Genomic DNA, 1,038,215 nt, shown 5'->3' with positions numbered 1-1,038,215 from the left:
CCATGTTGTGATGGATTTACATTTGTGTAAGTCAATGAAAAACTGCTGTCCTATTAAACATCAAAACCCATTTGGGGGGGGGGTCTTTGTCAGTATCCCAAGTACTTCTCAGCATTAACTACAAGGTTTGTGAGCATCTTCAGTAGAATTAAGCCTACAAGTATTTTAACTCTTTGTGCATGGTTACAATATGAATAGCTCAGATTCCTGCCTAAGTAGGTGTCTCTCTGGTTTGTTATTGATTGTCCCACCAAAGACAACAAGGAGAATAGCATGTTGTACTGTGTTATGTTATCTTTATACATTACAGGGTGGTTTATATCAAAATGTATGAATACTGAAACATGCTCCTAATTCTATAAGAAAACCATACAGAAATGGTTCTTTTGGCTTTTTTGTTGTTGTTGTTGTTGTTGGTTGTTTGTTTGTTTTAGTTATTTATTAACAAATGGTTTGGGTCTAGGCTGAATGTTCCCAAATTCTTGGCCTCTTACTCAAAGGGCTAAAATAAGATCTCACAAAACTTGAAACAGTAGCAAGGAAACTTTATCTAAAACAAAGCCAGGATAGAAAGTCACTTGAACAAGCCACAAGTACCTTGAGGTTACTCAAGGGCCCAAGTTATTGTTTGGGGCTTCCTTTTATGGAGTTAAAGAAAAGAGGCATGGTGATAACCATTCCCTTCCCTAATATATCTCACTTTAACCACACACACCCAGTTCTACATAGGCATAAGATGGTTAGTGGGATTCAGATAGAGGACACAGTTTTCTTACTGTGAGTGTGCCCAAAGGCTGTTGCACACTGTGGAGTGCTCATTCCCCAGACTGATGCAAGACCAAGTTTACTACTCACTGCCACAAAGAAGTGAGCCCCACCTTGACAATTGTCGGAGGAGCAAGAACACAATTCATTCACATTATGGAGTTTTGTTTAAGGCCTTGATAAAGAGTAAATAAAGATCATACTTAGCCAGGTTTAGGATTAGTTTACAGCAAAACTGAATGCTTATTACCAAAATTAGGTTGGCACTATTCCCAACATGGAGACAATTGGTAAGGAAGAAGTGGGTTTAGTCAAAGGATAGCATCTAATGAGAAGAGCAGAGCACTGACCTTGGAGCTCCATCTGGGCAAGTGTAGGAACACAGAGCTCAGGAGGTAAGAAATGGCGGGGCAGTGGGAGGACTGTGCACTAAGGGGTTCTTGCTCAGCCTGACTCTGCCTTCTCCGGAAGTCTCAGTGGACCTCATCCTGGGATTGGCTCCTATAGCACTTTTAAGACAAAAAAATGTTAGTTTTCTACAAATTAACCCTAACTCAAATTTACATTTTGTTAGCTGGTGAGTTGAACTAAAGCCTACGGGATGGGGGAAAGTTACAGAGGTGAACAGTTGTTCTGAGTCCTGTAAATCTGAAGCAAATTCAGCAGTTGACATCTTAAACTCTTAAATTGCTGGGAGTTTGATTCCAGCCTGGACTACATAATAAGTTCCAGGCCAGTCCAGGTTCCACAAGATCTATTTCAAAAAACTCAGACAACAGAGAGTTAGGAACAAACCTTGCAGGCAGGCAAAGACTGTGGAAAACAAAACTAATCTACCCTGTGCAACTTCCTAGTGAAGCTACTACATTCCATTCTGAGCAAAGAGCTTTGAAGACTCTTAAACTTTGAAATGGTTCTTTCTACTGAATAATTTATAGGTCTGTTGAAATGTTCTTTTTATGAACAATAGTTATATTGGTGGACAAGAAATTACTGGGAGAGTAGACTAATGTTAATGAACAAGGAATATGAAGTCATGTTCGTGAGGCATAAGCTATGAGATTGGTGCTTTCTTTCACTGAGTGGGTATTTTAGGCATGGTTATAGTCACAGTAGACCTCAAAACACACCCTTATTTTTTATTCAGTATTAGGATTTATTTGTATATTGTATCATGCATGTGCAAGGTAAAGAATATGTTCTACTTATTTAGCCATTTCTCTATTAGCAGACCTTATTTTGTTTCTAATTTCTGGCTCTACTAATAACACCACTGAGAATCTTTTCTTACAGAGAGCATGTCCCTGTTTTGCATTATTTCCTTATAGTGAGTCTCACACAAAAATGGCTTTTCTGACTGCAACTGCAAAGTCAAAGGAATCCTGGATTTTGTATGTGATTTTCTATAGGAGAGGAAAGCATGTTTGCTGTACTCTCCCTGGTTCTTTGCAGGGACTATTATATGACACTATTCCTGGGGAGACAGGAACAAACACCTGTTCATCCCACCTAGGGAACCGGTAAGGACACCACCAAAGTCTGGCTTGGTGAACCAATGAATTTATTGGTGAGGGGTTGTCTAGAGGAATAGGAATAACACAAAGGAATAATATCCACCCCAGCAGGGGTTATTGCCCATCAGGAAAGTTATAGCCTTAAACTTCATTGCATGGTTTACAGGCAGCCTAACAGTTTGTAGATTCTTTTAGACAACTCACCTGTTTTTTGCTTCCTCAGAAGATCTTCCTGTGCATAGAACCTTGGGGGAGAGGAGGGACCTTGTGCACCTGGTGAGTTTCAGGAACTTCCTGAGTCCTGAGTTGTTTACTTTGGGTCTTAAGGAGACTCCCTTTAGAATTTCCTGTATTAAGGAACTAGTCTGCCTTTAAGATTATTTAGTCATAGCAAACCTCCTGGATCTTAACAAGCTTTACAGAGAAATTACTTAGAGAGCAGGAACTGCCACAAGAGAAGATAGTTTGACAAGTAACAAACTGAAGGCTGCTAGCGTACATGCCTCACGTTCACATGGGAGCTATCCAGTGAAAAAATGAGTTAACACAAAGAAATGGTTCAGACATCGAGCTTAAGCAAGCTGAAGTGCCTTCAGCTAAAGACAGGGGAAGAAAGAAAGAAAGAAAGAAAGAAAGAAAGAAAGAAAGAAAGAAAGAAAGAAAGAAAGAAAGGAAGAAAGAAAGTAAAGGAAAAAAGAGGTGGGTAGAAAGGCCAGTGACTAGTGATAGGAGATGACCAAGGAATTGCACTAAACAACAAGGGGCTAGGGCACAGAACTAGTGACAAGAGGGCTTGCCTAGAGTTCATGAAGCTTTGGTATCCCTAGTACTGACTGCCAAAAATAAAAAGCAGATGTAGCTTTTTGCCTTCCAGTGGTAAGAGTTGTTTGTGACATAGACCTTCCTGGAAAAGACCTGAAGACACCCTTACTGCTGGGAATTTCCTTTAAAGGGTAACTTCACTGTTCACTGCTTTCAGGTATTTTTCAGTATTTGCTGTTTTTAAAAATAAGCTTTACGTCAACCTAGCATATTGTGGAATAGTATATTCCGGTCTCTAAAAATTGTATTTTAGGGTGGCATGTTCTGGTGTCCTATATTTGAATGCTGATAAATTCATTCCCCAAAGTGTTGTACACACTTTAATGTCACTGTCACCAGCAGTGAGAGACAAAGCCCATGCTACTATCTATAAAGTCTGAGAAGTTGTCCACAGAGGCTTCTATTCAGTTGTCATTATGATCTTGAGTTATACTGCAGGACAAGTCATAGCAAAGTATAGAAAAGTTGGAATTTATTAAGGAAAAAACAGATACACACAAGGAGTGAGTACAGCCTCATATTATTGGGATTTTAGATAACCCTCCATGAGCAACTTTAATAGCACTAGGATTAGTCATCAGTTAAGGTTTGCATATCAGAGGTCCAGATGGACACAGAGAAATTTAGGAATGGCTAGGCACTTCCTGGAATAGAGTTTATTTCCTTTTTCTGTCCATATGTGGGGTATACCAGATGGATATGTCATGGTGTTAGAGACATGATGAGATTCAGCCAATTTAGGGAGTGTCCGAAACAGTCCCATGAAGTTTTGCTGTAATTCAGCTCTTCAATCACATTGGTGGGAACAGGAGACAGAAATTGGTCAAGTAGGACAGGAACCCCAAAGCGATCCTCAGAATGTGCTGGCTGGAGGTCAGGGGATGCCAAAAAGGAGTTGAGTGCTGGGAAATGTAAGTACTTGTCCCTTACAGTTCTCTTCCTCCCCACCCAGCTGTAGAACTCCCGTGCTCTCCAGGTTGATCAAACAAGGTTGTTCTCATAACTTTCCGGTGTGCAGTGCCCATGCCTTGACCCCAGGTGTGGGTGGTGCATGATATCCGCCTATGCTTAGCCCATCCCCTGGCTTGGGTCTGTAAATCCAGTACTGTCTATAATGAACAGCAACAGCTTCCTCTTCACTTCTGTGGTGCTCTGTTAAGTGTTTCAATCCCGACACCACCAGCTCGGTACTATGGCAGAGCGGGTGTGGCATTCGAGTCTCTGCCTTTCGACCTTCTAAAGGAGAACCTCAGCCTAGAAGCTATGCGTGTCAGCTGAAGCTGAGAGGAGGCACCTGGACACTGGGCTGGTCAGGTGGACCTACTCATCCCCTTCTATACCGCACCCCAGTTTTGCCATAAGTCCTTTAAAGGGCCCACACTAGCAGCTCAATGGCATCCTATCCCTGGGACACCTATCTGTACAGGATCTCTGCGCTCTTTATGGCTTTCTCTCCCTTTCTCCTCCTCTCTCCCCCTCCTAAGCTCCCACCTGTGAATCCAGAATAAACTTCTTTGTAAATCTCACCTTCTGTGATCTGTGAATTTCATTCTTTGAATTTTTGAGACAAGAACCTGAAGGTCACAGCCGCTGGGTAGCTTTGAAGGCTATCGCATTTTCCAGAGCTATGCTAGCTAGTTTTCTAGCAACTTGATACAAGCTAGTGTTATCTGAAAGGAAGGAACCTCTGAGTTCTGACTAGAGGGAATTTTATTAATTAGATCAATGGGGGAGGGCCAGCCAGCCTATTGCGGGTGGTTCTGTCCCTGGGCTGGTGGCCCTGGAATCTATAAGAAGGCAGGCTGAGGAAGCCATGGGGAGCAGTCCTGTAAGCAGCACTACTCCATGGCCTCTGCATCAGCCCCTGCCTCCAGGTTCCTGCCCTGCTTGAGATCCTACCCTCACTGTTTTTGATGATGAACTATTATAAGGAACTGTGAGTGAAATCAAGCCTTTCCTCCTCAAGTTGCTTTTGGTCATGGTGTTTCATCACAGGAATAGTAACCCTAACTAAGACAAATGCCCTTTATAGCCCTCCAGCACCACCAAGCAGTGCCAGTGAGCCTACCTTCCTACCATCTATGTATTCTTGTACCTTTTCTTAAAGATGAAATATTAATATGATATACTGCTTCTAGGTTTTTTTTTTTTTTTTTTTTTTTTTTTTTTTTTTGCTAATTTAGTGTGTAGGGAGAAAATATTGCTGTTATTTCCCAATTTTTGAGAAGTGTTAATAAATCAATTAAGTCTGGTACAGAATCTTGTGCTAAAGAAATTGGAAGCCTGAGAAAAGGAAGTGACAGGGAAGATGAAAAGTAACAGCCTTAAAACGTAGGATGACATTTTGAGAAAATGGTTTATTCCACAATTCCACAGAAGAGATTTCTGGGAAGTCTCTGAGGTGCCTCTGTTCATGCAGAATCCCCTAGACAATTCCCAGGAGCTGCACCCACAGACCACCACACTTTGAAACAGGGCAGCTTTGCCGGGATGTCCATGCCCTTGGCATAGCTGATGCTTTAACCTCACCTCTCTTTGGTGCAGCATTCTGGATCCTAAAAAGAGGCCTCACTTAACTAGTCAAAATGGCTGCTGCTGTGTCTACTGCTGTATCTTCAGATTCAGAAAGCCCAGACCGTCCTCTGGCCTTCGCCCTTACTCTTTAGTTAAAATGTTGCTGGAGGTAGACATCCATAGCCATGTTGCAGACCCTAGAATAAGAAAAGTGGCACTTGCCTTGCATGGGCCATTATCTTCCCACGTCTCCTTTCCCTCTCCATAAAAGCCCTTTGCCCCTGAGCTTGCCTCCTAGCCAGCGACTCCGTGATAGGAATAACTTCCGCATTGTCTTCCTTTCCTTAGGATTTTCTCTCTCAAATTAATTGGAGTATCCTAGGAGTGAGCCCGTAACTTGGCTTAGCAGCACTTGACACAGCATTTCCCTGTGATTCACAACCAGAGGGGAAGCTGTGCTCCTCTAGCAAAGACTCCATTTATCCTATAAAATAGAGGAAGAAGGGGGGAGGAGGAAGGAAGTGAGGGAGGGGGAGGGAGAAGCTTGATAGAAGATAATTGCCATAGAGATGGCTTAGAAATTGAGTGCATACTGTGCCTGCACACTTCCCTAACACCCACAACAGGTGGCTTACAACCACCTGTCACTCCTTCTCCAAGGAGATTGACACCTCTGACCTCTGCAGACACCTGCACTCATGTGCACATACACACAGAGAGACATAACACCCACAAACACATAATTTTTTTTAAAAAAAAAAAAAAGGTCAAAAAGAAAAAGAAAATATTTACCACTGCATAGTGCAAATGGCGGAGGTAGGGTGTAAGGGACTCCTGGTTTTCTTTCTGGCTTTATAGAATTTTATGTATGGAGGACTGATATGTTTTAAGAACCATATATTTTTAATGGTATGGCTGGCAGATCCCACAGGGTTGGGTTTACCACTCTACTAACTTTTCTTCCACTATATACCTTCCTCAGAAACAGACAGAATTTACATCAAGTGTTCCTGGACAGAATGTGAGTGGCAGGTAAGAGGAGGGGTACTGGGAGGAGTTCCTCCAACCAAATAATGAGACCTGTGTTGGAGCCAAAGTGGTACAAAGAGGATACAGCTGATTTTATCCCAGGGAGGCTTTGTGGTGGTTTCGCAAGCAGGCTGTTTTGCTAGAACCTCTCCACAAAGCCTCTGCAGGTATCACAAGTTTGTGAGTTCTGTTTGTGTCAACAGTGAGAATCTTCTCACTCTGATAAAAGCATACACAGGTCTTGGTGTGTTTCAGGACAACTGCTGTCAGTGCAGGGTTGTTTTTCTCCAAGAGAGGAAAACATTAGTAAGTGCAGGGTAACTAACAGGATGCCAACCTGTAAGAAAAAAAAAAGAAAAAAATGAAGGGGGCTGGGAAGGTGGCTCATGCTAGGGAGTCCTTATTAGCCCACCAGAGGTCTGTAGTTCAGCAGCAACCTCAGATGTCTCAGAAATACCTGTAACTGTAGCTCCAAAGGAGCCTCCTGCACATGCATGTGTACATAAAGACACATACATTCACATAAATAAAAAATAAATCTTTTCCCAAAGAGGAGTTCCTCTTTCTCCTTGTTACAAAGAAAAAAATTGAAGGGGCTGTGTAAGGTGTACGGTTTTTCCTCCTGCCGCTGGTCTTGTCCCGCCGCCACGCCAGCCCCAAATAATACACAGAGACTCTGTATTTGATATTATACCGTTGGCCAGGTACTAGTTTCTTTTTTTTTTTTTTTTTCAGGTACTCGTTTCTTATTGGCCAGCTCTGTCTTAAGTATTAACCCATTTCTGCTGATCTATGTATTTTCACATGGCCTTCTCTTACTGGTGCTCACCTAGCATGCATGTGGTCCTAGGTTCAATCCCGGGCTCCTCTGGGACCCAGAGCAGCTGGAGGAGTTCCCCTAAATCTTTTAAGAACTAACACTAGGGCCAAACTGGGATTGGTGGCTTCTAAGCAGAAAATAATTTCAGAGTGACCCACTTGTGAGCAAAGTTACTGGAGACATTGCTGGGGTGAATAACTCAGCAGTTGGGCAAAGACTGGGGTTCAATTCTCAACATCCACATGGTGGCTTTCAACTCTCTGTAACTCCAGCCCAGGGGATGCTGCACCCCCTTCTACCTTCTTTGGCACTAGACATCTGTGCAGTACCCTTACACACGAAGGCAAAACAAATATACCCATAAAAGTAAACACCTTTTTTAAATTTAGAGACATTTTAGAGCTAGGGTGATGACTCAGTAGGTGATGTGCTTGCGGCAAAGCATGGATACCTGGGTTTGTACATTTTAAAAAGCTGGGGATGACAACATATACCTTTAACCTCAGCAGGGTGGGGTGGGTACAACCAAGGTGGATCCCCAGAGCTTTTGAGCCAGTCAGTCTAATCAAAATGGCAAGCTTCTCTTTCAGTGGGAGGCCCTGCCTCAAAAAAATAAAGTGGAGTGTCATAAAGGAAGATATTCAAACTTTACCTCTGGCCTCTGCATGGGTACTCAAGCAAGTGTATACAATGGGGAGGGAGGGGGAGTAATGAGAGAGGTGCTTGGAAAGGAAAAAAATTACCCCAAAGAGCACAGGTCATTGTCTCTACAACAGTCATATATAGTCTTTTGGTTGAGTTTGAGGCTTTTATCATCAAAGGGTTGCCAAGGAACCGAAGTCAGATGACAGTGGCTCTGGAGCATACCCGGCAGGGTTACAATGAGGTTAAAGTGGGGATCACAGAACAAAAGGAAAGCAGTCTGTCTTTACTGTAAATGACGTTAGCAGTCCTGTTTGAAATTCTCAGGGGAAAGGCTCTCCCTGTGGTTGTATAAGTGTTTAGGCTTTAAGCCTGGATTTTTGTTATTATATCATAAACTATATATGACAGCAGATTGACTCTATTGCTGTGACCTTTAGAGCGATTATCAATTGTGCTTGAATTTTGAATTCTTCTCAACAGTCAGACTTCACATGGGCTCCAGAGAGAGTATGCCCTCCCTTCCTATATCCCCATAAGTTTCTATGCCTTCTATGCTGCCTCAATATGATGATGTCAATACCTTTATCTATTAAATGACACCAAAGTTGATATAAAAAAATGGGATACCATGAATATGAGAAATATTGGAAAGGGAGAAAATGTCACTAGATGAATAAGGGGATAGTTTTTAAAAGATGGATCATAAACTTACCTGGAAAAATAATCATTCGCCTCAAAGGAAAATAAAACACCTGTGAAGCAGCTTTCTGTACTACGCATCTCTAGAGGAACAGGGCTGATGGAAAGAATAGATACTCAAAGCAGACTTAGCAGATTGGTATGCAGAATACAGCCTGTGTGGCCCAGCAGCAGCAGCCTTCACTTTAGAAAAGCCTAGAACCTGGTAGCTATTCAATGCACTAGGCCAAAGGCCTGGGCTGAAGACCTGGAATATTCCTGGAGAACCACCCCTCCTCAGTTCACATCTGAAGACCAAAGATGCTGGGTTCGAAAGCCAGTGAAGGATGGTGGTGGTGGCGGCGGCAATGGCAAGATGCCACCTGTTTGGGTCCAAGAGAAGTCCCATAAAAGACCAGCATCCATGTATGCAATTAGCAATAACATTTATTTTCTCGAGAATACAGTTTCATCATGCTGGGGTCAGCTATCTGACAGCAAGGCAAAATCTCCATGACCCTAAGTGAAGTGTGCAGGCTCCTTTTAAGTACAGCCAAGAAGGTGTTCTAGAAGCAATTAGGTTATTCTATCTATGATTGGCTTAAGCAACTGACAATTATGCTAGTACATTTCTGATTGACTAGGGCTAACATGGGTAGGCTAGGACTATAATTCTCCCATCTTTGGGCATGTTTGGACAGGTCCCAGGATCTGTCCTTACTTGGTCATTGCCTTTAGATACTGTATGGGCTTGCTCAGGCCTCGTTCATATTCTCTCCCTAGGCCCTGGATATAATTTGTTGATAAATGGCTCTTTGTTGGAAGAGATACTGCTTGTCCCTCACAGAGAACCTAAATTCGGTTGTAAAACTGGGAGAGTTTAACCCCTTCATCACCAAAGTAGATAATGCTCCAACTTGGTGTGAAAGCAAGCTATCACACAAAGACAAAAGGTTTGTTTTTCTGAACTTCCTTTTCCCTGACCTGCCTCTCAAAGGTGTGGCCCACACTTAGGGAGGGTCTTCCCTAGTTCAGTTAAACTGATCAAGAAAACCTTTGGCAGATGTGACCAATTGTCAGTTGATTCCAAATCCAGGCGGGCTGACAACCAAGATTCCCACATTTGTTGTTTATCACAGTAACTAAATGAGTAAGATGACAGCGGAGAATTGTACACTGAACATAGTGAAAGCTGCAGACGCTGATAGCACTCCTGGCGCTGAAACAGGATAATCACTGTGGAACAGTTTGTCAACATGTGTCAAGCGGCATGCACTTTGAGCATCCAACCTCACAGTGACATTTCCTTCATTATGTTTCCTAACGTTGTATCAGAAATGCAAAGACAAAAAAACTAAGGAACAGATAAGTCAAAGGGTTTTCTAGAATCAGGAAGTCCCTTTTGAGAAAAAGGAATGGATTTGGCAAACACTGGCAATGGCCAGTCCTGGATCAATTTGACAGTCTTCTGGGGTATCTGCAGAAATGACCAGGAGGCCAGTTCTTCCCACTTCCCTTTCTTCCACTACAGTATCGAGAATCCCTCTTGTCAGGATATCTGGATTGCTGTTTAAAAGAGAAGACCTGGGCTGTGGTGGTGCACTCCTTTCATCCCTGTGCTTGAGAGGCAGAGAGGAGGGTAGATAGCTGCATTCCAGGCCAGCCTGGCCTACAGAATGAGTTCCAAGATAGGCTCCAAAGCTACACAGAGAAACCCTGTCTCAAAAACTCAAGGTAAAAAAAAGAAAGAAAGAAAAATACTGTGGAGTCGAGAGAGTCAAGATAAGTGATCAGAAAAAAAGCTACTGGGCCATGGTGTCCTTCAGGGTCCAGGTTGGGGGAGAATGAAAAGTCTGGCATTGGCAGGGAAGGCACTAGGGGAGGGGAGAAGGAGAGGCTTGTGGCAGGACAGCAGAGCAGAGCAGAAAGAGAGGGCTTCCAGCTGTGGGGGGAAGTGGCACATGTTTGTCATGTCAGTATTTCCCCTACAGAGCTTTCAACACGTTCTTCCTGAGATGAGAAAAACAAGACTGCAATATGCACGTATATGTTCTCCCTATGTATGATGGTCCTTAACTGAGAGACACTTCTCTTTGTTCTCTTTCTCCGGTGCCATGATGCCCTCTGCTTTTTCAACTCTTGGTAAAGTACTTGGGGAGGCCCCATTAACATCTTTACTGGTGCAACTGAAACTGAAAATCCCCTGTGACTTTCTCTGGACTTTTTCATTATAGGCATCGGGAAATCTCCAAGGTTGGGAGACAGAAAGCAGAAATACAACTCTGAATGGAGTTGAGTGTGGATGAGATCCAGGATCCCCTGGCATCGGTTACTATTGATGACGTAAGGTGGACATTGGGAGTATTGCTTTCAATCCTCTCCCTAATGAGTAAATCACTTTCCAGTTGTGGTTTCCTATACTGGTCTCTGTCTATTGCAAAGAGAAGTCTCTTTGATGAGGGGTGAAGACGACACCTACCAGTGAGTATAAGAATGATTGTTTAGATGTAGTTAGGATTTATGCTGGTCTAATGAAGTAAGAGTTGTAGGTTCTCCTTCAAGTTAGTAGGTTCTCCTACTAACCCTGGATAGCTGTTGAGGTCTGCAGTACCAGGCATGCACTGTGGAGCCCTCCCACCCCTAAATGTCAGGGATCTCTGTGATAAGATGGCAGAAACATTATAAGAGCCAGAGAACCAGGGAGTCTGTTATGAGAGTGTGTCTCCTAGGATGTCAAAAGCTACATCTATAAGTCTTATCAATGTGACAGCCTAAACATGTCTTGAACAAGGACAACAACAATAAACACGATAAAGTGGACAGGAAAAACTCCAGGAAGCCTCAGCCCTCCACAGGCTGAGGAACTACAGGTAACTAAGGAACAAACTGTACACCAATTGGTGGTCCAGTACCAAATTCATTCCCGAAAACATACGTACACATAACCTTATACAGACGAAGCAGGTTGTACTCATAGATTTTATAATTAACATACAATATATAATTGATGAAAAGGGGATGATGAATTAGAAAGAGGGAATGGGGGTGTATTTGAATAGTTTGGAGAAAGGAAAGGGAAGGAGAATGTGATATAATTTCAAAAGCTGAAAGAAATAATCATTTAAAAAAGAAAGAATTTTTAGAGAAGAGATTGGTTATTGCTATGGTCTCCAGTGTTTAGCAGGATATAGTTCCTGATTCTTAGAAACGGTCTGTCATTTAGTAAGCTTCAACCCAATTTTATTCCTCTTTTCCTTGTCTTGTTCAACTGTGATTTTAGACTTTTTAGGCTGAAAGCCTGGAGTTCCTCTTGAACTTTGAGCCTTGAGTGCTTGATTGCTGCAGAATTCAAGTCAAAAATACTTAAGCAACCCTGGTGAGTTGGTAATGTCTGCCAGACACCAATTTCTTTTTCTCCTGTATTCCCATCATTGGCTTTTTAAAGAAAAATCCCAACATTCTTTAAAGTTCACAGGTACTTTGTGTAATCCATAAAATGTGTTCAAGTCAGATTCCTCAAATATTAGGAGCATATTGCTAAGAGGAGCTGATAACATGAAAAGTGGGGGCTGGGCAGTAACAGCAGGTGTTAACAAGAGGGGCTGGAGTAACCTTTGGCTTCTTATGTAACTTCTAACAACACCCACTGGCTGCCTCGGCCCAGCTGGCTGCCCTGTGAGTAATGCTGAAGAGAGAAACACTTCTAGCAAATGTTATGAGTATGCTGAGGGCTCACCATGAAAGTGGTTCATTCTTGGGTCTGTTCTTTCAAAGGCAGAAAACATTAGTAGAGTGAGCCTTGGGCAAAACATCTACCAAGTACTGTCTATGTAGCATTCTTCCCAACCCAGCAACATGGCTAAGAATATATTATAAGAAATGTGCATAGATATTTATGCACCGTCATTGCAACACTGATTATAATAGAAGTTGAAACATCTTAACTGATTAACAGTCGGGATTAGTTTTAATAAGATATCCATACAATGTGATACTCAGTAATTACTAAAATTATTATGTATCGGCATATTTGTAAATATGGAAAGACAACACTTTGAAATACTTTATGGTATAAAATAGCAATATAAACACATTAATATTCTTAGAAATATATATTAGAATGTGTCAAAAGATAGTATTGATTAAATCAATATAGGAATTATAGGCTGGCATTCTCTCTGGAATTTCAATTTTTCTATATTAATTTGTATAAAGAAATAAACACTAATCAGGTGAATAAGTGAAAACCCTGCAGAGGACACTATGATAAGGCTGAGACCCTGAACCTGAAGTATGCTGTAATAGGATGATGTGGCCAGAAAAGGAATCATGGAGGTGGTAACTTCTTTGTTCAAGATTTTGGGAACAATCAGAAATGACAAAACAGGGAAGAAACATCCTATTCCATCCCTGGGAACTAGTAGTATTCAGAAAATGGCAAGCAGATTCTAGAGGAAGAAGATGTGTTTGGGAGACATAGTTTGTTTGTGAAGGAGATGAAAATGCTCCTGGAGATGATAAAAGGTTCGGGAACAGGGTGGGGATTGTTCTCAAGAAGGAAGCCAGGTGCTTCTTCCATTGGAGGACTCAGTGCTGAGTAGAGACCAGCATCTCTTACGGATGAGGAGGGAGCTTAAATAAGGCACTCCTTGTGGCCCTTACTTTATCCATGTGACAAGAGATTTGCTGAGTGGGATGACAGTGAGCTAGTAACCGAGGCTGTAGGAGAGGCGTGAATCCTGTGTTGAATGTTTTAGAGCTCATAATTCCTAAGCACATATGAGACTGCTTGCAGAGAGCAGCTGACACTGAAGATTATGAACTCTAATAGCACAGTTTTGTGACTTTCTCTAGAAGCACTCAGTGGCCGTGGAAGGCAGATGAAGGTGGTCGACTCCTTGGATAAAAGCTATGGTTCTCTATGAGATGGAAGAATGGCTGAAGGCTAAGGCTGGAGGTTTGGATAAACCAGAGACATGAGGAAGGAGTGAGAATTGGAAGGAGGAGTTGAGGGCCAAGGGTGGGCTATGAACATGATCGTGTTTGAGCAGTTTTGGGTGATCATCACTTGAGAGTGCTGTGGAAGGGAGATGAAAAGCCAGACATCAAAGCACAGAGAGTCAGTGACCACGTTTGCTATCCTGCTAGTTTCCATAGTGACCTTTTATGCCTTCAACTTGACAGTATCATTTTAGCCCTATTATTATTATTTGAAGGAGTACACCTTTTACCACTAACATACACTATTGGTCTCACTTATCCTGCTCTGTAAACTTAGACTTTAGGTAAAATAGAAAAAAAGGTAAGGTAGAGAGAGTCTCTTGCGTTGCTCACTGCTTCCACTGCCCAGGAGCCTTCTGCAGACCCCAAGGTCACTATAGACTCCAAGGCTTTCTTTTGATTCCTCAATAGATTTCACCCTTGGAATTCTAGATTATAAGGCATTTTGACATACCTCAAAACTTTTTGCACAATAGAAAGTGGCTAAATCTATTATTTCTATCACCAAAGAACTGACAGTCAAGGAGACAGTCATTGATTGAAGCCAGGGAGGGACAGCCTCAGAGACCATCCTCATTAACAGTCCCTCTGTTTATGTATCTAATTGTTCATTTCTTGGCTCTAGGTAGCAATCCGCTCTTTCTTCCCACCATCTTTTTTGTTCTTTTTACACACTTCCGTGCCGGTCCATAGAGTAACCAGCACTCCACTTATAACAAGGGAAAAAATATTGATGTCCCATTAAAAACTGCAATGAGAAGATGAAAATGCCTCTTTCTTCTCTCTAGATTCAAAAAAGAAAATGCCAGGGAAGCTTAGCCTCACAACCTTAAGAATCCCATCAAATGTAATGATCCAAGAAACAGTTGGTGAACCAGACCTGTGGGAGAAAACCAGGGCATGGAGCTCATCAGGCATGACGAGTGCTGAGCAGCAGAGATGGCCACAGAAGCCCCGAAGGCTGGGTTTGTACATTAAACCCCATTTATATTTCCACCATGAGTGGTGCCCAGGTCGCTGATGTCACATTTGGAGCTAGCTTCAGTGCTAAGATATTTCTTCCCAAGTACTAGTGCTCATGAACAAGACGGCAGAGGGAGGAATTCACCTCCCGTTTTCCTTGTCAATTACAGCCTGGTCATACTCCTCGGAGCTGCTCAGAAGACAACGGTAAGAAAAGAAAGCATGTTGTTATTCTGGCCTGCTGGTTTCCCAGCTTCTGTGAGTCATTATCCTTTCAATCAACAATTATCGAGAGCCTGTTATATGTTCATAAATACCCTTACAGAGTTCATTTTTAAAAGTTAAGAAAGAGAGCCCACTAGCTCTCCAGGACTCAGTGGCATTGTTAAGGGGACACGTCACAACGTCCAAGTAACTAGAATTATCATTAAGGCATCAAAGGATTTGTGGCTAAGAGGTGACAATTTTCTTATAATGAGAGCAGACAAGTAGAACTGGAACCTCCCATCAAGTTAGCCCTGCTGCAGAGCAATTGATTAGCTGTGAGTGTCATCTGGGCAAAGGATGAGAGAAATTCCAGTCTACAGGCATCTCTGTTGTAAAGCATGCTTTATCCGTGCTGTGAAGTCCAGTTGAGAAGACTGGGATCTTTTAGATCCAAAGTGATCCCCAAACTGGCAGTGCCACTGAAAATGTCCTAAATGACAACCTTTGACAACAGTATCTAGTTTCCAACGAACTCAAATAAACCTGTGGCAGATCAGGTCCCACACAAGTCCCCAGGCTGTTTGAGCCCACACCTCACTTCGCCCTACTCTAACTCCCATGCTATTTTGACTGTACATACCACCCTCATCCTGCTACTACTCTTAAAACTGGCAAAGCTTTTCCTGATTTTTTGCTGCTTGCTGTTCTCCCTCTCTCTGGCTCTAGTAGACAGTCCTAACAGTTTGATATCCCATTAAACATTTCTTCCTACCCTCAGGATGCTGTAGTTCCCTAGTTTTACTGTGCCTTCCCTTGCAGGATCTACATGAGTTGAGAAGGGAAGACAGGGGGCCAGTGGACCAGTGGAGGTTCAGGTAGTTGATCCAGCTGAGTCTGTGAAATATTTCCGTGGAAAGCAGAATGCTAGCATTGCAGCTGGGATCAGAAGTAGGGGGCTCCCCACAGGTTGTCCTAGGGAGTCAGTTAGGACCCCTACCACATGCAAGGGTGATTTAGTCTGAGACAAAGATGCAGAAGCCTATGCATATAAATGAATCAGAAGGAGAAAGAAATAACAGATGGTGAATAAGGAATATGGGTTATTTTAAATGTAAACACTATTTAGTAATATACCTGAGCTATTGGCCAAGCATTTATAAATAATGTTGATCTTCAGATTGGTTATTTGGAACTGAGCAGTTGTGGGACAGGAAATGTCTAATTATACATGTCTCAGCAGGTGAGAAGCTGTGAACTTCTGGGCTTCCACATCTAAGTACACTGAGGGCACAATGTCTGATCAACTGGCCCATCTTCTCTTCCCAGTTGCCTAGAAAGTTCCCTCCATCTTTATGTCCCCTCTTTATGTCTCCCCTTGCTCTTCTGTTTGGTTGTACATACTTGATGGTCTTTGATGTATTCAGATCTGATCTTATTCCCCTATGGAAATAATTCTGAACATAACACTACTGTTGGTACACAATGTTCTATTGTGTTAACAAAAATCAGAATTTTCCCCCATCAACAGTATCTTTAACATTTCATTAGTAACAGCAAAAGCTTCTGCCAAGTTGGTGCCAGTAGATGTCTGTGCCTAGCACTGATGCATGATGTTCTTTGCTGTACGGTGGCCTGAGAAGTTCAGACTTCCACCTGGGGCTAAACAGAGCTGCCTTGAATAGAACTATGTGGCTGAAAGCAAGCAAAAAATGGCAGTGGTACTTGCCCATCAATTAACAGTGCCTGAGAGACCAGGGTGTAGTATCAGCTAGCATAGAGAAGCTAATATGACAGGTGTCTATAAAGCTTATATCTAAAAGCTGTGAGAATGGAGAAGAGTTGCTTGGGTGGAGATTTGAGATGAAAGGTTGAGGAAGCTCTGAGTATGAATTATTGAGAAGTTGGTAGAAGGAAGAAAACAAATGAGTGAAGGCTGGAAGTAGCAAGACATTGTAAATGCAGGGAAATTTTGAGGAGGAATATAGAGACAGGAATCTGCAAAAGTTATACATGAGACAAAATATGGTCATTGGTTGTACTACCCAAGAGCTGAGGTGTTGCTCAGTGGTGAAGTACTTGCCTGGCAAGGCCCTGGATACAACCTCCTATAAGACAAGAGATAAGTAAATAAAGGTGCTTCTTACATTATAAGTACAATTTCAAGGTGTGTGTGTGTGTGTGTGTGTGTGTGTGTGTGTGTGTGTGTGTGTGTGTGCTTTCTTGATTTGGTTTGGTATTTTGAGACAAGGTCTATTTATTACATCGCCCAGGCAGGTCTTGAACTTGAAATCCTCATGCCCTACTTACCCTTTCAAGTACTGGGATTATAAATGTCCTCATCCACAACCTGAAAGATGTTTTAATAATTAAAAGTATCTAAAAGGCAACTAATTTACCCTCAGTGCTTCTACACACACATACGTATGCACATACAAAGTAATTGTTTTAACTTATACATTGTTCCAACCACTTTCATCACAATCAATTTAATAAAAAGGGTGAGTCTTTTACTCTAAGTCACAGACCACTAAATACAAAAAATTGGATTATAAACCCTGCTAATTCTAATACTCTTGAGTTGAATGCATGATGTTTGTCTTATATGTAAGGAATGGACACAAAGAGATTGCTTAATCAATAAGTATCACTTGTACATCGTTGAAATGGTGGCTTGTTAACTGTGAAAAAAACTAGTGATGTTTTCCACATCAGCTGACCCTGACTTAGCAGAGGTAGCCAAACCACTGGCCTCCATTCCTTTCATTTTTCCTTGGGTTTTGTTGGATTCATTACAAAGACTACATTTTCTAGGCTCCTTTTTAGCTAGAAATGGCCATGTGACTAGACACAGGCTAATGGCATGTTCTCATGAGTAATATATGACAATTCTGGGGCACTTTGTATAAAGACTAGCTGCCTGCTTTGAATTACAGCCTTTTCCCATACTACAGTGGTGACCTTAGAACAAGAGAGGTGTTACACATGTCATGGAGTAGGGTCAACTACCCACCACAGAACCTTTGTGTATGGAGAAGGGTCTATCAGATTCAGCCCACAGTACCTACATAATTTAGAATGAACTGAAATCTAATGCACACATGTTTACTAGCCACTATAGCTAATTTTGTCAGTAAAATTCAATTCTGCTTACAAAGACTTCATAATGCAGGCAAGAAAGAATAAATCAAAGCAGATGTTTGTCATATTCTTACATATATATGAGAGACTATTTTCAAGAGTTGTGTGTGTGTGCGCGTGTATGCGTGTGCGTGTGTGCATGCGCGCATGCACGCGCACACACACATTTATGGGTAAAAAGTATATGATATCCAAAGTGCTTTTGAAGATTAGTTTCCTCCTCAAAATTCAGATTGATCTAATTCATGTCTCCCACCATGCAATCCAAACTCACAAATTTAAGAGTGGCAGCAAATCAGATATGCAGATTTGATTGACATTGAATCTTTGTCACTTATCCAAAGGATTTTACCTGAAATACTTTTTAAAGATAGACACAAAGTGTTATAGTATGTGCAGCTAATATTTTTTGATATTTTTGTATTTATATTATTCAGAATTTAGTTTCCATTCTTACATGAGTTATGGAGGTCCGTGTGCTCACAGATAAGCACTAGGGGAACTCGGAATGTTAAACACATAGGGTTATCCCTTCCTACAGGGGGATGTGTTAAGCTGTTATCCAGCCAGAACACTGGAGTGGACACGGTTAATAGCCTGGTGACTTTATCTGTGGCCAAAACCATACTAGATCCTCCAAGAGAACCTTTTTGTGAGCTTTTTAAATTATAAAACCTATTTTTATGGAAGATGTCGCAAGTACTCTGCAAAGAGTTTCAACATCTTAAGCTTTATTGTGTATATGGGATTGAATTAATTATCACCAGGAAAGCTTTCACCAAATTGTGCTGTGCTTAAATATGCCTGAAATAAACTACTTGGGGCCAGACTTTCAAAGTTTGAACCAACAGTGACTGAGTTATATGGAATCAAACTACCTTTTTGTCTACCAAGAATCGTAACTGCTAGCTATGATAGTCACAGAGACAGCCTCACATTCTCATTTGGAGAAAGCTTCCATTGTGCATAATATGGTTGGGGTCTGTTTTAAAATTTATGTTGCTGGACAAAACACCATGACCCAAAAGCAAGCTGGGGAGGAAAGGGTTTATTGGGCTTATACTTCCATATCCCTGTTCATCATTGAAGGAAATCAGGACAGGAACTCAAACAGGAACCTGATGCAGAGGCCACAGAGGGGTGCTGCTTTTGGGCTTGCTCCCTATGGCTTGCTCAGACTGTTTTCTTACAGAACCCAGGACCACCAGCCCAGGGATAGTACCACCCACAAAGGGGTGGACCCTCCTCCATCAGTCAGTAATTAAGAAAATGCCTTACAGCTGGATCTTTTGGAGGCGTCTTCTCAACTGAGGTTCTTCCTTTCAGATAACTCTAGCTAGTGTCAAGATGACAGAAGACGAGCCAGCATAGGGACAGTGCTCATCTCCCAACTTCATAAACGATGTGTGCTAAACCCTGCTTCCCTGTGCTTCCAGACACCAGAGTCTACTGCAAGATGTGCATAGGCAGCATCCCAAGGTAAATTAGGACTGACTACATAAGTGTTTCGTGTATGTCTAATGCGATAAACATATGTACTAAGAGAATGACAACCCCAAACAAGACAGCCCTCGCTATACTCCCATGCAGTGCATAATACAGCCAGACATGTCTCTTCTCATAAAAATGTGAAATCAATATTAAGATATAAAAGTCAGTCAGGGTTTGCAGTTAAGCTCTTGTGACAGGACTGACTATTATAGTTCTCATATCCAGAAAATCATTTTGAGAAAGAGGTTTATGTGTGGATTATTCATTTACCAAGGACACAGGAACACACTGGGAAAGGTGAAGGAAGAAGGGGAGAGAGAAGCTGGCCTGGGAATTGCTTGCTGGAGAAGCCCAGTTAATCCCACAGAGAGCCTGCAGTGGAGGTGTTCTTTCCAGTCGTTTCACTTCGGATAAGGAGGTAGGTCTTTTTACCCTGCAAAGAACAATGATTGGTTGAAATGAGGCAGGGGTAACATAACCTACACTGAGGAGGCTAAGGGCAATTCCTGAGGATCAGGAACACTGGAACACACCATGAGCCAGTTGCTGGGAGTGTAACTTATACCCTCGCTCTGGAGGGGACTTGAGTCAGTCACAGCAGCTCCAAGCCATGGCACTATAGCTGTCACCAGCCATCTCATCGAAGCAAGCATTTCTGGCCTGCGTATTCCTTGATAGGATATTATTAGTGACTGGACGAGAGGCAAAGGAGCTCCCTTTACTCACTTTCAAGTAGGAATAGAATTGTTAGGTCCTTACCAACTGGTTTTCAAGAACTGATTTTGGGTCATGAGCTACAGCAGACTATCAGTGCCCCACCCCCAGAACCACCACCACCACCACTGGCCGTTCTGACTAGTGAAGTGTACATTCTCTGCAGGACCAGCTGCAAGAGGTCTGCCCTGCTGAGGGCTGGAATTTCACATGCAGTGAATGAATTGCTCTCTCCAGGAAGAGAAATGACAGCAGATGTGAGGTTGGCCTGTTGGCTCTATTTAATCTATGTAATGGAATATATATATATATATATATATATATATATATATATATATATTCAGGTAAAAATCAGCTGTCAGGAAGCCCACCTGGCCATAATTGATCATTAGTAACAGGTCTGTTCCAGCCACTGCCTCCAACATCCTGGCTCTGATCCCATGATTTCCAGGAATTTCCAAAATACAACTCAAATACCTGAGCCTAGCATTACTTTCCCAATTAGAATGGAATGACGACTCACACACAGCAAAGAGAAAGAGTGGTTTCATTTGTTATGGGAATGTGTCATAGAAGCAGACCTCGGATGTGACCTCGGATAGGGAGCAGTTCTTGATTTGGAGGGGGGGGGCTTTTTGTTTGACACAAGTGAGAGTCATTTGACTATAGGAAGCCTCAATTGAGAAAATGCCTCTATAAGATGTGTCTGTAGAGCTATTGTTGTTGTTAATGATTGATGTAGGGAGGGCCAGTCTACTAGGGGTGGTGTCATCCCTTGTTAGGAGAAGCAAGCCAGTAAGCAATGTTCCTCCATGACCCCTGCTTCTGTCCCTGCCTCCAAGTTCCTGCCCAATCTTCCCTCAGCAATAGACTATTACCCAAAGGTACAAGATGAAATAAGCCCTTTTCTCTCCAGGTTGCTTTTGGTTATGGTGTTATCACAGCAATAGAACTGTCACTAAGATAAGAGCTATGGTTAGGCATCTGTGGGAAACATGTTTCAGTACAGCAAACTGATTTAAAAAAAAAAAAAATGAGTCTGGAGTTCCAATTTTCCCTTTGAGACCAAATCTAGTTTGGAGCATTTTCTTGACCTTTATTGGAAGGATCTTCTTAAATATCAATTTGCCTGCATCCCCTGAATGAAGTTAGCTTTGAGTGGCGAAGAGACAAGCCAGATTCCTGCTCACTCTTTAGAGGAGTAAATAAGGCTAGCCCAGCATTGTCATTTGGAACAGTTTGGAAGCATCATCTGGCTACAGTTCATTTTTTTTAAGCTACCGGATAATTGCTGAACCTCTTTGATTCAGCTTTTCTACCTTTCCACACGATGCACACATGCATTGGCAATACACACTAGTGAGGCATTATAGCATACACAAAACACATGTGTTCATCCTGCCAATGCTACGGACTAGGTTGCTATGTAATGCATCTCTTGGTGTTTTCTAGTTCATCAATGTGCTGTAAGGTAATTTCGGAGTCATGTCAATCAACGTTTCTTAAATGTCAATTTGCCAAGTGAAGCTAAGGGTGTGGGGGTAATGCTTTCCAGCACTGAAGTTGCACCCATCCATTTTTTTTTTATATGCCTATCCTGAATTTTTAGATGTGAAGGAATTAAGAACAGAGAAAGGGAGATAATGAAAGGGTAAGATGTTAGTAAACATGTGCCCTTTTCTAAGGTAGGCAAAATTCCCTTTGAAGTCAAGAAAGCATCTTACTTACCCAAGAAGCAAAGGATTTAGTTCTCAAGAGAGATGATGCTCCTTTAAATCTTCTCCCATAAGCAGAGTGGCACTGCCTGTAATTGTCTTTGTCATATAAAATCAACTTAGATCTTGGAGCTCTTAAGATTATATTTCCTCACAAAAGCCAATCTCTCAGCCTGGGGACCATTTTGAACCTCATTGGGATGGCCTGGATATTCCCAGGCAAGCCTTGCCTAAGAAGAGGCAGATGTTTAAGTAAAACATCAAAGTTTACCTAAGGTTTTCAAGATAGGACTTCAAAGAGGTAAGATGTTAAACAATTCTTGTTGCTTTAAAAACTTTCTTTTTTTATCACTGTGTGGGAACAGATTTGTAATGCTTCATGGGCTCGGCTATGTAAGCACAGATTAATATTATAACTTGGGTGAATATTGAATCCTTGGGCTCTTTTCATTTTTGTTCCTTCTCTCTCTTTTTCCTTCCTCCCCTATTTCTTACAGTGAGAATGATTAGGATAGAAATGTAATTCTCACAGATCTGACATTGCTGAATGTAAAAATCATGATGTCAACTAACAGTGACCTGAGAAATCTGAGATATAAATTAGAACCTTGTCAAGCCACAAACTTGAGTTCCACTAGCTTTAGGTTGCCTCATTCATATGACAGTCTGCAACGAGAAATGCATATATCAATTGTATATTTTATAACTGTAATGAATTTAAATCTAACATTTATTTGACAGTTACTGTATGCCAAGTGCCAGGATAAAACTTCTGGCCACGTCATCCTCTCAGTGTGGCCTTGAGTTAAGATTTGCTCTCATCTCTGATTTGGCTTTTAAGTTACAAAAAAGGCAATTAACTTACAAACAGGAATGGTTTATTTTGACACCCATGATGGAGTTTTCAGGCCATCACCACACCAAACTCACATCGCACTCAAAAACCCACAGTGCTACAAACATGTTTCTGCCTTAACCACAGCAGTAAGAGTAAACCTTTAATGAAAGTTAAACTGTGTGGGAAATGTGACCCATGAGGAAGCCAGGCATCTGTGCATACATTCCCATGGCTTCAATTTTGTGAGCAGGCTGAGTCCTCAGAAAGAGTCTTTACAAATGCAGAGGGGGTACTGTGTTTAGTTTAGTTTAGCTTTAAAGTTTTTATTGCCTTAGTTTTATGTGATAATCTTGGAGATACTGACATTTGGCAAATATGCCCTGACCCCCCTTTTTTTTCATGGCGCTGAAAGAGGAAGTACAAATTATCAGGGAAACTCCTAAGGAATATACCTTATTTCTACCAATGGTAATATAAAAATAGTTGTAAATGTGTGCTTAGAGATTGAGAACAGTATTTGAGATGATTAATCCCTGGAGTCAGATAGTGGTGGTAGCTGTATAACATAATAAATGTGTCACTTAACTTGGTTAATCCAAATATAAAATATATTAATACTATATATATATTATATTATATGTTTTAACCTGCTATGGAAATGTTACTTGTTTTATCACACTAAACATTATACACACAAGCAAAATATTACAAAAGTATCCTGTGCTATGAAGCTATGTCTATTATCATCTTGATTTTAATTTATTCAGGTTTTACTTTTTTTTTTTTTTTTTTTTTTTTGAGAGAATGAAAGAGAGAATGAGTAACCTTGTAATTCTGGCTGGCCTGGAACTGACCAGGATGTAGACAGGGATGGCCTTGAACTCACTCGACAGAGTTCTGCCTGGCTCTGCCTCTAAAATGTTGGGGTTTAAGATATGTGGCAAAGGGCTTTGCAGTGTGAATTGAATTGTTGGGTCATACAGTAGCTTACATGATGAGATTTTTCAATTCCTTCCCTTTTTTATTTTCTTCCTTTTTTTAATCTTGAATTTTGTTTTATGGGGGGGCTTTAGAGAAAGAGGGTGGATGGGAAGGGATGGAGAATGAATGGGATCAAAATACATCATGTGAAAAATACATATAATAAATAAATAAATAAATAGTAATGATAGTACCTCAAAAAAAAAAAAAAAAAAAAAAAAAAAAAAGTGCCACTTGCCTGGCTTTTTTGAGTGTTTTCATTGGGTTGAAGGGCTAGTAGCCAACATGTGGGCCTCCATCTTCAGTTATTAGTTTAGCGTACTTTGTGTAAACAAAACTACACTTCCTAAGGAGCTGAGCAAGGACTATGTCTAACTTAGCTGAATTAACAGTTTAGCTATAGAATAACAAGTAAATTAGACATGACTTATAAGTATACTGTTACCCAATTTTGTCATTACAGCAGCTGAAAAAGCAAAACAGTTGTGCAGATGCAATCAATGGCTTGTCAGCTGGTGGCTGATGTGAATGAAAGAGCCCAAAAGGACAGCCTCAGTATATTTGGCCAAACTTAAGACACAGCTGGACTCTCACTGTGCCCACTCATTTAACTCTCTACGAAAAGGCAATGAAAGGTAGCTAAAAAAAAAAAAAAAAAATTTTTTTTAGAGAGTCAGAATAATTCAGAACTGAAAATAAGTCATTTTCTTGTACTGAGGTTCAGTCAGTGACCAAGGCAGGCTGCATGTCTCTATTACCCAGTGTGCTCGTTAGTTTTATGTCAACTTGATGCAAGCTATAGTAATTTGAGAGATGGGAATGTCAACAGAGAAAATGTCCCCATCATGCTGTAGACAAGTCTAAAGAGCATTTAAATTAGTGATTGATGGCAGAGGGACTAGACCACTGTGAGTGGTGCCATCTCTGGGCTGCTGGTCCTAGGTTCTATAAGAAAGCAGGCTGAGCAAGCCATGATGAGCAATCCAGTAAGCAGCACCCCTCCATGGCCTCTGCATCCACTCCTGTCTTCAGATTCCTGTCCTGTTTGAGTTATTGTCCTGACTTTCTTCAATGACAACAGTGATATGGAAGTATAAGTCAAATAAATCCTTTCCTCTCCCATCTTGCTTTAGGTCATGGTGTTTTCTCACAATAATAGTAACCTTAACTAAGACTCCCTGGAATTAGACAAAGCTATACAAGTAAGGCAGACAACTGGAGGAGTCCCAGGGGGCTCCAGCAATCAGTGCCTGCCATCATTGGCTCACTCAAGTATAGCTACAACTTATATTTTCTAAGGTCTACAAGTTCTTTAAAATATTATCTTTCACAAAAACATCAAAGGTGTAAAGATAAGATTTTTAGTTCGTGCTAAAAAAACAAAAAACAAAACAAAACAAAAACTCCCGAAGTTTAGCAATGAGAGAGATGAATGCGCAATTAAAATAAATGTGTCTTCAAGCTGTGTGCTCCAGCTACCACAGTATTTAATCCTCTTATAATGCTTTGAATTAAAGATTTGTTTGAAACATTAAGGGTCTTTGCCCAGTTCATTCGCTGCTCCAGTCCTCCAACATCTACCTTCTATCTACACAAACCTGGCTTCATATTCTGACTACTAGTCAAGGCATGGACCCCTAGTCCAAACAGCCAGTTAATACTTCCCAACTATGACACAACACTGCATGTGGGAAAGTTAAAAGAAAGAGAGGGGGGAGGGAGGGAAGGAAGGAAGGAGGAAGCTCATCTGCTCAGGAAAGAATGAAGACACAGGCTCCTTAAGAGCATAGAAAGTGCTGGTTGTGGTGCACAGCAGTAAGATAGGCTAAAGAGGCAGAAACAGGAGGACCATGCATTGGCGGCCAGCCTGAGCTATGTCGTTAACGGGCCTGGAAAGATGGCTCTATGTCTGTTTCAATTAAGTTTAACTACTTCAGTTACCTCATAGAAATGGATCATGTGACATAAAATATATGTGGTGAAATGTTGCTCAGCTATCATACACCACAACATAAGTGAAACTCGAAGACATTGTGGCTAAAAAGAATCCAGCCACAGAAATGACAAATACCACAATTTCAGACTTCTGAGAAGGGTAGGCTATATCCTACATGTACAAGCATACTTTTATTTACTTACATTTTAAGCTCTGAAACACATCTACTGACAAGTCTATGGCATGTACTTGTACAGTTATGTAATAACCAAAATAAACAAATAACCACACACTGGAATCCTCATTAACCATTCTGAAAAACAGGACATATCTAATACCTTTTCCGCCAACTATATGTCACTTGCTCACTGCATCAACTCTATTTATCACAATTTTGTTTTCATCATTGGCCTAGCATATATGTGATATATGCTATTGTAGTCTAAATCATATAAGTAGAATCATGGTCTTTATCATTTTCTCAAGCTTGTCTTTTTTATTCCACACTGTTTTAAATATTGATCTACAATCCTGAATGTTGTTATAGTTTATTCCTTGACAATGCATCATTTATCCATATCCTTGACAGGATATATCTTGTGTTGTCTCTAGCTGTGCACCCTTAAGATTTGTCATGAAGATTCTTGCACCTGTCTCCTTGCACACAATTCTAAAACTTTCTCTGATAAGAAGTCACAGAATCTGAAGGTGTTCATTTTTACTGAGAACATCAGTTTGTTTTCTGCTGTCATCTTACCAGTGCACACTCTCATCAGCAGTGGCTAAAACGTCTGTAGTTGCACATTCTTACTGTGCTTAATATTGTAAGGCTAATTGGTTTTTTCAATCTAATGGGAATAAAATGGTACCTTACTGTGATATTAATTTGTTTTTTTCTTCATTACTAATGAGGCTAAGCATCATTTTGTTTGGTTATTGGTTGTTCTTATATCTTCCCTGTGAGATGCCTCTAAGCCTTTTTCTATTGAGTTGAAAATTCTTTTTCTTATTGATTATGAGGTTGATTTACATATTTTTCATATTAACTTGTCATGTTAATGTATTACATATTCTTGTAGTTTATAACTTGTATTTTCCAGTCTCTTTAGGATGCTTTTGATAATTGTGTTTTTCATTTTGGTGTAGTCAAATCTGAGGTTTTTTTCATAATGATTCCCAGGAGGATTTGGTTTATTTTGTTTGTTTTAGGAAATCTTCCTCAATCTTGGGTACAGAGCTTTCCCTTCATAGTGTTCAAAATAATTCAATCCCCTTTCATGGTGTAATATTTGATTCATCTGGATTTTTTTGTATATGGTAGAGGTAAGATATAATTCCATATTCTATTTGATAACCATGTGTCTCATTCATTGAAGATACCTTTCTTCTTTTCATCTCTTATTTTTGGTTTATGCATGAGTATTTGTTTGTGTGTCTATGTGTGTGTGCATGCGTGCGTGTGTGCGTGCGTGCGTGCGTGCGTGCGTGCGTGTGTGTGTGTGTGTGTGTGTGTGTGTGCTTATGCACATGCCTGTGGAGGTCAGAGGTTGATTACTTGCTATGAAATGTTTAACTATGTAAAGGTGTGTTACATTTGTTTAAGCTGCACTTGTTTAATGATGTAAAGATGTGTTGCATCTGTTTGTGCTGCATCTGCTTAATTATGTAAACATGTGTTGCATTTGTTTCACCTTGCCTGCCTAGATCTAATAAAGAGCTTTTTGGTCAATTACTAGGCAGGATAGAAGTAGACAGAACTGGTGGGCAGAGAGAATAAATAGTAGGAGAAATCTAGGGAGGAAGAACCTAGGCTTGAGATGAACAAGAGGAAGAAGAAGAAAGACAAGAACAATGAGAAAGAGAAGGACACACCCAGGCCAGAAGTCAGGCTGCCACCTGCTAGCCAGACATAGAAACATCAGGGAAATAAAACATGCAGAAAGTAAGAAAGGTGAAAAGCCCTGAGACAAAAGGTAGATAAAGAGAAACAGGCTAATTTGAGTTAAAAAGAGCTATCCAGAAACAAGTCTAAGCTAGGCCAAGCATTCATAACAAACAAGAAGTCTCAGCGTGGTGATTTGGGAGTGGGTTGGTGGCCCTAAAGAAAAACACTGGTATAATTACTTTCTTATTTGTGGAGACAGGATCTCTTACTTGAGTCTGAGCTCTTCAGTTCAGCTAGTCTAGCTAGCCAGCTTTCCCCTAGCCTCTGTTTCCACTTCCTGAGTACTAGGATTGCAGGTGGCTATCATTTCCTCCTGGCATGTATATGGATTCTAGGGATCTCTACTTGAGTCTTCACAAATGCTTTCCTGAATAAGCAATGTCTCCAGCCCCTGGAGACTCCTTCCATTGCTTGTTTGTGTGTACTGGCTTCATTTATCCAGTCAACTGTGGTTAAAAATATTAAATGGAAAGCATCCAAAAGAAATTATTTTACATTATGCATGGCTCTAAGTAGTGTGCTGTCTTATCCATCTACTCAGAAAGTAACTTTTCCCTTTGTGTAGCATACCTACCTAGATAACTGGCCTAATGCTCACATAGGAGCTAGATTGAGGTATAGTGGATCAAGTGGGCCTGATATAGTAGCCAAATGCTGTCACAGTGCCCACTCCAGTCACATGGACATCATATAGTCTCACATTAGTACGAGAGGTGAAGGCTACACAATAGTCTTTCTGACAGACCATAGTTATACATCATTTGTTACAGCATAATTATTTCAGTTTGTTGATAGTTTGAGTTTTGCTTCGTTTGCAACAGGATCTCATGTAGTCCTGAACATACTTGCTACATAGCCCAAACTCTTGAATTCATGGCCATCCTTCTACCTCAGCTTCCCGAGTGCTGAGTTACAGGCATGTGCTACCACATCTGCTCATATTACTAGTTACCACTGTAACTATCTTACTGAATCTGGCTTAACAATTGAATATCATAAGTATGAATGAGAGGAAAAAAACATGATGTAAAAAGGGGTTGTTTTTATTCGTCATTTTGGTGATGCACTGAGGTCTTAGGTCACATTCCCCAAGGATACAAGGAGACTGTGACATCACAGCTTCATCTTTGAATGGATTAATTTCCATGATCAGTTCAATGGAATCATTAAACCATCTGCCTACACCAACACCTTGCTTTTTTGTGCTGAATAGTTTTATAATAAACTTTTGTATCCAGTACCACAAGTAACCCTTCTCTCTCTGACTCTTCCTAAAGCATAGAAGGCATTCATTCTTCTGGCCATTGATGCAGGAATGAAGATTCATTGCTTCTGAAATTCTATTTGTTTGTTCAGACTATTATTTTACCACTGTGTATGTGTTTATAACTTTTTAGATAATTTGAAGGTAAATTTAATGTTATTAAACTCACAAATGCATTAGTTGTTATTACCCAATCCTGTGTTATCTAAACCACACATTGCAAACATACAAATATCCATTCTCTCCACATGTCAGCACCCACTGATAATAGCTTTGGAAACAGGGAGAATCAGTACCCCTTCAATTGCAGGTCAGTAGTTGTTTTCCTTACCGTTAACTTTAGGAAAATTCACAAAATAGTAATTAACAATTATCTTCTCTACTTGTTAACTCACAAGGAAATACCTTCAAAACTGCATTTTGTTCAAGTTTCTGTCCTCAAATATAGAAACACTGAACTACACCAATAGTGAAGTGTTAAAATTTCCTTAAATTTTTTTTCCTTGTACCACTACCACAATTTACAGGCCAATATACCTGATGTAATGAAAAGAAAAAGAAGACAATGCTACAACAGATAAAAGACCTCAGGAAAGTACATCTAATTGACACTATATTGCACCAGTTAATAGCTGCACCTTTTGCAAACTGTGGCTATGAAGTTCTGAGAATAAGGATTTCATGTTTAAGCTGCAGTGACATTTCTGACTGTGGATCATCTTTCCTTCAGTGGCAGATTGTTATAGTTCCTCAGATGCATTTGGGCCAACTGTCTCAGGGTAACCTGCAGCTTTCCTGAGAACTGCTTGTTCTCCTGCTAGGAACTTTATCTCTTTTCTGCTGGGTTTTTGTTGTTGTTTGTTTGTTTGATTTTTTTTTTTCCCCCTGAGGCAGGGTTTCCCTGTGTAGCTTTGGAGCCTGTCCTGGAACTCGCTCAGTAGACCAGGCTGCCCTTGAATTCACAGAGATCCTCTTGCCTTTGCCTCCCAAGCGCTGGGATTACAGGCATGTGTCACTACCACCTGACCTTTTCTTCTGTTTTTAAAACCTTCTGTTGCCACATTCAGCACTGCTACTAGCAGACCCATAATCACCACCATAGGGACTGCCTAAGCTTCTCCCACCAATACTGCCATTCCTCAGAGCTCCACAATTCAATTGCTGTTATCCACTGTAATTTCCAAAATCAGTATATTTCCCACCACCACCATAATTACCTCCACCAAAATGTCCTCCTCCATTCTTTTCTGATAGTTTGCTGCATCGTTAATCCTCGTTTGTTCCAGACTCATCCCACCCATCTCTGCTGCCTCTCTTCAGCATCTAAGTAAGCTCCCATCTTAAGCCATACCAAACAGAGAAAAACATTTCCCTTTGCTCTTCTATCAAGTTGTTGCACTTTTCCAGCCCGCTTCCTCCATAGACAAGCTTCTTGATGGAAGTCGGTTCCATTCATTTCATCCACCTGGCTTCCAGCAGCTGTCCCCTACATGTACTCTAACCTACAACGACCTTAAAATCCTTCTACCGGACTGAATTTCCACATTGTCAACATTTTTATTTCTTCTATTAACTGGAATAATATGGGCAGTAAAACACTGTTCATGACTCCTTTAGTCCAAAACCACCTTTGTCCTAGACCTGCCCCACAGTCTGCCCCTTGGTGTTCTTACCCCCTTGAGTTCACATTCTTAGTTCTCCTCATGGATAGCCCTTTCTCTAGCATGCCACTGTGGTCATTTGTGTCACTGTTCTCACCCTTGTTGGTCTGTCTCATTTCTGCATCTATATCCCTGTCTCCATCATTTTTCTAAAGCAAACCCCAGCTTAGGTGTTCTATAAACATAACCACCATTTTTCTCCCCCTGGGACTCCCTTTTGGTTTTTTCCCCCTCCTCTTGGCCTTGATAGCCACAGACCTCCATGGTCCCCTGGCACAGATGCTGAGAACTGACCCCTGATTCTCTACAAGAGCAGTGAGTACTCCATCTGCAGCCTGATGAACTCATATTCCTTTGCCTCTGCCCCTATCTCTTCATTGCTGGTATTGCAGATGTGACCACTGTTTGGTCTCAAACCCAGAACAAATGGCTACCTGAGATGCCTATTTAACATATCACAATGGACTTGGCCAATAGGTTCTCCCAACATCCACCAGTCCCTACCTGTTACAGGGTATGGCTGGCATACCCTACCCCTGCCCTGAACTCTCTAGCCCAGGGGTGGGGATGCCCTTCTCCTGCCTCCTCTATATAATCCAGACATTTTGGGTACTGGATACAGGTCCTTTTTTCACCCTTTACCTCCTGGTCTCCTGGCTTTCCCATCTCCCCTCCCCGTTCTCCTCACATGGCCCAACTTAGGGTCATATCCACTCTGGACTCTCCCAGATGTCCCTGCCTCTGGCTATAGCCTCTCTCATAACTATAATAAACTGTCTCCTCCACCATATCCAGGAGCAGTCATGTCCTTCTTTTTATTTCTTTTTCTTTTTTTCATTCAGTCACCACACCTGGCAAAAAACTACATTTTTAACAAGTTAATTTTAAATACACATATTGTTAGTTGCTACCATATTGAACAGTACATTTCTGAAACAGGGGTCAGGAAACTTTTTCTATAAAAAGCCCAATGATTAGTATTTAAGCATGCAGACCATTCTGTCTCTGTGGCAACTAGCCACTGTAGCTTCAAAGGAGCCACAATAATATGTAAATGAATGAGTATTTCCTCTTTCAGTACAATTTTATTTACTCAAACAGGTGGCAGGCCAGATTTGCCCTGAGGCCCATAGTTTGACATTTTCCCCTTTCAGACTATTCATATAAGTAAGCCATGCTGAGAAAAATGTAAGCCTGGTTTTGTCAGTATTCACCCACCAAACCTCCTAGAGGGTACAGAAGAATGAGTAAAATAGAAACATCATCGGGAGGGCTCTGGGTGTTCTGAGCTGTTTGGAGGTGTTTGGAGGTGAGTTTACCACCAACAGACTGGCGTGGGGTACTCCTCCCTGCAGGCAGAGCAAGAGCAGCTCAGGGATTTCAAAGTGCTTGCCAAGTGTTCTCTGGAATGCAGAGAATGTGAAAATGACTCAGGATGACTCATGCAGGGCTTTAAAGATAAGAGGTTGTGCCACACTGCACTAGCCATTTCTACTTCCATCTAGGGGGTTAAAGGTTTTTGTTCCCAGTGGACTCAGATTAGCACAGAAGACAGATGGCCTGGGTTCCTCCAGGAGGACCGTTAAATGTGCAGTAGACCCCATCATAAACCTGAAGCTGCTATCCCCCCTAATTCGAGATGTGAACAACTAAGTGGGAGGCACCATATTTAACAGGAGAAAAGTGGCCTCTGGGCCTTAGTGTGGGATCTTAGAGAAACAAGCCCTGGGGCCAGCTTTGGACTCCTGCTGTGTGGGAGGGATCCTAGCTTCACACTGTGCCTGAGTCATTCATGTAAATCTTCACTTTAGCAATCTCCTTTATTCTCTTAATCAGGAAGTGGAGAAGGGATTACAGATCTGGAGTTTTAGAACTGAATGACAAACCTAAGTTTTATTATTTCAGAGTGAGCAGGGAAGCTAAAAACCCACTGGGTACATCTGAGGACCACATTTCTGCAGGGCAGAAACAGGTTTTCATCAGATCAGCGTGGCTGAGGAGGGCTGGAAGCCCACAGCGATCTCTTACACTATACACATGGGCCATCCATCTACACATGTAGATTTCTTGGGAAATGCTCAAAAATTGTAATTACTCTGCTCCTTCCCAATGGAAGTCTATCACTGACCCTTCCAAAACACTCTATATACTGTCCAAACTCCTGGGGGTTACATGTTGTACAAGTGAGAGCGGATGAGCCTGAATTCTTCATTTTTAACTGTCCTGGGGTTCTGACCCGCAGTCTCCAAACATCCTTAACTGCTGTTCTTTCTCGGGACCCTGAGTCTGTATGAGGCTGCACAGACACCTCCTCTCCGGCAGCCTCTGTCTCTTGCTCAGCATTTCCCCCCAAAGCCTTTCAGATGCTGTGCTCTCCCTATGTCTGGATTATTTGACTCTCTGTTCCCCCAAGAGCCTTGCACAAGCTTCCATGAGCATTTGTCACAGGTATGCAATCATTGTCTATACAGCATGATGCCAGTCAGTCAGTTGCCTAAAGTGAAGGTCATGTCTTATTTATCACAGTAACTGTCTTAGTAGACACCCTCTAAGTGTTTGATGAATAAACGAAAACCATTTGGACCTTTGCTTTCACCAGCAGAAAAGGGATATTTATGGGGGAGACCTGCTACTGCTGTTATCAGTATTTGATAACCATGATGTAGCTATTGATCTTTGCACTGCTGTGGAATCCTAGAGGAAAAGGGAAAACCCTTAAATAAGTATGCAATTGTTAGAGATCAGATCCGATTTTTTTTTTTTTTTTTTAATAGCCAAGGTAGAATATTGTCTCAAACCATGTTTCCATTTTGTTGCAAAATACTTTCAATCTGCAGAAAATATATGGGATAAAACAACAAATAATCACATACTGACTATCTGGCTTTTCCAGACCCTTGTGCCAGATATTTTTATAAGGAATAAAACAGAGTTTATAGTGAAGTGTCCTGTGTTTCCCTCCCTGACACATTACCTTCCAAAGGTCACCACCATGCTGAATTTTGCACTTCTCACATCCTTAAATATTTTATCTTATACTCTTTACAACATATGAATATATCTGTAAATAAGTTATAGCATTACTTTCTGTTTCAAAATTTAAAAAAAAATGATAATACCTAGTTATAACTTGGTCATTAGCTCGGTCCCTACCCTTTGATATTGATCTGATGTATGTTATCTTAATACATGTAGCCTCTTCACTTAACTACCAAATAGAATTCCATTGAAGAAAACACCCAGTTTACCTTCTTTCTTCTTAACCAACCTTGGATTTCCTGTCCATTCTCAATGGTGCTATAAGAATTCTTTTTCCCAATTTCTTTGTGCATAGGTGGCACCTGTGAAAGCTTTTATCAGCTCTATTTATTTCTTATGTTGATGAATCTTTTTTTTTAAATGCATGTACTTTCCTGTCCTTCCTGCCCTGCTCCCAAGTGGCAGCTGAGAGCAGGCATCCACATTCAGCAACCACTGGGTACATCTGAGGACCAAATGTTTGCCCACCACCACAACCTCCTCTGACGTGGAGACCAGAAACTGCTTTTGGCTTGATTGGCCCCACTAGTTCATCTCTCCTGTTGCTATAACACTCCTTCAAAGACACATGCAAATTCTTCCAGCTTCCGATGGAGAATTAAGAGTAGAAACTCTTCGGGGATCCTGTAGATCTTCACCCTCAGATTGGATGGCTGACACCCAGCAGCACAGGCTGGCCTCTCCAGGTGACAAAGCCATCATTGAGCTCAATATAATAAATCCTGGAACCATCCCGTGAGCCAGTCTAATAAATCCACACATATCTAATAAATCCAATATAAACACGCATTCAGTTCTATTCTTTTAGAGAACCCTGACTAATATAATTCCCTACCTGTAACTATGGAAGAACCCAAATAATGAGTTAATCAGTGCAGCTAGAATGTGAAACAATTAGAATGCTGGAATCCTATGGGTGAGGCTGAAATTGATGCTTTTTGCTGAAAAGAAATGTTATTATCTATAATAAATTTGAAGATGTGGCTGCTAATATTTAGCAGTCATGGGGCTGAAGAGATGGCTCAGTGGTTACAAGCACTTGCTGCTCTTGCAAAGGACTTGGGTTTGGTTCCCAGTATCCATATGGAGGCTCACAACCATCTGTTCAGTTCTAGGAGATCCAACACTCTCTGTCTTCTGAGGGAATTTCTTTCTTATTGTTCTCTAAATACAAGTAAATAAAGTACTCGTACACATAATAACACACACACACATACACACACACTCACACATACCTCAAGGCTACAGGGTGACATTTATTGTTAAAGCAAATGGGGTGAGGCTGGAGCCCAGTAGAGTAGTTTCTACAGAGTCCAAGTCAGGCCACTGAGCTGTCTTTGACACCCTTCTCTCAATGACTTCCCTTGCTGTCCCCACCATTACTCTCAGCAGCCAGGCCCTCACCACCGGCCTCTCCCAAGCTTGGAAGCACTTGACCTTTTGTCCTCTACCTTGTTCTCCATGGCAGCCAGCACCACGTACCCACCCTTTTCCTTCAGCTCCCAGTGCTGTCTCAGCCACCTAGGGGAGGCACGAGGAGTCAGGCTTTGGGCTGGCTTATCAGCACTTCACTGCATACACATCTTCCCATCTGCATAGTACCTGGGCTCCATGTCACTGATCTGAAAGTTGAGGGTGTAGGAATAGAGATGCAGGGCAGTCCAGTTATTCTTGCTGACACACAGCAGGAAGAAACAGTTGACCTTGGCATTTCTATCATGGTTCAAGAAGCCTGCTCCATCAGGCCAAGACAAAGAATACTTCATGGCCAAAGAGGTCATGTGTCAGTGAAGCACATCAACTGGATCTTCTTCCATTTTGGTCAGTGTGAATCTTCCTGTTTCAGTTAATCTGATCAAGAGAATTACTCACTGGAGTGCCAAGCAACTGTGTCCTAGGTGACTCCATTCATAATACTCAACCACTGATACTACCTCAATCAGTTTTAGATTACGTGATACAGAAACGGAAGAAATATGGGCTGGAGAGATGGCTCAGCAGTTAAAGGCTAGGCTTTACAACCAAAAATATAAGAAACAGAAGAAATAAAATGCAAATATTGGCTTAGAACATATTTAAATATGCACAAACATGTTTAATAATAGGACAGGAAACTCATGTCAATTACAATCTTCAGCTCTGCAACTGGTCTCATGATCTTAGCTGGTTCTTTGCTTTGTTTGTTTTTAAGATAGGGTCTCATCTTGTAGCCCTGCCTATCCTGGAACTCACCATGTAGACCAGGCTGATCTTGAATTTACTGAGATCCTTCTGTTTCTACCTCTGAAGTGTTGGGATTAAAGGCATACTTCACCACTAGCCTCAGCTAGTATTTATAACTACCTTTCTCTGTTGCCCAATTTTTTATTTTAAAAAATTATTCCACTTTCAGCAAGCACCTCACTAGGACTTGGGTACCAATTTCTGTCCTGGTTACTCTCTGTTGTTCTGAGAAAACAATGACTAAGACCAATTTGGGAGTAAAGTGTTTAACAGGCTTACAAGTTACAGTCCATCATCAAAGGAGGCTAAGGCAGAACTCAAACTTCCTCTTCTCTCTCTCTCTCTCTCTTTTTTTTTAACCTTCCTTACTCCTTCTTTTTTTTATTATTTTTTTCTTATTTTACATATTGATCCCAGTTCCCTCTCCCTCCCTCCCATTCCCTTCCCCACCCACTCCACAGGGAGGGTAATATCTTCCAGGAGGGATCAACAAAATCTGTCAAGTCATTTGGAGTAGGAAATAGGCCCTCCCTCCTGCCTCTAGGTTAAGGGAGTATCCTTCCATGGGGAATGTGCTCCCAAAGACCTTTTGTGCATCAGGGAGATACATCCTGGGAACTCAAACTTCTTAATGCTGCAACCCTTTAATACAGTTCCTAGTGTAGTATGACCCCCAACCATAAAATTATTTTCATTGCTATTTCCTAACTGTAACTTTGTTACTGTTATGAATTATGGTGTAAGTATCTGTATTTACTGATGTTCTTAGGTGCCCTGGTAAAGGCCTCCTGACTCACATGTTGAGAACCAGTGATGCTTACTAGCTTTTTCCCCCTGCTCATGGTCAGACAAATTTCTTATATAACCCAGGTCCTTCTGCCAAGTGGTTTAACACACACCATGAGCTGGGTCCTCCCATATCAATAATCAATCAAGATGAGGCCCACTGGCCAATCTTATAGACACAGTTCCTCGACTGATGTTCCTTCCTCCCAGGTCTGTTAAGTTGACTATCACAGGAGAGAAATTTTGCCATGTTCCCACCCCCCTCTCCCATGGCCTGCTTACTGAAATTGAAAATCTTTTCACTATTTTTGCTTTTTCACTTTAGTTTGCATCCACTTCAGTGGAATCCCTGTTCAAATCTGTTATTTCATTTTGTTATAAACTTTATGATAATTGGTAATCTTGAAATTTGCTGACTTGCAAATTTAAGGATTTTTTTCTTCTGCTTCAATTTTTACATGTTTTTTGAAGTGACTGTAACCTCGTGACTTAATTGTCTTTGTAAGAAAATCAGTGTAGACCTGGATCACTTGGTTCTTTCTCTTTCCATCCCCACTTCAAAAGCTTGCATCTCTTCATAGATCTTCATTTGGGCTCAACATACCCAAACAAAAATCTTTGTACTGTTAACCTTCCTGAGGAAAACAGTCTTGTTCTGCCTACCTTAGACTTAGCATGCCCACCTAGGACGTACAGAGACTCATATGGTCCATCTTCTATTGTCTCACTTTGTGGGATACAGGAAGTCCATTGAGTTTAAGGAGTGTTCACGCTGTTTGCAGAAGCACTTTCACTACAGAAAACTTAGTCCATACACTTTTAAAAGGGGAAGAGGATGGTAAATAAGTACCTAACTCTCCTTCTGTCCCTCTGAAGCCTTTAATTCACCATTAAGTAGATTCAATAGAAAAATTCAAGGCACAGGATAGTTTTCTCCTATTTCAAACTAAACAGCTGTCTTGTACTAAATTGCTTGGCCCATTTGTGGTTTGTTTGTTTGTTTGTTTGTTTGTTTTTTTAATACTTGTCTACTGAAAGCTTTCATCTTCAGTACTGTTCCTTCCAGTTGTGCCCGAGACTTGTCAAGCTTGAATAAGTAGAAACTGTTACTAAAGTGGCTTATACTGAAAAATTAGAATGAGTAGCTCTACCAATGTTTTTCTCAGCTCTAAAAGTGAGAAGCCCAGATATCCAGGTTCCAGGGTTTATGTGTCACCTCTTTGTAAGCCTCTTTTCTCAGTCTGTAGGTATCTGCTCCTCCCTATGGTATGGTCCTATCATCTGTGTGCTGAGGGAGTTGCACTCTCTGCTTTTCTCATATAAGGACAGCGATCACCTCCCAGAAAGCATCACTGTTGACACCATCACATTGGAGATTATGTTTGGACATCTGATGTATCTGGGATTGGGAATGACAAACAGTCTGTCTACAGCACTCCACCTCTTAATGAGAAAGCAGTAAGGAATCTGGGGCCAGGTTTTCAGTCTGCCAGTTGTCTGACATGCCATGGGCATTAATGGTTCTCCCATGAGGGGATGGCAGGGCACTGACTGTCAAGAACCCACAAAAGCTGTTCTTTTACAATACCAGGCTGGGGTTGAGGTCTAGAATCTTGAGGGCAGTGCTCCATTACATTTTATTGGAGACCAATAGTCAAATCCAGGAGAGATCTTCACTATTCTACATAGAAATCTTCTCTGTAAGTAGCATGCCAATGCCAATCTGCAGTCCCAGAGAGGACTCTGGGGAGTGTCTGCAGGAAAAGGGATAGAAAAGAAATGTGTCTTTCTGGACCAGTGGACTCATTAGGGCTCATCTCTATTTCCTGCATTCTAACAGGTTACCTGTCTATGGAAATGAGCAAGGGGCCCTCCTTCCTCCAACTTCCCCTACTATTTCTCTCAACTTCCTTTAATACTTCATGCTCCTCAAAGTCTATGATGCTTCTGCCAATGCTTGACCCCCAAAATCACCATAATATTATTTATTTTGCTTCTAATAAATATTATAAAGTTACTCTCTTATTAGGCTTCAATCAATGTTCTAGTTAACAGGCCATAGTAGGGACAGCCTTTATTCCCAGCACTCAGGAAGCAGAGGCAAGCAGATCTTAAGGAGTTCGAGGCCAGCTTAGTCTATAAATGAGTTTCAGGTCAGCCAACACTATATATTGAGACACTGTGTCAAGCCCCCCTACACACACACACACACACACACACACACACACACACATGCACGCACGCACGCACACATGCACAGTAAACAACCTCCATCAATGATGCTTGTGATTCTCTGGGTGAAGAATTCAGACCAGGCACTCATAGTAACATAGCTGGTCTCTTTTTCAAGATACTGAGACCTCATCTAAGAAGCTTTGCATGGGGTCCTCAGAGATGGCTCAGCAATTCCAATTACTTAATGCTGGGTTCAGTTCCTGGTAGGCACATGGCAATTCACAAACATCTGTAACTCCAATCCCAGGGGATCTGATGCCTTCCTCTGGCTCTTTAGGCACCAAGCATGCACATGGTACACAGACATACTTGCAGGTAAAACATCCATATATGTAAAGTAAAAATTAAAATAAGAAGAGGCTTTGAACATTGGAGGTGAGGACATGACTCAAAGACTAAGTCACCTGGGTGCTTCTTTGTCAGCCATACCCAGTGCATTTGTGGGTGTTGCGAGCTGGTCTTGACCAGAATTGTCTGCAGGTGAAGTTACATGGGTCTTTCCATCGTGGAGACCTCTACAGGGCGGAGCTTCTACACAGTAGCTTCAGCCTCCAAGAACAAATATCCCAGCAAGCAAGTTGTGTGGCCTCTCGTGTGCTAGTGTCACAGGTCATTTTATGTCACTTCCACTCTTGTGTCAAAGATTTCAAAACCTGCCCACATTCTACCCACATTCTAGGAGAACGTTAAAGAGTTCAACATTCAATGAGAACAGTATCAGTGTGAGGCCCATACAACTTCTCATCATCAGGTGTGCTATATTGAGAAATGGAAGCCTTCTGAACTTTGTTCACTTAACTAGGACACATGTCTACCTTGAATCACAGCGTTTATTTAAAGTATAGTTAACTACAATGAGTGGAGTAAGACACCGGCTTGGAATTTCAAGTGAACAATAAATATCATCCCGCAGCTGGGAAAACAGATCAAATGCCTTTAAGAAGCTGCTGAAATTACATCTTGACTCAACATTAACCTCAATAAAAATGATATATTACCTGGGGAACAATTGTATTTAACCTTATGAAGTAAGATCAATGCAATTAAATTGATGATTCTCTTGAGGCTACCATATGACTTGTGATTTCCCTTTTCATGGACCTGTATCTGAGGTTCTTGAGCAAAGCAAAACTCTCAAAGCCCTGTCGGTAATTTGGACCAGATAAATTTGATTGCCAGGATCCACTTTCTTTCTTTCTTTTTTTTTTTCTTTTTCAAAACCAAGAGTCAATATGCAAATGCCAAGCATAGACTATTCCAGGTCTGAGTGGCTCCTGTGGATGAAAAAGGTCACAGAATTGTCTTTGCTTAAATTCCATTTAAGACTTTGGAGTCAAAACAAAACAAAACAAAAAACAAACAAACAAAAAACCTGCTGTTAAGAATTTTAATTGTAAATTTACTGTTATATATGTTCACTTCTTTTTTTTTAAAGAAAATATGTATAGTACTTATCTTTTTAGAATTTCCAATGTTTTCTTTGTAGAATATTAAAAAATGTGGCTTTTTAAAATATAATTGTTGTATGTATTTAAATTTGAAACAAACTTGTTTTACATATCAATCCCTGTTCCCCTATCCTCCTGTCCTCCCCTATTCTCCCCATCAACCCCCCCCATCCCATCCCCTTTCTGCTCCCCATGGAGGGTGAGGCCTTCCATGGGGAGTCTTCAAAATCTGTCATATCATTTGCAGCAGGGCCCAGGTCCTCCCCCATGTGTCTAGGCTGAGGAAGTATCCCTCTATGTGGAATGGGCTCCCAAAGTCCATTCGTATACTAGGAATAAATACTGATCCACTACCAGAGGCCCCATAGACTGCCCAGTCCTCCCAACTAACACCACATTCAGGGAATCTGGGTCAGTCCTATGCTGGTTTCCCAGCTATCGGACTGGGGTCCATAAGCTCCCCCTTATTCAGGTCAGCAGTTTCTATGAGTTTCTTAAGGGTTTATATCCTTTCTAAACTATACTAGGATCCTGCTTTATTTTATAAAGGAAGAGAAATTTAAAAGCCATAGGTACATCTAAAAATCACTCTTATTAAATTATAGCCAATGAGTTAAACAATGAGACTCTTAAGACAAACAACCTAAACTGGGTTTTGTTGTTGCTTTTACTTGTTTTTAATCCTTAAGTGCATTTCCAAACTTGGGAATTTTAGCAGAGAAACTGAAAATGGATTGTGCAGGCAATAGAAGCTGTTTGGTAAGAGGCAAACAAGTTTGGAATTAGCAATCATAAGCACAAAAATCGAAGAAATGTTGTTATATGTTCTGTGAAATTTGTTTTGTAATAGAGCATAAGATCTAGTAATTTAATTCGTATAGCCCTACGTCTGTATGTGCAGTCTTGCATTAGTTTATCTGATTGTACCTCAGATATATAGATAATTCTAGATTTCATAATCCAGCATATTCACACAATTGAATTCAATATTTAAAACTTGGCTAGCCAAAAATTAATATGCCCCCCCACACACATACACACTAGAAATACAAAAAGCCATAAATTAAGAAAAGGAAATCTGGGGCATGTGTGTGGTAGCTGGAAAATAACTGAACACATGAGTGATTCCAGAAAAGCTCACTTCAGGCAAGGGAAAGACTTCCTGCTCCAGGGCCCAGGGGAGCCATTTCTAATGAATCACCTTCTTCTGCCAGGTTCCTGAGCATCCCCAGTGCTGAGCTCAACGAAGCTTCTGCTTACTGTTTGGCACTGGCATGCAGATGAAACTTATCTGCTGTCTCCAGTGAAATCGGCCCTAGTGAGCCAATGCTGAGAATGAAGTCTGGGCACAACTAATGTGATTTTTTCCCCCCACAAGATGTGCAGCAAATAGGAATTTCAAAGCAAAGCTGCCCTGATACTGAGCCATGATGCAAACTACTGAGCAAATTCCAGCAGGCTCTCATAGGCAGTGCTGGGGGTGGGGGGGAGTGAGTGACTGGGTGACTGGGTCTCTACTGCTATAACATCCAAGATTTTTACATCCATTAGATAGCGATTATAGTAACTGTTTCTCAAGGTTGTTATGAAGATTGTTGGAGAGAGATGATGTAAAATTCTTAAAAAGAGGCGACAGCTCACTTTTGGGTCCAGATCCAACCACATGACTTTTAGAGACAAATTAAGAAGGCAGAGTTTATAGGTGAGTAGAAGAGCTGGAAAGTTGAAAGAAAGAAAGAAAGAAAGAAAGAAAGAAAGAAAGAAAGAAAGGAAGGAAGGAAGGAAGAAAAGAAATCACTTGCTACAGAGAAGTGAAAAACTGTAAACTCCCATTTGACAAAATGACCAACATAGTAACAAGCCAGTTAACAAGGACAATATAGGCCAAAATAACACTAAAAAAGCCTGGCATGGTGACACACATGCCTGAAATCCAAGCACACAAGAGGCAGAGGTAGGAGAATTATTGAAACAAGGCCAGTATGGTTTACATAATAAATTCTGGGCCAGTCTGGACTATAGTATAAAATCTGCCTCAAAAAGTTATTAACTTTTAAAAGGTAACAGCAGCTGCAGTAATGATTCCTAGTGTTCACACTGACATATATCAGCACCTCCTTCAATAGGACAGAGTCTTTCAGCTCACAAAAGGTGGTCATCAAGAGTGAGCATCATCAGATCAGCCCAGGAAAGGAGCAGAAACATAATTAGTTTTCAGAAATTAGCTTTATTAGGAGAAAGAGCCATTAGAAAGGAAACAGTACATTGTGTTGAAAACAATTTAAGATGCTTCATTTCGGTGGTGGTTTGAATGAGAATGGCCCGGGAGTAGAATTGTTGGAAAGAATTAGAAGGATTAGAGGTGTGGTCGTGTGGTCTTGTTGGCAAAGTGTATTACTGCTGGTGGGCTTTTAGGTTCAAAAGTCTATGCCACCCCCCCCCCGTGTGTGTGTGTGTGTGTGTGTGTGTGTGTGTGTGTGTGTGTGTGTGTGTGTAAGTTAAGATGTAGCTTTTCAGCCACTGCTCCATCTCCATGCCTACCTGTTTGCTGCCATACTCCCCACCATGATGATCTTGAACTCACTGTTTGAAACTCTAATCATGCCTTAAATGCTTTCTTTTATAAGTTACCTTGGTTATGGTGTTCCTTTACAGCAATAGAACAGTAAATAATACAGTGTGTGATTTAATCTGAGATAGTCTAGTTGCAAGGAAAATGGAGGAGCCTGATACTGGGTGGCATCATAAATTAGGATGTTTGAAAGCCATAGCACAGACAATGCCACACACTGTCAAAGCTACATCACTAGGTGACAGGAATCTTTCTGTTCTTTCCATTAGTCCATTATTGGCCAATGATGTTACAAGACTATGCAGTTTCCCCTGAGCTTTTGTGTCATTTCTAAAGGCTTCCACTTCACCATGACTAAAACCATGAATGAAAAAATGTGCTATGCTTATCTGTACTAATTTATCTTATGTTCAATGAGTATTCTAACCAGTACTATTGAAATGGGTGATGGAGACTATGTGATCTCCCCTCCACAAATTGTTTATAACTTCCTCCCCATGTACTTATCTTAAAACAGGGAAGCCCTGCTGGATTCTGAGTTACATGATGCCTGGTGAGCAAGTCTCAATCCCAAAGAGATAGCTGCAAGGGGAAGAGGTGGGGATGAGGGTAGGGATATGGCTTGGTTTCTTCAGGCTGTGAGATTTGATCTATTAGAGTGACCAGTGCCTTAAAGGGACATAACAGAGGAGGGATGTTGGAGGCAGCCAGAGCCCAAGACTTCTACTCTGCACAGATGAAGCCACTTTCCAAGAATCATAGAGGCACACAACATCTTCTTGATTTTTAAGGTGAACTTTGGCTCATAACAGATACTGGATATTGGTTTAGGTAAAGGATTAATGACATAAATGCCTCAGGTGGAGTGAGAAATCTCAGACAGGAGAGTTGACATGACAGGTGACACCTGTGGACTGTTAGGATCCAGGAAACTTCTGATAAGAGGAACACACCAACAAGGGTTGATACATACCACTTTGAGACTGCAGGGGAACTGACCTGCAGACAGACTCCTCCATCCCAGTCCTCCCCAGTTCCCTGGGCCATGTCCACATAATCTCTAGTCCCTTGAAGATTCTAGCATCCTTCATTGTTCTGATTAAAGGACTATCTACTTCTGGAGAGCCCAGTTTATTCTTTCTTTTATTTCTGTATGCATTTGATCAATCTCAACATACAAATAGTTATATAAAATTTGTGTTTTGTGTACATTAATGAAATAAAATATAGTACAGATGAGATATTAGTGTTATATACATAATGTCAAAATTATCAAAAATACTGTGTGGGGCAAAGACTGAGATCTGGAAAAGAACTGAAGTGTAAAGTAAAAATAGGAAGAAGAATGGTAAATAATGAAGGGCAAGAGAAAATTTAGGTATCTTCTCATTCCAGAGCCCAGGCAAGGAGCAAGAAATATAAACAAGAGTGTAAGGATTCAGACGATTAAGCATGGTCATTCTCAGAAATTACCAGACCATTTAATCTGTCCATTCAATTGCTCCATCCCTTTAATTAAAAAACAATTCACTCCTCACAATTTAGTCCCTTTTATATTTAATTAATGCTTCTAATCTGTAAAGGGTGAGTGCTATCAATCAAACTGAAATGGCAGTGATGTGGGTTTCCTTGGAAACAGCACAGAGGTGGGTCCTTGGGTAGATGTCTACTCTAACTCTATAATGATTAATCAAGCAGGAGTTTCTTTTCAGCTAATATTTGCTAACTTGCTCACCAGGCATCACACAGTTCAGAATCCAGCAGGGTTTCCCCATTTTAAGGTAAGTACATGGTGGGGAAGTTATAAACAATGTTGCGGGGAGGGGGTTCACATAGTCTCCTTCACCCATTTCAATAGTTCTGGTAGAATACTCCTTGAACATAAGACATATTAGTATAGAAAAGCATAGCACATTTTTTTTCTTCTCATGGTTTTATGTGAAGTGGAAACCTTTAGAACTGGCACAAAGGCTCAGGGAAAACTGCATAGTTTTGTATCACTAACATCATTGGCCAATAATGGGCTAACGAAAACAGCAGAAAGACTCCTGCCTCCTAGTGACATAGTTGCCACCTACCACTTTGCCAGTATGAGGCATTGTCTTAGGGTTTCAATTACTGTGAAGAGACACTATGACCACAGCATATCTTATAAAGAAAATATTTAATTAGGGCTTACAGTTCAGAGGTTTATTCCATTATTGTCATGTTGGAAACATGGTGGCTGGCAGGCAGACATGGTGCTAGAGAGATATCAGGAAGAGAGAGAACCACTAGGCCTGACTTGAGCATTTGAAACCTCAAAGCCCATTCTGAGTGACGCACTTCCTCTAACAAGATCACACCTACTTCCACAAGGCTTCAAATAATCCTTTCAAATAATGCCACTTCCTATCAGCTTATGGGGGCCATTTTCATTCAAATCACCACAGGCGTTACTCATGTGCTTGTGTCTGTGATGCTTGCAGTCACATATAAGTACAACAAATGTATTCAGTATAGCACATGGCCCTTCATAAATAAAGGACTATACTAATCATTTATGTATTTAACACACAGCACTCACCTAAAGATTGCTATAGAAACCAGAATTCAGCTTCCTCCTGGCAAGTGACAGAAGCTAGAATGCCTGTCCTCAAAACCTGCCATAAACTTGAGAGAGGTCAATCTTTCCCTTCTCTCTTTCCAGAGAGACCCTCATTGGCCCACAGATCCCCAGAGGCCAAATGTGTGTACATGTATATATGAGCTGTGTGTATGTGTGTGTGGGGGGGTCCTATTTGTATGTTTGTGTATAAGTACATGTGTTTGTAGGTACAAGTGTGGAGACCTGAGCCATGTCAGGTATCTTCTTTTTATGTGCCCAGACTCTGAACCCCCCCAAACTACAAATAGACCAGATCCAATGCAAAAACAAAAAGTCTTTTTAATTTACAAGTTAACTCAGGCCCTCCATCCATCCAACTTAGTGGGTGTTGTAGGAGGGGCTCTGAGCAGCAATGGGGCAGGGCATATATTGGGGTTAAGCAAAGGGAGTGTCTGGAAGTCTGCTAGTTTCACAGCAACAGTCTCAGGATTGGTGCACTTCCGGGCTTGGGCAACCTGTCCTGAGTTAATTGGTCAGCTGTGACAGGTTGCTATTCCTAGAGGACATCCCAGGGCAGTTGCCACACCCTGTATCTTTATTATCAGTAAAGCACACCCAGAGCCTGCCAGCTAACTTCTGATTGGTTCCTTGCCACAAGGAGGGTATCTGGAAGTTGTTTCCTAGTCATTAGGGTAAGGTTGGGCAAGGTCAGGGGTTCAGCACATGCTGCTGAATCAGGGGTCTACATCTTGCTGGGTCGATTCTGCAGCCTGTCATAGCTGCCAAAACAAGGGGCTGAGTGAGGCTGGGCCCTTCACTTTAATAGTGTAACACCTAATTTTTCCTTTTCACTTATTATGTATGTATGTATGCATGTATGTATGAATGTATGTATGTATGTATGTAAGGTAGAAAAGCCTGCAGGTTAGGCCTATAGGAGAAGCAGCAAGTTCAGTTCAGAGCTGAACTGCTCAACTCCTGAGCATTGAAGCCTTGAGCCCCATAGTAACTGCTAAGGTAAACTGGAGTCAGAATATACAAACAATGACTTCAGTGACTTACTTAGAATAATAATTTGAATCCATTAGCCCTGAAATGAGATGAATAAATTTAACATTGTACCAGAAGATGTACTTGGGAGAAACACGACAACAAATTACATGGTTATAAAATTATGCTATCAGATAAACAAGCTCAGTTTAGATGTTCTGCTTGAGAAAAACATAAAAACTAATAAAATGCAAAACATAACCGATATTGCTGAAGTTTCTCAAGAAGTCATCTAACAAAGGAAACGCGCATCTCCACCAAGGCATCCAAAGAGCTGTGGAGAAAGATGTCAAGGAAATCCACTTGGCATCCAGTGGCTCCCATGCCTTTTCTGGTTGAACTTCACAGAAAAAGTAAGCCTTCTTATACACTGAAGCTCCTTCAGGAGACAGATATCAAATAACAGATTTTAATCTCTGTAACAGTTGGTTTTGGTGCAGTCAGACAGTTGGCACCATTAGTATGAATTTATACAAAATTAAACTAAGCCATGAAACTTAATAATACCTTGAATTTCTAGCGCATTCTGCTTAAGATAACCCCTTTTTCCTCCAGCACTCCAAAAAGCCTGACATAATATTCAAGGTAAATCGTAAGTTTACCAATTGCATTCCACTTTTTCTCCCAGTAATTTTTACTAGCATTTTTATTCACAGTCATCTTTTGTAATTACATACTGACTTCCATATAAGGTCCTTCAAGTGTTTTGCAAACATTAATTAAACTCTGCAATACCCCAGCAAGGGAGAAGGCCAACTTTATAGCCAGGAGTCGTCTGCATGCTGTGATGGTGGTTGCAATGACATTTGTTCCTGTCACTCAGAGTAGGCACACAGAGCTTTAACCTGTGGGCGGAGAGGGTGTGCTGATTCTGCCAGAATTACAAATGACACCACGATGCCTCTGCTTGCTTTAAGGAAGGCGGGGTGTCCTTTCCTGTGAATTAATTGCTCTCCTACAGAGGATGCAAAGATATTTTTAACCTTAACTCTGAATAACTGATGTGAGTTTTATTACAATAACATTTTGAAATCTGTTTGAATGCAATGTTCTGTCTGGCCTCTACATAAATATCACTTTAGTAACAGCTTTAAGTTCTGCATAGCTAAGACACTTGAAAACCAGAAATTATCATAGATGAAGAAATAGAGAAGTGCCCACTTCTACACACATGGACTATATCCTACGTTCTAAATGTAGAAATAACACTTCCGCTTAAAGAGCTTAGGGAAACAGAGGGATGGAGAAGAGAGGGAAACAGACAGCCCTGTAGATATGAGCCAGAGAGATCAAGATGTTTAACAAACAAACAAACACTTGTTCTGTTAAGCCAGCTAAACATTTTTAAGGATTTTTTAAAAACAATTTTCTTTCAAGCATTAGCCTATAAATTACTACGTTTACAGGTCAGCAGTACCGGCTGCCTATACAGTGTTCCGACAGGAACGCTGATATTCCTAAGCTACCAGTATAGTTTTGGCAATTGATGCTGGCAATTAATATTATGTACAGAACTCTAGCCCTGCCCATAAAGCTCAAGTAGGAATACTCTGTATGATTTTTTGGTTCTCAACTCAGATTGTGCCCATAACCATTTGAAGGACACTGATACAGTTGAGCATTGAACTGTGGTACAAATTCTTCATAATGTTTACCGGAAGGGATCACTTGAAGTCAGTTCAAAGCTATCCTGGGAAACAGGGAGATACTGACACCTTGAAACAAATAAATAAATCTTTGGGGATGAGGTGCTTGTAGGAATGTTAAGTATCTCTGGGTGATACCATAGCCTTGGGGTGGGCACACCTGCATAATTCCTCTGGAGTCAAGGTCAGCCTTCCTGGCCAAACAATGTCTATGAAGCCTCAGCCCAAACCCAGAAGATGCTCACTCAGCCCAGAGGATGCTGGCACTGCCTGAATCCTGCCTATGACTCCCGTCTTTGTCATATAGTAAGGAGCTGATTTTGGCTTAAAACAGTTGCCAGAAATGGGGAGGGACCAGCTAAACCTGTCCTCAAACTTAAGGGCAATGGGTGTTCTGCATGAGTATTATCCTTGGTTCTAGTATCCATCTCATTCCAGATGCCACATTCCATGGTGATATTGCAGGCTTGGCCCTGAGAGGCCAGGCTGAGATAGAAATATTGCAGAGGGGAGTCAATGAATCTAGTTTTAAGGAGCAGAAGCCTGATATATGTATATTTATATGCACAGATATATAGGCCAGTGGATCAAGAAAATCTGTAAAAATAGCTTGCAGAAATATTATAAAACAGGCTGGCTGGGAATTCCCCCAAAGATGGAACCTAGGTTAGCATTTAGCAAAGGAAGACATTTCATTTTGCATTCCTATCCCCTAGCTAAACCTTTTGAAGAGACAGATTCCCAACATGCATTTAAGAGAGGAAGAGGTGCAATATGAATTGTTTGGGAAGGGGTAAAGTTGTGCTTTGGTCAGGTTTGATACCCTATTATCTTTACATAGTGCCGCAGAAATTACATTAAGTACATATTGAATCACAATGAAAGACCTGCTTCCCTTTTTTGGTCTGTTTGAATCCTTCTGGTTATAACAAGATAAATATCTCAGTTTGTTGTAGGTTGTAGCCATCTTTCCTGAACTTGACAATATCTCCTTTTAATAAAGAATGAGGAGAGCACTTGTAGCAGCTAGAATTTAAAGATAAAGCTTAGTTTTCACTTGTATTTATTTATGTGGTATCTTTTATTCAAGGGTAATGTTCTTCAACTTGTATTAGTGAGTTAAAGCTTCCTTATAAATCACATTTGCTTAAGAAAATATGTTGTACTGAGTAGCAGTGGTGCATGCTTTTAATCCCAGTGCTTGGGAGACAAAGCCAGGAGGATCACTGTGAGTTTGAGACAAGCCTGGTCTACGGAGTGAACTCTACAATAGCCAAGACTACACAGAGAGACCCTGTCTCAAAAAAAAAAAAAAAAAAAAAAAGAGATAAAATAGGGTGTTATGTAAAGAGGTAACAGAGCAAGAATTACACATGTATAACAAATACTCTGAAGGGGAGGTGAGACTTTACCTAAAAATAGGTCCAACTTTTTAAAGGCGTGTAGAAAAACTATGCCTACTTTTTTGTGGGATTTTGTTGTTGTTGTTGTTGTTAGGCTTTTTGTTTGTTTGTTTGTTTTTCAAGACAGGATTTCTCTGTGTAGCTATGGAGATGGTCTTGGAACTCACTCTGTGATGGCCTTACACTCACAGAGATCTGCCTGCTTCTGCCTCTCAAGTGCTGGGATTAAAGGCGTGCACCACCACCACTGCAGCAGAGTTGTTTTTTGTTTTGTTTTGTTTTTTCTGAGACAGGGTTTCTCTGTGGCTTTGAAGGCTGTCCTGGAACTAGCTCTTGTAGACTAGGTTGGTCTCAAACTCACAGAGATCCACCTGCCTCTGCCTCCCAAGTGCTGGGATTAAATGTGTGCACCACCAATGCCCGGGAATTTATTTTTTGGGGGGGTTGTTCTAATTTTTCAAATTATTAAGTAGTGAACATTTTGTTTTAAAAGAGAAACTGGCCTCTAATTCCTAGGCTTCAAGAAGTACTCCTACCTCAGCCTCAAAATTAACATGAGAGGCATACAACATTGTGGTACCTATAAGTATTGGATGTATGTATTTCAGTGCTGGGAGCAAGATCAGGAGCCCATGCTTACTAGCCAAGTTCTCTGACAATGAGCAACACCCTAGTCTCAAATAACCTTCGACCTTTGATCTATTATGCACATATGTCCCTAATTCTGTTTTCAGATGGAAGCACTTAAGAATGTCCAGTTTAACCACATGGGTTATCTAGAACAACTTCCACTGGCTTTCATTGTTCACACTGGAACTAGGAGTTTTAAAAATCAACTTTCAAACAGACTTTCCAGAGGCAAAAAGCCTATCAGCTAGCAAAGCTGGATGAACTTCTACTATATTTATGTGGCCAATGTATATGCTGAGTCATTTTGCTGGGGAGAGAGAAGGAGACATGAAGGGGTATGCTGGTCCTAGTTAGGGTTCCTATGGCTGTGTTAAACACCAGACCAAAAGAAACTTGTGGGGAAAGGTTGATTTCTGCTTATTGCTTTTAGTTCATCTTCCAGGGAGGTCAGGGAAAAAACTCAAGGCAGGAACCCGCAGGCAGTAGCTGATGCAGAGGCCATGGAGGATGCTATTTACTGGTCTGCTCCTTATACTGACCTCACCCACAATAGGCTGGGAACTTCCATATCAATCACTAATTAAGAAAATGCACTATAGTTCAATCTCAACATTTTCTCAGTTGAGGTTCCCTCCTCCCAAATAACTATAGTTTGTGTCAAGATGAAAAAAAAATCTAGCCAGTACAATTCTCAACATACACTCCACACATGCATGAAAACTTTAATAATTAAAAAGAAATACCTTGCATAGGTAATACATTTACTTCTCAAAATCACAAGGTTATTAAATGAATCCCCAATGCCTGAGATTACCCATGTCCTTGGGAATTGGTGGTCATCAAGGCCCCCGAGGACCCCTAGACAAGGTAGAAAACTGTCACTGCTGTTGGTTGCCCACCAGAACTGGATGGTGAGACCCTATTGCTCAAGATACCATAGAGTTTTGTTGTAGTACATAGAGACATCAAACTGATACTGGGCTAGAAGCTTCCTTCCTCTTTGCTAGCTTCCCATGGTGCCAGACATGCTAAGCAAGCAGTCTGTAACCCTTTAGCATGGTTCTCTGCTGATCTGCCAGACAAGACGTGCCGACTAGTTCAGTAGTGACAGCGTTGTTTGGGTGTAATGAGCTACTCAATCACTGCATTTAAGCCTGCTGCACAATGGGGAATTCCTAACTTGTATTATAAACCTGGTCAAAAGGCCTTGGGTGATGTCACCAGTCCTAGCCATGAAGCCACTGCTGCTGTTTTGTGAAGTGTGTTGCTGCTTTGTGGGACATGATCCTTTTAATTGCAGGCATCAGCTCTTGTAGACCAGTGGCTGGTCTAAGTACTGGAAATCAGTGACTGTCCAATGCTCAGGCCTAAACTGGGTGTCTTCATGGGTCTCTCTATGGCTCAAGGAACATTACAGAAGATGGCTCAGCAATAATGTAGGAGTCTGATGAAGAGGTACTGTGAAATGTCCTCTGGGTGTGACATGGCCATCATACCCTTAAACTCTCAGCAGCCATGTTTACCCGAACAAACTCTGCCCAAGAAAAACAAAAACACCTCTAATAGGTTTCTTCGGGCTGGTGAGAAGTCTCAGTGAGTAAATGGTTACCATGTGGGCCTGACACCCAGAGTTCAATCCCCAGGTCCTGTGGTGGATGGGATAGAACTGACTCCCAAAAGCTATCCTCTGACCTTCACATATATAATGTAGCACACACACACTTGCACCCACGTACATATTAGACATACAGCAATAATGATAAATACATTCTAAATATAGGTTCACCAAGGGTAAATAGCTATTCAGTTAGATGGAATTAAATCTGTTCCATTCTTATGTTGTTCATTCATCATGGAGTCATTCTGTCCTGGTCATTTACATAGATTGGTACCATCTAACTCTCCTGTGGTGCTGAAATAAAGCTCAAGCAATCATCAATGAGCGATTCATTTAGATTATGCTTCTGTACAAAACATGTCTAGCAAAAATAATTTAAAACACCAAAATAAATATAACTACCATCAGGAAATTGGGCAAATGAGGAAATTGTCATGAACTCCGTAGTACAATGCCTTCATTGGCTTGGTATGGTTGTACTTAATCCCATCATTTAGAGTGTGTGTGAAGCTTCAAGATGAGCATACACCCCTCACCATTTCCATCTTTTTTCCATTCTGTTAAACAACTTTGCTTTTTAAGAGTGGGTTTCATGCATCATGTTTTCTTATCCCTGTTACTTTAGTGTATTTCTTAGTATCGAGGATATTCTCTTCAACAAACACAGTATGACAATTACATGTAAGAAGCTCATCAACAATACAAATCTGTTTTCTTAATTACCTCAACAGTGTCCTTTATAGCATCCCTTTTCCAATTGAAGGTACAGTGATCATACAATTGGAGCTAATGACTCTGTCACATCGATGGGAACAAATCATTTGGGGTTTTTGTTTGTTTTTCTTTCTTTCTTCTTCTTCTTTTTTTTAATGCTTTGGAGATTTCACACAGTTATGTTAAAAAAATATCATTCAACTTGAATTTGTCTGATTTTCCCAGTGATAAATGGATCTTTACATGGATGCAAATACTATAAGTATCCTAAACACTTCTTCATGGTAGTAGAAGTCTAGCTCCTAGTTCAATTATTACACAATATTACATAAATATATTCATATTGCAATGAACAACTTCAGACATAAATCCTTCTTCATGTTTTGGATTAGTCCCTTAAAATGTAAATACGAAAAATGAACCAGTAAATGTGAGCATCTTTGAAAGTATTTGATATAAACTCTCTAACTGCTTTCCAAAAGGTCTGTGGCATTGATCAACAACAGCTAACAACCAGGTTTATACTGACCCCACAAGTTTCAGGACTGATGGTCATATTTTCCTCACTCATTTAATGAAATGATCACTTTAAAAATTCCACTTTGATAGAATTTTAATTTGTCTTCATAATATTTCTGGGTAAGAGTAAAATTTCCTGTGTGGATTCCAGTAGTGGCCACTGTTTTGACTTCACACCATTTTTGGTTCCTATCTGTCCATAAGGCTTACATTCTCAGAGTAAGTCTGCCCTGGTTAGACATCCTGGTCTGTTTCCTGACAGGTGCTCAATGTCTTACTCTCCTGCTTGGTCCCCACCCCAGCTTTTCCCCAGGCCTTATTCTCTAGCTACACTGTTTGCAGTCCACCGACAAAAACATTCTTTCTCACCACTAGGACTTTGGTACCTCAGGGGAGAAAAAATAATTTTCTCTTTATTTTTCACATGTATAGCTAGGACAGATCCCTAAAACAAAGACAGAGAAACCAACACAAGCATACAGATGTGTGTTCCTCATCCATGCTAGGGAATACTCAGGTAATTCTAAACTAAGTGACTTTAGCTCCATGTTTATCCTGCATCTCAAGGGAGGGTGGCACAGTTTTAGAGACATAAGGAGAGGAAGATGAGGATGGCAACTGTGAAAAAGGCTGTAGATGGTCCTTGGGTGCTGCTTTTGTGTAAATAAGGGTCTGAAGTTATCTTTGGTGAACAAATTTCATCTGTCCTGCCCAAAAGGTGAGGGGGTGACACTTCTGCTTCTGGGGTGGTGTATTCTGCTTTTAGGAAAAAGAGGAGGGAGCAGGAAACCATTCTGGTATCTGCTTCTCAGTTGCCTTTAGCTCAAAATAATCCCTATGTGAGATGTTTCCAAGCATCAGACTTAAGTCTTCCTACCACAAACTTGCTGTCTCTCCCCAGTTCTCTTCCTCAGTGTCTATTGCATCCAAATGTTGAGGTGCCAGCTTAGATGTCACTCATGTTATCCATGATATCCCTCACTCCCTTGTTCAAAAGACTGAGAATCTCTCGGTCTCTGCCCACCCCTACAGACATATTGCAAAGGTCAGTTTATCCTTCTCTGTGCTCCTCCATCATGTGACACAAGGCTCAATAGATTTGCTGTCTTCGGACGCACAGAACTTATTATGTCACCAGGGAACAAATCAAGGAGACCTCTTGTTTTTCACTGCCCCCCTTCTGTTTCCTCTTGCAGACAAAATTCACACTGAAACTACAGACTCTCTTTCCCTGTTGTCTGTGCAGGGATGTTTTTTCATTATAAGAGCAGAGAAGGTTTAGAGCCAGGAGCTAACAGTTCACAGACTGTAGGATGGAGTCAAAGGAGGAAATTGGAGTCTAAGGAATAAGGGATGGTCAAAGAATTCCATTTTTTAAAATGTAAAGCTCTAGAAATCCGCTGCTATATATTTTGTCCATCTGCTAAAGAACTCTGTAGATGAGAATATTACTATCCAACATGGAGTCATTAAGCACACATGGCTCCTTATACTAAACTAAATTAAGTTAAAATTTCAGTTTCTGAGTCACTTTGAATGCCTGTTTGCCATATATATTTAGTGACCAATAGTAGGAGAAAAAAAAAAAAAAAAAAAAAAAAAAAAAAAGCAAGAATATAGGATGTGTCCACAATTGTGGAAAAGTATTAGGTAGCACTAGTTTAGGACTTAAAGTTTCAACATGTTTGGCTCCTTCCAAACATGTTGAAATTACAATTCCATAGCAATGGCCAGTAGGTCTGGCTACCCTTAATAACTACATTCAGTTTTCAAAGTCATACCTTGAACTAGCAAGTTAAAATGGGAAGGGTTCCCTGTTTATACAGCGCCCTATAGTTTTTCCTGCTCTTTATGAATGCACTATATTAGGCTATTCACATTGACTCTGATTTCCCGCATAGAAGTATTTGATAAAAAGCAATCACATTTTGACATATTTTTTATCATAACTAATTTAGTTGCACATAGAAATTAAAAATAATATCCACAAGGACAAATATCTTGCTGAGAAACCTTGCTGTAACTCAATGGGAAAGTGTTTGACTAACATTTTATGAAGCCTGGATTCAATTACCAAGAACCTGAGTGAGCACACAAATACAAACACACACTGTACTGGGGTTTTTTTGTTTGTTTGTTTTTGTTTTATTTTTCTTTTCAACTTGACACAAACTAGAATCACTGGGGAAAGGACCTTCAGTTGAGGAACTGCCTCCTATTCTGTGAGCAAGTCTGAGGTGGCATTTTCTTGACTGCTGCTTGATGTTGGAGGGCTTGGCCCACTGTGGGTAGTACCATCCATCCCTGTGGACTTGGGAGAAAACATTCCTTCATGGCCTTTTCTTCTAATCCTGCCTTGAGCTCTTCCCCTGACTACCCTCAAGAAAGGTCCTAGGAGTTACAAGATTAAATAAACCCTTTCCTCCCCTAAGTTGGTTTTGATCAGGTTTTATCTCAAATCAGAGAAGCAAGCTAATATATATGTAATGCATTTTGTACTTATAATACTGGTTTAGAATGTAGCTTAGTGGTACACTATGTGCTTAGCATGTGCAAAACCCCTGATCTAATCCTCAGCACATACACACACACACACACACACACACACACACACACACACACACTTCATCTCCCTATCCCAGGAAACTAGTAGTTTAAATGAAGAAGTGTTTCCAAACCCCAACACCAGGCAATAATGTCTTGATTGATGGGGCTCTTGCTCTTTGAAAAAGACTACTAAGAAGCAGGGAAATTCATAGCATCGTTTCACATACTTTCTCACTGTGGAATCAATACTTTGAACAGAGATCTAAATATGGGACAGGAAGCGATCATGCAAAGATCTAGTGATGGAGAAGTAAAAAGATCACTGGGCTCCCCATGCCATGGTTATTACAGGCTGGGAGGGTAGCCCAGGGGCAGTAGTGTACTAAGCACCTCCTGCTCATCATCTCCTTTTCTTCTACCTGCCTCTGAATCAGGCATTATTCTGATTGTCCTATTATCTGTGTTGTACCCAATGAGACTGGCATTTAAGGAGTTCAGACTCACATGGCTACTAAATAAGGGAAACTCAATCCGAGCTTGGAAAATCTAAAGCCAAAGTTGTGTTCCCAGAACCTTAGGCCAATGCCTGCCTGGCCTTTGTAAGAAGTTACAAGGGCATTTGAGTGTGACTGTGATGACCCTGTTTAGGCAGTGTTCCTCAGGCTTGCTTAAGAATATGTATCTACTTAGTAGATGCACATGTGTTCTTCAGCCATAATATCCACTCGTTAACAGTAGTGTTTGGGCTGGAGAAGTGGCTCAGTGGTTTAAAATACTGGCTGCCTTTCCAGAAGATTCAAGTTCAGTTCCCAGCACCCATGAGGTAGGTCATAACTTTCTGTAACCCCAGTTCTAGAGGATCTAATGCCCTCTACCGTCCTTTGTGGGCACCAATCACATATGTGGTGTATATATACATGCAGGAAAGCATCCATACATATAAAACATTAAAATAATAATAAAAATGAACAGTGTGTGTGTGTGCACGCTGGGGATTTCATACAAGGTCTTGCACTCAGCCAGTCTTCTACTATATGAGCTATATCTCCAGTCCAATGCTGATAATTATTAACGGATGCCAGAAGAATTTAAAAGTTATTTTTCTCAGAAATCTCTATTGCCATTTCTCTCTGGCAGTGTCTCAAACTGAGGTTGGTAAATCCTTCAGCTTTTACTTTTCCTGGGAGCTGTTAAAACATCCACTCTGGGCTCAGTAGTGCTGTTTTCCCCTAAAGCATGCAGGACCCTCTTTTCAATCCCGAGCATTGCAAAGAGAAAGAAATGAAGGGAGGGTGGGGCAGCTGAAAGGGCAAGAAATGAAGGAAAACCAGAGGTCACAGAGCCCCATGCAGAGCCCTGATCACTGACCTCTGTAATGTGCTTGTCACCGCACTGTCTTATCCTGTGAATCAGGCTATTGCTTGTTTACACAGCAGTCTTTCTCTCTGTGGTCCTCTGAGTGCCACCCTGATTCTGTGGCTTAGACGTGGAGGACAAGATGCTCTAGACAACTGGAACTCAGCCTAGAGCAGTCAACCAAACAAGGTCACTCCAGCCTCTTCCCCTGAGGTTAGCTTATGGTTCTTGGCAAAAGATTTAGAAAGAGGCATCTCTGCTGGGACCATCTGGGAAGTAGTTTCCTTTGCTCTAAGAAGGGGAAGTCATAGAGGGGACTGGTTGTGTGAGGAAGTGACACCCAGAGTGCTTGGAAAGCTCATGTATACAGGAGGTGGGGCAGAAGGTGGAGAGGAGCCTGGAGGCCTGAACCAACCTCTCCACCAACCTGAAGTCACCTCCCTCCGGCTCCCCTGGAAGAAGAGAGAGCCACTGTGCCTTCTCTAAACCAACTTGAGGATTCTGAAGCTTGCAGCCTAATTGATATGCCTGGGTTTAAATGAAATAGAGCTTTGGCAGTAATTAAAGTCTCAAAATGTCAAGGTTTCGTGCATTCAACATCGAATTAAATCAAAAAGTGTCTATGACAAGACTGTGAGGAAATTAACAGGGGCTGACCTGTCTGTGATGGTAATGCTATTCTTAGGCAATAAAGTTAAAACACTTGCCTTGGGCATTACCTTTGAGTCTTCAGTTTCCAAGAGAAATGACATACAAATTTCTCAACCTTTAGAGAAAATCGGCAGTCACCTACAGATTTTCATGCTCTGTTCCTCCAGCAGGGCAACTCACTTCCCTCCCCTCCCTTGGGAAAGTGCCTACAAATAAGAAATAAATAGGCATCAACCCCAGTGAAGCCAAATCCCCCACCCCAGGTGGCTGGCTCTCTTGTCCTCTTCTGGTGGCCTTTGTCTAATCAGCCAGCCAGCAGGTGAGTGTTCTGACAGATGGGAAGCAGGCATTCTCACATGGTCATCCCTTAACTAACTCCAAAATTCTATTCTTCTCATCTGAAATCCTGAGACTTCAAACTCAGATATCATTTCTGAAGCAAAATAACAAAGGAAGCCTAATATAAAGCCCCATCCTCCACAGGTGGTACCACTTGCCAAACAGGAGAGAATCCGGAAGGGAGCTTTCTTGTGCTTTGAAAATTATGCAGTTGTCAATGCACCAAAATGCCCTTCTGTGGCCATTACTCTGCAACACCCTCAAGAGGGAGGGCTGCTTTGCATATGCACCATGAAAGGGGAGGTTTATGCAAATACACAGACGATGGATGTCTCACTACCTTCCACCCTCCCTTTGAGGTAATTACCAGCCTTTTTCAGGCACTGGCAGCTAGGGCTTAAATAACCCACTCAGGTTCCCAGTCACCTGTTGCTGCTCGAAGCTGTACTTAGTATTTAAGGACTGCCAACACTTTATAACCTCTCGGTGAATCCTAATTGATTGAAAACGCCACACATCTCAAAGTTTGCAATTAGAACAATCATTGGAATCTAGAAACATACTGAAGCCAGGGGTGATGGCTCATGCCTGTAATTTCAGCATTCAGGAGGCTGAGGCAGGAGGAACACTGAGATCAAAGGCATCCCGGCCTACTGATTGAGACCCCCATTTCAAAAGAGAGAGGAAGTGGCTTCGGATGTGGCTCATTTGGTAGAATGCTTCCTTGGCAGCTTGAAGTCCTATGTCCTATCCATAGAACTGCACCAATTGGGGCAGGGTGTCAAATACCTCTAATCCCAAATGCCTCTACCCCCTTAGGAGAGAGGGTAGAATGAACAGAGAAGTTCAATGTTAGTATAGACTAGAGATTTTGTCTTTAAAAAGGAGAGTCTAGTGGGGGGTAGAGATAGCTAGAAAGTGACATCTCCATGACTTAAAGATTATTTGTGGGTTTTTTGTGAATGTGTGTGTGTGTTTTGCTTTTTGTTTGTTTTGTTTTTTTGTTATTGCTGTTTGTTTGTTTGTTTTTAAGTTTCGATTCTTCTACTTATACATGGCTGGGAGTGAGTCTACTAGTTCTGGGGGTAGATTTCAAGAGCTACTATTTAATTACTGTTACCAGGAGCCCACCAGACATGACTGCTCAGACACAGTTTATAGCCAATTGAAAGTCTATTCCAGCCAGCTGGTACTACACTTGAGTTTTGGAGACCTAAGTGTAACACCAAGAGTCCAGAGCACAGGCTATTGAAGGACCTGACTCTGATTCCCAGAATGTTCATTATACAAAGACCAGGTGGAGTTATAGGCAGGTGGACCCTGATGAACCAGCCTGCCTCCATTTTGGGCTTGAAAGATAACTTACAATAAAGACAAACTAGGTTTTTTCTGATTAAGACTGTTTCTCAAGGATTGAGCTGTACCACACCTGTAACCTTAACTACAAATGATTCTGTTCTGCCTGTTCCAGAAAATGGTAACTGTGTTTCAAAAGGTTATCATGACCACCTGTTGTTGTGACTACCTTATGACCACCCTGCAATCATGTCATTCTTTCAAAAGGTTTTTAGGGCCGACTTGTTATGTTTATGTTCCACTTCTGCAATCCCTCCTATTTTGGCCACCAAACCTGCCTTTTGGAAATCCTCTACCTCTGAACTATAAAAAACTTGTCTTACTCATATCCAGTGTTGACCACTTGAACCCTGCCTTAGGGGGAATCAGCCTATGTACATAAATAAAAAAGGCTTGCCTCAGTTAATTTGGTGATGATGATTCCGGTCAGGGTCTTTCTCCAGGAGTCTGTCGAATTAACAGATCCCTGAGGTTCACTGGCCAGACATTCTAGCCTACTTAGTAGGTTCTAGGTCAATAATTGACCTTATCTCAAAACAAACAAACAAATAAGTATGTAAATAAAATCTCAATATATCAGCAAAGTCTTTGTGGCCATTCACAGCAGCATCTCCATGGATCCCATCCATTAAGATCCAAGCATCTTTGGGGGATTGTTATTCACTTCTCATAGGCCAGAGTCATGGGAGATCATCCATTTTGGCAGACTCCATCAATATCACACTGTGGTCTCCTAGTGTTTCTGTTTTACCAAAAAACAAATAATAGGTTGCTGGGTTACTGACACTTGTCTTATCACCTATCATTCTTCAGATACTATCATTCTAAATGATGTACAATCTAAGGGAAGCCCCTTTGCTTCAGGGTTATAAACTTTGACTGTACATTACAACATAGGTGTTTATGTCAGTTGTTGGAAAGTTTGTGGTACACAATACAAAGGGAAGGAGGCTTAAACTCTGTGTCAGCCACTTTATATAATTCCCAGTGTGTGACATTGCTAACTACTGCTCTCCTACTCCTTCTACTCTATCGTGTTTATACAGAAGAACCCCTCTTCTGGGAAGCATCAGTTTACCTGTAAGGCATGATGTGGTGGGCTCTACAGAAACACCTGGAGTGCTGAGCAATCCTAATGTCTTCTCTAGATCCTCCTTCTATCTTGCCTATCCTATTCTGTACCCAAGGAGAATCACAGTTTTAGACTGTCAGCCAGGTTTTTTATCCATTGCCTTCAGGTTGTCTCAATGGGGGTTATTTATAGGAAATCAGACAATAAGACAAATTGCTCAAACAATTTATTCTGTCACTCTCTGGTCCCTCGGGCAGTAGCTTGGCGGTGCCTTCTCTCCTCTATCTAAAACTCCAGCCTCTGTAGCATATGGCTCCTCCAATGGCTACAGTCTCTCCCTGATTTAGCCAGTGTTCTTCCCTTTGTCCCTGAGGTCTTTAGGGGATATGGTTCCCACTGTTCTAGCCCTATGTGCTTTCCTGCCCCTTGCTGATGCTGCTAATCCTGACCACATCTTAATGAGGAAACACCTCCTTCATTAAGCTCTCACAGCTGCCATGTTTTATGTGCCAAGCACTCCTTGCCAGGGTCCTATCTGACAAATATGAGTGCGCCAATACCTTTTGATCATGGATGAGTGAGTCGACTTCATTAAGCCTCAGTATTCTCCTAAGTACAATGGAGGAAAAGATGGCTACCCCAGAGAGTGGGGGGGGGCGCTAAGGAATTTAATCAATGCACTCATTAATGCTGATATGCAGTAAACCATTAAAGGAGATCCCACCACTCCTTAAAATAAAGGAAACGGAATCTCTGAAAACCGATAGCTCCATCTGGGTAACTACCAAGTCATTTCCTAAAATGCACTTTCTGCTCCAAAGAACAGCAGTTATTTTGGGATATTTATTACATGAAGGTTTTTTGATGTACCCACAACTAATTGTTAGTGGTTGCAGATGAAGGTATCAGAAGAGTCCTGCTATAGTGAGATGTGTTCACATTCAAGCATCTTCCTTCTATACTTTAGTGTCTTTGCCATTTTCTAATATGATACAGACTATATATCTAGTTTCCTATGTATAGAATAATTTCAATAACACAAGCAGAGAACTTTCCACCATAGAAGCAGCAATAATTTTTTTGGAAATAAGAGTCTATCTATAAATTTGCACAGACAGTTTAATTGCTTCTTATTACACAAAGTTTACACAGTGATCTCCTTGGAGGGATAAGAATTTCATAGCAGGGTTTTAAAGAAGATATTCACTCTTTAGAAGGAGATACTTACAGAGTCTAGAAAAAGATGAAATTACCAAGTGCTATGGGAAGACTGTCTGTAGTTTGGCCCATGAAGATCTGCATTAAGGAGAGGGAGACAGAAGCACAGGGCGAGTAGGAGTCAGGACTACCAATGTCACCTTTTTAGATTCCAGATGAGAAATCTATTTCAATAGCTGGTAGTATTGCCACTGACTTGGACATACTTTGAAAGATGCCTGTTAGAGTGAAGATGAGGCCCTGAGGGTGTTATCTATAATAAGATGAACTGCTCTCAGAGAGAAATAACAGAAATATGGTGATGAAGTGCAGAACAGAGGAAAAGTACAGGTGGAGAATACAGAGGGAAATGAAGCCATGACAAGTGACAGGAGCCTGATCCTCATACATACAGATACACTCACATGTATGATTATAAGTTGTCTATTTGCTAAGATCTAACCATTCTTCTTTCCTTGGTCTTCAGTATAAACTCACTACACACATTCCTTATCTGTATGCTTTCTCAAAAAGAAAAGAAGATGACAGTCAACATCTGGGCAGTGCTCAGAAAAGCAAAGCAGAGAGTGGGAGGGAGGATCTGAGTTGTGACTGTCACTGTGGCTGGACTGAACTGGACTGGACTAAGAGACACCCACATTAGCAGGGGAAGCAGGCATTCTAGGTATGTATGTCTCCCAGGGGATTTCTGGAAGAGATTAACATTTGAATGAGTAGACTGAGCAAGGAAGCTCCCTATGCTGGCCCCAATTGGAGCAGGCGCAGACTATTGGCTGAGATACAATAGACTTGCAGTGATCTGGGCTGCCAAACCATTGTCCTCACATGGTTCTGCATCTGGATCTGTTTCTAAGGCTGTCAGACTTGACACAATCCAACCTAATGATGTCCCAAGTACTGAAGCTTGCATGTATAGGAGGGAGCTTTTCAGCCTCCACAATTGTGATTCAATTCCTTCCCATTTGTCCATCCATCCATCCGATTCTGTTTTTCTAGGAAACCCTTACTATTCCAGAGGGTCAGACAAGATGAATCAGGAGAACAGTAGAAGCAGGAACTCTGAACACATTTGTCCACTGGAACATGAGCTCTAAGAATTCTGTGAAAGTATAAGGCATTATGCTTCCCACAGGACAGATGACAGAGATGGATTCCAACTTTATTTTAATCTAAAAGGGCAGGATGACCTCAGTTCATATGTGAATTACAATACATCAGAGATCTGAGGGGAAAAAAATAGAGATGTAAAATTAGAGCTGCTAGTGTCGATCTGATGGGCTAGCTTTGTTCTTGCTGGCATTTCCCTGACCTCCTATTTTGATAATTCTTTCTGAAGCTATGCTAGAAAGAGGATATTCAGTATCAAATCTATTAAAAGGTTACCCTTTTTTGTTCCCCTTGATAAAAGACAGGCTTTGTTGAACATGGTCCCAAGTGCTAGGAAATGCAGATCATGACATTAGGTGTACTCACTTGGTTACTATTTTTTTTTTTTTTTTTAATTAGAGATTTATTGTCAGGCCTTTACAGACTTCCAAATCAATGCCGACACAATAAATGGGGATACACCTTATCCCACAATGCCACATCTTTTAGATATGATGTGAGAGTTACATTCTTAGTTTTAATTACCTTGCCTTAGAGATCCATGAAATGATAATGCCCAGATCTACAAGCCCCTTGCTCAAGGACAGATAGTTCCTGAAGGTCTGGAGGCTATTGTTTATGGGAGATAAGAAGCCACATGCTTTCACTCCCTAAACAAGTTTCTTTGATCTATCTGCACCAGATGTGCTTGATCACATGTGGGCAAAAGGATCACAGGCTTGTGATATGTATGCTTGTCCATGATTGGAACTGATGGGAAATACTTAAGCTGTAAACCATGATTCAGGGCCATCTTCTGGAAACCTGGAGATGGACCTGGCCAAAGCCCATCCATATGGCCAGTATTTTCATCAACAATTCCCACTTATTATCATGAATCTTTTTTTGGAGTATATTCATGTATGTCTATGCACCATGTAAGTCCCTGGCGCTCCAGAGGCCAGAAGATGGCATCAGATCTCCCCCAAATTATAGTTACAGACATTGTGAGCCTCCATGTGGATGCCCCGAGTCCTCTGGAAGAGCATCCAGAGCTCTTAACTTCTGAGCAATCTCCAGCCCTCTGTAGGTTGGTTTTTTAAGTACTCAAGTAATTCTAATTTCAGCTCAATCTACTGAAGCAAAGGTTGCAGCCTTTAGCACATGCAGTGGGAGTTCTCACACAGCAAATATTTTCTGAAGGATGAGGATGTGACTTGATTGGGAGAGTGCTTGCCTAGCATGCAGGAAGGCCTGTGTGGAATTCCACCACTGAATAAAGCAGGCATGGTATGCAGGCCTCGCCTATATTCTTAGCATTTGTCTGGTAGAGAGGTCAGTGGCTATAGCTACGTAATGAAGTCAAGACCAAGTTGGGATACCCAAGACCCTGTCCAAGAGAATAAAATAAAATCAGCTACCCTGTTTCTGGCAAATTCCCAATACTACCTTTCTTCTGAACTCCTATTATCTTTATTTTTTTGTTGTTGTTCCTTTGTTTTTGTTTTAGTTTTGGTGTGTGTATCTGAGTGTGAGTGTGTGTGTGTGTGTGTGTATGCATATGTGTGCAAACTACTGAGGATAAACCGGCAAATAAAAGACATCATTGTCCCCCAAAATGTCCTAATGAGTGACTTGTGCTAAGAGTCAACTCAAAGTGCTTACTTTCCTTTGGATGCAGAGGGATAAAATGAGGCAGATTTATGCAATTTCATATGGAGTGCTTACAATGTCACTGGTGGGGACACTTACTGTGATGTGACTGTCATGACTATCATAAGGGGGAGGGTTCTGAAGGTATTGGAGGTTAGAGGATCATAGGAGAACAGAGCATAGGCACCCCCAGGACTGGACCACAGAAGGCCTTGAGGATCAGGGCAAAGATAGGATTTTGATCTGGATGAGATAGAAAGAAAATAGCATTTTGAGCAGAAGCTTTATATTATATATTTATCTTGAGCTTCCATAGTCTATTCTGAAGGTGTGTGTGTGTGTGTGTGTGTGTGTGTGTGTGTGTGAGAGAGAGAGAGAGAGAGAGAGAGAGAGAGAGAGAGAGAGAGAGAGAACGTTTAATCTGTTTCTTTCCATTCTTATTTTATTCTGTTTGGGTCCTAGGAATCAAACTCAAGGCCTCATGCATGTTAGGTATGGTGGTTTGAAAGAAAATGGTCCCCAAAGGGAGTGGCAGTATTAGGAGATGTTGCCTTGTTGGAGGAAGTATGTCACTGTGAGATGGGCTTTGCATTCTCCTATGTTCAAGCATCAGTCCTATTCCTTCTGGTCAAGATGTAGCCAGTACCATGTCTCCCTACCCAATGATGAAATGGACTGAACCACTGAAACTGGAAGCTGCCCCAATTAAATGTTTGTGTGTCTCTCCATAGCAATAGAAACCCAACTAAGACACTACGCCAGCCCCCTATACAAGTCACTTATTTGGATGAAATAAAAGCATTGAGCAATGGCCAGGAATGAACCCTTAGAGATAGAGGCAGACATATCTCTGTGAGTTTGAGACCAGCCTGACCTGAATAGTGAGTTCCAGGCCAGTGAGACCTGTCTCAAAATAACAAATAACCCGCCCTCCCAAAAAAACACATAAAAACAAAACAAAAACAACCCCCCCAAAAAAAAACTAGCACAGCAAAGTGGTATGTGTGTGTGAGGAAAGAGGCATTCTATGCTCTGGATCTCTGTTTACTGCAGTTGGATTAAGGAATTTGGAGAGGAGACATTTCTACCTCATCTTCATTCACCAGAGAATCTGCTGCTTACACTGGCTTTTGAAAGAGATTGAGCAAGGACGCCAGCTGGATTTCTCATTACTCAGCCAGACAGCCCACTGCCCCAAGTAAGGATCTGTCAGCTTCTATTATCAAGAGGATCCAACTTAGGACCTCTCCTGATTTGCCCTGCCTATAGACTCAGAGGGGGACTTCAGAGCCAGTCTGCCTTCCAGGTGATATGCCTGGCTACTTACTCCTGTCTAGTTCCCAGAGGAATGTCTAACCCTCAAAGGGGTCTGGAACATTTGCCCTTAAGTTATTATTCTGTGCTGAACTTGCTTCCATTCCTTCTGAAAACTCACAAGGCAAATAAGACAGGCAGCTGCTGAGCATCCAACACAGGCGGTTCATCCTCTGTAAGATCAACACATGAAAGATGAAGCAATTCTCTGCTTCTAAAATTCTAAAGGTGGCTTTCTTGAAATTCTTATAGCCATTAGTGTGATTTGGAAGCATCCTTTTTTATCAGTATTCTAATTGATGGCTAAAATATTAATTCAGAACAAATGTGTGATTCGTCACAGGGGGTTTTAAGGCTTAAGGCCATTATTTTTGCGTTTTAGAGGATTTTTGTTTGGTTGAATTTTCTTTCCTTTTGAATTTCTATATCATTACTGGGACTTTTCTTTCTCAGTGCTGGTCCACAAGGGCTGGCAAACAGGGAGGAGGTGGCTCCCAACACTCAGCACTTGTGTCTATCAAATACTTTCCAAGGTTATTTGAATTTCAGAATGCTGTGAGACAGGCCTTTGAGTCTCCATTTTGCAAATTCAGAAACTAGTATAATAAAGTCACTGCAAACCACTTGGCATCATGGAGAGCTGATAATTAATTACAGTGCTTCAGAAAATGTCGAAAATAAAACATTGCCACATTTGACTGCAACATACCCTAAGTCTCCCTGTGTAGAAAGTCTGCCCACTGTGTCTTGGCGTGGCATCCTGGCTCTGAGAGTGTCTCTCACTACCTGCCCAGCTTAATCAAGGTCATTGAAAGCGATTCCTGCCCTGCCAGGTGTACGCAGCTGTTCAGATTGGTGTTATCAGCAAATTCATTGAACTTGGTCTCACTTCCATCACCCTCTAGAGAACTCTGGTTCATAACCAGCCCTTCCGGATGGACACCACTTGATAAATGTCCTCAGGATGACAAGAAGTCACTGATAGCTGCTCTTTGATTGCCACCCTTCAGCCATTTGACAACCCTGTGATGCAGACTGTGTGTTCCCAGCCCGCTGAGAAGAGATGTCATGAAAAATGCTATCAGACGTGTCCTGAAGTCTGGATAGATTGTGCTTATTGCTTGTCCTTCATCAGTGCCGCAAGGAAGGAAGCCGACTTACTGGACTGATTCCTTTTCAGGCATCCTGGTGACCCACTCTAGTGCTTATTTTGTTAAAATGCTCATCAATGGATCATTTGTGTCTTCTCGTAATTTTAGAATTTTAAATTTTAACCAGCAAGTATCTCTAATGCCATATTCTCAAAATCTTTAGACATGTTGGAGTTGTCCCCGCCCCCTTTTGTATAAGGTTCCATTCTGACTCTGTATAGAATATGCCCTTCGCGGCAGGGGATAGTGAAAATTTTCTTTTTACCTATTTTCAAGTGCTGCATTTAATCTCACTTGAAAAGTATAACTGCTGACACTAGATAAAAATAGTCAGGCTCTAGGATCCGCATCCCAAAAGGTGCCGTTATTCCCAGAACGGAAACTGCATGATGGGAGGAGTGTGAGTTCATGCACATGGAGGATGAAGACAAGAAGCTCTTCCTCGAGGAAGGTGGCTTCTTTCTTATTTTTTGTTCTTCCCTCATATATTACATCTTGACTGCAGTTTCCCATTTCTCCCCTCTCCCCTCTACTTTCCCTCTCCCCCAAATCAACCCCACACTCCCCCTCCCCACCCCCAGAAAACATCAGGCCACCCAGGGACATCAGCAATCACGGGAAAGTGACTTCTTTCTAACAATGCTTCCTGAACTTTAATAGATTCATAAAAGAATTTCCTTCATCCAGACCCAGGCTGCAGCCAAGGACATGGCTGAGTCGGTGGTCCTACCGCAGCAAAGGTCTGTGTTGTAGTCAGTAACTCAGATTGCCGTTAGGGCCCACACAGAAGCCCTGGATCTGGGCCATAGCCTGTGTCCTTGTTAAGAGTCTGGGGGCCATGCTGGAGCTGGAGCCTTACAGATATGGGTGGTATGTGCTACCAGCCAGGGTTATGGTGTCATTGGCCCCAGCTCTGCTGAGGGCCATGTCTGGGTCAATGGCCCTACAGCAGCCAGGGTCTCGGTTGACATCCATGCTTCCTGTAGCTCTGCCTCTCCCTGAACACAGCAGCAGGAGAGCTGGCCCTTGTACTTGGGAGAGATGGTCCCACCCCTCACTACAAGCAAGGCCCTGATGACATAGGTGGAGTCTGATTCAGGCTCCAGTGACCTGGACTGACCATCTCAGATACCACCCAGGCCCACAGCCAGGCATTGGGTTGGCCCACCCCAACAGCTACTCCATCTGACCTGCTGGAGCTTGCAGAAAGGACTGGTCCTGTGGTGTGATAATTGTAGGATCTCCGTGACTGGGGTAGCCCCGGGGTATCCCAGAGGGGTTTCAGTGAGGATCCCATGATGATAATACATCAGAAATCAGAGTTTTTGAACCAGACCAATGGCTCTCTACAATGAACATTTGCTAGTTAAGCTGATTGGACAGAAGGGTATACTATGGGACACACAGCTCCCAATACTGCCAGGATGAATGAAGAGGTATTGGAGAGGCAGGAAAGATGGAGAAGCCAAGAGGGTTTTTTGGTTTTTGTTTTGTTTTTCTTCTTGTTTGTTTGTTGCTTGCTTGCTTTGTTTGTTTAGGTTTGGTTTTTTAAAATTTTTCTTGTAGGACAGCACTGCAGCAGTGAGGGGAGAATATGGTGGACTGGGAGGTGAGTGGGATTAGGGTATATGATGTGAAATTCCCAAAAATATCAATAAAGAACTTATGTTAAAAGAAGAGTTTCCTTCAAGTTTTTCCATATTCCCAATATATAGGAGTCATTTGACACAACAGAAAAAAGTTTATTGAATTTGTCTTGGATTCACAGGTTTTATTAAATCATCCCTAGTCATAGTTCATTCCTTTAAAAATTTGAAAGAATATATTACTTTCAAAGAATTATGTCATTATTTGTGTGAATCTCTCTATGTCTGTGTGTGTGTGTATGTGTGTGTGTGTGTGTGTGTGTGTGTGTGTGTGTGTGTGTGTGTACACAAGGATAGGTACATTCATTGCCAGCCCTAATACATTTCTTTCCTCTGACATCATTTCCTTCATCCCTGGTACCAGCTTCTGAGCTACTCCTCTATGTTCTCCCAGGGCTTGTAAGAGTGTGAGGAGATCGTTTTTCCTGCAGAACTTCTCTCTTACATATTTCCATCATGCCTATCTGACTTCCAAGAAGGAGATAAAGCAGGGCTGACAAACATGTATGTTCCTTCTCCAGGTACTGGACAGACATAAATTCAGAGGGACATGTTCTTGCCTTCTGATACTAGCCGGGGCTTCCCAATGTAATATTCTAGAAATACTTATGTTAAAAGGCAGTATTTTGGCTTTTCTCACAGTTTTGGCACTTCTCAACTCACTGTAGGATGAAAACACTAATAAACAACATAGGATGACAAGCCTGACTCTGTTTTATTATAATTTATTTATAGAACAGATCTCACTTGACATGGCCCCTGGGCTGTAATTATCATTTACTGATAATTGTCTCTAGTCAGAGTTGATACCAAAGCAAGATGGGGCTTTCAGTATATTCATTAGCTGAAGAACACAGTGCTACAATGTTTGTGTTGACTCTTGCCTGGCCTGTTGTGGATACCAACCAGATGAATTGATTTAACCTGGTGTCCTCTCCTCTAGGTGTCTTGAAGTTAAGTCACATTGGGGCCAAAGAAAAGCAGCTTTCAGGCCTTATTCATTTTCATTCTTTTTAACTTTGTCAGTGGTACAGCTGGCCTGGGAATTCTATTCATGCTTTTGTTTGAAGATATGAAAAGAAATGGCATGAAATACCGTAAAGTTGTTGCCTTAGAACTGGTACCATTAAACACCACAGTTCGATTATCAGAAGTGTTTCCCCTAGGATTAAAAAGAGGTGGGGAGAGCCAACAACCAAACATGTCCAAATTGTAATATAATGGGATAGGATGAAAGGGAATTCAGCTGTAGCCTAGCAACCATCAACTGCATCTCAGATATGTATGAGATGCTAAACGTGTGGAAGAGATACACTCCTGGTTCTGATTCCTGGGAGCTGGCTCTTTAGCCAAATGGACAGTTGAAGAGTTAAAAATCTAATGGAATGTTTTGGGGTAAAATAAAACAGAGACAGACAGACAGACGGAGGGAGAAGGAATTTTATGTGAAGAATATTACTTAAATACATAATTTCTCTTACAGAAATGATGATTAGCAAACTTCTGACTACTAAATATTATTAGATAATACATTTTAGTAATTTAAAAAGAAAAAATTGTAATTTAAATGATACATTTGCCCAGCATACATGAGAGGGAAAATATTCTTATAGAAGGCTACTTTTATATGTACTCATTATCTCAAAATTCTCTCCAATCCAGCTTTATAAAATCTCATTAAGGTTTTTAATCATTGCTTTGGAATTTGAGATTACTTAGACAGGGCCAGTCTAATGGTGATCCTGTCGATGTTTATAGCAAAAGAAGATTTCTCATAATGACTAAGGGGAATCAAATTTAAGGGGAGCTAATGTTCTCTAGGATGATTCCCTTCAAACACTTTGGTAAAGTTTTGGGGTGACCTGCACAGTAGCTTGGGCATACTACTCCAGCTTCCCAACCAACCAGTCTGCCACAGCCAAAAACAGTCACTCTAGCTGCCTTCCTTTCTCTGTGTCCTGTTGGTGCTCCCTTGCTTTGTATTTCCCCTTTCTCCTCTAGTCTGTCTTTCAACTCTGCTCCTTCAGTCAAACGTCAAGCTAAGAGATAGCAAGATGCCTCTGTAGGTAAAGGTGCTTGCTGCCAAGGCTGATGACCTGAGACCTGAGCTTGATCCAGATAGTGAAAGAAGTGTACTGAACCCTGCAAAGACACTCTGACCTCCCCACCAGCACTGTGACACCCATGCACACACACACACACACACACACACACACACACACACACACACACATCCATTAAATTGGTTTTAGAAAAAGTTAAGCTAACATAGTTAATACAGAGTCTTCACCAATATTGTAGACAAGCTGAATTCTCTTCCAAAATGTGGCATTGCCTTCTGGCAGTGTGCTGCTTACATGTGTCATTGAGACACAAGCAAAGATGTCCATTTAGGCAGAAGCATCTGATTGCTTCACTGTGTAGTTATGCCTAAACATTCATGTTGGATATAGATATTTCATCCTTATTTTCTTCTATCTGTTATTTGTTTGTTTTAGTGACAAAGTCTTATGCACATCAGGATATCCTTGATTCTTTATGTATCCCAGGATGACTTTAAACTGCTGGCCCTGATGACTTCTCTATCAGAGTTCTGGAATCACAAATGCTTATATCCACATGCAAAACTGTGGGCTTCTCCAGAGTGCTCAAAGGGCAACATCTCAGGATGTGGTCCTGTATCCTGGAGTCTAGCATCATCTCCTGTACGATCCTCTCTCCTCTTGTGTCCATGCTTCCCACTTTGCATATTTTTACTGAAATAATATGGCCAAGCATTGGTTTCTTTCTTTTAAAATGAACAAGAATGAGTTGATCTAGTTAGGCCTCACTAGTTATATCCAAGTCCTATGCAACGTAGTTTGCTGCAGAGCCAGGAACCAAATCCAGGGCTCTGTACATAGCTGTCAAGTGCTCTCACACTGGCTTCTAATCCACAGTGCTTTTCTGTTCCTTAGCAATTTGGCACATGCCCTTCTGTCTTGGATACCTTTTCTTTAAAACGCCTTGGAGTTTTTCAGGAATATTGTTTTGCCATTTTTTTTTAAAAGAAATTGATTATTTTATGCCTATAGGTACATGGACAATAAACTTAATGAGGGTAAGAAGTATGTCTTCCTTAGATCCTCAGATCTGACACAGAATCTAGCAAGAGTTATAAAATGAGTGATCGAACTAATTCCACACCAGTAGTCACTGTATGATACTCACTGTCTCCTTTGTCACTGTACTGCATCAACTGTCCCCTCCAGTCACTGTCCCCTCCATCCACTGTCCCCTCCACCCACTGCCCCCTCCAGTCACTGTCCCCTCCATCCACTGTCCCCTCCAGTCACTGTCCCCTCCACCCACTGTCCCCTCCACCCACTGTCCCCTCCACTCACTGTCCCCTCCACCCACTGTCCCCTCCAGTCACTGTCCCCTCCATTCACTGTCCTCTCCACTCACTGTCCTCTCCATCCACTGTCCCCTCCAGTCACTGTCCCCTCCATCCACTGTCCCCTCCATCCACTGTCCCCTCCACTCACTGTCCCCTCCATCCACTGCCCCCTGCACTCACTGTCCACTCCATCCACTGTCCCCTCCATCCACTGCCCCCTCCACTCACTGCCCCCTCCACTCACTGCCCCCTCCATTCACTGTCCTCTCCATCCACTGTCCCCTCCATCCACTGTCCCCTCCACTCACTGTCCTCTCCATCCACTGTCCCCTCCAGTCACTGTCCCCTCCACTCACTGCCCCCTCCTGTCACTGTCCCCTCCATCCACTGTCCCCTCCAGTCACTGTCCCCTCCACCCACTGTCCCCTCCACTCACTGTCCCCTCCACCCACTGTCCCCTCCAGTCACTGTCCCCTCCATTCACTGTCCTCTCCACTCACTGTCCCCTCCATCCACTGTCCCCTCCACCCACTGTCCCCTCCACTCACTGCCCCCTCCACTCACTGTCCCCTCCACTCACTGTCCTCTCCATCCACTGTCCCCTCCAGTCACTGTCCCCTCCACTCACTGCCCCCTCCAGTCACTGTCCCCTCCATCCACTGTCCCCTCCAGTCACTGTCCCCTCCACCCACTGTCCCCTCCACCCACTGTCCCCTCCACTCACTGTCCCCTCCACCCACTGTCCCCTCCAGTCACTGTCCCCTCCATTCACTGTCCTCTCCACTCACTGTCCCCTCCATCCACTGTCCCCTCCACCCACTGTCCCCTCCACTCACTGCCCCCTCCACTCACTGTCCCCTCCATTCACTGTCCTCTCCATCCACTGTCCCCTCCATCCACTGTCCCCTCCACTCACTGTCCTCTCCATCCACTGTCCCCTCCAGTCACTGTCCCCTCCATCCACTGTCCTCTCCACTCACTGTCCCCTCCATCCACTGTCCCCTCCACTCACTGTCCCCTCCATCCACTGCCCCCTGCACTCACTGTCCACTCCATCCACTGTCCCCTCCATCCACTGCCCCCTCCAGTCACTGTCCTCTCCACCCACTGTCCCCTCCACCCACTGTCCCCTCCACCCACTGTCCCCTCCAGTCACTGCCCCCTCCACTCACTGTCCTCTCCACCCACTGTCCCCTCCAGTCACTGTCTGCTCTATTCACTGTCCCCTCCAGTCTCCTCTGTTAAGTTGGTACTCAGTGACATTTTGGGTTTAGAATCTTTTCTAATTCTGCTTTCCTATAATTTTACTAAATTTGTCCTGCTTTATCTTATTTGCCTTATCCTGATTTGTTTATCTCCGTTCTGTCTGAGGCTCTGAGGTGATTATACAGTTAGTTCAAAGAACAAAGTAACAAGTGGTTTGCATGCTAACCTTCCTTGGTGCAAATTTCTCTTTCCATTGTCATAGAAATAAATTAAGAGAGAACTCAGACTGTCAGAAAAGTGTGGTGATATATTGTTTATGACCTAATAAAGTTTGCCTGGAGATCACAATGCAAAGCTAGCCACAGCCATAGAGCTGGGCAGTGGTGGCACATACTCTTAATCCCACACAGTACTCCTGGGCTGCTTGAGAGTGAATCAGTCCAAAAAGAGAGACAAAGCTCACTCCTTTAATCCCAGCAATAGAGAGAATATAAGGAGCTCAGTGCAGTCTCAGGAGCAGTCTGAGATTTGGTGAGGAGCAGTGCAGTCTGGAGATGCAATCTGAGATTCAGTGGATAGCCCCTTCAGTCTGAGCATTGGTAGAGGTCAGAGCTCTCTGGTGACTGACTGCTTTGCTTCTCTAATCTTTAGCTTGAACCCCAATATCTGTCTCTGGGTTTTTATTATCTATGCTACAGAAAAGTGTAGGTATCTACCTGAGTAATTTGAATACCTGATGTAGACTCTGAAAGAGAAAGTCCAGCCATGAAAGATGCACAAGAACACCCACAGCAATATTGTTTATTGACAGCAAACAATTTAAGGTAGTAAACCTTAGTGTATACCTTTAATGAATTACTGCACACCTGTACAAAAGAACAAGTGTAGAGAGACCTTGAAATATATTTTTGTTTAAAAAGAAAAGCATAGTAGTAGACATAGTATTTTGTATTTTCTTGAAAAGTACAAAGTATATGCATATAAATGCTGACATTTTTTGAGGGACAACAGGGAATGTAATAGCAGCCATTCAGGGACCAGGGAATTTTTATGTGTGCGTGCACACAAGTGTGTGCTGGTAATGGAGTGTGTAGCAAGGTGGTTAGCTTTTACTTCTTTCTGTTTTGCTTGAATCACCTACTACACATTTCCATTTTTATGCCAAGAGTGGATTCATGGGCCATTTTATTTCTACTTAAAACCATGTATAAAATTTATGTTAAAAATGAGCACTTACAAGTGATTTTCAGACTTCCTTGTAACCAGAATCAGCTGGAGTACTTTGCATGTCTTTTCTTGATTTTAGTATATAAAATAATGAGGTTTAATCATGACATTTTTAACACATAAATCATCATACTTGGCTCATACTTAGGATTTTTAAAAAGGAAATCCCAAATTCCTATCTCACACCTCTGCATTAGAATGCCTGTCAGGGGCACTAGAACATGAATTTTAAACAAGGGTTTCAGACAATTCTCGGTATAAATCATCTTAAAAACAGACCTTGAGAAGTAACCTTGATGCCTACGTGTTTGGTGTTCTTCAGCATTGAGGATAACCATCTTGAGATGACAATTTGACATCATGGGATTAAGTTGGATAATCTCAGCATAGAGGCAGAGCATAGTCTGTAGGGGGTGGAGACTGTGCTGGTTTTTCATTGCAATGATAAACACCTGGGGGTCTTGTTTAAAGACGGGAAGGGTGCATAGTTTCAAGGCTGAAGGCTATGATTGACTAGCTCCATTGTTTCTGGAACTACAAGGGAACAGCACCTTGTAAGAGCTGGAATTGCTCTTTATGGAAGCTGGGAGGCAGGCACAGTAACCTGCTCTAGTGTGTTGCCCCTTGTGCTAATCCGGTTGGATCCACAGCCTATGGGATGATGGTGCTGAGCATTCAGATTGGCTCTTACCCCTTTCTTTAATCATCCCTCCAGGGATTTGAACTCATCTGAGAAGCCATATCTCTAGTTAGATTAGAACAGGACACTTGTTACCTTAATCAAAAATTTTAGCTATGATGGAAATGTCAGGGTTGAAAGACAGAAAAATGCTTATCTTCTGACTTGTTTAAAGTGGCAAAGAAGTGAATTTGAAAAAGCAAACTGTACATTCAAAAGTATTATTTTATATTTAAAATGCAATCTTCTGTAAGGAGTAAGGTTTTTTTCTGCCCACCACTGGTCTTGTCTCGCCACTGTGCCAGTCCCAATTAACACACCGAGACTCTGTATTTGATATAATGCTGTTGTTCAGGTACTAGTTTCTTATCGGCTAGTTCTGTTTTAATTATTAACCCATTTCTATGAATTTCCACGTGGTCTTATCTTACCGGGGAGAGGCGGCTGGTGGTTCTGTTCTCTTCAGATTCTCCATTATGACTCCTCCTTACTACCCCTTCTTTCCTCCTTGTCTCCTAGTCCCTCCTCTCCTGCTTTCCTATTGGCCAACAGTGCTTTAATCATTAACCAGCATGAGAAACATATTTACAGAATGACATCTCCCATCAATCTTCCTCTAAAGAAAAAAAAAAAAATAAGTGTAAAGTATAAATAAAGTATAAATAAAAACGCAGCAAAATCTCCTTGCCTGGGAAGGATTTTTAAAAATTACCTTTTCTTCATTGTGGAGAGATTCTCACTGAAAGAAGTAAACACCACCTCACCCAACACACACACACACATACACACACACACACACTGTTTTTGAAGGTGGAAGGGAGGCGGGTCAGCTTCACATTTCTCAATGGAAGCACTTGCTAGTGGTTTCCTTGCTTCCTTTAGCTCACTTGCTGAGCTGGGTAGATAGAGTGACAAGGTTGGGCAGTATCGTCCTGATTTCCTCAACTTCCTACCTAAAAGTTGATTTTTTGGTTGTCAATATACCTCAGAGCTGCTCAACTCTATCAAGTCCTCCAGCCTATTTATTTATTTGTTTGTTTGTTTGTTTGTTTGTTTGTTTGTTTTTTGGTTTTTCAAGACAGGGTTTCTCTGTATAGCTTTGAAGCCTGTCCTGGAACTTGCTCTGTAGACCAGGCTGCACTCGAACTCATAGATATCCACCTGCCTCTGCCTCCCGAGTGCTGGAATTAAAGGCATGCACCACCAATGCCTGGCTTTGGCCTACTTATTTGTGAAGGGTCCAGGAATATAGAAATATAAAATATAAAACACATTTTGAAAAATAATAATAATAAAATATAAAGCTGGCAGTCATTTTAACAGCTGCTTTTTGTGTTGTTTATCCTGGCAACCACTGTGTACAGAGATAAATGATGGAGGATGTCCTTCTGTATGTATGTTCTCTTACTGGTTGATGAATAAAACACTGTTTGACCAATAGAGGCAGGATTAGGAGACAGAGAATTCTGGGAAAGGTAGGCAGAGAGAGAACTCAAAGAGATGCCATGTAGCTGCCAAAGGAGTAACAGGTCTGGGCATTCTCTGGTAAGCCAAGACAACATGGAAATACATAGATTTATAGAAATGGGTTAAAAATTAAGGCAGATACAGGACACAGAGAAACCCTATCTCTAAAAACAAACAAACAAATAACAACAAAAAAAATTAAGACAGAACTAGCCAGTAAGAAGCACTTACTAGCCATTGGCCAACAGCTTTATAACTTAATATAAGCATCTTGTGTGCTTATTTGGGGCAGATGGGTGGAGGAACCTGACAGAACAAGAAACTCCAGTTACAAGTAGATTTTAAGCAGTTGTTTCCCACCTCCCAGCTTCCCAGCAGGTACAGCAGACAAAGGTTAGCTTCTAATCATTGCCTCTATGGGACCCTCTGAGTTGTATTCCCTTAATTTTATCTGTCCTCTTATGGGACTCTACTCTCTGCCTTGCCTTCTTTCAGGGACAGCAGAAATGCAGCTGTGTCAGCCATAGGCTTTTGCAAGCATCCTAAGTTAACATCCTATCATCCTAGAACCAAAAGTTATAACACTTAAAATGCAATGTAACTTTAAGCCTGACCTCAGGGTTGTAAAAACTCTTTAACCCACATCTGGCGCTTGATTTTACTATAAGAGGCCCCAAACCAGCCCCGATTGTCAGTTTCAGAAGCCGGATCTCTGGCTGTGGTCCCATGGTAAGCCCATGGTGATTTTTTTGGAGGGGGCGGGGGATAAAGTTTTCTTCTGTTTCAGACTTTGATGATATGTTTCCTAATTTTTTTTTTTTTTTTGTGCTCCTGGACCCAACAATTGAAAGTGGCAACTACTGTTATGTCCCGAGGAGCTCTTAACTCTACCTCCTTAGTCCCAGTAAACCTAAATCCTGTGTCATTTCCATCACTCTTTTTCATATGAATAAAGCCTGATATAAAACATTGCTGTTTAAGTGTTGTTCAGGGGGACATTAGCTGAGAGCTTCTACTTTTTTTTTTTTTTTCTCAACAAGTAATTTGATAGAGCATATTAGATTGTCCTAGAAGAAAGCCACACCCTTCTGGAAACAGCACTGTACTGGCTTCTTACTGGCAGGCTTGGTCACACTGGTGAGTGATTTCTTGAATGAGTTTTACATGTCTAGCCCTGTGGGTCAGTGTCCCTGTTTCTTCTCTGAAATGTTACTAACCTCTGTCCTAGGACCTATTTTAAAAGATGATGTTGATGCTTATAGTTGAGCACAACTCTGATTCCAGAAGCAGGAGGATCTCTGTGAGTTGGAGGCCAGCCTGGGCTTTAGAGCCATTTCCAGCACAGGTTCCAAAGCTACACAGAGAAACATGTCTTGAAATAAAAAATAAATAATAATAATAATAAAAAAGCCCGGCATTGGTAGCGCATTCCTTTAATCCCAGCACTTGGGAGGCAGAGGTAGGAGGATGTCAGTGAGTTTGAGGCCAGCCTGGTCTACAGAGTAGTTTCATGACAGATTCTGAAGCAATACAGAGAAACCCTATCTCAAAAAACAAACAAACAAAGATAAAAACAAAACAAAAAAGGAAAACCAAAAACCAAAAACCAAAAAAACCACAAACAACAACAACAAAAATCCATACACACAAAATAAAAACAAATCTGGCTGGGCATGGAGATGCATGCCTTTAATCCCGGTACTCAGAAGTTAGAGGCAGGCAGATCTCTGAGTTCAAGGCCAACCTGGTCCAGAAAGTGAGTACCAGGACAGCCAGGTCTACATGAAGAAACCCTGTCATGAAAAGCCAAAATAAAATTTAAAATAGTAAAATAAACAAGTCTTTAAAAAAAAAATCTTAAACTTTCTTCAAATTTATGTACCTGCCAACAAATAAAGCAACAATAAAAGTAGAATAAAGAACCTGAGTAATGGAGATTTATTATATTCTCTAGTAAGATTTTATGCCTTAGAATATATTATTAACTAATATAGAGATATAAATAATGTTAGAATTGAAAGCATTTTACATTGATATTTTTGGCCTGGTTTATACATTGTTTTTTAATAATGGAGAACAAAATAAGTGAACAGTCATTGATTTGTTTAAAAATTAATGGAAACTGTGTTCTTTCTTCTTGAGCACTCTTGGCAGAGTGTGGATTCTTTCAGTACCAGCAATCTGGACAGAGGCAGGAAGATCACTGTGAGTTTTAAAGCCATGCTATGTAGTCTATACACACACACACACACACACACAGAGAGAGAGAGATAGATAGAGAGAGAGAGAGAGAGAGAGGTCTTGCAGAGAATATATATATATATATATTTTTTTTTTATAAACTACACAGAGAATAGAATTTAAATTTGCTCTGAAATCATTAAAATATTTAGACTATGCTTCCTTTAAAAAAATCCAAAAGGGCACAACTGGTATAGTATGGAGGGGATAGCTTGAAGATGCCATTAGCAGAAATTTTTAATTAAAAATGTTTTCTACAATATATTTTGATGTTTTTTCTCCTCTGACTCCTCCCAGATCCTCTTATCCACCTTCTTATCCACACAGCTTTATGTTCTTTCTCTCAAAGCAAAAACAGAAGAAACAAAAATGAACAATAAAAAATAAGAAACATAACCCCCCCCCCAAAACACAAAATCAAAACAGAGCAGATGTTAGCCAAACACACAGGAGGAGCTCTTGGTGACAAATGCACACCTCTTATCAGGTGTCCACTTTATGGTAATCATTTCCCTTTACAAAAACCCTCATTTGAGGAGGGATGTGACCGCATATCGTGGCAGCCCAGTTTTCTAGCCATCCCCACTTTGGCTGACATATTAAATGATAGGAAACCAACATGACATTACAAATGAGAGATGTGCTAGCTGCTGCCAGCAGTCCAGGGAGACCAGCCTTCCTGATAGCCCAGAATCATTTTGATGCAATTTACAAACACTCCTTCCTGGGAGAAGATGAATTGGAGTTGGTATCCAGCTGCCTGAGATAAATGACAGGAGCAGAACACACCATCATATTTCTAATGCCTTCATCTTTTCTTTTTCCTTCTTTTCTGGCATTGGGTAAAAGCATGTGGCCATTTTGATAAAATATTCTGCAGGTTCTAAATACACCATAAATGCTCTCGGCACACTCTCACAGCACATAATGTGCTAAGTTAAGATGACTTCTTGTTGTTCACTGAGCCTTAGTCCACATATTTGTTGTCCTGGTAGTTCAGTTGTTGAAAATCCATGCAGACAAGAGCAGAGTTTTTAAGAGCACATGTAAGGACAGTATCAGAGAGCCACAAGGATATAAAAGTTTTGCCAAAAGAGTTTAGTTGGAGGTGGGTGGGTATGGAAACCTTTGTTAAAAATAAATAAAATGCATCAAAAGTACATAACAATTGGAAAATGGCTAAGACTTACAGACGTGTGTGTGCGCGTGCGCAGGATGTACTGATCTATATGTATATGTGGGGGCCAAAAATCAGTTTTGTATACCTTCCTCTATCACTCTCCACATTAGTTTACCTTTTTATTCTTGAAACAAAAGCTCCTGGTATAGCTGGAGGTTGCTGTTTTGGCTAGAAACGATAGCCAGTCAGCCCTCAGTATGCTCTGGCTCTCTCCCTTTCCTCCCTAACACTGCCATGGCTGACTTTCACTTGAGTACTGAAAACCCAGACTCCTGTCCTCTATTTGCATAGTAAGCACCCCCTCCCCCACCTCTCCCCTCAACCATCTCTCCAGCTCCCTACTTCTAAGCATTCTAGGAAAGACTGTGGACCATCCTTTCAAAGTAAGATAAAGGGTTTCACCTATGTTCATGGGACCTGTCTTCCAGGCTCAGAATATACTTGACTCTGCTTAAAAGAGAAAAATGAACTAAGCTTATCTTGAGTGCTCTGGGTTTCTTCTTTCCAACTGCCTCATCTCTAGATTCCAGTGCCCATCAAACCCCTTTATTGATGAACTATCCAGGTTAATGCCTTAGAACAATATCCTATCTTTCAGCCCTTTCGGTCTGTTCTTGCCTAACCCCACATCCTCCAATTTAATATTCCCAGCTCAGAGGTTTTATTCTCATAGATTAGAAGTTTGGACTCTCTCTCTCTCTGTGTGTCTGTCTGTCTGTCTGTCTGTGTCTTTGTGATGCATGCAAATTTATATGGGCTTAAGTATATGTGTGGTTGTGAAATGCATGTGTGTGTCCATACATCTTGAGACCAGAGGAGTTCTGCCTCTGTTTCTCAAGTGCTGGGATTAAAGGTTTGAACTACCACCACTTGGCTTCATCTTGCTTTTTTTTTTTTACCCAGGGTTTCTACTGGTCTGCAGCCTAGCCTGCCTGGCCTGCAAGCCCAGACACCTACATGTCTCTGTTCCCACAGCACTGGGATTACAAGCATTCATCACCACATCCAGCTTTTCACCTGAGTTCTTGGATCCTCATGCTAGCATTATATTAACTAACCTATTTTAGCAGCACCAGATTAGAGACTCTTAAAAGTGGGATTCCTTTCCCAGGAAAGTGTATTAGATTGAAGAGATGGAAGTCTTAAAAATCATCACTGCTGATGCCATCTCACACACACACACACACAGAGAGAGAGAGAGAGAGAGAGAGAGAGAGAGAAAGAGAGAGAGAGAGAGAATATGACATTTCTCTTTGGAAGTAGGCACAGTAGGTTCCACCCCTTGTTCCTCCTGAAAATTAATGAGCAGAATGAACACTGTGATGGTTGCATGTGGAGGAAGACTCCTATGGAGGCTTTGTGGCTTCATGAAATTAATGGGGTTATTTTGTTGTTCAATCAAGGCATTTTCTTGTGTCCAATGTGACTCCAGATTGTCTAAAACAAACAAGATCATCTTTGAAAATGAATTTTCAAAGCTAGGAATTAGGACACTTCTTGCAACAATTTGAAGCACACTTTCCACTTAGTAAGAGACAGCCTGGAACTGCAACGGCACGGTGCATGCTTAGCAATCTCTAGGGGCTGGAGAGGAAGAATGGAAGGAAAAAATAGTCAAATGTTCATTTTATCACATAAACCCAGATGTATGAATCCCCACATTAGCTATGGACTCACACAATTGTCTAGATTCCTTAAACAAACAAACAAACAAATAAATAAAACTTCCTCAACCCATAGCCAAGGAGCCATAGAAATGGGGCTGACATAATGGTAGTATGGCTTTGAGGTCTCCTTTGCTCAAGCTACTCCAAGTGTACTATCTGTTGCCTGCATGTCAACATGTAGTAGCTACCTCTCCAGCACCATGTCTATCTTCATGACAAGTCCCGCAATGATGATAATATTCTGAATCTCTGAACTGCAAGCAAGTCACCACAATTAAAGGTTTTCCTTTGTTAAAGTTGCCATAGTCTTTGTGTCTAGTCACAGCAATAGAAACCCCATGAAGGAAGTTGGTATTTGGAGTAGAGTATTGTTGTGATAGTCTGGACCATGTTTTTCTTTGGAGGAATTTGGACTTTGGTACTTAGGGTTAGAAAAGCTGTAGAATGCTTTATGCACTGCTTAATGGGCCATGCAAGTAGAAACATGGGAGACAATGGTGCTGAGTGTAATTTGATAAACTGTGGGTGGCTACTTCAAGAGGTTTCAGAGGAGAATTTTAATAAGTTACCTACCTATCAGTCTTGTGGCATTTTGGTGAAGAATGTGGTGAAGAGTCTGCCTGAGGCAAAAGTGATTTAGATTAATTTTGTTAGCAGAGGAAATCTCAAAACAACCTAGTATATGAAAAGTTTCTACATCGATAAGTCTCTCTGTCAATGCAGCAATCCAAATCAGACCAAATCAAACTGAATTTGGAAAATTACACATTTAATGGATACTAACCTCCTAGATGGCCTTCCAGTACCCCAGAGAGGAGACAGAAAATCAAGACCAGAAAAACCATGAGTCTGATTTTGGGAGGACAGTTTAAATACCCTATGGGAATGGTCTTTAGCATCTCTGGGGGAGGGGGTCATCATTTGGTGAGCTTTCTGAGAGACAGCAGGGTTTGAAGAGTGGTAGGGGAAGGGGCTTGGGTGGAACTTCCATCATAACAGTATAGACTCTGTCATGTGGTTATTAGTGATAACTCTAATGGAGATTTATAATGAAAAGTAGCAAGAAAATGTAAAATTTAAGAAAAGGAATGGAGTTAAGTGCTATATTCAAGGAGATAAAGATTAAGAAATGGGATAAAGAGAGTGGTGACCTCAGGGCAAGACCCCACCCAGCTAAATTTCCAACTTCTGAAAAAGAATTAAAGAAAAACTTAGAGCCCAGTATAGTCACACATGCCTTTAATCCAAGCACTCAGAAGGCAAAGGCTGCTGGATCTCTGAGTTTGAGGCCAGCCTGGTCTAACCAACCAAAACAGAAAGTTGGTGAACATGTAATTGAACAAGGAGCCATGTTCCAACCCCAGTAAGCAGCAGAACTTGATAGCTTCAGTACTGGAGTTAAGGATAGAAGAAAGCTGCTTTGGAATTTGCCTCCAAATCTAATGACAGGCACTAAGGCCAAATATGTGGCAGGGATGTCCCTGAATGGAGGCCTAGTAGGGGCCATTGCACGAAGCTACGAAGTTGAAGCCTAGATTTCCTTAGAGACCCCAAGATGTTGGAGATGTCAGAGTTGTGAGGTACCTTGCAAGGAAAGCTGCTAACAGGGAGAGGAAACAGATGAAGAAAAAAAAAAGTGTGTTACAGTCAACAAAGCTGAAAGGAGTTGGAGATCTGAAGAGCATGTTGACATCAGTCATGGAGATGCAGAGTTTGGTGTTTGCCCTGCTGTTTCTCAGTCTTACTTTGGTCCAGTATTCCCTCACTATACACACTCTTTCTTACATTGTGGAATGTGACATTATATGTTGGAAGTAGGTGATCTGTGTTTTGATTTTGATTTTATGGGGGGGGGGTTATAGTTAAGAGATTGTATGAATCTCAGAAGAGACTTTGAATTTTAGACTTCTAAATAAATTTGAGACTGTTATAGACTGTAGGACTTTTGAAGTTCGACTGAATGTATTTTTGCATTATGATATGGCTACAAGCGTTTGGGGACCAGGGAATGTGGTGGTTTGAAAGGAAATGCCCCCCCCAAAGGGAGTGGTAGTATCAGAAGGTGTGGCTTCATTGGAGTAGCTGTGGCCTTGTTGGAGGAAGTGTGTCACCATGGGGGTGGAATTTGAGGTCTCATTTGCTCACACCATTCTGAGTGTTCAGTCTACTTCCTATTACATATCAACATGTAACATTTACTTTTCCAAAACCATGTCTGCCTACATGCTGCCATGTCCTGCCATGACAACAGACTGAACTTCTGAACTGTAAGCAAGCCACCACAATTAAATGTTTTCATTTAAAGAGCTGCAGTGATCATAGTGTCTCTTCGCAACAATAGATACCCTAAGATAGAAGTAGATTGTTCTTTTCTAATTCTACCACAGATGTGTCCTTTGGGAAATTCTAGCCAACAGTTATTTCTCCAGTCTCTTTTGCATGCTGATGCCCAGCAAGAACTTAACTGCCTGGTGCACTTAGCTGCTGGTCCTATAGCACTCACTGGGTTTTTACAACAAGAAAAGGCTTTTTGATATGGATCAACCATCAGGAGGACATGGTGAAATAAAAGCTCAAGACAGTCTCTGGCATAAAAAGAATTTATAAGAATGCCGAGGACAGGATCTACCTTATGTGGATGGTAAGAAGGGGAAGTTTTGGGGTTCATTTGCACAGATGTAGAATGTCATCATTTCTCTTTATGAGTGGTGTTTGTTTCTTTGGGATACAGGAAGGAAGTATCAAATGTCAGGGAGAAGTTTGAACTTGTGAAATAAAAAGCTTCTTAAGAAGCTAGGCATCATGGTACACACCTGTCATCCCAGCAGTTGGAAGGCAGAGACAGGCAAATCTATGAGTTCAAGGCTAGCTTGGTGTACAGAGCAAGTTCCAAGATAGCCAAGACTAGAAACCAAAACACAAACAAAGAAAGATAGTGAATTTTGCTAAGGTCATGGTGCTACACGCCTTTAATCCCAGCACTCAGAAGGCAGAGGCAGGTGAATCTCTTGAGTAGGCCAGCCTACCCTACAGAGCTAGTTCTAGGACAGCCAGGGTACACAGAGAAAATCTTTCTTGAAAAACCAGAAAGAAGAAAAAAGGGGGAAAAAAGGGGGGGGCAGGTTGGTAGAACAGAACAGACACATATTTAGCACATATTCATTCTTGAAGATCCAGTTTCAAAGCATTCACCAGTGGATCCCAGAGGCTATTCCTAAGGAGCAACTTACGCACCTAAGAAGTTTATGTCTGGGTATTTCCATAGCTTAGCTGAGGCAAGCGTCCCCTGTGTAGACCTGCTATCCTAGAACTAGCTCTGTTGACCAGGCTGGTCTCAAACTCGGAGATCTACTTATCTCTGCTTCTTAAGTGCTAGGATTAAAGGTGTGTACCACCACAACCTCCAGAATGCTGGAGTTAAAAAGTGTGCACCATCATACCCAGCTGTGCTTAGCTAATTTTAGTGCTGTCCTAGGAGGAGATAGGAGACAGGCCAATGGGGTCATGCTATTTCTATTGATTGTTTTTTTTTTTTTTTTTTTTTTTTTTTTTGCTCTCTTCCACAAGTGTCCTCACCTCAAATAATAAGCCAGGACAATGGGTAAAAAATGAAACTCTAAAGATAGCCTAACACAATTAAAAATGTACTCACATATATAGCAATGCAGGAAACTATGTGAAGAACTTTAAACTGCAGAGATTGTATTGAATTTAATCTGGGAGAGGAAAATTGGTATTTTTTTTTTCAGGAATTGGTTATCAAACCCAGTACTTTGCATATGCTAAGCAAGTACTCTATCAGTGAGCTATATCCCAACTTCGGAGTCTAAAGCACTTTAATTAATGAAGTATTTAACATTCCAATCTCTGCTAAATACTAGCTGCTGAAGTTAAGCACTGCTAATTAATCAAATATTTTAACATTCTCACTCATTATTTTCTTATTAGTTCTGTAACATTTGTTTAATTATTTATTGATGATAGTTCACAGTTGCTGTGAATTTAATGTTTGTCCCCTCTTCCACAACCCCCATTGCCCCTAAAGTGATGGAATTAGGAAATGGGGCCTTTGAAAGGTGAGTTCCTGAGGACAAACCCTGCAGCAAGAGGTTTGCTACCTTTATAAAAGATGCCCAAGAGGACCCTTATCCCTTCCATCATATAGGGTCACAGTGGAAAGACAGAGGTTTCTATGAGCTGAAAGAAATAGCTTTCTGTTGTTTATAAAAAGTCAGCATCTTTATATAAAAGTGACTTGAAGGTATCCCCAGGGAAGTCAACTGAGGAGTTCAGGCCCTTTGATCCATGTTCTTGTCAATAAAAGAGTTTATAGATGGATATACAAGCGAATTTTATTTGGAAGAGGAAGTGTTTGAGAAAGCAAAAATATACACATTGGGAAGAAGGTACAGAGGACCTGGAGAGGGAGGACTGCCCTGGAGATGGAAGACTGCACTGGAGAGGGAGGACTGCGCTGGAGAGGGAGGACTGCACTAGTTCACTCTGTGAACTCAAAGTTGTTGAGGAGGAAGTCAGATCTTTTGACTAACCATATGTTTTTTGACAATTGCAGTACAAATGTTAAGTGACCATGCCCTGGGTACATTTGCATTACTGACTTCAGGCTCTGGGCCACATGCAATGGGGCAGGTTTTCCCTTAGATTTACTGTGTCAGTTAAACACCATTGCAGAAGGTCTTACACCAGTTCCTTGGTGGGATGGGCTTAAGAAAGTTGCAGCTGATAATGATTTAAAGATCTAAGGGGAAGAACAAGTCCTCTCTTTTCTGATAGGACAAGTAGAATGGTCAATTTATATCACTGAAAAATAAGGAAAGGCCAGGCACTGGTGGCACACACCTTTAGTCCCAGCACTCAAGAGACAGAGAGGCAGGCAAACCTCTGTGAGTTTGAGAGCCGCCTGTTCTACAGAGCCAGTTCCAGGACAGTCAAGAATACAGAAAGAAATTCTTGTCTTAAAAGAACCAAGAAAGAAAAAAAGAAAGAAAAAGAAGGAAGGGATATAGGATGAGAGAGTTTCCACTGTCCCTGGTCCCTGACTCCCTCTTTTTAGTCCTTTCAGTAACTAAGATAATAATTACATATTTTATCTTACTTCATTGTGATCCAACTGAAGTGTTACAATATTTTATGAGAGCCAAACATCCACATGTTTTCTAGAAAAGAACACAATTTGCCAAGCAACATTGACCAACAAATTGAGACTACTGTGCTTTCAAATAAACGGATTAGAGCTGGAGTTGGGCTGGGCTGTCTGTTTTCTCTCAACTTTTGCCTTATTTTGTTCAAATGCTAGTGGGAGTAAACTCAAGAATGCAGTGTGACCCACCAAATGCATGAGACATTGGAATAGCAGGATGAGGTGGGTGGAGAGCAGGTCACACGAGGTGCTGCTTTAGAGTAAATTTTAAAATGAGGGGAAGCCAGGCAGTGGTGACAGGCACCTTTAATCCCAGCACTCCGCAGGCAGAGGCTGTCAGATCTCTGTGAATTCAAGGTCAGCCTGCTCTACAAGCTACACAGAGAAACCCTGACTCGAAAATAAATAAATAAATAAGTAAGTAAGTAAAACAAAAAAGAAAGAAACAAAGAAAAAAATGAGACATTTTGGAGTGAGAATTTGAAGGGCTGATGGTTAGCTCATTTGACAACTGTGAACAGGAAGGGAATGGAAATATGTTCGTGGGTATGCTGTGATTTACTGTCAGAGCAAGAGAGCCCTTGCCTGCACAGTTGATGCCATAGCTTATGCGACACTTCCTAAACTCGGGCTTCCAAAAAAGTCATGTGACTTAATGCAATGATCCCACCTCCTTAGGAGTCATTAGGAGTGCCAAACCAGGGAATGAGTGGGGAGAGGCTTATTATTTTGAGCAAATAAAGAAAACACATAGTTCTCAAAGTATCATTCCATGCAAAAGAGAAATAAACTGTAAGTGGGGAGTTTACAAATATCCATTTCAGGGAAGACTCATCGTCAGAGGTAGCGCAGATACATCCCTGAGCATGCTCAGTTTGTGTTCATAATCTCATGCCACATGGAGGCTGCTGCTGCTGGCAGAGCCTTCAGCGTTATAGTGAGCAAAGAGCACTCAGGAAGCCAAAGAAGGTGACTGACTTGGTGGCTTTAGCTTGCTTCTTCTAAGTCTCCCTGAATCTAACACAAATGTAACCAATAACAAAACAAATTATTCATATTAATAGTCCCCCAAAGGGAGCAGTTTTTCTCTTAATTGTAGGAGTGTACCCCTATAGGTGCCCAACTAGTGCCTAAAAGGTCTGTTTGTGACTTTTACCAGATATAAAGTGAAATGTGCAGTATTCCCTCCAATTTATTAACTGTTAAGGAACAAATAAGACATTAAAACAAGTCAAAAAATAAAAAAGACAAAAGATAATAAAAATGGCAGAATAAACTTAATAGATATGTACAGCTGTTAATATTCTGTAAACCAATACATCTAATATTTTAGAATCAACTTTTCTAGAAGGTAGCAATCAATTTCGATTCCCTCAGATAAAATTTATTTGCATTTTTATGGAAAAGAACCATCTACTTTTACAGGACCATAAATCTGTACATTGTTGTCAGTTTTCTCTGCTGTCTCTTTAGATTCTACAAGCTAATTCAAGGACAATTAAATGTATTAAACTTGTGCAAGTGTTAGTGGAAAGTTATCACTCACACCAGCAGATTAAGCATGCAAAGAGTGTGACATACATATTTTCCTGTCTCATTGCTCCCAATCTCTTTAAGTAGACCAAACACAACAAAACTTTTAAAATTGTGTGTGTGTGTCTATCTCTGTCATGTGTGTTTTTATGTGTATATGTGTAAGTCTATGTGCATGAGGCTGTGTGTGTCTGTGTGAGTATGTATTCATGAACACTGGTGCCCTTAGCAGCCAGAGGCATCACACAATGTCCCCAGAACTGGTTATAAGTGATTTTTGAGTTGCCTGATGTGAGTGCTGCAAACCAAGCTTAGGTTCTCTGTGTTATTACTCCAGACCCTCAAGTCCTACGTTTATTGTTTTCCTCTCTTGTCCATCAGAACTCCCATTTTTAATCTAAATAGTCTTGAAGACCACATAAACTGGCCGAGATTCTCTCTGCAATATCTTCTCAAAATACCTCATGCTATTCATTGCTCTTAATCTACAATTTTGATAAATTTGAAATTTTGTTTAGTCAACACAGGACTCTCCATCTAGATGCTCTGCTGTATTTTATAATCGTGTCATTAATGTCTAAAAAATGTTTGGTATGTTGTATAGTCAGTCAATGAATAAAATATCTGTTGACTGAATATATGAAATCCTTCAGCTCATCTCCTTCTGCTAAGCCAAGAAAGATTCTTATGAGAGGGAGTATGCTATAGAACTAAAAAAAAAAAAGAAAGAAAGAAAGAAAAGAAAAGTTAAAGCAAGACTATTTGGATTTTGGACTTACATATTAATTGCGCCATTGGTTAACTATTGGAAAAGCATACACAAGCTGTCAATGAAGTCCTGTGAAGAATCTGTGTGTGTATTAAAGACAGTGCAGAGTGCTGGAGTAGGCTGAACAGAACACCCTGCTTGTGAAGAGGGTTATAGATCGAGAGCAGACATCATCTGCAGCTACCTTTAGTGCCATACCCTTTTCCTGATTTTTCAGAAAATCGTGTGTGTGTGTGTGTGTGTGTGTGTGTGTGTGTGTGTGTGTGTTTGTGTGATGTATGTACCCGTGAAGGCATTGGGTCCCTGGGGCTGAAGTTGAAGTTACAGGCAGCTGTGAGTCACCTGATGTGTCTGCTGAGAACTCAAGCCACCTGGAGGAGCAGCAAATGATCTGAACCTCTGAGTCACTTCTCTAATCTTCAACCCCCTTTCACAGTCATCACTAGCAGTCTGTATATCTCATTTAACACCCTGATGACTTCTAGATAACATTCCTGCAGTGGCAACTCTAGTCTCCATCATCTTCAAAGCTGAGAACGCTGTAAACAACCTCTGAACCCTATGGAAGGGATTACCCTATTCCACCCAACCAGGGTATTTCTTAAACACATTGGCTTGTGTCTGCTGTTCTGTAGCTATAAAAGTCTACACCTTGCACAGGAACTTGAATCAGTGTTCCCTGGGCCATGATCTCTCAGATCACTCATATTTGGCTCAAAATGAACAGTTTTCTTATTTCCTTAAAGCATAGTTGGTATTTTTACCTTAACAAAATTAACAAACCACAGAAGGAGCTCAGGCATCTAATGGTAGAGCATCTGATTAGCCTTTGACCCTACTCTTCAACCCAGTATACCAATAATAAAAGAATAATAAAAGAACAAAAGGTAAATAAAAATTAAGAGGACTGTTTTATCTAATTCTCCCTGTTAAGATAAGGCAGGTGATTTTGCTCCAGGTCTTTTCCTTATAAAAGTTTTGTGATGGTAACTACTTCCTCTTTCTTTGAAAAGTATGATTTACATACTTTTGGAAACTAGATAAATCTTTGTCAGCTTTAAGCAGGAATGCCCATCTCTAGGCGCCTAAAGTAGGAGTGGTCTTTCTGAAAGTTTCTGTGTGAAGGTCTAGACACAGATTTGGTCAGCGTCTTGCACTAAGATCCAAAACTACCTCTTAAAAGTTGAGAAGCTCTCAGCCTTTGAATAAAGCTGGTAAACTATCCCAACATCACCACCTGAAGTGAGGGATGAGCTGTATGTGTGACAAGTATTGCTATTAAGTCCTTCTACTTGAAGCCTACAATTATTCACCTTGAAAACCTGTATGTAATGTGCTTTATCTGCTTGGTATATTAAAGGATAAGATTTCTTTCTGTCTTTGCCTACAATGGGGTCACATTCTGACTTAGTGGTTTTTCAATAATAAAACCATTTTCTTTCTGTCCTATCTGGAGGAGAGAATTTCTGTTGACAGGCAATTTTGTTTTTAGTTTTCCCAGTGGTGTATAACTTTGGGAAAGTTACTTTTAACTGTGAAACTAAGCATTATTGGCTTTGTTTATAAAATAAGAAGCCTAATAATACTATTCATAAACTCACTGTGAAAATTCTCCAAGCTAACAAAACAAAGGACCTAAAACAATGCATAATTTGTGTGAAGAACTCAGTAAACACTGCTATTACTATCACACAAAAATGATCACAATTTCTAGTTCTGATGTCTGTTGGGTAGCAATTTCCTCGGGAATAAAATGTTCTATCTCTGAGGAAATCTCATTAAGACTCAGGATGTTCTAAATGTAAGTAAAGCATTCAGTCCTTCAAGTGAGCTCCTTAGACACGGGATTTACTAAAGGGAAGCTCTTTAAGACTCAGGAAGTAAGCAACTCAGAAGTTTCAGGAACCCCCTGGAAACTGACCAAATGTACTAGGCCCCTCCATCCTCAAGCTTACGTAGGCAATGAGGTCTGCTTAGAGACAGGCTCAGACAGGCTGAGCTTCCTAAAAGAAGTTCAGAACAAGGGAGCTGCCTGGAAAATAATAAAACCTGTTAAGCTTCCTGCAAATCATGCAGTGAGGTCCAGGGTTCCAGATTTCATGAGCCATCACTCATGTTGGCATGAACTATTGGTGATTCATCTGTCTAAGCTTCTCTGCTCCTGGAAGCAACACTTTAACCCACACCTCCCATAAGTGGTCTTAGCAAACTCATGAGTTCACCATCCTTACTTAGGACCAGGTAGGTAAATGTTTGTTCATGTCTCCCCAGAAATAGTATCACAAAACATGCTCATAGAGAAAAATGTATCTATACCCAAAAATAGTATCCCGGGGGCTAGAAAAATGGCTCTATAATTATGTGACTTGCTACTCTTGCAGAGGACCTGGGCTCAATTTCCAGAAGCTCACAACCATCCCACAACAGGGATCCAATGCCCTGTTATTATTTCTGAGGGTACCAAACAAACACATGGTGAATATACATACACAAAGGCAAAGACCACAGGCACATGATTTTTTTTTTTTTTTTTAAATTTTGGTTTTTCAAGACATGGTTCTCTGTATTGCTTTGGAGCCTGTCCTAGAACTAGCTCTGTAGACCACGCTGGACTCGAACTCACAGAACTCCACCTGCCTCTGCCTCCCGAGTGCTGGGATTAAAGGCATTCACCACCAATGCCTGGCACACATGAAATTTTTAAAAAATTAAATATCTCAGACTTTACATAGTCGTGGGTGGATGTGTAGGCTTTGACAAGTTAGAAATCTAATGCCACTAATACTGAGCTTTACTGCATGGTAACTGTCTATATTAGGGTTGTGGGAAGTTCTAGACACATTTTTATATATCCTGTAGCTTAACTTTTAGAATGAAGGGTTTTTAGAATGTAGGGACAGTTTCTATTTTCATTTGTCATTTCAAACTCATCCAATAATCCAGTGTTCCCTGGTCCCCAGTTCCTTCTCTTGATTGTATATGAAATCCACATTAAGCCATTTTCGTTTCTATGATATCTTCAGAATTCCAGCTTTGTGGGATTTGGGGGAGGGGATTTGCATTCTGTTATTTGAATGTCTTCTCAAACTGACTTTTTAATTTATTAAATAGAAGGCAAGGCACACAGATTAACTACTTATAAAGTAATTTTATAATAAATTATGCTTTGGATTATATGATAAATTCTAAAGCAATAAAGTATGTAAGCTGCAAACATTTGCAACAAAGCTGGTACCAACATGGAGGTTATTTCAGAAGTTGTAGGTCACTGTTGGGGTTGAGTTCAATTAACTGGAGGTAAACCCAGAGCAAAAAGCTAAAATGGGGCCACAGGAGAAGTGCTGGTGTGGGACCACATTTTAAGACCTATTATGTCTTGATTAAGACTCCCCTGGATATTCCCTTTTAATGGAATTTGAGGAATTAAAAATGGCTTCACAAATCACTTTTTAATCTGGTAAAGGAAGCAGGGAATGAAAAACACCACGCTGTCATCTTCAAGTGCAAGGCAAGTTGTAAATAAAGAAAACAAATTAGAGGCAGGTTCACACCTCATCAGCTACCTAACAACCTGTTACCAGTTAATTACACACCTTTAAAATGCATGTACAAGAGAAATTATTCAGAAACCAGTTTCTCTAAAAGGGAGGGGAGCAGGCAAGTAGGATGTCAGCAGAGGTAGCATTTAACTATTTAGATGTTGTGAGCAACCAAGAAGATGGGGAAATATTTTCTCAGGAACGATTGGTTTTGAAGGTGCCATCTATTAGTGCACTGGCCTTAAGGATAGCTGCACCAGAGGCTCACTCCAGGCAGATAAATATTTGTCCAGGACATCCTGGGAGGTTGAATCTCCAATAGCCTTTAATGACCTCTTGCAGTGTTCTCAGTCTCTGGCTGATCCCCACGCGCTGAGTTTATGTGCAGGGCCTAGCCCTAAGCAATTTACAGAACAAGGATGAGGACCACTGCTTCGAGATGATGTTGTTGTTTGATCTGCAGTATGCTTTCTTCCACTTGCATTAGCTTTAGGGTAAATGGCCCGCTGTTGGAACATACATACATACATATATACATACATACATACATACATACATAAATTAATTTGAAGCTGTCAATAACTGTTAGGTTATCTAGTCTATGTACACAATCACAATGAGAGATTTCGTTAGGAAATCTCTCCCCCCAAATCTGTATGCTGAAATCCCAAGCCCATTTTATGTGAGGGTGTGAAGAGGTGAGACTTTGAAGGGGTCATGGGGGTGGGACCTTTAGAAAAGAGACTGGTGTCATTATCAAACAGATGTTGGGCTGCAGAGATGGCTCAGCTCACAAAAGACCCAAGCTCTGTTTCATGGACCAACACTGGGGGTGGGGGGTGGGGTGGAGGGCAGAACTTGGTGTGACTCCAGTTCCAAGGGTATTTGAGGCCTGTGACCTCTACATGTACCCGTGTACACTCACATGACCCCCACACTCACACAGGTACAAATACTTTTCAAAAATCTTAAGTTTAAAAAGAGCAGAGGGAACTCCTCAGGTGGAACCACAGAATAAGACAGCACCTGACAACCAGGAGTCAGGAAAATCAATGGGAATGTGTGCCCCCTTCAGTCACAGCATATGGGATTTCAGCTATGTCAGCCAGAACAGGCTAAGGTGGGTGTGTACATGGATTCATATATTTTGTTTCTGTGGGGTTATTTTGAATATATAATAGTTTCTAAAGTATAGATTTTAACTCTTCTAAGTTTCGTGAAAATGTTCTCTAAGATATCGCTCTGCATATTGGCTTGGCCTCCCTGGGTAAACTGCACTCAGTCATTTTCTCAGTGCTATAGATTACCCCTCATTAGACCAGGGTAGTCATTACCTACCTCACTGGGCTGCTGGGAAGCATGACTGACAGAAATAATTTTAGTGCACTAAGCCAGGGATAGAGTAGATTAAGATCAAAGTTCTAAAAATATTATGTTGTACATCTACCAAAAGCTCTGCAGCAAATTATTCTGTTTTTTAAAAGGAAGCGTATGTCATTTAAAATCAGTTAACTCCACAATAATATAATTGATAAACACACAAATTTCATTTGAGTTATTAATTCTATTAGAGTTATATTCACTTACAAATTGTGGTTGTTTAAATAAGAATGGCCCCCACGATTCATACATTCAGATGTTTAGTCATCAGGAAGTAGAACTGTTTGGCAGGGTTAGAAGGTTTAGGGGGTGTGGCTTTCTTGGAGGAGGTATGCCACTGGAGGTAGGCTTTGAGGTTTCCAAAGCCCATGCCAGGCCCAGTCTCTCTCTGCCTACAGATCAGGATGTAGCTCTCAACTACTTTTCCAGCACCATGCCTGCCATTCCTGCTGGTGTGTTCCCTGCCATGATGATAATGAACTAAACCTCTGAAACTGTAAAAAAGCCCCCAATTAAGTGCTTTCTTTTATGAGTTGCGTTGGTCATGGTGTCTCTTCACAGGAATAGAACAGTGGCTAAGACGTAAGTGATTATTTATATACTATGCATTAATGTGTTTAGCATTAATTCACCATCCGTTAGCTGTTCAGTGGATACTTAGTCAAAAGATACCTAGTCACTATGTATTAATAGTGACATACGCCTCAACTACTTGGAAGGTGAAAACAGGAATATGACCTGAGCACAGAAACTTGAGGCCAGATGGGTAAAAGATCCCACCTCAAAAAAAAAAAAAAAAATTGTATCTTCTTCAATGTCTTTCATCAAGGCTTTATAATTTTAATTGCAGGGATCTTTTACCTCTTTATTTATATATATTCATAGCTACTATATTTTTATAACCATTGCAAATGAGATTGTCTTTTTATTTCTTTTTTAGATACTATGCTATTGATATATAACAATGCTACTGAACAAAGGCTAAGTCGGAAAAGAAAATAATACATAAATATATACCTGCACACTTGCTATCTCATTGTTATTTACCTGAAGACTTCCATTAGCTAGCTAGACAAATAATGTAATTGACATTCTGTGTGTGTGTGTGTGTGTGTGTGTGTGTATGTGTGTGTGTGTCCCCACATGTGCACCTGTGTCTTATTAAGTCTTTGTCTGGATATTGTCCATCCATAGAAAATATTTTTTAGAAATCATATATATTTATATGTATAATCTTATATATTCTATTAAATATATTACTTAATTTTAATATATAATGCTTAGCTTTATATAATATTATATTTTATATGAGATGTAATATGTATTGTCTTATATATGTGGGTGTTTCACCCTGAATGTATGTCTGTGCCATATATATGCAATACCCACAGAGGCCAGAAGAGGACATTGGATCCTCTGAAACTGAAATTACAGATAGCTGTGAGCCATCATATGTGTTCTGGGAATCAAATCCTGGCCTTCTATAAGTACAGCCAGTGTTCTTAACCTCTGAACCATCTCTCTAGCAAAAATTCATAGAATTTTTTTTCTAGTGATTAATAAGTAAAGAAAACTCTCCATCATGAGTAGGTCGAATTAAGATGCTGTTCTACATTTCCTTACTTTATTGACCAGCTGCTTTTGTGCATTGAAAACAGAAGTTCATCTATACAATAAGGTTATCTAGTATAATAGCTGGAAAGATATTGTATCACATTAGAAATAATGGATTCTCTTATGGACATAATTAATTCTACTACTATATTTTGTATTTTATGAAAATAGCTTAAAGATGAAAGATAAAAATCTAGAGTAGAAGCCTTATATATTCTCACCTCTCCACATATATACATACATACCTACGTGTGTGTGTGTGTGTGTGTGTGTGTGTGTGTGTGTGTGTGTGTGTGTGTGTAGGTAGGCATGCATAGTGGTTATATAGGTATGTGTGCCTGTATAAGTATGTATACACAGGCTTATTTTTTAATGAATTATTTATGATAGGTTTTGTTTGGGAGCCTAGCCTTTAACAGCTGAGCCATCTCTGCAGCCCCATTTTATGACAAGTTTTGAATCCATGGTTACTGGAAACCTACAGCCACTGATGTAATAAGCCAATCAAGCTGAATTAATAAATGTAGGTTTAGTCTGAGCAAAGCACCCCCAGGTGGCCCCAAGGAAAGGGAGAACCCATGAGGTGGGGGCTATTAATGTGTGTGTGCACTCATGCCCATGGAAGTCAGAGAGGGAATCAGAAGCCTTGGAACTAGAGTGAGAGGTAGTTTTGAGTTGCCCCACATAAGTATTGAAAACTGAACTTAAGTCATCTGCAAGAGTAGCAAGGGCTATTAACCTCTGAGCAGTCTTCTAGCCTCAGGAATGGGATCTTTACGAGTATGAAAAAAAAAAATGTTTCTTCTCCATAAGTGAGAAGGTAACTAAATTGAAATCAATAAGACAAGACGGGTTGTGCATGTCTAAAAGCTCTTGCAATTGTGAAATCTGGAACCCTTTAATACAGAGGTTCTCTATGCAGTGTGTAACTGCCCATTGGAACAAATTCTCTCTAATTCTTAGGTGTCTCCCTTTCATATAATAAAGATCCCTCATGATCATCAAAGAAAATTAGTATTAACAGATTTAGCATGGTTATTTACAAAGGTACAGCAAGAATATTAATTTCCCATGTAATGTTTCTGAAATCTGCACTGCTAGAAGGTTGTATGGGGTATACTAAAATGGATCTTTGAAGTCTGATTTGTTATCCCAACGCTAGGTAACCAAAGAATGAACTTATTACCATATTCACCACCAATTCCTGTAAATGTAGGTAGCACTTTTCTTTTCTTGGTCCCCTAAATATTCTGCAGTTATTGAGCCTGCCAGAAAATGACCTTCTACACTAATTTGGAAGTCTAGAAATCCTGTAAGCCAGGTACCATGCCAGTTTACCCAACAGGATTTTGTAAGCATTAGTTGCATGAAGTTTAAAACCTCACAAAGACATGGTCATATTTGATAAAATGAGTATTATTCTCAAATACAGCAACTATAGAACCACATGCAAGAGAAACAGAATTGGATGCCTTCCTCACACCAGCTAGTCAAAAATGGATGAAAGAAGTCTCGAAGTTAACAGTTAACAAGTCTCATGACAAAATGTGAGCAGTGAAGTTTTGTGAACTTGGGTGAGGCCAAACACCCTTGGAAATGATGCTCAAAACATAAGCAACAAAAGAAAACTTAAACAGAATCTGCTTTTTGCCAGGCAGTGATGGTGCATACCTTTAACCCTAGCACTCAGGAGGCAGAGGCAGGTGGATCTCTGAGAGTTCGAGCCAGCCTGGTCCACAAGAGCTAGTTCCAGGGCAGGCTCCAAAGCTACACAGAGAACCCCTGTCTCAAAAAATAAAAACCAAAATAATAATAATAAAAAAAGAAAATGAAACAAAGCAAAACAGATAAGCAAGTAGTGTATGCCTGGGAAGTAGAGGGAAGATGATCAGGGATTCAAAAGCAGCTTTGGCTCCTTATCCAGTGTGAGGCCAGCCTGAGCCAGGAGATCCTGTAGATAGATAGATAGATAGATAGATAGATAGATAGATAGATAGATAGATAGATAGATAGGGAAAAAAGATACCAGCCTTTGCCCTTACTGTAAATACTCCATATTGTATAAAACAGTTGTTTTCCAGTCTATGGTTTGCCCTGAGAGACTCCATTTTGAGGATGGAGGCTGACTCTACATTTGGGTGGATGCATAAAAGACATCCTGAAAAATAAAGGGCAGGCTGATAAACAATCCCTAAAAGTAGAAAGTTGGCCACTCTATAAATGTATCAAAGTAAATGGGGACTATACAGGAGGACTTAGATGTATTAAAATCAAGTTAGGAAAATCTGGCCCTAGATCTTACTAGATACATCAGACTGAGGAAACAGTGTTTCTCTCTTTCATCTGGTCCCCATAAAGAAGAGGACACTTAACATTGGGATAGATAGTGATATTGCCACCAATTTGTCATCGGTTTGTTTATCAAGGAACTGACTTGCTGAGATTTTTCTAGATAGCCTAGGGGCTTCACCTCATTTTGGTCTCTGCTGTTGACACAGCCTGTTTCATTTGCCAACCATACACCTGCCTGTCTGTCCATCTGGACCTACCATGAGTCTACCTGCGGCTCACTTGCCTCTGTAGACTTTACCACACCTTGCTTCTCCAGCTCATTTCTGACCCTGCAGCCTGCCTATGCAGCTTGAGCTCATTATCTTTTTTCCAGACTGTTTTCATCCCTAGCAGCTTCCGTCTTTCAGGTCTCTGAACCATCTTGGACACTGCTGACCCTCTTGAACCTTGGCAGCCATTCTATAACCTACATATGTCATGTTTAGACAGATGTACTTCTGATGTGTAATGTGTGATTTGAGTATTAATATTAGTAACTATGATTTGAAAAAAAAAAAAAGAACCCGTGTTTTCACTGACTGAGACTATCAAGGAAAGGGGATTTACTTAATAAGGACATGCTGTCAGTAAAACAGCCATTCCTTGTGAATTTATTTTCAATAAGTTCTGACATTGTGGAAAGACACAAAGTGTTCATCTGTGTTTCTGACATAGTATGCTCACAATGCAATAAAAGAGAATGGGGAAAATATTTGTAATTCCTATACTTGTATCTAGATACATAAAATCTTTTTTTTTTATAGTGGTGATATTTTATTTATTTATTTATTTATCTTATTTTACATATCGATCCCAGTTTCCTCTCCATCCCTCCCTCTCTTCTACCCTCCTATGCCCCCTACCACCACCCTCCCATCCCACCCCACCCCCACTCCACATGTAGGGTGATGCCTTCCTGGAGGAGTCATCTAAATCTGTCAAATCATTTGGAGTAGGGACTAGGCCCTACCTCCTGCCTCTAGGTTAAGGGAGTATCCCTCCATGGGGAACTTGCTCCCAAAGTCCTTTTGTGCACCAGGGATATATCCTAGTTCCACTGTCCGAGGTCTCTTAGACTGCCCAGGCCTTCTAACTGAGACCCATGATCAGGGGGTCTGAGTCGGTCCAATGTTGGATTCCCAGCTATCAGTCTGAGCCCATTATATATAAAATCTTATAATCCAATTATAAAGATAACATATAACTCATTGAAAAAGTAGTTATTGAGTTTGAATAAAATGTTATCTAAAAGAGATATAAAAAACAATCAATATACACACTAAAAATATTTGACATTATCAATTACATGGTCATAATCAAAAAAGCATGGAGAAATTGAAAACATCCTACTCCGATGATCAGACTATAAGAACAGCACAGCCACTTTGGTAAGTAGTTTGCAACTAAATGTAGAATTGCTATGAAAATATTAAGCAGAAATTTACCATATAACCTAGCAATTTTATTTCTTAGGATGTACCTAAGAGAAATGAAGACATACTCATGGAAACTTGTAAATAGGCTGGGCAGTGGTGGTGCACTCCTTTAATCCCAGCACTAAGAAGGCACCTCTTTTGACTTGGAAAGTCTTTCTCTCCATCGCAACAATAGCATATCCAACAAACCCCTCTCCAGCAACTTTCTTTTCACAAGAGGGAAGACCAACTCTGTAACTCTGTAGGTGCCTCTGGGAAATCTCAACAGCGGTTTTAATTCTTTAGGGCTAGGTAACCTTGAAGACCACAAAGGAATTTGGAGACCAAAATTATTTCCAAATTTCCTCAAAATATAGAAGTAGACAGCTGTATTTCTCTGCAACTGAGGCTCCTAAATATAGTATAAACACCATATTCATTATAACTTTGAAGCTAATTTGAATTTCACAGAGAAAACTACAGTGTGTATAATTGTGCCCTGTCACTCATCGGCATTTTGCCGATGGTAAATATATATAACACAGCTTTCCTCTGCTGCCACATCATTCATACTCCCTTCTCAATGAGGCAGAAATGAGCATATTCATTACAGATGACACAAGTAGCCTCATAAAAACGAGAGCTCAAGGATCTGATGTAGGATGAAGATGAGTAACCAGGAAGGGATGGCTCAGATGGCCTGGGTTCAGTTTCAACCACCAATGTGGCAGCTCACAACCATCTGTAACTCCAGCTCCAGAGAAATCAAATCAGATGGTGCAAATACATTCATGCAGGCAAAGCACTCATAAACATAAGGTTTATTTCTTATTCTGTATACAGTGTTCTGCCTGCTTGTATGCCTGCCCTGCATGCTAGAAGAGGACACTGGAACACATTATAGATGGTTGTGAGCCACCATGTTGCTGTGAATTGAACTTAGGACCTCTGGAAGAGCAGCCAGTGCTTTTAACCTCTGAGCCATCTCTCCAATCCCCACATACATTTTTTAATTAAAAGGATTAGTAATCATTATTTCTGTGCTGTCTAGATAATAAATACCCATTAATAAAATCATTTTAGTACCATCTCAAGGTTTTATTTTATTTTCTAAAATTATTGCTTGGTTCACAACCCTGTTTTATTTAAATGTGTTTTTCATTATGCAATACAACCCTTTAGAGACAATCATGCATGCAATTTCAATAAGCTTCCTCAAAAGCTTCTAAACTTCAAAACCAACAGCCAGAGATGATAAAGTCCAGCCCTATTAAATGTTTTTTATTTGCTAAAATTTTAACTGAGTTATATAGTTTTGATAATTTTATTTTGAGACAGGTATCACTAAGAAGCTCTGGCTAGTCTTGAAATCCAGCTCCTGAGTTCTGAGAGTACAGTTGTGTATCACCAGTATCAGCCTGAACTTCGTTCTTCCCACGTTTATTTATTTATTTATTTATCTATATGTGGTGTGAGCATGTGCATGTTTACATGTATATGGGTACCCATGTATACCCACACATGTTTTTATTTATTTTTCTGTGTGTGGTTTGTGTACATGCATGTTCACATGTATATGTACACACATGTGGAGACAAAAGTTGATGTCTGGTATTTTCCTCTATGGTTCTCCACTCTATTTGCTGAAGAAGGGTCTTTTACTAAATCTAAGGGTTGCTGAGTCAGGTAGTCCAGCAAGTTGGTTTCCCTGGGCATCCCCATGTGTCTGCTTTTCAGACCATGGGGTCAGAGAAAGGTCACCATGCCTGCCTGGCTTTTATGTTGGCACCAGGGGTGTGAACTGCAGTCCTCATGCTTGTATGATAAACACTTTATTCACTGAGTCATCTCCCCTGCCTGATTCTTAAGTACATCTAAATTGTTTATGTTTTGTTTTGTTTGCAAAAGCTCAAAATGGAAACCAGAGAAATTTAAAGACTGGTATCCAAGATTCTCTGTCATTCCTCACCTGGTAGAAGGCTCCGTATGCTATCAAATTATTGACAGTGACCATCAAATAATCAGGTTCTAAAAACAAATTGTAAACCATTGTTTTTCAATCAGGAAAAATGTTTTCTCTGTAAATAAACCATGATCAAAAACAAAACAATGAAATTAGAATGGTGTGTGTGTGCATTTGTGCATTTGTGTGTATGTGTGTGCATTCGTGCATGTGTGTGTGTGTGTGACCAGATTGAAGGAAATAAAGAAGGAGCCAAGCTTAGTGGGTACTTTGTCTTTGCTCCTGTGAACAAAGAAAAAATTCCCTTGCATTCAAATTGCCAATGCAATGCACTATCTGTCACTAAAGATTGGCTGGCTCAGCTGGGTGAACCTGTTGGGTATTTCATGGGACCTCTGGTACATCAAGTGTAAAAAACATGGTTCTCATGAAAAAATAAAGGTGATCTTGTGTCAAAATGTGTATTTTATGTGTTCATATAAAAGTATTAACAGAAAAGTCAAAAGGTACAAATTTCTCCATAAAAGGAACTGGACTGCAATGCAATGGGATGAGAGATCAGTTCAATCTGTTAGACAAGAGAAGTTCACAAATTTATTGTCAACAAAAAACAAGAGGCAGACAGTAGTTAAAGCACAAGTAGCAATTTTTATTCAGAGACTATTACAGTAGAGGTAAAAAAGACCTCAATGAGGAACTTAACTCTATCCCAAATACAAGGATAGGTGGGGGTTTATAGCCAGTGGTCAGAGTGGGGTTCAGAGAAGGGAAAATTAGTTAGAGAAAACCGGAAGGCTAGGACATGCTTTTAAGACCCACTAAGAGTTCTCTGAAGGCAGACCAGAGTGACTGGCTATGTGGAGCCAGAGGAAAGGCATTTGAAGAGCTATTGAGGATGATCAGTTAGTGCTCAATTGACTTAGCAGAATTCTTACTAAATTGGCTTTTAGGGGGCCAAGTTTAACAACTGAGAGTGGCACTCCTTCCAAGAGTAAAATTAGGAGCCTGATTAATATCAACATATACACGGTGTAAATGTTATGAAAGACTAAAATCTAATAGTCCATTGCACTCAAGAACACAGTGCATGCCAGGCATGGTAGTACACAGTGTTAATCCCAGCACTGGGAGGCAGAGGCAGGCAGATCTATGTGAGTTCAAACCAACCTGGTCTACATAGTGAGTTCTAGTATAGCCAGGCCTATGAAGAGAAACCCTACCAAAAACAAAACAAAATGAAAAAACATACAAACAAAAAATTCAGTGCTGTTGTAGTTATGTACATAAGATCTTCTCAAGCCTGGCTTCATTTTGCCTCAGATTTAGGGAAACCCATGAGGCCCATCCTTGTTTCCTAGTTTCTCTGCTGTGTGCATTACATTTCTTTGAAAAATAAAAGGAGAAAGAAAGGGTTGGCGAACTCTATAGTTAAGGGGCTACTAAAGTTACAGAATTTAGTGGAAGTCACCAAAGGCCATTTTAATTCATTCACTCAACAATTCACTTAACAATTCACACATGGATTATCTTCAACTTGTTAGGATCTATGCTTTAAGTGAATGCAGTTTCAACTTTTAAGAATTTTCCATTTATCTTGAGTAGTAATCACCATAGATACCAGGGGCATGCAAATATGCAGAAAACTCTGTAAGTCTTGATGTGGGAGAGGAAGTCACATAACATACTCAAGTTCAGCCCTTGATTGCTAGTGAGGACAGGGACATTTCTAGAAAGTATTTCAGGCACTGAGCAGTCAACAGATGTGTTGAAAGGTGAGGGAATGAGGATTATTTCATAATATCACGTCCTCTCTGTGATGGGGTCTTACAACATGAGAAGTGATGGTAAGAGATAAGGACGATTGCAGCCCTGATGGGAATAGCAATTAGTCACCATTGTGGAAATCAGCACGTAAATTCACTGGAAAGAGAACTACCATATTATCCAACAGTACCAGTAGTATACATATACTGGGAGGAATCAAAGTCCATGTAGAAGAGAGACACTTGCACACTCATGTTTATCACCTTCCTACTCCCAATTGCCAATAAACAGAATTAGCTTAAGTGCCAGTCAGCAGATGAATGGATAAATAAAATGTGGTGGTGGTGGTGGTGGTGTGTGTGTGTATCAGAGTACTATTCAGCCATGATGAAGAATGAAATCATAGATATTAGCTGTAAAGGATAACCATGTTATATACAAATCCACAGACTTAGAGAGGGTAAGTAACAAGGAGGACTCAAGGGGGAAACAGAAATCTGCTGGCCTTCAGGGGAAGTAAAATAGATATCACAGGGAACTGGGGTCAGATAGGAACGGGGATGAGAGGGTTTGGATGGAAGAGGGTGAAGGGAGAGAGTACTAAGAGAGATAATTGGAGTTGGGGGTCATTTCGGGGTAGAGGTAGAAACCTAGTGGAATGGGAACTCCCAGGAATCTAAAAGGGTAACCCTAATGAAGACTCCTAGTAATGGGGGATATGGAGCCTGAACAAGCCATCTTCTGTAACCACGCAAATCTTCCAGTGGAGGGATGGGGACACCAGTGACTGGTCCAGCTTGAGAACCATGCCACAAGAGGGAGCCTACCCTTGACACTGCCTGGAGGACCAGGAACCAAAGGCTAAAAAAAAAAAAGTCAGTAAAATAATTCCTAAAATCAACTAACATAGGCTCATAGAGACTAAAACTAACAATCATGGAGCATGCAGGGTGTGACCTAGGTCTTTTGCATATATGATTGCCTATCTTGGTCTTCTTGTGGGGCTCCTAACAGTAGGATTAGGACCTGTCTCTGACTCTTGCTTGCTTTTGGGGCTGTTTTTATCCTACTGGGTTACCTTGTCCAGTCTTAGTATAATGAGAAGTTTCTAGTCTTATTGCAACTTGATGTGTCATGCTTGGTTAATATCCCTGGGAGGCCTGTCCTTTTCTGAAGGGAAATATAGAGTTTATCTGAGGGCCAAGGTGGGATGGGGGACTTAGAAGAGAGGAGAGAGGAGAAACTGTGTCAGAGTATAATATATGGGAGAAGGATAAAGAGAAAAGAAAAGAATGAAGTCATGGCATTGCAGGGGAAAGGCTAGAAGTGGAAATCATTATTAACTGAAATAAGCCAGATACACACACACATAGACATGCATACAGACACACACAAACACACACACACACACAAATACATGCACAACACACACACAAACAACAGAGCCCTAAATATCATATTTTTTGTCATATCTAAAATCTTTTTAAAAAAATGTTCATGGTGGGGATAATAGGGAGGACAGGGATCAGTGGAAATGGTGGTGGTAACTGAACAAACAATCAAAGTGTGTCACATGAGTATTTGAATTGGCACATGAATCCCATTGTTTTGTACTAAATTAAAAATAAAAGATTAAGAAAGCAAGGTCAACCAGAGATGAGCCCATTATCACAATTGTAAAACTTAATGGAACATCTTAAGCTAAAGAATTCCATGATCAAGTTTCCATTTGAGGAACCTCAGGAAGCTAAGTGGGGACCAGATTGCTGGTCCTGGGCTTCCTAGTATGTATTTCACTAGTGACTTAGCATAGACTTCTGTCTGATTCTCAGGTTCCCCTGTGGTCTTTGCATGTTGGGCTGCAGCCACAGCTTTGCTGCACTGGAGTACCTTTCAGGCTTTGGAGAGGAATGGATAAAAAGAAAAGAAGAAGATGATGACATGAATCAGAGTGAGCACATTGTGACCTAAGGCTGAAAGTTGATCTCTCCTATAAAGGACTTGTTGGTGGCCTGCACCTAAACCCATTTGTCTGCATTGTGTCTGTCACTGCTTTTCTGCTTAACAGCAGAGGATTCAGAACTTGTGAGAGTTTGTGGAATATAAAACTCAACCTACCATCTGGCTCTCATCTCATTTAAAGTGTTAAAACTTGTATATTAATCTATTTTGTCTCTTTTTCTCTAATTATTTATTCTAGGTACTATATTCAAAAGAATTTATGCAAATATTTCTGGGCAGCAAAGCTTCAAAGCTTGACTAATTCTTGAGAAGATGACTCCAGAATGCTACCCAGACAGCTGATATGATGGCAGTTCTTAGCATCTCTCCAGGGGAAGAGAGATCTGTTTGATTAACACAGTAAAAGATGCTGTTAATCCAGCTGGTTGAGAATAAGACTACTGCCATAATTTTTTAGCCAAATTTGAAGCAAGTTTTACTTATTTAATGGACAAGATGATGGACTATAGCTAAGGCCATTCTGGGGTTCCCAGAGAATGGCAATAAGTTATATTTTGCAGAGAATTTAAAAAGGCAAACTATGTATTTCCCATTAGGTCCAATCAGGAACAAGCATACATACATCCAGACATACATCCTGCCTTCGTGACCAAACATATCTGCTGCAATTTGGTCAAATATACTTGTTTAGGGGAGCAAAAACAGGTGGCTTGTTACCTTACATTAACAACAGCCTCAAGCATTTCAGGAAATATCTGTCCTTGGGCAAGGGGTTTATAGATTACAGGCATTTTTGTTTAATGGCTCTCCTAGGTGTGGTAGTTAAACTTAAAACATTAGCTCTCACAATGCTAGACCTGGATAATACAAAGTTCTGAATAGTCTGCATAACTTTTTAGGACCTTGAATTTGAAAAGCTCAGAGTAAACAGAAGTTTGGGTGTTGAATTTAATTGTAAAGTTTTTGTTGGATTCCTGATTTCCTATCTTTGAACTTAGCACAGTATAGTCCTTGTGGGGAACTGCACTGGGAACTTTTTTTAAAATTGATAGTAGCAGGTTTTTGTCGTTGTTTGTTTTGGTTTTCTGAGACAACATCTCACCATGCAGCCTCAGCTGGCCTGTAATTCACAGAAATCTGCCTTTTAGAAGGTTCTTAAAAGTCCCTATTCTTAATTGAGCTCATTTTGAATTGTAGACTACAGGATTCAGTAGGGGTCAAATACCAACACTGTGGTAGGTGGTTCCTGCACCCTTCTCCAGTCTCACAGGCTGCCAATCAACTGCCCTTACCTTACATCCTTTCAGACACTTGAAGACTAGCAAAGAAGCAAACCATGTTTCTGGCTACATTTTGGGTAGCATCTCTAGACTTTCTCAGCAGACAGTGACCAGAATATAAATGTGGATAGTATTTCCATAATAATAACCTCCTCTGGCTCTTATTGACAAACCTGGGTCTGTGGTGGGTTTGTGTGTGAGGGTGGGAGTCGGGAAGGTGGCAAGGCCTGAGAACATCATGTGAAAAAATTAAAGAGTATTTCAGTTCTTAATTGAAATTATCCAGCATTCTGGGAAAAGTCGATTTGCCTAACAGTTGGTGTCTCACCTCCCAGTGTTAAGCCTGTCTATCCTACACTGCCTTTGTGGATCCAGTTTCCTGTCTTTTCTAGAATGCAGCCCTAATTGCTGATGTCCTGCAGAAACCCCTCCCTGGGAAAGGGATTTAATTTGTTACTTAATCCTATGGTTTTATGGAGTCTGGTCAAAGACCGTACTCACCGCAGTATTTTGTTAGCTTCATCATTGTTCGATCTTAGAATCCCTCCTCTGATTTGATCTGACTCCTGTTTTTCTAATGCTTCTTTTATAACTTTGGTTTTATTTGTTTACTTTTCTGACCCAGAATGCCCTTTTCTGCTAGAGAAAAATCTCATCATCACTCTAAGAAGTATTGATTGCTGGCCCGCAGGGTACATGTCACTGTTCTAGTGCCTTGGGGGTTTGGCCAGGTTCCATTAACTTGCCTCCCGGACACAGTCAAAGTGCAGCCAAATGACAAGAAAAAGCCTACTCTGTCATTCCTTGCATCTGGAGACCATGGAAATGGATACTCCAAAGGGTAGACCACTTGAATGATTCTCAAAAACCAGGTGATTTAATCAGGAAGGTATTCAAACCTCTGGATAGCATCCTGACCTTTCACCTTGTTTCTTGGCAGAATAACTTTCTCTCCCATCTCCTGGTTCCCTTTTTCATCCCCCATCAGCCCTTTTCACAGTAGCAGAATGAGTGTAAGCAATGGACTATTATTTGACATCCTTTTTATGAAATCGAATTTTTTTTGATAAATGTCAGAAGGGCCAGACATTCTTCAGTAAAATGAGTTGCGCCTAGAGCAGATTTGTCATTGCCACCTCACCAGTCATCCTTTTTGGTTCTGACAAATACAGTGTGTCCTGAGCTTGTCTGTCCTTGGTGACCTTAAGGGAATAGAAAAGTGATCCCATTCTTTCTAACTTCACCAGCACTTGTCAAAGATGGCAAGTTGGAAATTATTAAAATGCGTGCATGCTTTTCCTGGGATTCTGTCCCTTTGAGGCAGATACACAGAAGGACGGGGGGGGGAAACGCTGTATGTTTATGTTAATCACAGAGGCTGGCATTTTAATTTTGAAACTTTTTCTTGGAAGATTTATTTTCATTATGTGGATTAGCACAGGTGCATGTGCCCAAAGAGTTCAGAAGATATTGGACCTTTTGGAACTAGAGTTATGAGCAGATTGAGATGCCTGGTGAGGGTACTAAGAATTGAACTCAGATCCTTGGTAAGAGCAGTGCACACTTTTAAGCACTGAGCTAGGTCTCTAGTCCTAGTCTGAAACTTAATGCTATAAAGCTCCATAAAAGCATGTGGTATTCCAATAAGGGAATTAATTTCAAAATAGCCAAGTCTTCAACACTGACTCTTCAGCTGTACAAACCACAAGAGAAATTCATCAGAAACAATCTTATTCCAGTGAGTAGACCCAGCTTTCCCTAAGGACATATTCCCATTAGTTATCCCATGTCACAATTGCCCTAGAGATCAGGGGATAAAGGAAATCAAGTCAGATCACAAGGTGTGCAAGGTGTGCAATTAAAATTACTCCCTTGGATACCATAGAAACAGAAGCTTGGGGGAGTGGAGGTGCTAGTCTATGCTCAGTATTTAGTCCCAGGAATGATAGGAAGTCAGTCATTCTTTCCCAGGTTAGTCTAAAAATCTATTGTTAGTACATCTTGACTATTGTTAACTCTGAACAAGAAATTTCAATGCTAGGTGCATGAGAGTCCACTGGACTCACCAACTTATCCTTTTAACAGACTGTTATTAGTCTCTATGGTATATAGGTCTGTAAAAAGCATGAGGTGGAGGAGAACTCAATGGACAGGGCTCTTGCTCTCATGCAATTTGTCATGAACAAGAAATTTTTTTTCTTTATTTCTTTTCTTTTCTTTTTCTTTCTTTTCCTTTTTCTTTCTTTCTTTCTTTCTTTCTTTTTTTTTTTTTTTTTTAAACAGGATTTTTCTATAGTTCTGGCTGTCCCAGAACTCATCATGTAGCTAGATCAGGCAGACCTGGAACTCTTAGAGATCTACCAGCTTCTGCCTCCCCAGTGCTGGAATTAAAGGCAGGTGCTTTGAGAGTGGAGTCCACATGAGTGAGATTAGTGCCTTTATAACAGGAGGCATCTGAGAGACAAAATCCGTGCATGTAAAAATATAACAAGAATAGCTGGGCATTGGTGGTGCATACCTTTAATGTCAGCACTCAGGAGGCAGATCTCTGTGAGTCTGAGGCCAGCTTGGTCTACAGCACTAATTCCAGGACAGCCAGGGCTGTTACACAGAGAAACACTGTCTTAGAAAGAAAGAAAGAAAGAAAGAAAGAAAGAAAGAAAGAAAGAAAGAAAGGAAGGAAGGAAGGAAGGAAGGAAGGAAGGAAGAGGAGGGAGGGGGCTGCCTTGCATAAGCTGGATAACACTGACTCTGCAGCCACCATGACCTTGGACTTTTACAGTCTTCAGAGCTATGAGAAATATTTGTTTGTTGTCTTGGCCACCCATATAATATTATCATGACTTGTCTAAGACAAGAGGATTAATATTCTACATTATGATAAGGGAACAGAGTCATAGTCACAGACAGGTTCATTAATTTGCTTATGGTCACAAAGCTCATAAAAAGTAGAGTTGGGATTTCTCCAGGGTAACCTCGCATTAGAGTCTGTGCTCTTAACCACTGTTGTTACTATGATTCATCTGATAGCTATCATTTAAATTAATTAACTGCGGACTGTCATGCTAGCTGGTTGATAGGAAAATACCATTAAGAAGTTCACAGTTTGGAGGGGGGAGACCAAATGATAATGACAGTGCAGTACGATAAATGTGAGACCAATATGAGCAAATTATATTAGGAACACCAAGAAAACAGCAACCCTGTACTTTGTGCTTATTGTTTTCTTATTAAAAAACCAACACTAATAGACAGTGCAGTTTAGAAAGTGTTGCTAAATTTGCTACTGAGGCAAATGGGAAATCAAAGTGCTGCTAATGACTCTTTCCAAACTTAGTCTCTGGATATTCATGGGCCCTTATAGACTAACTTCATTAGCCCTCAGTGATGTTAACTTCTATTTCCACATGAGCATAGAACTGGGGTTTTGTAAAAGAAACACATGTGTAGAACTGGTCGACAAAACCTGTAATTATACTGCTATTAGTTATTGATGAAATCAGTTTTCTCCTCCCTTAGATGTCTTTTATTCTTCCTTCCATTTCTCCATTCTAAATTCTTTATCCTCATTCTTGCTTAGTGCCTCCAATCTCATGTCTCACAGTCAACACATTCAACCTGTGCTATCAGTATCATGGGACAGTGTGACACTTTTGCTAACCCATCAAGAGTACTGTAGCAGACACTCCCCATAATAAATGACAGGTTAACAAGAAAAAAAAAAAAAACAAAAAAACGTAACAGGTATATGTAACAGCACAGGAGTCTTTATGAAGTCATAAAGGCTCAGGGAAAACTGGTTCAGTGCTTATGTTTGTTGAAGAATGAATGGTCTGCTATGTAGGAATGTGATTGGGCAAATGTATGATCAAATGGAAAGGACCGTTGGTGGAAAACCCAGAATGCCTATCTTTTCAGAGTCTATCTTGCCTCTCTGTGTAGCTCCATCCATTCCTCTGGAAAAAACCAAGAACTGGACCAGGGACACAGGCACTGTGATAGGAATAGAGGTAATTTATTAAATACTAGAAAGGCATTCCCAAGAAAGGTAATGGGCAGGGCTGACTCCCAAAAGCCACCGTGTGTTGGGGGTTGGGATCTGGGGCAGCATCTTGACCTTTTAAGGTAATTTATTTAGCATGGTCCTTCTTACATGAAGATTTATCCCTGGTGGTAGGAGTTGCCTGTCTTCCTCTGCCAAGCAGCTTGTTTCATATGTTAATTGCTCTCCTGCCACATCAGCATGGGTGGGGGAGAGGGAAGGAAAAGGAAAGGGAGACAGCAAGATGGCTGAGAGGGAAAAGGTCCCTATGCTAAGCCTAATAAGCCGAGTTCAGACCTCCACATCTAAGCAGTAGAAGGAGAGAACTGACTCCCACAAATTGCATTTGACTTCACTTGAGAGCTTGTGTGAGAGTGCGCAAACACACACACACACACACACACACACACACACACACACACACACACACACACGGGGAGAGAGAGAATAAAAAGGCAACAAAAAACAAAAAAAGAAAAATAGAAAGTAGAAATCAGCTTTAGTAGAGTTATGTTTGTTCCCATTCCCATGGGAGGCGCTTTCCTTTGGTTTGTGGTAAAATGTCCTCAATCTCTACCTCCATGTGGACATGGACTTTTTTTCTTTATTTCTGTCTCTTATGGCTAAGACACTTTCCTTGCCCAAACTCTAATTAGGATTCTCTGACTTTTCTTCAGAGCTAGGCTTCAGGCTTTGTCTATAAAGACACCAGATGACTTTCAGCACAGATGAATTTGTCCCCTCTCCTCTGTCCCCAACCCTCTTTAAAGACTGAACACACAGCAGCTGAGTCTCAGCAACTCCAGGTTTTATGTTTTCCTGTCTTGAGAACATGTGGTAAATGACTATCTGGTCTGTTTCAGCTGACCTCTTAGAATAGGATCCTAGAATCCCAGTCTCTGGGAGACGGTTGGGGGCTACCTTTGAGTAGAGCCAGATAGCAAGCTCATGCGAACCAATCTTCCCAACTCATTTTCTACTTTTTATCTTTCCTTCCTTCCTCTTTGTGTCCCCACTCCCACCCTACCCTCTACTCTTTGTGTTAGGCAAGCACTCTGTCACTGAGCTATTTTCCCAATCCAATTTCTACTTCTAGTTTCTTTCTTTTCTCTTTAAAATGAAGTGGGGTTGAGTTCATGCCTGGTCATTTTTCTAACTGCAAAATGTATAACTGAATAAAATATGATTGTGGTAGTTTGAATGAAAATGGCCCATGTAGGCCCTAGAGAGTGGCACTATTAGGTGTGGCCTTGTTGGGGGAAGTATGTCCCTAGGGGTGGGCTTTGAGGTGTAAGAAGCTCAAGCCAGCCTAGTGGCTCATTTTCTCTTTCTGTTGCCTGCCTTTCCAGATGTAGAAATCTCAGCTACCTCTTCAGCACTATGCCTGCCTGTATACAGCCATCCTTCCCACCATGATGATAATAGAGAAAAAAAAAAAACCTCTCAACTGTAAGCCAGCCCCAATTAAATGTTTTTCTTTATAAGAGTACCCATGGTCATAGTGTCTCTTCACAGTGATAGAAACTCTAAGACCTTATCACTTTAACTAGTTCTGGATTTGTTCATGTTTGACACTTGTAAGGACACTCCTTAGGTTTGGGTTCATCCTAATTCAGTATGACCTCATCTTTGTAGCCTGAATGTCTAGAAAGAATGAGGCTATCACAAGAGACACTTGTGTCTCTCACTCTAACAACCTGGACTATCAAAACAAGATACCACAAGAATTAGAATTTCCCCCAAAGAATTTCATGTTGGGATCAGGAAAAAGCTGAAGCGTGGTACTAGCCATAGGGGGAACTTGCCTCTCAGTAAGAAAGAACAAAGAGCTTTCACACAGCACTGACAACTTGTCAGACCATCTTGCAGGAAACACTGGAGGTAGGCAATAAAGGTGGGACCACAGCATGAATGGAGCTGATGTAACTACCTGTACATGCCCCCTGTCCTTCTTTTTCACATTACACATTACACTCATGTTAGGGCACTGAGCATGGAGTTGGAGGGAATGTTAGACCTCTTTGTTCCTCTTTCTACTCTACTATGTTCACATTGAATACATCTGGTTTTTCAGTACAACTGGTTTATTTAACTGGATTATTAAGGATAGGTGGTCAAATGCAGCTTATTGAAGATGTCACAGCCTAGGGCCTGATACTCAATAACTGATAACCATCATAATCTTAATTTCTCTAGATAGTGTTTCCTTTTTCTAATACATGGACTTATTCCATTTGCTCCACCCTGAAAGGGACACTACTTGCCAATGAAACAAGCTAAAACATAACTGTGCCCCCCATCAACTTCTTCCTGTCAAAAACAGTCAATAGGGCTAGAGAGTGTGCCTCTGAGGTAGAACATGTGGTTAGCGTGCACAAGATTCTGGGTTTAACTACCAGCACTCCCAACAAGAGGAAACTGCAAACAGTGGACAAATATTCAGATGGAAATCTCTTTTTTAGGATGCCAGCAGGTATGTTTTACCACAGCACCATTGTTCACAACAATGCAGGTGACTCTGCATGTCAGAAACATATTTTTTTATCAGCCTTAAATATTGCCAATTTGCTGTTGACCTCAGTTCTTACAACAAGGTACTGATGGACACTGTTACAGTGCGGGAGGTGGGGGGCATGTACAAGTGTTGGAGCAATTGCCTGTGCCCACATATGTGAGGAGGACAGAGGTCAATGGTGAGTGTCTTCTTTGTATCCTTCTCTACCACATGCTTTTTGTTTTAGACAGGGTCTCTCATTGAACCTGAAGGTCACAATTTCATCTAAACTTGCTACCTAGCAAGCCCTTAGGGTCAGCCTGGATCTGCCTTCCCTCCCCACATGTGTGCCACTGTGCCCAGTTTTTATCTATAGGTTGGGGACCCAAACCCAAGTCCCCATTCTTGTTCAGTAAGTAAGCACTTTACTCATTGAGCCATTGCCCCAGCCTGAACCCTGTTTCTAAGATTCTAGATATCCGGTTTAAGATCACAGATGATGCCCTCTAGAAGGGATCAGCCACACCTTATGTCTTATATAGTATCTTCTCTATTGCTTAACTTCTAGCATGTTCCAGCCTCATGGTAGGGTGGGATAACAGAACTAGCTTTGCACATTAAGGCCTTATATCTTGTCAATTTCCCCTAATAATGTAAACTCAGAGAGAGAGCCTTCTACTCTAAATTCAGAGACCTCTTCTTCCTAAGTTCAGAGACACTTCACCTCTCACATTTATAAATGTAAGAAATGCCCTTTGCTTTCTGAGTTTTTGTTGCATCTCTGATTCCAGCTTCCTCAGCTCTAAGTGGCCAGAATTAATAAAGTAGTCGATTACCTGAAATATATCTCAGCTCCTCTCAATAGTGAAGAAATACTTTGTTTACTTTCTTTCCTCATTTAACAGACAGGTGATTTGGAAAAACCATCTTCAATCCATTGCGATCATTATCCAATTTGTTACTGAGGCAAGTTCTATTGATTACCCACTGAATGGCCAGTGTCTATGTATTTCTTGATAATAATTGTTTTCCCAGAAGGACAATGTGAATAACCTCTGGAGTTGCAGACCATGGTGAATCTAAGGTAATGGAAATGTTATTGGTTGTCAAAGTCTGGACTGGATGTCTCTAGGTTCTTGTTCTCTAAATCCAAAGAACTAAAGATAAGGGCTCACACAGATTTGCAAAGGTAACAAGATAGCTTTCTTTGAAGACAGTGTTAGTACAAATCAGAGAAGGACACATGGACAAGGTTGTCAGTGAGCCACATGAATGGGAATACTCAAGGGCTTCTACAATTGTTTGGGGCTTACTTTTATGGTGTTCAAGAGAAAGAGAAGTTTGAAGTGTAGCATGGGAAGTTCTCTATTTTAATAGATAGCTTATATCATGTAATTTTTCTACTATGCATATTATTTCCTATAATGCATTTGATTTTGTTCATATGCATGTCCAATTATGCATCATCAAAAGGGTACTCCCTTCTATTCTTCATACCCAGATATAGTGGGGACACACTTGAATAGAAACTGTCCACATTTCATTGTCTCTAAGGATGGAGAATTCTACACTATTTCTCAGAACTGGAAGTGCAGTACATGTAGCAGCAGGTAGATGTTTGAAGGGGTTCTGAGGTCACTAAGTGTATTTCCTGATAAAAGGGTGTGTAGAACCTGCAGGTAAGATGTTAAACCACCAAATGCATATATAAAAGAGAGGTGTGTATAACCAGATCAAATGGAGTCCAACAATCCTCTGTGCTTGAACATCTCAGAGACACATCTTTTGCCCTCTTTATAATCCTCTACTGCTTTAGACTTCCATGTGACCCTGTTCTGACCAATTAAATCTAAAATAGGACCTGAAGGAGGTTATTCACCATTAAGAGAGAAATGCCCAGAGAACCGACAAACACTGGGACTGATAATGTCAAGCTTTTAAATAGACAGGAGCCCAAGCATCTGCATGTTAAGGCCCTCCCTTTCAGCAGAAATTCTCCTTTCTATATCCAAATGCTTCTCTGATTGATCCTCTCACCAAATTCAGTTACCTTTTCCATGTTTAAATGCATTTCCTATTTTTGGCTTTATTTCTGCTCAATCAAGTGTCCATCATTTCTCACTAGACAATTAAAACATTCTAATTAGCCTCCCTGCTTCATTCTAGCCCCATCTATTCCCTGTGGGCCCACCAGAGTAATTGTTCTGAAACACAGTTCATGCCCTCTGCTCAACAGCTTTCCTCAGCTCCCAATTACTTAGAGAATAAAGTCTAAACTTGTTAGTGCTAATGAGCTGGCCTCAATCTATTTTTTCTAGTCTCATTTACTTTTATGTCCTCGTGTATTCTATACTTTGTACTGCAAAATTATGAAATGGGAGAAAAGAGAGTTTTTGGATATGATGTAGGCTTCCTAGGCTCAGGGGCATACCCTGCATAGTTGAGATGCTGGGCAAATCAAGGGCCATAGCTACCCTAAGCTAGTACCTGCTGTGTCCTTTGGCTCAAAAACTTGAAAAATTAATTTCATAGACAGTAGAAGAGCGAATTTAGACTAGATTGGGCAAGGATAGCCATCAATAGGAGGATAAGTTTACAAAGTGTTCTAATTATAGACTTATAGATGAGAGTACAAAAGACAGAAGGCAAGGCAGGTCACAGAAATGGGGTGATCTCAGTTTGCTAGTCTGGGCCATTTTTACAGGATTTATGGAAAGACTGCATTGAGATATGGGGAGATAAGCTGATCAGCCCACTAAGCCCATCCATGAAATGCCCAGGATCATTTTGGTTTTGGTCAAATGCTCTTACGTAGCTTCTAGGCTTTGGGACTGTCTTGTATTGAATAAAGGAAGAAGGCAGATAACAAGAACTCAGAGCAGGAGCCAAACTAACTTCTGACATTTTTTACTCCAGTTAGGACAAAATTGAGGCCACATTTCGACTTGGAACAAGAGCAAAGATGCCCACCACTAACCTGCTGCAGCAGGTCCCTCCCCTGTTTTCATCAACTGAATCTCTGTACACTCCTCTCTGATCGATCTGAAGTCTTGTGGTAATCCTGTTTATCTTCCAAGTAGCTTGACTCTATGTGACCTTTCCCAGGAAGTTTTCTATAGGTACCCAGGAGGCACTACATGAATGAATGAATGAATGAATGAATGAATGAATGAATGAATGGAAAATAAAGGGGAAAGGAAAGGACATGACTGCTCCTAGGTAAGGTGGAGGAAGAGGTTTATTGTAGATAAGTGGGAGGTCATAGTCAGAGCAGGGAAATCTGGTGGAGTCCAGAGTGGATAAGCAGACCCACCTGGGCCATGTGGGCAGAGGAGGAGAAGGGACAGGGGAGAGAAAGGGACTAGATACAGCAGTTGTTGTAATTCAAAAAACATCTCAAAGAGAAGTCATGTCGTGCAACAGGGCTCACATAGGAGTTTTATTACAAGAGAAGAGAGAATGGGTAGAAAAAGGGGCACAGAGAGGGGCAGAGACCAGTCCCTGGGGACAAGAGTGGTGAAAGAGAAAAAGAGAGGGGGGAAGAGAGAAAGATGGGAGGTGGGCGGGGCCCTTTTAAAAGGGAACGTAGTGAATGTGGACAGCAGGTGTTCTTAGTGGCTGCAGCTGAGGGTGTATCCTGTCAGAACCCCAAGGCCAGTACAGATGCCTGAATACTAATAGCAGCCAAGAAGAAAAAGGTACAAAAAGGGCAGGCAACCGAAACATTATATAGGGAAGGGCAGCTGCGGGGAGGGCAGCCCACTCCCTGGGCTGAAGAGTTCAGGAGGGCAGAGTATGCCAGCCACATCCTGTGGAGACTGAGAAATGCTGGGAGGACCTGCAGGTCAGGTCCACTTTTACATGCTAAATAAGCACCTCAGCAGTTTGTCCTGGGTTTGAAACTTAGCATTAACCATAAAATTTCATATAAAGAGTAAAAAGAGAGAGAGAAAGCTGACTAAAATATATACATATATGTGTATAGGGTATTGAAATATTCTAATACAATTTATTCTTAATATTTTACACATATGAGTATCATGTTGCTAATGAAAACAAAGCTGATACCAATATTAAAATTGTGACCTGGATTCTAATTTGGTGTATATTCAGCTTTAATACAATATTCTTTGTACTTTATTGTGAAGAAGTTGCTCAAAAGAGAATATGCAGAAAACACAGGAATATATTGTTGAAGGCCTAATACTGGAAAAAATGAGGTATATTTAAAATTACATAATAGGGTTGGGAAAATAGCTCAGTGGTTAAGAGCACTGGCTTCTTGTCCAGGAGGCTCAAGTTCCATCCCCAGCACTCACATGGTAGCTTTAAACTGTCAGTAAATCAATAATGCTAGTTTCAGGAGATTCCATATCTTCTGGCTTCCACAGTTAGCAGGCACACAGATAAATATGCAGCTAAAACACTCATACACATTTTAAAAAATGCACATGGTTTGGGGATTTAGCTCAGAGGTAGAGCCCTCACCTATCAGTGAGCAAGGCCCTGGGTTTGGTCCTCAGAAAACAAACAAACAACAAAATGCACGATAACAATCATCTGTAGGGTACATTTGGTAGGTTGCACCCTCTGCCTCAGCCTGAAGGCAAGCTAAGGGATCCTGGGAGTTTCTCTGTTTCTTAACAGTGTCAGAGACAAGAAAAGGGGTAAAGAAAGTCGGGGCTGGGGGGGGGGGGGGGGAAAGGGAGAAAGAAAGAAAAAGAAAAGCAGTTACCTGAATGAAAACAGGCAAGTAAAGAAGCCAGTCTGTGAGTGTATAGGGAAAAGGTCATTCCAAACTGCCTAAGCTCTGGGGAAAGGACAAACAACAGGAGAAAGATAAAGGAGAAAAGGGCTTGTGAGCTGCCAGAGATAACGAGAATGATCCTTTTATTTTTACTATTATTATTAGCAAATAGGAACTTTCTTCAAGCCCATGAGGGAATGGTGGCTTTTGTCTTGGGAAAAGGAATTTCTTGGGGAACCAGACATTACTCAAGGACAGAAAATATCATTGCCTTTAAAAGTATTGATACAATTTGATAAGAAAAAGGCGAACCTGGTGTGGGAGTGGATGCCTTTAATCCTAGCAGAGGCAAGGCCAGCCTGGCCTACTTATGGAGTTCCAGGTCTGCCAGGGCCACACAACCTTGCCTGACTCAAAAGCCAAAAACCAAAACAAAGAAACAGAATTGGGGGGGGGGGGGGTGAAGAAAAAAGAAAAAGAAAAGAAAAAAAAAAGTGTGTAGACATTATGTATTACAAGGTCAACATCACAGTTTTCTGAATGATTCCCACTAACAAGTGTTTTGTTCCAGAATATTCAATGTTATCTAAGAATATAAAGAACTGTAAACTGTGTGTGGGGGTGGGGGGCAAACCACTTTCAAAAGTTTCTTTTGTCCTTTTTTGCTTAATCTACATTAACTTTAAATTTTTTAAATGTTTAAAAAGTCCTCAACATGTTCTAGAACAGTGTGTGATAAAATAAGCCGTAATTACAGCTTACATTGCATGCTTAGCCTGTATAAAGAGAATCCCCCGCATAGTGTGTAGGTCTGCGGCACAACTTCTGTGGGCACCGTACAAAGGCAGATGTTAATTAATTGGGCTCCAAGAGAACAAAGAATTCTTGATCAAATAAGCTTAGGAATGTCACTTACTAAATCCTGTTGTAGAGATCCAAAATTCACATTAGCATATTAAAAAAAACCATGAAAAGTCCCACAGTTTTTTTTTTTTTTAATTCCATTTAACTTTGTTCAAAGATAAAACATGCATTTATTTGTAATGAGGAAGAATTTCTTTCCCCTGGAACACCTATTAACAACTTCTTCCCAACAAGAGAAAATAAAATCATATAAAAATTAAGTGATTTTCTTTATCTCACATTAGAAAGGACTAAATGAAGGATTTGGGGGAGATGCCTCATTATTTTGAATTTTTTGCTATGCTTGAATTTGAACTCAATAGGAAAACTTTCAAAAATGCAGCTAATTAATTGATCTAACAAGAGAATTTTATTTCATTATTTATTTATTTATTGAGGTAGGGTTTTACTGCATTGCCCTGGCTATCCTGGAACTTGCTCTGTAGACCAGGCTGGCCTTGAATTCAGAGATCTACATGCCTTTGCCTCCTGAATGCTGGGATTAAAGGCATGTGTAAAAATTGCTGGATAAGAGAATTTTAAGATGAGAGACAATTTGAAGTATCTGGAAATGACAAAGAACTTCACATTCTATTTGACTGCCAACCACTGAGATTTTTAAAATTGTAGTAAATTATATGTGACATAAATTTCTCCATTTTAAGTTGTGTAAGTGTGGAAGGTGGAGACACCCAATACACTCAGATGGTTGTACTATATTCTTTTTCTACTTCTAGAACTCTCCATTACCAAAATAAAACCACTGGATCCACTCAGTAACTCCCTTTGAAGCCTTTTTCTTTGGTGGCTCTATGAACTTGGTGGCTTAGGATATCTTACATCAATAGAAACATGATGGTTATCATTTTTTTCTGCCTTATTCCATTCCCATACTGTTTTTAAAGATTATTTTCTTTGGTAGCATATGTCAGAATTGAATGATTTTTTTCACATTTATTTTTAGATCTATGTATTTACTTTTATATGTATAAATGTATTACCTGTGTGCATGTATGTACAGCATGTGCATGCCTGATGGATCTCCTGGAACTAGGGTTATGGATGTCTCTGAGCCATCTTGTGTGTGCTGGAAAGTGAACCTGGGTTCTCTGTGAGAGCAACTGCTCTTGAGTGCTGAGACATCTATGCAGCCTGAGCAAAGGACCTGGTTTTATTTTTTTGGGGAAAGCATCTCACAATGTAGCCTCGGCTGGCCTGGAACTCACTAAAACCCACCTGCCTCTGGGTGGGTTCCCCAGTTCTGGGATTAAAGATGTGTGCTACCACACCCAGAAGAATTGCATTATTTTTAAAGGATTGAGAATGAAGCAGGCCAATAGCAAGAGGTCCTTGAGAATCATGAAAGTTTTCTCTTCCCCGGCAGACATAGCTGGGGAGTTAGGGTACAAGATGCTCTTGGTCACACAAAGCTACCACTGAATTAGTGGCTCCAAGTTTCTTGTTTCTTGTGAATCTGAAGGACAAATTTCACGAACCATAGGGTATGTGAGTTTTCATAATAGAAATTATTCTAGGTTCATTTGTGGGACCTTAACAGAAATATAGCATGTGAGGCTACTGAAGAGCAAGAGTGGGTCCCAGAGATGCACTGCCATCAAGGATCCATGTGAGAGGATTAATAAGGTGTTTATAATTTGAAGTATGAAGGGTTGGGCCCATCACTCTAATTGGTTCACCCACAAGGTGTTCAGATGCTCTCACTTTCCATCACAGGCAGTGATCTGCATTTGAGCTGTATAGAAAGGAAAAAAGATAGTAAGAAACAAACGAGGGCAAGAAGCAGGGCCTGTTTTCTAGCCTCCACCCAGGACAGGGCCAAGGACATTTCTTCTGGCCAGAGGAAAGAATCAAAGCACTTGTCTCTAAACTACCTGACTAGTTTCCATTCCCATCAATAATATTCTCACTGTAATATATACATATGTACATATATATATGTTTATATAGATATCATGTTTTGTTTATTTTGTTGATATACATATAAGTTGTTTCTTCTTTTTGGTTGTTATGAATGAGAAGTAATTCTTCCTTATACATACTAGTGATAAAACAGACTGCCTTCATTTCAGAATTGAAAGTCATTTTATAGTAAAGAAAAACTAAATTAATTTCTATTTATGATTAAATATGTTTTTCAAGGATTGGACTATCCCCTACCTGTAACCTACTACAAATCTTTTTATATTGTTGGTTCCAGGAAATAGAAAATACATCCTCATTTAAAAAGCTTACTATGACCATTTGTTGCTATGGCTACCTTGTTATACTATCATGTTATGGCTACCTTGTTTTGACCACCTTGCAACCATATCTTTGTTTCAGTGAGTTGTTATGACCAACTTCTGTAACCCTGCTTATTTGCCTGCCAAATCCCCTATTTTGAAACCTTCTACTCTAAGCTATGAAAAACCCTTATCATACCTTGTCCCATTGAACATAACCTCTTGAACCCTGTCTTTAGGTAGAAACAGCTCATGTACATCAATAAAAAAAGCTTGTTCTAATTAATTGCTTGCCTTAATTAATTTGGTCATGATGATTTGAGTAGGTGAGGTGGTCTTTCTCCTAGAATCTGTGGGATTAAAACAAGGTTCATGGCCGAGGCTATTATAACAAAGGACAAATTAACAAAATTAACAAGGTCACTGGTATGTGCCTATAGTTCCTGGTACCTCATGAATTCTGAGGCCAGTTGAACTGCATAGTGAGGACCAGTCCAACCAGGGTTGCATAATGAAGGAAAACAGATAAACCAACAACAGAGTAATGAGCAGAAAGCACACACATAATACTGACAGAACAGATAGTTCCCCTTAGGCAATAAGGACAACCCATGGTGGATCATTAGCTAGTCATGTATCATTTGACTCTCACAGCTTGGGTCCCAGAACCCTAGCTAGGGGCAAGAAGGATTGGAAAAAGGACAGACACAGATGATGAACAGTGAAGCTGAGTTCAGGTGGCATTCTATTAACACTACTATAAAATTGGCCCCTTGATGTGTTTATTAAGTATAGGACAGGAAGGGTTAGCTAGTCTTGGTAGGAAAGGAGGTCTCTGTAGGCAGTAGTCTAAGGCTGTGACCATCTGGGAAGAGGAAGCCATATTTGCTAGTTTCTATCATGAACATTCTATTTGGACACCGACTGGGTAATATGGGTTTGCCAATTTCTCATGGGTCCTAAAGATGGCCACTCCCATGTCAAAATACACATTCACTCAAGACTTCACTCATTCATGGCTACCTCCACTCCTTATCTGGCGCCTAAATGGGCTAGTAGCTCTCTGATTGGGACAAGGGAACATAGATAACTTATATGGAGTCTTGACTGGCTTGTGTTCAAAGATTATTGAGAAAAAAATTAGACTAAGACCATAAAAAGGGGGGAGTAAGAAAAATTGAACATCAAATGTGTCTATAGTAATGTAAGTGTGATTAGTATTTCTCTGTTACCTCATATTGGTCAGACTGTCACAGTAAATAAAGTAGAAGAGTAACAAGAAAATGGATTAATTCCAATAAAGACTACCTCCACCTCTTTCCAGTTCCTGCCATAAGATCTACAAAAGCCAAACAAGTCAAAACATAATGGTGATATTCTTTCCCTGAAACCTCTCTTACTCTAGAGAGTGCTTTTCTTCTTACTTTTCCTCAACAAATCTGTTTGCTTTGCTTATTACTTTATCATATTGCCCTTTTCTCATTAAGCATGAGTCAAAGAACTTGGAAGCCATTAGGTTAGTGTGATATTTATGGCTGTTGATTGTCCAGAGGATCTTAGTACCCTGAGCTAAGCTCACCACAAATACAAAAAGACACATCTCAAAAAATCCTTATCAATGTCTATTTTAGGTTTAATGAGAAACTTCATAAGGAAATAAAGACTCCAAAGAAGGAGGTTAAACTTGTGGGGTTTCATGCTAGATTTGGTCAAGATGTGGATAGTAACAGAGCAATTGGGTTAGATAAATGAGTCTAATAATAGTAAGGGGGGAGACATTTATCAAGATTTATTTGTTCAGATTTTCCTTGGTACCCTGTCTTGGTTTCTTTCCTTTGGGTACAGGGAGAGCACTTTCACATGAGCGTCTTATGAACTCCATCAACAGATCTGAAAATCTTTTCTAAGTTTGATGACCTGATCAGATAGGTTTGGTGGAAGTAGAGATACATACCTCCCACCACCCACCCCTTCAGCTCTGAATACTTTGGAGGTAATGTGGTTTGTGTTTGCCCCCCTCCCTTACATTTATAATGGAATATTTGATACAAACAAGGAGAAAGGACTTATTTTAAGTCACAGTTTCAGTTATTTCAGTCCATGATTCTTGCCTCCACTGATTCTGGTGGACCTGTGGTAAGGCAAAACACCATAGCAGCAGGAGCATGTGAAGAGGCTAACCATCTCATATGGTTACATGGACTAGAATGAGGAGGAGGAAGAGGAAGAGAAGGAATGCAACTGTGAACCAGGTATAGACTTCAAAGATATAACCCCAATGGCCAATTTCTTCTAGCTAGAACCACCTGAGTAGCACTCCATAATAAAACCATAACATACTGAATTTGGTTCACAGTAGCTGTGGAGATACACACACACACACACACACACACACACACACACACACACACATTAATATACATACATATATACATACATACATTTCTCCTGTACTAGTTCAAACAGTCAAAATTTCCAGTTTGGATGAAGGACAGGTTCCCAGTGTTCTACCCCATCAGGGGTACTCCTGCCAGTTGATGTCTGCTAAAGAAAGAAGAGTTACTCTTCCTTAATTATATTGCTGTTAATAGGATGTTTGTGTCCCTGTGGTTTGTCATAAACCCATATGAATATGGGTAGCACTCATTAGACTTAGAGTTTATTAGTAACAGTTTCTAAAAGGATATAAAGTAGGGTGATGCACTATAGGAGCTATGAGGGAGGGAGGAAGTAGTAGATGGATATGATAAATATACATTGTATAAATGTACAAAACGTTCAAAGGATGAAAATATTTAAAAATAAAAGGCTAGTTCATGGCTCTTTCTAATTTTCACATTGCGTTTATGACAGAGAATAATGAAATCCAAAGCATGGATAAGGATTCCTTGTCAATTATAAAGTCATCAGGACTAACCTATGCAAAACCAAAGTACATATAAAGACTTATTGGTGTCCGTTACAAACAGCAACCTAATCCTAACTGGTTCGAAATTTCTGCAGTATGAATCTGACTGTCCTAGATAATACAGCTTCTCTTGATTATTGATAAATGTTTTATCCATATCAATTCTTCAAGATTTCTCCTTAATTATATAAGCATTCTTAATCTTTTTTTCAATAGTTATTTTTTCTTAAATACACCAGAGTCCTTTAAGTTTCCAATTAGGAACCTGCATTCTCATGAGCTGTAGCTCATGTTGACCTCTGGTTTTCACCAGTCCACCACAGCACACAGGAAGACCAAGATGTCAGATATCTCAGTTACTGTCTTTGCACTGATAAGTAGCATGTTTCCTATGGCAGTATAGGTGATTTGTGTCAGAATTACTTGTGTTCAATAAAAATTAGCATAATTCATATATTGATATATAATAAGTATCAGAAATAGGAATATATCTTACTAATCATTGTTGGCTTATTATTTTGTCTCTAGGATTAATTTTAATTTGTGGATTAATAATTTGCTTATTTATTTTGTTCTTTTTCTTTTTTGAGACAAGGTCTCACTATATAGCTCTGTCTGTTCTGGAACTCACAATGTAGACCAGGTTGGCCTTGAACTCACAGAAAGCCTTCTCCCTCTGTCTTCCAAGTGATAGGATGAATGGCATGCATCACTATGCCAGAATGTGGATTAATAATTTATGAGGACAGCTGGGTGTTGGTGGTGCACACCTTTAATCCCAGCACTCAAGAAGCAGAGGCAGGAGGATCTCTGTGAGTTCAAGGCCAGCCTGGTGTACAGAGCAAGTTCCAGGACAGGCTCCAAAGCAATGCAGAGAAACCCTGTCTTGAAAAAAAATTTTAAAAAATAATATGAGGACAACAGTGGTGGCACATGCCTTTAATCCCAGCACTCAGGAGGCAGAGGCAGGTGGATCTCTATAGTTTGAGGCCACCACATTCTACAGAGTGAGTTCCAGGAGAGCCATGGCTATACAGAGAAACCCCACTATTGTAGAATATTAGTTGAAGATGTGTTACATTTGTTTATGCTGTGGAACATTCGTTTAATAATGTAAACTTGTGTTGCATTCTTTTACATTGTGTTTGTTTAACTCAGTGAAGCTGTGTTACTTTGCCTGTCTAAAACACCTGATTGGTTTAATAAAGAGCTGAATGGTCAATAGCAAGGCAGGAGAAAGGATAGGCAGGCTGGCAGGCAGAGAGAATAAAGAGGAGGAGAAATATGAGGGGGAGCAAGATCAAGCAATGAGAAAAGGATAGGCCAGCCAAGCAGCTACTCAAACAGCTACAGAGTAAAGACATATATCTATATACTTTTATATAGATATATATAAAGATAAAAACCCAGAGGCAAAAGATAGATGGGATGATTTAAGTTAACAAAAGCTGTCTAGAAACAAGTCAAGCTAACGCTGGGCATTCATAAGAAAGAATAAGCTTCTATGTTTATTTACTTGGAAGTTGAGTGGCAGGTCCCCAAAACAGTAAAAGATGAAAAAAACAAAAACAAAAAGACCTAACACCTCAAAACAAACACAAAACTTGAAATACCCAATAATTTATGAGGAAGTTATGAATAATAAGACCCATATAAGTACTTTATAACCTCAATAATTTGCTGTTCTATTAAGTTTAAAAGCCAATTTAGAAAAAGAGAAAGCAGAATTCAGTTAAGTAACCTGGTTCTTAGAAGATAGTTACTCAACTCAATTTCACTACTCATTTAAAGTTTCTAAATGTGTCCTAAACATATGCTGCTGCTATGATAACATCAGACCAAGGAATGAACTACTAATAAAACTCATATTTAATTTAAAATCTAGAATATGTTGATTAAGGATTTTCATAGCATAAAAAGAAATTGAGTGATTTGAGGTTTGTCTTTTTTCATTGCTCTGTTCTATTTCTGTAGAGAAGATAATCTTTGCGATTTAAAAATACCATAAAGATAAAGCAAAGTAATAATTTGGTTCATCAGTCCTAGATAAACAGGAGTTGTTCAAATTTTACTTGTATATAACATAAGATTAAAAAATTCAAAGTAGGGGATGGAGAGATGGTCAGCTAAGAGCACTTGCTGGCCTCCTAGGGGATCCAAGTTTGTTTGGCAGCATTACATCAGACAACTCACAATTACCTGCAGCTCCAGCTCCAGGGGATCCAATATCTGTTTCTTTCCTCCACAGGTACCACACACATGTGACACCATCACACGCGCGCGCGCGCGCGCACACACACACACACACACACACACACACACACAGTTGATTGGGCATATTACCTCATCATGCACTAGCTCAGTGTATGATTGACTCTGGGTTCCATCCCCAACACCCTTATCCGCCCAAAAGAAACTGCAAAGTTAATAGCACGTGATACAATAACATGATGCTAAAGCATGAATAACCAAAATTAAGTAAGATTTTAAATAGACCAAAGACTGCTAGACTCTTGAAGATATGAATGTGAGAACTATAATTTCATGAAGTTTTTATCCAACTTGCATTGCCATTGCATGGAACAAAGCATTCTATATTAATGTTTAAAATTTTAAGAATATATGTCTTAGTGACATAGAAAACACCAAGCAGTCCTTTGAAGTTAATTGAAAACTCATTGTGTGCTTGCAATGTAGTCTATATTGTTTTCTTTCTGGTAATAAGCAAGACAATGTCTGTCCTTGTGAAACAGCCTGTGAACTGTAAAAGATCTATTAAAGTAATGAGAAAGATGATCAATAGTCATACTGGCTTCTTAAAGCAACATCTGTATGGTAAATGAACCTCAGCCAAGCAGCAGTGATGAGAATGGATATGTTTTACTCTCTATTTCACGGTCTAAAAGAGCCTGTGATTCTGCTTCCAAACAAGAAGCAACAGGTCCAGTACACATCATGGTATTAAAGTGTTAGGTTTCAAACCCTGGACAATGGCTGAGATGCTTATTTAACTTACCAAAGCAGACCTGGCCTCCATGTTCTCCCAGCATCCCTCAGTCCCTACATGTTACAGGGTATGGTTGGCATCCCCTCTCTGAGATCTCCACTCCAGAGGCTGGGCTGCCCTCCCCCAGAGGCTCTTCCCTATAGAATAGGACAGTTTGGTTCCCTGCCCTTTTAGTTCCTTTACCCTCCTGGCTGTTGCACCTGGTCCCCTTCTCTTCCTCTTCCTTCCCCTCCCCTTCTCCCCACATCCCCAGTTCAGTCTGCTCATGCTCACTCTGGACTCTCCCAGGTGCCTTTGTCTCTGGCTATGCTCTCCAGCATATGTATAATAAACTTTATCCTTCACTATCCTTAGGGGAGGTCATGTTCCTTTCCTTTATAATTTCCTTTTTTCATTCTTCTGGTACTGAGTAGCATAAATGAGTTCTATCCCTAGAAACTCAGCTGCTCAGGACCAAGCTGCTGATCTGACTCTCGTGAGGAATGTGGGTCATTTGATTTTTCTGGCTTTTGTTCTAGAGAACTACAAAACTGCCGCCAACTAACAATTTGAGCATCCGTAGAAAGGCTACCATAAATGCCCTTCCCGGATAGTGAGATCAGCAACTAACTTATCCATGGAGCCCTCATCTGATACCTGTTGGAAACAGGAGCAAACACCCATACATAAACACTGAGTCAAACTAGAACCCAGATGCAGATGGAGAGGACAAGACCAGGCAGCAGAAACACATAGAGACAGACTACCTGAACAAGGAGGAGCTAACAGGCTACCAGACTGATAGCTGGGAAGCCAGCATGGGACTGACTCAGGCCCCCCTGAATATGGGTCTCAGCTAGAAGGACTGAGCAGTCTAAAGGACCTCAGACAGTGGAGCCAGGATGTATCCCTGGTGCACAAAAGGACCTTGCTAACACATCCCCCATGGAGGGATAACTGCCTTAACCTAGAGACAGGAGAGAAGCCCTAGTCCCTACTTCGCATGACCTGTCAAGATCAACAATGACCCCAACTGGATGGCATTCCCCTACATATGGAATTGGGATGGGGGATGGGAGGGGAGGGTGGTTAGGGTGCATGTGAGAGGGCAGAGAGGGTAAAAGGGAGAGAAGGAGAAAGAGAGAGAGAGAGAGAGGGACAGAGGGAGGGAGAGGGAACTGGGATCCACATGTAAAATAATAAATTAAATAAAAAAGATGCTTTGACTCCAAAATTTAAGTTCAAGGACAAGTTACTGGGGAAAAGGATTTCTATTTTTGTTTCCACAGAAAATGAAAAGCTATGGATTCCTTCCAGACTAATGTGGTTTGATCATGCCAGACCACCTGAAACAGTACCAGGTGATCCTACATTCAAAACAGCTGGACAAAGCAGCCTTACAGACTACAGCCAGGATTTCTGCATCCTCTTAGAATCCCCCATGACAGCGCCCCTTACCAGCAGGAAGTAGTTTGGAAAGAACGATGCCCAAATTCCCAAATATTGTCTATAAATGTTTGTTTTCATTTAAATGGACTTGGTTATATAAAATAAATAAAAATAAAAAATAAAAAAAATTGTGAGCAGCTGTGCCCATGCCTCCTCTGCCGTAATGGACTATGACCTCAAGCTGTGAGCCAAAGTAAACCCTTCCGTAAGTTGTTTTTGTCAGAGCAGGAACAATACAATTAATACAATGATTAAGCCTTAGTTAAGTTCTTTCTAACTCATATGTCTGAATTTACTTGGTCAATCCAGAACCATAAACACAAAGGATGGGTTATGCTTAAACAGTGTGCTGATATTCAGTTTATAGGAGAAAGGGCTTATATGAGAATTTGACAGCTGTCTTGATAAACGTCAAGAACTGCCTTAAGTAAGAGACTGTGTGACCCAAGAATCATCCAAGAAGGAGGAAAACTATTCAAACTATTTAAGACAGAGCAAGGTGTGGTGGATGCATACGTTTAGTTCATTATTCAAGAGGCAAAGGCAAGTGGATCTCTGTGAATTTGAAGCCAGCCTGGTTTAAAAAAAGATAGAGTTTCAGGGATGAAAAATTTGATTGTGTGTATATGCACACATACACACACTGAATGCAAGGTGGTAGGTGAGTCATCTATATCAACTATATCAACTTCCCTCCATCCAGGGCTCAGAGAACTTCACAGAAGAGAGGGACAGAAGAAATGAAGAGGTGGCAGATGGGGAGGAGAGCTGAGAAATGTTGATATGCAGGTATCTGTATGACCTCTTATGTTATAGTTTTTTGGTTATAGTCTTTTGGTTATGTACCTAAAAATGGCATTGCTGGATCATGTAGTTAGTACTATCTTTCATACTTGAGTGACCATTATCTTGTTTTACATCTTTCACAGTGGTTCCAATTCCTCTACATTCTCATCAACAGTTACTATTTTTATTTTAAAAACAAAATGGTGGATATGAAATGTTACTTTTTGTGGTTTAGGTTTTCATTTTTCTAATAGTAAGTAAGATTGATTGACTTTCATGTGCTTATTAGCCTTGGTTTTAATTTCTTTGTTGATTTTGAAATATCACCATATTAGTCAGGGTTTTCTAGTCCATAAGTTTTCCAGAACTTTTGGAATGTGTATATAATATGTAAGGTATATATTGCATAAATATAGAACTTATTGGAACAATTTATAGGCTGCAGTCCAACTAATACAACAATAGCTAGATGTTGGGAAGTCCAAGAATCTAGTACCATGAGTATTCAGGATATGAGCCTGGGTATTTCAGCTGGTCTTTATATGCTGGAATCCCGAAGAAGCAGGCTCCAGTGCCAGCAAGGTGAGGGCAAGCAGGCAGAGAGCAAAAGCTTCCTTCTTCCATGTCCTTATATAGGCTTCCAGCATAAGTTGTGACCCGGATTAAAGGTCTGAATTAGAAATGGATTCACCCACTCCAAACCAAGCAGAATACCTCTCATAGGTGTGCCCTCCACTTCCGGATTGTAGTTCACTCCAGATATATATATATATAGTCCGGTTGACAACCAAAAAGAGCCACCGCAATCACCACTAACATTGATCTTGTGCATACAAGCATAGGAAAATATTTTCATTATTGTGATTTATTAAGGATCAGGAGAAACAAATAGCCTTAATAGATGTTTATTCAGGGAGAAATAACTTACAACATAGACAGATGAACATCAGCAGGTCCTGGTCCCAAGGATGCCTCAGGATGCTCTTCTGTCTCCATGCTGCAAGCAAGAGACCTAGTTCCCCTAGGTAACTTCCACCCCTGTCCCCACCCCCAATGGGCGTGGTTAGTGCCACAGGTGCAGATAAAGTGAATATCTTTCTACACTTTATACTATTAGCAAACATCCAGATATACAAAATGCCCACAATTCACTTTTCTTTTTTCTTTCTTTCTTTCTTTCTTTTTTTTTTTTTTGGTTTTTGTTTTTTAGAGACAGGGCTTCTCTGTGGCTTTGGAGGCTGTCCTGGAACTATCTCTTATAGACCAGGGTGGTCTGAACTCACAGAGATCCGCCTGCCTCTGCCTCTTGAGGCATGTGCCACCACTTCCTGGCTCACAATTCACTCTTAAATACAATTTTTGGCAGATCAGTGAAAACAGTGTGGAAAGAGTTTGTGTATTCACACTTTTCCTTCCCAGTTCCCATTTTATCTTGTGTTTATTGATTCATAGACTTCTTTTGAAGAATTTGACAATGAAAAATCTAAGAAAATAATTTGATGGATGATTATTTTTTTCTAGATTATTCTTTTTGGTAAAGATTCTCATGTAATGGAACCTAAGTTCTACTTTGGGACCCAGATCACGCTCTGATCTGTCACAAAAATTAGAACATTATATACTATTGTCTCCTTCCTTAAGTATTAATTCAACCAACCACCCCCTGGGAAAACTGACTTGCTTGGAGGCATGCTAAGGGAATGGGAGGGACAATTATTCCCTTAATGATATTAACCGATATTATGTACTTGCACATCCCAGAAGCCCCTCCCTCCATGAAGTATTTTACAAATCTTGTCTGCTGAGCTTGCTTACTTTCCTGCGTTTTAACCCAAAATGCTTAAGATTTCCTTTTCCGTTCTTTCCTTCTTTTCAGAAGATTTCATGCCTCCTGTACAAATATTTACATTCAATTTATAAGACATGTTTATTCTTGTTGGGTGTCATAGCTATAGAACTTGTCTTAGTTGGATTTCTATTGCTGTGAAGAGACATCATGACCACAGCAACTCTTACAAAGAAAACATTTAATTGGGGTGGCTTGATTACAGTTCAGAGGTTCAGTCCATCATCATAATGGGGGAGCATGGTGGCATGCAGGCAGACATGGTGCTGGCTACATCTTGATCAGAAGGCCACAGGATATAGTCTGAGATACTGGGCAGTATCCCGAGCATAGGAAACCTCAAATTCTGCCTCCTCAGTGACACACTTCCTCCAACAAAGCCATATTCACTGTAACAAAGCCACACCTCCTAATAGTGGTGCTCCCTCTGGGGGGTCATTTTCCTTCCAGCTACCACAGAATCCATTCTGGTCAGTGTTTCATGATTCTGAATATGGCCTCCTGCCTTGTTTTCATGCTTCAGATATAATCTATAGTGCATGCCAGGCGATTGTCTTTAAATTGATCTGTCCTGACTTTGAAGACTCCCCAAGCAAGACCTTACCCTCCCTGGGGAGCAGAAAGTGGATGGGCTGGAGTTTTGTGGGGGCGATAAGGAAGGATGGGAGGGTGAGGGAACTGGGATTGACATGTGAAACAAGCTTGTTTCGAATTTAAATAAAAAAAAAGGAAAAAAAAAAATCTGTCCTGAGAAAGTTCTGGGAAAGGGCTGCTCTGCTAATATTTAGTATGTGCTTACTGGCATTTATTTACATGGTTTTTTCTTTCTTTCTTTTTTTTTTTTTTTTAAGACAGTTTCTCTGTGTAACAGTACTGGCTGTCCTGGAACTTGACCAGGCTGGCTGCAAACTCATAGAGGTCTGTCTACTTCTGCCTCCCAAGTGATTCGATTAAAAATGTGAGCCACCACTGCACGTTTTTTATTTGTTTGTTTGTTTTGGTTATTTACATGTTTTTCTGAACTCAAACAACCTTCCTTGGACAATTGCTTTCCTTGTTTCATAACTGTATGAAAGTACACTGAAATTGAAACAAGGCTATCTATAACATTAGACTGTAGTCTGCCCCAATCTTTCAGGGCCTCAGACCCTTTGTCCAGTAGTGAAAGTCAACAATTACCTGAGCTACATTCCATGTCTATTGTTTGTAATTTTTATTGACATACAAAGAGTGCATATATATGGTATGTGGTGTTATACTTTTAATACACACAGATATAGTGTAATGATTGTGAATACATTGTTCTAGAGGGATCATGATCCAATCAAAGGACATTAAAAGAATAAATAAATAGATGTGTTTACTAAGTCTGGAAGTCACTGACTGATTAAAATATGATACATAATTAAGAAATCCTGAGAGTGGGAGAAATAGTCTCATCCAGGGAAGAGCACACACACACTTACCTAAAACAAATGGTCAGCCCTGAAAACATACATACAAGCAATAGTATACAGTCTGAGCAGGTTACACACACACACACACACACACACACACACACACACACACACACACACACCCCACAAGCAACAACAACTAAAAAGAAAGAGACCATGAATTTGAACGAGAGCAAGGGGAAAAAGGGATACATGGCAGGGCTTAGATTGTGGAAATGGAAGAGGGAATTGTGAAATTACATATAATCTCAAAAAATAAACAATATATTAAAATATGATATGGTAAGACTTAATAAATCCCTGTAGCAGATTGGCAGTGGCAGACAGAGATCTCTGAGTTTGAGGCCAGCCTTGTCTACAGAGTGAGTTCTAAGATAGCCAGGGCTACACAGAGAAACCCTGTCTCGAAAAACACTACCACCACCACCACCAAATTATTAAATCTCAGTTATTTTGGGAGACTGTCACTTTGTACTCTCCTGCTCCTAGTATTTTTTTTTTTCCCATGTGTTGCCTTTCTTTATGGAGTGAATACTGACAAGTGGGATGTGGGATGTTAGGAGTAAGGTTTTTCCTCCCGGCCTGGACCCACCACAGCGCCAGCCCCAATTATCACACAGAGACACTGTATTAGATATAATTCAGTTAGCCAGGTACTAATTTCTTATTGGCTAGCTTTGTCTTAATTATTAACCCATTTCTATTAATCTAAGTATTTCCATGTGTTCTCATCTTACTGAAGAGTGGGCCCAGACCTCTGTTCTCCTTAGTCTCTACATGCTGACTCCTCCCTACTATTTCCTCGAATCCTCCTTGTCACCTAGTCCTGCCTATCTTGCTTTCCTATTGGCCAACAGTGCTTTATTCATTTACAGAATGACATCTCCCATCAGTGGGAAGAAGGCAGGATCCACTTTGTCAGCACACATTATGTATCTCTTTTACTGATTCTTTCTTCTCCCTTTTCCCTACATTATTGTTTCCTAAGAATAGACTACTCTATCTGCACTGAACATCTAACCTGCACACCTGTCTCTATTTTCTAGGAAATGTGGGCAAAGCAGACATTTGTTTTGTAGTGTTCATAAAAAAATTGCTAACATACAAATTCAGGGGAAGGACAAAAAACTTCCACATCGTAATTATCCACTGTCACATTCTCACCGTATAGCCCCCTTTCTTCTCTTTCCTTTTCTTTTCCCCTTGAAGAGTTTTAAGGACATACTACAGAGTATGTCCTTTAACCTCGACATATTTCAGAATTTCTCTCTAAAAATGATAGACTTAAAAAACATATAAATGAAAGCCATTTTTACACCTAATGAAATTTCAGTAATTCTTGAGTGCAGTCTAACACTGTCCATAGTCAAGTAGCCACAATTGTCACCTATGTCTTTCTAAGCTGCGATGTTTGCATCAGGTTGAGTTAGAAGCATCTACTGACTCTTTCCTCCTCCTTGTCCTGGTTCTAACATTCAGCATAGAGGAGCTCAGTCTTCAAGCAGTGCCCAATGTTCTATCAGGGTCCATTTTCTTTTGGAAATGTTATGCTACTTGTTTCCCATAAGCCTGGGATGGGACATGTTACGAGTAGGGACATCCATTTTAAGACTTAATTAGATTCTGCTTTCATTTCCCTTTTTGGTTTGGCAAGAATACTTTATTGGTGTTTGTGATACTTCAGATGATATTAGATCAGCAAAGATAATGCCTGGGGTCCCACTTGTCTCAGTGCTTAGACTGTAAATGCTTGGTTGCAAATAAAGTCTCTCATCAACCACCCACCTAATACTTTCACACTTTCACAACAATTTCTTAAGCTGCTATTTTTAGATGCAAGATTGCTGAATGGTGGCTTCCCAAAGAACAACTTTTTTTGAACAACTATTTGGTCTCTAGAAATTCAAGTCCATTGAAAAAGGCAAGCCAAAGTAAGTCCTAGCTCTTTTGCTGCAACCAAAGCTTGAAGGAGTTTGTGTTCGGTGACTGACCCTTCCCCATTCCCTTCCTCCTTGCCCTCTTTCTCTCCCTCCATCCATTTTTGCCTTTCTTGTTTGGGGCACTTAGGAATTAATTTGACTATATTTGGTTTCAAATAGCCACATTCATTTCTTTCTTTTTTTTATGTTTAAATTTTTGTATTTTTGGCTGAAGGATGTAAGTTTCTGTGTTCTCTATACTTGCTCTTGTGAACAGAGACCTTACTTGTAACACCATGTCCCCTGCTTATATTGCATATTTCTTGTGTCAGACTTGAAATGAGATGTTCCTTTTTCCAGCCCTGGCATCTATTCTTTGAAATAAGCATTTAAAAAGCACAAATGAATGATTTATAAGATATAAGATTTCATTTATAATAATAATGAAAGTTTATCAATCTATTTTTTCCAGAGTAACATTAGAAACTAAAGTTAATTTGGGTAATAAAACTCTAGTTTGTGATTTTTTTCTAAGTTCACTTTTATATTATTTATGGAAATGCACATCATTGATTTGGATTAATAACTATATACTGATATTTCATTTTCTAATGATATAATTCAAATTAGAAAACTTCAAATTGGAACAAAGAATATAAATTCTTGAGTGTTTTTTATTTTTTTAAAGATTTTATTTATTATGTATACAGTTATCTGCATTTTTTGCTTGCACATCAGAAGAGGGCACCAGATCTCTAATTATAGGTGGTTGTGAGCCACCAAGTGGGTGCTGGGATTTGAACTCAGGTTCTCTGGAAGATCAGCCACTGCTCTTAACTTCTGAGCCATCTTTCTAGCCCCCCCCCCTTTTTTTCTTTCTTTCTTTGTTTTTTGTTTTTCTGTGTAACAGCCCTGGTTGTCCTGGATCTCACTCTGTAGACCAGGCTGGCCTGGAACTCACAGAGATACACCTGCCACTGACTCCTGAGTGCTGGGATTAAAGGCGCGTGCCATCACCACCTGGCAAGTGTTTTCATATGAGTTCACATAAGGACATCAATTTCCTCAGAGCTGTAATAGTAAAAGGTCTGAGAAACTTTTAGAAATGTGATTGGATATTAGTCTGAGAGTTTCTGCTGTATCTTAGAGTTGGTGATGGACTATAATTTCAACTGTTAGCAACCTATTGTGTGTGTTCACAAGACTTTCAAAAAATGAAATGCAGAATGGTATTTGGAAAAAAGTTCTTAATGGAGGTCTGAGCAGCCAAGAGTAACTAATAAGACCACTAATGCCTTCATCCACTCTCCCAACCATGACACAAGTGTGTGTGTGTGTGTGTGTGTGTGTGTGTGTATGTGTGTGTATGTGTGTGTGATAGAGCTAAGAGAAAGAGAGAGAGGGAAGGAGGGAAAGAGAGGAAAGGAAGGAGAGAGAGACAGAGACAGAGAGATTCCCAAGATATCAGAGAAATCACCTTGGTAACTGAGCTGGTAAATTCCTCCTTATTGACTAGCTGTCAGTGTCAAGCTTTTGCAGGTTGGCAGGGAGGGTAAGGGCATCATTGGTATTACAGTGGCTGGAAAGGTGGCTCAGTAGTTAAGAGGACTGCAATTCGAGAAGACTTGGATTCCTAGCATCCATGTCTGGCAGTTCATAACCACTTGTAACTGTACCCATCCATGCAATAATGACATGGCTGTTAAATTTTGCCTGTCAGATTGGCTTTGTTTGACACTGTGTGTGTGAATGTGTTTCGGTGTTTATGAGTGCAGTGCCCATGGAGGACAGAAGACAGAGTTAGATAACCTGGAATTAGAGTTACCCAAAGACAAAGGCTACTGTCAGCCATTAAGCCAGGAAGCCTCCCGTTGAAGTGCATGAAGATGAATACAGAGACTCATGACTGTACAAGAAGCATATAAAGAAGAGTTGAGGGACAAACCCTAAACAAACGTGCACACTACACACTTAAGGCTTAGAGAACATTGCAGAAGAGGAGGCAGAAAGACTGTAAGAAACAGAAGATAGGGAGAAGGCTGCAAAATGCCATCTTCAAAGCATGGCGTGGACACAACAAGCATGAACTCACAGCAGCTGTGCCTGCTGTGGACCATATAAGCTGGACATTCCAAACAGTCAGTCAGTATGAAACGGAGGGACTCAGTGGGTCCTGCGCTTATCTCTGACCTATTGGCCACTAATAGATTATAGGAGACAGAGGCATAGTATTCAATTATGTAATGACTGGTGAGTCCACTAGTCTCTGATGGTCCACTGCAAACAGGGCTACACAACTGGCTCCAGTTAAACTCTATGAGAAACTAAGCAATACAAACACTAGCAAGTATAAGAAGAGGTAAATGGGGGAGAGGAAGGTAACCAGAGTGCATTATATGCATATATGAGTGCTAAGGGATAAATGTATTAATAAAAACAAGGTTTCTTGCCTGGTGGTGGTGGTGCATGCTTTTAATCCCAGCACTGGGAAGTCAGAGGCAAGTGGACCTCTGTTAGTTTGATGCCATCTTGGTCTACAGAGTGAGTTCCAGGACAGGCTCCAAAGCTACAGAGAAACCCTGTCTTACCCCTACCCCCCCAAAAAAAGGTTGAGAATATTCTATGACATTTTACAGTATTTGCTTACCAATGGCAAATGTGTATTTTGTGTGTACATATATTTATATATACATGTAAGTTTATTGTATCTTGAAGGTAGATTTTTTTCATATCTATAGAACTCAAAAGATTTTATACTAAGAATGGTTAAATAGTACATGGTGAATGCTAAAAAATTTTTTTCTATTAAAAACTTAACTTGTTCTCTGAATGGTAATGCCAACATTTTATAATTCAAGGTGAGGGATACCGGAGTGGTATCCAACACAAATCTCTCATGAAATAAATGACTTAAAAATTTCACACTTCTACTGGGAGTTGGTGGCGCAAGCCTTTAATCCCAGCACTTGGGAGGCAGAGGCAGCCGGATCTACAGAGGCCATCCTGGTCTATAGAGCTAATTACAGGACAGGTTCCAGAGTAATAATTAAAAAAAAAAAATATCACACTTCCTCTCTACCCAGGCCCCAAGTTCAGAACATGATTCACAATTCATCTCTTTCAGCTTCGGTTTTCTTTCTTGTTCTTTTTTTTTTTTTTTTTTTTTTTTGTCTACATGTTCATCATCCTTCATGGTGATTCACACTCATCATTTCTTCATGGCGATTCAAGTGTTTTGCTGTATCCTGTGTCTTCAGTATCTACTGACTCACTCGCTTTCAGTTGTGCTTCAGGGTGAGTCTTCCACCATTCTTTCTGTTCTGTCCCCATGAGTTTTGGTGTGTGCTAGAAGATATACCCTTTGCTCTGACCTCAGAGTTTTGTCCTTTCCAGAATGACTTGCAGTTGGGTAAAACAGGGATGCAAACTTTCTGGGTTACTCTGACTTCTTAAATATCTTTGATGCCCTTAGTGACAAAGTCACTTAGTAGCTCCTTTTGTAGACTTACTTTCAAGTACATTAACCCCCCCCCCCATTTGTTGTGTGTAGTCAGGTCCTTACTGGACCAACCTTTTGTTTAATTTGGAGTCTGTCTACTATTAGAATCTAATCCAATTGGTAAATAGGCTCAAACAGTCATCAGAAGTGGCCCCCATGATATGCTCTTGGAATTAAGTCATGAAGCATTGGCAGGATCAAACTTACCTTGCAGTAATTATTTCAGCTACTGATAAGAATAACTGCACCCACATCCTGTCCAGGACAATAACCTTGTTCTCTCTGGTAGACCAGTAATTTCAGCCCACTGAAGTTTCTCTCTCTCTCTGATTCAGGATTTTCGAGACTAGGTTTCTCCGTATAGCCCTGGCTGTCCCGGAACTGCACCGTAGATCAAGTTGCCCTGAGACTCAATATTTGCCTGCCTCTGCCTCCTGAGTTCTGGAATTAAAGACGAGTGCCACCACCGCTTGGCTCCATTTAAGTCTCTTACATTCTTCCATCTATAGAATTATTTTGAATGCTGAGTGTCAGAACACTAGGCACTTATACTTGAGAATGATAGTTCAGCATTATCTAGAAAGATAAACCTAAAAAAGATAAAGGTACAATTGGGGAGGAGTAAAAAATGAGAACCAATCTCGTCGTCTATTTAGTTTTCCATTACATTGGTTTTGTAGGCTGTGATAACACAGTTAAGATTTTGTACAATTAGAGAGCAAAAGCTTAAGTAAAAAAACAAAACAAAACAAAAAACAGAAAGAAAAAGAAACTGTTCTGCATTTCTCCTTTGGTTTGCTAGAAGAAGCAAAATGGAAGTTTCCCCGTGTGCAAGCAAAACAAAAATAAAACCCCTGTAACAGCACAAAGAGCAGTCCAGTCTCGGTGGCTGACCTGCAACTACCGGGTGAAGCTGAGGACGGCTTCCGGTGTTTTGCTGCTTTTTCTTGCCCTTTTAGCCACGAACATGACGCTGGGTTTATATTTAAAGGCCCTAGTACCTGTAACTACCAGCCGGCGGGCTTAGTACTGACGCCGACCTGATGTAAACCAACTCCTGGCTGCCAGTCAACAGCGAGCCGCGTTCCGGGGGCGGGATTTCCGTAGGGGGCGGAGTCTACCGCTTCTGCCTGGCTGCTGGTGGGCGAGCCGCGGTGGTGGGCGGGGCGAGCCGCGCGGGGTGGGCGTGGCGTGGCGCGGGGACTTCCCCTGGGCTGAGCTTCGCAGCGGGTGCGCGGGGGGACGTGGTGGCCGCGGCGGGTCGGGGCGGCGAGCCACGTGGGTGGACTTGGGGAGACCCTCGGTGTTCCTGGCTGGGTCTCTTATCCTGGGGTTGGCCTCGGACAGGGGGCGTTGCTGGCAGGCAGCCGCTCGGCCGCTACTCGCGGGACCGTGGCGAGCATGCGTGCGTGCGCGTGTGCCAGCGAGGCCGCGCGGCTGTCCTCTCAGTGTGTCCTCTCTCTCTCTCCCTCAGTTAGGGAACCCGAGCCCAGATCCGGGCGTGTAGGCGACCTCTCCTCTCCGCCCCGGGTGTCCTCAAAGCAGGTGGGGAGGTAGCGCTGCTCCTGGAGTGGTGGGCAGCTGATGTAGGAGCTGCTCAGGCTCGAGCCACAGGATTTTAAAGGACCTGTCTCTGTCATTTTTACTTTTAGGATTTTGGCCAAATTGGGCGAGGGTACAATATTACCACTTACCCCTTCTCACCGAAGAAGAGCGGGAGAAAGGGTAAGTAAGTATCGCTCAGGGGCGGAAGGAGCCAAGACTATTTTTGCAGAGGGGAAACTGCACCTGGGAACTTGGGTCCAAATTCCACTATTTATCAGAAACTGAAGACCCACCTTCAAAGGTCACTGGTCCTTCAGGTTTCCGAAGTCCATAGAGTCGGCTGGAAGTTTAAACTGCTTTGTAGTCACCTGACAGAACTCATTTCCTTTCATAAAGGCTTGAAACTGCTACATTGATGCTATAGTTCCTCTCTGGTCCCTTGTCTTGCTAGGTAGCATTCCCTAGTAGGGTGTTAGGTAATTTAGGCTTTCTCCAGGAATCTTTACATTTTAAAATGTAAAGGGGGGGCACATAGGACCCCATAAAGACAATGGCAAATGCATATATTTGAAATTCTTTTGAGGTCTTTCAGAATTGTGCAGGAACGAATTTGCCCTCCAGCGTTCTGTGCTTTTCTGAAAAGTTATGTTGAAGTCCTGGGAAGTTTACTGGGATTTTCTATGTCATCCCTTTGCATTGGTTCTTACCTGAGACTTGTCTGTTCTTTCTCCAATACACTGCTTCCCTAGTCTCTATGTGGTGATGAAACACAACTTCTCTCAGGTTGGAAGCCCCCAGCATCATACATGTCACTGGTAACATTTGCCAGTTTAGCTATAAGCAAGAATAGTAAACCATATGTGTGCATACTTAACCAAGAGAACTACACTTGCCCTCAGTGGCTGGCTGTCCTGCCATAGGTCGCATATGAACCCGACTTCCTTGTTCACACAGTTCATGAAAAACTAGGACATGGTTGTATATTAATGAGGGACTCTTATTTTGCACCGTGTGTTGAATGAACACTGATTAAAATGGAAATCTGGACAGCTGGTGGTGATCCCACCCCCCTTTGGTCCCAACAGAACCAGGTGCATCTCTGTGAGTTTTATGCCAGCTTGGTCTATATAGGGAATTCCAGGCCAACCAGTTATGTACAGTGAGACCCCGCTCAAAGATAAAACAAATCAAACAAAATCATATAAACAAAACAGGACGTGTAGAATGAGGCTGTAGATGGCTTTTTTTTTTTTTTTTTTTTTTTTTGTGGGATGGGCATTTCTCAGGTTTCTGGGGGAAGTTTTGAATAATTATGTGTAAATGCGCAAGTGCTTCCTTTGCTGCTTATGTCTTAGTGGCTTATGGATCTGAGAACAGTGCTATCATTCCACTTTTCTGTAGAGTGAGAAGTAAACTCTCAGGGGTGACTAACTATGGAGATTAGTTTTCCACAGTGTATAATGTTATAGTCATTTTCTAGCGCACTGAATGCATTGTTTGGGTACAATAACTAGATGAGAGTAAATTTTTGAATTGTTCTATAAGAAGGCTTAATTTTAGAAAACAGTTAAGGGTGAATGTACTTAGGAGAGTAATAATGAAGCAACCACCCTGCTGTGAGTTTCTGTACATTTAACCTATTTCTTTACTGGCATGAGAATAGGTTAAGGTCAAGATAAAGTTATTTAGGGCTCCCTTATAGGAGTATGAAAGTAGAAACTTGAGTCTAATATAAATCCTCTTAATCCACCTTAGATTTTTGGTATTTACCTTTTCAAGGTTTTTTTTTTTTTTTTTTTTTTTTTACCATGTACAAACCTTAAATCTACAGCTACATGTTAATTAGGCATACAGCTGAGGTATTTATCTGTAGGAAACATACAATGTAATATATATATGATAATATGATAAATATATATCATATATATTATATACATATGATATATATATCTTACCATTACTTGGTAAAACTGTTAAATTTTTTTCTTTTGTTCTATTCTTTTGGCCATGTGCCATCAGTCCTGGCTCTCCCTTAAATCCTCATGTACAAGTGTCATTATTTTTATAGTCTTATTTTTCTGAGGTGCTGAAGGTCACACCTAGGCCCCTGCTCCTGCTCAGCATCTCTTCTACCACAGCCTCAGCCCAGCTTCTATACCTTCTCATATAACTCAGGATGGTCTTGAACATCCTGTTTCAGGCTCCTGAGTGCTGGGATTAGAGGAGTGTGCCACTGTCTGGCATAGTTTTTGTGCTCTTAGATGCAACCTTGAATCCTAGTCTTTGATTTATTTGCTCCGTCACTTGGGACCAGTTACAGCTTTCCTGCTACTTGATTTGATGCTAAGTAGAACAAAGAGGACCAGACAGAGCAATGCTTGGCGTGCATATACTTACTGTCCCATTTCTCTGATTGTTGACCATTTCCTTTCTCCTTCCTTCCTTCCTTCCTTCCTTCCTTCCTTCCTTCCTTCCTTCCTTTCTCTCTTTCTCTTTTTTTTAAAAAATTTTATTTTTGTGTTTTGCCTTCATGTATGTCTTAAGTATGTTTTGGATCCCCTGTAATTGGCATTACAGAGTTCTGAGCTGCCACGTGAGTGCTGGGAACTGAATCTAGGTCCTCTGGAAGAGCAGCCATTACTCTTAAATGCTGAGTCTTCTCTCCAACCCTGCCTGTCATTTCCTCTTGATCTTTCTTTGCACAGTGCCAGGCAGCTAGAACCCATTGTCCCATAAGCACTAAGTTTCCCTGATTTATTCATTTTCACAGTGACATGTATCTGCTGCATCTGATCCCAGAATTTCTGACACAAAGATCCACACCTAATGTGGCTTCATTTTCCTTTATCAGGTCATCTTCCAGTATTGCCTAAGGAGTGTCAGCTTGGAAAACAAGAGAAAGAATTTCTATAGTGTGTTTAAAGAGCTCTGACACCATTCCCAAAGCAAGACAGACAGGTTACCACATTTATCTGTGTGCTCAAAGTTAGGATTTCTATTTCAGAAACAACTTTTGATTTGCAAGCATTATAATAAGAATGTTGACGCTTCATGTCCAAACTGTCATGATATTGCCAAGTTGTGGGTCTAATATATAGATAAGCTGTGCATTTAGCGTATCTAATACTGCGTTTGGAGCTGAGAAAGACAAGTCCACAGACATCTGACTTCACACCTGACATCTGCTTTCACTTTGCTGAAGAGTACACTTTGTCAGTAGATTACAGACGCATCAGCTATGCGGCTGTAGTCTGTGGCATTTCTATTGTGAGTGCTGCTCTACAGGGCCCAGTGTGATGTTTTATTCAGATGACAGCACCTGGTCATACAAGCACATTTCCCACAGGTATTCTTACAAGTTAACAGGGGGAAATAGTTCCTGTTCGTGTCGCGCTTTCACACTAAGTTTTTATAGAAGGAAAATTGTCTGAAAGAAAAGCCAGACTTCAGTAGTACCAATTGAGCTGAGTGTCCTGGTTCTCAGGCTTGCAATCCCAAGCACTCAGGAAGCAGGGGCAGGCTAATTTTGGGTTCTAGGCTAGCCTGGTCTAAACAAGATTTTTTTTTTTTTAATCAAAAAAGGAACCTGATATGTTTTTAAAAGTGCATTTTCTTTTCTTCTTCTTTCTTTTTTATTTGTTGAGACAGTATTTCTCTGTGTACCCCGATTGTCCTGGAACTTGCTCTGTAGGTAAGGTTGGCCTGGAACTTAGGAATCCACCTGCCTCTGTCTTATAAGTTAAAAAGTCCATTCTTCAAGACTATTTTCTTTCATGTTAACAAGTGAACTTACAGAAAAAAAAAATACCAAGTAGCATTTGGCTTTCCAGGGTTGAAGTACTTTTAAAGCCTTTTAAACCCATCATAGGCAGTTAGAGATAATGGGTACTCGTAGAGGTTCTTAAAGTTTTCCACTTGCATTCCCATTTGTCTAACACATTTTTGAACAGCTCTTGGCATATAGGGCATGTAAAGCTGAGATATCTAAAACATATACTTATAATAAATCATGAAGTGACTCATTTTAAAATAGTTGTTTGGTATATGAACGCCTTCACCATTTATTACAGAAGAGAATTTGCATGGCAATGAAATAGATGTTCTCATTTATTTGCAAAAAGAATTAAATCTTGCCTGGAGACTAGAAACCTTAGGACGTAGAACATCTTCAGCATTTCCCACAGTGGGTCCATATTCTGATATTACAATCATCAGTGCCAAGAATGCTGCTTCATATAAATATGTAGTAAAAATGGCAGAAATGTGCTTAGGGCCACCTCAGAAACTGTTGGAAATTCTATTCCACTCTCAACCCAGAATTTTGATTAATTACTTTGGATGGAATTCAAGTCAGCAACTCAGATGTTAAGCTTTAAAATCAACTATTCTTGAGCTGGGCTTCCTGGTACACACCTTTAATCCCAGCACTCAGGAGGCAGAGGCAGGCAGATCTCTGTGAGTTTGAGGACAGCCTGGTCTTTATGTAGTGAGTTCTAGGACAGCCAGGGCTAGGGCCACACAGGAGAAGCCTTGTATAGAATAACCAAAAAAACAAAACAAAAAACCCAAAACAAAAAAATAACCCAACCACCCCCACCAACAAACAAATAAAAACAACCAACAATAACAACAGAAGGATATTATGTTTCTCTAAGAGCGGGAAAACTGCATGTACAGGAAAAACGCTGCAGTTCATAACTTACAGTAGTGTCAAATGTGAACTGAGGTGTTTAAGCAGCATTCTTGTGTTCCATGCTGTGACCCCATGTTTGGTGCAAAGTGAAGTCTCATGACACAGCATTGGTGAGCACTTCAAGAAACTCCTTCAGTTTGTTTTGCATCAGATTTTGAATTAACTTTTGGTCCTTAGGCACTCAGAAACCTTTTTTTTTGCTACTGTGATTTTTGTTTTTGTTTTTTGTGTGAGCTGTCCTGTCCCATGGTGTTTTACCCCCCAACTCCCTTCTCAGATTTATATAAAACACACACACACACACACACACACACACACACACACACACACACACACAGAGAGAGAGAGAGAGAGAGAGAGAGAGAGAAAGAGAGAGAGAGAGAGAGACAGCCTATGGGGTTGTGACTCACATTTAAAAGACTGGTATAATTGAAATACATAGTAGTATTTTTCAGAAGATTGTATTCTGATAATCCAGGGTGGCTGAGACACATCTTCTTCCTTATTGGTGTTGAGGGACATTGACAAATGCTGGAGGCCTGGGCACAGTTTCCCATCTGTAAGATGTGGTATTACAGTTGCTGTGAGATTTAGTGATAACAAAGTAGATTGTAAAGTGCAGTGACTGCCTGAAATTGGATTGTTGGTCACCTGTAGTATTTTTCTTCCAGATATTGATTCCTCTCCCTGCTTATACCCAGACTAATCTGAGAGCTGGTGCTAGGGTCTCCAGTAGTGGAAGTTTCATGGCATCTGGGTTTAGTACTGAGAGCTGAGAAAGAGTATGCAGAATATTGACAGAGGGGGCCAGTGGAGAGCTGATAGAGGAAGGAAAAAAAGCTGAGATAGGCAACAGAGAGCATTTATTAACAGAAGCAACAACACAAGTGGTTATGTGGTCCTAGAATGGCCTGGGAGCTCTGTGTAGGTCAGCCGTGGTAGCATGTGAAGGGGAAGGGTGGATGTGAAAACAGATGAGACTAGTTAGTTTCAGGGTTTTGTATCCATATCTACTAGTGAGTCACTGAAGAATTGTGAATTCCACAAAAGGACACCATGAAAGCAGAGTGCCAGGAATTTGAGGCTGGGAATTGGGAAGACTGGGGACCAGTAGGAAGGAGATAGTAGTCTGGATAGAGAAGTGAGAATGTTTAGGAAAAATACTCAGAAAGCAGGAACATTGCTGGTGTGATTGATTGTAAAAGGAAAGGGAAAGGGCACGGGATATAGAATGCTGACTAGGTCTATGGTTAGAGAGGGGACAAGAAGAGAGGACAGGGATGAGGCAGTGGGTGAAGAGTGTTGTGGTTAAAGGCCTTGTGGGCATTTCACTAGGGAGCTAATGGTACTTAGAAGGTAAGTTAGATAGAGGATCTGGGAATATCACAGATGACTGAGGATGCCAGAGAAAGCCTTTTGAGTTCTTACCATGTGGGGAGTAGTTGAAGGCACAGGAAAGGATAAGTGTTCAGAGGTAATATATAGCTGTAGAAGAAAAATTACTTGAATATAATAAGGCTTAGAGAGTATTGAAACTAAGGGATAAACCAACAAGGATGCTAGTAATAAGTGACCACAGAGGTCAAAAGACCTGCTAAATCTACTCATTGAGTAAAATTACCCAGTACAATACAATAACAATACAATAGAACACAACACAATACAGTTACTAACTTCAGCCCATAGGTTGAACATTGGATATCTAGACTTGTTTATGTTAGTTATTTGCTACATTTTATTCTTTGACATAACCTCCCCATTTTTGCCCTGCTCCTCTGTTAACATTGTTTTGTTTCTATTTTTATGATTCCACCTGTAAATGAGATCATGCATTTAAGGAATAAGTCTTTTCTGTTTCTGCCTTATTTCACTTAAGATAATTGCTTAACCCAAATTCAACTGTATTATGACAAATGACAGGAGTTTCATTTTCTTTTTTTGAGATAGGGTCTTGCTGTGGAACCTAAGCTTTAAACTCATGATGGTTTTGCCTCAGACCCACAAGTGCTGGAGTTGTAGGTGTATTTAGTAATCCCCTCTCTCCTTCTTTTCTAAAAACACTGAATAATATTTCATTGTATATTTATACCACACTTTCTTTATCCATTCCATGTTAGCAAATGCTCAGGTTGTTTCCATATGTTCACATCTGTTGGGATGTGTGTATTTAGAAAAGAGACAGTGTTAGCCAAGTTGTGGAAAAAGGGAACATTGTACAGTTGTTTTTGAAACAGCATGAGGTTATAAAGAAATTAAAAATGGAAGGTATTTGAACCCAGTGATCCCTCTTCAGGATATGCAACCAAAGAAAGGAAATCACCATCGTGGAAGGATGCTAGCTTCACTACCCAAGAGTTCTTCAGGGCTTCTCAAGAATGAGAAACAATGCTTGGTTTTTAAAGAGATAGTCAGAGTTATGTCAAGGGGAGGAAGCCCGTACAAAGGAAGGCATGAAGCAGAGTTGCCTGTAGGCCCTTTGGGCAGCATGGAGACCAGCTTGTGCTTTTGTTTGCCTTCCCCTTCCCTCCTTTATAGGGAGCACCCGGTTGTTCATCTTCTTTCTCCTCTTCCTCCTTTTTTGTCTCTTCCCCCCTTCACTTCCTCTTCTCCTTCTCTCCTTGTACCTCCATGATAGGAAGTCGGGTTTCTTGAGCCAAGGCATATACAAAAGTAGGGTGTTTTAGTTTTCTTTCTTTCTTTTTTTTATATTCAGTATTATTTATTCATTAAAATTAGCTTTAGAACCATTTGTAATATGTAACAAGTCAAAAGTGGTAATACAAATTTTATGTCTTGTGTTACTTGAACTCCATAATTCACTCATTGAGAACATTTAAGAGTCTACCTTAAACACTATTTTAGTTAGGGTTACCATTGCTGTGATGAAACACCATGTCCAAAGAAATCTGGGAATGAAAGGATTTATTCAGCGTACACAGCACTCTTCATCATCAAAGGAAGTCAGGACAGGAACTCAACAGGGTAGGATCCTGGAGGCAGGAGCTGAATCAGAACCCATGGAGGGCTGCTTACTGGCTTGATCCACATGGCTTGCTCAGTGTGCTTTCTTATGGAACCCAGGGTCACTAGCCAGTGATGCTACCACCCATAATGAGTTGGGCCCTCTCCTATCAATCACTAGGAAGACGCTTTATAGGTTCATCCACAGCCTGATATTATGGAGGCATTTTAGTAGTGTAAATTCTTATTGGTCTTAATAATAAAAACCTAGAGTCAGACATAGGGGTAAATGCTGAAACAGCAGAGAGACAAAGGAGCAAGCCATAGTCTTTTCTTTCCTTGCCAACTCCTCAGCCTGAAAAGGGGTGAGCTCCTGTCTTCTTCCACCTTATATTCTTCTCTCTGCCCAGTCATATCACTTCCTGTTTCCTCCTCCCAAGTGCTGGGGTTAAAGGTGTATGTTACCACTGCCTGGCCTCTATGGTTAACTAGTGGTTAGCTCCACACTGATCTCTAGGCAAACTTTATTTGTTAGAGCATAAACAAAATATCACATTTCCCCTTTTTTGTCTAAAATTAAAAGGTTATAACTAATGTAAGAAAAGCTATTACAGTAAGTACAATAACTATATACAATATAGGTAGACAATAAATATATCAACGATATGTAGTCCATTAAAAAATGAAAATTCAGAGAAAATGCTCCATATTTATCCTATTTTGATGAGTTTAGAATATTGTACCTAATTCCAGTTCTATTGTAACTTGCATTACCAAAATTATCTTTTTATGTCTCTTAAACTTCCCTACATGTGGAATTGGGGTGGAGGGATGGGAAGGGAGGGTGGTCATGGTGCATGTGAGGGGGCAGAGAGGGTAAAAGGGAGGGAGGAAGGGATGGAACTGGAATCGACATGTAAAATAATAAATTAAATAAAAAAAAATAAAAAAAGTCAAAAAACAAAAAAAAAAGAAATTACTAATGAGAATTTACATTTGCTTTTGATGATGCGAAGCAAAGAACACTCTGCAATTTAAATTCAAATCATTTAGTATTTAAAACAGTCTTATAAGAGCTGGCAAGATGACTTAGCAGGTAAAAGAACATGCCACAAAACCGGAAGACCAGACTTTAATCCCAAGAATCCACACAATAGTAGAATGAGGAAACTGTACAAAGTTGTGCTAGGATCTTCACATTAATGCTACATACATATGGACACACCGAGAGAGACTCTTGAATATTTACATATGCAGGTAAACTAGTGATCAGTAAATAATATTTAAAAATAAATAAAATTGTTGCGGTTTAATAAAGATCAGGATAAACAAATAGGCCGAATAGATGTCTATTCAGGGAGAAATAACTTACAACCTAGACAGATAAACACCAGAAAGTTCCACGGATGCTCTCCTTTCTGCGTCCCACCAACAAGAGAGCATTCTGGGCTCCTCTCAGACCTCCTTCCACAGGTCACTTCCGCCCCTGGCTCCACCTCCCAATGGGTGTTGTCAGTGCCACAGGAGACAAAGTGAATATCCCACTACATAAAATGTAACTTTGATATACAGTACTGTACCTTAAAAAAAAAAAAAAAAAAAAAAAAAAAAAAAGATGGAATATAAGGCACATGTGCCAAAAAAAAAAAAAAAAAAAAAAAAAACCTTACTCAATTTACATTTCTTTAGTGAATTTCTTTTCTGAATCTGGCAACAAGGAAAATTATAACTATAAAGTTTTCAACTCCATCAGAGCCCCAAGCAGGAGGTGCAAGCAAGTGACTTCCAAAGAATGTGAGAAATGATAGAAACAGCTGGCTGCCTGACAGCCACCCACATTTCCTCTGCAATGCTAGGGGATCGATCTTTGGCCTACAGGCCTAGAATATCAGACAGACTTTTCTATGAAGTAGGATATTCTGATTTTCTCAATCAAGATTTCCTCCTCTCAGATAACTATAGTGTGTATAGAGTTGTCATAAATTAGCCAACACAAACACTAATATTGTTTATCTTTTATGCAAACATTATTTGTGAATTTATCCCTTTTATGGTTATTCCATACTGAGCATTCACTACATTAAACTATTATTCTTTTATTATACTTGGCTCTCCCCTCCCCCATCTGACTCCCATTCCTGTTATCCCCTTAGTTTCCTTCAGGTCCCTTTCTTACTGATTTCAACCACAGTCTACTGCAAAGAGATGCTGCTTTGATTATGAATGAGAGCAGCAGCTAGTTGTGGAGGTACATGCCTTTAGTACCAGCACTTGGGAGTTAGAGGTGGATGTATCTGAGTTTGATGTACAGAATGAGTTCCAGGACAGCCAGGGCTACACAGAGAAACCCTGTCTTGAATAAACACATAAGTAAACAAACAGCAAAGTGAGAATAGAATTTGTATATGGGTATAAATCTAAGTATTTAGGATGTAGTTTGGTGCCATGTCTATTTAACTAAGCAATAATAGTGAGTTTCCCTCTGGGCCTGTGACCTCCCCAGCCTTTGGCTTTGGACCAAGTCTTCAGTATCAGGCATGTAGTTCCTTCTGTGGATTGTGTGTCAGTGCTAGTCTAAGAATGGTTGATTACCTCCATTGTAATTGTGCCACTGTTGCATCAATCTTACATGTAGGTTGATATTGTAGTTCATAGTGCTCATAGCTGGGAAAGACCACTGGCGCATTCTTTTTCTTAGCAGCCTGTATAGTACCTTCTGGCCCCATGAGAGCTTGCTAGTAGGGAAGAAGGTTCTAGCTTGGTTCCAGTTTGATTTCTCTATAGATGATACATTTGTTTTCTCTTGCTTTATAACATGAGAAACTTAGCTGGAAAAAATAGTCATGTTTTTGTCACAGTTGCTGTAAGTCACTAATTTCTGGGGTTCTTTCTCAGTCTTTCATGGAACTGCTGTCAGATACCAGCTGGTGCTAAAATTATTGGAGCATGGCTGAGCCTAAAAGAGTCAATTCCAAGGTGACCTGCTCATATGGCTGGCAAGTTAGTGTTGGCAACTTCCATGGGGCTATCCTCATATCATGGGAGCCAGCTTCCTCCAGAGTAAGAGCTCTTTTTATGACTGATTCATCATTTTTAGATACTCTGTTGGTCTCATAGATCAGCTGTGCTTCAGCACAAAAGAGAAACTGCACATGGGAATAAGGCAAGGCTTGTTGGAGATCATTTTGTGGGGTTTGGCTGTATGAGAGGTTAACAGCTGTAACTTGGCATGGGATTGCGTTGAGGCTCAGGTAAGAATCTGAATCAGGTAAATCATTAAAACAACATGTAAATGTGGCAGAATGATACTGGTTCCCTTACCAATAAGTTACAGACTGAATGAAGTTACATTATTTTTCTTTGTGTCATGTAAATTTTATAACCCCTTTGCCTGCTTGGAGTTTTCCTCTGTCAGCTTGCCCTTCTTCTACCTCCCCTTGCTCCTCTTCTGCCCCCTGCTTCTCCTCCTCCTAATATTTTATGTCCTATCATTGTTTTCCATATTATTATTATATTATTGATAAATTAAGAACAAAAAGTTTTTAAGCAACTTTTTCTTGTCTGTTGGGTGTGAAAGTAATATATTGAATTGGAGAAAACCAGAACTAACAGTGGTGGTAGCAGGGGCCTATTGGTCACCTTAAATTTAATTTTATCCTAAAGAACCTGTCTCTTTGAAAACCTTTGGTGTCTTGTTTTTTTTTTTTTTTTTTTTCTTTTTCTTATGCCTCTCCTTTCTAACAAGATTACATTTGTTTGCAAATAAACTTTCTCAAAAACCAAATTTGCAGACAAATTTTGTTGTACCTCTGGTGGCCTATCATCATCTTTTAATCCTCATGTCTCCAACTCTCCATTGTTGGGCTTATATGGTACTAGGGATTCATGCTTTGAGGCAAATATTCTGCCACATCTCCAGCCCCTTAAACTGGAAACTTCTTAAGGTGGGGCAATGTCTTACCCTCTTTTTAGTGTGTTCCTGTAGCACATTTAACCCAGTGCTTTGGACTTCATTTATTCTAAGCAATAGTGACTGAATAACTAACTGCAGAATGCTGCTCTCCAAATCTCCACTGTTATGTCAGATAAAGAGGGGGTTATTTTGCTCAGATGGAAGTGATGGTGGTTGTTTTAATTAGGGTTTCTTTTGTGGTGAAGAGACACCATCACCATGCAGCTCCTATAAAGGAAATATTTAATTGAAGTGGCAGCTTACGGTTCAGAGGTTTAGTCCATTAAGATTATGGTGGGGAGCATGGTGGCTTGCAGCCAGACATGATGCTGGCTACATCTTGACCAGAAGGCAACAGGAAGTGGACTCAGACACTGGGTGGTATCTTGAGTATAGGAAACCTCAAAGCCTGCCCCCATAGTGACATACTTCCTCTAACAAGGCCATACCTATGGCAACAAAGCCACACCTCCTAAAAGTACCTCTCTGTATGAGCTTATGAGGGCCAATTACATTCAAACTACCACATTTCTCTCCTTGGCTCCATAAGCTTTTACCAGTATCATAATGCATACTGCAAAATGCATTTAGTTCAAGTTGAAAAGTCCCCATTGTCTATCATAGTCTCAACAATGTTTTAAAGTCCAAAGTTAACAGCCTCCTTTGAGATTCCTGCAATCTCTTAACTGTAATCTCCTGTAAAATCAAAATCAAAACACATCACATATTTCCAACAGGATATATTATGTTTCCAAAACATAGGGAAGGGAGCATAGTGAGGAAATACTGGGCCAAAGCAAGACTGAAAATCAGCTGGGCAAACTCCAAACTGCATCTCCATGTCTCCATGTCTGATGTCAAAATGTTCTTCAGATATCCAACTTTTATAACTTTGTTGACTGTAGCATACATTTCTTTCTCTTGGGCTGCTTCCATTTCTTGTTAGCAGTTCTCCTTGGCAGGTATCTCACAGCTCTAGCATCTCTAACATCTTGGGTTCTCCAAGGCAACCCATGCTTCAACTTCACAGCTTCACACAATGGCCTCTATTCAGGAGCACCCATGACATACACATGGCCTCAGTGGCTTTCCTTGGTTTCTTTCTTCTATCCTTAACTCCAGAACGATATGGCCGAAGCTCCAAGTTCTGCTGCTTACTAGGGCTGAAATATTACCCCTTGTTCAAATACATCTTCACCAGCTTTCCAAAGTGCTTTGATTACAGGTGAGTACCACCATACAGAACTCTTAAGCTTTTCTCTAGTTCCTTTTCACAAGTTGAAATTTAGTTGTCTGGGATGTTGCTCAGAGGACAACACTTTCTTTTTATTCCATTTCTTAATCCATTTATCTCCTTGAACACAGGATTTAGCTCTATTCTACTTCCTGGTGTCTCTTTTCTAAATCTGTACATTTTATATTTTTATTTTTTTAGCTTGCTTCTTTCCATTATGAATCTTCATTAGAGTTACCACTAATAACCACACAACAGAGTCTATAGTAGGATGTTTCGAGATTTCTTCTGCCAATGGAATTAATCCAAACCTCTTCACTTTAGCCCGAGACAGACTTTTTGGACAAGGGAAAGAAGCAACCACATTCTTCACCAAGATATCACAAGAAAGGTTTCTAGGCAACGTATTAAAAATTCTTCTCTGAAACCTCTTGAGCCAGCTCCTGACAGTTTAAACAACTCTTAGCAGCATTGTCTTTTATGCTCGTACTAGTATGTCCACTAAACAGTGCTTAAAGCATTCAATTGCTTTCTTAACCCCAAGTACCAAAGTCGAAATTCCTCCAAACAAAAACAGGGGCTGGCCTATCACAGCAATATCCCATTCCCTGGTACCAATTTCTATCTTAGTTAGGGTTTTTACTGCTGTGAAGAGACACCATGACCATGTCAACTCTTATAAAGAAAACATTTAGTTGAGGTGGTAGCTTATAGTTTCAGAGGTTCAGTCCATTATCATCATGGTGGGGGGGGGGCATTGCAGTGTGCAGGCAGACATGGTGCTGGCTACATCTCAATCAAAAGGCAACAAGAAGTGGACTCAGACAGACGCTGAACAGTTTTTTGAGCATAGGAAACCTCACAAGCCTGTCTCCATAGTGACTCACTTCCTCCAACAAGGACATAACCATGACAACAAAGCGATATCTCCTAGTAGTGCCACTCCCTATGAGTTCCCACAGGGCCAATTACATTCAAACTACCACAGTGGTGATGGCTTCTGTCAGAATCATCATCAAGCCTGTCTTTCACAGGTCGTGGTTTTGCCAATGGAGGTTTTACTTCTCTCAAGTAACTCAGAGGTTTAGACTTTGTAGCCTAGCCTCCTCACTGAAATAAGTAAGCAAACAAGCAAACCCACTTACCCCTTTGAGACTTTGAGAATCTTTGCTCCTGTGCTTACACTGAAATCATGGCATAGCTTGATGTTTTCATCTTAGAAAACTCTGATGATAGAATGTACAACATTCTTTCATGGAATAAATCATAAAAATTTAATCTTTGCGATGTTTTTCCATTTTTTTTTCTGAAATAGGTCTTTGCAACAAATATCTTTCTTTTGAAAAATGTAGCAGTTATGGTCACCTTTGGAAAAATGGTTCTGTTTTGTAGCTTGAGGACACATTGTGTGGACATTCACCATTTAGATGCAGTTTGACACTAAGTACAGCAAAGATGCTTTCTAAGGATGGGGAGTGTTTGTAATGCTATCACATTTATATGTTAGGATAATTTTGCTCTGTATGATTTTCCTACCTTGTGCAGGAAAAAAAAAAAGTAGCCATTTGGGATTGTTTTTCTGCTTTACTCTCGCAGATTCTCCTGATTTCCTACTCCAGGAATCCTTTTATTCCTTATCCATGACTATATGTCTAGCTTTCTCCCTGTCTTTAGAGGGTGAGCAGGCTTGGGTGGGCCACTTACATATGAGGGGGCACTGAGTGTATGCAGAGGGGTTCCCTTGAAGATTAGGATGGTGGCCAGGGTTGCTCTTCCTCTACTAAATGTAGTAGAGGGCCAGGGAAGGAAAAAAATAAGTTAAAAACATGGCCACAGTTACTTAAAAAAATATTTTCTGTGTATGCATATGTCTTTATACCATGTGCTTGCCTGGTTCCCTTGGAGATACCCTTGGAACTGGTGTTATGGATGGTTGTGAGTCACCATGCAGGTACCGGAAACAACTGAACCTTGATCCTTTATGAGATGTTAATCCATCTTTCCAGTTCCTGCTTTAGTTTTTTAAAGAAACATTTTGTTTTTTCAGAATTGTCTTAGGTTCACAGAAAAATTAATGAAGGTGCATAATTTTCCCTCCCTTCTATATACCCAGCCTCCTCTACTGTTAACAAGCCCATCCAGAGTAGTGTGTGTAGGCCACCTGATGGACCTATTTATACTTTGGTATCACCCAGACTACATCGTTTGTTGGGATGCATTCTGTGGGCTTAGACCTTTGTCTGTCACCATAGTATCCTGTGCCCTATCCCTCCCAAGTTCTATATCTTCAATCCTCTCCCAGTCATTCTTGGAAACCTCTGATCCTTTAAGAGTCTCCATAGTTTTCCACTTTCGAGAATATCACAGGGTTGGAATCCTACAATGGTCAGGCCATTCACTTTACTTTTTGTCTTGTTTGGTGTGGTAGATTGTTTAAAGAACATCTTGATGATTTCTAAGAGGCATATTTGTCTAATAGTTGCTTTAGTAAGAATTTTATTATTTTCAAATTCAAAGAATGAATGGTTATTGTTATATGAGTTCAATTTGAAGCACCTTACAATTTAAAACTTCTAAAACATTCATTTTATGTGTGTTTGTGAGCACATGTGTGCACCATGTACACACACATTACCAGTCATAACCACTTCCATTTTAATTGACTGAAATTTAAGTCCAGCCTTTTTTGATCTCACTGAAGGGGAGGTGGACCTCATTGTGTATTAACTTCTTTTCTGATTTTTGGGCCACCCAGAGGTTTACATTCTTATCTCACCTACTTTTGATATTATTTTACACATGGTGTGTGTACCACACATTGATATGTGGAAGTCAAAGAATACTTTGCTGGAATCAGTTCATCTGTGTGGGTTCTGGGGCTCTAACTGAGGCCATCAAGGGGGCAGAAAGCATCTCTACTCAATGAACCATGTTGCTGGTCCACATCTTTTCTACTTAATAAATCCCTTGCTCTTGTATAAGAGACGTTCTGTGATCTCAACAATACAGTAGGTTATTTGAGGTCTAATCTATATGACTGTCTGATGTTAATACTGTAAATATTCTTTAAATAATTTTTTTATAATAAAACTTACAGATGGGCATTAAATGTATTTTTGTTATTATTGTTATTGTAGTGTTCAGGACCCAGGATGAGGATAGGGTAATGAAATTTCCTCAGACTCTGCCATCAGCAATGCAGAAATGAACAAGGCAGAGTTTCTGAACTTCACTTTCCTTTTGGGAATATGGAGACATCAGAGGTTCTATTAAAGAACCACTGGAACTCTTTGTAGGGGTTTCATTTCATTATAAAGAAATAAGAAAGCTTGGGACTGGAGAGGTGGCTCAGTGGTTAATTTGCTACAGAGGACTTGTATCTAGCATATGCATGGTGGTTTACCACTGTCACTCCATTTCCAGGGTGTCTGACACCTTCTTCTGGCCTCTGTGGGCACCAGGCATGCACACAGTGCACATATACACATCTAGGCAGATATATAAAATGAGAATATTTTTTTAAAGGAAAATGTGATGAGTTATTTGGTTAATGAGTCATAGTCGTTTATCTTCAACTTTAGAAATGTTTTCTTGGGACTGGAGAGATGGCTTAGTAGTTAAGAGCACTGGCTGCTCTTCTAGAGGTCCTGGGTTATTTTCCCAGCATTTAAATGGTGGCTGAAAACTATAATTGTGGTCCCATGGGATCCAATTCCTTATTTTGATATGCAGACACATGTTGACAAAATATCCATACACAAAAAAATGTATTTTTGAAAAGATTTTTTTTTATTTTTTTAGTTTTATAGATACCTGATTTTAAAAAAGCTGAAAAGATGGTTATTTAGCTGTGCATGAGGAAAAAAAAAAAAAAAAAGAATGTATTTATTTCTGGTTATGTCTCACTGATTAAACCTGCTTGTATCTTCTTGAAAAAAGGTTTGGGATGTTTGCCTGTGTGCTTGACTACTAATCATATTTATTACCCTCTTGTCAGCTGGAGATGTTAGCTTTCCTTTCAAGAGCATGACTTATATGACTGCATGCTATATGGACTCAGAGACACATCATTTCTGTTTATGGAAGGAAAACACTGCATTCCCAAGTCCTTATGGCCAGTCTCCATGTAGTTGAAATCAGCAGGGTATAGTCAAGTCAGGGAGAGAGGTTCTGGGGAAGGGAATATAAGCAACCGCAGGCAGGAAACATAGTAAGTACAGTTCTAGTTTTAATCAAAATGTTCCTCTGCTTTCAAACATTTAGACTGGTCAGTGACAAAATGTATTAAGTTAGACAAAACTTTATTCCTTCCAGTCTGAGAATGCACAACAGTTTCAGGAAGTGTGCAAATACCATCTCTTGTCAGTCCCATTGGCATTTTCATTATATTGAATCTCAGCTTTTGTATGTCTGCTAACTTGAAAATTTTTGTTTTCTATTACTTTCAAAATACAGCATATGTTCAAAGACAGTATGATGAAGCATTCTATGGTGAAAGATGTCATAATGCTCAATTGCTAACCCTTAGGGTAGATATTGACCATCCAGAAGGAAGTGTCACCAGCACATAATAAAGAATGCAAACAACTTTTTTTTTTTTTTTTTTTTTTTTTTTACAAAGGTGTTAACCTGTCGTTGTGCTGAGGACCAGGAGAAGTCAATTTGATGAGTGTCTAGAGAAGCACATGGTTGAACTTTTCATTTTTTGGACACATTTATTTGATAAATTTTCCTTTGTAGCAGCCAGAGAAAGTTACCGTAGAGAAAGGAAGTAGGAGCTGAAAGAAATAATATTCCATCTCTGCAGGTGGGTTCTTTTGCTAAATTTGAAGATGTCCAGTGATGCTAATATCTCATAAAATCTTCATAGATATTTAATGCCAGGATTTAAGATAATATAAAAAGGGATTTGATTCTCTTACATGAAATAGGGTAGTCAGAGTAAAATTGTTGAGTGAATTATACCAGTTGAAGGCTTATACATCATCTTGGATTTTTTTCTTCTTGACAGCCTCACTCTATAGCTCTGGCTGTCCACGAACTTGATGTGCAAACCAGGCTGACCCCAGACTCATAGAGATCCCCTGCTCTGCCTCTGGCTTATCTTGGATTTCACAAGAATCTAAAATGAGAAACAGTTATGCTTTTATATTGTTAGTAGACCTTAAGTTGATCAGTTTGTTTAAAGTTGAATGGAGGTCTTGAGAGGTGATTTATCAATTAAGAGCACTGGCTGCTTTTCCAGAGTATCTGGAATCAAGTCCCTGCACCTACGTGGTGGTTACAGCCACCTCTAACTATAGTCCCAGTGCCCCTTTCTGGCCTCTGTGGCTACCAGGCATGCATGTGGCTACACAGACACATGCAGACAAAACATCCATATACATAACATGAATAAAAATAAAAGTTGAATGGAAACGTACTCGTTTATGCCCTGAACTAAAGAAGTAGAGAAAGACATTGCTCTCGTCTACCTTTGTGCAGCAAGGCCTTGTTCTGTAGTGGTTTAGAATAATCTTCCTGAGTCCTTCCGACCAGCTCCCCCACTGCTGGAAGCAGTTCTGCAGCTTCAGCTGGGCTAATTGACCTCCTTCCCTGTCTTCACTTCTGGCTTTTTCTCCTTTCACTTCAGTATCCACATTCTGTACTTCAGAATGACTTAAAAGCAATGCAGTCTTGTTTACTCTGGTCTCTGTTTTATTTTTTTAATCTGCAGTAGAACTTCAATTTTCTTATACAGTCTATGGGTGTCTATCCATAGCTTTATACCTGGAATGTATTCTAGCCTCACTAGGTAGTGTCGAATCAAAAGTGAATCCTGAGTGATGGGGAAGGAAACAGAGATACCAATCTAGGTTAACTTTTGAAAAAATGAAGGAACATTCAAAATGTGTGAACAGAGACACAGGAGAGTGCCTGTGTCATCTTTCTGTTTGTGTTGAGAGATTTTGAGAAATGGAGATAATGGAAACATCAGCCCCAGAGGTTGGTAAATAGTGTAGTCTTAGGACACTGTAAGCACCAGGGAAGGAGTAAGTAAAAGACTTTTGAAGAATTTCTGACTAGAGACCCATGTGGCCAATCATATTTAAGGATGGTTAATCTGAAAAGTGTATAGCATCAGGTAGAAATTAGAGGGGGTGATGAAAAATATACTATTTAAGAAACTATTAGCAAAATAGTGTTTATTTTCATTATGGGTTAGAAAGTGATAGATGCTCAGAAACCAGTAAAGGAAATTAAAGCTTAATAGTATAAAGATGCTGCCTTGAAAAGGGAAAAAGGCCCAATTTAATAAGTATGTGAAAGTAACAAGTTACTAGGAGAAAAACCCAATGATTGTGTAGGAAATTGCTTGAAGGTGTGACAGATATAGCTCAAAATAAGAGAATTTCCAAATATGATGTCAGTAAGACTACTTTTGGAAAGCTCATTTGTAAAGGAATAGATTTTGAAAATATATAGTATTTTACTAAGGGTATAGGAATATAGGCTATGCCATCATTGCCAATGGGGCATGTGGATCTGTGCTATTTTCTTAGTTGAAAGAGTTTACAAAACAAAATACACATACTGTTTGGTTCTTGTACTAGAATATATTCTAAATATCTTCTACTTATGTGAAATAATATTTATTTAAATATATTCTTTTTATTTAAATTTATTTTTTATGTATGGATGTTTTTTCAGCATCCATGCCTGTGTACCACATGCATGCAGTGTGGATGTGGGCCTGATGAGGTCAGCAAATTTTTTAGAACTAGATTTGCACATGTTTATGAGCCAACATGTGGGTGCTGAGAACCTAACCTGGGTTCTCGCAAGAGTAACTAGTGCTCTTAATTGGTGAGTCATCTTTTCTGCCCTATTACTCTTAATATCAATTGAAAACATCTCCATGTTTAGGAAAGTTGGTCAATAATACATAGTAATTTTTAAATGAAGGATTAGTCTTCAACATATTTTATTAATTAAAAAATAATGGCCACCAGGTTACTATTTTGAAGACAACGAAATTAAGGGCATTTTCTTATATATACCTAAGGTACTTATTTTTCCTTTTTTCTTTCCTTGTTTCTTTCTTTTCTTTTAGTTTTTTTGAGACAGGGTTTTTCTGTGTTGCCCAGGCTGTCCTGGAATGTGCTCTATAGACCAGGCTGGCCTTGCACTCAGAGATTCACCTGCCTCTGCCTCCTGAGTACTAGGATTAAATGTGTGTGCTGCTGTTGTCAAAGTTAGGACCTCCCAAAACCACTAAGGGACCCGATGATGCAAAAGCAAGGGGTCTTTTTTTTTTTTTTTTTTTTCTTTTTTTTATTCCAGTAGTCTGGGGCCAATCATACTACACAAAGGTAAGATGGCTACGACCCTGTAAAGGAGGTGGGGTTTCTTTTAAGCCATACTGAGGGGAGTGTCTAAGGAAGTTGGAAGTTGGGTCATTTTAGATACGATTGACTTAAGCAAGTAGCAATTATATTAATATATTCTAGTTGGCTGGGGTAGTCAGGGGCGTGTCAAGTCTACAGTTTTTCATTTTTGGGTAGGCCTGGACAAGTCCTAGGCCCTGTCCATGAGCTGCTGTGGAGGCTGGCTCAGGCCTGGCCTGGCCTAGTACTGCATGCACCAGGCCTCCTCCTTGCTGTTGGGGGTGTTGGAAATTGATTGTCCTTTATTTGTGGCTTTTCCTTAGAAACTGCTTGTTCAGTCTCAGGAAACTGAAATTGAGAAGACTCAACAGCATGGTAGAGCCTCTGCTCAGTCCTCTCACTGTTACACCTCTCATTCTTAAGGGAATTGTAAAAACGTGTTAAACACTATGGGACCAAGAACTTGGTACCCAGAGAAGAGGGATGGAATGAAGTGTTATTTTGCTATTGTGCATCTCATTTGGGATATTCTGAGGTTTATCTCTATGTTTGTCTTTTTCACTGTAGCAGGATAACCAGAAGCAGCTTTAAAATGATGGAAGATCTGGGCTCACAGTTTTAGAGCTTTTGGTTCTGACTGAATTGCTTCTAGGACTGTGGTAAGGCAGACTGTTGTAAAAGTGGGAGCAGCATGGTTGAGGAGGATGCTTATCTTATACTTGGTCAGAGGTAAAAATACAGCCCAAAGTATCAGCCCACACTTTTAATCTCATCACTTGGGAGACAGTCAGAGGCAGGTGGATCTCTGAGTTTAAGGGTAGCCTGGTCTACATAGAGAGTTCTAGATCATCCAGGGTTACACAATGATACCTATATCAAAGAAAGCAACCAATCATCTAACCTACCCACCCTCCTACTCCACAAGCAGAAATGGTCTATGGATATGTGTCTCCTTTAAAAGCTTATTTACAGTGACCCACTTCCTCCATCTGGGTCCTACCCTATAAAGGTTGACATTTTCCTGAATAGCACCACATCCTGTGGCCATTTGTTTAAAATGTGTGTGGGTACTCTTTCTAGTGTGTATGCCTGTGGAGGACACAGTTTAACTCAGGTGTCTTCCTGTCACTCTCCACCTTTTTTTTTCTTTTCTTTTCTTCTTTTTCTTTTTTTTTTATTTGCATGATGTCATCTTGGCAGGCCTGGCTCACAACTGGGGAATTCCCCTGGCTCTGACCTCCAGTATTGGTTACTTGAATCAACTTCCTATTCTGTGCGTTCTGCTTTCAGGCTCTCATGCTTACACAGGCACCAAGCCATCTCACCAGCTTGGTGTCCATGCTTTTAGCATTGTGGTCCTTGGGAGGCAATCTTAGACCCAAAATATAACATTATTTTTCAAAAAAAAAAAGAAGTATTCAATTAAAAAATGTATGTCTGTGATACATATAGCCAACTCCGAGAAAATTGGTGTGCAGAAGAATACATTATAAAAGGATCCAGGCTTTCATATCTGATAAGGTTAGAATCGAGAATGCATAGACATTCAGTCAGCCTGGTTTACATACCAAGTTCCAGGTCAACTGTGAGACCCTGCCTCAAAACAAAACAAATAAACAAAATACCCCCCAAACATTTCTAAAGTTCAACAACTACAACAACAAAACACCTAAAAATAGGTAGAGAACTTACATAGATGCTTTTACAGAGAATATATGTAATTGGTCAGTAACCTTGTGGGATGGTAATAACATTACTGTCCCCATTGGTTGCTTTTGCCAACTTGACACAACCTACAGTCATCTGAGAAGGGAGAACTGTGTCTGAGAACATGCCCTCATTAGACTGGTGTGTAGGCAGGCCTGCAGGGGCCGTCCTCTTTTGAAGATTGATGTGGAAGGGCCCAGCCCATTGTGAGCTGTGTGGTCCCTCGCTGGTAGTCCTGGGTTATCTGAGATAGCTAGCTATTGAGAGCATGCCGGTAAGCACTGTACCTCATGGGTTCTTTAATTCTTGCCTCCAGATTCCTGCTTTGGTTTCCCACAGTGGATTGTGACCTGGCATATACAAATCAAATTAAAAATTTCCTTTCCAAGTTGCTTTGTGGATCATAGTCCTAATGACATCAACATAAACCATACTAGGGCAATTATTAAATGTTAGTGAATGAGATTATCTCTCATTCATGAGGAAGACCATCCTGAGAGCTTGTTAGTGTTTGTGGACAGAGTTCCCAACTAGACACAGCTGTTTGTTTTTATCTTAATATTATAAAACATGCTGTCCACTTAGAAAGTGGAGGAGGGAGGGAGGTAGGAGAGAGGGAAAGAGAAGATTCTGAGTTCATTAGTTCTGTTAATTTTTGTCTCTTGCTGCAAAAGGATATCTTAGTTAGGGGTGCTGTTGTTTTGAAGAGACACCATAACCATGGCAACTCTTAGAAAGGGGCTGGCTTACAGTTTCAAAGGATTAGTCCATTATCATCATGGTGGGTCATGGCAACATACAGGCAGACATGGGGCTGGAGAGGCAGCTGCGAGTTCTACATCTTTTTTTTTTTTTCATTTTTTAAAAATAATTTAATTTCATTTTATATTCCAACCACAGTTCTCCCTCCCACCCCTCCTCCCACCTCTCTCACCTCCTCCCATCCCCCTTTCACCTCCCCCATAGTCCACCCCTGAAGACAGGACTGTAATGATTTCCCTAGACCCAAGATAAATGATAAATGGGTGCTTTATTGGGGAACACTGACACAGAACAATAAAGAACTGCCACAGCCTGTCTCTGCTCTCTTGCTTTTCTCTTTCTGCTTCTGTCAACACCTGAAGCCATGCCCAAAGGGCTGTAGCTACTGTTACAGGTTCCCAGGCAAGGTGCTGCTACACAACCCCAGTTCACTTCTTCTCATGCGTAAGGGCTCCCTTGAGGAGTCAACATAGTCTAGCACAATAGGTTGCAGTAGGGCCCAGTCCTTCTCCCATGTATTAAGACTGACTCATTATTAAGAATGGACTCAAATAAGCTAGCTCCTGTACCTGGGATTTTACCATGGTCCATTGCCACTGAGCATGGCATCTCACCCTTAAGGAATTGGCTCCAACAAGCTAGCTCATGTACCAGTTTGCATTGTAGTCCTACTGCCAGGAACCCCTCTGATAGTCTAAGTTTCACAACTGTCTCCAACATTTGGGTCCCCTGGAGTCTATACAGTTGTAGGTCTAGAGTTCATGAATTTCCACAAGTTTGTTTCAACTGTCTCTTGTAAATTTCTCCATCATGATCTTGACCTTCCTTACTCATATGTTCTCTCCTTCTCTTACTGGATTCCTTGAGCTTGGCCTGGTTCTTGGTTGTGGATCTCTGCATCTGGTTCCATCAGTTACTGGATAAGGGCTGTATGATGATAGTTGGGGTTCATAAATCTGATTACAGGGGTAGGGCAGTTCAGGCATTCTCTCTGCTATTGCTAGGATTCTCAGTTGGGTCCTCCTTGTATATTCTTGGGAGTTACCCTGGCATTAGGTTTCTCCCTAATCCCATTAGTGTCTTTCTCTATTAAGATATCTCTTTCATTGCTCTTCCACTGCATCCCTCCCTGTCTAGGCCATCTAGTTCCCTCCTGTTCTCATCCCCCCCACCTCCTCCTTGCCACTCCCCACACCCAGCTTGCCCTGTAGATATTATCTACTTTTTCTTCTATTAGAAATACTTAATTCAGTCAAAGATACATTTTCGCGTATTGCTATCTGCTTATTAGACAGAAAGCTTAGAAGTGCTGTTTTATTTGAAGTGGATTCAGTCTTGACCAAAGGTTGACATCTATTAACATTTTGTTTTGCATATGTGAAATATATGATATTTTAAGAAAATAAAGTATGCACACATACACGCACACAAGCACACACGCACGCTCTGTGCCAACTAGAGTCACCTGAGACAAGGAAACCTCAATAGATGAATTGGGTCCATGGGACATTTTCTTGATTAATGACTGATATGGGTGGGCCTAGCCACTGTGTAGATTGCTACACTTGTGTTCAGGGCAAGTTGAGCAAGCCATTGAGAGCAAGCAAGGAGCGGTGTCCTTCCTTTGTTCCTGCCTCTTCTGCGCGAATTCCTCACTGAATTCCCTCAGTGTTGGAGTGATCAGGACATGAAAACCAAATAAACCCTTCCCTCTCCAAGTTGGTTTTTATCACAGCAATAGAAAACAAACTAGGACATAATGTCATAAAAATTTAATTTAATGGCAGGATCATTGACAACTCAAATTCTTATTATTGTTTAGAGTATTTTAAAACATTTTATATTTAGCTATTTTTGTGTGCATGTGAGTTCTATGTGTCATGGAGCTCAGAGGACAATGTGAGTGGTTTTTTTCTACCACCATGTCAGTTTGGGGGACCCAATTTAGGTCATCAGGCTTGGTGACAAGTGCTTTATCTGCTGAGCTATCTCATTAGCACATGGTTGTAGTGTTTTTGACTGAAGGTTTGACTGCTTAGGATATATGCTGTTTAGGGATAGTGCCTTGAGATTAGGAATGGCCATAATCCACTTGGCCCAACATACACACTGGTTATTTAACTTCTTTATTTATTGTTTATTTATTTATATGTGTGTTGCATGTATATATGTAGTGCAGAGGCTAGGCAAACAAGTACTCTATCAACAAGTCATAACCCTAGCCTAGCAATACAGATTTTTTGTTCCCAAATTAATGTGACCAAGTTGAACATCAGTTTTTTTTTTTTTTTTTTAAAGTAGGACCTGCCAGTTGCAGTTGATGACAGGGTGGTTTGGTGGTAGTTATAGTAACAGGATATTTGAAAGGTAGAGCATATTAATGTACTTTTGAATGTTTAATAGGTAAAGTACTGCAGAAGCAGAAGTTATTTAAACTTAATTGCAGCATGAATGTAAAAGGAGGGTTGATATTCAAGTGCTTTGCTCTGTATTTGCTTTTATATTTGCTGAAAATATTGTACATGAAGATTATGCTTTGAACACTGTAAAATGTTTTTCCAGTATTAACAAAATGATTGCTGGAAATGTTGTACTTGAAAGGTCATGTTGATTTTCTGGCACTTGTAAGTTTATATTTTATACATATTGTTGAGTCTTTCATGCTCTTACTTGAGTGCTTAAAGATCCAGGTAATAAATGGAAAGGGAAATAGCAAAGGGCACAGTGCGTTGGAATGCACATGTCTTTTAGACTTCTTTTGTTTCGGACTGAAATTTCAAATTCTAGAAGGTTGTTGAGAAGATGGAAAGTACAGCATGGTTAAGTCCTTCTGCACTTACCAGGTCCACAGACAACTCAGATTACATTCCTCTGTTAATGGATGTTGCATATAGATTTCCCATGTTACTGCTCTCTTTCACCTGAACATACTTGAACATTTATGTTTACAGAGTTGACTGTGTTTTTTCAGGTTCATGGATGACACTGAAGCATTTGGTGCTTTCACTCTGCCTCAGGCTTACGGGAATGGTGACTGACAGGGAGGACTCTGGTTTGGCAGTGCTTACACAGGTCACAGGCTGTTCATGAGGAAATACCTTGGTTCAGTGTAGCATGCAAATGAGATACTTAGAATGACATGTATTATTTTACTCTATTTAATACAGTGATGGAATATTTTAGATATCACTAAGTATTCTTTACTAACTTGAAATTTTTGTTTCATTGGTCTTATAATAAAGTAATTATTTACAACTTCCTTTTTTTCTCAATTAAGACTTTGTTCAGAGTCTGGGGATTTAGCCATAACTGCCATAACTTGTGGGAAACTGATGTTAACTCTTTTTTTTTTTTTTTTTTTTTTTTTTTTTTAACAGTGAATCACTATCTTTATTACAATGAAAACAATCCTCACTGTATTGATTGTCACAATTCATGTGACTCTTTGTTATTTGTACTAATAATTTTTGGAAGTGAAAAAATAATATTTTAAATATTTCCTAGAGGATTCTGTTAGCTTCATCTAATTCTTTTTGGGTGTTTTTTTGTTTGTTTTTTTATTTGTTTGTTTGTTTTGATTTTTCAAGACCGGGTTTCTGTGTGTACCCATGACTGTTCTGGAACTCACCCTGTAGGTCAGGCTGGCCTTGAACTCAGAGATCATTCAGCCTCAGCCTCCCAATACTGGGATTAAAGGTGTGTGTTATCACCATACTATAAAAACTATTTTTTAAAAAGATTTATTTATTTATTTTTACATGTATGAGTGTTTTGTTTGCAGAGTGTATGTGTATCATTTGCCTGCCTGGTGCCTAGGATTTTCTGAAACTGGAATTACAGACAATTTTATAGGCCATCATGTGAGTGCTGGGAATTGAACCACAGTCCTACTGCTCTTAGCCACTGAGTCATGTCTCCAGACCCTAGCTTCATCTAACTTGTATAACTGACTTTCATCTGTGATTTTGTTATGACTGTTTTTACTTGCTATAAGGAAGTAAAATAACTATTTAAAAATTAATAAATTACTTAGCTAGGAAAAATCTGTGGATGAGGTTCTTCTCTCAGAACAAAGCTACATTAGGTTCTGAACAACTTCATTATTCAAAGCTGATAGGTATTAATTTAAATTTATTCAAATTTATATGTGGCTCATATATTTTTATCTAGCTCATATAGTCACTAAAACCCATCAAATTATCACTGGATTTTCTTTCTAAGCATTTATTGTAACAGCCATTGTAATATTAGTATCATTTGATTTTGATGAGACAATAAAAATAAGTTTCTTACAAAATAGGGGAAATCAGAAAATTACTTTTAGGACTCTTAGGCTGTTAAGATAGAAATAACCTTTTTGGTGGCTAGCATGAAATAAGTTAACAAGTCATTTTTATTCATTATTGGTGCTACTTTTTTGATAAATAAAATTATATTTATCTTTGTTACTGAAAGCAGGAATGTAATAGAAGCTTTGCCAAATGTGGACTTTGCTCTCATGATGTTCAGTCAGAACTTGATGTGTGTTTTTAATTAAATCATCATGGGTAGTAAGTAAAGATCAGACCAAAAGATGTAGCAGTATCATTAGAAATGTATGTAGCTTTTGAGTGTTTTGACCTTGCAGCAGACACCAGAAGTGATGATGATATTGGGACATGGAAGGTAGGTGACTTAGTCCTATACCTGGGAGGTTAACATCTGAGCAAGATGGCATAATTGCCTACTCCTTTGCATGGCTGAAACTTGACTCTAAGTCTTCTTATTTCTAATTCTGTGCTGATTGTGTGAAGAGGGAAAAGGTGCAACTTAGGAGTAATGGGGCACCTTCTTCCGAGTGACACGTGCCAGCCTTACCATTATCAGGCAGGTTGTCAGCTTGCAATGTGATATAATCTATTCATTCACTCTCTTCCTTATTCCTCCATCTGTCATGGAAAGGAATGTCTGCCATTTACTGCATAATCACACCAAGCTAGCTTTTTATCGATACTTAAATGGGTATTAATAAAAACCTTATCTACAATTAAATAAGCAGTCAAGTTACATTTATAATTTTATGATAGAGCTTGAAAATTCTAAGAATGTCAGGATATAGACAAAGGCGTGGGTTGTAGGGTATGAATGAATGGATATCCCTAAAATGGATAACTGACAATGCTGTTTGTCAGACACAGGTGTAGTTAAAGAGTGCCATAGGAGCCAGAGAGGGAACAGGGTTCTCCAGTGAGAAGCCAGTGAGAGTTCCAGGAAGAGATGGAAGTTAGGTTGGTGACTTCTCAGCTCATCTCACAATTATGTGTGATCAACTCCAAAGGTTCAAGTTCACCTAATGGTTCCGTTGCAGAGCTCAGATTTGATTGCAGGCGTTTCCCTGGCTTCCATCCTCAACACTGTGTTGTGCATAGGGTGACACAGGCTTCTATGGGAGGTAATTCCATCTCTATCAGGATGTTTTCTGAAGGTTGAATGATGAACCACTCCTTATTTCACTTGCCACCGTTCCCTTGGTGTTTCTTGAATGCCAAGTAGATAAAACTTCCCATTGGATTTGACCCTTTTCCATTGAAGTTGCTCTTTTTAACTAAATGAGATGGGCTATTTGCAATATATAAAGCAGCTGCAGCTGGCATTTACAGTGGGCTGTTCTATTGCTCAATTAGATTATTTTGACATTATATATTATGACTCATTAGCTTGAAGATTTGTAAATAAACAATGCCATTAGGTGTAGTAAGATAAGTACATTTAGAAATAGCTGCTGAGAGCATAAATATATTCCTCAGAACCTACGTTCTTTTCCCTCTGCTGGGATATTTCTGCATTCTAATGGTATTTCTCATTTTATCACAAATACAGACCCATAAACCTGACAGAGATGAATATAGTGTAATGAAGAAATATGGAAGACATTAGGACTTGAATTATACTACAAACATCCATCTACCACCAAGTTTTTTAAGGCAGGGGCTTTAACTCCCATGTTTCCTTTTCCTATTCTTATATAGTGAATTCCTCATTCCATTCTGTAAAAATAAAGAAGCTGCCAGATAACACAGAGTAGCTGTGTTGGCAGGTAGTGGGCTCCTGGCTGTATCCATTTTGTGCCTGTTCACTTCAGCCTTTGTGTATCAGGGACTCTTTGGAGACCTCATAGTTGGGGTTAAAAATCATTACATTTTAAAAATCATTACATTTTCCTCACAGGTGTGGTGGTGCATTCTTTTTATCCCAGCATTTAGGAGGCCATGGCAGGAGGATCTTTATTAATTTGAGACTAGCTTGAGACACATAGTGAGTTCAAGGCTAGCCTGGTCTGCATAGTGGAACCCCCTTCTAAAAATAAAACCAACCAAAAAATAAAAACTCAAACAAGGCCTGGAGAGAAGCCTCAGAGGTTAAATAAAAGAGTTTCCAGCTCTAATGGAGGACCTGAGTCCCCTTTCCAGAACCTGTGTCCAGGGTGGAGAGAGGGACTCAACTGCCTATAACTCCTGCCTACTCCTCTTCTGGCCTCTGTGGGCAACCCTATAGTGGCATAATCACAAAGGCAGACAGAAAGACAGAAATACATGCACATACAATCATAAAGATAAAAATATTTTAAAAATCAAACCAAAGTAAAATATTAACAAAAATCTTTCAAGGAAAACCCAAGTAAGCTATATAACTTAATCTTATTTCAAAAGGATACCCAAGCCAAAGCCCAAACAAAAGGAAACCCCCAGCACAAAAGTGAAGACTCCCCTCCCCCATCATTTTAAAGAAAATTAAGGTAAGTAATTTCTTGGGCAACCCCTTTTTCCCCTGATGTATATATAAGACTTATCCCATTCAAAATATGATTTTGATAGCTTACATATACAAGAAATTATGAGGTCAGCTTAATTAAAAACTAATAACAAACTATAGGAAATATTTTATTTCTTCTACAAAGGTAGTAGACATCAGACATTTAAGGACAAGGTACGGAAGTAACACAGTGAACGAGCCTTTGCTCTCACAGAATGTGTAATTGATGGAAGATAAAGATGAGAAAATAAGATGTGACAATACTATGCTGGAGGACTTACAGGATTTTGCAGGAACACAGAGGGACATCTAACTCAGACTTACAGAATCAGACTGGAGTGCTGGATCCACTGTGTACTGTCATCCATGCTCACTTGCATGAGAGCCAAGATGAAGAAAAGTAGGAAAGGTGATTAAGTGAGAAGAGAAGGTGTTGGGTGTCCAGTGTAGTACTGAAAGAACAGACAAGATGAAATCAGGATCTGCTTACTATTGGCCTGAGCAGGTGGTCTTTGTTCTGCAGGAATAGGGAGTTGAATGTTGGTGTGTAGGAGGTAGTCTACATAATCTGTATCTTTTTAGGAGGCCACTGTGGTTCATTAGCATGTGACAGCTGTTTGGATGATACAGTTATTTTGTGAGTGTCAAAGGACCGCAGAAGAGCCCAGCATAGCTAGATGTTGTTTTCCTATGACATCTGATTGACAGTCTCCTTGTGTACATTCCTGAAAATGCTCATTCCTTGAAATTCATGTTCAAATTATAGGGCTCATAAGAAAATAGAGCTTGGAACAGATAACTAGAAACTAGTGGAATTTTTATAAGCAGACCTAATAAAATAGCAATAGGCTCAAAAAGAAAAAACCAAACGAAAGGCAACACTATTCCACACATATTTGTATCTAGCATCACCATAAGTTTAACCCTCATTGCACTGAGTTGTAGGTTGTAAAGTCATCCATGTTTAACACAGATTAATTTCATCCAACTCAGAAATCAGTACCAGATTGAGGCTGGAGAGATGGCTCAGTGGTTAAGTGCCCTTACTGTCTTTGTAGACTCTTGCAAAGACATGAATTGGGTTCCAAGCACCCCCAGTGGACTACTCACAGCCACCTACAGCAGTAACTACAGGGGGATTTGACTGATGCTTGTGTGAACACACACAAACAAACACACACACATACACACACACCAGAGAGAGACAGAGACAGACTGAATTAAAAAATCATAAAAAATACATTAGAAGTGTTTGTTCCAGGCTGTTGCTATATCAATTTTACTTTATTTTGAGGACAGGGTTGAATCTTTGCATTTCTCTATTTGCATTGTCAACTTCCTCAGTAGCTGAAAAGTAGAAAAATCCTGGAGTCACTAAAAGAGACATTCCCTATAATGTGAAAAAGCCTATCCTTGATGATATTCAAACCTTCATGTGCTGAGAGACTGTATTTAAGCCAACTTGACTTCCAAGTTGTACCAACATTGTTTTCTTGAATATGAGTGAGTTTGCATGAAAGTAATAAAAAATGTAATATCAATTTTGCTTTATTATATAAAATATTTACATGTCCATTATTAGCAATCCCACTCACATGGAAAAATAGAAGGTAAAATTCTTTCTCTGAAAATTAAAACTGTTAATATGAGTCATTGTTTTTATTTATTATCTTTTAAATAGATTCTGTGTGTGTGTGTGTGTGTGTGTGTGTCTGTATGTGGTTTATATGTGTGTACCACATGTGCGGGAACTCATGTAGGCTAGAAGAGGATGTCAGATCTAGAGCTGGAGTTATAGTCAGTTGTGAGCTGCCCTCTGGGGGTGCTGGGAACCAAACTTGGTTCTCTGAAAGTATATCAAATGCTTCTAAGTACTGAGCCATCTCTCTAACCCCTCATGAGCTCTTTTGATGATTAATGTGTCTAAAATTTCACAGAAATGAATTCATAGATGTCATAGTTAAGAGTTTATTGCTGTACAGAGACAGACACCATGACCATGGCAAGTCTTATAAAGGAAAGCATTTAATTGGGGCTGGCTTACAGTTCAGAGGTTTGTTCAATTATTATTATGTTGGGAAGTATGGTTGCATATAGGCAGATATATTCCTAGAGAAATAGCTCAGAGTTCTATATTTGGATCAGCAGGCAGCAGGAAGAGAGATACTCTGGGAATGGAATGGGCTTTTGAAAACCTCCAAGCCCAGTAATACACTTCCTCCACAAAGACCACGCCTACTCCAACAAGGTCATATCTCCTAATTGTGCTAGTCCCTAGTAGCCTGTGTGGGCCATTTTCATTCAAATCACCACAATAGACATGCAAAGTTCCAACTTATTTTCAAAACACCACCTGGAACATTTTAATAAACATCTTTTGACAAGATTTACTTCATGCACACCATGACTTTTTTGATATAGTGTTGGTTATCTAAAGTTTACCTTTTTTTCTTTTTCCTTTTTTTTTTTTTTTTAGTGTTTTGAATAATAGTGTGTTAAGAATCTTTAATCTTATTTTTGCACCTCTAAAAGAAATTCCTCAATGTGAGTTCAGAGCAGAAGTTTTGTTCTTGTAAGATTTTGGCACAAATTGCCATGTTTTGTTCAATAATGGTTGTGCTCTGTTGTATTACTAGGATGGCCTGAGAGAGTCTAGTCCCCATTACTGAGCAGTGGCATTTATTTATTTATTTATTTTTATTTATTTATCAGTGTGATGGGCCATAAAAGGTGAGATTATTTTTTTATTTGCCTTTATTTTATTATTAACATGGTTTAACATCTTTCTATTTTTGTTCACTCTCCATATTTTATCCTAGTGGAATTTTTTAATATATGCCTTTCTTTAGTTTGGGGGTTCCCACAAATGCCATGGTTGACAGAGTAAGGATTTGTGTGAGACAAGAAGAAAATTTGGTTTAACACAACTTAGTTAACCAGTGTGATTCAAGCTTCTACAGTCTGAACCTGCACAGTTTATTTTAGAATTTATTTAAGTAGAGTACAATTTTGGGAAAAAGTTTTCTAGTAATATTTATATATCAGTCTCGTGCACAATAAAGTTTAAGGTATGACTACATCAAAACTCTTGCAAAGTATGGGTGACCTGTACCATGAAGATGAGTTCTATAAGTTCTTACCATCTGGTGTGGTCTTGATTATAGCTTTTGTAAAGGTCACTAGGCTATAAATTACATATGACATCTCTACTAATGATGGGTTCTATTGGCTGAGAAGCTATGCTCAAGATAAAGGTTTATTGGGGGAGAGTCTGTGCTAAACATAGTAGTCTGTGGGATTTGGGTGTGGCTTCCTCCTACAAAATAGCATACACACATACACATCCAGTCCACTGAAGAGACAAGTCTGTGTGTTTAACATTCCTTGTTTCCCTAGTGCTTATCTGTGAACACAAGGACTCCATGCCCTCTACATTTAGACTTTTTTTCTTATTGTTTAGAAGGATTGTGTAATTTAAGGACATTGACCTTCTGTTATTAATATATGGGCAATTTCAGGCTGAAGAGATGACTTAGTGGTTGTTATGATAAAGTGCATGAGGGATCTTGGTGGATCCCATGATGGGTGAGGGGGAAAATAGTCAGAGGACCAACATGCCAGGCAGACAGGGTTTAGTAGAAAGGGTAGGAGATGGGGAAAGAAAGAGAAAAGAGGTAGAGAGATACAGAGACATAGTACAGACACAAAGAGAGGACAGAAGAGAAGAGGGAGACTGGAAAAGTCCTGTCTGCCCTAGGGGAACAGTGGGAAAGAGAGCATAAGTGGGCAGGGTCTTTCTTTTAAAGGGGTCCTTTGCATCTGCCTGCAGACCATGCAATCATGGAACCCTGGGCTGACCAGGGTACTGCCTGAGTGCATTCTGCCAGGTGACAGGGGCAGGCCAGCATAATCCTTACAGTGGTTAAGAACACATATTGTCCTTGAAGACCCCAGTTCAGTTCCTAGAACCCATGTGGGTGGCTCACAACTATTTGTAACTGAAGCTCCAGGGGTATATGATTCTTCTAGCTTTTTCAGGCACCTGCACATGTATACTCACATGCATACCCACCCCCATACATCCTCATAATTATGAGCTGTCCATTTTGGTTTTTGAGAGAGGTCACCCATTTACCTGGAAGTTATCAGTTGGGCTAGGCTGCCTGGTCAATAAGCCCCAGGAATCTACCCCTCTCAGTTTACATAGTGGTGAGATTTCAAGTGTGCCATGAGACCAAGTTTTTGTTATACCAGTGATGGGGATGGAACTCAGGTCCTCATACTTGCATGATAAAGCACTTCACTGACTGAGCTATCTTTTCATGACTTTGTGTTGCAATGTCGTATGCCAATTGCCTTTTAATCTTCATCTTCTCCTCCTCTTTGAGAACTGAACCCCATGCCTTGTCTATGTTAAATAAGAACAATACCATAGGACCATACTCCCAGCTCGTATTTTAAAGTTTTTCTTTTCTTTTCTTTTTTTTTCCCCAACAGAATCAAGTAGGCTTTATCACAGATACACAGGGATGGTCCAACATACAAAACTATATCAATGTAATCCACCACATAAACAACTTCAACAAAGAAACACAAGTGTTCTTCTAACTGGATGCTGAAAAAGCTTTTGACAAAATCCCACAAACCTTCATGATGAAGGTCTAGGAAATATCATGAAAACAAGGATCATATGTTAACACAGCAAAATAAAGTACACAAAGTCAACATCAAACTAAATCTTGAGTAAGTCAATATGATTCCTAAGTTTTTCTTTTTATGTTTTCCAGTTTTTGTAAAATGTTCAGAAAGGACTCTTTTACCTTTTAAGGGATTGTTTCTTTGTGTTCTTGGGTATTTTAGCTTCTTTCTGGATTTCTGGAAAATAACATTGACAGTCTGGTGATATTTTATGTTGTCTCTATACCATACTATTTTTAGTTCACGTAGTTGGGATCTTTGTGTTTCATTGTGGATGCTCTTTAAAGCATTTTTAAAAATTGTTTTATGCTTCCACAAGTGATTCTGAGTATTTTTATAGACAGATACATAGACATACTAACGTAAGGGCATTGCATGTTTAGAATTTCACAGGTTTTGAGAATAGTGTCTCAGGAATCTTCAACAGTATCTTCTACTGTATGAGTAAGTATGCAACAATCAGAAGGCAGTCATGTGGGGGGGCAGTCTCTAATGTTCCAGCCTTCGGTACCCTTCAGAGGCTCGGCATTCATGTGTGTGTAGGGGCCAGTGTCTCTAGTGTTCCAGTCCCATATGCTTGGGTATCTGTCAGAGGATTATACTCCTTGGCCTTTCTTTGCAGCAGACATTGGAGTCTGGGTAGTGCTGTGTTCCATCTGCCTGGGTCTCTAGGCTTCACTGCATGAGCTTCTTTGTACTGTGGCCTCTTGGCTATATTTGTTTACCTATTTATTTATTTGATTTATATTTCTACCTTGTCCTTTGTTGTCATTTCAGCAAGTGCTGCTTGTGTTTGCAGGTGTGAGTATTGTGCATTCATGCTTTTAAGTTGACAGCACCTCAGCCATCCTAATCATATAACAAAGGAGGGTTTTGATTTTAATAATAATGACAATTATTATTATCTTTTGCTTTTGCCTTAAAGTGCATAAACCCTTTCCTTTGGATTGCATCTTTATCTAGTACTGAACCTGGCCACTGCTGGGTAAGCTCCCTGCAGACCTGCAGCTGCCGTAGATGGGATGTGGGCATCTTTCCAAATGTTCCAACTATGCTTTGGACAGGTTTTATTTTTGACAAACTAATCAGAATCTTAATGTCCTTCCCTGCTGTAGGAGTTTGTGTTTCTAATTTTTATGTTTCTCATTTTATGAGAAATCCTATCAGTCTCTGGGCTGGCATAACTGCTGATTTTTTGATATTTTTTTTCTGTGGTCTGGGATTTGAGAAATCTTTCTATTCAGCTCACAATCCTGACCAAGCCCTCATCTCATTCTTCTAAGAACTGTAATTGTTACATTATATTCACACAAGGCCATTTTAGTCTAAAAAAGCAAGCAGCAAGAGTAGAGATTAGTATAGGATTATCATGAGAACCTGGACCGATGTTCTGTGTGTGTGTGGTGTCCATGTGTTCACTTGTGTATGCATACGTATGTATATGCAGTTGGACATGTGTGTTGACCGTGAATGTCTCACTTAGTTTCTCTTCACCTCATGCAGGGTCTTTTGATGAACCCAGAGCTCATTGCTCCTGCTAGTCTGTGGAAAGAGTGCTCCAGAGACCCCACCTCTGCTTTGCCATGCCCCCTGGGCTTTTACATGAGTTCAGGGTTCTCAACTCTGGTCTTGCATAGCAGAACTTTACTTGCTGTCTCTCCATCCCTAGAGATAAGATGTTAAAAAGGCAAAACAAAACAAAAACTAAAAAGAAAGGTTGTGCTCACTGTTGATCCCTGATGATTCCTTGGACTCTTACAAAAAATATCCTAAGTTGGATATTGCCAAATACCCAAGACAGCTGAATGAGAAAGAGTGTCAGAGTGCCGGCCACATGTGTGTCCTGTTCTACAGGTGTTTCCCATTGCTTCCAGAGACCACCATTCACAGCCTGTGTCTCCTTTCTATTGGTGTTTCAGAATGCTCCCAGAGACCGCCATTCACACCTGTGTGTCCTGTTCTGCTGGTGTTCCCAATGCTCTCATTCTGCCTGATATTGTTTATCTGTCTAACATTTCCAGATTCTGACTATTTTCTTCTTTTTTAGTTCCTTCATTTTAAAAATTACATTTATCTACCCATTTATTTGAATGTGGAGGGCCACGTACACAGCACAGGAGATGAGGTCAGAGTTGTAGGGAGTGTATTCTCTCCTTCCCCTGTGTGGGCTCTTGGGAACTGAACTCAGGTCATCAGGATTGGCAGCTAGCTTTTCTGTCTGCTGAGCCATCCTGCTAGCCTTCCTTCATATGTTTTTTTTTTTCTTTTTCTTTTTTTTTTTAAATTGGGATGAGGGAGTTTTTCTACTATAAACTTTATTTTATTTTTATGAAGTCCAGTCTATGTATGATCCAAATGATAAATAATGCAATTTTATGTTTTATAAGCATTCCTAACAATTTAAAGTAATCTATTTTAATGATTAAAATATAGCTTTGTGTAAATATGTTTAAGATGAAATTAGTTCAAAATCCTTCAATTGCTTTGCCTGGGCTGTATTTGAGTAGCCACATTGTTGAGTTAAAATCCACATTGCCTTTTGCTTTTGTTAGTGACAGTGGTTGGGATTTCTGCATTAAATTAGAAAAAGAGCACACTGTTGAAATTCAAATTTGTGGGTTATTGAAATTTAAAGTTTACCAATCTTCTCTTTGCTAATGGTTATCATTTAATTGGATTTTTTTTTATTTCCTAAAAAGCTACTCACAGCCTTGTTAATTTTTAGGATAAATTATTTTTTTCTTAATGTATAGCATTTTAGCTGCTGAAATTGGAGAAGGGGCTTTTGTTGTGACTATGTCAAATGGTGTTTATAGGGAATCACCGAATAATACTGGTTTGAGCTGGTTCTCAGAAGATTCAGTGAAGTGTTATGGATTTTGTTTTATATGGTTTCTAAAAGACCTGCTATCCACTGTTCTCACCACCTCACATAAAATTTTTCCAAAAGATTTACCAAATGTAATTTATTTGTGCCTTATTTCTAACATTTTATGGAAAGGGCTAAACATAGGAGAGTTATAAAAGTTCTATAATGATCATCCTGATTCTGTGTTTATGTGTGTGGTATCTGTGTGTGTTGGTGTGTGTACACGTGTGTGGAGGCCAGAGGCTGACTTTGTTAATCTTCCTTGATTATGCCCCATCTTATTTTCTGAGACAAGATTTTCACAGAACCTGCAGTTCATTGTTTCAGTCAGTCCCTGCTGATGTTTCTAGAAAGGCCTCTAGACCCCCACAGGCAGGGCAGGGCAGGCTTGTACTTTTACAGGCACTGGGGGGCGGTGTGGCCAAGTTGAAGCTGCCCTTAGCCTAAACTCAGGAAGACTGTGAATGTCTACATTCTAGTTACTTCCTGGCAGTATTTTTTCTCTTTGCCAGTTATTTTAAAGTATGGCTTTGGAAATAGTTTGCCTTATGGATGGAACTAGAAGAAACTATCCTAAGTGAGGTAACCCAGTCACAGAAAGACAAACATGGTATGTATTCACTCATATATGGATATTAGACATTGAGCAAAGGTTTACCAGACTACAATCCACACCTCCAGAGAAGCTATGAAACAAGGAGGACTGTAAGAGATACATACATGGTCCCCTGGTGAAGGGGAAAAGGAGGAGCCCCTGAACAGGAGCATGGGGGATGGTTAGGAGAAAGAGGAGGGGAGAAGAGAGAGAGGAGAGCATGAGGATCAGGAAGATTGAATGGGGAGATGAATAGAGGAAAGCAAGAAGAAACACATCAATAGAGGGAGCCATTATAGGTTTAAAGAGAAATCTGGCATTAGGGAATTGTACAGAGATCCACAAGGATGACCCCAACTAGGAATCTAAGCAATAGTGGAGAGGCCCTTTCCCAAAAAATGAGATTGGTGACTACCTTAAATGCCATCCTAGAGTCCTCATCTAGTAGCTGATGGAAGCAGAAACAGATACCCACAGCTAAACACTGAGCCGAACTCCTGGAATCCAGTTGCAGAGAGGGAGGAGTGATGAGCAAAGGGGTCAAGAGCAGGCTGGAGAAACCCACAGAAACAGCTGACCTGAACAAATGGGAGCTCATGGGCCCCAGACTGACAGCTGGAGAAACAACATAGGACTAAACCAGGCCCCCTGAATGTGGGTGTCAGCCAGGAGGACTGGAAGTCTATGCTACCTCTAACAGTGGAACGTGGATGTATCGCTAGTGCACAAATTTCAGGAGCGTATTCCCCATGGATGGACACTCCCTTAGCCTAGAGACAGGAGGGAGGGCCTAGGCCCTACCCCAAATGATTTGACACATTTTGATGATCTCTCTTGTAAGTCCTCAACCTCACTGGGGAGTGGATGGGGACTGGAATGGGGGGGCAGGCATGGGAGGACAGGAGGGAGAGGGAACTGGGATTGATATGTAAAATAAGAAAAAAATTAAATAATAATAAAAATTTGCCTTTAATTTGCCTTTAAACACTTTTGACTCAAAATTGAGTATGTCACTGTCTTAGTATCTAGATTCATGTCAGTTTAACAATGAAGACAATTTTCTGTATTGAAGATGCAATGTTGAGTCAAGATAAAGGACTATTTAGTCAGTTGCCCAAGGGTTCCTTTCATTGAGGCTCTTTGCCAGAATGCACCATGTTTTATAGCTAATTTTATTATACTTCTTTTTAATTTCTGGCTGTTGTTTAAATGCACTTTTTTTTTCTTGACACTTTTATACATTTTGAGAATTTTAAAGTGAAAAATGCTATGTCAGACAAAACAGGTATGACATTCATACTGGGATTTAAGATCTGAAGATTATCAAGTATCTACTTTGTTGATTTATGTATATTAATAGGAACATTTGTATGTAGTGCTGTGTCGTTAAACCAGGGCCTTGTGTATGCTGACACATTGTGTCTGTGAGCTCTGTCCCTAGGTAACTGTGCTTTTACTGCATGTTATGGCTTGAATATGGTTTATGCATCCAAATTCATGCAGACAGATTGTGCCTACTGTGAGGTAATAAGCGCTATACTGTTGGTGTTTGGTGGTGAGAATAAGTTTCAATAGAATCATCTGTCATCTGTTACCCAGTATTGAATCCTGGTGGCTTAATGAGGAGAGGAAGACAGCTTTACAGTCCAAGGTAGTTCTCAGTTGATGAGGTCTGCCCCTAGCTTCTGAGGGTAGGGCCTTTCTCTGTGAACTTCCCTGATTGATCTGAGCCTTGTACAACCTGCATCATTTGGTGTGTCGGTATCCAGCCTTCTTGCTCTCTACACTTGCCTTTCTGGACATCACCTCAGTTGTGGCCAGGTTAAATTGAGGCCCCTTGACCTGAAATATTTCCTTATGTGAGGTCCCTGGAGTAGTCCAGTTTTTAAACAATGGAATCTCTATTGCTGCTCTTTCAGCCATCCAGAGTGACAGAATGGGATTGATTTATTTCTACCACAGTCTGGTCTATTAGAGGGCTGTTTTACCAGAACTCTCAGCTGGATTTAAGGCTTGGGAAGGGCATAGGTTTGTTCCCAGGGGAGGACAGTCTGGCTCGAACCTGCCTCACTTCCCTTCCCCTGGGAACAGAGCAGCTAGTTGAACCTGTGTTTAGCTTCCTTCTTGGTGTAGCCTGCCCTTTCCCTGTATCTTTTACTTCTTTTGTGTTCCTGAAGCTCTATAGCTCTTTGGGATATAGTCTATTTTTTTTTTTTTTTTCCTCTTTCTGTCTTTCATTGGCTCACACAAGGGCAGCCTTTAGTCATCTTTCTTATGCAAATGTGGTGACCTCTACATATAGATGTTTGTGTTTTTTGAATGATTTGGAAATTCCAAGGCAGATAATCATGTTTCTTCCCTTTTATATGACTGATTTTGATAGTTGGGTATTTCTTCCCTCCTCTTGACTTACAATTATGATTTGATTATAAGTTAGGTTGTATATAAGGTGCTTATTGCTCCCCTCTTTCCATCAAACTTTCCGCACAACTTTTATAGTGTTTATAATCGTGATGATGTGACACCTATTTATTACTCCTGTTGCTATGGACAAGTGAATGGTGACTCTGTACAGGCTCAATAATTGTTTTAGATGAATTCATGCCTGATCAAATTGTAACAAGTTGTTACAGAGGAAGAGTTGATAGTGTGAATGCTTATGTGGCTGAGGTCAGCATCACCAAGAAGCCTTCACTTACAGGTGCTGTATACCAGCTGTAAATACAATTTCACATGAGTCTGAAAGTGTATTTAAAATTATCCTCAGTTAAAGTACTTCAGCAATGAACCAGGTGTGCTTACTTCTTAAGCAATAATTTTCTCAGGAGCAAAGCTTTGAACTTCCATCACTTTCATACACTACTAGTGGAATGAGGTAGCTGAAAAACAATTTTCCTTTTTATGTGGGGTTATTTTAGAGCTGTATTGTTCAAAGGATGTATTTTGAGAGGAAGCTGGTACTAGGAACTCATTAATTTTGTAGTTTTCAGCATTTAAAATATGAACAAAAAATCTAGAGATGTTTTTGGAATGATTCACTGGCAATACATATAGAAAAGACGATGAATGATGAATTTTGCCTGTCAATGCCATAGAACTTTCAAGTTTTGAATTGGTATGTATGGGAATAGATGAAGTCTTCAGTGAGTGTGCTGTTGATATGAGTGTGGCCCTGATGAAGACCCCAGTGCCTCAATTTCCTGGTTGCTGCAGTTGGTGTTTTTAGCATAGTGTATTGCCCTTCCAAATAGGTATCTGTCATTTTTTCATTCTCTGTGCCCCCAGTTAGGTAAATCCCCCAGCCATGGTAAGTGGCACCAGAGTTTTGTTTTGTTTTGTTTTTCAGGTTAGGGTTTCTCTGTATAGCCTTGGATGTCCTGGAACTCACTATGTAGACTACTGATCTTGAACTCACAGAGATCTACCTGCCTCTTCTGGAGAAAGGGAGTCCTCCATTTGGCTCCAAGCTCAGAGAGCTGTCTGGACATGGTGGACTGCAACCTTAAGCAGCAGAGTCCTCAGATAGTGTGTGTGTGTGTGTGTGTGTGTGTGTGTGTGTGTAGCATTTTTAACATAAAATTGAATCTTAAAAAATAATATAAAATGCCAAATATTATTCTCCTGTTATTTAATAAGTGGATGAAGATAGTGGGCCATTGGTGTGCTAGTGATAAAAATGTCTGTTGAAAAGTGTATTACATATACTGTGGATGTGTATAAGGCAGTTAGTAAATGTTTTTGGATTATAGGTGAGATATATATATCACAGAAGAGAAATTAATTTTACTTCTCACATTAATGTTGGGTCTGAATGAATGAAACATGTAAAATTGGCTTCCGATTTCATTGATGGAGTAGTTGAAGCTGCTTATAGAAACATTCAGCACTCTGGGCCAGACAACTTTCTTGGCTATCAGAAAAGTGTCACATATAATTTTATTTGATATTATAGTTGGTGGATGATTTGGAATGAAAACATGTTTTTTAAATTGCTTATTTTTTAAAATTAGTCTGCAGTTACATTTATTTCAGTTTGCTATAACAGATTACAGGTTGTGGTGAATGTTGGGATTATGCAATATATATTGAAAGCTGCATAAACCTTGCTGGTCTTCCTTTTTCACCGTGCACAGATACATATATAGCCCTGTCAGTTACAATTATGTCACAGGAACCAGTCCATGAAAGGTAGTTTTCCCAAGATTCTTAGAGGGAGTTCATTGTTAAGATATCCATATATCAGTTGACGTGGAAATCAAGTGATGGAAAACTATTTATTTGTAACTAACAGTTTGTTTTTGTTCTGGAGCAGGGTTGTACTATGTAACCCTGTGTAGACTGGAACTCACCATGTCTACATGGTGGCCTTGAACTCACAGTAATCCTCCTGCCTCTGATTCCCAAGTGCTCTGATTAGAGATATGCATTACCATGCCCAGCTAATGATTTTTGTTTTGTTTTAATGAAATATAACAGACTCAAAGGTCTGTTTTGTGGTTTTCATCTGCTTCTTCCTTTGGTGCTTGTGATGTGTAAATGTGCATGTATGTGAGGAATACTGGGTTAGAAACAGTTTCTTCATGTTGTGTGTGAGGGGTGCTGGGTTAGAAAGTTTCCTCATGTTGTGTGTGAGGGATACTGGGTTGGAAACAGTATTTCCTCATGTTGTGTGTAAGAGATACTGGGTTAGAAAGCAGTGAGGATTAGGTGTTCAGTGAGTGGGCAGGATGTTTATAACTTCACCAGGAAGGTGTGTTCCATGAATTCTGTTCCCATTTCCACTTGACCTTGTTTTCCAGTTCCCAGGATGTCATGAAAACTGTAAATTATCATGTGCTCTGGAATGTTCCATAATTACAGCATGTCAGTATGAGGGGAAAGGGGCTACCAGCTAGAAAGGCAGTAGGGCGCAGAGTCAGTTTGAACCGGCCTGGCTTTGCTGGATTTGACATCTTGTTTTTCATAGAAAAACACCACCCAACATGATGTGAACCAGTTATCATTAGAGTGCATGAACTATCTCGGGGTGTGCTTGGATAAGGGTATAGGAAAGGGTATGATATCGGTGGATGGGGAACAAAAACATTGCCTGGTAGGGCGGGGTATACCACCATTACAGTGTTGCCCTTATGGGCAGAGAGAGCTGCTTTTGAGGGTACACTCTGGGAATCTGAAATACCTGCCAATGGCACTGACCACACCTGGACACATGATCACATCAGTAAGAGAGCCTGAGAAATAGCTAAAGCTGGGTAAACACATCTCACTGAACTGGGTAGGAAAGTGAGTTTGTGCTTCTCTACTGTTGGAGCAGCAGGAAGGATGTACTTTTAGAATGGTTGGTTTTCTAACTTTTTCAGTGGTGTCTTCAAGTAGACAAGCCAAAAAGACATAATCGGAGCTCATTCACTTCCCTTTGGGACCTTCCAAGTTTTCTTTTCTTTGGTGATGCTGAGGACCAAACTCAGGGCCTTGTGGATGCTAAGCACATGTTCCACGCACCCAGTGCGTCCACTTCCTCTTTTTTCCTGTGTTGATTTGATGGCTTTGTTTATCTGTTTTTTTTAAGGCTAATTTTCTACCTGTCATTTTTGTGCACCTAGGTATGGCGCAGTCGCAAGGCTGGCTGAGAAGATGCTTCAGGGCCTTCTGTAAGGGCTTCTTTGTGGCGGTGCCCGTGGCGGTCACTTTCTTGGATCGGGTTGCCTGCGTGGCACGAGTGGAGGGAGCATCCATGCAGGTGAAAACGAATTCAACTTTATTCTGTAAAGCCCGTGCTGCATTGTTTCTCACACACTGGAAATCAGAGCTCTCCTTAGTGTGTTTGTGCTGGGACCCGAGAGAGGTTTTAAAAAGGCGTAGAAACTAAAACTTCACCTGCCCAATTTTCTTTAAAAGGCTCCTAATACACCCCTCTTATAACAGCACTTGAGGTGAACAGAATTAACTACTGGGCCTGTGTACTTTGATTTTTCTGTGGATTAAAAGTGGAGACAAAGAAAATTTGCTAAATGGCATCATTTCTGTGACTATGGCTATGCTTAAACACCTGTTTAAGATTAAATTAGCCAGGCGTTGGTGGTACACATCTTTTGTTCCAGCAGAGTCAGGCAGATTTCTGTGAGTTCAAGGCCAGTATGGTCTAGAAAGAGAGTTCCAGGGCAGCCAGGGCTACACAGAGAAACTCTGTAGGATTTGTTTAGGTCAGAATCAGTGACTCGGTATAATTTTAGTTTGTCAGAAAGTCTGTGTGACTGATTCCAGGTGTTCTAGTATGCTCTTTAAGTGAGTAGTTGATTAAATCACATTTACATTTCAAAATTAATTATTATTGTTGTGTATGTAACTCTGTGTGTGTGTATGTGGTGTGTTCAGGTGTATAGTCCATATGTAGAGGTCAGAAGATAATTTTATGGAATATGAGTCTATTTGTATTCCAGGTATTGAATTCTTGGAGCCAGCATAGCTCAGCAAGCATTTTTATCTCCTGAGTCATCTTGTTAGCCCTTATTGATAAAAAATACTAAATGCAGTTTATAGTGGAACTGGATAGGGAGATTTCCCAGAATTTTGCACTAATAATTTTGTGGAATAACTCAGAAGGCTTTATTGAGTGTTTGTTTCAAGGTTACTTCGTGAGAAGTTTATGCAGCTGAGCAGCTTGCATTTTGTAACAGGATTTTTCTTGATTGTCATCAGCATGTATTAAGGTCACACATTGTGCCAAATTTCTCTGTAAAGTACATACATAAAGTGAATATATAGACTTTCAAGGGATTATAACTATGCAGAGAAATCCAGTTAGTTTTTTCCTTGTTTTATTTAGAGCCAGTTAAAGCACTGGCCTTAAGGACTAAGGGGTTAAAAATCAGATCCTTTGCCAAGTGTAAAAGTCAGTGAGATAAGTAAGGTCAGTAGACTGTCAGGTTGTGGCCTCTGTGGGAAGCTAATGTTCAAGCTACTAGGTTGTATTACATTTACCTCTGCTTCCATCATTTGAGGAGTTCTTAGCCCACTTCTTGGTCAGATGATCTTGACCTCAAACCATCCATTTCTGATTCCTTCCACAGAAGGTCACCAGCCCAGCATAAACTTGGTTATTAATTTGATGAAAGAAATATTTTAATGCATATGGCAGCATACAAAGAATATAATTTATAAGGTGCATGCCTTTGTTTATAAATACAGTTTAAAACATTTAAGAAGGCTTGGTCTTTACTTTTTACCTCTTCAGTTTTTAGTTCCTAGCAGCCTTGTCTTACAGGTGACACTCGGAGGGGAAGGTAGATTTTCTCTGTAGAGCTTTTGAGTCTGACTTATCATTTCCGATTAAAGCTGGCTTCTCCATGGCTGACCAAATCCTTTTTGGAGCCCTAGGGCCTTTTAGTAATAATCAGATTAATAATGATTTTCTCCAGTGTTCTTAGTGCTCTTTTGCTACACAATTGCACTATGTATAAAAGAAATTTTTTGGTTAATACAAGACCTCCTTACTTTCAATCTAATGATATTTCAGGGGATTATGTGGCAATCACAGTATCTTAATCTTCATACTTTTAGCTTAACACATTCCAACTGAGAGCATATAGTCATGGCTATGGCGGGGAGAGCCAAAGGCATTCATTAAAATATATGAAGCACGATTCTTTCTCACAAGACATTGATTGTTTTATGGAAGAACAAAGTTTATCCCTAGTGAGGAAGGCAAAGAAGAAAATGTTAAGTCGTCCTTCCCAGATGGCATTCAGCCGACTGTTATTAGCCTTACATAGATACACTTGAATCCACAGGTGCATTAGTAAATCCTGCACTATTCCCAGCTCTACTCATAACAAGTCGAATTTATTACCTTGGAGTTTGTTTGGTACAGTGTGTCAAATTCCCTTAGTTACAGGTTAAAGGAAAAGAGCTTGAATTTACCTAGGTCTGCAGATTCATTGTAGGGTTTAGTATGAGGCTACAACAGGAGCAGCAGCTTGGCAGCTGTCATGGAGAACTGTGACCAGTGGCAAGGCAGAGCTGTGTGCTCAACCTCCTCTCTGATGCTATGTTCTGTTTCTGTCTGCATCTTTGTGTAATTCTTTCACATTATCTTTTTCTGCCATCCATGGGAGGACAGGAGCAGTGCTGGTCACTCTCATACTTTAAAACACCCCATTGTGTTACCCCCTGAGGAACATCACTCTTCTTTGTAATTTTAGCTAGAAAAAGCTAGGGGCAGGGGAAGCCCATGATTGACTCAGGTTCTATAAAATGCTCTTATATATACATAGGTCAACTTTGGCCATCATGGTGAGTGTTATGATTGATCTAGCTTTGGATAAGTGCACTCTTGCCTGTGGCTATACTAAGTGATTTGTGAGAGATTAAGGACACACACACACACATTTTTTTCTTTTTCTTTTCTTTCTTTTTTTATTTCTTCTGATAGAATCTCTGTTGCCCTGGCTGTCCTGCATTTGTCTCCCAGGTGCTGATATTTGTAGTGAGATATTCACCTTGTCCGCACCTGTGGCTCTGACCACGCCCAGTGGGCGTGGAGACAGGGGCAAATATTACCTGGGGGAACGAGGTCTGAGGAGGGGCCCTGGGAGCGCTCTTTCTTGCAGCACAGGAACAGGAGAACATCCAGAAGCTTCTTTGGGACCAGGAACCTGCTGGTGTTCATCAGTCTGTGTTGTAAATTATTTCCCCCTGAATAAACATCTATTTGGCCTAAACCTCAATATGTGGTGTCAGAAGTGGGATTTCTTGCTTTGCTGAAGAGTCTGCCAGACACCCTATGGCTTATAGGCTGAAGGTGGAACATTACAGAACTTCCGGTGACTGACCAGGCGAATTGTCTGTCATTTCTAGAGTTTATATATTATCTTTCTGTGGTCTTTGAAGGAGTTGAAGACAGATAGTTATGGTTATAGTTTTTCGTAGTTAGGATTAAAGGTAAGTTACATATAGGACGTTAGACTCACAAAGATAGGATAGATGATACAATATTTTCTTTAAATCTTGCTAAATGTTACTGGACTAAATATTGGTAACTGTGGTTCTTATTTTGATAACTGTTTTGTTACATATTTTGCTATGTTAAAGTTAAAATCCTTTTTATTTTAGACAGAAGAGAGGAGATGATGGGAGATGTCATTCTCTTATGTTTCTCTTACTGGTTAATGAATAGAGCACTGTTGGCCAATAGGAAAGCAAGATAGTCTGGACGAGGAGACAAGGAGGTTTCAGGGAGAGGGAGGAGATTCAAAATGTAGGACCGAGAGAGCAGGGCTCTCTCTCTGGTAAGATGAGACCACATGGAAATACTTAGATTAATAGAAATGGGTTAATATTTAAGACAGAGCTAGCCGATAAGAAACTAGTAACTGGCCAACAGCATTATATCTAATACAGTGTCTCTGTGTGTTATCTGGGCTGGTGCGGTTGTGGGATCAGGTCAGGGGGAAACCTACTTATAACAAAATGGTGCCTCCAAAGTGGCTACTAAGAACTTTCACTTAAAACTTAACAAAAGCTTAAGAAAGGGCTTTAGAAAAAAAGAACAGAGACAAGCAAGGCTTCTTAGTAACAGCATTTTTCTCAGTTGGTCTCTTGTTTTGCTAGACAAGCAGAAATTTTCACAGCTTCTTTAAGGGAGGTTTCCTAACTCAGCATAAGCGGCAAAAACAAAACAAAACAAAACAAAACAAAACAAAACAAAACAAAACAAAACAAAACATGGCTTTTAAGAATCGCTGCTAACAATTCAATGGTGTGTATGAGCAGCTTCCAGTATTCGGGAGGAGAGGCAAACAGACCTTTGTAATTTTAAAGTAAACCTGGTGTACGAAATGAATTCCAGGGCAGCCAAAGTTATACAGAGAAACCCTGTCTCAAAAAAAAAAAAAAAAAAAAAAAAGACAAAATAAATAATAAAAAAAACCAAGTAAAGATGGAAAACACAAAAAGATTCGGATACTATGTTCTATGGTGTTGTCTTTAAATTGCTCAATTGCTATGGAAGTACACTTGATTATCAATGCTACAAAATCATTCCAGTTTATATATTTTAAAAATGCTTTGACTTCAAAATTTAAGTCTAAGGGAAAGTTACTGGGGAAAAAAATTCTATTTTTGTTTCCACATAAAATGAAAAGCTGTGGATTCCTTGCAGGCTAACATGGTTTGATCAAGTCAGACCCCCTGTCTCCACCCACAATGGGCATGGTCAGTGCCACAGGTGTGGAAAAGTGAATATCTCACTACAGATATTTAAAGACATGTACCATCACAACTGGCCAGAACCTTTATTTCAGTCATATTATTTGTAAGGATTGGGAGTGAAGTACAGTTGACATTTCCTAGTGGATGGGATACTCTTTTCAGGTGAAATGTACATTGAATAAATTTGTTGACTGCAGAATAACTCTTTACCCTGCTGACTCTTTACTGTCTTTGAGGACATTATTGCTCGATACAGCTGTGATGAACTGAACAGATCTAGACCCTGAGCTTCAGCAGATTTGTCCAGATTGGAATAAACTCATGGCTTTACTTCTCTCTAGTTGTGGTGATCGCTAGATATCTCAGCACATCCTCCAGGAAACAAATACTCTGGAGTTTTTTGGTTGAGGCCTGAAGCTATTATGTGACATAAGGCTTTGATTGTTCCCTGAAGAAGGACACTCTGGATTGGTGTTGAGGTGTTCTTGTATGAAGGCTTTAAACTATGAAAGGAGGACAGAGAAATAGGAGACAGGGAAGAAAATCACAGCAAAGAAAGGAGAGAGCAAATGACAACAATGTGACAGTTAGTTGGGTGACAGGGAATGATGGAGGAAATTAGAGACACATATGGGACCAGGGCTGAGGATCTGTGACAGAGACTCAAGACATAAATGTGCTCCCCTACCTTGGGATTATTCCTTTGGGACTTGATGCATGGCACATGTCTGCTGCGTGCTTTTAAGCATCAGTTCTGAGGAGGCTCACCTAACCACTGATTCTGTATCACAATGTTCACATGGTGGCTATCATCGGTTTTAGAAATCTGGTTTCTTTTCATAGGCTCATAGACAGTGGCCCTGTTTGGAAGTATGGTCTTATTGGAGTAGGTGTGGCTTTGTTGAAGGAAGTGTGTCACTTAGAGGGTGGGCTTTGAGGTCTCAGATGCTCAAGTCAGGCTCAGTGTCTTACTCTCTTCCTGCTGCCTGTGGATCTTGATGTAGAATTCTCAGCTGTCTTTCCAGCACTGTTTGCCTGCATGCCTCCATTCTTCCTGACATGATGGCAATGGACTGAAGTGTAAGACAACACTAATTAAATGCTTTCTTTTTTAAGAGTTACCATGGTTGTGTTGCCTCTTGACAGCAGTAGAAACCCTAAACAGGTACTTTGTTATGTTTTTGAAGAGAGCTTAATTAATTAATCCCCAAATTTTGCAGTTTTAATTTATGCTCTGAAATACTTTTGATATAATTTAGTGATATCTAATGGCATTATATATAAGTGAGAAAGTTATAATATTTAATCATGTCTGTATTTTCAAATATATGATTAATTTTGTCTCAGGAAGTCTTTTTGGATATAGACAATATTGAAGAGCACTGGTAATGGTATTGGAATGCAGTCATTTGTCAAATAGCTTTTAAGTACAAAGCACTGTAATAGATACTATGTGTGATAATGAATTACACACAGACTGCCTTTGAGACACTTTTACTTTAATAGAGGAAGTTCAAGACTAACTAATACAACATGTTGGATACATCTACTATAGAAGGTGTTCATTTGCCAGATAGGTACTTTATTATTATTATTTAGTATATCCAGATATTAAAAGTTGTTGTATTTAGGACATGAGTTTGAAAATTTTACTTTGTATCAGAGTGGCATATGGAAGTCATACCTTAGCCCTTTTATTGACTTAAGTTTGTTTAAAAATCACATTTGTTTTCTTCGTGTGTGTGTGTGTGGGGGCACATGTGCTACATTGTTCTAGTAGAGGCCTGAGGACAACTTAGTAGAGTTGGTTCTCTCTTTTCACCATGTGCTTCCCTGGCTCAAAGTTTGGCTGTGAGGCTTGGAAGCAAGTGCTTTACCTGATAAACTATCTTGCTGGCCATGCTGGTTAGCTTTTAGTCAGCTTGATATATGCTATGGTTATCTTGGAAGAGGCAACCTTGATTGTGAAAATGTCTCCATCAGATTGGCCTGTAGGCAAGTGTCTGGGAGTATTTTCTTGATAAATGATTAATGTAGAAAGTCCCAGTCTACTGTGTGTAGTGCCATCCTGGACATGTGGTTCAAGAAAGCAAGCCGAGGAAACCAGTAAGCAATCTTCCTCCATGGTCTCTACTTTAGTTCCTGCCCCAGGTTTCTACTTGAGTTCCTGCCCTAACTTTTTTCCATGATAGAGTATGGTGAGGAAGTATAAGGTAAAATAAGCCGTTTCGCTCTTAGGTTTTATTACAGAAACAGGAGAAGTATAACTAGGACACTGGACTAAGACATTTTATTTTTGGCTGCTGTATTTTGGTTTCAAGATGTCATTGACTTACTTAACATCATTGGCTCTCACTCATGGGTCTCTGAGTTAACTGTAGTCACTATAAAGTGTGGGTTTTGTTCCATTTGGTCCATGGTGTAGTTGCTGTCTAGGTGATCTGTTCTTTTCATGGTTGATAGCAAGACATGAAAGGATGAGGAGAAATGACGTAGAAACCTTGAAAGCCATAGTGTAGAACTTTGGTTTGTTTATCCATATTCTACTCAGTGCATATACTGTGTATATATGCCTGGTACTCACAGAGCAAGAAGAGGGCAAGGGATGCCCTGGAACTGGACAGTTGTGAGCCACCATATATGTGCTTGGAAATAAAGCTGGATCCTTTGGAAGAGCAGCCAATGCTCTTAACTGCTGAGCCTTCTCTCTACCTATCAGATTGTATTGTTTAAAGCCACTCATATCGCCAAACCCAAAGTCAACCATTGGGAGCATATTTCTACCTTTAAGGAAGCTAAAGAAGAAGGGACAAAATTGATTGTGACTTAGGAAATATCTCCTGCAGCCACTAGGTCTCCATGGATACATGATTGGTCTTAGAGGTTACTTAAAAAGTTATTTTCCATTGAGTTCACCAAGAAATGATCCTTATTTTTTTTAATAGACAAATATTGACAAATCCGTAAAAGAATGGAAGCTGGAATATCTGCTCTGTTTTGTATATCTTTAGCTTTCAATGTGGTCTGTCTCCAAATCCCTTTGTAACCTGTAAGTACATTATTTAAGAAAATCCAAAGGCTAAAATATGAAATCTAATTAAAGAGATTTGTACTCCTACTCTTTTGATTTCTGGGATAGTATGATGGTAATACAAAATCCACCCTGAGAAGTAAATTTTGATGTAAGAACTCTAGATTGTTCAATAAACACTTATTGGCTACAGTGTAGCATGAAAACATTTTTAGGATTTCATCTTGGAGAAGGAATTACTTACTTTAAAACACTCCTCAGTAGTTCCTTTCTTAACATTTGTTTTCTAGTATTATTTGCAACTCATCAGCTGTCTGAACCGAAGGATAAAGATTATCCAACAGAGAGTCTGGTTAGGTAAAAGCAAGTCTTATGTGAAATGAAAATTTAACCATGCAATGATTAGTTCAATTGAAGACAGCATTCAGCTTAGGACTTTTTTTTTTTTTTTTTTTTTAAATCTAGCTGTGTAGATACAGTCATTTGGATGAGATGTCCCCTTTGCAATGCTCAGCTCATAATGACTGTGGGCACAGATTACTGGTTAATGATTATTCCTGCTGACCTGTTGTTCCCTGTAGTGCACATGAATCACTTCTACTACTTATTGAAAGGTTACCTATGAAAGTAGATGCACTTGCTTTTTTTCTTACAGAAGCACCATATTACACAACATTAATTTAATTCAGGAAATGAAGACTGATATTTCATACAGTTGAAACTACTGAGGGAATTTATGTAGGTGGAATGCAATTATTCAAATTAGAACTTCAATGACTTACCAAGGCTTTTAGAGCAAAAGGGTGCCCTAGGAATAGTTTAATGACCTCACACCAAAGTTTTAGATTTTATTTGAGTGAGAAAGCCTGCAGCAGGGTCACTGGCTCTGGTAGAAAGTGTGTGCTTTCCACATTTAAAAATCAAGATTTAAGGATTTTTAAAGGAAGGGAGAGAAGTCATTTTGAGTATTATCATGTCATTTTTGCTGCAATTACCACATAATTTTTAAGTAACAACCATTCCCTTTTTCCTGTTTTGCATTGCCAGAGGCAAAACCACTTGAAATTATCATTGCATTCTGCCATTTTCCAGCTCAGTTTTCAGAGAGATATATATGTGAAACATATTTCAAAATTAGGCAGTATGAGGGAAAATAGAGTTTATTCAGCACCTAGGTCTTTATTCATCAACAATACCCATTCATTGGTTTGAAATTGTCTTTACTTTTAGCTACTTATGTACAAGCCTGAAGAAAATGGCTTGTAATAAACCTCTTAGGCTCCCACCTAGCTCTGTAGTCATTATCTTATTTCCTACTGAGTTGAAAATTGAAAGTTCTGTCTAAAAAGTAAGCAAAGAGGCCCCTCCTTTCTCTCAAATTTCTACTTAAAAAAATTTAAACATACAGAGGGCTTCCAGAGACTCAGTAGTCATTGTGGTTGTGTTAATAACTGTGATTTTGATATTCCCAGATGCTGGATCTAGACTCCGAAGGAAAAAGATACATGGTGATTTACATGCCAGCATTTCTGGAGGAGTTTGGGAGTTAGACTTCCTGCTGAATTTGCACTTCGGAGATGCTGGGAAACACCTGGCACAGTTTTCCTTCTGTGCAAACCCCACTCCTCTGTACTCTGACACCCCCCGCCCCCATGTTGACTGAGGCTGACATCCAAAGAAGCTTGGATTTAATGTTCAGATGTTTTATGGGATTGGCTTGTGTGCTTTCTTCCCAAATTACTTTTGGCACGGAAATCTCACCTGAAGGTTTCCCTTAGAATGCTGCAGGTTTTTATGTAGCTCTGTAACCCGTCATTAACAGAGAATTCAAATAGTTTGCATTTATAGCACCAGGCATGTGATCTTGGAGCAGTTAGTTAGTGACAACTCTGTAATGTGCCTTTGTGGATTTCCCCCTCACTTTTTTTGTCAGAGAATGACAGTGCTTCTGCTTTGTACATCTAGGGCCATGGCTTCTTTAGCACAAAGGTTATTATGTCTTTAGAAAATTTATTAAACCGAGTATGGTGGCACATGCTTTTAGTCCCAACCCTGGGGAAGATAAGGCAGGAGGATCGAAGGTTTGGGGTCAGCCTGGACTACATCATGAAAGTCTTCCTGTGCCAGCTTGACACACCTCTGTGGACCCTGTAGAGTTGGAGTAGGGTTAGTTTGACTTGATTAGGATGATGACTGTCAAAATGACATCAGTTCTGGTTGTCATTTTTTTTTTTTTTTTTCTGGTCCTTAAATAGAGCATATACTCTGGACATAGGCTTCTCCAACAAAACCCAGGGCTGTCACCATAGCTTTGTTTCTCAGGTTCTCAGGTTCCAAACTCTAAATCTATTTGTGTTCCCAACTGCATTCTTCCTGTATTTCTTCATTATGTGGTGTCTGAGTATTTTTTTATTTTGTGTGTGTGTGTGTGGGAGATCACTAGGGAGTATAAATGCTCTATTTTGGCCTAAGGCTACAAATATTTCTATCTTCCCTAGCAGTCCTATGTGACTATCTCATATCAGAGATAATAAAAATGAGCGTGCCTTGGTAGAGAATCCATAGTCACATGACCGAACTCTGCCCAGTGAAAAATGACTGGGAATCAGGGCCGTGAAAACCTTTGTGACATTGTGCTCTATGGTGCTCTTTCAGTGTTCTGGCTGGCTGCAGATGTTTGTGTTCTGTTAGCAACTAAATGGTCAGTTTTTGCCAAAAAAGATTGTGCTTACATGGTTGAGGCAAGAGGCAAGGCCTGCCACCACACAGGGCCTCAGTGGAAAGACCAGAGTGTTCAAAAAAAATGGGACAGGAATAAGATGGTGGCACCAAAGCCCCTACTGTGCTCCTGACGAAAAACAAAGAGCAGGTGAACAGGTTAGGACCAGCTAATTAATCTGAATAGACTCTAGGAAGTGCTCTCTAGTTGCCTGGTAGCTGACTTCAGAGTGATTACATAGGGGTTTATTGTCTCTTGAGCTCTACAGGCCCGGCAGAAGAGAGAATAGCTCTGGCATGCTTTGGGCTTAGCTTCTGCTATCTATAGTACGATAGTCCTGGAAGGGGCAAACATGCAGATATACCTTCTCCTCACCCTTCTGATTTGGCTGACTAGAGTTGGAGCTCCCAGCAACCACCCAGTTTGTAGAAATTATCATACCATGGATCATTAGATCAGGAAAAGATGAAAATTCAGGATTCAAAGTGAAGTTTCTACTGAATGTTTATAGTGTTCATAATGTCACAGACTAGAGAACTTTCAAGTGGGGAGATTTTTGTCTAGACCTCTGAATATATAGCACAGCTGGTAAGCATATGCAGAGACTGTGACTATAAGGGCTCTTAGATACATATGTTTCTTCTTGGCTATGGAATAAACTTATTGTTGTGTTAGCCCCTGAGATTTGGGGGTTTTCTCCAAAAAGCAGTTAGCTGAATTTTACTATACAACAGGACTCAATTTCTTTTTTCCTTTTTTCTCATGGTCTTTAAAAAACTAACCTCAAGTTATAATTATCTGTCTTTCACCCATTATTAGAAATTCTATTCTGTTATCCTCTCGTTATTTCATAGACTATTACTAACTGTACTTTGTAAGCTTCTCAAAGAAAGAGCCCATTTTCTTCTCATCTACCCATTCACAGGGATACTGAATAAATGCATATTAAATGTGTTCTTTGAAGCATTAAAGGACTTGAATAATTACAGAAATATGCTAAATATTCATTAATCATTTTCCTTAGACTTTGAGGGGGTTTCTTCACTGTTCTGAAAACTTTATTTGCTCCATGATGAACTTGTCATGTTCATGTTCAACCCTTTTTGCCCATGACTCATACTAAGTTACATCGTATTGTACTGTACACACCTATGCACATCTGAAACAAAAAGCTTCATGTAACAACAGTTAAAAGATAATTATCCTCATTATGTTCAGTGCCCTCTGATATTTTCAGTTATACTTGCAGCCCCCTAAATTGATTCTGTGACTCACTCATTGGGCGTGACCTGTACTTTGAAATGCTGCTTTGTGGCTGGAGGGAGGCCTGACAGGGTGAAGTAACTCAAACTGAGCTATAACTAGGGGAGTAGATCATGTTTGTCCCTGGTTATACAGTTTTAAGTGTGGACTTGTCACAGGGATTTAGTCAATAAGGAGAATGTGAAGGTTCTGGAATCCCATCTTCTGTTCTTGGTTTAAAAATTTCCTTTTGCAGTCAGTGTGATCCTTGGCCTTTTTCTATTGACATTACCTGGCATATTTATTAATTACTACTTATGACCCCTACCACATACCTCTGAAATTAGAATCATTTTCTGAGTGCTTTGGGATTTGTATTGTGACTGTTTTGTAAATATTAACATTTGAGAATTGTTTCCTAATGGAGAGTTCTAGTTTTAGGTGAATGCAAATTGGAGCTTTTCTAGATTTGCTAGTTGCCTTTATATGATAGGTTCTAAGCATTTTTTGTTAACATTTGTGTTAACAAAGTAAGCAATAGTAAGACTTCTTACTCATGGACCTTTAAGCATATGTCCATTTTGACCTTCTTTCTCTTTAAAACAGTATTTTTAGATTTGTTTATTTTATTTACTATTTGTGTATTTGCACCAGAAGAGGGCATTGAATCACCTGGAACTGAACTGATGGTTAACAGTCACTATGTGGATGCTGGGAACCAAACCTGAGTCCTTTGTATGAACAACAAGTGCTCTGAACCAATAAGCCATCTTTCCAGCCCCCACACCATTCTCTTACTTATTTCATATTTGTGCCAACTTTAGCATGTTTTGATCTTTCATATACCTATGTCACTATAAATATGTCCTTTGAAATTTTTCTTTCTACTTTAAGAACTTCATTTTTCTTGTGTCTTGTGTTTTTTTTTTTTTACTTTCTATTAACTTTATTTCTTCTGTCCTCATTTTCATTTTCTATTCACTTAATTTTAAAAGCAAACACTTTATACTTTATATCATATTTGTTTTTTAAGTTATCTTTTATTTTTTGTCAGCAAGTATTCTTTTCCTTGTTTAAAAAGGTAGACTGTCTTTCTGTAACTTTCTTTCTCTTTTGGTGGTGCTGGGACTGAGCCTTGGGCTTCACACATGTTAGACAAATGCTTTACCACAGGGAAAAATTTCTGACTGTTTCTGTAATTGGCGATGAGCAAGAAGCATGACCATAAGTGTCATTTGAGTGATTGACCCATTCCCTTAGCCTGGGAGCCATGTTGAATTTTATAGTGGTATCTTCTCAGTGCACCAGGCTTCTCTCATTGTCTCGTGTAGTGCTTCTCCCTCCAACCCCCTAAGGTTTTTACTGATGAGTGACTTGTTTTGTCCAACAAGACATCAGCAGATATTACTCAGATAGAAGCCTGGTGAGTAATCTGAACTGGAAACTCAAGCTGTCCTGCTGAAGGAGACACTGGAACTAAGGCCATCTAGCCTTAGTTAGAGCCTGATATGTCCATGGGGCCGGTTTGGGCTGTCCAGCTGCCTTTGCCCTCAGATGATCACATCCAAATGGGTGACCTCATGACATGCCTGTATGGGATCTCCCCACTAAGTGGGGCCCCGGATGCAGAATTACTGACAGTGACTTTAGCTATCATTTTAGGGCATAGTTTTGTAGTTATTTGTCATAAAGCAATAGATAACTGAGCGGAAACCCTGTCATCATTAGTGAGCTGCTGTTACAAGTCAATCCTCAAACAAGCAACCTGAGTTCTGGGGACTCTGTGGCTTTGGGGGTTGGAAAAAATGGGACAATTTGGAAAAGTTTGTCAAATGGGCAGGCAATTGTTAATGGAAGCCAGGAAGGTGGGAAAGGAACTGTTATTAGAGACTGGAATGCAGGTTCCCCTTCTTCATATTACTGAAACAGCTTAAACTGTCATCTTCAGGAGCTTTGAAATGGAAGATGTGGATGCCTAACAAACTGATACATTGGGCTGAGAGGGCTCTGGGAAGAGAGCTGAAAGTGTCAGTCATTTTTCTGCATTTTTATCTAAGGTATCCCAAGCGTTCCCAAGACTTTATGGGTTAGGAAATTAAAGCCTGCTTCATTTCTAGTTTCTAAGCAGACAAAAGTGTCTCGGAGTAAGAAAAATTTTGGGGTATATAGAACATCCAGACTAGGAAATGCTTCAAAATCTGCAAAGGAGTGGAGCTGGTGCTTTCATAAGTCCTCTTCCTTTGATGTGAGAGAGTCTAAGACTCCTCAGACATTTGGGCATCTGCATCCCAGAACTTCCAAAAGAGGCAACTTTTCCAAAAATTACTAATGTAGTTTTAGGGTGGCTGACACAAACCTCAGTTAATAGGAAACCTATGAAATCTCAAGGGACTTAAATTAGCTTGTATTGAAAAGAACAATCAGTTTCAAAAGGGTCTCCAGCATACTGTGACAGAAGAAGCATTTCTTTAATAAAAGGATCTGGTCTCCTAGCCAAACTTAGGCACAGGCCAGGAGATATATAGCATGGAGAGTCACTCCAGGGAAGAGGAATCAGGAACAGCTCTAATGGAACATTCTTTGGATAGAAGGCCTATGTATGCACAGTGCTGGAGTTTTTGAATAGATGACTTCTCTATTTCTTCCATTGTCTTTAAAACCATTAAACCATACGTGTTTTGGTGTCACAAGTCTCATTTTCTAAGTTAATAGAAACAAAGCCATACCCTAGAATCATCCTCTTTCTTTGACCTGATGCCTATCACAGATTAATGTTCCTCTGCCAAAGACTGAGACTTGGGGGTTTGTTGGAACTGTTGCATGAGAGGGCTATGGTTCATCAGGTCCAGAGAGCAGAGTGTTGTAGATCGTTAGGTTTCCATCCAGCCCTTTTCCTTAGTATCCAAGCTCTGTAGTCTCTACTACACTATTTCTTGGCTTGGCAGATTGATCTTTAGCAGGTAGAATAGCAAATTGGGGCTTGTTGGATGCCTGCACAGAGAAGCGTCCTCCTACAGGAATCTGAGTCACCGAGCTAGGCCAGCCCAGATGAGATTGCATGGTCGTGGGCCAATGCTTTCCCTTTTCTGTTTTAGAATGCTTTGTTTTATAACCATTAGATGAGTAATACAAAGTCTGTAGTTCTTTTGTCCCTTTTCATCTGACACAGTGCCTAACAATTCATTTTAATAAGCAGTTTGTTTCCAACACAGTTGAACCCCTTAGTTCTGATGGCTCTATGCAGTTCAAGAGAACCACAAACCAAAATTTCTACTGGTACCCTTTGAATGCTGGACTGAAAAATGTTATGGAGCATCAAATTCAACAAAAGGAAGCAAACAGTTTAAAATCTGTTGTCTTTTCTTACATATTTCTGTATTTTTGACCCACACTTTTTTTTTTATTTTTTACTTTTTCATTGATACCATATGGACACAAAGTTTCTAGAAAGCTAGGAAATGTCTACCACTTTACAGATTGCCTTATGAATAAATTGACACAACTTTGTACACACTGGGGAATTGGGCATTTGGAGTGGTTGGCTTCTGGCAGAGTCATCTAGAGAGCCTTTCCAGGGGCTGGAGAGATACAATGTTCAGTGGTTAAGAGCACCAGTTGCTCTTCCAGAGGGCCTGGGTTTGATTCCTAGTACCTACATGGAACCTCTCAACTTCTTTAATTCCAAATCCAGGCAATTCAACTCCTGGCTTCCAAGATGAGCTCCAAGCATGCACATGGTACATAGATACACATGCCATCAAAACATCCATACATATAAACCGTTCCAAAACCTTATTATTTGAAATTATTCTTTTTGTCTTGTTGCTACATACCTTACTGTAGACACTTACATAGTTTCTTCTTGGCAAGAAGAATTGTTGATAGGAGAAAAGGCCTTTCATTTTTTTTGTGATTTTATTGCACACAAAAATCTTGTTAATGTATATAATATTTATATGAATTTTACATTTCACTAATTTCACATGATTATTTCTTGTCACAAGTTGAGCTATAAGCCAACCTTAAATTCTGTGATATTAGCTGTGAAATAACACACACATGTATTTAAAAACATTCATTTTTTATGGTTTTTAAATTATATATACTTACATGTTGGGGTTGTGTGCACGTGAGTGCAATGCCCTAGGAGTTTAGAGGCATTGGCTCTCCTTAGGACTGGAGTTATAGGCAGTTTTGAGCTGCCTGACTCGGGAGCTGGGAAACTTTGATTCTCAACAAGAACACAAACCTCTCTTAACATCTGATCCATTTCTCCAGCCCCATACATAGAGTTTTATAGTTATTAAATCATGTACCAAGCCATAGTTGAACTCTTGCAGTCAAGTTGCAGGGAGGAGAATCAAGGAGATATTGAAACAATAAAAGATGGCTAAAAAGGAAGAAAATGCAGGCACAGTTTCTCTATGTTCCATCAGCCACTTACAAATAACCCCTCAGAAACTTATTGTTAATTGTAAATGCTCATTTGATAGCTTGGGCTTGTATCCAGCTAGCTCCTACAACTTACATTAACCCATTTCTATTAATCTATGTGTTGATCCAAAACTCGTTTACCTTATCTATGAACTTCCCATGTTGCTTCTTCTACATCTGGCTTGAGACTCTCTGATTCCACCCTTCTTCCCAGAATTCTCTCTGCCCTCAAAATCCTGCCTAGCTATTGGCCAATCAGCCTTTTATTAACAATGAGAGCAACACATTTTTACTGTGTATAGAAAGATTATTCAACAGCAGATAAACTTTACAAGTATGTGAGAAAAGAATATGAAAATCTATTGGCTCACCCCTTAAAAACAACTCCTTGCTTGTTCTTCAAGTATTAATTGGTGAAAAACTTAGAAATGATAGAAAAAACACACATGCCAAAAGTCTCTCTTCCAGAATTAGTTCTTTTGACTCATTATTCTGCCTGGTGATAGTTAAAAGCGCTGGTTGGTAACAGTATTCTAGTCCTTGCAGTATAGTAGTACTTTGCATATGTTAGTTTCATATCTCTTCAGCTGTATGATGAAGGCATAATTTTGTAGATGGAGACCAGGAACAGAGAGAAGAAATACTTTACTGACAATTTCAGAGATTGAAGCAGAGGTTGCCTTTCTGAGCTATTGTAGTTTCCACTTGTTCGTACAGTTCTCTGTCCACACCTTTCCTCTCTTCGCAAATGTCTCTACCTTTCCTTTCTCTTCTCTCCTTCCCTCTGTTCCCACCCTCCTTTTCCAAGTTGGATCATACCAATTTGTTTTTTAATCACATTTTTAATTTTTATCTGCTGAATACTCAATATTTTTTTTTGCAATGTGATTGCTCATTAGTTTTTTTGTATCTATATGCCACATAATTTAATCATTGTTAAATTATAGTTTAATCAGAAGGCAGGCAGCAGCATGTCTCTCTACAGGCCCCTCCTTCTGATCTATTGCTACAATATAACAGAGGCCTAATGCTACATTGTAATGTTTCGCTTGCTGCTTACCTCACTTCTTGTCACATAGGCCATTTCATATCATCATGGCAAAAAGAGAAAGTGTAGTCACTGACATATTCTGAGATACTGCCTTCATATAACTTTTATTACATTCTGTTATTATAATTGTTCTGTTTTATTATTGTTAACCTTTTATTGTGCCTGGTTTATAAATCAGGCTGTCATCGATATGCACATGTAGGGAAGATCTTAGTGTGTGTATAGATAGAGATAGTTTAGTATTATCCAAAGTTCCATTGTCACCGAAGGTCTTGTAATATAGTACTTGTGGATGATGTATACTATTGTACTGAGGTTGGTATAGACTTTTACTCTAATAAATAATGTATAATGAGCAACTTTGTCCTGTTCCTCAGGACAGCTTGTTAAATGTGGCATTCCCAGGTCTAAGGAAAAGGTCAGTCTTTAAGCACATTTGAGCAGATCACCTTGTATACAGTTTGTAAAAATTTTTATTCTTTTATTACATGTAATATATGAAAGTACCTGTAAAACTTCATGCTTCTTTTTATAAAAGAATATACAGTTAATATCAGCAAAAGGAAAAATTAGCAATTCAGTATTTTTCTAAATCAAAATAATATGTCATATGTCTACCTTCACTGTACATAATTACTAGATTTCAACATTTTCTTTTAAAATAAAAATCCCTTGCGTTTATTTATTGGTGTGTGTGTGTGTGTGTGTGTGTGTGTGTGTGTGTGGAGTGTGAGTGTGGGTGCACTTATGCCATGTAGGCATGCAGAGGTCAGAGGAGGACTTGCCAGCATGGATTTCTCTTTCTATCCTGTGGTTGCCAGTGATCACACTAAGCTTGTCAGGCTTGGGAACAAGCATTCTTAGTGCACACACTTTTTTTTTTTTTTTTTAGAGACGGGGTTTCTCTGTATTGTTTTGGAGCCAGTCCTGGAACTCACTCTGTAGACCAGTTGGCCTCAAACTCACAGAGATTCATCTGCCTCTGCCTCCCGAGTGCTGGGATTAAAGGCTTGCACCACCAATGCCCAGCTGGCAACAAGCACTTTTATGCATTAAGCCATCCTGATATCCTTCCAATCCTATTAAAAGAAAAATTAAGAAATAATGATTAGAATTATAGATATCTTAATTGGAATGAGATTTTACGCACTATTGAAAGGAGGAAAATCATCTGTTTTAGTGTTCTCTTGTTGTGAAGAGGCAGCATGACCATTCCAATTCTTATAAAAGGAAACATTTAATTGGGATTGCTTATAGTTTCTGATGTTTAGTACATTATCATCATGTCAGGGAACATGACAGCTCACAGAGAATTTTACACCCACATCTGCTGGCAGTACGACTTTTTGAAACCCCAAAGCCTACCTACAGTGACACACTTTCTCCAACAAGGCCATGCCTCTAATCCTTTGAAATGGTGCCATTTCATTCTGACCAAGTATTCAGATCTATGAGCCTATGAGGGCCAATATCATTGATATCACCATATCTTCTCTGTGGTTTTAAGTAGAGAATGATGAAGAACCACAGGTGATTAAGCCAAATTTCTCCCACCTTCCACCTGAGATAGAATATCACTATGTAACCCTAGTTGGCCTGGAACTCATCATGTAGACCAGACTGACCTTGGAACCACAGAGATCTGCTTGCCTCCTCCTTTTGAGTATTGGGCTTAGAGACAAGTATCATTAAACCTATCAGACAAGAAATATATTTTTATAAAAGACTCCCGGTGTCTATCTGATCACAGTGTATTAGATATATATTTAATCAGTTTCTGAGCACAGTGCTGTGATAAAAACATCCTGACCAAGGAAACTTAGGGAAGGAAGAGTTTATTTGGGCTTAGGGTTCCAGAGGGAAGAGTCTATCATGGTGTGGGGATATGGCAGCAAGTAGCTGGCACAATGCCAGGAACAGGAAGCTAACCACTCACATCTTCAACTGTAAACATGAAGAGAGAGAAAATGAGCTGCAAGTTGTGTGATGCATTTAATCTCAAAGACCTACCAGTGATAACTTCTGCTGGAAAGTCTGCACTGTCTGAACCTCCCAAAACATCATCTACAGCTGGGGACCACAAGTTCAAATGTGTGAGCCTATGATACATTCTCATTCAGACCACTATGTTACCTTTCTTGCAGTCTCCTGCCTCCACCAGCTTCCTCTTTCTATATACCAAATCATATCTCTTCTAGAAGCTGGTCTTTTCAAAATTGTAGATCACCTAAGTTAGAAAGCTTGTGATATTTTCCTGAATTCTTTCACCAAACATGATACTCTTCATTTTCATCCTTTTTTTCCCTACAGATGATTGCAGTCTTCCTTACTGTTATGTAATGCTCAATTGCATAGTCATCATATTTTCTTTACCTGTTCCTATATTAACGGACATTAGGCTGATTACACATTTTGACTTTGCTGATTAGTGCTGTGACTAATGAGAATGTGTGATGACTATGATACCCTCAGGTATATAGCCAGGATTGGTGTAGCTAGATCATATAGGGGTGCGTGCGTGTGTGTGTGTGTGTGTGTGTGTGTGTGTGTGTGTGTGTTACTTCCCTCCTTTATATAGTTGCGGTACCACTTTACATTCTAACTAAGTATATAAAGTTTCCTTTTCCCCTTCATCTTCACCAATGTTATTTGAAAATAACCATCTAACTGGGATAAGATAAAACCAAATTATAGTTTTGATAAGCATTTCTGTGATGGAAGATGTCATTACTTACTCATTTATATGTTTGTTTATTTGTTTACTGGCCATTTACTTCACTTGAGGAACATTCAGTTCATTTGGACATTTGTTGTTTAGATTATTTATTACTTTTGTGTTTACTTTTTGTAATCATTTCTGTATTCTGAATATTAATCCCCTGTAGCAAAATAGCTGGCAGAATTTATTTTGTAAGTCATCTCTTTATACTGGTAATTATTTCACTTGTACAGAAGGTTAATTTTATGCAGTCCCCTTTGTCACTTCTTGCTGTTATTTCCTGAACTGCAAGGGTCCCATTAGAAAGTCATTATCTATTACTGAATCTTGAAGTGTATTTTTACATGTAGCAGCTAACATTTCAGGTTTTACATTAAAGTCTTGATTCATTTTGAACTCATTTTTTCCTCAGAGTGAGAGATAGGGTTCTAGTTTCTGTCTTCTACTTGTGGATGTCTCTTTTTAATTATGCATTAAAAAAGTCCCCTTGTTTTAAAGATAGTTATTTTACTTAAATTATATGTGTGTCTCTGTATGCAGGTGCGCAAGTATATTGGTGCATAGTGGGAGGCTTCAGGCCCCCTGGAGCTGTAGTCACACACACACAGTTGTGAGCCTCCTCCTGTGGGAGCTGGGAACTGACCTCTTCTCCACAAGAAAGGTTGGGCCAGCTTTTTGTTCCCTCAAGGTTTCTTTTCTCTAAAGCATGCCCACAGAACCTTTGCCCAAAGTTAGGCATTTGAAATTCTGTGAGTTTGTTTCTGTGTCCTCTGTTCTTTTAGATTGATTCATGTGACTGCTTGTTACTATGATTTGAGTACACATTGAATGGGGTATGATCAGATTATTGTTCTTTCTGTCTAGGATAACTTCATATGTCTGAGGGGATTTTCGTTTGTTTGTTTGCCTCCCTCTTCCCATTTTGGGGGATAATGTCATTGGACTTTTGATGGAAATTGTATTTGAATTTGTGGATTACTTTTGGTAGTATGGATGTTTTTACAGTGTTAACCCTGCTAGTCTATGAGCACAGGAGACATTTCTATCTTCTAGTGTCATTTTAAATTTCTCCCTTTTGTGTTTTATAGTTTTCATTATTGAAGTCTTTCACCTCCTTGGTTGTGTTATTATGTAATTCTTTTTGTTTGTTTGGTTTTTTAAAGACAGTGTTTCTCTTTGTAGCTTTGGCTGTCCTGAAACCTCTTCTGTAGATCAGGCTGGCCTGGAACTCTCAGAGATCCACTTGCCTCTGCCTGGGATTAAAGGTGTGCCTCACCACTACCTAGCCTGGTATGTCATTCATTCTTTGGTATTTATTTTAAATTTTGCTTATTATTATTATTGTGCATGCATGCATACATGCATGCATGTAGGTATTAGTGTGCATGTGCCACAGCATCCATGTAGAGGTCAGAGGAAAACTTTGTGAGTCAGTTCTCTTCTTTTACTGAGGGTTTCTGGGTCTGACTTAGGTCACTAGGCCTGCACAGCAAGTGGCTTCACCTATTTTCCTAGTCATACATACATGTACATATGTGCTCAATGTCTTACCATTAAAGCTGCCTATTAATTTTAGTTGTACTTTATGCTTCCTTGTTTATATTGCAGCCTTAAATGTTTTAAACAAATAGTAATATCTTGGTTCCTCCATTGCTATATTTTTTTAACTGATAGGTTTCCCTAATAGTCTCCTTGAAATCAGGAATGTCTGAGGACTGCCGTGGGTTCTATACATGCTCTTAGAAACTGTGTCCTTTAGATGTACAGAACCTGATATTTAAGCCTAGTGGACTGTAGATAGCTGGTGTGGGGGGTAAATTAAAAGTGTCCATTCAAGAAATTTGCAGCCAGGTTTTGTTGGTAGACAACAGGCAGTAGATTATAGCCTGGAATTTTCATTAATATCAAAAAATAAGTAAAATAGATTATAAAAAAGTAGACTAGAATCAGTTACTGATTAATAGCTTCTTACAATGCAGAAAATCTATCCTGACTTTAATTCCATAGGGAAATTTTATTTCCATAAAACAAAATGTATTTCCTTAAAACAGTCTTGATTAAAACTTGGACACAAGCTGAGGATTTAAATTACTCTGCCAATAATATTTATTTGTGGGAGGAATAAATATCCTTCAACATAGTTTTTGATCAGAGATAAACATGAAATTCTAATTATCATGTTATACTTCCTTGAAAATAGGTTCTGTGTATGCTAGCCTCAGCCTTCCTGATTACAAGTGTATACCACCATACCAACTGCCAACCAACTGTTAGATTTTTGGTATATATACTTTTATGTGTGTAAAATTAAAAAATGAAAACTTAAAAACCTAATGATTTGAATACTTTTTGACTAATGAGTTATTACCTATTCATATTTCTTATTTTTCGTGTATGTGTGTGTGTGTGTGTGTGTGCATGTGTGTGTGTGTGTGTGTGTGTGTGTGTGTGTGTGAGCTTGGGTGCGTGTGCACAAGTAAGTGTGTGCATGTGTTTATGTAGGCCAAAGCTTGATGTTGGGAGTCTCTTCAACCACTCTTCTGCCTGATTTCTTGAGGCAAGCTCTCTCAGTCAAACCTAGAATTCTGGGATAAGGCTGATCTTTCTAGCAACTTTGCTCCAGCTTGTCCTTATCCCACCTTCAGGGGTTAGAATTTCGGGGGTCATTACCATTCAACCTTTACTTGGGTTCTGAACACTCCACTCCTTTTGTTTGTGCTGCAAACTCTTTAGCTGCTCATCCATTTTCTTGATCCTGCGAACGTTGTCATACATATTTATCACTTTGTATATCCTAAGCATGTTTTGATTAATTCCAAGTTGAACAAATAAGGCCCCAAATAAAATGATGCTGACATTTTCTGCTTAAACAAAGTGAAGAGTCATCTACCAATGATTTAGAAATGAATTTTAAAATTATCTGCCATGAGACTTTGAACTTAGTCTTCAACAAAAAATATCCAAAGCAGTATAGTATGGCTTACTTTTGTCTTGACTCTTGTGGAGTGTAGTACTTGATCTTGCTTTGCTTTATTCTATTGTTAGCACCATTACCATCTCATTCCTTGATCACTGCACTGTGTCATGTGCTGTGTTAAGAAAATTTTGTGGATTGCCTCTTTGTCATGCAAACCTCATTTTATATATGAAGAAATGAGGCTTAAAACAGTTGAATAATTTGCTGAATATGGCTAGTATGGGAATGTAGCCAATAGTTCAAAAGCATCTTTTTCTCTTTAGTGCAAGGCCTATTCAGAAGTCTTGTCTTGGTTATTTATTTCCTGGTGATGCTAGATACTGACCTCAGTGTCTGGGAGTCTGGGACATGTGAGGAATGTACTTTTGACTGATCCCCATTCCCCTTGCCACACCATGTGTGGTCTTTAACCTTAGTGGTTCAGGGTAGGGCAGTGGGATAAAGTGAATTTGAGAATAGGTTTCTGTAGATAAGATAGGGCAGGTCCTGGGACCCTTCTGTAATAATCCAAGTGATCCAAGTGATTATCATTACTTTTTCCCTGATTCCAAGGACTCTCCATTTCTGGCAGGAATGTTGCAGACATACAGTTTCATATGACTTGATATATGGGTAGACACAACTATAATCTTGGAAATTTTGGTTGGTTTTTTTTTTTTTGCTTTAAAAACTTTGATGTTTGAAATTGTTCATAATTTTGAGATGGTTTCTAGAAATGTAGGATTTAAAATGTTAACAATGTGACAAGAAAATGTAGATTATCTTGTCAAATCAAATAATCAAAGTTTATGACTTAATTTAGATTTTCTTTTTATAACTTCTTTGATTAGGAATGATTGCTTGTTATATCTGAAGCACACAGTGACATTCCCTTAAGGAAAGCAAAATGTAAAATTCCTAAGTAATAACATGGTTTACTAATTTTTGTAAAATAACATCAACCAATTTAGATGTTCTTAACTCCCCATTTAAAATTGAAGTTAGTGAATTATAATTTTTAAAAGCAGTTCTAGAGAAGTCAGAAAGTTTTTCCTGTTTAATATATTTTTTCATTTGGGTATGAAGAACTATATGGTTTTTTAACACAATAGGAACAATTTTTCAATCCAGGGAAGGTAGTCTTTTTTTTTTTTTTTTTTTTTTTTTTTTTTTTGAGACAGGGTTTCTCTGTGTAACAGTCTTGGCTGTCAGGAAGGTGTCTTAATGGTGTCCAATTGATCTGTGTTTGTAAGTGTTAGTTTGGTTCCTAAATGAACTATATGGCAAAGCATTGTTGACCTTTATTCCCAATGATGATATTTTCCAACTTGATAAAACACAAAAATTTCTTACTCAGGCACCTAGAATGCTTCTAGTGAAAGAGGTACAAACATTGTTGTTGACATAATGTGCATTGTTTGGGAACTATTTTACTTAACTGTGTTCGAAATCTCTTTAATCTTTTAAACTTTCCATTATAGTAATAATATTTCTTCATTATTCTTTCAAGATTAGGTAGAGGAGGTTGCTAAGATAGGAGAAACCTGTACCTGAGTGAGACAGTCATATCTGTTAAATGCTATCATTGAAGTTTACCTAAATTGCTTTGGGAGTACAGATAGGGGAATAATTAATTTAACCTTGAGGAGGAGAGGAGAAGTAAGAGAGAGTTCCATTGCTTCCTTTTCAAACTTAAGCAACACTTTCCTGGTGTTAGCAGTAGATGCCATTGTTTCACTGTAAGAGATTAGATCCCTGCCTTCTGGGATTTTCTTTGTCTCCCACATGTATCTACTCTTTACACACTGTCCTACTTGTTATTTCTAACAACTAAGCTAGGAGAAATTGGAAAGGTGAGTGATTCTGTAAGGGAAAGGAGGATGTCCCCAGCCTTAGAACAGCAGGTTGTAATTTCTTAAGATTTATAGGGAATTGTATGTATTTGGTTTGTTATTATATTTTTGTTGTTGTTTGTTTTTTCCCATCATAGAGGAATGACTGAACCCAAGCTAGCCTTTCAAAGGCATGTAAACTCTTAACAAAAAGGACAAGGTATTCTGGGCAGATTGAAATCCCAATGATGAGTTCTCAAAGACAGAGTTAGGAGGATCTTGCAATGTGTGGAAATAACATAAACGGATTATTGTTAACTGGAGAGGGGAACAGAGAAGTACATATGGGAGCTGCAGCTGGTGGCATAAAGTCTTGCTTTGGGCATATTCATTTAGGCAGACTAGGGAAATTTCACTATTATTTCTTTCTACTAAAACTACTAATCATGCTCAAATTCCTCAAGACTATAGAAGGGGGAAAAAGTCTGTTACATGATGTTTGTAGGCTCTTAGGAAAAAAGATAAGGGAATATTCTTATAGTATCTGTCTAAGTATCCAGTGAAAGAGGTACTCAGAGGGTGTGAAGGACAGCTTGGGATGTTTGGTTACTTGTAACTGAGGATGGGAATCAGGGCAGCATTTGGAAAGAAGGCCTGGGAGATTGTTTTGTGGGATCCAAGTTCTTTACCATTAGCTGTATATGAATCATCTAGAGTAGCAATATAGTTGGGACAAAAGCATTTCAGGCAACAATAAGTGTTTATACAACTTGTAGTTGTGAAAAAAGGCCCTTCTGTGGTATTGTGTGTAAGCTATATAAGGGTATGGAGGTGAGAGCTATGTAAGGGTATAGAGAGACTCGTAGAGGTCAGTAGTCTTGAATTTTGTGCTAGAACAGTTAGTTATTGGAGGAAAGGAGGTGGGAGGCTAAGGGTTTTCAGCAGGAGGAGGACGTGGTGAGTGAGATATTCAGCTACTAGTTGGAAATACGTGTTTGTTTCTTAATCAGTGTTTTACTGCTTTGAAGATACACCATGGCCACCATAAGTCTTATAAAAGAAAGCATTTATTTGGGACTTGTTTACAGTTTAGAGGGTTAGTCCATTATCATCATGGGAGAAGCATGGTAGCATGCAGGCATATCTGATGTTAGAGAAGCAGCGGGGGTAGGGAGGGGAGACAGAGAGAGGGAGAGACAGACAGAGACAGAGAGAGTGTGCGCCTTTGAACCTGGTTTGGGCTTCTGAAACATCATAGCCCACCACCAAAGATATACTTCTTCTAACAAGGCCACACCTTCTGATCCTTTCATAATTCTTTCAAATAGTGCCACTCCCTGGTGACTAAGCATTTAAATCTATCAACATATGGGGGTAATTCTTATTTAAACCTCCATCTGCTTGGAGCTCAAAACAATGTTGCTAGTTTTAGAGTTTAAATTTAATAATGGAGTTACAATAAAAAAGCAGCTTTTTTTTTTGCAAAGACTAACAAGAAAAACAAAAATTATGTTATAGAATGCTTTGTATTGTAGTGTGAAATACTTTGGATAGATTTGACATCAAGATGGAGAAGTGACTTGAGACTGCATTCAGCTCTCATAGCACATATATGTTATCTGATGCTCAACATATCCATGAGGTTTGTGTATGCAGGCAGGGTCTCTCTGTGAACCCAGGGCTCACTGATTCTTACTATTCTTGATAGCCTGTGGTCCTCAGAGTTCCCTTCTCTCTGTTTCTGAAATGCTAGGATCTCAGATGGATGTCATACTCATCCTGTTTGACATGGATTATGGGGATCTGAACTCTATACCTGTATGTTTGCAGAGCAAGTGCTTTAGCCCCTAAACCTTCTCCCCAGCTCTAAACTTCTCTATGGCTAAGTCAAGTTCTTTAGGGTGTTTCTCCTGTGTAGAGTCTGTTCTTATTTAGGGGTTAGAACAAAGAGGGAACTGGGAAAAACATACACACAAAACCTATAATTAAGATTGTCATGTAGGATATATCATGACAATTATTGCGATGATGACTATGGTCCAGGAGCTGATACAATCACTTTAAAGAGTTACCTCAATATGGTGATACACACCTTTATTAATCCCTGCACACCCAGGAGGCAGAGGTTCCAAGCCAGCCAGGGATACAGAGTGAGAATGAGAGAAAGAAGAACATGAACTCACTAGACAAGAATATTTTTTTAAAGCTCATCAGAATGCCTGGTTGTCTTAGAGAGCAAAGCATGGTGAATGCCTAGCAGGTACTGATCACCATTGCTTATTAATTAGGTACTAGTTATTAATCACCATCATTTTACTAGTGTAGAAACTCATGGTGAAGTTGAGTAACTTGCTCACAGTCACATGGCTGGAAAGCAGTGGCATCCTTTGGAGTTGGAGGTGAGATACTGGTTAGTGTAGATGGATTGTGAGTCAAATGTTAACTGTGCTTGTAATATGATGATGTACCATATATGAAAGCTACCATGAAGAGACAAAAGAGAAACACCATGTTGCCTGGTGATTGGAAATAAAGAAATCACTAATCTCAAGCTGGTTGGTTGCAAAAGTGGTAAATGGTTCAGGGCAACCTAAGGAATAAAACACTGTTTGGTAGAGAAGGACAAGTTCCATTTTAGCCATATTGTGATTTGATGTCACATAGTCAAGTGAGGTAACTATTAGGGAATTCAGAGCAAAGGAAGGTGGTTAGGAGTTATGCAGATACAAATGATTGGTGGAGTCTCCAGTGATAAAGTGTGCTTCCCCCCTACATAAAACTGGAGAGTTAAGAATAAAGTCATTCTAAAATCTCTGCATAAAATTACTACATCATTTCCCACATGTGCTTTAAAAGATATCTAGTAGCAAATCTAGGAACCCATTTTATATTTTTGTGTCTGTGTTAATTGTATATGCATATACTCATGCTTGTGGCATATGTATGTGTGTGTGGGTGTGTTGTGTTGTGTATGGAGACCAGAGATGGACACTGGCAATCTTCCTCAATTGCTCTTCACCACTTTTTGTTTTGAAACTGGGTTTCCCTGTATAGCCCTGGCTGGCCTGAACTCACTATGTATATCAGCTTTCAATAAAGAGGGATCAGGAAGATCGAATTTGGGAAGAACAGAGAAGGAGAGCCAGAAAAGATATACTTAATAGAGGGAACCATTATAGGTTTAATGAGAAACCTGGCACTAGGGAAATGTCCAGGGATTCACAAGGATGACCCCAACTAAGAATCTAAGCAATAGTGGAGATGCTACCTTAAATGCCCTTCTCCTATAATGAGATTGATGACTACCTTAAATGCCATCATAGAGCCTTCATCCAGTAGCTGATGGAAGCAGAAGCAGAGATTCACAGTCAGGTACTGAGCCAAACCCCTGGAATCCAGTTGTAGAGAGGGAGGAGTGATGAGCAAAGGGGTCAAGCCCATGCTGGGGAAAATCACAGAAACAGCTGACCTGAGCCAGGAGAAGTTCACAGACTCCATTCCATCAGCTGGGGAACCAGCAGAAGACCCAACCAGCCCCCCTGAATGTGCTGTCAGTTTGGGGGCCTGGGCAACCAATGGGATCTCTGGCAGTGGAACCAGTATTTATCCCTAGTGCACTAATGGACTTCGGGTACCCATTCCCTATGGAGGGATACTCTCTCAGCCTAAATACACTGGGCAGTGGGGTGAGGGTAGGGGGACTAGGCCCTGCCCCAAATGATGTGTCAGACTTTGATGATCCCTCATGGGAGGCCTCACTTTCCCTGGGGAGTGGATGGGGTGGTTGGTGGGGGGGTGCATGGGAGGATAGGAGGGAGAAGGAATTGGGATTGATATGTAAAATAAGATTGTTTTTAATTTAAATATAAATTCCTTCGGCTGTTGCCCTGTTGCCTTTCAAATGCTGGTATTAAAGTTGTGTGCCACTGCATCTGACCTTTTTTGTTTTGGTTTTTTTTGTTTGTTTGTTTAAGTTTTTAAAATTGTGTCAGGGGCCCTGCAAGCCCTAAAGCTTCAGGGAAACAGTTGGCATGAAGTGAAAAATGAAACTTGGGACTGCACTTGGGTCTGACCTTGTGTTTTAATTTTCTTACCTGTTTAATCACAGTAAGACTGTGGAAAATGTCTCCTTGTGACAGTTATAACAACAAAGCTCCAGGGATGGCTACATCTAAACTCCCTTGCAAAGCACACCTCTATAGCAAAGCACCTGTGACCTTCACCTTAAGATTGAGTTCTTTTGGCTGGTAAATAGTGCTCAGGGCAAGGGCTAAGGTGGAAGGATTTGTAATAAGCAGAAGGCTATATTCTATTGATGAAGAATACAAAATACATGGGATCTCCTTCATAAGGATGAGTTCTATTCTCTGAGAAACAAAGCTCAGGATTGGGGCCGAAACAATATTCAAGATTTGGGGGTATTCAGGTGAGTGGTGGCTCCATAGAATAACAAAAAGATCACCAAGTTCTTAGACAGCATCCACTCCAGCCTTCCAGTTGAAAAGGCATCCTTCCCTTCCCTTGAAGAAGATAGGTCTGCATGTTTAACAATTCCAGTTCTTCCAAGGCTTTCTCAAAGCTGTGCCTCCTACAGTTTTAGACACTATATTTTTATCATAGCCACCCCTCCCACAGCATCTTCTAGATCCTTCCTTCCCTTCCTTTCTACCCACTCAATTTTATATCTAAAAAAAAAAAAAAAAAAAAAAAAAAACCAAAACTATCAAGTCCAGTTTGTGCTGTTCACGTATCTGCTCAAGCTAAAGCCACACAAAATTCCAGATGGGAATTAGGTCCCACCCTCAGCTGGCAATTGGTAGCTGTTACAGAGTTTTCTTTTAGAATGTGTCCCCTTGTAGGTCAACCACACTCTAAGGGATGGGTATACATTTGCCTCATTTTTCTGAGGCTGGATCTGTCATTAAACCTGGAGCTCACTGATTTGGCAGGGGTGGCTGGCCAGTAAGTCCCAGGGGTCTGCTCCTTTACCTCTCAGGAGCTGGGGTTGCAGCAGATGTAGCTATGTCTTTTATGTGGATGTTGGGGTTCTGAATTCTGGTCCTTTGGCATATGCAGCAAGCACTTTGCTCTTGAGCCATCTGCATAGCCCTTGATTGCAAGGAACCTTAAAGAGTTTGTCACTGTCGTTTCATGGCTGCCTGGCCCTTCCTGTTTTTCCTTGCCCGAGCCTTGGTGGTGTTTCCTCTTGCTGTCATCATCAGCCTTGAAGTGCAACAAGCAGCTCAGTTCTTGGGAGCCTTTCCTATCATCACAGAAATTGCTGCATCTCACATTTACATTTTCACTTGGAAGTGGAAACACTATTCTTTGTTCTCATTCTTTACACCTCCTATTCCATCTTGGACTTGTTATTCATGTACTGTGTTGTTGTCCCATCCAAATAGCATAGCTTTTTTTTTTGTGGCTGGGTGAACTCAGTGCTTCATTCATCCTCAGGCACAGCCAGTGTTGTCTGAACTCTAGGAGGAAGGCCACATACTCACCTCAGATTGAGACCAGGGCCTTTGGTACATGTGCTTGGAAAAAGAGGGGTGGGAAGGTTGGAGATATACATTTTAGTGATTTTTCCATCCTTGTCCTTTCTAATCCTTCATATAGATGTTTCCTTGGTTGAAACTAGGTTATTTCCTCTTTTTCTGTAGGTCATGATGATTGGGGAATAAGTCCCACCAGTATATTGGCCTGGCAAGATTAAGTCTATCTTTGCACATGTTTTCATTCTTCATAAAACGCTTTCGTACTTCTTTACTAGAATTTAGTAATTCATTTCAGTCATATATTCTTTGCAAGTATATTGACTATGACAGACTATTGATATTTAATTATTTATTGTATTTCTTTTGGAAAAATCCTAGTTAGCCTGTCTGAAAACCCATTTGTTCTTACTTCAGAATTGTAATTTCTTTGAAAAGTACAATAGTAGGATTTTAAAAATTGGATTCTGCTCAAGCTATAAAGTACACTGCAGCATAAAGATTGATAAAAATTACAAATAATGAAATGTAGCTCTTCTTATTTTGTAGCCTTCCTTGAATCCTGGAGGAAGCCAGTCCTCAGATGTGGTACTTTTGAACCACTGGAAAGTAAGGAATTTTGAAGTACAGCGTGGTGACATTGTGTCATTGGTGTAAGTAATTCAGAATCTTACTGTTTGTATTTTTATTTATCTGGATTTAACTGATAATTTACTGCTGTTACTATTTGGCCAATTATGAAATGAATGAGTACATCTTAAATATAATTAATATTGACATATAGCAAAAAGTTTTTTAAACTTAATATATATTGATTGAATGACATTATTTGTAAGTTTTGTTTAATGAAATACTGAGTAGAAATTATTGTATTATTGATCCAAAATACATGCTTTTGATATTATTTTGTAATATTGTACAATTTTGCATCTTGGTCAGCAAACTTTAGTGCTTGTTTTACTACTTTTGAAAAGAAAATATTCTTAGGAGATGATAACTATGATAATTATGGCATTTGTGTATGTGGGAAAAAAGTTTGAGAAATCAGGTTTATGGGCTTTTGTTTGCATCAAAAGATGGCGCTGTTTCTCTGTAAAATATTGTGACTGGATGGGAATTAAAAATTGTATCCCAGGTGTTGGTTGGAGAAAAGGACACGGTGACATGGTGGATACTCCTGCATGTGCTTGAGTGCTTTAGATTCTAAATTTTTGTTTGTTTTAAGAAAGAAATCCATAGAGTACAGACTGCAGCCAAACTTCCTTCATTTATTCGGGCTGCAGCTGTTGTAGTATGATGCGGTAAGGTGGAAGTCAGTGTGTGGAGCCACAGTTGATGTAGTGGATTAATTGTTGCTTTTTTTGCATGGCAGTAAAATCTTCTATTGAGATAGAAACTTACTATTTCCCAGGCATTACTTTTCCATGAGCTGCAATGGTTTTTTTTTTTTTTTCTTGTTGGATGATAATTTTAATAGGTAAAATAATACAGCATTAACTTGCTCCATGCTGATTGTTTTGCTGCTGGATATAGATATTCTGTAAGTGTGTTTTCTTTAAGGCTTACAGGATGCATTTGAAACCATGTTAGCTACATCTGTTAATAGGTAATGAAATGTATTTGAGTAGAATTTGATGGCAGATAGCCAATGATGGGTTTGAAGTCCTTCTGAGGGTTTGAGTATTTCTTTAATGTTAAATGTTAATTTACTCTTCGGAGCATACTCTTACTTTGTCATTCTGAGCACTGATTTTGCTACCTCCTGATAAGCCTCTCCATGTGGAATAAGCCTATCATGTGTACATTGTTCTTTTACCTTTGGTCTGACAAGTTTACATCCTCACTTAGTTCTTGACGAAGAGGATACTCACCCAAGAGAAAGAAGTCATGTAACAAGTGGACAGCTGTGCAGCTTTCTCCCTCTAGGAAAACATGCTGGCTATCTCTAAGCAGGCAAATTTGAATAGGTAATTGAAAACTGTGAGATGGCTCCTTGAGATTCAGGGTTGTGAGTTCATAAAATACCCTGACATATCATGATTTATTTCTAAATGAAAACACAGCTCTTTTAGGTAATTGCTATAGTGATTGATATTTATTATACAAATTAATTTAAATGAACATTTATATTCAAATTGGAATTGTTAAATTATAGCTATTGCAATTGAAATACTTTTTTTTTTTTTTACAGGCAGGGTTTCTCTGTGTAATAGCCCTGGCTGTCCTGGAACTCACTTGTAGACCAGGCTGGCCTGAACTCAGAGATCTGCCTGCCTCTGCCTTTCAAGTGCTGGGATTAAAGGCGTGCACCACCACACCCAGCTGGTGAAGGGCATTTTTAGCAGTCAGTTAAGTGCTGTATTTTTGTCATGTAGAGATGACACAACTTCATTTCATAAGCTTTGTCACTAGCAGGCCTCATGTACATAAAACAATGCTTAGTCTTGGGATTATGTTACTGATCAACTGGAACTGGAATTACAGGTGGTTACGAACCTTCGTGTGGGTAGGGAACTGAGCGAGAGTAAGTGTTCTTAATTGCTTAGTTTTGAGACTCTTGCTTTCACTGAATCTGGGGATCTCTGATTCAGTGGTAAGTAGCTGCCTGGCAAGCCTCAGTGACCCTTGTGCCTCCCCGTCTGCAGCACTGTGATTGTAGGCATTGTCACCATGCTCGTCGTGTACGTAGGTACTGGAAGCTGAACTCCAGTCTTCAAGTGTACTCTCTTCCAGCTCCTGGAAAATAATTAGCTATCATTTCATGCTTAAATTGATAGGGTTTATATACCTCAAAAACTAGTGAGAACAACAATTTCTATAGTATAACTTAGATGTAAGATTTCTAATAAATTCAGTACAATGAATGTGAGTTTATGTTTAAAGCCTGAAAAGTAAAGGTAGGCTGAAAGGGCTGAAGTCATTGTGGACTTAATATAGAAGATATTAACCCTTAGAAGCTGAAGTAGAAAAAAGTTGTAAGTTTTATACAACATGTCCCAATAGTGTGTTTGTGTGTGTGTGTGTGTGTGTGTGTGTGTGTGTACAAAGAATAAGGTTAACTCTGTGATAACTGCTTCTCAGAGAAGAGTTGACTGCATGACCTTGACTCTTGAGCTTGCTTGTACTTGGCCTTCTGTTGCTGTTATTAATGAGGAAAACATTAATGTTATGGGAACACAAATCACAAGTGAATAAATGTACCGTCTGCATCAGAATGAAATACTTTCTCTATTTACCATATCTGAGAGCTAATTCACATCACAATGATAAATGACATAGTAGGGCAGATTGCCTTCTGTTGCATCGGGTTTTGCTGAGAGCATGTTGACCAATGCAGTTTCTTAGAGCTTCAAAAGCTGGTCTAAGGAGGGAGCAGGCATGCACTGCATATGCCTCGTTACATCTCTTCATCTTTTTCTGTCTTTTTCTTTTTGAAGAGTTGGTCCTAGTGGAGTTATTGTTTAAGCACATGATTCAGTTATGTTAATTCAAGAGGAATATTTACTCAGTCCCATGAAATGCTAGGCACAGTATCATTTGCTGTCATTAAGTCCTCAGTATTACTGACTGTGTAGGTAGCACTGTACTCTCTTAATGGATTTGCAGTCTAATAGTAGTGCTTAAGGTGGATTTTCTATACCTTGAAATTGACTTTTTATTAACCTGTGTGATGCCCTTACTAAAATAGGCTTAACGTAAGAACCACAGTTTTTTTCAGAAAGAATATATCACCTAGCAAGTCCAATGGGATAGAGATATTCTATAATAAATCTTGACTACTCACATTTAATGTTTAACTGTTTTACTCTGGAATCAGATTAGATGTAAATAGTATAGAGAATTTCTTCTACCTCTCACAATGCACATAAAACCTTACATAATCAAACTAATAGTATATTTATTAAAAGTAGGGAATAACATTGATATAATATCTTTAACTATATATGCCTTATATCATTCACCAGCCTTTTAACTAATAATCTTTTAGGCTTCCCTGGCCAAAGCATCTTGTATTTCATTTTAACTTTCATTTCTCTTTGGTCTTCTGTAGTCTATGACAGTTCTTTGGTGATTTTTATCTTTATGAAATGAACACCTTTGAAGGTTACGGACTAGTTGTTTTTTTTGGAATGATACTCTACTATTACAATTTTCAAAGCTATTCTCCTTTTGAATGGGGATGGGAAGTTGTTGAGGAAGCCATAGCAGTGGTGACAGATGAATGAAATGGAGACTCAGGCAGAGAAGGCAGTGTGGCCAATGAGAAGAGGTTAAGATGAGGAGAACTTATTAGAGGTTCAGTTTTTTAGCTACAAGGTTTCATTTTTTTTTTTTTTATGTTTTGGTCCTACAAGCTTAGATATTGACTAAAAATGGGTCTGTGGCTTCTAGAAATAATCTAAATCTCTAGCTGCTAGGAAACAAGGTGTGGAAGCTGTGCAGTTTGTGGAAAATGCCAAAGAGTGTAGCAGAGGTGGACAGGAAGGAAGAAGGGCCAGATTTCATATTATCTTAGTTAGGGTTTATATTGCTGTGAAGAGACACCATGACCATGGCAACTCTCATAAAGGAAAAAAACATTTAATTTTCGATGTCAAACATTTTCAGAGGTTTAGTCTATTATCATGGAGCAACATGGTGGCATGCAGTCAGACATAGTGCTGGAGAAGGATCTGAGAGTCCAACATCTTAACCTGCAGGCAATAGGAAGTGATCTGAGACACTGGGTGTAGCTTGAGTATGGGAGACCTCATAGTCCACCCCCACAATGACACACTTCCTCCAACAAGGCCATACATACCAATAATGCCACTTCCTATCAGCTTATGGGGACCAAGTATATTCAAACTACCTCACAGATGTTGGTATAAACTACTGGAGTAGAAGGTTGGTGTGAGGGATTTCTCACATGAATCATCTCTGCATTATTCTAGCCATTATGATAAGTGCTTAGATGTTCATTTCATGCTTATAACACTGTCTATAGGGAGTTGCTTATAGCATCATGGATTTCAGAGCAAGCACATGGCAATGAAGAGCAAAGTGAGACTTGACTCTGGGTTTACATGGTGTAGACCTGTATTGTTTGATTTCCAGGTCCACGTAGCATGAAATGTTCGATGGGACTGTTACCATTTGTGTAAATGATAATAATTTGGATATTTTTTTAGCTAAATCAATGCTTTATTCATCCCACTTATTTATTTTTCCTTCTAAATGTAGAGAATTTTAAATTGCCTTTGATATTCATTCTGATATTTATTTGGACAAAGCTAGCTTTAAACCTTTGCCATACAAAGTACTGTTTCCCCTAGATTATGTCTCAGATGACTTTGTATGGTACCCCAAAGTCTGAGGTAGAATCTAGGAAGGTTAGTGCTGTAGCAAAGGCTGGCTCTACAATAGGTAAATCTCAGACATTGGGGAGAATGTTAGGTTTTTCAGGCCCAAAGACAAGCCATATAATTTTAGTATTGGCTGCTTATTATTTTCAGTCATTGACTTAAGCATTCTGTATTCATTTTATTGTATTACTTTGTTTTTCATTGCTGTGAAACAGCTTCAGGGAGGAAGGACTTTATTTGGCTCAAGGTTTGTGAGGATCCATTATGATGGGAAAAGATGGCAGCTAGAACTTGGGGATGAGGCAGTATGAGCTTGCTTGTATTTGATCTGATCTGACTAGAAATAAGACTAGAAATAAGCTCTGTCCCTTAGTGACACACTTCCCTTCTCTAGGTGTCACTTTCTGAACTTTCCCCAAACAGCAGCAGCAGCCAAAGACCAGGTGTTTTAAAAAAGCCTGAGAGGAGCTGTTTCATATTCAAACTATAGCAGTCCTTGTAAAAATTATCACAGGAGGGTAATATTATTATATCCAGTTTATAGACAAGAATATTGTATTGTGGTCTACAGGGTGTAAGGACAGAGTAGGTAAGTAGCAGGGCAAAGGTTAGAAGTGTGATACACAAAATCTGTTCACTTAAGCATCATATTTAAGCATCATGATGCTTCTCTCTCTCTCCCCCCTCCTCCTCCCCTTCCCTCCTCTCTCTCTCTCTCTCTCTCTCTCTCTCTCTCTCTCTCTCTCTCTGTTGTAAGGGTATAGCTGAACAACTTACCAATTCTTGGCAAAGAAGTCACAAACACCGGTGTGTATACATTTCTTTCTTTATTACTGTTTGTGAAGCAAACTTTCTATATGATGATTTCTAAAATGTAGTCTCTTTATTAATAGTCCCGGGACCTTATTATGAGCAGAGTGTGGAAATAACTTCAACAGCTGGCTTGTGACGTGTTAAATATTGCCACTTTCTGACAGATGGCCAAGGTGGTGACGGCATCTCCTGCTGTAAACATGAGCAGAGTTACCGAGTTGAGCTGGAGAAATAGACAAAGTAGAGGAGATAGAGCCTTTGGGGGAAGGAAACACAGAGATAGAAAGGTTCTCATTTTCTTGTGTCTTAAGTTCTTGTAAATCTTTAAAGGTCCCTTGACCTAACAAGAGAAATTAATTGGAGCTTGCTAAAAAAGGAAAGTCATGCTTTTAAACAAATGCCTAGAGACATAATAGGGCTGAATAATGACCTATAATTGTATTAAAAGCCAGTCATTAGTTGAGCTTGGAAAATATAACTGCATATACTGATCTGTTCTACCTGTTGTTGTTCAGTCTGAATTTATTTTAATCTAAACCAAATCTTTTTTCTCAGTTTGAAAGTAATTTTGTCCACACAAAAAGGCTACAGCTTGCAGAGCCAGACTACTAGGGTGAAAGGCCCAAGTTTCCAGCTTTATTGGTAATTGACAGCAAAATGCTGTGAAGTGGAATCCTATATCTCACTTGATTTTAAGAGATCAGTTCATGGCACAATACATTACCCATAGTAATTTACTGTCATTACTAAGTATATTTGTAAATGATAATTTTTCTGGAAAAATTATGTGAGGTGCAGCATTGTTGCTGTGATTTGGTATAGATTTAACTGATTTTTTAAAAAACTGTTCGTGTGCATACAAATTGCTGTTTGTAAAGCTAGCATTAATAGCAATTTGTTTCCTTGAGTAGGATAAACTGCCTATACAATGCTTGTACATTTAATTATGCAATAAAAACTTTTTTTTAACTTCAGAGACAAATTATAGCTCAAAATGTTTGAATGATCATAAATTTCAATTTTGAATTATAGAGATTTTATGGTAGTGTAACTATAGGAGCTATCCATAGCTTCTGTTCATCCAATTTTATTAACTACATCTTATGAGAGAGAAATAGAAGTTGTCAGAAAAGGAAGTTATATAGGCAACGTTCTATGAGATACTGCATATTTATAACTGTTTTTGTTTGCATAGCAGAATAGTACAGTTTGCAAGGACTCTGTCACTTAATTTAAAAAGGCCACATGCAAGACAGCATTATGGAGGAACTCCAAGTACACACTATATGTTACATGTAAGGGGATGTTGAGGACCAGCATATTGTAAATGATTGTGTGTGTGTGTGTGTGTGTGTGTGTGTGTGTGTGTGTGTGTGTGTGTGTAGGCCCAAAGAGGGTGTTGGATTTTTTTGTACCTAGTTACTGGAGATTGTGAACTACCTGATATCAATGCTGGGGAGTGAATTCAGGTCCACTCCAGAGTAACAAATGCTCTTAACCTCTCAGCCATCTTTCCTGAATCTGGGGAGTAGCATTTTGATTTAGTTTAAGTAATAATGAGAACAGAATTACAGTTTTTAAACAGTTAGTAGCAAAGGTATCAAGCAGAAAATATAGCTGAAGCCAAATAAACTGTGCTGTAGGCATGCAAATTTATCCTTTGTACTTTTGAAGCCAGTAGTAGGTTATGGAGCATCTCTAAAAGTCGGCCACTAAGATTAGTAAAGGACTGATTTCCAATTCTGGATTTATTATACTAGTATATTTCAAAATAATCCATTTTAGAAGAATGAGAAACTGCATTGTAGGCATTTGAATATACACAGAGCATGGGTAAAAATTTGAGAGTGAAGGAAACACATGGATGTGAGCCCTGTATTTGGTATCATTTCCCTTTGGTTCTCTCAGTTAGTACACATTACAGGCTATCAAATTAGGAAGCTAAGAGTGATAACCAAAGTAATTAGATGCTGGCAACATTTAAAAAAATATTTATTTTACATCCTGTGTGCAGTTTCCACTCTCTCCTTTCCTCCCAGTCTCTCCTTCCTCTCTGTTCCCAATCCTCAATCCCCCTTTTCTCTGTTTCTGTTCAAGAAAGGACAGATCTTCCATGGATACCAACAAAACAAGGCATATCAAATTGTAGTAAGACTATGCACCTTCCCATGTATTAAGGCTGGATAAAGAGACCCAGCATGATGAGTATGGTCCCAAAAGCCAGTGAAAGAGTCAGAGACAGTCCCTGTTCCCACCGTTTCCTAACACAAGAGGACCCACAAGAGAACCAAGCTACACAACTGTTACATATATGCAGATAGCCTAGGTCTGTCTCATGCAGGCTCCTAGTTTGTTATTTGTTAGTTCAGTCTGTGTGAGCCACTGTGATCCTAGGTTAGTTGATTCTATGAGTTTATTTGTGGTGTCCTTTGTCTCTTTGCCTCCTACAATCTTTTCTCCTCATTTTCCGCAGGATTCCCCAAACTCCATCTAATGTTTGGCTATGGGTCTCTGTATCTGTTCCCATCAGTTGCATGATGAAGCCTCTCTGATGACAACTGGGCTACCACCAATCTATGAGTATAGCAAATTACCATAAGGCACTATTACATTGACAGTTTCCCCTCCAGTTATGTTTGGATCTGTCCTAGGTCTCTGGCTCATCCAGCCTGTGGGTCCTGGTGCTTGAGGCAGTGTCTGGGTGGACTTACTCACCTAACACATTTAAAATGATGAATGAATGAATAATTTTACAAGAAAATCTGGAATCCCACAAATGGAAACTATTGCAAACCCCTTTTGAATAATGGTTTGCTAGAGAGTTGGAGCCATGAGAGACGATACTACTAGAATGTGCAATAGGAAGTATGTATTCATATGTGGAGTGGCGAGGGCAAAGACACAGTGAGTGCTTTAGCTATTGTAGTCACAAAGCTGACTTCCATCTAGTTGGAGTCCCAGAGAAAGGGGGGAGAAGGATTGTGGAAACAATAATGTGTGAATAGAATAAGGCCAGTGTTAGGAATTTCATGATAACCGCAGAGCATTGAGACTCAAGGATGGTGGGGAGGAGTTTTCTTTGATGGAAGCCCTAACTCCCATCCATTTTCTACTTTGTGTCCTTAAAAATACAAAACAAAATAAAACAAAACAAAAACCCAAACTATAGAGTCCAGTTTGCACTGCCTATACACTCATGGGTGTGGGGCCATCTACTAGAGCTTTTACAATTTCTTCTGTCTTCTCGATATTACTATCTTTCTTGTCAACTTGAGATGCACTTCCCACTAGCAAACACACTGTCCACTTGTTCTTATAAAAGAGCTGTGCCCTGGTACATATTCTGTTTCAGGGTTCACACTTTGAAACTGTGGAGGGAATCTTAAACCTACACTTATACATAGGTTCATATGATCCAAGGTCAGTAGTTACCCTCCCAGTTTTCCTTTTCTTTTAGGAAAGGACACTCTGTTTGCTGTGTGAAAGTGACAGTTGCTAGAAAATGTGCCTGTGGCTGATAAGAACCACGGGAGGGTTTAGAGCAAGAGACACCAGAGTTACAGGAGCTTTGGAGCTCAGGAGAAAATATCTCTTTCCAAAAGCAGAGGAATATGCCTTTAAGAAAATGTTTATTTCCACTAATGAGAAGCTTCAGTGACCCGTATTATGGACTGTTCTCTTTTGCATAATGTAGTGACAGATTTACTCAAATCCAGAGCCTATGTTAATGTTTACGGATGGCACAGCTGTAGATTTCACTTTATTAAAACACATATGGATGTTAAAACTGCTGATGGAGAGGCCGTCTCAGTTTGGTCTGGGTATGGATATGCTAATTATAATTCAGCTTTCTGTGCTTTTAGAGGTCATAAGTTACATGGCAAAGATTTGTGTGCTTGGCCAGCTGAAAAGTCACAACCATTCAATAGGAAACAATTCAGTGTGTCTAGTCTGTCGCACATACATCTCACCATATAGTTAAACAAGAATCATGGAAACATTCTAGGCTTATTAAAAATGCATCATTCTATGAGAGGATGGTTGAAGAGCAGTTAGAACATGAAGAAGTCAGGGAAGCTGTATTCACAGTGGCAGCATGATAATATCTGAGTTAAGGAAGGGAAGGGCTGTTCTTCACAGAATGGATCTGAATTTGCCCAAAAAGATTTGTAATAAATCAAGGGGAGAAGTCAGTTAATAAAGAAAAAGGACCAATTGTCAGCAAAGGAGGAGGGTGTATTTAATGCTTCTAAATGGAAGGTTAAACTGCTTGGGTGAACTTCAGTTTAACAAAAAGGAGAAAGCAATATGGATAATTAGGAAATAATAAGATCATACTGGAAGGCAGTCAGAAACTTGCCTTAGGTGTTAGTGGAACATTAGCTAATGCACTCACCCTCCTGAAATGCTCTCTGAATATTCACTTTTGCTCTAGAGATGGTGAAGGCCATGCTTCTTGCTTTTGAGGAGTCCCATCCTCTGGAAAATTTATCATATTATAGTTTTAACTGGCAACAAATACTGAAATAGAGAAAAAAGAATTTCTTGTGCCCAGGATTTCTTTGTCCTGCTGATCAGTTCTTGAATTTGAGTTTGTTTTCCTCCCCTGTTTGGGTGTAGCTGCTAAGAACATCAGCTTGATGCATCCTTAAAAGGATTTGACCTAGGAGACTGGGGCTCATCTATGTGTCTCTCAGCTCAGGCATGATTAAAAACACTTAGGTTAAAGAAAGTATAGCCTAAAGAAAGGTTTTTGTTTTTCCTTATGGTTATTTAAATATTCCACAGGCATATGGTTATTCCAGCACAAAAATCATGCAGATTGATATTTGGATATGTTTGCAGTTTGAACTTTATGTTCCTATGAACTTTGAATTATGAGAAGATTTTGGGAATTGTTTCCAGAATCAATATCAGATATTATTTTATATGACCTTTGTCCTAATGATGAGTTAGAAAGAAAAGTACCACAATAATTAAATTTAGAGATTATTCCAGATTTAAAGACATTATGAATAAAAATTCAGGCTTAGCTTATAATGTTGTGTTAAGGAAAAAGGTCATCTGATATATAAAGAAATATTTCCTCTAATTGTAACCTTTCTCCGTCACTGATATTCTTATAATTAGCTTTGTCTTCTGTTAGGCATTGTATTGGACATAGTTCAATGTTGTTCATTATCTAAGGCAACATGAAAGTCTTTTTCAGAATGTTAGCAGCTTTGCCATACATACATTGACAGATAGATAATGACTCAAGGGTGGTCACCGTTATTCAGTCATGCAGGTTGGACTGAGTACCAAGAGACCAGGTTCTAGGCTCACTTGATTTTATGCTAATTAACTTATTAATTAATATCTGGAGATCATTTTTCTTGTTATGATACTTGGAGTTGAATCCATGGCCCTACTCACATTGCATAGCACTGCAGGACTCAACTATATCCCCAGCCCCAATTTTCATTGTCAGTGAAATAAAGGGATTGTATCTGCTAACTGCCATAGTACCCTTTAACTTGAAAATATTCTTTCTCTACACTGATTATTTTAAGTTTTCATAAAAACAAGTTAAATTTATTTTATCTGTTCCATCTTACATATTATACTATATATAATACATTATAGTGGTTTGTTGTATTTAAAAATACTGACAGTTCTTCTAGCAAATATTTTCCTTGTGCCTATTTTGTGCACAGTTAGTCACTGTCGATACAACAGTAAAGAAAATGGACAAAATGTGCCTGTTCATGGAACTTACTATTGTGCTGGGTAGAGTATGTTGAATAAAATAAAATTCAAAATAGACATTTTTTGAAACTTATCACAAATGTGGCCTGTGGGCATGTGAGTTGGGACGTTTGATGTTCACTAGGTTAGTAATTGTGTCAAGCATGCTGCAGTGACTAGTGCTGGCTCCCAAGAGTGTGCACTGCACCATTTCCCAATTCCACAGATGCTAGACTATGGCTAACTTGAAATCAGTTCTGAAGGTAATAGTTATATGATGCAGACTAATAATGTACAATCAGTACAGATGGCCTCCCCCCAATGCTAGTCAAGCCCTCTATCCCAGAACTATGTCCCAGCTCCCACCTCATCAAGCTACCATGTTTAATAGTGTAAGTGCCTAATATCAGGTGTCACAACTGAGTGCCAGGCATTGTCTCTAATTATGTGTGTGTGTGATCAAAGGAGAGCAGAGCCTGACACATCTTAGCTGAAAAACTCTTGACGTAATACTGAAATAAGTGAGTTACTGTAAGTAGAGGAGCAGAAAGAAAAGCCAGAGTGAATTGAAACTGGATTTAAAGAGGGGGAGTCTATACTTCACCAGAGAAGAAAGTAGGTGGATATAGAAATGGCATGAACTAAAACTTGTGGCAAGTGTGAACACTCACATAGATAAAGTAGTGAATAGTTTTGGAAAGCTATCTAAGCTTCATGTCTATAAGCACAATATTGTGCTAACTTCACACTAGCTTGTACCAGAGAAATCCAGTCAAATTTTTTATTGGTAGTAAAAATGAAATACTGAGATTGAATTTTGCAATGTTATCTCTTTGTAATGTAATGCAGGATTAATAATAACCCTTTCTAACAAATTATAGGTATTGAATCCACCATTCATGTATGTGCATATAATCATCACTAACTGTCAGTTACCCTTAGCATGAAGTAGGTTGACATGTCACCACCATGACTCCCTCAACTAGCATGGCAGGAACAGTGGTTATCTTTACCTTCATGCTACATTATTCTGTACTGAGAGGAGAGGACACTGGTATAGTGCTGAACATCTGTTCTATGATAAGCTGGGAAATACAATTCGTAGAGAAAGAGAAAACCAATCCCAAGCCCCAAGTGAAACTCAGCTTTAAGACATACCTGAAGACTCCGTATTTCAGGAAAATAACAACAGGTAGGGGGAAGGCTGGCATAATAGGAGTCCAGTCTGTAATAACTCTGGAATAGATGAACACATTACCTCAAATAATGTAGAGGGCCACAGAGAGCAAGGCAAAGGGAAACATGTAGGCAAACCTTTTGAAGTCAGTCACCCTGTGTGTATTTGACTCCACTGGCTACTGGCTCAACCTCTTCTCCATGTGCAGATGAAGGTGTGGTGGTAGACAGCTGAGAAGTGGAAAGCAGTATCACTGGTTTTGATATCAACACTGCCATTTTGGAGTACCAATAATAGTTATATTTATTAGAGAAGACAAATGTATATATGCAGAGTGAAATGAACGTATCTGATCAGAAAACCTTATTCATCTTACTTGGGAACAGTAGCTCTAGGAAAGAAATAACTCTCATGATTAACTTATTAATCCACCTCACAAACTTTGGTTTGTACAAGCTAAATTAGTGTTTGTTGTTCAGCGTAATATGGGAAACTAGCAATAAAAGAATTTGGTACCTCATCTATTAATAATGGGTTGAGTAATTTATTTTGGAGACTGTCTTTTCTATATAGCCCAGGATGGCCTTGAACTGAAATCCTGAACACTCTTGTCTCAGCCTCTTGAAAGGGGGGACTCTAGGTATGCACAACCATATCTGACTCCTTATTCATTCATTTGTATTTTAAATAGTTGTGCTGTTTTTTAAATTCATATCACTTTCAATTGAATATTATTAACATTTTCATTTTCTTGAGAATTCCATACAATGTGTTTTGATCATATTGATCTCCACTTCTCTGCCAACTTCTTCCAGATCCAAACCTCTCTATGGCTTCCAAATCCCTACCCCTTCTCTTTCTCTCTTAAATAATTCACCGAGTCAAATTTGTGCTGACCATAATATGCTATTGGGTATAGAGCGGTGGTCCTCAACCTTCCTAATTCTGTGACCTTTTAAACAGTTCCTTGTGTTTGGTGACTCCCAACTATAAAATTATTTTTATTGCTACTTCATAACTGTAATTTTGCTACTTTTATGAATCGTAATTTCATTATCTGTGTTTTCCAGTGGTCTTAAGTGACCCCTGTGAAAGGGTCATTTGACCCCCCCATTGGTCTTTCAACCCACAGGTTAGAGAACCAGTGGTATAGAGCCATCTACTGGAGTGTGTTCAATCTGCTATGGACCACACTATTAAAGAAAATTGTCTCTCTGGCTTCCAGAAGTCATCCTCAGTCAGGAGTGGAAATTCATGAGCCCCTCCCATCTCTATTCTGGATTATTGGCTGGCTTCATCCTGTGCATGTTTTGTGTAGGCAAAAACAGTTGTAGGCAGTTCATGAGTGCAGTGGTCCTATCATGTCCAGAAAATACTTGTTTTGCTCCAGTCTTCCCAAACATCTGACTCTTACAATCTTTCAGCCCTATTTCTCGATGGTCCCTGAACCTTGGGAAGGGAGTATAGCATAGATGTTTTGTTTGTGGGTGAGCATGCCACAGAATTATTATATGTACTTTGATCAATTGTGAGTTTCTCTGTTGAACCAATGAGAAAGCAATTTGTTACCCACTTAACACATGTTCCACGATAATATTGTTGGGCACATCACCCCACCCCACACCATTTGTTATTGTAGTTCATAATGTTCCCCAATGGGTAAGACTCTTGACATTTTTCTCCCAGTATCCTACATAGTACCTTCTAGTACTGTGGCATCTAGGTAGCAGTAGGAAGCTACCAGGACTCCCTTTAAAAAGGTAATGTTTGTGTGGGTAAAGTTAGTGTAGAATTAGGTTGGGTTGAAATAAATTCAGAACACACACACAAAGAGAGAGTGAGAGAGAGAGAGAATAAAAAATATAATTAATTGTGAGCTCTTATACTTTAAAACATTCTGTGATTATTTACAGATTGGTAAACAAAAGAACTGTGTTAATTGAGATAGTTTAAAGATGCTTAGTAATTTTATTAAATGTGACACAGACAAAGCTGTATAAGATTTGAACTAATATTATCTTTTAAAATTGAAACTTATTTTTTCCTGACTTTTCTGGAGGTAGTCAGTTGGAAAATCCATAGATTATATATCATCCTTCAGTTTGTTTCTACTCTCTTGGTGACCAGAGTGAACCTCTTGATCAGGTAGAACGTTAGTTTGCTAAATGGTAAAATCGTTACATTGCCCAGGAAACCTTTTCATAATCATCCCCTTTAATGTGATAGATAAGGGTTGGCTGTGATGAACTCTTCAGGATACTATTCTCACAGCCCAGTATTTATTTTTTATTATAAAGCCAGTCATCTATGTAGTTGTGAATTGTCCACTTCTACAAGATAATTTACATTAATAAAGTAAAAACTAATAAGGTAAACATGAAACAAAACTGAATTTATGTTTATTTCTAAACACTTGGCAAGAGTGGCCTGTGAATTCTTTTCAGTTCCAGGAGTTGTTTAGTTCCCATGCCTGGTGAAATCTAAGTTTTCTTCTATCTTTAACTTTCTCTGCCACTCCTTGGAATAATTCCCAGATCTCCTCGTTGATAAGTCTAGTGGCTACAATATGACTCTTTGTGCTCTTTTAGCAGAAATTGGCTACAATATGACTCTTTGTGCTCTTTTAGCAGAAATTGAGTTGGGAGTATTTTCTCTTTTCTATTTTCTTTGTCCCTGTTATGTATGGGTTTCTTCCTGTGCTGTCTCAGCACTCTGCTGCTTTGTTGGCTCCTTTCTTGCCCTTCGCCTTCGCCTACAACCCTTAACCTTCTTGCCTTCTAGACTTTCCCCCAAAGCTCCTATGCTTATGTTTTCCAGCTTGATACACCTGTATGTGGAAAGTCTGTATGTTCCTTCACCTCCTGCCCACTCCTGTGGGCAGAAAGTCCATGGGTTCCTCTACCTCAGCCTAGCACTGGAGCTCATACTGGAGTTGTGTTCTTCTAGTTATTATTTCAGTTCTTGGCATAATCATGTTTAGTCAGAAATCAAAGTGAGAGGCTTTACCTTTAACTCCTTGAAGTTTTGTTACTGTCTACATCCTAGTAGGTAGATGTTGTGGGTTTGTCTACAACATGTCAATTGAATAGTCTACTTTTCACTTTTTTTTGTGGTACTGTATTTTAGGCACCACACGGATCTTTCTTTCATTTGGCCTCATTTTTATGCTCCTACTTGGAACTTTTGTTGACTTCTGCCATCTTGCATGCATTGAAATCTTAGTCTAGTGTCACATTTTTATCTCTAAACACCCTTTTAATATTTCTTCTGTAAAATCTAAAAATATTTGCAATGGTGTGATTTTAGACTCCTCATTGGATACTGAAACTAAGTATCAAATGTAGTTAGTATGGCCTGCAGAATTCCTTCTACATAGTAGTAAATGGGGTGTTTACATGACACCCATAACTAGGTTAGCATGCATGTTCCTTGTTTTTCTGTAAAAGACTCCTTGTATGGATGTTTTAGTTCCTGGAAAGTCAGAGTTTATAGCCCCACAAACAATGAATGGTGTGCTTGGTACTTACAGATATGCTTTCTATAGTTGAAGCTAATATAGAGAACCCTCTCAGTTAAGCTGTGCAGCTCAACTACCTTTAATAGAAAATAGGTGATCCCCTGATGGAAGAAAATAGAGTAATGCCAAAAGCAGCTCTTGAGGAGAGAAAGAATTAACTTTCTTACCTGTTCCTTAATATTTTAACTTTCTCCGCTCTTAGTTTCTCTGCACCTATATCATATTTCAAGTGGATAGGATGTTCCTTTTCAAAAATATTTCATTTCATGTACAGAGAATTGGGTTTATTGTGTCATTTTTGTCCATATATATCATTGTACATTGTTTTTATTCTCTCTCAAACAAGTCCCCATTTTGTCCTCCAATGCTTGCTGCTTCAATGCTTGCTGCTGCCTCCTTCTGCTCATGACCCATATATTACCATTAACCTTTCTTGTTTTCCCCTTTCTGCCCTTTAGGTTGCTTCTTCCCTGTCATCTTTCCCTCTCTACTTTCATTCACCTATTATCTATCTATCTATCTATCTATCTATCTATCTATCTATCTTACTATGTATATTATTTCACCTATATATTTAAATCTTATTACTACATGTGAAAGAAAACATGTAATTTTTGTTTCTGAATCTGGCTATTACTCTCTGTCTCATGTAGTCCTAGCTGGCCTCAAAACCAGATTATATGTGGGTGATGTAGGAATAGCCTTGAACTCCTGGTTTTTCTGCCTCTACCTCCAAGGAGAGGATGTTGGTCATGCAGTACTACCCTGCCTGGTGCGGGTCTGTATAGTTCTTTGCAGTGCAGTGTTTTTCTCCCAGCCAGCATTATCTTGCTGTTAATCTCATATGCTTTACCTGGAAACAGGCTTCCATTGGACACCATCAAGGAAGAGGTTAAGTGTTATTTGGAGTTTGTTACTTCTTATTAGAGACCTTTAAGTAGTACTAACTGATGAGAAAATGATTCTTCCTTCTACTTCTTGAGTGTTTAAAATATAATTGCTTAATTTGAATGAAAACTATAGGTCATAGCAATGAGTAAATTGTGAACAGAAATAGTTTTGCATAAACAATGTTTGCCATTATTTCAGAAAGAAAACTAAGTAGTAGTGATCATTATGATTAATAGACTTACCATCTCTGTGATTTCAGTGTGAACTCTTATATTGTTTTCTGTGTAGACATCAGACATCATTGAATATTTATTGTGCTTAAATATGAGCAATAAATCAGTAAAGTAGGAGAAAAAAATTAAAAGAAAACCTTCAACCACAGCAAAATATCCCTTTTAAAATAAATTATATCTGTTGTAGAGCTTTATATGTTTCTGTATATCTTAGAATGGAAGTTTTGAAGGGTTTAATGTGTGTCTGGGATTGTTCCAACCACTTTACATATATTACCTAGGTTAATCTTCCCAATAATCCTGTGAGGTAAGGCTTATTATACAGGGAGGGAATTTAAGTACGTAGAGATTTTTCCCAGTAGTAATTCCAAAAAGTAAGAGAGGGTTGGAGACAAGCACCTCCTTCTTTGGGCTCCCCCCCATTTAATCTGCCTATCAGTCTATCTGGTATTTATTTATTTTCAACTGGATGGCATTCCCCTACATATGGAATTGTGGTGGGGGGGGTGGGATGGGAGGGTGGTTAGGGTGAAAGGGCAGAGAGTCTATCTGGTTTTATTTTAATAAAATCTAAAGGCTTCTATTGCTTCTCTTGTTGTTTTGTGACAGACAGGTAACTATGTAATCCCGTCTGGGTTTGAACTTGCCACCCTCCTGATGACCATCTTGTTTAGCTAGAACCTTCTGTTGTTCTACTTCTATGTTTTTAAACATTTGTTTATTGTGTGTGTGTGTGTGTGTGTGTGTGTGTGTGTGTGTGTGTGTGAGAGAGAGAGAGAGAGAGAGAGAGGGAGAGACAGAGAGAGAGAGAGATTGAGAGAGAGATCTTGTGTCATAATATACATGAGGTCTACAGACAATGTATGGGAGCCTGTTATCTTCTGCCATGCAGGTTCTGGGGCTTGAATTCATGTCATCTGCCTTGGTGATAAGTGCCCTTTGAGCCATCTTGTTCTTTTCACATCCCTAAGTTCTGCAGTTTGTGAGATCCAGCGTTTCTGATTTGTTAATTAATATTTGCTTGTAGAAGTATATACCTATAATAAATACAAGTGTATCAGAAGTAAATACAACTCCCCTCATGCTTTGTCTTTTGCTGAAAACCCTCTAAAGCTGAGGATAGATAAAGTGACTATGTTGGGTATATGCAGTTTTAAGAAGGCAGCATTGGAATGGAGCCAGCACTGTCCCAAAGTCCAGCCACTGTCTTTCTGGGGCTTTTCTAAATGGATTTGCAAATGTGTAGGAACATGAGACACTTCCGTGTGTGTCTGTGTCTGTGTGTGTGTGTGTGTGTGTGTGTGTGTGTGTGTGTGTGTGTGTGTGTGTAGGAGCAGTGCCTTGAGCAGCAGTCTTCACCAGCCTCAGTATAAAGTATCAGGCCTAAGAACAAACTGCTTAAAGTCATGATCAGCAAATCAAATAACATGGATTTTATTTTGAGATTTATCTTTGCATATAAAAATTATGCATTTGATGTTTATTTTTAAAATTAGATTGTGTCAAATACATGTATTTTAAAACATACATAAATGTAGAGATACTTTTAAAATTCACTTTCATCAATAGAAGACCGTGCTCTGTGGTAAATATGCTTTCCAGCCTTAGGTTGCTTTCTGGCTCTCCCCTCCCCTGACACCACACTCCCTTCTTTCCTCCCCACTTTTATGTGTGTAAGTGGTTTATATGGGCTTTGGTATGTTTTTCTTCTCCCTCTATCTTCTTTTGTAGTCTGTATTTTCTATGCTAGTTAGCCATTAATAAGTTTTATAATGGAAAAAGGCACAATAAGCTTGAATTTTGATAAAATAAAGAATATAATATTTAATATAATATCATGCTTCTTGATTCTGATGTTTATATTCATCATGGGGATTAGGGACAAGGATAAATAACATCAAAGAAATTTTGAATGGCTTTTCCTCTTGAAAAATTTTTAAATGATCACACTTAACTTCTTTTGCTACATAAAGAGAGGGAAATTACTTATTTTTAAATTTTCATAATTACTTTTATACTTCAAGGTATGTGACATCAGGGCTGACCACTTGGTATTAGATACCCAATTGGAAGGGCTCTTCTTTAGAAAAATAGCCTTCTTTAGTAGCTATTTTTGTTTATTTATTCTTATACCCACAGATAAGTGTAGTTTTTATCCCTTATCGAAACTTGTCTTTGCAACAGGTGATAGAAAAACACAAGCAATATAACTATAACTATAGGGAACCAGAGATTATATGGTGCCCAGTCCCAATTGATACAGTAAAACACAACCCCTGACCTAAGGCTCAAGGGACATCACTGAAGAGGATCCAGAAATAAGAGCTAGAGAACCAGAAAGTCTGTGTGGAATTGTGCCTCCTAAAAATGACCCATGAAATCTCAGCAAGTGGTTGCCCAAACAAGACCTGGACATGTCCTGTGCTCTTTCCTTGTGACTTTTCTACTCAGTTAAGAAGGACACATTTAAAACAAAAGTGATGTTTTAGTGTAAGTAATTGATTAAGACAAATTACAAATGTTTGTTGCTCTTTTTGGTTGTTGTAACGGGGAGAGGGGCATGATACAAGAACTCAGTTGTTTGCTTAGCCACTTGCTCACATGTTATTGGTCAGCAGCAACATGTTACTACTAAAGGAGAGTCACATCCAGCTGTGAGAAGCTGTGTAGAGGAATATGTCATAGCTTCAGTGAGTCAGCTGTTTGATGAAGTAAGCACTTAGTGGCTCAGCAGCCTCTATAACAGGCATGAAACAAGATCCTGTGTGTGGAGCCAGCATTGTGACCATGCTGTTTTCAACTTGTCCACTTTAATCAGGGCCCTTAGCAATGCATACCTTTAGTCCATAATTCCATTTCTGGACTCATAGCCTAAGGATACATTATTAACTATGAAAAACTATTTGTATAATATGTTCTGTTTTCGTATAGTAAAAACCAGAAACCACTAACTAGTAGATAAATAGCATTTGCTATTTACTTGTAGAATACTACAAACTCATCAGTGAAATGATATGAAATAGGAAGCATAAATCTGGCCTAGTGACTATAAAGTGATTAAGATTCCAGATAAGCTAGAACAATTCCTCAAATACGAATTTATATATAAGGAGATTAGGAGGATTTAGGGAAATTGAAGATTTTGTGTTCTGAAAGGCTGTGTCATGAAAATAGACATCTTCTGCAGGCTGTTGGGAAGTGTAGGAGTGAACAGAGATGAAGGAGAGTACAGGAAATGTGTCATAGAGGTGGCCATTAGGGGAAGGAGGAGTGAATCTTTAGGACAGTGGAGGGGAACATTGGAGACTGGAAGAGACAGAATAGTTGCTGCTTGGGAAAATTGCTTAACAGATTGTTGAAGGGAAACAGAAGAGAGGCAAAGGATATGAGAGTGGAGTGATAGTTTTGTTGCTAATTTAGGGTATTTTCCTTTATGATTTAGGATACTGCAGTATTGAGTTTAAATAGAATGTTTAGCATGGATATTACTGAAGGAATAATAATAATCTTAAATACTGGGTTTATGTGATGGTTCTGTAGGTACTTGCCACCAAGCCTGATACCCTGAGTTTGATCCCTGCAGCCCTGGAACATGGTTGAAGGAGAGAATGGGCTCCTGCAAGTTGTTTTCTGGCTTCCACATGTGCACACACATGTGTTCACATACACACACAATGTAGAAATAAGTGTAAAAATGGTCAGATTTTTGATTATTCAATAGTACTTTTAGTTAAAGACCAAAAGTAAGTGGAAATAATTTGTATATTTAATAGAATATTTACAAAGCATTTTTTGATGTTTTACAAAGAAAGGGTCAAGAGACCAATTTTATTTTTTTAACTTATTGAGTAATTCATATTTTGGAGGATGAAAAATGATAAGCAGTGTAAAAGCTTTACAGGATAAAGTGGCAAATTCATGTTTAAATCTTTTAGAAAAAATATGTAGGTTGTATGCTTTCTTTTAGAAACTCAGTGATTTATATTCTATATCTCGGAGCAAGTAAGGGATCTGGTGACCATTTCTTATGTGTCACGCAGTATTTTATGTTTGCTTTAAGGGACAAATTAGTGACATTAGGAGATTATACGTAACTGTGTTCTGAGAACTAGGGCATTTGTAATGAGAAAAGTGTGGTTTGGCTATATACAAAAGAAGTATGTTACAGGCCAGTGAAACATTCCAGTGCTCCTTTATTACCTCCAGGGCCTGTGGAGAAAGTGTGTCTGCACAGATCCTCTTATCCTCAAAATGTTGTAGCTTGAAACTGGTAGATGCAGCATCCTTCATGAGACTGCCTTTGGGGTACACTTAACATTTATCTAACATAGTGATGCTACTACTGACTGTATAATTTAAAGGCTTAGTTTTCTACCTACAGTGCCTTTTTTTTTGTTTCCATACATTATGAAAATAATTAAGAAGCAAATTTTAGTGGGTAATCTGAATGCATTAGATTTTTAATTGTGCAAAACATCAATAACAAAAACCCCAATCCTTATAGATGAGGTGTATTCATTTTGCTTTTACAAGTGAAGGAAGGGTTTGAGAGATAGGAAGATACTGTTTCCTGCTCCCACTAGAAGCTGGCTAACTGACTGTGCTTTTGCAGTCGTTTGCAATGCTACTTGCTCACATGTGAGTGTTACCTTCCTTCAACATCTCATTCACTATTGGTGGGGTTTCAGCAACTCAGCAAGTGCAGTGTCCAGGACAAATACCACTTGGTAGACTAGGAAGAGATGGGATGGAGGAGCATGGTCATAGGTGACACTGCATGCACTCCAAGGTGGTGGACTCTCAGGATCATTATTTTTCTTTAAGCCAAGAGACCAAGTCACCATTACACTCTTGTAGAGAACAAGATATTGGAATTGGAGAGATGGCTCAACTGTTAAAGGCTAGACTCACAACCAAAAGTATAAGAGAGCAAGAGATTAGATAACCTTGGTTCAGTTTGGTATCTTAAAGGATTATTTGTCATCACTGAAATTTTAGCATTCTGTTTTAAGATTGGTTACTTTCTATCAGTCTGCAATTAATTGTAGCTCCAGTTTTTAAGTAAATGACGATGGCCTAGTGATCAGTTTCTGATTATAAACAAATTGGCACTTGTCATTTTTTTTTTTTTTTGGCATTTATAACAATGGTGCCTTGCTTATCCTAAGATTACAGACTGTTATTATTTGACAAATCTCTAAATAGAAATAGAGCACATGTTTAATTTCTAAATTATTTGTCTCTGAGGACTGTACCCTGGGCTTTGCCTTGCCTCATATACTTGCTGAACTACTGAAATAGACTTTCAAGCTATCAAACACTGGTTTTGCTGTAGTTTGTTACTGCTTTGCATGCATACATACAATTTGAAAGTCATATTTTTGAGTTACACACACATTAGGAACAGCAGTGATTGCTAAATCCTGTAGTTTGGTGTATGGAAATAAGTTGTATATACCAGAAAGATAAGAGGTTGCAGACAGCGGGATATGCAATGGTGATACACAAACAACTCAAGAAATGTAAGTAAGTGGTAAGGAAACATAGTGTTACTATTTCATTGGTTGTTTCTTTTTTTGTTTTTTTGGTGGAATATAAACACCAGAAGTCCAGCTTAGTAATGAGCCTTTGGATTCATTGAAGCATGCAACATACTTTAGTTTGAGTAATTGAAATGGCGTGCCATAGTTGAAGTTTTAAGAAAATGTGTTCAATAAAGATGGCCATAATCTCAAAAGTCCTTTTAAATTAGTTTCTGTGGAGGGGAAGTTACAAAGAAAGGTTAATCTTGGCCTTTATTCAAGTATAAAATAAACTAGTCCTAAAGCTATAGTTAGCTATTTAGTTAATGAGGACTCAGACAGCATGGTCCCTTCAAAGTGGAACTGTGAGCACACAGAGACAAGTACAGTCATGCATGTTGCAATGCACTTGCAGCAGATACAGGGCCGAACAGTAAGCAATATCTGCTCCACTCCACTAGGTAAAACTCATTTGTATTTCTGTAGGGATGGCTGTTTGTGTTTTTCCTGTGTCTTAGATATAAAGAATTGTAAAGTAGCTGGAGATGATGAAACATTCAGGTCTTAGTGGAGTCTGATGATCCTGAAGGATGTAGCAGTCAGGGCAAGATGTTCAAACCCTCTTTTAATAAATATGTGTAAGTGTTCTTATAGATTGTATTTTTTCACATTTCCTGACAAATCTTAGAGTTTAGATTTGTCAACAGACTTTTAACAACAAACTTTACATTTTATTGGAAGAACTGCATTCAGAAAGCCCCTCTTGCCTCTTTCCTCCCTTGGCATTCTGATTAGCTCTGTGTGTGTGTGTGTGTGTGTGTGTGTGTGCACGTGCGTGTGTGTTTGAGTGGATTGTGTGCCATGTACCCTTGTGGATGTCAGAGAACAACCTTTTGGAGTAGCTTTTTTCCTTGCACTTTTATGTGGGTTCAGGGACCTAACTCAGGTTGCCAGACTTTGATAGGAAAGTACCCTTCACTATCTAAGGCATCTTACCTGCTCTCACCTATCTTTCCCAGTTATGATTCACACATGAATAGGACATTAAACCCAGATTATGGTTTTGTAGAAATGAAAAATTAAGAGCCCAGTAACATTTATTGACCATATACTCTGGAAAATTGAAGATAACTAAAAGTTTTGTTTGTTTGTTTGCTTGTTGAAGGGTTTTATTGTTTTGCACCACTGGGAACTGAACCTAAGTCCTCACACATCTAGGAGAGTGCTCTACCACTACGCTATGCCCTGCCTCCACCCCCCCCCATAACTAAAAGTTTTATCTCAAGAATCGACCCTTAAAGCTGGGCATGGTGGCACATACCTTTAATCCCAGCACTCAGTAGGCAGAAGCAGGCAAATCTATGAGTCCATCCTGATCTACAGATCAAGTTTTAGGATAGCCAGGGAAAAATTGATTCTTAGCCTAACAGTACAAATTGAAAAAAATGTCTCATCCTTCCATCCATCCATCCATCCATCCATCCATCCATCCATCCACATCCACTCATTCACCCACCAAACAATCATCTGATCTAGTTGTGCATGCCATGGCATGTATGTGGAGGTCGGAGAGCAGAGAGCAGTCTGTGGGCATCAGTTCTTACTGTATGTGATATAGGTTCCGCAATCAAATTCAGGTCTTGAGGCTTAGAGTCAAGTGTCTTTACCCACTGAGCTATCTCAACTAGTTCCTTGAAGGTATTTAAGTAACAGATCTCCTTGTGGTGTTAAATACTTGAAAACAGCTCCTTGAATTTAATTCTCATGCTTCCTTTCATTAATTGAAAATGAAACAGGTGTGTTCTTTTTTTTTTTTTTTTTTTTTTTTTGTGGTTATAGGAATTTGAAGCATTTTCCTTAGTTTTTTTCTTTTTACTAGTCTTTAATTCTTTGAGGTCTTTCAAGTGTTTGGAGTTGGTTTTGACAGTGAGAAGAAAGAATGTATTTTCTGTTTTTTTTTTTGCATGTGGAAATCAAGTTTTTTCCAGGGTCATTTATTGAACACTTGTCCTTTCTCCAGTGTGTGCTTGGCACCTTTGTGGAGATCAATTGTATAAATTATATTTGGATTCTTTTTTTCTTTTTCCATTAGTCAGTGTTTCTCTTTGTTATTGTAACAGCACCATGCGGTTTTGGTTATGGTAGCTTTGGGATTCATTTGAGATAGTTTGGTATTTCTAGTTTTATTCACTTTGATCTAGATGGCTTTGAGTATTTAATAATACTTGAAATTCTGTAAAAATTTAGGTCAGTGGGAATGGGAATTTAGAATGCCATTATTGAAGAGACCGTAGAGCCATTTTAAATGCTATAAATAGAACTGCCATATTTTTTACTAGTTTCACTGTTAGGTCTATATAAAAACAGTAGTTTGAAGAGACATTTGTACCATTCCCAGTAGTCCTAGTGGAATCAAGTGAAGTGTCTGTCCACAGATAAATAGAAAAAGAAAGTGTTTATGATCCAATGTATAGAGTAATATTCAGCCTTAAAAAAATCCTGTCATTTGAACCAACATGGATGTTCTGAAGAGTATAATGCTAAGTGAAATAAATGTGTCACAGAATGAAATGACCTGCATCTCTTTCATATGTGAACTAAATAAATTCATCTTACAGGTGTGGACATTAGCATGCTGGTTACCAGAGGGAGGAGGGGTGAATGCGGAGATGGTAGTCAAGGAACTTGTCAGTATTGTTAGGGGTTAAATCTAAAGGCATAGGGAGAGAGAGTAGGGAAGTGACTGTCACTGTAAGAAGTGGAGGAGGTAGGAGCGAAATGGGTGAGACTAGTAATGACTATGAAGCTTGTGTTTCTTGTGATGATATTTAAAATTGACTGTGGTTACACAGTCTTGTGATTATACTGTTAATTACTGTGAGAACTATTGGATTATACACGTTCAATGTGTGCTTTGTATGAGTATTGTTCTTCCCTAAAGGGACACAGATCTCATCTTAGTCAGGGTTATTGTTGCTGTGATGAAACACCAAAGGGGAGGAAAGGGTTTATTTGCCCTTCATTTCTACATCTATTCATCAGAGAAGGAAGTCAAGGCAGGAATTCAAACAAGGAAGGATCCTGGAGGCAGGAGCTGATGCAGAAGCCGTGGAGCAGTGCTGCTTACTGACTTGCTATACATGGCTTGCTCAATTTGTTTTCTTATAGAACCCAGGACCACCAGCCCAAGGATGGCACCACCCACAATGGGATGGGCCCTCTCACATCAGTTACTAATTAAGAAAATGCCCTCCAGGTTTGCCTACAGCTCTGTCTTCCTGAGGCATTTTCTTAATTGAGGTTTCTTCCTTTAGCTTGTGTCACATTGACATAGAAGTAGCCATCATGGCCCTGGAAATGGTACTATAATAAGGTATCTACTAATTAAAATATATTCAGTAATTAACTGTAAAATTCAATGTGAGGCTGCACAGCTTTGATCCAAATGCCTGTTAAACTGTATAGAAGTACATTTAGTTGTATAGGTTTTGGATCTGATTAAGTTTGGTGTGGGTTGGATTCATTTATTTGTAAGTTTTTAATAATAAAGTTTATGGAATGATTAAAAACAAAACATTAAAAGTGAGATGAAATGAATATTAATTTTCTTATTTTTATGCTTTATTTGGAAATAGAAACTTACTCTTCCTTTAGATAGCTGAGAATAAAATGTCACTTGAGAATTTTGTGATTCAAGTCACCAGTGTTTATGCAGTTTCAATTCACTGTTATGAAACTGTCTCACAAGGGTTGGTGATGTGTGAAATACACAAATGTCTGAAGTTCTTGCTATGCATTTAAGTACATGGATACCACACTTGAGTAGATTCATAAATGCTTATGCATTCTGTTTCTAGCATGCACTGTTGGAGGTAGCAGGGAGATCTTGTTGATCAGGAAAATCAGACATGTTAATCTATAGAAAAGGAGAGACAGCCTCAAATGAACTCACTTACTAAAGTGATGGGATTGGTGTTCAGGTCAGGAGACTGTGTAGATGTGGTACAGTGGGAGGAGAGACACTGTATGAAGGGTTGTGTTGAGATTTTTGTGGCCATAAAATGAGAATACCATATAGATGCATAAAGCCATGCATGCATGTATGGCATATAGGCAAAGTGAAACTGTAAGGAATAAGGTGGACTAATGGGAGGAAGAGGGATGAAAACAAGAAGGGAGTGCATGGCAGAGGAGGAGGAATAGGAGTGAAATGGGGCATGGAGGAGGAGGGATGGGAGTGAGATGGAGCAAGGAGGGGGAGGGATGGGAGTGAGATGGGGCATGGAGGAGGAGGGATGGGAGTGAGATGGTGCATGGAGGAGGAGGGATGGGAGTGAGATGGGACATGGAGGAGGAGGGATGGGAGTGAGATGGGACATGGAGGAGGAGGGATGGGAGTGAGATGGGGCATGGAGGAGGAGGGATGGGAATGAGATGGTGCATGGAGGAGGAGGGATGGGAGTGAGATGGGGCATGGAGGAGGAGGGATGGGAATGAGATGGGACATGGTAGACATAGTCAATGTACAATATATATTTTTTATGAAAACTTAAAATTTAAATTTGGTTAAAAATCTAGCTAAGAATTATACACCATTAATATTTTAGTAAATGCTAGCTGGTGCATATGGTGGGCCCCACTATTTATGGGGTATATTCTTGAAGACACCCAGTAAAGTTGAAATCCCTGATAGAACAGAATTCTGAGTCAATGCTTTTCCTGTCATAGTTAAGTGTTTACCATATGGTGCACCTGTAACATTTGTACTCTGAGGCACATCAGCAAAACTAGCATGCATCCTTTCCCTTTATTACTTCAGAAGGAGAAGCTTTGTTCTTACCATAGAGCTTAGTGACCTTGCTATTCAATTTTTGTCTTTCCTTATTAGGCCATGAGTGCTTGCCTTTTCATTAAAAATAACACTTCATGGCTTCCTTTTGGTGAATATGAAATGCCAGTATCATTACTCTTGTGTTGTTTGGGCCTACACATAGCAAACAGTATGGTACTGTGACACTTGACCTGATAGACCAGGTGGCTTCCAAGTGTCTAACAGGTATACACCATGGATATTCTGGACCCAGAAGGAAACATATACAGTGTGAATATACTGGACACTGCGGCTACTCTTGACAAAGTGATTCACAAGAATGGTATATGTTTAAAGTTTTGTGGAATTTGAGGAATAGTTTTTTGGAATAGTTTTCTGTGTTGTCTTTAGTTAACTGTAGGTAACTGAAACCTTAGAAGTGAAACTCCGATGGGGGAGGGGAACTGTTTTATGTTATCTGTGATGTTATAGCAGTGGACTTTTTTTTTTTTTTTTTGGAGATAGGGTTTCTCTGTGGCTTTGGAGGCTGTTCTGGAACTAGCTCTTGTATACCAGTCTGTAAGGAGTATGGTTTTTCCGCCTGCCGCCGCTGGTCTTGTCCCGCCGCCATGCCACCAGCCCCAAATACTACACAGAGACTCTGTATTCGATACAATACTGTTGGCCTGGTTACTTGTTTCTTATTGGCTAGCTCTGTCTTAATTATTAACCCATTTCTGCTGATCTATGTATTTCTCTTACCGGGGAGCCGGCGGCATACTGCTTTCTTCAGACTCTCCATCTTGACTCTCCTTACTACTTCCTATTTCCTCCTTGTCTCCTAGTCCCTCCTATCTTCCAACAGTGCTTTATTATTAACCAGTATGAGAAACATATACAGAATGACATCTCCCATCATCTCCTCTTTTCTGTCTAAATAAAAACAAGGGTTTTAACCTTAACATAGCAAAATATATCACATAACAATTATCAAATAAGAATCACAATTAACACTATTTAGTCCATTAACATTTAGCAAGATTTGAAGAAAATATTCCATCATCTATCCTATCTTTGTGTGTCTAAAGTCTATGTAACTTATCTTTAATACTAAGGAAAACTATAACCATAACTATCAGTCTTCAACTCCTTCAAAGACCACAGAAGGATAATATATAAACTCTACAAATGACAGAGACATCTTGCCTTTGTCAGTCACCTGACGTTCTTCTGTAATCTATCTTCAGCCCATAGGCCATAGTGTGTCTGCCAGACTCTTCAGCAAAGCAGGAAACTTTAAACTGTCTTCTTGAATTGGCAGTTTGTCAGTCACTTTCCTCTGTGTCCTGCAGACTGTCTGGCAGACTCTTCCATGAAGCAGGAACTCTATAGCAATGTCCATCTTGAATCAGCAATCACTTTTCTATGGGTACTGCATGTCCAGTTTATATAGCACAAAGTCAAACAGTCCAGACAAGAGCAGTATCTTGTCCACATGGCTAGTTTTGCCATATTGAAAGCAAACTCCATAACGAGTTTCTTCAATGTCCATCTTCCTTTCTGTTGCAGGTGGTATTGCCAAGAGCAATTATGTCTCACTGTCACGAAAACCCTAATCCATTTTAAATGCCATATTCTGTAGGTCTTTGAAAGGTTTGAAGAATGCCTACCTATCTCAAATACATCTCTGTGTATCTTGAAAAACCTAACTAACTTAACTCTAAGCTTTGACTATCATAGGTAATTATCTATAATCTGTAGTACATTATACAATATGTTTCTGAATGAACTATATAAACACAATACCTAAACAAAAGGAGAAATATATACATCACAAAATTGACCTTAAATTGTATCAATAAATGAAAATCCATTCCAATACAAAGTATCCATATCTATACCATAATTCCCTTTTTACCTTTAAAAAGAATATTGGTTGTGATCATTACCCATTTATAACCAAGTCCATTTAAATGAAACCAAACATTTATAAACAATATTTGGGAATTTGGGCGTCGTTCTTTCCAAACTACTTCCTGCTGACAGGGGGCACTGTCATGGGGGATCATGAGAAGACACAGAAATCTTGGCTGTAGTCTGCAAGGCTGCTTTGTTCAGCTATTTTGAATGTAGGATCACCTGGTCCTCTGTTTCAGGGGGTCTGGCTTGATCAAACCACACAAGTCTGGAAGGAATCCACAGCTTTTTATTTTCTGTGGAAACAAAAATAGAAATCCTTTTCCCCAGTAACTTGTCCTTAAACTTAAATGTTGGAGTCAAAGCATTTTTAAAATATATAAATTTAATTAATCCAGCAGCATTTCCTTTATCAGTTGTTGTTATTTTCTCAGCAGTCAAACAATGTAGAGACAACACAATAGCATACAGTAACCAGATTCTCTCTGAGCTTTTCATCTTTACGTGGCTTTATTATTACTCCATTTCTTTTACTTTTTATTCTTTTATTTTTTGACATAGGGTTTCACTGTGTAACTCTTATCTGTCCTGGAATTTACTCTGCATTCCAGGTTTACTTTGCAAATCACAGAGATCTGCTTGCCTCTGTGTCCTGAGTGCTGGGATTAAAGGCGTGTGCCACCACACCCAGTTCCTCTTTGTCTATTTAAAACCATTTTATTTTTGTCTCCCAAGCCTATGTATTTTTTTAAAACACACTGTAAACTTTTAGCACCTTTTCTTAATGTGAATCTGTCTCTACTGTAAATCTTTATCTTTTTATGGCCATGAGTCTTTATCTGTTAAACAACAACATTGTTAAAATGAAAGTCTTTGTTTCTGCCGTGGTTTACCAAAGATGGTGGCGGGTACTTTTACCGCCAGCACTGAGAGCTGTGCTCACCACCTTGGTCTGCGCTGCCACCCAGAAAGCATGCTGCCGGCTTGGAGATGTGGTCACTGCCATTGCCATCTCTCATACACACCAATAAATTGTTAGCAGAGTTTCTTGAAAGCCTTGCGGTTTTTTGCCGCATATGCTGAGTCAGGAATCTTCCCTTAAGGAGCCAAGCGAATATCTGCTTGTCTCTAGCAAAGCAGAGTTCAACTGAGAAAAATGATGTTACCAAGAAACCTTGCTTGTCTCTGTTCTTTTGTTTGTAAAACCCTTTCTTAAGCTTTTGTTAAATTTTAAGTGTAAGTTCTTATTAGCCACGTTGGGCGCCATCTGTAAGGAGTATGGTTTTTCCGCCTGCCGCCGCTGGTCTTGTCCCGCCGCCATGCCACCAGCCCCAAATACTACACAGAGACTCTGTATTCGATACAATACTGTTGGCCTGGTTACTTGTTTCTTATTGGCTAGCTCTGTCTTAATTATTAACCCATTTCTGCTGATCTATGTATTTCTCTTACCGGGGAGCCGGCGGCATACTGCTTTCTTCAGACTCTCCATCTTGACTCTCCTTACTACTTCCTATTTCCTCCTTGTCTCCTAGTCCCTCCTATCTTCCAACAGTGCTTTATTATTAACCAGTATGAGAAACATATACAGAATGACATCTCCCATCACCAGTCTGGTCTCGAACTCACAGAGATCTGTCTGCCTCTGCCTCCGGAGTGCTGGGATTAAAGGCATGTGCCACCATTGCCCAGTTTAGCAATGGACTTGTATTCATATTAATAACACAGAATGGAGAAGATTAAATAAGAAATGGACAGAGTTTTTTTAGGTACTGCTGCCTTGGTAGGGGAGAATGGAACTGGCAACATAGGACCTGACCATCCAGTGGGCTACTGAATATATGCAATGTGTTCTAGTTGTTATGATAGCTTGGAAAGCTTACTTCTAGCAAGAAAAAACAGATACTAATTAAATATGTACGGTCTGTAATATGAGGAGGTAACTGCTGGTAATGTGTGTCAGGGGTCAGGATGCTGTTACAGGACCTGGCAAGGGATTGCTGTGTAAAATGGAGTAAAGGTGGGGTGTTGGGTTGAAGCATCACAGCAACTTCTTGCTTAGGTTTATTTCCTTTCTCTTAAAGTTTTGGAGAGCCTGAAGTTGGTTTTACTGAGGGAGATCCTGGCAGAGGAATAGGAAGTGAGCAGACATGCCTTTTCAAGATTGAAATAAAATTCAGACATTTTCCCTGTGATGTTCCTTTTTTGTCATTTTCTATTCAGCGATGGAAAATAATAAAGCATGTTGTAGGAAACTAGGCAGCAAGTTATCAGTGTTCCAACACGGAGAAGATATGTTGGAAAGAAATGAAATTGTTTACCGAGGATTTTGGACTGCATTTGAGTCATATTCTTCTTGGGAATTTTATGGCATTTTTGCATAACCCTGTCTTGCTTTGGAAATTCTGTTTTATCTATTTTTTTTTAAAAACCATATAAAGGAACCTATTTTGGCAAAAGTGTATATACATCTTGACAGCTTGTAAATGATAGCTCCTGACTTTCAATTTCAAATATGCAGACTATAATATAGATTACCTCACTAGACCCTCTGTATAGTTGAGCAACATTTTATGGGTGAGTGCTGATACGAACTTTAAAGACCAACATCTTGATTTATGTATGAAGGCTGCCATCAGTAGCTAAGATGAAAGTTTTTTATGTGTCACTGAATGGTGACAGGGTCCTCTGGAGATAGATCCCCCAGCACTCCTGCCCATTTTCAACTATAGCTGTTTATTCTGTATGAAAAGACACCATTAGCTTATGTACCTAGGCTTGTATATATCTTGTTGCAATCTGCTTATGCCTGCCTTATAATCATTCTTTGTATTGTTTTCTTTGCTTATACTACTAGTGCCATGTCCATAGAAGATGTGGAATGGTTTCTGTACTCACTAATCCAGGTTTGGACATTTGTTTTTTATAACATAACATCTCAGTGATGGATTATGTAATGTCAGTTTGTGGCCATTACTTGATAATGAATGACTGAAAGGATTTCTTTCATTTTTAAGATTTATTTTTATTTCTGTGTACGTGTGTGTCAGTGTGAGTGTGTGCTGTGTATGGGCACTTATGGAGTTCCAAAGAGAGCATTGGATCCCTTGGAGCTGAGTTAAGTCAATTTAACAAAGACAGGCAAATTAAAAATGATTTAAAGCTGGGTATGGTGGTGCACGCCTTTAATCCCAGCACTCCTGGAGGCAGAAGCAGGTGGATCTCTTTGAGTTCCAGGCAAGCCTGGTCTGCATACTACATAGGACGTTTCAGGACAGGAAGAGCTATATAATAGAGAGACCCTGTCTTACAACACAACACAACACAACACAACACAACAGGAAAACAAAGCAACCTTAAAAAAAAGATTTTAAAAATTAGCACTTATTCAGAGACTCAGCAATGCCAGACACTATTCACAACTTCCTATGTGTTCAGTATTTGTTTTGTTGTAGTTAAATCCTTAGAGGGGGAAACCGTTATCATTTCATTGAAAGCAATATAGACAGATTAAGTAATAACCCATCTTTCTAATAGTATACAATAGGATATTTCATAGTACTACCAAGGGAACTTGCTAATTTTAAGATCTGCTGTCCCATGTTTTGGTCATGTGCATTTGTGTGTGTACAGACACATGATCATACATGTACATACTTACAATCCATGCATTGAGTTCAACATAATTATTATACATAACAGAATATTTTAAAAGTGTAAGGAAACATATGCTATAATTAATAAGCAAAAGCATAAGTTGAAATATTAATGACTAAAACAGTAGTAGCAATAATATTTCTCTGAAATGATGGAGTATAAATTAAGCATCCATTGAAACTTCTTGGTCTTTTAAAAACTGATACTGCAAAATGTGCCCACACTGCATTCTTACAGTTCAGCTTTCCTATTTACAGTGCCATTGGACTTTTTTTCTCTTTACACTGCAGATAAAGCAGATACTAGTACCTCACTTCTTTTCACTTAGCTGAATAGAAACAATTGAACATATGCTCTCAGAATATTTACATTGATACCCACATTTAAAAATAGAAGGTAGCCATATGTATTTTAGTTGAGCATAATAATTTGACATTTTAGTCATTTCAACCTTTTCCATGTTGTGTCAGAACATGTGTAAACCTGTATTTCCCTGTGATATTTTGATCAGCATTCTGTTCATTGCAGCTTGGACTGGGAGAGAATATAAAATGGAGAACTGATGTGGTCTATGTTAAGATATGTTCAAGAAGACATGAGACATGCTTGTGTTCGCTGTGCCTGGCCATACTAAGTAGTGAATGCTTGCCAGCTGTCCTGGGAACTCAACTTCTTCTGCATCAGAGAGAGGTCACGGTTTGTCCTGGCCTACTGAGGGTCTTCCCCGCTTAGTAGTCTGAACATATTTAAATCCAGCCAAAGTGGGGCTTCCAATGCCAGACAGCTTCCAGACATTCCTGTCTATCTCCAGTCCATTGCTAGGGCCCATGAGAATTTCCTCTGTGGGCTCCATTATTCTTCCCTTTAAAACCAAGGGAGTGGATAAGAACCCTTAAACCTTGTCTGGAAAGGAATGCAGCCAAACTGTGTTCTTATATTCGTATTTCAGTAACTGATTTAAGAGGTTTGTGCTGTATGTGAAAACTATGTGTGAATGACTTCTCGGTATGTCTAAAGCACACAGAAAACCCAGGGTTTCTGGAAGGTTCTGAGTCCTACAATCACCCTGATCCCTGTCAACACAAGGGCTTTTGTTTTGTTGTGTTTATAATATATCCGAGGCAGCTTGCTTTCACAGGATTTTAACTTGTACAGCATCAGCTGACTATATGGGAAATTTAGTTACAGCCCTATTTGTCTGTGGTCTCAAGGACCTACTGGTATGGGATTTTGGGAATTTCTGTTAGTTTTGTTTGTTATTACAGAAAGTGCATGCCTTTAAAGATGCCAGCAGCCTTAGTTTCTACCAGCTGAATTTGTGTTGGTAGCTGTTGAGCACTTGAGATAGCTCCACACAGATTTTGCAGTGAACATGTCCTCTCATTAGCAGGGACCATTACTGAAGGTTAGAGTTACACTTTGTAGCCACTCTTGATCTGATGGGTGGTTTCAGGGTTATTTTGTGCAATATCCCAACACTGATGAAAGTTTATATTGGGAGCAGAGGGTCACAGAAGAAGTAAATCCAATAGTAGAAAGTCCAGAGATTCAGTCAACTGCAAATGATGAAGTGGCTGAGTCCCTATCTCTAAGCTATCCTCAATGACTGAAACCAGTTTTGAAAAGGCAAACACCTGATAATAATTTTGGCTATGATTGCCTGTAGAGAAATACACCAAGATTGTGGTTGAAGATGTGTGAAACACGGTCAGGTGGCTCCCAGGAAGGAATTCCCTTGCTGGGCATGGGGCACTTAACATTGATTCTGATGGTTCAGTTGTAAGTCCTTTAGAGCTCATTATTTGCAGGGCAGCAGGATTTCACATACCGTTATCACTCTTAGTTTCTAGTATCCCTGAGCTTTGTTTTATGACTGTACTAGATGCTTTCTCTGAGTCATCAGGAGTAGGTGGGTGTTTTTGAGATGTGAGAACCCTTGTGAGGGAGCCTGCCTGAAACCACTCAGAATTGTGAGCTCCAGTAGAATGAGAGACAGGGAAAACAGAAGGGAGGGCATCAATGATCCACTGTGGGTATGGACAATTAGTGGGGCATTAGGATCCTGGGTGGGGGATACATTGTAACTGATGCAGCAATATTAAGGTAAGACATAGGAGCTTTGTGGTTTGAAGTTATTTTGCTCCTGGTTTAGGAACAGGAGGGCTGATTTCACTTCTTGGTGCCACTTTGATTGGATGTTGTAATCCAGTCTCTTCCTTTGCCAAATGATACACTCCTGAGCCAGTTCCTGTGGGAGCAGGGAGTACTTCTGAGTTCTGTTTGTTGTCTTAGTATCTGGCACATAGTAGAGAAATTAATGTTTGTTGAATTCAGCACATATCTCTGGAGGCTTGTATGTTTAAATTTAGATGCCTAGGGAGATAGTGGGGCTGTCATTTCTATTTTAAGGGTACAGGGTTGGAAGGGAGAGGGGGGCTGCTGATCAGTAGCTGACAGTTTTTTTGGCCAGTTTTCCTCAAATGAGAATGATTCATCTGAAATTCCTTGCTTGACCTTAGTATCCCCAGCTTGGCTTTCAGCTTTGTTAGATAGAAAATGCCAGTCCAAAAGAAAGGCTTTGCCTTCCATTAGAGTGCCTTATAACAGTCAGCTTTGTGTGAATGGAACAAGCACATGCAAAAGAGATTGTTTATGTTAAATTAGATTTCTAAGGGAATACTTCTGGCTTTAAGTGCTATTAAAACTGGACCTTTTATTCGCTGGAGGATTGTCAGATATGCTATAGAACGGGTATATTTATAATCAGGGTTTGGGTGTTTTGGGGGACAGAACTGCTGACTGCTGTAGTTATTTCAGCTCAGACCCCCATGTCTTAGTTAAGGTTTCTATCACTGTGAAGAGACACCATGAACATGGCAGCCTTTTTAAAGGAAAACATTTAATTGGAACTGGCTTACAGTTTCAGAGGTTTAGTTCATTTTGATGACAGTATACAGGCAGATGTGATGCTGGAGAAGGAACTGAGAGTTCTACATCTTGATCTACATCTTGATCTGCAGGTGACAGGAAGTGAACTGCCACAGTGGGTATAACTTGAGCATATATGAGACCACAGAGCCTGCCTCCATAGTGACACACCTACTCCAACAAGGCCACACCTACTAATATTGCAACTTCCTCTGGGCCAAGCATGAGTCTATGGGGGCTATACCTATTCAAACCATCATACCTTATATGTACAAAAAGGAAATGGCAGACTATTTAAAAAGTAACTATAATTTTTAGTGCATAGTAAACCCATTCTCTGTGGTGTAGGCTTTTTGTAAACATATAGTAATTTCAGTAGAGACTTGTGTATCTGTAGTGGTATGTGGGATACCCATTGGATCATCCTTCCACCTATGGGTAGTGGAAGATTATATCGGTGAGGGAGGACCTTTTTGTGTCTGGCCTTCTTCATATAATATTTTAGCCACTCGTTTTGGATGGGTTTTTGTTATTCTTGTTTACAAAGCTTAGAAATGAGTAAGAAGGTAGGCTTAGTAAATAAAATGGCCTGCTCACAAATACACAATAATTACCCTTCTCTGTGTAATGAAATCCTAGCAAGTGCAGAATATATTCGTGGTGGCTATTATCATACCACACTGTGTATTTTATCTTTAGGTTTATCTGGACTTTGCTATGACATGTAGACCCCTGAATCCTGGCCACATGCTGCAGAAGTGCTTTTGTGTATCTCCTACCAAGACAGAACACTTTCATCCTTGATGAAATAGTGTCCATTGTCCATTTTCTACCTACAGTAAAAGGAGAAGCATCAAGAAAATTTAAGTTTGTGTAGATACTTACTTGTGCATCAGCATCCAGAACAGAGCTCAATTATTTAGCTTCTACCAATTTCTTATATTGTACCTTAGTTTTTTCCTTACTATTCCTCTTTGTGGTTCCTAGGACTTTTTCCTCTTCCACGAAGCCCTTGGCTGGAGTGAAGTTTGTGGCAAAGTGAGGAAGTTTTGTGTAGAGAACAATTTTACATGTAGTTAGTTTATTTCTTTTTAATTTAGTAACAAAACATACCATGAGAACTACAGGTTTGTAGAAACTCAGATTTTGCCAAGTGTGTGTGTGTGTGTGTGTGTTTGATGATGTAGTATGATGTAGTTGGTGTTCCTTAAAAGTTGATAAACTGGTGCTGCAGAGATAGCTTAATGGTAAGATCATTTGGCTGTTCTGCTAGAGGGCCCAGGTTTGATACCCAGCACCAACACGGAGGCTCACAATTGGATTACTTCTTCTGTCCCCCTAGGACCAGGCACACATGTGGTATACTGCCATACATGCAGATAAGACATCCATACATATGAATAAGTAAATATTTAAAAAGTTTATAAATTATACTTTTATTATTCCTAATAGGAAGGAATGAAAGTCTAGCTTATAGTCTTTGTTATTTTAAATTTCATCTCTGTGATTTGTGGATGTAAACTATTTAGCTTATCCAGGGACCATACTGCAGAAGTAGTGTAAGTATTAAGCACTTTTCCTTGTCTTATTATTAGTTCTCAATAGTCTTGTTTTTCATATTACTCAACTTTTTGCCCCTGCAATTAAAATTTGGGTCTCAAATAAGACTTTATAAGGTAAAATTAGATGGTCAAGAAATGCAGTGACCTCCCCAGACAATGCATGTACTTATCGTCTGTATGTGTGTGGAGGTGGCCCCTGAGCAGCAAGGACACCATCACTACTCTCATCCCGGTGTGCACAGCCCTGTGCTTTGCTTTCAGCTTTGACCTATGCCTGTTTGATTCTGGTCTAACATATTCCCTCTGGTATGGTGTTCATCCTTCTGTTGTGCATTTGTTCTTTCAATCTACACTCTTCAAAGTGCAAGCTGATGTGTACAATAAAGAAGCTTAAGAAGTTATTTTGCTACCGTGGTAAATGCTTGTGAAAACCTCAGAGGGATCCCCAGGAAGGTATCATCTCTGAAATTCTATCACCTTTGGAAGGCAACGTTTAGCAGTTGGAGTCTCAATTTAAGAAACACTGACTGTTGCATCTGGGTTGGAGTTCAATTAAGTGTGAATCTTTAAATCCTTCCCTTAGTTTTTCTTCTATTGTGGAAGGATGCTCTTTCACTCTTTCATAAATATGGAATCAGGGGTGCTGCTGTTGATTTTTTTTTTCTCTTTTACAGTCAGCTTTCATTGCTTTTATTACATGGTGGGCAGGTATGATCCCGCTGCTCACATCAGGCTTCTTGACTGGCACCCGCTGCTTGTTTGCAAGTACTGGACAGTACCGAGTCTGTGTGAGGGACGCTTGCTGGTTCAGGCTGCCAATCAAGATGAGGCCTCATGTACTTCTCCCAGGCCTTGCTGTTCTGATGACAGGTGAAAGAGTGGTGCAGGAGTTTATAAAAAGAGTGAGTTCATTGCTCCAGGTGCCCGGAGAAGAGGGCCATCTTGTGTGTTCTCTAGTAGAGAGATGATTCTAGGTTTCTGCATTTTATTTTAAGATCCCTTGTGGTAATTAATTTGTAATTAATTTGCTATTCTATGAAGAAATACATGCAGATAAAACATATTAAGATGTAGATAAATACATATTAAGAGAAAGTTATAAATTGAACTTTTATTTCTCCTAAAGAGAAGGAAAGTAAGAATAACGTTATACTCTTTGTTATTTTAAATTTCCTTCCCGTGATTGGTGGATGTCAAGCCAGGGAATATATTACAGACGTAGAGGACACATGAAGTGCTTTTTCCTTAACATATTATTAATTACCAATATTCTTATTTTCTGTATTATTCAATTTTTGCTCCCCCCATTAACATCAGAGCCTTAAACAAGATTTTATGATGTATAAGGTAAAATCAGTAGATAAACCACAGTTACTTGAGAACTTCTTACATTTCTAATTACAGTGTTATTAAAAGTAAGCTTTGAGACCTGTCAATATTCAGTTAGGTTATTAATTTCATCTCATGCTTGCATGATTTGAATTATGCAATGGGATTTTGAACTTGTTTATGGCAGAGCCAAAGGCCTTGCAGTGAATCCAGCATCCTGAGTTCAGGATGATTGTTTACTATCTTGGTATTATTAGCTTGGCTCTCCTGCTTTGAGAAGGCTATTATTGCTCCACCAAGGAAATTTAGCATGTAAAACACTTTACAAACACTTTTTAGTTGTTGACATCCCCCTACCCATAGTTAGATTATAGCCTAGAAGCTGTTTATCACCTTCTCAGAAATTAGTACATGAATGACTGCCTGCCTGCTAGCACATAGAGCCTATACCCAGCCCATACAGCATGTTTCTACTTGTGTTAACATCTATCCATTTCCCTGTTTATAGTCCTTTGGGATTCATGTATTTGCTCCATAAAGCTCAAATAGGAAATAAAAAGATTGTATGCTTTCTGAAAATATTCTGTTTCTCCATTAATTCTTTAAAGCATGTATTCATTCACCTGTCATGTATGCATGAAAACTTGCATTTATTCCTATATCAGTCTATGCTTAAAATTCTCTCCCTCTGCTTCTTTCTCTCTCTGTGTCTCTCTCTCTCTCTTTCTCTCCCTCTCTCTCTCCCTCTCTGTCTCTCTGTGTGTGTGTTTGCACATGTGCATGCATGTGTTGTTTTTGGATGTGCAATAGTATACTTAAAAGCATTTACAGATTTGACAGAGTGGATTGTCATATGGCTTGGTAGTGTCTTTCTTTGAACTTTTTATACTATTCTAGTTCTAAACCAAAACAAATACTCAGTAAGGCAGAATGAGTTTTTCTGGGATGAGAATAAAATTATTAGGTTCATGGTCATTTCTGTAGATGGGTACTCTATCAAAATACTTAAAAAATTTAAATGCAAATTTTATTCCTTTTAACAAAAGTTTCTCATTTCTTTTCAGAGTCACAGATTTATTTACATAATATAAAGGTATTTTAGGTCTGTAGATGTTCACTTAGGTATTTTTAGTCATTCATATCAAATTGTTTTTTCTTTTTCTTTCAGTGTTTTTAAAAATTACTATAGAAACCTTTTTTTTTTTTTACATTTTCAATATCCATTTTTAAAGGTCTGTGTCTTTATCATTGAGGTATGAAACAGAAAACCTACTTTGTTTCAGACATAGCAGAATGACTTAATTGTGAAATAAGGTTCTAATTGCCCTATTTTTCCTCCATGATTGCAATACAAGGTAAGGGAACAATAAAGAAAAAATCACTCTCTTAGAATATTGCCAACAAACAAAGGGTTAGATATGCATAGTATGCTACAGGACTGAGCCTCTGTGGTGTGGAGGTGTGCCTTGCTTGCTATTATACAGCCTACATTTGAAGGAAGGGCTTTTCATGAGGAACAAAAGGCTAAAGATAATATTAACAGCACTCCTAGTTTTTAATTGATGTCATTATCATCTCTTTAAAACAAGATGCAGGTTTATATCTATCATCTAACATGCTTCATGGCAAGAAATGCCAAGGAAACTGAATCCCATGCTCTGTATTTGCTCTTAGAGCATTTAAGAAGAGCTCCTTGGTTTTTTTTTTTTTTTTTTTTTTATAAGATGTGGGACTTTATTTATTCTTAACAGCATGTAGATTCATAATCACCTAATGAGTCATAAAGTGATTAATAGTGAATATTGTGGTCAGGTATTCCTGAATTTATAGACTTGCTAGCACTCTGCAGCAGTGTTCCCTCCTGTTTGAGATTTACTCAGGTGGGTTACTTAACTACATGTCAAAGTCAACTTTGAATTCTCACTTCTTTGTGTGTTGATACTGTGAAGCAGTAACAGTCATGTGCACTGAGAAAGTAATCAGGTGTTCTATATCATGTATGCTGTGTGTGTGTGCATGCCCCTGGAGGCCAGTAAAAGGCATCAGGACTTGGATTTAGAGGAGACTGTCAGCTGCTGGATGTGGGGGCTAAGAGCAAAACTGGGGTCCTCTGGAAGAGCAGAGATAACCCTTACAAGTGAGCCCTCTCTTGAGCCCCAGTGTTGTATTTTTTACCACTTTAGATGGGGGTGTGAACCTGGGAGAGCAGGGCCTAAGAATGGGATGGGCTAAAGGAAATTCTCATGCAGTAGCCAGCTTTATTTAGAGTATCAGACAGTTTGTATCCTGAAGGTCAAGAAAGGTCACATGAGTAAAGTTCTCATGAGTTAAGTCAATCACAAGGACAAACTGCATGTGGCAAAAGCATGTTTTTCTGTAGAGTCATATGAATGACAACAGCTGAAGTAAACTCATTCCTGGGAGCACACCTGGGAGGAGCATAAAGACACATTCCAAGATCAATTCTGTGTTCTGAAGAAACTGAGCTCACAAGGCTTGTGAGCTTGTTTTCCTGGAGCTTTCTTGAAAGGACTCAGAACTGTTTCTTCATGATTCTATTCTTAGACAGTGTTCTGACATCCTGTCTTATTTAGGGTGGATATTGCTGGCATCTTACAAAGAAAACATTTAATTGGGTGGATTGCTTACAGTGCAGAGGTTCAGTCCATTATCCTCCTAGTGTTTCACGGTGGTGTGCAGGCAGACATGGTGCTGGAGAATCCTACATTGAGGGAATTTTGAGCAAGAGTCCTCAAAGCCTGCCCCACGTGACACATATCCTCCAATAAGACCACATTTCCCAATATTGCCTCTCCCATGGGGACGATTTTCTTTCAAATCATCAAACACTGTATGTCTTTTTTTCCCCTGCTGGAAATCTTCAATTACTTTTTGCTCAAATATTTGAATCTTATTTTTGTTTTTAATATATTGCCAGTCTTGAGAAGTATCCGAATATTACTTTTCTAGCTCTCTGCCATCCCCATGTCTCTTAGAACAAAATATCTCATTCAGCTTAGATTACCAGTAGAAATGGTTTGAAACAAATTTTAAAACTTTTGGAGTCTGAACGTCTGGCCCAACACAGTCACTGGGTGTTTGCTTCCTTCCTTCCTTCCTTCCTTCCTTCCTTCCTTCCTTCCTTCCTTCCTTCCTTTCTTTCTTTTTAAATGATTATTTGAGGTGAAGGTCCAGTGATATTTCTGTACTTAGCTACTAATAGAGAAATGATAAAAGGACCCTGAGATCTTTGCTAGTGAACTTGGTAAAGAGTAGCAGTCTATCAACAGTGAAGTAGGCTGCTTGGATTGGAAAGAAGGTAATGGAAAATTCTTTGGTCACCCAAGTGGTCTGTAATATGATGGGACTGGGAGATAAGACTTCAGGACTGCTTTCTCAAACTGAGATGAATTCTGTCTCACCTCTGCTCCCAGCCAGACCAAAAGCACATCTATGCAATTGCGTGGGTACAAGTGTGGCACGTATTCTTATCCTATTACAGTTTTTATTAAATGCCAAACAGTGAATGCTGTTTGTCTTTATTTAAGGGGAAGAAATACATAGTGGTACCCACTGTACTCATACTTTCCTATAGTTGTTATAAAACAGCACAGCCAAGGCAGCTTATAGAAGGAGGGGTTGATTTGGGCTATGTTCCCATTAGGAGGATCATAGTGAAGAAGTATGGCATCAAGCAGCAAGTGTGAAGGCTGGAATAGGAAGCTGAGGGCTCACATTGTGAACTGTGAACACAAAGATGAGAGAGCTATCACAAAATGGCACGTCTTTAAACTCCCAAAACCTGCTCCCAGTGACATACTTCTAACAAGGCCACACCTCTTAAAGTTCACAAATAATGCTGTCAGTTGGGAACCAAGTATTCAAATGTCTGAGAATGTAGAGGACATCCTATTTAAACCAACACAGGACATTTGCAGGTAATAAGAAATTTTGTTTCCATGAACTTATGCACACTAGAAGTTTAAGTTGTTTAGAAAGAAAAGCTACTCAAAGGCATGGGACCACCCAGACACTGAAAAAAGAGATATAAAACATTTGAAATATCTAAGAACTTAGTTGACTAATTGTGACAATTCTTTGATGCATTTTCTGTTGAGCTAAATAAGGTGCAGTGTGAATCTTTCCATTTTAATTCACTGGCTAGCCTAAGTGACCTTCTAGCTCCTGATGATTCACTCTGAGTTTGTTCAGACTTTGTAGCCATCTTTCTCAAAGTACATTGGGCGAAAATGTATTACAAAATGAAAAGAAACCCCAAGAAGTAATAAAATCAAACATGACATATTTTTATTTATATACATGTACCCATTGTTCAGTGGTGAGCAAGACATGCTTCTGCTATAGTGCTGTAGTGATGATTACAATTATGGCAGAATCTTCCAGCAGTGTGTAATATAACAAACCGAGAGAAACCAAGAGCTGTGACGAACCTGAATTTATATCCATAAAGTAGCTACCACGGATATGTGTTACTTTCTTACCATAAATTCACGTTTACACACCAGAGACTTGCTTACAAGATCGCCACAGCTTGTAGTCCATTTTCTGTCCCCTTTATCTCAGTTGGGCAAATCTTACCCTGTCTTTTTGGCCCAGAAAGCTCTTTGCCTGGCAGATTTCTCTGGCACTTAATGTAAATAGCACAGTGCTACAGTTATTTATTTATCTGTAGCAGTTACAGACATCCACTGCATAGAAGGATTTTGACAAGTTTTCTTGGAATGAATGGGTAGATTAAGTCAATTGTATACATAATTCATTTTGTAAGATTTTAACTAGTTTTAACTACTTGGATTAATATTTCTAAACACATGAAATATTCAAGTAAGGAGTAGTCACAATCATGATGAAAAGAGTCAGGGGTACTTCAGTAGGGGACTTTAAAGTTAAAGGAGTTTCTTGTAACTCCTTTTAGGAAATGCCTTGTAAAATTTGAAAATGTAATTTATAATAAAAGACAATAAATATCAGTTGTACTTGACCAATTAGCTTTTCATTTTATGTGTGATCACTCTGTCTCAGCCTGTTATTTCCTTATCTTATATAATGAAGTCAGCATCAGGCACTTCACCCTGAATAACCGCACTGTGTATGTTTGTAACTAGAGTCCAGTAATAACTAACAGGTTTTTTTTCTAGACAAAATTATTATAAATTTATATGCAGAAATTATTTTTTAACATTTTATCATTCTTTTGTTTTATTATCCACATAGGATATACTTCATACACTTTTTATATTTAGTTCATTAGTTTATAGCATATCCATAGTCAGATATGCAGAAATCTGTTTTTTCTTTTTTTTTGGTTTAAATTTGAAACAAGGTTGTTTTACATGTTAATCCCAATTCCCTCACCCTCCCATCCTCCCCTATCCCTCCCCACCAAACCCCAGCCCATCCTCTTTCTGCTCCCCAGGGAGGGTGAAGCCTTCCATGGGGAGTCTTCAAAGCTGATATGCAGAAATCTTAACTTAGCATTTTCTAGATTTTGGTAGATGTTCCCTACACATTCTGAAACTCTGTCCTGTTATGGAACAATATTATTACCTTGGGAGTAAAGGATTCGTGTAGTTGTTTTCATGGTGGTAGGGTGTGAACCAAGGCCGTCAGGCATGCTTGGCAGGTCTCTGTGCCTATCCAGGGTTAGTGCATCAGATAAACAACTGAAGTGACAGTTGGGAGACCTGAGAGTGCAATTGCTGAAGGAAAGTCAAAAGGACTTCATGAAATAACTAGTGACATGGATTTAGAGGAATGTCAGAAGGGCAGGTAGCTAGTGTTCCATTAAGCCCTGTAATTGCCTCTAATGGCATTGGAATATATAAACCTGGAAGTCACTTGATAAAATTGTTTTGCCTAGTTATTAGCAAAAGTTACTAAATTCTGTCATCCAAATGAGTATAAAATTTTCAGAGGTCATAAACTCAAAATAGGGTGATTGTTTCTGATGTTTTCCTTTGCTGCTAGAATTGTCTAACATTTATTTTTAAATGACTGCTTATGAAATACCGAAAGTATGTAAATAATTCTAACCAATGCAAATGACAAAAAATGTTTTAGAATATATGAAATTATCATATATCCAGAGATTTTAATGCTGTTTGTAAATGTCATAAATCTATGATTATTGGACACAGGTGTGCAGATACAGTGAACTTCATATTACCCAGCCTCCTGTATTCTCTGCAGTGAAGTGCTAGGAGATGGGCATTGTCCTCCATGTTCTCTTTTGTTCTTGTTCTTCTTTTCACTGATAAGTAGAACTTATCAGTGCTTTTTGTGCATCTTCTTTGTAACATATGCTAAATGCTAAGAATCCTGTGATGCATAGCAAAGTCAGGGTCTACTGATGCTGTTGATAGGATGGATCAGCAGGCAAAGGTGCTTGCCGACCAGACTGATGACCTGATTGCCATCCCCGAAACCCACATTGTGGAAGGCAAAAATCATGCACATCGCCTCTGACCTCAACCAGCATGCTGTGGTATGCTCCTCATGTATGTGAACACACACACACACACACACACACACACACACACACACACACACACACACGGTCAATACATGTAGTAGAAAAAATTTATACACTACAGATTATGAAAATGAGTGTGTAAGACAGGACACATTTCTGTATCTCATTTAACAGATTACTAAATATTAACTAAATATTAATCCATTGGTTAATATCTAAACTGAAGTGCCTGGACTAATTGTTATCCACTGCCCTAACCTATCCAAGGTCATTCCATATGGAGTTATAAGTATAGTTAACTATTCTTTACTCTGAAAAAATCTGTCACTTGTTTATGCCTATATTCCCAAAATTCAGGAAGATGATGCAGGAGGATTGCTATAATTTCAAGACTAGTCCATGATACATGTTAAGTTCATGGTCAGCCAAGCCTACAGGGTGAGACCCTGTGTGGTAGTTTGAATGTAATTGGCCCTTAAAAGCTCACAGGCAGTGGCTTTGTTGGAGTAGGCATGGCCTTGTTGGAGGAAGTGTGTCACTGTGGAGGTGGGCTTTGAGGTCTCATATATACTCAGGCCATGCCCAATGTCTCAGACTATTTCCTGTTGCCTGTGGGTGAAGATGTACAACTCTTAGCTCCTTCTCTGGCAGGTTGCACCGAGAATAGACTAACCCTCTGAAAATGTAAGCTACCACAATTACATGTTTTTCCTTTATAAGAGTTACTGTGGTCATGGTATCTCTTCAAAGCAATTGAAACCCTAACTAGGACACCTTGTCTTGCCATCCCCCTCCAAATAAGCACAAAAACGTTTTGCTTGTTTTTTAAATCCTGTAGGGCATTGTAAATTTGTTTCTGGCCAATGAGTTTTGGGAATTTGTGGGTTTTCTCTTGATTTGCAAAGAGTAGAGAGAAGTACACGTGAGCCATTAGTCTGAAAACATGATTTCTTCTCTGCATTTTATTAGCTGTGATTTTTGAAGGGCCAACTTAAATATTAGGTTTCCATTATTTCTGAAGGCAGTTCAATTCATGCCAAATTCCAGAAAGAATAAATGTAAATGTGTAAATGTAGTTGTTCTAAGACAGTTTCCCAAGTGTCAATGGGGCCCTGAGTTCAGTCATTGGTACCACTACCACCACGAAAACAAAAAATCCAACCCAGCCCCAAATCATGGTACAATTCAGACTATCTCTAAGTGTGCAGTTGGTAACCTTATATCCATTCTTATTATGCAACCATAATCATTATAAAACCTTTCATTTTCCTAAATGGGAATTCAGTACCTGTTGAACAGTAACCATCAGCTGCCACTATTCCATTCTCTTTTTTCCACAAATTCTACAGTGGTTTTTGAATGAATATGGTAAGATGATGTAGCTCCCATAGAATACAGATCTATTTGTCCTTTCTTCTTTGTCTTTAGTAACTATATTAGGACATAATCAAAGAAACAGAATATGCATATCTTAGGCCTAAAATTCATTTCTCAAATTTATTTAGCATACATTTAATATTTATTAGACTTTTCCCTTGACTGCCAGTGTATTGCTCATATACTGGGATAACATTATTCTACAGTTGCAGGAGGCAGCCAAGGAAAGCATTTCAGAAGTGTGCCTAGGCAATTAACTAAATGTAATCCACTTGAAGTTTTAGCCATTTATGTGAAATTAGGCATTTCATTTGATTTCTACCTATGGCTTTCAGAAATTTGATATACGATTTATTTGATGTAATTTCAGGCTGAGAATATTCCTGTAGTACAATAATGAGAAATTATGTTATTGAAGTGTGGTTTAATGAAGCATAAAGGGTATGAAATGAAATATAAATAAATGGTAACTCAGAGAATATTTATATAAGTGACATTTAGCTACTGTATATTTTTATATTTATGTTGTCTGTGAATTTTTATAATCCAGAAAGGTGGTTTTGCAAATGTTGATAGCATTTAGAACATTCTCTAAAATGTAATTAGATGACAGAAATTTTGGCTTTATATTTGCTGAAATAAATTGATATTGTCAAGCCAGCACTTTGCTCAGTATGTTTATTGAAGGGAAAGCCTTCATGGTCTGCATAACTAGTACTGTATCTCTATTAAGAACTTCACTGATGCTAGTACTGCAAAGTGGAAAAGGCTCTCAGTGTGATCCAGGTGGCAGAGTGACGCTTGTCACATGACTTGCTGAGACAGGGCTTCCAGGTGCTGAAAGCTGTAGAGTCACCAGATTAATCCAGAGAAAGAAACAGGGTTGCATTTCACATTGATCTTTTTTATGCACCAACATATATAGAGTGAAGAAATGAGGATGGAAAGGTGACAAATTAATACATGTGTATTTTAACCAGGACACAATTTGCCAACCTCAGAAAAACAAGATCAAAGACTTGGAGTCTTAAAACTTAGACCATTTTAGGAGGAGTCCTGTCTAAGAAAACATAAAATTGCAATGTCAAATTTAAGTGTGTGTGTTTAGAATGAAAATGAACTTACAACTGCGTTTAAACTTCTATGTGTGATTGTATGATCATCACAATATTTAGAAAACTGTGCATTAAAGCTGCCAATGACAGTTTTAAGCTAGTATCTATATCTATGGGATGTCTAGTGCTTGATTATACCTACATATATCAGTGATTTTGTAATAAAATTTTCTACACAGAGTCTTGAATGGTAGTCTTTCTGGTAGATAAGTCAATAAGTCAATACAATTTTGTTTTTATTATTGATGACTGAGGTATGTGAAAGACATACCTTCACACAGGCATCCTCAGTACTGGTAGAATTGCTTCATATTTATGATCTATAAACATTGGACCCTGAGAAGTTCTACACCCAAAAAAGAAAAAAAAAATACAAAGAAAAACATCTTATGGTGCACCTGTAATTGGGTATACAGTTTCAGCTATGATCCTAATAAGGAAGGACTTGGGATTTTGCCAGGTGTTGATTAAAACCTGCATCATCTGCTTGTACTAATTCACATTCCTTGGTTGGATTCCCCAAGATTAGCTTGCAGCAGTGTATATTTCAAACTTTGTTTCTCAGAACTCACCAGATACTTAGCTCTGGTTGGCTTGGGAGGCATTCATCTGTCTGCAGGTGAGGCAGCCCAACAGGAAGACAGTGATTCCGCAGGGAGTTCCAGTGCTGGGGCTGACTGCAGTTATTAACTGTACCTGCAATGACCACTTGCATGGACTCAAATCCAGTAAACCCAGTTCGAGCACACCATCATTTCCTGCCATCTTTGATTGCTGACTCTCACCACCTCACATGGTTTCACTCGGTAGCCCACCATGGCCTGGACTTTCACCAGCTGCCTGCTGGGAATGTAGGTGTGCCCAGCCATACTTGGCTCCAGATTAACTTGTAAAAACACATTATTGGCACTTTCCTCGATTTTTTTCAGTTGCCTCCATTTGCGCGTTATTTCTTATGCAGAGATGGCTAATGTCTCTGGTTCTTGCTTGATGGTCACCAGGTTCTCTATTCAGGTCACTTATGAAGAATCTGTTTCAAGTGTTGAACCTTTTCCTGTAAGAAGGAAAAATAACTCAGTCAGTCAAGAGTAATTTCAGTTTTAAAAAATTCAAGGTCTGCTGCCTTGGAACCTTAGTTAGGCCTGTAAGGTCCTTTCACCCCTGTCTTATTCCACCCCATCATATGCTGTAAGTCCAATCTCCTTCATCCTATGTACTTTAAACTCCTCAGAGTACATGCAATAGCTAATGCCATGTAAGGAGTTGATATACTATGTCATTTGTGTGATAATTACAAGGAAATAGTCCAAATATACTCAGCTCAAATGTTTAAAAAGATTGTTCAGTCGGTGGTGTTTGCATTTATGGATTTGATACCTGTATGTTTGAAGAATCAACTGCAATTTTCATGTATTTTACATCCATTACTGGCTATACTACCTTTTTACTTTTTGTATGTTGTTTCAGGGTTTGCAATATATAATAATAATAATTCAGCATAGTGCTCTTCCAAATGATAGTAGGACATTTCACATATCATAATGTTCTTGTAATAATGTATTTCTTTTGTGCCAGAACCATCCTTTGTACTCTATGGCCATACATTTTATGTTTCTCAGCTTATTTGGTTCATGAAATTTCTTTTTTCTTCCCTTCCTTCCTTCCTTCTTTCTTTCCTTCCTTCCTTCTCTCCTTTCCTTATAAAAACTCAGAATGGAATGCAGACATTTATGATTATGGATAGATTTGTTACCTTCTCTTAACCACCAGGTTTTCCTTTCATTTGTCTTGGATTTGAAAAGCTTGTGTATATTTTGCCTGCTTTTCTAGTATGGTACAGGATGGAAAATCCTTTAGAAGTTCAACGTATTCATTTTTTTTTCTGACTGCATTCATTATAATAAATGTAGTAATTTTAATTCTGAATGTTGAATTTACTTAAATGCCTTGAAGTAGATGTACTGTATGTTTTATTTTTTAGAGATTTCATAAAATTCTTTATAGATAGGCAATAAGAGTATTTAATGTTATAAAAACTCGTAAAAAGTATCTAAAAAGCCACTGAAGTTTTTTCAAGAGTTAAGATACCATTTAGACAATTTAATCCTTTTGTATGTATGTCAGTACAACATGCACAGTGTTGGAGAATGAACATTCACCATATATGCTGAAGTATGAGGATTATTTATAATTATATGCTACACAGGGGATCCTATTTAGTGTGCTTGGTGTATAGATCAGCAGTTTTAACTATGGGCTGATATTAATACTGAGGCCTAAGTTTCCATGCATCGCTCTCTAGGTGGGTCTGCCATACTTAAGAGAGCTGAGAGCAGAGATTCAGTTTTTAATAAGAAAACGTTCATCCACTCTGCTTGAACATCTTAAATATACACATTATTAACTCATTTAACCAACACACAAAAATGTTGTTTAATTATAGTGTGGAACAAAAATGAATTGCAGCCTTTCCTGAGTGCTAGAGGAAATAGTTAGGGAAAATGTTCCATACAAAAGCAATTTAACTGGCAGAAGCTCGTCAGCACTTAGAAACATTTATTCTCAGTTATAAATGGCATATTCTCTGCACCATTTTTATTCTAGCTTTGCATCAATATATCACTTAGACAGAAAGTGCTGATGCAGGCTTTTCAGTCCTAGGCTTCAAAGGTATTGAAGGTGAATGCGATTTCAGTTACACATCCTCTGTCCCTACTGTCTGTACCTTGTGTTTTATTAGGTGTGTTAAAATACACTGTTATGAAAGAGCACAGACTTGCCAATCACTTATACCTTTCAAAAATATTAGCTACATTGTAGGCGGTTCATTTATTGGTTCTCTTATCTAGACCTACCTCTAATTTGAGTATTTTACTAGGAGATCCATAGAAGTTAGTGTCACCAAATTCCCTATTCATATTGGTTTATTGCCATGTGAAATTTATTACTGAAACATCACATGAAGAAGATGAAATACACTGTCACCTCACCTTGTCCCATTTTGCTTTTCAGTTACTGGAAGATGCAGGAACAATGATGTGCCTGCAATTCTGTGATGTGATGCTCTGGAAAAATCTTCTTTATAGACAGCTTTGGGCTTAGGGTTTGTGTGTTTTATGTTGGTGCGTGCCTCTTGCAGAATACATAAAGTTGCAGATGCTGTAGTGATTGTGCTGTGTTTCCATGAGCATGATCATTGTGTAGATTAGATCATGGCCATTCTTTGTCTTTTTAAAGTACTCAACACAGGATAGCTCCTGAGTAGGATTTTTGTAACATGCAATGTATTTGTTGCATTTCACTAACTGATAGGTAAGCTCCGTAGTGTTGCACTCATTGGCCATCATTTTTACGCTACTTAGGGTGAACTTACTGTACTTGTACATATTTAACATAACCTCCTGATTTATGGAAATGACAGATAGATGGTGTCTGTATCCATCTGTCAATAAGGTGATTTACTTTTCAGTAGAAGTAAATGTACACAGTATGTTTAGCTATGTGACTTGTGGGCAGGCTGTCATAGTTCCTGTGCTTCAGTTCTTCCAGATCTGAAACAGGGATAAAATAGCCTCTGTTTCACAGGATTAGGGTGATTAAAGGGCGTACATACAAACACAACAGTTCTTAACCCCAGTGAACCCTTCATGGCTACTAGCTGTCATCACACCACACCATAGTTTTATGTGATAGTAAAGAGACAGCTTTATTCTTACTTTCCTTTGTTGTTGATTTTTGAGATAGTGTCTCTCTGTATAGCTCAGGCTTCCTTGGGACTTGCTCTGTAGACCAGGGTGGCCTAGAACTCACAGATCTGCCTGCCTCTGTCTCCCAAATCCCAGTATTAAAGGCCACCACCATTCCATGGCTCTACATTTTTATTAATGAATAATTTACATTATAAAATAGTTCAACTGCCACCTTAATTCAGTCTTACTTCCATTATCTCCATGGCTGTCTAGACTCTGCTTCAGTATGCTTGTCATTCCCAGATATTTTTGTTTAGCGCTGTACTTCTCAACCTGTGAGTCAAGACCCCTTTGGGGGTGTGTCACATATTGGCTGTTCCACATATCAGATTTATATTAAGATTTACAACAGTTACAAAATTCCAGCTATGAAGTAGTAATAATTTCATGGTTAAGGGTCATCACAACACAGGAACTGTATTAAAGGGTGGCAATGAGAAGCACTGGTATAGAGAAATAGTAAATAGTGGTATGGGTGATAAATGGTGTAGCTTGAGATAAAGAGCCCCAAGCAACCAGGCAGTGGCTAGGGCTTCGATGCATATTTTGAAGAAACTAATTTCTTTTTAAAATTGGTGTAGATACTGTGAATAAAGTATATGTTGGAGAAGATTCTCACGTTTTTGGTCAATGTAAATGAACAAATGGAACTGTATGTTTTGAAATTCCAGAGGCATAATGATGGAAGTGTGGGAGGAAATAAGATATTCTGTTTTAGATGCGCTAGATTTGTGCACCTGTTAGATCTTAATGATTGGCTATGGCTTGACAGGCTAGAACACAGTCAAGGGCAAGACTTAGGGTAGAAATTGGGGCACTGTTAGGATATTACTTGCCCTTGAAGCTCTTTTTCTGAGAGAGCTTACCTAGGAGGTGGCATGCCTTTTCTCTGATGGATCCAAAACACAATCACCTTAAAATTGAGATGATGGTTTTGACCACCTGTTGTGAATTGTGCTGTAGCCGGTAATTAAGGGAACTGCATTATCGTAAAAGATTGTTTACAGAAAGCTTCTAGATCATGTGCTGGATTTAAATTGCAAAGAATAATTTAATGACTGTGACTTTGACAGTGCCTACAGAGAGGGGAGACCCAACCCTAGCTTGGTCATAAGGTACATTCATACCTAGTGGTCAGGAATAGTGGGAGAATCCATCCAGGAATCTGAGAAGAAGCCATTAGGTTTTAGTTTATTTTTGGATGTTTCTATGACCAGCAGATACAAGGCTGGGAACTAAAGAGTATGGGCTGCTTACCATTTGTGTTTGTCCTTACTTTGCCTGTGTTTTTAAGGTGACTAATAGTTTGTATGAAGCTCCAGATAGGCAATATTCTAATCTTTTACCCACATAGAAATTCTCTGAAAATGTAGTTACTCTATGTACTTAGTGACTGTGTAAAATGTCCCCAACTCAATAGACATTTGAATGTGAAGTTCTGGTCACAGTGTCTAGGTGGTGTTTCCAATATGCTTTATTGAGGAGTAGTCTGAGTTATGCTCTTTTGCTCCAATGGTGAAGTTGGAGCATTGTCTGAATATTTACGTCTTCTTTCTGTTGCTGGTGTCTACATTCTTGGCACAGTGTAAAGGAAAGAGTTCAGAGAAAGCTTATTAGTGTCATCTCTTGAGGCCTTTGAAATCTTTGTGAAGGAATACCATCACACATTTTCTCAGCATCATCTGTGAAGGCACCACACATGAAACCAACTCAACCATTGTTTTTGAGAGGAATTGTACAGCTTGCTACTATTTCAGCTCAGATAGATGTCTTGTTAGATATTCCCATGGATCTTGATTGCATGTGGATTTTATTTGTGGAGTTCTAGCAACCTAGGGCTGGTTTAATGTTTATTTTCTTATATCATCATATCTAACAGGTGTGAGGTGAAGTAGGAATTAAGGAAATCATATATACATACTTACATTCATATATATATGTATATGTATATATACATACATTCACACAGGCACGCACACACGCATACACACACACACACACACACACACACACACACACACACACACACACGTGTGTGTGTGTGTGGTTGCTCTTTGGAGATCAGACACCAGATTCAGTTTTGAAATTTTTACTTTGCCTACTGACAGACATTATGTATCAAGAACTCACATTATCATAGGTCACTGAATTAATTTAGGAAATACCAATTGACATCATTTGTTTAGGGAATTGTAGACTGCTATTTGAAATACCATCTTTGTCAAATGTGAAAATATAGAATAAATTTTTTTCTTTAGAGTATGGGGCCCTTCAAATGAAGTGTTGTTCTTTTCCTGATCCCAGGTTTTCAAATGGACAAAGGGTGGACTCTTTCAATATTGTCAAAATGGCTAAGTGTTTGTGTCTCCATGTACTATTGAGTGCGATTTCTAAACTGGAAGGAAGAGTTCAAAACAACATTCACAACTTGTCAGAGGTGTGTTCAAAAGTCATTTGTTATTTGTGAAAGAAGGCAGCCATAATTAGTATTCCTTATGTGTTATTGTATTTGAATGCATTTATAGTCTGTCAAATCTAATGTGTTTTAAATGAGATCATTAGGCAATAAAATTTTCCATTGTCACTACAATAGTGGCTGTGCAAATCCTTCTGCTACAAAGCTCTGAGAAATTCATCTGAATACCCTTGACATCCCAGTTTTTGGTGGTGGCTATTCAATTGTATTGCAACTTGGTTCCTTGGTATTTTTATTATCTTCCAAGAAAAATTATATCCTTTGTTCTCTAAAGTACTATGGTAAACACAGTGAATCTAGAAGGCCATTGATTTTATAACAGAGCAGACAAAGTGCTGTGAACTAGCACACAGCTAGCTGGGTATGGGTCTTTATGATCACCTCTTTATGTTAGGCTCTCAGAAAACTAACAGATGTATTGGGATTCTGCCAAGTTTGCATTATAGTAGTGTGTATGGTGAAAGCTGTAAGCCATTCAAAAAATTTCCAACTGCCATAGCTTATTTTACACAAATATTTTACATTTAAATGTAATGACAATTCAATATGTGGAATTCAAGCTAATTTTTCCCCTAAATATCCTAATTATCACAGGATGTCCAAAATAAACAGGCAAGCCATCTGGCTTTAAAATTTATAATCTTGTGTGAAAACAGTCTGTATGTCTTAAAATAGTGGTGGATATAATAGAAGTATATTATATGCATGTATGAATTTTCTAAATGTGGGATAAGATTGACAGCGAGAATTATGACTACAGGAGGAAGGTGGTTATGTGGATTTGGATGACCCGGAAGGACTTCTCAGAGGTAATGGTGCTTGAGTTAGACTGGGGAATTTTGGACAGGTGCAGGAGGATTTGTTAATGGAGAAAAAATGTAGAAAGCACAGGTATGCTTGTGCAACTGTGTGGGCAATATGACTAAACAGGATATTCCTCCTGGGAGGTAACTGGAAGTAAGTTAGATATATATAGATGCAGAACGTTTTAAGGAATGCCATCTTGTGTGCTTTGACTTTGACTTTGTTGTAAGCAGGAAGTTGAGATCTAAGGGAAGGGGTGCTTCCATGAAGTCATCTGGATAAGTCTACAGAGAGGAATAGGGAACTTGGCATGAGGGGCCACGAGCTTCATAACAGACACTTTTCTTAGTCTTGTTTTGATCATGTGTGACACAGAAAGGTGAATGAATGAAGTTGCTTTCTAAACTTGTAATTCTCATTAAATAATGAGTGTATGATGTGGGAAAGCTCCCAGAGCTTTCTTCACTAAGCTATTATTTAGCATAATGGAATCATGGGGCTTCATATGCTGCTTTAGCTCTGTTACCTGTGGTTTTCCTAATTCTGCCGCTTGACATTGATTTGACCTTGTGGGGAGCATCTACTCCATCATTTACCATGTGTGCAGCTTTACATGATGATTTTCATTTGTCTTGACCAGTACCTGCTGAATCTCAGAAACAGCAAGCATTGACTCTGTATTTCCAGGGGCATGACAGGGACTTGTCTAATGTCTAATTGTAAGGGATAGGATTTGGTAATTTTCTTACTAAATAGTATAAGAAGTATAATGAAATTACATTATTTGTTATAGCTTTAATCATTTTTACTTACTTATGTTTTATTACAATATTGTAAATCTTTTGTACAACAATAGAATTTGTTTTTAAAAACATATTATTCAGCTTTGTATTTTTAGTTGGGCGCAGATCTCTTTCATAACTAAGGTGTATGATCATTAGAGTTAGAAAAGAAAATTAGTTTTAATTGCCTTTGCTTCCCCCAGAACACTTATTATAGGTTGACAGTTAGAAAATATTTATTCAATAAAAATACCATCTTTAGCATTCATGCATAAACATTCACCAGCAAATCAGAATTGTATTTTATTTTACAGATTTAATTTTCACTCATAACAAGAGATTGTATTTCAAATAGGCTAAATCTTTTAAGATTTCTTAACAAGATAATCTTTTCATGACATTAAATCCTGAAAAAAATAAGCAAATGTTCACTATAAAATGATCTTTAAAATTATGTAAATATTTTGGGCTTGGGATATAGCTCAGTGTGGTTAATGCCTAGCATGCATGAAGCCTTAGGTTAAAAATTTTCTAGCACCCCATAAATCCAATATAGTGTGAATTCATGAAATCCTAGAACTAGGGAGGTAGAGGCAGGAAGATCTGAAGTTCAAGGTCATTGGATGTATATCAAGGAATAGGCCTCTCTCAGGAAAATGAGAAAGAAAAAGAAATATTTATTCAAGCATTAAAAAAAATAAGTTAAATCAAGAAAATGGGCAAAATACATAAAAGTAAGCCATTTTCTCCAGAATGTATATGAGGATGGTTTATCTGTATAACCTCCCCTCCATTGTGTCCTTCAAATGTGATGGAGAAACTGCTTTATCTCTGTTGATAATTGTGTAAACTATAGAAAAGTAAAATTTAAAAGTTATGCTAAGAAATGTTATTAAAGAGACTTTGTATTTTAGAGAAGATCGAAGTCAGATCTAATGGTGTTTCAGGGAGCAGGGCAGGCTGGCAGCTCCTCCTCAGCCTTGCTGTGTCTACATTCCACATTACCCACATCACTGCCATCTTCTGCTAATCCTGCAGGATGTCTCAGTGCAAGTTTACCACTGTTTGAAGGAACAATAAAAGATGTTGTCATTCAGACCAAAAAGACCATGATTGGACACCTTGAAAGGTCTTAAGGAAAACAATCAAGGACATTTTAAAGGTTCAGTGGGGTTTTTTTAGAAATTGCAAAGATCTGAGAAAGCTTAATGGTGGGAAAAGGGCAATCATCAAGTAGGAGATACAGTGGCAAGGGATGTTAGCTTGGTTTGTAGGGACAGAGATTCTGTCATTTTAGAAGTCTTTTAATCAATCATCCCCCTAAGAAAATACTTACTCTTAATTGCACACTGGGCCTTTAAGCCAAACATTCCCTTTCTCCCCTCGTTGCAATTAGTCTTTATCACAGCAGTAGAAACAAAACCCATAAAAGGGGACTTACTGTCAAGTCAGAAGGTGAAATATAAGGTGATAAAGGTAGTGGTCACATATGTGAAGATGGCTTGGAAAGCTAACCGAGAACCAGAGCCTATGAAAGACTCCTTGGGTAAACTTACTTTTAATTACAGAACACGGCACAGATAGTTTGAAAAGAACTTAGGTAATTTCACCTTATGCTTTTAATTTTATGCCTTTTAAGAGGTAGAGGAATTAAGTCCATACCTAGGCCAAGATTAATAATGTAGGATAGTCTATTTTTTTCACTTTTAAAAAATTTTATGAGTATGACTTTTTTCATGTATGCATGTATGCATAGCACGCGTGTAGCTATTCCCCACAGAAGAAAATGTTAGATGTCTTGGAACTGGAGTTACTGATAGCTGTGAGCCACCATGTGGGTGCCTAATCTTGAATTTAGGTCCTTTATAAAAGTACACAGTGTTCGTAGCTGTTGGCCCATGTGTCTACTCCCTAATATTTTATAGTGCAAGGATGGAGGAGAATATTGGTTCTGAATTCTGAAAGGTAGCTTAGAGAAGCTGATGTTAGATGCTGATGTGCTAATACTTGGTAATACTCTAGATTTTAAAATATAAACATGCGGGCTGGAGAGTGGCTCAGAGGTTAAGAGCACTGACTGCTCTTCCAGAGGTCCTGAGTTCAATTCCCAGCAACAATATGAGCTCACAACCATCTGAAATGAGATCTGCTAACCTCTTCTATCCTGCAGGCATACATGCAGACAGAGCATTGTATACATAAGAAATAAAAATTAAAAAAAAATAAACATGTCAAAATCCTTAATGATATATTTAACTTGAATGTTTTGATTGGTTGAACTCAATGAGCTAGAGTCTTTTATTTGAAAAGTATTATGAGCTTCCTTTGATTACTCCCTTATATGAATTACTCTCATCTTGGATTTAGTAAACATTAAATATAAAACATGGAATCCATAAATATGTAGAAGAAAGTAGAGTTTTAGATTGATAGACAAAGTACTTAGTGTCTAACTCTGTTGATCCAACCAGATAAATGATGCTATAGGAACATTATGACATACTAGAGCCAGATGTAGTGATGCATGCCTTTAATGCCAGCACTGGCACAGATGGGCAGATCTCTGAGTTCAAGACCAGCCTGTTCTACAGAGTGAGTTTCTGGACTGCCAGGAATACACACAAAAACACTGTCGAAAAAAACAAAACCCAAACCAAAAACAAGGCATACTTATATAGTCATTCAAAAACCTTATCTTTGATGCCAACTTAAGGTTATTTAAAAAGTCTGTTTTTAAGTAAACAATAACATTAGTAACTGAAATAGAAAAAAAATAGTTAAAGCCATTCAGAGCATAAGTAGAATAAGACCCTCCCTTGAGTTATCTTTATTTTTGAAAATTTGTCATTACGCAGTCAACATTTGACACATTTGGTGCTAAATGTCAACAGTGACAGCATTTTATCTAGGCACAGGCTAAGTTCTGATGGCCTTATGTAGTAGCTCACAAAGTTATATTCTTGGCAATGGGAATTGTGACTTTGAGGATTTTATGAGAAAGGTAAAAATGAGTAACATTGAGCAGGAGCCCAGAGGAGGAGAAACAGAGAGGGGGCATCGTTCCTAAGGGTTGTGCTTCCCTGCATTGCTGAAGCTGTTTTTCTCTTCCTTGCTTCATTTTTGCAGATAAAGTACAGAAGGCAGAGGGAGTACAACTAAAAATTCATAATGATTTAAATTCTGCCAACTGCCTAGGGTAAACTAGAGGAAGGAGGAATAAAGGGAGGAAGAAATTAGAAGTTTTTTTCGCAAGAAGCAATAGGAGAGCAGTTGCAGGGGCCAGGTCTCAAGTAACAGGTGATTTACAGATAAAGACGCCATCAGAAAAGTGGAAAATAGGAGCAAAGATATTTAAGCCTGTGTTCTGTAAAGCTCTTTGTATATCTGGTCCAGGACTCATAAGACTCTTGGAGTTTTCAGAGTGATAATGGATCTAGTATCTCTTGTCCTGAGACTACTCCTAGTGGGTCTTTAGAAAGCATTCAGGATGGGGCTGATTGCCAGGACACTTATTCTTGATTGACAGTTAGGATGTTTGCACTCTATCCCTCAATCCCTGGGGAAGAGTAAGGAGTAGGAGACTTGCCAATGATTTAATTAGTTGTGCCTGTGCAAATGAAACCTCCACAAAACAGCCATAGGGTTTTCAAACTGTCACAGTTGGGAAAACACACTCATGTGCTATTCTTACTGGAATTTGGGAGTGATCCTCTCCTGGGTTCTTTATCTCATTAATAAAATAATTTAAGAATGGATTCAAATGAATGATCACCAACAATTTTATAACAGTTTAAAAAAAATTATAGGACAGGCAATCCCCAAATCTCATAGGCACCCAGAGGAGGAGAATGGAAGAGAGAAGGGAAGAGCTATGCCTTTTGAGTTTAACTACATGGCCTTTAGAGAAAGAGCCTTAAGATGGGTCCCTTAGAGCTGGAAAGACCAGAGTGTATCAGAAGCAGATTTAGGTTTTGGCCATCCTAGGGGTGGTCTCGTTATTTTGAGGGTTGGTTCCTTAGCTATGTCATTGACCCGGTCCAACTGGAACATTAGGACTCCACTCAGGTTAGAGAGTCTATTCTCATTACTGGAAAGAGTTTTCCCTTAATGGCCATTTACTGGAAACATCATTTTCTGGACATTATGGTTAAAGCATGCAGTTATAGTTGACAGGAACATGGTGCTTTGTGTAGGCAAAAACACTACAGATGATTATGGAGCTTAGGAAGGTAGGAAAAAGAACATGTGTAGTAAGTAAAGACTTAGCTTCACAGGGTGATGCCCAGGGCCTTCAACCTGCATCTTCATTTTGTGGGAGGCATTGCCAGAGTAGTATGTCTACTGAGGGTTCTTCCCGGGTTCACAAAACCTTCAGTTCTTCCATTCTTATACTTTCTAGAGATGCTTTAGGACTTTAAAAATCTTTAAATTTTTGATGATTATATTGTTAGCAAGAAAACAATGGCTATATTGATAATTAAAAAGTTTCTATAGTAGGTAGGTATAGGTTCCAAATCAAAAGTGTAATACTGGCAAGTTTATTGGTCAGCTTATTGTTAGTTGAATATATTTTGGTAGTAAAAGTATTACAAGCTGGCAATTATTCTCTTTTGAGTCCAAAGGTAGTTTTTACTTTTCCTAGTTTTCTGCTGTGTGTGTCTGCATTTGCTTTTTCCCTCAATTTTAAGTGCAGTGCCAATAAACATACACAGGAAATAGAAATTTAGTCCTGCTGTAGCCCTACAATCTCCTCTAGTTCTGTTGCTGAAGTCAGAAATGTACATTTACCAGAGTATTATCTATTGCCATAGAAATTGTTTTGTTATGTTTCAATTTCACTACAGGGATGAGCAGCAGGAGCTAATGGACCATAAGAGGGAAATTTGTTGTTTAAATAATGATTATTCTTTATATTCAGCTAACATGGAAAGGGGAAGAGTACAAGTCCTCTGTCACACAGCATGAAAAGGTAAATGGATCAGAGTTAGAGATAGAATTCACTTGGCAAAAGCATATGAGCATCCCGTGTGTCAGAAATAAAGTTACCTACTCACAAGGAAAAACTGTTTGTACTGAGCTCTAGTTGCTGTGTGCCAGGCTGAGTTCCCAAGAAGCAGATGTTGAGTTGTAAGTTGGGCCACACATCACATGATCACAGGGAAGGAAAGGCCAGAGAAGAAAGCTAAACTACAATGGGGACTGAAAAAAGCCCAGCCAGGCATGAGGGGTGGCTCATGGGAAAATATGGCCTTCAGAGTTATCTCAGATCAGTCAGTTGTGACACAGGAGGCAAGATGAACAATGTATGGCAAGTGTGGCTGGCACTGAGGACTCTTAATTTCATGAGAGTGGACACCAATCACACTCCATGGGGGCAGTGAGATGCCATTCCTTTCACGGGGATCTGGGTTGCTTTGGTTATACAGTGTCCTGGTTTGCTTTCTGTTGATATGATAAAACACTGACCAAAAACAATATGGTGAAGAAAAGGTTTATTTCCACTTAAATTTGCCATCTATCATCAAGGGAAGCTAGCATAAGAGTTTAAGGTGGAACCAGGAGGCAGGAGTGAATGCAGAGGACTTGGAAGCATGCTGCTCATTACTGCCAGTGCCTGCCCCTCTACCATTCTTATCTATCCCAGACTGGGATGGGTGGCATTGCCATACCAATCAATAATCAAGAACAATGCTCCATAGACATATCACAGGCTAATCTGATGATACTATTCTTTAATTGATTTTTTTTCTCTTCCAGATGTGTCAAGTTGACAACCAACCTCAGCCATCCCATGTGGGTCTTCCTAATTTGACTACCAGATATTTTCTGCAGTGTCATATTTATGTATTTTTAAGTCCCATTATATCTCGCCATTAAATATCTAACTATTTAAATATTAACAATGTACATTTTTAGACATACTGATTCCCTTCAATATCCTTCTTTTATTTGAGTGGTTTTGGAGTTTAAATAGGCTGTATTTTGCTTTGAGCCACAATGTGTTTGTTTCTTTTTTCAAAAATCATAGCAGACTGTGATCCTTCACAGGATGTTAAGGATTTTGCCAGCTGTGGTGACTCATAGCTGTAACCTTTGCACATGGGAAGCTGAGGCAGGATTCCTGTGAGTTTACATACTGCATGGACTGAACAGTGAATTTCGAGTTAACCTGGGCTATAATGTGAGGGATGCTGTCCTGGAGTCAAAAAAGAGAAAAAAGAAAGAGAAATTAAAACTGTACTGAATAGTATATGACCATTTATGGCCAAACATTTCTTTCTTTAGAGGACTTTATTTTGCAGTTATTTTAATTTGTCAAAATACATTACATGAATAAGTTGCCTGGTCATAATCTTTCTTGTTCCCTCTTTCTTGCTCTCTTTCCACATTTTACCTCCATAAGGATTCCATGAAAGACTTTATTCTCTGAAGTTGTAGTCACAATACCCTTAGATTTTCATTGACTGTTTCCTAAAGACAAAGACCCTGTGTCATATCATTTCAGTGTAGCCACAGAATAGGATACTGATATGGATGCAATACTAGCAGTCCCTTCTAACATCCAATTCTTTACACCAGCTTTTGCAGTAATGTTCTTGGAAGGTCTAGAATCCAGACATTAGATTTAGTTGTTCAGATGCTTTAGTCTGCTTCAACCCAGAGTACTCTTGTCTTATCTTTAATGACTTAACAGTTTATGAAGACTATATCCCAGTTATTTCTCTAGTTCAGTTTATATGCTTTCCTCAAAAAATAGTTTTCAATTGTATATTTTGGCTGGATGGTCAAGGCATTAGTGCCATGTTGTCAGTTTTCCAGTTTGTCAGTTCTTGCCCTAGTCTTGAAACCACCAACCTACATAGGTCCTGTCTATGGAGAATGATGCTTAAAAGCCAGATCTAGGCCTTAGGGATGCTCTGCTCTTCTCATTGTCTTCACTTATAAATGTTTTTGGTAAACAAAATGGGCAATACAAAATCCACATTTTCATTTACCTATTAAAATATGTTTTCAATGATACATTTAATTCTATCTAGAGACAACCGTGTTAAACACACACACACACACACACACACACACACACACACACACACACACACACACACACGGCCACTTTCTGAGACAGTGTCTCACTTGCTAGCCTGGAACTCTATATTATGTAGCATGGACCAGAATGACCTTGAACTCATGAAGATCAACTTGCCTCTGCAAAGACTATAGGTGTGTACTGCCATGTCCTGGCTCTTTTCCTTTTACATCTCTGGGTTCTTTCACCCTTATTTTGTTTGTTGTTGCTGTTGCTATTGCTGTGTAGCCAAGGGTGACCTGGAACTTTGGATCTTCCTACCTCTACCTCCTGCTTGGGAATATAGAAACACATCAGCTCATCCAGTTTTTACAGTGCTGGGGATGAATCCAAGGCTTTGTGTACCATGCAAGTACTCTACCAACAGAGTTAAATTCCTAACCTTTTCCTTAAAGTATATTTTTTCATATCATATATTCTGATTACCGTGTCCCTTCCCCAAACTCTTCCCAGATTTCCCTCACCTCCTCAACCAAATCTACTCCCTTTATTTCTCTTATTAGAAAACAAACAGGCATTTAAAACTAATAATGATGATAATATTAATAAAATAAAACAAACCAGAATAGGGAAAAGCAAACAAATGGAGAAAAAACAAGCAGACAACAAGAAAGACAAGAGACAAAGAAAAAGCGTAAGAAATACATAAAGATGCTTAGACATATATATAATGCACATACAGAAATCCTATAAAAACAAAATCAGAAACCTTAATGGTTAAGTACAAGATGTATAATGAAAAACAGTTCCCCAGGCAAAGCATTGTTACACACACACACACACACACACACACACACGAGCAAAAACCAAACAAATAGAAAAACCAAAAACCAAAGAAAAAACAAAACAAAAAAACAGCAAAAACCTAAAACAAAACACAAAACCTTTCAAAAATTCCAGAGTTTGTTTTGTGTTGGCTATCATCTCTTGAGCAATAAATATCATTTCATATGATCTACCTTATTTATGAAAAAAACTTTTTGTATTTGTGTATGCTGTATGTACTTGTGTATTTATGCCTGTATGTGTGTGAACATGAGCCACAGTGAATTTGAACAGGTCTTGGTCTTTGCCTCCTGCTTTGCTTGCAACAGGGTCTCTTGTTTTTTGGCAAGTTGGCCCACAGGCTTCCGGGGATCCTCCTGTCTCTACTTCCCATCCTGCCATAGTAGCACTGGGGTTACAGAAGTAAGCTGCCAAGTCCAGCTTTTATATGGGTTCTAGGAATAAAGGTCTTCACATAAGTATTTTATCCTGGGTGCCATCATCTCTAGCAAAGAGCATTTTTTGGCTCTCCCTGCTAACCCCAGTCAACAGGTTGAATATTTGTCCTGATCTTCCTGGAAACTTCAAATAACCCATTAGTGCCAACCAATGAGAAGGACTGCAGATATATCACTGGTATGTTTCTACCTCCTTTGTTATTTCCCTTTCGATATTAAGTATGTATGAACTACTAAAGTGACTTGGCTTGTCAGCTGATGTCTGATATGTGATATGTCAGTAAAGAAAATCTCAAATTCAAATTGGGATTATTTGATTTTTAGTTTTTAAAAAAATATTATTCCATATGCAAGAGGCAGAATTTTATTGTTTAGCATAAGATTCCTTTTGAAATATGATTACATCACATTATGTCCTAGCAATTTCTTCCCTTACAGATAGTATCTGAATAATCATCTGTATCATTAAAGCAATTTTCCCCTTCCTTTCTTTTGTGTTTATTTCTTTGCAGCTTGATAAGCAAGAGCTATTAGGCTAAAACAATTTCTTTGTGGAGCCTTCTTTATTGGTTGGCAATAATGAGAACAGTTTTGTGTCCAATAGCTCTGTGCTTTTATTTTTGAGTAACAAAGTGTTCCTATTTCATGATGATACCATGGGAAGCAGGTTTAAAAGCTAGTTTTAAAGGATCTGTAGCTCTGAGAGGTTATAATTTAGAATGGAGGCATGGTGGTCAGAGGAAATGAGCCAGAGTTAAAAGCCCTTTCTGTGCCGTTGCATCTGTAACCACCCTCAAAGCACTCTGCACTTTATGTCACAAGGAAGCCTCAAATCCTGTGTGTAAATGCTGTCTGCAGGAGCCTCATCATTTCTGAAAACAGTTCTTTTATTCTTTGAGTGTTTGAACAAGAAATATAAATACTAGTATTTTCTCTCTTTGCAGGATGACCTATAGATATAAGGATTTTTTCAGCTACATTTGAATAAATGCTATAACATTAAAGCAAAATTGAATTTACAGTTATCAGACTTGAGACAGAAACTTCTTGTGTTATTTTGGCTAGACCCTTCTCTTTTTGTCCTGTGTGTGTGTGTGAAAAAGGTTGCTAATATCTCCCTCTCTTTGTGTAGGAGATGTTTTATACCTAAATTTCTTCTCCAGGGTAAAATATACTTGTCAGCTACAAGTCTGTGGTGTACAGCATTTTTGTCAATAGCTTTAAAGGTAGAGGTTGGTTACACACAACTTCCAAAGAACTTTAGGAACACAGAGCGTTTAGACTGAGTGTTGCTGACCTATGACTGTCATTACTCAGTCAAGGGGAAGCAGTGGCCTTCAGGCTGTTCCTTTTATTCAAGGGTTTACATTTCTCCTGAATCTTTTTTAATTCTTTTTCATCTACCTTCTCCCATCTCCCTGTCTTTCTGTCTGACTTTTTATTTGATTTTTTAATTAATTAAAATTTTCATTTATTTTATATCATGACTGCAGTTTCCCTTCCCCCCTCTCCTCCCATTCTTCCCCTCCACCTCCTCCAAAGGACAGGCATTCCATGGATGTCAACAAACATGGCATAGCAAGTTGAGGTAGGACTAAACTCTTTTCTTTGTATTAAGGTTGGGGGAGGCAACACAGTATGGGGAATATGTTCCCAAAAGCCAGCTCAAGTATTAGGGACAGGCCCAGATCCCACTTTCAAGAGCCCCACAAATAGACCAAGCTACATCTTTTTCTTATATTCACATTCACCTTGAACACAAATTCAAGAAATAACAAACTTAGAACTAGTTCCTAAAGAGTATTACATAAGGACAATGTATATAATTGATATGTTTATATATTTATATGTATATATACATAAACATTGATGGATACCTACTCTACTTCAAGTGGAAAATAACATACATGAAGTATTTGTTTTATTGTAGGTATTCAGTTAATGCTTATATGAATGAATGAATGACTCCAAAAAGAGGAATGCTATTAAGGCTTACGGTACTGTGTATACAGACATTACCCAAAAAGAATCATTTATTCAGTCAAAATATACTTGTCTATATGTCTTACATATAATGATGATGTAGTTGTATAGAGTGATTGGTCAGTCATCTGTTTTTTTGTTTTTATGTGACCCTTCTGAACCTTGTCTTGCCTCCTACTGATTTGGTAATTAATTGAAATGAACAGATATTTCACTAGAAAAGTCATGTTTTAGATGAAAGTGATTTTATTATGGAACCAGAAATTTTTCATCCTCTTAATAAGCTCTCACTACAGATCATTTTCTCTCTTGTGGTAGCCCAGACTCAGTGGACTAAAATGAATTTTATATGATAGAAATCATGATGAGACACTTAGGATATTTTCCTTTAAAAACAAGAATAAAGAGTCTGGGGAGCTGGCTTAGTTAATAGTCTACTTGACTGCAAAGGTGTGAGGGACTGGGCTGCATCCTCAGTACCCATAACAAAAGCCAGTTGTGATACATTTGTAAGCCTAGCACCAGGGATGTAGTCACAGGAGGGTCCTTGGAGATTGCTGGTCTGCCAGCCTGGCTTAATCGATGTCTGGTGACATTGTCTAGAAAGACAGCAGATGTTTGTCTAAAGCTACAATGCTTGAGTTTGACCTCTGGAGTTAATAGCTCCACTGGACACTATGCATTTTACTTACTATGTTGTTTATCTTCTCTGAAAATAAAGAATAAAAACTCCAGAAGTAATGGAAAGTCCCCTGCAATGCTAGTGAGTTTCACATAGAAGGCATTTATCCAGTGTTTGTTGATAAATGAAGGCTTTCAGAATTCACCTAACTTTCTGTGACTATATTTCTTCCAATACACAGTGGTAACATTCAGAAGTACTTTTTGTCATGTAAAGTATTTTTACTTTGTCATCATTAATATAGTTATATATTCATTGTCTATACTTTAGATATTTTGTTTTTAAAGATTTATTTTTATTTTTTATTTTAAAAAGTATAGATAGATTTATGTGTCTGTTTGGGTATGTGCACATACATGCCAGTATCTATAGAGGTCAGAGGTGACTGATCCCCCTTGGACTAGATTTCTATGCACTGGTGAACCATATGATATGGGTGCTGGGAAACAAACTTGGTTCATCTGCTAGAACAGTATGTGCTCTTAGTTACTGAACTATCCTTCCAGTCCAAGTTTATGTAGTTTTCAAGTTTCTCCAGTTTTAAACTCCATGTGAAGTCATCTCTTTAATATGAAGGGCACCCTTACCTCCTCAGTTCCATGTGTGCTTGATGGCTGCTTCTTACCTGCCCAAGATCTTCTCTTGGCTGTATGCTTACAAGAGATTCCTAGTTCCTGGCCACTGACTACATTCAGAAAGTTGTTCCCTGGGTTCAGGTCTGGGCAGTCAATTTAGTTCTAATTGTTTATCTATTATACAAAGGCCATTTGAATCATCTCCCTTTCTTCTGAAAAAGTAGCAGTGCTCCTTGGCTCCTGTGCTGTCTTATAGAGTGTTATGGAGAGTTTTGGAGAAAAAAAAATGTGACAAGGAGCAGTGAACAACCTTGGCAGGACACTGAAGCCTGGAGATGCAACCTTCTTTAGAGGACTCCTAATTAAACAAATAATGATAATGGATTACTTAATAGACATGTAAATATTTCATGAAAGCATAGATGAGGCATGGTGAGAAGGTGACATAGAAACTTAATCTTCAGGAACTGGAGCGTGTGAAAGTGGATGGATGGAGGGCTTCAGGAGCTTTAGATTGAGAAAAATAAAAATGAGGGAAGAGGCAGAGAATAGTGCATGTTGGTGTATGCCTGTAATCCTTGCAGGAGACAGAAAGAGGAGTGTGGAGTTCCAGGATAGTCTAGACTATCTAGCATGACCCATGACCCAGTCTCATCACACACACACACACACACACACACACACACACACACACACACACACACACACACACACACAAACACACCACCACCACCATCACCACGGAGGGAGAAGGCTGATCTCCAAAACCTTACTGTTTATTTCAGTTTGTTGTCACAGGCTTTTGAATGAAGTCACCTTCTACCTTTACTTCCCAAGCTCCAGGATTACAAGCGTGTAACACCATATGCAAATGGGAAATTTTAAAACAGGGTTTGGTGTTTGAGTTTTCCATTTATTCTTCCTGCCTCATATGGCATATGGCTCTGGACTGCAGTTATTTATGAAAAGGTGGGAATGCCAGCATGGCAGTACATTGATATGTCATGGCACGGCAGGGACTACATGGCTCTCAGTATCTGTATCTGACATTTACAGCACTGGGGATGAGGGCATCACTCTATTTGAGTAAGTTAAGTGACCTAACTGGGCTTCTGAGTGGAACAAGGCTCAATGCCACTCCTTTAAGTTGTGGGAGGACAACAGGACAATAGAGAATAGAGGAGGTGCTTATGGCCCCTCTTCTGCATGTTTGTTTAGCCTTTAGTGGTGCTATTAAATCTACTTCCTCACACATTGCTGGCAAAAACCTTGATGTGACTAAAGATACAGTCTTCTAATTGCATCGTCAAAGACAAGGATCTTCATATCCTGCCTGGAGGTCTATGTGTGCTAACCGCTCTAGTAGCAGAAGTAGGGACTGGAGTGGCTCCATGACAACAGCGTCTCTTGCCAAGCCATGGGGAAATACAGTGGTTGTAGAGCAAACCAGTGACTCTCAGATGCCCTTGATTCCACTGTGTATAGGCAGACACTTTAGAAGATACAGGTGATCCCTATCCCCCACATTTTATCCCATACATCACCTCTTTGAATCTAGGCTCTGCGATTCAATGAAATCATAGGAACTGTGTATCCACAGCGATCTGGCTCTTCACTACTCTTCAGATCTTGGGTGATCAACCCCAATCTTGACACTCTAGTTACAAATGTGAGCCTAAGCTAATTCTTAGAATTATGGAAAACAGTAAACACTTAACCCGTGCACACTGATCCTGGGAATGGAAGATGCCTGTCCTTTATCCAGCAGATCTCTTATAGCCCCAGCCTGAAGGTCATTTTCCCCCAAATGCTTCTTTGACTTATCAGCATGTTTTATCTGCTCATGACTGAGCACAGTTGAGACCACCAAACCAGACTGCTCCACTGGACCCAGCTGCTCCCCCAGACTGTACCACTCCTCTGAACTGTGTGGCTCCATAGCTGTTTAGCAAACAGTTCTGCATTTCATTAGGTACATTTTAGTGTTCTATTGTATATATGAAATTTACTTTAAAATGCTGACATGCACTGTGCTGATTCTATTGATTTCACAATTAGCAACCATAGTTTGAGAAATGCAGATATTTATTAGCAGCAGTCTGATATGGAAGTTTGTTATTGCCCTTGCAAGGGTATCCTAATTATTTTTCTATAATACCCGTCTTGTGTAGAGTATAGCATCAATGATCGGATAACATTTGTTGACTGAAGTCCATAAGAGCTGACAGTCTGAGCTTACTGATTTAAGCATCCCAGTTAACCAACTACAACAGTTTGTGTAGTGTTACTACAGCGCTTGCTGCCTAATACAAGTCCCTGGATAAAAGCCTGGCTTTCTTTCATGTTCGATACACTTACATCTGAACAAGGAGTTCAGATTTATTCTGACAACTTGGCAGACAGACAGCAGTGTATAATATTTGCTGTTTTCCACATAGAATCCAATACTTCAGAAAAACAGTTTACTTTTTTGTTGTTGTTGTTTTGTTTCTTTTTTTAATTTATTTATTTTTATTCCCTCTCTCTCCCTTGTACCCTCTCTCCCATTCTCCCATGCCCCCCGACCAGCCTCCCCTCCCATCCACCCCCCCACTCCACTCATAGGGTGAGGCCTTCCATGAGGGTCATCTAAATCTGTCAAGTCATTTGGAGTAGGGACTAGAATTTCTCTCCTGTCTCTAGGTTAAGGGAGTATCCCTCCATGGGGCATGTGCCCCCAAAGTCCTTTTGTGCACCAGGTATACAAGCTGGCTCCACTGTCTGAGGTCCCTTAGACTGCTCAGTCCTTCTAGCTGAGACCCATATTCAGTGTGTCTGAGTCAGTCCCATGCTGGTTTCCCAGCTATCAGTCTGGGTGCCCATTAGCTCCTCCTTGTTCAGGTCAGCTGTCTCTACGTGTTTCTGCAGCCTGGTCTTGTCCTCCCTCTCTGCATCTGGATTCCATTTTGGCTCAGTGTTCAGTTGTGGGTGTTTGCTTCTGTTTCTGTTAGCTATTAGATGAGGGCTATGTGATGGTGGATAAGTTAGTCATCGATCTCATTATCAGGGAAGGGCATTTATGGTAGCCTTTCCACTATTGCTCAAATTGGTAGTTGGGGTCAGTCTTGTAGGTCTCTGTACATTTCTCTAGGTTCAGTTTTCTCTTCAAACCTATAATGGCTCCCTCTTTTATTCTCTCCTCTCCTCTCCTCTTCTCTCCTCCCCTCCCCTCTCCTCTTCTCTATTCCTCCCTTGACTCAATTATCCTAGTCCCATGTGCTTTCCTCTCCTCCCCTTCTCTTTCTCCTAGTTCCCTCTCCACTCACTGTCCCCCACCCCCAGTCCTCATATCCTCTGGGGATCTTGTCCCTTTTCCCTTCTGTGGGGGACCTTATATGAATCTCTTAGAATCCTCCTTGTGACTGGGAAAAGATCTTCACCAATCCTACATCCGACAGAGGGCTGATCTCCAAAATATACAAAGAATTCAAGAAACTAGTCAACAAAACACCAAATAACCCTATTTAAAAATGGGGTACAGAATTGAAGACAGAACTCTCAGTAGAGGAAATCAAAAAGGCTGAAAGACACTTAAGAAAGTGCTCAACATCTTTAGCTATCAGGGAAATGCAAATCAAAACAACTTTGAGATACCATCTTACTCCTGCCAGAATGGCTAAAATTAGAAACACCAATGACAACTTATGCTGGAGAGGATGTGGAGAAATGGGAACACCCTTCCACTGTTGGTGGGAGTGCAAACTTTTACAGCCATTTTGGAGATCAGTATGGCGGTACCTTAGGAAAATGGGAATCAGTCTACCACAGGACCTGGCAAGCCCACTCATAGGCATATACCCAAATGATCCACATCCAGGTAACAAAGACATATGCTCAACTATGTTCATAGCAGCATTATTTGTAATGGCAAGAACCTGGAAGCAACCTAGATGCCCCTCAACTGAAGAATGGATAATGAAGATGTGGCACATCTGGAATATTACTCTAGAAAAAAACAAATGGTTCTGTTACTTTTTGTGAAAGGAGCTAAAATTAAGTTTATCCTCTGAGGTGAACAGTATATGGTGATTTGTTTGTTATTTTTTCATAACATGGTGTATTCACAGTGTGTGTCAGAGACAATCCAGATGGCTCATTTCTACTCTACTTTATTGCTAATTAAAAAAACTGATTTTTTGCTTTCAAACTCGAGTGTTTATATATTTATTGTCAAAATATTCAATAGCTGGACAAGCTAAATTTGTTCAGGAAAGCCTAATTGGGCATTTTCCATTTTGCATAACTCTGATGCTTATATTTAATGGAGCCTGGAGAATATCCATTAGTAAAGGTATTGATTAGCAGCCTGCTTCTTTTAAATGGCTGTGTATTAACTCAATAATTTAAATTGCAAGACACTAAAAATTTAAAAGACAAACTCTGAGCTGTGACTCTAGGCTATCATTGGCACATGGGTGTATAGTTTTGTATTGCTCTACTCTTAGGGCTACTGTCAGCCTGGCTGAGGGCAGCGTCATAACTAGATTGCTCATATGGTGACAATAGATTGTTATTTGGCTGACTGGAGCGTTCTGTAGGAGTCAATAGACATATATCTATTATAGAAGATTAAAGATATTTGAAATAGTTTGATTTTCAGTATAGAAAGTGCTGCATGATCAGTGTTTAAAACTGTTATGGCAGGGCATTAATATGACAAATATTAAATATACGTTTGAGTATAGTGAGTTAGTAATTGAATAACTCTTAACTCACACTGAAAAATACAGACTTTTTTCTCATTCTTATAACATACTGAATTTGTTCTTTAAGGATTTTTATTTAAATATTTAATACCTTCATTCTACTCACATCCCTACCTTCTCTTGCCTCCCTCCCATCCTCTACCTCCATTCTGTAAATCCCATTCTGACACTGATGACTTTGGAGACTCAGTAGTTTAACCATGGCCATACTTGTGACTTTGCATTTGGAAATACCTTTTGGGGCCTAGTGGGCTCACAAATGGGTAGACAACTGAAGAATATGATTTTTTTTCTCTCTCAGATTTAGCAGTAGCCAACAGTTCAGTGGGAGAGGTAAGACCCTGTATGCCTGTTACTGATTCATAATTGGCTTTTGGTAACAGCAGCTCTTGAAAGATTATAGTGACAAATGGCTATGTCATACTCTGTAGATAGCATTTTGCAGCCAAATATAGAAGAATATTCAATGGTTCTGTTTTTCTTCTCTTGATTTTATTTAGATAATTTATAATACTAAATGGCCATAGAGAGTTGCTTTCTTGCATCATATGCATTTTCTCATTCTTAAAATATTTTAATATATGATTATGATTAGTGTGTGTGCATGTGGGCATGTGTGCAACACACAGTGTGACTGGCGGTCAGAGAACAATTTTGTGGTGTCAGTTTTCTCCTTCTACTTTTAGTTCTAACCATCTACCTTTCAGTGGGTTAGCCTGTGTGTGTGTGTGTGTGTGTGTGTGTGTGTGTGTGTGTGTGTATGTGTGTGTGTGTGTGTATGTGTGTGCGTGTGTGTGCATGTGTGTGAATGTGTGCATGTATCCCTGAAAATTGACACCAATTATCCTGGTGAATTGCTGTCCACATTATGTATTAAAGTAGCATTCTTCCTGAAGCCCAAACTCTCCTTTCAGGCTCATCTAGCCAGCCAGCTTGACTTGTGCATCCCCTGTCCCTGGCTCTGAGTGCTGGGATTACAGGCATACCACCATGCCTGCTTGGCTTTCATGTCCTTACACTTTTGCAACAAGTGATTTACTCACTGAGCCATTGTCTCCCCTGCATCACAGCGGACATTTTAAAATTCCTACATTTTCACTTTTATTTAATTTATTCTAGCATGTAGGAAAACATCTAGTGAAGTCTGTGATTGAGAAAGTTGCTTATAAAAGCTATCTGATTTAAAAATTCTATCCTTGGACTGACTGGCTAGTGTTGTTGATCTTCAAACAAGTTCCTGTGTGTTTGCTAAACCAATGATTGGTTTATATATTGAACTTTTTTTAAAATATAGAATTTGGTATTATGTACCATTTGATATATCTATAATTTTCTGATCTTGAACTTGGCAATGTTGTAACTTTTAATATTATCATCATGAGTTCAGAAAATGACTGACATTTCCTTTTTTTCTTTCTATGTGGTTCCTTTCTGTTATATTTATATGATAAGGGAATTTTTTTCTGTCTCAGTGAAATGCCACAAATGGTTTTCTGAGGTGTAGCAATCAAATTTAAGCCTATTCTAAGATATAATGTTATAAAATGTTATTTTGCGATATCAACAGCCTGACCTAGTTTGCAATTTAAAAATGGTTTGCATTTCAATACATACCATATAACTATAATGTTTCATAATGGATATATATAATCTGTACACTCAAGGAAATTTCTTGAGTAGAATGGATGTTCCCACTGTCATTTGAAGCTCATATTCTACATAGAAGTGGATAATGGTATTGTGTATGGCTGGTCTCTCTTGTTTCCAACAGGGACTTTTACTGTAGTAAGGGTTCAGAAAGCTCTTGGTGATGTTTTATGGGCACTTATGGTCTTCTCTTACTGTGTACAGATGTTGCATGTCTTGTTCAGCTAATAAACAGATTGCATTCTACTGTCTCATTAGCATTTCAGTAAATGGATTTCAAAATGGTCTCATTAGCTTTCTGATAAATATCATTTTAATTAAATATCCATAAGTCTGGAAAGATCTGTTGTAACAATGTAGTAATTATGATATAATTTATATTACTGTGGAATTGTGTACTTTTTCTCATTGCAGAATAACTACAAATGAGAGTTTTCACTAGCTTGCACTTGTAGAGATCACAGTCAATTGCTGCCTTGAATAAATTTACATTCTCTTTTATCACAGTGATGAAACAGTTGATATTATACCATTTCATGTGGCAAAAACTAATAAACACTGGCTTGCTAGTTTTTTGTGCTAATGATGAACAAAACTGTTGTTTTATGTTTACAGGACTTTTGTACATATTAATTTGTTAATGCAATTAAAACAGTTATGAAGTATAGAAGCATTAATTTAGGAGAGACTTTAAAAACAGAAAGGGATGACTTAAGATTTGCTGGTTATAACTACAACAGTGATTTAAATGACCTTAATAAATATACCTCATAGAACAGTTTTGAAAGTTAGTGTAATAATTAAGACTAAGTATTATAATACTGGAAATCGGTTTCAAAATATTATACACTTTTAGTTGAAATCTTGTTATTGACTTTATGTATGACAATCATAAAATGTTAACTGAATAGGTTAAATCTACTTAGTTGTAAAGTTTTTCATCGGCATGCCTTGAATGCCAGTATATAATTAGCAAGCTGAAAAACTTAGAATTGATATTTAATACAATTAAATCTTATTATAAATGAAATTAAATGCTTATTATGTATTTTTGCTTAGCTCTTGACATAAAATTATTTTGTAGTTGTTATCTATTTTCTGAGAAACTAAATTATAAAGAAGTTGATTGCAAGTTAATTTTCAGTTTTTTTTTTTACATCTGAAGCCATGTAAAAAAGTTTCAACTACAATTCTCTACATTAATTGCCCACTTAATTTTAATCTTTTAATTTTTTGTTTCTATTTTTGAGACAGTGTCTTGATGTGTGGCCTCTATTGGCCTTACTTCTCCCTCACTTCCCCCAGTTTTCCTCTTTTATCCCGCTGAGTGTTAGAATTATGGGTTTTTTGACAACATTCCCACATTTAACCTGATGTAATATGTACCCCCCTACTCCTCTCCTTTAAATTGCAATAAAAAATTGATAAGTGAATGAATATTGGGTATATATTGGAGTTATTAAGGGAAGTGGGTAAGATCAATTAGGTATATTAATATTGTTGATAGTCTTATAAAATACATATGTGCAAGAGCATCACACCAGTGTGTTAGAACAAACTGCTGTTCTTGCAGCTTCTGAGAAGGCATTATAGAACACCTGTCTAGAGGGAATAACAAATAGAGACTAAACAGATATAGAGGAATGTAGATTATTTGATTATGTCAAAGAGGCAGAAACAGAGCTGAGAAAGTAGAATTCAGAAAGAGGAAAATGCAAACATTCATCAGGACAACTTTAGAAGTTTTAATTACACCAAATGAAACAGGTTCTTTAGTAGGGGCAACCAAGCTATTGTCACTCCTTTTCCTAGTAACTATTAATCTGCCTTGTAGATTTTTCCTTTTAGAGCATTTCACACAAATGGAGTTGTGTCACATACTCTTGTCCCTGGCTTATTTGTTTTTATCATAATTTGTGGTCATATCTTGCTTGTACAAATAAAGCTTGTCTGAGCGCCAGAGAATGGAGCTAACCAGACCTCCAGTCTTCTATGGTTTGCTAGTGGAAAGCTCCATTCCCTGACCCTCAGACAGGCTTTATTTGTACAAAGAATATATCACCAGAAGAATGTTTTCAGTAGCCATCATGTTGTGCTATGTGTCACTGCTTTGATCATTTTTATGGCTTAATAATTCCCATTTCATAAATATTCCACATTTTATTCATCCACTTTCCATCTTATAGACATTTGGCTTGTTTCTATCTTTTGAATTATATGAACAAATGTTGCTGAATATTCACATACAAGTGTTTGGATGGCTGTTTCTGAGATGGAGAGGTGGCTCACTGGGTAGGAGCACTTGCTGTATTGACATGAGTACTTCAGTTCAGCTCTCCACACATGGAAACTGTTGGGCATGGATGTGTATGCCCATGGCATTGTGAGTAGGAATAGGAGAATCCTAAGAGCTCACTAGTCATTGGCAGGCCAACCATAAACAGTGAACTTCCAGTGCAGTGAGCAACCTTCTACTAGAGGACTAAGTCAGAGAGCAGTACAGGAAGGCACCCATGTTGCACCTTTGTCTCTACTTGTATGTGTCTGTGTGTATGTATTACACATGCAGGCACACACACACATTCATGCATGAACATACTCTTAGAGAGCTGACAATTTGATTTTCAATGTGGCTGACCACTCCCCATGCCTAACAGTAGTGGGTAGAGTTTCCTCTTCTCCACATTCTCATCAGCACTGTATTACCTAATTATAGGAGTCCTGGTAGATGTGAAGTGGTGGCTCATATGTAAGATTAGGAGGCTGTTTCACTGTCATAATCAATGTTTAACTAAAGTCATGCCAAATTTGTGCATTTATTATTGCTGTTAGTCTTCATTCTTAATTGCCGTGTATACATGTTCTTAAAACAAAGTTAGTTATTACTCATAGTTTCTCTGTGAGCTTATTATCCTTACTCGAAAATTGAGACTAAGAGTTAAGTAATTTGATGATGGTCATTGAGTTTGTAAATTGTATGAGATTTGATGTTGGTTTTGACATGTGAGGAGAATGTCCTTCTGTATAAATGTTTCTCTTATTGGTTGATGAATAAAACACTAATTGGCCAGTAGCCAGGCAGGAATTATAGACAGGGCTATGAGACAAGGAGAATTCTGGAGACAGAATGAAGAGAGAGACATTATGTAGCTGCTGAGGGAGAAAGATTCTCCAATAAGATAAGACCACTTGGAAATATTTAGATTAATATAAATGGGTTCATAATTAAAAGAGAGCTAGCTAGTAAGAAGCCTAAGCCATCAGCTAAACAGTTTATAACAAAATATAAGTCTCTTGTGTTTATTTGGGACAAAGCAGCTGTGGGACTTGACTGAACAGAAACTTCACCAACAGACATGTTTTCACCTTTTGTTGGCAGCATGAACCTGGGAAAGTAGGGCCTAAAAATGAGGTGGACTAAAGTCTCAATAGCCCACTTTATTCAGATAACTAGATGATTTATACTTGAGAGTTTAGAGTCACCTGAGTAAAGTGTACAGTTACAAGGACAAGGCTCATGTGGCAAAAACACATTTTCCATAGAGACATATACATATCAACAGCTGAAGTAAACTCACTCCTATCTGCCACACCTGGCAGGAGCATGAAAACACATTCCAAGAACAAGTCTCTGTCCTGAAGACACTTGAGTTCACAAGACTCGTGTCTTATTTTCTTACAGATTTCTCACAAGTACTCCAAATTCGAAACACAACTCCATTCTTGGACTGTGTTCTAATACTTACACAGAGTGGGGAAAAAGTATGGCTGTTCCATAGGACTAGAAGTAGCCCAAGCTTAGGTAATTAGCCTTTGGCCTGCAACATTAGTCTCGCCACACTCCTGAGATTCTAATCAGTCTCTGCAGACACAGCTTCTCTTCAGTATTTGTTCACACTCACCTTGTATTGTTTGATCTGACTCATTGATCTGTACAATGCTCAACAAGTCTGTTTGTTATGGTTGGCAAATATGGAACCAGTGTACAAATGGAGAAGACCTTGCTCACCATTCTGTCTTGGGGTTCTTTTGACCCCAGTATGGTTCTCTTCCTGAGAGGCTCCTAAACAGATGGAGCCAGTGCACTCCAAGTGCATGATCTCTGCTTAGTCATAGCCTGTATATGGCTAGAAATTGTAGGCATTTATTAGAAAATGTTCAAGTCTTTTTGTTAGGTCAATATATCTGATGCCAAAGTATCACCTGGTATTGGTAGTAGGTTTATCTGATTTCACTTAAGAAGCTTGTTGAACTTTGTGATGGCTGTGACTCATATTGGATGAACAGTGAGTCTGTATACAAGCAGCCATCAACACTTACCTTTTCATTTGGGTACCTAACTTGGAGGAAAGAGTACTGTTCTTCTGAGCCTCATGCATTTCAGGTCAGGGCTGTTATCTTTGATATATGATTAAAGCTACTGTCCAGATGTCTTTACTTGTTTAACTTTCAAGATCTGACTCTCTTTTGGCCCTAACTTGGTAAGATTCATATGAATGGCCTTTTTGCTTGAATGCTTGTGAAATATGCAAAGAGCATAGTGGTAATCCTTCACCAATGTGCTTGCCATATGTAAGGATCGTAGCAGACAAGACTGGAAAAACTCAGCCTGTAGAAGCCTTGAATCCTGCCATTTCTGTTAATTTTGGATGTTTATGGTCTATAGTTTTTGGTCTTTCTAGAGTTATTTTTTTTTCTTTTCCTTTTGTCAGTCTCCAGGGATACCATTCTCTCCTTTCTAAGTGTGTACTGTCATCGGCGCTTAGCCCCTGACCTTAACAGCTACAGAATGATCAATACTAGGAAAGGTAAATGGGCCAGATGTGAATTTATTACTGGAGTATTCACTTCATTTATGTAAATGCATTGTCAACAGGTTGCCTATTTGCATTGCTCAGTATTCATTCCCAGATACATATGACACTAACTTGAGCATGCAAGCATTTTTAGAGAACTGCCTTGTGCTTACACAGGTCAGAGCAGCTTCGCTCAAATAATTTGAAGTCTCTATGATGAAGAGTTGGCCTTTTTTATGTCATGATGGAGTCCTTACTGAAATGGAACAATGTAAAGGACAGAGTAAATGTAGTCATGACAGTTTTTTTTTTTTTTTAAAGCATTTCCTTACCTGGCCTAAACCTACTCTTACTGAAGTGGTATTTTTTGTAAAATAGAGTTTGCGTATATTGACCAACTCTCAAGGAGATGACAATGCTAGTAACCACTGCAAAGCACACAGCTAGTCTATACTTTAATTTCTAATGAGTAGTCCCAATTTTTAGAGTAGCTTAGAGAAACTACACAGCACATTCCTATAAATGTCTCTCCCAGTTTTTATTAAAAATCAGGGGGAAGGTATTTGGTAACTTTGATTTGATCCAAAAGACTCTTCTAAAGCTCAAGCTAGTATCATCATAGATGAGCTTTTTAACTTAAAAATGCATTTATTTAAATCCCTGCTCCACTTGCAAGTATTTGCCATTCATGCTCAGGGGGGCAGAGCAACTGGAATTGATGAGCTCTTATACTCAACAGAGGAAGAATTAATTTGGCATAAACTCTGTGGAAGCAAATCTTCATGCTTGCCTGTGTAATATTAGACTTTCTCTACCTCTAGCACTCTGCCCTTGAAGGCATTTTTCTGTAGGTTTTGATTCCCCAAAACAAGTGTGTGTCTCTGATCAGAATTTATAAGCATTAGCAAAGCTTATAACCAAACTGCCAAGATAAAGAGGCAAGTTAAAAATCTCACCATTGCAGCCTTATGATTGGTAGCTTCTAGAGCTTGGAGTCAGCACCATGCAGGTGCCCTTTTTGCGGACTCTACCCCACTTCCCTTAGTAGAACTGATGGTTCGCTCACTTTTAGTAGGTAGCTTCCCCCATTTAACTGCTCGACATTTGCAGAGTGTGTTTACAAACATTGTACCCAGTTCTCAAAACAACCAGAAATGACACCTGCCCTCATTCCAGTGTGCCAGTTCCGCTGTCTTCCACTACATTAACCTTCCCGACAGGCTCTAATTCCTTTTCTTTTCATAGCTGCTCCTTGATATATTTTCAGATCAACTTAGGAAATGGTCATCTAAGACCTCTTCTGTGGGCAGCATGTGAACTTTCCCATGCTTTACTCTGCACTTCAGCCACTTGTGCTTGGGGAAATTGCCTAACAGAAATACAACAGAATCCATCTGCTTCTTATCTTCATCCAGGGGAACTGTTCATTTTAGGTATGTAGATTTATGGATGTTTGAAAAACATCCATGACCTGTACCATTTGAAATAGGAACATGAGGTTGATGGAGGATTTGTTGCTCTTATTTTTCTCCTCTTGTTTTGGTTGTGATAAATCCAATATTTGTAACCATCCTTCCTAGACGGTGCTTTTTACATCCTGGGCAGACCACAAGCAGATCAGATAGCTTTTACAGCTCAGATTTCCTTTTGTGCCTTCAGCCTGACTCTTAACCACTTCATTTTCTGTGAAATAGAATTTGGTCTTCCTCTAATCTTTGTTCATTTGGTAAGTTCTGAAAAATGCGTGCTGACATGTGCTAGTATAGTATCTTGCAGCACACAGCCTTCTGTTAGTGACTGCTCATTTCACTATCTCTGTAGCCTTGCCCTTTCAAGACTAACATGTCATTGAGATCATGCAGAACATAGTTTTTTACTTAACATTTAAGATTCTTCCCTGCCTTCTGTGGTTTCATGATATTTACTTTTATTACTGGGCAATATCCCATTATATAAATATACCACAGTTTATTAACTTACTGAAGAATATCTTAATTTCTTCCAAGTTTTAGCAGTTATTAATACATTGTTATATACTTTAGTATACATTGTTACTATTACTATTATTATTAATATTAATATTATTGTGATACAGGTTCTAATGTAGCTCACACTGGCTTCAAACTTACTTCTGTAGCTAAGGATGACCTGGACATTTTGGTCCTCTTGTCGCTGTCTCCTGAGAGCTATAATTACCAGGAGGTATCACCATACCTAACTTTGTGTACATGTTTCTGTAGGGAAACATTCTTTCAACTCTGTTATTAGAAGGGGAATTTACATGTTGTTAACACTTCAGGAAATTAGAATGCGTGAATGTTTTGGAGCTTAAAGATAGTCTATATTATAGAGAGAAAACATATGCTCATTAAGATGAGTGTGGGGTGTGTGTGATTTTAAAAAATGCATTGTGAACCATTAAAAGCATTTTGTTAGTAATTAGCAGGCAATTATACTTAGAACTTTATTGACTTGAGAGTGCATGTTTATATTTTATATGAAAAAATGTCTTTGTCATGTGTGCAGAGGCCAAAATTGCTGTATTTGGAGCATCGTTCCAGGATGGATACACTTTGGTGATATTTGTATTTTTGAATAATTAATTTGACATGAGTCTATCCCAAGAGATGAACACTAAATCAAGTATAGGAAAATTGCCTGCCTTGCCCCTTCCCCTCAAGTAGCTTTTGGATATTTTTTCATTGAAGAAATACTTCCTGAATGTCAGTCAGTAGTACTTGAACAAGATAGAATCTTTGCCTTTCTGAAGCTTACATTTTAATTGAGGAAACAAATAAGTAGAATTAATGGTATATTAGATACTTATAATCAGGCATGGACAGAATATAGCTTTCAAGGTTGGGGATTCCCGGTATGTATGTTCGCTCTTAGTCTCTTAGTAGAGTGTGGAGAGAATACAAGATGATCTCGGTTCTTAGGTTTCCCTGAGCCTGATGAAAAGGGGAAGTAAAGGGCATAGTGTTATATGATAATATCACTGTGTCATTCACATGAACTCAAGGAGAAGGTAGACACAGTAAGAGTGTGAGTGTTGCTGTGTATGTGTTGGGGTAGGCACTTGGTTGTATGTGTGTTTGTGTGTGTGTGTGTGTGTGTGTGTTGGGGGGTAGACTTAGTGGTGTGTTGTGGGGATATAGGCTCTCAATGGTGTGTGTGTGAGGTTAGATTCTCAGTGGTGGGTGGGGGTGTTAGGGTCTCAGTGGTGAGTGTGGGGGGGTAGGCTCTCAGTGGTGTGTGTGTGTGTGTGTGTGTGTGTGTGTGTGTGTGTGTGTGTGTGTTTAAGAGAGAGTGAGAGAGAGGTTAGATTCTTAGTGGTGTGTGGGGGGTAGTCTCTCAGTGGGGTGTGTGTGTGTGTGTGTGTGTGTGTGTGTGTGTGTGTGTGTGTGTAGGGGTAGGCTCTCAGTCTGTGTGTGTGTGTAAGAGAAAGAGAGAGAGAGGTTAGATTCTTAGTGGTGTGTGTGAGTAGTCTCTCAGTGGTGTGTGTGCGGAGGTGGTGGTGGTTAGGCTCTCAGTGGTCAGTGTGTGTGTGTGCGGGGTAGGCTCTCAGTGGTGTGTGTGGGGTGGGGTATACTCTCATTGTTTGTTCTTGTCAGTGGTTGTGTAGATCCTGGACAGATTTGATTCTCCCTCTCACTCAAGCCTTGATTTATTTAGATAGAGCTCTAGAAGTTACAGGACATGCTGTCTTACTGATAACTAGAGAGGAACAAGATTTTTGCTAGCAGATGTATGGAGAAGACCAGAATCAGGGTGGAGGGGAGGAGAGGGTGGGTAAACTTGCAGTGTCACTAGATCACCACTTTCTTATCTTCTTCCTGCCTTCCCTGATTTCATCCTCCTTCTAAGGGTGCTTTCTCTGTGGTTATGGAAGGACAGTGATCAGCATCTGCAATGTGGAGAGTTGAGGAAGATTATGTGTTCTATACCTGCATGAGGACAGGAAAAGAGAAGCCCTGTCAGGTGACTCCATTGTTTCTGTTTTAAACACAGACCTATTTAACACAGAACATTTTTATTTAAAAGTGTGTGTGTGTGTGTGTGTGAGAGTGTGTGTGTGTGTGTGTGTGTTTTCTTGCTTGCTTGGTGGTTTGCTTGTAGTTTTCACTGTGTAGCTTGGACAGAAAAATGCAGTAGTGGCTATGTTTCCCTGGCCAAACTGGAATGCTGAAACTTTGGCAACTATTGGCCAGGGTGATTACTCTCTGGCCCTAAATTATAATCCTTTGTGCATATATTATGAGTTTCCCAGCTTGGAGAGTATCAATTATGGCTGACTAGGGGAATTTAAGGATTCTGCTTGCAGTTTATATGTGCCAGTTTAAAAATAACATCTGTGGTGCTGGTGAAATGGCTCGGTGTTTAAGGACATTTACCCCACAAGCCTTATAATTGATTGAGTTTGGTCCTTGGAAATCAAGTAAAAGTACAAGGAAAGTACTGACTACACACACTTGTCTTCTGGCTTCCATGAATGCCATGGAACTCATGTGTCCTCAAACATTGATGTACATGTGCAACAAGTAAATTTAAAAGAAACAAGTGTTAGTGCAATGTGATTTGTTTTGTTTCTCACTTGAATATGCTGCAACAGATAACACCCATTTCTTCACACCCTTCAGAATGGCAAATTTCTAGTTTATGCCATGTAAATTCACCAGTGATCATTTTAGTTCTCTGTCTTTGAAGACATGACCTAACTTTATGGTAGTTACTTTTGAATTCAGTCTTTGCATATGTTATTTCTATGGTGATTCGCGTCATACTCTTTTGTTCAGTTCATGGAAAATTCCCCCAGATACATAGTGCTTTTTTTTAGACCCCCCCACATCCATAATGATGCATTATGCAAATGTTTTTGTTTTGAACATTGCAATTAAAGAGTAGCCATCAATAGCCCGAAAGAGTTGTTGTCAATAGCCTGAAAGAGTTGATATCTCATGATGTCAGTTGAATAAAAAAAACCACAAGGGTCATGCTTGACTCTTAAATAGAGACTGCTGTAAAATAGTCTGGTAAGGTTGAAAATGACCAGATATGGATGTAGAATATCTGAAAAAGATGTGAGATTATAAATTTTTATGTTAATATTTTATGATCAGGGATTTTAGTCATCATTAAATAAAACTTGCCTGGTTATATCTAAGTTCTGAAGGAAGTTTGGGATTTTAAATTGGAGGCAGAGATGACTATCTTCTAATTGAATTTGAGGGAACCTCATTAATGTGCTGTCCTTTTGGTTAGCTGCCAAGACTCACTGATAAGTGTGAAGTTAGGGATTGGGATCTTGAAGACAGCATTACCAATTCTGCATCATCGTCTAGATTTCTCCCTGTATGTCAGGACTGTTTGGAAATTTTCTAGTAGTACCCTAGATGGAAAATGGTGTTTAAGCAAGTAGGCAATAGAATATTTTAAAGTTTATGATATAGTATTTTCTTTGTACTCTCCACACCAACAGTCCCTTTTTTCTTTTTAAATCTGTTTTGTTCCCTGATGTACCCCATATGCCTGAGCCTTGGCCTTTGCTTTATAAATACTGCCTGAATGTAAACAACCAACCAACACATGGACTTTTTAAATTTAATATAAAAAAGAGACACATGTGAGAACCAGGGAGGAATTACAGAGCATACAGCATAACTCCATAACTCCTTTCAAAGACCAGGAAGCTAGTCTGACTATTGCTTAAGGTCATGGCTAGTTGTGGCAGAAGTAGGACTATATAAAGGTTTAATATGTCATCTTTCTCAATAGCATCTCCTCTGCTTCTAAACAAAACTACTTGCTTACCAGCCAAAATTTGACACCATTCTTTTCTAGTATTTATAACCTTATATTAAGTCAGTTTTCATGACTTTGAGTGCTTAAGACCAGGGACAAATTCATATTATTCTTTTCTAAGACAGTAGCATAATGACTTTTGTGATAGATGTAGTTCACGTGAATTTGAATTGGTCTGAGGGGGTAGTAATAAATAGTATAGTCAAGTATGGGTCTAGGAGATAAAACTTTCATAACGGGACAAAATTTGAGAGTCTTTCAAGGATGGTTAGTGCTTGATAAAATGCTAATATTAAATTATCACCATTCTTGGAGATGTATTTAATGATGTTAGTGTTGGTTTAAGTGGCTTTTTGAGAATGTCTCTGCTTTTTAATTTTTAATGAATTAATAGTGACACTTTTCTATAGATATCTTAGTTTCCATACTGAAATTCCTTTTGACCTTATGCTGTGAACTCCTACTGGTTTTTTATTCTCACCAGTCCATGGCTAATTCTAATTTAACCCTCTGGCTGACTTTGATACTAGTAATTTTAGATCTTGTAGGAAAGTTGAAAATCCAGTACTGCTATGAATGTATTTCTTAGTAAGTATACTAATCAATTTTATGCACATATAGCAAAAACATGTCTATCAAATCACCAGTACATTTTTAGAAGGAATCTTTTTACTTGAAACTTTTACATAAAGCTAGGGTTTTATGCATTTGAAAACTTGAGGGAAAACACAGTTTGAAAGAATTTTGGGGTATTATAAAACATTAAAGCCTTTAGCATATGCATTCCTTTGCCTGTGGATCTTATAAATGAAATGCTACTTACTGAGAAATACTATTTCAAACAACTTATTTCTTATGGAAAACAGTGAGGTTTTATTTCTGTTTATTTGTCATATTAGAATCTGTATATGTATGTAAGCCAGTATACTTAAGAATAGAGAACAATACTTTATCCAACAGGCAGACAAGTAATGGAGATCCACTTGCCTCTGCCTTCTGAGTGCTGGGGTTGAAGGTGTTCACAACCTCACCAATCCCATATTTTTGATTTCATTCTATATATTTAATGTTACTGCTGTTTTCAGCAAAGCAAAGATGGATCTAGAAGCAGGAAAGGAATTTCTTGCACATAGGTGGGATGAGGCATGTTAATAGGTTTGGAGAGAAACTACAGAGCTATGCTTAGTACAGGTGAGAACCAGCACATGCACACACAGTCCCAGGCTGATCATGATTCTGTCATGTGCAGACCCTCCTCCATATGCCATGTACTAAGGAAGTGTGTCTGATATGTTGACCTCAGGCCACATGTTCACCTTTTCACACCTATCAAAGTCATCTGAGAGCTTTTTTGTGGTTCTGGAAGCAGCCTTCAAACAGCCTTGGTTAGCATAGTCAGAGAACATGTGATAGAGTCATATTCCCACTTTGATGATGTAATGAGAAAAAAAGAGAAAGTGGACCTCTTTTGCTGGATGAGCTACACAGTAAGTTACTATGGTTTTTGATCCACTTAACTCATCCAGCAATGATATTATGCTGGATAAATCCATTATTATATGAAAATGATCTGGTATTCCACATATTGTCTTGGTTAGTAGTTTTTTTTTTTTGTCAACTTGTCATGACTTGGAGTTACTGGGGAGAGGAAACCTCAACAGAAGAATTGCCTAGCTGAGATTGTCCTGTGAGTGTGTCTATGGAGTGCTCTCTTGATTATTAATTGATATAGGAAGGACATGCCCACTGTGGACATTCCTCAGCTGGTGGTCCTGGGCTGTGTTTAAACAACAACAACAACAAACAACAACAAAATAGCTATGCATGAGCTGTGCACCCAGCCAGAGAGTGGTGCAATGAATGGTGTTCGTTTATGGTTAATGAACTGTGACCTGGAAGTGTACCCTGAGGCTGCCTTTGCTCAGAATGGTTCATTACAGGCTGGAATTAGGCAGCAGTAGACCCGAAGTTTTTAAAGTATGTGCTTTTTGTATGTATAAGAGATAGAAGACATTTTTACTTTCTCTCTTTATTCTCTTGTCTGTGGTAGCATTTTAATTACTCGGCAGTACTCCATTCTTTATGAATGGTCAAGGGAACAATGAATAGAAAAACGACTTCTCTTCTAGGATGGCTTTTTTCCCTTTCAGTTTTACAGCGAATGGGAACCATAGCTGTAATTTGTTGCTCAGCTAGTGTTCTAAAGTACTGGATTTCAAGCAGTACCTGGCCTTTAAACTTGTTTTCAGTAAAAGAAGCCTTTTTGGTCAGATGTTTGGTTTAGAGAGGTATGTAAGCACAGGCATATATGGTATTTGCAAGTATAGAATTGAGAAAAGTTCTGGGGGGGGGTGTGAGCCCAGGGACACATTCTTTAACCTGTTGGTGGTTACTTCCCAATCTGAGAAGAGGGGTAATAGTAGGATCTATGTCATGAGAGTGCCTCTGAAAGTTAAGACTATTTGAATGATGTCCGTACTCTTATTAACTATGTGCATTTTCATTTCAAATAGAATACTCTTCTGTTGAGAAAAATTAATATCAAACTGAAGAGGAAAGATGACAGATAAGTAGATGCTGAGCAACCTACTCTAAAAACAACATTATGCATTTAGCTGACAAAATCAAAGCAAATTGACAATTATCACTCCAAAAATTCTTACTGGGATGTATTCTGTTGTGCTTGCATTGTGAGAGCTTTTCAAGTTGCTGTAGTTTTGACTTAGCTATGATAGCAATTTACTGAGCATTGATTTTTTTCTTTATTTTCTTTCCTAATGTAGTGTATTTTGTACAACTTCTGCAGTATATGTAGTCACATATATGTAGTCACAGTGAAAACTCAAGGAGGAAGAGCTATGAGAACACTGTCAACAACTTGGGTTGTCTGGGTGTGCTTCCCTATCTGGTCCTCTGCTTCTCCCACAGGAGAGAAAGTCTGTGTTATCACCCTTCTATTTTTTCTCTTAAATTTTGTATTTGGAAATAGTTTCAACCTGAGAGTTACAAGAAATAGTATACAAAATACCCATAAATACTGAAAACCAGGACTTATTTGTTGCTAATACTTTGTTCCATTTACTGTGTGAGCTTTCTCTCACTTTTTCCCCCTCTCTCTATATGTTACATATTATATTTGGAGAGAATGAATATTTGATGAATAGACAGAATAAAGATTGGTAAGAAAGGGGTGCATGCACACTTATGCTTTCTCAGAACCCTTTGAGAGAACAAGTTAAAGATGACATTGCTTTCATGTCACGCTAAATATTCCAATGTAATTTCCTAAGAGTGAGGAATATTTTTTACATAACGTACAGTTTCCAGCATCAGTAAATTCAGTGGTGATAAAAATGCTATTATCTAACTTAGCAGTCATGCTTGAATTTTGTCAGTGTACAACTAAATATGTACTTTATAAAGTTTGTTTTCTTTGTAGTGTAAGATCCTGTATAGTATTATATGTTGTATTTTGTCATCTTATTTCCTTAATCTCTCTTAGTCTTTAACCTTTAACATTCTTAAATTTTTATTTATTTATTTATTTATTTATTTATTTATTTATTTATTTATTTTATATAACCAAGTCCATTTAAATGAAAACAAACATTTATAGATAATATTTGGGAATTTGGGCGTCGTTCTTTCCAAACTACTTCCTGCTGGCAAGGGGCGCTGTCATGGGGGTTTCTAAGAAGATGCAGAAATCCTGGCTGTAGTCTGTAAGGCTGCTTTGTCCAGCTGTTTTGAATGTAGGATCACCTCGTACTCTGTTTCAGGCGTTCTGGCGTGATCAAACCATATTAGTCTGGAAGGAATCCACATCTTTTCATTTTCTGTGGAAACAAAAATAGAAATCCTTTGCCCCAGTAACTTGTCCTTGAACTTAAATTTTGGAGTCAAAGCATTTTTTTTTTAAATTTAATTTATTATTTTACATGTCAATCCCAGATCCCCCTCCCTCCCTCTCTCCCTCCCTCCCTCTCTCCCTCCCTCCCTCCTTCCCTCCCTCCCTCCTTCCCTCCCTCCTTCCCTCTCTCCTTCCCTCCTTCCCTTCCTTTTACCCTCTGCCCTCTCACATGCACTCTAACCACCCTCCCCTCCCATCCCCCCACCCCAATTCCATATGTAGGGGAATGCCATCCAGTTGGGGTCATGTAGATCTGACAGGTCATGTGAAGTAGGGACTAGGGCTTCTCTCCTGTTTCTAGATTAAGGCAGTTATCCTTCCATGGGGGATGTGTTTGCAAGGTCCTTTTGTGCACCAGGGATCATCCTGGTGCTACTGTCTGAGGTCCCTTAGACTGCTCAGTCCTTCTGGCTGAGACCCATATTTAGTGGGGGCCTGAGTCAGTCCCATGCTGGCTTCCCAGCTATCAGTCTGGTGGCCATTAGCTCCTCCTTGTTCAGGTCAGCTGTCTCTATGTGTTTCTGCTGCCTGGTCTTGTCCTCTCCATCTGCATCTGGGTTTTAGTTTGACTCAGTGTTTATGTATGGGTGTTTGCTCCTGTTTCCAACAGACATTAGTTGAGGGCTCCATGTATAAGTTAGAAAGGCTACCATAAATGCCCTTCCCGGATAGTGAGATCAACCTTTAACAATTTTTAATCCTTTTTCATCTTTTGCAATGTCAGTATATCTGAAAAGTACAGTTCTTATGTTCTCCCTCCCCCCCCCATCCCTCCCTTTAAGTTATCCCTCTGCCATTACTGAGCAGTCTTGAGGAGACCTTTAGAGATCATATATTTACTCTTAATAGAGGTTTCTCTGTTTTGCCTTTATTAGTAATTCTGACTTGATAAGGCCTTTATGTGTTGATGGTTGCACAAGATTGAAGTAACAGTGCCTCCCCACACTTAAGTTGGTATTCTACTTTCCTGGATATTTTGTTCTTATTTTTGTCTTTGAAATTGTTTATTGACTCCCAGTGGCTGGTAATTTTGAATGCTTGGGAGAGGGATTATTCTTTGAAAATTTCCTTAGTTTCTGGAATGAAAAACTGTCAGAACAGTCTGTTTGTGCATTTTATTTGCCTGGTTCCTGGTAATAGAATCAACCATCTTTCTAGAAGTCATTTTTTTTTTTAAAGTAAGGAATGGATTTGAAAGCTGTATTTTGGGCTCCAAGTACTCTATCTCTCAAAGTTGGTGATAATGTGGCTTATAAGCCATTTGGAGATTTTTTTTTTTCCGTCATTAAGCAAGTTTTTCTTTAAGTTGTTTTTTTAAAGCTTACATTATCCACAGTAATTTTTTTTTATAACATGTAAGTGTGTTTCAGTCATATTTATTTCCCCTTTTACTCTCTTGTCCCCCTCTTCCTGGTAACCTCCTTCTTCTTCACAAGTAGTCCATATTCTACTGTGATGTTTTCTATTGTTTGTGACCCACTGAGTTTCACTAGGGTTGTTTACAGGAGCATGTGGAGTCTGTCTACTGGATGGTGTATCTGTTACCAATGGATACACTACTGAGGAAAATATCTCACCCCCATCAACCTTTATCTGCTTATAAACCCTAGGGAGCGATGGGGCCACATGTGCCCCTTCCAACTGCCATGACAGGCTAGTGACATCTTAGGCAAGTCACTCTCAGCTGGCTGTTCTAGTGAGTAGCCAGCCATAGAATGACTACAAGTCAGCATCCTACATCATTAATGCCGCTCCCCTGACCCCAACCTCTCTCATTCCCTAGCCCTTACATTCTTTCTGCCTCTTCTTCCTCAGTGTTCCTAAGCCCTGAGAGGGCGACATAGTTAACTATCCCTTCTGACTCAGTGAAGGCACAGCCTTCACAGCTGTGATGCCACAGTTCTCTTTGCTTCACTTGCAATCTTTTGTATTCCTTACATGAATGGCGTCCTTGGCACTGTGTGGGAGAAAGGGCCACAAATGCTGTCGTGCAGCATGAAGTGAGCAGTTGTAAAGGATAGGTAGCAATGTCACAGGAAGATGAAGTCACATTATAACATGGCACTATTGAGACGTGCAAGAGAAAAAAATATTTTCTAGAGATGAAATATTCAATTTGGCAGATTGTGTTGCAGACCCCAAGCAGGTTCAGGTCATCACTTATGTATTCTGCACCCTTCATGCCGTCCTGGAAAGCAAGGAAACAAAGAGCCGTGCAAAGGCCACTCTGGCACCAATTTTATACTATATTAAGTTTCAAAAGCTCAGCGGTGGAAAGGCCAGGACATTTTCACTTAAAATTTGTCTTCTTGAGATTTCTTCCTGACGATTTAGAGGTCTCATACAAGAAATTGTATTTTAACTGATATGATTTGATAAAGTAATTACAGCAAATAACAGTGTTGCTATTCATGTATGCCACTACATGCCTAATTCAGTACTGCTTACCTGGCACAATCCAGTAATTATTATTTTATTAATAAAGAAAATATGACCAAGGAAAATTGTATTGCTTCACCAAAACTACAAAAATATGCTCTCTCTCTCTCTCTCTCTCTCTCTCTCTCTATATATATATATATATATATATATATATATATATATATATACACATGCATAGCCTATCTAGTTGAAAAATAAATTGAAGCATTCTTTTCATTAAAAACCCTTCCCAAAGCCATCAGATGGTGTGAAGAAAATAGATTTTACTCATTTTATGGGCTTTAGGGTGAAGATCATACATGAAAGCTTCCTGGAGGAGATGATGTAGGTGGCCCTGAAGGGCAGGTGAGAATTAGCTAGGGCAAGGGTCCTCTAGAAAGAAACAGTTATCAGAGACACAGAGGACGTAGTATATGTACAGAGAGCTAAATAACCAATTATAGAAATCAATGGGAGTGGGGTATTTTGGGAGATGAGACCAGAAGAAAGTGGGGCCCAAGCAATCACATTTCTACTCGTGTGTGTGTGTGTGTGTGTGTGTGTGTGTGTGTGTGTGTGTGTATTGTGGAGGAGGACTTGGGACTAAAGATTGACATCGCATATCTTTATTTCTTGTGGAAGACATTTTTGACATATTGTTTGTGAGCCTCACCTTAAATGGTTGGGCTATGTCCTTCCTAACCTCCCAAGAACATTATTTTTGAGACAAGGCTTGTCACAGAACTTGGAGCTCACTGTGTGTACTAGTGGTTGGTCAGTGAGGTTCTGGGATCTTCTGTTTCTTTTCTACAAGAGTCACAGGTGTCTAACACAGTGCTTAGCTTTTTCACAGGCATTTGGAATCTGAACTCAGATTCCTATGGTTGGGCAACAAGCACTTGCAAAAACAAATATATATATATATATATATATATATATATATATATATATATATAACTTATAAAAACAAATACTACATAATAAATAACAAATATGTATAGCTAATAATTCATACATTCATACAATGCATTTTGGTTGTATTACTTCCCACACCTACCCCTAACTCCTCCCAGATCCATTCCCGCTTCTCACACTCTCCCCACTTAGCAGTTCCTCCTCCATGTATAGCTTACGGATTGCAATTTGCACTGCTCATATACTTAAGGGTGTGGGGCCATCCAGTGGAGCATGGCTGACCTACATCCTTGAACAAAATGGACTCTCTCTCTTCAGAAGCCACCAGCTGTCAACAGCTCCTTGGGGCATGGGGAATCACAAGCTCTTCTACCATCCATGCTGACTTTGTGACTGGCTTGACCTTGTGTGGCTCTCAGCCAGGCAACCAGAGCTCATGAGTTCTTGAGTACAGTGCTCCTTTCATGTCCAGAAGACACTGTTTTGCTCTATTCCTCCATGACAATCATTCTTTACTTCTTCCTTGATGGTCCCAGAGTCTTTAGGGAGGGGCTGTGATATACATGTCCCATTTCTGGTTGAGCACTCCAGGAATACTTATTCTTTACACTTTGAGTGATTGTGTTTAAGTTAACTTAACACAAAGAAACTTCTTTGATGAGGTTGAAAGGACAGCATATTCTTTGCCCACTAAGTCACCTCCACAACTCCTTACATTTTATTTTGAATTTAGGAAATACATATCTAATATGTTTGTGGCATGAACATTATATTTTTTAAAAAAATATTTAAGACTATAAAGCTTAGTTTTAAGATTTTAAGCTAAATATTTACTACAGATATATATTTTACAATGATTGGTTAGATTTTGGAAATATAACTGTATTTAGGTGAAAATTCTCTGGGAAAGTGAGGAGAAATGAGTTTAACTACAACAACAAAAATTAAACAATGTCAATTTCCCATGCCTATTAGAAAAATGGATGCTAGTATATATAAATTTGTCATGGAATTTAGATTTATTCCTTTAGTGTACTACAAAGAGTGATATAGTGGATTTGTTTTTAAAAGGCAGCATTTAGAGCTGATTGGAAACTGCATGTTTTATAGTCATTTAAAGGTCTAGAAAAAAATGTTCAGATGTTAAGCTGGGAAAAGACTCAGTAAAATGCTAGCGACACAACATAACCATGCAGACTCCAGGCTGAATGATTTTGAATAAATTTCAAAAAATTAGGTGCAGAATTATTGTAGAAGGCAGAAAATGTTGCCCTATTGCCTACACAGATACAACTGCACACATATGTACCCATCTGTATGTATAGATCCACATGGGCACACACACATGTACATGCGCATGCACATGCACATGCACACACACACACAGGCACACATGCACACACATTTTAGATGTCAGCTGAAGGTGTGAATAGAAGAGTTTTGTCTTAGGTTTTTGTTGCTGTGACAAGACACTGTGACCATAGCAACTCTTATAAAGGAAAACATTTACTTGAGGCTGGCTTACAGTTTCAGAGGTTTAGTTCATTGTTGTCATGGAGGGAAGCATGATGACAGGCAGGTAGACATGGTTCTTGGAGAAGCAGCTGAGTGTTCTTATACATCTTGATCCACAGGAAGAGACTGTGAGCTCCTTGGCAGGCTTGAGCTTCTGAGACCTCAAAGCCTGCCCCAGCCTGCCTCCTCAAACAGGCCACATCTCCCAATAGTGCCAGTCCCTATGAGCCTATGGGCCACTTTTATTCAAACAACCACAGCACTTAATGACGTTTTTAGGAGTTTGTGAACAAAAAAGAGGGGCATTGCTCTAGACATGTTTCTTAAAGCCTATTGTGTCATGTATTGCTTTGTCAAGTTAAAGAAATGAAATGGAGCTGAGATTGAGCCTGTTAGTGATGGATGCTGTCCTCTAGGCTGCAGATACTCACTTAGTTATATCTAAGTGAATCTGCTTTTATCAAAGATGAGTAGTCCAGACTATTGTCCTAGATGAACATGTCTCACTGAAGGAACCCTAGTATTTCATGACAAAGAATGGCATTTTTGGATCAACACAGGCATTTGAACAAGAAATTTTTTCTCTTTTCTTTCCTTCTTTTTCTTTGTCCTCCTCTTCTTCCTCCTCCCTCTCTTCTTCTTCTTCTTTTGGAAATGGTAGTTTCTACATAGCTAGACAGATATGATCTGAATTAGGAAAATTTTCTTAAGGAGTTCTGTGCTTGATTTAGCTATTGCACAGTTACATGGCAACTGCAGCTAGAGAATGTGGTACTCAGAGTTAGCCATAAAATACCCTCCCTGATGATTGAATTAGCAAGTGTATATAATTATGTAGAAATTACCACATATAATCCCAAGTAATTAAGTGGTGGTGAATGCTTACAAATACAACACTTTTAGTTTGAATATGCTTGCTGTTGAGTTTGTCCCGTTGGTAGTAGGGAGGATAATAGGGACCAGATGCCCACACAGCTAATAAGTTGTGAAAGTAGTATTTAAATCCATTTATTCAATACATTGTTCTTTCTACTGCAGCAATTAGAAAGGCTGCCTAGTATTTTATGTGTATAGAAAACTGGTTCTGTTTAACTACAATTTAGTATTTATTAAAGGAATTCTGACACTGTTACAAGACTTTGCTATTATATATGTTTTAAAATATTTACTGTGTGTGTGTGTGTGTGTGTGTATGTACACACATGTGTGCCCATCTGTGAGAATGCATACAGTAGCATGGGAATGGAGGTCAGAGGACAATGTGATGGATTCATGTAAATTGAAGACATAGAAGAACTTTGTTTACATGACTTATCAATATTTACCAGGAGAAAGTAAATTAAGTACATTAAAAATACTTCTGTGAATTTCAAATAAGACTAATAGGTCATCTTATGTTAATACAAATAACACTTTTTGATGAAAAAATGTTTTCCAAATAAATACTATGTAAGAAGGGTGGCAGGGATTTACATCTTTGTAAACTTCTTTAAAGTTTGACATAATAGGAACATCTGGATTCCCTTGTCTGCCTTTGCACTGTCTCTTGTGGTGTGTTGTTCAGCTTGGAGGATATGAAGAAAATTTGTTCCTACAGAGACAATGTGCCTGAGCCCTGGATATGATCATGGTCTTCCCACTACACTGTGAAGCAGACGCTTGAAAGAGTCACTATATCATTTTGCCCATTTTTAGTTGGCTGAGGATACAAGAAGAGTGGAGCCCAGCTTGTGTTATTTGACTATTTTTGTACAACAGGTATTAGAATCAAGTATTCTATAAGATACTTTCTGGCTTTTGGATATGTCATTACATTTATGGAAAAGTTATAATTTGATTCCAAAAATATCTTAAAAGTTTTCACAGAAATGTGAACAAATACATAATTTATTTTTAAAACCAATAGAACTGAAATTAAAATAGTTTATTAATCTAGTAGGTTTAATAGCACCAAAGAATCCTAAGCTTAGTGAAAGAACAGTTATTTCATGAGTCCTCAGAAAAACCAGCATATCTGTCTTTCTCTTCCTTTCTACTCCCTTCCACTTATGTTTTGTTTCCTCTTCTTTAACAGTTACCCTGAAAATGTCTGTTAAACTGTAAGTGTACAGATGTATGACAGTGCCCATGGAGGTCTAAAGAGGGTTTCAGAGTTTCAGGTGGCTGCATGCTACCCAGTGTGGGTGCTGAGACCTGAACTGCAGTGATCCTCCAGAATGACAGAAAGTGCTCTTTTCCTCTGAGCCATGGCTGTTGCTCTTGGACCCTTAGCAAGCCTCATTGTGGTAACTTTGCCTTCCAAGTTATATTGGTGTATCTGCCTGGCAAGCTAGCTCTTATACTAAGCCTCGCTGTCAAGGAGGTCAGGAAATGAACTTCCTAGCTTAGATTTTCTAGCTATCTATGTAGTCATTGAGAAACACAACTGACATAGACTTGAGAGAGCCAGCCTGCACACATAGGATAAAAGGACTAAAATGAAATTTAATAAATTGCTGACAGCCATTATCTCATAGCAATTATATCATAGTGTTGCCTTCTTTTATTCTCTTGATTTTTGATTTTACCCTCATCAATGTTTCTCATTATAGAAGACACTTTATCTTTCTGTCAATTCCAAATACCTCTGTTGGTTTTTGCAAGAACATAAACTTGATAGAACTGATCATACTGCTGGAGCCATCAGAAGACTTTACTTTTTGTGTACACACATTAGGAGTTTAATGTTGGGAGCATTTTCTTGGGGATAAAATTATCTTGTGACTTAGGTGAGCCTTTCAGTATTAATACTGTGGGTACGTTGAGGTTCACCCAGCTCATCCCTGCTTTGCTGACAAGTGTGAATGCCTTTGGGTTTCCAGCTCATGATGAACTTTGGTAGTTATAGCAACCAAAAGATGCTCTGTTATGAGGAGGCCAAAATAATTTGATGTTTTCTGAGTGTTTCTCTGGGCAGGTCAGAACCAGTTTCTTCTGTTATTTACATTGCTGCCTTTTGAATATCCTGTGTAGTATGGAATGCAAAAAGATCTTTTCAATGCCTCTTGGGGGTTGACTTAGTAACTAGTGAAGTAAATAATTTATCTGCATCTGGTGGTTTCTGTGTTTTCAGGAGCAGTGATACAGGGCAGTAGGATACACAGCTGAAACTGGTGTATGTCAGGAAGCAAGCTGTGTGCATACTGTCTACAAGTCACAGTCTGCAGTGAGTGAGGCTGCTGGAAGTGTAGCAACAGCAAGCAGTGTTTATGAACTCTGAAGCTAGAAGAGGAATAGTTGACAGTCAGTGAAGACTGTATTCCACATCCCATGTAGAGTGTTCAGAAAGTTTAGGGGAGCCTAATGTGAAAAGTTCAGGGTATTTATGGATTGCAGAAATCAATACATACAGAGTTGTTAAAGTGGGCATGGGGACAGTGATTACAGCAGTAATTCCAGATGCTGGATATTGCCTTTTGATTTCTGTAAATACTCTGTTTTGGGAAAGACAGGTGTGTTCCACAAGGTGAAATGCACCAGGAAGGGATGGACAATAGCATTTATATGTTTGTAAATTCACATATATCAAATATATATATATATATATATATATATATATACATATATACATATATATGCATTCATCTTGATGACTTACATTGCTTAATGCTAAATATTTTAGACATTTCTTATCTCATTAAATCAGTTTGATGAATTTAATTACATTGTTTAATAAAAACATTTAGCCATAATTCCTAGGGCTTTTGAATGCTCCCAGAAGATGAATGAAAAAATTCTAAGTGCAACATTTAGGAAAAACAAGTTATAGTTGACACTGTTCTGCTTGTAAAAGGATAGACCAGCCACAGAAGGGAATGCATTTAGGACTTTTAATGTGGCAATTAAACATGGTTAGGGGGCTGTGTAAATTAGCATGTTTTTAAACTGCATTTATGGTCATCTTAATCTGATATGGCTGACTTAATTTCATAGTCATTTGAGGATACTTAATTCTACTTTTTAGTTGCTTACCAGGAAATTATGCCTCATGCTGTGTGGTGAGGTTTTGTAAATGAATTAAAAGAAAATTGTTATTGTTGGAAAAAATACCATTGTTTAAGCACCATCTAAAGTTGCTGCCTCTAAGGGATCATTGTTGTGTGGTATTTAAAAAAAGGTTTTAAAATGTCTTTTACATCTTGACAGTGTGACTAAAGAGACAGTTGTATATACTAAAAGAACAAAAACAAACAAACAAAAAAACCAAACAGACCAACAGTACCCCAAACCTTTCCTTGAAAGGCTTAGTGGTTAATCCCTTGGCTAGCAGGCTTCCTAGTTATGAAGTTAAGCTCTGTACTAACTGATAATACTCTTTTTTCACTGAAGTAAATGCTTTAAAATCCTACCCATAAAATACCTACAGACATGCTTGTTTTCCTTCTGTTCATGTTTTAGCCATGAGTATTATTACAACAAATCTAGACAGTTTAATTTTTTCTAATAAATAGTGCTGCTTTTATTAGATATATTTTTTGGTTACATTTGATAACTTTTGAAAATTTCAACTCTTTTCTAGAGAGGAGACATTCATGGTTTGATATCAAATAATGTATTATTTGAACATGTTGCATGAATCAAATTTACTGCACTGAGAAGGACCTGAATATATATATAGACACTTTTTCATTTTATAGTTCTCTATGTGTTGTGTATGGATGCATGTTTAATTTCTTTGTTATATCTGATGAAGAACATCATGGGCCTAATTATTTTATTTTGGAATTTGATTCTGATGATCATTATATACTCGTAAAACCAAATAGTTTCAGAATCGTGATTTTCTAACAATTGATTTTTTATTCTAATATATAAAGCATATGTATATAATTTAAAAAAATACCTGGGAGTAAGTAAGTTAAGAGCAGCTAGTAGTTAAAGCTTAGCCATTAATCTTTGAAATATGAAGCAAAACTAAAACAGACTATATTCTTTGTATATCTTTTTAAATTGAAAAAACTTTTGAGTTGGTTCAGATTATTCCTCAGAAGGAAAATTAAAATGGATTATATTTAGTAAGTAGGTACAAATCCAAGCTAACTTGTTGTGTGATTCTTCCTTAATCAACAACTATCAACTGCCAATAACTCCTAAGCTAAGGAATGGGTCTTTGTAAGCCTCCCTCCCCTCCATTTGGGGATTGATTTTGTACAGATTTTATGTAGGTAACCACAACTACTGTGAAGTTATAAATATAGTGGCTATTTCACATTCAGAAGACAGTGATTTATGACAGTCCACCCAAACCTCTAACTTTTAAAATCTTTCTGCCCCTTCTACAAGTGTTGGATTAAGGGGCAGAGAAAGTATTATCATGATATCACATGTAGTGCCAGGCTCCACCAGCACCTCCTCTCTGCATTTTGACCAGTTGTCTCTATATTTGCCACTATACACTTCAAAAAGAAGCTTCTTTCCTGGGGAGAGTGAAGATGGGGATGAGGGACTTGGAGGAGAGGAAGGTGAGGAAATTGTAGTTGGGATGTATTATGTAAGTGAAGAATGAATAAAAAAGAGAAAAAAGTTTCTTTTTTTAAAAGAAGCTTCTTTGATGAAGGCTTATGCCCATTTAACAAACTTAGATTGTCTACTAGAGCCTGTAACCTCTCCAACCACAGATTCTTAGGCAGTTTGATAGTGTAAGATGTGAGGTCCAGAGGCTGCAGAAATGGCTCAGCAGTTAAGAACACTGGCTTCTCTTCCAGAGGACCTGGATTGAACTCCCAGCACCCACATGGCAGCTCACAACTGTCTGTAACTCCTGTTCCAGGGGATCTGGCACCTTCACATACATGCAAGCAAATGCACATAAAAATAAATAAATGTTTTTAAAAAATATGTGTGTTACATTCTATGATGCATGCCCTAGGTCTAACCAGAAAGCAGTTTTAATCCCCATAACACTTGTGCCACCATTACACCAATAGGCATATCTTTCCAGGGTGATCATTTTGTAGCCTACATTATTCACAACCGGACAGTGTCAGTGCCTTTTCTTTTCTTTTCTTTTTTTTTTATAACCATGTCCATTTTAATGAAAACAAACATTTATACACAATATTTGGGAATTTGGGCGTCATTCTTTCCAAACTACTTCCTGCTGGTAAGGGACGCTGTCATGGGGGATTCTAAGAAGATGCAGAAATCCTGGCTGTAGTCTGTAAGGCTGCTTTGTCCAGCTAGTTTGAATGTAGGATCACCTTGTACTCTGTTTCAGGCGGTCTGGCTTGATCAAACCACATTAGTCTGGAAGGAATCCACAGCTTTTCATTTTCTGTGGAAACAAAAATAGAAATCTTTTTCCCAAGTAACTTGTCCTTAGACTTAAATTTTGGAGTCAAAGCATTTTTAAAATATATAAATTGGATTGATTTAGCAGCATTTGTTTTATCAGTTGTTGTTATTTCCTCAGAAGTCAAACAATTTGATGACAACAGAATAGTGTATAGTATCCATAGTTTTTCTGTGCTTTCCATCTTTTTTATTTCTCTGTTTTTTTTTCCTTTTTATTTTTTTTATTTTTTGAGACAGGGTTTCTCTTTGTAACTTTTGTCTGTCCTGGAATTTACTCTGCATACCAGCAGCTTGCATTGCTCCTTCCAGCACTTTGAATGTTAACAGGTAGGGAAGAATCTTCCAGTTCAGTCCCAATTTGGTTTCTACATGTCTTGTGTCCTAAATGTGTTGTGTCTTAAGCAAAAGAGTCTTACCAACAAGTTTAGGTTGATAATCAAGAGCAGAGGCAATAGCCTATATTACTTTTTGGTCTGTGATATTTCCCTCAGCTTGAAATAGAACGTAGGTACCCCATACCTTATGCTGGACCACAGGACATTTTGTTGGATAATTTTTTGGCTCCGAGGGGAGCATAATTCCGCTGTACAGGGTCACTTCATTTAAACTTTACATATACACATGTACACTCTCTCTCTCTCTCTCTCTCTCTCTCTCTCTCTCTCTCTCTCTCACACACACACACACACACACACACACACACAATTATCTAGCAGTTGGTTTCCATATAGCATTTTCAAACATCCTTGGTATTGTATATCTCTCCCTAACCCTGGCATCTGTATGACCCTTCCAATCCTTCTCCCATTCCCTTTTCTCCTTCATATCACCTGTGTTTTTCTGTCACCTCTCCCTTAAAATCTCCCCTGCCCCATAGATCCTTTCAAGTTTTCTGGCTTCTACACACACTCAAGTTAAATGCACAGATCTAAAAATTAAAAGCTAAGATCCACATATGAGAGAGGACATGTGATTTTTGTTTCTTTGTGTCTGTGTTACCTAACTCAGTACATTTATTTCAAGTATTATGTGTTTTTTGTATGTCACAGCTTCTGAATTCTCTGATTTACATATTTCTTTTTCATTAGCATCCCTGTCTACATCATTGCTGCCTTTGTACTTTATGAATAAGATTGTTTAAAATATCAATTTTCATCTCTCTCGGTAAGCATTCCTATTCCATTTGATTTTATGCTTCCTGTGTTTGTGCCATGAGTCTAAAGTGTGACTGATGGCGTGAATTGGTACTGTTACTTACATATTTCAGCATTATAGAGATTCTTGTGGCCTTAATGGGACATAGGTTGATATCAAATGCTATTTTTTTTAATGGTACAGAAAAAGGAAATATAATATTCATTGTCAAGTTCCATTGCATTGAAGTATGGCTGATGTTTAAGTCAACAAATATCATTTCAATGAGAAGTTGTAATCCAATCAGGTCCAATTTTACATTAATAAATCAAGCAAGAAGTATTGAGGTTCTGTCTAACATCTGTCCTGAATCATATAGGCAAAATATCTAAAGTGATAGACATTCAATACAAGGTGCAGCACATATGAAATTGAGATGGATAACATGTCTGCTGTAGTCACTTGGAATGCATGGCTTGAAGTTTAACACAATAATGAGATAATTAGATCCAGTAAAAGAAGGGGGTGCCTTTTCTCTTTGCAGTTTATGTTACTATAGTCAGTCACTTGTTGAACAGGTTTTCTCCTACTACTTATTTTAATTTTGCATGGGTCAAAATGCTAAACGGTTTTCTCAAGTATAAAAGTAGAACTCAGTGATACATTGTTCCAGTTTCCAGTTCTTATCTTTAACCTGGAGTTGACTACAGTGCAGTAAAGGGAGGTACAATTGCCACCTGTACTTGTGTTGGAAGAGATTACAGAACACATATTAAGTTTCTAGTTTTACATCAAAATCAATGGCTGCTTGTGTCTAAAAGTTTTAGGACTATGATTTGCTCATCAATTCTGGTTATACTTTCCTCCCTTACAATGTAATAGTTGCAGTCTAACCTAATAATATTAAATATAATGACTCCAAATGTATAATCCATTTTTCACATTATCCCCACCAATTTCAGTGTTCATTGTTCTCATCTGAGTAAATGGAAACTGTGTGAGAATATTGTGGTAGTGTGGACTCAGGCACATTACAAATAGATCAAAAGGATGACAAGTGAAAGTCCTTGTGGTGACTGTGAATTCTGTATTTTGAATCATGTTGAGAAAAAATATATTAGAACTTGCTTTTATATAATGAAAATACTCCATTGAAAGGAAATAAAATAGTATATTTCAAACTGCGGTTCAGCGAAAGCCTCTTTTTAGTCAATAAGACTCTATTATAAAATCTGCTATTGTTACTGTGATTAGTTATGGAAGGTAATTGTGCACGATTCAGACAATTAGCAAACTCCTTCCACTCATTCTGTTGAGGAAGGTCTGTTACCCCATTAAAATACACTGAATGCCTACTCTGTACCACTCGAGGGTTAGAACACTAAGATGACCCTTGCCTTGAAGGAATTCATAGCCTTGTAATTGTTATTAACATAATATATTAATAATTATAAAAGGTGAGTTAGATTAATATGGATATACATGCACATTTAATGGTCTGTAGTTTATTATAACATTATAGTATTGTATTGGCTTGCCTATTATTTATATTATGCCATAGGATAAATACTGTCTTGAGCTCTTATGTGACTTGTAGTTTTGATGAGAGAAATGTGGGGATCCTGACTTTTCTGTGTTAGAAAAGAGATACTCTTTTTTTGGTGTACTTATCAAGGAGTCTGTAGGAAAAGAGTTGAGAAAGGAGATTGAGGCTGAAAGGTTGATTTTTGGGCAAGTAGAGAGCCAGTAGGCCTACATTTTCCTGACCCATGTTTTCCTCCATTGCTTTCAATAGCTATATGAAGTCTGCTCTCTTTCCTCAAGCCAATGACTGCATCCTGCTTCCCTGGCAGACCTCCCTTCTCCTGAAGTTACATCTGTTGCAAATGTTAATATCTGATATTTCTGCACCTGCATAATTAAGGCTCTTAGGGTTTCATGAAAATCAACAAATAATTGTGTGCATGACACAAGTTTAGATGAAGTTGAAATTTAATGAGAAAGTCATCTGAGTAAATTAATTAATAGCATTTGCAGGCATCTAGCTTGACACTCGAAACTGCTGTGACTTCCATGAAAAATTCATGGAGCTGGAAATTATATTTCATTCTTTTTGATTATCCTCTCAGTACCCCAAAGCAGTTGACCAATATAAATTCTCATTTATGTCAGTTAATTTATTGTTACTAATAATAGCAATAAATTTAATTTGTTGTTTCACCATAAATTTGGGGAAAGTAGGATTAAAGCAATAATCCTGTGTTCTGCTGCAATGAATGCTCTGGGGGCTGTTCTGCTCCGATCATATGGTGTAAGCTCACCTACTCTTGATTCTTCATAGAAAATGACTGACATCTCCAAGAAACTGTATGTAGAAATAGTCTCTGATATGTTCGGCATGTATGCCCTAGCTTATAAAGTGTTAAGCAGCACACACAGAACTCAATCAACTAAAGAAAAAAAAAATACTTGAAAGAAGTTTTGATGAAAAAAAAAAAAAAGGTTTTTTTGATGTTCATTCTAGAAAGTTCCTTAGGACTTTGTGGTATGCACACAGAAAGACAGTAGAATAAATTCTTTGCTTTTTAAGTTAATGAAATGCTTAGATGTCAAAGTCAGGGAGGATATAAATAGCAAAGATTCATTTTCTGTAAGTAGAAGAGGGTGAGGCCTGTGAGAATAGTTGTTACCTTGCCACTTTCAGAAGACAATCATACATTTCTAGATCTATAAGTGATACCACTATTGTTATTGAGGAGTATTTTTCTTTCAGAACTCATGAAAGAAATGTCCTTAATTCATGGAGAGTCCTATTATTATTTGCTATTAGACATTTTGTCACTTTCCTTTTTTTAAATTTACTTTAAAAAGATATCATTTGGTTTATTCTACATTAAAATGGAGAGAGTACAATTTAGATGAATTGATAACTGGTTCATTCCTCCTTTTAAGGAAAAAAAAGGGAATCCTGACTGTATTTAGGTAAAGGCTGAGAATTTAGCATTTGGCAAAATGTGATCTAGTGGGAGATATTTATATATACATAATTTATAAAAATAGTTAAATGAAATTATTTAACTAAGTGTTGTTTGAGAGGTAAAACTTTTAGTTAACAGAGAAAAACGGGAAGAAGTAATACAGCATTTTTCATTACCCTCACCCAATATTACCTAACCATTTGCCCTCATTTTTATTCTCATCTGTCTCTGCTGGTTTTTTGATTTTGAGTTAGTAGGAGTATAGACTTTGGACAGCCTCTGCTAGGTTTCCTGCATTGTTCCTCCATAAGAAGCTGTACAATTATCTTGTGAGAACATCCTAATGTTTGGCTTTGGCTGTGTTAATGAAGTGTAGCCACGTCTTTAGCAACAAGAGAAGAGCTATAATTGAAATGACAGAAAATGTCTTATAGTACATAGTACAGTTGAATAATTACAGGTGTTTATTCTGGACAAGAAAACTGAGGCAAATATTTTTGTGGAGATCCAGAAGATGAATTTGATGTATTCTACAACATTTGGGAGGATGTGGTCCAGTTTGATCTAATGTGAAGAGGATTCTCAATTTATGAGAATCCTTCAAATGTTTGCTGCAGTACGGGTCTAGTGGAGACCCGCTGTGTACAGTCATGATAGAGTTAGACCTTTGAACCACTAGCTCATCTCTGTGGTGCCACCTCTGATGATCTACAAGTCAACTTCATTTTTGCATGTTATTTTCTGCCCTATTCCACCTGGGCCATTTCCAGATCACAGTTTCTGTGGTAGCTGATGCTGTTAATATGTTGCCATCCTGAAATAATTAAATATCATGCATTATTTCTCCCTCTGTAGTGCTTGCTGTCTTTTATTTTCCCTAAAGTGTTAAAGCTGGCCTTTAGGAATCAACATCCTGTAAACCCCAGGAGACACTATAATGTGCTTGCAACATGGGGCTTATTGCAAACAGCTGCTGTTGCAGAGTGCTGGCTAGCAAATTGTACCTCAGGTGACCAACATAAAAGGAACCTGAGTGCACTGTGCTTCCTAATGAAGTATACCTGGAACGATTTGCCAGCAGAGTCCACTGGGCCTTTTACCTAACCTTAAATTAGTAATACTGCATGCTTTGCAGTCTGAACCTTCATTAACAGGAATTGATTGGATCTTTAAAATGAATGAACTTCCTCTGTGATTAATTGTGAACACTCTAAATTTTAATGATTGACGTTTTCCTTCAGTAAAATCATAGGGAAGAACCTATATGAAATATGAAATAATCAGGATTAGTTAGCCAGCTGTCTCTTGTTCTTACCAGTTTTACTTTTGCTACACCCCTGAGGTATGTCCTGGGTTTGGGGGACCCAAAGTTTTTGCCCCATTCATTTGCAAAGCCCCATTTCATATACTATCAATATTTATTTATGAAGATTTGTGTAGGTGTGTTATTCCTGGGAATAGTTCTACTTCTGAGTATAATGAAGTAGTTGTTTCACCTTGTGTATTTATGTTTGTTCAGGTGGGTATGTTCAGACTGGTTGAAAGTCTCCTTTGGGATGTGTGTGTGTGTGTGTGTGTGTGTGTGTGTGTGTGTATTACACACTAAAGTTACATGCATTACACAGTAAAGTTACATTTTCCATTCATCCTTCTATCCAGGATGTTTACTGTATATTTATTTATTCCCTCCATAACTTCAACAGTGTTCTCCTTTGTAGATTCATGATAAATATTTGTTATTTGAGTAAAAATGAATTATGATCTCATTTTGGCATGTGTCCACTATTAGGGTGTTTGAAAAGATGCCCTCAGAATGTCTGAGATTTGTTGGCCACTAGAACTATCACTGAGAGGTTGGATTAGAAGTTAGGGTATATAAAATATCACATAACAGTGCAAAGAGCCATCGTCAGAAAGCAAGTTGTTCTGAACTGTAATGAAGAATTGTTCCAGGAATTCATGATAAATTTTTCTTAGCAACACTTTATGTTTTAGGTGAAAATTTTACATTTAAACAATCTTTTCGAGTACAAACATGTACACACCCTAAGCTTACATACAGCTTGATAAACCTTTCTAGAACTGTGTGCCCATACCCTCTCATTGATCAGGATAAAGAGCATGGCTCCTGTATGCTCTCTTCCTGCTACTACAACATCCAGACGTTCCATCTCTCCATAGATTAGTTTTGCCTGCTTTTAAAATGTGTATAAATTGAATTATACAGTAAGTACTCTGTTGTGTCTGGTTTCTTTCACTTCCTATTATGTACTTGAGTTTTATTCCATCTGTGTGCAGCTAATGTTACTGTAATTGCTATGTACTGTTCTTTTGTATAGCTATTTCACAATTTTTATCTTTTATTGTCAATAGACATTTGGATCGTTGCTAGTTTTCACCACTACAAACAATATCTAAGTATCCCTGTGCTTGACTGATTCTTTCCTGAGTTTTACCTATGCAGAGTATTATAGACTCTGGGGTCTCTGTGTGTTTCACCCTGGGAAATCCAGCTTAAAAGGTTTCTATGTGATTGTGTTACACTGTATAAAGTGTGCTTATTCTTGGGAATATCATTTGAAGCAATTCATATGACTGAAGTACATATTTAAAAATTAAAACCTAAACAACATATAATTTACTTTTAAAACAAACTAGAGCATCTTCTGTGCTTTTCATTTCTTCTAGATTTTCTTGATATAAAATGTTTAATTGAAAATATATCATCTTGCAGCTGTTATACTATGGGGGGAAAAGCTCTATAACAGTAGGATGTATCCCAGGTGTTTATGGAAATTTAAATTACTCTAGTTCAGCTGTATTTTTCTTTTCTTTTTTTGAAACATGTTTTTATGTAATAAAATATAGCTTTAGAGCTCTGACCCTCCTGTCTCCCCAACTGAGTGTTAGGATTACAGTCATTTTATGTGGTGGGGGTCTGAACCCAGACTTCTTCAGTGCATGACAGGTATGCATGTGACCAAGGCAGCTACACTCATCTAAAACATGTTCCTCTTGAGTTCAGACAAAGAAAACTTTGAAACTTAAATTTTTTTGATGTCTGGTAGATTTCTTTCTCTAGTTTTCCATTTCAAGAGTCTTTTGATTATGTCTAATATGTTATAGGCAGTAGATTATATTTATGGGATTCAATGTACAGAATGATAATTATTATTCTATGATTTATTAATAATCTGGTAATATATAAATATTCTGTACAGGATTTTTACCTCTTGACAGTCATAATTACCTGATAATCTCAATTGATTTTTTTCAGGCTATATTCTTTAAAAAAAACTTATTTTTTAAACAGGGTCTCACTGTTTGGTCCTAAACTCTCTATGTAGACCATGCTGGCTTCTGAGTCACAGAGATGCGCCAGTGCTCGGTTTAAGGGTATGTACTATCATGTTGGTACTGACTTAAAAAAAAAAAAAGTATGCTGATCTGATATATTTTGAAAGTTATGTATAGTTTGGAAAGTATTTTAACGTATTGCAGAAGACCAATAATTCAAGTATGTCCCACACATTTCTTGACTCCGCATGTATAAGATACTAGCTAAAGTGTATGTTTAAATGAGGCTGAAGAATGGCAACCATTGCTTTTCATTTACTTGTTCTATGCACAGTCTCACTGAAGAGCTTCTGTCTTGCTGGCAACAGGTCATCGCTTATTCCCATCACTGTTTCTGTAGCAATGATTGGGGAAACCCTTTATTGGATTATTTCTTGGTTTCTCTGTCTTTGAGATGAGGTTGTGAGTCTGAGCTGCACCCCTTCAACTAACATATTTCTATATATTAATGGAGGTGCTTGGATGTCTGCCTAACAAGCAGAGGCTTTGTTTGCTAATAAGGGAAGACTTAGGTGGTCTTCATTGTTGCTTTTTTCTTTTTCCTTACAAGAGGAAGGAATTGCCCCAGAAAGAGAATAACCATACCCCTGTTATGAAATGCATGATTGGAGCTGAATGAACCAAGGGAGAGGGAGATTTGCTGAATCATGGTGTTGAACTTGGTGTTCTAAGCAGTATAATTCTGATGACTAGTGTCTCAGACACTTTTGTAAAATGATGCATTCTGACATCCAGTGACCCTTTAAACTAATATTTCTATTATATAATTCAGTTGCTTCTGTTTCCTGAATGTAATCATATTAGTTTGTACTGAGGTAGATAATGATTTTGTTAGCAATTTCCTTTGTGGTAAGTGTTTTACAGTAATTTAGTTTGAAGGAAGAATCGTTTATACAAATAAAACCCAGAGGAACTCTTGTGCACTCTGCTGGGATCAGAAATAAAAATGTAGTCTTGACCTCTGGGATAGTATTCTTTGGACTGAGAGCAAATAGCCACATTGGCTGCATTTATTTTGGGGAAAACTTGTTGCCAACTAAAAATCTTTAAAGCACATGTACACACCCACTGGCCCATGCACCCCAGTGCTGGTTCTTTCTCATTAATAGATGCATCACATACCAAGCCAGAATTTCTTTGTTCATAAAATAATGATAGTAATCCTTCACAGAATATATAGTAGTGATGAAGTTATAACAAAAATTAGCTGTCATGCTTAAGAGAATGATACTAAATACAGATCAGTAGTTTTCCTTTTTTCCCCATGTGTGCTATGAGACTTCTTAATTATTAAATTAAATTTAATTGATGGACCTTTACTGTTAAGTGCTTTTACCACAGATGACTGTTTGATTCATGGTGTATCTATTATTATTATTTTTTTTTTACCCAAATAATTGATGACTAAATACCCAACTCCAATTTATCTATGCAACCAATTTACTGGAACCAGGAGGATGACAGTGTAGATGAATGGTTGAACTATAGTCTTTTCTAAATTTTTATGTAAAACACTGACAGTCATGAAAAAGGGAGGATGTAGATGTGGTAAAAAGAAAAAAACAGTAGTATTTCCTTGTGCACTTTGCTTCTGCTCTTTGACCATGTGGGATATTTGGCGGACATCACCACTTTTGTCCCTAGATCCCTGATGTTTTTCTCATTCTTGCCCCACAGCGATGGTCTTTGCCTCTGTCACTTGCCACATAATTCTCTCTTCTGTGTCACAGCTTGGGATTTGCCTACTCTATGAAGGGCTTCTGATAGCTTCTTCCCTTTTATTCCAACTTTCCTGTGTTACTTCCTTACAGCACAGGCTGCCCTGTAGTGTAATACATCCTTTCTATGTCTTGACTCTCCAAGTAGATTACATGTAGCAGTGATCTTTCCTAGCCATTCATGTCTCCTGTGAATCCCATAGGGTCCTTTATGTGGCAGGATTGTAATGAGTGAATGCTGATGCAGTTGCTACCTTGGGAAAGTGCTGCACATTTTCTGAAGAGACCTGCTCACAGAAGGCTGTTACTATTTAACAGATTCAGAATCAAATGTGAATGTGAAATGAGTGGAACACCCGGCCTTGAGTGCAGATGATGCTGGTGATCTGAATTGTCAACACTTTTTTTAATTTGCTTGCTTTTGCCCAGTCAAGGCTTGCTTTGTCAGTCTACTGAAACTTAACCCCCTATTAAGAGAATGCTTATCCAATGTTCCAAGAAAAAGGAACTGAAGAACTCAGTTTCCAAGAATTCAGTAACTTGAATGATCAATAATGTGAACATAAATTCATTTCTGATAACATTAATTTAATGGAGTTGTATTATGATTAAACCAGGTATGTATGGTTTCATGCTGATAAGTGAAGAAATAACTTTGCTTAAACAAGATACTACATGACAGGATAGGCAGGGTCTGCCATGTATATGTTGGTATGAAAAAGGCATATTATGAGTACAGAAATTTGAAAATGTGGCTGAAATTGAACTGCCACAAGTCTACTCTGTCAGTGTGTACTTATCAGGTAACATGCTACAGGGACATGAATGTGTCCTATTTTGCTTAATTGAATTTCAAATTCCAACATATGTGACTGTACATGACAGCATCACAAAAGATGAGAAGATACCCAACTCTCTATAAACTTCACAAGACACATTCTGAACAGCTTGGAAAAGAAGGACTTCTGAAATCTTAGCAAGGCCTTACTAATATAAAATTCAAATGGACTTTGTTCTCTGTTATTAATGGCAGTGTCCTTGTGTGTTTTCTGTAGCTAAACAATAAAACAGTGATCTTCCTTTTAACAACGATGCATTGTTGGCTGCTGTTATGTCTGTGATATCTGTGTATGGCTAGTTGAAGTTGAAGGGTGTGGTGAAGTTTCTTGTGGAACAGTTACATTTGGATGTCCTGTGGCAGTTACTCTGCTGTTTAATGTCAAGTAATTATCCACATCACTTCCCAGGATATGCAGATGCAAGCTGACCTCTCTCTCTTGCCCTTCTGCAGTATGAACTTCCCATCTGTGGGCATGCACATTTAGTGTGCGTGGTATCCACCAGTTACCTTAAGATGCAGCACACTTATCCTTCATAAAACACAATCTGAGTCCTGCTTTCTTGGGGACTATTAATACAAAGCCCCTTTCCAGTGGCCTCTGCAATGCTTTTAGAAACTGTGGTCCCTAAAATAATTTCTGAACCAATAAGGAGCCAAGAGGGACAGGTACCATCCTCCTAGGAAAAACTACATAATCACACACTTACATTTCAAATTACCATTCTGAGAGCTCCATTCTAGCTGTTTTGGATTTCAGAAATGTGTGTCATAATTGCAGTAATACAAAATAATAATAATAATAATAATAATAATAATAATAATAATTGCAGTAATACTGTTTAAATTATGTTTCCTGAACTATATCAATTTTGAAATATCATTAATATTCCTTTGTAACTTGCAATGGAGTTGAAAAGAACTCCAGCTACATTTACAATTTTCAAAATTCATTTTAAGAACTTGTGGAGGGCTCCCTGAGAGATGTATTTTGATGGCAATCCTAAACAATTCACACAGATCCTGAGGAAAATTTTCGTTAGTTTATTATGATCCAGTGGCCTTGAGTGGCCTCTGGGATTACTTTTTCTCTTTTTCCAGCCTAATGACCAAAAATCTGGAGAAATTTGGTTTATTTACCTGTGTCTTGTATTTGTTATTTTCTCCCCCTCCCAAACTGGTGATGAGCTATGTAGATATACCTTATTTTTACAATGAAACAAAAAATTATTTGAAAAATATGAACAATTTTTTACATGTTCAAAATCTCTAAGATTCCCCCTGTTTGTTATTTGAGCAACTAGTGGCTCTCTTTCTGCCTCTGCATTCATTTGACTAAATCATGCCATGAGAAGAATAGGAACATTTAATTGAATAACTCACAGTGGGTTCACTTTCTTGCCTCTAACGTACCTCTGAAATCTGTTTAAAATATTTTTCTTTTTCATTCAGAAGCAGCGTTTGTGGGTCAAATTTTCCAATATTTATTTTGTTTATTTACTCCTATATTATGTATTTCTGAAGTGCTGAATGCTGTGGAGATGTCCCAGACTGTTGGAGCATGATAGAATAGAGGGATGGGTAAACAATCAGCCATGATACCACTCCAGTGCATTTGTACTGGAGATGTGCAGCAAGGGTATGATGTGAGCCTAGTGAAGGCATGGAAATCATTTCATCACAAGGATACATTCACATTCATCTTGAACATCTGTGTTCAGTGAAGACCCTTCATTAGGGGGTCACATTTTATTTTCCACAAATTATAAGTTAGTATTAGTTAGATTTCTTCTTTATATTAGTTGTGCTTAGATGATAACTCCTAAAAAACTATCATATATAAAATACTGAGTGTAATATTATATGTTACACTGTGTTTCATTTCACTGATGTCCATTAGTACTATATGTAGTAGGTTGATCATATCTGAAGAAATCAAGAGCCTGGATGACATCTCTAATTTTGCTAAGTAATGAAGTGGTACTTGGTATATTACTATATAACTGTGGAGTATTGAAAAAGAGCAAGTTTGCTGCTAATTTTTTCTCAAGACTCAGCATTGGCATTTCTTAATTCCTATACACCATAATGTAATTAAATTTTGTTAAATTCTATTTTATGGTGTTTCTTCATGAGTTATATACTATTGATATTTTCTGAATATTCATATTATTCTCTTTTATTTTTCCACTATGGAATTAAAGGAGCTTTGATAGCTGATGCAATGTTGGTTTCCTACCTCTCTTTCATGTATTTGATGAATCATAATTAGTTGTTAGTTTACAGATGTGGACGATTGCTGTAACACATTGCACATCTGGTCATTGAGTTCAGAGCCTTATTTATGTTAGCAGATATGTTTGTGTGTGTGTGTGTGTGTGTGTGTGTGAACGGGCAGCCAGTAACAAAGTCACAAGCCCCACATGTACCTGAGAATAGATAAGAATGTGGACCAACACAGAATCATCAATGAACACAAAGCAGTTTCGTATTTTGTATTTTTTTTTTTTTTTTTTTTTTTTTTGGTATCTTAGTGCAGCTGTTAAGCAGCATTAAGTCACAATACAATGACAAAAGGTTGGTCATCTTGCTGGCAGTGAGGCACAGTATTAACAGTATTTTCAAAATGATTAAATTATAAAGAATAATGTTTTGAATGCTTGAAGCAAATTAAATTAGTATGTAATAGTTTGATATTATAGGTATTATATGTCTTTCTTACATAAATATGAGTTACATTTATGGGAAAGTAATACTTTAAAATAAAGCAGAGGAATGTGTTCTAAAGAACAGAATAAAAACAGAAAGACAGGGGTGTTCTCTGTGTTCCCGGATCACATGACCCTTTCTGAAGTCTTCCTCGGGGCTGCCCAACAGTCCATGAGTCTTGACTCCTCCTGTGCATAGCTGCATTTACTCAGAAATGGGCACCTATCCAACAATGCAGAATGCATGGGAGAGACCATTTTCACAAATGCCTATTGTGGGGGACATAGCAGTATAAAAAGGCCAAGTTTCAACTAACTTAAGTCATTGTGAATCAACCAGTTACTCCATGAGAAAGATGAAATGAAAAGTGATGTTTTATGTTTTGATGTGCAGAATAGCCTTTCTAAATCTTCCTAAATCATTTCATTTAGACAATGAAGAGACACAACGGCCATGGTAGCTTTTCTAAAGGAAAGCATCTAATTGGGGCTGGCTTACAGTCAGTACACCATACTCATACTCAACTCCCTCCCTGCCCCCCCCCCACAGAGCTATTCTCTATGAGGGGTTATTTCATTTTATTTTGGTCATATTTCCTAATGACTTTGTAATTTGAGCACCTCCTCTTTGTCTTTTTTTTTTTTTTTTTTAATGAAATCTGTTTTTTAAGTTAGAATCTTTTGCTGGTGAAATGGCTCAGTTGGTGAAGATACTTGCCATCAATTCTGATGACCTGACTTAAATCTCTGGGACCCACATTGTGGATGGACAGAACCAACTCCTGCGGGTTGTCCTCTGACATCCACATGTATTCACTACCTGCACACACACAATAAATAAATGCAAATGCAATACATTACAAAAGTTATAAATACAATTGAGAATATATTGTCAGCCACTGAAAAGAATTTCTAAATCAGTTCATCATAAGACAATGAGGATTGAGCCACTTTAGGATTGTGATTACAGAAAGGTGACACTGATGTTTGATAGAGATCTGTCTTCAATTTAAACTTCATCTTCATAATTGTTTCTGAGGTTTTAAGGAAGACTTAAGTCTTTTATCAAACTTAAGTATTTTAGCTTTTTTTCAGTTTCATTATTGCATATAGATAACATATTTTATTGAAATAATGAATTAATTGCTTTCAAGATGCTTAAAGTATTTAAAAACTATAATTTGTTATCTTTTTGGACCTTTAAATAAGAAAAAAGTGAGGAGAGAAGAAATTTACTCTGATTTGGTTTAGGAAATTTTAGGAAATATAACTTAAAAACAATACTGTGAACCATGCACATACAACATATTTTATTGTATGTGACTTAAATGAGGATACATTATAAATATCATTCTTGCTCACATTTTCGCTCAGTTACAGGCTAAATTACATTACAATTTAAATTAAAATTCCCGCAGATTATTGCTGTACTAAAATGTCATGAGGGTTCAACCTCTCCAATACAGAATTGCGGGTGAATCAGCTGTGAGATGCTATTTTGATCTACCACATTGACAGTGGTAAAAAAATAATATGTAATATGGTGCCAGGCTAAAAGGGAATAGAAATCAGACTCATGCAGGCATATAAAGTGCTTCAATCTTTGATGAAGGTGCATAGTTAATATTAAGGTATATACAGTTTGATTTAGTATGTCTGCTGCGAGAACATTTTAAAGGAAATATCAGAGAGCTATACACATCTAAATCAGTGGAAAGTTTTATTAGAGAATGGCTTCAAATGATAAACATTCAGTAAAATGCTGCACTGTAAAATACAATAGAGTGAACACATGTATGTTGGCAGGTACATCTGATTATCAAAATGTACACTCATATTAAAAGCCATACAATATGTAGATTGGGTAGTAACATTTGTTCTTTCATGTTTTCAGATCTTTATGTAAGAAAATTGAACTAAAAATACCAAAATGTTAACAATTAATACTCCTGTCAGATACTGGATATTTCAGAAGTTACCTTATTATATGCTATTTTTTCATATTTTGAAGTCTTCACTGTTAACCAATATGATTTTTTAAGTAAAAATGAAAAATTGCTTAAACAGGCTATCATAGTTAGCTAACAAATATAAGACTATCATCAATATAATTGTAATAACCCTTGTATTTGCTATGGCATGGCATGTGCAAAATCCATAAACATAGCACAGTCATTTCAATGAATTGAAATTAATTTAGTGACTCCCACACAGGCACGATTTGCATATTAATTTCAACTAATGTTTTTATGGATGTGACAGACTTATCCTAGTCATGTAGAATTAAAAAAAAAATAACAGTCCAAAAGCATTCTAATGTTGAACAGTTGCTGCAGCCCATTTTTGGTATGGAATACCACATGCTGGGAAGTGACTAGTCTTTGGAGCTTCATTTCATCTTTTTTTGTGGTAACACACATACACATACACATGCACACACTCACACACACACACACACACACACACACACTAAGTTAAAACATAGTTTGAAAAGTTAATTACTGTTTCAGTTAAGGAAATTACATATAAATAAAAATTACACCTAACATTGGATGAGTTCTGTTATTCTCATCTACAAATGGTTTTACAAGTGCTTAGAGGATATCTCAGATATGTCTTCAGGGTTTAAAGTTCTATCTTGTTAGGGGGCACTTAGAATAATTATTGTTGGATTGGTTTTATTTGTTTTTCAGGTCATTTCTTCTATAGCCTTGTGGTCCACTCAGGTCCAGTTTGGTTAAATGAACTTTCATTTCTTCAATGTTTTCAGTGTGTTTACAGTTTAAGTTCTCCTTCTTCCTATGTTTTGTTTTCTCTTTTCCTATACTTTTTTTCACTCTTTGGATTCTTACTATTTTTTCTTGTAAAATCTCAACTGCCTTTTAGCTTCCAGCTCACAAAATTTCTTACATTGAAATCAGCTAGGTATCTGTTTTGCTGAGTGTTTCTCAGAACCAGGTTACTCATTTATTCTATTATTTCCCATTAATTTCTTTCTGTTTTTGTAGCCTTTTTTTTGATTGAATGTTTAAGGGCTTTCATTTCTTTTTTATTTTTGTTTTATTTAATTTTTGCAATAGGGTTTGCTTTTATAGCCATGGCTGTCCTGGAACATAATATGTAGCCTATACTGGCCTCAAACCATCATCTTTCTACCTCCATCTCCCAAGTTCTGGGATTAGAATCACGCTCCACCAACCACCAAGCCTTGCTTAATTTGTTTCTGTAAAACTGTTCATGTTGGAATATTATTCTGTGGATTTGCTTTGAAAAGAACTTTTGCCATGACCCAGAAATGTTAGGTATAAAATAATTTGCTTGTAAATTTTCAGGTGAAAAGTTTTTTTCATTTAAAGTATCATTAATTATTGAGGTTGTTTGGGTTGCTTCATTGTGAAAAGGGAGCATCATTAGTTTTTTTATGTGTCACTATCAGTATGCTATTATCAGTATTTTTTAATATATTACTAATTGTTTATATATAGTTTCTGCTACCCTCTGCATTTGTGTGTGTGTGTGTGTGTGTGTGTGTGTGAGAGAGAGAGAGAGAGAGAGAGAATTATCTATTTTGATTCTAGTTGGAATACATAACTCAAAAATCTTAGGTTATTTCTTTTTGTTTTTGTACTTTATTGGTTTTGCTGGAGAAGCTGGCGACGCTGCTGCCTTCCCAGGGTGTGCTGAAGTTGTGTTGTGTTAAGTTTCATTGCATTGCTATCATGTGAACTAAATTCTGCCTTAGCCAGTCATGGTGATTCCACATCAATAAAGGCTCACTGACATAGAATTTTTACTGCATTCATGTACTAAGGTGTAGGCATGATGAGGTTTGTGAGACTGTCTTTTACTTATTAATAGTTACACAGATGTCAAGTCCTAGATTCACAGTGGCTAATTATACAGCCAGGACTATACAGATCAGAAACTATTATCTTACATTAATTTCTATATGCTGTAGAAATTATGAAAATTCTAAATTGAGGGAATGTACTTTAATTACTGTAATGACAAAGACCACATTATAGTTCAGATTTAAGATGCACTGGTAATTTAGGTTGAAAGATTTATATTATAACATGGGGTATTTTAATATGCATGACTTAGTCACAAAGGCAAGGATGAAAGTAAGCTATCATTTTACACACCTTCAAAAGGGCATGTTGAATGTTTCTATACTAATCACTGCACCTTTTAATTTAATTAAGCACTAATTATATAGTTTCTCCTCATTTTAAGCTTTGGAAAGTGAGTCTGTTAAGGGAGTGCTTAAACTCAATCCTCATTTCAATGTCTGCATTCAAGGATCTAGAGACTGTGGACATAGTTACTGTGTAACTCCAAAGATTTGTATTAAGTAATATAATTTTAATTTTCCATTTAGTGGCTTCTTTAAAAAAAAATCCCTCCTTGACATGTTATAGACATCAAAGAATCTCTACTTCAATGATCACTAATGCAGAGGAGAGTTTTTTTGTAGTTTTTTTTTAATATTTGCATTTTACTTAGTATCATATATGAAATTTCCTTTAATATGCATATGCTTCTTAGAAAACCAAATGTATTGAAGATATTCTCTTAAATTATTGTCCTCCATTTAATGAGCACAGCAGTGATAACTGTTTTGTAAGGTAGCAGGGTTTTTTTGTAAAATCTTTTTGTATTTCATACTGGTTGTAATCTGCTAATACTGCATCAACTGGGTGCTGGTGTGAACTCTCCAGCGTTGATCTGTGACTCTTTTGTAGCAAGTCAGGTAGAAAGGCCAGCATGATTCTGCAGCATCTCTCTCCAGTAGATGTCTTCTAACAGGTCTATAGGATTTCTGACAAGTTCTTAGTAGTTACTGCTTCTTTGGACTGACTTTGCAGTACTTAGTTCATGCCTCATACACATTTTGATGTCTTTTGCTGTCATCAAGAAGTGTGGGGTTTTATATCCTTGCAACTACCTTTTAGTTCATCACTTGTTTATTCAGCAGACATTTGCTGAAGGTTGTATTCCATCTGCTGTGCTAAAATTTGATAAAATTATGAAAGGGATTGTTTCTAGATGTAAAGATTTTGTGATCTGGGAGAGGAAAACAAACAAACAAACAAACAAAAACCTTCAGCAACATAATGTGGTATAGTATCTGTTATCATAGAATGCTTTAGATAACAGATATGAGCCACTGACCAAACTAGATGTCTGACAGCGTTCCCTTGAGATGATAGCACATTCACTTCTGTGGGAAAAGCAGTGACTGGCCTGCTGCTGAGACTGTGAGAGGAGAACAATTTCAAGTAGTTTTGCATTTTGGAGTAAAAAAACAAAAAAACCAAACAAACAAACAAACAAACAAAAAAAAAACCTAGGGGTAGTAAGTGAGATTCTAAACATGTAAAAGTGAGTCAGATTGTAAAAAGCCACTAAACAGTTAAGAACATTGGAGTCCCTAAGAGGTCTTAGGTCAATTGCTGTGTTCCAGTGCCTGACTATATGACTCCTGGGATCAGAGGATGATGACAGTAACATAGGAGGGACATGAGCAAATGATCAGGTCAGTCAGTTGGAGAAAAAAGAAGAATCTGCTGATGTGGCAAGAGTTTGGACTGATTGTGCCTGTGAGGAAACATGGGTGACTCGCGTTCTCAGCTTGGAGCGAAGCAATGGCTGATGATACTTTGAAGGGATGGAACAACAGGAAAGGTGCCTTTTTTTTTTTTGCATTGAGATAGACAATGAACTGTGGGGGATGCAAGTCAATTGTAGAGAAGTTAAAAATAGAAAAGAAAATAAAAATAACTCTGTATTACCAGCTTCTATAGAACATAGCACCTGAAATCTTAGCCATTAATAACCCTCTAATAAGCTTTGCGTATTGCATTAAAAATACACCCTGGAGTCTATTTTAGAGAGCATCCTGGTCTCCCTTTGATCTTTTTATTTTATTTTTCCTTATATGCTGTCTTAGCATTCTAAGAAAATAAAAATTTTAAATTGCCAAGTTGGAAATGAAACTTCCTTTTTCCTAGAATAGCACTCATCCTTATATAATATATTCTTTCTTACTGAACTAGATTTTTCTCCTTTTGTGTGTGTGTGTGTGTGTGTGTGTGTGTGTGTGTGTGTGTGTGTGTGTCTGTGTCTGTGTAAGATGAACGTTTAAATGTGTGGGTTGATGAGTGATGAGAATTTTGGTACTCCACTGTTAATACCATTCTTTTCTGACTCAGGTTCTTCCACCTCCTATTCCAACCTGAGCCATTGCACCAGAAGGTGTGTTGCTTGGGTTTGCTCTGCTCTGAATTTCTCACTGCTCTGGGATGAACATTGCATCATCTTTGGAGTAAACTATGGAAGTCTGTAGGATGTAGCACATTAGCTCTTGTCAGGGGTGTTTTTCAGAGCTTTTGAGGGCTTTAGAATCCAAGCTGTAACACATCAGGGTCATGACCTGGTACTGCCCCATAGTCCTTTGGATGATGTGAAGGTGAGAAAAGCACACACTCAGAGCTTTCTTGAGTATGACAGGAATACAAAAGAGTCTTCAGAAAGTCTCCAAGTGCAAACAATCCTTTATTTTGCTTCACCGAAGACATTACTAACCCTTGCTTAGATTATCACAGTCTTAAACAGTCTTCTGTTGAGCCAAATTGTGAATTTCTGATTATCTTTTATTGGTTGAGTAAAGGTCTTTGTTCTAGTACCTCACAGGCCAATGGAGAATTCAGATTAATGTTCAGTAGCAATACTCTGCAAGTGATGTAATGGTATTATCAGTGAGGAGCTAAGGGAGCACCAATTAACATACTGCCTATTGAGATTATTTTTTTCTTGCCCTGTTCTTTCAACCTTTCTCTAGTTGCCCCATATTTTCTATCTCAAGAAGTTTTTCTGTTTCGAAAAAAAAAAATTACTGATTGCAGTTGAGGAGGGCCTCTCTCCTAGTTGGCTGTGCATTTGATAGTGTCCATGGGTCAGTGCTATTTTAGGAGAGGTCACTTTTAAAGCAGTCCATTGATTCTTCATTTTTGTAGAGGAGGTATTTGTTTTATACCTTTTAAGATGTTTATCTTAGTATATTTTAGGCAACTTCCAGTTCATCTAGTCAACATGTGTCAATTTGACATATTATGTCCAGAATTTAAATGATGAAGTAAATGGAAGACTTCTTGTAAAAACAAGTTATGACAAAACAGGCAAATATACACAAAAAGTATTCCAGATCGTAATGAAAGGTATTTCCTTAGCTATCTGTCTCATTTCTAATTCATAGATCTTATATTTTCATTACAGTCTGTAGAATAATTTTATTTCTTTAATCTAAAGTAGTCACTGAAGACATATTAATCCCAGTTGGGCTTACCTAACACACTAGTCAGAAGCTGGGTGCCTTGCATAGGGAAGGAGAAAAGACACCTTTCCTTACACTGTGGATTTGGGTCAAGTGGGATTTGCTTAACCTGCTTTGCCTGGGCATGGGAGAGAAGACTTTAGAGGTGGAAAGCGTCGAAGGACCTTAGTTTGGTTCCCAGCACCCACATCAGGTGGCTTACAACCTGTAGCTCTAGGGAATATAAGGCTTTTTTCTGACCTCTGTGGGTACCTGCACTCATGTACACATATTCACACACACATGCACATACCCATGCACACATGCATGTGCACACACATGCACACATAATGAAAAAATAAAATGCAAAAAAAAAATCCTTTAAAAAGTTACTGCATTCACACTGAACTTCCATCTCCTCAGGAAGATCCACACTTTGCAAATGTTCCTTCCTGTCAGTTATCTTCCTAAAGAAAAAGTGCATTCCTGTAGTGCTTCTTCAGAAAACACCATGCAGCATTTTATAAACACAGTGCAGAATTGTGTTTATTCCCTGAATACTAACCCACTTACTGTAGTCCAGCTCCATAAACATATTGGCTCTGCCAAGCACCATGCTTTGTCATGTCGAATGCTCTATACATGCTGTTTTCCTCACTGGCAATAACATTTCTTCCTATACTCCGGACAATTGTTAAATGTCCCTATACAAACCACCTTTAGTCTGCCATCACCCTTGGCTCTGCAGTCATTGTGTTGTCTGTCTTCTGTAATTGGTGTGTGTGTGGAGTGATTGTTCTTATATTGTAGTTTGTTTTGCTCCTTGGAATTTATTTTCAGCTAGAGTAAATCCTCACACAATTGATTTTGTGTATGCGACTCCAGTGTATGACACAATGCTTGGTACATGGGCACAATATTTGAACAATATTAGCAATGATATGGTTAGGCAAAAAAAAAATGACATTTTTAGAGTTTATGTGGCATTTGGTTTCCTTTACAGCTCTTATTACAAAATAGAATAAGAATTGTGGTTAAGAATAAGTGGATTTTAGTCATCTTACATAAGCACTCCGTTCTGAGTCCATTTGTGTCATCATCACTCAGCATACTATCTGTTCTTCTGTGTCCTCCATGGGGCTATAAAACCCCAATCTCTTAGGTCAGGTTCTATGGATAGTCAGTTGTGTTAGTAATAAGGAAAACAGAATGAAGGATTGAAGGTAAAGAAGCATTAGTTTCCCTTTATTGGATGGAATGCATGCTCAAGTAGAAGATGGTTGTGGGTGGCCATGGGCGACCACATTCCAAGAGTATTGGTGATGGCTTCATGAAAATTAGAAGCATTACCTCAGAGATTGGGCAGTGTTTGCTCTGTGGACCAACAGTGGTAACTGCACTGATGCTTCTGTGAGGTCAGCAATGCTTGTCTGGGTACCAGTGTCACCTGACAGTGCCTGGACTTTGGTTGACTATCCAGTTTTTGTTCTGCACCTACAGGTTATCTCCTCCTAGCTTCTTTCATAAATGTACAATCAGTTTCCTGTATTGAATTCTCTGTTAAAAATATCTAGAGTCATATCTCCTTTTCTGAATGGCAGTGCTCTGGTTCTGTAGAACAGAATTTGCAATATGAGAAGTTTGGATTATTTATCTAAATTAATTGGAATTTAATACTGCTGGATCCCACTGCTAGTATGAAATTGTCAAGGTGTGTGGGTGCAGCAGAGTTACTTTAATATTTCTTACTGAAAAATCACTATGGTGTCTTAGTTAGGGTTTTTATTACTGTGAAGAGACAGCATGATCACAGCAACTCCTAGAAAGAAATCATTTAATTGGGGTGGCTTTGAGATCAGAGGTTTATCCCATTATCATCATGGTGGGGTGCATGGTGTCATGAACACAGACATGATATTGGAGTAGTAGCTGAGGTTCTTGCATCTGACAGACAACAGGTAGTCAACTGAGTGTCACACTGAATGAAGCTTAAGCAAAGGGACTTGGAAGCCTGCCCAAATTCCCAAATATTGTTTATAAATGTTTGTTTTCATTTAAATGGGGTTGGATATAAATGGTTAATGATCACAGCCAATTCTTTTTAAAGGTAAAAAGGGATTATGGTATAGATATGAATACTTTGTGTTGGAATGGATTTTCATTTATTTATTCATACAATTTAAAGTCCATTTTGTGATGTGTATATTTCTCCTTTTGTTTAGGTATTGTGTTTATATAGCTCATTTAGAGCTCATTTAGAAATGTAATGTATGATGTAATACAGATTATAGATTATATGATAGTCAAAGCTTAGAGTTAAGTTAGTTAGGTTTTTCAAGATACACAGAGATGTATTTGAGATAGGCATTCTTCAGACCTTTCAAAGACCTACAGAATATAGCATATAAAATGGTTTAGGGTTTTTCTTGACAGTGAGACATAAATGCTCCTGGCAACACCACCTGTGTCAGAAAGGAATATGGACATCGAAGAAACACATTATGAAGTTTACTTCCAATATGGCAAGACTAGCCATTTGGACAAGACACTGCTCTTGTCTGGACTGTTTAAATTTATGCTGTATAAACTGGACATGCAGGACCCACAGGAAAGTGACTGCTGATACAAGATGGACATTGCTACAGAGTTCCTGCTTCATGAAAGAGTCTGCCAGACATTATGCAGGACACAGAAAAATGACTGACAAACTGCCACTACAGATGGACCGTTTAAAATTTCCTTCTTTGCTGAGGAGTCTGCCAGACACACTATGGCCTATGGGCTGAAGATGGAACATTACAGAAGAACTTCGGGTGACTGACTAGACAAGTTGTCTCGGTCACTTCTAGAGTCTATATATTATCCTTCTGTGGTTGAAGACAAATAGTTATAGCTATAGTTTTCATTAGTTATGATTAAAGATTCACAAAGATAGGATAGATGATAGAATATTTTCTTTAAATCTTGCTAAATGTTAATGGATTAAATATTGCTAACTGTGATTCTTTTAATAACTGTTATGTGACATATTTTGCTATGTTAAGGTTAAAACCCTTCTTTTTATTTAGACAGAAAAGAGGAGATGATGGGAGATGTCATTCTGTAAATATGTTTCTCATACTGGTTAATGAATAAAGCACTGTTGGCCAATGGAAAAGCAAGATAGGTGGGACTAGGAGACAAGGAGGATTTGAGGAAGGAGGAGTCAACATGGAGAGACTGGAAAGAGAACATGAGCCCACTCTCCGGTAAGATGAGACCACGTGAAAATACTTAGATTAATAGAATTGGGTTAATAATTAAGACAGAGCTAGCTGATAAAAAACAAGTACCTGGCCAACAGCATTATATCAAATACAGAGCCTCTGTGTGTTAATTGGGACTGGCACTGCAGTGGGTCCTGGCCGGCAGAGAAAAACCTTACTCCTAACACACTTCCTCTAACAAGGGCATATCTACTCCCACAAAGCTACACCTCCCTACAGGGGCCAATTACATTCAAACTACCAAATATATGGAAATCAAATAGAGGTTATAATTGACTGCTGTGGTGAATGGTATATGAGTCTGGGATATTTCAGCTGCCTTTGAGTTTATAAAGAGAAACAAGGAAGTAAGGCTTTAATCTCTTGGTTCAAGGATGGTCTGGGAAAAACAAGGATGGTCTCTGTGAAAGCTTGATGTGTTAGTGTTGTAGCATTGGCCCTGTTGGACAGAAGACCTGCAAGAAAAGTCTGAAAATTAAATATTCAAGAGTACAAGATGAATTTACAAACCTATGACTTTCTTATATAACAGTCAATAATTGAAGACATACGACCACAAAAATGGAAAAGACTATGATAACATTCTGTGCACTTCCAGCCCCACTTTTGCCATTTGCTGTTTGCCCAGTTATTACACTACTAGCCCCTCCTCTTCTCTTTTGACCATCTGTTATGGTTTACAGTACTTTAACTTTACAAAGAAAAAGTCTTAGTGAATTAGGAGTACTGTAGTCACCTATCCTGTGTTGCCTCAACATATTTCCTTCCCTGCACTGGTAAGGAGCAACTGTACTCTTATAAAACTTTGGGCTAGCTTATTCCTATTACCCTGTGGTGTCTCATTTCTGTGGGTCTGGTGTTAGGGGGCAGTGCTGCAAGAGACCCTGATTTCTCAGAAATGATGTAACCCTAGCAGTGGAATTGGCTTCATGTTCCAATATAACTATTGTACGCATGGTAGGAGTTACTGTGCAGAGTAGAGGAGCTGGGGGACAACTGGACTGTTGTGATGTAGCATTGTAATATCTTAGTAGCTAGACAATCACTGAAGTGATTGAATATAAGTTTCAAGAACATTTTGTGAACCTCCCACCCCAATCTCAGTTCTAGCAGAGTCCTCTGGACTTGCACTCAATTTCAAGATCTCAGCAGTTTACAAACCCAGAACTCTTAGAAGAAATGGAGGGGAGGTGGCTTGGAAGTGAAGCGTTGGAGCCATTGCAGGATAAACCCTCACTGTTTCTTCAAATACATATCAAATTCCATCCTTCAGGTTGTCTCCACTGGGAACTCTGCTTACTATGTACATCAGAGAAATAACTTCTCTGTGTCCAAGAGGATGATGAGGCATGGTCCTTAGTGGGTAACAACCTTCACAAGGACCCAAAACATTATTCTTGGATAGAGGGTAACCAAATGTCTACTTGCCCCTGCCCTCCTTTGATGTTCTCTTCTCTGACTTCTCTTCAGCCTTGCTTTGTAACTTGTTGATCTTAATGTGGTTGTAAGGAGTCTGTACATCTGATTTATTGCTGTTGCCTCGGCTTTTGCATGCTTTTTTTTTTTGTTTTGTTTTGTTTTTGATTTGGACATCTATAGTTGACAGAATTATATATGTAGGCTTTTCAAGCCATATAATGAGTATTATGAGATACCAAGTGGAAAGTTCTGGAACTGTTAACAGAAGTTTAGAGATCTGTCACTGACCTTTGAGAAATTTGCCAGCAGATTTACATCATTCATCTACTTGGACCATGTTCAACAGATAGATAAATAAATAAATAAATAAACAAACAAACCTTGAAAACAACTTTAAAAAACAAGTCAGATTGTTATTTTAGGTGCAGCTCTTCATGCAAATGCAGCCTTTTCTTCCTGGAGCCTGTTATTCTGCTATGTGCTATTAACTACTCAGCTACTGATTTTGTAAATCCCTTCTACCTCTGTATCAGTGAGCCAGGATTGGAGGGAGATGATTACATTCATGGCCCAGGAAAGCAGTATTCTGCTAGTGTTGCATAAAATCTACTCCCTATCATATCTACTTGGCACCATTGGACTCTAATTAAAATAGTGAAGGATAAGACATTTCATTTTCTTCCCACTGTTTTAAAAGAGTCTAGAACAGAGAATGTTTTTTAGAACTAATAAAGGGTGGGCAAGGGAGGTCTTTAAAGCAATGCTTGTTTGATTGGTTCATTACATCAGTTAATTTTATGGGTAAAATAACCTGATGTAAGCAAATTGAGGGAGAAAAGGCCCAATGTGGCCCACAGTTCAGGGTATAGTCCCTCATGGCAGGAAGATACTGGGGACAGGGTCAGGTTATATTGTGTCTGCCTTGGAGAAGCAGATAATGAGGGATGCTTGGGCTCAACTTCCTCTTTTTCATGGGATAAAGGACCTAAGGCTAGGGAACTGGACTGCCATATTCAGGCAGTACTTCCCACTTAAGTTACAGAATCAAGATAACCATTCACTCTCACTCACAGGTATGGCCAGAGGTTAACCTATCAAATCATCTCTCATTGGGATTCCTGTTGGTGTGACTCTCCATCCTGTTGAGTTGACAGCCAATAAGAATCATTCTATTCATCTAGGATTAATTTTCTTCCGAAGTTAAAAAGAAAAGCCAAACCCAAAAATGTACACAAAAATGAGTTCTGTGTCAGTTTCTTATTTTCTGACTCTTCACATTTTCACTAGTTTAAGAAGTAGACCTTCTCATTTTTTTTTTTTTTCTTTTCTGTGTGCACTGTACCTCTTTTGCAGCCTGGTACAATCCTTTGATACAGTCTCATTGTTTTTAGATGCAAAAAACAAATACACAGGGTTATAAAGGTGTTTAATTAGAAATGGAGCTGAATATACATGCAAGAATAAGATACAGCATTTTGTGTAACATGTACTGTAATTGTGTAGATATTAATAAATGTGTTAGTATTCATAGCATTCAATGTATTGTGGGTAATAGATCCTAATATTACTGTAATTTGCTACCTACATTCTTATTAGAGGGAAAGGAAAATTTTAGTTAAATGTTAATGAAAATAATCACATTTGGATCTTTTCCAGATCCAAATACATAGTCCATGTATATAAAATTCTATTTGTTGAACTGGGTGGTACAGACAGAATTTGTGAACCCCACTTGTAGAACCTGTACTTTCAATAGTTTCTATAATACAACAACTAAATGGATGAATATTTGTTTCCTTTTGAATGTATTTGCTTAACAATATTTTAACCATAAACTTTTATTTACTGTACTTTTATTTACTGTGTGAGAAAATAAATACCTCTTGCATATAAAAAACATAGGCCAAGTCTGTAAAGTGAAGCATTAATTCTTTGATCAGTGAGTTACCATATTGTAAATGAACTCTTCTACTTAGTAAGTGCCATATGGATCTTTTTGAGCAAAAATTGCTTTGCACATAAAGTTTTCTTCCATTCTAACAACTGGTCCAACCTCATTTACTTAGAATGCTCAACTGGGTGGATAGATAATTTGAAATTTTGATTACTTCTGAAAGATTTAGTTATTGTAGTAATCTTTATTAGCTGCTGGGTGTAAATTCTTACTCTGGTATTCACAAATGTATTATTTGTTGTACATTTTTCAGCTGACTCAAAACTACAAATAATGCAATTAATTGTTACTTGACTATGACAGCTGTGTAATAATTTCTGTAGGTTTTTCCTTTTTATCTACAATCTCAAACCCAAATTATGCCAGTGTTATGAACATTTGAAAAATTACAGTTTATTGGATTATTTGCAGGTGGAGCTCTGTGCTTTAATTTACAAATTGGTGGTTAATTTAATGATGTTCTAGTTTATATTTAGTAAAATGAAACACAAGAAGTTCAGCTGAAAAATGATTCTTGTTTTAACTGGTATCTTCACACAGCTGCTTAAATACCATATTGTACTTGTTTTTCCCCCTTTCCCTATTTAGGATGGCACATGGCACTTGTGTAATCTCTGCTTATTTTAAACTGGCACAGAAGAATGGTTCTCAATAAATGGAGATGGTTTGCAGAGCTGAAGGATATTCTTCTGAGTTAGGCCAAGTGAAGCCATCATTAAAGAAGACAGCTTTCTTCTGCAGTCTTTCCCCATCATAGTGGTGCATTTCTGTTTGGGAAATGGTGTTTACCCCATGTGATTCCTTTTGTTGATGAGGTCATTCAAGTAAGACTAGTCAGGAAAGGTCTAGTATTCTAAAACTATAGTGGCTCACTCTCTGTATGTATTAATATTTGACTTCCTCGAGGTTTTACTTTTGTTTCTCCTCATGTATTTCTAATTTCTCCTAATGATGTAGAGGCTGCTTCAAAACATTGCCACCTAAAGATGAAGATTAAGTAACTTCCAGTAACGACTTTCTATTCCTCTCCTGCCTACTGCACTGACTGCCTTCTGATTCCCTTGTTCTTCTATCCAGTAAGACTCTTCTGTTTAATTAGTATGAAATAGCATGCTGTCTTTCGTTTTTAGATTTTTATTTGCCTTTATACATTGATTTATCTTTCATGAAATGTGTTTATCAGAGATTAACATTTGTCAGAGTTCATCTGTAAAGCAGGGCACCAGCTTGTCTAGATAGTTAACTTTTTAGTGTGAGTCTAGTTCTCTATTGGATGATTCAACAAAACCATCCTATGAGGAATGAATAGAAAGGAGTCTGGTAAGGTGAGAGCAGATATTTAGAATGTGCAGGAGGCTCTCCAATGGTTTACTCTTCTTTGGTTGTTTTTTTTTCCAATGTTCAATTATTCTCTGTGTTTATTCCGGGTCTCTTATTCTCAGACCTGATTTGTGCTCTTTAGATTTGATAGTAATTTAAGATTAACAACATAAAATATGTTTCACTCACCAGTAAAAGTTGTACTGACGGGACTGTTTCCAAGGAAGTTACAGATGCAAATAGCCATTTGTAATAAGTACTGACAAGTAAGGTAGAAAGAGGACAGATTGTATGAGGTTAGAGATCTAGTAACCTCAAAAAGCTAATTACCTCAAAGTGACTGTCTTGAATTAATAAACAATACTGTATGTGAGATTACTTTCTAATGATTGATTTAATTTTCACAGAAAGTTCAACTTATTTATTGTTTCCAAACAAATGTTAAAATTTAACATCCATGTGTTGTGAAATTTATTGATAACTCACTTCTTGTTAAAAAGTAATTTATAATTTTATAAAAATTTAAAATGTTAGATATATTGTTGTTACTTTTCTTTCTATTTTTACATTGTTTTCATGTGGAAAGTTAACTGAAATAATAAACTAAGAAGTAAAATAAATAAAAAAAATTTGTAATAACTAACCAGTTTCTTGAACAGCAAATAAGTTGTTTTTAATAATAATGACAGTTGAAGTCTACAAGTATAAATAAATAAGAGACGTACTGAATGACAGATTTTTTTTAATCATATGATAGTCATTGTTTTAAAATTTAATCTGTCCTTACATGTTTATGGAATATTTATGCACTTATGAAATGCATTATGCTATTTTCAGATTATAACATTTTTTATAACATATTTTTATAACAATACACTCAATACATTATTTTCTTTTTCTTTTGTTGCGGATTGCAAGCTCTTAATTCTGTAAGTACCTTTAATTTCCCTAAACTAGCCCAAATGTTAAAAAACAAAACAAACAAACAAACAAAAAAAAATCAAGTCACTAAGTTGAAGTGCCATTCATGATTGGTTATACTATATTTTATTAGGAAAGGTCAATATATCAATTAGTACTCTGCTTTTTATAATGAAACCCCTACCCCCCACCCCGCTGACACACACTCTGTGATAATTAGTATGCTTCCCTATAGAATCAATGAAATGTTACTAAATATTTCTGGAATTTTAATTAAAGAATATTGTATGATTACAGTTGCATCATATCTCCCTTCCTTTCTCCAACCCTCCGATATGCTCCTCCTTGCTCTCTTTCAAATTTGTGGCCTCTTTTTTCATTGTTATTTCCTATGTGTGCACGCATGTGCACTCACACTTGTGCATATATATATATATATATATATATATATATATATATATATATATGTGTGTGTGTTCCCATTTTTAAGTAGATAAATTCAATCTCCTGTATTGGATAATCAATTGGTGTGCTCTTCCCTGGAGAATACTATTCTCTTCTCACTGTTTCTTAGGGTTCGTGCCCTGTGAGTCTTCCCTGTCTATGTTACCATGCCGATTGATGTAATCTTTGTTCATATTCATATAGTCATGTTGGTGAGACTTTATAGACATTTCCAGGAGATTCAATCTCTAAGCAAACTTTCTCTTCCCTTGGCTCTTTCTGTCCTCTCCTCAGCGATGATCCCTGAGCCGTAGTGCAGGAGTTGTGCACACTGAAACTGGGCTCTACATCTCTGCATTTTAATTGGTTGTGGTTTTCTGTAATGGCCTCCATCTGTTGCAAATCTGTGGTTATAAGGACAAATGTTTAGAGTATAGTTGTTTGTTTAGTAAAGTTGCTATTGTAGGTTCTCCTACAAGATCCATTACTTTACTAACTATGGGAAGTTGATTAGGTTTGTAGTACCCAGATGTAACTGCATCTTTTTGAGTGGACTTAAGTCCCATCAGAGCTTTTGGTTACTGCTGAGGTATGTTAGTCTTCCCTAGGAATAAGGGAAATGTAAATAAAAACAACTTTGAGATTTCATCTTATCCTAGTCAGAATGACAAAGATCAATAGAGTAACCAACAGAAAATGCTGAAGTGGATTCAGGAAAAGGGCACCCTCATTTATTGTAAACTGATACAGCCACTATGAGAACCAATGTAGAGAATCTTCATAAAGATAAAAATAAATCCACCATATGACCCAGTTATAGTTTGCTTTGACATATGCCCAAAGAACTCAATATCCTTCTCAGAGGCTTGTTCAGCCAATAGCTAGGAAGTGGAAACAACCTAAATGTCCTTCAAATGACAAATGGATAACGAACATATGGTACATATCCACTGTGGAGTTGTATTCAGCTATAAAGAAAAGATGAAATCATTACATTTACACATAAATGAATGGAACTAGAAGAAATCTTATTGAGTGAGATAACCCAGACCCAAAGATGTATGTCATGTGTTCTCTTTTTATCTGGGGCTTCTGGCTCCCAGTCTTCAGATGTGAGTAGATTAGCTGGAGTGATGTAGCCACCAGGAAGGTGAAAATGAACCATTGTGTGATTGGAGAGTAGAGAGGAGAAGAGCAGGGTACAGTTGATTGGAAGGAGGAAATGGGAAAAATAGGGAAGGGGCTCTATTAGGGAGAAAAAATGAAATAAACAGAAATTTTTGACTTAGTAAACACATATCCAAAAAAGTAAAATTTGTCTTAGATTTGAAAACTATTTTCTTTTGAGTAATTTTAGGTTCCTAGAAAGATGTAGTTGAGGATACATAGATTCTGTACATTACCCTATGTCTTAGACTCATGCAGTGTCCCTTCATTACTGTCACCTTCGACGGTGAAACACCAGGACTGAGGAATCATACTGAAATACCTTGTTATACTATGTTCACTGTTGTTAGCAGGGCTAGCTCCTGGCCTTGAACATTTCTGTAGGTTTGAACAAATTAAGAATGACAATTATCAGTGCTCTCATAGATTGCTATCATACAATCTGTAGAACAGTTTCTTTGTTCTTCAAATCTTTGACTTTGAAAAAATGTTTAAAAATTGTGAGCATATGGAAAATTTAGAAATGTAGATAAGAATTAAGAAGGAAAAAGGATAATCCTGACAGGTTTTCAATTTAATATTTAAAAAGTTTTAAGCAATGATTTCAAATTATCCCTACAAATTGGGGTCATTTTACTTTACATGGTATATAAAGATGAATCATATGTTAGACATTTATAATGGCTCTGGTATTTATCTTGCCCCTTTCCTTCTGCCTCTTTTCTTAAAACACTGTTCCATCTCATTCTGTGTCAATGTTTCAATAAAGCTCATGCATGAAGAGGACATCAGTAATCCCTTGTCTAGGATAGTGATGGGCTATTTTTCATAAAGGACCCATTGGCTGGAGAACCAACCATTGACATCTGCATTTTGACTTTGATGGTTCTTAAAGCTGACAATGAAGCATTTGAACTCTTGTCAGTCTTTCCTGTATGGACTACCCAAAGAAATCATAACAATATATCATCCCTGATGCGTAAGTCTAAATTTTAGTTTCATAATTTTACATTGTAGTGTACCAATCAACTTACTGTGCTCCTGTTCTATGTAGCTCTTTCATGATTCCTTTCTCCATTCTTCTTTTAATTCTCTATCCTCTGTGACCCCCAAGACTCTTTCATAGCAAGCCCAGTATCTCCTATTTACATGGAGATTAATACTTTCATGTGTGCGAAAATGTTCTTGACAAAAATATGCACTAGGATATACTTTGTCCATAAAATAGTTTTCAGGCAGTCATGCTTTTAGAGTGTGAGCTTTTGAGTTTTTTTTTTTTTTTTTTTTTTTTTTTTGGAGGCTGTCAAGCAGACTATTGTTCAGGGGTATTTCCTCTTTCTTTCTTCCTTCCTTCCTTCCTTTCTTTTATTCTTTCTTCCTTCCTTCCTTTCTTTTTTTCTGCAAAAAACCAAAATGAAACAAAATATATTTAAACATTTTTGTACACATTTCTATTTTAATTATACTTACAAAGTTTAGCGAGTTTTATTGATTTTGAACATTCATACACAAATAATTCCTTACCCCCTTATTTTATTATTGTCTAGGTGTTACATTTATTCTCTTGCTTCACTTTATCACCTTTTGCATAATTTTTCTTTGGAACAATCAACTTAAATACTGAGAAGTCTACTTTCTGGAAAAGCTTTAGCTGCATGGACAGTGTTTTTTTTTTTTTTTTTTTAACTGTGTGACAGGAGTGGCAAGGCTAGTATTTTGGAAGAGTTTCTGTCTCTTCCTAATATCTTCATCCCCTCATTAGTTTAATTCATGATAATAATCTGCACATGCTTTGACTATTAAATCCTTTTAAGCAACCGTGTTTCCCAAAGGCCATTCTCTGTTTTTGAATAATTAGTTTCTTCAATTCATTTTAGCATATGAAGTTAATGGTATATGGGAATTTATGATCTTCCTAATGCAGTAACCTTTCCTTTAATATATGAGATAAACTTTCATGTTTTTTCTTTGCCTATAGAACTGGCTATGAGAGTACCTAGTAGTATATTCTCCTTTGTTCAGGATACAGCTCATTTGGGACTCATGGTTTTAAGGAATTGTTCCCTCAACCCTGTTCCTGTCATCGTTCTCTTCTTCATAGAACTTGGTGAAGTCTCTCCGGAAAGCACAGATGACGTCCCTAGTGTTTTCAGGAAAGGTGCTGAGATAGGTTTTTGTGTGTCCTTTCAAAAGGGTACACACAGAAGTTATAAAGTGTGGTATTCAAAAACTGTCTAACTCAGTTTTGAAAAATTGCCTTTTTGCACCATCAGTATTTCTGACACATGGAATGGAATTGTGCTCACAGATCACTGGATGACACCTTATGTGACATCCTCACAAATGTGAAGTGTGTCTCAGGGAACACAATACAGGATCTCTTCATTGTGCATCAACTCCAAACACTTCATGGAGATGTTAGAATCAATTTGGAATTAAATGCTTAAAATCAGGGGCTTCCAAACTATTGATTGTATATAAGTCATGAAAAACATTGATTTCTGAGAATGAACTTCTTTATTTAAAAACAGTATGCTCAAAAATGGCTTATATGACATGTAACAAAGGCCAGAGCCAAATGGACATTGCTCTTATTGTCATTGCTTTGTAAGGAAAGATTAAGAAGACAGCCTACTTGTGTTTTGCTAATATTTATTAATTTATATGAATGAAAATACGATCTTTTGAGGATTTCAAGATAAAAAAAGTTAGAGAAAATGTATATTTAGAACTGTGCTTGGGGTTTGAAACAGATAAATTTTATATAAAGTTATTGCTCTGTTTTTAAGTTTCAGTGATGGTACAAATTAGCCAGTGTAATGATCTATTTTGAGGCTAGTAAGGTATACTTATCTTTGACCATAACATTTCTTGAATATTCTATTATGGAACTCAGGCCTTTAGATCCTAGTCTAAAACTAGGGATGTTATAGCCCCAGCAATTACCTTATAAATGATTTGTATTAAGGGCACATCCTACAAGTTGTGCTAGTAATCCATGCTGCCCTAGTAATATTTCTTTTTGAACAAGAACTTGAAGTAAGCACTTTGAATACAGTAGGAAATAACATTTGCACATAATTTTCATAACTGGAGAGACAAAGACTAGGAGAGGAAAGAGAAGGAGGAAAGGGAGGGAGGGAAGAAGAGGAAAAGAGAGGAGAGGGAGGAGGGAGGGAGAAAAGTTTATCTAGTTAAATAGCTTTAGGTTATTTAGTGTTTATGTGCTTTAATTTCTTCATTCTAAAATGGGGTTATAATATCTCATTTTAGAGTTGTTGCAAAGACTGACTTACACCCCCCCCCATTCACTCACTCTCTCATACAGTTACATTTGGTGGGTATATCTTAGAGGAGTCATATATATATAAATTATAGAGATTATTTTTATTGTTGCACAGTAGTTGTTATTCACAATGGACTTCATAAATAGGTCTTTAAATTTTATTTTGTGAATGTTGATTCCACTTTGTGATAAGCACAGTTCTCAGTACTGACACTTCAGTAATTAACAAGATGGACAAGGAGCTTCTTCATATGGACCTGACATTTTATTATTCTACAGTTTCAGGATATTAGTCAAGAAGAAGTAAATACATGAGCATGTGTATTTGTAACATATCTATGTGCTCTCTGCTATCCAGAATGCTGACATGATAAATTGGGAAGTCACAACATGGATCTGTAACATATGTATTTGTTCACTGCTCTCTAGAATGCTGGCATGATAAAGTGGGGGAGTCAAGGCCTTTTTGTGCAGGTTAATCTGAGTTGAGAGCTAATGACTATGAACGAAGGTGGTTATAATCTTAGACAAGAAATTTCAGGGAGGTTTCCAACATGCTCAGAGAGTAAAATGGTGACTGATGATGCTGTAAGGAACAGACAGGCAAGACACAGTTAAGGTGTAGCTAAAGAGGCTGGCACAGGTCAGCCTCTGTGGGCTTTATGGGTTTCCACAAGGATTTGTGATATCTCTCTCTCTCTCTCTCTCTCTCTCTCTATATATATATATATATATATATATATATGTATATATATATATATATATATATATTCCTCCTCTAAAGCAATATTTTTATTAATTCTTTAGGATTTTCATACAGTGTACCCTGACCACACTTGCTTCCCATTTCTAGGTCCACCCTCCTATTTTGTGCCTTCCCCCCACCAACAAAAAGAGAAAAGAAAAGAAAAAAGCAAACCATCAAGTCTAATTTATGTTGCTCATATATTCATTGGAACATGGTCAAACTCCCATTGGCCAGCCCCTTAAAAAAAACTGAGTCCCCCAAGTCCCTCTGCCCAGAAGTCATTAACCTTAAAGAACTACATACACTCAGCATCTTTATCACAATTTTTTAAGGACTCTCTTTAGTAGCTTTATGTCTGGACTCTTTTCTTTTTTTGGTGGTGGTGGAGCGCTGGAAGAGTCTCAGTTATGGCAGCTGTCAGTATAAAGGATCATGATCGTCAACATGGTTTTTTGTCAGTAGCATGGATCTCAGGCATCAACATGGTTTCCTGTGGCAGCACAGATCATGAACATGAACATGGTTTATGGTGACAGCATGGATCCTGGAATTCTTTCTAAGAAACTTAGCCCAGAAAATTAACCATTATTCATCTCTGGTATGTTGATATTATCTCCCAGCAATTTGAGGTCAAGACCTACAAGGCAATTCCATACTCCTTTGTCTACTGAGGCCATGCTTCTATACCTGTTACCACCCCAGCATCTTGTTCCACTCCTCTCCACTGCATGTACTATTGTATTAATCTTTTTAGCTCTATGTATGATATAATCTCTGTGTGACAGAGAGGTCTTGGAGTGGTTTTAATAAAGAGACAGGTATGATCTAAACAAACAAATCAAAATGAAAAAAAAACCACCCTTGTAAATTAAGGCCTGTATTATAACTGAAATAATTTTTTTTAAATGGTGGACACAAAGGTATATTGATCACTGACAGACACTTAGAACTAGTCCTCCTATCTATAGTCAACTTAATTTCTAACAAAGGGAGAAGAGTAGTTCAGTGCTGGATTCGTAGCCATTGCAACAGATGGAGCTGTTAGACTTTATGGGTTAAATAACAACCTTGACTTAAGCCTCATACTTCTCCAAATATACCATTGATTTAATTGCATGACACAAAAGAATAAATATTCCAGAAAACAACAGGAAAAAGCCCTCAGGATGTAAACGTAGCAAGGGTTCTTAGGTTGGAACCAAGTAGTAGATCCACAGAAGGGATTCCTAACAATCTGGTTTAACTTCTATGAGATAATCTTGTTTAGAGATTGGAAAGATGACCTGTGGATTGTGAGAGTGTCTGCAGACCACATGCAACAGCAAACTATCATCAAGAATATAAAACACTTTCAAAACACCAAAAATAGAAAACCCAAACAACCCAGTTAAAAATGGGAAAAACTAAAACTTTTCATATCAGGAGGGTACACGGCTGGCAATATCACAGGAAAGCATGTTTTTCATCATCATTAGTCCTCTGCAGGTTGTTTTAGTGGACACCAGAAGAATGACTAAGAAAGCAACAATTGTAAGTGCTGGTGATGTGTGAAGTACCTGGACTGCTCACGCTACACTGGTGGGGTTGTAAAATGTTACAGACACTCCGGAAAAGAGGGTAACAATTTCTTCTAACAAGTGTGAACATGCACCACATAACCCAGCAGTTGAACTCTTCAATAGTTATGTAGAGACATGAAGACTTACTCTCACAGGTGAACTTGTTCATGAGTTGCTTTACCAGCAATAAGCCTGTCGTGCCTTACTTTTCGCACCTTGTGCTAAATGAGCTCTATGAGGAACTTGAAGGGTTTATTTTGTCTCACAGTTCATAGGCTGCAGTTCTTCTTGGCAGGGGAGATGTGATAGTGGCAAGGTCACAACATTGCTTGGTAGATCAGGAAGCAAAATCCTTGGGTTTCGAAGATACATAAGTACATCTTCAAGGATAATTTCTCACAAATCATTTATAGCAGTGTGTCCATACATCCTAAAGATTTCACAACCCCAAAATTAAGTTATCCTTTAGGAACCAAGTGTTCAAACCCCCGAACCCTAGGGGAGAGTTCACATCTAAACACAAAGCCAAACTAGGAGCATGTGTGATGTTATTCAGTGGCAGATAGACAAACTGACAGGTGCACACTTTGTAATTCTTTAAATGATGGAAGAATAGCAACAGAAAATAAGTTGGCTGAGTCCTTGGGGAATGATCCAAGTTTAAAGAAAATAAAACCCTCTTTAGGGTCACATACTGAACAATTGTATTCACAGAACATTTTTGAAGTGACAGAATTCTGAAATGCACAATGATGATTGACAGGCAAGTTGAGCAAGAGACTAGGGATGGAACAAGGAGATGGTTGTCTATGAAAGGACAATAGTAGAGCCTCTGACTATGTCTGCCTGTTCTGCTTTGTGAGTTCACATTATAGTTTTGTAAGGTCTCACCACAATGAGAATTTGGCTAGATGGCCAATGGAAGGCTATTATTTTGTGCACTTCCATGGGAGAACTACAGTAATGTCAAATTTTAAAACTTTAAAGTAAAACCCCTTTATTGTTTATGCCTATCCATGGAGAATGTTTGACCTTCAGCCTTGGCAGTTGAATTTAACTGTTGGGCGCTCTGACTTGTTTTAGAAATATAACACAATTGAGGATCTTTGTGAAGCTACAGGCATATGCCATAGGTGTTAAGTGTAGGCTGTGATTTACTAGTTTTCAGGTTGTGATACTTGTTATAGGCATTCTAATCTGTACACTTCTGTACCCTGATATTCAACTGAGAACCACCCATGTTAGGATGCCCTGAATCACTAGATATCCTTAGGTAGGTTGTGTTTTTCCTCTCAATGTCACATTTAGTGTTCTTAACCTGAGAACATCCATTTAGCTTTCAAATTAGATACCTGTTGAGTATTTTTACTGTCTGTATTTGTAGTGCCTACAATTTTATCAGCAAGCATCCAATTTGCCTGAGTTCACACACTGCTGTAAGTCCTTCTGTTCCCTTCTATTTGGTGTGAGCTGTAGCAGAGCAATAAAAGGCTATATGTAATCAGAACATATGGCTTTAGAAAAAAATTTAGGGGCCTGGCAGTTGCTGGATTCTCTTACGCACGCACGCACACGCCATTATTTGATTTATTTGTGAAATTCCTCTTTTAGCATGTTCCTTATTATCAGAAGTAACAATGAACCATGTTTTCATGAATAAGTTTGATATTCTCATTTCTACAAGACTTAATTTTCTTAAGTACAGAAGTTAACATATCTTTTTGACTCTTTTTCAACTCTTTAAAGAGAAAATTTTGTGTGTATGTGTTGTATGTTGTATGTTTGTAGGTATACTCACCCCTGAATGTATGTATGAAGGTCCAAGGTCATTGTCAGATGTTTCTCTCTTTCCATCTTATTTTTCTTTTCTTCCCATTTTCTCTCTCTCTCTCTCTCTCTCTCTCTCTCTCTCTCTCTCTCTCTCTCTCTCTCTCTTTCTTTCTGTCTTTCTGAAAGGCTCCTTTTCTGAACCTAGACCTCATTACTTAGGTTAGACTTGCCAGTTCACCTGTCTTTGAGCCAGCACATGGTTACAGATCTATGTCACCAAGTTTTTTTTTTTTTTTTTTTTTTTTTTTTTGATTTTTAACATGGATGCTTTGGTCTGCTCTCTAGCTTTTATGCTTGCACAGGAAACACCCTATCCACTAATCTATCCCCTCAGCACCCTATGTTTCTTCTCTACTCTTTAAAGATTGTTTGTCCTTACAACTTTATTTTTAATCATATATGATAATGTTTGTTTGTGTGCATGTGTGGTAATATGCATGTGGAGGCTAGAAGAGGCCATTAGATCAGATCCCTTGGGACTGGAGTTATGGGTGGTTATAAGCCACCTGATGTGGAGACTATAAGTCAAACTTAGGTCCTCTTCAAGAACAATAATGCTCTTAACCACAGAGCAATCTCTCCAGGCCACAGGCATACTTATTTTAAAAAAAGAATTACTTGCATGTGCATGTATGTGTGTGCATTCATGTGTGTGTTTGTGTGTGTGTGTGTATGTGAGTGTATGTATATCACTATGTGTGTTAAGTGTATGTATATCACTATGGATGTGTGTGTGTGTATCACCATGTTCAGATGTGAGTGTGTATGTTTGTCTGAATGTATGAATATCACTATTGTTGATGCAAACTGAACCATTTGTAAGAGCATCACGTTTTTGTAACTGCTGAGCCAGCTTTCCAACTTCCCTCACCCTCAGAATACTGTAAAAGGTATTTTTTTGCTTGGATTTTTACTAATAGGCTTGTATTTGATTATTAAAATTTAGAATTCTTGCTTGATTTCCTAGTGTCCATTTTAACTGGGCATTTTCATTTGAAGAATATTTATTTTGTTTGCTGATCATCAGCATAGCAGAACCTCAGCATTCTGAGTCAGTATAATCATTAGCTTATTAATGATCTCTGTTATGTAACAGTACTGGTTGGCTGGCATATATTTCTGTAGCTTTTAATTTTGTGATGAGATACCTACAAAATAACATCCCATTAGTGAACATAATGGAAACTCCAACGTATATTTGTGGTGTTGATGTTCAGGTATGTATTGGATAAGCAGTGGACTGATAGTGTATAGCTCTGTTTCTCCTCATTTCTTACCGCCATTGCTATACCCCTGTTGTTTAAGGTTTTAGTAGTTCAAAGTGAACAGTATGTGTATATGTCGCTTCTTGAAAAGCGACATATCCAGATATTTTTGCTTTGTGACTAATGTACCCAGAAGTCATTTGCTTATGGGAGATGCACATCATTGTTCAAGGTTATCCTTGTGCTTTAGTTCATTCCTCATCCTCATGTGGCCATGGTTTCTCCTTCTGTTTTCTGTATAAAGTGCTTCATTCATTTTGCCACAGCATGAATCTTAGAAAACGGATCCTCTTTGCTTGTTTTATTACATTTACTTTCAAAAAAACACAAGCATAGTACTTTTGTATTCTAGACACTATAAATAACTTTTTCCTTTTCGTGTGTGCTGAAAACTGATTCCGTGGTGTTGATTGTGTACATTATATGCCTACAGCATATGGTCTGTCTCAGCTCTATGTCTTTTTTATAATGTTACATCAGTGGGATCTTATACAATATAACCATTTGATATTTAGGATAGCATTATTTTGTTGAGTTAACAGTTGTGGTTATTTTCTTTCTAATTGCTGAATAATATGGATAGAGTATAATTGGTTTAACAACCCACTGAAACACATTTTACTTATCACTGATTATTAAACAAAGAGTCTAGCCAATGAATATCTATGTGTGGGATTTTGTCTGAATTTTTTAATGGAATAACCACCTGTGGCTGCTGAGTCATAACTATGTGTTACATTTTTATTAAAAAATTAAACTCTTTTACTGTTCTGCAGCATTTTTATTATTACTTGAAGATGTATAAGTTATGCCATTTTTCTATGGTTACCAACATTTGATATTGCCATTAGTTCTTATTGTCCCATCTAATAATGGTTTAAATTATTCGTTTGACTTAATTTACATTTTCTTAATGATGTTGAACAACTTTTCATGTGCTTATTTTCCATTATATGTATCCCTTTTGGATATTGTGTATTTTGATGCCCAGTATTCTGCATTCGCAGTCTTGCCCATGCTAGTGATACATACTCATATCTTACTGTGGCTTTAGTGTATATTTCCCTGATGAATTAGGATGTTGACCATCTTTTCAAGTGCTTATTGATTTTCTTTTGTGAAGTGTCTGTTCAGATGTTTTATAATATCCGTTATTAAGCTGATTTAGTGGTGTTCTTATAGAGGTCTGAGGCTTATTATTTTGCCTGCTAGTCTTTTGTGAGATTTGTAGATCGAAGATATTTTCTACCATTCTACAGTTCACCTTTTCCTTTTTAAATAGATATTTTAAAGAGTAAAAGTTTACATTTGGAATTTCAATTTGAATAGTTTTTTCCTAGTATTGATAGTCTTTTTTTTTTAATCTTTACTAATAAATCATTGCTTATTCATTGGTCATGAGATTTTCTTGCACTGGCTTTACTGACACAGGATTTACATGTTTCTAAGATTGTTTTGAGTTACTTTTTGCTCATATTGTCTTATGTGATCACATGAAGTGGTCATATAGATCTGATGACTTTTAGGTCAGGGCCCTGATAGCACAGATGAGATACTGCTCACATGGTTCCGTGTATGAGCAAGCATGTCTGGATGGCATGTGCGCATTGATTCCACAGCTTGTTCTCTGTAATGATCATGTACATTCCATTCTCTCTCCTGCTGGCAGGAGAGGTCTCTTTTCCTTCATTGTGTCCTCATATCGTAAGACTCACTATATGATTTCTTCTTTTTTCTTCTATCTAAATTGATATTTCCTTTTTGTTGTTTTTAACATTCATACTCATGAAAGTGTTATGAATCTTTTTTGATATATTTTAATCATTTGTTGGCCAGGAAGCCCTCCACCCCCTTTTTTTAATTAGAGCATTTATTTTTAAAATGATTTTTATTCAATATTTTTCTTATTTTAATATTGATCCAACTTTCTTATCCCTCTCAACCTCCTATGTGCCCTCACAGATCCCCTCCCCATCCCATCTTCCATCTACTCCCCAGGGATTGTCAAAGTCTGTCAAATTATTTTGGGTAGGACCTAGGCCCTCCCCAATGTCTCTTGGCTAATGGAATATCCCTCCATGGGGAATGAGGAAACCCTTATATTTTAACCTGTTTAAATTGTGATCATTGTTTGATTACATAGTAGGCTGAGCCGGAAGGGCTCAGAGCTACACCATTATGTGATAATATGTTTCTATGTCGATCAACCTGTCATTTTCTTCTTGATTCTTACTTAGGCTTAATTTTCATGATCCTCCGTCGATGATCTCTGAAAAGCAAGATATTAATACATGTGATTGAGTGCCAAATTGTATGAAAGTCATTATCCAATTTGGTTACAGGTCTTGTGTAGTACTCTGAAAATACATTTGATGAGATAGTACAGTAAGTGGTAACTGCAGTATCTCATTACAAGTCACACCATAAATATTTCCTGTAAAGGACAAAACTATTTTATTATACATGTCCTACAAAATGCTGTAATGGGAAGTTTGTCACTATACATATTAATTTATAAAAGTAAAGTGGACAGATGTTTCAAGTGATAAGGACTTGGGAATAGGCCCATGAAGTTTACATAAAGAATTCATAAGCAAAAATGCTAGTCATTTGTTCAATGACAGACAAGTCCAATGTGTGTTGTAACACTTAGCTGGGCTTACAAATACTAATCTAGTCAGTGGAATGCTCAGTGATCTGTAAAACAATAGTTTTCTGGTTTTAGTTCCTTGCTAAACTCTTTGACTATCAACATTGGTTATTCTATTGATAGAAAACATGTAGTACATATTACTGCCACGTGAAGAGCACTGTTTTGTGGTATCAACAATTTAGTTTACATCTGTCCTTAACTAGTTTGTGTACAGGGAATATTGGGTAATCTTTGTGGAGCAGTCAGGATTCTGCTAGGTTCTTTGCTGTGTTCCCTCCATTTCTCTGGTAACTTAGCATTTAAAAGACATTATCATTTTCAAAGGAACAATTAGAGTGTAGATATAAATGCTTATCTTGCTTTACTTTTAAGTATAGATTCTTCTGTTTTTTTAAAAAAAAAATCTGTTTAACAATGTAAATTTCCACAGTTTTTATTTGATAGACATTACTTAGTCATGAAAAACAAAGGCTGCTCATCTTGGCTTGCCTGACACAGTTCAGACTTGTGCCTATAGTTCTGCTAATAGTTCATGACACAATCCCCTTTCATATGCAGAGTGAACTGTATATCACAATACCTCTCTTACATGAGTACACATTCCATAGTCCTGAGCACTTGTTCTGGCTTTGCTATGAGTTCAGCTGTCTGACCACAGGGAATGGAAGCCACCAGCCTTGCTTAGAATCTCTTCTTGCAGAAAGTGACCTACACAGTTAGGGAAAGCAGAGCCATCTCTGAATATTCTTGAAGGTATTAATATTTTGCTCCTCAGTGCTTAGTTATTTTAGTTTAACAGTGGCTTTGAACAGTGGCCTTCAAAAGATTATTTTCTTACACTATTTATTGTCATATTCTGCTCTGTCATATCCTAGTTAAGGAGACTCCAGTTGAGAACTTATTGGTTTCAGGACCACAGTTGGGTTCGTTGATGATTCCTATAACAATTTAGATGTTCTTGAATATGAGTTTTAGTTTGTTACTTAGAGCAGAATTTCCCTTCTTCCCTAAGCCTCAGTCTCTGCATCTTCTCCTAATGAGCGTATGTGAGGCAAATGATGTGGGGAACACCTTAGTACTACCAGTGGCTGTTTATTCACACTGTAAATACGATTCCCTCTGCTGTGTTCCATAGACTATACCAATGTGAAAGTTATTTTGGTTTGTAAATCACGTTGTTGCTCAGTCTTTTAAAATTGGAGATAGAATTATGCTATTGTCAATCAGCAATTTTGAAGCATATTTATTGGTTTTTATTGAATAGAGGTGAGGTGTTTTTATAGTTCTTTGAATGGGTAGTTGTTTGGTTTTGTAGAAGAATTGATTTGCTCAACAAGAGGTCAAATGTTAAAGATGTCATTATAGAAAATATGTTTTTAATTTACTGTGCTATTCAACTTAGAATTCATTTAAATGCCTAAAATTGGAAAGAATATTTTACTATCACTGAAGTATATGGTCTCTTTTGAGTCTTATGTGCTTTCCTTTGAAATACTAGAATAAAATTATTTTCACAGGAAGTGAAACACATTACTATTTTGATTGTATTTGAGTGATCATGCTATTCTTTGTGAACTGAAATGGTACCTGTATGCTCAATAATAGCCTCTTTTGGTGTAGTGCTCAATCAATACCCATGTGGAAGTACTGGCTTCTAGCTTCCTTGGCTTCTACCATACTTGTTCTGCTGTGGCTTCACAGAAGTACCTGTTCGTCTCACAAGAGCAGTATCATAGATCTTCTCTTCTGTACATTGTTGTTGTTATATCAGAAAACATGCAGATGCTAAGGTGTGTGCTATTAGGTCAGTCTTGTGCTATATTGTTATTCTAGGCAGTCTCATCCTATCTTGAATTTCATCCTATAGAGAATGAGCCTTCTTGGCCTTGGGCCATACTGTGAAAGGCATTAAAAATAACCAGAATGCCCCCCCCAGAAGGTGAAAGGGACAAGAACTTCTGAGCAAATTAGGAGCACAGTGGAGGAGAGAAGTCGGAAGAGGAGAAGAAGAGAAGAGAAGGTGGGAGGGATCAGGAAGACTGAGTGGGGGAAGAATAGAGAGCAAGAAAAGTGATACCTTAATAGAGGGAGCCACTATAGGTTTAAAGAGAAATCTGGCACTAGGGAAATGTCCAGAGATACACAAAGATGACCCCAATTAAGAATCTAAGTAATAGTGGAGACCTTAAATGTCCTTCCCCTATGATGAGATTGATGAATACATATATGCCATCCTAGAGGATTCATCCAGTAGCTGATGGAAGCAGAAGCAGGCACCCACAGCTAAATCCTGAGCCATACTCTTGGAATCCAGTTGTAGAGAGGGAGAAGGGATGGGCAAAGGAGTCAAGACCATGCTGGAGAAACTCACAGAAACTGCTGACCTGACCAAGTGGGAGCACATGGACCCCAGTTGTAATCTGGGGAACCAGCATTGTACTGAACCAAGCCTTCTGAATTCAGGTGTCAGTTAGGAGGCCTGGGCAGTCTATTGGACCTCTGACAATGGAACCAGTATTTATTCCTAGTGCACAAAATACTTTGGGAGCCCATTCCCCATGGAGGGCTACTCTCCCAGCCTAGATACATGAGGGAGGGCCTAGGCCCTTCCCTAAATTATGTGACAGACTTTGATGATCCCCCATGGAGGGCCTCACCCTCCCTTGGAAGTGGATGGGGGGGTGGTGGAATGTGGGGATAGGAGAATGTCATGAGAGGCAGAGGGAACTGGGATTGATATGTAAAATAAGTTTGTTTCTAAATTAAATTTAAAAGAAGAAGGAGGAGAAGAAAAAAAAGAAAAAGAAAACCCAGAATGGTCTTTCATGAATACACATCAATTTTGACAGAGTACACATACATCATTTTGCCATAGTCTTTCTAATGTTAACTGAATTAGTTTTCCATGGGCACCCTGAGAAATAGGTATTATTTTCTCTGAGCATTGAGTCTGTGCTAGAGTTCTGAAATTAGTTCATGGATGAATTGAAACTTAAACCCACCTGTGTCTGACATGTAATATTTTAGCCTCATCCTGAGAAGTTTGTGGAAGTGATTTCTGAACACTACTCTCTAGTCACAGTCCTTAGCCTGGTGTTTTATTTTCAAGTGTGACACAATGTGTTCATGTCTTCCAGCTAGGACATGAAACTTTATCTCTGCTAATCATAAAAAGATTACAATTGAAAGTGACTGTGGAAGAACCCTTGGATGTAAACAGAACATAACTCAGAGGTGATATGTGCAGGGTAATACACAGGAGGAAAAACAAACATCAAAAATGTAAGAGCATAATAATAAAAAACTGCTGGGCAATTCTTTTCTTTCTCCTGGAGCCCAAGTCATGGCTTTATTTTGTAGAGTTTGGAGAGGATCCAGCAGAAATTATTAAAAGGTCTGAGAACTCTCTTGTTTGCTGGAAGTCTAAAGGCCTTGGTTTATGTAGTCCAGGGAAGTGAAGTCTGAATAGGGACTTAATTACAGTTTTCACATTCACTGAACTCACAGAGACAGAGGCTATGTGTAGTGCCCAAGAGAACAGCTTTTGACAGCATTGAGAATATGGCTGTTTTCCTGGTTTTCACAATGGTTGGCAAAATTTTTATGAGGGATGATAGTCATCTGTTCTTTCTTCATGGCATGGGAACAAGCAAGAAAACCTTTGCACAGCCTTAGGAATGATGGTGGGGGAGTTTTTAAAATAACATTGGAAGCTGCTAGGAAATTCCTTCAGTAGAGTTTTTGTGACAACATTTTACTTTTCACTGCCAAGTTATAAATGCATGTATTTGTGGGATTTAGTTTGATGTTTTGATATATGTTTGCACTGTGGTTTGATTAAACCTGGGCAACTAACAAATTCATTACACTTGCATGCTTTTTTTTTTTTTTTTGGTGTGTGTGTATGTATGGTGTATGTGTCAGTTGTTTTGGCATATACAGCACATTTATTTATTTATTTATTTATTTATTTATTTATTTATTTATTTATTTGGTTTTTCCAGACAGGGTTTCTCTGTGTAGCTTTGGAGCCTATCCTGGTACTCGCTCTGTAGACCAGGCTGGCCTAAAACTCAAAGAGATCCAACTGCCTCTACCTCCTTAGTGCTAAGGTGCTGTGCCCCAACACAGCACATTTTTATTATGGTAAAAATCTATACAATAGCTCACTCAGGCTTCTTCCTATTATCTGTGTTTTTTTTTTTTTTTTCACCCTTTCATTAGTCCCTCGTTTTCTCTTCCCTACCTTCTAACCTCTGGAACCATTATTCTGGTTTCTGTATGGATTTTGAAGGTTTAGACTACATGCAGAATAGATTTTAGACTGAACACAAGAAAACCACTTTTTTTTTTTCTTTCCATGATTAAAGGTAAATACCTTCTAGATATTTTCATTCTAAACTGAAAGCTCCTGTTAAAAGTAGGGCTGGAAGTGGGAGCTCACAGACCTCAGTCTGACAGTTGGGAAACCTGCAAAAGACTGAAATAGACCCCCCTGAATGTGGTTGTCAGGTAGGAGGCCTGGGCAGCCTATGGGGCCTCTGGCAGTGGAACCAGCATTTATCTCTAGTGCAGGAATGGACTTTGGGAGCCCATTCTCCATGGAGGGATATTCTCCCATCCTTAATACACAGGGTTAGAGCCCTGCCCTAAATAATGTGACAGACTTTGATGATTCTCTCATGGGAGGCTTCACTCTCCCTGGGGAATGGATGGAGGGTGGAATGGGAAGATGAGGGGGGCATGGGAGGAAGGGAGAGAGGGGGAACTGGGATTGGTATATAAAATAAGATTGTTTTCAATTTAAATAAAAATTGATAAAAAAAAAAAAAAGTAAGGCTAGCCAGGTAGTGGTGGCACATGCCTTTAAACCCTGCACTCGGGAGGCAGAGGCAGGTGGATCTCTGTGAGTTCGGGACCAGCCTGGTCTATAAGAACTAGTTTCAGGACAGCCTCCAAAACCACAGAGAAACCCTCTCTCAAAAAACAAAACAAAACAAAACAAAAAAAAAAAAAAAAACCAAAAAACAAAAAACAACAACAACAAAAAAAGTAAGGCTGGATGTAAGAGGCCGAGGATCTGGGGTCTTCTGAGAGGCTGTGTCTCTAGTAATGTCAAAAGCTACATCTATAAAATATCATTAGCTGCCTGAACATAAACTGAACAAGGACAACACTAATAGGTATGTCAAAGTTGATTAGGGAAGACCATGAGGCCTTAACTCTATACGAAGAACTACAAGCAACAAGGAAATGCATAGAGGGAGAGAAATAATATCCCCAAGGAAGAGCATAGCAATTATCATCCAATATCAAATAGTCAGCCCTGAAAAAATACCTTGTACAGACTGAGCATTCTGTTTTTGGAATATATGTACATATACATATATATATGTACATATATTTTTATATAATAACATTTAATAACAGTTAATAATAAAAGAGTCCATGGATTTTAAAGAGAACAAGAAGAGGTATATGTGAGGGTTTAGAGAGAAGAAAGGGAGGGGAAATGATATAATTATATATTTTCCCAAAAGTAGGATGTAATTTCCTCTCCTTTTGCTCTTTCTGTATTTCTGTTTTGAGGGAGGGGTGCCTTTGAATTAAAGTGGCATTGGTATAGAATGCAGATAAGGCACTCCTGGATAAGATGATGGAGGCTGAATTCCATCTTTCTTCCAAGAGGTGTTTGATGAAATTGTGAGAGATGACAGAAAGAATCCCAGTCCCTTTAAAGCTTATGTTCTGGTTGGTGAGATGGATAAGGAATTATTTAATAGTGATTAGTACAGTTGGGAAAAAGAAGCATAAAAAGGCAATTACATGGGTTTGGCTGTCCAAGTAGAATAGATTTGCAAGCAAAGCCCCACATAACTATGTCTCCTAGATATTTCTGAGTTGACCTTTTGGGGATTCTACCTCTTTGCTGCTTTGCTTGACAGAATCTGGAGTAGGCAGCTTGGAACATACCACCTTCATAAGGTTGCTGATCTCTGTTATCTACAGAGCATGGGAAACTCAATTATTCTATTCAGTCATGTTCTAATAATCATGAAATTTGGCCAGAGTCATCCTTGAAGACATTTAAGACATTCCTATGCCACAAAAGTATGACTAGAATTGAGCAAGTAACAAGTACATAAGGTGGTCTACTAACTGCCCTCTATATACTAAGAGGAATCTTTGTCATTATTTTTCATCATGCTATATATTGAGTCTTGTATAATGAGTAAGTTTTGCAAAGGGCATTAGGCAATGGGGTATAAATGATCAACAGCCTCATTCTCAGAAAGACCACTTAATACACTTGATCCCTGATGGTGGGTCAATAGCATGACCTTTGTAAAGAAAAGCCTGTTTTCAACAAAATTAAGAATGATGGGGAACTACTTATCTGAGCATGAGTAGTTGAACTGAGACTTTGTTTCACTGTTGTAATGGCAAAGTAAAGAAAGAAAGACACTTGAGTATGTAATATAGCTTACAGATTTATGTGACTTGAGTGGAGTGAGACTTTTTGGGCATTATCCCTGAGTACATGGATATTTAAAGAGATTTAACTGCACTGACAGGTATTACATTCATTAATTAAATTCTGATATAAAGATCCTTTACATTTGTATAAATCTTGTAGCTGTACCAATATCAAAATTCTCTTAAGAGTGTAGAACAATTAAATGCTAGGATAATGACAACCAAGGAAAAAAGAGACAGGCATACTTTGAGATTTACATGAAACCATTGGAAATTCCTTAGTTTCTTTCTGGAACTACAAAATATCTTGTATTTATTTCTTACAATTGTCAGAATAACTCTTGAAATTCCTGTCTTATTGAAGCTATTGAAAAAAATATCTTGCCCCTATCAATCTTGCCTTAAATATTAATCTCTGAAACAGGGTAGATAGCTCAGTGGGTAAAGAAACCTACATGTTATATAAGCATAAATAATCAAATTTGAATTCCAGCATCTATTAAAAGCTAGACATGTCTGCTTGTAAATGTAATCCCAGCATTGTAGAGCAAAGACTGGCAGATTCTGAACACTTGCTGACTAGCCAGTCTAGCTAGAATGACAAACATCATGTTCAGTGAGATGCTCTGTGAGATGCTCTGACTCAAGACAATAAGGCAGAGGGCGGCAGAAAATACTTTATATCTTCATTTGACCTCTGTACATGCAGGCATGGGTGCCATGTACTGGCACTCCTGTGCATGAATTATGTATGCATGTTTGCACATACACACTCCATCTTCATTACCATCAACAACATCATCATTGTCTCATCATAATTTCATAAGTAATAATATTTGGAATTTGCTAACCACTTGCATTTTCTGGCTTATCTTTACTCTTAACAAATACTCATTCTCCCTTTATTCCTTTGTCATTTTTTTCCCTCTTAAAGTAGTGTGCCTTTTTTTCTGCTTCCTGGAATATACCTATTGTGGTTGTTTGAATGAAAATGGCCCATGTATGCTCTTGATTCCTTGGTCCCCAGTTGGTAGAACTGTTCAGGAAGGATTAGGAGTTGTAACCTGTTGGAGGGGGGATGTCTTTGGGGGGTGGGGTTTGAGGTTTCTAAAATACAAGGCATGCCTAGTTATCTCTCTCTGCCTCCTGTTTGCAGATGAGAAGTGAGGTATCATCTATTTCAGCACCTTTCTTGCCCACCTTCCTGCTGCTGTCCTTCCTGCCATTACTCTCTGACACTGTAAACTCCCAAATAATCTTTCCTCTGTAAGTTGTATTTGTCATTATGTCTCTTCACAGCAATAGAAAAATAACTAAGACAACTATAGTTGCATTTGTAGCACTTTGCTAGTCACACTTCAGTATCTTGGAAGCAACAGTAACAGTCACCACAAAAATCTATGGTAAATAATTACAGAAGAATTTCCATAAGACTCACAGAAATTTGAGGTGAATGGTGGGTAACATTTACAACGAAACTTAATGAATTGTTAAATTTATTAAAATGAAGATGGTATTTCATCAGAATTTGGATGCATTGCACTGTCCATCTGTGAGGAGCAAGATAAATGCTGTGACATTGTACACACCAAGATTTTTTTTCAAGAGCTTCTAGTCAGTGCTATCCTTCATGCAATCTCCAGATTAGTGAAATTGTACTGTCTGCAGAGCTATCTGGTGGCCTTTTGAAGGGATGTTTGGTATTGTAAGATAATCTAGTCCCATACCTGTACATGCAAATAAAAATATGTAGTTACTTTTTAAGTGTGTGAAAACAAAGTATATAACATTACAAAGCATACTTTTTGTAATTTTCATGCTAATTCTTTGAGAGATGCATCTTTACAATATTACATCTTTTGTTAGTTAATATTTTAAAACTAATCTTCTGATTAGCTTGATTTATAGAGCATATACCTCTTAAGTTAGAAAGGTGTGGTGTTTAATAGTGTCCCTGAATATTTCACATCAAGTAAATAAGCATTGAAGCTACATGTATTGGATATGCAAATGTGAGAAAGTTTGGTTGATGAACAGGTGTTCCTTTGTTACGTACATCCACTTTGGGTGCCTTTACAAAGAAGTTATGGTGCTTATGGCTGCAGCACAATGGGATCTCTAAAAGTTGCTTATAGCTAAGCAGATATCTTTGAGTAGGCAAAGTGAGAAATATATTTGGAGTGCCACTTTTAACAGTTGCATACTCATAAATGAGTATGAGTCTCTTTATTTTTTCTTACCACTCAGAGAATAGCAAAATATAGTTCTGTGTTATGCTGGCCTTATAAATTCATCACCATGAGCTAGAAAGGACCTATAAAGAAAACAGCTTCTAGTTTGTAATTTGTATGAATAAGAATGGCTTTGAAGAATCTTCTGTAAAATCCACTGTAGATACTGTATAGCATTTGGTTGGATTACCTTCTCACCTATTTGGGAAGAGAACCTCTGCCATCAGCTTGTAGTGAAAAAGATATTGAAGCATTGGGTAATGTAGATTCTTATAAACATGGTCCACCAGTCTTTTACAGAATGGATAATATCTACTTTGAAAATTATGCAATCTAAAATTATACTAATCAGACTCCAAGTCACACACAAGTTGGCATATTAAAGATGGCCTGAGACTAATTTCTAAAAGAAATCGGGCTGTCTGTGTATAATTGAGCTGATAACTGCATGTACTCCTGTGTCTCCAGGCAGCAATGTGAGCCTTATTCCTGTTCAGTTAGCTTTCAAAATGTGATGTCCTCAATGAACAATAAAACATCTACACTAGTATTTCATCTGAAGACTACAATACCAATACTACAATACTCTTTGTCCATAAAACATTTGGTTATGATAATTAATGTTTTTGCTTATTGCTAAAGGATGCACAACCCAATTACCATTATACTGATTATGTCTTTTCCAAGTCAAGCCATCTCATTGCTGGGTTTTGGTTTCCTTAAGATTGCTTTTTCTGAGTTGAACTAAATTCAGCCATTGTTAATCAATAGCCACTTTATTATTGTCCTCATAATACTTGTGAAGATAAGTGGACCATCCACAAATTACACAGTTTTTTAAGAGTACACATATAGTAAGATTTCCAAAAGCTTCCTAGTCGGCAAATGTTGAAGAATTCCCAGTAGCTTGCACTCAGATCTTTCAGCTAATTTTACTCCCCATTTCTAAATTCACTTATATCTGAAGATTTCTTTCTTTCTTTCTTTGTGATTTTTTTTTTTTACTTTAAATTTGAAACAAACTTGTTTTACATGTCAATCCCAGTTCCTGCATCCTCTTGTCCTCCAGTTCCCCTCACCAACCCCCATCCCATTCCCTTTCTGCTCCCCAGGGAGGTTGAAGTCTTTCATGGGGGGGGGGATCTTCAAAGTCTGTCACCCTCCCATTCTCCCCACCCCCAACTCCACAGGGAGTGATGCCTTCCAGGAGGGATCATCTAAATCTGTGAAGTCATTTGGAGTAGGGACTAGGCCCTTCCTTCTTCCTCTAGGTTAAGGGAATATCCCTCCATGGGGAATGTGCTCCCAAAGTCCTTTTGTGCACCAGGGATACATCCTAGTTCCACTGTCCAAGGTCCTTTAGACTGCCCAGGTCTTCTAACTGAGATCCATGTTGAGGGCGTCTGAGTCAGTCCAAAACTTTTTTAAAATTTATTTATGTGTATATGTGTGTGTGCCTGCTTGTTTGTATATATAGCATGTGCACACAGTGCCTATGCAAGGTAACAGAAGTCATTGGGTCTACTGGAATTGTGGTTACAAGTGGTTGTGAGTGCTAAGAACCATCATATGCTATTAACTTCTTAGTCATCTCTATAGCCACCTACCCCCTGTTTCTTACTGTACTGAAGCATTAGGCAGAGTATTTAATCATCTCCTCATGAATATTTTGGTCTAAGTAACTTTGCATTTATAGAACCTTGATATCTTGATATTCAATGTGAGATTCTAGGAATCTGATTTTCAGTTTGGAGGGTCACAACCCTGATGTGTTAAGTTTATCAATTAATATGGAAATCTTGGCAGTAAAAGATGAATTCTGGTTGGTGAGGGTCTGGAGATGACACAGGAGGGAGGATTCAGGGAGTTTTTATCAGGGATACCTTGCTGTGCTGAGGTTGAGTCTTAGAATGGAAAAATTGAACTGCAGACACAGATAATTCTTGGGTGACTTCAAATAATACTTCCCATTAATATTCAGGACTTTCCCTTTAAGCTAGTGTCTTTTAATTTCTTAGATAATAAAATATTAATATCATTTCCGATTTCATCATGCTATTAAATTAATATTATTAATGAAATATTTAATTAATATTATTATGAATACTGATATTAATGCTTATTTTCTTTCTTTCCTCCAAGCCCTCCTATATACTCCTCTTTTCTCTAATTGCTACTATAAGGGAAGTTTAAATCCCTACTCCAAATTTTAGATAAGTTTTTGTAGTTCATATTGATATATTAACTTCTTTCGCTTATTTTATGGTTATTTAAAAACTTTTCTTTGGACCTCCTGAAGTGTAGTTACTGTTCTACCAAGGAAATACTCCTAATAATTTTGTAAATAGTGATTTCCAATTGTTTTATTTTTAATCTTTATTTTCTTCGCTGTTCTCACTTAGATGACCATATGTGTTCAATCACTGTATTATGTCATTGTACTCCATACTATATATTGATGGCTTTTCCAGGCTTGTCTCTTCTTGAAATCACACACTTTTTTTTGTCATAGGTTAGGCTTTTTCTTTCCCTGAATTACCTTACTGTCTTCTTATCCTTTGTGATGTCCTTATTCCCCTAACCACTCCAAAACCCCTGTTGTGACAGTTGAGAATTCTTGTTGCTCATGTCCAGAAATACAAGCCTTCATTTCACTGATTACATGCATGAGTTTGTTTTGCTCTTTCCATTAAAATGGCCTTCTAGAAGACCATGGACTATAATTTATTGGGCCTTTTCATAGCCTGGTAGCCTTTGTATCTATATTTGTCCTACCATAAAGATGTGTAATTTTGCAGTATATGAAAGCCCCTTGGACTTCAATTGTCCACAGAGCTCATTGTCAAGACTCAGCTAGAGATGACCCTCTGGTATTCTTTGCAAACATATTAAATAAGCACTGTGTTAGAAAGGGTCTCTGTGGAAGATTTGTTTAAACTCTTTTTAATCACAGAACTTTTTTTATTTGTAATTGCCTTTATTCTACCTAAATTAATTAGTCATTGTGACCAATATAAAATCAGGCAACAATTGTTACCAAATATTTGTGTTGGCTTTTTTGGTGATTTTTTTTTTCTTTAACTTATTTTGTCTTGTTTATTTTGGGTGGTCACCTTAAATAATGTTAAGCAGAGTCCTTGAAAAAACACTTCCAGTCTCATATTGTTCTAATAAATCTGTGTGAAACTTGAGCAGATGTTTCTCCATCCATTCAAATGGCTTACTCATATAATTTCTTCCTATAGAACCTATAGGTCTTTTTTCTCTGTCTATTTGACTTCAGAGGTTAAAGAGTAAAACCAGATTTTTTGATTACTTTTGCATTTTGTTTATATAGAACTTTGTTACATAAAATTAGGTATAAAATCATTAAATATAGTATTTCTTTCTCTTTTTTTCCCTATTATTTTGCAGGTCAGAAGAAATTGTCAGTATACCTGTGAGAATTCCCAGCAATCAAAAAAGAGTGTTTGCAAATTTTTACCTTGCTCTGTTTCATTTTTAAAGATGGTTCCCTGATTTATTCCTATTAGACACCTAGTATTCTACTGATTTTTACAAAAATAGGCAACACCTAGGAATCTCATCTTGAGAGAGATTGTTTTATGGAAATGGTCTATCAGTGCACTATATAATTAGGCAAGATTTTTCGTATTACCTTCTTAGGAAACTATTTTTGCATTTTGAAAAAATGTGGGGAGGAATTCTTAAGTCTGTATTTCTTTATCTTATTGATTTTTTACTATGGGAAACAATGTTCAGGCAGCATGAACTGCGTCATCCTAGCCATAGCTTAACTGTATGCTCTGAGATGTCTTGCTTCTGTTATTCTAGTGAGCCTGCAGCACTCACACAGTTGGATTATTGACAAGAATAGAACATTACATCTTATTTTTGACCTAATGAACCACAGTCTAAGCTTTAAAAAGTTCCCCTGAGATTAATATGCACATATAATTTAGAAATGCTTCCTCTTAGGAGGACATGCATGGGGCACATTTGAAGGTGCTAGCACTCATGTTCCAGTAACTTTTCAGAGACCTGAGGTCTATCAGTCCTGAGAATTTCCTAAACATCCAGAAATGTATGTCTAATTTCTGGCCTATTAAATCTGAATCTACATTTAATACGAAATCTTGGAAATTCTTATGAACTTCCAGTTCTGACAATCATCAGTGCAGAATACATATTATTCCTGAAGCTAGATCAATTTGTATTTATAGTGATATCTGGTACTGGTCTTCTATAATCCCTCTTTATAATCACAGATAAGACATGGCTGGTTCAGCAAATATGTAACTTGATCTTTAAGTACATACTCCATCTATATTACTGCCTCGCTGGTTGTCCTATTCTTCTCCACACTTGTCTTGACTACTGCTCCGAAGTCACGTTTGTGGAAACAGCTTTTGTCCTTACTCATTCTCATAGAACAGGGAGAGAATTGCCCTATTTGTGTCTCCTCACCCCCACCTCCACAATTTCTAGAGGATTTCGTTTTGAAATTATTTACCCTTTTCTCCATTGATATTTCCCCACCCATGCCACATCATTGCTGTTTGCTGCCCTTTGCCCGTTGTATGTCTGTGCTCAATGTCACTATATCTGCTCCTTTTCCTATCTCTCTCAGTGCTTGATAACCTTCTTACCTGTGCATGTTTTAATCTCCCAGGGTTTTAGCCTGAACTCTATTGACCTTTCCTCTCTCCTCATTCTTGCTATTCTTAATCAAAGTTGTCCTTCTTTCTCCAAATTGTTACAGTTCCAAGAATCTTGAGGCATAGTTTCCTTTGCCATCATCTTTTGATAGTACAGAGGGAGAGCTTCACATTCCTGCTCCCTTCTTTCTATAGACTGTAGATCCCTTAGCCTGTCCAGTACAGCACAGCTCCTGTTACAGTGCCTTCACAGGAATCCCAGGCTTATTGCTGTTGGATTTCTCCAGTCTTGACTACTCTGACCATATCCTTGATCTCTTTTATATTTTTACCCTATTCACCCTTGCTTCAGAAAATTATGAAAGCAGAATGTTTTCATATAGAATTTTGTTTTAAGGACTTAACTGTATGATGATCCTCTCTGGTCTGCTGTTTTTTTTTTTTTTCTTTTTTTTTTTGTTCGTTTTGTTTTTGTTTTTTCTTCTTTTTAAGTCTTTTTTTTATTTATTATTTTTCCCCTTCCAATTCCAGTTCCCCCTCAGTCCTCTCCTCCTTTCCAATCCCAGTTCCCCCATTCTCCTCCCCCCAACTTCCATCTGCTCCATGGAGAGGGTAAGACCTCCTCTAAGAAGTCTACTAAGTCTGTTCTCTCATCTCACTGAGGCAGGGCCAAGGAACCTCTCCATCCCTACACCCATGTGTCTAGGCTGAGCAAGGTATCACTCCATATAGAATGAGCTTCACTAAGTCACTTTGTGTATTAGAGTTAGATCTTGGATCCACTGCCAGTGGCCTCATATACTCTACCATCGGCACCAATGTAACTTATATTAAGGGAGTCCAGTTTGGTCTTTTGCAGGTTCCCCATTTGTCAGACTGGAGTCAATGATGTCTCACTGGCTCTGGTCAGCTGATTCTGTGGGTTTCCCCATCATGGTCTCGACTCCTCTGCTGTGGTTTTATGTTTATTTTGTCTGTCTTCTGCTCCTCCTCCTTCTCCTCCTCCTCTTCTTCTGTTGCTGCTGCTGCTACTCTGTCTCACAATACTTGTTATGCTATAGCTATTATGCACTGTTTATTACTTTATAATAGGCTTGATACTATCCTATTTTAGGAGGCTTTATGTTTTCCATGTGTTACAGGAAACACATAAAAGGACATATGTCATTTAGTATTTTAGAATGGATGAGCTATGCTTTTTCATAAGCAATTGTAAGGTTTTATATTCGGGCTAAATTTCCTATGTAGACTTCTATATAACTGTGGTTTTGTGTTATCGCAATGTTTTCTAGTATAGCTAAAATAAAGTTGAACTTTCAGCATATTGTTTGTAGATTAGTTATGGTCTTGACATGAGGATATGTTTTGTTTTCCTATACACAACAAAGATTCTTGTGTCCTGTTTTGACTCCTTCTGTGCTGGGCATTGCTACTACTATTGTAGAAAATGCTTCACAGTGGCACAGTGGTCTCTCTTGGTGGCATTTAAGGGTAAGGAAATAAGATTCCATTACAATTTGTTCAATTATGTTAACCATCTAGCAAGACTAACTGAATTTAAAGAATAAGAGAATAATTCTTTAGTTTATGAGCAAAAGATTTCTAGAGGTTTGCACTGCTTGTGCAAAATAGGAGTCAATTTCTGAGACCGTCCATTATTCACAGTGTTTGTGCCAATAACTGAGGCAGTACTGAGAATTATAGGGTAGTTTTGCTGATTGCAAGACTCTAGTTAAGTGCTTCAAAATGATAAAATAAAAGTGTAAGGCTTATATCTTGTCTTTTATAACATTAATGTTTTAGACAATACTCTTCCCTTCATAACTTATCTTAGCCCCAATATCTCTTTCTGGTGTCACATTTCTCTGCCACCACCCTACCATTGCTGTAGCCACAAGGACTTGTTTGTTGTTCTAGAATGTTTTTTGTTGCTATTTTTTGAGACAGTGTTTCTCTAGCTGTCATGTACCTTGCTCTGTAGATCAGGTGGCCTTGAACTCACAGAGATTTCCCCCTGCCTCTGCTTCACAACTGCTGTGATTAAAAGCATATGCCACCAACAACTGGCTTCAACTTTTTTTTTTTTTTTTTTTTTTTTTAAGATAGAATTTCAAACTGAATTTGGAGCTAATTAATTCAGCATGACTAAGCTGGCCAATGAGTCTGGGTCATAGGCATGCACCACTGCACCATGGTTTTACATGGATTCAGGGAATATGAACTCCCGTTCTCATGGTGCCATCTCCCTGATGCGGTGCTTTCTCTGCTCTAGAGTCATTTTACATTTTTAGGTTTGTCTGTCTCTGTGCTCCTTCAGCTGCTGGATGCATATGTTCTCACACTAATCACTATGTTATAATCACAGTACTCTATAGCTTTTTTTTGTTGTTGTTGTTGTTCTTTTTTTAACACATTGTTCATTTGGAAATGTGTTCAATTCTGCTCTTTGTGAATTCCCCCAATCTTTCCTGTTACTGGTGTTTAATTTCATCCCGTGGTGGCAAGACAATATGAGTCATATTACTTTTGTCTTGAGGTTTGTCTTACAGTCCTGCATATGGTGTCTTCTGGAGGATGTTTCTTCGTGTGCTTGGAAAATTCTTGTGTCTAATTATTGCTCTGTTAGTTTTTTCTAGACATGTTTAGTTAGATTTTGGATAGATTCTGTCTATCTGTCCCCCTGTTGGTCTTCTCTCCAGTTGTTTCATGTATTATGGGAAATGAAGTATTGAAATCACCAGTGGTTATTGATGAATTATCTATTTCTGCCTTTACTTTCGCAGTTTTTGTTTAAAATACACAGCACTTCATTACTGACTTCACTTGTGTTTTTGATTGTTCCATTTTCTTGATGCTTTGATCCTTGTGTTTTTATAGTTGTCTCTGTTTGCCTTTGGGAGGTGGAGTGGATGGGAAAGGAACAGACTTTGTTAAAATACTGCAAACTATTGCCTTTCATACAGCTCTCCTTTGATTCTCTTGAATAGGTACATCTGTATTTAAGTTTTCCTCACAGGAGTGTTTGCTTTTTATATTCTTCTTAATAACTTTCTGGCATTTTCCATGGAGACCATAGCAGTGGGGGGTTCCTCATGATGTCATTCCAGAAGTTAACCTGCCATGTTTTTTTCTGTATAGTCTCTGTGTGTAAGTTCCTTTTCCTTGATATCCAATGGAACATAAATTTTCTGCTGCTGTGCTTTTATTCTTGTTGATTTGCCCAGTGTGTAACACAATGCTTGAATTATTGAAGGTCACCAATATTGAATTATTGAAGGTCCTGTTTTCTATGTTAGACACAACTTTGAATACAATAATTCTTGGTGATACACTTGAGATACTGGAAGTTCAAAACAACATTAAATACTTTATTACAGCTATTGGGCCTGGGAGATGTCTCAGAGAGTAAAGTGCATGCTGTGTAAGCATGGGGACCTGATTTGCAGCCCCTCCACTCCCACATAAAAGTCAGATGTGGTAATGCATGTCTGAGACCCCAGCAGTGGGTTGGAAGAGATGGCAGATCATGGAGCTTTGCTGGCCAGCCAGGCTAGACATTGGCAAGCTCCAAGTTCAGTGAGATATCTGCACAGTGGGTCTCCATATTTGTGGACAAAGCTGAGTGCACCTGTACATACAGGCAAAACAGACACGCACACACACGAAACAGAGAGAGAGAGACAGACAGACAGACAGACAGATAGACATAGAGAGTCAGACACAGGCACACAGAGATAAACACAGTACTATAAAGAATATATTGTTACAGTTTAGGTCATTACATGGCACCTATGGAACAACAAGTTGTCTTCTTGTCCCTACAGCCTCTTTGCAAATTCCTGTTATTTTCAGAGGAGAGGTGTTGACTGTTCTGGCTGTTGTTCTGGAAAACCATGTGATTGAATTTGGTTTGCTCCCCAATTGATGGGATTTTTCTCTCCATGCCTTGAAGCACAGTGCCACCATTTATGTAATTCTGATATACAGTATGCCTGGTAAACCTCCTGAGGATCTGCACTGGTTACCGAAGTCGCCTTTCTTGATGAATGACTGCAGCAAGAACTATATTATGGAAAGTATGGTGTCTGAACACCAAATGCCATGGAATTTCTTTATGTAGCCAGAGTTGTAAGGATCTTTTGTCTTTCCATATTTAAAAATAGTTTTGTGACATGTTATTGTTTTATCTTCTTTGGGTTCTTGAATTTCACTCCTTTACTGCTATTCTTCCTCCGTCAAGTTTCCAAGCCTCAGAAAACTCATTACTACTTTGTATTCACAGCCTCCTAATTTGTCTTTTGCCTTTAAAAAAAATCAATTAATCAAGCAAATGAACAAACAAACAAAAACCCTGTTTCTCAAGTTTCCCAAAACACAATTGATCATGCTGTGTCCTTCAAGGCTTGACATAGATACTTCCTGAGTTTCTGCTGTTGACCAATCTCTGTGTTAAGTGCTATGGTTCAGTGGAAGTTAGATTAGACAAAGCCTTTGTCATCTTTGACTTTCCAGTCTATGTTGGAAAGGCAAGTGACAGGTACATAAAAGAGAACACTGTGAACATGTCTACAGAAATGAGAAAGCATTGTGGAAAGTGCTATGGCAGTAATAAATGCATTGATGCCTGAAGTATTTGATGAGTGAAATCCTGTCTAAGCAGATACCCTCTGAGCAGAGATCTCAGTGACATTAGTAAGCTAAACATAGAGGTTGTGGAACATGAGGAAGGCATGCAGAGGTCACTCTCATGCAAAGGCCCAGAGATTCAAGAGAGAGCTCAAAATGCTTGTGAAACAGAGGATAGATGGGTGAATCAAGGGACTAATGAAGCACAAGTATAGAATAAGAGGATGTTGAAAAGGGAGCCAGATAATAAAAGGCCTTAACAACAAGTTTCAGTTTATTTCAAGATCATGGGATGTCATCAAGCCTATTAGGGTATATGAAATGATTTGGTTTTTTAAGGTAAGTCTTGACAAGTCTGTGTATAGAGGTGTCTATTTGAATAAACAAGAGTAGATGTAGGTGTCTATTTGAATAAACAAGAGTATATGTAGCAGGCTATGCTGGATATTGAGTAAACAAGAGTAGATGTAGCAGGCTATGCTGGATAGGGACATGTTGCCTGGCAGCTTTTTGTAAGGACGGGGACATTAAAAATGGACAAAAGTGGGTGGATTTGAGACATAATATAGGTAGAGCCAAAGAACTTGGTAAAATACTAAAATAAGAAATATGTGTTCATTTAATACTGTATCATGGTTACAGTCTTTATTTATTTTGTACATTGTCTGTCACTTTTATGTATGTAATTATTTTCCCATGCAATCCACGGGATACTTTGTTCTTCAGGTGAAGGATAGTATAATATAGGATCTTAGGGTCACAGTTGCATTTGGTTTTCTTGAGATCAGAATCTTGGCTGGCTTTTATTATGTGATCCTAGGTCAGATGCTTCTTGTGCCAGTTTCCTTAACTGAAAATGGAGATGAAGTTTCTAACTCCAAGGACTAAGTGAACAAGTCAGTTAAAATGGCAGGAGAAGGAACACCCCATCCTAACTCTTTAGTACCTGGGGCCTTGTTCACTTCTACTGGTTACTGATGCAGAGGACTTCAGACTAGATGTTCTCAGTTGATGGAGAGTGAGTTCCTCCGAGGGTTGGATGCTCGAAGCATGTCATCAGAGTATGCAATAGCAATTGGCAATTGGCAATTGGTGTCACTTTGTAATGAGTAAGGTTTTCTGCCTGCTGCCTGGTCTTGTCTCGCCACTGTGCCAGCCCCAAATAATGCACAGAGACTCTGTATTTGATATGATGCTGTTGGCCAGGTACTAATTTCTTATTGGCTAGCTCTACCTTAATTATTAACCCATTTCTGCTGATCTATGTATTTTCACATGGTCTAATCTTACCGGGGAGCCAGCTGGCATTCTGCTTTCTCCAGACTCTCCATGTTGACTCTCCTTACTACTTCCTCTTTCCTCCTTGTCCCCTAGTCCCCCCTATCTTGCTTTCCTATTGGCCAACAGTGCTTTATTCATTAAACCAGTATGAGAAACATATATACATAATGACATCTCCCATCATCACTTGGCTTTCTGCTGCAACTTTCTCATGTGGGGCAGTTTTTTTTTTTCTTCATCTTTCTGATTATTTCTCTCCTCTTATAAGGGTTTGCCTTTGGATTTAGGAGGCATCTTGATTCAGAGGCTCTGATTTTGATATCATAACTTAATAACAATGTCATAGGAGTTGAGAGCTGAATAAATCTTTGTGTGTGGTTCTGGGAATAGTACTTAACTATAGTACCCACAGTGTTTTACTATATCTAAGATGATGCTAAGTGGTTCTAACTAATTTTGTTTCCATTTCTGAGGTTTTTTAAATTCTACCCAATTTCAAAGTCTGGTTTATACATTGACACCTCTAGCCTCTGCTGAAATACAATTTATCTCCATAAGTAAAATCAGATACAACCCTCATTTTGAATGGCTGTGATTCTAAAAGAAGCACTAGGCCCTTGGCTCAACAGACTGCTTGTTGGCTTCAACTTCTGTGGACTGCTCAGATAGTTCAAGTTCCTGTCCCTGTTTGATTTCTTAAGGATCAGGTAAAACATTTCATTCTCACAGAAATTTGTTTCGCTATCTTGGAAACTGTTAGCAAAGACTATTTCTAAATCTTTTAAGAAGAGAAGTTATCTTGAAAGTTGGATGGGAGGTAGTTTTAGATCTGACTTCTGGATTCAATTTAGACTTAGATGTCAAGGAAATAGTTGTGACCCTGGAAATAGCTTATTGATGTACCAAATCAGGAACAATGTGTACATATTGGAAAATGATAAGATGTTATGAATAAAAGGCTACTTTATTAGGTTTTCCTTTTTCATCTTCAGATTTGCAGCTTAAAGATTAAAAAGGCTTCAGCCAGAGATGTAATACAAACATATAAATCATGTATGATTAGTAAGCACCTACTTGAGGTGCTTATATATGAGCTTAGGGAGCTAATTGGAGCAATGTTTCCTGGAGCATTTAAAAGTGACATTCTCTGAATAGTGGCATTTCAAGTCAGGTTTTATTTTTAAAATAATTTTATTTGAAACTTTTGCAATACAAATGTGTTAATTATAGCCTGAGGAGAGATAATTTGTTAAGCATGGCTGGGCTGTTCAGACTCATGGCACATGCAATCATGGCTGTTTACTTGTAGTCTCTCTGTGCCAAAAAGTATGAGTGGAAAGAAACATTGTGTAATGTGTGTGCAATTATATGTTTGCATGTTTATTCGTGTTCCATATTTGGTACACAGTGTGAGTAGGCAGAAGCAATGTGTACTGTATGTGTTAATTGTGTTACTGTGTGTATAATTCATGATATCATATGAACATAAGCCACACACATACTCCTGATGAAGAAAGATTTCTGTTTTATTAAAATCAGAAGTTTAATTATTCCATTTTTTAAATATAGTGCTTGTTTCCATCCACCAATCTCTCACAGCTGTTTTTGGAGTATAAAGTACTTGAAGAAAGTAACTTCCAGATAAAAATGCCAGTAGGGAACAATAATTGTATCCCAAGCCCATCAAAAATCCTGCATGGGACAGAAACATCCTTTTAAATAAGTTTACTCCTGTTGGAAATTTTTGTGTCTGTTCATAGAACTGTTCACATGAGTGCTTTACTCCTATCATTTATAGAGAAAGAAGCAACTGAGCCAAGTCCAGTGTCACCATCCCCACCCCTATTAGGACCTGGCTTGTATTCTGTGAGGAAATTCTCTCAGAGCCTCCATGGGAGTCCCATGAGTATGCAAAAGTGCAACTGTATATTTTATAAACACGAACAACTTTAGAGAGGCTTGAAACTCACCAACTTCAATTTGACACATCTCAAGATTAGAATGTTAATGGATTGGAGAGGCAGAATTGGTCATCCTCTTCCGGATTGCAGACTCGGGCATGCCAAGCAGAGCTGTAAATGATCAAGTGTGAATCAAATGATGAGACTCTATATCCTGATGGGATGCTTGCATCTTTTCATGTGGTACTCTGTTCATTTTCAGAATTAATTCCTAATGCTGTGACTCTTTAATACAGTTCTTCATGGTATGGTGACCCCAACCATAAAATTATTTTTATTGCTACTTCATAACTATAAGTGTGCTACTGTTATGAATTATAATATAAGCATCTGTGTTTTCTGATGGTCTTGGGCAAACCCTGTGAAAGGATTGTTCAGATCTTCATAGGGGTTATGACCCACACACAGGTTGAGAGTAAACTGACTTAGCGTATTACTCTTGCTGTTAGAAGTAACAAGGAAAGCCCTTCTGTGTTCCCTACTCTTGGGACCTGTGACTTGACTGTTTGCTTAAAGACTGGTCTTTGACTTCAGGGTTGTGAAGACAGTTGTGCAGAAAACAACCTTAGCAGCAGAATACTTGAGAAACCATGTCTCTTTTGAGATATAACTGGTTTGGTGATTCCCGTCTGTTTGTTAATTGCAATAAAGTTGCTGTTGTAATTTAGAATGCTTGTTAAGAACAATCCACCAGTCCTCTGAGGGACAATAGATAACCTGCTATGTGTCTTGCTTAGGGAGCTGGTAATTATTTTACTGTAAATGACTCTAACAATAGCCTATTGGATACACCACAAGAGGGACAAGGCTTTGAGGGAGGAGTGTTAAAGTCGAGGCTGTTCTTTATTGACTACATTCATCAGCCTAAATTACCGGCAATAAGGTTTTTAGAGAGGTTCAAACAAAGTAAGATAATTAAAATTCTCTTCAGTTACTGTAAAAAATTCGTAGTATGAGTCCATCTTATTTAAGACTCATTTGAACCTTCCTTCTAATGAAAGTTTTAATGTTTCCTGTTATGCAATGATGAATTTTTATTTAAAATCCCTATTAGGACAGAGGCTTGTGTATTTCTCCTGTAGGGATTGCTTGATATTGTCACTGATTTTATATTTAAAGATAGCTACGGTATTTCACTGATTTTTTTTTTAATTTCTGAGGAAGTATATCCCAGGTGTGAATAATAATTTTGGGGTGGTATTGACAGAGTAAATAAAGGATAAGGTAAAGAAATACATTTTTCTTCCTGGGAAGAAACTTTCAAGATTATGTGTTGGCTGGAGGAACTCTAGTGTGTTACTGCTTTTCCAAAAAATTCAGCACACTAAAAGGCTTGTTGGGAAACATAGTTTGTTATAAATCAACCTACAACTCAGGCATTGGCACAATCCCAGCACAGTTTCCCTTTATGCCACTTCTACATTAGGCACACATTTTCACTAGTGCTGAGACGGTGCCATACAGCTTTGTGGTTTTGCCAATGTCTTCCCATCAGCACAAAATGCTCTTAACCTAGCCTCTGCTGTCTGAAGCTCACCACCCTTTCACATCACTTCCTGCCTCTCCCAGTAGCTTCCAGATGAAACAAACTTACAATGCTTTGTTAATGATGACCTGGTCCACAGGGGATGATGGGATTTTTTCAGACCACCTACAATTTCCTTTAAACTTATTTATCTGTATGGTATGTAATTTTCTCTAGCTTCTCCCTGAAGCTATTAGCTCCTTCTTAGACCCTTATGTCAAATACTGTTTCTCATGTTTTGATGTGTGCCATTTTCCTCTAGCCCAAATCTGTATTTCATGGGTCTTCATAGCTTCTGTTGTGACATTGCTGAGATAGATTTTCTTTACAACAAAGCTTCTGCTGGTCTGTGTTTATATGTTTTATTCAAGGTGTTCCTTTTCTTGTAATGTTCTTTCTATTCCAATTTAAGATACAGTCTCTTCAAGATTCCATTAGTGCCTTATCTAATGTCTCTATCAGCTAAATTATCTCCTGTAGCATCACAAGGTCTGCTTCCATATTAACTCCCGAGGTTCTCCTTTGAAAGGACAAGAACAACACTTATTTATTAGTTCATTCTAAAAATCTAGCATTTTTTTTGTCACATGGAAGATTTACTTGAATGAATGGATGCAAGAACAGAAACTAAGAATATCCATAAGTGCTATGAAGAACATAGGAAGACCCTTGAAGCACAATCAACACTTAAATTGTAGGGAATAGAGTCTTCACATTCTTAGCAGAGGAGTTGGAGGATATATATGACATATTACAATATTATATGATATATATTCTGTGTAAGTAGCATTTTGGATTGGGATAGATGTTTACTGTAGAGTATGGCTACTTGTTAAGATTCAGATAGCCATTATTATTAGGAATGATAGTAAAGGGTTGATCTTTATTCATGTTTTATTCTTATTTAGGTGGAATTTAAAGTCCTGGATTTTGTGATAGGATAGCACTCGAAAGATGAAACTGTCACAAGGCAAATCCATAGAAACATGACTACTGTGGAGCCTTATGAGTTTAGCTAGTGCCTGGTGACTGTCGAGTGAATTACAAACTGAGCTATTGCCAGTGGGCAGGATTGGTTGTGTTCTGGGTGGTATGGGTTCAAGGATAAGGGCTCCATGACCTTGTCAGATCAGTTTGCTACTGTCCTGTAGAACAAACCCAAGTGGACAATATGGTGATCTTGGCCAGTCTGTTTCCACTTTCTTTTACTTTCAATCTCTAGTAATCACCAGCATTAAAACAATTATTATTCAGTAGTGTATATATCAGCCATGTTTGGATATATATGATAGGTATATACACATATAAATATAAATATGTTAGGGTATACATCAACAATGTTAGTGTTAGCTTGGGTCAACTATATGTTCAGCATTGTGTTAAGTCCTTGTTACTGAAGTGTGGAAAGCAAAACACATTGATTCCTGGGAAGCTAACCTGATTTCTAACAATCATGTAATTCTAACTGCTCTTTAAAGAACATATAGAGAATATCTTGTGAAAATATAGAATCAGAGGTTGAATTTATTATGGAAAATTGACACAAGCTGCAAGGGTTTAGGATTGATCTGACTGGCTGTGGTGGAATTAAGAAATGACACACAGAAAAGCTGAGATCAGGTAGGCCATGTGCTCTGATGGTGATATGCCAACAGAAACCCCTGAAACTCATCAGCAACAAGGAGGATAGATGCAGGTTATCTAACATTAGTAGCAGATCTCTGTAGGGAGTGGTCTCAGGTTGCAGTCATCCTTGAGGGTGAAAAGGCAGTTGATAGTTTTCCCATATGATGGCCAATCCTTCTTAACTCCCATACATGGGCTAGAGAAATGCTTTGCCATTTTCATGGTTCTGAGCCACTGGGGTCATTGATATGACTGTGGTAATGTCAAAAATACATATTCACTCGGGACTTCATCTACTCTTCCAAGAGAATGTAGAAAAATTTACTTTTGACATAACATCAAAACTGTAAACTAAGGAATGGAGTTTATAGTGTAGGCAGAGAATATTAATATACCAACGCAAGGAAAACATCTGAATTGAGATTCTTTGAGGTGTAGTGGATGTGACCGTGGCCAGGTAGGAGAAAATTCCACAAGATGACCTTATAGAGATTCGGTTAGTATCTTTATCTTGGAAGGAATGAGACATAATACTTAGGATTTTAGATCTTGTTCTAAAAGACACAGGAAGCAATTAGAAAGTTTAAGATCACCAATTTTTTTTTAACAGTTGATTTACTTGCACTATGGAAAATAGAGTCAACAGTATGAATGGGATATTAATCTGGATAGGAGGCTCTTGCTGTGGTCTAATCCTGCCCACAGCGGTATATAGAGGGAGGAAGTGATTTTGATAGATTGGGAACATTTATAGGATAGAATAGGGAGGTTTGGGCCATTAGGTAGATATAGCCATAGAGAAGTCTCCACTGAAGTCCTCACTTCTCCAGTTTATGCTGTGTCATATAATGAAATCATGAATAGGCATATGATCTCAATGTTTTGAACATAGGAGTGACATAGTCAGAGCCTGAGGTCCTCTCTCATCATAGGATCCCTCTCTTTGTTCCCTTTGCAGTCACCATGCCCTGCTCTGTCTGCTTTAGAAGCAATAAAAAGATGAGCAAGTGTGCCGATGCCTCCAAGGCAATGGGGTCCAGCAAAGGCAATAGTGTGTGGAAATGGGAAGTTTCCTCTAATCTTTTCCCTGGAGGTACATTTTCTATTTCTATTAAAGTTGAAAATTTGATACCAGTATGTTTTCTATTTTTCTAGTGTGCTTTCCCATTGCTACCTTCATAATACTGAAACCTTGTACTGGAAGCTTGCCCCTGGCAGAGCCGTGAAATGGGGGTTATCTTAGACATCTGCTCCCTTGGTTTTGCAATTCCTCAACTCTCAAACACGTGATGTTCTTGAGTTTTTCTTGCTATTGACTCACTGCATCCTAATATTTCACTTCTTTCAGAGATAATAGGGAGTTTTGGGGTGTGAGGGGGAGAACCTCTGACATAGACATACCTTTTTAAAAATGATTTATTATGTATGCAGTGTTCTGCCTGCATGTGTGCCTGCATGTATGGCTGCATACCAGAAGAAGGCACCAAATCTCATTATAAATGGTTGTGAGTCACCATGTGGTTGCTGGGAATTAAACTTAGGTCCTCTGGAAGAGAAGCCAATACTCATAACCTCTAAGCCATCACTCTAGCCCATGGTAATAGCCTTTTATAAGAGAATGTCTGTGTGGGTGTGGTGAAAAAAAATCTCTGTTGGCTAATTTGATACATCATGGTGACAGGGAGTTGATGATTCTGAAAAAAGACCCAGAAATCTTGCCTAAATCAAAATCCAATACCAGATAGCCCCGAAGACATGTATATACAAGCAATGTTATACAGATTGAGCAGGTTGTAGTTATCTGGTTAGAAACACATACACACACACACACACACACACACACACACACACACAGACACACACACACTATTCAGGGAAAGGAGGCCATGAATTTGAGAAAGGGTTGAAAATACATGGCGGATTTGGAGAAAGGGAAGGGTAAAGGGAAATAATGTAATATTATAAATTTAAAAAACTAAAAAGAGCAAACATTTGGGTTACTATTTCCTGCTCTTTTTGTAATGCTGTGTTACTACAAATTTATGCCAAATTCCTTGCATAAATGCCCTTAAATACATAGGCATGAATGGGCCAGCATTTACTTAACTGTTCTTTGAGAAAATTTCCTCTTAACATTTTAAACAATGCAGTGACACTTTTTATACAATGGCTCATGAACTCACAGACATGTGGGAATAATCATGTTTTAGCCTTTCAATTTGTAGTCTATCTTGGAATCATATTTTAATTAACCTAGTTACCACTTTTGTGGATGATAACAAATATTATCCCTGGAGAATAGACTATAGAAAAAAATGTAATCTAAAAGCTTAAGAGAGAAAAAAAAATGTTGCTAATGTGAAATCTGTTAAAGATTGGGTTAATAGGCAGCTCAAGGTTAAGAGTTTCCTGCTAAGAAGATGCCTAGTAAATCAGTGACTGAATTGGAGCTTCTGGCCTCCCAGGGCACAGAGTCACTCTTTCCTTTGAGGCCATGTTTATAATCACAGTAAGTGACCTTTGGAGACCAGTGCTTTTAGCAATGTAGCAGATGGCCAGATTCTTCCATGGCCCTGCAGTTCAGAAACCATAATGCTATCCAACTGGAGTGTGCATGTTAAATAATAATAAACCAGGCTTAGTTGAAATAATGGCACTGAATATATCTCAGTAATTTTGTATTTTATTTTATACTTGATATTTTTTTCTGTTGCCCTTTCAAAATATCTAAATTTTCCCAGTTCAAAATCACTGTTCCTCCCCCACCCCTGTGCTAAAAGAGTATTAAGTGGAACTGTCCATATGCTGATGAAGAATTTTTATGTAGAAGGATGAAAGGTTATCAGCTGAACAGTTGGAGTAAAGCCTTATAAATATAGCATGTTAACACTAAATCTTGGAGATGGGCAAAATGGATTTGTAATTGAGACCCTTAGACCAAATTCATTATCAAACACATCCAGATAACATGGTATTAAATCAGTTCAGTGTTGACAGTGAGGACACCATCTCCTTGGATCATTGCCAAGCTAGGCCAAGGAGATGGATCAAGGACACCTGAGCCTTGATTCATTCATCTTTTTCTTGATGAGGCTGCACCCTTGCATATGCAGTTTGATTCCACAAATAAGAGAGCTGGTATTTGCAAATATTGCAACAGTGGCAGAATGACTAGTGCGGAGGTTTCTTCTTGGTACATGTTCCCACTGAATGTACATGAAGGGCAAGAATGTCATGATAGAAAGTTGCTCATTTTGTAGACCCGAAAGAAAAGCTCTATATTCTTGGCTAATTAAATTGGGGATTTATTCTAATCCTACAGTGGCCATATGTAAGTTCTATTAAATGATGGCCTTTTAGATGAGATGAGCAGAATGCAGTCTACAGAAGAAAAATGAGATGCCTCAACTGATAAAAGTCATTAAGAACAGGCCTGGAGATAGAGTCTTGGCCCCTTAACCCCTGCCGTTTGCTCATTTATATTGACAGTCTCCATCTTCATGACTCAGTGAAGAGATCCTTAACATTGTGGTTCCTTATACCTCGTTTTGATTTTAATCATTTTGCCCACATTAATGTATTTATGTGTTTAAGAGATATTTATTGAGCAACAATTAAAGAGGAAACAAAAACGACTTAGTTCCCTATCCTCAAGAACCTTATTTATAATGAAGACAGTAAATTGTTTCTTAAACAAGTAAAATTTTCTGTATGCATACATGTGTTTAAGATTGATAAGATGGTAGTCAGTGATATGGAAAAGAAAAAAAAACAACATGAAAAGAGAAATAGTTGTGTGTTCATGAGAGACTGTTGCAGTTTTAAAGGAAAGGTCTCCCCCACTGGTTAATGAACTACTTTCCTACTGAGAAAGGCTTCACCCTTATAATGATTGCAGAAAACCTGCATCTCCATTTCTGTTTTCTATGTTAGATATGTAGGCTGCCATTGTCTCTCCTTCTGACCACAGATACTCATTTCATGCCAGTGTCCCTCTGATTTCATAGTTTAGCACTTCCTACCCCTGCCTGCCCCATCCTACACCTGTGGATTCTTTAGTGCCTTCAGAGCTAGCCATCTTTGGGACATTAACAGTGTTTATTTCCTTGTCTTCTTAGCCTATACTCACTATTTCGTACTTCAGGGATTTTGTCTCAGGTCACATTAGGAAGTTTCTTCTGATTCATCTTTTTCCATCCCTCCAACCAATCCTATTAGCTATTTCAAGATAAGAATTGGTCTTTTAATTCTTTCTTTAAAAAAGATTTCTTTTAGGTTTTTAAAAAGTATTTATAAATGTTTAGCTTCCATATACATATGTGTGCCAGATGCAATTTTGGTACCCATGGAAGTCAGAAAAGGGCAAGTCAGATAGGCTGGAACTGAAGTTTCAGACAGTCACGAGCCACCATATGGGTGCTGGGAATCGAACACAGGTCTTCTGCAAGAGCAATCACCGCTGACCCATCTTAGCAAGCCCCTTACTCCTCCTTCCATTGGCACAGCTTCAGTCAGGTACTGTGTGGCTGTCCCACAAGGGTTTGCCTAGTCAAACGGAAGGGTTTTTTTTTTTTATCAGATTCCACTGAGAATCAAAGATCTGAACCATGAGTTGGGATTTCAAATTGGGTTTGATAAACTGCATAGTAAAATGCAGCCAAGGCACAGGGAGAAAAGTATTTAATAGAGCATATTTCAAGCAGGAAGAGATTTTCAGTAATACAGCCTAGTCTATATCCAGGGACAGGTGGAGAGGGAATACACTTTAAATTTACATGTAAAGCCAATTTCAGCTGAGCCATGTGGAAATGAATCTGCTTCAGATCTTTCCTGCTTGATATAAGCAGCCTTTTAAGAGCCTTGTCTGTCTCTTTAGGTTAGTTCAAAATTACCCCACCTCTCTGAACCTCACCCACTTGATAATTGTTTCTAGTTATTTGTAAACAAGCTTGCTTTAAACGATTAACTTTTCGGATTATATAGAAGATTTGGGTAAAAAGGATTTGAGAGGAATGTTTCTGCCTGGGATGTAGCGCCTTTGGTCTCTAGCTTATGCCTAACCATTCCATGCTGCTCTGAACACCAAATCTCTGGGAGCTCTAGCCTTTTCTTTACCACATTTGCCAACCTCAGGAAGGACTTCATTGGGAGTCCCCGTGGTCTAGAAAGCCCAGCTGCTTCCACACCAGAAACCCCAATAGTAGGGTGCCTGGTAGCTTCTTCGCTTAGCAATTGAATTTTCCTTGTGCTCATGGTCTCCTCGTCTCTGCAGCTGGTCCCTCTGCCACTGGTCTGTCTGATTAAAAATCAGTTCAGTGCTATTGTTAAATCAGCCCAGACTTTCTGTCCTTTAGGTTGACTTCCGAGTGGCCAGAAACCTCTCTGATCAGAAGGTGGTTTCTGCTGGGCAAGTTTTCTAAGGCATGTGTTCCATTCATCCCTGGTGCAGCTGTGCAGTGTGGAGGGGCTTTTGCTGTGAGGAACCCTAATGCCTTTCATCCCAAACCAGATGCGATTCCTTACATTACAAGGTCCTCCGTTTTCTCTTAGTTGGCACTCTGTAGTTCCTTGTTTCAGCTACATCCTTGGTTGTGCAGCATCCCTATCAGGCTGTCTAGTCACCGTCATCCTAAATTATTAGAGAACTTGCCCCAACATTCTTTTACCTGAATGTACTACAACCCTAGGCTTCATACACTGCCACCCTTTCTTCATGCCCGTTATTAGGGTGCTCTTCAAAGGTTAACTTTGGGGGGATGGGTCAAATTTAAATTAGAAACAATCTTATTTTATATATCAATCCCAGTTCCCTCTCCCTTCTGTTCTCCCATGGCCCCCATATAAATGCTGTTCTTTAACTTTCCCCTTCATGATCTTTCTATGGGTTCTATTTCTTCCTGTCTCCCTATGCCTTCTGGAGGAATCTCTAAACTTCACACTGTAGCCAAATCATCCCTTTCCGTCATTCAACAATCATTTTTTCAGAAGTTCTCCAGGAGTGCATGACAGCAAGCACAATCTTCAACAGGCGTCCAGTTAAAATTCTTCTGCTGTTTGAAGTCAACCCAACCAGTGCCCCCTTAGATCCAGAGGAGAGCACTTAGCACTTCATGTCACCCCCCCCCTCCCGCCCCAGCCAGCAGAAAATCACCAGAGACACTCCCTGCCCCCTCTTTTTTGTCTTTAGTATTTGGAATAAAGAGTAAATATATCAGACTCTTGCCTGAGAACCCTCACCCCCCCCCCCAAGTCTCAAGAAAACTTCCAATACAGACAGTCAATATTTGAAACTGCAAACTAAGGCCAGAAAATTATCCACTGAACCCCCGATGCCTGTTCTCCTTCAAGCTCTATATTTCCTCAAAGAGACCGTGGCCCTTAAAAGAATAATTCTGCTTCTGGCTATACCTCTTTTCTGTCTATTATATCCATGTTGCCTTCACCAATCGGAAAATAACACCATTGCCTCCTCCTTTTCTCTCTTGTCAATACGAGTGTTCATTTTATCAGCAATTGCTATTTGTTTGCTATTAAACTCATCTGTAGGCTATAGATATTTATCTTCCCTCCAGTGTTCAATACTCTCATTGCCATGTCACTTATTGTTATTATCAATAACCCGTTAACTAGTTTTTCTATTCTCTTCTTGGTACCATGTAATATTTACTCAAGATTACAGGGACAGTTACTAAGGACCTCTATGCAAAACCCTTCTGTTGTTTCCATTTCTTTTAGAATGTAAATCAATGCCTTGACAATAACTTGGAATGTAATGTATTATCTGGCCCTTCACTTACTTCTCTGAATTCATTTTACAGTGCTCCACCCACAGTGGGCTCTACCTCCCTCCCTGAAAAAAACATAAAACCAGACTGTCAAATTAGAACCATTGGAAATAGAGATCATGTTCAGTATCAAGCTCTATTCAACAATGTCAAGAACACACTCAAAAGGCCTAAAGAAATGGAATTCAAGATTTCAAGGGTATCTCCCACGTGTTTTCCACACTGGACGGGATCCTTTGTCTCAGAATAAATGAAGGCTCTGAGAATCTAGTGATTATGTCACATCCCAGGGACATCTCAATTATGAGAGTCCTCCGCTGACCTGTGTATGATAGTCTCTAGGAAGATGCACCTCATAAATCTTCTGTTCAGTTTATTATAGGTAGTCTTATAGTTAAGGATGTCTGTCCCAAACACTTGAGATACTGGTTTTTTTTTTTTTTTTTTTTTTTCCCTTCTGGGGTGAATATCATTAGTGTTTTTATTGAGAAGCCCTGATCCAAGGGCTTTAGTTAGAGATCGCAGTCATCTTTTATGACCTCCCACCTCCAATTCCTTCTCAGTCATGCAGTCATGCTAGAGGACATTTATATTCATTCTTACCTATTTCAGAAACTCTGAAGACTCAGGTCTTCCCATCATGCTCCCTTTAGTCTTTATTACCTGTGACTTCCTGCCTTTCTTTGTAAACTTCCTTCTGTATGTAACTTCTAGTGCACTTATTCTTGTGAATAGTTTATGCCATTTCATTGTGAGTTCCATATAGACAGAGGTTTTTGCTCAGTGTTTAATTCCTACTTCCTGCAATGGATATTGGCTAGACTAGATTCTACTTTAAACTTCTTGAATGAATTCCCTTTTCTTCCTCCATATACTACTGCAATGATTGTAACTCACAACAGTTATCAATACTGTTGTCATTTCCTAACATAGGCCTACCATAGTGTTTCTAATGTTCTCCCTAAAATTCATATCTAATCATGTTTCTCTCGTTTGAACAGATTCAGATTTCCCAGAGCCTTCAGAATAAAATCCATAGTTCCTTGTTAATACATTGATAGCCTTCCTTCCCTTTCTAACTTTTTTGCATTCTCTTTCTCACTTGGATTTTTTTTTACAGACATACATACATATTCTTATTTTACATACCAATCCCAGTTCCCTCTTCCTCCCTCTGTCCCTCTCCTGTACCTTGACCTCCCCTCCTATCCCATTCCCCACCCACTCCACAGGGAGGGTAATGCTTTCCAGGTGGGATCATCAAAATCTGTCAAGTCATTTGGAGTAGGGACTAGGCCCTCCCCACTCCTCTAGGCTAAGGGAGTATCCCTCCATGGGGAATGTGCTCCCAAAGTCCTTTTGTGCACCAGGGATACATCCTGGTTCCACTGTCAGAGGTCCCTTAGACTGCCAGGTCTTTTAACTGGTCTGAGTTGGTACAATGCTGGGGTTTTTTGTTGTTGCTGTGTTTTTGTTTTTTGTTTATTTGTTTTTTGCCTTCCTGTTCAAAGTCTCTATAGATTTTTTTTTCTTGAATATTTGTGACTGAAATGACCTGTCTGAATCATCTAGGTAAGTAGTTTCTTAGTAATTTAGCCTAAAGCTAACAGGTGACATCTACTTTCCCCCCTTACTCTGGATGAATGTTTGCATACAGGAACAGGAGATACCTCTGGTACATCATCTACATGTGATATATAATTATACCTTTGTAAGTATGCTTTATTCGGTAAGCCTAGGGGTTCTTCTTTTAAATTTCCCTTTTGTTTTATTTTAAGTATTTGGGTGTTTTGCTTGCATGTCTGTTTGTGGACCACATGTGTGCAGTGTATGGGGAGACCAGCGATCCCAAGTTTTAGATTACCTAGGAATAGAGTTATAGGTGGTATTGAGCCACCCTTTGGGTTTGGGAAACAAGCCTAGGTTTTCTGAAGTAACAGCCAGTACTCTTAACCACTGGTCCATCTATCTAGCCCTGGCCCCTTTTTGGATTTTTTTTCCAGACAGGTTCTTACTATGTAGCTATGTCTGGCTTGCAGCTTGCTATGTAGAAATGTTAGGTACTACACTTACAAAGATATACCCTCCTCTTCCTCTTAAATTCTGGGAGTAAATGTGTGCCAATGTTCCTGGCATTACACCCTAAGAATCTTGAGACCTATTCATTTTGCCTCTCCAATACAGTTGGTAATTAGTTTCATTTTTATTCTCAGAATGTCTGAATGATACCCTAAATTGAAGAATACATTTAGATGGGTGGTAGTTTTAAGACAGTTAACTTTAATTCAGGTTTACAGGGCAAGGATATCTCCTTAATCAAGTCTTATATTGCTATAGAAAAAGTGGAACAATTAGGTCAGTGTTTCCAGTCTGGAAAGAGGCTGTTTGAAGGATGTGGGTAAATATTAGGGGATGTTCTTAAGTGCATGCACCTTGAAGTACTAAACTTAGAGTAGGGGGGAGGGAAGGCTTTTCTGGACCATGGATTTGTTATATTATCCCAAGTGTTGAGAGTAAACTGGGGAAGAAAGCATTTCTCACTGAGTTTCACTACTTTTGACTTCCTGTAATTTTTATTATTGAGCCCAAACATCACAGTTTATAACTTCAAATTCTATAGTCTTACCCACTTGTGTGTTAACTGATGATCAGTATTAATATGAGTAACATTTACAATGATCTACTAATGTATTAATTTAAGTAATATGTTCCTTTTTTAAACCTGAGACCCTTGACATGGGAAAATATAGAACCACTGTGCTCTCATGTGGTTTTCCCCTTATAAATACACTACTGTATTCACTTACATGTTCCTCACATGTTTCATTTCTGTAATTTATTGCATTTGTTTCAGTTGCATACTCTTTTAGAGAGAATAATTTTTTCCTTATGTATTTTATAGAGAAGTAGCTAATTCTTTTACATTTAACTCATTTTATCTCTTATGTTTAAACATTTTGGGATGCACTTTTCAAAAATATTTTTCCTCAATGTCTTATAGATACTACACAAGAATTTTAGTTATTTGTGTTACTCAGTTAAAATGCTATCTCTAGATCACATGTGTTGGCCTAGCAAGGGGCAGGATAGCTTCCCCCCCCCCCCCCAGTATTCTATAATTAAGATTCCAGGTCAGCTACTTATTTTCCTAATTTAATTTCCTGTTGGTGACTACAAACATAAATGTTGAAAAATCGAATTTTGAAATAGAGACTTTCAAACATGCTTTTCCTGCTGAAGCCCATATTTGGAGTGAAACTAATATAAACACAAACCTGAGTACGTATAACTATAGAGTGGAAGGCCTTCTATCTGCCCTGTTAATACATTTTATACTATAACATAAGCCTACTCATTTGAGTTATATTATCTTTTATTTTCTTAAGTATGTCTGTTTTACTTTGTGGCCACCAGCATTTGAAGGATGGTATGTTGGTTGATTTGTAGTGTACTTCTATTATCCCTTCATTCAGATTTGTTATAGAAACATAGAGGTACAGCCTTTATTTATTATTATTTTATTCATGTTTGAAGGATATTTTTCATTGCATTGCAGAGTTGTGGGCTCCAGTAATTACATGCCATTGTGCTAGGAAAACATGCGTTGCTTAATTATGAAACCACTCATTCTTTGGAAAAAGGAGTTTTAAAGATGTATAGGCCACATATTTTGTGCCAGTGTAATCATTCACTGCATTGTTTTAGCAAGTAAGGGAGTTTAAATAAGCTCCTAATGAGTTTTTAATTTATTGTGAAATGAATCAGTAGGGCAAAGAGAGGTTCAAAATACTAGAAGAATTTTCCTTGTATAATAATTGAGGAATCACTCGAGTAAAATCCCCACAGACTAGCTATTGTTGGACTAAAGAATGCAATTATATTAAAAATTAATACTTAGTGTAACATGAAACTAATGCTTCTCGAATTATTATGTGCCAAATTATGTTGCTGTAAACAATAACAAAATGGGTGACTGCAAGTGAAAGCACCGAGTTATTCAAACTTGCAGCAGCGTGTTTAATGAGATTCAGTGAAAGCAGAAAATGTTTAAATTGCTAACGGGCGACCTGAATCAATCTGTCCTGTGGAGTGATTGCTTTGGGCTGAGTTTCAGTTAATATGAAGTAACTGAGTAATCACACATGTTCACATGTGATATGGGCTGTTCATTATTTTCTACTTTAATAAGACAGCTTCTCTTTTTTTTCCCTCCCTCCCTCCCTCCCTTCCTCCCTCCCTCTCTCTCTTTGTGTGTGTGTGTTGTGTGTGTGTGTGTGTGTGTGTGTGTGTGTGTGTGTGTGACTAGTTTTAGTGAAGGTCTTTGTGAGTACTCTGTGGAATACTGCCAACCAAATCCAATCTTGCTTGGCCTTTCCCCCTACAGAAACAACAGAGACAAGGATGTGAGTTTTGTTTGCTTCTACTTGGGTTGTACTGAGATCTTACAGTAAGAAGCATTGTAACTAACCATGTGTTGGTATATATCTGGGATGAAATCACATGTTGTGTTTCTTGTAGTAGCAGCTGAATATTCTTACCTGCAAGCTGGTGAGTTCACCTCATCTGTAGAAGGAATCCTGCAATGAAGATCTACTATGACAATTTTATACAAGATATAGGAACTACGTTTGCTACTGTTTGTGCCCTCTAGGATAGGCAAATAGGCTGTCTTGAGATTTGGCATATTTTGAAAATTTCTTTCTCAGATGGAGAACTCATGTACATGATATTGTGATGTGGTAATTCCAGATAAAGAAGAGTTGAATTATTAAAGAGGCACCTTGAATTCCTTTAGGAATACACTGTTTTATGTTTACTCAGTTTAAAAAACAAGAAAAAACCTCCTGTTCTTTATTTTAAATATCTTTTTCAAAATGATATGGGTTATACAATTGTGAAATACAGTTCACTGCTTAATCCTCCTTCAATGGAATATTTTATTGATATAATAATTTGGAATTGATTTCTAGGCTAAAATAAGGGAAACTAACAAGTGATATACTACACAGTGAAGTGAAATGGGTCTCTACAGTCCCTAGTGGGACCAATTCAGTGTTAGGAATCTTAGTGTATTCTTTTTTTTTTTTTTCACAAAAGAATTTTACATATTATGAAAATGGGATTTGAGTATTAGATTCAAATATTTTCACTTCAAACTATGGTCATATATGCAACACTTACCAAAATGGATGCTTACTCTGCATGGATTAAAAACAAATTAGAGTTTCCATCTACATATGTCATTTATAACTGGACTTAACCTTTTAAATTAATATTTCTATAAGAATAACTTAGTTAGCATAGTACTTTAATATAAGGAGAAAGAATAGAAGATTTCTACTGGTCTTGTTAGGGTAGTATCCAAATAAAGCCATAATTCTTCAATTTCCAAAGAATTAAAAGTAACCCCACAGACCAGAGAGACCACATGTAGTACTTGATAGAAATCTCTCTGCTCCATTCTCATTTTGGAGAGGTAGTTTTCATAGTTAATTGTTTAAAGTTGGATGCTGTAGAATGTACTGTTTACTGGAGATTTCTAACATGTTGAGGAAAGCATAGACAATGTTCCCAGAAATACTGCTGGGTAACTGGCTTCAAACAGTAGGATGAAGATAAAACCACTTTACAGGTTGTCACATGGTGATCAGCCACCTTGGTGAGAAGGCTGCTCTTTGAAGGGTTGTCCCGTGTTCCCTTAGGGCCTTGGGTTTGAGCAATAGTTTTGAAGGACACCCTGTACTCCAGCCACTCCAGAAGTGGATATGTCCCCCCATAGCCACCGAAGGGTTTGCAGCACCTGGTTTTAGTCCTTCCACATCTGTGTCTGTATCCTTTATCTTTTAGGTCTTGGGTAGATCACTGTTTTCTTGACTTTTTTTTTTTTTTTTTTTTTTTTTTTTTTGCCTCACTTGAAATTGTTTATATAAAACAATTCACATGATTTTATTAGGGCAAAATAGCATATATTTACAAATTCTGTGGATTATATAAATAATAAATTTGAATATGCAATATATAACAGTGATTATATAGTTAACAAAACTTTGATGTATTGTTATTATTACTGATGCTGTTGTTGGAAGCTTCTCTGGAAAGAACTCCTTTTTGTGAATCATTTGAGACTTTGAAGTGTGAACTGCCAACCCCTTTTTTCTCCCAGACTCTCCTAGCATCCATCTTCTTTGTATTATGATGTTTTCAAGTTCCATTGTCAAGTTGCGCTTCAGTGGTGGCTGTGCTACATTTAAGAATCCATTGTGGCTTCGTGTAAATGATGTTATTTTAATTTGTGGTTGTGCTTTGTTAATTTGCTTTAGTTGTGGTATTTGCAGAGCTTTGTTGATATCTTCCCCACCCGGTTCTGCAACCTCATTTAAACCCCAAATAAACACACACAGACTTATATCTTAGTTATGAAACTGTTGGCTGGTGGCTCAGGCTACTTATTGACTAGCTCTGTTTTAATTATGAACCCATTTCTATTAATCTAAGTTTTTCCATGTGGTCTTATCTTACTGGAGAATGCCTGGTGCATCCTGTCTTCCCAATGACTACATGGCGCCTCCTCTCTGCCTACACTTTCCAGAATTCTCTTCCTCTGGTATCTTCACTTATCCTTCTTGCCTGACCATTAGCCAATCTGTTTTATTCATTAACCAATAAGAGAACCGTATATAGAAGACATTCCCCCATCAGAGCTTCTTAAAGAAGAGACATTAGAAGTCAGGATTGGTGTCTCCTTTGAATGCTATGGGAAGGAACCCTGTAAAACGTGTTGCCAGAGGGGTGCTGGAATTGCTGTAAGACCTGATGCTTCACTCGCCTAGAAGTACCTGATATGTAAACATGGCCTGTGGATTTAAAATGGAGATTGGTGATATGATCTGAAAAATGCACAAATTTCTGTATCCTATTTCTTTGCTTTAGTTTACATGTATTTACTGTGCAAAATTTATCTCATTATTTTGTCCAGAAGAAATGTGTGTGTGTATGATATATATATATATATATATATATATATATATATATATATACTTTATAGGTAGTTTCTGTAGCTTTTTTTAACCTTTAGAATTTTAATGCATAGAGAATGAACTAGGTTTTAGAGATTGTGACAGTCTACTGTAATTCTGAAAATGATTATTATGTACACATTATTAGGCGGTGAGCTGTCCTATTTCAGAGGCATGTCTCACCTTTGAAACAGCTTCTTATTGTCCTTTCCTGTGTACCAGACAGGCAGATGAGTGAAAGTAAACATAACTCATTTTTGTTATCATACAGATTTGTAAAATTTTTCCTTTTTGGAATTGTATATATAAGAGTGGTAGGGCTGTTTTAAAGCACTTAGTACCATTCATTAAAAACAAACAAACAAAAACCAGACAAAACCAGAATCCTACTTAAAGGAACTAGTTCACCATGCTATCCAGGTGAGATTCATGAGGCTTTGTCATTTCTGATACCCTTTAATGGTGGGATTTGGTGGCCTTGGGATGGTTGTAATGAAGATGTGGGAGAAGATGGACATATGAGTGTTGATTAGCTCAAACAAGGGGCAACTTGTTACAACTTAAATAAATATCTTAATTGTCGATGCTCTTGCTGTGTAGCATTAGATACTGTCAGCAATTGTTTTCTAAAACAGTGATGTAATTGCTGTGACCATAAATCATCAGTATGCTTTACCCATGACTTGTGAACTGTGTTGTTTTAAAATGTTAGCATAGGCTTGCTGCTGCACGTATGCCTTTGCTGTGGGACCCTTCTAACTGGCTGAGCTATCAATGTCCTGCTCAGCTCATGAAGCTCACTGGGTTGTCACTTAATTCCATTAATTGCCTGGCTTTGTAAACATTTCTCTTCATGAGATTCTCTCACTGCAAAGTTGTTTGTAACGGGTTTTCAGAACCTTGTCACACACTTAAAATTATTTTGTAAACCTTTGTTAACAAACTTTGACCCCATTTACTTTATAAAGTTGTTCTGAAACCTAATTTAGCTCTTCTAAGGGATTCCCTACTCAGATTTTTGGAGTCTTCATGGCCTTGCTCTTGCCTGTCTCTCTTCATGGCAGTCTCTGTAGCTGAACAGAATCACATCCAGCATCTTTTCTAGCCCACTTTCACATGATCCAGAGAGTCCATCCTGGTCATTTGAGGATAGGAGTAATAGAATTATTTTTTCTATTTCCATGAATATTCTGAGACCTTTGTTAGTATTCTTTATTACAAGCCTCTTATTTCCCTGCAACAATTTTTATTTAACATTTGATAAAATTGGAAACATGTGTAGAAACAAGACCAGGCAGTTTTAGTAAAATCCATGAACATTTTTTTTTTTTTAAATTTCATTATGCCCTTTTTACTTTTAGATCAATCATTTCATATACACAGTAACTGGATATTACTTGTTATGAATATTGATGCTGTCAATCTTGGAGCCTACTAATTTTTAAAATATAATTCCCAGCAAAATGTGTACATTTGTGGTGAAGTAGACACACCATTTTCTAATGGTTGGGTCTCCCCCCCCCCCAAAAAAAATAAGTGCAAGCATCTAAAACGACAGCAAAAGATATCTCTGAATAATTATCTGCATATTGTGCCAGTTTTACTAATCATAAATAGACTTTTCTTTTCACAGGTTCTCAAAAATAGAATTGAAATTTAAATGTTTGAAGCCCCACTTTAGTGTTGGCTTTGAGCCTAATATAAGATTGGAGTTGCATATTCACTGGAGACTTCTGTTCCTTTCCTCTCTTGTCTTCCATTCCTATTTATTCCTGGTCTCTTTTCCTTTTTCTGTGTCTATGTCCAGTAGAATTTATGTAATGATATGAAGCTGGTTGCTTCAAATATGTGCATAATGCTAGTGAGGGTGTTGTTTTTCTTCCATTATAATTTATGTTTGTGGAAATTATACGGACAAGTTTAATTTTTTTTTCCCATTGGATATTTCTAATAAATAGCCTCAACCTGCACACAGTCATTTGCTTGGGTGTGCACAGTATACACTCACACTCATAGATGTACAGTTCTAGTAGCTACTTGCAGGTCGCCTATATCTTCCTTACAAATATGCCACTAGTCTGAGTTTGCATAGTACACATTGACTGGTTTTAAGACTAATGACTGGAAGATTCTGAGAAACCTCCCCACCCCCAGGTTGACTCCTCTTGTTTTCTTAGAATATTTTCTTAAGTGGGAGTTTATTACATCGCCTGTCAGATAGGTTCTCATATTTGGGCATAAAATTCACGGAGGAAGAGCCTATATAATTGTTTTGCCTTTTTAAATGTAAAAAGGGAATATAGCAGAAGTGTGTCTTCCCTTCATTGGATGGCTTCACATCCATACAAGTATTTTGTAAATACTCCATGAAAGCAGTAAGAAAGAGGGATATGGAGTCGAATCTTTAATTTCTTGACCGTTTGTGACTTTCCTATCATGTAGAAATGCAGCCCAGTACATAATGACTGTAAGAGTTCTGTGGAGATACCCAATCCAGGCAAGCCTACAACTGCAGCATCATGTGCATTTATAGGGTGGTGCATCCCTCACAGAGTGACCAGCTGTACCTGTGGCTTCTCATTGCACAGCAGTTGTATAGAACTCATTGCTAGTGATATAGAAATTTTTAGCCCAATAAATAAATCATGTTTGTAATATGTATGTTTAATGTGAATAACATTAATAAATGAATGTTTAATGTGAAGAACAGTATCTACTTGTGGATAATCAAATGACTACTATACAGGGCATAGTTCTATGTTTTAAAAAGTTCAGTTGTATCTTCAGATGGCAATCACTGTTTTCGTGGGTGAAAAGAATAAAGTATGTATTTAGGCACCAAGAAAGTACAGAAAAGGGATCTTCATGTGACAGAACAAATGTTAAGATCTAACTTTGTTTCTGGAAACAACTTAGGAAATGTAGCAAATCAAGACATTACTATTACCAGAGCACCAGGCAGTAACAATAATGTCAAGAGCTCATTAATTAGTGGAAGAATATTTATTAATTTACTCCACTATTTTCTGGCTGTTATAACATGTTCCCATTTGAGGCTTCCAGATTTTGTTTTATTTTGTAACAACATGATGTGCAGTTTATTGGGGCTTCAGTTGAGTTGGAGGACCACTCAGAGCATCCATACAGGTTCCCAGAAGTCTGTGGAGAGGATGCCCCCAGAACTGAGGGGGCTAGAGAAAAGCTCTCAGCAGGCTCATTTGTGTGGTGTGAATGACTCACTGGGAGAAATACAGCTGGTGACAAAGGTCCAGGGGTGGTTCAGGTTAATGAATTGTGCTTTGTTATCCTGGGGGAATTTTCCCCACTGGGAAAGCTGCCTTCCCACTGTTCCCCTAACTGCACCCTGGCTGGTTGAAATATTGTTCCCTTTTGTTTTCCCTCACATTCTGGAGTTAGAGTGAGGAACAGCAGATTCATTTATTGTTTAGTTGAATCAGAACGACTGCAATTCTACAAACAAATTGGACTTGAGTTAGGAGTGCTTTGTCATAAATAAACTTGGAAGGGATGGCTTCCTGCTCCTAGCTGGCATGCTTCACTGGGTTAAAATCAGCTTCTAAAGGGGCTGATTTATTGCTGCTCTGACTGATGACAGAGCACACACACCTGTCCTCGCTCTGCTCTCTTGTTTCTGTCTCTGTTCCCCTAAAGCGCACTCAGCAAAAGCTTATGGCACAAGAAGCAGTATTCTATTTTCTGAATTATTCTTTTCATTTTTGCCTCCATTTAAAAAAAAATCAGCTGTATGATGGAAGCCTCTGAGTGAATGATTCTTTGTGATCTGGAAAGAAAAAGCTATTTCATAGATTGGTTAACGGCACTTTCCATGGTGGGGTCAGGTGAATCATCTTTTCACATATAATGTTTTGGACATTTTAAAATTTAACAACATGTTTTTGCTACAGGCTGCAACTGTTATAGCAATACCTGCAAATGACGATTTTCAGCGACTGTTAAATGCATTTTTTCTATTAAAATATGTTTACTTCATTTTGTTGTTTCATAAATCATCTAAAGACACAGAAAATCCCTCAGTGTTGGGGAAGTATTTGCTTTGCACTTTATGAGCATTAAGTACATACTTGATACTTTGGGTACAGAAATAAAAGTTAAATCACCAAGTCCCTGCCACTTAACACCAGCAGGTTCCATAAGGAAGAACACTTGGGCAGTCAGTTATATTGTGTCACTAAAAGCATCTTGAGTTTTAAGTTGTTTCTTGCAAAGTAGGTTAGATTGGTTTTAATTTTTTTTTAAATTTAAACAAAGCAAAAACAACAACCAGAAGCAGTCATCCTGCATATTCTGTCTATCCTCTGTAGGCTAAGCTTGCCCCAAACTCTGCAGCCTTCTGCTTCCCAAGTTCTGGGATCAAGGGCATGTGCTGACACACCCGGCCTTGGTTTTAATTTTTAAAAGGTTTTAATTTCTTTCTGGCTGAAATTCTGACCATGATGTGCATGTTTATATGGAGATAAATTTGTACCCCCTTTTAGCAGTGAGATCTTGGGAGTTTGAATTGTTAGAGGACCTCTGAAACACACAGCTTTACACTTATATCTAGGTTGGAGTTGCAGAGAGAAATATATATTTAAAAAAATTAGGACAATCCAGATATAAAAACATGATTCCTGAGATCGTGTCAGTCTTGGAACTGTATCTGTGTTCATTATGCTCATTTATTTTTACTGTGCCACATTTTGAAGGCTTGTGGTATTGTTTGTAATACCTCTGTATTATATGTATCCTGGTTAGGTCTGTTGTCTAAGGTACTGTTAATAAACAGGACATCATGGCAGAGACTCAAGCATTTGGAATGAGAAAGATATTGTTTAATTTTTCTAGCATTAGACTGTTATGTTTCAGGGAGAAAATTACTATAAGTAATTGGACAGATTACCAGTAGAAATTAGGTCAATAGCCCAGACCCATGAATACTTACCTTTATAATAGACTTGACAGTAATACAAATCTGTTCAAAGAAAATGGAACTATCCCTGACATGGAATAATGAGACTGTTATATATAAAACACATGGTCCCTGCTTTCCTTTTAATTATCATGTGAGAACAAAGTCAGTTTTTGCAGCTGGTTCTCCTTCAGTTTATTTGCCTTGACTAAATCTCACACCTAGGGGGTTTGGAACATTACAGACAGCAGGTGTGATTATGTAACTAATAATTGACTTCTGTGTCTGTCCCTACAACTTGGCTGTTCTGTAAGCATCCTTAGCACAAGGAGCTACCCTCCTTTTCTTATGTGCAAATGCTTTCCGAGCCATATGTAGAGTATACATTTGAATCCAGTCACAGGTTTAGCAAGACCAGTTATTTAATTACTTTTCTACAATGGGTTTGGAAGGAATGATGAGTTTCAGCCACTTTAAGTGTAGTTGGCAAGCAGCCATTTATTAAAGCCCAGCATGACATTGATTTTTGACGAGAAGAAATGGAAACATGGCAGTAACTATGTATCCTGAAGGAAACACTCTGTATTATCGATGAGCTGTGTTTCCCTAAAGCCTCTTCCAAAACTTTATTTGAGTTTCGTTTTATTGTATTAATCTCAGTATACTATATGCTCTTTGCTAAAACATGGATTATTGTTAAAAACAAAAGGTGGTAATTGCAAATTATTACCTGAGCAGCTATCTTTTCCACTCACCCTTAGGACAAAGATGTAATTTATTTTAGACATGGCCCTTCCTAAAAAAAAAAAAAAAAAAAAAAAAAAAAAAAAAATTCAAAATTGAGACCACTTATGGTTACTCACTATGCAGATTAAATAGACTATCAAGACAAAATCATTTGATTTGGCTCATTTCCCTCCCCCATCTTCTCTAGTGATTAAAGCTCTCTCCTAACTTGCCAAATTGATAGGACTTGGCATTAAAACATGAGCTGTGAAGAAAATCTTGGGGAAGATTACATTTTCTGGACTTCAAAGATTAGTCACCAGAGACAGATGACAAAAAGAGCTGGCCTTGTTGATATTATGCATTCTTTCTTCCCTTCTCTGTCTTCTACCATCACCAAGGAGACCTATACCCCCAGCCTTGCTCTAACAGAGAACATTAACTTTGCATTCTGGATTTTTGTAAATATGATGAATTTGAATGAGGAACTGTTTATAAATTTAGCATATTTTATCTTATCATCAAGTGTGAAAGGATTAAATTAAAATGTATTGACTGCTTGTGGAAATCACCCTGAAAAGTAGTCCTTTTTTTTTTTTTTTTTTTTAAATTAAACCATTATACTCTGTTGAAATGAGTATGTCTAGCTGGTTGGATTCCAGCTTTTAGAGCTGATCATTTTTACTCTTGCATGTACCAATGTACCATTTATGTAATGAAAATGAGTGAGACATGTGAGTTCAGGCAGAGTCTGCAGAGCCTACTGACAGCTGTAGCTTGGAGAACAAACTGACCTGTGGATAATGTTGTAATTTGAACCAGTCATTAAAGCAGTGACATGATAATGCCTGGAAATTAGTCCACATTTATACATAAGGAAGGTGGTGTTACAATAGGAATAGCAGTGTCATCAGATCGGGACAGAAACTTTGGCAGGCTTGTTACTTGAAGCACAGCAACAACAGTGTGAGTCATCATCTTCAGCTAGCTTGATCTTTGCAATTTGATACCCCAAGAATGAAGTCTACAATTATGGCAATCATGGGTAGTACATTCATTATATTCTTTCTAATTTTTAGAATAATGCTGAAATACAGTTTTGTCATATTTTTTCCTAGCTGTGAAAATAATATCCAGGACCTTTTTAAGGCCATAAGTGATTTCAACATCTGGCTTCCCCATAGTCTATTAAAATTGCTTAAAATATTAACAGTGCTTTACTTTTCTAAATTGGGTCAGCCTTCCATTTGGTTTGTGCCTTAGAACCCATTTCTAAACAAGGATATTTGACCTTTTCAGAGAACGTTGTCACTCCAACACCTTTCTTTGATGTCATTTGGGTAAGAGGAATAATAAAATAGGTTCTTATCATTCCTTCTCTTGACTTACCTTAGAATCTCTCCCTCTTCTTTTATTTCACTACCCCTTCCTTCATGCTTTTCCTCCTTTCAGTCTACTCCCTGTACTGTCCTGGCTCAGCAGTTACTGAATGCATAGCATAGGGAAGGCTTGATATTTAACAATTTAGTGAGTCTTAACAAGGCATATAGTGATTATTGCCTCATTTATAGGTGGAATTAAATAATCTGCCTAATAGAAACAGAAGGAAACTATTGGGGCTAGACATGGTGACATTCACCTGAAGTCCTGTCTAGCACTTGGCAGGCTAGACAAGAAAATGGTGAGTTTGCTGTTGCCTTTAGCTATACAGTGAGACACTGTCTCAAAATTGAGAGAGAGAGAGGGAGAGGGAGAGAGAGAGAGAGAGAGAGAGAGAGAGAGAGAGAGAGAGAGAGAGAGAGAGAGAGAGAGAGAGGGAGGTGGGGCGAGAAAGCAGAAAGGAATAAAATAACAGCATATGAAAAGCAACTAAGGTAATGGTGGAGTAGGGATTACAACCCTATTGGTTTCCTAGCCTAAAACCTCCTGGGTTCCTCTAGCTATGGTTGATTCTGTTTCTATTGTGTCTCCATGGAAAACAGACTGTTTTCTGATTACTCAGAAAGTCAGCTACCCTCTCACTCATCCATATCATTCCATCAGTAGTGTTAGGGTAACCTAGATGTGATAGCTTGGCATTGCTGAAGACAGGCCTTCATGTTAGATAACAGAAAATCAGTCTGTCATCTTCACAAGAGTTCTCTCTGCAGATGAATAATATCAAAACCCAGCACCAGGAGCTATGGTAGCTGCCTTGCATGTATTTGCTCATTAATCTTTACTATACCTCCTCTGATAGTTATAGTTATCACTATGTTAGAATTAGGAAACAGAAGTCTGGGAATATGAGTAATGGGTAGAGCTGAGATATAATTTCAAGGTTATTTTAATTCAGAATTCATGAGGCAAGATGACTGCTTGTATTTTATTATTATTTGAGTAAGTCCTGTGAATATTAACTACAAAATTGGAATAAGAAAACCTGGTGAATCATGATAGAAACAATTCTGACTAGGAAAAAAAATGTTAGTTCAACAGTGTTAGTGTATACTTGTATTCTTAGCACTTACCAAGACACAACTTGGGCTATGGAATAAAACCTCATCTCAAAAAGGAAAAAAACAAAACAAAAAACAAACAAACAAAAAAAAAAAACCCCAAAACTAAAGACATAGTAGTCTTATGATTTTTTTATAATTTATAGTATCTGATGAAAATTTTAAAATTATAAAATAAGACACAATTCATTAAATGATTCATGAAATACAAGATAATCTTGTTAATGGTTTATTCATCTTATATTTTGATGAATTATCTAATTTTATAACTTTTCATCTTACCTAGTTACTAAAACTGTAAACACAAAGGTGATTCTAAAAGAGCACTTCTATAGGAAGCCAGTTATTTTAACATTTATTACATGTCTCATTTATTGGAAGGTAAAATCCGGAGTAAAGTTTCTGTGCCAGTGAGTCATGAGATTCAGCTGGGACAAAGTCTTCTCAGGAGCTGGAAAGTATCACATGTACTCTTATGAATTATTCCTGTAAGATATCAAATGGAATTAATTATTCAGCTTGGATGGGTCAGGGTTGCAGTATTTCCAATTTTGTTTGATAAGGTATACTTTCCAATTTTATTGGCAACAACATAAGAAATTAGGAGCTACTTGTAAGGTTTATTTATTCAGCATATAGCACTTATGTGTGTACTATGTGACAGACATTATTCTTGGAGGCAATAATATTCATTCCCCTCCGTTGGATATTTAGTTTCTTTTTTGGTGAATTATCTCTTCTTTCCTTGGTCTGTTTATTATTATTATTATTATTATTATTATTATTATTATTATTATTTGTTCTCAGTTTTGTTTACTTAGTTCTTGTTTCTATGCTTTAAGAGGGGCCATTTAATAGTATTGTAATAATTCTTCCCTTTCTGGTTGAATCAACTGCAAATGAATTCCTGTGATGCATAGATGAAGTATGACTGTCAGATCTTGGATGCCAGGTGGTCCACAAAAGTGACTTCTTAACAGTAGAAATACATGAAACAACTTGATCACCATGCTGTCCCATTCCCCTGAAAGATTTTAAAGTTTTCAGACAGGTAGGAAAATGCAGATCAAATCTGGCAGTCCCCCAGGGTCAACAGGACTGACTTGGGAATCTCCTTGATTCTAGGTAGTGTGGGTTGCAGAGCAGAGTGCTGGAGGGACCGATGTAAAGACAAATCTACAGAGATCTGAAGATGGCCCCTAAAAGCCTAAAAGCCTGGTTACTAATTTACATGTAAGAAAAATGCAGGAGGCTGGAACAAATTATGCAAAATTGTCAGAGGAAAAGCCCTCAGATTTCACAGACTGGATCTTGTGTGATCACATCAGGGATAGAAACCTTCAGAATTTATGAAAAATTAGATGGTCAGAGGAAGGACTGTCCCACCTTGCCAGAGAGCAGAATTCACTCTAGCATAGATGCCTGATGGCTCTCCCAATGAAGCCTGGAAATGCATTTCTGCTGTTGTGAAAGGACTCAGCTGTGTTCCATGTGAAGCTCAAGTGTGCTCCTAACAATGCAAGAATGTCCAGGTCCCAAAGAGATGAGGAATTTAAGGTTGAGAATCCAATGAAAATGGTTTGTTATAAAAAGACAGCAGTCTGTGTCTCAAAAGAAGGACAAAATAAGGCACAAAATAGTTAGATATGAAATATTAAATGATATATCACCTTTGAGTCCATTTCCAGTGCCTCAGAAGATGTGTCAATGCAGTCTCTAAAGGAGAAGAGGCAAACAGGAGGAGTGAAGAGAAACAGAATTGTTTTTGTTGTTTAGCTTTTGTTGTTGTAATAGTTCTGTTGTGTAATTTGTATATGTCATTAACTCAACATTATATTTTGTCACTTGTGGTGTAGACAGTTAAATAATATGATGGCTAATCTTGTTTGTCAGCTTTATGAGCTGGAGAAATACCAGGAGACTAGTGTAGTAAACTTCTGGGTATGTCTGTAAGAATATTTTCAGAATTGAGTTTAAGGGTAAAATGCACCCTAGATGTGGGTACACCATCCTGTGGGATAGGGGCCAAATGGGATAAAAGGGGAAATGAAAATTAATTTAGACTCAAGAAATACAAAGTGACCATAGTCAGGAAGGTTGTATTATTTGTTAAAGATAAAACATATTTATTATTTGAGTGATTTCATCTCATTCTTATTTTAGAAGATTTGTCTCCTATGGCCAAGCTCATGATGTGAATTCTGATATGCAGAAAGACCAAGATGCTGTTCTGACATTAATCAAAGAAATAAAATCTGTAATCTGAAGTTTTTAAACTCAAGTTTCATAAGGCAGTGCTTTCTAATCTCTGCATAAAATAGTTTTAGTGATTTTTTTTCATTTTCATCAAATTTTTGGGTATGCTGTTTCGGTTATGATTATCTTTTAGATTTTGTACAACTCTCAAGATTGCCTCTGTAAAGGGATTTGTATAGAGTTGGTCTAATACCACTGACTGAACACGGCTACTTCCTCAAATTATGATTTGAAATATCATACAGTTTTGAATCTGGTGTTACCTGAAAGGATTGTGTAGGGTATATGATTCATGAAACAAACAAAAAAAAAAAAAAAATGGTGTTTTAAGAAGACAAATACCAAAGGCTAACAAGCTTAAAGATTATATTATCTTTCTATCAAGGAATTACTTATCTTTAAAGGTGATTAACTTACTCTCCATATTGTTGTAGTCTACATTTGTTGGATAAAATGTTTATCTAAGGTCACTGTTTTCAAAAGAAATACAGAAATGAAAGGACAGATACTGTTGTCAGTCACTCTTCTATGTAATGGAGCCATCTTGGTATCCTAGCATTTTAGTTTTATCTGACTTTAGCCTGAGGAGCAGTGTGGTGCTGTCCTTGAGTCAGGAATTCCAGGCACAGGTCACATTGTAGTCCTCACAACTCTGAGCACACTAACAGAGTGTATAAATTTGAAGCATTAAGGTGGGGGGGGTGGGGAGTGTGGGGGGCGGGGGGATACACTTTAGTAGAGATAGTGTATGGAGCTTTTTACTTTTCTTAATTATTATTTTTCTTATTTACATATCAAACCCAGTTCCCTCTCCCTCCCAGCCTCCCATGCCCTCTCACCCCCCTCCATCCTATTCCCCATTACACAGGGATGGTGAGGCCTTCCCGGAGAGATCATCACAATCTGTCAAGTCATTTGAAGTTGGGCCTAGGCCCTCCATGGAGTTTTAAAATTTTTGTTTTGTTTTGTTTTTCTGTATGAAAGGCACATTTCAATTTTGAGTGTCATTATAAAGTCTTCAGAATGGAAGAGGTTTTGAAGACCATGAGAAGGAGGAGGAGGAGAAGCAGGAGGAGGAGGAGAAGCAAATGGATTCACTTTTTATTACTGCTGTGTTTTCTTTCTTTCTGTTCCTAAGTGTGAAAGCTGGAGCTCAAGAAGGCTTACAAACTGAAAGAACCGTATTGTTTTGGACTGGTGTACATTTCAGAATCAGAACTGTTGGGTTCGGGCCCCACCTCTCTAGTCCTTCTCTGCATCACACTGCTTCTACTCCTGGGGTCACAAATAACTAGTTTTCTTCTTGTAATTCCTATCCCAAATAATCAATGCAGTGAATCATTTTTTAACAATGTATGTTTCTGTGGAACTCAAGGGCTGGGCTGTTTTGTTGGTTCTTACCAAGAAATGCTTAAAATGATAAATTTTGGTTACATATATTTCATTTCTCCTAGGCATAAATGTTGAAAAAAAAAAGTATATCCTGGCTTTTCTCTAAAGCTCCTTAGCAAATAATTTATGTTAAATTGTCATTTGTTATTTGTGTTGCCTTCACTTAAAATGTGAACAAAATACTTGTTGAAATACTGAATGTCTTCATCCATCCTGTATTTATTTTCCCCATTACTTGTGATATTGAATCTTTTTATGTGTGAAAGTAATTTTGTTTGGTAAGGTTTTTATTTTTGAGACTTCTTCCTCATGCTTTTCATTTGGGATTGTTCTGAGCTATAGAATAAATTTCCTAGATAGATTTAGACTGATTTCTCATATAGCACCCTGAAATTTGGCCCTTCATTTTTTTTTTTTTTTTTTAAAAAAGGCATTATAATTGGCAGTTGTATGGAATCCCTTTAGAAACTTTAGAGTCTTTTGGTTATTTTGGAATGGCCATCACTTACAGACCATTTTTTATGATGAATACAATATGTATTTATTCCTGCTCCCTTTCCCACTTTATTTTATATTAGCTACCGAGCCATCATTCATTCATTCATTCACTAGTCAATAAACATTTACTAAGTTTGGAATCCGTGTGTTGCTCTGTGCAGATAAATGGGTTTGGATGATTCCTCGTGGGACAAAGGTGGATTAAACACATAATGACAGTGAATTGACTAGTGGTACAGATGAAGGGAGCAGGAAGGCCGCTGCCCACTTTAGAATGAATAAGCAGAGGCCTTGCTGGGGAAGTGACACTCAGTCCACTCCGAAGGATAATTAAGCTGCATTTTTCTTGGTAGAAAATTGCTCGGCAACCTGTATAAATAATCTGAGATTTTTCCAAGAATTTAAGAAGATAAATAATTAACAGTAAAGGCTAACTTTGAACACATGAGGTTTGGCCACCTGGTAACTTCCATGTCACAGAATTGACACAGTATGACTTGGTGTCAGTGAGGACTCTGAATTAATGGTAGTAGTGGTAGGAAACACATAAAATAGTGTTCCTTAGCCCCGTAGAAAATGGAAACAGGTATGACCAAGGAGTCTCACTGGCAAAGGGGCATTTGAACAACTCTTGACTTCAGGATTAGGAATATCTATACATATATACATACATACATACATACATACATACATACATACATATATATATACACATATTTAGGTGTTCGATAGTAAAGCTCATCCTGTTGAAAGTGTTTGAGAAAATAACTGCTGTAGTCAGTATTTACCAAATTCTTAAAGCAGAGCAGGGTAGAGGGTCATTGTCCATTTTTCCTTTATTGACTGGTCTTGTGAAATAGAAAACCCATTTAATTTGACATTAGACCTGCTAAAGTGAAATTGAAATTTTTACATGTTGATTCTTGTTTGTGTACAAGTATTATTGCCTCAGGTGGTTCGAATATGGTGATCCTTGAACTAGGAATATGACCTAAATGTTTTAGTCTAAACTACCTTCTGGGAACACACATATGTTTCACTTGTGATTTGTTCAAGTTCTGTATATTTCAATATCCCAAAGTGTAGCTTATGTTACTATAACAAATTATAACTGTATTTCTTCATCTAATTTCTGTTAAATTCTGCTTTGTGGCATGACCATTATCTTAAGAATGTTTTAGTTTTCAATGTCTTAGTTCTGTCCTCATTTCTGTGGTAAAATACTCCAACAAAAGTAACTTAAGGTAGAAAGTACTTATTGTGGCTCTCAGTTCCACAGATACACTCTATCATGGTAGAAAGGCATCATTCCAGGAATCAGAAGCTGGGTGGTCATGCTTTGTGTACACTTCAAGTTCAGAGTGGACACAACTGTGGTCAGTTTATCATATAAAGCCTCAAGGTTCACTTCTGATGTCATACTTGTGCCAGCCTGTCCCCCACTAAGGTTGTATAACTTCCTCAAATCGTGTTGCTAAATGCATATCAAGTGTTCCAATACTGGAGCTGGTAGGAGACATTTCACATTCAAATTACAGCATCAAGACATCTCAAATTTTTCTTTGGCTATAGCGTGTTCTATGCTACTGTTTTTCTTTTTCTTTTCATTTTTTTTTTTTTTTTTTTTTTTTTTGCCAGTTTTATCCACTTGTTTGTTAAATAACATGGCCAGAGAGGATCTTTGTATCACATTTATTTTGTGTGGCCCAGGGCCTGATGACAACAATTGGACCCCCAGTAATGTTACTGTTTTATTTTGTTTTGTTTTTGGTTGTTGTTTTTGTTCTTTTGGTTTTTTTGAGACATGGTTTTTCTGTATAACAGTACTGGCTGTTTTGTAAACCAGGCTGGCTTTGAACTCACTGAGATCTGTCTGCCTCTGCCTCCCAAGTGCTGTGATGAATGGCATGTGCCACCACTGCCCAGCAGGAGTGTTACTGTTACTCCTAGTTCTCAGTGTATTATGGTTTGACTGTTGCTTAAGACTTAATTGTGTGCCCTCCCAATCTACTGTCCTTTCCCTATTCATCCTTCCACAAATACATATTTGCTTAATTTACACAGAAATTTCTCTTCAACAATAAGACTTTGTTAATACTGCATACATTAGAAGACCCTCGGGTTCTACCCTGTGCAGATTCCCCTGGAACCACCGACTACTTACTCTTTACAGTTTGTTTTAATTGTCCTTTTGTTGTGTGGTGATAGTTTCTTCTCTCACTTCCTGTCCTTTGGCTACCTTTACATTTGTGTTAGCTTCTTTTCACTATGGCAGAATATATGAATAATTAACAAATGGAAGAAATATATATTTACTGTGGCTCATAGTTTTGCCTGGGACATGAGACAACATGGTACATCATGATGGAAACATGTGGTAAAGGAAGCTGCTAACCTCATAGTGAACAGGAATCAAAAGACAAGTATATGCTGGGTGTCAATAATCCCTTCAAGGGTAAAAACCTCAAAATCCTAAAAACCCTGCTTTATAATGCCTCATAATTCCAGTGGTGGCATAGGCTGAGGACTAATCCTTTAGCATGTGAGCCTTCCAGGGATTTAAAAGATCTCAACAACAGTACTAATCTCCCTCTGTCCTGGAGCTTATCTATATTTCATTATCATCAATAAGGCACATCTTATGCCCTTTGCTTACTTTACACATTCACCATAGTTTTCAGCCCAAGTGTTTAATTTTCACAGATTTTTTTTCTTGATCTTTTTTCTTAGTTACTTTAGTCAAAGACAGGTTCCTTTGCTACTGCTTCCTTTATTTAGATTGTATCTCAGTTTGTCACTGCACATTTGTAAGTTTCAATGTTTAATTGTTTAATTATGGTTTCTTACTCTTATGACAATTTGATAACACTGAAAGTTCTAAGCAGCTATCATTACACTGAAGTGTCTTCAGAGCATGGCACAAGTCCTGGCACCTGCACGATAATCAGTAAATACAGGCCAAAACACCCTTTTTGAATGTAATATCACTTCAATCCAAACTTTCCTGTAAAACATAGCTTGCATTTTCCTAGTGTTTTCAAGATACACTCTATATAGCTATATAGCACCAAAATATGTATTCTGTACAATCTCTAAGTATTTAAAGCTTGCTGGGTTTATGCAACTCCTTTATCATTATATTAGCACAGTCAACATTAGAACTTCAATAAAATAAAAGTAAATAGGTATTTAATTTTTCTGCTTTTCCGTCTTTGTTTTTTCCTATTTAGCTTTCCTTAATCCTCAAATTCCTGTGTGGTATTGCTATGGAGGACCTCACAGCGTTAGATCTGATGCCAGACCTCAACAGGTGCTTGAGAAATGAAGACATACATTATTTATAGGACAGGATGTTGTCTTTCACTTTAATTAAGTTGACTGTGGAGATGGTCCAGTGCTAAAGGATGCTGAGCACTAGTGGCTCCATTCTCATGATTATCACAAAGTCCCTAGGTAGAGATTTACTGTACTGTGTCGCCATAACAAATAAAGACGCTGTCACCTAAGCAACTCATTATTGTTTGTTTCCTATTTGGTCAGTTCCAAAGAGATCTTGTGTGAGTATAGCTGGGAATTTATTAAAGCTTACAAATCCCTGTTGTTCCATATATCTGAAAATAAACCATATATAAGCCTATAATGTACTATACAGGGTTTGTTTTGGACTTACATCAAAAGCTGAGAAAATGTAGCACATAGAGTTTTACTAACATGTACACAAACTTCAGTTCTTTATACTTAGACTTTTCACCAAGCAGGACTCCAAGGTAATATTTCCCATCTATTTAGAACAGTTTATAACTATTTTTTTTCATGAGCAAAAAAAAAAAAATTCAAATTGAATTTTACCACAATTAACATTTCTTATAACTTCTATTTTGCTCAGATATCATGAAAACCTGTACTATATTCACTTTTGAGGCTCAACTCCCAATAAAATCGGGAGCTAAACCACTGGAAAATGGGAGATGATGCGTGTGAGAGGCACAGAGTGAGTTATTGTGGTAAATTTTGGAACAGATGAATCAGTTCAGTATTTATTTTTCTGTTTGAAGTCATGGCAGATGTTGGCCAAAAGAAAATGCAGCTACTTTGAACTCTAGATTGTGATTTTATGCACAGGTCTAATAAAATTATAACTCATTTTTATTTATCACTTATTATTCTAAACTTCTGTCTTGTGGTTTAGAAGTTGCTTCTTCCTTCCTTCTTTCCTTTCTTTCTTTCTTTCTTTCTTTCTTTCTTTCTTTCTTTCTTTCTTCCTTCCTTCCTTCCTCCCTTTCTTTCTCTTTTCTTCCCACTAATAACAATAGGAGCTGGAAGATAGAACAACTAAGAGTACTTACTGTTTTTGCAGAGGGCCTAGGCTGGATTCTATTAGGTCAAAACTGCTGTTATCTCCAGTTCCAGGGGAATATCCTCCTCTGACTTCCATGGGCATTTTATACATGTGGTGCATATACAAACAGGCGGACACCTACACACAAGTACACATATAATACATATAAATCATAGTATTTCCTTTGAAAAGGAAATTTAGTGGGTTTTGGTTTTGTTTTGTTTGTTTTGGTCAGTTTATGAACTTCAACTTCTTCCATATCCTCTTACCTTACTGGATGCGAAAGATCTGATATGAGGGACTTTGGAATTTGGTCACCTGAGCCCAAGGACTACCTTATCTTGGTTATTGCTGGGAATCTTGTATTTTCTGACTTTCAAGAGTAACTATAAATTTGAATAACTTCTGAGTTTTAACCCTTTTAAGAGTAATAGACAAACCTATTTTCTTTTGTGTGTTTGATTTGTTTTCATAACCTACTTTTTTCCCAGTACAAATGGTATAAGCAGCCTTTTCAAATAAGCCACTCATGGTAGGTATGTGCATCTCAGTACAGATCCCAAGTGTGTTCAACTGCACATAAACAGCCTTTCATATCTGTGGCTTTTATTTGTAAGCTAGTCTTATGGAAGAACAGAATTTTCCATGAATTTAAAGGAGGAGAATTATTGTGTGTTCCAAAAATAATTTTTCCCAACATAAAGATAAAAATATTTCAAAAGCAGATACTCTCTTAATGAGGGGATTCATGGCTTGTCTTATTGAAGGCTGTTCTGACATCATTTCTGATAGATTTCTGTACCCTTGGGCTAGGTTTCTTTGGAAGTAGTTCAGAAATCTCTGCATGTTGTTGGAATCAAAGCATGCCATGTAGGTTCTCCAAAAAATACAGCTAATGAGACAACATATTAATAACAGAAAAATTTCAGCTATCATCCCATTGTATTGATTTATTTGAGATGTTATAAATACCACTTTTGATTAATGTTAAAATAAGTGACATGTAACATTTTTGGTGGATAGTAGGAGTCTCTTTTCAAAAAATACTTTATTTATACATCTTTAAATGCAAAAAGAATGTTATATTTGGTAAGCATGCCTTTGACACATGTAATGTACACTAGCTTCTTATTGCTTGCCTGAACTTTTAGAAGTGGTTTGTCGCTGGCTTACAGAGAATACAAGAGAAGCTTTATTAAGTGTTTCTACTTCAGTTCTCCTTATAGGCAAGGGCTTTTTGTAGGCACACATATGCCTTGAGATTCTGTTTTGGCATTACCCACAGGGACTGGCAAAGGCAGTTTTATGGGGGTATGATTTCATACAGAAATGGTTTCTGTAGCTATTGTTTTCCTCTTGGGTTTTATAAAAGTAACTGGCACTTAGAGTGTCAGCCTAATAGGAAACACAACCAGTCTATATTGTACTCTTGGGGGGAGGGGTAGGATTCATTTATTGACTGGAGACAGAAGTTTGTTGTCCCTCAGTACTGATTTGGGGGAGCCAAAGAAACAAAAATCGGATATGAAAAAAATCGTGGTGATAGGGTGATGAGAAATGTGGAAAATGAGTGGTGATTGGAATGGCTGCTTCTGGAGGCAAGCAGCAGCATATAGCCTTACCTATGCTTGGAATGGTGTATCCAGCCACTGAGTGACAGCTGTTCAACTTTTTATACCACCTGCCTTTCCACCTTAGTGTATTCTTTGTGTTTATTTTTCCTCTCACCCAAAAATCTTTTTTATATATCTAATTTCTTTGTATTTTCACTAGGTATAGAAATCCATCAAACACCTCCATTTGCTACTGACATTCTAGTCTTTTCTTCTCTACTGATTATTTACTTGCAATGTGCGTTCTCTACATTGCTCTCTTTATTATGTCTCATCATGTCCCTCTATTATTTATACTTCCTCTAGCTTCCTTTTAGAAGTATGTTACAGTTGTTGATAATTGAACTATGTAGCCCTGGATAATGACCTCCTTGAAAAATGAACCAAAGTTCAAAATTCACCACCCAAAATTTGCTGTTATATTGATATTGACAGTTAAAATTTCTTACCTAATAATTTTCTAATTATTTCTAACTATGGTATTAGAAAATAAAATTGTGTATAACATTCCCATTATGACGATCAAGTTTACCCTTCTTTACCAGTAAAAGAGCATAGTGTAGACACAGTTGAGTGATCTTTTATAAGCTGTTCTGCTTAGATGATGATCAATTTGCAAATTAACTTCTTAGGCAAGGGGGATTGCAGTTAGAGCACTATATAGAGCAAGAAAGCACTGGGAAAGGAGAGTGTATGTTTGGGCAGCCTTTCATGGGTAGCCCTTGTCTGAATGGGAGCTATGCCCATTTATACCCGAGTAAACTGATTTATTAATTGATGTGAAGTTTATAATACTCTTTCTCTGCTTCCACTCTGTTCTCTGCTTTGGTTGTATCCAACTATATTGGTCAAAAAGAGAAGAAACATTTTAATAATGAATATATTAATTTTTGATCTAAGCAAAAATAGTACTTGTTAAAGATCACAGGCCAGGTGGGTCTGAAATAACACTGATGGCTTTTCTTTTTTCTTTTTTCAATAAGTTTCATTGCTTTAAAATTCTTTGGTGTGTTATGGACTTTGAATTAGTCATGATGTATAATATAATATATATGTATATATACATTTATACAATTTTGATTTATTGAGTTATATGGATTAGGAAAATCTTAAGAACATTACTGTTCATCTGATAGACACAGTGGAAAGCACATGGCTGAAGACTTGGTTTTCATCTGTTGGCAATAAGGAGAGGTAACCAAATCATGAGCTCATTACCATCGTCAGTGGATTAATAACTAAATGTACTGTTACTACAGTGACAGGTCATTAGCTGTGTGACATTGAAGGTTATATTATTCCATGTCATCCATCCCTATTCATGCATGATCATCATGGGCTATGTAGTATTGCTTTCTGTCATGGTATTTTGCTGAGATAAGGCCCTTAAACTATAGAGTAAAGGCAAGCACACATACTGAAACCTCATAAATTGTGTATCAAATCACTCCTTTTATTTCTCCCTGGTGGTTTGTAATAATGATGTAAAGGTGAGTTTCCTCCTTGATCTCTTCATTATCAGACATTGGCAAGTTCAGTTTTTAACATTTCTCATTGACCTGGTGAGGAATCATTGTGGTAGGAAGTAAGTTTTCCTTACTGTTCTCCTAGTGACAGATGTTTGTTAAATTTCCTATTTTTGTGTCAAACATTTGTGCCATCCATGATGAGGATGTGTTTCCTTTAAGCAACAGTTTCATTTTGTTCATTTTGGCTGAATTATCTGCCTCAAACCCAACTTGAACTAATCATCATTTTCTGGTTGTCCCTTCAACCAGGATGACATTTTCTGAGACATGTGTCTCCCTCTCATAGAAGTAGTCACTTAGTAACTGCTTCCTCAGCATCTGCTGCACTACATAAGAGTCTCACGTGTACTGTAGTGAGAACATGATTAGGTGAAACTATATTTTTGTTTTTGTTTATTCCTCTGCTTTAATAAATCCCACAGCAGTGAAGAGCACAGTGACCTCCACTTGGTGCTGTGCCTTACGTGCTGAGACACTAGCAACTCTTGCTGCTAGCGTATCTTCAGCACTTGTGCAAACAACACAGTCATGCAGGCAGATGGTGTCTCAGTTATCACTGTGAAGTTAACCTGCCCTCATGACTTCCTCCAAATTGTCGGGTGCCCTAGAGTCCACTCAGCATTTGGTTGAAACCACCATATGAAGGAAAGCAGTAACACTTACTGGTCCCCACATTTGCCAACCTTTTAGCTAGTGCCATGTTAGTTTTCCTGTACAAATGGTAGTCACCTTTCTATTTAGTTCATGAGCAAATTTGGAAGATAATTCTCCAAACACCTTGCTTCAACTTTCTCAGCTCCCACATTTAGTAGAATCCCTTCGTGACATGTCACTATCTGTTGTTGAGATTTCCAAGGACAGTTTTCTGTGATAGGTGCAAATGTAAGACCCGCGGAGGGCTCGAACCCTCACGCCCCGACTCAGGAAAGGCGGCCCCCCCAAATCACTCACGAGAAGCGGTCTTGATGCAAAAGCGTGAGTTTTTTTATATTCCAGCGCACTGGGGTCCGCAGCCATACTCCATGTGGGGTACAGGACTGGGAACCCTTGGTACAGGGTTCAGATAGCTTTTATAGGGTTATAACAAAGCCTGCTCATCACAAACCAATCATCTCATAGCATCCAGTGTGGACCAATCAATTTGAACTATCCAAGCCCGAGCTTTGCCCAGGAAGTCAGCATTCACTGGGGCTCCTAGGTAGTGTGACAAGCCCATGCTTAGCCCAGGAAGCCTGCTTTCGATAGGGCTCCTGGGTAGTGTGGCAGGGCTTATTTTCTGTTCTCATTCACTCACAGGTGCTGTCAGTAACCCACCCTGTTGTAAAACAGTCAAAAATGACCTTTTGCCTACTCACTGCTAGGGGGCAGAGTCTACGGAAAATTAGGCTAAATTTTTCCATCCTTACACAATAAGGTGTGCATACAGTGTTCCAAGTCCACCTAATTAATTTTCCCTAATCAAACATTTTTTAGAGAGTTTTTTATTTTTATTTTTTATTTTACTAGTATGTTTTTCAGTTTATAAAGGATCAGAATCTTGCCTATTAGTTAGCTGTGCATGTCCACGTGTGCCTTCTCTTTCAGGCCACACCAGTCCTATCAGTTGGCAGGGCAGTGCCATTATCTCTACATGACTAAGTGCAGGTTGAGAGGAGAAGCTGGTTTAAGGATACACAGGGGGCCAGTGAGTGACAGAAGGCGCTGACTGCTCTTGCTCTCCATTCCAGATCCCTCCACTCAACAGCACTTTTTCTTTCTAACAGCTTAAGAGGATGCCCATACTTTTCTCCACAGTCTATGCAGCTGGTTTCTGTGATGATTTCCCTTCATGGCTGTACTGAACAGGGAAGAAAGAGTAGCCACTCAGAAGAAGTGGGACCTTGGCAAAGGCCTGACATTGCCCAAGATTCTGTTATGACCATGAAAGTTATTAAATACCCTATTAACCTAAGTTAACATTAGCCAATCCGAGTATGAATTTTTAGCTGCAAGGAAAATTTCAGGAAACAACTTAAATGAATGTTACAGCCTATATATAAGGCGTAACAGTACAGGGAAGGCAGATTTGCTGGGTAATTAATTAAGCACGTATAGATGGAAGGTTGACTGACTAATCTATAATCATATGCTGGGGTTAATAATACAAGAGGCTGAAACGCATGGAGTAAATTAATGAAAAGGGGTTTTAGAGAGTTTATAATAGCATGGATTGTTTGCATATTGTGAAAAATAAACATTGATATTTTCTATGTCATCACAGTCCTTTATGCTCAAGAGGGCTGAGCTAAGCTTCCTAGTGTTCATTGAATTACACTTTAAAAAATATTTTCTTTGAATAGTAGAAATACTTTAAACTCTGAAAACTGTATTGAGATGTAACAAATATGCATGCGACCATTCAGCTTCATCACATTTTAGAATTTGTGATGATTCTAAAGAAGCTATCTGCTTCTTTTTGTATATTAATGAAATAAAACAAAAATAAAGTTCCCTGCATATGTTTTCCCAAGGCTGTGCCTGTCATGTGAGGTGTTAATTATTATTCTTAATTTACTTTCCATTAGTGCATAATGCATGCTTTTATATTTTGAACATCAACTGGTATCGATATATGGCACATTTATGTTTTATCACATTATAAAGTTCAGTATTATGAGTGGTTTTACCATTGCTTTTTTCAGTTTTCCACATTAACACAACTCTGATCTTGATGTACTGTGTATGTGCTGCATTGATGCATATGTGTGCTATGATTCATGTATCCATCTGACTATTGATGGCTTTTTATGTTTATTCCAATTGTCGCTATAAGGAATGGTGTCTTCCCAGTCATATATGTGTACTGTCTATTCATGTGAACAGCAGTTTCTCTAGTACATATATCTAAACATGTAATAGGTGGCTTCACTTACTAACTAGCACCAAAATGTGTTTGAAAATGCTTTCACTATTTTATACACATTACAAAAGTATGTTTCATTTTCAAGCCATCACAGCAAACTTGGTGTTGCTGAGTTGTCAATTTCAACCCACCTAAATATCTTCTCCAGTATCTACCCTGGTTTTTTTTTTTTTTTTTTTTTGCTTTCCTTAGCTCTGATATATACTATATAGACAGAAGAGCTTTTTAGGTGCTTAATGCTGTTTTTACTGTGTGAAATACTCTTGTCTCTTCCATTTTTCTCTTTGGTTGTGACCTTAAAATTTTTTTGACTTGTATGTGACTTTTTATATGATGGATAATGACCATTTGATAGTTGTTGTGAAACTAACTCATCTGTGACTTATCTTACTTTTGCTCATGTGTTTTATCCTAAAAATAATTTCAGTATATCAGTGATTTGCTTGTTTAGACTCATTAGATATGAAATAGTTTTTTATTGGTGCAGAAATTTATCAATTTTTGTACTTTTAGCTTTGATATTTATGTCTAATAAATCTAGAACTTACATGACACTAAGTGGAGAGTTAGAAGTGCTAAGCTGTGGAACCATGTGAGAGGCATGCATTACAACTAATGTTTTATTTTGTGTCCATGTTGGTGCAGAAATTTTTGTCTTTCATTTGACTGGTTAGTCCAGCTCTTGATCTCTGCTGCAGTGCCATATTGCTTTAATAATGATAGCTTCAATCATTAATAGGACAAAATTTCATGTGCTAAACATTGTTCTTTAAAATACTGTCTGGACCATTCTTTGCAATCTTGCCCTCATATCAATTTCAGAGTTAAGTTTTCAACTTATGTGAAAACCCCTTTTTTGCAGTTTTTTATGTTGTGGGCATTTTGATTGCACTGTGACACTTCTACATTGTTATATAAAGTTTTCTTTGAATCATTAGGTAAAGCTAGTGACTAGCTAGCAGTTTAGATAAAGGAAAGGGCAGTTTAGGAAGGAAAGGGCAGTTTAGGAAGGAAAGGGCGGGACTTACATTTGTAGCTTCTTGCTTCTTAAGGGTTTTGGGATGAGTTAAGAGACATGTCTCTTGCTGAGTTAAGAGACACATCTCTTGCTGAGTCTCTGGCTGTTACTGGAGTTTCTTTCCAGCTTGGTCCCATAGCCACTTTGCCCCCAAATAAACACACAGATGCTATATTAATTATAAAACTGTTGGCCAATGGCTATGGGTCTGTGCTGGCTAGCTCTGTATTAATTATTAACCCATTTCTATTAATCTGTGTATTGCCACTAGGCTGTGGCCTACCTGTAATCCAGCATGTTACTCCGTTGGCAGCATGGTATCTCTCTTTTTTGCCTTCATTTCCCCAGCCTTCTCCTGTTCTGGTAGCCCTGCCTATGCTTTCTGCCTGATTATTGGCCAAACAGTGTTTTATTCATGAACCAATAAGAGAAACATATATACATAAGGACTTTCCCCCATTATCCAGCCTTTGGGCAGGGTTAGCTGGCTGTTTCTTGGCTTCTCTGGTCTAGCAGGTTTTTACCCACATCTGATTTCTGAGTTTTTGTTAGGGCTGTGGGACCAGAAGGCTTTCAGGCCATGGAGCCAGAAGGGGTGCTGAATGTAGGCCATTGGGCCACAGGGGATAATTAAAACATCAGTAGATTCTTGTGCAGCTGCTAAGCCGACAAGACAATATCTATTTTATATTAATGTAATCCCTCTAATTTGCTATCTATATAATCTATATTTTTCTATTTGTGAAAATAACATAGTTATGTAGAGGAATGTTTTATATTATTTCTCACAATGTGATATTTCCATGATTGTCATTGACTGATATTGAAACTTGTTACCTTTGAAGTCTTTCCCCTAACATTTTGCTATAGATTATATTAGAGTTTTCCTTTTTGGTCTGTTATAATATCTACAGATAAGAATAAGTCTTTCAAAGTCATACCTTTGATGTGATTTAATAGTCTTATGGTATTTGACCATAATCTTCAGTGTAATGTAGCTTGAAGCAGTGGAATAGATTTATTTCTTTATCTTTAATGCCAAGATGACTAAAGTTTTAGTCACTTTTGTTATTTGCTTAGGTTCTGCACAAATATTCTGTAATGTATTGGTGTTGGGTAAACTTTGTGTCAACTTGATTTGCCCAGATACGTGATTAAACTTATTTTTTATGTGTGTCTGTGAGGTTGTTTCTGGATAAGGTGTGCATTTTAGATATTGAGTTTAGTATTCAAATGCCCACCCCAATGTGAGTAGACATGATCTATCTGTGAAGGCCTGAAAATCACAAAAGTAGAGGAAGACTCATTTCCTATGCCATTTGACTGAGGAGTACAAACATATTAGCCTTCTCATCTTAGGATGCCCCTAGATCCTAGGCTTTAGATGCAGACTGGCATCTCTACCATAGCATCATTCCCTTCCAGACCTTTGAACTACACAACGGGCTTCGCTGGCTCTTCATCTTACTTGTACACATTGTAGAATTACTCTCATAGTTGTTTTAAATTCCCACTCCAGTGTTTTTAATCTAACCAATAGCCAAAGCAATATTTTACTTTTACTTAGGTTGTGATATGTATAAAGTAAATTATAAATAGACGCTTACAACATTGAAAGGAATTAACTTTGTAGATCTTTGCTTTAGCATGATAGATAGACATGTGGTTTAATAAGAGTAATTGGGATGCTATAATAGATATTTACTAAGATTCTTTAGTAGAAGTCAAAGACCTATCATATGCTGGAAACCATAGTCTAATAGTTAGACTTCATATTTATTTTATGGAGCAACTTCTTTTGGCATTTATTGGCTTTTGAGACTATACTTGAAAGTGGTTTTTCCATTGGTTGAATCAGCCTCTAATTCTTTTGGTCTGAATTTGTTACTTAATATTTATACTCTACTTAGGTTCATGAAAGATTTGATATAACATTTCAAATTATATACATACCGTATAAATAGGTAAAAATGTTAAAATATAATTAAGTTCTTGTTATAAGCAGCAAGATTATTGGTTATACTTATTACAGTTGAGCATAATTCAAGTGAACACTGGATGGTTTCTAATCATAGAATATTGATAGCTAAGCTAAAATGTAAACATGTTATATTATAATTAATTTCATTGTTTTATAATAGAAGACAGTTTATTAAATCTTAATAGAATATATAAGACTAGAGTGACTCCTGTAATTTACTATCTATGATAATTCTTAATAACATTTAGTGTTGACTCTATCTATAAAACAAGGAGTGGCAAAAATAATAACTCAAACAACTTATGTAGGGCCATTATTTGAAGTTTAGAGAGGGTCCTGGGGCCTTGCTTCCAGGAATTTATTTATTCTAGTTTATTAGCAATTGGATACTGTAGGTGGTTTTGGAAACATACCCTTAAGAAGGTACCTTAACACTACCATCCTGATTCCTCATGTTCCCATCATCCCATTGTCTCCCCTCTACCCTTCTGTCCCCAGTTTACCTGGGAGATCTCACCTATTTCCCCTTCCCAGGGAAATCCATGTGTCCCTCTTAAAGTCCTCCTTGTTACATAGCTTCTCTGGGACTGAGGATTGTAGCCTGATTATTATTTGCTCTGTGTCTAATATCCACTTATGATATATCATGTTTGTCTTTCTGTGTGTGGGTTACCTCACTCGGGAGATTCTAACCATTTTCCTGCATATTTCAAGATGTCATTATTTTGTTTTTACCTCTGAATAGTACTCAATTGTGTAAATGTACTACATTTTCTTTATTGGTTCTTTGGTTGAGGGGCATCTAGGTTCTTTCTAGCTATTACAAATGATGCTATTATGAACATAGTTGAGCACATGTCCTATGATAGATGCATCTATAATAGATGCATCTATCAAGGTATGATAGAGCATCCTTTGGGTATATGCCCAAGTTGTTATAGCTTAGTCTTGAGGTAATGTGATTCCCAATTTTCTGAGAAATTGTCATACTGATTTCCAAAGTGGCTGTGTGAGGGGGACTGGATAGAGGGGGAGAGCAGTGAAAGAGATATCTTGATAAAGGGGGCCAATTGAGGGTTAGGGAGAAACCTGGTTTCAGGGAATCTCTCAGGAATCTACAGGGATGACCCCAGCTAAGATACCTAGCAATACTAGAGAGGGTATTTGAACTGGCCTAATCCTGGTGACTACCCTAATTGTCAACAGAGATCCTTCACCCATTAACTGACAAAAGGAGGTGCAGAGATCCATAGCCTAGCAGTGGGCCAAGCTCTGGGAGTTGACAAGAGGGATGAGGAATTGTAAGAGCAAGAGAGCTTACGATCATGATAGAGAAACCCACATAAGCAGCTGACCTGAACAATTGGGAGCTCATGGACTCCGGACTGACAGCTAGGGAGCCTGCATGAGACCCACCTAGGCCCTCTGCATGTGGATGACAGTTGTGTAGCTTGGTCTTTTTGTGGGTCTCCTAGCAGAGGCATCAGGACCTGTCCCTGGAGCATGAGTTGGCTATTTAGAATTTATTCCATATGTAGGGGATATCTCACTGAGCTTGATGCAGGGGGAGGAGCTTAGTCCTTGTTCAAGGTGATATGACATGCTTTGTTGACTCCCATGGGAGGCCTGTCCATTTCTGAACTGAGGAGGAGTGGATGGGGGGGGGCAGTGATAGTTGGACAGTTTGAGGGGAGGGAATGTGAACAGAGGAGGGAGGGGAAACTGTGGTTGGTATGTAAAGTAAATGAAAACAAAATTTAAAAAACATTAGTATGTAATAAAGTACAACACAGAATCTAAAAATATAAGAAAACAACAAAAAAAAGATAAAGTATCTTTAACATATTTGTGAAAGCACTTGTGATTTTACTGTGGTTAGACAGTCTTTCAGATTAATCTTTTTCAGTTGTCTGACATTTTAAAGTAGAGGAAATTAGAAAATTCCATATAAAATAGTTTGTGATGATTCATAGCAGACAACTAAGTTCAGTCATAATATATACCTGTAGTTGATTTAGGAAGTCAGCAGCATGACCTTTTCCTCTCTTGCCAAATACTCCCTATTTCCTGAAGTATTCTCATGACCTCCCTGCCCCTATTAGTAGCTCACAATAAATTATTTTAATTTGTGTACTTTAGGTAACAGAAGCATTCTTGTTTTGTTTTGGGTTTTTTTTTTTTAAACTGGTAGTTAGTCAAATTTCCTAAAATCCTTGGGAAGCAGAGATTATGTTGGTTTAATTAAAATATCAGGGCTCTACCTTGAGTCAATAGCCTGGTACATTCCTATGATTTCTTTGAAGACCATACAGGGAACATTTAATTTTTTTCCCTCTGTGGTCTGTTGGTTTAGTTCTTTTTAACATTATAATAAAAAGAACTGGTGAAACTTAATAAAAATATGTTGAAAGTTTATACCTGTATTTTAAAGTAGTGCAAATAAATATTCCAGTAGTATGGGCATAGGCAATCTTGATTTGCACCCCCATTCTGGAAGGAGATATTTATTTATAAGGATTGGAAAACCTATAGAGCATTGTGTTCTAAGCCTGGCTCCTCTCCTGCATGAAAACTTGGGGGGAACAGTACTGCATGTTCAGCTTGGAACACAGGTTGCTATGGTGGCGTGGTAACTGAGAGCATAGACATTAGATTCAACATTACACTTGGACAACAATGCATACCAAGAGAGAATATTTCTTAAAATTACCCTTAGGGTTCAAACTCAGTGCTTTATGAGTTCTTTGAGGCTTGTTCTGATTAAAGCACACAGATAACATTCTGTAGCTCATTGTTTCAAAGAGAAATCAAAGAACCTGTGAACTCCTGTTGCTCTTAAGCATTCTATGGCTCCTGCTGAAAAGATACTGAAGACTCCCATTTAGTTTGAAGTAGACCTGTAACTTTGTAAAACCATTGTATTCAATTTTCTATTAAAACTACAATTTCAAAGACATATAGGAAAGGTCATCACTAATAGCTTTTCTTCCCTATATTAGAATTTTGTTCCCAGTGATTGTTCCTTAGGTTGCAGTATGAGTATAGATGGCATATGAGACGCATTTTTCATTGCTGTTGTTTATAACAGGGTAGGTTGATCTGGTGGTGACTCGTTGCTGTATACTAAAGATGGTTAGTTGTACGCAGAACTGTTGCGCCTCTGCTCCTCTCCATACTCTACACTCTCAGGAGTTGTGTTGCTGGTACCTATTGGATGGAAGTTCTTACTGTATTCTACCTGGAGAGCTTTCCAAATTGATCTCTTTCTCTGGTTAGATTGTTAGACTTGACATCAGAAGGAGAACTAGGTTTAGAACAAAGGCTTGCTGTAGGCTAAAGAAAATAGCATTCCTGGCCATAATGGCTGTGATTCCCCCCTCCCCCCGACATGGGTACCCACACAGGAGTGTGGGTATGGGGGGAAAGGTAGGGAGAGAAAAAGAGAGGAGAAAGAAATAGAGAAGGAAGGAGGGAGGAGAAAAGGGTTGGAGGGAGAGAGGAGAAAAAGAAGGAGGAGAAAGAGAGGGGGAAAGAGAGAGTATGTGTGTGCTAGAACATGAGAGAATATCCTGGATCATAAAGTTTGCCTGGGATCAGAATGCAAAACTAGCCACAGCCATAGAAGCTGGGCAGTGCTGGTACACACCTTTAATCCCAGGACTCAGGAGACAGATGCAGATGGATGTCTGTGAGTTCCAAGGCTACATGAGAGTGAATCAGTCTAACAGAGAAACAGAGCTCATCATACCTTTAATCCCAACACTTGAGAGGTATATAAGTGTTCTCAGATCTAGCAATTAGTCTCCAGCCACATTGAGGACAGGATCTCCCAAGCCTTAGTAGAGTTAGTAGCTCTCTGGTGACTTGGCTGTTTTGCTTTTCTGTTCTTCAGTTTGAATCTCAATATCTATCTCTGAGTTTTTATTATTCATGTTACAGTATATTATCTTTTTCAGAAATTTACATGGAAAACTTATTCTTGAGTCAGTACTAGCTGACCATGAGATCACAGAGATTCACCTCCCTAGTGCCTCCCAAGTGCTGGGATTAAAAGTGTAGGCTACCATGCCTGTCTTACAAATACGAAACCAAACTGCCACTCAAGGTTTTGTTTTAAATAATTTTACAAAGTAAATCATCTGCATACATATGACAAAATGGCTTTTTATCTGTTCTCCATTGGTCAGACACGCTCTCTTTTCCTGTGAAAAGTTTTCAGAATGAAAATGAGAAGTCATAAAATGAAGCCTTCTAGGTTGAAGGGTTTATTGCTTGAAATGATCCTCCTTTGATTACATAGTTTTCTAAAATTTACATTTTTATTGCCTTAGATGGTAGAATTGAATATCTCATCATTTGCCCAAAAGTTGTTAGAGTCTGAGAAACCATTTTCTTACAAATTTTAGTTTATTAGACATCATGTGCCACAGATTTAAATTCAAAGCAAGTTTGGACTCTAGGCTGCTCAGGGAAAAGAAAGTAAGTGCACATGCAGTTTCCCTGTATTCCACCTCTTTAGGAGAAACCTAGAACAATCTCCCTAAAGAGAGAACATTTCAAGGGATATGCCTAGGACTCCTGGGAGGAGGTTGACATGACAAAATTGGTGATGTGTGTCTCCGTAGTGGCGTGATAGAGAAGAAAATTACAATGCAGCACCTGCAGTGATAGAAAGGTGAGCAGGAACTTTCAAAGACTGATTAAAAAATGTGTGTGTGTGTGTGTGTGTGTGTGTGTGTGTGTGTGTAAGAGTGAGGGACACTTGAAAGGATGTGTTCTTTTAGCTGCATATTCTGTCCACTCATGACTTAACTGGTGTGACTCCCAAGAGGACAATAAAAGAGAAATTACAGTAATCAAGACAGGCAATGATTAAGGGATGAGAGACAGTTACAGGAGAGGGAATGTGACAATTAAGTATAGACTCTCACAAGCATCCTGACAAGTTGATGAGCACATTTACAGAGGAGAAATGCTGAGGAACAAAAGACTAACTGCAACTCTTCTGTGGAAGAGCCAGCATTAGCTTTCCATTAGGAAGATGGAATCTGAATTGGAGCAGAGACGTTCTAAAGGGAGGTGAAGAGTAGTGTTTCGCCAATGTTTCCCACTGAGGCATCACTGAATATTGACAGATGTTTCTCCTTTGGGTGTCTATGTGGGAAGGGACCAGTGCTTTTTGTGTCGAATCTTTCTTTATTGTTGAAGGAAATTAGAAGAAAATGAATGGAGGGGATAATGCATGTTACTTGGAAGTTACACTAGATTAGTGGCTTCAGTGTTTTATCTACTGTGTACAATAAATGTATTCTGTAAGGAAAGAAATGGACTATATTTGAATAGGCTAGACTGTTGCATAATTTCTATTTGCGAGAAATAAGAGTTACTTCTTTGGTGTGCATGCTGACTATGCCAAAGCTGCGGAAGCATTAGAGTTTGGGTTTGAAGATTGAGATCCAAGTCTAGCTGGATGATTTAGCAGCTTGCTGCTATTGAATAAGACACCGAGTTTTTGGCAGAGGGGTATGGCTATAAGAACATCATGAGTTTCTGCAGAAAATGTGACACAGAAAACCTACTCCCCACCCCAAATAGATGTGCATGTTCCAAGTGGAGACAACTACAGCTATTTGTGAGCATAGACCACAAAGGCAGGCCAGGACTACAACAAAGTGGTACCCCAATGTCCAAGTGGTAGTTAGTACTCAACTCTTAGTGGTGCTTGGCATGAGTGGTTGCAAGAAGAAGCCTGGGTTTAACAGAGCTTCTACTTGCTTTATTTGTTTGTTTGTTTGTGCTTCTAAGGAGAAGAATAAAATTTGTATTTTTCAGTGATGTCTCCCTCCCACTTACATATATTTACACAAACAATTCATCAACACCCCCCCACCCAAGCTGGTGTGACTCAAAAGTGTATTTCTGAACCTGTGGATATGAGTAGGTAGTATTGCTGTAGTCACCCCCTCTTAGATGTTTACTGAGTAAATGACAGTCTATTGCTGATTAGACTGTAAGTGTTAGACAGTGCAGGAACTTTACAACACCCTGTGTTTTATTGTGTTACGATTAAAAACCTTACTATAAATTTGGGGAAATTTCCATCATTGGCTGTGTCAACATTCTACCACTGTAATTAAAGCACATGAAGCATAAAGAGGGAAGTGGTACTGATTTCATTTTAGTTTAGTGCATTCTCACACAATGCACCGATTTCCATGTTTCCTACAGAGATTTCTCAATAAGAAACCAAACCAAACACCTTGGGAGTAAATTGTGGATATTCAATAGAGAAAGGTGATGACATTTTACAAAATAATTTCTTCAAAATGAAATTATTCCCCACCACCTGAGACATAAGATGTGCTTAATAAACATTGTTGTAGCAGACTGTGAAGCAGATCAACACTGTACTGTAATCAGAGCACACACCCATCCCCCCAGTGCCAGTTTGTATTTAAAGAGGGAAGAGAATGTGGGAAGAAAGGAAGTCCAGTAGCCACAGCATGCTTAACCAAGTAAAGTCTGAGAGACTTAGTAAAGCAAGGCCTGACCTCTTCTAGTGTTAAGTCAGTCCAGACAGAACGACTTTCAGTTCCTTCTCACTAGTTTTCTCTGCAGGTTTAGTGGATCCATGAAAGGAATATCCATAAGAGGAGAACTGTTTTTCCTGAGCACTGAATTTTCAGGCTGCTGAAAGTAAAGGTGAGGCCTGTATTTATCTTTATTTAAATGTTTGATGTTGGGTTAGAACACTGACTTATAGGTTAACGTCATGTTCAATTCCCAGCACCCATATATCTTACAGCTCCCAAAGTTGCGTGTATCTTCAGCTGCAGAGGACCTGATGCACATTTTTCTCACACACATTTACACATAATAAAAACCTTAAAATTTATGTATAAAAAAGTTTCGATGTCTTTTCCCACATCATGACAAAGGTTACTGTCGCCCTTGGATACTAGTTCTTGTCCCCAGAACCCTACACCTGACAAGCACACATTCCACCACTGACTGGCACCCCAATCCCCAGCCAGTGTGTTTCAGGTTTGACTTAGTCTGTGTGCTTGTGTTTCTTAGTATGTTCTATTTTGTAGTGCTTGCCTGAAAGCACAGGTTAAAAATCTACAGATGAGAACAAGTTGAATTCACTTCAGTTTGGAAATGTGCTTTCTAGTTTCCTTCAGAGTATGTAACCAGAAATTGTATTGTTAGTCGGAAGTCATTTTTAGTCTCAGGCCATGAGTTGGCATGTCGGTGGTGAGTTTATTCACAATCTAATTATGTTCCCTTTTCCGATGGACTGAAAGGAGTGAATGTGTTCGGATGCCTTGATGGCATCTTTTCTCCACTGATCTGTGCCATTCCATCCTCTTCTGTGAGGAGGCTGGCAGCTGGGTGTATTATCACTTTACACAAGTCTATACAGGCCGGTTTAGAATGTTGTCTGTAGATCAGAGACCTACCTCAAACTAATCCAGCTGAAGGCTTTGGGAGGGGTGCAGGTACCCAGTTATAGCACCAGTGTCATTCCCACCTGGGACCCTGTGTAATTCCCCCCCCCCCTACATCTGGCAAGCACATATTTGAATAAAGACAATAACCTGTCCCCAGTGAATATTTATAAAATCTCAAAGGGGATAAATTTCATTGACTTTCACCCTCTGGAACACATTTGGAGCAGCCACTGTGGACAGAGGCTCAAGGATCTTTATTTGGCTGTGTCCTTAGCAGATTCAAGTGTAGAGACAAAATCCTTCAGTATGCATGGAGTTGGAGGGTGCCCCCAAGAATACTGCAGGCAGGATGAAGGACATTGGGTAATGACCAAGGCAGAAGAGATGAAGGATATTGGGTGATGGTTGGACCACCCTGTCCAGCCTTACCTGGGGTCATCCTTCCTCTAGGCTTGCTCATGTCTTTCAAACCAATCTCTGCTTGGAGTTCTATTTCTTGGTAGTTGAGTCATTAGCATCATTTTGTTCACTTGTGTGTTTATTAAAGCCTTTGTATTTTTTGTGATGTCAGAAACAACACACTAAATAGACTGAAGTAGAAAAACATTCACAAGGATTTCAGTTTTCTTAATCTAGTGTTTTGAACATTCTGCTTCTGTTTTGTTTGCTTATTTATTGGCTGTTTTTTTTTTTTTTTGAACATACTACTTCTATTTGTACATTCTTTGTCACATTTTTATGTCTTCCACTAATTAAACATGGCTTTAATACCCTCTCCTTTTAGGACTGACCATATATGTTCACTTCTGGGGTTTTCTATTTTGTGTTAAAAGTTACCATCTTTAGTCATTTTTTCACCTTGGCTGCTTGAAGATCTGCCACCATTGTATATGATAAAATAACTGTGCGGACCACAAAACTTCATGTCTAGCTACCTTAGAGACAACAATGGTCATTGATGGCCTTCACTTTTCCAGGTGACAGTAGTACCTGAAACAGAAATATGCTACAAAAAAAACCAAAAAACTAATACTAAAATCAAAACCAAACCAACCAAACAAAAAACTAGCTAGGGTGTACCAAATCACCCCAAATGCCACTTGAATCTGGATACAGCATCAGTTTTATTATTTGGAATGACAACTGTTCTTTGGAAGGATTGGTAATTCTTGTGTTTGGCAAAGGCAAATCCCTAACCCCCCCCTCCCCGCCCCACCCCTTTCAGGATTGTAAGGTATGGCCTCAAGTGGACAAAGAAAAGGAATGCAAAGGGATCGGAAGGCAGTGCACTGCTGAGGCTGCTGTGGGTGCTGGCCAAATGAAAGGGGTCTGAGCAGTAAGCTGCAGAGTGTGAGTTGATATTGGGCATTTTGCAAGATTCCCAGAAGACAATTAAATTACAAACACGCAAACACACAAAAAGAAACACCAGCTCTTGGCACTCCTGTTCCTCTAAATAATTTGAGAAAATCTGTGAAATATTCTGAAGGATTGAAAACAAATATTTTCCAAAACTCCAAGTTTGTTTCTGCCTTCCTTTATTACAAATTATGGATATATCTGTGGTGTACTGCATAATTTCTGGACATCTGTACAGACTGAAATGATTAGTACGGTCAAGCTTGTGAATATATCAAATTATATATTTTTGTTTTAATTAAATTTTGTTCTGTGAACTTTTAATACCTATTGTCTTGGCAAATGTCAACTATTCTAACTGCAGTCACCATTATTGACTTTGGATCTTTAGAAATAGGTCATCTACATATCAGAAACCCTTATCTACTTTGGCCATTATCTTCTACTTTCCTCCTCTCTGTAGCCCTTTGTGGCATCATTGACATTGTTCCCTAGACTTTTTATTTTTTTATTCTACCCCTCCCCCCCAAATGATCTCAAGAAGTGATTCTGGCTTATTCCTATGTCTTCCATTATTTTATACTCCAGACTAAACCCATATGCAAAGTTCCTCCTCTTTATTAGCTGTCCTCTTCAAGTTCTCAAAGCATAACTACAGTGTTTACCATCAACAGTTTTGCAGGATCAGGGAGGCATCTCTTGGAGCTGGTTGCCTTTCTATGCTTAATTTCTTCTGTGTCACCTGGCCTCTGTGCTGGCCACTATTAGTGAAGCATCTATCTGCTTCTGCAGGTAATCAGTATTGTTTCCATTTACTTTTACCTGCTCCTATCTTAGTAATCTTATATAATATTTACATTATTGACTGGCACAATCTTTGTAAGCTCTTTGACTTACACTTCCCCGTGCTTGCCTCTTTCTCTTCTAAAATGTTTTATTTCTTCTTTCTCTTCCTGGCTTCTTTCTCTCTGTTTCTCATCTCATTTTCTCCATTCTCCCCACCATGCTTTGTACTACCTTCAGTCTACTAAAATTTTTAAAATCTGTGTTTCTATCCTTAGACTTTGTTATGATCTCATCTTCTTCCTTTTCAGCTGTCGATTTCTAGTGCCTTCTGTGTTTTGTTATATTATTTATTTTGCTGTGCGTACTTTAGACTACACTTACTCTGTTTAATAGATGGCTCATATCATTTCTGTTTGATTTCACCTGATGTGATTTGCACTCATAGACACCGAAGTAAGGCTTAACAGTCATCATCTTCTCCTTTCTGTTCCTCTTTTATAATCTTTTATACATGTGGATGGCAGGGTGGGGCCTAGATCTTCAGGGCTGTGCTTCCTTGGATTTTCCTGATCCAAACCCTCAGGTTTGTCTCTAGATGCCCTTCTCACTTGCTAATAGGCCAGCTTTTGATGTTGAACCAGGTCACACCATATAGTTAAAATAATGTTGCCTATTGTTAATCAGGTGGATACACTCTTTAGAGATTCATATAACCAACTATGTGTTTGAAGAAGAAGATATTTGCTCTTACAGCCTAATTTAGCCATGTCCTAGCAGGGGAGGGGGAACATCTTATCGTGGTAATTATTTATCTAGCTAAGCAATCTTATTGATTGAATATATCTAAATGATTGGTATTAAGACTAAGAAATAGTTCAGGCTTTGTTTGCAGGTGAATAAATTGAAAATTAATATGAGTTTTGTCACTTTTATTAACTGAAACTTCCCATTCATTTTTTAATATAAATTTAATTAATGAAAATTACTTTCAGATTTCTAGAGAGATAAATAAATTGTACTTTTTTTGTTTCATTTCTATATTGTCCTAGGTGGTCTTAAACTATAAACATAGAGCTAGCACCCACAGAAGTAATGTAGTGAGTGTTTCAAGCATTTGTACATGAGCTGCCTCCAAGGATAATTAGATGATTATAATGGTGCTTGCTTTGAGATAGCTAATTAAAAAAATCTATTGCTTCTAATTATTTGAGTAATGATAACATATTAGCAATAGCTATAGCCAGCCTGATTGAAGTAAAAGGAGTAAATATGTTAATGACATTTTCTACAAAGACCCAAAGGATAGCACTAGGCCATTTTTCCATTTTTTTTTTCTGTGTTCTGTGCTCACCCCCCTTTTGTGTGAGCTGTGACCCACTCACTTGTGTATCATTCATCCAATTCCACTCTTACTGGTTTTCAGATCTCTGCCTTGGGTAGAAGCGTGCTAATTTCCTAGTTTTTCTCTACCATTTGTGTGCCTCTGAACAGAGGCCCATGTAATTAGACTTCATAGCTTTCACAAACATTTTATAACCTGCCAGTAAATTGTCAGTTCTTGGGACCAGAGCACAATCAACTGCGTAAGCATCAGAGTGATTATTAATTAAGGGCTGGCTTTGATTTGGAATTCTAACCAATAACAAGCTCTGTTTGTTAGAGACAAAATTCTTTCTTTCATTGTTTCCATTACTTACTCTATTGAAATGGCGAATAAGATGTTGTCAGTGCAACTTTTACTTTATCTTTTCTGAGAGATTTTGTTGGAGTCCCATCATATTCAGTGAGGTCACAGTAGACATTTGCTGTGAGTCTTTGTGTAATACAAAGGATGTGGAACCTTCCAATGGATTCTGAAGCCTTTGCTTCCTCATAAAGAAGGGGAAAGTGTAGCTATTGGGTCTTGGAGGGTAGTACTCTAGTTTGGTAAGGCAGCTTCTGACCTGGAAGCAATAGGTAGAAAGTAAATGGTTGTTTTTTTTTTATATCTATTTGAATTATGGGAGTGACAATGGCCGACTTAGAAGTCATTGTAACAATGTCAAGCATTAAATGAGCTCTTTGTTAACAAAACAGGGCAGAGTGCCTTGTGTCTGTTGCTTCAGTTCTTATGAGCCTGTGAAATCCATTGGTCACCTTGAGTAAACTGAGTCACATAGACTACCTTGTTATCTGTGGCAGGCCAGCACCATAGCTCCAATTACTTGGGTCACCCTCAGTATCTCCTCTAAGTATTGGTAATGATACTTAAAGTTCACTTCAACCCAGGGCAGGGATATATCCTAATGGTGATTTCCAGAGGACTCATCCCAAGTAAGGAGGCTGAAGGTGTGTGGGGGGGTGGTGTTAGACACATGATGATGATGATGTGGATGATGACGATGATGAGGATGACAACAGGGACACAGGACTCTGTAGGAATATTCACATTATGGAACATTTCCCAAAGAAGATAGAGATAGTCCCAATGTTAAATCATTGGATCTTAAACACATTAGTTTTTATTATATAAAAAAATTTATTTGCTCAGACACAACTTAGTTTGTGTGGTAATTGCTGGTACTCATGTACAGCATTTGCTTTGTATGCTCATCTGGAACCTAAGTGTAGGAACACCTAAGGAAAAATAATCTCTCTCAGTGAGCCTCATTGTTTGTCCTGCTTTTATTCTATTCGGTTTTATTGTTTTGTTTCATAGGAGATGAGAGTGAGCTATATTCTCACTCTAAAAACATCAGATCAGAGTCAACTTACTGGGTCAGTATAGCCCAAAAGGGGCATAAATGCACTTTGGTTGCTGATTTTGTGGAACTAATAGCAAGGCTGTAAAATTGCCCAGCAAACCTGAACTTCAGGGGCTTTGATCTGGAAAGCTAAGGGGGATATTCAAAGATGCAGACTTTGTTTTCACTGAGTGGATGAGGATGAGACAGGCTTAATTTAAAGCAAGCAGCATCAGGTGTTCTGAGATGGATGCACCAAAAACCTTTAGTGTTTACTCATCATGATAAATGGAAGAATATGTAGACTTATTTTCTTCTCAATATCACCATTGTTTATGAATAAGAAGGTGTTTGATGTAGATTTAAAGCAAGTGATATGCCTTTGGGAAGGAATATTTAGTGTGTTTGGGCTGTCTTTGGAGCAAGTTGGGCTGTACGTGCAGCCCTGACATCGAGTGTTTGGACTGACACAGAGAGCTGAGGACTCCTGCCACTTTGGTTATGTAATAGCACTTAATGCAAGTAGGAGACAAATGACCTTGTTCCTAGCTGGTCACATTCCTGGTGTGAATCAAATAAGGCTGCCTTATCCACAACTTCGGCTTGTTTCGGGACCTCCTCTGTGATACTCAGCCTCAGAGCAACTGTAGCAGAGACCAGAAATGAAATTGCCTGCAGTCTCTGATTCAATTTCCAGTTGTGTGTAAGGCTCCTGTGCTTTTTGGTGCATGTGTGCATGTTCATTTGCGTATGTGCCCTGTGCATATGTGTGTTTGTGCATGTGTATATGTATACTGAAGTGCCTAGCTTGTGAGGTTTCTTGTAAGATATATGAAAAATTGATAAAAATGGAAGAGAGGAAAATCATAATATTCCGTGGAACTCATTTCCCCTAGGAGCTGTAACAACCTCATAGAGAAATCATGAATATGGCAATGGCAAACACAGACCCTTGCTGGAAGTATTAGCCACTGAACACTCTTTGAAGGGCTGCACTCACGTGATATGTGCCGTGGTTTCAATGTGTCCCCCATTTGCGTGTTGAAATCTGACTTCTAGGGAATAGTGTTAAAAGGAGAGTAACATCTCAGACTGGTCTACAAGAATGGGGTTTATGACCTTCAAAGCACAGTGACCTGGGCTTTTCTGGGACCTTCTGTCTCTTGTCATGTGATGATGAAGGTTTTACTTTTCTTATTTTTCCTTTCCTTGACCCTCTTCTCCCAGATCAGACCTGAGCAGGACAGTCGTTGACAGGTATCAAGTGATGGCTCCTCAATATTGGAACTACAACTGTGAGACATTTTTTTTTTTTAGTTAATTTCCAAGCTACTGGTATTTTTAATTATAGAAATAGGAACAAGATAAGACAATGAAGACAATGTATAAGATCTGATTTGCTTATGAAAATATTCCATTCTACTTATGGAGGCCTGAGCACAAGCATAGGTGGATTTCATTCTTCAGGCATTGTCCTTATAACATATTTTTCTTTTATTTAACTTTATTTTATGATTTTATGGGTGCTTTGCTTGTATATATGTCTATGCAATGTGTGTGTGAAGTGTCTACTGAGGCAGAAAGAAGGCATAGTATAACCCTGAGTTACAGACGCTTTGAGAGATAAATAGATTCTTGGAATTGACCTGTATTCTCTGGAAGAGCAGCCACATGAGCTCTTTTCCTTGTAGGTTGGTTTGGGAGCCAAACTTGGGTCTTCATGTTTCAAGGCAAATACTTTACTGACTAAGCCAACTCTCTAGACTCAGGCATTATCATTTTTATTTTTTTTTCCCTCTCTTTTTCCCTCCCTTCCCCTTCCCTCCCTCCCCTTCCTCTCTTCCCTCCTTCCCTCCCCCTTCTCTTCCTCCCTCCCTCCTTATTCCTTGGTTAGAATGTGAATGAATTGTATAATGAAAGAACACCTTGCACTGAAAATTTGATGCCACGGTTTATGCTTACAGTTTTGCATGTCAGCAAACCGCCTAGTGCAAGTGTGGGCAATGCACACATAGCCACACTAGATTTGGAGGACCCTCGGTATTCATCCATAGACTTGGAGAAACAACCTAGAGTGGTCTAACAGGCTTTTTAAAAATTAAAATAGTTTTTTTCAACAAGCCATTAGGGCTTTTACTCAGAAACTCCACCAAAGACTTCTGTCCTTACTACTCATATTTTATAGGCACCACTTAATAGCTTGCTGTGGCTATTTGTTTTTATAGCCCCTCTCCTATGTCTCTAGGACTTCTTCAAAGATAAGAACTTTGCTTTAATCTTTTTTGCTTTTGCTTTTCCTCCTTACCTTGTTCCTGGCTTACAGAAGTGCTCAGAATTCTTCTGTTTAATAAATATTGGATTCAAAAATCTCCTTTCATATACCCTTCCCTTTCTTCTTTTACATTTTTTTTTTTTTTTTTTGCCTTTTTTTTTTTTTTTTTTTTCCGTTGTGTTTTATACTTTCTCTTTTCAGAACACTAAATCAGGTGTCTTTCTGGGAGGCAGTAGTAGTCACATAGGTATTTAGAATGAAGAAATAGAATTAAATTAAGCCTTTCACACTCATGTTTAATTTTTACTTTTAATTACTTTTTTTTATTTACCAAGGTATACACTTTGTAGATTTTTATTATTTCTTCAATTAAATTACAAATGTCACTCAGTTTTCTGGTACACACTCCATAAAACAAACATGGTGTGCTCTGTTTCCAGATTATTTTAGCAATCAAGTTTATGAGAGGAATCAAAATAATACAATGTAGATCTATTTTTATGGAAAAATAACACCAGTGCATATATTCTGACCTATTGTGTTTTCTCCTGAAGTGGTTATAGCAATTAATCCTGGGGTTATGGGATCTGAACATAGCCTCTTCCACTACGATCTTGTTAGTCAGTTAAGTTCTCCCAGTGCTGTGGTCTTATCCTTCATGGGGAGAGTGAAACATGCAGTCCTTGATGAAGACTAAGTGGCCTCCATGAAAATATCCTCATTATAGTTAACTAGGAGAATCCCTCAAGCATGCAGCTGTTTGCTAAAATTCACTACTTATAATATAAACAATAGAAATAGTACAGATTACTTGCAATAATATAGATGCATAGAATGTTCATTATTCGAATATTTGTAATATACCATATAAAGGTATTTTATGTGTTAATAGATACTACATCAATAAGTAAGAATTATTAAATATATAGCATGTATTAAAATTGCACAGAATTCTGTTTTGTAATCAGAGATATTTTTCAAGTGTGCTGTAGTGCAGAGGTTTATTATAAACTAAAACATGAGATTATTATTTTATGACTTACAGTTCATATTATAATTTATTTTTATCAGAAGGGGAATTGTAAATTGCATTTTAAAGGTGGATGCCTCTCATGAGACATTTGCATCAGTGAGCACTCTGGGCTTTGAAACTGTTTTCAAAGCTACTCACAGCAAGATTTGTCTCAAGTCATTGAAAAATTCTTGGACAGGACATGATAATTTCTCATCCACTAGAGAGAAGGTATTATTTTAGAACACTGTTTTAAAATGCAGATCCTATTAAAGGTGACAGATGACTTTTCTCAAGTGAGATTTATTTTCTTTCTGAGTGTGGTTCATATTGCTTTGACTTCAAGAACATGGTTGGTCTGAGTCAGGTCTGCTCAGTACTTCCACAGTGAGATATGTTGTACTGTTAAAGGCACCATTTTAACTTCCTCCTGACTAAGGTCTTCCTAAAGTAACCATCGTGAGCGTCTCAAGGTATGGAGACTATTCCCAGGAGTGTACTAGGTTTCACTGTTTTTTTCTCAAATATTTTGAGATATCTTTTGTCATGTTAGATTGTTTATTTATAGTTTATACTGCATACTATTTTTAAAATTGCTTTTTATATCAAACTTGCCATCCCTCATTTCAGAGAATGTAAGGGAGGGAACCAGTGTAAAATATTTTACCAGATATCTGGCTGAGAAATTGGCAGGATAAATGGCATTATGAGTCTAATTCCATGAGTTTATTTGTTCCACTGGATTAAATTAAAAATGATTTTTAAAAATATAATCCTACATACTCTTTCATAAATGATTGTTTAAAATGTAATCCCACATACTATTTCGTGTGTACTCTAGTTATAAGTACATAGGATTATATTTGATCTTTAAAAAAAAAGAGCAAAGCATTTGCTTTGCATTTTATAGCTCTCATTTAAATACCCCCCCCCCCAATAATTTTATCCTTCTTGCTTTCTTTATTTTCTTCAAGCACCTTAGGCTTTTTTCATGCATTGTGAATTTTTCTTGTTTGTTTATTCTCATCTTTTATATTATAATGAATTCCCCTCCCCCCACACACACACGAGCAATGTTCATATCTGTTTTGTTTATAGTTTGTTCCCAGTGCCCAAAACAGTGACTGGGTCATAGTTTGCATTTTGTAAATATTCACTGGATGAATATGGTGCACTAAAAAAAAAAAAAATGCCTTGTTCAGTAATGTGATTCTTTGTGTGGAATCATTTCCTTAGAGTACAGAATTAATTGGAAATGAAATACTATGCTCTTTTGCACACCAATTCTTTCTTATTTTCTGATATTAGCATTTGAATGGCTAGTCCTTACTCAGAAGGTTTTAACTTTCACGTTTTCTTTCCCAGGCAGCAAATGGCCTGCTTATAGAGGCTAGATTCCATCTGTATTTGTAGTTTGAGCTGAGAGAGCAGTGTTCCAGTTGCTGCACTGCCCTTGCCTTTCCAATATGGCGGACATCTGTGTATTTCTTTCTTTTCTGGCTTGGTTTTATTCTCCATGTTCCAAAATGGATTTCAGGAATCTATCTTTCTACAGATTCACATCCCATGAGCACTTATTTCTGTATCTACTCTACTAACCAATCAGTATTAGGTCAACCGGAGTTCATAGAGTAAAATCTCTTATTATCGTTTTATCTCATTCCTAATGAGAAGTAGTCCATTTCCCCAAACTCCCTTCTTGCTCAGGTAATGGTTCCTTTTGATGTTATATTTTAGCACTGTTTCAGCTAGTCTCTGTGAAGAGTCAGTTCTACGTATCCTCTTTATGGAGATCATTAGAGTTCAGCAACCTAGAACAAAGTGGAGTCAGTTGAATTGCTGGCTGGGTACTAGTGAAACTGACAGTGAGGATGATGCTCATCTTTGCCCTGTTGTGCTGATGTGGAGTAGATCAGCTTAAATGATAGGGCCTCCATGGGAGAAAGCAAGACACTCCTATAGCAGGGAAGTCTATGGAATAGAAAGCTGTGAGTGCAGGCAAGTGCAGTTCTTTTAGATTCTTGAAACTTGTCATAGACTGTTAAGGTGGACTCTGGCTTCAGCACTTCTGTTAAAGCCCCCTTCATTATACTTTGGATAGCCATCAATGGGCTTTATATACACTGACATTTTCTGCCAAGAGTGGGGAATCACAGGAACTAATTACCTAATATCAAAGGAAATGTGAGGACTTTCTTTGGCTCATAATTGTTTCTTGATTGTGAATCTTCCTTACACTAGAAACTCTAGTGTGTTTACAACTCTAGTAACATGTTACTGAAATGAAATGAAAATTCTACTTGAGATTTGATTCTGAATTTCTTGTGGAAATGTTAGTATCTTTGTGCTGCCATAACACAGTTTTCAGGGTGGGTTTCTTCAAAAACAACAGACATGTTTTTTTCATAGTCTGAAGGCAGTGAAATCCAAGACCAAGACACTGCAGAGTGGATGCCTGGTTGTTAAAAGTGGGTTTCCCCGCCCGCCTGGACACACAACAGCACCAGTCCCAAATAATATACTGAGATGCTGTATTAGATATAATGCTGTTGGCCAGTTACTAGTTTCTTATTGGCTAGCTCTGTCTTAATTATTAACCCATTTCTATTTATGTATTTCCACGTGGTCTTGTCTTACCAGAGAGAGTGGCTGGCGTTCTTCTCTCACGTCCTCCATCTTGAATCTCTCCCCAACTACTTCTTCTCTCCTCCTAGTCTCCTAGTCCCAACTATCTTGCTTTCGTATTGGCCAATGGTGCTTTATTCATTAACCAATAAGAGAAACATACTTACAGAATGACATCTCCCATCAGCTCCTCTTTTCTGTCTAAATTAAAAGAAGGATTTTAACCTTAACATAGTAAAATATATAACAAAATAGTTATCAAATAAGAACCACAGTTAAAAATATTTATTTCATTAACATTTAGCAAGATTTAAAGAAAATATTCCATCATCTATCCTATCTTTTTGAGTCTAAAGTCTTATATGTAACTTATCTTTAATTCTAACTAAGAAAAACTATAACCATTACTATCTGTCTTAAACTCCTTCAATGATCACAGAAGGATAATATATAAACTCAAGAATAATGACAGAGACATCTTACTACCTGGTAGTCACCCGAAGTTCTTCTGTAAAGTTCCATCTTCAGCCTGTAGGCCATAGTGTGTCTGGTAGACTCCTCAGCAACGCAGGAAACTTTAAACTGTCCACCTGTATTGTCAGTTTGTCAGTCACTTTTCTCTGTGTCCTGCATACTGTCTGGCAGACTCTTTCATGAAGCAGGAACTCTGTAGCAATGTCCATCTTGTATCAGCAGTCACTTTTCTGTGGGTCCTGCATGTCCAGTTTATACAGCATAAAGTCAAACAGTCCAGACAAGAACAATATCTTGTCCAAATGGCTAGTCTTGCCATATTGGAAGCAAACTCCATAACGAGTTTCTTTGATGTCCATCTTCCTTTCTGATACAAATGGTGTTTCCAGGAGCAGTTATGTCTCACTGTTGAGAAAAAACCCTAAACCATTTTAAATGCTACATTCTATAGGTCTTTGAAAGGTTTGAAGAATGCCTATTCATCTCAAATACATCTCTATATATGTAGAAAATCTAACTCACCTAACTAAAGTTTTGACTATTATAGGTAACTATCTATAATCTATTCTAAGTTATATATTACACTTTTCAGTGAGCTATATAAACACAATATCTAAACAAGAGAAGAAATATACATATCACAAAATTGACCTTAAGTTTGTATCAATGAAAATCCATTCCAAAACAAAGTATTCATATCTATACCACCATAATCCCCTTTTTACCCTTAAAAGAATTGGTTGTGATCATTAATTATTTATAACCAAGCCCATTTAAATGAAAACAAACATTTATAGACAATATTTGGGAATTTGGGCATCGTTCTTTCAAACCGCTTCCTGCTGGTAGGGGGCACTGTCATGGGGATCCTAAGAAGATGTAGAAATCCTGGCTTTAGTGATCTGCAAGGCTTGCTTGTCCCAGCTGTTTTGAATGTTGGATCACCTGGGACGCTGTTTCAGGGGGTCTGGCTTGATCAAACCACATTGGACTGGAAGGAATCCACAGCTTTTCATTTTCTGTGTAAACAAAAATGGGAATACTTTTCCCCAGTAATCTGTCCTTAGTATTAAGTTGTGAAGTTGTAGCATTTTTAAAATATATAAATTGAATTAATCCAGCAGCATTTCTTTTAACAGTTATTTCCTCAGCAAACGATACAAAGACAATATAATACCTTACAGTATCCAGATTCTCTCTGTGCTTTCCATCTTTACGTGGCTTTTTATTACTCTATTTCTTCTACTTCTGTTTTTTCATTTTCGAGACAGGTTTCTTTGTGTAACTTTATCTGTCCTGGAATTAACTCTATACCAGGTTTACTTTGAAATCACAGAGATTTGCTTGCCTCTGTCTCCTGAGTGCTGGAATTAAAAGGCATGTGCCACCACACTCAGCTACTCTCTGTCTTTTTAAAACCATTTTATTCTCTCCCAAGTCTATGTATATTTTTAAACACACAGTAAATCTTTAGCAGTTCTTCTTAATCTGAATCTGTCTTTACTGTAAACGTTATCTGTTTCTGACCACGAGTCTTTTATCTGGTAAACAACAACATTGCTAAAGTGAAAGCCACAGCTGTATTAGCCATGGTCTATCTAAGATGGTGGTGGGTACTTTTACTGCCAGAACTGAGAGCTGTGTTCACTGCCTTGGTCTGCGCTGACATCCAGCAGCATGTTGCTGGCTTGGAGATCTGGTCACTGCCATTGTTAGCCTTTGTACACACCTTTCAGTTGTTTGCAGAGCTGTTTAAAAGCCTTCTGGCTTTTTGCCGCTTATGCTGAGTCAGGAAACCTCCCTTAAAGGAGCGGTGCAAGTCTCTTCTTGTCTCTAGCAAAACAGGGTTCAACTGAGAAAAGTGCTGTTACCAAGAATTCTTGCTTATCTTTGTTCTTTTGTTTATAAAACCCTTTCTTATGCTTTTCTTAAATTTTAAGTGGAAGTTCTTATTAGCCACATTGCAGTGCCATTATGTTAAGAGTGGATTTTCCCGCCAGCCATGTCCCATCGCTGTGCCTGCCCCAAATAACACACAAAGATGCTGTATTAGATATTAAACTGTTGGCCAGTTACTAGTTTCTTATCAGCTAGCTCTGTCTTAAATATTAACCCATTCCTAATAATCTAAGTATTTCCACGTGGTCTCATTTTACCAGAGAGAAGAACCGGACCTCTGTTCTCTCCAGTCTCTTCATGCTGACTCCTCCCTACTACTTCCAGAATCCTCCTTGTCTCCTATTCCCACCTATCTTGCTTTCCTATTGGCCAGCAATGGTTTATTCATTAACCAATAAGAGAAACATATTTACAGAATGGCGTCTCCCATCACCTGGTGAAGACCTTTTCCTGACTTTTGACTTATCACTGTGTCTACTCTTGTGGAAGGAGCACCACTCCCTGTGGCCACTTTTGAAATGTAGTGATCCCATTTCAGAGAGGGAAGCTTGTGGTGTCTTGTCATAGCCTGAAAGTTCCACTTCTGAATAATATTGGATTGAGGGGTTTCAACATGGAAAGTTTAGAGGGACATATTTCAGCCATGACAAGTATATAATAATTCTCCCAAAATTACATGGTCTGTTTTCATTAAATTGAAGCAATTGTATGAGGCTCTGATGTGGACTTTAGTTGATGATAATACATTGATTTTTATTATAATTACAGGATGTAGGAATGCTTTGAATATCCATTTATAGCATTATGTGTGGTTTTGTGGTTTGCTTTTTGTTTTGTGTGTGTGTGTGTGTGTGTGATTTTGTTTGTTTGTTTGTTTGTTCATTTGTTTTCTTGAGACTGGGTTTCTCTGTAGCTTCAGAGGCTGTCGTGGAACCTGCTGTGGTAGATCAGACTGGCCTTAGATTGGGAGTCAGAGGTAGGTGAATCTCTGTTAGGTTGAGGCCTGCCTGGTCTATAGGGTATATTCCTGAACAGCTAGAGTTACACTAAGAAACCCTGTCTCAAACAAAACAAAATAATAAATAATAAAAATGAAATTTAAAAATGTTATAAAAACCCTTAAGAAATTAGAAAAGGTAAGTAATTGTCCTGAAACACAGAAAGAGGAAAGGATCTCATTTGTCTTATTGGAAGAAAATGCACAGATACACAGACAAGTACTCTAATGTACAGACACATAGACATGAACACTTAACAGTTTGGAGAACTCATGTTTAACTTTGACTTCTAAATGAAGTGTCTTCATTCTTCTAATAAGAATAATTTGTTGTTCTTCCTTAGCTCCCAGGTAAAAGAAAGAGATTGGCTAAACATCCAGTTAAATAGCAATATTACTTCTTTACTGTGTCAATAAGACATTAAAATATTTATTTTGCAAAAAGACAATATCATGAGTCCTACTTTATTAATACCTATAACATGTACACATCTTGATATCACCATTCATTAGCTTTGTATGATGGAAAGATACAGAAATGACCACCCAAGGAAGTGGTTTTATTCATCTTTACTTTCCCTTGTAATTTGTAAACTCATATCCCACACATGTCAGTATAAATGACTCTATACCTTTATTAAAACTTCAATATCTTCATTTATATTTAGAGTGGTAACATTGTAAAGTTGAAACCTGAGAGTTGTGGAGGATATAAAGTCATGTTTTAATAGAGAAACTAAATTGCTCCTTCAAAGAGCCTATAAAACTGAAAAGCATTCATTATAAATGTAATAAAAACTTATGAGTCCCATTTTATTAAAACTACATCCAGTTTCCTGAAGGGACTGGATCACTTAGAGGTAAACCAGTACTATTTTATGTCAGATAAGACACCTACCAAAATGAAGTTGGCGTTTGAACATGATCTCTAATGGACATCAATTCATGTTATAAGGTAAGAGCTTTTACTTTAGCAGACTTTGCAACTTGTGAATATGATATAGCTCAGTCAGGTTAATGAGAGTGGTAAATTATTCACTAGTCTCACTTCCTTCATAACAGTGAAAGATAAAGCCTCTGCTGGTTCTAATTGCTTACTGTATCCTAGATGGCTTGGTAAACTTGACCCAAGTCAGTTTTACAGCTTGGCAGTGTTCCTCTTGTTCTTCACAGGCTTTCCCTTTCAGCTGTAGTTTTGAACTTTTCACAGTTGTACCTTTGGCACTTGTAATGCCTGTGTTACAATCTGTTCCATGAATAGAGTGAAGGCCTGGAGATTGAAATAAGGGATAAGACAGCAGGTCATTCGTTCAACAGCTGTGTTGGAATGCTGATTGCCATTTATTGAGGGGATGGAGTGGGTTTATATATTGACTTACAGCACAGTGGAAAATAATATGCTTTTCAGGCTCAGCCCTTCTCCACCAGATATGTGTTAGCAAAACAGGAAGAGTACCAATGACAACTCCAGGAGTTGGGGGTGGGGGCAAGAAAACAGAAAGAGTACCAACAACAACTCTAGGGCAAGATGTTCCAGTCAACAGCTTCAGGCTTGCTCAAGGTGCCTTGGGTATCCATGCAGGACCCTACAGGTACTGTTTTTGTCAGGAGAGGTCTTTGTGGGGCAGCAGTTGGAACCAGCAGAGTGGCTCCAAGTCTGTACCAGAGTGGGGGAGTGTGGATGAGGGAAAGGCTAGCTATAGATGATAAAGAAAAGACAGAGACAAAATAAAGTTCAGGAGGGCAGATCAGTCAATACTGAAGTGCCAGGAGTTTATTTTTCACCACTTTTATATACCTTATCCAAAAAGGAGAACACTGTATCATGTATATGGAACAAACAGACTTTTCTTCCTCACTTATTGTAAAGGTTCAGTAACCATACCCAGGCTCCAACTTCTTGTTTCCTAGCCTTGAGATCAGTAGCCACACCTCAGATTCAACTCTGTTGTTATTTAGACTAAGACAGCCAAAACATCCTTCTGTAGCCACACCTTTGACATTTAGGTCTTATGATGTGCTGAGGAATGCTTTGAACTCTGTCCTTGTGCCAAGATGAAGTGCAGCCATCTTTATGGGCACTCACACTGTTTTACATCTTTGTTGTTCATATTGTGAATGGCATCTATATGAGGCGAAATGAATACTTAGTGAGAAGCCTGCTACTGTCATACTGGCATAGTTATTAGGTACTTTTGAGTTCATTTTCTCAGTTAGTCTGCACATTTGCTACTATGAAGTTCAAAAATCAGCACAGATGGGGAGAAAGAGAAAGGGATGGATGGAGGGAAGGAGAGAGAGAGAGAGAGAGAGAGAGAGAGAGAGAGAGAGAGAGAGAGAGAGAGAATGCTGAAATTGTTTATTAATAAGTGCTTGCAGCCAGGATGAAACAAGGTAATTGACCGGCAGTCACTCTTACATGCTACCTCTATGTGTAGTACTCCTGAAAGACCAAAAAGTGAAGTTAAATGAAGGACGGTCTGACCTGGAAAGCTAACCAATCAATATCTGTTCCTTGGAATTTGCTAGCTTCCTCTCACCAGGCCCTGAGATGACAAGAATTCACACTGCCCCTCCTTTCTGCCCCTCCTTTCCTGTGAGTCAACAGGTGGTAAATAGGGTCCTTAGGAAACAAAGAGATAGCTGTAACTCTGGTTTGCCCAGACAAGATTAATTAGCACACCCTAAGGCCCTAAGGTCTGCTGACCCTAATAGCAGACCATCTGGCCTCCAAGGGTCATGAACTCAATGGGCAGAGGGTCCCACCCCCTCCCTAAACTTGTGGGTTTGCCTTTAAAAACACCTGGGCCTCGGGGGAGGGGGCTTCTCTCTAGCCTGCATGCTGGAGGAGCCCTTTTGCACAAACGTTTCCTGTTCATTAAAGCCTCTTGTGTTTTACAGCAACTGGACTGGACATTGAGTTCTTGGGGTATCGACCGAACCTGGAAGACTCCTCATTCTGAGGGTCTTACACTCCTACAGTGGGTCTGGAACCAGATTTAGGGGAACCCTGCCAAGCTATGTTAAGTACAATACAAGGGGCATTTTCATCTTAAACTGGATAAAAGAAAGGCCTTCTTTATTTTCCCGTAGTAATTGCCTTCTTATGTCAACATGTCATGGAAATGTCATCCTTTGAATGCTTGGGGAAACATGATAATTAAATTCTACATATCCTCAAGTTTAGCTTGTTCATGTAATCTGAATTCCTTTAGGCAATGTCATCTACCTGCTAATTCTAAGTTGTATTCAGTTGGTGCTTTCTCCTTGCTATATACTCACTATAAGGTATGACTATGCTTTTAAATCCTTATTAATGTATGAAAAATCTATTTATTTGAAAACATTTGTTTGGCATCAAGATAAAATTTTAGAAACATGAAATTATTTGAAATATTTTAAATTGGTATTTAGCCTTTAGAAATCAACTAATTTGACATTTGAAAGAGTAATAGCACTGAGTAAACATTGAGTTTTGCTTGATTTCAGAAGCATGATTACTTTTCAAATTCTTATAGTTAATCCCAATTGCGCGGTTCCTTGGAATTGGTGTTCACATTTAAGAATTTCTGTTTTCATTATAACCTAGTGGCAGATTCTGTTTTTGTTTGTTAAAGTACTTTATCTCTGATTACTCCTTAAAGTATATGAAAACATTTTTATAACATACTTCTTTGAGGTTTTTTTTTCTATGAATGCCTGATACCTTTTTGAGCAGTTGGTTGGTTTCTGTGAGACTTATCTCATAGCCTCAGCGTTATGAGTAATTTCTATAAACCAGGCATATAAAATAACATGTCACTATTTCAAGATATCATCATGAATTCCAGAGAAATTAAGAACATTTATTATAACTGGGCAAAATATAAAATATCTACAGTGACATTATTGGATATAGGATGAAAATTTTATAATTGTCTCAAATAAATTAGTAGCCCTTCTATATACAAATGTCAAATAGACTGAGAAAGAAATCTTAGAACCAACAGCCATCACAATAATCTCAAATAATAGAAACATCTTAGGGTAACTCTAATCAAGCAAGTGAAAGACTTGAATGATAAACTCTTCCTGTATTTGAAGTAAGAAACTGAGGAAGATAGCAGAAGATGGAAAGATCTCCAGTACTCAGTGATCAGCAAAAAAATGGCCATCTTACTAAAAGCAATCTTCAGACAGCACAATCCCCATCAGATTTTCAACACAATTCTTTACAGACTTTGAAAGGGCAATTCTCAGCTTCATATGGAAAGACAACAAAGCCATGATATCTAAAACAATCCTGAACAAACAACAAAAGAAGTGTTGGAGTATCACTATCCCTGACTTCAAGTTATACTACAGAAGTATATAATAATAAAACTCATCTTACTGGTGTAAAAATAGACATGCCGATCAGTGGAATAAAGACTTACACATATGGATACCTGATTTTTGATAAAGAAGTCAGAAGTACATACTGGAAAAAAGACAGCTTCTTCAAAAAATGGTGCTCTTCAAACTGGTTCTCACCATGTAGAGTGCAAGTAGATCCATATTTATCACCCCGCACAAAACTAAAGTCCAAGTGGATCAAACACCTCAACATAAAAACAGACACACTGTACCTGATAAAAGAGAAAGTGAAAAGTAGCCTCAAACCCCTTGGCACAGGAGATAGCTTTCTGAACAGGACCCCAATAGCACAGATTCTAATATCAATAATTAATAATGAGACCTCATTAAACTGAATTGCTTCTATATGGCAAAGGGCACTGTCAATAGGATAAAACAGCAGGAAAGATCTTTCACAACCCCATGTCCAATAAAGATCTAATATCCAAAATATATAAAGAACTCAAGAAACTAGATCTTAACAAATCAAATAATCCTATCGAAAAATGGGGTACAGATCTAAACAGAAAATTCTCAACAGAGGAATGTCAAATGACTGGGAAAAACTTAAGGTAATATTCAACATCCTTAGCTCCCAACAAAATACAAATCAAAACAACTCCTCTCAGATTCCCTTATACCTGTCAGAATGGCTAAGATCAAAACCACAAGTGACAGCTCATGCTTGATAGAATGTAGAGCAAGGGGAATATTCCTTCATTCCTGGTTGGAGTACAAACTTATATAGCCACTTTGGAAGTCAGTGTGTCAGTTTCTTAGAAAATTGGGAATCAATTTTACAAGACCCATTTATACCGGTCTTATATATAGATCCAAAGGATGCTCAATTATACTACAAGGACACTATGTCAACTACTCAATCAACTACAAGGGCACTTGGTCGACTATATTTAGAACAGCTTTATTTGTAGTACCCAGAAGCAACCAACACATGTCCTCATCTGAGGAATGGATTAAAAAAAAAAAAAAAGTGGTACATTTACACAACGGACTATTACTTAGCTGTTAAAATGTAGTACACTTGGAAAATTGAAGGCAAGTAGATAGAACTAGAAAAAAATCTTCCTACATGAGGTTACCCAGACCCAGAAAGACGAGCATGGTATATGTACTCATTCATAAGTAGATATTAACTGTGAAATAAAGGTAACTAAGCTCCAATCCACAGACTCAGAGAAACTATGTAACAAGGGTATCTATGCCACTAGTGTTATATATAGAAAGTGGTCTCCTGTGCCTATGCATTTAAATGTATGTCCCTCTTCCTCTTCTATGAGGTTCTGTGTGATTGGATTTATGTTGAGGTCTTTGATTTAAATTTTTATGCATGGTGATAGTATAGATCTGTCTTCAGTCTTCTACATGTTGACATCCAGTTATGCCAATACTATTTGTTGAAGATGCTTTCTTGTTTCCATTGAATTTAACTTCTTTGTCAAAAATCAGGGGTTCATAGGTGTGTAGATTTATTTATCTGTTTTCCATTTGATTCCATTGGTCCACTGTCTTTTTATGCCAATATTAAGCTGTGCTCATTACTATAGTCAGGAATGGTGATGCCTCTAGAAATTCCTTTATTGTACAGGATTGTTTTGCCTATCCTGTGTTTTTGTTTTTTCACATGAAGTTCAGTATTGTTCTTCAAGGACTGTGAACAATTTTGCTGGGATTTTTATGGGGATTGTATTGAATCTATAGATTGCTTTTGGTAAGATTGCCATTTTTATTATGTTGATCCTATCTATCTTAGCGCGTGGGAGATCTTTCCGTAGGTGTTATGGGTCTATTTAATTTGTTTATTTGGTTTTGATTTAATTTTGTTCCACTCCTTTAAATTTTCCAATTTTGTGGAGTACAAGTTTTCAAGGTATGACCCTATGATTCTCTGAATTTCTTCAGTGTCTGTTGTTATATTCCCCTTTTTTGTTTCTTATTTTGTTAATTTGGATATTTTTTTCTGTGTCTTTTGGTTAGTTTGAATAGAGGCTTGTCTATCTTATTGATTTTCTTGAAGAACAACTTTCTGTCTCATTGATTCTTTGTATTGTTTTTTTGTTTGTTTGTTTCTATTTCATTGATTTCAGCCCTCAATTTGATTATTTCTGGCCGATTATTCCTTCTGGGTAAGTTTGCTTCTTTTTGTTCTAGAGCTTTTAGTTATTCTGTCAATTTAGTAGTGTAGGATTTCTCTAGCTTCTCAATGTAGGCATTTAGTACTATGAATTTTTCTCTTATCACTGTTTTCATTGTGTCCCATAAATTTGTGCATCATTTTTATTGAATTTTAGGATGTCTTTAATTATTCTTCCTTGACTCAGGGGGGTGATTCAGTTGAGTATTGTTCAATTTCAATGAGTTTTTGGGCTTTCTGGCATTAGTGGTGTTGTTGGATTATAATTTTAAGCTCATGTTGATCTGATAAGATACAGGGGTTATTTTCATTTCTTTTGTATCTGTTGAGGTCTTCTTTGTTAGCAGCGTTTTATAGAAGCTTCCATGGAGTGCTGAAAAGAAGGTATATTCTTTTGTGTTTGGGTGGAATGTTCTATAGATGTCTGTTAGACCCATTTGAGTCATTATCATCTGCTAATTTCTTTATTTCTCTGTTAATTTTCCACCTGGTTGGCCTGTCTAGTGATGAGATGGGATGTTGAAGTCTCCCACTCTTAGTGAGTGGGGCTTGATGAGTGATATAAGCTTTGTTGTTTCTTTTACAAATGTGGTTGAATTGAGGGCAGAAACATTCAGAATCGAGACATTATCTTGATGGATTTTTTCCAATGATGAATATGAAATGACAGTCTTCATCTCTTTTGATTAATTTTAGTTTGAAGTCTATTTTGTTATATAGCTTCTCCATCTTATTTGTTAGGTCCATTTAATTGGAAAATCTTTTCCCAACCCTTTATGCTGAATTAATGTCTGTCTTTGTAGTTGAGTTGTGTTTCTTGAATGCAGCAGAAGAATGGATTCTGTAGAAAATGTATTTTAAGTAGAAAATTCATTGTTTAAAACTACAAATATTATGAGTGTACTTGTGTAAAACAGCTATTTACATATAAAACAACTCCTTAGAGAAAAATTTAAAACATCCCCTGGGAAGTAACAGTGATTCTTCCCCAGAGAAACAAGGAAGGAAAATGAAGAGGATCTGTATTTCATATTTTCATTTTCTCTTTCTCTGAACCACCTATTTTTTGTGTCTTTTACCTTTATTTTACTCCTTTTGCAAAAGCATATATTACTTTCGTAGCTAAAAAGCTTTGTGAAGAAGTTTCTGTACTTCAGAAGCAAAGGAAAGGAAACCTATTGGGGTATCTTTGTAGTCTCTTTCAAATGAGAATTCACAGTCTTATTTATGATGAGTGTGAGAAATGTCTAGGGAAAACATCACAGTGCTTTAACTTCATGCTTGTGGATATTCATGGGTCACCTCTTGCACTCTCTTCTCCCAGGCTGACTTCACAGTTTGACTGTGATTTGATGGCTATCCCTCTGCCTGCTACTGTGGGTTTGAAAGGCATCCCAGTGCACTTTGTTCTTCTGTGGGAGCTATATAGCCTTTGACTTCTTTGCAAAAGATTATCTTGACCTTTTACTTGTTGGGAGTCTAATAAACAACTTGATTAAAAATTATGTTATACATTCTATAACTTGGAGGTTTGGAAGATACCAGGACACCTTTTTACATTTATTTTAATAAATTTATAATTCCATGATAGTTTCTTAATGTTATTTCTGCAATGTCTGGAAATAATGTAGATTTTGGAGTAATTGTCTATACTTGTGAAAACATTCTAATAGAATACTTACAATGAAAACCAAAATGGCAACATACATACCCATACACTTCCTTGAAGGAGCAATTAACCCATAATAACTTCATAAAGAATAGTTGCTACTTTTAGAAATAAGATTCATATGACAAAATGATGTGATTGAAATCTATACTGACTTTCGATTCTGTTTTGCATGTGGAACTCTGTCTGGAAGAGTCCACTCTTATTCTTTCAACCTGTCTCATTTTCACTCCTTGCAACTTGATGCTTTTACAAAACTAGTCATCACAGGTGCCTCTTTAGCACAGTTGGCAGTGCATTATTCTCACAATCTGATGGTCCCAAGTACAAAACTAGTTTTCAGAAGAAATGGATAATGTTAGTCTATTGTGTACTGAGATCATAGAAGCTGGTATCTATTGAAACAGAACTAATAAACTTTGTGAGAAAATTTATTTCTAGCCTCTCATCTATCTTCCCAAGATGGATTTTAGATTCCTACCATCTTTACTATTTTAAATTTAAATTATTCTAAATTTCAATGGCATTAATCCAACAGATTCAGTAAAGGGTCATAATTCTTTGTAAGTACAAATACAAGTCAAACATTTCATTGCCTTATACCTATGTGATATGCTTGTCATGTAAGATTTATGAAATAAATATTACTGCTTTTAGAACTCATATGATAAATAATATACCAGGCATGAGAGTTTTAATTGTTATCTTGAAATATTTAAAATGTTTCCAATAATTTAGTATACATATCACTTTAAGCTTGGTATACTTATACAGATAATTGATGTATTTGCACATGGAAAATAATCTGTGAAAATTATAGTAAGTAAAACTTATTTTGCTTTGCAGAATTTGCATATTTAATTTTATGGGAAAGCAAACTGGCAATTTAGTGTCTGCATGTTAGATATAATTAAAACTGTGATTTTGGCTAGAGGTAGGTAGATATATTCTTTGTAGTTGATTGTTTTAAGGTTTGTAAGCTTGGATATTATAGAAAATTTGCTTCTTTCACAGTTGGTATTCATTAAGATTTACTAAGGAAACATAACATTTAAATGCTGCATTTTCATTTAGAAACAAATACTGTTTAGCATTTTCTCAGCTGAATGTATACTTCTGTTTGTGGCCAGGTAGATATTATTGGTTGACTAGCATGTCCTGAGTACTTCTATATTAGTCCTTGTGCCAAGCAAGGACTAATTGGATTAGCAACATAATATTCTGTCATTGATGGAGATTATAGTTACTGAAAAGATGGAAATTTAAACTCAAATAAGTGTGGCACATGTTGTTATAAACAAATGTCATGGTAAAAAGGAAGGGTTCTCTCCGCTATATCTCTGTGGAACCCTTCCCAGAGGCTGTCACTGAAGCAGAATAAAAAAGAGTGTTGGGACACTGATGTCTATAATTGATGAACTGACAATTAGAGAAACATTTATTATAATATTAAAGAATTACAAAAAGTACAAGGAGAGTAAAACTTTATAGTGTTCATTAAAGAGTCACAGTGGAAAAAAAATGTGCCAATCCCTCAATTGAGCACTTGGTATTTATACATACTAGCAAGTAGGTATCTAGTCTTAGTAAAAATATAGTTCTGTTTGGAAGTAGGTACAAATTAACAGCAGTTTGGGACCTACCAATTTGGTTACCCCCAGGACAATAGTGCCATTACTGCGCCATTGTTGCTATCTGATCATGTGGCTCACAGTTGTGTAGGAATTTTGTCCTGTGGCACCTCCTGGTATTATAGGCTTCCAGGTCAGTTACAACTTTATTGCTCTAAGCCCTGTGTTTGACATGTGACATTTGTGGTGTCTTCAGCAAGAGTCTTAACTTTGAAGTTCTGGGAGGCAACCAAGGACAACAGCAAAACAGTCTATATTCTTTATTGGAGTGACTGGTGCATTGTATTTTTTATTTTAATATTTTAAAATAATTTGGCTCTGCAGTTGAACATTGTAAAGATATATAAAACTTCATAGTCTTACTAGGTCATAATTGATTGTAGTTTATGAAAGTTCAAAATTCTCTACTTTATCCTATCTTGGTTGAGTTCTATGGAAGTGTAAGGAAAGTTACTTCATTGTTTTTACGTAGTCGATCAGCCAAAAATGAGATGCTATCAACCACAATGTCACTGTAGATCCTATTTGGCTCAGTGGCAAGTGGCCTGTTCTTGGTGGCCATTTCCCTTTGCTGCTTCTGTGAATGGCATCACTCAGCTGCCTTTGCTGCATAGTTCCTGACAGTAGAAATAGAAGCAAATAACCTCCCTTTGCAGAAGTGGATTATGATTAAGGCAGGATGGTGAGAGGAGCAGTCTCTAAAGAGAATGTGAAATCCCTTTCAAGAACATTTTTTTACTTTGCTTAACAGATGGACTGCTTTGGGCATTGCCTAATATTTTTTAGGCACTAATTATTCCTGAGACATGCCTAAGAGTAAGAAATTATAGACTCACCTTACCTCCCAAGTGTATCGTATCAGTGACCTCACCTCTTCCATGTCAGCAGGAAGTGATACATAAGTACTTGTCTTTGGGGTTTTGCTTTTAAGAGTGCATTAAATGTCAATCCCAAACACAGCAGTTTGTTCATAAGTAGAAGCATGCTGGCAGTGACTGAGAGAGAGAGAGAGAGAGAGAGAGAGAGAGAGAGAGAGAGAGAGAGATAGAGATTGAGAGAGAGTGTGTGTGTGTGCAACACTTCACCTTCCCATAGATTTTCCTCACGCTCAGGAAGTCCTCTGCTAGCACATGTGACTGATGTAACAAATGCATTTTGCATGCTGTAATGGAATTGAAATTGTGCTGTGAGGCTAAGCAAAGCAGTTCATCTATATTTGCCTTGGCTCTCTTATCTGTCATCTGAAGGAGAAATACTGTACAGAATAGCTTTTTAAGAAGAATGTCATTCAAAATACAAATTAATGTACTGTACATTGTATGAACCTTCCAAACATGCTGGACTGAACACTGGTGTGTCCCTCAGTCACACTGCGAGCTGGACAGTGTGCTTCTGGGCCTCTCACATTTGCTGTCTTTGTGATGCATCCATATCTGTCATTTTAAATATGTGGTGGTCCTTTTTAATTTGTTCTAAGGGACAGGAAATGGCATGCAGCAGTAGATCTGTATACCATATGTTCTCATCTAAATGGAAACAAAACAAAAGGTATGATTCCAGTTCCATGCATTGTTGAGTCAAACTCTTGATCATGATGTTTCTGGAGTTTTGGACATCACATGATAATATGTATAGATACCTTGTACACATGTATCTTCATGCTCTCTTGTTGGTTGGGTTCATGTAGAAAAGCAGGAAGCTCATTCTCATGAACTGTGGATTCTGAAGTCAGGCTTCTTGAGAAAACCAAAGCTCTAGAATCTGTTAGTTGTACAAAGTCAGTCATTATTAGGAACATGCAGATGATGGTATTAGAAAGTAGAATGAGGATATTTAGGTGGTGTGAAGAAAACTAGCCAATGGAGGGCAGGGTGCACAGGGGAGGTAAACAATTGAAAACAGAGTATAAAGACACACACTTATGAAAATGATGTAACAAAATGCATTATTTTGTGTGGTTCCCTAAAAATTAGTGAAACCCAAACAAGCTTAATAGGAACATTTGAACTTGAGTGTGACAGATGTATTACCCCTTCTTTTAAGCCTGTTTAATCATTTTCTATTTTTTCTAACATCACAAAGAAGAGGGAGTTATTTAACTAATTCATAATAAATCTCATGTATTGTAGGCAAAATAAAATTTTCACCATTGAAAAACCATAAAAGCCTATTTATGATAGGTGAAAAAGCTATGTAATACAATGTTTGTGTTTTTGGTTACACTAGGTTTAATTTTAAATTGAAGCCTGGAGGACTTGTAGAATCAGAAAGAAAAAAAGAAAGCTTGTTTTTGCTAAGATGTCAGTGTTTATCACAGAGCATGAAAAATAGAGCAAGCAGTTAGAAAGCTTAGAGGAATAAAAAATAATAACTGTTCCTCTGCCTTGGAAATAAAAGGGAATGATGAAGCACATACCTGCCAGCTCAGCCATCAGGGATTTTAGCAATTGACCAGACATTTAATTCAATGAGAAAAATAAGTAAAAAAAGGAAGAGACAATGCTTTGAGATGTGTATCTGCAGACAGCTTTACCACTGATTTGATGCAATGAATACTGGCCATACTGATTTCCATTGATTATTGATCTGAAATAATTTCATTAGCATACACATTCTCACTCCACCTGAATACACTTAAGGCTTTTCTATAAATGCAAGCTTACTATACCCACACAGGATTCTGTTTATTGATTTAGGACAACAATTTGGATGCACACACATTTAAACCAGGAGAGATAAAGGTTAATGATACATAAATCTATGATACAGTGTTTGCCCTGCAGCAGTGAGACCTTGGGTTTGAATCCTCAAACCGATAAAAACCTAAGTTACTAGAGATAAGCTTTTCACTCACAAGCACAAAGTTAGTATTCTTTACCACTTCTCAGCCCTCTGATTCCTCACTCCTGGGTAGGCGGAGATAGAAATCCTGGTAAGTGAAGTCAGCACAGGCTCCTAAGCTGTGAAGAATGGCAGTTTTCAGAGACTTCTGTATTGTAAATACACCTTGTTCTTTTGGCTTCATCTTGTTCAAGTTCTTTGCCAAAGGATGCCGTAATTCCTCAATATCTGTCGGGTTTTGGAGACGGTAGACCAATATGTCTTAATTCCTTTGATTTCTTTCTATGCTTGGGCTATCATGATAGTAAGTTTCAAGTCTTCGAGTATAAGAGCATTACAGGAAAACTTGAGAAAACAACTCTGTCATATTTATAAGTATTACTGCAGTATTCCTGCTCATTAGTGTCAAGCTGATTTCATTTCTGCCAGACCCTCATATCTATGCACTATTCTTTCCTTTTGGTTTTAAAGGTGGCTCACACAGAAGCACTGATGTCTTCCCATGGTTCTAATTCTCACCAAAGCCTCTCAGGTGTCAATGAGCAAGAGCGCAGAGACAACTGTTCTTGTTATTTTAACTGTACTTCTGGCTGTATGGACCAATGTTCTGTAGAGCCTCAATGAAGAATGGCCACAAAAACAAGGATGCATGAACCTTCTCATTGCTCCTGAGTCACAAACTTCAGTGGTTGGGGCATCTCTTTAGCTTGCTTCTATTTGCTACTTGAGAGAAGTTTTGACTCAGCAGGGCTGCTGGTCAGCATGATTAATGGAGCTGATTGATACCCTGGGAATGGAGCTTAACTCTCAGTGGCTTTACTATATGCTGTTTTCATAGGTCTGGCTGATTCTTTCCATGAAGACAGCTAGTTGGACCAAGGTCCCTTGCCTCAAAGTATCTTACTATTGATAAAGGAGAGATTATTTTACAGGATTTATAGTGAAATAACAAGCTAATGTGTTTTAATGATGTAAGTTTCTCCTTTTGGGGAAATATCAATCACCAAGTTCTTTAAGTGGCTAATCTCTGAGTCCCCTTCCATGGTACATCAGTCCCAGAAAATCAGTTTCATACAGACAGACTTGTAGTTTCTTCAAGGAAAAGCACTTCTTTCTATGAATCTTAGGGTTTAACTAATAAAGGCAGAGTTCTCTTGCAAACTGTTATGGACTGGACGGATGTTCATGTTTTTCCTAAATTCATATACTGACATACTGAGCATATATATAATGGTTCAGGGTTTGTGTCTTTGAGGGAAAATTAAGTCAGAATGTTCGGTCTTCATAAATGGGATTAGTGCCCTTAGGAGAGGTCTCCAGGGAAGCATCTCACTGTTTTTTGTCTCAGAGGATACAAGAGAAAGGTCCTGGCCAGAGTGCCACCAAACTAGTTCTGTCGTAGACATCCAGTCTCAGGACCATGAAAAATAAATACACCCTTATATATAAGCTTTCCAGTGTGTGATGGATTTTAAGTAGTAACCTGAGGGGGGAGGGGGGTACAGACATGTTGGTGGTAACAGGAAAGCCCTAAGGGCCAACCATGGGAGGGAGACAAGCCATTAGGCACCTTTAGTCCTTAGAGTGAGAGCCCTTGCTAAGCTGACCCTCTGGCTACAGCTTCTTCTTTGACAGGTGTTTAATTATCTTGGCCCAGACTTTCCTCTACCTCCTTAAAAAAAATACTTTCATTTTCCCAATTAGAGACTGTTATATCAATACAACAGTAAACCTTCTTTGTCCTTCCTGGTATATGGGAAGTAATTAAGGCCCCTGGACAGATTGCCTGGATTTGATTCCAAGGTTGCCAGTTGTTGCCTAAGTAATTTGGGGGCAGGTGATTTAAGACCTTTGAGCTCAGTAGCTAACCCTGATGTTAGCCCATGTGGGTCTGTACAGAGAATGGATTAATGTGTGTAAAGCCCTTAAAATAACACCTGCTACACAATAAACTCTTCTAAAAGTGATTATTATGGTGATAATTACAAAAACAAACAAGCAAGCAAAAACCCTGTTTAATCCTGTCTGAAGCATCCAAAAGACATTTTAGTGAGAGCACACTGGGTTCTAAGCATAGAGCATGTCTCATTCCCAACAGACTACTTGTGTGGAGTGAGATTATAACTTAAGCGATGAGAAAGAGTTTAAATTCCTAAATTCCTGCTCTAATATGATTTAAAATACAGAATTTGGACATGTTTAAACTTGGGCTTGGATGATACTGTCTTGAATATGTGGACACTCTTACTAAGGGGCAGGATTAGATTTCGATGTTCCAAACTGGGCTAACCTAGTGGTCATATCACCAGGCCTCAGGATTTAGCAGTTGTCTGAGTTACCTGGCTTCCTGGGAACCTCTGATGGAATATTAAATTCCTTGACCCATAAATGAGTTCAGGGCTTGTCAGACGACCACCACCTGTGTATTTCTGTTCACCTTCTTTGTGTGATACTGCATATGGATTGCAGTTATATCAACTCTAATGTCTGCGTGTTAGACTCTCGAAGACTCTTTTTCTCTGTATTACGATGTATTCACGTAAGCAGCCAAAAATCAGTCTAGTGCTAATTCTCTCCAGGCTAAATGGACTACTTTGTATGGTACTCTGGAGATAAGGAGGCATAAAACTGGTAAAAGGGAAATTTTTCATATAAACTGGAGAGACCAACTTCTAAAAAATTTAGCTTGGGCCTCATTTCAGTGCTGTTCATGTCTGTGCCTTGGCCTGACTCCTGGGTTTCACCTGTTCTTGAAGTGCTGAGTCATCCTAACTGATAGCTGTCCAGCTATGGTCCCAGGCACTCCAGAGATGGCCTGGAATGAGAGAGTGTGCTGCATTGGGTAATAGGGAGAAAAAAGGACTAAAGTAGGGAGGAGGCGGTGGCCAGTCCCGAGGCTACAACTATACTGGCAGAGAAGGTGTGTGAGAAGTATGCACAAGCTCTGTTCACTGCTTTGTTTACCAAAGCTAAATGCTCTCATTCCTTGCAACATGGACTCACCTGGAAAAATCAGCTGCAAACTGTAGACCTGTTAGCAGAATAGTTTTTTAATACACCACATAATAAAATGTGTAAGGTTAAAAATTATGCCAGTTAAATAGGATGTTTAGGAAAATATTTAAAAGCTTGTACATGTATATATTTTCTAATAATGCTTTTAAATATTTAACTAACCTAAATAGTCACTCTTTTCATGCAGTTTAGAAGTAAGCATATTTCACAGAAAATGGGAGTGTGTGTGTGTGTGTGTGTGTGTGTATAAAAGCCTTGTATTGGTTCCTGATCATAGGATTTAGAATGAAGTCTTATTTTTATCTCAATAAATAAATAAAAGATAACTAACTGCTAATTTCTGTTAGTATTACATGTCTTATTTAATATGGAATGATTATATACACTGTAATAAAGATTGGAACAAACAAGAATGTGGCCAGAGGTTCACTTTACCGTTTAGTCTATTTTGTGTTTTACAGAAATGAGAATTTTCTGTTATTGCTCTAATTTCTTAAGAATATACTTAATGTAAGTATTAAGGTTGGGTAATCTCTGTTCATATACCTGTACTGATATTAAATATATGTTTGTGTTCAATTCTCAACTCTTTTAGAAGTAAGCTGTTAGAGGTCTTGAACCTGTATGGGTTTTTTGTTGTTGTTTTGTTTTTTTCCTTTATCTTTATGGCTCTTAATATCCAGCCTCATGTCTCTTGGTTTATTTTATTTCCGGTTGCTACACACACTGTCACTGTCAGGCATAGAAGAGAAGGCCTGTGGGTTAAGGATGGTTGCTTTTATGTATTACTGGTACACGTGGAGGGTCTCATTAGCTTGCACAGCATGGGGAACTTGTGTAGTTGTCGCACAAAGTTAAAAAAGACCCACTGCAAAGCTGGCTTGACTATTTCTGTCTCAGTATTTTTATTTGCAGCTTTAAAGGATGTTCACAAAACTTCTTAGGACAGGTTAAGTACCACATGGCACATGAACTGGGTCTTGACCACAGCCTTTGAGATTTACTGAAGGTTCTCCTTCTACTGTGAGTGATACCAATGCCTTGAACTATTTGCATTCTGTGGCAATGACACTATTTAAAAATCAAAGCAATGCATTAGCCATATTGGTTGAAACTTATTGCATTACTATCTAATTGCTGATTGAACATTTTTATTAACATTGTCTTTATAGGGCTCAAACTTTATTGTATTTACTGACCGTAAGTTCATACAAATACTATTGTGGGTAAACTAGGGGTGTGTGGGGATTTGAAATTAGGTGTTTCTTTACATTGAATACTACTCCTCAGTTCAGATTTCTTGTACTCTCCACATGAACAAGCATTTTTCTTACCTGTTTGAATAGTTCTGAAGTAGCCTTTAAGTGGCAGTGGCCTGGGTGTGGCTCAGGTTAAGACTAGACTCCAGACTTTGTTAGCACAGCAGCATCTCTTTTGTTGATGTGTTGATGCCTCTGTGACCCTGCTTGTGAAGGTCTACTGCGGCCTGAGACCAGAAGCCCCAGAGAGAAAGAGGCAACTGTAGTCCTCAGGGACTGAGTCAGTTAACAGATCAGGTCCTTGTTTAATTGAATGGAGAGACAGAGTATTTGTAATCTTGTTATTAATTTCATATTGTTAATATATGCAGAATTTGGAAAACCGGACGCATTCTACCATGTGCAATATAACTAATTACAAATAATGACATCTAGGATTTTGTTTTTTATGCAAACAGACACTGCAAGTATTTGGGTTAGATTAAAGAACAGAGAATATCAACTCTCTGATTCAGTCCCATTACCTCCCTCTCTATTTTTCTTTGATTCCTAACACAAAATTATTATCTGTCTCTGGAAGATCTTAGTGTGATCTTTGATTTTTCATGGCTATAATAAATAGCCAGAATATGAAAGCAGTTATCTTTCCTTGACTATAGGGCATAATTTGGGGTATTTTATATTTCCACAAATAAGTAGACATCAGCATTTTTTTTCTGGTATTGTGGCAACATGCAAAGTAGCTGCTATTACCACTTTATAAATGCTAAAAATTAGATTAAGATAACTGGAGTAACTTCCAAAGCTCTTTTAGCTCACATAGCAAATGGCAGGTCTTGCTCCTAAGAAACCATTACCACTTAAACTCTGAGGTCCATGTTCTTTTGTTGATGGTTGAACTTTTGTCTTTTATTTTATGGCAAATATTTCACAGGCACTTGCAATTTCTTAAGTGAGGCATTTTGTGCCCTTGAGTTAAAGGCCCAGGAAAAGCTGTAAATAGACCTTGTGAAAGGAAATGCTCTTTTAGCAGCAACAACAAAATCTTATGAGAGAAGTCATGCTAATGAGAAACAGTGTACAGTGTAGCTGCCTAGAAAAGTGCCAACCCAACTTCTGGCAGTAAGTCTGAGAATATAGCTTGTCCCACTTAAGCTCTGAATGCATATGTAGTCATTTCTCTTTATAACTCTCCATGGACAAAGCTTGCAATATCAGTTCTGAAATGATATGAGTGGCTCCCAGTGAAATGAAGCTGAGGAAGCTACTGCCTAAAATACAAACTCTTCTTAAAAAGCCTGTTTCCTTGCTGAGCCTGCCAATTTCCATAATTAGTCAGAGGCAATTAAGTATCTTAATTAGTTTGATCTTTATGGAATTTCCAGCATATTTCTATTTTGTAATCAGCACTGAATTTGAGTATATGACTAATATCTTTTATATGAGCCTACATTAGCATATATCAAAATAGTTTCCTTGAGCTGTTTTAGGGACATAATCTCCGTATACACTTCAAGGAATCTCTGAGTTATGCATTATTACTTACTTGTAATAAATGTCTTTTGTCTGTATACAGTATGGAATTAAGCAAAATATAATGGTTTTCCTGTAGTTTTTTGGTTCATACTCTGTCACATACATCAAGGATACATTTAGAAACAATGCCATGAACATTTATGTAAGTGAATCTTTATATTTTTATATAGAAAAATTGCTAATATAAATGTATATGAAATATAACAAGAGACCAATTGAAGTGAACATTGCCAATCTATGTGTGAATCAGCAGCCAAGTCACAGTTCAGATTAACGTTTATTTGATTATTGAATTGCTGGTTTACAGGTTTATTTTTATATAAGTACTTGAAGGAATCCAAACTGTTTACACAGCCCAAGCTCTCCTGCTTTCTTTTGCCTTTCTCCCTCTCTACTTCTAAATCCATTCGCTATGTCTATAATATCAACTTTTTAATTTTCTTATTTGTAAGTCGTTTCTTGAAATCTTGCCTGCACTAGATTCAAATCGGACTGTCATCAGTACCTCCCACCCCAGAGATTCCTTCTCTCCGGAACATTCTTTATTTTATTTATCTTCCTAGTCCATTATTTTTGGTTCATGTTCTCCTTTCTAGTTCTCTCTCACTTATTTCCCCCCAACTGTTGCTTCCTCAGCCCCTGGTCAGTTGATAAGCAAGTGGATGCATTCTTGACTCCAAACTGTCTGTACCCATTGTGTTTGCAGCTTCCTTGAATTACAGGCAAGTCAGAGGTTTTTTTCCCATCTGACTTAGCAGCAGCCTGGTTTCTCAAACTGAATGCTGTTCCAGACTTAGGAGCAGAATCTGACTTCCTTCATTCTAATAGGACAAATAAACTAGTGAAGGGGGATGTTTACATGTCAGAGTTTGGCAGGGGTTGGGGTGTTGATGTAAGTATATTATAACCTCAAAAAAAAAAAAAAATAGTGGTAATAAATACCTGGTTGGTAGTGGCAGAAACCAAAACCAAACCCTGGTTTCAGTTTTTTTTTGGTTCTATTTATTTATCTATGCATTTATTTATGCCAGGGTTTGTTCCAGTATACTAAGTATCCTGAATAGTTGGGTCCCAGAAATGTGCATCATGCACACACACAAGTGATATGACTGAGATGGGCAAGGAAGGAAAAAAAGATTTCTAAGTTTTATGTATCAATTCCATACTCATCCCATTTTCTGGAAGGGGAGAGAAGTTTTAAGGTTTTCTTTTTTATACTCTTAAAAGAATGCATAGGATGTTTATTTTTTAAATTGAAGTAAGATATGAGACTGAAAGTGGAAATGTTCTTAAGGCTTTTCAAGCCAAAATTTTTATTCAATGCTTATTTTATGTGTAAGCAACATTTGAGCGTATCTAAAGTGACAGATTAACTAGCTACCAAATTTATAGCTATTGGCTGTAGCTATAAGAGGTAATCAGAAATCTGAAAGCAATGATAAGGAGCCCTGAGTGCACTTTATTTTTGTGTTAGCTTTTATCATGCTGCTGAAAAGAGTTATGGGCAGATTAAATAATAAGGGTAATTTGTTTTGGATTATATCAGACATCTGCATTTGTTTCAGTGTCTACTTCCAAAATCAGAAAGTTCAATTGTGTATTTCAGAGCAGGCCAATATTCTGCCATGTCTCCTATTGATCATCTGACTTTGGATTCCATGCTGTGCTTGCAGCTACTTGCTGGAATGTGAAGTCTTTGCATCAAGCCATGGACACACGTGTCACGGACTGTGGTTTGTGTGGCCATAATGGGAACCAGTCGATCTATTAGCCCTTGGTCCGTTTCTGAGTCAGGGCCTATGGATGAGGGAAAGTCTAGCTATAGATGATAAAAGAAAGACTGAGACTTAAGATGGTGTCAGGAGTCTTCAGTACTTACTGAATGTTCCCTGTTTATTTCACACACCAACTTAAGTAATCAACCCAAAGTGGGGACAATGGCAAAAGACTTCTATTATTATGTATAAAGGACAAATGGCAGTTACTTCCCTTAATCCTAAAGATACTCCATAACTGCATTTACTCTTTGCATTCATGGTGAGTGTAAACCTGTTTGGGCCCAACTCTATTGTTATTTAGATAGGAGCCATTCACCACTGAGGCCCAGACATCCTGTAGCTAATGTCTTAAGGACAGTAGGAGTGATTTGAGTTTTCTAAACTTGTGGCAAGGTGGAATGGATTCCATATATGGGTCCCAACACACAGGTAGCAGTGGAGTTTTAGCTTCCCCACATTTTCTTTGTAAACCACCCTGTAGCTGGACATTTACCCATTTATAAAATGTATATTGAGAGGTTATGATGTGTCAGCCATTAGAGCCATGAGAATGTAATAATAAGACAGATGAGATGTCCCTTCATAGATCATTCATCCTTTTAAACAAAAATAAGAAAATGAGAGAATAGTGAAAAGTATAGCATACTTATGAGACTCTTCTTTAGAAATTTGGTTCATAGAATGCATAGGTAGGAAAAAAGTAGCATCAATATGATGTTTTACCTATTTTTGGTTGTGAGCCTAGTCTTTACTAGCTGAGCTATCACTCCAGCCTGGTGGTGCTCTATCTAAGTCTATATGATAAGGGGAAATTGGGCTCAGTAATCTTAAAGCATCATCTTATGAGGATCTTAAATGAGCATGTGAATTGTATACTAGCAGCAAATATATTATGATAATAAAGACATCAGGTAATGTATAATTCCAATTATGTATAAATAGGTCTACATACAATGATAACATAAAATAATGTGGCAATAATGTAATAATGGCATGGTAACATAGAAATAATGGTATAATATTTGGTGTTTATAGTTTTACTGTTGCATCAATTAAGCATCATAGCATTCCCTATGTAACAGTATTCAATTTATTTTGTAGAATCCTATTTTTCAATGGTGGAAAAATCATATGAACTTTAATATAAATTAGCTTAAAATCTTAATCATAAATGAAGCACATATCCCCCATCTAGTTCTGGGTTGTTCTTCCCGGTGAGCCTTTCCTTTCTGGGTCTGTATTAAGTCATTGATGTTATATTGTAGTTATAGGTTGCATGACTGTAGTAGTGAAAGACAAAAAGTAAAGTTAAGGAATCCAACCTCTCCGAAATGAAGGACAGTCTGACTTGGAAAGCTAACCCAGACCACTATCCGTTCCCTGGAATTTGCTAACTTCCCTCACAAGGCTCTAAGATTGCAGGATACCAAGAATTCACACTGCCCCTCCTTTCAGTGAGTTATCAGGTGGTAAATAGGGTCCTTAAGAAACAAAGAGATAGCTGCAACTCCAGTTTGCCCAGACAAGATTAATTAGCACACCCCCAGGCCCTAAGGTCTGCTAACCCTAACAGGAGACCATCTGGCCTCAAAGGGTCACATACTCAAGGGACAGAAGGTCACACCCCCTCCCTAAACTTGTGGGGGTTTTTTCCTTAAAAAGTATCTGCGCCCAGAGAATGGGGCTTCTCTAAGCCTGCATGCTGAGGGAGCCCGTTTGCGCAAACGTTTCCCGTTTATTAAAGCCTCTTGTGTGTTGCATCAACTGGACTGGCCATTGAGTTCTTGGGGCTACAGACCGAAATTGGGAGACTTCTCATTCTGAGGGTCTTACATAGGTTATCCACTTTTTACCCATTTCCCACACTTTGGAGATTTAGGTTTTCAAAATCTCCTCAGGGATCCTCTGGATTCCATTGGAATCTGTTGGAAGACCTTACCTATCTGCTCTCTCATTTTATTAACTGGGTCTTTATTTTTGCCTGGGATTTGTCACCCTTGTTGGTTTTTCTCAAGCTCCAAGTCTCTGACTTGAGTCTGTGTAGGTATGTTTCTCTCAGTGAGCTAACTCTGCCCTGTCCTGATGAGGTCTCCCTGTGCATAGCTTTGATAGGCTGCTGCTTCTCTGAAGCCTGGTGGTGCATCCATACCACTTGGTTGATGTCTCTCACCTGTTGTTTAATGTGACCTTTGGATCCATCCTGTCCTCTCAGGACCGCCTTGCCTTTGTCCCTGAAGTTCTCCTTGGTTATGTTCTCATTGTCATTTGATTCCAAGAGTTTCCCGCCCCCCCCCCTTCCTTCCTTTATCATTGCACTGTACCCTCTGCATCTCTCCTGACTAGTTTTGGTTTGTGATGAGAGTTGCATTTTTTGAAAAGCTTCTCTTTGGAGGATAGCTTGATTTTCAACCCTGTCCTTTTAATTTTTAGGTGGCATTGCTACCTTAATGTGTTTCTTGTAAGCAACAGATAATTAGATCTATTTTTTTGTTGTTCCTTCAATGAAGTCATTTTGTCTATGACTTTTAGTTGATGAGTTTATTTATTTGTTGTTGCTCTAGTTGATTACAGTTTTGCTAATTTTTTTTCTTCCTCTCATCTTAGTGCTAGGGGTTTGCTGGCTTTCTGTGCTGCACATGACTAAGACCTTCCTAGCCTCCTCTGTTTATTCCCCTCATGAAAATCACCTTTGGTCATGATGTACATATAAATGTACATTTTAAACACACATTACTCCTTATTACATGACAGTTTGCTAGGTTTTATGTGTACATTTCTCGGTTTATTTTCTAGGCTTATGGCACAATACCTCAAATTTTGTAGTTAAAATGAAAAGAAGCTCATATGGCTAATGGCCCTGATGTTTAGAAAGTCTAAGGGCCTGATACTAGTCTGATTGAGGTTTCTTTCCATATTATTTAATGGTGGAAGTTGGATGTACAGGAGAGTGCAAATGTGGGCAGTGAGCAGGCAGGAGATATGATGCTGTAAGTTCACTCTTACCATACTTATTCCGTGCCTTTGTCAAGACCTTATGTACTCAGGTAGATGAGTTTCATGATCTGGTAACATGAGTTACCAGTCCAGTCTTCCTGTGTAGCCTAATAAAACATAAACTTTTAGTTGATTGGCCTAAGATATATTCCTTCCTCTTCTACTTTGGGAGATCTTGGAAAGGTTTGGTACTTATTCTTTCTATGTTTGGGTAAAATTCAGGGGGAAAGCCATTTAGATCTAGGTTTTCCTTTGTGAGATTTGATTGCTATTCCAGTCTCTTCATTTATGATAGATTTTTTTCAGATTGTTGATTTTTTTTTCTTGCAGTGGTTTCAATAATCCATGGGTCTTTCTTCCTTCCTTCCTTTCTTCCTTTTTTCCTTCCTTCCTTTCTTTCTTTCTCATGGTGTTTCTATTTTATACCAATAATCTACTGTAGTTTAAGTTTTTTGTTTATTTGTTTGTTTCCATGCCCAGAGTTTCCTGGGGCCATGTGCTTCCTCCAGGAGTTATTATACTAGAGTTAACAGGCGTTGCTTAGTAGCTCTGTACATGTTAATCTCATACAACTTCAAAATCTCAAGGTCCCACTATATATTCCAGGATAGACTATAGGCCAGGTTGACATTGAATTCATATAATCCTCCTGTCTCGACTTCTCAAGTGCTGAAATTATAAACATGAATTACCACAGCTGCTTTAGTATAATTTTTCAAATTGTAAATTAAGAAAGTTTTATTTGTACAGCTTAATAAAATAAGGTGTTAATTCTTTTGAATATGGTAGCATTTTCAAACAAGTTTTATGTTAGATCTTAGTGGTACATGCTGGTTGAAGAGAGTGCTGGCTTCTGCTAGAGTTAAACCCTTTTCTTGGCTGTGTGTTGATCCACAGTCAACTTTGGAGATCACAAGGTTAAGTGTGATAATGACAGTGTACTCTGGAGTCAATCCTAACCCACTGGATAGGCCTCAGGATGCTTGTCCTAAGGATGATAATGGCAGTGTACTCAGTAGTCAATCCTAAGTCATTGGATAGGGCTCAGCACACATGTCCTCAGGACTCTCCAAACCAGCACTGATTTCTTCTGATCTCCCACTTAATTTCTCATTTCTCATACATATAAATACACTTTTAATTTAGTTGTCTTCAGTATTTACTATAATGTAAAGCTTCTTTATAATAAAAAGAAATTATTAAGTACCTGGTATATATTTCATATTCCAGAAAGAACTCATTTATGTCTGGTTTGTTGACTTTCCTCTTCTTCATTACAGTGTCTATGGCTCTGTAAGAAACTCCTCTAATGTATGTGTACCTCCACTGCCTTTAATATTTCTCTGTGACCATTTATTGCACAAGTATTGATTTCAAAATATCTTTCTGATTCTCCCTTGGCAATGTGAGTTTGTATACCTGTGCCAAGAAAGGATTTTATTTGTTTCCATGCACATACTTTATGGGGCTATGCGCTTTTTTCCAATAATTGTTTTACTGGAGTCAATAGGAGGCTGGTTAATAGTTTTTCATACAGTAATAGAATTTTTTGAAGCAGGAAGAATGTAATCATGAAATTTAAAAATAAGCAAACAAGGGCCAAAAGACTTAGGCTGTGCATTTCCTGTAAGCCCTCTGAATTTTGAAATTCAGTAGTACATTTCTGTATTAGTTGAGGAAGAAGTTGCAAAAATACAAACAGTAATGAATACGTAAAAGATTTGGCTCTCTGTGTGTGTGTGTGTCTGTGTGTGTGTATGTATGTATGTAATGAGGAGTGGCATATGTTGAAATGGGAGTCAGAAGATTATCTTGGCCACATCAGCTAAGGTTATCATTAACCATTTGTCTGCCTTGGCTCTTTGAATTGTAATGCTTTCATTTCTTCTCTTGTTTTGAAGCATGAAGTAAGATTAACTGAAATGATTCAATCTTCCTTTAGTCTCAAATATTATCCATATGTACGGTTGTAACCAGTCAACCTTGATTATAGTGTCATTTTCATGTAGCTGAGGACAAGGCCCATGCTTTATTTAAACATCTATGTTATTATGCACACACACACACACACACACACACACACACACACACATAATTCCCCTCTATATAAGCAGGTAGTGAATGATAGTGAATACTGAAGAATGTGCTTACTTACACATTTGTCCCTTTGGGAAGTCCATATTTATTAGAGCTTTACATTAAAATCAGTTTCAAGAGGGCTTAAAGGGTTTCAAGAGAGTTTTAATATATTCAACTAACTTGAAGGTGGAAATTTTATATTTTACTTTGGTGGCAGTAAGATTATGAAATGATAAAGAATGACAAATTCTTGTTTTAAATGTAGTAGCAACATTATCTCTTTTTTTCCCCAAATATTTTATGGGCATTTTCTAGATATTCCCTATTAGTGATTATTCATGAAGCAATTTTATTCCCATTTAATCCCACAGATGAATTATATTTCACTCTTGCCTTGATCAGATAATGTGCTAAATATTGTAGGAAGGAGTTCTCTTTGAGAGGTCAAATTATAGCTCAGCTTTTACCAAACATGAAGAAAAGGATTTTCTCATGAGCTCTCAAACCACCACCATTATCACCACCTAACCCCTGTCATATGTACATATCACATATGTTCTTAATATGACCCTTTGACCTTGGAGTTCATGTTCTCAGTGCTGTTGCTCATATGTAGTTTGTAACACAATGAAAAGAGGAACCAGCGACATTAATCAACATTAATTCATTTGTAGGTATGTGTAATCTGGTTTTTATTCATATATGAAATTATTGTTAGTATCATATGGGAATTGTTAAAATGTCACAGATATGCATGTCACAGAACTCAATTAACAAATATGTTTATTTGTGTAATGCAAGCCTTAATCCATTTATCCATTTAGTCTCATAATAGCCATGTGATTCATATAACATCAATTTATAGAAGAGAAAACTAAGGTAAGGAGTTTAGACAACATGTCTTATAGGTAGTACATTACAAAGTCATGAGTTGAACCATGTGGTCACTCTTTTTCTGTGACACTATCATGCCCACCACTTACTTAATCAAGTTTTGAGTTAGCTTAAATGATGCCTCCCTGGAAATCGTGTGTGTAACTAATGGGAACTTATACAGAGGTTAATAAATTCATTTTTTAAACTGTTATAGTTGTTTAAGAAAAGAGTTAGTATGTCAGATAATTTGAGAGAGGGGACAAGCACACCTTGCATTTTTTTAAAATTTCAATTTAAAATAAAATAAAATAAGATAAAATTATGGTCAGATTATTTTGTATGGGGTGACAGAAAAGATCATTTTGTCATTCTTTTTATGGTTAAAATGAATTTACGAATGGCTTATTTGCTGGATTACTCACTGATTTTGTTAGATGCTAGGCACTATTTGGAATGTTGGATAGAGAAGTGGAGTGTCATGTTAGTGTCTCTGAGCAATTTAAATCCTGCTGAGTGTTCCTCCTGGCCTTTTGACAAATTAATTATTTATATAGGTGTAAGAATCTCATATTGAGAAATGGAGGGATTATTTATCTGTAGCATTTTATAATATCTAATATGTCTTAATTTTATTTAAATATAGCATGAATAAACATAATTGGGGAAAAACTGAGTGAGCATCCTCTAGCCTAATGTATTCCTGATGCTTCTCAGTTAAGTAATGTTCTTTTTCTTGTTTTGTATTAGTTATTAATTTGGGATGTCTGAATAAGCATGTTTTTAATTCATGTAGTAAAGTTGTTTTAGGTCTGTGTATTTTTAAAAAAAAATCACTTTCTAAAAATTCATCAGTAAAATGCAACATCTTGCAAATGTTCTCATGTTGTCTAGAGATTCAGTTTTCAAGAGCTACCATCTAATCATGTGGTAGCAGGAAAAAGAATTAAGTTTTTTAAGACCTTTATATGACTGTAGCATATCACTGTGGCTGTGATGTCAATACTTTGAGGTAAAGTCTATTTCTAGGCAACTGGGAGCTCCTAACACATTTATGGCAGAAACACTATTTGCTAGGATTCTTGACTTCATTGCGGTTCATTTGTCTGTAACATCTGTGACAATAAAGGTCCCTCACCAGGGTCCAGCAACTCTCTGCTGCATAGATTATTAACACAGTGGATTTTCTAATGCTTTTCTATGTTCTCTGCCAGTTTGCCAATTTCCAGTTGATTTTCATTAATTTAATAGTACATTCTTCACTGTGGAACTTATAGCAATTGCAGTTACCCACACAGGACCTGCTCAGAATCAAGGTAGCCATTTTCCAGCAGGAATGGAGGAGAGCAGCTCACCCCCAGCTTTCAACAGTTGATGGCTTCTATGCCAGGGATTTTCTTTAGGAGTGTTTTCATCATAGGTTACCTATGATTTGGTCCTGTACACAAAGTAGCAGTGCTAATTGGACTCCATGTGTTATTTAAACACACAGAAGTAGATGGAGATGTGAAGATGGGAGCAGGACCTGGAGGAGAAGTTGGAGATAGAGGAGTCAAAATGAATATGGTAACAGTGAATTGTGAACATGTATGAAACTCTCAAAGAACAAATAAAAAACACTAAAATTATCTGCCTCTTTAGCTCTTATAGCATGATGTACACAATTCTTCATTAAAGAAACAGCAGCAGATAAATTCTCTCACAGCAGCTCAGCTACCAAGGCAAATTCACTATTAAATCCAATATATATAATTTGTCAGTGTACTAAGTGGGTAAATTTCTTCCCGTTGACAAAGAACTGGAGGGTGAGTGGCATCTGCTTAGGAAGTATCTCCATGCCACATCATTTTGTTATGAAGTGCCCCTTCTATTTCAGTGTATTTCCCAAACAGGATTGAAATTGCTACCGTTTCCTGCTAAAACAGATAAGACATGGTCAGTGTCTGCACCTTAGTTTTCACCAAGTCTGCAGTCCCCCCTCATTTTCACATGCTGTTTTTTCTAGTAGTGCTTTTGTTCCTTTTCCCAGCCCTGTCTTTGCTGAATTACTGAAACATTCTATTTGAATTGTTCATTTACATCTATGTTACTAACTATCATTAGAACAAAATACATGAGAAAATCAGCTTAAAGGAGTCAAGATTTATTTTTATTTAGGGTTTCAGTCCACTCTCAGTGGATTCTATGGTCTTTGGTCCTATGTTGGCAGGGAGCTTCCTGGGAAAGTGAGGTAGGGAAGAGCAACTGTATTTATCCCAGGGATGCTGGATGGAAAAAGAGAGAGGAGAGGCTGGGTTCCATTATGTCCAAGAAGGTGCACCAGTGGTTTATACTTCCCCTGGGCCATGACCTCTAGCTTCCCTATAATGCTCTCATCTGTGGTCCAAGTTTTTGTACTGTGTCTTGGATATATTCTTCTTTTGGGTTTTTGAAACATTTTTTGGTACATGTTTGCTTACTTTCAGTGTTTGATATGTGAAAACTTTGCTCCTTTTGGAGTCAGAAGAGTTATACTTTAAAGGAAATAGCTGCTTTTCCTCTGGGAGTATTCCGAAGCCTGTCTTCAGAGTATCTCAGTCTGATTGGGAAGTTGGTAAATTTCTGTCAGGACTTTACATTCCCTCTTCCTTCAGATACTTTTACTTTCAATAATATAAGCCTTTAAATATCCAAGTTTATAAAAAAATTAGTTTCATAAATATGTAATTGATCATGGTCTCTTTTTATTTTGAGGTGGAAGAATCTTGAATCTTGAGAGTGGAGAGGAGAAAGCATTACATGGTTTATATTTTATATCAATATATTCTATATTTGTGGCTTCATGCTTCTGCCTATCTCTAGCCTGTATCGACAAATAATTTAAATGGTTGTTGTGGTATTTATAAAGTTAGGAGGTTCAAATATAACTTCCCTCAAGAAAAGTGATTAAAAACATTAGTTTTCTGCCACCGTTGTGAGTTCCTAATATTCTAAGGTAGTAGAATATTTAGAAGTCCACATGAGACAGTTTAATTCATGGTAATTTTAAGAAAGAATATTCACCATATGGTGTGTCTGCATGCTTTTATGTGCATGTGTGTCCTGCATGCATACTTTTCTCCTTAGGATAGTACTGGGTAAGTGCTTGTGAGTAAAGTCAAATAGGATTAATTGTCTAATAATTAGAAACATTTTGTAATTGTTTACACTGATTCCTCAGAAATGACAAAAATGGATCCATTAAATAACATTAAATAATTGAGAACATTTAACTTGTTTTCTGAACAATCAGAAGTATCTAGTATCACTTGAGTATAAAGTCAAACTTAGTAGCCTGATGTCATGGTGCCCACTTGTAACTCCTGTGTAGAGAAGCTGAGGCAGTGGGATTAATCCTTGTGCCAGGCTGTGTGGTGAGATATATCACACTGTGATGGTTTGAATAGGAATGTTTCCCATAAACTTGTCGATTTGAGTGCCTGATCATTATGAAGTGGTGCTACTTGACAGGGGTTAGGAGACATGGCTTTGTTTGGAGTAGGTGTTGCCTTATTGGTGGAGGAAGTGTGTCACCGGGTGGTGGGCTTTGAAGTTCCAAGGGCCCAAGCTAGCCCCATTGTCTTTCTCTTCCTGTTGCATGTGGAGATGGATGTAGAACTCTAAACTCCTTCTCTAGCACCATGTTTGCCTGTATGCTGACATGCTTTTCTGTCATTTGGATAATGGACTAAACCTCTGAAAGTGTAAGCAAGCTCCAATTAAATGCTTTCCTTTGTAAGAGTTGCCATGGTCATGGTGTCTTTTCACAGCAATAGAACATTGACTAAGATGGAAATTGGTACCGGGAGTGGAGTATAACTGTGACAGGCCTAACCCATGTTGTTTGTTGGCAGAATGTGAACTTTGAAATTTGAATTAGGAAAAAAAGTTGAATGCTTTAAGTAGGGCTTAGTGAACCATAATAGTAGCAACATGGAAGACAGTTGTGCTGAGAGCAATGTAGATTATAATGGCCCAGCTCAAGAGGTTCCTGAGGAGAAGTTTATTTATAAATGGCCTAGAGACTTGTTTTTGAGATATTTTGTTGAAGAATGTGGCTTCTGTTTCTCCTTGTCCAAAGAGTATGCCTGAGGCTAAATGGAAGAGATTGGGTTAATGGACTTAGCAGAAGAAATTTTTAAATAGTGTAGTATTGACTGTGTCAGGTAATTATTAGTGAATACTCTTGGGCAGATCTATAATGTAATGGAGAAAGCTGAACAAAGAGATCAACATACAGTAGCTTTGTCCAGTGCTGAAATAAACAAAAAGTCTAATGCTAAAAAGAATAAATAGAGTAGTGACTCCAGGACAAGACTCCACCTAGCTAAGCTTCCAACATACAAAAAGAAAAAAGAAAAAACAAACAAACAAAAACAAAAAAAAAAAAAAGAAAAGAAAGAAACCTTAAGCAGTGAAGGAAACCATCAAAGACAGAAAGGTGATGCAGGTGTAATTGAATAAGGAGATGACATCCCTGCCTGACCTGAGAAAGCAGAAGAACTTGGCAGCTTTAAGCATATGCCCCTGGCTTTCGAGTCAAGGATACAAGAAAGGGGTTTGTAAACTCCCTCTGTGGCTAAGGAAAACCATCAAGGCCAGGCCTTTGTCAGTGGTGTCCCTGAATGGAGGCCTATAGGTGTTTCTATGCAGCTGTGAAGGCAAAGCCTGGGATGTGTTTGAGACCCCAAAATGTTGGAGGTGTCTGAGCCATGGGATAAAACTATCTCAAGCTTTTATATTTCTTTGTTAAGATTTCTTAATATAGGAAAACATCAGAAACTTGGGGGTGGAGAACACAGGAAACATTAGACCTTCTTTATATACATCAGTGTATGTTGGGTTGATTGCCTTTTAGGAATGGCATGTCCATTCATCATTGTTCTACCTCTCTGTGTGTCTGTGTTCCATATTATTCATTCCTTCTGGAAATGATTACCATAGACCTGGCTTCTTAAGAGTCTTGACCTGAACTGTTTCCACTGAGACCTTGCATTTTTATCTTTCAACTTCTTGTTTGTGGCCTCCATGTTCCTACTCATTGTGCAGTGATTCTGTCCCTGTGGAGTAACTGGAGAAGCAGAGTTAACTTTCAAGATTGGCCTTAGCTTCTTGCCAGACTATCTATGCACATTTATATTTTCTGATTGAAAGAGTTCTTTAATATTTTGACTTAGTTATCAGGTCTCCTGAAGGAATAAAACTTACTTTGACTAACAAAGAAATAAATCTGTTTTCTTTTAATTTCTTTTTTTTCTTTCAACTTATAATCTGTAATATGCTTCAGAATACAAGATAGGTCATAAATATGTTTTATCATCAATATTTGAGCCACTATAAGTCATTTAAAACATATGTATTTACATTTCTTTTATGAACCCAGATGAGCTCAGTTGCTTTTCAAGGCTAACACAGAAAGTAACAGCAGGAGGAACTATGACAAACATAAGGAAGTCACAGAAGAGTGAAGCCACCTGACCAGGTGATCACAGGGAAGTGTCACTGTGCCCATAGCCTTGGCAGATAGAGTGTTTCCTTATAGTTATATTATATTGTTGAAAACTATGCTGGTGTACAAACCCTTAGTACCATGGGTATGCCTTTGGGAAGTTACTAAGGTGGGTCCTAATCCACTCTGACTGTATCCTTATAAAAATGGAAACCTAGGCACTGGGATGTGGACACAGGGAGATTGCCATTCAAAGATTCATGTTATATATCAAAGATTGCTGACAAGCTGCTTGATGGAGAAAAGTGAGTACCAAGTATCCCTGTACTGTCTTCAGAAGAGAGCAGTCTCAGAGAAAACTTGGTTGCAGATTCCTAGCTGCCAGAAAGGGACAAAGATCTGTTTTTAAGTCCTCTCATTTGTAATTGAATGTTGGGTTAGCCTAATAAATCAATGCAGATTTAATTCAGTAACTGTTGATTTAGTACTCATTTAAAAAGCCATAGTAACTTTGCTTTTACTGCCAGTTTTAGAGATCGTGCTATTCAGTCATGTCAAATTCTTTGCCATAGTAAGAAGGCAAGGAAAGGCTAGAAAACACTTGGCAGCCATGCTTGAGCAGTCAGCACATAGATCTTAAGATCATCTTTAGGGTTGGTTTTCAAGTTAAGGAAGTACTTAAGTAGAATCTATGTAGCAACATGGAAGATACAACAGAGGCAAGGGAAAACAAGCAAAATAAATTTGGCATAGGTCAATACATTAGTATGTTTGCTCAAAAAAGCAATGTGAATTGGCACAGCAGTAGACACCTTTCCTCTTAATGATGTGATGGTTTGGCATGCACTGACCTCCTCTCCATTTAGAAGACTGGCTCACAGCCAAAGCTCCTATTTATAGATACTACTAGATGGTTTGCTTAGCAACATACTTAATAGGACCACAGGGAGTTTGGTTTCCCAGCTAAGTGAGTTGAGAATGCTCAAATAAATGCAAAGGTACAGGCTTTTCAAGAATTTAATGTCCACAAGTATAAATCAATCATGTACCATTAAATCATTTTTGTGAATCATCATCCTTTCAATTTTGGGGGTTTGTTTTTTTTAAAATCTGTACTAAAATAGTTTCAGCAAAATCAAGTCCATTTTTTTTTTTGCCAAAATAATACTTATCAGAAAATCAGGTTTTAAATTTGTCTACAAACATTTGTATTCCCAGGGTTATTTAAATATACCTATGGACCTATGGGAACTTTTAAGAATGAAAAATTTTAATGTAAACATAAGTAGAAATTTATCTTCTTTCCATGCAAAGAGAGCATCAAACGTTAAGCAACCTAGACTGTAAGCTCAGGCCTTCAAAGTAATAAGAAAAAACAACTGGATATGGTGACTCATACCTGTATTCCCAGCACTTGGGAAACTGAGTCACAAGGATTACCATGAGTTCCTGAACAGCCTGGACTAGAAGATGAGATCCCTTTCTACAAAAAAGGATATAGGTTGTGAAGAAATCGTGTGTGTGTGTGTGTGTGTGTGTGTGTGTGTGTGTGTGTGTGTGTGTATTTGCATGTAACGTATGGCTAGGACACAGATCTTGGATAACTCAAATATTCATAGCCAGTACCAGTTTCTCTGTCTTGATACTGTGTTGATGTGTACTATAAGTGAGGGATAAATACCTTTGTATGCATATATTTTATATACTTTGATGGATATTATCGAATAAATCCTAAGACAGCCATTGGAGGAATGCATTCACTGATAAAGTAAGATGAAGTTCAAGATCCTTTTTGGTGAAGGATTTGGAGTTATTTGGTTCCAGTTGCTGGTCTTCTGATACTGTGTGTTGATCCAAGGTTTACCAGAGTTAATATGTTAATATGTTCATGTGATTTTCAGTATGAAGACTTAACAATATTAGGTTGAGATATCAGCAAGTCACCAAGGTCTTGGCAACAGTGAGATGTTTGGTAATTTTATTAGCATAGACCAATGTCTATGAAAACAGTTACATTTGGATATATGGTTCATGATCCAACAAGGAAACCGATAAGACATATCTGAGGCACAGAAGGGTGATTATAGTAAAGAGAGTTTGAGTTGCTGATTTATTCTATGTAAGAAAAGATAGGAAGACATGATTTGAGGAATGTAGATATAGTTCATGATGTGACTGGATTGAGCCCCACCAATGGGAAAACAGTAAAGTAGTAAGTTAGAGGTAAGACTGAATGGAAAGATATCTACTCACATTCAGCTCTGAATGGGCCTGCCATTATGCTGACTTTTATCTACCTACATGTATGTATGTATGTATGTATATATGTATATATCTGGTTTTTCCCATAGTAGAATGCATTGAATGGTGACCCATCACAAAACATGCCTGGATTTCAACCAGCAACTCTAGTCTTATTTGAAAGATGACACCATGAAGACATATTTAAAAAGATCTCATGTGAAAAATAGTCACCTGTTAGTTAATGCTTGGAGCATGATAAGGAAGGGTTTTTTGTAAGGGTCTTTGGAAGAACTGCAGCTATGCAGATCTGAGGGTGAGAATGATTTTCTGTGGACAGTGACCCTGGTTGTTATAGCAACCTTTAGGGGATTATCACACATGACAGAGACAACCCAAATGTTACAGTGCCTCAGGGTCACAATGTCACTTCTGGGCAGGGACCTATGAAATTCTATGTATCCTTGGCTGTTTGAAGATAACTACCTCATGAAGTTGGAGAGATGTCTCAACAGTTCAGAGCATGCACTGCTCTAGGGGTGGAATGGAGTTTGATTCCCAGCCTCAGGAATCCTTAGGCACATACATATAAATATAATAATCATAAGCAAATAAAAATGTCACAGGTACCTGCCTGTTTTCCTATGTAATTTAGAAGTGTGTAATTTACTATAATTGCAGGTAGTACAAGTAATGTAATAAAGTTTATTTTCAAGCAGACCAGGGTAGGAAGAATCTTAGTACCTTAGAAAAGTATAGTAAGAAGTTCAGTGTTTGTTTAAGGACTTGATTTTATTGTAAAGCAATCAAATCTTTTTCTCATCTTTCTTTTTTCTCCTAAGTGCACCCTGCTCATCTAGTGCTCTGTCACCATGTAACAGTCTAAAGGCCTCAGCAGATATGAATATGGTTCTCTGAATGTGAATTTCCAAGATTTTAGAGCCTAAGAGCTAAATAAACATAAATTAAAATTGATCCACACTGTGTTCTGCTATAATGGCATGAAGTGGGCTAAGATACTGTGTGGCCTTCAGTTTCTTAATCTATAAAATGGAGATAATAATTCTTCCATTTTTAATCACCTTACTCATAGGACTTAAGTGAGATAATAAAAGATACTAATTGCTATTTTTTCTTGTCATTTGGAAATTATAACCAAGCGACTCAGATGTGATTAATAATTGTCACAGCTAAGATTGTGTGATCTCTTTGGGGATGAATATATTACTGTTTTATGAGAGAAAATTTCCCTTCATATCATATATCTACTGATTGGATAAGAGCAATTGTTTTTATAATGACAACTTTCTGGGACTTTACTATAGTTCTGACACCTTTCCATGGACTTTGCTTTTTAATGGTAGATATTTTTTTTTCTAAAAAGCCATTTGACCTGAGGATGCTGCCATGCTTCTTCTAGGCAGTGAATAGGATGCTGCTAGTATATAGAGGGATGGATGGTCAGTTTTGTTGCTAAAAAACTATTTGTAGAATTTGGAGAAAAACACACCTCCTTCTGCAGACTTCAAGAGCTTGTCCTAACTGTGGTGATGATTCTTCCTCTCTAAGAGCTGAAACCATTCAATCCATACTAAGTAGTCAACTTTATAAAATAACTTGAGTGCATTAAAAGATAAACAGGGTCTATGAAAAATGGATGTCAGTTTCTCAAAAACCCCCAAAATAGACATAGGATGTAGCTATTGAGAATGTACCCAATAGGAGTACAAGCAGGCTCTGTGACTTTTATAGCAATACTTATCATGATGTTCAAACTTTGGATTATGCTATTGTCTGCTGACTGTTGAAAGGACGAAGTGTGGCACACACGTGCAGTCAAGTGTCCTTTGGTTTTTAAGAAGGAAAGAAATTTAGACACATGATACAATGACACAGTTCCTAAACTGACAGTTTATTTGGTATGAATACAGGCTATGATTCTACAATTCTGCTTATGTGAGGTAACCTTGAGCCAAGATAATAAACACAAGAAATGGAATGTTGGTGGTTGCTGGATTTGGCAGGAAAGGAGAATGTGAAGCCAATGTGTTAAGGATGCAATACTTTGCTTTTGTAAAGTAAAAAGTATTCTGGAGATGGATGTTGGTGTCATATTGCACAAGAATATGAATATCCTGCTGGGTGGGAGTGGCACATGCTGTTCATCCCAGCGCATGGGAGGTAGAGGCAGGTAGATCTCTTTGAGTTCAAGGCCTGCCTGGTCTACAGAGCAAGTTCCAGGACAGCTAGAGCTGTTATACAGAGAAACCCTGCCTCGAACCCCTCCCCCCAAACAAACAGACAAGAGAATCAGAATATGAATATCCTTAGTCTAGAAAGATGGCTTATTGATTAAGAGTAACTGGCTTCTTTTCCAGAGTGCCAAGGTTTGATTCCCAGCTTCTACATGTAGGATTGGAACCATCTGTAACTGCAGTCTGGCAGGGAGTGGGGGGTTGTCTCTCTTTTGGCCTCTAGGTCACTGCATACACATGGTGTACATTCAAACAAACTCTCATGTACATAAAGTGAAAATAAATCTCAAAGGAAAACATGAATATTCTTGGTATGAGTTAACTGTATAGACAAAATGCCTTATGTTATGATAGTAAATGTTCTGTGATATATGTTTTATCTCAATAAAAATAGAAAAAATATAAGACTTAAAAGACCACACAAATATAAATTGCCTTAATAAAAGTATGTGGAACACATACAAAATGAGTGATTTTTGTTCTCAGATCTGTTTGCATTGCATCTGCTTTAAAACAGAACAGGTGCCGGCTCTGTGAGTTCCTACATTGTGCCCTTTCTTCCCCTTCTGTCCTGTCTGACAGTGGAGTTCATCAATTTGAACTAGGTGGCTGGTCCTGTTACATCAGACCATAGCTACTGGCTTTGTGATGCCTGTTGAAGAGGCCCACAGCTTTCTTTCCAATTCTTAGAAAGTCCGTCTGGCCTCAGTGTCTGTGCTGCCACCACTGCTGCTGTTGCTTCTTCCTTCTTCTTGTCTTCTTCCTCTTTCTCTTCTTCTTCCTTCTCCTCTTCCTCTTCCTCTTCTTCCTCCTCCTCCCATTTCCTTTCCTCCTCCTCCTCCCATCCCCTACTCCTCCTCTTCTTTTTCAAATAGGGTTTTTCTGTAGCTTTAGAGCCTATTGTGAAACTTGCTTTGTAGACCAGGTTGGCCTTGAACTCATGGAGATCCACTTGTCCCTGCCTCCTGAGTGCTGGGATTAAAGTTGTGTACTACCGTGGCCTGGTAACATTGCTTCTGCTCTGTGTCCTGTGAGTGTTGGCCATCACTGAACACCTCTCTGTAGTGTGGACTTGTCTTTCTGGATATTTGTATCTCTTTTTAGATTTCTTGAGCAACCGTCATTTCTGATTTCTATGGTGAAAGTCTCCCTTCTTCCCACCCCTTCTTGTCTACTGTGAAGACAATGTTTCTAATCCTTCCCATGTTGGGCTCTTGCTTACAATATAGTTCCTCATTCTCATAGCCTTCTCAGATCCTCTGTTCTGCAATTTCCCAGTATGGTGGGTAGTTACTTCCTTCTCTTTACCACCTCACTGTTTATCTGTGTTTAAGGCCATCATGTTTTAATCTCTTCTGTGTTATGGCAGATCTGTCTTCCTCTGAGACAGAAAACATTTGTAGTAAGAATGATCAGATTATTGAATTATAATGTGGTTATCTTATAGCATGATCCCTAGGTGAAAACCTACATCTGACATTAACTGTGAGCTATGTCCCAGGTCTATCTGGTTGTACATCACACAAAACCCAGAGAAAAATTAATTCTTCTCTCATGGCCTACCACCCTACTCAACTAACCAAATAAGCAGATATGATCCAACTCTACTTGCTTCCAGTGATACTGACTTACACAGGGCACTTAGGTATTCTTATTTTAGGACCAGGGTTGCCATAGAGATGATAAGATCAAGACTAGATCTGGAAATATTGAAAGTTAGAAAGTTATCAATCTTTTCTAGAGTGTCAAAGCATAAACCAGGCACTTGCTAAAGCAATAGAGGTTTTATTCAGTGATGAAATGTTGCAGTAGGCAAATGAGTCCACATCCAGTACCACACTAATCAAACTCAATTTTCTGGTAACAAGTCAGTTCTTTTCAGAGGCTCAGGTGTATTAAGGAGAAGGCCTCTCTTTCTGTTAATGGCCCAGGTATCTGGATAATCCAGCTCATTAATGGTAATCATCATGGGATACACAGCCTCTCCTGTCTTCCTAACAGAAGGCATCGGTGTACCTTAGACCAAGGTGCTTACCTAAAGGCGGGCCTTCTCTTCTCCCAGGGCCTGAGAGAGAAAGCACAGTGATTCAACTGGAGGTCCCTGTTCATCAATAACTTGCTCTTAGGATCTTGAGTAAATGGTTTGTAGGGTAGATGTGCATCTCAAAAAAGGCAGAGTGAGAATTTATAAGGTAAATTGTATAAGGCAGCATCAAGGTTTAGTGTCTAACTGGCTGTCCAGAGCAAAGAATAGGGCTATTTAAGACTGGCACATTAAGTGGGAGGGGGTCTGCATGTAGTGGTGGGTGTGTCGTGTTAGGAACACGTCTTTAAGATGACAGAGAGAAATGCTGGTATTTGCTGGAGTCTCAGTGCATTTGCAGGGTGAGGGTGTGAGAGAGAAATTATGTGTGCTGAGGGCTTTTCCATTTTTTAAAGGCCAAAGTGAGGATTAGTTATGAAGAGAGCTCAGGGGAGCCTGAATAGGCATGGGGATACCAGCTTAGCTGGTTTTTTTTTTTTTTTTTTTTTTAATAACCCTGAGCTCAGAGACTAAGTAGGCAGTAAGAAAGACTGAGCTCAGAGCTAGCATTTTATATGATCTTCAAACATTGTGAATCAACTTAACAAGACAGGTAATAGACAAATCCCCACTGTCTTATGCTCTCCACTAACTAAGCAGGTGACATTTGGTATCTCTAGTACACACATTTATACCCTTGTACACATGCAAATATTAGCTCACTTATATGTATGGACTGCATTTTAAAAGACTACCATTCCCTCTTTTAATTATGCCAGACCACTTCATCCCATGGGTCTGAGAGACTGTTTATCGGAACTCACTGTTTCCTGAAATGATCTTATACACAGAGGTCAATGCAAGTCCCTGGAAAGAGGTACATGTGTGCATTTAGGAAAAGGCAAACTTGATAAACATAATGGCTGCTGAGCTTACTTTACTTTGGGGTTATAGGCAACTGATATTATTGGTTCAATAGAAGTAATTTCAATATCCTAATCAGAGATCTAGACCATTCTTTAAACTCTTTGAAATTTAGAATTGTTGAACATGAATAGCAGCACACACACACACACACACACACATGCACACACACACACACAATGGAAAGTCTCAGAATATTATATAAAGCATTATCTTGTCATGAACTTTGAAGTATGGAGGCTTTTGGCGGAAGTATACATTGTATTTTGTGGTGTTGTCTTCAAAATAGACCTATGGTAAAAAAGTACTTCCCTCCCTACCTTCTTCCCTCCCTCCCTTCCTCTCTTCCTCTTTCCTTCCCTCCCTCCCTCTTCTCTCTCTCTCTCTCCTTCCTTCCTGTTTGTTTTGAAATTAGGTTTCTCAGTGTAGTCCTGGCTGCCTTGAAACTCTCTTTTTAGATCAGGCTGGCCTCGAACTCAGAGATCCACCTACTTCTGCCTTCTGAATGCTGGGAATAAAGGTGTGTGCCACATGATCAGCCCTCAGTAAAACTATTTACAATGAAAATAAATGAATTTAAGGAAAAAAAAACCCTGTTTTATTTGGTTTGATGAAAAGAAACAACTAAAACTAATGAATTTCCTAAAGTCCTTCTACCAGGGACTTCCTTTCTAGCAAATTTATGTTTAACCATATTTATTCATACCAGTATGAGGAGTAAGGTCCCACAAGCCAGTAAAAGAGTCAGAGCCAGATTCTGCTCCTATTGTTAGGAGTTGCACAAGAAGACTGAGCCACACACATACATGCAGAGTGCCTAGGTCAGTTGCATGTGGTCTCCCCGGTCCTTCCTTTGGTTTTTGTGAAACTCTATAAGCCCAGGTTAGTTGGTTCTGTGTCTTCATGTGATACCTTTGACCTCTGTGGCTCCTTACTATTCTTTCGTCTTCTCTTCTGCAAGATTACCCAAACTTTGTCTAGTATTTGGCTGTGGGTCTGCATCTGTTTTCATCAGTTGCTGGGTGAAGCCTCTCTGATGACAATTGGGCTAGGCACTAATCTGGTCACAGGAAGTGGCCAGTTTAGGCTAGGCTATCCTCTATTGCTCAGAGTCTTAGCTTGGGTCATCCTTGTAGATTTCTGGGAGATTCCCTTGCTTCAGGTTTTTACCTGACCTGGAAATGCCACCCCTCTCTCCAGTAGTCTCTTTCAGTACTCTCCCCCTCCATCATCTCCCCATTTCCCTCCTGCCCTTAGTCCACTCACAAAATCTCTTCTATTTCCCTTTCCAAGAGAGATCCAGGCATACCCCTGAACCCTCCATGTTACTTAGTCTTTCTGAGTCTGTGAATTGTAGTATAGTTATCCTTTATTTTATAGCTAATATCCACTAATTAGTGGGTACATACCAGGTTTGTCTTTCTCAGTCTGTGTTACTTTACTCAAGATAATAAAATATTATTTTTTGTTTACATATTTCTATATATTCATTTGAGTGCTTATTTTTCATCAAATTTCTGTCTTTGTGAAAGTCCTTTAATTTATATTTTTATTATTAATTACTAATATTGATTCAGTTCTCTTACTATATTTTAATTCCCAGATCATTTTACCCTCTTTAACCCCCCCCCCCCTTTCATGGCACTGAATCCTGGACCTTACAAATGTCAGGCAGGTGCTCTGCCACTGAACAGTACCAGACCCTCTCTTTCTACATATTTGTTTGTACATTGTTCTCCTCCCATGGAACCTCCTTTCTTCTTTTAATTTGTCCACGTTCTCTGGACATTTATCTGAATTGTTAGTTTTATTACAACATTACCTTAATTCTTTGCAATTCTCTTTTAATCTTTACTATTTAATTTTGTTGTCATAATTTTTCTTTATCTGTCCTTATTGTCTTATCAGTAGTGTATTAAACTCATAAAGTTCTGGACACTCAGGAGAGCAGAAATAGTAAAGAGCTAGTTAGGGTATGCATGTTCGAGGGTTCATTCATTTCTGTTCAGAATAGCTTATTTATCACGATGGCCCAGAACACACGAGTCACACCTAAGTGTCCGTAAAAACTGCCTAGAAACCATAACCCAGGACTACAGACATTGCATTAGAAAAAATTCCACATAAAAATATCAGTTGAGATTTGTTAGTGTGATTTGTCATTTTCCTATATATGACAATACTACTGAACATTTTTTGAAAATTTAACCCATGTGTAATGTAAAAATAATTATGGCATGACTTCAGAATTGTAAATGAGATTTTCTCTTACTTTGCTGTTCTATTCAATAGGAGATACTTAGCCCTGATTTATTCTAGTTACTCATATTTGTGAGATGAGGAAGTATTTAGCATCATGGCATCACTGATTAGTGTTAATCACAATTAGTTTTACTAACAGAGCCCTAAAATGCCCTTTACAAATCCTGTTATTTATAAGCAAAGAGGCGGAGGTCTAAGCTGCATTCTGTGTCATATTCCAAATATAGCTGGTGTAAATTGAGATGTGTTGAGTGTGAAAATAGAGTTATTAAATGGAAGATACCTTATTAATAGTTTATATATTGATTACGTCCTAAAACTATAGTGTTTAAATTGTCAAACTTACACTTTCCAAAACATTAATGTTGCTATTAGACAGCCTAAAATTACCTGTGTGACTCCCATTTTATTTCTGTTTGAAAGCACCAGCTTAGAAGTCTGCTTTTCATATGAGTCCTTAACAGAGCATTGAAAAACGCAATAACGTAACAGAATTTCTGATCACCTACCTCAGGCCTCTTTCAGAAGTGATTTCTCTTCTATGTTTTACCATGTTTGTTTTTGCTGGCTGTGCTTTTCTTAATTTGGAGAAGTTAAAAGGACAGCACTGGGAAGGCTTTTGTCTCCTGCAACAAGAATGACCTGAGCAGAGCTTCCTTTCTTCCCTCAGTGCCGCCAGTGACAATGTAAGCTTGAGAACGCTGCTCATTTTCTGTCATATGCATCATAGTCACTTTTTACTGCCATGATACCATACTTAGACAAAAGCAGTGTAAGAGAGAAAGAGTTTATTTAGGTTTATGGTTCCAGAAAGCTAATAGTCTGTAATAGCAGGGTAGGCATTGTAGGAGGAGTAGGAAGCTGGCTGGTCACTTTGTACACTGAGGAAACATAAAGTGAACCAGAAGTGGGCTTGTCTATACCGCCTCAAGGTTCTCCTCTAGTGACTCATTTTCTGAACATTATACACCCTTTCCAGACAGCTGCCAACTATGGGCTGTATTCAAACATGTGATGCAAGTGTGTGCATTTTACATTCAAATCCCAGTGGCCTGATTAAGAAGTTTTAGGTAGACTATGTTCCATAGAATAAGTCTTGAAATAATAGAAATCTGCTTACAGAAGGGGATTTTCCATTTCGTTTTGGCAATGCTTATTTCCTACCAGTCAACTGGTAGGAAAAAGTAATGGCCACCCTTCACTTTCCAATTTGACATAGTCTTGTGAATGAACTGGGTAATCTGGAACAGGGCCTAGGATGTTACAGTAAAGAACAATTTCCTTCTTCCTCTGTTTGCTAATTCAAGAAAGTTGGAATGAGTAACTGTTCCTCATCCAGATGGCCACCATGGATCTTGTGGGTTTTAGGGAAAATGTGAGGACAGTGCAACTTCTTACCTGTTTAGAAGCTGTCTGTCACAGAATTGTGTGGCACCCATGGGTATGAAATTGTCCTGAAATAACTGAGAATATGTGTGATGTGAAAAACTAGAATTTTGAGTAGTTGTTAAATTTGCATTTCATAGCCGTTTTTTATTCTAAAATTACTCTGTAATTGTAAAAGCACATAATTAGCTTGAGACTTAATTGCTGTTACTTTCCATGCACAGTGTTAAACTTCAAGTGTTACGATGGATTATATTATACAGTGTTAGCAGCCACCTTTGTGTATTTTCGTTGATTGTCATTGGTGTTAGCTTAGTTCTGTATCCAATGTCATTAGGAAATTATTTATATGTATATCTCTGTTTGTCTATAAAGAGAAATGCTGGAAAAGTTAGAAATACTGTAATAAATTTACTTTTTAATGATATTCTGGTTTTATACAGTATAATTTTGCCTCGTATGTAGTAAAGACATATTATAGGATATTCATTTTATAAGTAGACTACAAGAGTGGAGTTCAGTTTTGTGTTAGGAAGCAAGTGAAAATTTTGACAAGTAGTGTTGACAGTGATGTCATCACTAAGACTATTTAGCTGGAGTTTTCCTTCCCACCAGGTCCTGCTGCTCTTCAGCCCCAAATAAACACACAAATGCTATATTAATTATAAAATTGTTGGCTGATGGCTAGGGAGTCTTACTGGTTAGCTCTGTCTTAATTATTAACCCATTTCTATTAATCTACACGTTTCTACATGGCCTTACCTCACCAGAGAATTCCTGGAGATTTCTGTCCTCCCAGTCTCTACATGGTGTCCCTTTGTGGTGCATCTCAAACTCTCTCCCCAGCATTCTCCTTGTCTCCTAGCCCCATCTGTCTTCCTACCTCTACTGGCTATTGGTCAAACAGTGTTTTATTCATCAACCAGTAAGAGAAACATATACAGAATGACATCCCCTATCATCTAAATCTGCCTCTGCTTGTGTTTCCACATAGCGGATAATATTATAATATCATATTTAATATATATGTTACAATTTTATAATGTGGCACTATTTTGAAACTGTCATGTTATAAGCTTATCCACCCCATCTACAGGATCTTTTGACATATAGACAAACTATCTCTTGGTAAGTGTGTAAAGTTTTTAATAATACACTTTTTGTTTTTCAACAAGATGTTTATAGAAAAATCTTAGATTCATGCATTTAGTGATAGAGGTACTTTGAATTAATTGTTCCAAAGGCATAGTCTGCTCTTCCCTCTAGGATAGATAGGTCACATCCAAGACAGATGGTGTTCTGTCTGTTACTAATGTGTGTAGAAATAGCATTTGTGTAGTTCTTTTCAGTAAGTTTGAGTGTTCAAAAACCCTAGGAATTTTCTGCAGGATCATTTTGAATAGAAGGTAGATCTGGCCAAGGATGAAATTCTGATTTTTAGAATGTTGTTTAGTGAGGCATGAAGAGAAGGGTGTATTTGGTTCATTACTTATAATGAAAAACAAATGGTGTCTGTGATACATTGTTATATAAGTACTTAGGAAATATTAATTTTTTTACATGTGAGTTTTTTATGTTTTTAGTGCTTTTGGGCTATGTCAGTTTTTATTGTTTGTAATATACTTAGGATCTATGAAGTCAACCTCTTCCAAAGGGAAGGCTATAGTCTGTCATTAGATTATCCTATATGTAAAAATATGTATTATTGTATTATCTTCTATATTTAAAACAAATTAATTGTTTTATATATTGTTCTGTTTTGTATGCAAGATGTATCTAGCTTGGAGCAATGAAATGGCTTAGTTGTTCTGAATAGAACTTGAGAGATTTGTATGGAGAATAGCATTCACTTTTAAAAATCTGTTGCATGCAATAATCAAAGAAATGTGTTAATATTACTGCCTAAATAATAATATTACATTTCTTTCTAATGATAAAATCTGGGAACACAAAATAATTTCCAAGAATGTGATGATTAATATTTTCTAAAATTTATGAAACATGCCAGTATGTGGTGGTACACATCTTTAATCCCAGTACTCAAGAGGCAGAGGCAGGCAGACCTCTGTGGGTTTGAAGCCAGGGCTGATGATGTGACTAATCTGGGGGAGTGCTGCCTAGCATACACTGGTTCCTGGATTTGTTCTTCAGCACAGGCATGATGGCCCATACCTGTAATTCCATCACCTTGCTGATGGAGGTAGAAATGTATCTGAAATTGAAAATCATCTTTGGCTATGTCAGGGTATACAAGATTCTGTCTCAGAAAAAAATCTAAAAAACTGCTAACCCATAAGGACAAGGAAATGTGATAAGCAATTTGCATGGAATAGACACAGGCAGTTGACTTTTCTGGGAGGAATAATTGTCAGCTTTGCTACCCATGGGAAAACTGGGTCCCAAGTTCACAAGGTTCCATACTTCCTACCTCCCCAAGTGACTAAACTACTACTGTTAATAAAGCCATTCAAAATACTTTGAGGAGAACATATGGAGCTGAATAGGTGGACTTGGTAGATACTGGTGTATCCACACTGAAAACCTTGTCAGTCACTTCTAAAGTCAGTCTTAAGTATCTCTTCTAATCCAGGATCCCATTTGTAAGAAGTATGTGCACAACATACAATGTGTGCAGAACTTGATTTCCAATAATGTCAAATTTTGAACTCTTGAAACGTTGGTCAAGTGCAGGAATAATAAACCTGTGTTATAAATTATGATCCACAGAGCAAGGCAATAAAAAGAAAGAAATAACAAACATAAATAAACTCATGACCCAAACAATGTGAGTAAATCTCAGAAGCATAGTTTGGACCACAGGAATTAGATTCAAGAGTATGGCTTGTGTATTTCCACTGCCTTGAGTTCGGAGACAGGCGAAGTTCCTCTGGAGTGGTGCTTGTTGGTTAAACATGTTAACCTAGAAGAGGAACAATGGCTTGGGATGGTGCTTGTGGGGACAGTACCCTGGATTGGCATCTGTAAGTGTGTTGTCTATGGTTAAACTTTGTGTGTATTTCAAGTTATACCAAATAACACTGGAACATGTTAGTTCATCATCAAGGTTAGTTCATCATCATGGGTAGTGATATGTGCATGTTTACGGGGGAGGAAGGGAAGTATGTGGAGACGGGACAGGTTAGCTTTTATAAGACTTTCTAGTGAAAGAATCCTTGTTGACCATGATGGCATTTCAGGTAGGTTAGGGGGGTGGCTGGAAGACACTATAGTTTTCACCTACTTTTAGGTACCATTTTCTTTGGCCAAACTTCTGGGACCATATAGAAGGAAAAGATCTGCCAAGAACAGGGTAAATTAACTTTCTTTTACAGTGCATGTGCCTTGGCTCCCTGGTCTTCTAGTGATTATACAGTTGCCAGTGATGTTTCCTCATGACAGCATTGAAGCAGACTAAAGATTCTGCTCATATTGAACTGCATTGTCATGCTCAGGGCTTGCATCTCCATCTCCACTGAAAGACCACACAGTAATAATACCTGTACTCTGCATAGGGAAATGGAAACACTACAAACTCAGAAGCAGAAAAGGCACATCCCCCCAGATTCTCGCAAACAAGGTAGAATCTTGCCTCCATTACTCTGAGTGTCTGTCTTTCAAGGTAGAGTGTTAGTAATAACAACTCCCTAGCAATTCCCATGTTACTGTAGTCTCCCATGTGTAATAACGAATCTCTAGCAATTTCCTTTACTGAAGTCTCCAGTGTGTAAAATAAACTCAATGTACTGCTAAGAACATCTTTGTCTTTCTCTAGTGCAGAGCAACTATATTCTAGTTAAAATTCTTTCTTGGAGGTAGTAATACTGTTGCCTGTATTGATCTACCATAAACATTTCATTTGCTTTCTGAAATTAATACTCAGATACAACATTCTTAATAATAGAGGATTTTCATGCATAAATTTGTGCTCTCTGCTATTACCTACCTTGTTATTTTTAAAATAAAGTTCCGTTGTTCAAGTGACATTCGAATTTCTCATTGGTGAAAATGCAAAATGTGTGTAGAACATAGTAAATCTAATTCTTAGGGATTTTCCCTTATTTATGTCTAGTGGAAATTTAAAAGAAATGACCTGCCAATCAGTCAACCAGTGTCAGATGATTCAAAAGTTAAGGGAGCAGGGCTGTAGAAATAGCTATTTCAGGTATTTTGGAATAGTTTTATTTTCATTTTAAACATTTTTGATCCAACAATTAAATATAATAGCATGTTACAACAGGGCATATGAATCTCTGATTTTAATAGACTGGGAAACAAGATTAAATAATGAATGAATCATTGTACTGTGAAATTAGTGGGGATTCTTTTCTTTCTTCATAAGAAGAAGAGGCAGTGATTCACAAGGCCCTAGCTAGTGTGAACCTGACTGGGAGGATAATTTGATGAAATGAGAAGATGATCAGCAGTGCAGTTTCTAGTCCAAAGCCTTCGAATAGGTGTTAGGAAATATGAATCTGCTTCTGCTTCATCTAACCAGGTATGGTACAATGGAGTGTACATTTAGGGAAAACCCCTCCAGGACTTAATGAGGTAATCATTCACGCTGAATGCCTGTGAGCAGTCACTCAATGAAAGAGTGATTTTTATAGTGTCCCAGATTTGGTAACTTTCACGGGTTTGTGTGGTTATTGTGTAAGTACCATAAAGAAAATATATAGTTCTCATGAAACGGTAAGTACAGTCTTTCCTCTACTTGACAAATACTTTATAGGAGTTCAGTTCATTTTCATTTACAATTTTAAATATTCCATGCTTCACAGATAAGCATTAGTAAAGTGAAATCTTCTGGCTCCAGAGGCTACTGATTTTTGCTAGTCTGTAGTGAGTTTGTATATAAATTGACTTAATTCCATCCTTACAAAGAACACTTAGGCATAGTTTAGTATACATTGTAAATTAAAAGATCATTAAGCAGTTCAGAAGATTAGAGAGTCAAGATTGCTTTTGAAAAAGCTGGGCTATTCATTGGCTGTTGTAAATCATGCTATAGTGCTACATTAAATCTGTCTATAGCAATATCAGTTATTAGAGTGTCTACCACACCTGTAAAATAAAATACCACATGGAGAGGAGGCAAGCCTCCCATTATTTTTATGTAGGGAAGTTTGAGTATTTGTAAATTCATCTTCTTTAAAACTCCCAGTCATGATGACTTTTTTCATTGCTCTTTGTAAGTCGGACAATGAGCAAAATGCTGAAAGTCATAATTTCCAAACATACATTGTGCTTTCTTTGTGTACAAAGTATTATTTTCTTTTTGCCACCCAAAGACCTCAGGAAAAATTGCCATTTTGGAGCTTCATATCCCTTCCATCCTTCCATCTGTCCATCCATCTACCCAGGCATTCATTTTTCTTCTGCTTTGACTTTGCTGTCTGCTATTTTCCTGGCACTGCAATAAGTTCTAGAATACTAAGAATAAAATTTCACTCCTCACTTATTGACTCACTCTCCAGAATTGATAGTTAATAATTTAAGGAAAGGGTCTGAGGAGAGGGATTATAGGTGGGACTTGGAGGTGAACTCATTTCTTTTGTATTAATAAGGATGTGCCAACTTGCACACACAATGAGCAGAATGTCTGATGGGATCTGTTGCTGTTTGTGGAGTTTTATGGGCTGAGATAAAGTAATTTCATTTATTAATCTTGTTTATTAGGGCGGGTGACAATGAAATTCCCCGGGATCTTTGTAGCTATTGGTTTTGTTTTTATTGTACTGGCAAAGTAAATAAAAATTTACTGCCCCCACATACTTTTGCTGAAGAGTAGCCAGTATAAGAAACAAACACAGCACTAAATTGTAATGTGTGTGGTAATGGAGACGCTCCAAGCAGTGGGAGGAGTGAGCACCAGGCTATGCTGAACTGGGATGTTAGATCTAAAAGATAAGGTGGTAAAAATGGAGGACACAGATTGGTAAGTTTAAGAGCCCTACAAGAAGGGAATATATACACTCCCACCAGTTTGAAAATGCTATTGGGTGGCTGGAGGGATGGCTCAGTGGTTAAGAGCACTGGCTCTTCTTCCAGAGGACCCAGGTTCAATTCCCAGCACCAACATGGCAGCTCACAATGTCTGTAATTCCAGTTCCAGGGTACCTGACACTTTCACACTAAAGTGCATAGAAAATAAATTTAAATAAATAATTAAAAAATAAATAAAAAGAAAATGCTATTAGTTTGTTAAACCCTTTTTTCCTTATTTCCTATTTTATTTATTTACCGTGGTCTGATGGCTACTAAATAGAAGACTAAAAATAGAATAGTATACCGAATGTCTAACAATTTATAATTATTGGATTGCCCAGTGTCTTGAATATTTTGATGAAATACCATCGTATTCACTTCATCTCTCGTGACTGTGAGCCACTGATTTGCAGGACATAACCCACACTGTATCAGTAGTCTGCTGTGAGTCAGTAGTCACAGTTACCAGACTTACTGTCTTATTATCTCCATATTTGTGTTAAATTGACTTTGTTTTAATAACTAGTTGCCACAAATCATAATATGTAATGCAAAAAGTATTATGATGTTATTTTCATATAATTGTACTAATTTATTTTTGTTGTTGTTGATCTCTTACTGTGACTAGAAGTCAAATTTTTGTGTGCACATACTGTAAATAATCAGTTTCATAGGGTTTAATATCATTTATTGGCAGGAGCTATGTGACTTCTTTGGGGAACAAAGCCAGAGAATAACACAAATGTCTTTCCTTGTGGCAAAGCCCTGGAGACCCTGACCCACTTGGCAAAGCCTGTGGACAGTTTGCAACATGATTCTGGATATGACCTTGGGAACATATGTGCTACCTGCTCTCCTTGCTTTTACCATGCTAGGCATACTGCTGGACTGAATGAGTCACACTGGGTCATGAAGTTTAGTATTGCATATTTGTATAACTGTTCTGGAAAGAATGATTTTAATCATTTGTGGAGAAATATTATTAAACAAATGATATCAGGAGTTAGTGGTAACAGTTTAGAAACAGGGAATGAAGTAGAATCCTAGAAACCCACAGTTCTCTTTCTTCTAATAACTGTACCCATATCCTAAGAAGTTAAGCGAGAGAGACATAGGGACAGGGATAAATAGTCAACTTTTGAGTAAGTTTCCAAGTTATGTTGTCTATAGGATAAAAGGAAAAGCTTGGTGTATCCTCAGAGAGATAGAGTAGTACAGAATGTAGAATGGATTGATCCAGCTTTGGCTGATGAGTTGATCATAAGAACCCAAACCCTGTCAGATGTAAATTAACCATTAGAGACAAAACTGTCTCTCACCCTGCATGATGCTGCAACCGCATATGTTGCCAACTTCGCACACTGTTCTACCTATAGCAGTGCCTAGTTAAAAAAAAAAAAGGTTCATTGTAGCTTACAAGACAGCTTATACGTCTAATGTAGAGTTGTAGATCAAAAGGGTAATGGTTACTGTTGGGAAAGTTGGGGGCAGAAGGTGGAAAAAACAGGAACAAACTGGTAATTGTATTTTGTATTCATTTTTGAAAACTAAGGAAGCAAAACGGATTGTAAATCTATTCATGCAAACCAGTGAAACTGTATAAATTAAAACAGCCCAGGCTATTCAGGGCCAGTCTTCACACTTTCTTCATGGTGACAACTTCACACATCTACTCCAGGTCATTGGACCCATCTAATAGTCTTCCAGCAATTTATGCTTTTAGGGATCCACTAGGTTGCTTGAAACATATCTTCTACAGATCAATAAAGGCTGCTGTAGTTCATATCAGATACCATTACCTATAACACATTTGTTTTTGTTGTCCCAATATATTTAAAAATCTATAGGCCAATTCCTGTTTCAGTGTTTCTCTTTTTCCCTATGTTAGTTTACAATGTCCTACTAAGGAAATTGGGTTATTTAGGCAAAAGAAAGTTTCCTAGGTGTTGCATTTTTGCTGATTAAATCCCTGTATTGTCACTGAGCCTATTTCTCTGTCTTGTATTTCAGATAAGCTGGTTGATGGAACTTTTCTAGACATTGTAACAATTCAAAATGAAAGAAACCTAATGTGTGTCAGTAAAAGGGAGCCCTTCCTTCTGTAAATATTCTTTTAAGTCCATAAAATGTTCACTGAACTTTCTGTGCATTTAGACACTCTGGCAGGTGGCCTAGGCATTATACAGACTGATAAAATTTAGTTCTGTTTTCAGGTGTTTATAATTGTTATGTGTTTTTGAGGCAACACAGCTTGCTAAAGAATCTGGGCAGCAGTTTCTAGCATCTACGCCCTAACATGGACAGGCACAGAGGCACTGTGGTGGGTGACAGCTTTTCCTGAAGAGTGAAAGTCATCAGTACTGACAGCCTCCCCAGGAGTCTGGAATGTACTGTGTCTAATGAAATGGCACAGTTGGTCACATTTGCATGCCATGCAGAAGAGCAGGTAGCCAGAAGTAATCTGCCCAGAAACAAGAGAGAAAGAAATTAGCAGGGTGACATAAAAGAATATGCTTCCCTTTCTGAGGAAAAAACAGTGGGCTTATATTTTCTTCTGTAAAATAGATGTATACCCCACATGTCTGTAGATAACTTTACGTATTTATAAAGATATCATTTTTACTTTAAGAATGCAGAATTGTGTAACAATGAGGACTGTGATTGTTTCATGCTAAAACAAAACACAGAAAATAGCGAGACCTTGTCTTTTCTCAGCTGGTTTTGTGCCATGTTTAAAATGCAAACATATATTTGATTTTGCAGCTCAGTTACTGATTCACAAATAGAGGTCTGTCAGTCAGACTTGGTCTCAAAGACTCTCTTGGGGACTTGATTCAAGTTTGTACTAATAAGATGGGTGGTTTGTTACATGGTTGCAGACATTCTGTCAGGCAACACCTATTTTAGCACTGAACAGATATTGTCCTGTGATGAAATGGAGCCTTTTCAGGGAGGCCAATGGAGGATCCCCTAACTGTCTGACTGCAATGAGAATATATCACAAGTCTTGTAGATGGCTGGGAAAATAAACGATATTGGGATATATGCTAATTGGGAGATTTGGGATCACAAAACAGTTTGTATCTTGGATTTTCTCTAAATCTTTTAGTTTATTGGGGTCACTATGTATTCTGTTTAGTCTCAATGTTATGAATGAAATTCTCAATTTTCTGAGAGTAACTATATATATATATATATATATATATATATATATCAGAATGAAATAAAACAAAGTTGGTACCGAAAATATAATGAAAAAAAGTGTAAATGAAACTCTGCCTATATTTGGTGTCTGTACACTGACATTTAGTGTATTACTTTGTGGCATATGAGAATAGTTAGAAGTTTTATGGTTTTTAATTAATTGAATTGGTCAGTTGTATTTCTCCTGCCCCAAAACTTATCTTGAACTCAAGGCAAGTATACAAAGAGATGATTTTAAAGAAATCTCTAACATTTCATTTTATTACCTTATAACACAAATATGTATGCATGAATCTCATTTATTTATATTTAAATATAGTAACATTTTCTGTCCTTATATTTCATGAATTTTTCAGTATTGGAGATCAAACAAATCAAGACCTTGTGCATGTTAGCAAACACTCTTATTTATGATAATATTTTTTAATTTAAATTTGAAATAAGATTGTTTTACATGTCAATCTGTTTCTTCCCCATTCCCTCCTCCCCTGACCCCCTCAACCCAACCCCCATACCATCTCCTTTCTGTTCCCCAGGGAGGGTGAGGCCTTCCATGGGGGATCTTCAAAGTCTGTCATATCATTTGGACACATGGCCTTCCCCCATATGTCTAGGCTGAGAGAGTATCCCTCTATGTGGGATGGGCTCACAAAGTCCATTCGTATACTAGGGATAAATACTGATCTACTATCAGAGGCCCCATAGACTGTCCAGTCCTCCCAGCTAACATCCACATTCAGGGGGTCTGGATCGGTCCTATGTTGGTTTCCCAGCTATCAGACTGGAGTCCATGAGCTCCCCCTTGTTCAGGCCAGCTATTTCTTTGGGTTTCTCCAGCCTTGTCTTGACCCCTTTGCTCATCACTACTCCCTCTCTGCAACTGTATTCCAGGAGTTCAGCTCAATAGACAAACACTCTTAAAGACCATTGAGTAATAAGGCCCACCTCTGACACTTTCAAATTTTTATGTTGTCTCCAACATTGACTGTTTGCATCCCTGGCAGCATCTCATAGTTCATCTTTTCCATTTATGCTGACATCCAACAAAAAGTTGTCACTGAAAACTGTATTCTCAGCTGGAAGGTTTAAAATGTGAAGGACTTGGTATTGGTGCTTTCTTCATTTTTCCCTGGGGATGTATTTTTGATGTTTTCAATATAATTACTTCTTGGATTCCTTGTAATATGCTCTTTTAAAAATTTCATTATTGTAGTTGCATAGCAGGTAATTAAAAAGCATGGGCTCTGGAGACAGCCTGTCTATATCCAAATTGCATCTCCATTACTTTCCACTATCAGTGACCTTGGCCTAGATAAGTTACCTTTAGTTTTCCTTTCCTCTGGGGATAACAAGGTGCTGATCGGATGGGAATAGTTTTGTGATTCAGTGTTACACATCTAGAACACCTATAGGTCTTTGCTAAATAAGTAAAACATTTGATTGAAAGTATAGGCATCTGCCAATAAACACCACATTACATACTCTCCTTAGAAGTAATTTCTAGAATTATCAAATATGAAATGAAATAAATATGCAAAATGGCTTCTGTAAAACTTAAAAGACATGTTATTACAGTGGTTTCTGGTTAATGTGTCTTTAGTATTTTTGTAACAGATAAAAATTGTGATCATGTACTTTAAAATCAACTTTATTAAGATATAATTCATAATTATGTCTTAAATAAGGTCTACAATTCAATGAGTTGTATCTTTCCACAGTGCACAAGCATATTCTCTAGAGAACTGTAGTTATTTTAATCATCCCATTAAGAAACCCCATTCCCTTAGCAGTCTACCCATTCATATTCTCTTCCTAGCAAGCACTATTGTCCATTATTGTGTTTCTATGCTTTCCTGTTTTCACTGTTTAACATAAAAGAATCATGCATTATTTATTAACCACTTGTGAGTTGCCTATTCTACTTAGCATGATGTTTTTCAGAGTTCTTTAATATTAAAATATGTCAGAGCTTCATTTATTATTTTTGGAAAAATGGTGAGAATAGTACAAAGAAATCAGGCACACAGGACAGGAACCCCAGAGTAGTAGTTTTGAGCATGTCTTTGCTGGAGGCAGGGACACCAGAGGTCAGGTCAGTTTTGGCTCCTGGTTCCAGGGACACCACAGGTCATTTCTGGTTCCACACTCCTTGTTGTCTCTTACTCCTGCTGGAAGGTGTCCATGAGGTTGTGACTGAGGTTGATGGGAGTTCTGACCACGCCAGCCACCAGCCTCTCTCCTTCCTGCTGTACTCAGTTTCTACCACAAGACCTAAATAAAAAAAACCCAAAAACCAAAACCAAAACAAAACCAATGCAGCAACTTGGTGGTATTACAGTTCACTATCTGTTTCTGTCTGCCTGTCCACCTACCTAACTAAAATAACTCTCTCTGACATTTACCATTTATGGTCCTTGATGGTTGAGGCCATTGAGTTTTACAGATCCCTAGTCTCCCCAAGAGCAAGCTAAGCCTATATGATACAAAAAGACCCCATGAATCTCCAGGACAGCCCAGAATCTTTCATGTCAAAAACAAAATTCTGTATCCAACTTTTCTTCTAATTCACACAAAAACCTGTAATAATGCAGAAATACCTGCTTGAATTGCTAACGTCTTTAGTTACTTAAAAAAAAATGCTTCTGTTATCATACTTACCTATGGCTATGTCACATTATAACTTTCCACTAATTTTTTGTATTTCTTAGATTTATTTTTCAGAAATATATGAGATTTTTTTTTTTTTACTGGTATTCATTTGCAGTTTCCTAAGTCAAGCTACTGGAACTTAACATGTTTAACTACTCAGAGTAGGCTTTGAATGATAAATGAGACTGTATGTCCACTGAACATCTTTCATTTGCCTTGAAGCCTCGTTTTTCCAAGTGATCCCTTTTGCTTAATAATATGAATGTATCTTTGATTGCTCTTGTGCTTTATAGATCAGTGTTCCATCTACTTCAGATTCTGCTTTACAGTGTTGTGCTCTTTAATGAGAAGTGGCTCATGACTCTAACAACCTCTTTAATGTTGCTTAAATGTTTGTAATTACCAGACTCAGCCTCCTTACCATGCTTGCTTTTTACCCTGAGAACAAGCAAGAGAACTCATCTAATGGTTCATGTATAGGACACACCATTCCTCTAGTACCGTAGCTCATAATCACTGGCTTTAATGGCTCAAATGATCCATATATGCGTCTGGTGGGACATTGTTATTGTTCAGACAGTGACTATTTGCCATCTGTGACATGTTTATAATTAGAATCTGTCATACAGGGGCTGTATCAAGCTAGCACATTTCAGCGTTCCATTTTATGTTCCTCAGGAAGTATGCCAGATCTGTTTTTCTTTTCTTTTGTTAAGATGTTTTCCAATGTCAATGTTATTAAAAATTGAATTATTTCCCCAAAGAAATAACTATTTCAATGTAATGCTAGTACATAAAAATAAACTGTAGTAAGGGTTGCTTTCAATGATCCCATCTCTACCTATGACTTAATTGTACTTTCATGTTGTTGCATCTCAAAGATATTCATTTAGTCATGGTCTCTTCTCTGAGGTTATTGACATCATAGTAGACATCTTTCAGTTGCCTTGCAAGCACCACAAATGCAGCATGTGAAAGGTAATTTTCAGACTATTCTCTTTTAGTATTTCTTCTTAGTAAATGAAGTAACTAGTTAAAAGCGAAAGATTTGGGATCCACTTCTGATACACTCTCTTTCTGACTTACATGATATAAAAAGTATTGATTTCACTGTCTAATAGTCATCAGTACAAAAGCCTTTCTCTCTTACTTGCTACTTGGGGCTACCTACATTTCAACAGTTGCCTTCTCTTTCCACACTCAGCATCCTCTCCCTGCCAATCAGGTCTTCCTATTGGAGTAAATGATGTTAATAAACACACTACTGCTTTCTTTTATATTCATACTACTGCAGTATACACTGCCAAAGTCACACCAGCTATACAGTGGGAAGTGTGTTATACTTTCCTTCCACTAGTCAGTTGCTTGCTTCAAGGTAGCTGTATGGTGAAGCAGGTGATGTGAGCCTGTTTCCTGGGTCTCACTGACTGAAGAAACAAATCCTTAAGTTGGCCTGAGTATGTCATCCGTCCTGTTTCTTGGTATTTTCTCTCATCTTCCAGCACACTTTGCCTAAATTCCTTCTTGCGTTGTTTTTGTTTTGTTTATTTGACATTTCTGCATATTTCTGCACCAAAAGCTCTCACATGGTCTTTTCTGTTACAGACAGCCTCTTTCTGCCCCCTGGCCCCCTCGGCCAGGGGACCCTCATTGAACTCACAGTTCAAATCAGGTCTCAGTTTGCCTTCAATTGGAAGCGCCACTGTTCTTGGTCTTCATCGTGGCTGCATTGTGCACTTTACTGCAGGAGAAGGGATAAGTAGTTATTCAGGGAGATGCTGGGACAGCTTGGTACTACTGGCAAAGTTAGAATCAGCACAAAGAGAATGACTTGTGCTCAGACTTCATCCCTCCAGCAAATGTAGATTTCCTTGTGCATGTGAGAGTGGGTTTGCTTTGTCAGTAGTCACTTTACAATAGTTTTCTTACTGAGTCTCTCTTGATAACACTGTATGTAGTGTATTAATTGTGTCACTAGAGTTGAAAAGCATATGGTAAGAAATAGATTTAGAAAGGTCTTCTGTAGCTTTAATTGGACAGCAGCTTGTGTTTCTGAGCAGCTTTGATACACTGTGTCTTGATAGGTAGCTTTCTAGGACACAGACTCACAGCTGCAGTCACTGTGCCAGAGAGTGCTTCCTCACTGTGAAAGGCACTGTTGATGACTGACCACATAGTGGTCCAAATAAAAGTCTTGGTCCTGGCTGAGGTTTAACTTCACTTTCTGTGCCCTTCCAGTGTGTGACCCATTTCCATACCTTCATTCAAAACCAGTATAACAGAAAAGCTGGAAGCAGAGGAAAAATAAGTTTGGTAAAAAATAGCTTTTGTTTTTTCTCTTTTTCATGTAAAATAAGTAGAGCATTATTTCTATTTTGTAAAATTAAAATTATCTAGGGACTTTTAGCTTTTCAGAGAAAACATCTGCATAGCACACAAATTTCATACAATATTACATAATGTGTCCCTTTGGCTACTGTGTAAAAGTAAATACTAGGTATCTGAAACTTAAAACGTACAATTTTTTTTTTCAGTGTAGGCAATAGTTCATGACAAGTTAGGTTCATCAGCTTCCTGTGCAGTTAACACAGATATCAGAATGTAAAAATACAATTTCAATGATGAATTTCAGTGGCAACAACAAAAGTTTGGGGCCAGAGTGTTGTCCATCTAATTGAGGGCACCGCCTTCTTCTGTCCTCAGGTGGTTACCATTGTCCCATTTTAAAGCACTTAGAGAGATGGGCTTTATATTTTAAATTGAAAGCTAATAAATGTTCTTTTTCTCATTAACACACATGACCTGTATAGTTTACATTCTTGTGCACACTGGCCCAGTTTCTCAGCCTCTGTTAATGATGTTAAGAAACTCTATGTAACATGAATTATTTTCTAGTTGAATCCTTATAAATTTATAATACATGCTAATTGCAGTGGTCTGCTCAGGAAAGAAAAATATCAAAATTAACTCCGCTTGTTGTTCTTTTTTTGTTTTTCTCTCCCAATGCGTGTATCAGTTGATTGAATTTGTGGAGTTTATACAAGTACTTACTAGGACTCTGCAATTGTGAAATGACAAGAAACCTACTTTCTTTTTCCTTTTCCTTTTTGCCAAATAACCTGTTTGCTGTTGAGCATCAATCACTAGACCTGTAAGGAAGAAGACAGGTGAAGAATAAGTGACAGCTGAGTTCATAGGACTCTCTTGTATTTGATGTTCTTTGTAATCAGTGGTAGATTTGATTTTTTTCATGTTTTGGTTTCTTTGAGACAATTTAATATGAAATTAAAGTCTGAATTCGAATTGGGGTTTAACTTAAAACTCATATCCAAGTTCTAAGAGATAGTTACAAATGCTCCCAGGAGTCTTTATTATCAATGGCTGAGCTGTTCATTCTTGATATGAAGAAGAGAAATTAAGCCAAAGCAAGTTACAAAGTATAAATTTTAGAATCATTTGATGGTAGAGGTGTAAAAAAACATTCACTTCAGATGAGTAGAGTAATAGGTCTTACAATAAATGTAGTGAACATAGAATCTTTGTCCCTGCCTTTATTTTAACTAATGAAGTGACAATAACTTAATTTTTATTAAATGTTATACATTAATTACATTTTACTTATATATATTTGTGTATATATGTGTATATATATATATATATATATATATATGTATATACACTCACATATATATATACAGATTTTAGGCTCCACAGCAATTATCTTGACCATCTTGCTGGTCCTGAAGTGGTAACAATTTTAGCCACTAACCAGATTACTTTAATAAATGAATAAAATAACACATATAATTGTATACTATTAGAATTAATCAATAGACCATCCACTTCAGTCCTTTACTAATATAGTAGAAGAAACTTGCCCTGGATAGACAATTGGATTTGTCACATGTCCTTGGTGGTTTTCTTAAGAGCAAGACCACATTTTATGGTCTTTGATAGCCTCATTTTTCTCTCCAGTTTATTCTTGATAGAATACCCTTTCCTCCATCTTAGGTACAAGACAAAGCTTTGAATTCACCAAACAGTAAATGCAAACTTTTGGGTAATAATTTGTTTGGTCTTTGTTTTGGATACCAGGCAGCATTGGGAGTGTTGATAATGAACTCTCAGTCCCTCTGAAGTTTTACTGACAAAGTTCCTGGATATGGTGGAATGAGCATTGATTGTGTTGGGAAATGCCAGCCCAGTGATTACAGACTTTTCATTTAAGCGACATGGTATCTGTCCAACATAGAGACCTTTAATGTGTATTTTTTTATCATAAAATTCTAGTCCCAATAAAGGCCATTTCTGTGTTTAGTGTCATTCTAATGAAATATTTAACCAGATGCTGATCATTGGAAGTTGGTCGGTCAGAAAGGTCAGAAACGAGGGTTACCTGCAAGGCCACTTGAGGCCATCTTCCAAAGGGAGGGCAGTTTGCAGAAGACTGGACAGTTGCCCTGTGCAGACTGTACTGTGAGGAGTTAGTGTTGTAACTGAAGTGTATCACAGATGAGAAGCGCTGAGACAGACATGCCCGAAGCCTATGTGAGCTGATGATTGGTGGCTTATCTGGACAAGTGTGTGTCCAGGCGGCAGTGAATTGCTTCAGTAGATCTATCTAGAAACACCTGTTTTCCTTGTGAGTATCACTTTGCTTTTCTGTTAAGGAACATGTTCTCCAAAACATGTGCCAGATGAGCACTTAAACCATATTTGATGAGGTCTCCTCTATATTCTACACTTTTAATAAAGAGGGGGAGTGATACAGTCTAAAGCTTTGGTGGTCAAACTGTATTTTTTACGTCAGAATCACTGATATCACCTGGGGGGGCTTTTTAAAATACAGACCTACACACCTAGATGCTTCTGAAACTGATTAGCTTTTTCTCTTAAAATTTGGAGGTAATAAAATATGTTTATATTCAACTAAATCCATATCTTTACTTTGGAAAACTGAAGATAAAATGCTGGCTCATTTCTGCTCTGTTACCTTCCATGATAGTCAGGATTTATCTGTTATTCACAAATATTTACATTTCCTTCCTGTAATTTTCTTGTCTGTGTTGTGGCTTTTGATACTTGCTTCTGATAGTTTAGTAGTACACACAGTTGCTGAAAATTAGATTTAAGTCCAGGTCCACTATACTGAGTTGAGAACATGGGTAAGTTGCTCTTCCTCAAGTGTCACTAAGGATTTTAGAAAGCCTTGTGGACCTGTAATGATAAAGAAAGAGGGTTGCAGGCTGTCGTAGCCCAGAGAGATGTTTTGTGACTTATTCTGCAGGGTTGGATCATGAATGAGGAAGCAACGCAGAGATAGAACTATAAGGAATTAAAAAATGACATAAAAGATAAATGTGATTATAGCATACTATGTGAATGAATTCTAATAATTCTAATGTATACTAATATTTATTTAACACAAATGTGATAGAATTATCTGTTGAATGATTAGAAGGGAAATTTGCATATGGAGATATATAATAAACAAAATTCATTATTCCAGGCAATACAAGTACATAGGATATAGTATTTCTGAGCAGATAAACTGCATGTTTAAGTTAATTATTTGAAAATCATGTATCAAATGCAATGGTAAAATTAGGGTAATGGGAATTGTTATTTTGTTTCTCTTTTACGCTCCCTTATACCATCTATGCCTTGACTGTGGATAGTAAAGTGTACTTAGAAGTAACAGTTCTGATACAGCTACTAACTAGCAATGAAGTTTCCAGCTAGAATACATACATCAATCTGTCTATCACACTAGTCAGTACCTAAGTTTATAGTATGACTCACAGGTACTTGTAAGCAGAGTAGATATGGCAAGATGCATCTCTCTCAGAGGTAAACCTTTTTGATTTGCTTTGTACCCAAGTGGTTACGTAATTGCCACTTGAGGAGATGAGATTTTTCTTCTTAAGAGACTAAACAATTGTAGTATCTGAAAGAACAGTATGGACTCATTGTCAGTACCAATGCAGAACAATCACTTTCTTGTTAGCCAGATGGGAATGTTCTGAGTTCTTACACCCTGTGATATTTATGAGTTTTGATATTTCCAAAATTGCAAAAATCCATCTGGCCAAAATGTCTTGGCCTTGCAAACTTATTTATTCTAACCAATTATCTTTCTTAGGTTTCGCATAGTTTGTACTCCACAGTTTTATTGTCTGTGCAATAACAGATATCATAGTAAGTGAAACATAGTGTTTTGAAAGGTATGTATCTACTTTGAACTTCATTTAGATATCAGAATCTGAAGGTAGAATATGTCAGCAGAAAATACCTACCATTCACTCACTGAGTACCATGATTCTTGCCAAAAGGTTCCTATTGGCTGGAGCATTGCTATTTCATGCACAGCTAATTTGCTAACCTCTCTTCCTGCCTTCCTCCCTGTCTTCCTCTCTCTTTCCCCTCCCCTCTTTTTTCTTTTGTGTTCTTTCACCTTGAAGAGTAATCCATCCCTTCAGATGAGCATGAAGCCATATCCTTCTAGATCCCTTTGAGTCTCCTTTACTTTCCCTATCATCCCAGCAGTGAATTCCTCTGGCTCTTTTTTCTTACCTGTCATTTTCTGGCTCTTTACTGTCAGTGTTTGGGATTGGCCTTCTCTTCTTTTTTATCTTCTCTCCTCTGCTTCTTGCCCCTCCCTTTAACTCCGCTTCCCCTTCCTCTACTCTCACTGCCCTTCCTCTCCCCTCCCCTTCTTCAGTATTTATTTTTCTTTCATTCCTGTTCATTGAGCTCACAGACAATAACACAAGTAGGATATTGAAATTGAATTGTTCCGGGCTTGGTATAGGAGACAAATGTAGGGGTAAATTTAGGGTTTCCATTTTTGTTTTAGTGCATAGCTTTGACCATATTATCATAGAAAAAAAATTATCCTTATTTTATCGTTTGCTATGGAAATAACAAGCTTCATAAATGTTTTATTTTCTTAGGTCAAAATAGTATCTTCAATTCAGAAAATAATGTATTATTCTACTTGAGGACATTGGGATTTATTATTTTTTTTATTAAGCCAGTAGGTACTATTTGAGTGTTATCTTTTTTTTTATTTAATTTATTATTTTACATGTCTATCCCAGTTCTCCCTCCCTCCCTTCTTCCCTCCCTCTCTTCCTCCCTTTTACCCTCTCTGAGTGTTATCTTTTAGAATAACAAACAAACAAACAAACAAATTGAATACGACTTTCTGAAGGAACTAATTGTTCAAGTTGCAAATCAAGATCTGGTTAGTTACCACAAGCTGGACTTTTCTCAAAAACATCTGAACACTGACTCATGACTATCCTTATGTCTTCTTAACAGTCCCACCACACACCCATACAGAATTCTCAAAGTTCATTCAGGCAAAGTGCATAATCTGTCCAAACTTTGAATTTTCCTAAATGGCCAGCATTTTAATTCCTTAGTAAATTCCATCAAACAAAGAAATATTAACCTCATGCACTCTTTGGCCATTATAGCTTACTGTCCATTCATGGAAACACTTGTGATTTTCACCTGAGTGAAACTTACTGCCATTTGGATTCTGAAAAAGTCAAATTGTGTTTTAATTCAGTTTTTTTTATTTCATTATCTCTGTTATGTTTTTTTCTTAATTGTAACATATAAATGAGACAAAGATGGAAGCTTTTTTTATGTAGATGAAACATTGTTTATCAAGTATGTATCACTATAATTTATTAATTAATTCTCAAAGTATCTAGAAGGATTTTAAGGTAGAGGTTAACAGAGAATATTTTAAAAGACTTTTGAACTGGATAGCAATCAGTGGTTTTGTATCTTCTGTAACTGTCGTCTTTTTTATTGTTGTAATTTTTCCTTTCAGGAATAAAAATGCAGGCAATTTACATTGCCTTAAACATTTTTGGCAAATAACTTGCTGTGCACAAAGACCTAGAAATCCTACACTGTTTATTTTAGGCTTGCAACCAAATAATTTGAGGTATTTTTCTCTGCCAAAACAACCAGCTATATGATTAGGTTCACGAGAAACAAATATTACTTAGGCAGAATGAAAATGTAAAAAGTGAGAGCATACCTTTATAAAAATGCTATCTCTAATCTTCTATGTGCTTGCTTTTCTTGCATACCTGGTTTGATTCCATTGAGTTATTTTTATAGGATTTTGCATGTAAGTTATACTTCCTTTACAACAAGTGATAGGTTGCTTCTTGCTAGATGGTTGTAAAATTTAGAATGGATTGAGAAACACACACACACACACCAGCACCACCCCCACCCCCTGCCTTCTCATTGTGATCCTGTGGCCCCAAGTTAACACAGTGCAGAGAATTTCAGCACTGGAGTGTGGCCATATGAGCATCTTTGAATATATTGTGTATATATTCATTCATTAAAAACACCTGTGCCCGGTTGGATGGGGCTTCTCTCTAGCCTGTGTGCTGGGGGAGCCCGTTTCTTGTTCATTAAAGCCTTTTGCCTGTTGCAGCAACTGGACTGGACATTGAGTTCTGGGGGGTACTGAGGGTCTTACAGTTTCTGGCTCTTACAAATAATTCTGTTATGAACATAGTTGATCAGATGACCTTGTTGTATGAATGTGGGTATATGCCTAAGAGTGGAAATACTTGAGGTTGACTCTCATTTTCCTGAGGAACCATCATTCTGATTTCAAAATTGCCTGTACGAGTTCTCACTCACGCCAACAGTGGAGGAGTGTTTTTTCTTTCTCTACACCCTCTCCAGCATAAACTCTCTTTGGTGTTTTTGATTTTAGCCATTCTGACTGGAGTAAGATGGTATCTCAGAATTGTTTTTATTTGCATTTCCGTGATGGCTAAGGATGTTGAGCACTTTCTTAAGTGTCTTTTAGCCATTTTAGATTCCTCTATTGAGAATTCTCTATGTAGTTCTGTACCCAACTTTTAAATTGAATTATCTTGTGTTTTGGTGACTAGTTTCTTTTTTTTTTTTTTTTTTTTTTTGGTTTATCTAGACAGGGTTTCTGTGTGGCTTTGGAGGCTGTCCTGGAACTAGGTCTTGTAAATGAGGCTCATCTGGAATCACAGAGATCAGCCTGCATTTGCCTCCTGAGTGCAGGAATTAAAGGTGTGTGCCACCACCAGACTATGGCTGTATAATAGAGCTTGAAGTTGGGGATGGTGATGCCTCCTGAAGTTCTTTTATTGTATAGAGTTGTTTTGGCAATCCTGGGTCTTTTGTTTTTCCATATAAAGTTGATTATTATTCTTTCAAGATCAGTGAAGAATTGTGATGAAATTTTGATGGGGATTGCATTGAGTCTATAGATTGCTTTTGACAAGATTGCCATTTTTACTATGTTGATCCTACCTATCTAAGAGCATGGGAGATCTTTCCATTTTCTGGTGTCTTCTTTAATTTCTTTCTTTAAAGACTCAAAGTTTTTATTGCATAGGTCTTTCACTTGGTAAGCATTACCCAAGACACTTTATGTTCTTTGTGGCTATTGTAAATGGTGATGTTTCTCTGATTTCTTTCTCAGCCCCTTTATTTTTTGTATATTGTTTGAGTTAATCTTATATCCTTCCACTTTGCTGAAGGTGTTTGTCAGCTGTAGGATTTCCCTGGTAGAGTTTTTCTGGTCACTTGTGTAAACATCTTATCATCTGCAAATAGTCAGAGTTTGACTTCTTCCTTTCCAATTTGTATCCCCTTGATCTCCTTTTGTTTTCTTATTGCTCTAGCTAGAACTTCAAGTATGAAATCAATAAAGTAGAAGCTAGGAAAACAATACAAATAATCAATGTAAAAAAGATTTTATTCTTTGAGAAAATCAACAGGATAGATAAACCTTTATCCAAACTAACCAAAAGGCAGAGAGAGAATATGCAAATTAACAAGATCAGAAATGAAAAGGGGGACATAACAATAGATACTGAAGAAATCCAGAGAATGTTGAGGTCTGACTTCAGAAACCTATACTCCACAAAATTGGAAAACTTTAATGAGATGAACAATTTTCCAGATAATCAGTACTACATACCAAAATTAAAGCAAGAACCTATAACCATTTTTAATAGACCTATAGCCCCTAATGAAATGGAAGCAGTCATCAAAAGTCTCCCAACCAAAAAAGGTCCAGGGCCAGATGGTTTCAGTGCAGAATTCTATCAGAAATTCAAAGAACAGCTAATACCAATACTCCTTAAAGTGTGCCATATAATAGAAGCAGAAGGGCCATTGCCAAACTCTTTACAAGGCTCCAAATACCTTTGTCCCAAGCCACACAAAGACACAACTAAGAAAGAGAACTACAGACCAATATCCCTCATGAACATTGATGCAAAACTACTCAATAAAAACTGGCAAATTGATTCCAAGAATACATCAGAGAACTCATCTACCATGACCAAGTAGGCTTCATCCTGGGAATGCAGTGACGGTTTATCATATGAAAATCTATCAATGTAGTTGATCATATAAACAAACTGAAAAAGAAAACCACATGAAAATTTCACTAGATGCTGAAAAAGCCTTTGACAAAATCCAACACCCTTTCATGATTAAAGTCTTGGAGATATCAGGGATTATAGGAACATACCTGAACATAATAAAACAGTATACAGGAAACCAACAGCCAACATCAAACTGAATGGAGAAATACTCAATGTGATTCCTCTAAAATCAGGAACAAGACAAGGCTGTCCACTCTCTCCATATCTCTTCAATATTGTGGTTATTTCTTTATGACACCGTCACCCTAGTTGTGCCTGTGATGAACAGATGGAAGCAGTAGAAAACCATTAGGTAAAAGGGATTTTTTTTTCTTCCAGTGGAACAAAAGCATCCACATTACCTTAGCCATCACAACATTACCCATATTCTCTAAATACTTGGGTAGGGATGAAAGGAATAATTCTGTTCTGTATTTTAAAGGAGGGCTACACAAGGTGTCGTGAGTCCATCTGTATTTCAATGGAGTTAGAGAATTCTGTCTTAGAAGTGAAATTTCTCAACTCATTCATATTCAGGTCTTAACAGAAGTTAAGCATGTTTCTGTTGCTCATGAGTAAAGCTGCTGGAACCCCATGGTTTTCAGAAACTAAATTGCTTTCAAGTGTGTGCCTTTATTATTCAGAGGCCTGAAGTTGTGATTTATTATCTGTACCTGTCAAACCAAATTACTTTTTCATATCATTTGCACAACTTACTGGCTTATGCTTTTTCTTATATGAGCAATGTGGTCTAAAAGTGTCCAATAGAAAAAAAAGTTGATCTGAGTACGTGAAAAAGGATGCAAGTGTTGTAGGTAAGCTTTGTTCTGTGTTAGAAAATTGTGATGCTGTGATTAGGCAGTTGATGACAAATACTCAGCAAGTAGACAACCTCTTCTGTTCATACTGGTGAGCTATTTTTATATGACATTTTAATGGAATTTTCAGCATTTCTTGTGTAGGTTATGAACAAATTATTTTCCTGAAATGTGTGTGGATTGCAATGTGCTATGTTTATTTAATGTGGATCATAGATTAAAAACATTTACAAGTCAAATGTGAAAATAAATCCAAGCTTTAATTATTCTAATTTATAGTCTCCTTGCCAGAAATCCTTATATGTCACTGTGGATTTTGATGGTCAGCAAGTTTAATAATGAAATACCCTGGATATCTGCTTGCCAGACACATTTTTCTTTAATTTTCTTCCCTTAGTAGCAATGGCATGCACAAGGCAGAATTGTCCTGCTTCTGTTTCCAGGTGTTAGCTTGCACCATGCTTCATCTGGAGAAGTATGCCATCAATCAGATAAGCTTTTTAGCTGGGATTCTGCATCTTCTGCTAATGACTTTACCATTAGAGTATAATATTCTCAATGCTGTGTCTTAATCCTCAGCAAAACCCAAAACCAAGCAAAAAGAGTAATAGATTTTTGGTGGTGCTGTTTGAGTCACCATGTTGCCATTCCCTGCTGTCTCCTAAGTGGCTTTGTCTAGAGAAATTTGTATTAATATGTGATTAATATAAATGAGAGAACTTTTCAAATTTTATTTTTATTAAAACAAAATTACATCATTTCCTCTTCTTTCCTTCAGGCCCTCCCATGTCCCATCCTTTGTCTCATTACAAGTTTTATGAAGGGGAAAATGAGAAGAGTGGGACACTTTAATTGGGGGAAGGGGGCAGCAAGTAACTGTGTTTAAGGATTACAGTAGGTGGGAAAAAGTTAATTTGGTTTTGTGTGAAGAACAAACCCTCTCACTGTTGTCAATTAAAGCTTGTTTCTACTGTTCTCATAGGCTACTTTAACTTCCTTCACTGAGTTTCTCATCTGTAATATAAGATGTGGTCCTTGAAAATGAATTGCTTTATGGCTGTGAGTGTCTTCCATGTGGAACAAGGAAACGTTAGAGACAGGACAGCATAATCAGCGATTTGTAGAGCTTCTCTGTAGGTATAGGGTAGACTTGTTCTCTGTTTCTCTCTAGCCCGAACAAATTAAGACTAGAGAAAACAAATAGCTCAGAGTGATAGGACCAAAACCAATTGTTTGTGGGGTGGTGTAGTAGATGATCTCAGAGGACTTACCAACTAGGGAGGGTAAGAGCAGCTGCTCTCAACATGAGGACATTGGGGACTAAATTAGAGAGTAACCTGTGAGTTCTTAGCTCCCCATTCACTTGGAAATTGGATGGCTTTTATTTTGCTTGGAAAATGTGTGCAGCTTTAGTTTGTTTCGAACGAAAATAGTGGAGAGAGACAGAATTATAAATTTTGACGAGGAAGAGTAGTAGATTTTTAAGAACTCTAATTGCTGGATTTTAATTGCACCTGCCAGTGAGCTTTTCTTGGATATTTCCACAATACATATATCATACTTTGATCCTTTCCACCATCCTAACTTTCCTCTCCTTGTACCCTGCTCTGACTGGCTGAATCTTTCTTGGTAGTCCCTTTCCTACTATTTTTAGGATGCCTTTTTAAAGTGTGAAAAAAAAAAAAACACGTGAAACAGGTGTGTCTTGCTCATTTCATTTAACTTTGAAACATCTACTTCTATCATTTTCTTGCAAAGGACACAATCCCATTTTTCTTTGTAGAAGACTAGTACCCTCCTGTGTATATATGCCATATATTCCTGATCCATCCTTGTGTGGACAAGAACCAGAACTGACTGTAGCTCATCTCTAGTGGATGATGCTACAGTAAGTATAGGTATGTGTGTATCTTTCTTGATGCAGTAGGTACCAGACACAGCTGTATCCTATGGTTGTTGTAGAAGTGACTATTTCTGGGCACTCCATACTATTTTCTATAAATTTACTAATTTGTATTTCTACTAGCAACCTTCCATTTTTCACAAATTATTGCCAATTTAATTAAAGAAAAAACTTAGAGTAGTTAGAATGGTAGACTTTTATAAGCTGTCACTGTAGTTGGGTTTTCTTTTTTGTCCTTGTGTCTTAATTATATGTTAATTTCACAGTAACATATTAAAGTACAATAATGCCAAAAGTGTTTTGTATTTTAAGGTACGTTTTTGGGTCAGGTTCTTATTATGTATCCATGGCTTGTCTGGAATTTCCTATATAGTTCAGCTGGCTTAGAACTCAAAGAGATCTTTCTGTCTCTGTCTCTCAAATATTGGGATTATAGGACTATTCCATCATACCTGGCTTTAGGTAATATATTTTAAAAGAATAATGTGATATCATGTTAATAAACTTGGGATCTCAAGTTCATGAGAACCCTCTAAGCCCTAGTGTTTAAGATCATAGGGTTAGCTTTTCCTAGAATAGAACAATATTGATTGTTGGGCTCTTGCCACCGAGGAGGCAGCTCATAATTGTTTGATGGTACTTATTTGGGGGCAATAGAAGATCCAATGGGCTTGTGAATTTATGTGATGATAATTTTAATCTGATGGGATACCTATTTCCTGTGAGGTTCCAGTGATTTACTGGCTTCTCTTAGGAGGTAGTACATATGGCTAATGTAATCAACTGTCCTGTGTAAGTATATGGAAACATCTTTGAAAGTCTTTCACATGTGTAGAAACAATGGAGCTTATTAATGAACGTTTAGCTAGGATAGGTAGTGGCACAGATTTGTAGTTCCAGAACATTATTGGCAGAGGCATGAGGGTCACACATTCTTATTCAGTCCTGGTCTCAGAAGCTCCTCCCTACTCCAGATGCAGAGCATTTGTCTCATAGCCAGGTATCACAGGTATTTTGGTATTTTACATGTTCTGACTTCAGTGTAGCTAAAACCAGACTATTATTGTTATTATTTTCTTCTTAGAATGAGATGACATTTTGTGACAAATGACTGTGCATACTCTAATAGTTGTTCTAGATAGTCTGCTGAGAAACAGTTGGCCTGAGAAATATGGCCTCATATTGGGTCAGGTTTCCTCTTATAAATAAAACAGCTCAGTCTGTCATTGCATTTAGATGTTGTCTGAAAGGTCATGTGACTCTTATCTGTTACCTCTACTTTAGTGAGTGGAACTGATCTGCCAACCATGGCAACTTGCCATATTCTTTAGTAATCTCCAGAGCTGGTTCCAGGTACTGGATACTCAGCTGCCAGGATTTAAATATTAAGAAAAGTGTATCTGCTTTATCATATTTACTTTTCTGTTTGAAATTTTGTTCTTTGCTTCAGGTGAAAATTCTCCAGAAAGTTTTCAAAAGAAGTATTATTAAAGAACTGAAATTACTATGTTAATATATTGATATCACATTTACCTAAAACACTTTTGAGAAAAATGAACAGCAAAAGGATCTTCCCATAGTAGAAGAGGTAACCCAATAATGTAAATTGTGTCTTTAGCATTGAATTAAATTGCTGTGATAAAATATACTTCTTTAATGGTCTCCTTATATTTGATACCCTAGATTCTTTTTAATTTTCTTTTTTATATTTATTTTTATTTGTAGATATTGACATTTTGCCACCATATATGTCTGTGTGCCACATGTATGTTGGTACCTGTAGAGGTCAGAAGTGGGAGTTGTATCTCCTGAAACTGGAGTTACAGATGGTGCTGGGGAATTGAACATGTATCCTCTGGAAGAGAAGCCAGTGTTCTTAACTGCTGAGCCATCTCTCCAGCCCTGACTCCCAGTGTCTTAAACTTTTAGTCAGCACTCATGTGGTAATTCATAAATGAATGTGAGGCCACAAATCTTTGTGAGGAGTACAACTTTTATGAATGACCAGTGATGGGAGATGTCATTCTGTATATGTTTCTCATACTGGTTAATGAATAAAGCACTGTTGGCCAATAGGAAAGGAAGATAGGAGGGACTAGGAGACAAGGAGGAAAGAGGAAGTAGTAAGGGGGAAAAGATGGAGAGTCTGGAGAAGGAAGAACCGGCAGCGGCCTCTCACTGTTAAGGACACGTGGAAATACATAGAAATGGGTTAATACTTAAGACAGAGCTAGCCTGTAAGAAACAAGTAACTGGCCAACAGCATAATATCAAATACAGAGTCTCTGTGTATTATTTGGGGCTGGCGCGGCGGTGGGACAAGACCAGGCGGTGGGCAGAAAAACTGTACTCCTTACAGACCAGTGATCACAAAGGAACTGAAAATCACATTCCAAATGAGCTGAGCGTGTTCTGTCAGTGTCCATGCTTATGGCTTCATTCAGCTGTTTCTGGTACACACAAGGCACACCACTCATATTGCCTGAACCACCTTGGCTCAAGTTATACTGACTGCTATACACAAAATAAAAGCATAAGGGTTTCATTATAAAAACAAGTAATTTCACTATATCCTCACCATCATCTCTCAGCACATAAATAATAAATCAATATATCTTTGAACTATATTCATTAGAATGCTTGATTAGGAAAATTGCCATTTGAATTGTTCCCTTAAGTTTCATAAAATGCCATTAAATGAATTTTGTTTTAGCATGAAGGCTGAATTTGTACAATCTAAGTTGGCCATAGGCATATGTCTGTTTTTTTGTGCTATGTATTTATGCAAAGTAGTTTCTCAGAATTGACAATTATAAAATCAAAATACTGACAAATGCTGAATAATGTTGAAGATACTGTGTCTTACAGTATTAGTCATAAAAAATGTACTGTGTAATTTATATAGTAATGAGCAATCATACCTACCTCATTAGTATGCAAATATTTCTAATTTCCTAAATTGAAAAAAAAATATCTGCATGCCAATGAACTGTTTTAAGTTAAATTCCTTATGCTTTATTATCAGTAAATGTTTTATTTATATGTTTATTTTATAGACCCATATACTCTGGTTCATATAAAGATACCTTACATGGAAAGAGACTGCAAGAGGAAAGTTTAGGAAGCTCTGTATTTGATAATTGTGTATTAGATTAGCTTTTTCTTCTTAACCAAGAATAGTGTCCAAGAAGTCTAGAAGATGTGGGTGTCCAATTACATGTCTAGCTACATACATTCTTGGTGAGTTAAGATAGTGTGAGCTAACTGCCCTAGCTAGACACATAACAGAACACAGAAACTTTAAATGTAATTTGAAGAGAGTGATAACTGTTGCCACCCCAGTAGTTATCACTGTGATCATCACAAAATATAGTGCAAAGAATTAGAATGTGGCATGAACATTTTGCCTGTTATCTGTTTTTGAACTTACATACTTATTAAGCTTCATGTAATATATTTGTGAAAATTCAAAAGAAAAATGCAATTCATAGTGAAAATAGAATTATGTAAGGCTTACATTCAAAGCCATATATCACAAACTTACATTTTTATGTACAAAATTCCCCAGAATTTTTAGGCTCTTTTTCACTTATTTGCCTTTGTAGGGGTAATGGAGAGCCACAGGGACATTTTGGTCCTTGTGTATTTTCAAAGGGATTTGCTTTGAAGACAAAATTGAAATTAGTTTGTCCTGAAATACAGGTCTGTTCTAACACAGGAGATTACAGATAAGTTCCTGAAGACTTGCATGTAGGCATGTGTTTATGTGGTATCAGATTAGGGAAACCTAAGAAGGTTTTTCTACTTTTACAACTAGACATGATGTTTTTAACTTGGCATCCTTTTTCTCTGGGATGATAGTTTCTACTCTGGCTTGAACTGTGTCTCTATTACTTGTCTCCAGCTGCTTCTTGCTCTATCCTCCTGTAGAACTTTGTCCCAACCACTCAGTATTCAGATGGTTATTAAATATTTTAGCCTGTCATTGCTTTTAAGCCATGTTTAATCTGCTTTTTTCTCTTAATGGGTATTTTTATAAAGCAGTGTGTATTTGAAGCCTTCTATGCTCCTTTAGAATGCTTTGTACTCTGAAATACCTATTAGCTGTTCCTATGACTTTCATAATTATTATGATACTATTTTTATGTGTTGAACTTTATAGATTAATTTGGTAGTATTTACTTTTTTACTGGAAGTTTTTTTTTAATGCCAATGGATTTGCTATGGCATCATCCTGAATGGCTAGTAGTTGATATAATTTCTATTACCTATATCCCATATTCGGGTGACATAGACCATGATTGGTCTCTCTATTTAAAACATTTGCTTAGTGATTGTGGGAAAAACCAGGCAAAATTAAATATACATGTAAATTCCATAATGAAGCCCATTTCTTTATATGATACTTTACAAATGAAATTTTAAAACATGTTGCTGCTACTGGTTTCCAGAAGGTCCTTAGGAGGACCTCAGCAATATACACAGTTCATGTGAAGATCAACAACAGTGTCATAAACCAAGGTGGAAATTAGTCATGGAGAATGAGAAAAATGCTGGGGATAGTATCTTTTAAGCATTTATAGTGAATAGTTAGTGAATGCTTAGAAACTTTGTAGATAAATTATCCTCCCATCCCAGCTTAGTGCAATGGGATATTTTATTTATGAAAATATTTGTTTTAAACAGCTACCTCCTTCCTTTGACTAGAAATCTTGGATGACTAGCTTTCTATTAAATGGTCACTTGAGGTTCTAATCACGTATATACGTGTGCTTTTATTTCTGTTTTTGCTGTTCCATTCATCACTAAACAATCTATGTCTTCTGAAGTACATTAAATAATAGTGTTCTCTCTAGAACTGTAGCATGTAGTTCATTAATGTGTCCTTTTGAGAGCTGGAAGGTTGCAGCAGACTAGAAGTCGCTAGCCATGCTTAGATAGACTGCCAGAACAGTGACTTTTAACCCTAAACTGTTGGTGTTGCACTGTTCCTTAATGATAGTCAAAGAATGTGTCTGTAGGCAGAAAGCTGGAAGAATTTTTTTTTTCTTTTCTCAGCATTTTTTGATTGTTTGTAACTATCTCCACCCCCTCCCCCCCCACACACACACTTTTTTTTTTTTTTGAGACAGGGTTTCTTTATGTAGTCATGGCTGTCTTGGAACTAGCTCTATAGACCAGGCTGTCCTTGAACTCACAGAGGTCCTCCTACCTGTTCCTCTTGAGTGCTGGGATTAAAGGAGTGTACCACCATGACATTTAAAAAAGAAAAACTCAGAAGGTGCTTTCTAAGATAGATTGTTTTGGAGGTGGTTTTAATCTGAGAATTGGAAAGCACATTTAGCTGTTTACTTACCACCTGTACTCAAAGCTAGTAGAATTGTATTTGATAGTTGAAAACTATGAGTTGGATGTGGGAATAATTGCAGACAGAAACAGATTTTAACAGGTCCTGACTGTGTGCATGCTAGGTATTTGGCAAATATGCTTGTTTAAATTTAACAATATGCATAGATTTTCTTTCCTTTTGGTCTTTTTAAACTAATGTTGTTTGTCTTTTGGAAGTACTCAAAGAAATCTAGCAAACTGTCCCCAAGTTCTGATGCAAAACTGTGATAGGAGTATTTTAACAGAACCCTTGAATGGAGTAGGTTAGATGTTAATGATAATTAAGAGTTCTAATTATTCTAGTTTTTATGGTTTTGATTTGTACCTGCTTTGTGCTAGGTAAGTGCTGTACCATTGAGACATCCCCATGTCTCTTCATATTGATGTAGTGTTTCCATCCACCAGATCACCTGGATGTTTTTATTTTATCACATGATATTGCATCTTTTTGTTTTTGTGTTTCCCATTCTATTTAGGAGGAAGAAAAACTACTTCTTTGACATGTATTCTTAGTTATATGGTAACATAGAATGCAAAGTGGTAATATTAATGCTGCATTTCTGAGCATTCCTTGAGTGAGTTAGTTATCTGTACAAGTGTACAATAGATTGATTTTTATATGAATGAGTTCAAATGTTCTCTGTGAGAGAGAACACGTCAGAGAGGAAGGGAGAGAGAGAAAGAAGTGTCAATCATATTCTTGGCTCCTACTTGTGAAGTTCATTTTTCTCATATACTTTTTTTAAGCCTGTGGTAACTTCCTAAAAATCATTGCCCATTCTGACATTTGGTGCTGGTGAATGTTTCCTTTGTTTTCTTTTTTCTTTTTTCTTTTTTCCTTCTTCTCATATAATATGCATTTGTATTGTTGCAAATGTTAGTAACATTTTTTTTGTAGTGGTATTTTATCACTTACAGGAGAATACCTGAACTTTTAACTAGTTACTTTAGGGACATTTCTGGATTGAGGCTCACATGATCCATTGGAGGGAAACCTCCCCTTCTACTCACACAGTTTTTAATATAGGTCTTTTATGCTACAATTACTTAATTTTTATTGATTATAGGGATAAAATTTTACTGTCAGAGTGAGGTGAGCCTGTTGTTCCTTAGTGTTTATACCTTTTGAGATATTAGGAGGCTGTTCTTTGTTGCACACATGAACCTCAATTGATTTGCTGATACCATAGAATGAAAACCAATTTTGACTCCTTATAAAATAAGTATTCCTCTATGAAACATTAAGTGCTAAAATGCTGGTTTATTTATCAACTGTGTAACAAACAGGAAAGAGATGGCTAGTGCCGTTATGTTATTTTGCAGATAGGAATTTTTGTTTCTTATTTCCTGCATTTTTTCTTCGTAACTATTAAGGATATATTTATTGTAAATTTCCTACCTTAACCTAGCCCTGATAATAAATGTTAATATTGGGTCATATACTTTTGAAGAATTGTTTTGGTGTTTTGTGTTACATTATCTTAACGATGTCATTTCTGATAGCTGAAGAATCAGTTCTTTCTCTCCCAGCTTCGGAGAGATATTCCAAATACAAGGGAGGTATTTGTATTACCTTAATGTGAGGATGCGGAAGGTCGTTATGCTCTAAGCTTACTCCCTTAGTTGTACCAGAGATTATTAAATTCTAGACATGGGTAGCTCAACTGGATTTTTGAATTGATAATATCAGACATTTACTGTATATTTTAATGAACAGTTTCTTGTTGTTTACCATAGGCACTTAATGCTATGATTTTATAAAGATATATCAGTTAGAAAAGGCTAATACATAAGGTATTGTGACTTCTACAAATACTGTTATTGTAGAAAATGGAAACTATTATATTATGTTCTGGCAATTCTAGTAAAGAAATTAGTCTATGTTTTCTAGAAAAGTCAGCATTGGAATGAAGAGCAAGTTGTCTCTATTGCTAATAAATACAATTATAGATTTTCGATGCTTTTTTTATAACAGTTGCAGGGAAGTTTTGTTGGAATCTGGCCCTTCTACAGCAAACATATACCTTTAAACGTTGGTGTTTTATTATTAATTTTGTAATTGCCAGATATTACAGTTCTGAACATTTTATCTGACATAAAAGGAACTTTAGTTTTCTTGGGTCTTTCATTGAACAAATCTTTGAAGAGCCAGCTAAGAGATATAAACAGTTGTTCAGTACTAAATTACTTTTTTGAATTTAACTTCTCATTTGCTTCAAGGATGACCAAACTCCCTCAGTTTAAAAAAAAAAAATCCATGTTTCTGTAGTTAGAAATAATCTATGATTCTATATTTAGTCAGTCTCTATTTAGATAGTATTAGGCTAGTTTTAACAATTATAAGAATAGAATCAGTAATATGTTGTAAAAAGTTTCTTATCTTAACATATTTCTATAAGTAAGATATTTTGATTAAAGGTTCTGTGATTTCTGAGTAGTGTTTGTATGTAAGGTTACAAACTAACACTGTGACACCACTAAGTAGTACAGTTGATAAATATCTGTGACAGCTTGATAGAAAAAAAATGTAAGAGAAATTATAGAATATAAATCCCTCTGTTCAGGGGGATTTTTTCTGTTCAGAGTTTTCCCTGAGATTAATATCCATAAAGTTAATATTTCCTGAGAATATACAAAATGTAAATAAATGAGTATACTGAGTATCATTTTCAGTTTATCCTGATTCATAGTTTGATTAAAATTTTGATGTCCGAATAGAATAAAATCTCCAACATTTGTAATTATGATACATATAGGTACACCTTTATATTCATCTAGTTATCTGTCTACCTCAAAACTCCACTTCATTCTTCCTAGGGAAACTAATAGCATATCAAAACTTCATTATCCATTATAGGATTTTGACTTTGTTAATAGTGTCGATGTTTTTATTGCTTTTCCATACAGTCACATGTCACTTGATGATAGCTTACACTGTGAAACTGCATGCTGAGTTGATGTCATTACTGTGGGACATCATGGAGTACCCTCCCATAATTGGGCTGTGTGAAGCTGTCATCATCATAACATGCCATACTAGTTATAGTAAGCTTTTTCAATAGGTAGAAGGATTGCACTCAAGATAATGATAAAAGCATAATGTAATATTCCCCTAGTAATGGCTATTTATCATCCCTTCAAAATCATGCACTATATGGAATTGTATGTGTTATACATTGATTCAGCTGATAGCACATAAAGTTAATTTGTATCAGCTTCTTGCCATGTATAAGGCATTGTGCTCTGATATTAGGGCAGTTAGAATATCATTAGTAGGAAATTTTCATCTCTATGTAATCCTATGAGTTTTCTACATGCTTGTGTAATCAAAACTACATTTCACAGTCATGATTGTTTTAGCATGTTTGTTTTTAAAAGTAATCTTGAGTTTGGTTCATACTAAAAAATGTGAGATTATGTCACTCTTTTGAAATTATTTTTGTGAGAGATTGCTTTTCTCCATATAGGAGATTCCATAAATTGGATTTTGTGGAGATATAAACTTCAGAGTTTTCTGTTTTTTTTTTTAAGTAAACTTCATTGAAAAAGCAATTCTATATTCTATATTTAAATTTAAATATATTCTATATTTAAAATTCACCTGTATGTTCATTTAATTTTGTGATTGTTTAGGAGGTTGTATAGGGAATGTTAATTCTAGTCTCATTATTGAAAGGAAATTCTTTTCTTCCTTGATGATACATTGGAATAATACTTAAATAAAATCAAAACATACTTCAAGTACCTGCATTGATTTGTTGATGACAAAAATTCATTTGTATGCCTTCTAGTATGTTTATTAATTGGGCTTATTTCACAACAATTTTTAACGGAAGTATGTAGCTTGAAATGTATTGTAAGCTTTAGATATGGCTGTGATGGTTCCTCACGAAGGTACATTTAAGAGAAACACAAGATACATGATTAATATCTTGCTGACCTATACAGTAACTGTATCCTAATAGGTGATATTTCAGCTCTTAGGTTTTTGATAAATAGCTGAGCCTCATAGAGTTCTATCCAAGGTGCTGAAGCCCCTCATGATATATGAGCGTGTCTTACTGATGAATTCTAATGTCAGTTTCTTTGTGATAGCGATTCATCAGGTTGTAAATTTTGTGCTTGGGAAACACAATGAATTAACAAGCTCCATATTTTCATTTTGTTGAAATTAACACAGCTTGTCCTTTCATTTTAAAGAGTTCATAGCAATTACCTTCCACATTGTCAAACCCAGCTAGGATTTAATTAGAATCTGTCAATGCTAATACAAAAGAAATGTCTAATATAAACAAATAAATTGATATGGCCTCCATGCTGGGATTGCTTACAGGCTGGTGCTGTGCTGATCATATGCACTCAGCTTCTGTAGAATATTAAACATTTGATTCGAAGCAGCACAACAGTTATTACTATAGAAACTTGTAACTGGACAGAAACACAATTTGCCTTTTAAAGTATGGCTTATTTCGTAAGATCATGTTTTTGTTTTAGAATGTTTCCTTTGCCCCAAAATGAACTTTTTTAAAGGAAATTTTTATTTGTAGAATGACTAAAACTATGAGCCTCACTAGTATTTTGTTAACTTTTCAATTAAGTTTATTTCACTTCATATAAAGGATTTTAAAATAGTATTTTTCATTTTATAATGTGAAATAATTTTAACCTGTATTTTAGATACTTTATATAATATAGTCTTAGTGTATTATACTTTATTTCTGTATCTTTATTAGTAGTATACAGTTGTAATCGCTGCCTTTGAGGGGTTCTGGCAGGGGAATCAGAGTTCAAGGCCACCCTGTGTTCATAGCAAGTTTGAAATGCTGTTTCTAGGCTAAACTATGTTTTACTTTACAGTGAACACCAGAATCATATGCATTATATTGTTTTTAAATTTGTGCAGAGAAAAATCTAAGTTAGAGTTTCAAATTGTTGGCCATTATAAAGTTTTGCTACTTATTCATATTTTATAGTGAAATTCTAAAACTCTGCTCTTAAAATGGAATGTTTTTTTTTAACTGTGTTTTTTGGTGTAGCAGATTATTAAATTGCTTGTTACATCACTGAGGCTCGTTATTTAAAGTCTCAAGGAGATGTGAAAATATGCTTAGATCAGTAAGTCCTACTAAAACATGGCAAAAGGTTTTACAAAGCAGCAAATTCTAGCTGATCAATTCATTATTAAAATTAGACCTTGACTTACTCAATATTGAATTTACATCATTTTAACCTAATAATTAAATCCTCTTCCAGAATCGCATTTGGAAAAAACTTTAAATGAATTTGTTTTAATTAATAATTGAAGTGTTAAATATAATGTTATAACCTTTTAATATTGATAAAATGCTGTCTAAAATCCATTTTGTATATCAGTAAAATGTAGTTACTCAATGAAAATCTCACTCTTAACATTCCAACTTTGGCTGTAGAAAACACTGTTAAAAACTCTGGTATTTAAATGACTTCTAATCAGATGATATTTCCCAGAAATTATTCTTTATTTAGAAACAAAAACAAGACAAAATCAATTGATTTTAATCCAAAATGTATTTTTTCCTTATAAAAGATGTCCACATACTCACTGTGTCTACTCTACAGAATTTGTCCTTTTCCTTACACCACAGTTCAATTCAAGTTTATCTGGTCACTGCAAAAATTCGTGGCTAACATGTGTAATACAACACAGGAGGAGGCATTGTTCAGTTCAACTACTCTTGTATACTTAAAAAAAATACAGAAATGTTTTTGTTCACGTTAACTGTAGTCCTGACAGAAAAGTTACATGAAAGTTCTAGAAAATGGAATTTTTTTATTTGGTTGCCACAGTACCCTTTGAAGCCAGTCAATTAAAATGTTGAACTTTCATGTCTCCATTGGCCAGGAGCAGCACTGGGGAACTGAATCTGCCTTCTAGAGAGTACCATTCCTCTGCCTGGTTTCGTTGTTGTTTATCTATTCCTGTTTTGTTTTTTGTTTTATTCTTTAGTACTACTCAGTCTTGAGCTTTTCTTTGAAGTAGGTTTGGTTGCTTGTTTTTAGGACATGTTCATTGGCACGCCTATAACAGTTGCTTTAACTTCCAAGCGTGCACTTTTTTGTTTGCCTGGTTCCCAGAGCTTGATCAGAGGAGGGTAAAACTCACTGAATGCCAAAGTTGGTTTGTGAAAGTAATTCCTCACATAGCTGTGCTCACCCTCACAGTTCATTTCCTGTGAGATGCAGCTGAGAAGACACATGACACCAATAATCCCCAAAAGGCCCCCAAGGCAGACCATAAATGCTGTGTGACTCTTCCCATATTCTTTCCCATCACTTTCCAGACTTTTTGTGGTGACATTCACACATTGTTTTCTGCTTTTCTGGTAGATGGTGGAAATATCAATACAAATTTTATACTCAGTAGATGGTTTCAGATGAGTAAGATTATACACCTTGACATCAGATGGTATTCGAGCACTTTGGGCAGCATGAGAGTCTTCATCAGTCTTGACAAAGGCTGTCCATTTAACACTGGATTTGAGAATTTTAGAGCTTGCTTTCCAAGACACCAGAACTGAATGGGCCCTAATATCTCTTATTTTAATATTCAGTGAACCATTATTATCCTGAGGAACCGAACCTCCCACTTTGATCATAATAGACTTCAAGTCAGCACCAACTAGATTAGTTGCTATACATGTGTATAATCCCCCTTCCTTTGGTGTTATTCTACTTATGTCTAGAGTGCCTTCAGAATGAACATAGAACTTCTCTCTCAGAGTATTTGGCAATAGTTTGTGACCAGAAGGTGTGATCCAGTAGATTTCGGGCTGGGGTTCTGCAGTAGCTCTGCAGTGAAGGGACAAATAGCTGTCAGCATCTACATCCAAGCTAGCAGGAAAGCTTTCAGGAGCTATAAGAGGGAGGCAGATCTCCATCATATCCCTGAAATGGACTTGCCGAACATTTTGGCCTTGGAATTCAGGTGGGTCCACACAGAATAGAGAATCTGGTTCCATAAATCTAATGTTGGTTTTGTTCATGTTAATCCAGCGAATGACACAGTCACACCGGATGGGATTGCTGTGGATGCTAATTTCCTTGAGGTTTGGCAAAGACTCTATGGTACCATGGTAGAGGGCACTGAGGGCATTGCTGTTCAGCATGAGGGATTCTAGCTTGGGGAGTCTGAAAAATGCATTTGGATGAATGTACGACAATCTGGGGTTGTTAGTAGCTTCAATTTTTCTTAAATCTGGCAAGTTATCCACAGCAAGACTGTCGATGGAAACAAGTTCAGGCATGTTATTTATCCCCAACTCCTTCAAGTGTAGCATATTACTAAAATCACCCCTTCGTATTCTGTTAATCGGATTTTTATTTAGGTCCAAAAATTTGAGATTTACAGCTTTTTGAAGAGCAACTTGAGGTACCTTAATAAGCCTGTTGTCATAAAAAGAGATGCTTTCCAAGTTTTCCAGTCCAACCAAAGCATTATCTGGTATTTCCGTGAGGTTTATGCCAGCTATAACCAGGCTGCGAAGATTGAGAAGAGGCTGGAAATTCATGTCTTTGATTCGGATGATGGGATTGTCCCCAATCATTAGAATCTCTAGATTGGGAAGAGCATCAAACCACTTACTGTTGATCATCTGCAGTCTGTTTGAATTGAGATGAAGTCGAAGGAGGTTGTGTAGGCCAATAAAGGCTCCAGGTGAAATGGTAGAAAGCAAGTTGTGATTAATGTAAAGTTCTTGTAAGTTGCCCAGGCCATACAGACATTTTTCAGGCAACTCAACTAGTTTGTTTTCCTCTAGGTACACAGAAAGAAGCTGAGACATCTTTTGTACATTAATATTCATGACAGAAGATAAATTGTTTTGAGATAAGTCCAGGCCAGTAAGGTTCACTGGGAAGTCTATGGAATGTTCAATTCTTGCAATATTGTTAGTCTGTAGGAGCAGAATCTGTGTGTCTGCAGGCAATCTGGCTGGGAAGTTTAAAAGCCCTAAATCATTACAGTCTACTGTAGATGCTTCCATGTAGATGGATCTGGGGGTAAACCAAGGCCTGATTTCACATGTGCATAATTGTGGGCAATCCACTTTTTTATCTACAGCTTGTACTAATGTGGTGATAACTAGGCCAAACAGCACATGGATTTGGAGTGGCATGTCCTTCATTTTAGCTTTCTTCTTTAGAAATTTAATATACCCTTAAGGATTCCAGTCACCGCCAATAAGTTCACTATAAGCTGACTGATGAAAGATGTACTTGCATTTGTCAAATGATGAATGGAATAGAAATGTAGGCGTTTTCTTCACGGAAATATTTATGAGAGCCACAGATGTATTTTCCAAAAATAGCATGCATAGTGGAGTAAAGATGATTGCTGTCTTCTCAGTGGTAGTGTACTGATGGACTCTTCGAAGGTGGTGTATGTATAGATGGTCATAGGATATGGAGCAATTCATTTATTTAGTAATCTAAAGTTCAAATCCCATGCTGTCCTGTAGATGTAGAGGCATTATTCTAAATTCAATCAAAGGGAGAGAAAAAAAATGAATTCAAGAGGAAATTTCATAATTAAAGTTTAGTTAATTATAATTATTTCACATATATAATATTATTAGAGTTTAGTTATTTCAGTACATTTTGATGACTTTGTCTTTAGTGCTGGCCCAGACATGAGGTGGATCAAGAAATTTAATCTTCAGAAGATTGAAGTTTCATTTAGTAGAATGACTATCTTACAGAATTTTTCAGTTGTTTCAATTCTTTGTTTATTGCTCCAATTTAGTTACTATATTTTGCCTTGTCTTTCACAATTAGCTATAGTGAAAAAAAAAAAAACTATAACAGCCTTGCAGGGGTGGTGAGTTTTATTGTGTGATGTGTAGAAACAATGGTGCTCTGTTATAATGAAATAGTGGGCCTGTAGTTCCTCCACCCCTCAGGGTTAGCAATGGGAGCAAAATTGTTCCTGATTGCTGAATGAGCTAAGTAGTGACATTTAGCACAATTCCCTAATTTCAATCCTACCTCTCTATGTAGTCTGCTTTGCATAAAGTGACTTGGGAGTTGCAGGATTTGGGGGCAATCTGATCTACCTTACTGTAGATATACTTGTGTAAGATTAACTTCAGATTAAAATTTGCTTGTTTACCATTGATAATAATTTATACCCCATCATTCACAGTAAAAAAACAACTGTTTTATATCAGCAAAGTGAGTGTTCCTTCTTTAAATGACCACTGGTATTTTTGTCACAGAAAATGAAGGAATTCCAAAAGCAAGCTACAAGTTGTTGTAGGGTCTACAGGACACAGTAGTTAGGTCTGTGTTCCATCCAAGTGAGCCTCTTCCACTATCTTGACACATCTTAGACAGTCAGGCATGTCTAGACTCTTCATTTTGGGTTTGTTGTCTCCCAGTATTGATGGTTGAAATAGCACAGTTGGGTGAGCATAAGGTCAGTGCTTCGCTGGCACACAGAAACTTTCAAATACATGTTCTCTGCGGAGACTTAGAAATATTACTATTTTAAATAGTAATAAAGAAGCCCTTGTTTCTAAATTTATAAATTACTTACAGTTAAAATTCTCAGCTTACTTGTCTTTCCCCCTTAACACTCAGAAATGTGATTTTATCTAAAATTGAATTGTGATTTCTTTTTTTCACTTAACTAACTTGCCTTGAGTCAAAGGCATCTGAATTGTTTTCTTCCCACTTGAGGCCTGTGTCCTCCAGGAAGCCTGCCTTTCATATAACTTGTCTGACTTTGCCTGTCAACATGTCATAGTTCCAGCTATACCATCTCGAAAACATGAGGTTTAATTGGCTTTTTATCTCCAGTTTCTGACCAAAGTAACTAGAATGTAGCACATGCTCTAAGAAATATTTTGGACTCCAGTGAATGGATTCCAAGAGTAATGTACATTTCCATCGTTTTACATATAACTTAAGCAATTCAATTTGTTCATTTCTAAACTTCAATAAATTTAGCTGCACTTATTTGTATTCGTTTTACTACAATCTTCATGTTAACTATATTTTACCATAAGATTGAAGCATTAAATCTGTGGATAACACAAACGAGTGTTAGACTTTAAAAGTCATACTTCTGCAGTGGTTCTCAACCTTCCCCATGCTGTGACCTTTTATACAGATCCTCATGTTATACTGACCCCCAATAAAATTATTTCATTTCTACTTGATAACTGTAATTTGTCATTGTCGTGAATTGTAATGTAATGTAATATCATGACCAAGGGGTCATGACACACAGGTTGAAAACCACTGACATACTGTATCTGTGGTTTATTCATTTATAATCTGGTGACATTTATTGAGAAACTTCTGTTTTTCAGTTATTGGGTTAATAGTCAGTAGAGAAAACATCATTTGAATTTTTTAACTTCCTATAGGGAATTTTCAGTCAGGAGGACAAAGCTCTAGTAAACTATAGAATACATGCGGAAATGAGGAAAGGGGTGTGGGAACCTACAGTAATGACAACTGAACAAAACTAGTATAGAAACCATTACCTCATGTCCAAGATGAAGGAAAAGCCTAGGTTTTGAAAATTTCAAAATGTATTTCTGTATGCTTCCATAAATCACTCAACTGAGAATGAAGGAGCCATGACTTCTGCCAGTAAATTGGTTGGTTATGATTTCTGCAGCTTTGTGAAGGGTAGCCTGTACCCTGTAAGTAAAGCAGAAGGTGAGTCATTAAATGATATGATTAACATAAGAACATAACTTTTTGTTTAGAAATTATTTGGTATCTTTGAAATTTTCTATTTATGTTTAATTAGGGCATTTTTTTTTTCTGATTCAATTCCATCAATTGCTTAGCTGTAACCTGGACACAGCAGAATTTGAACCAGGTTCATCCAGAAGATTTAAAAAAAAATAAGAGCTCCTATAGTGGTGTATGAACTCAAAGTTTGTTTGAGCTTGTCAATGGGAAGACTCTGTCAGGTAGGAAGAACAATAAACTATAGCTATTTAACCTCTATTAGAATATCGACTTTATCTTATGTCTCTGGAAATTACTGTGATGCTTTTACTAACTGTGTTACTTGCAGAGTCCTAAGGCAGAAGCAATATTATCTTACCTGTTAGTGCTTTATAACTTTCACCTCTTTTTATTAGCCATTTTTATGTTAACAATGGCCTTGAGAGATAGGTTAGTGGGATGCTTGTAGAACCATGTGCTTTTGATGAACAGACACTGAAACCTTACAAAATATTATCATCTCTCTTGAGATCCCATATGCCTTACACCATTTAAATAATAAGCACCTCTTTTAGAATGTCATACTACCCATATAGGTAGAAATGAGGAGGAAATTTTAACAAACATTTACTACAGTGGAATGTTTGTTCTTAGAGTTGTTAAAACCCTTATCTGCATATTTTCAAGTTTAGAAAATTCATTTTGCTAAAACTAGTATTGACGATGTGACTCACACATATTTAACTCACCAGGAACTAATATATAAAACAGAAGTGTCATTTTATTACAAAAAATATGACTGAAAGATGATAGTTCCTCAGTCTACTGAACAGCACTATTGCTTTATAAGCAAAATAGATTTGGAAGTTTTCACTGCTCCAGTGAATGGATTCCGTGAGTAAATGTACATTTGCACATGTCCATAATTTTACAATTAATTCAGACAATCTAATTTGTGCATTTTTAAAACCTTCAATAAATTTAACTGATCTTATTTGTATGTATTTTATCCTTACAAAAGCTGTGTATGACCTATCTTTTACATAAGATTGAAGTTACACCTAAGCTATACATCTTATGGAATGATGAGTCATACATGATCAGCTTATGAATACAGTCTCAGAGACAACAAAGTCAGCCTAAAGCTTTTTGTTATCACTGTCATGAGAAGGTCAACTTCCTTTGCTGCCACAGGAAACAGTACTTATATAGAGATTGGACCCAAGTAACCTGGTCCTTGCTTGATCCTGAACCCAAGCCCTTTGGCTGAAAGCTTTTTCTTTGTTTCCTCTCATCTGTTGTCTTAATTGCTGTTCACATTCTTTATGAATCTACTCAAAATGAGATGATTAGTAATGTACAGTGTATATGTTAGGTTTTAGATTATGAATTATTATTATTCTTTTGCTAGACATTGAATGATTCGATTGTTATCATTGGATGATCAGAACTTAGTTAATACTTTACTGATTATTAACTTATAAGAGTGTCTTTCTACTGTTTGTGTTGAATGATAGAAAATCAAACAATAATTATCATAATTTAAAAATGATTAAAATATCCAACAGTAAACAGCAATCAGAAAGGAATAGAGAAAAGATGCAGCATCAGGCTTTTACTGCAATTTTCTTCTCTTGTATTGATATTTTAAAAGACAGAAATTCCACCTTTCTTTATGAAGAGTTTATTAGAGGGTGAGAGAATGATGGATGTTATAGTCCTTTTAAAACACAGCTGCTTTTTCAACTAATGCCTTAGTTTCACCACTGAGGAAATGTTTTCCATTATTGGTCATCTGAGGGTTTCAGGCAGATAGTTGATTTTGAAAGACTTTTCTTCTTTTCCTATACATTGCTATAAAAAGCTTAAAAAATACTAATTATGCAACTAAAAATAAGTTGTGTAGCTTAAGTAAATTTCTCAAAATTCTCACCCTTCTCTTCCAGGCCTCTTTCTAGCTGTCATTCATTGAGTTTCACATAGGAAAAAAAGAAAAAAAGAAAAAAAGAAAGAAAAAGAAAAAAGAAAAGAAAAATACTTTGGAAAAGCATTTATGTTTAGGAAAATGTGAACTAGATTACAACTTGTATAGTTAAATAATTCCTATATGGCATGATTTATCAAGGATTTCATACTTTAGAGTAAAATCTGTATTCTGACTTGAGTCTTGAAGATTTTAGGAGCAGTCATTATGAATTGATTGATTAATGCATAAAAAGTACTTAGTGTGCAGACAAAATTTCTTGTTCTTTTTCCTTAAAATGTTGAAATTAGGCACTACGCAAATGCATGTTACTAAGCAGAGTTCAGTTTTCAAAATGATAGAATTTTTTAGGAAGATCATTCATTAGGAGTGTAAAGGAGTTCACTTTTGTTCTTTTCAGCTGCTTTTGTTTAGTTGTTTTTATAGAGAACTGTTTAAAACATCACTTTTAGTCCTAAGGACAATATGCTGTCTGCATTGGTAGTTCAGTGGTAGAATTCTCGCCTGCCTAAGGACAATATACTGATATGGTAAAGCAACACAAATTAAAATTGAATACTTTAAAAGTTTAAATGACATTTAAATGTCATTACAAGTGGAAAGTTTTATCTTAACACATCATCATTACAAGATGCTTTTATAATATTACAATGACTCCTACAAGTTCAAAGTCAGTAGTTAGTGGAACTTATCAGGTATTCTCTCTTTCATTTATTTATCTATCATTAAACATTTATCTGTCCATCAGTAAATATTTTTGGATTCATACTGTACCAATTAGTGTGATTTTATTTCACGGTATAAATTATTTTATTTTTAAAACAAATTTAAAAAAAAAAGAAAATGTTTATTGTAGTTTTCCAGCTACAATAAGCCTTTTTTGTGGCCTGATTCAAATCCCCCCCTTTTTGTTTACGAAGCACTTGGAAAGGTGGCATTTTTTTTTTTTCTTAGTGTATGTGTCCCTTTTTACTTCCTGAACTTTTTATCACAGCTTGTTTAGTTTCTCATTATTTGCCTCCCCATGTAGATTTTGCCTGCAGAAGAGCAGCAAGCTTAAAATATTTTATATGAAACACTGGCAGCATGAAGCCTCCCAATTTAATTCACTAAAATAAATCAACTTTAAGAGTTCTCATATTTTGGGTTTTTTTTTTTTCTTTTCTTTCTTTTTTTTAATTCCTCTGGACACTCATCATAGTTGAGATTCCTTGTCAGTTTGGTTTAGATCAGAATCTAAGAAAATTAAAATTATTGCTAGATTTGATTCCAAAAGTAATTTTTTTTTTTATGGAGAAAAGGCTAGTGATCTCCTTAGTGAAGAAAATGTTGGCCTGTTCCCTATATGTCTGTGTCTCGTTATTGACTAGTTATTGAACGATCACCTATTTGGGGAAGGCAGTTCCGTAGACATGGAGAGTTGGCCATAGTAAAATGAAGTATCTGCTTGCAAAGTCCTCAGTGGTTTGAGTCAATAAGGAGGATGCTGCACAGTGGATTTGATTTTACTTAAATAAAGGCATATATGGTCGTCTGTGGATGTACCAAGGAAAGAATGCTTAATTCTGTCTGTGCAACATGAGTAGCTGAAATGTCACCTTGTCTTTTGTTGTGTTTATAATAAAATGCTCCTTTAATATAGTGAAGAAACAGGTGGACAAGAAAAATTTAAAACCTACTGTCTTTTCACTGAAGTTTTACAGTTCAAAATCTTAAGGAGAAAGTGTGCCTTTTGCTTTTACCTTATTATGTGCATTATAAAGGCTCCACCATGTGGAAGAGGCACATTTTGGTACTTGATTCAAGGGGGAAAATTAGTGAAGATAGAAAGGTGCCGTGGAGATAGTAAAACCCAGCTTCCCTCTTTCTTCTGTAACAAATTGCTAGCTAAGTTAATTTTATAATGATATTTACACCCATCCTCCTCTTATCTGACTTTAGAGTCCCATGTTTTCTCCAGTTGCAATAGAAAGTTTCATAACCCTGAAGGATTGTTGAATTTTACTAAACACACTCCTACTAAAACAGCTATTCTTTTTTAATTGCAATTACTGTTTTTTTTTTTCTAGTCACTCAACCCCATTTATCTGAACTTGTCTCCTTTTCAAGAAGTGGGTATTTCAAATATGCATATTTAAAATATTGAACTAGTCATTGAATCATGTAAATAACTCTTGTGAATAAAGAAACATGGCAATGGTTTACAAAACACTTACATAACTATGGACAGAACACCCTTTCTTCTATAGAATTTGGTTTACATGATATTTGATCTCTCTTCACATTCTAAGTTTATGTAATATGCGATACTAGTCTGTGAATAAAATTGTTTTAAGGTGTTTGATAATTGTCTAGGAGCTAATTCATTTATCTCAGTTTAACCTTTGCATTCTTTATTTGATCATGTTTGTATTCAGTGCTTTTATCGGGCACCATTAACAAAGTAGGGTCAGTGAATTTTACTCACAATGGGCTTTAAAGGCTATCAAATTAGTTGACTGTCATTATTCCAAATTAATTGTGTACCATTATTAGTATTTCATATCATGCTTTTATGTACATGGGAGTAAATGAAAGTGAGCATCATTTAAGTCATCAAATTCAGGCTGACTAGCCTCAGAGTAGATAAACAGCCAGAGTTCAGGTGACTTGATCTGAACGTAGCTGTGGGTTCAAGTCTCTCCATTTTGCTTCCAAACATTTCTCAAATACTGGGATTCTCTGCATTACAAATTGTTACTGAAATAACGCCTGCCTGTTTTCTCATAAGGATGTGTGGTCCAAGTCAATAGGCTCACTGATTGAGTGGTTGTTGCTATTTTTTTTTTCTCTGTCTATAACCATTTACTCCAGTAAATACAGGTAGGCAATAAGAAATCTAGGTGGTCCCAAGGACTAATTTTGCCATGCATTTCTGACAAATAAGATTGCTCTCTGACCTTTAGCTATATATTAAAAGTGTATTTAAGTCTAAATTTTCACCATTCCATGTGGATTGCTAATGTTGTGTGGGCTCTAGAACCTCCTTGGATGGAGAGTTGCAATTATGAAGAAGTCTGCTTGTCAGAGCTAGCTGTAGAGAGTGGGGGATGCAGTCTGAACCCCAGGAGTATTTTTTACTGGTCACAAATGGCCAAGTGATCTCATTATGAACAAATACTTGTGTATATTTATTTTAATTGTAGTTTTTGGTCAACCAACCACTTAATGTATATTATATGTAAAAATGATTTTTGAACATAATTTATCAGAACACATGACATTCTAAGCCACAAACTTTATTTTTGTGCTTGGCTTTCTTCTGTGGGCATCTCCCCATGCTTTGAGAAACTCTAATTTACATCAGAATGTTAGGTATTATTTGAGAATCTGTGAATACTGGTTTCTTCATATTTCCTTTTAACTTCTCCTTTATCCGCCCCTTGTTTAGTGTTTATGTAGTACCAAGTATTTTCCTCTTTAGGGGAAAATGTTCATTTATGGGCTCTCCTTAACGTTGACTGATAGTGTAATGAAGTGTTGTGATCCTACCTTTAACCTGGGAGACAGAGATGAAATCTTGGTTGAGGTTTTAATTGCACTAGATGGCTGTGTGGAAGATGTTCTTTATTACAGCACACTAGTCATGGGTTGTTATGAAAATACACAAATTAAAGAGGTAGGAGACCTTGTGACCTTTAGTCATTTCATTTGCATAATGAATTACCTTCAGGCTCTATAATTATGTAATTTTTCTAATAACTTTAAATCCATTAAAACCATTGAAAATCATCATGAAGGCATAATATAAGGTGTTTGAAACAATTTCGAGTGGGTGTATGCTATGCTGAAATTTCATGACACTATTAGGTTTTCATCCCATTTTCTTACATGTTTAATATGGTATCAAGCTATACCATAGAAATAGTTTCTCTAGAATCACCATAATCTTTAAACTGACTCTTAAGGCCTGGAAAAATAAAGATTTGTGCAAGTTTTGAGATTGTGTGTGTGTGTGTGTGTGTGTGTGTGTGTGTGTGTGTATGCATGCTCATGTGTATGCTGAGTACTGAACCTCTGCCCCGTATACACTAGGCAAGTGCTCACACAATTACATCCTCAACCATGGAGGCTGTTTATAAGTATGATAAGAATATTACACACATCCATACACACGTGACAAATGTGTTCTTGTGAAAATGTGTGCATGTGCACTTGGACTGGGATACTTTCTTCCTGCTCAGAAAATCATCATGGAAGTTCTTCGTTAAAGTTTGTCCTCGTGTCTAACTTTTACCAGTTTTTATTCTTATCTAAAGATTCTTTGGTTCAATAAGTATCAATTCATATTTTAATACTCACACATGCCACAAAAAAAGATCTCCTCAAACATGCTTCTTTGACATTTAACTATTGGACCTCTTCTTTTGTTCTCTTCCATTTTATTTGAGAAACGAGTACTATAGGTTAATCCATGAAGGATGCCACACACCTTTTCTGTTTCAGAAGATGTTCCATTTAGGATTGGTTGTCTCTCTCTTGATTGAGGAACAGGAAAATGGCTCATATCCTATCTTGCTGCATTGTGATTTGGAGATATATGTCTGATGTAAATCGGCTTTCAATTACCCTTCATTTATAATGAAAGCATTGGGAATAATTATCTCAATAATTCAAGCAAATTTAAAACCTGTTTTTTCTTCATTGGAAGACAGTCAAAATGTTCCATCTTTGTAGTTGCTAGCCTTTAAATTATTATAAGACTGGACATTTGTCATGTAAGGGCTAATAATAATAAAGTAGAGAAATTGTAGCTTCATTTTATTCTTTAGCCCACATATAGGTATTGCCATATACAAGGATGGGTGTGATAGGCATGTGTACATCCTCCCAAAAAGTTTTTATCTTAATTTCCATTGTGAAAGGCTATGCCAAAGTAGGTGACAGTCAAAAGATGTCTTCAGATTGTTTTATCTTCAATTAATTCAGTTGGAAAAAAATCGAAAATCACTCGCCTGTGAAGATGAGGAAGTGTCTGGTCAAGAGACTAGCTACGGTCTGTGGTCAGAGGTGGCAGCATGGATTAGTTCTGATGCTATCACAGAGGTTGCAAGATCAGTTTTTAGAAGAACTTTAACAGTGTCTTAGTGTTTTAGGGCCCCAGCTATTTCAGATTTTTAGAAATTGCTCCTTCTTTAATTCATGTTCTTTTTTCTTTGGTTGTTATTTCACACAAACTCTCTCTCTCTCTCTCTCTCTGTCTCTCTCTGTCTCTCTGTCTGTCTGTCTCTCTCTCTCTCTCTCACACACACACACATAGAGAGAGAGAGAAAGAGTGAGAGAGATGCTTGTGGACATGCTGACATGAAAGGGGGAAGTTTCATGGTAGCAACATCAATGGGACAAAGAATTGCAAGCAACTATGGAATGCTGAGGCAGGACAAATATCTTCTCTAGGGATGAGCCCTCTAATGGTTATCCAAAGCTAGTGATCATTCTGGAAATCAATACTCATTGCTTAAAAAGAAAAACAAATTAGACTATGAGTGTTATTGTTGAAACTTGAGACAATAAAATGTGTTTTAAGAGGAAGTTAAATAATAATCAGAACTTGTTCTCAAATACGTTCTTCATGTGCTGTAAGAAACTTTCAGGACCACATTTTCGGTTGATCTGGGTCAGCCTAACTGATGTGAGATCCTTGGTTGACAGTGCTTTTCAGTTTCTCTCCTTAAAGGAGTAGGCCACACAGATGTGGTCTATGTTCTGTATTCTCTATATTGAGCATGGAAAGTTTGTATTTTAATTTCAAAATTGTGCCAGATTTCCCTCATGTTCTTTGCTTTTCCCATTATACTCTTGACAATTTGCTTAAAGCAGCTTTGCTATATTTTTGTTCAGGAACTACAAGAAGGATTTAAAATAGAATAACAAAAATGCAATTGAAGGCTTGAGAAAAGCTTCCTGAATTACAGCTTTGGGTTTCAACAGTAAATTTTTGAGCAAGGTATGGATTCAGTATTCATATCTGTTGCATGTTTGCCTATCTTAACTATGACTAGACATTCCTTTCTGCACCCAAACAAAATTAAATACAAAAAATAAAATATTTTTCATCATGTCTGATGCTCCAAGAAATTCCAAGCATCTTACATGAGAAGCAGTTACACGCAGAATAATGGGAATATGAACATCAAAATTCCAGCTGTCCTAAGCTTTGTGCTTTCTTTCAATTATGTGATGTATAGGTTTTAAACACTGTGCCAATTTCTGGAATATAGATTAATTTCAGTTTTGACAGTCTACTCATCCTTCTAGTTTTTACTGTAACTCTGATCCTTACGATTCTTTTGAAGGCCCTTATAATTTTCATTATCAACAATGAACAACAAAAATAACAGTAATGGTCAAACCAATAACAAGCTATTTTAGAAATTCAGTTTCCATCCATGGCTTGGTATGAGTTGTGCCATAATCTCAATAGCAGGTATAGCTTTGCCCATTTCTCAGGTGACAGAGTGAGGTTTAGAAAGATTTAATGAGTTGGTCCAAGTAGATGGGACTACTACTTAATAATGCAATCTTAGCTTTATTCCAGATCCTGTTTTCATTATCAGCCATCTTTAAAAGCTTAGCTCATGTTCCATAAAGCCGCATTAGTCACACATAGGTCCTTAGTTGACCAACCTAGTGAGTAAAGAGTCTGTTACCTTATCTGCCACTAAAATACCTTCATGCTAGCACAGTGTCTTTCTCAGGTCATGAGCATGAACCATGGATTTCTTCTTCACACAATGATATTAAATATTACTCCTTTTTACATTTACTTGGGAAAGAAAACACTATTTCTTTATCATCTAGCAGTGAACACATTAAATGATGTTGAATGCCATTTATAAAATTTTGGCTTTAATTCTTCTATTCAGTAATGATTTGTTTATAGATTCCTTCACTGAGATATCCATTTATGACTGTTGCCATTGTTTCCATAGAAGTCAGGACTTTCCGAACAGCGTGTACACTTTTGTTTTCTTGCTTTCTTCCCATTTTATGTTTCATTTTATAAATATTATAGAAAATTCATGTATTTATTTACTCTGTGTGTGTGTGTGTGCACGTGCACATGTGAGCATACACACATGTGTGCAAGCCGTGGCACACATGTGGAAGTGAGAAGAAAACCTCTGGGAATTAGTTCTCCTTGTCTATTATGTGGTTCTCAGGGACTGAACTCAGGGCATCAGTCTTAGCAATAATTGCCTTTACCAACTGAGCCATCTTGCTTCTTTCTGGTCTTTGTTCTGTGTGTCTAATGTTTAACTAAAATACTGGCTGGCACTGTAAATACCTGTAAATATCTGCTAAATGAGTAAATGAATAGATGAATGAGTGAATTGATACCATTTTTAATTATAAATTATAACGATACCCATTTAAAAAAATATGGCTATACAAGGCAGTCATTTTACCTTGCTGATCTCACTTGTATAATGTGGATGAGTGGGTTGCTGAATGAGGATACAAACTTAGCAAATGAGACATCAGCATGCATTTTTTTTTTTTATTTCAGGACACTACAAAACTAGAACAAAGCCCACATAAAAATACTATCATACAAGGATATATAATTAAATTCAAACTGTTGAAAAACAATCTTTAAAAACCTCCAGCCCTATCTGTCCTGTGTAAAATTGTTGGTAAATGTGTCCTGTAGAAACTAAAGGAAATATTTATTTGTGCATCTTTTTAAATGAAGATGTGTTCTGCCATTGATTTTTTTTATAAGCTATATGTATGGTAATAGCATAATGAAAGAGACATAAGACGTACAGTTTCATAATTTTTTGCCTTTCTACAACACAGGGAACCATGTAAATTGGATCATAATATGCTCTTAATGTCTGGAAGTGCTAAAAGATTTTAAAAGAATAATGGAAAGTGTTGTAGCAACAACAAAAAGTAATAACAAATATAGAGATAATGGAGTGTAAATGATGAGAAAGGCAGTATAGAAGACTGGCTTAGTGTGGCTAGAGGCCAAACCTTGCTTGTTCCAGCTGATAGTGATCAAATGTAAAATAGTAGTTACACTGACAACCTGTGAAGTTGCATCTTTAGTGAAGCGAGGCTAAGTAGAGAATAATTGCCAGAAAGTGACACTTAAGACAGTGAACTTCAGAGAGGAAAAACATCCTTTTAATAAAATGCGTGTATATACTCTCTGAAGGGAAAATTTCATGCAAATTCAAGTGCTATCTCCTGTGAGTAGCACTGGGCATGTGTTGGCGTTAAATTTCAGTGGACACTGCACATAAGAAATGAGTGCTGCAAAGTATAAATTTTGAATACTGGATGCTGCAATACTATCAGCAGACTTGAAATTATTGTAATGAATCAGAGCTTCGTAACAGGCAGCTGAATGTTTCAGATAAATCTTTAGGAGTTCATTATTATCCAATGAAATTATTGCTCATCAGATCTGAAATAACAAGTCTGTGGCCTTGACATTTAATCAAAGCATGAAAACACATTTATTGAATCTCGTATTTGAGATTATTGCTGTAGCAGTGTCCCAATTAAAGCATGTGGATTTTAGAAGTTCCAATCAGACAATAAAATATAAAATGCTTGTCATTCACACAGAGATTCTTTTATTCATAGCATTGTGTGTGGTTTTCTTCTCTCAAATATGCTTAAATTGAGTTTTTAATAAAGGGAAATGGCTTTAATCTAAATTTATATACATATATTAAACAACTACCCAGTTTCTTTTTAAGAGATAGAGGAGTGAAAATGTTGAATGGCTGATAATCCTCTGAATGGTCAGTTGAAAGTAAATTGTTTATAAGGAAGTATTGAAAAGAAGTTTGTACCTGATGTATAGCATTAGAAGGTTTTACATAGTTGCATAATTTGAATAATAACCTTCAAATATAAATGCCCCTTCAAACTCCATCTTATTAAGATAGGCAGAAAAGGGCGATGATGAGAAAGGAAAGGAAATCATGTTTCTAGGTACCCTTCTTTCACATCTTAGAGAGATTCTAAGTATTGTCTATTCATGAGCATCTGCATATCACATTGCAGCTTAGCTGTCTCTCCTCTGATCAAATAGAAACTTCGATTGTTTTCTAGGATTTACATCCAGAGTAATTGTTTTTGCATTTTAATATGTAAGGAAGTAGATTGAATAAATGCATAACATATTAGAAATGCTATTAAGCAAATGATTCTGTGTAGTACTGTTGAATGAGTGTTTTCTTTTACTCGTCTGAGCAAAACACAAATTTCTCCAATTATTTTTAAACTGATTGTTCTTTATTGTTGCCCAAGGAAAAGTGGGGGAAATCTGTTTTTGTACTGAGTCCATTTCTTTTGTCTTATATGATGCCCTAGCCCACAACAGTTGCCACACAATTCATGTCTGCAGGTCTGTAAGGGCAGTTTGCCACAGCACCCAGCATGAGATGTATTTTTTCACACCACATTAATTCCTGTTATTATAGTTTTATTTATAAAACTCTAGTTTCTTCTACCAGACGTGTTTTCCTAATCTTTGCCCTATTGTGTCTGTAAGTAAAATATGATCTCTATTGGCTGTGCTAGAGAGTCACCTACAAACTCCTATGAAGCTGCAGTGGCAGAGGGAGAAGACACAGCTATGCTTGTCAGACCAGCATCTGAACAGGTCAAAAAAAAACTTGTCATACTTGACACTGAGTTCAAGAACAGGGCTATATGTAGTTGGAGGCCTACAATCCCAACATTTGGAGGCTAAATCAAGAGGATCTTCCTATGGCATTATAACAAGATCTTGTATCATATCATACATACAAAGGGAAAGTATAAAATAAAGCAGACAAATACAAGCAGGAAAACTAATACTAATGCATGAATTGATTTTAGATACTTTGCCTCCTAGTTTGTGTTGTGTGTGTGTGTGTGTGTGTGTGTGTGTGTGGGGTGTTCTGTATGAGAAGTGGGTCAGGAATGAATTTTCTATTGTACTTAGCATAAAGATTGTAAGCTGTTTGCTTCGGTGGGTGCTGACACTGGTGTGACATGTCCTAAGGCCATGTGTAGCATGCTTGTGAAAAAAAAAAAAAGTGTTATTATGAGATTAAGGATGTTTCCCAGAATGGTAAATGTGTCTGTTCTGACCTAGGAAAATCAACATTGCCTTTGCTGGTATGTTAAAAATTGGGCCATAGACTCTTGGTGGGAGTGTTGTACAGGGATTCAATACATGTGTTAATGGAATTAATGTAGCTGACAGTGCTGTTAGTAAAAGTGGGGATGTTATGGGCAGTTTCTCTTCCATGTTCCAGACATATAGGCAAGTAGTATTTTCATAGATATCTTTTCATTTCCCCTTTTCCATTAATATGTGTTGCAGATAATATAAATGGAAAAGATGAAAAGCAGGCCCATTCTTAACACTGTGAAAAAATAGGCCCCCTGCCAGGAGGTTTGTCTCCCTAGGGTGGGAGGAACAGTAAAAGGAAAGCTGTATTTGTTTCTTAAAAGGTACTCCAAGAGACATTTCCCAAAGCAAGTGAAATAGCATGTGGCAGTTGCCACAGCAACCCATTTTTGTGGTTTGCAGAATAAGCAAGCAAACTTGATGCAAATTGTCAGTCAATGAATTTTGTTCTCATGGAAGCTGGTAACATATGTAGCCTTGTTTGGCCAATTTATGTACATTTGTGATGCTTCATTCTCATCTACTTTCAATGTGCTGTCATATATTAATATTTCATTCTTCAGCTGTATAATTTCTGAGTTGTATATATGATGTTAACTGGAATAACTAGATGTCAGATTTGCAGGAAGGTTGTTATTGCAAAATGAAGGTTATTTGACATCTGCTTAGCAAATTCTTCAGCATATTGATATATCAGTTCTTAAGTTTATGAAGAAAATTCAAGTTAATTTTTAAGGGCATTTAAAATGGTTTTAAATGACTATTTCTTTTCTAATCTACATGGGTAGAAACATGTTTCTCTCTGTGCATGAGACCTATGCTGCATCAATGAGCTCAGCTCTGGGATGGACATTCCTAAAAATGTCATAGGGTCTTCTTGGTGCTATGCATTCTAACAAGTGGGTCTCCATATTGGACTTGGCTCTATATTCAGATTCTTCTCTTTCCCCTCTCTTCCTTTCACCTTCATAAAGCTCTCTCTCACACTCTTCCTCTCTCTCTCTCTTTCTCTCTCTCTCTCTCTCTCTCTCTCTCTCTCTCTCTCTCTCTTCCTCTGTGTTTTCCTATTCACTGAAATGTTTAAGAATCGAATCAGTTTGAATCAATTTTGTTCATGCTCGAATGGAATAAGAACCTGGTTGTTTTTATACATATTTAAAGTAGGGATGAATGAAACACAGCTTTCCAGGAGTCCACAAATGTTTTATCTCTCATGGTCCCTTAGCAAGTATCCCATTTGCCATCCCTTGCTACAACCTTGCTTGTCCCTTCATTTCAAGCCTGTTGTTAGCACTTTCTCCTAAAACCAACAACAGAATAGCCTTAAGTAATGGAGTACTGGTGCTACTTTTGTGTTATCTTTTCTAATGAGTGTTTCTACTGAGTGTTGATAACTGTGCTTGATTATTTCATTCAAACTCTTCTGTCCTTTCTTAGAATTCATACGGTGATAGCATCAGCATACTAAATGGAAACCATATAAACTGGAATTACGTAACAGAAGTAAGGGCATTGATTAACAAAAAAAAAAAATAAATCAAAATATAAATGGTTATTCTTTAAGATAATTTTAACTCATGTATTCCTTAGCCATGATAATGGAAACAGGACATAAGGGAACTGGAGAAATAAAATTATATAACTTTTTTCTCCTCTCTGCTTGAAGTTTCATAATTGCCAATTCTTTAAAAAAAAGATTCAAAATACGAGTCTTGGGGACAAATATATCCATGCCTGTAGGAAGGAGGTGACCCCTCAGCAGAAGGTTGTTTCTCTAGCACATTGAACTTTTGAAAATGAATGCATGTCTATAAATCTGACCCCAGAGATAGAAAGGGTGTTACACTGGGGGTTGACAGTGAATTGTAACTTTTGTCTCAAACATGCCTTCTATGGGTATTGCTTTTCTGTGCTCCACTTTATTCTATGCTCAACCCTAAATTTTTTTAAACAGTAAATGCAAATATTTTGTTTTTGTCTTTTTCTCTCTTGTGCAATCAGAACAGTATTCAATGGAAGTAGCCTAGTACTTCAGGAGTCAAACACAGACTCTGGCTTCCCAGCCATTGCATGCCACTGTCTCCCTAACTGGTAAAGGATGAGTAACAATGATGCTCATCTCACAGGGATATTGCAAAAATTAAATATCTGAAGTTTTAAGTACGAATTCATCCCAAAATCATTACTAATGCCATTCATTAGCAAACTAACATTACTTCCATCAAATTACTACTTCTTTGGACTCTGTTGTACCTTATATTTAGTTTAATGGGAGAGATGTAGTAATAACACTGGCAGAGCAAAGAGATCTACTTGGAAGGCATTTGCCTGATTTCCAGAAAGGGTTGTAGAATTTACTTGTCTAGTACACTTTTTTCCTCATTTCTGTGTAAAAATTTCTTACAGTGTGGTGCCATCTGATGATACGTGTTAAAAGAAGATAGTAAGGACAGGAGGGAGAGGGATCTGGGATTAGTATGTAAAATAAGATTGTTTTTAATGTAAATAAAAAATTATTAAAATAAAAAAAGAAAAAGTAATTGGATACAGTTATGGTTCAACCCGGCCAGATTTTATAACGCTGAATGGCCAGCAGATATTTAAAAAGTATCCAGTGTTTAAATACATTAAAAATATACAGGTGTGCACATGTGCTTGCTCATACAGGAGTAGAGCTATAAAATTGAGTTGTCAACTATAAATATCCAAAAATTCCTTTCAGATCTTTTTGAGATGTTGGATATGGGGAGATATTTGTTCTTGAGCTGGAAAAAATAAACTCTTATAGAAGTTGTTCATATTAATATGAATGTTGTTCTTTAATATTTGCAGAAATTGCCAGTGAGAGTTTATATGGGAGGAAAATGATAACCTATCCCTGTGAAGTTCCATTGAGGAACGTGCCAGTGTAGTCTTACAGATGATGTTAGCATCAGCAATTGAGAAAATATTTTATTCACTCAGGGCTTGAAGTGCTCAATGTTCCCAAGTGGGCTTTCTTTTGAGAAGAAACTTACACAAATGTTTTTACAAAAGTTTGAAAATTGCAGTGATACTTATTATCCAAAACACTGTCATTATAGGACAGTTCTTTAAAACCTTTTATTGGCTGTAGCAGGGAAGTCTAAGGCTTTGGATTTGAGGTGGAATGTTCATGAAGAACAGTAAATCTTACCACACAAAGAAAGTTTTATTCTATGGTTAACTTTTTTAAATATAGTAGGAAATCTGATGTTTCTATGGTTGCATTCTTGTGAATTTTCTAAAGTAATCTCTCACTCATTTGTTTTCTTTTCATGGTTTATAAAATGAAACTTCTAGAAGTCAAAGACAAATGCCACTCACACAGCTCTTCCCCCTGCCACTTTTGTTACCACATCTCCACCCCTACAATCATGTTGGGATGCAAATTGAAAACTCCAAACATGCTTGATAAAGAGTAATGCGTTGCTGTCAATAAAATGCCAATCTAAAGAGGCATTATAGAAAGTGACTGTGTTGGTGTGTAAGCTTCTTCCAGACAACAGCTGAGAGTGTGAAGGTATTGGATAGTTCCTGGAGCATGTCCTGCTGAGTTTTTTATGTAGTGTTGAGTAAAGAAAAATTATAGTCTGCACTTTGTGAAATTTCAGTCTTACATCTGGTAAAATACTTTCTAGGCAAGAGTTGAATCACCTGGTTTTTTTCAATTGTTTCCTTAAATAATGGGGTTACTTTGAGCAAGTAGCATGATGCCTATTTAGTCCTCCTAGTTTGTGGAATCTATTTTATTAATTCTGACTCTGAATTCAATGACATTTGAAATCAGCTCTTCAGACACTGCAGAATTCACTCATCTGTTTGGTGGCCCTTCCTTGGTAGCCCTCAGTGGAATCCCAGTGGGAATATGATAGGATGTATGAGATGAAGAACACATAAGCACGTAGGCAAATATGACTTTTCCCATTTTATATGTTCCTTTTAAAGACATGACATCTTGCTCCCAGCAGACCTCACCTGAGACCCAACAGAGATGAGTAGCATGTTCTCTAGACTGGGGAGAGTAGAGCCAGATCTTGGTCACCACAGTCTTGTCTTATTACCAGTTGACTCAATTCAGTTCTCATAACCAAACCCATAATTATTTAGTCACATCTTCTTCTCAGTCTATGCTTTAGAGATAAATACAATTTGGTGCATTTGTTATATGCATATTTTGTATAAATTTAAGCAGTTTCCACAGGTCTTTACTTGATAGACAATATACCAGCAAAGGCCTTTGATTGTTTGCTATTAACTACTTATGACTTTATTTTTGCAGAGATTTCCTAGACTGTCTGAAGTGCTACTCTCAGGATTTCTGAAATTCTGCATTTAAATACAATTATTAAGGGAGTTTGATTCAGATCAGCATGAATAAAAATATTTAAGTCTATTTGCTGTGGTACATACGCCACTTATTGTCAATCTGTACCAACTATGAATGTGTCCCTTCTTTTTAATGGAAATGAAAGGTCACTTTTGAATGAATAACCAAGTAGTACATTGTTGTAGATGATGTCTGCCTTCAAAAATACATAGAAGTCACTTTCAAGGAAAACACAGGGCAGCATGTTGCTATATAACCAGTTATGACGGTGTAATGTGGAGAGCGTCAGGCTTCAGTGAAGTTTACAGCTGAGTGTATTAGAACCTCTAGTGCTGTGTGGGAAAAGATGGAGGGAATTTGTGCTGACCCAGGAGAGGGCTCATGATACTTGATGGGGAAAATTTCTTATGGGACACATTTAAACTTAGAAATGCTCCTTGTCCTTTCCAGATATTCAAAGTATAGTAAAATAATAGAAAATTGACAGTATTTTCTAAACTGACTCATTGTGTTAGGAGCAAAATTAAGTTCAAAGCATTGTTCTCATGTAATATGTAACATTTATGGTCAAGAAAACTTTAGTTATTTTACACTTAGCCTCTGTCCTCTAAAATGTGATAGAAATCTTAGAAGTTCATTAAGTCCTTTTACAATTCAACCATGACCATTTTAGTGTATATTACAGTGTCTGATTATACAGATTAATAAATATATTTAAATGGAAATTCTTAATTAGTTGAAATATACCGTGTTCATTATTCATGAAATAAGATTGTACTGATCAAGTTTTATTATGTAGAATAGTGATAAATACTAACTAACTGTTGTAGCAGATCTTTGCTGAGGTACTGAAAATTGTGAGCCTGTTGTTGGAAATGTTGGTGAAAAGTGCTTCCCAAAGCATAAACATTAACCTTTTTCTAAAACTATATTATTGACATGGGACAAAAGCATTCTTCTTGATGCATTTTACAGTCAGATTAAAAAAAAAAAGGTTGAAATCTGACCCTTGCTACTGAATAAATTTGATTTGGAGAATTGTTTATCCATGTGGAGTCTCAGCTCCCTCATGGAGAGATAAGTCTATACAAAGCTGAACCAGGGTTTAGAATATATATATATATATATATATATATATATATATATATACATATATATATATACATATATACATATATATATGTATATATATATATTGACTTAGTGCTGGTCAACATCTCTCCTCCTTCCCACCTCTTCTCCCATTGTTATAAATAAAGAAGTAGCAGGAAATATGCTATTTAAAGTTTTTAATTAAACATTACTCATGTTGAGCAAACACGATGGCTTGGGGTGGGGGTAAACAAGCTTGCTGCAAAACCTGAAACCCATACAATAGAAGGACAAAACTGACTCTAACAGGTTTTCCTTTGCCTTCCTCGTGTGTGCATTTATGCTGCCCCTACTCACATGTACACACAGACACAAAGAAAAGAATAAACGAGGATAATAATTTTAATATATACATGTTCTTTATGTTAGGTGATACTGATACATTAGACTAGTTTTATTGCTTCAGAATTGAATGGTTTTTTCTTTTATAATTTAATTCCTTTTTTCATTTGTCTAACTAGTTATGATATAAAATACATGTATGTTTTCATAAGATATCGTGTGTGGATGGCCCTTCTCTTCCTAGTCACTGGGTGTAGCTTCAATTTCAAAAAGCAAAATTATGAGAATCTGTTTTCTTTCTTCTACCAAGTGTATTCTAGAGATTGAATTCAGGTTGTCAGGCTTGGGGGCAAATGCATTCTCTCACTGCATAGATTCTCCTCATTAATTTTTGCTTTAGCTTTTTCTAAGTGGGACAGAGAAGTTGAAGGACTCCTCTGCTAGCCTTCTTTGGTAGGGAATTCATATTGAGAAACTCAGAAGTTTAGCAGGAGCCAGGTTAGGTGGCTTCTGATGGAGTGGTTGGCTTAGAGTTCACTTTGAAAACCAAATGGCAGCCTCTACAGAGCTAGGTTATCAATACTGGGGAGGACCAATGAGTTTCCTTGGAAACTGGTGTTGATGCTAGCAGTAATGTAGTATGTAGTGTTCCCAATTTTTTCACTTTCCATTGTTTAAAACAGAATGTACAAGAACAAGTGTCAACTGATTGAGATGAGTACCTTAGTGGGATTATTATTAATCTATATCAAAATTTGAGACACATGAGCTAAGGTTTGCGGGTTTTTTTTTTTTCCCCTTTTTGCCATTGTTATATTGTATGACTTCAGGCAATGAAGCATGCTGGAATTCTACTAACAAAAAGAAGGGTGGGGGGAGGGAGACTTACCCTGTTTGAGGAGTGGATGGGAGGGTGGGAGGAGGAGGTAGAAGGAGGAAGGGAGGGAGTGGGATTGGTATGTAATAAAATATGATTTAATAAGAAAATATGAAAGAGGAGACCTTGAAGTTCACCTGTCCTTTGTGAGCTGAATTATAAAACTCACTGCAATTGATCTAATGAATACCGACAGTTAACTATAATTAAGTAAAACAATACTCTTCTCAGAGAGAAAAAAGAAAAAAGAAAATGAACATAGGAGAGTGCTTCTTCATGGCTGTGTGTGGTATATACTGATAGTGTGGTTTCATTTGGTGAGTAACCTTAATCTAGCAGGGCAGCGTAGACGAGTTGACTGGGAGGCAGGGTTGACCTATCTGACATGAGTGAGTGTCCTGTAGAGCCAAGCTGTCTTTGGCTTTCCTTCCTGTTCTGTCTTTAATTGGTTGTTATAATACTTTACTTTTCTAAGTGTGTTTTACTCATTTTTTAAATGGAATTATATTACTACTTCATATGGCTGTTGTGAGCATTAATTAAGGACTTACCACACTTTGTCATTCAAAGGCTACTTTTGCTTGAGTCAATAGAGTGTTGTTTGAGAGAAGTAATGTGATTTGAACTTACAGGTTTTCTGCTTATATAATTTATGCCACAATATTTATTTCAATTTTTTATTTCTTTGACCATTTTGTTCACTAACAGCATAGGGTAAATGAAAAATGGGACTTTGAAAGGAAAGTGAGATTTGCTTGTTCCTTAAAACCAAGTAAGTCATTAAGGAAATGTTATTTTGGCAACAGACTGACTGATTTTAAATAGTTGGCTGAACATTACCTGTGACAGTCTTTGAGCAACTGTAGTGTGTATAAAAAAATGTGTGGATGATAAAGTGCAGTCAGAGGAACAAATACAAATGACATATTTGGAAAGAGAATGCATTCAGCTATTCACAGCAAATTGACTTGTTGGAAGAAGAAAGTCTCTGCTCATGCCTTAAACAGACATTTTATGTGTTTTTCATGTAGAAATTACTACAACCAGAGTTCCCTAGGTTTGTGTGTGCTTTGAATATATTCCTGTTGCATGTGTGGTGCTCATATGGCTTTCCTCTTTCAATCCCACTGCCCATTGTCTTTGGTGATGGAACATTGTAAGCTGGACCCCTCCTTCCCCTGTATTTGCTCTCTGGGCCTTAAGCACCTGCAGCGGGAGGCCATCACCCTCTTGCCCTTTGTATGAATTAGAATACCATCTTCCTAGCTATATTTTGAAGTGATTCCCTGTGACTACTGAAATTTTAGCAAAGGTCACTGAGCTCCCCTGTGTCCTGCAGGTGTTGAATACTCTGCAGAACATATTTAGTACTCAGGGTTTCCGAGACTGACTTTGGATAAAAATAGAATGAGGCAGAGCCTAGAAACACTGCTAGCAAAGCTCTGGTAAGCTGGGATTTCTTAGGCATAAATGTGGTAAGGAAAGTATTCTAATACATAAAGACAAACATGATTCATATGGTGACAATATATGTCTGGTTTTAATATCTCCTGATTTCCCCTCCCCCCACCCTCTTCCTTTCTTTCCTTCCTTCCTTCCTTCCTTCCTTCCTTCCTTCCTTCCTTCCTTCCTTCCTTCCTTCCTTTCTTTTTTCCCAGACAAGGTTTCTCAGTGTATCTGTGGAGCCTGTCATGTAATTCACTCTGTAAACCAGGCTGGTATTGAACTCAAAGAGATCTGCCTGCCTCTGCCTCCTGAGTGCAGGGATTAAAGTTGTAGACTATAACTGCCTGGTCCTTTTTCCTTATTTTTTATGTCCTTTTTTGGGGGGCAGGGGATGGTTTTGAAACAGGGTTTCTCTGTGTAGCTATGCAACCAAAGTAAACTTACAAGTTTGTTGACAGTGTGACTTAAATGGCCCAATTTTTGTCATGAGGCTGTAATGTGTTATAGAAAAATTACTTCAGTGAATGGATCGACTAAAACAATTTGACTTTCTTTATAATCATTGTATTAATTTAGTTGTTTTAGAAAAAAATGTGTAATCTATCTTACTACCATAGTGAAAATGAAGTTCCTACATTGGCTTTAGTCAGAACAGCCAGCATCTTCACTTTGTTCACAACTGCTGTGAGTTAAGCCTTTCTGAAGGCTCCTGCCCAGCTCTGGCACATGTGTGAGCATCGCTTTAGCAGCATTTCTGTTGCTGGTCCTGGGCTCCCAGCTTATGCAAGTGGGAAAACTCTGTTTCCCTTCCTGTTTCCACAGGAACATAGGTCCCAATGGTTTCCACCTCCGCATACAGAGAACTGGTTACTGATGCAGAACTCTTCATTGTGCCTGTTAGGGTGGGAATGCGGAGGGCTGTGAAGACAGAACCCCACTCCCTGCATCAGCTGCTATGAGCTCGTAGCGTTCTGCTCTTTAGCAGTACATAATGACAGTTCACATGTGCACTTTTGGAATTTTTTCTTCTTCTTTTTAAAATTCGGGATATTATTTCTCATTTCAAAGACTATATTACTTTTAAAAGTAAAATATATTTGTCACCTAGGTTCTCAGACTAAAATGAAGTTTGTTGGCATGTTTACTTTATTACTTTGTAAATGTGGCTTAGTAGCTCTCTGGATGGTTGACTAACCAGGAAGGAGATAGGAAGGAGTGGCTTCTCAGTGTACATTCAGTATGCTCTCATGGATAGTTCTAGTCACCTGAGAACTTGCATCATAATGTTTGGTAACCTAGAAAAACCCATGTGGAACTTATTATTACACCCTTACATCCAGTGTTTGAGACCTATGCTCCCCATCTGAATATCAAAGTGCTCATCTCGTTAGACAAACGTGTGGCCTTAGACCTAAAGATTATGTGTTGTTTAAAATTATGTAAGGCATGTAATGTGGTTTCATCAAATCCTCCCCACTACCTCCTTCTGATCCACCTGCTACCATATGGGGAAAGTTTTCTTGAAGTGACGTGGCCCTTAATAGGCCCTCAATGCTCCACAGGATAGTCCTATGTCCATGTATGCGTTGGCTGTGCTAAATGGTGTTTTTCTTATATGACATAGATATGGCATTTCTAAATTGTAATCTAAATTAAGAAATGTAGTGTTTTGTTTGTTTGTTTTGTTGTTATTGTTGTTGTTGTTGCAGAAAACAAAGGACTAGGAAAGATCAGCGTAGAGAGTGAGTTACTGAAGAAGAAAGGTGGCTTCTGGTGTTTCAGATATGGCCACCGGCTACTCACTCAAGCCTGATTCCTCCCATGTTAGCATGTAACAGGACCTCACGGTTCTGTCTTAGAAGAGTGATCATTGTTATGCCCACCCTGGCCTTCCAAGTTGGTCAGAGGGACAAATATGAGAAAGTGCTCTGTGAGCGATAGACCTTTAAATAAATACCCACAATTACCATGTTCTTACCCATTTTTTAATATCCTTTATTTCTCAAAAGTATGAGGGTCTGTTAATTATTATTATGTTATTAAAAATTTGGAGAACATTTTAAAAACCAAAATTTTAGAAAAAGAAAAGAAATTGAGCTGTGAAATATAGAAATGGCATTGCTTATGAAGGCTGTCACTCTGAAAATGAAGAAAGCAGTGTGGTCTTGAAAAGGAGGGTTAAGCCAGGCATGGGTATGAGGAGGGGGGAGAGGGACAGGGACATGTACAGGGAGGGAGGGAGGGAGAGAGAGAGAGAGAGAGAGAGAGAGAGAGAGAGAGAGAGAGAGAGAGAGAGAGAGAGAGAGAGAGAACTAGTAAGTACCTTAAAATATTTCAAACAAAAATAATGTAGATTCTTTTGGAAATGTATAGCTTATAATTAATAACTACATCTCTAGAATTTCTAGAAGAAGGGTAACAGTATTCTTACTAAGATTTTAAACAGCAAGGCAACACTCCAAACTGTATGACACACCTTCGTGTATAATGGACTATACATAAATGGGAACCTGGGGTGTGTGTTATGCACTTGAAATAATCACTGCTACTGGATGGTAACTTCTGTTTCTATAATACTTGATCTGGATAAACATCTTTTTTAAAAAGGGTGTATACTCTGCATCTTTCTGTGAGGAATAGAAGGCCAACTTTGAATAATGGAATGAATATTAAAAGGGTTTCTGCTCTAGAACTCTGTAGTAACTAGCTGAACAAATTAAAAATCTGATGATGTTTTATTTCATTATAATTATAAAAATATTAAACTCTCTGGGGTCTCTTCACCTGTTAAATGAACATATTACATGAATTATTTTCCATTTGAATATTCCATTAGTCTATGAAGATACCTTGTTTCATTCCCCATGATGAAACTGTATAATTTTGTTAAATACTTAATGGTGTTTTAGAAAAATTAGGCTTTCCTTATGGTCTAAAGAGAAATGAATATGATAGCAAGCAGGTGTGTAAAACCTCAGTAATCTTGGACTGATTGACTTCCAAACAATGTCTTCGGAGATCTACTTCTCTTGTCAGGTCAAAGGAATCATTTTTATTCTACACTTTACTTTTTCTCACCCCTTGGTAATATCTACTTTTGCAGACTGGAATTTGATTTCCTTTTACATTATGACCAAAGGATGAGATGCCATGAGGTTCTCCTTCCTCAATATCACTTTATGCAAGGGGTAGGATGCTGTGCTCTCCCACTGAAGTTTTCCTAAATGTTCCTGTATAGCCAGTACAAGACCTTGGTGATGACAAGGTTGGTAAGTTACATTGCTGTGTTTGGTGGTTATTGCTGTATTTTCTTCCATATATCAAAGAAACAATTCATAAATAGCTCAACACCCAAAACCAAAGCCATGCAGACTATTTCAGTGGTTTGTGAACACTGTTTCTTAAGATTGGTTAAAACCATATACTTTTACATAAACTACCCTTTTGGGGCATCCTTACTTAGCCTTGAAGTAGGAGCACGTCTTTTACAATTTTTCCTTTTAATGATCTTCAGACCCACCAGCTTAGCAAGAACATTTAACTTAAAAAAAAAAATCCTTAGGTTCCCAACATTTCTGATCAACTGTGTCAGCTTGCTCTGAGCATCAATGCTAAGTTAAACAGTAATTTCACACCAGAGCAAGGGAAACAAAAGAGTAAGGGAAAATTGCAATTTCAATCCATTTTGGGGACAGAAATAGGAAGTGTAAAAACTAGGAACAAAGAATTAGTGAGTTCATTAGTGACTTGTAAGCTGGTCACCTTTTCCTCATTCCAAAATTGCTGCCTTAGATTGCAGGTAGCATACTTCATTAACCCATTTGCAGCAGCAAAGAAAAGCATTCCACCTACTCCCCAGCATTCTAACTTAGCACTCTGCCTGTGACAAGCAGCACCCTGAAAAGGTGGCCCCTTTCAGCTTGTCTTGTCACAAAGCTATCATTTTCCAATACTGCTATATGCCTGAGGAGAGTATGGGTGGTTAAGTCTTCCAGATTTGCCTGTGTGTACATTACATATCATGGGTTACCATATCATCAAACTCCCTGGTACATACTGACACCACCCAGGGCCTGTAGTGTCAGTATTTCTCAGAGCCAAGCGGGTACATTGCTGACATACAAAATATGTGTAAGAGCTTTGCTAAGGTTAAAGAGTGAGCCTGCTGTTCTTAGCTATTATCGATTGTGACATAAAATTAGGCTGGGTAAGATTTAAGGATGTATGTGTTTGGTATGAAAGTTTCCCTGGAAAGGGTCTGGGTGAAAGCTGAAATCGTACTGCAATGCTACATTATAAAGGCGTTTGAAATGGGAGGCTGTGCATTTATGTGCAGCCTTCTTTCATGCTCAGGAAGTTAAGTGCTACCTCAAAATACCAGGTCCAATCTGTTTCAGCAGCAGCACTTCTAATGAATAGAAGAAAAGCAAATGCAACAGCTTTCCTCCCAATAATAAATCATTGTGTTTTGTTTCTTTTTTTTTTCTTTTTCTTTCTTTTCTTTTTTCTTTTTTTTTTTTTTTTTTTTTTTTTTTTTTTTGTATAGATTGCATTTGGTGTCGGAGGCAGCGCAAGCCAGGCTGCCAATATTGCTAGCTAATGCTTCGGCTCCTTTCATTTTTCACTTTGAGCAAGAACCCTTTCCTGAAACTTGTTCATTTCGCAGAGGGGAAATCGAAGGCACCAGCAGACTGTCAAACTGCTTTATTGTTGTCATTTACAAAGGTCGCTGGAATTAATTGACTTCTTACGTTCCATATTAAAAACGGAGTCATTTTTTGACACATTTATGGTAAGGTGGCAGGATCTAAGTGGCTGCTTATTGTCTTTCTGTTCTGGCATCTGTTATACACTGGGAAATCAGTAAGTCTGAAATCACAGTTTTGGAAAAGAATAGCACCCAGTTTCAAAGCAGACTCCATTAACTGTGAGTTGAACTAAGAAGTGAAAGGGCTCCAGCAAATGAAATATAAATGCCGGGCTTGTTTTCATGTCTCCACAGCACCCTTTAGCAGGGTCAGTGAAGGGACCCATGGCCATCCTCAATTGCCCATGTCTCTTTAAAAGCACATTCTAAGTAGCTGGCTTCTCCGTACAAGATTGGAAGTAAAAATCAGTCCACAGAGTAATCCGTGAGTCATCTCTACATGGATGCCCAGAGAGTTGACTGACAGTACTGTCTCAGAGGCGTTGCTTCTGCAACTGAAGATGAGGACCTCAGGGCACAAGGAATATTTGTTGTACCAGCGCACACTTTTCCTGATAGGTGTTTGCAATTTTTTTTACTTCTCTTTTTATTTCTCATGCTGTATCCTTTTCCATAAACTAGGAAGATTCTCACCCATGTTCATAGCCTGCTTTCACTAAAATTAAAGGCACTGAAACAAGGACATATTGTTAAAAATGAATAAATTAGAGCTGAATTAAGCCATCCGGCTCAGTGAGAGCATAGGGAATATTACAGTTGGTCTGGGGAAACAATATTTGTAAATAGGAAATGGACTTTGAAGGCATCCTTCTGTGGTCCTGTTAATTACCAAAGATTAGAACTCTTGTGGCTCATGGGCTCCTTTTACCTAGCATGGTAGCTCCTTCTGCTGCATTAGCAAGCAGACATTTGCACTGTCCCTCCAGATGGGCAAGGGATGGGATGTTATTAAAGGGAAGTCATTTACCACAATCGGTAAGATGTAGCCTGGCAGAAATTCAATAACTGTTTGTGACATGCTCATTCTGCTACTCTGCCTGGTGCCTTTCACTCCTGACACCAACAGCATTCACCTTAATCTCCATCCACTGGGACAAGGGGTAAAAACGCCTCACTGGCTTTAAAACAGAGAAACACGAGTAATCTGCTTTTCATTACAAGTATTGTGAAGCAAAGACCTCCAGTCTTTCCATCTCCCTCTCACACATCTGTTTTTCTCTCCTTTTCCCCTCTCTTTCCTGGCATTTTATCTCCCAGCCTCTCTGTCTCCTTCTCCCTCTCTCCCTGACTCTCTCTCTCCCTGCCTCTCTCTCTCTCTCTCTTCTCCCCCTGGGTCCCCTTCTCTTCTCACTCCCTCCTCTTTCTCCTCCCCCAGCACTGCTTTTTCTCTCCCACTCACATCCTCTGATGGGCATTCAAGCTAGTAAAATGCCTGGTTGAGAATCTCATGAACACAGCTAAGCATACACAGAGCCGGAGGGGTTTGCATGTTCACTCAAAAGTGAAATGCAAAGAAAAATGCCCTTAGAATTCAGGCAAGGAGGAACCGTCAAAGGAGAATTGAGGTGTAAAAACACAAGCAGCAACAAAACACGAATTAGAGAATATTTAAATAGGTATATTTTAAACTTACCTTGCATTAGCAGATGCAGGGTTAGCCCTCCTCCCGGTCCCTGCTTGCTCAGTCCCTTGGTTGAGGTAATCACATGGCTGTCTTCTTACCCCAGTATAAATAGGTGCACATGTATGTGTGATAAAGTAAACACAATTATATACTATAGATATGCACACATGCAAGCAATGGTCTCTCTCCGTCTCTCTCTCTCTTTTTTCTTCCTGAAATATAAAAGAAGGCAGGACCCTGCAGCTGGGATTCCTTCTTTTGACTGGAACTCTCTCCGGCAGCAAGCTGAGACTCTCAATCCAATGAAGAGAGATGCTGCTCGCTGGCTCCCTTTCTCCTTGTTTCCATGGTGGTTAGTGGTGCATCGTTCACCAGATCAGTTGTCACACTGACATGGTGCTGCCTGCTCAGCGGTCATTAATAACTGAACACCCTCCACTCCCCAGAGAGGAGCCAATCGTTTCAGACTGCCAAGATGTAGCACTCGCAGCTGCTCCAGCCTGGTTGGCTGAAGCAGCCTGTCTGTCCTATGACAGCGCTGCTTAGGGTACAAATAAATGAAACAGGCTTGAATATTTTTCCTTGGAATCATTCTCTACACCCCCCCTTCTTTTTCTTTCTTCTGCTTCTGCTTCTTCTTCTTCTTTTTTCTTTTGGTGGAATGTGCAGGGATTTTCAACAAGTTTTCCCATATGGGGTATTATCAGTCATTTGGAGAGACTGGGTTTTTTCTTCCTCTGAGAATAGGAAACATTTATGAATAAGGATTTACTGAATATTAACACTTGGTAGCGTCTCCACTCCCTGTCTGTGAAGTTTAGCAGTGGCTTTATATTTTAAGAGGTCAGCCTGCATCTCTTCTGTTTGCTTCCCTAAAGGTCTTACTTGATTTAGACTATGTGCTGACAGTTAATAGCGTCTTTTTCTTGCTTGGCCCTCCCCCTTTTGTTGCTGTTGCTGATGTTTTGGCTTTGGTTTGTGTGTGTGTGTGTGTGTGTGTGTGTGTGTTTTTTTTTTTTTTTTTGGTTTAGGTTTTAAGTTTTGCAGTGACATTTCTTATCTGCACTGACAAGACTTTTTAAATTACAACATATATATTTGCTTCTTCAAACCTCACAGCATTGGTATGTGAGGAAGCATTTAAAAAATAATCTTTTCCAATTATAACTACTTCTCTATGTGTGGGACAGTAAGCAGATCTGATAGCACACAGTGGATATATATATATATATATATATATATATATATATATATATATTGCATTATCTTTGTGGGTACTCGTGTGTGTTTCATATGTATGATTTATATTTAAGTATGCTCTCTACTACAATAAATTGAGGACTTAAAATTATTCTTTTCAGTTTAAAGCTTATCGACTTTATTGGCTATTTCACCAGCAAAATATTCTAGATTAGCATTATATGTAAAACATTTTGAATATTTAAGCTAGAAACCACAACAAGAACACCTATGATGAGTAGAAGAATGCAACAGGAATGTTTTCCAAATGTTGCTGGCAAACCTCTTGAGAGAAGTGCAACATGGGGATCAATTTTCAACAGGTTAAATCTGCTATATCTGTGACTCCAGCCCTTGCTTTGAAAGACTTCCCTCTAGTGGACGAAAAGGAAATAACATTTATTAGATTTACTGGCTCAGGGGTGGGGGAGAGGTGGCTGGTAGGGGTTGAGGGGGGCAACTAAAAGTATTAGCTTCAAATTGTTCCTAAAGGTGTTTATTGAAGTGACGTAGAACAGTATTCTCCGTCATAGCCATACCAGGAAGCCTAACCTCACTAGTATTATATTTGACTACCCAATGTGTCCATGTTGTAGTTTGCTTTACCAAAAAATAAAAATAAAAAAAAAATAACATGGATGCTTTATTTGTTCTGTTGATTAATTGGTCAGTGGAGATAGGGCCTTAAACCTCTACTTAGACATTTTGAATGCTGACATTGCAGTTGTTCCTCAGAATTGTTTTTTGTTCAGTAAATAATTCATAACCCTAACCTTTTTATAAGAATGAGTTCAAAACAAAAGTGGCTTCTTCTTTGGCCCAATGACACATGCTTCTGAATGTTATCCTCTTTCCAGACACTTCCCAGGTACTTGAACATCTGTTTTGGGGGTACATATTGATGTGACCAGCGAGGGAGGACAGTGAGTGTTGGAAGAGTGCATCTCATGTAGCTTAATAGCCTCCTGATTCTACTTTCTTCAGTTGGAACATGCTGATTTTTTTTTAGTGGTCATTTCAATATTTGTAGGGTTTACTTACACACATAGTAGAATTGTATGATAATTATACCAACCATTTGAAAAAAAAAGATCCTTTCATATTATTAAGATTTCTTAATCATAACTGGTTATATGTGGTGGTATATTCACTTTGTCTCCTTTTGTGGCACTGACCACGTCCATTGGGAGTGGATACAGGGGCGGAGGTGACCTGTGGAACTAGGTATGAGGAGGAGTCGGGAATGCTCCTTGCTGGCAGGACACTGAGAGGAGAGTATCCTGTGGAACCTGCTGGTGTTCATCTGTCTAGGTTGTAAGCTCTTTCTCCCTGAATAAACATCTATTCAGCCCATTTGTTTATCCTGATCCTTATTAAACTGCAATAGTTATATAATTGGAAAATTCAGTAATGTTTTCATTGTTATAATCATTGATTATAATATGCTCTTATAATGATGGTAACTTGTGAGGCTCAGAGAGATACATGATAACATAACTTTTAAAAATTAAATTAATAATCACACAAAATAGTTAAATTCAAACTTATTCATAGGTTAATGAAAATGTTTTTATAATATAGTTGAAATTGAATATTCTTTTTAAAGCTGTCTTACACTGGGCAGTGGTTGCCCACACCTTTAATTCCAGCCCTTGGGAGGCAGAGGCAGGTGGATCTCTGTGAGTTCCAGACCAACCTAGTCCACAACAGGCTCCAAAACTACACAGAGAATCCTTCTCTCAAAAAACACCAAAAACAAAAACAAAAAACCAAAACCAGAACCAAATCAAAACCAAACCAAAACAAAAACCAAATGAAAGTTGCCTTATATATATTATTTTCTAGACAATTATTTGAATTAAAAGACCACTGTATTTTCAAATGTAAGGAATGAGATTACTCTTTGGTTTTTTAGAGACAGGGTTTAAAGGTTTAAAGGTGTGTACCACCAACTCTTTTAATGTAGATACCTGATAAATCCAAAGTATACTGTACTTGCTTTAAGTGTATTATCATAGGACATTACAAAAGAAATTTCATTAGAGGGGAAAATAACTCTGGCCATGAATGAAGAAGATGAGAGTTTAAAAAAAAAAAGATGAGAGGTCTCTGGTTAAAATTTTCCTCTTGCTAACAATATCAGCAGCTTGGAATCAAAGTGTTGGGGAGTTTCTTAACTTGCCATGGAAGTCAGTCATTCAGTGAAAAACCATTAGGTATCCCTTCTATAGGATATCCGGGTGTGGATGGTTAAGGATTTTAGGTCACTAGATATCCTAAAACTATTTGTTGTCATCGGAAAAGAACCATAGGTAGAATGCCTCAACTCCTGAGTATGTCTCAGCTCTGCTACCATGTTATCTGGTGGATGATTGACAGATCTGCTATTTCTTTTCACTGCTCTCCCTACTCCTTTTTCTCCTCTTCTTTTTGCATTTTTTCATTTACAAAATATATATATATATAGTAATTAACAGAAATTGTACATTATAAACTCACTATTTAATAAATACACATTTTATATATACTGTATGTCTGTATTATATCAGTTATCAAGTGACTATTCAATATAATTAAAATAACCTACAAGAAACTTAAATGTGTGAATGCATAATTAATTCTTAAATTGTGCTGAAAGAGTTCTGCCTTCATCATGAAATGAAACTATTTCAGCATGGACTTTTGATGAAGTTCGTAGCTAGAATTATTAATTTGAGATGAGTTTGCAGGCGTTCCACCTTAGGACTTATTGTCCTGTGTATTTTCCTTTGAGAGGCAGTCAGAGCAGTGAGCAGACTGTAGGGTCAAGACCAAGTGGTTGGGTATGAATCCCTACCTGCTTCCTGATCCATGACCAGAGCGTTGTGTTAAGTGTCTCAGTGAATTGTCACCATGGAGCGAAGCTTAAACAGTGTCTTGGCATTTCATTTTCCTCCTAGGAATCTTCTCAGGATTAAAGAGTTCACAGAGTGTAGGAAACCTTCTCAAAGGTGGAGCTTCTTAGTCATGTGGCTATTGCCAGGTGTGTCAGATGCTATTGTTGCTCTTTCTTTTCACCATCCTAAGTCTGCATCAGCACCATGGTTATTTTGTCACAGATTCTTCCTTGTTTGGAGTGCCCTTTCCCCTCTCTGCTCCATTCCTTGAGTTTTTCCATCTTCCTGTTCTTCAACAAGTTCCTCCAGCTGAGATTCACTAGCAGCTAAGACCCTGTGGGCTTCTTAGCCCATAGAAGCACATTCATTTCTTAACAACTTAGCACTTCTCACAATTATTTCTATGACTTTGCCTTCTTCCCATTTTAGTTTCTAAGATTCTAAAAAAGGGTATATGCCTTATTATGTCTTTTAGCTCACCCCAGTAAGATAGTAAAACAGAGAAAACCATTATTGAGTGCTAGTATAAGCCTGGTTTTTTTTTTTTTTTCCAAGTTGTACAACCTTACAACATCTTTATAACAGACAGATGTTTTCATTCCCATTAGACAATACAGATACATGGCAAAATGTGCTTATGTGCCCAGTGTCCCCAAACTATTAAACAAAGGGGTCAAAATTTAAACTCAGTTCTGTCTGCTTACATGGCCAGTGATCTAGCCACTGCACAAGGCACTCAATATTCATTTGTAAAATAAATGAATGTTTGATTGACAGCTTTGCCAACCATTTCAATGTAGTCAGCAACAAGGGATGCCAAAAAATAAATTACTATTTTAAAAAAGGAATGAATTTTATACACTAGACAGTAGACTCTTTTGTATTTTTATGTTGTTCAGTGTTGGTGACAGAATTTTATTGCTATCATGATTTGAAAAATAAAGCTAAAAGAAATTCAGGTGCCTAGTCAGAAATATGTACTGATATATCCAGAGGGCTAAATACCCATGAATAAGCTCCTGATGCTTACAGGCTGACACTAGGAAGGTCTCCAGTGATTTGGCCCTTTATAGACTAATGCTGATAGCAGGAGAGTTCTCAACTTGGAAACATGACTCAAGGTGAGCAACTTTGGTTGATTGAGTGTTGAACGAAATCACATTGCATCACAGTGTTTCTTTTCCTTTTCAAAGTAGATTTAAATTGTTGAATTGTACATAAACCATGAGGTCTTTTTTCCCCCCTCCCTATATGGTAATTTCTGATTTGTTCAAAAAACAGCAAAGCCTTTGGTTAGGGACACAGCAACAAATAACACAAGAGAGCATTCAGCAGGCACAGATTCAGATTCATCCAACAGACAGATATAAGACAGATAAAACCATGAGGTCTTAATTTAGCTATCATTTTCAATGAAGGTTATGACTTCATTTAAAGAAAAGAAATACATTTGTCACTCAGATTTACAACCAAGACCAGGAAAATTGTGAGACATCAGGGGGACAAATCCTTGATTCCTGTTTTGTTCTCAAATTCTCCCCTCTACCTTTCTGCTTTTATTTCTGCAAAAGGTTTCTTTCTTCTTCTATACATTCCTGTCTCAGCTCCTTTCTCTGATAAAACTGACTTTTTCATTAACTATGCTTAAAACATTATTATAAACAACAAAGCACCAAGTAGCTATCATGTAGAAGACAGGAAGCGTGAACCTTCTGCATAAATGATATGATCCAGAGTTGTAAAAATCATTTAATTGCAGCAGGTAGTTGAGCATCAAGACATACAGCTAAAATGTCAGCTTTCTGGAGATTCAAACAGGAGATTCGCTGAAAGCTAGGAGCTTGGCCAAGTCTGTGTAATATTCTAGGACTTTTGTCTTACCATAAAAATAAAATAAAAAGATAAATGAAAAATATGATAGGTAGATAATGTGAAAAATGTAGGCCCACAGTTTATGTTATACAGAAATAGATGAAAGTAAGTATGCTAAACAGCCAAAATAAAATAAATGGGATAAATGAGTGGTATTTCTTTATGTTTAAAAAAAAAATCTCTTCACCTTTTTTGTAGTAAGTAAGTATTGTTCTTCTATGTCTAAAAAATAGCTATTATTTAAAAGTAATATATGGATTCTCTGGAGCTGTCTTGTTTCATACAACATGTAACTTTCCTAACAGTATTCAGATGTAACCACATGTAATTACATCACAGTAACAGCAAAAACAATAAGGACAATTTTTTTTGAACATTTGCACCTTGATAAAAGTGACCTGATTTTCAGGAACTGTACCATTCTTCACTGTTAGAACATGAGGTAGCTAGCCTGGGAGATGGCTAGCTTGATTAAGTGCTGTGGTTCATGAAGGAGGAGGTGAACTCATTTCCCAGAGTCCACATTAAAAACAACAACAACATCAAGAATAAACTGCCATTCTTTTGTAATCCCAGTCCTGGCAAGGCAGAGATCCATTTCTGTAGCTCACTTGCCAGCCGTCCCAGCTAACGAAAGCCAATGAAAGACTCAATCGCATATTTTTTTCAAACATGTAGAGAGTATCTGATGACTAATATATGGCACTGAAGGTTGTCTTTTGGCCTCTACATGTATGTGCATTATACATACACATACCTACTTAACACACACATGATCATACATGTGCTTGTACACACACAGTAGAATACTAGGTAGTTAGCTTCATTTACAGATCAAACAGCTGCTTGGTAGAATATGCATCCTGTCTCATATCCGCTCACTGGTGAAATCTGCAATCCGGCAGTAGTAGGTGTGATTTGAGGCTCTGTCACCTCGCCTGTGTTGTTCTCTTTACTGCTTTCTATTTCTGGTCTTTGTTCCTAGCACACACACCTCTGAGAGAACCCAAACATCTTTTTTCTTCATCACTTCTGAACTTTGCCTTCTTTGGTTTTTAATTTTTAATCAGATTTATCCATTTTATTTTATGTGTGATTGTTGTACCTGCAATTGTGTGTGCTAGTCACATGCATTCTTGGGTGTGGTTGGATATGAACCATCATGTCAATATTGTGAATAGAAACTCTATCCTCTGTAAGAGTAACAAGTACCTTTAAACCTATGAGCCATCTCCTCAGCCCCACTTTTGCATTCTTGGGGGTTTATTTCTGTAATGAAACAACCAAATTTTAGTTCTACAAAATGTTTTCTAAAAACATTCATACTAAATTTAGAGGCCTTGATCATCTCATTGGAAGTTATGCTGAGTGGTGGTCACTGTCATACATATCTTTAATCCCAGTCTTGGGAGACAGACTCAGCTAGATTTCTTAGTTCTAGCCCAGCCTGATCTACAGAGCCAGTTCCAGGACTACACAGAGAAACCCTGTATCAAACAAAAAAAGTTCTTATTTTATCACACTCAATTTTTTTATTATTGTTTATCTTGCTTCAGCATGTATTTGAACTTATGTATGATCTGTCTTCAAAGAGTGAACAACTTGAGGGCAAAAAATAGATCCCGTGAATTGCTTATGTTCAATATACAGTTTATAAATTAAAGATTGTTAACTACAGTAGTAACAGCCATTGTGTGATCATTTTCTTCCATTTATGTAAAAGAACATCTAAATCTAAAGAAATTTTGTCACTTTGGTGACTTAAGTACATGAGATTATGCACAGCAGAGCAGTGTATCATGAGAGAGCAGTATGTATTTTCTTGAACTGACCTTACTTTTCTTTTTTTTTCTAGCCACTTCCTCTTTTCCATCTTTTTGCTTAGGACTCTGTAAACAGAGTTGGGTTCATCTAACTCTGTTGATTCGTGTAATTTCTTGACAGAAATTCAAACCTAATCAAAATATGTCAGTTCGTATAAATTCTAGGCAAGAATTAAAAACCAAGTCATTCTGAAATGATTTTTTATCATACTTCTATTTTATTATGCAAATTTTGTTGGGATTTTCATTGCTTTGATATGGGTTCTTTTGTAAAGGTAGACTAATGAAAATTATTATTATCCAAGTGAGAGATCAGTGCAGTGATGTCCAGAAAGTATAAGCATTTTCTGCATAAGTTATGTAGTCACTCTGTACTGTCTACAAATTAAAAGATTGTTTGAAGAATGTCTATCTATCTCAAGTACATCTCTGTGTATCTTGAAAAACCTAACTAACTTAACTCTAAGCTTTGACTATCATAGGTAATTATCTATAATCTGTGCTACATTATACATTATAATAAACCAATTGGGTATGGGGGAAAAAAGCAGTCAGTCATTTGCTGCAGTCACATCATCATTTGTTATTTACACTTTGAGGTTTTTTGTTTATTTTAAATCTTTTTTCTGTGCTCATGATTGATCCTGAACTTCTACTCTGAAATATCAACAATGCCCTTAGAATTTGGTTTGTGGACTCCCTCTTACTCATTATTACCCTCATCTGTGTAGTACCCCCCATATATTTGCCTTGCTTGGACACAAACTGAATTTGTTTTTTGCTATTGTTCTTTACTTGCCCCACATCCTAAATTTGCTTCTTTGCTTCTGCTCGCATTGATATAGACCCTATGATTTTTTCTTCTTATGTCCTTATCACTTGTATATCACTGAAACTGCAAACAGAAGTCCTCCTGTCTACACTGCTCATACTTTAACCTCTATCCTATATCATTTTTACAACTCTCTGATAAACATCTGTTTTACATTACCTCCAGGTACCTCATATTCAATGTGTATAAGACTGACCTTTTCACTTTCTTTTGAATTCTCTTTTCTTTCTTTGTTTGGTGATTCTCTTGTAATATCTTGACCCAGTTACCTGAAGAAGTCCAGATCCTTGGCATTCATATCTGGTATTCATTCTGTTAGTGAATCTTGCTCAATTTGCTCCCAAGTATTCCTGACTCATTCATGTCCTCTCCTGGACCTTTGTCTGCTGTCACTCTCGTCCCTTCTTATCTTCCTTCTCGGAGAACACCTCAGGCATGCATTGTCACTTTAGCATGACTGTCTCTCACTGTCTTCTCTTTAATTTTCAGTTGATTTCTTCTTCTGGGAAATTTGTTCTCTTTTGTGAGAGACTGAGTTTGGTGTTTTGCCTCTGGGCTTGTATCAGAGAGTAGTTATCTCCATGTACTGCTTAATAAACAGGTGCAAAACTGTTAAGTAGAAGTTTGAGGGAGAAGAGAGGAATTATTCTTAAGCACTAAAGAATTAGTCCTTAAACCCTTAATTGTAAAGTGTTGATGAACATACAAGGGTATACTTCCATACCTATGTGTGACAGTTAACCATATCCTTGGGCTACTAGGCTAGAGATTAATTATGTAAAGAACTGAGCTGTGAGAAAAATATTAGTTTTTTTGTTTTTGTTTTTTTTTTTTTAAGAAGAAAGCAGGAAAAAATCTTACAGCTTCAAGAATGGTAATGTACAATTGTGTGTGATAGCAAAATAGTATTGTTATTCTTTTTATTATATTTATTATTTCTGCTGTTCAGGGAAATATAAATGACTTTTCTTTAGCTATCCACAAAACACAGTGGGATAGATCATAATTTGAGACATATATTGGTATGCAAATGCAGAAATTATGCATGCTGAAATAATAAAAATACCTAGAATAATAACAAATAGCTGATTTCAATTGTGTGCAAGACAGTGATACATGACAAGCACTACACATGTTCAGGTTTGTTTAGTGATGCTGGAGGCGTCCAGGAATCTGCTTTTCCATGAAGAGGAAATGGAGATGGTTTGCCTTTTGCCATCAGGAAACTAGTGTGATGCAGAGTCTGGAATAAACTCTGAATCAGTGCCCTGATGAATGATATCTCAACCCCTGTCCTCCTCTTCTTCCTGTGTTCTTTGGTTTTCTTTTATTATTATTATGATTATTATTATTTTGTTCTTCATTTTTTGTTGGTGTTATTTTTATTTGTAATCATATTAAGCCACAAATCCATAGTACAGTGCTAATATAATTTGGCTGTACTGCACGTTTATTACCTCAAAATATTGTCCATATACCTCGTCTCCAAATTAGAAGATTGACATCATGATATCTATAAACTATTATCCTCAAAGGCAAGCATTATTATAAATCAGATATTTTAAGTTATTTTAATAATTTTTTATTTTTTATTTCAGGGTATTTGTCTGTGTTTGACTATCCTTGATGATCAGTATTTAATTTATTCTTCATTATTTATTTGATATGTGTGGTGTACGCATATGTGCATATGTACTGTTCTTTTTTATGTACCTGTATGGGTAGCTATGCACACATGTATGTGTACAAACTTGTGGAATCCAGAAGGTATATCAGATGTCTTTCACTTTTCACATTGTGTATACATGTGTGTGTACATGTACGTGTGTGTGTGTGTGTGTGTGTGTGTGTGTGTGTGTGTGTGTGTGCATGAGAGAGAGGGGGGGGGAGAGAAGAGGTCCCCTATTTCCCCATTTGGCTAGCCTGGCTAGCCAGTGAGGTCTGGGAATCTTCCTGTTCCCACAACATCCCTACTTCATCATTAGAATTACTGACTAGACCATTATTTAAGACAAAGGCTAGTTATTTTATATATGAGAGAAAACAGCTCTATTTGTAAATCTTACATTGTCCTGAAACAAATATTTAAGAAAATGTATAAATACATACATAAAACTTTAGTATTGGTGTACATTTGCTGCACATAAATCTACTTGTATGAAACTATACACAGGCAAAATCTGCTCCCTGTTTAACAACCGAATTTCAAAGCTCTCTTCTGTAAGACAATTACTATGCAGAAAGCTACAAAATGAGAAGCAACCCTTAAGCACAGACAGGAAAAGAATAAGACAAACTTTACTTCTTGAGGTAAGGAAGTGTTTAAAATATAATCAAACAAAAGAACAGCATATGTCTCTTGAGAAATCACCCTGCTTTCTTTCCAATCCATAGATATGATGTGAAAATGACCAAATTAACCCTCACAGTTAAGAGTACTTCTTACTCCCTTAACCTTTCATGAAGGTTATTTATGTTAGTGTTTTGGTAGGAATGCCATGGACATTCAGTGCTTTGGATGAGTAAGACTTTGGGATGCTTTCCAGCTGTACTGTGGCCACCAAGAGCTTATGTGTGATCCCTAAGCTCAGGCAGAAGCCTGGCTGGCTGAGACTGTCACATAGTTCCCATTACTAAGGAAACCACTCATTTTGTCTGAACATGCCCTGAATGGATGTCTCATTTGAAGTCTAGTGCTCAAACCATGAGGATTGCATTATAGAGCCAAGAAAGAAATGAGGGGAACTAAAACTATTTGAAAATGCCAGCAAGCATTTACAAAACGTTGCACTGTAATAACGGTCCATGAGACAGAAGGTGCATTTATTTTCTGCCGCATTCCAGGTTATTTGAGTGTTATAAAAACACATTCCTTTGCCTGCCCACGTAATCAAAACAAGCACAGCGGATTCTCTCCTACTTGTTCTTAATTCCTAGTCTTGTTAGGGTCTCACTGAGAAATGTGCCTTATAGCATGGGAAGGTCAGAATATGGATTCTCATATAAGTGTACATTTGCTCTGTTGTCTTTGTAAGTAAATGGTGCACTACTATCTCTGCCAATAAACAAACACATGTTCAAAGTCAGACTGCAGCTTACAGTCTCCAAATTGTCACTGTTAAATTCAGAATGGCTTCTGCAAACCAGTGCCTGCCTGCTTGATAATGTGCAGCAGGTTGGATGTCGAGTGAGAGAACAATGCTTCTGGGAGGGACCTCTGTCCTGTAGTTCCCAATACACAGGAAGAAAGCTAACTGAGTTTTTTGCATTCAGCCTCAAAGGAGGGATTTATGGGATGGAATTCAGCATTCTCTTTATACCTTTCCCCTACCCATGTTTTGACTTGGTCACTTAACATCCCATTAAAGATGTTTAAAGTGCTATAGTGAATCTCACTCCAAGGAGAACTAGGACTATTGACACAGAGAAGAGGCCTCAATATACTGAGTCCTTCACTGTTTCCAGCAAATAGGAGCTAGGTTGATTCATCCACATGGACAAATAATAATAAGTGTTGTATACGATTTGTTATGTGGCTATTTAGTCAACAGCCTTGGAAGTCAGGTGACCTCTTGGCACAGGAGATTATGGTTGAATGAGATCTTTGAACCCTTGGCTTGAGCTTTAGCCCTGTTCTGCAGACAGTCACCATGTGTCTATACTGCTCCAGTCTCCCTGGAGCATCAGTGTTATACAGAGGTGCTAAGGTAGCTAAGACCCGGACACATCTACATGCAAGCACAGTTTCTTTCTTCCTTGGATCCTAACAGATCAATAAAGTAAGCTTCATAAATGTGAAAAGCCAATGGCTCTGTTACTTGGAAAGCCTTCTTTCCTAACCCTGTGTGTGGCACCTAGCTGTAATCCTAGCACTCTGCAGCAGAAGAAACAGAATTAGGAGTTCAAGGCAGCCCGAGGCAAAAATGAAAGTTGGAGGGGGGTTCTTGTTTGTTTCTCTTAAGATTCTTTTTTTTTTTCTTTTAATCATTTAAAATACACTGACACACACTTTTACTAAACATGTGTCTTAAATATAAAACTTTTTCAAAATCTGTAATTTTGTTACACTAAATCTATTGCTTGTGTGTGTGTGTGTGTGTGTGTGTGTGTGCGCACACACACACACACACACACATATGTTCACCACTTCCCAAAGCAGGTTTTAAGGCCAGAGGAGAACTTGAATGAATTAGTTCTCTCCTTCTACCTTGTAGATCCTAGGGATTGAACTCAAGATTGTCAAGGTTGTCCAAAAGTTCCTTTACCTGCTAAGCCATCTCATCGGCCCTATACTTTTTTTTTTCTCCAGATTTCTGTCAGATCAATTTAAAAATGCCAAAATAATAGGGTTGGCTAAGTATGCCAGTTAGTGTTTAACTTATAGTAGAGTCACCTGGGAAGAGGGGCCTTCAACTGAGGGATTGCTTCCATCAAATTGGCCTGTGGGCATTTTTGTGGGAGTATTTTCTTGATGAATGATGATGGAGGTGTGTCAGTCAAATGCTTGTGGTGACAGTCCTGGGCAAGCCATGAAGGGCAAGCCAGTAAGCAGTGTTCTTCTGTGGTCTTTCCTTCAGTTCCTTCTTCCACTTTCCAGCCTTGAGCTCCTCTGGCTTCATTTGATGGGAGATGATAAGCTGTATGCTAAGATAGATCCTTTCTTCTCCAAGTTGCTTTTTCTAAGTGTTTTTATCACAATAACAGAGAAGTAAACTAAGGCAGTAAGGATAAATTATGTTCTTTTTCTGGACATTGAATGAGGAATGCCTAACATCAGTCTAAGCCCCTAGATTAGAATCCATGAACAAAGGCAAGTTTATCTGCAGGAATGTACACAAACACTTATCCTATCACTAATATCCTCAGTAGTTCTGATTACGAGTCTTCAATTCATTTAGCAGTGAACAGCCTGGGGCTGCCAGCTGTTTCTCATCTGTTGTGCCTACGGAGTGTTTACTCTGACTGTGTGTTTAGCAGTTTAGATACCATGGTTGCTGACAAAATCTTTCTATTGCTGAGACTTATGAAGTTTCTCTTCTCAGTATGATTATGCCCTGGAGTCTTTGTGGGTTGTACTGTCAAGCTTTAACAGGGGCCAGGATGTCCTCATTTTTATATATCTGATACTTAATACCCTATTCTTGGGACATATGATATGCATTGAGAAAAAAGAAAGTGATATAGACAATTCACAGTTCATAGGGACTGACCTTCTTGTCTTAATTGAGTGTTAAATAATGGAAACAGTAAATAGTTTTATTTTTCACATTAAATTAGCAAATTATATGTTTCCATTGTCATTTAATTCATCTACACATCTACAACTCCTTGGACGTGTGTGTATATGTGTGTGTGTGTGTGTGTGTGTGTGTGTGTGTGTGTGTGTGAAATTGTTTTTTTACAGTAATGAGTCAAATCTGATTCTCCATCTTGCTTTGTTTGAAGTTTACCACAGTTAAATTTGTGTTTCACTGTCTTAATGGGAGAGCTCTCAAAATGTGTCCAAGTGCCAGAAAGCATCAGATACTCACTATTTAATTTTATTTTTGCTAGAAGTAATAAGGTCTATAGTCTATTGCAATAGTCATACATTGTGGTTAATATTAGGTTTGCTATTATTTGCAGGAATAAATTTGGAGAATTTAAATTTATTAGCAAACCAAAATGATAATCATTAAAATAAGAACAGAATCTAGGTATTGCAAAATTGGTTCTACATATCTATATTTGTGGAGTTAGACACTCAGTTAGAAGTAGTTATATCTGTTAGTAATCATGTGCAAGCTACATGCTTTTGACACAGCTGTCACATGTGATTTACAGCATCACATTAGGGCTCCAAGTCAAAATTTACTTTCCCAGGATAGATGAAATTGACAGAACAATTAAAACGTGATCAATTTAAATAAGAATAAATGTCCATTTCAAAGTGTTAGTTTTATAAAGAAGTCATATTTAACCCAATGAAAACTGGTTTTGTTTACATTTATTTTGAATAAATAGAAATAACTCCTAAGATATCCATTAATAGCATGGGTGTGTTGTAAAAATTTTGGAAAATTTTAAGACAGGAAAGAAATATGATTTACAGTTTACTTTGCTTTGTCATGTACTTTGTTCTAACATAAAAGAAAATATCCTGCTGTTTAAAAGTTGGGTCATAAAAAGAATGGGATTTCATCATTCAAAGCATATACATTAATGCCATGTAAATAATTGACTACTGAAATATTGGGCAGATATTGGGCTAACAAATGGTTTATCAGAATTCTATACACCTACTGATTTCTAAATAATGGTCTGATAAAGATTGCCATAAGTGACTTTATTTATCAAAAGAGTTAGGCATACTAAAATTCTATTTTTAAAAAATGATCACATTTGTTTGTGTGTGTGCTTTTCATGACTCAGACATGACTCACATGTGGAGGTCAGAAGACAACTTGAACGTAACAGATTATCTCCTTCCACCAAGTGGTTCACTGGGATGGAACTCGTGTCATCAAGCAGGGTAGCAGGTGCTTTTATGGGAAAAGCCATCTCAATAGCTGCAGTGTTAAAATTCTTGGTTCACACTCAAGATTGCTTCCTTCAAAGTTGATTCCAAGTTTCCACATGTCTGTTTTCTTTCATGTTCTTTCCAGCATTCAATCATTTACACATTTATTCTTGTGTACATATATCTCACAGTTGAATATGTTTGTCTCCATCAGATATGTTCATCTATCTCCATAAAGGCACACAAAACAATTTTAATAAGTAGATAGTACAATATTCAGCTGTTTTTTTTTTAATTCAGCTGTTTTGCAGACATAAAATTCTGTAATGCACAGAGGAAAAACCTAGTAGAAAGGCCCTATGTTGTGAGTTCCTGAACCAAATACAATACGCTGGGCATTTGCCTTGAAGTAAGAATTTCTTGATTCTGTCTCAGCCACAGTGACTCAGCACACACGATTTTCCCTAGTTGGAGAAGGGACCCATTCAAGTGTTAATGTCTAGCTGGAATCAGAAAGGAAAACCAAGAGAGGGTGGAAAGAAAAGAAATGCTTTTAACTTTATATTTTCTGTGGAGAAGACAAAGAAGAACTGAGACTGAGAACTGGAGAGGCTTCCTGTAAAGTCACCTTGTAGGACTGTCTGGGAGATGAGCAGGTGCAGTCTGTCATGAAATGTCTCTTTGCACTTCTGCTGGTTTTATGTCATAGTAGAGCAATCTGAGTACCTCACAGAGTCAGCCCAGGTACTGCAAAGATAATGCCAGGAGTTAGCATTCCTGAGGCAGGAAGGGCAGGTGGAAGAGACAGGGATAGGGGAAGATTACCCAACCAAGATGTTGGAATAGTTTCTGAGTTTAAGGCTGAGTGAAGACCTGTTCTTCCTTTAAGAGATTGCTGTCGACCAAACTAAACTCCCTTAATTTAGGCACAGTGGTGTGGCTGAGACAATATATGAGAAACTGGCAGTGGGTCCAAGATCTAACACTAATGCACAGACTGAATCAGTGGAGCCCATTCTATATGGAGAGATATCTTTCCCAGTCTAGACACAGGGCTGTGGGGGGTGAAGAGGTGCCTTGGTCCTGCCTCAATGAGATGATGGGACAAACTTAGTAGACTTCCTGGGGAGGCCCTATCCTCTCTGAGGAGCAGATGGGAGGTGAGGTGGGGAGAGCTGGAGGAGAGGAGGGAGGGTGAACTGGGATTGGAATGTAAAAAATAAATAAATTTTTAAAAATGAGATTGTTCTCAGTGAAAGCTGAGGTGAGGCTAGTTCTGCTGAGAAAGAATGAGCAGACTCTGAGCAAACCAATGTAGGTCAAACTTCCAAGCACAATCAGACAAAGCAAAACCCTACAGAAGTGGTTTCATTATAGGCAGCAGCTTCTGCAAATGTCAACAGGGCAAGCAGTACCCAAGAACCCACTTTGTAGATGTCAGTTCTCCAGTACTTTTCAGAGGTGTGAATAACGTACAGGTTAACTTGACACTCTGGATCTCCGTCAGTTTTGCAGGAGATATTGACATTACTAATCTATGCTTCCTTTGAATTTCAAGGAGCTGGTCCAAAAAACAAAACAAAAACAAAAAAAAAAAAAAAACAAAACTCATAACCTCATCAAGTCAGTGGACCCCTTTTCCCAATACTGAAATAGGCGGTATTTTAAGAATTAACCTCTTTTATCTAAGACACAATTAAATACTATTGGAGTGGTCCCTTAAACTATCAGATTAGACCAAGGTGCAGCTGCATAGGACTATTCTTTTCACCAATTGTCCTGACAGTACTCTGTACAATGACAAGGACAATGAGCTTGTAAACAAAAGCAAGGCTCCCTTTTGACCTTTCTGTATTTTAAAAACTGTGTTAAGTTTTAGGTTACCTTCAGCTAGAATCTGTACATTCCACATTTTAGATAAAGAACCATGGAGTGCAAAGTTGATGTAAGTTTGCAAGTCATTTGTATATCTTTAGATGAACAATCTGAAGAAAGAATATACAGATTAACATGACCACAATATGACCAGAGTGGAAAGACAGCCCAGGAGAAGAGAATGAAATATCCACCAGCAACAAACAAACAAACAAACAAAAACAAAACAAAACCCTGAAGGTGCTCAGTGTTAAGTTAACCTAGTTAAATATTGTTTTCCAAAGAAAGGAGCAACTGAATATTTTAAATATTCCTGCAATTTTGAGTATTAAATTGGAATATTGGCCATCATATTTGAATAGAACTTTTAAGAGTCTGGAAACAAACTTGTAAGGCATACGGTTTTTCCGCCCGCCGCTGTTGGTCTTGTCCCGCCGCCACGCCTCCAGCCCCAAATACTACACAGAGACTCTGTATTTGGTACAATACTGTTGGCCCGGTTACTTGTTTCTTATCGGCTAGCTCTGCCTTTAATTATGAACCCATTTCTGTTGATCTATGTATTTTCACATGGCCTTCTCTTACCGGGGAGGTGGCTGGCGTCCAGCTCTCTCCAGACTCTCCATCTTGACTCCTCCTTCCTCTTCCTATTTTCTCCTTGTCTCCTAGTCCCTCCTATCTTCCTTTTCTATTGGCCAACAGTCTTTATTATTACCCAGTATGAGAAACATATACAGAATGACATCTCCCATCATCTCCTCTTTTCTATCTAAATAAAAAGAAGGGTTTTAACATTAACATAGCAAAATATATTATACAACAGTTATCAAGAATCACACTTATCAATATTTAGTCCATTAACATTTAGCAAGATTTGAAGAAAATATTTCATCATCTATTTTATCTTTGTGTGTCTAAAGTCTAAGTAACAAATCTTTAACCCTAACTAATGAAAACTATAACCATTACTATCTGTCTTCAACTCCTTCAAAGACCACAGAAGGATAATATATAAACTCTAGAAATGACAGAGACATCTTGCATTTTCAGTCACCCGAAGTTCTTCTGTAATCTTCCATCTTCAGCCCATAGGCATAGTGTGTCTGGCAGACTCTTCAGCAACGCAGGAAACTTTAAACTGTCTTCTTGTATTGGCAGTTTATCAGCCACTTTTCTCTGTGTCCTGTATACTGTCTCGCAGACTCTTCTATGAAGCAGGAACTCTGTAGCCATGTCCATCTTGAATCAGCAGTCACGTTTCTGTGGGTCCTGCATGTCCAGTTTATACAGCATAAAGTCAAACAGTCCAGACAAGAGCAGTATCTTGTCCAAATGGCTAGTCTTGCCATATTGGAAGTAAACTCCATAACGTGTTTCTTTAATGTCCATCTTCCTTTCTGATGCAGGTGGTATTGCCAAGAGCAATTATGTCTCACTGTCACGAAAACCCTAAACCACTTTAAATGCCATATTCTGTAGGTCTTTGAAAGGTTTGAAGAATTCCTATCTATCTTAAATACATCTCTGTGTATCTTGAAAACCCTAACTTACTTAACTCTAAGCTTTGACTATCATAGGTAATTATCTATAATCTGTACTACATTATACAATATGTTTCTGAATGAACTATATAAACACAATACCTAAACAAAAGGAGAAATATACACATCACAAAATTGACCTTAAATTGTATCAATAAATGAAAATCCATTCCAAAACAAACTATGCATATCTATACCATAATTCCCTTTTTAATTTTAAAAAGAATTGGCTGTGATCATTAACCATTTATAACCAAGCCCATTTAAATGAAAACAAACATTTATAAACAATATTTGGGAATTGGGGCGTTGTTCTTTCCAAACTACTTCCTGATGATAGGGGACGTTGTCATGGGGGATCCTGAGAAGACACAGAAATCTTGGCTGCAGTCTGTAAGGCTGATTTGTTCAGCTGTTTTGAATGTAGGATCACCTGGTATTCTGTTTTAGGCGGTCTGGCTTGTTCAAACCACATTAGTCTGGAAGGAATCCACAGCTTTTTATTTCCTGTTGAAACAAAAATAGAAATCCTTTCCCCCAGTAACTTGTCCTTGAACTTAAATTTTTGAGTGAAAGCATTTTTAAAACATATAAATTGAATTAATCCATCAGTATTTCCTTTAACAATTATTGTTTTCTTAGCAGTCAAACAATGCAAAGACAATGAAATACCATACAGTATCCAGATTCTCTCTGAGCTTTTTATCTTTACGTGGCTTTATTATTAATGTTTATTTATTTTTATTTTTTCATTTTTTGAGATGGGATTTCTCTGTGTATCTCTTATCTGTCCTGGAATTTACTCTGCATACTAGGTTTACTTTGAAATCACAGAGATCTGCTTGCCTCTGTCTCTTGAGTGCTGGGATTAAAGGCATGTGCCACCACATCCAGCTCCTCTCTGTCTTTTTAAAACAATTTTTTCCCCAAGCCTATGTATTTTTTTAAAACTTTTAGCACCTTTTGTTAATGTGAATCTGTCTTTACTGTAAATCTTTTTCTTTTTCTGGCCATGAGTCTTTATTTGTTAAACAACAACATTGTTAAAATGAAAGTCTTTGTTTATGTTGAGTCAGGAAACCTCTCTTAAAGGAGCCGCACAATCTGCTTGTCTCTCGCAAGTAGAGTTCAACCAAGAAAAATGCTGCTACCAAGAAAGCTTGTTTGTCTTTGTTCTTTTGTTTATAAAACCCTTTTTGAAGGTTTTGTTAACCTTTAAGTGGAAGTTCTTACTAGCCACGTGGGCGCCATTTGTAACGTGTATGGTTTTTCCACCCGCTGCCTGTCTTGTCTTGTCCTGCTGCCGCGCCAGCCCCAAATAACACACAGAGACTCTGTATTTGATATTATACTGTTGGCCAGTTACTATTTTCTTATCGGCTAGCTCTGTCTTAAGTATTAACCCATTTGTGTTAATCTATGTATTTCCACGTGGTCTTCTTACCCGGAGCCGGCTGCCGCATGTACTGCTCTCTCCGGGCTCTCCATCTTGACTCCTCCTTACTACTTCCTATTTCCTCCTTGTCTCCTAGTCCCTCCTATCTTCCTTTCCTATTGGCCAACAGTGCTTTATTATTAACCAGTATGAGAAACATATACAGAATGACATCTCCCATCACAAACTAACTATATTTTAGGTGACAATGAAATCTCTCTGCTCTTGTGACATGAAACTTACTGGACTCCAGGTAGCAGCATTGTCTCCTCTGCAGTACTTCAAGATCATCAATCCTCTCCCACTGATCTTTGTCTGTAATTCTGTTGCAAGATTCTCATGGGTCACCTCTATGTGGCCAAATTGTCCCAGATTTTTTATTCTAAAATATTCTATGGAAATAGGTTTGTCTGGTGATTTTTGTCATTTGTTTTTGATCATAGCCTAAATCTCTGCAAGTCTACCCGTATTGCTAAAATCTGATATATGATTACAGTCTTGGCTAGAACCAGAAGTGAAGGAAAAAAAAATAGTGTTCAAATGTTTCCAGAAGCTAAAAACACATTTTAAGAAAAATTGGGATTCTGTCACCCTCTTGTACTGTAATGTAGCCCCATTAACAAGAACATTAGAATAGCACCCAGCAGGCCTGTGCTGATGAGAGCTCCGGGAGCCAACTTCCGTTTTCCAAAGGAATCTAAATATTGTTCAGAGAATTCTTAGCTGGCAGAGGAACAAACATCTTAGTAGAAATATGTCCAAAAATGAGAAGGCTAAAGATAGTCCTCATGTGCCCATCTATTTTATACTTTACATGGGCCCAAGATTAGCTAGGGTTTCTTCTCAATCTCAAGAACTAAAGTAATCCCAGTATTTCTGAAAGTAAATCTTCCTTTGAAAATAAATTTTGAATATAATGATTACAGAAAGAAAATTAATGTTCTGTAGGTTCTTTCAAATATTTAAAAGTGATACTCAGCCAAGGAGAAACTCAACCATTTGATGAAGGGTTAGGTTAGGTGGAAAGTTTGTAAGTTATGCTTTAAATAATGAAAAGATTCTATCTCTAATCTCAGCTTCATGCATTTGTTTAGGTGACCCATTTTACTTTCTGGGCCTTACTTATTTATAAAATAAGAGAACAAACACTTGATATCTCTCAAATTCTTTCTGGCTCTTGCTTTATGAGTCTGTGGCCCAATAGTTAAGATCACTGAATAAAGATAGAACATCCAGAAAGTGTTTCTTACAGAAATGTAATTACCATTTGAATAGTTAACTGTAAGAGCTTGAACCATTCATGGAGAGCTTGCCATTACACACACACACACACACACACACACACACACACACACACACACACTTATCCTAAATAGATAGACCATCTCTCAAATTTCACTTGGAGAAGCCAGAGTTTAATTACTCCAGGAAGTTACTGTACAGACCATTAGAAATAAGCATTATTTTGCTGAGTGGCAGAATTATACTACTTAATTGGTAACACAACTAAGAAAACATGGAAGAGTCTCCTCTATTTTTAACAAATGACAAATAATGGAAATTATCTCTCAAGTGGCATGGTAGACTCCCAACACAATTTAGATTCCTAAAACAATTGTCTCAGAATAACACTAATGCTGCTGCTGGGGGACAGAACAGCTTCCAAAGAGTACAAGATCATTCCTTTCATTTGCTAGGAGAAACATGACTATCAATGGATGAAAACAGATCACAGATGTGTATAATAATGGAGGCTGAGTGGAATAAAAACAACAGTCATCTCAGATAATCTTTTAATTAGTTTTATCTTTGAAAATTTTCAACCATGTAGAAAAGTTGCAAGACAAGGATATGCGAGCCTCACTTAAGAGTACTCTCAGCAGTTGGTGACATTTTTACACATATGTGTTCCCCCATCCTCTGTATTTGGATGTGTGCTTAGAAATATATTTGTCTCTGTATTTGCCTTAATATGATTTCAAATTCTATAATTGCTGATTAATTAAAAAATCAGTTGCACATATGGTACCTACTAATGCTAAATCATTTCTAAGACATTCTTTTAAACAGTCAGGGTACAATGATCATACTCGGTGTTTAACATTGATATAATACTATCATCTAAAATATATTTTATATTCACATTTTACCAGCTGTTCTCATGCTGTTCCTTATAGCCATCCCCTTGTCCCAGTGGAGCACAGGACCATGTTTTCAAGGCTCTTTAAAATACGTTAAACTGAAAATATTTATCATTTAGTCATAAAGATGACATTGACTTTAAAAAAAAAATTAGAATGTCTTTTATTGTAGGGTTCCTATTGAATAAATCTTCTTTCTTTCCTTTCTTCCTTTCTTTCTTTTTCCCTTCATTTATTTATGTACTTAGTGGAGAGTAGAGGGCACATGACCCTGCAGGCATGAAGAGGTCCAATGACCACTTGGGACAGTCAGTTCTGTCTCACACCAAGACAGTTTTGGGACTTGAACTCAGGTTGTTAAGCTGGGCAGCCAGTGCCTTTCTTTACCTACAGATCTGTTTCCCCACATCCGAATGAATGGTTGTTTTTGTTTTTGTTGTTTTTTGTTTTGTTTTTGTTTTTCTGATGAATATGTTTCCTCTGAATTGAACATGAATATTTTAGTATCAATACAAGTGTATTATGTCAGGGAAGCACCATTATACTCCAAAGACAATTATATAAGTAATAGTGTTGTCTTCCAGATTTCTCTGTGGTACAGGTGGAGATTTATTTTAATATTAGCTAATTACATTTGTATAGATTTTATACTAATCAACTTTTATAAGTTAAATTTTGATCATTATACACAGTAATGTTAACCCATTCAGTGATTTTATATCTACTTATGATTCTTCCCTGAATCTCCTCTACTAAAAATAGTTGTGTAACTCCTTTATTTACTGTCATCTTATACTCAGGAACAGCTACTTCTGTCTGTTTTTGTTTAGTACAAGTAAATGCTAGTGGATTATTTACCTCCCACAATGAATGTAAGTTATTCACATTATTCATTGTTGGTCTTAAATTGGCTCACATTTGGCCACTGCAAAGTATTCCCTTTTAAAATTCTTTTCCACTTCTCTTGACCTTACACATTTTTTGTTATGAATAGTTATCTGCCTTAAGAGAGTCTTCAGGCATCTGCTATGAACTTTAAATCTTGAAATAAAATTTTCTTAACAAATAGTTTTAAATTGTACTATGTATAAATTCAGTAGCACATGGTTTTGTGTACTCACCACATATGATAAGTCTCAAAGTATTTTTTTTTTTTTTTGCCACACCAAAAAGAAGCGCTGTTATTATTAAGCTGACATTCCCTGGTCTTCTTTCCTTTTGGCTATTGGCATCCACTGAGATGATCTTCTATTTCTATGAATTTACCTGTTCTGGAAATTACACTCAGATAAAATCATATGATAAATGCCCCTTTGTATCTGGGTCTTTTTGCTAAGGATAGTGTTTGTTAACCTCATTCAGATGGCTGCATAGGTCAGTGTTTCACACCGTTGGTGGCTGAATTGATTTCTCTTGTATCATATTTTACTTATCATGTATCCACTGATAAAATCTGTAGTAGTCTTCACCTAGCTTTTGTGAGAATACTACTAAATGTATTATCCAAGCTGCATGCATATCTAGTTTCTGTTTGGATAGGTGTGCCTAAGGATGGAATTAATGCTGAAAATTTGTTTTATTTAATTTACTAATTTCTCCAACAGATATCTGAGAAATACTTAAGGAGGAAAGAATTACTTTTGCTCGCTTTACAGAAATTTCCTTTCCTGGTAAGCTGACTCTTTGCTTTTGGACTGTGTTGGGAAAACACATCATGGCAGGAGGGTACTATAGAGGTAAGCTCAGTTCAGGGCAGTAGGACGCAGAGACAAGGAAAGTGCAGGACCAAGTGTACACTGAAAAGGCTTTCTCCTAATTCTTCCAATGACACCATAGTTCTTAGTTTTTGCTTTCACCTAGTAATGTCATCACAAGGCTAGTATATCAGTGGATTGATTGTATATTGATGAAATACAGCCCTCATGATCCAGTTATTTCCTAAGAATCATTTCCTTTTAGCTGGCAATCAAACCTTTAACACTTCAGCCTTTGGGGGACATTTTAGACTTAAGCCATAGTATATGGTAATTCTATGCTTAACTTGTTGAGACACTACCAAAAAGTTCTCCAAACTGCCTATAATATTCTGCATTACCCTACAACTATATATGAGTATAGTATTCTTTTATTGTTGTTGTTTTTAAATTCCAATTATTCTAGTGGGTGTGAAGTGGCATCTCATCATTTGATTTGCATTTCTCTAATGACTAATTATGTTAAGAATATTTTCGCTTGCTTATTGCCTATTTATCTTTGGAGAAAAGTTTGCTCAGTTCCATTCATTGCCTAGTTTCCAAAGCAGGTTAGTTTCTGTTGAGTTGGAAGAGGCTTTATATACTAAAAACCTAGAGTAATATGTAGCTTAATTTTCTTTAAAATTATGTCTTATATGTTTTAAAATAATATTTTGTTTTTTGAAATTTAAGAAAGAAATTTGATTTAAAAATTGTGTCAAAATATAAAAAAGATAGTACTTTTAAATTACCTAACATCAATGAATGTATATACATACATACATACATACATATGTGTGTGCTTGCACGCTTTTACATACAATAAATAGCAGTAGGGCTATATTTTCACATGCCTGAGGCAACTCAAATATTATACTACATTCTTGGAATCAAAGACACTGCTAACACAACCTTTGTGCTGTAGTAGAAGATTTTGGGGTTCCCCAGTGTTTTAGCAATCAAAGCTCACCAGGGAAAATCATTTTAAAACATTATCATTTACTTGGGAAGGCTTGTTTGCAGTTCTTCTAAAGCCTAGCTTGCAAAAACAACTTCTTAGTTCTTATTAATCATTCTAAGTTTCTTAATGAACATTTCTAACCACACATTCCTTTCTTGATTGACTGAATCAAATGGATAGTTTTCTTTCATTAATGAAAACTTCTTTGGATTTTACATAGTAATAGACATTTTCATTATGGTTTTACACCTCAGCCTACATTTCTGACAAAAATGTGAACAATTTTAACTGAAATCTGTGTTGTAGCCAGTGCATAGATCTGAATTGTGAGGTTCTGAGTGGTATGCATGACACATTTTACCTGTGGACTTTCTTTGAAGAAGGACATCCTGGATGAGCAGCTTTGGGATCACTGTCCCTAAGTCTGAAATTTTCTTTGTTTTGTGAGGTATTGGCAGAGAAAAGAACATTTTAGTGAGGTATTGTTCTGCTGTTGTTTCTAGCAAGTGATTCCATAGCACAGTCTGGAGCAAGCTGAAGAGAGGCCATGGTCTGTGATTTGGAAACTGGTCCTTCCATTTTACAAGTCTTTCTTGGTAGGAGACTAGTTTCTCCTATTTCCTCTGCAACTATCCTCTAAATGATAATTGGGTGTATGTTTTGTCTTTCAAATATTCTTTAGCAGTTGTCTGCATACTCAAATATTTTCACCACAATCATCAATGTCTAAGTAGCAATGGCCAACATATGAAACTGGATCTATTTTTAACCATAAAATATTATAGTTCTAAGACATGCTAGATATTATCTGCTATACTTTTAAATTTGTGTGTGCACAAATCCCATTGCTCTGTATTGCGTAGTGTTATGTATTAGTTTATTGTTCCACATTTTGCCTAGTTTTAAAGGACATCCAACAAGCATGTGATGAAAATACACTGTAAAAGCAGCATTGCTACTTCAGGTTGTTCATAGCAGACACTGCTAATTGATCAAAGCGCTTCATCCAACTGAACACAAAACAAGCATATTTCATGCCCAGTAGCTATTTCCAGTAACAAGGAGTTGGTACAAAGGAAGGAATCTTTTTGCTTAATCAGAGCTATTTGAGTTAGCTCAATTTAAGGATGACAAAATTTAAAAACAAAATAATGAACTCCTTTAGATTGTAAAAAGAATAAAAATGAAGGAGAATATTTAACTGCAGTTTCAGCCCTGCACTTTTCCCAAACTTGAATAAAAGTCTGTTCTCTCAAGGCACTGCTCTTTTGTTATCATTGGCAAAGAGTTCAATGACTTCTCATTGGACCATTACTTTGATGGACAGATGACAAAGGGGATTTGAATTGAACACCACAAATGTCTTTTCCAAAACTAGAATGACCTCATGGTTTCTCCTGGGAAGTTTAAAGTTCACATATTGAACAGGCTCTTTAACCATTATAATTTTATGTATTTAAATTTTGCTTAGAGATTAAAGGGAGCTTTCCAGCATTGCAGTGTGGCTCAGACCTGCATCCCTACCCCAGGGAACTGTGACCACCAGACTGCCATAAGTTTGATCACAACCTGAGATGTATAATATGTTCTAGGCCAAACAGAAATATAGACTAAATCCCTGTCTCCAAACTCTAAACAAAAGATAAAAATCCAAAAATGGGGATTTGTGTATATTGGTCTGAAGATGTTTGTTTCATTTACTTAAATTTTACATATGTAATCTTGCAGTTATTTTTAAAAATAAATTGAGAGTATCATGATTTCTTGGTTGTTGCCTTTTACTGAAAGACATATTTTCACTTGATTAAAGAATCTTTGTCAACTTTTGAAGTCCATTTGTTGTGCATTTTGTTATTTTATCTGTATAACTGAGAAGCAGTACTCTCTTGAAAAATACATATAAATAAGACAAATTTGTTATATAGATTTCATGGAAATACTAAAATCAATAGTTATTTTCCTTGGTAGTGTTTACATATTAATTTACATCATCTTAAAAATGTGAGAAATTATTTCATACAGATTCATTTTTTTTCTGCTAAAGTTGATTGTGAAATATTCAACAATGAAAACTGCTACCCACAAGTTACAAGGTTTTTTTTGTGTGAAAACTTTTTGATACATGAAATAAATTTAGCCTTCTTTCTTCATATATGTTGTCCTCCCTCATTCTTTATTGTCTCTTTATATATGTGTATAGATACATACATTCCTTCAGGAATGTTAATTAACCTTTAGTGCATAGTTTGTATATATATATATATTTTTAGATATACAGCTGTTGGCCTGTGACTAATGTTTCTTATTGGCTAGCTCTTTCTTAAATATTAACCCATTTCTATCAATCTAAGTGTTTCCACGTGGTCTTATCTTACTGGAGAGGGTCTGGACCTCTTCTTTCTCAAGTCTCTAATCTTGACTCTCCCTACTACTTCTCCCAGAATCCTCCTGACTCCCAGTCATGCCTATCTTGCCTTCCTGTTGCCAACAGTACTTTATTCATTAACCAATAAGAGAAACATATTTACAGGATGACATCTCCCATCATCTCCTCTTTCCTGTCTGAAATAAAAAGAAGGATTTTAACTTTAACATAGTAAAATATGTGACAAAACAGTTATCAAATAAGAACTATTGGTAACTATTTAGTCCATTAACATTTAGCAAGATTTAAAGAAAATATTCCATCATCTATCCTATCTTTGTGAGTCTAAAGTCTTATATGTAACTTACCTTTAATCCTAACTAAGGAAAACTATAACCATAACTATCTAAGGAATATGGGTTTTCCTCTCACCGCTGGTCTTGTCCTGCTGCCGTGCCAGCCCCAATAATACACAGAGTCTCTGTATTTGATATAATACTGTTGGCCAGGTACTAGTTTCTCTGTCTTAATTAGTAACCCATTTCTGTTAATCTAAATATTTCCACGTGGTTTCACCTTACCGGGGAATACGGCAGGCATCTCATCTCCCCAGTCTCTCCATCTTGACTCCTCCTCACGAATTCCTCTTTCCTCCTTATCTCCTAGTCCCTCCTATCTTCCTTTCCTATTGGCCAACAGTGCTTTATTCATTAACCAGTATGAGAAACATATACAGAATGACATCCCCCATCATCTCCTCTTTTCTGTCTAAATAAAAAGAAGGGTTTTAACATTAACATAGCAAAATATATAACACAACAGTTATCAAATAAGAATCACAGTTAACAATATTTAGTCCATTAACATTTAGCAAGATTAAAAGAAACTATTCTATCATCTATCCTATACCTGTGAGTCTAAAGTCCTATATGTAACTTATCTTTAAGCTTAACTAAGGAAAATTATAACCATAAATATCTGGCTTCAACTCCTTAAAAGACCACAGAAGGATACTATATAAACTCTAGAAATGACAGAGATATCTTGCCTTGTCAGTCACCTGAAGTTCTTCTGTAATCTTTCATCTTCAGTCCATAGGCCATAGTGTGTCTGGCAGACTCTTCAGCAAAGCAGGAAACTTTAAACTGTCTTGTATTGTCAGTTTGTCAGTCACTTTTCTCTGTGTCCTGTAGACTGTCTGGTAGACTCTTCCATGAAAAAGAAATCCTGTAACACTGTTCATCTTGTTTCAGCAGTCACTTTTCTGTGGGTCCTGCATGTCCAGTTTATACATCATAAAGTCAAACAGTCTAGGCAAGAGCAGGTTCTTGTCCAAATGGTTAGTTTTGTCATATAGGGAGCAAACCCCATAAATGAGTGTCTTCGATGTCCATCTTCCGTTCTGATGCAGTTGGTGTTGCCAGGAGAAGTTGTGCCTCACTGTTAAGAAAAACGCTAAACTATTTTAAATGCCATATTCTGTAGGTCTTTGGAATGCTTGAAAGATGTCTATCCATTTGAAATATATCTCTGTATATCTAGAAAACCTATCTAACTTAAATATACGTTTTGACTATAATAGGTAACTACAATCTGTACTTAATTATACATTAAATTTTTTAATGAGCTATATAAACACAATACCCAAACAAGAGGAGAAATATACACATCACAAAATTGACCTTAAATTTGTATAAATAAGTGAAAACCATTCCAAAACGAAGTATTCATTTCTGTACCATAATCCCCTTTTTACCTTTAAAAAGAGATCAGTTGTGGTCATTAACCATTTAGAATCAACCCCATTTAAATGAAAACAAACATTTATAGACAATATTTTGAACTTTAGTCATCCTTTTTTTCCAAGCTGCTTCCTGTTGGTAGGGAGCACTGTCATGGGGATCCTAAGAAGATGCAGATATAGTGGTCTGCAAGGCTGCCTTGTCCCAGCTCTTTTGAATGTTGGATCACCTGGGACATGTTTCAGGGGGTCTTACTTAATCAAACCATGTTAGTCTGGAAGGAATCCACAACTTTTCATTTTCTGTGGAAACAAAAATAGAAATTCTTTCCCCCAGTAACCTGTCCTTAGACTTAAATTTTGAAGTCAAGGCATTTTTAAAATATATAAATTGGATTAATTCAGCAGCATTGATAATCAAGTATATTGTAGCAATTGTTCCTTTCTTAGCAATTGAGTAATTCAATTGTCTGTTGCCTCTTTATATATATGTGTGTGTTTATATTTAAGTTAGCATATATGCAAGAGATGGTGAAAAAGAGTTATACTTTCCTTCAGGAATGCTAATTAACATTTAGTTTGTATTTTTATGTATTATTCTTTCATGTAGTTGATGCTTTGCATTTCAAATATCCTGGTATCACATGGATATAATTCAAGAATTTCCAAGTATCAGATTATTTTCAATATCTTTCATATTTTTCTTTTAAAAATGCATTTGTTTTTGTTTTATATGAATTATTGTTCTGACTGAATATATGTCTAGGTGCAGTTACAGAAAAGTGTGATCTGCTGTCTTGGTTCTTGGAATTGAACTCAGGTCTTCTGGAACGGCAGCCAGTGCTCTTAACTGCTGAGTATCTCTCCATGCACAGCCCATTGTCTTTTATTTTATTCTCTATCTATTAGAACATAGCCATGATTTCTTATTTGTTTGTTTGGTATGGTTTTTCAAGATAAGGATTCTTTACATAGCCCTGACTGTCACTCTGTAGATCAGGCTGGCCTCAAACTCCCAGAGATTTGCTTACTTCTGCCTCCCAAGTACTAGAATTAATGGTATGTGCCACTGTCTATGGTGCCATGTATTTTTAAATATTCTTTACCTATTTCTTTTTTTTCCTTTACTCTTTTCACTAACTTTTTTCCTACCTATTATAATAGAAAGAACATGTGCTTTGCTACTTGAATGCAAATTCAAATTGCCAATGACAAGTTTAGAGAGAGCCCCTTAAAATCTTCTAGCCATTGGGCAGTGGTATCACATGCCTTTAATCCCATCACTCAAGAGGCAAAGACAAGCAGATCACTGTGAATTTGAGACCAGCCTGAGAGTTCCAAAACTGGCTAAGTTACAGAGAAACCCTGTCTAGAAAAAAACTAAACAAAAACAAAAAACTCTTCTTTGCCTATCTTACCAATAAGTTTTGTGTGGAAGTTTCCAAAACCGTTCTAGTTCTATAATTTTTAAGGGACTCATCATGTCACATTGAGAACTATTATACTCAGAGATATGCAAAATATGAATCAGATTTGGCCACTAGAAGAAGCACTCACAGAAGGTCTGGAATGAGCCATGTGTGAAGCTTTCACTGGCCTTTCCTGGGGAAGACAGGACAGCTTTGTCCCTAGCTTAAATATTGAACCTGTAAACATGTAGTTTGTCAGACATAGGAGCTTCTTCAGCCTTTATGTTTGTAATTTGTTTTGGACTTCCATATACAAGCATAGATGCAATTGGTTAATTGTCCATGTGATTGGTCTTGATCATAGCCCCATTCTAAGTTACATTGTGTGTTTCAGAACCCTAAATCTTACTGTTATGTTATCAAATAAGACTTCAGAACTCCAGGTGATCAGTGGTACTTCAGGAACCCAGGCATCTCTAAGAAGCAAAGGATCAGACTGGTAACCAGGGTTAATTTTTTTAACACGTTATAAAAAATAATCAGACTGGAAAGGTTCAAGTTCTCATGATTGCTATACAGTCATGAGAACTTGAATTTGGATCCCAGCATGCAAGTGAAAAATCCAGACTGCATGCTGCATACCTATAATATCTGCCCGAGGAGGCAGGAAGAGGACTACTTCCGATGGCTTACTGGCCGGCCATGGGAATCAGCTCCGTGTTCAGTAGAGACTCTGTTTAAAAAAAAAAAAAAAAAAAAGAATCAGATATAAAGCAATAGATGATGGCATTTGTCACTGGCCTCTGGAGTCCGTGCATATACAAACACATGTACATGTGTATGTGCCCTACATGAACTTGTTTTTGAAGAGGGGTAAAAAATTAAAGTGGATATGAAGGGTTATAAATTTGCTGCTGGTCATTGTTTTTAAGAGTCACTCTGGGTTAGCAAGATGTTTTAATGAGTAAGGGCACTTGCCACCAAGACTGGTGACTTGGGGTTCATTTCCAGGACCCACGTGGTGGAAGAAGAGAACTGACTACTACAGTTTGTCTTCTGACTTTCATATGTATGCTGTGACACATATGTACCCCCCACATGCATATATGCACACACTTGCATATATGCACACACATATGAATACATGCATAAAAATCACTTGTGAAATAAATGTATAAGTGCATACACATGAAATATAAAAATATCACTTTAATATAAAAAGAAAGAACAAATATGACATTTCAGGTACAGTACCCTAGAAGATGGTCACTGCCAGTTTAAATTGTTCGTCCAAGTAGTTTCTTATCCTATGAAAGGTATAATTTGTATTTTGAAATTGATAATTTTGTTCATTAGTTTGATCATAAAACACATATTCTGTCTTTTTACCTTAGTAGAGATGTAGTTCCTGTCTTTGCAGCATCTGCAGCCTAACAGGGAGACAGATAAAACCTAGCTACACACACACATAAACACCCATACAAACACATACCCATACACCTACATCCACACAAGCATGCACACACACACACACACACACACACACACACACACACACACACGAGCGCGTGCGTGCACGTGCATGCACCCAGACACTTCCATACACTTTTATCCCACATAACACCACTCTAGAATGGCTCCAGACTATAGAAATAGTTCCAGAGAAAGAAAGGCAGTTGATTTGGAAAATGACATGCGGACCTATTGCACCCGAAAGGAGATAACTTTAAAAGGGAGATGTTAAGTTGGAAGGACACAGCAGGAAAATATTTTGTAGCAGCAGGAGGGCATTCCATAAAGAAGGAGCAGTGTTTTCTGAGTCAAGAAGGAGCTCAGCTCAGGAATATATTCTTGTAGCTAGAACACTGCAAGTGAAGGCTACATTAGAAAAAATATTTTAATAGCAGCAACTAAATGAAAATTTCAGTTTATACTTTTAAACATTACTTTGTGGTGGAAAAATAGAGTATTTTGGAAACTAGGTAGGAACTGGTTAGCATACCATCCAGACACCCTCTGAGAAGTCTGTGAGAGCATTCTGGCCTAGATAATGCAATGGCTTTGCATACACACTAGTGCCTGAGGGTGTGTGATACATTTGGAGGCAGATTGGTAGGAGATGCAGATGAGGAACCTGATGGACAGGGACAAATAGGTATCACTCTTAGCTCTCCCTACAGCCCTCAGCTGTGACCCCTTGCTGTCTTCTCTGAGCTAGTGACTGCATAGCCTTCGCTTTATCATTTCTGGCTCTCCCTCCTCTCCTAGCTTCCTGTAGATCATCTGCTTAGATCGTGAAGGCTCCATTATTCCCTCTGTGGTCATTCCCAGCCTTTACTGACCCACTGAACACCCTTTCAGTAGCCCACAAGGATTGCTCGCTAGTCACCTTTGCTTTTATGCTCTGAATCAGGTCCATCCTCTTCAAACTCTGAAGGGGTTCAGCTTGATTTAACCCAGTGTGTCTGCAGTGTTCCTCACTGAATCATGCTTGGTTTTAAAGCAACTCAACAGGCAATTATGGCATAAAACTCCTCCCCTCCCTGGGAGATTACAGAGCTAGGCTTAACATCTGTGGTTGTGCATTATAGGAATACCACCATAACATGAGAGAAGATTCTTGTGTTGCAGGTCCGTCTTTTCTTCTGTTGTTCTTTGATATAACTTATGTGTTGGCATGTTTTGAATATGGAGAAGGATGCCCTCACTTGATCAGTATCAAGTGGTACCTCAGTGGGGCACCTAAACTTTTAAGACAGTGTCTGGAAAACGATACAAACAAAGACAGATAACTTGGAAAACTAGACAGAACCATTTTCCCAACCAATACCTGTTTAAATAAATATCCACACAGATGCATAATAATAGCCGTTACTGACTTCTGTTGATTTCTTAGTTTCTCTAGGACTGTACATGAATTTTTTAGTTGTCTTTAAAGAATGGTGTGTAAGTAAAGTACTGTTACGTTCCCATACCCTGAGGTTTGACACTGAGGTAGGAAAGTCAAGATAACTTAGCGAGACCTACGAGTAGTAAATGTTGGAGTTAGGGCTCAAAGAAATGCCCAGTGAGGAGCCCCATTTGGCTGCTTCATCATTCAGTTCCTAAAAAAAAAAAAAGCAAACTTAAAACTGAAGGTTTTGTTAGGGTATTCTGAGGAAGAAAGGTGAACTTCTTGAGTGTGACTTGTCTCATATATTTGTATTATCAGACTTCCCTAAAAGGTCAGAGAATAGTAAGGTACATGGGTAAAACGATGTGACTTGTGTGAAAGCCACACAATCAACATTGAGGGAGGGGATTTTAAAGGGTGAATCATAGTACTGCCTGTAAATGCAGCCATGATAAATGAATGACTAGTTCACATAGACTCTCTGGATAGTCAGTAAGAGACTTGGGTAAGGAGGTCACATCCATCTTGACAGAAAATGAATATTTTTTTTATTCACTGTTTTTGGCTTTCTTGGGTTTATTACACTGCTGTTTACAAAAATAAATCAGTGAAGTCTTGGCACATTGTAGGCTCTGTTTTCTAGACACTGAAAGAAATGCTGGCAACATTTCCATTCACTCACCAACTAATGAGACAGTGTTGGCCACTTTCACAGGATTTGGATTCTGACATGATAATTCTCCCCCTCTCCTTATTTCCCTCTCTCCATCTCTTGCTCCCTCCTTTCATTTCATAATTAGATATTTAGACTTAAATGTATTACCATATGCTATAAAGCAATACAGACACACCCCAAATGACTTATAGAGTATATAATTTTAGCCAATTGAAGTTACCAATATGAAATTGCAAAGATGTCAAAATATACTCTTGTGAAGAATTTGCTTTGTAGACTCCTGCCAAAAATTTGACCAGTAGCTACTGCCTATCCCATGTGGACACTAGAATATGTAAATGAAAAGTATCAATGTGTATGTTTGCACATATATATTATATATATAGACTTTGGGAGGACAGAGGTAGTAATGTAATAGTTCCGCTCTCAGGAGGCAGCTAATCTAACAGAGAGGAGAAGTTTGCAAAGCTAAGAATCCTAAAGAACTAGTGTTTGAGCCATGTGAAATAACATCATGGGGGACATGTGATGTTCCCTGTAAGTCACAGAGGCAAGTTACTTTTTTTGCCTCTCCTATATATGAAAGATAAGTACAAATAAATAATTTAAGCAACACACTTAACTGCATTGCAGTTTATGGAGCCATGTTATATGGCTAAATTCCCACTAATTATTGCTATTAAGTTGTGAGAAAGGGGCTTTAAACAAAGGAAAGTGCTGAGAAAGCCTTACAGTGAGAAATATGAGTTCTTAAAATAAGAGTCAAGAAAATGAGTATGTGTACCAGTTTCCAAAGGTTTGTTTTTGTTTGTTTGTTTGTTTTTTCTAGTGTCAGGATTTGAACACAGAATCTCACAAGACAAGTGACTGAGCTGTACCCACAGCTCCAAGGTTTAATTTTCTTAGAAGCAGAAGTGTGGTAGAATGGCTGAGTTGGTAAGTGGTGTATTATTCCACCACTGGTATTCCTTTAAGACTACAGAGAAAGTTATAATACCCCAGCTAACTGTTCTTGGTTTCTATTTTCTGGAATGACTGTAGTTTCCTCAAGCTTCCTCATTGAAAAAGGTGGGGTAGAATGTTGTGTGACAAACTGAATTGTGCACATTTAGTGTTTTGCTTCTCTTATTTATCTCATTTTCATAATGAAAATCTCCTGTTAGGAGTTGTTTATCCCCCACTTGTCAGGTCCCACAGCCACACCAGCCCCAAATAACATACAGAGATGTTGCATTAGATAATAAAGCTGTTGGCCTGTTACTAGTGTTTCGTATTGGCTAGCTCTGTCTTAAATATTAACCCCTTTCTATTAATCTAAATATTTCCACGTGGTCTTATCTTACCAGAGACAGGGGCTGCCATTCTGCCCTCTCCATCCTCCCTCTTGGATCTCCTCCCTACTACCTCCTTTTTCCTCCTAGTTTCCTAGTCCCGCCTATCTTGCTTTCCTTTTGGTCAACAGTGCTTTATTCATTAACCAATATAAGAAGCATAGTTACAAAATGACATCTCCCATCAATCTCCCATCTTGTTAAATTGCAATTTCATCTATTTACACATAGAACAACACCTTGGCCTGGTCAATCTTCTTTTGCTGCAGCCTAATTTTGCTGTGGCCTAATAGCCTGAGGTTGCCTTTGGCTTTGTTTGGAGCATCAAGTTCAAGAGTATTTTATTCCTTTCCTTTTGTCTTCTAGGGAGGGCTGCATGTAGGCTCAGAACAGGGTGGAAAGCAGAAGGGGAACAAGGCAAGAACAAAAGGACTCAGTGCCTGTGCTAGCTGAAACTTTCCTTCAGGAATGACAGCTCATATCTTAGGAGCTGCTCTTGGGACTCATATACCTCCCACTGTGCCCTACCACCCAACACTAGGACATGGAGGAAATGAGGAGATTCCATTGCATACACATTGGGATCATACTTAACTAGAGAAGCCTGTGTCCTGTAAATACCAAGGGTTCTTCTTACTTGATTCTGCTCCCCCCCATAAGTATTATTTGATCTTTAAATCTGAACTTTGCATTATTTCAGATTACCCATGATGTTTCAGAAATTGGCTGAAAATTATCTTATAATTGTATTGTATAATTACATCATCATAATCTTATGATGACTTTAGTTTAATCCTGGTGTGAAGTTTTGAAAGATGCAGTTTACTAACTTCATTTGGACTCATAATAGTAAGGTTGCCTGACTGGAATGGCCGTTCAGAGGGACTTAGTGCCATCCTTTCCTTGAGCCCACATCTTTATTAAATGCCCGTGGACCATGAACAGAAGACAAATTCAAGTGTTTATGAAGATTTAGGGCATAACATGTCATACTTGATTAGATTCTGCCCCTTGTTAAACAGAAATGTTAGTTACCTTGCATTTTGTGATTTTGAGAAATCTGTTGAAGATACTATACAACAAAATTTGAGTTATATTTCATTTGAATTCATACTGTAGTGACATATATGTGGAAACACACACATATATGTAGATATAAGTATGCATGTGTATATGTATACATACCTATACACAAAATTGAAAAAGTTCTTCATGGATAAGAACACTTTGTATCTATGTGTCCATGTGATGGTAGGAAATTTTTCACTGGCTGATTAGTTTCTGTCTCTTACTGGATAGAGGTGACATTTCATCAGATCCTCAAAAGCAAATGAGAGTTTCATCGGGTATGTCTTTATGTCTTTAACCTCAAGTTTCAGCCTGAAGTCCAGAAGCACTGGTGGTGGTTATTTTACTGAAAATTTTGATCAAAGTCCTCATTTATTCTGTTTTCTTTCAATCCTATGAATGTTAAAACTTTTTATATGATATTTCCATGTTGTATTAACCAAGAAACAACTTTCATCACATTATTTGCTCTTGTTTGTGTGCATTTTGAGACACAGTCTCATCTAGCTCCAGCTGACCTCAAACATGCTAGCATAGTTGATGCCCACACTGAACTCCTATCTTCCCAGGTGCTGAACTTCTAGACACACATCAACACATCTGCCATCTGTACTAACTATTTTATATTTCTATTCTGTGAGTTAAGCATGAGAGTTTTGCTTTGGTATTAGATTCCAATGAATCTGTTGGAGGTGTAAGTGGGTCTGAGGGTCCAGGTGTCCATGTAGTAGTGGTGTATTTCCCACCAAAATAATGGCAATGGATGATGCCTGGGACTCTGGTGCTCTTTCCCAGAGGAATTTTTGTGATATTTTCTGGAAGCTACTGCTGGAAACCACTGCTGTTATTTCACCCGGTGATCACTCCTTGATTATGGGCCTAAGACTAGGGCTTCCCTCTGATGCTGCTCCCAGGTCTGGGGCTCCTGGCTCCCTTGAAGCTGCTCAGTGCCTGAAGCTTGAACCTCCCTCTGAAGCTGCTTCTGGGCTGGGATATGGGCCTCATCACTCTGCTAAGCTTTTATTAGATATGCTAATTTTAAATATGATCATTCTAAAAGCCTAAGTTCATTATTGCTACATAGTCATCAATACAATGAAATTTTGGTATTAGCAAATACTAGCCCCTAGAATTTACTTTATCATTGTCCACAGTTATAGGACAATGTATTTAAATATACTTTTAGTTTCCTGTTTATAGTTTTCTCCATTCCCTGGAGTCTGTCATCTTTCTGCTCACTCTGTTTTTTGAAGACTAAAACAGATGTTCTTTGTATTTTGCTTTTTGGTCAACCCTTATGCACATTTTAAACCATGACTGAATTAATTTAATACAGTATGACAAAGAAATACAGTGGAAGGGGCCAATCTAAGAAAGCAAGTGATGGAACTAGAGAGATGGCTCAGTGGTTAAGAACACCAACTGCTCTTCCAAAGGACCTGGGTTCAATTCTTAGCATGCACATTGCAACATTGCAGCTAACAACTGCTGTAACTCCAAGATCTGACACCTAACACAGACATACATACAGGCAAAACACCAATGCACATAAAATAAACAAATTATTTTTTAATAAAAGAAGAAAGGAAGGAAGAAAGGAAGCAAGCAAGCAGGCAAGGCTTTTGTAAGATCAGGCAATGGTCAAAACCAACTTGAAGCCACTAACCAGCACAGAGGGACCTCAAAACAGCCCAGATAAGGGCTGGTGAACAAGCCAAGGAAGGGATCCTTGACAGGTGTCTTACAACTGCCAAAGAGAAGGATATGCATAGCTGAGGAGATCTTGCTTTCTTGCCCTAGGAAGTACCAGTATCTTGCCAGTATGCAAACCCTAACACCTCTTTCCAGGACATGTTGAGTCCATAACTAAAGAGACAGAGCCAGGATGGAACCAGTGCTGATTGCCTCATTTTTGAGTTACCCTAAGTTTGCTGCCCATTGATTTGTTGCTGTATCTATTCTAGTGGAGAAGCTATGACTTGTTGACTCTGTTATGTTGCTAACAATTTTATATCAAATCATTTTGTTCTTAAGATTACTCCCATTGAGAATGCTTCCAATGGAGAATGTTAAAAACTTGAAGGTTTCCTCCAGTGGTTTATTTTAGAGGCTGGAGTGGGGAATTATTTTCCGTATTTGGGACTGGGGGGGGGGGGTAGAGGGTCAGATTCACCCTCGATAGATTTTCCTGGAGATGCCTCTGGTGTTTGAATTTAGCTAGCCATGGCCCTCTTCTTCGGAGGTTGAGAATCAGTCTCCAATGTGTATCTGACACAAATGGGATTTCTACAGGGATTTATGTGCTCAGTTCCTAAGGCATAGCTCATTGGTAAAGATAATTTTGCATGAGAAACCAGTTGACATTTCTAGGGTACATTTAAATTGTGTCTTGCAAAGACTGCAAATGGTTTAATTGGGCCATTTGGTGTGCCCTGATGCCAAGCATATGTGCCAGTTGATGTCCCTTTGATAGTTTCTTCAAAATGAAGTATTTTTAAATGTCTTCAAGACAAGAAAGCTCTTCTCCTGGTTAAAAAATAGCTGAAAGAGTGAAAAGGACATTCAAAAAGTCAAAACAACAGAAATGATTCAAAAATCTTCATCTCTAAGGCATGCTCTTTGAAGAGTGATGTATAGATGGATATTTTAAAATTCCTCCACATTAAACTATATCATATAGGATTATTATTTTAAATTCAGTCTTTAAAAATATGCTCTCACAAAATAATGGTGGTTTTAAAGGAATTTAGTGCACTGATTGGCTGTGCTCCCTAGTGACCCATTCCCCCCACTTATTACAAATTACCACATCACTGATTCTTCTCTCACTGGCGATTCATGTAAATCTAATTTCTCCCTGAAAATGAGCTGCTTTTTCTAGATTACTATACCTCACCAGCATAAAAGGCTTGATTAATGTTCATTAAAGTAACAAATGATTAATTTGTTTGGCAATTTAAGATTTTATTATTCTGCAATCTGATATTGTTCCTTCTTGTTGAGACTTACAGAATTGACACCATACAGATACACAAATTTATTAAAATTCTCTTTGATGTCTTCGGTACTGAATTGGGTTTCTGTCTATGCTTTGGTTCTTACAGTTCTTTCAGATTGCAGTTGGTTGTCTGTGCTGGGATAGCGGTAGATTCGAGTTTGTATGATGTTGCATGTTGGTCGAAGAAAACAGAGCTTATTAGAATAAAAAGTGTGGAATGAGCAAACACAGAAGCTGGTTGACTCTAAGTTCTAGAACTAGAGCAATGGAACGATATAGAGGGCAAGGGGAGAAACTAAACTATCCCTGAGTGCTTCCTCTGCAGGCCTTGCCTTGATGCTGCTGTGTATACACTCACTGCTGCTCTTGGTAGTTCTTTGAAAACAGGCAAATATAATACAGTCAATCATGATTTTTCTTTAAATGCTACTTAATATTTTAAGTAAGATACTTCAGTATCTAAATACTTGGAAAGGTTTTTATTGTGCCAACCTACTATTAAAGTGAATCCACTCTTCTCATTTTAGCCAACTGACATCCTAAAAGATAGACATTGCCAAATATTTTTCTTCAGGATATTTTCACATTTGGAAGTTATAGCTGCACTGATTCTCTGAGGATTTTTATTCAGATATAAACAGCCTGGCATGTATAAAGCATTTTTATTGGAGAACTTCAGAACACTTTAGAAGCATTCTCTAATAGTAAGAATAGCTGTGACTCTGAAAGGCTGAGGACAGAGCCTGGTCAGCTCAGTGTCTTTGTCCTGTGTTCTATTCACTAGAGGCATTCATTGACTGGATTCCCTGGAGACTTTCCCAGGCTCTCAAGGGTAAATACCCAGAGGCTTCAGAAACAAAACAAGGGTTTTTTACATAAAAGGAAAACAATGTGTGGTTTAGGGGAAATGCTGATAACATTCCATGTGTGAGCCTGTTTTGTAAGTAGGGGTGTGTGTAAAAGAATGTACAAAGCCTCTTCCATGCCCTCCCATGGTTGATATGGTGGGGTGGATGTTTCTTTACCCTTCAGTTACTTTTAGGTCACCCTTTCATTTATTAATCTCTCTTCAGGTCATCAGCTCACTCAGTTTTCACCAAAGTAGTTTTCTGAGATGAGCCTGGTCATCAAAATGACTGGAGTGTTTCTTGTGCTTTTCAAATGGCCCAGTTATAACTTCTTTTAGACTTTTCCTCTGGAAAACATAGTTATAGCTCGTGGACATAAAAAATACTTTTGAAAAGATAGCATATATCTCCAACATAAAATGGGGCTGAACCCAACAGGGACTATTTTCTAGGCTGGCATCAGCAGTTAGTAATTAGGACCAGCACTGAGTCACCCACAAAACTTAAACCGAAGTTACTAAAATTGTCTGGAGGTCTATACAAAATAGACAATTCACATCTCTTTTAAGGTTTCTTTAAAAATACTGGCAACCTGCCAGGTAAGGCTGAAAAAGGTTCCCACTTTAAATTAGACTATATAAAATTACTATGCCTAAAGAATGAAGAGAGCGCTATAAGGGGAACAAGATGTGTACATCTGTGTCTCTGTGTGGTTCTCTCTCTCTCTCTCTCTCTCTCTCTCTCTCTCTCTCTCTCTCTCTCTCTCTCTCTCTCTCTCTCTCTGTGTGTGTGTGTGTGTGTGTGTGTATGGTTTTCTCCTTCAGTGTTACTCAGACACTATCTTGCTTGTTTTCTTCACTCTTCAAAACCCTAGGAATATATTCATTTACCCCATTTTAGAGTTAGAATTGAGCTCAGAGGTTTAACACTGTGTGCCTAAAGCTTCAAGCGGAATAGAGTTACAACTTGAGATCTAGTGAGATCTAGTAAATTAAAGTTTTTTTTTTTTTTTTTTTGCAGCATTTTAGTGCTATTGAGTGATAATGTTGGGAGGAAATAGCAGGGATTTTGTAAGTGAGAAGGCTCAGTCATTAAAGCACTTGATGAAATAAGCACTAGGACCTGAGGTGCCCCTCCCCGCAGGACCCTCATAAGCAAGTATTGTGTAGCCCAGAGAGCAGGGAAGTAGAGATAGGGGACCCTCAGGACCTGTTGGCCAGCTAATCTAGTTGAATCAGTGAGCTGCAGGTGAGTTCCAGGTTTAGTGTGATAGAACCTATCTGAAAAAATAAAATACAGATGCCAGGCAGAAGTGGTGCACACCTTTAGTCCAAACACTCCAGAGTTCGAAGACAGCCTTGTCTACAGAGTGAGTTCCAGGATAGCCAGGTTACACATAAAAACCCTATCTGTAACAATAGCAGCAACAACAACATAACAACATGAACAATAAATAACATAGATATACTCTGTAGTCATTTATTCTCTGCACATTGGCCAGTATCTGTATTTACTACCGTTATCCATTACAAAATGAAACGCCATGAGGGTTGAGATATGCCATACCTTCTGAGTATATGGATAAGAATGTTTAAGACCACATAGGAAGATTGTTAAGAGCCCTAGAGATTGGAGAGAATTGCTGCTCTGTACTGTCTTCTGGATTTGGCAAGGCTGTCACACTCATGAACTCACAGCATCTGTGCTTGACTCACAAAACCGACACAGGTGGATGGGAGGCAGAGTTCACAGAGCCATAACCCTATCCAAGGAGCTGTTGGTGGCTGAAGGCAGCTGCAGTAGAAAGAATCAGTTTTCTTCAGGGATGTGGTCCCTGGTAAGTTAACCATATGCCAGTGGGCATGTATATATATGGGCAGCACTATTTAGACTAGGTGGGTTATTGATTTTTAAAAAAAGAAGGATATAACATTTATAAGGATGTAGGGGGATAATGGATGAGTACAATGTGGAGCTGCAAGTGGATATGATCAAAATGCATTGTACTTATGTATGACATTTTCAAAGAATAAAATTAAAATGTATTTTTAAAAAATAGAAAACAAATTATAGAATGGTTGAAGATGATACCCAGAGTCACTTCCTGGCTTACACATATATGTATGTGGGAGGTTTTGCAAGTTACTGAAAAAGCCATCTAGAGTTATCTAATTTGTAGAATGCTTATTATATACTTCATTCCAAAAGAAGGAAACTGTTGAAGAACAGTGACCTAACTTCAGTAGTTCAAATTAGAATTACATGAATATTAGCATGTTTTATTTTTGCCTCTGCCTGCCATTTCTACCCACATGTGTATGAAGGATAAGCAGTCTTCCTCATATAGTCCCAGAGAGATGGAAGTTACTTGAAATCATCTTCAGGTCACATCACTTGTGTGTATTGCTGATTTGCTCACTATACTTGCATCAATCGTATTGTTTTGGCTTCATCCTTCCTAGGTAAGGGGGTATCCAGCCCTCCAGCTTATGCTTCTAACTCCTTATGTGCTTACACAATGCACTGAACTACAACACTGCTTCCTTTTAAGTCTAAAGCATTGGTCTAATCTTTGGCTTTCTCCTTTCATTTTTCATTTAGTTCTTGACAGTTTGTTGGGGCTGTTGTTCACAGACTTCATATCAACTGCACAAATGAGACCTTAATGTTCTGTTGTCACAGTTTTTTTCATAAAGAGATAAAAATTGCTAAGTACTATGGTATATCTAAGAGAATAGATGTTCCAGTGACATGCTCAACCTCCTTATAAAGAGTGGTTAGTTATCTGGACTTTTAAAGGGATCAAAATGTCATTTAACTGTGGGCTTAAGTCTTAATATTCATTTGTGCTTTTAAAGAGTCGTCCATTAATATCCCAGACTTAACCAGGGTTGATTCTTTAGGTTGATAGTTGTGAAATGTGTCTTGGAGGATTTGGCTGCCGGGCACAATGCTATATATTAAAAGTTAGATTATGTTAATTTAACACCCCAGGAGACACATAAAAGTCATATTTTTGAATTTCAACCTGGAAGTAGTATTTGCATATGTCAGCCCCTCTTCTGAGGGCAATATTTTATAGAGGGGAGATATTTAGGAAATATGGATTATTTAACTTTATCTGTTGGTACATAACCTTTTCCTGCTGTATTTTCAGTCTTCATGGAGGAGAGTTTTCTGTTCCTTGGATATTTTTCCTTTGTGATCACATACATCTAGACCATGTGTATCATTATAGCACAGGTTTTTAAATGTGATTTTGTTGTCAACACTATTTCACTGTCGTAACTGAAATAACAGACAACCTGTAAAGTCAACTAATGTTGTGTATGAATCTCTTTTTCCTTCTGTTAACCTCTCTGCTATTAGCTATCTTCCCTTGCATGAACACTGACTCTGAAATAAGAAACAAACAAACAAAACAAAACAAAACACATAAAAACAAGTAAAGTATCAATCATTACCAACTTTTCAGATTGAATGAATGTTACTTATGTATAAGATATCGTATAATAAAGTGCTGAATGTGTCTATATTACCCAAACTATCATCACTTCTCAGAAGCACAGTAACACTTCATACAAAGGCTCTTTTCTGTCCCCTTTCTTTGAAAGTTCATAAAATATACTTTTCTGAGTCACATTTGGGGTGGCGGCCTTTTCAGTTCCTTTGTACTCTAGTCTTCAGTATTATTGTTTCTTAGGTTGGAGGTATCAGAAGGTCAGTGGTATTTGATGAATGAATAATTTGGTAGTTATGTATCTGGAAAAGTTCACTGTGATTTCGGTTATTAATAGAGGAACTTCCAAACTTCCAGTTGGCACACAGGAATCTCTTAGGAAGGTTCCAGAAATGCTGATTCCCAAGCTTCACTCCCAGAGAAGTGATTTGGTTGTCTGGAGACTAATGCCTGGAATTTTACAGGGGATTCCTAGGTGATTCAGTATATAGAGTTGGAAGAATCACTACTTTAAAATCAACTGGGAATCTCTTGAAAATACCCATGTTGCAGCTCATCACAGTCAAACTGGAACGGTTAGGATGTTTTCAGGTAGCATTCCTAGATAATTTTACAATGCATCTAAGATTGATAAACAGTGGCTCAGAGAGACTCAAATGCTAGGACCATTCTTTTAAAATAGATGCTTTAATAAAAACCTGCCATGCCCTTAGTTTGCCATTGGTCAATTACTGGGTAGTTTCAAAACATGTGGGTTTCTGATCCAATTAACTTAACATCTGCTTAAACGTGCCATTGAACAAGTATTATATCTTACCTCAGTTGACTGCAGAAAATGTTTGTTGGCTTGTCAGTGCTTCTTCTTCTGGCCAGTTAGCAGAAGACAATTAACTGGAGTCATTTTCACAGTATCTCTTATGCTCATGCCATTTCTTGAAGTACCGTTGTTTTGTGTCTATAGGCATTCCAAGTGTTTATAGGTCCTCTCTAGAATTAGCCTAGGGCACATCTGCTTGATGTAGATGTAGTCATCAATTGAATATACTGTAGTCTGTCACCATACCCCCCTTTACCATCCTAGAGATTCCTGACCTCTATTATTTCCACATGTTACTAACACTATGCTGTAGGAAGTTTGGGGAATATAATTTATGAATAAGACATCATCTCTGGCCTCAAAGAACTCACAAGCGGTTCTAGTTTATTATGAGAAATTTTAAGGTGGTAGTAGGGCCATGGTGCCAAATATCTATTTTCTTTTTTTTTGATGCTACTTGGAAAAGTGAGTTACTCAGCAGTGAACACTTGCTCTCTTGCTATCCAATTTAAAACTGAATTCAGTGGGTTTCTTTCTTGTCCTAGGGCTAAGCTTTGTACTACCCTCATAACCTTACTTTGAACTCATGAACATTCATATCAGGAGATATGATTAAATAAAGTCACAACATTTATAACATATAGCTTTTTTGTTCTTGGTTTGGATACATGTTATAGGTACTCTTTATGTGGCAAGTGAAATAAATTATCTGAAGAATTAGACTGACTTCAGTATGGCTTCCATTCACAGAGTGGGCTCCTTTGCAGCAACACCATACTTTATAGTCCTGTAGCTAGTTCAAAGCCCTGGAGAATAATGTCTTGCCTTGTGCAGGGCCTAAGAGGCACTCCCAGCATCGGATTCTGAGCCTCACTCTGAGGCTTTCCATCGCTAAGCCTAGGAAAGAGTGTGCAGAACCAAGAATCTTATTATAAAAGGAATGGTTCTCGATTACGGCTGAATTACAAAAGATTCAATTAATAGCTACCTCATCTAAGTATAGATCGGATTCTTGCTGATGAAGCTGTTAGTGTTCCTGAATGACTCAGTGTTAATATCAGCTAGAATCTTTAAGATCCACACTCTTGCAATATTTAGTTATTTTTATGCTCTTCATACTCAGATACGCTTCTCGAAACATTTTTCCAATTTCTATGGTTAATATTATATCATTCCCACTCCTTTTACTGGATCCATTTGCTTTTTGCTAAAGTGAAAGCTAACCAAATTATGAACCTGCAATTTAATAATTTTAATAACTTCTTTTAGGAAAGGATTGCAGTTGTATATTTTCCTAGAATGGGAGAAAAGGTATGAGCATTATGGGAGCCTTAGAGGTGTGGATTGTTTCATTTCGAGATGTCTGTAGGCAGATTGCTAGAAAAGTCTATTGGCTTTCAGTCTGTCTGGACTACAGTGGCCTTTAGCATTATGAGAGGTCCTGATGACTAAGCTTCATTAGACTACAGTGATTATATTTATCTTTTACCCATCTCATTCTTGTGGCATACTTTAAATACTATAGAATTCTGCACTTTACAATTTGAAGAAAACATTTAACAACAATCTTCCATAATCTGTTGAGAAATCTACCTCCAGGCTAGTTGTCCTTCTACTGTGATATGTGGTTGTTTACATTAAACTAACTTCCTTCCTCCCTCCCTCCCTTCCACATTCTCCCTCCCTCCTTTCCTTCCACCCTCCCTCCTTTTCTCTCCTTGCCTATCTTCCTACCTCCTCCCTGTCTCCCCTGCTGCCTGTTCTTCTGTTTCTTTCCCTTGATATATTTCTATTGCCTTGTGATACCTCTATAGGGGCATTTACTGTTTTATTGCCTGGTCCTAGAGTGTATACTTTCCCACATCTTTTCTCAGTTCAGGAATTATGCTGGAGCCTCTTAGTTTCTCTTCTGTGTTCTTTAGTCACTCCTCCATACTTTCTATTTAATATAAATTTAGAAGGTGTAGTTATATGTATACAAACTATATATATATATATATATATATATATGAATATGTAGGTAGGCATATGAAAGAGAATCGATTGGGAGAATTGACCCCATGATTTATAGAGAATAAGAACTCTTAAGATAGCTATCTGAAAGCTGAAGGCCTACAGTGCTTATTAGGTTGGCTCAGTCTATGGAAATCTTCCCAGTTTAAGAAGCCAATGATACAATTTTCATTATGAAACCTCAGGTTTGAAATTTTGTTAATGGAAATCCATGTTGTATGCTTGAGGAGAGCCCAAACTTCTTATGTCTGCGGACAGGAGAGAGAAACAAACACCTGAGGAATGGGAGGGGGAGGAAGAAGAACAAGAGCGACAAAAACGTCCTGCCCAATTCTTCAACAGGTGTGTTCCTTCTGGCATTCTAGCTATTTGAACAGCACCTGTTAACATTAACTGTGGCCTTTCCCATATGCTGGTCTCCTTTCAAAAAAAATTCAGGCACACCCAAAGCAATCTTTCACTTGTTCTCTGCTGTCTAGGAATTCATTCCTTAGTTCAGTCAAGTTGACAAATTAAGCATCATAGAATCATTCTTACTCTCTCTTGCCCTTCTCTCCCTCTTCCTCCCTCTCATTCTCTCTCTCTGTGATTCCCTACTCTCTTTCTTTCTCTCTTTCTTACACACACATACACACATTTTTAGATTTTTGACAGTCTAGATATATATATATATATCTAGATATATATATATATATATATATATATATATATATATATATCAACCGTCTTGACTAGGACCTATTTTAATTCTCCTGCCTTTGCCTCCTGTGTGCTAGGATGATAGCCATGTACCCATATACCTGACTTTAGTCTCCTTTTAATGGAAATTTGCCAATTCTTTCTTCTAGTAGAGTAAGTTTGACATTTATTCATTCAACCCATTAGGTTTCATTTTAGTGACAATTTATATTTGATTTTCATAATTCAAATGGGCTCTTTCTGATTGGCCCATGATAGCATTTACTCTCTGCCTATTTCAAATTTCTTATCTTTTAGTCAATGTACTTATTCTTTGATCTTTTTAAGTTTTTGAAACACCTTTATTATAAAATCATTACTGATCATATAAATCTATAATTTTCCTCTAGTATGTCCCCCCCCCCTGATTTTTATTTTATTGGTCTTCCAATAGTCTGTAAAAGTGTGTCTTGAGATTTCAGCTTATTTTCCTGTCTGTGTGAAGGTTTTTATTCTGATTAATATTTTTTCTTATTGCCTTACAACCTACTATCACAGGGTTAATAGACATCAGAAGTCTACCACAAGTTTCTGTGAGTTATAGTGCCATAGGCTCTGGAAGTCCTTGACAGAATCCCTTGTCCCCTGTGACCTTCACTGACTTCCTATGTCTCTATCCCAGGATCCTAGGTCCATCATATATTTCTGACCCATTATCACTCTAGCATTGAACCACTATCTTCCCTTTTCTTTTAGTAATTTAGACAGACTTCAGGGAGATTGTGCAGATCATAAAGAGCAGGCAGACGGTCTGGAAAAAAGATTTTATTTTATGTATGTAGAGATAAAAAGCAATGCTGGCTTCATTCTCTGGATTCAATACTGTGTGAAGTTGGAACTCCATTGTTGTCCAACAAAGATGCTGAAGAGACATCCATTAGCTTGAAAGTATGTAGGGCAACTGTAAGATCACTCTAGTAAAATCAGTCCAAAGAACACAATTGCTTGGTGTTCTTTGTATCTGTGATTGATACTGAGATAACAAGGATTAAGTTAGGTACTACTACTACTACTACTACTACTAATAATAATAATAAAAAATGTCTGTTTCATTAATCTCAAGCCCAAGGCCATGGACAGGCAGGCAAGTGCTACTATACCAATGAGTTTCACCCTAGCCCAGGAGTATGCATGTGCCCAGTATCCCTCTATCCACCCTGGCCTTTCCTTAACAAAGAATGTGGCAGAATTATTACTTATTCTCTCCTAACTCAAGCTCAGCTACTGACTCCTCTTTAACATCTCTGTCCCCTCTGAGATATATCTCACATTTAGTAATTAAAAGCATTGTCTTCTGTGGTTCAGTCTTAACTTATGCAAATCAACTCAGACTTCTTCATTATGTCTTTGTAGAAATGGCAGATGGAAAACCACAGAGGATTTCTGCTTTTAGACCCAAAACAAACAATAACAAAAGGGACCTATTGCTTATACACAGATCTACTCCATACTAGACAAAATGAAAGCATGTCAGTGATACTGGCCTTTTCTAGTACCAAACACAACTTTTTACTGTTATGTTAATGCTTTCTTGAAAAAAACTCAGTTTTAGGTTCCCAGTATTTATCAGGGAATGAATTTTACCTGAAGCAAAGCCTCACTCAGCCTAGATGTAGGAGATAAAACTGTGAGCTTAGACTTGCAGATATGCCACGTTTGCATCTCATTTACTGTACATGTACTTTCCTATAGGCATAGTGGGTACTGTGTAAATAAACTGTTAAGAAGTCAATGCTGGGAGGAGGGGACAAGAGGTAAGATATTAACAGACCTGTAATTCCCGCCAAAAACTGTTAATTCTAACGGGGTTCTTAATTATACTATATCAATGGCTTTTCATTATTTTCATGCCAATAATTAAAAATCAAATTGTAGGGTATGTCTAATTTCAAAAAGACCGTAAATAAAGTTCTTGCATAATTATTTGGTTCATTGGACTTTTGTATTATAAAAATTAAAGGACAGTATAATGCTCTTGACACTCTGGCTATTGAGAAATCAGCAGGTATTGGCAGGAACTTCAGGAATGTATGACTGGGTTAGGGGATTCCAGTTATCTCTTAGTAGCTTTCTTGGTTAGGGTTTATACAGTTGTAATAAAGACCTTGACCAAAGCAACTTGGGGAAGAGAAGGTGTATTTTCATTTTACAGGTTGTAGATGGACATCTGACTACAAATGGTTGTTTTTTATTTATTCTTTTAAATGTTATTTTAGATTTCAACCACAGTTCTTCCTCCTGCTAATATCTACTTATGAGTAAATACATAGTATGTTTGTCTTTCTGAGTCTGTGTTATCTCACTCAGGATGTTTTTTTTTTTTTTGTTGTTGTTGTTGTTGTTCTTTTTTTTTTTTTCTAGTTCCATCTATTTGCCTGCAGATTTCATGAGATCATTATTTTTTATAGCTGAGTAGTACTCTATTGTATAAATGACCACATTTCCCTTAACCATTCTTCAGTTGAGGAGCATCCAGGTTGTTTCCAGGTTCTGGCTATTACGAATAATGCTCCTATGAACATTGCTGAGCAAGTGTCCTTGTAGTAAGATTGTGGGTCATTTGCGTATATGCCCAGAATGTTATTGCTGGGTTTTGAAGTAGATTGATTCCCATTTTTCTTCGAAACCACCATACTGATTTCCAAAGTGGCTGTATAACTCCTACCAGAAATGGAGGAATGTTCCCCTAACTCCTCATCCTCAGTATTTTTTATCTTAGCCATCCTGGTAGGTGTAAGATTGTGTATCAGAATCACTTTGATTCGCATTTCCCTGTTGAATAAGGATGTTGGACACTTCCTTAAATGTCTTTTGGCCAACAAATGGTTATTTCTAATGCAAATAAAGTCAAAAGAATCTGCAATATAAACATGAATTTGAATTCTTTTGTTCTGTTAATTTTGGCGTTTATTTTTTCATTCAGGAAATGGCTGTTGAGGTCAGGCACACTGGTGGTATGGGGTCATAATGAACAAAGCATTATCTTTGCCTCTTCAAGTCAACTAACCATCTCCACATCTTCATTATATTTCCTAGTCTTGGTACACAAGAGGATAGGTCAAGAAAAGGACAACATGCATTAAAGGAATAGAGAACTTGATAGACTTGTATCTTTGAAATACTGAAATCCCAATTGAGTTGTCAGCCATCCACATGCCAGGATAGACTGTGTTATTTAGAGGGAATGAACATTGTTGGGGCCTTAGTAATCACCACTGAAATCTTCTACACAGTGTGAAATGGACCAACCTCTCACCTGAGTTACCCTTCCTCCTATCCCCTTCCTTGACCAAATCCTGCCACCTCTACCTTTAATTTTCTCTACACCTGCCTTATACATCACTTATAGGTTTTGCCTTAGAGAGGAGGAATCCTTATGTGCTATATTTGATAATAAGTTTAACATCACAATATGTGATAACACAAATACATGTATCCATAGATGATTAATAGCAGTTTTTTTTTTTTTTTTTTTTTTTTTTTTTTTGGTGGTGCTAGGGATTGAACCAGGACACTGAGCATGCTTAGTATATGTGCTACTATTAGGGGACATCTCCAAGCTACAAAGATGTTTTAAGAATCATTAGTTACTGCAGAGTATCAAGAGCTTAGATTAGCAAAAGCCACTGTGGCTGCCTGTCATTTACAAGATCATCACTACCTAATACTATAATTGGAGAAGATAGAATGGGATCTAATAGCATACCTTTTTAAGGAGGCGTGAATACATGCTTAGTCTTTTTCTTTACACATACTTCCAACGCTCTATGAAAAGATCCAGTGGATTTTAGGGCTGCCTTTCCCCTTTAAGCTTATTCTTTGGCCACAACTCAGCTAATTTTAGTTTAGTATGTTTTGCCTTGCAGGCACTTGGAGATATTTTTCAACAAAGGGAAGTCAAAAAATTACGAGCCCCAGGAAAACAATAATTCAAATTTCCTTAGGAGGTACATGGACATAAGAATTAAACACTAATCCCTGAGCAGGATTGTCTTCTAGGCTTATCATACCAAATGACAACTGGGAATCATAATTCCCAGCAGCTACACATACATACATAATGACAGTGTACATTTGAACTGGAAAACCTCTGAAGAAATGGACTTGAGTGGTTTCCTTCAGGGCAGGGTCAAGGGAATTAATGACATCAGCATTACTTTCTGGTAATTAAAACCTGATATAAAACACATATTCTATTTTTATGCATCTTTCTCATATGATTGTTTTGAAGAATATATCCTAAAAGTGATATTCCACAAAGATGCTTAAATTATAGAATTTTAATGTAAAAAGTATTTCAGGATAACAATCAAATGTTAGGTAAATTTGTTGGCTATTCCCATTGTTTGATAAGATGCATTTTTATTAATCTACTGATTGTTTCATTAAGAATAAAATCTCTAATTGTATGGATTAAATTTTATGGGAGTTTTATTTTTGCTATTTTATGTATTTTTTACAGTTCTCAGTCTTTAAATCATTAACCCATAACCATTTAAGAAATGTAGTTCTTTAATAGAAACATCAGATTCTTTTCAAATAAATAATTTTAAGAAGCATGGTTTGTCTTCTCATTAATGGGAAATAATCATCTGTTTGGTAACTCTTCCCTTTTATTAAGGTCTACAAGTGTGGAATTGGTCAGATATGCTGTGGGGATGCAAGTGTAATCAACAATATATGTACAGAGATGGGAAAATATTTCGTAGTTAAAACCTGCACATGATTAAGTGAAGAATAATGTGTTCAATGTGTACTTTATAAATTCTGTAAAGTGGTCTGTGGGGTCCTTTAATCCCAGCACTTGGGGTAGAGATAGGCAGATCTCATAGAGTTCAAGGCCAGCCTGGTCTACAAATCAAGTACCAGGACATCATGGTTTACACAGAGAGACCCAGCCTTGAAATACCAACTCCCCCGCAAAAACATTAATAGTTTATTCTGGTAGGTCTTAATCATTACCATGTTAGTATTGTGTTATATGGCCTAATATATAAATGGGTATGTTACCATTATAGTTCGTGGCATGTACTTAGGAGAGTGGAGCTTAAAATTGAGACATCGTAAAGTTTCATGTGATAGTCAGCTTTATTTGGGGCATCAGGCAATGTATATTCTGAGGGCTATGCAAGGCCATGAGCAAAGTCCACATGAGTCTAGGCTGTATACAATCACAAGAGCAAACTGTACTTGAAAACATTTTTGAGGAACGAAAAGTAAGATGATGTGTAATCTGAAGCAAACCCTCCTATTTCCCACACCTGGGAGGGCTTGAAAGTACACCCCAGAGCAGCCCATGTTATGGAGGAACAGAGGTTACAGGCTCTTGTATTGTTGACTTGGGGTTTTCTCAGGAGCTCTCAGAAATCTCCCACAGCTTCTTCTATGCACCATGATCTGCCAGAGCTGTACAAACAAGCGTGCTGGCTGACCTAATTATGTGAACTTATTTGAGTCAGGCTATCTACATTTTATTCACAAATAGTATCTATCTAGCAAAGCACCATCAAACTGTATCAGAACATAAGTTTTTAAGCTTTCATAGGTGTGGTATTTATATTGTAAGGATTAATAGATTGGATTATGGTATATTTAGAAAACTTCCTTTTTAAAATTAATAATTTTTATCACATTTGTTACTTGATTAAGTGAATTCTAAGTAGACTCTGAAACTTGGCTTTAAAATTCAGGATTTCATATTTTCACAACTGAAATGGAACTCATGACCTGATTTTATGGCTGGAACAAATGTGTTGACCTCATAGTTGTGACTGTAAAATAACTCTTGCACCCATGGCTTGAGGAACACTGTACAACAATCAGGCAGAAAGATTGTAAGAGCCAGAGGATTGGGACATTTTCTATGAGATTGTCCCCTAGTAATGTTAGAAGCTACACCCTAAAGTCTCACCAATATGACTGCCCAAACAGAGCTGAACCAGGATGACAGAGGCGTACCAAGGTGGATGGGGGAAAGATCACAAAGCCTCAATCCTACACAAAGAACTCAGGCAACTAAAGAACACTGAGAGCATAAGCAATAGTGTTCCCCAGGGAAGAGACCCCCTAATCAGCTGTCCATACCAAATGGTCAGTCCTGGAAATATAATTATAAGTAATGTTATACAGACTGAGAAGGTTGTATTTAGGAATAATACATGTATATACATATGTGTATGTAACAACACTTAATGAAAAAGGGGCCATGAATTTGATTGAATGAAAGCCTGGAGTATATGGGAGGTTTGGAGGAAGAAAAGGAAGAGCGACATGATATAATTTTATTATAATCTCAAAAATAAAATAATAAAAAGGAAAACTACAGAGAAATTCAAGGTCAGAGCAGCTTTCGTCATGCTAAAGGAAAGTAGTAGTGTGAGAAATAATAAATCATAGCCAGAACGAAATGTAACCTTTTTAGTGTGAGGTATAAAATAGAATGAAAACTTTCTGCATTTGACTTCCAGAGCTCTGAGCTCTTTGCTTTCTAATTCCTGTTAGGTCACAAGTAAAAACTTTAATATTGGTTAAAGAACTATCCTAGCAGGCATAGTGATTCATGCCTTTATTCCCAGCCCTTGAGAAGCAGAGGCAGGTGGATCCCTGTGAGTTCAAGGCCAGCCGGGTGTACAGACTTCTGACAGGCGCATCTGTGCTCACTCCTGTTTTGTTGCCTCACGACTTACTTAGTTATCCTTTCACCTTTGCTCCTGAGGAATTGGAGTAACATTTAGATTTTATAAAATATAAAAATTGAATCGTTCTACATGCTGTACGTGTATTTAGATAGATCGAGGCTCTTTTACTGGAGGCTGGCATATCATATTCAGTGACGACAGCATGTTTTAACTTTGAATGAGGGTTCTTTCTTGCAAGTTCTGGTGTTAATACTATGTTCTTGCTGGGAGTGAGTTTTTGTTGTTTGTTTGGTTTTTGATGGATGCATTATTTACAGGAAAGCAAGAAAAGTACAATCACCATAAACCTTTTACTTCTTCATAAAGCAGTCAGTATCTTTAAATTGCCATCTGGAAATATAAACCTCTGTGTCCCATTGTCTGTATTTTCTTCATCTGATTTGCTTCAAACTTTTTATTATCCCTTTATTAGATAATTTAATATTCCATCTAATTAATTACCTTAAATTGATTTAGTGAAGTTGGCCTTCTTGTCTGATATTTGAAAAGGCCAATATTCTATTATGTAAATCTCAATAGATGAGCAAACCCAGAAAGTAAATACTTGAATAATAACTCCCGGCCCTGAAGCAAAGACAACTGGGTCTGTTTGTATTGTAAATGTTATTTCACTCTTCAATCAGTTACCTTACTAGGTAATAAAAGACCCAGATGTTAAAGTGGCCCTCTTTACAAAGTAAGGTGTAGGTAGGACTTATGTACTACAAAGCTGCCTTGGCTTGGTATTGTTTGATCTGATACTGACAATAACTTCCTAATGTTGCAGAAGTGGGCTTTAAAGTCATCCATGTCCTCCTAGTGACATTAGTAACTTCCACATTTGGCCTCAAGTATATCGCTAGAGTCTCTTGAATTATGTTCCAATTCCCCTTTCTCCTCAAGCTTATAATCTGTCTCATTGGCTGAATTCCAAATGTTTTGAAACCTTCACTTCAGAAAGAGTACAACTTTCCAGCTGCCTTGAAAACCTTTAGACCTCTGTATACTTGAAAATGTGAATCTTTAGATTAATGTTTCCTACCGTGTGGTAGTTTAAGGACATGTTACACATTTAAATATTAAAGCACCTAACAGCTTGATGTAGAAAGCCAGCTTATAACAGAACAGGGTAATGATGACAAAATGTTAATTAAGTTTTCCTTGTAAAATTTTTATTTTCAGTCTGAATGATCCAGTTACAGCAGTGTTGCTAGCTAAAAGCAGGCTATCTATTCAGCTATGCTGGCTTTTCTCATTATTGATCCTTGACATTTAGTTCATGTGCATACTTAGACTGTTGCAAAACAAATCACTTGAAAACATTCATAAATAAAAATCATTCCTGTTAATTGCAAAACTCTCTTCTGGTGATATCTTCTGATGTCATGGTTAGGTTTAGAATCTGAATGAGTTCATTAGAAACACGAGTAATGCCAATTCTTCATATGTGAAGCCTCTTATTCATCCAAAGCTATGGAAATGGAAGTCATTTGGTTTGTTAAAAAGATGTCCCTTTACAGGAAGACATGATGAAATTGAGTAGCTGTTTATTCAAGTACTAGTATTTTAAAAGTGTTAGCATCAATAAAATCCCTGATTTCTTCTGGGAGCTATATGACTTTATTAATGCTTTACTATTTACCTACTGAATTTTTACCCCCAATCAGGAAGTTTCTGTAAGAGCAAAGGAGAGAGTAAAGAGCCTGCCCTTGTAGATCCTAGTACCTATTATTAAATTTAGTGTCTAGTGATAAAGTTTTATCGTGTGTGTGTGTGTGTGTTGTGTTGGTGAATGTGCTTGTGCCTGATGGCACATACATGGCCATCAGAGAACAACATATGGGAGTCAGTTCTCCCCTATACTATGTGGGTCCTGGGGATTAAATTTAGGTTGTCAACCTTAGAGGCAAGTCTCTTCACCACTAAGCAGTCTCTTAAGTCTGAGACATGGTTTAGTGTCAAAATTACAAATGCATCATGTCTATAAATGTATTAAGTATCAGAAAGCATTCATTAAGTTAGCATATTAGAAATTTTAAGAGTCATTTGTGGTCCTGCAACGCAAACTCATTAGATCAGGGATTAGTATGCTGAAGCCCCAGAGGGAAGAAACTCATCTAGACTCATTGGTATCTCGTGTATAGCTGGACTAGAAGGCAGCTCATGACTCTTCCCAGCCCAGTCAGCCTACTTTGTGCAGAGGAAGGCCTCGGAGAAAAGGTCAGCCTTGACCTTAAAGAAATAGCACTATACAGAGTAATGAGCTTGGTCTAGAAATTTGTGTTTCTTGTATTTGTTCTATATTTCTCTTGTTTTAAAATTCCCTATTTCTCCATTTAGATTGATAGAACAGGGAATAATAGCATAAATGATTATAATGAAAGTCATAATAATGAATGAACATTCCTAAAATTCTGTGTGTTAAACCTTTTAAAAGCACTTCACTTATGGTTATTAACTCACTGACCTACACACTAATCTTAAATGATGAACTGTCTGTTATTTAGGATAAGGCATCTTCCTGCTAGCAAGGCCAAAATATCCTGCCATGGCCAAGCATTTAGACCTTTAGGTCTAAGGACAGTTTTGAACTTTCTGATCTTGAGGCAAGATGAAGTGGACACATCTTTATATAAAATACTATGTATGTTTTATATAAATACTGCACATCATGTACACACATCATATTCATATACATATAGTATTCATACATACATACATACACATATAATACATTTTCATCCGAAAAGCCTGTAATTATTTACATCGATCAACATAGCAATTAGCGTCTGTCTTATAAGGAATCTTGATTGGCAAGGAGCTGCTCATTTCATCAAGCTCTTCATCTGACTTCAGTTGCTCAACTGGGGCAAGACAATGATAACAGTTCATCATTTAAGATTATTGGATAGGTCATATTTGGAGTGGGGGGGGCAGTGAGTGGAGAGGGAGATAGGAGAAAGAGAAAGGGAGGAGAGGAAAGCACATGGGACTAGGAAGATTGAGTCAGGGGAGGAATAGATGAGAGAAAAGAGAGAGAGAGAGACAGAAAAAGACAGAGAGGCAGAGAGAGAGAGAGAGAGAGAGAGAGAGACAGAGAGAGAGAGACTATAAAGAGAGGGAGCCAGTATAGGTTTGAAGAGAAAACTAACTCTAGAGAAATGTCCAGAGACCTACAAGACTTACCCCAAGTAACAATTTGAGCAGCAGGGGAAAGGCTACCATAAATGGTCTTCCCTGATAATGAGATTGATGACTAACGTATCCACCATCATAGAGCCCTCATCTAATAGCTGATGGAAACTGAATTAGACACCCTACATGGGGAATGTGCTTCCCAAGTCCTTTTGTGCACCACGGATACATCGTGGTTCCACTGTCAGAGGTTTCTTAGACTGCCCAGGCCTTCTAACTGAGACCCATGTTCAGAGTGTCTGAGTCAGTCCAATGCTGGATTCCCAGCTATTAGTCTGGAGGTCCATTAGCTCCTCCTTGTTCAGGTCAGCATTTCTGTGGGTTTCTGTAGCCTGGTCTTGTCCTCCCTCTCTGCATCTGGATTCCAGCTCTGCTCAATGTTTCTTGTATTTGTTCTAGGTTTCTCTTGTTTTAAAATTCCCTATTTCTCTATTTAGATTGATAGAACAGAGGAGTGGGGTGGGGTGGGGTCATACAGTCAAGGGACAGGGAAAACATGCTACTAGTTAATCTAGACATGTTCTTCTATACAAACTTACATTCAGCAAACAAAGTGAAAAGGTAAATACACATTTCTAAAGCTAGCAAGAATCAGACACAACACACAACTCGGAACAAAAAAATATAGATAATATGAGCTAGTAAGTAATCAAACATGGTTAGAATGAGTCCCTTGTCTGAATGCTAGGGAATCCATATTACAGCTTTAATTGGTTAAAGTCATGTACTAGATATAGTGTGAAGAATTTAGAATAGTTATAAGTAAGACTTACATTTTTCTAGGCTTGGAGCAATTGACCTTTTGGAATGAGCTTTCCTTTGATCCCCTATCAATGTCCTCTAGCTCCTTTTAGTGTGGACACTGATAATAAAATAGTTGCAGAAATCACTCTTAAGTGCACAGGATCTGCAATGAAGTACATGTTGCATATATGAATAGCTTTTCTTTGTGTTATTCGGTCAACTTTAATTATTTATCTGTCATCTTTGTTTTCTTTTTATGTTAGTTACTAGTACCCTATTAACTGTGAGGTTTTGGGTGCTGGGATGTGGTTTGCTACTATAGTATTAGCTTGTCATTCTAATATAATTAGCTTATGATTGGAAGTAGCTAAGTTTCCAAAAGATCAGGTATAATTTGCTGCTGCTCAGACAAAATAAATGTCCAATACTGCACAGCCCATGTTGATTCTAACTGTTGTATATAAATTATTGGGCTTAAACCACAGAACAATAAATTCTTGTGACACAGATTTAATATTGCTAGTTCGCAGCACCATGCTTTCTCTGCATTTTCTTTCTTTCTCTCCTGTCTACTCTTTCTCCCTCTTTCTCTTTGTGTCCTTCTACCCTTTTGTTTCTTTTTTCATGTTTGATTACATAACAATTAGGAAAATGAATTAAACTTGTGTTAGTTTGATCTAATAATGCTATTTCTGTCTAGAGAATATATGGGTGATTGCTAATGCCTGCTACAAATGAAAGTAAATGTTTGCTAATGTCAATAAAATAGTTAAATAGCCAGTATGATGAGGTTGATGTGCTTTTAACATCTCATCTAACCTTAACTTAACATGCTGTTCATGGGGTAACTCACTCTTCTTCATTTTCCTGCACTTGCACCTTTCTAGCACTGAAAGTCTGATATTAAAAAATCCATTAGATTTGGGTGACAGGATGAAGGATGAGTTATATCTAAATCTGAAGATGGGATTTTATCAGCTTCAGAGATGGAGTAAGTAATGAACTAATGTTGTACTTAAGCATATTTAGCTGTTGAGTTCAAACAAACAAGATCAAAAGCTTGTCTGGGTGTGTGCATGAGTGGATGAATAAACAAACTAGAGGAAGAGGATTATGTGATATACCTTCAGCTCATCTAGGAAGCATCACTTGCTTGAGTGCTGATTGCCTTTAGAGTTCAATACATTATTATACTTTAGGCACGTACATTAAACTGGATATGAAATCGATAACTGAAGTGCTAATTCCCCAGATACTAATTTCACCTCATGTGTTTTCTTTCATGAAATAGATTTTTTTCACTATGTAGCAATAAATATGAATTCCATGTGCCTCCCTTCTATGACCTGCTTCTGTTTGGGGTGATTAACCCCTCCTTAGGCAGTCTGGTCATTCCATAGTCCAGGAGATAATGCTGAACTTAGTGTGGTTACCTAATCAGCAGAGCACACTGTACCCTGGAATTCCTGTACTCAATCCATCCTCCTGCCTCAGCCTCCCAAGTGGCTAGGATTACAGATGTATACCACCATGTCAGGCTGCCTCCATTTTATTGCATATTTTTTTTTATTTTATACCTAGTAGTCTATAATAGAGACAGACAAGCAGCTTTTTTATGTCTTAAGCTATCAATGAACCTTTGGTTGTTTCTAGTTTGGGACCATTATTACAAGTGATATTGCTATAAAATATTAGCTTATGGTTTATATATTCTCATTGTGTAGTATATAGGAGTACAACTGCTGAGTCTTATGTGTTTTGACAAGTCCTAAGTAGTTGTATTGTTTTACAACTCCATCAATTATACACAAGAATTCAAGTTTCTTTTTTGCCATTAAAATTGTGTGGTATGGCCTTTTCTGGCTGTCATTCTTCACCTGGCAATATGCATTAATGGCCCCTCTGTGTCTTCTCATAACTCAATAGCACATTTCTTATTATTCATTTATGTTTGTGCTTGCTGCAGAGTAATTGTTCTTAGGAATAATATATCATAATTTATCTCTTACCTCTTGAAGGCAGCATCTGAAGAAAGCTGCTGTGAATATTCCTGTGCAGGTTTTTGTATGGACATAAAATGAGTAAATACCAAGGATCATGGCTGGTGGTGAGAGTATGTCTGTTTTTGTAATTGACTATGGAACCATCTTTGGAGTGGTTGTGTCACATTGCAGTGCCACTAACAAGGATGGACAATTCCCATTGCTCCCTGTTCTCATTATTTGCTGTTGACATTTTGATTTTTCTCACTCTGACAGGTGTGTGAGCTTGTGTGTGTGTGTGTGTGTGTGTGTGTGTGTGTGTGTGTGTGTGTGTGTAAAAGAGAGAGGGGGAAGAGAAGAGAGACAGAGACAGATTCATTGCTTAAATTCACAATCTTATAATGATGTATGATATTGATAATTTTCTTAGTTTTAGCCAACTGTGCATTTGCTTTGATGTGGAGGTTCTTCATAATGTTTTACTCATCTGTTCACATTTTTTCCTTATTGTTGTGTTTTAACAATTTGCTAGGTAGGTATTTCATAAATATTTTATCCCAAACTATGATTTGATTTTTCTTATCCTTAAAGTGTTTTTTATAAAACAGATTTTTAAAATTATAATCAAGTCCATCTGTTAGGCTGTTTAGAAATGGTTTTGCTATGAGCATTTTATCTAAAATCTTACCATCTGACCCATGCTCATCTAGCTTCTCTTCCTTATTATCTTCTTGGAGTTTTACAGTTTTTGTTTTAGTTATGGTTTCTGTTGCTGCAAGGAACAAACCCCATGACCAAAGCAAGTAAGGGAGAAAAGGCTGTATTCGGCTTATACTTCCTTGGCACCATTCATCATCAAAGGATGGCTAGACAGGAACCCAAACAGGGTAAGAACCTGGAGGCAGGAGCCAAGGGAGAGGACTTGGCGGGGTGCTGCTTACTGACTTGCTTCTCATGTCTTGCTTAGCCTGCTTTCTTATAGTACACACAACTGCCAACCAGGTATGGCACCATTCACAAGGGGCCCTATATCATCAATCACTAATTAATAAAATACCATACAGACTCACTTATAAACCAATCTTACCTAGGCATTACCTCAATTGAAGTTTCCTCATCTCAGATGACTTTAGCTTGTGTCAAGTTGACATAAAACAAGTCAAGACCACTCTAGAAACTTTTTCCTCCCTAGAATTGTTTTAAATAAAGTGGATATTTAATGGCTCACGTGTCCTATGTTAAAAAGACTATTCTTTCTTCATTGAGTTGCCTTTGCTGCTGTCTTGCCATTGATTAGGGTTGTATTTTCTATGTGTATTTCTGGGCTCTTTATTCTCTTCTAGTGATTTGTCCCTGTGTATGTATCAAGGTTCTATAGCTTTGTGGAGACAGCTGAATTGAGGTAGTGCTAATTTGCGGACTTTTCTTCAACACTGTGCTATTTTTATCTCCTTTTCTTACCACATGAATTTAGAAACAGCCTGTTGAGATCTATAGAACAAGTTTCCATGTTAAAGACTGCATTCAGTCAACAGATCAAATTTGAAAAATTTGAACAAGGAATATATCCCTGTCATGTAGATCTTTAGTTTCTTCCATCTGAAATTTGTAGTTATTCTCATAAAGATCTTACAGACATTTTGAAACTTTACATGTCCCCCACCACTTCCTTTCTTCCCATCTCTCTTCTGCTTTTTTGTTTGTTTGTTTCCTGTTTTCCTGTTTGTTTTGCTGATTTGATGTCCTTTTGACATTCACATTACTGTAGGGTTTCTCCCCCACCCTGGCTCTTCCTTCCCATATTATTTTCTTGACATTAGATACTGAAGAATATTCCATCCTCATCCTTTCTGTCTCCTTGCTTTGTCCTCATAACAGCTGATCTTACAGATGCTAGGCTCTTTCTGGAGAATGGTTTTAGTATTTAATACCTGGTACTAGGTTCACAATACTACTGAGACGTGACTTAAGGTCCTCTTTATTTAACAACAAAGAAAAATATGAATTGATTTCTACTTAGTGTATATGTTTGTGGATGCCATCTCCAACTCCATTCTGTCACTATGTGATCATTTTTCCCTGGTTACCTCTAACCTCTCCAGCAGTGCTCAACCTTTCTCCCTCCACTTCACCCATATACCTGATGGTATAGTGTGTGTGTGTGTGTGTGTGTGTGTGTGTGTGTAAAAGAGAGAGAGAGAGAGAAGACATTTTTGTCTGACAATGTAGTAAATAATCAATCACCTTTACAAATATTAGAAGGCCAGTGCACTTCTATCATGCTTTAGTATGGCAGCAGGGTAGCCCCATTCCCTGGGATTCTGGATTGAAGCATCAGCACCAGCTATTCAATGAGATATCCTTAGAAACTACAAAGCTGTTGCAGTAGATTCAGAATTGGTATTGCCTATAATTTCTTCAGTGAAATCCTTTCACTGCACAAATTTCTAACGAAAGGAAAACTTTAAATATATTTTTAATACTGCTAAGTGTTATGGGAAAAATAGAAAAAAAAGTGTAATGAAAGAAAAAAACAATAGTAGCTTAATTTTGAGTACATTTTGTATCCCATTCATAGTTATTTTTTTTTCCTTTCATTTTGGAATGTTGAGAAAACATCAAAAGAGACTGATAAAATCTAATTGCCTCATTGCCTCTATGGTGATTAGATGTAATAAAGCCAGTCCTGAACCCAGCTCCTGTTCTGAAGCATTTGGCTTCTGAGGTTGTGTTTACCCTGGAGCAGGAGCCAGGCTTCCTTCTCAGGAATTAACTAGAGTCCAGTTTTGTGCAAGCAGCATAAGCCTGGGAGAAGGTCAGTTCTAGGAGCATGGGCCTGGGCAAACGTCAGTGGTAATAGCCTAGGTGTTGGGGCTTCTGTGTTCTGTCACAGTATGCTTGGAGTAAGTGCTTTTTTTGTTCCCTCTCTGCAGTGCCTGTGTAATACAGCCTGAAATCCTGCCAGGAACCACTTATATTGTCAATAATTTTTACAATTGTTCTCTTTGATTAACAGTAAGATTCTGCCATCCTTCCTTCCTTTTTTCTTCAAAATTAAGAATATCATGTTCTCTCCTTCAGTAGCTTCAGAATTGTGACACTGATTTGTAGTTGCTAAAATTATGACTGGAGGGGAAAGTGATGAGTAGGAAGTTCAAATATCCAGAATACATATTTTCTAAGTGTAACTGACATTTTACCTTCTTCCTTCATTGTAAACTAAAATTTACACATGGTTTTTGTTTCCTGGGAAAAAAAGTACAAATGATCTTTGGTCATTTGTATGGGACATTGATAGGGCCACTCTGGCTGCTTGGTTATTTGCTGAGTATAGATAACTTCAAATGTATATGTAGTTCCTAAAATAATTACCTTAGGATAACATGTCTCAGAGAAGAATTCATTCCTGCCTGGCAAAGCCACATGGTATAGGGAGAGGTGCCTGTATTTTGTCTGTGGCTGACTAGTAGCCTGTTGTAAATATGTCATTTGACCTTGTCCTGTTTCATTGGAGAGACTGAGTCCTTCCAGGACTCTACTGATCTTGAGAGCAGTGTGGAGACTGTAGGCACCCTCCTCTCATCTCCCAGCAAGCAGGAAGCATACGCCACACCCTTCCCTGGTGGCTCTCTCTCCTTGACCTCCCTGATACCCTAATCTCTTAAAGCTTATGAACTTTCTGTTTCCTGGGTAATACTACTCGCCTAAATCACATCATGAGTTTGTGTCTCCTAAGAAATCAGGAAATGGATGGCTATTTGATCACAATAGCTGGGTAATTTCAACCATTTAGGAAAAGCATTTCTATATACTTTAAAATACTTAGGCCTGAATATATTTCCCTGTTTCTTTTAAACAATGATCTTTCCGCAATGGCTGGTTGATATTAAAAGTAGGAATTGTATCATTTTAACCAATGTACTGTATCATAATCAACTAGGGCCATTACAGGTTTCTGTAAGATGAATCTATAGTTTCCAGTGACATCTATAGAAAATCTTCTTTTACAGCTTTGGTTTTACAGCCCTGCTCATTTTTTCCCTGTGCTAAACTTAATCCTTTAAAACTTGGATATATGCCATTTATTTCTTTTTGATAGATAAGCTTCTTTAACCAAGTAAATCATGGACTATCAAAAGAAACTTAGTATAATGGCAGTATCTAGCCCTCATCAGAGAGTCTACTTCTCAAATAATGAAGGGTGTACTGAAATACAACACAGGTGTCCTCGTTCCCTTGGAGTCTCCTTTTGCTCTTTTATTTAATAAGTGGCTTCACAGACAATTATATAACTACATTGCAGTCAATGAATGTTTTCATATTGAATAAAAATCTCATCAGGGACTGGAGAGATGCCTCCCTGGGTAAGAATGCTTGCTTTATAAATATGAAGGTCTGAGTTCAGATCTCCAGCAATCCTAGTTATATGTGTTTGCAACCTAGCATTGCCAGCCAGAGATAGGCAAATTCCAAGAGCCAGTTTAGCCAAAACAACAAGGTTTTCCTGGTTCTGTAAGACCCTGGTAGACATTGTAAGGCAGAGATGAGAGAGGGAGATACCAGTGTCCTGGTTTGGCTTCCACATGTTCATGCCTCGCATACATGTGCATCTTCATTCACACATACTACATATATGCTCAAAACCAGAACTCATCATTGGCTTTGCTATTCTTTTTACTTAGAATGGAAGTTGTTAAGAATATTAAAATATAATGGTCTATATGGAGACTTCTCTTTGTTGCCTGTAAAATCTGATTTGTTTGATTGTTTGTTTGTTTGTTTGTTTTAGCTTAAACCAATGAGAGACAGAAAGAACCAAGTGGTAGAGTTCAAAGAAAGAGGCATGGGATAAGCAGATATTTAAAGTTTATCACTGACGCTGTGTTTATCATAAATATACATAAATACTTAAAAACAGGACGACGTGAGCTCGCCTCACAAAGCTTTTGATAAGGCTCAAGATTCAGATTTCCATGGCTGAATTGGAGGCTCCCTTTAAACATTAATATTAGAAATTAGTATTGATAGAATCCTTTTTATTTTTTTCAGAAAATTGTCTGCCATTTATTTTCAAATATATTAAGTTTTATACTAAAAGAAAAGATATCCTATAAAGTACCTGATGTACACGTACCCAATATACTTTGACCTCACTATCAAATATTATATTTTCTTTTTGACTTTTGTTTTTAGGACACTGTTTCCCTCAGCCTGTTTTCTAAGTCATTGAGCTTGTTTGTTGACAATATTTTGTCTTTGCCTTGTAGATTAAGATCATTCCCTGCTTGGAGCTTGTTCTCCAGCATACAACTTAGGACCCTTTCATCCTCTGCATTCGTCATGGCTCATATGTGAATACTGCACAACACAGGGAAGTAGTGTTAGGCTCTGTCTCATCACAGAGCGTTGAATAATTGCAAATCAGTCTCTCCCTAATAGTCACTTATGCTGCTTCTTCTGGATTGCCTGTGTGTCATATGGGTTTCTGTAGAGGACTGATCCTGAATCTCCCCCAGGCCAAGGACTTCCTACTAGACTCTTCACTGTGCCAGCCACAGAAGCTCCACTCACAGAACATCCACCATGCTCTTCTTACCTCCCTTTTCCCTCTCCTCCTCATTCCTCTTCTCCTTTCCTCCTTTCTCTCTTCTTTCTTATCCCCTTTCCCCCCACTCCATAAGCTCCAGTTTTTAAGAATTTTAACTGTATGTGTGTTTAAACTAGGAAATATCACCAATATTATTTTCTTGCACCAGTAGTGAATAAAATCAGTCTCATTGCTTTGTGTACCAATTGCTACCTTCAAGTGAAGCAGAAATCGCAGTCCCTGGTCGTGTCCACCAGTGTTGTTTTTGTTTGTGGACAGGTGTGTGTCAGATCACATTGGGGAACACCAATGGGAGATGAAATGGATCCTTAAGAGCCATAGAACTGTTTGGGGGCAGGGATTGCAAGGGCAGAGGGCAAATAGGAAGGAACAGGAAATGGATTGGTGTGCATGATGTGAAATCCACAAAGATTCAATTTTATTTTTTTAAGGGAGTATATCAGAAGCCTTTGAATGGTGTATTTTAAATGGGTGGATTATATGGTGTGTCAATTATATATTAATAAAGCTGCTTTAGGAAAATGTATTTGAAACCTTAGAAAGTGGCCACAAACACCTTTTTACAAGTGAGGAAATCAAGACCTAGACAGGGAATGGCACTCTACAATGGTGTATATATATTTTTTTTCTGTCAAAAAATACTTCATTGTACTTTTGCATCATGAATATATTTTGCCACAAGAAGAAAACTTATTTTATTTTGTATTTTGCCACAGACAATGGTGGGAACTCATTGCATCTTGGTAAATCTGACTGAATAAAATTATAAAATGTGGAAAAAAAAAAGCCATAGAATAGACGAAGTAGTTAATGTGTTTAGCTGTTAGAGATTGCTATGTTACCCTCACCTCGAAATAATTAGAGTGGGAGACTAAATATGACAGGATTTCACGTATATTACACTGAAAGATAAGAGCCAGTGATGCCACAAAACTGTTCCTTGTTTTATCTATGGCTTTATAAAGTCCTAGCTAAAGAGCCATCTCTCTCTCTCTCTCTCTCTCTCTCTCTCTCACACACACACACACACACACACACACACACACACACAGTGTATTCTATACAAAGTTTTAAGCTTTTGTTTTCCCTGACAAAACACTAGCAGTGTTCTAAAAGAAACCTTGACTGAATCTTTAAGAAGAGTATGGGGATAATTTCAGTAATTTAAAAAGATGTTGCTTTGTATAATAAAAACTGACTTCTTTTCTTTTATTTACTTGAATAAATGCTTGAAAACACCTTCAAATTAAATTGAAAAGCACCTAATCCATGTTTTTCTGAAGGACTTGATTCCCTGTTTTCAAGCACATTTGTTTTGGAATTCTGAGCTATTTATATGTAAATGAAAGTCTCATGTAATTGGAACAGGGAGAGCCTGTGAGAAGCCCAGGCAACTGGGCTAAACTGCAGGCTTTCCCTTTCTGTTATACATTCATGATGGCAAGCGAGGGCAAACAGTTTGATCCTCATGTCAACATCACTCCTGGTAATAAAACGAAGAAAAGGGAAACTTTGTGTTAAGAATTAAATGGTGAAGTTTTTTTTTTTTTTTTTTGGTGACACATCATTTTAGACAGAGCTGCTAGCTTTGATAGGAAGCAAAAAGCAATCATTAACTTCTAACTATTTGAGATAGGAACTTAAATTATTTGCTTCAGGTGGTTGAGTTAAACTAAAATTGTGGAGTGGTTTTGGTCATCAAAGACTAAGTTTTGTTAAATTTTATTTTTAAAAAAATATGCAGTTTGAGACCTTGGTTACAACTGTACTAAAGTAGTTTTTCTGTTTTTGCAAAATTCCTAATTTTTATGTGTAGAAGAGGAAAATATCACTGAATGATCTTCTAGGGAAATAATAACATCTACCAGTATTCAGTACCCAGGGAATTTGTTCCATGTTTCAACTTTAAGGAGAAAAAGGAATTTGAATAATAAAGTCAGTTCTGGTGCAAAGAAGTGTGTGTGTGTGTGTGTGTGTGTGTGTGTGAGAGAGAGAGAGAGAGAGAGAGAGAGAGAGAGAGAGAGAGAGAGAGAGAGAGAGAGAGAGACACAGAAGAATAAAGAAAGGAAGAATTGGACCCCAAGATGGCTCAGGCTCAGGTTGGCACTTGAAACCAAGTCTCATGTTTAATACCAGGGACCCACATGGTAGGAGGAAAGATCTAATTCTTGCAAGTTGACCCTACCTTCATAAGACATGACCTACACAAAATCCTGACCCCACAAGCACACTAGATAGGTGTTTTAAATATAATGCGAGCAATAAGTATTAGACCACTGGTTATTGGGTTCCTCTATCCATGCACTAAGCCAAATCAAACTGAATTAATAAGACCAGAACTAATAAACAGAACAAAGCAGAGCACTCCTGGGTGATTCTCTGAAAGGCAGGAGACAAATCTTGTGGCAGGTCTGGGGACCAGGTCTCAAATGCCCTATAAGTGTGGTCTTGATCAGCTCCTGGGAGGAGCTTACTCTTGGCATTCGTTCTGAGGATCAGGAACTGGAATGGAAGAAATGAAAACAGGGTGGAGATGCCCAACAGTAAGTATCTAATTAGTTACAATGAAATAGTTTTAAGGTAAAAAAGCTGGCTACCTATCTATTCACCTATCTGTCTGTTTACAGACTGTTCTAGTAAATTCTTTGCTAGTCTTGAGAGCTGACTGGCTGCTCAGACACAGAAGAAAACAGGGCTCTCAGATGGCCCTGTGGATGTTACTGTCAATCTGTAAGCCAGAGTGGACATTTGGATGACAATCACATCCTGACTTTCACTTCTGCAGCAACTTCATAGCTTTTCCTTTTCTAGATCATGGTTACTTAAAATTTCCATTTGCCAGTAACTCAAGGTAAGAGAAGCATACAAGTGAGACATGCACTGATAGTAAGTCATAAAGATACTTACTCTAAAACAGTTCTTCAGAACACATGTAATTTTACTGTTTATTAAAGACAAAAGTAAACTTGTATCACAATGAGATGGCTAAACTGATTTGATTTTACATAGAAACTGAGAGCTTGCCTGACACTGCTGCTGAGAAGTGCATCTCACATATCCACACAGCACAAATGGGACCAGTGTGTTCATGGCTATTGCAGGTTGGAATCCTGTCTTAATCTTAACCCAGATTTCATTTAGTGATGTTTTATGATCCTCAAGTCAGCAATTCAAACAGCTGTTTATAAAATCAAACATCTTAATATAATCCTAAAGTATTCTGATTTGATAGCTACATGGTGAATGAATAACGGTATGAAATTTTGTTTTTTGTTTCTCACAATTTAATCGTGATATTTCTACTAGAAGAAAATTGCTTGTATGTACAGTAAAATACTGTAGTTCATAGCAGTTGATAGTCTCAAGTTGTTGTTGTTTGCTGGCCCTAAGTATGTGATGGCATTCAGACGGTGAAGTGAGTACCTGAATTCAATATCAAGGCTATAGTCATGTAAGACAACAGGGAATGTGCTGAGAAACACCCCAGGTTCATTATAACAGTTGGATATTGTATTAATTTTTAAAATCTACATTGCTGGTAGGAAGGATAAACAGTTTTGGAGTTCCTTAGCTAAGCATGCCATACTTTATAAATCAGCTATTTCACAACTAGGTATCTACATAGAGAAACACAAGTATGTTGTAGTCATAACTACCTGATTTGTAAGTCTCAAACTAGCATAAATTCAAATGTTCATCAACAATAGGTGGATAGATAAACAGACTCTATTGTAGCCACCTATTTAAATACTATTACTTGCTAAGGAATACCTGAAGAGACCCGGTTTCAACCCCACTCCCCAAAAAGAAAAGAAATATTACTAGTCAGCAATAAAGAGGATATAAACTTCAGGTAGGATGAATCACCAGATAAATACACTGAGTTAAAATATTGTGCTGGTCTTGGAGAAAATATCAGCAGATGTAAATGACACACAGTTAATGAAAATGGAGTTTCTTCTGGTTTTTTTTTTTTCAGGAAAAAAACAAAACAAAACAAAAAATCCTTATAATATATTAATTTTCTGTGGCTGCCTTAAAAAACAAACTACAAACTATGTGTTTTGAGACATTAGCTTGCAATCCCTGTGCAGGTCTAGAGGTGTTGTCCCGCTGTCCATGTAGAGAAGCTCTGGGATAAAATAGGTTCTGCCCCTTGGCCAGCCTGCCTTGGCCATTGCTATTCCATGAGTAGTTTCAGCATTGTTCTTTGCTCTGAATTCACTCTGTCCTGGCCTCACCTCTAACACAGACACCCTTTAAGACCTCTTGCATGGAATTGGGTTAGGGCATATCCAGATCTTCAGTGATGAGAAGCTTAATGAGTCTTTAGCATTTTCCAAATAAGGTGATATACCCAGGTTCCAAAATTAGGATTCAGACATATCTTTTTGTTGGCCACCATTCAGTTACCTACACCATATTACTCTATTTGTAGAAAACTCTAGAATATCCAAACTTGTACATAGTAGGTAAAATGGGAGGCTAACTTGGGTGGGGCTTTAAGGATTGATTACCAAAGGGTTTTTAGGACATCTGGGGAACAGCAGGTATGCTTTGCTTTGGTCATCTTCACAGTAATGACTTCACAAGAGTCTGTTAGAACTGGACCAGAGATGAAGAAATGGCTCAATGGGTAAAGTGCTTAGCCTGAAGGTCTGAGGCCCTGAGTTCAGATCCCCAGCATTTAAGTAAAGGCTGCTATAGATATGTATATCTGTAATCTTAGCACTGGAAAGGGAGGGGCTGGAGACATAGTGCTGGCCATTAGAGCCAATTGATGAGCACTGAATTCAGTGAGAGACCCTGTGTCTAAAGTTAAGATGGAGAGAGAAGTTGGAGACACGAAACACCATTTAAGAGCACTGGCTGATTTTTCCAGAAGGCCAGGGTTCCCTTTCCCAGCATCCACATGGTGACTAACAACTGTTTGTAACTCCACTTCTATGGGATTAGCACCTTCTTCTGGCTTCCTTGGGTACTGGGCATGTACCTGCAGGCAAAACACCCACATATATACAAATAAAATAATAAAATAAAAAAGATAAGATGGAGAATGACTGAAAAGATACTAGATGAAACCTCTGGTTTCCACATGCATGTATATACACATGCACTGTATATACATGTGAGTGCCCTCTTTCATATACAAAGCCAGCTTTACACTTACCATCTAGTATTTCTCATGTATCAAACTAGTTTACTAAAATTTTTAAATAGGATATGGCATAAATAAAAATTTGACTTAGAATTTTACTTTATTTGGGTATAACCAGCATCCCTCCCCCACCCACATACATGATAAGTGATTGGCTCATAATCTAGAGGTAGAACTGATGTGGCTAGTATTTTTGTGTCTATTAATTTCTGTGTTTGGAGTACATGTCTACAGATTATGTACTCTACTTTCTCTTAACTTGTATGATAAGATTATAATTGTCTATGCCCTCACTCATCTCTTGAAATTGGTCATACCCCCCCCCCCCCGGAATCATTTGCCCTCTTTAAACTTTGGTTAGAGTGTGGCATCAAGATGCCCGGGTGATTCCACATCATCGCGTAGCTCTCCAAACATCATTGAAGAAATTTTAAATTTATATTTTCAAATAAAGGGACATTTTGCAAAGCAATACTTTAGATCATGTCCTGATTTGTTTCTTACTACCACCGCACTTGACTATTAAAATATCATTGATAAGGAGATGATGCTATTGCTGAGACAGAAAATGTGAAATCAAAACCTATTTTCAATAAGCCTTTATGATAATGCAATGCTAAGCAAGCAACAGAGCTTGTCTTCATGGCATTGTGGTGGGAGTTGAAGAGGGAGGTGTAGAAGGAAGTGTAGAGGGAGGGGTAGAGGGAGGAGTGGTGAGAGGTATAGAGGGTGGTATAGAGGTAGGTGTGGTGGGAGGTATAGAGGGAGGAATAGGGAAGGTGTGGAAGCTCTCCAGACCCTGCTTTCCACATCAAATCCTCATGCCCACAGTAGCATGCTCACAGGGCACGGTTTTCTGTGTCCATCTAGACCCATCAGTATTATATGGATGTGCTGTGGAGGGCATAAGCAGCTGGTACGGAGCTGTGAGGCTAGCTTGTACAGTATCTAGCTCACAGTTCAGAAGAGGGTTCATTTAACTTTATGTATTGTTTGCTGTCTTTCTCCTTGAATTTTGTAACATCATTCCATTAATAGAAAGAAAGGTCAGCATTCAAAATGAATGAAATTTATTTATGATCAGAGATCTAGAATTTTTTTTAATAGGATGTATAAGGTCGGTTGTCTGGGGACTTGGGGAAAGCAGCTATAGTGACTTGGGCAATGGGTGTTCTAGCATGAGTAGTGCCCCTGTAAAGCAGAGAGAAGCCTGAAAGAAGACTGAGCCTATTAGTGAGATCTGATATGGGTATCCTGGAAATGTTTTTATTCTAGTCCAATGTTTGCAGTGAGTGGCACATGTTACCTTCAGTAACAACAGTGTTTCACAGCACGAGCTGGGTATCTTACAATGTCTGAGGACTGGAGTTTAAAAAGCCCTGCCCCTTCCCAGTCTTTCTGGAGACCCTCCTACTCACTTTCTTGCTCCAAGATTGAAAGAACAAAACAAAAATAACACTTTTGAGGAATAAATAACTTGTGACATGAATGATCTTCTGCAATGTGTGGAATATCACATGAAGCCCTAGACATTTGTCCTGTTTGCTGTCCTTGGCCAATGAGGACTTTCCTGAAATTGTGTGTCTGGAGAGCAGCATTCTGTTGTTCCCATCTTGTCACTATGTACACACCCTTGTCAGTTTATGGATTTTCACATCTAAGCTCATGACCCAACTAGACATACCTGAGACAGGCCTAGAAATTGTTCCAGCTTCAGACTGCCTAGATGGCTGAGATTAGCCAGTTTTAGGTTTCTCGGAAAGGACACCAGCGTGATGTTCACCACAGATCATTCTACTTAAGAAGTGTTGTCAGTTGATTATGGGGAGTATGGAATCAAATTATAAAAAGTATTTATTATTCATACCTTGCCTGCTTTCAGATGCAGTTTTCTGAGGCTTATAAAAATAAATATTTGCTGAATAAAAGAGGAAATAAAAAGCAGGAAAAGAGAAAGGAATGGTAGACTGCTTCACATCAATGACTTTATCTCTTTTGAGGAAATTGTTGATCTGTAATTGAAATAATTTTGTTGCTTCCTGATTGGTATTGGTATACTGTCTGTAATGAGCTTTAGCGTTCAGAATTGTATGGTTATAGATAAACTAATGATCACAACCTGGCTTTCATAGAAGTACTTGAGTATTTGTGAAGTTAATTACTTCATCCATTGGTCTTACTACAAATTGATAATAGATTTCAAAATGAACAAAAGCTTAAGAATCACTTTGTGGCACTTCCTTAGTTTTTCCAAGAAAAATGTGAAATATTCCAGTCATTGATTTCAGAATGCTGTCTGCCTCCTTCTTCCCTAGACATCCTTTATAAACATCTCTATGTGAAATGGAAGATTCATAATATTACTTTAGCATTCTTATTGTGTTGTGTTTACTATATTAGAAACAGACACTGAATTTTCTTCCCTACACTAGTTATATATGTTCTCACATCTTCATGCCTAGAATATATTATTTAAATATAAGGCCTGATACAAAGGTGAAATAATTTTCATAAAGTCCTGGGCAGGCAATATATTCTAGTTCTCTATGGAACTACAGATCTCTCTCTCTCTCTCTCCCTCTCTCTCTCTCTCTCTCTCTCTCTCTCTGTGTGTGTGTGTGTGTGTGTGTTTTAAAAATAGTATTCACTGTGCAAAATGCACTGCTTAGGCAAGGTGGGAATTCAAGTATGCAAAAAACACGATGCCTATTTATTACAAAGTTTTTGGTCCAATAAGAGGCTTATAAAATATGCAATATGCAGCATAGCAATTATAATTTGATATGTAGTAAGCTATAATGGGATGGAAGCTCCGTTCCTCTAGTAACTTGTATCTGTATTTTCATCACCATATTCCAGTCTGGCCCATCATGAGCATGTAATAAATGTCTGTTGGGTATGTGAGCCGAGTTTTAGCTGGAGAAGCAGCATCCCAGTGCTCAGGAAATGCTGGATGGGAAGGATGGCATTGTAGTGGTGATGGGACAAATGGCAGTATTCCAGAAAGAAAGTGCAAGTATGAACCAGGCATGCAAGAAGAAGGATCATTAAATTTCCTTCAGTGCTGTCCTGGAGACAATTAGCAGTGTCAGCAGGCCAGCTTCCAGAAGCCCCTCAGGAGTGGACTTTCCACATGAAGACTGATTCACATACCACCTCTACCAACATGCTGTAACTCTCCAGGCATGCATCTGACTTTCTTTTGTATTTCCTTTCAACCTTGCCTTTTCGTTTCTAATGTCATGTTCAAAGGAAGCAGAAGACCCAGAGAAGCGAAGGCTAAATCGTTATTTCTTTCAGTTTGACTTCTTAGTTCTTTGAAAAGTAGGTGGAGACCCCCTTGCTACCATGCCTCCTCCTCTATCCCTTCCTGGATGCCTCACTCCTGCCTGAGCTCCCCTGAGGATAGGGGTGTGACTTAGCCACTGCAGCTTCCCTGTGGTGCCTTCTCTCATTTCTGACTTCTTTCTATTCTTCCTGACCTTTGCCCTGCTGACTGAACTCAGTTCAAGCAAGGAGAGGGAGCCTGGGCCTGCAGCTCCACAGACAAGAGTACCCTGCAGCAAATACAAGGGAGAGCAAACAGCATGTCCCCACCCTCCTCCCTTCTCAGCATTCTTCCTGCTCTCATCCACCAGACATTTCCTTCACTCAATGTTGATTTATTTACATTCTCTCTTCACTTAACATGTTTACTGAGTTTTTATATTAGGCTAGGACCTAGCTGCTAGGTGCTCAGAATGCCAAGACATTGGTCTCAGCTTTCACAAAGCAAAGGTGTCTACACAGCACCAAGCACTGTGTGAACATGTTCATCACATAGAGCTAGCCAACCTACTTCACAATTTGTCATAATTAACTGGCAAATTTGTTAGGAAGACTAAACCATTACCTATGTAAGTAGGCATAGCATTAAAAAAATGTCATTGTGAGCTGATATTCATTTAAGGTTTTTGATGCATTAAAAAAAAGCCACAATGTTTTTTTGCAAGAGGCTATAGACTACTTATAGTAGCCAAATGTGTGGTGTAAATTTTGATTTGTCCCTTTACTAGCTGTGTGATATGAGACAGATTATTATATGTCAACATTAGATTGTTTGTATACAAATTTGGAACCCTAATATTACCCATATTATGGAACCATAATATTAGGGCCTATTTAAGTTTGCTTATCACACTCATGGGTCAGAAGAGGGCTTCAGATTCTCTAGGACTGGGGTTACATATGGTTGTGAGCTACAAACCACCATTTGGATGCTGGGAATTTGGATGCTAGAAGAGCAACCCATGCTCTTAACAGTTGAGTCATCATCTCTCTAGTCCCTAAGGTATTACCCTTTTATTTATTTGGTGTATGTATGTGTGTAGGGGTGTATGTGTGGGTGTGTGTTTGTGTGTCAGGGGGATGTGGTGGTGGTGGTGGTATGTGTGTGTGTGTGTGTGTGTGTGTGTTTGTGTGTATGTGGGCACATGCGCACATGTGAGCACATTGGAATCAGAAGACAACTTGCAATAGTTGGTCATTATTCAGCATGTGGGTGTAGAATTGAATGGGTCATCAGCCTTGGCTGCAAGCTCTTATATCCACTGTGCCATCTCACTGACCTTAGCAGTTACTTTTGAGAGAGTTTCTTCTTGAATTTTGAACACTGAATATTGTACCATTAAATTTCCAGTTAAACGGAGAAATTTCTTTTCTTTAGAACCTATACTTCGTTTCAGGAGCTCTCTTCCATAAACCATTTCCTGCTACATCAGTAAAATGTCCTGAGATCCCTATGTGTTTATCATGCACATTTGCAATCAGTATCAATACTTGCTTTATAGAGCCTGTGACACTGAGTCCCATTAATATGAGGACACATCATGCTGCCTGATGACTTTAATGAACACCCAGGGTGGCTCTGCTGCACTGAAAATTGTCTCACTACCTTTCAGGGTAATGTAGTAGTTGTAGGAAATTATTAGATTTTCCCTGATTCTGGGAAACATCCAGAGTCATCTAATAGTAGAATAATGATGTTGCCTTGGAATTGAAAATAGACAAGCAAACAAACGACTTGCATGTGACTGATACTCTATTTTAGAGCTCCAATACACTAAGCATACCCATCACTTTCATTTCCATGATAAGTAACTTTTTTTTCTCTCAAAAGTATGCTTAAGTACGTGTGTTGCTTTGGAAAAACAAGACATTGTATAATTCAGAATGGTACCTTCTGTACCTTTCTTTCTCCTCAATGGGTGTTTTCTCTGAGGCGCCATCTGTTGGTTCTCTTTGCCTGCATGGTCCCACTGTGTTTGCCCTCCCTCACCACTCTTATTTATCCAGAGGGTTGGGGACCTGTAGAGCTAGATTTCCTAGGCGAAAGGCAAGGGAAACCTCTTCCTGTGTGGCCAGTGGAGGAGGGAGTGGAATAAAAATAAAGGCAAGTTAACAACAAACTGGATAAGAGGTGATAACAAGGCAATAAAGGCATAAGGACATAAGCTAAGTTCTGAATCTGAACTGTCATGTGTAAGCTTCTGGTCTTCCCTCCATTGATCCTATGATAACTGAAACAGACGAGTATGATATAGTATGAATAAATCCCTTCTGTGTTGACACACACAACCACCCTTAATACAATAACAAGTCTACTAACATTCCTGATTTCTAATATTAATAGAAAACACATGTTGTGAATAGGCTCATAAATCAGACAGTAGGTTTAGAAAGTACAATTTGAAATTGTCTTGTGTGATCATTATAAAATATCTATTGAACTGCAATGGTTGCCACCTTCTTAGTGAAATTTCTAGTTTCCTTTTCCTGTTCAAAATCTCATTAAAGTGTAGCTATACCTTCAAAATGCTTATCATTTTCCTGAAAGATATATACAAATTATTCAACTGTTTTTCAAGTTTGAGGAAGGAGGATTCAACCGTGAAATAGTGTTCTTGTAGCTAATTGCCTTCCTACTGCCTTCTTATCTGAGTTTAACCTAGATGAAACACCAAGTTTTTAACGCAAATTGAAGATGTAGTTTTAATTTTAGATGTTGAGATAAGGTGTCAAAACATCTTATTCTTGCTGAAAGGTCCACAGAGTTGTTTTGTAATGCATACGAAATCTCCAGGAAGGAAATTTCATATTTTTATCATTGAAGTTTTCTGGCATTATGCCATTGTTCTCAGAATAGCATTATTAATGCTGCATCTGTTGTATGTGGCTTCCCAGGGAGTCGAATGAAATGACTTGAAGAAAATTATTAAGATATCTTTGGGAGAGACTTTATAATATTATCCATTGTTTGAAGGGTTTGAAATCGCTTCAGACTCTGGTGTGCATCAGAGGCTGTGTAAATGGCAGCATTATGTCAATCATTAGGCATCTAAAGCCCTTTAAAGAATTTGCTATGAATTTCTGTGGTTTTTATATATTCACTATACATACAAGTTACAAAACTATTTCAGTATGCATCTTTGGATACATTTCTTCAGAAATATCTAGTCTTCTTTTATCATCACAGAGTCACTAATTCTGGAATTTTATATAAATAGACTTATAAAGTATGTGACCCTTATCTGCTTTGATTAAAAAAATAAAAACCGTGAAAACATTAAATTTGCCCTCTTAATCATGGTAAGTGTGCTTTTCAGTGGTTTTGCAATTATTTTCATTATAGTAAAACAGATGCCAAGAGCTTCTTTATTTGTGTGTCTAAGGCTCTATCCTTCAAACAAAAAGCTGCTACTCTATACCTCATCCCCCAATGACCACCCTTTGCTTGCTTTTTGTGAAATTTTGACTAACTTTAGGTACCATGTTTATAGGGAATACAGAATGTATCTTTGCAATTTATTTCACCTGTTTATGTCTTCATGGTTCATTTATACTATAACATATAGTGGGATATGCTTTTTCTAAGCCTGTCGTGTACTGTATACAGCTGTCACACATCTCCATTCTGCTGCTGGTGGAAGATTGGATTGATTCTACCTTTGCCTTCTAGGAATACAGTCCTAAAAATATGTCCTCGAGACCCTATTGACAGTGTTTTAAGGTGTTGCTTAGTCAACTGATAATTCTGTTTTGAACTTTTGAAGAGCTCCCATCCTGCTTTATACAGATGATATATCATTTACAGTCCCAACAATGTTCTGGGATTATACTCTGCAAATTTTACCAACACAGTGATTTTATTGTGCTTGAAAGTAGCCATCACAATGACGTGTGGATGGTATCTCCCTGAGGTTTTGATTTGAACATCTCAGATGTTTAGTTACATTGAATATCTTTATAAATGCTTCTTGGATATTTGTTTTTTATTTCTGATAAAATGTCCACTTAAGATTTTTATCTATTGTTTTATTTAATTTTTAAAATTTGAAATCATTTTGTTTTTTGAGATACGGTCTCATTGTGTAGCTATGGTTGGTCTTCTGCTTGCTGTATAGTCCAGGATTGCCTTGAACTCATAGGGACCCTCCTTCTTCTGCCTCCTAGGTGATGGGGTTAAAAGTGTGCAATACCATATCTGGCTAGGATAGTTGAATTTTTTGTATTTGTGTTGTAGGGTATACATGGAGAGTAGCACATCTTAATAATAAAAATCCAGTGTCAGGGGTGAAAACTAAAAGACCATAGATGCAGAACAACCAGCCGTAAAGTTCTTACCTCTACAAATTCTCCAGACCACAAAGAGGCTGAGCTCCTGTCTCCTCCCACCTGATATTCCTCTCTCCATCCATTTCACTTCCTGTATGTCTGTACAGACTTCCAGACCTCTAGTGCCCAGCTCTGCCCTCTAAGCTTTAGGCAAGTTTTATTTGTTAAAGTACAAACAAGGTATCACCACATATAGAAATATCTATATTTATATATTGATGCTATGACTACCTCTCCCTATATATACATACATATCTATATTTGTATATGAATCTTTAACTCTCCCTTTCTTTCTCTCTCCACACGTACACACTTTCTGTATACGAGCATCTTTAAAAACAGATTTTTAATTATTTCCTCCTAACCTAAAGTATGCCTCTCATTCTCTTGTTCCTATTTATTTATTTATTTATTTATTTATTTATTTATTTATTTTGTATTTTGAGACTGGATTTCTCTGTGTAGCTCTGACTGTACTGGGACTAGCTATTTAAACAAGGCTAGCCTCAAACTCATGGATATCCACCTCCTCTGTTTCTTGAGTGCCATGACTAAGGCGTGCACACCATCACACCCAGCTTCAATTGTGTCCTTTAAGGCATAAAAATCTTAAATTTTGATACAGTCCTGTTTGGTCTATTTTTAGTGTGTGCTTTTGGTATCATATCAAAGGAATCATTCAAAACCCCATTACAAATATACATACCCAGTCAACTTTCGATGACAAACACAGATGCTAGTAATTAGAGCAATGATTAATTCAAGAGTCATCTGTATTTACATTTAATGTGCAGTTTGTACTTATATCTGTTTATGACTGTTCTATTGCTGTGAAAGATATTTTCTTTAGCAAAATAAAGAAGTGTTCTCATAAAAAGATGACAAGAGAAAAACTGGAAATGCCTGTCAGGAGTTTTCTTGGCTTAAGCATCCTGTGTTCAGAACCTTCTTCTTGTGAGTGAACCTTTACCAGTCTACATTTTAAAGAATACTTTTGGCAGGATACAGGCTGTAGAAAGAAGTTTAGTTCAGTTTTTTTTTTTTTAATAAAATGACAAAGAATAAAATCAAGTGATTTTATATTTACTTTTGTCACAGATAAACTAAGTGCACACATGGTTAAATTGCAGCTCTATAGAATTCAGGGGTCACGAGTGACAGGGACTTGAATGTGTTTAAACTGGGTTTTGTGGATTTATGCATTTGCATGTGGGAGGGGTTAGTTCACAGTGAAATGGGAATATTGGGCACATTCCTCCTCTATCTCTTTCCTTGGATGGCTTCCTGCTCAGTTATAGACTGCAACTTAAAAATCAACAGTCTCTTTAAGTCTTCTGACCCCAACATGTCCCATTCATGCAGTCACTTAATTCTCTCCATTTTCTCTCTCTCCTTGTTGTAACTTTCCCACCCAAGTTAACCTGATTTTCACTGACTTATTTTCACTTACCCTCTTCAACTGGAAGTCAGGCTTCTAAAACACAGTTCACTCTTGTCTTAGGTAAAACTTTATAAGATTCTCATTTGTTCTTAGGACTAATACAGTATTGAGCACCTTATCCCACAAAGCCCAGTAAGCTCACATGCTTACTGCATGGAGCTCATCTGTCCTCTCCTTGCATCCTTTTAACCTTTCTCTGGAGTCTTCTTATTATCTCTCTATTTCTTATCTCTCAGTGGCTTCTGAGGTTATAGAGGTTACAAGTCACTCCCTGCTGAGAAACAAACAAGGTACATACAGTACTAATAGAATCCGGCTGTGTTGAATGATGGAAAACTGAAGTTCGTGTAACTGATATGAAATCCCTTTTTCTTACTAATTGCAAGTTTCTTATAACAACCTAGTACACTCATTATTTTAGCTTCCAAGGGAAGCTTGAAAAATTCTAAGCAATGTGGTACAATGAATCTGTGGGCTTCTGTTGCCTTGTCTGCAAAGTGAAAGCTAAAAGCCTTAACAAATAAGTCTATAAATGGATGAAATTGACCCGGGACATCTCTGAAGTCACACTAACTCATCTGAAACTCCATAGTAACAACTGCATATGAAATACATGCCATTGCTGCCTTTATATCCAAATCCACCTGCCTTTTAACATTGTATTTCTAGTTTTTTTTGAACGTTTAGAAATCAAGAATGTACCTTTTCCAGTTCACATTTGATGTTACTCTATGTTAGTATAATATAAGCATTTTATGTGTGAACTGTTCACTGTGAGCATAAAGAGCATAAAAGTAGAGAGAATTAATTCATTTGTGTTTATTTGCCTAAATGAAATGGATATTACTTTTTATTGTATTATCCATATTATGAAGTGCTGTCACCACTATAGTGAGGTGTTTTCATTGGTAATTGTCATTTGATATGAAATGATGAGCATCTTAAAGAAATAACTTAATAGAAATCCAGACTCATAATGGAAGTGATTGCATGCACTCTGTGCTCTAAAAACTCATGCTTGGACAGCTCATCATAAATGGAGAAGATGGAAATTAGCAAGATCAAATTTTGTTGTGTTTTCTAGCCATATTTTTAGTTGCCTACCTTTGGTATATATTATACTTCAACATCTCAACTAATAATAGTTCTTACTCTCTGGACTTCTTTCTGCTTCATCTCAGTCAATACCTCTATTACTTAACATAGACAGGGATTAAATGCACAGATTTATCTTTTCTAGATCCCTATACAAGTGTAAAAATAGCTTTGGAAAAGCAAGCTCAGGTCATATATTTCTTTCTGTGGAGTCTCAGAGAGAAACACAGCATGGCAGAGAGTGGATAGATCATGAGAATTTTGAGCTAATTCTTCTACCAGGGGAAAAATGTTTCCAAGTTTCTATGTCATATTATTCCCCACTCTATGTATAGTTTTCTCCTATAGGGATCTGATCTATCACCTATCAAAAAGCACACTAGTAAGTGAAACAGTTTCCTTTGTTTTTCTTGTTTGTGGACTATTTCTTTCTTTATGGAGAAATAATCACTTCATTCTCTCTCAGTTGTGATAGTTTTCAGTACAACATGATGCCAAAACTCATTTCTTCCCTGGTGGCACCGTTGCAAACTGTCACATATTGCCAAAGGATGTCTTGACTGTGAGTCTAATTACTCAACTATAGAAAGTGTTCCTGATCTATTAAAGGCTTTAGTATCCCACAGGTTCCCCACACACCCTTCCCCTCAGGCCTCACTTCAGAGGAAAACACAGTAATGGGCCTGTTTCCTCCTGCCACCAGCTTTTCAAATGTATTACATCACTGAGGAAAAATATCTCATGTTCATGCACTTTTATGAATAATGCATTTTTTAATCATAGTCTAAGTTCCTGTCCATTTCAGATAGGCAAAAGAAGAAGAGCACTGTTTCCCCAGGTAAACAGTTGGCAACATTTAGTTCTACACATTCCTGAATCACATATTGAGGAACACAGAAATTTAGTCTCAATAACTCAACATAATTGAGGCAGCACATTCTTTTTTTTTTCTCCTAACACTGGCATCTAAATTGTGTCTTTGATGATACTATTTGGACATTTTTGTCTCTTGGTGTTTTGAATGTGAATGGCCCCCATGGGCTCATCTATCTGAATAGTTGGTACCCAGAAGGTGGGACTGTTTGGGAAGGATAGGAGGTATGTCACTTGTGAGCTTTGCTGTCTTCCCCTCCCCTATCTATCTCTGCAACTTGTGGACAGATATAAGCTCTCAGTTACTGCTCCAGTGTGCCTGCCTGATACCACATTCCCCGCATGATGGTCCTGGACTCACCCTCTGAAACTGAAGCAAGCCCCAGTTAAATGCTTCCCTTTTTATAATGTTTTCATCATGGTGTTTCATCGTAGCAGTAGAACATTAACTAAGGCATCCTCTGTGTACATAGTGTCCCATAGTGTCACTTGTGTCTACCCACTCACAGCCCCACTCACCCCTGATCAGCACTCTCACCGCCTGACATCTGGAGCATGCCTGTCTTTGCTGTGATGTCATACCTGACTCAGCTCATGTTAGAGAAACTTTCAGTGCCTGAGTCTGGATCTTGACTCTTCTGATTCAGGTGGCCTCATTAAACAGTAAGCTTTCCTAACTCAGCTTCCATTCAGCTGAAACTTCTGGTTATAACTGTGAGGCCTCAACTTGCATTCTCTGGATAAAGCACTCTGTTATGTGCTGGTTTACACTAGCCTGAGCTTCATTTGACAAATTTATTACAGTATATTTTTGTTGAAGATCTAGCCTATTTGGGTACCTTCCAACATTCTTGTAGTATCCACAAACCTATTTCTGTGTGTGTAAAGTATTTTCCAGTCTGGGATGTGACTGTTCCCTTTCACTTCTAAAACTTTATAATGTAGACTCAGTAGTAAGAAGCATGCTGACAAGTCAGATGATACAATCACTATAGTTTTAATATATGCTATCCATTTTCACTATTGTGAGCATGTGCTCTTTGGTTATTTGTTTGTTTCAGCCTGAAGGAATCTAAATATATATTACCTTATGACGGAACTCATTAAAATGATTCAACATTATACTAAGATCTGGCTCCATATAAATAATTTTAAACTAAAATCTCAATCATAGTTCCTAAGATATGTGTCTATCCTTAAAAACCTCTATTTAGTGGTAATGAAAGTTTATATTTTTCATAACCAGTTGCTGAAAATATGTTTCAGAAGTGAAATAAGTCTAAGAAAAATAAGCAGAAAGGTGTGATATAATCTGTCTGTAGAATTCTGTCTTTCCTGAGCCTGCCTTTACTCTCTATGTCACATGTAAAATCAGTAGAGAATCCCTAAACAATTTCACAGGCAGCCTGCAGATACGCTGATATGTTAAGGCTGTAACTATTCAATTAGGACCCAGTTGTAAATCAGCCGATGGCTAAGTTGTTTTAGCAGGGACACCGACACGGAGAGTTCATTTCTTAATTTCCAAAGTAAATGAGAGCACGCATCTGAAAATAAAAACTTTGCCCTGAAGCAGCGTTAAGGAGCACAAGTGAGGCTCTGAGTCTTTGTTTCATTTTTCTTCTGCGCTTTTTCGTTCTCTTAAAACTGCAGCATTTAATCCTCAGCTTCCACACAGGAATCTTAAAAAAGTTCCACATCTGTGTTCCAGGGCCACTGTGCACATAGTCAGGGAAGCTTTGGAGCCTTTGCCTGTGTTTCTAGTGTTGTCTATGATCATCTTTCATTCAGAAACAGACTGAAGGCAGACTGAGAATAATAATGATTAAAGTCACATAAAGTATGTAAATAAGCCAAAAATTTGAAGGATGCTCCAATGTACCTGAGCCTCATCTCATGGTTTATAATTGGTTTTGTTTAATATGTATTTTGTACAACTGGAGCAACACATGTGTCTACCGCATGTTCTTTCTAGTCTTAGGAAGCTTGTTACAATCATGGCTAAAATGAAAAAAAATAACTAGGTTGAAATTTATACTTATACAAATTTACATTAAATTTGTAATCAATTTGAATTGCAAGTATCTTGTCAATAAAATCATTTCAACTAAAGGGCACATAGTTTGCTTAAACTAATGAAATAACTAGATAGAGTGCAGCTATCCACGTGTATAACCTTCTTCCCTAGAACACTGTAATACAGCCAGGTGGTAAGCTTTTAAATTGTCTATGGAGAAGATATATATGGAAGATTGGTATGGTAAGCACATGGTAGATAAATTTAAAATTGTCTGTCAATTATGTTAAAGAACAACTAGAAAATGTAAAATACAACTGAAGCAAATGCTAGAATTTTATTATGGAACATATACCAAAGAAATTTAGATGTTAGATCAACCATGGCTAGTTGGGGCATTTTAGGGAATATCTAAATGAGTGTTTGTCCACTGTGATGAACCGAAGTGACAGGTATCAGCAAATATTCCTGCTTTTCCTAAAAATGTCCTGCTCAATTTTGCAGAACCTCAGACTCATCTCTTATAACACAAGACTGGCCTACATTGTACCTTTCTATTTAACTTGGCTAGTCCTTCTCAGAAAATCATTTTCCCTTCATTACTCACATAGCCCATAGTTTTGAGTGCTGTGCACCTACACCATTCTGTACTCTGAGAATACAGCAATAAACCCATTTGACAAAAGCCTCTCTCAACATAACCCTAATACAATGTTTTTCCTGTAGTGGACAAGACAAAATAAGCAAGCAAGCAAGCAAACAAACAAGAAATGTGAATGAGAGTGTGTGTGTCGGGAGGAGGGGGTGCTGGTTATATGTTGGTGGAGACAGATAAAGTATACAAGGGCTAGGAAATATCAATTTAAAGCTTAGAAGGTGTTCTTATTATATGATAATGAAATATGATTTCATTCAACTTAAGACTTGGAGAAATGAACAGAGGGAGCCATGCAGATACTTGGGGGGGTGTAGTATTAGAGTTCCTAAGGAAACAGTATTCTCTGTGTAAGTTGCGTTGTAGGACCCAGCAAATATTACAGTCCAGCATGGTAAAAGACTCACACCTGATCTCTTGCACAATAGCAGAATGAGGAAGAAAAGGGAAAGAGAAAAGTGGAAAAACAGCTTACATGTCTATTCAGTAGTACAAAAGAGATGTGATTGTAGTTCAATTCAGTGATGGTGGCAATGGTGAAAAGTAGTCAGATTTTGTATATAATTTAGAGGGCAGAGATAACAGGATTTGTCAATTAATTTTATGTGACTAAGTAGTAAAGAGGTGTCAATATTGCTTTAATGTTGTCAGCCTGGAAAGGTCAATGTAATGTTAACTGCAGTATGAGAACACATACAGAACAGTGAAGAAGACAATGTAATTGGTAGAAAGTAGAGATTCAGATCTTTGCTCTGTATGTGTAGTTACTATACACGTGACAATCTGACAGTGAAACAAGTATGGGCCAGTTGTAGGTGCTTGACATTTAGAATTTTGGAAAACATATAACAGAGACATGTAAGCTTACATACATATATGCATATACATTTGTATGCATATAGATACACATATAAGCATTCATGAACTTTATATTCATGTTAAGTGGAGGGAAAGGTTAGGGAATGAGTCTGGATTAAGGGAAGTATGCGAGTTCAACATTGAGAGATCAAGGATGAAGAAATCTCTGCAAGAGAAACTGAGCACAATCAACAGAAAAAGCAGGAAAGAGTGAATGTGTTCTATTTCATAAACTAAATAACATGCATAATAACAGCATGATCAGCTGTGCTAAAGGTACTGACTCTGTCTAACAGCATCAGTTTGGCTGGCAAAAACAGAAAGCAAATGGAATGCACACAAGGAGAATAACTTACAGCACAAGAAAAAAAAAAGTATGGCATAAATGTGGGGTCAAATGTATGAATGTTTTCTTGTAGTTGTTGATATGACTGATCCAGCAAAGAGAAGGAAGCAGACAATAGAATGGGAATTCTCAGAGTGCTTTCCTGCCATGGAGGGTTTAGACAGAGAAAAGTCAGATTCATAAGGAAAGAGCATGGTGGGAGAAGCTCAAGTGCATCAGGAGCAGTCAGATGCTGAGAATATGGAGGCCGCTGACAAGTTGTTTAATGACAGCCAGAGTTTGGGGACATAGCATGTTAGATGAAATGTGTCTTCCAATTGGAAAGAAATCAGAGAGCTATGCTTTCTCAGTACAGTGTCTGCCACACACCTGTACTTAAAAGATGGTGAGTGAGCGGATGAGTATTAAGATGAATTGCTGTTGTTGGAATGTGCCTGTTTCAGGGGAATAAAGTAGATATTTGTTACAATCATTTTTAGTGTTGGGAGTCTATGAATTAATAAAAAGTCCAATAACTAAAAAATATAATGCTGGAATATTATGGTTAAAATGTCATCATTTTTCCTCATCTGTAACTTTAATACTCACTGCACCATTTTTACATTGCATTTTCATCACAATCTCCTTTAATTGATCATCCATTGCCTTTTAATTGGTTTTGGCACTGAAAATCTTATCTGTGAGTTATTACTAATATATATTATTCACAATATATCACTGATAATTGAGTCTTGAGAGGTACATACTTCATTGGTCCTAACTCTTGAGAATTCTTTCTAGGCTTTAAATCAGCCAACTGTCTAAGACCCAGCAGTGGGAGGGGCTCTGTACAGAGATAGGCTCATCTGGACTCTTCATCTGTTACTTTGGACCAGAGGACCTTTGGTTTAAACCAAAACCAAAATGAAAGTCAATAAGAGTAAAGCAAACACATAAGAAAACATAAATTCCTAGCTTACAGAACTTAGTTTCTCTTAAATGCTTCGTATTGCTTTGTTCACCCTTTAGCACAACCACTAACATCCTTCAGTTCCAGTATCCTGAAGCTCTGATGATGCCCAATGGAAAGTGGCACTCTCCAACATTTATTGACTAGTTTCTATTTCCAAGAATGAATTTGCCTTCCTTCCTTCTTCTAAATGGGTATCTGTCATCAAAAATCAAAACCAAATAATGGACTCAGAGTCCTTCTGTAAGTACACAATTGCAAGAGGCTAGACTTACCTAGAACACAATCAAATCTGTTCATATACAGGTATGACTCCCTAAATAGGGTCAATGATAATTGACAAACTGTGTAGATTAAGTATCTCCTAACTGAAGCAGAGTCAGCACCTTGATGTCATGTGATCATCAGATGCTGAAGAGATCATTAATAGAATGGCAATATAACAGCCAGAGTTAAGTGGCTTCCCCAAACTGTATTGCTACAAACTATCAATGCATTTTTTTCCTGGTAATTTTGACCTGAGCTTTATAGATAGGCCAAGACAAGCTCCTTATTTAGTATCCAAGTTGAGGTATTATACTAATAAGAAGCATCCTTTCCTTTGTTCTGCCTCAGCCTCTGTAAGGGTAAGTAAATGATGAAAGAGTTCTAACTGTTATGTGCCAGGGAGCTGTTCTGGGTAGATGATTCATAGGCCTGTAATTAAGACAGCTGGGACTCTAAATGTAACAAACAATGACCATGCAAACAGAAACACTGACACAAAGTCTCTGAATGTGAAATATTGAGTTTGCTTATTCTCTCACTTCTGATGATAAAGTAGTTGCCTGTAGGTTAGACCCCATGTTATTCTTGACTTACTAACTGAACCTGGTATGGCCTTGTTGTCACCTGGGACAGTTTAAATTAGCTTTAGCCAAATTTATACATTTAACTACAGGGAGATATTTTTGTTTTGCTCTGTATGTCTACCTGGAAATTTCAACACCGACTTTGTATTTGCATTCCTTAATGCCTAGCTCTTTTGTTGATGGATTGATTTCTAGGTGTTAAGAAAACAAATCAGCTATATAGCTATATAATCTTGCCCAGCTATAGTGGGTCACTATGTACATTTCAGAAAAGCATGCCTGACAAAGGACCCTTGCCCCCTGTAGTGGGTCACTATGTACATATCAAAAAAGCAAGCCTGACACAGGACGCTTGCCCACTGTAGTGGGTCATTGTGTACCAGAAAAGCATGCCTGACCTAGGAGGCTTGCCTGCTATAGTGGGTCTCTGTGTACATACCAGAAATGCATGCCTGACACAGGACTCTTGTCCTACTATAGTGGTAACTATGTACACAGCAGAAATACATGCCCTACAAGGACCTTAAAGCTTCATTTCCTTTCATAGGGGTTGATACCCAAAGATAATGTATTTTATTCTGTTCTGTTCAGGTTTTATTCTTGGTATGGTGATTTCAGAGAAGATCATATAAACTAATTATTTACTACCTTTTATAATGTCTTTACTCCTTGACCAAAGTGCTTCATGAGAATCAAGAAATTCTCAAGGTAGCTCCATGAGCTTTCTTCTTCCTCCCCTCCTCTCCTTTATTTTGTTCTTCTATTCTGTGGAAGTTAGGGTGATTAGATCATGTGGTAAAACCAGCCTTTTATGTGGACTGTCTAACCCCCTGGGCCTTATTGGGGCTTACCATTCTCTTTATTTACTGCCTTCCATTCATAATTTATGGTTGCTACATTGATTCATTATTTTCTTAATAATATTTATCAATAAATGTACTACTTGAAGATACACAAAATTACGTTTCAAAACTGAGTCAATACATATAAGGTTCTTTTAGGCAAAATTTCCCATTACATGTGAGACATACATTCAGTGAAGAATGGCTCCTGGATTAGAACTCCAGTTTTTTTTTTTAATTTATTTAATCTGCATTGGTGTGAGGGTGTTAGATCCCCTGGAACTGGAGTTACAAACCATTGTGGGTGCTAGGAATTGAACCCAGGTCCTCAGGATGGAGCAGCCAGTGCTCTTAGCTGCTGATCCATCTCTCCTGGATTAGAACTGATAATATAAAATCACTCAATCCTCTTTCCTATTTTAACATGTATTATCCCTTTTTAATAATTTGTATTAAACTATAATTTAGTTTTAGTTAACAAATTAAAAATCAACAAGTTCATGCCAGTAGCAGTTTTATACTTACATAGTCCTTTGTAATTTATGAAATCCACACATTTTTGTGTGATTTCTGATTTCATTTAATAGGTAAGCTTTGATTGCATTGAAAGATGAATATGTAAATCACAAATAAGTCATTTTGCATTCATGTACAATTTGATTAAAAAACCTCACAGTATTGGCAAATGTATAAACATGTTTATAAAAGGAAAACACATGCATCTGTTATCTCTGCTCACAATTAATAACAGGCCACACGAATTATAAATAATAAAAAGTTTCAGAGTCAGGCTAAAAGCATGCTGTTTTGATCCAGTATACAGCAATGTGTGTAAATTGTGAATAGTGATGTTACTAGCAATGATTACATGTTCCTGGGAATGAATCTCCTAGAGGTGTTCAGTAGTGGTTTCTCTTCACTTCTCTTATGTCAAGACAATGTTCTGCATCGTGAGAAAAGAGCATGAATGGGGCATTGCCTGTGTGGTATGGCCATCATGGTCCACAGATGAGCAACTTGGAGAACAGTTTTGTTCAAGTCCCTCAGGGTAATCCCCCTGCTGTCTGACCCCTCATGGCTTGTCAAGAGTCCATTAAGACCAAGAGAAAGTGGAGCATTTTCAGAAGGCATCTTCCTCTTGAGTGATTTCAGAGTTTAAAAGGTAGCTCACCAGAATCATATGCAGAATAGGATTTCCAGAAAGTGAAATAGTGTTTAGAACACTTGGGGAGGGGGGAGTAAACTAGAAATCAGAATTGTGAACACAGTTACAACTAAGCCAGATGACTTTTCGTTTTGTGAGACAAGGCTTTCAATGTGAAGCATGTAGCCGATGAAGTCAGACCTGCCTCCTCATCATGCACCCTCTCTCTGTTCCCCTTTCCATTGCTGCCTCTGAAGGCCTCAGGTATCCAGGAATTAAGATGAGAACAGTCTCATTTAGGCCATAAGTAATTCTAAAGAAGCCTTTTGCCTTAAGGCAGACATGAATAGCTTCTGAAAAGTGCCACATGGCCTAACTCTTCCAAATACATTGTCTCTTTATTTTGCTTGATAAAACTGGTAGATATGCTCAGTCTTGTCTTCCTTGCTCTCTCTTTCTCTTGCTCTTTCTCTTTCTCTCTCTCTCTCTTTCTCTCTCTCTTTCTGACCATCCTCATCAGTTAGCACATTTATTCTACTTGAACTTTCATACCTTTTACTAAGTTAAATGGACATGCTTCATTTTCCTTCTTTGGGTCTCTGAATCTTCTGTCATCCTAAAGTGACTTTAGCTTGTGTCTTACACCTGATACTCTGCACTCATTTTGTTGAAATTATTTTCAGAGTGCTAGTGGTACATCACAGAGCCAGCCTCTTCCTCTCTCCCTTTCTTTCTCTTGACTCTCTGTTCTGGAAACTCTGCCAGCAGGGAATTCAGTTGATTTTATAGCAAAAAGAAAAATGATGTGGTTATTATAATACTTTTGATGTTCTATATATTGCTTAAGGGCAAGGGCATTCTATTTAGCTTGTTAGCTTTCATAATTCCTTGTCTGTATAGACTAATTACATAGTGGATGGGTTTGGATGAGACTTTGTCCACTTAGCTGTAGAGAATTTCTATCTCTATCTGTATCTTCATCTCTCACACATCTTTGCAGTGCCTGGGTTTCTGAAAGTGCTACCTACAGAAATGCTTTGGTAGAAAAGAATCTAATCTATTGCACACAGGGAATTGCAGCTTGACACCTTTGTGTGTCACTAAATGCTGTTTGTTAACTGTTTGCAGCTTATAATAAATGCTTTTTTGTTAACTGTTTGCAGCTTGCACTAAATGTTTTTTTTTAATTGTTTGCATTTAAACTTTGATACTAACATTTGCTAGCAACGAAGCATTTTTGAAAGATTACTCTTGTGAGATCCTAGTAAAATTTCATTAATGGATTCATGTGAGGTATAGTGAACTGCTTTGGGAATTTTCATAATAATTGTTTTCAAATAGAATAAATTCAAATCTCTTTCAGTAATAATAAACAACTGATGTCAGATGATACTACAAATTTTTCTTTAGTATCTCTAAAGAATTACTTAAGAATATCATGTATTCATTTAGTAGTTTTTAAATTTTTTTATACATGGCTGAACACAATAATATACAGTATTAAAATTTCAGCGTTATGCTTCCATGGATTTTAAATATATTGAGAACCTCATCAAAAATTTACTTTATAAATGGTATTTGAAAAATTAAGTATTGCTTTTTCTTCAGAGCAGCAAAAATATTTTATGAATAACAGTTTTAGATACCTTTATGGAAGAGTAAAATTGACTTTTTGAATCCTCTACAACTAGTTCTTACATTGGGATTCTGCAGGGGATGGGTTGCTAGATTCTAATCACAATGCTGTGTCTACCCAGTAATGTACTGATAAATTCTTCATCAATGTCATTGTTTATGTATAATATCTGTAAGTTTTTTGTTGATTCAGTGCTCTGGTGACTAACTTTGAACTGTCTAGTTCTTTTAGTATTCTTTTGATCCATTTACAATATGAGGAAGAGGATGTGAAATATTAGTCAGAATTCCAGTTACAGTCTGCTTTAGGAGAATCACCTGTCTTTTTCTTTTTCATTAGTTTTTAAAAGTTTTTTTTTTTTAATGTGTATGGGCGTGTTTTGCTTGTATGCATATATGTGTACCACATTTGTGCCTGGTGCCCATGGAAGCCAAAGAGGGCATCTCATCCCCTGGAGCTGTACTTACTGATGGTTGTGAGCCATCATATAGGTGCTAGATCCTCTGGGAGAATATCAAGATTTCTTAACCACTAACCATCTCACCAACCCCAAATTACCAGTCTTTTATTGTCAATAACAAAAAATATATTTTCAATGTCATATGACAAATGTGTTTTTCCCACAAAATGAAGCCCTGTCATCCAAATATGTGAATACTTTTATTTTACAATATACCACTTTCTCAGGATCTATTTAAATTTATAACCATTAAAAACATTGTTGAGGCCTAATATAAAAGGTTATTAAGAACTTTTGATTGGAAAATGGACCCGGAGGATATCCTTCATGAGGTATTTTTAAAGGGATAAACAGGAGAGAAATTCTGGGCTGAGCATCCAATGCCCATAGGGATTATGTAAAATGTACAGCTGTAAACAAGGATTGTCTGAGTGCTTCTATCCCTTTTCTAGGTTTCGGGTCCTAGAACAGTGTTATCTGTTAGGTGCCTGCAAAACAAAAACAAAACCAAAACAAATGACTCCTCTGCACAAAAATTGACTGGACCAAGAAGGGTGAGCTCAGGCCTCTAGTGTAGATACTGACACTCTGCAACTACAGAGCAAAGCCCCTGGGGAGACTTTCTGGAAACAGCAGCTCTCTCCCTCCATTTTTGCCTAAACAGTCAAAGTGGCATGTTTTATCTGTTATTTGTCTTTGACTCTTTCTTCCTTGCTACATTTTGCTGCATAGATGTCACCTGAGAAAAAATTTGGCAAGGAAAATGCCCCTCTTACTCAACAGTACACAATACACATCATCCATGTTCTCTTCCTTTGGTAACTGTGAATAGACTGGCCATGATTACTAGACCAGAGGAATACCCAAGAACATGAAATCCCAGAAGGGGAGAGACAATTCATAGGATATCAGTAACTGTTTTAGGATAATCTAATACAGCCAGAAATACTTGAGAACATATTGTTGCAATAAAACAAGACACAGAAAAACTCAAATAAAGGAGTCATTAGAACACACTCTGAGGAATACAGATATGATTGTTGAAATTAAATCAATGATATCTGAGAGAACTATTGAGAAATCCTTTCAAAAAAACAAGATGGAGCCCAAAGACAAATAAATAAATAAATAAATAAATAAATAAATAAATAAGCCCTCTCTCTCATATGTATATATGTATATATACATATATATATATATCTATATCTGCCACTGATTAAGGTCAAATCTAGGAATATCAGAAAATATGAAAAGCAAATACTGAAAGACCATAAAACAAGACCCAAGGAGCAGACACACATCTTTTTATTTTCTCCTGTAATAGTGTGCATCTAGATACCTGATGAAGTGTGTGAACAAGAATGAAAAAGGTCACAAACACCTTAAGAGAAGAGAAAACAATGCTTGACTTCCAACCCCCTAATAAATGAGGAAAGAAAGAAACAAACAAAAATCTCATATAAAATAGATTTACATTTAACTGCTCAAGAACACATATCAGTGTTTTCAAAGTTCTAAGGAGAAAACTTTCCCCTTGAAATGGTGTGCCCTAATTCTCTAAAGGCAGATTTAGACATTTTTAGATGCTCAGGAATTCAGGACATTTCATTCCTAAAATGTGCAGTGGTTAAATTGTGCTGTAAATTTTTTAAACATATGTTGGGATGTGATTCTGAGTCCTGCCTAGAACAATCAAATACAGTTGTCCTGTCTGACTTTTATGTTAATTTGACACAAGCTAGAATCATCTGAAAGGAGGGAACTTCAATGGAGAAAATGCCTCCATAAGATCTGGCTGCTTGAAAGACTATAGAAAATTTTCTTAATTAGTGACTAATGTGTGAGGGCCCAGCCCATTGTGGGTGGTGCCTTCCCTGGACTGGTAGAAACCAGTCTGACAAGCCATGAGGAACAAGCCAGTAAGCAGCACCCTTCTATGGCCTCTGCATCAGCTTCTGCCTCCAGATTCCAGCCCTGCTTGTGTTCCTGTTCTGACTTCCTTCAGTGAAGGACTATGTTCTAGCAAGTCAAATACATAGATCTTTTCCCCCAAATCAGTCCTTTTCTTCCTAACTTGGTTTGGTCATGACATTTCATCATAGCCATGGTAACCCTGAGACAACGCCTATGTGGTTTTGCAGCCCCACAGGGGCTATCTTCTGATGCCTAAATGACAGGTCACTTTTCCCAATAGTGATGCTAATGTTAACATTCCTGGAATTGTTTGCTGGTCTCTTGCAACTTTGATGAATGATGGCTTTGCAGTCTTCTCTGACAGGCATCCACCTACAGCTGCATTTTATAACCAAGCTCTTCCTGTGTATTCAGGCTATACATTCCTTCTTTCAGCTTCCTCAAAGCATTTCCCATGGTGTTCTTTGTGCCTTGAACATTGTTGACCCTTAGGCATAATGCCACTTCCTCAGATACAGCTTCTTTGATTTTCTGAATTCTATTAGTTGTAAGCTATTTCTGGAGTATTGTGACTTAGCAGAGTATTGTAGATAAAAGTATATGATTATCTGCATTGTTATTTAGTCTTGAAAGATAAGCAACAAAAGCATGAATATATTTAATAAGATAGCCTAAGTTATATACATTCTTTAGTAATAATACATTTATAGTAAAAATTGATTTGATCTCAAATCTGCTTGTCACTAAATCTCATGCATTTACCTGTATTTGTGTTTACCTTATATGAATAACATCCTAAAAACTATCAGAATACTTTGAATTCTATAAAATGAATTCTTGAAGATAACTTCACCTGTAGAATTGTGGGTAGGTGTCAAGCATACACATCCAGTTTGTGATTGATTTGGCAGAGGCTACATAGCTTAGAAAAGACCCAGGGAACTATGTGACAGGTCTTAGCCTGGCTTTCTTATTTCTAGGATCTTGAATGTGGTTTCTGGTTATAACTTATACTATTTGCATATGTACGATTCTTCCATATATGGGAAAAATGTAATTAGAAGTACAACCCAGAAAGAGCTAAAGCACAAAATTTATACACCAAACATTTCATGTGTTGTTTCTACATCTTGAACTGTCTTGTCATTTAAGAAGCTCAGAAAAAACAGCCTCTTTCTCTCAAAGGAGGAGGAGATAATTCTGAAGTGCTCTGATGACTCTCTTGGCCTTTTAGCTGACACACATCTGGGGAAAGTTTTCTCAGAGCTGCTCATAAATATAAATATAAATATAAAGTAACCAAATAACTGTAATATGGTCTAGCAAGTTTCCAGTGTTGACTCAAAGGTTTCTTTGTTGAAGATATCGTCATAACTTCCTTCTAGATTTCATGTCTTTTCTGTTTTCTTCCTCCATAGCAGTGCTCTACTGTTGTGGCTGCTGATTTTCCCAGCCCTTATTTCTAAGTTATTCATATTGTAGGAGCAAATTACTGAGGTGTTTTTGTTAGTTCCCTCTTCTGCTGTGTTCCTTTACCATTTCCCTTCCTTTATAATATTTCCAATAGAAATGTGATTGCAGCAGGTCTGTGATCTTCTGTCTTCCTTCGATGGTTAGTAGTTTTGGGCTTTCTTCTTCTTCCTCTTCTTCTTCTTGTTCTTGTTCTTGTTCTTCTTCTCTTTCTTTCTTTCTTTCTTTCTTTCTTTCTTTCTTTCTTTCTTTTTTGCTGGGAAGACTTCCTCCCACCCCCAATTAGGGTAAACAAAATTTTGTCTTTGTGTCTTGCCATTATGTTCTTTCCATGTCATATTAATTAAACCTTTGTCCTGGGTTAAGACTCAGAATCATTGCTACCTAACTCCTTTGCCATACCATATATTGTGAGCCCCATGTTGTCACCTTGACAAGCAGGGAGGTGTTGTAGAGATTAAGTCCATTTATTAGATTGTTGTATTGGTTGTTTGAACAGAAACTGAAGTAACAAAGACATAGACAGGAGAGGTGTTCATCCCCATTTCAGCATCCAGATTGCAGGGTGCTGCAATTAGTCATGAGGTTGCTCAAAAACCATTCCCCTTGTTTCCCTTTCCCTTAGGATGGTTTCACACCACACATGTCAAAGATGCAAGGGAGGCATCCTTTATTCTTTTGCAGGGATGTTCTAAAATCAATACATGCAATACATCCTATTGGCCAAATGTAGACATATAGTCACATTTACTAGTGAGGGAGGCTAGAGAATATCATGTTTATCTGGATGTCTTATATATATTTTTTCTTTTCTATTGCTAAAAAGAACATGAGGGTGGACTTTATCTCACTTTGTACCCAGGCATGGATAGAAAAAAAAATACTAACTAAAAATATAGTTACAAGTGGGTTGAGTTCCTATGACTTATAGAAAAATGAAGAGAAGAGAACATGGGAAATTGACTTGAGAGCATAGTCATATAAACTGTGGTTGTCAGTCGAAAGCCAGATATGCGTTTTTTCTACAAGAAAATGACTTATTGGGAGATTAACAATGAATATTAAGGAACAATAGATTAATATCGCGGTTAAATAAGGATCAGGATAAACAAATAGGCTGAATAGATGTTTATTCAGGGAGAAATAACTTACAACCTAGACAGATGAACACCAGGAAATTCAACCCGATGCTCTCCTGTGAGTCACCAGCAAGAGAGCTTTTTCCAGCTCTCCCTCGGACCTCCTTCCACAGGTCACTTCTGCCCATGGCTCCACCCCCAAATGGGCATGGTCAGTGCCACAGAAGGACTATCTCACTACAGATTAATCAGTATGATATCCTATATGTGGCTTGGGAGAGGCAGTTTCCCCCCTTGGCGTAGAGGGCAGGGTTCATTCAGAAGATGAAGGAAGCTAGATTATTTGAATGTTTGAGAGTTTAGGCAGTAGGAAAGAAGTGATGTGTATTTGCTTGTGGCCTTTGGAGTTTGAGGTTCTGATGCAGCATCCAGTTGCAAGGAAGATATTATTGGATGGAAAGTCAGTTTAGAACTTTAAGGAAAATGAATTTCTAGATAGTTATCTTCTTTCAAAGAATCTAATGATTTAATAGTTGAAGGCCTATTTGTCAAGAAACAGGGAACAAAAGGTCAACTTATGTGAAGGCCTTATGTACTGATGAATAAAAAACAAGGATTCTGGGTGGGGGGGGTACAAGAGAATGAATATGAATATACTTATTGATAATAACAGAATTTTAAGCAGATGAGGAGCAGCTGTGTCCTGCAAAAATGTGAACAAGGAACTAGTAACAAATAATTTGTTTATTTGGATATAACAGTAACTTATAGGAGAGCAGTTCTAGTATATTGGCAGACTTATGAACTATAACTGCACAGTTACCTAATGTGCTGAATGGGTAGCAAGCAGTAAAGAGATGGTATATAATGTTTCCTTTCTTCTTTTATTTCAGTCATTGAAAGGACATGTGTCTATCTATCATTTGTGAGCTACAAGGAACTGGAATACGTTGAAATAATGAAAGACAGAGTCTGGTCTGTTTTTAGTCAGACTATTTGATTTGCTACTGTAATACCAATTCATTCTAAATCACATTATTTACTTTTGTCTTTACGTTACAATGTTAGATTAATAACTAAGTATGAGTAAATTATTATCTTTATGTGATATATCCTTTTTATGTAACACATTCTCACTAAAGTGGCTCTCAATCTCCACTAACTTGTAGTTAGAATCTAACTTCTTATTTTAGCTTCATATACAAATGACCTAAAAGGGTAACATGGACTTACTTGCCAGGATGAGATGATGTTGGCACCAATGGTGCTTCAGTTATGGTATTATTTTTGAATATATAGTTAATTATAGTTATAATGATATTGGCTGAGAATGTTGATAGAGTGAGAAAAACTGTGTGAACAAATGCTTGAATGATTTGAACAAGCTTCCTAATGAATCTGTTGTACATTGTGTAGCTCTTGCCAGGACATTTAGGAACTCAGTTTAAAAAAAATACATCTTTATTTGAATTTCAAATATGACTGATATTCTGTTCAGAAACTAGAACTCGACAGGGGTTATGATTTCTCTTAATTTTGAGTACTGATAGCTTTATTGATAATATTATTATACCTTATTCTTTAATATATATAAACTAAAGCAAAAATGGGTAGTGACTTGACTCTTCAGTCAGTATTACGTATTATTTAATTTACCAACTGTTAAATACATAGTTAAATATTTAAGTTCCTAAAAGCATTGGAAATTCTTACTTCATTAAATATGTCACTATAACTTTGTGGTATTATATTTCATAATTAATAATTGTGTCTCAAAGGTTCACTATATAAGGTTATGCTAAAAGAGAGAGCAAATATAAGACAGAGATATAAGATAAGTTCAATATATGTAAAAGTCTATTGGGACAAAATAAAAATGCATATGTAATTATCACATATATATGTAGTAAAAATATAAAATATACAATCAAGCTTTTTAAAGCATTGAAAGAAAGGCCAGAAATAGAGATTATTTAATATGAAGTTAGTATGGTTAGGGAAAGATATGGCTATTGGACAGGAGGTGAGTGGCCTACCTGGGAAGATTTTTTTTTAATTTGCAATAAAACTTTCATGCAATATAATTTAATTACATTCTCCCTCTTCCCAGATACTTTACCTTCCTATTCACATAACTACATGTTTTATCTCAAAATACAAAATAAAACAAGCAGGCTAAAACAAAAAAATTAAAGCACACAAAAAACATGAAGTCCATTTGGCACTGGCCAACAAATCCCGAGCATAAAGCTGTCCATAGAGTCTAGTTGATATACCTGTGTCATTCCATCGCTCCACTGGAGTAAGCTGCGTTTCCCTCTCTCAGCAGATATCAATTATAAATAGCTTCTTGTAGGTGTGAGCTTCTTTGTGCCATTCTCTGTATTGAGATTTGTTCTGGCCTGAACTTGTGCAGGTCTTGTGTATGTTCATCAGCCCTGTTGTGTCTGAAAATCACTGTTTTGAGATATCTACCATCTCTAGGTCTTAGACACCTTATGATTTCTGAGCCTTGAGGGGAGGGAAAAAAAGCAAGCTCATTTAGGGCTGAATGTTCCAAGGTCCCTCACTCTCTGCACGTTGTGGGTTTCTATATTAGTTATTGTTTACTGGAAGAAAACAGTTCTCTGACGAGTATTGAGCAGTGCACTGATAAATGGGTATAATGATGCACCATTAATAATAGTGATGTTTCTATTTATTTTATAAGAATAATAGGAGTAGGTTTTTCCCTAGGACCATGATTTACCTAGTCTCTGGAAATGAATGTGGATGAACAAGAATCTCTACAGTGAGCTGTAGATTCCTTTGGGTAATGCACAAGAGTGGTATAGCTGGATCTTGGGGGTAGATGTATTTTCAGCTTTGGAGGAGCCTCCACACCTATTTCCACAATGCCTGTATCAGTTTGTACTCCCAATATCAATGAATAAGTGTTCTCCCTTTTCTTGCACTGTTTTGCCAACACCTGCTACCACTTTTTAAAATATTAATCTTGGGTATTCTGACTAGGAGAAGATGAAATCTCAAGTAGTTTTAATTTGCAGTTTTTGGAATTGTTTTTAAGGGTGTAGAAACTGTCCAGGTCCCAGTTTCTTGAAGTAAGTGTAAGAGCTGTTTGGAGACTGGCAATAGCAGAATGTCTCTAACTGTCCAAAGACCAAAAAGTAGGTTAAAATAAAATACATAATAAATCTGGAGTGTACCGTCAGTACTCGCTTATGTTGCAGCTTATGACTTCACTGCTGCCTTGATTCTGATCAGATGGTATGTGGGTTTGGCACTGTGTAACAGCATCATGCTAGGAAACACCAAGTAACACTGCCTGAAATTCCTCTGCCCATACCGGGGACAATTGTATGCACTGTTGCCTTGGTTCTGAAAGCATGGCACATGTGTTTGGCACTGCTATCATGCTAAGAAATACCAAGTAACACTGCCTGCAAAACCTATGCCCAGACAATTGTATGTTATGAATGTCAGTGTCTCTGTAAAAAAAAAAATAGGAATAATATTCTCTGTTCTTACAGAAACGTAATAAATTATACAGACAAAGGCTATCATTCTTCAGCATGCATAAAACTGGTGTATCGTTGGATCATATTGTGTTAGAATGTTTAATTTTGTAAATTGCCCTTTGAGTTTCCTAAGAAATTATTAAAGACTTTGGCTTGCAATTAGAACAGAATTTTTGGCAATTTTAAAAATCTTCTTAAATATGCTTCTACCAATTTGAACTAGGTGTGATGGGATATAGCATTCTGAACACTGACAATTATAAAATAAAAATATTCAAGTGTGACAAACATTGAATTGTGTACTTTAGTACCAAATAGTTGATGGAGGTTTAATTCTTTACGTAAAATAAGTAAGTTTATCCACATAATTAATATGTAAATTACTCCTTTTCTTTAGTAAGTAATAAAATTAATTGCAGACCACATACCATTTTAATATAAGTAACTTAAAATTTTATTATCAGCAAATGTTACATTCATATTATTATCTTATATTCCTATATTCCTGGGATCAAGTGAAAAATTTTCAAGTGCCAAAGAGATCATGGGTAGAAAATGTCTAAGAGATGCTGACCTAGGAAAAAGCAAAGAGAGGAAGAGCATGGTTTCCATGTTTAATTAAAAGTAGGTAGGTTAGCTACAGATGGGATACCTGGGGTGATGTGGAAATGGGGATGACGGAGGAAAGTACCTTAGCTACTAAAGGTGATGACAAGGTTTTGCTAGATACTGGGAAGCCACTACAATGACAGAAGAAATCATCAGAACTGCTGTCTGAGCATGCGTTTCTTATGCAACTAGGAGAGTATAATGATTTGTCTGCCAACAATTAGGAGACTCTTTATTTGATGTATGTTTGCTTGAGCCGTAACTGTCAATAGGAGGGCTAGTGTGGCCCTGTCGACTCCAGGGCTCATTCAGAAAAATCTTAAAGTGCAGGTTTTGATGTAATCCTGACTGACAAAGTTGTAAGAGTGAATGACTCCATTTTCTATCCTCACTCTAAGGCTTACCTTCTATACTGGCCCACCTGCTTGACTCAAGCAATGATAGTAATAATAATAATAACAATAATAAAAGTAGTCATTAAAAATAAACTTACAGACTTTGCTGAGGTTACTGAATCACACTGTTGGACTTTTAGTAAATCATGAAATATCAATTACAACAGTGAATTCTGATTGTTTTGTGAATGGTACGCTTGTGTTGCATTTCCTTTAAAAGTGCTGAGCATGTTAATTCAATCTCTTCTGTGTAAACATTAGAACAAGCCACCCTCAATCTAGGCATATTTTCACCTCCAGTGCTTTTAATGTTTTGGGGTAATCATATAGTGGAAGTGAACATGGTTTTTCTTGACCTCCAAGAGTCTTTGTCAGGGCCATAATATTTTCTTATATGTACAGTATATTATCATTTATTAATCTTGTGTGGACTTTGCACTGATCGTCCTAAGTGATGTAGTTTGAAATACCAGTACTGTGTAAACAGCTCATAGGAGTTTTGCTAATCCAGTGTAACTCATGGAATTTACTTTTAATTATGAAACAGACATTTTCACCTTCTTGCATGAAAATTAGAAAATTTTCTTTTTCAAGGGATGAGAAAGAAGATTATTATGTGGTATTAATAAAAGTTTCCATATATCAGTTTGGGCTTGCTATGTCTGGCAGCACTTCACAATTTGCCCTATTAGGACAGTAGGATCAGGTATGTTGGTTTATCTTACTATAGATAATACAATTGGAAAATCAGCAAAGGTTTTTATAGGAGAAGTTATATCCCCAGGCCTGTGTTTTCAAAGGCAGTCATGGTGTAAGTAGCATACGGCAGAGCAGAGCAGTGCTAGGAGACTAGACAATAAGCCCACTACAAGATAATAAAAGCCTAGATTTCAAAGATGCAAGGCACATAAGAAGTTTAAAAGGGGTGTGGGGGGACATGCCAGTTAGTCTGATTCTAGTGCCTGAGAATTTTTGGCCATTCTAGATAGCTCTCATAGAATGAAGAAGGCTGCCCTCATCATGCCTATCAATTAGGAAAAAACAAAATTGACCAAATCTGAAAATGTGTAAGAAAGGTGATAACATTAGATGAAGCAGATGTAATAAATATAGGTATGAAATTAGTTTGATTATTTTAAACATAGCCTATTAGAATTCTCACGAATGTATTATTGCTGAATTTTTAAATTTGAAGTTTTGGCTATGATTATTTATGAAGTCTATGAACACATATTTATTCAACTCCTTTTATAATTGCATTTGTGTTAAATACTACAGTATGACATTTGTATGGAGCAAGTTTTCTTTTAATGTATTGTTAATATGTGTGTATGTTTGTGTCTATGTGAGGAGAGTATTACATGTGCGTTTGTTTGGGTGCCCATGGAACCCAAAGAAGCCTGGAACTAGGCTTACAGGCAACTGTAAGTCATCTGACATGAGTGCTGGGAGTTGAATTCCAGTCCCCTGCAAAAGCTCTGGGCACTCTTAACCATTGATCCATCTCTGCAGATGCTAGTCTATTCTTGATATCCTCATTATATCGTAATTTTGCTTACTGATGGCACAGCCTCTCTTTGTACCTCCTCTCCCTCAGTGCATATAACAAAACTTGCTTTCCAGTCACTAAAGTCTATCCTTTTCTCCTCTTCAAGTGTCCAAGCTGTGCCACTTCCCATAGCCTCTTTTAGAACTTCTGTGGTCACATGAACTAAAGGATTGTTAGCAGGAATCATTAGATCATTAGTAGTACTAATCATATACCAGTTCCCTCAATGTCTCCCATGACTGCATCTTTATTGTGTTCCTTTGTCACAGGAGAGGGTGGCCTCTCCTGTGCCCTTGGGATCCATATGTTGATAACAGAAGATATTGTTTCCATCTACTTAACAGTTAAGTTACACTTCCCTGTGGATCCTCCCAAACTTATTGGCTCCAGCTATACAATTTTGTGCTCGTTGCCTGTGCACTCTCTGTTACACAGGCTTGGGCTCAAGCTGATAAGATTGAAACTGACATGATTTGAATTTTATTTCCATTTTACCAAAGGGAGATTCAGGGCACTGAGCTGACAGGAATAAATACAATGTTTAATTAATATATTTAAATTAGTATATTGCTTATTAACTAAATCAAAACATTGTCCATGCTATTCGTGAGATGATAAGTTTTAAACTAAGAAGAGATTGTATTCTAGAAACACAGGGACATGTACACCTCTGTTGGCCATGCATGGTTCATATGAGCACAGAAAGGCTCCTGTTAAACCCATGTTTTCTTAGTTTTGTTTTCTATCTAGTTGGGGCTTCCAAAGTTTCATTTTTCCATAGAACCTTCATTGTAAGGTTTTACTGTCAATATCTGAGAAGTTAACATTACTAAAATGAATGTTCCTCAGAACACAGTTTGGATAATATTACCTGAAATGCTACTTAATGTTAGATGAAGATTACACAGTTGGCTTAGAAAAGAGAATGGAAAGGGATTGTTTTAACTTTTGCATGCAGTTTTGAAAAATAATTGTTCTGAATCAAATTGGGGTGATGTATGATTTCAAAGCCAGGTTTACTGAGCATGTTGGAAATACTAGTTAACTCCTACCATATTTTCCTTTGTCAAGGATTTTAAACTAATGCAACCACATGTTTTTGTGAAAATTCAACTATTATTCCCTTATGTGACATCTCTATAAATATTATAGATTATTTAATCCTGTTAAATAACTTGTGCAACCTGACTTTTTCTTTAGCTTTAACTTGTTACCTGTGCATACCTACAAATAAATATTGAGTGATAAAATAATTTAGGAAAATAACATGGGATATTTTCATCTTCCTTATTCATAGTTTCTACGGATGGCTTTATATGTGTATAGTTATAGCTGTATGTATAGTTCTGTGCATAGAGTTATACATCCAAACTCTACTGTTTTTAGTTAAGGATTATTTTTATCTTTCAGTGAGAATTAATTAGGGTTACTAAACACAACATTATATATTTTAATCTGTCTTTGGAAAAATAGGTGGTCCAAGAAGAGAAGAATGAAAAGAATAAAAATTCAGCACTCTATTAGTTATTAACTATGAGAATGTCTTCCTGGAGGGGAAAATGTCATATGTAGTGTGTTGACTTCAACTCACTTGGCTGTGAGTGTCACAGCACTTGAGGGGTATTGAGGATGCTGTATTAACCAGCTGAGTTCCACTGGTTCTTTTAGCAGGAATAAAAACTCAGTATTCCATTTCTGAAGTTGATGTTCTCTTCTCTGTTCTATGTTGTTTCTCACTTAGCCTCTAAAGCTCCTGCTAGCTGGGGCAGGCTTCACACCTGAGGATAGTAGTTACATCTCTTGTGCAGGATTTGCAAGATACCCAGGAAGCCTGGAAACAGACTGTTTTCCCACACAACCTGCTCTGACATCTAGAGATAGATGCCTTCCTGTCTTAAAGGTTTTTCAGTCTTGTAAAAATGCCTGGAGAAATCCCTCCTAAACTCATTCTGGGCTAACATTTATCCCAGAGATTAGATAATCCCTTGATTTTTTTGAAAGCAGTATCTCAGTGTGAAAGAGGGGCCCCCAGATGGGATGAGGGCTGCTGCAAGAGAGCTGTAAACCCTGGCCCACTTTACAAGGGACCAGGAAAACTTTGCTCTTTTGTTTTCATTTTTTAATTTTTTTTTTTACTTTTAAAATACTTCATTTTAACTAAAATAGATAGCTAGTAAAACTGATTCTGGGTGAATATTTGTAGTCACTGATATTGTAAAACAAAAGTTTGGGCCAGGTGGTAGCAACTTGTATTTGTCAGCGCCTCTCCTCTGAGAAAACGAGTTTCCCTCAAATAATTGACAAGTTGTTTTAAGTATTATTTTATGATTTTTTTTAAAACAAACTTCTATCATCCTTCAAGTATGATAGCTGGTTATACTTATAATAATTTGCTTTTACTATTAAGTGAAGTATTTGTAGTGCATCCCTGACTTTCACCCAAGTTTATAAGCTGGCTATTAATGACCCACAAACTAGTAATATGACTAATGTTTTATGTTATTCATTAAAAAAAGAATCCTAAAAATTCTTATCGTTAATGATAGTATAGTTTCCAGCTTGTTTCATTCACCTTTTGACTTTGGATATCCAGTGAAGTGCAGATTAGATGGCTTTGAGAGAATTTGCTGATTTTAGATTATTATATTCTAACTCATGTGAGAGGAGGGAAATATCTGTGATATTTAATATTAAACATCTGCAATATTTCTTCCATACGAAGTATGAACTTTACATTCTAAAAAATTAAAAACAATCTAGAAATACTTTTAAACAGGTATAAGTTTTTAATGTAGTCTGAACTTGGATAATTTCTGAGTGCCAGAATGCCAATTTCCTTCTTTCTGTATTGGATTTGTAACACAAAACCCACAAAACCATTATTCTATTTATTATTCATTTTAAGGAATTTTTTTAAATTACCCCCATATTCTGCCATAATATGGTCTCTTGAGCCGCTGTTTGTTTTCTTTGTGTTGTGTGTATATGAGTTTGTATGTGATGTGTGAGTGGATGTGTTTGTGTGTGTACAGGCATGTGGAAGGCAAGCACTGTTTTCCTCCATTGTTCTCCACATTGTTTCCTTGAAATCAGGTCTCTCACTGAACATGGAACTCACCTGTTAAGGCTAGGTCACCATCAAGCTTTTAGGATCCTCCTTTGTCTCTTCCTCCTCAATGCCTGTCATCCTGCAGGCATAAACATACTGCCATGCTTGCCTTCTCATGTCACATAGGGGATCCAAACTCTGACCCTCAAGCCTGCACAATAAGCATTTTATTGAATCAGTTTTCTAGTAATATAGAAGTAAATGACTATAGAGTTAATGACCCAAAATAACAACATCAACAAAAAATACTTATTTTATATTGTTGTGGTTCTGAAGTTAAATCCAGATCCACAAAGCTAAATACCGATGTCTGCAGAGCCTGGCTTCTTGGTATAATTCTCTAGAAGATGTGTCTCCCTCCCTCTGAAGCTCCTGGAGGCTAGCAGCTGCTTGTTTGTTTTGTCCCTCTTCCCTAGTCCCATCCTCACAGCAGGCAACATGCTGTCTCACAAACACTGCTTTTGCCAACATTCTCTGCCCCTCACATATGTTTTCCACCTTCTTCTTTCATGCTTATAAACTCTTGTGATGTCATATAGGTTTATCCATATAAACCAGAATAGTCTCTACAATAAATTAGGGACATTTTGGTCAGGTAACAGTTTGGAAACCTCAGGTCCACTTGAAATATAAAATACCCAAGTAAAACTACTGCTAAGTTCTTCAAATCATTGATTATCACAACTGAGATGTTCAAAGGGCACAAAGTGCTTATTTTGCCACTTATGTAACCAAAGAAGATATATTTTTTTTTGTGATGATGAAGACTCAAAACAAAAGCCTACTGTTTTCATAGTGAGTGAAAAGTGCTGTATTGAAATAAACATTCAAATAATTTATAATCTTAAAACATTTATTAATTCAGTAAATAAATTTTATTGATTTACTTGTTAAAAAAGAATTTGGATGCTTTTGGTAGCAAAGAGCATATTCTCCCTATAGTACTAACTTAGTTAGGGTTTCTATTATTGTGAAGAGATACCATGACAGTGGCAATTCTTTTTTTTTTAATTTATTTTATATAACAAAGTCCAATTAAATGAAAAAAAAAACATTTATACACAATATTTGGGAATTTGGGTGTTGTTCTTTCCAAACTACTTCCTGCTAGTAAGGGGCGCTGTCATGGGGGATTTGAAGAAGATTCAGAAATCCTGGCTGTAGTCTGTAAGGCTGCTTTGTCCAGCTGTTTTGAATGTAGGATCAGTTTGTGCTCTGTTTCAGGTGTTCTGACTTGATCAAACCACATTAGTCTGGAAGGAATCCACATCTTTTCATTTTCTGTGGAAACAAAAATAGAAATCCTTTTCCCCAGTAACTTGTCCTTGAACTTAAATTTTGGAGTCAAAGAATTTTTTTTAAATTTAATTTATTATTTTACATGTCGATCCCAGTTCCCTCTCCCTTTCTCCCTCCCTCCCTCCTTCCCTCCCTTCCTTCCTCTATTTTTCCCTCCCTTCTTCCCTCCCTCCCTCCTTCCCTCCCTTTTACTCTCTCTGCCCTCTCACATGCACTCTAATCACCCTCTCCTCCCATCCCCACACCCCAATTCCATATGTAGGGGAATGCCATCCAGTTGGGGTCATGTAGATCTGACAGGTCATGTGAAGTAGGGACTAGGGCTTCTCTCCTGTCTCTAGATTAAGGCAGTTATCCCTCCATGGGGGATATGTTCACAAAGTCCTTTTGTGCACCAGGGATACATCCTGGCTCCACTGTCTGAGGTCTCTTAGACTGCTCAGACCTTCTGGCTGAGACCCATATTCAGGGGGGTCCGAGTCAGACCCCTGCTGGCTTCCCAGCTATCAGTCTAGTGGCCATTAGCTCCTCCTTGTTCAGGTAAGCTGTCTGTATGTTTCTGTCGCATGGTCTTGTCCTCTCCATCTGCATCTGGGTTCTTGTTCGACTCGGTGTTTATGTATGGGTGTTTGATCCTGTTTTCAACAGGCATTAGTTGAGGGCTCCATGGAGAAGTTAGTTGTTGATCTCACTCTCTGGGAAGGGCATTTATGATAGCCTTTCCACAGAAGCTCAAATTGTTAGTTGGCACCAGTCTTGTAGTTCTCTAGACCTTTCTTTGTGTTCAATTTTATCTTCAAACCAATATTGGCTCCCTCTTTTATGTTCTCTCTCTGTGTCTCTCTGGCAATCTTACCAAAAGCAATCTACAGATTCAATGCAATCCCCATTAAAATCCCACCACAATTCTTCACCTAGTTCATCTGGTGATGTGAATTATAGGCTGGTGATCCTTTGATCTAGGTCTAAAATCCATATATGAGTGAGTATATACTGTGTTCCTCTTTTTGTGACTGGGTTACCTCATTCAGGATGGTTTCTTCAAGTGCCATCCACTTGCCTGCGAATTTCAAGATACCATTATTTTTTTCTGCAGAGTAGTATTCCATTGTGTAGATGTGCCACATCTTCATTAACCATTCTTTAATTGAGGGGCATCTAGGTTACTTCCAGGTTCTTGCTATTACAAATAGTGCTGCTATGAACATAGTTGAACAGATGTCTTTGTTGCATGGATGTGAATCCTTTGGGTATATGCCTAAGAGGGGGATTGCTGGGTCATGTAGTAAACTAATTCCCATTTTCCTGAGGACCTGCCATACTGATCTCCAAAATGGCTGTATGAGTTTGCACTCCCACCAGCAGTGGAGGAGTGTTCTACTTTCTCCACATCCTCTCCAACATAAGTCATCATTGGTGTTTCTAATTTTAGCCATTCTGGCAGGAGTAAGATGGTATCTCAAAGTTGTTTTGATTTGCATTTCCCTGATAGCTAAGGATGTGGAGCATTTTAAGTGTCTTTCAGCTTTTTTGATTTCCTCTATTGAGAATTCTTTCTTCAGTTCTGTAACCCATTTTTTAATAGGGTTATTTGGTGTTTTGTTGAATAGTTTCTTGAGTTCTTTTTATATTTTGGAGATCAGCTCTTTGTCGGATATAGGATTGGTGAAAATCTTTTCCCAGTCTGTGGGCTGCAGTTTGGTCTTGTCCACTGTGTCCTTTGCCTTACAGAAGCTTCTAAGTTTGAAGAGGTCCCATTTATTAATTGTTTCTCTCAGTGTCTATGCCCCTAGAGTTATGTTCAGGAAGCGGTCTCCTATACCAATTTGTTCAAGGGTACCTCCTATTTTGTCTTCTAAGAGGTTCAATGTGGCTGGATTGATGTTGAAGTCTTTGATCCATTTGGACTTGAGTTGTGTGCATGGCGACAGACATGGGTCTATCTGCAGTCTTCTACACACCCTCATCCAATTGTGCCAGCACCATTTGTTGAAGATGCTGTCTTTGCCCCATTGTATAATTTTAGCTGTTTTGTCGAAAATCAGGTGTTCATAGGTGTGTGGATTAATATCAGGATTTTCAATTCGATTCCATTGGTCTACCTGTCTATTTTTATACCAATACCAGGCTGTTTTCAGAACTATAGCTCTGTAGTAGAGCTTAAAGTCAGGAATGGGGATGCGTCCTGAAGTTCTTTTATTGTAAAGGGTTGTTTTGGCTATCCTGAGTCTTTTGTTTTTCCATATAAAGTTGATTATTATCCTTTCAAGGTCGGTGAAAAATTGTGGTGGGATTTTAATGGGGATTGCATTGAATCTGTAGATTGCTTTTGGTAAGATTGCCATTTTTACTATGTATATCCTACCTATCCAAGAGCATGGGAGATCTTTCCATTTTCTGGTATCTTCTTTAATTTCTTTCTTTAGAGACACAAAGTTCTTATTATATAGGTCTTTTACTTGTTTGGTATTTTTGCATTGATGTTCATCAGTGATATTGGTCTGTAGTTTTCTTTCTTAATTGTGTCTTTGTGAGGCTCGGGTACCAAAGTTATTGTGGCCTCATAAAAAGAGTTTGGCAATGAACCTTCTGTTTTTATCTTGTGGAACAGTTTGAGGAGTAGTGGTACTAGTTCTTCCTTTAATGTCTGGTAGAATTCTGCGCTGAATCCATCTGGCTCTGGACTTTTTTTGGTTGGAAGGCTTTCGATGACTGCTTCTATTTCATTGTGGGTTATAGGTCTATTTAAGATTTTTGTCTGTTCTTGATTTAATTTTGGTAAGTGATAGTTATCCAGAAACTTGTCCATTTCCTTTGAATTTTCAATTTTTGTGGAATACAGATTTTCAAAGTATGACCTGAAAAATTGTCTGGATTTCCTCTGTGTCTGTTGTTATGTTCCCCTTTTCATTTCTGAGTTTTTTAATTTGCATGTTCTCTCTGTGCTTTTTCGTTAATTTGGATAAAGGTTTGTCTATCTTGTTGATTTTCTCAAAAAACCAACTCTTCGTTGCATTGTTTTTTTGTATTGTTTTCCTAGTTTTTATTTTGTTGATTTCAGCCCTCAAGTTGATTATTTCCTTGTGTCTACTCCTACGGGGTGAATTCGCTTCTCTCTTTTCTAAGGCTTTCAGTTGTGCTGTTAATTCTCTTATGTGACTATCCTCTGTTTTCTTCATATGGGCACTTAGTGCAATGAACTTCCCTCGTAGCACTGCTTTCAAGGTGTCCCATAAGTTCGTGTATGTTGTATCCTCATTCTCGTTGAATATTAGAAAGTCCTTAATTTCTTTCTTTATTTCTTCTTTGTCCCAGGAGTGGTGCAATTGCACATTGTTCAGTTTCCATTAGTTTGCAGGTTTTCTGCTATTTGTGCTGTTGTTGAATTCCAATTTTAAAGCATGGTGGTCCGATAAGATACAGGGGACTATTCCTATTCTCTTGTATCTGTTGAGGATTGTTATGTCACCTAATATGTGGTCGATTTTAGAGAAGGTTCCATGTGGAGCAGAGAAGAAGCTATATTCTTTTGTCTTTGGATGGAATGTTCTATAGATGTCTGTTAACCCCAGTTGAGACATAACTTCTGTTAATTCTTTATTTCTTTGTTGAGTTTCTGATTTGTGGTCCTGTCTAGTGTTGAGAGTGGTACATTGAAGTCTCCCATTATAAGTGTGTGAGGTTTTATATGAGCTTTGAGTTTTAGTAGTGTTTCTTTTACGAATGTGGGTGACTTTGTATTAGGGGCATAGATGTTCAGAACTGAGACTTTGAGTTGATGGATTTCTCCTGCAATGAATATGAAATGACCGTCTTCATCTCTTTTGACTAATTTTGGTTTGAAGTCTAACTTGTTAGATATTAGGATAGCTATGCCTGCTTGCTTCTTATTTCCATTTGATTGGAAAATCTTTTCCCAACCCTTTACCCTGAGGTAATGTCTATCTTTGAAGCTTAGATGTGTTTCTTGTATACAGGAGAAGGATGGATTCTGTCTTCTTATTCATTCTGTTAGCTTGTGTCTTTTTATAGGTGAGTTAAGACCATTAATGTTGAGGGTGAGTAATGACCATTGATTGTTGATGCTTGTTTGATTTAGGTTTGTTGTTGGCAGTGGTATTGTGAATATATTAGTTCTGCTTCACCCTTGGTTTCTGGTGTAGTTGGATTATCTGTTGCCTACATTTTTGTGGGCGTAGTTACCTTCCTTGGGTTGGAGTTTTCCTTCCAATACTTTCTGTAGGGCTGGATTTGTAGATACATATTGGGACAATCTGGTTTTGTCATTAAATATCTTGTTCTCTCCATCTATATTGATTGAGAGTTTTGCTGGATGTAGTAGCCTAGGCTGGCATCCGTGTTCTCTTAATACTTTTAGAACATCTATCCAGGACCTTCTGGCCTTGAGGGTTTCTATGGAGAAGTCAGGTGTAATTTTGATAGGTCTGCCTTTATATGTTACCTGTCCTTTTTCCTTTGCTGCTCTTAATATTCTTTCTTTATTCTGTATGCTAGGTGTTTTGATTATTATATGTCAAGGGGTCTTTTTTCTTTGGTCCAGCCTATTTGGGGTTCGGTATGCTTCTTGTACTTTCATGGGCATGTCCTTCAGATTTGGAAAGTTTTCCTCAATGATTTTGTTGAATATGTTTTCGGCACCTTTGAGCTGGGCTTCCTCACCTTCGTCTTTGCCTATTATTCTTAGGTTTGGCCTTTTCATGGTGTCCAACATTTCCTGGATGTTTTGTGTTAAGAATTTGTTGGATTTATGATTTTCTTAGGTCGATGAATCTATTTCTTCTAGTTTATCTTCTGTGCCTGAGATTCTCTCTTCCATCTCTTGAATTCTGTTGGTTATGCTTGTGTCCGTAATTGCCGATTTTTTGCCCAGCTTCTATTTCTAGCATTCTTTCAGTTTGTGTTGCCTTTATTTTCTCTATTTCAGTATTCAAGTCTGGAACTGTTTCTTTCACCTGCTTAATTGTTTTTTCTTGGCTTTCTGTACTTTCCTTAAGGAATTTGTTCATTTCTTCCACTTTTTTGTTTGTTTTTTCCTCCATTTCTTTAAGGGATTTTCTCACATGTTCTTTGTGGGCCTCTATCATTTTTATGATTGTAATTTTTAAGTCATACCCTTCTGCTTCCTCTGCTTTGTTTTTGTGTTCCATTCTAGTTGGTGTAGATTCCCTAGATTCCGGTGGTGTCGTGCTCGTCTTTCTGTTGTTAGGTGTTCTCTTGTATTGCCTTCTTCCCATAGCTTCTTCCAGTAGTTGTTGGTGGGGTCTCTTCCCTCTCTCTATGGTACTTCCCCGATGGGCTTATGTGAGTCTGAGATTCAATATCTGTAGCTCTGTGTGGTCCAAGCTCTCTAGGAGGTTTCTCCTCAGACAGGGATCCTGGGATGGGGTCAAGGAGGAGGATCCAGTAGAAGGTGCCAGCAGGTACTCACAGTGGTCTCGAAGAGGTAGGCGGATCTCTGGGGGGGGGGCAGGACTCCAGCAGAGGACTGGAGGCGGGGTCAGAGACCAAGCAGGTAGAAATTACGGGTGGTCCTGCGTGGATAATCAGGTCTCCTTTGTTCAGAGTTGCTCTGAGAAGTCTCCAAAATATGGTGGACTGTTGGCTCCACCCTCTGTCCTAGTGCTCAACCAGAAAGGCAGGACCGTGGGTAGGGTAGGGCACAGGATAGGGGGGGTAGGCTGGCAGTGGGGATGGGTGGGGGTGTATCAGAGCTCCAAGGGTGCTCTCGATGGGGACCGGAGACAGGAGCAGCAGGATCAGGGGCCAACCCAGGGAGTTCGGGCGGGGGAGGGGGGAAAAGTGGTTGTAGGGGACAGGCAGCCCAGATTGGGCCCGGACTCACCTCTGGCCAATAGCTGGCGGAAGAGGACAAGGGCTGAGCTGGAACTTGAGAAGGTTTTGCAGGATAGTTGGATCTCACTGGAAACTGGAACTCTCCAGCTGAGGCCTCTTTCTTTGGCAGAGGCTTGGATTTCGACAGTGGCAATTCTTATAAAGGAAAACATTTAATTGGGGCTGGCTTAGAGTTCAGAGGTTTAGTTCATTATTGTCATGAGGGAAACATGGCAGCAGCATGCAGGTAGACATAGTGCTTGAGAAGAAGCTGAGAGTTCAACTTCTTCATCCACAGGCAGCAAAGGAGCCCGTTGTGCCACACTGGGCATAGAAGAACCATCTGAGACCTCAAAGCCCCCCACCACCACCACTACAGGGACACACTTCCTACAATAAGGCCACACCTATTCTAGGAAGGCCACCTCTCCTACTATTGTCACTCCCTATGGGCCCAATATCCAAACCCATGAGTCTGTGGGGGCCATTCCTATTCAAGCTTCCTCGTGTACAGTGAATATTTGAAATGACTCTGGTGTTTCCTCTTACATCTTTCTCCCTTTTTCCTCACATACTTGCTTCATTGTGACCATAGATGTTGAACATGTGAGTCTCCCTTTGTGTGCCTCTGTTAAACAGTCCAAAAAGGGCATTCTTGAGAGAGAAGATCTCGTTGATGACTACTATATTGGTTTCCCAGTTACTGTCATCAGTGACTGGGATGAGATAGCATATAAATATGACCTTTGAAGTTCATCATATACTGATTCCTAAATTAGAAAATTGAGCTGAGTGGCAGTGGCACAGGCCTTCTTCCTAGTCCTCTGGAGGCAGACACAGATGGATCTATTTGAGTTCAAGGCTAGTCTGATGTATAGAAGGAGTTCCAGGATAGGCAGGCGGCTACACAGAGAAACTTGCATCAAAAGAGAAGGAAGGAAGGAATTAGTAAATTGAAAGTTTACTGCTCCAATTCTGACATTTTAGTAATTAAGTAGCCAGCAGCTGAGAAGTAGTATTTTCCATGTTTTTCTTCCCTCTATACTGCCAAGATGTGTGAAGACAGACAGGGGGTCTTTACAAGGGCTGGCATTCAACCAAAGTGCACTAGTGAGACCAGGATAGTCGTTTTATGTGGTGATATGTAGTTTATGATTTACTAAAGCCACTGGAGATCAAAATAGCAAAGCAGCCACACTAGCTGCTATAGACGCTAGGCAGTTGTGGTACACACTTTATTTAGTCCCAGGACTCAGGAGACAAAGGCAGATGGATCTCTCTGAATTCAAGGCTACCCAGGGCTGTATGAGACTGAATCAATCTAAAAGAGTAGCAGAGCTCACACCTTTAATCCTAGCACTAGAGAGTTATAAAAGTTAGGAGCAGGTCTTCAGTAGTCAGTCTCAGGATAACTCTCCCCCCCCCCCCCCCCCCCCCCCCCCCGCAGTGAAGAGAGGAAGCAGTCTGAGACATAGTGGGAGTTTGTGAAGACAGCATTAACCCTTTCAGCCAGAGACAGAAGTAAGAGCTAGTGGCTTGGATGCTTTGCTTCTCTGATCTTCAGCTTGAAGCTTGAACTCCAAAATCTGTCTCTGGGTCTTTTATTTTTTATTTTCTTATCTTTTTTTTTTAAATTTAATTTATTATTTTACATGTCGATCCCAGTTTCCTCTCCTTCCCTCCCTCCCTCCCTCTCTTTTACCCTATCTGCCCCCTCACATGTACCCTGACCACCCTCCCTTCCCATCCCCCCACCCCAATTCCACATATAGGGCAATGCCATCCAGGTGGGGTCATGTAGATCTGTCAGGTCATTTGAAGTAGGGACTAGGACTTCTCTCCTTTCTCTAGGTTAAGGCAGTATCCCTCCATGGGGGATGTGTTAGCAAGGTCATTTGTGCACCAGGGATACATCCTGGTTCCACTGTCTGAGGTTCCTTAGACTGCTCAGTCCTATCTGGGTCTTTTATTTATCATACCACAGTTTTCAGCCTGCTCTTCTGCTAATACACTAGGTCATTTGGAGGAAGAGGTAGAATTCAAATAAATACTTAAGTATAAGACATGAAGTAAATAGTTCCTGCAGTAGTCCATATTAGAAGCATTTAAGTGACTTGATGATGGTATAGCATTTATAGATTCAGGAAAAGGTAGATACACTGATTTCTTAAATGAACTTCAAGAAGATCTCAGCCTAAAATAAACTCCAGTGTATAAACATCCTGTCAGATGATCTGCAAACACCAGGAATATAAGAGACAGTGAGTTATAGTTTGCTGTGCAAGCTTGAGTACCTGAGTTCAGGTCCGTAATATCCACAGAAAAAGCTAGGTGTGGTGGTACATTTCCATAAACCCAACACCATTGAAGACAGGGAAAATCAGGTAGATCTCTGGGGGGTTCCTGATGTTCATTGTAGCTGATATGGTGACTCTGCCCCCCCCTCAAAAAAAAAACCTTCAAAAGTTGGATATAGTAGCATGTGCCTTTAATCCCAGTGCGTGGAAGACAGAAGCAGGCAGATCTGTGTGTTAGAGGACAGCTTAGTCCACATAGTAAATCCCAGGACAGTCAGGGCAACATAGTGAGACCATGACTGATTGACAGACAGAAAAAGAGACAGACAAACAGACAGATGATAAATAAGGGAGGGTGAGGGTGATAGAGATGCTTGAAAAAACCTCTGGCATATGTATGCACAAACATGTACATACATATACATATATATGTATGCTCATGCACACACAGATACACAAAAATGACTGCATCAAAATTTATTTCTGGAAAGAGAGACAGTTTTTGTTGTACAAGCTAACTTGAAGTCTGGGCACACATAATCTGAGTTTTCTGCTTCTGAGTACTTAGTTGTTCCTTAGTTTGTTTTATGTAAGAAATAACTAAAAATAGCTGTTATTTAGTTACCAAACTCACCATTAGACTTATATTTCAACAGTGTATATATATATATATATATATATATATATATATATATATACTGAATTTTCTGAAATTATTGGTATGATTGTAGACATAATCAAATTATGCATGGTTATGTGATATTTAATAATTATAAGAATGATTTTTACAGTATGTTCCTAAATTTCTACAAGGGGCCCTAAGAGACAAGTACTAATTTTTAGTTATAGCTTTATATTTGGGGAAATTAAGAGCTCCTTGCTAAGGGTTCTACCATTTGATTTTCATTTGAATGATTAACATTATATGGGAAAAGGAAGTTTTTTGACTGCCATTTCTACAAAAGGCTTCAACTACATAGACTTTCTAAAAAGCACTTTTATCTACTTGATGTGATTGATGTCTCTTTAATATTTAATATTAAGTTTACCTTGGATTATAAGAAAACTGTTTGCTATCCTATAATATGTGTGTCTTTCAGATATATATTTCCAATTTTATTGCAATACATATGAATAATTGGCATAACCTTTGTTTTCAGTGTATTTGTACAATCACAGTTACTCCCTCTTTAGTGGGTCCATGGAGCCTGTTGTGTCAGCTTCTTCATGACATCTACCCATTTGCTTCATCTCTGGTATAGGAGTACCACCTCCAGGGATCACAGAGTCTATAGGTCTCCATACCCATTCAATGCCAGGATTTTCTACTGAGACCAACAATAAAGGTGCAAATTTTGATGTTCTGTGTATCTTTTTCTGACTAACATGAGTGCATACACTATAAGGACTCAACTAAAACTTACTTAACTTTGAGTAAAGCTAGGGTCATGGTACTGTTCTGAATAGGGAGTTCTGAATCACTGGCTTCTTCATGGAGATATATAAATATATATGGATATGTGACCTGATTCAACTTTATGACTCTGGTTCAGTGACACAGCAGGGTCTAGCTTTGGAGGACCACAGCTTAAATGTATCTTTATTACTTTTGAAAATGTGAGAATTGCACAGGAAAAACATCAGTTAGGTTTTCTAATGTGATCTGAAATCTGATGCTGATAGATATAAATTTGCAGTTAATATGTAATTCTCCCTCTCTGGGATAAACACACACACACACACACACACACACACACACACAGAGAGAGAGAGAGAGAGAGAGAGAGAGAGAGAGAGAGAGAGAGAGAGAGAGACTTTCTCCCTGGAAGATACACATATACTTATTTATATATGTATATAAATCCACATGCACACACATACATATAAATTCAGTCTTTGGAAAGAACTTCCTGATGGGAGATGTCATTCTGTAAATATGTTTCTTGTATTGGTTAATGAATAAACCACTGTTGGCCAATAGGAAAGGAAGATAGGAGTGACTAGAGACAAGGAAGAAAGAGGAAGTAATAGGGAGGAGTCAACATGGAGAGATTGGAGAGAGCAGAACCATCAGTCCCCTCTCTCAGGTAAGATAAGACCACGTGGAAATATTTAGAGTAATAAAAATGGGTTAATACTTAAGACAGAGAAACAAATAACTGGCCAACAGCTTTACATCTAATACAGAGTATCTGTGTGTTAATTGGGCCTGGCACCACGGTGGGTCCAGGTAGGCAGGAAAAACATTACTCGTAAACTTCCAATGACTGTGTCACTAAAAAAGTCACTCTAGTGTTTGTTCCCTTTACACTGAGGTCCCTTTTCCCTTCTCTGAGAAATGGAAGCAATAAGGTTAATGTAAGTCCAGATATTCAGTTTACTTGTCTTGACTGTCCAAATTGAGACAATGGTGGTTATAGCTTTTGTGTGTACTGCCTTCCCATGAGCCAAAATAAACAAAGCTAAAGTGCAAAAGACCAGGTTCAGGGAGAGAGGGTTTGTTTCCATTGGAAAACATGGAGATAAGGGAGATAAGGGGACTGAAGAAACTTGGCCCTGCAAATGAATTGTTTCAGTGTTCTAATAAATACATTTTTAGTATTTTCATCATTTTATAAAAAATACCTTCATCTCTCAAATAGTACTTAGCATTTCAATGTTATATCCAAAATACTAGTATATTTTTATTGCCAAGTTAGTGATAACCACTAAACACCTATATGTTATTTTAAATATTGTGTTCTGTTCTAAGAGTACAGCTGGTGTTGATTATCTTTAATGCCTGGTCTCACTTCAGCTTAGTAAAGTTTTCTAAAATGCTGTGTAAGGCATGACCTGCCAGTTTGATTTGCTAAATATAGACTTAACTATAGGCAAGAATTGTTAATTACCCACATAATTTTAACAGAGTGGCTTTGCCAAACCCAATAATTCAATTCTTTCCAAGCTCTAACTTTTGTTAGTAACTCAATGACCATCAGGATTGATAGAACTCATTAGTTGTTTACATTTCCCACTTTTGACTTGTGTTTGTCCCACTTTGAAGCTTCTATTCTGTTGAGCCTTAAGAATTAAAAAACACTTGTATTGGCAGACTATTAATTGTTTAAAAGGTAGATGATAATAATAAAAAAAAAAGCCACACATACTTTCCCAAAGAAATAATATATTGAGACAGAAAGAAGTAAAAAAGGTAAACCATGAAATATTACCAATAGTTATTTTGGATAATGGTTTCAGGCACTGTTGGGATAAAGGAATAGATCAAAACCAAAAATGCTAGAAACCTCGGGCTAATGGTTGGTGAGAGAAAAATATCATGGTGTGCCTCCTTATAGACAAAGTTACCATGGCCAGCATAGATTCCTGTGGGTCAAGTCATTGGAGTCCTCTGACCTTATCGATCCAGACATTGGCCAATACAAGATAATCTCTAATGTAAAACAAATTACACCAAAGCCCTGAACCCCCTAACTTCTTTTATGTACTCTCACTTTAATTTGTATGAATTTATAATAAAAGCTGTCACTTAAAGTTATTCACATAGTTGAAATTATATTAAGCCACACATTTTGAAGCAAAGTGTTTGGAATTCAATGTAATGGATTTTTATAAAAACATTGGCCTTTGTGCTTTGGTCATACTACTCACAAGTTATTACAAAAGAATTTTAGAGATCCAAGAGCCTGAAAAATGCACTATTTATCATTTGTCAGTTTTAGAATGACTTTGTAGGAATCAGTAACATATTCAAATTGGAATTAAGCACTTTTTTCTGTCTCACTGAAAAACAGTAGATAATAATCTAATTTAAATAGAATTTGTTCCTATGATCATGTTTCTCATATCAAAAGTTTGTTTACTTAGATGCCATTCTAGAAAGGATGACAACATTATAATCTGTTGCCATCAGTGTCTCTATGGTTACTTACATATTTCTCCATACTGACTTTTTTCCACTTCAAAACCACATTTTTGTTTAGCAGTGGCCTCTGTGTGACATGGCAGTGTAGTGTTCTGATTGACAGACAGATGGACTCTTACCACATGTGACCCTGACATGAACCACCATTGTGATTTTTAACCTTTTGGAAAAATATTCATGTTCCTATTGCATATATTTACTGTAAAACATAGGTAATATTGTTTCACTCTTTTCAAGTATTACCACAGCTAAGTCTGTTAGGGGAAATAAAAATAAAGTTTAAATATGCTTAAAAAATTGCACAGTTCCTTGTCCTTTATCAAAAACACTAAACCAGAAAGAGACTAAAAAGCACAGTACTTTTTACTCTTTACAGAATATGTACTAGCTTATTCTGAATATCATTGTCCAAAGACTTTTCCAACTGTCCATATTTGCAAGGATGTCCGATTAACTCTTCGCTGAATTCTCTAGGCAATTAAATACAAAAGCAAAATGCCATTGTTTTCTTTTGTTACTGAGATTAATTAAAATACACAATAGATTAAAGCAATTAAAGTCTCTTCACTTTTCACACAAAATAAGTTGATTGATGTTTTATATTTTACCAAAGCAATTAAATTTAGCAACAAATTTAATAGTTCATGAACTAAATGTTTGGAAAGAAAAGCTAACAAATTACTCATCCCTAAAAAGGCTTATTAAGCTGTATCATCTTTAGCTATTACAAATAATATAGGTTGACTGTTCTAAGGAGAAAGGCAAAAAATGAGAGAAAGAAGAATGAAATGAATGATGGCAAGAGAGAAACTACCAGGGGAGGTGTAGGATGTTGGGGGAGGGAGAGTGGGAGAGATCAAGGTGGGGGGAGGGGGGATAGAGAAAGGGGAGAGGGAGAAGGGGAGGGGTAGAGGGGGAAGGAGAGGGAGAGACCATTTGTTTTTTTTTGGAAGTAAAGAGGGTGTGCTATGTTGGCAAAGTTGCTATCAGTGTATAATGGACAGTCTGGAACGTTTTGAAGTGATTGTTCTAGAAGTTCATTCTCTTGTCTTTCAGAGATTTCAGCTTTTCATACATTAAGAACTAAATGAAGATCTCCATTCTAAAGTCTCTCCTTCTGAGACTGGTTCTTTGCAAAACAGCTGTTCAACAGTTACTGTTTAGTAGTTTCTATGACATCTTTGGTAGTATATATAGTTAGTATAGTGCTCATCTAGTCTCATTCGTGATTTAAAAACATGAATACTAAGGCATGTAAATGACTTGTTCAAAGTGATATAACTGGCCATCAGACCTGCACCCTGCAAGGACATGCTTACCATGGATTATACTAGTAGACCATATATTACATAGTAATATTTCATTGATTACAGTAGTGTAGATGATTGTATTCTAGTGACACGGGGACCCAGCCCCTGGATACCAGTCATCAAATATCTATTGGATGAATAACCAGTATAAAAAAATATTCTGTATCAACCAGAGCCCTCCTGTTAAAGGAAAATTTATCATTTTTTGTCATCCAAGAGTGAATTTTTATAACATACATGTATATGTGCATATACACACATATCTGAGAATGGGATGCTTTTTCTTTTTCTTAATTTATAGTATTCTGTGATAGTTGTGCATACAATCCCAGTTTGAAGCTCAGTGTGAAATTGGTAGAAGATTGTGTTTTTTTCTGATATGGAAGTTTGCTTTCCTATTTGTTTAGAGTTTTGTGCATGCTTTAAAATTGGTGTTATTTGCCAGGTTCATTTTGAAATTGATTTATATATTCATTGAACATATGGCGGGCCAGTATGTTGCATTTCATAGAATACTCATGTGACAGTTTCCACTTGTGTTCATCTGAATGAACTAAGACCACCTGCCCTAGAGTCACCCAGGTGCTTGTTAAAACTGTAGTCTCTAGATTGTCAGGGTTCAACCACCCAGCCTTTAAAATTTCAGAATGACTGATCTACATACTATCTACAAAATCCAGAATTGTTTATTTTCATGTCATTATAAATTCTCTTGGAAAGAGTAGAGAAGTTATAATTTTGTTTCAAACTCTCAGTGGCTATTTTTTATTAGATTAAGAAAGTATATTGGAATATTGCTCCAAGGTTAATAAATCAATAACCCATATTAGTAATGAGAATAGAAACTGCAGAGTGACATAGTAATACATGCCACACCATAAATGTGCCCTGAAGACATAGTAAATAAAATAAGCCAGACACAAAATGACAGATGTCTTCAGATTTCACTTACCTGGCACAGGTAGTGGCAATATTTGACTTTATTTATTGCAATGTAGCCACCTTTATGAGTGTTATTTACTACTCTTCCTTTACATAATTTTTAAATTATTTCTCAGTTTTCTTGAGATCATAATATATTTACATCATTTCATCTTTTTTTCACCCTCCAAACTCTCACATATTCTCCTCTTTCAAATTTTGCTTTCAATATTCATAGCCTCTCTTTTCATTATGTGTATATTTATGTTCATATAAATTCCCAAGTAAAGAAGTAGAACCTGTTCAGTCTTTATAATGTTTCTTGTATGTACGAACTTAGAGCTGACCATTTGATATTGGATAACCATTGGGTGTGATGTTTCCCAGTGGGACTATTCTCGTATTTTCAGCATTCAGTTGCCAGTAGTATGGAATTTGCAATGAGCCTGTGTCTCCTAGAGATGTCAGAAGATACTCCCTTGAAGTCTCACCAACAGGATCTTCTAGACATGAGCTGAACAAGGACAACACAATGGTTGTGCTAGACTGTTCTTCTTTTAAATGAATGTGGCTATCTTAGTATTGGATATAAAGACGTAAAAATTTTGTTGCTGTAATCTTATGCAGACAAGGGTTATAGGTAGGTAGGTAGCTAGACTGATAACAGATAAAATACATAGATGGGAGGGGAGAGATGGTTTTAGAAGCAAATAGAGGGTGGATAGAAATTGTGAAGTTGTAGCATCAGAGCTGCTGACATGTAGATGTGAGGCTCTCCATGAATTCTGTGCTCTCCTCTGGCTTCCTGCTTTGTGTTACACAATTAAATCATCAGTGACCAGTGTTGTTGCTTCCATACATTACAAACATGGATGATTACATTACTGAGTTTAGTATGGTCAAAAACGGGGGAAAGTAAAAGATTATTAGAAAAACTGTTGCAGTACTAATTTACATATATTCAGTGTTCAAAGTATAAACATACTATGTTTTGCATGTGTGAAGATTTCTAACAAAACTTGTCTTCATCTGTGAGTGTGACAATTAAGCCTACGGAGATGGCATTGTATTCTTTTCTCATACACTACTAGCTTAAAAACCATTGCTGCTATCAAAATGAAGAGAATCTTTTGCAGGTTGGTGGTAACAGGTCACTGTCTTACTTGAGCTGACTCTAGCATAAGTCATCTAGGAGCTATGGTCTTGAAAATTAGCTTTCTGGATCAAGGTAGTTTATTAGTTGGCAGTTGAGAAATTCTGTGTGCATTTTCCAAAGCTAAGGTTAAGGTGATAAAACAATTGAGCCTTTTAACGCTTAAACAAAGGTTGAGGTGAAATGAAAAAGCCATTCAAAACAGCAAATAATTAATTGAGTCTCTTTGTTAACAGGCAGGAGGTCAAGTCCACACAGCCACAACAGTGATACAGTCTGCATTGTAAACAGCTGAGTCTTTGACTTGAAAGTGATTAGATTGGGTTGTTGGGAACTAATTAAAATAAAATTTTAACTTAGAAAGGTAATGACACAATAAGAAAGATAGTATAAAATATTTAAATATGGTCATATTAGTTTTTGGTCTTCTCATTAGTTTTATAGAGTTACTTCTTTGGATTTCATTTTTATGTTTTCCTTTTACTAAATCATGTTATATACTTGTTTAAAAGTTGTAACTAAAGTAAGATATTGACTATATAAGCGGATCAACGTGAAGAAAAGTAGGTAAGTCTTTAGGCATTAAAAGTTAATAATAATAGAATATTCAGTTTACCACAGAAACATTTGAATTAGCTGCTGCTTCTGCATAGACTTGTTTAAATATTGTGTTTGAATCATTGTGACTTTGGCACTATCAGGTCTTAGGGAATTGTAATTGTAAAAGAAGTTATAAAAGAAAGCTCTACCTATGGATAGCTAAAAACACTCTACCATAGAATACTTCTGTTTAAAATAGAGGGTAAAAACAAATTTGCATATTAACTGACATCTAATGATGGGGAAGAATACATATCTGTAATGAGTGGTGAGGTGAAGCTGAGGGAAATCTCTGGGAAGACCTGGACCATGCATGTCTCTAATTGTCCTGTAAAGACCTGGAGGAAGGCATCTCAGTGCCAGTGAGCAACCTGAAGGAATGAGCACTGTGCTGGAAAAGGCAAAGCAGACATTTGGCAGCCACGAGGAAGAGCTGATAAAGGGTGGGAGAGGCATGGTGAGCATCCACAGGCTTTGGGACCCTATGTTTTAAAATGAAGCTCAATCAGAGAATTTTTGTGAGAAACATTAATTTGACTTCATGATGTCTTTCCCAGACAGCCATTGCATTTCAGGAAATAAGGTTATACTTTCAAGTTTTAAGTGGAGCTTAAGCATCCTAAATGTTTTAATGAATCAAAATATCTGTCCATGTGGTCATTCCAAAACATGGAACCATTGCCTAGAAACTCAGTCCACTGCAGGTTGACTGCATATAGTTAATATAGTTCATACTGGAGATTGTTCTTAACCACTTACGTTTATGCTAGTGTCTCTTGGCAAAGCTCCCATTTTACAGCTAAGTTTCAACCATTCTGATGAAAAATGGTGGGAGGTGAGCATATGTTTCTAAGGATTTGCTTTTATTTAAATTAAAGCTTCCTTCCTATATTTAATCCACAGACACATAAAACCAGTTGGAAATTATTTCATTTAATTCCGCTTTGCCTTGGTTTGCCCCATTGTTGAGGCATCTGAGTATTAGAATGGTTCTTATCCTTGTGTCTGAGAATTCTCATTAAGCTTCAGCTGTGAGAGCCATATGGAAATCAGGCCCCCCTGAATATCATCCACACATGGAATAGAAGTGTTACTTCCATTTTAACTTAATAGTTTCCCACTGTTGTTCTCTTTCGGAGATGCACGGTGTTGGTCATGTTTGAGCTGTAGAGTGGTTTCAGCCTGTAAAATGTACAATGGGAAAAGAGCCTGGACATGACAGATGCAGAGATTAGAGTCTTTTCTCTGTGTGTACAGAATGGGAAGGCTGGTGCTCAGGAAGGCAGGCAAACTGTCACACATTAATCAGTGTCTCCCAACCCACTATCAGAACAGCTCTCTGTAAGTAACGACTTGTGGTGACAACATTGCATGTTCACCTTTAAGGAGATAAGCAAATATGAGGACTAAAATTTCATAAATGACAGGGAAAAAGTAGCTATAGTATGGACATGTTAAAGAATGAGAGAAAGAAAACTCTTTTGACCAATTTCAATCTCAACATGCTGGATTTTTAACATGATAAAGGACATACCTGAGCATATTTTATAATTGTTACTGTCTACTCTATAGTTGACTAGGTAGCATGACAGATCTAGCCCAGGAAAGGTTTTCTGCAAAGCTGAAGTATGGTCATGACTTGGAGAAAGAGATTTCTTTTGTAGTTATATGAAATATCAGCAACTAAAAATATTTCAAACTCTAAGTATAATTTGTCTAAGCATATATAGGCTTCTGTTGTTGAATATAATGATTTTCTTGCATGTAGTCTAATAAGCATATCCAGACCCTCTCATGCATGATTTTAGTTGTAAAAGCATTTAAGATCTCAATCTTTTTTTTTTTTTTTTTTTTTTTTTAGCAATTTTCAAGCATTTTTTTAAATTATTTAGTATTGTTGCATTGCCAGAGAAGACATTTATAGAACTTCCACATTGATGAAACTGTGTGCCCCTTCACCAGCATCTGCCTATTTCTACCTCCAGGACAAGTGCCATTCTCCAATCCATAACTAAGAATAAGTTGCCCTGCTAATTTTCTGCTAAAGAATAGAAATTTTCCAAGCTAGCCTAGCAGGAGTAAGCACAGTTGTGAGATAGAGAACAATAATATCATAAGCAAACTTGTTACATTTGTTCTGTTAAATGCTGAGAACCTGAGTGTGGCAACTCACAGCAGCTTGCGCCTTCCAGTGTGGAACCAGAGGTCTTGCTCCATTTCTGATGGACATGGGGCACTCCTTCTTTGATTCACCCTGAACACTTATCTCTCCTGGCTTAACAAAATGAGGCAACTTAGGAATTATTCTGCCAAATTTTCCCTAAATTGTCCCCAGAATTCCTTTACTCTGTCAAGCTGAGCAAGTAAATGATTTTGCTGTTTTTAGAGATGACCAGGTGAAATTGATTTTGTAAAATCCCAACACCCATGCATATTTTTCTCAACACAGCTGCTGCTGATGCTATTGAGTTTGATATTAGGGGCATAAAATTGACTTTGTTTTCTTTTTTTTTTTTAGGTAGAAAATTGTGGGTAATTATTGAACACTGAATATTTTCAAAATAAATAATTTCAACAGGTTTAGATTGGGAATGAGCCAAACTATCTCTCGTTTTATTTAAATTGCAATTGCCACAGAGTCAGTGTTTTTTCTGAGAGTGAACATTGGGAGAGATTAGTATCAGTGATTTTTTTTTTTTTTTTTTTTTTTTGCAGTCCCATGACTTCCCATATATACACCTAATGTGATTTTAGGAAATTTTGAATCTAGTACCACAGTTGAAACATTAATAATACATATGACAAAGATACCAAAGAGCATATTAATCTATAAATATACACTGGAAAAAATAAAATGGGATTGGTATAAATTATCACATCATAAAAATGAAATGTGTAAAAATGTATGATTTTATTTTGTCACTACTGAATTTAAGTTTCCTGCTGAAAACAAAATCTTATTCTTTTTAATTCAGATAGAGTTAAAATATTTTTGAGGCAATTCAAGTCATATTAAGCATGTATAGTTGTTTGAATGAGAACAGCCCACATTAGCCATATATTTAAAATCTTGGTCCCAAGCCAGGCAGTGGTGTTGCACGCCTTTAGTCCCAGCACTCGGGTGACAGAGGCAGGCAGAGCTCTGTGAGTTCCAGACCAGCATGATATACAAGAGCTAGTTCCAAGACAGCCTCCAAAGCCACAGAGAAACCCTGTCTGAAAAAAACAAAACAAACAAACAAAATGCTTGGTCCCCAGTTAGTGGGACTGTTTGGGAAGGATTAGAAGTGTGGCCTGGTTGGAATAAGTATGGCCTAGTTTGAATGGATGTGTCACTGGGAGTGGGTTTTCTGTTTTCAAAAACCCACTCTTGACCCAGTCTCTCTCTCTCTTTCACTCTGCCTTCATATTGCAGATCAGATGTGAGCACTCATCTTCTTCTCTAGTACCATGCCTGCCCACCTGCTGCCATGTTCCCCCAAGTTGGTAATAAACTAACCCTCAGGTATTGTATAGTGATAGTTGATAGAAGTAAGGTTTTCCTGCTTGTCTGTACCCACCGCGGCGCCAGCCCAATTAACACACAGAAAGGCTATATTAGATATAATGCTGTTGGCCAGTTACTAGTTTCTTATCGGCTAGCTCTGTCTTAAATATTAACCCACTTCTATTAATCTAAGTGTTTCCACGTGGTCTCATCTTACTGGAGAGTGGTCTGGTGTTCTTCTCTCTCCAGTCTCTCCATGTTGACTCCTTAATTCTTTCTTGAATCCTCCTTGTCTCCTAGTCCCACCTATCTTGCTTTCCTATTGGCCAACAGTGCTTTATTCATTAACCAGTATGAGAAACATATTTATAGAATGACATCTCCCATCATCTCCTCTTTTCTGTCTAAAATAAAAAGAAGGGTTTTAACCTTAACATAGTAAATATATCAAATAATAGTTATCAAATAAGAATCACAGCAATATTAATTCGTTAACATTTAGTAAGATTTAAAGAAAATATTCCATCATCTATCAAATCTTTGTGTGTCTAAAGTCTATGTAACTTATCTTTAATCCTAACTAAGGAAAACTATAGCCATAACCATTTGTCTTCAACTCCTTCAAAGACCACAGAAGGATAATATATAAACTTTAGAAATGACAGCGACTAATTACCTGATCAGTGACCCAAAGTTTTTCTGTAATGTTGCATCTTTAGCCCATAGGCCATAGTGCATCTGACAGACTCCTCAGCAAAGCAGGAAACTTTAAACTATCCACCTGTATTGGCAGTTTATCAGCCACTTTTTTCTGTGTCCTGTAGACTGTCTGGCAGACTCTTCCATGAAGCAGGAACCCCGTAGCAATGTCCATCATGTATCAGCAGTCACTTTCCTGGGGTCCTGACTGTCCATTTTATACAGCATGAAGTCAAACAGTCTGGACAAGAGTAGTATCTTGCTCAAATGGCTTGTCTTGCCATATTAAAAGTAAACTTCATAACTCCTTTCTTTAAGGTCCATCTTCCTTTCTGATGCAGGTGGTGTTGCCAGGAGCAGTTATGTCTCACTGTGAAGAAAATCCCTAAACAATTTTAAATGGCATATTTTGTAGGTCTTTGAAAGGTTTGAAGATGTCTATTTATCTCAAATCCATCTCGAAAACCTAAATCCATCTTGAAAACCTAAGTAACTTAAGTCTAAGTTTTGACTATCATAGGTAACTATCTATAATATGTACTAATTTATACATTGCATTTCTAAATGAGCTTTATAAGAGGAGAAATATACATATCACAAAATTGACCTTAAATCTGTATCAATAAATGAAAATCCATTTCAAAACAAAGTATTCATATCTATGCCATAATTCCCATTTTTTCTTTTCATTTTTTTATTTAATTTATTATTTTACATGTCGATCCCAGTTCCCTCTCCCTCCCTCCCTCCCTCCCCTCCAGCCCTCCCTTCCTCTCTCACTTTTACCCTCTCAGCCCTCCCACATGCACCCTAACCATCCTCCCCTCCCATACCCCCACCCCAATCCCATATGTAGGAGAATGCCATCCAGTTGGGGTCATGTAGATCTGACAGTTCATGTAAAGTAGGGTTTAGGGCTTCTCTGCTGTCTCTAGGTTAAGGCAGTTATCCCTCCATGGGGGATATGTTCACAAGGTCCTTTTGTGCACCAGGGATACATCCTGGCTCTACAGTCTGAGGTCCCTTAGACTGCTCAGTTCTTCTGGCTGAGACTCATATTCGGGGGGCCTGAGTCAGTCCCATGCTGGCTTCCCAGCTATCAGTCTGGGGGCCTGTTAGGTCCTTTTTGTTCAGGTAAGCTGTCTCTATGTGTTTCTGCCACCTGGTCTTGTCCTCTCCGTATGCATCTGGGTTCTAGTTCGACTCAGTGTTTATGTATGGGTGTTTGCTCCTGTTTTCAACAGGTATTAGATGAGGGTTCCATGGATGAGTTAGTTGTTGATCTCACTATCTGTGAAGGGCATTTATGGTAGCCTTTCCACGGATGCTCAAATTGTTAGTTGGCGGCAGTCTTGTAGTTCTTTAGACCTTTCTTTGGGTTCAATTTTATCTTCAAACCAATATTGGCTCCCTCTTTTATGTTCTCTCTCCCTCCCTCCCTCCCTCCCTCTCTCTCTCTCTCTCTCTCTCTCTCTCTCTCTCTCTCTCTCTCTCTCTCTCTCGTCTTCTATTCCTAACCGGGCTCAATCTTCCTAGTGGCACATGTTTTCCTTTCCTCCGCCTCACTTTCTCCTACTTCTCTCTCCATTCGCTGCCCCCCCCCCACGACTTCCCCTGTGCTCTGGGGGACTTGTCCCTTCCCAGTTCTGTGAGGGACTTTATATGAATCTCTTAGAATACACCTTGTATCCTAGTTCCTCTGGTGGTGTGAATTATAGGCTGGTGATCCTTTGCTCTAGGTCTAAAATCCATATCCTCCACTGTTGGTGGGAGTGCAAACTCATACAGCCATTTTGGAGATCAGTATGGCAGTTCCTCAGGAAAATGGGAATTAGTTTACCACAGGACCTGGCAATCCCCCTCTTAGGCATATATCCAAATGATCCACATCCATGCAACAAAGACATCTATGTTCATAGCAGCACTATTTGTAATAGCAAGAGCCTGGAAGCAACCTAGATGCCCCTCAATTGAAGAATTGATAATGAAGATGTAGCACATCTACACAATAGAATACTACTCTGCAGAAAAAAAATAATGGTATTTTGAAATTCGCAGGCAAGTGGATGGCACTTGAAGAAACCATCCTGAATGAGGTAACCCAGTCATAAAAAGAGGAACATAGTATGTACTCACTCATAATTCCATTTTTACCTTTAAAAAGAGATTGGTTGTTGTCATTAACCATTTATAACCGACCCCATTTAAATGAAAACAAATGTTTATAAACAATATTTGAGAATTTGGGTGTCATTCTTTCCAAACTGTTTCCTGCTGGGAGGAGGTGCTATCTTGGGGACCCTAAGAAGAAGCAGATATTTTGGCTGTAGTCTGCAAGGCTGCTATGTCCCAACTGTTTTGAATGTCGGATCATCTGCAACTCTGTTTCAGTGGGTCTGGTTTGATCAAACCACATTAGTCTGGAAGGAATCCACAGCTTTTTATTTTCTGTGGAAACAAAAATAGAAATCCTTTTTCCCAGTAACGTGTCCTTAGACTTAAATTTTGAAGTCAAAGCATTTTTTAAAATATATAAATTGGATTGATCCAGCAGCATTTGTTTTAACAGTTGTTATTTTTTAGCAGTTAAATGATACAAAGACAATATAATACCATATAGTATCTAGGTTCTCTCCATCTTTATGTGGCTTTTTTATTATTTTGGTTTCATTCTTTTTTTTTTTTTTTTTTTTTTTTTGAGACAGGGTTTCTCTCTGTAACTTTTATTTGTCCTAGAATCCACTCTGCATACCAGGGTTACTTTGCAATCACAGAGATCTGCTTGCCTCTGTTTCCCGAGTACTGGGATTAAAGGCGTGTGCCACCACATCCAGCTCCCACATCCAGCTCCTCGCTGTATTTTTAAAACCATTTTATTTCTTTTTTTTTCTCCCAAGCCTATGTATATTTTAAAACACACTTTAAACCTTTAGAGGTGAATCTGTCTTAACTGTAAATCTTTATCTTTCTCTGGCCACAAGTCTTTTATCTGGTAAACAACAACATTGCTAAAATGAAAGTCATAGCTGTGTTAGCTGTGGTCTATCAAGATGGCGGCAGGTACTTTCACCGCCAGAACTGAGAGCTGTGCTCACTGCCTTGGTCCATGCTGCCATCCAGCAGCATGTTGTTAGCTTGAAGATGAAGTCACTGCCATTGCCAGATCAAATACACACCAATAAATTGTTAGCAGTGCTTCTTCAAAGTCCTGCGGCATTTTTTTTTTTTTTTCTGCTTATGCTGAGTCAGGAAACCTCCCTTAAAGGAGCCATACAAATCTCTGTCTCTAGCAAAACAGAGTCCAAGTGAGAAAAATGCTACTAACAAGAAGCCTTGCTTGTCTCTGTTCTTTTGTTTCTAAAATCCTTTTTAAGCTTTTCTTAAGTTTTACGTGGAAGTTCTTTGGTCCATGTTGTGGCGCCATATGTTGCCAGTAAGGTTTTTCCCTGCCAGTCTGGACCCACTGCCGTGCCAGCCAATAACGCTCATAATGCTCAGAGATGCTGTATTTGATATAATGCTGTTGGCTCTGTCTTAAATATTAACCCATTTCTATTAATTCAGTTAGGTAGTGTAGCTAAAGGCCTAAAGGCCAGCTTGACTGGGAGAAAAACAAACACTCCAAAGTGCATGTCCAGCTTTGGAGCTAGAAGTGTAGTGTACAGGTCTCTACTTTGAGAGCCTAGTATAGTTGACTTTAATTTGAGAATTCTTCACTTGGATATGTATGCTCTACTGAAAGCATATTTCATGCAGAAAAGCAACAGATTTGCAAAATAAGTCAACCAAGGAATTTCATTTTCTTGAGCATATGTTTTTTATGGCTGAAAGTACATTTCTTCAAATGTGATTTTATATTGTACAGTAGAATAAATAAAATACATATCATGCATGTGATATATGTATTCATATCCATACACTCATTCTAGATGTAATTGTTTTTAACCCATGAACATTGTATTGCCCTATGCTCTGAAATGCTTCAATGTAATAAACATTGTTGGCTGTGATCTCATTATTATTATTATACTAAATCCCGTGCATATTTGTAGAGATATGAAGACACTTGTTCTTAAGTATCAAAAGAGCCAACTACAAACTATTGCAGCTCTTTATAATTACAGAAATTATAGTCATAATGTACACTAATTGATTTTACACAATCAAGGCTGACTTACCAATAAGAACAGTTGTCACTATTCGCTTATTAAATTTCTTCTAATGGTAGTCAGTAAAAATGAAATATTTCAAATTGTAGCAAGAGCATTTGTAAGCTATAGGACACACTATATGCTTTGCCAAAGCTATTATATTTACCCGATTAAGGTCTGGGACACAAAATTGCTCACTGGAATTTCTCTGTTACCAGGTAAAATTTTACTCCAGCTTGATTCAGGCAGGGCATGGTTTGTGAAAATGGCCAGCACAGACAATTCAGTCCTTCCATGCTCCTAGACCCCCAGAAAATGAGAGGACATATGTCCCAGTGCTTAGATCTCCACTTCTCATTAAAATTTTCTGTTCATACAACCTCCTGTAGCTGTCTTGGTGCTTTTTACAGGACCACCTCTTCCCCTTTTAGAACATAAACACAGAAGACATATGTGGATTGTTAATATGGATTCTAGTCACTTTACAGATGTCACTTTGTAAATGCTGCAGCCTTTTGGAATATGCATTTCCTGAGATGTTACAGTGCTAGTGGTTGTTAGGAAATGGATATAGTAGCAGCAAAAACACCTGAAATAAGGTATTCTATACATACAATGTTATGAATACTCCCAGAAATCAGGAGAAATCTGGTGTTATTCATACCATTCATATGGCAAGTGGACTAATCCAAGTGTGCTTTCTTTAAAAATGTATGTGGTATATGTATGTGCAAACCATGCAGAAAGTGCACACAGCAGAGAATGAAGCAAGTGTATAGAATGGGATGCTGAAAAATATCATTTTGACTTTTGTTATCACAGACAATAAAGCGAAACTGACTATTCAGTATGAATATTATTATTTACTTTGTATGTTTCTTTAGTTAATTGTGTAATAAAAGTGAACTAAGACTTTAAGACACGTGGGTTTGCTCTTTAATAATCAGAATATGACAAGTCCTTTTTGTTTCAGAATTTGCAAAAGAACAGACTATTTATGTAAGCCTAAGAGAGTGAACTGTAATAACAACCTTAGGCTCTAGGGATTCAGAGCCTTTTAATAGTTATTTTAAAGTAAGTTCTCTAGCTATGGCATTTATACATGTTCTTTTGTGGTTATGTGATGTCAAAATCTGAAGTCATGTAGGATTTATAGAAATCCTCCAAGCTCAACCTCAGCCACTGAACACTTGTGGGTCAGGCTTGTAGGACTCTAGGAAATTTGCAGTATTGACTTCTTAGCTCCACTGGTATGTTTCATGCAAGAATAAGGACTCAGGGTTTGTGGCTATCTTTTGACAAGGAAGGAGACATTAGAATTTATATGTAAAATCTCCTATGTGCTTGTCTCTCTTACTATTTATTTGAAAAGGTTTTGTGGCAAAGCCAAAACATTGCTACAATTCCAATTTAGTCATGTGGTTTCTGGATTGACCTGGTCTGCATGATAAGAAGAGCCCACTCAGCATTAGCTTCCTCCAGTCACAATCTCCTTCACAAACCAGCTTCAACAGTCCCAGCAAACACTGCTCTCTTGGCTACAGGCTGCACCTTTGCAGATAATTGTTCTGCTTCAGTCATGGAGAAGACAACTTCACTGTAGAAATGGGTAGGGTTAAAAGTAGTAAAGGAGAATCAAGATTTAGAAACCTGGAATTGAGTTACTACTCAATGGTAGAACAAAGGCATAGTTTATATATAAAACTCTGGATTGGATCCCAAGCATCACAAACAAGCAAGCAAAATGTAAAAAAAAAAAGATTGTGAGACTTTGCTTTGATATGTGTCATAATAGTCATAATAAACCTTAATGTACAAGGCATTTTAAGAGCTCAGATTTACATTTGACTGTAATGTGAGTCTCTCCCTCCCTTCCTCCCTCCCTCCCTGCCCTCCTTCTCCTCCTTCCTTTCTTCCTTTTCTTCCATCCCTCACCCCCCCCCCCATTTTTTTTTTGTATTTTTTTTTGAGACAGAGTCTCACTATGTATTTCTGGCTGTCCTGAAGCTCACTATGTAGATCAGGTTTTGAACCCACAGAGATCCAACTGCCTCTACTTCCTAAATCCTGGGATTAAAGGCATGTGCCTCTATACCCGGCCCCAATGTGATTGATTTCTAATCCAGAGGATAAATCTGTAAGAATCTTGGTCAATCTGAACCTCAAATCTACCATCTCACTGAATTGAGGTTATATAATTTCAAGACAAATCAAAGAATAGACATTCCTAGTTATGGAATAAAGGCATCTGTGTGATATCAAGAGGCAGTGGGGTTAGGAAGTAAGAGATTGAGACAGGTACTCCTGACACACTTTCCATAAAACATGTCCTCCCATTTGTCCTCCAGGGGAACATGAAATCAATTACAGAGAATTTTGTGACCAAAGACATAGCTGTGTTCTGCCTATGACCACTTTAAAATGGTAACTCATTAATCACAATAGAAAGTGAAATTCCACAGAAATTCATGGGCATCCTGTCATGGCTATGTTAGACCTTGTTTCTTCTGATTGGAGCTTTATTATGTCACACCAAACACAACCCCTGAGACCCACAAAGTACAGAAGAAATGCTATTCTTCTCATCCAGACCTCATCCTGTTTAAATCATGAGCATAAGATTGGAATGTTTATAGGTTCCAGAAATTAAATCTTTAAAATATTGCATATTGTGAAAACATTAAAATTACAAATTTAAATGCAAATTTGAGTATTTATTGGGCAGCATGCATTGTAGTCCTGAAATAAGACCCAATCCTTCACTTGTTATTTCTCACATTGGCTAGGAGACAGGCAAATAGCCAAGAAAATTCAGACAAAGAGAAGTTTAATAACTTTTATGATGCAAATCTGTAATAACTCTCTCACCACCTCTACTTCAAAGAAATGCATTCAACAGCCTAATGATTAAAATATAGGTATAGATTTTAAGCAGTAATGGAATTAATGTTAGTAATAGCTTGTTTCAGTTTTGAATTATTTGATTAGATTAATGAGTTTAATATTACATTAAAATTTATAGGTATGTTTAAAGTAGTAACTCATAAGACTTTAATTATATAGATAGCTCACTTTATATATTCTATTTTGCATCAGGATCTTAAAATACAAATTATTATAAAATGCAGTATACTTTTTGAGTATCTCAGAAGCCTAGCAATTATTGTCACAACTTTTTTTTTTTTAAGGAGGTTCCATTTATGTTACATTATTAGCATTCATTCTACCTCAATTTCAATGGGGGATTTTAGAGTTAGTTCACATGTTATTTCTGCATTGAAGGTGTAATATGAATGTGTTATATAATATATTAATACTTCTCTAACTGCCTACTCTTGTCTTCATTTGATGTATGAATGTTCTTTGGCTTTCTTGACCACTCTTGATACTAAGTAAGTGTGGTGACTCTAGGGTCCCTGGCAGAGTGTGTTGATGTGAGTCAGAGGTGACACAAAGGATTAAAGATGGGTAGAAGAAGAGGCTAAGATTGATACTGGGAAGGAGTTAGGGTCCCTAGGGAATGGAAGTGGGAAGGAGGAAAGACTTCTTCAGGTGAGTGACAGCAGGCTTAGAGGAGGTCTGGAGAGACTGGCATGGAAGAATTAGAAAGCTATTTTCTAGACAGTCTCAAGTTGCCTTGTACAAAGAAACCAGTTTCCATAGCTTGAACGTAACAGAACACTTCAAGTTAGATTTAGATTTATAATTGTGTGCTAGGGACACTAAACTTACAGAATAATAGTTATTCAGTTTGTTGAAAGAGGCCAGTCAAAACTCTGATCCAGTTTCCCTTCAAAATAAAGAATATTTATAATCACATGACTGTAATTACAGCTATTTAATGTATTTTTATTTTCTCTGTAAGATGTATTGTGGGATAGAAATTGGACTGTAACTCCTTTAATTCAGGACACACAGTTTTTATAATTCTATTCCTGTTTTTAAACTTTTGCATTCCCTCTAAAAAAGCATTTTAATTCAAAATGTGAATTGGTTGATTTTTAAGTACACATTAAATGATTGTTTATGTGATATATGATCTGGTCCTTGAAACAAGTCTGTTATATGGGAGGTTAAAAATGGTATCAGCAGAAAATTTTCCAGAAAAGATTCCTCCAATACCTACCAGCTCAAGTCAACAGACACTGATGGTGCACATTTCCTGATGGCAGCATAGGTGCGGCATCTGCTCAGTTTCTCCAGGAATGCAGACAAGCTGTTGCTCGGGGCTACCGCTTCTCTATGCTTGGCTAGTACTGAAGGACATGCTTCCCAGCTCACTGCTGGGACATTAGCAGGCTGAGTTCTTCCCCATATGACTATTGCTGTAGAGCTAGTTGTTCAGGACAGATGTGGCTTGCTGTAGAGGAGAAATGAGAATGAGAAAGATTCTTTTATAACCAAATCTCAGACATACTAGACCCATCCCTTTCCCATACTCTCTTGACCTCACAGATCAATCCTTGTCTAATGTGGGAAGGAATCAGTTGGGGTGCATATTTCAGAACAGGTGGGGATTTATTTAAGTAGTGTGTCTTAGAGTAAAAATTTCTCATTATAAAGGAGATTAAAATCAAAAATCCCTTTTTAACTGTATCAAAATCTATCAATTTCTTTTAACTGTCAGGAGCACTATTGTTTATTTCTCTCAATTTCTATAATCATCACATCACTGAACTTCAATATGATTAACAAAATTCTCTGCTTTCTTTTTAGGAAAATAATTTGTGGTTTTCTGGAAGATCGTCTTTTAGTTTTAAAGTGATGTGAACATTACAGAATATTATTAGTTAAAGAAAACATGTACTTTCTTTTAGTTTTAAAATGATTTAAATGTTACAAAGTGTTATCAGATAAAAGAAATGTCTGCTTTCTCACCTATAAATCACTTTTTATAAGTAATTGTCTTTAATATCAACCCACTAATAGTCATTATGCCTTGCCATCTAAGTTGTTTATCCCTCTTGGTTTCTGTTTGACTTTGTATAGGGTCTCATGTAGCCCAGGCTGGCCTGGAACTTGCTGTGTGTGGAAACTCTTGTTATCTCCACCTCTATGTACTAGGATTGTCAGACTATACCAACTTTATCCATAGTTGCTTGTGATTTTCAGTTTTGTTAAGTCTCACTGTGGCTTCTTTATTCTCAGAGGTTTTAAAAAAACATAATTATCTCCACAGTATCTCAGGGCACTTGAAACCCAAGTAAGGTTGATATCATACCATGAGTGCAAAGCATTCTGCAGTGACTTTACTACACCTGATTTTGTTGAACCATTTATTTTATTTTCCTAAAACAGCAGCAGCATAGCTGATCATATGACCTTATCTTTTTATCCTAGGTCTCCTAAAAACCCGGAACAGAAGATCATTAAGCGAGTGATTGCTCTCGAAGGGGATATTGTCAGGTAGGTGCCCAGGCTACTGGTTTAACTTACAATCTAGTTGGCTTTGGTTTGTTTGTGTTTTGTTTATTAGAGACAGTTTTTCCATGTAACAGTCTTAGCTTTCCTGGAACTCCCTTTGTAGATCTGCCTGGCTTAAAATTCACATCTATATTTCTGAGTGCCTGGAATAAAAACATGTGCTACCACCCCAAGGTTTACAATCTAGTGTTCTAAGAGTCATTATTTGAAATAAAAGTAGAAATACCTTGGGATAAATTTCACTTGGGTTTCTACTTGAGTGCATATCAGAAGTTACTGAGTATACCATCATCCTTAGATTTTTAAAACAAAGCATAATTATTAAGGAACAATCAACTAATACTCTAAACATTAAATCCCTGCTTCCAAGTATTGACATCAGCACAATTATCTTAACATCATGACACTAATATCCATTTTAGAACATTTCAAGAGCATTTCATTATTGTCAAATACAAACACAAGGAGCCATAAGGCCCTTTCATACCCGTAGAGATAGATAGAGAAGTTGATAGGAAGTAAAACTTACATTGCTGGGTTCATGATTGGTGTTAAAAGTGCAGACAGCACTAGAATAATTGAGAATTTGAGTAACAGATAGCAAAGTCTCATTGCACTTGCTGATATGAGCAGTATTTTAGAATAGACAAGAAAGATATCACTTTGTGATGCATCTCATTTTGATTGCCTGCTTTAAGTAAGATATAGCCAGGTGTACACAATATGCCAGATAAATGCTTTGAAAATTATATTCATGATGTTTTCTGATCTTTTTTCTACCCCAAAGTCTGTGTCAATGATTGCATAAGCAAAACAAACTAAATGAAGAGTCCCCTGTGAGCTTTAGAGCAGAACTGGGATGAACAGTTGTAAAAAGATAGCCTGGGGATCCCTGGAGTTCCCAAGAGCCATCTATGAGATGAAATACACTTTTTGTCACAAAAAGAGGGGGCGTTGTCTCTTTTTAGAAACTGTTAGTCTATTGTGCATATAGGATGGAATTTTCCAGATGTGTTACATTGGGATAGATGGAATAATAAAGCAGCGAGAGCAACCCAGCTATCCTCTAGTACACCATACATGAAACCACTCAAAATGTTGTGTCCTTATTTTTTGCCACTTAAAAACACCCTGATTTTATTAAGATATATTTTCATAGTGTATAGTTTACTGCTTATTGAATTCAACAATACTTTTTAAAATTCAGTATTTGTGCATGTATACAATGCATCTAAATCAACCCCATCTTTATTCATCCCCCTCTCATCTCTTGAACCACTTTTCCTTTCTAAAGCCATATTATAAATTCTCTCTTTTTTCCATGTTCTTTTAATAAAATATGGTAGGACGACCATAATCGTTAGTGGGTGGGTTAGTAGATATGTGTTTTGTTTTCACCTCCTGTAGAAAATGATTATATTCAAATAACCTGGTGGCTTTCTTTCTTTTTTATCAAGAATGAGTCATTTCTGGATTGTGATTTTCTTCAGAAACAGAAACAGGTATAAAGTCAAAAAGCCATACACTCTCCAAGTAAGAATATGCAGACACACCTTTAGTGTCTGGAAAACTGTGTGTGATACAGTCTCATCAAAGAATGAATTGGCACCCTCAAAAACATTGTGAGAGAAATGAGTCGCAAAAGACTACAAATTATATGATTCTATTTCTGTGAAATGTCTAGAATAGGTAAATGCACAAAAACAGAAACATGTTAGTGACTTCCCACAGGAATGGAAGAGGGAAACAGGACTGCTAATGGATACAGGGACATTTGCTTATTTTTAAGGGGTATAGAAATACCCTAAAATGTATTGTGGTCATAGTTGTATAGTGGGATATGTAAAAATTACTGATCTGTACATTTTAAGTGGGTAGATTATATGTTATATGAACTGCATCCCAATAAAGCTACTCTTACATAACAAAAATAGTCACCAAAACAAGTACACATTTTATTCATGCAAAGGAATCTAAGAAATTGAGAATGTCAGTGAATCAGTTTGTCATTATAATCCAAAGTGAGCTTTGCTATTTCTCATCACTTAGTAGCTGAACTCATTCTTCTCACTCAATCAGCAATGTGAGACTACAGTGGTCTGTAAAGATGAAACTCCACAGCTGACCCCTGAGGAGACATTAAGCATTGTTCTCACTCATTATGCCTACATTGGGTTAACACAGCAGAGGTAGACACAGAGCCAGAGGCAAGCTAGGGTTGGACTCACTTCTTTCTGGATATTGTTGAAGCCCATGCAGACAAAACCTGCAAATGGATGTCAGTGTCTGTGTCCCCATTATCCCCCTTTCTGGGACTCAATCATGGAGAATGAGTGATAAAAAGAAGGAAATACCTAGAGTCAAGATTTAATTCCTCTGTGAAATCTTTTTGAGAAATCTTTTGTTGATTAATTAGAGAAGTAATCATTCAATATTGCTTAGCGTCTTTAAGGGTAAATGACAGCATTTCTTTTCTTTGAAACCATGGCCCCTGATTAGGCTTCCTAGGCCTTGAGTTAGTGAGTGAGTGTGTACTTCCAATGGTTTCTAACAGTGTTGAAAATTGTTAAGGGAACAAAAATTTGGGTAATAAAACATTTCCTGATAAACTTACTTATTTTTGTTTTGTGATCCTTTTCTTATAATTACATGTCAGGCTAAAACCAAATGTGGCTTGGAGAGAAAGAGAGAGAGAGAGAGTGGGAGAGAGAGAGAGAGAGAGGGAGAGAGAGAGGGAGACAGAGAGAGAGAGTGAGAGAGAGAGGATGAGAACATATTAACATATTATGTATTAGTTCTGAGGTACAGATCTAGGCTGTAACCATTAGATGGATTACTGCTCAACAAACTCATTGGCTCAGTTTGGAGTAGGTGGCTTTCCCTGGAATGATCCGATGGGTAGAGAGACCAAGTGACCTGGAAAGCACCCTGTAGTTAAAAGGAACCTGTTGTAAGTGGTTTGTAGGAATGGCAGGTACCAAGAGGGCCCCCAGAACAGGGCATTGCAGTTAGCAATCGCTTAGCTTAGTTTTTACCTTTTCAAGTCTCAGTTCAATGAATCTGTAATCTGCTCTCTTCAGTAGTGACTTTCACTCTACTCCCTAAGGAAGATTCACTTTTTAAAGTTTTGTTTATACTTACAGAAATAGTTTGGCTTCTGTGAATTGAAGATGCTAGAAGAGCATCCTTGCTCACAAATACTGTTAAATTTTGTAAACTAAGCAGGCAAATTGGAAATATTGGTTATAAAAGCTTGGGATTGGAGTTATTTTGTATTTAGTTATAGTTTCCCTCCCAGAAAGCTTTTTTTTTTTTTTTGAATTTTTATTTTAAAGGAGTTACAAATATAAATAAATCACACAACAAAATTAATTAGTCTCAAAGACTATAAAGAAAATTTTTGTATATCTATATTTGCCAACACTACTCAAAATATACTTCTCAGTGAGAATTTATTTAAAAGTCAAAGAAATACAGACTTTAGTTTTAAAAGTTTTGACACTTCAATACAAATTTTTGAAACCAATTCAAAGTATGAAGTAATGCGGGTCAACACAGAATTCTATACTTTTATATTTTGTGTGGGACTTGAAGCATGAATTTTGTAAATGACAACATAGTACCTTTCAATTATAAAAAGTTAGACACCCTGGTAGACCTTAATTCCATTCATTTAATGATAACTGACCTGAGTACCAGAGAGGCATAGTGAATAAAAGAGACATTTAACCTTCATTTGCATGCATGCCTGTTGTAAATGGAGAGTAAGTCTACAGTCTCCATATGTGTGCATGAACACACATGAGTAAGAATAGATGAGAAATGAAGAAAGATTTAGGTAAGGTATTCACTGAAAAGTTTTCTTAAATTTGAAAATTAAGGAAGGAGACAGTGAACAAATACTATGTGAATGAAAGATAATCAAACCAAAGAAATAGCCAATGTATACCTGAGATAGATAGAAACTAGGTGAGAATTCAATATGTTTCAAGAAGTCAGCACACAATAGACGAATGGGGAGATCACAAAGACATTCTTAGAGGTTTGCAGAGCGTTTTAGGTCCAGGCAGGAACTTCAGATTTATTTTAGTAGATGGCCAGCCAAGTATTTTGTTTTTCTGGGGGGAAGAGGGTTTATTTGTCATACAGGATATATACAGTTCATCATCAAGGGAACCAAAACGAGAATGTGAAGGCAGGAACCTAGAGGCCGGCACTGAGGTAGAGACTGTGGAAGAATGTTGCTTACTGGCTTGTTCTCCATAGCTTGTCCAGCTTGTCTTCTTTTTTTCTTTTATTTTATATAACCAACTCCATTTAAATGAAAACAAACATTTATAGACAATATTTGGGAATTTGGGCGTTGTTCTTTCCAAACTACTTCCTGTTGGTAAGGGGCGCTGTCATGGAGGATTCTAAGAAGATGCAGAAATCCTGCCAGCCAAGTATTTTTAAAGGATTGTTGTTTGCTCTATGCAAAAAGAGTACACACCAACAGTGTAACTCTGAAAATTGTAAGAGTATTCTCTCTTGACAAAATGTAGTCAAGCTTCTCATGAAAAAATAGTTAAGAGCCTTTGTTCATAGCATGCACGATGACTACCTTGATTTATTTCCAGTGACCCAGATAAAAGCAGTCACATTATTTATAATTCACTGATTATGATTTATATTGACAAAGTAAATTTATAGAGTTTGAAGAATTTGTTCAGTGAGTTCAGCCAATATCTAAGATTGGAAATGAGAGTTTGGAAGTCTGTATTTTGTAACCTTATAACAATATTGGTTAAAATCACAAGGTGACATTTTTGATTCCCTGAAGCTCTTAAGAAAGAACTTATTTTCATAATGTTGACCCCACTGTGTATGCTTATCTGTAACAGTAACAATGAGAAGCTAATAAAAGTAATATTTAGTCATACTCATTAGTCCTACCATAGCTATTTGCTTTTCGTGTTAATTTGTTATGACTCTCACAGAAACAGTTTTAGAAAAGCATAAAATGAAGGAACATATCCCTATTGAACTACAGGTCATTAAACCAAGTCAGGCACAATTGAAATGTCTGAAGCGTCAGCTTTGTGTGTAGGAACAAGTGTATGTCTGTTTCACAGATCTGGGACCCTGTGTCATGTCCCTTCTTTTAGAATCAGGGGTTCCATCAATGTCAATGAAATAAGCATAATGGTTCTTCTTAATTCCCATGGACAGGATAACCATATAATTTATCATCTAAATCCTGATGCTCTGTAGAGGGAAAAAGCTTAGTACCAGTTATGCATTGGGCTCATACAGAACTTCCAGGATAGACAGCAACAAGCAGAAGTCTGATGAGTGAAATGTAATCTCCTTCCACATCCACTTCATATAATTTGATTTTATGTTATTCCTAGCCTTCCTTGTTCAAATGAATCCTAAAAAGTGTCCCCAGAAGCAAAATAACTTCTAGGCTCCAGGAAGGAGCAGAGTAGCAGGGGCTGGGTCTGCTGGGGGACCCAGTGCTAGACCATCTGCAAACCGAATTGACAGTGCAGAGCATTTGGAGGCAGGCAGACATGAACCTTTCTTCATTGAAAAACATTTACATAATAATTGCTTTTCCAGTCGAAACGCTATATTAGAAAACATCAAAACACCCTCATTTATTAAAAATAACTCTGGTATTAGCAAAGTAAAAATCCATTGAATCACTCAAAATTAAACATTTTAAAGCTGTTGATTTTAAACAGACTGTTGTAAGATACAGAAATCAATTTAGCTCTATCCCAAACTGTTGAGTCATACTGTATTCCAGCAAATGATTAAGCATTATTAGAAGAAAACAAAAGTGAATTGAATTTTCCTCAGTAAAACTACATGATGCTATTTTAAAATAACATCCTTGTGGTTGATGTAGCAGCTCAGACTAATAGAGCCCTAACGTGTCTATATGGCCGCCCCAGAAGAACATGCATTGGTTTTGATAGTTTGCTGTAAATCTTGAATTAGGAATGCTTCCTGTCCTGAAAGGAAGGATGTGTGAAAAGAATCCTGTGTTATAGACTCTGATAATGACTGGTGGATGGAATGTTTTGGAGCACTCAAGCTAGTAGATTCATAGTTCTCAAATGGGACAAGGGTGGGCAGTTCCTGAAAGACCAGAGGGTAGTTTTACCCTGCCCTTAGTCATTGGTAACCTGAACAGAAGGTTTTCAGAAAATTCCAAGGTCCTTTAGCCAAGTTGACTTTGATCCACAAATTGTTCTGCAGTCGCAATGGCATTGTCCATTCTTGTTTAACACTGGGCTCTGACCACTGGTGCTACTTAATAGATAAGGGTTTGAGCACTTAAATTAAATATCTTCACTTAATCTAGTGTTGATTTATCACTGCAGTGTAGAAGTCCTCGTTTCTCTTCTTACTAAAGAATTATAAGTTTCTTTGTGGAGTTATAGACGTAGGGAATTATTTTTATTGATATTGTTGAATCAGAGCATAAAAGTGAAGTTGCTAATAAAAAGATGTTTCAGCAATTTACACTTCTTTCTATATTGAAAGAGAGAGATCAAGAGCGGGGCCTTTTATGATGTTGATCTTAATTTTTATCAAGATAAAATAACTGTTACAACAATTTTTAAATCAAAATTATTCCTGCAAACAATTTATCAATATAAGGATTATTTTTTATCTATTTGAACATTGACCTTAGAGGATGTGACACTTGCTGAAGGTCCACGAACCACTTAGATTAATTTGCCTTTTCCACTGATGGTGGCACTTATTACTGTGGTGGTACTCCACCATCCCTGCCAGTGGTTTCCTTAAAAGGTTTTGTATTCTAATGTCTCCTGTCTCTTAAGCAAATTTCTTCCTTAGGTACAAAACCTTCATTTTTATTCATTGTTGCAGAGCAGCTTGCTTATTCATTCAGTGTGGCAGAGACACTGTGGGCATATACAATGTATTCCAAACCTCAATTTAGATTCCAGAAGTGCCTCTTACTATGTTACCTTGACAAATTACCTAGTTCTACAAAACTAATTTTCCTCATCTGTAAACTTGACATTATCATAGCACATACTCCATAGAGCCTTCTTGAAAAATCACAGAAAATAACTGATATAACGTGATTACTACAAAGCCCAGGACATAGTATGTTTTTACATGGCAGAATGTAGCTATAGTTGTGATTTAATTGTTCTTTAATGAGTGCCTTGTATTTAGTGTTTTCCAGATGCTATTAACTTTCAGAGTTAGAAATGCAAAAAGTCACATGTAATTCTTACCTTTTATAAAGTTTATAGCAAGACAAAATGGCAACAGAAGAGATACAATATAACAAGGCAGTTTTTATTTGGGAGATGTGCTAAAGCTTCTGGGGAGAGAGGGGGGTTGTCTGTGAGGGAGTATAGGGTGGGCCTGAGGAACTGGTGGAAATAGGAAGTGAGGAAAGGTCTGCTTCCTTCTTAATTGCAAAGTATTGCATATTTGTTATGAAAAGTTCAAATTCTCCTGGTATATATGAGACAAAGAAAAGTTCTTCATTTTATCTATCCCTAATCTTGCTCCTAGACATATATATCTGTTGTCTTTCTAATCTACATTTCAGAGAAGGAACTTTAAAGGATAAGGACAGTAGTTGAAGTATAACTTCTTTTTCTCAAACATTCTTCAGACACACTTAAGATTTTCTTTAAGAACTTACACCTTCTATGTGTATGTTACACTAGCACATCTGTGTTGCTATAATACACATGACAAATTTTTAATTATCTATTATAATAAATAATGATTCCAGGACTAACATGCACAAAGTATCTATGGATATACTGTGGGGTCACAGTGGTGTGAAATCTAGATAAACTACTCAGAAAATCTAGGTAAACTATTCATAGAAAGGAAAGTTATAAAGAATATTGAATAACCTCCTCATACTTGACATTACTCCCATTAAGCTCACAGTTTTTCATTACAGCTATAGTGTCCTTTTTAGGCTATCCATGAGAGAATGTGTCTGAAGTGTTTCAGAGAGGAACTGTATTGGCTTAGGTACTTAAGAAACAGCTCTCCAACATGGAACTTGTTGAGCTGATGTGGTGGGACCCTCATTTACATGTCCTTGATTTACTTTAAGACATAGTGATCAGTTTCTGACTTTTGATCCTTTCCATCGGCATCCATTACATCTCTCATATTGGTTCTGGATGTCATTCTTCATCCACCAATGTGCACACATAATGTGAAGGGCTCTTTGGAGTGTGATATTCATTAGGAGACAGTACATCACACCCAGAGATGGTTACTGTTAACATCTCTGCTCCTTTACTGTTGATTCGATTACATTTCTTAGTAGTCAGCCTTTCTAAAGACATGAACTCCAAGAGAAATAGAAACACTGTCTTGAAATAGAGAATACTAAGTTTTTGTGCACTCCTTTGAACTAAATATTGATTTTTATTTTTGGTCTACCCACAATAATGTAAGCTGTCAAATATTTTTAAAAGACATATAAGTGTAATTATCACTGTAGGATGCTCAAAAGATTGCCTTTTAAAATACCTTCTTGAAATAGAAGTTAAGAATAATATTTCAGCTTGAATAACAGCTTAGGAACAGACAGCACTTCTGACCTGGACAGCTCATGTTAATCTTTTTAAGTTTACCATTGACCACTGATCTTCTTCTGAAAGATTTAGAGTGAAAATTAAGAAAAGGGAACAGACACCATTCAAGATATTGATTGCACTAATTATGAATGCTTTTAAATTTTTACAGTTTTAGTTTTTGTTTGTTTGTTTTGTAAAAGGCGATTTTCAGTGACTTAGGACATTGGAGGGTAATATGGGATGGTATATGGGTGTTACATTCGGAGTGAGGAAATGAAGAGGTCATTCCAGCTCTTTGTTTTTGCATGCTAGGTGACAACAGCAGTTATTTACTTCTATAAGTGCGAATTATTTATCTGTCTGCTTCCAAGGCTGTTTTGAAGACCAAATACAATAATTTACCCACATCTTGTTAATTTGAACACACTATCAACACAATTATCCTGAACTAAATTCTATTTGGATTCTTCAAAGCTTGGTAGGACGCCTTCCTTGCCTACATTAGAATGTCACATATTTTGCTGTTATTGTTAAAATAATCCAGTAGTACTACTATGTTAGTATATAGTGGCTACATATGTTATAAATCCTAGCACTGTTTTTGGAAAATTAAACATAAATTGCTATGTTGTTATAGTAAGACATTTTGTATGATCTTTCCTCTTAAGCTGTTGAGGATGCAAAGTAGTAATGTTGACTGAGTGTACTAATCTCACAGAGCTGAAATTTTAGAGTATTCAATTGTCAGCTCATTTCTCCCTCTTCCAGCTCCAGGTATCCACCGTCCTACTCTCTGCCTCTAAGAGTTTGACAATTTTAGATGGCTCATGTAGGTACAGTCATACAATATGTGTGTTTCTATGATGAACTTAATGTACCTAACATGAAGAACTTAAAATTTATCCTTTTTTTTTTTTTTTTTTTTGTAAATGTTGGATTTTTATCTCCTTTGAAGCTGAACATAAACCTAATTTTCTTTATCTGTTCATCTATTGTTGGACATTTAGATTTGTTTTACATTTCACAATATTACATGGTCTTATGTAATGGCCCCAACTGTCCTGGAACTTCCTACATTGTTGCTCTAGGTTGTCAACTTGACTACATCTAGAATTAAAGAAAACTCAATTGGCTGGGAACACATGTGAGGGATTTTTTCTCAACTAAGTCATTTGAAGGGGGAAGAGTCATCTTTAATTCCAAACTTTTGAGGGGGAAGATCCACCTTTAATCTAGGCCACACCTGCTAATGGCAACCTATACAAAGGGCATGGAAGAAGGAAGCTTTGGTTCTTTGCCTGCTTTCCCATACTCTTCATTCACTGATACTGGGGCCTACATTTTTGGGATTCATAATCCATTGTATATTAGGCTCATGGACTGAACAATTAGTGGATTCTTAGACTTTCCATTGGGAGATAGCCATTGTATCTACAGATTATGTAGCTTATAGACTATGGTGTAGCCATTATAGCTAATAAATTCCATAAACATATTTATTCTATTACTTCTATTCCTCTAGAAAACCCTGACTAACACAAATAATACATATGTAGACTAGGTTGTTTAAATCAACAGAGATTTATATGCCTCTACCTTCTAATGCTACATTTAACAATTTGAGTCACCATGCCCAGCATGAAGAATACTTAATGAACATAAATAATTCATCTTTAAGTTCTTAATGTGAATTCTTTTAGAAAAATACTGAAAACTTACACTCACTGCTAGAACATATAGTAGTTTTCCACTCACCCCCCACTAAGCTTTAGTTAGACTCCCAATTGTTTCAGTTATACATCATATATATATATATATATATATATATATATATATATATATTCTTCTTCAATCTGAAAATATTATGTAGGCAAGTCTGAACCTCATTTTGCCCTGTTCTAGCATGATAGACTGACATATAACCTTGCTCCATCATACATAAGCCATCAGTCATCCTTTAGTCAGCATTTTTCCTCTGTATATACCACCTGTTAGTTATTGAGCTGCTTTAGCGGTTGGTTATCAGATCAACTATTTCAGCATCAATTGTGTTCAAGTAATCCATATTTTACTTGAAAAAACTCACAAAATATAGTAGTAATGGTAGCAGAAGTACAAATATACCAAAGAGAAGCCATAAAGTGCTTCCTGGAGGACAACTGAAATATATATATATATATATATATATATATATATATATTCTGGAAGACAAAATAGCCATATAATTAATATTCACTTTAAGATATTGTGCTTGCATTTCATTTTTTATTATTACTGTAAATATCATACCTGAGTTATAAGTTAAATTTCAACATATATATGCATATATATATACATATATATGCATATATATATATACATATATATACATATATATACATATATATGAAGATACTAGGTTACAGTTAGTGTTTGATACAATCTATAGTGGTCTATAGTTTCCTGTGTTTAGTGGTGGACTGAAAGTGCATTCCTGTAGATAAAAGAGACATTACTTCCATCATCTTTTTTTTGTTTTCTGAGAAACCTCCATAAATTTTCTGTAATAGCCATGCCATTTTGCATTCTGACCAGCAGTGTGTTTTCAGTGGCTATAACCATCTTGAGAGGGAACAAAGCTGAAGGCATCATACTTCCTGACTTGCTAATATATTACACTGCTACAGTAACTAAATTAGCATGGTATGAGTGTATGTTATATATGCAAGAGGCACATTGAGGTCTAAGAAAGGGACTTAAACAAAATTACTATTTTGAAGAGCTTCATTGGGAGAGATAGACTTTTGCCCACCAGGGCTATCATCAGGCCGAGGTGGAGAGTGTTAGGAGAGATATAACATCATACCTTTGGGACACTGGGGCTGGTGGGGGGGGCATTTCAAAACTGCCTATGAATTCATTAGAAGAGTGAGCTTAAAGTTCAAGAGTAGGTGAGATAGCTGCCATGACAGTCTTGATGAGTACTGAAGGAAAGTGAAATACCCTTTACTTTCTCTTCAGAAACCTGGAAAACAAACGAACTTTGTTATTTGTGTAGGTTTTTAGTGCCTGGCAGTAAGTTCTGCTCCACGCCTCATGATGTAGCTTGACTTGGCACCAAGGGGAAAGTATTTTTTCATAATTTATTTGTTCTTTAATTTTTTTTTTTATATTCCAACCACAGTTTTTTCTCCCATCCCCTCTCACCACACACCCCACAGCCCAGCCCCAGAACACTCCTCCTCACAAGTAAGGGAGGGCTCTCATGAGGAGTCAACAAAGTCTGACACAATAGGTTGAGGCAGGGCTGAGCCCCTCTCCATGCATTAATGCTTAGCATGGCATCCCACTATAGGGAATGGGCTCAAAAAACCTATCTCATGTACCAGGTTTGTTCCGTGGTCCTACTGCCAGGGGCCCCTCTGATAGTTCAAGCTTCACAATTGTGTCCCACATATGGAGGGCCTAGTTTGTCCCCCTGGACTCTGTATCACTGTCAGGCTTGAGTTCAAGAGTTTCCATGAGCTTGGTTCAGCTGTCTCTATAGATTTCTCCATCATGATCTTGACCTTCCTTGCTCATACATTCCCTCCTCCCTCTCTTCGACTGGATTCCTGGAAGTAGGCCTGGTACTTGGTTGTGGATCTCTGTGTCTGGTTCCATCAATTACTGGGTGAAGGTTCTATGATGGTAGTTGGGGTGTTCACCAAAGTGATTACAAAGGAAGGCCAGTTCAGACACCCTCTCCACTATTGCTAGGAGTCTTAGCTAGGGTCATCCTTGTAGTTTTTTGGGAATTATCCTAATATCAGGTTTCTCTCCAACTCCATAGTGGCTCTCTGTATTAAGATATCTCTTACATAATCCACAGCTCCAGAGAAGCTAGGTAACAAGGAGGACCCTAATAGGGAGGCATGGATTGATCGCCCTGGGAAGGGAAATTAGATGAGCTCTACAGGGTAAACTTGGGGGAGATAGAAGGTAGGGGACCTGAGAACATGAAGCAATGATATGGTCAAGGGAATGGGAATGATTGAAGTGGAAGAGGATCGTAGTCTTATCTTGCAGTCTTGAGAGAGAGGAGCCACAACACCATAGCAGTGTGGCTTTTTAACTCTGTCTCAGAGAAAGCTGCACGGGGACAGGATGGACTGATTTACGAACCAGGGAGGGGGCAGCTTGAATGCCTGTGCTCTAATAGCTTAGAGAAAGGCACAGAATAATGGAAGTGAGTAGAAGCTCTATGAGGAAACCCACACACATATAGTCAACTAATCTCTGAGGAGAGTGCCAAGAAGACCCGATAGTAAAGGGCAGTGTCATTAAATGATAAATCTGCATATCCACCTGCAGAACATTGAAACTAAGCCTTTATCTCACACTATACCAAGTAAAGGTCAACTCATGATGGTTTAGAATAAGCAGTATGACTTGCAGATATGAAAGCACAGTGGGAAAGCCCTACGATATTACTGTTGACAGTGATGTCATGAATATGATGACAAAATTCCTGAAAAACAAATCATTTAAAACTTTCTCCAGGAGTGCTATAATGCAGCCTATGCCTGAATTTGGCTAATGCCTTTTGTCTTCCTGCATATAGTTTCATGTTTGTAAAGAACTGCACTTCCTATTCTTATTCAACAAAAGGCCTGTTATTAAATATTCTCAGTCATACTATCTGGAAAACTTACTGAAATTTGGTATTTACCAAGAAAGGTTAAATGAAAAAAAAAATGTCCTATAAAGCACAATTTCTGGAAATGGATGTAGTTCTACATTTTGCCTATGAGGTACAGTTAGCTGGTGTTAGTCTTTGTTGTTGACTTTTATTTCTTTAACTAAATCAATAGGAAGTACATGCATCCAATTGGTGTTACATTGGCTGAAGCAGAAGGAGTATGATGATTGTTGAAAGTTAGCAGCCATGTGAGCATACCTGGACAAAAGAGATCCTTGATCTGAGTTGGGCAAGAAGAGTTATGCTTCAAGAACTCCACAAGGGTACTTTAAATGGGAAATAGCCAAATGCTCACAAAGGAGAGCAGTACTCAGCAAGTTTCTTTTTAATACAAAAGCAGTAGACCTTCAGATAGGCAACCCATGCTATCCTTAGCTATCTGTCCCTCTGAGCTCGGTATCATTAGAGTGACATATAGTTTGGCTATTGTCTTGGCTCTATCTGTCCACACAGTGCCAAGCCAGCAGTACACAAAGAGTCATTTCTTTTAAGTAACGTAACTCCTCATTTTTTTTTTTCTGTTATGGAAAACATCCTGATGTTGTCTAGCTTCCTGAGAGAGAATGCCTATGTATATAATAATTTCCTAGTCTTTGGTATTAGTGATGCCCATGTTCTAACTCTTCATTCTGAAATCAAGGCTATATTTGCTGTTTTATAAAATCAGAAAATATCCATTAATGGAACTATTAATTATAAAGTTAGTTTTCTTCTTTACAGTGATGCTGTATCTGGAAAAACTAATGTAAGATTTTGACACTGAGCATCCTGATGGTTGGGATTCAAATGATAATTTTAGTGAAAAGGATTGATTTATTATTATTATTAGGAGACTGACAGTTGTTAGTATTTTATTTCAGAAGAGTAAATTGTACATTTGAGGTATGCAAACAGCAAACCATTGACTTTGTGCTCCACTGAGGACCCTTGGGAACCAGGGAGTTTTTCTACTCTGTTTATTACACAAATAAATTCTCCTCCCTGAACCTGCTGCAACACCCTGATTTTAATATGCAATTGGGGCTGGCGGTAGTAAATGCTCAGTCCTGTACTGCTTCACCTGTAGGTGCTTTGAGACTTCCAAGGAGCATTTCTGGTGTCTCGATTTCAATTTTACACACATCAAAAAGTAAATGACTATTTAATCTTTTACTATAACATGAAGAGGAGAAGTAATACATACTGGAATGGAGTTTAGTAGGATGGAAAGCCAAAACTGAAAGATTTTCTATTTGAGATGAAAGTATAATGAGCAGCAAGCTTTACCAAAGCATGGGGTATGACAATAGAAGAGAGAAGAATGAGCAGCAGATTAGAAGCTGGTATATGCATGGGAAAGTAAGGTGACCTTTAATGGAATTCTGGGGCTGTCTTTGGGGGATTATGTAAATTAAGCTTCAATTCTGAATCGGATAGAATACAACTATCATTAAAATCAAGAGAACGCTTGCTACATGATGGAATTGAAATGAACCCTAAATTGATGTTTCAGCCCCAGTATCCTCTCATAGCTTTCCAAAAAAATAATGCTTTTCTTTCTTATTAAAACTTGCAGTGTTCTTAACAATAAAGTAGAACAAAATCAAGAAGGAAAATGGCAAAACTTCTACCCACAATGTGAGAAGTGTGACTGTGTATTGTCTATAAGTCTGCTGATAGGATGTTTACAACTCTCTTATCGCAAATTTCATTGGAATATTCTTATTACTAATAACAATGAATAGCATGTACATTTACTAGCCCTGCATTTCCCTTTCTGAGACTTGATATAGAATTGTGAACCTTCAAAGATGAGATATGAGGTTCTCTTGTCAGTCTTACGTAACATGATTTTTATTCTTTGTCATATTTAGATCAAATGTACTTCTAGTTTGTGATTTGCTTGTAGTTTTATTAATTCTTAGGATTATTTAAAGGAGTGAGGTATATAAACATTTTTAAAGTTACTCAATCTCACTTGCCCAGTTTTGTCTATGGAGTAGATTTTTACAAATTTTGGTATAAATTTTGTACTTCCACCTATTGATTTTGTAATTATTAGTGAATTGATGCTGATCTGTTGAGTTTTACAAACATATAGAAGTGAGAATACCCTATAAATTTTGTACAATTGTTATCTCGGTATTTTAAATTTAGAAAGCATTAGGAAAAATATTGGAGAAGATTGTACATATTCTATAGTATATGCTAATTCTCAGGTAGAGGCCACTGTTCTTGTAAACTGTTTCTCAAAGTGTGGTCCTGCCCTAAGTGTTGATGTCAGATGAAAACTTGTTGCAATGTAAATATGTGATTCTCACTCCCTCCATGTGTAATGAGATATTTGGGCAGGGAGGCCAGCAAGCCCTCTAGGTTTTAGACGCAGTGGAACCCGCTAACTTACTTGGTGTTGTCTCTCATTGACTGACAAAGTTTGAGCTGGGTATGCAGCCTCTGTTGATTTTGGTGTGGTCAGCAGATATGGTGATACCTTCCCACAGGATAAATGGGAACATCTTAGATCATGTCTAGAGTTGACTCCAGCTTCACTGCCATTCTGCCTCTTTTTTAACCCTTAACTCCCAGTGCTGGGTTTGGAGTGAGCGGTCTGGTGGGGAAATACACACAATGGTTTCAGCTTCTAATTCCCTTAATGGAAAGTATGGGGTCTTAATCATCACATCTGCTTCCACTTGTTAGGTTCTTTTGGAGATGACTTTAGGTCGCTTTGTAATTGCTGCATTTACTGTGATCTCAGAGTTTTAGGAAATGGAAAGTAGATCACAGATGTCTGATGATTTGGGGACTGGATGATTTTAAATATACCTCTCAGTGTTTAAGTTCTTTGATAGTTAAGTAACTATACAGAGAAAGGGGGACTGGCCAATATACACATCAGATAGGACTGGCACTAACAAAAGTGTTTCTGTATTCCAATGTGAAGGAGTGGGATGTTCTGTGCTGCAGAGTCTTTGCTATGAGGCTTATTGTAAATGTCTTGGAGGGCTTATTGTAAATGCACTTAAGGGCGAAGTGCAACAGGCAGCTGAGGAGAGTAAGGCACATGAAGGGTTACTAGTCTTACTTACTTGTTCCCCAACTACTGTGGCTGCATCCTAATTGATTCCCTCTTACCCTTCCCAACCCATTACTTATTCTTCCACAAGCATGATCGCTTCCTTCAATGCTAGTCTCACTACGGCATCCATGTTCTTTAGCATAACTGAATTCATTTTAGCACAAATGACTGTCTTTTCCTACATGGTCTCCTTACTGTGCCCTAGCCTTTCCAGGAGTTTGTGGTTTCCTGGCAGCTGACTGCCTTTTTGGATACCACTATTTTTGCAGGAAACAACCTTCCTTTTGTCTTGCTCTTTTTGTTTTTGTTTTGTCTGGCCAGCTCCTACTCAGCAATTCTATTTCTAGGAATATATCCAGCAGATGTACCAGCATGTGACTTCAAAGAAATGTGTAAGGGAGCTGATCACTGCATGATTTATAATAGCAGAAGACTGAAGGCCTTCTGAGTGGATGGTGGTACAACTAAGGACATTGGTTAAATAAGATAGACTGCTCTGGAATCATTAAGAAAAAAGAGCATTCTATATATGCATGTATATAGTTACCCTCTCTCTAGATTAGTTAACACAGGGTATCAGACCCTGTCCATTGCTTCCTTCCCAGTCATTTTTCCAGGACTTCATTCCAACTTGCTTTGCTACCAAAACTTGTAAGTAAATATTGATAATTGAGTAACTTTTGCCTTTAGAGGACATTGGAACATCTGACGTGTGAGGGACATTTTTCGCTGTGTACCCTTTCCTCTGTGTGTTTTGGCTTCTCATTTTCTTGTACATGCATTCACACTCTTGTACAGGGACACGCCCATATGTGTATAATTAAATGAAGAAATATGTACATGAGGTATGCCTACATGTCTATAAACTAGATGTGTATATATAAACCATGCTCTGTTTAGTTATTGCTTCATTAAAATCCTTGCATGTATGATACGTGTGATCTATGTAGTAAGGCATATGTGTGCCATAGTGAACATATGAAAGTGAAAGGACTGGTCTTGTTTGAGAATGTTTGTCTTGTTTTCTACTAGATAAGCTGGCCCTTGGGATTTGGATGGATCTCCTGTGTTTAACTACCATCTCATCAGAAGGGTGTTGGGATGACAGACATGTGTCTCCATGTCTCGCTTTATGTAGGTTTTGGGAATGGAAACTCAAGTCCTCATGCCCGCACAGTGCCTAACCCACAGAGCATCTCCTCATCCCTGGGCATTGCTTTTCAAAACCTTTGCAGTTAGATTTAGGTTTCTGTAAACCTATAGCATAATGCGCTTGTCCTGTCAGTACTTACCACTGACAATAAGCAGCTTTTCATTTTATGTTTTACTGTTGTTTAATTTGAAATGTTGAGTAAGTTGAGTATATTTTCATTATTCTTTTTCCTGAGCATTATCTGGTCCATAATTACTCATTGTTACAAACTATATGCAATGTTTTCTTGTTAGTTTTTATATAGTGTTTGTTGGCTCTTTATTATTTGAATAATACACATTCACTGTGTGCTATAGCTCTATTGTTTAAAGTTATTCATATTTCATGGGTTAAAGAAAAGGCTGAGTAGTTAATATCTTGTACTGATCTTACATAAAACCTTATTGACTCCCAATACTCACAAAGAGGCTCACAATCACTTGTAACTCCTGCCCCAGGAGAATCTGATGCCTCTGTCCTTTGCACTTGAACTCCTATGCACATACCAACACACACACACACACACCACTGATTAAAAAATAAAACTTAAAATATACTCTCCCACTTTCTATTTATGCTCACATTTTAGCTTGCATAATGCAAATCCTTTTCCATCCGTTCTATCTAGCAAAATCCTGCATGTTCACCCTTACTGAAGTAAACTTCATCTACACTGTTTCCAGAGTAACTTATTGAACATACTTTATGCAGTGTTTCTAATTGGACCAGAGCCAGTTGTACAACCTTCTTACAACTTGTGAGCTCTCTGCAGTGAAGGGGTACAATGCAGTTTTTGAGCCAAATATAATCCTCCCTAAGAAATCTAGCATGTTGAGAAATTTAGCATATTTGTCCAACTTAATGACTATAGAAAGCTCTGTGCAATATTTATAAAACTTTAATCCTGAATATCACTCTGCGAAATGACTCTACTTATTTTGGAAATATTTCAACTCAGTCCAATTAGTATCAATCCCAAGTTCTTATCTTTAAAAATGTAAACTCTCTAATTTGCTGAGCATTAGTTCTTCCCTTGCTGAAGGTTAAGGAAACGAAGCGGTGGAGAACAGAGTCTCTGCCATCTGTTTCCCTTCTCTCTCCAGTAGTTCAAGTGCTACAGGGATTGTTCCTGTGTAATAAAGGGAAAGCAGACAAGCTTGTTTAGTGTTGAGAAGACCCATGCCAACCCATATAGGGTCATGTTTTCTATGATACCAAACAGCCAATGCTGGTGGCTTGGAGTGCATGGTGGTCATTTCCCTCTGCATTCTGTGTACACCATGAATTACTTGGGCTCTGTATCTTCCCTAAGGGTCTTAGCTGTCAGGGCTTAATAGTCTCCAGGGAAATTGAATAGAAGCATGATGAAACTATGGGATGTATCTTAAGACCTTTCAGGGTGACATGTATTATTTTCCAGTCATTTTTTTTTTTTTTTTGCCCTAAACTGTTGGGATCTCTAGTGGGCCCTTGGGTCAAGGTCAGAGAGGGTAGAGTGCACTGTTTGCCAGTCCCACAGCCTCCCTGGGACCCAGAGACAATCAGATGCAACAAGGAGTCGAGTCAAGCAGGATCTCCTTTATTGTTTAACAGCAAAGCCCTCTTAAAGTCAAAAATCGCAGGACGGGAAAAGTATTACCCAAAAATTTTAAAGATATTCCTATTATGTATCTCGTGTCCTTTCCCCTCTTGGTGGGCACAGTCTGCTAGTGTGATGACCTCATCTGGTGTGAGTTTGGGCAGCCAATTGTTTTTCTCAGTAAACACTTGGAGCATTGCCTCTGTAGCTTCCTCCTAGCCCCATCTTGTAAAGGTGCAGGTGGTTAGCTTGGGCCACTCCCTTTTCTGGCAGGACATCATCAGTGAGCCTCCACATCTCCCCATTTTGTTTGTTTAGACCAGTCTTAGCTCGTTTTTGTCCACCAGTTAAGGCAACCCTCAATGAGGGTGATGCCTACCCCAAGGAAGGGGAATGATATCTCCCCCTCCGTTTAAACCTCATTTTCATTTTGAGGTAGGGGTTTATCAAACTAGGGGTGAAGTGGTCATAGTGTACCCTAAAAGTCATACGTTGTACCTCATTTTTCTGTTTTGATTGTTTTGTTTTTTGTTTTATTTTCATAGGTAATTATTCTATTAAGAACACAAGGTCCAAGTATCAGGATCATAATTAAGAAGAGGAGCGGCCTGAGTAAAGTAGATGTCAGGGTGGTCAGCCAGAGGGACATTGAAAACGATGTTTCATACCAACCCTTGTCCTGTATATAATATGTATCAATGTCCTTACGAGTCTGTCTAGGCTAAAATTTTTGTATCACGCTGGAATGGTCTGCATAAAATCAACATTCCTCCCCCAAACCCTTGCACAACCCCCCTTTGTCTAGGATCAACAAATCTAGCCCTTGCCTATTTTGTAAAGCCATTCTAGCTAAGCAGTCTAAAGACTTTTGTAAATGCTTTAGGCTAATGTCTACCTTATCTAGGATGACACCTATTTGTGTCCTTTGTTCTTTTAATCCCCTGTCCTGTAGTACCAAAGATGTAGCTCCCAGAGCAGTGCCGGTGACCCCACCAAGCCCATGAGGGTTGTTACCAAATAGCGGTTAGGGGCTCTCTTTTTTGACAATGGTTTTGCCTTAATGGCACTTCATCATTTTTCCTATAGAGGGCGTGGGGGAGAAGTGTGACCAGAGTACACCTATCTCCCCTAGCTATAAGTAATGGCTCGTATATGCAGGAGGCAAGCCCTGTCTGTTCACATAGCCAGAAGACTCCTTTTGCCTCTGGCCTTAACCACCGAGTAGAAATAGTTATGCCACATTGATGTGCCCAACTCCTCTCCCATTTGTACTTATCAGTTAAGTGTGTGAAATTCCCTGGGAAGAGTGGGAAAGTGAGCTCAGCGGGCTCTCAACAGTATCTCCCCACCGACAGGTCGGTGAGGAGGAATCCATGTAATTCTCTACCATTGGAATCACCAAGAAGGACAGTGATCGGGGCTGTAGACACAGCCAGCAGGAGCCAATCAACTTGGATCTCGTGCTATTAAGAGCCATAAAGGATAGACTGACCATTTAGAGTAGTGAATTTCCCATGAGTAGGGAAGGAGTACTTGGATCTGGGCCCCTCATCCATGATAGGTGCAACGGAGGTGGGGGGAGGGCGGCATAGCAGGCCTACTGTCATTTCCTTTGCTGGTTGGAATGGGCCCACCAGAGCAGATGTGAAAGGGAGCTCTACCCCTTCACATATTCTTAACATGAATATGAGCCCTTGATTAGCCCTAGATTGGTAGACCCTAAGCCACCACAAATACTGTCTTTCCAAATTACTTAGCCCTTTCCCCTCCCCACGTTGATATTTTGGACATCACCCCAAGATGGATGTGGTTTGACCTTAGCCTGGACAAGGGGACCCATTCCACCCTAATGGGAATCAAGTGTTGGATCCAATTAGCTGTCTTTTCACATCCCCAGGAGGAGCCGTAGAAGGCCTCTGACCCTACACATTGCGTGACTTGCCCTGTTCTATTGCTTCCCAGGCAAGCATAAAAAGGGGTGTTTAACGAGTGATTACGCTTCATCAAGTGGGAGCATCCGTACTCAGAGGATTTTCCCATAGCGGGTAGAGTACACCCCCACCTCCACCTGCATTCGGGGCACCCAATCCCCCATTTCCCCATGATCCTGGAGTCAGAGGTCACAGAGGTCGAATTCCAGGTCTGGCCACCAGGTCCCAGGCACTGTCTCCTTAGTTGTGGAGTTGAGGATCTCTCCATCCAGGTAACCCACTGTGATTGGTGGGGTTTGAGCTTCTCCTTCTGGGTGACTGCTACAGACATGAGGGTGGCCATTATCCAGATTAGCAGGAGCCATTGTCCCGGAACCTCCATCTTTATCTGAAATTGTAAGGGGAGAGATCCATTCTTCAGGACATTCCTTTCTCTGGAACATGTTTGCCTTTCTCTCCTTGACCTCCAGTTGCAGGAGACCCTGGTGTCCTACCAAATCCTCTTTCTCTGTTTGTTGGTCAACTCGGGCATGGCAAGGATCTGTGAGGGTGGGCAAAATCTTGATATTTTTGGCTGGTAACCATATGGGAAGGCTTTCCCCTAAAGGGGAAAGCACTCCAGTCCTATCATTAGGAGGAGATCTGATCCTTTCCATTGTGAAGTCAGAGGGTCCTTCCAACTTGATTTCTGGATTCTGTTGTCCCCAATGTTTTTGGACTCTATTTTGTGATTTATCCTTTTAAAAATTTAAAACATTAATAGTCAGCATTGCTATTTGTAACTCTATATGGGGGCTAGCTCTCCCCTTTAGTTGGTTTAGTTTTTCTTTGAGAACTGCCTGCCCCAGGGGATTGTAGGGTATATCTGTTATATGTTAGCTATTCCAGTCCTTGCAAAAGCTTTATAAAGCTTGGCTGGAAAACCATAACTTGAGTAGGTATGTCCAGAATGGCAATGCATTGTAGAAAGTGTGAATGGGCATGTCTGGCTCTCTCCCTGGTATGAGCAGTGGCCCAACAGGCTCCTGAGAAAGTGTCTACAGACATGAATATGTATTTTAGTTCCCCAAAAGGGAGAAAATGGGTAACATCAGTCTGCCAAATAGTATTTGGCCTAGGCCTTCTGGGATTCATTCCCACTGGTGGGCTAAGTGGGGCCCGAAGAAAGGGGCAGCATGATGTGCTTGAATGTACTTTTTTCTTTAGTTCAGAGATAGGTATAGAGGGAAAACTATGTTGTCAGTTCCTCAAGTTTAGAGGCATCCTGAATGGTAAATACCCTGGTGCCCGAGGCAAGTTAGTCGGCGCAGGCATTTCTCTTGGCTATGAAGCCAGGAAAAGAGGTGTGACTTCTTATATGTTGTATAAAGAGAGGCTTGTCACTGGCCTCCAAGAGGCTCCATATGGACATCATTAGGGCAGTAATGGGGTTGCCAACCAGCTTTATGTATGTCTGAGCAAGGGAAGGGACCGACCCAGTTACATATTCACTATTTATGAACAAATTGAAGGCCTGCGGGTGGTGCTGTAGTGCCATATGTTCAGTGAACTGTGCTGCCTGATCCCTTAACTGGCATAAATCCCATTGAGATCAGTTCTTCCTGATCTTCTCGGAAGCCTACAAAGGCCGTTCCCTACCTACCCCCATCAGTAAATATAAAGAGAGGTTGGGGAGGAAGGGTAGTGGACATTAGGGCAGGTATTTGTAGTGGCAGGCTAGAATACAGCGTGGGCCATTTGGAAGGTTCTTAATGGTAAGAGAGGGTTTCCATAAAGCCCTCTAGGGCTATGGCCATACAGCTATTGTTCCAGAGGAGACAATCCATATCCCTAAGGACAATGCACTCCACCAGCTGATCAGTCATAGAATAGATCCTCAGGCTTCCCCTGTAGAGGGATGGAGCCATTGTAGAGGTTTTCCTTTTGTGTTAAGACTGGTAAAGAGGGAAGGTCCCCTTAACACCCAGAGTTCCAGGAGAAGCTCGGCCCAGTACCTGGCCAGGGAGGCCATATCTATCAAGGCCTAGATCTGCTTTATGATTAGGAAGAGCTCTGTTCCTAATTCTAGGGTTTGGGATGGGCTCCCCTGCCACAGCATTGAGTACAGGGGATGCCTAGCCAGGGGAGTAAATCTCTCCCATTATATCTTTTGGAGTTGGTTGATCGTTACCTGAGTGGGAATGTGCAATTGTGATTTAAGAGGTTGAACATTGGCCAGTGTCACATGGGTCCCCAGGATTTTAAAAGGGGGCACCTGTATACTTTGGTTGGCACCACCCTAAACCCTTTGGCCTGTAATGTGTCAATGACCTGGTTTAGTATACTTTCTAACCCTTTAGAGTCCTCATGTCCCAAGAGTAAATCACCACTAAGATTGGCAGAAGGCAGGGCTATTAGCCATTCCTTGGGGAATATCAGCCATTTATATCTCTCATCATGCTGGGCATAGTTAAGATAAGGGGTAGAAAAATCAAACTTCTCACAATCCTCCAGTTGGAGAGGAATTCAGAAGAAGCAAACCTTATTATCAATTACACATAATGAGAAGTGGGGGGGGGTGGCAAGAACCCATGGGAGCTCCCGCAGGGTGTTCCCTACCATCTCCATTCTCTCATTAATCTTTTGGAGGTCTTGAAGAAATCTCTATGTACCTGATGCCTTTTTTTTTTTTTTTAAAATAACAAATACCAGGGTGTTCCATGGACTTGTGGAAGGGCATATGTGTCCCCAGAGTCATTGATCTACCACCACCATCCCTAAGGGCTTGGAGCTTGTCTAGGGTTAATGGTCACTGTTGCACCCACATGGGCCCATCCAGTTTCCATCAGATTGGGAGGAACATGGGAGGATTGGTGGTAAGCCTCAATGGGCTGCTTGGACTCCTTGTGGTAATTGTGTAAGTTAAAGAAATCCTTGGGAGAGATCTCCTCAGGTCATCTGAGAGCTGATTATGCCTCTCCTCTTCTAATAAGTCCTAAAATTCTTGATGTTCTGTGGTGAAGACCTTGTCCATCTGGCCTAGCATATCCTGTCCCAGTAGGTTGTGAAGCATCCCTCTGACCAAGGAGGTCTATAGCGTCTTTGCTCCCCCATCTGCCGTCTGGGCTAACCCATATTTATAGGGTGACTGCCTTCTGTGAGGGGGTGCTGCCATTAACCCCTAGGTCTGTGGATCCTGCACCAAGTTCCTGGTCAGCAGGCACCTCTTCCTTATGGAGGACGGTTCTAGCTGCCCCGAGTCTAAGAGGCAGTAGAATCTCTTACACTCTATAAACATGGTTATCTTGGACTGTTGTCCTTCAAGTATTGATTGGGACCCTCCATATGGCAGAAGTTCTTCTACTGGCCATCTGCCTTCCCCTTTTGTTTGAACTGGGCAGGGGAATGCCCCTGTTCTAGTTTAAAGGCTTCCCCTCAATATCAAACATAGAGCAGCAGTCCAGTTGCCAGTGATAGCCCTTATGGCATCTAGGGCAAGTTGTGGGTGGCCCCTTTTGTTTGTTCCATGGGAGCTTTCTGGTTTGTGAACAATGCCTCTTGAAGTGTCCCAGTTGGCCACACTGAAAAACAGGACTGTTGGGGGTAAAACAATATTGGTCTGTACTGTCAGGGCCTGGAAGAAGGCCTCTGTAAGCATCTTGGCTCATATGCATTAGCCAGGGCCTATGACTGCTGGCTATGCATGCCAATGTCCTGAGTGATAATTATCCATTGGCTTCAAAATGATTCTTTAGACTTGTGCATGCTGCTCTATGTTCAGAATTCATCCCATTCTAGACCATGAGCTTAACAAACTGGTCTCATTTCCCCTGCAGGCAGCTTGCGCTGAACTTGGGGAGGAGTCCCCTGACTCAGTAGGGCCTTCTTGGAGCTTCTGCCACACTATCATACCCAGTTGCTTCACTTGATCTCTGTAAGGACCAGCTACCGTTGCTTGTTGTACTCCCGTGAAAAACCATACCCCTGTCCTCATAAGCATCCCATTAGTGATGGGTAAAGCAAGATTGGATCTCAGGTTAATTTTCTCCCATACTCTGCACTCCTCCTTAAAGGAGTGCAGATGATGAACTGAGTATCAGTAAGGCAGACCTTAGCTAAGGCCATCCAATCTTTGGGCAGGGCCCAAGGAGAGTTAGACCCTTCTTCCACACAAGCTTTACAGAGTTCGTTGAGGTCTTTGGCTTCCCATGGGTACCATTCATGTGGTCTCTCTGGCCTAGGGGTAAGGTTAACAGGAAGGCACCGGAACCCAGGCTCAGTATATAGGCATCTATGTATACGGGCTTGGGGGCAGAAGCCTCCCCCTCAAGAAGACTGTATGGAAGTAGTATCAGACGCCCACAGCTAAACATTGAGCAGAATTCTTGGAATCCAGTTGCAGACAGGGAGGAGTGATGAGCAAAGGGGTCAAGACTAGGCTAGAGAAATCCATATCAACTGCTGACCTGAACAAGGCGGAGCTCATGGACTCCAGTCTGATAGCTGGGAAACTAGCATAGGACCGACCCAGTTTCCCTGAATGTGGTGTTAGCTGGGAGGACTGGGCAGTCTATGGGGCCTCTGGTAGTAGGTCAGTATTTATCCCTAGTATACAAATGGACTTTGGGAGCCCATTCCACATAGGGGGATAGTTTCTCTGCTTAGACACATGGGGGAGGGCCTGGGCCCTGCTCCAAATGATATGACAGACTTTGAAGACTCCCCATGGAAGGCCTCACTCTTCCTGGGGAGCAGAAAGGGGATGAGATGGGGGCTGGTGGGGGGGGAGAGACGGGGGGATAGAGACAGGGGAGAAGGGGAGTGTGCAAGAACTGGGTTTGACTTGTAAGAAAGCTAATCAAGTCAAGCATAGCAGCTTAATATTAATTTTCAAAACACTTTCAGTGTATTGGTTCTTAATTTTGAAAGTCCTATTACTTATTTTCCACTGAGTTATTCTACAACTTAACATTAACTTTTAGTTGTCAAGGATTGCTAGTCATTTTGAAAACTATAAATTCTTGCCACATTTTGTCAATGTTTCCTGTAAGAATCTTAACTCTGGAATGAAATATAATTTGTAGATGAGCAAGTGAAGTTATACATTGAAAGTAGAATGTTTTGGTTAAGCCACAAATGTAATCCACAACAACCAAACAAGTTAAAAGGAAAGGAAGATTAGAGCCAGATTGTATACCAAATCAAGGTTAATAAATCATTTTTTCATGTTCACTTATAGCACTTTTAAACTGAGCTTTAAGTCTTTTTAACCAAATCTTGACTTTCTTTTTTAATTGGCTAAAGAACATCTCTGCCATTGTCATAAAAATTGAACTCAACAATATACCCATAATGCAATAAGAGAGGAAGAGCCAAAAAGCCTAATGAATTGGATTTGTTATGTCACTGTCAGAACCTGAAAAGCTCCTAACTGCATTCCGTCTTTGAATTAAACTCATGATTTCCCTTTGTGCCTCTTGTGTGTGGATTCTGAAGGAACACTATTAAGCATTAGATTTCACCTTCTCAGTAGGAAAAGCGAACAAGGGGGAAAAAAAAGAAAAAGAAAAAACGTGAAAAGCATAAAGGTGTTTAAATTAGGCCTGCTGGGAATGAATGCAATAAATAACACCAAATTGTGACTTATTTAAATTACTCGCAATTTCAAATCCTTTGTCTCCCATTCAACAACAAATGCCAGCTTTTGTTCTCTGGGTAGAATTATGAGGCAGTAAGTAATCGCTGATGGCATGCTTAAATACAGTAAGGGAATTAGAAGAATTTCAAACCTCAAGTTAACAATCTCTGAAAAGATATCCTTTGTGTGCATGTTAAGGAAAAGGATCACAGTAGGATTCCTTCAAAAACCCCCTGGAGAATAAGAACACATCTGAGCTCATCAGTAGTTTTCCCAGTCACAATAGCTGCAAATAATTGAAGACTGAGAAATAAATTATGCTGACCTGCACAAATGCTATGGCATGTTGTCTTGCAGCACTTCTATTGATATATTGTATATCCAAAATCCTGTCATCAACAGAATATCCCTGAAAATGGGATATTGGTTCCAGTAGGTCTTGAAAGAAATGCAGTGTTTTACTCCTGCTGGACTGGAGACAGGCACAAAGTGCTCTTCTGATGTGTGGGACCTGGAAGGGTATTGTCTCTCTAAATTTTTTCCTTTTAAAAACTGTGTTCTCCTTGATTATGTTGAACATAACTCCACAGCAGTGACTTGCTCTGTTCCTCTGGAGGACCAGTAGCAGTGAGGATCAGCCCCCTAAGTACATCATTAGGCTAGCTTTCTTCTTGTTAGCAAACTATGTGGTCATGATTCAAGGACCCTTTATAAGCATATTCATCCTAAAGACTCCCTATATTCTTTCATCTTTGTCTCAAGGCATGTAGTATCCAACCTAAAATTTCAGGATTTTTCTTTCTCTTAACAATTACGTAGTCTCTGATCATCATGATACTCCAGGTTTACATTTATGTATTTTAGTACCTATTTCCTAAAAGAGGGACATGTCTTCACTTAACTTAATGATAGAATGTTAAAGTTGAGTTCAGTTGACTTGTATTTGAGGTGACTGAGATCTGAAGAGTTTTGGGCCTTACTCTAGTTATGTGGTTGGGTGAGAACCAGCACTCTACTTCATTAACCTTCAGTCTAGTGGACCGGCTGATATGCTGTGGGACTCATGGTGCAGCTATCTTTTATTCTTCTGGATACCAAAATGGTTGCTTGGGATTTCTAGAGACCCCTTAGATCTCATTGTTTAGTGGGATTGTCATTTCTAGTAGATGACTATCAAGTTTTTCAAGTTATCTATGTGTTTATGCAAATAATTAACCACTTTAACTTTTTAAATTGTTACTCTACTGCAGTATCTCTGAATTTAGATCTTACTTCCAGAAAACTGGCCTTTGAACTATGGGTAGTGTTATTCGTGGTACTATTTTGTGAATGTGTTTATAATGTCAAGATCTCTTTTCCTTTTACCAATATATACAGAGATCCTTCTACTGCAAGTGTGTGTCAGAGCTTTTGGGCATTTTAGGTGAGATCTCCTTTGTGGCTCTTAAGCTCTTCAGAGTCATATGGAAGTATTTCAGTGATCTTCTATTTAGGTTAGTGTCATTTTATGTTTTTCTATTTTGTATTTGTGTGCATGTATATGAGGGGCAGAAGACAATATCAGACATGAATTCTTAGATGCTGGACACCAAGTTTGGGGGCCTTTGATTAGCCTGTAGCTCACCTTGCCTAGGCTAGCCAGCCAATGAACCCCAGAAATTTGTCTTTCTCTGATTTCCCAGCCCTGGTTATGTTCTACCAGAAAAATGAATGTTTTTTTTTTTTTTTTTTACCAGCTGAGCTGTCTCTCCAGCCCATAGTTTCATTTAATTTTGAATTAACATGTATTTATTTGCAGAGTAAAAGTTGACATTTTCATACATGATCAGAAAATTAGCATATTCATCACCTCAAATAGTTGTAGTTTCTTGGTGGATAGACCATTTAGAATCCTTCTAACTATTTGAAATATATAACACACTATAACACACTATTATTAATTATTGTCACTTTGCTGTTCTACAAAACATAAGAATTTATCTATCCTATCTGTCACCTTATACTTGAGGGCCAATGTTCTTTCCCCACCTCCTAACCCTTTGGTAACTATACCTCCATGATGTACTTCCATTAAGTTGTTTAGATTCCACATATAAGTGAGTTGAGCCTAGAAACTTCGTTAGATGAAGCAGATCTTTCTAATGCTGATAGAATGAAAGCAGTCGGAATCCTACATTTTATTTCAAATTGACTACTGAGCTATATCCTAATGCTTTCTTACCTGGCTTCTTAGTCATGGATGTGCTTTCTAGGGGAAATGTAGTTGTTATCTTTCCTTGTATGAGGACAGAGAAGAAGTCTTTTGTCTTACGTTTCTGGGAATGAGAGTTCAAAGGATGTTTCATTCACTAATTTTATAGTGTGGCTAGAAGGTACTTTGCAGTTGGACCAGAGAATTATATTTTAGGGTCACTGGACAATCTTTGCCCTGCAACACAATATACTGCATTATGTTTTAAACTGTGCTCTATGACTATGGAAGCAAATGAGCATGTGTTTTTATAATTTTGTAGTAGATTAGTATCAGTAACAGTAACTTTTTTTTTTTTTTTTTTTTTTTTTTTCTCGAGACAGGGTTTTTCTGTGTTGCTTTTGGAACCTGTCCTGGAACTAGCTCTGTAGACCAGGCTGGCATCAAATTCACAGAGATCCACCTACCTCTGCCTCTCCAGTGCTGGGATTAAAGGTGTGGGACACCAACTCCCAGCCTAGATTAGTAATTCTTAAATTCTGGATAAATATGTCAATTTGTGATATATTTTAAAAGCCATTTTCTTAGACATCACTTTAACTTTCAAAAATTGCTCTTATTCATTTATCTGTACAGAGGTCAGGACAAATGTATATTCCATGGTGCTTGTGTGGAGGTCAGGGGACAACGCAGAAGAATATGTTCTCTCCTGTCACCATTTGTATCCAGTGAATCAGACTTAGCCTGTCAGAGTTGGCAGCAAATGCCTTTATAGGCTAAGCCATCTCACTCACTTTGGGAGTCACTTTAAATCAACTAAATTTGAAACACTCAGGAAAGGAGCACATGAATTTGTAATCTGTAGAGGTTTGCTTGGGCCATGTGAAGAAAAAAAAAACATTATGGTCTGCTATTATATCAGAAAGGTTGCAGATGGTGCCCAACCTTTTCAGACTCTTCTAATGACTCTCTGTCGTATGTAGCCCTCACTGAAAATCCTCCTTCTCTAGGAGGCCCCACAGAACCTCACAGTTCTGTGCTTAGAGAATTTGTCCATGTGAAATAAGCCTTTCAGAAGCAAAAAGGGAATCGATGCCTGTCATTACATGCCCCTGAGTAAAATGGTCTGGAGATCTGTCACTTGCAAAATCCATACTATCAGAAGCTTGAGTTTTTGAAGTTCTCAGACAATGCTAGATTCCAGAAAAGTGATTTGCATATAAAATGACCTCATATTCAGAATTTTATTTTATTTCTGTTCTATTTAAGAGTATTCTTCCTTTAAGATAACCATTAGGAAAAAGTCAATTTAATTTTAATCAAAAATTTCATCAATGATTACTGTATTCAAATCTACAAATAGTAATTGCCATACATGGATGAATTAATTTTGATTTTGTGGGGGTTTTATTTCATTTAAAAAAGGGTATTCGAAATGTATTTCCAATCAGAATCCACATGGCACAACACTCTCCCTCACCCCTACCCCAAGCCATCCCTCACCTCAGCTGCCATGGCTATTTTCTCTAGCTTCACAGCTGTTATTTGAATACTTGCCTCTTCAACTATACTGAATTCTACAGCAGAGAGACATTTGAACTCATTGTTTCACACTCTTCTCTAGTTCTGGCAGTTGGCATAATGTATAGTGTATCCCACAGATTTTATTGCATAAGTGTGTGTTCAGTCACACAGTGCTGGCCTGAACTTTTTTTTTTTTTTTTTTTTTTTTTTTTGTTCTTTTGAGACAGAGTTTCTCTGTGTAACAGCCCTGGCTGTCCTGGAACTAGCTCTGTAGGCCACTCTGGCTTTGAACTCACAGAGATCTGCTTGCCTCTTCCTCCCAAACCCTGGGATTGAGGATGGTTGATCTCATAAGGGCTTTGCTACTTATCTGGGAAATGTGTATCATGAAATTAGTAGATCATAAGCCAAGAAGATGTGAACTGATGTGCATGGTAGTGGGAGACTGTGAAGCCCAGAAGGGGCAGAATGAGAAGCAGGAGTCAGAGAGGAAAGGGGTTAGCACAGACAGCAGGATAGAGGGTTCCCTTCAGGTGACAGATACCACTCCATATCATCTTCAGTGTTCCAGTAAAGTGTTTTAACTCTTAGCCTTTATCATATGTGATTTACTGTAGGAGTTGTGTGTACAACAGGAGCTCTGTGTTCATCTTTCTGGAATGATTGAAACTAAGCTAAGGTTCACCGGAGTGGCTGGGGTTGGAGTCCATCAGGGAATAAAGTACCAGGAGGATACAAAAGTCTCCTTCTGCAAGACAGAGTGTAAAGTACATAGTGGGATTTCATTTACACAACTTCGAACCTAGTGATTTGAGCCATGCTAGCTAACCTTCACATGTACGGCATTCTGAAACAGAACTCTTTCCCAGCCTGTTCTTACCATGATTGTGTGAGGTTGAACCATGTAATATCACCATCATGTAACAGGAACATGGTAAGCTATCAGCAACTGCACAGTATCTGGCTTAGAATGAGAGAAGACATTCAGCTGAGACTCTTTTCTTTAAAAATGTTGAGCTATGAACCCTTTGGAGAGTTTAGAATACTTTATCTTAAAACATCCAAGTGGTTTCAGCTGAAGTCTCTTAGTCTGAAAGCTTCTTCAGTCCTTAATGGAGCAGTCTGGAGGCCCATGAGCCCAGGATATCCCTGTTACCTCATTCCCTGCCTCAGAAAGCCTCAGTCTATCATGCCCTTCTGTGATGTGTTCATGAATCACGGGTTGTGAGCCTTTAACTGTTCTGACGTTTTATGTTTGTTTCTAGTATTCATTAGAAAAAGAAATCCAAAAGGAAAAAAATTTACTTTCCATTAATTGAAAAAGAGTTTCTATAGTCAAGATTTTTAAAAAGTCAGGCCCCAATGGGCCATATTATGAGGTAGATCTGTGTTCTCTGATCAAGTTCTTATATGGCTCTAATTGAACAAGTTCTGTAACTGTGTACCTGTTGTGTCCTGCTAAATGCCTGGGAGTATAGAGGAGAAGAAATGGAAGGCAGGGTCAGGTTCTTTAAAGGAGACAAAGGGTCTACAAAGTCAACCCTTACAGCCTTAACTATCCTTCTCATGTCTGACTGGGCTCCACCCAGATCATCATCCCTGGTCCACATGGTATGAGCTCATGAAGCTGGTGTTTAATCAGTACCTCCTTACCTTCCAGTCCATGAGCATATGCTTATGTTGTTTAAGGTCACTGGAACTCAGTCCCCACTAAGTTCTTCCTCAGGGTCTAACTCTATGCAGAGCACTGTGGAAATGAAGGAGTGGTGTTTTCAACAGTGTTGAATTCTTAACTGTACACAATAAAGCTAATGTAGCTGCCATTTCCACACACTTATTTGTGACTGTGTTTCCAGAAAACACTGTATTAGCAATCTGAACAGCCCTGTGGCAAAACTTAAGAGTGAAAGCTCTTCACAGAAGTAATATTCTGAAATCACATCTTTGCAGGGTTGCCTTTTTACTAAGAGCATGTGTAGCTATCTATCATGCTAGAAAGCCCCATTGCATTCTCTAGAAAGGCAACATGGACTCTTCTTCAGCAGCCTTGCAATGTTCATTCTCACCTTCTCATTATATTTCTGAGGTTAGAATCCCATGTATAGGATCACAGGTTTAAAACCATGAGTATGAGAATAAGGTAGGTGGCATGTCTTTGCTTTTATGCTAAGGTAAAATATCAAATATTTCCTCAAATACCATCTGAACACATGAAGCTATTCAATATAGTCAGAAGTGACATTGATAAGCAGTAAGCCCAGAAAAGGCTTAGGCACATAGAAGTTCTTCCTTCACACACACACACACACACACACACACACACACACACACACACACACACGTGTGTGTGTGTGTGCTCTTCTGTAGATCACTTATTTATATCTGCTGCTTTAGAAATGGTAATGTCTCACTATGAAGCTGGCAGTGTTCTGACAAGGTGAATGAGAGTCCAAGCTCCTATGAGCTTGTGTGAAATTGTGATATAAGCAGATGGGGGCCAGAAACAAAGCATAAGACAGATCCTGCACAAGCAACAAATGAGAGCAGTCCATTCCATAGAGAATATAGAGGATGCAATAATAGCCATCTATTCCTCTGTGGGACAGCACTGCATGAAGGTTTAAATAGCCAGGAAGAGAGCCTAGATCTGGCTAAGAGAAAGGAGTTTTTCTGTGACTATGTTGTGCCTTTGTATTTAAGTTAAGAGGAAACAAGGTCTTATGGCACAAATAGAGTAGGTATATTGGAAGGGAAAGAAGGCTATGAGGAAGAAGGGAGTCGAAGATGAGGCCTGATGATGAAGTAGGGTCAGATCATGCAAAGTTACTGAGCAAAGTCAGAGCTTAGAACCTGATGAGGAAGAAAATCCACAAAGGACTTGAGTTCAATATGCAGAACCAGTGTCAAAAGCCAGGTGTATCACATGCTTAGAATTCTAGCACTGGAAAGATGAAGGAAAAGAATTCCTGTGGCTGCGTAGCCAGACATGCTAGCCTAATCAGTGAGTTCCAGGTCAGTCTAAAACTCTGTCTCAAAAAATAAAATGAAATGAAATAAAATTAAAAGGTAGATAGTACCTAAAGAATAACTCCTGAGGTTGTCCCGTGACCTCCATGTGTAGACACACACACAACTGCATGTACACCCACAGACAAAAATGTGTTTCTGCATGAATACTCTCCCTCCCTCGCTCCTTCTCTCCCTCTCTCTCTCTGTGTATCCTCTCTTTCTCTGTCTCTCTCTGTGTCTCTGTCTCTCTCTCACACACACAGACAGCTTGTATTTTACTTCACATAAGATTTGCAGCAAGCAAGTGACATTGTTTGATTTATATGTTACATAGCATTGAGGATGTCATGTATCAATACAAGAAGGTCAGGAACCAGAATGGAAGCAGGTTGCCAAGCAGCTATAATAATCAGGGTGATGGTGGCAACTTAGGCTGTACAGCAGATGTGGAAACTATAACAGATGGAGGGGAGACATATTTTGAAGAACAAGTTTTAAAAAAAACTTGCAAAGGATCAAATATAGAGGTTGAGGAACAAGGAGAGATTAAAGTGACTCTTAGTTTGTGTCTAAACAACTAAGTGCATGGTGAGGTGGAAATATTTAGAGACGAGGAATAGTATGTATAGAGAGGCATACAGGATTGGCAGGATCAGCATCAGGGAGAACTGAGTAATATTAAGGACTGCTTTTGACGCTTTCAGTACCATCCCTTCCTTTCTCAGGCATTGGCATTATCCCTTTATTTCCATGACACATTCCTTTTAACCCCACATTTGTCTGCCTGGGTTCTCCCTAAACATCCTCATGACTTCATCCCCCACCTCAGTTTGCCTGGAACACTGTGATGCTCATTCATCTCCCCATTCCTTAGAAAAACTGTTTTTATATTTGACTGATTTGAAAGGCTTTTGAAGGCTCTAGGAGGTTGCTTTAAGCTTATACAATTTGTAAGTGATTTAACAGTTTTGTATTAATAGCTTTCTGTGAATAGCACTGTATTTAGTACTAAAGTATTTTGTTTGTGAAAACAAAGCTGTTGGTCTTCATGAGCTTAGAGAATAATTGAAGCTATAAAACATACTCATATGAAAGAAACACAAGTAATCATAGTAGATAATTAAGGTTTGTGGAAACTACAAAACTAAGTTTATCTTGAAGCATGGTATGAAGGTCTCCATATGATTACAGTGAGCTGATGAAACTTTTATTATTTTTATTGAAAATTTGATGCATGTGTACATTTTTTATCATATCCACTCTATTTCTGTCTTTCTTCACTCTTTGCCCCCCAAATTCATGTACTCTCTCTCTCTCTCTCTCTCTCTCTCTCTCTCTCTCTCTCTCTCTCTCTCTCTCGTAAGACCCACATAGGTCTAATTGTGTATACATGGTGACAGGTGACAGGAGTGTCTCCTGGAGCATAGGTAGCCTTTCAGAGGCCTCCTCCATCAAGAAAACTGAATCTCCCTTCCCCAGAAGCCATAGATTGCGAATATTTTCTCTGCTAGGGGTAGAATCTAAAGCTATCATCCCTTGTCCATAATGGGCTTTGTGGCTGGCTTGAACTTGCACAGTCTTGTCCATGCAGTCACAGCTACTCTGAGTCATAGGCAGCAAATAATATTTCACTCCAGATTTCCACTCCTTCTTGCACATGGTAATTAATACACAAACCCACAATTGCTCAACATGCTAAGAATAAAAGATTGTAGTACTCATTGCTAAATGGGGCATGCATATCATATCCCCACTTCCCAAGGCTCAGGGGTCACAGTGAAAGAGGGAACTGAAAGATCAAGATCATAAGATCAAGAGGTAGTAGGCATGTTCAGAGAAACATCATTTGTCATGGTAGTTTCATCTTGTTTTGTAATTTCAAAGTTCAGTGGGAATATGTATTGTTAGTGTGGTGTTTAAATAGTTTAATACCATATTTTCATATGTTCAAGGTTTAAGAGTGACAATTTATCCCTGGGCTAATTCTTAACTATGCCAAGCCTTAACTGATCTCAGTACATTGGAAGTCCTGCCATATCTTATCTGCATGGCTCTTGTGATAAATGTACATGTTAGATGTCTCTTGACTCAGTGAAATTTCCTTTCTCCTTTTCCTGCCTGGTATTATTTTCATTGTTGGTATGCATGACACAGGCCTGCTGCTTGGGGGTGTTCAGGTTGGGGAAAAGGTGGTAACAAAAGATTTATTGTTGCTCATAACCACCCTACATGGGAGAGGAGAGAAGATGGTTTGTATAGAATAAGTAGAAGAAGCCAGAGACAATGAAGACACCCTTTGATGATGAACTGGTCACCCCCCAAAAAAAAATCATCCCACAAATGAAAAGGAGAAGGTTTCATGCAGTGAAATGATGCGATTTGACTACTACACCATTTTGAGGCATCTTGTCCACATGGGTAATGATTTGAATCACTATGCCCATGACTGGAGGGATGATAACTTCTGAGCTAAGGATAACTCTCCAACCATAAGATTGATAAGTCCAACTTTTGACAGACTAGTATTTAACAGTAGTTATCCTTATGCCCCTCTTCCTATGGCTATCTTTTCATCACTGAGAACTAAAAGAAATTCACATTTCAATCATTTCATGACATTGCTCTTTGTTAATGGCACCTTTGCTCTCACTTCATGATCAGAGAAGAATCAGATAGAAAGTGACTCATTTCTGATTTGTTAATGCAAACCCTTTTTGTTACTTCATCATTTTGAGACATTCATGGGTAGTTATTTAGTTTTGCACATTCTTAGAAGCCTTGAGCCTGCTTAGGCAGAAGAAGTTGAGTGGCGTGCTGAATTATGCAAAGTGAAGTTCAAAAAGTCAATCTTGATTTACAGCTGTTGCGTGAAGAATTCAGTGCAGGCTCAGTGAAGCACGTTATCTGCAAATAATACTCTGTACTTGGATGGAAAGAACCAGAGCAGAAGGAGGCTTCCTTTTCTATGATTAATGCCCAAGTGCTTTACAAACTCTGAGGCATTCTACTGAGGTCAGATGGGACTCACACACAAAATTTCCGTGTTCATGGGTGATTTTGCCCCAAGAACAACCAGGAGTTCCCATGGCTAGCCAAGATTATCCAGGACATTACTTCTAGTGGGAGACAGCAATAGTAGTTTTAATCAGCCACTTGGGTTTACATATTTGGTTGGCAAGGATGGTGAAAGCAGCTTCAGTGACCATTAAATTTCATAAGCACTAAGTGGCAAGCATTTTAGAGGAACAGAAAATGTTTCAGAAATTTTTAAGATGTTTCTCCACGTGTTCATTCCTCCCCAGCAGGCAAATAGACTTGCTGTGTCAAGGCACAGGTGAAGCTATGTAAACACTTCCCACTCAGTTTTATTCCTTGTAGCTATAGCTTTTGATTCACAAATAGGAGAGCTTCATTTCTGTCCCTCTGTTGGGATAATCCTCTGCCCCACCCATAAATAAAATGAAAATGAGCAAAAGAAAGCTGAACTCTTTCTCCTTATATAGTGTCTGAAACAACAGCCCGTCATGTCAAAACAGAGCAGCAGTCTCTGGCTAGGTGATGACAGAAAAGTTTTGTTACCAAGTCATTGTATATTGTAGCTTTGCTTTATAAACAAATAGGTTGGAAAACAGTGCTCAGCCAGTGCCATTTGTTATATAGGAGAAACTGATGTGAAACTTGAAGGGTTGTGCATCCCACAAGTTGGTTGGTAAGTTCAGGGCTACTTACTGGGCTCACTAGGGAATTGAGGCAGAAGATTGGCTCCCATCCCATGGTCCACACAGACATGCATGCACCTGAGTTGCAGGTAGGAGTTTCATGAAGTTCAGAAGTCACCTGAAACTGTAGGCAGGTTCCCAGGTTCCAATGGATTGCTTCTCTGTCTATACCACAATGGCTGCTTCAGTATCAGGAATTTGAGAGGCTGAGCTGGCTTTAAGGAGGTCTTGGATCTAGCGGCTGACAATGCCTGAGGAAGACAGGCTTCACCACATTTAGAAATTAATTGCTGAGAGATGGGCAGTGTCATTGCTAATGACTAGAATATGAAAATCCAAAGTCATTTAGTGAAGATTTGAGAAATCCTCACTAAAAATGATACCAACCCCTTTCTTTCCTGCATCTGCATTTTTTCCTGCCAATTGCTGTTTGTTTGTTTGTTTGTTTTAATTCTCTTACTTGGCTCTCTCTTTTTTAACTCTAGTATACATAATACAAAATTGAAAGAGAAAGTATATATAAATACATATACACATGCTTACATGTGCACACTCATGTGCAATTTTTATACTTGTGCACTTAAATTGCCCAAGAGATACATTATTCAAGACTTTCAGAAAATATTATGTGGATTTTGTTTCTTTCTAGTTGATGTCCTCCATGCTTATAGATCTGCCTTTCAGGTTTGCTTTGTTTTCCATAGAGACCAGAGAAACTCACAATTCTTTCTTCATCATTTCTGCTCCTTCATGGCATAGTCAGTGAAACATTGCTTACTAGATCTGAATTCTGAGAAAAGACATTTGGTGATTTTATTGCTAATCACTCATTGTAAGATTTTATGACAAACCTGGATACAAACCTAGATAATATAATCCACTATGCATCTCTGTATATCACATATTCTCTTTTGTGTGGCCACTCATTAATGAATAGTCATTGGGCAATTCATAACAATATATTGTTTTCACTGTTTTATTTAGATGCTTCAGGCATTAAAGGAATACAAAAATGCATACAAAAATACACACAATGTAGGAAGAACCACGTAAAGAACATGGAATGACCAGGGTGGAGATCAGAGGACCCAAGAGTGACTAGTGGAGGATCACTGATTGCCACAACTGAAAATTAGGCCCACTCATTGCTCCAGATAAAGAACACATTGACAGTCTTCTTAAATGTAGGGACTTAAAAAGGGGTATAATATTTTCTACTGAAGCGGTATCAGTGAACTTAATGTATTACACAACACAGTTTATTCTCTTAAAGTTCTCTAGGTCAGACAGTGAGTGTCACCCAAATCAAAGTGTTTCTAAGATCTGGAGACAGTCTGTTCCTTTGCCTTTTCCAGTGTACAGAGGCCACCTGAGTTTTCTTGATGAATTGTTTCTTTCCTCTGGCTTCAACTCTGCATCTCGCTGCATCTCGCTGCATCTCTGTATTGCTGCATCTTGCTGTCCTTTCTGCTATACTCATGTATCTGTCTCCTGTCATTACTCCTCACTTTTCCCTTTTAAAATGTATCCAGTCATTATATTGGGCCTACCTAGATAACCTTTCTTTTTTTATAAGATCCGTTAATTAGTAAACTTACTCATCATGTTACCCGATACATTCTCACACTTGGTTATCAAGACATGGGTGTTTGGGGGGGAGGGGGAGGCATTATATCTTTCACAAAATAGTAGTAATTCGCTTGATTATCTGAAGGCATCTCGCTGTGTTCATACATTGTTCAGGCAGGTGAACATTGTAAATGTGTTAGTCATGGACTCCAGTGAGACAGGGAGAGAACATGAGAACAGCAGAGGAAGAGGAGAAGAAAAGAAACTGGCAGGCAGAAAGGAGTATGAATTTTGTTGCCTTAATGTTGTAGTATCCAAGTCCTATGTTAGTTTTCTTTTTTTAATTAATTAACTTTATTTATTTGTATATTATTATTCTTACTTACATTCTGTCCACTGGAACTAAATTGCTATAACAGAGCATATTCAAAACAGAGGGAGGATAGAGTGAAGTATCAAAGATATGTTTTTCACTAAAAATATTTACAATATCCCTTAAATGTCTTGTCTTAAAGATAACAAAGTATTTTTTCATGGGTCTCATAAAAGGACACTGTATGTAATGTAAAAGATGATGGTCTCACTAACATCTGTACAAAAAAATTGTAATGACAAAATTTAAAGAGGTATTCATTGCAGCATTTCTAGGTGTTAGCACCAAAGTATACTTCAGGAAGAAAAGACTTCACAAATTGCTGAAGGTTTTATTTCAGGAATACAGACTTAAGAGAACTCGAGGGAAAACCCCAAAGACTATAGAAAATTAATGTGCTGAATATACCATTTATCTAGTTCTCATGAGTGTTTTATGAAGGATGTGTAAAAGTTTTAAGCCTCAAAGAGATGGAGTGTATATTTCTTGATAAAAAGCATGAACAATAGTAATTTGTGTGGCTATTTAAGAACAGATCTTAGGCTTTTGAACTATGCTAGTGTCTAGTCCTTTCATGAAATAAATAAGCTGTGTTTTTCTCTACACAGCTACCAATTCCAGACAGAAATAAACACAAAACACTATATAAATGGAGCCTTGAAACACATTAACTGGAAAATTGTTATTTTCACCAAGCAGTGGTGGCACACGCTATTAATCCCAGCACTAGGGAGGCAGAGGAAGGTGGATCTCTGCGAGTTCGAGGCCAGCCTGGTCTACAGCCAGCCTGTTCTACAGATAGAATTCCAGGACAGCCAAGGCTACACAGAGAATCCTGTCTTGAAAAACATATCTATATCTATCTATCTATCTATCTATCTATCTATCTAGATATGTGTGTGTGTGTGTGTGTGTGTGTGTGTGTGTTATTTTCAATTTTTACTATCAGAGTAAGTACTTAGAAAAATGTATAGTTGCTAGTCTGTGGCTCCCATCCTTGCAGGTAAAATTATTATGGAAATTAGATTTTCATCATTATTATTTTTGTCAAATTTTAAATGTGGTGTGATAGGTTTTTTTATAAAATTGAAATGAAAATTAAGTGAATAAGACCAAGTGTGGGAGTTATCTAAATTAGTTCCTGTACTGTCTTTTCTGAACTCATGTTATACTAAGTGATTAGTAATTATTTTTGTTGATTATACCCTCCTATTTTTGCTTTCTTTGTGTCGTCTGCAATAACTTTTTTTCCTCTGTCTTAAGAACCAGGTTATTTAATCACATTTATTTGGCAATTAGTGCACACATGAGCAGTCAACTCTTGCCTTTGCAATTAAGTAATGTATGATGTAGACTGTGAAATGATAATTACAAGGCATTCTTAACAGAAAGCCAAGTTCACTAGTTTTTTTAATGTTCTTTCATTTAAATATTCATATTTGATTATTGCATTGTTTTTCAACTGCTACCTAATAAGACAAGGAATTAAAAAGAACCTTTGAATGCCCTGCCAAATTGCTTTTATCACTTGCCTCAGACATGTGAAACGAATACAATCTGTATCTGAAAATGTATAGCACAGTGAAGATATGAGAGTTCAGGGTTGGAAGGAGGCCCTTTGAAGGATCTGTCCATTACTTATTTGTGGTGGGCATTGAAACTAGGGCTTTGGACATGCTGGGTGCCTGTTCTTTATTAAGCTTCATCCCACCCTATCTTTAAAGTTAGCTGCTACTGCCTTCTTTATGTGTAGGTGAGAAGCCACACCTTTGCCGTCAAAGGCAATGTACTAAGACATAAGCACAATACGTAGAAGTTTTTTTTTTTGTTTTGTTTTTTGTTTTTTGTTTTTGGGTTTTTGAGGTTTTTTGTTGTTGTGTTTGTTTTTTTTTTGTTTTGTTTTTTTTTTTTCCTGTTCACTTAATCTACTAAACGTGCAACTAGTTTACATGTTTGGGTATCTTTGTATAGAAAACACCTAATTATTTGTTTGCTGTGAGAGGAATTGAATTCAGAGCCTCACAAAAGCTAGGCCAGTGTTCCAGCATGCGAGCATATAGCAGCCCTCCATATGAAGAATGAAGTCGCTCTTCCTGTGTTGTTTCCCTTTCATTCTCATGTCATTGTTTCTTTAATATTTTCATCTATTTGATTGTGTGTGGAAGCATGACTGCCATGGTGCACATAGGAAATCATAGAACACCTGATAAAAGCTCATTCTTGCCTCCCACCATGTAGGCCCGGGGTCAACCTCAGGAAGTCAGTGTTAAAGTACACACCGTCACCACTGAGCCATTTAACCAACCCGCTCCCCTCCTGCAACCTTTTATTCCACAAATCTTGGGCCCTCATTTGATTTGTGTTTACCCCCCCCCCCAGCATTGCAAATTCTGAAAGACCACCTTTCTCCTTTGTGCTTCTCTCCCCGCTTCTATGATCGTGTGTATCCATGAAAATGAAACACAATTGAAAATGTCCAATAGCTTTTTATTAGCCTTCATTACAGCATGTCTGTTACCTTTTCTTGAATTACATGAACACGAGGCAAGAGAAGGTGCAACCTGAAAAATTCATCCAAATTAATCAGCTGCATCCTGCCGCATTTAGAAAATTACAGTACATGAGATGAAAAGTGAAAATTCAGTGGGCATTTACGTATTCTCTAATGTGACAATCCTCTTCCCCAAGTGAAGAAATTATTGACTGTTATTTATTTAGATTATTACAATATTAAATATTTATAGTAAAGCATCTCTGTGCTGTCAGAAGCGTGGGTGAAACTCTGCAGGCCAGAGGACACTTGAACAGCTTCAGAGGACCTGGGTATCATTTCTCACATTGCTTAGACAGGGGGGCTGCTGAATTGGACCCTGCTAAGACATGAATTTGGAGAAATAAAAATAAATAAAAGCTGATCTCTGCTCACATCATTTTACCTTCCTCCAGAAACACATTTTCATTAGAAATTGGTGTTTGCCTAAAAGGGGGTTGAAGAAACCCTGGGGAGAGAGAAACAGAGATGCCTTGATTTTTATTAGCCAAACTCCAGTTTTTAATCCAGGTGAAGATGGCAATTCATATATAGCAATGGCTACCTGTGAAATTAAAAAGTGGAAAATGGAAGTGTTTTTAACTGAGGACAGACATCTAGATAACTATTATGTATGTTCTTTTGTTTCATATTTGGATCCATTATATTAACTTGTATAGGGGAGTTAAGTACTATAGAATCATTGTAGAGGGAAAGGCTCTATTTCTGTGAACAGACATGAGGACTGGCCCAGGGCATGTGTTGAGTCTGAGAGTCAAGTGTTAGTTAAAAGTACAACCAATTTATGAAAACAAATGATAAAGTTATGGGACTAGTTCACTCTCTTTAAAATTCCAATCTAAGATAACATAAAGATGCAGTGAATAGGAAATATTGTTCTCATATTGGAAACCTGATTTTTTGTTTTTGGTTTGTTTTTTAGACTGAGTGTCACCAATTAGTTTAGTCCTGGCTGGCTTGTCATTCATTATGTAGACAGGCTGGCTTTGACCTCACAGAAATCAGCCTGCCTCTACCTTCTAAGTACGGACATTAAAGACATGCACCACCATACCCACCTGAGAGGTGGCGCCTTAATTTGGTGATATTGGAATTTTAGTCACAATTTATATCAAACTAATAATGTGTGCACTATATATATATATATATATATGTATGTATGTATGTATATATATACATATATATATGTACTAACCAATCATTATTGCGAAAAAAGTATTTATAAACTACATCTTTTATATTTTATCTTTAACAAGAATGCTAAAATACGGAGTTAGTGAGTTCTTTTATAATGTTACAATAATAAAATAATACTCTCCCTTAAAAATAAAATGAGTAGGTGTATGAACACAGGACATTTTCAGGGAAAATATGCTATATTCAACAGTTTGGCTTTTTTAAAAGTAAAATGAGTAGGTGTATGTAAACAGGACATTTTCAGGGAAAATATGCTATATTCAACAGTTTGACTTTTATTGTTTTATGAAGTAGTTTTGTTTTCCTTTAAGAACTCATTGCCTTTTGTTGTTTTTTGATATTAATAGCACCAAATTGAGGTTATGTTGTCTTCTTATAGAAAGTTAATTTGTTGCTTTTTGACAGGAAATTTGATGTTTTCCCCATTTTTATAGCCAAGCATCATTGTCATTAAATTACAAGGATTACTTATTCTTATTCTGTGTATATGTAAAGGAATCCTGTGTGCAGTGCCTATAAAGGCCAGAAAAGATTGTGGGGATGAATCTCTGGAACTTGAGTTACAAACATTTGAACAGTTCTGAGTCCCCATTGGGGTGTTGGGAACTGAATATACATGTTCTTCAAAGCTAAAACTATTCTTAACCACTGAGCTGTCTTTCCAGCCCCAAGTATTATTCTTGAGAATAAAATCAATAGTTAAATGTTACTTTAGTTAAGGTTACTGTTGCCATGAAGGAACACCATGAACAAAGCCACTTGTGGAGGATAAGGTTTATTCAGCTTACACTTCCATATGGCTGTCCATCAAAGGAAGTCAGGACAGGAAGTTAAGCAAGCCAGCAGTCTGGAGGCAGGAGCTGATGCAGAGGCCATGGAGGGGTGCTGCTTACTGGCTTGCTTCTCATGGCTTGCTCAGACTGCTTTCTTATAGAATCCAAGACCTCCAACCCAAAGATGATCCCACTTACAATGGGATGGGCTCTACCCCATCGATCACTAACTGAGAAAATGCCTCACAGGCTTGACTATAGCCCAGAGTTATGGAAGCATTTTCTCAATTGAGGTTCCCTCCTTTTAGATTACTCTAGCTTGTGTGAAGTTGAAATAGAACTAGCCAGCACATATATGCTATTTCTTTGCAACTGAAAATTGATCCATGATTTTTATATAACATATTGTTTATATTCTTTTTTCACTGCAGCCAAGAGACTGAAATTAAAGAGATAGTTACTGGTGGGAAGTAAAGGATGTGATGTATTGTTACATGCTTGAGGGCCTAATCATGGCCATGATCACCATAGCAACTGCCCCAAGCATGTCTCTTTAAGGTAGAAATTTGTAATAGTGAAATCCTTTGAAACAGCTAATCTAATTGTTGACTTGTGTCATGCAGTAAGACAAATAAGAAATCAATCAGATCCCTCCAGTTTCTAACCTTCATCTTGTTACACATAAAATAAAGGTCTTGACAGTCAGCTTGATTGTCTGAAAAACAGTATACTTAGAACTGAGCCAGAAACCCAATTGCTTGTTCCCACTAGACCTCTTAAGCAGCAGGGTAGTTTCATTTTTCTTAAAAAAAAAATTGATGGGAGAGTTTTTCATAATCTGACTCTTATGTAAATAGGACCACAGCAATGGAATAGTCTTTCTTGTTCATTGTTTCTATGGTATTACCAAGTTAATCAAGCCCACATATTAACTAAAAAAAAAAAAAAAAAAAAAAAAACAACAACAAAAGCAAACAAACAGTATTTTAAATGTTTTAACATTCACCATTGGTTTTCTTTCTTTTAAATTTTAATGTTTGTTCATGGGCAAGTAGATATGCCAAGTAGATTTAGAGGTACAAAAACAAAACAAAAAACATCTCATCTACCATACTATCCCAAAGTGTGTGTGTGTGTGTGTGTGTGTGTGTGTGTGTGTGTGTGTGTGTATCCAAATTATTAACTTTTATATGTGATTCTACTGGGTTTATGTAAATATTAAGAATTTGGTCACCTATTTTGACTACCAAGGTCTTTCAAGCTAAATGAGTCAGACAGGTGGTAGGAATTTAGTGTTTTCATATTCAATAACCTACTGAAGTGAAGATACAAAGAGCTAGAATTAACCTGGGTGTCATATTTGCTAACAATGACAAGGTTTTTTGTTTGCATCCTCTCCTCAACTCTAAGCTTTACACCAACTTCTTGAGTAGAATTGCAATTATTTCTACAGTTATATAAATGTGTCTATTTTAAGGCTAGGTACAATTACTTTTTCCCAGTATCTAGACCCCAAATGCTGTATGGGCATAATGGAAAACACTAATTGGACTGAAGTATATTCTTATTTAAGTGAAAGAAACTGTGGCTGTTGATGTTTTTAGTAGTTAATGAACCAAATCTACAGCAAGGCTACAAATTCCTGCAGCCACACAAGTGCTTCTCAAAAGTATGTTGACACTAGACATGCCACAACAGGAAAAGATAATTTTCCACTAAGGCCAAGGACCCAGGAGCAATGTTAAAAGCATTTCTCTATCAGGTTATGCTGGAATGCTCTCCTGTTAACTTCTGGAAGAGATGTAGTATCTGCCTTGTGCCAGAGTAATCTGTGCTTCCAATTCTAACATATATGTCAAAATAATGTTCCTTGTGGTATGCCACGTGTAGTTAAGCGCATTTGTTATTTCAAGTTCCCAGATTTCACTTTACTGAAGATGAATATAATGTGATCCTAGTCTGTGCTGTTAATCTGAATAAAGCAAAGGACAATGTAAGCAAGGATGCATCATTTTACATACTGCCCCCACCCCCTAGTTTGGCTTTCAAACATTCTTACATGTAGTTTTCAATGAAAGCCTACAAAAGGAGAGAGAGTTGAAGTAAAGTGTTTTCATATCTGATGGCTAGTTAGATATTAAATGCATCAGGGGAATCACAAAGGACATGCTTAGCTCTTGATGACATCTGGCTTTGATATTTATTGATTGGTAGAAGTATCCAGGTCTCCAGATACAGCTATCATTCTGTCACAAAAAACAAGGCACTTGGAGATGATGCTGCCTCAGTTTCCCATCACCAAAATAAGGAACCACCTCCCGTTCTGAGTACCAATGAAATGTAGACAAGAGAAGTATAAAACCCATGTTTTTGTGCATCTACAAGATGGCATGTCAGAGTTCACATGAGGCTCATGTACACAGAGTATAAAACAGCATTAAATTAAGGCTGACTCGTGGAGAGATTTCAAAATTCAGAATAAAAATTTGTTGAATATTTAAGTTTTCAAGAACTTGAAAAAATTCTACAAAGATCTTAAAAATATTCATAATTATCTCATTTAAGAGGTTACCAGTTCTAGTTCCTATTGCATTTGCTTTGTCAAAGAACTGGTTACCCAGTTTGTTATTCAAAGCACAGTCAGGAACTAAGAAGAAAACAAAGGAACAGTCCATGGAAAACTGGTGAAATATGAATGCAGCCTCTAGATTAGTTAATGAAGTTAACCAAATGTTAACAGTTAACAGATTTTCACAGTTGTGAAAATCATGCTACGGTTCTATAAGATAGAACATTAAGGAAAGCAGGGGGAAAGGTGTATGGGAGTGTTATTATTTTTATAACTACTCAGTAAACATAAAATTGTCTCATAATACTTTGTTTCTAAAATTCTCACCAGTTAATGAGGGAAAGAGGAATAATATAAGATCTACAGCACTGGGGGGGGCACATTCCATAATGATCTTTGCTTTTATAAAACTTTTAAGCATAATGGGAACCAAAAGCTGAAGGAAGAATATTAAAATTGATATTTAAAAATATAGAGGCCTTAAGACCAGTTCCCAGCATCAAGACCTGCATAATTACCTCAGGCCTCATACTTATCTTGAATATGTTAAAGAGTACACTGAAAGAAGAAAGCAATCATTCCTTCAAACTTTAAATATTAAACTTCCCAGTTAACTTTTTGTTCAAAGACATCTATTCTATTAATCTCCAAAAGTAAACTGGTGGCCCTGACTTTCCTGGGCATCTGGTGGGTCATGCTCACCCATTGCAAAACCAAGTACATTCTGGTGTCCCTAACTAGGCAGCACAAAGTTCAAGTGTCAAAACTCTCTTCTTTGTCTTTTCTGGTGCCTAAAATTGGGTAAGAGAATGTTTGAGTACTCTTGGAATTTAATTATCAAGGAGTGGGTGAACTGATTGTAGAAGCTAGTGTGTACATTGTGAAGTGTTTCCTGTATAAGATCACCTTTGACTTATTTTCCATTCTGGAATGCAAGTGAAGACAAACCATGAGAAATGCACTTCTATGTGGCCTTTAACCATTTCTAGGATACTAGAAACCATATCCTCTCTGCTCCCCAGAATGAGATATAAACAATCCAGATCCCAAGTACTATCCCTTTGCCCAAGACCTCAAATGGAGTAGGGCCAGCCCCTCTAGCAATGGTGCAAAATGCTAAATACTATTTATGAGTTACTTAGACTTTTCATAATTGCAATTTTATACATAAGATAGTTTTTTGTGACTTCCTGCTCATTTTAGTCACTCATAGCAAGACAGATCACTTAAAATTTAGTTACCAGTCATCAGTTTGTCTTTATAAACACTATTTAAATAGTTTTTTTTTTAAGTTATTAAAAGTAGTCATACTGCTAATGGAGATTGATGGAGAAGTCACCATATGGAAATGGGCAAGCCATAAAAGGTCCTGAAGTGGCCTGAACTGCATCAAAACATCATGTTCGGGGTTTGTGTTTAGTATGCACAGTGGCTGCTGCTGTTTGAAGGTTATTGAATTTGACCTAGATTTCATCGCTGTTCACTCTAATCTACTCATTTATCTTTGGGGCTTTCTGTGTGTCTCTGGGAAAGATGAACCACCAACTTCTGTTGGGATCTTGAGTAGTTGTAAAGATTTGATAAAATGTTAATTAATAAGAATAAAAAAACAGTTACTGTCCTATTTTAATTTTACTTTGAAATTATAGGGGATTTTTAAAATAAAATAAGGTTGATTTACAGGAAAAGCTTTCTATCAGCAGATAACTTGCTTGGGATTTTTATAGCACATGCAAGTTATGAGTGGATTTATAGGTTCAGAAATAACCATCAGAGGTCCTGAGTATTTCCTTCCTACCTCTGAGTCCAGGTTCCTAAGAAAGATAATCTACATGTTGTTAAGAAATGTCAGCAGAATAAGCACTTTAACTCCCTTGGCGATAATTTTATAATCTCTGTTTTTGATGGGCAGTCATCTCTACTGCCCAAATCTAATTTATCAAGCCCCCAGTGACTGTAACAAAGGGAAAATGTGCTGACACCAGGAGCTTTTGCTGCCTTGTGGCCCCTGGTCTTCTGTCAGGAAAATGTCTGAGAGTAGCAGAGCCACAGCATTGTGGAGCGATGTGCTGATAAGTTAGGCCACACATTAGTATTCATCTAATACTTTCTTGACAATGTCTTCTGATATACTTTTAGGGTTATACTCATAATTATTTCTTCTGCCATTAATTTTCATTGATTTATTATTTAAACTTTTTAACCTGGCATTTGATATTCCATTTTTCAAATCTATTTTTGAACAGACAGTACATCAGTATGGTTTAGAAACTTTGAAGATTTTTGTATAATAGATGGTCCTCCTTCTTCCATAGACTTGGATGAACATGCAAGCAAGGAAAGATTTACTTCATTTCTGCTTTCCATTATTTTTTGTTTTTCATGGAGGATCCTCAATTAGATTCAGATAGATTGGCAGTTGGATCCTAGTTTTGGGTATCTTTATTAGTGTTACAAGTTCCTGATAAAGTCTTTTTCAGAGCATCATTAGAAAGGTTAAAATGGATAAGACTGAGACATGGTAACTCTAACATAAGTATAGTTCCTGCCATCAGTTGCTGCCTATGAATGAAAGGAAGGGAATTGTCATAGCGAATTAAACAGTTATGGCACCTTCAGATAATGTGTCCACTCTATTTATGCAGGCTGGAAGTCTGAAATCTGCATATGCAAAGGTCCCTGCTTCTCCCAGGGTTCCTGTCTTGTCTCTTGTAGCCTTCTATACACACAACAGGATACTTCCCCTCGGGTTTCTCTTCCTCCTTATTGCTCTCTTTCTGTGTGTCTCTTGTCACATTGGTACTTGGCATTAGAATTAGGGTCACTCCACATAATCCAGGGCAATCAGCTTTGGTTACTTCTATAAATTTTCCTATCTGAGTCATCAATTTCACACATTCTGGAGTATAAAATATTGACAAATCATTTAGTGTACCTGTTTTCAACTTAGTGTAACTGTTTGGTAGGATTATTTTATGAAAACTTGTCATAAAATTTAGTTTTTCAAGAATTATTAATGTTACCAATTATATATTACAAATGCAAAAATGTTGATTGACATTTTACTTTATGACAACATCACAGGTAGTACATTTCAGTAGTGGTCTATGAAATGTGAAATTATCAACAAAGTGAGTGTGCTTTAATTCGTACAGTAATCTTGTTTTCCTGCAATCCTCTGAATATGTATTGTGGGGTCTAGAGAAAGGCAGTCAGGTCAGGGATTTGAACCTTAATTCCATTTGATATCAGACTTTGATTTCTTGCTGTATCATCAAGGATAAATTTTAACTCTGTTGTAAATTTCCATCCCCGTGATATCCCATTTCCTTTCTTTAATAGTAGAATGGCTTATCCATTCTGTCACAGCACAAAAGACTTGGAAGATATACACATGCCAGATGCATTTTCTATATATCTTTTGGAAGAGAAAAATGTTAACTTTTTTGTTGAATGCCATATGATCCTTCTTCAAAGAAGTATAATTTCTAAGACTGGGAATTTCTTAATTGCACTACAGGCATTTAAATAGAGACACCGTATGCCATCAAAAGTAAAGTTCATCTGTCAAACTCCTGACAGGGTCCCACAATTTGAGTATGACAAGAAATGGTTTCTTAAAAACAGTTTTGGTATTTCTTCTATAAATTAGCCTGTGGCAACGGTAGAGTTCCTTCATGGTGGCAGAATGCTGCAGCCATTCAGGTATGACAATAAACTTTTAATAAACATTTATTTATTTATTTATTTTGGTTTGCAAATGTTGTTAGATATGTGAAACTACTAATCCCCATCAGCTTAAAACTTCCTTACCAATCTTACTAATTCTCTCCTTAGGAATTCTCATGGGATGCTTTTGGATCTGCATGATTTTCATAACTAATATAGCCTCCAATGTATTATTCAATTTTCATCCTTAAAGCTTTTCTTTCCTCCCTGCTCTTTTGTAGAACAGCTTCTCATCTCGTTTAAAAAATATTTAATTGACAAATAAAAATGTATGTATTCAAGATATTACTAGATGTACAACCTGGATGCTGATTGCCACAATCAGGCTAATCAACATCTATTGCCCTTTGCCACTGCTGTAAGTAGAGGATTTTTGGAATTTAAAATCTAATTTTGTAAAACTTTTTACTTTTAACAAACACACATGTAGTCAACTACACTCCCAGCCTATTATTAAACAAATAAGCACAATCACTATACTTTACATATACATATATATATATTTTATATATAGGTGTGTATATAATCAGTAATTTATATATAAATACATATATGATATATAATACACACATACATGTATGTATATATGGTCTTTAACCATTTCTTTTGGACACTCAGCACTGGTACAATAATTATTTTTATACTCATCTTATTTGTCTATTATTTTTGGGACAAGTCTCACATATCTCTGGCTAGCCTAGAACTGATAATGTAACTGAGGATGTCTTTCTGACGATCCTGCCTTTACCTTCCTGAGTTCCAAGATCACATGCATGCTCCAGTGTACCTAATATACACAGTGCTGGAGAACATCTATAATTTTATTTTCTTTGCTGTTATTTTGTTTTTGGTTTTTGATACACAGTTTGTCTATGTAGTGCTGCCTGTCCTGGAATCCCCTCTGTAGACCAGGCTGACTGCAAACTCACAGAGACTGCCTGCCTCTGCCTCCCTGTGCTGGATGAAAGGCATGCTCCTCCACTGCCAGGAAAACTTTTGTCATTTTTTTCTTTTGAAAATTTTCTGCTCTCTGAAACACACATATACTTATATAATTGGTTAAAATGCATGGCTTAGCTTGTCTTTGGTTTATTTTCAGCCTGAGAACCATCTCAAGCACTACACACTCACAAATACAACTCATCATTTGCAACCTCTTTCAAAATTTTGAGTGTGTTATAATTTTGAAATCATTTACTTATTCTTGAACAAGTGTTGAAATGCCTTTTGTTGTCACAGATAATGCTGCAGGGATCATTCTCACTCAACACACATATACTTATATAATTGGTTAAAATGCATGGCTTAGCTTGTCTTTGGTTTATTTTCAGCCTGAGAACCATCTCAAGCACTACACACTCACAAATACAACTCATCATTTGCAACCTCTTTCAAAATTTTGAGTGTGTTATAATTTTGAAATCATTTACTTATTCTTGAACAAGTGTTGAAATGCCTTTTGTTGTCACAGATAATGCTGCAGGGATCATTCTCACTCACACACTGAGTTGTTCTTTGCAGTAGTTTCTGTTGGACAGCAGCCTCCATTTGCTAGGCTTTAACATTCATGTGGGTATAGACAAATTGCCTGTTGACAAACAGTAGGAGGGAGATAGATGACTCACCCTTCTTTCAATTTCAGTGTGCTGAAAAGTTTTTGTCTTTGGTTTGTTTGTTGATTTTCTTTGGCATTTTCACTATGTTCCAGAAGGAATGTGTCAGTGAAAGCTAGATGGATGCCTTTGGAAGGTGGGTGATGACCCATATTTTTAGCAGTGTGTGTACTATAGAAAGTCATCTTCTAGGAACTCCTTTTATGTTCCAAGAAGAGAAATGTTGTAATGCATTTACTGTGATTTCCATGGAGGAAATTATTTTGATACATATTTATTATCCTATCAAATGCCGCCTGACGTGCACACACATTTTTCCAGGAATTGTTGAATAGAAAGCAAAGGACTACATGGGACAAACCTTGATGATTGTTTCTGTCTTGATAAATACTAGAAAAGATAGGAAAACTTGTTTGTATTGTCAGAAGAGGGGAACAGGGAAGTTGCTATTAAAATGCAGAAGTCAAACCCTTTGCTGTCCTCTGTGGTGGCATCAGTCTTGTATTCTGACCTCTAGAGGATGCTGAAAAGTCCCCTTTCAAACACTGTGAGCCACCTCTATCAGAACCCTCAGCATTTATACACATGAATCTGATTTCCTGTATTTGCACTGTATCTGCTGTACTGTTTAAACAGGATGTGTCATTTATTCTTTGTTCTGTTTCTATGTCCTTGAAGTCTGAATAATTTTCACATAATTGAAATTAAAGCATGACTGCTAAAATAAAGTTTACTGAGTGCTTAAAAACCCTGGGAGGGAAAGGCAATTTTTAACATAAATTAATGCTTTTTGATTTACATTTTGCAATGTATTTTTAATTCCATGTTTACAGCTGAATTTGAACTAGTGCATTTTTATAACTTCGTTTCAATTGAAATTCTTCACCACGCAAGACAGCTTAGGGTAAATGGTTGTAGGAAAGCATGTCACTCCCAACTGAGTGCTTTACTTGTGTGAGCCTGTCTATATAGCCAAATTTTAATTTCTAATTTTTAATAAGCATCTGTGCTTATGGATTGTCTTAAACAGGATTAAAGTAATTAAAATTACCTTTAAATTTATATATGAATTATTAATGGTTTGTTTAGACAGAGTCTTAAAATTTTTTCATCTGACTTCTACTCTGGGATTCTGAAGAAGTTAATAAATAGCTGTATAGGGGGAAATTCTACATATATGTTATGTATATATCCATATATGCCTTTGTATGTACATATAGAATATGTGTGTATGTGTTTGTGTTTATATCTATTCATAAATGCACACATATACTTTAAATACATTCAAGAATAAATTATGATGGTTCATTCCTGAATATTTTTTGGTATTTTATGTATTTCATAATCTTCCCATGAAGCACTTTTTATGTTAAATCTCATTAGTATGAGCATGAAGATAGATTAGTAATACAATGTTATCTTCAGAAACATACTTTTTTCTCAATGACTATGCCTAATATTATGTGTCCTCATGACCAAGGTTTTGGAACTGTTCATTTGGCAACTAAAAATATTGACTGAAAAGAAAGTTATGAACTCTCTTGTAATGAACTCCATCAGTGATCTCCATCTGCTTGACAAAATCACTTTTGAATTCAAACTGCAAATTTCAAAGACATGTCATCTTTTTCTCAAAAATGACCCACTTCTTCACCTTGGCACCAGTAGTCAACTCCTTGAAGACTTTAAACTGTGGTCAGCTTTGGTGCCTCTATTTTAAATGAATGATTAATCTGTGGTCAAAATTTCAGGCTCCTCCCCCTCACACACCGTGTGTGTGTGTGTGTGTGTGTGTGTGTAGCTATCATCAGACGTCAATGATTACATTAATGAACATTCCCTTACATCCCTCACATTTGGTACTATTTTTATTTGGTATTGTGACTAATCATTTCAAGAAGTCATATATGTAATGTTATTGAAATACAATTCTCATTAAGTTACTTTGCTGTATCTCAATCTCCAGTTAATCTCACATATTGAGAGTGTAACAGCAAAACCTTCCCCTGTTGTTTCAGGTTCCTGAAATTCTTGCTTTCCTAATTGTATCACTGTTCACTATAAACATTCAGGAGATGAGACATAGCCTCCTGGAAAACTTGCCTTATATAACCTGTTATTCCCTGAGCAATGGAAGCAGGGGGTTTGAGAGTACTGCTCTGGTTTCCATAAATTTGGAGTTATCTCAGATTTTTTTTTCAGTGACTATCATGTAGCTTCATTTCTCTATACCAGCCATACAACCTTGTTTCATGGGGAACTTCCTTCAGGGCTCTCAGTAACTGAATTTTTATGTGCAGTGAATGTGTGTTTCTTGTGACCAATGAAAGAATTATTCCATCTGTCTTCACTGAACTTTCTTCCAGCACCATCAGCTTAATAAAGAAAATTATGGGATCAAGTCAGCCCTTGGGTCTCCTGTTTCCCCCTCTGCTGGTTCTTGCTGCTGGTTCCATCCTTGGTCCTTGCTGCTACTCTGACCACCTTTCATGTTCTTATATGCCCTGAGTTTTCTCTAGACATTGGTCTTTGCTCTATGCCTCTGATGTCACTGAAATGCTCCTTCATTCTCTATTTTTTTTTATCACACCCAGTGACTACATCACATTCCCCTTATTTGAATAATTTGTGAGCCAGGTGTGGTGGTACACACTTATAAACTCTATACTCCTGAGGCACTGGTGAGAACCTTACAAGTACCAGGCTAGCCTGGTTGGAACCTTGTCTCAAAAATAGAAATAGGAGGAACAGGACAGGACAGGAGGAAGAAGTAGAAATAGATGAAAGATGAAAAAGAGGAGGTCACTGACAAGGAGGGAGGATAAATAAAATTACGATTTGTGTGAGGTTGGGGGTGGGTAATCTGTTTAGTGCACAGGCAGGAGGACCTGTGTTAGGATCTCCAGAACTGCCGCATTACAAGCCCAGTTAGAAGTGCATGTTTATATCCCCAGACAGGTGGATTCTCAGAGAGAGAGAGAGAGAGAGAGAGAGAGAGAGAGAGAGAGAGAGAGAGAGAGAGAGAGAGAGAATGAATTTGTGGCTATAGGTAATTCTTTTTCAGTCTTTAGCACAGTTATAGTATATTTCACACCTTCTTCACTAAGTTGGGAGTTCCTGAAAAGGATTGACCCCCTATTTTCTCCCACTTTGTGTCCGGGGTGTCTGAGGTGGCTGGCTCCTATAGGGCAGTTAATGAATGTTTATTCGCCTAAGTCAACTGAAGCATACTTTTGGATTCACTTGCTGCCTTGTTCTGTAACACTGTTATTTTTGTCCTAAAAGGAGCTAAGCCTGCACTAACGCTCTGGAGACTAAGTAATCATATAAATATCTGTCTAGTAAAAACTTCACTTTTGTTTTTTACTCAGGGAATTTGGCTATTCTCCAGCAGCATACTCCCCTTCTCACTTGGTGTGGTTTCTGAAAATGTTAAGTACATTTTTAGTATCAGTATATACCCACTTCCAGAAAAGATTGCACACAGGAAAAAAAATCTGAAATAGCCTCAAAGTCTTTCCCGTTTCAATAGCAGGAACATAATGACTTTACTAGCTGACTTTGTTGTAGAGTTTTTTCGGTAGAGTGAACACTAAACAGTTATCAGGCAAGTTCATAGTAAAGGAAAGATGTTCAAAGAATTATTCCATGTGGTTTCTCATGCCTGGATCTTCAAAGAGCACTTGTATGGTCTAGTGATGCCTAGCTATAAATAAGTTTGAAGGAGAAAGAGAAGTTTGATGGCTTAACAAGAAAGGGGTCAGTTTATTCTGGACATTGAGCTTGCTGGGTACAGGGGTTCAGATAAGAAAGGCAAGCTTTTTTCTCATCTTGTATTTTTGTGAATGTCTTAGAAATGTGAGCTTTGACTTTATCACTATTTTGCTGAGTTTACCCAAAAGCTACACTATATCTCAGAGGCAGCCATATAGATGAAACAATCTAAGGGAAAATGTCTTCGGTTCCTCCCTCTTACTCCTGAGACCCAGCAGATCAAGAAGCATATGCTGTCACCTCTGCCCTCTACCTGGTCTTTCCCCACCCTGCCTAAGTTGTTCCAAATCAGCAGCAATATCTTTGGTAGTTTTCCCACTGTCCCCCAGGCCTTGGCTCAGGCTCCCTTGTCCAATGCCATGTGAGAGGTCCTCCCACAGTGCCACTGCTGCCTTAGAGCTTCTGCCTCCACCATGAAAGAGTGACCCTTTCCCGCCTTCCCTAGCAAGATAGGCTGACACATCACTAAAACCTTCCTTAAGTTGAGTTTCTGGCAAGTACTTGGGCTACAGATGCAGAGCTAACTAACACAGATGACATGCCAGGCAGCCTCACTCCAGCTTCCACCGTTTTGAAAATGTATTCTTCTCCATACCATACATCCTGACTGTAGCCTCCTCTTCCTCCCCTCCTTAAAGTACTCCCCATCTTCCCTCTCCTCCAGATCTACTGCTCCCCCATCTCCTCACAGAAAAGAGCAGACCTCCCAGGGTTATCTTCCAAACGTGGCATAACAAGATGCAGTAAGAGGAAGCACCAACCCTCAGATCAAGGCTGGAAGAAGCAACACAGTAGGAGAAAAGGGGTCCCAAGATAAGGCAAAAGAGTCAGATTCCTGTTGTTAGGAATCTAACTAAACCCTAAGCTAACAAGCACAGCATATATACAGAGAGCCTAGTGTAGACCCTTGCATACGCTATGGTTGTTACTTCTGTCTCTGTGAGCTCTGCTCAGTTGATTCTATGGGCCATGTTCTCTTGGTGTCCTTGACCTGCTGGCCCCTAAGATCCTTCCTAATCATTTTCTAAGGGGTCCCCAAGCTCCACCTAATCAGCCTTTTTGATGTTGATTGGATGAGGCACTGATCTATGAGTATAGCAGAATATCCTTAAGAATCATTTCATTTTTCTTGTTGCTGTTGTGTTTGGTTCTACCCGAGGTCTCTGAGCCATCCAGCTTTTAGATCATGGCCATCCAGGCTGAGTCCAGCATGAGCTTCCTGTCATGGTGTGGACCTAAAGTTAAATCAGTCATTGGGTGGCCACTCCCACAAGCTCTGAGCCACCATTGCCCCAACACATCTGGCAGGGGATGAAGGTTTTGTGGATGTGTTGTACCATTCAGACAACTGGTTGCCTAGTCTGGTTAGCAAAGATGGCTGGTTCTGGTTCCATGTCCTCCATTACTAGGAGTTCTTACTAGGGTCACTCTCAGGTTCTAGGAAGTTTATACTGCACTACATTCTGCATTAACCCCTAAATGTCCTCCAATTGCAGTCATCTCTCCCCATATTCTCTCCTTCCTTCCCCCCCGACCTGATCCCTCTTGTTCCCATCCCCACCTACTCTCAGTCCACCCACAAAATCTATTCTGTTTCCCTTTCACAGAGAAATCCATGCATCTACAGTAGACCTCTCCTTTTTATGTAATTACCCTGGGTCTGTGGATTGCTGTGTGATTATCCTTTACTTAATAGCCAACATTATTTATTAGTATATATCATGTTTGTTTTTATGGATCTGGGTTGCCTCACTTAACTGGATGTTTGCATGTATAAAAAAGTAAAAAGATCCATATTTATCAAACTGCACAACACTCAACTCCAAGTGAATCAAAGACCACACAGACTGAACCTGATTGAAGAGAAAGGAATGAATATGCTTGCACTCACTGGCACAGGAGCTATCCCACTCTTTGGTATATACCTAAAAGATGCCCCATCCTCCTACCAGGACACTTGGTCAACTATGTTTATAGTGATTTTATTTATAATAGGCATAACCTGGGGAAAAAACAAAAACTAGATGACCCTCAACCGAAGAATGGATACAGAAAAATATTACTAAGCTGTTACCAAAAAAAAAAAAAAAAAAAACTTGTGAAATTTTCAGGCAAGTGGATAGAACAAAGCTCTACTTTTAGTAGGGACTTTTCATTAAGCTTCCTATTGACGTAGCCTACTTCAACATGCACTTTCAGTTCTTTCAAACTTCCCTTAGTTTTCATGAAGGTTGAAAGTGACCATTTTAGTCTGCTACACTGAATTAAGCAAATGGTATAATGGAACCTTCACATGAAGTACTTTCATATAAGTTAGGAGGTTTGCCACTCCTGTAAAATGTTGCTTTGAGGTTTATGACCAAGAATGCTCACATCTAAGAAGTAACTCCCTCATAAAACTTTGGTTCTGAATAGTTAAAATCCATGCTTCAAAAGATCAGTTGTGATTATTTCCAGAGATGTTTATGTAAGCTGTGCTATGAACATACCATCTAATGTAATTGCACATTATACACCTTGATGAAATTCAATTAAGGGGAAAAACAAATCAAATATTTGAGAAGACTAAATTAGAATGAGCTTGCTTTCTTAAATGACTGTCAAATGGGATAAGACAACTGAAAAAGCCTAAGAAAAATATATAAAAATTGTGAAGATTCTGTATCCAGATTTTGGTTCAAATATCTTTCAGTTTTGCTCCAATAGAAGAAATTAAAAGTAGGGTTTGTAACTAGAATAATACAGATTTGCTTTATAAAGTACAGACTTACCAGGACTTCAGAAGAAAATGACTTCTTAAAGATGGAAATTAATTTTGCATTGTACATTTTATAATATGTTATGATGCATTGTGTAAATGCATTTTCATGTAATCCTTTGCCAACATAACAAAAAAATTGACAATTATCAGTCTGTGTTTTATTAAGTAAGATAATTTCTTACCTATTCGTTTGCCTTTGAATATGCTTTCCTTCCACTCGAAACATCGTAATCCTCTTTACTTCCTGATTTATGTTTATCCTTTTGTTTCAATACCAAAAAAGTCACCTCAAAACTGTTTACATGCTTTCACAAAAACTTATTAGAAACAACTACCTGGAAAGGTATATTGCAGTTTAAAATGGGACTGGGGTATATCCATCCTTTTTCACTGGGACAGTATGAATAAATCTTATTTAATTATAAGGACCACATTAAACTTTCCTAAACTGGATGTCTTATCTTGTTGATCTCTAGTGTAATCGCAGGTTGACAGTGATGCAGATATTAACAACATTATGTGAATGGAACACATATCACAATAGAGTCATGTGTTGATTTCAAAACTGGCAGGTACAAAAACTTGTTAGCATTTTATGCATAAAAGCCAGGCTGATCATTTGTAGCAGAGAAAGCCTGTTGATATAAACACATGCTTACAAAGCATATCTCTAAATGAATAACACAGTGGAGTGGGGGTAATAATTGGCAACATAGGGTTGTAGTGGCTATAGAGGTATATAGAGGTTTCCATGGCAAGCCTGTTTCATCTAATCAACATGGTATTTTGCAATCATGGAGAGAATATAATTATAAGCATTTATTATCTAAGTGGAATGGTTTTTGATAAGGGTGAAACAGAACCTCTTTTGTTAGAATGGGAAAAGTATCCAACCAGAAGAGTCAGAGATTATGGTAATTATGTGTTTCTGGTGCTTCATAGGGAATGCAGGCTTCTCTTGGACTCTGTACGGCCAGTAGCTATTTAACCAAAGATGTTCTGGAGATTTAGAGATGAATATTTATTTACAAGCCCTTCATTGGTGACTAGAATATAGCACACTACATCTGAGGGATAACTTGATTTGTACCCAGTAAGAGTCAAACTGCAATAATAAAAAGAGTAAAGCATGGATAAATTGATAGATGTATAGGAACTGAACTGAAAAAACATACCCTGGGGACAAATTCAAGCATAGAACTGACCTTTGACTCTTTTGGGTCTTGGTCCACCATGACCAAAACAAGAAGGAACAGTGGTTACACTAAAAGGGCCTATCATATTACCTTAATTTACTATATGAACTGTGCCCTCTGTATGCCCAAGGACAAGGCCATTAAGAATTTCATCATGAAGGACACTGTAGAGGCCATTGCCACCAGGGACATTTCTGAAGCAAGTGTCTGCTGCACTTATGTGTTCCCCAAGCTCTATGTCAAACTGTGTAAGCTGTGACATTCAGAGATAGGTGGTCAGGAATTGATCTTGGGAAGCCTGGGAGGACTGAATGCCCTTATCATGATTTAGACCTGCTAGTACTGCCCTACCACCTTCATCAAAGCCCACTTGAAAGGACTGATTCATAAGGACAGAAGGAAAATCATCTGGGGAAAAAATGGAAATTACACTTTAAGAAAATAAAGGAAGCAAAACAAAACAAAAACCTGATCTTTGAAAAGATTGCTCAGAACAGTCAGTAAGGAAAGGACAATGTTTTCAAAGCATGGTATTAGAAAAATCGGGGTATTACATGTCAAGAATGAGAGGATGAAGTCAGACCCTTATCTTGTACCATGCATAGTAATTAACTCAAAGAATATTAAAACCTTGCAGTCCTCATGTTCCTAAAAGAGAAGGAAACTAAGAGGAAGTAAGGGGGAAGTCTTATGACACTGGTTTTGCTAATGATATGGACATGATATTAAAATCTCAGTCTTCAAAACCAAAAAATATAAGTGACACAGCATTAGACTTAATAGTTTTTCATAGCAAAGGTGCAAGCAGCAGTCATAGTGAAAAGACAGTCTATGGAATTGTAATAAATACACACAAACTATGTATATGGTTTACACACATACACACAAGCGTATACATGCATTTACACAAACATTTACAGATATCACATGCACACAATATTTTCTGCTATAGTAGGTCTATTCTTCATTTCCACTCCTGTTACTGACATAAAATATTCTGACAAAAGCAACCAGGGGTTTTATGAGACTACTTTGACCAATGACTCAAAGAGATATACCTATTCCTGATATTGGTGTTTTATTTGATAGCATATGATGCCTAATTAAAATATTTTCTTCCCTAATTATGTTATGATTCCATTTAAATTCCTTCTACATATGTATATATTTTAGGAAACTTCAGAGAAGGGGACAGACTAAATTCCCACCCTTAGCCAAGAAGGCATGCAGAAATTATAGCGCTGGGAGAGGGACAATCACTGTACTTGAATGGAGTGACACTAGGTATATCAACCACACTTCAGGATGGGTCCCATGCTCAGTAGTAGTTAGCCAGCACAAGCTGGGCCATATGTTTTCTAGTATCATCTTTCATTTGTTGTTGATTTTGCTTTTATTGTAAGAGAAAAAAAATAAGATAAAGTAGTGTAGATAGAGTGAGGGGAAGGATCTAGAAGGAGTTGGAGAAGAGTAAAGAATATGATGAAAATGTACTGTATGAAATTTTTGAAGAGTGAACTAAAAAGAGAAAGTAAAATAAAAAGGTATGTTAGCTTGCATTTCAAGGGGTAGTCCTCCATAGCATGACAGTAAAATAAAGACTGCAAGATTTTAAAGCAGCTTGACACCTCAGGCCTGGAGTTGGAAGAGGACAATAACAACTACATGCGTGCATATGCCCTTTACCCACTTTACGAACAACCCAGAATTCCCTGCACAGGTAATGATCCTAACTACATTTAAGATGTCTTGCGACATAAATTAAAGTGTCCAGTAATTACTTATAGGCATGGGCATGCGTGGAAGCTCATCTCACAGGTGATTGTAGATTCTTTCAAGCAAAGGGCTCTAACCAACCATCGCACTGCCTGAGATTTCCTGTCCAATAGTTAACACACTAGTAGTGGGATATTCACTTTGTCTCCTTCTGTGGCACTGACCACACCCACTGGGGGTGGAGCCAGGTGCAGAAGTGACCTGGGGAACTAGGTCGGAGGAGGCATGAGAGAGCGCTCTTTTGCGAGCCCCAGGGGACAGGAGGACTTCCGAGGAATTCTTGGAAGCAAGAACCTGTTGGTGTTCACTTGTCTATGTTGTGAGTTATTTCTCCCTGAATAAACATCTGTTGGGCCTAATTGTTTATCCTGATCCTTATTAAACCATGATAACACACCATGTAATTTTTCTTCAATAATGTCAGTACTTATACCCAGTGCCTGAACCTAGGTCCATCTCAAAATTTTCTGAATTTTAATTGCAAATAAAGGTTGCATTGCTATGGATAAAGTGCCTACAAAGAAGAATTTGTGTCTCATTTCAGCTTTAAAAGCTCAATTTTCACAAACTGAGACTTATCGCCGCTGGCAGTCTATTTAGCTTCACCAGGTCTCACATTTCTTATCTGCAACATGATTGTGTTATCTGGAGATTTCTTAAATCTTTTCAAGTTAAGATATTGTGCTGTAATAAAATAAGAGAAATGGCAACCTCAAATTGCTTATTGTATTTTAAGAGATCCACTACCAGAATCCATATTCATTCATCCTCAATATGTATTTACTGAGTATTCACAGAAAATACCAACAGGCACAGCTTTAGAAATTAGGAAGACAGTGCTGTACAAAATGTTTAAGTGTATGCCCTGGTGGAACTTGTATTTAGACAAGGGAGGCAGAAATAAAATAAATCAAGTGATTGTAGAGCTAACTAATAGTAGTTAGAGCTATGGAGAAAAGCTTGCTAAGGGATAGACTGTGTGCAGAGTAGCTGTTTGAAATAGACTAAAGATGTGGAAACAGAAACACAGAACACAAATCAGGTCAGAAGATGATCCTATTAGAGGTTCATTGCAAGGAGAATAAAGTGGAGCATGCCAAGAGTCAGAGTGGTCTTTGGTGGCCCGTGAGATTGAAAGGGGCAGGGGCCATGTGAGGTTGACCATGTAGCTGGTACCCAGGTTCGGTGAGATGGAGATATCCAGATGGGATGGTCTGACAGACCAGAGTGTTATTGGAGAAACTGGGGTCCCATTTTGGGGTTCTTAGGCTCATTAATAAAAGGAATTAGAAGTGGATTTAAAAGGAAGGGCCTGTTAGATAGGGTTGATTCAGGTCTTATGAAAATAAATGAAGACAGACCAATCTCTCCAGTATCAGAATTGTTCTTCCATCAGAAAATTGAAGGGCACTAATCTATCCAAGAGAGTGGAGACTATTCCCACATGGCATTTGTGGCTTGGGGTTTTATAAGGTAGAAAGTGGGAGACTTTGGATGGAAGATTCCATCTATACTTCAGTTCCTCTGCCAGTGGGGTTGGTGTGTTGCTCTGATCAGAAGTTTCCTCTGCCTAGAGGTTTCTCAGTCCACCTGAGGCTCATAGGGCTTTAACCTATGCCTGGCCTATACTGTTAGAGTTAAGAGAAAAACAAATGGCAGGCAAGGTGCAAGTTTCATCAGTTGGGACAAGGTATGCAGGAAAGTTTGCAGTGGAAGTTGACAAGCAGCCACACAGAAGAGAGTTTCAGAGAAAGAGTGTAAAGAAAGAGTTCCAGGAAAGCATGTGTGGTACTGGCCAAAGTATCTGAAAGGGGATAAAGGAAATGTTACAGTGTTCTGGTTGCTAATGTAGAAAAGCAGAGAGGCCACAAGGCAGAGGCTCCACAGTGATGCCTGCTGGAAACCTTGGCAGCGGCGGCCAGGGTCTGCACTGAGAAATGCTGGGGGAGTTAAAAGAATACTAATCCCTCCCATCTACTTTTGGATAGCTTGGAAGGTCAAGTCCCAACCCAGGACTAGACATGGAATGTAGAACAAAGTACAAAAACCTTCAACATTTTAAATGGTAATTTAACTTTCAAGAATGGCTGAGCTGACATTTATCATCTAATGTTACCAGTGAAAGAAAAAGGGGGGGTAGACTGGGGTGGGGTAATAGGGTCCAGAGTAGCCTGAGCTTACTGTAACAGCAAGGGGACATTTCACAGTATTTAGAGACCATTTTGGTGGTGAAAGCTGTAGTGTGGATGTTCCTGGCATCTTATTCACAGAAGCTGAGGGTACTACTCAGTCTACACTATGCATGGGCACGTGTGCGCATGCACACACACACACACACACACACACACACACACACACACACTCACACACACATCACATCTACAAATTATTTGGCTGAAAGCTTCCACAGTGTCTCAAAATACTTTTCAGTGAAAGAATTATCTCAGGGGCCAAGGAATACCACAAAATTGCAAAACACAGACTTCACACAAGAGATTTATTGTTGGGTCGGCACAAATGGCTGCCTTTCAGAGGGGATGCAGAACATATTATGATGGTGGGCTTTATAGTGGAGGTGGGCTTGGTGCATGAACATAGGAAAAATGTGACCATGGTGGTGATGGTGAGATTAGTGCTCAGTCTTTGAAGACAGGGGGGAACTTGGGATAGTTTTTAGTTGACCAACAGCATCAAGACTAGTTTCAGACCAAAGTAAGAAATTTATGCTGTAATCACAGCACTGGGGAGACTGAGACAGGAGGACTGCCATGAATTTGAGGCTAGCATGGCGTTCATAGTATGTTTGAAACTAATGTGGGGTTCAGTATGAAATCTTGGCTCAAAAATAAAAAAGAAAGAAAGAAAAAATAAAGTTGTGAGTGTGTGTACCAAAAACAGACAAATACATTCCATGATGCTGGGGTTTACTGAATACATTCACAATATTTAGCTATTTCATATACTCTACCACCTTGCTAGCCAGATGAAAGTAAATGCTGGTTCTTACATTCCAATCTCAAAATCACACATCACATTGTTATTTATTCCTATATGCATATGTACTCAAGAACACATTTTCTTTTTTTTTTTTTTTTTTGACAGTGGAAAAAATTGCTCAGCAATTACTTGTGTTTTAGGTAATTGGTAGGAAGTATTTGAAGATATGCAAGGCATAAAATATAAAATCTGCTCGGAAGCTTTAAGGAAACAGGTTTATAGCAAGCCACTTGGCATGCAGACTCTCTGATTTTTAATCCCATTCATGTATGGTGATCCAGGGAATTCTGAGTGAGGAGCCCCACCACCATGTCACCATGTAATAATGTTATTCTTGGAAAAGGAGGAAAGTCTTCAGACTGACAATGTACTTTTGCTCTTGCATAGGTATACTGTTATGTGGACACCATATTTTGACTTTACAATGTACATTCCAGTTGGCAGAAACAATCTAGGCTACTATTTGCTACTTTATAAAATATTTTTCATTTTGCTTGTATTTTATCAAGAATAATCTATGGGTAGCAAATAAAAAATCAAGCAGTCATTTTTCTGAAAATGTCATTAAGTTTTGTCCCTTCAAATTGTTTGAACCTGTTGTTTGAATGAGTGTTTTAAGTAAATCTTGTTAATTAATAAACACATCTCTACTGACTCATTAAGTAGTTCTGCTCTTCTTGGCTATTGCTCAGGTGAAAGAAAGGATCTGAATTTAAACCTAACCAAACTGCAGTTAGTTCTTGGAATATAGTCATACACAGAAATGGGAACTGATAAGAGTGGTTAAATAACACCCCCCCCCCAAAAAAAAAACGTTTTCAAGTACACTGTATCACCTTAAATTTCAAAGCCCAGATAGTTTTATATCCATCATAGGTAATAATTATCAAGTCCCATTAACATAGCACATTATCAACAAGATATTAACTGTATATTGCCAAAAGGAAAAGATAAAGTAAGTCATTTCTTGACTAGAGAAGTTTTAAGCTTAGACAAATTAACCACATTGTATCATTAGCCCAGAATTCAAATGCCAAAGCTTCCTGGGTATCTGCCTCTAGAAGAGAAACATTTTGTCCATATGACTAGGAAAGTGGTGCTTAAGTCCCTTACCTGGGAACAGGTGTTAATTTTGGAGCTGGAGTGTGATCTCTGGTTCTTTGTGAATTGTGGGACAAGAAAAGTCAAGTGAGAAATGGTCCATCAGCAAGAATCCTGTTCTGCCCTCCCTCCCTCCCTCCCTCAGTCCCTCTCTCCTCTCTCTCTCTCTCTCTCTCTCTCTCTCTCTCTCTCTCTCTCTCTCTCTCTGTGTGTGTGTGTGTGTGTGTGTGTGTGTAAAGGAGGCCAGAAGAGGGCACTGGAGTCCATGCAGCTGGAATTAGCCATGAATATATTACCTGATGAACATGCTGAGAGTTCAGAGCCTCTAAGCAGCACCATGTAATGTGCTCTTAACCACTGAGCCTCTCCTTAATCCCTGTGTTCTTATGTTGCTGTGTTTCTGGCATTTGATTCCAGGAGTAGAACTGCTAAATTGTAAGTCAAATGATTTTTTAAAAATTGTATAGATACTTCCAGATTGCTATTTAAAAAAAAACATTCATTTTCATATAAGCTAAAACACTTTTCATATATGAGATGATCCACAGCAATATGAGATGGTCCACTTTTCCTCCAACCCATTGTAGCAATAGAGCCAGTTATTCATCATAAAAGGTTATCTATATTGGCTACAATTCCTGTCTTCCTAACTATTGAGAAATTTGATATATATATATATTTTTTTTCCTCAATTTGTTTCTACCCATTGCTACTGTTATTCTATTCATTCTAATTTTTAAATACTTGGATATCTGTATTTAAAAAAAAATTAAATGTCTTTTCTGCTCTCTTAAAAAGGATTTCTTCTACCCTAGTTGATATTACAGCCTCCAGCTACATTATTATTTTTAAAAATACTGATTTATTAAATTTATTACAAAATTGTATATATTTTCTTTGATGATTTGTGGATATTATTATTTTATGTTATTGCATAGTACATTGGAAAGTTAGACTTTCAGAAATATCAATATAATGTACTGAATGTTTTCCTTTTCTTCCAAACCATCTTAGTAGTATTGAGTAGGATATCTCTTGTTCATTTCTCTACCTTCCCTATCTGCTCTTCTGAGACTGTACTGTTACTATTCCCAATGACATTATTTGTTTAACTTGTCTGTTTGATGTGTGAATTGTGTTCAGGCCAGGGTTTTGACAGGTTTACATCTTTAGAACCTAACAATTCTTGTTACTGATGGTCACTTAATAAGTATTGTTAAATTCATTTAATTTAGAGAATAGGTGTCTTAATTAGTATGTGATAAGATGTAGTTGGGCTTATTCCATAATTCTGAAAATAATATACTGGCATTACACCTGACCAGCACTGGTTTGAGAGGGTCCTGTGTATCATCTCATTATATGTGGACCAGGTACTGACCCACCCTGTTATCCTTCTTTACACCTGGGAAGCTGAAGCCCTAAGATCCCTGTTCCCCCACTAAGAAGATGCCAGGACTGGCATTCAGTTGTGGGCTGTCTGGCTTGGAGACTTCTTTTTCCTTTCCTGCCTCACATTCTTTTCCTCATTCAAAGTCAGATTCTAAAGAAAGCTTTTGAGTTTCTATGCAATGAGATCTTTTTTTTTTTTTTGATAATTTTTTTAAATTTAAATTTGCAACAAGCTTGTTTTACATGTCAATCCCAGTTACCTCACTCCCCCTCCTCCCCTGTCCCCTATGTAACCCCCATCCCATCCCCTTTCTGCTCCCCAGAGAGGGTGAAGCCTTAGATCTTTAGCTGTGAAATATTCTTTTTTTTCCAATTAATTAAGTAACCCAAAGCTTATTAAATTTATAGGAAATAAAACAGCATGCAGTCCTTTTATTACAAAAAAAAAACCTTACAGTTTCATAATGTAGATTGAGCAAAAGATGAAATACTGTTCATAGTCCCTCAAATGTTTAAACTTTGTCTTACAACAAAGCATTGAAACATGTCTTTTCCCCATCTATAGCTAGCCTGTTGAAATGATCAACAAAAGAATGATGTGAAGACCCCTGGGAAATTATTTCTGGAGAGGATATGTGAAAAAATGCAACAATCCAACTTTTAACAAATGTTAACTTTAACTTTATCTTGAGAAATAAAACAGTGAGTTATAAACTCACTGTTTTATTTAAGTTTGCTTGCTAGGAAGTTATGCATGAAATAGTAAGATGAATCACTGTTCTATTTCCCATTAGGTTCAGCTGACCAATAAGTAAACTGGTTGTGTTATTTGCACCTATGACATTTCATAGTTCCAGTCATTATTTTGGGAGGAACAAATTTGAATATATAAAATTTAGATGCAGTTTTGAATATATAGCATGATCTTTTCTATATTCTGCGAGTTTATGTGATGCCTAAAATTGTAATCATAATACTTTGACCTATGTAAAAATTTAACTCAGTATACTTCTAGATAAGTTAATATTGGACATAATAACATGTAGAATATTGAAGAGAAAAAAAACCATTATAATGTCTTAAGAATTAGCATTTAAACTTATTTAATTTTTTCTACATTAAGTCTTCTCACTGAAAAGTGAGTTACAAAACACTTTAATTTTTGATGTTATTCCTTGAAATACTTCCTAATTAAATATTTTCACAAATATCTCTTGTATTTCATACTACCTTTTTTTATTCCATTCACATAAATCAGCTATTTGTAGCTTGATTCAAATATTCAAAATGCATTTCCTGTTTATGATAGACTAAAACAATATCGTCCTTTAAACATTTGTTCAGTTAGCATTGCTTGATCTTCATTTATTGATTTATTCCTCTATAAATCAATATTTAAAACGTTTCCAATTTATTGCATTTTGCAATAACACTTTAGTCTCTCTGTACATATTTCACTGATCATTTTCTTTCTTTTGCTTTAATTTTTTTAAAGGTTTATACTATGTGTATGTGATTTCCCCTATATGTATATAGTATATATGTGTACCACTTACATATAGGGACTCAATAGGTCAGAGATCATTGGATTCACTAGAACTTGAGTTATAAATGGTTGTGAGTTTCATGAGGGTGCGGGGAATTGGTCCCTGATACCGCTTTGGCCAATGAGCCATCTCTCCGGCTCCTTGCTTAAAATTTTTGATGTGATTTATAATCAGTCAGAAGGATTGGATCACAGACTTTCTTGTATCATCACTTACATTGTCTATGTAATTTCACATACTAAATATTGACTCATACCCCAAAGAAAATGAACACATCTGAGTATTTCAGTGAAGTCCAAGTTCAGGTTTTATCAGTGACCTAGTTAACCTGTATGGAATCTGATGCTTATAATTTGCAGTCATTTTGATAGACAGCCACAAATACTTCTTAAATGTGTGGTTAATGTGAGAAAACATTCTCTATGTTAAATAACATTATTATATTTGTTCTTTAATTGTCCTATTTATATTTCGATAATCATCATTTAGAACAAATGCATAAAAGATCCTCATTATTAAAATATTTTTTAGCTACACTAAGGGCATCCCTGTTACATTTGTTAAATTAATTCTGCAAGTTTATGGTAAAGATATACGAGTTTGCTCTAATCACCTAGCAACAGCCTAGAGTCTGTGAAGAAAATTATATTTCTCATCTTTTCTAGTGAATAGATGTTAAGACCTCTTCTTTAAATCTTGAACAGTTCACGATACACACTGCAGTGGAAAGAAAATTGTGGAATATACTTTTTGTAGTTTGTGCCTTGCTACTGACTAGCTAGATGACATTACCTAAAGCCTCTGACCTCTACAACCTTATCTGTACAAAAGGGAGTTATTATATCATTTCTAAGGTATTTGGAATTGTGACCCAAAGAAATGAAATCACATCTAGCTATCGGTAATATTAATATACCTACTATTTCCTGACTGACTTACTTGTATACTATTGTTATTATTGTTTTCAAATTTTCTCTCCTTTTTATGTATTTTCTTATAAGCAGCATGTGCATAGAACAGCATGCAAATTATATATATTTTTTAAAAAGTTATTTATTATTGTGTCACACAATATATCCCAACCACTAATTCCCCTCTCTACTTCTTCAAATCTGCCTCTCCCTCAGATCCACTCCTCCCAACAGCTCCTCCACTTCTCCAGAAAAGAGCAGGCCTTTCAGTGATATCAACCAAACATGGACACAAATAATATACAGTAAGACTAGGCAGAAACCCTCACATCAAGGCTGGGCAAGGCAACCCAGTAGGATGAAAAGGGACCCAAGAACAGACAAAAGAGTCAGAGACACCCTTTTCTCCCACTGTCAGCACTTCCCCTAAACGCCTAGCCAACAACCATGGCATTAATGCCAAGGACCTAGTGCAGACTCATAGGGTTGTCTGTGAGCCCTGCTTAGTTGATTTCCTGGGCCATGCTCTCTTTGTCTTTGTCCCCGCTGGCTCCCATAATTCCTACTCTTCCTCTTCTGCTGGGTTCCACAAGCTTCTTCGGAGGGGTGGAACCCAGCAGAAGACCTCCAACCTGGTCTCTCTTTCTCTGCCAAATGTTTGGCTGTGGATCTCCAAATCTACTTCCATCGGCTGCAGAAGCATCTCTTGTGACAACTGGACAAGGCACCCACTTATGAGTATAGGAAAAATTAGGGAATCATTGCATTGGTTGTGTGTGTGTGTGTGTGACATGACTGGCAACACACACACACACACACACACACACACACACACACACACACACACACACACACATTGGCTCTACCTTAGATCTCTGGGCTATTCAGCCTATGGTTCCTGGCCACTTCGGAAATGTCAGGCATGGGCTTCAAATTAGACCAGTCATTGATTGACCACTCCCAAAAGTTCTGTGCCATCATTGCCTGGGCACATCCTGCAGTCAGGACAGATTGTAGGTTGAAAGTTTTATGGCTAGGTTGGTGTCCCAGTTCTACCACTGGAAGTTCCCTGGTTACAGAAGACAGCCGATTTTCAGGCTCCATGTTACTAGGAGCCCTTGGTCATGTCACTCCCATAAAATCCTGTGAGTTTCTACTGCACTAGGCTTCCATATCACTTCCCATATGGCCTCCAGTTCCAATAGTCTCTCCCCATATTCTCTCTGTCCATCCCTCACCTCACACCTGATTCCGCCTATTCCTACCTGCCACAGATCATCTGCAAAATCTATTCTATTTTCCCCTCCTAGGAAAATCCATGGGTCCCCCTAGTACCTTCTGTGTTATTTAACCTCTCTGGGTCTATGGATTATAGCATGCGTATCCTTTACTCAACAGCTAATACCCATTTTAAGTAAGTACATATCATGCTTGTCTTTCTAGGTCTGTGTTAACTCACTCAGGATGATTTTTTTTTAAGTTCCATCCATTTGCCTGCAAATTTTATGTCATTTTTTTAAACTGCTGAGTATTGTATTAATTGTGTAACTGTACCACATTTTCTTCATATATTCTTCAGTTGAGGGACATCTAGGTTGTTTTCAGTTTCTGGCTACTATGAATAAAGCCACTATGAATGTAGTTGAACAAACATCCTTGTGGTAGGATAGAGCATCCTTTGGATATATGCCCAAGAATGGAATAGCTGGGGTAGATCGATTACCAATTTTCTAAGGCTCCACCATATTGATTTCCATAGTAGCTATTTATTTCCATAGTAGCTGTACAAGTATGCAAATTCTATATTCTATAAGCTATATTTTTCTATGAAATATTTATCTTTTATCATCTCACTTCATTATGACTATTGAGAATAATTATTCATTCCTATATGCATTTTAATTAGCTTTAAAAGACCAAAGATAAATATCTCTATATTTCATTTAGTCAATTAAAAAACTCTTAGCAAAAAAAAAAAAAAATGGGGAGAATTTCAAGACAGAGTTTCTCTGTGTAGATTTGGGAGTTTACTTGTAGACCAGGCTGGCCTTGAACTCATAGGGATCTGCCTGACTCTGTTTCTCAAGTGCTGGGATTAAAAGCATGTCCCACCACCTCCTGGCAAAATTTTATTGCAATCACTTATTTCCTTTTATGTATCAGTAGCATAAACTAATGCAATTCTTTTTCTAATTAAACATTATTTTTTATTTATATTGCCTCCTGGACTTTTGACTAAGATCAAGTGTATTTTTTATTTTTGCAAATTTTACTCTTAGATTCTTTACCTAGGAAAATAAAAATATATTTCCATATGAATACATTCCTGTTCTTTCTTGCTGTATTAGACCGCCTTTCTGTTGCTGTTATACAACACTGATAAAAAAAAAAAAAAACAACTTGGGGAGGAAAGGATTATTTCATGTTACACTTCCAGCTGATAGCCCCTAATTGAGGAAAGCCGGGGTAGGGAGAGAATGGCAGACAGGAAGAGGTAGAGTTCGTAGTGGGGTTCAAGGCAGGAACTGCAGCAGAGGCCATGGAGGATTGTTGGTTACTGGCTTTCCTTAAGAAAACAGAAAGGCAGGGATCTGGGATCCAGTGAGCAGCCAGCTGTACAGATCATCACTGCCTTGTACATGCAGAAAATTCAGTAGAATGGCTTAAAATGATATCCTTAATGAGTGATGAATTGTTAATACAAATTACTAAGAGAAGGCGAGAGAGCACATGTGTAAGAGAGAAAGAGAAAAACACAGAGAAATATTTAATAAGCACTTTTCTTCTTACAGTTCTAAGAATTACATGGACAGTACTTTTGTATTCAACTGATGATACTTAAAATATCTAGAGACTTAAACACATTGTTTTCAAGGTCAAATAAAATTGGAGGCAATCATTCTTCATTCCATTTATAAGGCCTGGTAACTTGTCTTAGTAAAGCTAGTACTAAAAATGTCTCCTTTTAGACAGGTAGTTAAAGTACCATACAGAACTCATTTTTGACTGTCAAAACCAGAATTATTTGCAAGCTATAGATACATACAACCTTGTAGGCTGACACCTCACTTACCTGTTAAATCAGCTAAAGGATTATCTTGTCTTTTATGTGAGTTCAGGAGCAAAAAGCTATTTAAAATTCCTTCTCTAGAGAAATTCTATTAGCAGTATTGCATTTCCTTCGCTGCCCTAAAAGGAAGTAGCCCAGTAATTTACCATCATATTTTTAAGTCACTATTTTAAAAGTTGGATACACTCTAAGAGATTAAGAGATAGAGTTCATCCCATCCACACAGCACAATGTTTACCAGATTTCTCTATTTATAATATTTTCCCCAAATCTGACTGTTATCCATGTAAGCCACTATGTATTAGCATAGAAGAATTGAAATATGCAAGACTGGTAGATGAAGCCACAGATAGATCAGGCCTTTACCTATTACTCTCTAAATATTTGAATATGTGCAAACAGATATCCCTTCTTATAGTTTTAATGTATCCCACAAGGGAAAGGAAGAAAGAAAAAAGAATCAATGTATCATCAAAAATAGTCACAGGCACAGTATATCTTCGAGAGAAAAAAACATGTTGAGGTATATCCGGTAATTTGAAGATTGATACTGATAGTGAGACTCAGCACATTCTGAATTACAAAATGAAGGAAAATAAAGGACAAGGGAAGACTGGGAATAATTACTACCACTTATTGGGTTCTAAATGAACATCAGAATCATGTCTAGTGCTGATGTAAGAATAGCTTCAAGTCTAAGATGGTGCATTCATATAGTGTTCAGTGCATGCTACCCATTGAATAGCTCAATGTTAAGTGTTCTCTCTCTCTCTCTCTCTCTCTCTCTCTCTCTCTCTCTCTCTCTACTTTTGCCTATAGTTGTAAATGAGAAACTATTCCATTGAATTTTATCAAGTTGTGCAAAATCATATGCATGTGATAGTGTCAAACAAATAAACCAAGATAAGCTAACTCCAGAGATTAAGGTAGATAGCAATTTTCCCTTACAGTGTTTACAGCTCATTTCTAATCTTAATCTGAACCTAGTTAAGGCAAATGTTGTTCATCCTCTTGTAAAAGTAGCAAATAATTGTAATTTACAAGTTTACTTGTAAATCACAGAATTAAGGTTGAAACGTCTTTAGCCTGTTCTAGAATCAGTGTGCTTTCTATAGAATTAGTCCACCTCTGTGGCATTATTTTTCATCAGTTCTAAATTCACTTGCCATTTATCTAATAAATATTCATTGAACATTTTATGCTCTAGGGATATTCTATAAGAGAAGTACATTTCCATAGGTCACAATTTAACAGGGATACATAGATAGTAAATAAATAATTCTATGAACCCAAGTCCAATGTTAGTGTACAAGAAAGAAAGAAAGGAAGGAAGGAAGCAAGGAAGGAAGGAAGAAAGGAAGGAAAAACAAAACATTGTAAATGACTAGAAAATGATGGGATAAAGCAACTGCTTAAAGTCCTTACATAAGATGGTCACTGCAAGGAAATCTGATGCCTTCACTGGTACTTTGATGGCACTGTAATTTTCTGTCACAAATATATTGGTTCTTATAGCACCTAAAATATAATCTGACTTTTACATCATTGTAGCTTCTAGAAGAATATGTTTTGCCTGTATTTCATTGTTGATATCATTTTGTGTTGGATTTATTTTAAATTTTTTTACACAACTAATAGTCTATGCATTTAGGTCTCAAGGTCCAGAAGACTTTATGATAATTTCTGAAATAAGCTCATTCTCTTCCCAAACTTGACAGATTGTTTGTGTCTTAGCTTACCAAGCCTCTTACTGAAGACTCATTTTGGTTCCTTCCCTGAAAACTTTCCTAGCAACAACAACAACTACAAAAATATAAGTGAAGATGGGTAGATAGAACAGGAACTGTAATCTAGGCCATGCTTACATCAATAGTAAGGCATTTCATTTAGAGGGTCCTTTACTTCTTTGCTCCAGTGAGATAACCCAGAATGCTGTGAACATATACATACACAACTCATCCTTGGGAAGTACACACCAAGATCTATAGTAAATGTCTGAAAACCAAAGTACTATGTTAGTATAGTTTCTCATATACATACACTCCTTTGTCATTTATTCAAAATGCTCAATTTAATAAGGTGAACAAATGTTTGCATATATTAGGAGATGATACCTTTAAGAGCAGTTAACCATAAGTTCTTCTCATCACTTTCATTTGATGTGGGTGTTGGTTATTAGACACTAGCTCATGCAGTAATGATATCAAGAACTAATGGACTGACTTTAATTGAAGAACACTTCTATTGAAAAGTATATGAGGGTAAGATGTGTTAAATTTGTTTTTGCTTTTCTCTAAAAAAAAAAAAAAAAAAGCTGAAAACCTCCTTCCCTATAGTAATTAAAAACAAACAGCAACCATTAACTTACTGTGGGGTTCTAATGGCCATAATATTGTTTCCATGCATGGATGACTTACTGATCTAAAGCAAAGCAATTCAGCACAGAAATTATCTTGAAAATTAAAAACCATCCAAGATAATGAATAGTTTCAATTTCTATAGCACCAATTTATGTGTGCTTTTCCCTTTTAACACAGTCTTCTGTGCATACACAGCTTGCTAACTAACAGACTGGCCTCAGAGAGTGTCCCTATCAAAGAACAGTATGCCCAGCTCAATTTCTGAATGTGTTGGCTTTGAGGGTATTTCATTCACTTGTTTACTCATTCATTCAGAAAACCTTTATTGAGAAGCTTAAGTTAGTGTTTGTTCTCCAGGGTGCTATAGAAGATGAAGGAAATATGAACTTATCTGCTCCCAAAAGAATTGTTTTTGTGATAATTAAATCAAATTTTAATTGTCTTATATTTAGTTAGCTGTTTCATAATTTATTTACCAACACTGTGCTACTAATTATTTGGGTAAATTACATTTTAGGAGTGGGAGCTGTAAAAAGTGTGGGTTGAGTATCCCTTATAACAAACATTTGTTCGTATTTCTAATATTTCTTAGCAATCAGGTTTTACTAGTAGGCCACAAGGCATAAACATAAAACATTGCCCAAAAATAGAAATAGAAGCAGAAAGTTTGAATCCTTTCCCACAACCATCAACAGTGTGAGAGAGTGTGTCCATACCCCCTTCTTTTCCAGTGTTAAGAATATGAATATCTCCTGTATGTTATCTTTCATTGAATCTTCCTCTTCAGGATTGTTCAAAGTTTCTTTTTAAGAAAAACATAGTTTTGATTAAGTTTTCAAATAATACTGAGTGTACAGGTGTCTAAAAATTATCAAGATTCCTTTCTTTCCTACAAATGTTGAGTTTTCACATCTTTCATTTTTTATGTGTATGCATGTTTTGTCTTCACACATGCCTGTACACCAGCATATATGCCTTGTGCACATGGAGGCCAGAAGGAAGTGTCAGATCCTCTGAAACTGAAGTTAGAGTTTGTGCCACCATGTGGGTGCTCAGAACTGAACCTCTGTCCACAGGCAGAGCATCCAGTGCTCTTAACCTCTGAGCCTTCCCACCAGTCCCCAGTTTTGATTCTTAATTTCCATGAATATACTGAAACAGTTAAGCACTAGTGTAAAGACAAACAGCTCTTCATTTCATTGAGATATGTTCAAATTTTTAAGTATTTATTATGGATATTGTGAATAAAATTAAGTGGCAAAACACTATATTTGGTGTTTGTGCTTGTTCTTTTAGCAGGTTTTTGTTCTTTATACAAAGGAAGAACTATATTCTTTGCTTGTTCATACAATATGTACTACAGTTATTTTATTGATTTTCTTCACTTTGAGTACATATAGAATTTATCTATTTTTGAATCTATATAGTAACTCATTATTAAAGTGAAGAATATCTTTGTCAGTGGAAACTACAGCTGATTTCTCATTTGTCTGGTCTATTTAAAAACTTACCTTTGCCCTTTTTGTTTCCCCAAAGCTGTATGTGTTATGCAAGGTTCCCGTGGACAGTTTAGAACCATAGCTTACTGTAGAGGAGGCTATGCTTAATTTCTGGGTTAGCTACTCTTATCTTTCTAATAGCTGTTCTGCCCTTCCTGATTCTGTATCTAAATTGTAAAGTCCCCTTCTTACTCTTATCTCATTGGTCTCACTGTTTGTTTTCAGAACCATTGGACACAAAAACCGTTTGGTCAAAGTCCCCCGTGGTCACATGTGGGTTGAAGGCGATCACCATGGACACAGTTTCGATAGTAATTCTTTTGGACCGGTAAGTCAGTTTGTGCCTTGTTTCTGAGAAAGTTGCATTTCAGAGGTAGAAAGTAAATGTAACCCAACAGTTTTCTCTGGTCTTTTAACCAAGACTGATCAGAGAATTTGTAATAGAACACTTTATGCCGGTAAATTCCTTTAGGCTATCAAAGTGTGTGTGTGTGTGTGTGTGTGTGTGTGTGTGTGTGTGTGTGTGTGTGTGTGTGTGTGTGTGTGTGTGTTTCAAGACTGTTTGACTTTCCAATTGGAAGACCTTCATTCATTCACAGGTATTCTCTCTGCCTGTGTTTTCAGTTAATGTTTAACCAATAGAATATGTAAAAAGACAAAGAGGCAACACTTTTCTAAATCTTTATTCAATACAATAGCAGTATAAATTAAAGTAGTTAATGTGGGCGATATGGGTTCCCTTGCTTCTCTATTTTGGTTGCATCTCAGTCTGACAATAAAATTGATGTCAAACAGATCATCAGGAGAATGATACATACAAATTTAATGTTTTAGATGCCACAAAAGCCCTCATAAAGAAGCAAAGACCTCTAAAAACGTTGAAACTCACCTGCCTTTGTATTAGGTAACTAAATTATGTGGAGTGGCTAAAGGAAGATAAACATTTCTTGAAGAAGTCAAGCTTCCTTAGCTATGACTCCACTGAAGAATGTGTCTTGTCTTCAACTAGAGGGAGGACAGCTTTTGCCTGGGAGTTTTAATCTCCTGTTTTCAAGAAGAAAAGAGGAGATTAGTGTGCCCACCTCCTGTCTGTTGTTTTTCAAGTACCCTTAGCTCAAAGTAATTCTTGTGTCAGAGTGGCATGCTTGGGGGTGGCACATTCTGGTACTGTTCATAAGTGACATTTTGTTAGCATTTAACTTATAGCAGAAACGCAGACACACTCTATTCCATGCTTATCCATAGAATGTGACTACACTGATATTTTATGGATTTTTCTTCACTTTAATTGCATATAGACATTCTCTCTGAGTCTTCATGGTTACTCATTATGAAAATGGAGACTTTCTTAGCCAATGGAAACTGAAGCTGATTACTTGTTTGGCTGGTCTGTTTAAGAACTTACATTTGCCATCCTAAAGGTATATTTGTTGTGCATGTATAGGAGGAAGCAATCATTTAGCATCTTTATATATGCTTGTATAAAAAATACAGCCTCACATTTTGTCAAAAATTAAGAGGTTGTGGTCTCTAATGAAAGAGTTTCCTACATATATTATGAGCTAGTGTTAACTGCCATGGAATATGCTGGCCACTTGGGCTTAACTTTGGTTGAAAGTATAAGAAGTGGATTTGAATTAATATGTGGAATTGTGGGAGAAATTTTAATACACCATTCCTTTTTTTTCTCTGGTCATACTGATGATTTTTTAAAAAAAAAATCCTAAGGCCTATACTTGCCTTTGAAAAGTAATTACTTAAAAATATTACTTAGTCTATGTTCTACCAAAGATGAAAGAGAAATGAGAAATGTTGGGAATTCTTTGTGCTTCTTGCAATGCAGGGAAGTTGTCTATAAGTGAGGAACTCAAGTAACTACTTGAAAGAAAATAAGTCACTTGAATATAGCTCTGTTTCTTTGACCAATAAGAGTACATGTACTACATTATTGGCCAAGCCCATAAGGAATATTATTTCACTTTAGTCAGGTGTATATTAAGTTACTGATAATAGGTGAAATGCTGTAAATATAATTATTACAACTTCCAATCAGTTGGTTTCTCTTTGCTTTTCTACTGGAAAAAGAAGAGAGCTGGAAGGATGGCTTGGGGGCAAAGGCTTGTTATGGATGCACAAGAACCTGAATTTGATCCCTAAAATTCATATACAAAGCAAGGCATTAGTGGAAGGTGCCTATAGTCAGCCAGTCTATGCTAACTGCTGAGCTCCAAGTTCAGTAAGGGACTCTGGCTCAAAAATGTGAGTTGTACAATGCTTAAAGAAGATACCGGGTATCAACCACTGCCCATGTCCTAAGCCCACACACAGGTACACATTCATAAACCAAGACATGCATACATATTAACATATATGATTATGCATATACAGCCACATTTTTAAAAATGAAAAGGGCAGTAATAAAACTGAGTTGGGTGCTGGGAATTTCATAGTGTCTTCACTGTGTCCTATGGATTGTACAGCTCTTGTGACTCCTTTTTCTGCCCTACACTTAATAACTGTTTATTACAATAAGTAATTACATCACATAAAACTTTGACAAACATTTATTTATGTATCTCTCAATGCCATTTGGTTTATAGCAATGTTTTAGGTGAAATCTATTTGTTAATTATAATAGAACCAATGATTTAAGTAAAAACAAAATTATTTTGAACCCTATTAATCCCCCTATTATAGATAAAAAATACTTCTAAAACTTTAGTTTTATTAGTAAACATAATGTTAATTTCCATTCAGCAAACTAATATTCTTTCTGTTATCCAAATTTAAGTGAAATATCTTCCCTATAATTAAAAAAAGAAGACATTCCTCATATCATATAATAACCTAGTTGTGTTTTCATGAGTTTTTGCTTCTAAAATGCGCTCTTTGATTTGGCTCCAATAGCATCTTTCACTAGGAAAACTTCCTGGTGAGTTCCCAAAACAAAGCAAAACAAGCAAACAAACAATGCATAAACAGTTACATAAATTCCATACAATCCTTGTAAGTCTAAGCTGTGATGTTTGATATAGAAATTTATTTTATTTTATTATTTGGCTGGTCTCTCAGACAGAGTATCCCTATGTATCTCAGGCCAGCCCTGAACCTACAAGCCTCAGGCTTTGGCTTCCCAAGGGCTGGAATCCAGGTGCACACCACAACACCTGGCCTGAGTGTAGAGATTTCCAAATGCCTTTTCTACTAACCATTGATTATATGATTCATCTGTTAATCATTTTAACTTTTCTTTTCTAAACATTAAATTCTAACATTAAATCTTAGCATTTATACTTTTAAAAATATAGTCTTGAGAATTAGAGTTTCTGTTAAAGTTTTCAATGGAGAGGTTTGGTTACCTGTCAGTGTATTTAAAGGGTGAGTGAACTTCATGTTTTCACAGGCATTCTTGATTCATTTCTCCCCTTGAATTAGGTAATGTTCTTTCCTTGACATGGACAGCTTACATGACGGAAGGTTGTCTGGGACTCTTCCCTTGTACGTAGAATGAAACAAAACTTTTTGTCTTTATTTGGCTCCCACTCAACATCACAGTGCATGTCACCACTTCTCACATACTTCATGTCTTTGGATAGTAATCAGCCTTGTTGTAGGATCTGCATGGTTTGTTTCCTTTGTAGCCATATAGGTAATCGACTACAGGAGGTGTGGTTAGCTGACTACAACTAATTTAAAGTCCCCCTATGTTCCTATACTATATAATGTACCAAAGAAGACTCAAGAACACAAATGTCTCATCCTGGTACTTTTGGGTTTTGATGTTTTATTATTTCCTATGTACTTCTTTATAGTGTCATTTGCTTTTTTGATTTCTTTTGCTGAAACTGTGTAGGCTAAAAATAGAATTAACTGATATTATGAATGAAAGGTTAATAATGGCTTATTAACATGAATATATTAACAAGCTGCAGCAATAAAGAATTTCACAACAGGAAGAGGAATCGTACATAACTACTAATCCAACATCCACATTCTGTTTCTTGAGGAAGATGTCATTGAAAGAAACTAGAGCACTCTTGTACAAACACAGATCACAAAATCAAACAAGAGTAAATAGTTTTAGTTGTGAACTCTCTGTTTCTCAAATATACAAATTTATATTTTTCACATGATTAAAAAGAAAAGAGCCCTTCTCTAAAGTAATTGTAAATGATTGATAAAAATGAACATATTCACACAAAATAAAACATTTAATAAGCAACCTGAGCAAATTAACATAGAACTATAATTAAATGGCATGACTTAGCCATAGGGTAAATTTCAACTTCAGAAAATTATGCTAATAAACAATTTTAATGATGCAATCAGTATTTATATTATTAAATGAATATATTAAAACAAGGAAGTGACTATACAGCATTATATGGTCTTCAGTGTTAGGTCAATGCTTGATTCTTTTTACACCATTGTAATTACCTACATTTTAAGGTTGTTGCAAACATTTTACAAACTTTATAATTATAAGCATGTATTTTGTTTCAAAGCTAGTTTAAAGATGATTGAAAGAAAATGACATGTAAGGCCAAATCTATAACTTTGTTCTATAAAAATGCTCTACAGTGCTGTGACCAGATGGAAAAATATCAGATGTGCCTGGGTGTGAAAACTTTTGATTATGGTTAACAATCTCACTATGAAATATCTTTATGCAAAACATCTTGGATAATTTACAGAATACTAGAAAATATCTTCTTTCATGTGGACTCAAATTTATTGCTTCAGTTTGGGTTTCTAGTGTGAGAAATAACTTTTATAAGGTTAGTTTGAAATTATGATAATTGGAAAAATTCAGAGTATATGACTACTTGATTTTACTGAATTATGTAAAAAAAAAGATATCAGGCATAGGTTTATGATTACTTGGAATATTTTCTAAGCATTTCCCATAGTAACTCTTGTAATGTAGCAATGAAATTAGGATCCTTCCCTTGGCTACACCTACTATTAGATGGCATCAATATATTTCCTGAAATAGCCACATCGTTCTTTGTCAGCACCCAAAAGTATCTATTCACTGCAAGTGTTGATTTGTGCTCTTCTAATAGTAGGGCACATCAAAGGCAATGTCCAGACACAGTGAGGATGTGTGCTTCACAGCCATGGACTCTCAAGAAGTAACTTTTAGCTACTTCAAGATAGCAAAGTCTTCCATCAATTAAAATCCATGCTGGACTTCTCTCTTCCATCTATTATAAATGTGCATTTCAGTGCTCATGTTTGAACTGTTCTCATAAGTATTCATTCCTTTTGGTGAAACAGAACTCTGACTCTTTTGATGGCCTCCATTTAGCTTGTGCATTTTCTATCTTTGAAGTTTTTCTAACATTTTTATCTTGCTATAAGTCATAAGCCTCTAAGATATTTTCATTTTGTGCTGCATGGTGATTTTTCATAAGGAAATATGTCATAACAAATTCCAACATATACAGAGAAATAAAAACTGAGTAGTTTAGTATGTAAAATTAATAATTTGTTTGGACTATTTGATCAAAAGATGTTAGAAGAAAACTTTGGTCTAAAACATTTCACAGCAAAGGCATTCTTTGTATAAATGCAGTTTAATTTTTAGGTTTGTGATCACAGTGTCATCTTGTGAACAATTTCTGTTCAGAGACTATAAAGCAGACTGGAACAATTTGGATGCAGAAATTATTGTGATATAGTGTCTCTACCTGAGAAGGGAAACTACAAGTTATGTGGAATATGAATTCTTTTTTGCTCCAAGTCATTTGGAAAAGAGCCAATCCAAACTCTTACTTTATTGCTACATAATTAAACAAGGCATTGGTTTCCCTAGAACATTTTTGAAGGAACTGTGCCTAATAGGTGATGATAATTTTAGCAGTAAGTGAACACTAGAAATATTCTTGATTAAAAAATGCCTTATAGTTCAAGGGAGATGATATATAAGAAAGTAAGGCAAATCACAATTCAAATTCTATATGATACCTTTTGAAGTCATTGAAATTCAAAGAAGGTTTCACTTTAGAAACTTGAAGAAAAATAAAGTTCATATTCACATATTATGCAAAGCCTTTCATTTATGCCATGGAACACATTGTTTAGCATCTTCTATTTGTAAATGTTCTTCTTAACCTACAGATTCTCTCAGTAGAATAGATCAAGAAAAGCATGTTTTACACGGTAGGGAGATATAGGTAACATATGGGAAGTGGACATTCTTGCGAGTTAGTAGATTATACCTGTTTTTAAGTTGTTTTCGTGTTATGTAATTTTTGTTTTTAATAGCTATGTAGACTATGTGAGCAAGGCATCCAGAACAACATTCTAGCAGTTGGAGTAAGGATGAAAAGGAATTTTGTTTATATGAAGACAATATATCAAAGAAGGAATTGAGATGAAATTTGGAAAACTGTTTAAAACATTCAGAGACTTTTAAGAACAGAGATTCAAATCATGGGTAACTGGGAACATGCTGAGTTTGTCTTTTGTCACTGTCATTAAGTGAAAGTAGAACTATATCAGAAGAGCAGAAATAAAGGGCAGCAGATGCTGCAATTGCCAAGATACATCCTGACTTTGAGGAAAGATAGGATCAAAGGGCAGCCATAATCAGATAGTAACCACATTATGACAAATGGTTCAAGTCGGGGGTATGTCATGCATATCAGAAAAGCAGTGCATTTATTTACAATAACCCCATAATAACCTGTGAAATCTCCCACAAGACTTTGATTGGATAGAATATTCTGAAATCAGTATGAGTTAACCACTGGTAAAATCTTGTATTGTATAAGGCTTTGAAGGTGTTTTATGTCTTTGAAGGTGTTTGTGAACGAAGTGGTTTATGCCTGGAGTGGTTAATAGCTTTCAAATTTGCTGAAAATATTTTGCTTATACAATATAGAGTAATATTGTGGACTTTCACAGAAAAAGGAATCGACATTTTATTTATCATTGAAATGTCACATTTTTCCTGTGTAACTTCTATGAAGTTGTGCTAGTAGCTTTTATTTGCAATTGGCCATTTTTAAATAAAGAAACAGGCCATTAGAATTGTTGGCAGGACCCACGTAAAGTGCTCTCTTCACACATCTGAAGAAAGGTGCTTAGGCTTTAGTGGGCTGTATTTTGTTCTTGTTTTATAATACATATTTGTTTGCTAAAGACATTTGTTTGCAATAAAAACATATTCTATGTTTATAGAATAAATAGTGATAACTTGAAATCATAAGACCCCACTCTGGTGGTTTCCATGTCATTCTTTCCGTAATTCCCTTTTAAGTATTTGAAGCCAGAAAACCCATGTGTTTTTCAGAGGTGATTTTTATTGGACTGATGTACTCAGAGGCAAGCATTTCGTAAAAACATAAAAATCAATTAAATGAGATGTCATAATGAAAATATCTGTATAAACAAAGATAGCTAAGTCTCAGCCACTTCTGGGGTAGTATTCAAAATCAAGTAATTCCTAAGTAGCAACAAGAAAAAGAACATCTCTCAGTATTTGCTTGAATATGAGTAAGGTATGTTTTCTATATAGTTACAGCATCATAAATGGCTTTTAATGAGAGCCTAGACAGAAAATATAGAACGGTTTTTCTCAAGAACAAGAGCAATCTAGAATTCTATTTCTAATGAATCAAATTTTGTGATGTATCTTACTTATTCTGCTATCATAGAAATAATGTTCCATATGATTTTATTTTCAGACATGAGAATGTCTGCAGAATTGTAAGTAGACTCCACCCTTGTGGCAGGCAGTGCACCTCTGGACTGTGTTGTTACAGGATTAAGCATGTTTCTTTTTTATAAGGACTTTATATTTACTGACAATGAGTCAAAAGTCAAGATTTGGAGGAAAAGGATGCAAGGTTACTATTTTAGTAATTTTATATATAATACCTTAGAATTTTGTGAAAAAGTAGAGGTTGTGCCCTTGTCAGATTTCTAAGATATAACTGGTGTCTGTACAATTGAGTCTACATAGAGAATGGAGAATGAAATGGTCATAAGAGGAGGGGCTACTGCTGAATGTTCTGTGATTTATGATTTGACATCGAAGAGCCTCCTTTAACTGGGAATTTAGTTATAAAACTTTTTCTGGTAAACTATGTGATTGCCTTTGTAAGACCAAGCTGTGTAAATAATTCTCTTTTGATTCTGGAAGATAGTTGTACTATATGGAGAATGATTGTGGTAGTCGTGTGTTGAACATGTAATTAAGCCATTTATTAAGCAAACAAAAGCAATACAAGTTGCAAGTAGCAGACAGACAGTAAAACATCATCAAATCTGAAGCTCACAACATTGCCAGTAGAAACTGACCAGGGAAACGTGCATGCGACTTTTGGGCAGAGCAGAGAATAGTTATTCTCTTCACAGATGAGCTTCTGTCTTCTCGTTCCCACTGCATGCATTTTTTTATACCTTATGATAGAAAACTACTAGCAATCCATATTGGAAATAGTTTATATTCTTCAGTTCTCAAGGACACAATATTTTTAATACCTTTAGCTGTCACCAGAGGATGTTTGGGAAGAGACTTGAAATAAACCTGCTCCAGTCAGGCCCTCTTTTTTCTCAGTATCCCTTCTAAACAAGCATAAACAAAATATTATAATTATCTCATACAGTTCATATAGAAATACCTTTCTCTATTAGGTAGTCTTTTAGAAAGAACATTCTGTGCCAATATCTTAATGGTTACATGTGCAAAGATGACATGAAAGGAAATATAAGGTCAGTCTGACTTTAAATTATTTAGGTGATTCTCTTCTGTACAATAGAGACTTGTGTGGATTCTACCATGAATTACAGTAACCATACTTTTAGAGATTATCCATAATGAGAACTAATGGAATTTGTGGCTTATTAAAGTTTGTCTAGTTTGGTGAATCAAGCAAGTAAAATGCAGTGTATTATTATACTGTTCACAGTCAGGACCATAAGATAACCATTCTTGATGAACCATCCCAGGCCCATGTGTTCTTTACAAAATACATGTGATTCTTGTAATATGATTCCTGTATAATTCTGCTAATTCACCATCCTGTACTGCAATATTCCTGTCCGAGAAATACTCTGATTATCACATTTGGCTTCTTAAGCAATATCATCAACATGTGTCTCCTGTTGTTAGAAGCTGCATCTTCTAAGTCAAAACAAGGTGGGAGACCCTATGCTTGCCTCTCCTGCTTGACTTTACTCTAAATGTCATTGCTGGTACAAATAAGATAAGAAAGAATACAAGATGAAGGGATAGAAAAGAAGACTCCAAACTTGTTTTTCATTAAGATGTGAATCCAAAAAGAAATCTGCAAGACTCTTGACAGTTACATGAGTTTATAACTATAATAGCTATTATATATGATCAAGCTTGTCCAGAAACCATTAACAAATATGAACAAATTTTTAAGGCATTCTCATTTAAATGAGAATCAAAAGACAGAACCTTCTTCTGAGGGCTAATGGCAGAACAGTTCAAAGGAATTAGTTTAAACTCATTAGTATGGTGTTAAATTTTTTTATCTGTCTTTTGTCTATGCTTGTCTGCACTGATTCATCAATAGGTTTGGAGTCTCTGTACTCTGGCTTGTGCTGCCATTGCCTCTTCTAACACTGACTTCTTCATGCTTCCTCTCCTGAGTGAATGATTTCCCAACTCCTTCCACATGAAATTTAGTTTGTGACAAGATCTGCTACCTTTCATGGAATGTGTGATGTAAGAGTTTTTTCATGTGTGTAGATAAGATTGTGAGCTTTGCCCAGATAGGAATATAGAGAACTCATCCTGTATCCCATTTGGGAAACACCACTGAACAGCTTTTTCAGGACCCAATGAATGACCAGTATATAAGAAATAAATGTTTTTCTACAGAAGATTTAGACTACCTATAGTCCTTTGTTAAGATCTAGCCCATGCATCTGTCAACAAAAGTGATGATGGTAATACATTGTGAATAAATAAAGTTCTAGTAGGAAGCAGCAACACTCTGATTTCCATTAGTACTTTGTTCAATACTCGTATCAAAGACATACGGCCCACAAATATGAAAATAGTGCTTGGCCTTTTGAGAAAAACTTTGTCAGTCCCCATTTGTGCAAAGAGAGAACTTTAGAAAGATGGGTTAAACACTAATTACCCAGAATTTGAGTGTTAGAAATTTGAGCATGTGTAGAAGAATTTTTAAGCAGAACAATAATGAGTTAGAAGAGGCATCCTTAGCAAGACTGATTTGGGAAAATTATGAATGGAAGAGTAGATTGGAAGTAGGCTATAGGTAGAGTGCAATTACTTGATGATAGTATTAGTTCAAGTGGGAGATGATTGGGCCCTTGATGAAGGTGGCAGTCACATGAAAAAGAACATTGATGTGAGAGTCCTTGGGCACGGAAATGTGATTGACTGTGTATTAGATTCTATTACTGGAATTAAACTCACGTCTCTGTTTAAGAGGTTCACCAGCTTCATCATTGGACTTCCACATCTCATGGGCCAACACTTGAAATGCCACAGAATAAGAAATCATATTTTTGTTGTCATTTGTGTGAGGTAAAGGCAAATCAACAGAGTAAGATTCCAGGGCTCTGTAGTTTCAGAGTACTTGAAAATGCACTTGAGCAATGGTGTTGGCTGTCTGAGAATTAAGCTACCTCCAAAGGGTCAGATTTACTTCTCTTACCTTGGGACAGAAAGTAGTATCATGATTGGTTTAACTCCTATGCAGTTATTTTACATTAGAGTGTCTGTTCTCCTTATACTGGTGTTGATGTTAGTAGATGATGACCCGCCCATTTTTTTGCTTATACTGGTTGATGTTTGTGTCATAGATTATTACCCACCCATTTTAAAGTTTCCTTACACTGGTTGGTGTTCATGTCATAAATGATTAACAACCCATTTTATATTTCCTACACTGGTTGGTGTTGATGTCATAGACCCTTCAATTTTACATTTATATCTCCTTACATTGGCTTTCATGTCACTAGATGTTGACCTGCCCATTTTGCCGCCTGCTTCTGTTCTTTCTCTAAAACTCTCAAGTTTTTCCAAAGAAGTAGATGCTCCCTAAAGTTTAAGGGATCATAATAAGAAAAATATTTGAGAAAAGTAAGTATCTTAATAGTTTAAACTGACCAATCGATAACTTGCTTCTAAATTGCCTTTCCTATCACTGTATTTTTAAAATTAATATTTAAAGTTCTTGTGTCAGGCATGGTAGCAGCATTAGGGAGGCTGTGGCAGGCAGATCAGACTTTGAAGACTGTTCTGTATGATCTACATGAGAACATGTATTATAGAAAAGCAATAGTAAAAGCAAGTAAGCAAATATATAAATAAATAAATTTTGTATGTACATTTCACAATTAAAATATTTTCAAAAAGAAGTAAATCACTCTTGCTGAAGGAATAATGTAAAATATTCACAGTCACATAACTCAAATCTCCCCTTTAAATAAAATTACTATATGAAAATAAGTATATCATTGATTGAAATGAATATATGGTCAGTGAGGAAAGGGGGGCATTTTTAAGGCTTTATCAAGTTATGGCATATTGGAGTTAGTTTTGAAAATTAGATCTGCTTTGCCTAAAGCTAATATTGATTTACTAGAATCTACCTTATACTAGAACTTCTATTAGGCTGAAATGTTCCTGTTACCTCCAGTGATTTTACTTATAGAGAAGAGTTTTGATCAAAACATCTTCAAGGCTAGTCACATCCTCTCATGGTGAAGTGTACCTGTCTGTCTCTCCCTCTACCTGATGTTTGTTGGGATTTGCTGGCAAATGAAACATTCCTCTCCAATTAGCCATGATCATATTTAGGTTGTTCATATAAATTACACTTTACTTAACAAATGACTAATGAAATCCTAAGCGTGTCATCTTTCAAGTCATTGTGGAATTTGGAGATACTGGTCAAATAGAATTTCTAATTATAAAGTATTTATGTCCAGAGACTTTTAAAGCAAACGTTATTGGGTTTTTTTTCCTTTTGATATTAAAACAATACTGAAAGTAAAGCCCTAGCCAGGTATTTTCTCAGTTTTTGAAACAAAGAAAACTTACTTAAAAGTAGGGAATGTGGATACAGTCTAGCAGGTTACTATTGTGTAACTAAAGGCTGTTTCATTGATATGATGCTTCTGGATTTAATGCATTACCCAGCCTTGTCCAGAGACTACTAGAACACAACGAGCAAGGCTAAATGGAAGGTTGTTTGTTAAAGTATGTGGCAATTAGAGAGATGTTGCCCGATGAACTGCGTTCGTCCAGTTGTTTGTTTGTTTGTTTTTTCATGTACTCTTTATTAAACATAGTGTATTTTATGAATAACTTCGGACACATTTTCAAAAATAAGTTTTTATTGTTGTCTCATAGTGTTTCTCTGTGTATTGGTTAATTAGATCTTGCACCTTGCTTTTAGCAGAAGTAATTTTCCCTTGGATGAAAGAACATTATACTGTCAATTATTTGACTTCAGGAAGGTCTTCCTATAGATTTTATGCATTTTTTATTAGAACTTTGTATTAGTGTAAAATGTATTATATGTGTCTCTACCACATTAGAAGCCCTATCAACTCCTTAATCTTTTGTGGTCCATTATCTACAATATTTCTCATTCTCCTTAAATTTAATATTTGACTGTGTATAAGAGTCTGAATAAGATGTTCCTCTTTCCTGAGAAGAATTTAAGTAAGACATTCCTGATTGTGAAAACATTACCCTAAACTTATAGGTCATTGCTTATGTTTAGGGTGACCAACATCTTTAGATATTTATTTTCTAAATTCTCTGTTTCATTTCCTGGAGGTCTCCCAAATAGTCATAGTAGTGAGTACCATGATCTTATTTTCTGTATCTACTCAAACATAGCAACTCCACTTAAAAGTGAATCAATTAAAAACATCACAGATTTTGCAGAGAAGAACCATTTGCCAATGTACAATGATATTCTGTATAACACACACACACACACACACACACACACGTATCTACCCTATATGTATATCATACTCAATACCATATAAAAAGAGCCTAGAGTAAATTGTAGTTAATCGTGCGTTCTATATCCTTGATTTATTTTACCTCACAGCATTAGCCCTTGTATCTACCATTCAAAATAAGGGATGGGAGTGCTTATAAGTTATATGTATTCTTACAAATTATAAGAAAAGGGGGATTGTGTCTTGTAAGTTGTAGTTTCTTTGAGCTTTTCAGAATGTACTATGGACCTCTGTCTTCTGCTCAGCATCACCACAGACGTGAAGGCAACAATGCAGTAAACGTAGGAAGCAGGTAAAGAAAGCATGGTGTGGTGTCAGCTCCTCCAGTTGACTCTCAGAGACATTAAGCAGTGCTTGGAGTGTGATTTTGAGGCGCTGGAGAGATGATGGCTCAGCAATTCTGATCACTTGTTGCTCCAGTTCCAAGAGCTCCTACACTGTCTTATGGCACTCAGGCACTAGGCATACCTGTGTACACACATATATGCACGAAAAATATTCGTACAAATAAAATAAATCTTTTAAAAGGTTTATTGGACACTGAGAGCTATTGTAGTAACATCAAAATTCATCCCTACCAGATGCCTGCCTCTTTAGTCACAGGCCTGCTAAAGCTGTGAAGTGGGACAGTTCAGTCTCATCTTAAGGCCATAGACGACTTCACAGTGTTATATATCACAGGTTGAGTCACAGGAAAGAGAATGATCAGGCCAAGCCAGAAAGTTTGTGTAAGTCAGTAGATAGTCCTAGAACACTTAACTAGGACCAGTAATGCAGGATCAAAACTGACCTAGTTTGAGTCAGTTTTGTCTGCTTGGAAAAGAAATTATTGCAAAATGATTGTGTACCAGGTTTACCACGGTTTGAACAAGCTCTCTTCTTCTAAAACTTCCAGCTACATCCTAAAGAAAATATATAAAATGTATTTCATCTCCCTTGAAATTTGCTGGTAACTGTTGTTTAGAACCACCATGAATTTCTATGTTGAATAAAGAATATATGATACTACAATATAATCAAAGTTAAAAATTTACATGACACAACAGGGACAAGTAGAACACTCTGACATTCATAGTAGTGGCCATCTTCAGGAAAGACATTAGGCTTTGATGACTAGAAAAGATAGGATTGAGATTATCAACAAGTAAAAGAGTAAAGTAAGGCAAGAGAGGAAGACAGAGGGTTTGGGGGAACATGAATCTGGTTGTCAGCAGAGAAGCAGAAATTCCAACCAAGTAACAACCACTAAGGCCTCTCTCTTCTCCCTACCAACCTTCAGTTGTCTAGGAATCATACCAGAAATCTCATCTATAGGCAAAGATATGCACTGAAACTTTATGCAAACCTAAAGGACCTGGTTTCACCTTTCACGTTATACTTCCATCCATAGCATCTCCAGATGTGGCTCACATATCTTTTTCATCAAAAGAAACAAAAAAAGCAAAAGGTTTCTTAGCAACAGTTTGACTTGGAACTTGAGAGCTTATGCTATAGCAATTATAACTTTCCCTTGAGGAACTTGTACCTACACTTCAGTTTCTTTAGTTTTCTGTGTGACTCTTTCTCGGAAAAGCACATCTGCATGCTCTTTAGTGAGTCTTTCTTTTCCTGGGTGTCTCTTTTTCAGCTAACCCTTAGGCTAAGTCTATAACAAAATATCTTTAGCAAAATCTCCACCTCTGCTCTGTCACACTGACCAGGCCCGAAATTCTGCTCAGCATTGAAGCTTTGAATTCAGGTTTAGCCTAAGATAAAGTCCCTAAAACTCCTCAGGCTATTTAGGTGGCAGTATGCATCTGTGGCTCTGTCCTTCGTCATTGACAGAAATATAAGTCTATCAGATGCTCAGCCTGAGAGTATTATTGACATGCATTGAATGATTGAGCCTTTTGATTAGAAATTTGTCAATGGGATGGGCAATGTCTGACAACACTAGTAAGAACCTGAAACTCTGCCAAAACATTCTAGGTATTGTACTACAGCCCTTGAAGGAATGTAGAAGTGTTTTGAGCATGGTGAAGAAAATGAGAACAGGAAGTTACAAACAATCATCCAGTAGTGTTGTGTACGATGTTAAAAACAAAGAAACCAACTATGAAAAAACCTTTACCTTCAAAGTTCCTGCTCCACAGTCCAAGTATGCAAGTTAGTGCTAAGGAAGTGTGCTGCACAGCCCTTGCTCTGGCAGCCAAGGATAGGCTTGGTTTCCAATGCAAGTACTCCAATTAAAGAGAGAGGTACAGAAGAAAGTATAATCAATCGTGGTCCATTAGGAAGAGAAGCAGGTAAAGGAGTCCAAGGATGCGAGGTTTATGACAGGAACCTTAGGGTTAAATAGAAGAAGAGTTGGAGCAGGGCCTTAACTATGCAGTTCAGGTTAGTGTATGATTGGTTGACCAGGTCTCAGTTCTGGTTGTGCAGGGTAGTCCAAAAAAGTCCTCAGCACTTGAGAGGACATGTTGGTGCTCAGGAGTGGATCCTTCTGCCCAGAGCATCTCCTGGCCACCATAGATAACTGTTCTCCTTTGGTGGTGTCTTACTCACTGTTCTATTGCTGTGAAGAGACACCATGACCATGGCAACTCCCAATCTTTTTTAAAGCCATTTAATTTGGGGTTAGTACATTTAGTCCATTATCATCATAACAGGGAGCTTGACAGACCATGGGCAGGCATGGTGCTGAAGCAGTAGCTGAGAGCTTTACATCTTAAGACACAGGCAGCAGGCAGAAGAATAGGGGTAGGGACAGGGTAAACTGGGACTGGAATGAGTTTTTGAAAACACAAAGCTCATTCCTAGTGAGACATTTCCTCCAACAAGGCCACACCTACCCCAACAAGATGACACCTCCTAATTTCATCATGTTCCCCTTCCATTTCCTCTTTCCAACTCCTTCCATGTACCTAGCCCCTTTGTTGTCTCTCAAATTAATGGCCTCTTTTCCTTCTATTGTAAAGCTATGTAGTTCTCTGTCTGTGTCTAAGTGTGTGTGTGTGTGTGTGTGTGTGTGTGTGTGTGTCCCTTTCAGTCTATAAACTGTTACTTGTATGTGTATGATTGCAGCGCTGACTACTTGGTACGTACTTGATAACTAATTGAAAGGTTTTTCCCTGGGGGAGGTTATTTCTTCATCTCCCAGGATTCCTCAGCTACTTGTAGTTCTTTATCTAGGGTAGAGGCCTCATAAGTTTTGCCCCTTCCACATTAGCATGTCTAGTGGTGTTGTCCTTGCTCAGGTCATGGTTAAGCAGCCATGTTGGTGAGATCTCATGGGCTTATCTTCTTTGACATTTTTAGGAGATGCAATCTCACTAAAAGTGTCCTGTTCTTCAGCCTCAGTTACTATTACCTTGTGCCTTCAGCCTTGAAGGGAATTGCGATAGGTTAAGGGTTTTAGAAAGACACTCCCTGAATAATTAATTAATATGTCTCATACAGGGCTGAGAAGGTGACACATATAGTAAAGAGGACACATGTGAAGTGAATCACAGATGCCAGCTTTATCATGTCTGTTGCCTGTAGGCCCTTAGTAGGGATCCAAGGCTTTTCATCAAAAGCAGCTTCTCCTAGCTTTTGGATGTGTAAAGAAGCCTACTCTCTCACAAAGACCTGGGGCTTTAAGAGCTTCCCCCCTCCTCTTTTTTTTTAAATCAGCAATAACCAGGTAAATGTGTCTGAAGGTCTGCAGTTTGTGAAAGGCCGATCTTGCGAAGTAATTTAAAGAGCCAGTTAAGAATTACTGAGTGTGAAAGAGTACCTGTTCACCCTTGTGAATTGCTGAGCTTTCAGAGCTCTGCAAGTTGGCCTTAGTCTTGGTGTAATATATCTAAAGTCGAAGCCAAGCATAAGGTTGAAACCATGAGACCTCACTTCTCTCCAAAGTTTATGTGGGCCTTGTTACACGTGGTTCTATGTCTGTGGAGAAATCAACTGGAAATCTCAAGTTTTGTGGTTTCAATTCAGAGCAGTGCCAGCAAAGATTAATGTATTATGTTTTAAGACCAAGTGTGCCTTCCAGAATCTGTTCTCTACTTGCAACCTATGCACATTCCAATTCACTGCAATTTAAATGACAAAGGGTGATTTGCACTGTTTAACAAATGGGGGATTGGTATTAATCATCAGGCTCTTGGCAGTTTTGCTGCCAGAGGACTGATAAGTTCCTACCGGAGCTGCCTGTAGAAGCAGTGTATTTGTAGACTTGGCTTGGGCTAGTCTTTGTTGAGTAATTAATCATGAGTCTTCACAGAAATTCTCTTTTGTCTCCAGAATCAGTAATAAAATGGCTATCATGTAATGATACATTCTAAGAGCTATGTTTTGATTGTTGCACTGTGACAGCATTTTTCATATCTTTATCAGAGATACTACATACCTGAGCATATGTCCCTCACTGAGATCCGTCTTGGAGTCAGACCTGTAGTAAGGCTGTAGTAAGGTTTTCTCCACATCTTTTTCCTTTTCATGTTTCTCAGGAGATGGAAGTTATTCATTTGTTTCAGGGTTTGTCAGGGTTATGTCCGTGTCACCCAAGATGGTGATCTTTTCGGACTGTTTGCCTTAGTCCCCCTCCTAGCAGTGTGTGATGTGGTTGACCACTTCCTTTTAAAAATAGTTTGAGAACTTTCATTTCTCAGGTTCCTGGAATCCACATAATCTGTTATTTCTCCTAAGCTTTTTCCACATTTCTATCCTCCCCCCAAAATGCAAGCCTCTCAATAGTGATGAGCCCCCAAATCTGTCCTGACCTTCTATTGAAAGCCCTCATGAGAAAATTGGCTCCATCTTTTAAAGTACTGTATTTGTGCTTGGAGTGTTCAATTATGCAGCTTTAATACTTATCATAGTTGGATATTCACTAGGCACCTCATATTTAATATGCTGTCTCTGTTCCTTCAGATGTCTTGACTCAAATGCCCCCATTTTAGACATTGCATGGCTAGACACCCAATTATTAGGATAGAATTCAGTAGGTTTCTTCGTGTCTGATTTTGCATCACTACCAAAATGCAGCCTGCCATAAAGGCTAGATAGAACCTCTACTATGATTTCTCTAATGACTTCTGTCTTTCCTTTCTACAGCCTGATCCTAAATTCAATTGGTGTCAGTATCATCTCAACTGCCTATAATCTCCCTGACTCTAGACCCAACTCTAGCAGCTTCAGTTGAATCTCCTTCTTGCAAAAACAGATCTGTGGTTTCCTGTTACTCTCAGAATTCAAAACATCCTCAACATTTTCTTAGATTCACCCAGTGTTAGCCTTCAGTCTTCAGAGCATTCCCACCTTGGGACCCCTGAATTTTTCTATTTCTATGCCTGTACCTCTTTGGTCCTGTTGATGCCTAAATATAGTACAAGGTTGTTATTGCTTTGTAATTTTTGTTTTATGTGTATGGGTACTTTCCCTGGATGCACATCTGTATACTACTGTGTGACTAATGTTCCGTGGAGGCCAGAAAAGGAGATTGTATCTCCTGGAACTTAAGTTATAGATGGTTGATAGCCACAAGCGGGGAATTGAACACTAGTCACCAGGATGCCAGTATTCTTAATCACTAAGCCATCTCTCCAACCTCATCTTCTTCATATCTTTGCATATCTCTCCTTATTTACTTCAGTTTTTTTTCTTTTGCTTCTAGTCTAAAATGAAAACACATATACTATTAACATCTCCACCAACACTACCATTACCATTTTGTTTTCCTCATCCGTGTTACCACTGTATTATTTCATTTTAACAATTTCTTTCTTATTTACCAGCAGAGAATTAATTAATTGTCATGACCACTGCATATCATGGGAAGCCTTTATTGTAAATAAGAGCAGCCAGAAGCATCTGAAAGACTCCAGAGCAGAGAAAGAGAGAAAGAAGTAGATTGATCATGGCCAGCAGACTGGACATGGCCATGGCTATCTGCAAAAGAGGGGAGAATAGCAGAGAATGGAGAACAGAGAGAGCAGTGAGATTAGTAGCAGCTGGAGCAGGAACATTGAGAAAGAATGGAGATTTAGCTGGGATGGGGACATTGAATTCTGTAACAAGTACTTGAATATGCTGATATGTGCTGCAGTTAGATGTTAATTGTAGAGCTTTTCATCCCTTTTGCTGAAGGTAAGGGAAGTGACTCATTGTGGTAGATGCAGAACTGGCTTCACAAGTTTCTGAGGAATGCTGGCTTTTATTTAACTACTAGAAATCCCCCTATGCTCCAGGACGAGCTCATTTCATGACATTCTGATTGCCTTTGGAGTTTAGGAAATTGAAATTTCCTCTGGTCCTGGCAGTCATGAGATCAGGACCTTGTCCTTTTGATTGACTGCTATAGGACACAGCCCCTGGTTCACAATAGACAACTGAAACATCTTTGTTAATATCTTCACAAGAAGTCAGTGGCAAATGGGGTTTAAAAAAAAAAAAAAGAGTGAAATTTGTTTATGATGGCATTATATTTTCCAGGAGGAAGTGGTGATGGATCCTACTCTAAACACAACTGGAAATTCAAATAGATAAGAGAAGAAGAAACAGGGGAGGGCTTTTAGATTGAAGACAGGGCTTTTCCAATGGGCAGTAGAACTGACTGGCTAAAACCTAACAGACAAGCAGAATGGAGATGAAAGTGGTAGGGATTTGGGGGGTTCACTCCGAGTAATGGCTTTTTCCTGTAGACAACAATTGGATACAGGTGCTGTCAGGATATCCATATCCACAGGATAGAAAAAGACTGGGTCTCATCTCATAAAGGATGATATAGGATCCAAAGGCTAAAACAGTGACATGAGAAGAGCAAAGCTCTGGGTAAATAGAAGGAAAGCTCCTTATCTGTCCTCAAGCTCTAAACAGAGTCCCATGATCCACAGCAGTTGTGGTGGCAGTGCCTCGCAGACGGCTGCTGTGAGACCGCCTTGACTGCTTGTAGAAAGATTTCCCAGCTTCCTTGAAACATAGGTTTAGTGGAACTCTGTGTGCTTTGTACTTCACTAACTCTTCCCCAAATGTAAACAACATGGTTTCATGAAGAGGCAAAAGTAATGACTTTCCACAGACTCATGGGACACCATAATTTTATAAACCCACGGTACTTACACAGAGTTCAGGTATGATAACTGCTTGAAAATGGGGGCAGGGGTGTGAGAGTCCGAGCACCTGTACATGCATGAACATGCATAATTGCTTTTAGGTAGACAGGGTGGAATTGTAAAGGCATTTTGTTCTAAAAGTTAGATATTCTCATTTTTGTTGAATTTATTTTTAAGTTGTGCACTTATAAGTATGTAGAGGGAAATTTCTGTTCCCCCCAGTCCTGCAGCTGCCAGTTCTCACGTAACCACTCCAAGGCTTAACATTAATTATAATTGTTTGGCCTATGTCTCAGGCTTCTCATTGGCTAGTTCTCACTTCATTATTACCCCATTCCTATTTAATGGTGTATCTCCACATAGGCTTGGATTACCAGTGATGCCCAAGCTTTCTTGGCAGCTACATGGCATCTCCCCTGTGACTCACTTTCTCTGTTCCTCTTCCCAGCACTCTCCTAGTCTGGTAGCCTTGGCTATACTTCCTGCCTGGCTATATCCTACCTGTCCATTGGTCAAAACAGCTTTATTCAGCGACCAATAAGAGAAACATATATTCACAGCATACAAAGGACATCCCCCATCATGAGTGTTATAATTCTCTTTTAGGTTGATATATGTGAGTTGTAGGAATCTATAGAACCAGTTTTTTATTTGTGAAATTTGTTCTTTGACAGTTTCATGCATATGCATAATGTATTCTGATTGATCTCATCCCTTCCTCTATTGTTTCTTTCCCTTCTCTGTCCACTCTTCCTATTTCCTGCTATTCTCCTTCTCACACTCATGTCCATTCCTGTGGGGGGGGGATGGGGGATGGGTGGATTTAACCAAGACCATCTGTGTGTCTTGGGGATTGGAACTATCCATTGGCTCATGCATGATGGGTGCACAGCCGAAGACAATGGCTCCCCTTCTCTCAAAGTCCATCAGCAGACCAAAGCTCAGCACTAAGAGGCAGGGTTCCATGCTCCCTCCCCATCCATTTCTGTTGAGAGGAACTTCTGTAAAGACCAAGTGTGAGTAATCACTGCTGCTGTGGATTAATGAGTATATTAGCTGTATCATGTCTAGAGGATGAAATCCCATGGGCAGCCCTTCTCTGTGTTTTCTGTCTTTTGCATTTTTTTCATAGCCTCTTCTGAAATGCTTCCTGAGCTTTAGAGAGGGTAGTGTAAATGACTTGTTTAGGGCTGAGGGCCCTCATCCCTCACTTTTTCTGAACATCTTGGGCAGCCATGAATCTGACATTGCTGTTTACTACAAATAGAAGCTTCTCTGATTAAGGTTGAGAATAGCCTTTGTCTAAATATATACACATAGATATTTAGATGGCAGTTTGAAATTATGTCTATTTGACTAAACAGAATTAGTGATTTTTCTCCTATGCCTATGACTACCCACTATGTGTGTTTCTAACCAGGCTTACAGCACCATAAAGGAAACCCTTCTGTGGAGTGGTTCAAATCTACTAGAATGGTTTGTTGCTCTCATAGCAGTCATGGTGATATTACACATGGAAGTGTGTCTTACCTAGCACTTGGTGGTTTTTAGAGTTCACTGCTAGGTAAGATTGATGGTGCCTTTTCTCCCACAGCAGCCTGCATAGCACCTTCCAATAATTTGAAAGATAGCCAGCAGGGAGGTTGTAAGCTCAGTTTCAGTTTTGAAAACCAAATGCTTTTCTTTTTTCATGCCTGCATTTGTGCCTATATATAGGCACACATGAGTGCTTTGTGCATGTGTAGAGTTGATGTCTTCTTCCATCACCTCCATCAATGTGTTCTTCCATCACTCCCCACTTTATCTTTGAGGCATGGCTTCCCACTGGTCCCAGAATTCACCCATTCAGCTAGTCTGTCTAGCCACCTTGTTCAAGGGATGACTTGCCTTTGCTTCATGAGTGCTGGAATTACATGAGGTATGTATAACTGCCCCACTTTTACATGGGTTTAGGGGATCTAAACTCTTGTCCTCATTCTTATGTGGCAAACATTTTACCCACTGAGCTTTCTTATTAGCCCTAGAATCAGACTTTTAATTAGGATACTGTAAGGGAGGAAAGAAAGATTATGGTAATTTTGTATTACTCTAAGTAGAAAATTTTGGAAGTCTTATTTACTGCCAAAATCTGAGAAGAGAAATTTTGCTCTTTGTCATTTTTAGATATGACCAAGTCAAACCTGAGGGACTATTTGTATTGGAAAAATGGCCACCATCATAAAAATGATAACATTCCTAGAGGGCAACGTTTTTGCCTTAGGAATGTTTACAACTTTGTTTTGTTTTCTAACAGAATATTGAAATAACTGAAGTCTTCCCTTCCTTTTTCTTTTCTTTTCTTTTTTTTTTTTTTTTTTGTCATTTTTTTAAATCAGAAAAGTTCTCCTTTTCCAGAGAAATGCAGCTCCTTTGCATTCAGTTCAGGAGCTGCTAATGTTGGCTATTTTCCAGAACAAGAAATTGATTAGAAGGTAGGAAGAATAATGGAGACAGGCTAGGTGATTCAAGGAGAATTCTTGTGTATAAAGGCACCAAATACAATGGTTAGTGGAGTGCAATTACTCATTTAAACACAGTGCCTGGAAGACACTGTGTAAACAGAACAGGCTGGCCAGATACAAGCCTCCCCCCCCACCCCCCATATTTGTGGTTTTCTGAAGACGGAAACTGTCTTAGATTCTCTGTTTCTTTTGCCTAGCCAGGGGCTTGACAGTCAAAGGATTAATGAATATCTAGATGAGATTAGAACAGTGTGAAATATTTATGGATTAGACATCTGTGAATTTAACCCTTCCCAGGTGATTCACACGTAGCCTGCTCTTTGGTTCTCTTGACATGGTAAGTGTTGATTGTTTTAGCTAAATACCCTCATAACTGCCATTGCTATAATTAATGAATCTTTAAATTTCATGGTTTTCTTTTTGCAAACAGAAAAATGGAAAAGAGAGTAAAAAAGTGTAAACAAAGTTTGACAAAATAATATCCCTCAGGTGATCTTTCTCTTACCTTGACTTGGTTAATCTTCCTCATCGAATACTTCATGTTTGCCTCTTCCTGTCACTGAATTTTAAAATCAGGAACACATTAAAACAAAGGAACAAACAAAAACTTTTGAGAAGTTCACATTTGAACTGAAACAAACTCCAAACAGAAACTTACTGACATTTGACTTTGTGCCTCTTTGATTCCTGTGCTGTCCATTAATTGGCAGTGTGACTGCTATGTTGATGATTTTCATCTGGAGTTTCATAGGTCCCTAGGGAGCTCCTGGGGTGACAGTGCCTGTGATGGAGCAGTTCATGTGTTTGGCCAGAAGCACCAGTGTGGGAACCTGACATGGTGATAATGAGTTCTGGCATCTCTGAATCAGCCAGCTTCAGAGAATGGCACTTGAATGTCATTATGCTTAGTTTTGAGATGGAAGAGCTTGAGGCTCACTGACTGAAATGGCCAGTTTTCCCATACTGGCCCGGAGGGGCCTTCGTGAATGGTTGCTTGCACATGGGAGTTAGTAGCATTGTCATTCAGCTTGATCCAAAGTGAAACCTAGAGATGAGGGCAAGAAGAAAGATGCTCAGACAGTGCTTAACAATGCACAGACTTCTCATGGAGAAAATACATGAGTCTGTTTTGGATCAGCCTTTCATTCTACATAAATAAAGACATTATTTAATGGCTGACACATTGAGTGTTTCAAGTTCTTAAGTACTTGTCTCAAACATTTATTTCATTGTGAAAATGTTTTAGGAATTGGTACAACATTTCTCAATGCTATAGACTGTGTTGTGTCCTTCCCAAACTCAGAAACTTTGAAACTCAGTGATATGATACTTGGAAAGAATATTTGGAAAAGTAGTTAGGTTTGGGTGAGATTATGGGGGTATATACTTCCACAATAATAATGAATAGGGTATATGTTTATAATGATAATTATAGCTAGAGATTATTATAATGCATTTTTCCAGGGATTTTTTGTTTATTTATTTTTGTTTTTGTTTGTTTGTTTGTTTTTTACATGTCAAACACTCCCAAGTCTGGTGTGCAGCATAGTGGGCAGCTAAAACCTGTGGTTTTAGGGTACATCTGAATTTCCCACACTAGATACAATAAATATATCCAGCAGGTCCAAAGCTTTCTGTCTCTGTGAAGGAGTTGTGCAAAGGTAGGTACCCTTAAGATAATAACACATTGAAACATTACCATAATTTTCTTTGGCATAGACTGATTTTTAAATTAGCAAATTACAAACTTAGCAGAGATGTAAGCTTCTGAGGAACAGGGCTTCAGCAGGGTCATTACTAGTGAATCATATTGCTCCCTCACAGGCACCTGAGCCCAGGAAGCTCGGTAGATGGGGGATGCCACCTGGTCCTGGGTACCTAGCATAGGCCACAGGCCTCATTTCTACATCCCAGAGTCTCCATTCTCCTGACTTTCTCTCTGTTCTGACTGTTCTCAAACCACTGCCTTCCTGCTATTTTAAAACATCTGTATAATGAACTAGTTGCCAGGTAGTTACAGTCTGTTTTACTGTGTTCCCTCCCCAGTTCTGCTTTGCACCTTGCCACACTTAAAAGACTCTTTGAAATTAATTCTGCTTTATATCACTTTCTTACCAATTGTCAAGTACTCCAAAGTTCATGATCTTCTTGAAAATAAAAATAGTTTGGAGAACAAATGCAGGGTTCTCATTCAATGGAGCTAAAATCACATAAAATACTATAAATGGAAAATTGCTTTAATCCTGGTTATTTAATGACTAGAAAAAATGAAATCCCAAGTTTAAGATGACTTTCTTTGGGTTCATCAGTACAGCCTTGCTGACTGATTTTGAAAGAGGGTGTCTTGTGATGAAGTCACTCATCAGATCTGCATTGATATGCAAGGAAGACTCACCATCTGTTGTTCATGTCTTCCAGTAGGAAATTCAAGAGAATAGCAACTGTATGGTAAAAATACATCAGCCTAGACAGAGCTTCAGACAACTGCACATCATTAAGAAACAGAACTAAGGGTGATGGCTGACTGTGTGTGTCTAGTAAGAATGCAGTGAAGAGTAGTCTGGAGGGTAGAGTCTAGATGAGAAATGATAAAGGACTGAGAGACTGAGAGATGTTGCAATTTCCTCAGGATATTCATTTTAAGAGTAGGGTTAAGTATGGCCTGTCATCTCAAGTACTCAGAGACAAGAGGATTGCTAAAAGGAGAAAATCCTAGATAGTGAGATGCTACAACCTGGGGAACACAGGAAGCCTTTATTTATTTATTTATTTATTTATTTATTTATTTATTTATTTGTGTAAACAGACAGGGATCTAGCTTGCTGGTGGAGTGTGCACATAGTGCTTGCCAAGCCTGTGCAACATCCTGAATTCATGGGCATTCTGAAAAGTAAAAAAGAAGATAATTAAAACTTAGTGCTTTTTCCAAACTCACTGTTTCATCTACTTACTGAGCCCAACATGAACAAAGAAACATGAGTAACATGTGAACACAAATGTATTCACTGCTTCTGCCTTCTTACCTTTATAACATAGATAATACTTACAATTTATTATTTTGAAATATGTAAATTCAAACAATAAATGAAAAGAATTTGTTAAAATAGGCAAGAATAAGTATTGGAATCTCCTAAATATTATTTGATACATATCCTGACTTAGATAGACTCTGTGAAACATAGCCAATTACCAAGAATGGGTGAGGTTGCAAAAACATATCAGAGCACGTGGGAATTGTTAAAATAAAGAGAAAAGAGAGTCAAAGACTTTTTGGAGTAAACCTGATTGCCATGATTCCTGTAATCTGAAAATTACGATTTCTGATTTGAAATTAGGTTTTAAGAGTAAGTAGCATTTTAGCTGTCTCATTGGCTTCAAAGGAAAATGTACTTACTTAACACTATGCCAAAGGCTTGTGTGTGTTGTGCACAGTTCAAAGAGATCCCTGTTGAAAAGACTGCTTAAGAGAAAATTATATCTGCAACAATGCAGAGGCAAAGTCATGAAAAACCCTGCCTGCACCCTGTTTTCTCTTGATAAATTTTAAAAAACGCAACAGAAAAATTCAAGGGTCAAAGAAATGGTAAATGATGTGCTTGTTAAAGTCTTCTAAGAATTTGAGTTGTGATTATAAAATGAAGGGTTTTCACAACTTTAATTAATTCTACATTAATCACTGTTATGCAGCAATGCAATTTTTTAAAATTCATCTTTAACGGCACTCTTTTACATGTTTGTGACTTTATATGGTAGTTTGAATGAGACTGTCCCCTGTAGGTTAATATATTTGAATGTTTGGTCCCCAGCTGTTGGGCTAGTTTGGAAAGGATTAGGAGGTGTGCTTTTGTATATCATTGAGGGTAGGTTTTAAGGTTTCAAAAGCTCAAGCCAATTCTAGTCACACTTGCTCTGCCTTCTGCTCCAACACTATGCCTACCTGCTTCATGCTCTTTACCCTGATGGTCACAGGCTCACCCTCTGAACTATTAGCAAGCCACCAGTTAAATTCTTTATTTGGTAAGTAACCTTAGTCATGGTGCCTTTTCAATGCAATATAAAAGTAGTTAAGACACTTTGTATACTTACATGTATCCATTCATAGCAACAGGACTTTATGCAACATAGGTTAACTTTACAACCTTAATGAGCCAGCTTCTTCAAATTTTTGAAGGGAAACTGTTGAAGTAAGTGTATCTCCTTCAAAACCAGAGTAGGAAAAAATGTAGAAAGCATTATGTAACATACAGAGGATATTTTATTATTTTTAATGTTTTTAATTAAAATAGTTATATTTCATCCCTCTCTTTTCTCCCTCCAGCCTCTCCTAGCTACCTCATCAACCCTCTCCCATGCTCCCATTCTCAAGTTGATAACAGCCTCTACTACTACTATTATTATTATTACACATATATATGACTGTATGCACACATACACACACACACATATACATACACCACAGATACACTTATATAATATACACACACTTAGATGCACACACATATACACATACAGACACACACAGATACACGTGTGTGTGTGTGTGTGTGTGTGTGTGTGTGTGTATATATATATATACAGTTGCTGATTCTGTTTTTGTTATTTTTGTGCATATGACTTCAGGGCTGACTACTCTTCATCGCACAACCTAGGTGGGCTAATCCCTGGAAGAGATTAATGCTCCTTCTCCCAACAATCATTGGTTGGTTGTAGTTCTTTGTTTGGGCATGGGACCCTACAAATTTCCCTCCTTCCATGTTAATAAGTCCTTTGATATTATCATTTTCTGGTTTTGTTTATGCAGCTGTTTCTAGAAGACACTCACAGCCAACTTCCTAATATTTTAGTTCTCACAATCTCTCTGCCTCATCTTCCAAAATGTTTCCCTAGCTATAAGTGCAGGAGCAGTGCTAAAGATGTATCCATTGCTGCTGGGCTTTCTATGATCAGTTCAGTTCATTTGTGCATTGTTATTTAGTTGTGGTTCTCTGTGATGGTCTCCATTTACTGTAGAAGGAGCCTTCATTGATGAGTGGTGTTAACTACACTTATCTGTGGATATAAGATTTAGAGTATAGTAAGGAATTATTTTGGTCTAGCAAAATGGTGACGGTAGAGTATTTTCTAAGGTCTATGACCTCATTAACTAGCCCCAGAAAACTGGCTAGGTTTCTAGTACCAGGCATGATTTCCTGCCTGTTGAGTGGGCCTTGTGTCCAATTAGACAACTGTTGGTTGCAATGACAAGAAGAGTGTCACTGATTACAACTCTATATGTATCTTTGCCATGCTGGTAACTGCTACTACATAAGTTTTGCAGCTTCATATGACATTTAATTGCTTCCTTTTCTTCAGTCTTTTTTATTTTTTTTTCTATTTTATCTTGATATAACTAGTTACATTATGTCATACCTAACATAACTAGTCTTAACAAAACGTTTATTTACTATGTATACTGGGGGGGTGTGTGAATGTGTGTGTGAATGTGTGTGTATGCATTCATTTTTCTTCTAAGTAGGTTATATAGGTTATACTTTCCTATACTTTTCCACTTGGTGTAATTACACTTCCATTCTCCTTTTGGGCAGAGCATTCTTCCCATCAATTGATACCTTATAAATCCAAGTGCTACATGTCCAGTGGCTTTTTCATTTTTCCTTTTCCTATACTGAGACAACATCCATGTGTTGGATGGAGTCTGGTTTTTAATCCTGGATGACAAAAAGGAGAAAATTTATGGAGCCAGGCAAAATTCACCCCTAAAATTGATGGCAAGTGAAGAAACATCCATACTGAAATGTGTGGATACAGTGGAATGTGAATGCAAACATCCTAGAAAAACTGAGGAAAATAGTGAAATAGACATGGAGTTATATAAATCCCTGAGAGTCATAGATTGATCAGGTCCATGGAGAATCTGAAATGTTATAATATCTATTGGCTAATTAGTAAATTGTACCCTAAAATCACAGACACCATAAAGGCTCAAGACTATGGGGAGAAAGGGAAAAGAACACATCATAGTTCACTTCAATATGAGTAACAAGAATATGAAAATATGGATGGCCAGATGAATCCAGACACACAGAAGATATTCCAAGCTGTCAGGAGTCTGAGTCCTCTCTAAGACCATAAAAGTGTGGTAGCCTTACATTCTGAAAGACACATTTATATTCTAAGGCTAAAAGTGTGCCTAGCTTTTGTTCTAGAGAGAGAGAGAGAGATACATTTCTGTTGTCCCAGAGTACTCACTGTATAAATATCTTTGAAAGAGAATACAGAAGAAAGACTGCATGTCTGGGGCCTGAGGAGTTAATTGACAGTTGATGGCTGCTAGGGGAGGGAAAGTCATTTGGGGATGCTGCTACAGGTAGGTTGCTCAAAGCCCAAATAGCTGAGCAACACTAATTGAATTCAGGGTTATTAATAATAAATGAAACAGTATATAGGAGGGTATGAAGCTGGGAAGGATGAGATGAGATGAGGGACACTACAGTATGTTGCAGGGAGAGAGCCATGGATGGATAAAGTCACTATGCATTATTTAAACATATAGCTCTTTAAAAATTGTTTTAAATGCATAAAACAAAACTATATGCAACAATATAGAACAAAGAATTACCAGCCTACAGTCTATACCACCAGAAAAGCTAGGAAACAAGGAGAATCCTAAGAGAGACATACATGGTCCCATGGAGAAAGGGGAAAGGGACAAGATCTCCAAAGAAAATTGGGAGCATTGGGAGAGAGAGTCAGGAGAAAGGGAAGGGGAGAAGAGGAGGGGAGAGGAGGGCATGAAGGAGCAAGAAGATTGAGTCAGAAGAAGAATAGAGGAGAGCAGGAAAAGAGATACCATATTAGAGGGAGCCATTATAGGTTTAAAGAGAAATTTAGCACTAAGGAAATGTCCAGAGATCTACAAGGATGACCCCAACTAACAATCTAAGCAATAGTGAAGATACCTTATATGAACTTCCCTGGTAATGAGATTGATGACTATCTTATATGCCATCCTAGAGCCTTCATCTAGTATCTGATAGAAGCAGAAGCAGACACCCACAGCTAAACACTTAGCTGAACTCCTAGAATCCAGTTGCAGAGAGGGAGGAGTGATGAGTAAAGGAGTCAAGACCAGGGTGGAAAAACCCACAGAAACAGTTGACCTGAGCATGGGGGAGCTCATGGACTCTAGTCTGATAGCGGGGAAACCAGGATAGGACTGACCCAGACCCCCTGAGTGTGGGTTTAGTTAGGAGGACTGGGCAGTCTATGGGGCCACTGATAGTGGATCAGTATTTATCTGTAGTTTACAAATGGACTTTAGGAGCCCATTCCACATAGAGGGACATATGGCCCTGCTCCAAATGACATGACACACTTTGTAGATCCCCTATGGAATCCCTGCCTCACCCTCCCTGGGGAGCATAAAGGGAATAAGGGGATGGGATGGGGGTTGGGAGGAGGCAGAGAAGGAGGGGAGGGAGAGAGAACTGTGATTGAAGTGTAAAACAAGCTTGTTTCAAATTTAAATAAAAAATATAAAAAACTATATGAAAAAAATCAACAACAGTATGAGGAAACCTATGGAGAAGCATTTCTGCATTTTTTTTTTCTCAGTATATCCCATCAAAGGCTTAGGAAAACACCATGAATCATGCACCACACTGGAAATTTACCTTTTACTATTTTTCATCTGTCTTGATTTATAGTTACTGTTAGAATAACAGTAATTATTCAATTACTGTAGAAGTAACAGTCATTTATTAAGCCATTATGTGAATGTACTAGAATGTACTAGGAATTTGTGCTTTCTCAAACATATGCAACCTTGACATTCCGAGTCATAATGATATCTGTACATTATATAAAAGAAGACTAAATTTCAGAGGGATTAAGCAATTTGTATAGGGCCATGTTAGTATTAATCTTAAGCTAGGGTTTAAATTCAGATCTTTAGGACTTCAAAACATGGGTCTCCTAAGCAACTTTTTCCCACTATTGTTTAAAGTTAGAAAAGCTTATTGCCATGTCTATAATGATGATCACACCAAAGAGTGGGTATTGTCATAGCTGATAACTTCCTTTATTCATCAATAAATATTCTCTAGTTGTTGAAGTTTAATCACATAGGAGTCAGATCAAGTGAATTTTCCAGCACTCACACTTACATTTTCTCTGTAGTATGCTGTGAGGAATTCTGACCATCCTACCCAACCTTGCCATACACAGGCAGTGCCATAAAACAAGATGTCGGTTCAATGGCAGGCCTGTTGAAATTAAGCAGAAACTGGCTCCAGTGTCTTCCCTCAGAATGGCTGCAATTGCTCTCATAGTTTCTTGGGTCTACTCTTTCACACCTGTTACATGTTTTTTGAGTTAAATGTGGAACTTGCAAATTGTTTATGGTTTACAAACTGTTTGAGGAAGTATCAGTGATTAGTACTGGGTGCAGACAGGCAAAATGGAGGCAAAGGTAACAACACAGTAGCAATCTTTGAATCTATTTTGAGAAGAAAATAAACTTCTAAGTCTATAAAGCAGACATAAGGACATAATACATACATACAGACAGACAGACAGACAGATAGATAGATAGAGATGGAGATGACACATAGGTTATAAAGGACACTGAGAGTATACGGTCATAATTAGTGGACGAGCACTACTCTTCTGGCCTTCCTAAGGGTAGCATGAAGCTTTCTATCCCCAACATTTTTTTTCTTTTTTGTCCTGAAATTTGTTTCGCCTTCATTCTGACATCTCGCTCAATACAAATGAACACTGATGCAGAACAAACTTTGCTATTAGACACTTTAGAAAGAACATGTTTAAGATTGCCACACTCTCATGAAAACAGTGGGTGTATGTCATTACTTACACTTGTTTTCACTGAGTATATAAAACTGAATCTCTGCCCTTTCCTGAAAACCAGACTATTTATCTAAAGTAAATGAATGCGTTCAGAAAACAAGGGTTTTTTGTTGTTGTTGTTTGGGTTGTTTTTATAGACTTTTGAACAATGGGAAAGCTTTTATTATTTTGAAAAACAGAAAGGCACTGTTTGTTTTCTATTGAATTTCACTTCAAACAGTGAACCTCCTAAAAGAAATTCCTAATCCCCAAGAGAAGTACAGGAGTGCATCAGTGCACATGTAGGCACACCAGTATGAGCAATACATGTTCTTTACATATATGTGCATGCAGTAGCACTTTTTTTTCAAGAATACACATATCAATAAAGAATGCCAAAATTTTCTGTCATGAAGATTAATGTACATTCATAATTTAAATGTATACCTTAGATGTAGGCCATTCTGGTCTGGTGAACTTGTTTTATATTTAATGTAGGATAAGTAGTAGGATGCCATAAGTACTTACATTTTGACATTTATTCAACCTTACATTACTCATTAATTTGCTAAACATATCATATTAATTATATACCTTCTGATTTATCATTGAAACATTTTAAAACTACAAAAACGTAAGTGAATGTATATCTACATTCATAATTAGAATCCTGAACTTTTAGAATGATTTGAAAATTTTATATTGATCTTTGTCCTTTCTTGTGTGTGTTAATTAACAGGGTTTGGGTAGCTTTGTATATTGTGTTTTCAAAAAGAAATATAAAAAGACAGTCTTAATAATTAGAAAGAGAGAACCAGGGATAAAATACTCTTGCAGTCTGTTTTCTGTTGCTGTAACAAAATACTGGAGACAAGGCAATTTATGTAAGGAGATTTTTTTTTCATAATTTAGGGATAGAGAGTTCATTAGCTTGTTGTTGGTATACGGTGAGAGCCTCCTTGCTGTGTCTCACCATGGTGGACAGGCATCTCTTGTCATGATACAGCCATCACATTAATATGGTCCTTTTCTTCTTAAAAAGCCCATTCTATATGGAGAGAAACCTTGCCCAGCCAAGACACAGGGATGTGGGGGCTGGGGAGGTGCCTTGGTCCAGCCCCAATGAGATGATGGGACAGACTTAGTAGACTTCCTAGGGGAGGCCTTACCCTCTCTGTGGAGCAGATGGGAGGTAGAGGGAAGAAGTGGAGGGGAGTGGGAGGAGTGGAGGGAGGGAGAACATGGATTGTAATGGAAAAAAAAAAATAGAAAAAAAGCTACTAATACCACCATCGATTCTCAGTTTCATGGCCTCATTTTTTTTCTTATCACTTTCCCAAGGCCCCTTTTCAAATACTGTTAACATACATAGGGATTGAATTTCTAATGCATGGTTGGAGGGATTTTTGAAACTACAACAGTTTTCTGGTACTTGTCAAAGTCCAAATTCTCTTAAATTTTTAAACAAGTGATTTTCTTTAAAAGAAACGAAATTGTTTTTATTAATGAAAATGTGTGTTATAGTCTCATGCTAGTAAAAATTAAGTTAAATTTCTTTTAGACATCAGATCTGACGATGATAGGGTGTGATGGTGGTAATGCCTTTGTGTCTTTGCTGTGAACTAAACAAATCTCTTTAAATAATGGCAACATTTTTGTTACCAGAAAATATTGATATCAGTAGTTTCACATAATTGGATTCACTTTTACCTATTGATATCAGTTGGCCAATTCCTTTTAGATTATGCATTCAAAATTAGAATATTTCTCTGATTTTAGTTTAGTGAACAAAATATTGGTCAAATTTCTGTTTTAGCTTTTTTGTTTTGCTTCTAAAATGACTTGGAGAAATCCGTAGAGAGGAGTTGAGTTCACTTAAAAACAATGCTTGGAAGGGACCTGTTGTTGACAGATACAGCATTACTGTAAATTTAATCTCTGTATTGGTGCCCTGACTGAACAGTTGTAGCATCAATGAAGGATGCATTATTTTGCTCCAGTTGTATCTAAAATGACACCAACACTAATCCAGTTCAGTGAAGTTCAAAGACAAGCTTTTGGTAACACCTTAATTTTACCAACTCAGTAGTGACAGATATGCTTTCAGGGAATAAGAAACAGTTCCCTTCAGCTTCCAAAAAGTACATTTTAAAAATTGTGTAAGTATATCTGTCATTGTTCAATTTGCCAATAAAAGGTATTATCTTCAAGTTGGCATTGCTTTTTACCTACTCTCCAGGACTCAAAAAGCATGGTATGAACACACATACCTCTTTGTGAGAGGTAATATTTTCTCTGAAATTTCTAGTTCTTGTCTTACTGTTTTTAAATGACTTAAATACTTTTTAAAAGTGAGGATAAATTGAAAAAAAAAAACTGTCTGCAAGTGAGATGATTGAGCTTTCCTACATTTCCCCCTTCTCTCCCTCAGTCCAATTTGATGATTTTTTGCACTCACTGAAACAGAATACAGTTCTTTCCAACCATGGCTTTATTTACTCTGAGCATTCAAACTCTGATGTCCATCTCTACTTAATTAGTTCAGAATGAACCTGTTGGTTTTAACAATGACAGAACTGAATAATAATGCATGATGCAGATTGATTCTTGAATTCCTGCTATTAATATTTCTAGTCTAAACGTGATTTCAGTTCAGAGCAGTAAACCTCAAGTTTTAAATATATAACTCATAATTTTTATTAGTTTGATTATAAAATAATGACTTTAATTGGTTAGATAATTACTCTATCTAAATTTTTAGTTATGATCACTTTGGAACTGGAGTGAAGGCACAGTAGTGAACAGAACTTATTCCTTTAGGTAACCCAAGTTTGTTTCCAGCACCCAAACTGAGTCACTCACAGCCACATGTAACTCTAGCTCTAGGAATCTGATTCCCTCACACAACCTCTGCAGGTCATAGCATACATGTGGCTTCAGCAAAAATAATAAAGATAAGTATTTTTTAAACCTTGTACTTTATCCTTTACAAACTAAACAAATTTAAAAATTATATTTGTATGACATTTCTCTTAAAAGGCCTAATGGGTTTTACTTGATAAAAGTTAGTATTTGAACCAAACTTTTTAAGCTCCAAATTTTCTCTGTGATATTATCTGAAAACTGTCTTTATCAAAACTTCAAACACATTTCAAATCCAGGTTTTCCTACATGCCCAGAGATTCCAGTTTTACGATTTCTAGTAATATCACTTCTGAGGAAAATGCATTTAGAGAATGAAGAATTCCTAAGATTTTAGATATGTTTTCTGTTTTACCCAGTAATTGCCACTCAAGCCTATAGAGTTCATACACTTGATCTTAACACCTACGGGATTCAATTGTTTCCTTATACAATGAAACTAGGTAACTGTCCTAGTTTGCCTTGTGTGCTGTGATAAACTCCATAACCAAAAGCTACCATGGAGGAAAGGGTTTGTTTCATCTTACATCTTATAGCCAATCATGAAGTGAAATCAGGACAGGAACTTGAGAGCAGGAACTGAAGCCCAGACCATAGAGGAATACAGCTTACCCAGCTTGCATTGTTAAACACAACCTAGGTGTGGCACATCCCAAAACAGGCTGAGCCCTAACAAATCAATCATTAATCAAGAAAATAACACCACAGACTTGCCTGCACACTATCTAATGGAGACAATTCCTTAATTAATGCCTCCTCTTCCCAGATGACCAACTCTTGTGAGGTTGGCAAAAAACTGACCAGCACACTAATCAATCATTTATTTACACCAAGTAAAAGAAGAAATAATGAAGTCTTGCACTGACTAATCTCTTTAGTTACAGGCAAACTAGCTGGCTGCATTTAGGAAGATGTGATCAGTTAGCAGGTATGTGCAAGAGTTCTTTCAACTCTCAGCTTCCAGCTGTTCCTGCTGGAGCTGTATCTTCAAGATACCTCTCTCTGTAGTGAAGATGTATATGTCATTACTCAGATTGGCAGTGAACTATAGGTTCTAAAATTTTTAGTCTCATGTAAGTTTTAGGACATTTCTATCTGGACAAGTGTATGTAGGAACACAACCCCTTATTTACCACAATAACCCCATCACCAGAGAAATATGGACTGCTGTCTAAATAGAAGCACATGGATATTATAAAACTATTATGATTTTAGAGATATTTCATGTATTTCATTTTCATGAAAGAACTTTTTATTTATTTTTTGATATTTTTTTTAAAATTTAAATTTGAAACAAGCTTATTTTACATGCCAATCCCAATTCCTGCACCATCCTGTCCTCCCCTGTTGCCCATCCCATCCCCTAGCTGCTCCTCAGGGAGGGTGAGGACTTCCATGGGGGATCTTCAAAGTCTGTCATATCATTTGGAGCAGGGCCTAGGCCCTCCTCCATGTGTCTAGGCTAAGAGAGTATCCCTCTATGTGGAATGGGCTCCCAAAGTCCATTCATATACTAGAGATAATACTGATCCACTACCATTGGCCCCATAGAATGCCCAGTCCTCCAAATAACACCCACATTCAGGGAGTCTGGGTCCGTCCCATGCTGGTTTCCCAGCTATTAGACGGAGTCCATGAGCTCCCCCTTTCTTTAAGTCAGCAGTTTCTGTAGTTTTTTCCACCCTGGTCTTGACCCCTTTGCTCATCACTCCTCCCTGTCTGTAAGTGGATTCCAGGAGTTCGGCAAAGTGTCAAGCTGTGGGTGTCTGCTTCTGCTTCCATCAGCTACTATATGAAGGCTTTAGGATGGCATATAAGATAGTCATCAATCTCATTATCAGGGAAGGGCATTTAAGGTAGCCTCTTCACTATTGCTTAGATTGTTAGTTGGGGTCAATCTTATAGATCTCTGGACATGAGAGAACTGTGATAGTTTATTTTCCCTTTTAATTTACAAAAAGTGAAAGGCAGAACGAAATATGCTCACTGTGAGGATTAAGATAAGTGCTGTATTTATGTAGCAGTTTGGTTTAGCGTTTTCTGGCAGCGAAACAGAAAGTGAAGAAATGATGAACACTGGATTTTACAGTGCAAAAAGAAATTTTGTGTTCTTTCTTAAAAGGAGATAAAGTTAATGTGAAGGGTTATCTTAGCCTTATCCTTCCTAATAAGCACATGACAAAAACTGACACAGTCATCAAAATAAAAGCTGATGTTTCAGTGTTGAAGCACACGTGTTAATGAAGTTGATCCTTCAAATGGTGACCTTGTACTGAATATCTACCAAGCTAAATGCATCACAAAGACCAAAGTGCTTACAGCACCACAGGACTACATGAATTCTTTCTCAGTCCCTTAGTCTAGAGCTTCCAATTTAAGTACTCATAAAAGCTGGGTAGACTGCTCATTAAAAATACCAACTGTTGAGCTCTATTCTTGGAGATTTCAATACAGGTAGTTTGAGATGAGAGCTTCGAGTCTGCTTTAACTGTCGCCCGATATGATGTTAATGCAACCAATCACAGCAGCATTTGCCCACTCTCTAGAGTTCTAGTTGGCAAATTTCTTTCATGTTAGTCATTTGTGATAGGAATCAGTCCAATTCAATTCTGAAGACATTCTGGAAAGCAGACATTCCATGGTGCTAATTAGGTGTCCATACATACAGGACCACACGAATGGTAAGCTTTTCTTTTATCCTGTTATGAAAATTTTAAAGCACAGATCCCAGTATTCTAGGCTAGATGGAAATCTCCCATGAACATCCTCTCTTCAAGTCAGATATTCTTCAAAATGTAGTTTTGAGTTTGCCTCAGTATTTAGGTCACTGATGAATTCAAACATCAAGTTAGACAAGTCAGAGGTAGTTTTGAGTTTGAAATCTTCAGAGAAATGTTCTTTATGGCACAAAAAATGCTCTCCGGAAAACCTTAGTGATGACCTTGTACAGGTCTCCAGATGTCTGCTGGGTAAGTGAATGGCTAGATGTTACCCCAGACAATTGAACATGGTGACCTGTTACATGGTGCTATTTAATATCGATCAGAGGAATGTCAGGGATTTTCTGCCAGAGGCTGTGTTTATTTTATTTTAGTTTTTTCATCACTGTTAATGATGACTCGTTTTTCCTAGCAACTGGAGGATCCCAGGCCTCCTTGTCCCTTTAGACTGCTCCTGAGTAATGAGCATCAAGCCATTACATCCACATTTAAAAGTCCTGAACTACTCAGTTTTTATTTCTATTATAGTAGGTCACTGATCCCAGTCTTTGCTGGTTAATTGGCAACATCCCAAAGACTATCTTGATGTTCATTCACCATAACTACTGGTATTTTTGTAGCAGAAAGACAAAGTGGACATGGTTCCTATTCCAAGTCAGTTTCTCTGAAGAGGCAGATTGATTTGACATGTCAGATCTTCCCAGCTTCTCAAGAGACTTTGGTAATTTTTGAGCTTTTGTAAGAAGAGAACTTGGTTTCTCTTTTTCATGAATTTGTATCACCCCATTTCTACACCACCAGATACAGTGAAGGCTGCTTTTGTCTTGCTTCACTTTCTAGGTGCTATGGTTGGCTTACCTACAAAAATTTTCTTTCAATAGATCTTGGCAATGCTACCATTCTGCCTTTAACTAAGTGTGCTTGTAACAATTCAAAATCTGTACATGCATTGTAAATGGATATTTTAACTCAGATACAAAATGACTCCTTGCCTTAACAGAAATAAGGCTTTCTTTACAATATCACTTTAACAGATGGAGGATAAGTCTACTTACCTTTTAGTTCTGATGTAGTTGTTGCTAGGTTTTATTTTACTGTCTTTTTTTCCTGAAACATTTGCAAATTTTGTTGTTTTGGGAGACTCAGGGGAGGTTGCTTTTGGGAGTGAACAGTTTAAATCCTATAGTAGATATTAGTAACTTGGGACTGTATATATATATTTTCAAAAGTTATGACTAAATGTTTTCATACATGTGTCCAGTTTTTATTGTTGACCCATCACATTATTTTGTGAGTCATGGATTGGTTAGTAATGTTACTGTATTTACTATATTACATAGAGATTATCAGATTGGTACACAAAAATAAATGAAGTTATAGACTGAAAAGTACATATCTTTTACTTTAAGGAGTGACATAGCTAATTGAAGTATTTGTGGGACTGATTATAGTAATCAAATAAAAGTGAGATATGACTAGCAAGGAATCTTTGAGAAGATGAATCTTGACAGAGTCTTAAAAGAAAGAGGAGGGATGAGTTTAGAATGGGAGAATAGCTGTGCCATTCCTATTGAATAAACTGACAGATGACTAAGGGATATTAAATATCCCCTGGAGAATTGGCTCTATTCTTATGTTGAGTATGCTTCTGCTGAGAATGGTTCTGTCTTTCTTTTTTTTTTTTATAGAGTTTCTATTGCTGAGATAAAACATCATGACAAAAAGTATTTATTCTATTTTACAACTTGTTGTCCATCATCCAAGGATGTAAGCCAGGAACATGGAGACTGGTATTCCTTACTATTGGCTCCAAGTGTTGCTTGCTTAATCTATTTTTCTTACACTATTTCGGACTACCTGCCCAGGATGGCACCATCCACAATGAACAAGGCCCTCCCACGTTATTCGTCAATCAAGAAAGTGACCCCATACTCTTTGTCCCACAGGCTAGTCTAGTGGAGGCACTTTCTCAATTATGATTTCATTTTCCCAAATATTTGTTAACTAGTGTCAAATTGACAAAACACTAGACAGCACAGGTTCTTAACTCTGAAACAGGAAAAAGAAATTGAGCCATGGTTCCAGTCATCTTGGCTATTACACTACATGAGAAGTAAGCTGACTCCTGTTGGGTCAAGCAATTGGCATTGGAGAGGGGCCCAGAATTCCTAGTTTCCAATATAGAATTCTTGTTATATCATATCACCTCACACTACAGTCTAAGTTAGGTTTCTGTTGTTGTGATAAATACTGTGTCCAAAAGTAACCTAGAGAGCATAGGGTTTATTTCAGCTTACAGTCCTACATCAAGGGAAGTCAGGGCAAGAACTCAACACAGAGGCCATGGGGAAATGCTACCTGCAGACATGTTCCCCAAAAGCTTGCTTAGCCCACTTTCTTAATCAAGCCAGGGTCCTCCTGCATAGGGGTATCACTGCCCTCAGTGAGTTGGGCCTTCCACATCAATTGCTAATCAAGAGAATGCCCTGTAGACTGGCCTACAAGTAGTCTGATGGGAGCATTTTGTCAAATAAGGCTCCTTCTTCCTCGGACTGGGCAAGCTGAAAAACAACAACCAGCATAATCACTGAATCACATGATCTCTAGTACCCCAAACACTTTAGAACAGGAAGGGTGGTTAATATACAGGACTTATATCAGGTCATAGAGCTTGTATTAGACATTAGTTTTTATGTTCCAGTCGAAGCTATTTCCCCTTGGATTGAAATTTTAGTAATCATTTAAGGTAAGATGTCTTTTTTTACATTTTGTTTACTCTTCATTCTCTGCTACACACTGGGTTTGTTATCATTGTAGTACATATTTCCTTGGTTGAATTAATATTTTTATGTAGTTTTTACTTTAGACTCTTAAATTGTGCTGATTGAACTGGCCATTAATCATAACTAGCTTCATGTTCTTCACTACTAACACGAGTTTAGAAAAATACCCTATGTGTTTCTTAGAAACAAAAAGCTCCAGAAACCTCCTTTTTTTCTGTGACTAGGGTCAGTATTTATTCTATATTGATTCTATATTTAGGTACATCCTAGTATATTCTAGTAGGCAGTAGGGTTGCAAAGTAGCCTGTAGTTAGTCACTGACTTTCAGAACTTTTCAGACCATTCTGAGACAGAGACAAGCAAGCAGAAGTATACAAGACAACAAATAGACCATGTGATTTCAATGAGGAACACTGACGTCTGTATTTTTATTTCCAGTCCAGTGAATTGGATATGATTTAAATGTCTATTAATTCTGAAATCTTCTTAGCATACTCACCAATTATTACATAAAGTGGGTGGGGCATACCCTTAATCCCAGCACTCAGGAGGCAGAGGCAGGCAAGTCTCTGTGAGTTCAAGGCTAGCCTTGTCAACAGAGTGAGTTCTAAGACTTGTGGGGCACAGAGAAGCCCTGTCCTGAAAAGCAAAAATAAAACAAAACAAAGCAAAAAAAAATTTTTTAACCAGCAACTATCATAATTGACACTTATTGACATTATTGACATGTTTACATGTCTTCCAGAGTCTTTTATTTCAAACTCCCCACACAATTGAAGGTTATATTCATGGGGAAATCCTAAGTATTATTTATTATTTAATATTTTTCTTTTCCAAGCATATGCATTCATTGTACAGTTATGTGGTTCATAAACCCATTTTCATTTGAAGCCTTCATGTACTTTGATTATATCGGCCTCCCTTTCTTGGCCTCCCTACTCAATGCCCTCAGATTCCATTTTTAATATTTTGTTAGGTTTTGAGATTTTAATTTAATTACAACACTCCCCCTTTCCTCCACTCCCTCCAAACCCTCCTGTATACACCCCTACACATACTCTCTCCCTCAAATTCATGTCATCTCTTTTCATCACTTATTACTGAATACACATATGTATTTCTATATACATACATTCCTAAATATAAACTGTTGAGTCCATATAATGTTAGTCACTCCCCATTTACGCATTTGCTTATAATTCTTTGTAGAGAATTGGTTTTTTCTCTCTCTCTCTTTCTCTTTCCCTCTCTCACTCTCTCTCTGTTTTTAACATATGAGAATCAGTAATCTAAAATTATTCAGGAAAGCCTTAAATATACATTTCAAGTTACAACAATATGAAGATACAGAGGCAAAACTTTGTTTATATTAACATTTTTCACAAACTGATGGTTAGTGAAGAAAACTTCAATAGACAAGTTTTTAAACTGAAAAAAAAAATCAACATCATAACTTTTTCCTGTAGGTTTTCCAGGATTATTCAGAGTATGCATTAACAGTACTATTCCACAGGCTACTTTACAGAGGGATTGGAAACAAGAAAAAGGAAAAAAAGAAAGAAGGAAAAAGCATAGATAACTTTCAAATTTATTCCTTATGTGAATTTCCAACTGATACATAACAGTAGTCTAATTTTTAGACTTTGATTATTATTTATTTACTTTGTATGCATTGGGAGTGGGGTTTTGCATGTCAAGGTATCAGCAGAGGTCAGAGGACAACTTGAAGGTGCAGATTTTGTCCTTCTTTCACGTGGGTCCGAGAACAAAACTCAGCTAATCAGGCCTGGAAGCAGGTGCCTCTGCCCACTGAGCCGTCTTGCTGGCCTTAGTAAAAAAGTTTAAAGGAAAACATAAGCAAGCCAATTGGACAAGTAGGCCTATATGTTAAGTATGTGGGGAGCTGATAGTACTGGATTGTGTGTCAGCCATTTATCCCGAACTCAACGTCAAATGTCACATAACATACTAAATTACACATGCACCCAGATGAGTCTCAGAGGAATTTTAGAAATTTGGAACTGTTTATTCATGATTATAAGAATTATTTTTCCCATGTGGTTCATAGTTGACAATATTTTAAAGGGGAAAATCAGTTCTGCCAATTATAACATGTATAATATGATAATTTCATAGTTTATAGTTACTTAATATAGACAGCATAGTTTCTTTGGGTATTAAATATTAAAGTATATAGTTCCAATGAACTACAGGTTTACCTGATGTTCTGTGTAAGTAGATATTATCGATTACGAAAATTTCTTTTTCTCAATTATTTGATTTCATGAAGACTCCTTAGTAAAGTTTTGTCTATTTTATTTTTAATGCTAATAATTAAAAAATTATGCTTTTTAAGAATTTTCTTAAATCATTTTTTTTACCAGCTACTTTTGGAAAGTATAAACACCAAACACACATACTAAATCTTTAGAAGTCACTATCAAGTTTCCAAATGAACTGTAGCAGCCGTGGGTGTAGGACAGCAGTGCTCCAGTGCTCTGATAGCCCCAGAATCTCATACAGTGACAAAGACCATAAGGAAGTTGGCCAGCATTTCTACCATAAGGGAAACCACATTCCATGGCTTAAAAGTATCCTCAATGTTAGCGTACGCATATCACCACATATCTGCTCAGTATTTACTCTAGAGAAAACTGACTGGGAGAGTAAAACAGAAGAGAAAAAAATATATACCTCATACTCCAGAGATTAAGGTTTTTAAAATTCTGCAAGAGAAACACAGGTTTTTATTTCCAGATTAAAGAAATAGTAATGTTTTAAGAAATATAAAGAAGAAATTTGAAATCCTACGGTATAATGTAATTGTGTGCGTGTGTATGTGTGTATTGTAATCTCTGAAAACTGAATCAAACATTTCAGTCTCAAACTGTTTGTTTAATTTATTAAAGATATTTTCTTCCATTGTTGTAATTGTCTATTGATCATAAATTGTATTGATTGAGGCTCTCAGCTTCTTCAGTCTTGGGCAGGGCTCTCCAAGAGTTGAGCATCCATGTTTCACTTTAGCATCAGCTGTATGGCTCCAAGTCTAGGACTTGGAATTCTGCAGACTTGTTCACTCATGTATCTGAGGATTGCTGATGAAGCTGGCTTAGATCTTAGCTTGGCCTGTGAGTTGGACAGTCTCCATTTGGGCTCTTTGTATGGCTGGGGTTTCTGTTGGGAGATAATTCCCCATGAATATTTCATGCTTCTCTATGGTTCAGACTTTCAGAACAAAGGAAATTTACAGCCAGTTTAAGAACAGTTTTACAAGCAGACATTCCAGGACAGTCAAACTCAAGTACATATCTTTTTCTAGATATGATCTAGAATACCAAAAGATAAAATATATGTCCTTCTCTTCTCCAGATTTACATACATTTCAAAAGAAAGACTTTCTCTGTTTCCTGAGACGAGGGTTGGCTTATTGTTGAGATTCCCCCCAAAATAGTCAGAATTTCCTAATATTGGGATTCCTCACCTCTAATGTACCCCACCATATGTTCGGGTACCATCATGACATTGACCTGCAGGCACAGGGTACTAGAAAAGCCATGTGATGTATGTATTTGCTGTTGCTGTAAATATTCTGTCTTGTGTCTGACCCAGAGGTCTCATGTTTTCATGCAATATTCATATAAATAGATGAATATGTATATGTGTTTGCCCATCCATCATCTATCCATCTACCACGTGTTTATTGACTATATACTATTTTTTTTTTGCAAATGAGACAAAATTTTAGAGTCTTCAGAGTTTCTCATATAATAGTTATGATATAACAGTTTCCTTATGAAATGGTGGCTATATTTACACACAAGTATCTTGAAAGAGGCCAGCTGCAAGCCTCATCTCCTTTTATATTGTTCTCTGAGGGCATGTTGATAGTCTTTCTAGATATCATGAACCCATGACTTTCAAAGCTCTTTGCAAGTTCAAGTGTAGAGGACATAAACTGTAACTTGAATAGAGGGGTGACAAGAGTCTGAAAAAGAGTGTAAGCTCAGAAGTATTTGAGAATGTAAAGCCAATGTAAACCAATGTCAACAATTCTGTCTCGGCATTTTCTCCTTCTCCATTGTTTAAATCCCAATGGACACAGCATTCTCCCTGTTGTTTTAGCCTGAAATAGAAGCAAATGCTAAGGCAAAGAAATGCCTCTGTGTCATAGCTTTGTGTGTTAGTCCAGTCACATGGAATTAATGCCAGTGAACAGGGAAGTGAGCCAAGGATGAGAGGAGGGCTCAACACAGAATGATTTAGTCTTGACCAACTCTGCTACTCAATATTCATCATAATTGATTGCTCTGTCTTGCAGAATAGTGTTCTAAGTGGAAACATAAACATTGTCTCAGAACAACAAAGGAAGGGAGGAAGAGTCATTTATCTGCTGACGCCTGTCACACAGTGGCTAAAGTGTGCTCATGGGGTATTAATTCCTCTATGTATCTTGTACCGCCTGGATGGGCCTGCCTGTGTTGAATGTAGTAAATGTGAAGTAGTGTATTAGATGTGTCTAATTCATTTTTTCACTATCATGAATTTTGATGTAAAGATCATCTCACTGCATAAATCGTGTGCACTTGCCAAATTATATTCTTTAAGTAAGTTATTGAATTAAAACCACGAGAATTTAAACATGCACATCCTAAATCTGTAGTCTACAACAAATATTTCTTGAGTTTTGTGTTTGAAGAGAAACACATTTTCACATATTTAGCATAATTTTCAGTTTTCCTTTAGTATTTTTTAATCTTTTGGTTTCTCTACTGGTGAATTTTCCCTTACTAATTTTAAACTTGCTGTATGGTTTATGCATAGCAAGTCTTTGTTTGCAGATATGCTTCTGCATAGCTATTTATGATTTGTTAATTTTGTTATCTCTTCTGTCAAGTAAATATTCATCAGTCTTTTGTTTATACTTTCTGACTGTTGATTAGAAATGCTTGTGTTTTATATTTCTTCTAATTTCCAGTTTGTTATTAAAGATACTTTTTTTCCCTAAATATGTTTATAAGCATTGTAATGCCTGACTCTTATGAGTTTTCCTATTTACTCTCTTTCAATTTCTAGATTGATTGGTATTTAATTTTTGCATAACCCTATATTTTATAAGTCTGTCTCTATGTCTTCCAGACCAATTATTATATTTTGATTGATGCTTTCACTTTCCTTTGCTATAAAATATGTTTCTGAATATTGTCCTTTAACCATTTCAAGACTGGCTACTAGGAACTGCTGGTGCATTTATTATAACTTTGTTTTATGATACTTGTAAATACTGCTATCATATAATTATAATAAGTCTTCCTGTATATAAATATGCAATTCTGATGGGGTTTAGATTTCTGGAGATAGAATTAGTGGGTTAAATATGAACACATTTTTAAGAATCATCATAATTATAAGATTAAATGATCTTTCTGCAAACGATTATTGCTGTATAATCCCAAAGACAGTTTGTGGGGACACCCATCTCACTAATTTCTACAACTTATTTAGTTACATTTTAGTTAAATATGTGACATTATTTTAATTTGCACTTCTGTTTGATTATAATTAGAGCATGTCCTCACATGTTTAGTATATGATTGTTTCATCTATCACTTTTTCTTTCCTGAACTTTTAAAAATTGGAACTCATTTCTTTTCAACTAAGGAGTATTTTTAACAGATTATTTTTCCTGTATTGTAGTTTGATCTTTAATATCAGATACATATATTTCAGCATACTAAAATCTGTTGGTAGTTTTACCATTGAGATTTCTTTTTCATTGGTGACTAAATTAATTCCCACCAAGAGGTCAGATAAACATTAAGATATTTAATTAATAATATTCATTAAACTTGCAGCATTAAAGTGTAAGTCCAGATCTTTCGTATCCTGCCTGACCCCCATATGTTTATAGTCTCCCACTCTTCACATTCTATAGCAGAATGAGACAGTTGATGTACATGCAGCCACACACCATTTAGTCAAATTCATAGTTCATATTAGGGTTCCCTCTTGGTGCTATGCATTCTATGGGTCTGAAAAGTGCATGCCGTGTGTCCCTCACTGAAATATCACACAATAGCTTCATTGACCTTAAAATCCACTGTGCTTTTTTTAGTTGACCCTCTGTCTCCCCTAATACCTGGAGACTGTCAGTCTTTTGTTGTCTCAATAGATTTTCCTTTTCCAGAAGATCATATATTTATAATCATATGCTATGCATCCCTATCAGATGGATACTTGATAGTACACATTTGACATTTCTATATGCATTTTCATGGCTTAGTAGCTCATTGCCTTGAATCATGAAAGTATTCATTGTTTGGAAATCCCATGATTTATATACTTTCCTATCAATGGACAAAGCTTCAAAACATTTCACACAGGTTTTGGTGTGTACTTAAGTTTCTAATTAAGTTAGTAAATATCCAGGAACACAGCTTTTAGATGATATAATGTATATAGTGTGTTTAGTTTTATAAGAACATGGCAAGCTTTCTTTTAAAATGTATATGCAATGTTAGATTCCCAGATACATATTCGGTACCCTTACTAGAGTCTGGCACCACCAGTATTTTGAATTGTGGCCATTCTAAGAGATGTGGGAGCTCATTGGTTTTATTTGGTACTTCCTTAATGGCATGTAATGTTTGCTTGCTACTCATGACTTGTTCAACCTTTTTTCTTATAGAACCTAGGACTGGCAGCACAGGGCTGGCACCAGCCACCATGGGCAAGGCACTCTGACATAAATTATTAATTAAGAAAATGTTCCATAGGATTGCCAACAGGTTGATCTTATGGAGTGATATTTTCAAATGAGGCTCCTTCCTCTCTGCTGACTCTAGCTTGTGTCAAGTTGACATATAACTAGTCAGCAGCTATACCATTGCATATGCTGGCTCATCATTTATACTTCTTTATTGATGAGGTTTCTGTTCACACTTTTTTGCTTATTTTTAAGCAGGTAATTTGTTTTCTTAAGATAGAATTTTAGTAGTTTCTTTATATTTTCTGGAAAATAGTATTTATCAGTGATCTTCTTTGCAAATATTTCCAAATATATGATTCAGATTTTATTCCCTTCACATTAATTTTTGAAAAGTGGAAATATTAAATTTTAAAGAAGCCCAACTTATCAATTATTTCTTTCTTTAATGGAAACTTTGATTTTTTTCTAAAAGCCATCACCATTTCCAAGGTCATTTATTTTTTATTCTATTACCTTTTAGAATTTTACAATATCGAGTTACCTTTTGAGAAGGGCTTAACAAATGGGTCTCAACTAATTTTTTTTTTACAAGATGCCTAGTTGTCCTAGAGCCATCTTTATTTATTGTCTTTGGCCTCAACACTGTCTGCCATCTTAAAGAAGATTATTCTTTTACCACTGAATTAATGTCCTTTATCAAAGATCAGTGGACTATTTATGTGTGAACCTATTTATGGTTTGGTCTGTCTGTTCTGCCCCAATAATTGATTTGTGTGTTCTTTTTGCCAGGACCACGCCATTTTGATTATGGTTATCCAGTAGTGAGGAAGTATTAGCCCTTGACTTTTCTCTTCTTTGTTGTAGAGCAGTTCTGGTTCTCTTGCTTCCCTACACAAACTTCAGAATCATTTTATCTTTAACCATTAAATGCCTTTTTCTGTAGTCATGTGTTCATGAGTCACAAAACAACTTGCTGCATTTTGTCTGGTAGTGTGCTGAATCTGCACATCAAGTTATAATTAGTGATTAGCTAGAAAAAGGTATGGCATCTCATTTGTCTTTTCATGCTTTTATATTATCATTTTTTCAAATAAGTACATATTGCACTCAGGCTAAAATAAATATATTTAAAACAGAGCATAAAATAAAGAATAAAAGCAAAAGACAAAGCTAAATGCACTTTATGTATAATTCTACAGCTTTTCTCTATTTTGTGTATTTTAAGAAGTTTTTAAATAAATCTTTCTATCATTTGAGACTACATTTCCTTAATTCTAATGAAACAGCCCTGGAAATGTAGCTTATTAGACTGGGTCTAGTTTATATAAAAATAATTATAATTAAATAAACATTTCTTGAACATTAATGACACATGGTCTGTTTGTGTACCCACATTGCAAATGGTAGAGTAATGCAATATTTGAGGATATGATGCATATAAGAGTTGTTTTAGCTGTGATAAAGTTGAAAGCTTGATGTAAGGAAGATACTGAATGGGCTTTAGTTCTAGACATTAGGCTGAAGAGATCTTCAGCTCCAGTAATAACAATAATACGACTGAAGACATAAATGTCAAGACCAGCATGACTTGGTGAGTTGGCAATTTTAATTGGCTGATTTGGTTATTTCAGATAGTAACTGGAGACTCTGGGTAATTTTGGTTACAGAGGTTTGAACAATAGTTAATGTATTACAAGTACATTATCTTACTTACTGGGTGCTCTTATTTCCAATTAAGAAGACGTGAGTAAAATTTTCTAATAATAGAAGGAAAGATTCCTACCAAAGGGATAAAATTAAAGTATGAGAGAAGCTGTGGACCAGATCAGGAAGGATCCTGATGTTGGTTTCAGATACATATTGTTCTTTTTTTTTTATTTAATTTTATATAACAAAGTCCAATTAAATGAAAACAAACATTTATACACAATATTTGGGAATTTGGGCGTTGTTCTTTCCAAACTACTTCCTGCTGGTAAGGGGCACTGTCTTGGGGGGATTCGAAGAAGATTCAGATATCCTGGCTGTAGTCTGTAGGGCTGTTTTGTCCAGCTGTTTTGAAAGTAGGATTAGCTTGTACTCTGTTTCAGGCAGTCTGGCGTGATCAAACCACATTAGTCTGGAAGGAATCCACATCTTCTTCTCATTTTCTGTGGAAACAAAAATAGAAATCCTTTTCCCCAGTAACTTGTCCTTCAACTTAAATTTTGGAGTCAAAGCATTTTTTTAATTTAATTTATTATTTTACATGTCGATCCCAGTTCCCTCTCCCTCCCTCCCGACACATATTGTTCTTAAGAAATAACTACCTACATTATCTGGGACAAATCTCTTTGCTATTTGGGTGCTCAGATTTCTTGAATTTAAATGATTAGGGTGGAAGATTGTATATATTTATCATCAGGCCTGTATTATTAGCAGGTGAAGCTATGATCACAAATCACTTTGTCATGGTATTTGTAGGAAGTTTACCCAGGACAATGGGTGGTTTATAAACAACAAGAGGCATTCCTCTCATACAGAGGCAGGGGAGTTTTAACCTGATTGCTGTTCATAGGTAATACTGTTTCACTGTATCCTCCATAGTGGGAAGAGGGTAAGGCAGAACACTGAGGTCTCTGGTCTCTGCTTCCTTCCTTCCTTCCTTCCTTCCTTCCTTCCTACCCTCCCTCCTTCCTTCCTTCCTTCCTTCCTTCCTTCCTACCCTCCCTCCTTCCTTCCTTCCTTTTTTTTTTTTTTTTTTTTTTTTTTTTTTGGTTTTGGTTGTTAGTTTATCAAGACAGGGTTCTCTGTATTGCTTTGGAGCCTGTCCTGGAACTAGTTCTGTAGACTGGGCTGGACTCCTACTCATAGAGATCCATCTTCCTCTGCCTCCCAAGTGCTGGGATTAAAGGTGTGCACCACCAACGCCTGTTTTTTTTATTTTATTTTATTACTTTTTGGGGGGAGGGGACCAAATGTTGTAAAGTTCTTGACCCTCACATGGTAGTAGAGCCTTGCCATCCTAACCCAGCCACCTCCTACATGTTTCATGTGTAACATTACTATATTGGTGATTGTGATTCAACATCAGAATTTTAGAGGGATACCATCCCGGAATCATGAAGGGAGACAGCAGTTTGGGATAAAGTGTTTGACAATTGTGTCAAGCTCACATGTGTATGCAATAGAGTCAGGGCCTGGTAGGAAGAAATTATATGACACTAAAATAAACACATCATCAACAACAAAATCCCACATGTGCAGAGAAAAAAACAAGTAGAAATTAGCTCATAAAATACAACAATTTGTAAGAGTGAAAAAGTTATATTATGATAGATCCCTGAGGCATTAAGAGTCTAGTAGTAGTTCCCTAGAGTAGAACCACCTGGGGGATTTTTAGATACCTGTGATTGAGCCACTCTAAATTTAAGTCAGAAACTTTAAAGTGGGGAATGCTGCTGATACTTCTCAAAATTCCAAGGATAACAAAAACAAATTACTGCCATGTGTTTTCAGTCACCCCTTACCTTTCTCAGAACTGAACATTAAATTCATATTAACTCAACGTGGACTTCTGAGCACTTGCTAGGTGTTGAGAGGGACAGTTGTAGAAGTAAATAATGGAGATAAGGAAAGAAAGAGAACCGGGAGCAAAGGGGTTGGTTGCATGCAGACTGGATGATTAGCCTCTTGCATCAAGCTCCTGGCTCTGAGATTGAGAGACTGTCATTAAGGCAGTGTTTCAAATCCTTTCCAGGTGATGGGGATGGAGAGACAGAAGGACATGAGGAAATAGAAAAAATAGTGCCTGTGACTCCGTGGCCTCTGTTTCTGGGGCTCTTGTACCAATTGTCTAAGCACAGGGACCCTTGTGTTTTCCTTGTTTGGCATATAATGGAACTCTGTAACTTCCCAGAAAACTACCTACCTTTAAGGACGTGGCATGTAGTGTGCTCCCACAGATTTGTCACAGCCTCCTTTTCCTCAGCTTTTTCCACTCTGGTGTAAGAAACACTCGGCTCCAATTGTTTCTCTCTCATTCTGTATTCTGTTGGTCTTGCAATATTTTTTAATTGCTGCTGCCTGGAATATTTTTCTTTTTATGTTTTGCAAGGCCAGTTTTAGTGTTTATCTTGGGAAGTCCCGCCTCAGCTCCTTTAGAATGTTACACATGCCTATAAAAAAACATTTGTCTCTGATAAATCATATTTATTTACTAATGTGTTATGTTTCTTGAAAGCAAACTCTAAGCCTTATTGATCTTTGCATTTCTTTCTTGCTCAGTGGAAATGGCAAACAAGAGATGCTGAAAAGTGTTTCCCAATATGAATACTAAATGAATATAGGATCCATCAAGCACTGGGAATCCAAAGACTTCACTTTTCACAGCTCGTCTCCATAGTGAGAGTGATATTTTTAAAGTGGCAGTCTAGGACTGGCAAGATGGCTTCACAGGCAACAGTGCTTGCTATGCAAGACTGACCACCATGTTTGATCCCTGAAGACCCTGTGGAAGGACAAAAGTGACTCATGTCCCATGGCATGCTATGGCATGTGTTCTCTTTTTCCTCCCTTCCTCCTCCCTCCATCTCCTCCCCCTTGCACACATATTAATAAGAAATCAAACCTTTGAAACAAAAGCCAGTTTACTCATGGCACCTTTCTTTTTAATTCCCCCTAAGGAGGGGGAAGTAAATTAAATTGAATACTACTCTAACATCCTAAGTCCTAGTGTGGAATCAGTCTTTGTGGATCTACATGAACTAGTCCCTTTCTCTTACTCAAGGCATCTCTCTTCATCTTATCCTCATGTCTCCAGCCTGCCTACCTGAGCCATCTTCCTTGACTGGTTCCTCAGCCTGGGATATTCTTTCCTTGTCACTGAATGGCTTCTTCTTCCAGCTTCAGTTCTCGTCTTAGATACCATTTCCTTAGGGAATGCCTCCTCCCACTCTCATCCCATGTCCTGGCTGTCATCTCTAGTTACTCTAGACTTTTTATAATGCTTGTCTTTACGGGCCCTTATTTTTATTTGCCATTCATTTATCTTTATTCTATTATACAATTTACAGGAGAGCTTATACATGATGTTATAAAGTACTATATCAGCACAGTGTCCGAGCCATCATGCCCAATATTTATGACTGACAGGAGGCAGGCTTTAGGATTGTAGTTCTCTAAGATGCTGTCTTTGCTCTCCCCACCCCCCAGTTATTCCTAGCTGTAATCCTCACACTTATCTTGTAAATACAATAGTGTGCTGACTGGTGATCTCCTCACAGTCTTATCATCATTTGGAATCACAACCATTTGATGTAAATTTCTAATTCTCAGATGAAAAGTAAATGGGAGGCCTTTTTTCTTTTTTCTTTCCAACCAAACTGAAACTAATCTTCTCTTTGCTTATCTCTTTTTGCATTTCTTTAAGACACTTTGGCAGGAGAGCTGCTGTTAAAACATTGTATTGTATGGCTAGGAATAAAAGCAATGCTATTAAAAGGTCATGCTAACTACCTCCTTTCCTGTTTTGCTGTAACTCCTCATAAAAGCTGGGTTTAGAACCATCAGGACAAAACCACACAGACTACCTTGAGTAATCTAATAATAACCTATGCATTTTATCTAAGATTTTAAAAATCTGATTCAATAGAGCTAATTTAGTTTCTCTAAGCTCTGGCTTTAAATCTAATTAAGACATCTTAAATGGCTCAATTTCCATTTGGGTAGCCTGCTTTGCCTATAATTTCCAGGTTTCAAGCCTTCCCTAATGAATTTCTTCCATTGCTTTTCTGCAATTATGCTTTTCTTCCATTAAGCACCGTCAGGCATAGTCATAAGGCAGATTGTGAACCAATCACTCTCATTAATTAAGAACACAAGATTTCTGAGTCGATTCCTTCATATACAAGGTATTTTAGGGGACAGGCCTATCTTTTTGCATAACTAAATACAGATCATTTGGAGACAGCTTTCTACCCTTCGTCCTGTGTTTTGTCTTCATGACCTCTTAAAGTTATTTCTCCTTCAGGTCCTCAAGAGGCACAAAGCAGAGCCAGCAGCCATATACTTAGGTGGAGCCTCAGGCTTCAGGAAGATGGTTTTGGCTTGCCCTTTGGCAAAGAGTATAGCAGCCATTGCCAGCCCGCAGCCTTAGAGTTGCATGTATCTCTTTCACTGCGCAGTCTGCCTTTGTTGTCCTGTTGCCTTCAGACCTGAACTCCAGCCTCCATTTCAGATGCACTATGTTACACACTGCACCATCTGGTCAGAAGGTCCTGAATCCAAGAGATTTTGAATCCAAGTGCAAAGGAGCTAATTAGGATCAGTGAAGGTTTCACAATTTGCTATTCTAGTCAAGCAAACAAAAATACATTATTGAAGTATTTTCTTTCTGTTCCCCCCATTTAACATATTCAAAAATATAAACTATTCCCAAAATAGTAGGAAATTATTGAAGAAATTGTTGAGTCCATTTTGCATAACTGATTGTGCATATGTTCTAAATTGTAATCCATTTGGACTTGAGGTTGATAAGAATATTTAATGTGTTCCTACCCCACTTTACACTGGGTAGTTCTCATGTTAAGTGCTTTATTATATGTCTGTCCTGCTAATCCATCACTTGAGGCTGTATAGTTCAAAGCTTTTTGTGTCCTTTTTGAATTCAGATTTATCGACACAATGCATATTTTAACTGTGACTTATTTATGTTTGTGCCCTTTTGAAAGCCATGCCATCAAGACAGGCAAAATTCAGATCTTACATCTGTTGTTAGACAATTATACAATCACCTTATTGATTTTCAGAATAACTAATGAAAATGTTTAAGCCCCAGCTCTTGCCAAGTCCAGATATCATCCAGCTTGTTCTGAGGAAGCCTTGCCTAAAACTGAGCTTTCCCCTAAAGCCTTGATCCTGAAAACAAAGAAGGTTTCCAGTAATACAACTTGAATATTAGATAATTTGCAATGTATCAGATTACATTGAACTGTAGTGGGAATTACAAATCTATTGTAATAAATAATGAAAGCTAGGAGGTTCTGAAGCAAGCATGAGATACGTATGTGAAAGTATCTGTTAAGCTTGAGTTAAACTAAACAGTTATAGATAGCCTCACTAGTTATGTAAATGTATTTATCTATAGAAAAATGACCCTACTTTGTAATCTGTCTTTAATTTCCACACATTAATTTCCTAATAGGAAAATTTAAGGTATCTCCTTTATCTTGATATTTTTATATATTCACAAGATTTGAAAGACCCGCAGAGCGTAGACCCTCAGGAAAGGCGACACCCCAAATCACTCACGAGAAGCAGTCTTGATGCAAACTGCATGAAGTCTTGTTTATTCCAAGTGCACTGGAGTCCACAGTCATATGCCATGCAGGGGTAGAGGACTGAGGACCCTGAGTACAGAATTGAGACAGCTTTCATAGGGTTACAACGAAGCCCACCCATCATAAACCAATCATCTCATAGCATCAGGAGTCTGCACAGTGAGGGCCAATCAATTTAAACTATCCAAGCTCGCACTTTATAGATCAATCAGTTTTCTATAGCCCCGGAAGTCTGTATTTGTGCAGGCTCCTAGGTGGGATGACAAATGGCAGTTAGGTTAGGTCACTGGGGTGGGGGTTTCACAAGCCTTTTACCAAGTCAGATAAGCAGCAAGGAATGTGACCTTTTGCCTATTTAGTGGCTGAGGACAGGGTCTGGAATTTAAGGTATTTAGTATTTTTAAACTTCTAGCTTCCTGCGGTCATTGGAGAGTTAGGCTGTATTTTTCTATCCTAACAGATTCATCTATTTTTATTTCATATGTACCGGTGTTTGGCCTACATATACACCTGTGGACTACATACATGCATTGCCTATAGGATGAGAAGAATGCATTAGAAACCCTGGAACTGGAGTTGCAATGGTGTTAGCTGCTGTGTAGGTTCTGGGAACTGAACTCCCATCCTTTAAAAGAGCATAAGGTGCTTTTAGCCATTGCATTCTATACCATTCATAAATAAAAAGAAAGGATAAGATGAAAGTATACATTTTACATTTGGTAATTCATCTGACATTTGAACACCAGAATCTGTTTATATGAAAATGCCAGTTTCCAGTTTATTGACTAGAACTTGAAATTAAATAAGCACTGATGTGATGTGTAGTATCTATCTTACATTCAGGCCTACTGCTAAAACCCAGCCATTATAATTAAGTTGTTGCTCAGATCTGAATTAGCCCCATGAAATGGTTGAAAATGTGTGTTTAATGGTTTTATTAACACTAGTTTTAATTTAATTTAAATATTCCATGGCAGAATGTTTTAGTCTTTGTGGGATTTGTATGTAGAAATTTAACAAATAAATAAATATAGAAGAAAAATAAGATTTTTTTTTTCCCTACAACCTGCCAGTCTGTGAATAACTATTATGTCTGTGGGTACCTAATCTTTAACTACTCTTTCAAATATCACATTTTGTATACATAAATTTCAGCAAGGTAGACACTTTAGAAATTGTGGTAAAAATGTTTCTGAATATAATTTCACTTCATCATCTATAAACAAACTACTTCAAAGCAGTACATAGGAAACAAGTTGTGTCATAGAGGTTTCTACTTTGCCTTATTTAACCCTGCCTTCTTTGTGTGACAATACTACTTCTCAATGATATCTAAGCAGACATTAGTCGGCCAATGATGTCCAACGACCCATAGTTATCTTCTTCACCAGACTGTAAGCTGTTTTGAGAGCATAATCAATTTCTAATTTATTTGTACATGTTCTCTGGACCTTAATAGATTCTCTGAAAATGAATGTGTAGGTCAGGGTTCCAAAAAGAAATTGATGATACCCAACTGGCATAATAGTAAAGAGTATAACACAGAAATGGTGTAAAATAGTAAAGTAGGGATAAGGGAGAGCAGAAATGATGATGCTGTCTTGGCTAGAGCTTTACCACCCAGAGGTTTGAGGGGCAAATGTGCCAAGAAAGGAACTTTAACCAAGGCTTTTGCTATAGAGAACTGAGTGCTATCGGGAGAAAAGATCTGTTTTCTGGTGTTCCTTCAGTGATTCTCATTAGCCTCCCCTTTGTCAAACTCAAATAAAAGCCAACGAATATAGAAGACTCCCAGTTGCTCCACCAAGAATGATTTCAGTGTACAAGAAAAGATGGAAACAATAGACAGACCGTAGAAGGGACTATGTATGTGTGCTAGCAGATTCTCCAGCTTGGATGGTTCCATTGCATGAGAGAGAATGAGAAAGTCTTCTAAAGCTTCACCTCACTAAAATATGGTTGCCTAATGATAGCTGACAATACATGAATGCAGTGTGTTACTTTTCCCAGGAAGACATGAATGAATGTCGATTCATTGAAGGTAGGATCCATGGACTAAAGGAACAATGCCATCCAAGTACAGTTTGATAAACCAACTAGTTTACTTACTAGACTAGAACTCAGAGACATGCTTATAAGTTTGAGTGGCCCCCAAACAACTGCATTATCCAAAAGTTCTAAGCCATCTTTAGTAATACCCTTCCCAAAACACATAGATGGAGCCCTACCCTTCACTTAGCCTTCTTTCTCCTATGTACTCTAGCTTCTCCCCAGACTGTATGCAACTGAGGCAGAATTTCAAATCACCGGAGAGGAGGACTCCACAAAATGTTTTAGCTAACTAGAATATCAGGTATAAATTAACTACCACCCCAGTTTTCCTCTCCTTCTATGAAGGAGTACTAATTGGCCCAGATGCCAGGCAGGATGTCAGTTACTCCAGTTAAAATACTGATAACTAAGTTACACTCAGGGGAAAGTATTTCACAACAATCTATTGTTGCATTCTCCAGGACCAACAACCTGGAGTGTGTATATGCATGCATGCATGTGTTTGTTCAAACATGAGTGTGTTGTACAGGTGTATGTGTGTATACAAGTGGGAGGGAGGCACTGTCCTTTAAAGAAGGGGTTTTGGAACAGCACTGAGCGAAGTGCCTGGTGAGTACCATGAGAAGAGGTAGTTCTTCAGGGACAATCTGAACATTTGCTTCTAGGATAGTACAGCAGTCTCAGATAGCAACTGTTTATTGTGAACATAACTTCCTATAAGTCTATACTTGGATTTAAAAACTGCCATTTGTATTGACCTAAGTTGAAAATGAATTTGTCTATCAGTATAGCTTAAGTGAGTCTAATAAGCCTCCCTTCCTTTATTTTTCTGATTTTTAATTACTTATTCATTTGAACTTTTATGGTTTTAATCGATATTTAATGACTATACATGTTTATGGGATACAGTGTGATTTTAATGTGTGTATATTATATCATAATCATTGTATTTAGCTTATTAATCCTCCTATACATTTCTCATTTATTTTGGAAGAAAACATTCAAAGTTCTTTTTTTAAGCTACTTTAAATGTTATTTTTCTATATAGTCCTGGCGGTATAATCCAGGGTCTTGTCCATGCTAAGTACGTGCTCTGACATGGAGATGTATCATAGTCTTTTATTGTTTTCTCTCTATCTTCAACATTATACATTATAAGCACTGTTTTTATTTACAATGTACATCATTTCTCCATTTGGTTTTCTGCTGATGTCTAGCTGGAAGTGCTATATACAAGTATACCACTATAGACTTATACATAGAATAATATAGATAACTAGTTAACTAGTTATTTAAAATTATTATAATGTTGTCCTTCATTTAATCAAAGAATCTTATCACCATATGACTCACCATCCTGTCTTTATTTTTCATTCAAGTCTGGATGACTTTAACAAATAGATTTAAGTTCTCAAGGGGACACCAAAATGGGTTTGAACCTAAAGATACTATGCCTCTGAAAATTGCACAATAGCTATTAGAAGTGAGATGCTGAACACTCAGAAGAAACAAATGACATCAGACCTTAAATCATTCAAAACTGAAAAGTTTCAACAATTGCATAACAGTCTTCTGGTTGTTAAATTTCATTTGGGTTCTTCAGGAAAAGAAAATTAATCTAAGTCCAGCAATGGTATGTTATTTCTTTGTCTTCTGATCTCTTAGTACAAGTCTGACTCAAGTTTAAATTTTATTTTGTAGATGGAAATTGTACAGTCCATGTTCTGGCACTCTGGGCCTTCTGGTAGGCATACATTCTCACATTTCTGCAAGGCAGGGAAGGACTTCATATCCACCACACCCAGGAATGTATTCTCAGCCTAAATGACCCCCTAACACCCCCTTTTCCAGATCACATCTTTATGGAATAAGATCTATTTTTCCTCAAGTAGTGAAGGAATTGTCATCTTCACATCAGGTTATTAGTTCTTAAGCAAAAGTGGACAATACTAGCACCATTCTCTGTATATTAAATCCTAAAGAACACTGCAGTATAAAGCCAGATGTGAAAGTTCATGCTGGTAATTGCAGCACTTGGAAAACTGATGTGGGAGGATCTTTTGAAGCTTGAGGTAGCCTGGGCTATATGGTAAACTCCAGGCTAGCTTGGCTACAGAAATTTCCAGTCTCAGAAAACTGAAAACTCTGGTATAAGTCAAATTTAATAAAAAGTTTACTTTCCCTTTTTCTATTTCATGTCCCTCTGTAGCTATTGTTAAAATAATAATCTGTGATATCATGTTTCTCCTTGCTCCTAAAATATCTCAATGCATACATATGTCTGTATGGTTTTTCATGTTCTTAATCCTCTCTCCTTTCTTTCTTGATATATCTCTCCTTTCATTCCCTGCTTTTCTATTATATTTCCTTCTCCCTCCCTGCTTCTCTAAACTAGACTTCTACACATATTCTATCACTTGTTTTTCAGGAATGCAGACTAGTATGGATAACTTCTTTTCTTTTTATTATTCTTGTCTCATATGATACATCTAGACCACAGACTCCCCTCCATTCACCCTTCTTAGCCTCCCACCTTCCCTCTCCCCAAGATCCACTTTTCCTCTGTGTCCTTTCAGAAAAGAGCAGGCCTCCCAGGGATGTCAACTGAATACCACATAACAAGATGCAAAATTACCAGATGCAACCTTTGTGTCAAGGCTGGAGGAAGCTCAGTAGGAGGAAAAGAGTCCTAAGGGTAGGCAAAAGAGTCAAGAGACAGCCCTACTCCCAGTGTTAGGAGTCCCATAAAATCCCAAACTACACAACCAGAACATATTTGCAAAGGACCTATTGCAGACCCATGCTAGCTCTATGATTGCTTCAGTCTCTGTGAGCCCCTATGATCCCTGCTTAGTTGATTGTGTGGGCCATGTTCTTATGGTATCCTCAACCCCTCTGGCTCCTACAGTCCTTCCTCTCCATCTTCCAAGGGGTTCCCTGAGCTCCCTGATACATGGCTGTGTGTTTCTGCATCTGCTCCCATCAGCTGTCAGAGGAAGCCTCTCTGATGATGATTGTGCTAGGCACTGATCTATGAGTATAGCAGAATATTGTTAGGAATCATTTCATTAACTTTGTTTGTTTGTTTATTTGTTTGTCTTTGCTAGTTGTGTTTGCTTCTGCCCTAGGACTATGAGCTGTCCGGCTTCTGATTCCTAGCCATCCATCCAGACAGTGACAGGCATGGGCTCTTTTTGGCATAGGTTTCAGATTAGACTAGTCATTGGTTGGTCACTCCCACGGGCTTTGAGCCACCATTGCCCCAGCCCATCTGGCAAGCAGGACAGGTTGTAGGCTGAAGGTTCTGTGGCTGTGTTGGTGTCCCAATCCCACCACTGGTTACAGAAGATGCCTTGTTCAGGGTTCATATCTTCTCTTACTAGGAATCCATGCTAGGGTCATCTGCATAGGTTCCAGGAATTTTCCATTACACCAGGCCTCTCCTCTCCTCTCCAATTCTCTTTTCTTCTCTGCTCTTCTCTCTCCTTCCCTCTTTCCTTCCCTTCCTCTCTCCCTCCACGCCCTTTCACTTTTTAAGTATGGATACCTTTTTATATGATAGATCACTGATATCCCCCTAATATTAGTATCTATAAACCAAATTCATTCTTTCTAGTAGCTGCCTAAGACTCCAGGTACAATATTTTATTTAACAATTATTCTCTTAACAAATAGTCAAGTTATTTTAGTTGATGCCACTATTGTCAGTAACAACTTTGTACATATAATCTTAGGTATTTAGAGATGAAAAATCTCTAAACCTGTGATTGTTGTTATCACATTTATATTGATGTCAACATTGCCTCATTCATTTTTAGAAAGGCCGTGGTATCGAGGGTTTTCCAATACTTTGAACATCTCTGTAGTGCTGGGTGACCTGTGACTTACGTTTTTTCCAATAAATGGGAAATACAATATACTTCATTACTGCTTTATGTTTCGTTATTCCATGCCAGTCACCTGAAGTACAAAGGCAATAAATGGAAGGTCTTGTGCTGAGGTTTTAAGGGAATTCTTTAATAATTTACAGTGCTTGAGATAATTTTGCTATGTGTGTTCCTGAATATATCCTTTCTCCCTAAATTACAGTGATTGCAAATCTAGGTTTTACTATCAGATGTTTTGGAAAACCACCAGCAAGAATGTGTGAATTGAGTAGCTTGGGAAAACAATGAGAATACGGGGACCAGCATGAACTCGTCCTTATCATTTCCAAATAGTTTGTGCAGAAAACACCTCTCACTCAGTCACATGTTTACAAAGAGCTCAACTCCACTGCTCCTTCAGTATATGATACTGACCAAGATTTGTTATCCTATTAAGTCACCATGGGAAGTATAATTCATTAATATGTGTCATTCTTTGGATGCTCCCAGACAGAAATGAGTGTGAGTAATTGGGTGTCACACTGGGTCTACATGTAATTACAAGGATTGCATCGGTGTATGCCATGCTTTACCAAGCCAAGGACTTGTTGGGATAAAAAGTAACCTACCCAGTGAGACACAGTCTAGGGAAAATGTATTAAATGTGAAGGATACAGGAGGAAAAAAAAGGAACATTTTAAACCTGATTGTTAAAAGTTTTCTAATTCTCTATTATTTTCCATTTATTGCAGACAGTCTCAAGTGTGCAACAATAATAGCTCTCATCTCTATTCACTGAATTTAGAAAAACAAGAGGGCAAGTGATTTAAGAAAAAAATACAGCTACTTGGCTTACAAAGAATACCTTAAGGGGAATATTTTCAGGTTTGTCAGTTTGAGGAAATAATTTGAAATTTACAGTCAAGTTATAATTTTCCTTGTGTTGCTATACATGAGTGTTCTCTCTGCTTTGTGGTTGACCTTGGTCTGGGTCTCTCAGCTTGTTTAGAAGAGCAAGTAATGATCCAGACACTTGTGAACATCTTTCTATGAATCCCCAGTAACCTGAGATGTTTAAGGACCAGAGTTTCAAAGCTTAGAAAAAGCCTCATCATACCTCATGTTAGGCAGGTGGGTCCAGCCTTTGGGCTTAGGTAAGAAATCTTTATTCTCCAGCAGCATATAAAGACAGAGTCAAACTACCCATGCCCACCTGATCACTGCTGTCAACTTAAATCTACTTTTCTAAATGTTCCTTTAAAAATTTGTCTTAGACCTTTCATATGGAACCCTAAAAGGAACCCCCAAGCCAGATCTCACTTGAGATGTACAGCAAGATTTGCCGTTGTTTGGTTTTGTCATTGTTTTGGCAAAACACATCTTTTCCTGCTGTGAAATGACATCATTTGGAGCTACTTTTTATTTTTTTTTTAAATCTTTATATGGAATGGATGGGAAAAATTATTCCAAGCAAATGGGGATCAGGAAGCAAGAAGGTACCCTAATGTCTGACAAAAAAAAGACTTCCAACTAAAACTCTTTTAGAACAGAAAAAGAAGGGCCCTTCTTTCTAATAAAGGGGTTAATTGATCAAGAAGATATTACAATACTAACAAAAATGCACCAAATTCTGGTGTACCAAATTTAATAAAAAGTATACTAATGGAATTAAAGACATGAACAAACCAAAACCCAGTAATAGTAGTTAATTTCAACATAGAGCTATTTCCTTTGCATGTGAGAAATGTTCAGCATTGATATTGTGACTCAGATAACATAATTGACGTGCCCGTCATCTGGAACTAACCTTGTGGCCCAGATGGCACGGTTCACATGCCCATTTCCTGAAACAAAGTTTTGAGTAAGTTCTACCTGGAGCTGTTCTTGATGGTTTTTGAGGCCTTGGGACGAGAATTCAAGGTATTTACATCATAGCAACCCTGTCTTGCTCTGTTTCATCAGGCTCAGCCTCCATGGGTCATTACTGTTACAGTGATCCATCCTACTGGTGTCTTCTTTAAGTCCTTTTCATTAAAAATTTTTGACAGGTGTTTATTTCTTTCCTATCTTTATACACATATGCACACATACATACACACAAAGACATACATAGATATACAAATGCATGCATACACACACAGAAATTTTTAACTTCTAAGAAATAGGTTTTGCTATGGATAGTTTCCAAACAAAATTTGTTTTTGTTTCTCTCTCTACCTTTCCTTTACAGCCTTCCATTGTGCCCTTCCACCTTTCTACCAACTTCATGTCACATGTGACTTTCTCTTACACTACTTTCCTCATAACCTCATATTCCCCTCTACATGTGTAGATTTCGTGTTACTACTACACAAATTCGGTCTAAATTTATGAAGCGTTTTCATGGTACTTGATATTGTGAATGATCTAGTGATGATTTGAATTATTTAAAACGTTCAGAAAGGTATGTGTTGGTTATATGCAACTAGTATAGCATTTTATATGAAAGACTTGCCTGTCCATGGATTTTGCTACTCAGGGGAGGTCCTAGAATGAGTCACTCCCTAGTACAGTTAGCTGTGTGAAGCTTTTAGATATCTACTGTGCCACAAATGTTTTAGCAATACTGCTATGTGGCAGAACATGAAAATCATTCAATTTAGTGGCTAACTGGAGCCTCCCTTATTCTAAAGTAATCATTTGCTGTGAAATGCTAGTCAGAATTGCAGTGCACTGCGTGTGGTCCTTTCATCCTTGCTATGATACCACTGAGGGTGTGGTGATACCTTCAGTATAAGACAGGAGCAACAAAGCATCATCAATGAATGACCTGCTCAGCTCGCGCAGTGAAACAGGTCTGGAGACCTACCAGAAGGAGCAGTGTAGCCTCCCCTGATGCTTTGCCTACCTTAGGCCAGTTCTCAGACATTTAGGGAAGTCATCCCAGCTTCTGTACCCTTGTCATGTATAATTAGATCATTTGAAAGGTCAAAGATAGCCTTCCTCTGTGCTCTCACATCCTGGAACAATCTCTAGAATTTGTGAAATTCAGAATTTTCTTGGTGGTACTTTGCATACAAGCAAACTTTTCATGATTATCAATGTCAAGTGGCTTGCTAAATATCTGTCTGGAGATGCCCCTCCCTTTAATGAAAATTAAGTTCTGAGCGGTGTTAGGATGGTGTGTTATGCAGGTCTGGACTTCACAATGTTCTTAGTTGACCAGTGACCACTACACTAAGTAAAGCTAGAGTGAGAGAGAGAGTATGAAAGTGAGAGAGAGAGAGAGAGAGAGAGAGAGAGAGAGAGAGAGAGCTCATCGTGTGCAAGCCTCTTTTAGTTTATGAACAGTTGAGGCATGTGGGCTTGCCAGCTGAAGAGCAAGGTCTCTGATCACAGGCTAGAAAGAAAGAAACACATCACCTACTAGTGAGTCCTGAACTGTAGCATGCCTCCCCTTGCTCAGATGTTAGTTAGCAGAACCCATGACTATACGAGTATAAAGATCATCCTTTGCAAATGATGGCCAAAAGTGGGAAGACAGAGCAGTGTTGAAGTTAAATCAGTTTCAAAGTCCATTTCTCCAACCCCAGCTGGGATCTTTAGATTCAATTAAGGACTTTCACCTAGGCCTTTGATGTTTCTCAGAGCAGTTTGTTTCTAAGCACTTTAGACTTTGCCAGGCAAGAAGCAGTACCTGACACTTCTAAAGAAACCAGTGACCCCCAGTGTCTGGAAAACAAATAAAACTTTGACAGGCTCCTTCCTTTAGGGTTGAGGCAGGCCAGGGCTTTCTTTGCTTGCATACTTATTTTTATATGTACTCTCACTACTCTTTGTGTTTTTATTCAAATATTTGTAATCTCTCCTCAATCTTCTTTCATCAGCTTTCATTTGGTTCTTGTTTTACAGACAAGGCCCTGTTGGCCAATTTGCTTTTTTTTTTTTTCGACTATATAAGCAAGATATTTTAGGATCTATTAGAAATATGCTTGGTACTTCAAGAATTTATTACAATATGGTAGGAAGAATATTAAAGATAGGTGATGGGGTTAAAGAGATATCTCAGGGGTTAAAATTATGTGCCACTTTCCTAGTGGACCCAGACTCACAACCACTTGTAATTCCAACTCCAGAGCATCCATAGCCCTCTGGGGCCTCCACAGTCACATGTACATATCCACATACAGACTCACAAAGGTACCTATACTTATAAAATACAATTAAACAAAAAATAAAGATGTGGTCTAACTTCAAGCTCCTTGGTCTAACACTAGCCTAGAAACCAATGTAAGAGGACTTTGTTAATAAAATTAAGGTTAATAATCAGCTGCCTTGAGAATATCATGAGGGACTTTATTTTTTTCTGGGTGAGTTCAGTGTAATCATAAGAACAACGCTTAAAGGCAAAGAAGTAAGACAGAAGGGTTATTGAGACAGCTGAAGAAGGAGGCAGAAAAAAAATTAGATACAGGGGGAGGTGGAGAACTTTGAAATATGAGAATAAACGCCATCAAACAGTACCGTTAAGTTTATAAATGCTTGCTACAGTTGAAATAGCAAGTATAAAAATAAGCATGAAAGAAAAGAATGGCTGTTCTAGCCAAAATACTAGTCCAAAAGAGCCTTCAGGAGCATCAACCCACTGTCATCAAACCACTGTGAATGCACCATAAAAGGGGTCAGGAACTGAAGAAGGTGGGTGCCTGTAGCAACTGAGGACAACCTCTGGCAGCATAGAAAGAGGACCTTACCCTTTGAGAGACATGGGGCAGAATTTGATGAAACTGAATGAGCTAGGAAGTCAGTTCCCTTGCTGAGTCCAGTCAGCTAGCACTAATTTTGGCCTTGGAAAAGCCAGAGTGGCAAATCTTGACTTCTGACCTTTGTGGTGATGTAATCCTCTGTTGTTTGAAGCCTATGTTTCATCAAAGTTGCTTTACGTTTGTGATACTTCACTGTGGCAGCAGTAGAAAACTAGTCCATGTGATTAGGCTCAGAATAGTATGTCTCTGCATGACCAGGCTTAATTGAAATTTTTGTTATTTTGTGGTAACTTCTTGCCATGGAATCCTGATTTGTCTCACCTTCTGCCTCAGCCCCTCCTTTAGTCCTGAGGTTACAGATGTGTGCTACTCAACTTGGATGTTGGCGTTTTACTGTATCTACTTAGGAAGAAAGATGGGTAAAAGGAAAAGGAAAGATAATGAGCAAAATATAAGTAGAAAGTATCTAGCATCAGAGACAGTGGGGGCATAAATGTTGGAGAGATGATTCAGCAGTTATAGCATTTGTTGCTTTAGCAGAAGACCCAAGTTCTAGTCCCAATACTATAAATGACTCATAACCATCCATAACTCCTGTTCCAGGGAAACTGACATTCTCCCTGTAATCAGGGATGCATGTTGGACAGATTTATGTGTATGGACAAAACTCACACTTCTCTTAAGAATATACAGTTTCTTGAGGTGCTACTTATATATGTGGGTACCAGCATCTCATTATGCCATACAATAGCTTGTGGCCCGTTTTTGTTATGAACTATGTACTATTGAATATATTATGCTTCTGTGGTTTTGATTTGTTATTTATGTAAAGCCATATCTACTGTACTTTTAGAAAAATACAAGTAGTCTCTAAATGTCTTAAATTAGAGGTCACTTTCACCTATCAGACTGAGCTTTTATAAACTAACCCCCATGTTCATCAATACCCACGTATGGGAAGCTGCTTCTCCCAGGCAGAGCCTATTGATAACTTGCACTAGAAGGAAGTAGTCTGTAGCAATGAAGGAGCCTCACTTGCTGCTGAAAAGGCACCCAATGCATGGTATTCTTAGGACCCATGAATTCCCTCAGCTTCTACACAGGAGAAAGTGTTCCCTTCTCCTTTCCAAGGGCACCACAGATTCCTACCTACTGCCTTCTTTCATGCAAGGTAACTTGTATGCGATTAGGATGAGTCAATCAATGCAACTTTGGAGGGTGGGGAGAGAAGAATATTACTATTGAAATAAAGAGTCCATCAAGAGGATCTTCCTCAAGAAGTGGAAAGATTATAAGAGCAATAGGTCATGAACGACTCAAGGGAAACAGTGTCTTCAGACACAGTGGGACCTATGTGCAAAGAACTCACAGAGACTATGACAGTGTTCGCAAGACCTGCACAGTTTCAAGTCACTAAGGGGGAAATGGACAGAGTTCCCCTTCAAACAAGAAGTTACTTGCAAATAATAGTTGCTGGCAAAGAGGGTATCAGTTTTCTCTAATGGGCATATCACTGGGTATATCAACTACACTCCCATGCAGGTTCCATGCCTAGGAGCAATTGCCCAACACAAAATGAATTAGTTTTTTGTTTATTATTTTTGTAGGTGTTTTTGCTTGTTCATTTGGTGTGTGTGTGTGTGTGTGTGTGTGTGTGTGTGTGTGTGTGTGTGTGTTAAAGAGATATTGAGATCATGATGTTGGTTGGGTAGGAAAATAGGATCTGGGAATTGTTGGGGGAGGGGAAACATGATGAAAATAGATTCTATTAAAAAATTAAAAGACAAAAGCAGATATTTCTGTGACATCTGGAGTAGTAGTCTCATTGGGTATTGATGATTGCTGACATCTCTATGGAGTATTCTGCAAAGGAAATGGTAAAGGCTTCCCACAGAGTGAGCTAATTCAATACAATGCATAGCCTCTGTCCTCTACAACCTTCAGGAACCTTCAAAGATAAAGTTAATTACACACATTAAAAATATGAAAACCTCTGAATCTTGAGGACTTCCATCCTAAGCCACATTTATTATGTTCAAAGTTCTGTCTGGATAAAAGGCGGCATGTATAACATTAAAATATTAATCTATTTGTGCCATTTAGTTTAAATTATTCACAAATGCTTGGGGATTTTTAAGTTTTATGATTTTTTTTCCTTAGTAAGAATAGGTGTTTATAATGAGAACAATCAAGTTGGAAAAAGTTTCTTAAGCTTTCTAAATCCTTCCCAGTTGGAATTGTCTTTGCTGTAGAACACCATGCCCTCAGGACACTGTATGAGCTATATTCTTCAAAGCATTCACATTTGGTTGGAACAGTTAACAGGACAATTAGGTAAATGTGTACTAACAACCAATTGAAAATGCTAAGCAACTGTTTGCCAAATGGAAAGTGCTCTAAACTGTAAATTCTACTCCCATGGATCTTCCTTCATCTTAGAATTATGAACGAGGCATTGTTGTAGAAAACAATGTGTTCATAGGTTCATAATTGTTTAGTGTTCAGTCTACATTCTTGGCTGATTTGTTTATCTTCAGCCTCACCCATGTTCTAGGTACAGAAGAATTGTTATGAATTTCTTCTCCTAAATAGATAGAAAAGCAATGGTAACCCATCTTTGCCAGTCTCACAGGGCTAAGAAGATTGGCCAATACAATACTAATATTAATAAGTAGAATCATTAATGCATAATTGTCATAATTGGTGGTGTTTATTGCGTTTTTATTATTCTCAACTCTGCAGACTCAAAATACTGTGAAGACCCAAAGGAAACAGAACTTATACTCTTTTAGGGCTTAAAACTTAAAAATGTATCTTAAGCCCCAATATTTTATTTATGTTCCGTGTCTGTTTCATTCCTTTTCTTCAACTAAAATCTCTTTATTGGGGGAGGGTGGTCCATTTTATTCTTAAAAGTTATTTAATATCTTCCTTAGTATTGAATGCTGCATGCGTTATAACCTAAAAGGATAGATCAGACCTGCCCCATCTTATATGATATACAAATTTCTTTTAGTATCACCAACAGTTAACATTTATTCATTTTTTGATTTCTCATACTATTTCATCTGTGTTGGAATAATTCAAGACCATTAATGAAGACCGTTCTTTTTCACTTTTTTTGAAGAGTTGTTATTGAAATAATTTAAATGTCCTTGATTTGGTAGAGCTACAGTGATAGCATAGTAGCGTTTTTTGCCTAAAATCCTGTAGCTGTCCTTAGCAAAAGAAGAATTAATAGACTGTAATGGTGTTGGGGAGATTGCTTTCTCGTCAAAAATGCAAGTATGAGCATCAGAATTCAGATGTCCAGGAACCCCTTAAACATTTGGTGAGTATGGCAGCCAAGTATAATTGCAGCATCAAAAGGCAGCAGCAGGCAATGCCCCAAACAAGCTGACTAGTAGAAGTAGCCATAGTGATGAGCTCTGGGTTTGCTATAGAAACCCTGGCTCAAAGAATAAGATGAAAGAATAATCAAGGATGATCCCAGGCCTCAACTGTAGGCCTCCAGAATTGTATACACACACACATGTATGTACTCACACATTTGTACCTATAGATGCAAATACATGCATACGCAACACAGTATGAATGAAATGTTCAGGGGGTTGAGGACAGTTATGCTCACTGCAGAGCTAATGCTCTTTCTATTTTGTAGTGAAAGTGAGGAAGACTCAAGAAGATAGGTAACTTGGGGCAAGAGTTAGCCATCTTTATGTTGTGAACCCTATCAGCCTGCTGCCTGATTTTGTAAATGAAGTCATGGTGTCATTTATAATGCTCCCATTAATGTATATATTGCCTTTAACTTTTTTTTTTTCACAATACAATGGCCGGGTTGGAATAGTTCTCAGAGATCATCTGGCCTTCAAAGCTTAAAATTTTTAGTCTTTGTTCCTACACAGAAAAATGTTGCTGACCTCTGGCTTAGAGGATAAATGAAAGCAAATATATAGAGGAGGCACTTTTAAAGTTTCCTTAGTTTTATGTTTGTTTCTGGTGGTTGGAATAAGCAGTTTGAATATTAAGCAAAGCTTTCAGCATGCTCAAGATTAATTGCAGGTTGTTGGTAACAAATGTGCATACATATTTGGAGAAGATCAATACTTATTTTCTGAAAGTGTTTTCTATAATGTGGGATTTGTTTTCTAGATTTATCTTCATAACATAATCTCTAGGACATGGGGATAGTTAATTCAAAGTTGTAGGAATGTATACTGTATAAGATACTGAGTACCTATCTTCAAGTATGTGAAGGATGAGCCTGAAATAAAGGGGTTAGATGTATGTGTCCTTAAAACACAAGTAATGTGCACTTCTGCTATTAAGTCACTGGACCTTCTTCCTCTCTTCTCCCTGTACAATTAATCATTCTCTGCTGTGCTTCTGAGAGACTTGCTGCAAAATACTATTACAGCATTTATCACAGGGCATTGAGGTAGTGATTTACCCATTTGTATCCCACCTCAACTTTGACAACCTTGAAAATAAAGACAATGCCTTCTTGTCATCCCCAACCTGGGTCTCAGTCCCTCCTTCACAGTAGAAACAGTCTAAATGCTTGGTGAATGAATGCATATTATTGTCCTAGAGGGCGAAGCAAGGGCCCCTGTGAAATCTCGATGATAAGAGCATTGTGAAAGTATTAATCAATAGAAAGGTCTTCTAAGTATTGTGCATGGAAGAAAGTTGTTAGAATACCTGGGCTGTTTCCTAACCACCTTTATGGAAATTACCTAAATCTTGAATTTCTTAGTTTTGAGATGGAAATAATGAAGGGCAGCAGCTTCTATATGTCACTTGTAGTTGTGATTTTCCCTAAAATACTTTCAGGGAGTTTGTAAGGTCAAGGTGTCTTCTAAAAATATTAAGACACGACCTGCCTTTCTCATTATTGTCTTGGGAAGTGATGGTGCATAAGCAATACCTGAAAGAGAAAACTGCTGGTGCCCTAGCACAAGCCAAAACTATAGCACAAAGTTGAGCTTATTCCCGGTGTCTCCATCTTTTCCTTCTTTTTTCTTTTCTTTTTTTTTTTTTTCTTTTGTATTTACTTATGCTATCTATTTGCGCATCAGGTGTGTGCAGGTGAACATGGAGGGCATTGGATCCTCCGGAACTGGACTGGCAGTTGTGAGCTCTCCTCTGAGAATGCTGGGCATTGAATACTGGTCTTTTCATGGACCCCCAGTCTGACAGCTGGGAAATCAGCATAGGACAAACCCAGACACCCTGAACATGGGTGTCAGTTAGGAGGACTGGGCAGTCTATGGGGCCTCTGGTAGTGGATCAGTATTTATCCCTAGTATACAAATGGACTTTGGGAGCCCATCCCACAAAGAGGGATACTCTTGTCAGCCTAGACACATGGGGAGGCCTAGACCCGGTTCCAAATGATATGATAGACTTTGAAGATCCCCCATGGAAGGCCTCACCCTCCCTGGGGAGTAGAAAGGGGATAAGATGGGGGTTGGGAGGACAAGGGAGGAGGGGAGGGTGAGAGAATGGGGATTGACATGTAAAACAAGCTTGTTTCAAATTTAAATAATAAAAAAAAGAATAAAAAGAACAAATGTTCATAACTGCTGAGCCATCTCTCTGGCTCTGTCTTCATCTTTTTCCTAATACTCTGGGAAGCAAAAGGATAAGACAAGAGGAAAACACCCATCACAGATCACTGATTTGAATAAATGAAAGTATATCAAATCTTTATCTTTAACTACAATGCCCATTTTAGTATTTTCTTTAAAGAAACAGAAGCCTTCATAAATTAATTCTGATACATTTTGAAGGACAGTGGCTATCTTAAAGTACTTGTGCTGTTGAGTTGCCTGGTAGATTTTCTAGCCACATTTTTGACAAATCATGACCTTCATTAGAAATAATAACAAACCAAAACAATTATAATGTCTCAGACTTTGTCTATGCAGAAAATACTTTATCAGCCACTAAAGGATAGAGCCTGTAGGGTGAGGAGATAGTGTATTCCATAAAGTACTTACCAGGTGAGCATAAAGATAGTATTTGACCCTAAGAACCCAGTAAAATACTTGGGAATGGTAGTGCACAAGCAGAAAGAAACAGGACAATTCCAGGAATTCACTGGTCCACCAGCCAACCCTAATTGGAAGCCCCCAGGTTCTAGTGAGAGACCTTGTCTCCAAAACCAAGGTGGGCAGCTGCCCATGTACACATTAAGTCTCAACCACCTTCACACAGGATAGTGCCCACACAAGTACTCATACACCCTTTGCTGATTTGAATAAGAACAGCCCCCATAGACTCAGGTATTTGAATGCTTTTTTCAGGGCATGGCTCCCCTGCCACCCTTGCAGATTTACAGGTCAGGATGTAGATCTCAGCTCCTATTCCAGCCCCATGCCACCATGCTCCTTGCTGTGATGGTAATGGACAGACTCTGACACTGCAAGCAAGCCCCTGATTAAATACCTTCTTTTATAGGAGCTGCCATAGTTATGTTTTCTCTTCACAGCAAATGAACAGTGATTAAGACAGAGAAAGACTAAAAATAGTTTGGGGGAGGGGGTATGCAGGTGAGCCTTCAGTAAAATTGGTGGCAGAGATGGAAGTAAACTTAGAATAGTTTGAGTTTGGGAAACATTATATCCCCTCCACCCCCCTTAATTTGCTTGCAGGCTTTCACCTGATGGTTTGTGAGGGGATTAGTAGTCACATGACTTAGTGAACTGATAATGTCAAAGTCACCAACACATGCATAATATTCCAAAATTCTTCATAGGTAGAAGTAAATCAAAGTACAATGTAGATATGTTCAGGATGGAAAGACCTTTCTATATTAGTCATAACAATAATTCCATCAACAAAGCTTAAAATTCAACATTTAGAACTATTTTTTTTAAAGAACTTACCACTGCCAAATGTTGGTATGCTATCCACAGATATCTATATTTTGGGGAAGGACTATTAAAATGCATTTCTTTTCCCAGCTGTCTATCTGCTATTAGGTCATAGTTCTTCATACTCATCAACATAGCACAGCAAATACAGAAAATCCACGCTGTCTGCTCTTAATAAAGACATAGAAACAATTTACAAAAATTATAAATTTTTGCCTTTTGTAAAACAAAGCTGCCACATTTTTCATTTTTTAAATTTGAAAACAGGTTATGAAAAATCTTCAAGCAACTTCACGGTTTTCAGAATTTCTTTTCTATCCATTAGTTTTTATGGCATTTCAAATTTATACTTCAATTTTTTGATGAAGGTACTACCAAAACAAATAGAAAATTACTAAGTTTTCTACTATGTCATGGTAACAATGTGTGCCTTTAAAATATTTATATGATATGATATGAATTTAGCATTATAATTTCATAAATGTTCCTAGAATGTACCCATTGTTAAAATAAACACTGAACTAAATGAACAAAATTATCATATTAGTAGAAGAAAACATTCCATATTTTATAATTCCTTAAACATGTTAGATTGCCACTACTGCTTTTTTAATTAACATTTATTTGTTTACTTAGTGTGTATGCATTCGTGCGTGCGTGCATGCGTGTGTGTGTGTGTGTGTGTGTGTGTGTGTGTGTGTGTGTGTGTGTATACACATGTATGTGCATTAGTGCCATGGAGTGGGTATCAAGGACAGAGGACAACTTACAGAATTCAGTACTCCCTACCATATGACTCCTGGGTAATGAACTCTGGTCAATTTGAGCCGTCGTGTCATCCCCAATACACTTTTTGAAGAACTAAGAAATGCAATTGTGTAAACATATGTAAACTCATGTCAGCTGTATACACAAATGTGTGAAAAATAGATGGTCCTTCCTGGAAGAAAAGAACTTAGTAATTTACTCCAAGCATCCTATTGAAAGGAAAAAGCCAATTCAATTTGAATAATGTTGGGAGATAAAGTATGCCAGTATTATTTCTTTTATTAATGAGTAGGGATACAAAATCTCAATAAAAATTACATTAAAAACTCATAAACATTGTTCAAATCTTCTTTTCCCATCAGTCATATTCATAAAGCTGACATTTCTGTTTAAATGGTAGTTAATAAAATAGAATTTTATTTAGTGAGTCAAACAATACAGGGGCTGGTTCCCTTTTGAAACATTTGTTGTAGTCTGGGGCAGGGCATGAACTGGGTGCCAAGCTGTAGGGCTGAATTAACCATTGAATTAAATATTCTTAGATCCCCGAGTCTGATTAGTAACAAAACAGGCTGTTGTATAGTAAGCACCATGAAAGGACAAGCATGTTAAGGAGTTTAGGTCAGAAAATTATTAATTTGGGCTTCTTCTCTTCTGAGTTATTTATTCTAATCTTTTTAGGCATCAGGGACTTCTGTTGAATAAGGTTGTATTTATTAGGAGGTCTTTTTGAAGGATTAGAGTAACTGTTAAAAGCACAAAGACTGGAATTAAATGTCATCAGATAAAATGTTATTTGCTACCATTAAACTACAGACATGCACAAGAAGGGGCGTTCCTTGGGGACTGGTAATGCAATATTCCTTAGAGGAGGAAACGCTTATGGGAGGAGGGGAGGCTCCTCGGAGAAGGGGCGAAGCCTCCCTGGAGACTTCAAAGACATGAAGTATAGGCAGAAAAAGGCCCTCACATACACATGGAAAGAGCTTGATAAACCAAGAGGCTCTGTGTGTAGTTTGTTATATTGGTTAATTTCCCCTTGGCTGTGACAATGTGTGACAAAAACAACTGAAAGAAGACTTACTTTGGTGCATACTTTGAGAATGCTGTGTCATGGCAAGGAGGGTGGGGTGACAAGGATCATGGTGCAGCAGGTCACAGGGACCCTCAGTCTCCTGAGAGCAGTACATGCTGGTCTCAGCTGGAATTCTCTTTTTTGCAGTCTGGGATTCTATTTAGGGTGTGTCTTCCCAGCACACTCCAGGAACTCCATCACAGACTAGAGATTCTAGATCATGTCAAGTTAACAGTCAATATTAGTCACCGAATTTGGCAAGACTGTAGCCTCAGGTTAATAACAGGTTGATGATAATTACTACTGCTCAACCAGGTAAGATCTTCTATATACTTCAAATGATTAAAAACTTGAAGCATCAGCTATATGAATGAAGATAGGTAGATCTGAGCTTTGTTTTTTGAGGTGGAACCTAGGAATTATGTGAACATCTGAAACTGAGGGAAGAGAAAGAGACTTTCAGAATCCTTGTTCTGAGGAGTAGATTATTTGTAACATCAGTGAGGAAAGTTAGGAAAAGCATTGCGTAGAATGGTGGTGAATTTCATTTGGATATTTTAAATCTGATGTATCAGGACCCGAGAATAGGAAGGAGATGCAGCCTTGGGGAAAGATTTGAGCCTCTACACCTTCAGACAAGAGTAGGAATTCCATGTCCCATGTTTCCATTCTGGCAACATTAACTGTCCTTGTGTATCCCACATAAACCTTTCTTGTTCTGGGAGGCAGTTAAGGAAACACACCTTTGTAATGGGACTTGTAAGGATTCAGGCTGATCTACCCTTGTCACCTGGCAAAACGCACTCAGGCAGCACCTTGGTCAGCCCAGGGTTCCATAAATTGCACAGTCTGCAAGAAGGTGCAAAGGACCCCTTTAAAAGAAAGACCCTGCCCACTTACCCTTTCTTTCCCGCTGTTACCCTGGGGCAGGCAGAGCTTTTCCTCTCTTTCTCTTCTCTTCTGTCCTCTGTCTTTGTGTCTCTTTACCGCTTTCGTCTTTCCTCCCCCTTCCCTCCCCTTTCTAATAAAACTCCTCACTAAGTTCTGTCTGCCTGGCATGTTTGTCCCTCCACCTCAGTAAACTCTGCCCGCAGTGGAATCTGCCAATATTCCACCCTCACTTTACCATAACAGGAATGTCTGGATCTTTAGTTTGTCATAGAAAAACCTCAAACATAAATATGAAATATCCTTCACAGTTGTTTTAAGGGTCAAAGGTATTTGTATAAGTGAATTTTCTTTAGTCAATTTGTCTATATATGAACAGAATTATAGATTGGGAAATTAAATATTTAAATTAGATAAATTCCAGCAAACAGTGCCATGAGTAAATTCACTGGTAAGGATTTTGCTTATAGTTATATTCAAGTGCACTGTCATCTGTTCTGATTTAGCATACAGATTGAGAGATAAGGTCTGAATCCAATTGCCTGAAGCCAGGTCTAGCACTTACTAGTGTTGTGACTTTGATCAAATTATTTAACCTCTTTCTGTAAAAAATAGTGTCAACCATACAGGGGGTTATGAAAATGAAATGTGCATAGGATTGTTAGCTGATACATAATTAAGGTCTTAGTGTACATTAGGTCATTTTACTGCCATTGGCAGTAGTAACAGCCGCATAATCATTTATTATCTTCAAATGGCAAAATTTTAGTGCAGAATGGATGTTGGAGATAATCATATTGGTTCTATAGATGGGCAAGGGGAGCCAAGGAGGCTAGAAATGACATGTTCAAGGGTACACAATTGGTGGAAGATAGCAGCGAGGACCCAGCACCTGTCAGTTCAGTGCGCCTCCTGTTATTCTTTGCTAAAGCAGCTATGTGATTTTATGAGTACATTAAACAAAACAGTTTTCAGTTAACACTCACCATGGTAAATCTCTCCTTCATTAATGAGAGTGACAATGGTCCTAAGATGCCTCTTTAGAGATTTTAGTTTAAGTTTAGCTTAAACTGTTACACACATGGGTCATAATATTCCTAATTTGTATGTATATTCAGGTAACAGCTATTCTGTAGTTACTCAGTTAGAGACTGCAGATGGCCCAGTGTTCTTGGAAGCAAAGCAGTAAGATGCTATAGTTTTCTATGTCCCTTCAACTTAATAATATTTATTATGTAAATTAGTAATTTTTTTATTTATAAGTTTATAGTAAATATTTTACCTCAGGCTATAGTTAGCACATTTCCGAAAATATTGTGATAACATCACAGAATATTTAATAACACTGGAGTTTCATATAACATTCTCACTTGGAAAACCCACAGCAGTTCATAAATACAGACACTATTAATCAAGGACTTAAATAAACAAGTGGATTTTATATTCTGCCTTTAAGTAGATTTGAATTCTTGCTGCATTTGTGCAGTTTGCTGTGGGAGTTAGGGTTGAGTTGAGAGAAATGGGCATAGATTCTTATTATCTGCTCATAATAAGATATGTGAAATAAAACATTTGAGAATGTGACCAGAAATAAACAGCTGGTAGATTTTCAGGCCCTAATATGAAAAGCAAGGGAGAGAGGATGAATTAAATAAAACAAACAAGTAAATACTAGCTACTATAGAGGAAAACCTGGAGTGGGTCTATATCACACACACACAAACACACGCGCGTGTGCGTGCACACACACACACACACACACACACACACACACACACACACACACACACACCACGTGGTCTTAACCATCATTTGTAGTGCTAATTTTGCTAGTTCTGTCACCCTGTTATTTCTTTCTCTTAGCATTATAGCCCACTGTCTCCAACCTGAGCTTCTTTACCTCCAAAATAATTATTTTCTGCAATAAGACATTTTATTTAGGAAAATTATTGGGCCCTATTTTTATTTTTTAATTCGTGAATTCTATGTGATTTCTGTGGCCACTGTTTTTGGTGTACCCTGTGATGGCTTGGCTGTGTGCAGATACTGCAACAACACTCAGGTTCTTCCTGTTGACTTCCTCGGTGCTCCTCATCAATGACAGATAGAGACATGCCTGGCAGATCTGCATCTCTACTCAGTATGTGTGCATGTAAGCTAGTGACCGCACCACACTCTTGTCACTGTGGATCCTGTCCCAACCTCCTTTCCTGAGGATCCCTGAAGACTGAGCTGCTCTTCTTCTGCTTTCACAAATTGATCCCCCTGAAGTCCCGGCAAAATCCAGAGCTTTTATTCTCTGTGAAGCTTCATATTCCAGATCACCCATCCAGACTCTTGCACTTGAGCAATTAGTGTTGAGTGTGGTTTTAGGAGTTTGCTATTCTGTCAATGGCACTTGATGGCATTTCTAAAAGAGATGGCACTTCTAAAAGAGATGGACCACATGCCTCATTTCTGTAACCTGCAGGATTATCATGGTGAGGAGGAAATGGACTAGGCATCCTAATAAATGTCCATCAGCAAATTATACACTCTAGTTCCATCGTGCCTTAAGTTTACTTTATACCTACACCTAGTTACAATTAGGTTAAGTTTTACCTTTTCCTTCTTTCCATTCTCCCTCTTTCCCTTCCTTCCATTCTTTAATTTTCTTTCATTTTATACATGTTTTAAACTTGTTTTATAGCTCAGGCTGACTGTAAACCCTTGACAATTTCTGCCTCGGTATCCTGAGGACAAGCATGTGCCACCATGCCCAGCTTTGACTACACTTTCTTTCTGAGAAATCACTTATAAGAAATGATTCTCATGAAAGTAAATCTCAATGCATATGACAAATTCTTTTTTAGTTGAGAAAATTGGGCTCTTCTGGTAAGTATAAGACTTACATTCAACAAACAAAATATTGAGTTTTGATAATTTTTATAAAATTTATTTTAATTCTTAGTATATTATTTATGATCAACTGGCATGTTCTATGTTTTATCCCATAAAATATACATACATAATATATTTTTAAAAATCGCATGTATTTCACTCTGAGGACGTGAGAGCATTAGTTACCATTATTTAATATTTCTTTGGTCATAATAAAACACATGTAATTTTCAGAATGTGATGAAGCCAGCCCAGTGTCTTGTGTCTATATTAACAACAGCACTTGGAAGGCTTTGCCAAGAAGACAGAAGGCATTGCTTGCCAGCCTGTACCACAGAGTAAGACCCTGCCTCAGAAAAACAAATCAAAGAACAAAAGGAAAAATACTATAACGGACCTGTAAAACCTATGCAGTGGCTTTTCCAATGATGCTTATGTAGGAAGGATTACACACCATTTCTGTGACAAGGGAAAATTTCATGCAGACAAAAAGTGGGAATGAAATTTGGATCATTATTTGTTTATTAAAAAAAATGTTCCTGAAAAAAAAAACAGATAAGATTGAAATGTAACACTTTTTTAGATAGAGGGCCCAGTCTAAGCAAATCAAATCACAGTACTATGTATTTCATTTGGGATTGATACTGCTGGTTAATTTTTACTCATAAGCATTAAATATCAGTATGTGTTCTAAATTAAGTACACAAAAATATTTACTGTCCAGCAAATTAGTTTAGATGGAATTATTTGATTTTAGGTAACACTATAAAATGTCTTTCCCTCTGGTGGAATCTTAAATCTTAATTTCTGAACAAAACTACTTTAAAAGTTAGGTGGTATGAATTGCTTTTGTAGACTTAAGGGACATTAAATTTGCCTAAGGCAGGATCTATAGAAAATGAAGAAATTCCAGAGGAATTTCCAGACCTTTTTATCCTTATATAGAGTTGAAATCTTTAGCACTCTTATGTTACTTCTACAAGTAGCTCAGGAGAGCACTCATCTGATACTTTCCTAGTCAGCATATCTTTGAGTGTGTGTGTGTGTGTGTGTGTGTGTGTGTGTGTGTGTGTGTAAAAGAGAGACAGATAGAGGGAGAGAGAGACAGAGCATGTGTGTGTGTGTTTACATATACATGATCTTTAGTTTCAAAATCTACAATCTACAATTATGAATTTTCACCTTCAGTATATATATACCTAGAATAATGCTGCAAAATACTAACGATTTTCCTATGGAAGGACCCAATCAAAAAATAATGAAGTCCATGAATAGAGTTTCAGTTTACATGAAAATTAATTATTAAACAAAGTACAAAAATAAGATTATTTACAAAGTTAGAAAAACTCTCTTCTTGTTTTCCACTAAGTATTCTTTGATCTCAAAACACCCTTTCACAATGTTCTTCATTTTTTAAATAGTGTAGTGCTGGGATGTAGGCTGAGACTCTTACTGTAGCAATTTTGTATTGCTCATGGCCTTGGTGAGGTATCTGTGAATAAGTTACCTGTGTAAGGAATGTGCAGTACCATGTGAAAATGCAAGCTATATGTTTATGTATATATTTTGATTAAAGTAGATTTTTATATGTGAATACTGGGCAAGGGTGACTCCCAGCAGTCAACCTTCCCATACTGAGATCTACTTAGATGATGCTTTCCTTCACCCCAGCTCCATCACCTTGAGTCACTTGAGATCTCTGCTGCAACACTTGAGTATTAATTCTAAAGCTGTCCTGGGACTAGTTTCACTATAATGAACTTATTAACTAAAGAAAACCTGAGTCTAGAACGTAGACGATAGCTATGAAATGTGGTTCATATCAAGTTCCTGTATGTGTGTGTGTGTGTGTGTGTGTGTGTGTGTGTGTGTGTGTTATAATCACATTTTCATGTGAATACATGAATACATGTGTACACATGAGGGCACATATCAATGTATGAGCCTTGTGTGGAGACTGGAAGTCAATGTTGGGTGGCTTTGTTTGTTACTTACTACCTTAGTTTTTGAGACAGGGTCTCTCACTGAACAAGCAGCTAATTGATTCAGCCTTGGCCAGCACACCAAGGCTGCTATTACAGACTTCTGCTCAGACTTATCTGTGGATGCTGGAGCTCAAACATGGGTCCTCATGCTTGCTTCCCAAACACTTTACTGACCAAGTCATCACATCCCTCGTTCTTTCTCTTTTCTGAGTTATCTTGCATTTCTCTTTCCGGTTTTCTTCCATTCTGCTCCTATGTATGTTTAGGAATATCCTCCACCGCATAGAACATTCCTGAAGTGCACAGTAATATGACCCCAAATAAAGCTGTAGCTTCTAGCCAGTATTTTTCTACTGCTGTGCTGTAGTCTAGTATAATTCACAATGTACTATTTGATGTGTGACATATTATTTTCTCTATTGGAGAGAATACTGCACAGTGATTAAGCAAAAGGTAGGTAAACTGCTCTGAAATAAAAAGATGTAAGAAAAACAGTAAAAACAGAAAGTTTTAACATGTGGCACTGATTAGAAAATTTTATGTATAAACACACTCATGTATGATGAAGAAGGATATGTATCAATCAGGGTATCAGGGATTACCCCAAATGAATGAGATCAGAAGGCAGAAGTATCAACAAACTTCTGCATGAATTATATTGAAGAACTGATGTCATTAGCTTACCATGTGAACTATTTACTACAACCATAGCAGGATGCTGTTCCGTGAAGTCCTCCCTTAAGCCAACTCATACAGTCAGCTCTGCCTAAACCACAGTGGACTCTATCCAAACTTGGTAAGGTGATTTAAAAAAAGATCAGAGGAACTGGTGCTGGGCTGCTGATACAACAGATACCAGTGGTCAGTACTGTCCATGAGTTCTGCATCTGTTCACTGTGTGTATCACTGTATTAGACATCAATGTGTTATGTCTAATGAAGCTTAAAGAGTAAATGCAACAACTATCTAGAATTTTAGTCTTAATTATATTGTTGTAAATTGAAACAACATATGCCAATAATGATGAGTAGAAATAACCAGCAATGACAACACAAACCAGAAAGTTGCTTTTCACCTACCCTTTACCTGTATAGATGCTTAGATGAGTAAGAGAAATTGCTACTTAAATTGCTACCCCTTCTATTTGTCTATGAATATATTACCCTTTATCACATTTCTCACCAGACTAATGCTCAGCATTAACGCCTAGTAGATTGACTTTTAGGATCATCTGTGACATCTTCTTTATTAGTTGTTAAGGTCATTTTAAAACTGGCAAATAGAAAATTTTTGTTCATTAAACTTTATGGTAGTTTTGGATTCCTTGAGAAAAATTAAAGGATTTTACAGTGCAGTAGAAGCAGAGGAAATTGCTACAATGTAATAATGTTTGTTCCTTTCCTTGAGAAAAAAAATGACTAACAAGTCAACAAATGACCAATAAATTTTATTGAACTCATTACCCAACTATGATTACTTAGGAAACAAATAAAAAGCAGCTGAGGGTGTAGGGTTTGGTGTCATCAGAAACTGGAGTCTGGGGATCTTCCAGTCATCTTGATGTTTTTTTTTTTTTTTTTTTTTTTTTGTTATACATCAGGGAAGGTGTGGGTGCATTACATTGCATGCTGATAGCAGTACAGGTGGCTGCAGCCCCCAGTGAACCAGGTTCCCGTGGATGTTGAGTCATGGCTCTCTTAATTGATGTTTTAGAGATGTCCTTACATTATTTTCAGGAAAGTACATATTTGAGGCTTACACAGTGTCTGAATACCTGCTTCTTGATAAATCAAGGAGTCTCTCAACGTAGCTCAACACCTCTCAGTCATCCCTGGGCTACCAGCTTTTCTCCCAGAACTTCAAACTACTGCCACTGTGAAGCAGTGACATGTAAGGATCACTGGGAACCCATTAAAGTCATTATCATGGCCAGGGCACTAGCAAACATCTTAAAGATTCACACCCATGGTCAGCCTTGCACTCTTCACAGACAATGCAATAGCTGACATGATGAGAAAGAGGTCCTGTGCTTCCCAGTATATTAAGATTTGCTAATGGGCTAAAGCAAGTTCCATTAGAAACACATACTAGCAAAAGTTAACCAATCATTCACTCATTATGTTGCAGCCAATTTTCCTGACTGAGAAATTTCGAATGTTAAGTGGTTTTACTCATTGGGCCAGACACCTTGCCAGGAACCACATGTGAATCTTCTTGTAGCCCCTTTTAACCAAACAGTGATACATAAATTCAATGCAACCATGGCAGTGTTTAATCAAGGAGAGTAAGAGACAAGTGGGGAGAAAGGGAGCGAGAACATCTTGGTGCACTGGAGCATACCTGTAATTCCAGCACATCTGGAAGGGTGAGACTGCAAGGTCATGAGTTCAGGACCAGCCTGGACTAAACATAGAGCCCCTGTCTCAAAAGATTGAGATCTAGACTAAGGACAGCAAGCAACATCCATGTATGAGCAGAAATGCAGGAGCCGCTGATGAGGCAGGACTGTGCAGTCCCTGCTCTAGGTGGCAGTCAGTGAGAAGAGTCCTGGGGACCAGTGACTTGTCTCTCATTTCTTCAAAAGGAAAAGCTACTAATGTTTTCTAAAGTACCCAGGAACAGAAGGTGTACATAGGTTTGCAGTGTAAAGAGAAAGAGAGTTTATACCCATTTACATTAGTTTGAGCATCACACCTGACAAAAGGGCTTCAGAATATATTTTGTCTGATGAATCATTTTGCTTCTTGAAACTCATGAACTGTCTAGTTGATGAAACATAAATCCACCTCTTAGGAGAAACACTGTGACTGTTAATCTCCATTTTGAAGATCTTCATTTTAACACTTATGTCTTCAGAAAGTTTAGAATATAGAGATAAATTGTTGTGTTTCCCTAAATGATTACTCACTAAGCATAAATATTATCTTTTAGTTGTCTTTTGAAAAGATTGTTTGGGATTGTTAAATTTTTATTTCATATCAAGGGATGGGAAAGGCTTTGTGTATCATGGCACTCATAGAGGTCAGAAGACAACTTTGTGGAATCAGTTTTCACATTCTGCTGTTATGTGGGTTCCCAATATTGTACTCCAGCTCCAGGTTTATTCAGCATGTAGCTTTACCATCTCACAGACCTTTGGTTTAGTCTTATTTTTGTTTTGTGTGTGTTTTTTTTTTCTTTTCTTTTTTTTTTTTTTTTTGGAGAAAGTGTCTATTGTAACCCAGGCTACCCTCTAACTTCCTGTATAACTCAGGCAGACTATTCCCCCTACCTCCATCTCCTGCAATCTTTCAATAATCTCTCATTCTTTTTTTAATGTTTAAGAAAATCCAGTTTAGCACTTGATCAAAAGGACCTAAGAAAAAAATATTCATCCTATTTACAGGCTTCACTATAAAGAGAAACAATGAAGTACTTGGTCTTCTCTCTAGGTGTGTATTAGATGTGTATGTGGCTATGGTTTATATTCACAACAGACATCTTACTTGTTTTCTGTAAGCCAGTGTCCAGAAGAGTATTAAGTATCCATGCGTAGAGTCTGATGGGGTTTTAGAATTAACATCTTGTCTTCTTCCATGCCGTAAACACGATGTTTTGACCTGTTAGATATTAATGAGTCAAGGCCACTTACTGGTTGGTATGACTCTGCTCTCTCTCCTGTCTCACCAGGCTGCTGTTTCCTTTCTGCCAAGGCAAGAATAAATGTTGTGAGTTTGAAATAGTCATTGAGCTTCACCATGCATTTTTATTGGACTGGATTACAGTGTGTTAAGTTGCCACACGAAAGAAGGAAAATGAAGGTTAACAGTGATTTTCAAGAGCTCCTTTGGGAGAGGGCGACCTCTGCTTCATCCATCTCAGTATGGTTTTCAGAGACATAGAAACTTTTGATGATGTCGAGGAGGATTATGAATCATGACACCCATAATTGAAGTTTCAGAGAGATTTAATTATATAGTTGCTTTGGAGAAATCCACACGGAACCATATTTAGGCACAATTTTCTGAAACATTTCATTGAGTTTTCACGTCTCTGTGTTTCTTTTAAACTGTCTGGTAAACATCCCAAACTTCTGAGTGTTTTTTCCTGATAGATGCAGAAAGCATTTAAGCTAACACTCAGCTGTTTGTTTATCATGGTTTCAAACTTTTCCCAGTTTCTGTTTAGTATTCAGTGAGAGGGTGTGAAGGCACCATCTGCACTACAGCTGCAAAGGGATTACCTTCCTATCTTCTTCTCCAAGGGAGCCAAATGCCCCTGTGCACAGCCTTGGCCAATTGCTTGGATCTTCTGCCGTATGTTTTCAATGGAATCCTGGAGCTAAGACAATTAAAGGCTCAGAAGATGCAGGGCTGCTTAAAACAAAGACACTCTTAGTTCCTTCATCTTGTAAGTTCAGGCTGAGGACTTGGAATGTGGAGTGGTAGCAGGTATGCTGGGGTCCCATCCTTTGTGCTGCACTGGTTTACAGGGCCTTAGCTAATCACACATTCCAAGTGTAGAACAGAGTACCAACACATACATGTACATACTACCATCCAAAAAACAAAATGTATTTAGTTAAATTTTCACACAGAGTGGAAGCATGAAGCATATTTTACCATTAAAATGAAAAACCCAACATTTTGCATCTGGCTGGCCTTACCTTCTTTCTTTCTTTCCTTTCTTCCTTCCTTTCTTTTAAGGTAAAATTAAAACCCTTTTTGAAAATCCTCCAGGAAAGCCACAACTCTTTCTGATACACATCACTCCAGGCTTTGTGTGGTACAAGAAATCATGGTAATTGTAATAGAGACATTAAACCAGCTCCTGTACCAACTAGAGCAACAGTTACACTGATTTTCTCTGACTCTGATCTGGCTTGAGGGAAGGTTTTAAATGAGTCAGTGGCTTAGCTTTGGTTTGATTTTTGTGAGGATGACAGAAACTGCATACAAAATTAAAAACTCTGCTGGCCCTAACGGTGTTGTAGATGTGCTGAGAGCCAACCCTGAGGGTGTGAAAGCAGGAGAACTGGCCCCGCCCTTGCTCATTGCTGCAAGGGGTGAACTAGTCAGGGCAGTGCTGGAGAGGTCATCCTGGTGGTGAGGACAGGGGAGAGCTGGTGGGCTGACCAAGCCTGCAACTACCCAGGCCCAGATCAGAGTTATGAGGTAGACCACCCCAACATCCACCCCATATGTGATCTGCTGGAGCATGTGAAGAGGCCAGTCCTGCTGACACCAAGCTGTAGGATCTCCAAGACACAGGGCAATATCAGGATATACCAGAGCAGTCCCAGAGAGAACTCGGTATTCAATAGTGCAGCAGAAGCTGGAGACCTCAATCCAGACCGAAGACTCGACAATGAACACTTAACAAGTAAAGATGAATGGACTAAAGGGTAAACTGTGACTCAACTAGCCACATTACAACTTCCACAGGATTCTGCTTTTATTTTTGTTAGCTGTTGTTGTTTTATTATTTGGTTGGTTGGTTGGTTGGTTTGGTTTAGGCTTTTATTTTAAGTTGTTTGATTTGAGGGGGAGGCTGAATGGGCAGAGGGCTGAAGTGAGGGGATGGAGAGATAAGTGGAATCTGGATGCATGATGTAAAATCTACAAAGAATCAATAAAAGTTAAAACAAAAACATCTTGTCATGGAAGCTGCAGTTTGACACAGTGAGTCACACAGTATATCCTTTCCTCTATGTACACTTGCAAGTGTTCATTGCAAAGAGTCATTGATTGGTCTGGTTCAAGGCCCCTAGTTTCTGCTACACCATTGATAGTGGGCCCTCGAGATTTTTCTTTTTTCTTTTTGTAATTTTCCCTGAAACTTTATTTTATTTGGGGGGGGGGTTGTTGCAAGGGCAGAGGGTGGATCCAAACAGACAGTAAGATGAGTCAGATCAAGATGCATGATGCGAAAGAAAAAAAAAAAAACACAAATAAAAAGAAAGTTAAAAACAAAAACAAACTCCCCCCCCCCAAATGAAGATAGACAACAGTCTTCCTGAAACTGAACAAGGTGGCATCTAACTTTTGGGTTTTTTGTCTGTTTGTTTGTTTTTGAGACAGGGTTCTCAGTAGCTTTGGAACCTGTCCTGTAACTGTTGACAAGGCTGGCCTTGAACTCACATAGATCCGCATGGGCATCAGACTTCTTAATCTTGGGAAATAATCAGTGTTCTCCTAAGTGTTTTCCTATGGTTCCTTTGTACTTTGTGGCCTGATAGAGATTTTTCTCATTTTCTACATCACCATTTTTTTAATATGCCAGAAAATTTCAGAAGGGGTAAAAAAAATAAGAAAGCACTTGAATCAGATCATATTTTTTTTAAATTTTATTTAATTTTATATAACAGTCCAATTAAATGAAAACAAACATTTATACACAATATTTGGGAATTTGGGCGTCGTTCTTTCCAAACTACTTCTTGCTGGTAAGGGGCGCTGTCTTGGGGGATTCGAAGAAGATTCAGATATCCTGGCTGTAGTCTTTGTCCAGCTGTTTTGAATGTAGGATCAGCTTGTACTCTGTTTCAGGCGGTCTGGCGTGATCAAACCACATTAGTCTGGAAGGAATCCACATCTTTTCATTTTCTGTGGAAACAAAAATAGAAATCCATTTCCCCAGTAACTTGTCCTTCAACTTAAATTTTGGAGTCAAAGCATTTTTTTTTTTTTTTTTTTAGTTTAATATATTATTTTACATGTCGATCCCAGTTCCCTCTCCCTCCCTCCCTCCCTCGCTCCCTCCCCCCAGCCCTCCCTCCCTCCTTCCCTCCCTTTTTACCCTCTCTACCCTCTCACATGCACTCTAAACACCCTCCCCTCCCATCCGCCCACCCCAATTCCATATGTAGGGGAGTGCCATCCAGTTGGGGTCAGAATCAGATCATATTTTTATATTGGGAAACTAACTAGGAATTTGGCAGTTGAAGATAGGAGCCCAGAAATATTTCATATTATAATTGCTATTTTAGTGTTCAGTTTCCCTTTAATTGAATACTTTTTGTTTGTTTGTTTTTTGTTTTTTGTTTTTTTTTTGAGGCCAGCCACTTCATAGCCTTTTTTGTTTTAAAATTGTTAAATATTCTCCAGGCTTAACATAGAATGGAGAAGATTATACATCAATCCGGATGTAGACAGAAAATAATTTGGAAAGAACGGATAAACCCTCTCCAGTAATCATCTTAATGCTATCTTGGATCTACACCATACTGTACTTCTGTAACCTTTACTCTATTTTAATGGATTTTATCATGTTAATCTATAGATGTTTCTTTCCATAAGTTAAATAGATGAAAACCGTATCTGCCTTGGACACAATGAAAATCTGCAGTATATTGAAGCCTCAAGTGAATCACTCAGAATGGTCAGTAAGAAAATTTGGAGCCAGAAATGAAGCCCCTCCTCTTGCCTTCCACCCACATTGGGCCTATTGCCTTAAACACAGCACAGACAACATTAAACTCCTCTGTGTTGTTATTTATGAGCTCGTATCAGTCACCAGGTAACTCCAGTGATCCATTGCAAGCATTCCTAATTAAGGATATAGTCTCTTGTACCTTGAAGTAACAAGTTAATGCCTTTGCCACTCTAGTGAGGGTTGATCTAAGGAGGGGAGATGACTGGCCATTGACAGTAGTCTAGATATTGCCGAATACAAAACCCTTTGGGTCTTTTAATCTGGCATAGAGTGTTTAATTGGATTGAACTATGTACCACTTAATTAACTGATATATTTAAGAAAAGTTTTGCAAACCATGTAAAATAAAACTAAAAAGTAAAAGTCAAGTGGACCTATAACACATTCGGTAGATTATTTCTCTTGGTATGTGCAAGGTCCTGGGTTCAGGCTTCTCACCTGGAGAAAGAAAGCAATGTTGGAGCAAGAGGAAGGGAGATGTTAACTGTCTAGTGATGGGGGATGCTCCACCCCACTCTGGGTCTCATTATTCCTTAGGCATATAGTTAGGCAAGGACAATGTGGGCAAATTCATTTTTCTGTTCTCTCAGCTGTGGGTATGGTATGACCAGCCATCTTCCCCTCCCTCCTGTGCCTTCCCTGCAGTTCTGAACTATAATGTGGAATTGAAAACTAAATGCACTCTTCTTCTAAGCTGCTTTGGACAGGATCTGTTATCACAGCAACAGAAATTCAACAGTACAACCTGCATCATTTTCATCTATGTATACCAGATAGTGTATTTAAGAGTGAATATGCTGCATACCGGGTTAGAGTATGCTTGTTGATATGTTCGGTTTCATTAGGACTTTGTAGTTTTAATGCTTGGCTACATTTCTGAAGAAATCACCAGTTATGACCAGTAAGCCCCATTTAAGGTTGTGTAAAACTGGAGCCAAAGAGCCTCATCTTACAAGTCACAAGGACTGTTGTCATTGTCAGGGTGCCTAGCCAACTACGCTGTGTCCAAACAGTTGCAGCTAGCTGCTGCATACCAAGATAACACAGGTGGAGTGTCATGATGCTGTCATGTGTGGTGACATATTGTTTATGATTTACTAAAGCTTGCCTGAAGATTCAGAAAGCAGTCAGCCCCAGGCCACAGAAGCCAGGAACACACATTTAATCCCAGCAGCCAGAAGCTAGGAGGTGGTGGCTCACAATTTTAATCCTAGGACTCAGGATTAAGAGCTAGATGGATTTCTGTGAGTCCAAGGCTACGCAGATGTACACAAGAGTGAATCAGTCTAAAAGAATCATAGCTCACACCTTTAATCCCAACATTAGGGAAGTCCATGAGACAGAAGCAAGATCTCAGTGGATTCATTTGTTCTGCAGCCACACTGAGGAGAGGCAGCAGTTTGAGAGCTGGTGAAGAGCTCCAGTGTGGGTCAGCCCTTTGAACCTGAGGTAGCAGTAAGAGCTAGTAGCCATCTGAGTTGCTTTTCTGAATTTTAGATTGAAGTTTGAACTTCAATGTCAGTCTCTGGGACTTTTATTTATGTATGTTACAGACGTGTGATTGTTTCCAAAAACATGTGCAATATTCATTGCTAAAATGAGTAAAAATGCTATGCTGTCTTATTTATAAATCACTATCACAGGGAATATTTACCATGAGGAAGTATCAATTACCTGAATAAAGAAATGTTTTCATTAAGCTCAGCATATAAGCCTTTTGAGAAGAAAACTTATTCCTTCAAAAAATATTTTTTTCCAAAGAGTTGGCAATTGGTAACTACTGTGACTTTCTACTCATTTGCTTTTCTTTCTTCTTTTTTCATTTTCCACATTATAATTTTATTTGTATTTCATATTGTAATTGTTCTCATTGTATATCCTTGTTTGTTTTTATTTGCTTTCCTCCCTGGCTATTATATACCTGCATATTTTCCAATTTTGGTCTCATCTCCCTTGTACTAAAAAGATTTCCTATGGTCCATTGAAAACTACAAATTATCTTACACAAGAGACACATACCACTTGATGAGATGGGCCCCACTCACTGAGCAATGGGCAAGGACCTTGATTACTTGCTCTGTGAAGTCTTCCACTCACTCAAAAGAAAAAAAAACAAAAAACAAAAAACTTTTATTCCAGTTGCCTCTATTGTCTCTCTTTCTCTTTGACGCTTTGTGTTTACAGAGGATCTTCTCCATTTGTTACATGTAGTGTTCTTGGAAAGAGCAGCCACATTAAACTATGTGTTTATAAATGAGGAGAAGGTAAGGATACTACAAAAACAATCAGTTTCCTCTTTCAGGTGCTAACATGCCACTTTAAAAGAAAGAAGAAAATACCAAAAAATATTTTCTGAAAGTACTTATTATTTTAGCAAACCTTTAAGGTCAATTTTACATTAAACTGTATAGCACAGCTTCAGAGAACCATTATGGAAATGATGGAAATGAATTTCCTCCCATCATTGTTGTCATGGGGTGAAGAGCAGTAGAGTTCTGCCAGCCTACATCACTGCCAGACTGGAAATGAATTCCCCCCCCCCCATCTTCCTTGTTATGGGGTGAAGCACAATAGAGCTCCGCCAACCTACATTATTGCCACACTGGCTGTGGTTGAGACCCTTGAGTGAGTTGAAGCAGAACCTCAGTGGGTGGAATTAGTGATTTAGAAGAAACCCCCAGTTGCCCGTTAACCACTCAGCCATGGGCCGCAGGTGCCTTTGACTTTGCTTAAAGATGCTACAACTGAACAGTTTCTGCCTTTAGTTTGGAGAAATAAAATGACTGATGGAAAATCATCTTCTTTGACCTTTTCTTTGAGAAATTATATAGCCTTGTACCACAGGTAAATGGAACTTAGGTGTATTCTCCTTTACTAAAATATTCAAGCAATTATATATTAGTGCCCAAGAAATGATATGCTTCTTAAAACAAGTTAAATGATATAAAATAGGTAATTTGATCCCTTTTGTTTTAAAAATAACTTCATGAATATAAAAAAGGTTTTAAGGCACGCTCAATAAGTTAGTTTTAAGAATATATCTTGGCTATATAGCCTCAGAATAAAAAGCAAATTATACATGGAATTATTCTTGAATAGTATTTCTTTTCATTTTTTAGTAGTTTCTTGAGAACCCAATACAGTATGTTTTAATAATGTTCCCCTCCTTCCAGATTGAATAGTCATTGAAATTCCTTTGCACTTGTTTTTTTAGAATGATTATTGTTATTTTTAATAATGTTTTTCTTACTCCTTAAAAACATCATATATTTTGAAATTATTAATTCACCTCCTCTAAATCTTCCCAGATCCTCCCCATCTCCTTACTCACCCAACTTTATGTTTCTTCTCCCTAATAATAATGATGATGGTAAACAAATTTAGGTTGTCTGACTATTCCTAGACCACCTAGAAGTGGTCAGTATTCCAGTTGCCACACTGTTGAAGACAACTGGCTTTCCCTTCCCAAGCAGCAATGAAATACCAGTAGCTCTTTTACTGGAGGTGTGACTTCATGCCCAACTTCTTCCTTCCATGGTGAGTTCCTTTGGGTTCAGTTTGTGAAGGTCTTATGCACGTGGTCAGCCTATGTGAGTTCATAAATGCCTCTTCACGGTTTTATCTGTAAAACACTGTTTCCTTGAAGTCATTCACCAGCTCTGGTTATTATTATCTTTCTGCCACCTCAACCTCCTTAAGAGGAGGGGAGAGATATAGACAACTAATTTAAAACTGAGTATTCCAAAGCCTCTTATTCTGTATTACTTGCCATGTAGTGCAAGAAGAAGCATCCCTAATGAGTTTCAGTGATGTCTTGAGCTATGAGTGTGGCAATATGTCACTGTGTTAATTTAGCAGACTAGTAGTATTAGGTTTTCTTCTATGGCCTATGATCTATCTAGTCTTACAGTCTTATATCCATGATAGGTATCAGATATGGGTTCTGTATCATGGAACCAGACTTAAATCCGATGAAAATATGCTTGCTTGCTTCCATAGCACTTGTGTGTCACTTTCCTTTCTTTATTTTAACTAATTTACTAATATGCTCATTTTACTAGTGAACATATCTTAGCCGGGCATGTGTTTATATGTCTGGCAGGATTCATAGCAGGTGCTACTGATGATTACTTTTTTCCTCCTATTCAGAGGGGACTTTTCTGTGCCAATGACTTCAAGCATACTCCCTACTTTTTCTTTCATTGGTTTTAGGGTGTCATGTCTTATTGTGGCCTTTGATGCATTTGGAGGTGGGTTCTATACAGGGTGAATGATATGTAGAGAGTTTCATTCTTCTATATGTAGCTATCCAGTTTTATCATTCCTTTTTTTTTTTCAGATGGCATCTTTTTTCCAGTGTGTATTTTTGGCTTCTTTGTTAAAAATCAGGTGTCCATAGGGAAATTGTAACATGAAAGATTACATGGAGGAGAGGGGTTGGTAGGGCAAGGTAGAGGAAAAATAACTAACATGAATAGACTTTTGAAAAAGACATATGAAAGCCTAATACTGTAGAAACTTCCTAAAATATATAAATGTATAAAGAGAATTTAAATGGAGTTACCCTACGTGATTGGGGATGGTGAATAATAGCCCAACTAAACACTTTATATTACAAAATAGACTCTCCACTACCAGGAATGGGTTATTTCATTTTGAGTTGCTTGTCAGTAAGATCCTGTAGACTCTCCCCAAACATGATAGTCTATTTCCAAAACTATTGGTTATTCAAAACTTGACAGTAATACACTATTGCTGAAGACACCACATACATATGCCATAGAACAGGGATAAATCTAGTTTGTATTCAACTGTACATGATATCTCTACTGGTTAGCACTCATAGTGAGGGAGGATGCTGTTCAGCTAGTTTTAATATGGGTGATCACTTCTAAAAAGATGTATTTCCAGGCATTGTGGTACATACCTATAATCTCAGTATCTTCCAAGCAGGGGAGCAGGAAGATCATATGTTGAAAGCCAGACTGGAACAGTGAAACCGTTCTTCAAAAACCAAAACAAAATAAATCAAAACAAAAAAAATAAATCAAGCAACAAGTCCTTTTAACATCTTCAAATTCAAACTCATTTCCTGATTATTCAGAATTTGTGTAGAGTTAAGTGCCAATTAACCAACACAGGCATCTGTACTTTGCATATTCTTGGCAAATACTTCAACCTGGAATTGAGTAGTAGCCAACTTCTGCTGATCAAATCCAAAGAAAACAATTGATATTTGAAATTAACAGTAGCCACCACTCACGTTTCTCCTAATCTTTGTATAATTCAATGAATCCTCAGAAAGCCACACACTTAGTTTCCAAGGAAATGTATTTAAGTTAGTCTATTAGCTACTCTTTTAGTTTTTATAAAAAATTAGTGAAACATCGACTCATAGGAAGCCTGTTTTTATCATCTGCCAAAGATTACTGATGCATTGTCTAATTTACTCAGAGGTCCTTTTATTCAAACCTGTGATATAGAAGTTTATTCATGAAAATGTTTTCTTATGATAGAGTTGCATGAAAATATCTTTTTCTCCAAAGTGTGTTTTATTTTAGTTGTTCAGAAGAATAAGTAAATATTTCTTTTTCTTGACTGCTAGAACACTAAGCAATAAGTATGGGGTCCAATTGAAATTTCCATTTTTCTTGAACTTTATCTCCCTCCTTTTTTTAAATATGATTTTGAATCTCATAACATCAATCCTAGCTCTTCTATTATAAATTGTCAATTTCTTTTTTTCCTGATATAGAATCTATGTAATTTACTAATATATGAATGCCAGAAGTTCATTTATTCATTCCTTTTACATTTTTTTTCACTGCACTGTGTGATCTCCTCTGGGCCAGGCTGCAGGAGATCTCTGTGCAAATGAAGTACATTCTCAGCATCGTGGCTGCTTCCTGTTTGATTCTTATTTTGTCCTATCTCTTGGCAGCTACAAAAAGTATCCGAGTACAAGGCTATCAACTAACTGCCTCTTGTTTTCCCTATTATTCAGGTGTAATTTATTTGCATATTTCAAAAATAAGATGACTCTTAATTATCTGACATAGTTAATTATAGCAGCAAAGTTTTTAAATGTCCATTTTGTCACAATATAGTTAGAATCATAGATTCCACATTATTGTGATTGATACAAATTTGGCATAAGCTCTTTATAAATTCTGAGCTCCAATCCTGAAAAGGAAAAAGATCTTGAGAGCCTGGAAGTTTGAAGAGAGTACAGTGAGTCATAGACAGATGTGACAGTTTTTTCAGTTTTGTTTTGTTTTTTTTTTTAACAGCATACAAGCCACTATTCACACTATTCAGGCAGACCCTAGCAGGCATCAGGGCACACACTGGTGCACACACAAGCAGACTGGCATGGGCAAAAGGGAAGCTACTCACCTCTGACTTGATGGGTATGTTCACAAAGAATCACACAATAGTGAGATCTTGCTACAAATGGTTATCTAACATGTTGTGACACTGATTGCTCTGGACTCCTGAACATCTAGTGTTAGCCCAGCTATCCTTAGCTTATTCATAAGGCCCTGGAAGCTACTGTTAGAGATGTGTTGAGCTGACTCACATGGGATATCTACAAAGGTTCACATTTCCTAAACCTTAAGTGGCCCTAACAGCCCTCTGTTCTCATCAAGTGTTGGAACTTTCAAAGGTGTCTATGGCTTTGATTAACTGCAAAGCACACACCTTTTCTTACACTGGACTTGCTTTTGTATTAATAGCTATTATCGTTCTGTCATTCTAAGCTATGGTGTTTTTTCTTTAACTCCTTCTCCTCACTCTTTACTTTTTCATAGGAAAATGGAGTGATTTCCTTCAAAATGGTTTGAAGTGCTTTGGCACTTCACTTCACGCTGACATGACATTTTTATACACCTTGACATGACACTTAAGCCATCCATGTGCTTTACCTCTGTTATAGACTTCAGTTCCTACTAGGTCACGAAGAAGCTAGATACTCACAGGTATGAGTGTGAGCTTGTGGCTCCACAGAGGTGTTTTGTCTAGTTTATTACTTAACCTCTTAATTATTCCTGAGATTTCATTGATGTGAGTTTTTCAAAGGAAGATAAATTTTATCTGTTTGAATCAGTTAATTACAGCAAGAAAAAGGCAAGGAGCACATTAATAACATGCTTTAATTCACCCTAAAAATTATTTTTTTCATTAATGTTTTATCATTGAATAAAGGCCGTTTCTCACAAATCAATATCGTTTCCTCCTCAAGCTGTCTACATCATTCAACATTAAAGCCTACCATGTAAGTTTAGTGAGATTTCAAATTTGGTAAAATGTTTTATTCAAGAATTATTTTTCTCTGTTTTATTTTATTTTTTATTTTTATTTTTTCAGTTTGTTGAAATAAAATAGTAATAAGGTCATGATAATTTAAGAGGCACTGCAGACTTTTTATATGTGCTGAGACAGAAATGGTACTCTGGGTTAAAGAGTCATGAAAGCTAACCCTGCTCTTACCTTTTGGGTTGAGAAGCAAGCCTCTCCAGATCCCTGCACTTTAGTTTGTAAGGAGTATGATTTTTCCACCTGCCACCTGGTCTTGTCCTGCCGCCACGCCTGCCCCAATTAACGCACACCGAGACTCTGTATTTGATATAATCTGTTGGCCCGGTTACTTGTTTCTTATTGGCTAGCTCTTTCTTAATTATTAACCCATTTCTATGTATTTCCACGTGGTCTTACCGAGAGCGGAGGAATGGCAGTTCTATTCTCTCCAGATTCTCCATCTTGACTCCTCCTTCCTACTTCCTCTTCCTCCTTGTCTCCTAGTCCCTCCTATCTTCCTTTCCAACAGTGCTTTATTTATTAACCAGTATGAGAAACATATACAGAATGACATCTCCCATCATCAGTTCTTGCACAAGAACTGTTTGTTCACAGGAAGCAAGGACCTGAAGCTAGCCATGTTCTCTTCGGAGAGGAGGAAGATCCAAGTCACTATCTGTTGCCTCTTCATTTTCTTGCTTCAATTCTGACACTTATAATGCTTCTATATTGCATCAAGAAGCTGACTAATATAGGTTAAAGCATTTCAGTACATTATGTCTGTACTGCAAATATGCTATGCAAATGTGATGTTTTTCTGGTAACAATTTGTACATATTCTTGGTTAATTAACTACATTTTGAAGATGGGAAGTCCATCTTTTCATGCCCAATCTTATAATATTAGCTTCTGAAGTAACTAGAGCTGTGAGTTAAAACAGCTGTTGGCATTCAGCATCTGCTTATATTTTTTGTTACCTAAGCCTAAACTGCTTCCACTTCCTTTTTAATATAGTCTTGGAAATAATATAATGTATATAGTTTTATTGGGGGAAATCAAAATAGGATAAGAACTTAGTCCAATGATGTTCTATTAAAAATTGTGGCTAGCCCTAATGGGATTGGATGCTGAGACCCACAGCCAGACATTCAACTGAGAGAGCCAAACTTGGAGGTCTCCATTGGGTCCCCCTCCTCAGAGCTCAGAGAACTCTGGGGACCCAGTGGAAGAGGAGGAAGAAGAATTGTGTGAGTCAGAGAGGTCAAAGGCTGGGAGACTACGGCCCAAGGAACCCACTCAGCTGGGCTCAATAGGACACAGACTTGCATAGGTCTGCACTAGGTCCCCTGTGTAATGCCCAGATCATAGAGAACCCCCAAAACCAACAAGGAGACCAAATCCTGTGTATAAAGCAAAGCACATGTATTTATTCAAGCCCAAGCTTGTACTTTCCATCTGTCCAATGCAGTGGTTGAGAGCAGAGAGTGACCAGCCCAGTTGGGGTGGGGTTTTTGTCATAGTAGAGGCTGGGGGGTGAGGGGATTTTTAGGGTTCAAGGCTGACACTTGTGTAGGGGTGTCATGGTGAAAGGGGATGGGTGTGCTTAGGCTAAGAAACAGCAGGTGATTCTATCTACCATGGTTGGAACATTAGGAATTTTAGTTACTTTCTCCTTGGATGATGATCTGTTCCTGGGTGGTGCCCAGGTGGACCCCAGCTTGTGGTGTCTCCTGCTATCAGGTTGTTCCAGGGTAAACTGACACTTCAGGCCTACTTTCTGGTTGGTCTCCACTGCACCGCTGCACTATAGCCAAGTGGCAGGTGTGTACCAAGTTGCCCTGAGGCCCACACTCTGCACATATGTTGCAGTTGTTGGCCAGGTATTTTGGCGGGACTCCTGACAGTGGGAAAGGGATGTCTCTGATCCTTTTGCCTGCTCTTTTCCTTCTTCTAGGTTGCCTTGCCCAAACTTGATGTGAGGGTTTGTGTCTGTCTGTGCTCCTGCTTGCTTGCCGTCCCAGACAGGCCTGCTCTTTTGTGAGTGGAAGCGGGGTGGAGTGGATCAGGGAGAGAGGGTGTTGTGGAGTATTATTTTAACTGGGTAAACATTTCTTACATTTGTTCTGCTGCCTTTGTTAACCATGCAAAGACACGTTACACTTGTTTGATTAAATAAAATTAACCTGGGGTCAGGAGGTTGAGTCAGCAACTAGCTGACAGGAAGTAGTAGGGAGGAACTAAGTGTAGGGAGGGAACTAAACTAACTGACTTTAGTGGGGGCTGAGCAGAAGGACGGTTATTTTTTTATTTGTTTTGTTTTGTTTTTCTGGAAGATGGTAGTAAGAAGAGAAGGTTAGTTACTTGCTATTCAGCCTCTGTGAACTAGAAGGATTTCACCTCAACCTTTGAATCCTGACTTTTATAGAGAGGCAGAGATCTGGATGAAGTTTCCTTTAGTGGCTGTGATAGAGCTGGTACCTGAGAGAACAGCATTCCTGGCTGCTGCCCATGTAACTAAACAGCTGCTGTTAGCTGTGGAGTTGCAGCTGCCAGTTGGGATAGCAGTTGCTTAAGGTGCAGCAGCCACTGCATTGAATGCAAAACAAGAGGGAAGGTGGGGGGTAGAAGGATTGGGAGCAATAGAGGAGGGGAAGCCGAATTTGGGATTTTTTAAATAAGAGAAGAATAAATAAAAATAGAAAAATAAAGTTTCTCGCTGGAAATCACTTCTGAAAAGCAGAAGTGAAGGCTTTCAAAATGATGAGATAAAGAAGTGGTAAAAGTATGTCTTACCATTTTGAACTGATAACACTAGAAAGTACAAAGAAGCAGGAGTCCTAAGAAAACTCTCCTGTTGTGCACCCCAAACCTTGTTTGTATTTGCAGCTACTTTTGAGTTGTTGCTTGATTCCTATTCAATTCCCAGATACACGCACAAAGTCGTAATTGCCAGATTCATTGCTCAGGGCATGAATGCAGGTGTGAAAAGAGCAGGAAATGGACTTGAATTCCCAGAGTGCCTGCACATCAAGTACCATCTTGTCTTTGGGCCACGGGTTTCATGTGTCTCCACATTTCTGGTTCAGCAGATGTTTCTGTATGGCTGCTATGCTTATGCTTGAGTTGGTTGTCAGGGCTATTAAGTGAAAAGCATCGTCAGCACACTGTCATGCCCTCGAGAGAGAATGTAATTTGAATTTTATGACAATGTTTGTCATTACTGATATAGGCAAGAGAGTCCCTTGCCTTTTTCTGGCCCACTTGTTTCATACCTCATATTTAAACCATGATGGGTTGACGATTCTTTTTTTTTTTTTTTCTTTCTTTTTATTTTCTTTCTTTTCTTTTTCTTTTTCTTTTTGGTCTTTTGAGTCAGAATTTCTCTGTGTAACAGCCCCAACCATCCTGGAACTTACTTTGTAGACCAGGCTGGCCTGGAACTCAGAGATCCACTTGCCTCTGCCTCCCAAGTGCTCTTATTAAAATCGGGGACCACCACACCCAGCTAAGTTACCGATTCTTGATTCTTAAAAAACAGTGTGCTTGCTTTAGATTTTTAATCAGTAAGTGTAAGATGGGACACATGGTAACTGAATATGTTTGCTTCTGTGATCCTTGAGTGAGACAGTAAGAGCACTGGGGTATAAATAGAAAACTCGAGAACCAAGCAGGAGCACAAAGTACATTCCAACAGAAGCCTATTAGAAAGTTTGCAGCATTGTTCTTCAGGTGTTCCAGTAACTTTTTTCATCCATTCTTTTCCTCATTTTCTATTTGGAATGCACCTGTTATCTGAAATTACCTGGGTTCAAGATACCCAGTGTATCTCAGGAGCTATGTGGGTTTTCCTCCATGTATCTAAACCAGAGAGCGCTTTGAGCCAGGCTGCTTCCAAAGTTCACAGCTACAGAATTAACAAGTTCATCTAACCCTCTTCACCGTGAGTTTTTGACTGTACTGCTAGCACCATAAATGCACTCTCTAGGCAAACTACAAGTATACAGACTGAACCATAGTCATCGTGGTGCACATTAGACCTTTGAACTAAGTAAATATACAAATGTGAGCAAGTCATTTCAAGTTTATCGTGTCCACATGCATGTTTTCTATGATCATCACCTAGTGAACGAAACATTCGTGTGATTTCTGTAGTCCCTATTGCTGCACCTGCGAATGACATTCTTTAGATGGGGGTGGGGTGGGGGGCATAACTGGTATAAACCCATGAGTATACCCGGAAATGGCTTTCTGTAGATGGGGTGGTAACTGGCACTTACTGCAGTAGTACCCTAAGGGCTGCTATTTGTTTACTGCTGGCATTTTCTTTTGTTGATTTATTTACAGATTTTTGTCTTAAACATCTTTCTTATTCAGGAACAGAAATATCTGATGATAGAATTGAAGCATTGTAGAGAACAATAGGAGATGTAGATATCTTTTAAAGGAATCTTTCACCAGCACTGAAAGCCTGGCCATGTACTTACTGTTTATATTCTGCTTAGCTTTCCTTTCCACGTATTTTAGATAATTAGAATAATAGTGTGTGTGGCCTTGCCACATTGGTGTCTTTCATTTAGTAATTACCATGTAACATTATTTCATTGCCTAAAAAACAACTTCTTTTTTCTGCTATTACCCCATTGTATAAGGTTACCAGTTTATTAATTCTATATATGTAGGGCGATTGGATGCTTCCTTGGTCAGCTATGATAGAATAGCCATAAATATCACTGTGCAGGTTTTGTGAGTGTGTGCGAGCTTTGGAATCATTTAAATATTAACTAAGGAGAACAGTTTCTAGATAACATAGGAAGAGCGTGTATGATTGCTTTTGTAAAATCCCATATGATCATCCCCCAAACGCTCTTACCACTGTTTCCTCACCATCACTGAATATGGCCTCACTCTGCACTGCATCCTTTCTAGCACATGTAGTGTCACTGTTGGTTGTTTATATATTTTTTTAATTTTTTTTTGGTTTGGTTTTAACAGATGTTTAATAGATTAATAGTATCTTACAGGTGTTTCACTTTGCAGTTTGTTTTGGTGACATACTGTGTAAAGCTTCTTTTCTTATACTTCTTTATAGAAGATAATGATATTTTGATTAATATATTCATAGCTACAGATTACTACTAGTAAGTTCATTAATGTAACTATCTACTCAGTAGATTTTTAACTGTTGTGAGAGTCCCTGAAATAATGTTTTAAAGCAAATTCTAAGTATGTAATATAGACAGAACCAGAGTCATCATACTGCACATTTGGTCCCTGAATGTGTTAACTACAGTGTAGTACCCTCTGATCAGCAGCTCTCCAATTTGCCTCTCATCTCTCGGCTTCTATGTGTTCATCTTTCTTAGATTACACACATGTGTTTAGCTTATTTTGCTAGCATGAAAGTCCTCTACGTTATTGCAAATGGCAAGACATTTTCTCCTAAGGCTGAATAATATTCTGTTATGTGGTTTCCAGGAATTAGAAGAGATAAGTCGATGATTCATAAGGGATTTTTTTTCTTTTAAAGCAACAGAGCTATTATGTGTGGTAGTTTATTAGTTTTTATGAGTCATTATGTCCTTATCAAAATTCTTACACTGTGCAAGAGCAAGAATCAACCCTCGTGTCAGATGTGGACACAGACACATGTCATTGTAAATGTGGGCCTGCCCAATGTGGGTTGCTCACAGTGGGAGAAGCTCTAGATAGGCAAGACACAGGGATACACTGGCTTGCATCATGCTTTCTGCTCAATTTTACTATAAAGCATTAAAAATCTTACTCTAAAATATAACATTTATAAACAAATAATGCAATATACCATTTACTATCAAGAAATAAAGCAATTGGAGGGGACTAGAATAAAATTATAGATCTTAGATCTTTGTTTAGCACATATATTTTAATCTATTGACTAGTTTTGAGTTAGAGAAGGGAAGAATATGGTGTTAATTTGGCATTCTTTACTACTCATTCTACTTAATTGTAATAAAATCTTAGCAAGTAAGGACAGTCCTTTAAGAGGTGTGAAAATATAGTTCTGAGAAGTTAGAATGTTTGCTATATTCCATGAGCTATAAATAGGGAAGAAAGATTGCAAAACTATCTGCCTCTCACTATGTCCAGTGGCCCACCAGCTGCCTCAATCATGAGTATGAGAAATAATGAGAAAATGGAACTATATCGAGATGGTTGGTGGAAATCCAGTTATGTGATAGATGAAGTTCAGTTTCTGTTTCCCACCTTGAAGGGCACATCGGAGAAGCAGACATTCCTAACTTTTGTCATCACAGAACAAGGCTATTTCTCATCTATTCTCTGAAAGGGAATCATGTGCAGAAAAAATATCTGCACCTTCCCACCTCCTCCTTTGCTCCTTCCAGCTCAGGAGGATCCACTTCTCTGATAGTTGAGTTTGGAAAAAGAAAGGATTGTGTCCTAGTCACCTTTGTGACTTGTGGTTGGAATACATGCTGTTTGTCTGCTCACTAAGCTTTCATGCCAATGTCTCCTCTGAGACAGTGGCTGGTAGCCACCTGCCTCAGGGGTGTCAGATGCCATTAAAAGGCTCACTATGCTCAGACTTATAAATCTAATTCTCCAGTCCATTTTATTAGTAATCAGCCTGACATTTTGATCTTCAGTTTTCTCCATATCTCAGTTGGTATCAGACTAGAAGAATGTAATTTTATTTTCTGGACTCAGAAGCAGGTAGGATAAAGTCTGGGTGATCAATGTGGTAAAATATGTATGCCAGGATAATTATCATTGAAGATATTATGGTAATAGTCTCCCCTCAACCCCCAGTAGTGAAGTCACTGGGAATATATTTTAAGGAAAGTGAATAGGGAATATTTTAAAAGGGCTATTATCTTATAAAAAAAAAGGAAAATATTCAGGTATGGTTGCTTTTTCTGCTTGGATAGCACCAAGCCTGTGGAGCCAGACTTAATGTCTGCTCCCTACAGAGCTGTACTTAGGAAGTTTCATTACTTTACATTCCTTTTGGTCCAGGTCAGCAGCTGTCTTACAAGTTTGTTTTCTGTTATGTGCAAGTTGGGAACAAGGCATCTAACTACTTAATTCTTTACGTGACTTGTAGCATTTGGCCTTACACTGGGATTTTTTTGATGTTTTTATTTTTCCTCGACTTATATGTAAGTGTTGTGAAGAGCTGTATCTTCCTGAGCAAAATACTGTGGCTGTTGAATTTTCTTGGTGGCAATATCTGGCAGATACTGTGTCTGGCAGCCCCCAGGAACCACAGGTAGGCTGTCTGGGTAGTATCAAGAATTGCTGAAGTTCCCAGGTGGGCTGTTAATCTCTTACATTCTTAGTCAGGTTTAGGTGTCATGTCCATTTCTTGGGTTCATTCAAATCCAAAGCATTTAGCATTTATTCATTGGGTTTTTTTTGTTCTTATAGTTTGTTTTGTTTTACTTCAATAAATAGTTGTACAACTGAACAATGCTTTAGGACTTGCTTGTCAATTCTGAATGTATTCTATGACAATGGAAGCTGTAAGTAAAGTAAAACAATTACTAAAATAATGCCACCATGCTGTGAAAATTATTTAACCATTTGCCAAGACAAAACATTTAGGAGCCATTCTAGACTGTGTGTAAATTACTACAAATTATAAGCACCTCACTGATCTCCCTACCATGTCTTCTTCCCTTGTGTTCCATTCAAACTGCTTTCCTCAGTTGAAATGTCACATTTGGATCACAATGGGATCATGTTAGTGTTCTTCAACTTTCTCTTATCAGGATTTGTCATATTCTTTAACAATTCACTGACCTGGCCTTTGTATAACTCTGTAACCTTGTGTCCTGCATACTCCCCCATCCTCACCCTATTTTAGCTACATTGTTTCTCAAACAAGTCACAGTAATCCATATTTCATGGCTTTTGAACTTTCTCTTCCTTCTGCTTGGAGTAATCTTTAACAACAAATGTTTACTGAGTTTCTGCTATGCACCAGGGACTTGAGCTTTCAACAAGACAAACTTTCTATCCTCAGGAAACTTTTATGTACAGGAAGGACTTAAAAAGCAAACCAATGTCTGTTGATGGTGATCCAAGACCAGAACAGAGTACCAAGTGTGCAGTTTAAAGGAAACTGTTCAGACAAGACCTGACCAAGGAGCTCTCAAGCCTCCAGAAAATGAAAGTTTTTCAGAGCTGTGTGAGGGAAACATTCCAGGGCTTTGGGAACTTCAAGTACAACAACATAGAGGCTTTAGCTCATGGGGGTTTTTCAGGGAAAGCAAGAGTAATGTGTCTGGAATGTGTAAGGAAGGTGAGGAGGTAGGAAGCTGTGGTGCGGGGCCAGCCTATGAGAATGCTGTGAGACATTAATAATTTCAGCTTTTAAGCTTAAAACAAAATAAAACAAAACACCCCTGGAAGCTTGATGATTGAGGTGGCATCTTAAAGAGAACATTCCTTGTTCTTGCTTTGAGAGAGGCTCAATTGGAGAGATGGTGGAAGCAGGAAAGTTAAGAGGTATCTTTATGGCACAGACAAGAGAGATAATAGTTTGAAGTTGTAAAATCCCAGACCTGTTTCAAAAGGAAAGCAACACTGTATAAGGTTTGCTGATAGAACCATGTGGTAATGAGAGAAAGAAAGCAACTCTAAGCAGTTTTATCCTGAGTGACAGGTAAATCTGTTATGGTTGTTATTATAGGTGCAGATTTTTATAGTGTGAAGCATATGTATTATTTGTTACAGATTTTTTTCCAAGATAGAAATTTAAATCTGATGCAATAAGGATGACTTGTCTCTGTGGCATAATTTCCATAGCTTTAGTTGGGAAGACTTGGAGCCCCGTATTGATTTGGCCCTGAGAGACTAGAATAACCCAGTGCTCTAGAATTCATGCCCATGACTAGCAGTTGAGTTTTACAGACTTCCTTTGCTGTCACTCTTGCACGTGGATTTTCCAGGTGATCTCTCTGTACAGGCCAGTTTGGGATTTCACACAACACAACAGATAATAGATACCAATAGTGACTCAAAAGAGGCTTAGTTTCATGATCTAATCTTATAAATTGCATACCATCATTTCCATAATAATTTTTTGTTCAATGAATTAGTCATAGAATTCCATCCAAATTCAAGTGAGAGAAGACAGTCATACTATCACTTGATGAGAGACATGTCAAGTTCATACTCTAAGAAGAGCACACAGGGTGGGAAATATTGTGGCATTCCTCCTTGGAATCTGTAATAGAAAGGAAGGCTGTGGGAGTAGCAGGTGTGTGGAGTTAAGGATTTAATTATAGAGATGTATCTTTTCTGATATCTGTTATACCACTTACTGGCGATGTCAGGTTTGTAGTTGGACATGTGACTTTTATAAGAAATATACAGCCATGATTTCTGAATCTTCTTCGAATCCCCCATGACAGCGCCCCTTACCAGCAGGAAGTAATTTGGAAAGAACAATGCCCAAATTCCCAAATATTGTCTATAAATGTTTGTTTTCATTTAAATGGACTTGGTTATATAAAATAAATTAAAAAAAGAAAATTAAATAAAAAAGATATATATATATATATATATATATATATATATATATATATATTCCCAGGTATTGGTCAACTTATATGCTTGGCCATGGATGAGGCAGTGAGGGAGAGAAGGGAGGTCTAAAGGAGGAGCCCTGGAACACTTTTCTCCTACTGAGAAACAGGAGAAGAAACTAGTCATTGGGACAGAGATAAATTGGAAAGGTCAAGTGAGTCTAGAAACCACAAGAAGAATGTCCTTACTTTGGGAACAATATCCTGGATAAAATGCTGCTGGATGGTGTACAGAGAATTAAATCTGCTGTTGTGGAGGTTAGTGATGAACTTGATTAGATATTTCCTTCAGTGATGATGTAAAGACCAGTTTTGTGTGGGTTCAAAACATATGGGGGAAGAAGAATAGTCTCAGAGTAGACATGTGTGAGATGACTTTTAGAAGATCCTTTCCTTCCTTTATTTCTTTCTTCCTTCCTTCTTTCCTTCCTTCCTTCCTTCCTTCCTTTCTTTTTAGACTAAGAGTTTAGATCATGTTTATCTACCAGGAGAAAGAAAAAGAGAAAAATTAATGATAGTGGGGATCCTTCTAGGAATAAAACCATTGAGCAATCAAAAAGAGATGGATGGCTTAGGATATAAACTTGTAAAGTGCTTGCTATACAAGCATAAGAACTCAGATTGGATCCCCAGATCCTCCATTAAAAAACCTGTTGTCATGGCCTGTGCTTATAATCCTGGTATTTGGAAAAAGAAAACATGCCATTCTATGGTACTTTTCTGGTCAGCCAGTGTAGCCTATGCAGCGGAGTTGATGTTTCAAAACAAAGGAGGGTGGTATTTGGGGAGTATCACCTCAGGTTGAGCAAATAAATACCTGTATCCACACACATGAACATGTATACACATGCTCACCTCACACACATATGCATACACACCTGCACATGGACACACACACAAAGTCATGTGTTATAACATATATTTTTGCCTGATTGTCTTCCGTCTCATATCCATATTTGTATTCACATATCTATTACTTCTAATCTGTTTCTGTTCTTCCTGCCCCTCTACCATTATCACATATTTATTTATTGTTTTTCTCTCATCCCATCAGGATGTGAAGAGAATAAAAGCAGGGATTTTTATCATCTATCCTAGCACCTTGGTGTATGCAGGGTAAGCAGAGATTCCCCTTTTAGTAAATAAATAGGATAATGCCCATCTATGTGGGAATGTTTCTGTCTTGCCTTAGCTTTTGTCATGACTCAAATGCAAAAATGTTCCTAAAAGTTCATGTGTATAATGTATGGTCTGTAGCCTGTGACACTATTTCAAGGTGGTGGGGCCTTTTAAAACTTGGGGTCTAAAAGAACTGAATTTAGAACATTGGAGACATTCCCTTGAATGAGATATTAGGACCCTGGTCCCTTCCTGTCTCTGCTCGCTTCCTGGACACCATGAAGAAAGCAAACCTACATCTTCTACCATGTGCTGACTGCCAGGCTCTGCTGCTATGCCACAGCGTCCAGGTGATAGCAAGAAGTGACAACAGTGGATGACGGTTCTGAAGCAGGGAGTTAAAACACTGTTCCCTCCCTTCTGATGCTTACTCTCGGTATTTTTTCTTCACTTCAGAAAGTTGACTAAAGTAGCACATTTTAAATTATTTCCAAAATCCAAGCTAAACAAACATGACTTTGGCATCACATTTAAATCAAGACACCATCTTGAAAATTCTGGGGATTAGATGAGAACTTAAAGAGAAAACAATTGGGGTGATGGTATAGCCACTCTTTATTACTAACTTAGTTGTTGGCAGCTTGATGATTTATGAAAATGGGTTGTCATCTGACTTCTGAGAGAACGCATTGGTATAAATCATCAGTGAGTGCTCGTGCCCACACTCCGCTGTTCACAACAAATAGCAGTCTACTTTTACTCAGGAAGGAGAGCTGACAGTGAAGACATGGAAAAACGTGAGGTTCCATACACTATCTCATCCTATTAGGAAAGTGTGCATAATGCCATGTTGACACTTCACTGAGAGCATCTTGAAACATGAATCAAGCTCTGCAAAGCACTGTTAAATCCTTAGATGAAAGGCGCACCATGGTTATACATGGTAACTATGACAGATGGAAATATTCACTCCATTTCCCACTTCTTATTGATTTGTCATGACAGATAATTTTGTCTTGTCTTATGAATCTATTGTTTTCTTGTTCCATGATTTAGGGTAAGAACATAATTTAACAGCTGAAAAAAAAAAAACATTATTGTGTACTTACCCTCTGGATCCTACGATCTTTTATTTGATGGGCATGCCAGGTTCAACTATTGACTTACAAAAAGCTGTATTATTTTTCATTATGTTATGATTTTGGCTTTCAGGGTTATGGAGAAATGCATGATTAAAAGGAAGGCTGCAAGTTAATTCCCAACATGCCCTTTGGCAGCTTTTTCATTTCACTTAGAGGTGGGAGCAGGTGGTGTCATTTAGAATTAAATACATCATGTCTCAGTTGGCAGGAAAACAGAATTCTGTGGTGAAATATCCCTGTGATGAATCTCATTAATTGTTCACCAATTTGTGGTAACGTTATTTATATTTGCATACTGTTATATAATACAACAAGGCATCATATATTTAGATTGTGTTGGTGTTAAGTTCAGCTATGTACAGTGAAAGTCCTTTGGTATAACACTCCAAAGGGCTGCTTTGTGAGTGTCAATCCATCTTCTCCAGCAGCCCCCAAACAGTCATTTTATTCCTTCCATTTTCCGGGGAAGTGATAGCAATTTCACAAAACCGTGGCCTAGCTTAAGTCCACACTATTTTTAGCATCTTTACTCTGTGAAAAGATAGAATAGATCCTATTTGAACTCTCATGTGTTTTCAGAGGCTTAATACTCCTGCAAATTATAGTGTTTTCCTAGCATTTAAATGTCTTTAAATGTCAAAGAGTAGCTGAAAAGAAAAATCCATCTGATGTTTTCTATAGAAAGATGTATATTTAGAATCAAGTAATCATGTATTTTATTGGACATGATTTATTAAAAAATAATTCTAAGAATATTTGATTGAACTTACTTTACTTTTATGAAGTGATATCATGGCATATTTGAGAAAGTGAGAAATTCTGTTAGTTAAAAACACTTAGTTACATTTAATTTAAGATATGGTAACTAAGTAAGTATCCTTTCCTCAAATTCATATTTTTTTATTTATTAAAGGACTTGCCTTTATTTATTAGAGTCCATTTCCTAACTGGCTTGTGGAAACGGTGAAAATATAATACTAATCTATTTGGGAATGTGAATAAATGAATACTAGAGACTGCATAACTTCATAAGGAGGGCATTTCCTTGGCTTCCATGTCTGGAGGTTCAGGAGCCACATCTGGTGGTGATGGTCTTCCTGTTGACAGAGCCCCTGGACAGACAAAGACATCACAAGACAAGAGTTGTGGATCATGCATGCCTCTTTAGCTCTCTGTGTCTCCTTGTATAAAGCTACCATGAAGCAACGCCTCCTAAGTCCCATCCATTTCACCTATCCAGAACCCCTCCCTCCAACCTCCTAATAATTAAAAATGGGGATTAAATTCAAACACTCTACTGAAGCTTTGAATCGCAGTACCCTTTCTCCTTCAAAGAAGATGATGTCTCTTCAAAGCACTGAATTCAAACATAAGAAAAAAGGAAAAACAAATTTCAAAGTACAAATTATATGAACAGGCAATAAATGTTATAGATGAGCTCCTCAGATGTTTTATTGAAGCATTTTTATATTTCCTAGTATTTTTTTTAACTTATAGTCAGTACATAGCTTACAATGCATTCAGTATCCCCATAATACAATAGAGCCCCTCTGTCTGGTACCTCTTGAATGAACAAATACATTGTGGATGTTGCATTGTCCTATCTTTAAGAAAACTCCTGCAATAGAAGATGGAAAACAGTCCTTCCTCAATGTGTAATCTTAATTAAGTCACTTCCTGTCTGACTAGCTAATATTAAAATGATAATCTATATGGAAAAAATCTAATGCCTTAGGACCCCAATTTCATTCTTCTAGTTGAAGGTCTAATGCTAATACTGCAATAGATCTCTGGGATTCAACCACACTGAAGGCAAAACTAATATGTCACAAGTTAACTGGAATCACTTGTTAAGACTAGCCACATGGATGCTAAATCACTACTAACAGTGTTGTAAATATTTAACAAGAGGATATATTATTCAAAAGAAGCAGAGTGTGGTGGCTCATGCATGTAATATCAACACTTGAGCAACTGAATAAAGCATGGTCTGCTATGAGTTCAAGACTAGTCTGGACTACTTAGTGAATTCTTGGATAATGTGGGATACAGAGTGAGACCCTGTATAAAATCATTTCATTGAAAACAAATTGGTGCTATATGAAAAATCATATGCATTCAAACTATTAACAAAACAACTGGCCTAAGTTCTGGGTTTATTTTCAGGCAGGACTGATCCTCATAACTGCTTCTACCATTTGCAATAATTTAAACATCAAGCTTACATGAATCTGTTTCATGGAAAGAGTATGTTATAAAACTAATAAAAAAAATTACATTTTTTTCTATTTAAAAGTTATCTTGAATATCATGTTTTAGAAAATATTTATAAATGTGTTTAACATCTTTTTTTTTTAAATAGGTGAAGGTTTCTTCTTGAAGGAAGGAAGGAAGGAAGGAATGAAGGGTAGAAGGAAGGAAGGAAGAAAAAGAAAAGAAAGAAAGGAATGACTTTAGCCTGGATATAAACACAGTTTAATAGAAGCTAGTTAGCAAAGGCAAGCATACATTCCAGAGAGAGGTTGTTGTGGGTCTGACTTTACAAGCCATTGGGTTTTGCATTGTGGAGTCTTAAGAGATTTTAATGAATATTTATGAGATGAATATTCATGAGCCAAGGTGCCCATTTTCTCCACCAAAATTATGGTGACCCAGTCAGTCTTTTAGGATATTTCTTCCTCTTGGAAATCCCACAAAGAGGAAGCCAAACACCACAATGCAAAACACTGTAAAGCACTGTACTCCTTTGAATATGCAACTGTGGCAATATGCCTTGGCACTCTGGTTTTTACTATAGTGTGTCCTGACTGCGACTTCATGAATATTTAACCACAAAGAGGTATTCAATCATGCAAATAGCCACCAATAGCCTTAGTTTCCCTTACACCTAATTTCTTATGCACATAATCCAAATTTTGAAGTATTATTACTGATGTTCTTTGAACGTGTTCTTCCAAATCATGTGTTAGAAACTTAATTACTGGCAGAAGGAGTGGATAAGAGCATAATCTGCTCTTTCAGAGGACTGGAGTTTAGTTCCCAGCCCCCTTATTGGAGAAAGAGCTCACAACTGCCTGTAATCCACATCCAGGGGATATGATGTCCTCCTCTGGCCCAAGTACAACTGTGTTGAGAGGATCTCTGAACAAAGTGAATTAGTGGGTTAGTAAGAAGGGCTGCATAGCTGACAGAAAAATGGGATCTGAAGGAAAGCCATCACCTTCAAATTGAACACAATGATACCATTCAACCAAAGCCAAACTCCAAGACAAGGAAGGCATCCCATCTGACTAGGAGCAACTGCTATTGGAAGGCAAACACTTAGAGGATCACTATACTCTTCAACATCTACAGAGTATCCCCTGAATTTGGAGCCTTAGGTGGCATAATAGAACCTTCCCTCCACTAGTTCACCTGAATTACAGTGTAGTTAGATGATCTACTACAAGTGTCCCTGGTGCCATCCACTGCCCTAAGAATTGCAGTAACAAAAATAACCTAGAACCCTAAGAAGGTTTATTCACAATTGAGAGGAAAGGAGCACATAGACTTGGAGCCCTTCAAGATGATCAGACCCTAATGGTGTTGTCCACTTGAACAAAGTACTGTCATTATTGTTGGACTAGATTCATTATCTTGAGATATTGGATTCATAATAAAAGAATGAGTTTTCCTTTTCTTGGTCATCTGCAGTGAGATGATGCACCAACAGGGCCTTTGAGAGATATCAGCCTTGTGGTCTCTCTCTTGATAGTCTTGATCAATAAATGTAAAAAAAAAAAAAACCCAGCATATTCATTACAAATTATCTGGTCTGTGATATAGATATGCCAGCATAGAAAAGAATAAGTCAGTGACTCTATTAACAAGAAATTTACTTTTGAAGTTACAATCACAATATTTGACAGTGCTACCCTAGAGCACCAGCTGTCAGTGCCAGTGGTAACAGAGAGCTCTAAACACAGTGTTTCAAATCTGATTGCTGAGCTCAACCCATAACAAGTTAGTTATTTTGAGTCTCTGTGAATGGACCCAGCTATTGCTATTTCTAGAAGTTTTCCAAATGATGTCATCTAAGACTACTGTGACTGGAGGCCTTGTGGAAGGATTTTCTTATACTCTAGAACAATAATAAACTTTTAAAGTGTTTCAAACTAGGATAAGAGGTGATCAGATTTACATTTTTAAAAGATTCTGGTGAAAGCCCAGGAAACATCAGAGAGAAATAAAGTAGATGTGAGTGCTGGCAGACCTTTGAAGCTCCTTGAGCTGCAGCCCAGTTCATAGATGATGGCTTCTTGCTAGATGGAGGTGGAATCTAGTGTTATGTAGAATGAGAAGGGTTTTGATTACAGATTGAATGTGGAGAGGAGAAAGGAAGTGCTTGTTGTTTGGTGTGATGGAGGATAATGTCACAGGAGACAAGGATTTAAAAACCTTCAAAAAGTTGAACACAGGCAAGGTTTCCTGTTATCAGTTTGAGGCCACAGCATCCAGATGTGAAAAGTAAATAAAAATGTCAACTTTTGATAGAAACCATAGGTTTAACTATCAAGTATGGTACTCTTTAATAGCAACTCTGAAGTAACTCAAAAATTGTACCAGTGAAAGGAATTTGACTTCAATTCTTGTTTCCTAGAAAAAAAAAAGTCTCTCAAAGGTAAAGCAAACTAGAGAGAAATGCTTTCATTATTGGGTTTGTGACTCACTCTAATCTTTCTGAAGAAAATATTTGCTAAGTCAACAAAAGCTTACAGAGTGAGTAGTGAATGATGAGAAGTGTTTCTGAGTGGTAAGAAGTGTTGTTTCTGAGTGGTGAGTAGTGTTTCTGAGTGGTGAGTAATATTTCTGAGTGGTGAGTAGTGTTTCTGAGTGGTGAGTAGTGTTTCTGACTGGTGAGTAATGTTTCTGAATGGTGGGTAGGGTTTCTGAGTGGTGAGTAGTGTTTCTGAGTGCTGAGTAGTGTTTCTTGAGTGGTGAGAAGGGTTTCTGAGTGGTGAGTAATGTTTCTGAGTGGTGAATAATATTTCTGAGTGGTGAGTAGGGTTTCTGAGTGGTGAGAAGGGTTTCTGAGTGCTGAATAGTGTTTCTTGAGTGGTGAGAAGGGTTTCTGAGTGGTGAGTAGTGTTTCTGAGTGGTGAGAAGGGTTTCTGAGTGGTGAGTAGGGTTTCTGAGTAGTGAGTAGGGTCTCTGAGTGGTGAATAATATTTCTGAGTGGTGAGTAATGTTTCCGTGTGGTGAGTAGGGTTTCTGATTGGTGAGTAGGGTTTCTGATTGGTGAGTAGGGTTTCTGATTGGTGAGTAGGGTTTCTGAGTGGTGAGTAGTGCTTCTGAGTGGTGAGTAGTGCTTCTGAGTGGTGAGTAGGGTTTCTGAATGTAAATAGCTGTATTGAACTTAGGGGCTTGCTGGGTCAATACCTCTTTTCTGTGTGGAGAGTGAGAGTCCAGAGTGGAGGCCTGGGCTCAGCCTGACTCTGTAAGTCTGTGTGAATATATGAAGACCCCACCTCAGCAAAGACCTTGCTTCTCACTGTTTGTACAAATGTGCCATTTCTTAAGATTCTATATTTTCATCCTCTTGTTCAGTTAAAAATACAATTTCACATGAAATCATCCCTCTATAATTATTTCAGTTTCCTCATTTCATGGCACATAATACAATAAAACCCTTTCCTCAAGTGCTGTGAATTCTTTCGAAGAGGAATGTCTATGTACAGGAGTAGTGATTCTTGTACAAATTTGTTTCACTTATCTTACTCTTGGACTTTCAACATGTGACCATTCACTGCCATTTACTGACATGATATGTTCCTATTGTAATAGCGGGGACATCTGAGCGTTCTCCTAAGAAAATGATTGCTGAAGTTGTGAATTAAACCCCAGCCTGGTAACGTCAGACAAGACAATTATTTTGCTGACCCTCTGTTTCTCACCATAATTGAGGGCGATGGTGTGTCTCTGACAAAGCTCCTATAAAATTGAAGAGAGGCGTTGTTCTTACTCGACTTTAATCTCTAGCAGAAGGTACAGGGCTTGAAAACCACAAAACCTAGCTTATTAGCATGTTATATCTTTCCCTATTTGGTGGCTCCTGATAGCTGAGTTTAAATTAGTTAGATTCAGAGGAAATCACAAAGAGCCTTATCATAGACCCCCTCCTGGATTTATTGTTCCAGCTTCCAAACTCAGTATATCCAAGACCTCCTATGTACAGCCCATATCATCTCAGAAAAAAAAAAAATCACAATTACCCTTTATTTATTCTTCTTCTGTTATCTCAGCCTACACACTGAAATTTATTCACTGAATTATTTCCTATGCCTTTAGGTTTGGCACCCTTTCTAAACCTGCATTTTTAGATGTCTCCTTATCTTCCTGTAATTCCTTTCATTTGCACTTCCTCAGTGTTATTTCAAGGAGGCAGAGACTCTCCATCCTGTTGAAAATTCTGCCTATCCATTTCGTCTATTAAAGCCAAACTATAGTTTTACTTACAGCACAAGATGCCAATAAACTCGAAGCAAAGCTGAGCCAAAGGTTTAAGGTAGCTTGTATGGTGATCCCTGGCTGAGCAGTGTATAGTGTGTACATATGGAGTGTTGGCCTAAACTTTAAGCTAGTGTTGGTGTAAACACTATCATAGTTCCAGGCATTGATGTAAACAAGCCATAAAGAGAATCTGTGTCCAATGATCTTCCAGAACATCCAGAACATGTTTTTAAGGTTTGAAAAGGACAATTATGTTCATGCAGTGCCATGTATGCCAATGATGTAGCACCATACTACATTTGAGGATAGCCCATATTGTCAGAAAAAAATGACTGTCAAACTGACTCTGCTAAGGTAAGGCCTCCCAAAGCTTTCAGAATTGTGTAGCAATGAGTCATGGCCATTTTGTCAACACTCTAGAACAGGCCTGTGTTGATTCCCTTGGCCAGTCTTCCTGAGGTTTAGACTTATCTTCTAATTTCTTATTAAAGATATAAATGAACTGAATATTTCAAAATCTTTTTTTTTTGTTTGTTATTTTAGTTTTTTGTTTTTTGTTTTGTTTTTTTTTTGAGTCTGTCCTGGCACTCTGTAAACCAGGCTGGCCTGGAATTCACAGAGATCTTCCTGCCTTTGCCTCCCAAGTGCTGGGATTAAAGGCATGAGCCACCAACGCCAGGCAATATTTCAGAATCTTATGACTCACATGTACCGAGAAGTCAGGTTAAAACAAGCTGGAAAGAAACACAGAGTCCACACCCTGGCTGGAAAATGTGAGCCAAATATGGCCTCTGCTGACTCAGCTCCTGGCTAAATTAATTCTTGAGTCTCATTCCTTACTCCCACCACTGGGATGGGAAAGATTTAGGGTAACAAGACAGTCTCCTGTTTCATATTCAAGAGAAGACTTAGTTAATGGATTGAAGTTATCATTCTTACCTACTGGAAAGGAGAATTTGATTTCTGTTTCCTATTAATTTTTCAAAGAATTTTAAGGACTATATAGCACATCACCTTAGGTACATAATTATAATGAAACTTTATATGTACTTTTTGTTATTAAAATAGGTATAATTAGGTAGGCTGACTTCCCTTTAAATTTTTATTTCCAGCACAGACTATTATTAATATTTTATGTGAATCTGTTTTATTTTGGATGAAGATTTTTGACAATTCATAACATGTTGTCAGATAAGTTCCATTTATATCTTGCCTAAATTATATTTGAATGTAGGAAAGTGAATATTTTAGTCCATTTGGGGAAAGTATTCTGGGCCATTGTCTTGGATGAAATATAAAATATCTGTATTTTAGAAATGCTATAGTGAATCCATATTAAATAGATATTTACACTATTAATAACCAAATAATTTTATTATATAAATTATTGATATTAAATTAATTTAGCCCTTTTGAAATCAGAGTTGCATGTTTAAAAGATAATATCATTTATTTCCTTTAAAATTATATGAAAAATCTAAAACTACAGAATTTATATTTGTAATATGTAGAATAAAACACATTTTACTACATCAAAGGTTTTTGCTCAATATGCTAAATATACATATTTTCTACATTATTAAAGGAAATATAGTAGCAGACTTAACTGCCAACTTAATAAATGAACAAAATTTTAAAGGCCAAAGTAATAAATGACCATTGAAAGTTTATCTTTTTCTTTTTACTTGGTTACATTAATGTCAAACATGGAATATAACCTACCTACTTGGTGATATGTGAGTTTTTATAAAATCATGAGTAATTATGGGTAAGTTTTTCAGGGTTAACAAAGGCGACAATAGTTTAAACCTTAACTTCTATCAAGTTCCCCGTTTCATGAGAGATTCTAGCCAAATCCAATTATCCCCTAATGAAAACCTATATTACAAGCTACATAGCCCACAGGAGAGGGGAACCTGCTCTTCTATGACCTATGCTCCAGGACACAGAATGCAGATGATGAGGAAGCTAGGAGACTCTGAGGGAAGAGCCTTGTGTTGTGAGGAAATGTGATTAGTGAAGGGCAGGCATTCATTAGAGATGTGCAACTGGGAAGTGAGGTAACAGTTCTTTAAATACAGGTTAGTTTGTAAGGTCTGTAATACTATCAGTTGGTTTTTTTTTTTTTTTAATGACCTAACATTCTCTCAGGAATTGATTCCTTATTGAGGACAAGTTAAAGATGGCCATCTGGGAAATGAGAGAAGGCAATGGGGGAGAGGTAGAGTGATGGGGTAGGCAGGGTTGTATGCATGAAGACTTCTGAAATTGATGGATGGAAAGAAACCAAAAAAAAAAAAAAATAGAGTTAATAAGGATCTAAAAATTTGTCTCTGAACATAATGTTGCATTTTTTTCCTGTTTCAAAAGCTTTGGTTTTACTTGGTCCAAGATTTGAGGGGCTCTAGGGCAGTTACAAAGCTCTCTAGTGACTTGAAAGGTTTAGGTGGAGGTCCTGAGGCTGGCTGGAACAGAGTAGAGAAGGGAGCAACCTTGGAAGGTGAGGAGACCTAGTGGTGCTTGAGAGTAAGCTGCTCAAAGAAATACTTGCCAGAGATGGCAGGGGCATGTCAGTCTGCCTTGGCTGTGATCCAGCTAACCAACAGAGGTTGGATGGGTAGATATCCATCTTATTGATGAGCTTTACCTCCTCATCAAGGAAATTCTGAGGAGTATTAAGAGTTTATTAAGGCAAGGACTTAATAGGTTCTTAGTATGTGCTTCTCAAAGAAGAGCTGATGTAATTAGGACTAGAAGATATGTTGTTGACAGTATTTATGCTAAACAGTGGTCAAATGGTCATGAAAGACCCCAAGAGTTCGGAGCCTGTCAGGGGGAAGGCCCTTGCCCCCAAGAGATGAGACCAGACCACTGGATGCAAGTGCAAGAGGTTATTTAATGTTTGCACACAGGTACCTGTGGACGCTTCAGTCTTTTGGGAGACTGAGTGAGCGTGCGTGGTTAAAGCATATGCAGTTTATATAGGGTTGGTGTGGCAAGGAGCAGGATTAGAGAAGCACAAGCATGGTTACAGGGATTTCATTGTTTCATCTAAATGTAGCAATTGTAGTTAACCAAGGACAGTTGGTTATTTGGGTTGGGCACAAAGAAAACAAAGAATTCAGTTATGACTATCTCAGCATCCTGGATACCGTCCTGCTGACCTTGCTTTGGTCCAAGCTGCAGACCACAGACATCTGGTTGGCATCGGATGAGAGCAGCACCTGGTTCCCTCCTATACTTTTCTCATAACTGACCTTGGCAAATTAGCAAGAGCAGCTCAAACAGGCAATATGCATAGTCACTTTTTTAATTTGGATTTTCCTTTTCTTTCTTTTTTCTTGCTCTCTCTCTTTTAATGCCAATCCATGTCTAAAAACAAAGCAAAACAAAACAAAAAACTTTAAGGTCTGAATTTTTATCTAATTTGTGGGTTAGACAGTAACTTTCCCTTCCCTGTTTCTCTGAGTATGGGAAAACCAGTGGTTATTATCATCACCATGCCTGATGAATAGGAAGAAAGAAATTCTGACACTCCAGATCACTCAATTAATATTAGTCTCCAGGAGAACATTCTGTATCAACACATCCCCTAAACAGGTTTTCCTTTGTTCTTTTCAAGAAGTAGAAAGTACTAGAAAAACTAGTTGCCTCTTCCAGGAATTAATGGTGGTAAAGGTATGTTGTGGACAATTTTATGGTAGATACTTAGAGTTTAAGAACTAGCTACTACCTTTGGCTTATCACCATAAATGCTCATGAGTCAAAAATACACCCTCACACATGACCATGCTTTCTTTCAAACCATGCCCCTCTCAGTCACTGATCCTGGCTGCCATTTAAGAGCAATCTGTATTGACCCAAGCTTTCTTTCCTTCTACCATGATGTATCTGTGGTGGTCACTGCATCTTTGAGGTTAAGAAGAAATCTGAGTAGAAGATAATGCCTCAGAATCATTACATCAAAAGTAACTTTCCATTTCATTTACTTAAAAACAAAACAAAACAAAAAACAGTGTGTGGATTCAACACGTCTCTGATTAACTTTGAGTCACCCACTTACCCTTGGATGTACAAAACTAAATTTGAATTCTCTACTTCTTACTCCATGTCTTCCATTCTCCACCCATCTGTTGTATGAGTGAATCTCTGTGTCTGTATAGCTGTCTGTCTCTCTGTGTGTCTATCCCTAAAAAAGGGCTTTGTTTTGTCCTTATTAAACAGCACAGAAAACATCACACAGGATGGAATGAGGGATACTACCAACCTTTACAAGAGTTTTACAAGGGGTTAAGTCACTTATATCAGTTGACCCCAACTAACCCAGAACTACAGCCATCACTGTTTGTCAACCAACATCCAAATCTTTGTTCAACATTTATGATGTATCTTTAAGAGATTGCTTTGAACCTCTGTATCTGCTGCTTTCAGCAAATGACACACATGCATTATCTGGGTCAAGTACATGGAAGAGTATATAATGTAAGATTGCAGCTATGCATTAGCTTAGGTGGCAACAGTGGCTTTAATGGGAAATCAAGGCAAGTAGGGTTGATTGTTACATTGTTCTCTTAAAAGCTGGCTAGACAAATGGGCTGACTACACAGTAAGATGGTCTGAAGTGATCACAAAATGTGTTATTAACTCTGGCTGGGAGGTTCAGCAAAGTTCCAGTCTCTTAGAATATGAGATATTTTTTTATGATACCAATATCCCAAACAACAGTGATAAGACTATCCAGTAGGAGTTGTTCCTTTGTTACTTTTGTATCAAATTGATGCAAATTAGGCAACATGAAGTGAATGTTATGGCTAGTGTCTGTGAGAGCTTGCAGGTCCTGGCTTATGGGTAGAGACTGTTAGATTTTCAGAGATTGTTTTGAGTGGTTGTTAAACAGAGCCATTATTCATGATTACATGTTAAATTTCATAAATTTACAAATAAAGTCTAGTTAAAAATATAAGTGATAAACCCATAAGACACCTTCATAATTGTTTGGCTGTATATCACTCTTTTCCGGGGTCAACTTTAATGGTGTACTGTGGGGTGCCTCTGCAATGCTACAACAATCAGTGATTTCATTCTGTGGGTTCAAATTGTCCATGTTAGGTGACCTGATACCTCAGGAATAGGTAGACACTACAGATGACCATACCTCTACCCTGCCCAGAGACACTTGCCAGACATCTACTAATAGCTAAATTCAGTTAGGAGACTATTGGATCCTACCACAGCATGCTTTAGCCAGTACATCTCAAATATCTCAAATGATGGTTCTTACAAGCCTGAGCTCCACTAGGTGAAGTAGTCCTGTCTGTGTTCCTATCTGTGTTCCTACCTAAGGCAATTTTGTAGTCCTATCTGGGGTCCTACCTGTGGCCCTCTCAGGGTCTTTTACAATGTAATTTCTTCATGTGCAAAATTTTCAGAACCAGTTCCCTAGTTCTTTATAAATATGGAAGGAATAAACATATGTTTTTTTCTTTGCTGTTGTAGTATATTTTCACATTGAAAACAAAGGTGGATATTTGTAATATTGATGTCAAGGGAGAAAAAATAAAATCCCTCACAAGGTGGTGATTTTAAAAAAATGTACTCTGAGAGGCCATCTTTAGTTTCATATTCTCAACACCACTTCTAATATGTACTATAGATATGAAATAAATGATTCTGAAGCAATAGTCTAAATTGCACGATAGCTCCTTTCCCTATAACTCTTTTAAAGCACTGTTTTCTGCAAGGCTCATATTATTTACTCCCACACATAAAACACCCACCAATTTTCAACTCTGCTTTTCTTATTAAATAGATTCATTTAAATATCTCAAAGAATTTTGTCTCTATTAGATTTCCCCACTGAGAAACTTTGAGATGTCAAATTATTTTGAACACCTCTATTTTCCTTCCTTCAGTAACTCTAAAAGTCAGGTGTTCTTTTTAGTAAAGTTATCATATTCTCATGATCCCCCTGACCAGCTCTGCCTTCAAAACTGCCAAGACCTTTGTCAGTGGGAATGCACTGCTGTCTGTCAATTAGAAGTGTTAGCTTTCCTTTTGCAGACTAGCAGAACATAACTGAAAAACAAGTCAATGTCTTTCACCAGGTAACCTTTCAGCATCTTAAAATTAAAATAGTTTATTCGTTTTTAAATAAGACAGCATATGTAACTGTCAAAGCTTTCCTAGTCTTTCTTGACAGTGTACTTAGTATTAAGATTGTTTTCTATTGTAACTGTCAATTTGTAAGTTTTAATATAGTGAACCTGCAGGCCATACTATAATAGATCCTCAGAATAACACATATTATAGCAAAATAATGCAGAATGACACTCCTGCCAAACATATTTATAGAATGGAATTTATATAACATGAGGCATCTTATTCCAGAAGCAGTATTTGTTCTGTAACTCTGCAGCTTTCTCAGCAGTATTCCTTAATACTATGTAAGACAAAAATGTTCATAATAAGCTAATAGACTGAAGGAACCGTTCAGTTTGTGGGGGTCTTATTGGAGAAGTAAATTTAGAAAGTAGGTTCTGGAGAAATGTAGCATAGGACATGTGTGAATGGCAGGTGTGAGTACTTTCAAATTATGACAAATAACTGAATTTTACTTGCTACCAACCTGTTTTTTTCATAGTAAAAAAAAAAAATGACTTGTACGGTTGTGGCTCATAAGAGTCGAACTGACATATTTTGGTGTCTTCTAGATATGCTTGATAAGGGATTGTCAGGCAAATCTACAAGTTTACAGGGATGCAAGGTCTGACCTAAGTGGTCCATTGCACTGAGGGAGGACGGATGAGATGACAGCTCATAGGAGATATTTCCAACAATTTCAGGCGACACTCAGACCTCACCGCCATTATGCTTGTCACCCCTAAATCTATCATTGACAAGCATAGTCCAGCATAGTCCAGTGAAGTTACAAAGATGAAGCTCAAGAGACATACAACCAGTGAGGAAAACACACAGTCAAAAAACAAGCCATCTCTTTGTAGTCTGTTGCAATTTATATGACACCAGTTATGGTGACAAATAGGAATAAATAACTTGTTTTTCAACCTGAGGGAAAAAGGAGAATGCTCCACTGAGAAGGTAGTTCTTGAGCAGAGTTTTATAGTTGTCAAGCTTTCTTGTGAAATATCAGAAGCCTCCAGAAATAAAGGTCTTTCCCCCTATCCCACCATTTTCCCACTCCTGTTCCCAGCCCATTTATGAGCTCTGATAATTATCTGTAATGAAGCTTTACTCAAGATCACAGTGGTAATAATAGAGGCCAAGGAAGGTCGAGACATCCTTCCAGACCCAGAGGACTCTTAGGCTGCTGAACTCCTAGAATATTATTCATGGGAGGCAGATAGGCATGAATTGTCCTTTTGGAAATATAGACCTCATAAACACTATACATTTTTATCTAAGGTAAATTCCCTTTGACTTAAGGTAGTTAACCAACCCCATAGTGGAGGTAGTCTGTTAATATTTGTAATTTCCCTTTGTAATATATTTCTTTCTTGTCTTCAAACCATCCTACATACCCCTCACTGCCCTCTTTCAAATTCAAGGCCTCTGTTTTTCATTAATTGTTATATATGTCTATGTATATATATGTAGCTATATATTCCTAAATAGATAAATAAAACTGCTCAGTCTGTGTGATGTTAATATATAAGTATGTATGCATGTTTTGGGGGGCTAACCATTTGATCTTCGATAACCAATTGGTGTCATTTTTCCTGGAGAAGACTTTGTCTTGTAGGATATGATCATATGTGGACTATTGACTCATGGCTAATTACTAGTACGGGCTACAGTTGGAGAATGGGTACACATTTTAACGTGTAAGGAGCAGATTTTAGATAACTTACACAGAGATGTCATCATCATTACATAGTGATTCATATCAATGCAGATGATGTTTTTATTGGCCAGACAATTATTCTGTAACTGTTTTGAGCTTTATGCATTCTTCATTTGGTGAGTTATATTTCCATGAGTGTTTTTGTCATCTGTGTCTAGTTGGTTTTGTTTTCTTTAATCCCAGGGTTTTGTTAGCCTGGGGTTCTGAGAGTATAATAACAGAGATAAGTATTGTTCTTCTTCATCATCAACTACAGCATCTTCCGGTATGCTCGGAGAACCTCTGTCTCTATGGAGGCATAGCCTTAACTCCACACTCAGTCACTCTGCATTTGGAACTTCCTGTTCCAAGTAAAGAAGAGAAACAGAAGGGAAATCAAAGCATTGTATTTTTATTCTTCAGAGCTTCCAATTAGGAAAGAACAGTGTTTGAGCAAGCATTGAGTAATATTTTTACTTAACGGTTCCTTTAAGAATAGCTTTGAACTAAAACCAAATACCCATGTTTAAAGTTTAAAACATCCAAGGTTTACTTATTCTTTCAGTAAAACTGTTTTTGGTAACTGGGGCTTTGCCAGTCAGTGGTCCCAAAGTCCTTTCCCTAATAAAAGGCATGTTTCCTCTTTTGTGCACTAGTGGGTTTTAGGCCTGGGAGAAATTATAGAACATCATGAAGTATTGTACTATGGCACACATAACACTTTCTTGCCTACACAGTCTGCACAATATGCTGTCATGTGCAAGCAACCTTCAGCATCAACACACACACACACACACACACACACAGTGCACAAGTAATTCAGAAGAAAATGTTTCCAACATGACCTTCATTCTAAGCTGCTACATTATATATGTTTTGGGGTCACTTTTCACAATGTTGTGTAGTGAGGACTCAGAGGTAAAACAGAAAGGTAGGATAAGTACTGCTGAACACTTGCCTCATTGACTTGGGGACCAACCCTGTGTCCATTTACTCACATAAGAGAGTCATGTTTCCAGGTCTGTTCTAAAGCAGAGAGAGGTCAGTGGTGTGGTAATGCTCAGAGTGCCTTTAATATTCTTGTCTTTTTTTTTTTTTTTAACAGCTCTTTGGGAGATCCTAGGAAGGTAGTCCGAACAGCTTTAGGGAGCATAGCAGTGTCCCCATTTAACCTGTGTCTGCACCACCTAGTACTCAGGGCCTGATGCTGTTTGGAGTTGAAACAGGACCTTCCATGTGGAGCACTCCATGACATTAGCCTATGATGCTGCTTAGGGTGATTTCTGAGGCATCCTTGTTACCATTGTCTGAAACCCTGAATTCCTCTGGTTGTTTTGCAGCCATGTTACAGTGTAAATTCGGTGCTTTTTTACTTAAAGTAGTTGTAAAATTGTATTCCCAGGAAGCTGTGGATATTTTTGTTTTGTTTTGTTTTCAGAACACAGTCCTTATAACAGTGAAAGGTTCAACATTTCATTTGTTTATTCAGAACCCTTGGCTCTCTATCATATATCCATTAAACTAGTCATACCTCTTTTTCTGCTAACAGTCTCCTATGAAACCTTGCCCTAAGATAACCAGAAACCTTTTTAGGCCTTGCTAAATGGAAAATATATATTGTCTTGGGAATACATAAATCAATATACATCTAGATTTGTCTGTTCCTACTTTTTTGAGGTTAAATTTGAGTAACTTTAAGAACCTGTGTTTGTATTTAAGAGTGGTGTACATTTGAAAGGACAAAAGAAATGAATATGGCATGCTCAGCTTCTAGTTTTAGTTGGGATGTGCTCTGCACATTTCTGAGCATTGTCAGTCTTCAGTTGGTCCCTAGGATTTAGAGCCTTCTGCCTCTTTGAGGAGTTCTAATCAATCTGAGCTTGGAATTTCCCACCTAGTACTCTGTGTTCAGGGAATCAGAGATGCTTCCAGATAACTTGATTGGGAATACTCATCACTCACCATGTTGTAATCAGTGTGTCTGGGCAGAGAAGAGAAACTGCAATAGGTGAGCCTTCACCAAAGGCAATAATACTGAAAGAGGTGAGCAACCTCACACTCCACCCACCTACTGATTTTGCCATTTGTCCATCCCAAGTTGGAACTTGCCCATACCCACAATCACAATTCACTGTAGGTGCTCTAGAAGAGCTGGCCTTGCTCATGTAGGCATGGAGCAAGGATCTGTGGATTGGAATACTATTCTTGAAGCCACTGTGGCTGCATGATGGCTGACTGTGTGAGTTAAGTTATTCTCCATGGTTCAACACACAGATATTGAATCTTCTAACCAGACACCAAAGTCTTGAGGACAAGTAGGCTATTGTTGCAATACTTTTGCTGTTGAGACATAAAGAACACTACTGGGCTCTGTAAAGACCACTCCTGTGGTCCACCTGAAGAATTTCACCTATCCAAGCCAGATCTTTGCAGAGAGTCCCACCTGACAACTGTTTCCCTCATATATAAATGCCAAAGAAGAAAGGTTGGTATTCAGGCTCTTGATCCTATGAGCCTGTGAACACCCGTACATCCTGCATGAAGGAGTATTCCCAAGCCAGATCTCCTAGGGATTATGCAGAAATGACCATAGCCACTTTGATTAATGACAGCAATGATCTTATCCAACAAGAGGTTAACAACTATACAACAGCTATGTACTATTGCAATATAATATCGCACAAACTTGTAGGGTTAAATACCTATAGATACTGCCCAAACAGCTGCAGCTAGATGGGGTGGGGGCACACTCCCAATTATAGGCACCTAAGTCTGAAGGCAGAGGGACACCTTGTGACCATGGGCAAGCTTTGTTCCATCATCAGCCCCTTAGTGATCCAGGGCCACCCTTTTTCTCCCTTGGCATTTACCTGAGGAGAATGATGCAGGAATGGGTTTCATTACTGACAAATGTCCTGATGGTTTAAAAATTAGAGCCCATGGACTTTCATATCCCATTCACAGACAATCATGAATGAGAGTTCTTTCTCCTGTGTTTACCACTTTAGTTGGCATCATGAACCTGGGAGAGTGGGGCTTAAAAATGAGGCAGACTAACGTCTCTTGCAATAGCCAACTTTATCAGAGGATCAGACAATTTATATTCTGAGGGTTAAGAAGAGGCACCTGAGTAAAGTATACAATAACAAGGACAAGACACATGTGGCAAAAACATATTTTTCTATAGAGGAGATGTGGTGTTAGAATCCCCTGGGAGAAATCAGAGACTTAGACTCAATTCTAATTTAGATTACATGCATTTATTCTCACTGCGACAGTAGCTCTAGAGCCACTTCGAAGGGGAATTAAGGTGAGTTGTTTTTTTTTTTTTTTTTTTTTTTTTGTTTTGTTTTGTTTTGTTTTGTTTTTGGTGGACATCAGAAAGATGTGTGTTCCAACCATCCGTAGAATCTACTGTTGGGTGAACAAATTACTTTACTTCCCTCAGTTGTTTCTTACTTTCCTGCTACATAGTAATAATAATAATAAAAAAAAAAACCTACTTTATCTTTTTCTCATAGCAGTAGCAAGTTTTACAGAAGCAAAGGCAGCTGTTAATATCTCACAACCCATTATCCTATCCTTTTTAGTATTAATTTTATTTAAATTAGAAACAATCTTATTTTACATACCAATTCCAGTTCCCTTTCTCTCCTGACCTCCCATTTGCCCCATTAACCCCTTATCCCTCCCTCTATTTACTTCCCACAAAGAGTGAGACCTCCAATGAGGGATCACCAAAGTCTGTCACATCATTTGGGGTAGTACCTAGGCCCATCCCTATGTATCTAAACTGAGATGAGAGAGTATCCCTCAATAGGGATTGCAGTCCCAAAGCCTATTCCTATACTAGGGATAAATAGTGGTTCCACTTCCAGAGGCCCCAGAGACTTCCCAGACCTCATAACTGGTTTGGTCCTATGCTGGTTTCCCAGTAGTCGGACTGGGGTGCATGATTTCCCACTTGCTCAGGTCAGCTGTTTCTGTGGGTTTCCCCAGCATGCTTATCACTCCTCCCTCTCCACAATTTACTCAGTGTTTAGCTGTGATTCTTTGCTTCGGCTTCCATCAGCTACTGGGCAAAGGCTCTAGGATGGCATTTAATGTACTCATCAAACTCATTATTGGGGAAGGACATTTAAGGTGACTTCTCCACTATTGCTTAGATTCTTAGTTGAGGTCATTCTTGTGGGTCCCTGGATATTTCCTTAGTGCCAGATTTCTTGTTAAACTCATAATGGCTCCCTCTATTAAGGTATCTCTTCTTGCTCTCCTTCTCTATTCTTTCTCCAGCTAGACTTTCCTATTCTTCATGTTCTCCTACCCCCTCACTTTCTACCCTCCCCTTTTTCCTATCTTGCTCCCTCCTCCCCCTGTACTCCCAATTTTCTCAAAAGATCTTGTCCCTTTCCCCCTTCTCAGGGGATCCATGTATGTCTCACTTAGAGTTCTTGTTTCCTAGCTTTTCTGGGATTGTAGAAAGTAGGCTGGTTATCCTTTGTTCTATATCTAATACCCACTTATGAGTGAGTACATACCATATTTTTCTTTCTGTGTCTGGGTCACCTCACTCAGGATGGTTTCTTCTAGATCCATCCATTTGCCTGCGGATTTTAAGATTTCCTTTTTATTTCCCACTGAGTAATACTCTGCTGTATAAATGTACCACCTTTTTTATCCATTCTTCAGTTGAGGGCATCTAGGTTGCTACCAAGTTCTAGCTATTACAAAAAAAATGCTGCTATGAACATAGTTGAACAGATGTCCTTGTGGTATGGATGTGCATCCTTTCGGTATATGCTTAAGAGTGGAATTGCTGGATCTTGAGGTAGACTGATTCCCATTTTCCTGAGGAACTGCCATACTGATTTCCAAAGTGGCTGTACAAGTTTGCACTCCCACCAGCAATGGAAGAGTGTTCCCTTTTTTCCGCATCCTCTCCAGCATAAACTGTCATTGGTGTTTTTGATTTTAGCCATTCTGACAGGTGTAAGATGGTATTCTTATCTTATCTGCAGGCCACTAGGATCTCCCAGGCATGCCAGAGTAAAAGTTCAGTTGTCCTTAAAGGATGTCTGACTCCATTATGTTTCTTTGGTCATCACAGGGGACCTGTGTAAATTATTACTCAGGTGTACACTCCAGTGACTGGGATAGAGTAGTTTATTTCTGGGCAGACAAACACAATGCCACTAGGTTAGGACTGTCTGTTATCTCTTCACAGAGGCATATGAATAACAACAGCTGAAGTAAACTCACTTCTATATGCTTCACTTGGGAAGAGCACAAAAGCACATTCTGAGAATAAATCTGTATTCTGAAGAAACTGAGGCACCAGACTCTTGTTTTCTTGGAGTTTTCTCACAAGCACTCAGAATTCTCCTTATATTTCTCTATTCTTGGACTGTGTGCCAACCTTCCTGCATATAAAAGAGTAAGTCTGGACTAGTTGTTAACAAAGATTTTGCAAGCAAGCCCTGAGTCCAGGGCCTGGTTGTTAAGATAGCTATGTCTCAAATGTTTTATATGTAAAATGATAGCAACACAGGCACTGCCTCACATGTTTATAAAATTTCATTTGGTGGGATATGGGAAACCATTAGAATAACTGTTGGCTAATGGTACCTGCCCTAGTGATCTTGTTGGGGTTTTCTTCCTTTTATTTTTCCAAAACAAGGGGGGGGGTCTCTTTGTTTTGTAGCTCTGACTGTCCTGGAACTCACTTTGTAGACCATGCTTGCCTCAAACTCACAGATCCACCTGCCTCTGCTTCCTGAGTGCTGGGATTAAAGGTGTGTGCCATTGCCTGGCCTTGTTCTAATTTTTAATAAGTCTTTTATACTACATCTAGGCTCAAGTTTTTATAGTGTTTAATTAATACCAAACATTTTTCTAAGGGAGGAAACATTGAAAGTTCATGAAAAAGCTGATAGGTACTTTCATTATTCATGTTTTCTGATTAAAGAACAAAAGAAAGTCCACTGCTTAGTTGAGTAACTTTCCCTAGATCACATGACTGAAAGTGGCATACCTGTTCTGAGCCAAACTACTGTGGTTTTTTTTTTTTTTTTTCTATCTTGAAGTTCTTTTCACTTATCTACCAATTCTACCTTGTTCTGTTTGCTAAATATTCATTTTCCCTCATCATTGATCAAAGACCTGGCCTTGTTAGCAGGAAGCATTGCCCTATAACAAGGAAGAGTCTGGATCCCCCCTCCCTCACCCTTCTTCCTAAGGGCCAGGCATAAGTCTGCTGAGGTCTAGGAGAGTTTCTTCTGGCTGGCACTCCAGGACATCTGTTTTAAACATAACTCTATCCTTGTCTTATAAGAATTCCACAAAAATCATGGATAGCACTCTCTTCCCAGGGAGAAAAGCTGACTGCTTGCCATTAGTGTCTCTAAAAGATTCATTTCCCCATGTTATTGTTACATGTTCCTTCCTTTTCTCACTGTCAACCTTTCAGTCTTCTGCCTGGGAGGGATACATAGTTAAATTCAGAGTGTGCCTGATAGACCTGTGGTGTATAAGACCACATGGAGTAAGTGTCCTCTGAGTCCTAAAAGGGACAAAGGGGTCCTGTGAAAGCTATAGTAATGTTAATCATGCAGGGATTTTGGCCAGACAGTCAGGTCATTCTTTCTGCCATAAAGTAGCATGCACTTCACAGGAATGTAGAGCTTTCTTAGAATGTCTTTCAAAGGCTCAGTTATTCCAGAAATGCTATTATCTACCCAATAATCTGGTACATTCAGGAAGACCCCTTTCATGAGCCAGTTACTTTTGTCTGTCTGTATGCCCCTGGTATAATAATTACCCATTAAAATACTAATACAGCCTTCAATGCCTTCCTGTTACTCAGAGCAGCTCAAAGAGAACATTTGCCATATTGTATGTATAAAAATAACTCTAGAAACATATACTGCCACAAAACACATCAAAAGGATTTTGACAAGGACAAGACAGTACATGAAATATAAAGATTTTGAATTTAGGAGTGGGGGGGATACTTTATTTTTTAATTTTCATGTATTCAGAAAAGCAAATGAAATAAAATACATTTTCAATAATACCTTCTAATTATAAACAGGCTAATTTCTCTTGAACCTTTTAATATATTCACAGAAGTGTTTGTACATTTGCTAATGAGTGCTATTGTATTGAGGGGCACATTGCACATAAAGGATTGTGTCTATGCAGGAATGACCCTGCATAAATGCAGATGGCTTCATATTAGCTACAAGGGAATTAAGGATGAGATTCACTGCCCCTGAAGTTCTTCACAGGAAATAGCTAGCTATTGCTTTGCTTAAGTGCCCGAGAGTTTATAGCACCATTAGATCCATCCTGTAGATTTCCTTAGGAAACAATTCAGCTCTCCATATCCCTTTGAGATCAGGAAAACACTAACTGTATGCCATACACTGTGCATAGTGTAAGTGGGTCTTTGAATGAGTGTATAGAGACTGGGCACTGTTCAGAAATTTCGAGCTGTTTGAACAAGGAAATAATTACAGAGCCAAGCAATATGGCTGGTTTATCTGTTGTGTTCTTTGTCCACATCATGCCAGATTACCAGTTGGGAAGAGGAGAGTTTCTTTAGTTCCAGGTCTTTTTTCCCCATCAAGAGATTGTTCTGAGTGGGGGCAGACTCCCTTCCCCACTTCTTCTGCATGATCTAACCTCGTTTTGCTTGCAGCTCTTTCTTCTTTTCATTTATGACTATCTTTGGGGTTTTTCATCTTTGCACCCTATTTCTCTTCAATTAATCTAAGTTAAATTTTTGACTAGAAATAGCACAGATAAATGACACACATGGACAATTTATAATTCTCATTTGAGCCAAAAATTTTAACCTTGCCTTACATCAAATCTTTTTATGACAGATGCTCACTGTGATCAAAATTGATTAATTTGCATTTCACTTCCTCTCTTTGCTTTTGTGTATTATTCAGCGAAACTACAGGGGGAAAACATGGCCAACAAATAGACAGTAGGCAAATACAGGAGGAGACTGGAGTAACCTATCAATTGGATGTACATTCATTTATAAAGGCAGATGCCCTTTGGTGGTGGGACTGGGCAACATGTGGATTCTTGGTCAATAAGTCATTGTTTTTATGCGTGGTGAACACAGATTAGCAGAACTATGAATGTTCAGCTAATAGTCACAGCGTCAGGACATGGAATGGGAGCTGCATCCAGAAATAAGCACATATTGACCCAGGCAGGTAAACATAATAACAAGCAAAGGGAAGCTGCCATCAAGAGAATAATTTAGAAAATGGTAGGAAAAGAATAGGAAAATAGTCATGCCCTAGCAATCTGGTGCCATGGGATAATGCACTCAGAAGATGAGAATAGAAAGATGGAGGTGTTTATACAGTTGTGCTATCAGGGGGATGCCAGACCAGAACAATGGTTTAGAAACACACAATGTTATTTTCTTTAAAAGAAAATTTTTAGCACATTTTCATCTGCACTTGCCTGCCCTCTTTTCCCATACATTGGTGCTTATCATTACTCAACACTCTGCCCACCCCTTCATAGACCTTCTCCAACCACTCCAGTTAAAACACTGTTCCAAGTCATTGTAACAGTTTTATGGGGCTATTTATGAATAAACTTCTAGTTTATTCCTATCTCTTTTTCATCCTGAAGTTCTCTTTTGTTTTCTTTTTTCTTAAATTTGAATTGATTTTAACCAATATCTAAAGACATAAAAAATGTGTTCATTGTGCATGGATGCAGTCTTTAATATTTAAATCAGGAAAAACATATCTCTTCTTCCAATGTTTATCACTTCTTTTTGGTGGAAAGATTAACTTGCTTTCTCATGCTTTGTAAAAAATCTATAATACATTTTGGTACCTATAAGCACATGACTGCAGTAGCACACCTAACTTTGTTCCTATTAAGCTGTAGCTAGCCATTTCCTATCCCTTCTATCCTGGATTTCTGGATACCCTACCTCCTGAATATAGGAATAGGATTGTTGGACAGAAAATGTTTTCTTTAAGACATTTTGAGAAACCTCAATACTGTTTTGCATAATAGCTATATTAATTTATATTCCTGGTGACAGACAGCAAATGTTTCCATTCCCAATGCCTTCATAAGAATATGTTATCTTTTGTCTTTCCAGTAGCTGTTTTTACATAATGAGGTGGCCTCATTATGGCTTTGCTTTGGGGTTAAGCATAGACCTGTTACCCTTTTTTATATCTTCTACTGAGAAATGCTTATTTGGATTGAGTATACATGTTCATCTTTCCATTTTGTTTCTGAGTACTGGGGATTGGACTTGGGGCCTTACATGTGTTCTGTGCCATTGGCAATGTCCCCAACACTCTATTTGGCTTTATTTCTTCAATTGGAAAATAGGATCTTGTTTAGTTGCACGGGTAGGCTTTGAACTTGACAACCTTCTGCTTCCATTATGAATAACTGAGGATAAAGGCCTACACCACCAGACTGGGTTTTATTCTTCTTTTTCACCTTCTTCTACTAACAGTAAAATCTGCATCCTAGTTCACTGCTATAGTTCTAGCATCTGGAATAAGTCTGACACATAATAGGTAATCAATTACATTTTCTTCAAGCAGTGATAGAAAAATAATCACCAACTAATTTGATTAAATGACTTCAAGTCTGTGCTGGTAGCTTTATACTGTTGACAGCAGTAGATTTTATAGTCAGATCATTTCCAGGAATATGTGCTTTCGAAAAGCCATCCTGGCTATAGAATGAAGCTGACTATAGAGGCAAAGAGATAATTGGGGCTGCCCTCCCTTCCCCACAGTCCACATGCTGACTAACCAGGAAAACAGCTAAGGGAATGGCACTGGAAATTGCATGAGGCAAAGAGAAGGAACACAAGTTACTTGACTAAGTGGATGATTAATTGATGGAGAAAGAGCATTAGATGATACCCAGCTGTTTTTTCCTGTAGAACTCAGTGAAGAGAGGGATGTGTAAGATCTATGTTGGCAAATCTTTTGTGATAGATGGTAAAGGACATTGTCTAAACAAATAAACTGAGTATAGAGACAGTGGAGAGAAATGAGATGGGAAGAATCAGAGCACTGAAATCTTAGGGTAGACAGGGAAATGCAGTCAGTTATTTAAAAAACTGAGCCAGTTTAACTCAATACTGCAATTAAAAGAATTTCCAAAGTTAGGTTTTAGAATATAGTTTTTCCTATGTGTGAAATTTCTTTCTGGTTCCCTCTGCTTTTAATTAATACTAGATGTCTTATTTAGTTTCTGTTCCTGAGATAAAGACTATGACCAAAAGCAACTTAGGGATTTGTTTGACATAAATGTCCTGGTAACAGTACTTCACAGTTCTCAGAAGGAAGTGAGGGCAGGAAATTGAGGCAGCAACTGATGAAGAGGCCATGGAGGAATGCTGCTTATTGGCTTGCTACTCACGGCTTGTTCAGCTTGCATTTATTATATAACCCAGAACAACCTGCCTGCGGTGGCACTACCCAGGGTAAGCTAGACCCTCTCACATCAATCATTAATCAAAATAATGCTTTCAAGCTTGCCTGCAGAAAATTTGCTGGAAACATTTTTTTTTAATGGAGATTCCTCTTATCTTCCCAGATAACTAACTTGTATTAAGTTGACAAAAAACAAAACAAAACAAAAAACCAACCAAACAAACAAGAAACCAAACAACAACAACAAAAACCCAACAAGAACAATAGGTCTCTAGCAAGAATATTTATATTTAACCAACTTTATCTTTCTAACAAGCAACAAAAATGTCTTCATAGAATAAATAAATTATCTTGCAGATTGGAGGGTCAGGTTTGTGTCTTGCAAAATAAATATAATAGGAAATATTGACAGCATTATAATGACTTTTAATGCTTCCAGGTATCATTAATGAAGTTATTTTAACCACCAACACATAAACAGGACCTCATTTTTCTCCCCTGTCATAGACAGGATCCTGTATCCCAATTAAGCATGAAAATTGCCACAAGTTTCATCAAAAATTCCAGAAATCCAAACACCAGGTCATACCCCCTGAATTGGTATTGCCTGAAGTTTCTGCCTCCAAGTGCCCAGGGTTCATGACAACCTCTAATTAGTGATGACTGTGCTCTTCATAGAGACACTGCAAATCAAGACAGTAAATGTTTTCTTTTGAAGAAAGAGAGTTAAGATAGCAAATCCTCAGTTTTCTAAAAGGAAAGAAAGTTCAAAAAGGATCACAAATGATATATTAATGTAACTCCCTTTTATGCCCCTACTTCCACAGTGAAAATTTCCTATTCCCAATAACAGACATAAAACCATTCTTTCTAGGTCACATGCGTACATATAGTTTTCCTCATTTTTGACAAGGTAAAAAACCCTTCAGGGTTAGACTCAAATACAAGTTTTTGTAAGAGACAGGAAAAAGAAAAAAGAAAGAAAGAAACGAAAAAAAGGAAGAAGTCCTTGCTCAGCATTTAAGCTGTATAAATGTCTCCTATGTAACTTGGAACTTGGAAATGGAAATGTTTAATTATTATGTGGATAACTCAACAATCAATAGTCAAAAAAATCTATTAAGTGAAGTCATTAAGAACAAGAATTATATAAAAATCACATGTGTTGCAGGTTTTCTTTTTCTGTAACATGTTACATGTGGTCTTGAAGATGCCCCATGATCTCGAAAACAACACACTAAAAGTGAGTTCATGTGGGAAATGGGCTGAAGGTACTGAGACCCACAGGGCCTTGCAAATAGATGTCTAACAAAAACAAAGAACCAGTTTTGAAAAACCTAGTAAAATATACCAATCCATTCTTTTTAAAGCCAACTTCCTATTAGACCTGTAACAAATGTGACATGGAAGGAAAGCTAGAAGTAGCTCTATGCCAACAAGAAGAAGGAAGAGTTGAAGCTGTCTGCTTATGTCATCAAGCGTAACCATAGTCAAAGAGGCTTTTTGACTAGAAGTGTGAACAGATATCCATGAGTGAAATGGCTGGCCACTGTGAACAGTAGTGTGATTACACAGTTTTAGATGTGACATTGTATATTGTGAGCAACTACTGCTCTGTTTCTGGGGAAAGTACTGCAAGTTAAGTGCATAAGATGTGGCACGTGTTTTTCTGGCAGTATTCTCCTAATTACTAATTGTAGGCCAATTCATACTATAAAACCACATGGTAGCAAGAGGCCATAGTGCATATTACTACTTTCTGGAACTTATTTTAAATTTTGTTAAGCTCTAAGGGATATTGTGTGTGAATGTCAGGAAAGTGCCTGTGAACCCTTCTACTGGTTTGTAGGTCTGGCATATAGGTCTCTGAGTTTTGTTTTTTCCTTTCTGTACCCCCTTCTCTATATAATTTTTTTGCCTTGGTATCAGATACCATCCTTCTTAAGTTGAGTCTCCTCTTCCCCAATTTGATACATCAAATAAGGTAGAAATTTATGGTATATATATTTTCCCTGATGCTCTGAACTCTGTGATTTCTAACTAGATTTGAGAAGCGTGGAAGTGCTTACCACTGAAGATAACTTACAACATGCACTGTGACAACTGTTGACAGCCAGCCACCCTTATAGTGAAAATGCAGGAGATCTTTCCTCATAGAAATCCCTTCTTCTCCCCCAAAAAGGTTATCCTGGCCAAACTTGTATTCAGATCTCTACCTAGTGTTGAAGGTTAGCTCTATCAAGACTGCCAGATGTATCCCAGTTCATCCTCAAATGATGGATCCACTGTAGGCATTTCTTCATAGTGAGTTAGAGCCATGAAGATACAAACTCTGGGCTTAATTGATCAAATCTCAATTTAGCTGTTTTGAGATCTGTATAAATGAAACCTCAAATAAATTAAATGATAGGGAGTCTTCTTCTAAAACTATGTTACACTGAGCCAGATTTCTTTTTTTAATCAAATAATCCTCATAGACTTTACTTTTCTCTCATGCTCCTTTATTGTTATTTATCTTGGTACAGAGGACCAAAACTAGACCCTCCTGCTTGCTGTATAAGAACCTACTAGAGAACTATCTCCCTAACCCCTTACCTTGTAGTCTTACCTTGACTATGATTGTTTATCATGGACTTTATACTAAGAGCAGAAGAAACAGATATGAAAACTTCTCTAATGATTTTTGTTCTTGGAAATTCATATACTGAGGAACATCTTACATTTATATTTACCACTAAATTTACCACTAAAGGTATGGCCAGAGACAGTGTATGTTCCCCATTTTCCATGTCCTCTCCAGCTCTTGTTATCTTTTGTTTTTTTTGTTTGTTTGTTTGTTTGTTTGTTTTAATACTAGCCACTCTGACTAGGGTAAGATTAAATCTCTAAGTAGTTTAAAGTTCTCTGCCTACTGGCTAGTTTTCATAGTACTTAAACATACTGTGTAGGTGACTAGAGTGGGGGAAAGTCATGGATAGTCTTACCCATCTGTGAACACTGTAAGATATAATAATTATCCAGCATAGCAAGATATGCCCATAGGTGCAGTAGAGGCATAAAAAAACCAACCACTTTCTAGTTGGAGTTAAGGCCCACATCACAGAAGGGAACTCATGCCTAGTTTTATAAATCTGTCTAAGATCCCATGGTTGTGGAACTCATAGGTCTCAGGGGTGAACTTATTACTATTATTTTTCTAAATGGACTCTCTCAGAAGAGGAGAGAGAATGATTCTAAGGGACAGAGTTCAGGAAAGGATCACTGCACTCATATAGCTGTAGTTATCTGCACACAAAAACCGGTACAGATCAAGCTAGTTAACAACCTAGCATCCAAGTGGGAGGAGCTCATGAGCTCCCATCCCTAAATACATGAGGACCTATTGACTCTTGATGGCTTCTGGAAGAGGGATTCAGTTTTCTTTAAGGATAGAAACTCTGGTAGGTCAACCATCCTCCAGTGGGTGGTCATACTTATCATTATATAATCAAAACAAATTGACTTCAGTGGACTATCAAGAAGAAAGAAGAAGAATAAAAAGAAGATGACACAACATTGGGAAGGGTGGGGATAAGAGGTAGATGGCAGGCATTAGTGGAGGAGTGGGGGGGTGTATAAGATAAAAATGCTAAATGCATCTCAAAATTTAATAAAATATTAAGAAAAATCTGGAAAAGAAAAACATGAAGATTGTTTTGGGAAGGTAATACTTGAAATCATAATAGCTTAAAATTCTTAATTGATTAATGGATTAAGAGAAAATGATATTTCCATCCCATTACATAATGAAAATGTGATTGAGAATATTTAATCTTTATTTAATACTTTAATTTCAAGAACCACTACGAATAGAATGGTTCTCTTCTAGTTAAATGGATCATCTAGAAGAAGTCTATTTTAAATATTATTTGGAGGTTTAAAAATCAGGAATGTTTCCTCTAAAATGAGGACTAAAACAAGATTATGTCACCACATTGATTTATCACCAAGCATTAAATATTGTAGTCAAGAAAAATGAATAAAATAAGACAATTGGAAAAGAAGAAAATTTAAATATTCATATTATCTAAGAAATGTAACTAGAGTACATGCATGCAATATCTAAAATGCACACTTAAACTATTATAAAATACAGTAGCATTTTACGCTGTCAAAGAAATCTTTAAATGTGAACTAAGCCCATGCTTTCATATAAATTTAATAATTTCAGCTATGCCAGAATTCTGTGGATAAAATAGAAAGTACTTAAGAAATGACAATCAGAACTTAATTTTCATGTTATAGACAGAGGTTCTATTATGTCTAGTCCTGCTACTCTTTAGTCCCAAATAAACACACTGATGCTTACATTAATTAGAAACTGTTTGGCCAATGGCTCAGGTTTCTTACTGGCTAGCTTTCTCTTAATTATTAACCCATAACTATTAATCTATGTATTTCTACATTTACTGGAGATGGCTCCAGCATATTACTCCTTTAGCAGCTACATGGAGTCTTTCTCATGACCTCTCCCTGGACATGTATTGAGAAGCATAGCGGTTACTATCCCATTGCCCCTTTCCTAATACAAACAAAACTTTTGAAAATTTGAAACTGTTTGCTTTTCTGTAACTTTCCACTGTACTCAGTTTCCTATGATAATGCTTACAGTTAGAAACCTGTATTTACCATTAACCTTAGCTACCTGAATCATTATAGGCATTTAATATTTTATGCAAGGAAATAAGCATGCTCCTCTTTGTTCTGTTGACTTTTATACATTAGTTTTTTTTCAAGTATATAAAATATTGTGTACTATAGTGTATTATAATGCCTTTCAGATTGCAAAGAATGTGGTGCCCATATCAACAGAATTTATTATATTTTCTGGTTAAAAATCTGAGGGTTGATGTTAGAGCTCAAGCTGCAAATGGTGCAGTTTTCAGTAGTTCTTTCTTTGTCATTTTGGGTCAATACAAGAAACCCCAAAGACACTAAGTAGTTCTTAATATTTTTAATGACATCTTTGTTGGCTAGGAGATTAGAAGTAAAAGGAGAGTTTATTTTGAGCTTGATGGATTCATGAGGAGTGCCTTCAAGAGTAATGACGTTACATTCAGATAATAACAATGTCTCTCTAATTAATTTAGTAAAGCAAAGATAAAGTAGATGCGCCTGACCTCCCTTTGAGGTCATAAGTGTCTTTCATTGACATACTCATGTCTCCTACATGTGACTTTGCTATTATTGCATTTAAGAGCTGTATTGTCAATAATCATTCTAAAATAAACCAGAAGGTTTCCAGGATTTTTTTTAAAATACAGATTTTGTAGAGATAAAATTATTTCTTATACAGAAAATTCCAGCACCAATTTACATGCTCAAACATCATATCCTGCTGTAGAAAATATGTTGTATATTTATAATACTTCATTTATGTATTTTTTTGGTGAATGAATCCACATAGACATTTGTAACATTTGGAGGAAGATTATATTACATTTACAATTACATCAGTTATCAGTTATGTATTTCCACTGTAATTGTATTACAGTTGCCTTTCTTTTGCCAATGGAACTTAGAAAAGAGTTTATTTTTGTCTGTGGTTTTAGAGTTTATGAGTCCCCAGTGGCAGAGCAAAGGCATGGCTGCAGGAATAACAAACAGAGCAGCAAGCAGAAGCATGCAAGCACAAAGGGCGGGGCCATGGGTTTCTGAAACCTCAAAGCTTGCCTGCACTGATACACCTCCTCCAGCAAGGCCACACCTCCTAATTCTTTCAAAACATCCCCACTTACTAGGAACAAAGTATTCCAACATATGGGTCTATGAGGGCCATTCTCATTCAAATCACCACAAGGATCTTATAGTTTTATACTGTCATTAATGAATGATAAAGTGTTAAATGAGAAGCCCTCTTTAACCAAGTGTTAATGTAAAGTAAGAGTGTATGTATTTATGTAATACTGTGAGATTTGGTGCAGCTGCGAAGGGGATGCAAGTTAGGTAACCTTTTGGTCTTCCATGTTGCCGCCCATATTGTTGTTGGGGAAAGGTGAGTCCAGAGCATTCTCATGTGCAGAGATGTACTTTGAAAGTAATGCCAGTGCTTGCAGGTATAGATGCAGTTCTATTGTCCAGCTTTAAAGTCCAATTTACATTTCATGATTGTTATTTCCATTAAATGGAAAAAAGAATGCATCACTTCATTTAAAGCCCCTGTGACTCCAGAGCTCCGAGTAAAACCTCATTAATCTGCACCCCATTTGTTTGGAAGATGTAATAATTTAGAAAAGTGCTAGGCTGAAGTTTACTTTTCTGCTATCTATAAAGAAAGGATTACTAACCCATTAACCAAATTAATAGTGCAAACAAGATTGGAAGAACAAATGGCATTAAACATCCTTCAGCACTTTAGATTAGAAGCACCCATATACCTAAAGGCTATCTAAACTTGAAATGCTCTATATTTTTAAAGTTTTGTTGCATCAAGACCTCTCTCTTTCCAGTAAAAATGATGAGAATTTAAAATGGTACTTCAAACAAAAACTCCTGTAAGTCACCACTGAATTGTTTTCTATCCAGTTAGCATCTATTCCATGGGATTTGGCTGCATTTGGCAGGGGAAAAAATGGGAATTTTTTTTAAGACTAGGGCATTTGCCTGTATTAACACTGATGGCCAGAAAGGTAATGAGGGGTGGTTTTCTGATAGTCTTCACAACTTTGGTGCCCAGCATCTATATGGCACAGCCCATTATTAAAGATAGGAACACATACTTCATTTTATCCATAATGTACTTTCACTGAAATTTATCCTATAAAGTCATGTGTACATGGACTGTAGCACTGTACCCACCACAGGACTGTTTGCACAGAGTGGGTCTCGATGACTACTGAGTAAGCACATAAGTGGCTCTATTTCCATATATATTAGAAAGCGTGGCATCAGAAAAGAGACCTCTTTTCAGCTATATTGAATACAAAATATATTTTTAAATCTCTTTAGGGAACTAAAATAAAGGATTCATTTTAGATCTTGAAATTCTATAACTATCTCATTAACATTTTAAGCTTGGTCTGCCACTTGATTCTGCTTTCCCTCCCTGTTCTCAGTAACCTCATGAAGTTGCTGATTTCTTTTTCTCTGGATGTTATCCCAAGGAAGGAAAGAAACTCTACATGGGTTTCATCGTTTTCCACCTCCTCCTTCCCTGAGCTGTGATCACACACTGAAAGCTCCATCCTGTGCTGATGTTTGAGAATCTGTTACCATGGAGCTATTCCCCAGCTCAAAGGAGGGTTCTATTACATTCAGTGTTTCAGGAAAAGAGAATGGTTAAAATTAAACTTAAAACCCTTGATTAATAATAGAAAATGAGAAAAATGTTTTTCAAAATCGAGCACAGGGTTGAGTGCAATGCATTGTTTTTGTTACTCTTGTTCTCCAAGGAGCTCCCTCCTTTTATTTTATGCTTTCTGTTTGGGGGCAATTGTAGAACATATAAAGATTCTGTTGTCTACTAGCTTCTGGGCATATGTCCAAAATTCAAGTGGACATTAACTTAACTCAGCAGATGAGATTTCCTTAGAGACTTCTGGAGAACTTTACTAGTCCATTTCTACTGGCCTGCCTCTGACCTGTGTGTCCTCTCAGACAAAGCTACTTAAAGAACAATTAATAAGATTTGGAGTGTGTGGGGGGGGGGTCAAGAAAGATTTTAAAAAGCATTTGAGACACTGGTGACTTTGGGAATGAAGATAACCTTCTTACCTCGAGGTAGGCCTTGAAGAAGCTGATGTTGAGGAAATGTTGTAAGCTCTACAATGAAGACCTATATCACACACAAAATCTGCTACCTTACAGCCAGTGAGGAGCCTGCTTTAAAGGCTATCTTCTTGATTTCTTACCTGGAGTGAGTGATGAGGATTTATAGCTACACAGTTTTTGAAAAGAACAATTCTTCAATTGTACCACAGCCTAAGTACTTTGCACATTTTAGAGCATTTTCAAGTGCATTAATGATCTAAGAAAGTGTGTTTACCAAACAACAAAAAAAGTATTTTCTCTGGGTAAGAACTCTGAAAAGTTAATTTTTAATACCATTTAAGAGAAATGAAATTTAGAAATACATTAAGGTGCAAACAAAAGGAGTGACAAGCATTTTAAATGTCTTTCAATGGCCTTTACTTGAGAGGATCCCTCACTCTTTGGGAGGTACATGACTATGACTGCTAGAGAAGATCTCAAAGCACTCTGTGCTATAAGGACTCTGCTAGATAGAAACACAGAAATGATCTGGTGTTAAACGAAAGCCCAGTGTCTAAGGCAGTTATGTTGGCAAGACTTAGCTTTGCAAAGCACTAACACAACTTTGGAAATGTATTGTACACACCTGACAATTGTCATAGCAGCAGGGTCTTGAAATGAGAGAAATGAGTTAGTTGTGACTTAGTCTGTACGGCACAGCGGTTAAGAATTTAGGATTCCAATTAACAGCTGGGTGTTTGTTTAAGCGCTTTGTGCCTCAGGTTTCTCATCTGTGAAATTGGATCCATAATCATATTTACCTCATAAGATAGCTATAAGGATTAAATTAGACAATACATGTAAATTAGGTTAGACATCTGTACACAGTAAGTTTCCAACTTTTAATAACTATCCTATATGTATGAGTACTGCTGTAATAATTTATAATCTCCTAAGAGGTACTTAATCAATACATACCTACATTAGTCTTTTGGCTTTATGGAGCCTTCTGGTAGAATATGTGCAAGGATGCACATCTCTAAGAAGCCCTCTTGTGGTTCACTCTTCTGTCATTATAGTCAGTCTAGGTGGAAATGTGTCTCATTCAACCCTAGAGCTACATATCTCGGTCTAGAAGAAGAGTTCATGACACTACAATTGAAGTGAAATCATTGGTCATTCAAAAACTTCAGTCTACTGATTGTCAGGGCTTATATGAAGTGCACAAAGAGGAAAAGCATTCTTTTTATCTTTCCTTTGTAACCAGCTCTTCCTCTGGAAGTGATTTCTATTAAGCAGCCCATTGTTTCTCAGGCAGAGTACTCATTCTCAACTCGCCAAGAAGCCATTTCGTCTTTTATGTAGAGCTTTGCAATGTTAGATGGCTGCAGATCCCAAATATTTAAAAATTGAGTAGACAAATGCTGTACTAGCTTAGAATCTCATCTATCTACAGGAGAGCTAAACAGATGACCCCTTACCTACCAGCAAGCCTGACATGTAGCACAAATGATCTTAATTCACCCATTTTCCTTAGCACAATTGCACTGCAGTATTGCTTGAGTTTTTTTTTTTTTTCCTCCACCCATTGGGCATATTAATATAACTTACAAATCCAGTTTGAATTTTTCATGCAGCCTTTGTTAGGCCCTGTCTTCCTCTTGGGTGTGCACAGCCCGTTGTGATTAGCTGTCTGGTATTCTAAACTTTATCTAAGAAGCTGGTATTAGTCGAAGCTGTGGCAGAAGTAAGCAGCATCTGAACTGTCCCAGTTACTGAAATTGGACTAGAACTTTTCAAACTTACTGCAGAACAAATAAAGCATAGACAACCCTCACCATTCATGTGTATTGTTCTGAGGAAAACAAAGTTAGCACTTCTTTTCTCCCTTTCAATATGGCCTAATGGTTTCTTTCTGCCCCTCCCCTCAGTATTTCCTTTCTCTCTAGTAGTTATCCCTCTGGGAATCAGGACAACAGGACTCTTGCTTTATATGTGGAAAGCTGCGAGAAACAGATGAGAACCTCTGTTGTATTTGTTATTGGCATGGTATTTGTTATCTGAACTTTAATGTTTACCCACACAAGTGACTGATAATGGGAAAAGAGGCTTCAAAGCCCTTCACAGTCCAAAACATTTCCATCTACTGCCGAGTTATTATAGTTTCCCATAGACAAGTGCAATCCAGATTATCTTCATTTGAAAAGATGCTTCCAACAAATGTAAAGGGAGGTCCAGCACTGAAAGTAAGCAGCTTCTAAGAGGCAGATGCAGATAAAAACCCAATGGAGAATGATTCTATCTTGGGTCTGCACATGGGGAATTAAGACACAGTTCTCAAGGTGACACAAAGGCAAGTGTGTTCTCACCCCATGGCTGACAGAGATATAATCATTAGAAAAATTAAACTGTTTTCTTTTTGATGACAAAGCACAGATGTCTCCACTTGATTTTATATTAAATGGAAGGTTTAACTGCCATTGCTAGAAAAAGGAAGTACTTTTTCTTTTCTCTCTGAAAGTGCTGGAGCAGATTGTCTATTAAAAAGCTTAACAGAAAATTCAAAGATGAGACCTCACAGCAGGGAAAAAGAGTAACTGGTCTGGGACCGAGTGAATCTGGTACTAAGAAGCAACTCACCTCTGCCAGGAAGTACAATCCCCAAAATTCACTTAGTGGAAGCTCAACTCACTTATGTCTGCTCTTATATTAGAATCTAAAAGCTGTGATCTCATTGATGTCAGGGTTCTCCTAGAGCTGAAGGTTGGGCTAGATCATTTTTATGCTTTCTCAAGAAAACATGGAAGCCACCAATTCTGTATGTGAAACAGACATATGTGTGTGTATTTTGTTTTATGTTTAAACTATGTGAAAATAAAAATGCCTTCATGTTATTTATCGTAACAGACCTTGAAGGGAAGGGTCTCTTTATAAAGTAGTCAGAATAGTCAGAAATTTTGAGTGTATACAGCATGTCCTGTCCTTCCTCATGTCCACTTACATGGTCTCATGACCTAGTTACTCCACTGCATTCCTGTGCATCGTGCCACTTTATTTGACCAAAGACTTTGAAATGTATATTTAAATGTGGCAAACATTTAGCTTATATCTACTCTGTGCATGTCATAGGATAGATAATGTGCTCACAATCTGTGGAGGAGGCAGAAATGCAAACAGATCATCACAAGGTAGACTGCCCAGTATTTTCACAGAGTTATCCATACCACTCAATGGAGTCAGGGAGAGGGTATTACCAGGGGATCCAGTGATCCCTCCAAGTGTGGTGACATTTGAGCTATGTCTCTAAGGATGAGAACTATGCAGCCAAGCTTTGCATGTACAGTTCTCATGGAAACAATGGCAACTAAGACACTAAATTTATAATGTTCATATGAAGGTCTCTTCAGTGATGACAATTATATACAAATGTTTAGGCATAGTGACTTGAAGTCTTTCATTTGAAGGTTTAGAAGAAAAGCTGTAGAAAGATCTCTGCATGGCTACGTGTGTATTTGGTCGCCAAGACTTTTTGTTTGTTTGTATTTTTTCCCTCTGTGATGTTCTGCAGTGCCCAGCAAAGTTTACTCTTATCACTCATTTATTTTCCAGGCACTGTGGTAACTAGAAAACGGTCCATTTCATAATCAGAAACAAACCAAGTCTTAGAAACCTTGGGTGTTCTGTGTGTGGTTCTGGAGAGCATCAGTGACAAAATTGATCTTCAAGATGGTGATGAGATTCAAATACCCTAACTATTCACAGTGTATTAGGAAGTTTTATTGTAGGGAGACTGAAAGTCGATATTGATTGATTATTATTTACTGAGCAGCTCAGTGTCATATGCCCTGAGAACTCTACTTGTTCATAGCAAAGGTTGGTACTCCATTGATTAACAAAGCACATTGCTTTCACATAGAAGGGTGTAGAGCTTGCAGTTCGTACCATGTCCCCTGCATCATCAATATTTTTCTATCTTTAAAATCTTTCCAAGCAGCATGGTAACATGCTGGGAGATTATATTACATCTTAAAAGAGAATTTCTCCTCTCTGCTTATGCCATTAGCAGTTTCCCATTACTCTTTGTTGATTAGTTCCTCCAAAAGAAGTTGACTATACTCAATGTCTGCAATGCCTTTCCTCCTATTCTCTCACTTCTGGTTCAGCTAGGTTTTCACACTGCCTCCTCCACAGACACTGCCTTTGTCAAGGTTGTCAGGAAATTGCAAGTGATCCGTTCTTCTTTATCCTCTTTGTTGACAGCTTCATTGACTTGTTGGATTCATCTTTCCTTTCTCTTTGGACATCTTCCCTAATCCAACTGGAAATGTGTCTTCTTTATTTTTGTCCCACCTGTGTCTACTTAAATGTTTAATAAAGCCAGTAGATGTCATGCTACATCCCTCCTGTTCTGTTAGCCCTGATCTCACTTTGTTTCACATCTTCCTGAAACCAGGGAGAGGCAATCCACATCCTCATTTCGTCGGTTGTCTCACACAGTACAGGGAAAGCAAACAATCATTTTGGATGTACCATGTATCATTGCCATCTATGTGAACGCTTTTCACTGTTTCCACTACTACCACTGTGCTGAGAATTATGTCTCTACCACTTTCTTACATGGCACATGCAATACATGTAAAAATGATATGAGTAAATCACCCCTGGGAACAGGAAGAAGAAAGGCTACGTGAAGGGATCAATTCCTCTGATAGTTTGTATTGTCAACAGATAAGCTCTTAACTTGGAGTTGTATCTCTGTGTTTATCTGGGAGGGTTTCTAGATTACATTAATTGAAGTGAGGGGACACACCTAGCTATCTGACTGAATGCAAAGGAAGAAGCAAGCTGAGTACCAGAGACTTGGACTCTGCTTCTTAACTATAGACAGCAAGTCTCAAGCTTTTGTTACCGTGACTTCCTGGCTCTGCTGGACCTCACCCTTGAACAATGAGCCAAAATGGCCTTTCTTTCCTTTCACTCTAAAACAAGACAGGTAACTAATGCAACCTCTTATTGAGTTAACTTGGTTTCCTTTCCACATTCGTGACCATTCCTTTCATAGCTAAGTGCAATCCAATGCATCCCATTGAGAAGTGTGGGAAGCCACAGCCCCAAGGTGATGCCTGGCTGGATGCCAGGTAGTCAGAGCTTAGCTGTAAACAAGCCTTATTTGGAAGTGCTTGATGGATCTGGTGTTCTTCCTCCTTCTGTGGCCTATCCGGGATCGGATCGCCAGGTGGCATGAGCGCATATTTAAGGGCTTGCTGGGGCTGGGAGGAACAAAAGCTGATGTACAAGGGTCCTCCTAAATAAACTACTTGAAGAAGAGTCATGGTCATGTTTCCTTGCTGGTCAAAGTAGACGCGACAGGGAAGTATAATCTTTTCTGATTCTCAGTATTTAAAATTATCTGTCTTAACAATTTTCTCTATAAAAGGCAGTGATCAAAACAAGGCCTTAAATTTAAATTAAGAGTTGGCATGTAGAATAATGATAAGAGTGTGACTATAATTTTAAAGTTTTCCAAGGCTTAATTCCCTGATAGGAATTTAGATAATGCTCTTTGTAGATGTTTGGTGTAGAATCAGACTTCCTCAGGGTTTAGTGCTTGGCACATTTCCCTCCCGACTATATAAGCTCTATAGGATATTCTACAGCCATGGCTTCAGAATAATTCATGTAGTAAGTGAGGCATAAGTGTTCAGCCGGTCCAAATATTCTATCTTGTTTTCAAAATGTATCTGATAATGCATATCATTACTAGGAAAACTCACAGGGATCCAGAGCTCACCCAGATTCATCCACATCTACTTCCTTCCTACTCTAAACACAGCCATCCCTACTTTGTCAGTGGGACAGTATCATCATTCCCTGTGATCCACTACTGAAGCATTGTAGGCACTTTTTAAATCTTCCTTTGTAAAATGGCTTCCATTGTAGCCATTTTTACCTTCCTTTCTCAACTATCATAGTATAGTCACCGTTTCTCATGCCTGCACCTTCTTTGACTCATGTATTCTCCATTTTCAGTCTAAATGTTAATAGTGGCTCCCTAAGCAGCCTTCCTGATTTTAATCAGGAAGGGCTATCAGATCTGCCATTACAATGACACTGATATAGTCTTTGCACATATATATTTATCCTGTGTCTTTTGTGTAAAGCTTTTTCAGTGGACCCTCTTCACTTATATAACATAAAACTTAACATCATTTCAAATTTTTATAAATCTTCCAAAGTAGTACTTCCCCTTGGTTCCATTTATTTTTTGTTCAGAAACACAAAACTATCAGAATATGTTCAATCACACCTTGTTGTGATCTCTTATACCTTCTTGTTTTACACTTAACATAGTTTTTCCTACAGGGAAACTTTTCCCCTGTAGGAGCATAGTAAATTTGCTCATTTGAGATTCACCTTCATTACCTCTATTACCACTATACCTTATGACAACTCCTCTGTATCTTCGTGTAGAACATGCCAATGATCTGTTTAGAAGTCCTTCCTGTGGGCAGGTTCCAAGCTTCTTTGGAGAAGAGCTCTTTTTTATCTGTCTGTCTACTGCCTAGCTCTCTGCACAGTGTGCAACAAACAAGATGAATCAGTATTTATGCAATAAGCAAAGTGTTTTTTTAAAAATGATTTTGACTGTTACACTATATATATGTCTAAAATTTAAACTACAAATTTAGTACCCAACAGTCAAGATTTTTTTATGTATTTTATGTATAGGTATTTTGCCTATAAAAATTAGTGCCCCCCTTGTGTACTTGGTACCCAAGGAAGCCAGAAGGGGGCAGGGGGCATAAATTACAAATGTGAGTCACCATATGTGTGCTTGGTGAAGAAAAAGTAAGTGCTCTTCACCACTAACCCATCTCCCCAGTGCTGATCAGCAAGATTTTTTTTTGGGGGGGGGGGAGGGTTTCTTTGTATAGTGTTGGCTTTCCTAAAATTAGCTTTGTAGGCCAAGCTGGCCTCGAACTTACAGAGGTCTGGCTGCCTCTGCCCCCACCCCACCCCCAGTGCTGGGTGGGATTAAAGGCCAGTACCACTACCACCACCTGGCTGACAATTAAGGTCTTAAACAAGTATTTTAGTTTCTGAACATTTATCATTGTTTATAGGATAGCAACTACTAAAGTATTCTTGTTTAGAAACTATATTTTATTTTTCCTAGTGATTGTAAAAAAAGAGGATTCTTAAGAGTTAAAGGGACTTAGTAGCTTATAGTTTATTTTAAAGCCTTGGGGAAAAAAAACCAGCCAAACAAACAAAAAACCAAAACAACAACAACAATAAAAAACTGTAGCTGTGGTTCTCAACCTTCTTAATGCTGTGACCTGTTAATATAGCCCTCATGTTGTGATGACTTCAGCCATAAAATTACAGTCATTGCTACTTCATAACTGTAGTTTTGCTACTAAAAATCTTAATGTAAATATTTTTGGAGATAGGGTTTTGCCTAAGGGGTTGGAACCCACAGGTTGAGAACTAATGCTATGAATGTATGTACACCAAAAAGAAAACTTTGTCATGACATCATCATCATTATTATTATTATTATTATTGCAGTTTCCCATCCCAACTCTCCTCCCAGCCCCTCCCTCCCCAAACCTCCCCTCAGCTCTCCCCATCCACTCTTCTTCTGTTTCTATTCACAAAGGGGCAGGCCTTCCATGGCTATCCACCAAACACAGTATATCAAATTGCAGTTAAGACAATCACCTCCCCATGTATTAAGGCTGGAACAACTGAAGAGAGCAGATGCAGAGACCAACAGCTAAACATTAGGTGGAGCTCAAGGAATCCTGCAGAAGATGGGAAGGAAGAATTATAGGAGCCAGAGTTGTTTAGGACATCATGAGAAAACCCACAGACTCAAATAACCTGGGCTCACAGAGACTGAACTGACAACCAGGGAGCCTGAATGGGACTGACATGGGCTCTCTGCATATATGTTACAGTTGTGTAGCTTGGTCTTCTTGTGAGACCAGAGGCTGTCTCTGACCCATTTATCAGCTCTTTGGACATTATTCATCAATAAGAACATTTAAACATAACAAAAGTTTCAAGTGCTTCCTTAAAAATTCAGGTTATATAGTTTAAATTGAGAAACATGTATTTTAAAAACTCAACATTTTTAATGCATAGTTTATTTTGCAAATATTATTGGTGTCTGAATCCCTTGATTTGGTACATTCAATAAACAGGTTCAGTAAAGTATGATGCCTGTTAGTATATATTACCAGAGCCTGATGGTCAGATTATAATTTGGCAATGTTATTTTAGAGAGTGGAATGTATTATTAGTATGCCATGTTGTCTGATTTTCTGTGGGGCACATTGAAATGATGATGCTCTTGTTGGAGGAATATATAGACCAATAAACAGTTTTGTGGATGATTAAACAGTGATGTGAGGCTGAATCTTTCAATTAACACCAGAATATTCTTATTGTAAATATATTATAGTACCATGAAAATACAAAGTTCCCTTTGTATATTCATTTTTATTACATTGTTTTATGAGTTTAATTATATTTCACTTTATACTAAGCAGTAAACAGATGTGTATCTGTTCACTTAAAAAAAAACCTAAATTAAATTTCCACAATTTATATTCTTGGTTAATACCACCAAATCCAAAATTACTTTTTACTTTCTATGAACTATTTCTCTACTCAGGAAATCAGGGAGAGGAGAAGCAATAGCTGACATTTAATCCACAACAAATATGCCTTTGGGTTGAGATAGCTGCTCAGTAAAGCTGACAGAGTTCTAAGAAGGAAGAAACAGAGAGAGAGAGAGAGAGAGAGAGAGAGAGAGAGAGAGAGAGAGACAGACAGAGAGAGAGAGAGAGAGAGAGAGAGAGAGAGAGAGAGAGAAGGAAAAAAGAAGGAAGGAAGAAAATCATAAGTAGAAAATCTACATCTATCAGCTATTAAGTCTGGATTTTCTGAACAATGACTGTCTAGCTAACCTGTTATCCATAAAATTAAGTATTATTCATCTTGTGAAAGCACTAGTAGTCACTGATTATGCTAATTGGAGTATTATTAGTGTTATAATAACAGAAAAATATAGAAAATACTGGTGATCCATGGCATGAGATTTTCCTCCTCCATCATAACCCTTTACCTTTGACCTCATTTTTGATGACAGCCTTCTGAAATAGTTAGAATCTTGGAGGTAAATATATAAATGTAAATAAAGGAATGAAAAAAAACTAATCAGATGAAATTATGAGGTGCTAAAGTCATTGATAGTGGCTTCATACCATATGCCAGGTGTTATAGAAACATGTCTCATGTTTACGAGGAATCTTGGATGGCACCCCTAAATCCTACGGTAAAGAAGTAAAGACAGCCAACTGCCATTTTTTTCTATGCTATTGTTATATAACTGAAGACTTCCTAAATAAGGAATCAGTGATTTACAATGATGCTAACAGTACATTTTTTACCATTGTTTATATTCGTATTTCATCATTCCCCTTTCTACAGAAACACATGTACACACACACACACACACACACACACACACACACACACACACACATTTTAAAATGAGTAACCACCTCTTGTGGTCATTTCCTATTTAGCTATTTTCCTTTGAACAATTATCATGAAGCACTGTTTCATGCTCATAACATCAACAGCATGAATGTCCATTTAAGGGCCATGTGTAGTGAATAAATTTGTACTTCCTACGTCTTATTGTTTTTAAAAAATATATCTTGTTATTGCTCAAAAATTTAGAACCTAGCATCCCACTGGAAAGTGAGCTATTTTATATACAAGTCCAATAGTGTATATATTGGGATTTCATCTTGAGAGTTAATTGTCAAATGGTGTGTGCCAATTGGTAGGATCTCAGCTTTTAGTTTAAGAATGTCCAAATTGAAAGAAATGGGCTGTTTAAAGGAAGCCTCTATGGGTCATTCATTTGTTTCCCTTTCTAGTATATAAGATCCTTTGAAAAGATATTTTTAAAACAAACTCTTAAACTAGACTATATGAGATTGAAACATTGCAAGGTTTAAACATCATTGGTTTACTAAGAAATGTCAAAGTTAGTGAATGTTAGTGGTTTTCCTTCCGAACTCCTGCATTCTCCCTTATGTCAGTTAAGCATTTAGCATAATGCATGCCTACTATTGGATAAAAGGCTTTTCATATTCTGTTGTAGAGTAAAGCAATTTTAATAGTAGTTAACTAGGGTGTTCCTGTTATGATCATGAGCTCTATTCTTTCCAAGAACCTAGCAATTTAGTAAGCCTCTTAGTGCTTTTATCTCATCAATAAAAATAAAGGTCCTTATTTTTTTCTTTATTTGTCCTCTCAAATCCTTTGCAGCCTTACCATGCAATAATGTCTGATGCTTGATTTGTTGCATTCTTCTTCTGTTTTCCCCTAATGGGTAAGGTTGTATTATCATCTCAGCCTCTTCTTCCATGCAAGTTATTACCTCTTTCCCACATCCCTTCACAATATAGATGTTTTTGTTTGTTTTGTTTTTGTTTGTTTGTTTTGTTTTTGTTTGTTTGTTTTGATTACCTGAATGTGGGCATGATTAGCTTTTCTACTTCCTCTTTGAAGTGGTAGGGAAATGAACAGCAGAGGATTTTCAGAATTTCAGAGCTCCTGTACTGCCATGTTGATATAAACCCAGAGATCCGGAAATATTATCCTTGGAAAAAAAAAAAGTGAGGGCCTCCTAGGATCTTTATGTTGCTTAACAGAATTGAAAGCAAGACTTCAAAACACAGTAGGTGAAATCAATAGATACATATATAGAGAGACATTGGTGATCACAGAGTCTAGTAATCTTGTATATTCACCTCACAAAAGAAAAAAAATATTGTGCAGCATTATCTCTCCAAATGCAGTCTACAAGTTCAATGCAATTGCATCAAACATCCCAATGCCATTTTTACAGAAATAGGAAACAAAACAAAACAAAACCAAAAAAAACTCTTAATATCATTTGGAAGCACAAACAGCTTTGGATAGACAGAGCAATCTTGAGCAGAAAAAATAATGCTGTACTCGATTTTAACTTATATTACAAAGCCATGGTGCCTAAAACTACATACAAATCAAAGGGATAGAATCGGGGATACAGATACGAATCTATACAGTCTTCAGACATTTGACAAAAAGGTGAGGTCATCCTCTTTAACAAATGCTGCTGGAAAATGCAGAAGAATGACACTAAGTTCCTACCTCTCACCCTAGACAAACATCAACTCTAAATGGACCAAAGACATCAATTTAACCATGAAAATATTTGAGAAAAAGTGGGGAATAGACCTCAAGGTTCTGTCATAGATAAGGGCTTTCTGAATAGTATTCTTACTGTTTAGGAAATAAGGTCATCAATTAACACTTGGAGCTTCATGAAATTATAAAGCTTCTGCACAGCACTGAGGCAGTTCATCAGGCAAGGCGACAGTCTTCAGAACCAGAGGCAGTCCTTACATAGACGACATAGAATGAATAAGTAGTATGTGAAGAATTTCAAAAAGCTAAGAAAATAACTCACCCAGTAAATGGGATGGTGAATTGGACAGTTCTCAAAAGAGGAAATACAAAGGCCCAATAAATATGAAAATAAATTCAGCTACACTAACCACCTGATAAATGCAAATCAAAACTACATTGGAATTCCTACTCTAGTTAGAATGTCAGTCATTAAATAACAAAAAGCAACAGATGCTGACATGGATTGGACAAAAGGGTAAACTAGTCCAAAACTCTAGGGAAATCATTGTGGAAATTCTTAAAAATAATTAAAAAATAACATTAAAAGCAGGCATTTACTGAACGGCTAGTAAGGATACAAAAGAGATACATGCTCTCTTTGCATCCACATGTTTCCTGTAGCACTGTTTTGCATCCAAGCTAGGTAGCAATATGAATGGATATGGAAAACGTTGTACGTATATACATATATATGTAATATTTTTAGTACCAAAGAAAAATGACTTAACATCATTTGTGGGGAGAAAGAACGGATGAAACCAGAGAGAGTTGATCATATTAAATAATTTTAGCCAGTCTCAGAAAAAGAGATACCATGTTTTCTTTCTATATGGATTCCTAGATTCTATGTAGCTATACAGAAGTCATGGAAGCATATGTTAAATGAAATTTTCTAAGTGAAAACGGAGGGGTTGTGTGGAGACAGGGGTGAGAAATGGGTACCTAGGGAAAATGGGCGAAGGGCTGAATATTCTCAAAATACAATATATACCCATAAGAAAAACTTTTCGATGAAAAAAGAAAGGAAAAGGGACACTTAATTAAGTACTTTGGTTTTGCCTTATAAAGCCAAAACACTGAAATAATGATATATACCCCCCCCATATAGTCAGTCATTCATTCACCCTAAAGAACTGTTACAATTATCAGATCACCATGGATAGGCTAAGAAGATCAAAGCAAGTTTACTTGTAGTTAGAAGGGTTTGTTTGGGCTTACTGTTCCATTGGGCAAAGAGTCTGACACTAGCATTGTGCGGAAGCCTGGCATCAGGCAAGTGTGGCAGCAGGAGCAGCAAACTGAGGGTTCATATCTTAAAACAAACTGTAGGAAGCAGGGAGAACAAACAGAGAATGAGGAGAGGCTTTGAAGCCTCAAAGCCACAGCCCACAAGTACTTCCTCCAGCAACACCATACCTCCTAAACCTCCTCAAACAGGACTACCGTGTGGAGACCAAGAGTTTAAATACCTGTGGAAGACATCACATTGCACAACACCTTTACACTCAGTCTTGGTTCTCATACTTGAACATGTATGCATTATTGGGAAACTCCAAGAAGTCTATTTCTGGCATCTTAACCATAGAGATACAGACTTGGGAATTATAATATATAAAATTTAGGAATGAGCAATTTCAATAATTATCTCCCCATTCCACCCACAAAGTAAGATGAGCATTTTTTAAGGAGAAAGTCTAGAGCAAAATAGAATCACTTAGGTTAATGGAAGGTTTGGGATGCATTTAATTATCTAACATTATAGCCCATATATCCTTTCATTTTATTTAAAAACAGTACAAATTTGTTTTATAACTCAAAACATTTAAGATGAATGCACACAATGTTTTAATGTGGTATATAATCATCAGATTATTAATTTGGAAATAACTATTTTCTTTCACAGCATGCAGTCTTGTTTTAAGCCAGGCAGTCTCTAGTCCATTAACTATCAGTGCTTGCTAGTTATTAATTTGCCGTGTAATGGCTAGGAAGCTGCTATCTTCTATAGCACCTTTATTATATTATGTTTAGTGTCTGTTTCAAGAAGATTTCCTGGAGCTGTGGCTGCTCGTCAGCCTATTCTTTCTCCAGTGCTCTTGGTTTTGTTTATTGTGAGTGTTTTCATCCTTCTTCAGTTGGCATTATGAAAGATTATTGCTAAGGCTTGAGGAAATCAGTTGAGATGTTTATACAATAAAAAACAGGAGGTTATCTAAATATTAAATATGTTTCTAAAGGAGTAGTGTAATGATGTTTTTCTCCTTTTAAATTTGCTGTTCAAGTCATCCATCATCCACAATGAGATTTTCTTGTAAATAGCAATGTGTTGTTTCTATAATGGCCTTTGTCTAAAGATGTTTGTGCCTTAGACCTAATATCCTTTTAGTCTCTTACTAAGGAATGAATGTAGAAATATTCAGGATGATGTTTTGTCATCATGATCTCAAGACAGAATTAGATAAGAGAAATCTTAAGGAATGAGTAAGACATTCTACAAAAGAATTATCTTCTGTTTGCTCAAAAACATTTTTAATACGATCCTTTTAAATTATTTCCAACTAATCAAAACAGATTTTGTATGTGCTTCCTGATATATCTGTGTTAAATGTTTATTTGTTCATGGATTATTTGAATTAATTTTTATGTAAAACATGTTTCTTCAAAATATTATTGATTCCAATTACTAAGAACTGTTTTGTATGCATGCCTCTTCAGCTTAATTCCCCAAGTACATGCCTCACACATCTCTGTCTCTATTCCTTGTTATTAACCTGATGTGTTAAAGGAAGTATAATATTCAATAAGCATTAACAAAAGCTCTTAGCAACCAACACAGTATTCAACATAGGGTGTGCCCTGATTAAGTCAGATTAAAATTTGTTAGCATTTGGCTGTTCAAAGTATTTCTTAAGTTTTTCACAGTGAAACACTACAGTTGCTGTCAACTTATTTTCTTGTAATGTATATTCAATGTTATTGCTTTAAAATTTGGAGGAAGGATATTTAAAAAAGTCAACATATAAAGACAAATGAAAACAACTTTTACAAATATACCTTTTTGCTTCTCTTTCTACATAATCTAAAAATATCCCATTAGCTATTCAGAACTTTCCCCAAAGTTGTCTATTTTTCAAGGGTTCCAGTGATTCTTAGAATCCTTCTTCCAGAATCTGCCCTTGAACAATCTCCTTTAAGGAAGGGAAATAAACAAGAGTCTTCCTATAATGCAGTGACCTTGCTTTGTATCGACAAAAACAATCTCTTGCAGCAGGTTCTTGTGTGCTGCATGTATTGATGTGTTTGTAGAGGCTCACATCAGTCAGGGGAAGCTAACTGTATACTCTCTTTGTAGATGTTTAAACAAAATCCTTTAGACCAGAGATTTTTGGCAATATTATTTCATATTGAATTTACACTTGGAAACTAAAACCAGGTAATCCTTGTAGTGTTTATTGGAAAGTTAGTATTTTAGTGATGTGTTTTTGTTATTAGAGTTGAGTCCTGGTAACTTTTCTAAGTGAAATCATTACTTTCTGAAAATTGAGGGTTAGTTACAAAAGGTTTGCTACAGTCTGAAGTTTAGCCTAGTGGCAGTTGTTTGAGTGACAACTTGAATAAATAACAAACTGTGTTTTATTAAACATTCTGAAATTTATCTTTAAGTAATAATGATATGCAGGGCTCTTAGCACAGCCAGGGAAAGCTGAGCTGGGTCCCAGAAAAGGTAAGTGTGCTCACTGCCTGCCCATTCCCCATCCTCCAAGAATCCTGGAAACAATCAGATGCAGCACAGAGTCTAGTCAAGCAGGAACTCGTTTATTGCCACATAGCAAGCATTTTTTAAAGGGGGGAAACACACACACACACACACACACACACACACACACAGAGTGGGAAAACAGCCTGCCAATGGTTTTAAAGTTCAACCTACCACATGGCTAGGCACCCTTATGCTTCACCTAGAGATCATGAGCTGTTCATGCAGTGACCTCATCTAGTTCAATCTAGGCAACAAATCATTTTTTTCTTGTGAACAACTCAGGACTTGCTCTCTTGACTTCCCCTCAGCACCATCTTTGACTGGCATATGTGCCCTACACTGATATGTACATTTAAATTCAAATATATAGCTTAATAATAATTGTTAGTCTAGTGGGAATATGACGATACATTATAATTTGAACATTTTCTGTCACAGAAAGTTTAGTTAGCCATCTAAATATCCTTCAACATGACTTTATCAGGTATACGGTTATGTCTCTCTAATACACAAAATTATCTTTATAGGATTTCAGATATATTTATTAAATCTACATAATCATATTTTCTAAAGACTTTATACATCTTTTAAATATGGATACACAATAACATTGAGGTCTGACTCTATTAATGTAGTATTCACATTAGGAAATTTGGAGAATAAAGAAAGTTGTCAAGAGGATAAGTAAAGACATCATGAATGGAACCCCCAGCCAAGAAATTGCAGTGTTCTTCCTTTCAGTTGGCATGTAGCATACATGAGGACCTACGTATGTAGAAGAGGAAGAAAGTAGTCATCTGTAACCTCATTTGCTGCCCTGTTTTCCCAACCAATATTATGTCAGGAAAATTTTCTATATCACCAAATAGGTTTTTGAAAGTAAACATGAGCTAAGTGTGATAACATAAGTCAATAACCCAGGAATCAGGAAGGTAAGGCAGGAGGAGTTCTGAAAATCTATGGGAGACCTGAATTACACAGAGAGATCCAAGATAGCCTAGACTACAGAATTAGATCTGGTTTCAAAAAAGACTTTTATGTAGATACTTCCATTGTTCTTTCTAGAAACATTGCTCTATGTACATTTTTAAAAGAAAGTTGTGATGTTACTAAAGAACCAAAGAATCAAAAACAGGGCCAACAGGTTTTGTCAGATCCTTTTCTAAGGGCACGTATCCCATCCGTGGTAGTGGGATCCTCGTGCCCTAATCATCACTCAGCCTGTTATATCCTAATACAGTTCCATTGGAGATTGTGTCTCAGTATGAATTTGAGAGACCTACAGGCGTTCAGTCAGTAACACATATTCACAGTTTTAATTTCCAAAGAGTGTGCTTCAATGGCATTTATTGGGAATTGCCTTCTAAGACCTTTGCTTCCATCCCTGTCATAGAAACACACACTTTAAACCTGGTACTTTGCTCTTTGTCTGAAATATTATACTCCATAGAGCCTTCTCACTAAATTTTGACCCATAAAATTTAAGCAGATTTATGTGCTATTTCTCAGAGGAGAGGGCATCCTTTCCTTGTGTCACCTTCCATCCTTCTGCATAAACTCTAGGTCTGAGAAGTGATATCTAGAGAGCCAACTTGGGCGTAACAGCCATCCACATGGAAAGGTAAGCAGAGCTGTTATGGAACCTGCAGCTCGTTTAACCCACTGTTAAACAGTTTCTTGACCCGCAATCAACTGTTAACTGAGGTACCAAAGTAACTGAAGTTCATTCCCTTTGCTTGCCTTTTATCTTTGTCATTTGGCAATCTGAACAGGTGCCCAGATAGGGGCATTTCCTATCATGTACTGAACATAAGAAATCACTACCCATAAAGTGACATTGTGGACGTTTTCCTAAAAACCAGTTACTTAGTTACTTAGGAACATTAATGTTCCTTCAAGTTTCTGATGCTCATGGGCAAAGTAGAAATTGTTTGTGAAAGCAAAGTGCTGTGTGGCCAAATGAGAAGTCTTATTATCTGTGGGTCTTCTTTCTCAGAGCAAGCAAGTTCAGTGCCATATTCCATGTTCTCTTGTCATAATGCATGGGGCCAGAAGTTGGAAGAAACGGCTCCAGAAATCTGTATTTTGTACTTCGAAAAGATTTTTTTTTTAGTGGTTTGCTTTAGGCATTTTCACTCTTCATTTCTTCTTAGATTGAGAAACTTCTTCAAAAGCAGGTAACTATTAATAATAACCATCAAGGGAAGAAATGAGTGCATTCAGGACACAAGGAACTATTTTATTGAGTGTTATCTGAGGAACTTGATTTCAAAAAGCCCTTTCTGAACTGTCTTTGCTTCTGCTCTACTCTCATCCCTACAGGATGTTGCACACCCCCACCCCACCCCCATCTCTCTGGCTGCGGCTCTCTCATATATTCCCTCAGTGTGGTACTCTTCCCTCCACATCTCATCTGTGAGATCACTGTGAAACCAGCTTCTGTGAGTAGCTCTCAGGCCTTCAGTACTTCTCTGTCCTAGCAAGTTCCGGACCACTCCCCAACTGCTGCTCATTTATGTCCCTATCTCATCTAAAAGTATCAACAAAATGAAACATATATTTTTTTAAATCCAGGACCTAGTTTAGCACAGAGCAAAGCATCTAAGTGTCTAGTAGCTGTGGGGTGATAAACATAGATTAGTTGGGAGATTTTTGCTGGCTGGTAGAGGTCAAAGCCTCCCCTTGGCCTGGCAGCTAATCTCGTTAGCTTAGCTACATGGAGCCTCCCCCATTTTTAGCAGAACTTCCTTCTCTCTGTCTGACCACATCTGGACAATGTCCCTGGGACTGGAGGACTGACATTATCTAAAAGCTGTCTCTAAACCTGATGCCTGATTCATCTTTAGCTTGACCCGTGGCACAGATCTCTGCTAAGAAGACTTGTACAAGGAGCTTTGCTATAGGACCCTATGGCCACTTGCTAAGCCTTGTGATAGGAATGTGCCACTTAATGCAAATTAGGGTTTGTCTCCAGGCTCCCCAATACTATATATTCCTTATATTCTGGAATGAAGTTGAGCTGATTTACAAAAGTCTGTCTCCTGGAGGCCCCCCTCCATTCATGCTCATGGGCTGCATACAAAGCTTTTTGTTGCTTCTTTTGTTTCTTTCCCCTCTCGGACTGATGATCAACAAGCTGAGAAGGAAAGAGGATCCCCCACAATAGACCTGTGTACACATGTGTGCATGCTTATACACTAATGTATAAGTTGTCAGGTTTTTTATTCTGAAGTCAATAGAGAAACAAGATTCCATGACTTCTATTCCTACCTAAATGCCTAAGTTTTGAGCATGTCAAGAATTTTTCACCTAACTGTTACAAGGTATTTGTTTGGTGTCACCTTTCATGCTCATATTCTTGTACCTGCCTATGCACCTAGTAGAGAAATACTATATGAATAGTGACATGAGCTTGAGTTCCAGTTTGGGGATTATTACAAATGTAGTACTTGCTTGCAGTCTCCTCTTCTAGGCTATTGAGGCTGCAGCAGAGGTCATTGGTACTTTGATGTCCATATAAGATGACTATTCCCTCATTTTTGAATTATAGAGACATAATTTGCTGTTAGGAAAGAACTCACAGCATTTCTATTTAACATTATGCATCTTTTATAAGTCAAGGACTGTCACCTTGCAGCAGCTAACTATGTAAGTTTTATTACCTTTGTATATTAAAATACACTTTAAGATCAGGTATACAGCAAATATAACATAGGGTAACATTTTATAGCTTTCCATAGATAAAAAATTATACCTTCCTGTATACACATAGTTCTCATTTAAATATGTCAACAAATTCCCATTTTTAGAAATGAATTACTTAGAGCTAAGAGAAAAGTTAAGTGAAGAAGAGAGGTGAAAGTTAACTGTTTATAAGGGTTTGCCTGATTGGATATTCTACTTTAAAGTTATTTAAATTACAGCCTCTTTCTTCACAGCCATTAAATCATGAACCCGACAGCTACATTGTGTGTTTAATTAAATTCTTGTTTAGTATGTGCTGTAACATGAAGACCTTTCAGCTGAAGTTAAAAACAAGAACCGTTTGATTTTACTCGTGATATTCAAATCTAATCTTGAAATATCTATGAGATATGGTGAATGGAGGACTGTTTCATTAGAGAAGATACATGCTTTATCCAGATTTCCAGTGTCCTTTAGTGAAGTCCCCATGGTATGTACCATATTAGATTTTTGACCTCAAAATGAATGACAAAAATGTTGGTAACACTGATGTGTGTGCATTCTGGCTCTGCAGTATGGTGTTTGTATAGTACCTGCTACCATAGGCAAAGACCTTAACCTTCACGCATCCTATTTTCCTATCAATAAAGTGAGAATGATAGTAATAACCACATCATAGGTGGGGGAGTAAATGAACCAACACACTCAGAATTCATAGGCAAGTGTAGAACTATGGGCCTTTTGTCCCCTGTGGTCCTTGCAGCTAAGATGTTAAAAAAAAAAAACAAGACTACTTTTGTTTGTTTGTTTGTTTTGTTTTGTTTTTCAAATAGGGTTTCTCTGTATTGCTTTGGAGTCTGTCCTGGAACTTGCTCTGTAGACCATGCTGACCTTGAACTCACAGAGATCTGCCTGCCTCTGACTCTTGAGTGCTGGGATTAAAGGTGTGCACCACCAACGCCCAGTCCAAAACAAGACATTTTAACATTAATATTTGATAACAGTTGTTCCAGGCTTCTCAAGTATCATTTCTGGGCCTACTTTTCAACTTGATGTGCTCATATGTTATGTTAGTCTATATTCACAGTACTACAAAATATCTCCCCTTGGTTCCCCTGCTTTCCAGCCTAGCCCTTGAGAAGCTCAGGCGTCACTTTAAAGCCCATGCTGAGGTCCCCATGTGGCTTTTTCGAGGATGGAGAGCCATGGGCAGAATTACATGTGTGCACAAGCCCAGTGCAGAGCCCTTTATGTCACTGTACATCCATCAGACATGGCTTGTTAGATAAAATAATAATGAATTCCCTGTAAATCTTTGTAAGTACACATTCTATGAAGCAAGTTCTAGACTTTCTTTGCTCCTTTCGGTGAGTTAGTGCAGCTTTTTGAACATTTTGGGCTCTCCTGTAAAGTAATGCTAGAAAACTTTCCCAAGCACATGGCCCCAGCAAGTTATCAGAGTTGATTTGTGGGGGGCACAATAATCCTTGGTATTGAACTATACCTACATGAAAAATATATTTATGTTCCAGGTACTCCTCCTATATAACCTTGTCATAGTTTTTCACTATATTGTTTGTGTGTCTGCATGTTGATGGAGATCAGTCACCTGAGGGCAAATGTGGAATTTTCCATTTGACATTTAAGGAATTTAAATTTTGTGCACTTTTCTTACACATACTGAATATATACATTTTGCAATACCCTTGTGTATATTATATAAGGGCATTATATAAATATAATAATTTCAGCATCTACCCTTTATATTATTGAAGAGTTTGAAGTTTCTTCCCTCAAACTCAGGCCTCCTAGAGACAAGTGCACCTCGCTAGGTAAGGAGTAGCTGGTCTCCTCATCCATTCTGTAGCCAGGCTTCTGAATTAGCAAGCATCACCTTGTCAGTGAGTTCAGAGAAAGGAAGGAGAAGAGGAAAGAAGCAGTAGAGATTCTTTCCAGGTGAAAATCGGTGCTGGCTAGTGTTGCTGTTCTCCGAGCTTGATGTTAAAGCTGACTCTCCTGTGTATAGTTTTATTGTGTTTTTTTTTTGGGGGGGGGTGTTGTGGAGGTAGGGGTTAGTTTAGTGTAAGCTCATACCCAACTGCACACTTGGTCTAATGAGCTTGGTCATCTATATTATAAAAAAAGGACAGTGATCCCTTCAGGGTCTCTATTAAGACCTCTTTATCCTTTTCCATGCATGATTCGTGGGTTGACCACAGTGACACCATTCTGATTCTTTCTCATGAAATACCCATATCTGGTCCATAGAAAACCTTCACTGTCATGAAGTCCATCATACTCAGGCTCCCAACTCTGGAATACTGCTGTTGCTGCTATACTGTTTGTGGTACTAACCAGTTACGTGGCCTTTATACATGAGATAGGCATCAATCCATGTATACATCAAACTACACAGGGTGCTCACTAGAGTTTTCAGCAGGTCCTACTGAAGTTTTCCATACTGTGGTGAGGGCAGGAATTTCCATTATTCACGGTGAAATTCATAGGTTATCGTAACTTCTCCCAGCTAAGTTCTGCTCCTTAATTTCTAATACTACAACTTTGATGTGGTGTGGCATTTTAAAAATGAGTAACTGCTTCTCAGAATCCTCCTTTGGGAATCCAACATATGGTCTAACACCTTCCTTGCAATGTGTTAATTATTGTCTTGGTGCTTCAGCCAAAACTTCCATTTTAATATTCCATTATGTCTGTTACATTTGTTTATAAGTCAAATGGATTTTCATGCTTTGGTATGCTTTCATTTCTTCATCCATTTCATTTATTTCCTCTCTGGAAAGTTGAATTAGTGGCATATAGTGAAAAGAACAAGAACCTACCCTGCCCTTCATATATCTCAGATTAAAGGAGATGCTCAGTAGGCTCAGCAATTAGAGGAAGCAGTACCTTTTAACCTGAGGCTCCTGATGTGTTAACATTCCCTCTGCTTGAGTTGGCCTGTGAACATTTCTCCTTAGTTAATTTCTCTGCATGTCAGATTAATACGATGGTTATGCACACAGCATCTGGAGCTAGACAAGCTGGATCAAATCATATTGTGACAGATTGCAGTTGTACCTCTTTGTTTCTTTATCTGTAGAATGGGGATTATAGCTTTCACAGAATTATGAGATAGGTATGCAGATAGGTAGGTAGATAGGTAGATAGACAGACAGACAGATAGTGAGCAGGCTTAGCTGTAGTCATCACTACTGCTACCCTTATTCTTTTTGCAAGGCCTAATTATGTACTGGCTACTTAAAGAAATATTTTAGGGTCATCCTAATCATAATCCAAATGATAATCTTCAAAATAAACAAATGCTCTGCCACCACCCATCTAATAGGGTATCCTGGTTAGTACAACATTTCTACCTATACCAGCCAGTTGTTTTAGAATTACTCCTTGTCAGGAACAGAGATGAACATAGTACACATGTTCAGAGATATGGATTTTTTTGCCTCTCATTTTTGTATAATGGTTCGATACATTTTTTTTCTCCTTTAGGGGTGTTTATTTCCCAGTCAGAAGAGAAGCAGGGACAGGCTCCTCTGCCTGTTGAGGCCTAGGCCTGGCAGACACCAGGCAGGGACAGGGAGGGGAGGGGAGGCACAGGAGACGGCTCGCAACTGTGTGCACTTGGTCCCACGTTTGTCCTGGCTGGGTCCAGGGAGGGCCTGCCCAGGGTTGGTGGCACCAAGAGCCAGGGCAGAGGCATCAGGCCAGCTGTGGTTGGATACATTTTTAAACCTATGACTGAATTTAAAAGATTTAAGTATTGTCATAAATGAGAAGTTTTAAATACTTGGATATAGAAGCAAGTGCCATGTAAATTAAGGAGGTTTGTAGTTATTAACTGTGTCTCCTTTATATTTGTCATGACTATGAGACCAAAAAAAAAAAAAAAAAACAAACAAACAAAAAAAAGCATGTTCCACCTTGTATTGTTAATCATAAATGCCAAAATTTACCAATATACAATCCACCAATGGAAAAACCAAACACAGGAAATTTCTTTTGGAACTAAATGACAGCAGTGAAAAATCTGAAACTGTACTCAGTTTTTCCTATATGATATCATTTCTGGTTTCCCCTTTGTAAACTCTAGCTGGGCAAGTCTGACAAGCGTATGAAATGTCTCTGGAGCATCAAGAGAAGGTGAACTCTGGCACAATCAGTGTAGTTTCCACAGGAAAAGCCTTGGAAAGCACCATGACTAGTTAGAACAAATGTGCTGCTTTAACAGGTTCTGCCTCGTTTTATCTGTCTACCCCAAGGGACTTAGAACTTTACTATTTTCAGGCTCCCTCGGTAGCAGTCCTGTCACACAGTAGAGCAGTGCTGTTAAAGGCTCTGTGCTTGGAATTGCTTTTACATCAGTCAAGGTCATGGAGGTTTTAACATCTCATAGTCAGTTTGTTATAAACTATGCACAGGTGTAGGTCCCCTCAGTGGTACTGATGTGGGTGAAGAGAAAGAGGCAGGGTGATGATCAATGGGGCAAGGCTAAGTTTAGTGCTGGTGAACTTTGTTATTGAAAAGAAAAACTAAAGGCCAAGAATCCTGTTTTTGAAAACATGAAACAATTCACAAAGCATACATATGAAAACAATGACATCTAGAATTATTGGACCACATTTTAAAAAGTTTCTGAATCTGATTTTTAACATATGGCTTACCTTCCACACAAAAAAATGGCAAGAACATTTCCCTTATTCTTTGTAAGATGGCAGAGTCTACTTTGAACATTTGTTTGCAAACCTATGAAATTATTCCAGTGCAACTCATAGAGGACAGACAGCTGTTGCTTTCTACAATACAATAAGCAGGCACTTTAGTTCCTGAATGGTCCATAGTGCAATACATTCAGATATCTTTTTTTCTTTCATTCTTTCTTTTTTGGGGGGTGGTGGGGTTGGAGACAGGGTTTCTCTATATTGCTTTGGAGCCTCTCCTAGAACTAGCTCTGTAGACCAGGATTCTTCAAAACTCACACTCACAGAGATCTGCCTGGCTCTGCCCCCCCACCCCCAAGTGCTGGGATTAAAGGCATGTGCCACCAATGCCCGGCTCAAACTCAGATATCTTTTTTTTTACATGTCAATTCCAGTTCCCTCTCCCTCCTTCCTTCCCTCCCTCCCTCTCTCCCTCTCTCCCTATTACCCTTTCTACCCCCTCACATACACCCTGACCACCCTCCCCTCCCATCACCCCACCCCAATTCCACATATAGGGCAATGCCATCCAGGTGGGGTCATGTAAATCTGTCAAATCATTTGAAGTAGGGACTGAGACTTCTCTCCTGTCTCTAGATTAAGGCAGTTATCCCTCCATGGGGGATGTGTCCGCAAGGCCTTTTGTGCACCAGGAATACATCCTGGTTCTACTGTCTGAGGTCCCTTAGCCTGCTCAGTCTTTTTGGCTGAGACCCATATTCAGGGGGTCTGAGTCAGTCCCATGCTGGATTCCCAGCTATCAGTCTGGGGGCCCATTAGCTCCTCCTTGTTCAGGTAAGCTGTCTCTATGTGTTTCTGCAGCCTGGTCCTGTCCTCTCCATCTGCATCTGGATTCTATTTCGACTCAGTCAAACTCAGATATCTTAAGAAGACTGCTGTACAAAATATGTTGTTGATGGAATCCAGCTTGGAAGTGAGACATCAGTCTTGGCATCTATTAATTTTCTGCATCTAACCTTACTTTGGAAAAGTTGTATATGTGGTAGGACCAAGTTAATAATTCTCCCCAACTTGAAATATCATTTCACCAGTGGGGAAAAAAAACCACACACACAATCTTACAAACCAAACAGATGCTGGTCTTTTGAAATTGTCTGCAAAAAGTGTGAAATTTACTTAAAATGAGACTTTGACATGTAGCTGTAACTGTGTTCTACTTTTGCAAGTAGTATGAAGGGTTCTTGGTAAGAATCACATGAGGACAGAAAAGAACTGGAAGTGATCTTATTCAAAAGAAGGTATCAAAATTTAGTATGAAGATTTCAGCTACTTTTATGATTCATATATATTTTTTGTAAGTTTTTTTCTACTAAGTATTTGTTAGTATTTCTGCTAGATATTTCCTGGCAGTATCTCCTTCCTAAACCCCTTATATTAACTGTTCTAAAATGGCTAATCTTGAGTATGAAAATCACTTCAGGTTATAGCTGGGTGCTATATGGCATAACTGCATCTGTTTTATAATTCACTCATTTCAAGGACCATAACTAGAGGATATAAAATAAAGCCTCAAAAATATCTCTTAAAACTAGCTATTCTTATTTTCAGTTTTTTTTTCACAAAAAAGTATTTAATTTAGACATATTCCCATACATGTAGAATGTATCTTTTACTTCATCTGAAAAATAATTGCTAATCAGTGATTTATTAAGATGAAAAATATGTACAAATTTAAAAAAATGAAAAGGAAATGGATCAAGTTAGTTACTTTTTATATTTCTTTTGGTCAGTGGAAACTCTACTGACCTTGAAAAATGAAAACCAAACATTCACTTTGGCTTAAAGTGGCTTGTGAGCAATATTGCCTTGAGGTAGCTGTGTCCCAACAGTAGGACCTGAAGCTTTAGGCAGGATTTGGCATTAGGCTGGTGGTAGTTTATTCCATTAGTTAGAGTGACAGTGACTTGCAGCCATCTTCCTTGCTTGGAGGGAAATGATTACACACATACATGACTTTTGTCCCCGAGGAAGAATACCTCAAAACCTTCAACATAATGCAATGTGGCATCCCTAACCATGCTCCAAAGACCAAATTTTAGATTGTATAGCTTATTTGCCATCTCGTCTTTACTACTTATGAAAAAGGACTTTTCAATTTGTGGTTAGTATACTTTTGTTGTAGAAAATGCAATGGTGTATACTAGTTATAACAAGCTATAGTGATTACTTGGAGGTTAAGAGTATTGGGCTGTTGTAGAAGGCCTGAGTTTGGTTTTCAGCACCCATAATTGTAACTCATAACCATTTATAAATTTATATCCAGGGGATGGGATGTACTCTACTGACCTCCTCAGGTACCAACACACACATTACACACATACATACACACACACACACACACACACACACACACACACAGACATAAGCATGCATGAACACACACATACATGTATAACACGAATAAATATAAATTAAAAATATATTTTAGATAGTCCAATGTAGACATATCCCAATCAAGGTAGACTTGATGTTTGAGGCACAATTCTGAAAGGAGCTATGATGTGTTTACATGACTGCCTTCTCCCTAGTTCAAGGTTTGTCTTTTCTGGGTTATACCGAGTTCTCCATTCCTGTGTTTTAAGAAGCATGACAGTAAACAGTGAGCCCAAGCTCAACTTGCTTTCCTGGATATTCCTCTGGCCCATATATATATATATATTTTTTTTTAACCATAGTAGTACAGATAGCTGTGGTGAAATTTTGTTTGTGATCTGACAACTAAAGCTTGTCTGAAGATCAGAGAAGCAGAGCAGCTAGACACTAGTTCTTACCTCTACCAAATCTTCAGGTCGAATGGGCGGTCCTGTCTCTAGGAATCCTGACTAAATGCTCAGACTGAAAGCTTTGAGCTTCTGCCTCCTTCTGCCTTATATTCCTCTCTCGGCTTGGCCATATTTCTTCCTGTCTCCACCTCCCTAATACTGGGATTAAAGGCAAGAGCCACCACCACTTGGCTCTATTTCTTCTTTAGACTGGATTAATTTTGTGTAGCCCACAGTGGTCTTGAACTAACAGAGATCCATCTGCCTCTGTCTCCTATGTGCTAGGATTAAAGGTGTGTGCCACCACTGCCTGGTCTCTATGGATAACTAGTATGGCTAGCTCCTCACTCTGATTTCCAGACAAGCTTTATTTGTTAGAGCACAAACAAAATATCACCACAGATACCATCTAAATATCTTAGTTGGTAGTTGTAGGGAAATGGAGCTGAGTCATATTCTATTTCCATTTCATTTTAGTAAGGGCCTAGTAGATAGTTCCATTCTTCCTCATCAGAAATTATAATATATATTATATTTTAGGCAGACCTTTCCAACACTCACATGTACCACATATACTAAACTTGGAATATATTACAGTATATATCTGCCCAAAATGATGGAAAAAAAGAAAACAATGGGTCATGCATTTGTGGAAAAGATAGATTATATAATTTCATAGTAGTTTTCATATAAATGAGAGCATATATCTATAGAGACTAAGCATGGGGCTCTTTGGAGATAAGTCCATTAAAATTCTATTTTTATACTTTAACAATGGGAGCACTAGTGATTTTCCTAACTTCTCTGAAAAAGCAGATGACACTTATCTTGAAGAGTGATTTACATTTTTTGGTTTTGTTTGTTGTTTTTTGTTTGTTTTGTTTTTTGTATATATCAAATACTGTAGAGTGCAGGAAGTGCATAGTGGGTTCCTGAGTATTGCTGAATAAGTCTTAGCCACATAATTAGTAGTATAACTGCTAATAACTCACTGTTGTTAATCTATGTATTACTCAGTACCCTTCAGGCTTTTGTTATTTCTTTGCCACACTACTCAGTTCCCTTGACGTTGTCCACTTCTGTTTTCCATTTATTCCAAAGACTTTTTTTTATTCCATCACTCATTCTGGCATCTTTACACCTAATGAAATCGTATTTATTTTGTAAGTGCTGGTATAAGAAAGTCTTCATAGTAAATGCTCATCCCTCTACCCAGTTAAGACCTGCCCTTCACATGTGCTCTAACCCACTTCACTTTCATTTTTATTACAGTGCTTTAATTCCCTTTAATCTTCCACTTGTTCAGACATCCTTACCCCCTTATTGTGAAGTGAGATACTTGCTTTACAAATCTTTATCCTCTCTACCATTAAGCCCGAAGTTTTCGCACATGTTCACAGTCCAATCAATACTGTTGGAATTAAATAGTTACTCAGGCATCTTTACCAGCAGGGGTTCCATTCTTTGCCAGTAAAATGAAAATGGTCATCCCAATAACTCCAAGCACAATAAAAGACTACTTTGCTGTCTGTGTAATGAGGTCATGGTCAACATGTTCAAATTTAATTTCTGGATAATTACTTCTTTCTAAAAATAGAAGTTAGTGTCCTGAGATTACTCAAATCAAACCTTCACAGTTAATGATACAATGTGTACAACAAGTAGGGTTTGCCCAGAAGAGATAAAGGGTTCATTCTTTTCTTTTTTGTTTTTTCTTTGCTTTTGTGGTTGTTATTGATGATTCTCATTACCCTCTGCTCTCTACTCAAAGAAAAATCTTTGAAGTTAGTTTTTCTATTAATTACAAAATGCAACAATTTCAGGAGGTAAGGCCATTATAATACACCTAGATGGCTGCAGGAATACAAGGAGTTGTACATGCTTTAAAGCAGTGAAAATTTTCATACATTCATTGCTGTGAAAATTTTATCATTTAATCACAGGTTCATTATCAAGTGATATCTAATATGTGATATTTATATTTTTAAATTTCACTGTTCTAACTTCCTTTTTCTTTCATTTTTAAAAATTAAAACACAATTACATTATTGTCCCCTTTCCCTCCCTCAAATTCCTGTTACCTACCACACTTTTCTTTTTTTCTCAAAATCATTGCCCCTTTCTCTTAATTGTTATTGTTACACACAAATATTAACACACACACACACACACACACACACAAAACACACACTCACTAACACACACATACACATGGTTAAATATATAAATACAATCTGTTCAGTCCACTTAGTGTCACTTGTATACATATAGTTTTATGGCCAATAATTTAGCATTGGATAACCAATTAGAAATCATCACCAGGGAAGAATATTTTCTTCTGCCTTCAACATTACCTACTTGCCTGTAGTTCTCTCTCTAGGGCTGGGACCCTGTGAGATATACATCTCCCATATTAGCATGTCCATTGGTGATGTACTTTTTCAGGTACTGCTACCTCATATTGTTAAGGTATGACAGGAGAAGCTGCCCTGTAATTTCTAGAAGGCAGTGCTCACAGCAGATTTCCTGGTCTGCTGGCTCTTACCATCTCTCTCTTCCATCTTTTGAGATGGTCCCTGAGCTTTAGATAAAAGAGCTGTATTGTAGGTTTATCAGTCAGGACTGAACAACCTACAATCACTTGTTCTCTGCATTTTGACAAGTTGTGGTTTTCTGTGATGGTCCTAGCTCAACTAGTTCTTCATGTTTTAAATATAAAATTTTATGGTTATAAATTTACACAATTTCATTGAATAAGCTGTCTGCATAGACTTTAACTGAATACTTAGCTTTTCCCAGAGATTTCCAAGCATGGTTTCATTTATTCACCAAGAAATACCCTGAGCAATCTGGAGGCTTAAGAAGGCTTAGAAGTTTCCCATGGTGCCTGCCTGCTGCCAAGCCCAGTAAACCGAGCTAGTCCTTAGATATAAGATACAGGGCAGGTAAAGGATAGTGGCTCCAGTGGACAAAAAGCAAGAGAGCACTTTCCTGTGGCTGATTTTGAAAAAAAGAAAGGAAGGAAAAAAGAAAGAAAGAAAGAGAAAAGGAAAGAAATACATTTTGTATGTTAACTTTGGTGGACACCAGGCAAAGCTGAGAGGAAGAGGAAGGGCCATGCCTTCCAAAGCACTGTCAGTGTTAGAGAAGTTACTGTCGCTTCAGAGTCATGAAAAACAAAGATATAGTATCAGTATCTGTGAATGCAAGGTCACATTTGAATTCCATCTATTCTGGTAGGACAGTTTGGCAAAAGTCAAGACTATTTCTTTGCTATTTTCGGGCACATACATAACCACCCAGAGAAATTCTCTTAAGCCTGGTGAAATAGTTAACATTAGTTCTAACTGTCCATACATTATAATCCAAAGAATACAACTAGCATCAGAACTGAGAAGACACAGTATCATACTCTTGGACAATTAATAGTGGCGTAGAGTCTACATTGTGTGGTATTTTCCAAATGTTAAATTGTTTCTTTGTATGTTTATGAACTATCCTGTGACTGAGTTAAATTATTTGCTGATAATAAGACTGAAATAGCTATTTTTACTAATGCATCTCAGACAATTATGACATTATTCCCCTGCGGAGGTGAATAGTTCCATTATTGTTTCCATCCTTGCTTTAAGCTCATCCCTTTAGCTTTCTTCTGTCTCCCTCTGTTTTCTTTACTAATTGTTACAACAGCCTTGAAGAAAAGCAATTGCTTTCTACATGAATGTTTTGTTTGAATAATTACCAGGCTCAAATGGGGGCTTGATTTTTTATCCTTTAACTGACTTTGTGGAGTACAACACAATGTGTCTTTGTATTTCAATTCCTGTTAGCAGTCAGGTGCGGATTCCACTTTGAGAAGCTTTCATAAATTTTCACCATTGCTTTTTTTTGGGCTTCTAGTTAATGTGCCTTACAGTGATTCTCCTGTTGTTTTACCCAGTAACACCAAGCTGCTCTCTCCTGCCGTGCCCCCACCTCAGCTAATTTCCCAACCATCCTGAGATTTCCAGGATTCTAGTTGTAGTGCATAGGGTCATCCAAAATTGTCATTTTTTTGGACTTCAAACATGGAGATGTAAAATAACTCTTGAGTTTTCCAGCTGTCAGAAGCAAGAACATATTGGATTGGTTTAAGCCAAAAATATTTCATCTCCAATCTGATTTACTTGATATTTTGGCTAGAAGCTCAGAAATGCCATAAATAGTGGGCGGTGATTTACAGCGTAACTGCATAAAAGAGTGCTATAATTCAGGTCTGCAGGATAGTGTGGGATGAGTTCTCAATTGTTTGTGGCATGGCCAGATCGGCTGCTTCTCACTTAAAGCTGTTTGTTCTCTACAAAGGTCACAGACCAAGGTCGTCTGATGGTGCAAGTGACATTCTCTTCCTTTGATTATTCCTTCAGTGGCATGCAAGTAAAAGACAGCATCTTCTACTCTACCACACCAGACTTCTTATTTTATTAGCATCCCGGATTCAAGACTTTGTCGTCTGCTGTGCAATTAGCAAACAGGAAAACACCAGTGTGTATATTGAAACATAAATTCTTGCATTTTATTAATATGTTATTTAGAGTCACAGCCCAGTTACATCATTGGTTAAAAAATATCTCCAGTTTTTAAAAGGCACATTTTAAAAGCATTCCCTATCAATTGTCTGTAGTGTAGTGTAGTCGGTTGCATATTATATAAGTAACTAAATTTCAGATTAGTAAAAAACAAATCCCTTACCTTTCAATCACCTTGGAATGCTTTCTGCTGAAACTGTAGACTTAAGATTTTGTTTTCCTAATGCATTTGTAGGGATACATCCTGGAATCATAAGAGGTACATAAAGTGATACCCAATGCCACATGAATAAAACCAGTCTATAAACCTTGGACCCTCTTTGTTACTACCTTTGCTGTGCTCCCCATGTCTAGTCCACTATTCCTTATGTTCTATTTTGAACTTTTCATTTTAACTTCTGAGCTATGTCTTCACCTTCAGTGATTACTAAATGTGTTCTGGCCACAGCAAGAAGTGGATCGGAATGAGTGTGTGGTAGGTACGTCTGAGGTATGGCCTCACACAATCAATTGTTCCCTTGACTCAGTCACTTAGAGCTTCAGGCTGTCTTGTTTGTGTTAGGTCTCAAACCCAGGAAAAATAGCTAAGGAGGCACCTATCTAACATATTGAAGCTGATCTCCCCCAGTCACTACATGTACAGGGTCTTCTTGGCTGCTGCACACCAGCCCCTACCCTAAACTCTCTGACCCAGATCCTGGGCTGGGTTCATTCACTTCCATCTCTAACCCAGCCATTTTGGCTATGCCAGTTTCATTGCCTCTTGATCTCCTGGTTCCCTCCTGGCTCCTGGTTCCTCTATCTTCCTCTTTTTCCCTCCCCCTCCTCCTTCTCTTGTGGCCTGGTTGAGTCTGGACACTCCCAGATATCACTGGCTGTGTTCTCCCTCATACCTACAGTAACCATATCTAGACATGTTAAGTTTCAAATCATGGACAAAGGACAAATGATGCCTATTTAACATATCAAAGTGAAGTTTTCTAGGAAGGGACAGGAAGGGGGTAAGGAGGTTGGTTTCAGCTGACAGGGAGCAGACTTGAAGGAGGGGAATAGGAGGCAGGTACTTACTTAACAGGGAAAGTTTGAGCATATATACAGAGTCCATAGGAGCCACGCAATTCATGATGGAGCCCCACTGCACAGGGCCCTTTGAACTGTCAAAGTATCTGCCTGAGTGCTGGTGTATACCCAACCAGTTGAAAGGGTAGGGTCAGCATAATGCCAGGATATCAATAGACCTGACATCCAGATTCTTCCAGCATCCCTCACCCCCTACATGTTACCTGTTACAGAGTGTGGCTGGCATACCCTGCCCTCTACTCTGAACTCTCTAGCCCATGAGTTGGGCTGCCTTTCTTCCAGAGGCTCTTCCCTATATAATCCAGATATTTTGGTTACCCACCCCTATCCTTTTGTACCTTTGGCCTCTTGGCTGCTGCACATGGTTCTGTATTTCCTCCTCCCCTCCCCTTCTCCACATAGCCAGCTCAGCATGGTCTTATCCACTCTGGACTCTCCCAGATGTCCCAGCCTCAGGCTATACTCTCTTTCTTTACAGTAAACTTTCTCCTCCACCATACCTAAGAGAAGTCATGTCCCTTCCTCTCCTTTCCTTTTTATTTCTTCTTCTTCTTCTTATTATTATTCAGTTCTTGAACTCTCATATTCCTTAACTATTGCTGCCCTCACTCTCGACATGGCCTAGCTCCCTTGTGTGGATTCCAACATCTGAAGTCCTTGTTTCTGATCTATTCTATCTGCCAACTTCTAGTCCTGAGTTAAGCCTATCATTCACCCTCTGGTTTCTATATTAAGATCTCTGAATGCCATTGGAGAAAACCCAACCACTGAGCAGATTGCTGTAATCAACTGAAATTCATCACCTCCCCTTCAGCAAAAGTCCTTTCCATATATCCATGTTAAACTCCCAAATCTGGTTCCACAGTTTTGTCCAAATTCTTACGTCTCCTATCTTGTCTGGAACCCTTCTAAGAAGAGGCATCATGCCTTCTTCGCTGCAGAATTGGAATCAGAGCACCCCTAAAGCTTCCCTCTTCATGCCAGAAGTGGAAGCTGTTTTGTACTCTTTCTTGTCTTTCCACATTTAATTGCTTTCAGGAAGAGAAGTTTCTTCCTGGGTTTTAGATTGTTTCTCCTCCATCTTTGCTTAAAATTCCATATTCTTCATATTCAAAGGACCAAACTCTGTCATTGCAGTTTGTTTCTCTTCCGTTCTTTTTTCCTTTGACTTCTATCCTAACATATAAATCTGCGTACATCCTCCCAGTTTACAAAAAGGTTTTCTAGGGTTTCCTCCTCTGTTGTAACCACTGATGATTTCTGCTCTTGTCTGACTGACTTTTTAAATTAGAAATTTTAGTATCTGTGCCGCTTCGTTATCCATTTCTTTCTCAATGTATTTCAGTCTACATTCTGCCACTCCTAGAAAGAAGCTATTTCTTACTAGGGCTTCAATGACTTTATAGTAGTCAACCCCAATAAACAGCCTCAACTCGCCCATGGTTCTTTTATTTGAAGTTGTCTATGTCTTGGGTTTTAACATGACTGTTTTGGTTTGTTTGTTTATTTAACACATGTCTAGCTTCTGTGTCCCTAGAGTGTGCCAGATGCTGTGGATGCACAGTGGCCAGCCAAGGAAATGTTCCCCTGGGAGACTGTACTCTTGAGTTCTCTGTTTTTCGTTTTTATTGTGTCTTTGTAGTTTACTTCAGTGCCTCCCAGTAGGATTGCATCTCAGCTTCTTTTTTGTTGTAAACAGTCTCAGAGATTGGCCTACCCCAATCTTATAATTCTTTTATTCCTTATATTCTTATAATTGTCAAGTATTTCTACATTTCAAACATTTACCTTTACTGTGAGCTTTAAGTCTGTGTTTCTTTTTTTTTTATGCATATAGAGTATTTTTTATTTAATTTTATATAACAAAGTCCAATTAAATGAAAACAAACATTTATACACAATATTTGGGAATTTGGGCGTCGTTCTTTCCAAACTACTTCCTGCTGGTAAGGGGCGCTGTCTTGGGGGATTCGAAGAAGATTCAGATATCCTAGCTGTAGTCTGTAGGGCTGTTTTGTCCAGCTGTTTGGAACGTAGGATCAGCTTGTACTCTGTTTCAGGCGGTCTGGTGTGATCAAACCACATTAGTCTGGAAGGAATCCACATCTTTTCATTTTCTGTGGAAACAAAAATAGAAATACTTTTCCCCAGTAACTTGTTCTTCAACTTAAATTTTGGAGTCAAAGCGTTTTTTTTTTTTTTTTTTTTTTTTTTTATTTTACATGTCGATCCCAGTTCCCTCTCCCTCCCTCCCTCCCTCCCCCCAAGCCCTCCCTCCCTCCTTCCCTCCCTTTTGCCCTCTCTACCCTCTCCCATGCACTCTAAACACCCTCCCCTCCCAACCCCCCACCACAATACAATATGTAGGGGAATGCCATCCAGTTGGGGTCATGTAGATCTGACAGGTCCTGTGAAGTAGGGACTAGGGCTTCTCTCCTATCTCTAGAATAAGGCAGTTATCCCTCCATGGGGGATATGTTTGCAAGTCCTTTTGTGCACCAGGGATACATCCTGGCTCCACTGTCTGAGGTCTCTTAGACTGCTCAGACCTTCTGGCTGAGACCCATATTCAGGGGGGTCCGAGTCAGACCCCTGTTGGCTTCCCAGCTATCAGTCTAGTGGCCCTTAGCTCCTCCTTGTTCAGGTAAGCTGTCTCTGTGTACTTCTACCGCATGGTCTTGTCCTCTCCATCTGCTTCTGGGTTCTAGTTTGACTCAGTGTTTATGTATGGGTGTTTGCTCCTGTTTTCAACAGGCATTAGTTGAGGACTCCATGGAGAAGTTAGTTGTTGATCTCACTCTCCGGGAAGTGATAGCCTTTCCACGGAAGCTGAGATTGTTAGTTGGGAGCAGTCTTGTAGTTCCCTCGACCTTTCTTTGTGTTCAACTTTATCTTCAAACCAATATTGGCTCCCTCTTTTATGTTCTCTCTCTCTGTCTCTGTCTCTCTCTCTCTTTCCTATTTTCCATTCCTAACCAGGCTCAATCCTCCTGGTCGCACATGCCTTCCTCTCCTCCCTCTCATTTTCTCCTACTTCTCTCTCCATTAGCTGTCCTCCCCCACTATACCTGAGGTCTGGGGGACTTGTCCCTTCCCAGTTCTGTGAGGGACTTTATATGAATCTCTTAGAATACAACTTGTATCCTAGTTCCTCTGGTGATGTGAATTATAGGCTGGTGATCATTTGATCTAGGTCTAAAATCCATATATGAGTGAGTACATACTGTGTTCCTCTTTTTGTGACTGGGTTACCTCATTCAGGATGGTTTCTTCAAGTGTCATCCACTTGCCTGCGAATTTCAATATACCATTATTTTTTTCTGCAGAGTAGTATTCCATTGTGTAGATGTGCCACATCTTCATTAACCATTCTTCAATTGAAGGGCATCTAGGTTGCTTCCAGGTTCTTGCTATTACAAATAGTGCTGCTATGAACATAGTTGAACAGATGTCTTTGTTGCATGGATGTGAATCCTTTGGGTATATGCCTAAGAGGGGGATTGCCGGGTCCTGTGGTAAACTAATTCCCATTTTCCTGAGGAACCGCCATACTGATCTCCAAAGTGGCTGTATGAGTTTGCACTCCCACCAGCAGTGGAGGAGTGTTCCACTTTCTCCACATCCTCTCCAACATAAGTCATCACTGGTGTTTCTAATTTTAGCCATTCTGGCAGGGGTAAGATGGTATCTCAAAGTTGTTTTGATTTGCATTTCCCTGATAGCTAAGGATGTGGAGCATTTTCTTAAGTGTCTTTCAGCCTTTTTGATTTCCTCCATTGAGAATTCTTTCTTCAGTTCTGTACCCCATTTTTTAATAGGGTTATTTGGTGTTTTGTTGACTAGTTTCTTGAGTTCTTTGTATATTTTGGAGATCAGCCCTTTGTCGGATATAGGATTAGTGAAAATCTTTTCCCAGTCAGTGGGCTGCCGTTTGGTCTTGTCAACTGTGTCCTTTGCCTTACAGAAGCTTCTAAGTTTGAAGAGGTCCCATTTATTAATTGTTTCTTTCAGTGTCTGTGCCCCTGGAGTTATGTTCAAGAAGCGGTCTCCTATACCAATTTGTTCAAGGGTACCTCCTACTTTCTCTTCTAAGAGGTTCAATGTGGCTGGATTGATGTTGAGGTCTTTGATCCATTTGGACTTGACTTTTGTGCATGGCTACAGACATGGGTCTATCTGCAGTCTTCTACACACCCTCATCCAATTGTGCCAGCACCATTTGTTGAAGATGCTGTCTTTGCCCCATTGTATAATTTTAGCTGTTTTGTCGAAAATCAGGTGTTCATAGGTGCGTGGATTAATATCAGGATTTTCAATTCGATTCCATTGGTCTACCTGTCTATTTTTATGCCAATACCAGGCTGTTTTCAGAACTATAGCTCTGTAGTAGAGCTTAAAGTCAGGAATGGTGATGCCTCCTGATGTTCTTTGTTTCTAAACATTTTGTGGCCTAGGTTTCTGATTACACTGGGAAGCACCATCATGTTAAAATTTAGGCATTGTCTTTGATTCCTATTTTGTTCACATTTATCAGTTCATATTTATTTAGTCAAATAAATTCTGCATATATCCTATTCTTTTGTGCTTCACATTTCTAAAAGCTATTTACTCTTTCCAGAAATCCTTTTTATGCCAGAACCATTGGCAATAGAAATCTCTCTATTAATATACAATTAAAAACTTACAAAAAATACTTGCACTTTTGCAGCCATTTTGTATTTGTTTTAAAATATTTTGTAACTTGTGGTCAGGTTAGTAATTTTAATTACCCAAGGAAAGTTCTATCAAGGCTTTGTCAAGTCAAGTCACATCACAACAAGTAGATATGAGATTTCTTAGTAGGTTACACAAGTACTAAGGAAAGAATTTAAGATTTTACCTGTTTTGGGGTCTGAGATGATTACTTTCATTTCTCAAAACATGCATCCAGTAAAAACTCATCAGATTTTGTCTTTTTAATGTTACTAGGAAGGTGTTGAGGTGTTACAGGATTGCAAGCCAACTCATAATTGTCTTTGCTAATGGAGCTACATGAATAAAAGATAGTTAGATCATTTTAAAATATCCCTTTGAGTATTATTTATAAATCGTTATACCACTAAATGTCTTATTTTTGCTGAAAAAAAAAAGCTATATTTCTACTTTGATCTTTTAGTGTTCTGTGGCTATTTCTGGTGGTAATAATAATGCACAGATCATATGTAACATACCTACTAATTTCTATTCCTCATTTACAAAATAGTAACTAAGATTTTGCCAAACAAAATTGATTTTGTCTGAACTAAGCAACTTATCTTGGATTTGGTTTATGTTCTGGCATCAGAGTGAACAGTGACAAGTGCCCAAGTATAAAACAAGGGGCATGCTAGAACAAAGGATGCCAGTCTCACTATCTCCCATACTGTTTAATTACCTTAAAGGTGACTGACTCATCCTAGTAGTTTGTCCCCACCTTGCCCAGGAGATTCTGAGATTTCTTTTCTAGATTGTCGCAGTTTCTTTGTTTGAAAAAGGCAATTTCTTCTCAGTCCACCAAAACCAAGTGAAAAGAAGCTGTGTGGATAGAAGTTGACACTGGGAACATAGAATCTTGACAAACTGGGTCAGACAAGTTAATAGTCTAATGAACAGCTCACTATGCAGTGTAATGTTTCATGTTGTCACCTCTTTTCCTGGGGACAGTTTGAAGTAATCCTTTCAAAGACCAGTTCTCCCTGATACTGAATTACCACATACCAGCATAGTTAGGGTAGTGTCTTAAAAATTAAGATGAGAGAGCTATAAATATTAGATGATAATTTATAGTTACACTTTGCAATGAAAGCTTTCACTGGCTAATAAGTGTGAGAATAGTATAGGAGAATTTGGAACTGTTAAGAAGGTGTGAGAATTCTAAGTGAAATTATCCAACTTGAAGTAACTTAGGCTTATTTTTTCTTTTTCAGCAACCTGCAGATTGTTATTAACACATTAAAATGCTTATTTTTCCCAATACACATATTTAGCAAATGTAGTTACACTGAAATATTCTTTAGAAATTGTAAAATCAATTGAGAGCATTAGTAATTTGGGTGGTAGTTTTTAAAGCCTTTAATTACTCCCTCCTCCAGCCTGGGCTACAGAACTAGTCCCAGGACAGCCAAAGCTACACAGATAAATCCTGTCTTGAAAAACAAAAGAACAAAGGCAAAAACAAAACAAAACAACAAAAAACTTTTGGAAAGTTAAACTAGCCAAAAAGTGCTAGCCCCCAACTATGGTTCTTTGAATGAGAAACCACCTTGGGTCCAGGCATTGGAGCACTTGGCTCCCAGTTGGCTGTGCTGTTAGGGGAGGGTCAGGTGTCGCAGCCTTGCTTTGACACTATGTAACAGCACCCTACTTCTGGTTCTCTTTCTCTTTCTTTTTGTGCTTGAATTTTAAGATGGGAGCTCTTAGCTTCCTTTCTCCGCCATTGATGCCATGCCACTTTGCCTTGACTCAGGGGATAAAGATGGTTGCTGTGCAACCCTGAGGACCTGAGCCTACATAAAACCATGTGTGGTGGTACCAGTCTGTGATCTCAGTATCCCTGCAGCTAAATAGAAGGTGGAGATAGTAGTCTGTCTGGAAGCTCATGGGCCAGCGCCAACAACAGTGAGCAACAAGAGACCCTGAATGAAACAAGGTGAAAGACAAGGACAGACATTCCAGACTGCCTTCTGACCTCCATATGCATGATACCTTGGCGCGTACATGCAAGCACACTCACACACACACACACACACACACACACACACACACACACACACACAAAAGAAAAGAAAAAAATTAAAAGAATTGTCTTGGGGTGGCATTTATGCCCCACCAGGATTATGCTATATGCAGTTCTTCCTGGGGGTGAATATATTGCTGGAACACACCCTACATGTCAGCATTGGAGAGTTCTACTGAGAGTGCAAACTCTAAAGGCAGTTATTTGTGCTTGGGTGAAACAGGATCCTGTAAAGTTGCCTATCTTGATTAGGTCTATGAGTATCAAACAGTACAGGGGCTATGATGAAATCACAGAAACCTTTAAGAAGTTAGACAGGGCTGGGCAGTGGTGGTACACGCCTCTAATCCCAGCACTTGGGAGGAAGAAGCAGGTAGAACTCAGTGAGTTGGAGGCCAGCCTGGTTTACAAACTGAGAGTTCCAGGACAGCCAGTACTGTTACTCAGAGAAACGAAAAAAAGAAAAAAGAAAAAAAATTATTCCCTCCTAAGAGTGATTATAGCACTATCTTTTCTATATTGTTACAATTCAGTATGATTTTGAACATATTCCACATTTTATTTTAAAACCTAGTCATTATATAACCAACGTTCTTCCTTGTACAGAGATCTCTTTGAAAACTTCAGTTTCAATGTCTGTTCATACTATTCTGTTTCAGATGATAGATAATCTGAATGTATTTCTCTATTGCCCTTCATAATTCACATTTCTACAAGGCAACTGATACTGTATACTGATGTAACTTAAAATGTTTATTTCTAGGGAATGGGTATATGAACAAGTAAAATAGAAATTGTAGAATACTTCCTAGCTTATTTGATAGGATAAATACCTAGTATCAAAACTTTTCAAAGACACTATGCATAATGAAAATTGCATAACAACAGTCTAGTGAACATAGGCATGAAATACTTATCGAGGCTTGTAACAAATTTAAATCAAATGTACATACACATTTATACATATTATAATGTATCCTTATTAACTGGGGGATTATCAATGAAATGCAAAAATTTTTATTTCAAAAGTTAATGTCAGCCTTTAAAACATACATACAGGTAGCATTATAGGACAGAATATGTTATATTTATGGATATGTACATTTATGCAGAAATATATGTATTTAAGAATATTTACATGTATATATATGAATGCATTAAAATAGTATAAAAATCATGAATTTGAAAGAAGGCAGAGAGGGACATATAGTAGGTATTAGAGGAGGAAATGAAAGGAAATAATATTGCAATTAAATTGTAAGCTCAAAAATTAAAATAAATTTAACTTAAAAAAGAAAAACAAATTGAGCAAAGGAATAGAGTCAGTGTATTATTCAGCTATAAAGAAGAATAAAATTATGACATCTGTTAAAAAATGATAAAAGTAGAGATGATTATATAAAGTGAAATAAATAAATCTTGGAAAGACAAATGTGAAATATTTTCTCATATACATAACCTACATTTCAATTTATCTATAAATATGTATGAAGATTGTAAAAGTATACCAGAGACTATGAGAGGTTGGATGAGGTCTACAGGGAAGATGGTGGGGAAATACAGGTTAATAGAATATACATGACATGAATTCAGAAGTAAGCATTATTTTGTAGGTAGGGAGAGAAAGAAGACTAGGACAGGAGGAAGAACTGGAGAGAGTAATTAATGGAAGATAGGGCAAGGAACAGCAAAGTGTAATGATATATGTGTAGGAAAATGTCACACTGAAGCCCAGTACTAACTTTTAAAAATCAATTAAACATCTATGTAATTTATCATAATAGCATGATAAAGAGCCAAGCCAAGTGCTATTATTATTTCAACCGATATGCAAAAACAACTCAGCAAACTCAATATGCATTCATAATGAAAATTCTCAGAAAATTAGGAATCCAAGCTAATTTCTTCATCTTTGTAAAATGGAATGACAAAAATTTACAACAATATTACAAGTAATCATAATGTTTTCATAAATCATAAAATCTTCAAACTTTTAAGATATTATTAATACCTTCCAAGTTAGGCATTAAACAAAGTTATCTAATTTCAATATTATCCTGTGAGGAGGTGGATGTCCTGGACAATATATTTGAAGAAAATGAAATGAAAGGAATAAATTTAAGAAGTGAAACATCCAAACTACAGTATGTATAATTGGTTAGTTTTGGAGGCAAATGATTTTTCTATATGTGTTTTGTAAAAATGATCATTGTAGGGTTCTCCAAGTGGTATCTAATGCAGAATAGTATCAAAATAAAAAGCAAATCCTTTAATTATAATCCTCTTTTATTTAGGTCTATTAAATAGTTCTTTTTTTTAAGATAAACAGATGTAAATGTATACACAAAGTCTTTAATATGGATATGCAAATATGCTAAAGATATTTGTTTCATGTCACCCTTATCCCAATTTTGCAAATGCTAGACATTTAAAATATTAAATCATTCAAAGTATAATAGCTTACAGGGACCATAATATGCTGACCAGAGCAAGTAAATAAATATTTAATACTGAATTTGTTCTGTTCTTAGAAATAATGGGTAAGCTTTACTTTCATTTTGAGATATATAGACAGAGGTAAAATCTAAATAAGCCAGGTAGAAAAATATAATATGTAAAGGATAATCTCAAATTCAGGTTCATGTAACCCATAAACTCTATAGAGTTGATGAAAGGTATCTTAAGTAGTGATACAGGGCACTAATACCAGAGTGTTGGTACAATATTTCTAGAAAGCCAAGCTTGGGGCTAGAATGATGGCTTAATGGTTAAGATTTTCAGCACCAGCATGGTGGCTCACAACTGTCTGTAATTCCAGTCCCAGGGAATCCAATAACTCTTCTGGCCTTTATGGGCACTGCATGTACATGCAGGTGGGCACAGACATATGTGGGCAAAACGCACTATAAATAAAATTAATAAAGGAAAGAAAGGAAGGAAGAGAGAAAGAAAGAAAGAAAAGAATTTTCTGTGACAAATAATTTTGGCTAGGAAGCCCTACTCCAGGCTTGTGTTTGAATAATGATAAGCCAGTTTTGAGTGAATCTTCATGAAGACTACAGCACTGCAGTAGTTAAGGACTTTGTTAGTTGCTTTTCTTGTTGCTATGAAAAAAGCAATTTCAGAAAGAAGTATTGATGTGGTTTACAGTTTGAGAGCACAGTTGGTCATGTGAGGAAGTTGTAGCTGAAGAGCAGCTCTAGCTGTGTCAAAAGGAGCACGGCGTGAGAAGAATGCTGGTGGTGCTCTGCTAGCCTGCCTTTCCTCTGATTCAATCCGGAACCACAGAGTGTAGGACAGTTCCCCCCCACCCCACCCCACCCCCACACACATGCAGAGTGAGTCTTTGTAGGGGGACTTTTCTGTCCTGTCTGCCAGCAATCAAATCACAACACAGAGACTTTTTATGAATTGTAAATGTCTGCCACAAATTATGCTTGTTACTAACTAGCTGTGACAATTTAAATTGACCCCTATTTTGTTTTGTTTGTTTGTTTTTGTTTGTTTGTTTTGTTTTGTTTGTTTGTTTTACGAGACAGGGTTTCTCTGTACTGCTTTGGAGCTTATCCTGGAACTCACTCTGTAGACCAGGCTGGCTTCGAATTCACAGAGATCCACCTGCCTCTGCCTCCTGGGTGCTGGGATTAAAGGCTTGTGCCACCAATGCCTGGTTTAACTGATATGTTTTTTTATGATAATATTTTTTATTTAAATTTGAAACAAGCTTGGTTAACATGTCAGTCCCAGTTCCCTCACTCCCCCTCCTCCACTGTCCCTCTACAACCCACATCCCATCCTCTTTCTGCTCCCCAGGGGGATGAGGCCTTCCATGGGAAATCTTCAAAGTCTGTCATATCATTTGGGGCAGGGCCTATGATCTCTCCCATGTGTCTAGGATGAGAGAGTATCTTTCTATGTGGAATGGGCTCCCAAAGTCCATTTGTACACTAGGGATAAATACTGATCCACTACCAGAGGCCCCATAGACTGCCCAGTCCTCCTAACTAACACATTCAGGGGTCTGGGTCAGCCATATGCTGGTTTCACAGCTAGCAGACTGGGGTCCATGAGCTCCCCCTTGTTCAGGTCAGCTGTTTCTGTGGGTTTCTCCAGCCTGGTCCTGACCCCTTTGTTCATCACTCCTCTATCTCTGCAAGTAGATTCCAGGAGGTTGGCTCAGTGTTCAGCTGTGGGTGTCTGCTTCTGCTTCCATCAGTTACTGGATGAAGGGTCTAGGATGTCATATAAGGTAGTCATCAAAAGGCATTTAAGGTAGCCTCTCCACTATTGCTTAGATTGTTAGTTGTTAGATCCTTGTAGATCTCTGGACATTTCCCTAGTTTCATATTTCTCTTTAAACCTATAATGGCTAACTATATTATGTTATCTCTTTTCTTGATCTCCTTTATTCTTCCCCTGACTCAATATTCCTGCTCCCTCATGTCCTCCTCTCCCCTCTTCTCCCCTTTTCTTTCTCTTAACCCCCCCCCCCCCCATGCTCTCAATTGGCTGAGGAGATCTTGTCCCTTTCCCTTCTCAGGGAGACCAGTTTATGCTGGAGAGGATGTGGAGAAGGGGCAACTCTATCCCACTGCTGGTGGGGGTGCAAACTTGTACAGCCACTTTGGAAATTGATATGGTGGTTCCACATGCAGTATGACCAAAATAACCTTAAATTTTTATTGGTATACCAAAATCCATACAAGGTAAAATATTTAAGACTAGTGGTTGTTCAAGTGTAGACTTAACAATCTACCCCTTTACCCATCATTTCTATACTATATCCCACTTTTTTCCTTCAGAAAGAGACCCTTGAATTCAACTCCTTTGTTTAGCTTTTTTTCCTGACGATGACCAATAACAATTTGTTTTTTTTTTTTTTTTTTTTTTTTTTTTTTATGCATATAGAGTATTTTTTATTTAATTTTATATAACAAAGTCTAATTAAATGAAAACAAACATTTATACACAATATTTGGGAATTTGGGCGTCGTTCTTTCCAAACTACTTCCTGCTGGTAAGGGGCGCTGTCTTGGGGGATTCGAAGAAGATTCAGATATCCTAGCTGTAGTCTGTAGGGCTGTTTTGTCCAGCTGTTTGGAATGTAGGATCAGCTTGTACTCTGTTTCAGGCGGTCTGGTGTGATCAAACCACATTAGTCTGGAAGGAATCCACATCTTTTCATTTTCTGTGGAAACAAAAATAGAAATACTTTTCCCCAGTAACTTGTTCTTCAACTTAAATTTTGGAGTCAAAGCGTTTTTTTTTTTTAATTATTTTACATGTCGATCCCAGTTCCCTCTCCCTCCCTCCCTCCCTCCCTCCCCCCAAGCCCTCCCTCCCTCCTTCCCTCCCTTTTGCCCTCTCTACCCTCTCCCATGCACTCTAAACACCCTCCCCTCCCAACCCCCCACCACAATACAATATGTAGGGGAATGCCATCCAGTTGGGGTCATGTAGATCTGACAGGTCCTGTGAAGTAGGGACTAGGGCTTCTCTCCTATCTCTAGAATAAGGCAGTTATCCCTCCATGGGGGATATGTTTGCAAAGTCCTTTTGTGCACCAGGGATACATCCTGGCTCCACTGTCTGAGGTCTCTTAGACTGCTCAGACCTTCTGGCTGAGACCCATATTCAGGGGGGTCCGAGTCAGACCCCTGTTGGCTTCCCAGCTATCAGTCTAGTGGCCCTTATCTCCTCCTTGTTCAGGTAAGCTGTCTCTATGTACTTCTACCGCATGTTCTTGTCCTCTCCATCTGCTTCTGGGTTCTAGTTTGACTCAGTGTTTATGTATGGGTGTTTGCTCCTGTTTTCAACAGGCATTAGTTGAGGACTCCATGGAGAAGTTAGTTGTTGATCTCACTCTCCGGGAAGGGCATTTATGATAGCCTTTCCACGGAAGCTGAGATTGTTAGTTGGGAGCAGTCTTGTAGTTCCCTCGACCTTTCTTTGTGTTCAACTTTATCTTCAAACCAATATTGGCTCCCTCTTTTATGTTCTCTCTCTCTGTCTCTGTCTCTCTCTCTCTTTCCTATTTTCCATTCCTAACCAGGCTCAATCCTCCTGGTCGCACATGCCTTCCTCTCCTCCCTCTCATTTTCTCCTACTTCTCTCTCCATTAGCTGTCCTCCCCCACTATACCTGAGGTCTGGGGGACTTGTCCCTTCCCAGTTCTGTGAGGGACTTTATATGAATCTCTTAGAATACAACTTGTATCCTAGTTCCTCTGGTGATGTGAATTATAGGCTGGTGATCATTTGATCTAGGTCTAAAATCCATATATGAGTGAGTACATACTGTGTTCCTCTTTTTGTGACTGGGTTACCTCATTCAGGATGGTTTCTTCAAGTGCCATCCACTTGCCTGCGAATTTCAAGATACCATTATTTTTTTCTGCAGAGTAGTATTCCATTGTGTAGATGTGCCACATCTTCATTAACCATTCTTCAATTGAAGGGCATCTAGGTTGCTTCCAGGTTCTTGCTATTACAAATAGTGCTGCTATGAACATAGTTGAACAGATGTCTTTGTTGCATTGATGTGAATCCTTTGGGTATATGCCTAAGAGGGGGATTGCCGGGTCCTGTGGTAAACTAATTCCCATTTTCCTGAGGAACCGCCATACTGATCTCCAAAGTGGCTGTATGAGTTTGCACTCCCACCAGCAGTGGAGGAGTGTTCCACTTTCTCCACATCCTCTCCAACATAAGTCATCACTGGTGTTTCTAATTTTAGCCATTCTGGCAGGGGTAAGATGGTATCTCAAAGTCGTTTTGATTTGCATTTCCCTGATAGCTAAGGATGTGGAGCATTTTCTTAAGTGTCTTTCAGCCTTTTTGATTTCCTCCATTGAGAATTCTTTCTTCAGTTCTGTACCCCATTTTTTAATAGGGTTATTTGGTGTTTTGTTGACTAGTTTCTTGAGTTCTTTGTATATTTTGGAGATCAGCCCTTTGTCGGATATAGGATTAGTGAAAATCTTTTCCCAGTCAGTGGGCTGCCGTTTGGTCTTGTCAACTGTGTCCTTTGCCTTACAGAAGCTTCTAAGTTTGAAGAGGTCCCATTTATTAATTGTTTCTTTCAGTGTTTGTGCCCCTGGAGTTATGTTCAAGAAGCGGTCTCCTATACCAATTTGTTCAAGGGTACCTCCTACTTTCTCTTCTAAGAGGTTCAATGTGGCTGGATTGATGTTGAGGTCTTTGATCCATTTGGACTTGAGTTTTGTGCATGGCGACAGACATGGGTCTATCTGCAGTCTTCTACACACCCTCATCCAATTGTGCCAGCACCATTTGTTGAAGATGCTGTCTTTGCCCCATTGTATAATTTTAGCTGTTTTGTCGAAAATCAGGTGTTCATAGGTGCGTGGATTAATATCAGGATTTTCAATTCGATTCCATTGGTCTACCTGTCTATTTTTATGCCAATACCAGGCTGTTTTCAGAACTATAGCTCTATAGTAGAGCTTAAAGTCAGGAATGGTGATGCTTCCTGATGTTCTTTTATTGTATAGGGTTGTTTTGGCTATCCTGGGTCTTTTGTTTTTCCATATAAAGTTGATTATTATCCTTTCAAGGTCGGTGAAGAATTGTGGTGGGATTTTAATGGGGATTGCATTGAATCTGTAGATTGCTTTTGGTAAGATTGCCATTTTTACTATGTTTATCCTACCTATCCAAGAGCATGGGAGGTCTTTCCATTTTCTGGTATCTTCTTTAATTTCTTTCTTTAGAGTCACAAAGTTCTTATTATATAGATCTTTTACTTGTTTGGTAAGCGTTACACCAAGATACTTTATGTTGCTTGTGGCTATTGTAAAGGGTGATGTTTCTCTGATTTCTTTCTCTGCCTCTTTGTCGTCTGAAAAAAATAGGGCTACTGATTTTTTTGAGTTTATCTTGTATCCTGCTAGTTTGCTGAAGGTGTTTATCAGCTGTAGGAGTTCCCTGGTAGAGTTTATTGGGTCGCTTATGTAAACTATCATATCATCTGCAAATAGAGACAGTTTGACTTCTTCCTTTCCAATTTGGATGCCCTTGATCTCCTTTTGTTGTCTTATAGCATTAGCTAGAACTTCTAGTACGATATTGAAGAGATATGGAGAGAGAGGACAGCCTTGTCTTGTTCCTGATTTTAGAGGAATTGGCTTAAGTTTCTCTCCATTCAGTTTGATGTTGGCAGTTGGTTTGCTGTATATTGCTCTTATTATGTTTAGGTATGTTCCTGTTATCCCTGACCTCTCTAATACCTTTATCATGAAAGAGTGTTGAATTTTATCGAAGGCTTTTTCTGCATCTAGGGAGATAATCATATGGTTTTTCTTTTTCAATTTGTTTATATGGTGGATCACGTTGATAGATTTTCGTATGTTAAACCATCCCTGCAATCCAGGTATGAAGCCTACTTGATCATGGTGGATGATTTCTCTGATGTATTTTTGAATTCGGTTTGCCATTATTTTATTGAGTATTTTTGCATCGATGTTCATCAGGGATGACCAATAACAATTTGTAACCTAATCAAACCCCTTAAAAGATGACATGCATCTATAACCCATAATCCGTTACATGGTCAAATCCCACCCATCCACATCTTTTGAGAATGGGGGTGTTGATATCTTTAGGAGACCCTGGGAAATTAGGATAATGGTCAGTCTGGGAGAGTTGGCTATATTATTTGTTGTTCAGTGTCTGTGCAATGGGAAAATGTAAGGCTTACCTGCAGTCCTAGCTGGAGTAGTCTGTCAGCCAGCAGTCTTGAAGCTGTTCTGGATGCAGAACTCTGAGGAAACTGCAAGAGAGGCACTCTGAGAGGATGGACCACCTGTTTTCACTGATGTCTGGTCCCCTTGTTCTGAAAACATATAAACTTTCAAAAGTAACATACATATTTGCATTAACACAAGTATGGAATGTGTGGTGTGCACAACTCCTGAGGTAGGCAGTTTATAATATGGCTCTTTTAATTTTCAAGACCAGAAATAATAACCTTTACATACACACTAGTATACAGAGGCATTCTGGTAGAGTGAAGCAAGCTTCAATTGTGGAAGTACAGTTTTCTATTGTATTAGTATCAAGTCACAGGTGCTACATCAAAGACTGGATGTCTGCACTTTATGGGTATATTTCATGAACACATCTCAGAAATACTGCTACTATGGAGAACAAGGCCAGTATAATAGTCAGTGTTCTCTTAGAAACAGAACTGATAGAATGAATATTGATTAGTAGGTAAATGATATATGATAGCTACAGATAGTAGATGGATGGATAGATAGATAGATAGATAGATAGATAGGTAAATAGATAGATAGATATGGGATATACAGAATGTATTATGTTGTCTTGCATAGTGTGGTCCCAATGGTCAAACAAAGTTTGTATTATATTAGATAGGCCAATAATTTGGTGTTGCTTAATCTATGAGGCAAGATATCTTAGCAGATCCCCTCTAACACTGAAGGTTTGTAGAATTCCCAGAGGGCTGCTAGTCTTTAGTCTGTTCTAGAAGCCCAAAGAACTAATCTTAGTGAATGAATATTGTAGCAATAGCATAGATGGAATTGTCAACAAAAGTGAAGGCAAACATGCAAAAAGGAAAGGTTCCTTTTATTTCCTTTTACATGAACTGCTGCCAGAGGTGGGCATGTTCTTTGTGATTCAAACAACCTAGGGAGGATCATCTTGGTTCAGATAATCTGATCAACAAAATCCCTTAGAGAATGTATTTTTATTTGATTCCACATCTACTAAAGTTGACAACCATAATTATTACCTCCAAGTGTACCAAGTCAGTGTCTTCCTACATGACAATAAATGGATCCCATTAAGTAGGTTATTGAAAAGGATGAGTGCTTTTAGATTAAACTGAGATTGATGCAAGGTTCAGGGCAGAACTGTTTTTGAAAGGGGAACTATTTCTAAGTACAACTGAAAGAAAGTTGGGTCAACCATAACAAGAAGTACTGGACTTCAGAGATGTTATGAGAAATAATAGACACTACCTCCTCATTTTATGTTTATTTTTAGCAGTTCTGTATATCAATATGCCAAATTAAGCCTACTTACTTAATAAGAACTTTTAAATCGCCTCACCTTTCATTGACACATTGCCGACAGCTGTCAAAGCACCTCACTCTTCATTGGAAATCTATGGAAACAATTACCATGCAATTAGCATTTACTGAAAAAAATAGGAACTAAAAATATTTGTGAAGCATCTTTGATGGTCTCTGGGCCACAGACTGACTTTGAGAGGACTTGCTGGTACCCTTCTCTGCTCTCTCAGATGGTCACAAAGCCATAGACTATGAGAGGACATGCTGGTGCCCTTCTGTGCCCTGGTGTCTGAGAAGAATTTTGAAGGAACTGTCAGCATTAGAGCACTGACATAAGCAGCATGTTAATATTAAAATAACGGCAAGGAAGGGAAACAGGAATTGAAATGTGTTTTGTTGCATAAATTTAACTGTGTGTAGCAGAAAATCCATCTTGACTTCTCCTGAGTATACCCCGAACTGCCTGCCTTCTAGCCTTAACATCTTGAGAGCATGACTTTTGGCCCTTAGGGAATCTAAGGTTCCTCTCCTAGTTTATAAGACCACCGAGGTCCATCAGCCACTCTTGAATTTAATGAAGTCAGAAGGAGGAAGTCGGGGATTTGATAATGAAGTAAATATCTTCCCAGCTCCCAAAGATGCATTCATGCCTGGTTTTATCACATTAGCCACCCAGGGTAACAAGCTGGTCCAGGAAAACATTTTTTTTTACAGGCATATTGACACAAGAAACCAGGTTTATCTTAAGAAAGAAGATGAGAAAGTGTTTACTGTCTAAGGAATAGTCTCTGTCATATATTACACATGCTAGATGATAGTTGAATCTAAACTAATGAAAGAATTTCCTAACTTTCCATCCATCCATCCACCCATCTACCCATCCATCCATGTACCCATCTATCCATTCATTCACACATGCATTTATCCATCTACTTATCCATCAATCCATGTATGCATGCATGCATCCATCCATCCATTCCCACCTTTCTTTCTTCACATTCAGTTTGCAATTCTGCCATATGAATGCTAGTTACATGAAAATCTAAAATGCATATATCCATAGGTAACTATTTTGTAAGTACTATTAGGGTGAGATATCTAGATATGATTGTCCATTATTACATAGTCACTTTAGAGGGAGACTGTTTACTGGAGAGAACGTGCCATTTTAGAGCACATTAAAATACTTTATTTTCAGTGTTTTGTACAGTTGTCAGTAAGTGTAGTGAAGTATTTGGGTCAGAACACAGACTCTGACATTTGCCCAAGGGTCTAGACCTGATGTTTCCCCCCTGGAATTGTAATGATAAATTGTTCAAATGGAAATTGCTGATGCTTTAAAATATTAAAATGCATTTCCTTTAATAATAAATCCTCTTATAAAGATTAGAATATAATGACATGTGTGGTCGGTTAGCCATGTGTCTGTTTTCAGTAAAAGATTTAAATCTCTGTTTATCATACAGGAATCCATACTTATAGACATACAGACTGCCATGATTTCAATTTTATTACAAAACAGCATCTATGAGCAGTTACTCTTTATTCTTTCTATAATTTCTTAAGAAGTCACCTGCCAGTGTTAGTTAAAATTCTAACCTATGGGATAGCACTTTAAACAAACAAAATATTTTGTTGTAATTTTTTTCACAGGTCTTTTCCAATGGCCCAGTGGGGTAAATAAGCTATTTCTTGGAGACACTGGATATCTTATGTACAGAGTTAGTATTCCTTCACTGTGATCCAGGGATGATTACTCAATGAACAATGAAAAATAATGTTTCCTCTTTAGTTAAAAATATCATGGACTACTTTAATTGTATAGCAGAAAACAAGATATGCCATATCTAAAACAGGTTTGTTTGATTTATAGTCTAGATACCTTGCCACAAGGGAAATGAGGTTAATTTGGCACAGCTAGTGGGAAGGCAGTTCTGCGTTCACCTCTGGTTGGCTCCTTTTAATCTTAGCCTATCTGTCTAACAAATTTCAATTGCATTTCATTGCTCACAGAGTTTGGGGGGTGTCCTGAACTTTAAATGGCCTCTCTTGAGTTTCATTTCTATCTACCGAGCATCTCCCTTGGTCATTCCTCCAGTGTTTTCAATGTAAAGCATGTAAAATGTAATCCACATCTTATGTCCTGCCCAGCTTCTATGTAATCACTTCTGGTACACTCTCTTTTAAATTATGACACACCCACTCTCTGGTCCCCAATCACAGGTTTATAATATTCTCTTTGTCTACTGCACTTATTTTTCTAATAATTTGTTTTATCTGTCCTTTCTCATTTTTTAGTTCAGGCCATAACATCCTCTTGCCTTGGCATTAAGATCAGTTCTAACTGCTTTCTGTGGCCCATGATTCTACCCCATTTCTAATCAATCTTCTTACAAGTATTCTGCCAGACAAATTTCCCTGTAGCAAAGCTCATGTTAGTAAATACTTCAAGACATCCATGGTTCTTCATTAGAGGGTGGATAAAACTAAGGCTTTCTATCCCTCCTGCTTACCCACCCCCTACCCCCAATTTTTTACAGTGCTTTTTGGGTCATGTCCCATATCTTCTTGTTCCCCATCCTCTATATACACATATTAGCCCTCCATTTCTGATCATTCAGAAAGGGAGAATTGAAATGATTGTGAAGCTTGTGTGATTTCCGTTTTGAAAATGGGTTCCTCTTTGTTCTGGGAGCTTCTGTCACTTACAAGTGTCTCTGTTGTAGCCCAGTCCTTCTTCAGAAAGTCATGGCTCTATCAGGCAGGAGCTTAAGGAGACAAAAATCTGTCCTTGCTGTTCTCTATGTCCCCACTGTTATGACATTTGTGGAATTCATTTTTTGACTCTATGCTTTGCACCTACAATTAGAAACTATGGTTCATAATGGTCTGTCTTGTGTTTTGTTTCTATCTTCTTTGCTAATCCTGTCTTTCCATGTTTCTTTCCACTGTTGGTATCATGTTATCCCCTACATTGAGATCTGAGCTGTTCATATAGACATAGCCCATTCTATCATGAACGACAGCCTCCTTCATCTCCTTTCCCTTTCCCTTCTCCATTATCTATACCCTTTAAAAATTTACAAATAAATTTTTTTAGCCTATATTTGTTTTTATTATTGTGGTAGACTTTATGGTCCACCACATTATCTTTGTCATTTAGTATATTATAATGTTGTACAACCACTATTATTACTTAGTTCCAAAATGTATTCATCACCCACAAAGAAAACACTATGCCTGAGAGGAAATTATTTCCCATTTGCTCCCCTACCAAACCTAGAAAACAACAAGTCAGCTTTCTTTCATTATAGATTTCCCTATTTTGAGCATTTCGTATAAATGAGATGATATCATGTATGGCTCCTATGACTGATTCTTTCACTTAGCACCCTCCTGAGCTCTGTCTCTATTGGTATATCAGTACCGTATCACTCTTTACAGATAAATGATACGTTATTTCACATCTGTATCATTTATGGAACCATATATTGTTCGACACTGTAGCTTGTTTGCAGTTTTAAATGTTGGCAGTGGTTCTGCTTTTTGCATGCATCTTCAAGTACTTAAGTTTCTGTTTACAATTCTTTGGAATAAATACTTTAGAGTAGAATCGGTAGCTTGTTTGGTAACTCCATTTAGTATTTTGAAGAGCAACTAATCTCTTTTTCTTCTCTCCTCTCCATTCGCCTCCTTTTTCTTTCCTACAGTTAAGCATATGATCAGTACCAAGTAACATCTTACAATGCCCTAATAATAACTAAGAATTACATTTATTCTTCTATGCCAGAACTTACATTATCATGTGTAGTTTTGGGACCTAAATTCTAAACTTAACTGTTCTTCCTTTGAATTCTCCCTAAGACTGACTGAACTCTTCTCTATCATGGTTCTTTTCCCAAATAATGCCTACTGTTCTCTTTTGTACTTTATTTTATCTGACTGTATAGTTATGCTCAATGGGCAAGGATGCCAAGGACTTTCTCATTCCCTTAAGATTGTGTTGTTTCTGCCAAATACTGACCATTCTCAGTGTACTAGTTACCACCAAGGAAAAGGGATCCTAGTCCATTTTTAGACATCTAGTCACTTGTTAATTATCTTTCCTTTTTATTTAACAGCAATAGAATTATTGACAAAACTAAAGTCTTAATATTTACATATCCTATAGCTTCATAAGTCTTTCAGGAAAGAGCTTTATTTTCTATGACTGTCATTCTTCCAGAGAAAGTCTCTAGAACTGATAGATCTTCAGGTTTTTATGAAGGTCACCAACATAATACCTAATTGAGATGACCATCCCTCTGACAGAAAGCAGCACCCCTTGATGTCCCCTCTTCTGGGGTCTCTGTAACCTCATGGGCATGTGTGCCACTGCAGCGGCAGGAAGACTGGTATACATTCTATCATAAGAAACTGATAACAATTCTAATGTTTGTCTTCTCTTTGCAATGAGATTCTTTTCCTCATCAAACTCCCAATACCACTTACTCATAAGGCTTCATATCTTCTGATCCCTCAGGTTCTTCCTCCTATTCTTTGTAGGATTCCTCTATAACATGTAGTAAGCCTGAGGGAAGAGAGGCTTTCTTTGCATGCTTTCAGTTATCTGAAACTTTTAAAGTTTAAAACAATTCTGGTCAGATAAAGGATTCTCAACTCTACATCAGTTACACAAAGGAGAGTAATACAGAGAAAGTGACCAGATGGGACAGTATGAAATCTTGAACATGTACATAGGAACTAGTTCTTCTAAGGTGACCTTGGACCCAATAGTTGAAAGCTGATGACGAATAATCCTGATAAAATGTGATAGTTTCTCAGTGGAAAGTAGATGGGACAGATTTAACTTTCCTATGCAATATGGTAATACCCATACCCCATCTACCTTTCAGTTCTCGACAACCTCCAAACACATCCAATCCCCAATTTCATGTCTTCTCCCCCCCCCACACACATCCCCCAATGACCCAGTAAGTCAAATTAGTGCTGCCCATGTATGCATAGATGTCAGGCCATCCACTGAAGCATGGACCACCTACAGTGACCACACCCTTGAAGAAGGATGAGTCTTCCTCCCTTGGCAGCCATCAATGCCAGCAGCTCCTCAGCAATGGGTGAGGTCTCCACAGCTTCTTCTTCAACTGTGACAGAAATTTTATTAGCTTTATCTTGTGCATGTAATCACACCTCCTGAGACTTCACAAGTGCAGGATCATATGGAAGATAAATAACATTACCCATTTTAGGCTGAGCAACCCAAGTCCCTTCTTAGCACTTTGACCAGCTATGGACTTTGAATTGAATAATGCCTACTGCAAATAAAGCCTCCTTGACCAAAGTTGAGAGAAGCCCCAGGATATGAGTGTGAAAAAAAATTTGGAATGCAGTGTGACTTTATGACTATTTAGAAATATAAAAGTAGAATGCTATACATTCTGTTCTATTCTTGGCTATGGGTTTTGACTGGGTTTAAGTGTTGGGAATGAAATTCCTTACTGTAGAACAAGCCTGAAATTTAATCATAATCAGCTGGTCAACATGGAGACAATAAGTGACCACAGAATGCTCAGCTTTAAATGGAACATTTATATCCCACTCATCCCCCCAAGTTTAGTGAAAATTGTGAAAGAGGGAACAAGAGATGATAAGAGCTAGAATTACAGGATGTCTGAGAAAACTAAAAACAAGGAACTGTGGAATATAATAAGTAAGGGCATTGTAATCATGAACACAGCAGCTGTGACTGCATGTATAAGACTTGCACAAGATCTGGACAAGATCAAGCCAACCAAAGTACCAGCACAGTTAGAGAGGAGTTAATGAAATCACTGTCCTAACTGAGAAGCTATGAGTAATTCATAGCTTACGTGGAGGGAGAATATGTTTTCTTCAGTGATGTGGCTCCTGAGAAGCTACCCAGTAGATAATCCTACTCCTGTGCCCCAGTAGATAGTCCTACAGCTTTACCATAGCAGATAGCCCTACACTCCTGCATATATGGGAGGGATAAGGAAAAGAATTAGAGGGAGAGGGAATGAAGGAATTGACGAAAATATATGCATGTATAAAATTATCAAACAAAATGTTAGCACTAAAAAATAAATGCAGATAAGTTAAGCACCTTCAAAAATACCCCTCTCCCTCTCCTCTCTCCCCCCCTCTCTCCCTTTCCCTCTGGAACTATGTGAGGATAAAACAGTTCTCTCATGATAAGCTTGAAATAAAATGTACAATCTCTATGTTGAAAAAACCAGCACAAAAACAGATCCTTAGGCAAAACACTCACCAGTTTCTTAATTTGTGTTTATATGTTTTGCCTGCATGATGTATGTCAGTGTGTCGTGTGTGTGTGTGTGTGTGTGTGTGTGTGTGTGTGTGTGTGTGTGGTGTCTGTAGAAGCTAGAAGAAAGTATCAGAGTCCCTGGTGGAACTATAGTTATAGACAGCTGTGAGACACTGAGTAGGTGCTGGGTATTGAACTCACTCTCAAACCTTAAAAGAGTACTTTAAGAAAAGTTTTAAAATATATTACTATGATTGTTAATGGTAAATTTTAATTTGTGTTATAAGGTGTTCCAAAATGAATATATAATCCATTCTGTTGCCCAAGAACATTTTTTTTTTTTGGTTCCTTCAAAAATACATCTGGTGTAAGGGAATGTCATGACAATTTCTTAATGAAAGAAAAGAAATTGTTGATTGCCTATATGCTGGGTAGACTATTATTTTGAATATTTTATGTAAGGTATAAAAACAAGAATAGGTTTTGCTCTTGAAGAACATATCTGTCTAGCAAAGAAGACATATCTGAATGTGTAGAGAGACAATAAGGAGACATTGAATTGTGGATAGAAAGTGTTATTTTAAAGCAAATCATGAAAAAATGTTACTAGGTATTGAGGGATAGATAAGGATGTGGTGAAGAATGCTTAGAGGAACAACCATAAAGAAGTCAGAGTGCCAGGGGTAGTAAGACATTCCTTTAATCATAGCCCTGAAGACACATGGAAAGACAGTATTTTTCCAGCTAAAATCACCATAGAGAAATTTATGATGCTTGTGTGGACATGTGGTCGAAGAGTAGTGAGAAGAGAATGAAAAGGTGGGCACATTGTTTTGGTGGTACTTGAGTGTACACTTTGTATCTTTTGTTATTAGCAAGTGAAGAACTGCTTAAATGTGTTAATCACTGCAGTGACTTGATGGAAAATAAGTTTTAGAAAATCAACCTAGTGCCAATCATAAAAGCATTTGGAGAAAAATAAGATGAGACCTGAAAAACTGCATCTAACTTCCTCTTTGAAAGTAGAGGAATCAGATTCTGACTTTCCTCAAGAATGGTGAGAATGAGAACAAGCAGAGGAATTCACACAAAGTATAACCTGGTAGCTAATAAGATCAGGGTGGCAAAGTCTAATTACTATTCAAAGGCTACAATTAAAGCTAGGCAATTGAGAAATCACCAAAGCAAAAGGCAAGACATAATGATCAGCTTCTGTGTTGGATACATCACAATTCTATGATGAGGATCCACCTTGGTATATGAGCATCCATCGTACAGACACCTAAGAATCAAGCCTGGATGTCAGGAGAAAGGCCCAGGGTAGAAATATGGAGCTATGAGTTACAGACATGATATTGGAAGTCTCTGACAGATGATGACTTCAACAAGGAAGAATATATGAAGACAGCAGAAAGATGGTACATCTGGAAAACAGAAGCATGCTATGTTAGCATAAACATAAGAGTATGTCCAAGTACTAAGAAGAAGGGTTAGAGGACTCTACCAGGAAGCGATCAGCAAGATTGACTCTTAAGAGGAAGATTGAAACTGATGGGGAACTGTTGGTGATTATTAAGAATACAATTTTGTAGAGTAGTGGGTACTGAAGCCAGCAGGGGCCAACTAACACCATTTATAATGCAGTGTTGCTTTGCTAAGAAAATTCATATATCCAGCAGAACTTTTAGCTGGTATTGACAGGCTGGGAGAAAATCAAGAAAACATTGCTCATTTAACCGAAAGCCATTTCTTTGTATTGTCATGTGTGTAACGTAAAGCAATCATAAAGCTCCCCAATTACTTTTCTTCATTGTGTAAATGTATGTGCCATAGGAGGAGGTCTTTAAGGGATGTTTCCCTAATCCCATGGACTACATTTTTAATGAGTACACAAAAGAGCTCCTGTAATGTCTGATTCAACAAATGAAACACAGTGGCTAGATTTTTCTAAGGCCATGTATTGGGACAAGGCTCCTTTTAAACATTTCTTACATTTATCATAGAACAGTATCAGAAGTTAATAAACTGCCATTTTTTTCTCAAAGGCATTACTCTTCATTCAATAATATTAACAGTTAACAATATGATACTATACAACTTAGTGATTTTTCAATGTCTTATTTTTTGTTATTGCTCCTATTGTAATATACCTCGGGCTCAGACTTGGCCTCCCATGGGACTATTGTAGAGCACTGTGATTTGGTATCGCAAATTCCACTAGTTTAACTTTTGTGTCAACCTTGCAGACTTGTTATTATTATTCCCAATTGAAAGAGATTAAAAATAAGATCAAGGAATGAAGCTACCAAAGAGACAGTTGTAAAGTTCCAGACTCAAGATCCCAACATGATCAAATTGATTTTCTTACTCCAGATTCGTGCTCTCTGTCCTTGGAAACTGATGTTCACTGTATCCCTCTTCTCCAGACTAACTCTATGTCAAAGGTGCTGCATCTTTAACACATGAATTAGACATAGCCTAGCCCCAAGTTAAAATTTCTTTAAAATAATGAAGCAGTTGCCTTTTTTTGAGTTTCAGAAGACATATAAAAACTAACCAGAAAGTGACTTGAAGGAAAAGGCAACCCATTGGAATGGTAACTTCAATAGCAGTCTATAGAGGATGATGCTGAGCTAAGCACCACCAGGAATTTTCATGAAAATACTTCACCTAGAGACAGTATATCATCCTGGAGTCTGTGAGTGCCTGGTCACTTTGTAAGGAAAATTAATGATGCCCATGTCTTAACACTAGGAAGATGGCACAGACCTTAAATAAGAAGGATATAGTAGGGCACATCATCTGGTCAAGTCTGCTCCCACCAGACTGTATAGTAGAGAGACAGACACATACATAGATGATAGGTAGATGGTAGATAGATAGATAACCAGCTGGTGGGTCAAGCAGGCCAATCACCCCTCATCCTTCAGGCTAACACACCCAAAGGCTTCTTCAAGCACCAAAAGCTGTTACTGTCAGTCTCAGGATTCTTCACTTCCAAGATCAATCTAAATATATCATACAGAACAATTGTTTTGTAAAACACTGAGAGAATTCATATGTCAAAGCCAATATAAATTGTGTAAGCCAAGGAAGTATACTCATGTACAATCTCTACCATCAGGAGTTAATCTCTGGGGAATTTTAATCTTTACTTGGAAAATGTTATTTCCTTTTACCATATCTTCCTTAGGCTATGATTAAAATGATCATTCATTTCTATAAAATATATAAATGACCAATATAGAGGAAGAACATATGACTTTAAATTATTCAGGCTACTATCAACATGAAATGTAATAGTTACCTATATATAAACTCCACAGACAGCCCATAGCTGATGTTGAGAACCAGAAAGCTATTTATCCTTAGCAGCTTCAGTGTGTTGAAATTTGTCTATCTCACACAAAACAAGCCAGTCTGTGGCTTTGTGCCAACATGCTTATTGACTGAATGCTGAATAACCCCCAGTAGATTTCTCTGAATTGACTGTTGTAATCATAGCACAAAAGCCAGATAACTAAAATTGTGAGCACAAAAAATTCAAAACCAGAAATGTCGTAGAAATAAAAGAAAGCATACAAAACTGAAATTAACCTCATGACCCCTAACATATCAGCAGTGGTGTCTGGGTCATAGTCACATTTCTTTGTTGGTCATTCAAATTGTTCATTGCAAACATGATGGCTCTCAATAGCTCATCTAGATTCCCAACAAATAATGAAACTCTGTGTGTGTGTGTCTCTCTCTGCCCCCCCTCTCTCTCCAGTTTAAATTCCTCCTTTCACTTTAAGTCAGTAGTTAAGTTGAGGTAAGGTGAACAGAATTACCCTAACATATAAGCTGATCTATGCTCTAGAATGTTTGTTTCACACAGACATATTTATTTCTGACTACAGTGGCATATAAAATTCATGAAATTCATTTACAATTTAGCTAAAAATCACAAGGAACATTTTGTTTCCCTTTCTGAAAGAAAAAAAAAAAAAAAAACTATGGAGGTTTGTTTTGTAGTCTACAGTAATCAAATTATATGCACAAATGAATGAAGCTCCCAGAATTTTCAGAGATGCCATTGGGTCCTTGTACTTTCTCTAGACTCATTTATGTGAATGAGTGTCAGCCATATTAAAGGTGATTTACAGCCAACTTTATGCAGCATTCTGTTGTGCCTTATCTCTATGTTCTCAGGTAAACAAGGTAAGAAGCAGAGCTCTCCTTATGTTTAAGGCTCTTAAGCCCTAGCTGAGGGTGGATATGTTACAGTCCATAAGTGTATTGATTCCTACCCATGGTTGCGTAAACCTCACCAGTTAGCTTTACCTACAAACTAGCACCCTTGCTTCCTAGCCCTTCAATCTGTGAGCCTTTGCATTCTCTTAGCTGCAAAGCCAACTCCTTAATTTCTGAGCAGAAGTTAAATGTCTCAGCTTTGAGTTTTGTGCTCTTCCTGTGAAATGCAGTAGGAATCAGACTGAATAGCCTATAGCTTAATTCATTGCTTCCCAAATCTGCTGCTTGTACTCTGATACCTCTATTATTAAAGGCACTGCTGACTTTCAAGGCAGGTGAGACATAGCATTCATGTCCACTCATTGTTCTTTGCTCAGCCCTTGTGTCCAATAGTTGCCCACTGGCATTTATTTTCATCCATATAGTCTCTTACTGTCATTCATGTAGTCAAAATCACTTGAGATTCTTTCTATTCTTGTACCATGTGTTTGGAACATGAAAAGGTATCCACTTCAAGAAACTCTTACCTAATAAGAGAGAGAAAGCCTAGATAAACTGTCATTTCACCATGATAAGTATTAATTGTATAACTGTGTGGTCTGTTGAAGAGTGGAAAAGTTTGTGGAGGCCTTCGAGGAGAAAGTGGCAAATAAACTCTCTGTGAGGATGAAGATGGGTTATCGTGGAACAAGCAAGAGAAACCCTTCCTGGAGGCAGAAGTACAACATGGCAATGCCCAGAGGTGTTGGCAAGCAATTCCTTTTTCAAAGAGTGTACAAATTGAGAAGGATTAAGAAACGAGCAAAACAGACACATTTATGACAGGCCTTTTATAACATACCAGGGCTGTTGAACTTCATTCAGAGAGCACTGTCTTTACTTTTCTTTCACATACAGCCATGTTCATGCTAATACTCAGGGCTGTACTCATGCTTACCACTCCTCTCTGTCTTTGCTTTGCTTTTTTTTTGGGTTGTGGTCAATGGAAGCTTCCCCAGTTAGTTTAGAACCTGTCTTTCTCTTCCCAGTTCTTCCTGTATTACTTAGTAGATGACTCTCATTTCCTGCAGCCTTCACTTCTGCGCTTCCATCATGCACAGGGTGTGCCCTCTAAATTATAAACTCCATCAATGAAGGCAGTCCATGTCCCACATCTGAATAGATTGTACACTTACCCTTCTCAGCAAGCCCTTGCATAACTGTTGTGCGGAGTCAAAGGAGCATAGTTTAGAGTTCTGCCACATTTTTTCACTGCTCTTATGTACATTGACATAACCATACTGCTGTAATAGGCACTGACTTTCCTGTCACTACCAGAGAATGTTCCTTACAGCCCAGTGGCTTGTAACACTCTGCTGCTACAAATCAGCAGTGGTTCCCAAACAGACTAGTGTGGCTGTGTACAAACCTTAATGTGCAATGTTGGTGTTTTCTGTAGAAAATGAAAGGCTTCGCTCTACCCTGGGGAGAGAGCAAGCCTAGCAAGTGTTGGCACAGGGCTCCTTGCCAACCATTCTGATATCCAGAGCTCTACACCTCATTTCACTGGCAAGTATAGCAAGCAGGGATTTAAACTAAGAAACACTGCTAGGTTTTGAGTCCCAGTTCTGCTACCTGGTGATTATGAGCAGTATTTCTGAACTTGTTTTGGCTTTTGTGGAGCTGGTAATAATCTTAAATGTGAAATCCTCAAGGATGCTATTGTTTCACTAGGGTTTGCAGTGCAGCAAAACAGTCAGGTAATGCAGTGACACATAGCACAAATTTATTCTTATGTTTTTTTTCCCCTGATAGGTAAATAAGTAAGCATATTTTACAGTGCTCAGAATGGGTGGGTTGAAAGCTAGGCTTTGGAGGTAGAATCTTGGCAACACAGGACACTGTTTACCACTCCAAAGCTGTAGCATGATCATAAAGGTTATTGGTAGCTATGTCAGTAAATCTCTATGAACTCAAGTCTCTGCCAGTAAGTCTAGGACTTTATATTGCCCCGCCCTCCACAATCATAATCACACACGGGAGTCAAGTGGTTGAACCAAAGTCAGGGACTATTCTGTACCAGATGTATTCAATGGAAGATGGCATGGACTCTCATGGAGACTTCCTCAGAAGTGTAGGCATTGTTGTGGGTAGAGATGCCTGTCATGATCTTAGTGAGGTGCTCCTTGCCGCAATGAATGCACATTAAAACCTGCAATGCCTGGAAGATCTTCCTCTCACAAAAAGCAGTGTTGCTGGGGTTAGAACCAGGCTTTCAATTATGTTTTATTTTATTTTATTTTATTTTATTTTGTCTGTCCTGGGCATGCACTTTTCTGGAATTGGTAGGCTTCTGTTGCAAGCTAAGAGCTGCAGTTTTTGTTCTGATCACTTAGGGCATCATTCTGCGTGAGCAGAAAGGCAGTTCTGGTCTGACTCATGCTGCCCTTGTAGATGTAAGAAAGGAAACAATGAAAAGCATGCTATGTACCCAAGCCTTGGTGAAAGCTGACTTCTTATTTCTAGAACAAGTAAGGTCTCCAAAAAGTTCCATACAAAATCATTTCACTTTAGCCTCTTGCAGAACAGTATGCAACAAATTGTTAGCAACTGAACACTGCTTCTGTCTTTTAGGGAAGACTAGCTAGGTATGTGGGTGTTGCCCCTTATGATCCATATGAGACCTATGTCATAAAGCTTTTTTTTTCAAATTTAATTTTTATTCTTTGTAGATTTCACTCATGCATCTTTATCCAATCTGCCCTCTAACCTTTCAATCCCCTCCCCCATAGAAAACAAGATAAAATTTAAAAGGAAAAAAAGAGAGAGAAGAAAAATATCATTGTGGAAGGTGTAGTGTGACACAGTGAGCCCCAGTCCTTTAGACCATATATTGTTACTTGTTCATTTGCATTGACTCTTTGGTCTGCTTTGGGGGCCTTAGTTTTTGCTACATCATCAATACTGGGGATTCTCTTGGATATCGTGTTGTTGTCTTATGTCATTGTCAGAAATATTTTATAGAAAATATTATCTTCATAGAAATGTCATAGAAAAACTTACCTTCCCTTATAAATTGAAAGTTTTCCCAGGAGTTTCAAAAGAAAGTTCCCTGCTCCCTAAGGGAGCTATGCTGTTACCATGTTTCCCTCTTCACTTGGTTCTCATGTAGCTGAGTATTAGGCATGGTGCTATTCACTGGAATTCTCTTGGGCCCTGTAGTTGTCACTTTTCTTTATCTTCTTTTGTTTCTGGCTATTTATTTTTGTAAGCCGCCTCTGTTTCATTTTGAGAGAAAAGATAAAAGAGGGAATGGAAACCCAGAGAGATGTTAGATAAAGGTGGATACCATATGACCACCAAAATGAATAGTAGTTCACCCTAGCAGAGGAATGGCTGCATCTGCCATCACAGCAAGACAAGCTGTGAGTATCCTCTAACAAATGGCTAGCTTGTTTCTCTCAGTGGCTGCTTGCCCAGTGCTTCTAAATATGGCCTAAGACAATTTCAACAAGAATAAAGACTTCTACACCTCTCTTCTCATGTGTTTATGTGGGCTTTTCTTTCCTACATCGAAATGGCATGAGGTACATCAGCTACTAGACACACACAAGGAAGCAGTAGGCATCAGTCAGTACTGCCATCATCCAATAGATTAATGTGGGTGCTGTGAGTTGCTCACTATCCAAATTATACTCAAGTATTTCATCACCTGCTTAATCAAGCTGCAAAATGAGAAGTTAGACCACTTCACCTCCAGTGATTTGATTATGTGGTAAGGAGACTGGTACATAAACATTAATCCGGGGAAATTAATTCATGAAAATTAGCTGAAGACACCCCTAGAGGCCTGTTTTGTATCTATTTTTTTGCATAAAATGTTGAACTAACTGCTTCCTGGAGGTGTCTTGGGGGCCTAGAATGATTATGCATGATTCTGTAGTTGTCTAGTGAGAATCCTGAAGAGGCCATGAAGTGACCTAGGAATGCATTCTGATTAAAGTGAAGTCTTGAGCAGGAAAATTGCTTTGAAATGATTAAAGTTAAAATTGGTGGTAATAAAGGAAAACACTTGTCCTGTGGTGAGGCTTTTGAAAGAGTGTCATTCTGAGTGTTCTGTGAAGCAGGTGGCTATTCGTTTTCAGTGTCAAAATATTACATTGTATCAACTTATCACATTATCTGAACTGGAAGTCACTGGAGGAAGTAAGATAATGTTCTAGATGTGGCAATTTGGCAAAGGCAGTGCTGAGTCAAGGTCTGCCCTCAGGAGAAGGAAGTATCCAGTGCTCACATGGATTGTCTTAACTAAATCTGGTCAGTGGAACCTCTACAGGACAGGCCACAGCATGACTCTGGTGAATGTATACTGTGGCAGGTATATGTTTCACTGAGGTATCTAAACATCTGTCTTTCCTACCAGACCATAATGTCCTGGACAACTTGACTTATGTTTGGCATTTTCTCTGTGATTCTAGCTCTAGCCTGCTGTCACCCTACGTATAGTTTAAGCTCCTTGCACTGATGACATCAGTTCTCTTTGGTGAAATAGTCACTTTTGCATATAGTTTAAATGTAAACACTGTATTTAAAATCTTGGAAACATGTATTTCGGAACCTAGACTTCTCAGTGTTGTTATCAACATTTGTCTATAACAATGCTTATACCATGCATCAATGGTTACCCTAACAGAACCTAATACCACACCTATAATCAAGCACATTAATGTTTATGAAGAAAAATTATGAATTGGCACACAGCATGAGATGAATAAACACTTTCATTACATATTATAATACCTCAAAGCTCACATCTGGTCAGGTGTTGCCACCAGAGGGTTATAAAAATAAAATAAATGAGGGTTTAGTAAAGCTGGGAGAAACTTGAGCAAGCTAGAGTAGACAGTAATGCACACACACACCCATATATATGAAATAATTGAAGAACAAATAAAACAATAGCATTTTTAAATTACATAAGTTTCCCATGATTTCCTGCCATGTAATCACACATACACTGTAATTTTCATAATTAAGGTAAAGTGTACTCTGACATGTATAAGTAGATATTGTACCTATAGGCTATCTTCATTATTAAAATACATTGCTTAGAAAGCAATTAATTGTTTCCTTACCCCTTGAACTGTGCTTTTCCTTCTCACCCATTTTTCATTTTTTTTTTCTCCATAGCTCCCTCCTTCTCTCCTCCATTCCTTCACATCTGTCTGGTTTTGTTCTTATCGAATGGGGAGGTTGATGCATTTCTCATTTGCCTTCTGTACAATTCCCTATAGTAAGCAAGGAAGCTGTGATCTTGTCAGTATCCCTGTGTAAATGGGAGTTAGCTTACTGAGGAAGGAGGCACCATTCATGTGTCTGTGTATTATGCACTGGGTTTATCTGCTCAGTTTTGTGGAAAAAACACTTTGGGACCATGGAAATGTGAAGTAGGATAATGCTGTACTCTTGTACAAGTAACCTTGTCTGCTCTACCAAAAATAATGATGGGAAACTTGAAAGCTTGGATGGGCTAATCCATGTTTGAAATGAAGCAGGTGATATTGTTTCTGTTCTCCAGTCTTTTGTCCAAATGTCTCCTGGAGAATATTTTTGGATAGTTCATGTGCTCATTTTATGATGTGACATTTATTTGTTACCTTTATTTCTAATACTGGTTGATTTACATATGCTGTGCTTCTCTTTCTACCTGTATCTTCAAGAAAGTTCCCCTTTATGTGAACTATTAAAAGGATAGTTCTTAGTCTCATTGGATACTTTTCAAGATAGACTTAGCATTGCTGTTGGTGTAAATTGCTAAAACAAATAGAAGAAATGATGTAAAACAAAACAAAATGTGAGCTGAGGGAGGCACGATCAGTCCTGCACTTGCTGCATTAAGCCGAATGTATATGGCCAAAGTAGAGGCTGTAGTGGTATCTCTGCATTCTCTGCACCACTCTCAGTGATAGTTACAAGAACAACATCCCCCTTTGGGGTTCCCCAATCTTAGAAAGAGTTGGAGCACATATCAGTATAATACCCATAAATGTTCCCTAGTTAACACTGAATAAATTGATGTTGACATTGTATTCTGGAAATTTTTAGTTTAAGAAAAGAATAAATAGCCAGACTGTTGGCCAGTGACCAAATAACCACCAGAACCTATTGAGGCATAAACTGTTCTTTTGTTGTTGTTTGTCTCAGAGACTAATGGTAGTTACTGGAGGCAGGGAAACAGATTTTCTTTCCATTTGTAACTTTCTTAGATGAATTTTTGGAAAAGAATCAAAATATATATGTAGCATGGATACAAATGTTTGTGTGTTTTTGCAATTCTTTGAGATGGTAATGTAGTTTTTTAGGAACCCCGTGCCATCGCTTTGTTGACGCTCATTATCAGTGATTACAGAAGCCTCCCATCTCCTGATAATGTGTTCTAAAGAATATATTTTTCTTAAAGGGGAGTGCAGAACCAAGATGTTTAGAGGTCCAGCAAGAAGGCTTCCTGGGTAAAAGCACTTGCCACTGAGGCTGATGATTTGAGTTTGGTTCCAAGACATACATGGTAAAATGCCTTTACATGTGCACAGTGCCCACATTCACATACACAGAAACACACTGTGAGCAAATAAGTAAACAGATAAATAAATAAGTTTGGAAAGGAAAGATGTGTCTGTAAAGGATCTTGCTTATCAGGATGTGACATTGCCATTGCATGAAGGTTTGATACATCAGTTCTAGTTTTAAACAAGGGTCTTTCAAAGTTTGTGTATTTCTTAAGTTTCATTTCACTTCCAGACATAGTTATAGTAATTTAATATTGTAGAATAAATATTATTGGATCCAGTTCATGTGGAAATCTGTCTTCTTATGCCACTAAGCAGATTCAGCATAGACAGATTCATTAAAAACATGGCTATACTGTCTATGTGGTTTTTTGTTTTGTTTTGTTTGTTTTTTTCATTTTAAAAACATTTAAATCAAACGAGCTTCCGGGTTTGTACTTGTCACACTCCTCACATTGGTCTTTCTCTTGTCCTCAGCGCAGTCCTAAGCATTCTCTTAAAAGAACCGCTAGCAGTCTTCTTCTGTGTTTTCTCCTCTATCCAACCTCACAAGTCTTGCTATTACCTGTCCTTATTTTGCCCTTGTGAGGCATTCTTTTAAGACAAGGCTCCTGATGCCAAGAAATGGAGGTGTGTTCTGTACACTGCAGGCACATGGGAGGGGGGAAGGGAAGCATGGCTGCATACACCTGTGCCCCTGGCACCTGGAGGGAAGCTGGGTTGGTGATGCGTATGTCTGCCTACCGGAAGCCAAAATAACTTCTCAGTGGAGCCAATTCGATCAAAGACAAGCAGTTCAGGGGAAATTTAGTTCATGTGGTTCCTTGGCATTTTGTAGACAAAACAAAGTAGGTGACAGATAGCGTGAAGCACTTTCCAGCTGCTGCTAATAGCCTTTCCTAAAGCTGTGCTCACTAAGGTCAGGAGCCTCAACTTTCAGGGTAATGTGTATTATGCTATGTGAGGTACAAGAACAGCCCTGTGCCTGTGTATAGCTAAAAACTGAGAATTTGCTTAATGTTCAGTTTCATGGATTTCTGGTTAATTCTAACACTGCTGATCAAATACTACACAATCAAAACAAGGTAGTGACTATTATTCTAGATGGTTGATTCCTAATCCATGTGCTCAGTGCTCCCTAAGGATAAGGGATTAATTGTAAAGGGCTTATTATTACATGCAGATGAACCTATTTCCTCCTTCAGTAGACACTGAAAATACAGAGACCTGTTAAATTTTTCAATCTCAATCGTCCATTAATATACTTTCTTAAATGCACTATAAATGTTTATTTTCAATGTCTAAACAATATTGCAAACCTGTTAAAGGAAGCATAGTTCTATGTGGGACACACATGCATAAAGAGCAAGGAAGATCAACTCCCATAATGACACTGGTCTGGCTGCTGCTTTACTCAGCTTTCTGTTATTATAACAAATATACAAGACAAGCCACACATCATAGCCAATGGCTTTAATCCCAGTACTGGAGAAGCTGCAGCACAGGGATCTCTGTGAGGTCCAGAATAGCCAGGGATACATAGTAATATTCTGTCTGAAAACAATGACTAAACCCCACCCCAAAAAAAGTACAAGATGATAAGCTTCTTAAAAGGGGAGGGATTTTTTTCTTTGGCCACAGTTTGGGAAGTTTTAGTCCATGATTGGCTGGCCTGTTTCTTCAAGGCCAGAGACACAGCAGTTCATTATGGCAGCAGCATGCAAAAACCAGTGCTTTTGACTGGAGGCCAGTGAATGAGAAAGGTGGGGGGAGGAAGGGAGTGAGGGAGGGGAGGAGAGAGAGAGCACCCAGGGTTGGCAAAAGATCTCCACTAGTCCCTATCCCTTAAAAGGACCTAAAGAGCTAGGGGAAAAGACTATAACATACAGATCTTTAAGGGACATTAAAGGCAAACTGCAACAGTTGGTCAAAATATTTAACCTAATGAAAACCTGTTTAATAGGCTAAACATATCTTCTTCCTCTCTTTAATAATATTGTTTCCTCTTTTCCCCTCAATATGTTCTGTGTTTTGAGTATTTGGATACATCATGAATCTGTCTTCCATATTTCTTGTTATTTTTTATGCATAGTCATTTTCTAGGGCTGTGATAATAAAATACAACAGTGGTAGCTTAAACAAGAGGCATTTATTTTCTTAGTTCTAGAAGAAATTGTACAAGATCAAATGACCAGCAGGTTTGGTCTGTTGTTACCCCTCGTTTTATAGATTGTAGGCAGAATCTTCATTCAGTGTTCTTTCGTTGTTCTTTCTGGTGTGTACGCATGCCTGTGTTTCATCTGTGTCTTAATATCCTGCTATAAGAATACAAATGATGAGCCGGCTAGCTGATGGTGGTGCACACCTTTAATCCCAGTACTCAGGAGGCAGAGGCAGGCAGATCTCTGTGAGTTTGGGGCCATCCTGGTCTACAGAGTAAGTTCCGGGACAGGCTCCAAAGCAACAGAGAAACCCAGCCTCAAAAAAAAAAAAAAAAAAAAAAAACAGTGAAAAACAATACAAATAAGTTTGCACCAGGGTCTCATTTTAACTTCATGACTTTCATAAAGGCAAATCTTGTCAAATTCTGAAACATACCGTGTACTTGGATTTCACCGTACAATTTGAAATGATAGAACTGAGCCAATTTTCTTTTGATGAACCCAGTGGACTACAGAGCTTGGTGAACAGGGTGGCCATGCCCTGCTTTGTCCAGACACTACCATTTTACTCCAATTGTCCTGACTTAAGTCCATGCCCTTTGTCTGTCAGAAATGTCATGTTGTGATAATAACTATGATGTAGACATTCACTTATTTTGGTGTTAAGTAGAAAATATTTTTACTTACACTGTTTTTCTTGCTTATAAAGGAGACAGTGTCTACTTCATGAGTCATTGTGAGAACTGAGTCATATGTGTAAGTCATGCAAAACACTGCCTTTTGGTGTCACTAAGTGTAACGTGGAAAAAAGCAAAGGGCATGGGTGATGATTATGTTTGATTTTGTGTGTCACTTTGGCTGGGTCACAGTGCCCAGATGTGATGTCAAATAATACTCTAGATGAGTTTTGTTTTTTGATGAGACAGTCTGTCTGTCTTCCATAATGAGAGTGGGGCCTCCTCAAGTCAGTTGCAAGCCTGAGTATAGCAGTAGACTGAGGTATGCAGGCCAAGAAGAGAACAAGGAAGCACATTGAACTTCTCTACTTCCTCAGCTGTCCCAGCCTCCCCACTGACTACCTTTGAGTTGAGCTGCAGCCTTTCCCTGGTTCTCCGTTCTGCTAGCCTCTCAGGCCAGATTTTGCATTTGCCAAATCTCTCTGATCACATGTGCTACTTAAGATAAATTTCCTTGTGTGTATGAATCCTGTACCATTTATCTAAAGATCCTCCCTAATATAACAAAAGCTATGCCCAGCACCTAACTTTTAATTTTAAAAACTTCATATAATTTTAATTTTGGGCATTTGTGTATTCATTGTATTCTCTACTTGTCTGTAGATGCTTATCAATAAAAAAAATTAAAAAGACATTGCAAGTGAATAAACATTTTCTGTACATATTAACCTTAATACTTTTAAAGCTTGACTTCCACATTCCTATATCACCATTTTAAGTAATATTGGTATTATCCCCAAGAATTTTTACCATTGCTGTTCATAATTTTTAAGATTAACTCTTTCAGGAAGTAGGAATGACACATTTAATATATTTTCAGAACATCAACAACAACAACAACAAAAAACCCTAATGAGATTAGTTTCAGTAAAATGAGTGTGGAGTATAAAAACAGAAATAAATGACTGCTTCTAAAACTGAGCTCCAAACTAAGCAAGCAAGCAAATGTATTGGCAACAGCTCAGCCGAATTAAAACATTGGCAAATCATCCCTATGATAAAAGTTAAACAGCTTGGAAAAGCAAGTCAGTGCTTGAGATACATCTGAGTTGCTGCTATCAACCTAAAATGGGTTATGATGGAGGAAATGGAGACCATGTTGTCTATCTCAGCTGGACCTAGACTCGAGCAAAGTTTGACAAGAAGTGCAATCTGATAGGAGGTGAAGTATTTCCTAGCTGGTAACATTGTTGGCATGGTTCTGTGTGTGTGTGTGTGTGTGTGTTCATGTGTGACTCTGCATGGGGTGTGCATGCACATGAGTGAGCATGTTTATAGGAGCTAAAAGTTGATACTGATTGTCTTTCTCAGTTGTCTTATTTTTTGAGATGGGATCTCTCAGTGTACATAAAGCTTGTGCCTTGCACATTCACCTAGATCTACTCAGCTTGTCAGACTGGCCAGTGAGCTTGTCAGGATACTCCTGCCTCTACATTCCAGAGTAGGTTTTAGAGGTACATGCTATCACAGTTAGACTTTTTTCTTAGTGGGGTGATGAGAATTTCTCTGAGGTCTTCACACCTATTTGGCAATCACCTACCTGTATGAGTCCTCTTCCCACTCCTTGTTGCCATGACTTTTAGGGTGTTCTAGTATGTGTTCCAGCCTACCCAGTTTTCACACTTCAGTATGCTACTGAAGTCAATTGATTATTAACCCAAATTCTGATTGACTCTGTAATGTAACAGATTATAAACATCTAGCTAGTGATTCGGATATGAACATCATTAAGAAAGAGGAGAAAGTTTCCTTATTTAAAAAGTAATTTTGACTTTTGGACATATTCAGACTGAATAAAATAAATTAAAAACATTAATACTGAATGTAAGTAGAAACAAATGAACCTGCTTATAAATTGAAAACATGACTCACTTGGGAGGGAAAAACCAACTGTGAACACAGCCAACATCCTTACAATAAAATGTATTTAAGCTGTTATGGAAAGAATAGTCTGCCCCAGGGATTTACACTGCTGTTTCCTTTTGTTGTAAAGTACTGGAAAGATGGGAACCTAGGTGTTGGAAGGTGAGGCATTTGAGAGGTGATTAATATTACATAAAGGCTTTAGAGTAGGGGTTCTATGACAGAATCCTAGAGGATTTATCAGAGGAAAGAGGGAACCAGACAGATGTGTGTACACATGCATGCTCCCAGCTTCACATCTGGAGGCCATCAGGATAAAGACTGTCACCATTTGTATACCCTCCACTTCACACTTCCAGAAACATGAGCCACAGTGAACTTTATAACTCACCAGGATTGTAGGATGAAAACATTGGCAACAGAAAATGTATTAATTCAAGTAACAAAATGATTGCCAAGAAAACTTGATTTTTACTCAGTAAATTCATTATAGGTACAAATTATAGTATAGTTATGGTGAAACTATTTTTATATATATTTAGAGTCATGCAAATAAGTATTTAAATGTTTGGGGAAACCACCCAGTCACTATGGATGAAATGAGATAAAATATAAAGGTGATAGGTGAAGGGCAGCTTTTGGATGCTGTTATCTTATCTATGAATGTATTTCTTAATTTCACACTCAAGACCATCAGCACATCTAGTACCAGATGTTGCTTTTGAATGACACTCTTTGCACCTGAGGGAAATATCTAATTATACATAGAACAGGTATGAGCTCCAGGTTGAGCCTGAAATATCCTGTGGTACCCAAAACTGACAATTAGCTTAAAGATTGAAGGTGATATATCTAAGGGACACACAGAATCCCACTGACCAAACCTAAGATATCCAAGCATCCTACAAACAAGCAGAAGATAGGAATGGGTTTTGACTTAAAATAAGAAAAAAAGGAAGGAAAGGAAGGAAGGAAGGAAGGAAGGAAGGAAGGAAGTAAAGCAAACAGGACAAAAAAAGGAAGCCTTGCCAGCACACAGGAGGTTGTGACAGGAGGATTTCACTGAGTAACAGTGTAGTCTGAGTATGACCGGATAATGGAGTTACAGGCTAACCTGGACTGCAAAGTGAGACCCTATCTCAAAAACCACACACATGCATACATACCATATGACATAACTGTATATGTGGCAAATAAATAACAAAAATACAGCAGTTAATGTTAAGAGAAAATATGTCCTTATGAAGAAATTGGCAACTGAAATTATAAAAGAAATAGTAGATGAAAATTGCTTTTTAATAATCTTCAGTGCAAATAATTAAGGCACAATAGTGATGTACAATAAAACAATTTGATGAATTGTACTTGACATACAGGATGCTTATAATGTTTCTAAATATCCCCATATATTATTTGTTATATGAAAATGAAAATGTTTATTAACTGATAGAGATATTGGGTCACCCTCACCTTGAGCTATTAAACTTCATATTTCAGTAGTTCGGGGAACGGATATTTCATGGCCCCTGATCAAACAGAGCTGGGAAAATACAGTGTTAACTGCATTTTTTTCTTGCCAAAACATTTACCTTTTGTCTCTCCAAGAGTGAAAAACTCAGGCAAGTTAAGCTATAGGGCATGGTACAAGTTAGTGTCCTGGACCCTGGGTAAAGTAAATGAACTGATAATAGAAGCAGCCTCATAACAGTAAGCATAGTCTGAGATCCTTCACAAGACAATTTATTTTGAAAATACATGACTCAAAAGACTTTCACTAGGGCAACTTGAATATGTTGTATATAGGCAGTATATGAATTTTATTACTTTATTAATATGAGCTACTTGGCATATGACAGTGGTAATGTGCTTATGTGAGAAAGGGCTTTAGTTCTTAGATATATTTTGAAGTATTTAGGTATAAATTCCATAGGTTATTAGAAGCTTTTCAAAGGACTCAGAAAACAGTATACATTGATGTGTGTGCAGATAAGTATAATATATACATCAATGTGTGTGCAGACAGGTACAATGTATATATTGATGTGTATATGAACAAGTATAATGTCTATGTTGATGTGTGGCAGATATGTATAATGTATATATTAATATATGTGTGTAAAATTACAATGTATATGTTGGTATGTGTGCAGACAAGTATAATGTATATGTTGATATATGTGTAGACAAGTATTAATGTGTATGTTGATATGTATGCTAACAGTTATAATGAATATGTTGATGTGTATGTAGGTAAGTATAATGTACATGTTGATACATGTGTAGACATGAACTGAGAGAGAGTTACTGCAGCAAAGCATGGGTAACTGGTGGTGTTTGTTGGACAGAACCAATTTTGTACTTATTTTTAAGTTTTATTTGCAGAACTATTAGAAGGAAAGAAACTATTCCCAAGTCCCCAGGGCTTTTTGCTCTCCTTTGAGCTGTTCTAATCTATATTTAACTTATAGTGTTTCTGGTTTCTTCTCTCCCAGCAGAGCACTGTTCATCTCTATAAATGTTGTTGTTTTCAATTGGCTATGATCTTGTTGCTTTCTCTCTATCGGTCTTCCACTTTGTTTGCTCTGAGCTCTCCTCCTTTCCCTAAGTAATTGTCCATGTTGCTTAGTGACTCTCCTTGGAAGCAGTCTCCATTCAGAATCACACCTGATTGCTCATCTATCAAATGGAACAATGTTTTAAGATATAAATATGCATTTGGGTCTCTATTACTGTTTTATGAAAATCTCTCTCAGGCAATAGCTCTAGAGGACACCCAAGACTATAAACTGGATTTGTGTTTCCTGGGTCTGTGCCCACAAACTGTTGAGCGTGGACGTTAATGTTGGAAGCAGCTCAGTATTAAAGCCATGTTCCAATGCATTGTATGTACATGACTGTTTAAACTTCTCTAAACTCAGTTCCTGTTCTAGAAAGTTAAAACCATAATTCCCTCGAGTGACTGTTATGAAGATTCAAGTAGCTGACACCTATCAAGCCCTTGGGAAAAATGCCACTAAGTGTTTTCTGTGTTTTAAGCCCAGTCTTTCCGTGATGTTAGACCTGAATCAAATATGGTGTTCAAGCTATTTATAATGGTCAGTATGAAATCATTTCTTTGTTGCTGTCTCTGTGTTCCCCCTGGATTCAGGTTTCTCTGGGACTTCTACATGCCCATGCCACACATATTTTGTGGCCTCCAGAGCGCTGGCAGAGACTGGAATCTGTGCTTCCTCCAGAGCGATTTCCAGTCCATACCAGTGAGGAGTGACTGCCTGACAGGCCCAGCATAGGAGGAGCTGCAGACACTAGAAGCCTCCTATCAAAGAGATGTTCCAGTGATGCAGAGCAAGGGACCTCTGTGTATCTTTAAGGTAGTCTGGAATTTCAAAGAAAGATTTTCAACATTAAACAGTATTAAATGACAGAAGACTGTGTGTTTTGTTTAATTCCATATTGTTTATCACCAAAACAATGCCAGCCTTGGAGAACGTGAAAGCATTCTACCTATATGTATTAAAGGAGGTAAACTGGAAGATGTTGTACACAGTTATTGATGAGATTTTTTTCCTTGAAGCCTGATGCTGAAACATATTTAAAATTAATGTGTGTCTTTTAATGTTAGGACAGAACAGGGAAAACCACACATTATGCATATAAGGATAGTGATTGTACTGTAAATGATGGTATCCACAGAACAGTGACTGCCAGATAGGAAGAACTGTGAACTGTGATGTCAAATAAAACAGTGATTTGTGCACATCTTGTTTGGGATGTTTAATTATCAGTCAACCCAATGTCCTCTAATGAAAAATGTTTTATCTCTTATCTGAGGCAGAAATTAAAGTAATGGCAAAAAATTCTGTCAATACTCGATAAAATCAAATGTTTTTTATTGGCCCTTTTTAATATAAGACTTGTGAGCAGTCCCATGCCTGTCCTCAGTGATGAATAAGTTCATTGGTCAGCATTTTATCACAATTGGTAAAAAGTTCTAAGTGAAATGGAAAATAATCAAATCCAGATCAACAAAGTTTGATTCTTTCCCCCAAGTGATTTCTCAGCATCTAACTCTCTAATACTGAAATCAGGTTTAATAGTAGAATGGTAGAGACTGTAACTTGCCTAAATAAGGACACACACTCAATAGCATAGGAAGCAATGGCTTTAATAAAACACCTTTTCGTGCCAGGCAGGCATAGAATGATAACAAAAATATACATAGAAGAAAATGAATTTCTACTAATAATGTATTTAGCAATCTGAGAGTGGATTCAGCAAGAACATCTTTCCTTCTAAATATTCTGCAAAAACTTAGAAATAAGCAAAACACACACACACATTTATGAGCCTACCAGTCGCTTGGTATATTAATACTACGGCAGCATATATCCATTTCCTTTCCTTCTGTGCTGGTAAGCAGTATCATTTAAAGGAAGCTGTATCTTGCCAAATTTGATGATGTGGTTATACAGAATAATCAGAAAAATTCTGCATGATCAATATGCCTGTGTTCAATATTGCAACTCAAGATGGATAAAACTGAAATTCTCTGAGTCTACTGGTGAGAGGAGTAGGAAATTATAAATAAACAAGTAAGTACCATGCATTTTAACAAAGGTGTAGAACACTGAATAGGTATGGTGGTATGGTTGGGGTAGGTGGTAATAGGACTCCCAAGCAAGTGTTTCTGCTTGGGAGAAGGTGGGGCAGATGGGTGACCTTTAGAGGAGTGGTACCTTGGATTTAGCCATTCTGCATTGAGTAGCTTTTCTCCTGGGATTTATAAATACAACTGATACAAAATTATTTCAGCTGCTCAAATTGTTTCCAGCAATGTATAATTAACTGTCTGGGGGATGTACATTGGGTTTTACAAATTTAATTTCCAGCATAGAAAATTGTGGTTGTGCTGTAAGAAAATTTAGAGCAGCAATTGTTTTTTCAAGTCATAGCAGAATTTTACCAAATATTCTCTAGAAATCTACTGGATATAGAGATACTTTTAAGTTTTGACCAATATTAAACTATCAAATTAGCATGCTCCTATTTACCTTGCATATACTTTCTAAGCCCATATGTTCATCAAAAAATGATAAGTAAAGAAATTTTTTAAATGAAACTAAAGAGAGCTTCGCTGGTACACTTTTTTTTCATAGGGCATGGTAAAAGGAGATTGGCCTTTTAAAGAGGAACCTGAAAATATGTTAATATCACCATTAATTATATGACATAATTGTGTGTGTAATCCCTAAATATTCATTGTCTGATTTACTATCATCACAAACAGAACCATACTGGTGTGCAGTCATCTATTGTACAGGTGGTGATTCCATCTTGGCATCTGTCAGGTCTCTTTCTAAAGGAATAACCACCCCTTCATTGCTTTCTATCCTTGAAGCACTCATGGCCATGATGCACCGTCATTCATTCCTTGTCAGTCAGTGTTCCCTTCTCACTCATATTGGGATTCATCATAGGGCCTTGCTCATGTTGAGCAAGCATCTATTTAACAGCCCCTCTTTTACTGTTCATGAATGTGTGTTACATATCAAAATACAGGTTTCCATTCTCCTGTTTCAGCATTCTCAGTGGTTAAAATTAAAACCTCAGTAGTGGTTTTTCAAACATGTTTTAGGGCAGTATGCTGGTTTGTTGTGTAAAGATATTTCTTGTCAATCCTGGGGACATAGGTAGTCCCTGAGATCTACATGGTAGAAAAGAACCAGCCCTCGTAAGCTGTCCTTTAGTTTTTAGTAATACACCATGGCATGAACATGGCAACATACTATACACACAATAAATAGATTTGTTTTTTTAAGAAATTGCTCAACATCCTTAGCCATCAGGGAAATGTAAATCAAACCAGCTCTGACATACCATCTTATACCTGTCAGTAAAATAAAAAACACCAATGACAGTTTATGCTGGAGAGGATGTGGAGAAAGGGGAACACTTCTCCACTGCTGGTGGGAATACATGCTTGCTTCAGTAGCACATATACCATAATTGTAACAATACAGAGAAGATTAGCGAAGCCCCAGTGCTGGTGGAAATGCAGACTTGTACAGCCACTTGGCAAATCAAATTGGCAGTTTCTCAGGAAAATGGGAATCAATCTACCTCAAGACCCAGCAATTCCACTGTTAGGCATATGCCCAAAGGATGTACATTCATACCACAAGGATTTCTGTTCAACTATGTTCATAGCAGCATTATTTGTAATATCCAGAACCTCGAAACAACCAAGATGCCCCTCACGTGAAAAAAATGGATAAGTAAAATGTGGTACATTTACACAGTGGAGTACTACTCAGTGGTTTAAAAAAAAAAAAAAAAAAGAATCTTGAAATTTTCAGGCAAATGCATGGATATGGAAGAAACCATCCTGATTGAAGTAACCCAGACACAGCATGGTATGTACTCACTCATAAGTGGATATTAGACATGGAGAAAAGGATTACCAGTGTAAATCCACAACCCAAGATGAAAGGAAACAAGGAGGACCCTAAGAGAGGCATACATGGATCCCCCTGAGGAGGAGGAGAAAGGGACAAGATCTCCTGAGTAAATTGGGAGCACTCTGGGAGGGGGGGGAGAAGGAGTTAGGAGAAAGAGAAGGGGAGAAGAGGTATGGAGAGGAGAACATGAGTGAGCAGTATGGTCAAGTTGGCAGAAGAACAGAAGAGAGCAAGGAAATGATATCTTTATAGAGGGGGCCATTATGGGCTAAAGGAGAAACCTGGCACTAGGGAAATTTCCAGGGATCCACAAGGATGACCCCAACTAAGAATCTAATCAATAGCGAAGAGGCTACCTAAAATGTGCTTCCCCTATAATGAGATTGATGACTACCTCAAATGCCATCCTAGAGCCTTCACCCAGTAGCTGATGGAAGCAGAAACAGAATTCACAACTAACCACTGAGCAGAACTCCTGGAATCCAGTTGTAGAGAGGGAGGAGTGATGAGCAAAGGGATCAAGAACATGCTCCATAAACTCACAGAAATAGCTGACCCGAACAAGTGGGATATCATGGACTCAGTCTGACAATTGGGGAACCTGCATAAGACCGATCCAGGCCCCCCTGAACATGGGTGTCAGTTGAGAGGTTTGGACTCTCTCTCTATATGGGGACACTGGCAATAGAAACAGTATTTATCCCTAGTGCAGGAATGGGCTTTGGGAGTCCATTCTATATGAAGGGATACTCTCTTAGCCTAGTTACTATGGGACAGGGCCTAGGTTCTGCCCCAAATGATGTGACAGACTTTGATAATCCCCATGGGAGGTTCACCCTCCCTGAGGAGGGATGGTGGTGGGATGGGGAGAGGGTGGGGAGAATGTAAGGATAGTGGGGAGAGGGAACTGGGATTAGTATGTAAAATAAGGTTGGTTTTAATGTAAATAAAATTAATTTTAAAAATTAAGGTATTTTCACTAAAGTCAGAATTCTAACTCAGCAGTTACTTTTCAGCAAGAACATCAAATGCCCTTCACTGCCAAGCCTCAAACCTTCCCTTTTATTTGCTTTGATTATTTATTTATTTTTGAGACTGCCAGATTTCTTCTTAGCTTTGTAACCATTCACCTGTTGGAATCACATCGGCAAATACTTTAAGGATGAAGCAGGCCAAATACTATGTGGACATTTTGATTTTTCCTGTTCCTAGCATCTTGATTTTACAAGTGCTTGCCTAAAGAAATTGCCTGAATTCTAATTGTGGCTGATAGAAAAGTTATTCAGACAGTGGAACCAGGATGTATCCCTGGTGCACAAAGGACTTTGCGAACACATCCCCCATGGAGGGATAACTGCCTTAACCTAGAGACAGGAGAGAAGCCCTAGTCCCTACTTCAAATGACCTGTCAGATATACATGACCCCAACTGGATGGCATTGCCCTACATATGGAATTGGGGTGGAGGGATGGGAAGGGAGGGTGGTTAGGGTGCATGTGAGAGGGCAGAGAGGGTAATAGTGAGAGAGGGTGGGAGGGGAGAGAGGGAGAGGGAAATGGGATTGACATGTAAAATAATATATTAAAAATAAATAAATAAATAAGAACAAAAACAAAAAAAAAAAGAAAGTTTTCTGCTATTGTAAGGTATAGAATATTCATGTTGTCAGTGAAGGTAAATATGTTGGCATGACATCTTAGCAACTCCTTCTAGAATTTCAAAATTCAGAATAATATTTTAGAATATATTTATCATATATTATATTTATAAGATTATAAGAACATCAAATTTAGATATAATTTAATGCCAAAGTACTAGGCATTCCCATATATCATACAATAAAAAATAATATTTATTATGATTTTAGTTTTATGTAAAAATCAGATCAAATAACTATTCACCTATTACACATGTGATTGTCACTTAACCTACCAGGAGTGAGTTAGAATTACTGGGGCAAAAGTCAAGAAACAAAAGGAACCTAAAGCTAAAATGTAACTGTCTGAAGTTGTATAGTTAATAATAGTTCATATGATACTCCTTCTGTGATAACCACTTCTGTAGTTACTAAGTTTGGAGTGGGTATGAAGAGACAGAGCAGAGAATGGATGGGACTTTACTTTGTGTCTATTCATTTTCATGTCTGACTGTGATGTTCCTTTTCCTAATCCACTAGTTATTTTCTATAGGCGATCATGGAAATAAAAGTAGTGGCAGTCCCTTCATACATTGGAAATTTGACCCCTGGACTCACCTATTAATAGAAATTGGACAGAAATTGGGTGTGATGAATTCACCAATGGGTGGATAGCTTATTGGATTAATAGGTTGATGAGTTAATGTAGCAGTGGCTTCGTTTAAAAGGTGAGCACATTCTGGCAGGCTTGTTCAGCCTCACCATCGTATAGTATCTACCATGTTACATGTAGCAAAAGGCCCTTAGCACGGTCTTTGCCATATGCTCAGATCCCAGGATGTTAATGAAAAGGGATATTTTTATATGTTACCTAGTCCCAGATATGTATTCATAACAGTATACAATGTACTAAGTCAAATACCATTTCCTGTAGTAAAAGTTTCATAATAGAATTTCCTGGCTCATTCTTTCTGTCATCTTTCTTTCAAGGAAAAGAAACTGGTACTTCTTTACTATATCTAAATTAAAAATATTATTGTTTAAAAACAGTTTATACATGTTGCATGTCTATTAACAGATGCCAACAAAATTTTTGTTGTTCTTATATACATTCTACATCAATGTCTAACAATTCAGAAAAGGGAATACATGTAAATTGTGAGAAGTCACAGCCAATCTATTAATGGATTTTTACAATCTATTGATTTCTTTAAAAATAAATGCTAACTATAAGAGAAGTTGGATTGCATTCCTGGCACCTTTATGTCAGTATCTTCCCAGAAGCCCTTGCAAATGTAATTTATCTCAAAGCATGTATATTCACAAGGACTTCCAAAGAGAAAAGTTTTCTCCTGTTTGTTTTACACAATGAGCCATTGTACTTGCTTTGCTCTGTCTTCTCCCTCTCTCTTTCCTTTCTTCATTGTTATTCATTGTTATTTCTTTTCAGAGATTGTAAGTTATCAGGTCCATTCATAATATAGGTAGCCTTTTCCTCCTTCCTTTTCATTGTTTTCCAAAAATTCTCAATGTCTATAGGTTGAAACCTAAAGAGGAAATTATATTTTTTTTTTCTTTGTAAAGCTTTAATAGAGCTGGGTGGTGGTGGTGGTAGAACATATCTTTAATCCCAGGACTTGGGAGGGCAGGCAGATCTCCAAATTCAGGGCCAGAGTGGGTTTCAGGGCAGCCAGGACTACTCAGAGAGACCCTGCCTCAAGGGGGAGTAAAACTTTAATAATAATAAAATATTCACCTTTCATGAGAGAACCTATTCTAACACTTTCATTACAATTTAATATTTGTACTATTGCAAATGGTCTTGAAGGGACCAGACCCTCACCCAGCCCCCTGCTTTAGCAGCCATAACAGGCTGCAGAAAAGACATGTATGCCTTTGACTCAGCATATGTCTGACCTTGCTGGGTCTGCCCTAGTCACTAGGAGGTCATATACCCTCCACATGGAAAGGAACCCATTAGAAGTCAGGTGGCAAGATTCTAGATTTGCTTTATGGCTTTAGGCATGCTTTATGGTAAAAGTGGCAAAACAGTGCTATGCAGAGCTACCGCCCTGGGAGGGCCTATAAGCTATAACAACCAGTTGCCCAATCAGCACAGGACAGGTCACCCAAGCTCAAAAGCGCACCAATCCTGAGACTGTTGAATACCCCTAGCTAGACACTCCCCTTATGTTGCCCAATAAGTTACTTGTAGTTTCTTTGGATCCTTCTCATACCAGCCCCCATGTTGGAAGGACGAAGGGCCTGAGTTAATGGGGCTAACTCATTAAACAATCAAAGACACATTGCTTTTCCATCAGAGTGGATCTCTTGATGATTTTGGTTCAAAATTTGGGCATAACAGTCTTAGTATTTGGAGAATATCATTTTGACTAAAGCATGAATAAAGGCTTTTTAAAAGGTTTTCAAGTTTAGAGAAACCTTTCTCTATATTTTTCATTCTTTCTTATTTTTTTTTGGGGGGGAGGGGCTGGTCCTTCCTAGTAAGTTTATCTTCCTTGAAGGTATATTTGAAAACTAACTGAAATGCTGAGGAATATGAACAGTGGACATAAAAACATAGACTATACATTAATGTTATATGTTATAGTAAGCAGGCCAAAGCTGATGAGTGGCATTTGCTCATTCATCTTCACATATTTACAGCAGCACACTGCTTCAGGAAATTCTCTTTAAAAATTTCAAGTATAAACTCTGGACAGATTGTGCTGTGGATGTGTTTTCCTCTGAAGGCACCAGTACTGTGTTACTTTGAGGTTTCTTTTTAAGACTCTGGCTCCCTAGTTTTAGATGGGTTGGCAGTTAAACATTTCTAATCAAATTGAAATTTACATTCTAGTGAATTGGTTTTGCATTATTGTAAATATTCAATATCCTTAATAACAGAAAAGACAAATGGCAGATGGTGTTTACTTTTAGCTACTGTTTGATCGCAAGTGTTATTATCATCTTCACATAGATTGTTACTGAACAATCTTGAGGTTCTACACATTAACCCTAATTTATTTGTTTGTTTCTTCAGTCATTATTTATTTATTTTTCATTTTAAGAAATAAAAACTTTCATGGACTAAAGTCCATGAAGAATCCATGAAAAAACTGTTGATGGAGTTATATTTAAATAAATGGATTTCTCTTCAGACTCATGGAATCTATAAATTTCAGTATCTCCTTCCAAAGATCAGAGGTTTTGTATGTCTTCTCCTTTTTCATGTGGGACTCACCCATACATAATATTTAGAGAACTATAGCCAAACCAATTTCTTATCATTATGTCATGTAGATGGGAGTGTGTGTTAATATTTATTGAATTTAATTTTTTTTCTTTTTTTTCTTTATTTTATATAACCAAGTCCATTTAAATGAAAACAGGCATTTATAGACAATATTTGGGAATTTGGGCGTTGTTCTTTCCAAACTACTTCCTGCTGGGAAGGGGCACTGTCATGGGGGATTCGAAGAAGATTCAGAAATCCTGGCTGTAGTCTGTAAGGCTGCTTTGTCCAGCTGTTTTGAATGTAGGATTACCTGGTACTTTGTTTCAGGCAGTCTGGCTTGATCAAACCACATTAGTCTGGAAGGAATCCACATCTTTTCTTTTTCTGTGGAAACAAAAATAGAAATCCTTTTCCCCAGTAACTTGTCCTTCAACTTAAATTTTGGAGTCAAAGCATTTTTTTTAAATTTAATTTATTATTTTACATGTCCCTCCCTCCCTTCATCCCTCTTTCCCTCCCTTTTACCCTCTCTGCCCTCTCACATGCACCCTGACCACCCTCCCTAACCATCCCCCCACCCCAATTCCATATGTAGGGGAATGCCATCCAGTTGGGGTCCTGTACATCTGACAGGTCATGTGAGGTAGGGACTAGGGCTTCTCTCCTGGGGCTTCTCCCTAACTAGGGTTATCCCTCCATGGGGGATGTGTTCACAAAGTCCTTTTGTGCACCAGGGATACATCCTGGCTCCACTGTCACAGGTCCCTTTAGACTGCTCAGTCCTTCTGGCTGAGACCCATATTCAGGGGGCCCTGAGTCAGTCCCATGCTGGCTTCCCAGCTATCAGTCTGGTGGCCTGTTAGCTCCTCCTTGTTCAGGTATGTGTTTCTGCCACATGGTCTTGTCCTCTCCATCTGCATCTGGGTTCTACTTTGACTCAGTGTTTATGTATGGGTGTATGCTCCTGTTTCCAACAGGCATTAGTTGAGGGCTCCATGGAGAAGTTAGTTGTTGATCTCACTCTCCGGGAAGGGCATTTATGGTAGCCTTTCCACAGAAGCTCAAATTGTTAGTTGTCAGCAGTCTTGTAGTTCTCTAGACCTTTTTTTGTGTTCAATTTTATCTTCAAACCAATATTGGCTCCCTCTTTTATGTTCTCTCTCTCTCTCTCTCTCTCTCTCTCTCTCTCTCTCTCTTGTCTTCTAATCCTAACCAGGCTCAATCTTCCTGGTCACACATGTTTTCCTTTCCTCCCCCTCGTTTTCTCCTACTTCTCTCTCCATTCGATGCCCCCACACACACTTCCCCTGAGCTCTGGGGGACTTGTCCCTTCCCGGTTCTGTGAGGGAATGTATATGAATCTCTTAGAATACACCTTGTATCCTAGTTCCTCTGGTGATGTGAATTATAGGCTGGTGATCCTTTGATCTAAGTCTAAAATCCATATATGAGTGAGTACATACTGTGTTCTTCTTTTTGTGATTGGGTTACCTCATTCAGGATGGTTTCTTCAAGTCCATCCACTTGCCTGCGAATTTCAAGATACCATTATTTTTTTCTGCAGAGTAGTATTCCATTGTGTAGATGTGCCACATCTTCATTAACCATTCTTCAATTGAGGGGCATCTAGGTTGCTTCCAGGTTCTTGCTATTACAAATAGTGCTGCTATGAACATAGTTGAACAGATGTCTTTGTTGCATGGATGTGAATCCTTTGGGTATATGCCTAAGAGGGGGATTGCCGGGTCCTGTGGTAAACTAATTCCCATTTTCCTGAGGAACTACCATACTGATCTCCAAAATGGCTGTATGAGTTTGCACTCCCAACAGCAGTGGAGGAGTGTTCCCCTTTCTCCACATCCTCTCCAACATGAGTCATCATTGGTGTTTCTAATTTTAGCCATTCTGGCAGGAGTAAGATGGTATCTCAAAGTTGTTTTGATTTGCATTTCCCTGATAGCTAAGGATGTGGAGCATTTTTCTTAAGTGCCTTTCAGCCTTTTTGATTTCCTCTATTGAGAATTCTTTCTTCAGTTCTGTACCCCGTTTTTTTGGCGTTTTGTTGACTAGTTTCTTGAGTTCTTTGTATATTTTGGAGATCAGCCCTTTGACAGATGTAGGATTGGTGAAAATCTTTTCCTAGTCTGTGGGCTGCCGTTTGGTCTTGTCCACTGTGTCCTTTGCCTTACAGAAGCTTCTAAGTTTGAAGAGGTCCCATTTATTAATTGTTTCTCTCAGTGTCTGTGCCCCTGGAGTTATGTTCAGGAAGTTGTCTCCTATACAAATTTGTTCAAAGGTACCTCCTACTTTCTCTTCTAAGAGGTTCAATGTGGCTGGATTGATGTTAAGGTCTTTGATCCATTTGGACTTGAGTTTTGTGCATGGCGACAGACATGGGTCTATCTGCAGTCCTCTACACACCCTCATCTAATTGTGCCAGCACCATTTGTTGAAGATGCTGTCTTTGCCCCATTGTATAATTTTAGCTGTTTTGTCGAAAATCAGGTGTTCATAGGTGTGTGGGTTAATATCAGGATTTTCAATTGCATTGGTCTACCTGTCTATTTTTATGTTAATAGCAGGCTGTTTTCAGAACTATAGCTCTGTAGTAGAGCTTAAAGTCAGGAATGGTGATGCCTCCTGAAGTTCTTTTATTTATTTTTTTTTAAAATGCCCTAATTTAATAGGGCTTCAAGGCCAGGTGCAAGCATATTTATGGCCCCCAGGGTCTGGTGTCCATTCTGAAGACTCTTGGGACCTAGTCAATGCAAAGGCTGATCCTATTTGTTCTCATATCTTCCCTAGGCCTTGCTAAAGAGAAATAAAGCCATGTTCTTAGAAGGTAGGTGTTCTAGATTACCAGGATGCAAGTTTTCTATTGTTACTGTGACAAATAACTTCAAAAGTGGAAGTTTAAATAAATATGCATCTATTATCTCATAGTTTACGGGAGCCAAAGGTCTGAATACCAAATAGCTCAACTGAACTATCTTGATCTCACCAGTGTAGAATTAAAGCAAAGGGGTTTCATTCCCTCCTGAACATTCTGGGAAATCATCTTCTAAGCTCCTTCAGGACAGTCACAGAAATAACGCATTCTCACTTTCCATGTGATCCACCTACCTTTACCTAGCAATGGTATATCAAATCTTTCTTACTCATCAAATCTATAATCTGTCTTTCCTGTCTCATTTTTTTTTTACAAATTTAATCATTATTATGTTTATTTATGTTCAGTGTTAAAACTCTTTTTTTTTCTTTTTTTCTTTTGTCATTTTATTTTATTTTATATAACAAAGTCCAATTAAATGAAAACAAACATTTATACACACTATTTGGGAATTTGGGCGTCGTTCTTTCTAAACTACTTCCTGCTGGTAAGGGGCTCTGTCATGGGGGATTCGAAGAAGATTCAGAAATCCTGGCTGTAATCTGTAAGGCTGCTTTGTCCAGCTGTTTTGAATGTAGGATCACCTTGTACTCTGTTTCAGGCGGTCTGGCGTGATCAAACCACAGTAGTCTGGAAGGAATCCACATCTTTTCATTTTCTGTGGAAACAAAAATAGAAATCCTTTTCCCCAGTAACTTGTCCTTCAACTCTGGCCAATAGCTGGTGGAAGAGGACAAGGGCTGAGCTGGAACTTGAGAAGGTTTTGTAGGCTAGTCGGATTTCACTGGAAACTGGTGCTCTCCAGCTGAGACCTCTTTCTTTGGCAGAGGCCAGGATTTGGGGTCGAGGATCTTGCCCATAGGAACTCAGCATGGACCTGCAGAGATAGGCAGATCTCTGGGAGGGGCCTGGGATTCCAGCAGAGGACTGGAGGCGGGGTCAGAGACAAAGCCTATGGAAATTACAGGTGGTCCTGCTTAGATAGTCAGGTCTCCTTTGTTCAGAATTGCTCAGAGAAGTCTCCAAAGTAGGGTGGACTGTTGGCTCCACCCTCTGTCCCAGTGCTCAACCAGAGCTGCAGGACCTTGGGGGGGGGGGTAGGGCATAGGGTGGGGGGGAGGTAGGCTGGCGGTGGGGATGGGTGGGGGTGTATCAGAGCTCCAAGGGTGCTCTCCATGGGGACCTGAGACAGGAGCAGCAGGATCAGGGGCCAACCCAGGGAGTTCCAGGCGGGGGAGGGGGGAAAAGAGGTTGTAGGGGACAGGCAGCCCTGATTGGGCCCAGACTCACCTCTGGCAAATAGCTGGCAGAAGAGGACAAGGGCTGAGCTGGAACTTGAGAAGGTTTTGCAGGATAGTAGGTTCTCACTGGAAACTGGCGCTCTCCAGCTGAGACCTCCTTCTTTGACAGGGGCCAGGATTTGGGGATCAAGGATCTTGCCCACAGGAACTCAGCCCTGAAGTTCTTTTATTGTATAGGGTTGTTTTGGCTATCCTGGGTCTTTTGTTTTTCCATATAAAGTTGATTATTGTCCTTTCAAGGTCAATGAAGAATTGTGGTGGGATTTTAATGGGGATTACATTGAATCTGTAGATTGCTTTTGGCAAGAATGCCATTTTTACTATGTTTATCCTACCTATCCAAGAGCATGGGAGATCTTTCCATTTTCTGGTATCTTCTTTAATTTCTTTCTTTAGAGCCACAAAGTTCTTATAATATAGGTCTTTTACTTTTGTCTGGTAAGCGTTACACCAAGATACTTTATGTTGCTTGTGGCTATTGTAAAGGGTGATGTTTCTCTGATTTCTTTCTCTGTCTCTTTGTCGTCTGAAAAAAGTAGGGCTACTAATTTTTTTGAGTTTATCTTGTATCCTGTTAGTTTGTTGAAGGTGTTTATCAGCTTTAGGAGTTCCCTGCTAGAGTTTATTGGGTTGCTATGTAAACTGTCATATCATCAGCAAATAAAGACAGTTTGACTTCTTCCTTTCCAATTTGGATCCCCTTGATCTCCTTTTGTTGTCTTATAGCATTAGGTAGAACTTCTAGTATGATATTGAAAAGATATGGAGAGAGAGGGCAGCCTTGTCTTCTTCCTGATTTTAGAGGAATTGGCTGAAGTTTCTCTCCATTCAGTTTGATGTTGGCAGTTGCTGTATATTGCTCTTAATATGTTTAGGTATGTTCCTGTTATCCCTGACCTCTCCAAGACCTTTATCATGAAAGGGTGTTGAATTTTGTCGAAGGCTTTTTCCGCATCTAGGGAGATAATCATATGGTTTTCCTTTTTCAGTTTGTTTATATGGTGGATCACATTGATAGATTTTCGTATGTTAAACCATCCCTGCATTCCAGGGATGAAGCCTACTTGGTCATGGTGGATGATTTCTCTGATGTGTTCTTGAATTCGGTTTGCCAGTATTTTGTTGAGTATTTTTGCATCGATGTTCATCAGGGATATTGGTCTGTAGTTTTCTTTCTTAGTTGTGTCTTTGTGAGGCTTGGGTACCAAGGTTATTGTGGCCTCATAAAAAGAGTTTGGCAATGAGCCTTCTGTTTCTATTGATGGGAGATATCATTCTGTATATGTTTCTCATAACGGTTAATAAATAAAGCACTGTTGGCCAATAGGGAAGGAAGATAGGGACTAGGAGACAAGGAGGAAGAGGAAGTAGTAAGGAGGAGTCAGGATCGAGAGCCCGGAGAGAACAGAACTGCCATGCCTCTGCTTTCTGTAGGGCTGCATTTGTAGATACGTATTGAGAAAATCTGGTTTTGTCATTAAATATCTTGTTTTCTCCATCTATAGTGATTGAGAGTTTTGCTGGATATAGTAGCCTAGGCTGGCATCCGTGTTCTCTTAATACTTTTAAAACATCTATCCAGGACCTTCTGGCCTTGAGGGTTTCCATGGAGAAGTCAGGTGTAATTTTGATAGGTCTGCCTTTATATGTTACCTGTCCTTTTTCCTTAGCTGCTCTTAATATTCTTTCTTTATTCTATATGCTAGGTGTTTTGATTATTATATATCGAGGGGTCTTTTTTCTTTGGTCCTGCCTATTTGGTGTTCGGTATGCTTCTTGTATTTCCATGGGCATGTCCTTCTTCAGATTGGGAAAGTTTTCCTCGATAATTTTGTTGAATATGTTTTCGGCACCTTTGAGCTGGGCTTCCTCACCTTCCTCTATGCCTATTATTCTTAGCTTTGGCCTTTTCATGGTGTCCCACATTTCCTGGATGTTTTGTGTTAAGGATTTGTTGGATTTATGATTTTCTTTGGTCGATGAATCTATTTCTTCTAGTTTATCTTCTGCACCTAAGATTCTCTCTTCCAACTCTTGAATTCTGTTGGTTATGCTTGTGTCTGTAGTTCCCGATTTTTTGCCCAGTTTTTCTATTTCCAGCATTCCTTCGGTTTGTCTTGCCTTTATTTTCTCTATTTCAGTTTTAAGTCTTAAACCGTTTCTTTCACCTGCTTAATTGTTTTTTCTTGGCTTTCTGTACTTTCCTTAAGGAATTTGTTCATTTCTTCCACTTTTTTTGTTTGTTGTTTCCTCCATTTCTTTAAGGGATTTTCTCACATCTTTTTTGAGGGCCTCTATCATTTTTATGACGGTAGTTTTTAATTCGTTCCCTTCTGCTTCCTCTGCTTTGTTGTTGTGTTCCATTCTAATTGGTATAGATTCCCTAGATTCTGGTTCTGTCATGCTTGTCTTTCTGTTGTTGGGTGTTTTCTTTTATTGCGTTCTTCCCATAGCTTCTTCCAGTAGGTGTTGGTGGGGTCTCCCCTTCTCTCTATGGTACTTCCCCGGTGGGCTTATGTGGATCAGAGATTCAATATCTGTTTCTCTGTGTGGTCCAAGCTATCTAGGAGGTCTCTGAGCAGACAGGGACCCAAGGATGGGGTCAGGGCTGAGGATCCAGTAGAAGATGCCACAAGCCAATGGCTCTAGCCATTGGCTGGCAGAAGAAGACAAAGCTAAAACTTAGGAAGGTTTTGCAGGATAGTCAGATCTCACTGGAACCTGGAACTCTCCAGCTGAGTCCTCTTTCTTTAGCAGAGGCCTGGATTTGGGGGTCAAGGATCTTGCCGGTAGGCACTCAGAGTTGGCTCACAGAAATAGGCGGATCTCCTGGAGGGGCCCTAGACTCCAGCAGAGGACTGGAGGTGGGGTCAGAGACCAAGCAGGTGGAAATTATGGGTTGTCCCACGTGGATAGGCAGGTCTCCTTTGTTCAGAGTTGCTCCGAGATGTCTCTGAGGTAGGGTGGACTGTTGGCTCCACCCTCTGCCCCAGTGCTCAACCAGAGAAGCAGGACTGTGGGCAGGGTAGGGCACGGGGTAGGGGGTGCAGGCTTGGGTGGGGGTGTATCAGAGCTCCAAGGGTGCTCTCGATTGGGACCTGAGACAGGAGCAGCAGGATCAGGGGCCAACCCAGGAAGTTCGATTGAATTTAATTTTTATATGAATTTTCAAAGTAAGATCATTTATATGAAGACTTCAAATATGTTTGATGAACAAAATTATTTAAATATTTGACCGTCTTAATTTGAAGTTTTGACTTGTCCATATTTTTCCCTTAGAGAAAACAATGCTGAAGTGTGCTAAAGTGTTGCGTTCTCCAACATGGAATTCTCATCTACTCATCCAATCACTGTAATTTCCTTCAATATTGTCTTTGCAGTGGAAAACAATAGGGAGTTGGTCCCCTAATGCCTGCATATTCTCTGGGACATCATGTTGCTGGGCAGTGGCAATGGCCATGGAACAGCTCTGGTCAATATAATTCTTAAGATGATAGGGGTGATATAATGACTACAGACAATATCGATTATTTCTCACATATCAGACATTGTGACACACACACACACACACACACACACACACACACACTTGACAAAGGCTGAAGCTCTAAGGTTAATTACTTGAGCAGACTCACACAGTGAGTATGATAGTGTGAATCATTAGATAGGAGCTAGGTGTCTATCCAGTTCAACAGTCTTGTGTCTATATTCTCATTACGTTCCAACTAGAACCACCCATAATCTTCTGGGAGTCGTTTCCTAATAATCTTGTATTGTAACATAACTCAAGAGATGTTTGACACAAAAACAAGAGTCCTCTCTCTCTTGGGAATTTCATTAGCTGCATTCTTCATTCTTTGGAATGTGTCCCCTGGGAGATGTTTTTTCTAGAAAATATTTGACATACACAGTTTTAACTATTCTTTTATTCTATATTATATACAAATCATTTTTATTACTAATTCCCTCATAGAAGAAAAACATACTTTACCAAACTCCAACACTGATATGATACATTCCTCCACGTTATAAAATTCATGGGCTAGATACCTTTTAAATGGCACTTGTTCTGTTGAGAAAATGACACTAATAACTAGGTGCAAATCATTTGCAAGTGTATCTCTATTTCTGTGCCTTCAACAAAATTGAAGAAAGACCTAATTGGGTTGTCAGTTGTTTCTAATAATAAATCATAATATGATATTTTACCTATAACTTGGATATTTAAATGCATGAACTTTTTTCTCTTTAATAATCAATCCAGTTTTTATTTACATAAAATTCCTTAATCCATACAAAATGGAAATTTAAAAAGTTGTTTCATTTGGCAACAAACACTATTTGGCTATAGATGTATGAAAATAAAACCACCCTTACCTCATTAAAAGATGCATTTCCAACAATATTTACTTTTGAAATGTAATGTTTATTTATTAAAATTTATAAGCCAATTTTCTCAAACATTTTCTAAAGTAAATAATCTGTTTAGTACAAACAGATTGTTACATTTCTGTGTTCATTGCTATTGAAACACACACACACACACTCACCCAGACACACACACACACGTAAACAATTTTTACCAGTATTTACTAAAACTTATTGAAAGGAAAAAAAAATCCATGGACTCTTCAGAGTTTAGCTGCTTATGTACTTTAACTGGAAGTAAGGTCAATTGTAGAGCATTGCAGAAGCTTGATGTATAGAAGATGTGGGATTTGGTTGCCATTTTGACATTGCGACCATTTTACTATGTTAGCCCCATTGAGATCCCTACCACTGTCTTAGTCAGACACCACCATCATTTCCACATTATTGAGATACAAGTCTAGTAATGAAATAGTGTGTTTTTTTATGTCTCTGTGACCTAGCATCCTTGTGGGTTGCCACCAAGAATAAATATCCTTCAGCCTGAAATTCCTCAATTATTCTTGCCATTGCTAGTAACATTAATGAGCACATATTACAAATATTTGAAATTTTTTGAAATTTGAAAATTTTCACACGTCAGGTTCCTTTCCCAAATTGACATTGCTCATGTTTGAATCACCTCAAGAGCTTATCACTGACATTGTGACAGCTAGGGGCTGAGACTCCACTAGAAGATTTGGAAATTAAAATTAAAAGACCTGAGATAAAAATTAACTTTAGCTACTGTGCTTTAGAAATAGCCTATTACTTAAAGATATTTTCTCTTTTATTATTGAAGATTCTATTTGAATCTCAGTACACTGAAAATATGTCCTTAGTAAGACTCAGAATAATGCATTTTCTTTAAAGTAAAATTCAGAAGAATAATATTTCATTTTACCTCACAAAGTGGTTTTTAGAAATCACATGCTATTGTTTATGATTAAACTCATGTTGTTGTTTAGTGAGATTGTCCAGACAGAATAAAATTGTACCAGATGGTATTAATCAGACAAGAGGGAACCATTCAGGGTTGTTCAGTGTAGTCAAGTCTGCTATGTTAAGGAAAAGATGATCTCCACTCTGCTTCAATGATATGAGGGAAAGGGGTGCTGTGGAGGTCTGTGAACTTGATTAAGCCATCTGTGTTTGTTAACTGATGCTTAGGGATGCTAGATCCTACCATTCCAAAGCAGATGGGAGATAGCGGCTATACCTTTATTGAGGATTACATTTCAAAGAAATATTTACTAGAAAGATATTCCTAGTGTGTGGCCAGAGTGTGTGGAATAATTAACAGCTCAAAGGGGCAGAGAAAACACTTCTGATGACAAGTTTTCCACAATAAATGTTCCAAGAAAAGGGAGGTCAGGGTCCTCCCTTTATAATCAAAATGAAACCTATCTGAAGTTTATTCCAGCTGAAGGTCAACCTTAAGGCTGTCATAATGCCATCATGAAGGTATGCTGAAAAGGTATGTGATATATATGCTTTTCATTGAGAATTAAAGTTGAAATTACATTAATGTTACCTGGCTTTTAATAATCTCAGCTGTACTGAGTATACATGTCCTTATCATTGTGTACTGTAGAATATAGGAGTCCCCTTTGGCCAAGCTGCATACACTTTAATTTAAAGGTGTTTTGTAACCACAAGACTTTAACTGTTTAGAAACAAGTCACCTAGCTATTTGATACCAGGTTTCAGCAGTACCTTGGGCCCTTATAAATTGAGAATGGTCATGAAGCTAGCATGAACTTATGTGACCAGCTCACTGTAAGATATGTCCATGAAAAGAAGAGTTTGCATTCACTGGTAGATGCATGCTCATGCTGTCCTACAGTTGCACACCTGAGGTAAAATGCTCAGAGTCAGAGTTGAGATGTTCAGCCCACGCCTGAGATTGCCAAGGCCCACTCAGTGCACACATTTTTTGTTAGTGTCACATTGAAATTTCGCAGGCAATAAAGCTGGTCGGCAATGTTAAACTTTTCAGTCTTGTGGTTCCTTTAGTAGGTATATACTTTTTTAGTTAAATTTCATGTAAATAAGACATATGTCTTTCCATTTTGATTTACTTCTGATAACTACCTCATGCCAAATACTAAAATTTATCTTCCAATGGAAAACCCACATAGGCTGCCTGTAGACCTTCTCTCTCTACCCCCCCCTCCAGATTCAATCCTTCAATCTCACCCACTCCCTGGCTCTGCAGCAGAGAACCCATGGCAAGTCCTCCCTGTCCCATTGCTCCCATCCACTGTGGGTCCCACAATCTTCCTCTTCTAAGCTCCCTCTCCCAACTCCTTGCTTTTTTCCAGCTCCCAACTCCAGCAGGCATGCTTGGCCCTGATAACCCAAGGGCACTTCTGCCAGCAAACCCCACAGGATGCCTAAAGACCCCAGTCTTATCCCCAGCTCTGCAGCAGAACACTCTTGGGAGCCTTTCCCTGCCTCCGCTACTCCTATCACCCATGATCAAACAGACCTTTCCCTTGTAACCCCCTCCCCAAATCCATTGCTTTGTCTCAGACCCAAATCTAGCAAGTACCCTCTGACAATGCAAAGGCCACTAACCCCAGGGTAACACATAGGGTGAATGAAGACATCTCTCTTTGCTCTCCAGTTCCAACCCCCCATTTTTGTCCCCAGCTCTGTAGTAGGAAACCTGTTGTCTTGTCCCTTTTTTCTTTGATCACATCCCAAATGGATCATAAAAACCTTCTCCTCCACCCTTCCCCAAAATATCACAGGTTATTTCTATTGCCATTAATTGCCACAGAGATGTAAGGTCATTCCCTGTTACTGAAGATACCATGTACTTCAGACACAGGCTCTAGAAACCCAAGATCGGGAACTGATACGAATGTCTCCTCCCTGAGGACTAGCTTTCATGGAGGTAAACAAACAGCAGCACTGACCACTTATGGTGCCCATAGACCACAACAAAGCCTAGCAAGACACCATGACCTTAAGGGTACACTAGTGGCACACATACCTTGGTGGTAACCAACAGTTCACTAATTGAATGTGAAACCTGCTCAGGCATAGGAAAACAGTCTGGTACTGGAAACCTAATCTGCTACCCAGGGCTATTTAAGTGAAAAGTCTTGGAGGAGAACCAAAACTATCACTTTATTAAACCAACAATCCCTATCTATAGTCTAAACACTTGTCCAATACCCTTAGATAAATGTAGTCTTCATCCCTTATCATAGAAACTTCACTTTGCAACAGATAGGAACCATACAGAATGCACAACCAATTAAAATACAGAGCTGAGGAGTTCAGTGTCATTGGATTTATCTATAAAACAACTTCCAGGGCCCACATTTGGGTACTCTACTTGCAGCCTCCTGAGGCCTGGGGACTGTGCATGGGGGAACCCATTCTGATGGACCAGGCAATTCAGAGTCTGCCAATATCACAGTGTTAGTCCTGCCTCCACACATGGGAAGAGAAGAGAGTCATTGAGTATTGGATCTATGAAGTCTTACCAACATGACTTCCTAACCATGATGTGAACAAGGATGATACCAATTGACATGCCAAAGTGGACAAGACAAAGACCATGAGGATTCATTCCTACACACATGCACGTGCACGCGCGCGCACACACACATACACACACACACACACACACACACACACACACACAAAAAAAAAAAAAAAGAAAGAAAACTACAGGCAACTAAGGAAAATTGAAAGTGGGAAGAGCACACTAATTGGTTATCTGTCCCCAAAAGTTTGGATCTGAAAACCTACATACAGGTAACATTATATAGACCAATGAAATTCAGAAAATATATATGTACATACATGTGTGCATGTGATAACATCTAATAAAAAAAAGAGGCTATAAATTTGAAACAGTACAAGGGGAGGTATATGCATGGATGTGGATGAGGAAATTGAAGGAGATAAATAATATAATTATACCATAATATCAGTAATAAAATAAATGAAAAGCTGGGAAAATTTGTAACTAAACCTTGGTTCCTTTCTTCATTTAAAAATTTTGAGGATATTCAATCCTAAATCCATTTTCAATGATATGCTTCAGGTATTTGCAAACCATAAGATAGCCAAAGTGAAATGTCTACTTCATTTTGTCTCAAAAATGTATGATATTCTACACAGAATTTAAAAAGTTACAACCATTCCACATGCTTTCTATACAATGAACAAGTCACTCACCTAGCCAGGGAAAGCAGTACTAAGAATCACTGATGTAACTTTAACTATTCTTCCAGATACACTCTGAATATTAACCTCCAAACACAATAAATCCAGAGTGGGACTCTGAATGGCAATGCTCTTGTTTTATCAGTGAATCAGAGACTTAGAAACCATCCTCTTTGTGGATTCCTGTCATCAATTATAGTCTAGACAATGTCTGGTGACCCTCACCTTTCCTACCAACAGATGGTGAAAGCAGCAAAATACTACACAAAGATTTCCCAGTCTACATGGAAAAAAATGGCACTCAGCATTCCTGGCCAAGAAACCAACTATATAACATCCATAAAACCAAGAGGGCGGTTTCTGTGGTCTAACTGTTTTCACAGAGGGGAGGAAGAACTCAACAGCTGTTTCATTAATGTTCAGGTTTATTTTAGGAAAGTTCTAGATTCATAACCTATGAAAATCTGAAATCACAATATCTCGCTTTTTTAAATAACATTAAATGTGCTTGTCAATATGAATTTGTTATTTGATTTTGCAGACAACCCTCTGTGAGGTTTTCTACTCTTTCCTGAGCTCTAATGCCAATCTGATATCGAGATATTTATAATCAGAAATACTTGGATCCAAATGCAGGTCAATTCCTAGCAGCATAATCATGAGCATATTATGCCACCCCACTAAAGCTATTATTTCATATATTAAAAAGACTATAATATAAAAAACAGATGACATTAAATCCTTAAGTGCCAGATAATTATGTTAATGCCATCAACAAATCAATCAGGAGTTTATTTCACTGTCCAAGTCTACAGATGAGAAATCCAGATGACTTTGATAGCACAGCAGAATCTTGATTTTGACCTAGACCTCTATGATTTTGCTATCTGAGAGCCTGTGCTTTAACAACTGGCTATTCTATTTTCAGTATAGATGCACATACTTATTAGGAATGTTGTGAAAATCAAATTAAAACTAAAGGAAAATATTAATGAACAAATTCTGTGTCTTTTAATGTAAAGAAATAGTACTATATGGATCAGCATATCTTAAGCTCTGAGAATTGGCATGATTCTTCATCATCCCAAATGGTAAACTGACCCTCGGGAACAGAAACATCCATAGGTACTTAAAACATATACAGGACTATTTTACTGTTAAAAGTGATCAAAGTTGCAGTTGTCCCATCTCTCCCTCATGCTTACCATTGCATCTCCAAGGTATATGGTGACAATTTTTTTCATGGCTCTTAAAACATATGCACTAGTATTAAATATGCTTTAAAGAAATCACTTAGCAATGTTCAAATTTGTTCCAGGAACACCCATGCAGAGCAAAAATGTGGCAGACAGAGTTGCGACAGGCAGGAGTGATTAGAAATGATTCATCTATAAAAGGTGACTCTGCAACCTTGAAATGGTGCCACTGGGGGTATTATGCATGTGGCACTCATGCCCATGCAAAGATTTGTAATTACTAAGCACATGTTATAGAGTATAATTTCTTGCTATGAGAGAAATCAAAACTTTTGTGGCTCTTAGCTCAAGCATGGCTCACATCATTTTAATGTGCAACAAAGGTACTATACACCCAATTTTGCATGTTACCTCTGAATGTCAAACAATGCCCTGGAAATGTCCAACAGAATTTCTGTGCCAGAAGGGGTATCACTCAAGACAAATGTGTCTAGGTTTCATTCCCAGAGAAAAAGCCATTGCATCTCCTTGGGGAATGAACAAAAATTTTTAGTGCCAAGAGCAAAACTAAAAATAAAAATCCTCCTGGAGAATATACCAGGAACAGGCAGCACTTAAGGGCTTTGGGTTTGCTTAAAGATGGAGCCCTGTTTCAAAAGATAATGAGATTTCCTTATCCTTGGTAGTCTAAGGGCAAATGGAAAAGATAAGCAGAGATCTTGATAATCTGGGGCTCTAGAACCCATACATGAAGAGACTCTGCCATTGTCTTCTGATACTCATTGAATATGTGACTCTCATTCCTTAGCACCTGCCACAGGAAAGTGCCTTGATGGGCAGAGAAAGTTAAGCTTTTTAAATGACTCTTCTCCTTTTTTAGGAGAAGCATAGACAATAGTTAAACCTCCCAATTAAAGCAAGGCTAACTTCTATCTTTAAACAGATCATTATGCACAAATAACCTTGTCTTTTAGCCTAGAAAGTTCTCCTTCAATCCATTTCTACATAGTCCTAGGTACAGAAGGTCAACTAGAGTTCTCATCAACCTGAATTAAATAGATCAAAGACAGAACTACACATTTCTTTTCCATTTACCAACCTCCTCCGTCAGTTGGCATTTCTCAGTTGTCATTTTAAAATGCAAGATGAGAAAGAGAAAATGTTAACCTTAAAACATAAAATGGGGAAAATTAATCTGATAAGAAATTAATTACCTAGTTTCACCAATTAATGTCATAAATATCTGGTATGTTCTTGTCACTGAATATTGATTTAGTTGTTTGCAGTAACACTGGCCCAAGGCAAGACCTTGCTGCCTACAGTTCACATCTCTGGCTAAGACAGAACAGCACATAAAACTGGGTGTGTTAAAGGCTTTGGAGGGATATAGCTCAGACACCTGAAGGTGTGAGCTTTCACAAGGAAAACAAAAGGGGAAGGCTCCTCAGGGTGGGGGAGAAACATTTTCAAAAACTGAGTGGAACAAAGATGGAATGCTCAGTAAACAGCCAGGTCAATGTGACCAGGGTCAAATAAGGATGTGTGTGGGAGTAGGTGCCTGTGATAAGAGATAACTGAAAGGAGGCTTAGAGTAAACACCACAAACTCTTGGAGTTTTGAGGATGTTTAGATTACAGTCTTATCATTTAGAAGAGAATGAACTGTTGTAGAATTAAAGGGCAATTAGGAGGCTGGCATGAGTGAGAGTAGTTTATAAATTCTTTCCTGCACAACCAACTTCTAGTGCTGAGATAATCCAGCAGGTGGGAGCACTGGCTGCTTTTCCAGAAGACCTGGGTTCAATTCCCAGCCCCCACAAATGAGGCTCACTGCTGTCTGTAACTCCAGTTCCGGGGGTTCCAGTGCCCTTTTTGAAGGCAGTCTTTGCTATTTCTCTGAACTTCACGCCAAGAAAGCTTTTGTATTTCCATGGTTCCAAGGCATTGCAGTCCTAGACATGTCTGTGTTTATGTCAACAATACACACTCACCCAGGACTCCATCCTTTCCCATAGAAACATCCACAGACCAATCTGATGGGGGCAAGTCCTCAATTGAGATTCTCCCTTCCAAAATGTGTCAAGCTGACAACCAAGATTATTCAATGGCATTATTCTCAATGGCTTCTTAGAGGACAAATTTCACAATCTCAATCATATTATTTAAAAAAAAATTTTTTTTCATTTTTTTTCCATTTTTTTTTTTTTTTTTTTTTTTTTTTTTTGTATATTGCTGGTTTTGCCTGGGTGTATGTGTATGCATGTTGTGTATTCTGTAGTGTTCAAGTCCAAAAGAGGGTGTGAAATCCTCTGGAAACTGGAATTACAGCCAGTTGTTAGCTGCCCCACGAGGTCTAGGAATTAACTGAGGTCCTCTGCAAGAGCAAGTGCTCTTTATGGCTGAGCCATCTCTCTAGCCCCACAGTCTCCTTAATAATAAAACTCAAAAGAAACAAAACAAACAAAATAAAACTCTTCTAATTTCAGTTACATGAAGGACCAGCCAGGATAAAGATATCATTTCCCAGCCACCTGTACATTGAGGTGTATGCAGGTTAACAGAGCACTGAGCACTAACCATGGCATGGAAGTGAAAGTGGCCTGTGTGACTTCAAGGCATTATCTCAATGGAAGCTTTGTACTTCCTTTTGGCCTGAATGGTGATGAAAGTACTGCATCCTCAATGTTGTTTTGACCATGTGCTGACCTTAACACTACAGGCAGGCACAGGAAATGCTCATAGCTGCAGAAAGAGGCTGGCTTTCTGTCTTCTCAAGGCTGAATGCTTTAACTGGAGCTTTTGAAAATCAAAACACAAACCATCTTTTTTTTTTTTTTTTTTTTTCAGTTCTGTTTCTCCAATTTAAAGCTATTTCTAATACATTTCCTTAAAATCAAGTGTTTGTAGGGAATCCCCAGTTTTTATTGTCTTCCAAAGTAGAACATATCTACTTTACAATCCAACTCTGTTATGATTTTTGCTTCACAGTGTTTACCCATGTTTTCTTTTCTCTGTGCCGCATATAAAAAGCTTTGCCATGGAGCTTGTGAAATACAAACTGTAGAGCCCCTTTCTTACTGGCACAGGCCTTTATCCAAAACCATGGTAATGGTCATACCAAAGTGTTCTCAGAGTGACTCAAAAAGAAGACACTTTGATATTAATCAGTATAGAGTCTATACTATATACACTGTGATTTTTGGCACTCCTGTATTTCTTCTGTTACATCACACCTCGTGTCTGCTACAGTTGGAAAGACAGGCGTTTGGGAAGATCTAGAGATGAGGATGACTTTGGTTTATAGAATTTCATGTAGTCACAGCACTGATTACCATCTTGTTGTAGAAACAGTTCTTAGATTTCTCTTTCCCACTGCACCACTGAGTACTGGGAGAGCTATGAGCTGCCATGACTGATGGTGCTCAGTACAGCAAGTAGTGAAGGAGAAACATAATGAGGACAGTGTGACTTCACAAACTGGTCAATGGTAAATAGTTTTAATTATCAACCGGTATGTAAAAATCATAAACTGTTCATCAGTTTTTGCCAAGTGAAATTAATGGAGTTTACCAACACTTAACAATGTTTGGTCTGCTTCATAATTGAATTTCATATTCTAAATAAATATCTATCTCATACTAAATTTTTATTTGGAAATATGTATGTATAACTTAACTTAATGTATGCTTCTCTCAATGCTCAAAGTAAGCATCAAGTTCCACATAACTGCGATTGTTAATAGTTGCTGAAAATTCAGCCTTAGCGTTAATGGTTCTTATCTGGAATAAACAGCTTAGGAAGCAGACTGCTGGGGGGTGGGGTGGGGAATTGACTTGTTTAGTGAAGCACTTGCATATAGGCATGAGAACCTGAGTTTGAACCTCAGCATCACCATGGAATTTGGATGTGTTGATGCAGACATGTAATCCTAGTTCTGGAGAGGTGGAGATAAAAAGATTCCTGGGGTTTGTTAAGTAGCCTAGCCTAATTGATGAGCACTAGGTGCCATAGAGAGACCCTGTCTCAGAATAATAAGGAGGATGGCTCATGTGGAATGACACCTGATGTGACCTCTGTCTCCACACATGCATATATGCACACACATGAACACACACATACATGTATATACATACACACCCTGAAAAATAAATAGTAAACAAAACAAGTAAATTAAAACATAGAAGCTGATTCCTTCCCCACAAGACTTCCAATATGAACAAAATGGTTTGTCCTTAGAGATTTGACAACATGATCCTTTATACTGATTTATGCTGCTTTTTGTTTGGTTGCTTGTTTTAAGGTCCTGTTCCTGCCTCTTGTCAACTGATTGATAGTATATATTTAGTAAGGGTGGTGGTTAATATTGATTGTCAACTTGACAGTATCTAGAATCATGTAGTAGACAAACCTCCAGGCATTCCTGTGAGAGATTCTCTAGATTAGATTAGTCTCTGGGCATGTCTATGAGAGAGTATCCAGATTAGATTAATTGAGGTTCTGAGACCCAACTAAACTATGGGCTGAAGGATGAGGAAAATGAGCTGAGCAGTATCCTTCATCCCTCTCTGCTTCTTGATTGGAAAAGACATGGCGAGCTGCATTGTGGGTCTGCTTTCCCCTGTGCTGGCCTGTCCCTAGTAGCTGGGAGGAAAAATTGACTCTTGCTTAAGTTGCTTTTCTCAAAGTGTCTTATCAGAGCACTGGGAAAATAACTAATGCGGTAGGCATAATGATGCTCTCTATAATTAACCCTGTGAAGTATCTTAAAGAGAGTTGCATTTTCTATCTTTAAGGAGTTGATAGATGACTTGGAAAAACAAGTCAAATGAACATGGAAAAGAAGGAGGATAGTGAATTTACTTATTTACTGGCTAGGACCATATATCATACTCCCAGTGACTCCTTCTTTAACATACACCCCACTTAGTTATCATCATCCAGCCTCATTGTTTGATATAGCTTTCTGATTGTAAAAGATCAACTCTGGAGTTTAGTTATTCTCTTGATCCTGTAGGTTCTGTGAAGCACCCCACAAATATGGTGGTCAGAGCAACAAAATATTTTTATTAATCTTGTCTTGGTTAGGGTCATCTTTGCTGTGATGAAACACAATGACTAAAAGCAACTTGGGGAGGAAAGTGTTTATTTTGTTTATACTTGTGCATCACAGTTCATTATTGAAGGAAGTCAACACAGAAACTTAAGCAGGGCAGGGGTTGATGCAAAGACTATGGAGGGATGCTGCTTGCTGGCTTGCCCTTCATGGCTTACACAACATGAATTCTTATACAACCTAGGACTATCAGCCCAGGGGTGGCCCCACCCACAGTGGACTGGGCCTTTCCCCATCAATCACTAATTAAGAAAATTCCCAACAACTTTCCCTACAGCATGATCTTATGAAGACATTTTATCAATTGAGGATCACTAATCTCTGATGACACTAGCCTGTTTCAAGTTGACAAAACAATAAAACTAGCCATTACAACTAACTACTTGTCAACTTGACACACAAATGTCTCACGGTTAAGCCACAAACTCTCCTTTCTTGTTTATCCCCAAGATATTGACATTACAATATAAAACATTATGCAAATTTAAAAAGTCCCACAGTCCTCAAGAATTGAAACACTTAAAAACACAGTCTCTCTAAAATATCCAGTGTCTTGAAATCCAATGTGTCTCAACTGTAGACTCCTATAAAATAAAAAATAAGTTAAATATGTGTACTTTAAGAGAGAAAAACCAGGATACGGTAACATTCTGAACAAACCCAAACCAAACTCTAGTTGTAAATAACTCAGTAACTCAATGTCTTTCATGTTTTACTCCACCTCAGTATTTGTCACATGCACTTTGCAATGACCTATCCCAGGACTACTTTACCCTATGATCCAGAGCTTAGAAGTATACTTCTCTACAACAGCAGAATGTTGTTCAAACTGAGTACATGTGTTTTAATGATCATTAAAAGTAATAACAAGAGAAAGCATCTTTGAAACAAATCATATATTGAAGCTTTTTGACTCCTTTGATCTGTTGCTATATGATTGACTAACATAGTCAGTCCTGTGTTTGTTTTTACCTTTGCATCCTCAGAGATACTTGGATGTAGAAGGGATGGGAAGAAGAAGAGCACAATTACACATGCTAAAAGAATCCTTGCTCCAAACATGAATGATATTAGTGCTCCCACTGGTAAATGTTAATTGCCCCCTTGTCTTATATTGACCAGAGATTTTATTTTCTGTTTCTCCCCTTTGTAAAGATCTATGGTTTCTGTGTGAAGTCAATTCTAAAGTGAATGTTTTCTACTGTGTATCTGAAGCAGGAAAATACTTTAGCCTTGAGGGAAAAGATAAAACATGGGGGGGGGAGGGGGAGAGAAGATATCCTGAAGCTATAAAACAGAAGTACTACAAAGTGCTCACTGGAAAACCAACTGAAGAATCTTTTATGGAGAATAAAGTCATTGTGGGTTTGTACCAAAATGCTAGGTATTTGGATAATGAACCCTTATTTTGCTTCTTTAGTTTATCCTCAAACATTTATGTTTTAAAAGTACTTTAACCTTTAAGACAGAAATAGCCTGTGCCCTTCAGAACACATTACCACAAATATTCATTTACAAAGTTTGTTGTCTTCTCACATTCTCTATCAGATCAAGTAGAACATTAAATGGCAGCAGCATCAGGAACCTTATGAAAATGTACATCGTTATGTCCTTTATGACTAGAAGGGCAATGCAGCCATATGATGTGCAGGACACTGTTTACAAATGATGATGCTTCTAAATCTGTCCCTATTTTCTATGAACCCTGGAAAGAAAGAGCCTACACTAAGTCTTCTAGGTTCTTATTTTGGAACATATGCAGCACTAGTCCATCACTATACTTTGTTTTCTAGATGTGTTATTCATAGCAGCATCACTAGTACTTTTGGAAACAATGTTTTTTTTTCCTCAAATATTTAGACTTCACAGAAAATTTAGAATAGAAGACAATCACTTAGGGTACAACTTCAAATGATACCCTAATTAAATTTTCTCTCTCTAATGGAAATGCAGCCTATGTAGCTCATGTTTTTCTACATTATCTCCAACGTTCTTTAGGGAATTTTGAGCTGACTGGCAAAACCTAAAACTTCTAGTTATACACATATAGCATACATAGTAGACATGGTACTCTGCTGGCTAGTCTCTATGCCAACTTTTCCCAATCTACTGTCACCTGAAAGGAGCAAACCAGAATTGAGGAAATGCCTCCATAAGGTTGGGCTATAGACAAGCCTGCAGGGGATTTTCTAATTAGTTATTGATGGGGGGGGGTACAGCCCATTTTGAGTGCTGCCATCCTTGGGATGGTGGTCCTGGGTTTCATACAAAAGGAGTCTGAGCTAGCCATGTATAGCAAACCAGTAAGCAGCACCCCTCAGTGGCCTCTGCATCAGCTCCTGTCTCCAGATTCCTGTATTGTTTGATTTCCTGCCCTGACTTCCTTCAATGATGAACTGTGGTATAGAAATATAAACCAAATAAACCCTTTCCTTCCCAAGTTGCTTTTGTCATGGTGTTTCATCACAGTGATAGGGTACCCCAATCAAAACACATATGCAATCCTGGTACAATCACTGCTGACTGGGGAAACAGTAGCTGTATCCTATTAACACTAAGATTTTTCTAGGCCCTCTTCACTGAGGTTGTTGTGGAAACATGAATAGATAACTGAATACTTTGGTATGTTGAGGTATCACCAAGAAACAAAACTGAGAGGATGAATGAAGATCATTCTCCCTGATATTTGTTTGTGACTGAAGTGATCTAAGCTTCACTGTTCATACATATGACGACGTGTTGACAACCCATCAGCTATCCTGACCTGAAAAGCAAAGTACTTGATAGCATTCAGCCCACAACACGCAGCAGCTGTTCCATAAACCTGAGCCAGAACACAGAATTTAACTTTTCAGTATAACATTTTCTAATAAAATAAAGATGGTGCTTTGCTATAGATTAGTAACCCAACTGTCCTGAGCATAATTGTTTTCCAGTCAATGCATACCAGAGAACTCTCTGCAGTGATGGAATTGTTCTGGTTGAGTGGTCCAACCCAATAGTAATTGTAGCCCACTTTAGTTGTATTGTACATTTAGCCTTCATCTGGTTCAACTGAGAAACTCAACTTTTCATTTTTATGTCATTTCAAATAATTAAAGCATAAGTACTGTATAAATAGTTTTTATATGGTATAGATTGGTACCCAAGACAGATAATTTCTATGAGCAAGAGAAGTACTCATGGTCTCTTGTATTCTTGAAACAGTTTAAAAAGGCAATATGTTGGACTATATATGTTATGATATTGCCATCAGGTTAAACTTTGTATCCATAGCCACCAATTGCCTTTAAATAGTTTACCAAGAACAGAATACCACACCTGCTTATTGGCTCTTTCTTCTTTTCTCATCAGGGGTTAGCAAAGGCAATGTCCCAGAAATGGGTTATCCTTGTATGATTCAAGCCTCCACTTTCAGGAGAGACATTTTAAACATCTTAAGTAATTCCCAGACATGGTTACAAAGAATACTTTGAGATGATTTCTTAGATAGACCCAAAAGAAAAGTTAAATGATTTTGATACTCAGAGGTCAATGTTCTTACAGGAACTGAGGAATAACTATTTGAGCCCAGGAGTCAAACCGTGTTTTCAAGAAAAATTGCATTTGTATCTGTCTTGGGAGAGTGTCACATGGAAGGCATTTGGGTACAGATCGTTATGAAGTAACTCTCTCAAAAACAGAGTCAAAAGCTGTGGTCCTCTAGCTAAGTCTGCTTAAGAATACAAAACAGAAATCTGTGGTAAAAATAAGTAAATAAAGGCAGATCAAATACCTGAAGGCCCAGCCAGAAACTGCAAAGAAGACAAAGATAAAAAGAGTTTGATTTGACAAGAGCAAACACAATAACTTCAGGATTAGCTATGTAAAGTGTGACAATAAAATAGAATCTCCAGGCCAGGACATTTTGATATTAAGAGAAACTCTTATGAATTATCCTGAAAATTGAAACTGTTTTGTGTAAGCATATGTGTCATCCCCTTAACTTTGTGGAGAACTTGTTCTGGGTCAGCAGAAATGGTTTGTACGTAGTAGCTAGGACAATAATGGTAAGTACCACATATGCTGGCTTCTTTCAAGGACATGTTCAGAATTACCAAGAGTTATTAAACATCAGTAATCATTTTGAAAGTTTGTCTGTGCAGCTGCCTTTTGAGAAATGCTCTTCTTTAATTCCAAACCTCCATCTGCACATGCAGAAAGGTCTTCCATTGTTATAAATCATGCTTCCTTTAGGACATATCAGAGCTATATACAAGATTCAGTCAAGGGTTTGACAATTATGTGTATAAAGCCACAGGTGATGGGTGTTTATAAGTAGGTTTAAATGTGCTCAATCTCTGTGATGATTGACACTGTTAACAGGACCTAGAGTTACATAGAGGGTAGGTCTCTGGGCATGGCTGTAAGAAATTATCTAGATCAGGGTTATGTCATTGTTTTCTGTTTTCAGACTGTGATGCAGTGTGACTGTCTGCCTCAAGTTCTCCTGGCAGGAGTCCCCTGCCATTATAACTGTACCCTGTGACAGAAACCAGATCCTCCCTCATCAGGCATTGTGTCACATAAGAAAAAAGTAACTAATACAATCTCTTTTGCAGGAAAAACTGGAACTCTGGACAATATATAAATGATAGATGTGTATACACTTAAAAAATACCCAAAATTCTGTAAGATATGCTGTCCATTTAAATAGACCCTGAGATTACAGACATAGAAGCTAAATCAATCCAAAACCTGTCTATATCCCCAAAGGAAGTCTCTTCACATGGATACAATCTCCCTTCCCTTTCTTCTCCTCTTCTTAACTTTTCTTTCTCTACCATCACTTTCCTATCCATTAAACAAATAAGATTCTTTAAAAATGAGGTTAGAAAGATTAATAAACTATGATTCTTCCAAATTTTCCTCTGGACAACTACTACTATGTGAGCCACTCATGTGGTAGGATTGGCACAATAGAAACTGAGGCCCATGGTCACAGCATGGTGGAAGCAGAGAGCATACTGAACCTTACTGTTTTGATAGTCCATTGCCTTCTCTGTCATGACTATAGCCTGGTAAATACATGCATGGAGATCAGTATAAATCCAATGTTAAAAGCCCCTTTTATAACTTACTTTCTGTTTATAGCAGCATTTATCAAGTCTCCCAAAGCAGACTTTTATTCTTAATAACTGAAACATAAAATGAATAATGAATATGTTGTCCACATCACATTGTATTTTCATTAGAAATCACTGAGAATGTGTAAAACAATGTAATGACAAAGTAATTATCACCTCTGATATTGTTATTATACTCAATTAAGTATACTACTTTGTGATGTGTGTATATTAATTGATAGGAATGTCAATAAGGAAAAACTTTGCTCTTCTGCCTTTCTATAACATTTTATTCCTGTATATTTATCTTTGAGTTGCATATTCTTTTAGATTTAATTACTACAAATAAAAATACTATATTTAGATATGTGATCAGGATTCATCTCAACTCAAAAAAAAGCATAATTTCTCACTTTTCAGCAGTATTAAGCATTTCCAGGTCCCTGTGATTTACCTAATATAGTAAAGAAGTGTAATCTTTACACTTCCATTTGTTAGGGATGGGATACCTTTAATGCAATTTCTTTCTTGAAAGTATTTATGAATTCTTAAGGAAACAGTTCTGTAGCGTCCAGTGAGGGTACCATCTTCTACGTTTTCAAGCTAACCTGAAATAGGTTATACCATTTCCTTCGTATTTATAACATATAGAAAATATTTACTCAACTCACCCTCACCACAAGAAAATGAGGATATTCTGTAGAACAAAATGCACCCAACTTTCTTTGTTAATGATTTCCACAGTTCTCATTTACTGCTCATCAAAACCATGCAAGTGCATATATACATCTCTAGCTTCTCTAAGTTGCTGTGTATTTCTGCAAAATCTCTGCTCTTTGCCTTAATGAAAGAGGAACAGCCCTTGTCCTTTATCTGTGCATGCCTAAAGAGTAGTAGGATGATTAACCTTATTGCAGGACTCCAGGCCAATGTGCTAAGACAAAGGGGGCGATGCACTTATCATTCTGTTCAGGTAATAATGGTTCTGTAATTTATACAGAACTCCTGAAGGGTGCATTTAGGATAAACAAGAAAAAAATAATAAAGGAGAACCCAGTTGTGAGGTGAATCCTTTGTACTGATAAGAAGGCACAGTTTACCAGCATACAAGAAAATGTAAGTTCACAGAGGAAGTATAGAAACAGTTCTTCAACTACCGCTTTCTGTTTTTAAAGTGACCCTTTCTTTGCTCTGGTTGTTGGAATGCTTCTGGACCAGGTTCTGTGATCTGTCTTTGCGCCTCGAGTCCACCAACCTGCCTCAAACTCCTTTCCTTTCTCCTCCTCTTGTCCTTTGTTCCCTCTACTGTTCTTCAGATCATACTTCTGCATCCATGGTGAGCTACTGACACACATGTGTTCTTGGGGATGTGATACAGCCCCTCTTTATGTGGTTCTCTTCTCTTCCCATGGTCACAGGCCTCTGCTCTCATGCATTGCTCATCTATCACTCCTATTGGCTAGTCTAATTTCTGGCATGCTTCCCTTTCTCTTTAAAGAGCCATCACGTGTCGCTTTCTGACCCTAAAGACTTACAATTCTGAAATCCAGAAATGCCTACAAAACTGAGGTTCTTATTAGTCAAATTTACCCTACTCACCAGCAATACTCTTCTGATCTAATATGTCTAGGGGCAAAAACCTGACCTGAGTTGGTGAAAGGTTCATCAAAAAATCTGTTCCTTTAAAAAGGCCTGAAGTGCTGGCTACCTGAATGCTAACTCTGAGCAAAGGAGGTGGGAGGGCACTTGAATGTGTGATGTAAGTTCATATTTATGTCCTAAATTGTAAGAGATGTGTTTGAATTCTGAACATGACTGGAAGAAGGGTTCAATAGGTGGTCCTTCTTGGTCCTCCAGAGGTAACAGCATATTTGGAGATGAGCTATCTCAAAACTGTTTCTTATATATCCTGCCACTCACTCAGCTGACACTGGCATTAGGCTTTCTTACCCTTCATGTTAAAATTAAAAGGTTCATCTTGTGAGAGTCTTGAAGTGAGAGGCAGTTCTAAACACTTGACTGTAGTGGCATCTTGTTCCACCAATAGACTTGAGGTAATAGCCACACCTTAGGGTGTGGCTTCGGAGTGTGTAGACATGACCCCTTATAAGGAAGAGGAAGGGCTTACTCTCTTTGTGTTGGGTTATGATCAGAGCATCCTGGAAGGCAGAGACAAAGCACTCTCCATCATAGGTGGGCAATGCAGTGCTCTCCAAATCCTTGATACAGATTATAGCTGAGACTTCAGGTTTGGTGTGTGTGTGTGTGTGTGTGTGTGTGTGTGTGTGTGTGTGTGTGTGTGTGTGTGGCACCTGATGCATTTGGTGGTTGTATCCTGGTGGATTTGGAAGCAGATTGAAGTCAGGGCAGTTTGAAAGAGGGACCCAGAAAGAAGAATTTCAAGCATCAGCTTCACATAGGACAGGGGCTTAGATTTGACCTTGTTTTCCAATGGGGTCAGGGGTTGCTGGAAGAGGCAGACTGAGGATAGGTATCTGTAGAGAAAATGGAGATTGCCATCAGTAGAGCATCCTGGGAGAAGGACTTCATTGGATGAAAAGCCTGATAGAAATTAACTTTATAAAACACAGAGTGGGGATTCTGAGCTTGATGTACAGCAGGGATTCAGCCAGATGTTCTACAGAATGGAGAAATCCAGCTAACACCTTTGAATGTCTGACATTGGCAGGCTCCTAGGAAACTGGGGAGAAATGCTACCCTTAAAGACACGAAAATCCAGTGAAAAACCCAAGGGCATTAGAATGTCAAACTGGTCAACTGAGCCATTATTCTCTGAGCTTGCCTACATGGATTACAGGTGAAGGCTGAGAATAATAAGAATCAGAGAATCAGGAACTCACTGCCTTGTCTGCTGTGACACTAGGAGGTTAGGTGTAGTGGTGGCTTGCTCCTTCTCTCTATATCTGCATTTTCCTCTATATATGACTCTGGGATTTTATTATCAAGACCAATTTAGAACTCCATTTACACATAATTCACTGCATTTCTCAAGAGGTCCAATTAGGGGCAAACATCTTGATATATTCCCTGCATGCATACCTCTTATCTACATCCAAACAGGGGCAAGGGGACATATTTCCTTCCCAAGAACTTCCTACCCACATGTGATCAAGCGCATTTAGGGTAGTCAGGTCAAATTAACTTATTTGTGGGAGCGAAACATGTGGCTGTTATCTCCCATAATCAATAATTTCCAGCATTTCAGGAACTACCTATCCTTGGCAAAGGACTTGCAGATCAGAGGCATTTATTTTTGTTTCATGGATCTCTTAAGCATAGTCATTAAAACTTGAAATGTAACTTATGTTCTCACACATAAGCAATTGAAAGAGTATTTAACATATACAGGAAGATTTCTGTAGGTTACATGCAAAAATATACCCTTTTGTATAGAAGACTTGATATCTTTGGGTATTCAGTCATTAATTCCCCATAGATACTGTATTAGTTCATTGTTGTCAACATGAAATAAATTACGGAATGGACATAAATTACCATCATCCTATAGGCCTGTGTCCATGTCTGTGGGGCATTTTCTTGATGAATGATTGCTATGGGAGGCCCCAGTCCACTGTGGGTGGTACCATCGCTAGCCAGGGGGTCCTGGATGCTATAAGGAAGCAAGCTGAGAAAGCAATGGAAATCATGTGAACTGTGATCTGTGATCTTGGCTTCAGTTGCTGTCTCCAAGTTTTGTTTTATTTTGAGTTCTTGTCTTGGATTCCCCAGATGAAGGATAGTGACCAATTGCTGAAGCCCTGCTTTGGTGTGTGTATAGTTCAGGTCCCAAAAGGATATATGGAGTAGGGGGAGGGGCAGGGAGGAAGACTAACATGAACTGAGAGTAAATCGGGATGGTTACAGCAGCCTTTAATTAGAAAAAACACTACACATTTTATATTCTGTAATTGAACATAGGATTAAACTTGAGACTAGGGACATGTGAGCTTGGGTGTGGCTTGAGATCAGGAGTTGAGGAATCTAGCATTGTCCTTGACAATAGGCACCAGTCATATGTTAATGTAAGGGTAAGGGCCACAAGTTCCTCTTGTTACAGATAAGAATGTCTCTCTTTTTCTTTCTTTCTTTTCTTTCTTTCTTTCTTTCTTTCTTTCTTTCTTTCTTTCTTCCTTTCTTTCTTTCTCTCTTTCTTTCTTCCTTTTCGTAAGCAGGAACTTTCCTCAAGTACCCAAGAGAAGAGAGATCCTATCCAGATGTCTGACCATTGTTTTTTCCCACTGAGTAGTATTCCGTTGTGTAAATGTACCACATCTTCTTTATCCATTCTTCAGATGAGGGGCATCTAGGTTACTTACAATATTGCTTACAAATAATGCTGCTATGAACATAGTTGAACAGATATCTTTGTTGCATGGATGTGCATCTTTTGGGTATATGCCTAAGAGTGGATTTGCCAGGTCCTGTGGTAGACTGTTTCCCATTTTCCTGAGGAACCGCCATACTGATCTCCAAAATGGTTGTACAAGTTTGCACTCCTACCACCAGTGGAGGAATGCTCTCCTTTCTCCACATCCTCTCCAGCATAAGCTGTCATTGGTGTTTCTGATTTTAGCCATTCTGACAGAAGTCAGATGGTATATCAAAGTTGTTTTGATTTGCATTTACCTAATGGCTAAGGATATTCAGCACTTTCTTACGTGTCTTTCAACCATTTTGGATTCCTCTATTGAAAATCCTCTATTCAGTTCTGTACCCCACTTTTTAAATAGGGTTATTTGGTGTTTTGGTGACTAGTTTCTTGAGTTCTTTGTATATTTTGGAGATCAGCCCTCTGTCAGATGTGGGGTTATAACTCTGACTTTTAAAGTCAGAAGGGCAATGGTCTCCTAGAGGAAGGACACTACAGGAGAGGAGCTTGTGGGTGAGTTCAAACATTTCCCTGACAATGAATAAAAGGGAAAACCCTGAGCCAAAGACATTCTGACAATTTCACATCAGAACTAGTTGTATTCTTTCAGTTACACAAAAATAATTTTTAAAAGATTTTTAAAACTTTTTTATTTCTGACTGTTTCATACATGTGTATGAGTTTTAGCTCCTTTCCACCCCTCTACTCTGTTTCATATCCTTTTCTCCACTAAAACCATTATTCTTCCCAACAAGCTTCCTTCTTCCTTTTGTTTTTGCATGCATGGCACATTGTGTTTTAGTATGGTTGCTATGTGAGCATGTGTGGGAGGTCATTTACTAGACTATGGACAACATGTCAGTACTTTTACCATTGAAGAAAGTGACACCTCTTCCCTCAGCTACTACAAACTGTCAGTCTTCCTCAGGGTCTTCATGAGCTCTCTACTGTGATGAAATATTTAGAGGTGATTCTTGCATGGAGTCTTGTATAGGTATGTATAGCTGCAGTGAGTTCATAATTGCATCATGGACTTCAATTCTAATATTCATAAAAGCTTTATATTACCCAGAAGAGACTGTTTGGGTAGAAATCCTTTCCAACCACCTTTATCTCTTTGGATCTTTCTGCCCCTCTTCTGCCATGTTCCCTGAGCCTTGGGGTAAAAGTTGGTTGGATGATAAAGGTATCCATGAGCAATCTGTGGTCACATATGCATTGTACTTTGATGAACTGTAGATCTTTGTGTTAACTGGCATCCATAGGCAGAATCTTCTGTCCCACTAGCAGCTCCCAAATAAACACACTGAGGCTTATATTAATTACAAATACTTGGCCAATAGTTCAGGCTTGTTACTAGCTAACTCTTACATTTATGTTAACCCATATTTCTTATCTATGTCTTGTCAAGTGACTTGGTACCTTTTCTCAGTAAGGCATACCATGCCCATTTTACTTCTTTCTGCAACTGCTGCTGACACTCTAGCTCCATCCTTCTTCCTCCCAGCATTCTCAGTTTAGCTCTCCCACCTAACTTTATTTATCAGATATTGAACAGTCAGCTTCTTTATTGAACTAATCATAGTGATGTATATTCACGCAATGTGAAGGAAAATTCCACAAGCATCTGCTCCAAAAACAAACTTCTCTGATAAGGGCTGGCAACTTCACTAATATACTGATATAAATATAACTATTTTGAAGACAATTTGTTAGTATGTCAACTTAGTAAAATAACCGTATGTTCTCTCCTTGGACCTTGAACCTTCCCAGCCACAAGTTCTTTGCCCAATTTAAAGTACCAGACAAGGTTTCCCTTGGTGAACAGATCTTAAATCCAACTCAAAAGTGGCTGGTTACCCCCATAACAGCCATTCTATTGATGCACCATGAGACTTATCTTATTGGTCCAGTTGTTATTGGAGATCACAGGGGTCACAGCTAGGTAAGACAGCAGGGACTTTTCTTCCCCACCAGCCTGCATCACACCCTACAGCTAGCTAGAAGGAAGGAAGCTTCCAGGTCAGTGTAGCTCAATTTCTACCTGTCAAGTTATCACAACGTGTGACAACTTCAGCAATAGGATCTTACCATTGAGTTCTGATGGGCATCACAAGCAAATGGCAATAGACTATATTGTCTGCAGGTGGTCTCTGAGACCCCTCTGACCAACAGCTTAAAGGAAAGCACCCTGTGACTGGCACTGGGATTTTAAATAACCCATAACCCATGGCCTCTTCTAAGATTATTAAAGTGTCTACTTGCTGTGTATGGATTTTCATTGTTATAGTTTTTTTGCAAATGTGTATAACATTTAAGATTCCTTTTCATGAATAATGAAATAATGTTTTTGAACATTGTTTATTTCATAAAGGTTTTTCATTTTCAACTCAAAATTATCTTCCTGTAGGGCATTTCAGAAACATAATCTTTATAGTTCTTGAAGTTAGGGAAGGAAGGTGGGCTGTTTAATCAGAAGAATTTAGGAGGCATTTGTTAGGACTACTTTTCTGGCAACCTGTCAACTTTCAAAAGTTACTTTTGAAAAAAGATTTTTTATACTGCTCTAAAGTTTTCCTTTGTCTTATGAAGTAACAAAATATAATCTATTTCCCCTTTTAAGAAGTGATGGGAATATTTGCATGAATAATCCAAATTCTCCTTTTCTTAAAGTTTTTTTTTATATATTGCATGTACTATAGTATACATTAATTTTAATTACCGGTGCCTACAATATTTCTCTAATTCCACTAAAGTTGACCAAAATCACTAGCTTTGTTTAATTTTGTATAACTTTACCCTTCTCTGGCTCTTGTTCTCACCATCTACCTTACTACCATTCCTACCTTATTTGGTCGTTAATGAACAATGAGAGTCAGGGGAGCAAAGTCATCTCCAGATGAGGGAGAGATAGTAAACTGATGGGAAACAGGACCAGCAATGGCCTGAGACAAGGAGCTCAAGGAGCTTTCAGGGCAGTCACTGGAGAGGTGTTTTATTGCTTTTTTTTGGGGGGGGGGGGAGGAATTGACTAGTGAAGATACTAGACTCCTACAGGATAGGCCATATTAGAGCCCTGTAGGTCTGAAGTCCTCAGGACTTCAGTATTGAATCCAGAGCAGCCAATGAAGGCCAGAGGGATGCCCAACTGTATCTACACATGTTAGATCTAAGCATGTTAGAAATGCTTAAGAACATGAAAACGCATCTCTGATTTTTACAAACCCAAATTTTGACACAAAAATAATACAATGCCAGTGGTTATGTTTATAGGTCAGTCTGAAGGGACATCATACTGAAACACAGTAATGTTATTTCTTCGGATATTGAGCCATTCCACTGCCTTGCTGCCTGTGAGGGTCACTCATCCATCATTTCCTTCCTCTGTGACAGGGTTTCAGCCCCATTTCCTGAATGCTTTCTTATTTTGATGCATGTTAGGTTTGTGTGTCTTATTTGGGCCTTTATCTGATAAAAACAGCCATTGGGTCCTTATTCAATGAAGTCTTAGGGAAAACTGACTGTCAGACACCAGCTAAGGACTTGGGAGTCAACTTTCGATAAAGAAAAATGTAGGGCTCTGCTTCAGCTCTGCGACTCCAAGCAATTCTAACCAGCATTTACTACACTTCAGTGTCCACATCTATCAAGTGAGTATACTATAATTAATTAATTATAAATTAATAAATTTTAATCCATTTCTGGTGAGGATTAAATTATTTTGTATCTATAGAGCTCTTGAAATGGCATTGGATAATTACTAAACATTGAAAAACTAGCATATGTTATATACTATGCATTTATCAGGTATTAGCAAACAGTAAGGGAGAGTATAAGGGAAGATGGATATTTCAAAGCATGATACACACACACACACACACACACACACACACACGCGCGCGCGCGCACACACACACCCATGCATGAAAAGTTATAGTGAAACCCACTATCATTCAGACCTTGTCAAGAAGAAAACAAAACAACAAAAGCAAAAAATAATTTTAATCAATCTTAGCTACAGTTTTTAAAAAAGATTTTGTTTATTTTATGTGAATGCTATGAATATTTTATCTGAATGTATGCAGCTCAGATATGAGCATCAGATCTCCTGGATTGGAATTACAGAGGATTGTGAGTCGACACATGGATACTAGGAATCAAACCTTGATCAGAGCTCTGCAAAAGCAGCAAATGATTCTAGGTTCAAAGCCATCCACTCAGATTTTATTTTCCTATTATAGGAAATACACAGTTTTAAAGCATTCCTATGTGCTTATTGTGCCTGTTAGGAGTCAAGAAAATATTCTCCAAACAGCTGGACTTGTCTTGTGGCTTCCACATGGAATCCAGGCTTTCCATAGCATTAGAAGAGGCAGACAGCTTGTCTGTATAAGGTGAAGTGTTAGTTATGGGGTTGACATCCATGCAAGCATTCCTGCCTTTACTTGTTGAGAACAAGAAAGGGTTGGCTATGAACTGCTGGCAGAGAATGAACAACATTCAAATGCATGGCATGCCTTGGATGAACATGTTTGGCCTTTGTTGAAATATTGGGCTGTGAAAAGCAAGCTTGCCTTAACATTCTGGCCTTTATATGTCCATCATGAAGACATTTATCTGGATGAAAATTGGCATATGAGAGAATGTCAATCTCCGAGTCAGCAGCCTTGTGTTTTCAGCTTCTTGGCAACCAAGAGGTGTCATTTTGAGCAAGTTCCTCAGTTTCCTGGTAAATTAAATAGAGCATAGGGAACAACCGGGAAAATAGGAAGACGTGAGCATGTACCTGGAAGACTGAACCACTTCAGGTGATCTAAAAATGTTCCTTTAACTCATATTGCAAGGATGGACATGGCATTATTTTGGTTCTGTTGAAATTTAATTTGTCATTTTTGAAAGTGAAAGCCTTTTTATATATTAGAGAGCTTTAGGCTGCAAGCAATGGAAACCCTAACTAAAAGGGTTTTAAATAATAAGCAGTGTGTTATCTTGCATAATAAATACAAAGGCATTTCAGGGATCATTCTGGCAATGCAATGATGTCAACTGCTTGTTTGCTTTCAATTTTCTACTCAGACCACTAACATGTTACATTAGAAATTTTTCACCTACACAATTACACCAAAGGCAAAAGGACAGGTTTGATATATGAATCCCCTGTACTTAAACCTACTATGAAATTCCAGCCTAGCATTCCCACTGAAAGCACCCTTTCATGTTTCAGTAGTGAGAACCATGTCTTATCAGATCCACACAAACCATTAGGAAGGGACCTAGAAGATTCATGATGGGCACCATAGTGAACATTCATCTTTTGCTACTCAGGAGCAACCTAGTGGTCCCTAAACAGTTGTGTAACATTGGTGACAAAAGAAGTCAATTGCTTTGGAGTAGGCAGCAAACCATGGTTGGATAGATATCCAATAGTGTAAGGAAAGCGAGATTTACATTTCAGAATTTGAATTAAAATAGCTGTTGAGAAAGAAAGCATACTCTTTCTAAGAGCTTTTGCTGAGAAAGGCCTTAAGAAATGCTAGCCTCTACTGGCCATGAGCATGATTGATGTGTGCACTGGTAACAGTCTCAATGAACAGAGAGGTAGTTGGTGGACCATTTGGAAAGCACTTCATTCCTCTCTCCTTTAGGAGAAAGGACTCTTCTGACTGTGAAAAATAAAATTACATAGAGTACATGTCTACTGCCCTGGAAATGTTCCATGTGCTCTTTCCTATATATTTCTGCTCCAATTCCATGAGATGAGGTATAAGAAAGTTAAAGAAGCATTATCTCCAAGCTCTTCTCAACTGACTTCCTAAGGAAACACAAAAAGTCTCCAGACATCAGAGTGGTGAGAATCTTTAGCAGTCATTTCTACCTGAAGTCTATGAGTCACATGGAGCTATGAATGTGGCCCAACACAAAATTATAACCTTATTTAAAACATTATGAGGTGGGAAATTTTTTGGTAATTTTTTTTTTCCCCTTCAGCTTATTTGAGTAGTTCTTGAGTATGAACTTTGTAGACAGCAGCATTGTGTCACAATGTCAAAGGATTAGAACCACCCACAGGGACTCTTAACTCCAAGAAAATCCCAACAATTGGGAAGAAAGATCCAATGTCAAGTTGTGACAGATATGAGCTTTTTGGCTGATGCTTCCAGTATTTTTAGCACTGCCTAGAAAATGAAAATCTTTTTCTCCACCTTAAAATTAAAAGGGACCATTTACTATTTCCAGGAAAAATCATTGGCCAGTAACATGCATAGACTCTGTTAGAATTCGGGATGTATATGAGAGGGTGAGGCTGAATTTAAATATTATTTTCAAATACTATTAAGTGGTCTTTTGAAAAAGAAGGCAAGGCTAACACTAGATCTCACCCCCCCCCCCCCATAAGCCACAAACTTTCTTTAATTGTTCATCCCCAGGACTGTAGATTAATAAAGACATCATGAAATAAAATATTTTACAAACATAAAAAATATCCAACAGCTTCACAAATTCAATCACTTTAAAAGTTGCCACTCTAAAAATATTCTCTTTTAAAAGCTAAATTCTCTTTAACAAACCAAATCTCTTCCCTTTTCAGTTTAGAATCTCTCAACCTTGGGCTCATGTAAGCTCAAAAGTAAATTTAAAAATTTCTCATTTCAAGAGAGAAGGACCAGGACACAGTCAGAGTGTGAATAAAGCAAAGAGAAACAACAACAGTGTAGAGAACTCAAGGTCCAATATGTGGGATTCAGTCTCAGTCCTCTGGATCCCTCCAAGTGTCTTGGATCACTTCTCTGGCTCCACCTGGCAAAATCAAAAGATTTTGCAAATCACAAATTTTCAGCACCCCCTTTACTTTCATTTTTAATGATTCTCACTGTTATGTCTTTCCCTTTGGGAAATTTTGTACCACAAGTTCCACTTGCCAGAGACAAGACTTTCTTTTTAGGAAGCAGAAACTTTCTTCTAGCAATGAGGCTTTTGTCTAAATGACTGACCTTGGGAAAAGGACTTTCTCAGGAGACTGGAAACTCCATTATAGAATATCGCAGGTTTTTTTTTTCTTCTTTTTCTTTTTATTGCTTAGTTTATCCAAATAGCTAAAGCTTAAAATGACCAAAGACAAAGCTAGACAGATATTTCTATGAACCTAAGTACCTTAAGAGTTCAAAAATTTTGATTTTCAATTATACCTTGTTTATCAAACAAATCTTATTTATCAAATATACCTAATTTATCAAGCATATGCTACTCATTTAAATTTTCTAGTTGTTTGGTGTTAACTTTGTGAGAGTAGGCAGAATTATCATGTTATATCATTTCATGTTGGTGGGGATTTCTATAAAAGTTATTTTGCTTTTTATACATTTTGTCCTTCCAAGCCAACACTATACTTTGGCCCTAAGTAGAATTTGAAAATTGTGGCTTTATTAAGAAAATAGTCAACAAAACACCAAATAACCCTATTAAAAAATGGGGTACAGAACTGAAGAAAGAATTTTCAACAGAGGAAATCAAAAAGGCTGAAAGCACTTAAGAAAGTGCTCAACATCATTAGCTACCAGGGAAATGCAAATCAAACAACTTTGAGATACCATCTTACTCCTGCCAGATTGGTTAAAATTAGAAACATCAATGACAACTTATGCTGAGAGGATATGGAGAAAGAGGAACACTCCTCCACTGCTGGTGGGAGTGTAAACTCGTACAGCCATTTTGGAGATCAGTATGGCAGGTCCTCAGGAAAATGGGAATCTGTTTACCACAGGACCCAGCAATCCCCCTCTTAGGCATATACCCAAATAATCTACATCCATGCAACAAAGACATGTGCTCAACTATGTTCATAGCAGCATTATTTGTAAAAGCAAGAACCTGGAAACAACCTAGATGCCCCTCAATTGAGGTATGGATAAAGAAGATGTAGCACATTTACACAATGGAATGCTACTCTGTGGAAAAAAAAATAATGGAATCTTGAAATTCACAGGCAAGTGGATTGAACTTGAAGAAACCATCCTGAATGAGGTAACCCAGTCACAAAAAGAGAAACATGGTATATACTCACTAATATATGGATTTTAGACTTAGAGCAAATGACCACCGCCCTATTATTATTCACACCACCAGAGGAACTAGGATACAAGGTGTATTCTAAGAGATTCATACAAGGTCCCTCACAGAAGGGGGAAGGGACAAGTCCCCCCAGAGCACATGGGAAGTGGGCAGGGGCAGTGAATGGAGAGGGAACTAGGAGAAAGTGAAGGGGAGGAGAGGAAAGCATGTGCGACTAGGAAGATTGAGTCAGGGTGGGAATAGAAGACAGAAGAGACAGAGAGAGAGAGAGAGAGAGAGAGAGAGAGAGAGAGAGAGAGAGAGAGAGAGAGAACATAAAAGAGAGAGCCATTATTGGTTTGAAGAGAAAATTGAACCTAAAGAAAGGTCTAGAGACCTACAAGACTGCCGCCAACTAATAATTTGAACAACTGTGGAAAGGCTACCATAAATGCCCTTCCTTGATAATGAGATCAACAACTAACTTAACAACTAACTTATCCACCATCATGGATCCCTCATCTAGTACCTGTGGGAAACAGAAGCAAACACCCATACCTAAACACTGGAGAGGGAGAAGACAAGACCAGGTTGCAGAAACACATAGAGACAGCTGACCTGAGCAAGGAGGAGCTAATAGCCCCCCAGACTGATAGCTGAGAATCCAGCATGGGACTGTCTCAGGCCCTCCTGAATATGCGTCTTGGCCATAAGGACTGAGCAGTCTAAGAGACCTCAGATAGTGGAACCAGGATGTATCCCTGGTGCAGACACATCCCCATGGAGGGATACTCCCTTAACTTAGAGACAGGAGAGAACCCCTAGTCTCTACTTCAAATGACTTGACAGATTTACATGACCCACCTGGATGGCATTGCCCTACATATGGAATTGGGGTGGGGGGATGTGAGAGGAGGGTGGTCAGGTTTCATGTGAGGGGGCAGAGAGGGTAAGAGGGAGGAAGGGAAGGAGGGAGAGGGAACTGGGATCGACATGTAAAATAGAAAATAAGTAAATAAATAAATAAAAAAAGAATTGGTGGCTCTAGAAAATAAGTAAATAAATAAATAAAAAAAGAATTGGTGGCTCTTGAGCCAAATGCACTTTTAATAATCTACTAGACTGTTAAATCAATAGAAGTGTGCATATAAATACATATACACAATGTATACATTCATGTATGTTTATACATATGTATTATACATACATACATATATATATAATTATTATTTAAAAAGAAAGTTAAATTAATGTTGGATATAAAAGACCAGCAGTATGAAAGATACAATGCTGTTCCATGTTGAAAGGAACACAATAGAAACTAAAGTTAATGATATTCTTTTTTTTGTTTTATTTTAGAAATTTTTATTATTTTATATATTGATCCCAGTTCCCTCTCCCTCCCATCCTTCCATAACCCCTGTTACTTAACACCCCCCTCATTCCCCATCCACTCCACAGCGAGAGTGAGGTCTTCCAGGAGGGATCATCAAAATCTGTCAAGTCATTTGGGGTAGGCTCTAGGCCCTCCCTCGTGTTTCCAGGCTAAGAGAATATCCTTCCATGGGGAATGTGCTCCCAATATCCTTTCATGCACAGGAATACATCCTGGTTCCACTGTCAGAGGTCCCTTACTTCCCAGGCCTTTTTACTGAGACCCATACTCAGGGGGTCTGAGTCAGTACAATGCTCATTTCTGGGTGTCCATGAGCTCCCCCTTGTTGAGGTCAGCTGTCTCTGTTTCTGCAGCCTTGTTTTGATCCCTTTGATCATCATTTCTCCCTCTCTGCAACTGGATTCCAAAAGTTTGGCTCAGTGTTTAGGTGTGGGTGTTGCTTCTGTTTCCATCAGCTATTAGGTGAGTGCTCTAGGATGGCATATAAGTTAGTTATCAATCTCATAATAAGGGAAGGGCATTTAAAGTAGCCTGTACTGTTGCTCAGATTGTTAGTTCATCCTGTTAGGACATTTCTTTAGTGTCAGATTTCTCTTCAAATCTATAATGGCTCCCTCTATTATGGTATCTCTTTTCTTGCTCCCATCTATTCCTCCCCCAACTCAAACTTCTGCTACCTCATGTTCTCCTCTCCTCCCTTTCTCTTTCTCCTCATTCCCTCTCTACTCACTGCCCCACCCCAGATCCCAATGTGCTCAGGAAATCTTCTCCCTTTCCCCTTCTGTGGGGGACAATGTTTGTCTCTCTTAGGGTCCTCCTTGTTTTCTAGGTTCTCTGGTGGTGTGAATTGTATGCTGGTGATCCTTTGCTCTTTGTCTAAAACAGATATGAATGAGTACATACCATGTTCCTCTTTTTGTGACTGGGTTACCTCATTTAGGATGGTTTCTTCAAGTTCCATCCATTTGCCTGTGATTTTCAAGATTCCATTGTTTTTCCCCGCTGAGTAGTATTCCATTGTGTAAATGTACCACATCTTCTTTATTCATTCTTCAGATGAGGGGCATCTAGGTTGCTTCCAGTTTCTTGGTATTACAAATAATGCTGCTATGAACATAGTTGAGCAGATATCTTTGTTGCATGAATGTGCATCTTTTGGGTATATGCCTAAGAGTGGATTTGCCAGGTCCTGTGGTAGACTAATTCCCATTTTCCCGAGGAACCGCCATACTGATCTCCAAAATGGTTGTACAAGTTTGCACTCCCACCAGCAGTGGGGGAGTTTTCCCCTTTCTCCACATCTTCTCCAGCATAAGCCGTCATTGGTGTTCCTAATTTTAGCTATTCTGATAGGAATAAGATGGTATCTCAGAATTGTTTTGATTTGCATTTACCTGATGGCTAAGGATGTTGAGCACTTTCTAAAGTGTCTTTCAGCCATTTTCGATTCCTCTATTGAGAATTCTCTATTCAGTTCTGTTCCCCACTTTTTAAATAGGGTTATTTGGTGTTTTGGTGACTAGCTTCTAGAGTTCTTTGTATATTTTGGAGATCAGCCCTCTGTCAGATGTGGGGTTGGCTAAGATCTTTTCTTACTCAGTAGGCTGTCATTTTGTCTTGTTTACTGTGTCTTTTGCTTTTACAGAAGTTTTTCAGTTTCAATTGTGGATCTCAGTGTCTGTGCTACTGGTGCTATGTTCAGGAAGCAGTCTCTTGCACCAATTTGTTCAACAGTAACTCCCACTTTCTCTTCTAAGAGGTTCAGTGTGGCTGGATTTATGTTGAGGATTTATGTCTTTGATCCATTTGAACTTAAGTTTTGTGCATGGCAATAGACATTCTTCTACACACCAGTTATGCCACCACCATTTGTTAAAGATACTTTCCTTTTTCCATTGAATAATTTTAGCTGTTTTGTCAAAAAATTAGGTGCTCATAGGTGGGTGGGTTAATATCAGGATTTTTATTTCTATTCCATTGGTCCACTTGTCTAATTTTGTGCCAATACCAAGCTGTTTTCAAGTTCTTTAGTGGAGCTTGAAGTCAGGGATGGTGATACCTCTGGAAGTTCTTTATTGTACAGGGTTGTGTTGGCTATCCTGGGTCTTTTGTTTTCCATATAAATTTGAGTATTGTCCTTTCAAGGTCTGTGAAGAATTGTGCTGGGATTTTGATGGGCATTGCATTGAATCTGTAGATTTCTTTTGGCAAGATTTCTTTTTACTGCGTCAATCTTGAGATCTTTCCATTTATTATCTTCTTTAATTTATTTCTTTAAAGATGCAAAGTTCTTGCTATACATGTCTTTCACTTGTTTGGTAAATGTTACCCCAAGATACTTTTTGGTGTGTGTGGCTATTGTAAAAGGCGATGTCTTCTCTGATATCTTCTTCAGCCCCTTTATCGTCTGTATATAGTAAGTGCCACTTTGCTGAAGGTGTTGATCAGCTGTAGGAGTTCCTTGGTAGAGTTTTTCAGGTCATTTATGTAAACTATCACATCATCTGCAAATAGTGAAAGTTTGCCTCCTTCCTTTCCAGTTTGTATCCTCTTGATCTCCTTTTGTTGTTTTACTATTCTAGCTGGAACTTCAAGTACAATATTGAAGAAATATGGAGAGAGTGGGCAGCCTTGTCTTGTTCCTGAGTTTAGAGGAGTTAAGTTTTTCTCCATTTAGTTTAATGTTAGCTATTGGTTTACTGTATATTGCTTTTATTATGTTTAGGTATGCTCCTGTTATCCCTGATCTCTCCAAGACCTTTATCATGAAGAACGTGTTAGACTTCGTCAAAGGCTTTTTCCTGCCACCATCTTGGACAGACAGCAGCTGAAACAACTGTGGCTTTCATTTTAGCAATGTTGTTTACCAGATAAAAGACTCATGGCTACAAAAAGATAAAGATTCACAGTAAAGACAGATTCTGACTAAGAAAAACCTCTAAAGATTTACAGTGTGTTTTAAAATACACATAGGCTTGGGAGAGAAAAAGAAACAGGATAAAATAGTTTAAAAAATAATAACAAAAAGAGAGTAGGTGACTGAGGTGGCACACGCCTTTAATTCCAGCACTCAGGAGACAGAGGCAAGCAGATCTCCGTGATTTCAAAGTAAATCTGGTATATAGAGTTAATTCCAGGCAGATAAAAGTTACACAGAGAAATCCTGTCTTAAAAAAAACATGAAAAAAAAATAGAAGTAGTAGAAATAGAGTAATAAAAAAGCCACATAATGATGGAAAGCCCAGAGAGGATCTGGATACTGTATGGTTATTATATTGTCTTTGTATCATTTGACTGCTGAGGAAATAACTGTTAAAAGAAATGCTGCCAATTTATATATTTTAAAAATGCTTTGACTCCAAAATTTAAGTTCAAGGACAGGATACTGGGGAAATGGATTTCTATTTTTGTTTCCACAGAGAATGAAAAGCTGTGGATTCCTTGCAAACTAACATGGTTTGATCAAGCCAGACACTCTGAAACAGCATCCCCAGTGATCCAACATTCAAAACAGTTGGGACAAGACAGCCTTACAGCCAAGATTTCTGTGTCTTCTTAGGATCCCCATGACAGAGCCCCCTACCAGTAGGAAGCAGTTTGGAAAAACGACACCCAAATTCTGAAATATCATTTATAAATATTTGTTTTCATTTAAATGGGGTTGGTTATGAATGTTTAATGACCACAACCAATCTCTCCAAAGGTAAAAAGGGGATTATGGTATAGATATAAATACTTTGTTTTGGAATGGATTTTCATTTATTGATACAATTTAAGGTCAATTTTGTGATATGTATATTTCTCCTCTTATTTAGGTATTGCGTTTATATAGCTCATTTAAAAATAAAATGTATACTTTAGTACATATTATAGATAGTTACCTATGATAGTCAAAACTTAGAGTTAAGTTAGTTAGGTTTTCAAGATATATTTGAGATGGATAGGCATTCTTCAAACCTGTCAAAGACCTACAGAATATGGCATTTAAAACAGTTTAGGGTTTTTCTTGCCAGTGAGGCACAAATGGTCCTGGCAACACACCTATGTCAGGAAGGAAGATGGACATCGAAGAAACTTGTTATGGAGTTTAATCCCAATATGGCAAGACTAGCCATTTGGGCAAGAAACTACTCTTGCCTGGACTGTTAGACTTTATAGACTTTATGCTGTATAAACTGGACATGCAGGACCCACAGGAAAATGACTGCTAATACAAGATGGACATTTGCTACAGGGTTCCTGCTTCATGGAAGAATCTGCCAGACATTCTGCAGAACACAGAGAAAAGTGACTGACCAACTGCCAATACAGAACAGTTTAAAGTTTCCTGCTTTGCTGAGGTGTCTGCCAAAACACCATGGCCTATAGGCTGAAGATGGAACATTACAGAAGAACTTCAGGTGACTTTGCTGGTAGCGAGGTGTCTCTGTTAATGCTAGAGTTTATAAATTATCCTTCTGTGGTCTTTAATGGAGTTGAAGACAGATGGTTACAATTATAGCTTCCCTTAGTTAGGATTAAAGATAAGTTACTTTAGGATTTTAGACTAACAAAGATAGGATAGATGATGGAATATTTTCTTTAAGTATTGTTAAATAGTAATGGACTAAATATTCTTAACTAATTCTTATTTGATAACTGTTGTGTGATATATTTTGCTATGTTAAGATTAAAACCCTTCATTTTATTTTATACAGAAAAAAGGAGATGATGGGAGATGTCATTCTGTAAATATGCTTCTCATATTGCTTAATGAATAAAGCACTCTTGACCAATAGGAAATATTGATTAATGAATAAAGCACTGTTGGCCAAAAGGAAAGCAAGATAGGCGGGACCAGGAGACAAGGAGGATTCCTGAAGTAATAAGGAGGAGTCAAGATGTAGAGACTGGAGATAACAGAGGTCCCAGTCCTTTCTCTGGTAAGATAAGACCATGTGGAAATACTTAGATTAATAGAAATGGGTTAATATTTAAGACAGAGCTAGCTAATAAGAAATACTAGTAACAGGTTAACAGCTGTACATCAATACAGTGTCTCTGTGCGTTATTTGAGGCTAGTGTGGCTGTGTGACTAGACTGTCAGAAAAATCTACTCATAACATCCCACATTTCCTGAATATTTTGTACTAAGGATTTATTGGATTTAAGATTTTCTTCGATTTATCTTTAGCACCTGAGATCCTCTCTTCCATATTTTGTATTCTGTTGGTTATGCTTGCATCTGTAGTTCCTGTTCCTTTACCCAGTTTTTTATTGTGTTTTCTTTATTGTCTCTATTTTAGTTTTCAGGTCCTGGACTGTTTGAATTGATTCCTTCATCTGTTTGATTGTTTTTTTTTTTTTTTTCCTGGGCTTTTCTTGCTTTCTTTAAGATATTTGTTGATTTGATTTCTTGTATTTTTTGTTTTTTGTTTTTTTTTCCATTTTCCTAAGGGATTTTCTCATATCCTCTTTGAGGTCCTCTATCATTTTCATGAAGTTGTTTTTAAGGTCATTCTCTCCTGCTTTATTTGCGTTGGTATGTTCGGGTCTTGCTGGTGTTGAATCTGGTCATCTAAGTCTTCTTGTTGTTGGATGTGTCCTTATACTGTAATCTTCCCACCTCTTCTTCCAGTGGGTACAGGTGGGGTTTCTCCCTCTCCCATCTCTTTAGCAGAGGGCTATTGGGCTGGGCAGGGCAGGGCAGGAATGGTGCCCAATGTTGGGTCATTTGTTTTGCCTCCGGATCCCTTGGGGGAGTCAGGGGATTAGGTGGCAGGAAGGGGTCTGGCAGCCTCATGTCAGGGAACTCAAAGAGAGGGATGTGGGGGTTGGGGGAGCCCCTGGCACTTACCTCTCTACTGGAGGGTAGAGGGGCAGGATAGGAATATTGCCAGATCCTGGGTTCTTTGTTTGGGCTCCAGGTCCCTCTGGGGGATTACGTGGCAGGGATCATCTGGGAACTGCAGGTCAGGGGACTCCACTTAATGATATTCTTAAAAATTGAGAAAAGAAATTTATAAATAAAAATAGAGTAGAAGTCAGAGCATCTAGTTCACATCAGAATTTATATTCAAATCATTTGTAACAAGCTGGAGGAAATACACTTTCAGTGGGATTTATTTCTAATACTTCATCTAATATTCCATTAAAAGAGCCAAGAAAATAATGTATTTACAGGAAGTTGTCTCCCTGCCCTTACCTAGGTTCAAACACATTTCTTTTCTTTTTTTAAGTTTCATGGACTAAAGGTAGCTATATGAATAACACTAATTAGCTACCAGGGGGAAACCACAGCCTCTCATTAGAATCAGAGCTGATGGAGGCTCATCTGAAAGTTTAATATATTGCAGGCCTTGTCAATGCTTTAAAAAGAAATTGGATAATTTCTGCAATTAATATAGAAACTAGAGTCAATTTTCTGCTTTGAAATTACATATTAAATTTAAAAAGTGAAACTGCCACAGTAATGAAAAATTAGACACATACAAGAGATAAACAGATTTTCATGAACATTCAGGAGAATGCTGCTTAACTATTACAGTCTAGCAAGTTATGATGTGAAGGGACAGTCTATAAATGAGAGTGTCATCGTTTCCGATAACTCATCACTTAAACCTAAAAATCAAATGATCCAATAATCTCAGTTTCTCTGGCCTCTGAACTTCATTATTACAATGACTCTAATTATAATTCTGACTCTTCTCTCAGTAGTTAATCTAGTTTGACACCACTGATTCATTATGTGCACTGGAATGCTTTCCTGCATAGTACATTCTAAAAAATTAATTTTGCTAGTAGAAGAGGACAATTCTTCAAAATAGTAGGCTAACTTTAGATCTCTTACACTGAATTTCTTGTGTTTTATTATTTTTATCAAGTTGAGTCAGTTTTTTGATTCCCCCAAACTACAGACCAAGTCCTCTGTAATCTGAATATAGGAAACCTATATGACCCTGTCCCCACAAACATGCCTTACTCAAAAGTTGTTCAGGTGACTCTACATTTACCTCAGAGAGTTATGCACATTCGTTTTCTAGTCACAATAGCAAGGCAATAGAAAGAGCTTAGATGTCTATTGACAAGTGAATGATTCATGAAAATAAGGTACCTATATAAAATGATATCTTACTCAGCCATAAATAAAAGTGAAATTATGAGGTTTCACAGGAAAATGAATGCAACTGGAAAATAGATGAGCCATCTTAGGAAGACAATGCTGTCTCTCATACATGGATGTTAGTTTCTAGTTTTTATGTGGGAGTGAGCATGGGTACAATCCAGGGATCTTGAAAGGAACCAATAAGAAGGGAATAGAGACTTTAAAAAACAGGGGTAGAGGCGGTAATAGAACACATGTGGTATGAAATGTGGAATGTTGATAGATATGGGTACAAGCAGGAAGAGTGAGGAGCATGAGTGGGTACATGTGTGTAGTGAGGTAGTCCTTCTGTAGCACTGACCACGCCCATTGGGGGGTGGAGCGATGGGCGGAGAGGACCTGAGGAGGGAGGTCGGAGGGGGCCAGGAAGGCGCTCTCTTTCTGGCGTGACTCGGACAGGAGAGGATCGGGTTGAATTTCCTGGTGTTCATCTGTCTAGGTTGTAAGTTATTTCTCCCTGAATAAACATCTATTCGGCCTATTTGTTTATCCTGACCCTTATTTACCGCAATATCTGGTGTCAGGAGTGGGATTTACCTGGGTTTTGCCCCCAGGCGGCAGAAGCCGCCCCCCTCCCCCACCTTCCCCAACGGGCAGGGTTTAACCAGGTGGACTCACCACAGCTTTGGGACATTTGCCTCTTCCTTACTGCAAAGGAGATCTTTGCCGCTAAAGCAGACCTGAGAAGGCACCGCTTAACATTTTTTGCCCATTTCCGCACGGGACTTTGCATTCGCGCAGAGCCTCTCGGCGGCACCCGCCCGGCGGCACCCACCCGGCGGCACCCGCCCGGCGGCACCCACCCGGCGGCACCCGCCCGGCTTGCACGCGTTTCGTCTTGTGTTACAAGTAACTCCAAAAGTCCCCTTTTAACAAAATTCTGCTTGCCATAGTTTGTTAAGAACTTTTTACAGGAACCGGGATCAGACGAGCCTGGGCGGCTAGGCGCTATTTGATGACACACCTCCAGGCGTAGCTACCACAAGCGGAGATATACAACTAAAAGCATCAAAGTTCCAGGACAGCAGAATTACACCTAAGGTAATTGTAACATCCTTTGCAATTTAAGCTGATATAAAATCTGAGATAAATTGTTCTATAACTATGGCAGATAATTTTACTATGCAGAACTTTAGGAATTATTTTACTTCATATGTAGAAGGGATTTTAGCAGAAGAAACTTATGACTGGACCAATATATACTTTTATTTTGTAATAGCAATGGGTTTCATCATTAACATGATATTCTTAAAAAAATGGTTTGAGATTACAGCAAACAATAAGGAACTTGTACAAACCATGGGAGACTTAGTAACAAAGATTCGAAACATTGAAAATGATAGAATTCAAAGCATAGAGACAAGGATTCAAAACATTGAAAATGATGGAATTCAAAACATAGAGACAAAGATTCGAAACATTAAAAATGATAGAATTCAAAACATAAAAAATATAGAAAGAAAGATTCAGAATATTGAAGATGGCGTTGGCGAGCTGAAAGGTATAATTTGTTTAATGTCAGATACTTCAATAACCAAAACAGAAACAATACAATGCATTAACAAACTAGCAGAAACAGCCCACTCCTGGTCGGAGGAAGCTACTAATAAGTTTAAAAAACTGGAACATCAGATAGAAAGACTAGATGACAAAATCTCTTCCATGTCTGAGGATAATGGCAAGCTAGCAGATAGAACATTGTTTCTGGAAGGCAGTTTACACGCCATTCAGATAATATCTAAGGATGATAAGATTAAAAACATGGAATCATTTGTAGTTGGAGAAAGTAAGAAACTGACTGATACAATGAAGTCTCTAGAAAGTTATTTGATTCAAGAAGTTCAGACACTCAAAGAAACAATGGTGAATAGATTTCAGGCTTTAGAAGACCTTCAGTCTGATACATCAGAAGAAGAACTACAGGTAATAGGGCATGAAAAAGATTTAAAATTTTCCACACCATTTAGGGTCAGGGGAGCTTTCCCTGTATCTATTCATGAAAAGCCAGCAACGAAGAAACATCCAAAAGGTGTCGTTGCATATCAGTGGGAACCAATACGTATAAAAGATTTAAAAGGTATAAAGGAAGCAGTAGTCTCTTATGGCATGCATTCACCTTATGTGAAGCAATTAGTAGAATCATGGGCATGGAATAACAAGGTAACCCCTAAGAATTGGGATCAATTAATATCAGCTGTCCTTGAAAGCGCCTCTCAAATAGAATAGAGGGCTTTATGGAGAGAAGAAGCAAAAGCTCTTGAACTTCAGGGCTTAAAGAAAGGGTATAAAGCTCCCCAAGATACTACAAACATCACCCTAAAACCGGTTTGAGACTGTTTTGCTCGAGACAACTCATGACTAGCTAGCTGTAATGGTGCACCTTTTTATTACACCTTCGCCAGTTTCAAATAGAACTACAGTCAAGAATTTTCTGCCACACAGTGACTAACTACATATGTCACAGCCAGTTCTGTTGAGAAATTTGGTTGCTAAAAATTTTCTTCCTACAGGATCCATTGGAGCAATCATCGTCCCATTTCAGCAGGAAGTAATCTTAATATGACTACGCCCCCTTTCCCTACCCTTGGAATTTTGGGATAATAGTCATCGTCTTTGGGTTGGCTTTAGTTATTTGGGATTGGGTGATGCTTACACTCGGGTTTATCTTTTAGACAGGAATAGGGAATGGTGGGTAAAGGTATGGTTTAGATGGGATATAAGTAGATTAGCCTATTTCCTTGAGAATTTGAGTTTGAATGAGATAGTATTTTACAGCTTACATTGTTATGCATTCCTATGTGGTAAGCTATGTAAAATTAAGTTTATATTTTGTTATATTGTGTTAAATGTTTCCACTTATAATATTTATGCACATTATTTTTTACCATATTCTATGTATGTATACTTTTCTTGTGTTCAAGACATTTTGTATATTGATACAATTTGGGATATTTATCTTGCTGCCCTTTATAGTTCTACCTCTTGTCTTGACACTTATACTCTACCTCTATTTTAGGGATTTACATGTAGGTATATGTAAATAGTTATATTGTTTAAGTATTTGTTCCTGCTTTACTCAGGAAAGTTTTAATCAGTCTTTTTAGCTAAGTTCCCGAGTATTATAGATTATCTTCACTCACATTTCCTGTACCTATGAGATTAGTCAGATATAGATGCTTAATCTTCAATCCTTCATAGACATGCAGAACATGGCATTTAAATGTTTTAATATTAGTACTCCATTGACATGAGACACTGTTGCTCCTGACAGCACCGTGCATTTTCCCGAAAATATGTTGGACACTGTTGTTGCTCCTGCTGGAGTTCAATCTCGCCTCAGCTAATGGCCTGTTGGGCATAGAATTGCCCCCACCTTGACCACTGATTTGGACATGCAGTCCTATGTGCTTGCAGGAGACAAATATAGAAGACTGCTTGACCTTGCCAAGTCAGGGTAAGACAGCCATTCTATTTCCCTGCTGTTGTTGTGGTCTGTCAAGTTCTCTTGGCCTTAGCCAAATCTGGGTGTACCAACGTCGCTGTGAGACCTAGGGTGACTGTTCAGGTGGCTTGCTGTTTCTGTCCTTGCTGCACCGTTTTGGAAGTTGTCCATCCGCATTTCCTGTCTACTCTAGTATTGTTATTTTCCTTCTCAGGTCTTGATGAGGTTGAAGATTAAACTATCACAACTATTATTCTCTCTTCCTAGTTAGATATATTAGGTACTAGACTTACGTTTTCCAGCTTAGGACAACTCTATTGTAAACTCCATTATGCCCTCACCCTAGGACTAGATATGTAGGTCATTTTGTTCTCGATTTTCCTTTTCTTAGAGCACACTTGTTATTCACTGTTTTATATATAGTTTTGTATTAAGCCTAAATCTTTTCTTTAGACTAAAAGGGGAATTGTAGTGAGGTAGTCCTTCTGTAGCACTGACCACGCCCATTGGGGGGTGGAGCGATGGGCGGAGAGGACCTGAGGAGGGAGGTCGGAGGGGGCCAGGAAGGCGCTCTCTTTCTGGCGTGACTCGGACAGGAGAGGATCGGGTTGAATTTCCTGGTGTTCATCTGTCTAGGTTGTAAGTTATTTCTCCCTGAATAAACATCTATTCGGCCTATTTGTTTATCCTGACCCTTATTTACCGCAATACATGTGTGTGTGCCTCTCTCTCTCTCTCTCTCTCTTTCTGTGTGTGTGTGTGTGTGTGTGTGTGTGTGTGTTTGTGTGTGTGTGAAGGGATATGTCTCAGTAGTAGAATGCTTACCTAAAATGCATAAGACCATTTACCTTTAGGGTGAAATACAGTTCAGGTTCTTTAGCCCTATAGGAGCTGGGCACCTTCCAATAGCTGACCCACCTTATCCCTAAGATTATGCATCTTTAGTTCTCTAGAAACATTGTTGTGTTCCTAACAACAGAAAGATAAGTGAATCTGACTGGTTGGACTGAATTTGCATTGTATGTCAGTTGAGAGTGATGGAACACTTAAGGAAAGCCCCTAATCTTTGATTTCTGATTGGTGCAAATTATAACTGTAACTTGGCAACAGGTGCCTGTGATTTTTGTGCTTAAATACTTGCTTCAACTGAAATTCAAGGCCACAGTGTTAACTCTTGTTTGTGAAAACCTCTTATTTCAGTTTGGGTTGATTCAGGATCTTGGATTATAACATTTTGGTGTATTCACTGGGTATCTGAACACCTACTCACCAGGGGCCCCAGAGCAGATTTGGTCATGCTTGGCACTGGTTTTCAGTCTTCTGGAACTCAGAGGTGAGCCCAGTTTCTGGTTTCTGATTGACATCTATCCGAGAGCCAAAGGAGAAACTGGATGCAGTATTTCTCCTAGGGCCAGAGGATGAAAGACATTCTGATTCTTCTCTGTTGTGGAAACATCTGGTTTTGGTTTTGTGTCACCCCTAATGGTTTCTGTATAGTCCTGTCGGTTTTTGCCTTGTTTCATTCCTTGAGATCACGGGACAAGCTTGTTCAGTTTCCGCTGCACCCTGAGACCTTGTGTTGCAACATTTCAAGGATTTCCAAGAAAAAGCCAACATTCCCTAAATACAGTCTTCCCAGGGGTGACGCCTTCTGCCTCTTCTGTACCACTGACAGATCAGTTCGAGGTCTGGGTCCTGCTGACTAGCCATCTGGTTCTTTCCCATCTACTCTCCCACTCTATTGTTTGTTCTAGCCACACCAGTCTGTCCATTTCTGTCAGTTTGTGTCTATAGTTTTGTTTAGTTTCTTGCTTGTTGTTCTGTGCCAAAAAACCAAAAAAACCCAAACAAACAAACAAAAAACAAAAACAAAAGAAAAATAAAAGAAGGAAGGAAGGAAAGAAGGAAGAAAAGCAGCTCCTTTACAAAAACTGAAAAGTACTGAACCATAGCTACTTTAAGCCAAGCACTGCTGCCCAGAGCCACACCCTGAAATAATGACAGTGTATGGTTGCACGATTTTGTACTTAGGCTTGTGGGCAGCTTTCTCTGGTGCCCATGAGAAATGGATCCAACAGGTAGCAAGGCACCCCGCCTTAAAATTATAGCTGGAGGAAATAAGAAGAGCTTTGTTGTTCATTTTAATATTTGAGTGCATGAATGTGGCCACTGAATGTTTGTGTCTGACTAGCCTTGAATGTATGAGTTTACCGTGTTCTATGTGTCTTGGTTATAGCTCAGATAATACTGTTGCAGCCTCAGAATTTTATCTCTGGGCATTATGGCAATTGGATCTAATGTAATAGGGAGTCAAATGTTAATTTGGTATTGATAATATTAAAGTTGTTTTATGTTGTTCTGTTTCGTTGAAGGGCTGGCTGTGGAACTGGGTTATGGTCCACCCTTTTTCAGACCCAGACATGCTTTAAAAATCTCTATGTCCAGAGTATAAAAAAAAAAAAAAAATGACTGGCAGAAGGAGCAAGAGCAGGGCAGCTAAAGGATGGATTATTGGCTTATAAATTTATTGGGCATGGTTAAAAGTCTACAATATCTATAACAAAAAGGTTAACTCAAAATTTTAACACAGGGTTAATAATCAGAATGTTACATAGGTAATCTTACAAACACAGACCTAATCAGTCAAGATCTATAGTTCTTGGAAAATATTCAAATATGTTAACTTTGCTTTTTAACCCCTTTAGAACGGCTTCTGACTATTTTGTTGACTGAAATATTTCAACCAAAAATATGGTTTTTATGCTTAAAGTCTTACCATGAGAAAGGCTCAAGACTGCTCTGGAATCTCAAACACCCAATGTAATTACTGGCCAACTAAATAAAGTTAGGGCTACAACTGCTAAGCAACAGAAACTGGATATTTCTATTTTATGATAGTGACTTAATATAGTCACTATAGTAATATAGTGACCTAAACAGTCTGGCAAAGAACTTAAAACCATTGGCTTAAAGAATGTCTCTCATTACTTAAGGTTAATTCAAACTTACAAAAACTAGTTTAAGGATATGGGTCTAACCTCCCTATTTTTACTAACATTTGTTAAGCTATAGCTATTTTGGTAAACAGTCATACAAGAAATTGTTATATTTTATAATGGTATAATAAAAGGATAGGAAAATTACAAGTCTCCGTATAGACTATGTTTAACAGCTAAAAGACATATTGATACTCAAAAGAGCTTCATTTTAGAAATTGTCATGTTGTAGGCTAATATTATAAATTCTTCAAGATGATTCAGCCTTGAGATGCACAGAACTATACTTATAAGAGTCATGCTACATAACAATATAATCAAGTACAAGAAAAATTTATCTAACCTCTCATATGCTTTGAATGTATAGCCTAAAACAAATAAGTAAAAACAAATAAAGTTTGCTAGTTTCACTTGTTTCAAGTCCTCAAACTGTCAGATATTTGCTGAAAATGGCATTTAAGGTATTCAAACATGTATGACAGACAGATCCCAGTGGTGACTCCCAGGTTTCCAAGAAGACAACATACCCTCATCACATGGAGAGCACAGGTGCATGGGATGTCTTCCTAGCTTTAGATCATGGACTAATCTCTGTTATTTTGGTTAATCCTGTTCAGAACTCTGACACTGACACCTAAACTAATTGTAGCTTTGTAAGTTATTCAACAACAGACAGTCAGCTCCTTCCCTCAAGGCTATAGCCTCCTTGTTAGATCATTAGGCAGTTCATTACTTAGTTAAAGTTACTAGGTCTCTTGTTATGAAAAGGCAAACAGATTTGCCTGGCTCACAAGCTTCATGTTAAAGAATAAATAAGTTTCAGATATAACTTTCCACTAAGGAACATCATAACTACTAGTGTCTCTGATAAATGATTAAAGAGAAAGAAAAGAGTTCAAAAGCATTTGCTCTTTGGCACAGAGTTTTTTTTTTTTCTCTCATAAATACTGCTTTCTAATCACATGAGGAGAGAGGATAATAATAATCAAATTGGTTCATACATAAAATGCCAAATACTAATAAGTATAATACAAAAAAAATGAGGAAGAGAAGAGAAATTTCAGAGAATTATGGAATTAGGTTGGTCTAGCTATCTTGAGAGGCATGCATCATAGTTTTTTTTTTTTTTTCTGGTTATGTTTCTCAGTATATTCTCTCAGTAGTCAAAGAAGTATAAAAGCTTGACAGGACAATTGTTCTTAGGCATTAATCTGATATACCTTGTATGACTTGCAAACTTCACTAAAAGTATGTTGTTACACTGTGATTTCAGAGATTCAGAGTTTTAACATTACATGGAGTTCAGATAAACTTATAAAGCACTGAATACTCACTATTCAGTCATAAGCTGAAGATGTTAAATTTCCTTTGGTTGTCTTCTAAGTATAGAGGTGGTTTTCATCAGGTTAACCCAAAGACACTGCTTTTGCTATGTCTCCAAGGTGTAAATCTGTTCTGGCTGTTTTATAGACACCTGTTAACTGCTTTTTCTACAACATGGATTTCAGTACAATGTAAATGACAATACAGCTAGAATTTTGATCTCCTAACTCCTAACATGAACTAAAAGTTCATGTGAGCTTCAAGAAACCAAAGAAATCATAAGACGTAGATCCACCTGCCACAGGTTAAAAAGACTCCAGATAAGTAAAAGGTTCAAATATAAGGTTTTCTTTTAAGCTTCTAAATTTTAACTTTTGCTCTTAGTCTACATTTGTCTCAGAAGACTTAACAGGCACAATCCAAGGAGCAACTGCAGACAGCAGACTGCAACTGCAGAGCTCTAGACTTGCTGAAAACTGATGTGAACCAGTCTAGCCAATGCGATTGCTCACTGTCCCTTCACCTGGATCAGCTAATCAGATACTTCTCATAAATGCCCCATTGCCAATTCAGCTTTGGACTAGCCTTCCAACCTTCTTGGGCCCTGAAGGTCAATGCCCCAATATCAGCTGGAAGTAGTTACAGAAGAAAGTACATTGTCTCAGTCCTCAGAACAGGCTGAAAATGCTATGTCAAAGGCAAATTCCCTTTGGTGGAAATCCGTTGCTCATATATCAATCATTCTGGGATAGTACAGGAAAAGTAAAATAAAACCTGTTGGATAGGAAAAAAATAAAAGAGACCTTGACTAAATTAACCCTAGAAAATAGTGAGGACTGGGCAGCACTCCTTTCCTTAGCCCTCCTCTGGGTCAAAAATACCCCTTACATGGAGAATCTAACCCTCATGAGATAATGTTTGGGAACCCCCGGCTCCAATTTGCCAAAAATTCAGTCTGACTTAATTGCTAAAGAAAATCTCCTCCCTAGGCAGCAGGAAAGAAGGCAGAGTACGAATTGGTACAAATCACTTTTCAGCTGGTCCCCATGGTTAACAACCATTGTCACAAGTTTAGTAGGTCCTCTAACCCCCCTGTTCCTTGTTCTACGATTTGCCCCCCATGGGATCAGTATCATCACATGCTTTGTTAAAGTCCACATAGGTTCTGCCTAGCTCATGAATCCTTTATTCAAGCCCATAGACAAAGGTTCATCTCATGAGTCCCAAGACAACGGGACAGGTTAAAAACTACCTTGTCCTAAGTACTGCCATTTTGGCTTCAGACTCCATTTTACCTATAGGGTGAAACAGAGTTCAGGTTCTCTAGCCCTACAGGCTACATTATTGCTGTTCCTAACAACAGAAAGAACAAATGAATCTGACTGGTTGGATAGTTATGGAACACTTAAGGAAAGCCCCTAACCTTTGATTTCTGATTGGTGAAAATTATAACTGTAACTTGGCAACAGATGTTTGTGATTTTTGTGCTTAAATACTAGCTTCAACTGAAATTTAAGGCCACAGTTCAGCTTCCCACCCCCACCCTTATATTGTGCAGCCTTGTATTAACTCTTGCTCTCTGAAAACCTCTTCCGTGCTTAGGTTAATTCAGAACCTCAGACCACAACATACAGACTGTATGTGGTGATGCTCTCCTTGACGGTGGGGATTCTCTGAAGTACAATGTGACACCAGGCAGCACGTGGCTAAGATGTGTCTAGGGGACAGAACCAAAGAGGATTTGCAGCAAAAAAACACCCTAGAGGAGTTCAATATTACAGCTGCTGTATAGCCCTCTTGATCCAATCATGCCTTGATGGTCCCATTTGGTTCAATTTCTTACTAAATCACCCTGGACATTCATTTCAATCTGAGATTTGTTTGAGACATCAAGAAAAGAGTATTTTTCTCCCCCATGGAGTCCCTGCTCATTCTTTGCTTCTGTCATGTTTGAGCCAACTGGGAAAGAAATTGCTTTAGGTTTCTGACTGTCCAGCCTGAGGGATTTATGTTCAATGTTCCCTCACAATCCCATTTTGTTTCTCTCTATTTTCCTTCTAAGCATCCCTCCGCTTGGGGATTATTTCACTTCTCTGTATTGTCCTACTGGGTTCTCAGCATCATGTACATTTTCCTTACAAACTTATCCTCTGGGCACAGTGTAAGGACCTGGATGCACCTGTTGGGAGGAACAAGCAGTTGAATGAGTGAATTTTGAACTTAGGAGAGGTTGCAGCAGGATGCTCAGCTTTACATTTAGATATCTTCTTCCCAAGTCCAACTCTGCATTACCTTGTGTCACTAGTCTGCTTGATTACCTCACCTCACCAAACAGCTCCTTCCCCAGCCCTCAGCTCTGGAGGCTGTTAGGATTTCGATTACTTCCCTACAGCTTCTCTCAACTCCAGGTCCTCTTTCCATACTGCTTCATTTTAACAGAGTCAAAATGAGCCTTACACATGCTGCATGCTTTGAATAAGAAACAGCAAGTGACACAAGTTCCTGCCTCCTGCCTTGGTAGATGTCATTCTGTAAATATGTTTCTCATACTGGTTAATGAATAAAGCACTGTTGGCCAATAGGGAAGCAAGATAGATGGGACTAGGAGACAAGGAGGATTAGAGGACGTAGTAAGGAGGGTTCAGCATGGAGAAACTGGAGAGAGCAGACGCTGGCCCCACCTCTCCGGTAAGATGAGACCACATGGAAATACTTAGATTAATAGAAATGGGTTAATAATTAAGACAGAGCTAGCTGATAAGAAACAAGTAACTGGCCAACAGCATAATATCAAATACTGCGTCTCTGTGTGTTATTTGGGTTTGGCGTCCAGGCTGGCAGGAAAAACCTACTCTCAACATATGGCGCCGCAACGTGGCTAATAAGAATGTCCATTTGAAACATAACAGAAACTTAAAAGGGTTTTAGAAACCAAAAAACAGAGAAAAGCAAGTCTTCTAGGTAGAGCGTTTTTCTCAGTTGAGCTCTGTTTTGCTAGAAAGAAGCAGTGACTTGCATGGCTACTTTAAGGGAGGTTTCCTGACTCAGCATAAGTGGCAAAAATCCACACAGCTTTTAAGAAGCACTGCTAATAATTCATTGGTGTGTAGCGGTAGTGGCAGTGACCACATCGCTAGCCCGCAGCATGCTGCTGGAAGAGCAGAGAGCTTAGCTCTCAGTTCTGGCAGTAAAAGTACCTGCTGTCATCTTGGATAGACCTCGACTGAAACAACAATTTAGCAATGTAGTTGTTTAGCAGA

General features: G+C 38.0%; 2 protein-coding genes across 4 annotated transcripts; one reads left to right on the top strand and one right to left on the bottom strand.

The window, feature by feature from the left end:
- Positions 1-138,678: 138,678 nt before the first annotated feature.
- On the top strand, positions 138,679-974,106 carry Immp2l (inner mitochondrial membrane peptidase subunit 2). Of its 3 annotated transcripts, none has more exons than XM_051175064.1 (7): positions 138,679-138,766; positions 139,189-139,261; positions 182,315-182,451; positions 212,949-213,052; positions 686,142-686,207; positions 762,334-762,436; positions 973,833-974,106. In XM_051175064.1, exons 3-7 carry the CDS (start codon positions 182,317-182,319, stop codon positions 973,950-973,952), a joined length of 528 nt encoding a protein of 175 aa, XP_051031021.1. In that variant the 5' UTR covers positions 138,679-138,766; positions 139,189-139,261; positions 182,315-182,316; the 3' UTR covers positions 973,953-974,106. The 3 variants fall into 3 exon arrangements, with proteins under 3 accessions (XP_051031021.1, XP_051031023.1, XP_051031022.1); XM_051175066.1 differs by having other exon boundaries at positions 138,685-138,766; positions 139,189-139,265; XM_051175065.1 differs by lacking the exon at positions 138,679-138,766 and adding an exon at positions 138,820-138,839.
- Positions 518,244-521,008, bottom strand: Lrrn3 (leucine rich repeat neuronal 3). Its single transcript, XM_051175063.1, has one exon. It carries the CDS (start codon positions 520,929-520,931, stop codon positions 518,805-518,807), a length of 2,127 nt encoding a protein of 708 aa, XP_051031020.1. The 5' UTR covers positions 520,932-521,008; the 3' UTR covers positions 518,244-518,804.
- Positions 974,107-1,038,215: the final 64,109 nt, after the last annotated feature.

This window comes from Phodopus roborovskii, unplaced genomic scaffold (genome assembly GCF_943737965.1).
Source record: "Phodopus roborovskii unplaced genomic scaffold, PHOROB, whole genome shotgun sequence".
Classification (NCBI taxonomy): domain Eukaryota; kingdom Metazoa; phylum Chordata; class Mammalia; order Rodentia; family Cricetidae; genus Phodopus; species Phodopus roborovskii.
Note: the sequence above shows the minus strand (reverse complement) of the source record. Positions and strands in the feature narration are given on the sequence as shown.

Coding starts and splice junctions, on each gene's coding strand:
- Lrrn3 (XM_051175063.1), bottom strand. CDS start 520,931: ATGAAGGACATGCCACTCCAAATCCATGTGCTGTTTGGCCTAGTTATC.
- Immp2l (XM_051175064.1), top strand. CDS start 182,317: ATGGCGCAGTCGCAAGGCTGGCTGAGAAGATGCTTCAGGGCCTTCTGT. Junction 182,452..212,948: donor TGGAGGGAGCATCCATGCAG/GTGAAAACGAAT, acceptor CTTATTTTGTAG/CCTTCCTTGAATCCTGGAGG. Junction 762,437..973,832: donor ATAGTAATTCTTTTGGACCG/GTAAGTCAGTTT, acceptor CCCTGGATTCAG/GTTTCTCTGGGACTTCTACA.